This window comes from Phodopus roborovskii, unplaced genomic scaffold, assembly GCF_943737965.1.
Source record: "Phodopus roborovskii unplaced genomic scaffold, PHOROB, whole genome shotgun sequence".
In the NCBI taxonomy this organism is placed as follows: Eukaryota; Metazoa; Chordata; class Mammalia; order Rodentia; family Cricetidae; genus Phodopus; species Phodopus roborovskii.
The window spans coordinates 12110590-13264022 of NW_026126588.1; the positions used below are offsets into that span (position 1 = coordinate 12110590).

At 37.2% G+C, this 1153433-nt stretch overlaps 1 protein-coding gene and 4 pseudogenes across 1 annotated transcript; 3 read left to right on the forward strand and 2 right to left on the reverse strand.

The window, feature by feature from the left end:
• Positions 1 to 63109: 63109 nt before the first annotated feature.
• LOC127236656 (annexin A7-like) lies at positions 63110 to 64443 on the forward strand (annotated as a pseudogene).
• A 19110-nt stretch (positions 64444 to 83553) lies between these two features.
• LOC127236586 (transmembrane protein 59-like) lies at positions 83554 to 86662 on the forward strand (annotated as a pseudogene).
• A 51006-nt stretch (positions 86663 to 137668) lies between these two features.
• LOC127236588 (cbp/p300-interacting transactivator 1-like) lies at positions 137669 to 138328 on the forward strand (annotated as a pseudogene).
• A 16772-nt stretch (positions 138329 to 155100) lies between these two features.
• Positions 155101 to 811539, reverse strand: Adgrb3 (adhesion G protein-coupled receptor B3). The gene is made up of 31 exons (XM_051204331.1): positions 811378 to 811539; positions 807911 to 808682; positions 576883 to 576993; positions 570896 to 571057; positions 565288 to 565452; positions 550546 to 550710; positions 549897 to 550061; positions 530607 to 530708; positions 530143 to 530249; positions 513534 to 513728; positions 493498 to 493566; positions 489258 to 489366; positions 467673 to 467822; positions 466734 to 466809; positions 457762 to 457864; positions 445500 to 445543; positions 297353 to 297479; positions 295702 to 295805; positions 291673 to 291775; positions 209384 to 209534; positions 206918 to 206987; positions 204968 to 205034; positions 202650 to 202735; positions 197761 to 197859; positions 197290 to 197461; positions 188393 to 188488; positions 187316 to 187355; positions 182899 to 183542; positions 173335 to 173370; positions 161364 to 161468; positions 155101 to 155904 (listed from the first exon to the last, which is right to left on the reverse strand). Exons 2-31 carry the CDS (start codon positions 808665 to 808667, stop codon positions 155716 to 155718), a joined length of 4569 nt encoding a protein of 1522 aa, XP_051060288.1. The 5' UTR covers positions 808668 to 808682; positions 811378 to 811539; the 3' UTR covers positions 155101 to 155715.
• A 31018-nt stretch (positions 811540 to 842557) lies between these two features.
• On the reverse strand, positions 842558 to 843894 carry LOC127236590 (PDZ and LIM domain protein 1-like; annotated as a pseudogene).
• Between the last annotated feature and the right edge of the window lie 309539 nt (positions 843895 to 1153433).

Genomic DNA, 1153433 nt, shown 5'->3' on the forward strand with positions numbered 1-1153433 from the left:
TTCCGATTACATTCTTCACAGAAGTAAACAATCTCAGCGTACATATGGAAGTGCAAAATACTCTGAGTAGCTCACGTAATCCTAAGCAGCAAGAGCAAGTGCCTGCTCTTGAATTATACCACAGAGCCATAATAACAAACACTGTAAGGTATTGCTACCGGCACAAAACAAGCATACAGACCAATGGGATGGATTCAGGGATTCAGAAATAAACTCACCAGCTACAGCCACCTAATTCTTGAGAAAAAAATATCAAAAATGGTGGTTTAATAATCAGGAGAAACAAATAGGCTGAACAGATGTTTATTCAGGGAGAAATAACTTACAACATAGACAGATGACAGGTTCCGGGTCCCAAGGATGCCTCTGGAAGCTCTCCTGTCCCAGTGCTGCAAGCAAGAGAGCACTCTGAGGCTCCTCCTCAGACCTAGTTCCCCCAGGTCACTTCTACCCCTGTCTCCACCCCTGTGGCTTGGTCAGTGCCACAGATGCAGACAAAGTGAATATCCCACTACATAAGGGGAAAGCTTCAACAGAAAGTGTTGGGGAAACTGGATATTCACATGTATAAAATAAACTAAATCAATATTCTCTTCTGCCAAAAGTCTACTCCAAATGGACTGAAAACCTTAGTGTAAGACATCAAACTTTGAAATTCCTAGAGGGAAATATAGGCAAAATACCTAAAGACATATACATTGACAAGAGCTTACTGAAGAAGATCCTAATAGAACAGGGAATTATTCCCAAACTGACAAATGAGTTAGAATTTGCAAAGCAAAATACATAACCAACAAAATGAAGGGGTAGCTTACAGGGTAAGAAAGACTATTTGCCAGAGATACATAAAACAGAGTGTTACTACTCCAATATTCAGAAAACAAGAAATGAATTAAGAACTCAGGGCTGCAGAGGTGGCTCACTGGATAAGCGATCACACAGATGCTTACAATCACCTGTAACTCCAGATCCAGGGGACCCAATGCTGCCCTGTGGCTTTTTGGGGAACCAGGCACATCCTCGATACACAGACACACAGGTGGATAAGACAAGCAGACATAAAATAAATAGAAAAATAAAATCGAATACACAAAGCAAAATAAACTTTCCAATCATACAATCAATAATGAGATTTTCAGAAGAACTTCCAATAGCCACTGCATATTTGGAAAAAAAAATAGTCTAACATTCTTAGCCCTCAGAGAAGGGCAAATTAAAACTTCCTTGTATCTACCTTGCCCAAGTCAGAGGCACTTATGAAAATAAATGGCTGGAAGGTGGTGGTACATGTCTTTAGTCTCAGGACTCAGGCAGAAGCAAGCAGATGTCTATGAGTTCAAGGCCAGCCTGCTCTGCAGAACGAGTTGCAGAACAGCCAAGGCTACACAGAGAAATCATGTCTCAGGAAAAAATGAAGAAATGAAAGGAAGAAAGAAAGGAAGAAAGAAAGAAAGAAAGAAAGAAAGAAAGGAGAGAGGGAGGCAGGGAGGGAGGAAAGGAAAGAAAAAAGAAAGGAAGGAGGAAAGAAGGAAGGAAGGAAGAAAGAAAAGGAGGGAGGGATGGAGGGAAGGAGGGAGGGAGGGAGGGAGTAAGAGAAGCAGCAATAATTCTGGTAGAGAATGTGGGAAACCAGAACTCTTATACACCAGTGGTGGGAATGTGAGATGCTGCAATCAATAAAGAGATCATTATGGAAAGCCTGCAAAAACCTGGAACCAGTACCAACATATGATTTAGAGATTCCATTTCTGGGCTTACTCAGAGTACTTTAAGTTGACTTGTCACAGCTTGCTTGCAGGATGAGCAAGCCAATAAGCAGCACCCTCCACAGCCTCTGCATGAGTTCCTGCCTGCAGGTTCCTGCCATGTCTTTGATGACCAACTGTTCTATGGATCTGTGAACAAATGAACCTCCACAAGTTACTTTTGGTCATGGTGTGCTGTCCCAGCAATAGAAACTCTCACCAGGGCACTAAGTAGCTCTAGCTTGTGACAAGTTGACAAAAAGTAATCATAGTAAAAATAAAAAAAAAAAAAAAAAAAAAAAAAAACGAGAAAGTAAATCAAGGCAAGTTACTTACCATTTTTGGTATTTCTGGTCTCCATCTGGCACAGATGCTGATAGAAGCAAGGGCATTTCTTGGCTCTGGCCAAGACAGAACTAGTTGTCAAGGGCAAGAAACAGGACTGCTCATTAGCTCTAACTGCCTCACAGGTTCTTTCCCTATCCTCATCAACAAAAACGGTGAGAGGGGCTACCTAGAAGTTAAAGGGAACAGCAAGAGATGTTCCAGAGCATGCAGGACCAGGGAGGGAAGAATGTTAGTGGAACATAGTGAAAAGGCTGTAATGACACGCACTACTTGGTATATAGTAGCCTGAAAACTGAAGATCATGCAACAGATCTTACTATAGCATTCCAACTATTTACTTTTATGCGTAACTTTAAAGCTAAATAATAAAACTTTATATTAAAGAACACACCAGGGCTGCCCATGTAGAATGTAGCCACCAAGATTAGCATTACAAATAAACGGTAACTCTTTAATATCAGATATCTGAGACTCGTGTTTTCTCTGTGGCTTTATAAAGATCGTGTTTTGACAGTTTGGTGATCGGAATGTGTATGTTTTTAATAAATATTTATGAGGCAAAGGGCATATTCATAAGAGAAAGTGACCCCTTTTCCCTCCCAAGTTATGCCTGCCTGTCAGGGTTTCCCTTTTAGAGCATTTCTTCCTATGATTCTCTAGAAAAGCCCAGAGAGTGAGGGGGAGGGGTGGCGAAACCACAATGCAAATAATATTAAAATGAAGCTGAGGTCTTCTGAGGATAGAGACCATGCATAAGCATACACATGGAAGAACATTCCCTGGCCCCATAGTTTAGAAATATAACGGGAACAGCCTATCTACAGCCTGAAGATAGCAGGCTTAACAGCAAGACAGTAGTTTAACAGCAAGGGGGCACTTGCCCAGCTGGAGATACAGATTCCTGTATGATTCTTGGTTGCCTCATGACTGAAGTCTGCTTAAAGTCCGTGTTACCAGTTAGGAAATACTGTCTTAGAGTTAATGATGTTACTTTTAAAACAGAAGTTCTTAGAGTGAAGGCTGAGGCAAGGGTTCTACAAGAGATTGGTAGTCTGCAAAACCAAGAAACAGGCTGTGAATTCTCCTCTCTCAGTTCCATAGCTCAGGTCTGTCTTCTACCTAAGAGTATGGTAGGACACTTGCATGCCTGGCTTCTTCGTTCATTTCTTTGAGATTCACCACTATTGCTTATATGTAGCAACTGTGTGTCTCTTCATTATTGCTTAATAACCCATTATGTACATGTACAAATTAGTATCTATTTTCTTTGTTGGTGGGATTTAGATTGTGGTTTATAAATTTGGGGTTATTATGATTAATGCTGTGGCATTCAGGATATAAGTAATTTATTTTGATAGATGATAGTTCTACAGGGTAGTTTGACCAATACCCCTTTCCCAGCATCAATGTTATGACTTCCCCTCTTCACACCAGGATTTAGAACGGCTAAGTTTTTTAAAGCTGTGATCATCTGGGTAGAAGGGGTACCATTTTCATAGTTTTAGTTTGTTCATTCTTGATAATCTCTCTCTATCTGGTCATTGGCATATTCTCTTCTGTAATTTTTTTTTAAGTGTTAAAGTGGTTATAGTTCCTCCTTGGCAAGTTGTTTTAATTTAAAATACATATTGTGGCACAAATCTGTTCTTTTTTTGAAATAAAAATTTATTAGTTTTGAAATTTAATGTGTATTTGTATGTGCATGGGAGTGCAGTGTCTGAAGAGACCAGAGTGGTAGTTGGATACCCTGTTTCTGGAGTCACAGATGGTTGTAAACCACTTGACATGGATACTGGGATTGTAACTTCAGCCCTCTGTAAGCTCAGCAAGTACTTTTAAGCACTGAGCCACCTCTCCAGCCCATCTGCATCTACATATTCTATGTATGAGGTTTTTTTCCTGGATACAAGTATCTGCACTTGTTCTTTGGTGCAAATTAAAGTGTACTTTTAGTTTATAAATTTCCAGGATCTGAAAAAAAAAAAAAAAAGAATAGCAAAGACTGCAAACATTTCCTTTGTGCCCCACACCCATACCCACTTCCCTTTATTACTAATACTCTATACTTGCATGGTACATTGTTATAATTGATGAACCAATATTGATACATTAATAGAAATGAAGCTATGTGTAAAACTGATGAACAAACTTTTTTAGGTATAGCTTTCTGTGCATGGTTCTGTGGAGTTTAGATAGAAGACATGATTCTAAAAATTTATTGGATCCGGTTTTTGTGTGTGAAAAGAATGTTGTGACAGAGAGCCAGCGTCATGATGTTTGTGTTAAAATTAACTTCTGAATACAGCTTGTCCACCAAGCCTGTATGTTTCCATGATGGCTTGGGTTAGAGTTGCCTGCATATGAAAGATGCTTTTTGGTGTATTTAACCATTTTTTTGTCTCTTTCTCTGAACACATCCATATATACAAATTTATATGTTTACTTTGGACATTTGGTGTTTACAAAAATAGACTGGCTACAGAAGACTTGAATCATTTTCCTAGAATTTATAAAAATTAACATTTAAAAGTCAGAATAAAATGTGGTTGGTAACAAGGAAAAGGAAGAAAGGAATGTTTTGGCTTCCTGAGTGTTGATCCCCACTGCCATGGCCTCTCTGTGTGACTGGAAAGCTGCTGTATTTGGAACCTGCTGGTGTCCTTCTTTGCCTTCAGATGAAATCTGGAAAAGGTCCAGCTTCACACCTTCATAAGAGTGATAGTCCAAGGGACACAGAGTCACCCAACACACCAGCCCAGGGCTACTGGAGGGTTAATTAGAGAATATTTATAAAGCACTTCAGAAATGAGATAAAGTTCTTCAAATGCCAAAGTTATTAAGATATTTGGCAGCAGACACGGAGAGTGGAAATTGTTATGCTGGCTTAGGTTTGGCTTAATCTTTAAAAATTGAGGTGTTGAAAATTCAACTTCTAATTCAATTCAATAAATGTTTACTAAGCAACATGGTCTTTGTTTCACGGTTTTCTAGAGGAACAGAACTGATAGAATATATATATATATATATATATATATATATATATATATATATATATGAATGAATGAATGACAGAATATACATGATAGAATGGCTTACAGGCTGTGTAGTCCAGCTAGTTCAACAATGGCTGTTTATCATTGGGCTGTCCAAGAATCCACTAGTTGTTAGTCCATAGGACTGGATGTCTCTGATTATCTTCAGTATATGCCAAATAAGTAGGCTCTAATACCAGTGAAGGAAAGGACTTGCCAGTGAGAATAAAAGCAAGCAGGCAAAGAGCAAGCAAGCTTCCTTCTTCTATGCTCTTTATATAGGATTCCAGCAGAAGGAGTGGCTCAGATTAAAAATGAATTTTCTCACATCAAAAGATCTCAGTTAAAGGTGTATCTTCCCACCTCAAAAGATATGGATCAAAAGTTGGTCTTTTTACTTCAAATGATTTAATTAAGAAAAAAAAAATCATGATGGGGTAGCCAGCCACTTGGGTTTTGGTTATTCCAGGTATAGTCAAGCTGACAACCAACACTATCCATCAGAGTTTTCAAAGGCAAGGCAAAGGTGACCAAAACTTTCTCCTTCTGAAGGGGTTTACTAGTTAGTATCCAGGTGGACTCAGGAACGGTTCACTAAAGTTCAGGGAAAACCCTGAAGTTTCTTCTAAGAGGTGCAAAGGGCATTGAGGGAGTTGCTGTAGGTGATTACTAACTGGAGCTTTAGAGAGGAAATATTACATCTGGGCCTTGAGAGCTGTTAAATCCTTGCCAGAGGAGATGCTGGGAAGAGGGCTGTCTTATTTCAATTGTTTGGGGAGGAAAGGGTTTCTTTGGCATCTACTTCCACACTGTAGTCCATCACTGAAAGAAGTCAGGATAGAGGTTCTTTCAAACAGGGCAGGAACCAGGAGGCAGGAGCTGATGCACAGGCCATAGAGGAGTGCTGCTTACTGGCTTGCTCCTCATGGCTTGCTCAGCCTGCTCTCCTATAGAACTAAAGACCACCAGACTGAAGATGGCCCCAGCTACAATGGGCTGGGCCCTCCCGCATCAATAGCTAATTTAGAAAACATCCTACAGGCTTGCTTATAGCCTGATCTTATGGAGGCTCCCTCCTCTCTGGTGACATTAGCTTGGGTCAAGTTGACATAAAACTAGCCAGCACAGAAGCATTTAGAGAAAACCAAGGCTGAACCATAGGAAAGACATTTCAAGGAAAATACCATTAGCAAAATGTAGTATGTCAAACTGGAAGACTGGACTACGATGGTTGAGCAGGGTCGAGTTGAAAAGATCTTATTTATCAAGGCAAAGGAGTCAGAAGACAGCTACTGGAGGCTTTCAGGAAAGGTCAAGGGGCTGGGGTATGGAAGCGTACTCAGGACATCACTGGGCACAAAAGTGGGTACTAAGCAATTATTTGTAAAGTTATGAATGCATTACATTTTCTTACATTTTTAATGATGACAACAGTTTCCTTAGATACTTTCCTAATTTCATGCAAGGCCACGGGTCAAGTTTTTACAATCTGAGTTATCTTTTGAATGTATCTGTGTCTTCTTTGCAGAAATGCTTCCTTGATCCCTTTGCGCTGTGGCATCGTCCTGCTTCAAACCTCTCTCATTCCAATGCTCTGCCATTCTTACTGGAACCTGTTTCCTCCAAGCCCTATCAATAGAGGGCTACCCATCTCTCTGTAGTGCTATTAACCCTGTTCGCATCTTCTCTGTTTTCTTCCTCCAAGCCCTATCAATAGAGGGCTACCCATCTCTCTGTAGTGTTATTAACCCTGTTCGAATCTTCTCTGTTTTCTTCCAGATTTTAGGTTCTATTCCTTCTCCTGATGGAAAGCTAGATGTGTTTATAAAAGTCTGCAACCCTTCCTAAGCATTTGGTACTCAGTGGGCATCACTGTGGAGGGAAGTGAGGAATGCCACTGGAAGCAAAGTCAAGCCCTGGCATAATAGAGGGGTGTGTGTGTGTGTGTGTGTGTGTGTGTGTGTGTGTGTGTGTGTGTGTGTGTGTTGGCATGCACATGCACAAGAAAGCTCTGAAAGGTAGACATTATGCAATTCTGCCTCAGTGTGTTCATGTGTCGGGAAGATAATGGAATAAATTACATGCCATTGTTATACAAAGCAAGTGAATTTTAATATTTTGATGAGTTACTTAGTGAAAGGATGGGTGTGTGGCAGTAAGGCTAATATAAGAGATAAAGAATAAGCTGGGTGTGATGTTTCCAGCATTCAGGAAGCAGAGGCATAGGCATGTGAATTTCTGTAAGTGTGAGGCCAGCCTGATCAATAAAGTGAGTTCCAGTACAGCCAGTGCTACACTGTGAGACCCCCTAGAGAGAGAGAGAGAGAGCAGAGAATATCTAATAGATACCCCAATATCCTAATATGTGACATGAAAAATACCTGATATTAATCATTAGACCAGTGGGTCACATCTGAAACAATTTTGCCACACATAAACACATACCCCAGACTATTTGGGAAGAACTAGAGATGTTTTTACTTACTGAGAAGTGTTGCTAGCATCCCACGAATAGAGAGTAGGCATGTTGCTAAGTGTTAACAGTGGACAGGATGGGACGACTCAGCAGAGTTACCCAGTACCAAATGTAGCAGCACCAGAGCTGAGAACCTTTTCCTTAGACTGAGTAGTCAGTTCTTTTAGTGTACGTGAAAATGAAGCGGTAAAAACAGATGGGAACTCAAGCTACCTACTGGGCACCCCTGGGTGGGGCATTGTGGGCCATAACCCAAAGAAAAGGTATCCAATAATCCAGGGAGAAGCATTAGCCATTTGGGGCTGAAACAAACTGTGTATGTGTTAATGTGATTCAGGAAGGGCGAGGGAGTTTAGTGAATTACCCGGCTTCAGATCAGGGCATGGTGACATGTTAATAGCTAGTCTGTGTTCATCCTTGATTAGCGCAACATTTCTCAGTATGTGACGATGAAACCCAGGTAACAGAAGGAAAAGATGACCTAGGTCAGACTTTTTCCCCTATCTTAAAATGAGGAGTTGTAAATAAATAGATCAGTCCTGACAATTAAAGATAAAATTAAATTTTGTTAGTAGTTTGCCAGTGAAGCCAGAAATCTCTCCAATTGATCTAGATTAAATATTGTAGATGCTTTAAAAATGTGTCCAAAATGCTTTGGCTCTCTCTTTAGAGGTTAGAGCCCACTACTTTTTCTTGAGATTTCGAATTGACTTGATTAAAACAGATGTTATGGTGCTTAAACTCAGAATTGGCAGAATTCGAAAGAAAGACAGAGAGAGAGAGAGAGAGAGAGAGAGAGAGTTGAGGGAGAGAAAATCAAAAGAAAGCTCGCTGGCGCGGGCACACACACACACACACACACACACACACACACACACACACACACACACAGGCCACATGGCTCCTGGCTTACTCTATCTTAGAACACTGCCTTACCACTTAAGAAGCTCAAGGAGAAGGAATCACAAACCCAACAGTTTCTCCTGAGGTATACTCAGTCCAGCCTCTGGCCTTTGGTGTCTATCACCAGCACCCATGAGCTTTCAGAATAAACCAGGCGTAGTTTATTAGTCAGAATCACACAGAGGGCTAATTGAAGACTTACAGTGTCAGATGAGGGCAGAGCATTCTATCACTTTGGAATATCTGTCTAAAATTTTTAACCTGATCTTGAGGTAGCAAAATGGAGATAAATTTGATTTTTTTCTGCTAAAATAATAAAATGTGAGAAAGTAAGCCAAGAACATGCTTTCCCTGCTAAGAGTACAAGACAGATTTTTAATCATTAAATGGAAGTAAGAGTAAAATCCAAAGATCTTGAACTGCATAATCTTTTAAAATACTGAAAAGATACTGTTCAAGTGTCATGAGGATGAGAAGGAGACCACTAGGCGCCTTTTGTTTTGTGGAGAAAGCGCTTTACTTCATTAAGACTGACACTATTTAGAAAATCACAATGTCACCTCTAATCAGGGGACATTTTATCTTAGGGTAATCTGTGTGCACTTCAAAGAAGTCCTTAAGGTGAGGCTCACTATGTTTGTCACTTGCATGAGGATAAAGCTGCAAGCAACTGTGTTTCAAATCCTTTCTTCATGTACATTGTAGAAGCTATGAACAGAAAAAACCACTTGGAAAAAAAAAGTGCTCCTTTTAAAAAGAAGACCAAGGTTTTGATAGTGTTAATATTATATCCAGAAACTTCTGTTCCAAATAAAGTTACAGTTTAAGAAGAAAAAGATTCAGAAACAAATTGCTGCAGTTACACATTTTCTACAAATAGAGGTAATGGCAGTTCCAACTTTATAGGAGTGAAGATGGATTGTCATTTTAAGTTAATATTAAGGAATATAGAACAGTTCTTTGCACATAACTCACATTATGTAAGTGCTTCTCAAGCACAATAATATAATAATTTTTAGGATGCAGAATATTAGAGCTGGAATAAATGTGAACAACGATGCTGAGAATGAGGCCTGATGAGTAAAGGACCATGGAAGCCTGGTCATATCTGTGTGATCAGAGTTGTGCCAGCGTCATCTAGTGTGACAACTGACGATTTTTCTGAAGGCTGAGGATGCCTTTATTTTTCCATTGTCACGACTTTACCTCTACTTGTTTGGGTTGAGGTGATTATTTCAGACTTTTCTCTGTTTTTAAATCTCTTTTACCTGATTTGTTGTGACTTAAAAAGAATATTTACTTGGGGGCTGAAGAGTGGTTGAAAGCACTGTCTGTTCTTCCAGGGGACCTGGGTTCAGTTCCCACCATCCACATGGCAGCTCACAACTGTCTGTAACTCCAGTTCTAAGAGACCCAACATCTTCACACAGACACGAATGCAGGCAAAACACCAATGTACATAAAATTATTTTATTTTAGACTATGATTTGATTATGATACCCATTTAACTACCATGACACTTGGGCCTTCCTATTACAGTTTATACTCATGAATCATACGCATGCATGCACGCACGCACGCGCGCGCGCGCACACACACACACACACACACACACATGCATATGAATATCCCTTACATGAATGTTGGACAAGTTTCTACCAATTTGTACTTCTTAGTGCACAAAATTGATTCCCCCCCTCATGCTTACTATATTACTGAAAGAAATAATAATGATTGAGAACACCTGTCATTTCTGAATCAGATTTAGATATTCTGTGATAATTGTAACAAGTCACATTTACATTAGGGTATGTAATTCACAAAATAGTCCTTAGAAATGATCGAATTTGATTCTTATAACATTGTTACAGTAGCATTAATTTTATTTACCTTTTATGTGATGATGCTACAAACAGGGGAGGAGTCTTACTTTGTTTTCTGTTGCTGTAGCACCATGTAAACACCAGGACTGAAAATGGCATAGAGAGGAAAGGGTTTATTTGCCTTACCCTTCTGCTTGTCACAGTTCATCTTTGAAGCTCAGACAGAGACCACGAAGGGAAGATGATTACTGCCTTGCTCACTTTGCTTTTTTATGCACCTCAGGACCACTTGTGCTGGGCTCATGCTGCCCACATGGGCTGGGCTGTCCTAATCTATCAACTTAAAAAAGAATGCCCCATAGGTTTGCTGAAAGGCCAGTCATATGGAGACAATTTCTCATTTGAGGTTCCCTCTTTTCTAGCTAGTGTGCAATTAACCAAAACTAACCAACACAGGAAGGAACCTAGCCTTAGACAGAGTGATTTACCCACACTCAATTCCACAGGAATAGTAGAAAAGTGAGAAATGGGATTTAAATTATTTTCTCACTTATTTTATTTTGTTGCTTAAGATTTTTCACTAGTATGCTAAGATCAAGTCAAAGAAAATTAAAGATGCTTATCTGCATTTTACTTCCTTTTGATGTTTTATTCTCTCTACTCTTGATTAAATACTGTTATAATATTATTTAATTATTAGGAATATCCTGAGTCTTCTGAGTGTGGAATCAGCAGAAGTTGAAGAGGTCTTCCTAAATTCCCACCTCCTGGTTTTTCAACTACACTAGCCTGGTTGCTGATATGAAGACATAGTTAAGATCACTGTTCAGTTGACATTAAAATGAAGCAAATACCCTGGATCTTCTGGCTTGGCCCACTGTAATCTCATTAGTCTTTAAGTGCCAAAGAGGAAGTAGACAGAAAAAAAGACAAAACAAAAACAAACAAACAAACAAGCAAAAAAAAAAAAAAAACCAGAAGATTTAAAAATGTGATGAGTGATGAGTCAATAACTTATTTATTATTGGCTTGAAGGTTGAGATAGCTGTATGGATGCTTGAGAAGCAATTCTGATACTAACTGATACTGGCTACCAGTTGTAACCCTATCTTAAATCCTAGTTTTAGAATCATGAAAAAACCTTAGATTTTGTATGGTAAAACTCTGAGAAGAATAGCTTGTAAAGCATTTCCAGAGTTTCAGCCAGTAGGACTATGGAAAAAAGAGAATTCTTGAAATCTCGAAGTTGTAACAACAGGCTATATAGCAAAGGGCTATATAGCAAATGGACATAAGCCTGTATATTTAAAGACTGCAGGTTCAAAGGAGGAATATGAGATCTTTCTTCCCAGTGCTCTTTTCCTCACTCATTTCCCCCTTTTTCTGAACACTGAGATAAGAAAGTGGTAGCTAACTCTGCTCATCATTTCCAAAAAGCTCCAGGGAATTCTAAATGACTTCCTTTTCATCATATCAGGAGAGCTTACTACTCCCTGAGCAACATTGCATTATCAAATTTGTAAGGAAAGAATCAACCATTCCAGAAAGTAATGCTTTGGTACCATCAATAGTAATGATAGTACCTACAAAATTGTCTACCTGCCATTTCATCTGCTTACACCTTAACCATGGCCATAAATGTCTCTCTTTAAGCCCTCTTTGGTGTCACAGTGGATCTAGCTGATCCTCAAATATTTGACCAAAGGTTCCTGTTTCTTTCTTGAAGTTGAGGGAAAATATAGTCATTTCTTAAGCACTGTGTATTGAGCATTTTTCCAGAGTGGTAGTTCTAAGACTAGATGCTCTAAGTTGAAGTAAGTTGCCCAGAAACCCATAAGTAGTGATCCTTTTTCTGATACAGCCACATTGTGCACTACTGGGGGTAAGGCATGACTATATCATGAATACTGTTGTTACAGATACCATTATTTAAAATCAGCTGAGGCTGGAGTACAGTGAACCCCTACTGCAATTTGCCTGGTGTTCTTACAGAACAGGTACTTTGGGGGAATCTCCACACAAGAAGGACATTATCTAGTGATGAAGGGAGAGATTAAGTCAATGCAGAAACAAAAGAACACTAAAGACTGCCATCAAACTACAGTATCTGGGAGAGGGGCCTGCAAGCAGATATTGTTCTCAGAGGAACCAAACCTCCTCAATCTTTCCCTTCAACTCAAAGGCTCCAGATATGTGAGACATGCATGTGCATTGTTTCAGACACCCTGTTTGAGGTACTCTGGAATGGTGGATACACAGTACATGAGGTGAGAAGCTTTCCCAACTATCCGTCATTGTAGCTAGGAATAGTAGATAAACTTCAGTGCACCCTTCTGTCAGCCTTGGGATGTTGACATTGGCAGCAAAACTTTTTTGACATTATCAAGCTATTCTATAATATGTGTCATCTTTGGGCCTTTTCCAGATCAAATCTACCTATAGAATTATATAGTCATCATGTACCAGAAGTGCTATAGTAGAAGGACATCCAATGGCCTGTCCTAGCATAAGAATATGACTCACTAATGTGAGATGGGCCAAATGTCCAAGGAACACTTTATTGCTGTCATAAAAACAATTAAGTAAGTCCTCATGAAATATTTTCAAAGAATCACCACAGTTTTATGAGCAAGCACAGAAATGGGGTTTTTTGAAGTTAACAAAAAACTCACTATTCCTTTACCTCAGCATAAAAGTTTAGAATAGAAAAAAAAGGATACTCAAGATTATACTTTTTTTCCTTGTTCTAATAACATTCATGTGTTCAATGACAAAGGAAGGAAGTATGGTTAACAACATGAGTCTGTCAAAAGAGCATTATTGCACTGAACAAAATATGATTCCTCTCAACCATACTTTGACCAACATTTTTCAAGCTAAGTACTTAAACTAATAACAGAATGTAAAAAAATATGCATATCACAAAATTGACCTTAAATTTGTATCAATAAATGAAAATCCATTCCAAAACACAGTATTCATTTCTATACTATAATCCCCCTTTACCTTTAAAAAGAGATTGGTTGTGATTATTGACCATTTTTAGAAAACCCCATTTAAATGAAAACAAACATTTATAGACAATATTTGGGAGCGTGGATGTCATTTTCTCCAAACTACTTCCTGCTGGTTGGGGACACTGTTTATACCGTGGGGATCATGACAAAACACAGAAATCTGGTGGTCTGTAAGGCTGCACTGTCCCAGCTGTTTTGAATCTCCTGGGACACCGCTTCAGGGAGTCTTGCTTCATCAAACCATACTAGTCTGGAAGGAATCCACAGCTTTTCATTTTCTGTGGAAACACAAATGAAATCTCTTTTCCAAAGTAACATACTTAAATTTTGAAGTCAAGGCATTTCCAAAATATATAAGTTGGATTAATTTAGCAGCATTTATAACCAAGAGTATTTTGGTAGCTGTAGCTCTTTCCTTAGCAATCAAAAAATTCAAAGATAACAAAACAACATACAGTAGCCAGACTCTATGTATACTAGTCATCTTCATGTGGCCTTTCTATTACTCTATTTCTTTCACTTTTTTTATTTTCTTTTTATGAGACAGCGTCTCCTCTGTGTATTTTTACCTGTCCTGGAATTCACTCTGTAGACCAGGCTGGCCTCGAACTCACAGAGATCTGCCTGCCTCTGCCTCCCAAGTGCTGGGATTAAAGGCGTGCGTCACCACACCCAGCTATTCTCTCTCTCTCTCTCTTTTTACTTTATCCTGTTTCATTTCTCTCATAAGTCTACATATATTTTCAAACACACTGTAACACTTTCAGAGGGTTCACTTCATCTGAATCTGTCTTTGCTCTGTATCTCTACCTTTTTCTAGCCACAAGTCTTGTATCTGCTAAACAACATTGCTAAAATTAAAGCTGCAGCTGTTTTAGCCGCTGTCCATCCAAGATGGCAGGGTACTTTTTACTGCTAGCACTGAGCGCTGTGCTCACTGCCTTGGTCTATGCTGCCTGGTTTATGTTGCTTGATGGCAGCATAGACCAAGGCAGTGAGCATAGCTCTCAGTGCTATTTAGTTGTTAGCAGGGCCTCTTAAAAGAGACCTGTGGTTTATTTGTTTTTTATTTTTCTGTTTATGTTGAGTCAGGGCCTCCCTTAAAGTAGCTGCACAAGTATCTACTTGTCTCAAGCAAAACAGAGCCCAACCAAGAAAATGCTGCTACCAAAAAAGCCTTGCTTGTCTCTGTTCTTTTGTTTCTGAAATCTCTTTTTAAGCTTTTGTCAAGTTTTAAGTGGAAGTTCTTAGTACCCACGTTGCAGGCCTCAATTTGGTAGGAGCACTTTCCTGCCAGCCTGGTCCCACAGCCTTATCAGCTCCAAATAACACACAGAGACACTGTATTAATTATAATACTTATAATGCTGTTGGCCAGTGTCTAGAGCTTCTTATTTGCTAGCTCTGTATTAACTATTAACTCATTTGTACACAGTCTTATCTTACCAAGAACTCCAGACTCATGCGTCCTCTCCTCCTGAGATCACATTGGGACTCCTCTATGCCCAATTTCTTGTGATTCCTCCATCTGGCTTCATTATCCATGAAGTAAGAGGGTAAATCCTACTACAGTCTTCCCTACAAAGTGTTGGTGCATACTCTTTGAAAAACTCATTCAATATTTTCCTGAGGAAACATGAATCTATTTCTGTGGGTTCTGTGGGTGTGTGAGGAAGCCAAAACTCACCTGTCACTGTGGCTTCTGAGACATGGTTTATTTTTGTTGTTGTTGTTGTTTTTGAGATAATTTGCTATCTGTATTTGGTTAACTAGAGGAGAAAGAAAGGTTGTGAAGGAAGGAGAGGATGGCTGGACTGGATGGAGATAGGAAGGGTGACGTGACAATTATGCAACCTAATATGTAGTCCTAGTTACTTATATTAATGTATAATTTTTGCAAAGTGCTAGAGCTGGAATGATCGTATATGTTTATATGTATATGATTATGTTAATTCTATATTTATATTGTGTGCATGTGTACATCGGTACAGATACTTAAAGCTTAAAGAAAGAGACCCTGTATAACAAATAATTTTTATAAAGATTACAGCGATATTGGAAATGTTTACATATGATTTTTTCAGTTTTGAAAGATTTATCTAGCAGTATTCACCTTCACATTGCCTAAAGTGTATTCATAGAGTCAGAGCCTTAAGAAACACCTAGAATTTAGAGTTGTGACAAGGAATCCAAATAGGATGCAAGGGGCAGATTGGTCTAAAAAAATACTCATTATAAAATCTTACTCATTCTTTAAGGTTCCATTATTCCTCCTTTGAAGTGATTCAGACCTTCCTATTTCCCCTATCCAATGTTCTCTGTACAAAATGTATTCATCACATCACTTTAAAACTTTACTTATCGTTTCTCCCCTACTTGCATGAAGTTTTTGAGGTTTGGTCTTGACACAATGGCAGAGAGTGAACAGGGCAAGCACTGGAAAGTGGCTATCTCTCTTCTGCTCAGGCACCAGCCTGGAGCTCAGAGGTGAACAGCACTGATTCCATTGAACTCTATGATTGTGCTATTGTTCTATTGTGTCAGGGTCTGTAGTCTGATTCTGTAGTCAGATGTTGGATTTTAATGTAACTCTGAACAATGTTTAGCTTTCTAACTGCTATTAAGCCTCCAAATCTCTGTAAGCATAAGCTTAATAATGGTTATACAGTTTAGGTTGGATGAAGACAAAATGAGATAATGCAGGTGATGTACAGTTACTCTTACGGTTTTACCATTGTCTGCTGTTTATGACTGCAATTAGAGCAAGCACTATTTGTGCTTATGTCTTCAGAGTTGAGCACATCGGATTCTAATTTGACATTGGATAATTTTGTATTGAATACGGGGCAGTTTCATGGCTGAAGTTTTATAATGGGCTTTTCTTGCTCATTTTCTTTCTGCTGCACTTGTTTTAGCCAATGAAAATTCCCAAACCTCATCTGAATAGTTTTTTAAGGAACTCATACAAAGCCTCGTAGTAGTTATAGAATCTTAGTTATAGTCTGGGGAACATCCCCTCTAATCATTTTCAGTTAGAAAGGTTTGAAGGACTGTGTCACCAGAAGAACTGGAAAAATACACTACAGGCTGAAGTGTCAGAAACACTTCCAGGGCAGTACTGTGGAGCCGACCTAAACAAGACTTGCTGTTACTGTTGTTTTAAGTCAACAATGCTACTGACAGCGATGAACCATCATTGTGAATTTTACCCTAAAAACCACGCTACTACTTCCAACTACAGCAAAAAAAGATACCCAGAACCCCCCTGCCTTCTCATTTAACTAGCTTTAAAATACATTTTAAATTTATATGCACGTGTGTGTGTGTGTGTGTGTGTGTGTGTGTGTGTGTGTTTGTGCGCACGCACTGTGTGCAAGTACTTCCAGAAGCCAGAAGAAAGAGACCTGTCCAGTGGATCTGGAGTTGTGGTTGATTGTGAGTCACCTGGCATGAGCGTTGAGATCTGAACTCATGTCCTTTGGAAACATATACCCTCTAGTAGAGTATTAAATGCTTTTAACCACAGAATCCACCAACCCATCCACCGCTGCAGTATATTTAAGGTCTAGGATTATGCATTGACAGGGAAGGGTAAGTCAGTGTGCTGCAGTAGAGGAAGCGAGAGGAGGCACTCACGGGGTGTGACAATTCTAGTTTACTAACAGGACATAGCTGAACAGAGCCCATGGAGGTGGACATTAAATCTCCCAAATAACTTTCCAAACTCATATTTTAAAACTTAATTCAGGAGATGCTGACAACGGGAGATGGGCATTTAGGAAGTTATCAGACCATGAGGTAGATCCCTCCTGATTGTGATAGCGTCATTATAAAGAGACACCAGACAGGGTCTCTGTACCTTCTGCCATGTGAGGACACAATTGGTATGTGTCCTCTTGAACCAGAAATTCAAGCCCTATGCAGCTACTGCATCCACTGGTAGTTCATTACCCTAAATGTCATTTACAGACATCTGCTATGTGATAAAGTGCTTCAGAACTTATTCTTAACTGTAACTGCTCCTCAGTCCCCCTTCCCTAATCCTCTTGGCATCTGGTAATGAACTACATTTCTGCTGTCAACTTCTATGAGATTCACCTTCTTTTATTCAACATAGAAGATCATGGGACACTTGTTTTATGGGTCTAGTCTATTTCATTTCATTAAGTCATCTCCATTTTCATGTCTATTTTTGCAAATGACAAGGCTTTATTTTTGTGGTTATTATTCCATTTTGTATATGTACCACATGTGTTTTTTTTTATTTGTTCAAGAAGACTGAGAGCAAATGAATGCTCCCATTTCTTGGCGGTTGTGGGCAGTGTTGCAGTGATCACTGGGGTGCAGATGTCTCTTTGATACACTGATTTCCTGTCTTTGGATGCATCCCCGGGAGTGGGACTATTGGATGCTGTGGCAGTTTTGGCTTACTTTTGGCCAGAAAGAGGGCACCAATTTCCATTCCCTTTTCTAATATTCTCACTGGCATTTGTTTACTCTTTACCTTCTTTACAGCAGCTCACCTTGCTGAGTTCACAAAGTTTTCACATTGTGTTTCTTTGACTTACATTTCCATGGTGATAAGTGATGTTGAATTTTTTAAAAATCCCCTGGCCACTCTAATTTCTCCATAAAAACAAAACAAAGCAAAACAAGAACTTCGGGGCTAGAGAGATGGCTCAGCAAAAGCCTGAGTTTGGTTACTGGCTCACAAATGCTTATAACCACAGCTCCAAGTGGATCCAATGAGTGATCTCTGAGGGCACCAAAAAACTCATATGCATATAACTACATGTAGACACACATACACCCAGAATAAAAAGTAATAACAATAAAATTAAGACATCTAATTAGGTCTTATCTGCTTTTGTTTGTTTTGAGACAAGGTCTCCCCCATATAGGTCTAGCTTCCCTGGAATATGCTCTAGGGACCAGGCTGGATTTAAATTTACAGAAATCTACTTACCTCTGCCTCTCAAGTGCTGATGTGAGAGCCAAAGTAACATTTTAAGTTTTAATTACTATGCCTAAGAGATTCATGAGACAAAAATGCCTCTGATCTGAAAGCCCCTTGCCCAAGGACAGATAGTTCCTGAAATATTGGAGGCTATTGTTTATGGGTGATAACAAGCCACATATTGTCACCCCTCTAAATAGATTTGTAAGACACACCTGAACCAGATGTGTGTGATCACATGTGAGCAGGAGGTTCACAGGCAGGAAATACATCAAAATGTTCGCTTGCCCCTGATTGGATGTAGGCTTAAGGCATGAAGGCAGGAAATATATAGGGATGTATGCTTGTTCCTGATTGGATCATGTGGGAAATACTATAGGCCCTTCAAACCATGACTTGGGGCCATTTCCTGGGAACTCATATATACCCGGTCAAAGCACATCTACCTGGCCAGTATTAAATTAAAACTTTCTTCAATTTGACTTTAAACTGTGGGAGTAGCCTTATTCTCTCTCCACCAGTGGGATTAACACAGGTACTGAAGGTCTACACTGCCTTGTCTAGCCTATTGTCTATTTTAAATTGGGTTTGTTTACTCATTTATTTAATTTATTATCTATTTAATTATTTTGTTATTAATCTTGTGGGTATCCTTACAAATCCTTGATATTTATTAACTTCCTTTTCAGGGTAAGATACATACTGACATAAGTAAATATTAATTGGCATACAATTAATCCCAGCACTCAGGAAGCAGAGGCAGGTGGATTTTTGTGAGTTCAATGCCAGCCTGAACTACTTAGTGAATTCTATTCCAGCCAGGGTTACACAGTGAAACTCTGTCTCAAACAAACAACAGAAACAAACCAAAACAATATCTAATAATAAAATAAAATAACAAAAATACCCTCTTACATCAATAATAATAAATCAGAAATAATACTTGAAAGCAGTTTGGTTTTTATCCCTTTTATTTTAAATTATAAAACAATTCCCAAGGGGGAGCTCATGGACCCAGTCTGATAGCTGGGAAACCAGCATAGGACCGACATAGACCACCTGCAGGTGGCTGTTAGTTGGGAGGACTGGGCAGTCTCTGGGTCTCTGGTAGTGGATCAGTATTTATTCCTAGTATACAAATGGACTTTGGGAACCTTCCACATAGAAGAATGCTCTCTCAGCCTAGACACATGGAGGAGGGCCTGGGCCCTGCTCCAAATGATGTGTCAGACTTTGAGGACTCCCCATGGAAGGCCTCACCCATCCTGGGGAGCAGAAAGGGATGGGATGGGGTTGGAGAGGGGGATGGGAGGATGGGAGGGTGAGGGAACTTGGATTGGCATGTAAAACAAGCTTGCTGCAAAAAAAAAAAAAAAAAACCCTAACCAAACCAAAACAAAACCCCCATAGTTCCCATCCCTCTAATGTTTTTCCCTTGACCTCAGACATGGTTAGAGTTTGTGTTTGCTAGTGTATGGATGGCTGACTCTTCAGCCTTTACCATGATGTCAATGTTGCCCCTTCATCTACTGAATTTAGGTTCCGGCCCTTTGCTGTTAATCCATTCTGCTATAATTAGGCTTCCAAGAGTTTGATTGTCACCCATGAATGCCAAATACACTTGCACGCCATGTTTCACATTTTCTGGGCAGATACAGTGCTACCAGGAAACGACTGCTTTCAGAATGTGCAAGTTCTCACCACCACCAACCTGCTGAGAGACTCTTTAACTTAGTAACTGTTGGAGTTATATTTGCTCTCTCTCTCTCTCTAACTGGCATGTAGCAGGGGTTCAAGGAGCCCCTTATTTTTCATGCAATTGTTCTAAATGTCGTGAGGCATCCACTTGAGAAGCCTGCTGAGACATGGGTTCAAGCCAATCGAATGTCTTCATTAGCTGCCTGGTGGCTAGACTAGGTGTTCTGGGCCAGAGTGCAGACCTGAGCTTTTATCTCATGGTGAACTTTAAGCACAAAGGCCTGGGTTTACATACCTCAGTTAGCAAAAACACAGACATAAACAGAACTACAGAAACCAAAAAGCAAAGCTAATACACTTACAGCCTTTTCCACTTATATGGGCTTTGATGGATCCCATGTTTGCTTCTGTTCTATCAGGTGTTGCTGCCTGTGTGCGGGTTCCAAGGCCTGAATGGTACTTCTGTGATGGCGTCAGTTGCGTTAGGGACTGTTACAATGTGACTAAAAACAGAAGTAGAATGCAGGACTTTCACTCTCTGGCAAAGAAAGTGCAGCATGTCTGCTATGGAGTGCATGGTTAATTACCATGGAAACTCCACCTGGCCTTTCCTGGACAGTGTTGGGCATTCGGCTAGCAAAGAGGGTTAGATTATTCCCTGTGGAAGAGAGCCAGTAAGGAAGCATATTCTTTGAGGTAGGAAGACTAGCTAAGCTGCCACCCGTGGCTGTCCAGAGCAATTTCATTAAGTCAGGCCAGTTTTTTTTTTTCTGCACAATTTTAATTCAGTCATAGACTCCAAGATATTTCTTCTGGCTTTGACATTTCCTGAGAGTAATTTGAAAATGGAGGCATAATCAAGGAAATGAAATATTTCGACTTCTCCACTAACTATAGAGCTGTGGAGGGATAAATGCCAAGGCTGAAGCCTGGCGGGAAGGCTTGCTGTTCCCAGAAAAGAGGAAGAGCCACCATGTGATGATAGCAAAGCAAGGCTGAAAACAATGTCACCTAATCCCAGACAGATCACAAGATTGAATGCAAGGTTAGGGACATGGTGAGCCCCGACGCATATCTTCAAGGTTGAGTTTAGATTTAGTCCCTGTCATGTAGTGCAACAAGAATTTCATCTAGGATCCAGGTGAACGTGTCTGGAGGCAGCTGCATCCTGTAAAATGACTCTTTTTAATTCTATGATTCTTTGTATGTTGACAGCTTCTGTCAGATAGCCAGTCTGGAACATAAGAAATGGTGGGGAAAGGAGGTAGTTTAGCAAAGCCGAAAAGGGCAAGAGGGAGCCAGGATTGCCTCTGAGTTTTTCAAAGCCTTCATGTTGAATTCCAGCGGCTAGATTATATATTTATACGTTGCCTTCCCTCCCTGCATCCCTCCTCACTCACTCCTCTCTTTCCTTCCTTCCTTCCTCCTTCCCTTTTGCCTCCCTGTCCCCCATCAGGAGAGCCATTGTTCATACTGCCTCAGTGCTCAGTAATGACCTGCACAGATTGATCTCGGGTGCAGTTTTACTGTCTTCATCCTGCTGATGAACGGCGCACGCGTGTGTTTGCAGACCCATTCTTTCTATTCTCCCGGCTTCCAAACGCAGAATGGCCTTCTGTTTCTTTTCCTCTTCACAGGGGTCCCCCTCTAAGAGTGAGTTTCACTTTACTGTTAGCAATGGTACTTTGGTCGAAATCAATCTCCTCATGAGCAGGGTTTTCTAACTGTGTGTCCCGATCCATTTTAGGCCTGGAAATCAGATTGATGGGTTGCAACTGGTATTTAAGAACAGACTAGAAGAGGATATATGTTATTAGAGTGCACTGCACAGTGGAATTATTACTCGCTTACCTATATTGCTTTAGTGAAACGCATGTATGCACAATTGCATCCTGGAGTGCATTTTGGATAAGGATGATTGAAAACTTCTGTTCAGGCATAGCGGGGATTCATCAGTGAGTGGTGCGGGAGTCTTCGGGGTTATGGCCACAGGCTACACTGTTGAAGGAGCCCAAGTGTGATTGCATTCCGATGTTCTGCTTTTTAGTCACCTTTCAGCTGGATTCATTTCTGTTTACACAGCCTTGTCCTTTAGGCACTTTTGTAAGCTCCTGATATCTCTTCAGTAAATTCTTGTGTTGCTTGTTGAACCATTTTCGATTTGCAAAGTTCTTTAAACTATGCTGAGACACAAGAGTTAAGTATTAAGCCCTGAATACTGATGCCGGAAGAGATCTGAAATGGGGAAGGCCAGTCAAAACTGGTATCACAAAAACCAGACATAATGTGGTTTACTCCATTAGCTCCACCCCAGAGAATATAAAGAAATGCAAAGGGAGTTCACTAATTAAAGTCAAAGATCTCCTCAAATGAAGGCAATATTCTGATTATTGGTGACATCATTGCCTTTTTAATGAAACTTAAATACGTCACCCTTAATTAACATTCAGTAAGAGCCTCCTGTTACACTTGGTGATCGGAGGTGGAATGGAATGTATGGAGTAAAATTAAAAATCGGAATAAGGTAGTTTCGGGCATGAAAATGTGACTCTTTGCAGTTTCAACAAATTTATTAAATGATCATGTGGTTTAGGATCTCATCAGGGCCCTGTAAAAGTGCCTTGTTTTTTTTACAGTCACACAGATATGGACGAAGCTAACATTCTTCAAAAGGGACACTGACAACTAAATGCACATCGATAGAAGTGAGCGGTCTGAAGGGAGTTCTTCCTGATGTGCCGATGTGAAACAATCTCTAAGGTAAGTTAATGTTGAAACACAAGCCATACATATAAGGTTCATTTAGTAAGCACGCCATGGTTAATAGTGAGATCATGTATTTGTTTACTCACATTTAGAAATATCTGGTGTGAAACACAGGAAACTAATGCCTTTGGCAAAGGAAGGTGGGTGGGGAGCAACAAAATATATTTTTCCTACTACTCTCAGACAGTTTGAATTTTTTCAGAAATCTGTAAATGAATATGAAAATTGGGATACATTTTTTATCCTAAGAAAAAATACATTTGCTTATTCTACACAGTAAGAAAATTCCTTTCCCGACCCTGGTAGCAATCTTTATCTCTTATCTCCTTCACACATACACACACACATCCATCCATCCATCCATACATATATGTATTCATACACACACAGAGAGAGGAAGCAGTTAGTCTTGATGGTTTTTAAAATACGAGAGACCCAGAAGTTGGTGATTTCTCAAGATAAGATTTGATCTTTGTTATTTAGACCAAATAATGTGTTGACACATTACCAACAGTTGACAATATCTGCTTTACATACAATATGATCATTCGTGTTTCTACAGATGTTCAGTGTTTCAAACAACAAATCATGCACCAGGAAAAAAACAAACAAACCGAAAACCCAATGACTCAGTTTCTGTCTTGCTCAATGGTGCTTCTAAAACGGACTGTTCTGTGTTTCCCAGAGTATTTGTTGGATTAAATCTTTGCTATTGCCCACCTGTCATGAAAGACACTGCTATGAATACATATGGTGCATTTTATACTTATGAAAGAAATGAGAAAGCCTGGTGCAGTGTACTGATTTTTAAAAGCATTGAAATCTTGGAACCCACTACACTCTGAAGAATGCTTGAACTGTAATTGTCAAAGAACTCAATAGAAAACAGATTCATGACTCTTAACCAATGTGTGTATGCAGAAGCAATTAATAACTAAAATATACACATAGCTCCAATAATTTCTATTTTCTCACTCTCTTTGAAGTTTTCAGTTTTCAGAATAAAAGTAAGTTCGACATGTGCTTCTATTTTGATTTAAAAAACATTATTTAGAGTGCATTGTGTTAGCATCTATTTGTTCTGGATACATAAATGTTACCGTATTTGTTCATAGTGCATTTCCATAGTGCATGCTTCAGTGGGACTAAGTGGGTACACTATTAATAGTTTATATGTGCAAAGTTTTGTTACTAGATGTGTACTTGTGGGAAAAAATTAATATAAACTTTCAGGTTCAACTCTGTGATATCTAAGTCATTACATGGACGTTAAAGATGTGTTCATTTTCTGCTGATCAACTTGCATGCCATCTGCTTGGTGAGGGGATATTTAAAGTCATGCCACTTAGCAGCAGTGGTAATTGTGGTAATTGAATTTTGGCACCCGATACCCCCTTGTTCTTTACTGCTCCCACTTATGGGTTTACACACACACACACATACACACACTGTACCTGAGTGATAGTGAATATGCTTAAGTCATTCTTCCTTTCCATCCTCTCATTACTAATCTTCCTCTCTTATAGATAACGATTTTGGCATCTGTTCCAATACTATCTGTGGATTTTGAAATATGAAATATGTCATCATGGTGTGAGGATCCAGGAGAAAAACAATAGTAGGGAAAAGGCACCGTTGTCGAGAATGTTGAGAACTCTAGGTTGAAGACACCAGTGACTAGGAAGAGAACCAGGGAGGAAGTGGGCAGGAGAGAGGCCATCCTCAGATAAACACATATCTTATGCTGAAATAGATCCTAGATTTGGCAAAAGGTGATAAACCACTTCAGAGATAACCTTTCCAACCCAAGTCAACATCATTGTCTCGTGTCTAGCAGTCAGTTAGTTTGGTCACTTTCAGTAATAAGATATCTCTTGGAGCCAATGGTCTGGCAAGGAAGCTGATTTAATTCAGAATATAGATAATAACTTTTAAGCGGAAACACCATTAGACTTTAACTTAGCTATGAAACTTATTTATAAGTTATATTTTCATAAATCAACATTTACTTAGGACCTATTATGTGGAAAGCATGTACACAATGAGAGAAGAGGAAATCACTTCAAGCCACTGAACAAATGCATGGTGTATCTTAAAGAGAAATTAGCAATTGTCTTATTATGTCTTGTGGTTATTGTTAAGATGGGAGAGATAGTCTGGCTAAAAAAAACAATGTGAGGTCTTGAGTCGTGCAGGTATGTGATTCCTTTAAAGGTAGATAGTTGGAATAAAAGACCCCTGTATTTTGAAGGTGACAGATCCAATGCTTTATGCAATCAATAAATTGATGGCTTAGGTTTTACTGTATTAAATAAATAAGAACATAATATTTTTGTTGATTATTTGGGAATGTCTGATCACCCTTACTTCCCAGTCCTCCCAGGGGTGCTCCCTCATCCTTGTGGCATCCATTTCCCTCCACACCCAGAAAAAGATTAAAAAAAGGTTCAATTTGTGTTTTCCATATAGCCACTGGCTCATGGGCAAACTACATGTGGCCAACACTTTAAAGAATAGTGAATCCTTTCCCATCCCCACAAGTAACTTATGGAGAGCTACATTTCAGCATTCTTATCATAATTTTTTAAAATTCCTCTTTTTTTAAAGATTTATTTATTATGTATACAATGTTCTGCCAGTATGTATGCCTGTAGGCCAGACGAGGACACTAGGTCTCATTATAGATGACTATGAGCCATCATGTGGTTGCTGGGAATTGAACTCAGGACCTCTGGAAGAGCAGCCAATGCTGTTAACTTCTGAGCCATCTCTCCAGCCCCCTTATCACAATTTTTAAGAGTTCTCTTTGATGGCTTCCTTTCTAGGTTGATTCTTTTGGGGGAGAGGGTGGGGATTGTCACAGAAGCCTTCTATGTCTCTCTTTCTGAGCTGAGTCTACAGTCATCGATACCGCTGAAGAATCTTCCTTCTGCTTCGCAGTCAGAAGGAGCATAGATCAAGGACTTCTGCATGGTATCTGGTGACAGCATGGTTCATTGATGTCCACCTGGCCTTCCTAACTCTGACTTCTGGATTCCTCCCTCAAATCAAAGGACTTTATGGTCATAAGCACCAGCTCTGGAGACAGCTTCATTGTGTCTGAATTACAGTTTATAATTATGAATTATATTGATGTAGTTAAATAATTTACATTCTCCACCTCTTGTTCTTTACCTGGATATAATAGCTGTACTAAACTCTTTCTTGTTTAGGTCAGTGGTTCTCAGCCTGTGGGTCGTGACCGCTTTCGTGGCTTGAGGGACTCTTTCAGAGCAGTCATCTGAGACCATCTGAAAACACGGATAATTACATTATGATTCATAACAGCAGGAGAATTGCAGTTATGGACAATGAAAATTATTTTATAATTGGTTTACCTGAACATGAAGAACTATATTAGAGGGTCACAGTATGAGAAATGTTGAAAACCACTGGTATAGGTGATAAAATATTATAAATAAACCACTTAGGATACACAGTACTCTGTAAAGTTTAGCTATTGTTAACACCAGTACATTTTCTTGTGAAGCCATTTATGGCTAGCACATGCTTATGCACTTTACATTAACAGCTGTAAGTCAAGGGCGCCGTAGTTCTGTAACTGTAAAGCTAACAACTGTTATATGGGGATTATCTTTATCACTGCCTTATTCCTTCCATGTATTTCATGATATGCCCATGACTTTATATATCATTTAGTAAAGAGTCTATTGACTGTGAGTATCCAGTTTATTTCCAGTGTTCTGATACTAAAAACAGTATCAAGTAGAACGATTACTTTTGTGGGCATGCAGCTGTGCTACTCCCAGAAATGTCAGTGCTAGATCAAGTTGGTTTTCATTCATCTTCCTTATTTTTTTTCAGCAATTATTAGTGATGAGTGGCACACTATTCCTAGCACAAAATATTATCAAATTTATTTATTGTAAATCTATGAGCTAAAATAGGGAGCTTGCACTGACTTTAGTAAATTTCTCTCCCTCTAACGTGTTTTAACCTTGCACTTAGTTTTACTTGAAGAGTCTGCAGATATAATTTGACCATTTTAAATTGGGATTTGCTTTTTTTTTTTCCCCATTTTGGTATGTAAGAACTTTCAGGGTGCTAAGAATATTCTGTCTTTTATATGTCTGTGGCAAGAATCTTTTTTTTTTCTCCAGTTCTTCACTTGCCACTTACTGTTTATAATTTTTCATGTGTGATATAGACATTTCGAGCTGCTCTACAGAAGCATTTCTTTTGAATTTTGTTAGCACCCTCAAAATTCTCTGTTGGGTCATGGGTCGGGGCCACAGCTCACACCTCTTCTCTGAACTACTGTGTGATATTGAGGAATGGATATAAGAGAACCAGGAGTTAGAAATAAGGTGTTTACATTCTGATGATGACCCAGCCTCAAGGCAGGCCATCTGGAGATTAAAGTAGTGGAGTCAAAAGAAGGCCATCATTGTCACATCTGTTATGGTGGTGAACTTGGTCCCTTCTGCTATAAGTGACAGTGGCTGGCTGGTGATTTTTTTCAAACCACAGGCCATGAGATGTAGCTTCTTTCTTTTGTCTTGGTCGTTAGAAATGTCTTCTGGGTTTAGCATTTAATGTCAAAGACTTTAATAAAAAAGTAAAAATTCCCCTTTTCAGGTGTTTATGTGTATATCAAAAATAATTACACATATAATTTATGTTATCATTGCAGATGCCAAAATAACACAGTGGCTCTCTCTACTTATACTAGAAACGACCTTTTTGGTGCATAGTCCTGTGGTGTTCTTGACAATATTTGTGATGTTTATTGCTCACCACACTGAAGAGAATATTGGGAGGAAAAGTGTGGAACACTTGAATGGTTTTTCTGCATTATTGAGCAAGTATATTAAAGAAGATAGATGTATACTGTTTATTCAGAAAACAGACCTTGTTTCCATTTATACTCTACTATTCCTGCTGTGAGCTAGAAGCATTTTTTTTTAATCCATGAAATCTCTCCTTTTAGAATTGCTTTGCTGAACTTTATTCATGCTCAACTTTTTTCATTTGTTGCTGTGATGTATTATAAAAAATAACATTTAACTTAATGAAAGTTAAACTCATTTAAATATTTTTAAGAATTTTGAAAATCAAGAACTACAAGAAGAAAATGAATACATTATTAGCTCATTTTTTTCCTGGCAGTCCTTAAAGACTATGAAATGGTCCTTCATGTTTTTTTTATTAGATAATTAAAGAGTCTCTAATTTGAATATTTGTACTGCTTTCAGAATTTTGCTTTTACAATAAGTATTGAGAATAACTTGACTATACATGCAAATTCTCCACACTCAATGGCTAATTTTTGGGGCAAAAGATGAAGAGTGGAATTTAAGATTGAGGACTAGGCATGTTCTATGGTCTTTGATAGCAGGTCATATGGTGTTGGATGCCAACAATAGACAAGCATCGTCTGTCTATCTTATATCCCTCATTAACACTGACTCTTAAATTTTAATGTCTCTACTGACTTCTATATAAAATGTGCAATCCCATTGGGGGTTCAATTTACAGTCATTACTTACTACTATGGATAAAATATTCTTAGTTGATATATTTGTTATTTTAAATATAAGTAAGTTTAATTTTGTAATATTGGACTCTATTGAGTCCAACATTTATGAATGCTCATTATATAATGAGAAATTTAATCTTTTAGTTATTGTATAGTATATTGAGTATTAAGGCAAAGTGACCTGAGTCTTGAGTATGTGAGTGTATGTATTCACATGTCATATGTGTGAACTAGTATTCATGCATATAAATATATATATATATCATACTTAATCTTGATATTTACCCATATAAATATATTTACAGATATATATTGGTAGGTCATACTTATACTTGGCATTTACATATACATGTTTATAGGCATGGTTCATCTCACAGAAACATGATTAGCTATTTATTATTTCATTTTAGGATTTTAGATAAGAATGCAATCAAAAGGACATTTACTTACTGTGGGTTTTAAAACTGTGTTTAAAATAATACTATTGCAATGGTATTATTAAGTGCCTGAATTCACGTAGGTGCACTGTTTGCATGCCTGGTGTTCACAGAGGCCAGAAGAGAGTATTGAGTTCCCTAGAACTTATTTATACTTTTTCTTAGTTATAATAGAAAGTAAATTAGGAATACAATTTTAGACTCACAAAGATAGAGTAATTTGTCTAACTTTGCCAAATACAAATGGATTGGATATTGTGACTATAATTCTTACTTGATAATTGTTTTGGTAGTAAATAATTTTACTATTTTAAAGTTAAAACCTTCCTTTTTTATTTGGACAAAAAGGGGGAAATTCAGGATTTGGGGGACAGAGAGAATGCTGGGAAGAAGAAGTGTGAGTCAGACGAGTTGCCAGCCAGACACGGAAGGAAACAGGAGGTGCAAGATGAAAGAGGTAATGCCACACGATAGACTGTAGATGAATAGAAATGGTCTAATTTAAGTTGTAAGAGCTAGTTAGTAATATGTCTGAGCTATTGGCTAAGCATTTATAATTAATAACAGACTCAGCCTGGTTATTTGGAAGCGACTGCTGAGACACAGAGAAACCACCTCCAAAAAGCTCTCTTAAATAAGATAGTTTCGCCTTTTTTTTTAAAAAAAATATAAAACCTTTGTTCTTGAGAATTTCATACATGTATAAAATGAAACAATCTATCCCATTTTCCCTGCCAGCTTTCTCCAACCCTTCCAACACGGTTGCCTCCTAACCTCATGTTTTTTTCTTCTCCTCCTCTCTTTCTTCTTCTGTGATCCTCTTTTTTCTTGAATAATCTACTAAGTTCAATTAGTGTTGCATCTATGTGTATAAGTGTAAAGCCATCACCACCCCTTGAACATGGGAAACCTACCTGAGAAACACATTCAAACACAATGATTCTCCCTCTCCCAGCAACCATCAACAGCCAAAAGCTTCTCTGTAAAGGATGGGACCTGGAGATCACCTCTCCCATCTATGCTTAGATTTTGACTGGATGGGTCTCACATAGGTTTTATGCAGGTAACTGCAGCAGGTAGGAGTCCTGGTCTTACATAGTCTACCTTCTCTTCTGATATGTTCTGTGAGTACTTGTGAGAAATATATACCATTCAGAGCTGAGCACTCATATTAGATAAAATTCTGCTGCTTTGTACACAATTATTATTTGCATTTATATACAACTTTGAGACTGAAAGGTTCATCAAAAGACAGTTCTTCAAACTATCTTGCTATACAATGTCTTCTTAAAATGCATTTCATTTACTTATATCGTCCACGAAATATACCTTGTTGATAAATTGTAGACCAGCTTTCCGTGGTCATTTTGATGTTTGTCCTGTGATTCTAAAGGGCAGTATTATATTTGTTTTTACATCAATTTGACACAAATTAGAGTCACCTGAGTAGGGACTCTCACCCAAAGAGGTGTCCTGATTACCCTGATTGAAGTGAGAATAACTCTTTCCCATGATTGTGGGTGGCACCTTCTGGTATAGGCCAGATTTTTAAAAGGGCATGGCATGTCTTCAGCAATAGGGCCTTACCTTCAGAGTCTGGGGGTCAACCCAGGAGTCTCCAGCAACTCAGAGGAAGTTTCTCATGCATGGTACTGGGATTTCTGTACCTCATGGATTTAGGGAGAGCACTGTCTCCAAGTAATGTGTGTGTGTGTGTGTACACGCATGCATGTATGTTATATAATATATATTTAATTTTAGGTAAATGTAAAATAATTCCCTATGTTTTAATAAACATCCTTAGTGCTTGTTCCTCCTTCTGTCTCCATCAGTATTAAGTTCTCTCCTTCTTCCACAGATAAAATCCCTTCCTTTTCCCCATTTCTCCCTTTATAACGGCTATGTCTGATCATTCTGTACTCTAGATTCCCTCCACACCAAGTTACTCCATTCTTTCTTGTTTCTGTAGTTAATTTAGCTTATATACTCACATCTAAACACTGGGATCCAAGAAACACAAATATATAGCATGTGGCATTTTGTCTCTCTGGATCTGCATTACTTCACCCAGTACAATATGTCCTGGTACCATCCATTTACCTGGAATTTTTTTTGTGATATTTTTTAAATGAATAGAATTCCATTGTTTATTTGTGCCACATTATCATTACCCAGTCATCAAGGACATTAGTTTATTTTCACTTCCTAGCTGTTGTAAATAGAAAGGCAATGAACATGGCTGAGCAAGTATGAAGTGGAATGTTGGGTCATTTGGGGATATGCCAAGGAGTGGTAAATATGGGCCATATAGTAGATTATTTTTAGCTTTTTAAGAATTCGCCAGTTGGCTCCAAGTTGATTGGACCAGTTTGCATTCCCATCAATAATTAATAATGTCTACCCTTCCCCACATCCTCTTCAGCATTTGCAGCCAGTTTTCTTCTTGATCTTAGCCATTCTGAGTGGGGTATGATGAAATCTCAAAGTAGCTTTCATTTGCATTTCCGTGGTTGCTATAGATGTTGAAAACTTCTTGAGATCTTTCTTGGTCACTTTTATTAATTCTTTTGAGAACTTATTTACATTCATATCTGATCTAGTTTAGGCTTCTATAACATTAAGGCCAAAATCAACTTAGGGAGGTAGTTTTATCTTATAGTTTTAGCCTATATTTAGAGAAGTCAGGGCCAGAACTCAAGGTAGCAACTGAAGCTCTCAGCCTCCTTTTTCATACAACCCAGGCCCATCTGTCCAGTGCCAACAGTGGACCTGATCTTTCCCCATCAATTATCAATCAAGAAAATGTGTTTTGCAGACTGCCTACCAACAATCTGGTAGGGACATTTTCTCCATTGAGTTTTCCTCTTCCTAGATGACCTTAGCTTGTGTCATGTTGACAGAAAGTAGGCCAGTGCACTAGCTAGTTTTTGAATTGGGTTATTTGCTTTTTTAACTGTGTTTTGAGTTCATTCTGGGTAGTAACCCTCTGTCAAATGTATAGCTGGCAAAGGGTCTCTCCCACTCTCTGGACTTCCTTTGCATTTGATTACTTTTTTCCTTTGCTGTACAGGTCCCACTTAACAACTTTTAGCCTTCATTCCTAGGCAAATGGAGTCCAATTCAGATTGTTGTTGTCTACACCTATATTTTACAGGTTCACTTTTTTTTTTTTTTTTTGTTTTTCTCTGTGTTGTCTTGGAATCTGTCCTTGAACTAGCTCTGTAGACCAGGCTGGCTTCAAACTCACAGAGATCCACCTGCCTCTGCCTCATGTTTCCAAATCTATTTGGTATTAATTTGTGTGCAAAGGTGATAAGTCTAATTTAAATTTCATACACATGGATACCCTGCTAGCCTAGTATTATTCTCCAATGTATGTCCTTGGCATGTTTGTCAAATATCATATGGTTACAATTAAGAAGACACAGTGTGCTAGGGACAAAGGACTTGGGGGAATTAAACTGAAGTTGATCTGGAAGCCTTGTGCCTGAAGAGTAACTCTCGTGGTACCTCAAGATGTTCAAGTTGCCAAGGGAGAGGAACAATTGATAGTCCTACCCAGTTGTGAAGCCTATGAATCATCATGATGGGATGGGCAAGATACCCTCAATTGTGATAATTTCTTCTAAGGAATTACCAACAACTGTTTGACTGGACTTAAAATTTGCTTAACTGGAGGTAAATGATTCCAGATAACATAAGCCTGGCCAGCTACTCATGGCTAGAGAAGTCATAAACTTGAAAAGAAAAACCAATTACTGCCATTTTACTAAACCAATATAATACCTGGCTTTTAAATACCTACTTTTATATTCACAGATTAATATTGTGCTCATCTTTTATCAAAGAGGATTAATTTTGCAACGTATGGCACCTATTGCAAAGATCTACAATTTAACAAAATGCAGAGAAGAAGCGACTATGGAGTGCCCGTCCCTAACTGATACATCTGCAATGCAACCACTGAACCTAAGACCCAGGGAAAATCATGGGAGAGTGAGCTGGAAGATTAGAGGACCTAGAGGCCCAGGATACCTGTAGGTAGATTGCATCCCCGGACACATGCACCCATGAACATGTGACATTTCAGTGGCAACAGATGGAATGTCACGTGGCATTACTCTTAGATAAAGAGTTGCAGGAGTTCCGTGATTGGTGAGAATCAGTCTCCTCCAGGCGTGATTCCTACTGATTCCATTTGGGTTTGCTTAAACATACATCTAGGACTGTTCCCTTGATTGGATAACTTAGGTGGGTGTTCATCTCTGGAGAAGACCGAAATGGACATATATGCACACATGTATATACACATGTAATAATAATTATTTTTCAAATTAGATTATGAATTAGTGATTGGGTAGAAGGAGGAATAAGTGATATAGATGATAAGCTTATCAATGAGAGTCTCAAAAGAAAATAATATTTTAAAAAAATCAAACATCCTTTGGTATGACAGAAGGAAGGTTTCTGTCTTTTGCTCATTTGGCATTCCCTCTTGCTATGAAGTTGATCTACTCTGTTGTCGCTGCTGCTGATTGCTTCTCTGACATCAGGACAAGTGCTTCCACACTTCCATAGGGACTAACTAAGGGCCAGCAGTTCTCCAAGGAGACTCAGGTTCTTAGAGCCATTTGGGGACTGCTGAGCCAAGCATCCTCAAAGACTGAGGTGCTCAGCTTTTCAGGTGTGATTCAGCTGTTGTTGTTATTTTAGCATAAACTAACAAATTCTTTATATCTTCATCTATAAATTCTGCTCCCCTGGAGAACCATGACTAATATAATCATTTGTACAATGCAAGAGGACATCATTAGTACTTAAATCCGATATGTGCTGTATAAGTGATCCAGGGCTAGGTTCTGCTACAAGTTCTTTCAGCACACTGTCATTCAAGCCTCACAAAATTCTGTAAAGTAGGTTACTATTTTTATGCCCATTTTAAAAGTAGTGTAACTTGTGGACACATAAGACAGGCTTATTCAGGTAGAGGAGCTGCAATGCTCCAGTCAAATGAAAAATTTTATTTCTTTTTAAGTAAAATCTTCATTTTTTTTTTCATTTTGGTAACCAGATCAAACTTTAAATAGTGAGTGATAACAAAATGCTAGTCAAAGATTAAAAAAAAATAGCCTATACCAAAAGATACCCAGGGATGTTGTTTGTGACTTTGGGTTCCTAAGGTATCCTATTCATTTACATCATCCCAGTGTAGATGCTTTGGTCACTACTGCTGTTTTCTCTGGATCTTTCTGTGAGTCACTGTCATACCCAGTGTCTATATTATTAAATTGAACTTGTTCACCAATTTCTTCTTATAGTATGTTCCTATAATTAGGAAGGAAAAAAATAGATGTTTATAAAGAAGGAAGGAAGCGGAAGGGAAGCATTATAGGTGCTAACAACTTGGACAGGCTATTGAAAATGACTACTAGAATATGAAACTATTGCTTAGATAAGAAGTCCTCCCTTACCTCCTGCCTAAAGACTCTAGTGCATTTCATTAGTGGAGTGCTTCATTTGCAGCTGAAGGATTTGTGATTTCTTATTTTATCCCATCATTCCCACCTCCTCAGTATCTGGAGGCCCCCCTTAACCTCTTTGCCCGTGACACTGGCTACACTAAAGCTCTTTCCTTTTGACATGCAAGCGTTGCTAGTGTCCTGGGCTTTGCATTTCAACTGCACTTTAATTGGGATATTTCACTTGCATCTTCAAGCTTGTCAGTTTTCTCCCATCTTGCTCATGACATCCAGCAGAGAAATTGGTCCCCTCAGCTCCCTCCTTGCAGACTTGACATGGTTGAAGTGCTCTCCAGGCAAGAGAAGCTTTTATCCCCGAAATAGAGAGAAACTTCATGAACTGAAGGGCTTGTGTGTGACTAAACTGGGACATTGCTGTCTCCTCCCTATGCACCAAAATAGAATATATTCAGCTGGCTCCATTTGTAGTCTGGTGTTTGAGTGCTCCTGTGATAACAGTCGCATGGTGGCGTGGGAATCAAATCTAAACAATGCCAAGGACATGTGAGAATTCCATACATATGTGAAATTCCTTTAAAGAGATACTGTAATGTTATAATTTCCCAAGAGATCAGTAATTGATGATCTAGTTGTTTATGTTTTAAAATTCTTTCTCCCTCGATTTTCATGAAAATTTCTTTCTGACTCATAGGCTGTTAAGTAACCAAACATATAGTAAAAATCATGTACGTTTGTGTTTTCAGACTTTCCCTTGTTCTTCTTTACCCACTTCCTTGCCCATGAGGTGGAAGCCAGAGGTTGATGTCAGGTGTCTTCTTCAGTTGCATCTCCATCCTACTACTACTTCGTCGGAGAAGTGGTCTCTCAGGAACTTACAGGTCTGGCTAGCCTGGCTGGCCAGCAAGCTCTAGGGATTTACCTGTCTACCCTTACGGGGGATGCTAGGAATCCAAACTCAAGTCTTCATGTTTACACAGAAGGGCTTTCCCCACCGAGCCACTCATCAGCCACTGGTGTTAGTATTTAATAAAAGGACATTAGTGCAAAGAAAAAGAGTTGACGGTAAAGCAGAAATTTGCCAAGGCATCATCAATAGCAACATATCCAGACAACATAACAATAAATTGGTTAGAAAATGGAAATTTTTAAAGCCACTTCTCTGTGCGTGCGTGTGTGCGTGTGCTTGTGTGTGTGTGTGTGTGTGGGTGTGTCAGAAGAACATAACAAGTGTTCTATATTACTCTCCACTGTAGTTTCTGAGACAGGATTTCTCTCTAAATCTGAAGCTTCCCATTTTGCTTAGGCTGGTTGGCATGTGAGCTCTTGGTATCTCTCACCATCCTTGTACAACTATGCCTGGTTTTTGCATAGTTTCTAGAACCTTGCTTGATGCTAATCTATACTCTATAGTTCAATAAAGCCAGTGTCACAGATTAGAATGGGTATCATAGCCTTTGACATCCCCTATTGTGAAATGATGCTCATGTGTTTATTAATAGTATTTTTTCTGAGAAGAGTAAACAGTAAATAGCATCATAAGAACCCTAGATTGAAGTTTCCTTTGATATGTCATATAATAATCTGTCAAATTTTCATCATAGTTTAAACTCAGATATTTTTGTACTCCCTAATCCTGATAGATTGAACTCATTACTCATATTTTCTCTTCCATAACATTTTGTTCAGGAATAGCACAAATCATATTGTAATTTATACTACTGTGTCTTTAAAGGGAGTTATGGGTGTATTGAAGGACACATGTTACAGCTCCATAGGGGAAAGGATCCTGGCCAGATGTGGTAGTACACACCTATAATCCTAGCCACTTGGAAGGTAAAGTTCCACTTGCACTACTGGTTAAATTCAAGGCCAGCTTGGGTCACTTAAAAGAAAACTCACCTTTGGAACCCCTCCTTCAAATAAAACAAAACAAAACAAAACAAAACAAAACAAAACACAGCACTCCAGACCATGGCCACAACAACAACCACAAAACACAGTTAAAACGGTTGGGAGTGGATAGGTCATGAGGGCAATGCTTTCTTCATATGCAGAAATCTTGCATTCAGTCCCCAGTGCCTAGTCACCCTTCCATGTGTACACACATGAAAGAAAAAGAAAATGACCCAGTTCAATACCGACCACGGTTGTGCTTGGATAATAGCCATTTGTGATCCTTTAAAAGAAAATCTTTTGGTTTCCACTCTTTCAAGTTTGCTATTCTTTCATGTAGTTTTTTTTCATTGTTTCCTTGATGAGGGTATCAGCAACGACAGTTCTAGGCATTAAATAAAATAGGCAACGGACAAAGCAAAGCAGAGCTTCTCCATCCAGTTAGCTACAGTCTTCTAAAAATAAGGTATTTTCATTAATTCTTTGAGAACTTCGTGTGTGCCACCTACTGGATCATGACTGATTCATCAGAGGCCAAAAGGGAGTTCTATTCTTATGCACAGACAATGAAAATTAAAATAAGGTAGAATGACAGGAAAAGGCATAGAAAATGGAAAGGTGGAAGTTTCCTAATAAAATAACAATAATTGGCCATCTCTGTAACTCCCCTGTAAGTGTTAACTTTGGTCTTGAACTACTGCTCAAGTGTTGTTTTTATTTACATACATATGTACAAAGGTTCATACCCACTAACATACAATGTTATCAAAATTATAGGATTGAACCACTTTGATGAACACTAGACATTTTATTAAAGAAAATTTCACACATAGAATTAGGATAGTGCAAGCTATTTAAAGCACTGAAAAGAGATCAGAGTTGGACTCAAGGAAGAATCTAATGTTCTAGATAGATTATTGCTCTTAGCAACGATTCTGCTGGGACCAGGATGACAATAAAATATTACCTGTCCTTCCAAGGAAGGTAATTGTTCAATCTAATGATGACTTTGGAGAATAGAGTAGCAATTCTTTGGTAAAAATTGATGCTTCTATTCTGACACAGGTCCGGGACTAGGAATTTAGTGGGTGTGACAGCTCCTTTGCTCAGAGCACTATTTATTAACCTTGGAATCAGGAGATAGCTGAAGGAACCAGGGAACACTTGAATTCTATCTGTCTGTCTATCTACCTTTGGGGGGATCAAGGTTGGGAGAGAGCACATGCAATTACTTCTATTTAGCAGATGAAAATATGATTTGGTCAACTATGGAGGAAATAAAAAAAAATTATAGTCAAGCCTTAGATAAGAGATAATTTATATAAAACAGGTGGGATCCTGTTTAAGATGTCATCATACTCAGAGTTCATTACCATTCTTTCCCAACTCCTAGTTATTCTCCTCCTCTTTAAATCTGTTCATTCCAACAGAAGTTGTCTGCAGCTCCAACCTGCCCAATAAAACAGCCAGGTTTTTCTCTGCCTATGCCCCAGTGAAGTTCCCAGTGAATCCCAGTGGGCTGCTCTAAACAGCTCTGTAGCGCTTAATGGTTTTTGTGTGTGTGACGATGATCATATCCAATGTTCCTTGTTTCTTATCTTATTCAACTTGATTTTAATTTAACACTGACATTTTATTTTTCTCACTGAAAATGTTTTTTTTTTTTTTTTTTTTTTTTTACACAGTATATTCTGACCATGGTTTCTCATCCCTTCTCTCTTACCAGGTCTCTTCAACCTCATGTCTTATTTCTCTGTCTCTTCAGAAAATAAACAGACCAATAAAAATGAAACACACACATACATACATACATACATACATACATATATATATACACACACACACACACGGAGATGCACACACACACACAAAATCCATAGAAACATAAAATTGGAAATCATAATAGATATGCAAAAGACAAGTACATGTTTGTTTTGTGTTTTGTTTTGTTTTTAAAGCGAAAGAAATCATTATGAGACAAAAAAAATCTCCAGAAATGTAATTGGGTTCATCTTATGTTGGCAATCTACTGCTGGGCATGGGGTCTCCCTTAAGTGTGGTTTCTATACCCAGTAATGGGGAAAGAAAACAAAAACAAATTTTTCCTTTGTAAGCAGTTGTCAGTTGGAGATAGCTTCAGGGTTAGAGATGGGAGCTCATGTCCATTTGTCCTCTTAGTTCTGGGACCCCATCTGCCTTGGACCTGTGCAGGCTTCAGGATCTCAGTTCCCTAAGCCCTGAGGGTAGGGGTTTGCTGTCATCCCATTTAGGATTGAGTCATTCAGGGTCTCTCATTCTTTGCACATTGCCCAGTTGTGAGTCTCTGTCTTAGTTCCCATCTACAGAAGGAAAAGCATTAGTACCTAAATTCAAATCCCTAGGAGCCATGTAAAAAGCTGGCCACAACAGCAAGCAGCTGTAATCTCAGTGCTGGGGAAATGGAGACAGGAGGCTTCCTGAGGGCTATCCAGAAGGCTCTGGTATAGTGAGAGGCCATCTTTCAAGAAAATAGGGTGGAAAGCAGTCGAGAGAGACACTCGGCGTCAACCTCAGTCCTACACAGGTAGGTGTACACATATACACAGGCATACACACAACCCAAATGCATTTTCTCTTATTTTCCTTATCCTGTTGTGATCGTAGGGTACATAAATAGGTAAAATATTTGGTGAATTGGTGTAGTTTTACATGTTTATCACAGATAGCTTTTATGAGAGCTTCTTATAGTTCACTAAGGACTGTTAATGCTATAGTGCCCCAAGGCTCATATATTTGAGGCTTGGTTGCCAGCAGGTGTTGCTATTTGGAGGTAATTAAACCACTCCAGGAGGGTCATCATTGGAGAAAGTTAGGTGATTGGTGGTAGGTAGACTTCCCTCTTTTGTTTTTCCCAGGCTTTTTGTCACAGTAATGAAAACCTGACTGCTACAATGCCTTCACCTAAACATGCTCCTTGTGACTGAGAAGCTTACCACTGCCTAAGTATGCTATTTTTTTTTCCAGAGTCCTGTTATAAGGTAATCTTCTTCCTGTGGTAACTAAAGGTCAAATTCCAGGACTTCCTGTTGCTATGACAGATATTATTTTGGGCTTCCCATTGCAGGAAAAGATAAATGTCAGAATGAAGCTGAGCCTGTATGTACTTAACATAAAAGGAAACATGTCAGAATCAGACAGATTATAGTGACATTTACATCCATGACCCTATCACTCTTGAGTGGAATTAAGACTGGTAGTGGAGACACCTGTGTCTAATGAGTACAATTTCTCAACATACAATATTTGTGGCATATCTAATTCCTAAAGTTCTTCATCTTTAAATTTAGCGATAGCTGCTCCTAACTCCTGACTTGTGAATTCAGTGCTACGTTGTGTCAGGAGTGACCTTCAGAACTATGGATAGCATGATATCAAAAAGCTGTGATGGCCTTCAAATTATCCACAGTTGCAAAAATGATTACCTAACTATCTTCACCTTGACTTCATACCCTTTTCTCTATACCATCTTTCTGATACTTATTCTGATAGAACCCATGCACTATTAAAATACAAAATTATTATTAGGGAAAAAATTTAAAGACTCACTGAATAATCTAATCAGATATGGGGATAGTAGATGGGAAATGAGGGGGGAGAATGCAGGGAAGGAGGGACTAGGGAGTGAGATAATTCAAATTAAGGATGTATGTCAAAGACTTATAAAATCCACAAGTGTGTAATATAAATTAAAAGGCATTTTTAAATGAATTTGAATAGAGGTACCCCCTGTGTAAAATAATGCTCCTCCCAGAAGGCATGGGCTATTGAATGATGATCTTAATGCCAGATATGGGTTACCCTTCTACAAGTTATTGGTCAGAAAGGCATCAGAGGCATCCAAAATATACAAGCTATTGGTGATGCCATTGCTCACCAAATCTATAGGGTAAGACCCTATTGCTAAAGATGCCATACAGTTTGATTACAGAGAGATTAGCTTTGAACTGACCAGGAAGCTCTCCCTGTTGGCTGGTTTTCATACTGCTAGAAGGTGTTATGCAGGCTGCTGAGGGGAAAGTCATCAATAGTCTTATCTATTCTTGTCTCTGTGTGCTACAGTGCCAACTAGTTTGGCAAAATGTGCCCATTCTTGCAATAGTAGCAAGACTGTTAGGGTAATCAATTGCACTCTTGATTGAATTTGGGGCCTGCTCCATAGGAGGGAATTCATGGGCTAGTATTGTAAACAGAGTCTATGTCTGCTGAGGGAAAGAACTAATGTTGCTTTGCTGAAATGTCATACTGTCAAACTTCCTTCTAAATATTTATGTTTATAGCTATAGATTTATGTTTTTCTCAGCCTTGGTCAGAGAAGCTTGATGTTGTGGGTAGTAGTAGTTAACACAGACATTAGGCTCTTAGACACAGGTAGGAAACCTACATCACCTGATGAAAGAAGGCACAGAATGAATGTAAGAGAAAGAGAATAGGGAAAGGAAGAAAGCTGTCACATGCCATCTTCTACACGACATGGTGACTGAATATATAAACTCACAGTAGCCATGCTTACCTGCGTAAGATCAAGTCCGTGAAAACTCCAGCATGGCTGGGGGAGGGGCTACTTAGGCCTCACCTCTACCTAGGGAGCTACTGGCAGTTGATGGCTAAGGAGGAATGGAGAGTTACGTTCTTTCCAGACAGATGCCACTGGTAGGTAGCCTCAGTGGATAACTGCCACATCTACAGGAAATGGGCATCACTAATGTTAAAAATATTAACAATTTAAAAAGAGCCCATGTCATGCAGACCACTACCATGAAGACCTGCCACACCAGGGAGGTCTGACCAACCGCACTGCCTTCTGGGCACAAAGCCAGTGCCTTGAGTAGGTCCACCCCAACATCTGTTCCCTCTATAAGCTGCTGGCAGGGCTGTAGGTGCTGGTGGTGCAGAGCCAGATCCTGGAACAAGTCATAGCCATGAGCTTGAAAACCTAAAGCAAGGCTGTAAATGAAGCCATCACTCACCACCTCTGAGCAATTCCGATCCATGGAGGCTCTGAGGAGAGACAAGACCGTGTGGCAGAGGAATCTGCAAAACCCACAGGGTACCTGGAAAAACTATAGGAGAGCAGGTTCATAGCAAGATGCTTTTAAAAAGCAGACTCTCAAAAATGGAAGGAAAGATGGCAGAACAAAGCCAGATGTGCGAGGGAGAATGATAAGACTGCAGGTGGAGATGCTGTGGTCCAGCGGGGTGGATCAGCAGTGACTGGAAAGTGAATGCGATGGGGTGCGTTACGCGAACTTTCTACACAATTGATAAAGGACATTCAGTTGAAGAAGAAGAAGGAGGAGAAGGAAGGAGGAGGGGAAGAAGGAAGGAATAAAGGGAGGGAAGAAGGAAGAGAGGAGGAGGAGGGAGATATGAAATTGAAAGGCCGACGTGTTTCTGGGTCCTGGCAGGTAATTGAAAGGGGTAAATGGGAGTAAATTCAAGGCACATTGTATACACAAATGAATTTTCAAAGAATTCACTAAAAATATTTTTAAAGATTCATGTAAATTAGAGTATAGGAATAAAAATTCATAGGGTATTCCTTAAGTGCAAACTGCTTAAATGCTTTCCTTTGACATAGAAGCGCCTTCAGGTAGATTCTCAGGCATCTTATATGGCTCTGAGACTGGAGATAGACCTGATCTTGGTGGGTGTTCTCTTTGAGAACTATAATCTGTCTCAACAAATCTCTTTTACCTCTAGCATAAATCTCTTTTAAATGATAAACTTATCTTTCTCTATATGTAATCATCACAGCACAGAAAAATCCAGAAAACCCTTTCATAAAAGTTTTCTATTTTAATTAAATAGTTGTCACTCCATAAAGAACTTCAGTGGCTTTATCCTTCCTCGTAGTCTTTGTTATCCTTCTACCAACAATCCTGCCACGCCTTTTCCAGTATCCTTAAAAAAATTCACCACATAGCTCCTGAAATATGTAAACTAAGATTATGCATATAGAAGGAGCAGGAACCCATTGCCTAATTTTATTTGATTAATTCCTTTAAATAGGAGTTGTAAGAGAAACTTGTGTGGATACATAATAAACTTATGGTCTTTTGTCATCTTCAACTTTAAAATTAAAAAAAAAATGTTATCCTCACTCCCAGCCAGAAATTTCCATAGTTTGTGTGTGTTCAAGACTCAAAGAATCTGCCAGGTATTGATGGTGCACGCCTTTATTCCCACCACTTGGGAGGCAGAGGCAGGCAGATCTCTATGAATTGGAGGCCAGCCTGGTCTACAGAGTGAGTTCTAGGACAGGCTCTAAAGCAATACAGAGAAACCCTGTCTCAGAAAACAAAAACAACAACAAAAGACTCAAGGAATTAGAATTATCTAGTACAATTGTTCCCTTTTCTCCTGGTTTACTATGAACCTTCATTGAATAACTCTATTTTTTCTTATATTTAAGTGAAGATGGCCATATTTAGTATATGAATTCTTTACTTAGACAGAAGACATGATTTTGGCTCTCTTGGGCTTACTTTAAAGAGATAGCTTTTGTTTAATTTGGAGCTATGCAGCCATTATTTATAAGAATTCTAGCTTAACAGTTTAACACCCTTTTCCAAATGTATGTAAAACTCTGTTCATTTCATGTACAGTGTTTGTGTTAGTACATTTAGGATATTAATGTATGCATGTACATAATATGATTGTGGAGTGTGTTGGGTACTGTATAGAAGGGAATAGAGCCTTCTGGATTCTCATTGTTGTGTTACACTGGAGCATGTAACAAATAGAATGAGTGTATCCATCTGTTAAATTTGGTTACATGTATTTAAGATACGAAATTTTTCTTTTTTCACTTAAGCTTTTTCATATTTTTCTTATTAAGTGAACCCAGAAAGCCATGCAGAACATCGCCAGATGCATGACTCTAAATGTGTGCTATCTCATTTCTTTCTAAACTCAAACTTTTTCTAAAAAACAAGCTGAAATTTATGAAAGATTTTTAATGAAGGAGGAATGATGGCTTAACAGATGGCAGACGGTCACTTTTTCTGGGCTTTTGAAATGGTGTACACTATTCTGTAAAGCATCCATAGAAGGAGAGAAACAGAAGGGAAGATGAATGGTATTTCTTATTAGCGTGTTATAGGCAGGTGGGAAATGGATGGAGACGATACAGCTAGACCAGCCAGAGAGAGAAACCAATTGACAATGTAGCAGAGTACCGCTAAACATTCAAAGAGGAAAATAAATGATTTTTCAGCAAGAAATAATGACTAATTATTTGTGCAGCAAGAAAACAGAGAAACGAGAAAAAGGAAGGGGGCTTAGCTTATGGTGAGCATTCAACACAACAGAAACTCTGCCAGTGGACCTGTGTAACTTCTGATTAATTTCTAGGAGCAGGTTTCTGAGTCAGGTGCAATAAGAAGATGCAAATTTAACAAAAGAATGTCCACTGTGCTTCAATGGTGACGGTTCTGGTCCTGTGCATTTCTTTTTTAGTTGAGGAAGGATTAACAAAACACAAGGAACACAAGGAAACAAACGTGTCTCCTGCAGATTATACAAGGTGCTATGGGGCCAATAGAGAGCAGTATGGCTGCATTGGACAGGTAGGAAGTGGTGAGAGCCACATTAGACAGAGTGATGACACCGTCAGCTTTTCCAGGGAGATAACACTTGAAATAAGTCATGGGGTCTGAGAAGTTGTTGCTCAGAGAGTATTCCAGTCAAAAGGAAGAATCTTAGGATTTCAGGGGCACAAAGGCTTTAGTGGTTTGTGAAGTTAAGGACAGCAAGGTAGGTCACAAAGTGGGCTCAAGTCGTACGGTTGTGATCACATAAGAGCCTTATAGACTATATTTGGATGCTTTTTGTTTTGTTTTTTTTTTTTTTTTAAATTTCATCCCATGCAAAAATGGGACATAATTACAGTATTTTTAGTAGAAGTCGGGTCAAGGAGATTTGCATTTTTACAAGACTGTTTTAGCTATTGTTATTGAAAATGGCTGGGGCAAAGGAGGCAGAATTGTAAGTTGATACAGTTATCTACTTACAAGAAAAGGATAAGCATGGGGCCTCTGGTAGTGAGTCAGTATTTATCCCTAGTGTGTGAATGGACTTTGTGAGCCATTCCACATAGAGGGATACTATCTCAGCCTAGACACACTGGGGAGGGCCTGGGCCCTGCTCCAAATGACATGACAGACTTTGAAGACTCCCCATGGAAGGCTTCACCCTCCCTGGGGACCAGAAAGGGGATGGGATAGGGAGTCGGTGGGGAACATGGGAGAACGGGAGGGAGAAGGAACTGGGATTGACATGTAAAACAAGATTGTTTCTAATTTAACTTTAAAAATGAAAAAGAAAAACAAAGAATGGATTTTATTATAGCAATGGCAGTTGTGATGTAGGAAAGGTAATGGAATCAAAATATACTTGTAGCAGAATTGACAAAATAAGGGGATGGTTTTGATGAATGTTGAAGAAGAATAAAGAATAAAACACAATGTAGCATGAATTCTAATTGGTCATAATAAAAACCCTGAGCCAGATATCAGCCATATATCAGGGGTAAATGCTGAAGGATCAGAGAAGCAGAGCAGATAGTCATTTGTTCCTATCTGTATTAAATCCTTAGATGCCATGGACAATCCTGTCTCTAGGACTCCTCAGACTGAATGGGATGAGCTCCTGTCTCCCTCTCCCCTAATTATATTCCTCTCTCTGCCCAGCCATATCACTCCTGTCTTCACCTCCCTACTGCTGGAATTAAAGGGGCATGACTCCCAAGTACTGGGATTAAAGGTGTGAGCCACTACCACCTGGCTCTGTTTCTCTTTTATACCTCAGCAAGAGGGCAGGAGAACCCAGAAAGGCTGAAATGCAACTGTGGTCACAAGTATACAGAATCTACACCAGTACCGCATCCAAGGCTGGTCCCTGAATAGGTGGGAGGTTGAAAAAGATGGAAAACACATTAGATTTTGGACAATGAACGCCATGAAGAACTGGAGTGGTTGAGGAAGTATAGAGCCCATAGAGGGCTGGTTCTGAAACCTCCACTTCTGCCCTCCTTTGCTTCCTATTGCTGGAGTAAAAACACTATGACCAATTCCGTTGCTGGAGTAAAAACACCATGACCAAAAAGACTTGGGAAGGAAAGGGTTGATTTTGTCTTGCATGTCCCAAGTCTCATTTCATCACTGATGGAAATCAGGGCAGGAACTCAAGTAGGGCAAGAACCTGGAGACAAGAACTGAAACAAAGAAGGTGGAGAAACACTTTTTTTTTTTTTTTTTTTTTTTTTTTTTTTATCTCCTAGCTGGCTTAATTTGCTTTTTTTTTATATATCCCAGGACCACTTGCCAAGGAATGGCACTGCTCACAGTGGGCAGGGATCTTCTACATCAATCATCAATCAAAAAGATGCCCCACAATCTTGTTTATCAGCCAATCTAATGGAGGCAATTCCTTGATGGAGACTCCCTCTTCCCAGATAACTCCTGTTATGTCAAGTTGACAAAAACAAAACAAACAAATAAACCAACAACAACAACAAAAACCCAGTGTCTGAACTGAGTAGATCAATGTAAGTACCTACCAAAGTTGCTTTGTGAATATTCCAAGAGAAGATAGTCTATAGGCCTTTTCCAGTAATAATTTCTGTACCAAAAGATAAAAGCAAATGCATTTTACAGCAGAGTTAGCTTTGCTATCCCTGATGGCTGAGACACTACAAGCTTGGGGTTTTACTGTAGAAAAGATGTTACTTGGCTGAATTTCATTTCAATAGTTTGTGATGATATGGGTACACTTGAAAACAGAAACCTTAATGAGTTTCAAAGATTATGTTCTGCCTGGCAAAAGGTGAGAAAATCCAATTAGAAATTTGCAACATTAAAGGCTCAGTTATCATCAATTTTGCATTTGCTTTCTTTTTTTGCTTCTGCTGCAGCATCTAGAGGAAGTTTTGTTGTTTCTATTATGGTTTGGTTTTGTCTTAGTTTGCATTTTGTCTTCTTCATTCCTTCCACATTTGGAGAAGAACATCATTATGTCTCCTATAGGAATCATTCTTCCATTCCTCCTGCTATCTGACAGTCATCATCATCATGATCATAATGAGCATTTGGAACTAATCTTTAATCATTTATATTATAATTATACAGTACATTCCTGTGTAAAAAGAAGTGACCTTATGGGGGCAAGAGAGTAGGTAAAAGTGAGGGGCATTGTGACAACCGTGGATTGGAAATCATCACAGGAATTGTTTTCTTGGTGGAAATTTGAAGTTTATGGATACAATGTCTTATTTATAAGAAGAGAGTAGCAAGTAATGAGTTTGTGGCCTTGGGAAAGTTCAATGTCAGTTATCTTAAAGGCCAGGAGACTATAAACCTTACATCGCTGTATTACTGAATTATACAAGCACCTGAGTGCATAACCACAGTGATTACTGTGATCTATGTATATAACACACGCGCGTGCGCGCGCACATACACACAATGCAGACTTGTAATGAAAGCTATTTTACATAAAACATGTTAGAAACATTCCTAAATAGTATATTGAAACAGGGGAAACACACACAAACACACACACGCACACACACACACGCACACGCACACAACACACATACACACACACACACACACACACACAGGTCAGCAAAATCACAGGAATAAATGAACACTGCTCCTTGATATCTCAATGTCATTTGTCTCAATCTCCTAATAAAAAGATGCAGACTAACAGAATGGGATTAAAAACAGGATCCATCCTTCTGCTGCATAAAAGAAACATCAAGGACAGGCATCAGCTTGAGGTAAAGAGTATGGAAAGATATTTCAAACAAATAGACCTAAGAAAAAAGCCATCTTAATATGTGACCAAATTAGACTTTAAACCAAAAGTAATCAGAAGAGATGAGGAAAGACACTACATGCTCATCAAAGGAAAAATCCACCAGGAGTACATTGCAATTCATATTACCTATGTACCAAACACAAGGGCATCCAAGTTTAAAAAAGAAACACTACTACAATTTACATCACATATTGACCCTTACGCTCTGATAGTGGGAGAATTCAGCACCAGACTTTCACCAATAGACAGATCATCTACATTAAAACAAAACAAAACAAACAGAGAAATGTTGAAGCTAATTAATGTAAACCAGATGGACCTAACAAACAGTTACAGAAAATTTCACCCAATGTTTTACCCTGATACCCAAACCATTTAAGACCCAATAAAGAATGAGAATTATAGACCAATTTCCAGTATAATCATAGAAGTAAAAACACTCAATAAAATATTTGCAAACATAATTTATGAACACATCAAAAAGATCATCTGTCATAATTAAGTAGTCTTCATCCCAGAGATGTAGGGATGGTTCACTCTACAAAAATAAGTAAATGTAATACACCATATTAAAAAAAAAAACTGAAAGAAGAAAATTCACATGATCATCTCATTGGATGCAGAAAAGGCCTTTGACAAAATTTAACACCGCTTTGTGATAAACGTCTTGAAGAGATTAAGGTTACAAGAGACATACCCAAACATAATAAATGTAGTTTATGGCAAGCCCATAGCCAACATCAAATTAACTGTAAAGAAACTCAAGGCAATTCCACTAGAATCAGGAACAAGACAAGGTTGTCTAGTCTCTCCACACCTATTCAATGCCAGAGCAATAGGACAATGGAAGGATCTCAAAGGGATACAAATTGGAAAGGGAGAAGTCAAAAGTATCTTTCTTTGCAGATGATATGATAGTATACATAAGTAACCCTAAAATTCCCAATGGGAAATCCTACCACTGAAAAACACTTTCAGAAAAGTAGCTGGATACAAAATTAACACAAAATCCAGTAACCCTCCTATATACAACTGAAAAAGAGACCGAGAAAGAAGTCAGGAAACAATACCTTTTCCAATTGCCTCAAATAATGAAAAATATCTTGGGGTAATTCTAAGCCAGGAAGTGAAAGACTTGTATGATAAAAACCATAGGACACCAAACCACAGGACACCAAAGAAAGAAACTGAAGGAGATATCAGAAGATGAAAAGCTCTCCCATTCTCATGGATCAGGAGGATTAACATAGTGAATATGGTCACCTACCTGAAAACAATTTACAGATTCAGAGCAATCCCCATCAAAATTCCAATAAAATTATTTACAGATTTTGAAAGGACAGTTCTCAGCTACACACACACACACACACACAAATCAGAATAGCTAAAACATACATACTCCACAAATAAAGGAATTGTTAGAGGTCTCACCATTTCCCGTTTCAAGTTGAACTACAAAGCTAAAGTAATAAAAATAGAATGGAATAGAATTGAAGACCCTGACATAAATCCACACACACCTAGGGATGCTTGATTTTATTTAATTTTTTATTTTTTAGAAAGTAGTCAAAATACACACTGGAAAAGAAGACAGCATCTTTAAGAAATGGTGCTGGTTAAACTGGATGGCTGCATGTAGTAGAGTGTAGAAGAATGAGTGTATCCACACTTATTACCCTGTACAAAACTCAAGTCCAAGTAGATCAAAGACCTTAACATAAAGCCTGATGGATGACAAAGTGGGGATTAGCATGGAATACATTGACACGGGGAAAGATTCTGAAGAGAGCATCTACACACAGGCACTAAGATCAACAATTAATAATGGGACTTCACAAAATGGAAAAGCTTCTTCATAGCAAAAAACACTGTCATCAGACAAAGCAGCAGAAGGAACTTCTTAAAATATATACATATAGAAAGATGATCTAAATGATATTACCAAATAGCAGAGGAGACAAAGCCTCCCCCCCCCCATTCTCTTGCCACCAAATGAAACTTTCAGTCCCAAGATTGGGTTACATCTAGTTGAGTTGTTGGCCAAAGGGGTTCCATCAGAATCCTCAAACAACCCAGACTATTGTCAATAATATAGGTTGTCCTCCACGAACAGACAACAAGGTCTCATTGCTGAGAATAACACCTATACAATTCATTGAACACAGAGAAGTAGAGCTGGTACCTATATTCTAGTATCTTTGGTAAAGGAAAGTATTCTGTACACTACCAAAAGAGAAACAAACACCAACCCAGCCACAAGCCATTTAATCTACAGTGTTGTCTTGCTTGAAAGATATGCTAGGGCAATGGTGGCACAACACTTGTGGGTGTAACCAACCAATATCTGATTTGACTTAACGTCCATTCCAAGAGACAGAATCCATACTTGGCACTGCTTGCTTGACCTAGAACTTGAGTGTAGTTAGTGTTGTGATTTATTAAAAGCGGCACATGAGAGAAAGATGCCATGTGACAGGGTTCAAACAGAGGGATTTTTTTTAATTAGGAAAAGGGATCATAAAATCAGGAAAGGGAAGGGGGAAGACTGGCCTCTGGATACAGAAGCAGCAAGAGAGAGGATAAAGGAAAGAGGTGGAGAGACAGGAAAGGGAGAGAGACAGGGGAGAGAAGGGAGAAAGAAAGAGAGAGAGAAAGGTGGAAGGTAGGCAAGGCCCCTTTAAAAGGGAATGCAGTGAATATGCACAGGTGGTGTCCTTAGTGGCTATAGCTGAGGGCTGCAGAACCCTGTCAGAATCCCAAGGACAGGCCAGTACAGATGACTGAATACTAACAATTAGACTAGGAACCTTGGGTAAAACCAAATCTTATTTTTGTAAGTACTAATAAAATCTCTCTTAATGCCATTCTGCTATCATCATAGATCAGCCATCATTAGTGCAGCTTCCCCTGTAGCAGATGGGAACAAATATAGAGACCCACAGCCAGACATGATACAGAGAGTGAGAGACCTCGGAACATGCAGTCTTAAATAGGATGTCTCCTTCAGACCCTTCCCTGCAGGCCTCATAGAACCCTGAAGAACAGAAGGCAAATGTGAGTCAGCGGGGATGGAGGACACCAGGAAAACAAGGCCCTGTCTAAACCAACATGAGCCTTTACGAACTCACAGAAACTGAGGCAGCATACACCTGTTTGCACAGACCCTTTGCATGTATATTATGGTTTCCAGTTTAGTATTTTTATGGGATTGCTAAGTGTGTGAACCCTTCTCTTGGGCTCTTTTCTTTCTTTTTGTTTGTTTTGTCCAATTCCACTGTATCATTTGGAGTGTTTTTTAAAATTTTATTTCTTTATTCTCTCCTGTATTACATCCCAATCTCACTTTCCTCTCCCCACCCTCCAGTCCCTGTTCCTCCTCATCTCCTCTCCCCCAACCCACCCCTCCTCCATTTTCCTTCAAAAAAGGGCAGGCCTCCCAGGGTTATCAACCAAACATGGAATATCAAGTTTCCGCAAGACTAGGCACCTCCCTTCATATTAAGACTGGAAGACGCGACCCAGTAGGAGGAAAAGGGTCCCAAAAACAAGCAAAAGAGTCCTGTTCCCAATGTTAGGAGTCCCACCAGAAGAACAAGCTGCACAGCTATCACGTGTATGCAGAGGGCTTAGATCTGTTCCATGCAGGTTCCCTGGTTGTAGGTTCAGTCTCTGTGTGTTCCTATGAGCCCAGGTTAGTTGATTCTGTGGGTGTTCATTTGGTGTCCTTTACCCCTCTTGCTCCTACAATCCTCCTCCCGCTCTTCTTCAGGATTTCTTGAGTTCAATCTAATGTTTGACTGTGGGTCTCTGTATCTGTTTCTATCAGTTGCTGGATGAAGCCTCTCTGATAACAAATTGGGCGAGGTACCAATCTTTGAGTATAGCAGAATATCATTAGTAATCATAGTACACTTTATTTTTTATTATCCATTATGATCCTGTTTGTTTTCTAATGAGAGACAGAAAGGGAATGGATGTGGATGGGAGGAGAGGCTGGAATGAACTGGGAGGAGCAGAAGGATGGAAAGTAGTTATCAGGATATATTATGTGAGGAATAAATCTATTTTCAATAAAAGCAAAGCAGAGAAAAAAGATCACTAACCTTGATTTATAGAGTATAAGCAGGAAACAAATGCTGCAATTTGAAAGTGTTGCGTTCACTTGGTTGTTTCCTGTCTGGAAGGTTGTTGGTAAAGGTATCAGGTAATGTTTTAACCCCAGGAGAGCTGACATCCATGTTCCTGTGGGTCTTTGACATCTATGTCAACAGCTCTGAAGGATGATTATGATTCCTCAATGGAGAGATGGCCAACATTAACCCATGGGGAGATGGAGGTGAGAGCTAACTAGACTTACAATGTCTTTCTAAGTGACTTTATCCGGAAACTTTGCGAGTAGGGGGGTGAGTAGGGTCTCCCACACTGATGGCTGATGTTGTCCTGCTCACTTGTCTCTTAACTGAAAAATGAGAACTGACTTTATCTTTTACACAATTTGGAGGACGGAAAAGCAGGACTGGGTAACTTCCAGAGGCCTGCTCATGTTTTTAGAAGGAGAATCTGTATTTTGATCCCAGGTTTCAAATCAAGAACATTTTCATCATTAGAGTAATTCACTGCCCACACTCCCAAGATTTCAATTATCCTGTAATACACTCCCCTGCAATGTCAATAATAAATAAATTATTAACAATAGTATTTATTATTGACTTACAAAAATCTTGCTTCAATCTAGTTGATCAAATGCCATTAGCCAACTTGGTATTTACTTCAATTTGATAGTGTTTCTCTTTTTAAATTTTCTGCATGGAAGTACAAAGTTTTAAAACTTTTTATGCTTATAGTTAATTTCTAACTATATAAAACATTGCTTTAGGGATAATGCCTAACACACTTGTAATGTTACGTACATAATTTCAAAATATTTTTGTATGTTGAAAATTCATATTTTAAAGCAATCATATCATGACTGTGCTACATTGGTAAGCAATATTGATAATTTAGTTCCCTGGCTCTTATGTGGTCTTTTCTGCATTATTTGTCATCACTTTTGTAATCCTGGCTCATCCTTTTATGTCTGAGTTTCAGTTTCTTCATTTGCAAGACGAAGATGATAATTGTGTCCACTTCATCAGGTTATCGTGACACAGTCAGTACAATTCGTGATGAGGAGTAACACACAGTAATAGGCAGCTATGAAATTCTTTTCCTTCCTAAAATTTTACAAAGGTCTTATTTTCACAAAGAAAGCTCCCAGAGGTCGAGGACCACATTTATATGGGCGTTTCCGTAAAACGTTCCACATTATACAGTGTACTGAAGGCTCTGATAAATGCTATTCAAATGTGTCATTCTGAAAGATCAAGTAGAATGGACTTTGAAACAGTTCTCTACTCCCACAGGCAAGCTGAGTTGGTAGAATACACAGTCATAATAAATTCAAAGGTTCCATGGAGTAATTTAGTAGCTTTTCAATGGACTGATAACTGCTTGCTGAAAATGGTTGCCTTTCTGTAATCAAATTTACTCCTGACATTTAGTGGGGAAACTGAATTATCAGCATGCTATTTATTGATTAGCATCCAAAGGACCACTCCATTTGGGAGGAGGAGCTTTCAAATGACAGGACAGGAAGGGGCCCTCACTTTTAGATGGGCAGGATGGAGACTCTATGGAAATGGACAGTTATCAGCAACTGTTTATCTGCCTTTATACCTATCTTTCCTTTATAAAGTAGCTCTCCTGCACATATATACACACTGTTTTGATTCTCACATATACAAGAAGCCAAACTCTTTGGGATGGGCATGAGTAAAGTGGCTCAGTCCTCTGAGTTTTCTTAGTCCCAAGGTCTTCTATTACATCTTATGATCCAGATTTTCTAAAATTGTATACTTGATATGTAATTCAAATTCCACAATAAAACATAGCCTTTGAAATCATTTCACAGACCACTGAAATTATTGTGACCTTGCACCTATAGCTTAAGTACATATCTGCACCTATAATCTTAGAAGTTACAAATATACTTAAGTCTTATCTATGTGTCAAATTCATCCAAAAGCAATTTACAGTGGCACTGAAGCAGACTATCGGTACACTACTTATTAACTCTAGCCATCTCTGCTTCACACATGGGGGATCAGAGATTAGAGTCTAATTGTCAACATCTCTGTTGTTTCTAATAGTCTCATTAACTCCTGGGAATCCCAGAAAGAGATGAAGGTAGCATGGTGTGTGGAAATTCATAGACCCCTGCATGTTTTTCTGTACAAATGACCAACCTTTGCAATTGATTTTTGGAAGCTAGGATGGGATTCTCAGTTTGTAGTTGAACTCACCACTGAGGCTTTTCTTCTTCCTCTTACAGGTAAGCATAATCTTTAACTTCCGTGATTTTTTTTATCTGCATCTCTTATTTTCTCCTCCATTTTTCTTTCTGTTGTTGCTTTTATGAGACATAAAACTTAGTTAGTTATACATTATATTATATTTTATGAGTATTTCATGACCTTCTGGTTGTCTACTTGTCCTACTGTTTCTATGACCAAAAGCAACTTGGGGAGGAAAGGGTTTATTTTAGTTTACAGGTCACAATCCATCAGGAGGGAAGTCATGACAAGAAATCAGGGCAGAAACTGAACCACAGGCCATAGGGGGTGGCTGCTTACTTATTTGCATGTTCCTGGAGGTTTGCTTAGCCCGGTTGTTTGTTTGTTTTTGTTTTTTTATCCTTATTATTGAAAGTTTTATAAAGTATTCTTTCTTATTTTACATATCCATCCTAGTTTCCTCTATGTCCAGTCCTCCCATGCCCCCCAAACCCCCATCCCAGCCCCCACTCACTCCCCCGGGAGGGTGAGGCCTTTAATGAGGGATCATCAAAGTCTGTTAAGTCATTTGGGGCAGGGCCCTCCCCTGTGTGTCTAGGCTAAGAGAGTATCCCTCCATGGGGAATGGGCTCCTAGAGTTCATTCCTGTTTTCCTAAACAACCCAGGACCACAGGGATGGCACTGTCCACAGTGAGCCTGGCCCTCCCACATCCATCATTAATTAGGACATTAAGATGGGACTACAAGACTTGCAAGTCTTGTAGACCCATCTTATGGAAGCATTTTCTCAAGATTTACTATCCTCAGAAACATCCAGGTTTGTGTCAAGTTGGCAAAAACCTATCAGCCATCCCTTCTTAATGCCTTAGCAAAAGCTCTGGAATTTCCTAGGTAGTAGCTTCTATCTGAGAAAAAAAACCATGAATTCCAGCTTGCTGCTGAAGTATAGGGTGAGATCTGCAGGCACTCCTCCAAGAAGCCTGACTCCTGCTGGTTTGTACTGGTTTGACTGGCTGTCAGATGATCCCCAGGAAGAAGCCCAAACCCATAGTGCAGCTGGGTCACTGATAGCTATGGAATTTCCATACCTCCTTGGGACCATTTTCAAGTCAGAGAAATAAACCTTGTCTTGCTGAGACCATATGTTTTAATAGTTTTATGGGGTGCAGCCAAATAAAGCAAAAATAGTGCTTTATATTAAAATATTTATAATGACTAAAATGATCTCATATACATTAATAATAAATATTTAAAAATAGAACTACACTAAAATACTAATTATGACTCCATTACCTAGGGTGGGTGTGCATTGTTAATACATTGTTTAAAAACTCATGCTCCATTATTAATTTCTCCAGCATTTTATTTAGTTTTTATAACAACATGACAATCTTCTATGTGCCTCTTTATATTGGTGCTCCTTATAAAACATAGAATCATAGCATGAACATGCATATTGTCAAATATTCTTTCAGCATATCTCTTTTGTTGTTGTTATTTTGTGATTACTTTGTTGCTTTATTTTTTGAACAGGGTCTCATATACTACAGGCTGAACACTAAGCATTTGGCCAGGGGTAATGTTGAGAATTCATGATCTTCTGGCCTCTACTTCCCCTACACTGAGTCTGTAGGTGTGTACCTCCAGGCATGGCTCAGGATACAGACTGTAAAATGCACATGGTTGTCTATCTTTTGAATTCACAGGAATTTATTTACTTTACCATTTATTGTTGGGTATTTAAATTATTAGTGAGTACTTATGACACTAATTTTTAAGCCACTCTTAAAGTGCATCTGTGATTATTTCTTTCTAGAAGTAACACATTAACCATCATTTTAAAATGTAAGCATTCCTAAGTTCTTGGTCTATTTTCTGAAGTTGTTGAATATCAAAAAAGACAGTCTCTCTCACACAGGACATTGACATTTTAAAATATTTGTTACTAGTGAAATCATATATTTGTGCATGTTGATAGTTAATCACCCATTCTTTTGTTGGTTTACAAAAGCATGCAAAAGTTAAGATGCTGATATTTTAAATTTGTTCCTTCCCTTATTTTAATCCTCAGTTTTGCCTCTAACAAGTGTTTCAGCATTGTTTGTTCATGGTTGGCTCTTTTCTTTTCAATATTTGAAGATATGAACAAGAATGACTGGATTTGGGTTTTATCAGGATAGAAATGGAGACCTTTTCTTTTTCCTATTTTTAAATTTATATTTGAAACAAGGTTGCTTTACATGTCAATCCCAGTTCACTCACCCTTCCATCCTCCCTTATCACCCCTACCAAACCCCATCCCATCCCCTTTCTGCTCCCCAGGGAGGGTGAGGCCTTCCATGGGGCATCTTCAAAGTCTGTCATATCATTTGGGGCAGGGCCTAGGCCCTCCCCTATGTATCTAGGCTGAGAAAGTATCCCTCTATGTGGAACAGGCTTCCACATAGACGGCCCAATCCTCCTAACTAAAACCCACATTCAGAGAGCCTGGGTCAGTCCTGTGCTGGTTTCCCAGCTATCAGACTAGGGTCCATGAGCTCCCCCTTGTTCAGGTCAGCTGTTTCTGTGGGTTTCTCCAGCCTGGTCTTGACTGCTCATCACTCCTCCCTCTCTGTAACTGGATTCCAGCTGTGGGTTTCTGCTTCTGTTTCCATCAGCTACTGGATAAAGGCTCTATGATGGCATACAAATTAGTAATCAATCTCATTATCCTGGAAGGGCATTAAAGTGGAGACATTCTGTGTTGAATGGGTTTTGGAGTCACTGTTGGGCACTTGGGCGAAGGTGGCTGTTAGAAAGACCTCTGGAAAAGGATGTCTTACGATGAGGTGAAAAGAAAGTATCGTAACTTAATCTTTGCTAAATGTCACCTGTGTATGGGTCCTGGACCCTTCTTGTAGCTCCCGTTTTGTTACACCGCTGTGTTACATTCAGTAGTGCGATTTCCTGAACTAAGATTTATTGCAAAGCCATCATGGACTGGCAGTGATCTCCCATCAGGGCTCTGCCATACAGCGATGTTATTGATTGGACAGGTGGGCTTCAAGCTTTCACTAGCGCAGTTTAAGTACATATACCTGAGAAGATGAACAGCAGCTCTAATGAGTATTAGCATGGAGATTATCATTCAAAATATCAACGGTGGAAGCACATATGTACTAGAACGTACTCAAGCAGCTACTTCTATCAGACACTCTCTGAGCCATACTACATGGTGAAAGCCATGATCATCCCCTCAGTTCTCATAGTGGCTCCCAGGTAGATTCACAGGTACATGTGTGCAAATTGCATGATGGTAGCAAAGGGCCTTTTGTGCCACAGGCTGACTGGAATAAAAGAACTGGCATTTGGAGAATGTTTCCCTGTTTTAGCAGTGAGTCTTCTGTTGACAGTCATGCACAGAATTTCAGAAAACTGGGAAGAGGAAATCTTAAACTATTTAAAATATTTTCTATTAATAAGGGGTGTTTTAAACCCACTTGTCAAAACATAAGAGTAATAATCTCACACTAAGAGGTAATTCCAAGCAGGAACGATGTATATTTACAGATGGAGCATTTGTTCTAATAACTGTCACAGGTAAATAGAAGATTCATCTCCTAAGCCAGAATTTGTGACTTATGTTTCTAACCCTTCTGCCCAGGGATGGATGCTGAGGCCGAGTGACACCCTGAGTTACAAGGTCAAACCCTGATTCAGAAAATCAAAATTGGAGTTGGAGAGGTGGCTGCAAAGTGAAGATTATCTGCTGCTCTGGCAAAGTCCCAAAGTTCAGTTTCCAGAACTCACATAGGAGCTCACAGCTGTCCGCAATTCCAGTTCCAGGAGATTGGGGGCCCCTTCCAGCTTCCACAGACACTTACACTCACATGCACACACACACACAAATGTATACACAGACACAACATTTAAAAAGCAAACCCTAGGAATCTCACAAGTTAAAAGAAACATCTCACAGACATGTCATGTCGATATAAACAGAACCTAGAAACACATTTATTGCAAAGTAAAATGTAAAATAAAAGAAAAAAAAATAAAGTCACATAATTGATCAAACTGCATTCAAGGCATTTGGGCATTAGTAATGAATATCTAAAAGTATTAGAATAATTATATTGAAAGTAGTTTTGATTTAATCTATTCTACCTACAAAACCTATAACCTAAGTGTTTATATATCCATATATAACAAAGTATTATATATGTATTGGCGTGATATAAGCAAAGAACATCACAGAAAAGGCTTGGAATCTTGGCCTAGGGGAAAACTAGGAATCAGAGTGAAGGAATACTCTCTGTGGATAGATACCTGGGGGCCAAAATCCTACTGAGATGACTGACTTAGATGAGCAAGACTGCAAAGTGTGCATCTGTCTTTGGTGATTGACATCCAGTCCTTAGAATCTCAGCTAGAAACCGGGAGGGGGGGTATAAAAAGGCTTCTCTTCTCAGAGACCTTAATTTCCATTCTAACTTTCTCATTTCTTAGTTGTCTAATCTATGCAACTTATTTTCCAGAAACGCACACTACATATAAATAATGCCCATTTTTTAAACCATAATTTCGGAGGATTTTTGAGGTTATCTGCATGAAGCACCTACCTTCCTACCTGGCACATAGTAGGCACTAATCAATAACAGTTTTATCATGACATCTCTTATGGTTGTTGGGTACAAAAGAAACAAATGGGGACAAATAACTAACTGAGGTGTCTATTGGCATACCGACGTCCTTCCCCCATCTTCTCAATCCTATGTAACCCTGCGGTTTCAGTCATAACTCTCTCTCTCTCTCTCTCTCTCTCTCTCTCTCTCTCTCTCTCTCTCTCTCTCTCTCTCTCCTCTGCCTGACTCAGTGTGCTAACTGTTCCACTACATTTCTCCCTCTCTGGACTCTTGCAGATGCCTCTGGCTATACTCTCCTTCACATCTACCATAAAAACCTCCTCAGTCATAGCTTGGAGGGTCGTGCCCTCAGTTTATACAATTCTGAAGCTATATTTCCTGATAATTATTATATGAAATCTAATGTCCTTTATATATAGGAATCATCTCCAGCCCTTTTGTTTTATTTTCCTCTCAAGGTGATATAAGCTGGCATTTATTCGGATTTTGTGGAATAAATAGTGGATATATCTCTATTTGGTAGACAGAGTTATAAAGGATTTGTATCTGTGAAGGGCTCCAAATCTTTTATGATTAATTTTTCCCATGATTTCAGTTCATCTTGTATCTCTCAGATCCTTTTACTGGACACTATATCCCTTTTATTCTCTCTCTGCTATTTATTAACTTATATTGCTTTGTCAAAATATTCCCATACACTTTCATCTTATCTTCCTATCTCCTCACCCACTCCTATTGTGTGCAGGACACTACTTTTAGACCATCTGTTCTTCAGACAGAGCCCCGCCGGCAAACAATGCTGCCCACCTACCAAGATATCTTGAAAACATCTTTTGTAGGCTTTCCGGTTTACCTGCAGGTGCTAAGAAATTCGTATTTTTCTCGGCCCCAAGAATCCAAGTGCTGTTCAGAAAGCCAAGCCTTTAACCAAGCTTCCTGCTTAATTACTACTGTCAGTCATCTGTGAGCAAACATGGCACACGTCCTTTGGCTTTGGTCTAAATGCAGACAGTGGAGAGCATGCAGGTGAGGACAATGGTAGGCTCCTCAGTGTAGCCTGCTCAGAAACTCTTGGATACTCTGTTCCCACTCAAGCCTCAGTCACTTCATGCATGCAGTCTCTCCTCAAGTCATTGAAACAGCCTGTGAAAATTCCATTTGCTTTCCTTGCAGCCCAGGGGCCTTTTCTAACCTGAAGATTTCTATTTCCTTCCCTGGAAAAAGCAAAGTTTTTATTTTTTAGAGAAAAAAATTATTTTCTGCAGAATCAGGGATTGATCCAATTTTAAAAGCCCATTTAAAGGCCAATGCCATAGTTGGAAGCTGAAACCCGTGATCCGCTGGGCAGGTCAGAGTACCTGGCAGCAGCAACACATTTGCTGTGCTGGGAGAATGCAAATTCCATTTTCGAGACTTATTTCAATGGGATGGGCTTTGTTTGTTTGCTTGTAAGTTACTAGAATTGCATATTTCTGTCTCATTTTCACTGGTATGTTAGGCTAAATTCTCTAGGAGTAGCTTAGGGTTAAGCCAGGGAATTAGGGACAGCTTGCATTATTAGATCTTAAGTCAGAGCTCCTGCACCTAGCTGTACTGCAGAATCATTTGGAAGAGGTTGGATTTTGTTGTTGTTGTTGTTGTTGTTGTTTTGTTGTGTTTGTTTTGAAGTTTTTAAGAGCCAGAGAAACAGGAAGCTATGCCTTCTGGAAATGTCAGAAGCTAAACCTATATTCCCAACGTGGCTGCCTAAATGTGATCTGAATAAGGATGACAATAATAGACATGCCACCATGAACAGAGGAAAGCTCACGGAGGCCTCAACCTTGCACAAAGAACCACAGGCAAATAAGGAAAGCTGACAGGCGAGTCTTCCCTGGGGAGGAGCACATCTATTGTCACCCAACACCAAATGGTCAGCCCTGAAAACATACACACAAGGGCATTATACAGACTGTGCGGGTTGTATTTAGTTAGGAATACACAAGCACACACACATATGCATGCATGCATGCGCACACACACAACAATAATTAAACACGAATGAGGTCGTGAATTTGAAAGAGAGCAAAGGAATTCCTAGGAGGGTTTGGAGGAGAAAAGGAAACAGGAATAACAATATAATCTCACCGCCCCCCCCATTTTAAAATGTAATTTTCTAGAAACAACATTCTGTGACAACACTGAGTTAGAATGTGTAAGGTGGGCTCAAAAATTACGTGCAGAAATTTCAATGGATGGTCACATTCGGCAAGTGTTCCTGAACTCAGATGGTTTTCTCCCTTCCAGAGGGAGTCCAGGCCTGGTTTTTCCTCCTCCCCGGCTTGTGCAGCTTTGTCCTATTTGACCTCCAGCTCTCTTCATCCCAATTCTTTATACACTGACATAATAGAAGGCACAGGATGCTAAAGTCAGATTGTTAGAACAAACACAAATAGGAGCATGTCTTCTTGGAGAAACTAAGGCAGGCTTCTTCTCTGTGCACCTTTCTTAAGGCGTTTGCTGCAGGAAACTTGGAATTGCAAGTTTGTTTCTCCTCAACATGGATCTAGCTCTCATTTAAGACTTTGTCAGCCTCATGTTTCTCAGGGACCTCAGGCTCATTACTTTGAGAAAGAAATAGTACTCCCTGTTAAGAATGAATCTCTGAGAACCTGCGTGAAGGGCACTGACCTACTGTCTGGCACATGGACATTAAAATGCTGACCCCTTTTTAGAGCTTTTACACCCAGTTTCTGTGTTCCAAATTGCCACACTACATGTATTCATGCAGATAGAGTTTATTTCTTTTCTTTGAATAAAGCCAATTCCTAACACAGCTGGTTACCCAGTTACTTGGTCAAGAGGTTGGTCCATGCGGAGTACCACACTGTTAAAATGGCATCGTTCTTTTGTGAAAAAGCCGAGTTTCTTGTGTTCAGACTGGACTTAAATTTCTGATATAGCTGAGGATGTTCTTGAACTCCTGATAGTCTTGTCTCTTCGGCCCAAATGCTGGAATAATAGTTGTGAACCACCATGAACGTCTTCTTAAACACTCTTTTGTTGCTTACCTTGAAACGGTGCCCTTTAGGAACTACTTTTGCTTGACTCTTGTCAAAGGAAGCCATTACTTCCTGTTTGCAATCTCTCACTAGGTTTTGGATGCATGTCACCGTGGTGATATTTCGTTTATGATCTAATGAGGCTTGCCTGGAGATCAGAATGCACAGCTAGCCATGACTATCAAAGCTGGGTGGGGCGCACACCTTTAATCCCAGCAGCCATACGAGTTAGCCATAGGAGCTGGGTGTGGTGCCCACCTTTAATCCCAGCACTAGAGAGGACTCTAAGGCAGATGGAGGCAGGAGCACAGGGTATTCGCTCTGCAGTCACACTGAGGACAGGATGGGCCCAGCCTTGGTAGAGGCGAGAACCCTCTAGCGGCTGGCTGCTTTGCTTTCCTGATCTTCAGCCTGAACCCCAATGTCTGTCTCCGGGTTCTTATTTCTCCTGCTACGTATCACCTTCTGGTTTTGTGCTTATTCAGTTATTAACTTTGTGCAGAGTATTTGTGGATTGGGAGGAGATTTGGTTTGTAATTTTGTTTCCTCAACAGAGTCAATTAAGAGAGGGGTCATGACTGAGGGAATAGCATTTGCTGTGTTTTTGTAAGAGCAATTCAACAGTGCAGAGAGGTCCTAAGGAAGACAGGGAAACTGAGGCAGAATAGTCAGTCTAAAATTGCCAGGTGTTGACAAGCAAAATTTTAGAGACCCTGTGACATCTGAGACCTTTTTTTTTTTTTTTTTTTTTTTTTAAAAAATGACAGGGGGCACATGTTTTGACTAATATCCTCATGGATACTTGGGGCTTAAAAGAAACAAAAAAAGAGGCTTCTACAATCCATGGCTCTCATCACAGTAGGCAGGGCTGGCTGAAGGCATGAGGCAAACAAAGGAGACAGATGCTTCTAGAACCTACAGTCAGACATCACTTTGTGGCATATTCTTTTTTGAGGAACAACATTTCTTGTGATAAGAACTTCACAAAACTAACAGCAACTGAAAAAAAATCAGGAAAAGGAACAAAATGTTCAGAAACAGCAGAGGAACAGGGTTTGGGGGAATATGGATGACAGGAACTATTTTACTAAAACAAACAAAAAGTCTTGAGAGCCGCTCTGTTCCTGAGCCATCTGACAAGTTTCTGTTTTGTGATCTCATGTCTCTCTGCAGATAGGCAACTGTCTGCCTCCTCTGGGGGTGGGGTGGGGGTGGGGAGGATTGTCCTCATAGCCACCTAAGATTGGGACGTACAAAGGATTGGGAGTAAACAACGTTCACATGCTCGTAGGGACAAACATCAGTCCCCATAAGCCTCGAACATAATTTTCACTTCTGCCATGCCTGGCACTTGTCTCTAGGTAGGCTTTTGGCTGACACTGAAATCAATTCATTTGTAACACTCCTCTAGGAGCTCTGCCTCAAGCTAATAGAAGTAGACAGACTACACATCACTATTTAAAAGCTGCAGGCTTGGCTTATACAAATAGACTTATACCTTGTAGATAAATAAGTTGTGTATCTCCATGGGGGACATGCTGCCTGGATGCTGGTACATGATGTGTTTGGACTCTGACATTCAAGTTCTTGACAAGCCAGCACATTTATGTTTGCTCCATAGGACAAATATATAAACAGGATCTCACATGCTTTTTCCTTGTTGCTTTAGATATGTCTGCCTAACGCTCTATTAGATGACATGGATGTGCGGTTTCTAGGTCCATGGAGCATGTCATAAATCATAAAGGAAGAAATTGAATCTGGAATGACACATAGAGTTTGTGTTTTCAATAGAATTCATGTAAGGACCCTAATACCTAGTGGGATAGTATTAAGAGCTACACACAGAAAAACCACACACACACACACACACACACACACACACACACACACACACACACAAAGCAACTGAACTATTCTAGGCCAGGGACACAGTTTAGTTGGTAGAGGGCTTGTTTACCTTGCATGAAGCCCTGGGTTAGATTCACAGTACTTCATAAACCAAGAGGGTCATCCCTGTGAACACAGTACATTCAAGGCAATGCTGAGGTATACACGACTTAAGAAGGTGTGGTGATTTAATCTTAAGAATTACATCCATTTAGGGGCAGTGACGCTGCTCTTTGGTTCAGAATGTCATACCCAGGCTATCCCCCTACAGGCTAGCCACTTTTCCCTGGATATCCTCCTGCAGGTCAAGAGTCATCTTTCCCCCCTCTGGGTCAGTATCCCTATCCCAGTGGCTTTCCACCAATGGGAGGAGGTGCTTACCCACCAGCACCAAGTGGCAGCTACCCAGAAGCTGGAGGCTACCCTACACCTGGAGGTTATCCAGTCCCTGGGGGATATTCTGTTACTCAATATCTAGGGGGTGCTCCTGCCTATCCAGGAGGACAAGGCTTTAGAGCCCCATCTGTTGGAGCAGGCTTTTCTGGCTACCCACAGCCACCTGCACATCTTAGGGTGGTGGACCAGCCCAGGTTCCAGTACCAGGTGGCTTTTCTGGAGGACAGATGCCTTCTCAGTACCCTGGAGGATAAGCTCCCTACCCTAGCCAGCCTGCTGCAATGACTCAGGGCATGCAAGGAACAATCCGACCAGCCTCCAACTTTGATGTTATGAGAGATGCAGAAATTCTCCGCAAGGCAATGAAGGGGTTTGGGACAGATGAGCAAACAATTGTGGACATTGTGACTAGTCATTCCAATGATCAGAGGCAACAAATTAAAGCAGTTTTTAAGACCATGTATGGCAAGGATTTAATTAAAGTTCTTAAGTCAGAGTTGAGTGGAAATATGGAAGATCCTTGCCCTGTTCATGCCGTCTACATACTATGATGCCTGGAGTTTACAGAAAACAATGCAGGGAGCAGGAATTCAAGAAAGTGTATTGATAGAGCTTTTATGCACAAGAACAAATCAAGAAATTCGATACATTGTTAGATGTTATCAATCAGAATTTGGACGCGACCTTGGAAAGGACATTAAGTCAGATACCTCAGGACATTTTAAATGTCTCCTTGTGTCCATGTGCCAGGGAAACCAGAGTGTAAACCACCAGATGGCTCAGGACGATGCCCAGTGCCTCAGGCCGGTGAGGTGAAGCTAGGGACAGATGAGTCCTGCTTCAACATGATCCTTACCACCAGAAGTTTCCCTCAGCTGAAAGCCACCATGGAGGCTTATTCCAGGATGGCGAACCGAGATCTGTTAAGCAGTGTAAACCAAGAGTTCTCTGGATATATTGAAAGTGGTTTGAAGACCATCTTGCAGTGCTCCCTAAACCTCCCTGCGTTCTTTGCTGAGCAACTCTATTATGAAGGAGATGACTCCACTTGAAGTGAGACTGACCTTGTTCAGATAAAGTAAATGTTCACTCAGATGTATCAGAAGACCCTGAGCACAGTGATTGCTGGTGACAGGAGTGGGAACTACAGAAAGCTGCTTCTGGTCATTGTTGGCCAGTGAGAGGGGTCTTTGTTTTGTTTGTTTCTGCAATGAATGAAGCTCTTCAGAGCTTATCCTTGCAAGCAATGAGACCCGCATGCAGCAATGTCAAACACCACCTAACCAGAGAAGCTTTTTTACTAAGGACTGTGTCAGGGTAACGTGCTTAGTTCGCACATGTTGTTACTACCTTAATTCTAATGTTATTCTTTTCTTTCTATACCCAGTCAGTGTAAAATCTGTATCAATAGTGTACTAATTTTTGCATCATTTGTAAAGCTTCATTCTCACTGCTTTTATTTTAATCAGGATTGCAAATGGAATAAAAATCACAGTAATCTCAAAAAAAAAAAAAAGAGTTCCACCTATTTAAAAAAGTTACTGTTTTATTTAAAAAAAAAATGAAGAGAAGGGCATATTCTGTGTCTTTTTCCTTCCCACTGTTTGAGGTTATAGCTGGCTTCCTCTCTGGAAGCATGGTGCCATCATGGAAACAGAGAGAAACCCTCATCAGAGATCAAATATCATGTCTCCCCGGCTGTAGACATAGGAGTTCTCCAGAGGGAAACAGATTTCCCTTGTTTGTCTAGTCCATGGGTGCTTCATCACAAATGCAAGGACAGATTAAAGCAGATCAAGGCATGCTTCTTCAATCTGTTGTACATCTGGACATGTGCATGGCTTTACGTGGCAGCACGCCATCCTTTGACTAAATGCCTGTCATATAGAGTCGCATGGCTTCTCCTGAGATGGACCTTTTGTTTGTTTCCTTTTGAAGATTCCCACATTATGATTCAAGTGTTAGAAGATATCTCTGAGTGTAAGGCATACAAACCTGTGAGCTCATATGTGTGCTTAGCTAACTCATTCAAGTAAGTTTCTCAGCTATTTTGTGGTTGCCTGTAGTACAGGTACATTGAATGGAAAGTTAATGTGGTAATGGTTTCATGAAGGTTTTTATTGTTACAAAGGATGTTCTGGGTCAACACATTCCCCCAAACATATTAGTGGGAACACTAGCTGTGTAGGCTACACCAAAGTGAGAATCTCTGATGCAGGCTTTGCATGCTGTCTTAGGACATTCTTAGAGTTTGGGTTGGTGGGAACTGGGAGCTGGTGGGCTATCATTATGTATGTCAGGCACAGAGTTGGGCAAGAAGTAGCTAGTAAGGGGGCTAAAGATAGCCTGGGTGCTGTTGTTACTACAGAAGGCAACATTGCACATAGGAAATAACTAGCCACTAGTGCCACAGAAAGTCACAAGAAATACAGAAGAGTTCTTTGAGTAGGTCTGGATCAGGGATCAGCAAATGTCTTCCAGGAAGGACTTGATATTAAGCTTTGGGAGACATACTGTCTTTGGTGTAGCTACTTAGTCATGTCCTTGTAGTGGCAGAGACGCTACAGACAATAAACAAGTAAATAATAACAGCTGTCTTTCAATAAAACTTTATTTACAAAAAGATGGTACAGGATAAAATTTGATCTTTGGCCTGTATTATGAATTTGGTGTAGTCAGTGGGAATCATTAGGATTTCATAATAAAGCTACACGAACAGAGAGAAGGTCAGGGGAGACGGCTCCAGGAACCATTGCTTAGGAAGGAGTCAGACCTGGTCCGTCACAAATTAGACTTGCAAATTTGTGAAGACTGTTTTGCCTCCCAGGCTGACAGTCTCCTCATTTTACTAATGATGGGATTGAACAGAGACTCTCTCGAGTTATTTTCAACTTAAAAGACTTTGGAAGTGCCAAAAATAAGAAGTCTAATTGGAAAACTTTCAAGGATCCTGGTGTGAAGTACGGGGAAAAAATGGAGAGATGGTGCCAGGGAGAACTGAACAGAAAAATAAGCAGAAGACAAATAGTGGCTGGCATGAGGAGTTAAGGGAAGTTATGAAATGCTTGTCAGGTTTTGATTGGGATGTAGGAAGAGGGTGCTGTGCAAAGTGCTGGGCATTGAGAGGGTGGTAAGTACTGAGAGAATGGTGGTTTTGTATCATTGAGAGAAACACGGAGGAGGTCATGATGGAGAAAACATTTCCTCATGTTGTCCCGCCCACATCTCCACCACTGTGTTGTGAAGTGTTATAGAGACAATAGGGCAAATAAATCAATATAGCTAACTGTGTGTTAACCTAATGCTATTTACGGACTCTGGGATTTCAATTTATGCAATGTGGATATATCACTAAACATTCTTTCCATCAGCCTTCAAAAGATATAAAAAGTATTCTTATCACGTGGGCTGTAGAAAAACATGACATTTAGTACTTGGGGCAGTGACTTGCTGGCTCCTGTGTGAGCAGGCGAGTCTGAAGCATTCACTGTCTTAGGGAATCTGGAGTGTGTGATGTTCTTTCTCCTACCTCATTTCTCTAGGAGCTAGGAGAAGGTTCATTTCTTTTCCTGGATAGAAAGGTTCTGCCACTTTGAGAACCAGCACAGAAAGCTGTCTGTCTGCACACAGTGTCTGCTCTTTGATCTCTGGTATTCAGGGTTAGAAATCCACTTGCTCACCTACATAAGCTCCATCTTCCAGCACAAATCTATCTGAGTAATGCTTTGCCTTCGGGACACTCAGTTTATCTGGTTCACAATTTGGACAGTAAGAGGAAAGCTACTTATCCTATTATAGTAGTTGTTTGTTTCTGTTTTGTACATTAGAACAGTGGTTCTCAATCTTCCTAATGATGCAACATTTTTATACAGTTCCAAATTATTTTTGTTGCTACTTCATAACTGTAACTTTGCTACTATTATGAACTTTAATGCAAATATCTGTATTTTCTGATGGTCTGAGGTGATCCCCTAAGGGTTGCTCCACCCTCAAAGGGGCTGTGACCCACTCGTAGAGAACCAGTACATTGCTCAAGGTTAGGAGTGTATGTTTTCCCAACATCTAAGATAGACTCAGGTGATTGATTGAAAATCTTTATAAGCCCTTTTATTTATGTAGTACTTTAATAACTTTAAAGGTGCTATAACATACATCCTTAAAAAGACATGAGGTTATATCCTAAAAATAATCCTGGGGGAAGCTGGCAGGAAATATTATGCATTATGCTTCGAATAGCCATTAATGGAAAATGCTTTGTCTCTTACACTCAACTATGTAGTTATAATCATTACCACATCTTACCTATACTTGGTATGTCTAATGTTTAGGGTATAAAGGCAAGTATTTCTATTGCTTTAGCTTCCAGCAACAAATGCATATAAAATATTTCAATTTTTCACAGGAGAGAATTGAAATCCAACATAATGGCTTACCCACTGCCACTCACCTAGTGGCTCTGATTCGAGTCCACTGGCTGCACTAGCCACAGACTTAATCTGAAAATCAGGAGTTCCCCCGCACAGCTGTGAGCCAGAATCATTTGTGGGAGTTTACGGAGAGTTCACGCTTCCAATCAAATCCCATGTGCCAGATTAATATAATTCCCTGTTGTCATTTCCCTCTCACGCCCTGGAGCTTTCCTTCTTTAGTGACTTGACCTGAGGTGAGAACCTGTACACCCTAGAAAAAGAAGTCCTCTGAAACTTGACACTCATCCAATTTAAAGTAGCCACAACTATCTGAAAAACAAAAGCAAAAGGAACATAAATCTTTATTTTCCTTACTGAATTTGGAAACTAAAAAGAGCACCCCATGTTCTTCCTTGGGGTTATCTGGTTTTCTCACTGTTATGCAGCAAAGGTGAGAGGGGTCACTGTGGCAAGGAATCAGAAGAAGACTCTGTAATGGCCAGCAGAAAGCTGGCCTCAGTCTGACAACCAGGGATGTGAGTGAACTTGAAAGCAGACTCTTCCTCAGGTGATACGAGATGGATGCAGGTTGCCGATGCTTGATTGCCTCCCATAAGAGTCCATGAGAAAAGAGTACAGACAAACTGCCTCTGGTTTTCTGACCCATTCAAACTACAAAATACTAAATTTTATTATTTGGAGCTATTGAATTTTGGAACTGAGTTGATACACAATAGTGGGTCACTGTGGTGACTGACCTGCCGAATCTTCATCCTAACATCTTTGAGAAACTGAAATATGTTTTTTCTTTAGAAAATGAAACAACTGTTCCAAACCAGGGAGCTGGTAAGCAACTCTGATGATTTTTTTTTTCTTGTATGATCCTCCACTTCTTTACTTTTGCAAATCATCCATCAATACTGAAAATGCAAAATGCGGCATATTTATAAGAACTGGTTAATAATGTGATTTACTCATATCTTCATATACTAACATGATCAGGGCTCATCAAGTACCAAATTTTGGTAAATTTTCCAGAGTGTTATTCATTTTGGTCTGTACTAGAATATATCAATTTCTTTAATTTTAATGTCATTGTGTACAGGTCAAGGTGAACAACTGGCTGTTTACATTGATTACAAAACAATAAAGGAAAGAACAGACATGTAGACAGCTTGCATGAGCTGGTAGAGCCTCCATAGATACATGTGTGTATGTGTGTGTGCACGCGTGCATGTGCACATGTGTAATCATGTGTATGTGTTTGTATGTGTGTGTGTACTTGTCTACGTGTTATGTCTATGGCCATAAAAATCTATAAGTTAATGAAGATTTCAGTGTAATTATCTGTATAAATTTCTTGTCTAATTTTATGCTGGAAGCAATAAAATGAGTTCCCTACTTTCATTAGAGGATTATAGTCTGGGGATGTTAAAATGGTGTTTGTCTAAAATGCTAATTATTCATTTTTCTCATAAATCTTTTTCTCACAAATCTAAGTCTGAATTTGCCCATTAGGTTTCCCATAGTTTCCTTTGTTATAATAACAAATAGCTTCTGGTGTGACAGGCTGCTTATGGAGGAGGAATAGCAAAAAAGATTTTAATTTTATTTTGATTTTTTTCTACTGAAAGACTTTAACTATAATGGTAAAGCACTTACATTTACTAAAAGGGCATTTGACAAATTATCATGCATTTATGTAACAAAATACCCTATAACCACTTAAACAATACTGTAGAATACTTTTCAGAATTAGTAGTGAGCTTTGCCTTATATGGATTTTTAATAAATGTAGCTGTTCATGGTTGGAAGCATCCATCCTGTGCTGTTCTTACCAGACCCATATGGTTTAACAGTCCTCCTTTGTGAACTAGATGTTTCCTGGGAGGTAACTGCTGTGGGTGAGTTATTAAGATAGCCTCGCAGAAAAACTCAAAAAGAATGATTGCTTTTCCCTGATGACACCTTGCTTAATAAGGCAATGTTTTTTTCCTTACCGAACTCATTGTTTTGTAGCTCAGGTAATGAGTGTGCTCGGGTGGAGACGGGTTCTGACATCAGTTATTTCAGGCTGTGAAGTGTGGGAAATCTTTCCCCGATAGCAAGTGAGCTGACAATGTAAATAAGGTTGACTTACAACTTCTGTTTTTATTTGCACAGATGTACTCTATACCAAAAAGGAATAAATCGACATGAAGCTTGGGCTATGTTCAGGATGTGCAACAAAGACATACATATGGAAAGCATAATAAGCCTCATGCTACCTCTCTTTAATGGGCCTTTTTCCTTTAGCTCTCACAAGAAATGTTAATATTCTTCTTTATAACTATTTATTAGTTGGTAAGGGCTTTGGGAAATTTAGAGACTTGAAAACATATACAGACATGAAAACAAAATTACCAATAATTTCACAACGTAGTGATAGCTATTATGCTATTTTTGACACTAAATCTGTGAGTATACGTACATATACATATATGTTGTTTATGTGTATACGTGTGTGTGTGTTGAGTGGCATAGTCTTCCAACTTGCAATGTTCTTTCCAAATTGAAATATTTGTAGCAGAAAGCAAGGGAAGCGGGTGAGTCTTTAATGAGTTTATAATGTAGTAAAGAGTTCCTGCAGAGGCAGACTCTACCAGCCAAATGGCAGAGTTGCCAGGACTCAACATGCACTTGGGGGTGGAGTTTCTGGTGATGCAGGTGCATTTGAGACATCCCAGCTCCTTGTGAGTAACCCCATACCCATTCCTCTGTGAATAACTCCCATCAAAAATACATTTCACCAATTCAGTACTGAGGCTATTGTTACTTTGGTTTGTCTAGGGATCTCTTTCTGGGTTGAGTAGATTTGTGTGTTGCCACGTAACAGTATATATATGTAAGTATATATGTATGTCTCTGTATGTGTCCATGTGTCTGTATGTGTATATGCATATCCCCAACTTTCCCATTTTCTGTATCAGGCAATTGACAGAATTTTCCTGTGTCTTGGTATCTTAATCTCTAAAATTGTGGCAACAATAACATTTTAATAACATTTCCATGAAAGCTTTTTAAGAATACTCACACACATAGGAGCCTGGAATACAAGAAATTAAAAAAAAAAAACTATTACTATGTATACATGGCTTGATTATAATTGAGACTGCTTTAGGTAGATTTTTTTTTAAAAAAAACTAGTATCATTTTTATGCTATTTTGTTAGGTGACTGCATTGCAATTTATTGAATATGTACATGGGTGTTGCCATTATAAATAGTGTTGAGACTCGATGTGATCTCAGCTCTCAGGGCAAGAGGGTCAAGAATTAGAGAACAGCCTGGGCCGCATAGCCAGTCTGTCTCTTAATTAATTGAGTCATTAATTAATTAACATCAATAAACCTCATTGGCTTTTTGTTTCAAACTCTATGATAGATCAGACTTTTTCTTTAAAGAAAGCTATGTGGGAGAAGTTCTTGGATCATGGAGCATTTACAACTTAAAGGCTTTTTTTTATAAAAGTGTTGTCAACTGGCTTATATATACCTTCATAGTATAAGATAGCTTTTCTGAACCCAAAGAATACCACCAGTCAATGAATCCTCCTATCAATCAATCAATAAATCAATCAAGTGATCACCTTCATCTCAGCTGAAAACCAAATGAAGAGCAAAGCCAGCATGCTGTGATGACTTCACAGGGGTGAACACATTCTAACTGTAGCGACTTGGGATGCTGGCTTTTAAAGTGCTTAGGTACGTTTAAATTCTTTTGTTTGGCCTTGTTGGTCATCCTTTGAAATCTTTATTTATGTGCCTTTGTGTATTTGTTTCCAGAGATCGACATGTAGGAAAAGAAATGGAAAGTATTTTTTGTTATGTACCTTTGACTAAGGACAGATACATCACCAAGGCACAGCAGCAAGCCTCTACTCTGTGAAACAGGAGAATTAAGGCAAAGGTTTTTTTTTCCTTAAGTAAAGGTTAACAGAAGTGATCACATCACTCCATGTCTTGGCTGTCCTAATATACAAAACAAAAGTGGAGGTTTTCTTTCATTGGTTTTGACACGAGGGTTCTCACAAATGCTAAACTTTTAAGACAAGTTTTAAACATGGATGTTATTGGGTTCAATGCTACTGACTACCATTTTCATGAGGAACTATTTTCATCTTTAGGATTTTTCCAAAATTGTATGTGAAAATATAGCAGAAAGCAAAGTTTTACATGATATGACTACATAGAAAATTCAAGGAAACCTGAAAATTTGAACTTATACATGAGATAGGCAAGTTGGCTGGCAGAAAAACATAGTTACAAAAAATCAGCAGTGTTGGGGACTGGAGAACTGGCTCACTGGGTTCCAGAGGACCAGGGAGCAGTTCCCAGCACCCATGTCTGATGACTCACAATTCCTCTTGACGGCAGACCCAGTGGATCTGGCATTCTCCTTTGTTCTGTGCAAGCAAATACTCCCACATATGTGACATAAACAGACACATGCATATGCAAATAAATAAAAATAAATCTTCAAATTTAATAACATTTCTAGACCTCAAGCCCAGAAGTAGGTGGCCAAAATAAAATAAACTTAATGTTTTATTAGGGGGACCAGTAGGAGTTTGGTTTTGGCTTTTTTGTTTTATTGGTTTTGATTTTCATTTTTGTCTTGTTTTTGTTTTTTGTTGGGATGGACAGATAGACAGACAGAGATTATAAAGTTGGGTAGATGGGGGGTTGGAAATGATCAAAATATATGACATATTTTATATTTTATTATTATTTTATATTAAAACTTTAAAACATCATTTGCTATAGCAAAAAGCAAAAATTCTATAGTATCTAAATGTTAACAAGTCATTTAGGGATTTTTGGAGGAAAAGTTAAATCTCTATTGAAGATGGTATGAATAAATAGTAGCAATACCATGAGGTTGGTAGGAAAATTCACCATAGCAAATATTTCTTGTTCTGCCCATATTTATTAGTGAACTCAATATTATTGTAACAAATCTAAAAGTACTTTTCTTGGAGCTAAATTTAGAGAGAATACTGGATGGCAAGGAGTAGCCACAACATCTTTAAGGAAAATAATGTAGATGAGATGTGGCATCATGCTTTTTACTCCAACAGGGTCCAATGCTTACAAGCTGTCATTGTTAAGTTCAGAACCATAAATAGGCTTACATTTATTTAAAATGTTAAGGAACAGTGTTAAGTTTCAGTGTATTAAGTGTTGACTTCAATATATGGTGGTGTGACTAAATCATTATATATATATAAATGGAAAGCAAAATAATAGTCCCATTTTGTACATTATTTACACAGAATTTCAGACATACTTTTTGAAAGCAAAGCATAATTCTAGCTTGGGTGAAATAATTAGAGAGGGGTGGTCTTTATGACACCAGGTATGGGTTCCCAAGCCAGATGAGGAACGGTAGAGTGTTGCCCATACCCTGGACCTCTCTCAGGGAGCACAGCAGGTGTGACTATGTTCCCTTCCCTTCCCAAGTCTGGCAAGGGCCTACTCAACTCCATAGAGACAAAGATAGTGATAAAGTCAGTCAAGCTTCTGTTCCCACCCCATCTCCCCACCCCACTTCCATATCCTGTTCTAGTAGAACAGAAAAAACAATGATAAAAGACAAAATTGCAGCTGAGAGTCACTAAAATAGATTAACTTGTATGATGGCAATCAGAAAAATGCAAGTAACATAGCAAGGAGATGCCAATGATAAAAATTCGACAGGACTGCTAGTATCGGGTGTTGCTGAAGATGCTAGGGAGAGCAGCCAAAGGGTGCAGTAAACACATGCATTTCAAACTGAAGCTGATTAGGCTGATGACCACACCTCACAGTTTGCACTGTGACCTTAGATATAGCAGAGGTTGTCTGGTACTTGGATAGTACAGGAATGAGGGTACCTAGGCAAGCAGTATTTGTAATGCCCAGACATTGGGCTTTGAGGTTGTCATTAAGAGTGTTACACTGCACACTGTGATACTTTCAGCGGTATTTTCACTGCGCAACAGTTTACAAGGAGAAATTAGACCTGTAGGTAACATTCATTACATCCCAAATGCAACACTGAGCAGAGAAAAACAGCCTCAAAATCTCCTTTAATTATATTATGTAATCTAGATAAAATTTAAAAATATACTAATACTCAATTTAAGCATGAGTTAATTTTATTGTAAAGGGCAAAATAGATAGATGATAGATAGACAGACAGATAAATAGATGATAGATAGAGGATAGATAGATAGATGATAGACAGATAGATGATAGACAGATAGATGATAGATAGATATTTAGACCTTTAATATTTGTCTCTGTGGTTTGAACTGTTAAAATAATAATGAAAAGCATTTTAACCCATAAGAAAGAGCCATGGCTGGATATTGCACACAGGCTAGAGCCTGGTACTTCCATTCTGTGTTGGGTATACAAGGGTGGATACACAAGTCAGGCCACAATCTCACATGGTACCTGCTTCATGGAGAGAAACGAGTTAGTCATTATGTGAGATCAGAGAAGAAGAAAGTTAAAATCTGGGTTTGTAGAGAGTGCTCACATTCCTCCTTCACTGTGCTTTTAACTTTCCTGTACATTTAATAAGGTTAATAGCTGACATGACTAAGAAGAAAGTGTGATGCAATATGTAGGCTTGATCATTTCACAGATTTGAAATAATAAAGAGCAGGCATTTTCTTCTTGAAATAAACAACAGAATTGTTTTACTAACAGTTTTTGGTGTCATTTATATAAATGTGTGCGTTTAGAATTAAATCTGCAAGCAGAATTCACTTGTAATGTTAGTTTGTTGTGGTGCTTCCAAATGTTTAGGAAGAGAAAGGGGGAAAGCCACTTAAGACAACAAGATATGAAAGATGTTTGAGGCTGAAACAGAAAATTATTGGAGGCAGAAAGATAAGAAAGGTATAATATCAGAAAGAAATCCTTCTAGTTATAGGTTATTTTTAGACATGAAGTCAAAATTAATGCTTATATAATTAATTTTGGGGAAAAGAACTTTGTTCAGATTTTGGTTTAATAGCTTCAACTTCAAAAATAATTTAATATATAAGAACTGTTTCCATAATTTCCAGCCCCTCCCCACACATCTCTTCATATGTCCCCCTTCTCTCTCAAATCCATGACCTCCTCTTTTTAGTTATTGTAACCTCTTTGTATGGATATATATGCATATGTATATAAATATATATGTACACACATGTGGATAATATATATCCAGTCTGCTGGGTCTATTTCATGTTGTATGTGTGTGTTTGTTTAGAACTGATTATTTCAGACTGGATAACCTATTAGGGACCTGATCCTTGTGGAATACTGATTCTCCCTCTCTTGATGATCATTAATTGTCTATGATTGCTTTCATTGTTTAATAATTTGTCAACTCGACATAAGCTAGAGTCACTATGGAAGAGAGAACTTCAACTGAGAAATGACTTATGCCAGATTGCCTATAGACAAGTGTGCAGGGTCATTTTCTTGATGAATGATTGGTGTGTGAGGGCATGTCTTAGGGTTTCTATTGTGGAGATGAAACACCATGACTAAAAAGCAAGTAGGAGAGGGAAGGTTTTATTTGACTTATACTTTCATGTCACTGTTCATCACCTGAATAAAATCAGGACAGGAACTCAAATAGGGCAGGAACCTGGAGGCAGGAGCTGATGCAGAGGCCATGGAGAGGTGTTGCTCAGTGGCTTGCACTCCATGGGAAGGCATTGCCCACAGTGGGCTGGGCCTTCCCCCCATCAATCACTAATTAAGAACATGCTTTACAGGTTCACCTACGACCAGATCTTACGGAGTTGTTTTCTTTGAAATTCTCTCCTCTCAGATGACTTTAAGTTGTGTCAAGTTGGTATCAAACTATCCAACACGGGGCCCATCTCACTGGGGGGCAGCGCCACTCCTGGGCTGTGGGCCTGGGTGACACAAACAAGGAAGCTGAGAGAAACCATGGGGAAAGGCAGTAATAATGATCCTCCATAGCCTCTGCTTCAGTTCCTACCTCTAGGTTTCCATGTTGAGTTTCTCCCCTGACTTCTCCTCATGAGGAACGGTGACTGGAACTTACAATATGTAAGCCAAATCAATCCTTTCTTCTCCAAGTTGATTTTGATCAGAATGTAGTAATAGAAAACAAATGAAGGCATTCTTCTTGTAGGGATGAGTGTCGTGTACTATTTCCCTTACCCATGTTGGCATATTCACTTGTTTCATTCATTGTGCAGCTCTGGTTTCGGTGACCCTATTGTTGAGATTTTGTGGGTGCAGTTCCCCTGTCACGTATTGAAGGTATTACCTCATAGCAGATGTTCTGGCCATGTGACTCATGATCTTTCCACCGAGTCTTAGTTGTAGGGGTGTACTGTAGATGTATCAACCAGGGTTGGGCATCCCCACAGTAACTCGCTCTCCGCACTGTGACCAGTTGTGTTTTTCTGTAATGATCTCTGTCTGCTTCAAAAATAATCTTCTTTGATGAGGGTAAGTGCCGCACTTATCTGTGGGTAAATATTTAGAATGGAGTTAGAAATTATACTGGTTTAGGAAAGTGACAGTAGTAGGTTCTCTTCTAGTGTCTATGGCCTCATAGGCAATGGGCAACTGGTTAGGTTTACAGTACCAAGCATGCATTTCCTCTGATTTAGTAGGTCTTAAGTACAATTAGATAGCTTCTGGTTGCCTTCAGGTATTTTTGCATGTGTCTTGCCAAGATGACCATTGTTATGACTCACTGACTTATAGCTGAAGAGGTCTACTGACTGCTTCTCTCCCTTGGAAGCTTGCTTATCACCTCCAGATTCTTTAAAGCTGATCCTCAAGGAGGAGGTTTCTAGGTCAGTTCCAGTTCTATTCCTGCCAGACCTGTGTCAGAAGGGTATAGTGTCATCATCAGTGGGTATTGCCTTAAGGTCAGGGAAGCAACCAAAGGCAACAACAATGGCCTGTATCATTTTGGGAATCTTTTCAACGCCCCTGACAGATCTCAGAAGGTTCCCATGCCAGGAGTTGTCAGTGTCACTTTTGTTAATCTATGGGGGAGCATTATCACCTGGAGTAGCAAAACTTCTTTCAGCATAAAATATATGCGTATTATATAAACATAAAATAATACTTCCCTCTCCTTTTTCAAACATCTACATTTTAAAATTCTTATGGAGGAGCAGACTATTTGAGGCACCTAGTGAAATTCATGATGGAACTTTATCTAATCAGTGAAGGATGTCTGTATTTAGGAAGACATTGGAATGCTTTCTGTTTCTGCTATTGGTTTTGGTGGTAAGAAAATCTAAGTAATAGAGAATAATGCATAAAAGAAAATCCAAGGCAATAGCCTCATTTCAAATGGATGGAATTCTGAGGATTTGTTATGCCTTTGTTGAAGGTCACAGAGCCTGCTTTCCTTATATGCAGTGTAATGCAAATGGGTATTAAAAATGAGTAGTCTTATTTAATTTTAATTTACTTTACATTTTATTGCAATATTTGCCATGGAAGTCATTCTAAAGGTGATTTTGAAAATATGACCAAACCAAAAATAGAGATCATTATTTTAAAAGCAAGCACACTTTCAAGGAGGTCAAAAGCTCTTTCAAAGAATTAATTAAAATTTGTGGCTCTCTAGAGAAGTAAATAAATATTATTTCTCTTGTGGAATGGTAATGTTCGCCAATAAAGTATTGTGTTGGTGTGACTATGAACCTTAGCTGAGAGTCAAATGGTGGACCATTATCTAGAATGTTTAGAAAACTCAGGATTCTCCATCATGTTCTCTAGTAAAACTACCGTATGCCTAGTTTTCTGAGTGTTGATAAGTGAAAAAACAATAAAAATTAAGTAAAGAAAGAAAAGACAAGTAAAGCAATGAAACAACAAATGGAATTTAGAGCTATGTTTTAAATTTAACTACTTACAGGTATGTGTGTGTGTGTGTCACTGTAAGAGTTCACAGAGACCAGAAGCCAGAAGTAGGCATCAAATCCCTGACAGGCCCTTGTGATCCAAGAAAGGCAACAAAATGAACTCAGGTCCTCTGCCAGAGCAGAGGACTAACTGATGAGCTTCCAAGGTAACTTTAATCTTTAAAATAAAACATGTACTTGAACTTGAGGGTTCTGCCTATGTTTGCTTCATTGTGCTATTGTATCCTTGATTTTTATTTCTTTAAAAATAGTTCAATGACTGTGAATGATTGCTAAGTATCTATAGACATTCCCAGTATACAGTATGGCACATAAAACATATTTAGTCTTGTGGATAAATTACGTTTGAGTTCATTTCCAAGGAAGAGAGCAATGTATCTACCAATGTGAATGAATTGCTCATTAAAAGCATGCATATGGTTATGTTCCTTACAAAATGAAAAACATTGCAATGAGGAAATTTAACAATATACATAAATACTTGGAAAATGGTCTTTTTGAGCATTTTAAAGTGTAAGTCACCATATTTCATGGCAAGAACGTAATTTTTCAGATATATAGTCTATATCATTTGGCTATATTGCAATTCAGAACGATATATAATTAATCTACAAAGTGTTCAATATAGAACAAGGCATATACGTCAATGACACATTTCAGTGTTGATGGGGGATTTCACATGTGTCTAATAAATGATACTTAACCTAAATTTCATGGACTAGATGAATTGATTATTAATAATATAAATATGAAATCATTGTGGTTTGTTTATGGACTTTACAAAGGAATTCACTTTTTTTTTTTTTTTTTACTAAAAATGCATTACTCTTGCTCCAACTAATTTATAAATGAACTACAAGATCCAAGGAGTATGTCCAAAGAAAATAACCATTTGGGGGTATAATTTAACACATTTTTCTCAGAAATCAATTTAACGGAACATTGCTGGCTTACATTTTTCTTCTCCTGAGAATATTAAAGAGAAAGAAAAGCTACTGTTGTAGCAATAAGTTTAATTAAGATAAAACAGCATGAATTCAATGGTTGGACTTGGGAGTTGGCAACATCCAGGTCTTCCTCTCTCCTGCCAAAGTCATCATCCCCCAAGTACTCTTTTCAGCTACTCTGAACTGGGGGGGGGGGTTCCATCAGGCTTCCTTGGGGAAAGTTTAATTTCCTCTTATTTTTTAATGGAATTTTCCCATTTACTCAAGGTAATTTACTTCTAAACCCTTTGGGAACTGTGTAAAGTGCTGTGGTTTCCACCTCAACCACATGCTGAAGTTGCTCGTCACTGAAAGATGATAACTGTATATGATTTTCACAGTATTGGAGGAACTGTTCACTTCTGACCTGGTCTCCATTTTCTTCAAATGCACACATGTAGTGGAATGATTATGACAGTGTAGCAAATTAACACATCCTTCATCTCATCTTCTGTATAAGGCAGGAACATGTTAAAGCTATTTTCTTAAGTGCTCTGCAAATGCCTGATTTGGTATGTAGTCTTCCTTAGGTGGTTTATTTAATGTCTTCCACTCTTAACCTTTAGGAACTGGCAGAAACCAATTCATGGTAAGTGAGAAACTGATCTTGAGACAAACCAGGTCCCTTTCCTGTGACTCTTTGACAGTAGTATTTGCTAGTTGGGTCTCGTGGTTTCTCTTTACTAGAGCATATCTTTGAACTGAGAAGCAGATTCCAAATATCCAAACTCATCAACTGAACATAGGCTTGACAACCAGAACATAGAAATGTCAACCAGCATGTGGCTAATTTGGGGGCTGTTGATCCATATAGACTATTCAAGCTGTATGCTATGGCTAGTTGACACAGATATGACCATCTTTACCAATAGTGTGAGCCAGAATTCACACATGCAAATTCTAACACATGTATAATTCATTATTTTGGAATGTCATGTATGAGACTATTCACCCATGAATCTTGATAGATAGATAGCCTTGCTGTGGGAACAAATAATTCTTATGAATATATATTTTATGTTTATTTTCTGATGGTGGCTGTAATTCTGCCTCATATATCTACCCGCTTTATCTAGGACTCAGGATAAGGGAGTAGTTGAGATTTACAATGACTTAGCAGCAAAGGATAAAAAGCAAGAGAAATGCAAGAAAGACAGACACTTCTTTTTTCAGTCCCTAAAATTTTGTTTTCTTTTTGTGTCTTCATGTGGTTTTATTAACAATAAATTGGTAGTTTTCTTTCCTCTTGATTTTATGGACTAGTTTAAGAAATATTGGAGTCTGACACTGTTTAAAGCTCATCTCTAACTCAAAGTTTTGTTACTTAGAATCTGATCTGATGCCTAGAACCTTCAAAAGTGCATGGGAGCTCAGAAAAAAAAAATAACATGTAAGGCCGCAACTGAGACCTTTCAAACACAAATCTTTATTTTAACAGGACATTAAGTTATTTTTAAGTACATGAAAGTTTGAGCAACAATGACATGCAGCACATTCTCTTGATGTGACAAAAGGTGGGTCAGGAAAATATCCACCCACAGGAAGATACAACCAGTCACATGGAAATGGGTAAAGACAAAAGACGCTTAGGAAAGAAGCAAGAAATAGACCCAATAATGCTACTTGTAACCCAAAAGCTTCTGTTCATGCCATAAGAGTAATTATTTAAATTGTTAGACTTATCTACTAATCTAGTTTTACTGAACCTTTTCACCTTTATCTTCTTCAGTGAGGAAACATCTACTCTCTACTGCACATAACTCCAGTTCAGTGAGGTAGAGTCTACACTCTCAACCCTGTTCAGTGAGGCAAAGGTACAGTCTACACTCTTCTTAACTCCAAGGTTGAGGCAAACACACCACCTGTGCTCTTTGCCACCCTGAGCACCATTATTATTCTAGTTAGACATTCTCTTCAGCATCTCCTTAGGGTTGTTTACTCCAGATAGCTTAAACGTTATTCACTCATAGCTCCTTTTACCCAAGAAATTTTTACATGACCCCAGATACACAAAACAGGTACATACATCAAGCATATACCAATTACAAATCACACATAAGATTATTTTAAGTCATTATTTTGATATTAGTGTGACTTGCCAATTTTTTAGGAACAAAAGCAAACTTACATATAAATGTGATGTGTGCATTTATTCTTACAAAAAGATTTAAATCTTGAAAATACTCTCCAGTCTACAGAGTGCATAGTATCTTCAGGGTTTCATTTTCTAGCCCAGTGCTTTGTTTCTGGTTATAGTTTTCCCAAGTTCCCACAAACCTTTCAAGGTGTGCAGCATCAGACCAAACTCGAGTAAGAAGGATTTATGTTAGAAGTAAACCTTAAGAAGAGTCTGACTCCAGTTTCTTAAATTATTTCATAAAATCTAAAGGGAAGAATGCAACCAATTTACTTTTAATGAAGCCCAATAAGGATACAATAAGAAAATTAATTTACCAGCTCAAAAAATTGATCAGTATTTTGTTTTATAACCATCACTTCTCAGAATGTCACATAAATAAACACTAAAAAATGGCAAACGTTATGTTCAGGGCTATTTAAGTTGTTGCTGGACAGGCTTACTAATTCCAAGTCAAAAGTAAGTCACCATTTTCAAATATAAAACTCAAGTCAGCAATTAAAATGGCAATTTTTAAAGTGATGCATTCAATTTGATATTTACACATTAAAGAATGGCAATAGGAAAATATTGAAAGTTTGTTTCTATAATTAAACCATTACATTTCTATAAAAACAGAAAGCTTTGTATAGACACACAGTAGTAGTCTGAAATCTGGTAGAAAGGTTGTTGGCTTGACATAATGCAACATGCACATGGATGTTCAATAAAAAGGCAATTCATTATCACTGTACATTGTACAACTATCACACAGGTGGGTATCTTGCTTGGCAGGTTGGTATTGTAGTTTATAGTGTTCGACATAGCTGAGTCAGTTCATAAATACCCTCCCCACCATACCTTGCTTACTACTGTCTGTCATCATAAAAGTCAGCCAAGAGGGAGAAATCTTCCAGCTCATGAGCAGCTTTACTACAGATTTTTTTTTTTATGGGTCTGTCATAGACTTCCCATCCTGAGTCCAAGCAATTATTATTTGAAGTTGATACTGGGAATTTATACTAATTCTTACAGCTAAAATGCTGCAAGGTTAAGTTTTACATTCTTTTAGAAACTGAAGATTTTTTAAGTTCTTGATTCCATTGTGCTATAAATTCATGTGTTATGCTTTATACAATGAAATCCATCCTTTGCCAAAAACTCATTGTTCTAATACCATACTTTAAGAAAAGAACATACTTTTATTTTTATTATATTCTAATATTATTATTTATTTGGATCAATGATAGATAGATAGATAGATATAGATAGATAGATAGATAAATAGATAGATATCATAGTTATTATAGTCATCTTGACAGGATCTAGAATTACCTAGGAGACAAGACTCTGGGAAGACTTATAAGAGATTACCAACATTGGGTTAGCTGGGGAGATACACTCTGACCATGGGCAGCATCATTCCATGGGTTGTGGTCCTGGACTGAATATAAAGAAGAAAGGGAGCTGAGTGTGAGTACTCAGGATTTTCTGTTTCTGGGCTAGATACAATGTGACCAGCCACCTCCTGTTTCCGTTGCCATACCATCCTAGCCATGATAACCGTGTCACCTGGAACTGTGCATCAGAATAAACCTTCCCTTTCTTACTTTTCTTCTGGTTGGTGATTTTGTTGCAGTAACAAAATATGTGGGAGAGTTACTTTAAGAAATTGGCTTATATGATGATGATAGTGAGTTTAAAATGTATTGGAAAGGATACCAGTCTGGAGACCCAGAGAGGAGGTCATGATTCATCCACATAAAAAGGGTGACTGTCATAATAATTCATTCTTGTTAAAAAAATGCAATCTTCTTTTCACTAAAATCTTCAACTCATTAGCTTAAAGCACAATGTGAAGGTCAATCTGCCCCATTTAAATAAACTGATTGGAAAATTAGTCTCATAGTAAAAATAAATCCCTAATAGAAACCTCTAGAATAATATTAGACTGAGAATACTGGAAAGTAGACATAAAAATGACCACTTAATTTATTTTTATATACCTCAGAAGGAAGGAGATATATACCCTGAGGTCTTAGTGCTATTTAGAACTCTGAGTCCTGAGGATCACTTTCTATGATACTTCCACAGTTTTGATGAGTACCCAAGAGAGGTTGATAAAGCTCATGAAGTCTGCATCCTGATCCATTTTTACTTATTCAGATATAAGGTACAAAGTCATTATCTGAAAGAACCAAAAATGTGATACATAGATCTGAAAGGAGATGAGGTGGATGAATGAAGACATGGGGTTTAGAAGTCTTGGCACAGAATTGAACATTTTGACAATCTGAACTCTCATGTTATTTCCAGAAAACATGGGGAGCTTTTACAGTGGCTTTTTAAATATACGTGGTATGTAATTAAGGTGTCATTAATGACAATATTGTCTCTGAGATGGTGTGGCATAATGTGAAATCTTTTGTCAATGTTGTTTTTGAGAGGTTGAGGCATCCATGTGAAAAGTTTAACAAAGTAGGCATGAATATCTATAAGAATAGACTTCAAAGGAAAAGTTACAATTACCAGAAAGCAGCACTTTTAAATGCATAAATTATGGATATGCGTGGTCAAGAGAGTTCTATGAACTGCCAGGGAACTCTTCGCTCCTGTTAACACCAGGGAAAACTGACTTGAATGATTAAGTAAATAATCTCTGTAGTCTCCAATAAAATAATGTCTGAATATCTGCCCCCCTTTAATATAAGTTTCAACTGATCCTATCTATCTTAGTGTTCTATCACTATGAAGAGACACCATGACCACAGTAGCTTTTGTAAAAGAAATCATTCAACTAGGGCTGGTTTATAGTTTCAGGTATTAATCATCATGGCAGCAGGGAGCAAGGAGGTACGCAGGCAGACATGATACTGGGAAAGTAGCTGAAAGTTCTATATCTAGGTCTGCAGGCAGCAGGAAGAGAGAGACATTGGGACTGACTTGTGCTTGAAATCCCAAAGCCCACCCCTCTGTGACACACTTCCTCCAACAAGGCCACACGCCTTAATCCCTCTCAAGTAATACCACTCCCTAATAACCAAACATTCAAATCTATGAGCCTATGGGTGACACTCTCATTCCAACTACCACACTATCTGAAAACAGATTTTACTTTTCAAAGTAGTTTTAGAGTTAGCTTTTAGAGTAGTTTATGTGGTAAAAATGGGCATAACATACAGAGGGTTCCCTTGATGATGCTACACCCATGTATGTGAAATTGTCATTCTCTAAGGAGTGCTTGAGTGGCAGTGAGGGCCCTAAGAAACTGGTATCACCCACGTCTTTTCTCTGCTAGGTTAAGTTTTCTGTTGATCCTAAACTGTTCACATTTATCTTCTTGGGTCTTTAAGGTGCATTAGAGTTACTGGGAAAAGAAGCCACCTTTGACTTCATTGCTGCTGGTTTCAGGATGATAGTAGGTGCTAAGGCACTAATGCAGCAATGGGGTCACTTTGCTTCTCCCCAAACAATGGCCAAAGATGTTCTAATTATCCCACCCCAAGAGTTTACAGCCACCACAACTCCATCCTTCCTTCCATGGCAATGAGAATTTCCATTATAATATGCCTTAATTTTGATTTAGGGATTGGCTATTTTCTCCTGAGCATCCATTTATTCTTTTACTTCTTGCCATTGCCAATGTCTGCCATGATTCTTCAGTGCTGTGTTTTCTGTTCTCCCTTCCCCTAGTCAGTAAGGGCTGGTTTTGTTTATTTGTTTGCTTTAGGGTGCACATGCCTATTGACAGCATGATCAATGCAGTCAGCAGCAGCAGGTGAGGCATTCATCTGTAGTACCATTCTCCTCTTTGGCAGGATCTCTTGTTTCTGGACTGTGAGATCACTGAGGATATGGTCATTGTTACTAATTACTGTCATGATTAGCACAAATTTGGCATGATGCTGCTTACTGGGTATTCTATGCAGACACCAAAAAGCACTCAAAATATGTTATTTTATTTAACTTGGGTCAACCCTGATTTGCAGGTATTATATTCATTTTTATGAAGCAGTTGATAAAAGAAATTTAGTAAAAAGCCAGTTGCTTGAGCAACATTACAAGAAAATCTTCAATAGGAACAAACGTGCAACCTCCTTTTTATATCATTTTTATGTTGACTAGACAGTGACTTTCATCCCTTGTCATATGTTATTTTAAAAGGGACTATATTGGCCCATGCCATGAAAGGAACATAACTTTCTTTGGTTGACATTCACTCTTTCAATGAACTCCTGGTGACCACCCCCAATGTCATATTTCAGAACTCTACAGTGAAAGAGTGGGCTCTGTATCAAATCATTCTCTGTTCAACAGCCAAAACCCATGTTCTTTCTAATGTAGGGGGATGTCTACATTCAGAGAGAAATTTTAGAGAGCCCATGTTGCTTTAAAATGGTTACAATAGAGTTGGTTTTAGGTTTCTGTTCTCCCTTCTACGGGGTTTAGTCTCCACAGCTGCCATGGGGTTTGAGTTGTCTCTTTTGTACACATGTTAGTGTGCAGATTCTCAGGTTGAATTACCCTATCTCATCACTGCATCATTTTCAAATTTTGGCAGTCTTATCACTACCTGTCAGTCTTAGTTTGTTCCTGTGGAAAGTGAGAATTATAATAGAATTTACCCCATAGTAAGTAAATGCTTAAACTTAATTAAATTCAGCATATAGGTAAGAGGATGTGCCCCAGAGCTCAGCCAGTTTAGTCAGCAATATAGACAGATCTGTCTGAGCCTGGTTTACACATCTATGGAAATGGTTTATTAAGTATTCATATAACTGAAGAGAAGAGGAAGTGACTATTTAAGACAGGCAAATTACATAAAACACTAGTCTAATCAGAGCATGTACTGCTATTATTATTCTTGCCACTATCCCCCCCCATCCACCTCCCAGGATGGCCTCTCCTGTAGGCATGTAGAATATATACTTTATTTTAGCAAATAGAAATGTAGATCTCAGCTGTGACAGGGGAACAAGACAGTGGCTCCAAAGGGGAAACTTTGGGGCCAGGCCCAGCTGAGGCTCCAGCCACCACTGCTGCTGCTGTCCATGGTGCTGACCGGAGGCTCAGGGACTGCAGTGGCCGAAGTGTTTGACTTGGTCCTGGGGGACACTGTGTGCTGTCACTGGGCCTGTCAGCTGACCTACCCTTTGCCCACCTACCCAAAGGAAGAGAAGTTATGTGCATGTCAGAGAGGTTGCAGGCTGTTTTCAATTTGCCAGTTTGTGGATGATGGAATTGATTTAAATCGGACCAAACTAGAATGTGAATCTGCATGCACAGAAGCATATTCCCAACCTGATGAGCAATATGCTCGCCATCTTGGCTGCCAGGATCGGTTGCCATTTGCTGAACTGAGACAAGAACAACTCATGTCCCTGATGCCAAGAATGCATCTCCTTTTCCCCCTAACTCTGGTGAGGTCGTTCTGGAGTGACATGATGGATTCTGCAGAGAGCTTCATAACCTTGTCATGGACTGTTTATCTTCAAGCTGATGATGGAAAAATAGTTATATTCCAGTCAGTATGCATCACAGTTGGAGCAGGAGCCTACAAACTTGAGAGAACCATCTTTAAGCAAAATGTCCTATCTGCAAATGAGAAATTCACAAGCACACAGGAACTACCTTTGAAGATGAAGAAAGTGGTCACTTTTAAAGATGCCTATCTCTTAACTGTGGGTGGATTTTAACCACGACTCTTGTCCTCTCGGTGATGGTCTTGCTCTGGATCTGTTGTGTAGCTGTTGCTACAGCTGTGGAGCAGTATGTTCCCCCTGAGAAGCTGAACATCTATGGTGACTTGGAATTTATGAATGAACAAAAGCTGAGCAGATACCCAGCTTCCGCTCTTGTGGTTGTCAGGTCTCAAACTGAAGATCATGAGGAAGCAGGGCCTCTGCTCACCAAGTTGAATCTCGCTCATTCAGAAATCTGAGGTTTTTTTTTTTTTTTTTTTTTTTTTTATAAAGAAGCGTCATTGACACATAAACTTCCATTCCTCATAGAGCTTTTTAGAAAGGTTTCATTGGATATAGGCCTTATGAAATCACCATGAAATGCAAATGAAGTTACCCAATTCTGAAGACTTTATTTGCTGTGACTTTACCTGTATTTTTTTAGTCATTTAAGACACAAACATTGGGTTGTATTTTTATCTTACTAATATCAGTAGCTATTTTGTTAGTTGCATTGGTTTTGGTTTTCTCCTATTTTAGCCAAATTCTTTGAGCTGATCATTGCCTCCCCCACCTTCTGCTGTGATGGTGCAGTCATCTTACTTCATAAACTGAATGCTTAGGATGCAGTGCCTCTACCTAGAAATGGCCTCCAAATGTGTACTCCGAAAATAGTAGAAAATGTTATTTAATGACACTACATTTTCAGTTGTATTGAAATCATTAAACTTTATTTGAATAATAAAGAAAAAGAAATGTATATCTCAACTATTACTTGCACATTTCCCCCTTTTTGTAAGTCTCTCGATAAGGGTTCAAATTAATATCGACATCTATAAAAACTTCCCTACCTGTTTCTCCATTTGCAAATGATTTGCGTACGTTTGATTGTAGGGCTTATATGCTATGTAAATATGATGCTCAGGAAGATCAAAAACTTATTCTCATTCATCCCCTCAATACACATATTGAGAGCCAGCTGTATGCCACTATTGCCTTAGGGGATGGAGCTATCTTAGCAAACAACTCCTGGGGGTTGTACATTTAACTCTGTCAGTTGGGGGTTGAGAAATGTGCTGGAAAGATATGACAGTGACATGATAAAAATGGAAAACGAGTTGGCATTGAGTTGGTAAGCTACATCATTGGGAGGTCGAGATGTTAATTATTTTAGATGGAGTCCTTGGGTGTTCTTCCTTCAGTCATATTCCCATGAGAAACCCAGGTTGTTGCTTTTCTGTGTCATTACTGCAATCTGCCCTTGGTCCTACCCATCTCTTTGTTCACCCGTCACGCCTGTGGCATCTATTGGAACTTTTCCTGTATCTTGGATGTTTGTTTAAATTGTGTCTCTCCTTTAATATTTATCTCATATCTTCATGGAGAAAAAGAAGTCTAACCATTCTTAAGATTGATAATTATTGACTAAAGGAAATCTGTTAAAGATAAGGAAGCCCGTGCTAAGTAAATCTACTGTTTATGATAATCATCTGCATAGTTCAAGAAGGCTAATTATCCCCAAGGTGCCAAATAATAGACATCACTACCTGTAGATCGTTTATATTCTCTGAGCACTGTTTTTGCAGGAATGAATGTGAAGAAGAGCAATTGCAAAGTACCGAGAGCTCCATCCAAAGAAGATACACAAGCTGTTGGTGAGTCAGGGATTAAAGATGGTTTTCCTGCTGCTTGCAGTCCTAAGAAGACAGGATCAGTGGGAAAGCCTGCAGAGAGATGCTCTGTTTTTCTCTCACAGAATTTTGGGGTAGACGTGCTCCAAGACTATGGTTTTATCGTATTCAGATGTCTTGTACCAACCTCTGATTTTATCCTGTTCTTTACTGCATCCATCAGCTCTTGTATCTCTAGTTCTTTTTCATGTATTTTTACTTTGGGTCTATGGCATCATATATTCAAAGACCCATTTAGCATGTTGTGGGCAAGTTTACAACACTGACGGCCACCCCTGTTGATGGTTAATGAAAAAAGCAAAGAGACTGGGCCAGCTGCAACTTCTAACTCAGATCTAGTCATCCCCGAACTTCATTCTGACATATAGAACAAGGCCTTTCTTTCTTTTTTTTTTTTTTCCTGACCTGTTTCTATTCCTTGCAAGCTTACATAGCACCTATGAAAGCAAAAATCCCAAAGCAGAACACACATTATTGCACCTCAGTTACACATTTAATTGTTCGTTTTCACTGTCTTTTGAGATTGGGCCTCTGTCTAGTCTAGACTAACCTGGAACCCAGCCTAGAAGTCACTCAGTAGCCCCCAATAGCCTTGAACCCTCACACTCTTGATGCCTCAGCCTCTGGCATGCTAGGATTACAAGTGTGAGCCACCGTACCCAGTACTTCTGTTAATACGTCTTAGCTGGAGATGGCAGCATGCCTAAAGATTAGCCTCACAGAGATAGAAGTGCCTGTAATGTCTATAATAGAATTGTACGTTATGTAATTTTGGAAGTGTTTTATAGAGCTCACAGAAATCACAGAGAATATCATCAAGCCAAGCGTAGTATTTTTAAAACAAAGGTTGAGTAATGTATGTTAGATATATAACAGGGAAGTCTAGCATGTTGTCACCTACAGATATTTTCAGAGCATTCACTAGTCCATTTAAAGTAGTAAAACTTTCTAGAATAAATTTAGGACCTTGGGGGTGAGAAATCTTAACAAATACTGGAACTCTCTGTCCTGTACTTGACTTTGCAAAGGTAGAGCTGTTTATAAAATCCTAGTTCTCTCTCTCTCTCCCTCCCTCCCTCTCTTCCTCTTCCTCCCTCTCTCTCTATGTCTCTCTCTCTTCCTCCCTCCTCTCTCTCTCTTCCTCCCTCTCTCTCTATGTCTCTCTATGTCTCTCTCTGTCTCTCTTCCTTCCTCCTCCCCTCCCTCTCTCCGGGGTGTTTTCCTCTGTAGCCCTGACTGTTCTGGAACTCTGTAGATCATTCTGGCCTTGAACTCACAGATATCCACCTGCCTCTACCTCCCGAGTGCTGGGATTAAAGGTGTATGCCACCATTGCCTAACCCTAGTTGCTTTTATGAAGGTTCATATTTACCCAGTGAAAGGATTTCCTTGGAGACTCAGCTGACTCATAACTGATGGTGATAGCTGATGATGCTTGAATCTTTTAAGTGTATGGCTAAGATTTGCATGTTTTTATGTTACATTGTGGCAATAATAATGAAAGTTCATTTAGAATATTTTGAATATTTAAGTACAGAAGTTTTACAAGTAAACCTGAAATGACAGTTCCCATTATCTACAGGGCACACCGTGCCTACCGTATGGTTCCTTTTTCTAGTCATGATGTCCAGTAGAGCACACAGAGAGCCTCAAGAGTCTGTGAACAACAGTCATACCCCTGACAAAACAGGATGCATGGACCAGGGGTCAGAAGGCCAACCCTGAAGTCAACCAAATGTATTTAGAGTCTAATGCTAGCCTAGAGAGTTGTCTCATGAGCTTGGCAAAAATTCAACCTTTTACATTTCATTTTTTTTTTGCTTAATTCTAAAACAATGAAATAATATCAATGCCAAAGATTATAATAATTAAATGAGATATATCAGGGATTCTTAGTCACATTTTTTGTACAGTAGAATCTGTTGATACAATTAAAACATCTAGGAAAACAAAGAGAATCAATTATATTGAATGTAGTTATCAAGGTGTCATATGTCATAAAACAGTAATATATGTGATTTACATATCAAACATGAAGGATCTGGTGATGACATGCATAATTTCAAAATACTATGAGAATAAATAAGTTTTAGAAAATAGTTATGATAAGTATAAAATGTGACAAAGTAATTTATATTTTTTTATTAATGTGTGTCTGTGGTATTACATCTCAGTGATCCACCTCCTTCAGTAAAGCTCTAGCTCAAAAACATCTATAACATTCCCAAACAATTCTACTAGATATTCCAGGTATTCAAATACATGCACCTATGGGGATATTTCACGTGTGCAAGGCCCTACCATGTGCAAAGCCCAAAATTTGATCCTAAGTACTAGAAGGGAGTAAAAGCTAAATTTCCGTGAAAGCTGTGTTACAATAAACTAAACTTGTTAAATATATACTGTATTCTGGATAAAGAACCATCATTTCAAAGGATTTTGCAGAGACCTATTTTTTAATATCCTAATTAATTATTGGCAGTATCACTAAATTATTAATTTAGCGGTGGCATTTTAATACTCTGGAAAGATGGGTCACTGAGTTGGCTCAGTGTGTAAAGGTGCTTGCTGCCAAGTCCTGCAACCTGAGACATATCCTGGGAACTGTATGTGAAAGGAGAGAACTGACTCCTGTAAATTGTCCTCTGATCTCCATATGTATGCCCTGGGATGTGCCATCCCCTCTTTCTAAAGAAATTAAAATATTTTAAAAGCTTTTTAAGATATTAAGAAGTTAAATTTTCAATAATAATCTGGAGTGATCACTAGTGCCATCTCATTAATAACTTACATAAGGAAATACATTGTTTTAATGTCAGACAGCCCTAGATGGTAGAGGCTCACTTCAACACAGGTCCCAAGTGTGGTAGACTTAATAAATATCTTTGAAGGGAAGTGTCTGTAGCTTTGCTTGTTGTCCTTAGGCTGTCATAAAGTAACAGAAGCCAGCTTTATTCTTGATGTTTTAAACACACATGGGCACACACACACACACACACACACACACACACACACACACACAAAACCTCACTAAAATATTGAGGCATCTTTTTCATCAGAACTCTGTGCCAGGTTGTCTTGTGAAAAGCAAATATATAGAGTTAGAACTGTAACAGTTAGATGACCCATTATCTCCAAATTTTGCATCTGCTTCATGTTTTCCTTCTTTCATTGTGATCCCAGTATGCTTTTGTTCTCATTTCATTGTTCATCTCTACCATTTGTCACATTGATTTGTCAATTTCTTCAGAAGTGTCTTTAGAATTAGCTGGGGAAGAATCTTGCGTCTCAACATTGAGTTTGAAAGCATCCTTAAACCTCTTCTCACCTATTTATAACTCAAAGGTCTATTTATGGACATTGCTCCTGTGGGAGAGCCTTGTTATTTGCATGCCACAGTGTGTATCTCAATAGATTTCATAAGCTGACTTCACCAGCATCTGAACCAAGAACCAGAATACTGTCCCTGAATCCCTCTCCTATTCCAATACTACCTGTTGTCAGGAAGAGTAATATTACCTGGTCTAATAGGTGATGCTTGTAAGATTCATCTACACTGGGTTGGAGACATGGCTTAGTCAGTAAAGTACTACACAAGCATGAAGATTTGTGTAGATCTTCAGGAACCATGTACTAGCTAAGCAAGGTGATGAATAATATATGATCTAACTACTGGGAAGTGAGAGAGAGGATGATCCCTAGAGTCTACTGGCCAATGAGCCAGGCCAAATTGGTGAGCTGCAGGTTCAGTGAGAAACATTGTCTCAAATAATAATAATAGCAATAATAATAATAATAATAATAATAATAATAATAATAATGTGATAGGAGACTGAGGAAAACACCTGATGTCAACTTATGAATTCCACACACACGTAGACAATCTTGTGTTTACCCACACCATGCATGTATATCATTCATATGCTCAGAGAGGCAGAGAGGAGAGAGAATAGAGAGTAGGAGAGAAAGAGATAAGATAGAGATAGATAGATAGATAGATAGATATAGAGAGACTGATAAATGTAGTTGTAGTTAAAGTCATTAAGGTCTTATTATTTGAAAATGAATAAATTTGGTGATGGCTGTTCACCCTAAGACAAGGGTATCAGGTATTCTCATTTTATCTGGTCTGCATTTAGCCTCTAGAAATTGATCAGGACACTGTGTGCATGTTTCTACCAGTTGCCATCTCCCAGGGCTTCCACTCCAGTAAACGCGAGTCTTCTGATAGGCCCTACGCTAATCTGTCCAGATTACAGGTTACTAAATAGTTTATACTGTGATGTTAATTCTTTGATGAATTCACACAAATAACTTATTTTCTGTTTGGTCAGTGTTTTTCTTATAAACACCTGGTGGCTACTTCCGGCCAACATCTTCACACTTGGGAGCTGACAATGGAAGCCGAACATCTTATTTTTTTATGAATAAAACACTTTGAAGGGAGCAGACCCTCACCCAGCCCCCTGCTTTAGCAGTCATGATAGGCTGCAGAAAAGACCCAGCTTCCTGAACTTGTCCCTCCTCCCAGTGACTAGGCATTCGGATAGCCTCCATGTGGCTCTGGACATGCTCAATGGTGCTTTATAATAAAAGTGTTAACAGTGAAGTACAGAGCATAGCAACCACCCTGGGAAGGCCTATAGGCCATAGCAACCAGTTGACCAATCAACACAGGACAGATGGACCAAGCCTGGAAGTGCACCAATCCTGAGACACTCCTCTTCACACCGCAATAAATTTCCCTCTTTGGGACCGCTTCAGGTTCTTCACATGCTAGCTGCTATGTTGGACTGTTGAGGGAACCCAGTTAAGACAGTTAACTTGTTAAACAATAAAAGACTCTTTGCTTTTGCATCGGAATGGGTCTCTTGGTGATTTTGGGGTTCAGAATTTGGGCACAACAACATGAAATTTTAGATTTCTGCATTTTGAAGAATGTAAAATTTACAGTGCCCCAATCAAGAAGATTTTAAAATAAAGAAACCAAATATAGTTAAAGCCAAAGTAGTCAATCTTAAGTAATTTAAAGTTGGTTTTGTATCTAATTCCTCCATCCCTGTGACTTCTCTTTCTCAAAAGAGCTACCATTCGAAACAACTGCACTTGCCCAGAGAAGACCTTCAAAGAGCTTGGCAATGTAGGAAAGTATTCAAGATTGCCTACTTCTGTAGGAAACTAGATAAGCTGTGAGGATCAAGGTTGAAGCCAATGGAAAAATGAAGTGTTGGGATCTAGGCAATGAATAATCTAGGCCATCACCGGCCTCCATTATTATGCCTAATTGAGCAGGCTCCCTTGAAAATAGGAGGAGAAAGAGCTAGGTGAGTGCTATTATGGAAAGGACCTTGCTGAGTATGGGATTTGTTCTCTTCATCGTGTGAAAAGCTCTTTTCATTCCCAGGGTTTCAAAGCATTGACATCGTATTCATCATCAGCAAAGGCTGATCCTAGTCAAAATTTAACAGCCTTCAAAAGACCCACTTCTGTAACAATGTTTTTCTACTAAAGAAGAATGGTTATATATTAGTGTCTGATATGTTCACTCTCAGTTTCTATGAGTTATGTCATCAGGTTCTTAATTTTTCCCCCTTGCAAATTACCAGGTGATATTCTTGGAGCCTATGTTCTTTTTGAAAAGTACAGTGCTGTGTGACTTCGAAAGCAAATAAAATGCTTCCACAAATATTAATGCTTAATTGACAAAGCAGAGCTGTGCCTCTTAAATTGCCAAGGAAGCATTCATAATATTTTTTCCCAAAATTATATATATATATATATATATATATATATATATATATATATATGTTAGTTGTCTGCTTCTATTTTGAAAACACTGCAAAAATCAGTGGCTTAGGTGGACAGTAAAATTTTGATATCTTCTTGGTTACTACAAGTCAAAGGTGAGGGTGTCTTGGAGGCCAGAAGGCATGTTGAATTGCCTAGTGACGAAGTCACAGACCATTGTGAGCTGCCTGATCAGAATTCCACTTCTCTGGAAGAGTAACAAGTGCTCTCTAGCCCCTAATGAGCTTCCCTTTAGAACTTCTTGGGTCTTAATGAGTTTCCTTCCAGAATGGAATGTTTCTATTCAGGGGAAATTGCTATACAATGAACTGTGATCCAAAGCAAATATTTTTTCCTTTAATGTCACAGAAATTGAAAAGCTAAAATACACAGAATACCAGTTCTAGAATATAGGATTGTTACAAAACTACCCGATCATGTGCTTCAGGAGTCTTTGGAGTTGGTTTTTAGCAGCAAACTCTAAAAGCTTAGAGATTTAGCAAAAAGAACCCAGTAATGTTACAAGTGGAAACCGATGGGTAGTTTTCATGAGAACTTAAAACACCTGAGTGTTGATAAGGTTGTAGGCAAGGAAGACTATGCTCACAAGGCTCCTGCTAGAAATTGGAATAAAAGCCATGTGTATTATAGTCTGTATATCCCAGAAATGTTGGTATCCTTTACGGAACACTTCATGCTGTTTAGGCTACAATGGAGAAAGTCATGGGAGGGGGCTGCCCAAGTCCTTTGGACTTCCTTTGATGTTACCACATGCTGGAGATGCCAGAGGTAGAGTTACTTATTTAGTATTTGGCCTCTTATACTTTGCTCTTGCTTTGATTCCCTCCATCCTTCACTGTGTCTCCATTCCCGCCACATAATAAGACTATTTACTTTGTTATGAAGAGATGAGATTAATAGTTTGTACTCTGATGTATGCAGTTAACAAAACCAAATTACTACTGCATGTTATATCAGACTTCCTGTAAACTTTCTTCTTTAAACTATTCTCATCAGAATAGTTTATCACAACAACAGAAACCAACACTAAAACCAAAGTAAAACATGGAGTTGCCATCTTACTCTACAACACCAACAGCAACATTATACCATTTTTTGCCAGCCGAAAGAATGTTTGAAATAATGTGGAGTTAAGTTTGTGACTAATGATAGTCTAGAACATGAGCATGGAGAAAATATTGGGTCAAGCAGCAAATCTGTTTCCAAGGGAAGCACACAACACCCTGGAAATGATCTGGCTTCATAGTGGCAGTGTGGCGGCGGTGTGGCCAGTCCCAGCAGTGATGCGAGGGGCCAGGGTGAGGGTTTGGGAGAAAAGCAGCACAAAGGAATGCCACATCAAAGGTACTTGTGGGTCCTAGAATTATTGAACTGTAAAAGCTGCCATGGCCAAATGATGCAGATAAAAACAAAACAAACAAACAAACTAAAAAAGAAAACAGCTTCTCGCTTTCCTTACATATTTTTTTTTTATTGCAATTTGAAGCAGAATGAGCATAGTCTTGCAAATGGAAATATCAAGCTCTTAGAACTTGTCTGTGGTTGTGTGTACATTATAAATCTCTTTATCACACACCCTGGTGTAAGCCCAGAAACCTGTTTTTGTGTGGAGAGTCTTTAACTTTTGTCAGTGTTCAAAGTAAAGTCTTATACATAATTTCCGCGTTTACAGTTACATGTTTATGTTTACAGTGGACATCATATATGAAACATCCTGCCATTGACGTTCTCATAAGATTTATCCATTGCACTATTTAAATTATTATGTATAATTACTAGATAGCTGTGCATATTGGATAGTCTATTTTACTTGTTATGTGACAGCTTTCTGGAAACTTTGTATTTGTTATATAAAATTCCTTGTAGATGCTATACCTGGACTCTAAAACCTCCCCTTTAACAGGTATCCATTAAAAATAGTAAAATATGATTTCTTGCTTACAAAAAAATCTGTATGCTATTTATTTATTTTTTTAATTCATTGGTAGTCTACATATCCATGCAGAGTAATTATGATTAATTTCTAGAACTGTTTCTCTTCACCAAGCCACAGTTATTGCACTTCATTGCATATCACAGCTTGGCTGGCTTAGTTTCATTCTGCGCCCCTTTCTTTTTGATCTTCCCATATTACAGAAGCTAGGAAGCTATGCATTCTATACCATCACTCCCTTACAGCTGGGGTTCTACAAAGGTGTGACTATCTCCCAACAGACACTTGGCAGCTTGAGGGTAGACATGAGCAATGATAGTAATGTCTCAAGGGAAAGAGCAACATCCTGCAAGTCCATGTATATGGAAAGTCTCAAGCTGAATTTAATACAGGTACATAATCTATCTGACTTAAATTTTAAAGGGATTGCTTTGAGTGGCTTATTAAAAAGATTATAATGTGACATGGCATATCAACATGGCAGTTCAGAAAGGAGTGGGAATTCTAGCTGGAAGCTAGCTGTAGCAATGGTGAGTATGGTCAGGTCCTAGATACATTTTAGAGCGGATCCAAATAGTATCATGAACTGAATGTTAAAGACAAGAGGTGGCTCTCTCACTGGAACAGAAACGTTGCAAAATTTATGATGTGCTCACCCGTGTCAGATGCTGCCCATAGTTCAAGGAAGACAGGGATGGAGAAATGATAATTGGGTGAGTGGATGCCATAGGTGAACTAGTTAAGAATAGTTATTATTAAAAAGTTGAGCCTAAAAGCCACATAGGGATGTGTTTAAGCAGGCTAGTGAGAGGCCATATGTGACTAATCTAATCCAAAAAATTGAGAAGTGATTAGGAGAACAATTGATTCTGAATGTAGATGATGTTTTAAGGCATTTTTTCTCTAGGAAAATGTGACATTGAGATTTATACCAAGAAATATATGTATTGGTCTTCATTCCTGCTTCCTGGCACAGAGACCTTTATCCCTCCAGAATTTCTTGTACAATAGGAGCCTCCTTTAATTTAATGAAGTGACATTTGTTGGGATTCTAGGTGACATTTGTTTATCAGAAAGAACAAACTGTGATTACAAGTTTAGAGTTTCCTTCCCTTCCCCAGTCCTCCAGGAAGGTAAGAGAATCTGGCTGGAGCCTGAGTTAAGAAATGATCTGTCCTATGTGATGAAGTACAGAGAGCTTCCAGATTGCTAAACCAGCAAAAGTCTGTAGAGGTGGCCTAGGAAGGGTCACGAAAGCTCACACCTTGTCCTGTGTGACTATTTTACAACTTGGTGTTCCTGGGTTATATTCTTTTGTAACAAACTGGTAATCTAGTGGGACTTTACTGTTTTCATCTTATGTATAAAGTAGAAGGTGGCCTTGCATGTATGATTCTTTAACACGTTGGACCTAGTGTTATCTCCAGGTACATGTTACAGGTTACAGTCGAGTTGAGCCATATGACACACAATGGATTTATGTGGAAGAACTGAATTTGTGTGTGTGTGTGTGTGTGTGTGTGTGTGTGTGTGTGAGAGAGAGAGAGAGAGAGAGAGAGAGAGAGAGAGAGAGAGAGAGAGAGAGCACAAACCCTTGTATCTGGTGTCAGAATGTTTGAAGTAAGAAGTGTTGAGAGTAGATCAGTAACTTTTTTTTTTCAGTACAAAATCAATGTAGCAGAGAGGTGAATGGCAGTAGACAGACAGAGAAAGAAAAGGTTTATTAAGTATGCAAGAAATAACCATTCCAGTGTACTTCATTAGTATATAAACTGTGTGATGATGTGGGTAGGGTGGAGAGAGCTGTTTGAATGATGTCCTTAAGTAGGAAAGAAAGATTAGACTCCAGTGCCCACATAGATGGGTGGGCTTAGATGGGCTCAGGGCTAATTGATCTTTAGTAGCAAGCAAGGAGGCAGAATGCATATGTGAAAGTACAGGTAGGGCCTCAAAGCTCTATTCTAATTGGCTTAATTCCATCGGTGAGACCAACAATTAAAATTAATTTGAGGTGATTAATGGATTAATTAATAAGTAATAGGTAAGAGGTAATGTTATCGCTTTTCAAGATTAATTAAGACCCAATTAGGACTTTCTTTGGTGCCCCGGCATGGTTAGATGGAAAGTAGGGGAGGTTGGAAGAGATAATTGAACCTGCATTTTATTTTGAGGAGGACAACGGTAAGCTCTAGGAAAGATATCAGAGCCTCAAATGGTGAATTGTCAATTAACGTAACCGAGAGTCACTTGAGCAGAGACTCTCACTGGGGTCCCATCTCTATAACTTTGGCCTTGGCCATGCGTTTGGGAGATTGCCATGACTGCCTCAGTTGCTGTGGGAAGACCCAGCTGATTGTGGGTACCACCATTCCCTGGTTTGGAGCCCTGAACTATATCAGTGTGGAAAAAGCACATGTGCATCCATTCTCTTTCTGCTCTTGACTAGAAGGTGATGTGACCAGCCATCAGAATCTTCTACCTCTGTGACTACCCCAAAGGGATGGGCTGAAACCTCAACTTGTAAGCTAAAGTAAGCTGCTTCTCCTCTAAGTTACATTCCTAGGACAGAGCCTGAAGAAGCACCTGGGACTGGAGACAGGCACTGATTATGTGGCTGTGAACAAACCAGAAAATCAAACCAAAGCCACGAAGAAGAACTGAACAGAGAAGACAGCTCCCCTTAGTCTGCACGAATTGAGAGAACCATGTCTTAGCATAAACAGATCTCAGCGGGGACAGGAATGCTGATCCTGTTTCTGCTATTCTCTGGCTGTGGGAGGGGCAGATACATGATGGTGGGGTAAACCACAAAGTATGGAGTTCAGCTTGTTTACTTCTATTTACAGAATGCCATATTACGGACTGTTATATATTATGTAAGCATTTGTGCACACCAGCAGGTATTTTTAAACACAGAGCTGAATATTAGGCTTTTCCTAATGCGGTCTCTAGCATTTCAAAATAAGAAGTAAAATCCCAAAATGCCATGATAATGCATTTTTTTAAACAATCCAAATGTTTATATGCTTGATGTCATATTGTTCTGTGATGTAGATCGTAATGCTGTGTGTATTGGGTGAGAAAGCTGTGTGATAAAGACACAGAATATCCATGATCGAGAGTAGTGAGCGGCAAATTCAGAATTCAGTTTTGATTTGAACTTTATGATCTTACCATGTTGTGGTATTTCATACCACAACTGCAGAGAGTTTTATTTTAGTTTCCTCATTTATAGTCTAGATAAGTTCTTTAGAAAAAGAAAACTATTAGTTCAGCCAGTTCAAGATTTTAGAACAAAATGCCAAAGATTGGGCATCTTATGAGCAACCAAAATGATTTCTCACTGGGCAGAGGTTAGACGTCTAACATCAGAGAGCATGTGTCATAGTGTTCTGGTTGACGTCCTCTTCCAGGTTGTACACAGCAGAAGTCTTGTATCCTTACACAGTAGTAAAAGATCTAGGGTACTAAGTGTCTTCCTTATAATGGCAGTACTCTCCTGCATGGATGCTATGCCTTGTGATGTCATTACCTCTCTAAGGTTAACCTCCAAAGCTGTCTCCTCACTTTGAGTATCAGGATCTCAGCAAATAAATTTGAAGGGAAGGGAGGATGACCACACCCATTCTATTGCAAAGATCATCCTGAGAAGTATCTTTCTTTAGATCCATGTTGCAAATTAATATCAATATCTCTCCATCATCTTCACTGAGAACTAAGTGAGACCTAAATTGGCAGGTATTTCCATTGGATATGCTGTAACAATTTCTGTTTGGGAATTCTAAAATGTTCCAATTTATTTTGTTTAAAATAGCATCTTCTGAAAGTCTGTTTTACAAAGATGATGACTCTCAACTCAACTTTCAACAACAACAACAAAAAAAGCGTTGATGTTGGTTTAGCAAGGCAATTTGCAATGGAGCTACCATGCCCTACCAGTTCTCCAGTGAATACTCTATTTTTGACTGCAGACAAGTGTGTGCATAATGCAAGAATAAGAGGCAGGGAGAAACTGTGTCTCTTTTGCACCTGCATTCGTCATGCAGGCAGGTGTTTATAGTTGCTTTAAATAAGTGTTCGTGTAATATGGTGTGCTTTTTATTGGCTGTGCCAGTACGAGTAATCAGACACCAGAAAGAGGTCTGTGCTTAAAGGAACCTGTCGATAAAAACCGACAAAGTTGATCTCATAAAGAGGTAACGGGCTTCACTGTTTAAGTGCTTGCTTGGGAGACCATTATGAAGACAAAATTGCTAACAATGTCGGTGGTAGTGCAGGCAAAAGCTTCAATTATTTACTATACTACTATTTTAAGATCAATATTCCTTTAATTTATTCACTTTGGAATAAAGCTACGGCTTCTATCCCAGTATTTCATTGTGCTACCCAGAGAAGGTTGTTTACAAAGAGTGTGTGTGTGACAGTTTGTAAAGTTCATCATAATGTGCGAAAGCTGGCAGAGGTGACAGTAAGGCACATCAAATGTCTTTGTTAGGAAACACAGAGCCAGGAATTGGTGGCCTTGTTATGCTTCATCGATCAAGCCCGCTGATTTCCCTTTTTCTTACCTTGTTGCTTTTCTGAAACCTGAATAGGGTGGTACAAATACCAGCAGGCAAAGTGACTTTAATAAAAAAGCTCTCACAGAGAAAACCTCAAAGGAATTTTTAGAAACTCTTCTTTCAAAGCCAATTTTCTGTTCAAAAGCCTAAACAAGCTAGAAGTAAATAGTCTATTGATTCATTGCAAAAAAAAAAAAAAGAGATAGATTTTAATGTTTAAGAAAAAGAAATCAAGAACATCTATCCAGTTCCTTTAATTTTTATGCTGTTTCTATAAGAAATTTGTGTTTTGAGTGAATAATGCTTTAATATGCTTAAAAGCAGAATGATGTTAAAAGGTATGAGTTGAATTTTGTTCTGTACACATGAAACACAGCTCTCAGACCAAATTTATTCTGGAGCCAAATATATATGACAAGATCCTGGAGACACAGATGCAGATCATGCCAAATTCCATCTAGGGATATGATAACAGTTTGATTTTTCTTTTACCATTTTTTAACTTTTGAGATTATAATATAACTATAATTCTCCTTCCTTTTAATGAAATATTTTTACAGTAACAGAACAAAGTAAGTCACAAATTAAGGAATTTTTCAAATACATTGGTACGAACATGAAATAGTTGGGTTAAAGCCAAGTAGAATGTCACTGCAATAGGCCTGGGATGGGGTATTAGAACACAACCAGCCTTTCTAGCTGGTGGAAGCTAGTGGTTTGTTAAATTAATACATTTCAAGAGGTTTACCTATTAGTCACAAGAACAGCCATGTCTTCATCTGTCCCCTTATGTTGTCCTGAATCTTTTGTTTTATAATGAATCCCATCTTGGAAATTGACCTCAGAGATAACTCTACATCAGTGTGTAGCACATTTCCCTTTTGCTCTCAGAGCTGCACACTGTTCCTTTGTGTGTGTGCAGCATGATCCTGTTAATAACCATTGAGATGGTTTCTAATACTTTCTCAGCAAAGTCATTTGCCCTACAATGAACAAGTGTTTGTTGCCATTTCATGTAATGAAACTATATCTGTGAGGTTAATTTCCCAGAAACCCCAGCCTTTCAAATTTACTACTTCCTAGTCTGTAGGGGAGCCGGATATCTAAAAACTGTTTGTACATGTGTGTCATTTCGAGCATATGCCACATGTGATTAAGTGCCCATGGATGTGAGAAGAGCTCCCTAGAACTGGACATATGTGAAGGCATGGGTGTAATGATTTCACTAGGCCCAAGATAAATGATAAATGGGTGTTTTATTGGGGAACAACTTACACAGAACATTAAAGAACCGCCTGGGCATTTTCTCTGCCCCTCTGATTGGATGCATGGCCCAAGAGAGAGAGCACATGAGAGAGAGACCATGCCTCAGCTTTCATCTCTCTGCGTCTATCCGAACCTGAAGCCAAGCCCAAAGGGGTGTGGCCACTATTACAAGTTCACAGGCAAGATGGCACTACACATATGGACTGTCTGATGTGGATGCTGGGAACGAAACTTATGTCCAGCAGAAAGAGTACTTAGCTGCTGAGCCAGTTCCCCAAGCCACCGAATTATATGGACAAATATTGGTAAATAGATAGTTTCAACTCAACAAGGAAACATGGATATCATGTGTTCAGGCACACTTCTCATCTCAGTAAAACAGGGTGGGGAATTTTAAAAGGGAAAAGCCTCATAGGTTGCTCTCATAAGTTAGGGTTTTATTGCTGTGAACAGACACCATGACCTCGGCAACTCTTATAAGGAAAACATTTAATTGAGGTGTCAGGTTAGTTTCAGAGGTTCAGTCCACCATGGCAGGGAACATGGCAGCATGCAAGCAGATGCATTGCTGGACAAGTAGCTGAGAGTCCCTGACATCTTGCAGCTAACAGGAAGTCCACTGAGACATTGGGAGGTATCCTGAGCATAGGAAAACTCAAAATCTATCCCACCCCACAGTGACACACTTCCTCCAACAAGGCCATACCCACTTAAATAAAGCACATCTCCTGATAGCGCCATTACCTATGAGATTATGGGGTCTATTACCTTCACAGTGCTACAGTGCTGATGGCAAGACCCTGTTGATGAGGACAGCACCTACACAACTCATTGAACATGGGGAAGTTACAATGGTGAGGACATAGAGACCTCACCCTTGGTACTGGAAGGTATTCTGCATGCTGCCAAGGGAGAGATGCAAAGTCCAACTCTTTGATATAAATCAATGGTTTCCTACCTGCAAAATATGTTAGAGCTCAAAGCTTGAGGGGGTAACCATCCAATATCCAATTTGACTTAGTCTGCCTACTCCACAGATGATACCTGTGGTTGGTACTGTTCAAGGACCTAGGATATTATCAAATATCACTGTTTCTTTTTTAGCATAAAAGTAAAGTTACTCCTACTGACATTCTGCTATACTCATATATAAGTGTCTTGCTCAGCTATCATCAGCGACGTTTCCTCCTGCTTCAAGTGGGAACAAATACAGAGATGCACAGCCAGACATTTTGTGCAGAGAGTGAAAGATCTTGGAATATTCAGCCTACAGGGAATGTCTTCATCAAATTTCTAATGTAGGGATCATAGAACCCCAGAGAAGAGGAGGTGGAAAAGTTGGAGAACATCAAGAAAACAAAGACCTCTTAGTCAACACGATCAACTCGAATATGAACTTTCAGAGACCAAGGCAGAATGAACATGGCCTGCCCAGGGCTGTACTAGTTGGGGTCCAAGAGCTAAAAGAAAACGTGGACACATATCTCCATACTAACCTAGAAACAATTTCTAATTGATAACCACTTTCAAATGAAAAATGAGTTTCCTGCAAGGGAGTCTCACTGAGAAAATGAGCTTAAAATTAAGTTGTATGTCCAACACTAGAGAGCCACAGAGAAGGAACTCACTGGTATCTTTGAAGGTTCTTTGTTTTATAAGGTTGTATCAGGGCTCTTTTTAAAAATTTTATCTTATTTTTAAATTTTTAATTTTATTTATATTTTTCCTTTCTCTTTTTACAGTGCAGGTCCTTTGTGTATATAGTATGACTTTTAGTGTTTTTATGTGATTTCCTGACTGTGCAAACAAGTGGGTCTCTGTTTTGTGTGCCTTGTCTTGTCTTGGTCTCCCTCAGTTTGTTTATTTTTGTCCAATCCCAATGTGCAGTTTGTGTTTTATTATATTTTACTTTATTATATTATTACTCATTAGAAACCTGCTTGTTTTCTAATGAGAGACAGAAGGGGAGTAGATCCTGATGGGAGGCAAGGTGTCAGGGAGTTGGAAGGGATAGGGGGAGGGGAATCCTTAATCAGGGTATATTATGTGAGAGAAAAAAAATCTGTTTTCAATAAAAGAAAAATTAGTTCAATAGCAACTAGAAAACAAGAATGTTGAGAATAAGCCATGTGTTTCCAAGATACATTACCAAGCAAGCCAGATTAAGGAAAACAGCCCACAATAAAATGCATGTTTAAGAAAAGGCTGCTAGGGCATGGCGACATCACATCTTAGCTCATAATAAGAATGACTGGAAACAGAGAAGAGTCAGAGGGAAGGCCATAATTCTACTGTGCATGATTTCAGGCAACACAAGTCATTTCCTCTTTATAATTCTCCTCTGGTTTCTTTTCCCTTCAAGGTGAAATCCACCTGCTTTGATTTCTGCTGCTCACTTTCCCCATTTACTTATGACGCCCCATTCATACGGCCAGTTCTCCATATCCCTTCTATAGTAGAAACAAGCTCTTCACAGTTTACACATCAGCTTAGTTTTCACACCCCCGGAGAAATGTTGCCCACCCTAAACCGAGTCATACTTATCGGATGTTTTTACGGCTCACCCCACTCTTCCCTTGCTGAACTCAACCACAGCTACACTTAGATCCTTCGTTTATTTTCCACATGCTTCCCCCAAACTGAAAACTTCACATGGTTACGAAAAGGACTTGAGGTAAAACAGAAGGACAAGGAAAGTTCTGATGACAGAAGAAGGGAGAGGAACATTGCATTTGGAAGTGGGATGGAAGCCTTTGGCAGCTGAGAAGCAATCCCAGCTCAATGAGCATTTGCTATAAAAATTGCCAACAGTATGTGTTTTCCTTTATGCAATGTCCCTTTCATATATAAATATTTTGGGTTACAATAGTAATAGCTGAGGTTAAAACCCAGATTGAGTATGTCCTCCATCATTTTATCAGATGAGGATTGAGAATCTCAAGCAAAAACTTGAAGTACTAAAGGCCGAATGGATTCTCAATAACCATGGAAGAGATAATCTTTCCCTTGACAAAGCCTTCTTTGTGACAGCCATACAGACATTTTCTCATAAGCCACAACCAACCCATGGTATTCTATGAGCGGCTTCTCTTGATTTTTATTACACAAACAATGTTATAATGAGACATGAGGAAATGTGGTCTAAAATCAGCACAATTTAATTTATATTTAAAGACTGCTTCAATAAAATTTATTGAAGTAGAAGACACACACCATACAGAAATTAAATCAAACTGATGATACTTGAAGCTTGGTATGAAGGTACACTCTTCCAAGGCTGAGGTAGGGACATTGGAAGATTGGACTCAGCTTGGGCTACACAGTGAAATCTGGTCTCAAATATGTTTTATTTAATTGCATTTGTTTTTTAATCTTTAAAAATAAAACTATGATCCAGATTTTAAGTTAATTTGAATACAAATTTTAACATGGGAAGAAAATAGTTAAAATTGTCTCTCATTTACGTGTATCAATAAGCACTGCTGGTTTTTCAACTTACTAGAAAAACACATTGAAATATAACTAAGACTAAGCTGATCTATCTCCAGTGAGTTGAATGCATAGTGCCTGGCCTGAAGACTGTCCTTTCTTTGCTTCTATGCAGTGGTTTGGAAGAGAATGGATGAATTCCAGGGCTCACAAGACACTAGGGGAGCTCCAAATTCTACTCACAAACCTCCAACATCTTGTCAAGCTTGGCGATGACACTTGAATAGAGCAAATAAAGGAATCATGGGACCCAAGGGGAGGATCAGGGCCAGGAGCAGCTGAAGAGCCAATGAAAGCTGCCAGAAAATGCTAGCAGTTGCCTGGACGCTGTGAATACAGCTATGGGCTTGGTCCCTCCCAGTGTTATGATGTTTGGAGAACTTCTCAAGATTTCTACAAAATCGGGTAAGAGCCATTTTTGTCAAAGCTAAAAGGGTCATGTTTCAGCAAAGTCCTTAAATCCTACCTCCATGCTGCCAGGGTGCTAACACCGGGTTTAGTTGCATTTAAAGTGAAAACAAAAACTTCAAATAGCAATGGCTCAAAAACCCCAAAAATGAATCATCTATAAGCTTTAGTATAAAGACATTGTGCCCATCTGGTCCTCTCTCTTGGGGTTTTTACAGTCTTCCTGCTCCCTTTTCCGAGCATCGAGGAGGAGGAGTGTGATATGGATATCCCATTTATGGTTAAGCACACATCAGATGCTTTTCTTTGCCCTTTAATCAATTGTGAGCCACCACCGAAGTGCACAAAACAAACTCTAGAATGAGGATTTGAACTCTGATCCTTAACGCTTGAACAGAGAGCTCTTACCCACTGAGCCATCTCCCAACTCCTATGCCTGTTTTCTTATGTGGGTTCTAGGGATCCAAACTCAGGTCCTCAAGCTCATTCAGAAAGAATTTTACCAGCCGAGCCATCTCCCTAACACAAATCTTCACCTTTACATGTATGTAGAGTGTGGGCATTCTTGCATGTGTGTAGGTACATATATTTGCAATATAAGGAGGCCAGAGGTTGGCATGGACAACTCCTCCTTCTTTTTTGAGGCAGTCTTTCACTTGCACCAAGAGCTTGTTAATTTGATCAGTTTAGTCAGTGAACTCTAGGATAGGGGCAGTGGGGATGGGCTGAGTAGAATTCCCTATCTGTGAGTACAAGTGTTGTGTCACCTCTGCACATCCTTTACATGTGTCCTGGGGATCCAAACTTGGATCCTCAGGCTTGTACAAGTGCTTACCAAGCACCGCAGATCTTGTCTTTACCTCTTTAAAACATGGTAGGGGTCAAGATTTCAATAGAGGAACATGGGTTGGAGGCGGGAAAGAGTCCAACATTCTGACCACAACAATGCTCAATATCAAAATTGTTTTACAAGTTACATTTTCCTCATATAATGAGAAATTACAACTTAACATGGATCTACATACTCCTCCTATGATTGTTGGATAATATGTTAAGTGGCTATAAGTAGAGTTTCAAATGCTGGGTGAAGAAGATACTGCACTATTGTTAAAAGTAATATTACATACATTCATATATGGATGTACATGTTTATATAAGGCTGTTTCAGTATGCATTTAATATGACAGAACTATCTAGGGTGTTAGAATTACAAGTCTTGTTTTTATTTTTCTATCTGTGTTTCTAATCAAACTAAAAAAAATTGAGACATTTTCTGTAGATCTTTTTAGGTCCCTGAAGTGTTCTGCTCAACTCTCTGTTGTTCGCTTTTTGAATAAATAATCTGTCAGAAAATGAAAAGTTACTGTTGGGTTGTGAGTAGCACCCCAGTTGAGCTGTTCTTGGGCTAAATAGGTTTCTGTGGGCTGGTCTGTCCATGAGTCTTAGTACTGAGTGTAGGAGAAAATGCAGTTGGGTTCCAAATAGCATTCCTAGAAATAAAAAGTGCAGTAGGATGGGGACTCCGAGTTCTGTTCTAATCACTCTGTCCCCTTTGGCAATCACTTGCTCTTTCAAGCCATTATGAGGCTCTGAACAAACAGGAGACGACCTGTGTTTGTATGTTGAGTGGCAAGTTTAATTTAGACAACCTCTGGAGATTTGAAAACAAGGTTCCATCAGCTCCCTCAGAGCTCCTTCCCTGCCTGCCTCAAATTGGCCTCAACTCCTCGTCTCACCACAATTGTGGTTGGACTTAAGTGTGTCCACAGAGCGGTTGGTGCCGTTTAGTACCAGGATCCCCTGGAGCTCGGAGTCAATTGTTGAGCCCTGGAGAACGTCTTTTAAAATCGCATCTCTGGTTTCCTGAGCGATGTACACACCTGCGGTCATGTGAAAACAATATACAACTTTGGTACTGCATGTGTGGGCTATTTGAATTCAGTACAGGGAGGAGGAAATGAGAACTTGCTCAGCATTTAGATTAAGTTTCCTGTGGGAGAGAGGAGACATTGGAAATATGTTTTTATTTTTTTTGCATCATATTAGAATTGCAATCCCATAGGGACATGCTTGTGAATCCTGAAACCATACAAAACAGTCATATTAACAAATAGGGGATCTGTGTTTGTTCTGTGGCCCTTAGAAAGGATCAATTCTCTTATTGTTGCATTTAAATAGAGACAGAAAATTAAAAAGAAACCAGTAAGATATGTATTTAGTACATTTGGGTACTTGATAATGACATGATTTATAAAACCTTACACATGGTTCTATCTGTAACTATGAATTGAAGACCACATCATACGGTAGAAATGAACCACAATAGATATGGATGCAGATGCAGAATGGACACCCAGAGTGGTTTATTGGCAGATTTATTTGTCAGGACTAATCTGAGAGAAAGGAAGAAAATTTGGGGAAAAGGTGAAGCAGTTTCATCTTAAGAAATGTGGAAATGTTCTGATTCCAGCAGGCCAAGAACAGTACTGAGAGTGATTAAACTAAACGTCTTCCATCTCTTATGCTTCCCTTTGAGCACAGTGGATTCTTTTTCCACAGTGTGTATATCATTCCCATTACACTTTAGATCAGTGCTACCCATAAGTGATGTGCTGAAAGCGTGATCTGTGGCACATGACTCCGTTATGATGTGGTGGAAACTATGAGAGGTTGGGCTGAGGAGAGGTTTTAGGGTATTGAGGACTTGCCTGAAAATGGCTTTTTTTTTTTATATTTAAAATTTCATATTCTGGTTATATTCTCCGCAAAGCCTCCTGTTAACTCCTCCCAGAGCCATTCCCACACCTCAGACCCCCTCCCATGTCCCACCTTCTTACTCTCCCCAGTTTTGTGGCTTTTTTATTTTTTAACTCAATAACCCACTGATTTCAGTTTGAGATTGCCATATAATTATGGTGTGGTATCACCTACTGGAGTATGATCATCCTACCAAGGGCCACACCCTGAAATAAACTGACCCTCCTCCCCTAGAGGTTTCAGGAGTTCATAGCTATCAGTTAGGGCTTTGGGCTCATGAATCTCTTCACACTCCATGCTAGACTATTCACAGGCCGGATCCTGTGCGGGTTATAACGACAGCTTCTATGGATTTGTGAGCACAACAGCCCTGTTGGGTCCAGAAAACAGTGTTTTGCTTTGGCTGTCCCTGACCTCTGAATTTTCCAATCTTTCAGATCCCCCTTCCAAAATGATTTCGAGTCCTGGGATGAAGATGTCCCATCTGTGGCTGAGCACTCCAAACTCACCTACTCTCTGCACTTAGACCAGCTGTGGCTTTCTGAATTAACCATTACACAATGCACAGAGCAACTTCTCTGCTGAATTGGAGTGCTGCGCTAACCATGGCTCAAGACCGGTTCATTGCCCCATCAACGTGAATTGTGGGAGCCGGTTCGGTTCTTCCTCTGTCTCTGCTTCGCTTCACAGCTGCCATCAAGTGAGCAGCTTGTTCTACAACATACCCTACCATAATGTGTTGTCTTGCCAATGGCCCACGGCAATGGGGCAACCAACCATAGACGACAACTTTCGAAACTGAGAACAGAGGAAAGACTTCCTTGCTTTAATTTTATTATCTCAAATGTTTCACTACAGTATCAGAAAACTAACTACATGAAATTCAGTTTAAACATTAACCTATCATCTTGATGGCTAACATGAAATTTCAAGGAAGGAAATTTTATAGTAAGTCGAATCAAGATTGTCTAATGGGTGAGAACTTTTTAAAAGTAAGTGGTTTGCACTCATTAAATTAGTTGGTAGAAATAAGTTTTTTTAAAATTATTTTAGAGCATGAGGTAATTTGTCAAAAATAGCTTTTAGGAAAAGAACAAGAAAGCACAAGAATAGTAAAATAAAGTGGGGAGATTGGGCCTATGTTTTAAGAAATTTTGTAAATTGATTTTTGGTAATTATTAAAAGCAAGAATTCCATATAATGTAGAATGGCTTATTCTTTTTGTAGAAACACAGAAGAAAAATAAATATGTAAATTTATTGTAAGAAAGATGACTATAGAAAATGTTTTTATAGAGACAAACAGTAAGCAATTGTATTAATGACAAAGGGTTAAGAATAATTATAGGTTTTCTGTAATGTTTTCTGTTTATCAATAGTATCACATTCATAAACAAACATAAAGTGGCTCTGTGGCTGAAGTTTGCTAGGATAACAGATAGACTAGCTTAGGAATTGGATTGATTTCCCAAATTGAGCTTAGCAGGCTTGAGCAGTTGGGAGTATAGCAAACCAGCTGACAAACTAAACTCTGATGATAAATGTGAGTTGGTCCAGTTGGAAGAAGAAAGACACTTGTAGGAGGCTCAGCAATTGCTGTTAGATATGATCATAATTAGCATATTTATTAGGAATCTGAATAAGAAGTAAACACCAAATTAATGGAACAGTTGAAAAATGAGCTGGGAGCATTAGTTTATAGCAGTGAGGATGATAAACACAGGTGAATGGAAACCGAAGAACTGTTTTAATAAAAAAGACACCAAAAAAGAAAAGAAAATGAACAGTTATTTCCAAGAGGGTTTAATCTGAAACTCAGTGATGTGGATACTCTGAATTTATATGACAACTAAAGGTACTGAAAGACCTACAGAGCGTGCACCCTCACGCTCAGACTCAGGAAAGGTGACACCCCAAATCGCTCACAAGAAGTGGTCTTGATGTAACAGCACAAGGACTTTTTTATTCCAAGTACACTGGGGTCCACAGTCATAAGCCACGCAGGGGTAGAGGACTGAGGACCCCGAGTACAGAAATGAGCAGCTTTTATAGGGTTACAACAAAGCCCATGCATCATAAACCAATCATCTCATAGCATCAAGAGCCCATGTGGTGCAGGCCAATCAATTTAAACCATCTAAGCCCAATCAGTTTTCTATAGCCCCGGAAGTCTGCATTTGTGTGGGCTCCTAGGAGGGGTGACAAATGGCAGTTAGGTTAAGTCATTGGGCCGGAGGTTTCACATGCCATTTACAGACTAGATAAGTGGCAAGGAGTGTGACCTTTCGCCTATTTACTGGCTGAGGACAGGGTCTGGAATTTAAGGTATTTAGTATTTTTAAATGTCTAGCTTCCTGGAGAGTTAGGCTGTATTTTTCCATCCTTACATTCCCCACTTCTTCTCTTGTTAATCGTTCTAATCTTAGAACTGGGAGGACTAAAGGGCAGCCTCCTCTTGGCTCAGAAGGCTCTTGTACTGTTGTCTAAGTACCATGATCTGGACTGCATTCATTCATTCCCTAACAAAAGTCACAATTTCCCAACAGTAGGCAACCAGAGAGGAATTGGAGCAGTTGTAAGAGGCTGTCCCTGGGTCCTTTAACCTGGAGTGCTGTGGGGGTGGGTCCAGGGGAAGAGAAGAACATAATCTGGACTGGCCACAAAGGTTTCCTGTGTGGTGACCTCTAACGTAGACCGAATCTCCAACTGGGAAGCGATGTGGAACTTCCAAGTCTCCTTCTGCGAGTAGGCCTCCCGGCGGCAATGCTTCTATGCTCGCTGTCTCACCCACTCGAGCACCTTGAGCCTAGCAAACAGAGGCTGGGAGAACAGCACATCAGCACTATGTACAGAGGCAATTTCCACCAGTGGAGGGGGCCCCCCATAGAGCCATTTATAGGGAGTCAGCCCAAGCGGTTCAGGGCTATTTCTAACCCTGAAAAGCACAATGGGTAGGAGAGCTATCCAATCATTAATGCCAGTCTCTGCAATTTAATGAGGGTCTCTTTTTTAGTTCTATGCATCCTCTCTACCTGCCCTGAGCTTTGGGGTCTGTATGCACAATGTAATTTCCAATCAATCCCCAATGTCTTCGCCAGTCCCTGACTTACCTGGGCAACAAAAGCTGGACATTGTCTGACCCTAGTACCTCAGGTATTCCAAAACTATTTATTTAGTTTTCTTTAGTCAGCGGGTAGAGTGGAGCTGCTAAGGTCGCAAACCCCGGAATCCATAGCCCGCAAAACCCAGCTGTCCCCAGAAATTCTCTCACTTGTCTGGCTGTGATTGGGGCAGGTATCTGGACTATAGTTCTTTTCTGAGCCTCAGTCGGCCATCGTTTCCTGTCCCGTAGACTGTACCCCAGGTACTTTACCTCTCTCCTGCAAATCTGGGCCTTTTTGGCTGAGGCTCTATGGGCTACGTCAGACAATTCCAGCAGCAGTGCTTTTGTTCCTTCCAAGAAGTCCTGTTGGGTGGCTCCACTAGAAGTAGGTCGTCCACATACTGGAGGAGGGTCACCTGGGGGTGTTGGTTCCTAAAGCTGGCCAGATCTTTATGAAGAGCCTCATCAAAGATGGTCGGGGAGTTTTCGAACCCTTGGGGCAGTCCAGCCCAGGTGAGCTGCCCAGTTCTACCCATGTTGGGGGTCCCTCCATTCAAAGGCAAAAAGCAGTTGGCTGGTGGGATTTAACCTCGAACAAGAGGAATACCCGGCCCAAGCCAAGGTCCACTGTTCTTTGGGTAGTCCATCAATACTGCCATTGCCCTGTGGCAACCATTATCCAAGATTTTTTGTCTTTTAATTTTTCTAATGGCTGTATCAGGATGGAACGCTCCGCTCTGGTATCCACCAAGAGTTTAACTTGTTTCCCCTCCACTTTTAAAGTTACTTTGGGCTCGGGGAGGAGGTCTGAACCCTGTCTCCCTTAATCTTTATCTTTTCCCAGGGCTAGGACCTTCGATCCCTTATTTGTCTTCTTGGGGCAGTCCTTTGCCTGGTGTCCTTTCTCTTTACAATATGTACACTGATCCTTGTTGAGTGTGGTCCTGTTGCCCAGGTTCCTGGCTGTCTAGGGCCTGTTTTAACTTCTCTCTCTATATATATAAATATATATTTACTGTCTTTCCCTTCAACCACTGAGACCAAGATTTTAGTCAGATTCTTTTCCTGTCTTCTGTCACACCTTTTCCCTCTCTCTTGTCTTTCTCCTCTTCTCTCTCTCTCTCTTTCTCTCTCTTCTCTGCCTCACTCTCTTCTCTTTCTCTTTTCTGTCTCTTTCTCTTCTCTCTCTCGTTCTCCCTTTTGTAATACACTTTCTCTGTCTCTTTCACTAATTCACATAACTCAGCTTTCTGTAACCATTCCAGTCTCTGGAGTTTCTTTCTAATATCTGGGGCCAATTGCCCTATGAAGGCCAGAGCCATCGAAGCTCTCTGGGCTTCTGAGGTAGGGTAAAAAAGAGTGCTCTCTTTACCTTAGCCAAATTGGTGGGCTGTCTCGCGATACCTCAGAGAACTGCCACCAGAACCCGGCGATAGATTTTCAAGCTCTCCCTACTTTTATTGGTGTTGAAGTCCCAACTGGGGCGAGTCAAGGGGAATCTGGCATCAATCTCGTTTTGCATCTGTGTGAGCCACCCATCTGCCCCAGGAACATTTTTTTTTTCTAGCCTGTAGCACAGCTGTTGACAATCATCTCAAATAGGCTGGTGAGAGAACATAAGGGAATCCACCAACCCCAAAAGGCATTGGGGGTCCACTGAGAAAGGGGCGTGGTTAGTTTTCCAATTATAAAGATCTGAGGAGGAGAAGGGCCAGTACTGGAGAGGCTGCAATCTGGCCACACGACACTAGGGGGCCAAACATGCGCAGCAGCAGGGTCATAACCCCATCTGTCCATTCAGGCTTGGCTCCTCTCCTGCTTCCAGAGCCTGAGCTTCAGGGGGGCAGAAGGTCCCTCTGCAGCACCCTGGTCTCTAGCTCAACCATCCAGGTGAAGGATCAGAACTGTATCAAGAATGACTTTGAGAGACACTGAGGAAGGATAGCAGTAGCCTCTGGCCGGTCACCTCACAGGGGCCAGAGCGGGGAGAGAGCCCAGTGTCTGCCCACCGCCCTGGCCCATGGCCACTTGGCTGTGGCTTGGCCCGGGAGGCCCTGAAGGCTGCAGCTCGCTCCTGGGGTGGGGGATGCTCGCCCTCGCAGTCTTGCTGTATCTCCCAGCCCAGAAGATGGCCCCATGCAAGTGCTCAAAGGCGGCAGGTCGGAATGAGAGTCAGGTCCAGTCTGAAAAGCAGTTGTCTTAACAGCTTGGGTAATCTCATAATTAAAAGGGTTCTCTCCAACACCGAATGTTGGCCACTCAGAGGTGCAAAAAGTCTTCCAGGATCTCTCTAACCTCAACTGACAAATTATGGGCCTGAGACTTCAGTCCAGTGGTCAAGGGTCAAACTAAGGGGAGTCGTCAGTCATCATTGTCTGTCCTATGATAAAACTATAGACAAAGACACCAAAGACACACAGAACGAAATGCACGAAACAGAAACTAACAGATCCAGACACAGGCGACCCGATCCTGTCTTCCACCAGCAGGCAAAAGAATCGGACAGCCGGTGGGGAGGAAGCTTCCGCTTCAACAACAGAGTTGGGCACTACCAACTGACAGAAGGAGTCCACCAGGCGTCCTGGGCTCCCACATCTCCTGGGGCATCCTCCAGGGCAGCAGCCTGTGATCCCCCTAGCATGTCCGCTAATCACAGTCCTCTGGTCCTTATGGCCTAGAGGACACCTGAAAACCGAATCCGAAAAAGTGTGTTCCACAAAACAGATACCAGAAAACAGAGATGCCAGCCAACACACACACACACACACACACACACACACACACACACACACACACACACACACCAGGGGGGAATCCCTGTACCTCCAAGTTAGTTCTCCAACATGAGGGGCAGTCACGGATTCCTGGCCAATGCACCAAATGAAAGGCCCACAGAACACAGACCCTCACGCTTGGACTTAGGAAAGGCGACACCCCAAATCACTCACGCGAAGCAGTCTTGATGCAACAGCATGAGGTCTTTTATATTCCAAGTGCACTGGGGTCCACAGTCATATGCCACACAGGGGTAGAGGACTGAGGATCCCGAGTACAGAATTGAGACAGCTTTTATAGGGTTTACAACAAAGCCCATGCATCATAAACCAATCATCTCATAGCATCCATAGAGTCCACGAGGTACGGGCCAATCAATTTAAATCATCTAAGCCCACGCTTTATAAACCAGTTTTCTATAGCCCTGGAGGTCTGCATTTGTGTGGGCTCCTAGGAGGGGTGACAAATGGCAGTTAGGTTAGGACACTGGGCTGGGGTTTCACAAGCCATTTACAGAGTCAGATAAGCAGCAAGGAGTGTGACCTTTCTCCTATTCATGGGCTGATGACAGGGTCTGGAATTTAATGTATTTAGTACTTTTAAATTTCTAGCTTCCTAGGGTCACTGGAGAGTTAGGCTATATTTTTCCATCATTACAGTACCTGCAAAGATAATAAACTTGAGCATTGTAAGTTGTCAGGGCTTTGCCAGCCCAGCAAATTATTATGCCTAACTACATGCAGATCTCAATTTTAGCAAGAAACTACTAGAACAGAATGCCTTGTTTGAGGTCTCTGTTTCTAGAATATCACACCTGCACAAAGATATGTGATAATGAAGGTAATGAAATTCCCATGAATTGTGAAGTGGCACTGGCTTCCTTTTCTGACCATAGTGGACTTAAGTGTCCATCCTCAGTACAGTCGGTAAGTGCCATACCATGAGTGTTCTCAGATGAAGGAGATTTCCATTATGAGCTGGCTTCCACGGTGGAAACAAAAGCTCTGGGAATTAACTCCTTGCTTCTTGCCTTCCTTTTATGTGCCTCTCCCATGTGTCTAGGCACACAGATGGCTAGTATGATTCTGATCACTTCTATGTTAGAAACTCTCTTTTGCATTTCTTAAATCCTTGATAAGTTATGAGCCAACACTTCAGTGATAATGGTCTCCAACTGGAGAGTTTTCCTGGTCTTTAAGTGATCAACAAGAATCAGCTATCAGTAGAGGTTATTTAAACCAAAGTGCAGAAGCCAAAGAATTTTCTAGAAGTGCACATCAATACCAAAATGTCTGTGTTCATTTGGGATGTAAAATGGACATGTATGCTTTGATTAAGCAGGGGAGCTAATATAGCCAATGAAAAATACATCAGAACCTACAAATTCATTAGAGAAGGCTCCTCCAGGCCCACATCTGGAAGGCAGCCCTGTTAGCATATGAAACAGAAATGAAAATGACTATTTTCTCTTACTTAGTCTTTTTGGGAAAAATATCACCTTCACATTTTATTGTTTTATTTTCGTCCTCTCAAATCTTTCAATTTTACAGTTATGAGAACAATTACATCTACTTTGTCCTGATAGCCAAGTCAGTCAAAACCATTTAAATCTGGCTTTAACATAAGACTTTATTCTGTTCTCACCACAGAGCAAGCTTCCTCAGCATGCCAGCAAATCCCATCGTTTCATTATTGACTTGAAACAGAAGATACCTTCCCCCTTTTTTTTTTTTCTTAAAGTAAAATTCAGCACCTTAATTAGTAAAATTGTTTCAAGAGCAAGGGCTCTAAGATCTTTATGTTTAGACTTGTACTGAAGTGAAAACCTCTACTGAAATTTGAAAGAAGAAAAATGAAAACAAAACAAGATCCTGAGCTAAATATTAAAGTAAGCAAGAAGACATGTAATCACTGGCATTCAGATCTTTCTATGTGTGTGGTGTAAGTGTAGGTATTGTGTTCAAGTGCATGATACACATGTACAGGTGGTGTGTGTGTATTTTGGGGATAAACTGATAGCAATACCTGAATTTTTTTATTTGTTTAGTTTTTGAGATTTATTTACCTTTGTGTGTGTGTGTGTGTGTGTGTGTGTGTGTGTATGGCCGTTTTGCCTGCATGTAACTCTGTGAACCACAGTCATGACTGATGCCCATGAAGGCCTTAAGGTGACATTTGATCCCCTTGAAACTGGAGTTACAGATAGTTTGGAGATGCTATGCTAGGAATCAAACTTGGGTACTGGAAGAGGAACCAGTCCACCTAATCCATGAGCCATCTCTCTAGTTCCTGTTCATTCCTTTCCTATAATGTTTCTTGTTTAATAGCAACCAGTAGTTATTAAAGATTTGTTATTATACATAGAAAGATACTTATTTTTTTCTTATTTTTTTTTCTTTTTTGATTTTTTTTTTTTTTGAGACTGGGTTTCTCTGTATTTTTTGGGAGCCTGTTTTGGAACTCTCTCTCTGTAGACCAGGCTGGCCTCAAACTCACAGGGATCTGCATGCCTCTGCCTCCCAAGTGCTGGGATTAAAGGCATGTGCCACCAACGTCCAGCAGATATATACTTTCTTATTTCTTCCTTTCCCCCATGAAAATGTAAAATCTATTTTTCAACCATATTTATATTAATTTTTTGTTCTATGTATTTTTACTTATTCTTTCTTTCATACATTACTTTCCCGCCGTAGTTTCATCTCCCTCTACTCCTCCGAGTCTCTCCCTTATGTCCTCTCTCCCTGAAATCCACTCCTCTTTTGCTTTCCTTTGAACAAGAAAGCAGGCTTCCCAGGGTTAGCAACTAAGCCTGGCATATCAAGTTATAATAAGACTAGCCACATTTAAAGGCATATTAAAGGCACAAACGATACCAGAGACACTGATCTAAAGGAAACGACTTTGATGCTCTAAACGAACAACTGAGTATTCCTCATGCATTGCACGTATGTTTAAAGGGGGACTTATTAAAAAAAAAAAAAACAAAAAACAAAAAAAAAAAACTTTTCTTGTGTAAACTGAACTTCCCTAAACAATCCTTGTCTGCCTTCAACAGCCCGAAGACAGCTTTGTCTTGAAGATGAGAAAATACTGATTTTCCAGAGATAAAAATGTGGCAAAGTGTCAAAATTAACTTGTTCCCTCTCTTTCTCTTTCACATTTTAAGGAGCTTGGACTAATAAAAAGCCCCAAGTTTCTAGCTGTCTATCAGAAACAGAACAGTAACCTGGCCCATGAGCATCTTAATTATTGTTCTTTTGGGAGGAGAACCAAGACCAGGGTCACTTTTAAAAGAAGCCTTTACTTGGGAGGGCTTGCTCACAGTTTTGGAGAGTTAGTCCTTGGCCATTGTGGTAGGAAGCAAGGCAGCAGGCATGGAGGTGTAATGTTGGAATAGTAGCTGAAAACCTAGGAAAGTCATTCTCATTCAAACCACCACAGCATTCATAAGAAAAATGAAAGGAAAATTAGATGAGATGAAGGTTGTTCATTCATAGAGAAAATGCTGCCTCTTAACTCATTGTTAGCATCTGAATAGTGTGTAGGAAATGATTGCTCATATATTTAGCTTTTCCGGGTGTATTTTGGGAGATGGAAAGCCATGGAAAAGCCAGAGATCAATGCTGTCTTCTGAAAATAATGTCTCCACTGTTTTTTTTTTTTTTTTTGAGACAGTTTCTCTTGTGGGACCTGGAGCTCATTACTTTGGCCAGACTGACTGATCTCTTAGAGATCGTCCTGTCTCTGTGTCCCTAGCACTAGGATTATATGTATGTCCTACCATCCCCGGCTTTTTATATGAACTCAGAGCCTTTTTATGCCGAGGTGATCTGCAAATCTTTCCCTATGGGACAATCTATCTCCAGCCCTCTTTTAGCATCTTTCAATAGCCACTTAGCATCAGCCATTACATCACACCTCATATTTGCCTGATTCTTAAGTAAAGCTATGGGAATAGTTGCAGAACCTTACAAAATTTTAGCCTTCCCCAACCCTCAAGCTACGATTTGATAACATCTGGATCTCACAGAAGAGATTTTTCCTAACTAGATAAAGCCATTATCTAAATCTCATACAAACAATTTCCCTGCCTTTCTGAGTCCCCCTAGTCAATGACTCTACCAGAACTTTGTAAACACAATGACTTTTTTGTGACTTCAGAAGTTACTGTTACACTTTCCATGGTAGAACATGCCATTCAGAATAACTTGAAGCCTTGTTTGTGAGCCATGGGCAATCATACTGTGTCAGAATATAGTTTGTCTTCTTTAAAGCAGAGTGCTTATTTTACCTTGACATCCATGCATATGGCATTCCACGATATTCCTGATAACATTCAAGGGGAGGGAATTATGCAGAGTGTGAACACTGAGGGGAGGGAATTTCAAGGGAATCTTAGACTCCTGTTGCATGAGCTTTTTTTAACCCAATTTTTGTTTCCTCCTAAATATTATAGAATGGGGTAGTACTGTTTGATTCCTGCGTGCCCTAACAGTGTTAAGCCTCTTCACAGCCTTGTGACCTAAATAACAGTAATGTTTTTTCTTTTTGTGTTTTGAGAAACAGGTTATTAAGAGAACCACTCATCTCCACAGGACAGGTTCAAGTACACCTCCCTTATTTACTTATGAGAAAGTCAAAGGCCCCTAATGTCCCCTTTCTTTGTCTCACACGACTCAGCTAAATGGTTTTATTCTGAATCATCACCTGAGGATTAAAGTCCATTATTCAGACTCGATTGTATTTTAGTTAAACTTGCCCCTTATTCAGTCTGTGAACTTTTTGGTCCATCTCAGTTTGAGCCAACATACATTTCCTCCCGGGAGAGCTCTTCTAAGGAAAGGGTGACTGATCCCACGGTAAAACACTCTTTGACCGGGTTCCCTGCTTGGGGGTGTGTGCAGCCATGCAGACTCCCTGCAAAAGAAAACTCTGCTGAGTTTCCACTTTCTTCAGAGCTCCTTGATCCTGAAATCCTTTTGCTTAATATCAATATTAAAAGTGTCCTTTAATAATAATAATAACAATAATAATAACATAAAACCCAACTCTGCTTCATAATAGAAAAGAAAATCCTTTCTGCATTATGAGCTGCCCCAGGTCTGGTGGTGGCTAGTGTGGCTTTCTACTGTACCTGTACTTCCTTTACTTCTAACAGCATTAATCCTTTCCAGTAAAGTCTTTCTTTACCTAAGTCCAAATTTGTTCTCTGTTTGACACGTCTGTGCCCTTTAAGGCAGCATTCTATTCAGCTAATGTGAATCATTTCTTAAATCATTTCTCTGAGAGCAGAACAATTATTTCTGTGTCCCTGGCTGCTGTGCACTGAGACAATGACTTAAGTGAGTCATACAGAAATCTCTACACAGCCATAGTTCCTTTCTTTGGAATAGCTAATTAAAATTATCCCCCCCCAGACCCCAGTGAACTCAATCTGGTTAGCTGAAATTAATACTAAAATTGGGGTAAATTAAATTTTCTTTTCTTTCATTTTATTCATTTGATTATTGTTTTTCATTTTTATTTTATTTTGGTGCAGGGGACAAAACTCATGGCCTCACACACTCTAGCTGTCCTAGTTAGGGTTACTATTGCTGTTTTGAAACAGCGTGACCAAAAACAATTTGGGGAGGAAATGGTTTATTTGGCTTACATATCCTGAACCACAGTCCATTGAGGGAAGCCTAGGTAATAAGTCAGACCAGGAACAAAGAGACAGGAGCTGATGCAGAAGCAATAAAGGGACTCTACTTTCTGGCTTGCTCCCCAAGGCTTGCTTATCTTGCTTTCTTAAAGAACCTAGGGCCACCAGCCCAGGGATGGGACTGCCTACAATAGACTGATACCTCCCCATCAATCACAAATTAAGAAAATGCCTTACATACAACCTGATCTTATGGAGGCAGTTTCTTAATTGTGGCTCCCTTCTCTCAGATGCCTTTATCTTGTGTCATGTTGATGTATAACTAGCCAGCAACCTACCCAAAATAAATTAGGATTTTAGTGAGAAAACCATTTACGTTTACTAAATCTTCATAGGTAAGAAGAAGAATAAAATTATTATTTCATTTAAAAATATTTATCTTATTGGTTATTTTGTGTGTGTGTGTGTGTGTGTGTGTGTGTGTGTGTGTGTGTTCTCACACTCAAATATGCACATGTGTGTAGGTGCCCATGGAGGCCAGCAGAGGGCTTCAGTTACATTAGAGCTGGAGTTACAGGCCATTGTGAGCTAACAGAAACAGACACTAGGAGAAAATGTCAGTCCTCTGCAAGAGCAGCAAGTGCTTTTTACTACTGAACCATCTCTCCAGCTCCACAAAATTATTTTATTTAGATACCAGGTCTTTGATTTTCCAAAAAGCTTGAACTCTGGAAAGATACTGTAAATGGAAATTTCCCTCTTGATGAGAAGCACCATTCTTGAAGGGTTAGTGAGGAATGAACACAATGGGACAGTGAGCATTATATAAATTGCCTTATGCATTTTCCTCCTCTTGAAAAGAAAAAGATGATACCAATATTGAGCTAAATAAATTATGCAAAGATGTGAATTTCTATTTTTTTTCCTAAGGACACCCACATTTACATTTAGTATTTAAGGTCACAGCTTTGCAATTTACAGAGAACAATAAACTGGAGTCTCATCAAACAGAGTGAGTGAGCAGAGCTGACACATTTTATTTTGTTAGTGGAATTGCCTCCCATCTGCAAAGACATCCTCAGAGTTCAGTAAGTAATGGAGTCCAGGGAAGGCGGTTGAGCTACATCTTCATGTTTGGATATATGCTAGTTCTCTTTCTGATGAAAAAGAGCCTTGTTGCAGTAAATCAGCTACTGGAGAGTCTCATGGTTCCTGCCAAAGGATAAAGGAGGCAAATTAGCTGGAGTTAAGATGGTGACATATTCAACTGCATATTAAAATGAAATCACAATGACTAGGTAAATAAATGTAGTTTCTTGGGATGATAAAACCACATGCAGTATGTTTCCTGGAGCAAGAGCCTATGAGTATGTTTGTATATCTTATTTTATTTCCCCTTTTCCAGTGCTTTGGCAAAATTCCAGACAGGAATTAAAGGAGGTAAGATTTATTCTGACTCAGGTTTGGGGGATAATTCAAGGAGAAGCCCAGCAGGTCATGTCACATCCTTTCTGAGGAAGCAAAGAATGACTATTGCTTGTGCTTAGAGCACATCCTACTCTTTAGTCAGTCTGGCAGAGAAGCCCAGAGAATGGTGCACTCTGCATCTGAGGTGGATTTTCCTATGCCAGTTAACATAATAAAGATGATCCCTTATAGGCTTTGTCTCTTAGGTGATTTTAGATTCTGTCAAACTGATCATCTTATCATCGGTATAGCCAGCAACCACACATCTGATTACCCATTTTTTAGATATATTGAAATCCACTGACAGCTTTCAGTAGGTGAGTTGCATGACCATCTTTCTTATAGTTATAGTAGAAGGCACCAACAGCCAGCATCATGCTAGCCTGTATGCCTACCCACCACACCAGCCTTTCTCTTCGCATCCTTTATCTGCCTGCTCAGTCTGCTTGTGTGAAGATGATCTGCTGGGTACTTCAGTCCTTAAACTTCTATTTTGTTCTCCTGTACCTAGCAAAATCCTTGAGCTTCTGAAAAACCCAGCTGACTCTGGGCCTACAAAAGAGATTTTAGCTTCTCAAACACACAGATATTTCTAGACAAAAACTGTCAGCAGGGAAAACTTGATATTTTGACAGTGTCCTTGTCCCACATCCTACAAGGAAAAGATATTCTATTAAAAAAATGACCAGTCTTTCCTGCTTTATCACCATCAAACACTACTAAAAGGTATTTGAAGTTCCTTGGCCTGGGAGGCCTGTAAGTTAGGAGTGACTTGTGTTTTGGGCCCTTTCTAACACCCCTGTTCACAGATGAGTGCTGCAAGATGGTATGATTTATGAAGGTCTTTTGGTTTCCAATATCCATGACATAACATGTAATGCTTCATAAACAGCATTTTTACTAGCCTGTGTAATAAAATACATAATCATGTTGACAAGTGTTTGTGTGGTAGATGAATGTGTCTGGGTATATTGTTATTATTTATAATTATTTAACCTTGGTTGCACTCTGGTAACATTGCCATTGAGTAAGACATGATTAGCATGCTTGAAGAGATAACTACTATATGATTCAAAAGTTACATATATATGTAAATTCTGGAGGCAAGCAGAAAGTAAGGGAAACTTAAGAATAAGCTTGCATTTAACAAGTCTTTGGTTAATTAGTATATATCAATTATTTTAATATATAATATTTATAATAAATATATTATAATACTGCTTGTTATGGCCTTTTCCTGGCCACTTTTCTCCATAACCTTGCCTTTCCCACTGGACTTCAGGAAGTTACAAGCATAACCTGGAGGTCCATATTTTCTGTGTTCCCTATTGAAGCCCCAATTGTTGAATAGCTCATGATACAATGATTTTCTGTTGAATAAACAAAATGTTTATAAATAAATCTAGGTGGGTTGGTAAGCAAAGGATGCTAACTAGCCATGCTGAGACAAGGAGTTGGTACAGTGTGGTCTGTATTTTGGGAACCACTTTACTGGCCCTCTTTCCTACAGTCCTGTACAATTTCAGTTCACATATCGTCTTTGCATTATATCATACAGCCATCTCTGATTCAATGGCAGTGCCTCTAACAAGTGCTCTTAAAACATCATCCTTAATTTTATTATAGCTCACCTACTTGGGATGGAAAGACTTTCTCTAACATTCCCTCTTAAAAGTGACTATCAGTATCTCCAAGGGCCGAGATTAACACCCAAGGGAGGCTTAAACATTGGAATGAATGTTCACTGTTCACTACAGCAACATCTTCATATAGGTTAGCAAGCACTTGGGAAACATCATTTTGTAAAAAGAAAATCTCCCAATTGATCAATACTAAGCACATTTAAGTGTGTAGGACTTGAAAAATAGCAGCTGCAGGCATTATTCTTTTCATCAGTCCCCAGCTGTTTTGAGAGAGACAACAGCCACAGATCAGGGAGAGGATGGGAATTTGTTCTAATACCAAATTAAGATAGCCATTATCAGTTTCTTGAAGAAAATCCTCACTAATGGTGTTATCCATACACTGGAGTTTTGTGCTACTAGTTTCTTGTTACAGCTACCTTTGGTGAAAACATTTGGTGGTGAAGATGAGATTTTAGTAGAGGTGAGCAAGGATTGCCACATCTTTAGAAATATGCTTGTTTCTTGGGTCTATGAGTTTCTAATGGCAACACTGATAATTGGAAGACTGGGGTCTTTTTCAGTTCTGTTTCCAGTCATTGGAGTGAGAACCAGGAAAATGTACCTGTGAACATCTGATCTGTCTCCTTTCAGCAGCATAATCATGACTTTATAGCCAGTTACTTTAGTTAGCAAAGTTCTATTGAGATGTGAGTGTCCTCTTACCCAGCTGTGAATACTACTGTATAAAACCAACTATTTCAAAATGCATTGTTGATTCATATGCAAATGAAGTACTCAAGAAATAGGTTACAATAACATTACACACTGCCATGAAGATGATGGTTCTAATAGGCTTAGATATTTATTTATTTATTTAATTGTGTGTGTGTGTGTGTGTGTGTGTGTGTGTGTGTGTGTGTGTGTACTCCTATGTGTAGTATGCATTTCCTGTGTATATGAACAGCCCAAAATTAGATAGTTCGTATTTTCTTCAGTCACTCCCTAGCTGATTGTTTATTTTTTATGATGATCTCTCTGGAGCTCACTGATCTTTATATTGGTCAGTCAGCCCAAGTGATTGTCCTGTCTCTGACTTCCAGTAGTGGGGTTACAGACAAGTGTCATGCCCCCTGCTTTTGAGATGCATCCTAAGGATCCAAACCCAGGCTCTCATGCTTGCTCAGCAACATGCAGACCTATTCGCTCATGGTGTGATTTAGTTTCTCAGATTTAGAGGGAAAAAAAATATCTGGCTACACGGAAAGTGTACTAAAAGTAAGAAGAAATGAAGAATTAAAGTTAGAAATCATTTTTCTCTATGACTTAATTTGCTGTTAATTGATGTTATGGAGTTTTGGGCTCATTAAAGATCAAGTAGAATGAGGTAAGACCATTTCTGCTGTTTTCATTTAGATGATCTCCTGGTGTTCAGCTCGCCTCTGCCATATTGGAGAGGCATATACATTCACTTTGTGAGAAAAAAGGAAGGGGCTTCTAATTCAACACCTGACTGGATATGAGAATGTCATTGCAACATCTTTGTACCCTCTCAGAAGAAGATGGAATTGTAGTTTAAAAGATTTAATGTTCCTTGGACATACCACCTACTCTAGTAAATCATGCTTCAGATCTGTTTACTGACACAAGATGAAAGATAAGACACCATGAGAGATGATGATAAGAAATGTAAAACAAAACACCTTTCCTTTCTTGTTTTAGATCCATTTATCAACATACACTCACAATATACTCCTGGTCCCAGAGTAAGGATTTTATCTTCCATTCTATTTAATTGTAAATTGTATGCATCCTTCACTACTCTTCACTCTGTGTTCTCTGTTTAAGTTACAAAGTCCTGAAGAGAGGGCACTGAAGATAAACAGAGGCCAAGCCTACTTAATTTGGTATTCTAAACTGAAGATAAAAATTAACTCCACGTGCTCTGCTGGGGATGAGGTGTGGTCTTCTGTCACATTTTTACTCTTTCTGTGCTCCCTCAATTATACAACAAACGTGCTTCAACAATTCAGTAGTACAGTTAAAGGAACTGTAAGCAGTACAGTTTTTCCTCCCGCCGCTGGTCTTGTCCCGCCGCCGCACCAGCCCCAAATAACACACAGAGACTCTGTATTTGATATTATACTGTTGGCCAGTTACTACTTTCTTATCGGTACCTCTGTCTTAAGTATTAATCCATTTCTATGTATTTCCATGTGGTCTTACCGAGAGTGGAGGAATGGCGGTTCTGTTCTCTCCAGGCTCCCATCCTGACTCTCTCTACTTCCTCTTTCCTCCTTGTCTCCTAGTCCCGCCTATCTTTCTTTCCTATTGGCCAACAGTGCTTTATTCATAAACCAGTATGAGAAACATATACAGAATGACATCTCCCATCAAGGAACAATTGGATAAACTGAACTGGAGGGATTTGATTTCTAGCTATTTTTTTCTGTCTTTTTTTAACCCTTCTTTAAATATTATTATTATTATTATTATTAATTTTTTCTTTCTTATTTTACATATCTATCCCAGTTCCCCCTCCATCCTCTTCCCTCCCTCTCTCCTTCTCTTCCTCCCTTCCATGCCCCTGACCACTCTCCCATCCCATCCACAGGGAGGGTGATGCCTTCCACGAGGGATCAATAAAATCCGTTGTCATTTGGAGTAGGGACTATTCCTACCTCCAGGTTAAGAGAGTATCCCTCCATGGGGACTGTGCTCCCAAAGTCCTTTTGAGCACAATGAGTTCCATTGTCAGAGGTCCCTTAGACTGCCCAGGCCTTCTAACTAAGACCTATGTTCAGAGGGGTCTCTTTTTATACTTATTTCTATGTGCATTGATGTTTTGCCTACATGTAATTCTTTGTGAGGGTGTCAGATCCTGGAGTTACAGACCGTTGGGAGTTGCCATGTAGGTGCTGGGAATTGAACCAGGGTCCTCTGGAAAATCAACCAGTGCTATCCAAACTGCTGATCCATCCCTCCAGCCCCATTTTTTAAACTTTCTTCTTTTGAGTTGAATTTATTTATCTTTTGTTCCTGCCTCCACCAACATCACTGAATGTAGTTTCCTGAAACATCCCATTGATCCATTTCTAGCTCAAGTACCCCACCCCACCTCCCGGAATGATCCATGTATCTTATACTGTCCTGGCGAAAGCTCACCTTTTTGACTTTTCTTGAAGAACTTCCCTGATGAGAACACTGCCTTGTGTGCTTACTCGATTTGACCCACCTGACAGCTTCAGGCCGATCCTTACCTGTATGCACTTTTGGTCATAGTCCATGCTGTCTCCTTTAAACAAGTCCTATGTGAGATCACCAATGTAACCAGTAAGCCACAAATATTTAAAACATACAGTTCATTAAGTTTTGACATATGTGCACGAGGGTGAGACCATTACCAGAATGAAGTGATAGAGTATATTTATTACCCCCAAATTGCTTTTTGATTTCCAGGCTGATTTTTTGGAAGGATACTAGATCATTCCTGAAAAAGAATGGACAGAAAAGATTGAATTCATGTGTGCACTTATCTCCACCCTCTCGATCTCCCTCCATTCCTCGTGTGTTATTACAACTTATACAAGCAATTTATTGTTCCAGTCAAAAATACATTTTATCGCTTCCATACAATATTGCTGAGAATTGATTTTATTTCTTATGCCACAAACGTCTAGCTACCAATCTCTATTCTTTTACTCTTCCTTTAGTAACAGCTCCCTGGGGTTTTGCTGGGCAGAGTATGCTCTCCCTTCCCACAATCTCATTTCCCAGTTTCCTTTGCAGTTAGACATGCTCCAGCTCTGTCCAATAAGGTGCGAGCGGAAGTCTGACAGCAACACCCTTGTGGCTGAGAGAAAGGAGAGTGGGTGTGTTTTTGTGGCTTCTAATTGGCTGCACCTGAGTTCGGATGGCCATCTGAGACCGTGAGAGACAAACTGAGTACTGAAGGTGGCAATATAAAAATGAGAATGGATTTCTCTTAGAGTTAACAGAAGTATAAAATCCTACCAATGTTATTGAAGACATTGTTACTTCTGACTTTTTGTTACTGGATCCAAAACCATATTCTAATTCTATTTCCTCGATATCATCTATCCACACTCTATTCATTGAAATTGGGACCATTTCCCCTATGTTCTGGATATTTGTGCCTACCTCTAATTGAGATGGTGAAACGTAGCCTCCTTAGTATTAAGAAATGGGGTTTGGGAATTGATGAGGTCATAAGGGCTCTCACTTTGGGACTAGAACATGCATCTTGTGAGAGGAGACTGAGAATCTTGTCTATTTATTTAACCAAGTGGGTAGGCACAGTAGGTTCTATCTAAAGAGAGTGAGCCCTCATCAGAGTTGGGATCTTATTTTTGGGATCCTCAGACTTTCCATTGATAAGAAATACACCTCCAGCCTGGTCTACAGAACTAGTTCCAGGACAGGCTCCAAAACAATACAGAGAAACCCTGTTTAGAAAAACAAAGCAAAACAAAACAAAACAGTCAAACAAACAAACCAAAAAAAAAAAAAAAAAAAAAAAAAAAAAAAAAAGAAAGAAAGAAAGAAAGAAAGAAAAAGAAGTACACCTTTGTTGTTCATAAGTCACATAATTTATGATTCTTTTGTTATAGCAGCCAAATGGCTTAAGACAGCGTCTGTTTTATAAATAGTAAAAACTGATACAGTGGGTAAGTGGCTAAAGCCTGGCTTTGGGTTGTCTCACTATAACGATCATGCACTTCTTCTAAAATAAACCCAAGGATAAAGAATGGATCATTTGAAGTCAGTTCCAATGCATGCCGTGGAAGTGTGGCTATTTCTTTAGAAGATCTGTTTTAGCAAGATTGGCAGCTACCAATAGTGTCTTAGAGGCTGCATTTCTCCCTGAAATGTAGTTCTGTGGAAATCTGTCCCTGAGAATTATTCTCTGAACGGAACTTGGCTGGATACACTCTTCTCATTCATTAGATCCGCAATATTAATATTCTTACTTCTCCAGGCCACTGCTATTTTACATTCAAGTCAGTGTCAGTTAGAAACTTTTTAAATGGTAACAAGACTTCATTGATACCATCAAGTAAATAGCCTGGCAGGGTGCTTTTACAGAGATATGTTATGAAGGACTGGGTGTTAAATATGTCATCATTCTATGCTTTCTCATATTCAAAAAGCCCAATTTGACGTTATCTTGCCGCCACAGCTGCACTGATTTTCCTTACTACCCTCACACCCTGAAACATTTGAACTCTTTTATTATACTGGTTGATATTATGTAATGAAAGTAGTTTCAAATGGCCGTAACATAACAGGCGTTTACTGCAGCTGAACTGAAATACCAGGCTCAGCAGATGAACAGGTTGCCTAGCAACTGATACTGCAAGTTCCAGCTACTGCTCATGCCCACTGAGATTGACAAGGGAGCCATCACTGGTTGCCTGTAACTTGCTATTTAGCAATTCTGACAGTGAGACCAAAGCTCCCAAAAGGAGATGCGAGTGATTAAATATAAAATTTGAAGAACCTATCTGTTTCTCTATCTATCTACCATCAAGATTGCCTTTAAGTATATAGTTAGAAATACAGTAAGAAAGTTTTCTCACTGATTTTTTTTTATTAATTAAAGAAGGCCCTAGAGAATGGGGCAAGTAGAAAAACTAATATATGAGCAGAATAAAATATGAAATGAACTTACTGTGGGCTTTGAATCCCCATTTTGTGTTGGGGTACAATTTAATTTGGCTCTGAGTCATAGCTAGTGCATGAGTGACTAGGCATGTCCAAAAAATTTTACCTTAGAATACAATGAGCCGTGAAATGCTTCCTGAATAGCCACACAGGTGGGCCCCACACTCTGTTCACTGTTCTGTATGGAGTCCTGTTTGTGTGTCACGCTCCAATTCCCAAGTATCATGGCACTTTGATTCGGAACTGCAGGCTTTTAGTCACTGGGAATGAGATCTTTTTAATGGCCCAGGTAATTAACTTTTATGAAATAATCTTTCTCCATGTTATTCCTTATTCTCTAAAGCTTCCAAAACAGGCAAACATGAAGCAGCATTCAGAATGTGCCTCCTTAAGGGGCTTTTAAGATCCTATTATTTGTAGCAAATTTTGTGAAACGTTCAAGCAAAGAATTGCAATATCCTTTGTTTTGGGGGAAATGAAATGATTTGTGTTAAGGTCTTTCATATTTTGGAAGCAAATTATTAATTATACCTACTACTCTATTTCAAATAATATCACATTAATATATTGGTATATATTTCATCTGGAAATTAATATTTTTATCTTCATGAATATAAAGTATATGATACAGTTAGCATATTTTAAAAATACATGTGCCCTTTGATCCAGCAATTATCTTAATAGAAATTTGTCTTCAAATAGGTTCCCTATATCCAGAAACAGAATTTTAAGGATATCCAATAAATATTAATTATGAGAGCAGAAACCTAGTAACCTAAATTTCCACTAATAGGGTTCTAGTGCATATATTTTTATACAGCCATGTATCAGTGAACTTTTCATCATTGTAGCAATACCTGGGAGAAACAACTTGAAAGAAATATTAACTTAGGGATCCAGTTCACAAATGCATTTGCTGGACTGGTCATTAGGGTTTGCATGGGTGAGAGGAAGCAGAGGGGCTTGGGACAATATATAATAGACAATAAGACACTCAGACTTACCCATTTTTCTTCAGCTGCGGCTCACCTCCCAAAACAGTGCTACCAGACATGGTTAGCTAAGCACTCCACAGAGGAGTTTGAAAAGGAGGGTGGGCATTTTCTCCTCAAGGAGGTATAAAAGTAGAATACAAGATATGTATGACATATAATGTTATATAGCAGTTACTTTTAGGAAAAAAAGTGTTTAAGATACAAGGTAAATGGAATAAAAGGTGGGACCTTTTGCTATTTTTTCCTTAAAAAAAAAAAAAGACAAACATGGTGTTATAGAGATGGTTAAGCTGTTATGAGTACTAGATGCTCTTGCAGAGGACTTGGGTTCAATTCCCAGCATCCACATGGTGTCTGTAACCCTAGTTCCAGGGGACCTGATGCCCACTTCTGGGCTCTGTAGACACTGCATGTACATAGTATATTTTCTTTCATACAGGCCAAACAATATAATAATTAAAAATCCAAACATGTATATTACATGTTTTCAATGAATGCTAAAGCAGATGTTAGTTAGCACCAATAATTTATAATATGTTGTTCCATTTATGTTTCCTGCATATATACATGAACTTAATTTCTTTTGAAGAACCATCATTTTAATCATTGACTCTCTAACAATCCTATTAAGAAAACTATTACAGTTGGTGTTCCCAGATCTTCTTCCTGTCTTACATGTATTTCAAGGGTCTTCAGCAAATTAACTCATGAGCTTTCACAATTACAAGCAATTATCTTTTGAGAAGAGCAAGGGATTAAGAACACAAATATAATACTGATCTCTCATTTTTTTTTAAAGTCCCATAGCCAGTAATGTAATTATCCCCCTTTAAGTTTGTTTCAGCCTTCAATAAAGTAATGAAAGTGTCAGGATAGTAGAGTTATTGTGCAAAGGACATCTTGTACAAGACCATGTTGAATAAGCTTTCTGTAGTGTGGATGATGTACACATCTATTTTGGTCGGTAGTTTCTACCTGACATCCCTTTCCTTTCCTCAGGGATACAGTACTGCCTGTTTATTAGACTAAAACAAGATGGTTCCTCTTGGAGGTTGGCAGTGGGAAAGACTAGGCTAACTGTGTGATGGTTTCCTAATTCTGGCCCCAAAGAGGGCAATGCAAAGAATTGGTTTTTACTTCTAAGAGTAGCAAGAAGGGCTGGTTTTGGGTTCCCAAGGGCTTTCTAGGAAGAAACTCAATATCTCATATACTGAAGAGTCAATTACAATGGAAAATTATCTCCTTTACCCACACTCTGTATGTCCATTATTATAGCGTAGTGTGCCATTTGCTGTTTATTGTACGCTACCACAGGCTCATGCTGGTGAGTCCCGCTTAATAATTATGTGACCCCCAGAGTCAAATGTTAGATTATTCATTGCCTCAGTTTCATAATCTGTAAAATGAGGATAATAATAGTATTTATATGTGTGTAAAAATGACAGTTCATGTAAGTCATTTCACACTATTTCAGTCCATATTAACTGTTGAAAGCAAGTGAACCCAATTTATACAAGTTGCTATTAAATAGCTTTCATTATTTCCATAATGCCTGTCCTAGTGTAGTATTATGAGTAAGGTTTTTTCCCCCACTGGTCTTGTTCCACCGCCATGCCGCCCCCAATAATACACAGAGATGCTGTATTTGATATAATGCTGTTGGCCAGGTACTAGTTTCTTATCAGCTAGCTCTGTCTTAATTATTAACCAATTTCTATTAATCTAAGTGTTTCCACATGGTCTCATCTTATCGGAGAGTGGGTCTGGACCTCTGCTCTCCCCAGTCTCTACATGCTGACTCCTCCCTAGTACTTCCTCAAATCCTCCTTGTCTCTTTGTCCTGCCTATCTTGCTTTCCTATTGGCCAACAGTGCTTTATTCATGAACCAATACAAGAAACATATTTACAGAATGACATCTCCCATCAGTGTAGTCTCTTGAACAACTACAAAACATGTCTTGTAGTTTCAGAGACTCAGTCCATTATCATTATGTCAGGGAGCATGGAAGTGTGCAGGCAGATGTGCTACTTCAGTAGTAGCTGAGATTCCTACATCGACTGAGACCCTGGGTAGTATACTGAACATGAGAAACCTCAAAGCTAACCCCCACAGTGATGCACTTCCTCCAACAAGGCCATACCTACTCCAATAAAGCCACACATCTTAATAGTGCCACTCCCTGTGAAATTATGGGGTCAGTTGCATTCAATTACCACAGAATCAGAGAAGACATCTCAAAGGTGATGGAACTTGAGCTGAGATTGTGTCAGTGGTGCATATAAAGACATAATTAAAGACATAATTGCATACCTATAAGGAAAGTTCTACATTAAGGCTTTATTTATTTTTATTGGCTTTAATTTAGTAGACTTTATTAGTGTATAAGGTGTGTGTGTGTGTGTGTGTGTGTGTGTGTGTGCGTGTGCACATGTGTGTTTCTGTGAGAGAAGGAAAGCCAGAGAGGGGTACAGATAAGGCTGGACAAAGCAGAACTCAATTCTAAAGGGCTTTAAAAGATTTATCAGAGACTGGCAGAGTGGAACCAAAGAAGGTTTCTCAAAGTATGGCTGTGAAATAATTAAATTTTTATTTTAGAAAGATAACTTCAGACCGCGATAGGAAGAAGATTGAACTAGGACAGCAGCGAAGGGAATGAAGATAATAGAACTGACTGATTGATGGGAATTTTAGAGGAGGAATAAGTAGTATTAGTGGTTGATTAAGATGGCAGGAGGGAAGCAGGCAGATACTGGGCAACTTTCAGGCACTGAGCTTCATTAGATAGGATAGATGGTGATGATGGCACCTGTGACTAAGGTAGATAAAGATACGTGGGAAGACAAGGTCTTCCATCCTGCTCCGTATGTGTCTGTGATATCAATGTGGAACATGGAGGGGGGGAAGTGCTATTGAGATTCAGACTAGTGGGCAGCCCATCTATCAGTGGTGTGCCAGTCACCAGCACAGTCTAGGATGAGGCTTGGAAGCCAGCATCTGCACATTGTACAGCTTGCTTGGGTTACGCTTTCTGGGTAGCAGAGTTTTAACTGCAGCTATAAGGGAGGGTTTGCTTTCTCCAGGTATCCCCCAAAATAACAAGAGAAGAGAAGAAAGAGATGAAATAGCTACACACCAGAGGCAGTGGAGGGCAACACAATTGGCTCAACCTAGTCAGGGGAAGTCTTAACGATTTCAGGTGTTCATTAATCTCTAAATGTAGATTTTTTTTTTTAATTTATGAAGCTGTTGAAGTTCTTCAATAAAATGTGATAATGATAATTATTTCTTTACTTCACAGTTTTTTACCATTCCTATTCCAGAAGGTACGGCTCATAAATTCATCCATAATTGATCAAATTTTAGTTTTAGCACAGAGCCATTAGTGTGGCATTCAGAGACCTTTATTCTAAATGTACTATACTTAATATGTGTTTTTTTAGCTTTTCCTTAATGATTCTTTTCCTTATGACTGGTCTTTCGTCCTCTATAATTTAACCCCCAACATGTTCTCTGAATTTAGGTGATGGAGATGAAAGAAAGGAAAGCTAAGGAACATTGAGTTGAGAACTGAAAATTATTCCCCCTCCCCTTTCTCATAGGCAGATTAGCTTCCTAAAGGTACCCAATTGGAAATGGTTACTCCCATAGGCCTAGAGCACGCATACTAACTGCTCCCTGAACAAACTATATTAAAATATTTCACTATCATTTATATCTCATTTTGCCAGTTTGTTTTGTTGGCTATCCTTGAAAAATTACACTTAAACTATTAATAAAATATTCAAGTGAGGAAAATGCACAATTAGCCAAGGGAGGTGATTGAAATCTGCTAAGGGTTAGTAACCAAGGAAGAGAGAAAATGGCAAGAGGATAAGAAGGAATTATAGCATTCTGCTTTGGCCCACCACTAGGCCACGTCTTCAAAAGATTTTTTTTTCTTAAATTTCTCATAGGCCATTCATGTACTAATCTAGCCCAGGACTCTCATGAAAATGGGATGCTAACTCACTATTTTATGGTTTCTACAATTGCTGGGATATTTGCCCATCTCATACTTGGCCCATTTCCCAGGAACTGTTGTCTTCGCTGACTACACAGACCCTCTGAATTCTTTTCTGCTGTCTCTTGGTATTTCTAAGCACCTGTTCTCCAGGGTTTATATGAATTTAAGGATATTTGGGGATTTGTCCCCATCTCGCCTTTGTATTGAAACCTAAATTTTGAATTTTCTTCCTAGTCCTAGACACTCTCTTAATTCTGTACTATGAAATAGGTTATGCTAGAGAAAAAAAATGAGATATGGTTAAATTTTATGGAAATCATTTGATGTACCAGTATTGAAGTTAATAACGTATTAGCTTTAAGCTTGCTAATTTCTCCCCCAAAGTGGAGTATTTTTATTCCATTTAATCTATTGTCACTTTAGAATATTACTCTTCAATTCCTTTTACACCGCCTCATCCTAAATGTTTCAGTGGGATTTTTATCTCTGCTGTAATTCCTCATGGGTTATAACCCACCATAATTCTAAGGTCAAGATTCATATGATAAGAACAAGTTAAAACAATGGGATGATGGAGATGCCGTTTCTGTCCTCACACATGAATGAGGTCCACTGGAAGATAAAATCTCTAGTGGCATCTCAAACATACTGGGAAGTCCTGAGATGTCTCTCCAGGTAGTTCTTTAAGCTTAATGAGCTTCAGAGAGCTCACTGGTTGTTCCAGTGACACATGGAATTTCCAGCCAACAGGAATGAGAGAAAGGCACTTTTATCTGTAAGGAGATTTCCTAGAAGTTCTCATGTTGTGCAGGACTTCAACTTATACCACCTGGCCATATATAGCTGCAATAGACTTCAGGACAAGCAGTTCTTTGACTGGGTATCACTACAAATAGAAGTAGGATTTATTTGAGAAAGAAATAATGGATTTTTGGCAGGAGAAAAGATACCTTTGACTTTTCATTTTTCTGGAATTCATACTCCACTTATCAGATATGTTATTTATTTATAATTTATCTTAAACAGCCTTGCTCTATTGAACTTGATTGCATTTTTTGTCTTATACTTCTTGACAATGCATAATTCATGATTCTGAGCTCACCACACAATGTTTCTTTAAATATGTCAGTACCTACTTTTCTCTGTATAACTCATCTGTTTCATAGGAGTCAAGGATATTGGAGGTTGTTGAGAGCTACTTGGTCTTAGTTTTGTTATTTATGACTTACTATCTATGATAGGTATCACATTTCTATTGTATTTGATTAAGACTTGAGAAAAAGACATTAGACAATTTTTAAATCTCACTGCAGGTTTTACTGTTTATCATCAGATCAATCCCAGGAAAGCATGCCTAGTGTCTTCTTCCCTTTGCAATGAAGGTGCTACCAACATCCTACTTTGCCATCATTCTTCTTCCTTTGTCTGATTGATCTTTGAGTGAATTCTGGTACCCCTTTCTCATTTATTTATTGTATGGTGGAAGTAACAGTTATCACATTATTTCTAACTCTGCTCTCTAGATGATGTATATTATTCAGGTTCAATGACTACCACTCATGAGCAGATGGGTGGTACATGTGTTCTCTGAAGCCAGAATTCCTGAGATACACTTACTTATTAAAACCTTCTGTTGAATACATTCTTAATCAACTCCTTGTCTACATCTTCCTACAACCATCTGACAAAACCCCAATCAAACTCATGTTCTGCAAGTCTTCATTCTGCCTTTAATCTTAGCACATACTGTTGTCCATTGTCCATAATGCCATTGCCCATACGATTGCCAAATTTAGACACTGTAGTCATATTTCATGGCTTCCTTTCTTTTCCACAATCCAGCCAACCAACCATTAATACAGGCAATTTAACTACTTAACTAGCACTTTAAACATATCTTTCTACAAACAGTATTCTCTAGGAAGACAGTTGACTTTTATTATTACATCACACCCTATTGTCTTTCTCATCTACTCTTACCTAGTCTATTCTTCTCATATCCAAGATCTAACAATGTCAAAGTTTCTTCACTGTTCCCCGGAATGAAGACATTTTACAATGTGGCCTACAATTGCAATGCACCATTCAGTGTGGCCACTATGGAGCCTCAAACTCATCAGCAACTCTTCTATATCCTTCAAGATGTGGTCCTGTTCAGACAGTCATTCCTTTGTCCAGTCATGAGGCCTTTGTACTGAACTAAAGTACCCATCTTCTCATCACTGCTCATTCACAGCTATCTGTGGATAAGAGCTTTAATTTGCAAACAAGTCAAATTCTGTGTTGATAATTTCTCATGGCACTTTGTCTATTTCATGAATTCATGGGTACCTGCAATCTCTACAAGGCATGGAACCATATTCATTTTCATCTAACCACTGTGCTCTAGTTCTCAGGAAAGCTCAGCGCACACAGAAGGCATTCAGTGACCAATTACTGAATGATGGGATCCATTAATGAATACATAGTAATATGTCTGTCTTGTCTTTGATTTGTTTATAGGAAGCGAAGCAGATAGTATACAGAATTTGTTATAAACCTCATTTCTAAGGGTCAACTGCCCTTTCTGTGTCCCTTGGCTGCATCTGTTGCCTTACTTTTTTGTTTCCTTCCCTTAAACTCCTTCCTTTCTGTTCCCACAGGGAAACCAGTGTCAGCAAATATGCATTTAGTCTCAACTTTCTTTGCATTTTTTCCCCGCTTGGAACTGGCCCTTTTCTCTCATTTTCAGAAGCTGCTTCCTTCTAATGAATGAAACAGGTATGTCTTTGAGATGCCATTTTCACATTGCCTTGTCATCTATTATTTTGAGCTTTTATTGCAGGAGAGAATTGTCATCTTCCTGGGTTAAGCTCTAAATGGTTAGGAGGACTAGTTGTCATTGATATCCTCCAGGATTCAGTCCATGAGTCCATGGGGGCTGCTCCAAGGTTTTTCCTACACAGGATTACACAGCTGAGCAAAATTAAGTGCATGTGTTGCTTGTAAAGCCATGTGCCGATTGTGTGCACATATTCATCTGTGTAAAAATCCTGCTATTTCTTTTAGCTCTTACAAAGTCACCAATGGGTAGAAAATATCAGTTTGCAAGGTGAGTAAGTTCTAGAGATTTGCTACAGGAGACAATGCCTAATAGTGAAACCCCCCACAATGTATATTGCCTTTTAAAAAAAGAAAAAAGAAAAAAGAAAAAAAGAAGTTTGAGCTGCTTCTGCCAACTTGCCAAGGTCAAGTTCTGGGAAAGTATAGGAGGGAACCAGATGTTCCTCTCATCTGACGCCAACCAGATATCTATGGTCTGCAGCTTGGACCAAAGCAAGGACAGCAAGATGATATCCGGGAACTGAAGGTCCTGGGAACATTTTATTGAGACCACCAGAGTGCTGAGGTAGTCATAACTGAATTCTTTGTGCCAAACATCTCTGTCCTTGGCAGACCCCAATTGCCTTAATTGAATGGACTAATGAAATCCCTGTAACCATGCTTCTGCTTCTGTAAGCCTGCTTCTTGCTCCCCAACCCTATATAAACTGCCAATGTTTTAACCATGGTATGCTCAGTCCCCTGAAAGACTGAAGTGTCCACAGGTACCTGTGTGAGCAATAAACAGCCTCTTGCATTTGCATCCAGTGGTCTGGTCTCATCTCTTGGGGCAAGGGCCTCTCCTGCCAGACTCCGAACTCTTGGGGTCTTTCAATAGTAACCTATTATGCGTTTAAGCATTTAATATAATCGATTTCTTTCTAAATGGTCTTTCTGACCTTAACAACAAAAAGAGGCACACAGATATCTCCTTATTTTCTTGATCATAGTGACATTTCACACATATGCACATGCCCAAACTATCTATCTATCTATCTATCTATCTATCTATCTATCTATCTATCATCCATCTATCATCTATCTATCTATCTATCTATCTATCTATCTATCATCTATCTATCTATCTATCTATCTGTCTATCATCCATCTATCATCTATCTATCTATCTATCTATCATCTATCTATCTATCTATCATCTATTTATCATAGTTTCTGGTCCATGCCTCTGTAGCCCCATGAACTTCCCTCTCTCCGAGGCAACAGCTTTGCCAAGATTATCAGATCCAGGAAGCAGTGTCAACTTCTACCAAGTTATTGGCTTTGAAACGCCAACTATGCGGAGGCCTGCTCTTGATAGTGACCACCTCCATGAGGCAGGATGCCAAGCAGAGGAAGAACTCTCTGGCCTACTGTAATCTGAGAGTTAAAGATCTTAAAGCCCTGGCCATCCTGACACACAGGAGTCATCTTAAATGAAGCCAAAGCCAATGGGTTTCACATCAGCTCATCTGGATTACCATCTCCAATAGGCTCTCCTCCTACTACTTCTCCTACTAAATTCCCAGCCTTCAATGTGTGCCCCACCCCTCACCTGATGGTCAGCATACAGCTGCAGAAGCACAATAGCCAATATCATTGGGCTGCAGTAGCTAATCAGGGGAGGCAGTGTCCCTGCATGACTGAGACTTTGAGGTCCAGGAAGAAAGGAAAATGCAGGATTTCTTTCTCCTGCCAGTGATTAGACCCCTGTCGTCAATGATTCTGACCCCATGGGTGAGGAGTCACTGATGTCTGTGGTGTCAGAATTGGGACTGGACTGAGCCAATGAGCAGCCCAAGCTAGAGCTGGAACAGAATGGGTTTGACTCCACTGAAGATTTTCCCTTCGGCTGCTAATGCTAAGTTTCCCTAAAGACTGAGGAACAAAGAAACCAATTCTGTTGTAAGTTAAAGTTACTGGAAAGAAAACAAAAATGTACTTTTATATGTAGGCAGTTTTCTGCCATTCCAGCTGACTCCCAAATAACCATACAGAGACTTAGTATTAATTATAAATGCTTAGCCAATTGCTTAGGCTTGTTACTAACCAGCTCTTACATCTTAAATTAGCAGTACCTTTTTTTTTTTCTTTTTCTTTTTTTTTGCACAGCGTGTTCCTTTCCTGCTTCCTCTGTGCCTTACTGGTTTGCTGGTGACTCCCCATCACTCTGCCACATTTCTTCCCGAGTTCCTCTCAGTTGAGCTCCTCCTGCCTGGCTATGGGCCAGTCAGCTCTTTATTAACAAGGACGGCAACACAACATCAGTGTACAGAAGCACAGATTATTCTACAGCACTTCTAAGTACATCAACAAGCCTAACTTTAAAAATAGACATAAGATCTAGAGCCGTGCAGTACACGCCATCCTGTTCTCTTGCGGGGCCTCTCTCAGGTTTCTCCCGTCAATCTTCCACCTCTTCCTGCCCAGTTCTCAATGCCTTCACTAAGTCCTTCCTCTTGTTTCTCCCCCCAGTTCCTGTCCTACCTCCCTCCCTCTCATTCTTCCTCTTCTAACTCCCAAATGTATTCATTTGTTTCTGTTTTTGCTTTAATATATAAAATAATGTTAGTGTTAAGGATAATTTGAGGCGAGCAAGAGAAAGACACCAGTCGGCTGTATTGCAGTGATGACTTCAGGCACAGCACAACAAGCGGCTCTACTTCAGGTTCAAGGACATCAGGGAGGCTCAGAGAAGAGAAGGGATGGTCATTCTAGACTCCCAGTGTCTGTACGGGGGGGGGGGGGGGACTTATACTGTACAACCGTTGAAAAAGCTTGAGGGCACTGATTACAAATTTTTTTTATAGTTTTTTAATTTATGTTACAATCTTGTTTTACATGTCAATCTCAGTTCCCTTTCCCTCCCCTCCTCCCCTGCCCCTCACCAACCCACTTTTTCATCCCCTTTCTGCTCTCCAGGGAGTGTGAGGCTTTCCCTGGGGGATCTTCAAAGTCTGTCATATCACTTGGAGCAGGGCCCATCATCCACCCCGCCCACCCCACCCACCCACCTTGTGTGGAATGAGCTCCCAAAGTCCATTTGTACACTAGGGATAAATACTGGTCCACTAATAGAGGCCCCATAGATTATCCAGGCCTCCTAACTGACACCCACATTCGGGGGTCTGGGCTGGTCCTTTGCTGGTTTACCATTAGCTCCCCCTTGTTCAGGTCAGCAGTTTCTGTGGATTTCTACAGCCTGGTATTGACCCCTTTGCTCATCACTCCTCCCTCTTTGCAACTGGTTCAGCTCAGTGCTTAGCTGTGAGTTTCTGCTTCTGCTTCCATCAGCTACTAGATAAGGCTCTAGGATGGCATATAAGATAGTCATCAATCTCATCATATGGGAAGGTCATTTAAGGTAGCCTCTCTACTATTGCTTAGATTGTTAGTTGGGGGTCATCCTTCTAGATCTCTGGACATGTCCCTAGTGCCAGATTTCTCTTTAGACCTATAATGGCTCCCTCTATTTTGGTGTCTCGTTTCTTGCTCTCCTGTATTTTTCCCCTGACTCAGTCTTCCTGCTCCCTCATGCTCTCCTCTCTGTTCCTCTTTCTCTTAATTCCCTCTCTCCCTCCCCCCATGCTCCCAATTTGCTCAAGAGATCTTCCTCTTTCCCCTTCTCAGGGAGACCATGTACGTCTCTCTTAGAGTCCTCCTTGCTTCCTAGCTTCTCTGGTGGTGTGGATTGTAAGCTGGTAATCATTTGCTTTAGGTCAAATATCCATATATGCTAACTTCCAAATTCATATTTTCTACTAATTCTGAAATTTTAATTTTTTTTAAATAAATGTGTCCATTGTTCTTATTAAGATAACATTGCCCAAGATGGATACTCAAACGATTTTCCAGGGCCTCTCATGAGAAATAGCAACCTTAACTGTCTTGTGTCATTGTTTTCTGTTGTTCATGTTAGTATTCAGGGATCTGCACTGGGCTGCCATTGGCGTTCTGACAAGACACATCCTCAGCTGCAGCCACTCAGAGCACCACCTGTGCACATTTACCAAGTTCCCTTTAAAAAGGGCCCTGCTGCTTCCCATCCCCCATCTCCTTCTCTCTTGTTCTCTGCCTGTCTCGCTGTCTCTCCTCCTGCTCTCTCTGCCCCTCTCTTCTCTTTTTCTGCTCCTGTCCCCAGAAGCCAATCTCCCTTCTTCCCTCCCTGCTTCCCCACTCACTTTCCCCAGAAAACAAAACAAAACAAAACAACAAAAAACCTCCACCCAAACTCTGTCATATGGCATCTTTCTCTCCAGCACTACTTTTTAAAGTTGCGATAAACTAATATTCAAGAAGTATTTTCTGAATATCTTGTTCTTGTCCATCACTATCCTAATTGCATGGAATGCATCAGTAATAGAGTAGATGAAAACCCCTGCAATATTTTCTCAGAGAGGGTGTAAGAATAGAAAATATACAAAAAGGCAGCAAACAAGAAGATACATAGTTTGTTGTGGTAGAAGTTTCATTTACTTAAATTATCATCAGTTGTCCCAATATCTTTATAAGGCAACTGTCTATAACTCTTGATCACTACTATATATTTTCCCGTTATCAGCTGATAAAGGGTGCTCTTACTAACTTAGTTTGTGGTGTCTGGACCTTGGAATCCCTCAGATCCTGGTTTATGCTCACAGTTAAAACTGCTTTATCACCATGCCAAGACAGTATTTATATTTTTCACTCTCTTGGTGTTTGTCCACTAATCATGAAAAAGCTGGGTGGTAAAAGTCACTATTCTATAATTACTTCTAGATCAAAGAAAATAAAAAGCACAATTCAAAGCTACCTTCACTGGTAAGCCACATTAATGAATTTGCAAAAATGACCATTTGTCTTCAATCTTCACACACGTTGGAAGAGGCAGCACACACGCTTCTCCTGCTTGTTAAAATGCTGTGGTAGTCTCTGACTACCTAATGATCCTTCCAACACTGTAAGAAAAAGAGTGTTGAGATTATTTTAAAAGTCTGGTGTGGTGCTGCACTCTGGGTGAATCAGCCAGATGTACGGAGACCTCCAGTTTAAGGCCAACCCTGGTTAGAACTCGAGACCCTGTTGAAAACCAACAGTGACAGCCAGAGCCTGCGCATTCTGAACACAGCGAGCATGGCTTATGAATGGGTAGTCATGGCTTGAGTGCAACTGATCCAGAAAACACAGCTTCCGATGTTCTATGATGTTCCACTTCCTGTGACTCAAGCTTCCCGTGTTGGCCCCACAGCTGAAGTGAAACAAAAGTTTAAATCAGTTTGCTAAAAACTTTATTTTTTTTAAAACCTTTAATTATTCTTTTACTGTTTTCTTAACTATCTTCCCGTCTGGGGTACATGATAATTCAGAAGCAATTTTCCTGTCAGCATGTTTTCTTTCTTGCTTTATTTTAATTTTTCAAGGACGTGAGTGATCATAAGGGTAGGTAGTAAATGTGCTATGGAAAGTTTTGTTCCAGAATTAGTTTTGCAACTCCCATTTTGAACTTCAAATGAAAACGTTTATTTTTTTCTTTGGAAAACTAGAGAACCAAGTGTGGGGCTATGCTGATCATAAAACAGTGGTGAGCAATCCCCACAAAGCTCTGATTTCAGACATTGGAGACAAAACAATCCGGGAGCCAGGCTCTGAGACACATCCTCCTTAGCACTTGGCAATTGCAGCGATGCCTACTTAGCTCCTGTCCCACTTGGTGCGGCGGATGGTGACATGAAGGGCACAGTGCCCTGTTGTGTTTTGATGGCTCAGATAACTCAAATGCTTGTCTGTGATGTAAGCATAACTTGGGTTAATAAAAAAGAACATTTCTGTTATCTGAAATTCTCCAAATGCCCCAAAACGTCTTGGAGAGGAGAAAACATGCGGTGTCTTTTCTCAACATGGACGACAGAGAGATGTTGTCGCAGTTTCAATGATACTTATTATCACACGCTTAGGTAACATTCTGAAATCTTAGCACCAGCTTTCACTACAGGACAGACAGTAATGTATTAAATTCCTCTGTGGTAACTCTTCTAGTTCAAGGTCCAACATGTTTACCTACAGGTGGATTAGAAAACTGGCTTGGAACCAATGGAAGTAAGAATCGCTTATGGACATGGTAAAGGTTGCTTGTTTGCTTCTCTCTCTCTCTCTCTCTCTCTCTCTCTCTCTCTCTCTCTCTCTCTCTTAACAATTAACATCTTAATCTGACATTTTGGTCTTTCTGGTTATGTCAGAAAGTGCCTGAAATATCTGGAAATGTTTTGAAAAGAACTAGTTCCCAATTTCTTTTATTATTGTAGTCAAGGAGGGAAGATTTTCTTTTGCTTTTGTTTGTTTTTTTCTTCTTCCTGATCCCCTTCCTTCTCCTCCTCTCCCTCATCCTTCTCTTCCTCCTCTTCTTCTCTTCCTCCCTCTTCCTCTTCTTCCTCTTCCTCCTCTTCTTCTCCTTCTTTAAATGAGGTGATGCCTAACACTTGTTGCTGCTGGCAGCAAATCTTACCTTGTTTTTGAAGCTGTCTACTCTTCCATGAGATAGAAGGGATTTCAGACATCTTTGATTAGATTTTTGTGACCAAGTGATGGATGCCAAGCTGACTCCTGTAGTATCGTGGTATATAATAATTACCATATATAATTTTTTCTTCTCTTAATTTGAGAGAGTTTTGAAGCATTCAGTAGTATTTACAATAATTTTTAAAAACTACAATTCAAAAGAAACATTTATTAAGTGAAGGAAAAAATAATGTTCTAAACTATTTTTACCCAAGAGCAATATAAGGAATGAATCACAGTGAATGTCTCCCTGTAAGAAGGAAACATAGAATCCTGTAAATTCCTCCTAACTAGGGCTGGTAACTGCAGCATCCCATAAGACTTAGGAGTTAGTAACTTTTGCTATGGGAATACAGTCACACTCCATCATTGATGCAAATGTCCTCAGTATTAACTTTGGATATGTTTCTGATCTAATGCATCATGGTACATATCAATTTTAGGAGTCAAATTCTTCATCAGAATTGCAGAGTCTAATTTAGACTCGGGAGAGCATGAATTCAACATCTTGTGCTTCATTCATCAGCTGGGTTGGTCTGCCTCCTTTACCCCCAGGAAGCAGGGATGTGCCCATGCGCTCTGCCTTCTCTCTCCTTTCCTTTGCCACATGTTTTTCTATCTGACAGAACCTTTTAGTCCCTCATGTGTAATTAATCAGAACAATTGTTCCTTCAACCCAGTGGGAATAAAGTGCTTGTTTTCACAAGGAGTCAAGAATTGAGCAGGAATGATGGTGTGCTTAATCTTGATTGCTGCTTTAGCAATATATAGACGTGTACCTCAAGCGGCTTGAAGAATGGCATGCTTTTATCCAGACACTCATAATATTTCTATGGTGCAATAAAGTTTTTGCCATTATGTTATACCATGTATATTTGATGGTTTTGTGTCAACTAAACACAAGCTAGGGTCATCAGAGAAGAAAAAGCCTCAGCTGAGGAGATGCCTCCATGAGATCCAGCTGTAAGGCATTCTCTCAATTAGTGATCAGTGGGGGAGGGTCCAGGCCATGGAGGGTGGTGCCGTGCCTGAGCTGGTGGTCCTGGGTTCTGTAAGAAAACAGACTGAGCAAACCATGGGAATGATGCCAGTAAGCAGCATCCCTGTAATATCTGAGCACCCCTCAGATATCACCTCCGAGATCCTGCCCTGTTTGAGTTCTTTTCCTGCCTTCTTTCAACAATGAACAACAATATGGAAGTATAAGGCAAATACACCCGTTTCTCCCCAACTTGCTTTTGGGTCATGGCTTTTCATCACAGCAATAGCTAGCCTAACTAAGACACTATGTACTGGAGAGCCAGTCTTCTTTGGAGACATAGATGCAAATTCTGTGTTAGAAAAAGGGGCAGCTTTATTCATTTCTCACAGTAACAACTGGCACACAGCTGCAGTGGCCCTGAGGCCAGCCTTTGAAAGCACTAGTTGTTTCGCCATCCCTGCTGGTGACTCATTTTCCATCTCCTGTACTTTTCTTTCCCTTCAAAGCTTTGCCGAGCCTTGCCATCCCACTGCACTACAGTGCCTCTTAAGTTTTCCTTTCTCACTGTTTTTCTCCAGTGTGGATGCTCTGGGGTCCCCAGGAGTCTTCCATGCTTTTGTCTAGGAGAGAGGCACCCAGTTCTTTCGTCTCCAAATGGCTTTCTATATATACTCAGCTGCCAATTCTTTCTCACTCCTACTCTCTTTTCTCTCCTTCTTCCATTTCGTTCTGCCTTTCTCTGTCTAGTTCCTCATCCATTCATCCCTAGAAATAATAGTCATATCTACTGAATTTGTTGCTGAAAATAAAACAAAAACACTGATTACCAAGAAGAGTGGTAAATTGACTTTATTAACCTAATTTGTATTTTGGAACCATTATCTTTCATCATGCGTTAAAATCAATTTGTTGGAATAGACTTCTGCTCTGTGGACTTTTGAAATGATAAGATTTATGTAAACATAACTTGTGACTTAGAAGGGGACCCATTTCAAATGACTTTTATTTGAATCTTTAGCTATGAACAAGATGGAGAAGACTGTTCAACTCTCTTCATGCTCAACACATCAAATGTATCTAGACTACCCATTATTTGACCAGGGGCACACAAGCCCAGAGAATATGCAGGAATATTATACGCAGCTAGATGCATGCATAGGAATGCCTAAGAGTTTTCTTCTGATGCACAAAAAAAGCAGGAGGATTTCTCCCAATGATGAAATGGTATGCAGAGATTTTTTTTTCCTGAGTGTCAAATAAATTCTGGAAATTCTACAGTGCTAGAGCTGAAAGAGAGGAAGTTAATGGTACTAAATCAAATGGGGCCAGGAAGGTCTCTGTGCAGCTGTGCTGAAGCAAAGCTTTTAGAGTTGTAGGCGAGGGCTAGCATCCTGCTCATAAACACACGGCTGTCACACGGGCGATATCAACAGAAAGATGTGCAGCCTCTGCTCTGTGATGTCCTAGAAACATGTTGCATACACAGTGAGGATCTCTGCTTGAGCTCCCGAGAAATGGGTGTGCAGTGTGGTTACTGAGAATGGTTATCTTTTAGAAGAAATGTTATGAAATGATCTCTAAGGTCTGATGCTTTGGAGCCTGCCCTGAGAAATACCAAACACTACATAGAATCTGTGTGTTTTGAGAGCCTAAAAACTCTTCATCAGGTAAGTATTCTGCAACTCAATTAAAGCAAACAGTGCTAATAACCAGGGCCTGTTCCCGGCAGTGGAGGACCAGAATGGATTTGTGTGAAGTGCTCTCTGGTTCTCTGCCAAGCTTGGCAGGGTAGAGGTTTGTTTGGCTTCCTCCATGCTTCTCTGCAGTAAGAGTAAAGCACTCTTCCTGTGCTGAGACTAGTCCTTCATCACAAGCACCACTCGTGTGTGGCCAGAGCAGTTTCCCATGCACCTCACTCGCTTCCTCTCTAAGGTAGCCAACTAAACGAGCTTCTTGGCAAGTGAGTGCGCAGGTGAGCAACGTTGACAGCCCACAGTAGTGTTTTGAGTCTCAATCCGAAACATGACAAATGGCAGGCTTAATACTTGCACCACTCCATGGAAGAAAGTGGGACTAGATTTCAGCCATCTGACGACAGCCGGGGATGAGATTACACAAGAGATGCTCTATTCAACACTGCTCATCAGATGGGGTGTCTCATGCAGTTTATCTGTCTAGAGGTTGGATCTTCAAAACTTTGAAAAGCGAGGAAAATGGACAGTTGCCTCAAAGCTCACCATGCTCCAAAATCCTAAAACAATAGCAAAGGATACTTCATGATACAATGACCTGGTATTGGAAGCTGACAGGGTCCCTGAGAATATCCCTGATTTTAGAAAAACATGGTGGTGGGATCTTTCTGCTGAGTCTTGAGATGACTAGATGCTAAGGGCAGATGTAGCTCTGATTTCCTTACTCTGCCTTCCCAACTTCTGGGTTGTGGAGAGGATGGGGTCACTAGAGAAGTGTGCAGCCAGCTGCTCAGTTTCCCTGTGTTCCAGTGAAGGAGAAAATGAGCCAGGCAGGGCAGCCTCGGGAAAACCTTGTGAGGCTCCAGCCAAGAACTCACAAGGGCAAACACTTGGCTGTTGGAATTAAAGACAGCATGCTGTCAGCGTTCGTATAGAAACAGATCTAAACTAATTCACCTTAACTCCTTTCTATAACACAAATGGCAACAGTGGATTATGATTCTGTAGAAGATACAAAACTTTGTCTGCCAGTACACCTAGCACATTTGACATTTCCATCCCCAGAATTACTCTTTCCCTGGGCTAATATTGACGAAAGTTATTGATGCATTAGAACTAGTAGTGGCTAGGCATTGCATCGAATTTATGGTAGGGTTGGGGAGGCAGCTCAGAGTGGAGCACTTGTCTACCATGACTAAGGTCCTTGCTTTAGTCCCCAGAACAAAAAAACAGTACCACAGCTAGACTCAGACAGCATTCTATAGGGACACTGGTGAGCTTGTTTAGCCAATCATGTTCAAAATGACCTATTCCTGGAATTCCCCTAGCTGTGCTTAAAAGGAGATCTATTCCTCTCAGGAACGTCATTTCGTACAAGTGGTTGACTCCACAGGCAGCTTGCTTCTGCAGAGTTAAAAAGCTCTTTGCTTTTGCATACTGTTTGAGTCCGGGGTTGTCTTCAGGGTTTCCCAGTCCCTTACATTGGAAGTAGATTAATTGTTGCCAGAGGCTAGGTGTGAAGAGTTCCTGAGCATGAGTGAATTCTCTTGTGGAAAAGAGATCTTCTACTTTGTTTCGTTTTCTTTCCAGGTTGTAGAAGGGCTTTATTCTTATGAATGACTGAAAATGTTTCCAGTCATGATTCATTGTTATGTGTTTCCTTGTATCAATCAGGATTCTTTAAGAGTAAGAAATTATGTGTATACATGGAAAGAGAGAGATTTACTTTTAAGAACTGAGTCAAGTGATTGTGGGGGCTGGCAAGACCAGTATCTGCAGCGCAGTCTACATGCCCACAGCTCCAGTGGGGATGTGGTTAGGATGCGGAATCTCCTGTGTCTAAGGGGAAATCAATCTTTACTCTTAGGGTGTTTGAGTGATTTGATGAGGTCCACCACATTATGGAGAATAAACTATTTTACTCAGTCTACCAATTTAACTGTTAATCTTACCTTCAAAAATACCAGGAAAGTGATTGCTGTGGAGTATTACTTTAAGATATGTTACATTTATTTACACTGTGGAGCATTTGTTTAACTATGCAAAGATGTGTTGCATCCTTTACGTTGCATTTGTTTACTCTATGAAGCCATGCTAATTTGCCTGCCTAAAACATCTGATTGGTCTATAAATAGCTGAGCAGCCAATAAGCAAGTCATGAGAAAGGTTAGGAGGAGCTGATAGGCAGAGAGAATAAATAGAAGAGAAATCTGTGAGGAGAAGAACAAGGAGCAAGAAAAAAGAGGTCAGCCACCCGGTTACACAGCCAGCCATGGAGTAAGAAGTAAAGAAAGTATATAGTATAGAGAAATACAAAAGCCCAGAGGCAAAAGGTAGACAGGTTATTTTAAGGTAAGAAACACTTTCTAGAAATAAATCAAAAGGCCCGGCATTTGTAAGTAATAATAACTCTCCTCTCTTTGTTATTATTTGAGAGCTGTGTGGTAGGCCCCCCCAAAGAGCAAAAGACTAAAGAGTAAAAAACAAAACAAACAAAAAAACAAAAAGAAAAAGACAAAAACTACAAAGGAAGTCTACGCTGTTTAAACGGACACCACATCTACAGCCTGTTTGTGTTGGTGCGTCAGTTACAGACCACATTGTCCTGTAAGAAAGGACAAGTGATAGCTCTGTAGAAGTCAGGAAGGATGTGATATTGCCCTTGACATACAATGGAGCGTGGCAGTTCTTAGGAAACCCTCCTTGATTCTTCATTCCACAGAGGAGATGCTGGTGTCTATCTTGGAGGTTTTGTGAACTACACAGCTAATTGCAGTTTCTGTATTTGCACTGGTGGCTTGGGGCTCAGCCATCTCGTGTCACTGAACCCCAAGACAGAGTCTAGAACCTCAAGGCAGACATTTTAGGGCCGCTGAAGCTCTGTCATCTTGATTATCCTTCTTTGGTTTTCTTCTTTACATGTCTGAACATTTTCCAGTGTTCTCTTAGCATCCTTTCCTCTTTCCTATGCAGCCAGCTGTATCATGTTATTAAAATTGTTGCCTATGTGCTTTCACAGATGTTACATCCCTTGAAAATAGGGACTGCTTCTTATTTGTGGTTGAATCACTAAGGATGTGGACGGCCCGGCGCAGGTTTGAAATAAAATGCGTTCAATAAATTAATGTATCTTTATAACCCACCCACCTCTCCAATTCAGAATAGAACATAAGTCTATTATTACTCTTGGGATAACATTTTATTCCAGTATATATTTAAAATGTCTCATGACCTTCAAAGCATAATTCTAGATTTCTGAGGTGTTGGTGGGGGGAGAAATAGATAATAGCTTAGCTCAGACATTTTGGTTTGTTTCTAAAAAAAGAGTACAACTTGGAGATGGCTAAACAAAAGCATGGGGATAGAAATTCTGACCCTTGATTATCCACTGTGCCTCTTTCCTTTTGTGGGGAGTCAGCCCAGAATGGAGGTCTGCCCTACTACTGTTGGTGGGTGGTTTTGAGGCAGATCCACTCAACAATGGTTCTCTAAGAGTCTTCGTGTGCTGTGTGGGTGGTCTCTAAGAGAAGATCTGTTTTGACACGGTGACTTCTGTTCTTTATAGAAAGTGAAGACTTACAGATGTTCTAGTTGCTTTGAGGTGACTGTTCCGTACCACTAAGTTGTGACAGGGTACCTCAATATACCCGCCTTTCTGGTACTGGTATACTAGTGACTTATACTAAGAGTGTCTCAATGTTCTCCCCAATTTTACTAAACTTTAGACAAGTCTCTTCCTGCACTATTCCTCCGATCTCTCTTTACTTACAGCCTTTCCTTTAGAAAACTTGTAAATTCTTTATCTGCCTCTCTGGAATATAAAAATTTAAAACAGATTCAAGCAAGTTTGTTTGTTTGTTTGTTTTCTGCCAGAGTCTTTTTCTCAAGGGTAGGGGAGCCATCCCTTTGAAATGCAATATTCAAGGAAGAATCTATGTCCACCTTGTAATTCCATGGGAGGCAGCAGCCTCATTCTTCAGGAGTCTTGCTGCAAAGTTAAGCTCTGTATGTCTGGATATAAAAATAGAAGAGCCTTTTTATTTCTTGAGAAATTAGTGGACATATTTATATCGACCTCCCTGCTCTGACAAACTTCCCAGCCCTTTGTTCCAGCTCAGACTGATTCCTTGCCTCTTCCTTATTGTAATATTGCTTCCATTGTGACTTTTGGCTTTGTCTCCAGGTATAATGTTTAGTGACATTTTAAGGACTGACTTACAAACCAAAGGTGCACCTTTTCAACATGTCTAAAACAGCATCCCAACACCACAGAAACAAGCAGGTCAAGAGGTGGTTGGAAAGCTCAGAATAATAGCATCTGTTGGCAGCTCAGTGATTAAAAGCACTAGCTGAACTTCAAGAGTTTGATTCCCAGCACCCACAAGCTGTCTCACAACCATCTGTCACTCTGGTTCCCAGAAACTTGTGCCTTCTTCTAGCCTCTGAGGGACCTGCATGCACAGGGTGCACTGATATAATTGCAGGCAAAACACCCATCCATATGAAATAAAAGTAAATGCATTTTTCAAAACCAAAAAGTAGGCGCTGTCCTCTTGCACATCGTATTCACCACTATCACTTTGGAATTCCTTCTGCTATAGACAGAGTCAAGCCTATTTTTTTTTTCTAATCTAAGGCAATGCTTCCTCTTAATCACTGTTGGGTGAAGAGTGGCAATTTTGAAAACATTCCTCATAATTTCTACCCAGGATCCTTTGCAACTTTTTCTGAGCCTACGTGTATGGATTGATCTTGCCATTATGGTATCCGTTGTAAGGCACAGCTGCACCTATTGTTTGAATGTAACCTGAATCTGTCTTTCCATCTTGGATCTCCAAATACACAAACATATGAAAGTTAAGAGTTTTGCAGCTGGACAGAGGCCCTAGGAGTGACTCTCTAACGTTAGTGAAGGAGAAAGCAGATGCATTTTGGCTGGGATGAAGTCGATGGGCGGGACACGCATGGCCATGTCATCACTAAGTCACTCACTACGGGGCTGCGTGGGGGACTCAGTTTCCCTTTTAAAGCAAGTGTGTCCCCCCCCTCTTTCTCTTTCCTCTCTCCTGCTTTCTCTTTTGCTCTCTCTCTCTCCCCTGCTTTCAGTTGGCCATCAGCCATCCCCTTCTCTTTCTCTTCCTCCCTCACTCTCCGCCTCTCTTCTGTTCCCAGTGCCTCTAAGTCTCTTCCCTTCTTTCTCACTCCCCTTTCTAAATAAACTTCTCATTTAAGCGTGTTATTCCCTCCCGCCTGGGTCGCCCTCACCGGCTATGTAGTCTGCTATGCTCTCCCACGTGGTCCCTTACCTTGGGACCCCACTCTCTTGGGCCCTCACTAGGGACCACTCAACCCCCCCTTCTCCACCTTTTATTCTTATAACTAAAGAACAACAATAGAGCCATCTGCCTTTCTTTCAGCTTCGTAGCATTCTGCATCCACCTTTCATATTGTGGGGTCGGACTGTTCTGGAACACTATGCTTTTGGAAAAGAGCAGACATCAGGAAATTACCTAACCATTTGTGATTTAGAAACTACTTATTATAATGATCTCTCCTTCCCTACATTTCTTAGATGACTCTATGGATAAACCCCTTGTTTACAAGCGCCATAAGGAAGTCAGACAAACCTTTCCAATTCCTACTCTTAGTCTCCGAAATTGAACCTGTTGTCCCTCCTACTAATCTGAACCAACTATTTGAAAATTTAATCCAAATTTAGTTAGGCAACTTGCTTTATCCATGCTCTGATCTTTGAAATAGCTTTGAGTTTAAACAAATTTTAAAATATGTAGTCAAGCCCTGAGAGATAGAAGAACCCCTTCTCAAAGTTAACTCCCCATATAAAAAAGAGAGATTTCCCTCAATTGCTTCTTCCCACACCTGGTTTTTTATTCTCCCCTTCTTGACAACCACAAAGAAAAGTGCTTTTTGCCTGACCTCTGACATGCTTATCCTCTTTGCCTTGCAGTAATGCCCTTGCTCCCATTGCAATATTTTCAAATGAATCTCTTTCTCTAACTCTTGTTTGCCACTCTCGACATTTTCCAGGCCTTTTATTTTCTTTCTGTCCATTCCTACATTCTAATTTTCTTGGTCCTGAAATCTATTTACTGCTGCACTGCACTTATCATAGCTACAAATCTAACCATAGAAGGATCTCAGGGACAAGATGGTTTTGTCACCATGGAAACCTTTGTGTAGACTGAAACACAAGAGACACATTAGTTTTGGAACTTTCATGAACTTTGAGACATTTGTAGAATTTCATTAGTCGAGGCCAACATGAATTGGAGAAAACTAGAGCCTGATAACATTTTTTTTTTTTTTTTGAGAAACAGGATGATTTTAAATCTACAAACTAAACTTTCTGAAGCATGGGATTAATAGCCGACTTGTTAACCTTGACTGCTGCTTTTTGCAGATGGGCTAAAGAGAGACGCTTAAGTTGGTTTGTGTCATTGGCCTCCTCTTGTACATGAATTGGTGGTACCGAATCTATTGGGATTTTATCTGTACATAGATCAGATGCCAGGAAAACCACCCCAAGGATGACATGCAGATCCACTCTGGGCAGGCTCCACCTTCCTGATGTAGTAGCTCCTGATCTCCGAGTCCATGATAGCTGCAGTGTTTCCAATCTAAAGGCTCTGCTTCTTATCTGAAAATATTCCCACAGAACATCCACAGTCAGATTTGAGAACCCAAGATCTGCATGGGCCAAGTGGAAAACACTGGTGTCAGAGAAATGGCTGCGGCATAGGAGCCAGGAGACCTTGGCTTTCATACTGGGGGCATCATTTATTTATAATGAGCTTCAGTAGGCTCTTAGCCATTCCATTTCTTTATGTTAATCAACACATGTATGTGTGTGTAAGTTTGTGTGTACGTGTGGGGGGGCACGTGTGTGTGTGTGTGTGTGTGTGTGTGTGTGTGTGTGTGTGTGTGTGTGTGTGTGTAGCCCATGGAAGCCAGAGGCATCAGATCCCCCAGGAGACAGTAATAAGTAGTTGTGAGACACCTGTGTGCTAAGAATTGAACTTGAGTCCTCTGAAAGAGCAGTAAAGTGCTTTTAACTGCCCCAGCTATATCATCAGTCCCATAGAACAATTATTTGTTGATTCATGTGTTACTCCTAAGAACAAAATAAGATGGTGCATGATAATAAGCACTTATTAGTGCTTAAATTATTTTGCATGAATTTCTGATATTTCCAATCAATTCCCAGCGACCTGAAACATAGAACCTACAGAATGCTAACTGCTTAAGAGTGTAGCAAATCCGTTATACTCGCTCAATACATTTTAGTGTGTGACTTGAAGTGCATGGCTGTAAGAAATACTAAAATAAATGCCACAAATAATTTAACAAACATTTATTGTGTGAAATTTATTGTGCTAGGTCCCTTAGGAAATACAAAATGGATTCAACATGAATTTGCCCTCTAGGCACTTACAGTCTACCAGGGGATATCAGGAAAAGTAACAAGATAGAAGGTTTGAGAGGTACTAAAGGAAGTACAAAAAACAGCATCCAAAGAGTTCATAGGAGAAATAAATTTTATCTCAGAAAATTATGGAGAACTTCATCAAGGTGAAATTTACGTTTCACTTGAAGAATACGTGAAATTTAGAAATGTAGAAAAAGTAAGAACTTGTAGTTCAAGGGCACAAAGGCCCTGGAAGGAACTGTCCAGGACTGGTGATAGTCTCCATCCAAGGAGACAGCTGCCACTCAGCCTCGAAGATGTGTTTGTGTGCATGCACATAGCTGGGTGAAGACTGGGGCAAAACTTCAAAGGAACAGACTAGAAGGAGACGTCCTGAACTTACAATTCCTAAGTACTTTTCAACCTGTATTTTTAAAATATAGATTAAAGAAATAAAAACAGAAAAACGAGCCATGCTGATAATGTGGCATTTCTCCTAGCAAAGCCAAAATTCCAGCCCCAGGTATTTTGGTAAGTGATTTCTGATTAACAGCCATGAAATATTGAATTACTAGAAATGTAAAGGTTTTTTTTCAGGGCAGCAAATATTTAGAAGAAATTTTAATCTAATAAACTTATATTTTGAAATATCTGACTAATGCAATTTTTCAGACATTAAGGTTTTACAAATTGGAGTGATTTTCTATAGTCTTCATTTGTAGCTATAGGTTTCTGAGGTGGAGCAGAGAACTATGGGTTTTAATGTATGTATACACACACAAAAGACATGTGTGTACATATGAAGGAGAGAGATGAAGGGTGGGATAATAGGAAGGAAAAAGAGTCAGTCAGAGAAGGGGAAAGATTCATCAAATATTCCTTTTCATGCCTCCCAAAAATCATCTTATTAATTCAATAGACTATACAATTATATAATTAACATTTAATTTACTGAAAAAATCTTTATGTTATACTCCTTTTTTGCATAACGATACCACTTTTATCTTTAAAATCTGATTAAAAATATACTTTTAACACCTTGACACCGAGAATGTTTTCAGCGTAGGGCAGGGGTCCTGCCTGAGCTGCGTGGTTAAGGCTCCAGCTCAGAGGCGCACATGAAGACCGAATGAAGCACCGTTGTCTCTTCCTCTCAACTTGAGTGCTAGGGTCCCTCAGGGTCCCTCAAGGTCGCCAAGGTTGCCTGGAGAAGGAACTGATCTACCTGAGTTCCAAACACTGACCACATAGCTCAGGCTTGATTGAAAGCTAATCAAATTAAGCATTCTAGGACATCTGAGGACACCCCTAATCTTCTCTCCATTACCTTCAATGCCTCGACTGCAAGATACACTCTCCAGCCATCCAAAGGCCCTGGCAGTGCTGAATTCTTTCTTGGCCTTCCTTCAACATGTGTCTGAGCAAGCAAGAGACATCTCTACGAGAGAGGGCACTGAGAAGTGTTTGTGCTGCTGGCTCATCTCAGGCTTCTTATTTTCCAAGCAGAGACAATTGCATCCCTCTCCTTTTCCTTCTGCTGGAGTATATGCAGATCAGGTATTTAAGGTTCCGAATAAGTTCGCTGATGTTTATGTTACAAGAACTCCAGTAGACACAGTTTTCTGTGAAACATGCAGCAAACTGAATCACCTCAAACGTCTTCCCTGCATCATTTTCTGCTTAGTAAACCACTGTTTTCTGTCACTTGTCATTTTGCCACAAGACAGAAAAGAACATAATGTTATGAAGAGGACGATGGTCCCAGATTTCTGACAAGCCCCATTTACATGGTACATTGTTCCACAGGGCGTTTAAGTGGGAAACACAGAAGCATTATGCAAACCTATTATTACATTGAGAAATCATTAGGCTCAAAGGAGTAATAATGGTATGCTGTTAAAACTCTGAATACATTTTCAGTGTCTGTATTGAAAAAGAAAACTTTATAAATATGTAAATTTCTGTTCAACAAATCCAAAATAAAATGCACTAAAAAACTGATATGTAGACAAAAGTTTATTTACACCATACAACATTTTAAATATTTTATACACAGCTGCAGCAGAGAAAGCTACTCAGAGCCTTCTAGAGAAAACTGCAATAATAAAGATGTGAAATATATTATTCATATAAAAGTGAGATTATTACTTTATTGCATTTAAAGCAATGAAGAATGTAGCTCAACAAACATTCATTTAATGACAAAAACTTTGCTTTTATATTATAAAGTAAAAAGTGTAGTAATGGCCAAACAGACTGTTATAAACTTTAAAAACTGCATAAATATATACATTGTGCTTCATGGAGAAGTTTTCTGAAAACTAAACCACATGAAGCTGTTACAACATGAATCGTTGCTTGAGGTTTCTCTATAAAGATTACCTTACAAATCCATTCCACGGGTACTTACAACACAGGGTGGTGAGAATTGTACACTTGGCCGTCTCTCCACTAGCCTGACCAATGAGAAATTACCATATGAAAACACTGGCGTTCGCACAGGAAAGCCCTGGTAGGGAAAAGTCACACTGTCCAGGTGGAAATGCCAGGCTTCCCAAGTCTCAGTGTCCAGTGTATTTGATTGTGTCTCCACCTCAGTTGACTCTGATTGTGTTACACTTCTGTTTGAAAGTCACCCTCTTGCACGTCCAGAGGCAAATTCAGACACTTCTCCCACTCTGCAGGCCTTAGCTCCAGAGCATCCTTTGCCTCTGAGTCTAAGACATTGATTGTGGTGTAATGTGGGTATTCGCTGGGGGCCTTGAAAGTGTCCCATGGGTTCTTGTTTGCGGCTGGGTTCTCCTGTTGAGGAGAAGAACAAAGTGTTTATTTGGAGATTAGTACTGCTGCTTGCTGACACTCCCAGGAACACAGTGTGCTGGGTACAGGGTCCAGAGAATTTTGAATACTGAGGGTAGTGGCAAAGTGTAGTTCCAATTTCAATTTTCTTTCATGGGACAAAGTGAAGAATACTATCCCTAAGATATCATATACATTTCAGGCATTGAAAGATGTGAACAGTACCAGGGAAGACAAAGCAGATGATATATCCGAATGTCATTATGACTGCTTACTCAAAGAAAGATGGAGAGTGAGGTTACTAGTAAGAATAAATGTAAAAAATCTGAAGATATTTTTGTGGCAGGAATTTTAGTGATGTAAATAGATCTCAATACAGTTCTCAGGACATCCTATTTAATGCTAAGTAGTCTCTCAACCTAGTAGCAGTTTACTGAAAAAAGAAGTCATTTATTTCTTCAAGAAATTTGCATGTTAGAATATTCATATGTTGTTATATTTCCTTGTTCTGTGGTTTTTGGATGCGTACTCTCCATGATATCTATGTGGTTGTGTGACATAACCATCATCCTTCCTTTTAAAGATCACAGTTGTATAGAAAACATGTCCAGCGATATGGGGGAACATTTCACTCTGTGTCTAACCAATGATCCTTAGTGTGCTTTAATATGCATGCCTTCACTGCTGCCGTCTGGTATCGCTCAGTGAGTACATCAACTGACTCCCAGAGTAACTCTTTCACCTGATAGTCTAAGAAGTATTAGTGAATTTGATTTACTTTAAATCAATGTCATTTAAATATTTCTGTAAGCGGGGGAATTTGAATGCCACAGTAAAAACAGGCAATCATCAAGGAACAAGATGGAAATCATGACTGAAAACTCCTTAGCAGAAAATTCAACCCAAGCCTGAAACAACCAGCAGTTAATCAGAAGGAAGCCAAAGTAGAGTATTTATTACAGCTGAATTTATTTATTGTTGCAAGAGAAAATGTCAAGCGAGGGTTGTCATTTTTACAGTAGTCCAGGTTTTAATTGGATACAGAACTTCATTTAAATTTATCATTATTCATGAGAGACAACTGAACTTGGCTTCACTAAATAATTTCCATACTCTGAGTTCCTTTCCTCAGCTCTTTTTAGTTTTGATTAGCCCTTGAATTCATTCTCCAAGATTAACAAGACTGTTTTAAATTGTGTTCTCACTCTTTGTTTGTAGAAGACTCTGCTTAATAACTATACTCTAGTTGTCATAAATGTCTTATCCTCTTCCCCAATTCTGGTCTTCAATTTGTTATAATCAATTACTAAGTGGAACACAAAACTATTACTTGGTTTTTATATTGGCTCCACTCAGTATTTCAAACCTCATATCAAGTTATTTACAAGAGAAATGGTCTATAGAAATACTTATATCTACAAATTAAACCCTGAAATAATAAATACCATCTGAAATACAGAACGGTGCACTAGGGAACCCAAGATGAAATGTCTGATACACACAGGTCCACATACTGGTTCCGTCCTGCAATATGGTTACAATTACTTCTCTAATTGTCTTGTTTTACCCCTCCCTCCTTATCTATTTCACATCTGTGTTCCAGGAAAAGCAATGTGGGAGATTGAAGGAAAGAACGGAGATGGCTTCTGTTTGTGTGAAACACATCTTTCCTTAGAACAGTGGCATTAAAGATGACACAGGAAGGTAGGGTTGGCTATGAACACACATGTGGTTGAGGCTGGGTGGCTGTACAGGATACCAAAATCAGAGTGCTGGGATGGCAAACTATGGTAATAGTCATTTTGATTTATTCTATCTAGTTGGCATGAAAAATAGCAGAAACAAAAACCATGTAGATGATGAACAGAAGCCAGAGTATAAGGGTCTTGGAGTGCCGAACTACTCAACTTGGAATTTATTTTGTAGGCAGAAGCAAATAATTGAAAGTCTGGATGGGCTGAGTGTCACCTGAACCACCAAACCATCAATGGCAAGAGTCATTGCTATGGATTCTGCTGCTGCAGCAAGTCCAGGGTGAACACATCTATTTTAGGCAAGAGTGGAGTTTAAAAGAGTTTTCTGGGACTCTTGAGTGTGATGGAAAATCCAATTAGCCCAACTCTGATAGTTATTCAAAACGCTAGTTCATTTGCTATTACATTTGGAACAGATGAGACACCCTTTCCCCTTTAAAAATATGTTCATGGTCAAGCACATCAATTAAAGTCACTAAGTTTAAGCATTGGAAAAATAACTAGATCCAGTTGCATAATGTCATTTTTCAGCATGTGATCAAATGAATCTCGGTGAAGTTCAGTATTCATTTACAAACTGGCTTTCTTACTCACTTCTGTTATTGTCCTAAGACACTCCCAGCATGACACTGTTGTGATCCTCATTCATGAATATATGGTTGTCCCTTCAACCAGAAGTTACCTACCTGTCCTTCCATGAGGAATGGTTGCAGCACCCAACAGCCAAAGCAAACAGACCTGGTTACAAGCAGGCAGTGAGCTAGTGGACAGTGGACAGGGTCAATGCCCACAAGCTGCTCATCTTCCTGTATGATGTGTCTGGCAATGGTTGAGTGTACAGACTCTTCTAAGACAAAGAGCCTCAGATACTCCGTACTGTGACTCAGGGAAAGGCAAACTGGAACAGCTGAACAGGATCATTGGATTCTACCAGGAAAGCTACATAGGCTGTGAAATGCGCCATGGATGCCTGACTGTAATGATATGAACTGATGCGACCTGTATGAGTTCCTGATTTTACACTGCTGTTGTTTGTCTTCTGAGTTCAAGTGCAGGAGGAGCAAATAGTTCAATGGAGTGCTAAGAGCCTAAGAATTACAGAGCTACTGTAAGCCCACAGACCCAGAGCTTCTGAACATGCTAATTTGGTTTTCAAGGCACATCAGTAATAGCAGTGTTAGGTGAATATGAGAATTCACAACCATCCCAAGCATGGCAGGATTCTTGAATATTCCCAGTACCTGATGGAGTTGGACTGGCCTAAAGGTCCGGCATTATTAAGCTCCTCCATCTTTCTATTTTGTTCCTTCTTTGTGACTATCACCCTTTCCTTGGTTCCTTCCTTCACCAACTTACTCTCGTTTGGAGACAAAGCAAAGTGACTATTCTAAACGATCACGGATCCTTAGAAGTTGCTTGGAGGAAAGAGATCTTGACTAAATTGTGAAGCCAGGGTAAAATGGTTTCATCTTGGGATCATCTAGAAGCAGCCATGGCTTTATCGGATATTGTATGTATCTTCCTGCCTAGCAGTAAGACAATGAACTAAGTTATATTTTGGTTTCATTTTGATTCTACCTGTTTTTGTTCTGCATAATGACCATCATTATCAGTGGTGGACAGCTGTTGTCAAGTAGCAGGCCTCCCCTCAAGGCAGAAAACCTGAGATTTCCTGAGAATGTCTTTCTCTTCCCAATTATGCAGTTTTTTCATTAGCAATGTATCCCCTACAAATTATGTGACTAAATTAAAGATAATGAACTCATTTGAGTGTTTGTTATTAATCAGGGCTGAATAGAGGATCTTGTTTTTCTGTTCTTGAATATTTGTAAGAATAGTCAAGCAGCAATAACGACTGTATCTTTCTCTGCTCCCAGATGGTAAATATTTATAAATCTCTTCTGGAAAAGGTGCACTACTGCAGAGATGTGGTGTAATTAGTAGACTATTCTGGTTAGGGAACTGAGACATACACATTTGTCCATTAATGATTTAATACCCAGACCAGTTGTTGTAGTAATTTACACAACAAGGGGAAATTACAATCATATTATAGCAGTCAGTCAGCTGTAGCTGTTGCATAAGCCTTTCAGACTTGTAAACACAACTTCTACTTAAAAAAAAAAATGATGTTTCAATGTTTCATTTCATTTTCATGTTAGCTTTCAATATTCCAAAATGAGTAGCTAATGCGTTTAGGTTCAATCTTGGTGGTGTCATTTTCATTTGCTGCTAGCTGAAAATTGATGATTTAATATTTGGACGAGTAGATGAGAAAGCATCATTCACAACATATGACGTATATGTGTCTTCTATATATGTTAGAGATGTTAAAAAGTTGGCCTAGCTATTATTGCTGTGAAATAAATTCATACTTGACATTTACCGGTAACTTACCATGACCAGGAATGTATAAGTACTGGGACGAATGAAGGAGAAATAGGAAGATAAATGTATGTTTTATTTTTTAGCTTTTGACACACTAATTTCATTAATCAATCAGTTAGTAAAACTCACAAGATACTGTGGAAGAATCTCTAGAAGATGATCAAACACCATGTTATTCATATATATATATATATATATATATATATATATATATATGGAGATTGGAAATAATATAGGTATAAGGAATGTACATTGTATCTTTCATCTGTCTATATACCTCTATCATTTTATCTCTCTCTCTGTCTATCATCTATCTATCTGTCTGTCTGTCTGTCTGTCTGTCTATCTGCCATCTACCTACATCCATCTATACATTCATCATTTATCTATTACTGTCTGTTAAAGAACTACCCATGGGCTACAAAGCCTGGGCAAGGAACACAACATGGAAGCTGCAGAGGGGTACAAGGTAGCAGACACAGTCTACCTTGCTGCCCTCACCTTTGCTTTTGCAATGTTGCAAGTACTGAAGGGAGTACATACCATTGCCCCATGTAAGAAGGAGAAGTTGAGCTTTAGGAGCAATGATCTGCAAGACTCGCTCAAGCTCAGGTGATTCACGGCTGTGTTTTCAAGTAGTTCAAGTTTCTACAATCCTGCACAATGCACTTACCAGTGATGATGAAGCCTTGTCTGAAGCGATGACTGTGCCGTGTGCTGAGTAATGGCATAGAATTAATTTCATGGGTTCCTATACTAAGATGGTAGTGGTATGGATGAATGAGAAGGAAATGGTTACAACCAACAACCCAAGTTCCTGATATTGGCATATATCCAAAACTCTTATCCCTAAACAAATGAATCTTCTGGAGATAAAATTGTATTCTTCTGGTTTAAGCTTCTTATTTATACCAGTATTATATTTGGTGGCCTTAAAATGGCAGGCATTGGAATAACAATGGGAAAAATATAGCAAACTATTTGGAGATTGGAGTTACCCGAATTTTAACTGGTAGAAAAATGGCCATATGAAATCAACCCGTTTTTGATATATAACTAATCCTAATTAAAGTTTATCAGGGAAGATATTTGAAATTAGAATGAAACACTTGAAAATTCTTGTCATTCCTGGTAAGTCTTCTGGTCACCTTTCCCAAGTGTATTTCCTGCCTGTTGATTTTCCTGTGTACACTAGTTCTGGGCTTTTCTTTTGTTTGCTTGTTTGTTTGTTCTATAGTTGTCCTGAAGGGTAAGAGGCACAGCTGGCTTCACTGGTGGCCCAGCTTGGTGTGGGCCACTGTGGATGCCAAATATACTCACCATACTGCTTGTATTTGGTATGTCCCGAAATCTGTCCAAAGTTTGAAACTTCTGATTTAGTTCCTGAAACAATTCCATGTGCCTCTTCCTTGTGTGCATGACCTTCTGCAAGAGAGAACAGGGCGGCTCTCATTCCTAATTGGATCATATGCTCTTAAAAGCTGGTTAATACTAAGGGAAGCTAAGCCAGGCAAGAGCCAGCAGTCCCCAAAGACACCACATATGCAAATTACTTGTCCCAATTCACTTTTCCTGTCCCTATTCTTTCTAAAAAAAGAAGAAAATTACAAAAAAAATAAGTTTCTTCTTTTTCTCATGGGTGCATTAAAACACAGCCATTACTCTTCTGTAGGATTTTCATCCCTTAAAAGTTAAGTCTATTCTGCAAAAATTGTTGCAGTAATTTAAAAATGTTAAAAAAATGTGGACTTCATAAAGCACGCAAGTCCTTGATGTTTGTCACGGAAAATATTAGTTCTTTATATCTTACTTCTATAAACAGCACCAACATAGCTGGCTGCACTAAAGCAGGAGCTCGATCCCAGGCCCTGCTATTAATGCTGACTCACAACTCTCAAGTGCCTCAAGATCTCAAGTGTGGGATCTCAGACCTTGTACTCTCTGTGTGAACATCGGCTGAGCTTGGCAGAAGGGAAATCTGGCCCATATGTTTCATATACTTGTTTACCAGATGGTGCAGAATCTTAGCAGTCATGGTTTGGAGCATGCATTGGGTGACCGATGAGCTATTAAAAGCACAGGTACAAGTATACTAATTCCCTTCTTCACTAGTTATGTCTATTTTCCTCGCAACTTCGTTGTAATCCAATAATGAGCTGGTAAGTAAAAATGATCTTGGGACATTTGAATATTTTCCTATTATATATATATAAGCATTTTAAGGGGCACTAGTAGGAAAATCAGAGGATAGAGTTACAAGTGCTATTCTGTGGTGATGTTGATTTTCAAAAGTTTTGGCCATTCTCCAGACTCTGCTGTCACGGTTAAGAGTTCACAGTATTTTCAAACCTACACATCTGAACACCATTTGCTTATGTAGCTGTAATGAGGCTATTAGATCTATGTCTGGGCTCTGACTTTAACTTCTGGCCCACTCTTATAGTTAGCAAACATTTTCAGATGTAAAGATTTGTTTAGAAAACTAAACATATTTTTTTTGGGAAAGACTGGCAACACTTAGTTTTCCTCTAAAAAGATGCTTAAGTAGAGGACAAACAGGGGGGAAGGACAAAAGGAAAGTTAAACTGAATCTTTTAACATATTACAAAAGCCCATCCCCTCCTCTGCAGACTTTAGTTTCCTAACCTCATGGGTAGCATATAGGTAATTCACTGTTATGCTAATGACTTTAGCTGTCTTTAGCGTTTCCAAGGCCCTACATTCCTGGGAGCGAATCCTGCCATTTTAAGTCATGCAGTAACCAATTTCCATCTTTCTGCTTGAGCTCTAGGACTTGGCTGTTGAAGAATCAGGTGGTTGAGGATGAGAACACGGCAGCATGACTCATGATGGCACATGAAACATAGCAAGCAATTACAGCGCCATTAACTTCCCATCAGTCTCAAAGAGAGTACATGAAACAGGTTTGCGGGATTTAGAGAGAAACACCAGGCAAACATAATTTGACTAGTGATGGCTGATGGAGATTTATGAGAGTGAGGATTTGCATAAGCAACTCAGTGGAGAGATTGTTGAGGACCATGTAGCTGGCAAAGTAATTTAGTACATCCTGTACTTGGGAGACAGATAGTTCTACGAAATACCAGGTCCTAAGACACTCATTGAATTGTAGCCCTGTGACACATAGATGCTTAAAAAAATACACATTTTCATATTAAGGAACACGACCATCATTTCACTAGGCATATTTCATTGCATCATTTAATACATTCTTGTGAACACTTCCCATTGTATTAAATGCTAGAGTAACAATGGTACAAAAAAAAAAAAAAAAAAAAAAAAAAAAAAGGCTGCATTACTGCCTCCTGTTAAAGAACACCAGAATTAATTGCACTGTAATTCAAATAAGTAGAAATATAGCTATGATGAAAGTCACGAGATGCTAAATAAGTTAGGGAAAAACTGAAACTTACAAATAAGACAATCTCCAAATATTTACAAGTTCATATTTAAGTTAAAATGATTAATTATGGTTCTGATTGTCTATATTCTCTCTCTCCCTCTCTCTCTAATTCTGATTTCTAGCTCAATTTCATGGGTGCTCTTGCATATCTTTTTCTTAGACCATCCCTGTTCAAAGACAAGCAATGCATTCTCCTGAAGCTGCCTGATACCAAAAGCACAACACTTTTGCTATAGGCATTCAGTGATTGTTTTTCAGGCAGCTTCATTTATCCTTTATCTTGTGGGCTGATTTTGACTGTTTTTAGAATGAGCTCTCTAGTCCCATATTGCTAGGAATGTCAATCAAATTTTGCTACTCTTCCCTGGCCAAGAGATAAATTAGTCCAGTTCTTTCCAATAGAAATCTTTTTTGTTTGTGTCTGTGTCTTATTGAAAGTCTTGTCATGATTCTTGCAACCTAATACCTTTGTTATAATGAATGTTTAAAAAGCAAAGACCATGTCAAGCATCTCATTGAGACACTTGATACCTTAACAGATTGGAGGTTTTTATGGATAATCTGTTTGAATGAGTAGTATTTGATTCTGAATTTGATGGATTTTATTTTAAAAAATTAGGTTGGTTGGACATACTAAAAATATACAATGGAAAATATAAAGTTATGGTGGCTGCCAATGTTATATAAACAAAGATCATTTTGAAATATTTCACATAGTTCCATGAAAGTTATTCTAATAAAGCTAAAGTACCTTGCAGTAAATATGGAGGCAAATGATAATTTGGATGCTGAAATATAGAGACCTTCCTACTTGCAAACATTAGTTGCAAATATATTCTTTTGCCAGATAATCATTTTGGATTGAAATGGCCACTGTAGCACTGCCATAAAACATCATAGCAATAATAGCCTGCATTCTGGAAGCAGCTTCCATTTCTGACACAGGCTCAGTTTGGCTTTTGCTACATAACTCCTTTTTACTCAGAGTCTCAAGTTCATCTTCCTATTTTCATTGAGAATGAGAGTTTTCTTCAATAAGAATGCTAGGTTTATAAGTGAATGTTGGAAACTCAGCTATACTTTTAATCTTTTCAAAATATTAAAAGTTTCTTTCTCTTACCTGCTTCCTAAACTTTTCATTTATGACACTTATACTTTTGGTGATCTTAGCTACCTGGGTAGACCTTTTCACACTTCTAAATTTTATTGATTCATTTTGAAGACTCTTCCCAGATCTTGGCTAACCTAAGATTTGTTCACTTATTTCTTATGTTTTTGGTTGTGAGCCTAGCCTTTAACGGCTGAGCCATCTCTCCAGCCCTTGTTCACTTATTTCTTTTGTGACTTAAATATCCCATTTTCCAAAGAAATCAACTTTTTTGAAAAACTCAATTTAAACCTTAGTTTTCTAAAATATTTGAGTGAAGATAAAAGTCTAACATGCATTGTCTATGTAGAAATTTCACTGCAAATATTGTAGGAGTATTTTGCAATAAAAATCAGTTCATAGTAATATTCCTTTCTACTCAGGTTAATAGCATTTAACACTGTTTGGAAAGATCCATGAACCTCTATCTCAGGATGACATCATGTATATGCTCTCCCAAGTAGCTCTGTTCTTTAGTTTTTTTTTTTTCATTAATGACATTTAATTACAGCAGCAGCAACAACAAACAACAAGTCCTCTTTTAGTACCAGAAACTCTTTCAGTCTATACTTTCATAACTATAAAATGAAACTGTTGGACCCCATCAGTCATTGATATTACAGAAATAGTGATGGTATAAAGCATATTCATTATAATTTGGATATTTTTAAAAAAGAGATTATAAAGTCTTAAGCACATACTGTAATCCTAAGGACTCTTGAAGACCCTTTAAATTCTTGGAGTATGCCAAATCTGATAGCTCTGGGCCTGTGGAAATGCCATCAGTTTCAAGTTTCATGGCCTGAAGCAGACACTCCATCTCACTTTTGACAGTTTCAGCAAGGAAGCCTACCTCATAGGACTATCATGAAGATTTTTACAAAGGATTCAGAACACTTTTAACACTGAACCACACAAACAAGAGACACTTAAAAGAGGAGGCAGCACATCAGGGAGATGCTAATCAAAACAGTTCTAAGACACCATCTTACACCTATCAGAATGGCTAAGATCAAAAACACCAATGACAGTTTATGCTGGAGAGGATGTGGAGGAAGGGCAACATTCCTTCACAGCTGGTGGGAGTGCAAACTTGTACAGACACTTTGGAAATCAGCATGGTGGTTTCTCAAAAAATTATCAATCAATCTACCTTAAACCCAGCAATATCACTCTTGAACATATATCCAAAAGATACACACTTATACCACAAGGACATCTGTTCAATGAACTATGTTCATAACAGCATTATTTGTAATAGCCAGAACCTGGAAACAACATAGATGCCCATTAACTGAAGAATGGATACAGAAAATGTGGTACATTTACACAATGGAGTATTGCTTAGTGGTGAAAAAACAATGACATCTTGAAATTTGCAGGCAAATGGGTGGAACTAGAAAAAACCATCCTGAGTGAGGTAACCCAAACCCACAAAAACAAACATGGTATGTTGATGGGATATGTCATTCTGTAAATATGTTTCTCTTATTGGTTAATAAATAAAGCACTGTTGGCCAATAGGAAAGCAAGATAGGTGGTACTAGGAGAGGTGGAGGATTCTGGGAAATGTAGTAGGAGAGTCGAAATATAGGACCAAGATTTGTAAGAGGTCCAGACCCTTTCTCTGGTAAAGCCAAGACCACATGGAAACACTAAGATTAATAGAAATGGGTTAATATTTAAGACAGTGCTAGCCAATAAGAAACAGGCCAATAGCTTTATATCTAATACAGTGTCTCTGTGTGTTATTTGGGGCTGACACGGCTCTGGGACCAGGCTGGTGGGAAAACTGTAACAGTATGTAGTCAGTCATTGGTATACATGGGGACCCTAATAGGGACACACATAGAGGGCCCCAGGAAGAGAAAATAGTTAAGATCTCCTGAGTAAACTTGGGGGGGGGATATATAGAAAGAAGAGTATGGGGGGATGGGAACATGAGGGATCAAAAAGATCAAGTTGGGGGATGGATGGAGGTGGGGGAGCAATGAAAGAGATATCTTGATAGAAGGAGCCATCATGGGTTTAGGGAGAAGCCTGGTGCTAGAGAAATTCTCAGGAAACCACAATGATGGCCCCAGCTGAGACTCTTAGCATTGAGGGAGTGGGTGTCTGAATGGGCTTTCCCCTTTAATCAGATTAGTGACTACCCTAATTGTCATCATAGAACCTATATTCAGTAAACGATGGAAGCAGATCCATAGCCAAACACTGGGCTGAGCTCCTGGAGTTCAGTTGAAGAGAGGGAGGAGGAATCATATAAACAAGCGGGGATCAAGCTGACCAGGGCTATAACAGGAGCTCATGGACTGACAACTGGGGAACCTGCATGGGACCAAACTAGACCCTCTGACTGCAGGTAACAGTTATGTGACTTGATCTATTTGGGGTGGTGGTGGTTAGTAGTGGCACCAGGACCTATCCCAGGTATATGAACCTGTTTTTGGAATCCATTCCCTATGGTGGGATTCCTTGCTTAGCCTTTATAGGTGGGTGGGTGGGTGGGGGTTGGTTCTGCCTCAACTTGGTACGCCAGACTTTGTGGACTCCCCAAGGAAGGCCTCTGAGGAGTGGGTGGGGGATGGGAAGGAGGGAATGGGGGGGCAGGAGAAGGAGAGAGAGGTTGGTGTATAAAATGAAAAAGAAATTATTTTAAATAAAAAAGAGGGTGCAGCTATTATTGTTTTCCTAATGGCTCACAGTAGCCCTGGGAGGCAGCAGCCATTCCCTTCACTTCACTGACTAGAAGGCTGAAGTGCAAGGAGGTAGTTTGTTCTTGTAAGTGGTAAGGGAGTGCCCAGGTCAGCTAGGAATGGTGCTATCTCTGATGTATTTCAGAGATCCAGAAAGCGTTCCAATAGAGATTGCTCGGGTTTTAAATTATGCACTGTACAGATGGGAGCCCAGAGAACTGGGGCGGGTTATGCATCCTTGGAGGCAGGCCCCTAACTCTCTAGATATTGAGAACCTGAAACTGCAATGATATTTCTAATGCAGGCACTCGTTTGTTTTTTTTCCCTTAGGACACCTCATAGGCAGTGCATCCTTGACTCCTCATACACTGACTGGTAGTTAGTAGCTTCTTAGTGAATGTTAACAGAATAAATGAAAACAAATAGGATAGCATAGGCATGTAAGCAAGACAGGTGCCTGGATCATGGAAAACATGTTCTCCTTTTATTAAATACATTTCTCAATTGGAAGGAATGTTTATTTCCAATTTTTTACACCATTTGAATATTGCATGTACATGCGTGTATTCGTGAGGGTATGTGCCTGCCGAGGCCAGAGGCTTTGAGTGCCCCCTGGAATTGGAGCTACAGGTAGCTGGGAGCCATGGGTGCTGATCCATCTCCAGCCCCAAGGAGCATTTGTGCTATTGCTCTAGGCAGGAGCCCAGTCTCTCATTCTCATCCTGCTATGCATTCCTAACCACTACACGCAAGGTTTTGAGAAACTCACAGTAGATCTGCAATATACTGGTGATCTTCACTTTCAAATTTAGAAGTGTGAATCACAGAGTTGTGTTTGAACTATGGAGAAAAAAGTCTGAATTGCTAAGAGATGTACTAGTGGGTATGGATTCTTTTAAACTGATAGGAATTGTTGGAGGATGTCAGAAACTCTTTTCATTCAAATCTGAGCACTGGGACTGGAGAAACCACGCTGCTCACATGAATTAGAAACAGGTTTGGTGAACCACCATTTCTAGCCTTAGAATTTTATGTACCAAGACTGTCATTGTCCATATTCACTCAGACAAACCTATTGATATTTTTGTTCATTAGTTCTCCATACTTTCATTTTCTTTCTAGAGTGGCCATTTGCAAATGATCTTTAGAGAATGCCAATATTCATATTGATTTGAAAAAAACAAGATGCGTGTTGAAGGGGATAAGCCTAATTCATGAAGCTGTATTGCTAGGGGGTGACGATTTATGGGCCATTACAAGGTCAGAGTGTCAATACATCCACAAGACAGAACCTGCATCCTCAGGGATTATGGCCACATCTGGGCCCAAAAATGTTATGATTTGAATAAATATATACTCTGGCTTTCAAATAAACTGTACAAAGGGTGTAAGAAAGCCAAACAAGTCATGCATTTTTGTCAATGACAGTTGAAAGCATGCTTGGTTATAAATGCATTATTTGAAACTGGTTAAACTTAATGATACAGAAGAGATGGATACAGTTGCTCAAATTGTTTTCTTCCAAAAGTGTCCAGTAAATAAGCACTGATTGCTTAATGGATTGTACCTACTGTAGGGGACCTGTAGGAGGTCGGAGACAAAGCAGGAAGGAACCTGTTTTGAACAAGAAATTTCTTTGAAATAGTATACCTTATATTTAGAAATTAACATAAACTACATGTTATAGCTTAGCCTTGTTTTCTAGTGATACCAAATTATCCTAAATGCCCTTCTCTTACCTAACCATGTGCCCCTAATTATTTCAATAAATGTCAAGACCTGTGACAAATGGCTCCATTATCCAACATCTGTGTCTGCCCTCACTCAATGGCTCATAACCATTGATGAAATCCAGTGAGAAGCAAGGATTTGATGTCTATGTGGGGTTTCTCTGAACCTTCAGGGAAACATACTCAGTTATTTTAAAGAATACATGATTCCAGTGGAGGAGTGGAACAAGGTTTATGTCTATGCTTTTGGAAGACATAATTAAACAAAATCCCTAACTGTCTGTCTGAGTGTCTGTCTGTCTGTATACATATATATTTTAACATGGAACAGATACTATTTCGACTTACAGTTTCATAGCTGTTACTTGCAATTGTGTTTCCAGGAATTCCTTGGGCTTTGTATCCACTGATACAAATAATTTTAGGCACTTGATTCTTAGAATCACATTAGGCACCTTCATGCCAGCATCACAATGGAACTCATCCTAACCAGAAGTCCATTCTCTTTCCCATATGGATAAAAGTGCAAGCCTAGTCTTCTTTGTCCTGCCTTTCCACCCCACATTCTAGTGCAGCCTTCACAGATTCACCTCTCATGGTCAATTGTCACTTCCTTCCTAGGTCAGCCACTTCAGCTGGCATTCCAACTTCTTGTTTTACCCTATCAATCTGTCCTGAATATTATTAACACAGTCCCCTTTAAATTAATTTGTCAGACAGTAGGAAACTACTCCTCACTGGTAAGCAAATAAAAGAGCTAAGCGAAGCTAAGTCAAACAGGCTTAGGAGTTTTTAGCAGCACGTTAGGTAAGAACTTGTATTGTGGAGTGTAAGATTTTACCCTGTTTATTTCTTTTCCATTGGCCCGTGCTTATGTGAATGCTGACTGTTGTTTTGTGAATGTGTCATGCTTTAGCAAACCGCAACCTCTGTGTCCTTTTTCCTCTGGAATTTTAACCTGTCCTTTCTATCCTCGGGTTATGTTTGATGAACCCATCTGTGCAATACAAAGTGGAAACCTTTGAAGCACCTACCTCCATACTTGCCTGCTTTCTATACCTTCTATACTTTACCTTAACTCAAGCATTATTCAAAAGCTTTTTGTTAAAGCAAATACCACTGAAAAATCAGTTGTTTAATTTTCAATCATTCATTCATTCGACAAAGAAATGTGATAAGTGTTGAGTGTATATCAGGATCTCTGCTAAAAGCTGGAATACAAACTAAGGAAGACACTTTGCCATATAACATAGAAGTCTTCTGCTACTTATTTTCTGTATACTTTATAGAGAATTAGTCTTTCTCTACTTTATAGTATAACTAGTCTACTTTTGGGGTTATTTGTTCAGGAATGCAATGTTATCCTGGGGGCTGTCAGCCTGAAAGGAGTTTTTCTCCACCTATAGTAACTAACAATTTTTTAAGAGTTATTAATTTTTGTCTTCATACAATAACTAGGCCTCCGTATGACAGTTTTCAATCTGTGTTTGCCATTTCTTTCCTTCTTCATTTCACTCCCCACTTTGTATTTTCGGCCTTCCTGTATCTATCATGTGTCTCTGTGTAACACCTCTATTTCCCTTGTTATTTACTTTCATAGTCTGTATTCTTACACCCACTTATTTATATGCATAAAACATCAAAAGTTACAATGTTCATGTAGGAGACAACATATGATTTAAAAAAAAAAAAACCTTTCTGAGCCTGAGTCATAATGTTTTCTAAATCCATCCATTTTATTCCAAATTTCATTTTTCTTTATGGGTTAATAGGACTCCATTCCATTGTGTCTACGGACCACATTTTCATTGTCCATTCTTGTGTTGATGGATCTGGAGGCTGGTTCCATTTCCTTGCTAATATGAACAGTGTGACAGTAAGCATAGGCCATGGAGGGCTTTAGATGTATGCCTAGGAGTGGTATAGTTGCATTAGGCTGAAGTTCTGTTTTTAAATTTTTTTTTTCAGAAATTTTAAGGAAAATTCATTAACAAAATATTAAAATTGTATATGAGCCTTGGGTAGTGTGCAAATTTGAAAGTTTGTCAGGATGGTGCTATCCAGAGTCCACAAGGCAGCCTAGCAAGGATAAAACGACTAAGGTGATCACTGCATGGTAAAGCCTACTCAGGGAAAGGGCTAGCAGGGACCTTGATGTAAGGTCAACTAGTCCAGTCTGGATTTAAAAGAGGGGACAGAAAAGTAGCCTGCTCCTCAACAACAACCCCAAGATTACACCTACATGTGTTAGCATCATGAAGATTTTTAAAAACAATGTGGGTTTTTTGGACATGGACCCCATATCTCTGTAATTGTACATGTGCTAAAAAGGGAGTAACCCTGAATAATCAATAAGGGAAGCAATCTTTGAGTGTCCCTGCCCTCCAAGCTTCAGCTCCTATGGTAATCATACTATGACTGTAGGAGTTAAAGGTAAGGAAATCACACAGTTCTATGTTGCGACTTTCCTCCACTATATCTTTGTTAACGCTATGGTTTTCTGTGTGGAATACAAGGCATATCATCTGCTTAGGGAAGCTGCTAATGGTTGCTATAGAGAGCGGATGGAACAAAAGGAACAATTTACTTCTAACATTCTCAATGACACAATGTGATTTATTTTGTTTCCAGTTTTGTTCTTCCCATATAACTCTGTCTGGCCTGGAAATTGATATGTGGTTCAGGTTAGCTTTGAACTCACAAAGATATGCCTCTTGGATGTTAGGATTTCCTCTCAATGTTTGCTTTTGCTATTACATTGCTTGTTGGTTTCAGTGAGGCTTAATTTTTGTTCTAGGTTTTTACTGTGTTTTGTTACTAAGGTCTAGTGGGTTAATTGGTATGTTTTTTCTTTTGTTGTAACATAACCCTTTATTGCTTTTAGGACCACAAACACACACACACACACACACACACACACACACACACACACACACACGCACATATGCACTCACATACTCATGTACACATGCACACACACTTGTTTTATGTAGTCACAAGAAAGGTAATGCTGTATGTAACACATACAGATACAGTTTATTCTTTTGATACCTGAAGGATCAACAGTATCTGTTCCTTAAAGGACACAAAAGACTCAAATGTGAAGATTGATACATATTTTTGTTTTTTTTTTTAATGGACCTGGTACTTTTGCTTAAAAATTTAGGTTTCAGTGAAATACAGATATCATGCTGGTGACTATGATGGAGCTGTCTAGATATTTGTAATTTAAGCACTGAAGCTGGATTCTTTATTGTTATTTTGTGGCATACACACTGAGTTGCTACTAAACAAAATCATTTTCCTTGGATAGTCTTTCAGCACGAAACCATCCTTCATCATTGTGACAGATAAAATCACCTAGTAGCACAGTGTAGAACCACAGCATTCACTTACACAAATGGAAAGATCGAGTCAGAAGTTTCCATATTCCAGGAAGCCTCTACAATTTCAGAAATATTGATGAAGAGTATTGAGTTCTATGTATGCATTACAAGGGTACAAATATGTTAGAGATATTTATCATATATTATACCCAATTATGTGAGCCGGCTATGAATCACATCCAATTATCAAGATATATGTGCATTCATGTGATACTTAAAAAATCATTAATTCTTTGCTGAGCATAAGCTGCTTAGAGAGTACCATTTTAGTGAGTTCCAGCACCAATATCACAGCATCAATATAAATTCAATGCAAACTGGAAAATGAAAATCTTCATCTTGCTTATATCTGTGAAAAGACATCTACTAAACACAGGCATACACGGAATCAACACTTGCTATTGGAAAAACTGAGTCTGAACATAGCACAGAGAACCTCAGGACAGAAATCACAGCACAATATAGGCCAGTCTCAGACCAACCTTGCTAAATAGCCAAAGCGTCCCCTTGGGATTTCTACAGGTGGTCACTGAAGTGAAACTGGACATAAATGACTTAGGTTTAAAAAGAAAAGGAAAAAAAAAAATCAGGAAATTGGTGTTCCTACCTCCCCATGAACTGGATTGACCAGCTTACTTCCCACTATATCTACTTCTGTTATAAAACAGATCTTTACTAGTTTAGAAAATGTCAGCAGAGAATGTTCCTAGAGGAGTAACTAAACCATTTACTTCCAGCCACGCACAGAGAAAGGATCCTAATTTTAGAGCCTTGGCTTAATTAAATAATGATTTACACAATGGCAGTGTTACATCCACAGAGCTACATACAGCGCTGCATTTTTGAGTAGTTCTAAGTCAATCTTGAGTTAAATAACTAAAATTATAAAGTAATCCATCGGGACTCACCTCAAAGTCAAGGTCAGAATACCGCGATTTTCTTCTCTGTCGGTTTTTAGAAGAAGGAAAAAAAGCAACAAAGTTATGTTAAGTCAGATAAACCCATGGAAGCCATTGCATTCTATGAAAACAATCCCACTCACTCTTTGTGTTATAACATTTCATTAAGATTATTTTTCTGATTTCCAAGTTTTCCATCTGCATGTTTTCCATTTTACCCCAAACTTCCTTTGAAATTGAAGGCTAGCAAAGCCCTTGAGTTCCCACATCAGTTGTCAGTCAGGAAAGCCTCTCCTTCAGAAAAACCCATCAGCATTCAGTCTTGAAAGAGATTCTATTTGAGCAAAAACCACTTGGTGGGCATGGAGGATTCAAACTTGTAATCGAAAAATAATCTAGGTACTTTGGCACCTCCCACCAACAGATATCCAGCTTATTTTTAATACAGGCTTTTGCTACGTAGCTCAGGCTGTTCTCAGAACTTAATAAGGGTTTTCTTGTCTCAGCTTCCAGAGCGCTGAGAGCACACTTCATGTCAAGCAAATGTTGGCTGCCTGTCTGTTTAAGCCCTGAAGTTTCTATGTCAGTCTTGTACAAATTCCTCAGCGTTTGACCATTTCTGCCCAAGTCCTTCTTGTTACTAGTTCTTGGGAGCATTTAAAAAAAAAAATTCCTATTTCCTCAAACCGCAGATATCCCACACCCTAACACAGTGTCTCACACTGTTTCTCTCTGACTCGAAATCTGTTAAAGAACGTCCAGATCTAGTTACAGATACACAGGCTTTGATGTAATAAAGTAATTTGGCAGTGGGCTTGATAAAATCAGGAAATATGATTAAGATAAAACGAATGCAGGCTCATGTGAAGATATGGCTTTCGTAATATTAATATGGGGGTAGTATTTTTCGCATCTGCTCCAGGGAGCCACCCATCCTTAAAACGGATGAGGTGTAGAGGCAGAGGCCTGAGGATGTATAAAAATATTTCTGCATTTTTAGAGAACAAAGCACATCTCTGCCGTGCTTTTCCTTTAAGTGGTCTCCCCGACCCTCCCCACACAGTTCCTCTTAGAGGGGGCGGGGGAGAAACACAAGGGAGACATGCAAACCTTTTGGACAGATTCTGTTTTGGTTTTTCCCTACTCCCGGCTCAATCCGCATACCCTTAAAGTCACTAGCTTCACAGGGTTCGGTCACATTGCAGATTTATGGCAGATCTAGTCGCTATTATGGCTGTTGCTCGCCAGGAACGATGAAAAAGCACTCATGAAATGTGATTTTCTGCAGCGAGAGCTAAAATTGTCACTATGAAGCTCCTGTGCAGCCTACCCTCAGAGCATGTGCCAGCATACAGAAGGACTAAAGGGAGAAGCCGGGACAATGCTGACATAATTGTGGCGAATCTGCTGAGCACGGGGAATCCACTTTTGAAGGGACACCAAGGAGAGAGCAGAAAGGAAGGGAACACTTTATTGAAATGGAAACTCAGACACGATGCTCTCTCATTTCCTCCTTGCCTCCAACAGCAGCATGTTGCCTTCATGCTGGTGACATCCTTGGAAGAGGAAGACGTGTGAGAACACTTGTGAACAAATCCGGCTCCGCACTGCTCTTTGCAGCAGTCTGCTAGACTGAATGTCAGGGCTTTTAGTCTTCTCTCCTATGGATGCTCGGTCTTCTTGGCACTGCGATTCCTCAAGGCTCTGTGTGTGTGTGTGTGTGTGTGTGTGTGTGTGTGTGTGTGTGTGTGTGTGTGTTGTGTGTGTGTGTGAAGCAGAACTCTTTATGATCTAAGCATGAAGACTTTTAGTGAACAGCAATTGGTATAACACATTAGTCATGAGCTTCACATTCCTTCAGAAAATGAAGCGGTGGAATCTTACAAAAGGGGTTCAGTCAGCTGCATGCACATGAGGGGCTCCCTGTTACTAACGGTGAAGATGGCCATATGTTACTGCATTTGTTTTGGATCACAAGGCAGCGGCTGCCTGGGAACTGGAGATTTTGAGGCATACCTGGTGCAACGGGTCCATGTTGCAGGAGCTAGAGGAAAAGATGGGAACCTGAAGAGCCCCAGCAGCAGATTCCCCTTCAGAGTACCAGTGCCGCCCATGTCAATGTGCACCACGGAGGGGGAAATGGATGTTCCCGCAAGCACTGCTCGCTTTCTCCTTTCTCTCCTATTTAATTTCATTAAAATGCAATGCAAACAAAGGGCATAGCAGGTCTGCCAGTCTATAAGATTAGATGAAGCGATGAGCAAATGAATCACACAGATTTTAATCAAAACCTGGTTGGGGGTGTGGTGGGGATGGTCTTAAAATAAATTGGGGGGGATGGTTCAAGAAACAGCTAGTAAGGGAAATGTGTCACTATTTCAAATCCAAAGGAAGTAAAAGTGCATGTGACTATCCACTTCCCCACAATACTAAGTATTTCAACCTGTGCATCTTACAAAGTGACTTCACATTTGAAAATACTAACCACTCAGTAGAATGCTTGGGGAAACAGTGTCATTTTATGAATGAATGTAACCGAGATCCTGTAGTTTGAACACCTCACCCAGTATGCAAATAAGTGAATTGTGAAAACTCAGGTCTGACTCTTAGTCCAGCACTTTCCATGTGAGCTCTCACTCGCTTAGACATGTAAGATAATATTTGATAAACAATAGGCCTGGGATATTTTGCACACTGTTGTAACTGAGCAAGGCTCCTACCAGATGACCCTTGCAGCCATGAGTCATATCAGTGGGATGGAGATGCTTTGGAAGCCTAAAGCAAGGTCATATGGATTAACTTTTCCAGGCCAATTGTATTTAGCAGAAGAAGGGGAGGGGGAGTCAATATGATGATGGTTATTTCACAGAAAAACTGTGTTGGGTAAAAACAAACCAAAACAAAAAATGTAGTATCTTCCTAATGGACCAATTATGAGCAATGTTACAATAACAAACAGATGCGATACTCGCTACAGAAAAGTTCAGTTTGTCCTATGCGTCAGACCCTGACATACTGGTAGTTCCAGGGGGAAAACCAGAAAAATCCCAACCCAGTGTGTGTGTGTGTGTGTGTTTCTACTCTATGTGCATACACATGACAATGCTCATGGAAGTCTTTCGAGGCTGAAGTTCGCTGAGAGACTGTGACTCACTTCCATGTTTATTAAAATGCCTTTCTGTGCCTAGTAGACTGCCATGAAAGTGGTTAGAAATACTGACTGTGTTTGCGTGTTTGGCATGTGTGTACACATGTTCCTGTGTGTGTACATGCATGTGTGTGTAGGCTAGGAGACCTCAGGTTTCCCTCAGGTACTGTTCATCCTTGGTTTGTTTGTTTTCTCGCTTCCCAGTGTTGGGTTACAAACATGTGACACTGTGCCTGGCTTTTTTTTCAATCAGATTCCAGGGGGCTTAAATGAAGTTGTCGTGTTAACAATGCAAGCTCCTTCTTGACTGACCTATGCCCTCATCTCTGTCTATACATCTAAACAAAGAGGATTAACTAAGTGTCCAAGCCACATGGTCTTTTTGTACAAATAATTTCATAACCTCCACAAATGTTACATGTAAAATTAAAATGGGCCAATGTAGTGTTAAATGCTTTTGTGCAGATATAAATCTGCCTCTATAGGCTTCATTTCCAAGTACCTTGAAACCCATCCTTCTTTGCGATGCAGTTTCATTTCTGCAACTCGCCACTTAGAACTCATCCCAACTGCATTATGCTCTGAACACTCCATTAAAATTCTTGTCAAAGGCCTCTAATGAGCTCCATTTGGACAAACAGCAAGGTCAATTTTCCACCCTCATCTCACTGGACTCTCAGAAGCTGTAGAAAGTTAATCACTTCCTCATTAAAGCTCTCATCGGCTCTCGGCTCTTTCTTTCCACCCTTTTCTTCTTTCACTCACTGGGGCTCCTTTTGAAACCTCCGTGCTGGCTGCTTCCTATGCCTGTTCTTTCTAAATGTGGAGCTCCTGGGATCGCTTCAGTCCTAGGTGCTCTCCTGGATTACGTGCCTTATCCCTTAGGTTTTAACACTGTCTTTCAATCTGCAAACATCCTTTTGCACATGGTCTTTCTCATCTCAGCCAATACTAATACCAGTCAACCAAGACAAAGGTTTAGAATTGTCCCTCCCTTACACAAATCTCTCATCTTCCGTCTTAAATCCACTCATGGATTACCTATTTGATCTCTGAATGGTATCTCTGTCTGTTCCCCTTTACCACCCATGCAGTCACCTCTTTAGTCCTCTCTGAATAAGCTGCATAGCCTTAGCATTTAGCAGAGGATCTGACACAAGAGTTTGCAGTTGCCAAATTACTGGTGAATGATTGAAGGAGTCTAATATGACAGCTGCAGAACTTAAACTAATGTGACTTTTGTTTTATTGGTCTGTTTGAAAGAATACCCTGGGAGAATTTGGATAATCAAGTGACCTAAATAGACAAAGAAAACCACTCAAAGTGATTGGCAGCTAAAGGGATCGAAACAAAGTATTAGGAAGGCATATCTTTTGCTGATAGAAGGGAGAAATTCTTTCAGATGATTTAAAAGTTGAGAAAACATGTCGTGGCGCCAGGCTAAGAGGGCCACTTAGTGCACATATGCCCAGAGAGGTCTTCACATGCAACTCTTGTAAAATGATGAACAATTTCTCAGAGGAACTATGTCATTATTTGTGTCACTGAAAATTAAACTGGACAGACAAGACACTAGACGATTCACAGCAAGTAATGAATTCCATTGACTAATGAATGGCAATATGAATGCTATTAAAAGTTTCTATTACAGGGTGAGCTATGGGCTCACCCACAGGAAGAAAGCTTTGATAACAAATCCATTAAAAATAGCTGTGACAATGAAGTCTGGGAATAATTAATTTTCTGAAGTGGCTATTATTCAAGCTAATTTTGTTTGTATGCCTGCATAAAAGATAAGATTCTATAATCCAGGAGCAAAAACAAAGCAATAAAGATTGGGAAGTTTTCCTTTTACCAGATCGACATGAGAAGAAAAGGTAGAAAACTGAGCCATGATTTCTGCCTTTGGACAGTTTTATATGGTTTCTGTTTGAAACAGTGCCTCCTGGTTCCCAAGTTCAGCCACATAACATTCTGTCTAAATTCCTGAACAGCCACTGAGTAGTGCTCAAGCTTGTTTACAGACAGTCAGCGTGTCATACTGATGGCCCTGCCATAGCACAGCCTTACATCCGAAGTGCTCCTTACAGTCTTCAAAAGGTTTTCATGTGATTTGATCCTCACACCAGCCACGAGGTGATGTGACACCCAGTATGAAGTGACATTATCACTAAAACATTTTACTTTTGATAACCATATGCTGAGTGCTCTCTCTGGACTCTGTATCCAGAGGGAACGCCTAGAATGGTATCTATTTCTGCCCATATACAAATGCAGTGAGTCTTATCTGAGATCCTATCCAGGTCAGTAGATACCTTTAAGTATAGAAGCAGTCAGAGAAGCTGCAGTAGCAAAACTTTCTGTATGTAGTAACATAATGCTGTAACGTACTATATCAACTTTTTTTCCATGGCATGGCACTAAAGCAAGACTTGAAATCACTTTTGCGTTTATATTAGAACATGTTTCTTAGGCACTCAAGTGATAGGGAAGCTGAGAAAGCCACAAAGGGAACCACGAGTTGATAAATGGATTAGCAGAAGAAGTCAACAGACCCCTAAGAAGGATGGGCATTGGCAGAGGACAGTGGGACTTTGTCCCAGGAGTGGGGCACCTTGCAGAAAAAGCAGGAAGTGTATGGGAGCTGTGATGATTTGAGTGTCAAAGGCAGGAACAGGGTGGAGCTCTCCTGAGTTTTCATTTCCCCCTCAGACCCAGACTCTGGCCAATACTTCGTGCTGGTTGATTCCAGCAAGAAGTCAGTGAGGCACGAGCCATGCTGAACCTGAATTGATCAGGGGAAAGGGGAAAGAGTGGGTCTTGACTAAACAGATGTAGAGCAAGCTGTTCACTAAATTATCGGTGTTTCAGACTCAGAGCAAATGCTGGCCAATGTTAACTGACAGGAACCCATACAGAAAATTTCAGGAAAAATAAACCAATAGGAAGCACTATAATCGAGAAGTTGTGCTGACCTTCCTTTGAAAAATATAATGTTTTGAATACTTCCTTGAGACATTCATAAAATGTGCTTGTATCATATTCACTCTGCACTTCTCTAACTCCTCCCCGGTGCTCACTCTTCAATCCCTCCCACCTTCGCATCTTCTCTGAATAGCACACTGGGTTCAGCTTGTGCTACCCATGTACTCACAGGTGTGGGACCACCCACCCGAGCAGGGTCAACTTATGAGGGGCACATCCTTAAAGGAAACGGATTCTCTGAGCTCCCCTGGAAGTCACCAGCTCTTCCCATCTCCTCAGCTAGGGCTCAGGGCTTATGAGCCCTCCATACTCCATGCTAAAACGTTGACTAGCTTTATCTTGTGTAGGGTTTGTGTGGTCAACCACAGCTGCTGTGGAATCGAGAGTGTAGCAGTTTTGTCATGAACTGATTTGTCTTCTTACAAATAATAATGCATTGATAATTTTTAGACAATAAATCAAAAAAGACTGCCTTCTAAAATTCAAAATAGTGCATAGGATCCTGATTTATCTTTGCCATCATTTGTCTTTCTTTGTCCGTCCATATACAGTTGCATGTCACGCAGTCGATAGATTTAGCTAACTGAAGGTGAATATTTAGGATGCTGAAGGCCATTTTATCTCCTCATTAAGTGAGGTAGTTAGAGCACACCTGGGGCTGGATCACTTATGAAAACTTAATGCTACAAGTTCTACATAGATGTCAAAATTCAAATTCAAAGAATTTTCAAAATTGTTTAACAGATTCATTTGGGGAACGGCCACAGCTAGGGCAACACTATGTAACAGAAGTAAAGGCACAACGTAATAACGGGCATGGAGAAAATATCTGGATACCCTTTTGTGCCAAGGGACTCCATGAATGTCTTAAACATTTACACCCAGTAATGGTGGGTTAGGAGAACAAACTCCCATGGAAACTGGAGCCTTTTCTGACGGTGCAGCAGCGGCTGGAGGGTCCTCCGTTCTTGCTTGCTTACTTGAATAAATGCTCCCAGCCACTCACCCACTCAGTTCTCTTTGGTTTTGTTATTTTTCTCCCTCAACTTGTATCTTTGCTCGTGTGCCGGTTTTCTCATGACTACCGAATGCTGTGCTATCAACTAGTAGCGTTTGCCCTTCTCTTTCTTCTCGTCTCCTCTTTTGGAGGAAACCTCCTGAGTTAATGTCACAACTTTACATGATGTCTGTGAATAGATGGGGCAACCGCTTGTCATCTCCTGCTGCACTGCCTCCCAGGATGTATGCTCCTGCACATACAACCTCTTTTTTCATTGGGGGAGGGGCGGGCAAAGACCTGGTGGCTTTATTTCTTAGATACCTGCTCTGTCTACTTGAGCAGATGCTTTCACTTTGAAGATTACAACAACTTATCTAAGTGTTGTGAAGATTACTTAATTCATGTGATTTGAGGACCTGCTAAAGAAAACAATCTATAAAAATGCTAATTGTTATTATTCAGTCTACCATGTACCTATTCTCTTTCAGTTGCTCTCTTAAAGGTCACGTAAGCAGTTACAATTAAACTCCTTTAAAGAATGAACAGGGAACTAAATTCTGAATTTCCTTTCTTTTCAAAATAAAAAGGTTTGTAATCTCTAAGGCATGAAAATGTGGATCTTTTGTCATATATATATATATATATATATATATATATATATGTATATATATGCATATGTACACACAAATACACACACATATGTATATATATGTATATATATATATGTTGAAAAATAAGGGTATATATAAATTTAAAAAAATACAAAGTGAACTAATCAATATTTGGAAAATACACTCTAGTCTTCAAGTACTCAAAATCTGCATCATGTGAACCATAGTTGGGTTTTAGAGGATAAATATAAAACATTCCACAACACACAGATTATTTAATGCAATTCCATTCAAATTTCTTCAGTAATTTTAAAAATAGTGATTGTGTAGGAAAAAATGCCCACATTGTCCTGATTACTTTTGATGTTATATTCTCATATATACTCTTACTCAATCCCTTTAAAACCCTTTGCAATTTTGCATGGACATTTTGTAGATTATGCTCATGTGGCCATTATTGTAGTAGACAAGTTATTATCTGTGATATAAAGTTATGATTGGGATAGCAGTAATAAGTCTATAATAAGTTCAGAGGACGTGACAGCTACTCTAGAATAGAATTTGCTTTGCTGTCTCTATATGCACCTTTGATTTTGAGAAGAGTTCTTACACAGATTTGTGTTGAAAGCCTCTTCTAATTGAGGCTGATCTGAAACGTAAGACTTTCTTCTGGAGTGCATTTTTATTCTGGGTTTGATCTAGAGTTTTCTTGTTCTACTTGAAAAAACTAGAACTATCTACATTTCATGATCCATTTTAATTTAGACAGAGTGAAAGGTATGGCTTTGGGGGATCTACTGCCTTTGGGGTCTTTTGCACCTTAGAATATACATTATCAAAGTAATTCTCATGGAAAGGCCATGCAACCAATTACAGTGACTTTTCTCTACATAGTGACTCATTCAATAATATAATACTTAAAATAATTGGATATATATATATATGTATATATATATTATAGTGAATAAGAATACATGTGTTTTTTATATGGACTATATACCTTAGTAGTGAGTTTATAGCAAGAATTCAAGATATAGGGTACATACAAATCAGTACCAGAGCAATTGGATATGTCACTAGAAAATTAGATATTTAATTCTGTGTATCTCAGTTGTGTAATTCTAATACGGTATAAATGATGATAAGCGTTAGTAATCCTCTACCTCATTGAGAAGGAAAGAAGATGAGAGTAAAATACATTTTTACTATTGATGACCTTATGCAGGGCAAAGGCCATTGTCTGGCCCTCAGTCCAGAGTCTTAGTATGCTTAGAATATATGCTTTGAATAGTTAACAGTTAAAAACCAATACTTTTAATAATCACCACTCCATAGGTTAAAAACAAAACATTCATTCTGAATCATATTGACCTGACATAATAATAATGTTTATAATCAGGGCCATGGTACCATTCACAGAAACGGTTTCTTTTCATACTAACAGATTGCCTTTTAGAAAATAGAAAAAAAAAAAAAAAGATTTAGCTCTAGCTTTGAATTTGCAACACCAGTTATTAATTTATACTTGAAAATGACCTATTCTATCAGTAAAACCTCAGGAGCACCCTCTGTCTTTTCTTCATGAACATTCCATGGGAGTCCCATTATGAGAGAATTAGGATTGATTAGAATAATTTTAAACTTTTTAATAACATCTTGAACTAGAAGATTCTAACATAACACTAGAAAATCTTTAGGTCCAGAATCTTAATGTGTACATATCAGAAACTCTGACAATAGTAACATGTATCTTCCTAAAGTCAACATTACATTGATGGGCCTGTACACCCTTCAAATATCAAGGGACTAGTCAACATCTTATGACTCACCTCTAGAGAACTCATAGATATCGTTGATCCAGTCTCACTTCTTGACAGTCCTGTATTATCATCCAACTCAGAGGCCATGAAATTCTTCACTGCTGTGCGAGGCTCAAAGGGCAAATTCTGCATATGCTCCTGGGGTGCAAGATGCTGATCTAAGTTCATATTGAACTGGTCCATTACAGGGGGATTCATATTGAATTCAGGATTCACTTTGTAGTGCAATAGCCTTTCATGCGGCAAGGTTTCCATGCCAATATTCATTTTGCTTTCCTCTTTCATTGATGGCTGGGTATTTACAGAACTTCTAGGCATCACAATGTAGTCACTTTCCATCATTCTTTCTTGAGGGTGGACTATGTCCATATCAGCCCCTCTTAAGTTGTCATCCGTGCATAAGTACACAGTTCTCCGCAACTCAGTGTTCTCTTTTTTCAGACATTGACTGCTCAACTCATTCATACTCATGGGCATGTGCAGGCCTGTGGGCTGTTGGATGATGACTTTGGAAATGACATTTCCAGGCAATGTTGAATAGCTTAGCCCTTCAGGATTCGTTCCCTTTTCTTCCTCATCGTCATTTAGAGAGATCCTGGAGAGTGTTCCTGTTATTGTTGCTGCTCGGCAAGGGCCAATATCCTTATGAAGCACTGCAAATTGGACCATTGTAGTTAATATACAGAAATTGTCTATTTTTGTTGTTATATTCTATTATTTATTTTCCCATTAAACACTCTCTTAATAAAGCAAGAGAAAAATAATCTTTTAACAAATTATTTGCACTTGTTTCCTCATCGTTCAGATTACTGGATTGTTATTGATTCTCTGGTATTGCCATAGATCATGACATAGATAAAGCACATCTGAAAGCTGACTGACTGACTTTCAAAAAATCTCACTGTGTTGCCTTGAAAATAAAATCCTCATTAATTTTAAGGCAAAAAGTAGACTGCGAAAGAAGATTTCTTCATCAATCTACTTCAAAGCATTTATATAAAAATAAAGTTTTGTTCACACACATTTGTCACTTTCTTTAAAAAGTTTTCTATAACATTTTGTTCATTAGAAAAGATTCTTGAGGACTAACTGTGGTGGTGCACACCTTTAATCCCAGAATTTGAGAAGTTGAGACAGACAGATCTCTGTGAGTTCAAGGCCAGCCTGGTCTACATAGTGAGTTTCCAGATAGTCAAAGCTCCATAGTGAGACTGTCTCAAGATAAAACTAGTGTAGGATGGCCACAAAGCAAAGAAACTGTAGTAGAAAACATCATGTATAGCTAACTATAGAACATTTGTGTCTGAAAGCATGAACACTTTCAGACAGGCTGAATTTTGTCCATCATTGTCTAAGTTTCCAACAGAAGCATAACTATGAATGAGTACAGAAGTTGAAAAACCAGGATATTATGACTATTTCTTGCTACTATGAATGCAAATTATTAAGCTTGCTACTAAGAGGAAATGAATCCATTAAATTATTCTAAAGTATGAACCACTCATACATACCTGTTCTTTAGAGATGCTGTATCTATTTTTGTGTTAATGTCTTTTTTGTTTCCTAGACTATAACATCATGTTAAATACTCATATATATGTTTCATGAATCCACAATGTGGTTGTAATTTTTTATATTTTACATTTTACATGTAAAAATAATAAAAGATCAACTTTAAGATGTTGTTTCTAAATCTGGCATGGTGATAGTGTGTAATCGCAGCACTTGGGAGGGTGTGGCATTCTTGGCTACCTATACTTTGTAAAAGCAAAAACAAGGGTAAAACCTAAACCTCTTGAGGTAATAAGAGAGCAGTAATACATTGAAATTTCTAGAAATAATTGTGACTGAAACATTAAGTGGTAAAGTAATATTGACTAATTAAATGATAGTTGAAATTAAAACAACATTTAAAGCATTTCAAAATTCACAGAAGAATAGTTTTAGTTCCTAATGTTACACAAAAATTAATTCAAAATCAAGCACTAAAATTTAAAGACACACTATGAGCACCCATTGTATTATATTAGGGATGTAAAGATGTTTTCATACCTTTATTAATAGGTTGTAAACTATGAAGAAAACCTTACCATTTATATTTTTACAATATGCTCTCTCTACATTAAATATTTGAGATGCAATTATTTTTATGAAGTAGCGTCCACAGTATGTGAGAGGTGAGCCTGCTTCTTTGATTTGCTTACAATGTAAACAAACTTCAAACATAAACCTCCTACACATGACAACAGTGACCTTTGAGATAAATTAATCAAGTTGTGAAAATAAAAATCAAACCACACAGAAAGCAACCCGAACAGTTAGCATTAGCATAGATGTACACTCCAGCATCTACAGACATGGCTTCAAAGTTTAGAAGAGGCTGCTCAGAGCCTAGCAACTGAGACTTTAAAATTTAGCACAGTCAACATATGCAGAATTCTCTCGAAAGCTCCTGAAGAGCTCAACTGCAAAGGGCACTGACCAAAAATGAACACAGAGAATAAACACACTGTAAACTGCTTCTTAATAACATAGTGGTACCCAGACTCCAGTGCAGACTGGGAGAAAGGAACAGTCTGTCAAAAGGCATCATTGAACTGCAGCTCTGGGAAGAGGGTCTGACATGGAAGTTCCCAGCGCTTTTAAAACCCTGGTTACTGTGTGCCAGGCCCACGGGTTCTTGACTAGAAGGTCCAGGTAAATCTTCAAAACTGCATTTCTAGGAAGTGGCAGATGGCACACTGATTATTTGGGTACCATATTTTGACAAGCACTGGTTTGCTAATAGTGGTTAAGGAAAAGACAGAAGTGTCTGTTCTCATTTTTCCCTATGTCAAGAACTCTAAGGAATACAGGAAGAGAAGCAAGGAAGCTAAATTGAGGATGGATGATTAAGAATTAAATAGACACCATTAAAATAAGTTCAAGCCTCCCGATACAGCCAAATTGTATTGTATAAATGGAGAAACTTGCAACATGGTTTGTGAATTTTAGAGATAATAGAAGATGGATAAGTTTTTTTTTTTAATAGGAATGAATGATTCTTACTCCCCTTACAGGCCTACTATGGGTTGCCAAATTATAGCTGTTAGCTGACAACGTCTGAGACCACACTCCACCCATAGTGTTTTGACTTAGTTCAAGAACACAAGATTTGTTTCCCATGTGGTTATGATTATGGCAAGAAATATGATCTGACATTTGCACAGATTTTAATGGCTCTGAGTTGAATCTGAAAACAACACATAAGGGAGTCTAGAAGGTAGGAAGTGGGTGCCTTTCCCAGAACAGTAGGTCCTGTAATAGTTGTCATGACATTTAACACCTTTGTAGACAGTTTGGATGGAGACTTAGAAGGTACTATATCAAATTTTCAATAGCTACACAATATCAAATAGATGCTATTCTGAAGAAGTTAAGATGACAGTGTACAGAGATAGATGCAGAGGTTTATTTTTTTCTATGAAAACATACCAGAAGCATAACTTTTACATAATCTTAGCAGACTCCTTGACAGCACCTATAAACACGTTAGGGGTTTTAGATGACAAGTTGACACTTGTACCGAAGCATAAATCAGGTGTTAATGTTGACCACATTAATACAAGTAAATAGCCAACCGTAATGGAAGCTGGATATGTATGTATATATGTGTACACTATAATTTAAATTTATTGACAAATTGGGGGCTATTTTCAGCACCAGGCCTGGGAGGATGCTATTAGAAATGAATGATGACACATGGCTGTTAAATCTGAAGGCAAATGGCACTCAGATTGAACTAAATGATACTTGATTTCAAATATTTGGGTACTTGGATGAAGTATATATATATATATATCCACTTTTAATATGAAAAGCAGACAGCACAGAGAATACCTAATGAAAGCTAAAATGTGGTACATTTTGATGTGCTTTGAAAAAAAATCCAACTAGTGGAAAACATCCAAAATATGTAGTTTCCTTTAAAACTTTCAAGCCATCTTCTCTAGTGAAAAGTCAGCCAATGACTAGAAAACAGCTACCATTAACACACAGACACACGCATGCACGCAAGCACACACCATGGTAGTTCACCAATCTAGTGATTCATTCATTTTCTCTATATGATGAACAGAGCAGCCACAGTGAGGCTCCTCACAACTGTTCTTATTCATGAGGATGGAAGTTTTTGGCCTTTCTAGTGCTTTCTGCTGCTATATGATACTTTTAATAACCCATTTCTTATTTCTTTTCAGTTCCCATTCCTTCTCTCTTCTCTCTATATATAAATCCCTGATTTATATAGAGTGATTCTCATTGGAAGATGTCACTATTCACCCACATGAGTGTTATACACAAAGCACAGCCTTTCTTAAAAAGACAAAACACACAAAATGATCTCACATCCCTACAAATTATATTTAAAAGATCAAAGGATTCTTACCTGATCGACAAGCAATGTCTACATCCTTTTCAAAGTCTGTCTGTAACAAGAAATAACAAGGCATAGAATCATCACCTAATGAAGATTTCAAATGTTTTAACATTCAATTTTTCTGAAGCTTACATTTCTGTTTTTTTTTATGACAGTAAATTTATCCCATTTCTAAAGTTTGACAAAGTGTCTATGCATACAGTAGCCTTGACTCCAACATTTATTCTGGGCTCGTGTACAGTATGGAGCCATCACTGGAAGGTGCCTTTTCTTGTGTTTTAGTGTATTCATGCTCTCTTTAGGCTGTACAGAAGGACCACTATTACCTGTAGTTACCTTTAAATATACATGTCTTACTGCTCTGAGTTGCAGCCCTTCTAAAGATTTAATATTAAACTATGTGTAAGTTGGGAGAAGGGTACCATCAAAACTTATTTTGCTAAATTCTTGAAAATTTAACAAAAAGATAGAATGGAAAATAAAACTCCATAACACACAGAAAAAACAAGTGTGAAAGTCCAATGTGCTCAGGTGTAAAAGTCATTATCTTGAACCAAATTCTAGACAAGGAGACCATACTCTTCACTGTTGTATAGGACACCCAAGGGAGTCAACAGCCAATCTTGATTCAAAGCCAGTCCAGAAAGAACATTTATTGGACATCAAAATACCAAATATTTTATTTTAAATATTTGTTTTATTATTTGTGCGTGTGTATGTGTGTGTGTGTGTGTGTGTGTGTGTGTGTGTGTGTGTCCATGTGTGCAGGGACACATGGAAGTATGAAGAGCACATCAAATACCTTGGAACTGTAGTTATAGGCACTCATGAGCTATAGATGTGGGTGCTGGGAACTGAACTCCTGTCCTCTGAAAGGGCAGTAAGTACCTTTAACCACTAAGTCATCTCATCGTCTCACAAAGTATTAGTCTTAATAAACTAAAGCCGAATTGTGATTTTATACCATTTCATTAACAAGAATTTTGTTATATATACATACATACATACATACATACATATATATATAATTTTTTTCCTTGAGAAACTCTCACTTAATTATCAACCTGAAAGAAAATAAAAGCTCACCATAATTTGAGCATGCCCATTAGGAAAAGAACTTGAAGAATCAGCATTGATTGGATCCTGGCAGTTTCTCAACCTGCATCTAAATGCATCTTGAACCTGTGGGAAGGAAAAAATATCAATTTTTTCTCAGCAATAACAGATAGTGTCCATATTGCCTACCAATTATGAGAAAACACTATCTTTGTCTGTACAGTATAAGATCATCTTCCCGACTAGCCTAGAACTAGCTATGTAGATCAGGCTGGCTTCAAATTCACAGAGATCTACTTGCATCTGCCTCCCCAGTGCTGGGATTCAAGCCAGAACCACCATGCCTGACATTGATTGCTTCTTACTACAAATATAGGTATACGTGGCTTTGCTCACTGGCCAGGGTTTTATCACTTGCCATTGTCTATCAAGTTAGTGTTGGAACTCTTGAGAGAGCAGCAGGCCATTTCTGGCTTAATCCTTGTCATTCTTAACATGAGATGGGTTTTTCTTGTATTGTTATAAATAAGTGTATGCTGTTGGGTGTGTGTGTGTGGGGGGGGTTCGTCCTATTGTGTAATTTCCGTAACAGATTTAAGCACTGTGAAAAAATGAAATCACTCAACGATCTTTTGACTAGAATTGATTTATGATTTTTTTTTCCTTGTGGGAAAACTATTCCTTTTCCTCCGTCATGTCTATGTCCCCAGACATAAAAACAGGAATTAACAGAACAATATAAAACACATCCCTTGACTTCTCCTTGATTGACTTGGGAAAGAACAAGACACTTTAGCTTAGTCAGACTCCCTTGACATCCCACCAGATTCTAGATGCAGTATAAACATATCACAAGAGGTTTCTAAGAATGTTACATTAATTGTTTTATTACAAAATCTTAGCAGAGGCAGAGAGATGAAAAGGGAACTCTCCACTGGTTGGGTAACAAAAGCAACTGCTGTTTTCTGATCACATGACACCTCAGCATCAGGATGCACATCCCACTTCCTGTGGTCCCATAGGCGCCTCACAAGTTGTTGACGTGTATATTCACAGATAGCTACTTATCCACAATCAATGGCCAAGTTATTTTTTTACTCCTTTGTCTGACTCCATGTGTTTGATATTCTCCTTCTCATCTATTATAATTTGTTTTTCTGTTATTAAAAGCATAGCGGATGTTGTGTTTTCCCTATATTAAATCACAATTACAGAGACTGCAGGGTAAGAACATGTACATCTTTTCTTTTGAAAAGCACAGCCATTTTGGTATGAGATGCATCTAACATATAGTTTGGTTAGGAAACAGAACATAATGGATCAGACCTTGAGTCTATTAATTTGTTTTTGTCCCCTTACTCTCCATTTTTGAGAGTACTGAGTCATCAATACTCTTCCCCAAGTTGTAGTTTGGATCTGAAATGTGGACCTGAGTATTCTGCTCTGACAGTCCTATACAGACATTCACACACATGTCTCCATGTATGCTTCACCTGGTGGCGCAGCCAATTTTTGTGACTGTGAGTAGGTGTCTTTGGATGGCTTCCATTCTACAATGCTAATATTGCTAATCTCAGAGTCCTCCAAAAGACCGATCAGTCCCCTGATAACATTTCTTTGGTCCAGCACATCAATGAAGAGTCTGGCCACACTGAAACCTACTCTGATGCCTTTTCCTACGACTCAGGGGGTCAGAAGGACTGAATCATCCAGCTACTCCCAGCAAGGCAGACAGAGCAAAAGACTCTTTCGTCATCAGTGTTTTCTGGGGGATTCCTTTTTAACCAAGAAGTCATTGTAGGTTATAAAATAATGCATTAACAACAGAAAACTGGTAATGAGTTTAGTGTTTGTCAGACTGCCATTATTATTCTGTGATTCCTAAGTCTGAAACCTCAGAGCTAAGTGTGTTTTCTTTAAAAAAAAAAAATCCTATAAACCATTGTGAGAAAAAGAAAGTTCATGCTAAATGCTGTTTATACCCTAAGGCAAAAGGAAAAGTACATTTTATAAAGAAATATAAATGATATGTTAGGAACAATGTCTTTTGGGAACTTGTCACTTAAAGATTCCCTTCAAATCTATTTATAAATACCAGCATATATAAAATATGAAACATTGTGGTAGGAAAGAAAGTTCCCATGTAAACTGTATCAGGAGCTCTCTGTTTTGCTTTTACTGTCTTCTTGATATTTCCATTGATGTAGTGGAGAGGTGGTTTGATGCATGACTTTTTGTTCTGTTACTGTCATCAAAGTATTACCATGTTGGAACATGAAATTTTGGCTGACCTACATCTGTGTTTCTTGGGCTCTGGTCAGTCATATTTGGCTTTAGAATAAACTGTTTCTCTCCTTTAAAAGGGTAAGTATTGTGTGTTTGCCCTGACAGTAGCAATGTTAAACATTAATTTATCTGGTTCTTGTTAGTGTTCTTTATTATTATTATTATTTTACATGTCCATCCCAGTTCCCTCTCCATCCCTCCCTCCCTCTTACCCTCTGTCCCCCCTCACATGTACCCTGACCACCCTCCCCTCCCATCCCCCCCACCCCAATTCCACATGTAGGGCAATGCCATCCAAGTGGGGTCATATAGATCTGTTAAGTCATTTGAAGTAGGGACTAGGACTTCTCTCCTGTCTCTCAAGAGTTCTTTATTTTTAAGCTATCGCCAAAACGTTGTCATAAAAATAAAAAATAAAAAAGAAACATGGAAAAACAAATTCTGTTAATTTCTCTTCCAAATCATTGTCTGATTGATTGAAAGAGATATAAAAGAAATCTCTTTTTCGAAACACACACTTAGACACGTGCAAAATCAATACTTTTGCCTGTAAAAGTTCTAAATGTCACAATGGGCTAAGGGCATGTCTACATTGGAGAATGACACCAGTTTTATTAGCCAGCCAACGCTGTTTGGAAGAGAGAGAAGACAGAAAGGCCCACAGATGTTTAAGGCCATTTTTAGGTTCTTACAGGTGTCATAATTTAAGAATTAGGGTCTAAGACATTTTCGGTGCACAACTCTCATTCATAAGGATTTCCAGGAGAAATTTCATTTGATTCCAAATGCCTTATTTGATTTTTTTTTTAATCTGAAAATACACTGCGGCTATCTAAATGAATTGGCATTAAATATTTGCTCAACACTGTAGGAGGAAATGATGAGATGAGTTGCACACAGTGATTCTCCTGACCTCAGAGGGGCTTAATGCAAGATAGCATCTGGGAAAAGATCCAGTTACGAGCAAACATTTTGTTCATTGAATTTTCTAGCAGGTAAACGAAGAGTTTTATCCTTGGGAAGTTAATGTAAATTATACCAATGAAAAACTGGAATTGTTTAAAATTCAAGTTCTAGATGAACATAAAAATAAATAACAAGAAGGAATGAAAATAGATCATTCTATGCCAGACTAAGATAAAAGTCCCCCTGAATCTTGTATGCCATCATTTACAATGATGAGCAGTAACTGCCCTTTATATACTATTTATGGAGAACCAATTCCTTAAGTAAACTGTTTTATTTAAAACTGTTATTATTAGTTTATTACTAGATATTAACATTACAAATCTGAGTTCCGGCAAAATTAACATTTCAAAACCTTTTAGGAGGTTAGTAGACCCAAGTTTTAAATGGATCTGTGGGGGAACGATGAAATATTTAACATTAATTATGCCACACTTCATATCTAGATTATAAAATGTCATATCTCTGAACCATTCTGAAATAGGTCTGTCATTCTTAATGATGATCAGACAGGGCTAAAAGTAAGAGGCAGTAGCAAGGAACAAATATGTCGCTACTTTTAAAATAGATAGGGGATTTTAAGGAACCCTGATGGTCTGTAGTGAGATAAAGGAAAGAACAAAGGGCCAATCTTTAAGAATACAGCAATAGCTATCACTGATGCCTCTACCAAGTTTCAAAGCAGCTAGGGGGCTTCAAAAAAAAAAAAAAAATAGTGCCTAGAGACGGGATCAGGCTGAGAAATTACATATGGTTTCCTGGATGAGATCTGAGTTCAAAGTAGTTTGCAGGGGGAATGTCTAGCTCCTGTCTCCCTCATGGGGTGAGGCATTTGGGTTTTCTCAGCAGCAGCAGCAGCAAACCGAGAACTTCTCAATTGGTCTTCACTCTGGAGGCAGCTGGCAGAGAGACACTGTGCAAGGTCCACGCCAGATTTGGAGGTTTGCAGGAGAGCGGCACCCAGCATGGTTGGCCGTGTTACAAATCCTTGAAGCTTCACAGGCAAGAGTTCCACAGCTTTAAGGAAGCAGGATCCGGATTTAGCTGCTGAACTGCTCAGACCCCAAATCTTCACCTCTAAATGATGAGACAGTTTTACCTCAAGCTCCTCTTTGTGAATTCTTGTGAACTCACAATATCATTTCATGTCAGGAACACACACATTTTATTCTTGTATACATTTGTTATGATTTCTCAGGGAGAGGGGTTTCTTTCGTGCTATGTATCTTCTTAAATCTTGTGTCTACAATCACACCTGCTATTTCAGAGTTGAACAAATGGCACAGGCTTTTTTTTCCCTCAACATAATGTATTTTATATGTAATCATTAAATGGATGAATAAGTCTCATTTTTATAAATATTGCACCAAATAACATAAGTAGCATGAGTAACTTGACATTTAAAAAATATTACTTGACTTTGTGCCCACGGACGGGCTCTTGCGATTCATGGGAGAGCAAACTCACGCTTTGGGACTGCAGGCAAGCTGCCTGCCATTATCACCCTAGGTGACAAAAGTTCAAAATGGAACCACATTTCTTGCTTTCAAAGTCCTGATTCCTGCACACCGTTCTATTTCTAGCCTTTCAAATTTTCTGAACAAAGATTAGAACAGTTTAAGCCAAGGAATGAACCAAAACAAAAAAGGTATTCCTTTAGTCAAGACATACACAGTGTAGTTGTGTCAGAGAGCTGGAAGGAGAGACTTGGGGGTCTGAGATGAGAACGAAGTAGGAACTGCCTGTCAACCTGAACGTCCAGTTTCTGTTCACTGTAGACAGTAGCATGATCCTGCTCCCTAGAGCAGGGACAGTTAGGAGGAAAATGTGACTGGAAGAATTGAGGGTAGCCCTAAATCACAGTTGGATGGTCCCTGGGAGGCATGCCAGTATATTCAAGATCCCTATGTCTGAACTTATTCACTAAAAACTTTGATCAGATTTCATCCCTCTCTTAACCTCTATGCTTCTCTATGGACGCTCATTTGAGGATTCAGAAGGATGCAGATGTTTGCCATATAACTGGAATTGTAACAGTCTGGGAAAGCCTAATCGAGAAGCAGCAAGATGTACACTTCCATCTCGAACAAACAGGATGTGGAGTGAGGGGAGGTTGGTGGCTTCCAAGGAAACGTAAGTCCGAAAGCAAGTTGTCCTCGACTGTGTCATGTCCAATTGAAGTTTTTTTTTTTTTTTGCCTCGTCATTCTCCTACTTCAGGCCACATATTTTGCTTTACTAAAAACAAAGCCAAACAACAGAATCTTTAAATGATTTTCTTTTGGAATTTTAAATTCAGCCTGGAAAGTATTAGTAAAAGTGTTAATAAATGACTTGACCCTCTCTTAATCCCTGTGCTATTTGTCTTACAAGCAAAATCTTCCAATCAAGCTCTGAGTCTCCACACTTGGCCACTTACTGATTTTATAAATTACAGTCACTGGTTTCCTGATGCCATTGGGAGTAAGCAGCTGTTATCAAGGCCATCAAATGCTCTAACTAGAACTGTGATAAGGAGAGGAGAGATGGGGGGAGAGGAGGGTGGGATTGAGAGAGGGAGGGAAAACACAGTTCACGCTTTATTTTCATGATTTTCCTGCAAAATTGCTTCACAGGTTTGGATGAATATTTGAGGCCTCATCTGGCTCAGCCTGCCTTCATGCCAAAGCTTGGGAGAGAGAGAAGAGGATCTTGGCCCTGATGCTAATGTCATGAAACAGCCCCAGGATGCTTACAGGGACACAACAAGATCATCCGTTTAAAGCTTAAATTTTAAGCACCTTCTCTTGTATTTAGTGGCAGGGCTTTAGTTTAGATGATTTGGTATCACAATTTTTTATGTTCCCCCTCTGACACCAAGCTGCAAGACTGACTTAGAGCCTGGCACAGCCAGAGACAGAGACGAGAAGAACGTGCAGGAACCAAGAAAGTGGTTTCCTAGCAACAGGAACTATTCCAAAGGTTTCCTAACTCTTGTGTAGTTTCATTTCCATAGCAATGAGGAGAATAGTAAACAGTATGTGTTCTTATCTGTTCTATCCAAATGAATTCTAAATCAACAAAAGCAGGAAATGTCTATACTTGCTCTGCTAGATTCAACCTGATGTCTAGAACACATATTAGTGTCTGGGTTATGTGCAATGTATTGTGATAAATAAGATGTCTGAATATTTTAAAACTGTTTTTCTCCTTTTTGGTATTGTCTCCCCTCTCCCCCTTAGAAACATTTGCTATAACAAGTCAAAGGGACAATGGTATTGTAGAAATAGCAACTATAGTGTTCAGAAAAGAAAATGGTATTGAGATACTGTTTGACAGGTCTAGAGATCAGGAACAGTCCTAATAGAAGGCACAGAGGACATGGGAAAGGGATTTCTTTTCTCTTACATTATATTCAATGTTAGGGCGATAAAGTCACAATATGGGACAGACCTCCTGGCAGTGTCAGGTAATACATATAGATTAGAAAGAGGCTTTGCTTCCAAGGAAGCTTGCTACGATACATTCCATGTAATGTTTTAAATTATAAATTAAAAATAACCTTAGTTCTTTAATAACAAAATTTCTCTTAGGAATTCTGAAGATCATTTGCCCTTAACTGAAAGATATGCATTTTTAGCAAGGTTATGGAGTGTTTGTATGGTTCAATGAAAAAAAAAAAAAAGAATACATTCATTTTCGTGTTAGAACTAAAGAATGCTATAAAAATTCACTATGAATTTATTAGTAATAGTTATTCAGTTTTAATTACCCACTGAAAAATACCAGAGAAAATGGCTATGTTTTTGCTCCTGCTAATAGAGAAAAGATGTATTTACAGATTTCTTTTTTAGTAGAAGCATTTGTTTCATGATTTGACTTAATTGCACTTAAATCATGTTTTTGACAGCTAATAGTCTAATTAGAAAGTACTGAAAAGTTCTGATTGGTATCAAGAATTTTTCTGCCAAGTATTTTTCTCTCTGTAAACAGCAAAAATTTGATAGTAAGCCATCAGATCTGTCACTTAAAATTTTGCTTATTTTGAGGATAGCCTAATGCTATCTAAAAAAAGAGACGTGAGCTGGGCGTGTGTCTTAGTGGGTAGACAGCTTGCTTTTCTAGCATGCACAAAGACACGGGTTCAGTTCCTTAGCACAACATAAAACTTACACCATAAGTTTGAGGTTACTGTAGGCTATATGAGGCCCTGTATTTAAGAAAAGAAAGAGAATTCATTTAAAGGTAGAGTACTTGTCTATATCTTAATAACTGGGAAATTAATTTCTTCTGCATGCAGATATATCTTGCACCTTGTTTAAAGCCTGAAGTAGTCCATCTTTAACTGTTAATTGAAATTTAGAAGAATTCTCTTATTTAAAAAATATTAGAGGAATGTTAACACAGGTGATCCAGAAGATAGCCATAATTGGAAAAGAATATAATCTGAATTATCACCCGATATCATTTTAACACTTATTACTTGGCTATATAAAGAACTTGGTATTCGGGAGATTTTAGAAGTGATATTTTAGGTAGAAGTTGGTGAGCAAGGTTTGACAGTTGTAAGCTACTTTAGATGCTGAACTTGTGAAATATCTCCCCCTTGTAAGAAGAAGAAGTCACACTTCATCTGTTTTCATGGCTTCTCATCATAGAATATTCTTAGAATACACCTGTGAGTTTATTGCTGACATCTGTGCCTTCCTGAAATAAGCCAAAAATACTGTTCTTCCCACCTAGTAAATCAGGTTAAGGCCTTTCATTACCTTCACACATCACTGTAAAGCAATGGGGTGTGTGCTTCGGTGATCACACACTCTGTGATGTCACAGCACAACAGGCTACTCAGACAAGCTTGCTAATGCAGCATGACAATCCACTCTTCACAAGATCCGTCACATGGCATGGTGTCAGTATGCTCTGCTGTCCCCACTCGTCCCCAGAGTAAACACTAAGATGACTCATAAACCATGTAAACACTGTGTCAGTGCTTGTAGGCGCTCAGGATAATTTTCACACAGGTTGGAAAACAGTATTTTATCCCTAAACAACACAAATGTGCAGTCTCTCACTGCCTTAGATGAGCTTGGTGCCTTGGTGTCTCTAGTCCAGAGAAGCTCTCTTCTTCCTTTTGCAGAAAATAAATTCCAACTGGGACCCAGAGATGTGTTAGGATTGCTATAGTTCTTATGGACAGTTACTGCTCATAATGCCTTACTACATGCAGGTTCTGTTGACACAAACATTCAAATCAAAATTGTTTATCTTTAGTAAAGCAATTTGCATGAAAAGTAAGATAGTAATAGGACCGAGGATATTCTATGTATAGTATCTAGCTTGGGAAATAGGTAAGAAATAGCAGGGGATGATGTCTATGGACAGTGCCATTTAAGACCCTTTCTCCCTCTGGTTTCTCCAGTACACCTAGCTCACTCCATTTGGCTTGAGTCTGTTCTTCCTGGTTCTTGGCACCTCTGGATGTCTTTCCCTTGTACAAAGCTATGCATTTCAAACGGTCTCTTTCTGAGTGTCAGAGCCTCATGCATTCTGCTTTAATGCTCCTCTTCGGCTTTGACTCTTAAGAAGATCAACTTACTCTGAAGACCAAGATTACAATCAAAGATCATACTGGTTAATTAAGATGCACTTTCCCATTTCTGCTTATCTCTTTCACAAAAGAATTCTGTCTCTCACCTCTCTCCGAAGAATGCAGTGGACCATGACTATCACGAAGCCTTGTAATGAATCAAACACAGCAAAAAGGATTTGAAACAATATAGAGCGTTTATCTGTCATGGCCAGGACTGCAGACATCCATGTCAGAGCCAGCAGGGGCAGGACCACACAGGAGCTCCAAAGTGAGGCCCTGTTGGAGGAGAAAAGATAGCAACATTACGTAGTTGCACGTCATGCTCTGGGCCATAGCCAAACCCCCATTCACTATCCCCCCCAAAAAACATTCTTGTATGTGGCACCAAGACCATTAACTTGGAAACCACAAAACAGATACACTTGCGAAATTGACTACCCCACAATTGTTATAAAGGTAGTTGGCCAATTGTAAATACTCAAGTATTAGCAAACACAATTTTTTTTCCGTCACAGCATTTTCTCACATGCACATGTAAAATTTGTAACAAGAAGATGTAAATGATTGGGACTAACATGGCATTACTGGCGGTGGTGGCTGACAAAGCTGTTGTAGAAACTACTCCACACTTGGCACATTTGAGCGTCAAACCGCTATGAGGCTCACTCATCTGACTGCAAACAAACAGAACACCCACAAAAAGAACAAAAATATTGAATGGTCACCAAAAAAAGTTGCAGCTGCAAGTTAGTTTTAAAATACTATTTCATGCAGAAAAAGTATACTTATCAAGGACGAGCATTCTAGATCATTTTATAAATGCAATTACACCATTTATCATCTCTGCAGTATTCACCTTTTAATACTATGGGCCTTTGTAGCATGCAAAGTATATTTCCATCACTTACATTATAGATGGCCCTGTGTCTATTAAACACAATTGGCTAACACATTGAGTTAAATACATATATGTGCTTGCATAGACATATAGTAATAACCCTTTATTCAGATCCATGATGAGCAAACATGTGAGGACTCCTAGCTTCAAAGATTTTTATTGTCATATGAAGGAGTTTCAAATATCAGGAAGACCACCAGAAATATTAACATTATGTCAGGAAATATATATGCATATATATATGTATACTGTCTTCAAATGTGAGAGATACAGTTTCAAACTATACAGGTTCTTATTTTGAAACTTTTTACACCATCAATATTTGTTCAAATTATAGTGATCTTAATACATGGGGTGATGGAATGAAATAATAATAAAAGAGCACCCATTTTTCACATAAAACATATTTATCACAGTCATTAAGTTCAAAGCAAGAGATTCAAACATACAACATTTAACCATCTATGTTGGCCCAAGATAGGTAAATTCAGATGCAAATTATGTATATCCCACCTGTTACTTTATGGAAGCAAAATAAGGCCACACAGAAAAACTTCACATGCATTTCCCTTGCAGAATTGTTCCCTGAATCATTGTGTCTATTAGTACATAAACCTCCTAGGCAAACCAAAATGAAGTAACTTGAATTAAAATTCAAAACTTTCTTATGACATATGTCTGTACTCCATTCTCCTGTGGTGTTTATACCTACTATGTGTTTGCCCTGTAAATTTTTAAGTTATCGTTATATATAATAAGGTGTGGAGGAGAGAATGCTTGGTCTCTCTTAGGTGAGTAGGCTCACCTACAGTGTTCAGATAGGAGGGTCATAAAACCTGAAATCTCTCACAGATCGGCCAGCAGATCTCATTAGGAAAACAACACAAAACAAGTGTTTGCACTTTGGTGCACACTCACTTCACTGATCCAACCAAGCAGGCTCTTTGTCTCAACTACACATGTACAAACTGGGAGTCAGGTGTGTAGGTGACTCTACGAATAGTCCTATGAGCTTGTCAAGTCTTATTCCCTGGTTCAGTTTTCTCGTGGCTGCATAGATCTTATCTCCAAACACTCTAATTCAGGGGACCCAGATGCATGACAGTTTTAGGCCTCATAGATGATTGTGACAGACAAGCAGGAATGAACACAACTGCCCTAAATGTACACCCCAGCATCTTCTTGCTCAGCTTAGAACCATTATTGATAGAAAGGCGTGGGTCCATCTTTTACTGTGTCTTTTATCACAGAAGATTGGTCATTTGTTATTAGCTATTTCTCAATTTACAGGTACCTTCCCCTGGGCTCCGAGACAAGATTGAACAACCAAAGATTACATAATAATAATGATAATAATGATAATAATAATAATAATAATAATAATAATAATAATAATAATAATAATAATGTGGTAAGCACCCAAGACATAAGTGTCTTAATCCCAAAACCTAATTTAAGTATGGAATTTTCTGATAAATTTAAAGCAGGGTTTAAAGTACCTATTTGTCTTTATTTATTATAGTATAGTATAGGCTAAAAGGCCTACAAATACTTTCCTTACAACAAACCAGTTGGGCAGCTATGGCATACAATGGATGGGAATAGAATAGAGTGAAACACCCAGACTTTTCCCAGCTGTACATAAATTAATGAAATGTGGGAAACGTATACTAGTTTCTAAATTATTAAGTCTGAGCGCTGAGGAAACACAAAGTTGACTTGCCCGTGTTGTCTGAATAATTAGATGGCCATCAGGGCATCAGGGCACACGATGTGGGCCGCTGCTTCAGTCTCTCCAGGTTGTTCTGTTTGCTCTATTATTACCTCAAGACATGGAGTCCACTGCTCTCTTTCCCTTCCCAACTCTTTCTGTTATTTGTAGGAAAAGTTAGTTGATGGTTTTATTGTTAATATCAAACCGATTCCCTGGAAACAAAGTATTCTCCCCTCTACTTGAAGAGAGTTCATGCAATAAAGGGTGTGCTGAGCTAACTTTCTTGATTTCAAGTAGATATGACAGAGCAGTGTAATACAGCATACAAGAAAACTCGATTGCAAAAAAAAAAAAAAAAAACTGAGAAAATATAATTTTTGTTTTAAGATATTCCAAAAAGACACATTATAATTTATATTGTTTTCAGATATTTCGGCTCATCATCTTATATAAGATATAGTGTTGTTTTCAATAATACACCCTTGGTAAACATGTTTTATGTATTAGAAAACTTTTAATATAGTTTAGATGCTACACACCTTTTCAAGCTTTTTTGGTATTTATTAAACATTTATTCATTCATTCCTTTATAAATATTTATTGAGGACAAAAGATATGCTTGGATAGTTATAATAAATGATTATAAAGTATAAAAAAGCAACAAATGCAGCAATAGAAAAATGGAAGAATGAATAACTAGGGCCCATATTCTACTATAAATAATATAATCTACTTTCATGAAATATGCTCCTCTACATATGTATATATTCAACCAACCTGAAATAGTCAACTTTACAATTAGTGAAATCTATTATTAAGCCAGTCAGCATCAACCACCCTCAATGCTTTCTCAGTGCATCAGATTAAGCTCCTTTTTGAAGTTTTTATTACTCTCATCACTGCTTCTCCGAGGACTAAAAATAACTTCACACATTCATAGTATTTTTTGTAATTTTCCGTTACTCACACTTCAGATTAGAGAACAAATCTGAATCTATATATACTTAGTTTTACCTTAGAATTTCTATTCCTTAAATGTTTCAACTTGGTTGTTACATCATTAGCTCTCCTGTGTTTGGGACAATGATCAGAATTCTACATGTAAAAAGACTTTAGCATCTCTGTAGAAGTCCCCACATGAACTGGGAGACACTGAATCAGATTTGCCAGTGAAATCCATGTGGCTTCTAGAATTAGAAGCTTTTAGAATTAGAGATTTTCTATCATATCTATCATTGCCAATATATACATTAAATTTATACTTCAGCAATGGTATTTAAGTCTAGAGCAATGCGAATCAAACTTGACATGATGTACAAAATGGTGAAGTGTGAAAAGAAACACTGGCCATGAGTTTGAGGAATCATCACTATTTTAATGAGCTCATCTCCCTTTCTGACCATAGCATCTTGAATGATGAGGTCATAGTCAGGGACCTCTGTTGACCATGTTATTTCATTCATCACAAGACCCACTGTTTGTTGAGTAAGGCTTGCCATTTTCTGATGTTCTTTGGAAAATACTGTGTGCATTACTTCCTATATTTAATGAAGTGAAAGCAATTTTCCTATTTAGTGGATGAAGAGACAGGGCTTCAGAAAGATGAAGTAACATGCCTGAAGACATGTGAATGCAGAGTTTTGACTTCAGATGCCTCCTTTAGAAAATGTTGATGTCACTAGTAGCAGAGCCGACACTCTCTCTATGAAGAACTTAGTCTGATGAACAGAAGAAATGGCTACTCTAGTCCAGCTACATGTGGCAAGCTGACAGTGAAAAGCTCATGTCAAATGAAATAGAAAACTCAGTGTTGGCAGCAAGTTCAGGAAAGTTTAGAAAATAATCTGTAATGAAAAACAGTACGTGATTTAAAAAGTGCCCCTGTGAGAGGACGGACCCACGCTTTATCATATCATTGCTTTATGGGAACAACATTGATTTTTTTTTTTTTTTGAGTACTTTTCAATTTGGTCTTTTACTAGAGAAAAGAATTACCTGAGTTATCTTACTTTATAATTATCACATTAATTATAAAAACAGAAAGATCCTTATTCATCACCAGTAAGTGGTCACATAGTATAACCATTAAAAGTATCATAAAATATTTCTAAAAAGATCAGGTATAGGAATATGTTTTGAATGAAGGTACATTTTTTTTTCAGAAAGGAAAGACCCATGAGGAAATCAAGGGCTTTAATATATCATTCAAATTTCTACAAATACTTAGAATGTGGTATTGCGGTAACTTAAAATGTGTCTATAAATATACTTAGGAATTGTTTGTTGGTATTCTAACAGCAGTAAAAATGGAGTAGCTGCTTTTGTAGATTTTGTAAATGGCTAAAGTGTGCAAATGAAAATTACCAATAACGTCTGTCAAATTATACTTTGAATGTAAAAATATATGACAAGAATAATGCTCAATAAGTATCTATTTTATGTGAGGTTTTTATTGTATCTTATTTTTCCTGGTCTACACAATTAGCTCGGAGAGGAACAGACAAACAAACAAACCACTATTTTCCTCAATTTAGTTTTACTTGTCCCAGTTGTGAGCAAAAGTTTTTTGGGTTTTGAAATCCCTTACCTCAGGACAACTACTTCAAGTCTAGATGTTAGTGGTTGATCTTAATAGATGGGCAAACAATGTGTGTATCATATCTTCTTAAATGGTCTGATTTATTACTTCTATTTAATATTATATTATATCACAGAAACCTTAAATGACAGAATCTACCAGACACACTAATACATCAAGAGTTCAGGGCACAGCCCCACATAAGTGACAACCAGGACCTGGACTATGGGATTGACTGGTAAAGAACCTTCAAAATCCACCAATGGCAGCTTACCCGGCTCTGTGTTTGAGCTTTTTATCTAGGATTCCATCTCTGGAAACAAGTTTATTAAATACCAAAATGCCAATCACCATGTTGACCTGTCAAATAGAAACAAAGTTGACCTTTCAATGATACTGAAGGGGAGCAATTCCCTGTTTCTCCAGCAAACAAGTCTTAGCCCCCCATGGAGGACATGATTCTCTAGAGTGATGTGAAGGACTTCCTAGAGGAGTAATGAGCAGATGAACAGTGGTGCCTACTGCTAACATTTAAAGTCCACCAAACACATGTAATCTCCATGCTTTGCAGTTTAACATGGCAAAATTAACCTTTAATTGCCTACCTCTTAAAAGGCAGCCCTCCCCACCAACCTGGTATTATTCTTTCTAAGGAAATTTTGAATAAAACAATGGGCTAAGTGAGTTTTATTCTATGCTTAAAAGCAAAAGCATTTCAAGTCTCCCAGCAACAGGCTGGGGCTGGGGCTGGGGCTGGGCTGAGCCAGGAAGCCAAAGGTACTGAGGATTTGCCACTGATCCCAGAAGGGAAGAAGGGACTACTAAATACTCAAAAGCAACTGTGTGGCTGCTCTGTCCCAGGGTTGGGACTTTCTAAGGTACCACATTTTCTAGGAAGAGAAAGCCTATTCAGTGTCCAGATTCCTTCAGGGTTTGGAGGCTTGCTTTAACTCCTAAGAACACTCTCTTGAGCACATCTTATCAATTCTTTCCCTACTCTCTCTTCCATGGCCTTTTGCATAATATGAATGAAATGAAATCAGCAAGGAAATGTTCAAGTAAAATGTAAGGCACACTGGGAGAAGGTGATGATGAAGAATCCCCATCCCAATACGAAAAGCAAGAAAATCAGAGACTTCTTTTCACCTTAGCCATTTACCCTCTATCATCAGTGGACTACAGACTCTCCTTCAACTGTTCCTCCTCTGTTAGTAGAAGGCTGAAATGTGTCCACGTGCTAGCATGTCTGGTAAGCATGCCACTCTTAGTGTCTGTGCAATATACCACTCATCAAGAAAATTCACTTTGTACGTCCTTTTTATTTTAACTAAGAGAAAGTATAAGTTCTATGGAGTCTATCAAGTCACAACTTAAACATGGGGTAATTTATGACCAGTAGAGCGCCATTATACTGGTGTTTCAATTATGTACACACTGTTTCTTCATCTTAGGGCTATATGTATGTTAACCCAGCAGCCTAGGAAAATAACTCTATTGGTTTAATACTAATCCAATGCAATAGTTTCGATTTCCCTATGTTCTTTGTAACACTCATATCTTCAGGGTTGTGGTTTCATTTTCTTTCTTTCTTGTAAGTCATGGGCAGTTTTTGTTCTCTGTTACAGCTTAAAAGAATGAACAATCATTAAAGGAAAAAGCCTCAAACGGAGTAATAAAGAAAGACATTTCCAGCTTCCAAGCTCTTGAATGAACCATTCAAAGAACAGAAGGGCAATTATCCAACTGATAGTCTAATTGAACAGTGATATGAATCTTTGTATTTAATGTATCATTTCTTTCCTCCTTAATTTTCTTCAGAATGATGAGTGAGTGTAATAAGAGAGAAGTTGGGGGGAGAAGAGTAGGGAGGGAGAGAGAGACAATGGAAAGATGGTAGAAATTTTTGCATGTTATAATTTTTATAATTAGGGAAATATTTTGTTATTCGAAAAAGAAAATTACTAAAGTCTTTGTACCTAATATCTATTAGTAGTTTTGAACTTGGAATAATAGTGACTCACAGGGGACATGAAAATGTCTGGAGATGTGGTGGGCAGAGGGAGGGTTGTTATTGAACATATCAGAGTACACAGGACTGACTGTGGAACATTGATATATACCTTCTAAAATGTATCCTTGAGTTTGTGAAAGTAACATGTATGCATGCATGTATGTATGTATGTATTATGTATACATATAAATGGATAAAAGATAGACAGGCAAAGACATCTGGGATTGTCAGTCTTTAAAAAAATCTCCCCCTTCATATGTAAACACAATGATAATAAAGATTGAAATTTTATATATTGAAGAGCAGTAATCTATTGAAGTTCACTTGAGTTTTTTTCATATATCTGAAATCACAGTAAGAGGCATTCCACTCTTTCAAGTTTAATAATCTTTAGTACTTAAATATAAAAATCTTAGAGTAATAGAAGATAGCAAGCAATTGATATTAAAAATTAAAGTAATACGTAGTTGGACTTTACACTTTCTATCCACCAAACACTTTATCAAAATTGCCTCTCTAAGTGAACCACTGCAATCTTTCTGTTTTGCTAAGCAATCAAGTAAGTGAATTTCAGGGTTTACCAGGACAACGGCGGCTGCAGGTCCAACGAAAGCGTAGAGCAATCCTCCTTCAAGTGACAGCCAGCAGCTAAAAATAGGATTAGATAAAACTAACAAAAATCAGTGATAAGCATCAGGCCGCTGAATTGTGATGCAAAGAGCATCGGCTAGAATTTGGAATTTGACCTTGCAGTGTTAGCACATTTCAAAGGTTTGTAACTTTAAGCTTTAGAAGCCATAAGAAAAGCTAGAATCAGAGCATTTCATGAGAAAGAAACACTACAAATCCCTCACTACTGGATTTTATCTTGAGGTGGTAGAAATATTTTAGGCAAGTTAATTGTGTATTGCAATTTCTACCTTTGTTTTCATTGCAAAGAGATTGCAACAAATGCTGCTTTACCTCCCTGGCTGATGCTATCAGATTCACTTAAAAAGAGCAACACTGTGTTTAGAAAGTCTTCCTTGAGGCCATTGAGATACTGGAGAAAGTGACTTATAGGGTATCAATGCAGGAAATGGATAACTCATATTTGCATGTTCTGTTTCCCAGAGTATCAAGAACATTGGCTGGAATAATGTGAACTAGAATGCATGCAGCTGTATTTTTTTCATAGACTAGCTTCACTAAGGGATGTAAGTTTGTATGGGTGAAGCTATGGAATTCTTTCAGGTAAAACTGTTCATTCCTTGAATGCAAAGGAAATGAAGAGGCCAGAGGGCACAATGCCGGTTGTGTGCAGATGGAGCATCCGGATGCCCACAGTCCAGGAGAATGATGGGGCTGTATCTGTGTCTTCCTAACAATGATCTGCTCTATAACTATTGAGGGCATGGTTCCATCATGTATGCGTTGGCTAAAACTCACAGAAAATGATATATTTAAGAGCATAAGCGTGACTCTCTAAGTGATACCTTAATTAAAATTTTAATCTAGTAGGTATATATACACATACAGAAACATTAGTGTAGACATTTACAAACATATGCACATTTGTTTAAAGATAACACATGCTTCTCAGGCCTTTGAACTTTAGAAAGTAGAATAAATACCAATAAGGTGTTTTATAAACCCTTTGTTTACACTAAAATAGCTACTTTAATAGAAAAAGTAATAACTACAAGCAATTGCGTTATAGTAAATAACAGTCCTTAAAGAAACACTTAGCACTTTCATTCAGTGACATTGATTGCATTAAAGAAATCAAGAGCTCCAAAAATAGGAGCTTTCCCAGCTCTAAGAAGGAGTCTTTGGGATAGGCAGGTGAAGTGATGTCCTTTTATATACTTTTAATTTGGTGAACACAAGATGTGGCTTAATTATAGAACATCATGTTGTAACTTATATTTATTAAACAATGTGCACACTATGAAAACAGGTGTAGTAAACTATGAAAATGTATTGCTCCAAATTATGAGTATTAAAGTTAATCTTTACTACAAATTGCTTCATGGACTTTGTGAGCATTACAGGCATAAGATGGGCCATCACACCCCTTTCTAATTCTTTTTCATAGCCTAGGCATCTTCTAATTTGGAACCTGGCTCCTGACTAATCAGTTGCAGTGTATCAACATAAAACAGCAACAAAACTGGAATTAATAATAGCTAATGATGGTAGACATAGACATCAATGATATTTGAAGATGAGGGAAGAGTCATATCCTAAAACATAACAGGAAAATAACATCAAGATTTTACTGGTTCTAACAAAGCATATTTCAGTTTTGACATGTGTGGTACATATTGATGTATCTTTAAAGATATACTGGTCTTGGGAAGCATGGAAATAGAAATCAGCATTGGATTCGGAATAACTGCATTACTTTCTTTATTTTTGTGCATATAAGCCACCTTCTAGTATGGTTAATGACCTGGCAACAAGTGAACAGCATCAGGAGGCAAGACAAATAAAGCCTGTGTGGTAACTTCCTTGCTTGTCAACATGGTTAGCATTATAGATGGACTTACTAGTGATCTGTGCCATATCCTTTCGTCCGGGTGAAGCCTACAGACGTAGCTACTACTAAAGCTGGCAGTCCTGCAAGAAAACAAGGTGACACTTTATATTCAGCTACAGCCACTATGGATACTTGCCCATGACAAGGCTGGACCAACTCCAGATACTCAGATTACAGCAACTACTGTTGGAAGAGTCACCTCATAAGGGATGTTTATATCCCAAACTTTCAAGTGCAAAACTTCGAGAGCCAGGTGGATTTTTAACTTAGTGCATTCCCCTGGTGTTGCTAGGTTACCACTGCATTTGACATGGTTTTAAAGAGAAGTAATAACACCGATTTAGTATATCTTTCAAGTTATTTTTCCCCTAGGGGTCTGCACTGTTATGAAGGAAATTGATAGTTATAAAAAGCAGGAAGGTAGAAAACTGGACAGCCAGGTGTGATGGCCTGTTGTAAGAGTGGAATATTCAGCAGGCCACATATTGACCCATATCAAATTCAACCTATATAATAAGACCCCCAAAATAATTTTTTCACTTAACACTTCCATTTTCAATTTACTTATAACAGTAAGGGTGTAGGACTAGAGAACTCTATTACCTGAAATCCTAAACCAATTCAGACCTTAAGGCTTCCTTTACTGCATATATAATCCTAGTTGGACATGCAGCATTTCTAAGGAGAACATGTTTGCTTTTTCAACTATAGTGAAACCCCCCGGTTAATCATCCTCTTATTGTGCCCCTTTCTCATTTTCTTGCTATTTTCTTTCCCCTGGGAGCCGACTCTACTCATAGTATATATTACACTCACCAGCTTTAAAGACCAGCACTGTGAAGAGCATGCCAAGGGAAGTTACCACGTTTTAAATAAATACTGAGAGCTATACATTCACAATATAATTTATGTGTATGCACCTCTTTGTCTCTTCCCTCTCCTCAACCCATATCCTGTATGTTATCTGTTGATTGAATATTCTGGTTTAATGGATGGAATTCATTAGAAACAAACAAATGTATACCCTAAACAATACCTACGGAATTAGTAATCTTTATTTTTCTTTATTTCCTTTGTGTTCTAAATTGATTGTGGTGTGCTTCTCTCCACTGATATTTTATATAATTCTCCACCACTCAGAGAATGTTGATATTACCTATAACTTTAGAGTTGAAATGCAAACCCTTTCTTCAAGATCTTTAGTAGCAATATTAAATTAGGTAGCTATTGGTTACTGGCAAGGAAATCATTCTTTAAGAAATAGCTTCCTGTACTTGCACATTCTTCCTTCGATCTATGGTCCTAATTCACAACAAAAATGTTCCTTGGTTCAATACTGCCATCGTTTTAAAAGATCTTTGTCATGGAATCTAGACAAAAAATCTTACAAAACTCTAAGTAGAATGTATTCATCAACTTTCCATTTGCTTCTACAAAGAGTCCTAATACATCAAACTAAATATGGATACACCCCTGCTGAATGCTGGTAGATAATCCTTAGGTGGTTTTGATTCCATGTTTCAGGATGAATTATTCCAGTCTTGTAGAAGTTCACAAGCCGGTAATTGCGCAAGTCCCTTTTACCCTTTTACCATCCTGTTCTCACCATCTGATGTAGTAGTATGTGGTGTGCAAATGTACATGCTTGTATGTATGTGTACATGTGTGTCTATGTGTACACTTATGTACAGTTATTTTAGTATGAGGATTTTGAAACTCAAAGATAAACATGAAGAAATCCTGTGATTTTTCTAAAACTAGCTTTTAAAAAATTAACTACACTTTCATTCAAACAGTCCCATGAAAGCACTGATTGTTGAGACATCTATGCCATTCAACAACTGGATAAGGTCCCCAATCATGATGAGCAATGAATTCATTAATTCCTCGTTTCGCAGCAATTGTACATATCTACTTTTGAGGAACTCATTCACTACATACAAAGTTTCCTTGCTTCACAGATGGCCCCCTCCTCCTCTCCTGGGCTTCATTCTCTAACAGTCTGGAGAATCTTTTGGGATAGAACACTTAGAGGTTTCTTAGGGTGTGCTATATGCCCTGTGAACACCATGATTCAGGTGCCCAAACAATTCAAAGCATTTTGCATTCTCAGAAAATATCATCAGGGAACACATTGTCTTTCTAAGTTTAGGTAGCTCAGTTCTCAGGTTATACCATGTAGGTAATTAAGTGTTAATTTACTAGCTAAAACCTTTGGTAATTACTCCCTTATAAAGTTCCAAATAACCCCGTGGATGTTTACAAAATGACTTCTTTCATGTATTTTCACTCTATGTTTCAAGTTAGACACCTTAGTAAGCTGGGTACAGCCACTTTCTTTCTTTCTTTCTTTCTTTCTTTCTATTTCTTTCTTTCTTTTTTTTTTTTTTTTTTTTTTTTTTTTTTACTATTTTATGATGTTATTCTCAGTGTCATATCAGCAAAGCACGAAAGTATATTATATAAATATGCTTACCCCATCCAAGGCACAGAAAGCGTTTCCTTATAAGCCGTGTCCTGATTTTTCCAGTTACAGCCATGTATGACTGCCACGCTTCTGTCAAAACCCAACAGAAAGAGGCCAGGAAGAAGAAATGCAAGAATGCAGTGGTGGTCGTGCAGATGCTCTGTGGAGACAGAAGGATGCACGTGCTTAGCCTGGGCAGGGACCTATGTTCCAGAGGACTGGGCTGCTCTCTTCCTTCCTCCCAGTCCTCATCCCTCCTTTGTTCTCAGACAAGAGGAGACCCTGCTGTGTAGTCTGCACAGCTTTTAGCCTGCCATCCTCCTGCCTCAGCCGCCTGAGTTTATGATAACAGGGATCTGTTACTCCTGTCCACTTGAAGAGGTTACCTTCGCACAAAAGTTCTCAGCGCCAGAAAAATCTATGGAACTAGAAACCTTATGGTCCCTAGTCTCTATACAATATGTGAGACACAAAAATACATACCCTAATTCCATTTGTGTTTTCAATTTCTTTTAACGAGGAGAACTCACACTATGCATTTAAGCTCAAGGAAAATTAAAAGGACTGCTTTGGTTGATTTTTTTAAAAAATAAAATTATGGAAATAGCCCTTCCTTTAGTTTAAGTTGCAGACACCATGGATAATTGTTTGGGTTACATTCTTTATCTCTCTTATTTAACCAAGGATTCTTTTTATTTTTATTTTTTTTTCAATCTGTGTTGATGTGAAGATTATACTTGCAAGCTGAACAGCCTTTAAAAGATAGAAAGAAAAGAAAAACAACCCTGTTTTCTATGTGTGTGATACCCACATTATAACAGCAAAATACAACATAAGGCTTGGCCAATAGTCTAGAGCAAAGGTAAGGTGCATTGTGAAGTAACTATTTAATATTTGCATGGGATGCTACTACATTGCCCTGCCTGCCTTAATCGAGTCATTTTGAAAAGCTAATTGAGTCACTGGCAGCACACAGCTATGATTTCATAGATATTTTTCTCCATACAATTTAATCATCCTAAATGTGTGGGCCATTATCTGTGCTTTGTCTGCAAATGACCAGCAGCTTCATTTTAGCAAAGGCCGCTACTTATTTCCCTATTGGTATGACTTCCTTGTGTACATCTTGTAATACAACTCCTCATAAACCAGAACCAGCAACAGAATCAATTTCTTCCTTCATCAGTCAGGCTTTCCAGAAATTGAAAATAGACAAACAAAGACGTTAAGATGCTAATTAGACATCAGCAGGCTCAAAGGCGTTTCAGCTGGACCCCTACCTCATAATCTGTGGCGTATAAAACCAGAGTCAGGAAATGCAGGACTCCAGCACTGACGGGAGGATGGCAATCTGACCCATATTTCCGTCTGAGGGAGGAGATCTGATGTCTTGAACTGCCTAATTGACAACTGGTTCCACGGAGTCCTGATCTTATCAAGGACAAACAATTGTCTCCTTGTTTAAGGGTCAGTACAAATGGGCCTGTAATCACTGGGCAGGACAACACTCCTTGGGCAAGCTGTTTGTTCCAGAGATTTTTAAGAATCATATAAAACACAGACTGGTTGTTGTTCATGTTATATTTGAAAGTTATAATAGCACAACTTCTAAATAAGAACTTTCATAAAGAGCAATGTTCAAGTGACTGCAATTATTTGTCATAAGTGTTATTGGTTTCCACAGGCATCATTATTCTGATGTGCAAGAATTAGAATTCTTTAATCTCCTCACTTTACATCATCATTTTTTTAACCTGCCATGCCAAACTCAGCCCTGATCTTGAACTGTCACAGCTGATGACTCCTATTACCTTACAATAATCAAAAGCAAATGTAATTTAGTAAATTGAACTCTGTTTACACTGCTCATTTTCTTGATGTGTAGCCTTTACCCCCAATTCTTAGGAAGAGTGGAAAATATTTCCTGAAGGCAACTGATGTAAACATATTACTTCTAATGAACCAGAAGCTACAAGCGGTCCTAGAAAAAAAAAAAAAAATCAAACGTAGATGAAAGAAGATTGAAGGTAGGTATCTCAGACCTGTGCTCAGTATTTAGATAAGGACAACAAAAGAAAGGAGAACAAGTATGACAATATGTAAATGTCATGGAAGTTCTAAAATTGGCTCAACAGTACTTATTGAATAAAGAAACAAATTGACAGACAGCATTTAGCACACACACACACACACACACACACACACACACACACACAGAGAGAGAGAGAGAGAGAGAGAGAGAGAGAACACACATTCCTAGATGCATTGCCATGAAATTTGTTAATATCTAGAATAAGAATAAAATTTAAAAGTGGTCAGAATTTAAAGAATGATAACTTAGACAGGGATAACAATCAGGGTTGTATTAAATGCCCTGTGAGCCACCCAGGATCCAAGGCGGTGAAAAAGTGCCCTTGTTCTAATGAAAGAGAACTTTGAAGTTAGAAATCCTCACCTAGCCAAACTATTATCTAAGTGACAGGCAGAAATATATTTTTAGAATTGCAAGGGACTTTGAAGTTTATTATTTTAAGGTTCTCTCTGAAAGAATGTAAGCCACCAGTAGGAACTTGATGAGTGATAGAGAGCAAACAAGAGCAATAAAATATATTGGATCTAAATAAAATTGTATTTAATATAATTCATATAATCTTAAAAATACAACCACCTATATGTAGAATTTAAACTAATACCAACAAGGGAAGAGACATGAAGGCCACAAAGGGACAGAGGAAAATAAAAACCTGCCAAGCCTCTGTTTTTCCCCTATGGTATATTAGAGAGATTGAGTGACATACGACAGATATTTGAACATTTACGATAACCCTGCTAAATTAAGGTGATTATTGTAAAGTAGATATATTTGCAAGTTAGCAAAGGAAAAATAAAGCTAAGAGACATCAGTAAGTTCAATTAAAGATAAGGAAAGGGGGATCAAACAGAATTACGGTAACTAGGAGAAACATTTCCAAAAATATCATAAATCACAATCGCTTTAAAAGCACTATAAAGTCAAAAACAAACAACCCCCCCCAAAAGAACAACTTATACTCGATTTTAAAAATCTATTTCTGTAATGGTTTTTTGAGAAAGTTCCAAACCTACTGACACGGAAGATGGAAATAGATAGAAAGACCTATAGTAAGCAAATGCTAATACTCAGAACTGAGATGTGACAGTGGTCATATCAGGAAGAAATCACCAAGTGAGATGAAGAGGGACTTTTCATGCTTGTCTAAGAAGGAAGCCATGATAACTGCTTATAAGTGACACAACCTCAGAAACACCAATGACTGTTCACAGCTATGAAACAAAAATTGGGGCAGCCAGAAGGACAGGAGATTGTTAAGGACTTGGGGTTCAGTTGTCAGCCCAGATCAGTGCAGGACAGCGTAATACAGGAGACTGTGGGTCCTTATGATCACCGGGCCCTCACAATCACCACCCTTCTTACGGTCCAATGCTGCTCTTTATTGTCTTTGTGGTGTGGTCTCGATTCTTATGTAATTGAGAAAGGACAGACTATCCCTGTTACTATCTTCATATTCCCATACCTCCAATCTGAAGCTCCTCCCTAACCCAAAGCAAATTCTTCCCCTTCCGTTAGACAGTGCAATAGGGTAAGCAGGAGTTTCGCTTCTGGAGGGAGCCTGTTTCCTTTATTGAAATTCTGGGCTGCCTTCACCCTAGCTAAAAACTGAGGATAAGAAAATCTACCTCATAAAATGGCTGAAACCGTTAAGTGGCATCATACAAACTGGGTGGGTGTGATAGTGGTCACCTTTATTCCCATCACTCAGGAAGCCGAGGTAGGAGGATATCTGGGTTTAAGGTCAGTCTGGTCTATTGAGAAAATTCTAGGACAGGCAAGGCTACACAGAGAAACCCTGTCTCAAAACAAACAAACCAACCCAACATCGTAAGTGTAGAAAATTTGATACTTGGCAACTATTCTTTTGGGTGAATTTAAAATTACTGTATCATGAAATGCAGTAGAGTTTAACACATAAATATATATGCTTATTGACAATAGATAAAGCCTGATGTATTATAAATGAATTCATCCACATAAATTCAAACAAGTCAAAATGTAGAATATTACCATCAGTCATTATTGTCCTTCCAAGAGTAATCACTATTCTGATTTTTTTAATCATCAGAAATAGTAATTATACATAATTACACACTGATCAACCTTACACTCTCCTGAAGCTAGCATGTCTGTATAACATCTTTGCCTACAAAGGAATGTGATAAAAGACTTTTTAAGCCAACCAAAGCTCCTTCTTGTTATTTTTGTTTCCTCTCTGTTGCCAGTTGTGGTTACATTTCTTGAAAGGTTAAACTACACATCAATTTCCTTATGACTTTCTCCTATCCTTGATGTCTGGACTCTTCTATATTGCTTCCACAGAAATTCTGATTTCCAACACTAATAAATGGAATTTTTAAAACCTTGAGCCTCTACATTCTTACTTAAAACTATGATTTTTAAAAATATGGTCTCTAAATGCTTCTGTATCCTGCAACTTCTAGAATACTGTAAGTCATCTAATTAAAGGTTTCAACAAGTGCTTTATTTACTCTTGAGTTAGTTTTATAAATTTGTGTTTTCCATGTCATATGTATTTCAATTTTTTAATTGTAACTTAAACCATTTAATTTCTAATGTTGCTTACTCCTTTTTTTCTTTCTTTCTTATTTTTTGAAACAGGATTTCACTTAAGTAGTTCTCATATTCTGAGTACTGGAAGCATAAGTCAGGCTTACTTTTTTATTTCTTACTTATATTTATTAAGAAGTATATTTTGTCAATTTTTTGACCCTTAACTATCATTTAGTTTTACTTTGAAAATATATTACACAGTTCCAGAGGTGAGTTTCTTTGTGTGAAATATAATTTTCATTGCTTATTATTTGGCAAGGTTCTCTAGAATCTAATAAAAATGCACACTAGTATGTTTTTCCCATTCCTCCACTTAAAGGTGAAATATAAATTAAGCAATGCTATATACATTTAGCTTCTAGTTACTTTAAAAATAAAAATATGAACTGGGCAGTTGTGGCACATGACTTTAATCCCAACACTTTGGAGGCAGAGGCAAGTGGATCTCTGTGGGTTCAAGGCCAGTCTGGTCAACAAAGCTATACAGAGAAAACCTGTCACACACACACATAAAACAAAACAAAACAAAACAAAACAACAACAACAAAAAAATCCCACACAAAAACACAAAAAAATAAATGGGTCTTTTAAAGAGAGACAAAGAATACATAATATAATGAAATCTAGTGTGTAGAGAAGCTTGATTTTGCTTATTTTTGTTAAAATATAAAGAAAAAGTCAGATATTGGGATGAGGTGTTTCAGTAAAAGAGTTGAAACTGAAAAAGTGGTAGCATTTACAGATTGCACCTATGGGACATATTGTACTATATGAAAATTAAGCACATGAATCAAATTATTTAGATATTTACCTTGTTTTATGTATTAGCTTACTAATTTTTTTAGACAAAAACTCAATTAAAATGACATCTGTCTTGAGAGTCACTCATGTGGGACATGAACGTTGTAATCTTGGGATTAACAACATGAGGAAACATCTTTACTAGTCATCATGATGACTTTGAGGCAGCTTTAAAAAAGGGGTTTGCTTCCAGTAAATGTAGATTTCTATTATCCAAAATATGGTAGCTCTTCTAATCTAAAAATGAGTTACAGTGAGGATAAGTAAGATACTGGATAAAAGGAGCTTTAAACAAAGGTAATATATATGCAATGAAAGTGAGTTTGCTAATAATTACATCACATTAGGAGCTTAGTCAATTATATGAATTTCCCATTGGTAAAACAAACATGTCTGAAGATATTTAACTACTTCCTAAGGATGATGGGAAAACCAAACTTATCAGATGCTTATTCCATCTTCAACACTGATTTTTCAGCAGCAATGAAATGGGAATGTCTTATACAGGAGACAGGGGAGATCTGAGAAATGAAATAATTAATAATACCTAGATCTGAAGTGAAGAGTGATAAGCTCTTTTTATTACCATGTATTACCCTGTAGCACAAATAACTCTGACTATGCTAATGTTGACTTTCCCAGCAACATCATATCTTTTGAAGTCACTCCAATATGTTTTTCAAATACAATGACTGGTAAATGTGTATCAATGTAGAAAATGTTATCATCCAAGTCATCATTAGATAAAACAGATAAATGTACCATTTTCATGTGTCTTATTTTGGTTGAAACTTCAATATTAATGCCATATTATCTAATTTCTCTGATTCTATAATTGCTGTAACATGTAACACATTGACCATAATATTATTTATAGGCATTTAACATAACTTCTGATCCAAATACTCAGCCTATGCCTTGTATTTCCTCTTTGTAGTAATGTGAGACATTAACACAAGAGATATGATGAGCTCTAGCTCCTTCTTGTGAACCTTTGTTCACTCTTAAGCACAACTTGAAGAGTTAAAGGCAAAGGCAATAAGTTCTTGGATTCACAGTCAGCCTAGTCTACCTTGTGAAACTTTGTCTAGAAAACAAAGCAAAAATAGAACAAAACAAAAATAATCACAAATGAGCAATGAGCTCAGAACTATATGGGAGAAATATCATAATATCTCCCACCACTTTCATTGTGAGATATCGAAGGACACAATTTTCTGCATAATCAAGATATCTGTAAGAAGACAAACTCTAATTGTACAAAATTGAAAAGAGAGTTAAAAATAACACTAAATAATTGGGTGAATGACTTGTAAAAGCAGTGTTAATTATGAGCATCTTTAATACCTTATTCATTAATTCTTGAATTTCACATTAAAATAAGGAAGTGCTATTAAAAATAGATGCCAGATAGGTGTGAACAGAGATTGAAAGCCTGTTCAATAGATGTCAAAATATGTATCTCAAAGAAAACATGTTCATAATTTGAAAACCTTGAAAAGATTATCACATACAACAGGAAAATATAATTTTTTTGAAATATGTCTTTTTGGACCCAGACACTTGTGTACCAAACATATCAGGTACCACATTATATCCTATGATTTCCTGGGTTGTGAAATATCAGCCTTACTACAGATGAAATAAAATGAGGTTAGTTGCTAAATAAGGCAACACAATTTAAACAAAAATTTACTAATAATTTAAGATCTTCAAATTGTCTTATAAATTCTAAGACACACCTAGGGGTTATTTACCCAGAATTCTGTGTCTGCTGAGGAAATCATTTGTTAGTGGGTTCATAAACTCGCTCAGGTACTCCTCAGCCTACAAACATTACACATGATCACTTATAAACAGAGATGAGAAGGACTCAAATAAAAGTTGCTTTCCCGTGATCTGAACAAGAATAGCAACAAGCATGCCAAACTGGATGGGGGGGGGGAAAGCTAGGAGGCCTCAACCCTACACAAAGAGCTACAGGCAACTGAGCAAAGCTGGGAGCAAAGGAGATGGTTCTCCCACCAATTGGTTATGTAGTACCAAATGGTCAGCCCTGAAAACCTACATACAAATGACATGCAAATATATATTAATGAAAAAGGAGGCTATGGATTTGAAGGAAAGAAAGAAAGATATGTATGACACAGTTTGGAGGGAGAAAAAAAAAGGAGAAATGTGATAAAGAAATTATAATCTCAAAAATAATCAGAAAATAATGTAACCTTCTGAACCAAATGGTATTGTTCTGGTAAAGGAATAGAGTAATAGAACTCTTAATGATATTTGTTGTGGAATATCACTTTAACCATGTAAAGATGTATTACATTTGGTTATGTTATGGAATGTTACTTTATGTAAAGGTGTGTTGCATTTGTTTATGCTACATTTGTTTAACTAGGAAAAGATTTGTTGTATTTGTTTATGCCGCACATGTTTAATTATTCGAAGCTGTGTTGCTATTTTACCTTGCCTGCCTAAGGCACCTGATTGGTCTAATAAAAACCTGAGCAGTGGAGTGATAGGCAGGACTGGTGGGTAGAGAGAACATGTAGGAAGAGAAATCTAGGGTCGAAGGAGAGAGGAGAGGACGGGAAAAAGAGGGAAAGATGTCCAGGTGAGCCAGCCAGGCAGCTGGCACCCAGGCAGACACAGAGTAGGACATATAGAATGAAAGAAAGGTTAAAAAGCTCTGAGGAAAAACGTAGACGAAGAGAAACAGGTTGATTTAAGTTATAAAAGCTGGTGGGACAAGCATAAACTAAGGCCGAGCATTCATAGCTAATAATAGGTCTCCGTGTCATAATTTTGGAGCTGGTTGGTGTCCCAAAGGAAAAAAAGCCTAGTACAGATAATCTGTTGTACCCATACGTCAGTGTCCCCTCAGCCATCATCAGGGACTTCTTACAACAGATGGTGCTAACACAGAGATATACAGCTGGACAATGTACAGAGAGTAAGAGACTTTAGAATACCCAGTCCTAACTGAGATGTCTTCATTAAACCTCTCCCCTTCAGGGGTGAGGGCTCAATTCTTACAAAGAGCCTGTAAAATACTGTAAGATGCAGGGGAGATGGCTGACTCCAAGAAAGCAGGATCATTCGCAGTGACTTTGACAGTAAACAGGAGGCCTTCACAAGGTCAAGAAAGATGGAGTCTCAGTACCTCGAGGAGGAAGGGAATACAGTGTCCCACGCTTGACTGACAGCCGCTTGCAAAGGAAAATTCGTTTTTGCCAATGAAGTCTCACCGGGTGCATTACCCACACTTAAGGGTAGACCCTCATGTCCAGGAGTAATTGGCCAGTGCAAAGTGAACTCATTGGTATTTTTGTAGACTTTTTATCTTACATTGCTTTGTTTGGATATTTTTGTCTTACTGCTCTTTTGCTTATATATCTTAGTTTCTGTTTGTGTGTATGTATGTACATGTACTGTAGTTTTAAAAAAGCTAGATGACATTCAACAGAGCTTGGGTGGAGAGGTTTTTAAAATTGAAATATATTTTAATAATATTACATATCTATCCCTCTACCTCCCTCCCTCCCATGCCCCCGACCCCCCCCCCTCCCACCCCATCTACCCCACCACGCCACAGGGAGGGTGAGGCCTTCCAGGAGGGATACATCCTGGTTCCACTGTCAGAGGTCCCTTAGACTGTCCAGGCCTTCTAACTGAGACCCACGTTCAGGGGGTCTGAGTTGGTGCAATGCTGGTCTCCCAGCTATCAGTCTGGGGTCCATGAACTCCCCCTTGCTCAGCTGTCTCTGTGGGTTTCTGTAGCCTGTTCTTGACCCCCGCCCCTTATCACTCCTCCCTCTCTGCAACTGAATTTCAGGAGTTCTGCTCAGTGTTTAGCTGTGGGTGTCTGCCTCTATTTCCAACAGCTACTACATGAAGGTTCTATGATGGCATATAAGTTTTTTTGTTTTTTTTTTTTTTTAATCAATCTCATTATCAGGGAAGGGCATCTATGGTAGCCTTTCCACTGTTTAACCTGTAATGGCTCCCTCCATTATGCTATCAATCTTCCTGGTCCCACATGTTCTCCTCTCCTCCCCTTCTCATTTGGGTGGAGGGCTTTTTTATTGGGGAAAAGTGAATGGAGAAAGGTGGGTGGGGAGAGGGGAAACCAGCCTCTGGGGACAGAGAAGAGAGAAGCAGAGAAAGAGAGAGAGGCAAAGAAAGAGAGAGGGGAGAGACAAAGACAGAGAAGGAGGTTGGGAGGCAGAGGGAGAAAGAGGAGGAAGAGGAGGAGGAGGGGAGTTGGGCAAGGCCCAAAGGGAAATGTAGTGAATGTGCACAGGTGGTGCTCTTAGTGGCTGCAGCTGAGGACGTGTCCTGTCAGAACCTTGAGAACAGGCCAGTGCAGATGCTCGAATAGTAACAGTGTGTGTCTCTTGTTTTGTCTTCTTTTTCTTGTTTTCTTTAAGACAGAGAAAGAAAGGTTGTTGAGTTGGATGGGTGGGGATGAAGTGGGGAGGACCTGGAAACAACGGTGGACAAGAAATGCATGGTCAGAATAAATTACATCAATTTTTTTCCCCAGAAATGTTGCTTCCTGGGCAAGTGAGATGGTGCAGGGAGGGCTTGCTGCCAGACTGATAATCTGAGTTACATTTCTGTAACCCACACGGTAGAAATGCATAGCTTACTCTCGTGGATTGTCATCTGACCTTCCCACATGTGTCACAGCATGCACACACACCATATAAATGTAAAAAATTACTTTAAAAAAACATTAAAGTTGCTTTCAACTTTTGGTACACACAGTAAACAAAATGGCAGAACAGTTGCCAAGTTACTTAGGCTTTGAAAACACACCTTAGATGACTTGTAAAAGAGAAGAATATTCTTCTGTTAAGAAGACATTTATACTGTTTGTGCATGTTTTCTCAAGGGTCCTGTCAGAACGTGGAATGAAGCCATGTTTTTAGAGGGAGAAAAGATCCTATTTTTTAGTAGTATTTTTCTGATCTTGCTGTACACTCCTTTTTAAATAACCATACTACTATTTATTAGACTATAATTAGAGCAAAGCTTGACCCTGTGTGTAATATAATTTTGAAAGTTACCATCTTCTTTTGTAGAAAAAGAAAATGACAACATAAAAGACATAACTTTCAAAGGCATAAACCCAATCTTAACTAGATGGAATTGCAATATTTACTCCTTATTTCAACCAGATCACCTAGAATATTTAGCTCTCCAAAACAGAACAAACTTTCCTAAAACCCATCTTCATATGCATAAGCAGATGCCTCCAGGCCTTCCTCACACGTGATCTCACACACACGCAACAGTCATAGCATTTACTATGCAGTTCACAACCGTCAGAATTGCAGGCAGCACACCTACCATGAGACCTAAGGTTTAGCCATTCCAGATATATACAGAAATATTTGCACATGATTGTCAACCTCTAAATAAACCAAATATTGGAAACATGTCCACAATGCCCAGAATGTCCACCATATATTTTATTACATAGTTTTTCTTATCACCGGGATCTCTAAAAAAAAAAAAAAACATACGAGTGCATTAGTGTCCTTGCCTAGCTTCAGACCAATGTCATCTTAGTGGGGTTCAGCTTAAGCAACGGAATTCCGGAGGTTTCCAGGTGATCTTAATGGGCACCCAGGGTTCAGAATTAGCAGTTCAGCCATAGACTGACTTGGCAACAGAAAATGTCAAATGTTTTATCTTTCATTAAGTATCCAGTGTCTCACAGTAGTCTCCATTTATCTGTAGGATTGCAACGAAAATATCTGCTAAGGATAGTTACTGTAATTATCACCATACACTTCTAAAAGGCTGGCAGAATCTCAGTAATATTAATAATATGTACCAAGCATATTCTCCATTTTCTTATATTACCTTGCCTGGACTCAATTCTTAGAGTTACCCTGGAAAGAATAACAGGAATGGAACATTTGCCTTGGGTTCCTACTTTCATTTAGAATGCCATTTCAGTGGACAGACTTCCTTACAGAACCTGCTATGAGAGCATAAATGAGTGACTAATATTGGGAAGAATTTCAGAACAATAAAGTCTATGCAAAAAAAAAAGCCAAATTATAGTAATCTTGTTCTTGGCAGTGTGTGCAGGAAAGGAAGCAGACTACAGCTGACTCTGCTTTGGCACTCTCAAAACACGTGGGAGGAAATCCCTGTTGCTAACCATCTGACCTACTGAATTATGCTATGTGCCATATCGGGCTTTGTCTCCCTCTTAAACTTGCTCCTCCTGTAATTCGTAGCAGTGAAAAAACCCTATTATCACTTTTTAGTGATGTCATCCTTGAAATATATCTACATTTAATCAATCATCAGTTCCTATTCAATTATCTAATAGTGACACATCAAATCCACGGTCTCTTAATTCCCACAACTCTACCTGAGGTTTTCTCAGGCTCTCAAGGAAAACCAATGAAAATGGAAGATCCACACCAAGAAAATGTCCTACTCCTAATGGTTCAATAGCCATCAATCCATCAGCAGGAGTGAAGTGGAAACTACTTCTTCTTCTTTTTTTTTTAAGATTTATTTATATATTATGCACACAGCATTCTGCCTGCATGCATGGTTGAATGCCTGAACAGGGAGCCAGATCTCATTACTGACGGTTGTGACCCACCATGTGGTTGCCGGGAATTGAACTCTGGACTTCTGGAAGAGCTCTCCAGCATCCTTCTAATCTGTGCATGCCTTGGTGAGATCCCTGCATTGTGCTCTCAACAAATTCATGGAGGAACAGTTATGGGATATGTCTGTCACCCACTAGCACGTAGTCACAGTAAGTTCTGGTTATTGGAGCTTTTATAATTTATAATTAATGGAAAGAAAGATAGGCATGGGGTTTCTATAGTGGTAAATACTGAATGTGTTTAAATATTCAGTGAAGAATCAGAGAAAGGCTTGTGAATCAGGAGGAAGGGGCAATAGCAACAAGTGCTGTGATTATCTGAGGACACGGAAAACAGAATCTGAAGCACAGAAGAATTAGTCCCTGAAAAGGGAGAACTGGGCCAGGTGAAAGGTGGATGCTGATGCTGGTGTATTTGCATCCTTTATAGTTGAAAGGTGAGATAATCTCATTGTGATAACTCACACTTTTGTTCTTCAGGTTGGAGTGGGTCAGCTGTGAAAGCTAAAGGTGAGAAATAAGAGGTTTGAATATATGTGAACAGATGAAATCTTTGTGGCAGAGGATGAGAGACAGAGACAGAGATACAGAGAGAGGCAGGTCAGGAAGAAGCATTGTGAGCTCAGTAAACATGTTTGCACCAGCTCATTACCATTGGATAAACTACTCATGGCACAAAGCCACAGATTCCAATCCTCTTTGCACAGGCAGAGAAGTATTGATTTGTTCTTCTCCTGTTTGAGGTTTTTTCTTTTCCTTGTTTATTTATGTACCTTATGTTTTTGAGACTGGGCTCAAAACTTGGACTGGCCTGGAATTTGCTATGTAGACAAGGCTGGTCTTAACCTGACAGAGATCTGCTTGCTTCTGCCTTCTGAGTGAGGGTACTGTTCCTGATGATTTTTCTCTCTTTAGTGAGCCATCCCAGTACACAAATCCATCTCTTCCCCTCTTTGACTTCTGACATATTCTACCATAATGTATTGCAAAATAAATAAACCTACTGGGCAGTGGTTGTATATGCCTTTAATCCCAGCAGAGATAGGTGGAGGTCTGTGAATTTGAGGGTAGCCTTGTCTACAGAGTAAGTTTCAGGACAGGCAGGACATCTACAACAGAGAAATCCAGATACACACACACACACACACACACACACACACACACACACACACACACAATCAGATTTCTGATGTCCTTTACACTATCAACAAAATTAAATACAACGTTCAGTCCACTGGTAGGAAATGCTGAATTCAACTGCAGAAAATCCTTTGTTCTGAAGGGATATTAAAGAAATGTCTCAAGCTGTGTACTATTTTTTAATAAACATTATATTTGTGAGTTTGGTACTTTTTGAGGCTTGTGGGAAAAATGGCTATGGTCAAGGTTCTGTTAAACTGGTTTAGAACAAAATAACATCACCAGAACGAACCATTAATTTTTTTTAGTAGTATTAATTTTTGTTTTGTTTTGACACAGGGTCTCACTACGTATCTTTGGCTATCCTGGAACTCACTATGTAGACCAGGCTGGTGCCAGTCCAATTCGCAGAGACACATACCTCTGCCTTCCAAACACTGGGAAAAGGCATGCACCACTATGTATAGCTTGGGCAGTACTGCTTTTACAAGTAAGGGCTGCAGATATCTTTGAGAAGATATCCATTTAGTGGTGAAGAATATCTCACTCCAGAAAAAACTTTAGCTATTCTTACTACCATGTCTCAAGAGATTCTTGCTGTTAAGATATTCAGGGTCAAAGTACTTACTGCATACCCAATCTCAGAAAATCTTAAATAGGTTATAAGTGATTTATTTAAGAAGATAAGCACATAAAAACTGTGTAAATATAAAAATACCTGGGAGCAATTATAACCTGGGCGCTCAGCTTAGATATTTGAGATCAGGGGGATGAAGACATTTTTTTTTAATTTTTGAATTTATATTACTGAAGATATGTTACATGAAATAATTTATTTCCATTACCCAATGCCTTCTATCAATACAGATCATGCCAAAATTTTGGCAATACAACTCACTTCTCAATCTAGAGCCTAAAGTAATTAGTGAAAACTTGACTGAGAAGAAGAAATGAGATGAGCCTAATGCTTTATGTCTTTTCCAGAGCAGAAGTGAACAGGTCACCATCCATTAACTTCTCACTTGTTTAGGAATGGTGACAGTTGGGTCATGTTTGTGTCTTGAACCAAAGCCTTCTTCCTAAGCCATTGCCTCTGATCACATATTAAATGAATCTGAAGCCATAACAGGAAGATGTGTCAATATGAAAAAGAGAAGCCAAATCCAAAAGACCATTTGGCTAAAAATAGATCTTACAAAATATGTTATGTGTAGCCCTTTATTTTTATATCACAGCTTTAAATTATACCGTTTAAAGCTGGGTGGATGAGTTGAGAAACTCCCTTCATTTTTACGCTCAAACATAAAAGTAGAGCAGGCAGAAGAAAGCTTTCTGAGCCCTGGCTGCAGGGAAGAGGGTGGAGAGGGGTGGAGACAAAGGGGATGTGTTCCCGGGCTTCTCTGGAGAGCTGTAATTTCATTCTCTTCATAAGTGGGTGCAACGTGTTCCTCTCACCCCACCTCCATTCTTTTCCACACATTTCTGTCTTTGGCGGAGAGGCGTGGTCAGAGCCTGCTGTAGAGCAAGGGAGACAGAAGAAAGAGCCCTGTCCTTCTAATATGGCCACAGCGCTTTAACTGCAGAGTCCCCAAAGAAGAGTGCCTCGCTACAGTGTCTACCTAGTCCAGATCTATATAAGTTATCAAATCCTTTCAGAGCAAGCTAATACTACACAGAGAATATCCGAGAGCCTACTTAGGCGTCTCACTCAATTCAACCTCAACACACCAGTGTATATTTCTAAGAGATATTCAATTATGATTCACATTGGGCTCTCACTTTTAACCTCTGGATGTGCGAAGCATCTCCTTGTTTGTGAATGAAACTGTCAGAGAGAGAGATACATTTTTCCCTAAAGTCCTATGGTGACAATCGACACATGACTACAGCAAATACTGACTGTATCACAGTATCCCACACTTTTTGTTTTCCCTCTATGCATGGACATAAAATGATTTTCTTTTATAGCATCATATTGTTACTTGGAAAGTCTTATTTATATTATTATTTCATTGATTACAGCTTTAAGGAGAAAGGGGTGTGTGTTTCCTTTTTATCTCCAGTGTGGTATCTGGCACTGTATAATATCCAGGAAATCAACTCTGCTATCAAGAACTTCAAAGTGGGTTCTGGTAGGAATACATGTGCTATTGCCTGCAGGTGATGGAGACGCTCTCTCTAATCTCCGTTGCAGAGAGGACTATTTTCTCCCAGTATTTGTTCTCCCTTTGTTCTCATGATATAATCTTAAAAGTACATGGGTGCCTGTAATGAAAACTGATTTTCCATCCTTTACTTAGGTTAAGGCCATAGTATTAGAGTCCTAATGTCGAAGATAAACAGGAGAGTATGTGAGACTGTGAGGCATATCCTTCTCTTTCCATTTTCCACTGTGTTGTCAGATAGAATGCATATATGACGGCTGGATCTGGAGTAGTTGCCCTGGACCCAGAATAAAAATCAGAAGGAGTTCATTCCTTTCTGATTGATCATCATAGAATTACCTTACATTACAAACTTACATTATAAAAGAAATGCCATTCCTGTCCTAGTTTTCTTATAACTCAAGATTAAATCTAAATGGTATATATGGTATCAATAAATACAAAAAATATATTTATTATCTTGTCCTGAATTAATAAAATACTGCATATGCTGCTTAAGTAAATACAATCTACATATCAACAAGAAAACAGTGGAATCATTTGTGACACTCTGAAATTAATCCAAATATTGATATTTTACTTAATAAAATCAGAGCCATATCTCCCTCATTTCTACAGAATTTCAGTTAATGATATTTGTGAATGGTGGTAGTTCTGCATGATAGTTTAATATGTATGACCTCATTTGGTTCCTATGTTCAATAAGAAAGTAGTAAAATTCCTATGACGAATTTTATTCCTGCATGAAAGGACTTAAATTCACCTCTGTTGCTTTGTCTCGGGGCTCACTGGTTTTTCCTGTACAAGTGCGATCACAGTGGCCATCTCTGAGATGGGCCTTACCTTATTAACTAAAACTATTATATTAGAGCAAGTCTTAGACATCTAGAGCATCACACTAATAAAGATTTCTATCTTGGTTCTCTCTGCCTCCCTGACACCTGCCTTTCAAAGCAAATGTATGGATCTGACAAATATTATACTTAGAGAGTAACCCAGATGCAGAAAGACAAAGACCTCATTGTGTCCCAGCTCTAAGTCTTTAGATTTTAGTACATCATCTAAAGCTACTTCAGAAACCATCGAAGTAGAAATGAACTAAGGGGAGAGGAAGAAGCTAGAAGGAACTCTAGAGACAGGGTAAGCAGGACACAGGTGATATGAAGAAGGGAAGGGGAAAATGATATCTTAACATGGCCAGGGGAGGGAAAGTAACCCAGAGGAAGAGGAAAGATGGAGAGATAAATAACACTCAGGACCGTGGGGAAATGGCAGGGAAACATTGTTTTATAAGCTTAATTAAAATATGTGCTACTATCTATCTGTCTCTATACATACATGGATGTAATTTAAATGGGATTACACCACACTGGGTGACAATGCTTTTCACAGGAGGACAAGCAAGGGAAAACTGCTTTCTAGTCATTTGTCAGAAGAGTACAAGAGATCCATAAAACACATAGGCTATTGCCATTGCTCCTCATTCTCTTCTAGAACTTGAAAAGGATGCCCTATTGCTGAAGACAAAACACACTTAAGACACAGGACTTGGAGGGATTGAGTTGCTACTGACTTGGAAGCTTCTTCCCTGAGGACTAGCTCTCATAGTATTGAAAGGTACTATGCAATGTGGTGATATAATGTTTATGATTTATTAAAGCCACTGGAGACCAAAACAGCAAAGCAGTCATACTAGTTAGCCACAGAAGCCAGGCAGTGGTGGCACACACCTTTAATCCCAGGACTCAGGAGACAAAGGCAGATGGATCTCTCTATGTTCAAGACCACCCAGGGCTACATTAGGGTGAATCAGTCTAAGTAACAGAGTTCACGCCTTTAATGCCAGGACTCATGGGAGGTATTTAAGATAGGAACATTGTCTCAGAGCTGGCTTTTATTCTCCACAGTCACATTGAGGACAGAAAGACATTCATTCTCCAGCCACACTGAGGAGATGAAGCAGTCTGAGGCTTAGTGATAGCTTGTGGAGACCGGATTAACCCTTTCAGTCTGAGGTAGAGGTTTAAGCTAGTGGCTTGGCTGCTCTGCTTCTCTGATCTTCAGCTTGAAGCTTGAACCCTAATATCTGTCTCTGGGGCTTTTATTTTTGATGCTACAATGCATAGTACCAGGGGAGAAAAGTAATCAATAGTCCTACATAGCTGCAAAGGCTATGGACCACAATAATGACCCATCTGGAAATATACCCCAGTTGGTAAAATAGCAGTACCTATATCTTGTAGGTTAACCAATAAGACCTAATTGGACTTATCCTACCAAAAAAAAGCTTCTTTTCATAGTAGATGGAAGCTCTTAGCTCTTACAAAGAGCTACCACTGGTACATCATCTATGTAACCCCTCTACCTAAGGCTAAAACGACCACAGCAGATGAGGTGTGTGTGTGTGTGTGTGTGTGTGTGTGTGTGTGTGTGTGTGTGTGTGTGTGTGTGTAACAACAGTAAATGAAAAAAGAGACAGGACAGTTTGAAGGGAGGCAAGGGGGAGATGATATAATTATATTATCTCAAAACATAAAAGAAATATATTTTTAGAAAAGATGCTGCATAGCAATAGCCTCTGCGTTGATACATTCTATCCTAGAGGGAAGCCTTTTAAGACTTAGGATATTCTAAAGGAAGGCTTCTTAAGAATTAGACAGTGAACAACTCAGAATCCTCAAGAGGTCTTTGAGACATACGAGATGCACTAGATCCCTCAATCTTCTCCAAGCTTATATAGCAGTAAAGGTACGATACTGAAAGACAATCTCTGATCATATGTAATGCTTGGGCAAAGCAGAGTTTTGGGAGAATGCTCTCTAACATGTAGAGCTGCCTGCAAGGTGTGTGCTCTGTGCTTCCTGTCTTTGTTAGTCAAGCCCCAGCGCGGGGCAGGCTTTCTTTGATGCAGCTGCCCTTAAGTCATTCCTATTCCAGTAAGTAACCCCTTGCTCATCTTCTGTTAGTGAACTCCAATGAGCTCATTAGTTCACCAGGTTGGACTTTTATAATATCACCAGTTTGTCATTGATTCCGTATTTGGAGTGAGGAGACACTTGTTCATGTACTCCCAGGAGTAGTGCCATCCAACACAAAATTTCTAAGCCCTCAGGTTATCCTAAGTACAAAATTTCCACTGGAATTCCCTCTTCCCTTTTAATATTAAATTCTTACTGTAACCTAAACAAATTTGTCCACTACTTGATACTAGTGAATTGGTGCCCTAGAAGTCACTGCTGTACCAGCCATGACCTCTGACTATGTCCCTTAGTGCTCACACTGGACACTTAGCCAGCCTAGGCCACTGCAACAAATCAAAACAGCTACACCACAATTCTGGTATCTTTACAACGCATCTCAAGTACAGGTCAGAGATGCTCATGAGGAAGCATCACGTTTTTTCTCTCTGTGATAACCACAAGCCCCAGATAAGATGCAAGGAAGAGAAGTTTGACAACAGGCAAGTCAAAGCAAATCCTGTCCATGTAGATATTTTGGAAGTGTCAGAGAAAGGGGAAGAAGCCATGTAGACGAAATGCTTATATTCTAAACTCACTAATCTGTTACTCTGACACTAATGTGTCAGAGACTCTGAATGAGCCAATATTGAAATTACTCGTAAGCCAGTGATTATAATGCTCCACTTAAAAAAAACAAGAAAAACAACCTTGTCTTATTTAATAAAGAACGCTGAAATTGGAAACCTCTTAGCTGTGTTTAAAATGTAGTATTAGTATAAGTGTGATTCTGAAACCCATAAGAAATTCAATTATAATACATATTTTAGTTTGCTCAAAATGGGTTTAGATCTTTACTACCATAATTTTATAGAGGATAATAACATGAGGATAAATATTTCAAATCAAACATAACACTTGATGAAAATGAAAGACGGAAACTAGATGAACTTAGGGGAGATGGCAAGAAACCCAACAGGGAAAAAGAAGTGTTGTTTTTAAGACTTGTATCTACTACAATATCTTGGACATGAAACACAGAAAACAAGAAAGGAAGGAAGTAGCAGGCATATGAGTTATGTGTTGCAGTGAAACATGTCAGCAGTAAGTATTTCCAGCCTCAGGGTAGATAGAAAAAAAAAAAAACTCAATGTAACATTTTGTGAAATCTAGAGTCCCAAATTCTATGGCAAGCCCTCCCATGGTCCACTAGACCTTGTGGCTTCCTGTGAGCACCATTAGCAAATTCCACTGTTCACCATCACATCCCCATACATCCCCCAGCACATAGGTGCTTAAGATGTAAGGATCCAAGATGGACCTATCATTTGATACATGACTGCTGTTGCTGTGCATCTCTGCAATCTCAGGATGGACTATAGAGGCTGACCTGTGTTCAGAAACAAAAATGCTTCACTGCAGAATGAATGATTGACTATGTGTAAGCGACTGGCTGAATGGGAACTTTTGGGGTTTGCTTTGCTGCTGGAGAAACTAGTTCATACACATGATGTAAGCTTCCTTCTTTTTACCCAGTGCATTTGTGTGTGTGCACGCACATGCGTATGTGCTTGTGCATGTTTGTGCATGTGCTTGTGCGTGTGTTTATGTGTGTGTGCGCGCGTGTGTGCGTGTGCTTGCATGTGTGTGTGTGCTTGTGTGTATATGTATGTGTATATGTGTGTGTTTGTATGTGTGTGTATGTGTGAGCATGTGTTTGTGCATGTGTGTGCGTGCGTGTGTGTGTGTGTGTGTGTGTGTGTGTGTGTGTGTGTGTGTGTGTGTAGTATGGAGGTCCTGATTGTTTGCTCTTGGGATCTCTGTCTCCCAAGAGCGCCACTGAGACCACCTGGCAAACACAAGGGTGCTGGGGATCTGAACACAGTTTCCACACATGTGCTGCAGTTGCTTTAACTGCTGAGCCATCTCCATGATATCCACAGTGGAAGCTTCGTGAAGCTCAGTACCTAAGCCATTTCTCTCTGCTTTGCCTGGTACCCAGGCTCTTGACTTACTCAAACTACGGTGAGAAGCAACAGGTGTGACAGACCCTGAAGACTAAAGACATAGGAAATGATGCTGTCAGTGGCACTCATTTATGGAGAAGTTACATCAGGAATAGCAATACATCCACATGTGGAGATAATGTTATGATGGTGGTAGATAATTTCTTACAATATTTTGAATATCTATGTCATAAAAGAAAACCCATGGTAATTTACTAGCTCATTCTTCAGTACAATATGTACTTAGAATCAGTAATAGCTATTAAGGCTTGGAGACTAAAAGAAAAGTGTAAAGTCTATGTTAAAGGAAACAGCCAGTGTGGACTAAAGATGATAGCCAGTATTGAGGAGCCAGACCTCATCATCAGTTTGGCAATGGTGCAATTCTGTTCCTCACATGGGCTATTTGTTTTTATTCCCCGCCCCCAACTCTAATCACGATCTCTAACAGACTTATAAAATATTTTCTGTTTTTTTGAGTTTGTTATTTACTATGTATTCATATATTCAAGATTAATTACTTTATGAGGTAATCTACATACAACAAAAATCAGTGCTCAGTGATGCTGTCCATTCAGTCAAGTGTCTCTGTAATCAAGATATACAACATCGGTTTAAATGCTTCCTTTATATTGCTTTGTCATAAACTGTCAGCCCTGGCTTCAGACAACCACTAGTCTATTTCCTATATTCATTTAACTTTTTAGACGTTTTGTAGAAACAAAGTTGTGTAGTAGATAGCCATTTTCTTCAGGCATATATATATATATATATATATATATATATATATATATATATTGTCATTGATTAGAACAAGTTTTAGCATTTCCTTCCATTTTCTTCTCTGCATAGTACACATCACATAAGCATAGTGTACACACTCATCTGTTGATGAACGATGCCCAGTTTTGAGACATCATGAAAGGGCATAGTATGGACTGTTGTGATATGTGTGTTAACATGAAAAGATCTCATTTTTGAAGTTAAAGACTAAACTTTTACCAGACTTTGCAGCCAAGTCAATGACATACCTTGAGGTCATTTAAGACTATGCATTTACCTGCTATCCTACTATGTACTCAATCTGCTTAAATTTAACCTACAATAAAGAAAACAATGCAAGCAGCAGGGCTATGTCCAGGATTTCCCCTGTAATAAATTTTTACAGCCTTAAGGTAAGTGCATAGCTATAATATTATATTATGTACCTTTTCATGTTCCTGACCCAGAATAGCAACCTCAAAAACATAAATATCCCCATTAATGTTGGAAGCAACATGTGGAGCATTGAGTACTAGTCTGTGTCAGTAAAGTAACTTCTTCCCTTGTAAAACTCGGTCAAAGTTTTCTGTGACAAATAACCTTGTTCTTTTCCAACACTGTGTTTTCATCAATGTTCAATAAATATAGAGCAAAGCCTTTTGTTAGGGACAGGCCCAACAGAAAGTCATCAAAGACAAAAAGATCAGACACACAGCCGAATGGCAACACAGACTACAGACAGATGGAAGGCAGAGGGAAAAATTCAGCATTCAAATCTGGGCTCAGTTGTGGTTAAACTACACCAAGGGAAAAGTTTTTATTCCACATAGTGACATCAATGCAATGAGTAATTGTATTCAAGTCTTCACATGAACACAAGCTTTTATTTCTCTTGGCTACACATTTAAGAGTAAAGTTATTAGAATGATTAGGTTAGTCATCTTTAACTTTAGAATGACCATAGAATTGTATCTGTGAGGATATTTCTAGAAATGTGTTTTTTTTTTTTCTTAAGGAGGAAAGAATCAATGTGAATGTGCGTAACATCATTTCCCAGTGTGGTGTCCAAACGTGACTAAGAAGGTTGAAGTGAGGCAGGCAGTAGCCTTCATGTCTCTGCTTCTGCCTGTGGACTCAGTGTTCCCAGCCATCTCACACTCATGACACAATAGTTTCCCTCAATTATGGCCTGTGCCCTCAAACTGTGAACCATGAGCCCTTCCTTGCTTAAGTTGTTTTGGTCAGGGTACCCTGTCGCAACGAAGCGAAGAGGCACTAATCCAGCTAGGCTCTGGGGTAAGCACATGCCTAACTTTTCAAGAAACTGACAGTTTTCACAGTTGACTCCAGTGACATTTTATAACCCTATCATCTTTGTATTTCACTGGCTTCACATCTTGGACAACAGAGGGTGTGGGCAGTTCTATTATTCTCAGACATTCAGTGGGTGGCAATCCTTGCCTCCTTTATGTATTAATGAGCGCATCCCTGATTATTAGTTTATGAGGAATTTGTATATTTCCTTTTTAAGTTTTCTTTACTTAAATCAAAGCAATCTAATTTCACATACCAATATCAGTTCCCTCTTCTTCCCATCCTCCCCCTCCACTGACCATCTCCCTGTCCCACCCCCAACCACTCTTCAGGGTGAGGTCTCCCATGGGGCATCATGACAGTCTGTCACATCATTTGGGGAAGGACCTAGGCCCTCTCCCTTGCATTCCAGGCTGAGAAAAGTATCGCTCTATAGGAAATGGGCTCCAAAAAGCCAGCTCATGCACTAGGCATAAATACTGGTTTCACTACCCCATAGACTGCCCAAGCCCCCCAACGGATACCCATGCTCTGGAGGTCTGGTTTGGTCTTATGCTGGTTCCCAGCTGTCAGACTGGAGTCTGTGAGCTTCCACTTGGTCAGGTCAGCTGTCTCTGTGGGTTTACCCAGCATGGTCTTGACCCCTTTGCTTACCTCTCTACAACTGGATTCCAGGAGTTTGGCTCAGTGCTTAGCTGTGAATTTCTGTTTCTGCTTCTATCAGCTACTGGATGAAGACTCTATGATGTCATTTAAGGTAGTCGTCAATCTCATTATAGGGGAAGGGTATTAAAAGTACCCTCTCCACTATTGCTCAGATTCTTAGTTGGGGTCATCCTTATGGATTCCTGGATATTTCCCTAATGCCAGGTTTCTTATTAATCACATAATAGCTTCCTCTACCAAGGTATCTCTTTCCTTGCTCTCCTCTTCCTTGCCCCAACTCAACCTTTCTGATCCCTCATATTCTCCTCCCCCAACATTTAAGTCACACACGCATGACTCAATTGATCCCAGAGCAACTGTGAAGATATGTACACAGAAAATTACAAATCTAGCCTCAGTTCTAGGAGACACACCTACAGGACTTCATGAGTATGTTCTTTAAAGCACAAGTTCAGCTAAGTTCCCCAAAATGAGTCAGGATCTCAACATTTCCTAACAAAGAAAATACCTTTTTCCTTCAGCTAGCAATCTGTATTAAATAGAAAGAAGAGTTCAGTGACAATATTAATTACTAAAATAATCTTCATGGTCCTGTCACAGTTTGAACAGCCTGTGACTAGAAACAGGAAGTATTAAATGATGTTCCTTTGTCTTGTGATCAAGTATATGTAGGATTAGTATAATATATGAAATTTTGATTTCAATGGTCATCTTCCGTGAGCTTTTGTTGTTTTGTTTAGAGAGAGAGCTACATGCATGGTACTAGTAGTTTTATCTGCATTGCTTCTCACCTTTACAATAATTCTTCTAAGGAGTACTATCATTGGTTTTCTATTATCATATGACCACAGGGCAAGTGAGGCTCAGGTAAGTGAGTTACTTCCTAGCATTATAAAAGTTATGGGGCATGCCGACAATTAATCTCAAACCCAATCTCACCTTAAATATTCAGCCATTCCAGGTTCCCACATTTTTCATAACACGGAGGAAGAACATATGTGCTATTAAGGAGAACTCTCCGTTTGAAAAACATTTTAGAAAACAGGAACACAAGCCCACACTTTCAAAACAGAAAGCCCATAGGAATGATGGCCCTTATTCTAGGTACACATGCAATACAAATAAAGAAGTATCAGGTCTGCAAAGGTACTACAAGTCAAAATGGGAGCTGAAAATTCATTTAGAAGCTTTCTACTGTTAATGGCTGCATCCAACACAGCCAAATAAAACAGTAGAAGAAACAATTGGATATGCAAAGCCTGGCAAAAGCTAATACCAAGCTGATTGGTCTTCATGACTAATGTAGCTAGGATTTCAAATCAATGTAACTGAAACAGAGCGAATAGAGTTGTGGCATCTGTGACACCTACTTACATGCAGTAGTTCTATTTTTACTGTACTGTTACTATAGGAAAAGAGTCTAAAAAATCCATTCTACAAGGCTTAAAAGAATCTTTAAAGGGCCAGGTGGTGGTGGCTCATGCCTTTGATCCCAGCTCTCAGAAGGCAGAGGTGGGCATATCCCTGTGAGCTCAAGGACAGCCTGATCTACAAACCTAGTTCCAGGACAGCCAGGACTGTTACACAGAGAAACCCTGTTTCTAAATCTAAAAAAGAACCTTTAAAGATACTTTTCTTCTGTTTGTCTTTAAGTTCCTAGATTCAGGTGCTTCATCTGCTCATGTACACATAAGACATATTTTCTTCAAGTGTTATAGAAAGTTAATGGATTTTTTCCATGGTTAATCACTAACTTTCGAGGGGGCGTAGGGAAGTATACATCCATAGCCAAAAGTTGAAGTTGTCTTACTTTCCCATCACAAACAATGACCTGTGAAAATGCTTAGCTTAGAAATTGGGAAGTAATTTGTAATCTCACTTTCTGTAAGTATTTGATGTGGTCAAAGCTTGTGATGGGATGAGATTGTTTAAGGAAGAAAAATGAAAGGTTGAGAGCAGAGAGTGTAAGATGTGCCCACTTTAGAGTCGGGGAACAATCAACCGAGTGAAGGTGTTGTAGCCTAGCAGGCTGAGGTCAATGGAAACATCTTTCAGGGTGAGCCTTGATTTACATGGCAGGACTGCTATTGAGCTAATGTCAGTCCTATTTTTGTGTGGGACTCTTAAGTAATAAAAGGCATATTTCCCAGTCATTTCTGACACAGAAGGTTCTTTAGACATAGACCAGTCTAATGTGAAATTTCAAACAATGTCTATTAATGTGTGGAAGATAGGTTAAAATCGAGTGAAAAAATGGGGGGGGGGTGGGATTTGTAATTAGAGATGGAATTTAAAGAGACTGGGCAATCTTTGGTCAGCAGAACAGATGCCCTGTGTAAAGTGGAAATGTTAGGTTTGAGGAACCATATAGGACACAGCAAAAGAGAAGGGTGGCCCGAGACTTCTTCTTTCAACTGGATTGGCTTTCTACAGGCTTCTTCCTGATTTCCTCTATTTGCTAAACTTTCCTTTTCTTCTAGAGTCTATTTTTCGGGAATTTGCAACTATAAACTCTACTTATGCACTTTGGAGATGTAACCCGTCTACAGACTAGGCATGTCCTTCTCAAGGCCCTGCTAGCCTTCACTTCAAAAGTTGTTCGCCAATCTGGTGTCATAGCTCTAGGTCTCTGGGGAGTGTTGGAGTCTCATAATTATCAAATCCAGATGGCCACTCATGCTGACCTCTCTCCTCTGCAAGGATTACATTATCTCTCTCCAGCCTTCAAAAATCCTTCAGTGTTTTGTTTCTGACAAGTTGTGTTCAATCTCCCACTCCTCCTGCAACAGTCTCTCTCTCCCTTACTGAAATGAGTCTTTCTTGTCAGTTCTAACAAAGATGCAATGACTCCCACAGTAATTCTTGAATAGTATGGGAACATTTTCTACCACAGGACAAGCATAAAGTAAAGACACTCAGTAGGTGGTAGAATAGGAATTCAACCTATGAGCTCTCTCCTTATAAGACCAAGTTCTTTCAACTGTTGCTACAGTAGGTGACAAACTAAGAGCAGAAATGGCACATTAAAATAATGTTATTTGAAAACTAGCTATTTGAGTGTAATTTTCTTATTTAAAAATATACATAACAAATAACACTTAATGTTTGAGTTAAAGGACAGCCATACTTGATTATTGATTTATTTGGCTACTTCTTTCATTCTAAAAAAGCTCCAAATTACCAACAGTTATAGCTCAATTATAAAATGACCCCGAAGGACCCTACTCCTCATACTGGATTACCTTGTGCAGCCTTAATACAGGGGGGAGTGCTTAGTCTTAATGAAACTTTATATGCAATGTTTTGTTCATACTCATGGGAGGCCCTTTCCTAAACAGAAATAAAGGAGGGGAGTGTTAGGGAGGTGGGAGCAGATGGGGAATGGAGGGCGGGACTGGGAACAGAGCAGGAAGGGGAAACTGTGACTGGGCTATAAAATCAAATAGACAGACAGACAGACAGATAAATTTAAACACAATAAAATGACCCCAAAGGCTCATGTGCTAAATAAATGCTTAGTTACCATGCATGGGGTTATGGGAAATGATTGGATCACAAGGTTCTGATGTCATCAGCAGGTTAGTCCCTTGACAAACTCGTGATGTCATGGCTTTATTGGAAGATGGTGGAAGTGGAGATGTAATGCATAAAGGAAGGAAGTGAGATACTTGGGCTAGTGGAATAGGTCACTGGGGGGGTTCTCTTGAGAATGTGTTTTCTGCCTTTTTCCTCTGCTTCCTGACTACCCTGCAACAGGTAGCTTTGGCCCATCATGTCCTTTTCACCATGTTCTTGCTTGTCTCGGGTCAGTGCAATGGAGTCCATTGACCAGGAACTCATACTTCAAAAACCCCAAGGAAAAATAAATACTTCCAATTAAATGGATTAATAGGATATTTGTCACAGCAATAAAAACACAACTATCATATCAAGTAATGGCCTTCTTGGTTCAAGTTGTATGGTTCAAGTCACACTTTGGAAACTATTCTCACTTTTTTTTATTTGCTTAGTGCTTACTGAGCTGATACATACACACATATATACACATATACATGCATATATGCATACACAAATACACACATTAGTACATTGTGTCATATATACTTAAATATGATATATAAAATATATAGCATATGCATGGTATGTATAATTAGATTTATGTATTAGTAAACTATCTCTACTGGAATTAAAACTCAGGGCTTCCACTATTACCACACTGCCTGAGCTCCTGGGATCTACAGTTGCTCAGCAAACCTCACAGGTCCACTGCTAACACAGTCCTACATCAAGCATGCCACATTTACCACTGAGTGAATGTGTGAGAAAGAGGCAAGTCTGCGCAAACATGGCAAGACAATATGGCTATAATGTCAGCTTTGATTTTACCTGCTTGACATTCACTTTAATATGTTTCATAAAAAGCAGCAATAAATCTTCACATGGAACAATGCTAATAAATGAATCAAACTTCATCTGACTGTGAACTCTAAGGATCTGGGGAATGTATTGAAGGTGATGACAAATACAGGGGTTGGTTTGGACCATCCTGCTGAAAACTCCATAAAATCCCATATTATGATCTCTAGCTCACCCACAGGAATGGTATGATGATAACATGATACAATTCAAGTGAATATATTTCCCAATAAAAGTCTTTAAAGTGAGGAGAATTATTTTTATTACTAAGAAAGTGGCCATCTGTTTCAGAAGAATTCAAGTGAGAACACAAATATCTACTTTACATGGAGCAATTTTCAGATAATGCGTTTTTATCGCCTCATGTGCTGGAACACGACTCAAGCTGAACAGCACTCTGTCCCATAATTTTTGACATGTGGAGGGTTCTAATTATTTCAAACGAAGAAATACATTTATATTAACATGTGAAAAAATGTTACCATGTCTCTCAAAATGTACATTTGGGCGATGAAGATCGGTGAGACAAATAAGAAAAGATGACATAAGTGGGTAATGAAGGATGTAGTAGAAACATTGCAGAATGTCTTGTTTTTGATAAAGCAAGACTAGGAAATGCTCACCCTCATGAGCTGTTCACTAGAATTAACTACCAAGGTCTGGTCAATCCCTAGAAATACACACTGAGATTCTACTTATGACAGCTGCTAACAATATCCCTATGTTTCTTTGAATATCTATCATCTTGGCTAACCTGAATTTATAAGAAAGGGTTCCAAGTTGGAGGTGGGTAACTGACACCTTGGTTGTTTAACTAGCAATTCATGCAAAAGAGATAACACAGCTACACAGACAACTGGCAAGGAATACAAACCATTCTGCACATGCAATCCTGGTATAACTAGTTTACCAGCATGGATACAATCTCTCCTATTTCCCTCAAGACGTTAACAAGATTTACTGATTCATACATATGCTAGTCTTGTCCCAAAAGAAGAAATAGTGGAAGTAACAACACTTACATGAGAAAAAACCATTGGAGTTGATAAAAGTGCCAACTCTCAGCTGCAATGCAGTTAGCCATGGTTTTTCTTCTCTGAGTGCATCAAGAATGTTTCAGCCTCTTTTGAAAGCAAAGTTTGATTATTACATGCCCTTAATAGCTCGTGGTTGAGAGTAACTAGGAACAGTGATCCCTGTCTGGCGTTTTATGTGATGCTTCTGTTCCCAGGATACAGCTGTACTTTAGTGACACCTGCAGTGCCTGTCACCTCAGTTGGGTGGCTTCCAGGCATTATTACTCCTAGGTAGTGTTATGGATCTTTTGCCTGTCTTTAGAGGAAGCTGACTGCTTTCCTCGCCATTCCAAGGGCCTGACCCTCTGTTGGAAAGCACGTTCTCTGTCTGCTCTTGCTATATTACCCAGGGGAGTAACCTCAATTTAGAAATTGTGAGGGGCAGCCTATATCCATTTCCTTAAAAGATGATTGCCAAGTTCCTCAGTCTTGGTCCAGCAGCCACAGTGCTGAACTTAATAGGGCTTCATATGTTTTTCTAACTTAGAAATTTTAACTGAAAAAAATACACACACACACATATGTATATATATGCATATACATACATACATATATATGCATATATATATATATATATATATATGAATATGGAAAAGACAGTAACTATTTAACAGTGAAATCCCAATGTTTTGTTTCTCTTGTGCATTGTAATTTATAGATGAGATCCGGATTTAAAAGATCCTTGCATTCGTTGACATGGATAATTGAAAATTGGCTGTGGATTTTAGTAACATCAGGCAATGGAGTGCTTTCCCTTTCTTTCTCCTGCCAAAACTCCGCAGCGTCTGCTGCATCTGCCAGAGCAGCCTTGCTGCAGTGGGAGAGTTAGCAGCATAGAAACCCAAGTGGCAGAACAAAGCCAAACAGATCCTTGATTCTCTCATAGCAACAATGTTACCAGAGATGAATTAGAAGGGTGATATCACATTATGTCATCAACATAGAGGTTAAGATTTTGTTACTGAAATCATGATCCTTAAACCACCACATCTTGTTTCTTAGCAGAAAATGGCAAGGAACAAAAGTCTGGCCTACATCAAATTCTTGTGCCTTCTAGGAAAAACCAAACAAACACATCTAACCTAGGAGTCGAAATGTTGCATAACCCGGGCAGGATCTCTCCTCCAGCATTATCCAGAGACCAAATGTGAATATTTCCAGCCTCACTGCACAGGTTTTGTCTTCATTATATAAGTACCATATGTGTAAGATTTATTTTAAGAGCTAGCCGGGCACTGCCCTAGTAGAATGACACGTGAAAGGGATCCAATGTGGGAAGTGTTGGAGCGGATTGTAGAGGACCCAAAGGCTGCAGCGTGCCATCAAAGGCTCTAAATTGGGTAAGGCACAACATTTAGTTGAATCACTATTGCTTTCTTGCCCCTCTGCCTGGAATGTTGAAATATCCCACTTCTATTTTCTCCATCTGTCCTATTTACCTTGTAACTCCATATGCAAATTTAGGTCTGGCTAAATATACAGTGCCTTTTGGAAAATGGCTTCTGAAATGCACATGTGTTGGAAAAGGATTTAAATTGTCAGAAAACGTTTTATTCCTCTGAATCTGTCTCTGTGATGCAGCTTCTTCTCTTTAGTTTAGATGAAACCAACCAACAGACTAGGACATATTACTAAATCTATATTTTATATCTTTCTTTCCATTTTACATTAATCAGAATATAGCCAGGGAAAGCAGAAAGGGCTCTAGTCGTTTTACGAGCAGAATTTAAAGCAGGGAGTCGATTGAACAGGTTGGTGAGAAGCTGAAGAGATGCACTGGGCGGTATTGGAACCGAGAAACTAAGCAAATCAGAAAGATGCCAGCACACCACGCCACGATCTTCCAAATTGGTGGTACTCTGAAACCGTGTGCTGGGTCAGCACTTCATAAGACTTCCCTCTGATCCTGTCAGCCATGATTTTTTTTTTTCCTGCATAAGAAACTGGGTCAGGAGAGCATAAACGCACAGCTGCTGCTATTACTTTCCCAACCATGCTCCTGCCCCAGCTTCAACAGTCTAGTGCCATATCCTGAACAAGTCCTCTCTTCTCCGTCCCCAGAGCAACCGAGAGTCACAGAGCCTTGAGATGGCCCAGAGGACGCATCTATTTGCAGGTGGGAAAGAGCAGAGAGAGGTCAGGTGCATGGTTTTTAGAGCTCTGGCACAGGGAAAACAAACCACATTATTTCCCATTCATGGAGCTTTTCCAGTTTCTAGTCAGGGGAATTCTAGAAGGATGAATAGTAGGGTGAGTAGCCGAATCCCACCCCCTTGCCTAATGAGTAAGAGGAAGCTGTTGTTTATTCTGTGGATTCCCAAGCAACTGGTTTTTAAAACATAGCATTTTAAAGATGTTTGTCAAAACAAAAAAAAATAATAAACTATGTTTTTGCCTTGCATTTTTATATATTGAGCTTATGGATGTGAGCTTCTTTATGTTGTCTTACCCAGGGTCTTACGCATGTTGGGACAAGAGAACTCAAGCCCAGATGTGGGGCCTATCCAGTGGCAAACAGACTCATGGAGAGCTTCCTGTTAAGAAGTACACAGTGGAGGAAGCCCAATTGAAAGCAGAACCACAGAGTAGACATTCAGTCTGCCCCGACTTCTCACCGCCTCCTTTCATCATCCACTTTCCACCATTGTATCACACTGATGTTACTGCCCAGGGAGAAGAAACCAACAGAAGCTGACCAATGTGTAGTTTCCTCTAATCTGGGGGAGGCACAGCAGAGCAAGCAACACGGAGTAAAAGCAACAAGATGCTGAAGATGCCACATAGAACAAACGAATGCATTCTGCCCAGGGCTGCTTGATCTGGTTTACAAGCTCTCCGAGGGAACACAAACACCTAATCAGTAAGAAAACAAATAATCCAATTATAAAGTAGGCAAAAGGCCTGAATAGACATTTCTCCAAAGAAGACATTCAAAAGCCCAAAAGGCACATGAAACCAAAAATGTTCAACATTCCCAAATCACCAAGGAAATGCAAAATAAAATGAGTTGTTATCTCACAACTATTAGGATGGCTATTATCACAGAGGTGAAAGACAAATGTTGGAGCAGATGCTGAAAAAGGGGGCAGCATTGGATACTGTTGGTAAGAATGGAAATTAGGGTGGCTGTTATGGGAAGCTGTATCGAGGCTCTTTTAAAAATTAACAATGGAACACCCATATGATCCTGCAATCTTACTACAGGGCATACATTCAAAGACATGATGTCTGTATGTCTAAGAGACAGCTACTCTCCTGGGTTCAGTGCAGCATTATTACATGAGCCAAGATGCAGAATCAACCTAAGTGTTTATGTCCTTTGAATGTGTTTCCATAGGTATGTGTTAGAAATCTAATTCCCAGTGCAACACCATTGGGTCCTAATAGAAAGCAATTGGGTCGGGCAGGCTGTACCAGGTAAAGGGAGCCTGGCCTCACTTTTACTTACTCTTGGTGCTATCTTAATTACCTAGCATCTACCATGGGATGATATATGAGAGGCTGGTATGTTGTTAGACTTACTACATTTGAGTATCATAAATCAATACATTTTTCATTATTATAAATTACCAAGTGTTGGTACTATGTTTTAATAGCACAAAAATTCACTTACGCCACTGTCACCTGATAGATGAGTGAACAAAGCAACTATGAAACATATGCTTAATTGAACACATACTGGGCCTTGAAAAATAATGAGTCCAATGAATGTACTTGGAGGACACTATGCTAAGTGAAATAAGCCAGACACAGAAAGACAAATAGTGCATTGCCTCATTATTTTGGAATATAAAAACATTATCACATAAAAGTAAAGAGTAGTTATTCTGGATGCAAGAGTTTGGACAAAGAATACAAATATTTCTGTTAGACAAGAAGAATAAGTTGAGTGTATTCAATATATAGTCATTCAACATATTTTGTTTGGAAAATTGCTAAAAGTAGATTTTAAGCAGTCTCAAAACTTATTGCATAAGTAATTGGTGTTAATTAGCCTGGCTGTACACACACACACACACACACACACACACACACACACACACACACACACACACACACATACACACGGCCTTTCTATCCTTTAAATGTCAATTGTTTCCTAAATGAAAGAAGAAAAATGGAGGTGACCTAGTAGACAATTTATGGGCCCTGATTAGACCACATAATACTAATTATTCCAGTTACTATTTATAGAAAATATTTGTATTGAGGAAGAAAAATAATTTTTCTTCGGGATTTTGAATAAGGATCCTAAAATGAAAGTGGACTAAAGAAGAAAATGCTACATTTATATTAACATAAATGCCATGTTATGGGGAAGTCCTTGTGATAAAATATGATCCCCAAGCAACACCTAAACTATGTAGTCTTGTGGTATGTTTGATAAAGATTGGGCAGTTGTGGCAAAGTGCGACAGGGCACAGAGTTTTGAAATCATGTTAAAAATCTGGGGGAAGTTAGGCAGGCCTATTGGTCAGCTTCCCAAATCCTTCATCTTCAGAGTAGGATGCCCTTCCCATTAGTCTTACGACCTCCTTCAGCAGAGAGCCAGGAAGTACCATTAGGTCTTATGTCCTGTTTTAGGGACGAAAGGCAGAGTGCAAAGCAAGAGAGTCCTGCAATGCTGCCACTTCTCAAATTCCTCTGGTGTAAAAATATTTAATCTTACACCAAAGCACTGAGTGTGGAGGTAGTATGTCTGGGACCTTGTCATTTACCATGAGAGTGGCTGCTATATAGGCTTTCTTTATTGAAGGAGCCATGATTTAAGCAAGGCATAGATAGCAGCTTTTCTAAACCAGGCTTCACATCAATGAACAAATAGTTTCTGGATCCCTCAATTCTGAACAGCAAAATAAATACAGTTACTCAAGGAAAAGGATACTTGGGGAGAGGAGCATCTCAGGTTTCTATTTCACATCCAAGCTGTGCTGCTCACTAATGGTCATTGTGTCTTCAAGGAGACACTAAATTCTGTGTCCTTAGTTCCCTCTTTTTCAAATGTTGGTAGTAAAAGTAATGCATTAGTCATGTTACAACCCACGTATGTACTATATCATACGCCTATCATATAGGAGATGCTCAAGGAATGGTTAATAAAGATGAAGGCAACAACCACAACAGTAATTATCAGGTTAGCATTTGTGGAAGGAACTCTGAGACTCCCCTGAAGGAGGGCACATACACAGAGGCCTAAGTAGCCCCCACTACTAATTCGCAGCCAAGCAAATGATGACTATAAATGAAGGAAGACTCTACATGCGATATCAAATATGGGAGACTGACATGGTTATAAAATTATTATCTATGGTTTGCTTAGACATTTACTATGAAATTTATTTACATACTAGTTTGACATGTTAATTCTTTTATCTTAGTATTTAATGCTTGTCAGAGAATAATGCATATTCATGACTGTTGAGTATCACAAATTCTGAATGTAAAGAGGCTTAGACATACCTTGACAAACATATTAAGGACTTATAATTTGACGTGGAGTGACAAGCAGCTATCATTTACCACAACAGCAGCAGATAAACCTGAATTTCAATCACAAATGACCTATGCCCTCACCATCTCTAAGCTCGGTCCATAAAGCGTTATCGCTAACTACTCTGCGATCAGACCCTATTACTAATTGTGGTGATTCACTGGTGCAGCAAGCTCTGCTCAGTGAGATTAGTGCTTTCTGTTTCTGAAACTCCCTTCTGTAATTAACCTTGCTATTATTAGCTGCAAAGCATAGATCCTGTTGCGGGCTGTTTCGGGGTTCTACTTTATATTTCAATGGCCAGTTACTGTCAAGAGTTTCTCCTAAGAAAGGGTCTATAACATGCAGTTATGTTAATGAAAGATGTCTCAATCCTTTCCCCACCCTCCCCTTTCGCTGGCAATTTGAACTGAAATTGTTTGTTTTGGCCTGGAGCTGTGTGTATCCATAGCCAATCAAAACCCAAGCCTCCATCCCTGTAGGTTTTGAACAGCTGACAGGCTGCCTGTGAACTTCTCAGAAGTGACTCTTCAGTACTGTGCCCGGCACTGCTTCAGAGTGTGATCCTACGACAGATACGTTCCGTAACAAACACCAGCATGACACAGTATAGCACGTCTGTGAGGGACATCGCTGAAGTGTCTCCATGGAAAGCAGAGAGAGACTGCTCTCCTGGCTCAGGCTGCTTAGGTAGCTGTCTGTAGCAGAGGCGGCCCTGTACACATCCCTTTGCCAAAGATCAAACACCTTGGTCCTAATTTGTCATTCCCAGGTAGACCCAGCCAACACTGTCTTTGGTGCCAGGGACAGGCAGGTGTGTGGGTGAGGCACAAATGGGATTGTATAATTAGAGAGTCGGAGGTAAAACCGATATGGCTACCGCAAATGTGGAGGCCAGAAAGGATAGCGTGGAAGCAATAAAGCCCCTCCACTCATATCAGATTGTAGTGAATATGGAAATATTCTATGACTCACACTATGTGGCTGGTTTACACTTCACAGTGTTAGTGTCATTCTTTTGTGCGGATGAGTTGACACCGCCTCAGGAGGCCATGTCTGAAACGTCCTTTCACTTTTAAGTGTCCTCCTCAAATATTACATCGTTTCATTTGCTAACTATATTTTTATTTTAAATACAGATGTGGGTACTGATGTAAGAGAGATGATTCACTGACAGGCTTCATGCAAAAATGAAATGCCACTCAGAGGCCAGTATGGAGTGTGATTGACAGCTCTGTTGCTGAGGAGGATAACCAACTTTGTTAACGGCAACAGTCATCTTGACACATAAAGAAAACTCATTCTAGGAATTCGTTTCGCCTTCTATCATTTCCTTCTCTTCCTTTTAAGATGCATATTGTGTACAAGTGAGTGCAGTTGCACCTGTCTGGTTGAGTGAGTCATGTGCACGCGGAAACAAGATGTTTACGTCAAGTGATACTCCTAACCAGCCATCCACCTTGTTGCTTTGAGGCAAAGGCTCTCATTAGCTGAGTGTTTGCCAATTAGGCAAGGCTGGCTGCTTAGTTTCCCACATCCGTATCCCCAGCACTGCGATTACAAGTACACTCCAACACTCTCAGCTTTTTATGAGGTGAGATTGGAACACAGGTCCTTGGGTTTGCACAGCAGCCTTTTTACTCACTGAGACAGCTCCTCGGACTGTTACCATTTCTTTATTTTTCTAAGACATATTTATTATTATTACTCTGTTGGTATACGGTATATGTGTTCGCACACACACTCATGTATGTAAGTGAGTGTATGCATGTCAGGATACAAGAGTGGAGTTCAGAGGAGGAGATACTTGTAGGGGTCAGTTCTCTTCCGCTGTGGATTCCAGGGGTCAACAGCAGTTTTTTAGGGTTCTCAGGCAAGGGTTTTCCCTCACTGGGCCAGATCTTTACACGCAGCTTTAATTATTAGCTACAAAAACTTTGTATAACATGTCAAGGATGTTGGGGCCCATAAAGATGGCTCCTCTTCATTTTGTCTCAAGGTCAGAGAGTTCAAAGTTGTCCTTAGTAAGTCAACAGACCCAAAGGTCTGAGTCTTGGCTACTGCAGGATGTTTTGGCCTTGGTAGCAGATGTCATATCTAAATAGCAACAGACTTGGGCTGAAGTGTGTTCGCTCTTGACCCTCAAGGCCAGATAACAGGTGTGGTTACCAAATGCTTGCAGGATTAAGGGAAGAAAGTCTGTTTGCTCCTTATACATGATAATACAAATCTTCTGCCACGTTCCCTCTTTTAGTTGGAGTGCTTAAGGATGTTGAAAAATAAACTTGGGGGCATGCAGTATTCACTGGATTGCCTTCCTGGCTTTATCCCATGTTTCTGTCTTTTTTCTTAAGCATCTTTACCTGCCCTTTCTCAATCCACACTCCTCCTCTCCGGTACAAACCAGGCAAATGGGCTAGATTGGACTGTAGCCCCACAAAGAAGGGTTATGACACAAGGTAAGTCTTCAATTAAATAAAAATTCTGGTTATGACGGCATGAGCCTAAAATCCCAACACTGTGGAGGTGAATGCAGGATGAGAGGCTACATAGGGAATTAGAGATTAGCCTGGCCTACGTGAGTCCCTGTCTCAAACAAACATACCAAGAAGTAACCTAGGAACAACGAAGCCAAGCATTTGTCCCAAAGTGTAGCAGCTAACATCTCTCTTGGGGAGGCATGTATGCAAGAATAGCCATTAGACTGTTGAAACCTCAATCAGTTTTGCAAGCTACAACAAAGCCAAAAGATCCGAATGAGATTTCGGTCCAGCTGCTAGACAACAGAAAAGCAAGGAATTCAAGGAAAAGAAAGCTGTTCCAATTGCAATATAAGAGGCACTGTCAGGAACCAAGTCTTATGGTTGTACAATTTTTAGCCGCCCAAATAACAGAACATGGTGAGCATTCAAATTTCTATTCTTTCTAAGGGTATACAATTTCAAGTAGTCATTGATGGACAATTAAATCAAGGATAATGATCACCGAGAATTCTGAGGATTCCACATATTGATTAAAGATTCTCAGTCACGGAAGATTTAAGTTGAAATTCAGGCAATCATCTGATCATCTAAGCCACTTTAATCTACAAGGCCATTTTGGCTCATTCATCCTTAGACGGGAAACTGCAGTAAATTCATATTCATAGGGTGTGTCTAATTAAACAGAGTGTAAGCTCTGTATTCCAGGGTACCTGCATTAAACTGTTAGCTTGGCCACTTGTGACACTGACCTTCTAGAGCTTCAGTTTCTCGGAAAACAGTTATACTGTCAGAAATACATAGTGGAATTTGAACAAATTCACATTTGGCAAGACACCTGGCTTGGTGCCTGCTATAGAATAAAATTCACTTTTTTTTTCTTTTCTTGCTATGATATTTAATCTGAGACAGGGTCTCATGTAGTTCAGATTGGCTTCAAACTTTTTATATAGCTGGGGATGACCTTGAGTATCTGATTCTTCTGCTTGCCCATTTAGAGTGCTGAAGTCAAAACATGTTCCACTATGTCAGTTTAATCTGGTCCTGTGGATGGAATACAGGGCTTCCTGCACGCTAGGCCAATATTATACTAACTATCTTCCTGGAATAATTTCTTCCTTGATTTTAATTTATTTCTATGATGAAATTCACATGTGAAAAGTTCTCCAAGCCCCAAAGCATTATAGCAAATCTCCATGCATTTGAAGATTGAAGGAATTTTTCACCTTTTCTCACATTGCAGCCATTCTCCACTCTTCAAGTATTGGCAAAGAGTAGCCTCAGAAATTAATGCAGAGGCTGCACAGCCCTGAAGAGGAGAAGCAAACATGTCCACACATATGTGAATCATAGGCACAAGCTCAAACTCACAGTTTTTATTTTTCATTTGGATTAGTATTAATCCCATAATACAAAGGGTGTGTGAATTGAATAAACTATTCTTAGAACTGCAGATTTAACAATGGCTGTTTATACAGAGGGCTTTGTTGCATGCTGTAAGGCCTCATGATCAATTAGTTTGATAGATATTAAAGAGAATCAGCAATGTGTTAGTCATGCTAGCCTTAAACTCATCAGAAAGTCTAACACAGTGGCCACAATCATTATATATTTAACAGCATGGCATTATGTGGGAATTCAATTCTCAATATGTGAAGATTTTATAGGAATTTTGATTTTGTTTTAGCTACAATATTCATTCTCTTTCCTTACAATATGCTACCCTCAGTTAAAGAGTTAGATGGAATCTGTGATAAATTTAGGTACAGTAACTTTTAAAACTCTTGTTTTGTTTTTAAATCCAGGTTTCCATTTTTAAAAGACTCCAACATAGTTTCTCTCCAGTTGGTCTAATATTTATGGTGGTGAGAGCTGCATTCACCAGTTGGATCCAGAACCATGTTTGGCAGGTGTTCTGTTTGACTTGAATTGGCTATGTAGCTCATTTAAGTCCTGGCTGCCAATCCTGTCCCAGTGCACCTGGGATGTCTGGCACACGTATCAAACATTGGTGACATGACAATTAAGAAAAGACAGGTAAATAGTGTCTCTTTGAACAGTAGGGCTCCCCCATTGCTACCAGAAGTAAGCCCAGGAGGGTGGGGGCAAGAGGCTCCAGAGTTAACATGGGAGGAAAGAGGATAGAAAGTGGGAAGGAAGAATGGAGATGCAGGGGGAAGAAAGGGGGAAGAGTCAAGTCAGGAGAGAGCCATGATGATGCTCATGTCCAAGAGAGATGGAAACACGGAGTTTAGAATGAAAGAAGTACTTCTAAAAGGTATCTGCAACTAACAACAGCAATCTTAACCAATGTGAGGCTCAGGACACACTGTTCCTTTCTAAATTAGTCTCATTTATTTGTCAGACTAATTTTTTAGAAGCTGTCATGAAGAAGAATGGTCCAAGGTAACCTGGACAAGGTGAGGGTGGGCACCACGCAGTGGAGGGGAGGTGTGTCTTGCTTCATTTAGTCAAGGAAGCACTTAAGTAGGCTAAACCTTTGGCTACACCTAGGTAAGCCCTATGCCCGTGGGTGGTAGAGGCTCTCACCTGTAGGCAATGGTGTGAGGGAGACCACATCCAAGTATGAGCTCTGCTCTGGGAAGTCTGAGATAAAGCCAGATGGAGGTAGAGTATGGAGAGCGCACACAGAAATCTCAAAATATGGAGAGAAAGCTGCTGCTTGGTATTGAGTGGGCAGAGACTGTTACAATGAAGACTATTTCAAGATGGTTACTATCAGAAACAGGTGTAAGAGGGTTTGGACCCAGATGCATCTGCCTGCCTGTTTAATGAGCCAGATCTGTGCAGAGTTGAAGAAATGAGACTACAAATGAATTTATCAAGCTTCAGGCTTGAAGGCTAGCTTTTGTTCACTTTCTAATGGTGCAGAGCATGGCACCTGATTCCTTCTTCACAATTCTCCTCCGTGTCTTGATAAGGGAGCTGGTATCATACATTAGTCTTTACGGTTTATTTAAGCATTTAGACCTCTTGGGCAAATAAACTCAAAGTTAAGAATCTATAAATTCGAAAGGCTTCCCGGAACATCTTATAATGCCCCAAAGGTGTTGTATAGTTTTCCATGTTAACTTTATCATTTTCTTTTTCATTTTCAATGAATAGCTATTTTCTTAAAGCTATTTTACCTCAGGATTTTCTTGCCAAATTTATGTTAAAAACTGAACTTTATATTCTAGGTTTCTTATCTTATATTTCTTGATAGTCCCTGGTGGTTTTCTGTGCATACCATAACGCCCATTTTAATATTTTTTCTTTCTTCTATGTAGCTAACCTTTCAATTCAATAGAACAAGAAAAATAAGAGGCTTGGATACTAGTGACCAGATACTTGAGAAGGATCTTTTGTCAGTCAGCAAGTTAATTGTCAACGTTCGTATGAATCAACTCTAACACGGGTAATTTTTGAGTGCGAGATGCACCATGTTAACAGAAATGAAGTCCTGCTTCAGAGCTTGCATTCCTTTGGGAAAAATTCAAGTAAACAGTCAAGATGTTAAAAAGCAATTTCCAAGACCCCTTGTCCAATTTCATATCCTGCCCCTCAGGTCTCTCCTGAGTGCTCAGCCTCTCTCACCGTTCACTCTGACTTTGACTTTGCACCCATTTTAAGTTTGGTGCAGGGATCATGACACTGGTCGTCAATGGCATCAAGAGGTCTGTTATGATCCTATTTTCTTACTGTTACCAAGAACACAGCGGGGATCAATTATTGTCCTTGCCAGGAAAGCTGAGCAACAAATGTAGTGGGGGGAAAATATGATGACTCTGTGTAAAGTGTGCACATAAAGGCAGCGTGCCAGAGGGAAGAGATGACCTGTGGGTGTGAGTTGAGGATCAACAAAGAGAGGCTCAGGGTTGCACAACCAGCCTGCACAGCCTGGTAAGGTGGAAGAAGGCAGATGATCAATTCTCTCCTGCCTCCGAATAGTATAAGAGCATACATCTTAAAAACAATGGACAAGGGGGCTTCTACATCGCTTACAAAGCATAGGAGCAAAAGCAATTTGGGGTAAGGCAGAGGCATCTTTCCAGGGGCCCTTTTGAGAGACAAGTTAGTGGCCTATGAGTCATGGCTGTTTTCTCTCTTTTCAGGGAAGAGCCTCCAGAGCATAGTAACTGCCTCCTGCAACTTCGGCTTTTGAGGTGGGACAAGTGCCTACACAGTTTAGCCTTCCAGACAGCACTATGCTTAGATTCGCTTCCTTGATGCAGTGATGTCACAGTTCCACTTACTGAGCCATCCCCTAGATTATCTGTGAATCCCCATGAGTACATCTGAGGGGGAAGCCAAGTACATGTTAGTACAGAAAAAAAAAATACCCAAGGACACAAAGTGTTCATAACTCCATTCTTAATCACGGCTCCTGGCAGAATGACTTTTTACCACATGCCATACCATACTACTGAGGTATGGAAAGGTCAAGTCACTTTGCCAAAGTTTATAGAATCACAATCTAGGTCCCACCACCGGGGACCATGGCCAGGCCCAGTGTATCTGAAAGCTCTTCTGCTGCCTACCATGAGAGGACCTGCTCTCAAAGCAAAGGTGCAGCCGCACCATCAGCTAGCCAGAGGAGAAGCTAGCCAGAGGACAATGTGAAATTGTCTAAAGGGTCCCCCTGGGCCTGGCTTTTCTCTGGGGTAATCCTTGGTTTATCCATCTTACTTGATTTTCATCACAATCTAATAATCTCTTCCTGAAAAAATCATTTGGTGTGTCGCCACCCTGTTACAAAACAGAAGTGAAAAGGAATTTGTTTTAGTATGTCTCCCAGCTCCACGGCGGTTTCCCAGAGCACAAGTTTCCGATCATCTCCCTGGCTCATCTTCTACCTTGGACATCCTGATCTCGGTGCATCAACTTAGCTGATCACCATTGGTGCTCCAGTCCCTTGCCCTGCCCCCTTTGGGTTGTATCTTTGTGGTCCTTAGTGCATGTATCCACCCTAGTCTATTATTCTCCAGCTCATTCTGATGTTAACTCACATGTCCTTAATCTTCTCTCTACCTTGTGCTTAAAACAAGCAAATGCGATCTGAGCCTTCACACTTTCATAGGCTGATGATGCTCTGTAGTAGGTATTTTTCAATATTACATTCACCTATTTTATGTGTGGTGTGTATGTGTGTGTGGGGGGATGGGGTGGCATGGGTGCCACAGCCCACATGTAGGGGTCAGAGAGTCACTGGCCTGAGTCTGTTCTCTCCTTCTACTATGTGAGTTCCAGGGGTGGAAATCTAGTAGTCAGGTTTGATGGCAAAGCCACTACCAGCTGATATCAGGTACTTGTTTTGTTTGGTAGTGCTGAGTCTCAGGCTTGCTAGACAAGCTCTCTACCACTGAGTTATACCTCCAACTCTACATCTTGAAATGCTTTGACTCTTAAGATAACATCTTTTTATATGTGAAGCTACTTAAGAGCAAGGATTCTCCTAGGTTGATTTTTATATTTCTCCTTTAGATGACACATAGCCTCGTGAGAGATAAACCTTACTTGCTACGCTCCTGGGCTATAGTCACATTTAGTTTTATGGCCACTCAGTAAATAATTAGTCCTATTATAACCTTTTATTTTCTTACCTATACTCTATGAAACATAATGGATTTTTGATTATTTTGGTGCAAACTCTATAAGTACATTTTAAAGTTGCAGTACATATTTTAAATGTCAAATTCTGACAAATCATAGGGTTTATATGGAGTTGCCCAAGTACATTTCAATTTGCTTTTTATAAAAGGAGTTCAGACTCTTTAATGCATTTAATATATTAAATTAATATACATATATTAATTTATTGTAGAATTATATATCATATAATTACATGCAATAATAAATGTATATTAATTGACAATTAATAACTTTAATACATTAAATTCAATGTGTTGCTTAGTATTCTGTTAATCACACATACACACACAAAACCTCATCATTAGATTCTGGGAATAAACCTCAAATCTCTTTTCTTTTTTCCAAACAGTGGGTGGGTTTCCATGTAAACAGCTTTTAAATTCAGATGCTAAATTTCCTTTGCCAAGCGTGTTTGATCTGGATTCATTTCTCCTGAGGAAACTGGGTAGGGAGGCAGAAACAAGAGCCCCAGCCCAAGAGACTGGAAGGGCACAGTTTCTCACCCTAAACTCAGCAACACAGGAGAGCTCTTTGGGAAGAATAGAACAGGAACCCACCCATTCTCAGTGTGAGCATTGTGAGCTCAGGCTATAGGGAGTTGTTCTGTCTTATGCTCTGCTTTGTACCCTTCCCATTACCATGGCCAAATCAGAATGACATTTAATTGTAAAAGAAGCTGGCTCAGCCTGGTCACCAAGGAACTTACTCTCTTCTTTGAGAGATACGCTGTATGATGCTAAACTAAATGCATTGTATTTTGTTCCTTGTCACAGCTATCCATTATGCAGCTTCAATTGGCCCCCAACAAGGAGTAAGGCTTTTTCATTTGTGTAAGAGTGGCTCCTCCTAAACTGAGTCATTTACCATGGCCTCACTTTTCTAATCCTGGATCTTGGCAGGATGAGCTACACTCAAATTAAAGTGGCTTTTCCAGTGCCATGGAAAATTCGTACTGGCTGGACCTATAGCTTTGCAGGGTGAGGTGCAGCAGGTGCAGACAGGCTGAGAAACTAAGCCCTCCCACCTACTGGAGCCAGAAGCCTTGGGCTTTCACAGAGAAAGGATATTGTGCTCCACCAGGGTGCAGCTCCCTGTGCAGTAAAACATCCATCTTTGGTTCCAGTTTGCTTCAGGTTCTCTCACACCACTTGGCTCTCTTGCCAGTTTCCTGGAAAGTGAGCAAATCTACTCTTGTTCTGTGTGTATTTGCATACGAAGATGGCTTCCAAATCCCTACCGCCTATGGATGAGAACCTTGGGAGTTCATCTCTGTTGTACCCACAGTGCAGGCAGAATATGCTGTTGGTTTATCTATTTCTGAACACATATGACAGGCAGAAAGGGGCTTCTGCAAAAGACCCGAGTCAGAAAGCACGCTTCAGTGCAAATGCATGCTCTAAATTACCAAACAAAGTTGTTCCATGGTCCGTGGCTTAATTAAATGCTGCGAGGCTGACTGAATTGCTTAGTTCTCCAGGTACCATTGTCCCTTTGACTAAGCTTTGCTACTAATTAATTGGCCTGCTGCTGTATTTCAGAAGGGGATTTTGAAAGATTGGTTACTAGGACGTTTCCATTTGATAGAAAAGCAATCCCATACAGATTCTGTTTCCTGTTACAGATGTGGAGGGATTTGTTTATTCTTTGTCGTGTGTGTGTGTGTGTGTGTGTGTGTGTGTGTGTGTGTGTGTTTACTTAAATATGGATATATTTGCAATTGAAGTTACCCTGCAGTATTTTCTCAGAGTTGTTGGAGTTTTAAGAAGTAGGCTCAATAATCATAGCATGTGCTAGGCCTGATTCATGTGCTGAGGAATGAAAATGGAAAGACTAACTCAAAACTGGTTCCCTCTCTTAAGAAACGAAGGCAAAGTTTTGGAATGTACCAGCCATTCTACAGATTTTATTCATGTTAACTTATTTAATCTTTACAACCCAATAATGTGGACTGTACACTGTGAATATGTATTACTTTTATTGGTTGCTGAATAACGCTGCTTTGGTCTGTGGCAGGGCAGAATATAGCTAGGTAGGAAATCTAAGCAAGGATACAGAGAGAAAGAAGGGGGAGTTGAGAGAAGATGCCAGCAGCTGCCAAGGAAACAAGACATAGAAAATGAGGTAATACTAGAGTTATGTGGCAATACATAGATTAATAGAAATGGGTTAATATAAATGTAAGAGCTAGCTGGTAATGAGCTTTAGACAATTATAATTAGTATTAAGCCTCTTAGTAATTATTTTATAAGCAACGCTGGCTACAGCCAAAGACAAGGTAGATTTAGCTGCAGGAGCATTCCAACTACCTAGATAGTGTATCTGGAGACAAGGAAGCTGAACATACGCCCAGAGTCCCACAGACAAGACGTGGTAGAGCTGAGATTCACAACTTGGCTCTTACAGGGATCAGTTCTTGATTTTAGCCATAATATAACACCTCTCAGGAGTGTAGACTAGATTCACAATAGAGCTGGGAACTGAAAAGACAGGTCATTCTATCTATGACGTTAGGAAAACAATAACAACAACAAAAACAAAACAAAAAAACCAAAAAGCAAAAGCCTTTAAAGTTCATACTCAACCATGTAGATTGTTATTTTGGATTTTCCCTTGCAGCCACAAGCTGCCTGTCTTCAGATTTCTGTTATAATGAATTGTATTCTCTTGCATAGACTAGGATTTGGAGCAAACACAAAACCCGAGATATGCATTTGTAAAAGTCTCCACGATTTGCCCTCCCCTGCTTGCTCTGGCTGACATCTCCGCTTGAGGAATTCATCTCATGCAGGTCACCTGGGAGACCAGCCAGGAGACATTGAGCCCTGACACCTCAGCTGTGGGAGGCCTGTGACTGTAGCGGCTGAATGCTGGAGGAGGCTTTCTGTACTAAATCTTTTTCTCCTTGGAGGGTTACCCTGAAGAGACAAGACACAAAGAGGGAGGCCTGGCTGCCTAGTGTAAGAAGACAAAGTCCAAGCAGTTGCAGTGTAATGCAACTGAGCAGGTCTTTCTTCAGATTCTGTCTACCTCCTGCCATAGTGTCCATGATGGGAAAAAAGAATCTTTTCTTAACAGAGCAGGACTCTATAGACAAGGAGAATAGATGTGGCAGGCCTGAAGTTGTCCTCATTCAATTGAACCAGTCAAGACAGCAGATGTTAACCTTGAAACTGGTGATGTTAGGTTTTAGTATATTGTTTTAAGACTTCAAGTGTTGCTATTTGTGCAAATGTATGTGGTAAATAATTACTATCTGGTAGACATGAACTAGATACTGTCAACTTTTAAATATAAGTAAGACTTAGTTACTAATAATAACTTTATGAGGAAAAAAAGGAGAGAAAAATTAAGCAAAAAATAAAGATGAGCATGAAGAGGCATACATGTCTCTAAATGTAGAAAATTATTCTTGGTATAGAAGCACATAATAAAAGGACAGTTATAATAGCAATATAATCTGTTACCACATTCTCGACCATGTGCTAGATGCTTGTAAAAATGACTCATAGAACCTAACCCCTCTATGCCATTATGCATGTGTTCAACAAAAGAACAGTTCTGAGAAACATATTGCTAATATATTTCATTGCTGTAGACATATCCTGGAATGTACTAACGCCAACTATGAAGGCTATGTGTGATGAAATTTTGCTAGTGATCTAATAAATAAAGCTTACCCGAAGATCAGAGTGTGGAGCTAACCACTGGTTAGCCATAGAGGTCAGGCAGTGGTGGCACACACCTTGAATCCCAGCACTCAGGAGGCAGAGGCAGGCAGATCTCTGTGAGTACAAGGCCATCCTGGGCTACATGAGATTGATCGAGTCTAAAAGAGAAACACAGCTAGGTAGTGGTGGCTCACACCTTTAATCCCAGCACTAGGGATGTAGAAACAGGAAGTCATATGGCTGGGCACAGAGGAATATAATGCAGGAAGAGACAGGAGCTCATTTCATTCAGCCCAAGGATTCAGTAGAGGTAAGAACTAGTGGCTGGCTGCTCTGCTTCTCTGGTCTTTCAGCATTTACCCCTGTATATGACTCTACCTTTTTATTTTAAGACCAACTACAATTCGTACTACAGCTATGCTGTCATTAGGCAACATAATCTGACAGTGTCTCCGATATGTGTGTGATCCATTATTGTCAAAATTATCATATGCACGTGAATAGCTGTATGTCCATATATATATGCATGTTTATACTTAGTTGAATACATATGCATGGAGGTATCATGTGAAGTACTCTAGAAGAAATAAAGCAAGAAAAGGATATTGCAATAGAATTCTTACCTTCTATGGGAATGCAATTGGTAAAAAATGTAAAAAAAAATCTTTTCAAGTATTCTCTGTTATTCTTTCTAGATCATAAATGTAATAACAGTTAAAATGCAAGGAACTTTCTGCTATGACAGGAACTGCTAGTTATTTCAACTTCTTTATTATCTTTATCCTCAGGGTAACCTTCTAAGACAGACAATGTTTTTGCTGCCAGTTTTTACGAAGGATGCAACTAAGCCATGTCAGATGGAGTAGGAGATGGAAAACAGAAATGTTCACATGGAACTCCCATTTCCACTGAGACAAAACTTTGTTTTTTTTTTTTTTTTACTGTGTATGGTGAATAGATAGATGCTTACTGATTGTCAGTAAACTTGTCACGTTGTAAGCCCAAAAGAGTGACATATACGGAAGAGTTAATCCGAAAATTTTTGAAATGTGCTTATGAATAACTATCAATGCTATTCATTACAAATAGATTGAGTGAGATGAAGAGAAGGACAAAGTATCAAACAATGGGGGGGGAATAATTTGTGAGATAATAGAGGAATTCTAATAGCTCAATTGTTACACTGAATTAATTCATCACTAATGCATTACAGCTATGTATTTTGTGAATTGATCAGGACTCTGTTAATTAAAAGCTCTGATGTTTAACCTTCTTTTAATATTTTGATGAAATGAGGAAGCAGTTACATCAATGTGTTTCTTGCCTTCTCAAAAAAGCGACTGATCTGAATTTCTAGTGGCTTTATCATGAGAGCAGATTAAAAGTGCTTTTCTAGGATGCCTGATCGTATAACAAATAAACAACATGTCACAAGCAGCAATGACATTAGAATTCTGAAAATAAACTTATGAATCTCATATCTAAACACTCTGTTCTTTAAAGGAACTTTTGTCTTTCCCTTAACACAGTTCCATAATGAAGTACTAAGAAAATAAAGTACTCTTTGAACAGTGAATCAGCATGAACAAGCAATGTCTTCAATGACTGCATGGAACATCATTCTTGGTGTGAGATAAAACAGTGAAACAGTGGAAACAATAATAGTCAACACTGTTAATCTATTAATAACATGCTAGATAATTTGGTAAGTATACCCTTCGTATTTTGTCACTGAATGTATATAGTAAGACTATGATGTGAGTACCAATATCCTCACCTGCATCCTATAGAGTTTTGAAACTAGAACTAGAGTAACTTTCCAAGTATCAGAATAAATTTCAGAATCAAATACTATACTCCTGGACCTGTGTTATTTAACAGCATTTATTCTATCCCATAAAAGTGAATGCGAATAGATTGGCAGAAATGGTTCCATGGGTAAAGCAATTGCAACCCAATTTTGTGGACCTGAGTGTGCATTCTCTGAATGTTTGTAAAAGCCAGACATGTACATCAGTAATTCCAGTGCCCTTCTTGTGAGATGGGAGGCAGACATAGAAGAATCCCTGGAAATTCAAGGGGCAGCTTGCCTGCATACACATATGGCAGTAAACAAGAGAGACCATATTTTAAACAAGGTGAGAAGATATGAATAATAAAGTTGTCCTGTGACCTCCACATGTGCCCATGATAATGAGTACATGCACACACACACACACACACACACACACACACACCCTTTGGAGGTAGATGGAGCAATAAATCCATGCAAATCCTTGGTAGGATTGCTTCTGAAAATGAGGCCTCCTGAAGGCTGGCACTGTGACAACTCACGAGCTGACAGCTGCAGAGCCCTGTGAAGTCCAAAGGAAGGTGCTGACACCTCAGATCTGTGGCACATCCCTGAGCTGTGCATGAAGACTATGCAATCTGGTATCCTGTGTTTACCAGTGTGTCAAACCGGTTATGCTGGATACCTGAGGAATATAGAGTCACAGGACAGGGTGCTTCCAAGAGGAATGTTGGTAACTGGTATAGAACAACTCAGTTTTGGAAGTACATGGATGAAATCGGAGTGTGAACTGCTGTAATGATTTCTTGATGTTAAAGTACCTTTTACAGTACACAAGAAGGCCCCAATTGGGCCAGAAGATTCTTATGCTGATGAGCTACTTGGGGAAGTCAGTGAGGTGAGTTAATTTCCTACCATCTGTATCCTGTGCATTTATTCACTCAGAACTCCCCCGCCCCAAATCCTCCAAACGTAGCTAATGGAGCAACCTCAGAAAGCCTCTTCATGGAGCCTGGAAAAAAGAAGGGTTTGAACTAGAAATCCTTCTTATAATATACATACATACATACATACATACATACATACATACATACATACAAACATACATACATACACACCACTTTGATGGAAATATGTGTTAACATTTCTCTTTTGCAGAGAATTCTTCCCTTCCCAACAGTCCCAGGGCAAGCTTTACTCCAGATTGACTCTGATTTGGAATGACTTTAACTTGAGAGGGTGTTTATGTGCTACTTTCTCCAAAACCTCACTGGAGTGTCCCCTGACCGAGCCCGGCTTCATGAGATGCTTGCTCCCATCTCTTCCTTTCTGTCTGGCCATTTGTTGATGTCTAGCCATTTGGTATCATTTGTGGACATGGTCAAGATGATCATAGTTTCTTTTCTCCTACTGGTATCCTTTCCCTTTAGTTAAACAGCAGGTACTGTGCAGTTCTAGGACAAACCTCTTTGCCACTTAAGGAATTCATTATCACATCTGTCCACAATTTCCCTTATGAGAAAGCCAATATTGATGATACAGAAATGTGAATGGAAATTTCATCATTTAATGTGGAAAAATGTGATGAATGCTTAATTATCATGTGGATGCAACAAATAATGAGCAAGAGAATCACTGGGCTTCCCTTGGCTTCCGGGATGTGATAATTAGTCTCATGGCTTATGTGTTTGAATGTGATGTTTTTCTTATTTTGACAAATTCTCCTTCCATTCAGAAGGAATTGGCCCTAGAAACTCAGGCAAAAATCATTCCATTAACTTCAAAAGTACTCAGAGGACACCACAAATAAGTATCTTTGTAAATGTTTCATACTGAAAAAAAAAAAAACCTGCAGGCTCATTGAAGTGTTTATAGAGTTGTATCTATTCTCGGGAAATATTCAACATATTTTTCACTTATTTATTTTTTATCTTCTGGGTCCTCTTTAACCAGAAAATACATTTAAAATTCAGCTATAGATAATTTCTTATATTTGATAAGAACAGATTATCTGATCATTTATTGTACTAGAATGATTATATAATATATACTTTAAGACATGATGGAAGGAGTGATAATAATAAATTATAATTATCTAATTATCTATAATTAATCTGATTTTCTGTTTCTCTAAAATAATAAATGTTTGAGGCTATAGTTGGGATCTTCAAAACAATTATTAAAGCTATAGCATTGATTCTTATTTCGTTTTCAGTTTATTTTAAATGAAAAATAGACATACTTTCTTCCTATAGAGTTCCACTTAAGTAAATATGGAACAACGTATAAAGTAATGAAAATGAGAGCACTTAAGCACTTTTGCTATTCAGCAAGAAGAATGTAAGTTTCTGGATCCAGTTCAATGTGGTGGGTCTGGAAGATCCCAGAGACAAGCCGGCTTAGTTTTTGATGCTCTTGACATTTTAACCTTACATCATGAACACAGAAAAACACCAGAGGCATGTATGGCATGGTCACTCTTAGTACAGTCATGACATCTCAAGCTCTCCCTTTGATATTTTCATCCCAGCTTTCCCTAAGAAAAAAACTAATTCTCTATAAAAACCTATGGCGATTGTATGATTAGTTAATAACAAGGTCCAGTAAAGTTCAGCAAATGAAGAAGGCTAACAATGCATGAGATCAATTGAGGCACATAGGAAAAGCATCTATTTCTAAGACTTGGAGGATGCTTCTTCTCCTTCTTCTTCTTCTCCTTCTTCTTCTTCTTCTTCTTCTTCTTCTTCTTCTTCTTCTTCTTCTTCTTCTTCTTCTTCTTCTTCTTCTTTTTCTTCTCCTTCTTCTCCTCCTCTTCCTCCTCCTCCTTCTTCTTTTCTTCTGGCCAAGCATTCACTGAAGTTTTATTGCTGCTCTTTCTAGACCCTCCCGCCTCAACAAGAAGCATAGGGCAAAGAAGGTACAAGAAAGCATTTACAGATACTGCTGGTGCCTGATGGGCTCTGCTTCACTCTTAATACCCAAGTAAACTAAGCTTTCTACTGTGCAAGGAAAATAAAGGTGCAAGGAAAAAAAAAATAGAAAAAAGGAAGAGAGATATAGGGAAGAAGGGAGGGAGTGATAAAGAGAAAGAGAGGGAGGGAGGGGTGAAAGAGAATGAGGGAGGAAAAGAGAGGGAGGGGGAGAGAGAGTAAAAAGAGAGAGGAAGACAGGGAGGGAAAGAGGAGGAGGGAGGAAGGAAGGGAAAGGAAAGAGAGAGGGAGAGAAACAGAGCTACATGAGAGACCAGCATTTTCTCTGAACATGCTACCTCCCATGTCTCGCTGCCAACGCTTCTATAATGAACTGTAAAGGTTTTGTTTCTTGGCACCAAAAGTCAGGTAAAAATGTTTTGTAGTTTGTGACCTGGTGATTGAAGGGTAAATCTCACAAAATTGGTTTGATGTTGAACCCAAAGAGTTTTCCCAGAGGTGAAAGGTTTGTGTACTAGCATAACAATTGTTGATTTCTTTTTTTTTTTCCCTCCTCAGAAATTTTCAACTATAACCTGGAATTGTGAACATTTCAGTATCTGATCATCTTTTCATCTCCTTGACCTCCTTTTGCTCACAATGCTCACTTCACCTCCTTTTATGTACATTTTAGATATCGATATGTTGATCCTAGATGTCTCTATTCACACTTTTACTCAGGACCACCTCTCCATCCCATCCATTTTCACATTCCAGAGGTGTCTGTTTTTCCTCCTATTGAAGCATCATGTGTATCTCGGGCAGCTGGTGCCTGGAAGCACATTGCTTCTATCACAGCCCATATGGTGGAAACCCAGACAAAGCTCAAAGACCAGCGGGTCCTCGCTCCCACAATCAGCAGAAACACAACACACCTGAAACCTCTGTGAACCTTCCCCAGCCACGGAAGGTGATCCTTTGTTTCCACAGCACAGTCATTACAGGGAATCACACAAAGAAACTTGAAAGCTACCGCATCATTTTCAAGTGTTGAGCATGTAAACACCACCAAAAGGACGTGCAGAGAAATTGGTCCAAACCACACGAGGAAAGTTCCTTTGCTTTTAGTGTTTCTATTGTGTGACTCCCAACCAGCATCTTCATTTATTCTTATACACCATGTATACTAATGTGAGCTTTATGATTCTCAAGTACTACAGGGACTCAAGAGAAAGGATTTTCAGACCTATAATACCACCTACACAGAATAGAAACTGCCATTTCTCTAAACTGAGAGGGATTTGACTGTTTTTTTTTTTTTTTCTCCACGATGTATGTGGTCAGTTTTTGAGTGTTATTCTAGGTGGTCATGTTTGTCTTATACAGGAGATATGAACATGATAAATGGAATTTGTATACCTCATTCTAACAGTAAATGATCGTTAGTAAAACCTAGCCAGACCCAATGCTCAGAGAAGTGGATTTTCAAGGAATATTTAGCTTAAAATAGAAATAAGACAAACAGAAAAGAAAATAGAAGACTATAAAATAGAAGGGATCCTTTGGCAGTTTGAAATAATCCAAAAGTTATGTCTTGTGGACCTGGCTCCTACTTTAGCGAAGATGCTGACTCTCTATTTCACTTCTGCTGTTCAAATCACCACTCCCTCAGTAGCTGCTCTGCCCAACAAAGCACCATTTCTTACCCATGTGCCCTGTCTGAGGTTCCTCTGGCTTCAAAATTGTCAGTTCTCCTCAACCAAATCCATCCCTCACACTAACACCAACGTTTACTAAACTGTAATGCCTGTTCCTCATTGTCACAGTGAGATTTGGGGCCCACCTCCACTTGGTCCCACAAACTCCGTCTGATGCTTCTCTAGACCTAGCTTGGAATGGAACTGATCTATTGGCCACTGGCTACTGGCTACTTCAGCATGTATTTCTGACCTCAGCAAACTCCAGTTTCTATACCAGCTCTTTTCCCAATTCCATTCCATCCTGGGGCTTTCCCTAGCTGTTCCTCTCCACTCTTATTTTATTGTGTGGAGTTAGACCCTCCCTCTGTCTTGAGCAGGACAATAAGCACACCATTATTGTCCTCTGCTCCCTGGCTATCTTCAACAGCGCAGAGAATGAAACCTGGTTGTCACTCTTCTATTAGGAGAGGCAGAGAAAAGAATCTACAGTCATCAGAATATATTTCAAGGTCAGATGGATGATCCTGCAATCGTTTAAACCAAACTTTCCTATTCCTACTTACTGGTCAGAGTGTGTGTGCCTGTGTGCTTCTAAATTTTACATGTTTTCGCTTTTTTGATACCCTGAATTCTTAACGCCTTTGACATTTTTATTGAGCTAATTTTTCTTTCAAGTAAGAGATGTGTGACATGAAAAGCAATGTGGAATGTTTTATTCACTGTGATTTTGTTTGTATGAAAGATTCAAATATTTGTAGTATGCTATACTGTAACCAACGTTAATATTTTACAAGGCTGAATCCAGCTAAGACAAACTTTAATATTTTTTTCCTGTTTTTGGAATTTCTTCTTGTGTGTGTATGTGTATGCCTCTGTGTGTGTGTGTGTGTTATGTATGTGCCTGTGTGTGTTGTGTTGTGTGTTGTATGTGCCTGTGTGTGTGTGTGTGTGTGTGTGTGTGTGTGTATGTGTGTGTGGTGTGTGTTTGTGGTCAATCTGACAGGTAAAAGGTAACAGAAATAAACATGTGAAAAGGGAAAAACATCTTTCTAATATTTCCTCCTTTTTTCTCCAGCCCAAAATGTTTGCATTTCTGACTTGAAACAGGTTAGATAATATTTTGTATGAATAATGTTTTAGCTTTAAATATAAAATACATATTCATAATAAAATGCTATGTAATCAAGGACATTTAGTTACTTTCTTGTTAATTAAAAAAAATACCTAAAATACTGCTTATAAGCAAACAAAAGTAGTCACTGGATGAATGCATTTGATAGGTTACTAGACTGATCATAATCCACAGTTTTGGGAACATTTTTGCCACTAATGTGTGCATAGCTCTTCTTCTTTAAATTGCCAAGTCACTCATGCATTCAACATATTCTTATGCCCCAGCCACCCAGCATGAGAGACAGGGTCTTGAATAATGTTTGTTTCTTAGGAACCTCACCATCTTCTAAATGATTCCTTAACTTTCCCAGCTTGCAGTGGCCACCAATTATCATTTTGTTTCCTGTCTTTCTTTCTTTTTATTTTTTATTTTTCTTATTTTACATATCGATCCCAGTTCCCTCTCCCTTCCTCCCTCCCTCCCTCACTCTCTCTTTTCCTCCTGTGCCCCACCCTGAACACCCTCCCACCTCATCCCCACCCCACACTCCACAGGGAGGGTGATGCCTTCCAGAAGGGGTCAACAAAATCTGTCATGTCATTTGGAATAGGAACTTGGCCCTCCCTCCTGCCTCTAGACTTAGGGAGTATCCTCCATGGGGAATGTGCTCCCAAAGTCCTTTTGTGCACCAAGGATACATCCTGGCTCCACTGTCAGAGGTCTCTTAGACTGCCCAGGCCTTCTAACTGAGACCCATGTTCAGGGGTTCTGAGTCGGTCCAGTGCTGGATTCCCAGCTATCAGTCTGTGGGTCAGCTGTCTCTGTGGGTTTCTGTAGCCTGGTCTTGCCCTCCCTCTCTGCATCTGGATTCCTGCCTTCCTTAACATTTATATATTCTCAAGGGTATTCCTATCTATGTTTAGACAGTGATTTTGTTTAGAACAATCTTGGAGAATTCTTTCGTTAATAATACAATTTAAGGCTTTTCCGATGCCAGAAAGTTTCTATTTTCCTTTACGAAGCCTGATTGTTTGAAGGGCAACACTGTCAACAAATCTAAAACCAATGTGCACAGGGCTGACAGATGGCTTGGTGATTCAGGGTGCTTGCTGCTCTTCTGCTGGAGCTAAGGCTCACAAGGAGCAGAGGGAACGATCCACATTCCCCAGCCTTCTCTCCGTGACAGACTTCCTTCTTGTCACCAACAGTATGCTCATTTACAATTAATTCATTTAACTGATGAATATACTTGACATTCTGTACCAAAAGCTCTAATCATGGAAAGCCTAGTGATCTGAAAACCTATTTTTGACAAGAATTCACTGCTGGAAGTCTCATATCAAAATGTCAGCCATCATGGAATAAGCGTGCTCATTAAGTGTAAGTCCATCAATGGCTGTAAGCGCTGGTGTGTCTAGTGCAGTAGATCAAAGGAGAAACAAACAGCAATGTACTTTTTATCTGTGTGCTATAGAAAACACTCCCTAAATTACCCAAATCATCTTCCAGTCTTTAATATTACAACTATTAGGATAATTACCATGATAAATGTCTTTAATATTTAATGAAAGAAGGGCTGAGTAGGACAGTGAAATGTAATGCAGCTTCTATATTTAATGTGATCTTATTTTTTATTTCTCAAAGAAGTTATTGTATAGTATTATCCAGAATATTCTGTTTGGAGCTAAAATGGCAAGAATATGATATGCAACTGAGTCAAAGATTTATATATACTTTATATATATTACTTTGTTCTCCTCTTAGATGTACCTATAAAATCATATGAGAATGCCTGATAATCATTTGTGGGTCAGTGAACAGCAGTCATGATATCTCGGTATTTGAAATTAAAATGAGTTAGGGCTAGAATTGACCCTTGTAGAAATATCAAGGCTTCATGCTAACTAAAGGACTGCAAAAATTATTGGGTAGACTGCACGCTTATGTAATTCTAACTCTGATTAAGGAAAGTCACTTGAACTGTAACTAATCTTGAATGCACAGCTACAAATGTAAACTATCGAAACACATTACAGCTTACTTCAAACTGCAAAAAGAATTTTCACTTAAGATGATATTTTTTAATCAACTCCTTAAATGATCAAGAATTTCAATACTTTATGCTCTATAAAGAAATCTCAGGGGACACCAGAGTTTGGTGAAGGTTATCCTTAGCTTTCATCCTACACAATGACCTCTGTATGTTGTAGCAAAAATCTTGGTTGTGCAGTTATAAACCTACATTTAGTACTTGGCTCTACCTTGTATTGGCTATGTGACCTAGGGCAAGACATTTAACATTTGCATTTTCTGAACTCAGAAAAAAAATGAGGATTTTTTGGTAGAGTACTGTGATGACGGGCACACAACGCTTAGTACCTTGAAGAAGTACTCACAAGTGTTAGGAGTAACAGTCATAGTTAGTGTGAGGATGACCCTACCAATAGGAGCAGGATGCTAGACAGTTCTGCTTGTGTGTGCAAACAGTCATTGGACTGAACCACTGTAGGTACAGCTCACCCAATTCTGTGGGAGATAGCAACAGAGCCAGAGGCAGCTCAGAGCCGATTCTGGGATGCCAGCTTTCCTCTGTAAAGTGCCTTCGCTATAACTAGCTCTGTCCTGATTTCTAGCCCCCTTTTTCAGGACCGGACAACAAGAGACGGCCACGATAAAGTCAAGGAGAGAGGATGCTTTCCTCTAATGAACAGAGACGGATCGTGCATGACAGAAGAGGAAAGTTAAATCACTTTATTGATTCTTCCCAAAATCAATATGAAGTTTCTATCTAAACGATCACTTCCAGGGTGAGAACAAGAAAATTCAAAGCCAGAGGAATGAAAGGCCTGGACTACCTCCCTCCCCTGAGCCAGGATATGTCAATACTTGTGTGTGGATACTGGAAAAGCCTAGGATCCTGAAAGCAAACCATCCCTCTGGCTGCCTTAAAATGTTAGTGGGGTCATCCTGTCAAAGCAGTGACTGCTCAGAGAGAAGTCTAAGAGGAGCTGCAGTAAATGCAACTGGAAACATTGTCATGACCGCTCAGTGTAATTGCCTGGCCTGACCTCTTTCCCATGCCCAAAGAAACTCCTTGAGAGTTTTGGTTCAATGATAATGTTTGACTCCCATTATAAAGAGGATTCTATAATTACAATTGCACATTACAGAATGCTGGGAAGCTGACATGAAAAATCTTAAAGTACTCACAATATGGTTCAAATCTTAAATACCACATCACTATTTTAACAAGATCATAAAGTCAAAAAATAATACAACCCCACATGACATAGCTCTTAAGAGTATTCTCTTTGCTTTCTAGCATGAGTAAAAAAGAAAAAGAAATCTTGAAATCTGAATTTTTAACAAATACTGAATCAAAAGTTTCAGATTTGTTTGTATATAAATAAATGCATTGTACACTCATGACTGTTTTGAAACTGTCAGAAATGCGCAGCTACTACAGTGAATCAAAATTTACATTTTTTAATGAAATAGCCAATATCAAAGTATCATCAAACTCTTCATGCTTCAGTTTCCAGAATCACATTTAGGTTGCACAGTTGACAGAGTGACTGATGGGGACAGGACAATGGTTTTACTGCCAATGAGTCAGACAGGAAATGTGAGACACTAATGCCAGGGAGACAAGAATCCCAAGCCTAGTTACAAAATGCTGAATATGCATCTCATTGATAATTAAATGGAACTGAAACCAGCTTTCAGTTCAACTTCATTTTCAGCCCAGATATGCTCTGTATAAAATGAATGTTTCATTTGATGTATCAAGTTACACTATCTACATATATGCATTATGTATATATGTATACACATTGTATGTGGCATTTAAAAAGTTTAATGCTCATGAAATGTCTCAGCAGGTAAAAGCACTTGTCATGTAAACCTGACGAGCTGAGTTTGATTCTACAGGTCCCCTGGTGGGTGGAGAAAAACCTACTCGCCCAAATTGTTTGCTGATCTCTAAACAATTTGTGGCAAATGAATGCCAGCATTTGAACACAGATATGTACACACACATACACACACACACACACACACACACACACACACACACACACACACATACACACACACACTATTACTAACTACTATTATTACTACTAATTTTTATAAAGAAAAGTTCAATAAGGAAGATATTTGGCATATTACTAAAATAAAATATAATGAAACCAGTGAACAGATTAACCTAACAAATTTTTTATTTCATTTTGTGTGTGTGTGTGTGTGTGTGTGTGTGTGTGTGTGTAAGAGTGTCTGTGCATGTGCCACAGTGCACATAGTGGTATCAAGGGACAACTTGCAGAGACAATTCATTCCTTGAAGCATGCAGGTTTTAGGTATTGAACCCAGGTCATCAGGGTTGGCAGCAACTGCCTTTGCCCATTTGGACTATTTTTGCCAACCAAAGTTCAAACTGCTCTTATGTTCTACCTGTCATCAGAAACCCTTTACAGACTGAGATGAGACACTGGGGTAAGATTTCTAGCCATAAAAGTGTGTATTGAGCGACAAAGAAGGCATGTCCATATACATATCTGACTATAATACCTCCAGAAAATCTAAGCTGCTCTTCCTCCATGTTACAAATCACACAGAGCCATCAGAAAACTAAGAGTTCCCCTTTTAATAAAAAGCAAGCAAACACATCATGTTTTAAGAATTCAGATTTTATTTCTGAAATTATTAAAATGAATCATTCAACAAAGTTTGATGTAAAAATTTTCCTTTCAACAATAAACAGTATTCCAGTATTCAAAAAATGCTCTAAGAAAGCTGTTACCAGCATTTCTTAGTTTTAATATCTTTATATGTTTCTAAAGTAATTCAAGTAGTTGGAACCATTTCTATAATTTCCTTTCAATTATTTAGTGTGTACATAATGGGCATGGAATGGAGCAGAGACTGAAAAAAAAAAAGAACACAAAACTATGCTCGCCTTGAAGGCATGGTCTGATGGTCTGACTTCTGTGGATGAATGGACCATTTTCAGCTGGGGGTCTTGCTGGCTTGTGTCAGAGCACCACAGAATTGGGGTGAACTAATGGAAATGTTCTCTAGGACACATGGGGAGATGGCATTTGAGAAAAATAGCACAGTCGAAAGAAAGTGACCAGCAACAATTGCTATTCAATTATCCAAATATCAGGGTAGAGGAATAGGATTCTGGACTTTTAAAACATTGGATTGGATCAATGTTGTTTCTTTAATCTAGGTTGCATAATTTGTTAACTTTCTGCCTAAATCAGATTGAGTTTTAAAGGTACCGTCATAGTTAAGACATTTCAATCTAATTCATACACACACACACACACACACACACACACACACACACACACACACACAAGCCAATAATAGCACCGGGAAGTTTCTCCATCTTGAACATAAGGCATAACATATAAGGTTACTGTGAGAATAATATGTGTGACCAAGATGAGTTGAGCCATCAAAGAGTGGCTAGACTTGGTGTGTCAAATACCTTTAATCCCAGCACTCAGTACTCTGTGGGGCAGAAGCAGGTGGATCTCTGAGTTTGAGGCCAGCCAGGTCTACAAAACAAGTTCCAGGACAGCCAGACCTACACAGAGAAACCCTGTCTTGAAAAAACAAACCAATCAAACACACAAAGAAAACAAAAAGAACTGAGTTGTTTTGGATGAGTCTTTCCAAGATGGAACCACAGATTGTAGAGTATCCTACAGTTTTTCGAAAAGAGACCAGCAGGGGATGGGGAGGAGGACAGCAGAGGGTAATGGGTGAACATAGTCACAGTTTATGATAGACTTGAATGAAATGTCACAATGAAACCACCACTCTGTGTAATAACATTAAAAAGTAGATAACCCACTTTGTTATGTGATTCGATTGTGGCTGCATATCAATGCTATTTGTGAGGGCTTTTCCAACTCAACTCCTTTCTTTAACTTCCCCTCAAATATCTAACCCAGTAAGCTTCCCTATCGGCCCTGGGGCTTTTAGGCACCAAGGTTCCATGGGGAGTCTGGGCAGAACAGGGTCAAGAACCACAGCATTGCTTAAAATGTGGAGTAACTAACCATAACGTTTGGTCCTACAGGTCTCCCTTCAAAGCTCGGGAACATCTCAGAAGAAGCAAGAATGTGTAAGTCAGAGGCTAGGGAGGAATGCTGTGAACAAAACTCTGTTTTTTAGATGACATGGCCATTGCAATCAAGTCGGTGTAGTTGTGGTTAAGTGAACAAGAGCTGGAGAAGATTAGATCTGTCGATGTCTTCTCTTGCATGGGGGTATTCTTGGTGCTCTAGTCCTGAGGAGCTAAGAGTACTTAATGGGTTCTGGGGAGAGGGGCTATCATCTTCCCCAGTGTCATATCTACAGAAAATAACCCCACAATCACACTCATGACAATCACCTCAGCTATAATCAGTGAATCCAGAACAAATTTAAAAAGAAAAAAGAAAGAAAACAAAGTATGAACAGGATTGTTGGGAGGACAAAACAAGATGAGGGTAAAAGACAGAGGCATGAGTGGAGGTGAAATTCTATAATCTCAATTTATACATGTATAAAATTGTCAAAGAATGAAAATAAATTGGAGTTATAATTTTAAAAAGCCCAACCAGTATAGTTTCTTTCTCTTAGGATTATAGTATAAATAGAATGAAATTAAAAAAAAAAACAAACAGAAACTCAGTGTATTGTCAGGCATCTAGTTTAGAAACATTTTTTGTTTGTTTGTTTGTTTTTGTTTTTAACACTGGGTCTCACTATGTAACTCTGGCTGTCCTGAAATTTACCGTGTAGACCAGTGCGGCCTTGATCTCACAGAGATCTGCCTGTCCCTGCTTCCCCAGTGCTGAAACTAAAGCAGTGCATGCATCACTCCACCCGGCTTATATCCTGACATTTGTTTCTGATTGTGGAAAGTTCCTCTGCCGACCATTAGAGTCACTACTATTGCCTGGGCCTATATTCCACAGGAAAGGCTGGAGAGTCCATGGAGGCAGCATTTGTGAGGGGACCTAGCAGGAGGATGAAAGTCTGAATCCAACGGAGTAGAGAGAGGACCTATGGCCTTGGAGCAAGCGTTTCAGTTACTGTACTAGATAGGCAAGGGTACTAAGCAATTGCTAAGAAGTATAGAAGAGACAGCTAAGACGAAAACTGTAACACAAATAGGACAGGGTACAAAAGAACAAATAATGACTGAAGGTCCAAGGTAAGACAGTCAGACTGATGGCTTTAGCACATGAAAGGAAGTCTCTGGGCTTGGGGGAACATGGGGCTTTCAATATAAATCCTGTTCTGTGGGTCAGAGTTCCTTAGTTGTACTTTAATGCTTCAAGAGGAACAAACATCCTATGGGGATTCTGCCTCACTTTGTACATTGGCCTTTCTCCAAGATATTTTTAAGTGGCTATAACTTTGCATATATTAGATCTCGGTATCATCTCTTTGGTGAGAAGTGGAGGTTAGGATGATGATGCCTCACTGGTAGATAAGTACATCTCCTGGCTTCTGTCCACGACTTGCTTACCATGAGATTTAAGCATTAATGTTTTAAACCTTCACAGATGCTCTGTAAATATTAGACACCATTGAACACATCTTACAACTGGAGGAAGCTGTTTCTCTCTTCCAGCTGTGATGCTGATATTTGCTTTGGTCAACCCATCCTGTTTCAGGGTTCCTATTTCTAGTACAAGGTGTTTGAAAGACACGAATCAGTCAGACTTCTGATCCAACAGTGTATGGATCCCTGTGAGAACTCTCCTGGTTTACCTCAGTATTTCTTCCTGTTTGACTTCTCTGAGAAGCCTCTCCAAAAAGATCAAAATTAGACAACTGACTATCCCGACTGACTATCCAATAGGCCCAGAAGTTTAGGGATCACATGAAAATTTTACTCTGTATTCCTTCCTTTCTTTCTTCCCTTCCTTTACCTTCTTTACCTTCCTTCCTTCTTTTGTCCTTTTGAGACAATGTTTCCATGTTCCTCTGGCTCTCTCAGAACTCACTCTGTAGACCATACTCATCTCAAACTCAGAAATCTGCCTGTCTCTGCCTCCCTAGTGCCATGGTGCCCCTACCACGCAGCTCGCCTGGATTTCTAATGAGACACAGAATGAGACCAGACTTACACACGGGGCAAAGATGGTATGTATTTCCATTACAACGATTGGGCTTCCAGAGGCGCTATCAGGCAGTGAACCAGGCCTAGGGGAAGCTATGATTCACTCGGGCGTCATCATTCCTTGTGTTGAAATGTTTGGAAAGGCAGTTATGTCTCTCTGGCAAAAAATCTCCTATACCACCATCATGACTTTTGGGAGGACAACTTGAGAGATTTTTTTTTCTGAACTATGTCCAAATACATACATACATACATACATACATACATACATACACACACACACACACACGCACACACACACACACACACGGATTTGTATTCCTGGTGCACATCTACACTAATAATACAAAATTCACTGATTAAGCAATCATTCTGCTTAAACTGGCAGAGCAGCTCATCCCTCTCTTTAAGAGAAAGTGAACTTACAAATGTCACAGCAAAGTAATACTTATTTGTACTGCTCCTTAGGACCTATGGAGAGGCAATTTTTTAAAAAAGACAAATTATATCTTCAATTAACATCTAATCACAATGTTTTTCAATCAAGTATCAGAATTATGATACTTCATAAACCTTTCTAGTCAAACAAGTTCCAATTATTCCTCTTTGGTGTAAATTTAACATTTACAATTAGAAAACTCTGTCTAAATCCTCAGATTGAAAATAAATTGTTGAAATTTTTGTAGTAGGTTGGTAAGAATATTTAAAAAAAAATTGTTGGTAAATGATAAGTTATTTTCTAATAGAACAACACAATGTAATATGTCTTGCTGCTGGTACTAATAATTGGGTGAGGAAGTCATTTGTATTTATAGAGAAGTAGTATTAATAAAATCAAGTGGAAAATGATGAATAAGAATAAAAACTGTTTCTTAAAACAATATGTCATTCAGATGCTTTCAAGTATGCTTATCTTTCCTACTAAGTAACTTGTAGTCAAAGATGTCAAAAATTAAACTTCTCTAGAAAACAAATGTCATAAGGTAAGATTTTTAAGAATGAGCAGACAAAGAATGATTAGTTTTTTAAGGTCTCAATGTACCACTGTGATCCTCAAAAGGAGAATCTGATAATCAAACCATACCCCATTCAACATGTACTGGCTTAAGGATAATAAATGGGTATTTTTGCCTTTTATAATGTATTAATTTTGCAAAGAGATTTCTTTTTTAACAGAAGATAGAGTGCACTGTAATCAAAGCATTAACCCTGACTGTAAAAGCTGATAATCTCACAGATAAAGGCTCTCCTACTATAGATCACATCTCCTTCTTCTCACAGAACACTATGTATTTTATCCTTGTTCCGTATTAAACATAAATGCCTAGGTGCATATGGAATTTTCAACTAACCTTTACTTCTTCTAATTCTGGATATTTTTGAACACATGTCACAGAATTTTCCTTTTCTCAAAAGTACAAAAACAGTTTTGGCTTTCATTTTCGATGAAAGAAATCCTTGTGTGACACAGAGCAATAATTTATGACATGTGTCCAAATCATATATACCACTGTATATCATGACTTAGAAATTATTCTACCTTGAGACATAGATGCAACTATAAATATGCTTATTCATTCAAGCCTTTCTTTATTAGCTCTTTAAAAGTAAATATTTCAAATCTCTTGAATAAGACTCAGAAATGTTCAAAATGGCAAAATTAAATATATAGAAATTAGCATATTTTATTACAATTCTTAAAACGTTTGGCAATCCTGGTGTATATTGGAGGTCATACCCGTTTTTAATTTGGTGCATATGATCACACTTCATTCTATATGGACTTTGAATCCACAGGAATACATCACAGTCATTTTGCTGAGAAAACCTACAAATCTTTTGTAAGCTGACCTTATGGCATTTCTGAAATTCTATCAATTCTAACAGCTGGAAACATTTTTTTCTTATAAAAACACGCCTTTTCCTAAAGGCTTCTAAGAAATTTTTCAGCAACACTCATTAGAAAAGGCCACAGCTATAGATTAGCCTTGCTACCATTTTTTCTCCTTGTAAAGTATTTTTTATGATAATTTTCTATCCAGTGGTGCAACTGCCTATAATTATTTAAATACAATGGCTATTGTAAAGGAATTGGAGATGATGCAAAGACACCCACAGCAAGTGAACTGCTATGACTTCAGACGCAAATTTGTTTTCCAATGTAGTCACTGATAATTTCCATTAGGAAGCATCTTCATGTAGGAGACTGAGGGTAAATTGGGCCCATTTGCAGAGAGATGATGTTCCTAAATACTTATTAGACCGCTGTAGATGCATAATCAACAAAACGATTCCTCCTTTACCACCCCAGTGTATCATTGTTAAATTACTGCAAAATACATTGCAGATGTTTACTCTTTAACTACAAGGGCACAAAAATCTTAGAAATTATTAATGAAAACACGGTCTGGCTTAGAATATGTATTAAATATAGCAATGAAAACACAGGGAGAAAAGAAACCTTAATTTTCCTCTGGGTAAGATCTTCGGATTATAGTGTGGTAGTGTAATAGACATGGTTCCACTCAACCCCTCTTAGCAGAGCACAATACTCCTCACACTCTACCTAAGCTGCCCAACTTCCAGCAGGTGGATACACAGATAGTCAGTCCCATTTTACTGCTAAGGAATAGGTGTGGAGCAGGCTAGAAGACTTGCCCAAGTCCTCTTTTACGTGGGGACAAGCACCCTTTTTTGCTATGACAAGTTGAGTCAAAATACAAGACTTTAAAGAGGTGCTCACACTATTGGAAGTTACCTAGCTTCTGTGTACTCTTGGCAAAGGATAGCACTCTGCTGCCAGTGCTCATTGACAATCACAAGCACTTGGAACAGGCCGAGTTCTCCTCCTGTGTGTCTGAATCGGTGTCCTTAAAGCCTAGTGAAGTTATACAAGTACCTACATTCACCACATAAAAACAGACAAAAGCCAGTACTCTCCGATGCCATTATGTATTCAGTCACATGTACTAGGCATTAAAATGATAAAAAATTAAAATTTAAAAAGATCTGACTATTAGTATATTCATATACCGTCTTCCAGCAAAATATAGAGATTACTGATAAAAATTCTGTGACTGAGATTTATTTTTACCTCATAGACATTTGTTCAAAAACATGCATACAATACTGTATAATAAAAAGACTTTATGCAAAGTGCATCCAGGTGAGAGATGTTTTCAAGCATGTGAACTTGAGTTAAACATAACTATATCTAAACCTTTGATTTGACTCCTCTCTCTGCTAAGTTAAATTCTGTAGCTTGGAGCATATGCCCTGTTATAACTCACAAGGATAACCTACCCACTTTAATGGGTTCAACCCTTAATTGATGGTCTTAGGATCTGAGATATCCAGGTTTGTTATATGAATATCTATCAGGATTACATATATATAATGGTAGCCTCTTTATTCTAAAATGTTATTAGAAATGAAGATGATTCAGGGAAGTATACAACACTGTTATTTAGAAATGCAAGGTTACAGCTATCAACTAACTTGTACACAGACCCCAGAGTAAGCATTGAGGAAATCTAAATGAGAGCTCACAAAATTGACTGCAGGGTGGCTAATCACTGATGACTTATAAGCTACATGTTATTTGAAATTATCCCCATTGTGAGCTCAGCTTTTGTTGAAGCTCTTCTGCCTGGAACTGTGAGCTTGCATCAATTTACACTGCTCTGACTCACTTTCTTATTAAGCAAATTTGAAACAATACGTTATTTTTGGCTTTACTGAGTTCCTTTCTTTTAATATCTTGTGCTTTCTCTCTCTCTCTCTTATTTTTTTAAAAGGAAGGTCAAGGAGTTTAGTAATCCTTCCATCATTGCTGGGGTGCGTTTTTACCCTTATCTGACACACAGGGAAGCAGAGGTTCACACGGGGCACACCTATCCAGGACAGGTACTGACAGGCATGCTTCTTTTTTACCCACGTTTCCATTTTTTGTTGCAAGCTTCAGTTGCAGTGGTTCTTAACTGGGATCCTCATCGCGGACTCCCACAAAGGGTTGCCAATCTATTCCTATCAATCCCAAATGCATAGTGGACTGTGAGGATATGGGGGAGGGCAGAAATTCTCCAGGTGCTCCCCAATATCCAATTCACTTTACTCTTCTTAGAAACACCAGGTCTGAATATCATCCCATATTTATCAACCTTGGCTCTTGAGTACATTTACTGAGTCTCCTTGTTGAAATGTTTGTCCCCGAATCACTCTCCTTTGAAATCCTAGAGTGTACAACACATAGTCTTTAGAAACAGCGTTAGCCCTGACATATTTGATACACGAAGGTAACTGATGTTTTTAATGCTTTTTTGTTTTGCTGAACAGAATAACTTTAATGAGTTTTATTATCTAGATAATTACAATCTGTTCACCCCTACATCCATGTAGATTCAGTATGCAGACAAGTCTCCCACTGACAAGTCTTTGTCAATATTCCACGTGAAAGACCTCTAAGTGACATTTATTTATGTCTCTTTTGATTTCCAGGAATAAGTAATACCCATGCAGGATGAAATTTTGAAAGTATGAAGATGGACTCCCTCTCCATCTGTGTCAATTTCCATTTGGTATCTTACTCCTTTTCCTTAATCCGCAGAAATTTCTTTACTGTTCTTAGAACTCCCATTTACTGGCAAAAGAGTTGTACTCCTTAAATCCTTTTCTGTGAATACAATTTAGTTTCTTTTGAAAATGGAGCTTAAGTATTTTCTCCTTTGTGTTGTCTGCTATAGAGATTTCCTTCAAACTCCCCTCTTCTCTCAGAAATGAACTTCAGAAGCTTGGCAGATATCCTTTTCAAAAGGAGTGGGGGAGGTGCACAAGCACATTCTAGCCATCCCCAGTGGACAACAGCAACCATGTCTCTACAAATAGGTAGGTCTGCCAACAAGCATTAAGGACACTGTCATGAGCTCCCTGCAGGGTGCATTCTGAAAAATCTAGTTTTCCCTCTATGTGCATAGCCTAACTCTATTATCATCAAAAGAAACTACAAGCAAATGTCCACTAGAGAATGTGCCTAGAAAATCTACTTCTCTCACAAAATCCAGACTATCTCCCTTTGAGACACTGATGCAAACCATTCATGTGAATCCTGAATATAATAGGCAGACAAGATGGAAAATAATGAACTTTTTCTTCATCTGTGTAATACATTTTTTTTTCCAATTGGGTTCATCACCACTTTCTAGCTGTGGAAGTAGGTATGCAGTATTCTGTTTACTTCAAATGGCATTATTTTTTTTAACATGGGTGCTTGGAATAAATAAATATAAAAAGGTTTTTCTTTAAACAATAAATAGCTAATGAGGCCAAATGAGAAAGTTACAGCATGCGCAGGATGAAATGTAGATATAAGTCATTTTTAATTGAATAAGGAAAGGCATTGAGTAAGGTTTATCTGTGATATGAGTATATGATTTATGCCATCAGAAGTTAATGTTCAAAGAAAATGTATCATTTTTCTTGACAGTATATAAAGTTAAGAAAGATAATACTAATACAATTATCTATATACTCATTTTTCCATGTCACCAAAACAACTTAATAGGCAAACAGAAATGCTACTTAAGGTTAAAACACAATCCACTGGTATCTCCACTGTTTGAAAAGGAAAACAAGGAACACATGCTATTATTTCATTAGTAGAAAGAACTGGGGTTCTATTAATAATGATAGATAAACGTCTTACTTTAACATCATTATCTTTGTATTAACAAGCAAGTGAGCATCTGTTTTCAGACATTTGGTTTCTGAGCCGCTTAGAAGTGGCAAGACACTGACTATCTCCTATACTTACTATTTTTTAAAATTAAGCCTTAAACATCAATGGTTTCGAGACGAATGGGCTTTAAAACTTATCAGTTACTGGGAAAAGTGGAAGAGTGCTTGCTCAGCCAAAGTTCTAGTCCTTCAGCTTTTTAGACATTTTTCTTAATTTGAGAACTATTTTAATTTCACAGAGGATATGCATCACCAAACTCTGATGGCCTGAAAGCTTATTCTCAGCTCTGTACACACATTCTTTCTCTGTCTAGAGGTAAAGGATAGGCCTCTCATATGCTAATGAGAAAAGATACTTATGATCATTTGATCTGAGAGATAGGATGTCCCTTAGCTAGTAATGAACAAGCACAAGACACTTGAAGAAAATGAAGCCAATCTGTAATTGCATTGGGTGTTTTGATGCAATGGAATTGTATCATATTCTGGAAGGCAAATGTTCTACTTGGAAAAAAAAATATGCTTAAGAAGTAATCATGTACAACATCAAAAAAGATCAAAGCATTAAAGCACTAGAAAAAGGAAATCTTTATTTTTATCAGGGTATTTTTCCCAGAGCAGCAAATAGTCCCTCTAGGGATTCCTGATTCCCCCTCAACTATTCATCAGCTTTATAGAACACACTATCAGATACTCCAAATGTTTATTCATAGTGCGTCTTATTCTAGAGTGTTTTTCTAACTGATCATAATCATTTAGTGACTCTTTCCTGTAGTCTCTATATACTCTCTATAGATGAATAATAGCAGGTTCTGAAAACAAATATCAACTATCTAATATTGCTTTAAGATCGAATACAATGCCAACAAAATCAAGCAAGATTTTTGTTTTTGGAAAATGGCAAGTGTATTTTAAGTTTTATTCGAATACACAAAGACCATAGATCAGACATATCTAGACAAAAAGATCAAAATGACTTTGGAAAAGACGAATGAAGTTGGTAGACTAAAACCCAGATTCATAGAAAAAATAAATCCATAGTAATAGAAACCTTACTATTGGCATAGGGATGAAATGTATATAGGACAACGAAATAAATGTTTCAGAAAAAGACTCACACACATGGGCATTTTTTTTTTCACAAAGGGACCAAACAATTAAATGGAAAAGGAAAATCTTCCCACCGTTATATCAGTAAAATTGGAAGCCCATGAAATAGAATGAACCCAAACCCTACTTTCTGCCATATTCAAAATCCACAAACTGCTCTTATATTGAATCCTCAATCTATATAAAGGCCAAGACTCAAAGGAAGGTTTATAATTATTGATAAATATTTTTGAAAATAATACTGATGAGTATTTTTATGACATGGAGGAATAAAATAATCTTTTATAGAGAGATCATTAAATACAAGTTCAAAAAGAAAATATACAGGAGTTATACGACTTACAAATTCTTATCAAGCTTTTCTGTCCTTTGGCCTGCCCTCCCCTCCCTATCCCTCTCTCTTTCTCTCAAGGTATCTCGCCCTCTCTTCCCCAGCCCTCTCTTTTTCACACTTACTCAGTCTTTATTCAAATCAGCACTTCTAAGTACTGAGCCCAAGGAAAATATGAAAGCGTATATCCATATTTAGGCTTTTATAATAATTTAAATGGCTTTATTAATAACACCAAAAGATACCGTGGCTTAACAAAACATGAACTATTGAGGGAAAGGGGTGGTAGAGAAACTGGGAAGAAGGGAATGGGAGATTGCTTGTTCAAAACACAAAACACATGTATGAAATTTTGAATAAAAAATTGAAAGGATAACAATTCTAAATGCCTATCAACTGCATGTGTATACACAACCTGCTGCTGTAGCCCAATAGAATAACTCGTGTGAATATAAAAGAATTGACTACTGATAACAGTAACACAATTACATCTCTGAAGGAACATTAGTAAAAAGAGACAGAGCAGAAACAATAGGCATCTTAGGATTCCAATGATAGGAAATGATGAAATGGACAAAACTAACATATGAGGATAAAAATCAGCACTGGTGGGGGCTGACTGGAAGGAGACACATCAAGACAAATGAACTTTCTAGGGTGTGGGAACGTTCCACACATTGATTGCGGTCTTGGTTCTAAAGGAGATGTTGGTCAAAACCCATGATATTACTCACTGGCATTTCATTGCTTGTAAATCTTACCTCCATTAAAATGGCATAAACTTTCAGTTACAAGTTGAATAGGTTCAGAGAGCTAATGTGCAACACAGAAGCTTAGCTGATAAAAACATTGTATACTTGAAATTCACTTACTTAGAACAAGTGAACTGCACTTGTTCTAAGTTTAAAATAATAACTGTTATATGACAGATGTATTAATAAGTATAGAACTCACCACACAGGGGGTATGTATTTATTTTTTGAAAAAATTAAATTAAGAATGCTAATATCAATTAAGTAACCACGAAGATGGAAAAAGTATGTCTGATTCTTAGGGTAATAGAAAAACCATTATCGTGTTCTTGTAAGGATGAAATGAGCTTTCAAGAATAGCTTTTCTGAGAATACTGCATTTCATCTGTAGAATACTGGTAAGTTAAACAGGCTAGCCCAAGATGGCTCATGGCAGAGGAAGTGTGTCTGTGAAAGTCAGCGAGTGGAAAAAAAGAGATGCATGCCAGGCAGAGCGCTAACAGATGGGCAAGTTTTGAAAGAGACTTTTTGTGATTGCACTTAGTAAGTCCGGATCAGGAGTATGGGCACCACGCTGGTGATTTGATGGCCACCGCTCCGTTAGACAGTCAGACGGCAGGAATGGCGTGAAAGAAGGGAAAAGGAGGGCATCTGAGGTAACAAGGTGGGAGGATGTGGAAGCCAAGGCATGTGGGAGCCTGAGGGTAGTGTTACAGGTTTTGAATTTCATTCTGAGTGGAATGTAGCTTCCTTTCTTCTGAGATTTTAAACAGACGCACATCACGATCTGATTTACAATGCTAAAAGTCTGCCAAGGCTGGTTGTGGTGAACAGTTAAGTAACTGGACAAATTGTACAGCAGATAAGTGGAAGAGCTTATTGCTTCTCAGCAAAGGTCCCCTTTCACCTGGAACCACAAGTCCTGTCAACCTTGCATTCCCAACCAACCCTTCAGATCACTACAGCTCTGGCCTAGCATTTCAGTGTTGCCAGATATCCTGCTCCAGGACTGTCCAGCTACATCAGTCCCATGTCCCTGACTCCTGGAAACAGGTTAGAGAATATTTATACTTTTGAAAGCCACTAAGTTTCATGGAATTTGTTTGGTAGCAATCATTAACTAGTATAAATATACCTTTCATTGAAATAAAGGATTTCTTAGGATTAAGGGTTTCATTTTGTAGATTTCTTTCATAGGTTGGGAAATATGTCCTATAGGAGTCTAAACAGTGATGCATTCATTATTATTCCCAATCACTACAACAAAAAATCAAACACAAATAAAAATCTATATGATAAAGAGAACAAGAAGCAATTTGTATGTAGCAAAAGCAATAAACATCATTCGTACCCATTAGGAAAGATCCCTTTAACATGCAAGTAGAATTTAATTACTGGTGGGAATTTTAAAGAAATACAAATCATATTCATCTGAAACTTCTGTGACTCTATGCACATATACAGATGTACCATTTACTAAGGACACTCTATGGAGACATAGACTAAACATAAACGTCTATTTTAATCTTATATAGCACAGAGGGCATCTTGAGCACTAACAAGTTATATTTCTGTTTACATTTCTAACATCAACACTAATTATATCCTCTTTACATAACAGCCAAATCCTTAACTTTTGACTTAACCTAGCAGCCTAGAATAAGAACACATTGCGATTTACTCATTTTTTGAACTTCATACATATTCAATTTCCTGGTTAAGAACTGGCTTTAGCTCAAGCCCATGGCACTCCTTTAAGGAATGATATTCAAAAATGAACTGACTCCCCATCACAAAAGTTCAAAGCCACACTTTAAGCTTCCCATTCAAATGTACTTAGTTTTATTCCTGTTAATTGCTCTTTAGTCCTTAGGCTTGCTATAGCAATGTTTGGGGTCTAATATACACAATAATATCCAATAAGAAGGGCTAGAGAGGTAGATGGGAACTCTGTGGGGGAAACAAAGTGCAGATTAGTAGTACTCAGCAGAAATCTCCTTTTTGTTTCTGAAATTACTATTCTGCCAAAATTGTCAGATGAGAGCCTTTCTCTAATAAAGGACTTAATGTTTCCTGCTCTACTTTAGGAAGTTTTCTTCTCCAAAGAAAGCAATCTTTGTTGTTTGACGTATTGGGCATTCGTTAGGTACTTTTAGCTTCTTCAACTTATAAAATGCCCTACTTGGGTCTGAGTGATTCGATTCAAGCTGTTGTATTTTATATACTGGAAGCCAGTAGTCAGTACAAGTGAAGGAATTCTGTGTTCAGGTATTGCTGTAAAAGGGCGGGGGGGGGGGGAATTCAAAGTGGTTTGCACTCTTTCCATCTCTGCAGAAGCCTTTTCTTACATTGTCACTGGTTCCCTGTTCTAGTTCTGCAGGCTATGCAGGCTCTTAAGGAGATATTTCAGAACTTGAGGTCATTTTTACATAAAAGGATCAGCCTAAATATAGGCTGGCCTTAACTTACACCTAAGTTCTTCTGTTTGTATGTACACTGTTTGAAAATTCAAGTTGCCTAAGGTTATCAGACAGTGACTTCATATCCAATCTATCCACACTCTTTCCTTTGCAAAGTGATCTGATGCGAGCTGCTTCCGCAGAGTTCAGTGGATTCAGGAGAGACTGCAAAAGCCAACAAAACCTAGGAAATCGCCAGGTGTCCTGTTACCCAAAAGCTTGCCAATCTCCCATGTAGGTTTTGGACTGTGCATGAAAAGGGTGGGGTGCTTGCTGTCTTACTCTTCAAATCATTTCAAACTCTAAGAGATATTTAGACAAAACTTCAACAGTATATTGGATCACTGACAACTCAATTATAAGGGCTTGGGTCAGCGGGAGAGTGCTTCTCTAGCCTGGCTTTAGTCTCCAGCACTACAAGGTGATACCTCAGGGGCCTCTCAGTTTCTTTGTACTCATATCTGCTTTCTGTGGTTTTGGTTAACACATCAATATTTTTCATGACAGTAAAGGTTCTAATAGGCAGTTGTACCTAAGCATATCTTTATCAGCAATAGCTAAACTTTTGACCAGTTCATATCATGAACATAGAATAAGGTTTTAAAATATCACATAGAAGCTTATTATTTCTTTACTGCTTTTGTTCAATGTATGGGTGGAAAACATAGTTTTCAACCTCTTTGGAAGATTCTCAGAGAGCCACTGAAGTTCTCAATCATATTTCAGTTAAAAATCTGATTTAACGCAAACATCTACCATCAGCGCATGTTCTTAAAAGGATCCGCCAAGTCTTCAGGGTTTCCTCAACTCCTTTATCTCATCACAGGATAATAACAATATCATCAAAACGTAACTGGGCTGCAGTCATTCCAAATAGGCCCCCAATGCAGAAGTGGCTTCCATTTTGTTATTTTCTGGCTCATTAGTAGAGCCATAACTTCATTCATTCATGTGACGTTATTCATTTGATGGCATGTGTAAAACAATACTGTTCTTGGGAATTTTAAAGTGTAGATATAGAAAAGCACAAGGCTGAGAATCCGATTGGCCAGTGTTTATCAGGAAAGTGATGACTCTAAAAGTAAAGCGATGGTAAAGATTGCGTGGTGTGTTGAGAGAGCATTAGTAAGACAGTTTGGCGGTGACATTTCCTAAGGTGTGACAGAAGTGTGTCAAGCAAAGGGAAATTATGCCAGAGCAATGGCAGTTCTTGTGACATGGGTCTTCTTAGACCCATGGGTCAGCTCTTGTTATCTTGCCGTAGGTCCTGCAGGAGGCCTTCGCAGCTATGAGGGAGATGGTTACTATTGTAATTCATCTCAAAAGGACTACCTTTTTCATTTTCCACAGAGCCTACTGACATCCCAGAAGGAGCTCTGAGTGTGGTGGTGTTCAGAATGCAAAGGCCACCCCATGACCCCTTTAGACCACCAAGGAAGACCTTAAGCATGGGATGAGCAAATCAAGTGCTTGGTTTTCAATAAATGTAAGGGCATTCTCCTAGCAAAATGGAAGATGACTGCTCCAAATAAGAGGTAAAGGAGCAGACCACAGATTGGCTGTGGTCATCTGAATGAGAGGTTTGGAGGACAGGATCTAAAGTGGGGGTTAGAGGAGAGAGAGCAGTGATTGTTTATGACAAGGACTTTTGCACTGCACACCCCTGAGGACCAGTTGGTAATCAAGTACACAAGACATTCTCAGCCACTGTCCGCTCACTGCCCTGACATCTGCTGGATGAGTGTTCCCTCTCATGCAATTTTTTCTCAGTTATGATGTTGGAATTAGAAACATTCTCTGAATGTCCAAACTAGCTTTCTTGTGTTTCAAAATTAGTTCACTCCCGACATCTGAACCATTTTACTAACTCCTGTCTTTCAAACAAATCTACTCTCATTATCTTTGCTTCATGTTGATCTTCTATCCTGTTTTCACGTGGTCTCTGGCTTTTTCTGCAGAAAATTGGACCTTTACTTTTATTTTTGTTTTATTCCATGTGGTCACGGAGGATTAAAACAATTTTAGAAATCCCACAGAATGACAAAACAGTCCTTCAATGCCAGAAATGAACTAGCCATTCACTTCTGAAGTTTGATCAAAGTTTCAAGGAATTCTTAAGAACCCCAGAAGAGAAGGCAGAATGCCTCAAAAATAGACTCAAATGAATTATACAAAAGGATTACATTTAAATCCATTTACAAACACCATAACCAATCAACAAATTAGATTTTAATAAATCTAAATAGGAGGCTTTGCTTCAACTATTAGATTCATATATATCTCAGAGATAATAAACACACATTTGGGAAATTACTGGAGCTGTCTTACAGGAAAATAATTTTGATAAGTTATTCTTTGAAAGGTTATAAACATGCTTTTATGAGTTATCAAGGAAAAGTTCCATATTTGTTATATACTAGGGTCTCCAACTAAAATCTAGGAACTAGCTTTCTGTCAAGGCATGCTGCCTATCACTTCAAGCTTAGAGAAAACAGGCCCTAAGAAAATGCATCTTTGTCAAATTGTCTGAGACACTGTCCAGAGTTGGAAATGCTAGTCCTTTGTAAAACTAACTGTAGCAAGTAACTCCATAGATCCAGGAGGTGAGTTTATGTAAATTCATTTATGTCCTTGCTTTCTTAATGCCATAGGACAATATATCCAACATAGCATTGTTAAATGGACTTATTTTAACTCCTGGCTTTAGAGGTTTCAATCCATAATCCTTGGCTTCATGATTCTGGGCCTGATGCAGGATATCCTGGTAGCAGGTACAATAATGAGAATAATGAGGCAGTTGGCTTTAAGGCAGACCAGAAGGAGAACAGTGGTTACAGCCCCTAACATGAAAACCCAGTGACCCATTTCCTTCATTTCACGCCCACCTTCTACAATTTCATTACTTTCCAAATGTCTATTCAAATTTCAAACCAGTGAATAGATTAAAACACTCATTAAGTCATAGTCCTTATAATCTAATCATCCCTGTGATGCACACAGACATAGTCAGAGGTCACCTTTACTAAAACCTATTCTTTTAGGTATTTTCAATCCATTCAAGTTGGCAATACCTGGACTACATACTAGCAATGGATTTCAGGATGAGTATAACTAAGCCTTAACCACAGGAGTGTACAGTGAGCCTGGAAACAGGTAGTGCTGCACAAGATGGTAGGTGAGCTCTAATAATCATCGATTCAAAGGGAATAGACACAATATACTTGTACACAAGCTAGATCAAGTCTTTTGGAACAATATATGGCTTTGCAATGGGAGAACAATGCTTTGGGATGAAGTATTGCATGGAGGAAGAAGCCATCAATTGACTTGGATGAGCCACACGCAGTGTGGTGTTGCAGGTGTGATGAAATAAAACCCAATAAAATAGAATGAGGATGGATTGTCAGTAGACTGTTTAAGATCAATGCTTTCTTCAGTTTTGTAAGTTGTAGAACTCTTAAGTAAAACTTATTTCTGGGATGTAATACATCAATGAAGAAAAGGTAGTGAATACAAACCATGATTAAAATATGTTACATTCCTTTCATATGGTCATAATTCGAAAAATTACCTCTGTATATGATACATGCTGGCACTGATCAGATTTGAATTCTAGTTCTGTAGTTTAGCTACACAGCAGATTGAGTTTTATGATGTTAGATTCAATAATTGTAATTCATAGAGACAGTACTGAGCTTGAGAACTGAGGGTTCTAGTGGCACAGTTAGATCACATATTGATTGGTGGGGGGGAGCTGAAAGATATATTAAAGATTATTTCCAAAGTTCCAGCATATATATTTAGTTAGGGATTAAAAAAAGGCACTCTATATTTAAAAAGTGTGTCAGTGTGGAATATAGACAAAAACAGTGAATCCAGCAGAGAGGAGGAATTGGATAAGAGAAAATCTGAAGCTCAAAAGAAAACAGAATCAGGTGAATATCATTGTCAGAGCCCATCATTATCACCACTACAATCACAGCAGACATTCCAGGAATGTTTCCCTGGGCTCTGGGTTCAAAAAGTGACAGGTGCTTTAACACATAGGCTTGACAAGGAGCCTCTGAGAGAGAGGGGGGGGAGGAGGAGGGGGAGGGGGGAGAGGGAGAGGGAGACTCTGATCTCTCCCAGCTCAGGATGCCTAAGAATGAAAAAATGAAACTCAAGGGCTGGAATTCTGAATTCTGGTTTGTGGCCCTCTGGGCGTGTGTGTGTGTGGGGGGGGGGGGAGTAGGTCAGAGTTCAGAATGGAAACTGTGAGCTACATATTCAGTGTTCCTTCTGTGAAGCTGAAAAATCCTAGGGAGTCACAGGCCTGACATCTAAGTGAATATGTCAAGAAGCTGTCTATGGTCAAAGAATGTCTTAGGCGAATTAGGAGAAACAAAGAGGGGTTGACACAATTTACGATATCCAAATGAAGAACTTCATTCTTAAAAGGTTTAAGTCTGATCAAAGGAAATCATCTTCCATTGCCTAAATTTTCTAATTAGGTCCATCTTTATTAAATATCCCATTAAAAACTACAGAATTCAAACCTGTCAAGTAGAGTGGAGAGATGTGTTTAGGAAACTAAAATGAACACAGGACAAAGAGAGGCAACTTTGTAGAGTATGTGATTTTTTTAAGAAGTGCTCTAAGACAAACATCTTCTGTGTCTTTTACATTTTTACTTAAAATACATAGCTAATTATCCAATACATTACTATATACATTATTAAAAACTCATGAGATCAAGCTGTCTAAATATTATTGAGAAAATAGCATGCATACCAAGTAGTTTAGAAGTTTGAATCTTCCAGCTAATGATGACTTTTGATTGAGTTCTAGTCTGCTAAGACTAAAGCTAGTTCAAAATAGTGAGATCAACAACTAACTTATCCATGGAGCCCTCATCTAATACCTGTTGGAAACAGAAGCAAACACCCATACCTAAACAGTGAGTCAAACTAGAATCCAGTTGCAGACGGAGAGGACAAGACCAGGTTGCAGAAACACATAGAGACAGCTGACCTGTGATGGGAGATGTCATTCTGTATATGTTCTCATACTGGTAAATGAATAAAGCACTTTTGGCCAATAGGAAAGGAGATAGGAGGGACTAGGAGATGAGGAGAAAAGAGGAAGTAGGAAGGGATCAAGATGGAGAATCTGGAGGGAACAGAACTGCCATTCCTCCGCTCTTGGTAAGACTACGTGGAAATACATAGAAATGGGTTAATAATTAACACAGAGCTAGCTGATAAGAAACAAATAATGGGCCAACAGAATTATATCAAATACAGAGTCTTTGTGTGTTGATTGGGGCTGGCGCGGCGGCAGGACAAGACCGGGCGGCAGCAGGTGGAAAAACCATACTCATTACAGACCTGAACCAGGAGGAGCTAACGGGCCCCCAGACTGATAGCTGGGAATCCAGCATGGGACTGACTCAGGCCTCCCTGAATATGGGTCTCAGCCAGAAGGACTAAGCAGGCTAAGGGACCTCAGACAGTGGAACCAGGATGTATCCCTGGTGCACAAAAGGACCTTGTGAACACATCCCCTATGGAGGGATACTGCCTTAACCTAGAGACAGGAGAGAAGTCCTAGTCCCTACTTCAAATGACCTGACAGACCTACATGACCCCACCTTGATGACATTGCCCTACATGTGGAATTGGGGTGGGGGGATGGGAGGGTGGTCAGGATGCATGTGAGGGGATAAAGAGGGTAAAAGGGAGGGAAAGGGAACTGGGATTGACATGTAAAATAATAAATTAAATTAAAAATTAAATAAAAAAGGATACAAAAACAAAAACAAACAAACAAAACGAAGGCTAAAGCTAGTTAATTTTTCCCCTCATGTATTTGAGTATTTTTCAAAACTTTAATCTTTTGTGCTGGAGAGAATGATATGTTTATTTTATTATACTTTGATATTTTTCCAAACTATATAATACTAGTTAGTTTAATCTTTAGTCAAGTATGGGTCCAATAATGTACAAGCCACAAGGATCAACTGGCTTTGTTTTCAGGTGGTCTACACTTCAAAGGAGGCAACCACATGCCTTTCTGATGTAGTTTATTAACATATAACTCACTACCAAACTCAATACAAAAGATTGGCCTCAACTGAGAGACTACCATTTGGTTAACTGTTGCACATTAGTGGATTCCTTTTGGTGAAATACAGGTATTCATTATATATGGATTGACTAATACCATTAATTATTCCTTCCTTTTGAGTGTTTGTTTGTTTGAGACAAGAGCTAAGAACTCATGACTGTCCTGGAACTCACTAAATACACTAGGATGGCCTCTAATTCACAGAAATCTCCCTTTCTTTTTCCTTCTGAGTACTGGAATTAAAGGTTGGAGCCACCATGTTCTTCTTTTTTTTTTCTATCATTTAAATAAAGTATATTTATTTTCCACTGAGACATACATCTTCGACCTCTTAGAGAAAGGGCTACGAGTTTATGCCCTATCATTCTCTAATGGACATAGGATCAGGTATATTTCTGATTGAGTCTTAGTGACATGCCCAATCATTCTCTAATGGACATAGGATCAGGTATATTTCTGATTGAGTCTTAGTGACTAAGGCCACAGTTTTCTGTTTTATAAGTGTGTTATGTTCACTTTTCGAGGATACAAGTTATTGTCCTAGTATCAAAATGTAAAAGACCTGGGCTCTGCCTGAGTCTCCAGAACAGGTTTTGTTCCTGATTTGTTAATAAGGATTTATCTAATAACTCTCTGGGTGTGTGATATTTCATTATAACTGAATAGATAGGTTGAGATACTATTTCTAAGCTAATTACAAATACAAGCTTGCTTGTCATTACGTAACCACCACCACGACCAACAGAAATAATTTTGTCCAAATTTGCTTCCTTCTGTTGAGTTCTACAGAATTTCTAGAAAGATAAAGTCTACCACAGTCTTTTGGAATAACACAAAAATATATTTGGGGAAATTTTGGTGACTAAATAAATTATTTTCTGAATGTATCTGATTCTGAAATATCCCTTGCTTGTTGAAAAGTAACAGAAAGAATCAAAAATAATCTACAAAACCTGTGGCCAATCAATTTGAGTGAAACTTGAATACCCTGGTTGAGGTTTTTCAAAGGCATAAAGAGATCAGAGGGCAAAGCTGCTTCTTGAGAAAAGCTCAAAATACAATGAAGCAAGTTATGATTAAATTTTACAGCAGCATTTTAAGAGGAGAGATAAGATACTGCATTTGTTTCCTTATTTTACTGCCAGTCGTTGACTCTATAGTTTAAATATTGAGTATGCTCATCTTTTAAACCGTGGATTATTTTGGCTTGTTTCTACCCCATTTCAAAAGCAAGCAGAGAGCCCAGCATGATAATCAGGTCAATTATATTTCAGCAGAGAGTCGGGAAAGACTACACTTCAACACTTCAGCATGATTCTGGACAGCAGCAGCAAATGCCAGTTCTCACACAAAGCAGACAAGACAGCAGTACCAAATAATTTGCTCATCAAGAATCTTTCTCACATGTTTCCAATTTTCAAGTAGGGAATATTAAAGCAGTAGTCAAAACTTATCAGAAAAGTCAAATGTAGGAATCAGACTAATTATAAACTGTACATAGTAGTTAGAAGTCCTTCATATAATCCAACACCCAAATAAAGCACAGCTGGCCACTAACCAATATTTTTAACCTTTAAATTTTACTTAAAGTTTATATAGATTATATTTTTATGAATAATATATATATATATATATATATATATATGTCCAATTTAACTAGTCCCGAAACATGTGTCAGATATATAATTGTTCCCCTAGGAAATCTGATATTGTTGAGAATGACACAATAAAATTTCATTTTTCCATTATTATCTCCTTTTAATTTTAATATTAATAGTCTGAAGCCTGTAAGAGCATCAAAGCAGAACCAATAACACAAAATTAATGTAGAATAAGAGAAACCCGCATAATCATCACCACCTATTATCCACTCCTCCCCACAAGCATCAGTAAGTATCAGCAACAATTAGCATAGTCAATCTGGAGCAAGCCCACTATGGTTCCAACACCACATGAAATCTATTCTGTAGTTAGTTTCCTGGGGAGAAACTATACCATATATAACTTTGCTTTAGTTTTTAATAAGCACACACCAGCCATTTCTCACAATCAGAAATGAAACAGAAAACAAGGCTTGTCTTATCTTGCCTCTGACACTCAAAATACTTGAAAACATAAAAAAGAAACTATTTTTAAAAAAGAGATCACCAAAACCTTGCAAAGGCCAAAATGGACATGTAAGGAGATTTTTATTTGTTTGTTTTTGAACGTTCTAGTTTCTGGATATTGCTAACATTTAGATATATTATGGTTGTTATTAGCTATGTGTCATCACTGAACAACTGAAATACATCTAGTTCAAATGAGAGGCAATTTAAGTATAAAATATACACAGATTATGAAGACTTGAGGTGATAAAATATTACATTAATAAATTTTATATTAACTACATGTTACTGATACATTGAGTTAAATATATTTAAATGATTTCAATTATTCATTTTCAGTTTGTTTAAATGTAGTCAGTAAAAATGTAAGTTATACATGTGCTTTGCATCGTCTTTCTATAGGTGAGGCATGATGTAGGCCACAAGCTTGATAGAGCAATGAACATTATGTATGGTTTTGTTCTAGTAGTTGTACTACTAGTTTCATGCTGTATCACATGAAACAGCTGTAAAAGCATGTTCCCTACTGAAAATCACTGTTCACCATAGTCCAATGAGAGGCAAAACCCAAGAATTTAGGGTATAAACAGTGATGGGAATTAGAATTTTATATGGAAATCTTCAAAGTGGGCTCAAACAGATTCCAGTTTTGTTTGTTTCTCCAGGTTCCTGGACTCAGTGTACAATGCCTGATGTAGAAGGAAGTACTTCTTTTGGATGGGGAAGTTCAAAATAGTCAGCTGAGGTACTGAGACTAGGGACCCAAGGCCAGCACACAGGAAGGATGCAGGGGACAGCATGGTAACCGAGAGTTCACATCCCCCCTCTTTCCTTCTTCCTTCCCCTTCACATCTGCCAACTATCCTTTCCTTCTCATCCGAGACTCACGTTCGCCTTCATCTTTTCAACTCCGATACTTTGCTTTCTTTTCTCCTCCCAGTGATAACCGGTCTCTTGCTCACCTCTGGCCCTTTTTTTTCCTGTCTCTCTGTTTCCCATTCTGCTATCTACTACTTTAAAAATTTTACATTACTTGTTCCTAACATGACCATGTACTAGATTTTAATAAATTTACCATCCTTTTGTCTCTTCATGAAGAAAGAGAAACAACAAATAACATATTAAAAATATTCAAGAACAAGAAATGAGTTTTTACTTTTATAGGCTACTAGATTGTTGTATTAGTTTGTCTTAAGGGTTAGTGGCTTTACTCTTGGGTCTTCCTAGCCTAGATCAAAGGTGTTCAAAGAGAAAGATGTAACTCCAAGGCCCCATCCAGACCCAGAACAGAGCCTTTGGATGGGAATTATGAATCTGAGGGTAGTAAACTCCCAAAATAATCAAACTACCCATAGCCTTTATACACATGGTATTAGTATCTATTGAAAATGCCTCTAAAAAGAAAAATTGAGATTATAAGTTAAACTATTGCTTTTGGTGTTTGACATAAGAACCTTTTAAAATTACTCCTAAAACAATGAGGCCTGGGAAAATTAATTTGAGGCTTAGTTTCCTGAAATAGTGCAGACTAGTTCAATAAAGACTGTCATTTACGGGAGAACATTCAACCAATATGTATTGGGCAATTCCTACAAATGGGACATATAGTTCCATATCCTGATAATACATGGTTATGTATTATGCTTAAATAACTACAATGCTGCTTCCAGTAAAGAAAAATTTCTGAAAGGACTAAACCTGATTGACGATTCTGTGACTAATGTGTATACAACATTTTCGTAGTAGATTCTCGGTGATGTTATGATTATAAATCATTGATACAGTCATTTTAGTAATTGGTATGTAAATAAATCAGACTTAAGCACAGACATTACACTGAATTCCATTTGAATGCTGCACAGTTGGGACAATAAATAAAAGAAATATTGGTTGTTGGTGTCTCAAGGCTTTGATATAATGTTGACCACATATTCTGAGTATTATACAGTCTATAGCACTAAAGAATTATAAGCCAACAGAACATTGTTTGTAGACTATGATGGGCTATATATTTATTCAGAAAAATAGGAATAATTAAAGTCATAGTTTTCAATCATTATTTAGAAGAAATACTTAGGCAAACCAGTAACCAACTACAAGCCCAAACAAAAGCACAAGTAATATCTGAGGTATTAGCAGTCATACCTTATTGTGTGTCTGGGTCTGTCCAACCAATATGAGAATATTGGATGAGATGATAGAGAGGCAGAAGTTAATTAGAATTATGGACCTCTCAGAGCGGATGTACCTAGTCAGAGAAAGAAAGAAACATGACAAATGGCACATTGTATCATTGGCGAATTAACTGAAAGGGGGAGTTTGACCCCAATTTCATATAAAGATATGAAAAACCATTTTTCATATGTATTTTCTTAGGTACCCAATTTTAGAATACATGGTATATACAAGAAACTTTTAGACATTTTTTCTGTAATATGTAGTAATTGACAGAACCTAAGTTGTACATATGTGAGAACAATGAATTTTTTTGTCCTACACATATAAAATTTCTTGAATTACATCAGACACTATAATCGCCATCTTACATATGTATGCATTGTGTATGTATTATGTATACCTAAATATGTACATATTTATGTATAATCTCTATATCGACCAATAGAAATACTGAGGCCCAACATTAACACTCCACTGAAATTTTGAAACAACTCTCCTATATATTAGAAGGATGTATTACATTTTGTGAAGCCATGAACATCAGTAGCTACTCAAGCATTTTAACACAGCTAGACTCTTCCATATGTCCTTGAATATCTCTTTCAAGAAAAAATAAGTAGCAAAAGTCTTTACATATAAAAATTAATGTACTTCTCAAAAGATCATCTACCATTAGAATGGAATATTGTGACTGTCATATTTACCCTTAGGATGAAATATGTATATACATAATTTGTTATATGATTTTAAAGTGCACTAAGAATGCAAGTAACAACAAAAACTGTTCAGAATCAAATGTTCAACCAGCTGTTTACTCTGAAAGGGTGGCAGCTATTTTGTTTAACTGTACCCTGTGGCATTCACTAAGTAACAATACTGTAAGAAAACCGTGTACATGATGTGTATCTCAGCCTGTCCTATTTTCGTTGTAGCATGGGGTCTCATTGCCTAGCAGGCCTAGGATTTTCTGTGCAATGCTAGATGGAGGAATCAAAGATCTAGAGGTACTTTTTGAAAGAGATAGTCTCACAAAGTTCTTTGTCTTCCCCCCACCTTATCTTAAAGAATATGTAGGCAAGAGCCACATATTCTGGAAATTAAAGTAAATTAAAAACACAAAACACAAAAATTAGGTTTCGTAATAAAAGAGATTTTTTTCTTCACAAAATAAACCCATATTGAATTAATCTAGGTTGACACTTAGCACAAAACAGGCTTCAAGACTTGTTGGACATTACTCCTGCATTCTGAGTATCTAAACATATGATAAAACACAGACAGACTGTGGTGCTCAAGGTAGCAACAAATATTATGCTGTTCTTTTTTGATGATGGAGGCAATAAATCTTCTCTGATATTAATGATTTCCATGATAACATACATCTTGACACTATCAAAAGGATTTCAGTGACATTTTTCTGCTTATAAATAGAAAGGAAAAAAAAAAAAAACCCAGACAGGGTAATAAAAGACCAACTGGCTTCCCAGAACACTACTGAGATGTTTACTTTTCTCAACAATACTGAGTCACATTGTTGCCTTAAATTCTGCTAAGAAATGTCACTATTTTCAACACTGTCATATGACATTTTATATTTTAAAGAAAATTTGTGAACTCTTTATGTCGATAAGTTGACTGAGGGGACATGCTGGATTGCTTTTGGGTGTAACAGTGTATTTAAGTTAGTTGTATGACTAGATGGAAAGAAAATAGCTTAATGCATTATTATCATCATCATCATCAACAACAACATTATCATAATTGCCAATAGTGTTGATAGCCAAGAAAGTGACATGTCTGAGGACGGAAACTAATAAGAGTTTCACAAATGCAAGGCAGGCATGGTCATTGAGCCACACTTCCAGACTTGTCAATTTTTAAGAAACATCTGTAATGAACTACATGGAGCAGCTACAAAATTTAGAACAGCATATTGTCTATAAAGTAATTCCTTTACTTTTGAGAAATCCCTAGAAGAATTTCAACCCTACATATTTTTACTAGAGAAAAAGGCAAGAAGATTCCTAACACCCCTACAGCTGAATCAAAATGTTTTAGGGTCTATGTACTTGGTGTTCATGAAGGACTCTGAATGAATCACAGCGCAAGATCCATTTAGAAATCCATGAGTCTTGACTCTTTTTACAAGTTGTATTCATTATTTCAGTTCTCCAATGGGTAGATGATGAGGTGCTGACCACTTCATTCTCAGGAATCCAGATTTTTGCTGTTTCTTGGTACTCTTTTCTGTAACTCTCAACTTCAGGATAGGTTTTGATAGGCTAATGATTTCCAGAGATTCCTAGAATTCTGTTGTAGTAAGTGACTGTCCTGCCTTCTCTGAATTTTAGAAAACTTCATGTGGATCAACAAATGTACCATATACTGATATTGGCTACTCTAGAGAGAGAGAGAGTGAGAGGGAGAGAGAAAGAGAGAGAGAGAAAGAGAGAGAGAGAGTGAAGAGGAGGAGAGCAGAGAGTCATAACAGAACATAACAGAAGTTTGAACTGACACCTGAACAGAAACTGCTGAAAGTAGAATTTACTTCTGAAAACTCCAGTGGGGTAAGAATTATGAGGTTATCATGATTCCCTTGTTCCTTACCCAGTTGCCTCATAAAAAAAAAGGCTGTCATTCACTCAGTTTGGGAAGTTGGATGCTTCCAAGCCTGTCAGTTTGTCTTTACAGGGCAGCAGCCTGACTAAGTCTTGAACACACAATTCTGTTGTCAATAGGGCCATTCCTACAGTAAGCATTTTAAAATTTCCTCTTTCACAACACTGTCAGTGTTTCACGGCTATACAGTGTGATCATAGCAGTGAAGAACTGCTGTTAGGTACCTGTGCCAAAGTGTATACATACTTCTTGTTTCAAAGAGCATGAAAACTTCTAATATCTTTGGTAATTTAAATATCTCTCACAATTAAGTCTTCCTTTCAAAGGAGTGAAAGCCATACTGGGCAGTAATGTTTTATTTAAATGTTTTAGTAATCTAAATAAATATCCCTTATCAAATAGTAATTGATTTTAATTTTCCAGATTATTGTATAAAACCCTAATTAAACATGAGTCTTTGAAGTAGGCACATGCACTTTTATAATTTTAAATATATCAAATATTCCACAAATATTACATAATTATCTACATACTAATGTAATACTTCATTTTAGATAACCTTAACACTGACAATAGTTATAAAGTCTTTAACTGTTAAAAATTATAAAACCTATTTAAAAGTTTGGTCATGTGCTACATATACAATGTTAATACGTAAGTAGACATACCAAATCTCATAGGCCCAATTCTTACTAGTATCCTAAAGAATTACCTAGAACTTACTCAGAAAAATATTAAATTTCTACAGACTATTAAGTAGATGCAACTTAAAATTGGAGAGAAAAATTTCTCAACGTTTCCCTCTCATAATTTTTATGATACCCTTTTATCAAATTTGTCAAAATCTGACTCACAGCAAACACTGAAGTATATGACCTTTTGTAGAGAACATTGGAAATTTGTTAATGCTTTTAGCATCAGGGCAGGCTTCACTCATTGTGCAGTACATACTGGAATCATGTTTAACACTTGAGAACTGGATGTCCTATTCCTGTAGAGAGATCCTTGACTGTACCAATTAAGTTCTGAGGCTCAACAGCCACTGAGATAATATCTTCACGGAGAAGGAACTTGTGACGTAAGAGAGTCGAGTTGTGCTTACATGTGACAGACTTGTTGAAGTCTACAGTAATGTGTGCTAAGGGAAAACTATGCACTTGGTGTTTCGTTTGTTTATTTTTACCACAGGCAATAAAAGGGAAGAACGTTAGGTAAATAAGGTTCCCGTGTTCCAGTTCTATTACAGAAGTTCTAATTCTGTTTTTAAAATTCTGCTTTCAGTATGTGACAGAGGCAGTGGAGATTCGTGGTTACATCCATTCATTTACCACAGAGAAACTGAGTTCTCCATCTCATGCCTACTCACTAATTACATACCTCCATAGTGCTGCATAGACAACTGCTAACGTGATCAAGGCAAGGCAGGAGAGGCCACTGCCTACTATTAGCGTTACTGATGGGGTCCCAGAAGATTCCATGACCTGTAAGTTAGTAGGGGGAGAAAATAAAGAGAAAATTTACATGAACAAAAATAAATTCTAGACCGGAGAGAAAGTAGGCTATCACTTAAGAATAGCATAAATAGTTGTTATGGTTACCAGATAATTAACCACACAACACTCAGTGCATATATCCTCATGCTCTAAAATGACTAATTCTAGCTCCCCTTTCTCTCACACTGGAAAGTAATAAAGTCTTCAGGGTTAATGTTTGAGCCCAGCATATTATTTACTTAGAGTTTTCTAAAGGACCCCAAACTACAACTTAATCACCATTCATAGGCATTGGTATTTTTCCCCAATTAAGTACAGTTTAGTCATTTCACAATATGATTCCTGTTAAGAATTAACTTGTCACTCCCATTTATAAAGCATTATGTTATGGTACACAGTTACTGAAAAAAAATTGAAACTTTCTGACTTTTGACAACTTTGTTCCAAGTCAAGTATTCTCACATTAAATTTTATGTGCTTGGTTTTCATGTATAAGAAGAAAATGGAATGTTAAGCTTAAGAGCTTTAAATATATTTTTCCTATGAACAAAGTATGTGGACATTATTTGCATAGTGCCAGTATCAGTCCCTAAAACCATGACCTTGAAAAAAAAGCTTATACCTTTAAAAATCTTTTATATAAATAGTACAAACATCCACTGATCCAAATGGCTTCTTTTCTTAGACAGTAGTATGATCATAACGAATAGAATCAGCTGTTTTTTCATAAATTTCTATATTAGAAGTTTGAAGCAAAACACTAAGTGTGCCACGAAATCTATATCAAATTATTAGGTATATGCATTATTAAAACAAGTAAAAGGGGTGGTTCTTTGTAGGCCAAATTTAGGTAGAAAGTCATATTCTATCAGAATATTTATTTGTTATTATTTAAATTTTTGCAAAATTTTCGCAAATTATATTTGGTGAGAACATTATTTTCTTTTTGGACTGTTCTGTACAGCTCTCTCGTTCAGAAACTATTTCTGTTTTTCTTTTTGCAAAAATCTACATGCTTTTAAGGAATGCTTTTACAGTTCCAAACAACCATGTCTCCATGAAAACTTAATTTGATTTAAAAATACACATGTATCCAAGGACACCCTCAGAAAACCTGTACTGAAAATATCCAATGCAGATATGCAATGTGTTCAGCTCTAGTGTCTGGGGTCTTCCTTCTACTCCTAACAGCATTGTCACAAATTCTCCCAGAACAGCCTTTCAGCTTTAAAATAAACGTTGAGTTGGCAATTATTTTTATTTGAAAGTTTGCAGAATATTAGTGATATCAGAGTACATTCTCAATACTATATTGCAGAAATATCAAGTTAACAGACATAAAATTGAGTAGAATTTAGTTATTGCACACCAACTAGAATTCATTTCACCGAGCTACTGTAGCTGTGGAGAAGAACCCGATTTTGCCACCCTGCAACCTTTTCTATTTCCCCCTTTGAAATGCAGTTCCCTGGAGAAACACTCTCCACAATGTCCCTGCCTTTGCATTAAAGCCGTGTTTTCCCTTTGTTACTTACTATTTCTCTAGGTTGCTGAGCCAAAATGGCGAAGGTAGAGAGCCGATCACATAAGCATTTCGTATGGGATGCATCGGTAAGCACAGTTTTACATCCCTGGGTGGACCACGTTCCCAAAGATTCGTTCCTGCAAAGGGGGTGGAGGGGAGATCGGGATAAATACGCCTGACAGCCAAGTCCGTAAAGAAGAAAATGCAGTTTAATTGAGAGAATCGCCTACTGTAATTCCCGTACAGGAAAAAAAAATCTACTTGTTGTTGAACAGGACGTAATTTAGATGCATCTCCAGTAATGCAAAGCGAGAGTGGGAAAAAAGCAGGCAGGCGGCGGTGCGGCGTGCAGGGAGCTGTCCAGCGCCGGAGGTGCTGAAATCAGGACTAGCTCTGTCCAGCCCTCTGAGAGGAACGGCGGCGGCAGCGGCACCAGCAGCCGCCGAGCGTTGGCAGACACTTGCTATGTTCATCGGATCGTTTCAAACACTCAGAGTGTAAAGAGGCTTTTCATATTTTCATACCAGTTCTGATTCCGGGCCCGTGGTTTGGACCGTGAATGCTGTCTTTTAAAATGCGGATTTCTCTGAAAAGCCTGCCTAAAAGGTTACATAGCTTGGGTTGGGTGATAGAATCTTCTCCGCTGCTGGAAAGGGATTTTTCTTCCCTTTGGAATTAGCTGCTGTGAAAATTTCACCCTGGAAACGGGAAGAGGTATCAGCTGGTTCCGACTCTCTCTGCCTTTGCCTAGTATCCAGGGGAGGGGTGGGTTTCACATGTAAGCTTCCCACTCCACACTTCACTTAGTCCAATACTCCTCTAAAGCCCTTAATATTTCTTCCCCTCCATACTCTTTGTCCAGGCTCAGAAACATCAAGCTAACTCCAAGTCCACTGAATATTTAGAATAAACCCACCCCAGAGTCCAGCAGGATGGGGGAGGGGATCTGGTTCAATTTTCGCTTCGGTGTAGCCATTTAAAATGCTAAAGCATATGGTTTCTTTCCCACCCCAGCAGAACAATAAAAATGGTATCAACCTACGTCTTGTTAGTAGAGCTGGTGGCGATGGGGGGAGAGCCCTGTCAACCCCTGCTGAACTACTCTATAGAAAGAGAGGGGGGGGGAGCTGCAAGGCTCAACCAATCAACTTTATTATCATTACACGTGCTCTGGATAGAATGCACCAATTGTCACTTCCCCTCCCCCAGGCGTGGAAACTCTCCAACTAGGAAACCTGTATGCATGAGTGTATTTAAAATGTAAGCCAAGTTACTACATGTGTTAAAAATGACTCTGAAACTTGAAGAAAAAAAGAAAGAAGGAAGGGAGGAAAACAACCACATGGCTTAGCATTACTTTCTATGTATTTTGGTTTTGCCCTTTTACATTTCTTAACGGAACAGGGTTAAATGTGCAGACCGTGTGCTTGAGGTCATTGATGGTTTCTTTCTGTCACCCAGATGCCCACCTTAAGCTACAGAGAATGGTTTACACTGTCCCTTTTGGGTGTCTATAAGTGGTGCCTTTTTAATATTCATCGCTTGGTATCAAGAAGGAACACGCTATATTTGGGAACCATTAGGTAAAAATTACGACCAATTTTAATGAAAAATCTCAGCATGTTGGCCGCTTCAACATTTTGCAAGTCTCCCATAATATCATTCAACCACGCCAAATTATATTTGAAAACTAAACCTAGTTTTACTTCTAGTGTAACTATTTAAAACTGTAATTGTACCTAATTATAGGCACGTTGCAAACAATTTAATTGATTAGCTGTAAGTCTTTTATCATGTTTGTGTGTGTGTGTGTGTGTGTGTGTGTGTGTGTGTGTGAAGCAAACAATCAAAGCCAAGTGAAAAACATTTACCTTAGCTAGTCAAAGATTAAAGGAAGGTGATATACTTAAGAATCTGGTATGTTTTAAAACGCTACAACTGCATTGTTAACTCTGGATGGCTGGTTTTACTTTAATGCAGTAATGTCCTCTCAAGAAGGAGTCTAGCACTTACGCTCCCACGTGATGAATTAATGTTCAATAAATGACTCTAATTGTCTTAACAAGGAAAAGAACTTTACTGTAAATAAGACCTCAAAGGGGACAGAGTTACATATTCAGATACATATAATGAGAATTCATTGCTCAAGACAGTAGCATCATCATACCACGACTGTCAAATGTAAAGTGTGGCTTCAATCCAGTGTTGCTGGACTCTGAAGATGATGTAAATTTTATAAGACATCTTTAGAAAAGTGGATCCATTTGCGTGACTGGCCTTCCCCAGCCCCAGGGGAAACTGGGAAGGAACTCAGTCTGGATTCTAAGTGACAACCCTTCATTCTTCCCTGTGCTCCTTCTGAACATGCTCCATGACTTTTCCATGTATGTCTTCTTGAGAACATATCACCTTCGGCCTTTCTCCAAAGTAGAACCTCTGTAATGACTTCTTCATCTTATGCACAATAATGTATGAAATACTAAATATGGATGGACATGCTTTTCCTTACTGAGAGGAAAATACAAAACACAGTGTAACAATTCTGGTAGAAAGACACCAGAATTTGGAGTAAGTGGTAAGAGAGATGAGAGGTGAAAGGAGCTGTCGTGTTCTACATCTGGTTACTATTAAAAGTTGAGTCATAAAAGAGCGATGTCATTCTGATACTAAAATATATATCATTTCCATAAAACGCCTTGTCATTTCATGACCGAGAACTCCTTTTTTTGTTTTTTGAGGGGGCAGGCTCCCACCTAGATTAGGCCAGCCTCAAGCTCTCTGTGTAGCTAAGGATGACCGTGAACTTCTGATACACCTGCCTTTACTCACAGGGTGCTGGGATTACATGTACCACCAAACCCCATTTATATAGTGCTAGTGATTGGGTTCAGGGCATTGTGCATGCTGTATAAACATTAGCAACTGAGTTACATCTCCATAAAACTCTTCAGTAGTTTTTCAATTATTAGCATATCTCTAACTGTTATTATAAACCCTCTGGTATGTGTTGCCTGTATTTTCAAAGGTTCCAAGGCTCACTTCCACTGTAGAATATTCTTTGAAAGCATGGTACACATGTCTGATTGTTTCAAGGTTGGACTGTAAAGCAAACCATTAGGTCATTGGGCTAATGTGAAGCAAAAACAGCTGTGCTGTGCTGCACAGGCCATGGCTATTAAAACATGGGTACTGTTACGGCAATCACACTATTATTCCATTGCATGCTACAATAAAAGGCATAAATGAGTTTTTTTTTAAAAAAATTATGAAACTAGGTTATCATTCACACGAGAAACATCAGATACAGTGAAATATGTGTGCAATGTAAAGATATAATATGAATAGCAGACCAATGATATCAGAGGTCGATGCAATGATACAGGCATCCACATTATACTCAGAATCATACTTTTTTTCATAATGTCTTTCTATACATTATGCAATTTTAGAATAGTCTTTAAACATAGATATACTTGCAGAAATTCCACACAACCAGTGGATTCTTTGTTGGCTACACCTACATTCATCAGTGTTAGCTATTAGCTGTCACCTGCACATGTCTTTCTTCCTATTATTAGGCTGGCTAAAAGGAGAACATTTTTCTGCCCCGAGGATTTAAGTGCACTAAAAATGCAACAGAATGTTAGAATAAGGATTCAAATGGTGTTTACCTTATAACTTACTATTTATTTGAGGTCTTTATGCAATTTTCTAACATCTCCCTGGACCTCAGTACTGGTGGCAATTTTTAAAATTTATTCTTTAAAAAAAAATAAAGCATTTGTATATATATCCTGTGGTGCTTAAAATTACACAAAAGCTAAACTGAAGGGAAAATTATCTGCTGATTGTAATAAAATTTAATTTTTTAAAAAGAACTAACAAAATTTGGAGTGTTATATTTGAAAACTATTGTGGATTTAATCGTATTAAAAATCAGTACAAGTAGATATTCTACTTTGTTCTTCTAAAAATCAGGTATCCTTTTTCATGTATCTCAGGATGCAGTTTTCAATATGAGTTAAAAAAAAAAATAAAAGAAACAGGGAAGGACGGGAGGATGTGGGAACTGGGAGTGACATGCAAAACAAGCTTGTTTCAAATTTAAATAAAAAAGTAAAAAAAAAATGGGAGGTTATTAGCACTTGGCATATTGAGCCCAATTACTTAAAAATCAATAGTAACTTTTAATAAACAGTTTCTGATTATACTTTTTTTCACAGGAAGAGTTAAACCTTCTTTACCCAGCATCACAGTAAAACGAAAGTTTAGAGCAGATAATAGCTAGCAATGAGTAGCTCTCTCGAAATGGTATGTGTTCTGAAGAAATCCACTTTCTAATAGTTTGTTTCTAAGACTTAAGTGATTGACATTATTTCTTTAAACATACATTACACTCAAAATATGCATAAGTGGTTGTTGTTATACGTTGCTTTTAATATATGGATTTAGAGCGTTCAGATGAGAAATTGATCTTAATTTTTAATAGAAAGTCTTTGGTTGTAGTCTCTACATTTTGCAACCCCATAAATCCTGAGACTTTGCTGTCTGTAGCAAATGATACTTTATCAAAATAGGACTAATCGTGAAACCAGAGAGTTTTGCTATTACCTAAACGACCATTTAGTTCATTCTTTTTCAACCTTGTTCATTAAAATCACATAGACAGTTTCAAAAATTGGCGTTGGGTGGGTCTTCAGTATAATTATTCATTACCACTAGTCTATCCTGAACACTTAGTTTTATGGATAAGGAAAATGAGTCAGTAAACTTAGGGCACTTGTTTTAAGTAAGAGTAAAAAAAAAAACAAATCTTGTTCTCTTATTCCCAGGCTAGGGATTTTTAAAATATATTTGTTTTTATTTTTATTATTTTAAAATATGTACTGGTGTGTGTGTTTGCATGTGAGTATTTGTGCATGAGTGCAGGTGCCCACAGAGGCCAAATACATTAAATCTACTGAAGCCAGATTGGAGTTCAAGTGGTTTTAGGGTACCTTCTTTGGTTCTGGGAAATGGGTCCTCTAGAAGAGTAACAGGTGCTCTTAACTGCTGAGCTATCTCTCTAGCCCCATTATTGATTTTCTGTTTAAATGTTAATTTTTATGTACTATAAAGTCACAGGATTTCTCCAACTTTATCCTATTGAGAGCTAGGATTATAAGTGCAAGGTACAAAACTAGTTACTAATGTGTTCTAAAACAATATATAAAAAAGCTGCCCTATGATATGTCTATGATGTTATAAAAACGGACTAAAGATATGATATACATATATATTTTATGTATAAAGATTATATACATGCATATATATGTGTATATATATATATATATACATATATATAATATCTGAAGAGAGTAACAGTAACATGAAGTATTTTACTTATTGGGCAATTTTTCAACCACCAGGAACTTGAGAACTACAAAGAAAATATTCCTGGAATTGACAGTGGCCCTTTCATTCTATACTGCAGGTTTATAATTAGTCACCTCTAATGAGGGGCCAACAAGGTATCTCAGCTGGTTAAGGGCACTTGATGCCATGCCTGAACATCTCAGCTTGATCCACAAGACCCATGGGGAGATATCTGACCTTTCCCAAGTTGTCCTCTGACCTACATGTGCATACACACAAATACACTCACAGAAAAATAATTAAAATATAAATTACTTAGTTCCAAGGATTCTCAGCGCTCTGTTGATCTTTCGTGTTCTCACTTATTAACTGATAAAAGCATTTCTCATTTAGGAGGTTAACCCTTGCAAAGCCACATTAGAATTCTTGGTGTTTTTGAGAACTTGCTTCGAATCCCTGATTTGCTGCTTTTCATTTAGTAGAGACTTAATGAAAAAAATGTTCTATCGACTTAATGATTTGGGGGGGGCAGTTTTAGCGAAGCTTTTGAATGCAGGTAGACTGTCTCAGCTCTAACCCACTTCCTGTCCTTCAGAACCAAGTGGACATATACTCCAAAGAATTCCAGTGGCTTTTCATAGACTCATCTATTTGCCTCTGGCTTCAGTCATCATTTAGTGATAATCTCGGAAAGATTCAACATCTGCTTGGTAATTATGTTCCTTCTAGTAGAGAGGCTCATGCCAATACCAGTTTATTGAATGAATTTCAAATGTTTTGTGATGGAGAATACACATAAAAATAAATAAATGTAATTTTTTAAAGAAGGCTGAAAGCCTGTTAGGGATGACTACCAGCAATCCTAGAATATGTTCTCTGCATTATGAAGTCAACAAAATATTGCAGAAAATGCTGCTCTCAATATCTAAGTCACCATCATCTCTTGCTTGACTCAATCTGCTGCCTGTTTTATTTATTATTTTTTAATTTATTTTTATTTTCTTTCCATTTTTGTCTCCTGCCTCAAGTCCAATCCAAACAGAGGGCCATAAATATTCTAGTGTCAAATTCTATCACCCGGTAAAAATTCCGCCAATGTTTTTGTGTTTTATGTTTTTCATTTCTCATCTCTAGCTCACAGTAAAACAGAAAGTCCTTATGAGGGTCTGCCACCCCTGTACTGTTTTTACCCCCAACTGTCTCTCCATCACCATCTCCTAACACTCACTTTTGCATGTCATTTCCCACTACAATGAGCTCCTTGTTGGTTCCAGTTGGCATGCTGTGCTGCCTATCCCCTCAGTTCAGAATGTACTTTTCAGTTGTAAATAACACTATTCCCTAACAGTGGGAAAGTCTCTGACTTCATCTCATCCTATCTGAGTCCTGGTCACTGACTGCCCAGTGTGAGATAATGGCTCTCCATCCGTAGTTGGTTTAAAAAAAAAAAAAATCAATGTATAAATTCTGTTTAACCCTTCACATCAAGAGGTTGACTTTATCCCTTCTTCTCTTAAATAGGTACAACTTGTGAGGCTGATAGTGGTGTAGTGGAAGCATTGTGAAACCTCTGAAACCATGCCTCAAGAGTGCTTACAGTTTCTATTGAGATTGTCTTGAACTGATACCAAGATGTTAAGTAGGCCAGGCTAGCCTCACTAAAGATGAGAGACTGCCACCATGTAGCAAGCATATGTTAAATCATTTATCCCCATGAAGCTATATTAAATCATGTATTCTCATGATGACCTGCAAGATGGAGCCTTGTGAATCACATCAGATAAGGAGAGCTCAACCCAATATTTGAACCACAGGATTCTGATAAATAAAGAATTGTTGCAAACCACTGATACTTGAGGTAGCTTGCTCTATAATACTCAAAAAGCACTCTGTCTTTTTGAGATTCTCTTTGCTCTTATGCTGAGCTGTGTTGACCATTGCACACATCACATCTGATTTTCATATGGATACAACTCATACTGAGCTTCACAGACAATGGCTTGTATTCACAAGTTGAACCCTCAATCAAACACTTCACTTGGTATCATTTTTTTTTTCAGCAGTACAGATGATAATTAGAATCTTTTCCACTAAAGCAATTTTAAGATATAATGCTGTTGCACAGTATCAATTACAGTATAATGCAAACAAGACTTTTATATGCACTAGGAAACCAAGAACCTTTGTGTGCCTTTATTGAAATGTTTGCCTAATTGTAATGACCTGGAACCAAATGTATAATATCTTAAATTTAATGTTTTAAATCCAATGTTGGTTGTCTTTGCTACTAGAGTATAGATTTTGTGTTTGCTTCTGTATTCTGATTCTAAAATGGCCATTGACATACACATGGCAGCTGCTTAATGGATACTTGTTGAATGACTATCTAGTACAGATTTTGACCTTATACAGATGGGCATTCTCACATAAGTCATTTATGCATTCATTAAACAAATATTGACTCCTCAGGCACTGGGCTAAGTTATTTTAGGGGTATTAAAATTTCACTTTGTCTTTTGGACCTTGAGAGCTCCATAGAAATTTTTTTGAAGGTGCATTGTGACCACTTTTTCATCATAAAAGACACATTATAAACAACACTATGTCACTCTTGAGATAGTCTGACATTACTTACATTAATGGTGGCACCAGTTACTGTTAGTAACAGACTTTTTTGTTACTGTTTCAAATTAAAAATAGTAAGAGTAGAAAGGAACGTGGGCATAGCATTCAGGAAGATAGGTTATAAATATGTATAAGTGCTTCACCATGATTTATTAATAATTAAAGGTTAAAATATGCTAGCTATCATAATTAATTATGCAATAAGCAAATAATAATAATGATCCCTATTAATGAAAATAACAGTTAACATTTTATTGAGTATCTACTCAGCATTATGTACACTAGTGGAAACTTAAAACATGTTTTTTAAAATGCTTTTTAAAAATCTTTTTTTCCTAGCCAGGTGGTCATAGCCATACCATTAATCCCAGAACTTGGGAGGCAGAGGTAGGTGGATCTCTGTGAGTTTGAGGTCAACCTGGTCTACAAAGCAAGTTTCAGGACAGCCAGGGCTATACAGAGGGACCCTATCTCAAAAACAAAAGAAAAAAATCTTCTTTGTCTTATTGAAAGTAGATTCTTTTCTCATACAATATATCCTGATTAAAGTTTCTCCTCTCTCCATTCCTCCCAGTTCCTCCCCACCTCCTCTACCCATCTGACCCCACTTCTTTTCTGTCTCTCTTTAGAAATAACCTGGTTGTAAGAGGTAACAATCAAACATAAGGAAATAAAATATAACAAGATGAAGCAAATGATATGATAGATATCCAAGTCAGACAAAGGAACCCAAATAGGAGGAAAAGAGTCTCAAGGACAGGCACAAGAGTCAGAGACCCACTCCTTCTCACAGTCGGAGCCCCATAAAAATAGTAACTGGAAAGCTATAATATATACTCAGAAGATCTGGTGCAGACCCATGTAGGCCCTGTGTTTGCTGCTTCAGTCTCTGTGAGCTCATATCAATTGTGGAACACACCTTTAATCCCAGAACTCAGGATGTAGAGGCAAGAGTTCAAGCCTAGCCTGATCCACAGAGTGAGATCCAGGATAGCCGGAGCTACACAGAGAAAACCTGTCTCAAAAAAAAAAAAAAAACCAAAAAAACAAAAAACAAAAAAAAAAAAACAAAACAAAAATCATAAATAAAAATAAATCTTAAATGAAATGGCACATGGTGATGAGAGATGATAATTGTTTCAGCTATATGGAAGGCTGCATACAGAGGATCATTTGAGTCCACAAATTTGAGAACAAACTAGATAAAAACACAGCGAGCCTCCCATCCCATCTCAAAACTTTGGGGAAAAAAAATGCTGTTTTCCCTATAGAAACAAACTGAGAAAAGCAGAGCTTCTGCCTGCATCTAGGTTATGAAGACATGAGAGATAAGAGTTTAGAGTTAAAAGTTGCTTGAATGTCTCAACCTAGTTAATATGCCTACATGAGGCCTGGACTGCCTATCTTTGGTGCTATTGTTTTGACTTGAAAAGAAATAAATGGAGTCAAGAGATTGCGACTCTCCTAAGGACATCCAGATGATACATGGCTATGCCAGGATTTGAGGCCAAGGCTGTGTGCTTCCCAGCAGTTCCCCCTCTGCTGTTTTTCAGTATGGGGTAGACAGAGAGAGAGAGCACAGCTAAAGTTAGAAACACAGGGCCGATATTCCAAAAGGGAAAAAGAATATTGGGAACTGAAATCCTGCAGGGAAAAAAAAAATATATGGGGAGGATTTCATGAACAAGTGACTGGTCAAAGGTCAAATTATAGATGTAGTTTGAGAATGGCCATTGTGAGGTTGGAGGAGGCTACTGAAAACACGGAGAGCACAAGTTTAGTAGAGAGGTCAGACAGAAATTAAATTGCTGGAAGTCACACAAAGACCTGTGTGATATCAAACAGTTCAACAACAAAAGGGGGGAAAGGCTACATATAAGTCAGATAACCCAAAATGAAATCCTTGTGAACTAAGCCTTTACTTTACGGTGGTGTCTTGTTACTTTTCTGTTGCTATGACCGAACACCATGACCAAAGTCAACTCATGAAAGAGCTAATTGGGTCTTTAGATTCTAGAGGGATAAGAGTCCACCATCACAAGGAGACATGACAGCAAGGGGCAGGCATGACAGCAGTAGTAGGAAGCTTGGCAAGAACATCCACAACTGCAAGCACAAGCAAAGAGTGAATCGGAAGAGAAGTGAGGATTTAGACTCTCAAATTCTGCCTCAATGCTGAACTTCCTGTAGCAAGGCTACATCCGAGATGCCAAACAGAGATGCCAACCTGGGACCGAGTGTTAAAATGCCTGAACCAAGGAGGGGATACTGTCACCTAAGCCACCAGAGATAGGGATAGATATCTTAACATCTCATGATGTAGACTAACCAGTCACCAAGAAATAGAAGCAAGATGTGGCGAAGAAGAGGAAGAACTTTCCAAATGGATTTGTAGTCACGAAGATGTAGTCATGGCAATGATAATGCTCAAAAGGAGAAAGAGTTATCTTCTACCAAAGCTACAATGGGTAGGACATTTCATTTTCAATAAGATAGTAGAAAATCCAATTACAAAGTTTGATTATGCTCTCTCACTTTTCTCAGAAATTCCTAAAACTTGTTTTGCTCATTTTACAAGGCACAATTTGGACCATGGACAAAAAAAGAAGAGAAATCATTTGGAAATAGAAATTTTAATGACACTGAAAAATGTCAGTAGATTTCAGCTAACTGAATTTTGGATGGCAAATCTAATGGACAACAAAATATATTTTATTTCTATACACAACAAGAGCAAGCAAGCCTTTCAAAGTTGTTCTTGAGTGTTGAGTGTAGGCAGGGACAGGCGATAAATTATTTTATTTATTTTCAAAGTGTTATAAAATGCTTTGGACATTGAGTGTTAGCTAATCTCAAAATCACAAAACAATTCACTCTATTTGGATTTATTTCCCTGAAAAAAGCTGTTTATCTGGGCTGGTAACCAATTTTTAGCCTGACATAATTTGCAACAGCTGAGATGCACAACCCTGAAAAAGCAGAATTATTGAAATAAAATAGAGCACATTTAAGCATATGCTACTTTGCCTACTACTTAATAATCTGGACAAAAAGCCAGTCCTGGACTTGAGTAGGCCATTGTAAAATAATAACAAAGTGCATCCAAGGTCCCACTAATTTAATATCAGCTCACTCATTTCCTGATCCTAATAGCTTTTACTTCACATGCTTTTTGTAGAGGATTAATTCCAACTTTAATACACATAGAAAAAAGGGTGGAAATAAATTTGAAAAGAAAAGATAATACTGGATGCTTCTGGGTACTAAGTTTTCTTTTTAATATTTTTTACGCTTTTCTATTTATCTTAACTATATTATCATTATCACCAGAAACTCTTGAAACTCAAAAAAAAAAAAAAAAAAAAAAAAAAAGGAAATATGGAAATATGACAAAATCAGGCTAATGTCTAAATAACAGTGTGTATTTGTAGAAACTAAATTCCTTCTTAAGGACTATCATAAAAGCAAAACTGTTCCCTCACAAGGAAGCTAAAGATGTATCTTAAACAAAAATATAAATAAATCTTTTAAAAGGTACATGTCTTTTTATACGGATTATGGATATGACTATTCCAATATTATATGGGTTCTCTTTTCTTAAGTGTTAATTCATTTTGTAGTATATGGATATTTTCTTTTATACTATAGTAGTGTTATGGTGTGTTGCAGCGATGTATCAATAGTTTGGTCCACAGATTATGACTTATTTTTTATTTTTATTGATTATATATGATGCCATATTATCAGAAAATGACCTTTTATGGTTATACAAATAGTCTTTACCCATTTATAGTGATAAGGCAAATAAATATTTTTAAAATATTTAAAATATTTAAAATTATTTTGAATGTCTATAAAAAATACCTGGTTAAACAGACAATATAGGTCTAGATGTATAAGTAAGGCCAGCCATTTCTCATAGAAATCATGCTACATGTTTTGGAAAGAGACCACTGAAGCTGTGGTTTTCCCCATCATTTGTTGCAACTCTTTGACAACTCAATACAATGTTAAACATTAATGATCAAGTACACTTTGAAAACATTTTAACAAAGCAGCAAAAGTTATACCTATGATGCTCTTGATGAGCTAACACTTCATAACAACAAATTCAATGGAACCACTAAGCACATATTTCGCAAGTCTCATGGTCACCAAACTTATGTGCACATGCCTGTGGCACTTATCCAGATCTGGAAAAGCAGTTCTAGTTCTAAACAATTTGTTGCCATGACAAGGAACCTAAGGGCTAATTAAGGCTGTCACTCAACATCTTTGGGTATAAGTTCTGAGTGGGCCATGAAAATGAAATTGTCCCATCAGAATTACTTTAAAAAAGAAGTTGGATTTTAGATTTTGAGATACCCATACTTAAAAAACTATGATCAAGTATTGCCTACAAAAGAATGGGAAAAAAATGTTCATTGGACATTCATTTAGTTGAAATGACAATTTGAACGCAACAGTATTCTTTGAACACTGAGCCAGGGTCTCAGGTATTAGAGAGATGTGTTTGTGCTCGAACTGTTATGCCCATTTGGGGAACCTGGGTATCAGTGGGGAGGAAACAGAGGTGAGTGGAGAAGCTGAACAGTGTATTACTATTCATGAACATGCAGAAATGAAACAAAGTGAGGTCTAAAAATCCTAGTAAAATGTTAACTAAGAAAGTAGTAGGACACCCAAAATGAGAACTACACAACCTTCTATGTAAAACTAACACACATCAAATTTATAGTAATCCTAATATTCCTCATTTGGAAGTACTGGATTCTTTGAAAAACTAGTCAATATCCCAACATTGCAATGTTCAAAGCAAAAAAAAAAAAAAAAAAAAAAAAAAAGCTCATTCAATACGTCAGGAGGTAAATGGTTTTTTTTTTCCTTCTTATTTCATAATAGAGATAAGTTCAATCACTCAATGAAAAGTAAGAATGATTTCAGCAAATACCAGATACAATTATATCTTTGTCCTTCTAATTCAAATCACACTTGGATTTGCCTGTGGTCACTTTCAAAAGCCTTTCCTCATTTTCATCTCTGCTGTAACATCTGTTACAGGAAAGTAAACATCCTCCTCCTGCATAAAGCTTTTATCCATTGTTTCTAAAATCATAATCATGGGCCAGGCATTGGTGGCACACGTCTTTATTCCCAGCACTTTGGAGGCAGAAGCAAATGGATCTCTGAGTTTGAGGCCAGCCTGGTCTACAGAGTTGCAAGAAGGCAAGCACAAACTTGTCTCGGAAAATCAAAATAAAATAAAATAACACAAAACCACAAGCGTGACAACCAGAAACTAATTTCATCTGTGGCACTAGAGTGCTGCCACCTAGAATGTGTGTCTATCTAACCTGGAATTGCCCCTGTTACCAACCAGACACTTGCATATTATGCTTATCATAGAGGGATTTGTGATCAAGAAACTCAACAGGATGAATAGCCTTGCAAATTATTTATTAAATAGATCTATGTGTCGGGCATTATTAAGAATAGTGAACATGAACCGGGTGTGATGGCTCCTGCCTGTAATCAGAGCATATGAGAGCCTAAGGGAGCAGGCATGCCAGTTTGAGGCCAATCTAGGCAGCTGCAGCTATTGTGTGAGGTCCTATATCATAAATGAGACAAACAAAATAAACCAACCAAATACCCATTCAAAACAGAACAAAACATAAACTTAAGAAAAAAAAATGTTCTATGAAAATACAATAAAACACCATACCATCACAGCATAAGATTATTGGCAAGAACATTATGTTTGAGTATCAGGCAACATGAACAATTTTATTTATCTGAATTCTCTGGGGAGGGCTGAAGATGTAGCTCAGATGGAAGAGTTGCCAGCATCCAAGAAGCCCTGGGTTCTAGCTTGTTTGTGATTTCAGGGTTCAGAAGGTAGAGAAGAATCAGAAGTTTAAGGTCATCATGGGCCATTTAGAGAGAGTGAGATACATGAAACCCTTCAATAAACAAAAAAATGTCTCCAGTGTTATCAGAGTCTAGGGTGAAGCACTTAAATGTAAGAGAAATAAGTAATTAATGCCATCTATGAAGAAGAAGAAAAGTCAGAACAGAAGAACTAGCTTTCACCGAGTATTTTGACTTAGTATAAATACACCCAAAAGAGAAGCAGAATCTTGAGTTAGCAAACCTATTTGGGATCCTATAACTCCACAGCCAACAGCTAAAGGATGTGTTAAGTCATGGGTGGCAAACAGAACAGCAAAAGAAAAATCATATCGCACCAGGGGAAAGAATGTATGTCATATCCTAGCATGAAATGCAGAGGATGTAATTTTTCCATTCACAAACACTACTATTACCAATAGACTACCAATGGAAACCTTTCATTCAAAGTTTGGAGACATGCATTTAAAATAATAACCTGAGAAGTACGACTACAAAAATAATACATAATGTTTCACGAAATACTGAATTTTATAAACTTCTGGCTTTGGGAAAACTTGAAGATAGATCACTCATGGGAAGTCCATAATTCACCTGCTCTGTCTAAACAATAAGATGTGTCTTAGTTAGAGCTAGTATTGCTGCAATGAAATATCATGACCATAGAAATTTGGGGAAGAAAGGATTTATTCTGTTTATGCTTCTGCATCATAGTTCATCATGAAAGAAAGGCAGGACAGGAACTCAAGCTGGGCAGGAACCTGGAGGCAGAGCTGATATGGAGTACGCGTTTGGGTGATGCTTGCTGGCTTGCTCCTCTTAGGTTTCTCAGCCTGTCTTTTAATGGAACCCAGGATCACCAGCCCAGGGGTAGCACTAACCACAATGGGCTGGGCCCTCTCTGTCAATCATTAAGAAAATGCTATAAAGCCTGATCTGATGGAGTCCATTTCTAAATTGAGGTTCCCCCGTTTCAGATGACTCTAGCTTGTGTCATATAGACATAAAACTAGCCAGGACAGATGTTAAAAGAAATGGTAGAGAAGCAGCTTCTGCAGACAGGTTGGTGTCCCAGATATCCCTAAGATTCCCTCCTACGCATCTCAACATTGAGTGATTTGCCAATTATAAACTTGTGACTAAATGGTTACTTGACCACAAAGTCATGGTCAGAAGGAATCGGGGGCTCGTGCCTAATTCCACAACTAGAGAGAGTGCGTGCAGAAAAGAGTAGTGAAGAGGCAGGGGTATTTTTAAAAGGGTTACGTTGCATGGCTTTTTATTTTTTAGACTCAATGCAAAGTGATTTGTCAAATTTGATGGAAAATTGGAAAGAGCAAAAAGGCTTTAATGAACTTACTGGTAAGTGAAATGAAGCTTTTTTTTTTCTATACAGCAATTTAGATGTCCTAAAACACTTTGATAATTTAAAGAATATGGACTTTCACCTTCCTGATTTTGAAAATACAAATATTTTACTGTCTTTGTGTGTGTGTGTGTGTGTGTGTGTGTGTGTGTGTGTGTGTGTGTGTGTGTCTAGCTAGCAGCATGCGAGGACATGAGATTTTTAAAGACTGCAAAATAAATCCAAATCGTGGACTCCGTTGTGGAGTGAAGTTCACACCTCGCTGACACTAAGTACTTAGTAAGAAAACTCAAAAATCCATAATCTGATTACAAATTGTAGGATTGTGGCCAGTGTTCTGGCGACACATGGAAAGAAATACAGAAACCCCTTTCTCAAAGAGCCTAAAGAAACACACACTGCAAAATAAATAGTTGTGCCCCATCTTTTGCTGCCATGCTGTTTCTCTTCCGCATTCTTGCCAGCAGGCTGATACTTCAGTTAATAAATAAGGAGGACAGTGAAAATTCATGGTTCAAGGACAGTACTGAACCCTCAATGGCATAATTAACATGTTAATGAGCAGTCAAAGCCTTTTGTGTTTTGCCTCTTAGCGTTTGTCTCTTGAGTGGATCTCAATGATTTGAGCTCAGAAAACAAGGGGATTCCTTTAGTGAGATTTTAAATGTGAGCGCCCAGGCCATATTATCAGTGGCTTCCTGCTTGATGTTAAGTAAGTTCTCTTGTGGTTGTGTGTGTGTCATGTGAGAATCCAATGTCACTTTTCAGCTCAGGTTTCTATTTTAGCATTTGTAGACACTGCAGCCACAGCACTGACGAATCAGGAGTGGCTAATATTCTGTAAGTGACCGAGTAATGGTGAGTTCTAATGTAAAGTGCAGTGGGCTAACTGCTATTTGGGAAACAAAACAATTCACAGAGGAAGCATCGGATAATGCTTGTAATTTAATTATTTGGAAATTAAATTCTGTATAATGCCCCAAAGGTACTAACTTTCTTCATTGGAGACAATTTTGAAGGTCATTAAAAAAATATTTCTTTGGAGGCTTCGGAAAATGAAGTATGTAAGAGCAAAGTACCTGTGTATGGCAAACCATTTTATTTCAGGATAAAAATCTTCCCAAAACATCAAACACCAATTTTCTTGTTTTTATTACTAGGCAAAACAAGCAAACACTGTCAGGAGAAAAATTCCTATGGGAAAAAGGTAAGCATCGTAAAGTTAAGGCTTCTAATGAAAAAGCCTTCCCTGTCATATGTGACTCAGCTCAGCTCCACTGATGTGAAACCTGGCCTGCTCCTGCCTTTATAACTCACTTCTGACTGTTCTCCATCCATTACTAAAATGCAAAATACATACATACACAGCACACCATAGGGTTTGCTGTCATTAGATAAGAGTGGACAATTAACAATTTTAACATGTTTTCCCTATGACAAGAATGTCTAACTTGAGTTTTCACAGAGGAAGATGTAAAATATGATGAACACAGAGGGTTTTAGACTTGTAAAAACAGCGTAGTCAGGATCCCCACCACTACACCCAAGGCTGTACCTGACAACCAGAACTCAAAGACATCACTCTCTCGAGACAGCCAGACGAACCCCATGACGTCCACTGGACATCACATAAGCAGAGACTGAGAGCCACGCTCTGCTCTGCACATCTGGACTGACACCATCTTGGTCTTCCCTGCAGCTGGGGAGTCTCCCCCAGGATCCTGACCCTGGAATGAGAGACCTGTCAGAGACTGGCCATGCCTGACCTTCAGCTAAGATTCCTTACATAGGTGAGCAGTCTTGGAGAGATAAGGAATTTAGAGTGTGAACCTTGTGTGTTGACCCTCCTCATAGTAAGATACAACTTTTGCTACACTAACTACACATATCCATCTCCTTGATTGAGATGTGGACATTAATAAATGCACATAGATATGGAAGCAGCTCACTCACTACTTTAATTTTGCTTACTAATTTAGTCGCAAACCAAGGACACTATGCACATGTACCTGTGAGTTACATAATCCTTTCAGAGCAGCAAACTCCAGTCATGTTCCTTGTGTCCTTCTGCTCTGGTTTTCTGTTAACATGTAGAATGCCTGTGTATTTAGTTGACTGATTTTATGAAGAGTTGTCATATGGTCTCTGTCACAGATGCAGACTTTATGTTGTGAAGGGGACTCCAAGTTCCCCACAGAGAAGCAGATGACAACATACAGCTCTCAAATACGAACAGCCTACTCTGTAGCGAACTATCAACGATTCATAGACAACTCCATAAAAGCAGAGATTTTCCTATTGAGGATACATTTTGGGAAGACTGGTGTGAAGATTGTTTAGGTTCACAGTAGAACATAAAACTGACTTTGCTAATAACAGACTTCAAACTCCGCAGTGTCAAGACAAAAACAAATTACCTGTGTTCAAATATCTCTAAATGAGGTCATTAAATGATGGCTTAGAATTTAACTCTGGTCGTTTTCCTGGGACAGATTCAGATGGGAAACAGCCTTGAGAAGCAAAATATCCTGAGGCAGCATGTTCCTCTTTCAGTGTGAAGTGTCCCCCGATGGCTCATGTGCTGAATGCTTGGTTCTTGTGGTGCTATTTTGGGCATTTCTGGGACTGTTAAGAGGTTGGCTTCATTTATCCCTCGTCTCCTACCTATCAGCGTTCTCCACCCACTTCTGCTGTGATGGTGTTCTACCTCACCATATCCCAGATGAAATGGAGACAATGAAACCTCCTAAACTGTGAGCCCACATACCTTGTTCTTCCTCTGTGCTGTACTCTTGGGTATTGTGGCCACAGCTGTGCAAAACTAAATACAGACAGTTTCTCATGACTAAAGTGACTGCTGTACCATCTAGCGTGCAAGAAGAATGCGCATGTGATGCTGATCTTACCCTGTGAATGAAACAACTCTGGAAAAAGATTCATGCACTCCACTATGTGCAACGACACAAATTCTCCTTAGCTCAAGTTTAGTCTGGTGACAGTGACTCTCTTTCCCTTCCAGACGTCTTGGTACCTAATTAGGGTTCTTTTGACACCAGATTTCGCAGACCAGAGTCTCCTATAAAACAGAGGATCTATAGAAAGTCAAGCACAAGAGAGAGGCAATGTAAAAGAAACAGTAGAGATGGAGAAAAGTTACTATCTAAAATTGGACTGTTAATTAAAATACAAGTTACTCCTTTGGTGGCAGAATTAGTCTTGACAGGAGTGGGTTCCACAAATTCAGCTATCTGTATCTAGGGAAGTTTTGGACGAAAGCTTTTATGTTAATATTACAAAGGCAACTTCCTTTTGAGCTGTAAGACTAAGTTGCTCTTTATCATTCTTTCGTTTGGAAACAGAGTTGCAGATAGTCACCACAGTCATTAATGTTGTGTGTACAAGTCTCCTTTCAAGATATTCTTTCCTGGATACTTTAAGGGTGTTACTGAGACATAAACTCTTTTGAGACAAACCCCATAGCACCTGTTCCAGACCGGTTTCTTTTCTAAAGACTAACCCTGTACAGAAATGGATGGGAAGTAGCTGTATCTCTAAGTCAGATTAATTCCTTCGGTCGGTGTTAACTCATGTATCCTTAAGGAGAAGCCAAGGATGGAAAGATAGAAACCTGACAGCAAAAACTGACTTCAAATGGAAATGAATCAGGTTTTTGTTTCACCCAACAGCTCAGATGAGGGACCATGGTAACATATCTTTCATCTGTTACTATGTCTTTCAAGCAAATCACATTCCAGCTTTACCCAGGTTGGGACACACTGCAGTCCTTGAGCTACTGGGTAATTTCCTACGTACTCTTCCTGGGTCAGGCCACCTTGAAGAGCGCTGCATCATGCTGTATCACGGGGGTTCCCTCCCCAGCTATACTACAGAGCTATTGATAGTTTATGACTGCGACACTCAGAGGTAAAGGAGAGAGAAGCAGATGCTCCACTGAGTTTTGTACTCTAATTCCTTATGCTGTCTATCTCTTCATACTTTAAAACATTATTGTTTTTCAGTTCCTGTGTTAGGCAGCAGGTAAAAATTAGCACAACTGAAGGTCATTGTGGGATGGACCCCTTCCTCATAATCAGCTTTAGGACCCACCTCATGCTTCCCTATTAAAAAATGCAAAGTGTCACCATTACTCTCTTTGGAACTGAAACTACCCCAGGGCTGTAGGGATGGCATTTATTGCTCTTGAGGGGTCTAGATTCTGTTCTGAGTGAGTACCCCATACTATGGCTCACTGTTATGACAGAAGCTTCACCCCAGCCCGTGTCATCCATACACCCAAAGAGTTTGAAATGTTATGGTGGAAGTTTCACCCAAGAACCCACCCACCCCCATTTCCCTCCAATTCCTGCTGCATATCAGAGCCTGTCAAATGATGGCCCCATCCCCAGAGACGCTCAAGGCCACTCCCACAGGATATTTAAACTGTCTCCTCCCCGAAAATGGAGGTGCGGTTTTCTGGGTCTTTCTTTACTGTCTTCTCTCTGGGGAGCAGGGAGGCCATCCTGGAGTTTTGTATTTATTAAACCTGGGCTTTTTCTAATTTGGTTTGATTTGGTCTGATTTGGATTGCTGCATCAGCAGAAAGGCTTATCAGGTGCAGAAATTTCACCCACAACCATCTGTAAGTCCAGTTCCAGGGAATCCGATGCCCTCATCTCACCTCATGGGCATGAGGTGTGCATGTGGTGCACATACATACAAACAGGTAAAATATTCATAAATATAATCTAAAAAAGTAAATCCAAAAATATATTGCAATTCTCATGTGAGAGAGGCTTTTTTTTTTTTTTTTTTTTTTTTTTTTTTTGCATTTGGGAGTTTGGGACTGTTTTTTTTTTTTACCCCAAAATTCTTCTCAGATCTCCTCCAGGGTCTCTGAATCTGGACTTCCTGCCCTGGCTTACTTACAGGTACTACATTTAGTAACTGGCTCAGCCTTATTCAGCCTTATCATGTCTACACTGCCTTTTTTTCTTGGACCAGAAGAACTCTCCTATAGTCCCCAGAAAGCACTGTGGAGGACATCTTGTTTATTTATTTATTTTTTTTGCTTGTTTGTTCATTTGCTTATCAAGCTGTGAACATTTTATAATTCCTTAGCTTCTTTTTGTATAGAATACCTGACCCTGACTCAAGTCTTGAGAACCAGTTCCCTCTAGTCCTGGGTATTTCATTGTAAATGACCTTAGGCAGTAGACTTTGGAGATAGGATGTAGTTCTGTTTAGATACTACGTGTCTCTAGGTTAAGACTTCTATCCATTGTCTTATTAAAGTACATACTACTGTCAGGCATTTACTAAGGGAGATGAAAAAGATACTCTGACATCACCAACATTAAAATACTTAAAGTATTTGCCACTTTTAGTAGCTTCATAAAAATATGCTAGGTGAAATAAACATTAGATTATAAAATTCTCCTCAGAAGTCAAAGTTGAGAAATCAATTCAAGAGACTTGAATTAATTCTCACCATTTGAGTCAACCATGGGAAAGAATTAAAGGGGCTATCCATATCATTTTAAGGATTACCAAGACCTAAGAAATTTATTTCACTTTGTGAAAGACAGCTAGATATTTGGACACTCCCTTGCTCTAACAAGAAATCAGAAAATTTTGTTTTCATTATAGGAAGAGGCCCAGAAGTCATCTGTAGGAATATTACTATCATGGAATGGTGGGGCCAAACTAAATGACCTTAAAATCTTCCTTGAATCTTCAGGAAATTAAGGGGTAGGCTATATTATGTCCTGTCAATCTTACAACTCTTAATTCAAGAGAGAAAAATTTAATTTAGTTCATATTTTCCCTAAGAAGAAAGCACATAGGTCCTGAAAACAATGGACATTTGTTTTATAGCATAATGCATTTGGGATATGTATTATGCATTTGTTCTAGGTATTTTGTTGTTGTCCTTTTCTGTTTTTAAAAGTAGAAGTAGAATATATAGAATATGAGAGGGTTTAGGACATGTTTCCTTTCCTTTTAAACATTTTTATTTTAATAATCTGGACAACAGACATTTGCATAGCATATAGAATTCCTGGACACCCTTGACCCAGATTTTCATATGTTTTCATCTGACATAAGCACCAGACATTTGATATAATTTATGGATTGATATTAATATATCCTGTTAGCTTATCTCCAAAATGTTTTAAGTTTAACTGTACCCTCATGTCCTTTTGTGTCATCTACTATCTCTTCTAGGATTTTACACTGCATTTACCTGCCATTTGATTTGTTTTGTTTTTAATTTTTGAGACAATGTCTCATTAGAGTACTGGTCTACCTGCAACCCAGTATGTACATCGCACAGACATTAACCTTGTAGTGATATGTCTTCCTGTCTTTGCTGCTCATGAGCAGGAATTTCACGCATGTGTGCAGCTGCTGTTTGCATTTACTTGTCATTAAGTACATACTCTCTAGTTACAGAAAGTTCAGTCTTTGGCTTCATAAAATTGATAAGTTTGAGGAGAACTGGGCTCTTGTGTTGCAGAATCTTTCTTTATTTAGTTTTCCATGTATGTCTCAATAACAGTTTGAGGTTATGCATTTTTTGGAAGGAATATCATAGCACTGATGTTTTGTTTATCTTAGTACAATATATCAGCAAGCTCATGATCCATATTATTCCTATGTCTGGTGATGCTAGCTCTGATGATTACTTAGTTAAGATTAGATTTGGCAAACTTCTTCCCTTTTACCATCAGTAATTAGTAAGTAACTTTTGAGGAGCATGATGGCATTTTAGAAATCAAGAGGATGGTGCATCTGGACCTCTTATGGTCCAGTGCCATTACCCCCAAACAATATCACTCTTTTCACCAGTGTTTAGTCTTAAACTTAAGCAGATTTGGGGCCTTGGGATATATAGGTAGGTAGGTAGGTTGGTAGGTAGGTAGATAGATAAATAGATGTTACCAATATACTTTCTGTTCAATTTTTTTGGTTGATCTTTGCCATAATTTCCTTTCATTAAACATAATGTAGCTTTTAAGTATTACTCCATTAATATCATATAAAAATGAACTATGTCTTAACCTCAGAGGTATGGGATGTTTTAACTCTTTATCTAGTCAGGTATTAAAGACTGCAATGCTGAAGTCTCACTGACAATCTGCATTAGAACCCCAATGGTAATTTGTAAGGAAGCTGATGCCATGATGCAATACCATTTTCAAATAACAATTGGAGCAAAGAGGGAGTTTTCATGCCCAGCAAATATATTCATGTCAAAGGGTCTTCTTTCTTACCTCTCTTCCCCCAGTGCATGGTATAAGAAAAATTTTCCCAACCCAGGTTACATATCCTCTATTCTGTAAAACTTCTCTTGAAAATATAAGCACAGCATTTCCCAGGGCTCTCTGCACTTTGACAGTACTATTTATAGGAGAACATTTGTGGCATAGGGGTTAGTTGTGAAAGTCCCTTCTCTTACACTCAATTTTCAAGTTTTGTATACCAGAGGCTTTTGTCAGTCTACTCAAAACAATAATGTATAGTTTGGAGCATCTTAAGTGGCAAACAAATGTTCACTGAACTAATGAGAAAACAAATAAAAACAAAAATCCAAAACAAAAACAAAAATATTAATGCAGCAAAGAAAGGGGCACATTTTTGCTATTGATTTACTTATTGATCTATCCTCTAATCTGGCTATGTACTCTTGGTAAAAGAAAGATTTATGGCACTGTTTCCAAGTGGCTTCTCATATCTTCTTTCAGGGCCTAAGCTGATGAATCCCCCTGACCTCTCCACTCATGACTTTTCCATAACCTACCAGATATAGCCCAGATCCAATAACCAGTGTCCCAGCCTAGCCTGACCACCCCTTCTTCTGGTACAACCAACCCCTACTCTTCTACCAGGACTTCCCTATCTGAAAACCTGAAATTATCCACAGCTCTACCTCTTCCAATGCCCTCAATTCTCCAATCAAAAGACACTGGCTCATTAAGCAACTATCTATCTATTGTCTACAAGAAATATATTTTAGTTATAAAGACAGAAACTACCTTGGAGTAAAATGATGAATGAAAGTATCCCAATCAAAGAGCACCAGGTATCAAGCAGTGTTACAATCTCAGTATATGACAAAATCAACTTCAAACTAAAACTAGCCAGAAGAGATAAAGAGAGAGACTTCATTCTAATCAAGGGAGAGGTTTACCAAGAAGACATTACAATTCTAAACATATCACACCAAATTCTAGAGAGCCTAATTTTATAAAATTAAAAATAAATATATACTCTACTACTGGCTTTAAAATCACAGATTAACATCAGTCCATTATTATCAGTTGATTTTAATACCCCAATTATTCAATTGATAAGTCATAGAGACAAAAAATAAAGAAATAACTTAATGAATTGACATCATACATCAAATGGAATTAACCCAAACCTATGGAATATTTCATTCAAACACCAAAGAATAAATGTTCTACTTGGCAGCACACAGAAGCTTTTCTAAAATAGACCACATCCTAGGACACCAAACAAATTTTCACAATCAAAAAGATTGAAATCACTCCTTGTATTTTATCCAATTACAAAGCAATAAAGCACAAAATCAACAGTAAACAAACCTCTGCTAAATACAGAATCATGGGGATTGAACACTGAATGATGAATGGGTCAAAAAAGAAATAAAACATTTCCTGGAATGAAATTAAAATAAAAAACAAACAAACAAAAAACAATCTTTGGTCCAACTAACCAAAAGAAAGAACTGGAGCATCCACAATAACAGAATCAGAATTGAACAGGGGAATATCACAATAGACACCAAAGAAATTCAGGATATTATAAGGAACTGTCTTTAAAAACCTGTGATCATTATCTGGAAAACCTAAAATAATGGATGAATTTCTAGATTCAGCCAAACCACCAAATTTAAGCCAAGAATATATCATCAACCTAAAAAGAATCCTAGTAACTGAGGATATTTTAAATTACAATACAAAGCCCTCCAGCTAAAAGAAGTCCAGAGCTAGGTGGCATCAAAGCAGCTTTCTATCAGATATTCAAAGAACATCTACATCTACAACCAAACTTTCTGAAACTATTTCAAAAAACATAAAAAGAAAAGAAAACAAAAAAAAGAAAGAAAAAAAGAAAAAGGAAAGGAAAGGAAAGAAAGGAAGGAAGGAAGAATATTACTGGTCATCATCTCTGATGAATATAGATTTAAAAATACTCAATAACAGAATATAGACATACATAAAAAAAGATTGACTTTACTCCTAAAATCCAGGGATGGTTCAACACATACTAGCTAATCAATGTAACAAAACACAGAAATGAATTTAAAGTAAAACAATCACATGATCATTTCAAGAGATACAGAAAAAGTCTTTGACAAAAATCTAACATGCCTTCCATGATAAAAGTCCTATAAGATGGAGGGGAAGATGAAATATACCTCAACACAATAAATGCCATATATGAGAAACCCACAGTTACCACCATCTTAAATGGAGAATTTTTTTTTATTTTTTATACATTATTTGTTTTTGAAATGGAGAAAAGGTTTAAGTAATCCAAGTGAAGTCAGTAACAGGAGCAAGATGCCCACTATCCCTCCTCCTTTACAACATTATACTTGAAATACTAGCTAAAATAGGAAGGCACCATAATAAAATTAAGGAAATACAAATAGGAAAAAAAGAAAAAGTCAAACTATCTCTATTTGCAGATGGCATGATACTATACATTAGAGAACCCTAAAATTCTACCAGAAAACTTCTAGAATGGATATACAAATTCAGCAACGTGACAGGATAAAGAATCAACTAGCACAATTAAATAACTTTTCTATACACCAACAGCCAACATATAGGGAAGGAGATCAGAGACATAGTCTTCTTCATGACAGCCTCAAAGAAAATAAACTATGTAGGAATAAACCTAAACAATAAAGTAAAGGACCTCTACAGTAAAAACTGCAAATCTCTGAAGAGAAAGGACCCTTGAAAATGGGAAACATCTGAAGATCACTGAATAGTAAAATTAACATCGTAAAAACTGCCATTTTATCAAAATTATTTGTATATTCAACATAATCACAATCAAGATCCCCATTTCAATCTTTACAAAAATAGGGTGATAAAACAAACTACCTTAAAATTCATATGAAACCCCTGAATATTTGATGGGAGATGTCATTCTGTAAATATGTTTCTCTTGTTGGTTAATAAATAAAGCACTGCTGGCCAATAGGAAAGCAATACAGGTGGGGCTAGGAGACAAGGAGGATGCAGGAAGTAGCAGGCAGGAGATTCAACACGTAGGACCAAGAGAACAGAGGTCCTGATTCTCTTTCTGGTAAGACAAGCCCAGGTGAAAATACTTAGATTAATAGAAATGGGTTTGTATTTAAGACTGAGCTAGCCAATAAGAAACACTAGTAACAGGCCAACAGCCTTATATACAGCATCTTTGTGTGTTTTTTTGTGGCTGGTGCGGCTCTGGGACCAGGCTGGCCAGAAATACTGCTAGTAACAAAATGGCGCCCAATGTGGGGCACAAACACAAGACCCTGAGTTTAAAAGTCTCATGCTCTACAGACTGAGCTAGCCAGGCAGCGGAAACACACAATTGGGGCGGGCACAGGAGATGAACAGAGATTTGCATGACTCCTTTAAGGGAGGTTTCCTGATTCATCTAAGTGGCAAAAAACTGCATGGCTTTAAGAAGCCCTGCTAACAATTCAGCTGGAGAGAGTAGCTGGACATGGTGGCACATGCTGTTAATTCCAGCACTTGGGAGGCAGAGGCAAGCAGATCTCTGTAATTTCAAAGTAAGCCTGGTATACAGAGTTAATTCCAGGACAGATAAAAGTTACACAGAGAAACCCTGTCTCAAAAAATGGAAAAAAAAAAAGAACAGAAGTAGAAGAAATAGAATAATAAAAAGCTACGTTAAGATGGGCTACATAAAGATGGAAACCACAAAAAGATTCTGGATACTGTATGCTATTGCATTGTCTTTAAATTCTTTGACTGCCGAGGAAATAGCAACAACTGTTAAAAACAAATGCTCCTGGATTATTCCAATTTATATATTTTAAAAATGCTTTGACTTCAAAATTTAAGTCCAAGTTCAGGTTACTGGGGAAAAAGATTTCTATTTTTGTTTCCACAGAAAATAAAAAGCTATGGATTCCTTCCAGATGAACATGGTTTGATCAAGAAAGACCCCCTGAAGCAGTGCCCCAGGTGATCCAACATTCAGAACAGCTGGGACAAGGCAGCCTTGCAGACCAAGACAGCCAGGATTTCTGCATCTTCTTAGGATCCCCCATGGCAGCGCCCCCTACCGGGAGGAAGCAGTTTGAAAAGAACAACGTCCAAAATCGCAAATATTGTCTATAAATGTTTGTTTTCATTTAAATGAGGTTGGTTATAAATAGTTAATGACCACAACCAATCTCTTTAAAGGTAGAAAGGGGATTATGGTATAGAAATAAATACTTTATTTTAGAATGGATTTTCATTTATTGATACAAATTTAAGGTCAATTTTGTGATATGTATATTTCTCCTCTTGTTTAGATATTGTGTTTATATAGCTCATTTAGAAAATAATGTATAATTTAGTAGGGATTATAAATAATTACCTACGATAGTCAAAACTTAGAGTTAATTTAGTTAGGATTTCTAGATATATAGCGATGTATTTGAGATGAATAGGCATTCTTCAAACCTTTCAAAGGCCTACAGAATATGGCATTTAACATGGTTTAGAGTTTTTCTTAACAATAAAACATAACTGCTCCTGTCAACACCACTTGTGTCAGAAAGGAAGATGGACATTGAAGAAATGTATTATGGAATTTGCTTTCAATATGGCAAGACTAGCCATTTGGGCAAGATACTGCTCTTGTCTGGACTGTTTAACTTTATGCTTTATGCTGTAGAAACTGGACATGCAGGACCCACAGGAAAGTGACTTCTGATACAAGATGGACATTACTATAAGTTCCTGCTTCATGGAAGAGTCTGCCAGACAGTCTACAGAACACAGAGAAAAATGACTAACAAACTGCCAATAAGGTGGACAGTTTAAAGTTTTCTGGTTTGCTGAGGAGTCTGCTAGACACACTATGGCCTATAGGCTGAAGATGGAACATTACAGAACATCAGGTGACTGACCAGGCGAGTTGTTTCTGTCATTTCTAGAGTTTATATATTATCCTTCTGTGGTCTTTGATGGAGTTGAAGACAGATAGTTATGGTTTTAGTTTTCCTTAGTTAGGATTAAAGATAAGTTACATATAGGACTTTAGACTCACAAAGATAGGATAAATGATGGAATATTTTCTTTAAATTTTGCTAAATGTTAATGAACTAAATATTGTTAGCTGGGGTTCTTATTTGATAACTGTTTTGTTATATATTTTACTATGTTAATGTTAAAACCCTTCTTTTTATTTTACACAAAAAAGAGATGATGGGGGATGTCATTCTGTAAATATGTTTCTCTTATTGATTAAGGAATAAAGCACTGTTGGCCAATAGGAAAGCCAGATGGGTGGGACTAGGAAACAAGGAGGATTTGGGAAGTAGTAGGGAGGAGATTCAACACATAGGACCAAGAGAACAATGGTCCCAATCCTCTCTCTAGTAAGAGAAGACCATGTGGAAATGCTTAGATTAATAGAAATGGGTTAATATTTAAGACAGCTAGCCAATAAGAAACACTAGTAACAGGCCAATAGCGTTATATCTAATAAAGTGTTCTGTGTGTTATTTGGGGCTAGTGCGGCTCTGGGACCAGGCTGGCCAGAAAAACCGCTCATAACAGCTATCCATAACAAATAATACAGGAGAGATTACATTTCCAGATTTTAAGATGTATTATTAAGCTAGATATTATCTAGCTAATCTAGAGTAACAAGAATTGTATAGTACTGGCACCAAGATAGATATGTAGACTAATGGAACAAAGTCAAAGACTCAAAAATGAATACCTGTAACTTCAGCTAATGAATATATGGCAAAGATGCTCAAAACATAAGAAAGTGTCTTCAACATATAGTGCTGTGAAAACTGAATGTATACATACAAAAGAAAGCCTGAAACTGTTAGAAGAAGTCATAGGTAATGCCCTATATAATATAGATGTAGGAAAGGACTTTCTGAATAGGACTCCATTTGCCCAAGAATTAAGGTCAATGATTGACAAGTGGGAATTTATAAAACTAAAAGTCTTCTATATAGCTAAAGAAACAATCAATTAGGTAAGGAAGAGGCCTAATGAATGGTAGGGAATCTTTGCCAGCTATACACCTGACAGATGTTCAATATCCATAAAGTATAAAGAACTTCAGAAATTAAAACAATAAATAAATAAATAATGATCCACTTAACTGAATGGAGAGTTCTCAAAAGAAGAAAATTATGACTAGGAAACATCTCAAAAAATCAGCATCCTTAGTAATTAGGGAATTGTAATCAAAACAAATTTTAGATTTCATCTTATGGCAGCTGGAATGACAAAGATCATCAAAACAACTGATAAATTCTGGAGGAGATATTCAAGAAAGAGAATCCCCACTCACTGTGGGTGGGTTCCAAATTTGTGCAGCCACTATGGAAATCAGTGTGAAGAAGTCCCAAAACACTAAACACAAGTGCATCATATGATCTAGCTATACCACTTCTTGGCTCATGACCAAAGGTTCAACATTCTACTCCACAGACATTTGTTAAGAAATACCACTGCTGACAACTATATCTTGGCCAGGTGGTGGTGGCACATGCCTTTAATCCCAGTACTGGGGAGGCAGAGGCAGGTGGTTCTCTGTTATTTTGAGGCCAGCTTGGTCTACAGAGAGAGTTCTAGGACCACCTACAAAGCTACAGAGAAACCCTGTTTTGAAAAGAAATGTTCATAGCTACCTTCCTCACAATAGCTAAGAAATGCAAACAAGCTAAATGCCTTTCAACCAATGAATGGATCATGACAATGTGGTATACCTACACTATGAAATACTATTTAGTAGAAAAGAAAAAATGAAATCATGAACTTTCTAGGTAAATAGAACTAGAAAATATCATACTGAGTAAAGTATATCACTCCCAGAAAGACACATGTCACATGTTCTCTCTCATCGGAGAGACTTGTAGTTCCAAAAGTTCAGGTGTGAGTACATAGCTTTGAGTATGGTACCATTAGTAGGATGGTGGTGGGGTGGGATGGAGAGCATAGAAAGGGAAATATCAGGGTACAAGTGATCTGATGTGGAAAAGAAGAACTCTCCAGGGGAGGGGGATGGAGATAAATACAGATTAAGGAAAGAATAAGGATGTCTGAAAAGTCACAAAGAAACATACTATTAAATATTTATATAAAACACCTATAATACATGTAATCTTGTGAACAGATATACATATATAGTTTTAAAGAACTTTACTCAGCTGGGTTAATAATGCTCTTATGAAGAACCAAAGACCAAGAATCAAAAACCCCAATACAAGACATAAGAAATCTGGTTTGGAATTGTTAGAGCTGCCCAAGAAACTCCCAAATTATGTAGCCCATTGCTATTGCCCTTGATGGATACCAGAGGTGGAAGGTAAGGCCCTATTGCTGAAGATACCAAGCACTGCAGAAGCAACTCCCAGGGGCCATTGAATTGGAACTGATCTGAATGCCTCTTTCTTGGAGACTAACTTTAGTTGTACCAGAAGGTGCCATGTAATCTTCCAAAGAAAGAAAGAAAGCAACAGTCCCACCCAGCTATGATGCCTATGAACCACATCAATCACCAGCATGGCATGACAACTCCAAAGGAGGAGTGTCACACATATCTAGGTGGTAAACAATAGCTCTCTAACTGAACTTAAGACCAGCTCATCAAGAAAGAAATCAGTCCTGGAACTGGAAACCAAGTGAACTAATCAATGCTAGTGAAGTCATGGGTAATAAAGGGGAACCTATACCCACTTCTTTAATAAACAAGCAAAATCCCAAAGAAAAATACATGCATATTTGCCCTCACAACCACAGATAAATATAGTTATCACGTCTCATCATGGAACCTTCTTTTTTGCAACAGTTAGAGACCACTATAGAAAACTACAAAGAATCAAATGCAGAGTTCAGGAGTCCAGATCCAACGGATACATCTACAAAACTTCCCTCTACCCAGATCCCGGGCTACATTGCTGAAGAAGGGTCAGAAAGACGGAACAACCACAGGACCAGGGTTTTCTGTGATATTGTGTTTCCTAGGAATGTCAGAAGCCTCAGCACCATGACTGCCTAAATATGAGCTAAACAAGGATGACATTAGTTGATGTGCCATATGGATCAGGAAAAGCCCACAAGGCCTCAACCCTGCACAATAAACTATGGGCAACTAAGGAGTGCTCTAAATGGGAGAAATAGTCCTCTGCTGGGAAGAGTGCACCAGCTGCTTTTCCAGTACCAAATGGTCAGCTCTGAAAGCATACATCCATGGAACATATAACTGAACAGGTTGTATTTAGAAATACATATTTATATACATACACATGCATATAATAACAATTAATGAAAACAGACTCCATGAATTTGAAAGAGTCCAGAGGGGTTTGGAGAAGAAAATGAAAGAGTGAAATGTAATTATAATCTCAAAAATTAAAATAAAAAAGAGAAAAATTTAAGGTGGCCTTCACAAACATCCAATGAAGAATATAAATATAATGCCATCTTTAATCCTAGCGCTTAAGTGACAGAGGCTTGTGAATCTCTGAGTTTGAGTCCAACCTGATCTACACAATGGGTTTCAGGCAATCCTGGGCTTTGTAGTCAGACCCTTCCTTAACAGACAAATAGACATGAAAGTTATAAATGAAGCATGTGAGGATGGAGTCAGCAATACATTAGGAAAAATGCATTTTACTATACTCTTGCTAGAGATAAGATCTAAATTATGCCTGTAATAAAACTATTATAAAGGAAAATATGTTAACTATCAATAAACAGTTCTCTGAATATTATGAACAACACTATGTAACAGAGTTATAAAATATGTTGTGTAAAGATTTATATCAATATATGGCAAATATTAATTTCAAAAGAAAGAAAAAGGAAGCTGAGAATTACTGCACATGCATGAGAACCGGAGTTATCATCCTCAGAACTCATGGAAAAAGCCAAGTACTGAAATATATACTTCAATTACATGTACCTGCTCTCATATCTTCATTAATTAGTGAGCTAAATTAAAACTCTGTTCATAATCAGGAACCATTTTTATATATTTGTATCATAATATACTAACTATATTTACTAGAGATTCATTATGTTTTCGTATATAATATATATTGACCATATTCACCCCAGCCCCCCATTATCCTATGTTGTCCCAATCCCATTCTCACTAACCTCCTACCTCTTCTCAATGACTTTCTTTCTATTTGCATCTTGTTTGTTTTTGTTTTCACTACATAATGTGTGTAATTAGGGCTATTTACAGGAGCATGGGTACCTTACCACTGGTTATATCACTGAAGAAAATGTTTCTGCCTCCCCCAACAACCACTAACTCTCTATTGATCCTCAAGCAGTTGAGCCTTCCTTGTGAGCCCTTCCCACTCCAGAAATGCTTTTGTCCACCTATACATTAGCTTTGCTACCCAAGATAGCGGCTTTCTCATTTTGTCCATTATAAATTAAATTAAAAACTAAAATCATATTTGCTGCCTCCTCCCTGTTAACTCCCTACTGCTGCGGAACAAATATCTCAGGGACAAAGGTCAAGAATACATTCTAAAATGAGAAGTTGCTTTGATTGCTGATAAATGATACACAATGACCCTCGATCAATCTGTACAGGATCCTCCTTTGCAGCACATTAGGTCTTCTTACCAAACCATTAGTTTCATTGTCTGAGATGCAGTTTGAAATAGGAATAACTGGTCAATTAAATAGTTCAAATATTCTGCCTTCCAAATTAAGGAAGGGACCAGGACCAGATAATATGGCAAAGGAGTAAAAGAAGGGGGTATTTATAGTTCCTTTTTTTTTAAACTGTTTTTTAAATAAAAGTTCGTCAAAAAAAAATACAAAAGCATCTTTGCCCTTACAATTATTTTTTTAAATGTAAATTAGCTCTTTTGTTTGGTCATTTTTGAAAACTTCAATGCTCCATATAAAATAGGAACTCAGAAGAGCCTGAACAACGCTTAAATACAAGGTCTTGTGTTTCTCCTATTTCAGTGTACCTCTACTTTAATTTTTAAAATGTTGCTCCCTGTGATTTATTTTTCACTAATTCAGCAAAACTAATTAAAAAGCGATACTGGGAAAGGTCTTCACAAAGCACATTTTATAGGCAAATCAGCAATGAGAGTAAGTTGATGATTTTCAAACACTGTAATATTCAAAGTGAGGTTACAGTAACTTTCATTTCTGCAAATTCATTATAATCATACTGGAATGTAATTGTACTTTCACATCAGGATTTATGGAGGTTAGAAAATATTAACCTTATTTTGTATTTGGGAATTTAAAAAAGTCTACCATGAAGAATAATTAAAGTGTTGGGTTTGTTTCTCCTTCTCTGAATATATTTGCTGGATTATGTAATGTCTAAACACTTATACTATAATAAAAAAGGGGTTATGATTGCCAAATACAGGTAGCATAGTAATAATCTATGCAGGACTGAGTATAAAGGATGGAATAGTGAATAGTGAGTTAGTGGTTAAAGATGAATGAGTTTGGGGTTGTCTACCATGTGCTGTTGTAAGTCAAGGAGTCATAACAGTGAAGGTTACTGACCAACAAAAGATCAGTGTGTCCCTACCGTCATAGTAATGAGAACAGGGTAGGTGATGAGTTAGTGACAGTGAAGTCCCAGGGTTTCCACTGGCCAAGTTGGCTTCCTTAAGCCTTGTTTTACATCTTTCATGATTCTGCCTGCTTCATTGAGCTGTGGTAGCAGAGTTAAATAAATATAATGAAGGTAAAATGCTTAGGCAGGGCTTGGCACTTATATGCACAAAAACATTAAAGATTTACAGGTTTAGGTTTGGCAGAAGTCCTCCAATACTATTCTTTTCCATATAAAATTGGAAGGAAGGTAGCTTAGGGCTGGTATGGTATTTCACTGTGTCAGAAGCATGGTCCCCTTCTTTATTCTACCCTGCATGACCTTGATTCAAACCACAGGAGGGTGGAACCAGTTCCCAACTGCCCAACTTCCTGTCTTCCAGTAAGCATGAAAAAAAAAAAAAAAAAAAAAAAACAAAAAACCAAACAAACAAAAAAACCCAAAAAAACAAAAACGATGCTACTTGCATCATTGACTAAGTGATTTAGATTAAAGGGAGGCTTAATAATATTATTATTTTAATCATGAAGCTATATTCTCAGCTGGAAATAAAAGGTAGAATATTGGTGGCAGGCTGAGATTCTACGATATGAGATTAATAGCTCAAGTTTACTTTGATAAGAACTCCAAGCATGGAATGTCTTCTGTCCCTCTAGACTGGAGTAGCCTTGATCCATTTCACTTCTGATATCTTTGAAGAGGGCAGAAAAGAACTCTAGCTGTAGGGATTCCAGATGACCTGAGTTAAATAAAACTTTCCCATGGAGAGTGGATAGTATTTGACAATAGCAATGTTAGGTAATATTCTGGCCCACATGCCAATCTTTTAAAAGCAATTATGTTTTAATGAGGTTTGTTATTTATACTTTTTAGAGATGTTTAAAATATTTTCATTATTGAGTATTTATTTGAGTTATATATCATATCATGGAACACATTTTTCACTTAAAATGACTGTGACATTATTATACTAGTTTTGCTGAATGTAACATTAGTACTGTATGAAGTGGCATATCATGATTTTTTTTTAAGAAACTGAAAATCCCATGAAGTACATAATACTGACCATTTCTTGGTAGGTATTACTTAACTCTTTCTTTTGTAACTGGAATTATCAAAAAAGATAATGACAACTCCATGCAGTTTCTTAGCTTTACAGTCATGGTAACTTGAGGACAGATGGGTTGAAAGAGTCACTAAAATAAAAGTAACTGATGGTTAGCAGAGAGGAGGCAGGTTGAGTTTCAGATGAATTGCTTTGTAGCAAGCAAAACTACCAACTAGAAAAAAAAATAACTGAACAGATGGATTTTATGAACCCAACTCTCACCATGCTTAAAATAACAAATTCAGAAGCAAAGGGAACACAAGACATCCAATTATTATACTGGTACATATATGGCTGAATTTCATATAGATTGTTCAGATCTTGAAACACTTCAGTTTTTTTTTTCAAATTAAGTATTAATCATTTTCATTGCTGGCATAAAAAATGTGATGCACACAACAAGAAAAAAGTACAATGCTCAGAGGAGACACTGTTGCATAATGGAATACGGGCAATTATTTGGAAGACGCTGGGTTTTAAAGCAATGCCATGTCCCAGACAGGGTTCAAAAGCTAAGTTAATGTTTCTAGAATAAAGGTTAATGCTTGGTCTTACTGGTCGGTTATCAGTTAGTAAATACCATTTGTTACAAAATGGATGTGTTTAAATGTCTGAGAATGTTAAGAAAACAAAAGCTATGTCTGTTTCTCTTATCAGAACCATGAGTTATCAGATGGTGCATGCCTTCAATCCCAGCATTCAAGAGGCAGAGGCAGAGGCAGAGGCAGGCAGATCTCTGAGTTTGTGGCCAGCATGGTTTACAGAGTGTGCTCCAGAGCAGCCAAGTCTATGCAAAGAAACCCTGTCTCAAAAAAATATGACAGAGGACATTTTAACATTAAAATTATTGTATCAAAATCTAATACAAATATAGATAAAACTCAGAGAAAACTATTGAATGTCTACACAGACGTATTACTAGAATTCTACTCATAAACATTTGATGTTGAACAGGAGGAAACTAAAGCATGAAATTGCAAACAATGTATTTCATTAAGAAGGATTTCCAGGTTGTTGGGATGGCATATGGTGCCAGTTTGTGTGGGTTATACATGACAATATCAATATGTCTGTTAAGTTAGAAAAAAGATTTAGCCAAAAAAAAATAGGTGTTGCAGAGAATTAATTTGGATATCAAGGAGTACGAAGTATTGTTGCTGGAGAAATGGGCAGCAACTACTCAGTGATGGAGTTTAGGTGACTACATTTCTAGGACAAGTATTTTCTCTTTTAGATGATGTGCAACCCCGAGTGATTTTGAGAAAGAGTGACATGAGTTCAGTAATTCCAGACATGTGTGCAATCTTAGTGTAACTGGAAATGCGTAAAGAAAGGGGAGGGATGGACATTTAAGGAAGGGATAGAAAGAAGAAGAAAAATAAGAGATAGGGAATTATTTTCTCCTCCGGTCACCAAATTCCTTAAAGAATTCACATTGCTGATAGTTAGCAACAAAATACAGCTGCTAAGAATCTATTTAAGGTCATGGTAACAAGACCATGGCAATGATGATCAGATGAGCAGCAGCCCCTGTACACCAGAAGATTAGAACTAGCTTTCAAAACCTGTGAGCATCACCTCACACCAATTTCACAAGTATTTCTTAAACAAACACCCATATTTTTAATGTAAGTTATTAACTGAAGTAAAATTATACTATTTCTCTTTTCCTCTCCCCAGTCCCTCCAAGATACCCTCTTCATATCACCTATCAAATTGATACTCTCTTTTTCTTTGATTATTATTATTGTTGCATTAAGCTCTTCTTGGACATCAATATCCTTCAGGGAGTATGATTACTATGCAACTGCTACAAAACTACCCTTTATGTTGTTCATTTTCATATAATATTTGTTGTTATGATTATGCATCAGCAGCTGGGAAGACTAATTTATTACCTGGCTATTACTTTTGAAGGTTGTGCAACTCTAATGTCCTGTGAAAGCATTTGATTGCCTCCTGCATGCTCTGCCAGAGATGGTCCTCTGACAACTCTTCAGTTGATGAAGAATTCATCACTCTTCAACCAGTGATGCTGAAGTTAGGAGGTATTTATTTCTGGTAACTCTCACTGAAATGCCCTGTGTTATCTTACCTATCTTTTCTTAATCCAGTAATCGTAAATACACACACACACACACACACACACACAGTGTTTAAATTCAGCTACCTACACTCAACCTTCATATACCAGTTCCAAATAAAAGAATAGTAATTTGTTTGTTTGTTTTTGAGACAGGGTTTCTCTACTGCTTTGGATCCTGTCCTGGAACTAGCTCTGTAGACCAGGCTGGGCTCAAACTCACAGAGATCTGCCTGCCTCTGCCTCCAGAGTGCTTGGATTAAAGGCTTATGCCACCAACACCAGGCAATAGTTTAATTCTTAATATGCTGGATTATTTTATGACCATAGCAGAATATAGTCTATTCTACCTATGCAAATACCTATTAACCCTTCAGGTATAACTTAGCAGATGGTCTTGAGACAGGGAAGGAAAAGCATATTGTGCATTTCTTTATTAATGGAGTTGAAAATATATTAGATTGTTGTAGAGTTTCAGGTAAATGAGATGATGCTATTGGTTAAGTTTCTAGATTAAAAGTAAAAGATAGAATCCATTTCAGAACAGAAAAGAATTGATGCTAGACAAATCTTTTATGGGTACCATAAATAACATATCAATTAGATACTATCTCAATCTCAGAATTACTGTTAACATAAAAAACAAATTAAACCCTAAAATATTAATTTCATGAAACAATTTGCTTATCACTGTTTCAATATTTGAAACCAAACCATGGCTTTACTAGTAGATTAATATTTAACAGAAACTATATATTATCAAGCTTAAGTTCAATTTTTAGTAGTTTGGAATACTTGTGAGTAACTGAAAACCACACTGGGCAAACAATTTAGGAAGCAGAGATAAAAGAAGACTAAGTGTTTTCCTTAAGAGCTCATTTGATCAGCAACAATAATGACATACTTCTGGATACAGTATTCATTCAATTTTTAAACAGTAGGATTTTTGATAAATGAGATGATGGAATGTATATCCATAGTGACCATTAACTCATAGCCACTGTGCATTCTGGCACTTGATACACAAAATCTGGATTCTCCTAACTATCAGCTAAGGATGGAGGAACCACATACTAATGATTAAATTCTCAGAGAGATGAAGGCACAATTGTGTTCCCACTGGGGAGCCCAGCAGGCTTCAAGTTATTTCTATAACTCAGGGTCAAACACATAAGCTCATCAAAACTCTGTGGTATACTAAACAAGACCCAAAAATAGTAGACAGGGAATGGGATTTATAAGGCTTGCACGTGTGTGTGTGTGTGTGTGTGTGTGTGTGTGTGTAAGTAGGTTAGGCATAGCAAAAGGGAAGTGGATAAACCTTTTAAAAGAAAAGTTGAGGAAAAATAGAGAGAGTTTGAGATCAATAAAAAATTTAGACTACCTGAAAAAGAAACAAGGGAGAAAATGAGGGTGGGCGACTGAAAGCAGGACATGCGAGCAATCTCTTGAAGACTGTGCAACTGAACTTTTCAGAAATGGAATGCTGCATCAATAGCAACAAGAGAAACACTTTAGGCAAGGGAGGCGTGCAGATAATGCAGTATTGTCACCGTGCTATTTGTTACAGGGGAAATAAGCCTGGTAGAGATTTCTGAAAACCTAGAGAAAGGTGTGGCTGCGGGAGGAAAGAGACCAAAAGACGATACAGGCTCTTTTGTTAGCTCTGTAAAGCCAGGTGACCTTAATAAACCTTTGTTTGTTTCTACAACCAATCAACAAACCCGAAAAACGTCCACCTGAAACTGCAATCGTTACAGGTTCTGGCACTGGCTTTGACAAACTCTCCTGACATTTCTTCTTTCTCTCTCCATGTTTTTAGTGTTTCCCTTGAAGGAACTAGGAGTTGGCTCTTCCAGTCTTCCCATAACACAAGCTTACAGACTTCTTAACTCTGAACACCACATAGGAAACACAGTGGAGGGACCTTGCCCAAGATGCCAAACTTCCAGGAGGTCATAGCCTACTTGTTTTTGTGCAGATTCTTAGTTTCCAGTTTGAACAGAAATATTAAACCTTCCGTCATAAGCCTTGATAGAATGAAAATGGTACACAGAGAAGGTTCTGTTGTGGCTCAGACTATGTCTTCAAAGATCTCATCTGTAGACATCACCAGGGTTTATAGTCACAGGCCTCTGCTCCTTCCTTGTCCCCACATCTCCCATTCCTAATTTCATCTGTCAATGTGGGTTTAATTTCATTTGTATACTGATGACAACAGATTGATGTTACAAAATTAGCCTTAATGTTCCCTCTGCCACATCTGTGCTATATGCTTGCCAAACTAATGTCAAGCATAGGGTATCTAGAGATTTTCTTCAAGTTACCAGGACCCAAAATAGCTGCTCTCATAAAATGAAGGAAATGCTCTAACTATTTGGCTTATACATTTCAGATTTGGAAAAAAACAATACTTCACACAAGAGCATAGCAGACCCAATATGCTTCTCTGATTTTTTTTTTTAAATTAAATCTATTTCTGGTGAAAATGTGCACTAAGAAGAAAACCAACACAAAGTTCTAACTACCTGAACAGAGAAATGTTTCACTTCTAGTTCAGAAAGCAAATGACAGAACCAGAAGAATGCTTCTTTTCTTTTTCCATCAGACTGCATTTTAGTATGTCTGCATGGATTCTTTCAAGACTTACACACATAACCAATTATAACTTTTGTAAAAGGTTGTAAGGTGATGATGATGGCAACACTTATTTTGTAGTGATTGAAGTCCATGAATAATAGTTTAAATAACCTCCAATAATTCATCAATTAAGCAGGTAGCTAAGCAACAGCTTAAGCCTGCATCTTCTCAAGATCTTTCTACAATATGCTTTTATCCCAAGCAGCATGTCTCCACCTTCTAGGAGAAGAATGTTTCACCTGAGCTTCTAGTATGATAATAGCATAAACTGTTCTTATACAAAGAGGCTGACTCAAACCAGACTTTTAGAAGCCTGTAGAAACAACAATTTTAAGATGCAATGCCAGGAAAGAGTTATCTTTTTCATGGACATAATGGGGGGAAACTCATGTCTCTTGAATCCTTCTCCATACAAGGAACTCGAGGTGCCATAATGGGTTGTCTCATTAAATTCTCTTTGCAATGTCATCAAAATCATTGTGAGTAACTACACTTCAAGAACACAAGAACTAGATAACGGTAATTTAACTGTACAAGGTCATCCACTTCGATTCACCTGGAGCCTAGGTAGATAACCTAAACAATAAAATACTCAGAATGCAGTTGCTCTACTAAGAAACCGCTTCCTTCTAAACAGTAAAGTAGGAAGTTCTCACCGACACCAGCTGAACAGTAAAGAGAGAAATAAAGGCACTAGAGTTTCAGAGTTGGTGGCATTGGCTGACATACCCAGCTGTTCGCAAGTGCATCCTCTTTAGAATGTCTGCACTTTACATCTCACGGCAACTTGGTCTGCTCTGGCAGGGTAGAGGGAAGGGGTTGCATTTAGTCACATGCTTCGTGGTTCTCATCATTTGCTCCAACAAGCCCACACCTTGAGCAGCTTGATTAATGATAAATGATTTGATTTATTTTTGAGTTTTGATAAATGGAGTAGGCTATACAAATGATACAAAGTGGTCTAAATTTCACACACATGCGTGCGCGCGCACACACGTACACAGGACCTCATTTGTACATCATCTGCTTTTTTATTCTTTCACTCATTCATTCAGTAGATTCTTAGTGGATTTAGATAAAACCCACAACTTCTATTGCACGAATATAAAGCACAACAGGATTTATCCCTAGTTAATTACTCGAGGGTTGTCTCTTACAACTTTCCCTTGGGCTCTCCTAATGCTTTCTTCTCATTAAATGTGCCGAGTTTATTACTGCTCAAGCACAATGCTGTTGTTTAGTCATAATGACTTAATTTTCCCCATTCTCAGATGCTTACTTCATTCTTCATGAGGAAGACACCGGCAGCATCTTGAATAGTTAGTGGCTTACTGATCCTACCAATCTTGGGTGTCTAATGTTTTCTAGTTTCTAGATTCTGAGATAAAATTATAAACAAGAACCTGGCAAAATCCTGTTTATAGCCAAGTGTAGAAAGCTAATAAAAGATACCTTTGTAGCCTTTACTTATTTATTTATTTCATTTATTTCATTTAAAGCCATTAGTTAATATACTGAATGTTATCTTTAAGTAGTTCACAAATACCAGTAGCCAAAACATATCTGCTTTGATGGAAATTACAATTATTCTTACAAATTTAAATGAATCAATGGCATAAATAGACCAACCGCCAGAGGATAGTTGGGTTGGCTATCAAAGAGAGAAGTCTCTGTCAAGAGAAGACAGGGTGAATACAAAGGGGAACAAGCACTTGCAGGTAAAATGCTTCTCAAATGGTTTCAGGAATTGCCAGTCTTCTAAACTGTCTGATTTTCCCTGTCTTTTTACATTGTTTGGTTGTTTGCCTTTAGTTGACACCATATTCACATCAGTGAAACACCTCCATTTTTTTGTAGTGTTAATGTAAAGATTTTAAACAGCATGTGGCTCCTAACTCTCTGCGTCTCAGCTGTGGAAATGGACTAGAAGACTGAGAGACTGGGGAATCCCAAGTTTAGAACAGGTGAGTGGAACTTCAGTAAGTGCAGAGTTCATGGAGCACCTGATGTACTGTGGCTGGGCCTTATTCTTGAATTAGCATTCTCAGGGACGTAAGTGACTGGAAATACACATTTCCTTATTCTGAAGTATGATGATGAGTCAACAGTAAAAATCCAACAACCTTTAAAAATAACAGCCTTTTAAATAATGATCACTAGTCATTTAAAAATTTTACATGTAAACATTAGTTTGTTACCCAGGGCAATACAGAATATAATATTATAAGCACGTGCCATATGCAAAATACATGAATTTGTAAAAAAAAAAAAAAAAAAAAAAAAAAAAAAAAAAAAAGAAAAAAGAGAAAAATGTAGTCAATAAACTGACTGAATAACATTAGTAAATATAAAAGCTGAGATTATTAAACGGATCAGTAAAATTTCAATCTAGACTGGAAAATACTAGCAGGATTTTTGCCATGTATTTTTTTCTCTCACACTCAAGGGATGCTAAGTATCTATAATGTTAATATTAACAATGTAATAGGAACAATTAGACACCCGCACAACACATACAGAGGCAGTTGACGAAGTGCTAAGTACAATTATTTCTAATCCCCACAACACTCAGAAGGGCAGTATCATCTTCACATTGCAGATAAAATACTGGAGATATGTGATATCTTGTCAACAGTAATGATTCACTTCAGATCTGTCTGATCCCAAATCCTGTGCCCTTTCTACTATGTTATCCCTCCTTTTATTAGATAACCACCCTTTATGATAAACCTGAGAATTGCCTCATTAAATAAAAACAAAACACATGACCCAGGGAGCTCCATTCTCCCTTCATATAAGTAATACCGATTGAATCATATTTACCTAAAATTAATTTACTGAAGTTTCAATCCGGGGCCTCAGAATGTAAGCACAGAGGAAGATTAACCTGTTTGATACTTTATGAAGATTGATGTGATGGTAAGTTACTACATGGAACTCCCATTAGGACTAATCTACATGGAATCGGGGAGGGAGATTCTTATTATGCAAAAGCGTGTGATTTTATGCACCTGCGTATTACATCACACACATCAGAAGATAAATGGAAACTTCTATTCAATGGTAATTTGATATTCTCTAGGCAATCTACAACTTTTCTCAGACTATTCAGCATTTCTTCTAAATCAGCCTTTGTTTCTGGAAACACAAACTTCAAAAAATAAATAAGACTTTGTGCTTAAAGATCCACCCAACATACTAAACTACTTTACTCAGATAGCATCACTCTTAAGTATACTAGCAAAAATGTTAATTGAGAAAAGCAGAAGAAAATAGTTCTAGTTTTTATTTTCATTTAAATATTTAGGTTAAGTTTAAGGTTTTGAAAGTTAGTTTTGAGAATTGAGACACAATACTAATACTGTAGGAAATTGATGAGGCCTTGACTTAAAGCTATCTTTGTGCTGTGATTTCCTTTTGGGTGTATTTTGATAAGTGAAACCTGTTAAATTTTTTGTTAACTAATTTTCTTAAAAAAAAAAAAAGACTTTTTCACAATGGAAAAAAAAAAAAAAAGACTTTGTGGTGTTGTGGTGACATTTATAGTTTTGTCAGAGTGAAAACAACAAATAAACCAGGAGTTAAATTTAAAATGATATCTAGAAAGGTGGTATCGATCAGAAAGAAAGGGGCAGGGCAATGAACAGTGTTAACACTGTTTGGTCTGGCCTTGTACACATAAATGCTCTGTGTATTAATTTCTCCAAAATGTAAAAGCAATAATCTCCCTCAGAGGACTCAATAAGAAGGCGTGGGGAGAAGAGCGCAAAACTAATTGTAAAACTAATTCAGTGAAATTGTTTCACACTCTGAAAACATAGTGTCTTCAATGTGGGAAGGGAGGTAGTGCCCGAAATTTGATAGTTTTGAAGTTTTGCCACCTGTGAGATGTTCGGAGTGTGACGTTATCTAAGAAGATCCCAGGGGAGGGGAGGGGGTTTACCCCTCTGTTCTTTGGACATCTGGGATGTCTTTCCATCTTCATTGCTGCTCATAATTAATGTGGTCAGTGTTTCTGCTGCCTCCAACTTTCTACAAACACACATCTTTCTCTAACCATTTGTCCTCGAAATAAATGTGAAATGTTAGCAGCTAACACATAAGTATGTGATATGTACCAGCCACTTTATACATAGCAGACCATTAAATACCCTAATTGTGTAATGCTATTATTCTTTGCTCTACTTAAGTGAGAGACATCGACTCCTGAAGGCTATGCAAGCCAACCACCTGACAGGCGGTTTCAAATCCTTGAGCACTAAAATCCTTGTAGTGAAGTTAAGATGTCAAGTGATTTGATTATCATCACATTTGTAATATAAATGATAGGGCCACATCTAGAAGCCAATATGACTCACTTCCAAGCTCATTCTCACATAACTAAGAACCTTATGGTAACAAGAATGGAATTCGGAGTAGTCCCTTCTTTGTCTTAAGCTGCCAAACTATGTCTTCACCAGGAAGGAACCAGAAAAGCATTAAGAAAGTCATAGTTCTGGAATACCCAGCAACAGGATTCCTTGCCTCCTGAGCATCCATGTAACTTAGCCAGCATAACCATGACTGTATATAAACACCCTGGTGGGAGTATGATGGTCACTACTGTCATACTGGGAACAGTAAACATCACCCCATGTGTCGTCACACCACGTTCGGCAATGCTTTGTCCTGTGCACTTTTACTTTGGGTAAAGGTCTTTCTTATTACCACCATATGGCCTATAGACATTCAATTAATTACACTGAAGGCTGGAGAGGAGGTTCAGCATTTAAGAGTGCGTGAGGAGTTGCAGAAGACCTAAGTTCAGTACCTGTGTAGGGCTGGCTCACAACCTCCTGTAACTCTAGCTCCAAGACAGCTACCACGCACTTCTCAACTCTGTGAGCACCTCCCCTCTCGTGCTCATATTCCACCCTCTCCTCTCTCTATGTGCACCCAGTTGAAAACAAAATAAATCTTTGAAACATAAAGCCACATTTCCTTTGCTTGCGGGGTACATAGTACTCCCAAGAATCAATACAGAAATGAGAGAAAATATGAGACAGAACCTGGAAGTTTGAAGACGTGTAGAAAGAAGTGAGAAGGATGGGGAAAACAGGAAGAAACCCTTATGTAAAAAACAAACAAACAAACAAACCATTATTTGAATGAATACAACTGGAAACTGAGAAATGAATGGCCAGAGCCAAGCAGCAACCAAGCTGGAGATGCTTCCCTTTCTCCTGGTTGTTTCCTTTTCCTTTCCACCCTGGGGTTCTAGTGCTTCAAGGCTTGAAATAATGTTCTCCTAATTTGTGCTGTAAATCCTCAGTTTTTTTTTTTTCTTCTGGCTGGAAGTCACCAGCCATCTAGCCATTCCATTCTGTCTTATCACACTTGCCTAATCTCTGAGAGCAAGAAGGGAGCTGACAGAAGATGGAACACGGAGTCCTAAACAGACCTGGATAAACAGAGTGGGGGAAACCAGCTCTACACCCGAATGGGAAGGACTGAATAGAAAACCCAGGCGTGAGCGATCTGAAAGTGACAGAGTCCTCCTGTGAGTTTTAGAGAGCAAGTCAGGTCTTGTTTGAAAACAGGGAGAAATCAAGTTTAGGATAACTCACCTTGATGTCTTGGGACTCATCATATTCAAAGGCAAGAGACGATGAATATCTATCCCCTGTACATGTTTATGTTGTGGGGAAAAATAACCTGTGTAATAATATTCTTCTCGTTAGTGCTAGCTAAAGTGGAAACACAATATTGCAGAGTGAAAACTCATGGTAAACGTACACGACGGCAAGCATGGATGCTTTTGCCTGCTTAGAAGTAAGCAAGTGATATAGCGCAGTGGTGGGTGCTCACCTAGAATTGCCAGGGCCATGTTCCAATCCCTAGCACTGAAATCAAAATAAAGAAGATGGAAGCAAGACCTCCAAAGAGACTTGTATATGCATCAATAGCCCAGTTTTGCCTACATGGCAGAAAGAAAAACAATGTCCCAAAGAACTCAAAGTTTTAGTCATATTTCTGGTTTACAATATTAATTTTGGAGGGTAAAGGTTATAGTTAAGGATTCTTAAGTCCCCAGCAGACTGTCTAAAAAAAAAAAAAAATGATGTTCCTACACTCTCTTTAATCTAGTTCTTACTTCCTTACATTGGCTTGGACAAAGAAGCATTAACTCATAGCTACCCATAAAAGCCTTTATCCTCATTTCCAAATTATTATTACTGATCTATCCTATCATAACACTCAGTGCATGGAAATGGTTTCTTCACTGTTTTCAGAACACAGTTACAACTACAGCACACAGCAAGCTAACTGGCACATCGTAGGCTGTCCAGTCAATTTCAGTGTATTTCCAATGTGCCTAGAACACCAAGATTTCCTGTCGGATCTCTATTCCACAACAAGCTAATCAAAGCAGGAAGTAATCATTTCAAAAACACGCTAAAGCATCTGTGATGCAAGCACACTGCATAATCACATTGCTGTTACTATGAATCATATAAAAGTAACACATTAGAGTCACTTCCTTATTCTACTACACCAAAAGTGATTATTTTTAACACTAATACTGATATGAAAAGCCAACCCAATATTGCATTAATATTTGCCAATGGAAAAAAATCAATTGGTCCATAATTTTCATTATTTTTATGGTTTCAGGTAAAGGCTATGAATTCTTAGCCATCCACCTGGAAATATTTAAGACTTGAATCATTGTGATTGATTTTAAGTAGAAGCCACAATGTGGTATGAAGAAGACATCACAGTAAGAGTGAGAAGCCATGGCTCCAGCCTAGGGTTCAACAATACTATGTCAGCTCACATTTTTTGTTGTTTTGTTTTTATCAAGAAGAAGTCTCTCTGTGTAATCCTGGAACTTACTCTGTAGACTAGACTGGCCTCGAATTACGAGTTCCGCCTATCTCTGTCTCCTGAGTGCTGGAATTACAGGCATGCACTACTACTGCCTGTCTTGTATCTCACTTGTAGTGGGCAAGAATACTTGTTGATGGATCAGATTAAGGATCAGATGCAATTAAGTAGAGGAAAGCATATTATTTACAACAAGCCATATAAATATGAGGCTTTATAGTTAGGGTTCTCAAAGGATTTTCTTTCCTACAATAAAACTGCATTATAATTAGTAGATTCAATTCAACATACTGAGTGTATCTTACAAAGTAAAGACAGATGAGTTTTATTGATGAACAGTCTAAGGTCAACTGCTGACTCATTGGAGAAGAAATTGACCAAAATTCTAATAGATGTTCCTGCTTATAATTCTGAGAGATTCCCCCTTAGAACAGCCATACTGAGCTAGATAGCTTCTTTTTAAATCAGACAGAATTCTCCACAGGAATGAATGTGAGTTTAAATGTGTTCAGATGCTGATTATAGTCACATTAATATCTCCACAGAACTCCTTACATAGCAGAAACAATAGGTAGAGACTAGCCTTCTTGGGGTTATAGCGGTAATGAATCCCAAATCTTCCATTGGTGATACAAAGCCTCTGGCTTGGAACAGCACCACTGAGGACAGACAGTGGTAGGAATGCAGCCCATAAGAAGTGCTGCCCTGAATGCCAACATCAACTTGAAGAGGACCTATTGATAATCTTTAGACAAGAGTCCCAGAGCCACCAAATCACAGCACCATAACATACACTGGTGATCCCCCCCCCTCCAATTCCTCTTCTGATTCCATCCACCACAGAAAAAAAGAGATTACTAATGAATTTAGCAGCTTCTGGCATTCATACAATGTCTCCAAATTAATTGTGAGATGTACTTTTGCTTCCATTTCAAAGCCCTTTGGAAGTACACACAGTGTTCCAGAAGGAACTCAAAAGATATAATGTCACAATCTACATCTGTGGAGAAAGAACATGGGCATACTTCTTTCCAATGAAGTTTAAATTTTATCTTTTACTATCCAAATATCAAAGAGTTCATGATTTTTTTTTTAAAATTCTCCAATTCTACCTAAAAAAACAACATAAAAATAATCATATAACAGCTATGTATGAAGTTCAAGGAACTATCCCTACAAAATAAATCCCCACACGATTTCTATAAGTAGTCAAAAATCTTTTATTGGCCAATCACATGCTCATGCCTGGGCAACCTCCACAATAGTGTGGTTTATGAATAAGTAAACATTAAAAGGCTTTGAGATCCTCAGGGTCCTCCATCATAGCAGGTGATTTCAGTACTACGTGGGTAAGCAGACTGTGTTATGAGCTGATGTCTACCTTCCGTAGAATCTCTGCTGGCTCCTTCCATTTCCTACCATCATCTCTTGAAAGACCCAGTATCGTGAATGTCTACATAGAAAACACACGTCTTCAAATAGTTCTGAAACAGAAGTAGATGATTCTTGTTCTGCTTTTAGTTGGCTGAGCTCCAAGAAGCACATTTACCAGGTAACCTCTTCGAAGAGGAAGATAAGCCACAGCATGAATAGTGGTAAATGGCATTATCATGAAGGTACATTACTGTCTGTATTTGAATATCATGAGTCACCTAATTTCATTTTCAATGAAACTATTGTGTCATAAAAAGTCGGTGTAATATGGGCTATTGGCTATTAATCCTAGCAGATATTGTCATTATGCAGATGGCCCACTTATAATTTTAATACATCAATAGACACCTTATTTAAACAAAGGTGTTCATTAAAACCTGGTTTCTATAAAATTCTTACCTATTACCTTTCAGTTTTCATAGTATTAATAATCATTTTAACTTTTGTTCTCAAGATCTTTTTTTTTTTTTTCCTTTTTCTTTTTTTCTGAGACAGAGTTTCTCTGTATAGCCCTGGCTGTCCTAGAACTCAATTTGTGGATCAGGTTATTGGGTTATCCTTGAACTTACAGAGATCCACCTTCCTCTGCCCCCTAAGTGCTAGGATTAATGTCATGTTATGCCATCACCTATAACCTATAAACTGAAATAAACTGTTTCCATCAAAATAGTACTTAGCATATTTTTTCAAAGCAAAATTGTTTTTACTCTCCCTTAGTCCCACTCCCTCTTCCATACCCATGGCAATCATTAGAAAGAACTTAATTTACACATTCAAAAATATGCTAAACACTCCTGGCTTTTCGGAAGACAGAATTCACTTTAGTTCTTGTAAAAGCCTGAACAGTTTTTAGTGAAGCTGTGGTCAATGACAAAGATAAAAATTTAAATTTCATTTAGACTGTAAAGTGTTACAAGGTAAAGGAGGATTGGTTTTGTTCTTTCATTTGGTAATGTATTTGAAGAGTTACTTGAATGCCCACTGGAGGAGTTTCTTTTGCCCCTCTGAGGAAGCTCTTCTGCTCATTTCTTATGTCAGGACAGGTCTTCACCAGGAGAACCGGTTATCTGCCCCTTCCCCCATCCCAATTCCTATCACTCCTACATACTACATGGCTTTGAATCTAGACCTCCAGGAAAAAAAATAAATCTAGAAGTCTCCTGGTTTTCTTTTACTTGATTGGCTCGCTTTGGACCTTTTTGCCCATGCTGACTTGATGATCATAATTACAGCGTAGACATAGACTTAACCCAACGGAACTAACTTCATTGGAAACACAAATTCAAAATGCATTTGGCATTGGATTCTTGTATAAGGCTGTCATTTAACATTTGGGAATTCAGAATATGCTAATTGCTTCTCAGAAGGAACAGAAGTCATCTTGTATTCTTCACAATGTAAAAGTCGATGATAAAGAAAGGCCTGACTTTGGAAGATAAGGTGCATACACATTTTCTTTCCTTCAATTACAGGAATTGAGGACTAAATACAGCCACCTGAAATAAGATCAACGTAAGTCCCTTGTAAAAGGAGTGATAAGAATGAACGCGGTCTTTTAAGAGTTCCAAAAGCATCTCACTATTCAAAGGGTATGGAGTGTGAATGGTGGGGGATAATATGAATGCAGAGGTCCTAAGAAGTGTGCTAGGATGTGTAAGGATGTGCTATGCTCTGTTCTGTGTGAAAATGTTTCTGGATCTAGCACTGCAATAACAGTAGTTTTCCTTTCATGAAGGATGTGTGAGGGCTTACACACATCTCCTAGCAACCCCAACAGGCAAGAAGAAACACAGGCAACCTTTTAAAGCAGTATGTCCAGGTGTAAACATCTGTAATGCTGCATGATTAGTTTTTGTGTTCCATTGTTCTTCCTTGCAGACAGGTTACCTATATTTCCACAATACTAGGGCTAGATGTAAGGATTCAGGCATTATGCTGGCCTGCCCCATCACCCGACAGTACGTGCTCAGGCACTACTCTGGTCAGCTCAGAGATTTTTGGTTATCTGCAGGCAGGTGCAAAGGACCCTTTTAAAAGAAAAACCCTGCCCACTTCCACTGTCTTTCCTGCTGTTTGCTGGGGTAAACCGAACTTTTCCTGCCTCTCCTTCTCTTGTGTCCTCTCTCTATCTTTGTGTCTCTTTACCTCTTTTCTCCTTCCTTCTGATCTTTCTTCCCTTTCTAACAAAACTTTTCACTTAAGCTCTGTCTGCCTGGAATGTTTGTCCCCTGCCCGCCATGAAATTCACCACAGTCTCCCTCGTGCATTATTATAACACCAGAGAAGACAAGTAAGTCATACATTGAAAGTATTAGGTTCTGAATTTTCATTAAATTTTTTTTTCCAAAAAAGTGGAATGATATTTATTTCTCTTGTATTCCATACACAAGTTATTTTTCAAAAAGTAGCAATTTGAAGACTAATCCTGGCCTAGAAAATCTAAAAAGAACTTTCATAATGTTGAATTAAAAACAAGAATTAAAAACTAAGGGCCATCATACTGAAGAGATAGTTAAGAGCACTTGGCAGCTCTTATAGAGGATCAGAGCTCAGTTTTCAGGGACACACACGTATGGTGGCTCAAAACCATTGTAGCCCCAGCTCCATTATGCATCCAGTGCCCTCTTCTAGCATCTATGGGAACCGATACAGACATGAACATAGACACACACTCACCACACACACACACATTAATAAATTAAGATAAACATTTTAAAGTATGCAAACCCTTTAAAAGTCTTATTCTATCAATACATAATGTACACTTCTAGCTGCAAGTTTATTTTTACAGGGAGCATTACTTCTTCCATTGCCTTTAAATAATATAATTCAACATAATTAAAAAGTAAATTAAGTAACTTTTAAATAACATTATTTCCTATTCAACAAAGATTCCCCATTAAAACTGTGGATTTAGGTTAATATGGATAATTATCAAACCATTTCCATTTTCAGTATCTTTCAATCCATATGAAGTTTCATCTAAGTTCATATGAAAGCATCTTTTATCTTTTACAAATATCCATGTATATCTCTGCATTTATAAAGAAACCAAGTAAACTAAAATCTTGTATAAGTCAAAATTAGTCAATAGTAGTAAGTCAGCAGAATCCAGTCAGTTTGCAACATAAAGATGTACGCAATATTACTTGTGCATGTTAACAATATTTGAGGACACTAACTTTTGTTTAACTTAAAATCCCATGCACACGTGAACAGGCTATGAATGTATTCTCCCAGTATTTTACTTTAAATTATTCTTACTTTGTTCCTCTTTTGGGAGAGTTGGTAGCTGTAGTAGTGGTAACTATAAAGGTTTTGCTTGTTTGGTTGGTTGCTGTTTTTGTTTCGGTGGAAGAAAACTACACTTACATTTTTTTTCTCAAGTTATATGAGACTATGCAAACTGTCATCAATCTGTCATGTTCTCACAGCAGTATGTGCCAAAGGATGGAAATGGTGTTCAAAGTCGTCAGATGTGAACCTGTTTCTTTTTAATAGATGGGGTCTCAGGGACCACTGATTTTAGCCATGACATACCACAGCTAGAGATGGTCGAACCATGAAACTGATCAATCTGTTTCTTTGCTGGAGAGAAAAATACGAAGGTCAGCAACCTCCACTCCTACTTGAGTTATGAGAATTGGAAAAGGTTTACCCCCTCTGTTGTCTACACATTATAACATATTCAGAGTTGTTTATGTGAGTTTTTGAGAACTTATTTTTATTTCAATTACAATAAAATTATTGCAACATTTAACTTTTCATATAACATGTATTGCACAGAATATCAGTGTCAAGATTAGTTTACATTGTTAGATCTATGAAGCATATGGTATCTTTGTAAGAGATTTTCTTCCTTAAAGATGGCTTTGCTCATTTATATCAAGTTTATTTTCATTTATATGTTTGCAAGTCTTTGGTATTTCAGAAAACTCTGATACAAACACGCATATCTTAGAAACAATCAAAAGTTTTAAATATGATTTAACATGGAAGATTAAACTATGGATCTACTTTTATTCCTTACACACATCATTCTTAATTGCAGAATAATAAAAATGTGGAATCAATAATCCCTGCGTGTCCTATTGAAGAGTTTTATCTGTACCGGATATCTAAGTTTTGGGTCTATAGCATTCAGCAATTATAATTTATTGGCTTCCTTCACAGATTGGAATTGGAAAGAATGGATGTTTCTTTTTTTGTCATAAAACACATACATAATTTTTATTGAAAATATATTCTTGTCTCATAAAATATTCCTGACCACAGTTTCTACATTCCCCCCACCTCCCCATTCCTCGAGACCCACTCCTCATCAGTTTCTTCTTCAGAAAAGAGGAGGCCTCCAAAAGATGATAGCCAAACAGGACAAAAGACACAATAAGATATAGATAAAGCCCTCATACTGAGGCTGGACAAGGCAACTCACTGGGAAGAAGAGAATCTCAAGAGAAACCAAAAGTCAGAGATTCAACTGCTCCCACTGTTAGAAATCCCACACAATTATCAAGCTAACAGCCATAACATAAGAATGGACGTTTCTTAAAGACATGAAGCACTCTAATTTTGAAGTTCAGAGACCTTACTACTTATACAGAGAGGCACTTACAACAGAAGAAGAAAGTACCTCGATAACTCCAAATCAGCATGTGTAGCTCGGGGCATAAAACACTAAGTACTGGCAGCTTTTCTGTGTCAGCTGAACTCTTTCAAGTAGAAATCAACTCAAGAGGCTTTTATACAACGGCAATTCAAAACACACTAAGTAATTTCAAATCTAACTAAACTATGGCAAAATAAAAGGAGTATACTTAGAATAATATACAAAAACATAAAAATAACGTGATGCCTCCAAAGTACAAGAGGTAGCTAAATTGTCCTATAAATTGTTTAGTTGGTATGAAACAGTGGTGTGTAGGTAGGAGGTAACATTCACATGGCGATTATATGAAACTTTAATACAGCAGCCCAGAGTGTCTTTCAAAGTTTTGCAAGGAAGTAGTTTTAAAATACAAGTGATATTTATTGAGATTAATGTAGCATTTCATCACATGTTATGCTGGGATATCTCTCAGAGATTTTTTTCTGATTTTTTTTTTCATTCTATAGCCTTAGGTTCAGAGTTTGAAATTAGCCATAGTATGGGTATTTACATGAGGGTAACTGAGAAATGTTACAAAGCAGGCCATTTACTTAGAGAGTCGCTTTTTAAATACACTTGTTATAACCAATTCTATTTTGTAATAGGCTATTTTGTTGTATGTAGTGGAGGAGTAGTTCACTTAGGTTTCTCCTAGTAAAGTGGGAGTGATATTGTTGGTGAGAATCATAAAGGAATATGATTGATCTACAGATGAAGACGGAGTGTCAGTTCAAAAGAAAGAGCAGAGCCTGGTGGTGGCAGCACATGGCTTTAATCCCAGTACTGAGGAGACAGGGAGTTTGAAGCCAGCCTGGTCTACAAAGTGAGTTCCAGGACAGGGTTCAAATCTACACAGAGAAACCCTGTCTCAAAACAAGACAAAACAAAACAAAACATTTAAAAGGAAGAACAGAAAAGCATGCCGAAGACTGAGATAATCATTGAAATAACTTTAACTGATATTTAAAAAAGCATACATTTAAAAGTGTATGTCGTTATATAAATAAAATGTATAATTTCAATAGCTTCTAGTTTGTTGTTATTTTGTTTTTTTTTTTTTTCTCCTTTTGAGATGGGGTCTCGCCATGTAACTCTGACTCACATGAGACTCATTATGTAGACCATGATGGCCCTAAACTCACACAGTCCCAGATGCCTCTACTTCCTCAATGCTGATTAAAAGTGTGCACCACCATGCCAGGCTCTTTTTAAATGCTAGCTTCTGCTAATTTGGAATTGTGCCTCTGAATCAACTTTCTAGGCCATAACTTGTATCTCCATTCTCTTAGTTTTCAACTCTCTTCTCTGTAATACATGGGTCCTCTTACTTGTGAGTTAGCAACCAGAGACCTATTTTATACGTGACTCTTTAGGACCCCTCCCTGCCTGTGTGCATTACTATGCATGTAACTCTGCTTTTTCAGTCTCGATTGCCACATTGTTGAAGTCAGAACTACTGAGGTTGGGAAATCTGGGAAGTCAATTTCTGTAAGCAACCTAAACCATGTAAGTCGTATTAGGACAAACTGGATTTGAAACAATTTGTTTGTTGCCTAACTTCTCAAGTAAGGGAAACGGCATTAAGTAAGATTATCCCCATACTAGAAATTATCATTCTAGCGGGCTTCAAATGATCTATCTCACTAAATACCTGACAATCGAAACAAGGTGAGCACAGGTAAGGGAAGGATGGAAAGAAAGTGTTTTGGGCATTCATGAGGGAGAATGTATTTATGGCTACAGAAAGGCAATTTGCAGCCAAATTATTTTAGATGAACTTCATGGACAAATATCTATTGATAGAAACAAAACATAAGAACAGTCATCCTGGCAGAAGTATCTGGAAGTTGTTGGAAGAAAAATTCTCAATGAGTGTGTCATGCTTTGGCACAGTTTAGGAGCAGGGCATTGATCACCACATTTCCCGGACTGTGTTTTCAAGACAGGTAACAACTATCTTCTGAATGAAAGAATGTGCATTTTCCTAGAGTCCCTGCACCCTAACCGCTGAGCTCCTCACTGCTAACACAACCCACTTTAAGCACAAGTATCGTTGGGTACTTTTCAGGTACCCATGTGAAGTGCTGTTTGAAGAACTGGCTGAAACAGGGCTGAGACCCTACCTCCTTTGTCTGCATCGAGAAATAAGCCTCCCTTTGCGTCTGATCCAGTCTCTTTCAATACAGTTTCAGTGTGCATGGGACAGCAACTGTCCAGTTAAATAGTCTGCACACATAGGGACGAACCTTGTGTTCTTCGAACGTCTTGGCACAACTGAAGCCTAACAGGCTAGGTTCCTCGTACTAGCTGGGATGCAGGAGACATAGAGACATTCTGGGGAAAGCTGCCATGGACAACTTAGTGTGGGGCTGGTAGGCTGAGCCTCCTGCATTTAGCTGTGAAGTCTGAGAAGTGGAGTAGAGAAGGAGCATTAAAGATACAGTTGAGATGAGTCGATCTGTGGCAGTGCAGATGCAGGACTGAGCTGAGTAGGGAAGAGAGAGGTTAGGGCGTTTCCAGGGGACATTGTGGCAGGAATTATGTTCACAACCAATTAGGGTTTTTTGAAAAAGATTTATTTTCATTACTCTTAATATACATACATATATATGTATATATGCATATACACAAAATGTGTGTGTATTTAAAGTATATACACACACACACATATGTGTGTGTGTGTGTGTGTGTGTGTGTGTGTGTGTGTGTATCTGTGCATGGGTCTGTGAAGATGAATGCTGTGAACTGAACTAGGGTCCTCTGCAAGGTGTTAAGTTATCTGGACCAGTAAGCCATCTCCTCAGCCTTGCATTTCAGGTCCTGAGTTATGGGAGGAATGGGCTTGATATGAAAACTAGGACAGAGAATGGGATTTTCAGGAATTATCAATTAGACAAACTCTAGAAAGGAATATAGAGTCAAGGACAAGTCAGAAATGGGCTGGCAGAGCCTGTATACTCATCTCAAAATTCTACTTTGGTTGTCAAACCCAAGAAGAGTAGGTTTTGTGTTACGTAAATGCATACTCACACACACATACACAAAATTGTTTATTAGACTAAATGTTTAAAAGGACTTGAGTAGTTACAATTTCTGAAGAGATAAGAAAACTACTTAACTGTCATGAAATGACAATGTTGACTAAAATGAAATATAATAATCTCATGAAATGATTTAATCAAGATTATCTTAATGTAAGCATTTTAAAACTACAGCACTATATCCATTTGATAATAAGACCGAAATAAAATGAAGCAAAAATCAAACTTTAAAACCATGATCTCAACTGTATAAAAATCTTGAAAAACTCAAAAGAGAGACAGGATCTCTCAACATGGCCTTGGCTGTCCTGGAACTCACTCTGTAGACCAGGCTGGCCTGGAACGCACAGAGATCCAGCTGCCTTTGTCTCCTGAGTGCTGGGATTAAAGACATGTACCTCAGGGGCTGTGGGGAGAAAAACAAACAAAAGGCTTCAAGAGAATTTAACCATTTGGTAATAGAATTATGGTTCTTTTGATTTTGACAGTTTTAATCAGTGATTAAAAATTAATAAATAAGATGAATTATTAGTTCATTCTGTTTGACTAGAAAATGTTTCTCTTTACAAAACAGCTATTCTGGAATCAAAAGTGTAGGTAATGGATAAAACGTCAGTAAAAATAAATGAATGATTTCATTTAAAACAATCAGAAACATTATTTACCAGTGACTGGCAGAGGATCACTTTCTATACCCATGAGACCTGCATGTTTACTTGATAAAAATATTTTCCACGAGAAATGTTTGGGTGGAGGTTTGGCATGAGCAGTCTCCTGTTTGTGTGTTCCCTCCATCACTTGGCCTCTTTCAGCCTCCCCATAAAACCCTTTCTGCAAGCTCTCATCACTGTTTCCTTTGTTTATTGTCCTTAGGCTGGTCCCCAGGAGTCCCAATAACTCTCATACACTGCCATGTTCTCTGAACCTTTCTTGCCCATCTGCCATTATTTAACCTGTCCTTCTTCCCAATCCCTGTGGGTGATGCTCTCTGCAGAGCAAGGACAAAGAACGGTAATGACTTGCTATCAGATTAAAAAAAAAAAAAATCAATGCCACAAGGTTAATTAACTATTGTAATATCCCTCCCATTTATCCAACACTTTACTTTTCTTGAAATAAATGTGCCCATCTTCATTTCCAATGCCAGCATTCTTTTGCACAGAGAAGACTGCAAAGAGTCTTCTTATGCCTACATTGTATAGTGAACTGAAGAATACAATTTGTTACAAAAATGAATAAACAAAGGAGGCCTTTTCATAATTAAAATAATTACTCATTGGCTTCCAGGTTCTGTAAAGAATAGTACAAATGCCTCTCCTATTCCAGAGGTTTCTAACTGATCAAGGACATACTTATAATTCTTGCTCCTTAATTTCCTGTTTTCTGTCTTCACTGTCCCAGAAACACTGGCATTCCCTCCGGTTTTGGTCTGTCTATTCTCAGAGCCTGGCTTTATTGTGCCAGACCCTCAGCTCACAGGCTTCTGGCTGTACTGAAGACCATAGCTTGAGTGTTTGTTCCTCAGGGAGGATTGCCCTGGCTCTACAAGGCAGTACTGGTCCAGTCTCTACCAAAAAGAAAAGTCCCCAATTCTGCTTTCTTGTTTATTATTTCTATGATGAACTATGTTTTGGGATCTGTCTATATTGGTCCCTATTCTATCAGACTCCAAATATCCACAGTCACAGAAAGACAGATGTTTGTGTCTCTTTGATGCAAATAAACATGGAGCTAGGCATTGAAACACAGGAGACCCCAAGATCTTGCTAAGGAAACAGGCTCATATTTTTCTGTCTCTTTCTCCTCATTGTATAACCTTCAATTTCAAGGTCACAACATAGCTCAGACAGCTGTTACAGCTCTAGGCATGAAGGATGAGGCATCCAGTCAGCTAGATGTTACATTCTCCTTGCACCTCACTGGAAAGAATCAATCACATGACCACACATCTCTGAAAAAAAGAGCTCAGGGAGGTAGTATTTGATCTGTATGATGTGTCAGAATTAGGCAAGGTGCACTGCTGAGGGAGAGGAAAGTGGAAAATGTATTACAAGCTCTTCCATAAGATAGAGGGTCCATATGTTGTGGAGTTCAGTGTCTTCATCATGTACCTCTTTTTCATTTTGTATCCTCAGCTTTCTCTCCAAGTAGTTGCAACATAGCTACTTAATAGTCCTTTGTTTACATTCATGGAATGGCAGAGAGTTTCCCAGGTTGCTTACTTCTTATTAGAGAGGGGACACTGCATCCCCTATACATCTTAGGAAATGTCTCCTCAAATCTCATAGTTCATATCAGAAGCAGTAACTGAATCCAGGGAAACATTTACCTGATCAAATTACATGCATGTAGATTTGATCCATTTATAGATCTATTTATCTATAGATCATTTGATCTATTTATAGAACCAGAAATAGTTACTTTACTCTAAAGCAAGGGAATTGTGGGAAGGATATATGAATGTTGTTGGCAGTTCCAGTAACTACAGCCCATTTGGGGATGGACACAATATACTTTTGACTTCAAGTAACACGAAATATATACAGTGATTAAAAAGAATGTCACCTCCTAATTTTTTTGTTTATTATTCTCCATACATTCATTCACCTTTTAGTTATACTCATTTACAAAAACCAAGACAAGAACTCCCCTGCCCCAGTGAAGGTCACCAGTCATGGATTGCAGTTGAGCACTCGAAGCAAGGTAATTATATGGAATTGAGATTTGTTGTAGGTATAAAGTTCCCATGGGTATTCAAATATTTATAATGAAAAGAAGATTCACACAGCTCTTTAAAAACTTCTTAAGTGATTACCTGTTATAATGATAATCTATTGGCCTTAATGAAATATGTTGTAAGAATGAAATCTATTATCCTTCTTTTCACTTTTTAAAATGATGAGTAGAAGATGACAAATTATGTCAGTTACTTACATTCTATTTCAGCTGGATAGCACTGACAGAAAGCTTATTGATTGCCTTCAAATACCCTCATGAGCACACTCTCCTTAGACTTCCTGTACCTTTAAGGAAAATTGAACTGCTGGCAGCTGCTATGCTCTAACTCCATTCCTGGTTTGCTCATCCAGTCTCACCTTTCAAGGCTTTGCTCCCATCCCTTACAATGATTTCTTCCCAATAAGAAGTCATCACTGTCATTCTTCTATACCACACAGCTCCATCTGTATATGTCTATGGCAGGGAGCAACCTTTGCTTTATATTGCAGATAAGTGTCAGTATGTGTCTAACTGCTTGATTGACGTCATGATTTCTTCACTGGATAGAAATTACACTACTGGACCTTTCTACCTTCCCTGAACCTCTGAGCTCTGATAGAAGTTAAACAGACACCAGTGTATAAGATAATACATACATAGTGCTGTATTGGGAGACAAAAGAGACAGACAGATCCATTCAGGCAGCATTCCAGCAGGAAGATTGAGAAATCAGAGCGAGCGCATGAGCAAGAGAAGGTTGCCCTGAGGTCTTTTGAAAGAGGTAAAATACTACTTGTGTGTCATGAAGAAAAAGAGAAAACAATCGCTATGAATGCGAAAAAGTATGCTGTTAAGAATCTATACCATGTGTGGATCTGCGTTCTTTATAGAAAATGTTTTATTTTCAACATTCACTTGAGATGGAATAGTTTAAGGGGGAAGTCTCATACCTGGCCATGTTATAAAAATTTAGAAAATTACTTCTGAGTATCTCAAAGAAATTCAATATAAAATACCAGTTAAATTTTCCTGACATTTCAACATTCTGAGGTCTTTCAAGAGCAAGGGTAAAGAAAACCCATCCCATACTTCTCCATAGGGTCAACCTCCCCTCATTAGTGGTCATTAGAATTATCAGTGCTTCCAATATCCTTGATAGGCCTCTTGAGCTGACTTTCTGGTAGCATTATTACAGCCCAAGAGTGTACAAGAGCGCCTTCTGTACATTGCCAAGCTTGCCTGCACTTTGCTGGCTACATACCTAAAGGCTGTTAGGACCGAACAGAGGCCAATGTGAGTGCAATTCAAGGTCAAGTTGTACACTGTCACGTACCTGGCCATCCTTGCCAGGAAAAAGTTCATGAGCTGCAATATTTGTAAAGCTTGAATCTCTCTCAGCACTTAACTTGCAAACCAGTAATTATAGAATATCATAATTCTCTGAGTCTTTGTTTATAAGATCATGCTTACCTTTAAGGCAGAGACCGTCATCTCCAGATTTTACTATACTCTTGGTAAGGCCCAGGATACCTGATTTATCTAATTTATAACACATCTTGTGACTAAAGTATTATGATAGCTTATAGAATTGATATATAATGTAAATGCTGTAAACAAGATGAATGTAGACAAGGTAAAATAGCAATGTCAAACCAAGACAACAATGCCAGAAAAAGAAAAAAAATGTAAACACAAAGTAGAAGAGAATAAGGGTAACCTGGTTGTTAAGTTCAATTGTCAAGTTGATGAGCTCTAGACTCACCAAGAAGACAGGACTGGGCTTGCTGGGGGGGGGTTTACCTTAATTAGGTTAGTTGACGTGAAAAGACCTATCCACTGTGGGTGGCATCATTCCTTGGGCTTGAAAAGAAGAAAGTGAGCTGAACACAAACATATATCCTTTCTGATTATGAACACAACCTTACCAGCAACAAGAAAGTACTGATTTCAGGATTCTTCAGTCATGACAGACTATATCCTTGAACCATGGCCTGAAGGAAAACCTTTCTTCCTAAAGTTGCTTTTGTTAGGCCTTGCTGTTATAGTAAGTGAGCAAATTTGACTATTTTGAGAATGCCTATATATTTGCTAGATCGGGTTATATGATTTAAAATAAGCTGTATTTCTGGAAACCACAGCAAGATTACATAATGTACATTTGTAATAATCAAATACTTGCTACTCAGCACATCTATCAAACTGATCTAATCTTCTCCCATCATCACTCACTCCTTTTGAAGGTATATTTGTTTCTAGGTGGGAAGGTTATAGAGAAACTCCATTCTGTCCTACATAAATCTCCAATGACTCTTGGCCAATAACTTATCATATAAGGTGCAAATAATTCTTCAACTTTACTAACAGAAATTTCATAGATATACTGTAAAATTTGAATTTGTTTAATGGTTTTTTGCTTGTTTGTTTGTTGTCTTTTGTTTCTTTTGACATGTTTCTTCTGTGTATCCCTAGTTGCCCTGTGAATCATTATATAGACCAGAGTAACCTTGAACTCAGAGATCCACCTTCTTCTGAGTGTTGGGATTAAAGGAGTTCAGGAAGTAACAGTATGTGCCACCATGCCTGCTTTGATTTACATTAAATTAAGCATTGAAATCATTACGTTGTATGAGCCCTAATAAGTGAGGATGCTATTCTATTAAAAGAGAAATCTCTCCTGTTATGTTTTGTTAAAGTGGGGCCTTGTTTATAAATCACTAGTTTGTTACAGAATACTATCCATCCATCCATGTAACTGTCTGTCTGTCTAGTTATTTCTATTTATCTACCTATTGTTTTTGGAAAAGTGTCTTGACCCATTTTCAGCTTGCTACCACAAACTTGTGATCCTTCTGGCTGTACCTGCAATATCTGAGGTTATTTATAGTCAAGAGGGTGCTAACATTTACAGATACTTAGTTAAAGTAACCATTGGCTCTTTATCCACCTCAGGATGAGGTTAGATATCAGGATAATTAGCATGTCTTTATATCACTTTTCATGTAGCTTCTTTTTGTTGCTTCTTCATAGATCTGTTGTCCTATCCTAGAATTCTGCTCTTAATTACATGTACAATTATTAGTAAACTACAATCACATTAGCCTAAAACTGCTTTCTAACTAATAAACTTGAACTATTTACCCTGTCTTTGTCTACTTAACAAACTGATATAATACTGATATAGCAAAATTCTTATTTCTGCAGGAATGTAGTTCAAAATAGATGATTCATACATTCCTTCTACATCCTGAAGCATAATTCCTAAGGTGTGAGCCTCAAATCTGTACTCATAACCCAGCGATGTAAAAATTTTTCACGAGTGATGTGGCCGTTGCTCCTCGCTGTGCAGTCACTCCCAAGCTGGTTATCTGTTCCTAGTTTATTGGGAAGAGCTCATGGCTGTGGGAAAACCATTGGATCTCCCAAAAAGAGTAACACAATCAGTCTAGTTACTCTATTACTGGTACCATCAAGTATGACTTTTACTAGGTTAGCTTAGATCCTAGGTCATTTTGACCAAATCAGGCCATCATCTTTTGTGATGTGGCTTCTGTACATTGCTATAGAAAAAAAAAATCTGAGGGCTTGGATTTTTCTGGGTTTTCAAGAATGTGGCACATGTCTCTTCTCTTACTATACTTCCAAATACATCTGAGAAATTATGATTATTCCAGTAAAGAAGAAATTATTTAAAATTGATGTGAAATGGAGAAAAAAACATAGCAAAGCTCAACTCCTTAAATTCAACTAATTAAGACTAGTTTGTATAAATTAGAATGATCAGACTTAGGGAAAGAGCTTATTTCTTGAAAATTGAAAACCTGACGTTTTCTTTGGAAACTTCTCCTTTCTAAAAATACACATTAATTATGTCACTTCATGTCCTAAAAGTTTCAATGGCTTCTAACCAAATATAAAATAAAGATTATAATCCTCAAACTTGTCTTCAGAAATTTGATTTGGCTCTGTAGCCTAATCTCTTTCCATATACCATGATCCATTTGATGAAGGGCAAAGGACGAAGGGGCCAAGTTAAAAACAGTTAACTCCTTAAACAACAATATAAGTCTCTTTGCTTTTGCATCAGAATGTGTCTCTTGGTGATTTGAGGGGTTCAGAATCAGGACACAAAATGCTTCTGTTCAAATTGATCTCTGTACATAGTGTCTGAGTAAGCAACCTGGTACCAAAGAACTCAGTGAGAGAGAAGCAAGGCTTGCTACTCTTCTAACATTAAAATTTAAGTAAAAATGTAGCACAGCATATACAATATGAAGAAACAGAAAGCATGAAATAAAGACCTGAGTTCAATGTATCACATCTGACAAAAGGTTCTGATCTGAAATACTTAAAGAAAAAATTTAGAACACCATAGCAAAACACAAAACCATAAAATCAAAAAGAAAACTGGAGAACAGACAGAAATTTCTTGAAAGGAGACTACGCCAACAGGTCTATTAAAAATTTCTGTATCACTAGTCATTAGGAAAATGAAAATCTAAAGCATAGTGAGAAACCCGTGTATCTCAATAGGACTAAGTCTTACAAAAAAGACTCAAAATTATAGTATTAATTAAGGCATGGAGGAAAATAGAACCCTTGTGTGTTCTCAGATAGACTATAAATTAGCACAGACACTGTAGGACACAGGACATAGAATCCTCAAACTTCAGTAACAAAAACCACACTTGAACTTCCCTGTGGGCTTCTGTCATTTACAACATATATATATATATAGAACTGTATGAGAAACCCCATGGTCTGTCTCTCTCTCTCTCTCTCTATCTCTTTCTCTCTCTCTTTTTGTCATGGAAGTCGAGAGTGAAATAGTGGTTATCTGAACCTGGTAAAAGAGGGGTTAAGACCATAATGGGGAGACACCCACAGAATCAACTGGCCTGAGCTCACAGACTCTGGTCTGACAAATAGGAACCTACATAAGATTGAACTAGCCTCCCTCAATAAATGACAATGGTGCAGCTGGGACAATATATGAAGCCACTGGCAGTGGGTCCAAGATCTAATTCTAAAGAACAAACTGACTTAGGGGAGCCCATTCTGTATGGGGAGATTCCTTGCTCAGCCTAGACACAGGTATGGGGGTTGGAGAGCTGCCTTGGTCCTGCTTCATCTAGATGAAGAGACTGACTTAGTAGACTTCCTAGGGGAGGCCTATCCTCTCCAAGGAGCAGACAGGAGGTGTGGAGGGGGGATGGAGGGAACTGGAGGAGAGGAGGGAGGGGAATGGGGATTGGAATGTAAAATTTTTAAATGAGTTAAAAAAAAAAAGATCATATGTATAGATCAGGGAAAGGTTGATAATGGGCACAAGTCAAACTTAGGAGTAATAAACACTGGTGCACTATGGTACAGAAGGTGTCTACAGACAACAGTTGCACTGACTATCTAAGTTAGAAGAAAGGATTCTGATTATTTTCACAGTGAAGGAAAGATGTGCACTAGGAAATGTGTTTAACTCAATTTAAAAATTATACAATGTATACATGTGTTGAAACACCACAGGCTGCACCATAAAACTATGCCAGGTTTTAGGCTTGTAAACATCAGTGAATGCTTGCTTTAAAAGGAACAGAAAAAAATAAAGTCAACATCACTAAGGATGGGGAAAAATGAAATGGAAGGTTCTCTTCCCATGAGATAAGAACATGACATCATTTCCCTGGTGTTCCCATAAAAGCACAAATTCAACCCAATCACAAGGAAACATTTGATAAAGCAGATTTAGGGACATTCTGTATCAGAATTTGACAAATCTGAAACAAATTTGAAAATAACAAGAGCTGCATTGATTAAAGCCTGGAAGCTGAGAAGAGGTTGGGTTACATTCTTTCAAAATGTAACTATTGGGTCATGTTCTCCAACCTTGAATGGTGTGTGTCTGTGACTAGGTGACTTCAAGATTTCACTGTAAATCTCCTTTCCTCATTAATATTATTGTGGTTATTTAGAAAACTGCATTAGTATATGTTGAAAATATTCACCTAAGTATTTGGAGAAATGACCTTCTTATTATTGACTTGCTCACAGGCATCAGAATGAAAAACCTTATCATGTTACTACTTTTTAGTAGGCTTTAGTTGTTTTTCAAAATAAATGTTCAGGGGCAGAAAGAAACACACACACACACCATGAAAAACGAACACAGTTCAGTTGTTAGACTGCATATCACAAAATAAAACAAAAAAAAATTAAATACAAAGCAGAGTTAAAGAAAGCAATGTTAGAGAAGGCACGGATCAAGCAGTGACTGAGACACCACTGTCCTCCATAAAGGTGGCTTCCTGTAACCATTGTAAGTTTAATGGTGCAGTTGTTTTCATATTAAAGTCTGGGAAATATGGATAGTGGCAGAAATAATGAAAGTCTATGTAATGTCTGTTGAGAGTATCAACTATGTTCTTTCCTATAGATTTGAACAGCACACAGAAGTACGTGGAATTTGTTGGAAAACTGTTTTAAGTCCCATAGCAATGATTTTGTGTGTGGTGATCACTAGACACACCAATATTCAAATCTATAAACACAGACTCAGACTATGTGATTGCAAGCGTTTTCTCACTGTGAGCAGTTACTATATTGGAACATTATAGGGTATCACGTGTTCAGGTCTTCCTCAAATAGCATGCCTCTGTCACAGTACCTATATTCTTCAAGGTACACCTCTGTTGATCACTTGCAATTATCATCTTCTCCCATATTAGCCCATATAATACTAATGTTTCCTGATGTTAGGGGATGGAGTAGAGTGCTTATTCCTCCCTTCTTAATGATGCAATTTAGTGCCATTTTTCCTGAAATGTAGTGAATTTAAATGATGATGATGTAGTGAACATTTCAAACACATATGAGAGGATGCCAATGTTCTGAAATAGTTGCTATCATAAGCACTGTTTCATCAATTTTCTGGTATTTTTAACCTATACTTCAAGTCACAAAAACAAAAAAAAAAATTGTTCTCAGATAAAGTTCTTAACTTGTGGTAATGAAAAGTCCCGTATTTCAGCTTTGTTATCATAAAACAAATATAATAATATCTACTCTATAGGTTGATTATATATGTAGAAAAAAACAGAAAAAAAGAGCAACACAGAAGGGGTATGAATGATCCAGAAACAGCCAAAGGGGATAAGGATGGTTTTTATTAGTATTTACAGCAAAATGTACAATATGGGCAGGTGATTAAGATCCACCAAGAACTTGGGGTTGCCAGATGAGAAAATCAACTTAAGGAAGATCCATGGGTCCAAAAGAATATGGTGTATCTCAAAAAAGTATGCCTAATGGTATGTAGCTTATGCATAAATTGAAGGTGGACAAGTGGTTGCTGCAGAAGAGAGGAGACCAGAAGATGATAGAGACATGATGGCTGAAGAAGAGAGAGGGCCAGATGATAGCGACGTGATGGCTGAGGAAGAGAGAGGACCAGAAGTGATAGAGAAGTTAAAGCTTTAGATTTCCTCATCCCTGGGGTCTTGAGGTTGGGCTCTTAGACTGGTCATCTAACACTCAGCAATACCTAGGAATAAAATTCAAACTCTGAGGTGCAGAAGGGTATGAGTGATAAGGTACTTCAGTTTTCATCCGGTTTTAGAAAGCTTCCATATCTCAAAATGAGCAACTTCCCTCAGGTCTTCTGGATGAAATTGAGGATTCTCAACGGGATCACACTTGGCCTTACAATACCTTTCTAGTGGAAATGTGAGGAAACTGGTGGGCAGGGATTTGGAGTGAGGAGTCAGAAGCCTTTGCAAACAGTTCAGGCAGAATAAGGGTCTGAGGGAGGAGGCAAAGTGTGCAGAGAGAGGAGTGGTAAGGTGAAGTGGTAGAATGACTCACTCATTTTGCAAGAACCTGTGGAATGCTTACACTCTGCTAGGCATGGTGCTAGGAATAGCAGTCCCCATGGAGCTGTGAGACTAAGGGCAGACTCAATGAGAGATTACTATTTTAATTATAATTATGTAAGTGGTATGCCTTTTCCTTAACTTAATGCTTCCAGATTTCAGGGACTAGGTCTTACCTTTCTGCCTTCTTAATTGTCCTCTCCAAAAGTATTCAGTTCATATCTGCCTAATAGAATATCTATTATTATTATTATTATTATTATTATTAGTAGTAGTAGTAGTAGTAGTAGTAGTAGTAGTAGTAGTAGTAGTAGTATTTTGGTGGTAGTTTGAATGAGAATGGCCCCCAGAGGTTCATCTATTTGAATATTTTGCTCCCAGTTGGTGGACTTCTTTGAGAAAGACTAGAAGGTGTGGCCTAGATGGAGGAGGAGTGCCTCTGGGAGTGGGCTTTGAGGTTTCAAAGGCTCACATCATCATCCCCAGTTATATTTCTCTGCCTCGTGTGTATAGATCAAGATTTCAGATCTCAGCTACTCGTTCAGTTCCATGATGGTAATGGACTCTAACCCCCCTGAAATGCCAAGTTAAATGAGCCTTTGGTCATAGTGTTTTTCTCATGGCAATAGAAAGGAGCTAAAGCACTTTCTACGATGTCTGAATACTTCTCTTTATTGACAATAAACATGCCTACACAGATGTTTAGACTGCTGTGGTGCTTTTTTCCTGTCAAGGAAGAATCATAGGTTATCCTAAAGTTTACTGCCTTTCTTCAGGTTCTGCAGGGAACCGCTACAGTGCTTGGGAAGGTGATAGTGTCTGTTGACCTCTGACCCCTCACACTTCTGCTCATCTCTTTATGATGCTTTTGTTCTTGACAAGACAAAGTATGAATGCTAAGTTGACCTGTCCTGCTCTGCCTTGGTCGTCTCCCTGTTTCATTCAGCAGGAGTGCTTTTCAGATGCCAGGCACTCTATTGGGTTCAGAGTACCAAAGATAAAGGAGCCACAATTCCCTCAATAGGAATTGGTAAACATAGAGATGCTCAAGCAAATCACCATCACCGGGGATGCAAAGCAGAGGGCAGGGGAGGGATTCCTTTCTACATGACAAAAAGTGCTGAGGACACAAAGTGGCATTGGACAAAGCCTGTCTCCCTAAGACCTCTCAAGAGGGATGATTTTCTTTTAAGAGAGGTGGGAACATGGCAGGATTAGGAGACTGTATCTGAGAGATGTCTCATTAGATACTTAGAAATAATGATCTGGAATTTCAGAGAAAGCAGAGTTTGAAACTAGCAATGGTTCCATGAAGGTGAAAAAGCAGAGTTTGAAACTAGCAATGGTTCCACGAAGGTGAATGCCTGAAAAAGAGAGAATAAATTGAATGAAATTGTGCATAATTTCAAAGGAGAATCCACTTTGCAAATGTCCAGTAAACCTTCTCCACAGAATCATTGCAAGATGAAATCCTGGCTGCTTAGTTATTTTAAATTTAGCAGGGCAAAACTTGGGATACTTTCATTTGTTTGCTCATTTGTTGTTTTACATTTCAGTCAGCTCCTTCATCTAGCCTCAGGGTTTCTTGTTGACTGGTCCTGGATGCCTGCCCCCTTTCACCTGCACTTAGAGTCTTCTCAAGGCTGTTTCTTATACCTGTAACTCTCCAGCTGAACTGATTAGCGCTTGTAAAGGCAGCCTGAAAATGTTGCTTTCCTCTGACTTAACATTTTTCCCCCATATGGTTTGCATGGCTTTGCTTGCTTGTCTTGTAAATAGTATTTAGCCCTTTCAAAATTAGATCCACTTGTACTTTCCCAAGCCTGTATCGTTTATCTCATGGCAGTGTAAGAAGGGCAGGGTTCCCGGTTTCAATAGAAATGAAGTTGCTTGATTAAAGTGGTAGTCAGGCATTTGATACACTTTTGAGAGTATGAGCTAGCTTCTTCATTGTCATGGATAGAGTTGAAATCCTGGTAAAGAAAACAGTTATTTTCACTTGAGCTGCTGTCTGGGGAACAGATGACCTGGAGTTGTCAAGGCTTGATGTGATGGGTAACAGTCAGGGCATCCCTCCCTCCCCCCACCGCCCCCTTGGAGATGATTAAGAGAATTGATAACATGTTGAACTAAATGTCAGCCAAAATCAATACCTGGGAGGTAAGAACAGGTTGAGGCCAGTGAATTGACTTCAGACAAATACACAGGCCAAAGGAAAGAATCCCCAATTGTGCAGAAGGTAAACTGCCTCCTGGTGCAGTGGCAAAGAATTATTAAATCTGCTATTGGAACTGGATGCCACCAACTACCAGAGCAAGGGTGGCAAGGGCACTGGGTCTCGGCTAAGAAGACAGCTTTATGTTACAGTCTCAACTAGACTGACAAGCTTTTGTGTGGTCTCTATGAAAACAACCGCTTAAAATGGAGACTGCACTGAGCTGATGTTTCACAATTCCCTATGCTCTTACAGTAAATTACTTCAATTTGTCCTTTTTAATTTGTCAGATTGTTGAGATAAGTTCCCACTATGGAACCCAGGCTGACCTGGAACTTAGTATTTAATCCAAGCTGGCCTTGAACTCATGGCCAACCTCTTGCTTCAATCTTACCAGTGCTGGGATTGCAGCTATGAAATCATACCTGTGGATTCTAGTGCTGAACTAAAATCCCTTATGAAATGTGTTCTGCTCCTTATATTAACCCTCCCCGGTGATTTGAATAGTTCTTGTGTCCTTATTAATTTATTGGATAGTCTAAACTGTAAATCAAGAAAGGGAAAAGAAAGTAGGAGAAGGGAGGAGGGAGAGAGAGACAGAGACAGAGAGGACTGAATGCTTGAACTTATATATTTATAGCCACCAGTTGCCTACAACTGGTAATGCAGTTCCTTCCGAGCCCAAAATATCTCTCCTAGAACTCTGTGCTGCAAGTTATTTTTATTTACATATGAGCTCTCATAATAAATGGGCAAGAGTATAATAAATTCTTTAATGGAACTTAGCTCCACACAGTTTTTATGTAACTTATAAGTTAGTTTCAATATTTCATTCGTGGGATCAGAAGGTAAAGGTATAGATTGCCACGCCTGATCTCTAGAGCTCCGTTCTTGAGACCCACATGATGGAAGCAGAGAACTGACGATGGACAGCTGTCCCTGAATGCCACGCCCGCACCATGGTACAGACCTTCACATATACGCCATACACCTACCATATACACACAAGTAAATCAACCAATTAATCAATTAAAAAAAAAATGCTATCTTATTCTTAGATGGGACTTCTGTGAAAATTTGGAGGTTAAATGGTTAAAATGTTTATTGAAAAGTGTACTGATTTTATACATACAGACTAATTAATTACCTAAATATAAAGGCTATCAATCAGATATCTGCATTAGCTTCCTTCCTATCTGGAATTATCAATTTTACATATATGCTAGATCCATCTATTTCACCCAGGTGCTTAGAAATATACATACATAGCAACAGTTTTTAGATTATTGTCTTTAATGTTAAAGAAGCAAACTAGCCACCCTGGTTCAATCCCCTCCACTCCATTGAATGTGAGTTAAAGATCACAGCTCTCGTGTCAACCACAATGGAGCAGATACAATGGGGTATCACACTCAAAAGAAGGTACAAAACATTTGTGGAGCGTTCCTTTACTTGCTTGCTTATTCTGAAGGAAACCAACTAACTGCTATACTGTGGCTCGCCCTATGGAAGGGCTACCTGGTGACAGCTGTAAGGTCATTGTTAGTTCCCAATAAGGAAGGAACTGAGGTTAACAGTTACAGAGAAACCCACCCTGTTGGTAACTTCATGAGTGACCTAAAAGTAGATGTCCCTCTTTCCAAGCTTCAGAAGACACCAGAGCCCAAGCTAATGTTATGACTGTGTCTGAATTAGGACTTACAAAAGCTGTGGGATCACAAACATTACATTTTGATATGACTTGGTAAATAGCTATTAATAATTTGCATATCGGAAATGTTTTAGATGTGTCAATTCTGGAGATCTATTTCTCATTTACCAAATCAGAACTTCTGGGATCTGGGAGCTGTAACTGGTGTTTTAGTCAGTCTCCTGGACCATTCTTGTGCATCTCAAGTTTGAGAACTATTTATGTACAGGATGAGCTCTAAAGTCTATAGCTTAGCCTGCAAGGCCCTCTCAATGACAACTTCGAAAACAACACACTAGCAACAAATAAGAGAAGCAAGGGTGGAGGGAGACTGTGGGAAGGCAGAAGACTAACTGGAGTGGTGAGGGAAAGGAGCAGAAGGAGTGGATGTGGTCTGAGTATATGCTACTATTGAAAGAAATTTTTTTTAATGAAACTCATCACTATATACAAGTAATACTTACAAATAAAATACCATGCTTGGACCAAAAAAAAAAAAAAAAAAAAAAAAAAGTAAAATCAGAACTAATGGACAATGCCATATCAATTTGTCCTGAAAAAATCAAAATAAAACAAACAAAAACCTTTGCTTAATCCTCTGCTATTCATCCTTAGGAATTTTATAACATAATCAGCTTATTAAGCTTTGTCTATAGTTAAATATAGTCTAATAGCCATTGAGTATCTTTTTAGCTCTCCAGATTACATTAATTATGAATACTTCATTTATTAATGAAAGTAATGAGAGATGGGGTATACTACATATCAAATTTTATCATAAGTGTTTGCTATGTAATATGATTAATTTCCTAACCAACACTTACAAGATTGATGCTATTATTATCTCTACTTACAACTGAGGACTTAAGTTTCAGGGAGGTGAAGCAGTTTACCTGGAAGTATATGGCTGCTACCTAGTAAGGCCAGACTGTCATAAGCCTGACCTTGAACTTGGCAGTTTAAACAAAAGAACTGCACTGTCTCCCAGAACATAGTTTCTTAAATTGTATCTGGTCCATCAAGTATGAAGATCCCATCCACATAACTAGGTTCAAGCATAATGCCATTATGCCACAGTGTATATACATCCATCATTCATTTAAGAAATATTCATTATATATCTCTGGAAATTTTCCAGATAGTACAAATTTAGCATTAGAAGAATAGACAAAGGAGACAAAAAAAAATATCACTGCATTGTAGTTTATATTCTAGAGATGAAAGAAGCTTGATCTGTTGCCAATGTTGTCCCATTGAAAACTTAGTCCCCAGTGTGGTTGGTAATCTTGAGAAGTAAGACTTTCAAAAGGATTAGGTCATGGGAACTCTTATTCATAGAGGGATTAATGTCATTATCTTGGAAGTGGTTTTCTTGACATGAAAATAGATTTGCTATGTGAATGCATGAATGCATTTGGTCCTTTTTCTCTCTAATGCACGGTCCCCTGGTTTCATCTTCCACCAGGAGATGCTTAACAAGAACATCCTGAACATCTTTCTCTTATTTTAACCTGTCCATTAAACCTTGGAAGTCCCATCTTCCAGACTAGAAGAAACAAATGCCTGTTTATATAATTATCCAGTCCCAGGAATTCTGTTACAGTAGCCCAAAGTAATCTTACAGCTAATAAGAAGCACAAATGATTATCCCAGAAGAAAGAAAATAGCACTAAAAAAAATGGTGGAAGATTAGAGAGAAAATGATGCTGATAAACTGAGGTTTCAATATTAAAGAGTACAAGACAAGATCTGTGCAAAGACAACTTGTGGCACGGATAGAATGCCATGAGTAGATATCAGCAAGTGTAAACTCCTGATGGGAGGGCACTTCAAGTTCAAAGAATATCAAGAGGGCCTATGTTGCTTAAGTAGAGCCAGTTAGGGGCAGAGGGCAGAAGAGGTCAGAGAAAATGAAAGGGCAAAGGAAGATCTTGAAATTCTAAACTATAAGAAGGGATGAGGAACTTCTGTGAATGAAATCATGGGAGGTTAGAGAACAGGGTGAATAACACGATTTAATTTCATCCTCAATAATTTTGACTGATATCTTGGAAATTCAATGTATGGAAATGCTGGAGGCAAATAAGATCAATTAATAAATACACTTACAAACCTATTTCAATACACAGAACTGACCATGTCCTCTTGGGCTACAATGGTGGGTAGATGTGAAAACTGATGATTATATTCTAATGATTACATTATGAGCAAAGCCGGTAGTAGTGAAAGAAAGATGTTACTTGGGTTACAACAGAAAAATAAGTCATTGTCTTGGGCCTGAGCAATAAAAGATGGAGTTGTCTTTTACTGAGGTAGGGAAGAATGTGTAAAACATAGGCTTTTCTGTGGCTGCAGGAGTTTAGCAATTTGGGCACCAAATGCTAAGTTTAAGGCATAGTATATCTAAGAAGGGATGTCCAAATGGAAACTCAGATGCACTCACATTCTGAGGAGTTGTTGGTTCGAGTTATAAAAAAGAATGTAGAAAACATTACTTTTCTTACAATATCTAAGACTTTGAAAATGTGAAAACTTTAAGGGCATCATTATGAGTAATGTGGCAAGGATCAGTGAACCTTTACTCATATTTTCCCTCTTAAACACCAAATATGTACCGAACGCCTGGCAAACACCAGTCCTAGACTGTTTTTGTAGCCATTTCTCTCTCCAACAGAAAGGTAAAGTGTATTTATATTTGCTTTCATATTTTATGTACCTTGCATATATATAACAGAGTTTTGAACCATGTTGTTGGGACAAACTATTGTTGACTAATTCTTGGGTAAGAAAATGAGATATTCCAGGCATTTATATCCTGTAATTGAGCGGGATAACCACAGTTACAATAGAGATGGGATAGAAAGGAAGATCACACCTTTTCCTTTGGAATCTCCAAATCTTAGTTAATTATAAAAGACTTCTTTGGAAACATAAATTGAAAATAAGCCAGAAAATGTCTGGAAAGAATTTCAGGGACATTAAAAGGTAATGCATTAGAGTTAGCTGAGACTCGGTTACTTAGGAGTTCTATATACTACTCTGTCTATGAATACAAAGGACCCACATTAGATGAGAGTCATACTTTCTTGGTGTTCAAGCCCCTGACAATATCACTGTAAGATAGAGAGGAGAGGGACCAAAACTCTGGAGAAATGAAAGAAGATGAATAATGCCATAAGAAAACTGTAGAATTAGGAGTTCAATTCTGCCTTATTCAGATCTTCAAAAAGATTGAAAAATTGTTATAATCAAATGATATTATAGTATGCATTACTATATTTTTCTCTTAGGAGCTTCAGGAAGACAAGCTTCCTCTGGAAAGTGCTCTTAGGTTCACTTTGAAGTATATGAGAAAGAGATGAGTGGAAGCAAATGAAAAGAACCTCATGGAGAAAATTTCTACATGAGAGATATGATGTAGGAACCCTCCCCGCAGATTTTCTCAGGAGGAGCAGTAATAACGAAAGTTTATCAATAATATAAATTCAAAATAAGTTTTCTTTTTCTTTTTCTATTTTTATGAGGCTGTGTTTAACTCCAGTGACGCATAATTCTTGGCAGAATGCCTTTCAATTAGAGCGATACATCTATTCACATTGATTCTAAGACGGTTCAAGCCTCATTTTGAATAGCCTTTTTATTCTAAAAAAAAAAAAAAAAAGTGAACATTAGTGGAGAGTGAGAAAATTAATGCTTGATGCAATACATGTCTCAATCTCAGTTTAATCATGGTAGGTTCTATGAAGTCATAGCTTTAAGAGACGAAGGAAGGAAGATGTAATTACACAAAGCTATTGACTATACAACTCAATAAGCATTAATCAAGTTCATCTGGTGCTTAAGGAACTTCAGCAGGTGTTACCTAGGTGTGAGGCAGGAAACAAATAAATTAAAAGAATAAAATCCCTAACTCCAGGTTATATACAATATGGTAGGGAGGTGTCACAGAGGCAAGCAGTGAATAACAACACCAGCACAAATCCTGGTAGGATTTATATCTCCTTTAAGCAGGAGCTCTGCACTAGGCAGATCTAATTAAGAGTTGAGATGACTGTGGAGATTACATCAGTCAGGATGACTGTACTGAAATGGACAAAATACCAGTCCAAAGACTCGGAGGCAGAGTATTTCCTTTAGAACTCAGCACTCATTCCCATGTTGGAGATTATAAACTTTAGTTGGGGGATTTAACAATTTAAAGGGTGTAGGAGTTTGAAATCCACATGGGCTTTTCTTCATGATCACAGTTGGCTGCTGCCCATCCAACCTTCGATTCCTCATACACAAATGCCCAAATTCAGGAAAGGAAAAGGCAGTAGCATGAGTCCTTTCCCTCCTTTCAAATCAGAGAAGGGATTTATCCAAATTTATCTCTTCCTTGTACCACACAGACCCGTTGCCCTACGCTCCTTGGGGTTTCTGCTGTGAGACACGAGCTCCTTAGTTTTTGAAAAGGACAGGAAATGGTTTGGGGTAGGGAGCTAATAGTGGTACTTCCAGGAACGTCAAGCTACTTCCCAGAAGGCTCAAGCTCCCTGATACTCTGAATGCTTTTTCAAGTGTTCCCAGCACAAAACTCTCTGCACTTCTATTTTATCCTGGTCTTCAGAACAGGGTAGGCAAGCATGTTATTTGCCACAGCAATGTGCCACTGATCGTTTTAGTTTTCCCATTTCTCAGAGTGTAGTGGGCACAGTTCTTAGTGCATTGTGAATATTTATTTATTCATGGAATCTTCATTACAACCTAGCCACAAGTCACTTTATTCTTAGGACTGCTTATAGGTGAGAAGACTGAGACACAACAAGGACAAGTGACTTGAGCACAGTTCCACAGCCTGTGAAGTGAGGAGGGTCATTTCCACGTAGAATGGATGCCCGATCCTCCCTGCTGGGTCTCCCTTGTGGCTAGAAGTCAGGTGTCTTGTCTGAATTACAAAGTTAAGATTGGTCCTCTAAGAGAGTAAGATTGGTAATGGCATAGCTTGATTCAGCTTTTTTTTCTTTCTTGGCATCCCTGAACTTTTAGTTTAATGACTTTGAATTTGTGAACCTCCTGCCTCCATCTCCCAAGCGATAGAATTGCAGGTGGTTACCATTACATCTAGTGTGTACAATGCTGGAAACAGAACCCTGGATCTGTGGACTGTGCCATGCAAGCACTCTACCAAATGAACCACATCCCCAGCCCCCTTTTTGTTTATTTTGCAATCCAGTCTTCACACAGTAATTGGTGAGATCATTTAAAAAAAAGTTAAACCTGCGAGCCATCCAGCTCCATTAGCAAAAAGGCCCCATGTTCCATCACAGTGCATTTGGAAACTATCCAAATGTTCTACCATGGCCTAAAAATCCTGCACAGCCCAACTCTTTTCTCACCTAACATGTTTCAATCACCTCAGAACTTCTTTATATTCTTTGATGATCTAAGGCAGTTCTAGCCTGGAACCATTCTCCTACTGTGCATGCACCAGTATACACTCTTATCCAGATCTTTAGAGCACTCCACCCCATCACTCAGACTTCACACAGAATGTCCCTCACAGTAGCCTTCCCTGACTATATGCGCTCTAATATCCAGCCCTCTCAGCTGCTATGTTGATAAAATCATTCCTTATCATACACTCCTTCTTTGCTCTCATTTCTTAAAATTATCTTGTTTAATTTGAAGTGAAGGACTATGTTCATGTATTATAACTATGTGTGTTACACCTAGGACAGTGATCTATATTGAAACAGGCCTTCTCATTACTATTAATGACAGTTGTAATATTTTGGATAGAAATTAACAAGAGGCTATTATTATTATTTTTATTATTTTATTCAGGATCTAAAGCACCAGAGGAATACACTATCACTGAGCTACATTTTCACCCCACCAACCAAGCATTTTTAAATTAAATGAATATGTATATATAAAACAAAGTTACTGGGATAATTATAATTTGTTTCATGTTTAGTTTATGATTTTCATTAAACTCCTACAAGAAACAGGAGAGCATATATAGAAATTACTTCAGTAACAGGGACCAATTTTCTTTAGATGTTATTGGAATAATAGTATTAAAATAATTACTATTACATTTCTCCTACTGGAAGCTTCCTAATAAAGAAGAAAACAAAACAGAACAATGATGACCAAAAAAAAAAAAAAAACCCAGGCAGATTTCTTCATTGTATAGAATTGTTACTGTCTTGACAGAGTTTCTGTGCCTTGCATCTGTGTTAGCTCCAGTGTTGGAAGACAGTGTGTGATAAGTGGTTGGAATTGATGGGGAGAGTTGGGTCTTCTGCAATTCAATCAGTGGATCTCTGCCTCTTATAATCCTTAGAAACTACTGTTGGGCTTAAACTTGTTAGTGCCTAAAATTCATCATATATCTTGATAAGAAACAAAAGGTATTTGCTGAGATATCTAGAGGCATAATGCTCTGAATTCTTTTTCTTTGTTTTTCCATGAAGCAAACAAAATATCGTGGCTTATTACTTCCAATTTGGAAGATGAAAACAAACAAAAATCTGCTAGCGGCCCATATCAGGAATTAGATGTTTGTCTTGTTTTACAGTTAATGTAGGTACTGTCTGAGGAGCCAGCATCATCTTGGTGTCAGGCACTCAGTTTATTCCTTTCTCTCTTATTATTTTATATGTTGCAGGTCTCCTTCCACAAGAAGCCATTCCTATAGGTTATTAGCTGAATGAGAATTAACTCTCATATTTAACTTAATAAATCAGGTTTTGGATAGAATACCTGTAAAGCCTTCCACTGCTATTTAATAACCAGATGTGGGCAAAATGCATTTTAAATATTCTATGTTCAGTTTATCACCTCTAAACTGTCAAAGATACTGCAGTCTGAAAACTTTTAAGCTAATCACCCTCTACTTACAAGGCTATTATCTTAGAAAAGAGCAAGGACCATGGTAAACAATGTAAAAGCCAGTTCCTGTTTGGGCAGATGGATGGGATAATGTACAGAGTGAGGTGTATGTGCGGTTTAGTCTAACATATGATAAGTGTCTTTTGTGAGTCAAGCATGATGCTAGGCACAGGAAATCAACTGGGCATGTAGATTTTCAGTCCTATGCTCTACGGGGGACTGCCAATAATACAATCAGCACTACCATGTGCTATGCATGGTAGGTAAAAGATGTTTTGGAAATATAAGAAGTGGAGTTGTAACCAGAATTGGTCAAAGAGAAAAGGTGATGTGTATGGAGGAAGCTATTATTGGCAATGGGCACATGAGGAATAAAGTTATGAATCAGCATGATGTTAGGAGAACACAAGGAGAACACAAGACAGAGGTGTGGAAGGGGAAGAGCATGGGCGGAAGATGGGGTGAATCCTGGAGGGTATCCTAAATCATGCTAAAGAGTCCATTTGCACTTAATCTAATGAGTTTGAATTAATAAGGAACTACTGAAAATCTTTTGGTGAAAAAATAGTAGATGTGAGAGGCAAATAACAGGGTCATATATAATGTTGCCTATTGCAATTACTGATTATTAGTGTAAGTTTCTCATCATCAACACAGAAAGTTTAAGTCACTCTTGAGCCTTGACATTGAACTATTGTGGAGACAATTATTATAGGGCAAGTACAAACTGTGCTGCAAGAGGGTGTATGCATTCTAACTGACTAGAACGTGTGGGAGTCAATGTTGGGAGGGTCTTGGTGTATGTCTCCAGTAATCAGTAATCTTTTTGTTTAATGGAAATTATGCAAGACCCATTTTTACCATTATGACTATAAAGTATTTTGTTATTCTTTCAAAATTGCAATAATGTCCTTTTTTGATGTACCTTATACATCCATTCAAAAATTTTCATGTTCCCATATGGCCATAACATTCAGTTATGAACTCTTCAGAACAAACCAATGATTTTATACCTCCCTTTTTTTCCCAAAGACAACAGCACTTTTAGGGTCAAGATGTCAACCCCTCGTTGTTATCATCTACTTATGTGCAACTCATTTTTCTATGCTTCTGAGATTTTCTTCCCTAGCTTTCCCATCCTACCCCAGGGCCCCAGGGAGTTAGTCCACTTGTCTGTCATTCAAAATCTTTAGAGTTATTAGCTTAAAAAATTCTAGCACAATCCTCTGGATGTCAAAAGCATATATTTAGCAGCAGGTGTGCAGGTGTCCTTAAAGAAAACTTTGCTCTTTGTTTTTTTTTTTTTTCCCACCATGGGTTAGCTTCTGAACTCCCACAGTATGCTGTCTTTCTTAATCATAGCCTACCTTTGAAACAGACTTGAGAATTGAAAAAAAAATGGTCTTTATGCAGTTTCCTCTATTTTTTTTTTAGGTATTTTATTTTTCATTGTGTGTGTGTGTGTGTGTGTGTGTGTGTGTGTGTGTGTAGATGTTAAATTCAGTGCCCGTGGAAGCCAGAAGAATGTGTCTGATCCCCTGGAGCTGGAGTTACTGGTGATGTGAGCCTCCCTACATGGGTGCTGGGAACCACACTTGAGTCCCTTTTGAACACTGCTAGAGCTCTTAGCCTCTGAGCCATCTCTCCACTCCCAAGTTTTTTGTATCTTTTTGTTTTCTAGTCTTATACAATACATCCTCACTACAGTTTTGCCTGCCTCCACTCCTCCTACCCCCCTTCTCTTCTTCCCAGATCCACTCCTCCTCCATTTCCCATCTTTAATGAATGCTTAGTATGTTGGAGGAGCCTTCATGCAGAATTCATTTATAACATTCTGTGCTATTCACTATGACTCCACGCTCAACCCTGGAGCACATTTCATAATTTTTACTCAACACTGTGACGTAGTTAATAGAAAACAAGTGAGATGCTAGACAGAGCATTCACTTGCAGTTTCATATCTCTCAGTTAACCATAATTAGGTCCTTTTTTATTAACATGAGTCATTATATCTGCATACATTATATCTGTAATACTATTTTTTCAATTTAGTATCAAATTATGTGACTTGCTATAAAACAGGTCATTTATATCTCTTTGTAATATTGCTATAATATCATACTGAAAGATGTAGAAAATCCCAATTCCTCTGCCAATTACACTAACTTTTATATATTCAGCCTAACATTGTTGGTTACATGGTACACAAGATTAAAGCCCAGTGTGGCCCAAGCCAGTAATCCCAGCACAAAGAAGGCTGAAGTGGAAGGCCTGACTAAAATTTTGAGACTGGCATAGACAACACAGTGAGTTCCAGTAAATCCTGGACTGTGACACTGTGACTATAGAGTAAGACACTATTTCAAAACACCTTTTTCCCTTGAAGAATAAAAAAGTCCATATAAATGCTCCACACAGAGACACATACCCCTGATTATACATTGCTGTGGAGCGTTAGAAAACAATACCACATGCCTACCTCTGTGATGTCTTCAGGCACTAACCAGGCTGGTGGACTTAAACATTGTGTCCCCCAACACAACTGCCCTGTGGCTCACTTGGGATGCACAGAATTAGCTATTTGTGTTCCTGCAATGAGCAGCAAGTCATTGACAGCACCTGTGATTAACCACCTGCTCTTCTAATTACAGAATTGCAGATTAGATATTCTACAAAGCAATTCACTTTCCACATTTCAGATTAAAGGCACAGATTTACATAATAGGAGAACATTTATCCCACTAATGGTTTCTAATAAATTCATACTTGATTTGCATTAAGGAGAGTTACATTTGGGGCATGAATTTAAACACTATCTTTTCAAGCTTTCTGGATGGGTGCTGTAGAAGCTACAAGAAGCGATGGGTGCACAAGAGGCACCCATTTTTAGGGAATCATTATAGAGTAATTCATGAATTTCAGAAACAGAAAAATCAGAGGTGGGGCTTGAAATAAATAAAATTATCTTTTTCCTCATCACAAAAGATTTTTTGTTTAAAACTAAAATGCACTAGTAAGCTGTGGTTGCCCATTTTAGATTAATAGAATCAGTCTAGTCATACTGTTTACAGTATTAAAAATATGTGGAGATGCGCCCTTAGAAAGGAGTGTTCAGACACATGAAGAATCATGGCATGGGCACTGACTTCATGACAGGCCCTGTTTTAGATGAAACAGAGAAGAGGGAAATGATGTGGGCCAAAGCATAAAGAACTTTGATGGTCATATTTAAGGATGTCGATTTTCCCTTGTATGGGCTAGGATGATATTTGAAATTAGAAAATTAGAAATACATACACACCTTTGGTAGTAGCAAGAGGAAATTAATAAAAAGGATGAATAAGAAATATGCACAGTAGTTGGGTAGTAAAAGCTAAGGAAAGTAATTTGGGAAGCAAAAATGAGTCAGTGTATATGTATGTGTGTGTGTGTGCATGCATGTGTGTGTGCATGCGTGTGTGTGTGTGTGTGTGTGTGTGTGTGTGTGTGTGTGTGTTGGGGGATGCTATTTCGTAAGGGTGGCCAGAAGATGCCCTCGTAAGCAGCAGGAGCAGAGCTGACTTCCCATAGGGCCTGGTGCATGAGGAAATGCTAAGAAGTGGTAAGGACTAGAGAGGTAGAGCTTCAGGAAGCCAAGCAGAGAAGGACAAAGCTGTGCCAGCTCAAGAGAACATGGATAAGTATGTAGGTTTTTGTTTTGAGTTATGTGGACAGGACTTGGGATGCTGATGACATGCAGAGGAAGAGAAAACATTCACAAAATTTTAGAAGATGAGAAAGACGTTGTGGTGGCTTAGTCTTAGAAATAGCTAAATCCAAGTACTCCATCTAGGATCAAGAAAACCAAAGTTTGAAGCAGTTTCAATTTGTGCAAGAACAGCTAGCATTAAGCATATTGGTCTTGCAGCTGAATCCTAAATCCATTTTACATGCTGACTTAAAGGTTCATAAACTCCCCCCTGGCAGGGATGTCTTAGCTTCAAAGAGACATGATATCAGTATTGATGCGTTCGGCATCAGTGACTCTACGATCACCAATTATTAACAAACTGTTAGAAGAAATTAAATCTTACAACATTATACTTTGATCTTGATTTCGGCAGGAATTCCATTTATTGAATGTCATTAATAAGAACATGTTCCACAAGAAAAATTTCAAGTAGATAAATCGATCTGTCCTCATATTTTTTTTCTCTCTGTGGGTTAATTTAGAATGGCCTCAAAAATTGACTGTGGCCTATGATGGTTCTCTGTGACTCGCATAATCCAAGGGTACCTGACTTTTCTCTACTGCTGTATGTGCTTGCCATAGGCAAGAGTTCTTGGGAAAAAAAATAGCTATCATCAATTAGTTTACTTGGTTAAGGATTGAAACTAATTAATTTAGAGGATGAGTTCTTCCCAATGTGGGCTTGTACCTTGGCCCCAATACATCTGTAGAAGACATCCAAAGGCCTGACCAGCTGCCTGGAAACTCATGTTCTTGGTCAAAAGAAGGATAATTGCTGATTGTGCACAGGATGTTTCACAGTGACAGTGAAATCATGGTTAGGCCTCTTCCTAGCATCCCTAAGTGACACACTGAACAGTCTTGAGTTGAGCTGGCTGGGTACTTCCCTGACTCATGATAACAAAATCCAATGAACTGCAATTTTCTTGATATGTCTGCTCAACTTTGTTGAAAGGTGAATTCTCAATGGATACCTTTGTGCAAGTGTGCCCATATCCTAATCTAGGACATGATCAAGTAAGATTTCATTTTCTGTTTATGTTTCCTATGCTCTTAGTGAAGGCAGAATCCAGCTATAGTTCTTATGAATTGACCTACTTCTTGTCAGGGTCTGGAATTCAGCATATAAATTTAAGGCTAGCGTATGCCAATTAGTATGTTATTACTTAGTTCCAATTCTTTCCAAATTTTCCAGGCTGCTATGCTTGTATCTGAGATGCCAAGATGATGAATGGACAAGTTTTGAAAGAGAGCATGTTGTAAAACAGCAGATGTGATGGATCACTGAGTTTCTTTTACAGGGGGCAGCTTATGGTACATGCAAGAAAACTGATGCTTCTCCTTGTCTGTGCCACACTGCTAAGTGATTAGATAACCCTGAAGTAGAGACACCCCATTTCTATATAGCTGACAATATAGCTAATAACCACTGCATATAAGATGATCTCAAATTGTTCTCCAAACTCATCCCCTACTTAGGACTGTGTAAGTTTCTGCAATTCATATAACTTAAAAACCCAAGGGCTGAAAAATCCATAAGGCTTTTCTAAGAGGGTTAATTTAGTAACATAAAATACTTAGAAAAGTGGATATGATTTAAGAGTCAAATAGGAGCCAGGCATTGCCACATGCCTTTTATTCCAGCACTTGGGAGGCAGAGGCAGGTGGATCTCTAAGAGTTCGAGGCCAGCCTGGTCTAGAGGTTATTTCCAGGAGAGGTTCTAAAGGAATACAGAGAAACCCTGTCTCTAAAAAGAAAAAAAAATTAATATTAGTATCTCTTTTTCTACTCATTTCTACATATTTTATAAATTATTCTCCTTCATTAGCAACCTAATAGTAAACTCAGTTCTTAAAATGCAGATATGTCAAAAAGACATATGGTCCTAACAGTGAGGATATACATAATAAAATGGTTCCCCAATGAAATATGCTTGCAGTACCTGCACTGGAAGTCATTTCTATCTAGTGACAGAGTTAATGAAGCATCCTCACATCAGCTGGTTCCATATGAGTACTGCCATTTGGGTGTCTGCAGATACTTGCTGGGGACATACACACAGGGCAGGTGAGTGTTGATGGTGGGGAGTTATGAGTGAATAGGGGTCAGCACATAGCAACAAGCTGAAAGGCAAAGCCCTGGAGGAAGCCTGGCCTTAGGGAGGTTCTGCACTGGCATGTGCAATCAAATGTCCCATCTAGCGAGAGACAGAGGGAGCGAGTCTTAACAAATTCTAACTAATGTCAAAACTGCTAGGCATGGCAAAAAACAATGCCTCTCTCTCTTACACACACACACACACACACACACACACCAAAATTGGAAACCAAAATATACAAGCAAAAAGACCAACAAGGCCCAGAAATGACCAAACAAAGCAATATGAGAAAATACCTACAAAAATACCACTAAGTTCATTTTGTGTTAGCCATCTACTCCTGGGCATGGGCACACCCTGAAGTCTGGTTAACGTCCTCAGTGAGATTCAGTTGTGAACGACTTAATTTTTCCTTTGCAAGGTGCTTCTAATTACAGATAGACAGGTGGGAGCCCCTGTCCACATCCGTTTCAGCATTGGGATCCCTTCTAGCTTGAGCCTGTGCTGTTCGTGTATGGGTAGTACCAGTGTCTATGAATTCATTGGTGCATTAGTCCTGATGGTTGGGAGGGCACTGTGCTGGAGATGTCTATGACCTCTGGTCCTTACTATCTTTCAGTCTTCTCTTCAGCATAGATCCTTGAGCCCTGAGAAGGTTCAGTGAAGGCAATCCATTTAGGACTGATTGCCCCCAAATCTCTTACTTTCTGCACATTGTCCAATTATGAGTCTAGAGTCTAGAAAACAAGACCTGTTGCCTCTGACTCTAGCCACACACTGGTTAATTTTAGAGTCAAGGAATCTTTCTCACTAGTGTCTTCCGATGGGTGTGAAGCAATTTTCCCACATTAGTATTTTTCCTCTTGTAACCTTTGCTTTCCTTAGTCATTTGAATTACGATGTGAGCTTCATTACATAGCACCCCTAATGGCAGCTTTACAATGAAACATTCGTATTTCTCATAATTCATTAAAGTTAGCATTTTACAAACTTCATATTATAAATCTCATTAATTTTAAATTCAGGGAAGAAAAAAAATATCCCCTCCAATAAAAAAAAAAAAAAAAAAGCACTCATTGTATCTGATAACTCATTTTAACCACCAGAAACCTGACAGTGAGCCAACTTCTGCCTCCAAGGAAAGAACTTATGAAAAACTCAGGTAACTTGCCACTGCATAGGGCTTATTAAAGTTTGTTTTAAATCTCACTCTAATTTTGGGTGAATGTTTAAATATTGGCTGCCACTGAATAAGTTTCCCAGTAGTCTGTGAAGAATAAAGGTGGTAACCTGTCAGAACTATGACACAGCGGTGCTAAACTCCCAAACAATCTTGGAAATTGGCAAGTAGTCATACTGAGGACACACTGGGAGCTTTGACCTAGGTATCCAAGGACTTTAAAAGAACCAATGCTTTCGCTAGGTAATCTCCTTTTTTTTTTTTTTTTTTTTTTTTCCTCTCCTAACCCAAGTTTATCTTTTTTCCATATTCTCCCTTGAATTTCAGTATGGTCATTCAACAGTTTTAACCTATAGTAAGTAAATGGAAGTAATGGTTGCCTCCTTTGGACTCATGTCAATTAAACCTAAGCCTTTGAAACTGTAAGCCAACCCCAATTAAATGATTTCCTTTATAAGAGCTGTCATGGAAAAAAAAAAAAAAGAGTTGTCATGGTCATAGTGTGTCTCTTCACAGCAATTATGACAGGTGGAGAGAAAAAGATAATTTTTATTGGAAAAATGTGTTGTTTTATAAAAGAAGACAAATAACTGAGAGTGATGTGTTTGGAACTCAGTGAGGTGGCAGCCATATCACCCTGATATACATGTAGGCACACTTATATATGTACATATTTAATATTCATAATTGTGTATATTCATAGTATTCCTTAAACCCTTACTAAAGAGCATGCTAGGAGAGCGATACCATATATTACTAATTTTTCAGTCACTGTCATGTCTTCTTTCTTCATTGATAACAAAATCAAAACTGGGCTTTGGTACATTTCCTTGCATTTCAGTTCAATTATACACGGGATATCTTGTAAAGGAAAAACGTTCTGTTTTTATTCCTGTTTATTGCTACAGTCTAACCTATTATGACTTTTCTAGAGTTAACATTTGGCACATTTTTATTTCCCTAATTACTTCCGTAGTCCCTCTTTTTATCCCCAAACAGACTTTTTTTTTTTGGTAATTGTTTTAGTTATTATTCTAGTGTTGTATAAAGACACCATGATTAAGGCGACTCTTAAAAAGGCAATCATTTAACTGGGGGATTGCTTAGTTCACTATCATCACAGCAGGGAGCATGCCTCCCCCACATGTCACCGAAACAGTAGCTTAGAGATACATTCGGATCCACAGGATAAAGGAAGAGAGAGAACTGGGTCTAGCATGGGCTTTTGAAAACTCAAAGCCCCCCCCACCGTAAGACACTTCCTCCAACAAAGCCACACTTCCTGCTCCTTGTCAAATGATCCCACTCCCTTATGACTAGGCATTCAAACATATGAGCCTACCGGGGCCATTACTATTCAAGCCATAACAGTAGCCACAATTCAAAAAATATAAATTACTTAATTTCTAAGTTAGATTTGAAATTGCTGCTTTGTCATCATTGAGTCACATGGAACTTCAAATTCCTAGTAATTAATATGCATTAATGTGCCAAGTTCTTCGCATCAAGGCCTTTGAAAAAAATAATGGTATGAAAAGTATCATGTCATTTTGTCTGTATTTACAAATTAATGCAGAGTAATTAATTTATGCGTAGCCTTTTATTTTGACTAAAATGATAATACATTTGTTTGGTTATATTAAGAGAAGTTTTGCTTTAATGATGATTATAATTTTCTTTATAATAATTAGCTTATAGACTACTTTCTCATGAACCTTATTGAATCATTGTTACCAGCTGAAAATCCGAAAACACAATTAAGACCTTATTTAGTGAATTCTTAACCAATAAATATAATTGAGATTTTTGTTAAGTAGTATTTATATATGTTAGGCTACCTTCAGATAAAAACAGAAAATAGAAAGTTTAAAATGGTCAATAAAAGTCATTTCCTAACACAATCACAGCCATTACTTATTTGGAATATTGAAAGCTTTTTATTATTCTAGCATCTATGTGAGCATACACAGTCTTCATAAAAGAGAAAAATGACCCTATACACGGGGGTGTTTTGCAAAGCAACATTTAACTTTAGAAAAGATGTTTACTTAAAACTTAGTCAACCTCCTCAGACTAATGTAGTTTACAGAGATGTTGCTCTTCAAATCCTTCTGAAGTATAGCTAGCCAGCTTATATTATTCGTTTGTCTATACATTTACATATGATTTTAAAATCAATCCCCAATTATTTTAGCCTTGTATGTGTGCCTCCTCAGAGCTGATCTCACTAAGTCAAGGACAGAAACTGTTGGGCCTCGTCCCACTTTCCAAACTGCTTAGCTTTTGCTATTGGGACTAGGAAAAACATCAAGAGTCATCTGCATGGAATGACACATGAAAGTCTTTGTAGTTACAAAGAAATAAAACTGCTAGATGCATTCTCACAGTACCAGTGGCAAACGAAATAAGTCCCATAATAGTAGTTGATACATCAATGGGTATGTAATGCCCAGTATAAAAAAATCCACAAGAAGTGACAATGACAAAGAGAAGGTATCTGGAGAAAGTGATGGAACTTGAGCCCCCAGGGAAGGGAAAGTTGACTTAGTGGTCATATGGGGGGTACATATGGGGACAAAATAAAGGATTGGAATATAGTAGACTGTTTCAAGGAAATTGCTTACTGCATACTCAAGAGAGACGATTTTCAAATAGTCCATATAAACCCTCGAGCTAACACTGTGAACAAACACATGCTTGGAATTATATACCAGAGACTTGGTTATAGTTTGCAAATGGTCTATGTCATCAAAGTGTCATATGCTAGAAGGTTAGTCCAGTGTGGTTGCTGAGGTGGAATCTTTTAAGAGGTGTAGGCTTCAAGAAGGACGCTAGTGCATTGGAGCTGTTGACCTCAGAAGAGTTTGATGCAGTTGTGAAAAGACCTCGTTAGTTTCTGTGAGTGGGCTGCTGTAGAAAGGGAGTGTGCAGACTCAGATTTCTGTGTCCCTGTGGATCTCGTGTACAAATTCTTCCCACCACCATGCTAATTACTGTGAGACCCTTACAGACACTAATTGGGAAAAGCATGCTCAGTTTAGGATTTTTACTTGACATTACTCAAAACACCCAGGAACAATTCCAATCTTGGATGTTTATATTCCAAAACCGTAAGCTTTCCAATTTAAAGTAACTTTATACATTTCATTCTAAGAATAATAATAATAATAAAGACTGTCAAACTTGTGTCCAAACTTAAAAATACTTTCTTCTCTTTGGTTCGACACATAATGAGACTATTCAATGTCATCTCATTTTCCCATTTTAATTAAAGATGATTTTCAATATTAGCTTCCAGTACTCTACTATTTGACCTCTATAATAATTCCATGATTTCTAATTAAATATCTTATACTGAAAAGTATTGAGTTAAACACTCTTTTTCCTAATTTCAAGTGAATTTATATTAGATTTTAATTTCAAAATAATTAATGGCTTTCTTCCAACACTTGAAATTCATGGCTTCTTTTCGAACATCATTCTGTTTTAGTGGTTCCTAATTTTCATCTGGAGATTTTATTTTCATTAAAAATGCCATCAAAAATTGGAGTGAATTAGCACAAAGTCCTATGTCCTACAACATTCAGTAGTGAACACTGAATGAAAATATATTTGCAGAAAGACTAAGAGAAGCTTCTTGTAGGATTTTCTAGGTAAAAGAATGACTAAAAGATGGATCTCAAGCAAAAATTTATTGATAGGTAGGAATGAAATATGAAGAGCAAGGACAAGGCACTGCTCTTTCATGATGGTGAGTTTTCTTTTGAGTGTATCATAATTTTGTGATTAAAAACTTCAAGGGAAAAAAAGAAATATGAGCCAATGAGAAATATTAATAATGTTCATAAATGTAACATAAAAACAAACATAAGGACTAAAAATTGTAGTAGTATTATAAAGAGATAGAAAAGTCAGAAAATAATAGCAGGCAAAAAAAAAAAAAAAAAAAAAAAAAGAGGCATGAAGACAGCTAACAAATGTTCAGGAGAGGGTGGGGATCCACAGCAGACTTTGTTAAATCAAGTTTACAATTTAAAATGAATAGCTTAACTAAGGTTAAAAAAAAAAAAAAAAAAAAAAAAAAACCAAAGCAGTGCACAGATCATCTAAGATCAAAAGTACATCTAAGTGCAAAAAAGAAAATTAAAAAAAAAAAAATCTATACATTTAAGTGGGGCTGAGGTGTAATTCAGTAATGAAGTGCTTGCTTAGCATGCACTCAAAAGGCTATAAATTCAATCCCCAGCACTGGAGCAAAGCAAAACAGAGTGGAGCGGAGCAGAGAGGAGAGGAGCTGGGAGGAGCAGGGAGGAGCAGGGAGGAATGGGGAGGAGCGGGGAGGGGAGGGGAGGGAAGGGAAGGGGAGAGAAGGGGAGAGAGGGGAGGGGAGGAGAGGAGAGGAGAGAAAGCAAAGCAAAGCAAAGCAAAGCAAAGCAAAGCAAAGCAAAGCAAAGCAAAGCAAAGCAAAGCAAAGCAAAGCAAAAAGAAACAGCCAATCCAAAAGAAGGAAACAGCCCGGGTAGAGTTGTAATGTGTGTGTGTGTGTGTGTGTCTGTACCCTTGTGCAGACTGGTGGTGTTCTTCACCAAAGAGTCTGCCTAGAGGTTCTTTTTTTCTATTTTGTACAATAGAAGGATGACACCCGCAGCTGAAGCCCAGTCAAGTGACATCCAGAGTTAGGATATGAACTAGAGATACAATTGAGATGCTGAGAGATTAGCAAGTACAACCTGGGACAGAAACATCTAATTGGTATGGTGCCTTTTAAAGAATGAAACGTTTTGTATTTTCAACATCTCATACTACTATTCATTGTTCATCAATAGATATTTTTCTACTTACTCTCCTCCTTTGCAACTGGTGCTCCCTTTTGAAGTTCTTTTAACTCTTTATTGCCCAACAATTCCATCACCTTGGCTATTTGTTTTCCTGTGTCATTTGATAATACTTTCTCTTTCTCTGATGCTAATTTCCAACTTCTTTACTAACCTCTTTCTCTTCTCTGTCTTAATTTCATGGACATTATCTACCCTTTCAAAAAGTTCCATTAGTTTTCATGGAAACTTGTTGATTCATGATATATGCCCTGAATCCCTACCCACCTCTAATAAGTAGATAACAGAAGACACATTTTAAGAGCTCCCCTGGTTCAAATTTTTGTTATTACATGACTTTGTCAAGCCACTTTTCTTTCCCATTTCAATTTAACTCACCTATGAACTTGACACTATGCCTACCTAATGAAGCTGTGATGGTGAACATCAGAGGCATGAAACACAGTTCCAGACTCATAAGGAATTAGTAGTCTAGTGGTATTCCAGGAAGTTGAATCGCCTACTCTAAGAAGAGCCTGGTTGAAATGAGTACCACAGAGAAGGCAAGATTCACAGCTGGGAAAGAATTAGTTTATCAGTTGCAAGAAGGCTTAGAGAGATCCAACTGACAGAGCACTAACTCAGCACCCTGGCACAGAGCATATATCAAGTTGATCTTTAGATTTTAAGCAAGGCCAGGTAGTGTAAAGCTTCGAGAAATGTGGGTATTAGAATTAATGTGACTCTAGGACATGAAGACCCCTAAAGTATCCAAGTTCTCTCAAGAGAACTGAAAACAAATTTAAACAATGCCAAACTTCTACTTTAAAAAATGATCTCAGGCCAAAGTAGCACTATTCCATTTACATTTTTATTGTATTCTTTGCTGAGAAAGTACTAAAAATAGACTGCTTGGCTTCATGCCTGGGATCAATGATTTCTGAAGTTTTTTCTCTTTGAAAAGAAAGCGGGTATATGTCTGTGAGATCCACCAAAGGCGAGAAAGAATTAGAAATAAACTGCATTTATAATTACCATACATCAAAGTCAGAGAAGGAACATTTTACATTTTCTGCACTATTCTTAAGGAGTAATTATCTTTAAATCGTGGACCACTTGATTGGTAACTGCCCTTTAGTCTTAAACTTCAGCCTTAAATGTTAAAAAATGACTTAAGCTGTAGATTTTGTCACATTGGCTTTAGGCATTAGATTTTAAAGTAAAATCAATGTGGTAAAAATGCAGAAATATATTTGACTTTCAGATAAAGTGATGGTTCCTGATTGTCCTCCTAATGAACAGATAGGTTACAGTGAATGCTGAGGGTGTGTGCTGCCCAGCATGGTGAGGTGTTCCTGTAAATTCAGAATTTGGGAGCTGAATCACAACATCTGGTAAGCTGAAGGGGAAAATAACAAATCGAGGCCAGCTTGGGTTACCTACTAGCCAACAGTGGGCTAATATGCATTGCTGATTGAGAGCCAGTCTCAGGAAAGAAAAAAAAGTCTAAGTAAGCAAAGAGTTCAGCCAGTTGAACCTTGCATAGAACATGTACAGCCTGAGTCCAGTTTCTTACCACAGAGAGTGTAACTCGGACTGTTTATAAAGCAGATAAATTGTTCGTTTGCATGGAATCTGCTGCTGACTCTTAGAGTTCATGCCCTTTCCTTCTTACCCTAGATCTCTAGTGTAGAGCTAAAGGAAAACTTTTAACACATTCATGTCCAAACAGAACACCAGGAAATCTCATCTGTGGGCTCTACTTCACACTAACACTCAGGCCACAATAGCACTCAAGTGACAAAAACTTTAAGATGTACAATTTGAAAAGCTGTTTCTTGTCTTGATATCAGGGTGTCTTTAATATCAAGAATCTTCTGGAAAAAAAATGACAGTTAAGCATCATGAAGACCCCAGTTTGGATATCTAGTACTCACATAAAGCCTTAGTAAGATGCTGTAAGCCTGTGACGGTAGTGCTCCTTAGGCAGGTACAGGGTAATTCTGGGACCTAAGGCCAGTTTCAAGCCTTGGCATGGGGGGGGTGTAAGCCTGTGACCATAGTGTTGATTAAGCAGATATGAGATGATCTCGGGGCCCTATAGGCCAGTTTCTATGAAACTGTGAGCTTCATGTCCACAGAGAGACCTTATGTCCCTTTTAAACATTTTTATTTTTGGTTGTGTGTCTGTGTGTATTTGTTTGCTTAATTTATATGGGAACACACATGCTACAATCAGAAGACAACTTCATAGAGGAGGTTCTGTCCTACCTCCTTTATGTGTATTCCAGGGATTGAATTCAGATCATCAGGCTTACATAGCAGGGGCTTAACCCACAGAGCTAGCTCTGTAGCCCTGTCTCCAAGACTCATGTGAACGCAATAGATGAAAATACCTGCCATCAATCTGTGCCCCCCATGCATGCACTTAAGGTCAAGTGCACCCACAGCCATCTCTCTCTCTCTCTCTCTCTCTCTCTCTCTCTCACACACACACACACACACACAAACTCACAAGGGTGGGGATTAAAAGTAAATGAAAGTTTTAGGAAAAAAGTGCATTCCTCTAGTTAAAAAACAACAAAATAGAAGGCAGAAAAGGCTCCATGTTTATGAAACTAACACTGATCCAGTAGGGCTTTCTTTTTTATACATTTATTTCTATACACATTGGATATATAATAGTACATACTCATTTTATAACAGAGAAAAGTAAGACATAGAAAGGCCAAATGGCATCTCCCTAGCCTCTCAATTATTGAACAGAAACTGTACTGGAAGCTGAACTTGCAGTTTTAAATCTTGGGAAATAACCACTCAACCATTCCCTCATTTGTTAGCTAAATAAAGGGTCAGGTTAACTAATTGAATTATTTTCAGATAGTATGGGAAGCTTGCCAGAACGGCAGATTCTACTTGTGTTCAGTAATGTAAAACTACAACCCATAAGTAAATGAAAGATTGGCAACAGCAATCGTTTTCTTTAGATAAAAGAAACACAACGTTTGGAAGAAAGTGCCCATTTAGTAGTGGATACCATTATTTAATTTCTAAAATGAAAAGTATCGTTCAGCTAAAATTTAAAAAGGCATTTTTCCCTCTCATAATGTTTTTTTAAAGCAACACAGTCATCGAGACCTTATACAATTATAAAAGGTAATTACTCTGTGGAAAACAGAAAACACAAGGCAAAATGTTATGGCAGATTTACACATTACCTGATATTAAGGCTTCATATCTCAAAAAAAAATTTGTATGTTATATGGGTCAGATTGACCTGCATATGATGATCAATTTGAACAGGAGTCAGAGATTAAAAACAGACATAAAAAGACAGGCCACAATTTAGACACTGTCATGGTAGAGACGCATGGATAAACTTTGAACCAAAAGAATATTTAGATGGAGTACCAGGCAATCCGTTTTTCATATAACAGATGACCAAAAGAACCCAGGTTTGGAATTGCAATTTAAGCACACCACATTCAGGGTTAAGAGATGGCTCCATGTTTAAGGGATATCCATCTAGTTTATAGGATCGAGATTATCTCCCAACACTCAGATCAGACAGCTCACAGCCGCCTTTAACTCTAGCTCCAGGAACCCCAACTCCACTGGTGTCACCTGCACTCACAGAGATGCACATTAGTTAGAAACAGTAAAAAATAAAATAAAAAAGAACACCACTACAGGGGTTTGGATATGAATGACGCCATAGGCTCATATATTTGAATGCTTGCTCCTGTGTTGATAGAACTATTTGAGGAAGCTTCAGGAGGTGTGGCCTCGTTGGAGGAGGTGTGTCACTGGAGTGGGCTTTAAAGTTTCAAAAGCCCACCCCAAGCCCAAGCTCACTCCTTCCATCTCCAATGTATAGGCACAATCATTTGCAGAAATTTCTGTCAGAGTTTCCTGCACCTGCTATTTGAGTCAATGGACTCAGTAAAGAAGAACCAGACTCATCTGATTTGGGTAGGTACCATTCAGTAAATTCAGGGACAAAAAAAAAATATTCAGGAACAAAAAATACATAGGTGGAGGACACATTGAGTCTCCCTCTTTCCCTTCTAGAATGTGACTGCTCATCTTTGGCTGACCTTTAACATTAACAATCCATACTCTCAAATTTTGAAGCAGGACCTTTTTCTAGTGGCCTCCTAGGTCATGGGCATGTGGTATTAGGGATTTTTACCATCACATTTGATAACTGTAAGGCTGTCAGACTTAGACTCAGATATTTTATCAACTTCTCTGGCCCTTTAGATGTGTGGGAATGCTACACTTCCATAATTCTAGTAGGTTTTTTTTTTTTTTTTTTTTTTGCTCAGATACAATCTTTCTTTCTTGTACATGTATGTATGTATGTATGTGTATATCTATCACCTATATATCATGTATGTATGTATTATGCATGTGTGTGTGTGTCTGTCTGTTCACATATCCACCTATCATCTATCTAACATATCTGTGTTTCTGTGAATTTCTGTCTTATTTGTTTTGTCTTTCTGGAGAACCAAGGAGGTAATTTCCTGACATTATGTACCTGCCCACATTATAAACTCTTACTTTAAAGAACAGACATATGCAGTCCATATTAAGAATAACTAACCAGAGACAAAGCACAGCAGTCACAAGTCATGGGCTTGACTATGGCCCAAATGATGGGCAAATACAAACTTTACCATCCTTTAGCTGTTTTCCTTAATTCTACAACATGGTATACAGTCTATTTTTAAAAACAAGCCTTAAGGACAAAGCAATAACTCTTGAGAAGTAGATATAGATGGAAATAGACTGACAGAAATCAGAGCAGAACAAAGTGTAGTCGTAGCTGGAGGTAAGCAGGACTGTTTCTAAGAAGCAGTAGGGAACCGTCAGAGGCATTAAGATATTGATTGTTGGGCCAGTCAGATGCTTCTTCTTCTTTAGTTTACTGTCTTATAGGCTGCAAAACAATAGTCTAGTGGCTTAATGACAACAGAAATTTCTTTCTTGTAATCCTGGAGGCTAAGAAATCCAAGACAAAGGCACTGAAATATCTGGTGGACAGTGTGTAAATAGCACCTTCTAGCTATAATTTGTGTTAGGGACTTGGGTATTGTCTAAGATATCTTTTATAAAGACACTAACTTCTCGAGGGCAATAATTCATCCCCCTCCTAAAGGTATCACTGACTCCTAAAGTCATCCTAACTTGGATGTTAGGATTATAGCATATGAATTTAGGGAGTGGAGACTCAAACATTCAGGCCATAAGAGAGGTATACAAAATGGTTTTATTACAGCCAAGAAGTACCCCAAAGAAAGGTCCTGATCTGTGTGGAGATGGCTCGTTGGAAAGTCTGGATTTCCACAGATGATGTAGAAGTATGACAAAAGGGAGTGCTGTTTAAGAATCACATATAGCTAGCATTAGTATGACATGCTTGGGTATTTCTTGTGCAAAAATTGCAGGAGAAAGCCTGCCTCTCATGTGCTGTAGAGACCACAGTCCCAGAAGGTGCTATGAATGAAAAAACACTTGTACCACACACTCAGGATCTTCTTTGCCAGCTATGTAGATGCTAGGAACTCACATTCTTTCCTGTTCGTCTCTTCTAATTCAAGCATCTCTAAGCTCTTGAAGAAAATCCATGGCAAACATAAAAAAATATAAATAAATTCCAGGAAATGAAAATGGAATGGCAAGCTCAAGAGGAAAGAGAAATAAATAATTGGAGAAGAAAAGAAACTTATTTCTTTTTGCTCAGAAGATTTGAAAGCATCTCATCATGAAAATCAGGCTGCAATGTCGAAAAAAATGGTGCTAATACTGAGAAAACATTTTGAACAGTGAAATGAACATTGTCTTATGACTCAAGACATCTAAGAAGTTGCAAATATTAATTAGTCATGATTCAAATCTACAATATTCTTATACTATAGGCAACGTTGTTATCTTTGTCTAGTAGAAAAATATGCACAGAAAGGAAAGAATGAGCTCAAGGTTGGACATACATATTAACTTTTGTCCTTTCTAGTTTAGATAAAGCTTAATATGTGGAATTATAAGAAAATATTAAAAGACATGAAAACATAAAACTAGCACCAGGATCTTTTATAGTAACATTAGGATATATGCTATAATAGGATTAAAAAAACATGAAATGGCTATTGAGATGAAGACAGGTCAGAATTTTTACTTTAATGACAACTTTTGGAAAAAAGAAAAAAGAGATTCGCTTGGTAACTTCTTTGAGTAAAATGTAAAAATAATATGGAAATATCAAACGTTAGAGAAAATGATGCTACCTAAAAGTTCCAAGTCATGTGTTAGGCTGTGTGTCTTGGACCATTGATGTCACAGAATTTATTGGGGAGATGATATTAACCCTTGAAGTTTAGTCCAAGATGCTGTCAATCAAGTAAAAATGTGAAAGGAAGGGATCTTTGCATCAAATCCATATTCTGTAAGCTTTGTCTACTGGTCCCTGTTTTATTCTTCGTAAATTTTACAAAGGACTGCAGGATGCTATACACATTGCATCTGATTGCTCTAATCTCTTCAGTTTGTTCCTTTCACTATCTGGGAAGACATAGAGACTACCTTGCAGTTCCAACTCCACTATCTCTACAGTAATACCATCTTGAAAGGACTTCTTGCCTTTGTATCTTCCTGCTTTCCTCCCTCCCTTCCATGAAGTTCACATTCAGTGACACCTTCTTGGTGATGACTTCCTTTGGTACTCTCTATAAAATTGCCTTCTTCTTACTTCTTCATTACTGCTATTCTTCCCTACTGTATCTTTTTACATCTCAGTCAGAGATGATGTGGCATATGACTGTTCTTCATTACTGTCTTCCTGCATGTGTAACTTATAGGAGAGCTGGTTTGTATGTATCTTTAGTCCACTGTTATCAAGCCAGGAATCAGAAGGGTACCAGACACACCCTGGGTACTCAGGCTGTAGTTCCTGAATGAATGCTGAGCAATGTCTTCACAATTTCACAAGTAAGAACACAAGCTTCCAAAATAATGAAGATTGACCTATACTAATATTCAGCAAACATTATTTTCAAATACTAATTTATTACTTTTAAGATTTTCATATTTATTTATTTATTTCATAAATTTATTTTTTTTCAGGACAAGGTTTCTCTGTGTAACAGCCCTGGTTGTCTTTGGAACTTGCTTTATAGACAGGGCTGGCTTTGAACTCATAGAGATCTGCCTGCCTCTGACTCAACTGACTCCTGACTGTGTGTTGGGAATAAAGGTGTGTACCATTACTGCCTGGCAATTTCTTTTACTCTTGAGATTATAATACAATTACATCATTTCTGTCTTCTCTTTCTTCCCTCCAAACACTCCTTCTTGCTCTCTTTCAAATCCATATAACCCAATTTAATTAATTGTTATTATGTACACATATAAAAAGTATATACATATAAACACCTATATATAACCGCTCAGTTTGTATAATGTCATTTAGATGTATGTTTTCAGGGCTGACCATTTGGTATTTGATAACCAATTGGTGTGCTCTTTTCTGGGTGAGATTATTTCTCCTGCTCTCAGCATTTATTATTTAATCACATACAACACATCATAAACTAATAAAATACCCACACACACCCAACATGAATCTTTATCCAAGACTTTGCATTTTAAAACATTTTTCCTGTATAACAAGTCTTCTAATGCCTAAACCATTGCTTTCTTACCAAGTAGGCTTACACAGCTTGAATATCTTCTCTTGGAACAGAATGAAAGGATAATGAGTTTTCCTAGGGAAATGGTTGTGTCTCATATTATTTTTAACTCATCTGCAGATATCTATAAAAATCATAGACTTCATAGTGTACTTTGTGAAGTAAAAAAATAAAATCCCAGATTATAAGGCAAATTTAAACAGATGAAAAATGATACAGGCTTAAACACGGAGAAACAAATTGATATTGAAACATAATTTTGAGTGTTGCAATACAAAGTACACACTGTTCTTCGTATATGGCCATGAAGAAATTATTACACTCAAGCAGACATGTTTTCTCCTGGACAATGCAAGGACAATCACCTGCATGCTGCCTAGTAGACACTCGTCCCATTATCTATCTTATAAAGGCCTAACCTACTTAAACAAAACCTCTACCTTTCCCCACAGAATTGTTGCTATTATTTTTTTAAATTACAAAAAACACAGGAACATTGTTTTTCCCACCACCATCCCCTGCCTGCCGTTTCTTATTCCCAATGCTTTGTTGGTATCTTGAGTTGTAGGGTGGTTACACTGACTGGCTGGCTCTTTATGTCAGTCTTAATCTTCATGTCAGCTACTTACTCTTTAAAGTTATAGAAGTTAAGACTCAGAGAGACAATTTTGCCCTGTGTAGGTAAAAATCTAAGTCTGGTTAGGATTCCAATTGCTAGGCTCTACAACTAGTTTGTCATTGAATAGATCAAGGATTGATTGCAATAATTTCCCGTGATGTATTCATATCCTACAGGGGCTGTCTTCTGAACTCAAGCCCAGCTACTCCATCGTACTCTTGCTTACTGTACCCAGCCATGAACCCTCCTGCCCCTCCAGTGTAATGCCTGGATGGCTCTTTCTCCAAATAATCCCCCATGTATACTTTCTCATTTCCTTCAAGGCTGTGTTCAAATGCCCCTACTCAGCAAGGATTATGTTGAACAGACCCACTCCCCAATCCTTACCATATCATTTTGTTCCACTTTTTTCTTTCCCAATCAAAAGATTAATGTTATATTTATTTGGGCATGTGTGTATTTGTCTGTATGTATATAGTTCTGCATGTGTGGGGGTGTTCTTAGAGGCCACAAGGAGCCAGAAATTCCCTGTAGCCAGAGTTACAGGAAGTAGTAACTACTACTGCCCTACATGGGTGTTGGGAACTAAACTCTATTAATCACTGGGCTATCTTTCAGACACTTTTTATTTTCTTAAAGTGCATGTTACCTGCCAGCATTTCTTGCTTACTTACAGTGCTTCTTGTCTATTGCCTACACAGGTTAAAATAGATGTTCCAAGAGGATAAGGACAATTGTTTTGGTCACTGGCCTATTCCAAGCCACTTGTATATATCTCCTACACAGTAAGCATGAATAACTGTTTGTTAAATGAAATGTATGAATAACATTTCATATCAATATAATACTTCATCATATAATAATGTTTCATGCTAATAATCATTGTTAGAATCATTCACTCCATATAGTCTCTGTGATAAATTCCTAGGTAAAATAGATATATAAAATAAAATACCAATAATTTCTAACATCTATGAAAATCAGAAATTTTCTATTAAGTGGGAGAAGGGTATTTTTATAATAATTATGTAAAATTAAATACCAAGTAATAATGAATTTCAATTCCGTATAATTTATAATGAACCAGTGTTTGTCAATTATCTAATTTTTTGGTGAATGTAACAAATTATAAATTAATCATGTCTTTAAAAAAAAATTGAGACAGCTCTTCCTGTCTTGGAACTCACCCTGAAGACAGGTTGGCCTCAAACTCACAAAGATCTGCCTATCTCTGTCTTTGGAATGAGTGCTAGAATTAAAGGCATGTCAAACTCTTTTAAGATGCAATTATTATATATTCCTCATTTCATAGAAAATAGTTGGAATATTGGTATCAGGAAGCAATTTTGTTATCATACCAAGATATGAGTTCTCTTTTCCTAATTATTAAGCAGTGTGTTTCAAAACGTTACATAGTAACATATTTGTATTTAAATTAGGTCTATATTATCTAAGACATGGAGGAGTTTTTGACAAAGCAGTAGTCGCTTTATGCATTTCTAGAATCAATCTAATATTAAGCACATTTAGGGGGGCATTTTGATATCCTTAACATTAACCCAACATTAGCCTTTTACTTCAGAAACTAAGATTCCAAAATGTGCTATGAGCCAAGGATTCTGGCAACTATGGCTCCTGAATATGGCTCACACATTTGACTACGTGAAGATTGAATGTAGAGCTGAAGTAAGGTAACCAAGGAGAGCAGCAGTGTGCCACCTTTGCTTGGTTGGTGCACACCATCCCTGGAACATTCCGCTGATAGTCTGAGACTATTGTGCAAGTGGCTTTTTCCTTGGGATAGAAGTATTTGTTGACCAGATAGTTGGCCATGCTGAAGATTTAGGAGTCTCTTCTGTAGGTTCATCCTAATTGATCCAAAAACTTGTTTAATATTGCATATTCAGTTTGCTAGAGTGGGTGGTTTCTTGACATTTTGACTATGATCACAACAAAAATCCCAGGACTTATCCTCAGTTAACAATGCAATCCTTAATTTAGGTGGAAATGCTCTGGTCTCCAAGAAAAATAAAACACCATTATATCATAGCAACTGCATGTTTCAAATAGTGCACTGGGAATTAGCTGATTCCTCAATGTAATTGATAACACATCCAAATAACACCAGGAGCTCCTACATTGTTGCTATATTATATAGCCTACATACTGAAAACTGTTAATTAGGAGTTATCTTTATGACTTTGGAAATGCATATACTGATAGAAGAATTAAAAAAAAAAACAGGGAAGGGAAGTGTGGTTGTTACAATTAGATAATGCTATTATCTTTACATGTTTTGAGATAGTCATTCTAGAAATGAATAAAGCAGCCTTGCACTGTGGGTATTAGCAATTCATAAAGCAGGCATTGGTGTGTTCTTTGGAGACCATTGCATAATAAGCATCCAGACTTAATTTTAATCTAATTCAATAAAACACATCATACTCAGACACAAGATGACAAGACAATAGTTAGAGGGCACTGAGAATCTGTCTTGGCTGTGGAGCCTGCTGCCTCAAAGCTAAAGATAATGAAAAATTTAAAGATGAATTGTCCTTGATTCATCACTCTCGTTTCTGAACTTGAGATAATGAAATTTTAAACTAATGTTTACTCCTAAAGTATTACCTACTGCCTTCAAGAATTTTGCTTGATGTAATTCAATTCTTATTAGAGGACAATGATTTAGGGTGCACTAATGGACTTTTTCCTATACTTCCCGTTTAAATACAAGTATCCTGAGAGCTACAAGATTTCAGGAACATGTTTTTCAGAACAACAATATACTTTACATTTTACCTGTGAAATATACCACTCTTGAGAATGTTGAGATAATGGAATTTTATTCAGCCCTAAAAACATCTGTGGCATGTAAATTGACAAGGAACTCTACTAACGACATAACAGATGAAAAGGCAGAGTATAAAGGAGTATACAAGCTCTTAGCTCATTATTTGTAGCTATATTCTCCCTATATCCAAAACTAAATTCACATTAACATCCATGCCAAGTTAGAGCTGTCATTAAAGTATGCCGTAATGTTGTTAATGGTGTGACTACAGATATAGTTTATCATTTCCCCCTAATTTTAATTCAAAGAACATATATTTCTCCTTCCATAAGAAAAATAACTAGATGAAAGTAGAGGACATCTCCCCTGGCCCTCAAGTTCTGAAGTCAGTGTGGCTCAATTGGAAGTAGGCAGCCATGGTACTGAGGCACTTCAGAAGCATGCACATGAACAGTACATTAGCAAGCCCAGTGGGCTAATAAGCCCTGCATGTTATGCCCTCACAAAGGCAATGAGCCACCTGCCCAAGGACAGTCAGTTTGTTATTGAAAGCTCCTTTCTGAAAATCACATACCTTCATCTCCCCCTAACGGTGCTAACCCCAAAGAAGGTACAGATGTGGTTGAAAATTACATCTTTCAGAAATCCCACCTCCTTAATCCAACTGGAGCAAGAAAACGCCTTCAATTTTTACTGCAAACTATAGGCATAGGCATCCATAATCCATTGTCTTTTATTTTTTCCCAAATTCCTCTGACTGCTAACCTGGAGATCATCAAAGAGAGGTTTATTTTTTTTAATGACTTTCAATTCAATCTATATCTTGGGAAAAAAAGGTATGTTCATATATAATCTCCTAAAAAAAGGCATGGAACTTAAATACGGTTTCTTTAATTCCATTTTACTTCTGTAGTATTACAGTCAAACAAGTTCAGGAGAAAAGCATATATGAGAGGTGTTTTCTGGAAGCCTACTACGGTTAATTGTGTGTCAGCCTGACTTGACTATAGGGCTCAGCGCTTTAAATCAGTTTTGATGCTCCAATAGATGTGGTTGATGTTTACAACAGCTGACTTAAAGAGAAGTAGGTTGAGCTCCATACAACAGATGGGCCTCATCAAATCAACAAGATTTTATTTATGCGCAAAACCAAGGGCTCCTGGTAATAAAGAAGGAATCCTCTCTCAGCACTCTACATAGAATTCTGTCTCATTTATCACATGTTGGCATGCCCTACTGAGTTCCATTCAGGGTTACACTATCCAGCATTAGCTGCATGGCTTACAGAGATGAGACACGCCAGTTCCAAAATCATGTGTCATTTCTTATCAAGACAAATCTTTCTTCCATACTTCTCTTTTTATTAAAAGATTAATTTATTTACATTTATGTATGTGATGTGACATGATATGATGTATGTGTGCGTGAGAGAGCTGGGGAGGGAGGGAGGTAGATCCTGTGTGGTTGGTTATGTGTCAGCCAGTGCAGGTCCCCACAGAGTGCAGAAATGGGTATCATCTCCCATGGGGCTATAGTTCCAGATGGTTCTGAGACATGAAAGTGGTATTGGTAGGAGATCATCTACAAGAGAAATAGTTTATCTTAGCCTCCCTTTCTCCCAAACTTGGTGTAATTTGTATGAATTAAGGCCAGGAAAAAAAAAACAGGTTCTTGCTTTGCTTTTGTTTTTGTTTTTTTTTTTTTCTGGACAGTTTTATCATTTATCAAGGCCCAGGCTTCCTATCTGCTAGATACTGGCAGGGGCATTAACCAAGGGGCTGTCAGAAGTAGAGAACTTAAGATATTACCTGGGACAAGCAGGGTATAAAAGGTGCAGTGATCTAAAATTAAAAAAAAAAAAAATTAACCCATCAGGTGCTGACTGGGTTGTTTCCCTCTTTTTCTCCCAGAGTGATGCTACTTGGAACCTTCACTGCCTTTCCTATAAGAAATACCTAAATCTTACTCTCTGGGACCCAGGAAACTAAGTAATGCAGACCTCTACCCTAGTATACTTAACAGTCAGCCCCTTTGCTTTCTACCTCATGTACTCAGGCTAACTTTCATGATATCACTATTGTGTATTTAAATCACACCTAAAGTAATAGCCATTCAATTACTGGATACTACAAAACAGATTACAAAAGGCCATAAAGATAAACATTATGTCCACTGCCCCTAAAGAAAAAAATCTTGGAATAAATAATTCCCCAGAAGCAAAATGAATAGAAAGCTCATCCTTATCACATTTTCATGCCAGGAAATGAAAAAAAAAAAAAAAAAAAAAAAAACAAAAAACAAAAAACTAAATGTAAGTTTCTGAAATTAAGAAATAAGCTAATTTTGGGGCAGTGGGAATTGGTCATCAGTAAAGAATACTTTTGCTCTTGCGGAGGACCTAGGTTTGGTTTTAAACTCCCACATGGTGACTCACAACAATGCAAAACACCAGTTCCAGAGAATCCAGCACCCTCATCCATCTATGTAGGCTCCAAGCCCACACACAGCACACATGCATATCTTCAAGGAAAACATACATACATGTAAAATAAAAATGGATAGATCTGCAAAGTTTTCAAAAATATGTTAATATATTTAGTCATTTTATATGAATATAATTCATTGAAATGAAAATAGTTTCCTTCTTAATTTACTGAAAATTATCAAGTATGTGAAACATGTTATATTATATAACTTTATTTAGTTTCATATTTTAGAAATTGAGTTATTAACCTGAGAATTAGAATTCCTATACGGAGTAACTAGAAAGCGATATGTAGGTGCTCATATACAGACAGGTAGATGGTAGATTGATAAATGAATGATAAGCAGACATATAGATATATAGAGCACTTTTATAAGATTTTTTAAAAATTTATAAGGACCTGGAAAAAATATCTTTGATACACACTCATTTTCTCCACTGTCACATATCTATATTGTAAGGACAATAGACAACTCTGGTTAGACACTGTCTTCCTCAGCTTTGCAAGCAACCAGGCAAGCCATGTGAATTTGACTAAGCTGTGGAGATTAGGGCATTAGTATAAACAACCAGCTCTGTCAAATCAAGTGTTCCCAGGAGGACTAGAGCTATCTATTGTCGCTAGACTGTCTCCACATGAATGATTAAAAAGACACAACACTTCCTTTTTTGAGCTCCTGCATGTTTACCTCTGTTTGCAACACTGTGTATATCTGTCCCATAAAATTCAGAGTCTTCTTGCCATCAAGAGTTTCCTGCCTGTAAATCATTTGGACCCATGAAAGGATTCCAAATTAGTGTAACTCTAAATGATGATTCTACATCCATTGAAAATGATCCATATCCTAACACACACCAAAGAAGCCATCAACTTAATTCCTTTTCTATCCAGATTATCCTGGAGAGGTTTCTTTCTTTCTTTCTCCTTCCTTCCTTCCTTCCTTCCTTCCTTCTTTCTTTCCCTTCCTTCGTTCCTTTCTTTCTTCCTTCCTTCCTTCTTTCCTTCCTTCCTTCCTTCTTTCTTTCCTTCCTTCCTTCCTTCCTTCCTTCTTTCTTTCCTTCCTTCCTTCTTTCCTTCCATCCTTCGTTCCTTTCTCTTTTTCTTCTTTCCATTTCTCTCTCTTCTTTCTTTCTTTCTTTCTTTCTTTCTTTCTTTCTTTCCTTCTTTCCATTCATCTTTCCTTCCTTCCTTCCTTCTTTCTTTCCTTCCTTCCTTTCTCTTTTTCTTCTTTCCATTTCTCTCTCTTCTTTCTTTCTTTCCTTCTTTCCATTCATCCTTCCTTCCTTCCTTTCTGTCTGTCTGTCTAATTCCCTCTCTATCTCTCTTTCCAGCTGTTGACTCACACATGCTTCATTGCTCTCTTCCTTGTGCTTTTTGCACAAGTGAGGTGAGACAGAATTTTCACCAAAAAGGGCCCTTTGCTTCAATTACAAGTACTTCGCAACCATGTCTCAGCAAATGAATTCACAGTGACTAAAGTGACTAAGCCAGACAAACACATTAGGTCATTCAGCTGAAGAACTAGTGTACTGATTTGTTTTTGTCAACTTGATACTAGCTAGTCTCAAAGGAGGGAGGAAATTCATTTGAAAAAATGCCCCCATCTGATTGGCCTAAAGATAAGTCTATGGGGATGTTTTCTTACTTCATGACTGACATAGGAGGGCCCAGCCCACCATGACTAACCCTGGGTAGGTCCTGGATGGTTAAGAAACTAGTCTGAGCAAGCTATGAGCATGCAAGCAAACAAGTAAACAGCACTCCTCCATGGCTTCTGCTCCAGTTCCTGCCTCCAGGTTCCTGCTTTGAGTTACTGCCCTGGCTTCCCTGAGTGATGCAGTGTAAGATAAGAGTCATGACATGTGACATATACTTTCCTCTCCAAGTTGCTTTTGGTCATGGTGATTTTATTTTATTTATTTATTTACTTGTTTGTTTATTTTTTTGCATCCCAGCAATAGAAACCCTAAGTATAACAACTCAATTTCAGACAGACTGGGGCCAGTTGCTTCAGACTCTCAGCAAGGACATACTTTTGTTCTGCTGCTTCTCCTGGCTTCAACACTATCCAGTTTTATCCTAATGCTGCCATCTCAAGGTTACAAGGTCCCTGTGAGCAGTCACTGGGACTAAACACTGTGTTATTCATAACCTTGCAAAAGGAGATTCGCTGTTCTGGAAAAAAGTCACAAGTTGTTTGAATGAACTGACTTAAGTCATGTACCTACTCTCAAGCGAATTACATGGTTAAGAGTTAAGTCAATTAATATACACATTGTTTTTGTAAGAGATGAGGTGAAATCTCAAAGCAAATGAGTTCGTGTAGTGGGCTACGTGCTTTCCCTGACAGGTATGCTATTATTCCCAGAGGAAACAGAATTTACTCTATACACCAAAACACTACTTGATATAATTCAACCCCTGTTGATTTGGAAAGTCTCTAAGTGATTTTTCAGTGTGATTAATTGGGATGTGATTCTAATGTTTCTCTATGAGGATATCCCATTTGTTAATTAAACAAAATCTTTTTACCAAAATACTTCATTAAATCTAAATAAAAAAGTGAAACCAACTCCACATGATATCACAAACAACAGTGCAATAAAAGCTAAAATAAGTATTAGATAAAGCAAGAGTGCCAGTCACAGTGTCAGTTGACATGCAGGTATGCTTAGCTAGAATTCATAGGAAATCAACTGGGGAAAGTTCAATAATAGCTATCAGAAGCAGTAGTGAACAGAAACTGGAAAGATTTACCATGCTCTTGGATAGGTAGGATCAACATAGTAAAAATGGCAATCTTTCGAAAAGCAATCTACAGATTCATTGCAATCCCCATCAAAATCCCAGCACAATTCTTCACAGACATTGATAGAACAAAACTCAATTTTACACAGACATCACCATCCCTGCCTTGAAGCTCAACTATACAGCTATACTAATGAAAACAGCATGGTATTGATACAAAAACAGACAGGTAGACCAATGGAATTGAATTTAAAATGATGATATTAATCCACACACCTGTGAATACCTGATTTTTGACAAAGAAGCTAAAATTATACAATGAAAAAAAAAAAAAAAGAAAACATCTTAAACAAATGGTGCTGGCATATCTGGATACTGATGTGTAGAAGAGTGTAGATAGATCTGTATCTATCACCATGCCCCAAGCTTAAGTTCAAATGGATTAAAGACCTCAACATAAATCCAGCCACACTGAAACTCCTACAAGAGAAAGTGGGAGATACCCTTGAATGAATTGGTACAGAGGACTACTTCCTGAACATACCATCAGTAGCACAGACATTGAGATGGATAATTAATAAATGGAATCTCCTGAAACTAAGAAGTTTCTGTAAGGCAAAGGACACATTCAACAAACAAAATGGCAGTCCACAGAATAGGAAAAGATCTGACAGAGAGCTGATTTCCAAAATATACAAAGAACTTAAGAAGCTAGTCACCAAAACACCAAATAATCCAATTAAAAAGTAGAGTACAGAAGGAATTTTAGAGGAATCTAAAATGGCTGAAAGACACTTACAAAAGTGTCCTTAACCTGTAGAGAAATGCAAATCAAAACAACTCTGAGATACCATCTTATACTTCTCTGAATGGCTAAAATGAAAAGCACCAATGACTGTTTATGCTGGAGAGGATGTGGAGAAAGGGGAACACTCCTCCACTACTTGTGGGAGTTCAACTTTGTGCAGCCATTTTGGAAATTAGTGTGACAGGCTCAGGAAAATGGGAGTCTACCTCAGGATTCAGCAATACCACTCTTAGGCATATAACCTAAGGATACACATTCACACAGCAAGGACATCTATTCAACAATGTTCATAGCAGCATTATTTGTAATAGCCAGAATCTGGAAGCAACCTAGATGCTGGTCAACCAAAGAATGGATGGACAAAATGTGGTACATTTACACAATGGAGTACTAGTCAGCAGAAAAAAAATAAATAAAAAGGAATCTTGAAATTCACAGACAAATGGATAGAACTGGAAGAAACCATCCTGAATGAGGTAACCCAGGCACAAAAAGACAATTACCAGCCTACAATCTATACTGCCAGAAAAAGCTAGTAAACAAGGAGGACCCTAAGAGAGACATACATGGTTCCCCAAAGAAGGGTCTTGTGAAGCTGACAATTAGTAATACCCAATATAACTCTCTCACTGCTACTCAAATTTGTCACTTTAAATCATAATCTCCTACCCATTATCTCCAAAGTTTCACTTATGACTTCTGATATAAAATATAATCCAAATTCAAATTTCTTTATAGTCTTTAATACTTCCAACAATTCAAAATTTGGTCCACATCTCAGAAGCTCCAGGAAAACTCTCTGTTGTGAGCACCTAAAAAAAATGGGGAATAAACTATTTCTGCCTCATATCTTAATGATACTGGTTGAACATTCTCACTTGAAAGCGGAAGAATCAGGCATTGTAAGGAATGACTTTGGCCAAAGATAGACCAAAATCCAGCAAAGACCAAATCTTTCAGACAGTATTCAGTGTCCAGGGTTTATAATGTAATTATTTGAATTCAGAAGGGAATGGGTAGTCCTACTCCTCCAGGTCTGACTACTTCAGTATACACAATCTCTCCCTTAGGCCATCTCTACTCCAGCCCACAGCTTTTTATCAATATGTGTACTTAGGCCAAGAATCTCCAGTCCTCCAATATTCTGAAGTCTCCACTGAAATTTAAGCTTTCAAACTCACAGCTCCACACAATGGTCTTTCATGGCCTCCTTGCAGAAAATTTCACGAGATAGTCATTGCCCAGATTCAGCTGCTCTCTGAACATGTGGAACAGTATCCCATGACCTCCTTGTGGTTAGATTTAATTGTCAACTTGACACAATAAGTGCTTAACATCTCCTGGGGAAAGATAATCAATGAGGGATTATCTACATTAGATTGGGGGGATTGTCCTAATTAAGTTAAATGATGTCAGAGGATCCAGTCCACTGTAGGAAGCACCAAGCCTTTATTGCCTTCTAAACTGTATGAGTGAAGAAGGCTGCAGAAGTAAGTGAAGTCTTATGCATTCATTTCTTTCCTCTCTGGACTGGATGTGATATGACAATCCATTTGAAATTCCTTCCTCAACGTCCTCACAGTGATGGTTACAAACTGGAATTTTGAACTGAAGTACATCCTTTCTCTGTTGCTTCTTTTTGTTAGGAATTTTTTAAATCACAGAACAAAAATGAAACGATGACAGAAATTCATACCAAGGAAGTGAGGTGGTCACTGCAATAAAACTGAATATGTCCTTTTCAAGACTTGTGAGCTGTGGGCTGTTATTAGCTGTAGAAGAATTTGCAACTTTGGGTCAGAAAAGCTACCAAATGCTGGAAGGAGAGCTTAATGAACCTTGTTGGAGAAACCTTGGAAAATAAGAATGCAGGGAGATGTGTGGAGAGTCAAGGTCTGACTTAGAACATTTTGGAAAGGAACAGAGTTTTGTTTTTATTTTAATAAGACACAGGGATGCTTGTTATTCATGTGATACTCTTGGCTAGGAATTTAAGTATGGTGATTAGGCTAGGGCTGAAGGTGCAGCTGCTATTATTAAAGACATCAGCACAGCTGAAGTGAAACTTCCTGTGATTCACTGGCACAATAGGGAAGTGTTTCCTTGAGGTCAACACACTGAGGCAATACATCTGTGGTGCAGAGAGACTGAGCTACATTGGGAGCTACATTGGGACAATGTAAGCATTGTCTATGTGTGATGGTTCTAAAGGTATGCAAGATTCATGATAAAGATGGTTGTAGAAAAAAACCCTGAAGTACAACAGTGTGTGGCAAAATTGGAGTCCCTTTGAGAGGCCCTGAGAGACGATTACATAAAGCCGTGAAGGTGAAGCCACAATTGCAATGGAGATTCTGAGATACTGTGGATGCTACAACTAAAGGACAACTTCCAAGGAGAGTAGCAAGTGTGGAATGGGCCCAGCTTCAGCCTAAGAGAGAAGCTGTGTGTGCTGCAGGTATCAGAGTTGGATGGGTGGGGCAACTTGAGCTTTTTGAGCCTAGGAGATGAGACCCAGATGTTGGCCATGGAGGTATAGGATTTTATAATTGCCCTGATTTGTGTTTTACTTTGATCTTCTTGTTCCCTGTGATGATAATAAGAATGCCAGTCTATGCCATCATACGTTTATATATTAACTGCTTTTGTAAAGAGACTTTGAACTTTTAAAGGTGGAGTGTAGTTTACATTATGAGGGTGGTGTAAAGGATAGAAGTTTATGGTTTAGAAGTGGTATGTTTGTGTGTCAAGTTGACAAGCCAGGAAACATTTGATGATTATCTTTAACTATTGACTTGTCTGGGATCTTCTGGGAAGAAGGGCTCAATAAGATATTGTCTACCCAAGGTTGTCCTGTTGGTTGGGAGATTGTTTTAATTAAGACAGCCTACCAAGGGAATGACAATTCCTACAGTGGGCTGTGACACCTGAAAATATCATAATTCCCCACAGGCATGTTCAGAAGCTGTCCTACCCACAAAATTCTGTTACACCTGAATATTTCTCACCTCATTGGTTCTAGACCCTATTGCTGTGATAAAACAAACACACACAAATGCAGCTTGGGGAAGAAAGAGTTTATTTCAGTGTATAATTCTCAGGTTATACCCAGTCACTAAGCGAAATGAAGGCTTGAACCCAACGCATGAACCTAGAGGCAGGAGCTGATACAAAAGCCACGGAAGAATGCTGCTTACTGGTTTGCTCCCCATCGATTGCTCACTCTGCTTTCTAATAGAACCCAGCATCACCAGCCCAGGGTTAACATCACCTATACTGGGCTATGACCTTCCACATCAATCATTAATCAAGAAACTGCCCCATAGACTTGCCCATAGGCTAATCTTATGGAGGTATTTTCTCAACTAAGATTTCTTCCCCAGGTTGTATCGGTGACAAGACACAACCAGCACAGACAGAAATAACAAAACTGATAAGAGGAAATCAGAAAAAGAATCCCATTCATAATTACCACAAAACCAACCTAGGTTTCATGCATGCAACATCACCACCACCAAAACCTTTGAATATAACTGAAAGAAAGAAGTTAAAGATAGTGGAGGTCTAGAGATGTTTAAAAGCCCATATTGCTCTTGAAGAGCAGAGCTTGGTTTTCAGGAATCATGTGAGGCATCACACACTCACCTATAAGTCTAATTTCATGAAATCTCACAAAACCAGGTATCATGAGCATGCATGTGTACACCACGTTGATGAGAGATGCCATTATGTATAAATGTTTCTCATACTGGTTAATAATAAAGCACTGTTGGCCAATAGGAAAGGAAGATAGGAGGGACTAGGAGACAAGGAGGAAATAGGAAGTAGGAAGGAGGAGCCAAGATGGAGAGTCTGGAGAAAGCAGTATGCCGCAGGCTCCCCGGTAAGAGAAATACATAGATCAGCAGAAATGGGTTAATAATTAAGGCAGAGCTAGCCGATAAGAAACAAGTAACCAGGCCAACAACATTGTATCAAATACAGAGTCTCTGTGTATTATTTGGGGCTGGCGCAGCAGCAGGACTAGACCAGGCGGCAGGCAGAAAAACCGTACACCTTACACCATGTCTCACAAAATTAGGTATCACGAGCATGTAGCCTCTACCTGTTGAGTGCCAAGACTATGGGTAGCAGTGGCCATGCCTAGCTGTTTTCTGGAAACGCCATCAGTACTGCAACAATGAGGAGGGAACGGTTCTCTAAGAGGCTGCCAGGCTAAGGATTCTCATGGATGAGATTGCAATGGTTTCTATGGAAGTGAGTTTATCATCACAAGAGTGATGATAAGAACACACCAAACTCTTTCCTGATCTCTCTGCACTTGCTGTTCATCATGAGATGACACAGCTTGAAGCCCTTAACAGACGCAGTGCCTTCAGAACCTATGGATTTTAGATAAATTTCTGGTCACCATAAATTATCTGTGGCATTCTGTTACGATAACACAAAATAGACTGGAGATAGGTATTTTACATTTTTATTATCTTTACAAATAACTTCTCTTTAGTCAGTTTAGAGAAAAAGAAAAAAAAGAGTAAGAACAAGATATGATACAGGAGAATACTTTAGTCCTTGAGCACTTGCTGTAAAAATAAATTCACTGTTAAGGTTTACTGGGGGAGGGGAGAAACATCTTCTCAATGGGGTAGCTATAAGTAAGATGTCCTTGATTCTGTAAACAACTCCCCCACTCAGTTCCTCTGAGCAATATTAAAGAAACTCAGTGAGTAGTCAAAACAGATCAAATCAAAACAAAACAAAGCAAGACAGACAAAGGGCAAGAAAGAAAGAAAAAAGGTACTGTTGGGAAGAGAAAGTGAATCAGGATTAATGTGGTGCAAACACATTACACACCTGCATGCAAACACCACAGTAAAACCCGTTGTGTATAGTAGATATGTACTAATAAATATATACTAATAAAAATAAATTAGATGTACTCAAAAAAGAGAAAAAAAATTAAATATTAATTATGAGTTCATTCCATGAAAACAGCCGAAGAGAGAAAAGAGAACAGAACTAGAATTGCTGGATTAGGGTCGCCAAAAGTATTGACTTATCTCCTTTCTACGCTCAGGGCTTCACTGGAACAGCTAGCTCAAGTATGGAGAATAGAAAACTGGGTCCCTCCATCAGAATCCTGGGGACATATTTCAGTATTTTACTTACGAGTTACATATTTGGACAATTCACCTACATACCACAAAGACTGCTATTTCTGGGTGTAAAAACAGGATTAATAAAGTCTACCATATTTGTTATTTAAATAAGGATTAAAACCCATAGTTTGTTTTCCATGTAAGGTGTATTGTCTGTATTACGGTGTAATCAATAGCTTTTCATTGCTGTGCTAAAATACATGAAAAACAATTACAGTTCAAAGAGGAATGATTTATTTAGGTTCATGGTTTTAGAGTTTTCACAGTCCAAGACTTTTGGAATTAGTTCAGATAAGACACCTGACTGGGGAGGATGTTGGTATAGTTTGACCTTTTTATGGAATTCAGGAAGCCAAAAGAGAAGACAGGAAGGGTCTGAGGTGCCAGTCCCACCAAAAATAAGTCACCCAATGACTTACTTTCTCCAAGAAATCAATCTACTAATGTAGATCGATCCACACATTTCATTTCTCAATACTGCTTTCAGTTGGGGAAAGAAACTCCAAATATACATGTCTTCTGGGGTACAGTTTATATCTAATCCATAAAGTATGACTAATTGAAATTTCTTTCCTCTCTTGGGTCCTTTAAAGATTAGAAGGTCCAGTCATTTAGGTACAAATGGACAAAGAAATGGGGACCTGGCAGAAATACAAATAGATGATAATACTGATGCTCTTTGCCCCTAAACAACTGAATTTGAAAGCACCTCCAAAGAGGTGTATCCGAGGAAACTTTACATATTTCTTTGAAGTATAAATAAAACAAAACTAAAACATGTGTTCCTGTTTTTTTTTTTTCTTTTTCATTTCATTGCTGGATCTATCATTTTTGGAAAAGCACATTGGCAAGGGGAGTTAAGAGAGTGATGGGGAAAATCACGGAGACAGCTGACCTGAGATAGTGGGAGCTCAGGGACTATGGGCAAGTTGCACAGGACTGAACTAGACCCTCTGAATGTGGGTAGCAGTTATGTGGTTTGATCTACTGGGGGGGGGGAGGAGTTGTATTCTGGCTGTGGCACCAGGAATTATCCTGGGTTCATGAACTGGCTTTTTGGAGCCCATTCCCTATGCTGGGATACCTTGCTTAGCCTTGATACCGTGGAGAGGGGCTTGGTGCTGCCTCAACTTGCTATACCAAACTTTGCTGACTCCCCAAGGAAAGCCTTACCCTTTCTGAGGAGTGGATGAGGGGTAGAAAAGGGATAAGGGTAGGAGAAGGGGAGGGAGAACTGGGTTTGAGATGTAAAATGTAAAACAACTCTCTTTAAATATATAAAATGAAAAAAAAAAAAAAAAGAAAAAGCACATTGGCCAAAATGTTCCACCAACTTTTTGTCTTTAATTTGTTTAAACTAATATATATATATATATATATATATATATATATATATATATATATTCCCAGCAACCACGTGGTGGTGCACAACCATCTATAATGATCTCTGCTGCCCTCCTCTGGTGTGCAGGCATAAATGCCAGAACACTATATACATAATAAATAATAAAAAAAAATTACCAAACCAAAGTCTTCCAGGCCTGTCACAGTGGTTAGTTCTCATTAAGATATAAGCCGGATAATATCCTATGGTTGAAAATCATTCAGTGGTCTCCAATACACACAGGAAGCAAATGACTAACTCTTTGATATGGATAATAAGCATTTTGGTGAGCATTCCTGGTTAAGCTACTTTTCCTGCACATCTAATGTTGAACCCTTCTCTATACAACCTCACTAGCTTTTAACGTTTACATATTTTTTTTTCAAATTTTCTAGTTGAGAACACAAGTAATCACCCTCTAAAAGAGACCCTATCTCATCCCTTCCTCAAACGCATCATTGGCTTTTCAGCTCCCCATAGCCCCAAGGCTGCCCTAACCCTCACAGCATTTCTTCAGCGCTCTCCTGGAGGAGGGAGGGGATACCCCTTGTCATGCAAAACTTCAGCCCAATTTCATTTCTTAAAGAATAACTTCACGGATTTCCCCAAATATAATATCAACTCTACCCCATCCTTCTTTGTCTCAGCACCTTGTCCTATATCACAACTTGCCTTTATATGTATATATGCATATGCAAACCTGTACACACACAATGACATGTTTCACATACAACATTAATTTTGTCGGATACAGTGTCAGTTTCCTTGTCCACAAGTGAGAAGGGATTCTGGGAAAATGCAAATTATCGAGTTACAAATGGAAATGATTATAGAGATTACTTCCATTCAACTTTTTATCCCATATATCAGTTGTCCATCTAGCACTTTTTTCCATTATGTAAATAATTAGCATCATGCTCTATGATTGCTGGACATCCATCCACTCTGGATAACATCTAATAAGAAAAAGGCCACCATCAAAGAAGTAAGAGGAGGAAACCTAATTCTCTCAACCTGAACAGTATTTCCAAATGAGACAATGAAAAAGAAAAAACAATAAAATAAAACCCACTAAATTGTGATTTTTCTTTAATGTAAGGTACATTTAGTATTACATATTGCAATGACATGTATTTGAAAGTAATCTTTGCATAAACATTGAGTGAACTAGAAGAAAATCTTTAATTTTAGGAAAACTTGGTTTTTAAAATTCTTTGTTATCATACCTACACAGAAATATATTTGAATTTTTGCTATTAGAAAAAGACTAATTATGATGAAAATGCCCTTATACACACCATGTAATTTTCTCACAAAAGCTTAACAAAGAGTAGTCATACTCCATTGTTTTGCTAGTTAGAAATACCATCATAGATTTATTTAGAAAATCTTTGGGAAAGATAATTATTGCATGGATTCATGTGTAACAATAGCATGCAAATCTCTGATGAAGTAATACTAGGTTTTAAGGGTTGGAACATTTAGCCAGGTGATTGTTTAAACCTAACACTGAGCCTGGAACAAGTTTCTCCTATTTTGATTTTTAATGGTAGGAAAATACTAGGCTACATATGTATTCCCCTGCAGGGCACTCCTAGCAAAAGCCTTGAGTGTATAAAATTGGGATGTCATCTACCTTTAGCTAGTTTAGATGTTCTGATCATCTCTCACATAGCAACAGCACAGTGTTCAACTCTCCATTAGAAATTACGCAGAGAGGAACATTGTCCCAGCCACACAATCCTTCACAATAGAAATCCCTTGAGGAATGTGCCTTTTCTGCTTTATAATCACAGCACATGACGCGAATCCCCAGAAAACTGCTGAACCCACTGAATTCTCCTGGTGAACAAATGGCCCTGACCAGAGACGGCAAATGAAATGGATTGGCTGAAGGGCAGATAATTTCACTTACTTCAAAAGGTGAGTTACTTTCTTTTACAGTCTGGTGGAGGACACACAGATGTATCTTCGTGCATTTTCAGTATTGGCAGGGGTAGCAGAAATAAGACCCATGAAAGCACAGCATAGCAGAAACCCAACTCCAAGCAAGGTGCGTCCTGCTACCCATGTTTGCCTTGACTCTAGCAATGCACACAGATGGGTAGACACAACTTGCTCGCATACCAGCCAAATGCCAAACCGTGTGAGTGCTCTTTTCTTTTAACATTCCTGTTCTTGAAGCATTTGGTTTCTCTGTGTTTAACGAGGCAACTAGAACACTCAAATGCTGGACCGTTAAAAACTTCCACTGACTGAGTAGCCATGTGCCCTTGGGTAAACCATTCAAGCCATAGTGCCCTCAGGTTTTCATCTGTAAAAGGTGGGCTGATTATATAACCCTATCATGTGCTTATCTTTAGTATTAGGTGACTTTTCTCTTATAAAACTTAAACTCGTTGATTAAAACGGCTACAACAGACAAATGGAACGAAGACCATGGGAGTGGGGAGGAGGAATACATGAAGAGATGAACTATAAGAGAGATTCCCGAAAGGTATTCTTGAGGAAGAGGACCATGTAGGACTGAAGAGTACTCTGGTTTATCACTAGCAGAAGAAAGCAAGGCCGGTTCATGCTGGGAGGTCTGGATCACATGGCAAGTGTTTGCTTTCAAACAAAACTAAAGGAAGCAGCAGAGAAGACAATGAACATTGGTGATAGTCAGTGAGGCCGGTGGGTATCAGTGGAAACACCCAAGGGCCCATTGACTTCCCGTGCCCTTTGTAGGCTAGAATGAAGATGTGGAAGGGCTAGGATCTGGGTCAGATTACAATTGCTTGTGTAAAAAGAAAATCTGAGTATTTGTGGCATAGTCAATTGTAAAATTGCCAAGTTTGTGGACCGTGCGTTATATTCACTGTATACCCACTACTTTGTCACCTACTGCTTTTATGTAAATGACTGCCCTTCTGCTTCATTTATGTAAGGGTCAATTTATAAGTCTGACATTATCTATACGTTCACTTCCTAAATATTACCAAAATCAGAAAACAATTCATATTTTGGTGGTGTTATCTTGTATTTCCCAACAATAAGAAAATGTCTTTTGCATAAATATAGACATAAGGTGAAGCAGCAAAACATCATACATATGTTTGCTTGTATGTCATTGTGGAAGATTGCGAATAAATTGTTTACACAGGAGTTATTGATCTCAGCTCAGTTTCCATGGCTCCTGGAAACTCAAGTGATTATATCTTTAGCCCCAGTTACTCTAAAGGTGCTCAGAGATCTACAGGTGGCAAGGACAACTGTGACCACTTGGAAACTAGGAAATACTGCTAGAAGATGCCCAGATAGGAGACCAGGACACTTATAGAATCTATTAAGTATACTAGGGCCCAAAATGCTTATACTGATTATGTGTCTTAGTATATCTAATCTCTTTTAATTTTACTATTATTTTAAAGCAATCTACATAGGGCATGATAACCTGTATGATTTATTGAGATAAAATTTATGTAATAATTGCCGGCATTGGTGGCACACACCTTTAATCCCAACACTATGGAGGCAAAGCCAGGCTGATCTCTATGAGTTCGAGGCCAGCCTGGTCTACAGAGCTACAGACAGGCTCCAAAGCAATACAGAGAAACCCTGTCTTGAAAAACAAAAACAAACAAAACAAAATTTATGTAACAATCTGCATATGTTTCAAAAATATACTGGTCCTCTGAGAGCTATAAAATGGCTAAAGCACTGAGAATTTACCTGGTAATCCGCAAAGAACCAAAATAACAGTGTATGATTATATATTAACAAAAGTGACCCCAGGAAACTACTGCAAGTGAGAGCAGACAGTCATAGTTACTTATATCCAGAGACCTGTGACAGCAGAATAGCAAGGAAAGCAGAAATTCAGGACTCTACAACTGAGACGGTAGTAAGGTCCAGAGAGTCCCAGCAATAGTCAGTGCACACAGTGACAATACTTCAAAGGGACCATATTACCACCATTACTGGCTTACAACCTAAAAGGCAAGAAATCTAAAAATCTTCACAATCATCAGACTCTGGGAAAAGAATTCACTTTGAATATCTCCAAGGGGCTATAGATAGGGGTGACCCTGAGGAAGAACTAGTTTTCTTAACTGCTCTAAGAGTCAGAGACCCTGGGAAAGAATCAATGTCAAGTATGAGGGATGTAAAAATCCTTAACATGGTGCAATCGTTGATTGGCTGCCTCCATGGGGAAATAGATGATACGGAACAAAGCAACCTCAGAGATTGAGCTCAGGTGTTTTGAAATATGGCTTTCAGAAAAATGGAGGAAAAACAATAAAGACTGATGAGAGCATTCAAGATTGTTGAGAAGCTGCAAAAACAAAACAAAACAATAAAAAAACACCAAACAAACTCTTCATGAAATAATAGCTGAAGGCTCTCATTTTTAGCTCTCTTTGTCTAGACAAACATGAGTGATAAAAGTACTAAATCACTGTTGGCCAGTAGTGGCGCACACCTTGAATCCCGGTACTCAGGAGGCAAAGACAGGTGGATCTCTTTGAGTTTGAGGCCAGCCTGGTCTACAAAGTGAGTTCCAGGAAAATGAGGGCTACACAGAGGAACCCTGTCTTGAAAAACAAAACTAAACAAAACCAACAGCAACAAAATGCCCATCAAAACTCCCCATCAAACCTAATAGGCTAACAGCAGATTTCTGAGCAGAACTTTAAGATGAGAAAATGAAGGGCAAGTTTCAAGTCTGCAAAGAAAGTAATTCGGAAACAAGATGACTTTATTTAGCCATGCTATCCCGAGGAATTTGAAAAGATTTTCTAAAATAATAAATACTAAGAAAATTCATGACCACCTGACCATCCTTACCAAATATCTCCTAGCCCTACTGTCAGAAAAGAAACCAATGAACTACCATCGTGATACAATATCAAGCATAAGCCCCACAAGAATGCAAGAGAAATAGAGAAGGAAGCAAACATTATTAATCGTTCATAAACTATCAAACCACAAAGTAGGAGAGATAGAAATGAGCAAATAATATTCCAAAGAACTAGTAGAAAATCACTAACACAGTTGACACAAACCCAAAGCTTTCACTTACAGCTTTGACCACTAGTTAGAAAGTGCAGATTTACAAATCAGGGTCACCCTGCCACCAAGAAGAGGGCAGTTCTGCAGTAAAAGTAAAAATCAAAGAGGAGAACAATTATGTTCTCGGGCCTAAGTGTAAAATGATATAATAAACAAGGATACAAATAGAAAGATGGATAAACAAGACTACCGAGGAATATAAGGCATAAATATGTAAGGCATACATAGTGGTCACTTTTACCAATGGATAAGAAAATCAATGACAAAGCAGTTAATCTTCACCATAGATCACGTGGATATAGCAAACAGGTGTTAAATATTCCATATATCAGCCGTAGAAACATTTGATCAACATACGGAGCTTTCTCTTAGAGCACAAAAGAGTCTAAAAAACAGTTTTCATCCATTTCAAAAACATTGAAATCTTGCCTTCTATGTTTTCTGATCATAGTGGAGAGAAAGAAAAAAAAAGAAAATATATGGATTATTCATACATGTTTCTATATTTTTGTGCCAACAGCTCATCACTAGGAAAGTCAGCAGAAAAGTTTAAACAATTCTTAATCGAAAATGAAAATAAATACATCAAAACCTCTTGATAAAGCAAAAAGCAGAACTAAAGGGGGTTGATAGGCAATGAGTGACTACTTGAAAAATAGTTGTTAAAGTGAAAGAAAGCAACCTAATGACTCATCTTAGACACCAGAAAAGAAAGAAGAATTTAAAATCCAAATTAGGGGTGAGGAGAGTGAAGATGGCAGCAGATGTAAATTATTATGCAGAGGACCAGAGAAAATAGAAGACAGGTTATATGGAAAACAGAACTGATAATCACTTAGTTCAAATACACACACACACACACACACACACACACACACAGAGAGAGAGAGAGAGAGAGAGAGAGAGAGAGAAGTACTAATGTATATAATCAGAGATAAAAAGGACACATCACAATTAATACCATAGAAATTCAGAATAGTGTTAAATATGTTAAACAAATTTCTTGACATATATGACCAACCATTTCAACAAAGATCAAAAGTTAGTACAGAACAAGTAATGAGGTAAAAATAAGTAATAATCCATCTCCCAACAAATAAAAGCATAGCTCTGAGCTCATTTTCTGATGACTTTCAAATAAGTATAAACATTTAAATGACTAGCACCAGCACTGCCCAGATTCTCCCATAGTACCCAGTGAAACTATCCCACAGTCCTCAAAGAATTCCGGAGTTAAAGAGAGAAACAAAGATTTCACAAGGCCAGTAGTAACCTATTACCAAATCTGAAAACAACTTAACAAAATGGAAAATTATAGATTAATAATTCTGATGAATATAGATGAAAACTCAAGAAAATCCTAATGAATAAAAGTGAATGGCTCTCCCATAAAAATTCAACACCATAATCAAGTTGACTTTTTTCCAGGGATATAGGAACGGATTATTGCATAGAAGTCCGGAAATGTAATATTTCATACATTGGAATCAAGGGCAGAAATCATATCATGATCTCAGTATGGCATAAAAAGGATTTGGTAAGATGAATCCAATAAAGATTCTGAAGGGAAAGCCTAGGGACAAACATAATGCTTTTCTTGATAGGACTCCAAAACGATAAGGGACAAAAGAAAAATTCACAAACGGGGTTATGATTTTCTACTAAATGTTTCAGTATAGGAGAGAAAAATAAAAGAATGAAATTAAATTCTATAACATGGGAAAAATATTGGCCAACTATTCATGTGTCATGGAATTAATATCTATACTGTGTAAAATAATCAGAAAAAATGTAACAAATTAAAGTAGTAATCTAATTTTTTTAATTGACAAATGATTTGAACGGAAAATTGTAAAAAATAAAGTCAACTGGCCGTTAAAATATGAAAGTATTTGTAGTATTGTTGGCTTTTGCGGAAATATAAAAATATAAATCAGGCTATAATGAGATTTCATCTCAACCCAGTGACCATAGCTCTTATCAAGAATAAAAAAACAATGCTGGGTAGAATATTGAGAAAACGCAACTCACACACTGTGGGGATGTAAAGCCAGCACTGCGAAAAACATTCATGTAGGTTTAGAGACACTAGAAACACTAGAAAGAGAAGCGCCAATTCAAGGGGGAACCCCACTTTTACAGATCCATGTAAAGAAGAGGAAGTCAGACTGTAAGGCAGACACCTGCATCCCCAGGTTTATCCAAACAATAGACACAATAGCTAAGGCCCAGGATTAACCTAGATCCCTGTCACAGCACGAATGAAGAAAATGTGTTGTACATATAAAATTCAATACTATTTAGCCCTAAAGAGGAATGTAAGTACATTATCCACAAGAAAGTTGATGGGACTAGATTGGATCTGTGTACAGGCTGGATGGGAAGAGGGGTGAATGAACATAGCTAGTAACTGATGCGTTCACACATGGGCATGACAATGAATGTCACTTATGTGTAATATTTAATATATTGTAATAGCAACAATGTTACTACAATAAATACAATTTGAAAAAATATTAATAGGAAAGAATTTCTGGGAAATGAGAAGACACAAGAATGTCATATTAAATTATTAGGCAAGAGGGGAAGATTTTGCTGAAACAAATTTCATACATTTCTGTGTTGTTCATTATGTACATGCTTTCTCATGTAAAATATGCAAATCCCCAATTGTGCATTTAACAAGCAGACTTTAAGTTCCATCTTTGGTTATAACCCAAGTAAAGCCGCAAGTTTCAGGAAACGTAAAGTACAAAATAAATTGCAGGCTAGTGATAGTGCATTCTTGTAAATCCAGCATCGGGGATTTAAGGCAGGAGAATTCAAGTTTAAGAGCAGTCTGAATGATATAACAAAACCACATGCATTAATATAAATTTTAGGTATCAAATGGAAAGCATTGAAAGATACATCCCGACTTCTAATGAGTTTGCCTACAGGGTCTCCACTCTGATAATTCTCAAACTCAAGGCTGACTTAATCTATTTCATTTTCTGATTATATTCATATTTAGGTGGACAAGGAAGCTTTCAAACATGATTTTTATTTTATTTTTCATTATGTGTTAGTGTCTGTATGTGAGTATATGCCTTCAGAGGCTATAAAAAGGTGTCTAATTCCTTGGAACTGAGGCTGTCGGTGATTGTACATTACCCCATGTGGATGCTCAGAACAGATCTCAGGTCCTCTGTACGAGTAGTATGTGCGTTTTAACAACTGTTCTATCTTGTTAGCACCTCAGAGAGCATTTATGAGACTAGAGGCAAGTAGATCCACCCAATGACCCATACTCAGCACTTTTACCTTGCTTACAAAATGGTGATATTGATGGAAGCTACAAGTAAGACTGACTAATGTTCACCAACCTTTTGAGGTAAGATAGAGGGTTTTCAAAATCATATTAAAGCCATGAATTTATTATAATGAGCAAATATCCAAAAGTTCATGCCCAAATGAAACATCCCTTTTTCAATAAAAATGTACTATTGAGACATAAGTTTGGTATGCTTTAGTTATGAAATGCATAATTAGTTCTATAAAAATAACCTGGTTAATATAGTCACCTAGTCAGTGTGCTATGTAAATAAAATACTTTCAATATTGCTAAATAAAAGTTACTGTTTGCCTGGTCTAAATTTCATTGGTGGCAATACTATAGCCATTGTATATTTTTTCAAGTAAACAAAATGAAATTCAGTACAGCAGTACCTTTTCTCCTTTCTAGTTAAATATATCTGAAAGTCCTACGCTCATTCTTCAACAAGGGTTATGCTATCCTCCACATTGAGCTCAGATTATTTTTAAGTAATTTAAGACATCTTAGCATGGTAAGATTTTCACCTTGAGAGCACCATGAAATGATCACATTCAGGCATATTTATTTCTCTCAGAATTTTTATCATGAGAATAGATATACAATATAGAACAGAATCTTACTCTGAAGCAAAAAAAAAATGCAGTTGGGAAGAGGAAGTAAAAGAGGGAAATGGATGGGCATCATTGACTCTGATTGTTCTTAGGGAAAATTGTGATCCATCCAATGAAAATGAGCTCCAGAGTAGAACAGAAAGTTCCATCATGATAATTTATTCATGATTCCATACATGAAGTCTATCAGAAAGGGTTGCGGCTCCCTTTGAATAAGGTCAGCTATAGCTGGACTTTCATTACAACTCCAATCTGTTCCGTAAATCAGATGTGGCAGCGGGTAGACTCTTTTCCACCAAGCAATCAGTATAACATTACTGCATCTCTCTTTTCCATTTGAGTCCCACCAGCCCTATACCGCATACTCCAGTCTTGCTGCTCACTGATCCATACCTTAACGTCGCTGTGTATCCCTATGACATGAACGCCTTGGCTCTTGGCTGGCTTAGGGACTGTAGCCTCGATTGCATGCCTCTGAGCCCTTAATTCATGGATTTTAATAGTTGCTTCTTAAAACCAAAACACATCATAGACGTGGTTTTAAAAGACAGCTTTAGATGTAAATTAGAAACAATGATCAAGTACAAACATATGCAAGTTTTCAAAACACTGGGAAGCTTAGTATCCTAGGGTACTCGCCACACTGATTTGCTCAGCCTTATTTATAAAAATTCAGGGAAAGTGCTTTTCAGCTTCTTGGGATCACTGTGAGAAATGAGAACAGTCCCAATGTGAAGGCTTCAAACTGGCTGAGTATACAAATTCTCACTTAAATGACATCTAATATATCAGGAGACACCACAGTATGCATGCTTGAGTAGATTCTGTTCAAATTACTCCCTTCTCTCTTTAGCTTAATGATTTGGGGTAAACTTTATAAGTCTCTGTGCTTCATTTTACATTACAGAAAACCATTCAGGATAGCGACTTGCACATATACAGTATCATATAAAAGTCCCTTGCACAGCATGGACAATAATAGACGCTATCTTTTTTTTTTTTTTTTTTTTTTTTAAAGATGCACACCAGGCCAAAGATCTGATTCTATGGGCAAAGATACTGGCAACTAAGCCTGCCATTGGGATGTATAAGCCTTATTAATCCTTTCCTCCCAAAGTTTCTTTTGGTCATGGCATTTATCACAACAATAAAAAAACAAACTAAGACATTACCTGAGCTTGATTCCTAGAATATTCACGACAGCAGGAAAGAACAGATTCCAACAAGTGGTCTGTTGATCTTGATCTTGTCCCATGCATGTGTGCGGACACATCACACACACACACACACACACACACACACACACACACACACAAACACACACACACACTCTCTCATATGCACAATAATAAACTTAATAAACTTTAATAAAAGAATAAATGTCAATGAACAACCTAAACAAACAAACAAAATCCAAGATCTTTTACGTTTGTTAGTCCTGTGCCAATTCAACTTGGACATCTGTATGTTTTCTCTTTTGCCTACTCTCATGTAGTACAAATATTTGATGTTGTCACTAATATTTGTATCTACAGCCTATTACAGTTCTCCAAATAAACTTCTGAATATAACCAAATAAATGCAATTGTTTTTAGAAAAAAAATTTAGACATTATTTAATTTCTATTTATAAGCCTTTAAAGACAAGGAATCAACATCATCATATTCATTATCCCCTCCTCATCCTCCATCTGCTCTTAAAGAGTTTTTGGTCTTGTTTGTTGTCACTCTGAAAACATTTTAATTGTTTTTGGGCCAGGGCATTGTTAGACATTGTAGAAACTACTAAAACGTGGTCATATTGTATACCCTTTGCCTGGGACACAGTATAGAAAATGAAATTTCATTTCAATACTTGGGAGATAATATATTTTTGGCTTTCAGAATCATAATATTACCATCAGTCACCAGATGCTTAGGGATGCTTATTAGGTCTACAAATGGAACTTAAGCCTACTCCCTTTACTTTTCTCTCCTTGCCTCCCTCCTTCTGTATTATTGATTTTCTAAAAACTCTGAATTCAAAAAGCTTCAAATAACAAAACCAAAAATTAACAGCAACTATCTTTCTGATGTTACTATATAAATTTAAAGTGCTTGAAGGAAAGATCTAGCAAGTAGAACAGTAAGGGATGCTCTGCTTTCTGTGAAATAAGAACTTGGGAGTATGATTTAGGATGTTGTGCTTCCATTGGCCAGACAGCCAAAAAGTATTTAAGCATTTCAGCTGTCTCATGGGAGTAAAGACTTTCCTGTTCTCAGTTACGAAATGGAAAAATTCCATTTCTGTATCTATAAGAACATGGAAGAGAAAGAAAATTTCCCTTCTTCAGAGGAAAAAGTCATATGAAATGTTAGTGTCTAAAAGCAGACATTTGTCATCTTTTATGCAGAACTCGCAGACCTGAGATCATGGCTATCTCTTTCAACATCCTCCTGATCATATGCAGTGGGTGTGCACTGGACTGAGTTGGCTGCACTTCTCCATTTTAACATTAACACAAGAGATGTATGATTCTTATGGGATAGTTGAGCATCAGAGTATGAGGAAGTTTTTAGATTGATTTTCATGGCACTATTTTCTTAGTGAACATCCTATTCTTTTTGTTTTATTTGTTGTTATTGTTTTGCTTTGTTTTCCATATGTGGGGTTATGTTTTTTTATAACTGTCCAGGTGATTAGTGATTAATATCTATATTTCAGAGTATAGAGAATATTAATCAATCGAAATGTCAAAGCAAGGAAGGGTGGGTAATGTAAGAGAGGTCTGTAGTCTCATCTACTAGGAGGAAGAATCAATACAACTGAGAGCTGGAGGCTAGCTTTGACTTTCCACATTGTAAGTTCAAAGCCAGCCAATGACACATCAGAACTTTGTAACTTTGTATCAGAAAGAAAAAAAAGTGGAAAAAGTAAAGACAGACATTTTAAAAAGTACAAATGTACACAAATATGCTTTTTGAAATACAAAAACATTGCAGGGAATGCTACATTACTATAAAAGAAAATACTTCACACACACACACACACACACACACACACACAATATTGTATAAATATATATACCCAAACATCTCTATCTTCTTCATTTAGGATACTTATGTAAGAACCAAAAAATAAAATCCATATAAAGAAGCAAACATCAAAAACGCTGTGTTCTTATGTAAATACACATATACTCATGATGCCAGTGAGCCTGGCTACATAGTCCTGGGTAAAGGCTGGTTAAACAGAACCATCCCCTAAAGCCACCGGCCATATTATACTTCTGACATGAAGACTGTAATTCAGCTGTGTGGGAACAGCGAAAATATAATTTCATTTCAGACCCTCCATCTGGGCAATTTAAATGTATTCAGAGCTGATATTTCGGAGTCATCCATTAATGAATACTTAGTAGGAGGAAGTATAGAATAGTGAGGAGCAAGTAATGCTATCTATCAATTTGTAGACCCCCCAGAAATGAACACAACCTCCCCAGGGCAGTCTGCAGTGGTTTTAAGTGCAAAGACCTTAGCAATACTGTATATACAAAAGAGAAGGTCTTTGTACTCACAGTAACACAGCAGAAATTTCTGAGACACAGTCCTATTATAGATAGATGAGTATAGGGCATTACAAGTCCTACTAGAAATTGAATGCGGAGAAAGCAGACTTTTAGAATCAATCAGTAAAAAGCAAGCAAACAAACCAAATCCTAAACACCTGTTGCTGTCTTACTCAGTTTGCCTGTTGGGTCTTACAAGTTCCTTTGATCACCTGGCCAATAAGGTCAATTTTGAACCATCTAGTTTTGGTTATAAGACTGTTCATTGCATCATAGTTTGTGGAACTGCAGGGCTAGCCTCTGTACAGTAGATGCCATTGTCATGCCTACTCTAATTAGACAACCCCAAGTGCTTACAGACAATGACAGATGTCAAAAATATCTATGACTCACTTAAAAATATTTGATGTTGGTATCCAAATAGCACACATTATATTTTCATAATTGTAGCTATTTAATTACAAGATTGTCATCTAGCATTTCTCTGAGAAGTATTTTGTGCTGATAAATTTTTTTTGAGGCTGGGCATGGTTGCACATGCATTTAATCCCAGTATTGCAAGGTAGAAACAACATGAATCTCTGTGAGTTTGAGGCCAGCCAGGTCTACAGAATGAGTTCCATGACAGCTACTAAGTAAGAACCTGTCTCAATTTTTTTTCCTTGAATTGAATTGAAATTAAAAAGCAAAAGACAAAATTGTAACTTTTTTCAATGCTAAATTAAACATTTTTAGGGGGAATTTTTTAAAATAAATTTTATGTTGAATATGCTCTTTCTTTCATAACATACTAAATTATTTTAGATTTTACTAGGAAAATAACAAGTTGATAATCATATATTAGAAACATGATATTCCAATTAATATATAGCAAATACTAATTTATAGATGTAATATTATGTCATTCTTAATGCATTAGTTTAATGTCTTTATAGATTCACAAATGAATAATACATGAATTAGTGGCTTGTGGTTTATTTGTTATTATTGAATTCACAATTGTAAACTCAGATAATCTAATTCTTATTGTGCATAGACACAGGCATACACACACGCGCACACACACACACACACACACACACACACACACACACACACTGTGTGTTTGTATGAAACAGAAGGCAGTAACAGAGACAGAGACAGAGGGAAGGAGGAGTCACACGAAACAGAGTATCAGCAAACAACTTTACTGAGATAGTAAAGTTGAGAGTTTAATGAAGTCAGAAATTATTCCTGGGGAAATACAAGCTGTTTTTAGTTAAACTGTCTAGATTCAGCTATGTATAGAATAATCCATTCTAGTGCTAATTTGTTTCCACATTTACTTTTCATATACATTATAACCTTTTATAAATGATAGCGTGTATGATTTGATATTTTTATTTTTGTTTGTGAATGCCTATGATTAAAAGTTTTGCAGTTTTCAAAGACAACAAATAACAAATATTTAAAGTAAAGATGTGTACCTACTTTGTGGGTACTTTACTGGGAGGTTATTGTTTGCTTGAGAGAAGACTGTAATTATTTATCCATAGAAAATGGTTTTTTTTGTTGTTGTTATTATTATTGTTTTTTTACTAGTATAAAAACATAGCCAGCAGAATTGGAAAAAGAAAATCTTTGCCAACTATATACTTGACAGGGAACTTCTAGAATACATAGAGACCTACAAAACTTACCCTCCCCAAATCATCTAATACCCAATCAGACGATAGAAAAATTAAAGCAACCAGACCATTCACAAATGAAGAAAAAATTACAAATGGCCAATATATAGTTGAAAAAGTTTTAGCATCACTAGCTATCAGGGAAATGCAGACAAAAACTGTTTCGGTATCTACAAAAGAATCCCAGTACTAAGACTCTTGGAACATTATAGAAGATGAGACAAATACAGTGTAATATCCAGAGGGTCAGGGAGTTTGCTGTGACATTTTGTTTCCTAGTAATATTAGACGCGACACCCAGGAAGTCTCCCCAGCATAACTGCTCAAACAAGGTCAACACTAATGGATATAACGACAGTAGACATTGCAAAGTCCACAAGGCCTCAACCCTTCATAAAGAACTATATATGTAGGCAACTAAGAAAAGACTGGAATGGAAGAGATGGTCATCAGGGAAGAGCAAACCAACTGGTTCTCTAGTGCAAAACACTCTGCCGTGAAGTCATACATACAAGTAACATTATAAAAACTGGACAGGCTATATTTAGGAATATATATATATGTGCATACATATACATATACAATACTAGTAGTGAAAAAAAGAGATTGGAGAACAGGGGAGCATACACAGGAGGATTGGAGGAAGGAGAGGGAAAAGGGAAATGTTGTAATTATATTCTAGCCTCAAAAAGTTCCAAACAATGGATTGATTAAAAAAAAAAAAAGTTTCAGGTTCTGGCTCAGTATCTGCAGAATGATTATCATTAAGATAGCAAATGACAACACTGGCCAGGGCCTGGAGCAAAGAAAACCTACTCACTGTTGGTAGGAAAGTAACCTGTATAGTCACCATGGAAGACAGTGCGAAGGTTCTCCAAATTAAAAATAAAATGCCTACCTAACTCTGCTGAACTTATACATGGGAAACTTTACTTTTCATGATTTATTAATTATATTTTAAATTATGTGTATTTAGTGTGAGTGTATATGCAGTGAGTGCCAATGCCCACTGGGGCCATGGGATCCCTTAGCTCAGTCGGTAGAGCATGTTTATAAATGTTTGTTTTCATTTAAATGGTGTTGGTTATAAATGGTTAATGATCACAACCAATATCTTTCTAAAGGTAAAAAGGGGATTATGGTATAGCTATGAATACTTCATTTTGGAATGGATTTTCATTTATTGATACAGTTTAAGGTCAATTTTGTGATATATATATATATATATATATATATATATATATATATATATTTCTTTTGTTTAGGTATTAGAATTTCTAAAGTACTAGATGCATGCACAGTTTTCCAACATCTGCATTTCATAATGATTTAGGTAGCTCCAAAATGCATCCTTAAGACAAGTATATGATGGGATTATCATTGGAGATAACTTTGAAATGTAGGGTTATTGGATCCACTGCACAGGAAGCATGAACACTTGGGGTTAATTGGGCTCAAGAACATACTGCTGATTGGTTAGATGTGCAGCAATGCCATTCAGGAAATGTTTCCCATAACAAATCTAGGAAAGCTATAATCACCACAGACCAACAAAAATGCAATGTACTTTAAGCAAATGATAAGTTAATTTCTGTATCGTACAGTACTTACAGAAGAAAAATGTTTCCTTTTCAGGAAATGGCTTGACTCAGTAATATCATCATCCAGTTGAAGCATTTCAACCCAGAAATGATGCATAGTATTCTTATTAAGCTGGCCATTGTATATAGCTTAATCTTAGCCACTGACATTCTAATCTCATAACATGCTAAGTAGCATCAACATGACCTATCCTTCAACATTACTGAACATCTCAAAGATAAAAATGAAACAGCATGTAATATTTGATTCTCATTACCAGCTATTGCTTTAAAGTGAATTTGGTTTCTACATGTGCTCCTTTTGGTTTAATGTTACAGGGCACCGAGGTCAGCTTCTAGTATTTATACAGAGAAAGATTTTAAATAGCTAACTCACAGAGAAAATGTGATTTCACTTTCTTTCAAAGACTCAATGCAAATTCCATTTAGATCCCTGAGAGACCTTGAGATTTATTTCACATTTCTCCTGATACGCAGTATATCATGTAGTTGAAACACAGGAGAGCAAACTCTCTGGGTGCTCCGTTGTTTTCTGAGATAGAATGAGGCTCTTATTGAGGTCAGAAAGGCACTGTTATACAATATACTGAGGCTGAGAGTGAATGCATGTGTTCAGGAGAGACTAAAAATGTGTGAAACTGACAAACAGGGTCACAGAGTCATAGGAGTAGAAAATAAAAAGATTTTTTTTTTGATAGAGAAAAATATTCAGCACTGACTAGAGGAAAAAAATATTGACTTGACTCAGGAAAAACAAGCTTTTAAGTAAAGCTCAGAGCTTAGAGACTTTAAAATTGGATTGTGGGAGAGCTGATATTTAGAGACTTTTTTATTTGGAAATATTTTAATGGTGTCAAGTAGGATAATTGCAAATGGTTTATTTTTTGTACTCCCAGGGAAAAAGCAGATAATGTAGATGATATGTTTAATAATGATAAGCAAGGAAAGGCAAGAAGTGTTCTCCCCGAGGCAGAATTCATTCAATTGCCTTCAATTAAAGCAAACTCATACAGCTTTGAGACTTCGGTTGGTTTTACCTCCTTAAGCTATACATCATGATCAGAAAATGCTAAATTAAAGTTTAAACTGTTGACTAAAACAGTTTATAAAGAAAATTTAGGAAAGCTAAAATTTTTCTACATTAGGAATACTCCAAGTAAAGTATTTTAAAGATCCAGGAAGTAAAGGAAATCTCAACCAAAGAAAGGCAATAGACGCTATAGAGAACTCTGAAAAGAAACAATGAATACAAGTGCCTGCTTTTAATTGCCATTAAGGATGTTCTAGGTCTCTGCTCTTTCATTAGGATTTTGTTCATTATTCATATATGCTTCATATTTATACATTATTAGCAAAGAAACAGTATTAAAACACGCAGGCAAAGAAACACAATATGAAATGAAGAGTATAAGGTATATGAAATGAATTAATGTGTGTGTTTCTGCTTGTGTTGAGCTGTCCCATGATACTGAAACAATAAATTTCAATAGCCATCTCTGCCTACTTTCAAAAATGACTTCCTGATTATTCAGAGGTAAACAACTGCCTTTGATATTGCTAGCACTTGTGAACAAACACATAAAAGTATCCCAAAGCACTATCTTTTTTTGCCCATACAGACAAAGCTATTAAAACATCAATATTACTGCATTCAAGATGCTCCGAGAACATCATAGAAGGGGAATCAGGAAGAATGTTAAGAGCCAAAGGTTGGGGAGGAGCATGATGTGGCTATTTCACTCAGGAACTCACTGCAACAGTGGTTGCCCACAGAAACCCTGGGTTTTGGCACCATATATTAGCTAAAAGAAAATAATGCCTGGTTCACACAGGGGAAGCTAACATGGAAATACCCTTCAGAAGAGCACCCATAGATGAGTCACAGGCTCATGGCCATAGAGAGACATGAAGAAGCCTTGGAGTAGAAAATATTAGAAGAGACATCCAAATATAGAGCATAATGGAAAACCAGAACAGGAAGAGACAGACTCGTGTGTTCCATGGACAAAGGAAGTTTCTTACTCAAAACTACATAGTGGGGTGTAGTTTTATACAAGCTTTATACCGAGTAATCTAGCCTGTAATAGCTTGTGCACCAGGACTCACAAATACGTGAGGGCACTAGAGAAAAGTGAACTTATCCTTCATGAGTATCCCGAACTTGTTCTCAGCCAGCATGGGAAGGGAGACTGCAAGGCCACACAGAACATGCACTGCTGCATAACTCGGTCCAGAGTGAAAAGATGCAGTAAGGCATGGATGATTTGTGGGAGTGAAGGAATATGGGAGGTGGAAGTTTTATAATAGAAGCAAGACTTGCATAAGGTGTGACTTGTCAACATCCCATCCGGCACTTGGGAGGCAGAGGCAGGTGAATCTATGTGAGTTGGAGGTCAGCCTGGTCTACAGCTTGAGAGCCAGGACAGGCCCCAAAGCTACACCCTGTCTTGAAAAACAAAACAAAACAAACAATAAAAAAAGATAGTTACCAACTTGAGCCATCCACAGCTCCATCTCAATATATAAGTAAATCAATAATGTTATTGCTTTTAGTTTTTAGAGTCTCTAGAGCAAGTCTTTTATCGTTTAAACAATTACACGGTATATGATATACATTAATTTTGGTGTGTAAGCACATAAATCAGCAGAATTTCCTTTGGAAAGTGATAAATGTACAATGCTAATTTGTTGGAAAATCCTTTTAAAAAAAACGTCAGAATTATCATAATCTTTTGTCTAGTCACTTAGCAAATTCTATCAGTTGTAGGTCTTCGATGCCTTTTTAACTGATTCACACCTCTATACCACCTCTACTGTCCACCCCTTTTTACTGTCTACACTGGATTCCTACAGGAGCCTATAAGAGATTCTTACCTGTAATCTTGATCCTTCTTGTACACTTTCCATACCTAAGACTGGTGTGTGTGCCTGTGTGTGTGTGTGTGTGTGTGTGTGTGTGTGTGTGTGTGTGTGTGTGTATGTATGTTTCTCTGGTTTAAACTATTTTCATGGTTTCCTATCACCTTTTGGAGGAATTTAAAACCACTAGCTAGACAAATATAGACTTTCCCCATAAAACCCTTGCTATGTTTAATTCTTAGTGTTGTCCACCCTGTTACCCTGGATTATAAGTGTCCTCAGAAAACACTCTAACTCCACCCTCTTTACCATTACTGTGCTGTGTAATCTGTGTTGGATACTTTCTCATCTTCCCCACCTCCGAGCAACTGATAGCAACCTTCAGGAAGCAATGCAGGCATTAGCTGATCCAAGACACCTTCCCTGGATTTCAAACTGGTACAGCTTCCTCACGTTAGAGGTTCCTATGTGCACCTCTCTGCCTGTCTACTGCTAGGTACCCTTCAGCTTTCAGTTTTTAATCACTGAAGATGACGTCTTAAGGATATGTCTTTGTTTTGTATTCTCAGGGAACATTGCAGTGACTAGCACATAAAACATCGACAAATCAAATACCCAGTGTCCTTTTTAGTCAATTACACTGAACAATGATATTCATAGGTTTAAGATGGAGGTAGAGGTAAAAGAACTGAAAAATAAAACTGAGGCTTAAAAAAAGAGAAGAAATATTACTGTAAGCAAACCACTCAATACTCAGACAGGATTAGGAGTCCTGCAATTCCTTACATTCCAGAATAAACAAACAACAGGAGAGGCATGTGTTTGCTGGATGCTTTCGGTGCTTGGAAAAAGTCAGGAAGTGATCATGGCAAGGGTTATAAAGAGTAGGCCAGATGATGCAACCCTGAGAAGATGGCTACAAAATCACTGGGGTTTGGAGGAGTTTATTTACTTTTTAGAAGCTCTTCATTAGTGAAGCAAGAAAAGCCTGTGGTGAGGGCAAGGCCCACGGGATGAGAGAGAATAATGTCACTGTTCAAGACAGAGTTGAGTAGTCTCCAAATTATTTTTTAAAATATATGCTAATCTTGTACAAAAACATTCCAGACTTTATCATAATAATTTTATTTCAAATTAATACAAAACATGGAACTCCACATTTTAATATCTTTGTATGTCGAATAATGAAATATTACATTGATTTAATTAAATTCCAAAAAGTTTCTTTTCCCTAATAGTAAGAGTATAGGAAATATGTTTATAACACTGTTAATTTCCCCTATGGCATTAACTGTGATCGGTGCACACATTGCCCATTAAATTATATTTCCTAGACAGCTTACTATTTCCTTTGCTGAATAGATAAGTTGCTAATTAAGCCTCTGTAGCTGGTTGGCTAAGTTATAGCTTCTTGCTAATGAGCACACAGACTTCATTTGATTTTGTGGTTACATATTTACTTTTAGGCGCTGTATTGCATATCTGGTACCTTGCTCACAATGTTTCTATCACTACTCAATAAAGTGTCAAGGCAATGTATGTACCAAATGAATGATGAACAAATACATGAAGTCATTAATACATTAGTCAGCAGTAACTGATTCAATGACTGAGTGAATGACTAAATGGCCTTTATGTCTTCACCACTGTGGCCACTATTTATTTATTAAAGTCCTAGGGGTTATATTGTTATACTGTATGTAAATGGTGTGTGTGTGTGTGTGTGTGTGTGTGTGTGTGTGTAGGTCAGAGGGCACAACTGTCGAGGTGGCTCTTTCATTCTACAAACACAGGTTGTCAGTATCTTGTGCAGAAAATCCTTCACCTGCTGAGCCACCTTGCTGGCCCAATTTATTTCACTAATTTAGAAAAAAATAATCATCACTTGATCTTCTAAGAAAAGATGGTTTTTCCAGTGACATCAGTTCCCACCATGATAAGTATAGGACATTGATGGGAGATGCCATTATGTATATATGTTTCTCATACTGGTTAATAATAAAGCACTGTTGGCCAATAGGAAAGGAAGATAGGAGGGACTAGGAGACAAGGAGGAAATAGGAAGTAGTAAGGAGGAATCAAATGGAGAGTCTGGAGAAAGCAGTATGCCGCCGGCTCCCTGGTAAGAGAAATACATAGATCAGCAGAAATGGGTTAATAATTAAGGCAGAGCTAGCCGATAAGAAACAAGTAACCGGGCCAACAGTATTGTACCAAATACAGAGTCTCTGTGTATTATTTGGGGCTGGCGGCGTGGCGGCGGGACAAGACCAGCGGCGGCAGGCGGAAAAACCGAACTCCTTACAGGACATTATTGTAGTCAAATCCCAGCCAGACAAAGATTCATGCCAGGTTTAACTTTAGATTTAGACATACTAATGTCATGTTTTAATGGAGAATCTATGCACTTATTTGGGAAATAGTACTGAATAACCCATAGGAGTAATAAGGACTCTGACATAAATTAACTTTATATATTTGGCTGATTTATTTTTCATCTAAGTAGCAGAATTTTAGAAGTTTAAAACAACGAGGTCTCTAGAATAACAAATTTAAAATTCAGTGTTTTAGAAACATTTTGAAAAATCTTAACTTTACAAACACATCACAGTATTTACAGAACTTATCCCATAAGTTTTAGTTAGTAGGTTTAAGTTGAGGGGTCAATAAATTTCATTTTTCAATAAGTTCTATTACAGCTGTTCTCAACAAAATTGAGGTGAATCTTCCAATATTTGGAGTCATTTTTAGAGATAATGTCCAGGATAACTGGGGTTACTACTGGCATCCAGTGAGGAAAAGCAAGATGTACTGGTAACACCCTATGATGACAAGAGATGTGGTTATGTGGTGAAGAGGGGGCAAAGGCATTGACATTGAGTCATCTCGACTGAGTTCATGACACAGATACATGGAGGCTGAATAATTTCAGGTAAAAATGCTCAATGTAATGCGCAGTTTTACAGTGGTTCCAAAGGAGGTATCCCTTTCATTAGAATTTCCATTACTCAAAGTATTTTATTCTCCAATGATGGTGGGTTGAAGTGTCGGTGAATCATCAATTTATTTAACAGCAAACATACTTAGAATAGATGATGTTTCTAAACTACCAGACAAGGAGAGAGGAACTTGAGATGAGGGGGGACAACAGAACATACCCAACAACAACAAACAACGAAACCAATCAACCAACCAAATAAAAAAACAAAAACTACGCAAACGTTCATTTTATTCACTTAACAAATAGTTTCTTCATGGCTGGCTATGTAGTTCATTAGTAGAGCATTTCTCTAACAAACAAATTCCCAGGCTTGATCTCAACACTGACTGCCAACACACAACACACACACACACACACACACACACACACACACACACACACACACACACACTTTAATATATAATTAGCAATAGGTACTTGGGATATACTCAAAAATCTGATATAGTGTACTCTCAACTCTTATTGATATTTTTGACAAATTTAATTGTACTTTCTGCATTGGTAATGCCTGCAGGGATGTTGCAGTATTTAAGGGCACTTGATGTACAATCATAGAGGCTGGAGTTTGTATCCCAGCATTCATACAGAAGCTGCACACCCAGCGAACACCTGTCACCACATCTTGAGAAAGATGGTGGAGACTGGAAGATCACTGGATCTTTATGGCGTCCAACCTAACCAAGAAATTATGAACTTCAAGTTCAGGGAGAGAGAGATCTTCCCTCAAATAAATACATAGTAGGTGTCGGAAAAGCACACCTAACATCTTCTGGCTTCTTTTTACACACACAAGCACATTCATTCATATGTACATGTGTGTATGTATACTCACATAAGCAAACACAGATAACTAATAAGTATTTGAACTATACTATTGTCAGTCTGGGGGTTATGGAAGGTGCAGCTCAGAAGAAAAGCATGGGCCTAGAAAGCACAAAGACTTTCTTTGAACTCCCATTGCCGCCTAAAATATATCTTTGTCTACACAAAATCATTGTACAAATATGGCGTCACAGCACAGTTCTAACTAAAAAGCAATATGGCAGCTCTCCTCAGAGCATCCAATAACCTCCACTAATTAATCATGTGTTTCTTTAAAACTGAATTATCATCCTCTAGTGTTTCCGGACAAAGTAATCCTCCTTTTCTAAACCTTTAATATCAATTCACAAGTCACTTCTTTCTCGAACTGCAGTTGATCTGCCATTTAGCAGAAGAAATTAAGAATTTATCAGTAATTATGAAAATTTCCTTCTAACATTGAAATACTTTGCAATGCCTCAGCTTAGCATATTGTTATTCTGGGTGGCGTAGGTGTTGTTGAAAGGCAGTGTGAAAATAAGACCCTGAATTATGAATGTGTTCTGTGAACAGTGAATCACTTTGTATTTTCTGTGGCAAAGCAATGTACTTCTCTCTGGAAAGAACATAGAAAGAACATTTAAAATTTCAAGAACACACAGCAGTATGTACAATGTATACACTGTACTAGAAGACTATGCACTTTGAATCATACTTTATACACTTTGCATCTGTTCATTTATTTTGTATAGCATCTCCATCAATAAAAGGAAGGGGAAAGTTATTCAAATTTGATATAATATTAAGCCATCCATTCAATTATGTAAATAAATATTTATTAGATACTCTGGTACAGATACTGTGGTGTGTATTAGGAAAACAGAAATGGGTTCACAGAGTAAGGGACTCAAAGAAATCCATGGATGAAGACAGGCCTCCTAGAGAAAGCTAATGTTATCAAGACAAATCTTATGTGCATGACCTCTCAAAATAGATTTTCTTGTGCTTACATTCTTGTGCAAACATTTAAAAAGGAAATTCAGGTCAGGTTGAACAACTTATCAACACAAGAACTACACTGAGCTAAATTGTGTTTTTATTATAGTGATTATTAGAGGATGGCTGCTTATCTATAATGCAGGTGCATGATTTCTCTGGCTTCTTTCTAGAAAATGGTGTGCTATTTATTTCATTAGTATCATAGTCTATCCATTTATAGATCATTTTCTAGTATTTTCTTATTGCATACAGATGCTTCTTTACTGTCCAATATTCATTCGTTTGCATAGCTCTAATAGACTGGGTAATTTCTAAACAATGGAAGTTTATTGCTAATAGCTTCAGAGGTTGCAAAGTTCAAGGTGCTAGGTTTCAGTGTCTGGTGATGGTTTATTTCTCACACACCATACCTTCTTCCAAGTCTGAGTTGCTGCCACCAATGCTGCAGCAAAGTATTTGACAAAAGCAATTTAAAGGAAGAAAAGAATAATTTGCCTGTGGGTTTAAAAAGAGTAGAGAAATCCCTTGTGGTAGGAAGGCATGGTGCTGAGCTCTCTCTCTCTCCTTTTAGTTCAGGTTGAAGGCCCAGCCCATGGGACAGTGAAACTTACATTCAGGGTGAGTCTTTACCCCTCCTTTAAATCTTTCTGAAAACCTCCCTAAACACACACCCAAAGGCTTGTTCCCATGCCACTGTCAATTTGACAATGATGATAAGCTATTGCACATGACAAAAGGACAAAGGTTCTTGTGGGACTCCTATAATGCATGACACACTGTCCCATCTCCCCACGGTACTGAATGCAGATTATTTCAACACAGGATGTCCCAACCAAAGCACCCACATCATTTCAGTATGTCAGAGTTGTGAGGATAACCAAGTAATCTTTGCAATATGTTCAGTAGATGGTTACAATGTAAATGACCAACCCATACCTTCTAAGTCTTGGCTATCTTGTTCTGAATCTTGAAGTAACTAAAACTGAAAAATAGTCAGAGAGATTCTCTATGTAGCCAGCAGATATTGAAATGATCTAGGTCTCTTTCCTGTTTCCCAGACGTAGTCTATATTCAAGTTCTAAACTACAGAGAATCCATTTATACAAGGAGGCTGACTCCTTATAGATTTTGGTGAATAGTACTTTGCTGGAGTCAATTCTGAGAGCATATAGTTTATTATTATAACTATATGTCTAATAGAGTGGCATACACTGTATGCAAGGAATTAATCTCATAATGGAGCCCATTTATTTCATGGTTTTTGTTGTGTTAATAAAATTCTTGGATATATATTTTAAGCATACAAATGTTCATATGTACTGTGTTCCTTGAAATGATTGAAATTGTGTACATGACATTTCTTTTTTATTTCTGTTTTAACTTCCATTTCCCCCAAAACCAACAAAACCAACAACCAACTAACCAAACAAAATCTTGGGACCATGTTTCAAGTCCTTGTCCGTGTTTATAAATAACATTTCTTAAAATATAACAAACACAACTTAATCTTTGGATCATAATTGTAACCACTGAGGACAGGAGAAGGTACCACCCTCCTTAATGAGTGACAAGAAACTCTCCCATCCTCCATGACATAGACAACTGAGGTCATTCCCAAGGAACAGGGCTGGATTTGTGGTGTTTGTGTGAATTCAGGACAGTGAAACAACTCTGATTTTCACCAAAACAAAGTTCTACTGATTGTATTAAAAAGAAATTGTAGACTGTAAGTTCACTCTAAAAGAGCTGTTCATATAAAGCAGCCTTATATGCCCTTCACCTTAGAGATACCAATATATTTTGAAGTAGAGATTTCCAAATTACTCTCTATTCATAGACTGTGTTTCCATGTATTTTTAAATGTTTTGTTGGTGTTTTAATTTTTGCAAATTCTCATCTATGATAGCAACTCAGCTTGACTTCAAATCCAATTTGTAAAATATTGTGACTTAATTATAACCCTTAAGTGTAATTACTTCATGGCCCTTACATCAACAAACGAAAAGGCTTAACCAGACTGCTTTAGTTTCCACCAAACTCATTACCACTTCATGCATTCTTCTTATCAGGGGCCATCTTTCCAGCCAGCTCCAGGTTATCCTTATTAATATTTACCCACTAATATTTTACACATAAACTTTAAATTCTGTCAAACCAGTTGTTGGGGGACATATCACAGCACATAAGGATAATATAAATTTGTATTAAATTTAGATATCAGATGAGTTCTGAATTTTGTTATTATTGATTTTAGGCAGCATTTAGTTTATGCAAATACAAAACTGACTTCAATGACTTTTCGAAGACAGATGAAGAAGAAGAAGGCACATTGTTCCTTTTGAGTTAAAGAGTCTATGACATATAGGCATATCTGATGGTACTTTGTGCCTTTCTTCTCTTTGATTATTTTCCCTCACCAATATTGAGGACATTCTCCAGATGTATACTCATTTGAAAGTGGTTTTTCAGTAACCTGAGACCCATTATAGAAATAAGGAATATAAATAGGCATCATTTGGTTATATCTCCCACCGAGAAGCTAATGAATTAGATAACTTAGGTATGTACCAAATTTAAATTAAAACACCCATATTGTTGTTTCCATGGTGCATTTTTTCTTGTGACAATCATTACCATTTCATGAAATAGGCAATATAATGATTATTTTGATCTATGGACTAATATTGAACTTAAAGGAATTAAAATATTTTGCTGATATTAATATTCTCTATGCATGACTCTAGTTAAAAACTGTTCACTATTTTTCACTTACATAATATTAAGTAGATAAGCAGCCTTCACTGAAAAATTAGGAGCCCTTTCTTTGTACCAGATTTTTATTATTAATAATGAAAATTAAATTGAACAATGTTACTCATTTCAAACACCATGGTCTCTACGCACCATTAATCACAAGGCAATAAGTTGACTATAAAAAACAATTATATACTATCTCTGTGACTAACTGTAGATATAACACTGTAGGTATGACAATGTCTATGGATAAGGCTAACATGTTTTCACCTATGCATTTGACTTTACTTTTAAAATAGATTATATATTATGTGTATATGCACTTCACATGTGAGATTAGTGCTCAGAAAGTTCAGAAGAGGACATCGGATTCCTGTAAACTGAAGTGTCAGAAGGGTTTATGCCAGCAAGTGGGTACTAGGAACTGAACCTGGGTTCTCTGCAAAAACAATACGTGTTTTTGACAGCTGAGCCAACTCCACAAACCCCTGCTATGAATTTTAATATCATCAAAGAATACCAATGGTTCTACCACTTCAGTAGATGTTTTGTTTTAACACTTTAAGCTTACTGACTAAAACTGACCTTTATAAAAATAAATAAGGGAGTATTTTTGTCCAAAGCCCTTAGCTGTCTTAGCATCAGGAAATATTTAGTTTTCATTACATTAGTTATGGTTGGCACTTTTCCAATATTACTCAATTTAATTGATGAATTAGAATAATGAACATTTATAGGGCCCGGGAGAAGACATTTAGTGCAGGCAAGCAGACAAAGGGAAGGCAAGTCAGACATAGAGCTGGTTAAGTTTCTCAGGAAGGCCAGGAAGGTGTATTTCAGGGAACCTGCCAAGTCAATACAACGGGACTTTGGAATAAGTCAAAGGACTATGAATATAACAATTGCACTAAGCTACATACTTTATCCTTCTGACTTTAACACAACATAGAGCTTACCTATGATGTTTTTATTTGTATTCCCCTCCCACAAACTGTCCCTGTGAAAGCCCTATATAGCAGGTATCCTCTATGTCAGGTGTTTGGGATATTCACTGATACATGTGTAAAAACTTTCAAAAGTGGAACATCTAATAGGTTCTCAAGAGCTACACGTCAAATGAATTGACTATACACAGCACTGTCACAAAATCTCTACTAGTAACAAGGATTTACACATATTAAGGCAGTATACTTCCTGCCTTCAAATATTTAAACATAGGTGTGGATTTTAGTCTGCTATAATATTGAGCAGAAAGTATAAAGGTTATAAAATGTACATTCACAGGACACTCTGAAATAGTATTTCCTGACATCCATGTGCCTTTTAACAGAGTTGTGAAGGAACATTAATTTAGATATTCCAGGATATAAGACTTTTATAACAAATTTGGCATTTGAATTCTGCTTTAAAAAAAAAAAAACCTTTACAAGTAAAGAGTATGATGCTACTCTTCAGCGGGCATGAAGCTTGCATGCACAACATGGAGGTGGTCCAGGAACCCTTAGACCCAACCAACTTTGAGGCATCCTGAGTTCAAGCAGTAGCACCAAGCACAGGAAAAATATCAATCAACCTTTGGAAGATGTACCTTCATCCCCAACCTCAAAAAATGCTCAGCCAGAATTTGCAATAGGAATAAAGTATTGTGAGTGAGAATTTAAGGCAAAAAGAAAGTAGAAATTATCCACAAATATACCAAATATAAAATTTTACTCAATGTAAAATCAACTATATTTATTGAGTTATAAAGACAAAAACATTAATAAATTTGGACAGGAGATGTGGCTAAGTGGTTAAGAATGCTGGATGTTTTACCAGAGGATGAAGGTTCAATTCCCAGTACCCTACATGGTGGCTTAAAACCATTTGTAAATACAGTCTCTCTAGAGTCCCCCTTTACCCTCCACAGGTATTATGTATACCATCGTGCATGGACATACATGCAAGGAAAACACGTGTGCACATAAAATAAATAGATTAAAAATAATACACATGCAGAAAAATAGGGATCTCTGCAAAGTAATGGAACAGATTAAAAACCATCAAGAAAGTCTCCAGAATTGAGAAAACTATTAATTTACATATAAGCTTTGTGGACGACTAATAGTTTGGACAAATCTGAAGAGAGAATTGGTGAACGGAATGTTCCATTAAATGGATAAATAAGAGTCTTTATGAGTGGCCTTCTGTATAACGACAACATATCTGAGGCTGGGTAACATAATAAATAATAGAACTTTATTCTGGACAACAAAGTTTAAGAGCATGTATCCATCAATGGTCCAGCAGTCCTGGGGTGGCACAAAGTACCACAAGGCAAGAAATGACATACAGCATACATATGTGTCTCCTCTGATCATGCTCTCCATCAGCATGCTGTCATGGAGCTTCCTGATATGGTCTTATCTGCTACTCCTCATATCCAAAGCCTGTCTTCTGAGCACCATAGTCACGTCATTTCCACCTTCTTAATATCACATGATAGAAATCTAATTTCAACACATGAACTCCAACCATCCCTATCACAGCAGAGGAATGAAAAAATAGTAATGTTAACTAGAAACATCAAAAAGAGGTTATGAGACAAGGAGGTCAAGAGAAACCATTCATAATTCACTAAGAAGATGAGACAGATGACAGGGAAGCTATATTTGAAAAGATGACCGATTCTTGATGTAATGAAACATCAATTCTCTCTACCCTTGGGTACCCTATGCTGACCCAAACTTGCAAGCAATTTCATTAATTTATCCTGATTTGAACTATAATCTATTCTTCCTGTGTGCCAAAGGAGGAAAAAAATGCTTGAAAGCAGTGTTTTGGGCAGGGGTGAGCAATTTGTTTAATATTTAAGAGTTAGACCACATATATTAGTATTTGTGGCTTCTGCTGTGACTCAGTTCTGTGGCTACTATATATAGCACAACAGCCTCAAACAAGAAGGAAGCGTGGACAGCCTCACAAACCTTCATTCACAAAAGAAGAAAACAGTAATGTGTCGTGTCACAGGCTGGATTTTTCCAATCTTTATGATAGAGGGTCAAGTCAGAGAAAAAAAAATCATGGGAGCATTTCATTTCTCTTAGATGTAAGGTAAAGAAACTATGCCAGTGGACACAATGGGCTGCCAGTACTATAAGCACTTATGTAAACTTAAAAATTGTTCATTTATATAGCTATAAATTTATGAAAACTTATTCAGGAAGCTAGGCACTTAAGGGGGAATAATACAAAAATCTATGTTGTTAATTTAAAACATGAAATTTTTTTTCTAACATTCTAGGAATAAAAAGAAAAACTTTTCCAAAGAGAGCTGAAACAAGGTTATTTTCTATCATAACTTTATGAGAAAATATGTATTTATGGTGACTCATAGCATCAGAAAAGAATACATGATAAGGCAGAAGAACAAATAAGTTTAACTTTTTGTTTAGTTTTGTTTATTCTTCCAGTGAAACATTAACATTATAACTTTGAAAGGAAATTAATATTTTGTAAAGCCTGCTTCCTTTTTGGAGACATATCTGCCTAGTACTTGCTATGTTGACCATATCTGTCTTCATAGAGATCTTCTGGACTGGAGGTATAAGTGGGTGCTGCGAAGTGAATCTAGGTCCTCTAGGCCATCTCTCCAGACACCATTTAAGCTTTTAAAAAGAAGCATCTACCTTTTAGAATAGTTCGTGAGCCAAAGAAAGAACAAAATACATTTCAAATTGTCCTAATGCATAGTGTCTAGTGTGAGTAAATTAAAAAAAAAAAATCTTCTTGTCATCACCCAGGTAATAGATTATCTTAGAAATAAGACTGAAATAAGAGGTAAGAGGCTGATGCACAAATTGTTATGGTTTCCGGTAACTGTTAAAGCATTTCTGCACAGGTACAGCAAAGCAGAATTGGACGTACCCAGGACGTAGAAAAGCCTTCATCTTTACACAAAACTAGGTGATGGGTATTTGTTGGATGTATAATGCCACATGTATATACAGCAGGAATTGAAGGTGCAATGTATAAGAAATATAAATCTTGTTTCTTACACTGCTAGAGAAAGACAACAAGTGAACAGTTCAGTAGCTATGAAAGTAGGAAAAATGCCATGCCTTTCAGAAGACTAGGTAGGCTGTCCACAGACATTCCCCACTCTTTCTATTACCCCAGACCCAATTCTCAGTGTCACCCATAGAACTGCAACAGAATTTCAGGAGAAGCCATGCCCCTCTTGCTCCCAGGCCTCTGGTGAATCTCATTTGACCACTTCCCACTGGCCTCCCTTTCCCCTCAAGCCTCCAACACCAGCAAGCATTCCCCATGAACACACTATTGAGAAGGCTAGTAAAACAAGCAACTCTCTGTCAACCCACTCTACAAATCTAGAGAGTAAACAGAAACCATGGAGAAAAACTCCCAGTCAAAAGTCAATACCTAGACCTATAATCACGCAAAACCCAGAAGCCTATATGTCAGCATAAGAGCAAAATCAGTAACAGCCAGGGCAATAGGTAAATACCAGAGCCCATCCATCTATCCTAAAACACCAAGACCTGAAGAATAAGAAAAAGAAACCAACTATATGAATATGATAGAAGTCATTAAAAAGGAAATGAATAAATCTTTCAAGAAAGTCATAAAAACACAAACAAACCAGTTGGAGGAAATGAGTAAGTCCTCTAAAGAAAACCAAGAAAAACCAAGGAGTTGAAGAGAACAACAACAAAAAAAAACTGTTAAAATACCTGAAATGAAATGAAGCAAAAAAGAAAACACAGAGGGAATCCTAAAGAAAAAAAAAAAAAAAAAGTAATGCTAAAAGCACCTACAATAGAAAAAAAATGGATACAACGGTCAAAACAATTAAATCTAAAAATTCCTACTTTCAGGAAAATTGGGACAGTAGGAAAAGATAAACCTAAGATTAATAAGAATAGAGGAAAGAAGATTCCTAGCTCAAATATCCATAAAATATTTTCAACAAAATCATAGAAGAATGTTTTCCTAACATAAAGAAGCAGATGCTTATAAAAGTGTAAGAAGCTTATACCTTATAGATTGGGCCAAAAAACAAAGTTCCTGTATCATATAATAAGCAAAATGCTGAACATACAGAACAGAAAAAATATGAAAATCTGCAAAAGAGAAAGACAAAGTAACATATAAAGGCAGATTTATTAGAATTACACCCAACTTCTCAATGGAGACATTGGAACCAGAAAGGCCTTGACAGGTGAGCTGAAGACTCTAAGAGACCACAGAAATCACCCCAGATTATTATACCCAGCAAAACTTTCAGTCACCATAAATGGAGAAAATAATATATTCCATTATAAAAATTAAATTTATACAGTATCTATAGACAAAGGACAAGACAAGATTGTCTACTCTCTCCATGCCTATTCAATACATTACTTGAAGTTCTTGCTAGAACAATAAGACAACTAATTGTTAGGGGACACAAGAAATGCAGCAGGTGATCATTAGTGTTCAACAGGTCAACTTACCAAATGAGTGATTCTCTGATAGGGAGCCCTACCAGGAAAAGACCCGGAGTCACTGGCTGTGGAAACCACTTGCTCCTGTCTGTAATTTCTCTCATGGGTCATTTCATTTGTTCTCTAAGACCAGTTTTGGGTGTTTTTGCATTGCTTATGTGTTTATCTCATGAAAATATTCCATCTACTGAGCACCTATATCTGTGGATGGCCTGTAAGATAATTTTTAATTTGGCTGTATAATTTTGATGTATAGCATATATACTGGGACATGCTTCCTAACTGGATCCATTTGCCCCACAGGGACTGTGGACACTTGTTCTTTTCCTCAGACTAACAGCACAAAATTAGCTCACTTTCACTTCAAAGCAAGTTCAAACTAGTCCATAGGCTTTTTGTAAATTGATCATAAGTTGAAAACATCACAATTATGCACAGGGTCCAAGCTGCATATGCCCTAGGTTATTAAAGAAAGCATGTCAATTCTTTGCTTGACAGTCTGTTAACAACATACCTGTGTCTCAGAGTCATTATTGGGCACTGTCCTCCCTACTCCATCTGCTCGAGGTCTTGCTCTTATGAACTTGAAACACTTGTGTTGCCATGGCAATAGCTCAGCTCCCTAATTGCTTACTCTAGGAATGCGCTCTTGTAATTTCTTTATCATATCAAGGTTCCTGAAAGAAAGGAGTGTTTACAATAGAAGAAGAAAGAGCAATGTGAAGAAGCTAGGAGGAATTAGAAGTAGACTAGGAGCTGTGGCAGTAGAATAAAGAAAATGATTCAGAAAAGCACATGTGGAGAATTTATTCAGCCTCAGATTCTTCTAAAAGCCCATGCTTGCCAAAGCATTCTTTCTGAACCCTGAGGAGGCATTGAGGCTAGTCCTCAAAAACTAAAGGAAATCCAGGGGAGACATATGGGAAAAGAAGAAGTCAAAGTAGCATTTCTTTAAGATGATGTGATAGTATACATAAGTGACCCCCAAAACTCTACCAGGATACTCCTACAGCTGATGCACACCTTTAGTCAAGTGGCTGAAAACAAGATTAACTGAAAAAGTCAGTAGCCCTCCTATATACAAAGCATAAACAGGCTGAGAAAGAAATCAGAGAATCAACGCCCTCAATAATAGCCTCAAATAATGCATCTTGACGTAACTCTAACCAAGCAAGTAAAAGACCCATATGATAAAAACTTCAAATCTTTGAAGAAAGATATTGAAGAAAATAATGAGAAGATGCGAAGCTCTCCTATGATCACGTATTGGTAGAATTAACATAGAAAAAATGGCAGCTCCCGCTGGCGAATGAGGTGGAGCATCTGAAACTTGTGATCCTCTTGCTCCAGCTTCCTAAGTACCTGAGGTCACAGTCCTGCACCCATAGGAATGAGGAGCAATATAGAGAATTGTTGTAGAATATTTAACTATGTAAAGATGTGTTACATTTGTTTATGCTCTGGAACACTACTTTAACTATGTGAAGGTGTGCTGTATTTGTTTATGCTACCTTTGTTAAAATGTAAAGATGTATGACATTTGCTCATGCTGTATTTCTTTAACTATGTAAGGATGTGTTGCATCTGTTTTACCTCGCCTGCCGAAGGCACCCGATCAGTGTGATAAAAAGCTCAATGTGTAATAGCTACGTGTGTGTGTGTGTGTGTGTGTGTGTGTGTGTGTGTGTGTGTGTGTGTGGACGGGTAGGCGGGGCTGGTGGACAGAGACAGAATAAGTAGAAGGAGAAATCCAGGCTCAAAAGAGGAGAGAAAGGAAAATCCTTGAGAATGAGTGGGACACACCCAGGGCAAGACCCAGGGCAGCCACCAGCCTGCTGGATAGGAGAAGCAGGAAAGAAGGACAAACAGAAAGAAAGGTAAATAGCCTTGAAGCAAAATGTAGATAAATAGAAATATTAAAGTAAGAGATAAGGCCAACTATTCATAACTAATAATGTCTCCATATCATGGTTTGGGAACTGGTTGATGGCCCAAAAAGAAAATGCCTGCTACAGACAACATTATATAAGTTATGAGATATTTATACTATGTAGCCAATATGAGCAATTCAATGAGACAGTAACATATAAACACTACCAAAATGGTTGAATTCAAAATTGAAGCTCTCAAGTATAACATACAATGAACACTCATATAAAGATAGCTTTTTACCCATTTACTCATGCAAATGCATAAATGGATATCAGAAATTATGCACAGCACGAGTGACCTTGGTGATGGGTAGATATGGAGACCCAAAGTGAGATCAATGGAACTTTTGACCCTAGCAGCCTGTTTTAAAGTTGTGTAAGTCATGTGCAATTATGCACTGGTTTTGTAATTAAAAATATTCTAAAGAAACTTAAAAGATAGACGTTTGTTTAAACCAAAATCAAAACACATTTTATAATTTCAACTCATTAACATAATCATAAAATTATCATTTAAGCTGGTCATTGTTAAGTAATCCCTGCATTTGAGAGGCAGAGGCAGGAGGATATCTGTGAGTTTGAGAACAGTATGGCCTACGCAACCAGTTCCTGGCAGCCAGGGATACATAGTGAGTTCTTGTCTCTCACAAACACACACATACACACACACACACACACACACACACACAAACAAATAAGAAATCTTTTATGTCAGCTCTTTCTCGTACAGAAAGAAATACAACTATCTATTTACTATTACTTTCCTCAGAAATTTATCCTCAAATTTAATCATGGGGTCACTGAAATCACTGTACATCTTAACACAAAGTGCAATTAAGATTAAATAAATGTGGAAAGAATGTATAGGAATTCCATGCCCTTCACTGTTGAGAACTCATCCAGGAAAGGGTTTTAACAAGAAAACCCTTCAGTTAAAAAGTGTGGTAAGATAAATTCTGTCACAGGGAAAAACTTTTTTAATGCCTTATCGAATTTTTCAGGGAAGTGAGAACTATACTGATCTCCTGAGATGATCTGTTTTGTGATGCCAGGAAACATATCTCCTTCTTCAACTGTTTTCCTCAAAGACTATGGGAAGCTTAATTTTGACAAGCTACTGATGTTCTTTGAGATGGGTACCAGGCAACTCACAAGCAGATGATGAGAAAATAGAGAGTGATTGACTTCTGAGGTGAACACTGACCTCAGACACCAACAGCTTGATAAATTAAAACTAACACCTGCTTTCTGAAAGGAAGCTTAGAAGCAGATATCATCCCAGAGATGCGCCTGTCATGTTCAGGGTCACTGTAGTAGTCTTACTGAGGCTTTTTTTTTTTTTTTTTTAATTATCAGTTTCTTGGCATTAATACAGAAATATATTCTACTCAGGAAAAAAGTTTTTAAAAAAAAACTAAATAAAACTGCTTATTACTCATAGACATATTCAAATAGCTACCTTGTATTTTCCTTTAGCAAAAGACATTTAGATTATTATAGCCTTTGAGCCTTCACTTGACCACAACACATCCCAAGTTGCTCCTTAGAATAAACAACCAATATTTTTTTCTAGCAGTTTCCCAAACATTAAAATCTGGGAAAATCTTACAACTATAAATTTCTCAAAAATATTTTCAAAGTGAAAGCTCCAATGGCACGTATCAGAACATTTGGCCATATTGTCACCAGAGCAAGTTTGGTTTTTCCTTATAGCCCAAAGCTCCAAGAAGACAACCCCTAAGATATCAGAAATTATGCCCCAAATAATTAATATTACTGACTTCTTTGTTTTCATGGAAAAAAATAATTTAAAAATGTCATCAAATACTCTAAGGCTGAACATAATTATGATTCCTAGAATTCTTATAACATCCCCCTTTAGACTCCCCTGTGAGAGACCATAACATCATAAAAATCTCAAAGACGGATCATTTTTAGAATGAATGGCACTGAGAAAATATTCAAGATCACATATCTGGCAGTATTATCTGTGGGATTCTTTTGGCATATTCAGCCCCCCATTCAGCAAGAAAAATGAAGCAAAGAAAAACAAAAAGTTTGGAATACACATGAGTCTAAGCATTAACTTTGTATTTTGTGTATTTCCCCATCAAACTCCAGAGTTATCATTGCACTGATGGTGAGCTTAATCAGACAATGCAATTAATTATAGAAATAACAATAAGAAAACATGGAGGGAACACTTAGGGAGGGAACACGCCTTTCTTTTGTCTGCATGAATTCATAAAATAAGCGAATAAACATTTTAAAAATCACTCCATTTAATAACAGTACACTCCCGAATATTCATATAAATTTCTTATTATTCTGATAACAGCATGTTTTTGCTAAATGACCAGAGAGATTCTATTTTCTGCTATGAGGCTAACCCAGATTACTAAGGCATGATGTGAAAACATTTGAGTTTTTATAATTCTAAAATATCAGAGTTTTGTTGTTGTTGTTGTTGTTTAAATTCCCATGCCATTTTCTTCCCAATACGCATCGCACATAGCACATAATACAGTCCTATCAGGAGAAGTAACTGATGGTATGATCGTCACGAAAACCCATTCATCATCCTGCCCTGCAGACTCAAGAGCAAGAGTGTCTTCACAGTAGAACACACATCCCCCTGGATTATAGAACAGCTCAGTAGTAGATAGCTAAAATAATTTTATGTACATTGAATAGTTATCAAAATGTAATATCACAAAATATCAGCCACTTACGATTTTGAGTCATCCCACAACACACAATAGGGATTCAAAGTGCCCTAAAAATAAACAGAGAATAACATATACATAAATATACATGTAAATATTATTGAATTATGTGAAATACAAAGTAAAGGATGGCTTTATAACCCTGTAGTAAAAGACATGTTAAAGTTATACTACAAAGGGTTTTTTCCCCCTGTAAGAAATTTACATTTTCTTTCCCTTAGATTTGGGTGACTCATTTTGTGAAATTCTAGCAAAACAATATCTTTATTCCAACTATAATTAGTATTTAGTTTGCTGAAAAGGAAAACTGAATGTCTCATATACTGTAGTTGGCCCACGTTATGGCGACTTCTATGTCACACTCGTTTCTCTGATTGTAATTGCTCAATTACATCTTTTATGAAGATCAAGGGGTTTACAACATTTATGCTAGAGGGAAGTGCTCTCATTACACATGTATATACATACACATGCCATCTTCTCATTGCCTTTTCCTAGAAAAAAATGGGGATGGTGCTAAATATCCATCTCCAGGGTCCAGTAACAGAACTTTAATCAACAGGTCATATTTCCATGAGATTATTTGTAATGAAATGCTAAGAAAAGGAGATACTAGACTATATGCATTTGAGGAATGATGTATTGAGTTCTCATCATGGTCTTTAGGTTAATATGACAGGTTTTCTACACTGAGTTAGTCCTAGTAATTTGTTTTGAAGAGTTCTGATATTGAAAAATGATTTCTTTCAGTTTTTCTGCTCACATTGAGCCTATCCTCCACTTGAATCAACACATTTCTTTTTCTGTGAAATATCTACATGTTTAAAAATTCTATCCTGCTCCCTAAGAGTTTTGCCTTATTCATTAAACACATCCTGTGGTTTCATGTTGTCTTATTCTTCATGATTCATACTTCCTAAGACACATCTTCAAAGTCTATTTAGGGAAATCATCCACTGGTGTCAAATCTGTGCACAGCAAAGTAGTACTATTTCCTCTCTAATTTAGAAAACATTTACAATAATGTAAACTAAAGATTATATCAGCTAGCTGGTAATGTCTTCCTGGACTGGAGGTCTATTATTACTCACATTGCTTCTTACACACAGAGGTCTATTGGGAACTTTTACTGACTTGGGCATCCCACACATTCACTATTGTTTCTAAGCTTTGAATCATCCATCCCAGAGTTAAGATACAAACACGACTATGTCCTCATCCAACCCAGTCATTGGTAAAAACAGTGAACAGGCCAACACACTTTAAAAGACACAGTGCTCAAATAGGATGCTGTGTTTCTTTTCCATGAATACTTGTTCTCTAGGAAAAAAAGCAAGAATAATGCAATCGTTAGGCCCACAAGTCTGTAATTACAGGGATGAAAGGAATTTTCCGAATGTCTAGGAATGGGTCATTGTGGGATGAGTGATATTTTCAGGGTCAATGTTTGAATTTTGTTCCCAAAAGAACATATCCAAGGCATCTTGTTATCAAACAATCAAATCCAAATACTATGTTTTTAGATTCTCTCTATTGTATCATAAATATACTTCATTTCCTGAAAAACTGCCCATAGTCCTATAGAAGGTAAATAAGAAACGTGTATGGAATGTTAATATAACAAGCAGAGAGATACATATATCACAAGTCAGCTATTCCTAAGGAGAACACACACAGTCTGTGCTAACCAGACCAGGTTTTATGGAAGGCATAGATCCTCATCATGTATTTAAGGGAAGAGTATATCTGCATGTTCATAACAGGGGGAAGAAATGGTGTTCCACATGGAATTTCCCCTCTCTTTATAAGATCTTATCTGGTGCTCCTGGAATAATGGCTATTGTAATTTTTCTGATAAATTCTAAATACCTAAAATGTCATATATCCTTATTGTATTTATCCAATACAATACTCACAGGGGCTCATTATCCTTGGTTTACTACAATGAAGGTGAGGACTTGGACTGTGGATATTAAAACCAAGTGTAGGTAAGGAATCTGCTTTTAGAAATCTATGAGTTAAGTTATACCTTTCTATAGACACAAGATATTTTTTAACTGCTTGATTTTTTAAAACCTGTTATGTATGTGAGTGGTGTGTTTGGATGCACCATATGTGTGTTTGAGGCCTACAAAGGCCAGTGATGGGCACTGGATCCTCCGGAACTGGAATTGTTACAAACAATTGTGAACCACCATTTGGATTCTGGGACTAGAACCTGGGTCCTGTGGGAGAGCAAGCTGTGCTTTTAACTGCTGAGCAGTCCCTCTGGCCTCAGGGCTTGGAGTTCTTGCATTATTTAAATTCATTGTAGGTTAAAAAAAGAAAAAAACAACATTGGAAAGCAAATGTAACCTAATCTTCAATCATTGGATACCCCTTCCTCTTTTAGTGCCCCCCCCCCCAAAAATCTTCAGATAAAGCTGTAAGATGAACATGCTTCTTTTAGTCTTCCTTCACAACTTGGGCTAGACCCAATTTTATTATTAATTTTGCCTCTTGTTTAAATTTAAATTTGAAACAAGCTTGTTTTACATGTCAATCCCAGTTCCTTCTCCTTCCCAGTCCCCCTCCCAACCCCCACCCCATCCCCTTTCTGCTCCCCAGGGAGGGTGAGGCCTTCCATGGGGGAATCTTCAAAGCCTGTCCCATCTTTTGAAGCAGGGCCTAGTTTTATCCTGTACTTTTCTTACCTCTTTACCTCTTAGATTCTATTTCATGCTTCTCTCTCTTCCTGTCCTTATGAAAATTCTAATACCAAGCAATGAGAATTAATACTGGTGCAAAATGTACTGTCCCACCTGACATGCCCAGATAGACAAATGCTTCTCCGGATAGAGCATGTAGTATGGTTTCCACTGTGTAGACTAAGGCACCGTGACTAATAACTACACATTTGAAGTGATGGAACTATACAGAACAGCAAGTATGGTCATCTTAATACTTCGATGAACCGAGTTACATAAGAAATAAGAGGAAAAGTACGAAGCAAGGGCAACAACAAACGAACTCTTAAAAACAACGGAAAAATCCCCCAAACTGGCTGAAGGGTTCCGCCAAGAAACCACTTGTATAATATCCCTTAAATTTTTCAGAAAATTCCGTTGCAGTGACTCTGCTACAAAATCTCTTTTGAGGGATTTACTGGAATCCATAATGGAATGGTGAGCCTTACGGGGAGAACGTAAGGAAAGGATCAAGCAGAATGTATGGGAGCTGGGAAGAAACCCACACAAGCTGACTTTAAACTAATGAAAGTTGTCAGGTACACGGCACAGATGGGCTAGAGACTAATTTACCAAACTGTCTATATAATTGACACTTAAATGCACTGAAACTGCATACATTTGAAAAAGTTTAGAAAATATTCACTGCTATTGTCAGGTTTTTTTTTTTTTTTTAATCAAAACAAACAAATAATCTGCCTTTGTAGGCTCCATTCAAAATGATACAATTCAAATCCATTTTAAAAATTCTTGGCCACACATTTTTAAACACTTTTTTTAAAACACACGACTCAAAATTTCCTAATTTTAAGACAAGTTAGAAAAATGGGAGCAAGTAGAGGGGTACTGGGATTGGAAAGGAGTTTGTCACTTTGGAGTCTGGTTGAAGCTTCTGGGCCTGAGAGGCAAGAACTCCAGCAAGATTAACACCTCTTTAAGGCCTTTCTCTCTTTCCCAGCTATAAAACTGAAAAGCAGTAGAACTCTCACCAGAAAAGACAGCTCCTAAACTCCTGTAACCACAGTGACTCCTGGTGTAGGAATGGAGGCTCCTTTCGAAACCCAATACACAATGAAATCCAAGTTTCCCAAAGTCATATATACACGTACCATGAGGGCATTGGAATAGTTATTCTCCCCTGAGAAGCCCAAACTCACACGTGGGTCCCATCTTTCCCCGAGAGTCTGTCTCCTAAGCTCCTTGCCTAAAATCTATGTCAAAATGTCTTCAGAGGGCTCGGGAGATGGCTCAACTTGTAGAGAAATTACTACACTCCCGTAGGGGAGGAGTTTGGCTCCCAGCATCCACATCAGGGAGCTCAACTACCTTCCAGAACACCCAAAGTCCTTCCTGGCTGCTGTGGGCACGCAAGCACGCATGCACACACATGCAAAGGTAAGTCTTTAAAATGTTTTCTGATAAATCGAGACTCTTTTGAGTGCCCACACCCATGCTTTATGTCTCCCCTACACACTTTGGCTCCTATTTTTATTAAACCTCAGTTCTCCCTTACACTGGAAAATAATTCCTTTCTGACCGTGACGCTTTTCCTACTTTACCCATATGGAAGTCCCTAAATCTTTAGGGGACACTTCAGCTGATGGAGGTGACAGGGTGGAACTGTGTCTCAACCCCTGTTGCCCTGACAACTATAGATAATGTGCACTCTACCTTAGAGGGGCGTCCCTGTTTTCTTTCAGATTTCTCTTGTTTCAACGCCAACCAAAACCTGTATTTATTTAACAGTGGGACACATGGACAGCATGGTCAATTTGTTTCATTTGGGCAATTCTCCTTTCCTTTCTGTGTACTGAGGGTTTGACATCCTATTATACGGTGAAGTGGTTCTACATTCCTCATAATTGGAATCTTTCCCTCTAATGGAATACTTTAAATACATCTGGCCCCTGAGGATGAAGATGAGGGCAGAAAAAGAGGTCAGGGAAGCCTTACCCAAAGCCTACCAAATTAGCTTGTGAGGAAAAACAAAAGAAAACAAAAAACTGTTGGCAAGAAGAATTGCTGGAGAACAGCTGGAAAGGTATTTCCCTGTCTCGTGCCAAGCAACAAGGCTGGCTGGAACAGGTTGGAGACAGTGACTCAGATGCAGAGGTGTTCTGGAGTGTCTGAAGGTAATTTCTTGTACTTAGTTTTTAGTGAAAGCTAAAACCACAGTTTAGTTTTTAGATACCAGTAGGCTTTGTGAACACAAAGGTGCATGTAAAATTGCATGTAAAAGGTCTGAAGAAAGCCTACACTGTGCAAATGATATGGAAAAACTGTACTATGTGACATAAAGTGCCCTTTAGCAAGTATAATTCCTAACTTCACGCTAAATACTCATCCTTATAGCCACACAGCAATATAGGTCTCACCCCTCATCAAAGAATCTCCTGCATGTAGCAGAGAAGGTAAATCTACATCATAACTCAAGCATCTAAAGCCCAAGGAACATCCCTGAAGAGGGGAAGAAAGATTGTAAGAGCCAGAGGACCAGGAAATCTGCTGTAAGATTATGCTTTCTAACAATGACAGGGAAGCTATATCCATGAAATCTCACCAACATGGTTGCCTAAACAACTGAACAATTCTAGTTGACATCCCAACGTAGATGGGAAAAAAAATCTCACAGGTCCTCACCTCTAGATGAAGAACTATAAGCAAATATATATAAATTTATATTTGCCCAGCCTAAACACAGGGTTGTGTGGGGTGGAGTGATGCCTTGGTCCTGCCTCAATGAGATGATGGGACAGACTTCTCCAAGGAACAGATGGGAGGTGGGGGGAAAGTTGAGGGATTGGGACGAGAGGAGGGGAAACTGGGATTGGAATATAAAAAAATAAATTAACAATATATCTATATACATATATATATATATATATATATATATATATAATAGTTAAATAAGAGGAGGCTGGTAATTTGGGACTAATTTGGAGTGAGATGGGGCGACACAGGAAGAATAGGACAGGAAGGGAGAAATAATGCAATTATACTATATATATATATTTCAACTAAGGGAATAGATGGATGTTCTCATGTTCTCAGTCTATTCTGCAGATAATGATAAGTACCACTCAGGTTACAGCATTTTAGTGATAGTAGACAGTGAAATTCAGGTTTAACTGTGTTTGCGGGCACTGTTTCTAAATTCTTACCGGCTTCAGAACTACATAAATTATGGCACTCTACTCATTTGTAAGATGTGAAGACTCAGACTATTTTGACAGACCTGGAAAGCCTCTACTAAAAGCATCATACCGAGGATCAGTCACACCAAAGACATGGAAAAGAGAGAGCTTTGCTATAACAGAGCCAGGCAAAGGTCACTGCAGTAAGAAATGCACTTTTTAAAAAATCAAGACCAGTCGTATCCATGCCCCATCAGTCTTCTTGGGAAGTTGGTGGTTATTTAATTGGAGAGAGCACGCACCGGATTCAGCTTCTGCTATGTGTTTACACTTCACATATTAAGCAGATGACATAAAGTTTGGATAGAATAACAGCTTTCTTTTCTTATTTCAGAGATTATACTTTTAATCTGACTCCTCATTATTTCCTCATGAATATGGTTTGTCAGATAGGGAGTAGTAAAATGTAGACCTATAGTCATTCTTTATATATATGTTTAAAATAAATTTATTGTTCCCACATACACATCTTAGAGTTTTTTTTCTTTATACATATGTGATTACATCATTTGAAATAAAAAACAAATACATTCTATCATCTCTTTTAGCAAACAAAGGGTAGGAATCCAGAGACAAGCATTGAAGCACAGGCCATTCTAGAACACTGCTTACTGACCTGTTTCATGGCTTTCTCACCCTGCTTTCTCATATAATTCTGGACCACCTGCTCAAAAGTGGACTAATCACACTGAACTGGGCTCTACCACAGCAATCGTCAGTCAAGAAAATGCCCTACAGACTCATCTGGAGGTAATCTGCTGACATTTTCTCAATTGAGATTCCTCTCCCCAAATAACTCTAACTTGTGTCAAGTTGATAAAACCCATCCAGGACAGGTTTCTGCTTAAGAATTTGGTTGAAATCAAAGTGCTGGCAGGTCTGTGTTCTTTTCTAAATAACGTGGATGAGTCCATCAATGGTTCCTTTCTGTGGTAGGAAACCAAGGGTTGCTATCTGTATTGAGATATTCACCCTGCCCGCACCTGTTGCCCTGACCACACCTATTGGGGGTGGGGACAGGTGTGGATGTGTCCTGAGAGAACTAGGTCTGGGGTTGGGGACCCCAGAGCACTCTCTTGCTTCCTGGTCAGAGACAGAGAGCATCTGGAGGCATCCTTGGGAAGGGATCTGGCGGTCATCTGTCTCTGTTGTAAGTTCAAACTATGTGTTTCCCCCGATCCGTATTTTTCCACGATAGCTATCAGCTTCTGAGACTACATCTGGACTTCTGGCTGGTTCCTTTACCTTTAAGCATAGCAGTGACAAGTGGAGGCCTGTCTGACCACAATCAATGGCTCATTTAATGAAACTCCACCTACTCAGACTATCTGGGACAATTTCCCCATCTCCTAGTTTCTACTTTCAATCACTTTGCAGCATTCACTTTGAACATATACATACTATGCATGTACATATCTAACATATGTTTGGACATACAATCACACAAAAGTCCCACTTGACATGTAATATAACAAATTCACAGGCTCTAGAAGAGAAGGATCGGAATTTTAGAAGGTCCTTTACTGTGCTCTCCACACAGAAGCTCAATCTGGTCTACTAGCTATATTTTGTTTTGTTTTTTGTTTTTCGAGACAGGGTGTCTTTGAACTAGCTATTTTTATAAATAAAATTTTATCTGGATAGAGGCATATCTATTTATACATTTTATTTATATATGCATATATAAAATACCTATTTATATATTTTCTGCAGCTGATTTCAAAAATAACTGAGTATATGTGACAAAAATAATTAGGTGTTCACATATGACAAATTTACTACCTGCCTTTTCACTTAAAATATTGCTGATCCTTGTTTCAAGAATAGGACAATTATTCTAAAATATTTTTGGAAAATATCAAATAGAAGTAGGTAAAAATAATTTTTTTTTTGTGGAGGATCATTGCTCATGTTACGAAATAAATAATATAACCCAAAGAAGTAACTAGAAAGCAAATTTCATTTTGCTTTTACCTATTGGCAGAGCATCTATCGCCTTGTCTATTTAGCATTTCAAGATTTTCCAAAAAAAAAAAAAAAAAAAAAAATCACTAACCAGACAAACTATCAAAAATTGCTTCCAAATAGACAAAAGTCAGAATACAAAAAAATATGATGAAAAAGTTATGAAAAGCACATATTCATAGATTGTAATTTTTACAGCTTTGAGAAATGATTTTCAATACTTTATCACCTTTGCTAATCACGAAAATACTGGTGCATGCTGGGATTTAATTTTATTGTTTTTCATGCTTATCTGTGGCAAAAAGTGCTGAACGTGTCCATCATGTTTCCCATTATGATTTACAAATGATATAGTTTGCTATCAATTTTCATTCATTCATACACAGTTATCATATTTTATCATTTGTGAGCTTGGTGTGTTATCATATAAGAATATGGCAAAAGAAGTAAACACATAAACCCAAAGTCACATGAGACTTTTCGCATACATCTACCTCAGAAACTACAAAAAAAAAAAAAAAAAAAAAAAAAATCTCTGATGGTTCACTTCTGAGCATTGATAAGTAAAAGCAGCAGCATTCTACCTACAGTATTGGTTTTTTGTTTGCTTTTTCAAGATTAGCTTGAAAACCAGTATGATTTAGACCACATTTCCACTTAAACAGAAAGAATTATATAGCTGTATTTTATTTGGGTAGACAGCAAATTTTCAGACTTGCAAAGTTACTACATATGGAATAGCTATAATACATTTATTTTCTAAACTTCTAACTCATCTTTAAACACAAGGGTACCATCTACCTTGGAAAGATACAGTAGATCTAGATCACTATCCTAAGAACAGTCAGGGTGAGTGTGTACACATGCATGCATGCTGCTGTCCATATTTAAATCTCAATAAACTTTTAACTTTGCATATATCTCAGAAAATCCAAAACTTATATATGGGAAAATATAATTCTTAATGACAACAGTGATAGATAATACAAATAACATTGAAGCAAGTGACTGCAATATCTAAACATTAAGCATCAGAAACCTTTACTTTATAGCTCATGAGAGAAGCTCCAACACTGAGAAAGTGAATGGAGAATGTTGCACTGCTCATTAATGACTATGTTAGTTAGAATGGCAATTGACTTTGCTAAATATCATTTGGAATGGCACAGTTCCATAGTCTATTTCCTATTCCTGTGGGTTCCCCAGGGCCTCATTACATTTAACATACTATAAATGCTATTTGTGCTAAGGCTTTTTAAAAGGACAGATTTCATTTACAAAATGTTAATAGGCTTTTCCCTAGACTCCCTATAACTTTTAATTCCCATCTTTTTGTTTTATTCACATGACATATGAAGCAGGTTTCATTTGCAAGTTGTTATTCATTGCTGAGCTCAGAGCAATGCAGCAGACACTTTAGACATAAGACAATAGGTAAAGGTGGACAGATTTGCCACTATAGATTTCTTATATTGAAAATAATTCAAGAGCAAAGATAAAATCAACGGATATGCACATATTTGTATAGACGATGCTCATTTAACTTATTTTTGCTTCAGTGTTAACAATAAAATGCATTTTGTTACATTATAGCTGAGATTTTAATATTTCATCATAGGCTATTTTATCATCTCTTTCATGGAAATAAACGAATATCAGTATATGACTGGCAATAAATATCAAGATATTCAGCAAATCAGCCACATACTCTTCTTCAGTGAAGAATAAAATATTTTCAAAATCGAATTTTGGTGATAATACAAATGTAGATGTAATAGAGTTAAAATTCAAAGCAATGAGCCAAAGGACTATAAATACTGTGAAAATAATGTGATACATATTTAAAGTAGAGGAAGTACAGAATTGTGCTGAGAACAACCATAAATGCTAATTGAAGCCATGTTTGAAAACTAGAATTCATCAAAACTGAAGGTCAGAAGGACATCAAATCATACCCCTTTTTCTTAATAATCTTTATAGTTTCCTATTCTCTCATCATCTCATTTGTTATTTAAATAACACTGTCTTCAATATGGATATTTTGCAATGGAAAAACATTTTGGAGTAGAATCTGATCAATACAATTACTTAAAATATTTTAAAAACCATTGAATTGTTTCTAAACAATCATAATCACATCATACTTCTATGCTGACTTTCATGCCAGTACAGGGTCTAGCTGGTGCATAATAAAAAAAAAAAATGTTTACTATCTACCCTGTTTCTCATACAGAGACAATGACTTTTTGTATGCCTTATTAAAAATATCAACCAACAAATATGTATTTGCAGAAAATTTTGAGTCACATAATAAACATGTTCATTTTAAACAGCTTTAGTAAAGTTATAAGAGTGTGTTATGGTTTTAACATGAAACGTCCTTCACAAGCTCATGTGTCAATCCTTAAGGCAGCCAATGGGAGGCTGTCGACCCCTCAAGAGGTGATAACTTAGGAGCAAGAAGTGGGTCGGTTGGTGCGGTGGCTTTGGAGGTTATAGACAGATGGCATCCACCCCCTCCCCATTGCTGCCCACCATCCTGACCCTCAACACTGCCCAAGCTCCTGGCAGCCACACAACTGTGGCCCAAACCTTCTAAGACCAGGACGTAAAATAAATCACGTGAAGTATTTGTTCAGTGAGTTGAGCAAAGTAAACCATAAGGACTAAAATTATTTTTTTTTCAATTATTATTTTTCTAGTTACCAAAGCACGTTTCTCTGAGTACCTTTTACATAAGAAGCAAGGTAAACATTCTCATGCCGGACTACTTATTTGGTAGTCCCAGAATTATGCTGCAAATAACATCTCTTACTGCTTCACTTCTTATAACTACACAGACAAGTCTATGGGAAACTATAACAACAAACAAAAAAGATAAGTCTCGGGGAACTTTGACCACACGAGTAAATAAGCTTCTTATTCAAAAAGCTAATGTGTCACTCCCGGTTTTCATACAGTAAAGCAATGAGGGAGTAGGTACTGAGGAAAAATCTAGAACTTGGACACATGTCATCAAAAGTAGGAAAGATCTAATAGTTTAAATATTAATTACAATGTTGGAAAGTCATTACAGAAAGATTTGCAGTTTCATTAAAGTCGTCAAGCCTGCGGCCTCTTATAATAATGCAGCTTACAGGGAAGATGATTATGTCTTTCTACAAAGCTAACGCTGATGTCTGGGAGAAATCAGAAATTACACAGTAGCAGAAACATCTGAGTTTTGTAGCTCAAAGGATGTGGATGTAAATTCTCTTAATCACTAACTACATGAACTTGAGAAAACAATTCTTTCACTTTTTGTTTTAATACAAAAGTTGACCTCATAGAAGCATTGCGAGGAATAGGGAAAAAGATAAAATAAAACATGTAAATATGTGATGGCCTTTTTTTTTTAACTGTAGGAGAGGAAGTGTCATTGAGAGGAAGTGTGATTAAGAGTGTCTTAATCGGAACCACATTCCTTGCCTTAATCAATTAACTATTTAATTATTTAATTAAATGTAGAAATGATAGGAAGTAATTTTACATTCACGCCAGACTGAATAAGACCCAGTTACAAGGTTCAGCTGCTGTTGGATTAATTTAGGGCAAGGCTCCAGTCATTCTGGCATGAACAGTCATAATTCAGACTGCAAGAGCACCCAGACAAGTTTAACAGTTCCTTATTAAAAGTAAGGGTAAGATTGAAAAGATTAAATGTAAAATTATTAGCACTTAGACATGCCACCCTATATATTAAATCAATTTTAAAAATTACTTTATGTTTATGGGAGTTTTGCCTACTTGTATATTTGTACAACATATGGAGTCCTTGTTGCCAAGGTGACCAGAAGAGGGCATCAAAGCCCTTGAAATTTGAGTTTTATATTATGAGATGCCTTATAGATGCTGGGAATTAAACCTGAATCCTCTGGAGAGCAGCCAGTACTTTTAACCACTAAACCATATCTCTAGTCCCATTACCTTCAGTATTGAAACATTATGATATCCTGTAAGTTAATTTCTTGCCTTGGAGTTGTTAAAAGTTTTGACTACTAAACGTCATTTAAATCCATATCACTTTTCCCCACTATAGAAAGATAGATTCTTCATTTGCATTCTGACTCCCAGGACATAACACAAATTCAGTAAACATTCATGCACTGATAAATAAACAATTTACTAATTATCCTCTTGAACAAATTGGAGACAGTTTTATCATGAATGAAAGCATAGAATTATATGGTTGTCTGCTTCTATACATATTCATAATGAATAAATTCATTTGTGATTTTAGAAAGACAGAAAATGTGCTCTGGTTTTATTGGTTAAAATAATGGCTATTAACCCCATTCAAGGGTAATTCAGTAAGCAGCTCAATGTCAAGGACATAATACTTACATTCGCCAAGTGAGCTAGCTCTATCTCCAAAAATGAGTCAGTTGTTTTGGGTTCAGGCCTGATTGTGACCACGATGATTTTAGAATTAACGACTGTATAATTTCTGAAAAAAAAAAAAAAAGAGAAATAGTTGATGGAAACTTTGATTCATGCCACTCCATACCTGTTGGGATGACATTAAGTAATGCATCCCCAGGATAAGGATAGACACAGGCAAATTATTCATTGAAAGATGCAGTCAATATACTCTTATGAACAAGCTCTCTGAGGGACTAGAAATTCTGGGGACAACCAAAGGTATTTAATCATTTTATATGTAGAAAAGATTAAAGAATCAACAAAACTGGCACTCTTCTGAGTTCTTCATAGTTCTTAATTACAGTTCACTCTCAAGAAGAATAAACTATGAATTGAAACTATCAGGCAACCATGAATGAGTATAACTCATTTATCTCAAGGAAGACCTCACAGCTTTATTCTCCAGGAAACCAAATATTATTCTTGCCAAGTGCTGACATGGCTCTCCTTCTCTTTTCTTCTTTCCTTTCTTCCTTTCTTCCTTTCTATCTTTCTTCCTTTCTTTCATTCATCCTTTCATTCTTTCTTTCTCTTTTGCTTCCCACAAATACATGAAGATGGAAAATTGTAACATGATATAAGGTGAAAGCTTGCAGAAATTTAATATAATGTTCTCAATCTGAGAAACATCTCTTCTGAAATACCTGCCAGGTAACACTCACTTACAAAGATTTTGTATTTAATCAAATACATAAGTAGAAAATTATCATTAGCTTGGCAATGGTGGTGCGTGCCTTTAACCCGAGCACTTGGAAGGCAGAGGCAGGAAGATTTCTGTGAGTTTGACGCCAGTCAAAGCTACACAGAGAAGCTCTGTCTTGAAATACCAAAAAAAAAAAAAAAAAAAAAAAAAGAAAGAAAGAAAAAAGAAAGAAAGAAAAAAAGAAAATTATAGATATTTTTATATAAAACATACATTATAGAAGATCTACTAGTTATGGTTTAAAAAATTTAACAAGTTTTTCACTTTTTGAAGAAATAAGTGCCTCATTGGTGGTTTGAAATAAATTATTTGTTCTCATTTGTTCTTCCAACACAGAAATCCTATTTTAGAGAACTTATATAATTATCGAACATGAGTTCATTTTTAAAGATTTATTTGTTTTCCAAGATAGCTTTTAAAACCTACCAATCCTAACTATATACTTTAATGCTTCTGCATATGAGTATACAAAGACTGCCATCCATCAAACTAGATAACTTCTCCTGATACTAACTAGGCCATGCTCTTCAAGTCCTTTGCAGATCCTGCCTTTCCCTGATGTGCTATTACTGCAAATTTAACAGCTCTAGCATTATACCACCCCGACATTTATCTTTGACTCAATCCACAGTGTAATTTGGAAATTCAGGTCCCAGGTCAGCTATAGGATAATATATTGATTCACCAATTCAATGAGATAACTTAGAAACATTTCTGGTAATTCAGCATTGATAGATAGTCACAAGTGGCTAGTCATTGTGTGGACAGGTACTCAAATGTCATGAGAAACTCCCTGGGATCTGCTTGATCACATTTTAAATGTATGAGCCAGTCTGTTCTCTGATTGTTGGAGTCCTAGAATTGTGATAAGGTGAAATAACTTCAGATTCTTCTCTGTTTGTGGTGATGTTTCTCTTCTGGGATGCTACTGGATGCACAATTTCACCACAAATGAGTGTTAGACTTTTCTATAGCAGAGGTACAAGAAGGATGCTTTCTATGAGATACTATTTTAACTCATTTATCATATGTTCAGGATTGCCAAATAATGAAGTCTTATTTAAGAATTCTTAAACATTCAGAAGGCATCCGCTGTGGTGGAAAATAGCATGAGGAGAGAAAACAAAAACGAAAATGTAGCATTAGTATATTTTATTTTCCTGTTGGGAAAGGAATTGCAAATAGGAAGAACTGGATAATTATCCCATTTCATTTAACACGTCAATTAAAGGCAAACTGCACTGGAAAGGCTAGAAAATAAAGTGATAAAAGCCAAGAGCTCACTTTGGCCATTTATTATTTCGTTGTGGGTAGAAGTCACAATGGGTTCTGGTGAGAATTAATGGAAAAAGAAATCTGGAAGAGCATCAGGTGAGCGATCACATTAGTATGGATTCTGGAGGAGCTTGCGTTTCACTAGAGAAAACAACACTGTATGATTCCCATAGGAAAGTTGCTCAGGCCTGAGCTTGAAGATGCAAGTTCATTCCCGGGTTAGCCTGGATGTGGAGGAGTTCTTATTCAGTTTCTTGGACATAAAATACTGATGGATTCATCAAATTCCTTTACTCTTGTTCTGCTTAGAACAATTCTTTCCATTACTAATAAAACACAAAGCATGATCATTTACATTTATGATAGATGGCTTTAACAATAGGGATTGTATTCTCATTTTCAATCTATGGCAGTGAGGAAGCTACTGAAGGATGGGTAGGAGTGTGATATTTTTGGCAAGGTGCTCATGAGTTCTCTTTGTGCTTAAGAATGTGGATGATGATCAATGGTAAATAAAGAAAAGATGAACTCTCTGTACAGGGCACTGGCTAAGGCTCCTTAGTTACTCAGGGGATGGACTGCATACAGGGCCCTGAAAGAGGTTGCATGTGTTATAGCTTTGATGAAGTGTAAATATTATATACATAACAGTATATTTGGAATATATTTGAAAAGTAGTGCCTGCCACGTTATGCTTCAGTGTATACCTATGTGGCTATCCCTTTTCTTTGTGCATAACACAGGAACATGCATTGAGGTTTACTATGGCATCCAGTGGACCTCCATTCTTACTTCCATAAGTTTGAAGTCCAGAGAGTGCAAGAATGACTACTAACATTTTTCTTTCCATTACATCTGGCAGATTCCTATGCTCAAAGAATGTATGACTATTTTGTGGAATAGTACACTCAAAAGAAAACGAAATTTTTATTAACTTGATTTAAACTGTAACGTCAATATCATAGTAAAATGCCCAATAAAGGAAGAATAGGCAAATTTACATTATGGCTCCTTTTTAAAAAATGTACATACTGCACAAAGTTGGCTTTAATTTATTCCATCAATTTATTATAATTTGCATAAGTGACTAGCTGGCTCCCGATGTGCCACATCAGGCTTTGTGATCTCCTAATGCTTCCTGGCTGGTTCCACAGTAGTATACATTGCTAAGAAAGCATATCTTAGAGCCAAATGGATTTCATGACTTAGGAAATAAAGTTCTTCCCCGTGCTGTCCTTGAGATTTGCACTGGTATTCACTCAAAGCAGAGTCAACTTATTCCTAAAGACAGCAAAATTGTGATTAAACCACAATGCAAATGTATATAGAAGACATTTTCAATATAATATGCATATGCTGAAAATAAAAGTGTGTAAAAACCTTCCAAACGGTAACCCAAAGAAAGCTGTCTTGGCTATATTAATGCCAGAACAAGTAGGTATAAGGTTGAAGTGTCATAGAGACAGAAGAGTTGATTAACCAGGAGGATATGTAAATGAAATGAACATGCTCCTGGGGTGGAGGATGCAAATACACAATGCAAATGTTGAGAATTAAAGGGAGGAGTAGACAGTGAGTCAGAATTCTAAATTTTCATACCTCACTGCACTAATGGCCAAATAAAGATAAAAAAGGAGCAAAAAGACATGAACAACACTGAAGTCCAACAGTTTCTAACAGAAATAGATAGAACACTCAATGCAACTCCAGAAGATCACATATGTTTATCTATTCTCAATGAGCACTTTACATGAGGCTACATAACTGGTCTTAATGAAATGTAAAGGATGGAAATCATACCAACATGAAACTGAAAATCAATTGTAAAACATGACATTTTGCAAATATGTCAAAAATTAATGAGCACTAAAACAATTAGTGAGTTAAGGACAAAATCACAAGACAGACTTGAAAACTCTTTAAGGGGAATAAAAATAAAACATACATTAAACTTATAAATACAGTGAGAAGAGCATTAAGAGGTAAATTTATAATGGTACACATAATAGAAGGAATACCTAATATTAAAAAAATACTAATTTATACCTGGATGAATTAAAAGAAATGTCAAAATAGAAACTAAATTTGAAAACAAAAATCAACAAAACTAAAAGATGTATTCTATAACACCAACACAATTTACAAGCTCTTATCTGGATATATTTTAAAAAATAAAGGTCTCTAACAGTGAAATTCAGAAATTTAGGCCACAGAAGAAATGAAGACCACAACATCTATGAGCAATTAATTCTGTACTAACAAATAATATACCCTGGACAAAATAGGTAAATTCTTGGATATGTGTAGTTTTCCAAGACTAATTCATGAAGAAATCAATGTCTACAAAAATCTATGGTTATGGGTCTATACAAGTACAATGACATATGTATATTTGTACAAATATGTGTATTAATATACTACATATGTACACATTTTCGTGTGTGCAAAAATGTATATACATATGTGCATGTGTATGTACATATATACACATGTATATGCATGTAAATGTACATAAATACATGAATGTTGTATACATGTACATATAAAATATGTTACATAAAATATATTACATAAAACTAGTAAGGATATTTAATTAGAAATGGTAATTTTAATAAATTATCCGCTATGAAATCTGAAGACCAGATGTCTGTACTGGGGAATTCTTAGAACATTTAAAGAAAATCTAACTCCAATCCTTATACTTTTCTATAAAATTGGAGTAAATTGAAAGAACAGTTTCTCAGTTTTTCAAGAGAGAAAATCTAGAGCCCTGCAATACCACAGGTAGACATACTTAAGTCCAGTGTCAGACACTTAAGATATTTATGAAGGCAAATTTAATGTTACAGCTTATTTCCACAATAAAACTTATGTAGTGTAATATTAAAACAGGTGAAGGAGACAGCAAAATAGATAACATATGCAAAGTATAGCCCATCACAATATGAAAAAATACACTAACTGCGTATTGACATTGTCAATATTTTTAGTCACTTTTGTTTTTTTTTATAATTACCATTTGTCTAGGTTTAACTATGAAAATATTTATAATGACTTTAAATAAGTCCCCAATTTGGATGAACCAAAAACACAATAGAAAACTTGGCACAGTTTGATAACCAAAGGATTTCATGATTATAAGATTAATATGTTTGCTTTTAAAATTATAATTGGGCTGGGGAGATGGCTCAGCAGTTAAGGTGACTGGATGCTCTCCCAGAAGACACTGGTTCAATTCAAGCACCCACATGGAGGCTCACAACCATATGTAACTTCAGTCCCAGTGGATTAAAAGCCCTCTTCTAGCCTTTACAAGTTTCATGCATACACAGGTGCATAGCCATGTCTGCATGCAAAACACCCACACATATGCAATGTGACAAAATAGGTGACCCTTAGGTGGCTTTGCTTAGAAATCAGATATTCGAGTTTGGAAGACACAGTCTTGGTGGAGTAGGTGAGGTGAGCGACTGGATTTCAAGTTTGGTTTGCTAACAGGTACAGAATTCAGAATCTCAAAACTGCTGATGATCTATCTGGGATGCAATTTCCATTTTAAAAGGCCTGGCTAAATGAAGCCTAAATTTTTATGCATTATGTAGTACTACATTATTTTATATGATCAGTCATGTCAATTTTGTACAAAGGATAAGTTTTAACATCAAACGTCTCTATTATAGAACAAAGAAAGATTCAGAATCTCATAATCTAAAACCACTTCTTTGCACATTGAGAATGAAGAGAAAGGTGGTTAGTAGTTTAGGACGCAAGACTATCAAACATTCATTTCTGATGAAGTTGACTGTTCAAATTTTTTTCTGAACGCCTGGAAGTAAAAGTGATTATCTTTTTTTTCTATTATGTCCAGTAATATTTCGATAATTTTCTTCTCCCATTTGTGTTTAATTCCTTTTCTCAAAGATAACTGTCTATGACATGTGAAAACACTGTGACTCTTTATTCTTCTCTATTTTATTTTTGGCATTTGATTTATGACATGTAGCAATTTGAATGCTTGGTTTTACTGTTTTTAAATGGTGTGTGTGTGTGTGTGTGTGTGTGTGTGCCACATCATCCATGTAGAGGTCTCGGGACAGCTTGAAAGCATCACTCCTCTCCTTCCATCAAGGTGGTTCTGGGGTGCAAACTCAGATCACCAGGATTGCAGGAAGGCTGTACCATTTCACTGGCTGTAGAATTCCTCAGTTCCAAAGGGGAAGACAGTCAAGTAGCAAAATAAAAATCATGGGTGAAAGAAGAGCAGAGTACACATTGGAGCAAGAATGGGGAAAACTACACAAATAAAAGAAGAACAAGGAAATTTAGTGTGTATCCTTAAATGAAGGAAAGTTCCTTAGTGATGCCTATTTGAAACATTATATTTCACCATCTTCAGAATTCTTAGTTCTGTTTGAAAGTAATTATGCCAAAATACAAAATTCAGTGACCTTGACATTTAAGATTTTACATCTTATAGTTCTGGAAGACTTCTTCAAAAGTGGAAAACCAGCACTGGGAATGCTTAGTGGACACATTTCAAACATTAATGACCTAAAACGAAGACTGAACACTAGCGTTTTTCCTTTCAAATAGCACTTACACAGGCATCTTGTCCTGAGCTTTCTGTAACTGCATGTCTGGATAATGATCGGCACATAAGTGTCTTGTACAGTCACTTATTGAATAACAACATATAATGCTTAGCATCTAAACACTTTTACTTGACATAATTGTACAGATTGATGAGGAATAGGAGATGCTTCAGTACTATTTACATGTGTAATATTCTAACAGAATAATTGGCATATTGACCATGTCAAAAAAAAATCAATACTTTGTGATGAGACCATTCCAAACCCTTTTATCCAGTTACTTTTAAATATGCAGTCTTTATTATAAGCTACAGTCAATCAATTGTCCAGTAAAACACAGAATCTACTTCTCTATGTTCCTGTGACCTTGTACTTGTCATAAACTTCTAATTCTAACATGAAAGTAGATAAGTTCTTTGATTTACAGACAGTATAGTTGCCTTCTACAATAAAGGAGAATGTTTAAAGTTGAGAAAAACCTTTATAATCAATTCTTATATTTTACATATGAAAACACTTGACCCCAGGCCTATCTGACTCCATTTGTATCACAAGTGGATTTGTGGAGCCAATCTCCCAGATGCTTCCCTGCTCCATTCACTTAATAACTTATCATGGACCCTTTACTTTTATTTATACTTCATAAGAAATAACTGTCTTTGCCACAATAAAAAAAAAGTTGAACGGTATTTTTTTTTCTTTTGCAAAAATGGCATACTTCTAGACTAATTTCCAATTTTTGTTTATTGCATGGATTTCTGAACCTTGGAACAATGTGTTCCCCCCATTATCCAGGTGAGAGTATTTAATTATATTATTAAGGACAGGATTAACCATGAAACTCCCCTGGCCTTTCTAAGAAGAAAAACAATCATAAAAATCAATGAAATAATCACTCTATGCTTTTAGAGTTGATATTTATTTTGTATTCCCTTGGCAGCAATGAGTGCAAGCACCATCACCATCCATGAAGGGTTTCTATTTAAAGTTGAGCTGAAGGCAGATGAAGTAAATTATTGAGTGATTCGAGAAGTTTTGAAAGCTTTTAATATGTTCGAGCAAAATTACAACAAGTCACCCCATAATGTCTAGACAAGAATACTTCAGTGATAAATGTGACAAAAGGAGCTCTCTTGAGAAATAAGGATCTAACTTTATCTGGGCACATTTAATCTCAGAAACATTTCTTCTTCTGACTTTTACAGACATGGATATGTTTGAAATCAGTAGCTATTCATACAAAGCCAGTGGAGAGGCTTAGAGTAAACATACTAGTTTCAAGATATTTTTTAACAGAGCACAATAGAAAATCTATTCAATGAGCAAGCTCAAATTCAATCCAGAGAAGAGTCTCTGTGGTTGGGAGAGACCATGCACCAAGCTTGACCTCCCACCCACATTAGTAATGAGCAGAGAGAATGTCTCCAAAGAATAATGACTAGTGTCTGCCCTCTTGTTAAGAGGCCATTTTCTGCTGAGTTAAACTCTAATTATTTTTATTTATTAGACTGTTTGTTATGTTTCTGATAAAGCGGCACACATTATTCATATGGTCTCCACCCTAAAAACATAAGGCTTTATTTATGAGGGTATGCAGGGAGAGCTCAAAGCAAATTTGTGTTAACCAAAATAAAACTTGGTCTCCATCCTCGAGAATGAGGTGCTGTCAGGAAGTAAGTCATCCTGAGTAATAAGATCACTATGCAAATAGATACAAATTATATTCCCTGTGTGATTTAATGAAGTGGATAAGACAATAGAACACATAAATGAATGTTGGTGGAATTATTAATTGAACTTCTTTTTAATATCTGAGAGAGGGAAAAAAATAGATGGATTTCTTCCAAAAATAGTCCCTAATTGAGGACCATTTTTTCTTAATGTAGCTGTAATTGAAAATTTATTTTGTAGCAAACTGAGATCTTGTGCAAATGAAGAACAAAGCCATGTTTTCCCAGCTACCGTGACTCTCTAATTCCCTATAATGTCAGAGAAAAGTATCATTAAGTATAATGAAAAGGAGAAAACAGATGAATTTTACAATGACCCATTCTATTAGAGGGCGGTGAGGAATTATTTTTTCTTTCTAATCTTCAGGAAAGTCATGATTAGTTACAAAAGAATAGTGGAGCTTTAATCAGATACCAAAATTGTCTTTGGTAGTTGTTTTGAAATACATAATATGCTAATAACCTATTCAATAAATTGTTCTTTTCTGTTTCCTTTGTATTACTATAGCTAGTTTGGCTATTTCAGAGAATGAACTGTAATCACATTTAAAATACATTACAAAGATTACAACAGCTTATTCCTTTGTAGCTTACCTCAAAGTGGGCAAAATTAGGTCTAAGTTTTTGTATAGGACGGCTCCGAGAACAAATACAGATGATTCATCTAATTCTAGAAAGAATAAAGTGAAAAACTATAAGTAAAACCACACAAATACAACCATAGAAACTGTAATCCATTAATCGCTAGGTTATCCCAATATTTGCTCAAGTGCAAAGATAAAGGCAGGCAGCAGAAATTCATTCAGTCTTAATTATGCCTAGGGTAAATTAGCCCCATCACCTTGCCCAGGTAGTTGTGGACAATAGTGTTTGTGATGGTTTTGCATAAGCATCCATCTTTTTTCTGACAAGGCTGAGATTAGAACCTTCCTCCAGTCCACTGAAAGGATTTCAAGTCCCACTGATATGGGGGAGTGGGGGTAGTGATAGCCCTGCATTTTCAGCAGCATAAAGATTAAGTCCAGAATCAGCCAAGTGAGAATTAAGACTATAGTGCCTCTTTTGAAGCTAATTATTAGAAGGTCCTTAAGACAATAGTAGAAGTTAGTCTTTTCTTACATGTGTCACTTACCAAAATAATACATGCACACAAAAACTTCATTTCAATGAGATACAAACAGCCATACACAAAAACTGACTTTGAATAGGAAATGCAATCCCATTTCCACATCTAGAGCTAAAGTATTAGGACATGTACTTTATTTGGGGATGAGAATGTTAGTAGAGAAATATGAGCACGCCAAGCTCAGTTAATAGTTTGTGGTTATATTTTCACCCACTTTAATCAATCTTTTCCCTAAGTAAGCCTGTTGATTTAAAGGCCAAGGACAACTTGTTTACATTTACAAAACTGGTTTACAAACAGGTTTGTAAGGATTTCAATATTGTGTGATACACGAAGATGTATATGATTTACTAAGTGACCTTGTCAGGAATGTTTGGGTCACAGCTCATTCTATTCCTCACTATTACCTTTTGATGACATGGGAGTAAAAATGCTTTTGGGAATCACAACTCGATCTTCTGAATTCCTTGCCCAGTCCACCATTCCTTTCCGACCCTTCATTGGGAAGTTGATGTCTGTTAGAACGGAGAGGGCGGGAAGCTTCTGAATGCTAGCCACTGTTAAAGGAGAAAGAATACTGTCAGCAAAACTTGCTCTCAGTGTCACAGAAATCAAAATCATCAAATAAAGTCGGTGTATACTCAAAATTGAGTTTTGAGGTCAATTTACAGTTAGCAGAGCATTAAAATGTACATATTTATTAGACAGCATAGTTCTTCCAGGCTGGGAATTCTTTCATTTACCACTAGGTTTCTTTGGCTGTGACTTGCAATCACACAGGTGATGGTCAGTGGTGATGGGAGTATCCCATGGGGACACACAAAAATTATTCACACCGTTTCCTCACACTGGCTCTCCAATACAACTTTTAGAAGCCCAAACTGCATAGTTTAGCATACCTATCTGGTAGACCATATATCAATATCTAAATTTGTTTAGTCTTCAGAATGTTTTCTTTATATAATTGCCAGAAAATAAAGCAAGCAACAAAGAACTGTCTTGATCCAAGTGATACAGCACAGTATCAATAATGATGCCGTAACTACAAAGGCAACTCATATACAGAAATGTCAGATACACCAGTCACAATATAACCTTACAACTTTCCCATGAAAATATATTCATATTTGGAATTGTGTTTTACTACTAGAAATACAAGTTTAAAAAATAACTTTGATTCTTTTTTCTTTTATTTTATGCGTGTGTCTGCTTTGCCTGCATGTATGTCTGAGTACTATGTGTGTATAGTATAGGCTTGTAGAGGGTATTGGATCCTCTAGGACTACGAGGATCCCTTGGGACTGTTATGATGACTGTCATTCATCACGTAGGTGTTGACAACCGAACAGAAGTCCTGTGGAAGTGCAGTCAGTGGTCTTAACCAGTGAGCTATCTTCAAACCCTGGAAATACATATTTCAATACATGTTGAAAGAAACATAAATGGTATGTTTTGTGAAATGTAAGTGTATTTCTTTTATGTAATAGTATTGTTTAAAAATACAGTACCTGTATTTATTATAATATATATATAATAAGGTTTAAGATGATAAATACTTGAGTACTTATATATTATATACATTTTTCAATTAAGAAGCATAACTTGTCAAATTTTGCATAGGCCCATGCATGTTCTACATTAAAGCTTCAAGTATCCCGTGGATAATGTAAGTGGAAAGATGATGGGAAAACTATAAAAGTTATCACAATAGGAAAGCAAAAGTAAAAAAAAAAAAAAAAAAAAAAAAAACCATTAGGCTCTTCATAAGTGGATTTTATTCTAGAGGAACTTGTAATTTAAAACAAGAGAGGATGAAATTAAGATTTTTAATAATATTAGTTGTATAAATATATTACTGCACCCCTGGCTTGGTTTCAAATTAAATTGGTTATGTATTATGGCAGTGCACAGTGAAATTATACTTTATGAAAGCTCTTTGTGGCTATTATACACATCCATTATCAGCACAGGATGGAATTTCATTTGGCCTGCAATTTGACATATTAAGCTTAAAAAGGATTTGCTAACTAAATGTTGAAGGGGTAAAAAAAGGTACTGGATAAGACATAAATTAGTTATGGATGTTAAATGCCATTTTTTGAATAATGAGTGTAATTACTTTAGTTTCTTTTTTAATTTTTAAAACCAAGATGATTTTCCTTTCCATAAATAACCCCATTCAAATGTGTTCAAGGACACAAAACTTCAGCTGTATATAGAAAAACAGTCAACACATTGGTAACCACATGTCCTTGGTCCTTGAATTATAATGTGCAAAATTACATTAAATGTCTTCAATTGCCTTGAATTTCAGAGACAGTATACTTCACTAGACTATACCAAACCTGAGAAGACATTACTGCTTCTTTCCTATACTATTTCTATTATTAAGGAAATTAAACATGAAATATATGTCTCAAACATGAATTCTAATCATTTCACTTCTATAAAAATTGATAGAAAACCAAAAATAAACACCAAATAATTTTTAATGGAGGATATTTGTATCTTCTAGAGATCAGGCTACCTGAGTAAATATTAGCTTAACACCATGTTCATGAATATGAAAGCTGATTTAGTGATACAGGCAAGCATTTTGTCCCACAAAATTATAGGTACTCTAGCAGTTAAATTATGACTATATAGAATACATTGTACTTTCCAATATAGTACAGAAAAAGAAATATAAAAAGTGGTCAAAGTCACTGTTCCAGAAGAAATTTCATAATCTTCTGTGTTAACTCATTAAATAACAGTTAAAATTATATATATATATATATATATATATATATATATGTAAAGTTAAGTTTTTTTTAATCTAAAGAGTAACTTATATTTTAAAACATGTACACAGCCAAACTGAACTAGTTATCATGTGCCATATCTCACAACTTATCTTTCTTTGTTTTTGTTTTGTTTTTCAACATAGGGTTTCTCTGTGTGGCCTTGGATGTCCTGGAACTCACTCTGTAGACCAGGCTGGCCTCAAATTCACAGAGATCAACCTGCCTCTGCCTCCCCGAGTACTGGGATTAAAGGCATGTTCCAGCATTACATGGCTAGATATGTTTTAAAATAGTATGAAAGTGTCAATGACACCATTGTATAAGATGACATTTCAATAGATTATGGGGCTCAATTTTTAGATTCTGAATTGTCAATGTTTAAAGCTAATATATTTTTGAAAACATGAAGTATTTTAATTTGTACATATTTACCCCAAGCCTAAAAAGGTGGATGTTTAAGATAGACATTTTGGTTCTTCATGAGCACAGAATGGTTAAAAAGGAAACATACTTTTACACAGCAAAAATAATTCAAGGGTATCCTGGTTTATTCCTTTTTAAGTTATTGTGTATGACATTTGGAGCAATCCAATTCCCAAACCCTTCACTTCTCCACTGATTTTAACCGTTCAACTCCCTTATATAAATTTGGAATCAGTCTTTAAGAAGATGGGAAGAATGTGTTAGATGACTGTTGAGGATGTAAGATCCAAAAATTAATTCCTTAAGCTACAACTTAGTAAATATGGGAGTTTTGCTGATGAGACAAAACAAAGCACACATGCACAGTCGATGCTGTGCTTCTGTACGAATTGGTTATTAAATTCAGTCATCGTAAGCCTTTGAGGAAAAGGCTTCCCTCAGTAATAGCCTTTTAAAGCTTATGAAGCTCACACGAAACGTGAAAGGCTAGAGTGTCTCTGGATAAATAGAAACATCTACAATTTTCCCAGAATTTCCTTGAATTTAGAGAACTGTGCTTTCACTATAAAACTAGGTTTGATTTCTAATGGAGAAAAATAGGTGAGTTGTTATGATAAACTTTAGAGCAATGCCACTTCAATATCATGCCTTTGTTGGCCAAGTTCTATAATAATCCAAGTTCAGTGTAAATGTATTTCCCCATTTCTGGCATTTAAAACAGTATTACACCACTCTTTCCAGATCCTATATAAGTTTACAACATATCTTGACCATAACCACCTTCCATTCCTACCCTCCAACTCTCACCAATACATCTCCCTCCCAACCTCATTTTTCATTATCCTTCTTTTAGGAGGATTTTTTTTTTCATAAGAAGCACAAGAGAAGTTTTGTAGATGAGTCTAAAAGTATGTGAGCTCTTTTCCTTCATGATACCTTGCTATCATTGAAGCGAGACTGACTTCTCAGGTAGATGATAAGGTTTTACCCAATGCCATTTGTGGAAATCAAAAAGAATGAAGACCCTGTGTTGTTCATCACTGAATGAGTGTGTTCCATGTACAAACTGGAGTTATCAAATTTGCTATATCACTAGAGCTCTACACAGAAAGGGTAGGCATGAGGAAAAAAAACCCTTGAGAACAAGAAAGCAAAGGTACATGGATTAACGTTCCAGAGATGAGCAAAACAGACAAACTAAGGCCAGTAAAGAAAAGCAGCCATTTACCAGCTTGTTTTACCCTTGGGTGCCATTTTTGCTCTATAATTCCAGGTCATTTCATAGACCTATTTACAGTTTTGGGTATTAATAACTCTCTATCCATCTCAAAAGTACCCGTTTTAAAGATACTTCTCAGTGTCTGTGATTGTTTGCATAAGCACATACAAAGAGCTTACAACACATCCCTCACAACACATAAACTGGGAGTAGTGGCAATTACTTGTAATTCCAGCATAGCGTAGGTGGAAACAGTAGGATCAGAAATTCAAGATTTTCCTGAACTACATAGCAAGATGGAGAAGAGCCTTGGCAACATGAGACCGTGTCACAAGTTTTTTTAAAAAAGCAATAACAAGTATAAATAGAGATAAAATCAATTCATTCTACAAACAGTGTGGCTGAGTAAACTGAGTATCTTGTGTACTGCTTAGTAGCACCTTCTGTAACACAGGTCTAGTACCAACCAGCAGGCTGGGCTAAGAGAGGACAGGCTGAATGAGAAGTACACCCAGATCACGGGACCCTCTGTGGAAGTGTTGGCTGTTACTATGGGAACCGATTTTTATATAATTACATTTAAGAAAGCTACTATGTGGTTGGCGATGCATCATAAATAAAGTAGTTAGCTTTTGCTACATTAATTTCTCTTTTTTTTCTTTTTATTTCTTTCTTTCTTTCTTTTTTTTTTTTTTTTGAGAGAGACTACAGGCAAGAGATTACTTCTTGAGTGTTTCATGATAAGTACATTCATATACCCACAGGCAGAAACTGCACTGAAAATGAGCATAGCTCAAACAGTAGTGCTTAAATGTAGTATCCTGAGAGGTGAGCAGGGGTCCTCTGTAATCTGTCTTCTTTATTTTGCCCATATATTATCTTTTGTTCATTTTCATTTTCTTACCTCCTTTCTCTCTCTTCTCTTTTCTGACTGACTTTTCCAGAAGGGATGAAATTTTCCCCTTTTCTTTTTTGGGGTATAGAAAATCATTCAGGTTAAAAACATATTGCTTCAATAAAGAGAATAAACATCACGAATGCCAAGCTCAGGGTTTCTAAAGCAGCTAAGACCCCAGACCAAACGAAGCCCTTTAGAAAGTAGAAGCTCTACTTTCAAGCATGATCCTAAGTGTTCAAAGCAGTGCATCACACTCTGAACCACCCAGTGTCAATGATCAGAGGAAACACCCAGGCGAGGAAGCCTGAAGCCATGACTAAATGTGTAAAGGAATACAGACGTTATTTGAAGGCTGTTTTTAAAACTGCCTTTTCCATTGGGTCTTTATGTTGAGTCTTAGTCATAATGGAAGTTTGTGTGATTCTTCATGATCCTTCATAGGGAACAAATGACAGGCTGGGTTTTCATGCATCAATATTAAAACATTGCTCAGTTATCAAAACGGAATTGCCCTGTGGTAAACATCTCTCAAGGTAAGCATCTGCAAAGTTTCTCTAAGGATAGTATGCAGACAGGGGAAGATGATGCTTCCGTTGGATACACTGGGATATGTATATATACTTTTGGGTTTGTTACTGTGTTTGTAGAGAGAGCAGACCCCATGGAGTTGCACTCTGTGTGACTTCTGAGGATTTAGCAGTTAAAAAGCTTGCAGTTTGTATTTATATAGCAATGCTGAATCCTTAGTAAGAGAGTGAGAATGTCTAAGAAGAAAAAAAGGTTGCTTTTTTTTTTTCCTGACACTTAATGGACAATTGCTAGCAAAGTGGCACTTTCCATTCACTCTGTAATTCATTCCTTCAAGTATTTGTCAAACTTCTCTTCTGTACAAGACACTGTGTTTCAACACACCACTTACCCAGAACCCTTACATGTGCTATCTCATTCAATATTCAAATCACCTCAGGAGTAATTTCATTGTCAGTATCCTCATTGCTATTTTTGGGGCCTTGGTTTTTACAAATGAGGATTCGGACTCTGTTTAAGCCACTATGTTAAGACTGTAAGTGGTATTGCGGAGATTCAAATCCTGGTTTGTGTACTGAGATCTGTGCTGACTGGCGCAGTTTGACTTTATCTAGCATATTAACGACAAATGTACTCTGCTTCACTGTAACATTTTCCACTAAGAACACAAGACAAGTTCAGTAATACAGTCTGAGGCGATAAAAGGCTCACATGTCCATCAAATCCAAGCTAGATGTCAATAAAGAACAACGGGTCAAAAATAGCACATGTGCTTTCCTTGGCCAGCACGGTCTTTATGTTCTAACATATCCATGAAAAATCCTATCTTAAGATTCTGCCCCTGTGGTCTGTAGGAAACATTCAGGTATTTCCATAGATAGAACTTTTGTTGTGCACTGCACTTTGGCTCCTCACCAGCATAGTCTTCATTCCCAAAAGGTAGGGATTAAAATGGCAAAGGCCACAGAGAAAGAAACAGATGGTTGGGGTGTGATGCTCAGCTGACACTTCTCTGGAAACAGTAGCAGTGGGCAGGACATACTTTGAGCCTGTGAGCTCCCATTGCCGCCACCACCAGCAGGATGCTTTAGAGGCCCCAGTCCTCTAGGCACTGTATAAAATTTAGTTGATAAATCTCCTTCTGTTTACAATTTCTCAATTCCACTTTTTAGAAAAAGATAGCGTCCTCTCCAAGTCAAATGCAGACAAATTAGATGAAGCATTCAAAGTAAACAGCAGAGTGGGACTTTTTTTAGTTCCTTCTTCACCTTAAATATGTCTTAATAATATATTCTGTTTTCAAATTAAATAATCATATTCCTTTTCTGTAGTAAAATACAAACTCTTCTAAATCATTCCTATGTTACTAGCTTCACATTCTATTTTTCATCATACCCATTTCATGCCTGGGAATCTGGACAGTAGAATATGCTTCTGGTTTTTTACTTTGTCTTCATGTTTTCTATTTTTACTTTGTTTTTATTTTTATTTTTCCTTCTGCTCCTTGGCATGACACATTCATTTGTTCACAATTGAGAATGCTGATGCATGAGGGGTGATCCAAGGCCATGCACTTGAGTCTTGTTCAAGTAGAATTGTCTTAAATTATAGCCTGCAACAAGCGTGTCCCGTTGGCTATTTCTGTAAGCTAAAACAGTTTTTCATGTTTTTTAGACAATGGGAAAAATGAATTGTCGTTCTTCTTGGCATGTGAAAATTATATGAAATTAAATTTTCAATGGCTGTAGATAAAGTCTTTCTGGAACTCAGCAACACCTATGATTTCCTTATGGCCATTCATTACTCTCAGGGCACAATGGCAGGGATGAGTAGTTCACAAATCCTAAAACATCTACTATTCAGGCGTTTACAGTAACTGGGTTAACCGCACCATTCCAAATACAGTTTAGAGAATATGTGTTTAAAAATGATTCTTGTTCTTTAACAAGTTAGAACGAAAATTCATTTTAGTGCTGTCACTTACTGTACTGTCCATTGCAAACCCTTTCTGACTACTTTCCATACTACAAATAATACAGTGTCAAGAAGATGCCCACTGATTAATTTCCTTGCAGTTTCAAAAGGGGTATGTCTGTGTTCTTTCAGAAGATACACTTCCAAATGTCTATGTTCTCTACATAGATAGTTCAGAATTTTAATCCTATCAGAAATACAAAGTAAGATATGAGATGGAGAATTATTTTTGCATGTGTACCCAAGTAGTAAAAACTTTTTAGAACACACTTTAGGGTAAGGTCCTATTCTTTTTCCAATCCACAAAATTCTGAACAAAATTTCGATAGAGAAACAAAAGGGGGGATTCAATTATAATTAACCAAGTGTAAAATAATAGGAAGCTTGAAAATTGATTAATATTTTCTCACACTCTTGTATTACTTTGAAGCTAAAGGTTGATTAAACCCTTTCGGAAAACAATCCCAGAACTTCTAAGGAGCTACAGCTCAACAGTAGTAGGCTTCTCTGACATTGAGTCGCATATTCCCTTAGGAGCCCTAACTGCAGGGAGTACTTTATCTTGATAGGAGTAAAGACATCATTTGAGACTTACAAGTTTGCTTGTGAATACATTCATCCAAAAACCCTCTATTAAATCCCAGAGCATTCCAAGAACTGCCCTACCATGGAAAATTCGTGACTGAACAGCAAACGTGAAGTCTTTGTCCTTAAAGTGCTAACGTCTAGTTTAAGGCATACATGCAACCCTCGAGGGAAAAGGAGCATTCATATTCCAGATTGTGATTACTGTCACCATGAAGGAATGGTGGATGAGGTGAACAACAGGAAGTAGATCAAGAAGAGACACTCTGAACATGATTGTCTGAGGTGGGTTTAACCGGTAGGGATGAGCTAAGGAGCAAGGAACTGACTGTGTGAGCCCAAGGCCTGGTAAAGACCAATTACATTCCAGAGGCATCGGAACAAAACAACAAAAAGGAGAGAAGAGAAGAAGAAAGGTCATGCTGAATAGGAGAACTTTGTGAGATAAGAACACTTACAGGCATCCCAGGGAAACAATGACGATAGTAGTAATAGTAATAAATGTTACAATGTTTATGCTAATAGTAATACCATATTCAGAGTACGGAGTATTTAGGTGTGGTATTAGGCTTAATATGATCTTGGAAGTTACAAGACCTGGTCTGGAGACTGATGATATTTAGGACATAGAGATTTATATTAATTGCTAGTAATGAAATTATTTTAGTAAGCCGCATTATTAATAAAATTGATATTCTATGTTATATGAAAATATAAATTGGACGCCATCGTGTCAGAACCAACAGTTGGCGTATAGACACGAATAAGTTTTCCAGAATGCAGAATGCAATAGAACAATATGGGGAATGCATGTATTCAGCAAACACTTCAGTGAGCACAGATTCTACACAAAGCAGTTATGGGTTCTGGGAATGCACCTTTGAATAACAAGAGTAAAGTTACTGCTCTTGCAAGACTGGCACAGGATTTGCAGAGAAACATGAACACTAGGAAAATGATTTACAATCTAAAGTTATTCTTCATACGGAAAGTTTTAGTTGTTTTTGTACACGACCTAGAAAGTACCTGAACTCATCATTCTGCATCTGAAGTCAAGCAGGGCTGGACCTCATTAGTAGACAGATAGGAGAAAATTTCTGTAGGTCACAAAAAGCTCACAAACACTTTTAACTACATATGAGACCTTAAGAATCGGGGACACTAAATCATTTATAAATTCTACATTCCAAAATTCACTCATGAGGCTACCATTTGACTCATGACAAATAAATGCTCGGTGAAGAAGAGTCCTTCTGTAAGACACCAGTTGCCATTGAAGTCCTTATGCTGTTTACTGTGATTGCACTCCAAAGGAAATTATGGCATATGTTCCTTTTAAACACACAGAACATTGTTTTGTTTAGTTATAATATTTGCCTAGGAATATAACATCTTTTTCCTCATTGTAAAGCATGCACCAAGTATAATGTTTAGATTTTTTTTTTCAATATACAGGGTAGAAAATTTTGTAGTAACATTAAAGTTTCCTAGGGGAATGGTCTATGGTCAGAGAGAATGGAATGTTACCATAGTTACACATCTGTCAGTAGTAGTATCCATAACTCACCCTTTTCATGTATTACAAAATAAAGGCCCCATTACTTGACAGATACCAACTATATGTAACATAGAATTATAGCAGTAACTCCTAGGGAAGGAATTTTTTTTATTTAGACAGAAATATCGAGGAAATTTAGTGATGAAGAGACTTGCAGAAGGTCTGTTTAGTCATGGAATGTTGTTATTCACATGCCAAGCTCTGAAGCCAGTACATTTTATTTTATTTTATTATCAGGCATGGCCTTGCTATGTAAACTAGGCTGGTGTTGTGTGCCCCATCATCTGGGGTTCTGAGATTACAGGAGTGTACCCTCATTCCTGGCCAGCATCTTTGAAAAGATACAGAAGAGCATCCCCACACTTGCATGGATAGAAGAGCGTTCATTTCTATTCTGAGACTTTTTCACTCTGCAGATTCAGATCAAAGCCTCACACTAAGTAAAGGGGATTTTGGTGAAGGTGAAGAGGGCGAAGTCAGCACAGATTTCTCAGTATAGCCAAATAAAGCCAGGGTTTTGAAAGCAGGAGAGACCATGCAAGCAAGCAAGCAAACAAACAAAATAAATTGTTAAGAGGAACTCGTTGCCACAGTTTTTACATGTTTATTATTACAGAGCTAGACCACTATTGTCATAGAGATAAGCAACTATTGCCATAGAAACAGCTGAAACAGGATTAGTTTCCTAGTGGCACAGACAGTTGCATCCTTTTAGTTGAAGAGCTAAATTGCAAAGAAGGATACAATATGACACTTTTACTAATTCTAAATCCTTACAACATTGCACAAACCAGAAGAGACCAGAACTTTTTAAAAACTCAAGTCTTGCTTTCAGGAATCTTTAGAGTTTATCTTTCCATTTATACTCACAAGTGTGAAATCTAGCAGATTTTAAAGGACTTAATCTTAAACAAAAAGAAAACCCAGCACGGGACAAGCTAGAACTTCTCCATGGAAACAGAAAGCCATTCCATGTCCCAGATGGTGCTGCTGCTCCCTTCCATGTCAGAAAGCATGTCCCTGGCCGAAGGGCCTGACAGATCCCAGAAACTGAGGAGCAAAACAAATACTCAGCCCTGTACAGTCCCTCTTCATAGATCACTAGATGCTTAAAACTCATCAACATCTTCACTGCAGAGATGAAAGTTAACTGTATTGAAAATGTGTATATGTCAATGTCTAAGAAATTCAAAATTTCTTCTGTATTCTATTAGAAAATTTGATTTTGAGGTTTTGGTTCTCTATTAAACAATAACTACTCTGAACACTTAAATACAAACTACACTATCTCTGTTCTTCCATGCATTTCTTTCTACAGGCTGCCCATTCTTTCTTTATAGGCATGCATGCCTTTGGTAATAAATGGGGAAGATTCCAAGTCCCTCCACACCATGTTTTTCTCAAAGCTCTTGCAAATTATTATGCATTTTCTATTGCTAATGTTGTAAACTGCGGTTTGTGGGTTTGTGTGTGTGTTGTGTGGCCTTAGGCTTTAGAGATTAAGAGGTTTATCTCAATATGGATAAGTGCATGAAAATATATTCAATAGTGAAAGTAAAAGTCCAAAGTAAAGCTCCACAGCTTCCAAAATGACTATTATAACAGTATAGAAGTTCATTGAGATGTACAGATTTTGAAAATGGTTAATTTCAGTGTATGGTGCTTATTTTAATTGCAAAAATTTTATTAATAACATTTACAAAATAAAAAAATAAGGAATAAACAAATAGTATGTAGGAGACAAAGAAATGTTCCTGTAGCAACATTCTCCTCTGGATGCAAAGTGTAGGAATAAAGGCTGTATGAGTAACATGTCCATAATATTTCCTTGGCTGAGATATGTTATAAAATATTTATAACAAAGGTAACTCAGTCATACTTTCATAAGAATAATTAGACAAAAAGCAGTTTTTAATGGAATAAGTATTTATGAAGACTGTTAGTTCAAAAGAAAACAAATGGTCAGGAATAATTTAACACTGATGTACAAAAGCAGAACATATGCTTTAAAGATCTTCAGTGACAAAAAATATTATTGAATTATGATTTGAAGAGTAATTGTGTCCTTGAATATAAGTTCATCAGATGGTTAAACAAACGTAGATGATCATGTAACTACTTTTCATCCCGATTTGCTTAGAAGCAATTAGAAGCTTACTGATATTGCAATGTAATAACTAGATTAATGTTTTCTATATTAAGGTCTAGTATTGTAACTGTGGCAATAGTACTGTTGCAAATAACATTTTTTAAGATGCATGGATAAAATAATTTCAAAACTGCCCTTCAACTACACAACAAACCTCTTGTATATGTTTTGAATTTTTAAAAGATTTTCTTTAAACAAAACACAGTTGACTAGCTCATAGTTGAGCATGGTTGATTTTTAGGGGTTCTTCTATTACATATCCCTAGGATACACCAGTATTTTGGGCAAAACATAGCTCATTTAAATCCAAATTATATGGGAAAATGGATTATTTCATTGTTTATCTGTGAGTTTAATCTGAGGCACACTTTTATAAAATCATTTTAATAACTATCTTTATTCTGGCTCTTGCCTGAGGATTCAGATGATAGAATGATGGTAAGATAGTGATGGCTTCCATGAATAAAACTGATTAGTTTCCCTGAGAATACAAGTGAAATTAGCATAGGACAGTAGGAGTAAGCACCGTATGTAATTGAGAAAACTGAACACACACAGTCATGCATGCACACACACAAACGCGCACACACACACACACACACACACACACACACACACACAACAGGCCTCTAAACATCAGAGACACTTGAACAGTCACATGACAGATGTCTAACTTAAACTGTCCTATACATCCTAAAGGACAATGTCCCTGAATATTTATTTTGTGTCTCTTGTTTTTCCTGAGACAATCTTGAATACCCAGTCTCATGAGATCTTCCTGCATCAGCATCCACAATAACTGGCATCTAGGATAGCGCATCCTGCCCAGGTGAAAGCTTCCTCTTTCGTTCACGACTCATCTAAACTGTTAGTAAAATCTGCCACACCAACTGTCAAAACTTCTTACCACTTCCAGCATCACCTACCCCAAGCCCCTGCATCTTCTCACTGCTCTCTGCGACATCACTCACATCCCATGTAGCTCATTCTTCTCCACTTTGTGGTCACTATAATCCATTAAAAAGACACATCAGATTGTGCCATGTTTTTTTTTTTTTTTTTTTTTTTTTTTCCTGCTCAAATCTGCAGTTTTTCTTTCTGTCTTATTTCCAGGTCTTCATTCAAATGCCTTCCAAATCTCCTTTCTTGTCACCTCTTTAACAGCCTTTCTTTCATGGCCACACTCCATTCCGCTCCACATTGCTGGAGTTCTTCCGTTACCCCGTGTAAAGCGTGTGTGTGCACCATGGTCTTTTCACTCTGCTTTTGTTCTATTTGAAGTGTTCTGTCTAGACATGCCATGGCAGTCCAGGCTCACCAGGTCTTTCTGCCATTTCAGATATTGCTGGTCTCTAGAGGCCTTTCTTGACCTTCATGGATGGGATATCTGTCTTCTCTCTGTATTTCTAAACCTGGCAGATTGCTTTATTTCTCTTCACAGCAATTATAACCATTGAGCATATTGGGGGATATCTGTTTGACACGTGTCTCATTAATATGAAACAAATTTCACAATTCCACAAGAGCAAGAGTTTTGTCAAATTCATTCACTGACAAAGCCTTACAATGGGATACGGAAAATGACATGCAGTTAATGAGAGAATCAGACAATATAAAGCGAATTAGATATGTAAACCATTGCCATCCTACTATACTGGCCCTAGGACACACTTTAAGTTGAGGATCTTAGCTATGTGCACAAGAGCCCAGCCATAAGCCCCTAGTTGTTTGTATCACGTGTACCCAGAAAAGTTGAAATGAAATGGCTTTTTGCATTACCCTACCCACAGTTTCCAACCCCGATATTTGGAATAAGTGGATCAGTCAATATTGTGTAATAATTCTTATTTAACAAAAAAAGAAACAATCAAAGAACTCATAGCATTGCATATCATTTCAAGAGTTATCAAAAGACTTTATTTTCTTAGGAGGAACTGTTACTATATAAAGAAACTCGTACTTGATTTTTTTTTTTCCTTCTAGCTTAAGGAAAAGTACTCATTTATTCCCGGTGTCTAGCAAGACTTGTGGAAGTCTAGAAGGTGGGGGAGAACCTTACACATTTACCACCTAGTCTTGCTAACCAAACTGACGTCAAAATAAAAAAAAAAAATAGATGCAGATTTCTCTATTTTGGGGGCTTGGTGTCAACATGTGTCTTGTTTTTAAGAAAGGGAGCTAAGAAAGTGTTGGAGATGTGTGAAGCACAAAGCTAAGCAGCGAGAAGAGGAAAGTAAGTTTTGAAGAAGCCAGGCCTTGCCCATAGCTACAGGATATGATTGCAATGCTGTTGCCACTCAACTAAAGACCCAGACTTGATACAAAGTTCATAGTGAATGTTGGAAATTACATAGCTTTTACGTTGATGGAAAGCCAATGTGGAGGGGAAAATAAAAAGAGATGTTGAAAATGCTCATCTTTATTCAGATTCAATTTCAGGTAATATCTAGTCTGAATGTTCATTCAGAAAAGCCCAGTAGTCTAGATTTCTAAACCAAGAATAAACTATGATACTTAACTTCACAAAGGAAAAATATATTCACTTTAGTGTATCCGAGACACCCGCTTTGTTGGTGTGCTGGGGAAGAGATGGAGCTATACTTTCAAGAATCTTGTATTTCAGGGAAGAACACTTGAAATTCTTTACAGTTGAAAATTCTAACAGACGGTATTTGAAGATATTATCAGCTAAAAGCCATTCCCTGTTTGTCTGATATTGTCAACATTGAATAATTCCCGAGAAGAGTTGTGAGACGAAGGTACGTGGGTGCAGCTGTGTACATCTGTGCAAAGTAAATCCTTGCAGACAACCGAATCAAACTCATAAGGATATGACCACTGAAGTGTTGTGAAGTATTAGTTTAAGATGCGTCACATGTATTTATGCTGTGGAATATTTATTTTAGTGATACACAAATGTATTGCATTCTTTTGAGTTGCATTTGCTTAACTCTGCAAAGCTGTGTTACTTTGCCTGCCTAAATCACCTGACTGGTCTAATAAAGAACTGAACAGCCAAGAACTAGGCAGGAGAGAGAAAAAGCCAGGGCTGACATTCAGAGACAATAAATGGGAGGAGAAATCTAGAAGAAGAGAGAGAGGGAAAGGGAGCAGTAAAAAAAAAAAAAAAAAAAAAAAAAAAAGAGGAGAGGAGGATTCCACAGGTCAGGCACACAGCCAGCCATAGAGTAAGAAATACACATAGAATAAAGAAAGGTAAAACGCTCAGAGGCAAATGTAGTTAAAGAGATATGGGATAATTTAAGTTACAAAAGCTGGCTAGAAACAAGTCGAGCTAAGGCCAGGCATTCAGAAGTAAGAATAAGTCTCCCTTTATTTATTTGGAATCTGGGTGGTGGATCCCCAAAGGGTTAAAAAAAAACAACCAAACCAACTACACTGAAGCCACCCATGGCATGGAAATGTAAGCCCCATTCCCTGTGGCTGTACTTTTCCTTAGAATGTCCATCAATAATTACATACTTAAAATGTTCAAACACTCTAAACATTATTAGAAGTTAGATATTAGTAGACATATTACTTGAAAATGTCCTTTCTCCTGTTAATGATTTGACACTGACTGTTTTCTTATTCAGAGAATTCTTGTACAAATAACCACTAAGCATCCATCCTCTGACACCGGCCATGATTATTTTTAGAGCAGGCATTGCCTCACTTTGCTGTCTTTATCATTGAAAACATCCACACAGATTAAACCATTGAATAATAGTTGAATGCAGTTGTGTTTATTGATTTGACTTCTGAACTAAAATCCAAGATCTCATATTTGGTTGCCATTTGGGGATTGCCTTTTTCTAATTATCAATATGTGAGAGATAGTTTCAAATGTTCTTAGGATAAATATAATCTCAATCCCCCCTCTCCTTCTCTCCCACAGCAGTATCAGTTATAGAATCCAATCAATTCTAACCTCAGGGAGAATCTGAAATTCATGCCCATGATTATTTTTTTATTCATACTATCACTAATTAAATTCTTCATTGCATCATGCATTGATTGCAGTTAAGAGCCTTTTATCTCCAATGATACTAATCATGTTTGCAGTCTTTCCCAGTAGTTGTAACTCTATTTTCTGCTATATCATTCTTCACACCAGAGGAGGATTTACAGCGTTTGTCTGTGCACCATATGCATGCAGATGCCCACATAGGCCAGAAGAGGGCATTGATCCTCCAAAGCTAGAACTATAAACAAAGAAATAATTTTAAAGATATTCCGTCATCTCTTTATCATTTTTTTAATGATATGAAATGTAACCATCTGCTTGCTAATACTTCCTTTAATCTTGAGTGGTATATTTTAAAAAAGCAAATCTTTAAATCCAGCATAAATGATCAAATGCTTCCTTTTCTAGATATAATTCTTAGCATGTGAATTAACCTAGGTCCTCTGCAAATATGTTATAGCTGTTGGCTTGGTGTTTGGGAAGGCCTTTTGACAGTGTGAGTGGAAGTGTCTGTGATTTCTTTGCCTGCTCTGGGATCCTTTTCCTCCTATTGTGTACTGCATTGCCCAGCTTAGATGTGAGAGTTTGTGCCTAGTCATATTGTAATGTGCTATGTTTGGTAATGTCTCTGGGAGGCCTGCTCTTTTCTGAAGGAGATGGGTGGAAGTAGGGGGAGGGAATGGAGGGGAATCTCTAGTAAGGGTATATTGTATGAGTGAAGAATAAACAAAATTTAAATAAAGATTATCATTCTCAAACGTGAGATCTTTGGTATCAGTTACTACATTAGTGGTAGGCACATCATTCCAGTACATTCAACAATTGCCCACATTATGCAATTTGATGCTAGTAGAGAAACATTGTGAAATTCCTATTTGCACAGAATAGCTCCCAGTTCCAACCACTAAGCTATACTATGGATTTTAAGAAGTGTTTGGAGGCAAATCACGGATACCTAAGACTTCTTTTCAGTGGCCAGTCAGTAATGTTGTTTGGAATTTTATTTTTTAGACTTCCTTTTATCAAACAGGCAGGCCTCAAACACCTCAGACATGTGTTGAGATCGGTAATAATAATAGCCCCGATTTACCAGCTTTATATAGAGACAGCTCCATTGTCTGTATATGAAGATAATTGTAGCATGGCAAATAAAATAAAATCTTTCTGAATCACAGTAAAGACAGGAAGCTTGAAGCAAATAATAAAAGTGTAAATCTTTATGAAATCAATTTGAGTAATAATTAAGATAATTTCTTATCAATTTTAATCTGCAAAGAGAAATACCCCATTTGCATAATATGATTATCATAGGCTCTGTAGAAAACATTGTGTGGGAGTTTGGTTCCTCTATAGAATCTTATGATATGCTACAGTAACAGCAACTAAAGAAGCAAATATGTGTTGTTGTTGTTGCTTCTGTTTAGTTTTGTGTGTGTATGTGTGTTTATCATTTTAGAATCCACTACAGGGTTCTGAACAATTCATTGTGTCCTAGAAGGTGTTTCAGAAAACCATCACAGTAACACATCCATGTGTCCTCTAGGAGCATTCTGAAGAGTCCCACACCAATCTAACACATGTACAGGGTAATTAGCATGGAAGAAAATCAATAGCCTATGAACAATGCAGGGATGATAATGAAGCTTCATTTTTTTTCTAAAAATCATTGATATATAATATTCCAAATTGTATTTGATAGATAGCAAAGTACACTTAGCAAATGTAAAAATAAGCATGCATTAGCCTTTATAGGAACAAGTACAAAAGTACACTGTAAGCCTGTGGACACTAAATACAAGTCCACGTAGAAGGAATCATTATCTCTCTCTCTGTGTGTGTATGTGTGTGTGTGTGTGTGTGTGTGTGTGTGTGTGTGTGTGTGTGTGTGTGTGTGTGTTTTCTGCAATATTCCATCCTGGGTGGAAGAGGGACTATTATAAGACTCAAGATGACAATGAAACCTACAATGCTAATGAAGTTCAAAGACTTACAAGACTCAGGCTATTCAGAAGGTTACAATTCTTAAACGCCTCGACACAAAGTTATATACACCATAGAAAATTGCTGCAGGATGGCAAATTCTTCTGTGCAGGCACCTGCCATTTTGGTAGAGTTCCAGGAATATACATTTCATGAATTTTACCCCATCTCACAATGAGGTAGGCTTCTCACTAATGCAGTTGTCTTTGATGGCCTTCTAAATAACCAATTAACCACTCACCACACTACTGTAAGTAAGACCAGTTGCAGCACATATAATATAAGCCCAGAGACAGATATTGGGGTTCAGGCTGAAGAGCAGAGAAGCAAAGCAGCCAGCCACCACAGAGCTCTTACTTCTACCAAGGCTATAGAGAGTCTATTTGCCCTGAGATTGAATGCCAGGTCTGAGACCCTGCTCCTGTTTTATATACCTGTTTAGTGCTGGGATTAAGGGTGTGGACTCTGTTTCTGTTTTAGACTGATTCACTCTCATGTAACCTTGGGTGGTCTTGAACACATAGAGATCCATCAGTCTCTCTCTCCTGAGTCCCAGGATTAAAGATTTGTGCCACCACTGCCTAGCCTCTATCTCTGAGGCTAGCTTTGCACTCTGATCTCCAGGCAAGCTTTATTAGATCATAAGCAATATAACACCACCCCTGCAAACAGACTGGTTCACCAAGCTGTACCTCTGTACAACAGTTTTTAATCCTATTTTTGGCGCCCTATCTCAACTCAACAGACACTTGACCACGTGACTTCAGAAAAAAGCCGCACAACACAACAAGTTTAAACAAGGATTCACAGAACCAAAGATACCCTTGGGAGAAGCAGTTGCATGGCTCCTAAACCAGGCGATAAAACATATCTAAGACTGAGATGTTCAGGAACAGTTCCAAAATGGCTACCTTTCCCCATGTGCATATGTTACTGCTGTTGTGACTGGTGTGTGCCCCTTGCCATGGTATTACATCCAACTGAGCCACCCTGAAAGTAGAGCACCCTGGGATGGGCAGATCCCATTGTGGTTATCTTGTTCTATGTGGTATTGTGGTTTTCATTGGGTGACAGGGATATCCTCCAAATAAACTATAAGCTAGAAAGTATATTGTAATCCCCAGAGATTCATATTGGAGATGGGATTACCAGCAGGTTGTGGTGACACTCACACCACCATTCTCTGGGTGATAGAAGACATCTGTAACTTAGGTTCATGTTTCTGCCTAGGAAGAACTTGTGTACTCAAGGAAGGAATGGCGAATGGGAAACCCACATGGAGATATTGTTTCTGTACTCGTCTCTATTCAGAAGGGAGAACAGAGAAAAAAGAGACTGAGATGGAAGTGTTGGCTTGCTGTTTCCTCTGTTTCCTTACACAGAGTCCTTTGTGGGACCTCTAAACATGGAAACTTAGGAGGACTCAGACAGAGATGGAGTTAAAAGTGGTAGATGTTATCACGTTAGCCTGACCTTTAATACAGAAAGGTAAAATTCATGATCTAATTCTCAGATGTGAGCCTTACTAATAGTCCAGTTTAGGAAGCCATGACAATTGTTTGGATTGTGAGAGATATTTGAACGAGAAATGAAAGGTTTTAAAGTTTGGCTCATGTGGTTATGGGACATAGCTACAGATGGGGTCTGTCTAAGTGCCATGGAGAAGAGAAGCTGAATAATTCAACTAACTACTCATGCCTCCCTGAGACAAAGGCTGAGTAATCAAAGACAGCATGGGGGAAATTAGTCCCTGACATAAAAGCCATAAAAGCCATAAAAGTCATAAAAGCCATTAGGGATAGTTAACTATTGCCATCTTAGGTCACCAAGAGTAGTAGGGACTGGATGATAACAGGAAAAAATAAAACATTAGTGAGGAAAATGTGCATTTGACAGGGAGTGTTTGATGCACAGCTCATCAGACCTAGCAGAAATGTGGTCTTCGAAGAAAAAAGAAATTAATTCATCAGTGCCCTTGAGCCTTGCATGGTCCTACATTGGCTGTGCTAAATACCATGATGGGGAATGATCTTTATGTAAGGTGGAGGAGTCTCTAGGATATCTTGAAGACTTAAATTTGCATATAAAGTGAGTTTCTAAGACACCAAAGCACTAAGGAATAGATGGAAAATTTTGGAAAGATATAAAAAGGAAAACAGACAATGGATCCTTTCAAAGTACTCAAATGTAAATGTGACAAGATTTTTATTGAGCTGGAGTCTCCATGTAGAAAAGTTTAAGATGGATGTTTTAAAAGGCCATTTTAGCTGCCATATGTAGTTGATGGACAATTTACAGCCATGGTTCAATGCCTAGAGTCTCTCAGACTCCGGGATACAGGTCCAGCTGTGGGAGGAACAAACTCGGTCATAGCTTTCTCCATCTTAGTCCCGATGTATGTCAAGCAGAATTTGCCAGCCCTGACATGAGCATCATGGGTGGAAATATATGTCATAGCCACACAGTTGTGCCCCAGAATGGAACAGCTAAGGGGTTGTCAGTAGAAAATGACTGTGAATCAGGGAGGCCTAGATGAAACGGTGTCCTCATCTACATCACTGCGTCTAGCATCGTTCTGATAAAAGAGTTAATAGAAGTGATGCTTCTAGAATCTAGAATTTAGTTTTTACTTTCTTTCTTCCAAATCCCCAAACCCATTAAAATGAGAGCAATCAATCTGAAATCCTGTCCACACTCTATAAATCGTTTCATTATATGATGCTAACCTTTGAGTGTTTTACAAATTCGGAACAGCGGACAGACAATAACAGTAAAGGCAAAAGTTGAAGAGTCTGAAAAGAGACACACTGTGTTGTTGGAAAGTGCTGCCACTCACAGGAGCCATGGGGTTACTGAGCTGAGATCTCCCTCCTAGCAGCCTCTTGCCTCCCCTGAAACCCCATAAGCCATGGAGGCTATTGAGTTGCATAGCAGAATTACACTGCCGGTTCTTATTGCTACGGGCACTTTAATTTCCTTATAGAGCATGGGGAAATAACATTGGAACTGATACAGAAGCCCCTTGCCTTTGGAAGGAAACTTACTCTTTCCAGTTGGAAGTGGTTACTCTGGGCAATCAGCTATCTAAGACACTGAGAAGAAATACTTTCTGTGCCCTAGTGGTCCCATGCTTACTCACAATGAATGAAAAAGGATTAGACATCCAAATCACCCCCTTAAAATTTCAAAGAGCATCATGGAGGAAGGGATAGAAACAGTATAAGAGCCAGGGGGAAATACTGTAAGTAGGCATTTGTGTCACCTTAAAACTTTCTCTCGTGGACAGAGGAGGGGGGAGAGAAGGGGTGAGAAGTGAGGGAGGAAGGGCAATTATAAGATTTAGGTAGCTAATATAACAGTTATAATATTCAGGAAGCTGAGGAAGCTACAAGACTCAAGAGGCCCCTTCGGGTCATGTTCATTAAGCAAACATTAGGGGAGAGAGAGAAGACGTTTGGATGGATGTGCCTTCAGTTTGCATAGGAAGCTCTGGGCAAGCTTCTAAGTTGTCATCTATGGAGGGGTAGGTCATTCAGTGATGCAGCAGCCTTTGGCTTACCCAGGCTCTTGTAAGTAATCCCTTATGCAGCCTCCTAGACATAGATCTAGGAAACACATTCCTTCCCCAAACTGGATTTTGGTGAAACAATATTGTTTTGTTCTGCAGTTAGGACCCCACCTTGGATGAACAGATGTTTGCTTATCACTCCCTAAGGAAAACCATGTAACAGTATGTATTTAAGCAGACATACACACTTAATGTACATGGGGCTTGTTCTAAATAAAACACAGCCTTTAAATTTCCACAAAGTATTCATTCACAGATATCTAAAAACATGAGCGTCAACATTATACTTGAAAACGTGTGATGCAAACTCTGGGATTTAATTTCAGTAAAATTTTGAGGAATTCTCCTATTTCTTACCTACATTTCCAGTCATTAGGTATGAATTTTGAAAGTCCATCATCCCCATTCCAACAATGTGTATAAAATCTTCAATCACCTGCATTAATTCTATTGAGCCTGGATAAATCTAGAAAAACAAGGGCAAGTTAGACTTGACAAAAAGTCCATAAGATGTAATACAGAACTAGAAAGTGAGACATTCTACATAATAAAAAATACAAATGAACTCTGCTTTATTTGGAGAAATGTCTGCAACTGGGAACACCTGTCAGCTTTTAAATTAATAGTTGACTCTGATGCCAGATGTCACACAGCAAGAACTTTGAAAGTGACATGACACACTAATCACAGTAGTAGCTCAAGAAGATTTAAAATGCCTATTAGATTGTCTACACATAAATAACATTATTTTATTTTCCATAAACTCCCTGGCTTAAACAATAAAACACTGAAACTGGACCTAGGAATATTAGATTAGTATCTATATGAAGAGCAAGAGAAAAAAAATGCAAGTATTACTGCTATCATAAAGATATTTAAAAATAGTAAATCTATTGTATAGTCAATACCTTGCGAGAAAATCTTACTTCTAATTATTGTACTAGTCATTGTGTGAGCAACATTAGGAATAATTATAGGATTATAATCATAGCTCTAATATAAATAACTTACACGTATACATGAAAGAAATAAAGCTATGAGAGAGTGTTATACTTAAAAAGAGTCTCAAGGAGGCTAACAATGTAGCCAAAGCCATTATGTAAGTCTGCTAGTAATGGAGGCAGGATCTATCCATCCTCTTATCTGCCTTTTCCATTTGTCTATCTAGTTACCCATGCATCTACCAACTAGCAAGTCAGTTTATTTTCCATGCTTTGAGTGTGTTAGCCAACAACATAGTACACACGGAAGGTCTGTTTTCTCAAAGATACCATAGTCTTGCAAAATGCTCACAACATATGTAATAACAAAAACATTCAAGAACATAGATGCATCTTATCATGTGCAAGCATCTTATCATGCAGCTTCTGAACATGAAAACTTAAGTAGTTTGAGTTCCAGTTACTTTATTATGGAGATGCCAGAGTGGGAGAGGAAAAGACCTGCTTGGCTGGATAGCATAAGGTCAGAGAGGTGAGGGAATCGACTAGGAAGAAAGGGGATCAGTAGGGCACACTGGTAAGTCTATATGTGTATTTTGCAGAGGGCTATGGCTGTTTCACCTAAAAATCAAACACCATGCATATGCATCTATCTACATATATATAAACACATACACATATGCCATAGACAACTACAATATTTAATATCAAGACTATTTAAGAGATCAATTCATTAAATGGGAATTCTGAAAAGTCATACTTCCCATTAAACGTGCATGAATGAAGTTCCTATGGGCTCTAAATCTTTCTGATTCTACCATGTCCTGTATAAGCCTGTTTGTGAGTATTGTTGGTATAGGGATGAATGCAAATTAAGAACAAGAGACTTAATTTTCACTCTTGGAAACAGCATCTCCATCTCCCTTACTTTCTTTTTCCTTAAAGTGTTTACTTTAGAAAACTAGTAATGGCAAGGCTCATCCAGTCTCTTTGAAATATTTGTAAGGCTTTTTTAAACTGAAAAGGCTTCCTGCCAACTTAAAGATCCAGTAAATTCTCTTTTTGAAATGAAAACATCAAGGAAGATGGTCTTTCTGGCCCTCAGTGTCTTTTGAGATTATGATGGTCAAAATCAATGGCCACATGAACTTGGGCTTCAAGTTTCAAAACTGTCTCTATTTGAAGTTATTTGCCTTTGGAGAAAGTCAATTAACAAGAAGACAGATGGCCCAAAAATTTCCAAGGGATTTTGTGATGATGCATGTATGACAAAAGGCCTATGAAGGTCCCTCTCACAGGACCAGTTACTCTGCAGCTCGAAGGGACACGGGGTGTGTATCTTATGCCTCTCTAAAGAGTGTGGGAGCTCCAATATCTGTGGTTGTTGTAGTATGTGTGACCTTCGTGCTTGTTCAGTACTAAGCTCTGCATCCTCTTCCATCCTTGTCGAATGCCTTTTCATGTTGACAGAGCGTCTTGTTTTTTATTATTATTTTTCAAAAGCCATCGGACGTTATAGAATAGGGGCTGGTGAGCTTTAGTGATAAGGGCCTAATGATAAGTATTTTATACATTTCACATCACATGAACTCTAATGAGACAAGTCACTTCTCTCCTTGTTGCAGAGCGGTCCTTGGTAGTAGGTGATGAACGATGTTGTTTACATAATAGACATTGGCTGGTTTTGGCTAATTGGATTCAGGTTGCACCCACCTGAGGCAGAGACATAAGAGAGAACTTTCTAATATGAAGTTTAGAAAAAATTGCATGACTTCACTTCACTGTCAACACCTGCCACAGTGCCCATGTATGTGTGTGTATAAGTGTGAGTGTCGCATATCTTATAAAGTACATTCTTCTTTTACTTCATGAGGCTATATTTTCAGTAAGGGGTCTCTAAGTACAGTTTTTTTTTTTTTTAAACGGGGTTGATGGATAACCAGTGGGCTCCAGGCAGTTGTGTTTTTTCAGAAATGTACATGCTGTTTGTAAGATTCTGATATCAGAGTTACTCATTTAGTTTACTAAATTCATATAATGATCTATTTTCAAGGATATTTTTGTTAAGTCTGTTCTCTAAGGTAAAGAGGGCTCAGGAGGATTATTTCTGGCAGATTTTAAACCCCTTTATCGTAAAGAAGTCACCTTTTGTGCCACACATGCTTACCATGTGGTTCTAATTATGATAACTACTTTTTCAGTAAAGGCTACAAAATACCTGCTCTTAAAATTTCCATACAGTCATTTTAAAACCATCATTAAGGATCATTCCAATTGAAAAATACATTTTACAAATGAGAATAGAACCAATCTCAAATCACAGCTAAACAGATTATGGATTCCTGATTTATTTTCCATTGATGAGAATGCCTGATACCATTCATTATTTGCTCAAGTTGTGACCTCCTGCTAAAGAACAGCATGCAATGAATTATAGCCTTCTTTTAAATAGCGTATCTTACATTCATTCTAAATATATCCATAATTAATAGTCTCTAGCTTTCTAGAAAGATATGCTCTGCTACAACAGCTGTATTCTGGGTGAAGACACTACTTCCTTACAGCTAGGGAACAATGCTACCTCTAGACGAAGGCCAAGGGCAAGAGTATAATTCAAAAGAGAAGAAAAAGATAGACCAAGATGTTAAACTAAAAGCTGATACATATTTTTTTCTCCCCCTTGCATTCTGGGCAGAAGCACAGAGTTGGTACCTGAAAATGATGCTGGCCATGTTGTGCTTTTTGTGGCTATCCTACCATAACGGGAACAAAGCACATTCATTATTTCAGAAGGCCTCAACTGTGATTATAAAAGAGAAAGGGACTAGCCGGTTTATCTGAACATTAGTAAAAGCTCACCCGATTTTTCAAGAGAGCCTTGATCTTGGGATTTTTTTTTTAAACCAGAGCCAATTAGAAAATTTAAAGAAGTTTCATGCTCACTTATACTAAATTCCCATGGTAACTTAGAAACTAGGCTTCCCTATGGTCACCTGGAAAGCACCTTTCTTGTTTGAGGAAAAAGGTAGTTATGACAGGATGACATGACAAGGCAATTTCACAGGACCTATGTTACTAAGGAAGCCTGATAATTGATACAGCATGGCAGAAAGAAAAGTCTGAACATGCTTATGCAAGGGAGTTTATGTTCACAACTCTTTTCTGAATAAGGATTAACATCTGTGTACAATAGGCAGATTCCGTGAAGCATGGATTCTTTGCAATGGATTTTTCATCACTTCTATTGAGTTACGTGCTATTAGATTATCTTGTTTTGCCATTGTCTACAAACCAGAAAGAAGTCTATTACTGAAGAACAAAGCTGTCATATATTAGTTTCTTGAAGTTACAGATTAGCTAAATGTGTTTTGTTGTTGTTGTTTGTTTTTGTTTTTTATTTTTGTCATTGTTTTTTGTTCGTTTGGGTTTTTTGTGTGTTTGTTTGTTTGTTTTTTTCCTGTATGTTCACACAAGATTCCTCCCATGGGCTCACATTTTAAAAGATGACTTGATTCCTGTAAAAATCACTGTTTTGTCACTTAGAATGATTTCCAATATCATATTATACTCTTGGAGACTCAAACTATTGACTTTTCATGTATTTTAAAAACTGTATCTAGCCAGCTTCATCATAAATTCTAAAATTTCAACCTTACCTGCTGTGCATCTTCCCATTTCTCCTTGTTTTCTTCATCTAGAAGGTTGCTAACTATCTGAAAGAAGTTCTGTAAATTAAATTAGACAAAAAGTTTAGTACTTATACTTGAGAATGCACTTTGCAACAACACCTATTTGGAATGGCTAGATCATATGAGTATCTGCAACATTTCTTTACATCCTGACACATTCTTGATCTTTAAGGAGGCTTTTCAGCACCATACTACCAAGTGCTCTATAAAGCTTCATATCTGCATCCCAGAAGCAACCAGAATAGGTAAAAGACTTTTTCTTCACAACGATTTTTCTCATTGTCACCTATATTTTATGCTGTAATGGCATTATATAACTATTACTTGCAAATGTTTTTATTCTTTCTCTAAAGAAGTTGCTTGGACTGGTCTACCACAAGATATCCTGTGAACTGCATACGATGGCTGCTATTTCATTCTTTCCAATGTACTAGAATTAAGCCAATGGGCAAGCCTAACTAGACAGGCCCCTCCATTGAAATTCTTGCTCTGGCCTTTTGGTTATTATATATTTGCTTTTCAACTATGTTTTGAAAAGAGTGAAGAAACATTCAAAATTTCAGGTGAAGCGCACACGTAACAATGCTTAATATGTCTGAGTAAGTTTTGAATGATGAGTTTTTATCTCCGACTTTTTTTTTAATGGGTCTTTTTAAAGTTCCAAATCCTTACCAGTATTCTTAGTGTTAATGGACAAAGACCTATCAGTTTTATCTTCATCTATCATTATGCAAATGACTGTCTGGCTTTCTCTTTCCAAGCAGACAAGCTCACTCTGAGGTCCATTTTTCATTCACCATGAGCACACTGATTGCTATATTCAACTCAGTTCTGTCACTGATGACTTCCTATGCAAGATGTCACCAGAAAGACTTGTCTGGCTTCTCACTGTATGCTATGCCATCAAATACAGGAGTCTGGAGAAGAGATAAGGGTGCCTGTTTGTTGGGGCCCATAAGGATGGGCCCACTCCATCTTGACTAAAGATCAGAGAGTTCAAAACTGTCCTCAGTAAGTCATAAGAACTAAAGGTAAAAGGTGTGGGTACAGTAGGATGTTTGATCTTGGCCTTAGGTGTCTTACCTAAATAGCAACATACTTGGCCTAAGGTGTGGTTACTCTTGACCCTCAAAGGAAGATAACAAGATATTTGAATCTAAGGTGTGGTTACTGAATCCTTGGAGAAATGAGGAAGAAAAGTCTGTTTGTTCCCTATACATGATACCATGTTCCTCTTTTTGGGTAAGGTATTTAAGAATGGTGAAAAATGAACTCAATGCATTCAGTATGGACTGAGTGGCCATCCTGAAATATTCCTGTGTCTCTGTCTTTTCCTTTAAAGCCTTTTGCTAGCCTTTCTTCAGTGTATACTCCCCTTCTCAGGTACGAACCATGGGCTGGTCAGCTGGCTCTGTCCTTCCCACATCTGGCACAGCAAAATGGGGTTGATACTGAGAGCGACCAACTATTAAAGGATGACCTGAGACCCACACAGTGTCTAGCAGAGGCATGATAATCAGATGGTGACTGCCTGGTGTATCCTTAGTTGTATCCTGTCTAACTGGTCTGTAGGTAATCAAGCAGGCACCTTGCTGCACACTGACTCACTAGCTTAAGGCAGGACTCCCCTGTGGGCAGAAATAATATTAATTTGTCAGTTTTTGTTTGTCTTTTCTATATACGGCTTTTCAAAACAAGCATTTGCACTCATTCCAAATAAAGTCACCTGAGTGTTTTTCGATGAGAAACAAGGCTTCTTCATTTCCTCTTCTGTGGTATGAAGCTGTTAGCATCTATATTTAATTGCCCTATTTGTGCTATTTATTTTAATAGTTCTTGGCAATCATATGGCCGAAACATGTTTCAAGTTATAACCTCTGTAAAAGTTTTAAACTATTTTATGCAATTTGGAGGGGCAGGAGGAAATAGTAAGTCTGCTTTAAACTCATTTTCAACTCATTTAACCTCTCGGTACTACCTGCCATTTTTACCACTTAAAATTTCTTGCTTGGAGTGTTAACATTTTAAGGGCTTAGTCCATTGAGCTGTAACTCTACCTATGGGCAGAAAGAATTAACCTTCAGAGTTCTCCAATTGCCTATGGCTGGTTAACTCAGGAGGGGACAGGGAGCTAATGAGGCAAATGCTGTAGGTTTCATCCCTGTGCATGCAAGATTGCTATGTTGAGGTGCATGACCTTGGTCTGCATCTTAACCCTGCCAGCTATCATACAAAATGCATTCTGCTGCTAACAAGAGACACTAAGAGAAAATGAGAAGCAATGAGTGCAAATGTATATCCATTTCTGGAAAACACTTCACAAAGCATGTTTTCCTGACAGTGGGTCAATGACTTCTTGCTATCCATGAAAGTCACTGCACATACACAATTTCTTCATGAAAATAATGAATTCAGTATTCTCTCTCTCTTTTTTTAAAGAACCAAAGAACAAACATAAAAACATGAAGTGTTAAACAGAGTCCTAAACTAAGCAAGCGCAGAGTACAGCAAACATTTTGTATTATTTTGCAGGGACAATAAATGGGCCTTTATTGAATCAGCGTAGGAAGGCAGCTGATATTCAAGTTCCCCTGTGATCTCATTGCTGATCATATTTCAGAATAATCAACAGCCATTTTCTGACTAATGCAGGCCATGTAGGGCACAGTGAGATGAGTTAACCCTCATTCTCTGTCAGGAGTGATGTGGAAGCACGCTTTGGACAACAAGCGTCTTTTTTGTACATCAGTTTATCCTTAACATCTGCCCATGGATGATATCGAGTGAGGTTCAAAATTAAATGGAAGTGTTACAGAGTCAGAATGCCTTGGCTTTGGAAATAACACCCAGCATTATTCCTCAGGATTAACAGCTCTCGCTTAGGTCAAATGTACTAAAAAGCATATATATTAAAAACATGTATATTATATTTGGTTGTATGTTTTAATTCACTTAGCCTTGTCATACAGTGGGACCAGATCAAACAAGGCAATGATTTTTTAAGAGGAGAGGGGTAACATTTCTGGACACTTGAATGACTCCTGAGCAGTAGAAGACACTTTCTCTTGAAAGCGTTCATTAAGGAATGTATATGCTAAAGATACCCTTCTTCTTGTGATTAATGAATCAGATCACTTATGTCAACCCCTGATACATATCATATAGTGGCTTTCTCTTTTAAGGTGTGTGTGTATTTTTTGAAACAGGGTTTGGCTACGTAGTCCTGATAAGACTGGACCCTAATATAAACTGTGTGCTGGTATAGGGGTGATGCTGCTACTTTGTTTTTGTTTTTTATGCTGTGAAAAAACTCACGCTTTAACACACTGATCCCATGTCATTAAAAAACATACAAACAAAAAAACAAATAGCACAAAAACTTAAAGCCCTTGGCAGAGTCCTGGTTGTATGAAAACTGAAGTAGTAGATATATACTGAAGTGTCTCTTTTGATTTTTTTTTTTAAATACATGGTCCTGTCCCATCTTATTCCTCTAATATGTAAAACTCACCTGGAAAACATCAATGAATTTTGGAGGTAATTCCTAACATTGTTCCTATTGAATTGAGTAGAAAGTGTTGACTGCATTTCTTCCTTATTATCTTTTTAATATTTCTTACACCAGTAGTATTTACTACCACATTATGGCAAATGCATAGCTACTATGTTGATAAACACTTTCAAGCCCACCCCTATTCCCTTTGAATATCTCTACCTCTTGCACCACCAGGGAGAAACAGAACCCATTAAATACTGCCTTTAGAACCTATAACTTTTCAATAGATAATGGCTTTTCTCAGACTATATCTGGTAAGAGGTGTTTTGTACAATACCGTGATTACCAGATGTCTGTTTAGTTAGAAGTGCTGTGCCAAATGGCTGCGGGGCACGAAGGTCAAAAAGGTATGAATGCATTTTCTTGGTAGGAAGATAAACAGAGAAATAACTTCATTATGTACAGAGAAACACAAACAACTCTGGGACTGCCAAAGTCAAAGTCGCAGAATGGAAGGAGAACAAAAACATTTTCTTTTGCGGGGAGTAGTCAATCATCTTGCTGCATTCCTGATTGGCTTCTACTTGCCATGTTTCTCATGGATCGTACAGCACTCTGTGTAACTCGTGAAAAAAAAATCTTCAAGATTCCAGTTCTATGAAATTTGCAATGCAGATAGGCTAAGGATCTGTGACCCTAAGCCATAGGAAAAGTTTCCCTCCATCTTAACTCGGGAGCAAAATGTTTGAACTTCAGGGGGTCACAGATAACCCCAAAAGGAGAAGATTCCATAATGCAGAGGTAAAGATTTGGTATATTGCATTGTCCCTGTTCACGAGTGTTGGGGTTAACTCTAGGGACAGCTTAATGACTGTCCCTAGATAGATAGTATAGGGTAAACCATTGATCGCCAACCTAGGGATTGGGTTACAGCTACAAAGCCACAAGGGATGTGGACTCTTGCTGTCCATATCTTTCCCTTTGGATGTCCTGTCCCATAGTTTGTCCCTAACCCAGGAATACCAGACTTATTCATGCCCCCAAACCATATAGTCTTGTCTGTAGATGAATACAGATAATAGCCCTGCTTTCTGTTATTTATGTTGTAATTGGCCTGGAAGACATGAAGATAATCTAGAGACATACTTCTCTCTCAATCCGCCTACCAGACTATCGAAACAATGGATCAATTCCCCCAAAGAAATGGGAATTTCTTCGAGAATCTCAATGCCGGGGGTGGGGTGGGGAGGGAGTTTCCAACCAAAGGAGGAACTTGTTTTCCCTGAAAGAAATCTCAAACAGTTGACCATTTTACAGGTTGAGGCTATAACCCAAATGAGTCAGTGGTGAACCGGACGACACCCTGCTTGGGACTGTTTAGATGTGAAATCCTTGGTTCTTCATTTAACCTTTGAAATCATTTCAGGGCACTGGAGATGGACTTGGAACTCAAGAGGTTTTCTGGAACTCTATGTGCCTCTTCCTAATATAGGCACATTGAAGATAAAAGTATTGCCTGCTTTTTATTTCTTTTTGTTTGTCTCTTTTTGTTTTGTTTTGTCTGTTTATATTTGTCTGTTTAATTGATCTATTGTGGACAAGTGCACAAGCTTTGCTTATTAGAGTTACCAGGGCTCCCTCTGTCTCTAAAAACTTTGGTAACAAAGATGTATAAATACAGTCTTTAGATAAAGCAACAACTTCCAACACAGCTCCCTTGCAAACATAGGGAATCTCTTGCCATATATCTCTACTCAAAATATTCCTTCTCTTGCTGAATGCATTGGGAGAATATGTTCCATTTTCCCAATGAAAGAATGGATATGGAGAGTAATAAAAGCATAACCCAGGTATCAGTGTATGGGGGGCAAAGATTGAAAACAAAGAAATCACTACATATGCTTTACTGCCTAACATCATGGCTTTTGGAGGGCCTAAGGAAAAAAAGAGAGGATATAGGGATGGAAAGGTGAGAAAAGAAAGGAAAAAAATGGAAGCATATTTACTTGTGCAAGAAGTATACAGAGAATGACTTCTTTCTTTCTTTCTTCTTCTTCTTTTTTTTCCCCCCTATGACCAATACTGTACTGGGGATTGTTAAGAGTGAATAAGACATGTGGAGTCCTGCTGGGCAGTGGTGTCACACACCTTTAAACCCAGCACTTAGGAGGCAGAGGTAGGCAGATCTCTGTGAGTTCGAGGCTAGCCTGGTCTACAGAGCTAGTGCTAGGATAGGCTTTAAAGCTACACAGAGAAACTCTGTCTCAAAAGAAAAAAAATAAAAAGACATGTGGGGGTCCTGAATTCATCCATCCTAAACTACAGTGAGTGAGGAGAGTCAGTAAACAAATAAATTTAATATGCTGACTTTGGGGGTGGGGCTGTTGTGGTTTGAGAGGACAGCAATAGGTTAACGTGTTTGAACACTTGGTCCATAGTACACCATGCTGTTTGGGAAGGTTGGGAACCTACAGGAAGTGGACCTCCCTGGATGATGTAGGTCACTGGGCATAGGTCTTGGGGCTTCCTGCTCACGTGCTGCTTCCTGAGTGGGGATGCAATGTGACTAGAGAGCTTCCTGCTTCAGCTGTCGTGGCTTCCTTGACTGCTGCTCTGCCACCCCTCCCATAATAGATTATATACCTTTGGAACTATAATCAAGAATAAACCTCTTCCTGCTTACCTTGCTTCTGTCGGGTTATTTTATCCCCCCCCCCCCTTTTTAATTCCCTATTTTGCTGAAACAGTATAAATGAACTAGGGGAGATTACAACATAGAGCATTATACTGAGACGTAAGAGGCAGAGGGAAAGGAGAAGGGACGGGGGAGGGGTGGACGAGTAGGGAAGAGTGACAGTGAGAGCAGGGAACAGGAGACAGAGACTGTCAGAGAGGGGATGAACAGGGAGAAGGGAGTGAAGACTGTGAAGAAACACAGACTATTTATGTGTGAAGCTCCCGAGATTATTGGCTAGCCAGGAACAAAACGTTTATCTGTATGTGATAGCTAACCCGAGTCCACCATGATGAGGCAGCCTTTAAAAAGATAATTTTCCCTGTAAATATAAGTGGGAAGGGAAAGAAAGAGTACATAATTCATGAGTAAAAACTATCTAAACAATTTTAGAAACAGAAAAAAAATGACATAATATTTCTAAATTGGTCTTGGATAGGCTAGATAGAGTAGACAAGAGCATTCATAAAGAGTGCAAAGCACAAGGGCCAGGTAAAGTAGAACCATCAACTCACAATGCTTATCCAGGAAGTCCAGGTAAAAATAAAAGTCTGCTTTTGGATGATGAGTAGCATAAAAAAAAAAAAAAATACAGTACAGTGAAAGCAAAAACAGAGGTCATAAGGTAGTTTCAATTGCTATTGAAGAAGGTAGAGAAGATGGTAGCTTGGTACACAGGAACACACACGATGACAGATTTTACAGGGGAGAAGGCAGAGAATCAAACATCCATCTGTGGTTTCTGGTTCAGAATTCCTAGAATTAGAATGCAACTATGCTCCACCTGGCATTAGAAATACCTGCATTGGAAAGAAAGGGAGGGAGGGAGGGAGGGACAAAGGGAGGGAGGGAGGCAGGGAGGCAGGGAGGGAGGCAGCCAGCTTAATTTTAATCTGGTTGAGCATTAAGAATCTACAATTCAGCCAAGTGAAGAGGCCCGGGATACAGTTTGACTTAAGTTTAAATCTCAAAAGACAAAAGTAATGTGAATAATTAATCATAGCTGAAAACAGGAGCCCTGTGGGATAAAGAATATGAATTCCAAGAAAAGAGTTGAATAGGTAAAGTCAAGGTTAAACACTGGAGATAAGCCTACTAGGAAGAATACTAAATGAGGTAGGTAACAGAGGACGAGAGGCAAGAGTGACAGGTGATAGAATAAACCACATTTGGAAGCTGTTTCATGGGTGAAATGAATTCCAAGACACACAGACGGTTCTTCAGCTAGGCAAACACCCAAAGGCAACTCAAGATACAGTACAATAGAATTCATTCTTCTAAACGTGGCTGCTCATGGCTGAGCACATGCATAACATCTAGGAACACAACTACAAAATAGACTAACACATGGTCTGCTGATTCCTTGTGGTGTGTGATACACTAATTCTTGGTCTCCTATATTGGAAAGTATATAGAAAAGGAATTGATTTTGGGTAACAATGCTACTGTTTGAATTTGTACTCACATTATTTGTTTTTAAATAAATTATCCCTCAATTGTGGTTTGAGCTACATAATGTACATTTTGTAATAGGCAAGTAAGCTAAATAATTTAGAATTGACCATACCAAATAAATCACAATGTGTATTAGAGTTCTATCCAGAATATCTATCCAAGCAGCATTTGTACTAGCTCTGGGCAACTAGAAGCTGTCAAGGACTCAGAAAGACTCGATGGGGATTATCATCCAAATCACCCTACTGTAGATGTCAGGGCTGAATACGTATGGACCATATGACTCAGGAAAAGAAATGAAGCACATGAAAACCCAGGTGAAAGGCTGAGCTCATCTGAAGGTGTAGGGTCCCTAGCCCAAGTGTCTATAGCTCCCAAGATGACCTGACCTGAGCCTTGTGGGCACAGGTTTCCACTATCAGGCCTGGCTGCCCATGCTAGACCACACATTCATCTTGATGGGTTAAAAAAAAAAAAAAGACACAAAGTTTGATGGGTGAGGAAGGGAGTAGGGATCTGGGAAGAGTCAGGGGATGAGCAATGAAAACGATCAAAACACACTGCATGAAAATGGCCAAAGATTTAATAAAGATACTTTAAAACCTGAGCCCAGCAGCTTGGCTCAGACAACACACTCCTGTGAGCCATCAAGAGATCTGAAAGGCCTCTCCAGACAAAGTGCAATGAAGCACAAAGTGACAACCGCTCAGAACGTTCTGAGAGGACCCTGTTCTGGGGTCACGGCTTTTTTGGCACATCCTTCTTATACTACATTTGTGCAGGCCGGCTTGCTTACTCTTTCAGAACAGGTTGATTCTTTGCTATGCCAGGGTTCCCTTTATCTGTGTCCCCTCTGTCTCTTGTTATCATAAATACGCCTCCCTGAAACATCCCCTTGATTTTCCTGTTCCTTCCCACATGGCGACTGTTGAGAGAGGCTACTGTTTATCATCTAACCCATTCCTAGGACCTGATATAGTTGAGGCCAAGCAGGCAGGATGGCAGTCTTCAGAAAAGAGAAATAAGTGACAAAGCCATTAAGGAGGAATCCCTGTATCATATCCAATCTATTCTCTCTCATGACTCAGGTCTGATTTTTCTTTTGTTCTCTGTATCTGACATGCTGTATCACAAAGCAGGGGGGTCACATCTAAGTTTCTCTTTGAAGTCTTACCACTCCTGCTGACTTTGTGCCTCTACTCAGGGCTGAGGCTACATACAGCTGCAAGCAGCCAGGGCTTAGACTTTTGACAGGCTTAGAGTTACACACCAGATTAGGCTTTCCATCTCTCAGCCACTAGAGGGCCATGACACATGCAAAACAATAATTATAAGAGTGGATCCAGAACTTAAAATTTTTCTCTAATCATAAACTGGCTACAAGTAGAACTTTGCTTCTCTGAATTATACTGCTGTTCACATATTTAAGCGAGTTCCCTGCTCTGTTTGCACAGCAAAGGTGACGCTAGTCTGCTAATCTCTGCAGATCTATTTTCTTGGCAAGAGGAGTAAAGGTACTTAATTGTACAACCAAGATTAACTTTTAAGGATATCTATGATAATCCTCTTTTAAATAGTCTTTAACATGTCTTATAAAGTGTCTAGCTCACTCATTTACACGCATGAGCAAAGGTCCAACAAAATATCAAAAGCCAGTTCAAGCAAAACTTTGGGTCTTGTCAATACTCCTTTCTCTAGCAATGGCTTTTCCATCCTTAATTTTTCTATCCAACATTGGTCCTCTCTTGTTTATAAATCTATTCTTGAATTCATGCATCAGACTATGACTCAAAGGCAACCTTCTGACTAGTCAACACCAAGTGAGAAGATATCTCAACATTACAATGCTCAATTTTTTTGTTGTTGTTTTGAGACAGGATTTCTCTGTATTGCTTTTGTAGCCTGTCCTGGAATAGCTCTGGAGACCAGGCTGTCCTCGAACTTACAGAGATTTGCCTGCTTCTGCCTCCTGAGTGCTGGGATTAGAGGCGTGTGCCACACAGCTCCAAAGGGAGAATTTTGACACCTCTGAATTTTAATCTCTTATCTGCCTTTTATATAAACATGAAGGTTGAAAATGTTAGAGAACTCAGGTTCCTGAGTTAATAATGATGTAAACAAAGAAGGTTGGGAGCAAGGAATAATATACCTAAATTTGTGGCCACTGCAGCATCAGACACAGCCTGACTACTGTCCAGCATTATGGATCACCATTAACCAAGCCCCATTTTCTACCCAGAGAAAGAATGATCTCAGTCACATGGTATAAACCATGTATACTTCATTCACCTACCTCTATTATGTAGCTTTAGCTCTTGGAACAAGACTTCCCTTACCATTAAAAAGAAATCAACCAAAGATGTCATTTTGCTTTCTCTCACTATGCTGAACCTCTTCTCCAGACCCACCATCCAGCTGTTGCCAGCTTTACAAAGCTCTTGCCTGGAGGAGGACACTTTGACACAGGGACTCTTTATCTAATCTTCCCTCCTCCCTAAATCCCAAGAGCAGCAAAAGGAAGAATGGTCCCTCAAATTTGGACAGACACGGTCAAGAACCTTGAGGACCAGCATTTTAAGAGAAGTGGGCACACATTGCAGGTTACCCACCAGAGACCACAGGCAGCCATTGCACAAGTCACCACTGGTGAAGCTGCCTGGCATACAGCTCCCACTAACAGACAGTAGCCAGTGGTCAGCTCTGGGATGAATTGGACCTTTTCCTTCTGATTTATATGTTGAAGCCCTATTGCTTGATGCTCATATGTGAGATTACTTAGAAATATTCCTATTAAAGAGGAACTCAGGTTTTAAAAAAAATAGAGCAATACTGTAGGTCCCAGTCTAGTCTAATAGGTACCTTTATGAAAAGAGTAAGAACAAAGAGAGCCAAGATGCATGTTCAGAGAAAAATAAGGACCATTAAAAGATGCTGATCAAAGACTTTCATTTGCAAGCCAAAGAAATCCATGACACCAAATCTGTGGTTAGCTCCTTCCTCCGAACCTAAGATACATTTCTGGAGTATTTTGTTCTGGTAGCTCAGGCAAATAAATACAGCATCCAATAATAAAATAAAAACAGAAAACAAACTTTGATAGTAAGAGGAAAACACACAAATCTCAATATTACCCTAATTTTTTAGGAAAAAAAATGGGAGATTCTGAAAGTATAATTGTGAAAAGCTTAGTTATACTTAAAAAAAAAAAAAACAACTTAAATTATTTAGACACAAAGGACAAAGAAACTGAGAGAGAAAGATAGCTGAGAGAGTAAAGGCACTTGCTGCCAGTGCACGAAAGACCAAGTTTGAGCCATAGTATCTCCAGGCCGAGATGAGAGATCCAGTTCTTATAAGTTTTCCACTAACCTCCACACACATGCTATAGCATACAGACACATACACCCATACACCACAAACACACACACACACACACACACACACACGCATGCATGCACACATACGCACACATCTTAGATAAAAGGTAAATCACAACATTTTTAAGAAAATGAATGCAACTGGAGATCATTATATTAAGCAATATAAGCCAGATTTGGAAAGACAGAACTCAGATGTTTTCTCTCACATATGAAATCTATTTCCTCCTCCTCCATTTTGCATAGTTATCTGGCACAACCTACTCTTTTCATATGGCAATCTAAGTTCCCAGGAGATGTCCAGAGGTACTCCCTTCCTCCTCCCTTTGCCCATGCCAGATCACTATATAAATAAGGATCAGAAATATGGAGCCTGGAGGGGAATTCCAAAGAAAAAAAGATTAAGACTCTGCTCAACAATTCAAAGAATTTAGAGGGGATTGAAGAACTCCAAACAAGGAAATCAACTTTTCCATGGATTGTTACCTTCTACCTGTTTCATCTTAAATAGTCCTGAGGTTCTTACCACTCTTCAGAAAAGGAGAAAGGCTTTCTGTGAGCCAAAGAGTTCTTCCTATTTCTTCAAAGGTATACATGAATAATACTTCTTTAAACTCATACTTGAATAAAACTATCTCCTCTACCATTCATCTAGTAGAAACTCCAAGGCCCGGTAACAATGAAAGATGTTTGCTTTTATTAAAATCGAATCACTTCTTCTCATTCAGCTCTTTGATTAATGGAGTCTGCATTTCTTTAGAATGTGAAATGGATTTAATAAAGAAGTTGAAAACCTGAGGTAAGAGTCTCCTATTTAATCTTAACAATTAAGAAAAAATTTCACAAGCACAAGTGACATATCTAAGACTAGATAAAGGACCGTCATGATTATTTTTTCTACACAAAATATTAGAATGTAATAAACATAATAAGATGAACATTACTGTAAAATTGAATATTCCATTAATGCTTTAAACTGTGTGTCTTAGGATGAACCACAGGGGAGAAAAAAACATCAGTTGGAAAATACTGAGCATCACTAAAACTTGTTTAGGACCTGGAAAAAGCGAGGAAAGGCTAGCCCTTACCATCAAATAAATTTGATGATCCTGGCATATTTGATTCCCTGTATACCACTGTACGTAGAGGCTTTCAATAATTTTTTTCTTCAAGGTGTTTTGAATGAGAATGCCCCCATGGGCTCATATATTTTCATGTGTGGTACCCAACTGGTGAAACTGATTGGCAAGGATTAGGAGGAGTCGGGATGGACTGGGAGGTTTCAAAAGCCCACACTATTTCCAGTTAGCTTTTTCTGCCTGTGCTTGTGGAAGAGATACATGCTCTAGCACCATGCCTGCTGCCATGATGGCAAAGAGACTCTAACCTCTTGGGTCTGTGTGTCCCCATATTGAATGCTTTCCTTTATAATTTGCTGTCATAAAGGTGTCTGGTCATCACAATAGAAAAGTAAGACAATGTCAAGGCCGTTGGTGGTGATGTACTTCTTTAATCCTAGCACTTAGGAGGCATGGGCAAGAGAATCTTTGTGCGTTTGAAGCCAGCCTGGTCTACAGAGGGAGTTCCAGTATAGCCAGTGCTACACAGAGGAATTCTATCTCAAAAAAGAACAATGTTCCAAATAGATACTCCTAAAAAGATTTCTTTCAAGATGTCTCTTATGCTTTCTGATTCCTTGCCCTTAAACCACACTCCCTAGTTCCTTTTCTCTCTCTGTCTTCATTGTCTCCTCATGGGATTATCTGGCAGCTGAATACTTCCTTTTCTTCTTAATCATTGTTATCTATTTTGGCAAACCATTTTTCCCCTAAAAACAACAGTAATATTTAGGAATCTTGTTTATAGAGAAACAAGTCCAAATGTAATTTTTCTGATGGTAGAGGAGATATGCAACTAGAAATTAAACCTTTCCTTTGACTATATGACTGGATAGACAGATCCCAGAGACAAGACTCCCTTAGGAATGCCATGCTGGGAAAGGAAAATGCTGAGGCTTGGTACAGTCCAGAGAAGAGACTTCAAATGGTTCTGAGAACTTATACAGGACATTCTGGAGCGAAGACAATGGTGGGTAATTGCTAGGCTAGGCCACAGATTGACCATTTCTGCTTAACTATGTATGTATTTTGGCCTATAAAACTAAACCCCACATCAATGGCCCTTCAAACAGACTTGAGCGCCACCAACTTTTATTTGCTCATCTTCCCAATGTGGCAACAGTGTACAAACCTCCTTCATCTGTTTTCATTGCACTATTAATTGTACTTCTTAACTGGCATATGGGGGTAGGTAGCTGAGCCTCAAGTACTGAAAGGGCACTGGATTTTACCATAAAAACTCTGCATAACACAAAGGTTTCTTTGCTTTCACCCTCCTGTCTTCAGGAGCTGCACTGTGCAATGGGCAAGCCCATTTCTAACAAGTCTTCATCTGAATTTTTCATGTTTACACCACTGCTGTGCTTTTGATCATTCAGTCTGATTATTTATTGAGTGCTTCTCTACATTGCTTGCCTCTTAAAATTTTTTTCTCAAGTTCTAATACTCTCATAAATATTTTATTTACTGCTGAGATCAGACCTACATGTCGCTTGAATTTCAAACATTGGGACATAGTGTACTTAAATATCTCTTATCCATGACTACAATTTAGCCTCGGTCATATTTTCCCCATATTCTCAAGCAGCTTGAGAGTGAGTCTCATCTTTTAACTTTGTATTGTGAATTAAAATACTAACAATAAAAACAGTCTGCTGTACCCACTCTGTGGTAAATCATGCAACTAGCCTGATTGGCTTTCAGTGTCACAACAATCCTAAAGAACAGACATAGATAATCTCAGTTACTCACAACCTTTTGAAATGTTATGCCAATTTATGTACTTACTAAAATGAAGCTGTACTCTACAAATCAACACAGAGTTATCAGGCTTTATCACAGACATGTTTGCAGATATGCACAATTTTGATTGCCCGATGCACATATTTCCAACTGGGGTGTACAATGAGCATGTTCTCTTCAGTCTTCTTTGAATAGTTTATGTGGTCCTATGTTTTACACATGCATACATGCTCACAAACACAGACACACAAACACACACACATGCTCTCTCTCTCTCTCTCACACACACACACAGAGTAGGCATGTTTCACTGTTTAAAATAGCCCCAGTGATCTGAAGAACAAGGAGCACACAGTGTGTTTATATTATAGTGTGCTTTGCAGAGGAAGAGCATGTGTTAGACAAACAAAAATCCACATATCATATGAATTAAACTGGGTGTCTATCAGCCAGAAGCAACAACAGTCAACAATCAATGTCAGTTTGATCTATTCATGAAATGTTGTGAGCAGAGTCTCAAAGAATCCTAATCCTACGTTTGACTAGGAACCAGTGATTGGTTGTCAGTTCAGAGCTTGCTATTGTATTATATAATTCCAAAAGCAGTGGAAGCCAGCTACCTTCTTACACCTTTCTATCGCACTTTAGGGATGAGGAAATGACATAACAGAACCATAAAAATGAAAAGTACCTTGAAATACTGAAACAGACGCTAGACTAAGCCAAATGAGAACCTACACTTATCTGTTTCAAGTTTTCACTTTATTAGACCGAATACTTCCTGGTAAGGGGAGGGGGTGTGAACTCAGTTCTCTATAGATAGGATGAGACATGGTATGAATATTTTTTAGTGGCTAAACAAATTATACATGGAGACATTTTTGTCTCTGAACTGGACTGAACCATTTTATTTTGTGTATGAGAAACATATAAATCCCAAAACATTAATATTACCTTAATTCATTTGCTTACTTGAACAAATGTCTGAGTGTCTACTCTACTTCAAGTGTCAGGTAAAGCTGCAGAGACATATTCGTCTCTCAATAAGGTTAAAATTTATGACTAAGGGCAGAAATAACAACACTAACTACAAACTTATGTGAGAGGCCTACACAAAAGATGTTCACAAGATTTCAAAAGGTCAAAGGAGTTGGTAGAAGATAGTGATAAGACCTTTGAGAAGAAATCATCAGTGAGCCAAACCTTGAAGAACATATGTCAGTTTGGAAATTGTAAGGATCAGCCATAGAAAGGATTCACTGCATTCTATTAATGACAACCAAGTAGAGAAGCTTGGGGAAAAATAGACCTGAGAGAAAATGCTACTGGAAGATGGTCTATTGTCTCACAAAATAAAAAGGTACTATATCTTATTGCTTCAGGATTCATTTATTAAATGAGTCATTTATAATAAATGTCTCATTTATTAAAATGGGATTTAAAGTGAAAAAACAACAAAATATTATGGAATAGTTACATTTAGCACCTCTCCTTTGTTTGAAAGACACAAAATGGTCATATGTATTACAGTTATCATAGCTTGTATCATCTCACCCAGAATAAAATATAGTTTAGCTATGATACTCACATACAGAAATATCCAGATTAAAAAAATAACACATAATTTTATGAGAAGCTCCATTTTTCCACATACCACTTGACCAGGCAGGATATGCTTGGCATGTCCCACATTAAATTCTCCTCTTGCAAATTTGGTGAGGTCTTGTCCATAGTATTGACAATCACATAAAATATTTACTTTGTTATATTTTGATGCTTCTCTCTTGTGGTGTTTCAAATTTTTGGATTTAAAATTGAAGACTAGCTACTATATACATTTTGATGATAGGCATGAATATGCAACAGCTACCAAAGAGAGACAGCAATGAAGGGGAATAGACTTGCTTTAGGGTTAAATATAGATTGTTAAAATATCTATCATTTTAATACAATTTGTACTGATGTAGCCAGGTGATAAAGGGACCCAGCCATCAATTTGCTTTAAAGTAATGGCAAGTGGAATTTATTCTCAAAATTATCAAAGTATAAAGTTTGTCAAATCCTAACTATCTTAATTGATAAGGAGAAGATCCATACTTTTCAGGTTTAATAAATGTATGGTTTCTGTATTTTGCTTGCTTTTACTTTGTTATCAAAGGCAGCAAACTGTTATTCATGAATAATGGAAGAGATATTCATTCCAGGAACCCACATTTGTATGGTAGATGTGAGAATAATGATATTTTGAGGAAGATTAATAATCTGGGGAATAGATTACCTCATAATTTTATTTATTCTGTAATAGGAAAGCAATATTCTGGTTTGTCAAGTCACACACCCTAAAGGAAGAATTTCAACAGATGAACAAAATGGGGAGAGAGATGGCTCAGTGGTTACGCTCACTGGCTGCTCTTCCAGAGGATCCAGGTTCAAGTCTCTGTACACGTTTTAAGGCTTACATACATAAATAATTCCAATTCTAGAGCATCAGATGCCCTCTCGTTTGTCCCTCAGGCAATACACACAATTGATGCATAGACATACATGCAAGCAAAACATACCCCTCCACACACACATTAATACACACACTTTAAAAAGTGAAAAGAGAGAATATCTTGCATTTAAAAACAGTAATTTTCCTAAGAGATGATGGGGGAAGGCAACAACCATGATTTCTATATTTTACATATTTAAAGTTAGTCCTATGGATTTTCATTAAACATATTCCATTGATTTTTCAGAACATGGACTATAATTATTAAACAGGTAAGGTTGAAATCTATTTGGAAACTCAGATTAATGCAAATGTCCATGGGTAGACTTTTAGCCAAGATAAATCTGTAGTAGGTAATGGTGATACTCTTTCATCAACACATCAAGTCAATCTCTTGTTCCATTTTCAAATAAAATAGCTTGTATCTAACTATATTCAAAAGAATGTGACCTTTGGCCATTGTTTCCTAATTTTAGTGGGGGGGGGGAGGTGAGGCAGGGGGAAAAAACAACCCAGAGGCAATTATTCAATTATTGCTTTGTTGAATTTAACTTCAAGTATTTGTGAATTCCTTCTATAGCCAATATTCTACACTGTTTTATTTTTGGTGATGAGCTGAGCTTTGCTAGGGTCCAACAATTTCTTTTCTTTCTTTTTTCTGCAAAAGATTCTCCTTTTAGTGTGAGATACAGGGGAGAAGATGCAGTGGATTTCTGAAACCCACAGGACCTAGAATTACTTGTAAGGTCAAGGCACAGTAAGGCAGCCGGGGAGCAGAAGAAATAATGTCACAGAGTCAAGAATATGCAGTACACCTGGGAAGCAGTAAGTGGCTAATGTGACTACAGTGATGGTCTGTGATGTGCCTGACCAGGAGCAGAGGGAAAGGAACACAGTCTGTAGGCACCAAGATAAGGGTTCTACTCAAGGAGTGTGGAAGTTCTGCTGACATATCAAGAGCTGTTCTAGGGTTCCTCATAGGAGAACAGTGTGCACCATGGGTACCCATTAGACCAAGATGTGAAGGAGGAACAAGGGAAGAGGCCACAGGAATAACTAGGCTGGGACAATTCGAGGTCAGCTTAGAATAACAGTGGGACTATTAAGGAAAGGGTGATTGCAAGATTTATAAGGCAGATCCCACTGGAAAGCAAGATGGAGGAAATCTAGATGATGTTGTAATGGCGGACTGGAACTGGCAGTTTATAATAAAGAATAGGAAATGCATGACCACTTACATTTCAGGGTAAGATTAGCTTATACTATATTAAACCTGAGATGCAATATACCAACCCATCAAAAATGCTCAAGGAGACCTTAGACAGGGCAAGGTGAAGTTCATGCAAAATGCAGGGGAGGCTGAGTACAGCCATTGACTCAACTTTACAATGAAGCAAAGAAGACAATGAGTATGGGCAAATTACTTTATATTAGATTAGTGAAAGTAGAATAAAAGAGGTACAACTTTTCCTAAAATATTCTAGAAACCAAAATTAATTTCTAATGTAGCTGGTGGGCTTTCTAATCTGCTATTTGAAATGGCTTACATTTGAACTAGGATTAGGATAGCCTGAGACATAAAAGGAGAATTCCAGAGAGGATGGAGGGTGTTGCAGGTAACTGAAAGACACCAGTAAAGGTAGTAAACCAGAGAGATACACATGTCTTCATGAGGAGGAAGACAGTAACTAGCCTAGCACGCTGCATACTTGGAGAAGAATGAAGAGAAGTGGGAGGCGATGAAGGATTGTGTCTTAGACTACACCAATGACCCAGGAAGATCGCTTTGTAAAGTCAAATCTACTAATTTCATGACCAGATAACTAACTTCTTAAATTAAATGCTCAATAAAAGTGTGTTTCCAGCATTTTATCCCAGTACTTGAGAGCTAGAGTCACAAAGAAATCAAAATTCTAGCCTAGCCTGGTATACTCAATGATTTTCAGGCCAAGCAGGGCTACATAGTTAGATGAGAGAGAGAGAGAGAGAGCGAGAGAGAGAGAGAGAGAGAGAGGCACAGAGAGACACAGAGAGAGACATAGAGAGAGAAATATGAAAGACAAAAAGATAGGAAGGAAGGAAATCAAAGCGTATTTCTAATACAAATTGCCAGTATTCATATTTTTGAGAGTTACCATTAAAAATTTCCAAACCTTGTATTTTTGACAAATTAGAGACTTTAATGTCGTGATCCACATAGCAATTTTTCTATAAGCGTATTTGCCATGCTTTTCTTTTACAGATATATTTTATTGTATTTTATGTCAAGGACTTCAAATACAATATTTTAAGGTCAGTTCTAATAGGAATTTTCAGAAACAGGGGTGTAAAGATGCATATCATTTACATAATTTTTTAAAAGACTAGACATTTTCTATAAGAAAAGTACTATCTTCAAAATAATCAATGATTTTAATTTTGTATCCATCATCTCTTTCATTATTGCCATTGAAACAGCAGAATGTGGTGGTACACTATGGAACTCAGCATGGATCATTCCTACACACATAAGCCTTGCTTTTTTGATGATATCATCTTAGAAATATTTACACCTGGGTACAGGTCAGAACATTGGTGCCATTAATGATTGAGTCCATCATTGATAAAACCTTTACCTTGCCTACTCAATAGTGAATTATAGCAAAACTCAACAAACCACTCAAACAAACAGAAAAATAACACACCCAAAAAAATACCTCTGTATTTTTCAAATTAAATGTAGCCAGCCAAACACCCAAGTGAGTAGAATGAGAAAATTATACCTAATCTGGAAATTTGAGTGTTTTTATAATAGCAGAATTACATTTTTCTGGAAATGCAGAAGTCAACTTAGCAGTATATTTTCGTCTACAGCAGAAAAGGAGTTAATCTAAATCATACACTGACCTCGCATTAAATATGCACTTTTTTCAGGCTTTTTTTTTAATTGCAAAAATGACACTCAAATGGGTGAGTAAAGAGGCTCTAGTAAAGAGGCACTTGATGTTGCTCTAGACTCTTCAATGACAAGGTCAAAGGGCTTCCCAGACAGACTGAGTTTCTTATTTTCCCATCTCAAATAATCCTCTATGTGCCTTATACTTTCAGGCAAGAGTTCTCAATGTTGAACATGCTTTCTCTGTTTTAAATAAAAAGTCCCCAAACTAATGTTACACTATGTCCTCTTTGCATGCTATACTTAATATGCTTTCATTATACCTAATGTACTTTTAATAGTCTCCTATGGCAAGATGCTGATATTAAATGTGGGAATAAAATAACCATGATACCACCTTGAACTTGCAATAATGCTTTTTATCTCAGGGCTCAAAGCACTTCCCACATATGCTCATTTGGTCTTTCCTAGAGCTTTAATGTGAGCATTTTAATGGTTAGGATACTGCGATGCAGCATTTCTGAGGGAATTGAGGTTACTGCCTGCCTGAGTCCACATTATATACACAGTAAAGATCTTTCTATGAAGCAATGAACATTCCTCCCTTTCAGGCCAGCGCCTCCGAGGTGAGTACACTGGTGCCTGTGGGGTGGGAGGCAAATTATGATGGCACTGATACTGGTTTTGACCTTCAAGCTCAATCTCTCTTACCTGGACACCATCAGATGCAGGGATGTAACTTGCCCTTTTAAACGTATCGGTCACATTTCTGAGGATTTCCACAGACACAAGAAGATCACCTGCATAGAAATTTTTCCTCTGGGTTAAATCCAACAGTGTCTTGGTGACCTGGGACATCCCATCCCCCGCCAGCATCCGCTGCCCTTTTGCAAGGTGCTCTTTAATCTGTCATGGTCAAAAGAAGAAAAAGCACATCAGAATCTTCATTACTATTTCTCTGCAAATCTTCACTAAGCAACGATTTTTATAGTGTTCTGTAAATTTTAAAATAGTCTTGTGGTACTCAAAAGGATTTCAAAACAGTAAGTTCTATCCTAGGTCTCCAGGACATCCAGCCTCTGGGTCCTAGCATTCCAGGCAGTGTCTGGAGTGGACTCACACTTGAGTCATGGACCTGTCATTTGTTGGTCACTCCCAGAATCTCTGTGTCAACCCTATCCCAGAACATCCCATAGATTGGACAGATACTAGGTGGAAGGGTATGTGACTGGGTTGGTGTCCCAATCCTTCCAATGTCTTGCCTGGTCAAAGGAAGTAGCCAGTTCAGACTATGTGTCCTCTTATAGATTCCTGGAAGTTTCCCTTTCGCCAGAGTTCTACCTGACCCTGAAATGAGCCCCTTTCTAGTCTGTTCTTCCAGTACCTTCCTCCCCTACCCCACCCACACCTGATGCCTCATGATCGCATCCCGCCCCAGTCCACCTTCAAACTCTCTTCATGCATTTCTTCATCCCAGGGAGGTATGAGTGTTCCTCTTGAGTCCTCCTTGCTACCTAGCTAGGCTCTCTGGGTCTGTAGATTGTAGCGTGGTTATCCTTTACTTTATAATTAATAAAAATCTATGATCTGGATTTAAAACTAATTAATTAATTAAAAAACAGTAAATTCTCTATAACCTACAGTGTAATAGGTTAACAGTCCAGCATACAAAAAAGATAATGTGAGTATTGTGTGTCTTTTTCAGAATTGACAGTCTTTCTGTTTTCAATTAGAATGTTCAATAAATGCATTGGGGGGATATGTATTTTAAGTGTAGAGATTCTTTTTATTTGTTTGTTTTGTTTTTGATTTTTCGAGATAGGGTATCTCTGTATGGCTTTGGAGTCTGTCCTGGACCTAGCTTGGTACACCAGGCTGGCCTTGAACTCACAGAGATTCACCTGCCTCTGCCTCCCAAGTGCTCGTATTAAAGGTGTGTTCCACCAATGCCCTGCTCTGTAGAGATTCTTTTACAATTGACTTTTACATGTAACAATTCTGGGAAGTTATTTAGGACGGTGAGATCAGAAATGAGAGACTATAAACCAAGTGGTGGTGGTGGTAGTGCAGGCTTTTAATCCCAGAACTCCTGAGGCAGAGGCAGGCAGATCTCTGTGAGTTCAAGGCAAGCCTGGTCTACAAAGCAAGTTCTAAGACAGCCAGGGCTACACAAAGAAACCATGTCTTGATAAATCAAAAGAAAGAGAGAGAAAGTGAGAAATTATAAATCCATTATAATATTTGTTCTCAACATAAATTTTGGTAATTTCTCCCTTATCATTATAGAAAGTGCTACAGAGGTATCTCCCTGGCAGAGTGGTTCCCTAGAGTGTAAGATTCTAGATTGAAAACATACCACACATCTCCAGATGAAAGGGAAATGGAGAAAAACACATGCCTATAATCCTAGCAAGTGGGAGGTTGAGGCAGAACTGTAAACAGAGGCTAACCTGAGTTACATCATGAGTTCCAGGCAAGCCCAGGTTGGGCAATGACCACACTCAAACTCAAGAACATAGACTAGTCACAGGACAGTCTTACCATCGCAGTTTAAGTAAAGTCTGTAAATATTTGAGGCTTATTATAGCATAATAGAAAGTTAGGCAACTTGAGCTTTTTATATAGAGAAAAAACAATGAGAAAATAAAGATAATAAAAGACAAACAAAACAAAATCCTCTTAACAAGGTTTTTCTGAGATATATAATTGCAATTAGTGTGATGGCCAGAGAAACAGCTGTCAGTCCTCATGTGTAGCTGATCTCACAGTACAAGAGAGAAGCTATAAGAATGTCAAGGTATGAAGGGGAGAGAGAATAAACATCCAAGAAAGGCTAATCTTTACCATCACCATGCCTAACCTATAATTAAATTGGTTTTAAAATGACAAAATAATCAAGAAAATATGCACCAGAGAAACATTCAAGAAGAAATATTAAATTGTAACAGTCTTCACTGTCATCTTTTAGTTAAGAAATATGTCATTAAATCTCTTAAGTATGGCTATCAAAGTGCACTGATAATTCCTAAAAAGACAATTTTTCTATAGTTACATTATAAAAAGTGTTAGTTTTACTAAGTCTTGCATTATTGAAAATCATAAACTAATTTCACTTGATTAGTGTGTGTGTGTGTGTGTGTGTGTGTGTGTGTGTATGTGTGTGTAGCAGCCTTGGTATATACATGGACGCCTGAGAAAACTTGTAAGAAGTATCTTCTTCCATCATGTAGGACCCACAGATCAAATTCTGCTTATCAGGCTGGTAGAATACAGCTTTACCCTCTGAGCCATCTTGCCAGTCCTGGATGTGGTAATGGCATCACTGTTCCTCTCCTTGCTTAGTTATAGTCTCAGTGTTAGTCCCTTGGCATGAAACTAACACATTCAATCACAGCATACACACACACACACACACACACACACACACACACACACACACACACACACACGGGGTGAGGGAGGGAGGGAGGGGAAAGGAGAGAGGGAGAGAGAGTGCTTGTATTTAACCATTATGTAGACACTGTCCCTCAGACTAAGGGCTCAATGAGGTTTCCACAATGAAACACTGATGTACCACTGGTATACCACAATGACACAATGCCAGATGGCTCCTAAAATACTGAGACATTTTTACAATTTTCTGTCTTGGTCATATGTTGCAAAGTATCCCATTATTGTGCTATGATAGGCTATCTTGTCCTCCCTTTATCTCCTGCAAGGCAAGTTTTATTCCTTATTATTCCCAATAGACAAAATTAACAAATTCCTTTGCTGTGGTCTCTCTCATCCGGTGCATTTACCATTCTTACCACATTGACTATTCGGCGCTGTTGGTCACCTTCTGTCCCAATAACCTTATCATACAGTACAAGGGGAGATCCCTCAGAGCTCACTCAGTTGTTATGCACTAACTATGTCTCCACTGTATCATGCAATAAAATGAGCATCAGAGCCAAGAAGGCCCAGGCCCTGAAGTATCAGTCATGTCATTGGGAGGAAGATTGGATTCTTACCTCTCCTATAAAATTTGAAAAAATACATGGATGCACTAATGTGCTTTAAAAATCATTTTGTAAATTCAAGTGAACTGACAGGAGCCTGGGATAATCAGCAGCAGAAACTATACAAGGAAGGCTCTTTCTCTCCCATGAGCTCCTCATGGTAGAACTCAAGACTTGCAGCATGTACATCCTCGCTTTCTGTGGTCTAGTCACTCATCCTTTCCTTTTCCTCAAGGATGGAAGACTACATCCCTGCACTGGTACATCTGCTAATCCTTCTGTCTGAATAAATGACGCCTTTGATTGGTCACCTTAGAAAGCTCTTTGAAAAAATGGCTTGCTTGGCCTTACCCCCTCTGAAGAATGGATGGGGGTGGGATAGGGGGAGATGGTGGAAAGAGAGGAGATGGAGAATGAACTGGTGTTGGTATGTAAAACTCAATAAAAAAAATGTCTTCCCCATCCTTTTCAATGACCTTATCCCAGGCCAACATGTTCAACTTTACCTGCCACATTTTGTCCATTGGGTTTATTGTTACAGTTTTGTCACTGACCTGACTTCAAATATGGAATGAATGAATTACACGGATGAATGAGTGAGCCACCATCTATACTCTCACCATTGTTATGTCACAGGAGTAAACATGAGAGCTGTCCTATCTTACATCTAGACATCGTCGGCAACAAACACCTGAATGGACAGGATGAAACAAACCAGTAACAGTCGACTTACAGAGATACTACAACTTCTAGACTAAAACTACGTGTGGCTTGGTAGAGGAGGCTTCAGGGGTTCTGGAGGGGGCATGAGGTGAATGGAATCTAGCCTGAAAACGTCACAAATCCAGTCTTCAATTTTGTACTGACCTGTGCAATTCAGAGGGCCAAAGGACTTAGATTTGTCTTCACCTAGAGCTGAAACAACAATAGCTACCACTATGAATGTGGTCTGACTGCTTTCCTCTAGTATTTTACAATCTATGCCTGTGTCGAGGACAGATATTTATGTCACAGATATGGGTGTTTCCTCTCACAGAATAACTAGAAGCTTTCAGAAGAAAACATCCAGTCATGATTTCTGTTTGCAGTAGAAACAGTTATAGGAGGCACTGGGTATATCATCCAATCAGAGCTAGGAAAGCCAGCCTTCCTCATCTGCATCAGCAACACATCTAGCCTGGGTTAGTATTAAATTAGCATTATTGCCATCTGACAGCTGCTTAGCAGGCTTGTGTGGAATGAGTTGTGCTCAGTCCAGTTCTTAGCAAATGGATGCACAGATCATTCTAGTTCTCACAATTGGCACTAATTAGCAGCCTTTTGGGCATCTGTACTGACAAGTACTCCGGGAAAATACCTTGCCATACTTTACATGCTGGTGTGGAGTATGCATAGCATTGACACAGAGAATAAGGCGTTTTCACGGAAGACACATTTCTTACCAGGACACATTGAGCTGAAAGATGCATTCCAGTTTATTGGTACTGAATACACTGTGTGATTATTCTTAGAAATCTTGTTAAAATTTTTAGAGTAGGTGTAGTGCTAAAACCTATCCTTTAACTGAGATTCTGTCACTTATTACTTAGGAGGTTTGGAGAGATTTCTGTTTTCCAGATCACTTGATTTGTCTATAAAAAGGAGGACAAGTCCTCTTGTTGGGGGACTTGCTTAATGGCTTGTATATCTCCAGGAATCAATTTTCAGTTCTCTTTTCTCTCTGGTTAGATAGCATATACTAGTCTAGAACTTTATGTCTTTAACATCCAGTTCAGTAATTATTTCTTCATCTGGATTTAACTGGCCATTTATTCTAATTATTGATTGCAGTGACAATATTTCCCATTTTGTTATACATGAATGTGAAATCCCCCTTACCTACCCTGGCGTGGGTTTAACATGGTTCCTAGCTCATGGTAATATTCTAAGGACTGAAAGATTTAGGAGGTCTCAAAGGAATTTGTTTTTAGAAATGTCACTGGGGCTTCTGACAGTAGAGCCAGGATGTATCCCTGGTGCACTAAAGGACTTCGGGAGCACATTCCCCATGGAGAGATACTCCCCTAACCTAGAGGCAGGAGGGAGGGCCTAGTCCCTACCCTAAATGACTTGACAGATTTTGCTGATCCTTCCTGGAAGGCATCACCCTACATGTGGAGTAAGGGGGGGCGGTGGGATGGGAGGGTGGTCAGGGGAGCATGGGAAAGAGGGAGGGAGGGGAAGGGAACTGGGATCAATATGTAAAATAAGAAGAAAAAATAATAAAAGCCCAAAGAAAGAAAGAAAGAAAGAAAGAAAGAAAGAAAGAAAGAAAGAAAGAAAGAAAGAAAGAGTCCCTGGGAATGCGTTTGGGGAATTTGTTGTCCCTGGCTCATTCCTATCTGCATGCTTTGACTTTCTATCTACTCCAATGTGAGCAGATTTGCTGTATTCCATGCTCCATGTCATAATCAGGATATCCAGTTCTCAGCTACTATACTGCCAGACAACTCTGATGAGAATCTGTGAGTCAGGGGACTCCTCCTTCTGATGATGCCTCCTCAGAGATTCACCACAGCAACGAGAAGCTCAGTTACAGAGGAATAAATGGTGTATTTCATCTTCTACATTCTCTTCCACTATCTAACCCTATTTTATCCTTACTCTCATCTCTTATTTTAGACAAAAAGCTTTCTTGTTATTTTTGCATCTCTAACTCTCCTGATTCCTACATGTGCTGTCATTCTGCTCACAGGACTCAGCTAATACAATGGATAATTACTAAAAGCATGTGGAATGGCCTCATCCTTCGGGGGCCCAAACAGGGTCTGTGAATTATCTTGTAGATCAGTTACAGATGTATTTATTTCCAGCAGAGGAGTCCTCAAGCAGTTTGATGGTCCTGTTTCAACTCATGCTGATTACCATGTGAATTCCTTCCGCTTTTAGTTCAGGCTAGGAATTCAGTTTCTGAAAAGGTATTTCTTTTCTGTCCTTCCTCCCAGTTTTCTGAGTCACAGAGTTCACATATATGCCCTAGTTCTGACAGTTCACATAGTTTCTCTCATCTATGAAGCCAGGGTTCCTAGTTATTGCAGGAGGCTTGTAGAGTCCTTCTCCTTCTGGGGTAGGTGATCCTGTAAGCATTCCCATGAGGAATTTTGAATCTTAGCCTCCAACAAGCGCTCTGGGCTTACATATAATCTGAGACTTCCATAACTTTGCTCTGCATTGATTTGGCTTTTCTCTTCCTTTGCTTTTGGTATGCACAGGCTGTCTCTTTTTGGTTCAGCTATACTTTGGTTTGTGAACATAAATACTTCTCATGCAGTACGATCTCTGAAGGTCAGCTTTGCCTAACCTCTGATTGCTATGTTTCTGCTAATCTAATGACATCTCACCCAAACTGTTTACCTCTTCTAAAAGAAATGACACGGATATGTTTTTGCCTTCTGACTCACTGTCTTGACTAATTTTACATGCTGTTAACAATTCCTCTTGTTAATTCTTTTCTGCTTCATGAATTCTATTCAGATAAGTATAATCATGACATGATCTCTACTTCCATGCCTTCTGGAAGTAATCTTGTTCTATCTTACATCATTGTCATATTATTATATTATCTCATCCACTCCACTAGCCTCCAAACTCCTGAAGGGATTGTAGTTCCCAATCATCTTTGAATCTGCTATAATCTCTCTCATGTCTGTCACACATTGGTACCTCTCACTCCATGTCCCTGCTAAACAGAAGTGAGACCAAAGAAAGATTCCCTTTTTTATGTGCAACTGTGTCACTTAAGTGTTTACAAGGTAAAGGTGGAAATTGCTGACCATTCAATATGTAACGTTGGAAAACTTTCACATGACCGAATTGTCTTTTAGAATAGTCTTTACAAGAGAAGAACACACCAATTGCTTGTCCAATATGAAACGATCTGAAAATATATACATGTAAGTAATGTTACAGAAACTTAGTAGTTTGTATTTATGTATTTTGAAATTTAGATAAATGTATATATGTTATATATGTGCATATGTGTGAATGCATAAGCATGTATGTAACAACAACTAATGAAAAAAGAGGCCATGAATTTGAAAGAAAGCAAGGAGGTGTGTATGGGAGGGTGTGGAGGAATAAAACAGAAGAGAGAAAATGATGTAATTAAATTATAAAGTCAAAAATAGAAATAAGATTAATAATTAAAAGACATCAAATTGATGTGATTAGATTTGGAAATTGTGGAATTTTGAATTCTGATTTTGAAATTTTTAAGTGTCTATACTTATAGTTATTTACTTTCTATCTTTAAAAAGTAAGTATAAGAAAAATAATATACAATTTACCAAGTACCTTCTACATGGCCAGTACAGTACTAGAAATGCCTCATGAGATATTTGAGTTTTAGCATGGTGTTTCTAGGTGTCACAGACATCCATAGTTCTCCATGGAGAACTGTATTACCAGGATTCCAGCACTCCTAAGCAGTTCTTGTTCCCAGATTTTCTTAAAGTACTCTGAGTCAAGACAATCTCTTAGGTATCATCATGGTTAATTTTTCACTAAAATGATCAAAAAGGTTTAACTATTTAAATATCACGTCCAGGCCCTCAAATTACAAATGGATATCACAACTTTTTTCTCCTCAATAAACAATATGAGGAATATAGAACAGTAAGAAATCTACTACATTTTGAGTTACTTCTAATTATTTGAACAGTAGTAACAATTTTGTAATATAATGTGCAAATGATCCTAAAGCTGTTTGCCAATACATATAAAAATACCTTGTATGTAGTTTTATTCAAATAAAATAGGGTGAGACTAAACCTGATTTTCCCTGGAAAATAATTATTTTCTTAACTTAGTCACCTGAGATGTCAGAAATGGTTTTATGATATTAGTGTTCCCTTTTTAAATAATAATATCAGTAATTACTCCAACACCGAGAGATATTTGGTTCAAAAGGCAAACCAAAACATTGCTGTGATACTCACATGTCATATTGCAAGATTAAGAGTGAAAAGGACAGAATTGTTGGAGTTTTTAATAGTTCTGAATTATGCCTCATTGGTCTTTATAAAAAGAGCATTAGTGCAAGCTGGTCATGATTAATAGAGTGGGCAGTAAATTTATTCTTTCCATTTTATACCACCCACTGCCAACCAGTACTGCCATTGTCTCAATCCTAAAAATAGGTCTATCATAGCTACCCTTTGCAAATAATATACTTGATACATCATATATTTATATATTATTTCATCAGCAACTCCTACAGTCCATCTGTAAGGTATATCAAAGATTTTTTTTCACAGTTCTGAGTGCCTTCAATTAATAGATAAGTATACATGGAACTTCTTGCCATAAATCAATTATCTAAATATATCTCTTAATTCATTTAATGACTATGTCATATTCTTATAATCAAAGTTATCCACTTGGTAGTGCTGTTAAGTTATTTACATACAGTATCTAAATACTGTAATGTTAGGACACATGTTTTTCAAATACAGATGTGGGTCAGCAATGTGGTAGAGAATAAACTTCTCTGGCCTCCATTTATGCTCCCAGATTCTTGTGTGCATGCCCCCACACCACACACACACATACACACACGTATGTGATAAGTTCTTTTTTTAAATACAGAATCATTTTTCTTTGTATGTTTCTAGTACTTCAAACCACTATTAAGTAAGAGAGCTTTGAGAGAAGACACCTGAAAGGCAATTGACAGATTGGAGGTTGGGAAGAAATCTGGATTACTGAGTGAGAAACTCCCTCAGCCTCCTGCTCCTCCTGATAGTTCTGGACCAAAGACGGAGTCTGGGAATAATGTCTCTGAAAGGACTCAATGCCACTCCCATAGGAAGACCTTTATGTCAACATTGATGGTTAAGAAACCACGAGCATAAAACCTTTCTGTGTGACCTCTTGGTGTGCCTGGTGACCTTGGGTGGAGGGGATCTGCCATGCAGTCCCATCACCTTTTGGTTTACTGCTGTGTCTATGCACTGCCAGAAAAAGCTACTTTTGCTTGCCCATCTTCAAGGTGAGAGCCAAGTCCTTCTTTAAGCAGTATGGCTGAGAGACCCTCAAGTGCAGTTCTGGCCATCTTCCTCCTAATCAGAAATCTCTGGACTCAGGAAATGTGAATGGACTTATTCATCAGGTACTCACAGAGCGTGTTTAGTATGGTAATATGCCAGCGTATTGCAGATGTATGTTTATGCAATTTTTGTTGGACTGTTGAATGCCTGGATTCTGATGGAATTATGTATCCAAAGGGTTGATGTTTTGTCACTGGGAGGACCTTCATTCCACAATGGAAATTAGAAATGCGGATTTCTAATTTCTTCCTCGTACCTGAGACGGCAGCCCTGGGACAGAGAACAACACTATCTTGGAGAACTTTGTAGTGAGCGCTGGAGCATGGCCTCTGAAGACTGAATGAGCAATGCAGGGAAGATGAAGCACAATGTACAGAATAGCAGGTAACTAGCAAGGACAATTCTAAGATGCTGTGCTCTATCCTGGAATAAAGACTCCATGGCAACATCTCTTAATTTATGAGTCATAGCTTCCTACTTGAGAAACTAACCCTAACCCTGCCTTACCTAACTCTTGAGTTTGTTAGGAGGATAAATTAACATTAAACTCTCTCAGTGTAATAATAATAATAATAATAATAATAATAATAATAATAATAAAGAGGTAACTGAATTATGGTACTCCTATTTTTCCAATTCACTGATGGATTCTGAACTTGATAATTTTGGGACTTGGTAAGGATGTGATCAAGGTGGCAAAGGCAGCTCAATGGGATCATGTTTTGAAAGGTGTCTCATCTCTAGGCTTTCTTCCTGTCGAATTCTCTGCTTTTGGGACTCCAGGAGGTAGGAAGTGATCAAGTCTGTTTCATGTTCCTTCTGTTATGATGTTCAGCCTAATGAATGGTCTTAGCGAAGGGATTAGCCAATCATCGAATGAAACAACTGAAATCATGGGCCAGAATAAACACTTTGTCTTTTTTTCTCTGCCAAGTAATCATCACAGTGATTAAAAAAAAAAAAAAAAAAAAAAGTCAGCTATTCTGGCCTTGACTCTCCTCTCATTGGATCCTGTATCAAGACAGAAGACAGCTGACCCTGACTGGTACAGGGAGAGTTGGACCCTATACTTGGTTGAGATGCCCCCACCCTCACCTGATGGTATGAGCTTAGGGGAGCTGGCTCTGCCCTTTGACCTAGGTGGGTGACCCCAATTTCCCAGACTGAGCAGCTCAGCTACCACCCAGGCCCATAGCCAGGCTTTGGGTTAACCCCAAAAAACATCTACCCCATCTAGGACCTGCTAAAGCATTTGCAGAGACTGGTCCAGGGGAATAATATCCACAGAATCTCCAAGACGAGGGGTGGTGACAGGAATTCTGGTAAGGATCCAGTGATGATGGCGTACCAGAAACCAGTGGCCTTGAACCAGACCAATGACTCACTGCAATGAACACTTGCTAGTAAAGCTGATTGGACAAAAGGGTACAGCATGTGACACATCACTCATAATTTCACCAGCTGAATGAAGAGGTGTTGGAGAGGAAGGAGAGGAGAAGGGAAGAGTCTGTTATCTTGTTTTTGTTTGTTTGCTTGCTTTGTTATCATGGTTTTGTTTGCTTGCTTGCTTGTTTTGTTTTGATTTTTCCCCCTGGGGGGGCAGTGCAGAGGTGAGGAGAGGATACTGATGACTGAGAGGTGAGCAGAATTGGGGTGCATGAGCTGAAATTCCCAAAGAATCAATAAAAATATTATCTTTTTTAAAAGTTAGCTTTAACAGGGACAGAATGCTTTCTGTTGACTAGTACATGGTCTGAAGTTATGGAGACAGTGCATTTGCATTGATGAAAACTCCAGACTCTCCATAAACATTGTCAGATTTGAATGGTAACAAAAGAGAAAGGTAAGCAAGGGCAGAGAACACAGGCACAAATTATCCAGATATTAGAAGGAGATGGTAGAAAACCTAAATTAGGTACAATTAAAAGGCTAAAGAATCAGAGCAGGAAACAAACAAAACAAAAATAGTTTGTCTATTTATAATGGAGAATTCCAAAGGAATTATATATTCTTTTAAATCTTAAAAAAAAAAATGTACATGTTATTCTAGAAGTGAGAAGACCATGGCCTGCAGTTTGGGTTGAATCCATTGAGTGTTTCTTGTATAATATTACTGAAGCACAGCTATTTCCAACTTTTGTGTATTATTTGTAATTGCCATAAAGCAGAATATTTGATTTTAGTGGAACCCATATAGTATGTTGTGGTAATTTGAAGGAGAAGGGCCCCCATAAGCTCACAGTTTTGAACACTTGATCATCACAGAGTGGTGATATTTGAAAGGAACAGAAGTGTGGCCTTGTTGGAGGAAGTATGTCTCTGGGGATGGGGGGAGGTGGGCTCAGAGTATTAAAAGATCCCAAAACAGACTCAGTGATTTTTGCTTCCTGCTGCCTGTGGACCAGGATGTAGAATTCTCAGCTCCTCCAACACCATGTCTGCCTGTGTACTGCCATGCTTCCTACCATGATAATGGACTAACCCTCTGAAACTGTAAGCCAGCCCCAATTAAACCCTTTCTTTTATAAGAGTTGTCCTAGTCATGGTGTCTCTTCACAGCAATAGAACACTGAACAAGACACATATATATTCTACCATATTTAAATCTTGAAAGCTTAATTATTCTGCATCCAATTGGAACAGTGTAAAATCAAATAATGGAAAATTTATTAGGAGATTTTGAAAAATGCTATAAAATTTGATATGAATTATTTATAGGTCTAAAATTGAAGTTCTTTAGCTTAAATTCCAAAACTTCACTATAAGAATTTTAGTAAAATAAGTGAGCTTCTTCCCCTCTTAAATAAAGGTATGTTTTGTAACTTTCTTTAGCATTGCTGCATACTAAAATTATTTGAGTACTAAAGGAGATGACTCTGGCAAATTCTTAGAATTTGGCAACATTACTGAAAAGGCCGTCAAATGCTTGGTCTTGAATAGTTAGAACAAGGGTGTCTACATTCCTTCAAGAGAGGGTAATGAAGCTAGAAATGCATGGGTATGGATGCCAATCAATGTTTCAATAAGTATTAATAATACTACACAAGAAGAGATGCATACTATGTACTGATACCAGCCTCACTTAATGAGCTTTTAAGTGACCTCTTATTGATGCAGTGGTAAGAACTCCCAATGTGATTATAATGCTCAGCCAATGGAGAAAAATTCAACTGTAGACAGAGAACATGAGAGCAAAATAAACAAACCTATTCTCATGTTCTGTCTCCTTGTCCCCTCTCTTGGTTTCTCTATTCTTCCTATGTGACTTTTCATCTCTAGCCCTATAGCTCCCTTTTTAAAAATCTGACCAGTGAAAGTAGAGGGTAAACAACATTCTTACATCAAGACTCAACCTCTTTGACATCTCTTCCCAGGAAGTCTAACTTTCAATGACCAGATAAAGCATTTCCTCGAAGTCGGTGTGACTGTTTAATGACAAACTGAAGAACAGTACAAGAGAATCCAGGATCAGAATTCTAAGAGAGAAAATGTGTACCTGTACCTCTGACTTCTGTATAGAGGGTTTCACAAGGATAATAGTGCTAGCCCTTTTCAGCCCTCCTCTATGCCATCTTTCCCTCTTCTCCAGGGAAAGGGGAGTGACATGCCTGCCTGGTGAATTTAGAAGAAGGCCTTGATAATCTTGCTTCCATTTCCTTTGCTTTAAGATCTGTTCTTTTACAGCAACATAAGTTATGGACATATGTATAAAGCTTGCTACTTCGTGTGTGTGTGTGTGTGTGTGTGTGTGTGTGTGTGTGTGTGTAAGGAAAAGAGGTTGAAAATGAAAGAGGAATGTATGTATATGTGTTTATGAAGTTTAAGAAATCAATAACATTTTGATGATTGGGTTTAACTTTGTGTTTCACAATGTGCCCAAGCAATCTTCACAGGTATTCACAGGTAGGGGTTGTTCTGTATTGACTAAAGAAGTCCGTATTGTGATGATACTAATTACTCCATATTTCTACAAGTTATTGGACTGGAAAAACTGCATCTGTACAGTAATATGAATTGTTTTCAAATGATTAAAAATCACAAATGAAATACATTTATCTGAACACTTCAGCTGCCAGTAGATTACTATAAATGAGAAAATAAGCATTCTTAGACTATCTATACTATCTATACTCAGCATTGTGTCCAACATTAGGGAAAGGCAACTAAAATAACATGGTATTTACCCTTAAATAACTCAAACTAATTGTTCAGCATGGTTGACCACCAATTTTATACTTGAAACTGATGAATGACCCAATTTTGTTTACTATAACTAGTTTATAATGGCGAGTACATAAGACATACTCAAAAATTGTTTATAGGTGACAAAATTTCATTTCAAAATCATCCTGTATATTTATGAATCTATTATATACATACACTATCTACATGTGTTTGCAACCAATACTCTAATTTATACATTGAAAGATTATAAACTATCTGCCTATCTATTTTAAATAAACTCCTGAAGTATACTATAAATAACTGATTACCATTTAGTTAGCTTTATGGGTATAGAAAGTAAGAAAATAAAAGCCATCAAAGACAGAATGTTGAAGTGATAAACTCCGCCAGAGGAAAGAATACCATCTTTACAGTAATTGTGATTTGTGGGAGTCCCATCTGTTCTATATCATAAGCACTGTTGAACTTTGGTTCTCAAAGTTGGACTTGGGGGCACAACAGGAGCGGGTCCTTAGAGAACTTGTTTTCTGTTCTATCTCTGATGGATTTAGTGTATGGATAAAGAGCATGACTACAAGACAAGTGTCATAAAAGACACATATCCATCCTTGATCTTATATAACTGGAACATGTGAGTCATGATAATGATACATAAGCAAGTCTATGTTCATATGCATCTTAAGTCTGTGTATTTTCATATACATAGTTTGTATATTTATGCATTCATACCTATGTGTGTTCTCATGTGTGTGTATGTATGTGTGTAAACATAATTTATTTGTCAAACACTTGCAACATCCATCTTCTATCTCCTCTGACAGTTTGCTTCTTTCTCCACTTATCTATCCATAGCTACCATCTCTCTATTGTTACTGCTTGTTAGCAATGTGTGGATTTCTAAAATTTTATTTTGGGGGTGATTTTTTAAACTCAGTATGAATTTTCTTTCAAAGAAGATATTAATTCACCATACTTGTATTTCTTTATAATAATTTGCAAACCAGAAATATAAAGAATTCCATTTATTATTCTTCCCCACGCACCCAAAAATACTAAAAGGATGCTACATCCAAGAGCAAGACTTGAATGTGATCTTACAACTACTTATGGACATGCTGCCTACAACATTCTAATCTAGGTCAGATGATTTCTAATCAAAATCTCAGAAGGTTACGTGGCTTTAAGAAGAGAGAATCGGCCTTGGAACATTGGGACTAGGATGTAACTTTCATTCTTCACCTCACATAAGTAGATTGTATCCTGAGCATCTTCACTTCCAGTGTTAACTAAGAAGGGAGCACCCACAGCTGATGTTCTCTCATCAAGGGCATATGCATATCAGTCAATTATTAAATTTAAATGTGCAATTCTTACGGGATTCGTAATTTGAAATTTCATTTCTTCCATTTCATAGAGTGTATATGCCTCCATTATTAGGTTACCAACCCTCAAAGATTGCAAACTCATTTATTATTCTACGCAAAAATTCAATACAGAGAGCAAAAACTTTCAATGAAAAGTGATACTCATTCTTAACTAATTTGTGCCAGGCAGGGGTGGTGCTTGCCGTTAATCCCAACTTTGGGAGGCAGAGGCAAGCGGATCTCTTGCCTCAGACAAGTGGATCTTTGTAAGTTCAAGGACAACCTAGCCTATGGAGTGAGTTCCCAGAGAGCCACAGCTACACAGAGAAACACTGTCTCAAAAAACAAAACAACCAACCTTCAAAATGAAATATTATCTAATATCTTTATATAACAAATTAGCAACAGAACTGAAATTTATCTGGCTATGGAAAGCATAAAAATCATGTCTTTTTCTAGTACATATTTATATAACATATGAATATATATGTATGATAAAATAAGGCTCCACATAGCCAATAATTCATTGATGTACACATATAAACACACATTTCTATGAGCAATAAAAAAATAATCCTATGTGTTTAAATGATTATCCATTACATTTCTGATAGTTACCAATTTGATGTGTGAATGCATTCCATAGCATTTGGTTTTAGACTTTCTAAAATGGGTTTTTGGTTTTTCTGGTAGCTAAATAAGTACGAATACTACTTAGTTGGCGCAGTTATTGCATAAGCTATTCTTTTCATACAACAACAAGAATATCTTCACTATGTGTGGTTTTGACTGAGAGTGATAACATGAGAAGCAAACATAAGCCCAGGAAAGCACAGAGGCTCTTAGCATCACTGTGTTTAGTTCCCAATTCTTTTTCCTTTCTATTTTCCACAGTGTTCACCTTCCCTGTGCATGGAGGACTTTATGTCTGCCAGGATGAAATGACAGCAGCCTCTGAGTAATGGCAATGACTTGCCCTTGAACAAAACCAAGCAAAAACTTAAATGTACTCAAAATACTCTGTGTTATCACCATCTGATTATCCTCTGGGCATATTTCATAAGATTCTGGAGTTTAAAATACAGGAATGTGAATGCTATGTCAAATATTACATTCTCTGAATAATTCAATGGTATCTGGGGGGGTGGGGAGGAAGCCATTTTAGGAAAAATTGGCCACTTAATCTTTTGTGAGTAATTAAGATTCTGTGGTGCTTAAGGAACCATCATCTTCTTTATATTTTAACTGCATGAGAAATTTGATAGCAAAGTATTAAACAGCTTTGTTACGCTCCAATTAAGGAAAAAGTAAAAGCCACTTAATTAACCAATGTGCAGTGCTTTGCAATAATCGAGTACTATTTAATGAATACGTGGATCAATCATGATGCATAGTTGAACTCCTATATGTAAAACTGTAAATGATTTTGCTCCTGTCTTTCTCCCATAAAACAAGGAATATTTTCATTTAAATTGCCAGGATCTCTACAAACCCAAGCTTGAAGAACAAAACAATTTAGTCAGAGTCCCAGAAATCAGCTTCCTATCATATCCATTTTTCCTTCGGGCATTTCTTCAGAGATTTTTTTTACTGATTTGATTATCCACCAGAAGGTTAAATTCTCACATACTGATCATTAGGAAAAAATAAACAGAGCAAGTACTAAAGCTGGCTTTGCACCTACTGAATGCTGCAAGTGTCTGTACTCATTGGATATGCATCTTGCAAAGCTCGGCTGTTCCCAGAAGGCCACTCCATGAAGACTGAGAGAGCAGCGTCTGCTAGTGGTGCCTGTGTGCCACAAAGAACAGAGAAAAGCTTTAGAGCAGGATGCTGGAAGGCACAGCACTGGGAGGCAGACTACAAACGGGGTGTATACATTTTCTTTTTGCTTCAGGAAACATGCACATGGAATTGTTGTCTGAAATATTTTCATAATTCACACTGAGGAAGCAATCCATCAGCAAGGTTTTTGAAGTCTCTTCTTCGACTCCATTTACTAAGCGTGTTACTAAAATTGGGCCATCAGCTGCTTATTGGACAGACTTTATTTATAGAGCAAGGACAGAGAACAACTTACTAAGCAAACATAGCATGCAGTTCTGGGATACAGACCCTGCTGGGGTTGGGAGGGGCACCTTACTGTACCTGTGGCATTCAGTGGACACTGATTGAATGCTAGGTCGCCTGCAGGAGTCCTTTTCCACACCATTGATATGAGATAATCCTCTGGGCATATTTCATAAGGTGCTGGGATTTAAGATACAGACATGTGAGTGTCAGCAGAGTTAATGTTTTCCAATATTGGCAATAAGCATTTGTCAAACACACCTAAATGCAGAATTCTTTCCTTTCTGTAAATATGATTTACTGACATGTTAGAGATATGCTTATAAAGATACTACCAGGGTCTCATTTAACAGTCTCCAAACCCGTACAGGTTCTTTAAAAGCTTCTTTGAGTACATGCTTTCATTGAGGAGTCAATGGGGTTTTCAAGTAAATGGACACATTCAAGAACGTTAACAAAAATCTTTCAAAAGTCATTGAACCTATAGATGTTAATTTTTCTTAATAAAGCAGTTCTGTTTTGAAATTGTTAACAAGACTCAGAAATATGCAACACACACACACACACACACACACACACACACACACCTCAGTTTAACAATACTAGGCAGCTGCTCTAACACTGAGCTCTGTCCGCAGCCCAAGAAGTATACTTACTTCTTCATTAAGGAATAACCATGGTAGCCACGGTTTATTTTATGAAAGCATACTGATTGTCGTTGTGCCCCACTGCTCTTATAATTCAGCTTACTTACAGAGTAAAGAGGCAGAAAAGAAAACTTAAAATAATCTATTTATAAATAATTATTTCTTTTATTTTTGAGATTATAATTCCCTCCTTTCCCCGTTCCTTCACCCAACCCTCCCATCTCCATACCTCTCCTTGCTTTTTTTTTCTACAAATTCATGGTCTCTTTATCCATTAATTTTTGTTACATGCATATATGTATATGTGTGTGTGATTGTGTGTGTGTGTGTGTGTGTGTACAATCACACACACACACATACACATACACACACACAACCTGCTGAGTCTCTGTAATGAATCACGAAGTGATGAGATTTATCAACTCCATATTCTACTTCAGAATTTATGAACCCACTTTACATTTCAGTAGTTGGTTGATGAAAAATGCAATAGCACACATTAGATCTTTAAGCCGTATTTTTTCTTGCAAAGAGTGGTATTTCAGAATTTCACATGCTATCCCAGGTCACCTCTCTTCTGTCTCCTTTACACTGAGGCACTGAGGCTACACAAAAGGCCCCTGGGGTGGAAGAGAAGGTGGAGACATCAGTAACGTTTGGATCCTAGAGTCCTAACTCCTCCGTAGGTTCGTTGGCCTTTCCATATCTTCTTTGTTACTTTAAATCGTTCATGACATTCTTCTGCCTGTGGAATAATGTAAGTGCATGCCTTCTAGATTCTCCCCAAGAAAGCAAGCTATTGTTTTACTTCTGTGAGATCTTTGCATGGTGGAAGATTTGGTGGCTGATTTTCCTGTCAGCAGACTGTTTGCAAATTGCTTCTTCATCTCACCAATGTTTTGTAATATGTTTATCTCAGTCTGAACTCACTGGACTTCCTCTTTAGGCTGAGATTTAGTCCTTCTGCTGGGAATTACTTTCTCCAGGATTTTAGCTATTTTCTCTCTGTCATCCATGGAAAATTTGTGCCATTTTCCTGTGTCCATCTTCTGAATGTTCTCTGCATGATCATCAATGTTATGTTTGATGCTCTCTTTAGATAATTTCAAAATTAACAACAATTGTCATCTTTTAGCAGTCACAAGCCCTCCTTCTTTAGAATCTCAAATCCCTGGATCCATCTCAATCTCCTTGACTATGAATTATAGTTGCACACTACTCTAATGCACTGCTTTGGAAAACAAATTTGATGACGCAAATAAACTTTTTTTTTTCAGAATTCAAACATTCCTTTATTTTATATTTACATGTACCCCCATTCAATACATAGGGGTCACTGAATGGAAAAGGAGTCTCCTAGCCATGTTATCCTGTCTTTATCCCTACCAGGAGTAAAACCATGTCTTCCTGACCCCTTAAAAGTACAAGCTGTTACCTAGGAACATATGTTGCACTGAGTCAGGTTCCTTTTCTGAGACTCAAAAATGGCTTTAATCATTGAGTCTGTCGTGGGAATGATAAGGATACATGAAATGAAGTGTATTGTACATACAAAAAACTCAAAATAACCAACTCTGAAAATGTCAAACTTAAGTTATGATGGAGCAGCTTCTCCACATCTTTCCTTCCCAGAGTAGCTCAGTTAACAGTAGGGATATTACTTACTGCAGCCACTATCAGCAAGTAGCCATAGCTACTCCTCTCCAGGTGCAAGCCCTGAGAATTTAACTGGTGCCTGCTCTAACCCCCAACTCATTGAGATTACTGTCTCTAAGTTTCCCACATGTTGGCCACAGAGGCCCAAATATGTGTCTTCGTAGAGGAGGCCTCCCTATCAGAAAGGAAATGTAGACAAGGCTGGCTTTGAACTTGCAAACATCTGCCTGCTTCTGTCTTCCTAATGCTGTTATTAAAGGCATATACCATGACACCCAGTTCCTCCGAATCCTGCCGATCAAAGTGCTAAGTCTGTTTTTTTTTTTTTTTTATTTCGTCACCAAATAAAAAGCAAAAGCAAAACAACACCAATCAATTTGCTGACATTCAAGGCTCACCCCTTACCCATTTCACTATTTATTTCTTCTCCCTGCATTTCGAACTCTGCTAATGGCATGCCCTACTTGTACCCATAACTCAGAACATCAGTTTAAACATCTATTCATCCTCGCCCAACACTTAGCCTTCCTTTCCACCTTGGTGACATATCCAAGTACTGAGACTGTTGAATAAGGGAACAAAGCTCACTGGTTTGCTTCTAGCCTGTGCTACAGAGAACCAGTAGTGCAGAAGGATGGCAGATTGCTTCATGATTCTTTTAGTCAAGCTAAGGGGATAAAGCTGATAAAAAATTAACTACAATTAGAAAAAACACTTCACACATTAAATAGAAAATTCCATTTCAATCTAAAATCTGAATGATTAAATGGGGGTGGGGGATTCGACATTTGACTGAGATGGTCAGTGTGAGAGGTACATTAAGTGCTCCAGGCAGAGGGGGCACTGTATGCTAAGCTTTCAATACCAGTGGGACATGAAAGACAATGGGATGGACAAGATTGGTGCAATGGTGTGAGAGGACATTATGGAGCTGCGAGTGTCCAGGCAAAGGATGAAATAACTCAGTTTTCAACTTTAAGATTCATTTGTTTTCAAGCAAAATGCATGGCAAAGACCCTGGGGGAGCTAAAGAAAATAGCACCATGACGACTTTGGGAACTGAAGGTTGGACTGAAAAGGAACACAATTGGAGTAACAAAGCTAACTCGGGAAGTACGTAAATGATTAGAGGAAAGAAGCGGGTTCAGGGAGTGCTGCTGTCTGAGCTGAAGAAGCATGAATAGACATGCTAACTTACTGCTAAAAACTCTCCCATGGCTCTGCGGACTTGCCCGGACCAAGGAAAGGGTGCTCGCTATGATGGCAGGGTGCTCAGGACAATTTTAACCTATGATGGAACTAATTCACTTTCCAATACATTAGCCTCACAGAATTAATGTTCATACCCAAATGCCCCCACGCGTACATTTCTGCCTTCTATATATCTTCCTTCAAATGATCTCTCTCCTCTCTTGTAAATGTAAAGTCCCCTTTCTTTTTTTTGATAGATGAATGTACACAGGCAATCTTGAATGCAAGGTTAATATAGGTAACATGCAAAAGGGGAAAAAAAAAGCAATATGCTTCTCTTTTCTCTAGCTCAGGTTTCCTTTCTGAGCTTGGTTTAAATATACCACCTTAGCTTGTGATGACAAGTAGATGTGCTGGGGAACTGTTGGCATCTGTGCCTCAGGTGCCGGAGCTAGGGGTGTAGCACACTGGACATTCTCCATTGAAATCTGACTTTGGTAATCTCTTTTCTAAGCTCCCTGAGCTCTTCCATCCAGTGAGCCCGTGACCTGAGCTGCTGTCTTCTCGGGAGACTTGGAACCCATCTGCCTCTTGCAGTCACTAGCTCTGACTCTTTCTTTCCATCCCCTTGGCGCCATGGGGATTGCTCCAGGCCTCTTGGCTTTAGTCTAACTTTCCTTTAATCTCTTCTTAAAAACTTCAAGTGTCGCACTTAAAATATAATACATCTCCTTTGTACTTAAGTGTTCATCTCTCCAAAAAGCCTCTCTCGGTGCCTCAGTCTCTGAATATATATAAATACAGCATTTCTCACAGTGGAACAAAAAGCACTTAGCTGTGCATGTACCACATTCAAGCTAAAATTGCTTTGTTTATTTCTTTTGTCTGCTATAATGAACTCAACAGGTGCTTAGGATACAGTAGGTACCCAAAATAATTTGTTAAATCATTTTAACTCAAGAAAAACATCCACCTAAAAATGCATGCGAAGATAGAAATGCCCGTCATTTTCACTGTCTTGGGAAGAGGTCACTAACCAACTCTGAGGATGAAGTTTCAGAAATATGGTTGGTGGGTCTGAGGACTGGATTTTAAACTTCATTTGACGTTAATTGGTGAAAATTTAAATAGCCACCCTTTTTGGACATTACTGTTAATACATAATTATTGCAATTATGTAAATACAACCACAAATAATTATAGACCACTTTAAATGGAAAACTAGGGTAAGTGTTAAGGTCCACAAAATTTGAGTATATTGCATAATTAAATACTATATAAAGTAACTAGTCTATTTAAAAGGGATCTGACTATAGTTTATCTAATATGACCATCACACTTGGATGGGTTTGTTCCATCTGCACATCCAAGTTCTTTCCCATCGTGCTTTTATTTATTAGTGTTCACTTTCCACATTATATGTCTCTTGTTTTCAGTACTTTCTATCTCAAATTGCCTTCAGTTCACTGAGGACCGTTCATAAAATCTACTGCTATAGCTTCTAGTGTTTTCTAATGTGAATTCTATATAAACCAATGGAAGAGGAGCTTTGTACACTGGGAGATTTTGTGTCCTTGTAGTGGTCTCAGAAAGCCCTTTCATTTAGTATTATTACGGGAAAGCTCATCCCTTCTGGGCCCTTCCCTGCAGTCCACTGTGTGGTCAGAACGTGTGGTTATTACACACACTAACCACTAGATGGCAATGGTGGGCTAAGAGGGACAATAGTTTTACTTTTGGGTTTGCATCAGAAACTGATGTTCAAAATCAAGACGCTGTAGCAACGATCACCTGGGAAATAAGTGTCACTACTTAATATTTTGAAAAGACATACTTCTCAGGGAAAAAATATGTCATCTTATTTTCAATCAAATATAATACTGACTGTTTAGAATGGGCAGTGATAAAAACCTTGGGTCAAGGATGAGCTTCTACACTGTCTATTCTCACCTTGTCCCTACCACACTGGCCTCCTGTCCGTGTTCTCGTCCAGAACTCCAGTGGGCTGTTACATCACAGCTTGCCCACTGCTGCTCCTGACTTGGCTGTCCCTCCTCATTGCCCTCAGACACTTGCAAGGCTCACATCACCACCACTAATCCCAACTTAAATCTCACCACCTGATTGACTCCCTCAAATACCCATCCCTACCTCTAATTTGCCATCTCCCAAAGCACTTGCTGAATATATTTTCCTCACTTATTCATTTGCCTGTTGTGGCTAGATCTACTTTTCAATAGTGGCACAGTTTCTAAGATTACAGGCATTTATGGTGACTTCTGAAAATATAGATGGTATTGGAGTGTGTGCGCGCGCACGTGTTTACGTGTGGAAAATGGTATGGCCAGATTCATTCCACTAGGGAGCAAAAAGAGAGGCTAGCTTCTCTATTAATTTTAGTTGAAAGGTTTCCAGAGTGGCGGGTACTGACAGGGTTTACAGCTAAGAGCCTGTGCACTCCTGGCTAGGATACCCTGTTGTGACTTGCACACATCCTAAATTGGATAAGGATAAAGTCACTTGCATGCTATTTCTTGGTGCAACCACAATACTCAATTACTGATTGACTTGCCTAGTGATTAATAAAATGATGCCATTGTTTTTTTTTTTTTAAGCCAACAGAGGTCAACTGATATTGTTTTGTTTTGTTTTTATTTTACAACTCAACCACAACCTCCCTCCTTCCTCTCCTCCCACCCTTTCTCCCCACCTCCCATCCCCCATCAATCCCCCCTCTCCTCCATATTTGTTCAGAAAGGGGTAGGCTTCCCATTGGCATCAGCAAAGCATGTTGTATCAAGATGCTGGACACCTGCCCCTGTACTCTGGCTGTGCAAGGCAATCCAGAATGAGGGATAGGTTCCCAAGAGCCAGCCAAAGCACCAGGAGCAGGCCCCGCTCCCAGTCTGATTTTACTGCAGTGGGAATTATTGAAATCTTTCCTGAATTGTATTTATAGGAGACAAAACCCAGTACAGAACTGATGAAAAGGGAAGAAGTCAGAGTGCATCATTTCAAAGATTTGGTAATAATGTCAACACTAATTTTTTGCACCAAAGATTACTTGGTATTCTTTGATGTTTATATTTTAATGGTGTCAAGACACAGATCTATCTGTGCTCATGTCAAAATCTAAAGAGCCTCAGACACTGTAATGTCAATTTATTTTTCCCACCTTAGTCATACTTCTGGAATTCATTCATTTAACACACAAGCCACTTACTGGAAGACCCAGAAGTAGGCTACAATAGCACTTTAGTTTCCTTTCTATGGTTGTAATAAAATACCTTGAAAGCTTAGGGGAAGAAAGGGTCTATTTGGCATATGCTTCCATTGAGAGAAGTCAGGGTAGGAGCTGAAGCTGGAATTCCTAGGCAGCAACCATGGAGTAATGCTGCTTGCTGGCTTGCTCACATGCTCAGCTAATGTTACGGCAGCTTTCTTACAGAGCCCAAGACCATCTGTGCAGCAACGGTGCTGTCCAGAGTGAGCTGGTCCATCCTCCATCAATTTACAGTCAGAGATATCCCCTGCAGCCATGCAGCCAATTGGATGGGGATAATCTCTCACTTGGGATTCGCCCCTCAGATGACTCTTGGCTGCGTCAAGTTCAGAGTCAAAGCTACCTAGGGCACTCTAAGGAAGTTTCTGCGTAGACAGTTAAAATTTAGGTATGAGTACAGGTCACTGACTGCAGCAGGGGACACATAAAGGATGAGATCATCATGAAATGTTTCATATAACTGTCTTGATGGATTAATTTTAAACATGGGGAATTTATTATACTTTAAAATGCTATGCTTGAATTTGGAGAACGGAGTGAAGGAAAGCAAGGCCAAGAGGCCTGGCATAATCTCCATGATGTAGCTGAGGTGGATGGCAAGCATCACGGGGTGGGGGGGGAGGGGGGAGGCATAGGAAGTGGATGGATTCCACATCTCCTTAGGAGGGAAGTGGTACAGCTCCATGGCTGACTGTATTAAAAAAAAAAACAGAAACAAAAACAAAAACAAAAACAAAACAAAACAAAACAAAGCAAAAAAAAAGGCAAGGAAAAGGCTTCAGGCAAAAAAAAAAAAAAAAAAAAAAAGGCGAAGACAGATTTCAAGGAAGACTGTCCCCTGTGCTAAATCCTGAGCTTCGGTATGTGACAAAGGACATTCTGGGGTGGAGATGATGACAACCATTTGTCCTTGAGATATCTGGGCATATGTAAGTGTTATCAAAAATGAGCTGAGACAGAGAGACTATTAACAGAAAACCACAACCAATCAAAATGCAGAATTATGGATCGTAATCCCAAAGGATACATCCACAATGCAATTCCCGAACCTAAGCCTCCCCCTCAGGGAACACTGTACAAGAGGGGAAAGGAAAGAATACAAGAGCCAGAGAAATGGTGAGTTTGCTGTAAAACTGTGTTTTCTAGAAACGTCAGATTCTATACCCATGCAGTAGCAGGAATATGGCTGCCTGGCATGAGCTGAACAAGGGCAGCACTGATAAACATGCTAATGTGGACAGACAAAGCAGGGGAGTCCCAAATGTCCTCATTTCTACACAAAGAACTACAGGCAACTAAAGAGTAGGGAGAGTGAGAGAGAGTCTTCCCCGGGGAAGAGCTCACTATTGGTTATTCAATACCAAATAGTCAACTCAGAAAACATGCACGGAAGTAACAGTATATACACTAACCAGGGTGTGTGTGCGCATGTGTGTGCATGTGTGTGTGTCTGCAATTAATGAAATAAGAGGCCAAGGATTTGAATGGAAGTAAGGAGGGATAAATTGGAGGGTCTGAGGGAGGGAAAGGGGGGGATAATCTAACTATACTTTAATCTTGAATAATAACTGAACATTTTAGTTGGTGCATGGAAACCTTGCCCCAGGAGGGACTGTCGAGCTTATGGTTCATATTAGTTTTTGCTGCTGCATGCTACCTCTGTTCATCTTATAAATGAGAAAACACCACAGTGGCCTAGGTATAAAAATGAAAGGGTTTTTAATTTTTTTCAGCAATGTGAAGGACTCTTGTACTTTTATGTCTTAACAAACTTCAGTACCAACTGCTCATCAGCTGCAAGATCTGCCACTTGGCAGCCTTACCGCTAAGATCAAAACTCATTTGTAAGAATCAACTGTACTTGAAGTCACAAGTATGTAGTTAGCATGCACCCTTAAAACAAGGTAGCAATTACCTAGTGACTGGCTGTTAATCTGTCTATTCAAACTGATTTACCATCTCTTAAAAATAGCAGAAATTATACAGGGCTTAAATCAATTTGATGTGGAAAATTAGTTTTCCCCTCATATGCTAGAATTTCAGCATTAAAGGGAAATTGATTCTAAACTACAGAGCTGGCATGCAGGAGAAAAAAAAAACATGCACTCCTGGTGACCCCCCTTTTAAACTGTACTCGCTGGCAAATCATGAATCATTGTTATTCCGCGAATTCCTCATGCTGGGGGAGGGAGCAGTGAACAAGTCTAGTCTCTGAGTTCACAGGGCTGCCAAGCTCTGATTTCGAACATGGGACTTATTCCCAGGAAGGATTCATTTTGCTGCTATGGTCTGTAGTAAAGGGGTTTATGAAGTTTCACTCGTTATCTTTTTGTTGTTGATGGTCACTTCAAATAGGGTTGTGGTATGTGGCTCCTTTGGAATGGAATGTACAGGCCTTCTGCCTCCGTCATCCAAATGGCGCAATGTTAGGCACACGCCACCATCCCAGTTGCAATTACTGTGTTCTTTTAGAAAATGCCTTTCATTTGTCTTAACTTGCGTGCCTGTATCTCCATGAATGACTGTTCTAAGTATATCATGTATTTAAATTCATCAAATCTCTTGCTAGAAACGAAATCAAGGTAGAAAAAAAAAAAAAAAAAAAAAGAATGACTTAACCTGAAGCTACTGAGGCTGAGGGAGGAGGTAATGACCTACAGTCAGTGGAGCAGCTAAGCCATGCTCAGGGATATTTACTTTGTCACCAAGGACAGAGAATTTCATGGTTCTTGTGACAAGGTACTTATTTGCCTTTAAAAATTTACTTTGGAGTCTTGAAGTAAAGAACACCCCAGCTCTTCATTTTCTTGTGCTTATAGATTGCTTATTTGTCCTCTGCACAGTATTTCAGCAGTAAGGAATAGTGTGTGGACAGTAATTTATTACATGTTGCTAAGCAAATTGTGTATTTCGGTCGAGCATATAAATTGTCGTTAGTTATAATTTCTGAGAAAATTTAATTAGAGAGAAGTTAACTTTAATGTTCAAGCATAGCTCTAGGCTATTTAGTAAGTTCTAAGAGCGCGCGCACACACACACACACACACACACACACACACTCGATTTTCCAAGAATACTGCATTTGCTTGTCATAATATATGATTTTAAGAACAGCTAGTTTTAACAATGTTCCCGAATGTACATAGAGAAAAAATAATGCTGCTGGCACACTGGAGTAAATGGACAAGACTACTTGAGATTGGAACCATTGGTCATATGTTCTTCATGGCAGGTACACTCAATTCTTCAAGAACATTATTTGAACCCACTGGGCAAGTGGCAGCTCGACAGGTTACTGTGAGCTTCCTTGAGGATCTCTGGCTGGAAAGAACAAGTGGGGTTGAGATTTGGGGAAACTGAAGAGCTTAGTATAGAAATGTATATATTTATCCTAACTCACATGTATCAATTATCTATTTATAAAAGAGGATAGATAATACTGAAAATTAAAAAGAATAGTAATATTATAGATTTTGTTTTAAAAAATGCCCATGTAATGAATTAATCTTAGAGACAGCAACTGTTTTCTGAAAGAGTTAAAAATTATAAAGTAGGTTCAATATCATTTATAATACCATTGACTAATTTATTTAGATGATACCATAAAAATGTTACCATTACTTTAGTTATGGAATTAATGGCATGAAACATAAATCTATTTGGTGATCTATTATATTCAGCAAGACTCAGCGTGGAGTATGGGGATGTTGGCTGAAAAGACACTCTATACATGAAATGTGTTGGACTTGAAGCTAATATAAGCAATCAGATGGAGTATTAATAAGATATAAGAATGGGAGTACACACTAACTTTGTAGGGTTTCAATGAAAAAGATACACTCATAAGATAAAGGAAAGGCGAAGACTCATTAAGGGACTCACTCTCAAAATTCTCCTATAGCAATGGTCAAAATAAAGGGCAGCAACACTAAGGAGTCCTGATGTTTAGTAACAAAAACTATAGAAAGACCATGTGCCATTGTCTCCAAAATAGAATCTGTACAAGTGTGATTTCATTATATATATGTATATATGTATATATATATATATATCATATTTAAAATTGAGGAGAGAGATATAATGTTGCAAAAGTAGTGGGGTTGACATTGGGATATAGAATATCAATATGCTAAGGATATGCACTAAATTTGGTAAATATGAGAAACCATGCAAGATTTATAAAACAAGTGAGTCATATGACTTAAGGCCATAAACAGACCATACTCATCAGACGAACCTGTTCAGAAACAAGAATGTAGTATGTTGATTTGAGTAACATAGAACTCATCAACTGCCATTTATCATCATACCTAGTGATAATGTTTTATCACATTGAAGCAATTCCCTACGCCATGTTGGTTCCCTTTTAGGTGTGAAGACACCAAGAAATAAGCCACTTTTCCCTGGGCTCCATATTCCACACTTTATTTTCTATGTTCCTCTGCTGCTAACAGGTGTTGGCAAGGGCAGCACACAGGGCCACCTAGGGAAGAAATAGATGACCAAGGATCTAAGATGAGGAAAGTGACTGCCCGAGCCAATAATGAGTTCAAACGACACAAAGGATTTGCTTGTTAAACAGCAAAACTCTCCTTCTCTGCTGGAGCCTGGTGGACGACAGCTGGCAAAGTGCTCTGGGCATTGGTGAAAGATGCGAGACAAAACTGGAGATCTGCAGATGTGTCCCAAAGACTTTACTATTGATGAGAAGGAGGAAACAACAAAGACAAGGGACAAGAATGGGTACTGATGCTGCAGTCACCCACATCATGCTGTGCAAAGAATCAATGAGGAAGAGAAATGTCAATCTGAATATGAGAGGTTAGTGTAGCTGCATGTCTTTCTCTGTCTCGCCAGGTTGCACGGAATTGTCTTCTCTCCCGCCTACCGGTCCCCACAGCCACTTATTAAATAATCATTCTGAGGCTTAATATTAATTATAATTGCATGGCTGGCAGCTCACGCTTCTTACTGGCTAGCTCTACATATATATTAACCCATTTCTAATATTCTATATGTTACCATGATTCTCGTGGCTTGTTAACCTCACATCTTGCTTCTCCGGTGGCTACATGGTATCTCCCTGGCTCTACCTTCTTTCTCCCCACATCTTTGGATTTCCAGCCTGGCACTATTCTGCCTGGCCATTGGTCAAAACAGCTTTTATTTATCAACCATTAAAAGCAACATATAGTCTCAGCATGCAGAAGGGGATCCCAAATCAGGTTTGTGCCTCTGTGAGCATAGAAACATAACTATGGATTGTAGTTTTGATGTTCTCACTGAAGATAATTGTTAGATATATCCTAAAATTTACTTCTTTTACTATGGTAATACTCAATATAGAAAGAAGTGAAGAAATAGCAATATGTTTCTGTATTTTTCTCCTCAATTTGAGTGTGTTGCCAAGTATTTCTAAATCAGACAAGGTGGCTAATAGAAGATTAGCTTTTGGGTTTCTACCCTGGAATAACCTCTGAAAATTTCCTCAAAGTCTTCTCTGATGAGCCATCTAAGAAGATGAACTACTATAATAGCTATCTCTATAGCAAAGGACCTGCAGCGCTACCTAATTTAAACCCTGAGTCCTTTGGCCCTTCATGCTTCTTGCTTTATTCTGTCCACAAAATTCAGCCAGATTGTTCCAGAACTGTGGAGCAGATTATGTAGAAACAATCAAACACTTGTATTTTGGGGAGGACTGAACATTATTTTAGGCATTTATAAAGCAATAAGATCTCTCTCTTTTTTTCTCTCTCTCTCTCTCTCTCTCATTCAAAGGCTATCTTCACCTTCTAATTTATATCTCTGCTCTTTAACATATACCTGAGGTTCTTGACAAGAAGAAACAAAAGTCAATACCTAGTGCCATCTACTGTCTACACAAAAGTCGGCTTCTGATTTTAGGTGAATAGCTGGTGTGAACACTTGGGCATACCGTTATTTGCTGTGATTTACTATAGTCAAATATGCTCAGTTAAAACAATTGCTTTCCCCTTCTCAAGAGCTGACCAGATAACAGCATAATTCCTGATAAGTTATGAAGATAACATGCGATGGCAGAAAATACTGGAACTCCAGGAGATTTGTGAGGCACTAAGAGCAGCTGGAAGTGAAAGGACACACTATATGGCAGCCTGTAAATGTTCTAGAAGTTTTCTCTTTGGATAAGGAAATGAACCTTCTAAACTGACATATTTGGGTTTGTGAAAATGACTACAGCAAGCCTTAACATAGGGTGGCTCATACCACTTATGATAGCTTGTTAAGTTTCCTACACCGTCTCTACAAAATATAGACATATACAGTTTCAGCAGACATGATTATCAGCCCATGAGTCTACGAACTGGCGCCTGAGGAGTGAGCACAACTGGGCACATCACCTTCCCCACAGTCACACAGATTGATATTCTGCACATGAGTACACAGGACATGCTCCAGCCCAAGAAGGGACACATGAGGAGTGCCCTTGCTTACTGCTGCTATGATGAAGACAGTGTGGTTAAAAGCTGCATGGAGGGGAAAAGGTTTGTTTGCCTAACACTTTGCAGTAGCAGCGGTCCTTCATGAGGGAACTCAGGGCAGTAACCCCAGTAACCCAGAGACAGAAACTGAAGCAGAGCCCTTGGAGTGCACTGCTTCCTGGTTTTCTCCCCCAAGATTTGCAGAACCTGCTTTCTAATGCAACACGGGATCACTTCCCGTACCCAGGATTGGCATCACTCACAGTAGGCTGTGCCCTAACACACAAACTGCTAATCAAGAAAATGACCCCAGAACTTTCCCATAAACAGTCTGAAAAAGGCATTTTCTAAATTGCAGTTCCTTTCCCCAGATAACTAATAGCTAGGGTCAAGTTGACCAAAAGCTAACCAGGGTTCCTACTCACTGCAGTAGGAATCCAGATCTACTTCCCCGCACCACATATTTCTAGACCAAACTTGCTCTAACAATAAGTAAGTTCTCTTTATTTATGGACCAGAAAAAATGAGAATTGGACAATAAATTATCCTTTATTATAACAAGTCAATAGCCCTACTTTTCTTTAAATGACGGTCATGAAAGTTGGTTTTGTTAAAACTTGACACGAGAAAAGCTGAAATGAGCTTGTCCACGTTGTATTATGAACATATTACAGTCAGTACTCGTCATCATTGGTAAAGAAGTATGATGAGCTACATAAGACTTTGCAGTCTGGGCAGTATGTCAACTTTCACCAATGGTGCTGAAGTTGAGGAATACATTTCATTTCTGTGCTATTTTTTAATCACAATGTTATCGTGATTAGTCAACTTTTTTAGGTCTAAAATGATCTGGAGACCATTATCATCAGCAGCAACAACAGCTTGTTGCTATTAGAACAGAAAATTCTGAAGCCCATACAAGCTCTACCTAACTCTGATGCTCTGTCAGGACACAATAAGCTCAACTTCATGCTTCAACAAGCACTCTGCATCAGTTTGAAGCCCACTAAAAGTTTAAAAGCATTGCCTTCAACTGTGATAGATCCTCTTCAAAGACACAAAGTAAGTAAAGTTCTTTTCTTTAATCCTTTCCTCAGACAGTCTTATTTGAGGGAAAAAAGAACATTAAAAAAATAAAGTCTCTCTGTTCAAATACACCTCGTAAAAGTGGGCACAGAGAAGAGGGGCCAGGGAATCAGAGCATTTATTTATACTTTGGCAGTGTGCAGGAGACTGAAAAAACACACTGCAATGGTTTTCAGACAAGTTTTGCATTACTAGTGTTACTGCTCACCCCCTTTGGCATGGAGAGCTAGAGCTGAAGCCCACATTTGCTTCATCTCTGGCCTCAGAAGCTTCCTAGCTCCTCAAGCCTCCATTCACACTGTGTTCCTGAGCACAGTCAACCAGCAGGCTTCACTCAGAACGACAGACAAAGCAATCGTTATCACAAGAAGAAAACTTTATTTGTGGATTAAGAAGCATACCTTTCCGGAAATGACAGATTCCAATGTAGCAATTAGTGACTCAAGAACAATTGACATTAGTAAGGTCGTCCCCAGGCAGCCAAAAACTTAAGTCTAGCCTGTCCATAGGTAATGTTTGAGTTCAGAAAAATGAACAGGAAAAATTGGGGAAAAAAATAAATTTGAACAAATGTTTCACACTGTAATAGAAAGCAAAGTCAGTGAAGTTATTACCATCCCACCATTTACCCATCAGGCCCTGAGGGTGTGTGATGAGACGGAGATAAATGAAATCATTATTGGGTGAGCTTGACCAATTTAAAAATTGGGACACTTAATTATCTCCCCTGGAGTGATTCTATTTCCCAGCCAGTAGCATTCTTAAGTTTTTGTCTCTATGGTTCTTCTTTCTTATGAAAACAAATGAAACATCTTATTGGGGGGTCAATGATGCTGTTTTAATATTGTCTTACTCCATTTACTAACAAAGAAACATTCTAGTCTTGATGAGTATTTTTTGTTTCATTGATAATGTAATAGCATTTGATTAAATTTAGATGATTAATTTTCATTATATATATGTATATTTATACACATATATAGACAAAAATATATATTCGGGGCAAGGTTGATTACTTTTTAAAATTCATATCTAGTGAAGCATAAAAATAAATATTAATTCTTCCCAGGACGGCCCTCCACCGCTCCCCCCAAAAAACAAGAATGAAAATATTAAAAATAACACTGGGAAAATATTTTACATGAAATACTTATTGAAGCTTTGTTACTGACAAAAAGAAAAATACCTCAGTACATGTTAAAATGATATGAACACTTTCCCAATATGTTTTGTCAGTGTGTAGATCTGACACAATATCTTGGCTAGAATTATGGCCACTATTCACAAAAGAAATAATGGTAACCATGATAAGGAAATCAAGCAAGGTCAGTGTGGTTCTAAGACTCAGAATTTAGTGTATGTCAGTTCCACTATATAAAATTGCAAAATAAATACTAGGAAATACCACATATAAAGTGTTAGTGATTAGGCATAGCAAATAATGCGATAAAAACAGCCTACCCTCAACAGAAACACAAAGTTATAAAATTAATAGTTGGGTACACCTTTTAATGCATAATGCAAATTATGCAAGGTATCAGTTTAAATTATAGGAAAACAAAACTTGATATAGCTACCACTGCAAATCTGAACATTTTTGTCACTTTGTAAAAGCACCAATCTTAAAAATTATTTAGCAGACTCAAGAAGTAGGTTTCATCAGGGGACTATATACCTGTAATACATTGCTATTGTTTTCCAAATACCTTACTGAAGAGAAATGAAATGCTAAAACCAAAAAATACAGCATCATATGAAAGTGGTTTTAGTTTTATGTGATAATCTATTGACCTGTCCCAAATAATGAAACCTAACAAATAAATGTAACAAGTAAAATGTGCGTTCTTTCTGAGATCTGTAAAATGTTTTTCAAACAGCAGGTGGCAATCTTTGTAAATCTGTTTGCAGCTGTTCAGTATTACCTATGCAGATGAAATGCAGTTGTGGACAGTTAACAAGCTTCATCTGCTCAAACTGGTTCAGATTCCTTCAAATATTAAGAGGGCCTTGCTTAATCATGCTTTACTGTTCTAATGAAGTTTCTCCTTTGGCAAAACAAATGTTTTTGTTTAAACTTTGTTAATTCTCATGCAGTGCAGGGATTCCGTTGTTAATCTGCCTAAGCACCCTTCGAAGCAGAGTTCTGCATGCTATTTGTCTCTTATCTTTCTGAATTCACATGGCCTGAAGAATTAGCGAAATTACTTTTAGATCTCATGCCAAAAGAAAACCTGCTGACAAACTGCAAAACATGAAATTCAGTTTCTGGGTAAAAGGTGCTTGCTGTCTTGCTGATGGCCTCCCCTTAGCCACAAGCAGGAAGAACAGAAATTACTTCTCCAAATTGTCCCCTGACCTCTACATGTGAGCACTCGAGTAGTGGCAAGCCTCCACACGCTTCCCACTCACCCAATAACACAGACTCACCCCAATTCTGTAAGTAAATGTAATGAGAATAAAAAAGACTCTAGTTTCTGATATGATTATTAGTATTGAACTGAGAAAATTGTTTTAGCTCATAGTTTAGTATGGCCCATCATAGAGAGGAAGTCCAGGCAAAGCAGCAGGAGCCAGAAGTAGCTGTCACATTACATCCACAATCAAGAAGCATGGGAACAGGGGTGAGGGGTTGGGCTGTGCTCATTGTCCTTTCTTCTTTTTTATTGAATAAGGCAGATAGAGTGAATCTTCCCACCACAAATAATCTACTCTAGAAAAATTTTCTCAGGCATGATTAGAGATTTGTCTTAAGGCCTGTCTAGTTGACAAATATAAGTCATAGCAAGCCTGCCATTTGTCACCTAGACACAGAACACGCCACTTTTAATACATAACCGCTACTTTCTGTCACCATAGGCTAATGACCATTTCATACTGCAAACCGCATTCATTCCAACTTCAAAGGTCTCGTAGTTTTAAGCAGTCCTAATACTGTTAAAAATGACAAAGTCCAAGTGTCATTGGAGACTCAAGGCAATGCATAATGGTGAGCTCCTGCAAAATGAATTGCACACTTTCAAAACGAACTATCACAGAGAAGCACTCACACTACAAAATAGGGAATGGAAGGATAGTAAAAAATGATTGGGCAAACCAAGGTGGTAACCTACAAGCACAGACAATAAATCCTGCAGCTCCATGGATGCCATCTGAGGCTTCAGATGGAATCATGGGAGCTCCAAAGAGCCCAGCTCTTCCAGCCCTCCTGCCTGTAGCAATCCTAGCTAGCCTCTCTCCTGGGCTGTGCCAGATTGATGTCTATCTACAGCCTTCTTCCCTGGATGGATGTCCTATGGTTCTAGCATCTCTGACCACCAGAGGGCTCCACTACGATAAAGGCTTTACTGTCACAGTTCATGAAGAAGCCACTCAGGGCCTTTTGCAGGTAATCTGATTGACACACTCCCTGGGTTTATCAGCTCTCTGGAATCATGGCACAAACCTCTGACTGCTCCAGTGTTGTATCATTCACATTTCCCCAAGCAGTGCAAAGTCATACTGCCAAGTCTGGATTGTCACCTCAGGACAGAGTCTGAGCTCCTTGGCACACCCATCTGACTCCAATCTGAACTTCCCAATTGAGCTGCTCTCAAAGAGCAGGAATCCTTTCAAGTAACGTTTTTAGTTTATGCTCTGTCATTCAAATGAAACTCTATTTTCACTGGATGGACCCTTGGGTAAGGGTAAGGTCTTGAACTCAGGGTACCTTTGCTGTTGTCCCAGTGCAGAATGCCAAGTCACTCTTCGGTGGCTCTAATCTCATCAATAACGACAGAATGTTTGGCTGCCGTCTACATTGTCCTGATCAGAAGTTTTAAACTTGTCTATACACTTTTCATCATCAAAGTACATGTTCCTGAATGTCACTTGCTTCACCAGAAGTTTTATCGTCATCACATTTATTATTGTGTGTGTATGTCTGTGTATACTTCTGTGTGGCTGTGTGTGTGCGCATGAGTTTCTACGATGTGTATATGCATGCATGCCATGGTGTGAGAAGTAGGTTCTCTCCTCCCACTCTCGGTTTTGTGGATAGATTTCAAGGTGCCATGCTTGTAAGGGAAGCGCTTTCAGCACTGGGATTCTCTTTTGCTTGGTGCTTTCTCACTGTAGACTTGAAAGGGAGCAATAAGCAGGAGCACTGCCCCAGCCTGAAAGTTATCCTATCTGAAGTTCCTTCCAACAAACGCATTCGTCTAATATTCAGCCTTACACAGCCTTACACAGACAAAACACAGCCAAATCATTGGCCAGATAGCCATGCAGAATATTATCCAATTTCTGGTGGTGCCCATGTTCACCTCTGAATCCAATGGGCCAGGCTTCTACTGTGCACATTTCCATCCATGTTTTACATTCTCAGCATAATAGCTCATGCTATGTTTACACTTCTGAGGGTTCTTTTTTTTCCCCCTAGGTAAAAGTTCTAGACTATTCCTTATTTCTCCCACTAACCAGTTTGAAAGCCCTAAGAACCACGAGGTCAGTTTTACCATGACAATAACTCTACTCCTTTATATGATATTTCTGCATTAGTATATGTGTTCCAACAATACCTTCCATTTCATTCACTTAATACTCAAGCAAAGTTATTAAGATTTAAGAACGTTTTTGTATTCTCAATACCAAATTTCATAAAGTAGTAGAAAAATATATTGTAAGGATAGAAACCATACTCAACCTAGTCATTCTCCTTTGTGGTGACTTTTTGACTATCATGCATTTTAATGTCACTTTGCAAAACAAATAAATTAAAACTGGACAATTCTGACACATCAAGAGAAGTTGTTATACATCATGTTTAAAACAAGTATACTGCCAGTTATTAGTATCAGTCTTTTAATCAAGAATTACTATTCTTAAGTACACACACACACACACACGTGCACCCATGCATGCACCCACACATGCATGCATGCACACACACGTGCGCACGCACGCACCCAGGCACTTGCACACATGCGGATGCACCCACGTGCTCACACACACACGCATGCACTCATGCACACATGCACGCAGGCACACCCCCGGTCCCTCTTACCTGGGCATCGCTGCTCACTGCACCTTCTTACTTCCTCCCCTGTTCCTTCACATTGCTGTCCTGTTAAAGCTGCGCCCTGACAAGTCCTCACTCTCCTCTCCCAGCCTCCATCACAGGACTTGGAGCATCCACTCCAGTGACCCCATTGATTCCACTGACCATTGGCTGAAAGAAACGGGTCTCACTTAACAGCAGTCGCAGCAGGCACTGCTGTAGTAAATGTGCAAATGTGGGGATCGTAAGATCCCTTCGGTTTCTACTAATCTACTGTCAAGAAGAAGCTTTGTCCAAATATTTGACTTACTGGTCAAACACTGTGCATTTTGTGATTGGAAGAATTATATATAAGTGTGTCTGACTTCAGATGCGCGGGATCCTACTTTCTTTTATTCTTTTTTTTTTTTTTTTTTTTTTTTTAACTTTCAAAAGCTGTAAGCCTAGTACTAAATTTTATTAACTTAGTTGTTATTCCATCTCAGAATCATCAGAGTTTTCTGACTTTGTTATTGCCGTGTACAGCAGAATGAACTAATATAATTGGGTTTGCACGTCGGGATATATAATTAGCTTCCTTTTCTTGTTTGACTGGCGTGGCGCTGTGAGGTCTTATGAGTCGTCGGTGTCATCTGCACAAAGCGCTTGGCCTTACCTGTACATTCAGGGTTGTAGCACTCTCTGCTTTCCGCCCATGGTCCTCTGCACTCAGAGCCTCCGTGGGCAGCTGCTGTACACTGCCGGCTCCTCTGCTGGGTCCCATTGGAGCACGTCACCGAGCAGTGGCTCCATGAACTCCATTCCTGCCACTGGCCATCAACTACCAAAGCAGAAAGAAAGACAGAATAAGGTGGTCCAGCAGGGAAGGCTATGCACTGAGCACAAGGAAACACCAGCCTGAAGGGTGAATCTCAGGCAAGGCTCTGAATGTTTGTGGTTACGAGCAGTTTTCCACCAGCCTGGTCAATACAGAGACTCTGTATTAGATATAAAACTGTTGGCCTGTTACTAGCATTTCTTATTAGCTAGCTCTGTCTTTAAATATTAACCCATTTCTATTAATCTAAGTATTTCCACATGGTCTTGGCTTACTGGGAATGCAGGCCCTGCATCTCCTTTGCCTGCTACATCTCTGCAGAGAAGAATGCAATTTCCTCTTTGTCCCTATTTATATTCTGATTCTGCCCAGCTACATTACTTCCTGTCTGTCTACACAGACTTCCAGACCTCTGTGGTTAGCTAGTGGCAGTATCTGCCATGCTACATCACTTTCTGCCTGGCCAATCAGTGTTTTATTCATCAACCAATAAGACAAGCATATACAGAATAGAACATTCCTTATCAGCTCATCGTTGAAAATCACACTGCATGAGACTCTACTGCTACTCCCCAAGACATTATCAATCCCGTTATTGTTTCTCTTTTATATTATGTATTGTCATTGTGATGGTTAATTGCGGCTATCAATTTGATGTGATTTTTGAATCATCATGACAATAAATAACCTAAATATGTCTGTGAGGGATGGTCTACATTTGGTTAATGAAGCTGAGAAGACCCAACCTTCATGTGGTTAGCACCAATCTACTGACTGGGGTTCTGTACTGAGTGAAAAGGAGGAGGGGAGCTGAGCAATGTATTCATTGCTATGTTCCCTGATTGGTTACAATGAGATGATTCCCCTTTCTGTCACCACTCCTGCCCTCACCTGATGGTTATGTCCCTTGGGAATGTAAACCCTGCTCTCCCTAAGTTGGTTTTTGTCTGGTATTGTGTCACACAAATAAGATTAATAACTAGTATCCTCATCCATATTATATTTATCTGTTAAAAATTTAAGACCTTGAGGTAGATTTCACAATATAGAACCAGGATAATGTGACTGAGGGAAAAACTAATCAACACATCACACAGCCCATATTTTGGAAAAAGCAGCTCCTAAAACTAAACAACATGCAAAATAAATAAAAATTTGGATAGGGTTTTGCACAGGATAATTTCAGAATACTGTGAGATATAGGTCATGAGAGATTGGGGTATGTCTCTTGGCAAACTGGTGCTCCAAATAATCAATGATGATAATGACAAAGTGAATAGGATAAGGGTGTCTGCAAAAGGAAATGCAAAAGCCCTTAACAGGTAAAGATGGGAATCTCCTAGAACAAGATATAAGCCACCATGCAGGGAATCCTGAGATCTCAGTGAAGCAAGGCAGTCGAGAATGGCCAAGGGCAGCAGTCAAGTTTTGCTTGCAGTCAAGTTTGCAGCTGGGTTAAGATTTTTGGCCACTGTTCTCAGGCAACTATGGAAGCTTTGAAGTATTTAAACGGAGAAGATGCTGGGTTTGGAAAACATACTAGAAAAAGACAGGGGGAGGGTCAGCCTGGATTACAGAGAGTTGGAAAGATCAGGAAGCTATCAAGAGGTGATGCTCAGAGAAATAAAGGGCATAATCTGGAAGCAAAGCAGAGAAAACGTGGTAACTCCAAGGAATCTCTTGTCTGATAGCTGGAATGCTGACTACTACATTTGACTCATCGTTAGAGTTTTATTCATCTGCTTACTCCCTCAAATTATTTTGAGGACCGGTTATTCAATCTGTGATTGGTGCTGACAACAGAAATGAAAAGTCTGAATTCCAAATCCAGGGACCTTAAAAATTATTACATTATGCATGTAGACAAGTCAAAGGCAAACAAGTTCTTCAGCTGGCATGAGGTTTGCAGGGTTTCATGGGACTTTAACGGTATAAGGGATAATTGCTAGGACAGTGGGATTTGACTCATTTACACAAGGGAGACAGAACTGACAAATGCTACAAAACACAGCAGAGATTAAACCAAAAACACCTTATTCAATTGTACAAATTAGCATATGAATATTATAAATGCACTCATAGAGTCTACTTTTTTCAATGCTACTCCATGTTTCTTAATGAGGTTGATTGTAGCTGAAATGGAATTTACCATCAATCATAAGTTCTACCAGATGCTAATATTGCTGTGAAAATCTTTCCAGGCAAACCAGAGTCTGGCAGAATGAGTAGGTAATTTCAAGCCCCGTGTGTAGCTCTTAGATAGTCTTGTTGAATAGATATCTGGCTGTACTTAATAAACCTCAAATGAGATTAAAAACCACAAGATGCCAGTTTAATCATTCCATTCATGTAATTTTAGTGTCTTATTTTATTAAAAGTACCTGATACAATCTTATCTGACCATGTAGTACACTTGCCAGACAAAACGAAAGTTCTAGTAAATCAATAGGACATTATAAATTATCAATGTATCCTCTGCTTTTGGCTTTCAGGCTGAATGCACATTCATTTCAGATTTTGCTTTTAAATAAAAAGGATCCAGACTGTCCATTATAAAAGTTTGCTATTCCAAGATACTTCAGAATGCTTAGAAAAATTAAGATTCATTACATTCATGATATACAACTTGCATTCTATTTGATAAAGGAGTGTAAACGTTCACAACTAACTTTTTTACTTGTTTTTTGTTTTGTTTTCAAGACAGGGTTTCTCTGTTTAGGCTTGGCTATCTTTTGGAACTCCCTCTGTGGACAGGCTGGCCTTGAATTCACAGACAATCACCTGCCGCTGCCATTACAGCCCAGCTTTTTTTATTTTTTTCAATTCAGCTTTGGATCTCTGTAGCTTTGGATCCTGTTCTTGAACTCCCTCTGTAGACCAGGTTGGCCTATAACTCACAGAAATCCTCCTGTCCCTGTATCCCCAGTGCTGGGATTAAAGGTGTGCCACCACTGCCCTTCCATACCTAACTTTCTGTATAAAATAAAATTATAAAAGATTTTGCTGGTAAAGGATTATGGAAATGAATCTGTTTGTAAAAAATCGATTATTTGTTTTTTCCCAATAGAAGACGTCTTTTTTTTGGCAACAGTTAAGAATTAAACATTTCAGTTCCATACATTCATAATGTGAGTTGTTCAATACTTTCTAATGTTGTATATATTTTGGGGTTTATGTAATATTCAAGGATGAGTTAATATTAGAAACCTGAGGGACATTTTGAGGCTAAACACTGTCAAAACATCCGTAAAACACAAATTTAAGGTCTGACTAGTTTAGTTTATAAAATCAGCTACAACAACAACAAAAAAATAATGAAATTGAAGATGTACCAATCACCTGGACTTTTATTTCTGTTTTATTTTACACTATTAATTACAAGGTAATTTTATTGAATATGTTCTGAAAAAATAGCCCACTACATATTAAAAAGAAAGAAAGCTTAATAGAAAACTCAGAACAAAATTCCCATGTGCTTTCTTTTAGTGTGTTGGCTACATTAATACACAAGCAGAAAAGTGAGTGAGGAAAGATTCACATGTGCCATAGTTACACATGTATTCCTTTAGTGCCACAGTGAGGCATCACCATATTATGTTTCCTGCTGTTTATTTTTAGTTTCATAGAATGTCCTGGTATTCAAAAATATTAATTATTATGTTCTATGGATCTCTGCACCTGTGCATTTCAGGAGCTAGTAGTGTCATTTTACTGAAAAGGAAACAATGGATCATGGGCATCTGGGAAGCATAAATTAAAGTCTCTTTTGGACTTTTAAGCATACCAAATAGAGAATGTACATTATCTTTCAGGGGGTAAATGCTGGGATATTTAAAGCTCAAAGCCATTTAGTAAGATCCAGGCTTCCAGTGATTGAAAAACAACATTCTTCTTGGGACTAGAGAAAAGAAATGGACAGCTCTGCTATCTGAAGTTTAACTGGAGAGACAGTGGTAAAGGGATTGATTCCCTTCCAACACCCATGCTGGGCTTGTACTTGACCTTCTCGAGAAGAAGGCAGCTGACAAGCAATATCTCCTCTTCTCTAGAATCAGTTCAATGAATTCCGTGAGCTTGTCACAGGGATGAGATGAATCTCGCAGAGTCACTGCAACCTGAGAAATTTGAATAGATCTCAACGATTTGTTCTATTATGAAACTATTTCTGCTGAACTGATTCATACCTTGGCATTCTCTCATGAAAATTGTTCCCAGGTAAGTTAGTAAAATGGAAAACTCCAGAAGCTTCGAGGGAGCTCATATTGCACTATTAACTAAAGGGCTTCAGAAAATTTATGGGGTCACTGATATTGCTCTTCAGGGTCATGGGAGGACTGTGTTGACTCAGATTGATCAAGCCCTGGTCTCATGATTTTACATATATATATGGATAATGAGACTTTCATCTTGAAGTTATGAAAACAAACTGATAAGCTGAACCCACTATGGGAAATTTCCTATCAGCTCTTTTGGAAGATGATAATGGCAGATTCACTAAAAGGAGGAAGTGATGCAAAGTCTACTGTAGCTCTATGTAAATGAAAAATTGTTGTGGCCAGGAAAATGTACGTCAGGAATAAGAAAGAAACTTAGGACATATGGGGGCTCCTGAGACCAGGAAGTATAGAAGATAGATTCAGCTGTTGTATGGGAGTCAAAAATCATAGGGGACCAAAGGCCATGTGACTAAGGAAGATGCGTAGCTACAAGAGGATGTGAAAGTAGACATATGAAATACTTTACATTGAAAACTGAAGTAGTTTCTGGTTCTGTAAAAGCTGGATTACACAGGGGCAAGATCCCTGGGAGTGAGAAATTGGGATTCTATGTTCTACTATGTTCTACTATGTGCCAGGCTAACATCCAGATTCCCTGAATGTGATAGGAACCATAATGAAGAACCAGGCAGATGCTTTTACTCACTCATATAGGTAAAAGGAAGATTCCTTTATTAGGCTGTTTGAGCAGTTTGCAAACAAATGAGAGACATACAGCCATAAAAAGAAAACTTCTGTTTATGATACTGAATTTAGAGGCTCATACAGAGATTATTGTATTAAATAAACTTTGTTTAAGACCATACCTCAGGTGGAAAAATGACTCAATAGTCAAGAATGCTAGCTGTTCTTGTAGAGAACCCTAGTTTTGTTTACAGGATGTACGTCCTACAGATAACTACCATAGGCAATTCCAGCCCTGGGAGGATGCATACACACACACACACAGGCACGCACACACACACATCTACACACATGCACAAACAGCTAAAATAATTTTTAAAATGGTGTCTTTATAGTTTAAAATTGCTTTTAAATATCATGTTGTTTACAATTAGCTCACTTTCCCTCTAAAGGTTTGTATAGGCTAAAAGTGAAAAACACAATAGAATATTCCATACAGTGAAGCCCAAAGAAAACAGGAGTAGCCATATCCATACCAATTGAAATAGTTCGAGATCAAAATCGGTAAGGAGTTAGTGAAACAAACATTAAATTAATAAGCAAATTATAAAAAAGTTCTCCAATTGCAAAACGGAGGCATAATGAAGCAAAGACTGACACATCTAAAGCAATAAGAAACCAATAGAAGTTGACTTCTATACCAGACAAAGCTTGGACCCCTGAAATAAACAGAATAGCACTGCAGCTCACAACAGCAAACTAACCCCATAGTCAATAGCAGGAAGGAAATAAGCGCTATCTTGGCAGAAAGAAATGACAGTAAGCAAGGAAAGAAAACAACATAAAATTTTAGCGAGATAAAGGTCTGGCTCTTCGAAAGGAAAACAAAGGAGGCAAAGCATCAGCCAGATGCACGTCACAAATATATAAAAGAAGGGATGCAAAGGGAGACATTACAATGATACCTCAGAAATTAATAGGACAGTTCATGAATATTGTGAATAACCATATATAGCAATAATATTGCCTTTCCCAGAGAAACGGACAAATAATTAGCACATTTCTTACCAAGACTGAACCAGAAGAAATAGAAAACCTAAACATACTAATAAAAAGTAATGAGGCTGAATCATTAGTAAGTCTTTTTATGAATACACCAAGCAACAACAAGCAAGCAAACCAAACAACATTAAAGGAGAGCCATATGTCACTGCTGGGTTCTACCAAGCATTTGAAGAAATACAAAGCTTTCTCAAGTTATCATGAAGCACTAGAGAAGAATTATTTAAACGGGTGTGGTTTTAATAAGGGTGCTCCCACCCCCATAGCCTCATTATATATTTGAAAGTTTAGTAACCAGGAAGTGGAACTCTTTTAGAGGATTAGGATTAAGAGGCGGGGCCTTGTTGGAAGAAGTGTCTCTGGGAGTGGGCTTTGATGTTTCAAAAACATATGACAGGACCATTCTCTCTCTCTCTCTCTCTCTCTCTCTCTCTCTCTCTCTCTCTCTCTCTCTCTCTCTCTGCCTATGGATCAGGATGCAGAACTTTCAGCTCCTCCTCTACCACCTCCACCTGTTCCCTATCATTACGGTAATGGACTAAAACTCGAAAACTGTATGCAAGCCCCAATTAAATGTGCTCTCTTATAAGAGTTGCTTTAATCTTAGTTTCTTCACATCATGGAACACTTACAAAGACACAAACATTTGATGAATCTGCCATTACTTTAACTTCAAAACTAGAAAAGAACACAACACTGAAGGAGGCCCTTAGACTAATATCTTTTCAAACACATAAGCAAAATCATTCAGCAAAATTATTTTGATAACACAGAAAATGGATTATGATAACACATTAAAAATTCATTAACATGAAACACTTGGATTCATTCCTGTGGTGGAAGGTGGGTTAGCATAATAGAATCTGTAAACATGGCAGGCCACATCAGGGGAATGAAGCATAGAAGTTATACTGTAATCCCAACAGTAGCAAAAGGATTTTTGACAAAATCCAACATCACTGTGGGACAGAAATGCTTAATATCTGAGGTTTAAAAGGATGGTATCTCAACGTACTAAAAGTAGGGTACCTCAAAAGAAGATAAATAGTGTTCCTCAACATAATAAAAGCCATACAAAGCAAGCAAACAGCTAAAATTGAACTAAATGGATATGGAAAGTTGAAAGTTTTGTCTTAAACATGTGCTAAGATTATCTGTATATATTCAACATAACATTGCAAGGCTAGACAATCAAGAAAGAATAAGGTAAATGAACAAGGAAGTGAAATCCTTTCTATTCACAGACAATGTGGTCTAATATAGACACACACCAAAGACTCAATGAAAGCGAAAGAAATACGAAATCAACTTAACAAAGTTGCTGCTTACAAAATCAACATACGAAAGTCAGCATTGCTGCTACACCCTCTCTGCAATGAAATTTTAGAACATGTTTGAAAGAAATAGAAGAGAACATACAGGAAAAGAAAGACATCCTTGGTTTTTCGATTGGAATGATGAATACTGTCAAAATGTTCGGATCATCCAAAATGTCTTACAGTTTCAACATAAACCTTACTGTGAAGACTAATACTGAGAGAGACAACTTGGGATTTGAAACAACACTGGAACAATATTTCTGGGAATGTCTGTGATGTACTACCTAAATTAGATTTTTTTTTTTTTTTTAAGGGGAAGACGTATTCTAAATATGGGCAGAACCATTCAACAGGCAGGATTCCTGGACTGAATCAAAAGGAAAAAGTGTGATAAGCATTAGTATTCATCATTCTTTGCTTAAGGTTGCACACAAAATGTGAGCAGTGATGTCAACCCCCCCCCCCCACTGTCTCATCTTCCCTGCCATGATGAACTTTGGGCTAGAAAAATCCTCAGATTCAGTAATTAGAGCTTGATGGGTCATTCCGATAAGAAGCTGGAAGAAACGAATACAGAGATAAATGTAGACAGTGGAGGACTTGTGTGGTTTAAGAGGGGAACAATGGCTGTAGCAGGAACTGGGTTAGGAACTATACATGTGTACTCTAGGAAGAATATGGCTGTATTTAATCCACAGTACTTGAGTGATACTAAGCTTAGAGGAGACAGAATTATTTATCTCGTTGAGGGGATTTCAAGATAATATTAGTGTTGAGGCTCACTTATGATTACTGTACTCTGCTCCAAACCCATCCTACAGAGAGAGAGGGTGAGGGAGAGAGAGAGAGAGAGACAGACACAGGCTCACACACACACACACACACACACACAAAGAGAGAGAGAACAATGAAGAACAAAAGAAAAGAACTTTGTGATGTTTTGAAAGGAAAAGTATTAAGAATAAGTTTGAAGAATTAAACAAGAAGGGTAAACAACTGTGATTGTAAGACATTAGTTTTTATAAAAGAGATACAGGGTCTAGGAAAAAATAGAAGGCTCTGGAAGACAAGATCCCATTCACAGAAGCATTCATCTTATGAAAATTCTTTATCACTTGAAAGAAACAAGTTTGGACTGAGGCTGCAACTGAGGGCTTCCCCATTTGGAGTGAGGCTGCAGCTGAAGGCTCTCCCTTCATATAAAACACCTGCACAGGACAGAGTTTGCCCATAGGGTTAGCAGGCAAAGGCTAATGCAGCTGTAATCCGAGAGGGCATGCTTCACCCTGAGCTGATAGATGAATTTGGCACATTGTCCCTACCATACTAGTTTGGAAGGCATGACAGATGAAAGACTGAAGGAACCAGGGAGTCTTGGGTCTAGATCCAGAAACATGCAGAGGTTAAGCACTTTGTGTCAGGGTCAGAGTCCCTCAAAGATGCTCCAAAGGCCAATGTATGAAGCTGTGGAAATGAAGCCTAAGCTGCAATAGTGACCCTCAGATGTTTCAGCTATCAAGATAATGATACGTCCATCAACGAAGGCTGCAGGAATGATGTAAATGTGTGTCAAGAGAAAGGCAAAGTGTTTAAGGCAGCAATGGTAGAGAACTGGTGCTACACAAAACATTTGGAGCCCACATGACTTCATCACAAGCCCTAGATGATACACACAGAGCTGCAGGATTTGTTTGCCTTTATGGATGTTGTCTAATAACTCTTTGCTATGCTCCATTCTTCCCGTTTGAAAATGCAGGATTTATTTCAATCAGCGAATGTTAGGAATGTACATCCTGCTTATTTTTTTAATTTAAACATTTTTTTTATTATTGCTTTGTATGGGTGTATGAAGGTCATGAGACAGTTTATGGGAGTCAGTTCTCCCTTTTGGTATGTGGGTTCTGAGAATGGAACTGAGGTCAATTTGCTTGCTGGCAGGCACCTTTATCTCCTGAACCATCTCAATGGTTCCTGTGCTGTATAGGAGCTTACGTTAAGAGATTATATTAAGTGCCAGACTTTATAATTATAAACAATGATGAAAATTTCAAAGAAAAGGGGACTTTAAAAGTTGAACTTAACAAGCATTTTGCATTTTGAGATGCCCATATAGGGAAAAGGAGTGGGAGATTTTAGCTTAAAGATGACCTGTTTGGGTATCAAGTCAATAAGGGATAGAGCTGTGATGCTTAATCTTGATAGTCAAGTTGGCTGGACTTAAACACACCATGGAAATACATCCCTGGGTGTGCTAATGAGAAATTGTCTAGATCAGCTTATGTGAGGTGGGCAGACCCACCTTATATGGAGAACCATAAGTTACAGGTCCTAGACTGAAAGCCAAGAAGAAAGCCAGCTGAGCAATAGCACTGTTTGTCCTGTTTCCTGACTGTGGATGCAACGTGACAGGCCAACTCTAGCTGCTGTCCCTAAGAATTTCCCTACCATGATACACTTAACAGGGTTGCCTTTGAACTTTGAGCCAAAATAAATTTCTTCTTTATAAAGTTTCCTTTGCCAGTTTCCTTATTTTCATAACCAGTAACTGATACACATAGCAAAATACCACCATCAGTTTTCACAGAGCTAAAATAGGCAATTTTATCATTTCAATGAACCGCTAAAGCCACAAATAACCAAAGCACTGTTGATAAGAAAGAATCATGCAGGAGAACTCTACGATGTTTTCAAAATGTGTTGTGGACTGCAATAATCAAAACAGCATGATACTGGCAAAAATAGAGGCTAATGGAACCAGAAACTCCTAGACAGCCTAAATCCATAAATCTAGGGCCAAAAGAACTTTTAACTACATTTAAGAGCATGGCTGCTGAAAGGATAGCAATAATAGGAAACTGGATATCTACTGGTAGAAGAATGAAACTAGACTCTGCCATTTTCAGACATCAACTTAAACGGAACCAAGACTCAGATGTAAAACATGCAACTACTAGAAGAAAACATAGGGGACAATGGACAAAAATCAGAGCCGACAAACCTTTGACATGGCCGACTACAGAAAACCAAGGTTTCCACACAGTAAAATAAACAATCATGGAAGGGGAGGCAACCTCCTGAATGGAAAAAAAAATATTACAAACCCTGCACATGAGAGAGAGGCAGCTAGCATCCATAATACATAAGGAACTCCTGAAATATTGAAAAGACAACCAAAGGTTTGTTTTGTGAAAAAACAAAAAAACAAGCATTCTAGTTAGAAACTTTTCAACAGCAGACAAATGTCTAGATGTATATAGAAAACGAATAAGAAAAGCCCAAATTAAAACTACAATAAAATACACTTCACATGCATTAAGAACAGCTCTTTTGATGATGGTGACAAAAGAGTATCTTTACAAACTGTCAGAGGGAATACAAATTTGTACATCCATTACGGAAAATGTTGTAGATTATTCTTCAAAAATAAGAATATGATCATGGGAGCATGATCCAACGATCATGAATTGAAGAATCATCTGCATTCCTTTGTTTCTTGAAGCAGTACCAGAAAAGCCAGGAGCGAAGAAATGGAAACTATCAACTGATGGATGAACAAAGGTAGTATTGATACATAAGAGAATATTATTCATCAGTAAGGCAAATGAAGTCTGGTGGTTTGCAACATGAATCACACTGGAGATCATTAGATTCAGCAAAATCAGTCAGGTACAAAAGGATGCCTATTCTATGACTTTGCATGTGTATATAATCTAAATGTGTTGCTCTTAAAAGTGGGATGTTAGTTATCAGAGGCTGAGGAACACCATGGGATGGACTGGCATGGAAAGATGCATTGATGGATAATGGACTACATTTAGGTACGAGTAAGACATTCTCATATGCTTTACAGTGTCGAGTGACAATAATAAAAAATTGGCTTTCATGTTTTATTTAAAATGTAACTCTTTCCTCTCTTTTCCCGTCATAGAAAACCATTTTTTTCAAATGGTGTGGGAGACCTCATAATTTATTCTAGGAAATGCCAGAGTCATCATATTCTAAGCCCTTTTCAATTCCTTCAACTTCATCATAAGCACTTTAGTTGTATTATTTTTTACCTTTTAAATAAATGCTATCTTTCCATTTAAAAGCTCCTGTTGCCTCGTGAGCCATTCTACAACAGTGAATAAGAACAGAGAACAATAGGTCTCTACTCTGAAACAGGAAAAACCTGAGGGATCAAACAGTGCACGTACTATGCAATGTACTTCCTTACAAGCCAAAGTCACAGGAGACAGTTCCACTTCGCTTCACTCCGGCAATATGACAAACTACCCCATTTTCTGGGGCCAGCAGAGTTACAGTGGCAAAGGCTGAATAGTTAGGTCTCTATTTACACTACAATAGGGACTTCATCTTGCCAGGCATAACCAAGCCAATGTGGAAGAAATAATAACTCTCTCCTTTTAAATTTTATAAGGTACCTTAGTAAATGTTGTGTTTATAGTCTGTTTTCATACCCAGATCAAAAGTAGTTAAGGTCACAGAATGAGTAAGGTAGATTCCCATCCTAGTCATTAGATCTTGTTTATTTTGGACACCGAAACTATTTCAGCAGGGATTCTATTTGAATATTGCTGAATGAGGAAATTGGACAGAGACAGCACTTGTGGGCAGAAGAATCCTGGCATCTGGTTGTAAAGCTGTCTGATTTAATGATGGAAAAGCCAGGGAGCTCAGATTTGCATTTAGTTAGGAGTCACCCAGGAATCTGAAAGATCCTTTCATAACACGAGGCTCAAATGTTTGGAAAAAAAAAAAAAAAGCCTGACTTCTTGCCTTGGAAATGAGTAGAAAAGGCAAATAAATAAAGCTGTGTTTCCTATTTTAAGTGAACTATAAGAGAGGATTCTGATACAATATTATTATTAGAAGTCAGCAATGCATACACAAGTCAGTGACCGATAGGGAGAAAGTTAAAATGCCAAAGAGAGGAGAGAAGGAAGCAGCACACAGTGAATGCAAAGATAACTGTCATCGATTTAAAACCCAAAAGCCCGAAATGATAGCAAAGCACACATAGTCACCCTGAAATAGACAAGAATATCAAGATGAACAGAAATTAATTTTTTAAAAAAAAATCCAGGTTAATGGGGCAGCAATTACCGTCAAAGTGTAACACCCTCCAGCAGAGGGAATTTCAGGCCTTTGAACCCAGTGCACAGAGTGCTTAGCATCCTTGAACTCCTTGTCACCAGAAGGGCTCCCTGCAGAGGGACAGGCAGGCTACTCTCCAGTGAATGCTGAGGATCAAAATGTTAGGTCAGCAGGACACTGAAACAGGGGTGTTCCAAGGCAACTATCATTTGTATACAGCTTGCTCCCTATCAGGATTTGCAAAAAAATATGCAAATGTGCTTAGAAACTAGCCCCTGGGAAACTCTACACTGCCAGGAGTCTGGCTTCCCAGGGATGCATTTCTCAAACAGGAGAGCAGGATGGCACTTTAGCTCCACAGACAGACAAGGGCATTTGGAGAATAATTGTACAAGCCAAGGAGAAGACTCTTTTTGACTCTACTCATAAGGCTACTGAGCTCAAAAGTTACATCTTGACTTCATTTGACTTAAATCCTCTGAAAGTAATATCCTTATGCAAATCTTGTAAAGTATTTTATATCATTTTATACTGAACTTTAATAATATCATTCCTGTCATATAGATGCTGGGCTCAATTTGTAAATGAGAAAAATGATGAATGATAAAGGCAACAATATGTTATATAAGTAAACATTTCTAATTGGAACTGAATGTGTTGTTTCCCACTTAATTATACAATTCAATTTGCTTTTATATAGTATATACTCTCCACATAGATATATTTAGAACCTATCTGTACATATTTAGAATATATATAACATATTTATAGATGTATAGATTTAGGTTATATAGATATTTCATGTATTTTGGTCTTCTATCTGTCACTCATATGTTAGCTTCTCTTCATCTATTTTAGTGGTACTTTTTTTTTATTAGTTCTGGAGCTAGCCAATTAAAGAACATTGCTGTCAAATATGTTCACTTCCATGTAAAATGTACTAATAGTGCAATCACCCACAGCACAAACAAAATATTCATTTCTCAGTGAACACGAATGTTGGGCACTTCTTCACCAATTCAGAAAATCTTCCCTTTTCTCTACAAAATTTAAATGATACATAATCCTATATGAAGGTGCAAATCCCATTAGTACATCACATTAAGATAATGAAACAAATGTAGAAAATGTAACTAGAGAAATTGGAATGAGGTTTAAAAGCATATATATATATGCATATATTTACATATGAAAATAATATACAATCACTGTAATGTGTTGGGGAAATAGCAAAAGCCAAGTTGCTTAAACAGGAAGGAAACTGAAGAGAAATCCTATATATTCAAAGATGTCAGTGGTCATCACCATGCATTGAATTGCTCAATTACTTACAGCAATAAAATTTCAAAGAAAACAGCAACCACGACAAAGTAGGTTGGACTATGTTCTAAGTTGGTTTAGATAAGAAAGACAGGACCACAGAGAAATTAAACATTAAGCTACACATACACCCTTCCATAATAACTCTAACCAAGTTGACTCCTGCTGCTGCTCTAGGCTTCTGCCCATTGACAGCAGCCCCTGTTTTCAGACAAGAGACTAATGCAGTCAGGGTATGGCGTTAACTCTCTGCCTGACAGAACCTGCAATCACCTGGGAGATATCCCTCAGGGCATACCTGTGAATGATTATTTAGATTAAGGTTAGTTTTTGAATATGCCTCTGAGGACAGAATTAGCCAAGTTAGATGACGTAGAACAGGAGTATTAGGCCAAGGAAAACATTAAGATGACATAAATACACTCCAGGGAAAACTAAACATATTGCCCCATGATATTTCTCAGAAAATATTGACAGTGTTCTCATGTGGTCTGTGACAAGTTAGCTCCCTTGACTGAACGGCTGTAAAGAACAACACCAGGAGAAACAATTCTAAGCCAGGTCTTGATAGTTACATCCAAAGGTAACAACTCACCTCAGACCTGAAGACACTTTGTGACTCTTCACAGTGGACAACTCTAAACTTTTATTTTAAAACATTAATGTGTGCATATAGAATAATTTAGGAAAGATGAGCACCAAGAAAACGTATATCACTACAGAAAACAAAATAACCCCATTTTATCCAGATAAGATAGTAATTAGGGGAAACACTTTTCCAGCAAGGCTCAATAATAGCTGTATCCTTTATGTATGTAGTATAAACCAAGTACAGTATGTGTATATCAGTGCAAGTTTCAACAAATGCCAAATATGCTTACCTGGACAGAGAGCAATATTACAAGGCTTGTGATGTGTTTCAGGTCCTTCACAGGGCCTCCCTCCATACTGAGGAGGTGTGCATGACCTGGTTCTTGTTCTTTGGCCTCGGCCACATGTAAATGAGCATAAGCTCCATGGTGACCATTCCTCCCAAACTCCATGTACTGTAACAAAGCAAAGAAGCTTCAGCCACAAAGAAAAGAGTCAAAGTCAAAGGCTTCTCTCTGTATAGTTAAGAAAAGAAGTCATCAAGTAAAGCATGAATAAATTTTGAAAGCTCACTCTCAGTAAAACCCTTATCAACATTAACTTTTAAATTTAATTTTTAAATTTATTAAGATCGCAAAACTCCCTGGGCTTTTCTTCTACAGTTGGACCAAAAACGTAAGTTATTCCCTTTTTAAGCTCTTTAAATGGAAATTCTCCTTTCTTTGTCTTGATAAAACATTCATGAGCTATGTTAAAGCGTGGTCACCTATGAAGAATAAGAAAAGTTACATTTCTCATAACAGAGCTGTACTTTTAGAGCTAAATTTGTATTTAAATAGCTAATGACCAATTTAGTTCTAGTACCTATGAAGTTTCAGAAATATTTTGTGTTGTAAAATTTGGTTCTATATATTTGATATAGTTTTTTTTAAGCTAGCATTATTTGAAAAAATTTTCTCATCTAAGATTTTGGAAGTAAATTCATCATCTTTTGAGTAGGGGAATATTTCAACTACTGGATCTAATCCTGTCACATCCTTTCTTTCTCAATTTCAAGGGAAAAACACTCTGCTTCTAAAAGCCAAGGAGCTAGAAGTTAATCTCTCTCCTCTGACAGCATTGATGGAACTGAAAAGTCTCCTAATTGTATTTCCAAAACAACAACAAACACCAGGTTCCATAAAAACAGAATGAAAGTAATCATGGGAATACCAAAATTTCAAATATCCCATTTTTTATAATTGAAACTTGACTGGAAGCAATACTATGTGTTCCTTCTGAATGAATATTGGACACTGCTTTAGTAAATGCTGGCATTTAAGGAAGTTCACTCACTGGACTTCAATGTTTAAATGCTTCCAATGAATGTCAAATTATTGCTCTCACCCTAATTATTAACACTGGGGCATTTACCTCACTAATAAAGTGAGGAGAGAGAAGCCAGGAGAAGTGTTCTCTTGAGAACCTTCTGTCTTGATGCAGGGCTCTGTCTTAGAGCTCTCACACTGTCTTGAGCAAAGATGGTTGAGGTCACTCCTGGGAGGAATGAGGGGATACAGACCCACACGAAAATGGCAGAAGGAGGTTCAGTTTCCTTCTCCAAATGGTAGCTCCATGCCCAAGTCCATATAAAATGGCATAGGTACCTTCTAAGTAAACGCAATATTTCTAGAATTTTCCTCATGTTCGTACTTTAAAGCTGAAATCTGTCTAACTAGCCAGGGCATCACCACAGAATGGGAAAGCTAAAGCTAATTAGTATCTACTGGTAACAGAATATCTAATATCTCCATTTAGCAATGTAGACATGTTATATAGTATTGAAATATGTGCACATATGTATATACATCCCTGTAAATATTAATCATAGAGGATTTCTTGAAGTAATTTATATGAATATATTTGTTATATTTTTATCAATTTTTGCAGCTATTATGTTACCAAACTTTTCAAACTAATGATAATCCTCTTCACTATGTAAAGTGCTCATGACACTGTATGATGTTTCATCAAATTACTACAGTACTTAATGTACATAGAACAATGATAGAAAATATCAAACTTCTGAATTGTAAAATTTTCCTTTGTGAATCACAAAAACTGCCATGGAAGGTTATCAGCTTATGTAAATCGTGATACTGGAATCAAAAAATCAGTGCTATTTAGGCATTCCAGTACACTTCCTTGTTATACATTGAGTTTTGTGATTCAGTACATCATTTAAGTTTCAAATATCTTAGGTGAGGAGAAATTCAGAATTTGTGATTTTTAGAGACTGTTGAGTTATCTGAAACTCTAACATGTGCTTTATAATGTTTAGACTATAAAATGTTTATATTAGGGAGGCTACTCATAAATTTTATGTTAAGATCAAGTTTTCCACTTAATGTAAAATTGTTATACAAGGTCCTTTATATTCCAGTAAAGTAGAAAAATTCATGAATTATCTAGTGAATTTGAAAAATTGTACTACTAAAGTTACTTAATTTACACCAATGCCATCCATATTTGTAGTTTTCTTCTTGATTTTTGGTACCAGATAAATGTTGTATCTCTAGTTTGTACAAGCTAAAGCGAAAACAAACTCTATTCAATACATAAAACATCATCAGAGTTTTCAAATAAACATCTTTAAATGTTCATATGATTTGAACCTTATTACATATAAAATAATCCCTTTAAGCATAAGAGCTTTACTATAAACATAAATGAATATGATAACTGTGACACTCATTTAAAAACATTAGGCTATATTAACTTCTACATATTCAGTTCCATACAGTACAGACAGGTCAGTGATTTATCAACTGGAAGTAACTCCACCCACAGGGATATTAGCTGATATCAATAGATAGTTTAAGTTGCATCAGTTAAAAAAAAATGAAGTGCTACTTGCATCAAGAGGCTATAAGCCAAGGAAGCTGGTAACACACAAATGAGTCATAGGGTCCCCTGCTCTTGAAACAAAGATTTATCAGAGTCAAAATGCTGGTGTTCAACAGGGGTTGAAAACCCGGGAGTGAAATATAGAGCTGAAATTCATTCAGCTGGGACAGTAAGTAGATAATTGAATGTTGCTCTCTACCTTTCCCAATCTACTGTAAATGTATTCCATATGTTTATACTCTAAATAATAATAATAATAATAATAATAATAATAATAATAATAATAAATGCCAAATTTAAAAAAGGTTAAAGCAGCAAAAAATTTGCAAATGGTCTAGTGGATATGAACAAAAGAATTTGTGAATTACTGAAAATTAAGTCACTTGTCATTCTAATGACTCTCCTTCATGGTACAAATAAATTAAGTAAAAATGCTGTCATTCCACACATTTCGTAGAGAGCTAATTTAATAGTAAATTTGTTCTTTTCTTATTCCCAAAGTTAGAGTTCTCTAGAATGACAAGGTCAGGCATTGATTTGTGAGCAAATTTAAGTGGAATTTGTTATTTAGAAAGATGTTTATATTGATTGAAATAATTCTTAAACTTTAGACCAGTTAAAGATTTACTCCTCATTTTTCATGATATATCATATTAAAAATAACTTTTAATCAATATGGTGAATAAAAAATCCGCATATGAAAAAAACTCCTATTCCCTATAAGTATGTACTTATCTGACAATTTAAAATAATGAAGCTGCTAAATTATCCTTTGTATTTGAAAAATTAAATACAAAAATTGATCATCAGTTCAACAAACTGAAGTATAACAATGATATACTTTTCTTGTGAGCAATTTCTAAACAATTTTTAGAGAAACGAATAGTTGAATAGTTTAGATACATATAGGTGAAAGATAGACTCAAAATGTTTCACATTCTTACACATGGTAAGGGTAAGTAAGGGTTTTAAGAAACAAAAAAGCTGTAAATGATATATCACTCAGTTTTGTTTGTTTGTTTTTTATGATACACACGGAAAGAGAACTTAGCACCCACATATGGGGGAGATTCGGCTCCCCCCACAGATGTTCTCACTTCCCAGATGAAGGCCTAATCAATCCCCTCTGTAGAGAATGAAGACTTCCATATGTGAAGCTAATACATGAGCATAACTGGTGACCAGAAGATAAGCTGTGAATGGTAGAAAGCACATTGGACACCAGTCAGATTCCCATTTAGGAATGTGTTTGTCATTAGACCCCATCCCTGTGAGTGTAAATGATCTTGACACTGAGCACATGTTAGAAGATAGATTTATATATCAGTTATGCTCTATTGATACTGTTTTCATTAACAAGAACAGGGTACTCGACCCTGTAAGTCATCCTATAACTACCGTTTAGGCTTCATGGTTAAGTATTCTCCCAGAAGGCCCTATTCTGTTCTACTCACATAGGGATTCCCAGCATTGATGCTGAGATCTGAAGGTTTCACTCTGACACCCCAAGCCTCTCCCCTTTGCCTCTTTTCTTTTTCCCAGTTCATCTAACTGGAATGTGTTTGGTCTATGATCTCTGCTTTTCAGCTTTGGCCATCCTTTTTTGTTCGATGATTCCCTTAAATTTTCCCATTTGGTTTGTATTATTTTTCATTCCAAATTCTTCCATGTAGCATGCAGTCCCCACTGACTCCTGCTTACTCTCAGTAGCAACTGTTGTCCTTTTATTGATAATTGTGTTTTAGTTTATGTATGTTTAGCTTTGTCTTCATCTATAGCTTTTCTACTTCTTATGCAAAGGATTCTCACATCTCATTGTGTGAGATTTTCTGATACAAAGAGTTCTCAAACCTCATTGTATCATTCCCTAACATCTCCTGATACTTCCTTCATTTTTTTTCTCCAGGATATTTATTTATATATTTATTTAAAAATAAAAATAAAAACCCTAAATAACAGAAAATTGTCCAAGGAAACTATTTGGAGTTTATAATATTCATGTAGCAATCAAACAGATCACGAGAAAGGTTCTATTTTGCAAAGTTGAAGTTTTATACCTACCAAACAAGAGCCGCCCCAACATTTCTTACATGACTACATTTGCCAGTTCTGCTAGAAAATTGGCATTATTCCTAACCATTCTTCCATGCTCTTCACTGTTGTTTTTAGCAACTGAGAATCAGGGAATGGAGGCCTCTTGAAAATACTTAAGCATGACTTAGAGGTTGTAAGGCCTACAGTGCTAAGACCTTTCTGTAGAAAATATGCTTTTCAGTTGCTTCTGTAAAGTCTATGGGAGTCTAGTATCAACTGCTACACTCATATAGTTTCAGTCACCCTTTCATTCAATGATTGGGGACAGTCTAAACTCCTTCTTTGGGACTTACTGTTTTCAAAGGGTGAAACAAATACAATAAGAACATGTACATCATTAAATCATATAATTTTGATGTAAAGTATATTTCATCCTAACCAGCTCTCTCTCTCTCTCTCTGTCTCTGTCTCTGTCTCTGTCTCTAGCAGTAGATGGCTGTGATGAGAGCAACCCCTTCAAGGAAAGTTCTTTATGAAGTAAAATGAAAGATCTTATTTAGATATACTAAACTTATTATTTTCTGACAGGGTCAGACGGATGGTAGAACTGCTGACTAAAAAACTGTCAATCACATGTCATATTTCTGCTATGCTTGAAAGAATTTTTTCTCATATAGCAGTACAATTTTTTAACCACCTAAAAACATAAGAAACATAACTGAATTTTTATGCTCTTTTAAACAGCTACAAGCATTTCAATCTATTTACAGTAGGGAGACAGTCACTTATCTGCCATTCACTGCTCTAAAAGCAGAAATAATCACATACAGATTGAAATATCACAGTTGAGAAGAATTCTACTTATAAGACTCTATTTAAAATGCCTACACCCGGATCAAAAGAAAATAACAAATTGTCCCAAATGCGTAGCATGACACAATTCAAAACATCCATAGTCGTAGTTGCTGCTAACACTACCTGGACAGAGGGCAGTGTTATTGCAAACCCTTGATTCTCTTAATGGGCCGCTGCAGTGTGTCCCGTAAGGTGATACACAAGTTCTGGTTCGCACCTGCGACCCTTGACCACAAGTAACTGAGCATGTGCTCCACAGGGACCACTCTTCCACACCAGATTCACCTGCATGCAAAACAACAAATAAACATGAAATACTGTCTTGGTTATTCATCTTGTAAGCACTGTTTCAAACTAACACTGTGACATGCATGAATAATTTAAATGCAAATATATGACAGTACATACAAAGGCACAAACCATTCCATAGGAAAATGAATTTAGGGGATGCATACAATGCTGATAAAAAGACTGTTTGTCATGACCTTGTCCACAAAACCATTCTTTGCAAAGTCCACTGAACTATCAACACTGTGAATGAAGCAATTGATAGTTTCAGTGAGAATAATTGTATGAAGTTTTCTTCAAGTCCACCTAGGGCCCTGAAGTTGGCATCCAAAGAGATAAAAAGTATTTCTAATCTTACTCTGAGGCTTAGGTGAGCAGGGATGCTTTGATAAGTTCTTGCCTACTTCTTTATTGTGGAATGCCCTTTCTATTGCTAAAGACTGGGTGTACCTGAAAACTAGTGAGCAAGTTGATAATTTATTCCAAATGGATTTCCTACCTTTCCAGCCTATGATAGTTATTTTCTTTGTGGTAATGTCTTAATATCCTTCTGCTCCCCATTTCACCTCTGACCTAAATAAGTGATATTTTTTTTTTACTTCAAATGAATGGAAGCTTCTCTAGCATTTATTTGTATTAATTGAACATAGAAGTAAAATAGGGTTCTATGAAGTCAGTTATAGTGTTGGGTTTCATAAACATTGTAGTGCTTGGCATCCCATTGAAACTATGCCTAGTTTTCTCCTTATCTAAAACCAATGAACAAGGAGACAGGGAACATCAACTTCAAAAATCACTGGAATGGGCTTCTAATTCTATTCTAGCATCATGTCCAGACTGGATTTTAAAACCTGATTTGAAATTTTTACCATTCAGTCATATCTGCCTAGCAGCGTGTATTTTCATTAAGCCTGCATGCTGCTATCAAAACTTTTTACATGGGAAGGGTTTCTCAGGAGCAATTTACCTCTATGTCATCTACGTTGTCTAGAATAATCCTTTGGAATATAATTCTAAGTACAGAAATGGCAATCCATTTATCTATCTTGTTTTGAAGAGTTAGTCTATGATTTAGGAGAACACCAAAAGCCAATTAAGTATCTGATCTACAAACTGGTGCTAAAGAAATAAATGAGTTTGCACTATAAGGCAAGACATTCTTCAATGAGAAATATAAAGTGAGTCCATTGCTAGAAAACCTATTTGATGAAGATGTTGACTTTATATTCTGCTATTTCCTTTAAGGCTCAGACCAATCAGTTTGCAGAGGAACACTGTTCTATTTAAACTGTGTTAGCAGGATATTAGAGAATGTGTTCTTGTGCTGGTCTAACATTATGATGCAGAGGCATAGACAACAATACATTGCTACCTGGTTATCTATCAGAAGGGCACATGCTGGTAATTTGAATGTCAGCTCACATTAATTAGGACATCTTTTAAATATTGAAACCCACATTATTATGGATGTACAGTAATAGATTTCTCTTGATTACTTCATTATTTTATCTTTACAAATTTATATATGGCTAATTTAATAAGTATCTACTTTGATGTCGGAGTAGTGTTTGAAGTTGTATATCACAATTTGCTCTATTAAATTGAATTACATTTTAATAAAAAAGTCATCATTTGGTGAGTCCAATTATATGACTACTGTTAAAAGTATCTATACATATGTGTATACATATATAAGCACACTTAATAGTGGAAATTTTAAGCTTAAAGTTAGGGGAAAGTAATGTATATTGAATGACATGCCAACCTGATTGTAATGAGACTGAGTATAAATATTATGGCTGAATGTTGTTAATTACAAGCCAGAAAGTTAAGAACAATGTGAGTTCTGTAAGTGAAATTAAGAAGATTATGCGAAATTAGTCGTACTTTGCAACAAACACAGTTTTTCTTTCTCTCTTGCATTGCAATGATACACAATTTTAAAAATTAAACTTAGCCGTTGAATTCATATCAAGACCCAATTTAAAGTACAACCTCACACAAGTATTTGGAAATTCGAGTTGCCTCGACATCTATGATTCTGCATGGCACTGAGCAAGATAAGCAGTGGTGTTAGGTCATGAGACATCACTCATGAATGCTAAGAGAAGCCTTCTCCTCCTCTCACTTTACAGATGAATATTTAAGTAAAAATAAACATATGAGAAATAAATTCTTTTTAAAATACAGAATCAAAATTTGCCACTAAAACGATGGTCTGTCAACTCGATCTCGTTCTATCTCAAGTGATATTTCAAGTGTTATTTTCACTGCAATTTTTATGCTATTTCATTTATTCATAAGATGTTAGGGTTATGTAGTAAATGTGTTGAGTCATGTTAGAAATAGTTAATATACTTTAAAATAAAGACATTGTAAGGACACTGAACTAGTAAAGTAAAAACAAAGTACCATTTTCAATATATTTATCTTTTGCGATAGTAAAAACTGTTTTAGTCTATGTGAAATCCAGAAGACATGTCAATGATCATTTTGACAGCTCCATATAAGGCAAAATTAAGGTTCTTAATCATGAGAGAGGATACTGGAAAGTATTGCAGTCAACTCTATATTGACTCTGGGGTCTTAAAAAAGTTCACTTATGTTTTGGAACTTTTTAATAATTTACTTATCTCAAAAGCTACTTGTGTGAAGTCATGTAAGTTAGCAAATTTCAAATTATGAACAAGATATTAATATATCTTTTGCTAGTGTGTTAAAATCATGAAATTATAAACACCTTTATGTTGTGCCCCTATTTTAGATCACATATCATGTATTCCTAATACAGGCTGTTTGCTTTCTAAACCTGTTTAAAAACTTACTCCATGCCTGTGTTGCTTAAAAGTAAGAACCATCAACATTTATCTTATTCCAGCTTATTGACACTTAGCATGGGTTTATACCTTAAAAGGACATATTTATTATCTTACTTCATTTTTCTTAACAATATATAGGTATGTTTAACTTAGGCTTTTATTCTACTTTATTTTACTACATATGTTTAGCCACATGTATGTATGTGTATTATGTTCATACAGTGCCCACAGTGGCCTGAACGAGTGCTGGATCCACTAGCACTGGAGCTAACAGCTGGTTGTGAGCCCCCATGTGGATTATGGGAATTTAACATGTGGTCCCTGCAACAGCAGTAAGAGCTATTAACCACTGAGACTTTTCTCCAGTCTTATCTGAGGCTTTTATAGCAAACTAAGTTCAGACTGGCCTGTTACTAGCACTAACAATAAGACTCTAGTTATTCCAATAAAATAATGCTATCTCATTAGAATGTCATTTAAAAAGTTCACTCACTCTGTCTAGGAAAGCTTTCTTTAGGATGAAATATGTACTGATTGTATTGACTGTTGAAGCCAGTTCACTTATTGGAGAAGAAATAAGGTCTGGTGCCTTTGCTTTCTTTTTCCATGAGATATTACATATTGTGGCATTTTATAATTCTATTATTTAACTTCCTTCCATTGTATCATATTTAGTCCACAAATTACATTTAGCAAACGTCCATGGCGGCTTATATGCAATACTAATACCTTGAATTTAGAAACAAACAAGTTCTATAAATAAGGCTTCATTCTTTAAAATGTTATTGTTTGGTATTTCTATTAATAACTTTGTCTATGTTAACATCCAAAGAGACAATATTTTAGAAAAAAAATCCCTCTTTCAAGTAATATAAATGCCTGGTATTCAATTATGGATCTTAAAAATGTTTATTATAATGAATTTTTCTTCCTTATTGCAACATGACAATTTGATATTAAAGTAAGTAAAATACACATTTATATATTTGCATGTGCAACATTTGGTTTAAAATGAATTTATAACCACAATTCTCATAAATTCAAGTATCAATCAATAGTTCTAAAACTTTAATATGCCACGGCCTTTCTGAGAAGTTAACAATGGACCAGATATATTTAATTAGTGTGTCATCTACTTACCTAATAGCTTGTTAGGGAAAGAATATACATTGTGTAGAAAAACAATGACTGGAAAACCAAAAATTAATGTAAAAATTGTGATTAACAATTCCTCTTTATACAAATCAATATTTCTTGATATCTGATTTTGTCAACATGTTCTGGTTGAAAAATTTAATTGTCTTGATATATACAAACATTAAAAAAATGAAATTTAAACAAACTGTAGATTAAATTGCATAATATTGACTGCAAAAACTAAAGTTACTAAATCACTGAGAGCTTAAACCTATGGTTCTTCATTTTATTCTGCTTGATGACAAGTTTGAGGAATTACAGTAAACCGGTATTTGCTATGTCTTCTGTTTAAGGACACATTTCTTCTACAGCAGATGTATTCTCACAGGGTGATGCCTAAGGGAATGAGTGGCCAGCCCACGCTTTATCTCTCTGTTGAGAGTAAAAGACCCAAATCTCTGTTCAGGGCTTCAATTATTTTGCTCTTGGTATCAGACAAAAACACATTTAGAAATTTGGAAATCCATTTGAGCCACATAAATCATTTTTGGACTTGAGTAAGCAACTGGTTAAAATATAAATCTCCTCTTAAAGAAGGTACAGCAAAAGCAATACAGCAAAGAAAGTCCTCTTCATTTCTGGATCTGGCCATATCATATATTATTTTTAAAATTTAAACTGTGCACTTACAGAATTTATTCTACATATTACATAATGAGAAGCTGAGTTACAATTAATACATTAAAACATTCCATTCATCTATTATCAAGAATTCAATTCAGTATTAGTATTTGAATTTCTCAACATTAAGTTCAGGCACAGGGTTCTAAACAAATACTGTCACAAAGAACATGTGAATTGATGGACATGCCCATTCTTTTGGAGAATTTCATGGAAATAAGTCTGAACATCATGTCATAGATCTGGTGAGGTACTCATAGTTTTCACCTAATGACAAACCAAACAAGAATGGAATGTATAAAATTTTGTAAAAACACAGATAAAGTTAGTTCTAAATTTTGAAAAAGAAAAGCAAAGGCTGTGCATGTTTACAACACACTGTACACAAACCCAACTGGGAGAGGTTCCATGAAATGTTGCTGGGCAGAACTCAGGAAGACTGACTATGATTAACCAAATTATGACCCATTGTAATTTACCAAACTGTATAGATTATTAAAGTATAAATTCTACATGTATAAATATATATTAATGTATACTTATGATTTTCAAAAATTATGTCAAATAATACACTTTTCATTCACATTCAGATTTATAGGGATTAAAGAATTTTATAAACCAGAAAAGTCAATTTTGTTGATATTTAATTAGATGGTCAACTTTTTACTATTTATCTTCTTCAACAAATTTATTTTCAAACCATATATTAAATTATAAAGAAGTCTAACTTCTATATATTTTAACAATCCAGCAATATTTGTAGATAATAGGACATATGAAAGAATATTTTATAGATGTATCAAATTTTGTTATGTCAAATTGAAACCTATTTAAATTATAGCTCGTGAATATCTCAAATCAAATATTCCTTAAAAATAACTTTATTGCTTTCCTTTAAATTTGTAATGATATATTTTAGTGGCTAATTAGCATTAGGAAATAAGAATATGTAAATTCTAAAGCACAGTATACCAAAAGCAAAGCAAGTCTTATGCATTTTTTTTCTGTGTAATTTTCATTCAAAGCTACTTTATTTATGGACTTTAACTGGTGACAAAAAAAAAATGGCTCAAAAAAAAAAATCAGCTCCAAAAATTGACAAATGTTCAGCAAAGAATCATGAAAACATGCAGTGGTTTCATTAAATTAACAACAATAAATAGAAAAATGTAACTAACGTATTACCAGTTTGTGCCATAAATTTAGCAGCATCAGCTTGTTCCTGAGGGACCCTTTTCTCATGGACAGATCGAGGTCGCTGACTTTTAATTGTATGATCTCCCATCATTCCAAATTCTAAAGACAGAATAAAGGTATATGAAAGCCTGTGTGTAGACATTTCTCACAAATTACATTCCTGTCTCATGCAATATGTTCCTGCGCAGAGCTAGAAGTTATTGATCCAGTTCACAGTTCTAACTTTTCTAGTCTGATCTGTCTGGAATATGTCTTGGCTTAAGCTAGGAAATCTGCATCATGAACACCTTTCAAGAAACAATAACAGCATTCAGTAAGTGACACAACCGATCATAAGGCAACTCAAGTAGCAGAACATATTGTATGCTTCTCTGGCAATGTTCTGCAGCCACACATAGAAGAAAAAAATTCAACCAGAATATTTACTGTTATTCCTCAAAGAGTCCTGACTGGGTGTCTGCTGCCTCTGGCTAAATGTTTCTCACCCCAACAAGGTTTCCAGCACCTTCCAAAGGAACAGACAACTCTGTTTTCTAACTTTCTAAAATTCCATTCAGAGATTTTTTTTTTTTAATCCAAAGATGAGGGAGCCTTGGTTTGCCTCAAGGTTCACAAAAACTGGGAGCCTCAGTAACTCTGATTCTTCCCTGCCCTGACTTAACCAATTCCACACTTTCTCTAACCATATAAAAAGCAGTGTTGTCTTTTTAAAACAAAAGAGTGTTCAAACAAAAGAGTGTAGGTTTTTGTTATTTAATTGTTCTATAGAAAAGTTACCAATAAAGACAAACACAGCATCTGTGTCTAACAGACAATTAGAAAGAAAGTGCCGAGATGAAAATTATTCAATCAATGATGAGCTTTTGTGTAGTGCATTTCCAAAATTCCATGTGCTTAAATGGATTAAATCCTCAGGACTCCGGGTTAGTGCTGTGCTCACTGAACTGTTATGGTGATCTAGTTTAAACAATGTCTAGCGTATGGAACGCTAGATGGCTCTAATTCCTACAGTCAGGTAGGGGAAGAAATGTCCTCGCATTCTCGCTGGGACTATTGTGGTATTACTGATCTCTTGATGCTCAATACACAAAGGCTGAGAATGAAAATTTGACAAAACATTTCACTCCTTAGCCTTGTTCTCATCTGCTTTGAAATATGCTTCTGTTAAAATACAAGTTATTTCCAATGTGTTTTGTAAGCAGCAATTCTACCAAATCTTGTCTTTTATGGAAAAAAAAAAGGCTAGCATGTTGTCTGTCCAATCAAAATCTCATCCAATTATGACCCCGGACTTATCAACTTTAAGAAATTCTTTCTTGATCTTCCCCTAAAGAATTCACATTCAGAGATAGCTGAGAAATCTAAGTATGAATGTCTTTTTGTCAATTTGGATAATATCCAGGGTCATTAAATGGATGTGTTTGTAAAATGTCAGTTTACTTAATAAAATAAAATCCATCACTATTTTTCTAATCCAAACCAACATTCTTTCATTCATTCATGTATAAACTAATGCTGTATAAACCATTTGTCACTGAAAATAGAAGTATCTAGTTACTGTTAAATTGGCTATTTAGAAAAGTTTAACTATGGTTATTCACTATATTTATACATTACATATTTAAACTGCTATGCAATTGATATGTCACTATCTTCAACAGCAAACAAATATTAGTGGTAAGTTTTATTAACATTATACATCACCTTTCCACTTAAAATTATAATTTAACTTGAATGCTCTGCAAGTTTTTTTTTTCCATATTAATCTCAGAGTATATTTTTCCCGAATGTCATTGGGGGCTCTACAACTCACACTAAGGTAGTTTTGGCCGAAAAATATAAAGGATGAGAGAAAACGTTTATCCCATGTATACAACTTTTAAGTTACAAAGTAATGACAGAACCAATTTGAAGGAAAACCATTCTTAACCTCAGTGCCAGCATGGCAATAACCTGTAATCTGTCATCTGAGGGAAATAGTGCATCATTAAGGGAAGAATGATCCTGACGCTTAAGGTTGTGGGTATTGTTAACTCACCAGTGAGATAAATTAAAAAGCATTACACTACATTTCTAACAATTTCCCAAACATAAGCAAAAGACAAATGTTTTTTAATCAAATTTAGACTACTATTTTCTATTACTAGTCAAATAATTTCTATATCTCAAAGATATTTACAATACAAATGACACTTTAGGGTTCAAGTTCAGTGAACACCTGCTACCAATATGTCTTGATGAACAGTATATCCTAATGAACATTAGTGCTGATGGTCATCTAGATTACAATATTAAAGAAAATAAATACCTCGAATATATATAAGTTTAATTGCATCATACACAAACAAAAGTTTAAAGTGGAATTGTTGAATATTGTGGCAGTAAAATTTAGCCTGCAAGTTTTTAAAGAAGAGAATTGTGCTTTTGTTTTTGTAGTGGGGATCAAATATAGGGTCTTAATATACATTAGAAAATGGCTCTACTATAGAGCTGTATCTGAAACCACAAGGACAATTAATATGTGCTATTGTTATAGGCAAATTACCTATAATATGTAAGATACAACAATGATTTCCTTTCTTAGAAGGCAAATGAACAGTATGGTGGCATTAAAAAAATATTCCAGGCCTATTGATTAATAATGAAGTATCAAATTAATTATGCTGTTTTCTAATCAGGAGTGTTTCTATACAACATCTACATTCCAAACTGTTAGAAAATATAAATCTCTTCTGTTTAATTTTAATAAAATCTAAGATTTTACCACAAATGTTCCATATCTCATGATGGGTTTTTTTTTTTTTTCAAAATGTTTATGTTGCCTTTTATTTCTTTCTGGCATTATCTTTGCTTCTAATGAAAATAAAAGCCAACTGAATCATTGAAATGTAAAAGACAAAACTATTTCACTAGTGTGCTCTCATGTGGTCAATGTGGTTCATAGTTTTATGATTTCTAGATAATATAGGGTCTTCCTGAATGGTTGACTCATAATCACACAGTCTGCATTGGCAAGGATAATATACTACATTAGTTACACTAGGAAAATAACCAAATAAAAAGATGCTCTGTTCTGGTGAAAGCAATGAAATGCAAGCTGTGAAATCAAATGAAAAAGTACAGCATAATAGTGCATATGGGCATATGGTACATGGCTTATGGAAACAGCACGCTATTTCCTCTGTCTTTATGTTGATGGCATTGATGAAGTGGTAAAATCCCAAAATGATTGAAGATAACTGGCAAGTTTTAGGGTTTTTTCCTCAGTTACTCACTGTGTTCCTTGCTAAAAGCCAAAGTTCCTGAAAGTTAGATGTATGAAAGAAAGGATTTTGAAAGCCATTTCCCTTAAGTCTAGGCCTATGATGTAATTAAGGACGAGATCATTAAGAAACAAATAGACTTTAGACTTGACTTTGATCAATTATCAGTTACAGGAATTTTGTTTGGAAGTTGAGGGAGACACTAATACGTGATTTAATCTGTCAAAAAGTCAAAAGCCATCTACTCATTTTATTAATGTGTTTATTTTAAATACACTGGGCAGCAGACATTAATACTGTCATTTAATACACAGATTGGCTTCCTAATTTGCATACATTCCTTTGCATTTCCACTAGCATCAACCTAATTCAGGCCATTATTGCTTTTAACATAGCCCTAGGAGTTATGCCCCGTTTATGCACTGTTCAAAAGGGAAAGTTCAGCTCCCTCAGCAATGTCTGTAGTAAAACCTCTCTCTAATTTCAACTTCAGCAACAGCACTAAAAAGTAAACGCACCTCAAAATATTAATGAGTTGCCTTTGTCTCCTTGAAATACTCATTTGTCTATAACTCCAACAAATTTGTGTTTTACCTATGTGTAGATAAAATGTATATATTATATAGATGTAGTTATATATTATTCTTCCTATTACATACAAATTTTATTTTCTCATTTTGTTTGTTTGACAAAGGATATTATGTACCCTTGGCTGTCCCAGAACCTGCTATATAACAAAGAAAATCTTGAAATTTAACACTGAACAACATACTCACCACCATAACTTAACTTTAAGCAAAGCAACTAGAAAACTTAAATAAAATTTTTATTCATCAAAATGTAATTGGACATATACATTATTTGATATAAGATATTTGATATAAGATAGTAGGGACAAGCAAATTCTGTTAAGAAGATACAACATAATCTAGGAAGCAAGTTGAATAGAGTTAATGTATTCTAAGTTCACATTTGTGCTGGTGTATAATTATTGAATTTGTCATTTATTTTCATAATAATTATAAATAGCTGGCAAAATGATTCTGTATGTAAAGACATTCTTCTGCATAATAAAAATAAAAAAAATTAGACTCTAAACAGAAAGTAAGACCACCACTATTGGAATATTTTCTTTTATTTCTGCATTTTCCTAATTTTCTAACTTTTTGAAATGTATGTGGACTTGATATTTGCATACTCTCACTTCATAGACATTTGCTAAGTGTGCATATATCCAAATGTTTCATTTAAAGACAGAAGGACAAAGGGGCAAATATTGGAAGTCTTCACAATCAAACATGTCTCTAGAAGTCGCATGCATGACAAAGACTATAATTTTTTAAATTGTATATACTAGCTAAGATTATCAAAATCACTTTAACAATATTTACCATTGATTACAAAATACTTTAGTTTTCTAAAGAACAGAATCAATGACTACAATAAAACTTTAAAAGAACTCAAGAATGAAAGTTGCATAATAAATTGATTAATGTTGGCAACATTTAAATAAAATAAATATGTTCTTAAAATGCTGGGAACCCAAGAAACTCATTAAATTTTAAGATGTAAATGGTTAGTCCTTGCTATACATAATTTTTAGGTTTAATTATCAGATTTATATCCCTGGTTTGTGGATAAAGATGTTCTTTTTCACCCCAGCAAAATAGAATTTTGCTTTGCAAAATACTCTGGTGGAAATAGTTTTACAAAATAGTTAAAATACTTCTCCCAATGGATAAAGTATTAAATAATCAAGCATGTGCTAGCAGCATAGTTACAGAAGAGTTTAAGATGTTCTCAAGCATACATTAAGTTGTAACATTTAATAATTTATATGGTATTATTTAGGAATGTTTACCAAACATATTTATACACATATGCATATATATATACATATATACATATATATTTGTAGTAAGATTATATATTATTTATCTTTATTCCAGGCTTAAATATTTAAATAAATTTATAAAACAATGTATTTCTCTAAAACTTTTAAAATACATACTTGAAAATAACATGTAAAATATGTGCAAGGCCACAGATAATTTGTGGACCTCCACAATATCATCATTTTAATTCTTATTTAGTTATTGCCTTCTGGGAAAGGTTAACAAGGAAGACATGTTGTCCCATGTTAGAAATGTGCACAATCATACAGGATTTTTTTGTAAATATTTTTATACATTATCCAACTGTATGGCCTTTATGCATATTTTCATGTATGGACTACTGGATTACTGTAAACCAGTATCAGTGATTTGCTTAAAAAGTGTATTTACTGATTAATAATGATGAAAATAGATGCATGAACACATACATAATAAATGCAACCTTACATTTCAATACAATTGCAACAGTAAACTAGTAGTTGAATACAATTTTTGTTCATTTATGTCAGTATACCAGTGCCAAAATATGATGATTTCTTCTTGCCTGCTCTGTACATTTTGCTGCAGACAAAACCTCTTATACTATATTATTTCAAAAATGTTTGGTATTAATGGGGCCTGACAAGATTTCAGAGAATCTGAAATATGAGCAAGCTGAACTGTCTTTAAATAAAATTATTTCTGCTGTTTCCAAACCAGAACAGACACTGGGTTCTTTCTGGTCAAGTTTCTGGCATGCAGAGGGGTCCTATATGATGAGGATTCAAAGACAGCGACATGTATGACAGTGACAGACAGAGATCTGTGTCTCAGCCTCTACTGGAAACAAAGCAGCAAGACAAAACACAAAAGGGAGTAATCCAGATTTTAAAAAAGAAAATGAAAATAGAAGTTATCAAGACACTTAAGCATTGGTTAGAGGATACAGGGATTTGAAGTGTATTTTTAGTCCATTTGTATGAGTTTTGCCGATGTGCATTTATGTGTACTATGTCTGCAATGCCTGCAGAGTTCAGAAGAGGGTATGGGATCCCCAAACACTCTATTTTCAGACCGTTGTAAGCTGCTATATAGGCTCTAGGAACCAGGCCTCTGCAAGAGCTGGAAGTGTTTTAACCTCTGAGCCATCGCTGTAGCCAGTAATGGAAACTGGAAGCCATTGTGTGTTAAGGTTCTGGTGAACAACAAGTTAATAATTATCGATCATAAAGTTAAGAGGAGACATACAGGGGGTGTTCATGGACATTAGGAGGGAGGGGGACCAGAAGGATAGAAAAGAAACAGCTATTGCTTTAGTAGGAACTGTGATACATGCTGCACCTAATCAAATGTGAAAGATTTAAGGGATTCAAGCAAGAGAGAAAATCCATGACTTGAATTTCAGGTATGTACTGTAACTGAAGCGTGGAGATTAGTAGATAGGAGATATCTACTATTAAATATTAAAGGCAGCACACACTGCTAAGAGCTTACCAAACTTGCCATATAAAACTGTGGTTGTATGAGGGTATGATTTGAGAAGCAATCCCCTGAATGCTCCTAAGTGTGCATAAGCAGGTAAATGGTATCCCTTCAGACCAAGTACCCACACCACACAGAGAAAGAAGGGCAGCTCCCATTTCCTGCAGGTTGAGTGCTTCTTTAGACCTCTAAGTTCAAAGTGTTGGCAAGCAAACCAATTTTCAGAGCGTATGTGTTTTCAAGGACAGAATTTTATTTATTTTTATTTGTGTCTGCATTCTGTGTGGGTATATGTGCGTACGTGTTTGTGTGGGTGTGCATGGACATGTGTGTGTGACTGCATGGAGATCAGAGCTTGATGCCGAATGTCTTGCTCAATTGCTCTCCACAATATTTTTCTGAGACAGTTTCTCTTCTAGCCTTGAACACGATGATTAGCTTCGCTGGCTGCCCTGCCATACCCAGTAATCCTCCTATTTGCCAGCTCAGCACTGGGCATAGAGGTGCTGTTTGTGTGGGATTAGAGGCTTCTATTCGTGGGCTGTGAATCTGATCTAGGATACTCAAGCTTGCTCACAAGCACTTTACTGACAACACCAACAAAGACTTTCCATACAGAAGTCTATTATTTTTTTAAGGCAAGCTTTAGTTTGATATTTTGATAGGTTTTACCCTCATATGCGTTATGGTAAAATGTATTTTCTTAGAATTGTAATAAAATTATTCTTCTATAATTTTAAATTATGGCTCATATTATGTGGCACTTTTAAACCTGCCAAGCTATTTCTCATTTATTATTTTAACAGTGAGCCATAGAATAATTTGATTTAAAACAATGTTACTGCATTTAGGCTTACTGGAAATTTTGCAAACTATTCCACAAAAATATTACATTATTTAAAGGAATTATTTAATGGGATCTTCCAAAACATAATTGGGATATTGTTTCATAAATTATGGTGACTTATTGTTATAATGTTAATAGAATATAAACGTTATCCAAATTTAAATCATTATATAAATGGTTGTTTGACCAAGAAGTAAATATATAAGCCATAAGCAATAAATCAGATACTTTCTTTTTTTATAGAAAAATATAGGTACCTAGAGTTGCCAAGTCTCAAGGTTTGCTTTTGTTGCCTGAAGGTGAGAAAGGGGTTTTTCATTTCTATTTTTTTCCATTTATTTTACCTATGGACCACAGTTTCCCTTCCCTTCTTCCCCCCATCTCTGCCTCCCATCTACCTCCCCCCATCCACATTTCCTCAGTCTTCATTCAGAAAGGGGCAGGCACATCAAGTTGAGGAGGCACCAGGCTCTTTCCCCTGCATGAAGGCTGGACAAAGCAACCCAGCATGGGGACTAGGTTCCCAAAAGCCAGCTCAAGCAACAGGGACAGGTCATAACCTGTTAGCTGTCCCACAAACAGACCAAGCTATATAACTGTCACACACATGCAGAGTCCCATGCAAGTTCCCTAGCCATTGGTCCAGAGTCCTTAAGCTCCCACAAACTCAGGTCAGTGTCTCAGTAGGTTCCCCTCCCCCCGCCCGGCTCATAAAATCCCTCTTCCCAAGAGATTGTTTTATTCTGTCTCCACAGACAGAAAATAGTATGTATGTACATGTATATAATATATATATATATGATATTTATTTAATGTTTTCAATATATTGGTGAAGAGATGTATTATTGGAGGATCCAGACATGACCTAGTAAGTGGTTCTGGTCACGCGTTATTACCAGACTCATGATTCTATCACTTACTGCAAAACATTTATATTATATATACATGTTATATAAACACATGACATACTTTTACTAAAATAGATAGCAGGCCTGACATTCTTAATGAAAATGATTCTGAGATATGGTGTCTGTAGTTTCTAAAATAACCAGGACACTAACTCAGTGTTTTCTTAATCTTGTAGGTTACTTTTCAGGGACAAATAAAGATGCAAGATGAACAACTTCTGCAGTTTTCTAAGATATCAGCTGTGCTTACCACCAGGAAGCATTCAGCCAAGCAGACCTTCATAACTAAGCAACATTGCTAGTGAAGTGTAAGGTTCATGCAGCAATATAAGAACCATGACTAGGAATATTGAGTCTGGGTAGGAATAGAAGACAGAAGAGAGACAGAGAGAGAGGGGGGGAGCATAAAAGAGGGAGCCAATATTGGTTTGAAGAGAAAACTATACCGAAATAAAGGTGTAGAGACCTACAAGACTGCTGCCAACTAACAATTTGAACATCCGTGGAAAGCCCTTCCCGGATAATGAGATCAACAACTAACTTATCCACAGAGCCCTCATCTAATACCTGTTGGAAACTGAAGTAAACACCCATACCTAAACACTGAGTCGAACTAAAACCTAGATGCAGACAGAGAGGACAAGACCAGGTTTCAGACAAGTTTCAGAAACACATAGAGACAGCTGACCTGAACAAAGAGGAGCTAACGGGCCCCCAGACTGATAGCTGGGAATCCAGCATGGGACTGACTCGGACTCCCCTGAATATGGGTCTTAGCCAGAAGGACTGAGCAGTCTGAGGGACCTCAGACAGTGGAACCAGGATGTATCCCTAGTGCACAAAAGGACCTTGCGAACACAACCCCCATGGAGGGATTCTGCCTTAACTAGAGACAGGAGAGAAGCCCTAGTCCTTACTTCAAATGACCTGTCAGATCTATATGACCCCACCTCAATGGCATTGCCCTACATGTGGAATTGGGGTAGGGGTATGGGAGGGGAGGGTGGTCAAGGTGCATGTGAGGGGGCAGAGAGGGTAAAAGGGAGGGAGGAAGGAAGGGAGGGAGGGAGAGGGAACTGGGATCGACATGTAAAATAATAAATTAAATTAAAAAAAAACATGGATGTTCTCAAAGCTATTGAAGAAAACGGAGGACACTTTAATTGTCATGTAGGCTAACAGTCAATGTGGATGGAGGGGCAAGGATATGAGCAACTAGGAAATGCAGTTCATATTTCAGATTATCATGCCCGAACTTGGTGTAAGTGCAAGGGCTGGATGAACTATCTCCAAGTTCTCTTTATAATCTAAGATTATACTTGTTTTAATTCTCAGGTTGAAATTGAGTCCACGAATGAATGAACTACATCAGCAGAACAAGAGGCCTAGACACTTGCCCAAGTCTATCTGCAGGTTACATAGATTTACATCTATGTAACATTTACATGCCTTCATATATGTGATTTTTTTCAGTACATAAAATGTTATTTGGTTATTTCAAAATATTGTGTGTCCAATCAGTATTTAGGAGTTTTCTTGATCCATTTCTAAGTAACGATGTAAGGTTTATATTGCCTGCAAAACTCGACTTCATAATGTATATTTAAGTAAATGTAGCAAGCATACTCTTACTAGCTTCTCCATTGGATGAAATGTTTCAAGAAAGGAAGTATTTGTCAATGGCATTTGAGAATGGATGAAATATTTGTTATTATACTTTAATTTACTTGATGTTCCTAACTGCTAATTTATTCTCTGTGAAGCCTCATAAGAAAACATTTTCTTTTCTCATTTCTTATTTTATATCATTTAATTATTTTATTTCTAGGAACTACACATGGAAACAAATATATTTTAATTTTGGGGGGCATGGTGATACAACATAGTAGTCTCAGTATTTGGGATATCAGGTCAATAGAATTCTAAACTTAAGGTCAACCTAAGCTAAACAGTGAGTTTAAGATCCATGGGATGTTGTATGCAGAAAGAAAATATCTCAAAGAAAACAAAACAATGATGAAGACCAAATCAGTATTCATCTATATTTGGGATATTGAGGAAGGTAGATAAGAGATTTAAAGTCAGCTGGGGCAAATTAATATCTGTGTCATGTGTATCCACACTTCAGACTGAACTATTAGACCTTCTGGCTTCATTTATTTTCCCCAAATCCATTTGTTTACTTATCTGGATATTTCCCTTCAATATTAGGGCTAGAAATATAAGATCAAAAGCTGTTTTTCCCACTTCACTGAACTTTGAAGATAACTTTACCTTGTTTAGTTTCCAATGAAACTGTTCCTCTTGTTGAAAGCATTTAGAAAGTATTGAATTGAAATCAGTACCTCCAACATGACAAGCAAACCTCCACTTCATCCTGCAAACAACCCCAGGTCTTAGGTCTTCCCTTTTGTCCACAGAGTTCTGAAATGTTGCCAGTATATGTCCAGGCATTCATATTCATTCAGCATACATGGCATGTGATGCTCCCTTGCAATTCAAGAGCAGCCCAGAGTATGTTTGCCTTCTTAAGTAACTTTCCTTTGTTTTTTGTCTATTTTCCTTTTTCCTGTTATTTTTATGTTATTGAACTTCTGATAATCTTAAGTCTACTTTCACGCCAGCCAATATACTCTTGAAGAATTTTCTTTAGGAAAAGTTCCTGGTTTCTGACTATTAAGGAGGGCATATAAAAACAAAGTAATTTTCTACTTTCTATTTCATTCTCTGAACAATTCTTGAAATAGAAAACTTTCACAACAGTATCCTTGGGTTCACTTTCCACTCACCCAAAAACATCAAGAAATGTGTCTTCAGACTTCCTTCCTTACATGGAACTCTTCAAAGTGAGTTACCTCTTAGAAACTGTCATATTTACTTTGATCCCTTCGGCATTTGATACCCTTCTGCCTTTCCCTATCCCACAACCTTTCTTGCAAAGCTTACCACCCATGGCTTGCAAAGCTGGCAGACTTTATTCTCTTCCTCTTTAATTTCCCTCTCAGTGACTGTCATTATCTGGATGACTCCATCCCCTACATAATAAGCTTACTCTGGGTTCTGCTTCAACATTGCCTCCCTCATAAATTCCACTCCACCCCACATATCCAAGTAAGACTTTTAAGCACACAGCTGTATTTGATACTGATAGAACCACCACTATCTTCCAAACTACATACACTAAATATTTGCATATTCTGTATGCACACTTAACAGTTATGAAAACAAGTTAATTGTTTCACTTGGGACAGCTGCTCCTGTTGTGTGTTTTAAATTTCTGCTTAACAAACTTTCAGTTCCCAAAATAAATAGTTGTTGAGTAAATAAGCAGCAAAGTAAAAATAAATCAAGCAGAAATAGTATAGAAAACATCTCATGTTTACCAGACATGAAGATGGACAACTACTCTATGTACAGAAAGGCACTGGTCCTTAATCTGAACAGCCAAAGACATAAAATAAGAATGCTTGCCTATAGAAGAATAAAAATTATAAGTTAGCTGAGGCTGACACTCAAGAGTAGACATATCTCATGGGGACAGCGAAGAAAGGGATTAAGGAATCTTGAAGAAGTGGTCAGTGGTGGCAGATGTCTATAGACCTACTCTTCAAGAGACAGAAGCAGACAGATCTCTGTGAGTTTGAGGCAAGCCTTGTCTACAGAGCTAGCTCCAGAATAGCCAATACTACAAAGAAAAACCCTGTTTTGAAAAAGAAAGAAAAAAAAACCAGGAAAGAAGAGTGAATGAAGAATGAATGAATCTTGAGGAAAAACAAGGAAGTGGTTGTAGAAAAATATAAGGATTCCTTCCTGAACTTCAAAAAATATATTAAAAAACAGTGATACTTAAATATAAGCATGTTTAATCTGTCTTTTAACTCTTTCCATTCTAGTTATGTATTACATAAAAATCTCCTTGTACTTTGTTACAACTACTTAAAGTGGAGATTAAAGAAGAAGGGGTTGGTTTCATGTTGATATTGACAGAAGGCAGAAAGGAGAAATACTCCAGAAGCAAAATACAAAGCAACAATGGAAAACTGAAAACTACATACTGGGAAGTGTGACCAGGTATGAATATATATCTCTTCCCCCAAAGAAGCTCCAGTGACTAAGAGAAATTTGAAATCAGTGTTCCCAATTATACATCGGTGCGAAGTTTTCTCTAAATTTTATGAAATGCAAGATTACCCTTATAAAGCTGATACATCTGTGAACATCTTAATGATCCAATAATGAAGAATTTCCATGAAATACTACATTTGGGGGGACTGAAATTGGTAATTCCCATTAACCATGACAATAAAATAATAATGATTTTTGCATGTTTGAAACTTGGTAATGTAACAGAAGGATTAGAAATAAATCACCAATTGTTTGAAATTATGCATGCGATACTAAGTCTGATTATTCCATTATAATGAACTTTACCATTAAAAAGTAAGATAAATAATTACTATTAGCTTTGCTATTGAGAAACTGTCTTCGTTTGGGTTATAACTCAAAAATTGTTTCATCTGTCATTTTTTCAGTTACTTATAATCTCTATTCAAATGTATATATTGTGTATATTATGTCTTACCATGTTTGAATACAGTTGGGATATATTGGTTTTAAGATAATTTCTTGAATTCTTTTTACGTTTTGTCTGGATCCATACATAACTAAGCACCAGGCCGAGCTCCAGGAATCCATTTGAAGAGAGGGAGGAAGGAATATATGAGCGAGGAATGTCAAGATCATGGGGAGGAAATCTTCAAAGTCAGCTGAACCAAGCTCATGGAAACAAATGAACTCTAGATCTACAACTGTGGAGACTCCAGGGGACTGAACTAGGCCCTCCATATGTGAGAGACAGTTTTGAAGCTTGAACTATCCAAGGGACCCTGGGGAGTAAGACCATGATACAAACCTTGTACATGTGCTAGCTTGTTGGATTCCATCCCTTTGTTGAAACCTTAATGAATGGGAGAGGGGCCTGGCTCTGCCCCAAACTATTGTGCCAGACTTTATTGACTCCTCTTGGGAGCCATTAACCTTAAGGAGGAGTGGGAGATCTGTAGTTGGAACGTAAAATGAAATTTAAAAGAAAGGATACATTGTAGAAAAAAGACTAAAAAAGGACTAAGGCATAGAGCCAATGTTAAATATCAGCTTTACTGAAGCTCAATTGGTAATATTTTTAATGGATGCATGAAAGGAAGAACTTCTACACGACTTAGCATTTGGCTATGGCCTCCATTATGGGCATATTGATAAATAACACGTGTGTGTGTGTGAAGAAAGGCATTCAGAGCAGTAAGAGGGAAGAACAGAACTAAGACTGCCTGGAAAACTGTTGTTCAGTGCCAGGATGATTGCAGAAATAGCCTTGTAAGCTGGGAAGCACTAAACGCTGCAGACAAGCAAGTCTGGTAAGGAATCCAGAACAAATTTCATTACTAAGCACTCAAAATATAGAATTATAAAGCCTAGTGCTATACAAAAAAGATCCTTAATAGTTAGTAATAATTAAGGACTAATTATGTTTGTCTAGGGGAAAGATAACCTGAATTAAATATAATTATAACAGAATGATTAGAAATAAACTGCATGGTTTATTAGGAAAGATTTTTCAAAGTTCCGAGAAAAACTTTCTAGCTGTCAGTGATGCATAAAAAAGGAAGTTTGGTTATAGAACTGATCTTTCAGTCTCTGGAAAGTCTTATGCAGAGGGCATATAGGTAATGAATATCATAATAATCCCTAAGTGGATTTGTCTCTGAATCTTGGGTTTGCTGCAGTACCCACCTTTTTGGCAATTCCATTTCTATCAACCTTAAACTTTGACATCTCTTCATTCCATGCATTTTCAAAACTTGTCCATGTCTCATCATTTCCACTCTGACTACTCGAGTTCAAAGCCCTCTAATCCATCATTTGGACTATTGCTCCTAGCACCCCATCAATGACACTACCTCTATCACTGCCAGCACAATTTATTCTGCTTATAATTTGTTTTCCATATAGCAGGCAGGCAGATATCTTTGAAATGTAAAGCAGACTATATAAAGTTCCCATGAAGCCATCTTCTTTATATGGCTTCTCAGCGTCAAGCACAATGCCAACGCTTCCCAGCCACAACAACCTTATTTCAGTTGGTTAAGAAAAAAAAAATGTATGGTTCATATTCCCCTTGTGCTAATTGATTTCCTTAATTAGAAAATTTATAATCTTCACATGGCTGATTCTTTCTGGTGAATCTAATTTAAGCTAAAGCTTCACCTTTTTTAAGGACCCTTCCTGATTTCCAAACACAAACTATTTCTCTGTCATCCTCCAGGTTCCAATTATAACTCCTTAGAGGAAATTCTCCTAGTTTTGTTATGGCTGTAACCATACTATACGCTGAGGTTTGTCACAGCTGAAATTTTATCAATTTTGTTTGTCACACATTGTATCCCACAATGCAGGATATTACAAACATTATGGAAAAATAAAGGGAAAAACAGAGATAGTGGTAAAGGGAAGACCATTTTTAATGAACACTGGTGACTCCTAATTATACTCACTGTGTCCTACATGTAGTCCTTAGTTCTCCCTTCCATTTCAAACATTTTATTTTATAGTGTCTAAATTAGTATTTAATCAACTGAACATCTTAAATTACAATGGTTCTATATTTACTTTCTATTCCTTTTTTTAAATAAACCATATTTTATTCTTAATTATGGATACAATTGTGTGGGTATTTGCACATGAATGTAGTTGGCCATAGAGACCTGAAGAGGCCATTAGATACCCCAGACCTGGAGTTACAGGTGGCTGTAATCTGAATGCTGAAATTACTAAATTCGCTGAGACAGTCTGGATACCGGTAGAAGATATGTTGGTTATTTACAGAGGCTGTGAAGGCAGGTTTTGTGATTTTAAAAAATTCAGTTGTCAAAGGAAGTTTAACAGTGCTGCAGAAGCAATGTGAAAATGGATGGAACATTTGTATGTAATCTGGGCACTTAACTTTACTGTTTTCTGTGGATGCCGGCAATGAACACAAATTTTTAACAATGAAATCATGTCAGCAGCCCAAAGATCTGTTTCCTCTCTACACTTCTGTTGTTTGTTTATCCTTTCTATATAGTTTGTGGTCTTCTACATTCAAAAATAATTTTAATTTTATGTTTTCCCCTAGTTTAAGCTTTTTTTATTTTACTGTTCTGGATATGTTTCTAAGAGATTTTATTTTTAACTTAAGAGTTATGTGTACACATGTGCTTGAATGTGAATCTGAGCCTGTGAGTGCACTACAGGAGGAGTTCGGGGAGAGCATCAGATTACCTGGAACTGGAGTTATTGGAGTTGTAAGTTGCCTTAAGCGGGTGCTGGGAACCAAGGGCTGGTGTTCTATGTGAGTACGCACTGTGGTCTTACCCACTGCAGTCTCCACAGACCTGTATAGCGTTGCTTTTATACTGTGTCTGCTGATTCTTCTGCATTCTAACGCATTGTCAAGATTAAGGTACTTCATTTTATTTCGTTTTAATTCATTAAAAAGATCATCTTACACAGTATTAGCTCTGCCCCCCCCCCCCAGTAGACTTCTGTAAGGCCTTACTGTTAAATTTACAAGTGTCCTTCCATGGCAATAAATTTCTTGATTTGTGGTTATTAAATGATGAAAACAAAACCTCAGTGTTATGGCACAATCTTATTTTTTTATTGTTTGTTTGTTTACATCAGCTCATCCTGCTATGTAACTGGAATACTTTCCCATCTGGTAGGCAGGGAAGTTTAGTGCTATCTTCTTAATTAGTTCATATTAATATTGTTTCTACTTTATATATGGCAATAATGGCTTTTAAATAGATTGAGTGACTTATCCGTTATCACACCCTAATATACGCTGTGTCTGAGAACAACAACAGCAACAGAACAGAAAAAAATAGGTCTAATTGCTGTGCCATCCATAGAGTTAATCTCACACTGTCCTTAACAGGAAGGTGGATCACTGGGGTCCTTTAGAGCTCAAAATTTTGCAGTTTCCGTTTTTAAACTGATGCACAACTGTGCAGCATTTCCATGTGAAAAGACCCAAATATAATTAATATAAAATCAGGTAATGTCTGTTCAGAGAGTTCTCATCTCCACTGTAGGTTCCTTCTACATGTGTTTGTAGGGTTGATATTTCATCTGTCATGGGGAGGAGGCAGTGCTAATTAACAGCCCCACAATGTGAAGTGACGATAAGAAGCTTTGCTGGCGAGTGACGTCTACAATGTGTCTACCCCGGTGGTGCCACCATTGCCAACCAGATGCTTTGGTAACTTTGCCTCAACCAGGGATCTCATTATTGAACGCGAAAAAGGATAATTCACATTTCAAACAAAGCATTCAGAAGTGTGAATACTGAGCAACCTGCGGTTCATTTTGGAAGTTGCATAAAAATAAACAGACATATATAATATAGATTATATATAAATTCCTTATATCTATGTTATGTACATGGATTTGGCATTAATTCTGGTGTTCTTTGAGACCATGATGTTTTAAAGTCTAATAAAAAATGTTAACTGTCAGAGAAACACTGAATTCTTCTTAATAAATGCCTGAGAAAGAACTGAACTCCCCCAGCAGACAATCTGTTAATCACTTAATAAAGGTCACAGTTGAATCACAGAAGAATTTAATTTTTCTATGTAACAATACTCTATATTTTGCTCAAAGCCTAAGGTTTTAAAGAACAAGATTTTCCCATTACCCCAACACACTAGTTTGATTTCCAAAACAATCCCGGAAAATATTCTTCCAGACATTAAGACTAAAATAAAGTGGGAGGGGGGCAGGAAGACACAAGAAACTACCACATGATGGTTGACATTTTAGAATGACCTTTGTGTAGAATAAAAAGTCATTTTCCAAAAAGCCAAAATTCAAACTTTCCCAGAAACAAATTTGCAAATGAATAGACATTATGAGCTAAAAAAGGAATTACTACCCTTGATATTTTTTTGCCAATATTACAGAAATCAGTAAAGCTAAGTGCCCAGATTTTTCACAAACACTCCATCCACATTCCACATTGCAGCACCATTAAACCTGGTTTGACAACTCTGCATTTTTAAAATCGCAAAAACCTTCCTTCACAGCCTCCGTAAACACAAAACATATCTTCTACTAGTATCTAGACTGTCTCTGCACATTTAGTAATTTCAGCATTCAAATTGGGTCTGTGGCTTGACCTCTGATGCTACCCTGTGATTCCACCCTGAAGCTATAGAGGTTGATTGTATTCTGCCAACAGTGGATTGTCTTAGCACAAGATGATCAGGACTGTTTAGGTCTTACCCTGAGACAGTTCAGTACATGATATGAGGATGCCTAGGACAGTTACAGAGAAAATGCCCCTTCAAAATGAAACTCACAAGTCACAGACACAATATTTTCTTCCATCTGCTCTTGGGAGAGCTGTTACCTTCCTTTGGCTCTACTTTTCACTGTCCATTGTACAAGGATACAACAACAGAAACTGTTATTTCATTTATATACACATGTTTGTGCTATTTTAGCTATTAGGTTTGCAAAATTAAAAAAGAAAAACCAGTCAATGTTTTCAAGAGAAACACCAAAAATGTGAAAAACACATGCATCCCATGCTTCTAAATTCTAAGTTAAAATATTCTAAGTTATTCCAATCCTTTAACATGCTGGTTATTTTCCAGTATCAACTTTAAAAATGCTAATTTTAACCTAGTCAATCGTTCTCTTGATCATGATTAAAATAATATATGTGTCTAATATGCATGATTATTTATTAGAGAAGTTTTATATACCAACAAATAGTAAGAGGCAACTAGTAATAATGATACTAATTTAAGAACTTGTTTTCCAAGACAGTTTAAAGGCTAAGGAAATGTTATTGTGGTTTGATCACATAAAAAAAAAAAAAAAAAAAAAACGAAACAACAACAACAAAAATCCAAACTAAAAACAAATAAAACACCATATTCATCTTTTTGAGGCCACATATAATGTTACATATTATTATAATTTTTTGCTTTTGACAGTTTTGAATAATGATTACATATAATGTTTAAAGCCAGGAAAGGGGTCTTTGGAACAGCTGTAGTGCTGCAGTTCTAGAACACTGCAGTGAGAATTACATTTTTGTATCTACATGGATGTTGATAAAAATGCAGGGATTTCTAAGTTTGCCTCTTCTATAACTTTGTGAAGAGAAAGCAGCAAACTGGGACAATGGCTGGGGGAGACTGGAATGGAATATTTGGGAAACCTTTTAACCTAATTTGGAAAACTCATTTACAGTTTGCAGATAATCAAAGCACTGCTGTGAATGAAGCAAGGCAACATGGGACTGGTCCTCTTTCCACACGTTCTTGATGATGGGAAGGCTGTAGATGGAGGTCAGGATCAGCCTGAAGCAGGCAGACTCTCAAGTAGGACACAGGTAGTCTGCTTGACCAACCAAGCAGAAATGAGAGTCTGCTAGAGTTGGAAATGCTACTAAAATAAAGAATAACACATTCTGCTTCAAACTATCATGACCTGCATACGACTTTTTTAAAATTTTTCAGTCCACAATGAAGAGTTTTCATTCAATCCTGATGGACAGGAAATAGGGGTCTTTATATCATTAATTATTCTTACTATTAATTATTCTTAACGCAAGATTGTCAGAAAAGTGCTTTGTGCTCATGTGATCTAGAGAGAGAGAGAGAGAGAGAGAGAGAGAGAGAGAGAGAGAATGAGAAAACCAATAACAATGAAAACCTAGTTCACTAGGGAGACACTGTATTAGTAAACTAAATGATCATTTTTATATGAATAATGCCATAATAAATCACAAATGTAAAACTTAACAATTATTTCAGAATCAGACATTAAATGTAAGATGTTGGGGATAACCCCACTGATTTAAACAAGTTCTCTCTCCTCTCTCTCTTTCTCTTTCTTTCTCTCTCTCTCTCTCTCGTGTGTGTGTGTGTGTATGAACAAACATGTATGCACCTGTGTTTGTGACTGCCTTCCCACATGCAGGAAGAGGTTCCCATCAAGCATCTTCCTCTCTCATCTTTTTTAACATTTCATATTTGATTTAACTGAGAAATAAATACCAGGAAGTCTTTGTGAAACCTCTGGCAATATAGGAAGCCTTCAAGAATTTTTTGAATATGAGGTTCCACTATGCACTATGTCCTTCAGATCATTTTATTTTATCATGGCTCATGTTCTGATGCCTACCATGGGGACTTAACCACAGTGCAACACCCGAAGTATGTTCAAATGAAATAATTATCTGCGAATGAATAGGTGAAACAAAAACAACAGAACGGGAAAATTCCACATCCAGAAGGGAAACTCACTCTGTTTGTCTGCCCTGCTTTAGGAGCCAGGGTATTTTTGCAGTGTTTCACCTACTGATTTGTAGTTCTTAATATGGGGATAAGTGTCTTGGCTATGTATCTTATTTTCTGAGACAACCTCTCACTGAAACATGAGTCGATGGATTGAATGAGGCAGGCTGGACCATAGCGTTGCTGGGGTTACAGATGTGTGCTGTCTCATTCACCTTTCACAGGGATGCTGGTTGAGAACTTGGTTTTCCTGCTTACATAGAATGCATTGTCATGGCTGAGCCATCATCCAAGTCCCCTAAGCAAATATTGTCTTACTAAAAATCACACTAAATGCCAAAGGTTGGATACATTTGTGATCTTCATCATTTAAATATGTTATAAAATTAAATTTTCATTAACATGTCCCATGACATTAGTAATTTTTTTAAACATGCTTCACTTGATACTATGGGAAAAACAAAGACACTCTAATTGCCCTCGGACCATGAAGTGATAGATATCATAGTATAAATTGGTTAATTTGAATGCTTAGGGCATGGATGCCTTGGAAATAATTTCAATATAGAAAAAATAAAAGATCATAGGAGATATATGAAATTAGCAAATCCAAGCTGGAGGTCCATTATTGGAAATATATCTAAGAAATGACCCAACTATATATGAGTTATCAGTCATTATGTTCTTTACAACACAGTCAAATACAGAATATTTTATATGGATTTTATATGAGATAGGTTTATGTGAGCAGAATTGGAAAAATTTGTAAGGTATATTTGTCAACTGAGTAGAAACCCACACTACTTTTAGAAATTCACTAAAGCGTTTATGTGTGTGTATGTACACACGCGCGCGCGCACACACACACACACACACACACACACACACACACACACACTTGTTAACTGGCTACCAGGATGGCATGGAACCAGACAGACACAGCATGTCACTGAGTCAACATATTCTTGCAGTATTATGGCTTTTTAGATTATAAGGCAAAGATGCATCCATGTGGCTATTAAGATGATTCCATAACAATCAGCCTTTACTATTTCTTAAAAGCCTGCATATTACAATAAAAGGTCTATTAACAACAAGAACATACAGAAGAGCCCTCATTGTCATAAGTCTAATAAGTGCAATGGCTGATTATTACTTAGAAAGCTATTTAAAGCCAGGGGTGGCTTTGGAAGTGATTATTTAAAAGGTGAGTGTTAGCGAACTGGGACTGGGATAGAGGTGTGGATGCAAAGGCACTTGCCTTTCCAGGGCACTCCTCTGGCTTTGGGAAGCATGGATTCATTTCACAACTCGCTCAGTTCCTCAGTGAAGACACTGAAAGGAATGAGGATCTCTCTGAAGCCCAGTCACTTCCACAGACATCACTTAGTGCACTAGCTATTTCTGACACACTACACTGAGTGACGAAAGCAGTCTCTAACCGAACCTTAGACTGTGCTTTTTAAGACTTTTTTCATGCATAAGGACCGTTCTTCTTGATGTCCATGATTAGGACACAGCATATGTGGCTGTGTAAGATGAAAACTTCTAGGTACGGGTCAGTCCCAGCTCAGTGCTAAGGCATGCTTCATGAGTGACCATGTTGCTAGAGAGCAACTTTTCACAGAGGATGGGGCACTCTCAATATCTGTCCTGCATAAGCTGCTGCCCTTCTCATCTCCTTTCAGTTTAATGATTAGAATACACACTAAATGCCCACGCCTTTAAATCTTTCACAGGAAACACGTAGTAGACAATTCCAATATGTACATGAGGATCTGGTTCAGACACATTGAATCTGAATCTCGACTGGAAGGCCTGTGGGTGATGCTGTTTGTTTTAACAAGCATCAGGCCATTCATCGCAGCATTGTTAAAGACTCAAACCCCTTAACAACAGTCACAAAACATCCACAGAAGCATCTGGCTTGGAATAATCTACGCCGTAACCATTCTCAAGCTTCATACAACATCTGTATTTATGTTTTCTACTTAAGTATCAAACAGACGTCAGTGCAAATAAGCATTACACATGTATGACAAACAAACATGCAAACAAAAACTAGTCTAGGTATATTGTCTTCAAGCCAGGGTGGCAAGACCGAACTCCAAAGATTTTTTTTTTACGAGATTTGTGCATTTTCCCTCCTCACAACCCGAGGCTTTGGGATTTTTACTCTCTGTTTTTAAAGTACCATTTCAACCTTATAATTAATATCTGATATTCAAATTTCAGGCTGAACTAAGGCAAGATGCATCTTACATATGCTGCTGAAAGCTTGCTTTCTTAAGTAAACTATCAGTTCATCAAATGGTCATTGAGTTTACTAAAGATTTTTCAGGTGGCATAAATAAAAATAGGTTAGTCACCAGTGTGAGCGAGTTGAAGGCACTGTTAATGATGCAGTATGGCCAGTTGTTTGTATCCAGTTTGGGATACTTTCACACAACATGAGGTGTAAGTAGAATTCCCTACTGAAAAAAAAAATAACAACAAGGATTTTCATGGGAGATGTTCACTTAAAAAAAGGTTATTTTTTAATTTTAAACCAAAACAGATTTAGAGACACAATAACACACAATCACATTTCTGTTTCTTTTATTTGGCCTATCAAATGTTACAATCCTTCCTAGGAGATTTAGTTCAAATGACACATGTGTAGGGAGGCATCCAAATTTAAGTATGCCTAGAAACATGGCAAAGTTTATCAGATATAGTTTAGACTATATTTGTTTAGTATTTGTTTGCACCTCTCATATGCAAAAGACTATGAGAGCCATTAGAGATGTGGACCTTTGTTGTTAGCAAATATAGAAGCTGTATCAGAAGGATAAGGTTCGAGCTTGAAGCATCTTTAGTCAGTGTCCAGTACTCTACTGAGGCCAGCAGAATCTAATGATGCTAAGATCACTGAGGGGCTGGGGGTGGGGGTGGAATTCTTTGCTCACCATCCCAAGATAAAATGATTGTTATATTTATATTTGCCTAAACATCATTTTCTTTTACGTCTATACCAAGATATAGTCTCTTCAAGGTGTTATTTCTTTGAATTTTTTCCTTCCCCTTGCATCTTTCAATATTATCCATCCAGTTATTTAAGACATAACTTTAGTGTTGAAATATGAACAAGTAAAGTCTTCTCTGTGAAATAATTCTTTAGAATCTCTTATTCTACATATATTTAAGGGAAACTAGTTTCTTGTTTTTTTCATAACACTAGGGAAATGAGTAGATAATATCCTTTGTGTACTGCTTCATAATGAAAAAAGCAAATAATCTCCAGTCTATTGAAGAGATGACATGTTGTTTTGTGCTTAATGAAAGATAAATTAAAATCATTTGACATTGCCATATGCTGAGAATCATTTCCTGAGCAGAAAAGAACATTACCACAGATGGCTTGATAGATTGTCCCAAAAAGGTTGCAGGGAATAAACCCTTCATTCTTATTATAGTTGTTGGTGTGACAGCAGACACAATCTTCAGTGAATAAGATTGTTGAGTAATTATGGCCTTGTCTCACATTTTGAATCAGAGTTACATAATATAAATAGCACCCATTTATATGGATAAGTAATTTAACTTAAAGGTAAAAAAGCATGTAGTAAAATATTGTTTGTATCCTCATACTTTAAATGATAGATCCTAATGCTGCTAATAGTCATGTATGGAGAGGAGGCCATTCAGACTTTCAGTCATGACAACTATTGTACAAGTTTATAGCATTAATTTATATATTGGGAGCAAGATGCTATTATCAATATTAACTATGACCAATATATAACAATTACTTATTTTCTAAGAATTTCTCATTGGGCTAGATAGTATTACTGTGTTCAAAATATCCCTTACCTTGTTATGTGAATTTATGGCCATATTGTTTGATATTTGTTAAAATTATAATTATTAATATATCTAATAATAAAAGTAGTATTTTCATCTTTTCCATTTATGTTTTTCATTCATTTCTAAATATCCAAAATGGCTTCCAGTGTTCTAATAAATATTATGAAAACTGTGCATAGTCATACTTCATGTATTTCTTATAGCTCTCTAAAAAAAAGATTATGACAAGGGAAATGGTATCCCATGTCGAGTATTGGGAGGCTGTGGATTTTTCTCTCTTTATTTATCTCATTCTCCCTTTCCTAATTTGTCCTGGAAAAAGCAAGGGATCATATTTGTGATCCAGTGAAGATTCTCAAATAAAGATTAAGCCAGCCTTACAAATTATTTCATTTTACAGCTAAACTATAAATGCATTATTCCCCTCTTCCCTTCCACTGACCATTTCTGCAGCTCCAGTTTAAACTTGTAAAACTTTTTTATACTGATTATTCCCAACCATCTCATCTACTCTGAGACATATAATGCTGGTTAACTTTCTAAGCTGTGCTACTGAGTGTGAGAACCTACTCTTCCTAGTAACTTATTCTCTCTTTGCTCATATTTTGTACTATAAGCAGGATGTTCTAAATAGTGCCAGAGATAAGATTTTATTCATAGCATGTTCTTGGGGCTTTTATTACACCATACTTGAATGTCAACTTGCCTCCGATAAGGCATGCTCAATTGGTTAATATGTCTGGATGTCTTTGAAGAGTCTCCCCAAAGATCGTAACGTTGGAATAAGCAAACAGAATAAAGAAGATCTACCCCACACAGATGGTAAATTGTCATCCTTAGCAGTGGTGGGCTTCTGTTCTGCTGGAATAAAAGAGCGAAAGGGAATTCATTTTCTAGATCTTGGACCTCCAGGTTCTCCAGCTTTGAAGAATCTAAATGTGACTAGATCAGCACGTGGGATGCTCCACTTAAGGACATCAGTACAATTACCTCCACTCTTTACTGTTCCATTCTAGTTCTCTCCATCTAGAGAATAATGACCAATACAGGATATTCTACGCATTTTTTGGATTTGAAAACCTAAGTTGAATTGTTAAATAATAAAATTATGTTCCTCTCAGCTGTTTTCTGTAGCCCTTCTCCAAAGTCTAATCACACACACAACACTACATCTTTAAAGTTAGGTCAGCTCTTTGGTATATTGCTACACACGTTTTACTGGCTGATGTAGTTAAACATTAAATTCTAGTGGTGCATGCCTTTAATCCCACGACCCGGGAGGCAGAGGCAGAGGCAGGTGGATCACTGCGGGTTCTAGCCCAGCCTGGTCTACAGAGTGAGTTCCAGGACAGCTCCACAGCAAAACAGAGAAACCCTGTCTCTAAAAACAAAACAAAACAAACCCAAAAACAAACCAACAAAAAACTCTAAAAAACTCAAAAAACTACCCCTATAGCCCCTAGGGGTAGTCCATGTTTTGGTTGTTGGTATGGTTTGGGTACAAAGGGCTATATTAATCTTCAAATATAAGATTTTTTTGTTTGTATATTTATAGGCTCCAATTCCACAAACCATATATTAGAAATCATTTTCTCTAGCCAGAAGGATGTTGAGGGGATTAAGGTGTTTTGGGAATTATCTGCCCTAGAAGGGGATCATCTTTATCTTTGATGATTAAATCAGGGGATGGTTTTGATAATGTAGCTTTAAAGAGCAAGCAAAGTTTCAAATGTTCCATGCCCATCTCCATTACCTTTCAATAATCCTTTCTTTCTTCCTAGGACTTACAAAGACACAGGTTGATGTCAGTGAAATGTAGAACTTATATGTTCCCACCTTTAGTGCCGCACTTATGATGCCAGAAGACTGTTAGCCTTGGAAGAATTTCTGGGTAACTAAAAAAGACTAGGCTCTTGGATAAATTATAAGGCTCACACAACTTTTTTTGGGTGGGGGATGTTGGGGTATTACTTCAAAATAGGCACTTTTTGAAAATCTTGTGAATTCCCAAGTATCAGATCTTGGCAATCAGATTCTAGTGATATGTGAAGGGTCTTGGTTTCTTCATTTTAATGAATTATCCAGTGATTTTATACACTTGAAACATTGCTCTCAATGTGGTAATTCATCAACGTCACACTGTAATAATCAACAACTTTTGTATGCTCCTGTTGAAAACTATGAAATGCTTTTAGATAAGAGAGGTATAGTTTCTATATTCAAAGACTGTGACAAATATTCTTCCACACACACAGAAAAAAGCAGATCTGAGGAATAACACAGGGACAGAGTTGTTCAACTCCATTTTCTTAGTCTTTTCCAACTGGGACAGAGTTGTTCAACTCCATTTTCTTAGTCTCTTCCAACTTAAAAAAAAAATCCTTGTAGGTATTGTAGTTTTTCAAAACCCTGAATGCTAAAATATGCACTTACTCAAAGCAAAAAAATAAACTCAAGGAAATCATAGTATAAAAACTCTCATACTTCAAGTCAGCATGACCTCTTTGAAAGTGTAGTCTACATTTCCATTGAACGTGTAGTCTACACAACACTAAGCTGGGGGAAGTTGATTTCAACAGATCCAGTGACAGGGGAAAAAATGATTATCTTAATGACTTAGATCAGAAAAGAATACCTTCTAGAATTCTGTTGTGTTTCAAAAGCATGCTTAATCCCATTTTATGTTATCTACTAATATTCCTTACCATTGTATGAACCTTGATTTTGAGAAATCAGGATTTGAAGTTTAGTTTTTTTTCCCCAATCATAATGCTTTTTTAATAATTTAAAACATGCAGTTAGTTAGTTATTACAAAATGAAAATGAAATCCTGCCTGATTATGCATACCGAGCATTGAAAGAAAGATATGTTAATTCACAAAGCAAGTGGATTAATAGTTATTTGAAGTAACAAATTAAGCTTGTATCTTAACTCACACAACTTGAAGTGAAATGTTTATGCCAAATTACTGGGGCACACCACATGCTCCTTATACTCATTTGAATTTTTGAGATGAGAACAAGTCCGTGTTTTGATGGAGCTATCTAAATAATTACTTCATCTGCATTTCACAGGCCATTAATGCATTTTTTTTCATACTAACCAATCCATCTGTGTATACAACATGAGTTCATGAGGTAATTATCTGCTCTCTAATATGCCCCTTTGGGCAAAGAAGGCAGATAAAGGAAACACTTGCACTCATTTAGGGACTTCTTCTGTAATTGTCACCATTTGGGAGTCATCTGTCTTTTATCTTCTCAAGTTCTCTCTACCTATGGAGGCGTATCCTAGCAACAAATCAGAGCCAAGACTTTGTAACCAACTTCATGAGGGAGTCTTTCAACAAGTACAGCAGACAAATCTTAAGCAGCAAAATGTGCCCCCCAAAAAAAATTATTCAGAAAGCTGGGCATATGGCACATTTTGCTTTTCTGTAGCAAGCAATATTAATAGGAAAACCTATGTTCATGCTTAGAAGTTCTATTAGCCCCTAGTTAAATAAACACCACCTATTAAGCAACTGATCCTGAAATAAGTTATGTTTGGCTCAGTGCGTGGACAAATTAAGAAAGAAAACTGGATTTCAAAAGGAGAAACATTCAATGGCATCACTCTGATAGCCATCTACAATTTGTAAGAAACGCTCTCAGGATTTCTTTTGTATTTCTATACTTTATTATATCATTGTACCATTTAAAATTAAAACCTTTATTATCTAAGTATATACTCCCAATGCCCACTTAAGACCTGTTGGGCCTTTCCATTGAACTTTTGGGGTTATACATTTGGAATAAAAGACAAATCATGGATGAAGGAAGACATATATGAATTTAAATGGAGATTGATAAGAATTAGTCTTTTCAAAATTCAATATTGTTCCCTAGGCTCTTGGTATTAAATAAGACTATACATGGACACAAATAATTAAATACAATCAACTTAATCCTCAGCTTGGCTCAAAATCAATGTAACATCTTTAAACTCATACTTAAGAAAAATATCAGTTTTTCTTTATAATAACATATAGACTATATATTTCTTTCATGTGTTGCTGCTATTATTTTATCATTTCCCCCTGCTTTTCTTCTTAAAACATATACAAACATAATGTGTACACACACACACAAACACACACACACACACACACACACACACACACACACACACACTTCATAGCTATTGGATATGCAGACCCCCACTAAACAACAAAAAACTAAAAAATACCTGGTTGTCTTGGAGACAGATTTCCTTTGCCTTTGTCAGAAGATATATAGTTTTGCTCTAAATGCTAAAATAAAGTGTGTTTTATGTGTATAACCCTTTTTAACTTTAAAAATACATACCTTGAACAGTATTTTATTTTAGCAAACTTCAATTTACACTACCAATATTGCTCCCAATGTAATGAAATTTATTAAAAATATCCTGTGCTTATTTAAGTAATGGAATCACTGCAACATGCCAGCTGCTATATTTCACTCATATAATGACAGTAAATAACTATTTTTAGTGGGATAAATTGGTCCTTATTTCTTTTGCCATTCCAAGAAATAACAGATTATTTGCTGCTTCTCTAATAAACTGCCAATCTAGAATCCATAGCTTGTATGTTGTTTTATCTTCTACATGGAAATGGAGGCAGAGTTTACCTTTCTCCACGACAGAAATCCAAAAAAAAAAAAAAAAAAAAAAATCCAGAAGTGAAATTGTGAAATTATCCAACGCTTCCATGGTTTACACATCTCTAAATAACAGAGTTAGTGAGGTGGCTTTGTGGGTACAAACCATGAGTTTGAACCCTAGGACCTTCCTAGTACATTGATATACATATACATTTTATATCATGCCCATGATCACACACACACACACTATATATATATATATATATATACATATATATATATATATATATATATTTAATAAAAATATCTTTAAAGATGTCTAAAGAATAAATCTGATGTAGGTATTACAGAAGTAGTCAAGAGACAAACTTTCTTTGCATTAGCAGGAAGCTCCAGTGGCACCACAAAGGACAAAGGCTTTAGATGATATTTCATGAACAAAAGTTATGTGACTCTCATCCCTGTAAGTGCTCCCCAAATAGTGTCTTTTCACTGATGCTATTTTATCCTTTATCTGCAATGAGATTTCTAGCTATAATTTGGTATTGTGTATAAGTTTTCACAAGCACTCTTTGGTTGAGTGGTTGAGTCTTTTTTTTTCTCTTTTTCTATTTAACAAACAATAAAGCTACATTTCTGAAACCTCTCTTCAATGGCTACATATTCCTGGATCAGACATTCTGCCTGATATGTGAGGAATACAGTGGCCATGCCAACTGTTCACATACCACAGGTAAGCAGCTACAGGAGCACGGGGGAATAAGCAGGCAATGGTTATGATTTGTAGCAAAATAATAATAATAATTTGAGTCCCAAGTTTACCAGCAGAGTCTTGGCTAATTTTAATGAATGGCCCAAGAAAGAACTGAGGAATGACTCTTAAACAGAGATGTGAAGGGAAAAATGGGCACTGCGGAAAGTGTGAGTAAATGGAGGAAAGCAAGAGACAGTGGAAAGCCATCAGCAGAAACATGCCAGCGGCGTGTGCGGAGAGGTCAGGGATTGGTGTGGCTGTGGCTTTCCTGGGGACAATGGTATGCAGAGATGCTTTCTTGGCACCGTGCATTAAGAGTATAGAAATGATTAACTAGCAAATGTCCAGGCGAGTTTTCAGCTGAAGAACATGTTTCAATTTACATGTTAGCGATTTCATTTGAAGGCCAAGTAGAAAAGTGATGGAAGTTAGACAGAGCTGCACCTATGAACCGAGCTGCTCTTAGCTGCATACAGTACCTAACTTCTGTCACTCCCGGCTTCTGCTCTCCCGATGGGCAGCACACACAGGACACTTCCCTAGGATTCTTCCCTTGTTGCAGGGACAGCTTCAAGGCAGCCTTCACTGCTCTGGATCCTCATCATCGTGCATGTCTTCCTGGTCTTTGCTCATCAGGTCTCCGTCTTCTAACAACAGAATCCAGTTGTAGGACCTCTACTCCTGCTTCCTACTCTTGACAAATCATCTTCCTGATTCTGTTCTCTGACCAAGCCCATGCCTGCTTCGGCTTCAGTACCTCTCTCCTACAGAAGAGGCAGTTTCTCAGCAAATCACATTTCAGCATCCCAGGACTATAATGGAAGAAGCAGTTGGAATTCACGCTTCAATAAGTACGTTATTTCCCTTTGTTCAGGAAGGCCCCTTGACTCCTCGATCATTCAGTAAGGATTTAGTCAATCTCCTGATCACATCATATGGTAGTTACTTGTGTTTCTTCCTCCTGTTTTCTTAATGTCTGGAAGAATATGTTTCCAGGATTGTTTTGAAGATCAAGCCAGTGTTTTGGGGGTAATGGGAATGTATCTGTCCATTTCATTTCATACGGGCAGGGATTCAAAATGGCCATTTAACAACATACAATCCAACCCATTACAGTTTCATTTACTTTTATTTCTGTTATCAGTTAATTGATTATTACTTGTGATATTTAAGTCATCCAGGAAAACTAATTATAAATAAGGTTGGTGGGGAAAATATTCTTTCCTGAATTTATAAGTTGCAAATATCTTCTTATGTAGAACACCTCATTTTTAAATGTATTTACATGTCAATAATTATCTAATCCTATCTTTTCTTGTTCTTTGCTTTCTTGTTTTTGTTTTGTTTCCCATTTATTTGATCACACTAAATCGTCTTAACTTTCCACTCTAATACCCATCATCCTTTGCTTTTATGGCCTCAGGCCAGGATTCATACTGTACTTTTAACTGTTTCTTTTCTCTATCCTTTGGCCAGGGTTTCACATTATCTTTGCTCTATCAATATGATCCCACTGTTTGTCTATTCTGAAGACCACCATGTATCGTTGCGACACTTGTAATAAATTATCAAATCTTGAGTCGGTCATACTAAAACTCTATACCTTTTGAAAACAGCTCCTGGTTCTCCATTCCTCCCTTTCCCATCTTCTGGCAAGAACATTTATACCCTCTGCTTCTTAGTTCAAATTTTCAGATTATACATGTAAATGAGATCACAGTGATTATCTTTCTGGGACTGGCTTATTTCACCTAGAATACAATAAAAAAGCCATGCATGGCATGTTTTAAAATCAATAAGTGATATTTTTAATATTTTTGCCACATCAAAAAAAAATGATAAGGAGTCTGAGGTCACAGATCAGCTGTTAAAATGCCTACTGTTCAGTGTAAGTAGTACGGATGTAAACCCCTGGCATAATTGTGCCTCTGAAGGAGAGATGTATGAGACCGATTGATATCCTGATGCTCCCTAGCCTATCAGTGTAGCCAACTGCCTAATTACGGGGTCAGTGAGAGACCCTGTTTCTAAAAGCAAGACAGAGAATAATAGAGAATGATACATAACACCAAACTTCAACCTCCAGACATACGTTTACATACACTTACTTAAGTGCAAGCTAACATATAGACAAGAAAATAAAAATTATTAAGAATTTGATTTAATCGACTTGACACTTAAGTAAGTTGATTATTACTTAACAAAGTAAACTAACTGGAACATCACATTGTATCACAGATTATATATAAAGTACCGGTGGTGGGTGTGTGTGTGTGTGTGTGTGTGTGTGTGTGTGTGTGTGTGTGTGTGTGCGTGTGCATGTGTGTGTGTGTGTATGTGAATTAAAAGTGAAAAAAGAACCTAGATCTTTAATCTTTAATCATGTTACCAAACTGTAGCCGCTTCAAAATAGCTCCCAATTACCCCCTCTATAAGACTCCTCTAATGCTTGATGTTGCATAAATCCTTTCAGAACATTAAAACTGTCCCTGTTTAAAGGATCCTGAAGAATTGTTTCAGTCTCCCAAGCTTCTTGCTAGTCAGTCTGCGCAATGGTTAAGCCATTTTCTATGGCAATTATTCATGGCTTGCCTAGTATGTTTCCACCGCTTTGCCTTGCACTGCCTTTTAAATCTCCTAGGGTGAATTATCTTTTCATATGTTTGTGTCATTCCTTTCCACCTGTCTTAGAGCTCTAATGGTAGGCAATGGTTTTACAGTAGTGATCTTCGACTTAGGTTATGGAAGTATGAATACTTTTAAAAGAAAATTTTGTAGATTCTAAAATTCCACATGCATTTTATCTAATGGTGTCTCTCTAAGGATCCAGCCTTTGCTTTTTTTTTTCTTAAGAAAAAGCAAATCTACAACACATCTCAAATGTCTGAACTTCTTGCTTTTGTGTATCTTTCCCTACCTCATGCCAGGGCTGACAAATTTTCTTTGTATCGAAGATAAAAACTCCTACATTGATCTCAGTTTTACTCTGAAATCATTTGAGTTTAAGTTCTCCAGCCCTGTCCCAGACCATATCCTGGATGCCTGGGTGATGTGTCTCAGAGTGCATCTAAAACCTCTTTCCTTGACCTGTGACATTAGGCTATGCTCAGTTCTCTATAGGGCTTATTGTTCTTGCTCTTTATGTCTCCGTGTAAAGCTCTTGCTCTCAGAGGAAACATCGAGTCCAATTCTCAGCCTAAATTCATCTGATTATTTCTTTCCAGACACCCTCCATGGTGTTTTTAAGCATTTATCAGAATCCCTATTCATTTTGGGTGGTTATGTAAGGTCTTTCTTTTCCTGGACACCAAGCCTATGAGCAAAGGAAGTGTCTAACTTAAAGGGAGAATTCACAAAGTATTAGATTAATATCATTCAATATCTGGAGTGTGGTATGTAACATTACATTGATGCTAAAATTAAAACCATGTGTTTTAGAATTATGATTGTACAAATCAAAACAGGAATTCATTTTAAGTGTGGAGGAGTTTGGTAACACATGAAATGATAGGCAAGACAGAAACCAAAGTGTAGTATTCCAAGTTGCAGGCAAATGTTCTTCTAACCCTGTTTAATATAAAATATATAATTACACAGATAATAATGACAGGAGCATGCTTAAGTTCTTATTTGAATTCAAGCATCATTAGTTAAATTAAAAGAACAAACTAGCTGCATGTCACTTCAAAGCTATCTTGCTTCAGTGTTTTTCTCCATATATAATGTAGATAAAAATATCAAAAACATTGATGATAAAATACCTATTTATTTTTAATTTCAGTAGTTAAAGGGACTTGCTTTATCTTTTAATTATCCCCCCCAAAGACAGAACAGTAAAGATAAACATTATAACACGGTCAATTATGAAATACTTAAGAAAATTAATTCCTCTTCAGTGACTTTCTTTATGAGAGGGCTTAGATGAATCAGTCATCATAATCATTTTTTTCATCTGGGACTGTTTCTCATTTCAGACTTAAAGATCCACTAATGGAAATGATTGCTGAAAAAATTGCATCCTACCTAGTTCATCTTCCTAATAGAATTAACATCAAGGGGCACTTTAATAGGAGATTATTTCAAAAGGTCTTTTTAGTTGTTGCACAATCTGTTTAACATAAAGCGGTATCTGTGTATGGGGATGCAGGTCTGTGCTCTGTTGCTTGAGAAACTGGGTGGGGGGAAGAAGGGTTGATTTCATGAGCTCACTACCAACCTGACAAGCATAACAATGACCACTTGTCAAAAAGAAACAAGAGTGAAGATGAAGTAACCATTACCAATACATTGGAATCGCCCTGAAATGATGTCATTAACAACCAAAACAGAGGTCTTACTTGCCACAAGGAAAAAGAAGAGTCTAGCAGCCATTAAAGAGAAAGAAGACAGCGCACTCAAAGAGCAAATTTATATTTAAAGGCAGAAATATATAGGACATTTTTACAGAGTAAGGGAAGATGACATAATGTGAAAGAAGTATAGCAATGTTTTAAGATCTCCAAGTTAATAACAAACCAAAGGGTACCCAAATGATACTATTTCACTGCGTTGTTTAATAAAATAAGACAGAAATACATATCTATTCAAAGTATCACTCCACATTTACATGGAAAACTGCCAACAGGAAACTAGTAGCTCAGTATCCTGTGGCTTAAATATTATCCTCAACAGTTTAATAGCTATTATTTGTATGCAAACTACATACATTACCAATATTGAATCACTACTTCAAAAGATTATTTTGTGAAATATTCATGGACTCTATAATCCAAATGTCTTTTTTTCCATGTGGTAATAGAGCAGTTATTTATCCATTATTTTCTATAGAAATAAGATCCATATTATGTTCCAAGTAAAAGAAAAAATGTTAGACAATACGTGTGGGATGAATATGAAAGTAGCATGTCTAAATCAAAGTCAAGGAACCATAAAAGAACATTAAAGATTGTTAATGGAGCTAGGTTATCATATCTTGGAAGACACCAGTGTTAGAAAGGGCATTTGAGTATTTCACAGGAGCAATGAAGACTGGGTTGTAAGATCACAGACCGGTGCACACAAAATCTAGATGTAACTTGTATAAAAAGTGAAATGACAGCAATGTTTATATAGATCAAATATTTTTGACTTTATATGGATCAGATGAGAATGGTAATTGCATTACATAAAATCAAGATACTATCATAAAGGAACCAGCATGCTTTGTTCAATCAGAAAGAGATGATAAAAGGCTCGTCTTTAAAGACAAATATCTTACAACACATGAACCAAAATGGACTGCAACAAACACTAATCTCTGAGATTCATGATCTCTCATTTCTGAGATGGAGCTCCCATTTCCCTTTGCTTATTTCAGACTTAGACAGAAAATATCTGATTAACTAAACAGATTTCACCTATTCAACATATAGAAAACCGCCTGTACCAACATTATGACATGCAGGGGAAATGCAAAGTGCTTGCCTTTAAAGGAGGCAGGCGTGTGTCCGAAAGTATTACAATTTCTGTGGAATGTACTAGAGGATGCTGTGGGATGTGGATTGGGGAGTGTGTCACTAGGAGAGTAAGAAAGTATTTCCGAAGGGAGACTTAATGATGAAGACAGACTTGATGAACACGATAATCCAGAAATGTTTACAGCAGACTGCAAGATAAAAATGAAAGCGTGCCATTTATTAGAAGAATGGAAAAAAGTTTAGAGTAGCAAGATATGGAGTGGATGCCATATGGCTGTAGACATGAGACAGGATAAATACAAAGTGCACGCTCCGAAGCCTGTCCTGTGAACAGAGGCAGATACTGATGGTGAGAGAAAGACATGGCAGGCAGAAGAAACTAGAACAGTTACCTCAGAGGTTGGCATTTGAAAAAGATCACCTTAATCACTGACCAAAAGATGGAAAGTGAATAAGATATGTATTTTTTCATTTACAATACTGTTCTCTTGATATGAAATATTGGATTATATCATACACCTTTAAGTATGCCTTCAAAAACCTTGTAAGGAATGGTAGTTTCAAAAATATTTGCCCCAAATCCCTTCAAGACACAAGATACCACCATATTGGCCCTTTCTTGCAAGATCTGTCTCTGATAAACATTGTCTGTTTTTTTGCTTCAATCAATCATTAAAACACAAATGGAAATGTTTTCCTCACCTGTTTTAAATGTCTCATTGATTAAACAAATAAAATGAATACAGGGGGCACTGAACATTTTAAGCCTTGTATTTCATAGTCTTCTTTTTATAAGATAAAACACATACTACAATGAGGAAGAATAAAATTTCAAAACATTGCCTATAAGATATTAGGCAATATATTGGTAAAATGGATTCTTGATTGGTTATAGGCACCAGTACCCAGGAAGAGCTAGCATTTTACATGGTGCTAGGGACTTGAGTTTAGATACCTAAAGTTACACATTATGTAATTCCGCCAACCCCCATTATCAGGGTTCTACAGCAGATTCAATTCTATTTCATAGAAATTAGTTTTCATTTCACTTTGATTAGCTGATCTGTTGATGCACTTTGAGCTTGACTGCACTAGAAAGAAGTGGCCCAACACAGAGTGAAAAGTCCCAAGACCAGCTTTGTCACATTTGTCCATGGTGGATTTGAATACACAGCTCAGCTGACATTGTCAAATGACTGGGAGCATGCATGCATTAAGATGTAAATATATATGTTTGAAGTCAGAACTCAATTCTTTCACTTATGCTGTCAATACTTTCCAGCATCTCATAGAAGGAATATGTAATTGATATCCACTGGAAAAGGAAAAGACAATTTTCTACAGTGGAATCACAACGGTTAGTCAACCACACCTCAGGGTAGGCTCCATGCCCCAGGAGACATTGCTCAACACAGAATGAACTTGATATTTTGGTAGACAGTGTCATATTTTTCTATGTGTATTTTGCTTTATTTTGTTGGTCTTTTCTTTTGCTTGTTTATTTTGATTTTCATTTTTGTAGGATTATTTTTCTTGGTGCACGCTTTTTTTTCTTTTCTTTTTTGTCATTGTTTTTAAGAGAGAATATGAAATACTTTTTGATGAAAAGTTTAATAAAAACGGCAGATTCATGGAAATAGAAGTTTCGTGAAAAGAAGGATGCAGAGGTAAATCATTAGGTCACTTAGAAAAGAGAAGAGTCACATATCATTTTGAGGTATTTATTGTCTTCTTTTCATATCCCCTCTGTCACGGACTGCCATTTAATCACAGCATTTTTATGAGAGTTTAGAATCTATATAAACAAAGTTATACTCATTTCAAAGTCACAGCTCATTTACCTTTTAACACACCGAATCTCACTTTAAATCAGTTTAATGTATATGGCATTGAGTTTTTAAGAATTTTTCCTGTGACTGTGCATTGCTATGAACTTTTACATTTTTATAAAAGACAGAATATTCTATTACTGTTTTACTAAATGGGAAATTTCATTTCATAGTTAAGTTTTATAGCAAATTCTGCATCTCCATAGCAATTATAGTTAAGTAAATACAGACAGAAATTGAACATTCTACGACTGCATTACCTTGAAATATCTCAATTTAGAAATTATTCCCTTATGCCATAATTCCCCTTTTACAAAATTATATTTGCACAGAAATTGTAAGTGATAAATATTTTAAAATATTACACCACAGCTCTGCCGGTATAGCATTATGCTAATATAAATCTGATTGGTGCAAAACCATGACCATCAAACTATTTTAAATGCAGGAGAAAAATATATTCAGCTAAGTTTTAGGTACATAGCAATGTGCATTATATATAATATGTTTAATATTTGATATTATTACCTATGGGTTATGAGATTCATGAGCAATTAATTCCTGCAGCTTATTTCTAATTTTCTCCTTCAGTATAATTTAATTATTATCACCATATTTAACAGTAGTCCATGACTGTTAGTGTTGGCTCTTTGGCATATAAATGCACTTCGGTTTTTGGTTTTATTAATAAAGACATCAAATTTTTTTTCTTTTCTTGTTCTTTTTGGAAACCATGTGTATTCCTGCCTAGTTTCTGTTATCTGTATTAGGCTAAACATATTTCAAATCTCTGTTTGAGCCTTCCATAAAAACAATTTGTTCTGTCCAATTATACATAAAACTCGCTTCAGCATGATAGTAAAGTTTAGGATGACACTTGGGTTCACATAGGAACGACCTCTCTAGAAATAGCACTGAGACACATCACAAAAATATTGTTCAGGGTTAGTAGGAACCTTCTTTCTTACATGTTGGCAAAAGCTTATGCGACTTCATGTATTTTTATTTATTTGTTGTGGGTATGTTCACGTGAGTGCAGGGACTTTTGCAGACCAGAATAGGGTATCAGGTCTCCTGGAAGGGAATTACAAGGAGTGTGATGTGACCAACCCATGATAGGTGCTGGCCACTCAGCTCAGATCCTCTCCAAGATCAGCAAGTGCTCTTAACTGCTGAACATTCTCTCCTAAGGGAGACTTGGGGTGCGATTTTGGACATCATTTGGGCATGATTCTACCGAAACTTTAGTTCCTAAACTTTTCAGTAAATGTCGGTTAATCCTTTATCCTCCTATGAGTTTAGCAGCTCATAGAATGGTGAAGCACTAATGTATAAAATTCAGAAAACTTTTGACGATTATTACACAATGAGATTTTTAAACAAAAGTTTCAACAATCCATTAAAACCATTATATATATATATCCTTTTCAATAACACTAACGCTTTATTGGTACAAAATACATATGTTAATTAGTTTTCTATTTCCCTACATCTAAATTAGCTTTAATTACTTGATATTTTATGTGTATCTTATATAATAAATTAAGCACTTAAAATCCTCTGCTTTTAAATCTGGATAAAAACATTAGACCATTTTCTAAAATGCATAAGAATAAAAACCAGCAGAAGAGGAATCACTATTTTTTATTTTTAAAAGTTATCCCAGATATACTTGAATATACTAAAATATAATTGAGGAAAATAAAGTAATTTACAGTTTAATCTGATAAAAAGTTAATCATATAGCATTATGAATTAGAGTCATGGAACAGCTAACATAGCCTTAACTTAACACTCAAATTCCATGAAAGATAAAGGTTTGTGGAAAGGCTAGCATTAATAATTAGTGTTTCACATATAGCCTGGCTCTGGGTAGAAACTTGGCTACTAAAATAAAATTGGTTCACCCTAAATTTTGAAGAATAAGACAATGCTGGAGTTAAAGATCAGACAAACAGAGCAATATGCTTTTCTAAAAATTGTTTTTCAGTGATGACTATTATATATAGCAACCAAGATGGATTATTAACTGATGGGAAAAGTGGCTGTGGGACCTGGCAGGAAAGAAACCCCAGCAACAATTAACCAATACGATTGATATAAATTAGTTGTGATGAGCATTCATCTCTCAAACACATGTAAAGTACTTTTAAACCAATAATTCACAATACAGAAATGCTACCTTTTTATCTTCAATACTTCAGAAGGAATTTGCAGATATGTATAATTACCTCAAATATATCTAGGATAAGCTGGGAATATATCTACTTGGAAATGCTCTGAGTCCTGGAAATGGCATTTCAAAAATGATGGGTTTTTATGGAAAAGGAGTAGCCACCGTTGGATAGGTAGGCATTTTACAGTGTTCAAATCATGGACCTAAGATAAGGCTGGATGAGATATTGCAGTGGCTATAAATATAAACACCATGCATTTAAATTCTTTCTTTCAAAAACAGGTATTATTTTCATCATGTTTTTCTAAATGGTGGCTACTTTTTAAAACTCTTCTCAAATGCTGCCACCTAAAGGTAAAGTTGAGAACAGCCTAACAGTGTCTTAAAAATATATACATACTTAAAGATTTACATTAAAAAAGGAATAATTTTATTATAGCCAAATATTAATGTATATGTAAATCCATATCAGAATATATTCTGGATAAAACCAGAGGTATAACCAATTAGATAATTAGTAAGTACTTGTCAATTACTTTAGCAAAAGTAAATGGAAGCATAAAATACCTTATATGTACCTTATTAGTAATAAAAATTTTTAAAAATTTTATGGCCTATTACAAAAATAAAATACTTAAAGTTTATACTTGCTAATATTTCATGAGTTCCATTTTTAAGCTTACTATGTTTTGTACAAAATATGATTAATTTTGATAAGGTAGTTAAAGATTATATATGTAAATATATATATATTTTTTTGAAGCCTAAGTTTCAGATATAATCAAGATGTACTTGGTGTTTCTAGACAAAGGATATGCACAATATAATTTATAGGTTAATAATTATTTTAAATATTTACTTATTTTGTGCATGTATTTTGCCTGAATGAATGTATATCCACTAGGTGAACACCAAAAAAAGGGACATCAGATGCTACAGGACTGAAGTTATTTACAGTGGGAACTGTCAGGTGAGTCTCAGGCACCAAACCCCTACTACTGAGTTCTTTTTCTGGACCCCATTTAATGTTTTCAGTGATGTTAGGTAGCTAATAAAAATCAATGCACTTGGGAGGGTGTGACAGGGGGATCAGGAGCTCATGACCAATTCCAGCCTCTCAGAATATGAACACAGTGCTGGCTACATGAGATCTTTACCTAAGTCCAATTTTAAAGGCTAGGCAGAGTTGGTATATTTTAATGATCTCCCAACACCAATAATAGCTAGAAAACAAAACCACATTCGTCAAGAAAAATATATATATTTCAGACAGATCTGAACTAATAACTTTGAAAAAACAAATGCCCATTGATAACAACTGAAATGTCTGATAATCTCATTGCTTTGGCTATATATCTACTTACTCATAATCATTTCAGTTCCAATGACTCTTTAATAAAAGTATTGCTTACTATCACCTGCCATAAAGGGGCGCAATAATGCTCTTGTTTCTGTGACCCTGTCATAAGGCTGGGGATAAAATGATTATGTTAATCACCCTGAGCCATCTCAATAAACTGATACAGCTCACTTTCAGTACCACAAAGAAGACTGCATACTCTAGCAAGACTGTATAATAGAGGCATCCTTCACAGAGCAGTGGATTGCCTTTCTGATGACACTGCTTCAGTTTGTAATTTATGTGTTGTGATAATTTCCTAGAGAGCAAAGGCCATGCCCGTCTCTTCATTCTGGCTCTCAGCTCCAAAGTTCGCAATTCTCGAGAGATATTTACTGAGTGCATAATCAATTTATAATAAACTTAGGACCAGATAGTTCCTTATTAAATTATATGTTTATAGAGATAGTCATGAAATCTTGTTTTTTTAAAAAAAAATTCTATGAAAATTCATTCTAGATTTAGCATTTTATTAAGGAATACAAACAGCTTAATGTTTGCTATATAATGTTTGGATAGTAACAGCATTTGTGATTGCACTTGGCAAATCCAATTCATATTAATATATGCCACATTGAGTACTTAGAAAATTAAAACTATCAAATATTTTCTGGAAAATTCACCTTTTCTTTAATTATTGTGTGTGTGTGTGTGTGTGTGTGTGTGTGTGTGTGTGTGTGTACACGTGAGGGCATGCATGTGTGTGTATGTGTGTGTGTGTACATGTGTGCACATGCACGATATGTGTATGTATACATAGTTGTATCTGTGGGGATTACCATACGTGTATATGAGTACACTCAGAGTCCAGTAGAGGGCAATAGCCCTTGATGGATCAGGAGTTACAGGCAGTTGTGAGCCTGTGAGAAATTAATTGAGTGTTGGTAACTGAACTCGGTCCTTCAAAAGAGTAGAAAGTGTGAGTAACTGCTGAGCTTTCTCACCAGGCCCAGAAAACTTTGACCTTTTTCTACACCAAAATTATTTACTTAAAAATCGGTTGGGGGGGGGATAATTTTTTCTTTATCTTTAATATTCATCATTAATATTTAAAATACAGGAACATTTTACATGGAAAACCTAAACATAGAACTCACCATCCTACTGAGTAAGATTACTATTTTATTCTTAAACTTGAATAATACTGCTGCACTCATTGAATAGTGTGCGAGCAAAACAAGAAGTGAAGTATCCAAGTTATGCAAAAAAGGCTTGTTGAGTAAGTAAAATTAAGCTGTAAGTGAAGCTGTTCCTGAACAGTACAGCACATCAGATGTGTGCAAGGCCCTGGGTCCCATCTGATATAAAAGCTTGTGGAGTAAGTAAAATTAAGCTGTATGTAGAGCTGTACCTGAACAGTACAGCACATCAGATGTATACAAGACCCTGGGTCCCATCTGATAAATTCAGTCATTCAGGTGACATGTATTTGCTGCTATTCATGATCTTAGTATCACATCTTCAAGGAAAACCACCTGTACTATGTGGAGTGATGATTTCCTTGACCCGCTTAGCCCTATCAAATGCATCGATTGATTTGGGCATTTATTAATGAAAAGTGGAGTTTGACTCAAAGGTCTTATGAAATCAGTGAAGGAGGAACATTATTACACATGCTCCCAGGAAACAAGAGATGCCCACTATGCCAATTTGGAGCATTTACGTTAACAACCAAGTTTCCGTGTGCGGCATCAGGCATGCAGCAAAGCTTGGCTAATTTTTTTTATGGTTGGAGAATTGCAACCATTCGCCCAATGCATTTTGATCAAATACACCCCAATTTAAAATTTTACTTGTGCTGCCCACAACAAAATGTTGGTTATCAGCACACTTTGTTCAGGGTACAGTGCGCTCCATTTACAATAGCTTAGACATTAATGGATGTTGTACTATATATCATGATTGAAATTTATGAGAACATATTTCTGAGCAGCAGCATCAACAAACTTGCAAATTCTACCAAACAAACCAACAATTATGCTGCATGTCAAAATTGCATGCATAGAATTATGACTAGTATAGTTACAAACATTAAAAATATAGACTATTGATATAGTCTTCATGAAATAACTTGGTTTTTCATTGAGGTATATTAAAATTTTTATTTTCTCTCTCTCTCTCTGTTTTTTTTTTTTTTTTTTGGTGTGTGTTTGTGTTTGTGAACTTGTGTGTCAGAGTGAATGGGTTGAGGTCAAACAACAATCTAGAGTACGTTCCACCTAAGATGAGTTCTAGAACAGGATTGAGATCTCCAGTGAATGCCAAGTAATTTTACCTGCTGAGCCATGTCTTCAGTCTTGATGACACTACATAATAGAATGTTCAACTTTTTCAAAAATAAGCCTAAATATATCAATTCACTTTAAACTAGTTAGAAGTATACTGAAATTGGTATGTATAATTAAGAGACCCAGGTTTTCTGTTAACTCTATAATCTTTAAGACAGAATTATCTAAATGTGTGTTTAATAGTCAGTAGTTCTTTATTCATAATCCATAATGTGGATTTATTAAAAGTTTATAGTCATGAAAGTCAAGCCTTGAAATAAAGTGTTACCTGGAAATGATATAATAAATTATGTGTGCATATGTGTTATTCCCAGAAGGTCATATTTAAAAAAAAACAGAGTACTAATATTTATAGGAAATCATATATTTCTACTCAACAAGGGTACATTTTAAATAAAGCATTCATTATAAGAAACCTTTTTCATGGAGGCAAGTCCAGCACTATAAAGAGTGTCCCATAAAAATGCACATGCTAGCATTCTTTAATGTCAAATTTCTGCAGTTAGGAAAAATTGGGAAGTGCACAAAAACTACCCAGGCATCTTCAGTATTCAATAATTACATTTCTATTATTTAACATCCAATATAATTTTAGAGTTTTCATTTAATATTTATGGTATTCTGAGTTATATTAACTAATTTAGAATGAAAAATAATATATGCTAATTTGTTAATAAAATAAAACTTCAGTTCAAACATATTGAATTACCTTTAGGGAAAGGTAATAAAAGCATTTTGAATATTTAATATCAATTCCTAGAATAATGAAGTTATCATTATTTCCTTCTCATTCCCTCCCCATAAGCCAATACTTTATTAATTTTATTTCTGTGATGAATATATATATATATACATATATATATATATGTTTTACATTGTCTTTGCCTTTTCACTATCAGAACCCATAGTCAACGCCTGACAGTCAATCTTAGTACCATCACTTAATTATTACTAACAATTATGAGGGGCTTTGGAGAATTTTCTATATAAGAATGACCTGAATTATGTCCCTTGAACCCACATTAAAAGAGAAAGAAATTTTGGCACCATGCATACCTTTAAACCCAGTGTTAGAGAGGCATAAACAGATGACTATCTGAGGCTAATTTTAGGACAGTAAAAGACAAGTTCCATGCCCATGAGAGACCCTGTCTTTAAAAACTGGCAGATGGCTATTGAGGGATGAGGTGACCCAGACATTCATGACCATGCAGTTATATACCCTCATTAACAAGTACACACATGGATGAATATACACACAAAAGAGGGGGGGAGTGGGGAGAGAGACTGGGAGAAATGGAGGGATAAATGGGAGGAGATGGGAGGGTGGAATGCAGACAGGCATTGGTTAATTACTCCGTTTCCTTTAGAACAAACACAATCTTTAGTTGCAGGGTTCAGTGTTCCTTATTTTAATCCCATCCCTAATGCACAGACTCCCATTTTATCTCTGGCACATATAGAAATCACATCTGTTATATGAAACATTGCCCTAATTCCTTCTTCTCTAGGGATTAATGGCATTACATTCAAGGGATTTTCATTAGCTTTCAGAGAGAAAAATACACGAAATATGGCTGAAATCCAAGCTACAGTGTCACAAAATATAACCAAGTCTAAAACTAGAATATGATAATCTGCTGCTTAGAATGTATTTTCATCCAGATTCTTTACTGATAAACCAAATGGGGGGACCATTAATTCTGTTATGTATCAACATCAAGCATTTTAGGTATCTTGAAGGACTTGTAACAAATTATCAAGTTCATAATTCATAAGCTTCCACTTTTTCCTCTTTTTTTGTTTGCTTTTCATTAATTCTAGCTGGAGACTGTGAAAATTTGAGAGTAGTGACTTGGTGTTTTGGAAAGTCTAACACCCAAGTATCAAAATACATATTCTTTCCCATATTCTTTATCTATAATTCTTTTTAAGAGATATTTCTAAAAGTGTGTCTTGATCGGGGAAGAATAAAATGGATCAAAATTCTAAATAAGATTTAAAATTTGTCTAACTGTGCTATCTTACAGGGATACTGTATCTCTTAGAGAAAGTAAGTACAAAATATTCATTTGGAATCAGACACAATCAGAAAATATAACATGTATATCATAAAGTCAGTTATTACTGAAGTTTGGGTATGTTATTGCAAGGAGTATATACTTACTCTACATGATTAAGTAGACTAAATCACAAGATCAATAAAGAGCTCATTTGAGAAGGCCTTATTTTTGGCAACTCCGAATCTAGGTAGTAGAGTAATTCTATTCCTTAAGACCACTAAAGGAAGATAAAAATTAAAGATAGCTCTCACACCTTCAATTCAATAAGTTGTACCTCTTTTTCATCTTTCTCTTCTTACCTTCTCTAAGGTAATTTTCCTAGCCTGTTCTTCTCTTCAAAGACATTATTAACAAGTTTTTTTGTTCACATTTTATTTGTTTCTTATATATTCCTTCCAGTGAAATCTTTACAGTATGGAACATAAAAACAGATAACTAACTCATCACATCATGCTTTATCAGGCTAATCAATGCCAGCTTTGCATTTCATGGAAACTACCAGAAGTTAAAAAATATCTCACTCATGTTTCCATATCTTACTACTGTTTTCTGCCTTTATCTTGGTGTCAAAGTCTTGAATATGAAAGCTACAGTAAGATTACATAACATGTAATTTATCCACAAAACGATAAATTTTTAGGAGGATAAAAGAAATTCAATTTACTGAGAGAATATGGAGTTCCCATAAATTGATTGCATTTCTAATGTATGTCTGTAGAACACAATTTTCCCTATACATGAAGAACTTTTATTTTCCTTTGGCCAGATAATTGGCTCATGTATAAGCAAGTATCTTATTATTCTTTCCATTATGTAAAATTCCTTCTTTTGTAAAATGGGAAGCATTTCTTTGAGAAGAAAGCATTCTAGCTGGTGTTCAGGGAGCCATGTCAACCTCAAATTAGTATTTGGGATAGGGACATTTGGGAATACAAATGTTCAACTCAAACAACAGGCTTAACAATAAGAAAAATGCTTATATTTTAAAATTATAAATGTGTTTTGAAATTACATGAAGGTTTTTTTTCCTTAATGTGAAATTATTTATAACCGCCTCACCCAAAAGAACCTTCTTGATTGTGGAGAGTATAGCCTAAGAGTCCATTAAATGCACTTGACCAAGTTAAAGAATATATTGAACAGAGGTGACTGCAACTCACGGACTCACCTTTTCCTCAGAGAGTGATTTGTTTCCTGATTTCCAAAATGCTAATACTAATTGCATATTATTCAAACAGAAATGGAATAAAGAGATATTTTATTCTTTTAACTAAGAACTGAAGGTCTAAATCAAAACTCATTTTTCTAGCCCAGATTTTTTTTTTATTTAACAGGGTAAATTATTCATAACAATTACACTGTTCTTTTTTTCCTCTCAGGTGATTGGACCCTTTAAATAATGCTGACCACCCACAGTGATAAAAAGATGGGAACAGAATCACACATAACAAAAGGAAGTCTCCTATTTTCATAGAGATTTCTCTCTTACTTTTAGAGGAAAAAGTGGTTCTCTGGTCTTAGGATCAGGGGGAGTTTTGAGCTAAAAGTGATGAAGTCTGGGCTCAACAACCACAAAACAATGAAGGTACTGTACAGTATAAAAGGTAGAGATGTATGAAGATTATTATATTCTTCTACCCTGCTTTGGGGCTGCTGTAAGCTACTAAGTTAACTCTCATGGAAGGTGTGAGCCACATGAGGCATGGTTGATATCTCCCATGGTGATTTTGTCTTAACATTCCACTTTCTGTTTGTTTATTGTATTATTTGTTTTTATGTTTTTTCTCATATTAAGAAAAAAAGAGACAAAGAATAAAACTTCACAGAATAGATGCTGGCTGCAGGTTGGGCCCAAGGTGCTTTGTGATTCTGCCATGTCCTCCTGAAATTGAGGCATTGCTAGAGTCAAGTTCAAATTTGTTCCTTCTTCATAATGTGTCTCAGATCACTTGGTGACCCCAGAGTCAGAAACTGGCATCTATATGTACCACCAAGATGTCATCTTTGTGGGTCTCTGTGACAAGTGGCAGGTGGTCTGGAAGAATCACATAAAGGCTGGACTCGGAGGGGTGGTTGATTCTTGAACAATAGTTTGAATCCCCCAGAAGGTCACAGGAAGAAGCAGTCAGCTTTTTCTTTACATTTCGTCCAGGGGAACCAAGTCAAAGTTGAGCCCCAATCTGGTTTAAGTATGGAGATGTGCTGTCCATAGGGCCATGAGGTGGTTTTATACTCTCAAGCCCCAGGCGCTCAGACCATAATTTGTGAAGAATGAAGATTTCCAGTTCTAGAGATAAACTGATACTTATTTCTAATAATCATGTCCATTAAGAACGCCGGCAGCACAAGGTAGGAAAAAAGGGAGAAGATAGTAACCATTAGCCCAAACTCCTCCACTCTTAGACATACGTTGTCATGGAGATGAGGCTGACCTATGACTTGACATATAGCTAATGATGACACTGAATTTCTGATCCTCCTGCTTGATTTTTTTTTTTTTCAGTTGTAAAGTGTGAGCTAAATCAAGAGTCAAAAACTCAAATATTTTTGGAGATTACAAAGGTTAGGTGGCTGGAACATACTGTTTGAATGTTAGCAAGTAGAAGGGTGCTATGGGAACCTGGAAGAAATGCTCCCCTACCCAGCCAATGGTTAAGTCAGCCTCAGCAGATGACTAGAGGAGCCTCATGTTCAAGCCCATCAGGATTTCTCAAAATAGGAACAGCCTCAAGACGCTAACATATAATTTCCAAATGTTTGCTAAATGTGCAAATATAACTGTGGCTGAATTCTAGCAATGACACATCAGTTGATGACTGTTACCTAATAGGTTCTAACTCACTACTCCAATAGTACAATGAGTCTGTAGCAGAATATTTGATTGCCATTCCAAATGGGAGAATTAAGAAAATGATTCAACTAACTTCAGTCACAGGAAACTCATTGAAAGTTATGAAGCTAAATATATGAAGATGAATTTCTCTTGCACAGAAAAATAATTTCCTTTTTATTTGAAGCCATGTTTGGATTCATCCCTTACATAAAAATAAGAAATAAAATAAGTTTATGTTTTTGTATGTATGAATGTATCTACAACTATAAATAAAAGTACTCCTACCTATTTTCTCTGTCTTTATAATGCTCTTGGTTAAATTTATGAACCAAATGATCAAATTGATTTGGGTATACAAATCTCATTTATGAAGCTTTAACCTTTTTATTTCTCTTGCTTCCTACATGCTTAAACTATTATTTAATACTCTTAGCTTTTCTTATTCCAGAATTTCGAGTCTAGCAAGTATAAGTGCCCACAGATATAATTATCACTCTAAATTTGAAGCATACATTTTATATGCAGAATACTGATACTGATATTTCTTAAAACCCCCACTTTAAAAAAACTCCATATAATCTTAACAATAATTTTACTTATGGGTACATTATACATATTGACGTATGTACCTCATCTACAAATTATTTACACTCACTATAATTATTAATTGAGGAATATTTGTTATTATCCTGTAACTAACATGTGAAAGATGCATAGAATTGGGAATTTCAAAGATAAATGTACAAGAATTAAAATGCCAGCATCTTGTAAAGGCAAATGTATTAGTTTATTGGGATCTACTAGATCAGGATTATTTTGTTTTGGAATGCTATCAATAAAATTAAAATAGAATTTTAGAGATGAATGCTTATGAGAAGTTAAAATACATGCAGGTGCACACACATGCACACTGACACATACCATACCATCTGATGATTGTTTATAGGCCTGTATGCAGAGTATAGAATGTTTATGGTCATCACCCTTCCCAGGAGTCTTCATTATAGTACTACAGACTGTGTATCATCACACATCTGACATATTCCTACACAGAAATACTGCACAAATAAGTATCATAATATTTAGTCAAAACATCTCAGAGAAAGATAATAATACTTATCAAGGTTATGACAATTCCCCAAACAAGATGTTCCTATAAATAGCAGCATTTTAGATTCAGTAAAAGTATTCATTTCAGGAGGAAGGGAAAATAAATATGTATTCATTTAATACATGTTATAAAACTAATATATAACTGTTTATATCTATTTTGTGTGTTTGATTTAAGAATAATATTGTGTGTAAGGAAGTATGTGATTGATTCTCCACTGTGAATACCTTGCTAAAGGTAACGGAATGTTTACTGGGATTTTTGCCAAACTCTGGCACATAGACTGTTCAAGCTATTCCTCTTATGAAGTGAGATGCAATTGCAGCAAATTATTCTCCCATGGCTTTCTAAGAGTCAAGGACTAGAGAATTGTTCTTATCCCCACCTTATAAAATATGGATGAAAACAGAAATACAAGTACAATGCATTATGAAAATGTTTTGGTATCAGAAAAATCTCCTCTCTAGCACACTGGAATGTAGCAGGGGATTCTCACTCCATTATGTGGTAAGATATCGGTTTAGGTAATTTATTGACTAACTCATGCTTCTATGAAAAATAAAGCAGGGAGGATAGATGCACTGGAGCTGGACTAGTCACTCATATACTGAGTCTTAGGTCTAGGAGGTAAATGAGCCTCTAGGACCGTTCAGAAATTGAAGATGGAGACATGAGTTGCATAACACATGATGGCGTTTTGACATGATGGCGAGATTATTCCTCCAGTGTTTAGTGTTCAAGATGGCTATAGAATCATGTACCCGGATGATCATGCCCCTCTACTGATAATAGGAGAAAAAGCAGCCAGTACCCTTCATGCTACACAGTAGATAACCCACAAGGCTGCCAGCATTTTCATCTGTCTAGAAAGTATGAATACTAAAGGAAGAAAAGCCAGATGTTCCTTTCGCAGATCCCACAGCCATTGCTAGGTTTGTGCTCAGAATACAAGAGAAAATGAGATTTTAAATGAAAATGTTACCAAATTAGATGCTGAATAATAAAACAGGTAACTGCTTATGCTGTAACTAAACTCTTGGAGAGAAGTAGCCACATACATTTAGCCCCATTGCCAACTCAGAATTCTTTCATGAACTTGCATCATACTATAAGGCAATAAAAATTTATCTCTTTTTAGTATTACTTAATTTTATTTTGGGGTGTAATACTTAGAGAGGAAGTACAGGAAGAGAGAGCATGGATCAAGCTTTATCCTGATGAATAGAAGGGTCAGTCTATCATTCCTTCAAACCCTTAAAAGGCTAAAACTACTCAAGTTTTACAAACAGACTCTAAATGTAAGTAGAACAGCTATAATTAGGTACTGATGATTTATTTATAATGTCATTTAAATTATTATTTTCATAGCAAGCATCTATAAAGGCCACATTTCCTCCAACAAGGCCACACCTCCTAGTCTTTCCCAAATAATTTTACCAACTGGGAACAAAGCAGTCAGTCACATGAGCCTATGGGGGCCATTCTCACTCAGTCTGATCTCCACAGAAATTAAGCAGGGGGGGAGGAAGTACTTTGGATAATCCAATAAATATGGATCTATGGACCAAGCCATAGATCCTTATAACTGCCTTAATCTGTCTAGCACTAGTCCTTACTTCACAGGACCTGTCAGATCTACATGACCCCAACTGGATGGCATTCCCCTACATATGGAATTGGGGTGGGGGGATGGGAGGGGAGGGTGTTTAGAGTGCATGTGAGAGGGAAAAAGGGAGGGAAGGAGGGAGGGAGGGCTGAGGAGGGAGGAAGGGAGAGGGAACTGGGATCGACATGTAAAATAATAAATTAAATTAAAAAAAAAATGCTTTGACTCCAAAATTTAAGTTGAAGGACAAGTTACTGGGGAAAAGGATTTCTATTTTTGTTTCCACAGAAAATGAAAAGATGTGGATTCCTTCCAGACTAATGTGGTTTGATCACGCCGGACCGCCTGAAACAGAGTACCAGGTGATCCTACATTCAAAACAGCTGGACAAAACAGCCCTACAGACTACAGCCAGGATATCTGAATCTTCTTTGAATCCCCCATGACAGCGCCCCTTACCAGCAGGAAGTAGTTTGGAAAGAATGACGCCCAAATTCCCAAATAGTGTGTATAAATGTTTGTTTTCATTTAATTGGACTTTGTTATATAAAATTAAATAAAATAATAAAAAAAGGTATTCTTCTTGTTCTCTCTGAAGTGTTAAAACTAATCTTACACTTAGCTAATTCAAGCAAGCTCAGTAGAGAGTGGACATGCAATTGTTTGAAAACTATAGATTTTAAGGATGTACTTGTTATTCACATACATTTAAATGTGTTTTTGCTGTTTCAGAAGCATGGTGTATGCTCAGCCTATCTGTGGATGCTGAAATGTGTTTACTTGATATTCTTAGAGCAAGTTAGAAGAAACACTAGTAAAACTTAACATTCACAAAAGAAGTATTAAAGGAATTGTACATCAAAACAAGAAGGAGGAGGAGGGAAGGAAAACGAGCAGACTCTGTGTTTGAATAATCTTGGATCAGTTTCTTTTCTACATAAACTGTGCTTTTTAAGTGTACCTCCTTAGGTAGTGATAAGTATTGGCAACAAGCTGAGTGGAATAGTAGAGGAAGTGGGTTTCTGAACTGATTCCTTGCAGAAGCAATAATGAGCAGCTCAGAGATGCCTAACAAGAATATCCTGAGCAGATAGATAAGAAGAGAAAGCTGGAAAAGACCATGAGCTCTTAAGTTTTTGAAAGAAAGGGAACAAGGCATCACATAATGAAGGTAAGCTGTTAATACCATGGGGAGAAAGATGTACCCAGCTTCAATGCAAAGAGAATGCAGCTGAGACTAAGACATGCAGTGGAAAAAAGTTGCTATTTCAATGTTGACATGTGTCAAGTGTTAGCACCGCAACATGTTCTCTATTGCCCATCACTTGCTTAAGGACTAAAGTGAGAGAGGGGTGGAGAGGGAACTGGGATCGATATGTAAAATAAAAATACATTAATATGAAAAAATAAATTCCCATTGCACACTCACTCGTGGTTGGAGATATCAGCCTCCTTTAGTTGAGAATAAGAATAGTACAGCTTTCATATTTGTTACTGCCATTTCCTTTACTTAAATTGAAATTATCTTTATAAAAAAAACAGTTCTCTGTGATTTCCATAACTATTAAGGATGACTGAAACAGACCTCAAGCTAACAAAAAGCTGAGCAGGCACTAACTGTAAAAAGCAACAAAATACATGGGCTTGAATATTTTTATGACTTCTCGAAAGCAAAACATTTAAAAAAAATCATTTAAGACTTTGGACTGAGATGTAGCTCAAATAGGAAAATTCATCCTACAAGTGCACAAAGACCTAGGTTTGGTTCCCAACACTGACCAAACTGGGTGTGGTGGCACACTTCTACAGTCCCAACACTTAGGATGGGGACTAGGATGAAGTACAAACTCATTACATAAGAAGCCCTAGGGCAGCCTCTGATGTTTCTCTCTCTCTCTCTCTCTCTCTCTCTCTCTCTCTCTCTCTCTCTCTCTCTCTCTCTCTCTCTTTCTCTCTCTCCCCTCTGCCTCTCACACACACAAACACAAAGAACAATGAGTTAAAATATATTTATGATTTTAGCCCATTTCCCCATTACTCATGATTATTCTGCTTAATAATGTTTTATATTGTTTTCACTAATGAAAACTGTTTCAGTTTCATTTAAGAAGATAAGAATCAGCACAGGATGACAACATTTTAAATTATTTGGTAAAAAAAAATGAGAGCATTCATTTCTTTTCAACTCATAGTTATTAAATATCAGGCTTTAAAATCTTTTGGAAACTATACAAGTTATGAATATCACACTTAATTATGGTGTATGTTAATTGCTCTTTCTCCAAAATGTCTTTTTTTCTGTCAGATATTATTATACATAACTATATATCATATTTTATTCTGCTTTGGCCTACCATGATTACATAAATGAATAGAACATTGCTTCTGGATAACAGTATAGTATAAACATTAATGAGTTAGATTCTCCAGAGAAAAATTTCGAGGCCCTGAATATATACAATTAATTCTAGACATTGTTTCATTTATGGGGATAAATGTCAGGCTTAGTCAGTAAAGATGGTTTGCTTCTGTAACTTGCACATGTCCGACTACTTAGCATTCCAATCACAGAGGTAACAAAGTTCACAGATTTTAAAGAAGTAATGCATTATGCTACACTCTGGGCCAACATTTTTGCTTCCAACAAAATTCTAACTTACATGATTCACACAAACATTGTTAATTCCCTTCCAGTTAAATTATTACTTCATCTTTGTCAGCCTGTGCTCATACTGCATGCAGCACTGGAGATTTCTCTTAAAGGGAAAACTATGTTGATGACTTTGAAATCAATGGGAGATGTTCATACAGTCATTCTCAAGTTGGTTACATCATAAGATGATTTAATTTTTTATCAAAATGTTTAAAACAAGCAAAACTTATTATTGATCCCTGAAAGAAGGTGAGCATATGTGGCCTTTCTGAACTTTAGATGACAACTAAAGCTTCTGTCTATAATCTTTAATGGTAAACATGTTATCGTATATGTATTAACAACATTTTCCTCATATTTTATCACAAAATTTGAGAACTATAATAAACATCTATTGCAACGTTTCTTTTTTTAATATACGCAACATATGGAAATTGTATACTTTTACCAGACCTCTTTTTTAAAAACACCTTCAATATTAAGGATAACAGATACAAATAACAAACATGATCCTTCCACAATGTTTAAGGCTATCAGTGAATAACTAGATGAATCTGAGCACTTCTAATTAAGATACAATTTTAATACATAGTACATAAGATTCAACTTTTAATGTCTAAGAGGAGAAAAAATTGTTAACGTTTTATGAGTGTGGTAAATTAACAACCATATTAAAGTGCAAGGGTTTTAAAAAAACCTACATCAAGAAGTTAGAATGACCAATGATGGAACAGATAATTCATCAAGAGAAGCACATGTGACCATAAAAACTGAAGAAAACTAAGCTCCTTGAGTAAATGCAAATTAAATTCTTAGGTTTTTGTCAGCTAACAACTACAGGAAGAGAACTGCCTCTGTGAGGTTAACTAGTTCACTACAACACATTTTTAACTGTGTTGAAAGTTTACAAAGAAGTTTTATCTCCATGAAATAATAGGAGGAAAACATCAGAGTATATTTCTATAATTAATGGTAGACACTTTACATCTGAACTGAGGGACTACTTCCGTAGGCCAGGGTGTCACTGAGCCATTTACCCACCAGCCTCTGTCTCTTGAGATCTGGGATTATGGGAATGTACTATCATCCTTAGCTGTGAGACATATTTTAAAAATAAAAGATTTTTTTAATTCCATATAATAGTAACTGTCTCAGAAACCAGACAATCATTAAAATTTAAGTGTTATCTGTGAGAAATCCTTTAAAAATGTATATACAGAAACTCAAATATCAACACAGAACCTTTATGATTAATGTGTCTGAAATTTCATGATATCTGAATTTTGTTCACCAAATAAAATCAGCAGAAATAATTGAAATGATAAAAAGATTTTTCCAACAGTATACATGTAAGATTAATGAATATAGCAGTCAAATAAAAAACCTAGTAAGAAACACAGCTGAAGATGAAAATGTAACACACACAAACACACCCACACACCCACAGCCAGAGCACACAAATAAAGCATTGCTCAACAAAAGAATTTATCACAAGTATTAGCACTACAAAATAATGTAATAATGAGGTGAATTATACAAATACAAAGTGAGAGAACTGGGTATAAGTGAAATTAAAAATATACTAGCAAATACCGAGAATACAATCCTTTCTTTGTATAGCGCTACTTAATTAGAGATATTAGAAACAAGACTGACTTGATTGAAAATCAAATAAGTAATATGGAGTATACCTCTGGGGTTTATTACTGAGCTATGATTTTTAAATGAAAAGGACTAAAAGGATTAGACACAAGAAAATAGATTAGGAAATGAGACAAATAGAATACACCAATAAGATCATTCCTGTCCAAAAACTAGAGAATCCATGAATGCAGGAAATGTGTATTAAACCTGAAATAGTCTCAAATAAAGGAAAGAATCTTAATATCAAGAGACATACCATGTTCCAAGTCCATCTGTTATCTAATGGTGAATACTTACGTAGCCTGTACAACCTACTAAATACCAGTGACACAAGATCCCTGACAACACAAAATAAAACAATAATATCATATACTTCTGGTACCTGAAGAAGGAAAGAATGAATCTGTATATACCTATGGGAAAATAAATCAGAAATTCTATAACCATTCTAGATAGACAAGCCACTTATCTTTATTGATAAGGCACATATTCTCAAAAACAACAAACAAACAAACTAAAAGGGATAAAGGCATGTGTCCAGGAGCCTTTTTGAGAAACAATAAAATACAACCAGTTAAAAGACAAATGAACAAAATGCAGAAACTCAAGGTACATGAGGTAAGAAAGTTCCATGAAGCCCCCTGAATCCAGTTCCATAGAAAACCACCAATAAAAGGAAATGCAAAAGGCAGATTTGAATAATGTGAAAACGTCACCCAGTATTATTCACAGGGAGAGAAGGACTTACTATGTGTAAAATGGAAGTTAGCAGGCAACTGAAAAATTGACTCTCATAAAATATCCTTATAACCACTTCCCTTTTCTCATCTTTCATACTCTTTTGATAGCTTGTCTCTCCATCCTTTCCCTTCTATCCTCTCCCCTACTTTCTCCTTTCCCTCTTCTTTAATTTAGCAGTTTTGCCATCTTTCGAATAAATCAAAGGAATCTGAAATGTCCATGTATTATCTGAAATAGTATACATATTATAGTTTCCTCAAAAAAGATCAATCCTATATATTAATGCATCCATCTGCCTGTCCACATGCACAAAGATCTTCCTGTGGTTTTGAAGAGGTGGGTAGAATTGTAGCGGTGAGGGATGCATAGACAGTGCTTGGCTAGTGTTATAACTTTGGAATGGAAGGATTTACATTTTTGTCTGAAATTTTCAGTATTATTTACATTTTAAAAACAACTACAAAAATTTTTTTCAGGAAGTAGAAGGAAATATTCAATAAAGAGGCAATGTTCCAGTGTTTTGTAGCTGAGCCATACCTGAAGATTATTCACAGGCTTGCTCTGATTAACTCAGGTTTGAACACTAATACACTTATAGCTCATCTAGTTATCATTGGGTTTTCCTCTACCACAGATAGAAGACAAGATTGTCAATTTAAATTGTAAATTTAAGTATGTAAGTTAAGACAAAAAATTCCTTGGCCTCCCTTATAAATTTCCTACAGAGCATCTCTAAAGATATTAACAACTATGATTCATTTCTACTGGTGACAATTTAGTTCAACAACGATGAATTTTTCTTGCAGTCTTTTTGCATGATTCAATTCTATTTCTCACCTGAAGATCAAAGAAAATGTTATGCTTTTGCATAACCTTGACAAACAAGTCTAACAGCCCAGTCATGCTGCAAGCCTTACCACTTAACTCATCTAGTTGTCAGTAATCAAACCAGCAGAGAAATCTTTGCCTCTCCTTTCCTAGAACACACCAGAGAGAAATGTCCTTTTCCTTAACAAGGAAGATACATCAAAAGTCACCGACATCTTTGAACTGTCAATGTTCAAAAAGCTAGGGAAAACTTACAGAATACCAATACAATCTCAGAAAGCTTACTAATTGCAAATAAGCAATGGTCTTTAAGTTTTATTATGCTTTCACAAAAGTAATGATAGAAAACATTTAGTTTTAAGACTAGGAAAATTTTGGCAAATGAAACAAAAAGGCTGGTTAAATGTTTTTGATCTTCAGTCTGAATGTTTCTTTTTTCTGTTGGTTTAGAAATTATAATAATAGATCAATTGAAAAATCTAACCTTGTTTCGTGGAATTACATAAAGTTCCATGGAAATTTGTTATGGGTCTGAAAAAGATTCTAAACTCACAACTGAACACTAGTTGGGTCTCAAGCAATACAAAATGACAGCATCCAGTAACTCTTATGTTTTCATTCTGAGAGTAAGGTATTTTCATTTTTCTTTACTCATATTTTATGTATATGATGCATATGCTGCACATGTAGAATGCATGAGGTCCTTGTGCTCTCAGATAAGCACTAGGCAGAGAATGGTGGATTCTATGCATAGAGAAATATTACCAAAGATAAAGGACTAGGGAGGAAGAATCGTGTATGAACGCAAAGGTCTGGGTATGCCAGCTGTGGGCTGGCCCTACATTTGCATTGGTTGCCAGGCTATTAACTACAACCATTCTCTCACTCACCTTGTTATAGTCAGGGTTCCCCTTGTCCATTGCAGCAGATATCTAGCTTCCTAGGATTTCTGCTGCCTCTGCTGCCCATTTCCTCTAGGGTTGTACCAATACTACAGATGCCCATGCTAACTTATAGAGCTTTTCAGTGGGTTCTGGGGCTTTGCATACTAAGTGATTTACTCAATGGGCCATCTCATCAGCTCAAACGGTCATATTAAAGGAATACATTTAAAATGTTATACTTTTTGTTGCTTAACATTTCTGCATAAGGGGATTGTTTTCCTTCTGAGGTTTAGAAACAACCTTGTTATTACTGCGGTTTGTAGCAAAATCTGCAGTTATTCCAATGTATATATGAATTACAAATGTGCAAGATAAATTAAATTGAGCCTTGGATTGAATAACTGGCAGGAAAAATACGTTGTTTTCCTCTTATCCTCTCTTACTGCTTTTTCTTCTTAAGGTAATTAAAAAATTAATTCCCATTCTCATGCGTTTAAAGTTTATACACTTTTGACTTTGAATTAATAACTGGTTATTTAGATGTAGGATACTGTAACTAACGTTAGCCTATATGTTTAAGGACTTATGTGCTTGCTATTTTGGATTTAATTTCTCAGTTGTATGACTTAAATTATTCATGCTTTTAATATTATCACTTTTTTATTCTTTCTTGCTTTCTTTCCTCCTCCTTGCTTTAACTCTCACATTCTTTCCAGACAATTTCTGTGTGCATTGTTTCTGACTTCCCTTCTAGAGTTCACCTACTTCTTTGGTTTCATCTGCTTATGCTGAAGCAGACACTGGCTGAGAGAATACAATGTTACCTTATTCTACAGAGAAATCCCGCAGATTGAAATTCCCAAGAGGAAATGTTAGAAACTTTCTGTTTACTTTATAATACACAACGGCAAAGGTATGACTTTACATTACATAGCTACAAAGAATACACAACGATTTCTAATTTAGGCAAATCCCTTGATGACTAGTCACAGTAAAAATAGAGAAAGAGAACAAGCATGTATATCTCTCACATTCGTGAAAATGTTGGGGTTTTTTTGTTTTTATTTCTAGGAAACATGTTTAGTTCTCTCTGTTATCTGTTTATAGTTTGAGATGTGAGCTCTTGGCTGTAGCTCCAGGCACCAAGCCTGCCTGATGCCATGCTTCCCCACCATGATGGTGATGGACTCACCCCTTTGGAGCCATAAGCCCCAAATAAACACTTCCTTTGATAAGTTGCCATGACTACCGTGTTTCTTCACAGCAACAGAAAAGCAACTAGCACAGTCCCTGAGCTGAAATATCAGATACACATTGCAGGTTAGTGTATAATTTGGGAAAAGCTAAACAACCTGTAGAAAACAAGTAAATAGATCACAAATCTCCAACTCAAAATTTGGGATACCGATCCCTACTTTAAAGGGATTTTTTTTCTGTTATATCATTTGCCTCGAACACAATAATTATATCTTTAATAACAAAAGAGCTGACTAACCAAAAGTATGTTATTACTTTTCCTTACTATGTGGCTGTTAGAATTTGAAAAAAAAAAAAAAAAGATGTCATTGAAGAATGAAAAGAGAAAATGGGAAATGAAGTAAGTTCAAATAAGCTCATGAGATATTTGTTTTTGTTTTTGTGATTGTTATGTCCTGTAATACTGGACTGGATTCAAGAAAACAAGGCAAGCTGCCACCTGTGTTCTCAGGATTTGTATTTCTCTAGTTCCATAGCAAACAATTAATTCACACACTCATCTAGGTTGAGGGAAAGCAGCTGTGGCAATATTCACCTAGGTATACTTCCAATGTTTCAATGGTAATTTCTCCATTTAAAGAAGACAGAGGAAGAAGACTGGAGAGATGGCTTAGTAGTTAAGAGCCCTGACTGTTCTTCCAGATGATCTTAGTTCAATTCCACGCACCCATGTGGTGGCTCATAACCATCTGTAATTCTAGCACAAAGCATCTAATTCCCTCTTCTTTCTTCCAGACACACAAGTCGTGCGCATACATAGATACAGACAAAATACGAACATATATAAAATAATAAAATACTTAAAAATAAAGAAGACCAGGGAAATGAGCCTGGGTCACTGTTAGGTGGCAGGCAGCTCTTACCCATAGGACTCATTCACAGCCTGCAGAGGTGCTATCCTTTCCCTAGATTTTCTAGGCTAACATTTTCCTTCCAAATACTGTTTTGTCTCTCTGTGTTTTTTTCCCACATAAAAGTAGAGACAAAAAAAAAAAGAGAGAGAGAGAGAGAGAGAAAAGAAAAAAAAATCATGATCCAAAATCAAGGCATTGATTATCAAAACGGTCTTGGAAACACACTTTGATGAGCTTCCTCACAGCTCATCTGGAGATGAGGTTTGGCAGTTGCTGCAACAAATATATTTAAAACCCCATCAATCCTTTCACCATGGCATTATGCATGAAGAAAGATTAGGAAGGGAAGGGATTCTGAAGGCGAAATCCACTGAGTATGTACGTAGGCTGGCAAAAACCGTGCAATAACCCCTTAGGTGACCAAAGAACTTTTTTCAAAGAGGAAAAAAATCTAATCCCAACTTGGAAAGACATTTATAGCTATATATATTTCTTCAGGTGGGACATAAAAAAAGTCACTGAATGACTGGCTTTTTAGCCTATATACATCTTCAAAAACAGAAAATGAAAGCACTTATCAATGACTTGCCATTTTATCCTTGTTTTCTTTATAAAGTGCATGAACTTAAAGAATTTTCCTTCCTTCTACACATTATGAAAATGAAAGAGTAACTATAACACGTTATAAAGATAAGAGAATATAGTATAAACAACAATTGTATTATTAGCTGTGAAAAATGTAACAATGAATTCAGTAAATTACAATTTAAGACTGTATTAACTACTGATTTTTCACACTTTTATTCTAATTTTCCTAGCGTCTTAATTTACTATTCTAATTTTACTAGTATCATTATATTTTTATTTTTAAATATATCATGATATAGTTCGTTTAGCCTTAGAAGCCAAGGCTGCTGATTATTTCCTGCACATGGAGAAAGATTAATAGCCCTGAAAGCTAATGAGAGAGAAGAGGCTTTAGTTTTTTTATTATTTTATTTTTATACAGATTACGGTGTTTAGAGCCCATATGAGAACAGTGAGAAATGCAGCTCTTCATCAGTGTTTGAGGAAGACAGACCCAGGAGAGGGCCAGTAGTTAGACTGGTGGGTAGAAGTTGTCCAATGAGAAAGCTTACTAGTTTTTTAATTTCTCTAAACCACCATCTGCCAAAGAGAGGTTACATTTGCTTTTTGAAGTGATATGAATTCTTACTAGTTCAATAGTTGAATGAGGAATTAATGTTAAAGTCAAAAGCTCCATAGTTTCATGTATAACTTCCCAAATTCTTTCTTAAACATGTTCATCTTAAAATATGAAGAGGGTTGTGAAAGTCAAAATTAATTGATCGTTTCTCCCTACAAAAACAAAAACAAAAACAAAAAAATGAAAACATTTTTCCATAAATTTATTAATACTTGTATCAGCTCACCTGAATTTAAAATGACACATAACTTAGAGTTAATCATACTCCAGAGATTATATTTGAAGATGGTAAAATAAAAGTATTTACTACTGATTATTTTTGCAATGCGTAAACAAGAACAGGAAAAAAAACTGTATCTTAGATGAAATGTGAAAATGGCTAAAAATAAAAAACTTAACCAGAATGACATTGTTGTCAAAAACGATAAACACTGGATATGGTCAAAAGAGAGGGTACAGGGTGAAGCCATTGTAACATAGCTCTCAAAAACAATTCAGAGATAAACTTGTGTCTTTTGCCTAGAGAAATGAAGTCCCAGGTGTGTGGACAGGAATTTGAAAACTCCCCGAGCCACTTATTCAATGAGCAAGTAAGACTGAATGCCAAAATGTGTTCAGGACATTTCTACCATAATATATTTTCAGTTTAAAACATGAAATAGCAAAAGTAACCTCTGCAGCTGTCCTTTACATAGTTAAAACAGAGAACAAGACACAACAAAGATATACAAAGCATCACTTTGCCCATCAGACCTTCCAGCTAACAGCACAGATGGTCTCTTACCAGAGTTGAAGATATGCATATAGCATCAAAAAACTAACCTATAGCCAGCTCATTCTAAGCTGGTTCCTAAAACATCAAAAGCCACTATGAATCATCTCCACTAAAATATTATAAATATAGCTGGGTGTTGGTGGTGCATGCCTTTAATCCTAGCACTCAGGAGGCAGAGGCAGGCAGATCTTTGAGAGTTTGAGGCCAGCCTGGTCTACAGAGATAGTTCCAAGACAGGTTCCAAAGTAATACAGAGAAACACTGTCTCAAATAAAAATTGATAAATATTCTGACAAACATGAAATAAAAAATGTAATTCTTTAAGACAAAAAGAATATGAAAATATAAAGCTACATGAAAATCCCATACAAGTATCTTTCCTACAAAACTGACAATAGCCTTAAAAAGACATTCTAGTATCTACATAATTGCAGAAGTTATTGTAACCTTTCTAAAAGACGAAACTGCAAACTCTCATACAAGTGCCCAGAGAGAAAAACATACTGAATGAGTCATGCAACAAAGAAAAAAAGAGGAAAAAAAGATAACGGGATCCTACCCCTTATATATAAACATGAGATGGAATTTTGTGCCTTAACATTATCTAAAATGCAAAGGTAAATGAAAAAAAAAAATAGTGTTGAACAAACTTCTTTCTCAGAAGGAAGTGCATATATTTTGTTTGATTATAAATTCCATAAAAAGATGCACATCAACTATTTCACATACTATGTGCTGGCTGGTCTTATGTCAACTTGACACACATTAGAGTCATTTGAGGAAAGGGAACCTCAACTGAAGAAATGCCCCCACCAGTTGGCCTCTGGGTATTCTTATGGTGCTTTTTTTCTTCATTAGTGACTGATGCGGTGGTTTCAATCTTGCAATGGGCAGCAGTGCCACTACTGTGCTGGTGGCCCTACGCGCTATAAGAAAGCAGGATGAGCAAACCGGAAAGCAGGACTGTTTCAGTCTCCATCTCTTCCTTAAGGCCTCGAGTTTACCTGCATCCCTCAGTGATAGAGTACGATCTGATGGCTGAAATCAACTCACTCCTCCTCTCAAGCTGCCGTTGGTTTTTCTCAGCAGTAGCAGCCTAACTAGGACATGCTCCCGTGATACAAATCCCAGCTGAGTTACACAGACCAGTGAAACGGCTCAGCCCTTAGCGAGGCTTCACAAGGCCTTTCCACAAGATATTATAATTTGTACAGAAAGCCTTTGAAATAATGTAGACTTATTTTAACACACCTACGGCCAGACACTTTACCCTAAAGTCTCATTATTTAATTTCATAGCTTAAACTGTTCTGAGGTTGACGAAAATTATTGAATTCTCTGCCTGAAAACTGTCCTTGAGTAGGGCATGTGGAATATTTTTAGGGCTGAAACTCTCTATGTAAATGTTAAATAGTAAAGTTTTATTTATATCTTCTTGTGCTGGGAATTGAACTTGGGCCTCGTACTTGCTAGACTAGTGCCCTACCACTGACCTACATCCGCAGCAGCATCTTGCAGTTTATTTAGCAGACAGTATTTCATTTGCTTGCTAAATTCAGTCATGACCTTCGCACTTTCCACTTACTCATCAGATTGGAGTTAGTGGCCACAAATAAATATACTCATCCAGGCTGTGTCTGCATAGAACAGATGGATAGCCATGAATATACTCAGAAAATCTAACTAGGAATTTTAAGGCATGAGAAGCATGCTGGAGCTTTCTTTTATTGAAGATTCTGGCTAGGCTGCAATCTCCTGGGCTTCTGGTATTTCACAGGTAGTGGTCTTTTGTGTTCTTATTTTAAGTTGTTTTATTGTGTATCTTGGAAGCCTGCTCGGCTATTTACACATGGTTCTTTGCTGGTTTTATGTTCATCCATACGTATTTTTCCTCTGACCTTTTCAGAGGAATCCAGAATCAATCCAGATCCAGAATCAATGGTGCAGGAAAGTGGGAATCTCCATATACTGAGGTAAAGACATGTGCCTTCCAGTGAGGTACAGAATAGGCAATCTATCAGAGTCGAATAGGAGGACCTCGGGGATTATAATTTAGACTAAATTTGCCTTTTATTTTTACTTATTATGAAATCTTTCTAACTACATGTTGATATGAGCACTGCATGGGGTAGGGAAGATACTGCAGAGAACTAAGCAGATAAAGCCAGGGCTCACACAGTTTCTCTATCCCATAAAGGAAAGCATTTTCCTTTTGAATTAGTTATCATACCAAACAAATTGCTTTTTTAATTTTTGCATATTTCTTAAGTCCTGTGAAGACAACTGCTTTTGGGTTTAATAAATACAAATGTACTCTCAGTATAATTAGTGTTAAATCAATTATAAGTTATAACTTCATTTTACTAGTATCTGTTGAATAAATATAATTTTTCATGGTTTAAATAAATTGAGATATTATTGATTTTATTTAATAAAGTATATTTAGCTAATTGATACATTGATCTCAATAAAACATGAAGATAATGGAGGTTCTGGTTTTAAGGATCACTTCATTCTGGAAGAATACTCACCTAGTAAAAGAGCAGGGGGAGATTTTATTTTCACTGCTTTGTAATATGAAAAGTATTAACATTATAGTTTAATTTTATAATTTCAAAGCTTCACAAAGCTGATTTGATATAAACAAAAAGCTCACAAAAATGGGACTCATATTACCAAGAATAAAAATAAATAAGCAAATATATTTTATACTAATCATGTTGCTGACCACTATGCTGGTAATAATAATAATAATAATAATAATAATAATAATAATAATAATAATAAAAGAAGGTTACATAATGGACAAGCTAATGAGTGAGGCATCCATCAATCCGGGAGACTCAGATCTTAGTTCTGGGTGAAGGAATATTGCATTATTTCTCAATATCAAACAACTACTAATACAAACAGATTAGACAAGATTCTTTCCTAGGGACACAAGAGAGTTGATTTTTCCATCTTGAACCTATATATTTTATTTATTATATAATTTGTGCTAATATGAAAGAAAATGCCCCCCCAAAGGAGTGGCATTATCAGGAAGTGTAGCTTAGTTGGACTGGCTGTGGCCTTATTAGAGGAAGTGTGTCACTGTGGAGTCAGGCTTCAAGGTTTCATATGCTCAGCCAGATCCACTGTCTTAGTTCACTTCCTGTTACCTATGATGCAAGATGTAAGAACTCTCAGCTTCAGTACCATGTCTGCCTTGCTTCCCACAATTACAGTAAGGGACTAAACCTCTGAACTCTTAAGCGAGTCATCCGAATTAAACATTTTCCTTTATAAGAGTTGCTGTTGTCCCTTCACACCAACAGAAGCCCTAAAACATCATCATAATTTTCATTTTTAAGTAAATTTATGGTCAGGAAATAGGGAAATGTCTTATTTAAAATAGTAAATATTAATTGCTATTTGTGTCATATACTAACTTATATAATACTGTAATGACGTTAGATTAAAGATATCAATTGAAAATACTAAAAAGTGAACTATTATTGAAACAGTTGAGAAACTATCTTATCAAAGAAAATACATTTCCAGAATATTTAATAATATGATATTTGAGGAGCCGTCCATCATGTCTCCACTTTTAAATTTTAGATCTAGAAGCAAGCAGTGTGGGAAATTCAGATGAATGTCTGTCAATCATTAATCTTCTTATCAAGAAAATTGTTCCCAGTGGAGGATGTAAATGACTAGTGATTAAAAAGAAGGCAGAAAAATTGTATCTCTAATTTTTCTAAATGGGCACATACGCTCATGACCCAGCATGTACGAAAAGGTCAAAGGACACCTTTGTGAATTCACTCTCTCATTCTACCTTTATAACCTGTACCTGGGTTCAGAGAATTAATTCAGGTTCTGGGCTTGTAACATAAGGACTTCACCTGCTAAGCCATTATGCTAATCCCGAAAAGTGGTACTGCTACTAAATAACAATGATACAATTTTTAAATACAATATAATCATCTTTATATAATATAATTTAATAAAATAAATTTATATTATCCTATATAAAATATAAATAATAAAATGTATTTATTCATCTTTACAAAAGCAAAGATTTTAAAATATGTAAATGGTAAATAATGATTGTGAAATTTGGTTTATGTCATCAATCTTAGTATTGTCTGCATTGATTTTCTTGAGAATAGATAAATCTTATACATGAAGAACATGAAATTTGAATTTAGAATGTCTGATTTTAGGTATGTATTACGAACTAACATATCTTCATTTTATTTAAATGGTATAACACTGGAATTTACCAAAAATGTAGCCGAGACGTTACTGTTAACAATATTGTCACTAAACGGTTATGTCCATTATAGCTCAAGTAATTGTAGCAGGCATGAAAAGACTTGATGACACTAGTAAAAATGCAACAGCAATTTTGTGTTTGTCATGCTAATCATGATGGCTGAAAATACAATTTAGGGCAGAGAATGTGGATCAGGGTAAAATTAGTATAACAATATTTCCATGTTCTTTAGAGTATTACTTATTGTCACTCCATAGGAGTTCCGAGAGATCTGATAGTTCACCTGTCCTAAAACCATCGCCTCAACTCTTAAATATGTTCCCACATTCTCTTCTCTGCTCACTGTGTTGATGACTCTTCATCAGAGCTTTTCCAAGCTTCAGTGGTCTATTAAATTATAAGTTAAAATGAAAGGCACTGCTGATGACTTTCCTATAGCAGATATCAGGAGAGGGAGAGAGTTGGAGCAGATGGTCCAAGTTCCAAAAGTGGCTGCCAGTAGCAAACTCCAATTCTGAGTATGAATATCTCCATACTTGGAGTTTCTCTTCCTTTCCCTCTGTATCTAGCATTTTACTGCCTGTATGATAGCAAATGACAAAACATTTCTAGTTCTGTTGCTTTGAAAATGTCAAAAATATCACTTGCAAATGGTGACAATTAAGTGGCTCTGATTATGGAACTGGAATCATAAGATACAATAATTAAATCAACTTCATCAGCATCAATTTTTTTTCTGAAAATGAAAATTTTGATAGCACATATTTTTACATGCCTTGTTGATGACACTGAGCTACTTTTTGCTTTCCTTCAGGCAGTTGTAATTCGAGCCACTGATACTTTGGGGAATTCAATTTGTCTGAATAACAGACATAGCCACTTTTTTTTCTAATCCTTTTCTATTGAGTTCCATTTCAGAAGATCATTTTACTTTGGCTTCAAAAACTAGTACATTCCAGTTCAGAACATTATTTTATATGGTAACAAAAGTGAAAAAAATAGATTTGGTTTATGATAATTATTTAAATATGAATGTATGAAAATAAATACAGATAATCCTGAATAATTTGACTTTTTAGTGAACAAGTAACACTTGTCCTGTTTTAAATTCATTTTAAAAGGTTTGGGGTAGTAAGAGGTTTTTATTAAAATAATAATGAATAACTAATATTTTTCATGTAACATTAAAATAATAACTAACAAAAATCATTAGCCATAGCACTTTGGAATTTTCGTCTACTCACTTTGAATCAACATATGTCAAAGACTAAGCTAGCACATGAACCATCACAATATACAATTTTCCAAAATAAGAATGTCTTTGAAAAATCAGAGTTCCTCATAGCCCTCCAATGTAAATATGATATGCTCTTAGTAGAAAAAAAAATTACCCCCTTCATCAATATCAATGTGGTGAGGAGGCTTCAATTAAAGATTGAAGTGATAAACAACAACCTATCCCACATTAATTTCCTCATGCCTTTAATATTACATCAGAAAAAAAAAGTCTCTCTTTTTGATAAAAAGCTTTCAGGAGGTGATTTTGCTTAGGCTCCACAGTTATGGCATTTTAAGGGTTAAGTGAAAGTGTGAAAAAGGTGTCACAGTTAAGTTGTTAAAACTTGCCTTGTCTATTGGAGACTCACAAGAGTTGTGACAGCAGCTAGAGTAATGATACTGGTCTCAAAGTTCCATATTTATAATATTTAACACCGGTATTAATGAAGACTTAGCAACTTCCTTCTGTGCAATACTTTATAGTTCTCTCTTACAAACACTGGTCCTACAATGAACACAGATAGATTCTACCACCGTGGTCCCTCCGTTATTCTGCTGAAGTCAGAGTTTCAAGAGCCCTGTGGACAATCACACAAGGATCAATGATAGGGACAGATAGGTTTATTTCATTTGACTCCTACATTCATAACTGACACTTTAATTTCCTGATTTCTGAACACTGGCAAAATGTTAACCAGCTATTCTGTTTAATTCTTGCTTTATTGGCTCCATACACATGTGTAGATGTATTGAGCCACCGATTCATATTTATTTTTGCTTAATTATTTCCATCTCCCTTCTCCCACATTTATCCTCAGCATCAGCATGCTTCACTGGATACATGCTTTCAGAGACCAGTGGATATTTTATTTTAGTGATTAAAACTATAAGTATTTGACGTAGTGCTGGATCAATGTTACCGGATCACAGCTAATGGTTCTAAACTTTAGGCTTAGTTCCAAATATTTCAAGGTTTTCTATCTGGGTACAATATTACTTTCCTACTTGTTGTGATCACAATTAGCTTATTTGTGTTCTTTCTATAGAATCACACAATTATGATGACAATTTTAGTCTAGACTCCACTTAGGCAGCTAACATCAGTGACAGGACCACTATTTGTTGCCACTTCGTAAGTTAGTATATGCAAAAATGATTTAGTTAACATGCTTGTTGAAAAACAGACCTCACTTTTGGTTACTGTTATTCAGCATATACTCTGTGTCTTTTATACATTTCAAGAAAGGTGGTCTTACTCTTTTAAGGTTGAAGGTCAATAATAAAGACAATTGTTAACCAAGTGAGTACATAAAACAATAAAATTGGATATGTGGGATATATTAGTGTGACTTAAATAAAACCATGGAGTGGTTGCCATACGAGATAGACAGAATGAACCATGCATTCTCTTTAAGTTGCAATTCCTGCCCCAAGAGACACTCCTTACGTACTTCTGTAAGTTTCTACACATTGTACACAATTTATTTCTATTAACTATTGTCATTTTTAGAATGGAAACTCTCAAAGTGCAGAAGTTTCTTTGTTTTACACATTCTTGTCAGATTTAGCATTGTATCTAGAAGCTAGTGTCCATTTAGTAAATATCTGTTAAAAATATATATAGGACATTTTGTGTCAGAAAAAAATAAGGAAATTAAACAGAATGGATAGTCAGGTCCTAAAAATATGAACATAAACACAGATCATATAAAATTCTGTTATTCAATCTATGACAGTAAATGGATTCATTTCTTTAGTATTGTAATGTGTGTACAAGCACATAGTGTGTGTGTGTGTGTGTGTGTGTGTGTGTGTGTGCGTGTGTGCTTGCACCTGTGAATGTGTGTGTATGTGTGTGTGTGTGTACATTAATGCCACACTGCATGTGTGGATATCAGAGGAAAACTAAGGAGGCATTCCTAACATTCCCATTTCACATGTGTTCCAGGGACCAAACTCTAATCTTAGACCTTCCATGAAAGCTGCCTTCACTGACAGAGTCATCACACTGTTCCAGAAGATTTTTATTTCACTATTATTCTTTATGTACATGTGGAAACGTGTGTGCATTATCTTTCACATACGCAAACTCTGCATATGGGTAAAACATGAATAAAAATCTTTTCACAGTCTTTGATATTTATGGCACACCTGGCAATTTTTAAATAAATCATAATAATATGTATCTATCTATCTACCTAACCAGGTGGGACATAAATTTTAGTCAATCAGCTCAATATGCTACTTCATTTTAAAATAAATTTAAGTTGAACCACCAAAGCATTTTAAACTCAAAATTCAAACAAAATCACAGAAAAGTATTAAATTTCCACAGCAATATGGCTTTACTATTTCCTATACATGACTTTTGGACCAATAAACCATGTTATACAGAATTTGCTGGTCTTTCCTTTATAGTTAAATTATCATCACTAGTAGGCATCTTTTAGTGAATGTGTAACATTCACTGTGTAATTATACAACATCTGCCTTCCACTGGCTGTGGACCTCTTCTGTCACAGTGAGTAATGTGTCAATAGTGGGGGCCATCACTGTAAATTTAAGTTTATGTTACACATTCAGGTTTCTAATAGCAGACGCAAATATGTCCCTGCTTGCTCTAAATGAACACAGCTTTTTTTTTTTTAATGTGGTGTGTAAAACAGAAAAGATGCTTACAAAAGCTCCAGAAGACAACACAGCTTCACACACTGACCTAACTGAAATGACCGCAACCATTTCATCATGATCCTAAAATGAAGTACCTAATAAAATGCTTGGATGACAGTTTCTGTTCCATAAGATCATTTCAGGGTTCCTGTGCTACCCTTCAAGTCTCTGAAATGAAAACTTTACACAATAAACTTAAAAAAAAAATGATCTTGATAGCTCTTTATACAGTGTGAGATCTTATGATTTAAAGAGATATCAGAAGGACCTTGGAAGACAGCTTCTGAATTTTAATAAGAAAAACTGCTAAGCACAAGGAATAAAATAATGGCCTTCAACACACATCCACAAACTCTAATTGAAGTCACCTTTAATCTTATGTCAGCACATCTACTGCAATATACAAACAAATTAAAGGACAGATATTGAATAAAGGAATAGGCAGAAAGTTTGTAAGGGTCACAGGTGGTGAATGACTCCAAGAAAACAGCATCTTCCAGACACACCCCAACTGAGGTACATATGAACACAAGACCTGCACAGGTACAAACCAGACAACTGAATAGAAGTGGACACCCAGTAACCTAAGAACTATTTGTAATTAGTACCCTAGGGAAAAAAAAGGCCTGCTTCTTTTCTGATGACGTTTCATTGAACATATCAACCATAGTAGGCCTGAGGTGCAGGAATGGTGGCCACCAAAATAGTCCTCTCTCTCTCTCTCTCTCTCTCTCTCTCTCTCTCTCTCTCTCTCTGTTTGTGTGTGTGTATGTGTGTGTATGTGTATGAACTCTTGATAATGTGGGTGCACACAGCCATGCACACATGTGGAGGCAAGAGGAGGATCTCTGGTGTCCTATCATTCTTTAGTTCACTCCTTTGAGACTAGATCTTTACTGAACGTAGAACCAGCCTGGTAGTTTGTAAATCTCCACCATCCAACCTTTCCCTCTCTCTGCAAAGCTACAGAGATAGGTCCATTTGAAGCAATACTCAGCTTTGTACATGTGCTCTGTGATCTGACCTCCGTTTCTTCAGCTATGACTTTTAACCTAGTAACCATCTACTTAGGCCTCAATTTTTTTTGGTAAAAATAGATAATAAGTTGTCATGTCTATTATGTCACTGCAAAATACGTTATAAACAGGCACCATGAAGCCCCTTTGAAATCATTACAACCATACTGACTATAAAGTTGTAAACACATTAGATAGACATAAATAAATATTGCTCAATAAATTCAATGAGTATTGAGAGTAATATATATTGAGTTAAATACAAAGAGAATATAAAAATAGTAAAATATAGATTTACAATTTCTAAACTAAATGAAGGATAAATATATAAGCAAATACAGAATATATTATAGTAAAAATAAGCACTTTAGAACTAGGAGCTTCAATCTATCATTTAATTAAGATATATACTAAAATTATACTGAGTGTAGTAGCTTAGTGACAGGGCAGGCAATACTACCAAAAAAAATTCCCTATGACTTTTCTTAAAGCATGGGGAATGTAAAATCAAATTTAAAATTGACTATGAAATTTACACTCTTGATGGAATCTAAAATGTATGGCTGAACAATTGGGAAGGTATCTCTGAACCCGTTGATATTCAGAGAGTCTTTGATCAACAGACCAGGCCTGATTGGTCAGCTCCACATTGCTTCCTGCTCTTCACAGATAAAGCTGCTGTGGGGATGGTTATTTAGAAACTCTGCCTCTTTGTCTAGAAAGAAAAGGAACAGGGCATGCTTTGTTTTGTTCTAACAGCCTATTCTACTCTAACTTCTGCTGTCTGTTCCTGTCTACTCTCAACATTCTTAGTTGTTTGAGCCAAACGAAAATGTTCACTTTTTTTCATAGGAAATAAGAATATACACAGTAATGTGATAGTGGTGGTGGTAGGATGTTTCAGCGGGTTAACTTAAGGCACTTGATTTCCTGACTGGCATCTTGAGTTCTATCAATTGAACACACATGGTACAAGGAGACAACTGAATCTACAGAGTTGCTTTGTCACCCACATGTATACCTTGGTACATGCAAGTACATGCATCACACACACACACACACACACACACACACACACACACACACACACCCCAAATGAATATGTAAATAAGGGTTTTCTGTGTACTTTCAAAGCTCAAAATCTACTAACATACAAGAAAAATAAAATATATAGATTTCCATGGAGGAATGAGTTTTGCTTAGGAACTTTAAGCATCAAAACCAGAGTTTTGAGGTACAATTTGTACCTTGAGGTACAAATAAAGCTTGCTTCGTGGTATGGAGCATGCGTGGTGTAGAAAGAACCAAGGACAAAGGGAGATTTTAGCTGGAGGGAGAAGCAAGGTGCCCCAGGAGTTAGACTGCCATTCCAGTTGAAAGCATTATTTTCAATGAATGAAACACAGACCACCAAGGCAGTGGACATGATGGGGTTCTCATCTACCGGCCCTAGCAAGTCCGGACATAAAAAATAGGTATGTCTTTGCTTCCGGCCATCAAGTTGGGGGAAATGAGGCTTATCTTTCAACTAAAGACGGGATGATTTTCTGCGTGGGACAAACAATATTCCACTCATTTAGCCATCATCGCTGCTCCAGATGACAGCTGTGGATCTTCAAGATAAAGGAGCATCTGCCGTGTGTGTTGTTCCTTTTTCATTCAAACGCTTCACAGACTAAAACATGTGCTTGTCAATCTTTTATAGAAATACTGTACTTCTCTCTGAAATTTAGCTTTCCTCAGAGAGTTGGTTTTTCTTTAAAGTCTTGAGAAACAGAAAGTCTGAGAGATTATGTAAAGCATCAAGAGGCTTTCTTGTCCTTGAATTTTCCCTATGTCAAATTTTCTATTGGCAAAATAAAATAACTTTGTTTTCTGTTTGTTTGCCTGAGGGAAAAACTTGGAAGCCTCATTTTGGACTAGATAGAACTTCAACTGATTAATAATTAAATCTACCTTTCATCTGAGAGGGGAAAAAATAATAGGTTTATAAAAACGTTTGAGAGCCCAAGAATGCATAGCTCTGTGGACAAAGGTAGAATATAACTTCCTTTCCTTCCATGATAAATCTCATGCTGAGTAAATAGGGACTCAGAAATCAAAGTTCCCACCAATCCAAGGAGCTTCCTCAGTTGAAGGTGCTTTCACACATCAGGGCTGGTGGAGGGAGGGCTGGGAAGTGAGAATTAGAAAATGGTGCCTACAGGATCTTCTGCCAGATGCTTGCAACTTTGGGCTTTTCTTCCTCATGGATGCAAATACAGGGGGACTGGTATTTCCCACGATGCTCCGGTGACATTAAAAGTATGAGTTTTAAGGTCTCACTCCAACACTGTCTTTTTTGCACTTGAGCTGTGAGGGTGGTGTGCAGCTAGAGAAGGTGGATTCACATCCAGAGAAATCCATAGGCATTTCCTTAATAGAGCATAGGTTGTGAGCCTTCCTGGTGGTACAGCAAACGGAGGGAATCAGTGTTAGCTACAAAACAGACAATAACTTTCTTCACTGTATTTGCTGCTCTTAGCTTTGGTCAGAGGAACAACTTGATCCTCTTCCCCTTCTCCTCCTCTGCCTCCTAGCTGTTACTATTGAAACTCATAACTGTTCAAGGTTCTGAGAACAAGTAAAGGCTGAATGTGCAGCCTTAAATGGCACATCTCTATCACTTGCATCAAAACCCATGGAACATTACAAAAGAGGCAGCGATATGTGATAGCCAGAGGATGCGGAGGAGTATTGCAGAATGCTGTCTTCCAGACATGGCAAGCCTTCCCTCCAGAAGTCACAGAAGTTGTAATTATCTTCAGAAGATCTGCACAAGATTGGCCCATCAATATTCCATCATGGGGAAACTTAGAGGCTCATAAAGCTCCACCTCTCTTTAAAAATGTATAGTTAACTGTTACTGGAAGTGAGGGAAACATTTTGTTCAATGGTACATCTACTGGGAAGTTGTTCATGATATTATAAATAATCCCTCATCCACTCACGAAAGAAACACTAAACTCATCAAGTCAACACCCACCCCCCCACACACAGAGAAAATAATAAAAGATATTGGGGGAATAGACTAGTTGGTATGAAGGAAGAGATAAGCAGAAGTAGACTAAGAAAGGGAGATGGGGTAGGATAAATATGATCCAAATTCCTTATAAACATGTATGAAAATGTCATAATGAAACCCAGTATCATGTATAATTAATATATTGTAGTCAAAATAAAACTTGGTGGAGGGATGGAGAATGACCTGATCATATTCACTGATACTATGACTTGCATATTTAGTGTCCCTTACATATATGTTTAGTATTCCTTAAAGACTCCTGGTGAATCTTTGTCCCCAGTTTCCAGCTTTGTTTCAGAGCCTGTGAAGACAGAGCCTACAAGGAAGAGGTCGGTCATTGGAGCCATGTGCTCCCGGGATGCATTTTACCCTAGCTTATTGCTGCATTGCTACTTTCTGTTTTCTCTGCCATGAGGCAAAAGTCTCCACGAAACACCCGATCATAATAAGATCTGAGTACATTGGGACAAGAGACCGTCGGACGGATTCATTGAAAACACCAGTGAAAGGATTTTTGCCTTTAGGTTTTTCTCAGATATTCATCACATCAACAAGAAAGCTGATTAAATACCTTGTCTTCTTTATTCACAAAAGATGCATTTCTCGCTTTTGTGGATCATAGGCATTAATCAACACATCAAACATTCAAACAGGGATATTGGTCTGTAGTTTTCTTTCTTAGTTGTGTCTTTGTGAGGTTTGGGTACCAAAGTTATTGTGGCCTCATAAAAAGAGATTGGCAATAAACCTTCTGTTTCTATCTTGTGGAACAGTTTGAGGAGTAGTGGTATTAGTTCTTCCTTGAATGTCTGGTAGAATTCTGCACTGAATCCATCTGGCCCTGGACTTTTTTTCGTTGGAAGGCTTTCTATGACTGCTTCTATTTCATTTCGGGTTATAGGTCTATTTAAGTTGTTTGTCTGTTCTTGATTTAATTTTGGTAAGTGATAGTTATCCAGAAACTTGCTAGGATATCTGAATCTTCTTCGAATCCCCCAAGACAGCGCCCCTTACCAGCAGGAAGTAGTTTGGAAAGAACGACGCCCAAATTCCCAAATATTGTGTATAAATGTTTGTTTTCATTTAATTGGACTTTGTTATATAAAATTAAATAAAAAATACTCTATATGCATAAAAAAAACATTCAAACAAAAAGCATGGGTTATTTCATCAGAATGGGCAAGTACATGGTAGTGTGTAGAAAAAAAAAGCAATTATTTATTCTGCTCCCGCTAAGTTCTACTAAGCAACATTTCTGTGTGTGGCACCACATTGTTGGCAAGTGCTTCTCTGCTTCATTCAAATGTTTTGGCTTGGAAGTGAGGAAAAAATACAACTACAACTTATAAATGGCCTCCTATGAATCCTATGCCAGACTTTTGCTGAGTATTTTTATTAAGCCTTGCAATTACCATGAGGAGTATTTGCCCTTAAGGCTGAGTACTTATATCTGTGTGATCACAAGGCTTCAAGGTGAAGGTTCTCTTTTAGCATTCTAGAAGCACACTGACTCAAACAATTAGACTTACAGTTAACAACTGGAAAAGAGTACTCAGGTTGGGAAAATTATCTAGAAGAATTATTTTAGTGCTTCAATGTAAAGATGTGTAAAATATAGAATCTTAAATTTCATATGTACAAGGGTACAGGGACAAACTGATGGGTGAAATACTTTACATTATTAAGTCTCTTGAACTTTTTAAATAAGTCCTTGAATATATATATACACAAGCATACATGTTATAAAATACTAGCAATAGATAAGTATACAGTGCTGGTGGTGTTAGTCTATGAGGAATATTGAGGTAAATAAACAGATGTTGCTAATTTCAAAGATCATAGTCCTGTAGGGAAAATTAAATAAAAACACATATATGCATATGAACCCGGATAACATGCACATACACAGTTGTTTAATCTTGTGAAGGGGCTATACAGGTCTCTATTTAGGACAGGAAATTTCTTCACATATTTCTCCAATAGGATTTGAGGGAATGATCTCGTTCATATCGGATCAAGATAAGAGTGTAAAACAAATAATGAAAAAGGATCCCGCTAACTGGGATTTTGTTGGGGCACTGGGTGTCAGGAGGGTAAAAGGTCAGACCTGTAGTTACCCAGTGTGCCTCAGTGTGCTGAAGCAGACTGTGCCTCCAGGCTGCCTGTGTCTGAAGAGGATAGGAACACATGATAACATGGAAAAAAAGCAATGCTTCTAAGTCTGTAATTCACAGATTTACTTAGATTTGAGTCTGTTTTTATTTTATTTTTTCTCATGGTGACTTTGTGTGATTTCAGTAATACCTTAAAGGCAAAGTAAGACAAAAGAAACCTCCACAAAATGGAACATATGGTTTTGGAATCACAGCTATCTAATGATAAATAGTATATTTGTTTTATAAATAAGAATTTGTAAACCAAAGTAATTACAGGCAAGAGAAGCAAGCTTCCCTTTTGAATGGGGTTGTCATTAATACAGCAGAAATTATTTTAGTGCTCCTGTAAAAATAATTACAAATCAATTTTATATAATTACTTATTAATATTCTCTGCTATAGTCTCTAATAACTCATTTAGTAGTGTCACAACTCAGTACAGCTCCTTAATCATCTTAATGAAAGTAAATAATCATGTTCTTTATCCCACGTAGCACTGGCCTCTCGTTCCAAGCTAAATATTTCTAGATCCATTACAAATGCAATGTGTTTTGGTATATTAATGAGTGTTTAAGTTGGTTACTTGTTTATTAGTTTAAAATGAATCAAACAACAAAATGCTTCTCTCACCCTACATCAGCTAATTTGTGTACTTTCTAATCGAAGCTTTTGCCCATTGCATTTATCTCTTCTTTAACTTTATGCCATTGTGCCTTCAATTGGGACTGTTTGGTTTCATTGAGATTCTGAAAGCTTAAAAAAAGGCAAAGGTGTCCATAAGACACCTTCACTATCATCTTGTACTATTTGGGATGCTAATTCAAAACACTTAGAAAAGGCATTTTCAAACAAAACCCACTTGTACACAAAATATAAGTTGAGGCCAAAGCATCCTCATTCTTAATCCTATTAGATAAACTGCAATGTCAAGAGGTGAATGTCTCCCATTATGTTACTTTGAAATTCATTTGTGTAGATATATATGACATATATATTGGGACATAAAGACGTTAGAGAAGCTGCAGAAGATTTGGAGCTCTTTACCCTGATATGGCAATCTGTTCAACTGAAAAGCTTAATATTGCTCACTACATAAAATAATGTAAAAGTCTTGTGAATAAATATATCATGTGGAGTGTACTAAATATGTGCATTATGACATTTGGAAATGTGTCAAAATATAGCATAACATAACATACATCATCCATATTAGTATAGTGTTGTAAGAAATACATAGAGCAATGTGAGCATGAAAGCTACTTTGAATATTTTACATATTGAGCATATCTTATTTGGAGACCAATTTATAAATGTAAAATATATTTAAAGCCAATAGTTATTCCTTGGCAGATTTTCATGCCTCCAGATGAGTTTTCATGTTACATACAGCATTTAACATGATATATATATGTACGTGCATGCTATACACTTGAATATTCATGATAATCATATTAATCTGAAAAGTTGTGTATTTAAAGCAAAGGCAGTAATTACTAACAAATGACATTAAGAAGATAAGTTTCCTCTTTGCAATGTAGCTAAGATGGGTCTCCTACAAAATCTACTGCAAAAAATTGCATAGTGTTCTGTTGATGGGTTTCTTGCATAAATAATATATGACTTTGGTTTGCTTTGACAACCTTACCTGATAATTATGTTTCAATGCTATGGTTATCTTACAGGAGGACACAGGAATCAATCGTGCCCATCTAGAGACTCAGTATACAGTGTGTTGGTATTATTACTATGAAATTAAACACTGCAGTTAAGCTTGTAACTTAACTCTAGATTTCATTCAGCAGTTGAGCAAAAGATTTTGCAAGACAAGCTCAATTCTTACTGTAATGACTAGCACATTTATTTTAGACTCATAAGCCCAACCTAATGTAGGGCAAACATGGTTCCCTGAAGATTTCTATAGTGTTTAGATTCACAAGGCTCATTTAAAATATTCTTTCAAAGCCTCATATTTGTATGTAACATATTTTAGACCTTGTCACAACCCAAACTCTGCATCTGCTTCCATTAGTTACAGGATGAAGGTTCTATGATGACAATCATCAATCTGATTACAGGGGAAGGTCAGTTCAGGCACCCTCTCCACTGTTGCTAGGAGTCTTAGCTGGGGTCATCCTGTGGATTCCTGGGAATTCCCCCAATTCCAGGTTTCTCACTAACCCAATAATGGCTCCCTCTATCAAGACAATGATGAAATTTTAAAGAAATTAACTAGGAAAATAGACCACATATTAAGTGAACATCAAGCACATGCAATAGTGTCAATATTTGTATTATTCATCTGATTGTGACTGTCTTAGAACACAATTTAAGTATATCTGTTTTCCCTAATATTGAAAATTTTCTGTGGCTCATTTCTCCCTGTTTTCACCTTTACTTCCATGAGACTCTTTAAAGAGTCTAATATACCCTTCTACACAGGGTTTCTAAGCCATAATATAAAACAGTAACTGATGCTTTTATTCCTATCTCTTTCTCTGTCCCCGTTCATTCAAGCACCACACCCCAAAGAAACATGAATTAAGGAACTCTAATTCTGATATTATAAAGCTCCCTTTCTTCTACAACCTAAGTGACTTTTTCCCTAATTTCATAACAGCACTCACTGACACATTTACCTATTCAAATGAAGCCAAGGCAACAGATCTCTGTGCGCATCTGTCTACCTCAGCTCTTTACGTCGATCACAGCATCTACAAGAGTGACTCGCCTATCCTGATGTGTTTTTATGACAAAAATAATTTCTTTGAAGTGAGACAACAAACCTACATCAAATAATTAGAAATCCAGTCAATAAAAATTAAGAACACTCAACTGTTCTCTTTAAAATTTGTGTATATGAGTTGTCTGTGTGTATGTGTCTGTCTGTCTGTCTAGGTTTGTCTGTGTGTGGTAATGAGATAAGGAAGGATAGGATGTGAGAAGGCTTAATATGCACTGTGTACATGTGTGCAGGGACCAAGTGCAATCCTCAGTAAATGTGTGCTATTAACCTGGCCAAGGCCGTGTCAAGATCCAATACCTTAGGACCAAGCAAATGGCATAGCCTGTCCTGGGTTAGTCTTAGAAGGAATGTTCACAGTGTATTAAAAAAATGTCTGCTGTAGCTCCCCTGACCCCCCCCCCAAGATGTATATGGCTTGAAGACTTTTCCCCTACAGAGATGGCTCTTACTAAGCTTAACTCAGCCTGCCCCATTTCTCAATCATATATTACAATCCCACATTTGTTTACCTGTATGCAATAACCCTGCCTCCCTCTTCCTTTAAGTATAAATAAGAGATACTCTGGGTCTTCAGAGGGCTGTGGCTTCTCCATCAGAGTTCAGCCCACCTGATCCCAGCATTCCTATGTGTCGTCCTGCTTGTCCTTTCTTCATTCCCTCACCATCCTAACAAGGTCAATCCCTAGAGCTGGACTGAAAGCACCAACAGTGTGAAATTGTCTAATAACAAATTTAATTAATAAAAAATCCTGTGGCAGAAAATTAAAATTGATGAATCAATACTACTGCTATTTTCAGGAAATGATTTAAAAGGTCATAGTTAAAATACATTAAGAAGATAGGCTTTAAAAACACATTTTTTTCTATAATTGATTAACTTACTTTTTAAAACTTTCATAAAGTTGAAAATATGCCACCATGCTTTGTTTTTCTCTCTGCCTGCATCAAATGGCATCCATTATCCTGTTCTCTTAAAACCATTACTTCATTTGAACTCATTTGCTTATTTTTCAATCTGCCTATTTTCTCTGCCACATGTTTCATGTTTTAATTTTATACATTTTTTTTCAAATTGCCCTGTCTTCAGTTCTATGTACTTTTAATGCAAGTGTCCAATTACTGTCTTTCTCACCACAATAGAGATTGTGTTTTTCTTGTCATCCATGTGCATTTTGCAATATTTGGAAAACTAAGATAAAATAAAATCTACTTCAAGCCACTACTTCTCAAAAGATGAAACTAAGGTCTAAGAAAGATCTGTTGATATTCCCATTAGATAATATGCCCACCAAGTCTTAATACTGACTTCACTGTTTTTGCTAAGTAACTACTTAAGTTAGATCCTGTTATGAAAAATTTGCCAAAGGTGAGTCTGCTGCTGATTGTGACCAAGGCAAAGATTCTCAGATTTCACTGGGGTAAAGTTAGTAATGATGACAATTATTGTCAGTAGCACTGTGTTATATTTTTAATTATAGACCAAACTCATTCTATTCCTCTGAGAACTTGGACATAACCCACCAATCAAAGAAATCACGAAAAATATTGGTCAGGATTATCGTGGCTCTTGACCTTGATCAACTAGGCATTTTCCCATTTCCATTCACATATAGATTATAACAATGCCAGCACAAGCAATAATAAGGAAATATGAGTAATACAATACCAAAGGAAAGCAAGTATTACCATCTTTGGGGAACTGCAAGGAAGTTAAATGCTCTGAACCATATGGCTTAACCAGAGACCATAAGATTTCCTCCAAAGCTTACAGCACTTTTGCAGAAAAATAAAAATGAACTTTTCATGAAATAATGTATGCTAAAATATGTATTTTCTGACATTAAATTTTCAGGGCTTTGGGAAAGAACTGTCTTAATTTGCATAATCTACTTGTGTTACAATTCAACCTCAAACACTGAAGGGGGAAAAGGAAGCAAATAATGTTAACACAGCTTAAAATGCACATGTCAAAAGCAGCTTCATAAAATTTTTTTTTCATTTATTAATAATTTTGGCACTGGTACTTGCAGTATTATTTTAATGATGGAAATAGGAAATTAGCAAGTGACCCATGGGACTGCTTTCATCTGTTACTTTTTTATGCTATTTTTCCCTAGATAAGAAAAAGTTATTTAAGCCATGTATAGAAATGAGTATAATCTCAGAAGTCTTCATTCAAACACAACCCTATATATGTACTCAACAATTTAATGAATTTGATATGTATATCAGTCAACTGCCATTATCTATTATTTAATACAATGTTTGCTTGGGATTAAATGTTCTAATATCAATCAGTTTATAGAAATATACTCAGTGTGTACATACTGATTAGTTTCCTGTTTCTTAAAATTTAGGTGTCTCACTTATTAAGAAACTGTATCTGTATATGTTAATCTTATTTTTACCAAAGTACTTATCACAATCATCATTCAAGTAATGTTTAAAATCCCAAGTCAAATCTTCTGCACCTTAATATCCCTCAGTCCTGTTGTCATTTCTAAGGACAATGAACAATCAAAATGCTACCATTAGTTTTTACTCCAATGCATTCTCCACAAGTTTCTTTTGGTAGATTTTTGTAAAAATACATATGCCTCAATAACATTAAACATAAATCATTACTATGCATAGATTTTTAAAGCTGAAATTTTTAAAAAAAATAACACAAGTCAAAGGTCAGAATTTTCTATTAGCTTTAGCCATTAATGTGTCTTAAACTTCAGTGGGCCCAAGACTCACCTTTAGTGTTTGTTAAAAATCCTGAACCATGAAACTCTGGGCGTAGCCGGTGGAGCAGCTGCTTATAGTTCACAAGTGAAGCAGAAACCAAGCCTGAATATGTACACTAGGACATGCACAAACAGAACCATATGTTTCATCAATATGTAGTCAGTCTTTGTAGTTACAGGCTAACAGATGAGAGTTGCAATTTTCATCAGGTATAGTGTCACCATTTGTCAAACGATCCTGTGCCCAAAACTACACTACAAATAATTATCTGCTAATAGCAGTAGTACAAAGGCCTACACTTAATTGTTGGGAATTCATTATTTTTCTTCCACCCTATTAATTACCCATTCCTGCAAAGTTTCTACCATTGAGAAATGCATTGTATATGATTCTTCAATTATAAGACTATTAGAGATACTAAGGAACATAGTACTATTATATGAAACATAATTTGACATTTCCATTTTATCCAACTATAGCATATACAATTACGTGCCCCTTAAATCCTCCTTGATTCTATTCGATTGGAACATGATTTGATCTGCATAGCTTTAGAGCCAGGTAGAACTGAAATTGTGTTAAATGCGGAGGGTAAAGAGTTAAAGGTGGCAAAAGAAAAGTCTCGAAGAGGGAAGGACTTTGCTCTTACTGTAGTACAAGTCTGTGAGTCTCAGCTGTTCAGACAGTGTTATCTGAGGCAGAAGTACAGAGTCTACTTTTGTCCAGATGACAAGGTGATGGATGACATTGCCACAACTAGCTCTCTTCTCTTAGATTGAACTTCGGAAGCCACAAAATGCAGATCAGAAACAGCCATATAGGAATCCAGGGAGTCTGATTCAATTGTATGTGGCTTTATCTTTCCAGGAGTAAAAGGAAATTAGATACATCTGACCTTAAAATATTATTATTGAACTAGTGCTACAAACATTTTAGAGTTTCATAAAGACTGTTGTGATGGATATTAAACTGAGCAGAAGCAAAGGGGACTATGAAGCATCCTATATGGTTCAATAATGTTCAGGTCATTGCATTTTTGTAACTATTAACAAATGCTTAGTTCTAGTGACTGAGCTGCACCCCCAAGCTTCACACATCTGAGTTTCCACTTGAGTGGACGTACAAATATTTGAAAAATACCCAGTCTGGGAATGAAAGAGATAGATAGTTCAGTAGTCAAGAGTCATTACTGCTCTTGCAGAGGACCTGAGTTTGGTTCCTAACACCCAGGTTGGAATTTGCAATCCGCCTGTAACTCCAACTCCAGTGGAATCTGGTTTAGGCAGAACCCTGCACTCATGTGCACATACCACCGCTCACAATACATGTAATTTTAAAAAGCCTTAATGCTTAATTTGAAAGAACTATTTATAAATCACTGACAACTGGGTTCAAATGTCTGTATATCATTAGCCTTTTTTCTATGTTGATGTTCTTTTTTTTTTCTTTTTTGAATTTATGATCCAGAGCAGTGGTTCTCAACCTTCCTAATGCTGCAAAACTTTAATACAGTTCTTTATGTTGTCAGAACCCTCAACCATAAATTTTTTACATTGCTACTTCATAACTTTGGCTTTGCTACTCTTATGAATCATAACATAAATATCTGTGTTTTCCAATGGTCGTAGGCAAGACCTATGAACCCATGTGTTGAGAATCACTGATATAGAGAGAAGCAAAGTATATATAACTAACCAGTGTTAGGATCTGTTCTTTTTACAGTGCATTCAACAAAACTCAGGGAGCTGGGAGAGATACATGAGACTTGGAGAACAAGACGACTCCATATAACCTCCATCATAACCAAGCATGTAAAACACAAAAACTAAAACTGTGGAGTCATAATTACTAGTCAGAGGAATAAAACCCATCCAAGTGCCTGACAGATTATTAATACAAATCTATCTAAACACGGTTCCAGGGCCACTAAATCTTAAAAGCACACATGTTAATATCAGGAGACTTTGAGTAAAGAACAAAGACTTGCTACTGCCTCTTCTTATAGTAGTCAGTTCCAATGGGTCTGGGAATGAGAAGATCCTTAGGGGCACGCTGCTAGTATTAGCGACTTCAGAAAGCTATCCTGCCTAAAATGTAGATAAGGTCCATTCTAAACTCTTGAGTCTGTGACCTACTTTTTAACATGCCCTGTCTCTACATGACATTTGGTGTGTCCCGCCTGAAAGAAATCACAGAAATAAGGTAAACAAGGGGAGTCCAGACTGTAGTCATTATCTTGCACTGTCTGGAACTAAAATTGCATTTTGTATGAGTAAAACATAATAATTAATAGGTTTATAAATTATGTTAGTTCTGTTATTTAACCTAAAGATTCATTTAAATGTTGAAATTTAATCTTGCATACTCTTTCTAGTGGTTATTAAGTTAGTATCAGCACTACCACCATACACATATAGGGACCAAAAAAACATGTGTCACAGTACACATGGGATGGTCATATGACAATTTGCAGGAGTGAGTTTTTTCCTTCTACTATGTGAGTTCTAGGGATTGAATTAAGTCTTCAGACATAGTGGCAAGTACTTTTCGCCACTAAGTCATTCTTAAAGGGTATTATTATTTTAAACTATTATTTTAAACTATTTTAAACCAGTATTATTTTAAACCATGGTATGTTCCATAAAGAAATAATATATGGATAATAAGGAAGCAGCAATTTGAAAAATTGTCATAATATAATAAAAATTCTCCTTATAAAATTTATATTTTATTATAAATTAAATGATTATGCTTTAGTGTATAAAATTTGCATTTAAATTTAAATTGTTTAGAGAAGAAATAGCCAACCAAAATATTCAATAATTGCTCAAATATTTTGTTGTTTTTTCAGGGAAGTCATAATATGAATACCTATTTGTAATATAGACTGTTTGCTATAATAAACTAAAAATAATTTTCAAGAAGTACATAAAACTATCATAGCATACATTTTGAATACCAAATTATGGACTGTTATGCCATTAAATTTATAATTTATAAAACTAACAACATTAAAAATTTTCAAGCAATAGGTAAATTATGTTTTAAGTATATTGATATTCTACCTGAGTGTTATTAGCTACCTGGAATGGAAGATAAAAATGGATACTAGTGATATACAGGAATATTTGTTCCTCTCTTTATTAGATGTAAATACTATTGCATGTTGTTTTTGAAATAACTTTTGAACGGGTATATGCATGCAAAAAATCAACATGTAAATATTAGTTTTTCACAGAGATCACATACTCATTAATTCTGAACATCTGGTAAATAGGTTAGGTCCCTATTGAGTAGAAAGTTAGAAATCTGGCATTGATTATGTGAGATAACAACTACAGGATAAAAGTTAAAAATTAAACCAGTATGGGCCTGTAGAATCCCAACTATAGACAATGTATGACAGGTAATTAAAAACAAAAAAGTTCAAGGTACTAAGAAGAAATGATTACAGAGCAATAAGCCCTATATAGCATATCAATTCCAGTCTTTCTAATGTTCAGGGGACACAGAAGAGTTAGCAGAAACAATGGAAGACCTGTATGATAGTGAATCGATTGCAAACGCTGTCTTAATGGTATTATAGCCACTGCAAACAGGACTCAAAGCAAATGTTGTTGCCTGCACTGGGACTGCAGAAGCCTGAGCCTATTAACAGTCAATTATGGATTGAGGAGAAATTCACTGGGCCCATCTCTCTACTGAACCATTGGTTACTGGGTGGATTTGGATAGAAGGACAGTCTTCACTATGTTCCTAATGGTGAGACCACCATGATCCAGGAGATTGTTCTAAACCTCACATCAATGGCTCAAGTTTAATTCATTGAGTAATGAAACAAAACAAGATGACACAGATGTAGGAAAGAACTTACAGAATGGATGGGAGATGGAGTTGTGGGAGAGAGAAAGGAGATCTTCAGGAATGAGAACAATCAGAAGGCATTATATTAATGCATGGAATTGTCAATGAATAAATTTAATCAATAAAATACAATCATAAACATTTGGACTGGAGAGATGGCTCAGAAGTTAGGAATTCTGCCTGCTCTTCCAGAGGTTCTCAGTTCAATTCCCAGCAACCACATGGTGGCTCACAACCATCTGTAATGAGATCTGGTGACCTCTTCTGGCCTGCAGGAATACATACAGGCAAAACACTATTCATAATAAATAAATCTTTTTTTTTTTTTTTTTAAAAATCATAAACACTTTAAACTTGGAAGACAATGTTCTATTGTATTATAAACACTGATTTTCACTCATCGTCATAATATCAGGGACACAGAAGTAGACTATAATGAGCCTACAAATACCAATACTCTCATTCATTTACTTACAAATATTTATACAGTTCAATATCACATTATGTCTTCTCAGTCACAGAATGTTTGCCCAACAAAAACTTTGCACCATTCAGACAGTGGGTAGATATTCTGAACTTCTATCTATCTCTGGTCTCAAGGCCTTTGGGGAATAACAATTTTCGAATGTTCCTTGAAGGATACAAGAGTTCTTTTGGTGGGTGAATATAAAATAGAACTGAGTTTACATACTGTGTTCCCCTTTTTGTGACTGGGTTACCTCATTCAGGATGGTTTCTTCAAGTGCCATCCACTTGCCTGCGAATTTCAAGATACCATTTTTTTTTTCACAAGGTGTATTCTAAGAGATTCATATAAAGTCCCTCACAGAACCGGGAAGGGACAAGTCCCCCAGAGCACAGGGGAAGTGGGGGGGGCAGCAAATGGAGAGAGAAGTAGGAGAAAACGAGGGGGAGGAAAGGAAAACATGTGCAACCAGGAAGATTGAGCCCGGTTATTAACAGAAGACAGGAAAGACACACAGAGAGAGAGAGGGAGAGAGAGAACATAAAAGAGGAAGCCAATAATGGTTTGAAGATAAAATTGAACACAAAGAAAGGTCTAGAGAACTACAAGACTGCTCCCAACTAACAATCTGAGCTTCCCTGGAAAGGCTACCATGAATGCCCTTCCCAGAGAGTGAAATCAACAACTAACTTATCCATGGAGCCCTCAACTAATGCCTGATGGAAACAGGAGCAAACACCCATACATAAACACTGAGTCGAAGTAGAACCCAGATGCATATGGAGAGGACAAGACCAGGCGGCAGAAACACATAAAGACAGCTTACCTGAACAAGGAGGAGCTAACGACCACTAGACTGATAGCTGGGAAGCCAGCATGGGACTGACTCAGGCCCCCCCTGAATATGGGTCTCAGCCAGAAGGACTGAGCAGTCTAAGAGACCTCAGACAGTGGAGCCAGGATGTATCCCTGGTACACAAAAGGAACTTGCGAACACATCCCCCATGGAGGGATAACTGCCTTAATCTAGAGAGAGGAGAGGAGCCCTAGTCCCTACTTCACATGACCTGTCAGATCTACATGACCCCAACTGGATGGCATTCCCCTACATATGGAATTGGGGTGGGGGGATGGGAGGGGAGGGTGGTTAGAGTGCATGTGAGAGGGCAGAGAGGGTAAAAGGGAGGAAAGGAGGGAAGGACGGAGGGAGGAAGAGAGGTAGGGAGGGATGGAGGAAGGGAAGGAAAGAGGGAGAGGGAACTGGGATTGACATGTAAAATAATAAATTAAATTAAAAAATGCTTTGACTCCAAAATTTAAGTTCAAGGACAAGTTACTGAGGAAAAGGATTTCTATTTTTGTTTCCACAGAAAATGAAAAGATGTGGATTCCTTCCAGACTAATGAGGTTTGATCAAGCCAGACCGCCTGAAACAGAGTACCAGGTGATCCTACATTCAAAACAGCTGGACAAGCAGCCTTACAGACTACAGCCAGGATTTCTGCATCTTCTTCGAATCCCCTTGACATTGCCCCTTACCAGCAGGAAGTAGTTTGGAAAGAACGATGCCCAAATTCCCAAATATTGTCTATAAGTGTTTGTGTTCATTTAAATGGACTTGGTTATACAAAATAAATATATAAAAAAAAAAGAACTGAGTTTACATTCATTCATAATGGGTTTAGCGAATCACTCAATTACACTAACTGAAAGATGGAATTCTATAAAGTGAACACAGGAAAATTAGATTGTACAAAAATGAACTTCCAGATGAGCATTCCATATATGAAAAAAAAAAGAAATCCTACAAAATATTCACTTTTTATTTTGCTGTAATTTTGAAATATGGATTCAGGCTCCTTCTACTATGGCAGCTTTTCTGAATGGCACTTGACACATTTTAATATAATACGCAAATCCAGAGAAAAGTTAGACATGACAAATCACATAATATGGAAAAGCAGAGTTACAGTAATCCAAATTGAATGATGAGATATACGATATAAATATCATAGAATAGAAATACCAGTTTAAATATTTAATTTTCTTTTTCCAAAAGTCAGCATCTTTCCCTGTTGTTACACATAATTTGAAATTACAAAAAAAAATATACTGTTAATTTTTTATAGAGAAAATGATAAAGAGAGCTGTTATAGAATTTCCTCATCAAATAAAAATAAATAAATAAATAAATACTTGATGGTAAAAGCAGATCAAGGGACTGAGAGATCACTCAGTGTTTAAGAGCACTGACTGCATTTCCAGAAGACCCAAGTTCAATTCCCAGCAACCACAGCTCACAACTGTCTGTAATTCCAGTTACAGGGCCCTGACACCCATGGCAAAACACCAATGCACATAAAATAAAAACAAATTAAAGCAGACCAATACTCACTGTTTACTGACACTGCACTAAGTAGTGTGAATGCGACTAGGTTCTTTAACACTCACCTAAGGAGAAAGTACTGTATGCATCTGAGAAAATGTTTCAGTGTGTGATATTTGACAATTCTAAAGCCTTTTTAAGGTGCATAAGACAGTAAAGCAACACAAAGCCAGCTGCTGATTATCCAGGTAAGGACCAAGGAAAGCAAGAGGCACATTGGGAAGATACTGGGGAGATAATTTGCAGATAAGCACAGCAGGGCTTTTTAAAGTTGTAAAGTGTGAAACAGCATTCCAGAGCATAGCAAACTGTATCTCCAAAGCTCTAAGGTATAATGTGCATGAAATTTGCAATGCCTTCTCAAGTGGCAACTACAAAGTTCATATAAAAGACAGATTTCCTACAACTGTGAAGGAGAGCCCCCAACTAGATATCATGACGAGAAGGAAGATCATATCTGTTCTCCAGTCCAACTTTAGGCCAAAAGACAGGAGTAAACTTAAAACAGTCAGTGATGCTGGAGGATTCATGTACTTAAAGGCAACATCCTTAAAGGTCTATTTTTATATTTCAGGGAAGACCTAATATTTAGTGACATTAATGGTGGGTGAAAGTAATGATACTGAGAATTAAGAGGAAAAGATTGAAGCAAGGCATGAGAGTCAATTCAGGAGTTTAGTGAAAGCAACACAAAGTGCCCATAAGAGAAAGTCAACACATGACGTGTCTGTCAGCTCTTGTCATACATTGTTTCATGAATTAAAAAGCAAGAGAAGGGAAACATGATTAGTTTGGGGAAGAGGCTGAGATTTGGGGAAATATTTATGAAGATGACAGAATTCTGGGCAGATAATAAAGTAAGAGTAGGAAAGACACCAAGAGCAAGGCATTCTACCAGATCAAAGACAGAATGTGGAAAAACAAATGGACAATGCAAAATGATGCTTTTGTTTGCTTGTTTGTTTATTGTGGTAGAATAGAGGAAAGCTGAAGAGTTTTACACTAGTCAACATGCATTATGAATGTAGGAAGACATCTTACAAGCATAAGAAAAACATTACAAATGGTATTCCAACACTATTCTAAAGGAAGCAAGGATTTGATATTAACAAGCCATAGAAATTGAATTATCCAAAATAAGTACACAATAGAGTATAAGAGTATAGCCAGACAGCTGATTTATTATGCAAGTGATTATTTCATTTAGATTTACATAAACTGATGACTTATTTCAATAACACAAATAACTGAAAAATTAGTTATTCTATTAAATACAACATTTACATTAGATATTGAAAACAAATGTATTTCATTTATTTTTTCCGTTTTTCAGTAGATTTATTCAAAAATTAGTTTCTTCCTAACAAGGAAATAAACTTGAAACTTGAAACACAGAGACCTTGACTAAGTAATATGTACATTTTTCTTTCTTCATCTATAACACATGTTATAACTTTCCCCCATTATTTCTAAGTATAGAGCATAATTTATACTTGTAATGAACAGATTTGTAGTGGGGGAAAAAAAAAGCTCCTGCTGTGGTGTGTGTGTGTGTGATTGTTTATGTGTACACATATGTATGCACTGCCCTCTACTGAAAAAGGAAAGTAATCATCTGGGATGTAAAAGATTAAAGGCCATGTCTGATGTCTGCAAATTCGAGTACTGTGTCTACGGTGTGAATTGGAATAGACTACCCATAGACTCATGCATTCAAATGCTTGGTCATTAGGGAATGGCCCTGCTTGAAAGGGATCAAACACTGGAGATGGGCTTTGTGGCTTCAAATGCTCAAGCCAGGCTCAGTGACTATCTCTGACTGCTGCCTCCAGGTCTGTATATAGAGCCACTCTCCGGTACCAGATCTGTATATGGAGCTTTCAGCTCCACTCTCTGGTACCATGCCTGCCTGTCTGCTGCCATGCCCCCTGCCATGATGATCATGTACTAAATCTCTGAAACTGGAGGCAAGCCACAATTAAATGCTTTGTTTTATAAGGCTTACTGTGGTCATGGTCTCTCGTCACAACAACAGAACAATGATTGAGACAGTGTCCTTATATGATTTTTTTTTGAAAATAGACAATTTTGTTTCATTAAAGTAGAGAATAAAAGGGTTAGACTATTTGCTTTCCTTAACTAATGTTTAAGGAATGAATTTTTGTGTGTGGGGGGGTACAAGTTCTGTTTTGTGACAGAATGCTTTCAGTTTCCTCATTATATAGGAGAGAGTTCAATCTGATTACTGGCCAAGGCTACTGCCATGTGGTTATATAAGCTAATCCAGTGAGACAGACTAGGGAATGCTTATTAATGTACTCTGGGCATTTCCTTTCAGTTTTTAAGAATTCCTGGTAAATACAACATTGGTCCCCAACCTACTTTGCTTTCTATTGCTATAATAAAACAGCTTGACCAAACTGGGCAGTTTATCATGGAGAGAATTCATGGCAGGAACCGAAGGCAGGAACCTGGAGGCAGGAACCTGGAGGCAGGGATTGAAACAGAGGATAACTGGGACACTACTTGCTTGTGCTTCATGGTTTGCTCATTTTACTTTTCTCTACAAGCCAGGACGAAGGGCCCAGGGGTAATACCACCCACAGTTGGCTGGGCTACTCTCATCAAATTTTAATCAAGAAAATATATCGCAGGCTTGTCCACACTTGAGTCTTATGAAGGTATCTGTTCAACGGGGGTTCCCTCTTTCCAGATTATACCCTAACTTTTTTATTAATTAAAACAAACAAAAACAAAAACTAGCACAGTTCCTGAATCTGAAAGTTAAGAAACATTAGGGCTGTCTAAAATGAATAGATGATGGACATCTTGATTCTGAGTTTGAACATTTTAAAAAACACTTGTCATCTCTGTCTGATGGTCATGGTTTATATCGAGCCTGGTACTGAGTAGGGAAGATGAACATTTCTGTTAAGAACAAATTAGTCGAGTAATTCTGCTTTATAGTATTCCTTGAAATAGAATAGGGCAAAGGGTGGTGGCCATTTTTTATCTCATAGACATAGGGAACATGCTAGTAAAACTTCAAATAAATGTCATGCATTTTAACTAACTCATGTACACAGAAGTGACAATCTACAGAAAAAGAAAAAAACAAAACAAAACAAAAACAAACAAACAAACAAAAAAAACCAAAGAAAATTATGACACTACTTCATCCTCACAGAATCCTTCTCCGTTTGGTCTGAGGATACACCTTGTGCAGTACAAGTCAGTCTTTTGACCGAAGTCATGCATTTTCTGACACTATTGCTTGTATGCACAGCTCTTTGCCTTCCGTACCCTATTTAATCAGACTTTTCCAGTGTGCTTCCAAAACAGCAGTTTGTACCTGTCATTTTGGGCAGCAATTTTGTATGTGCTGATATCAACTTCTGTTGTATGAACTAGTTCACTGGGAGGCAGGAGTGGCTTAATTTTTAAAACTCAAGATGACTCAGTGTTTACAGATGCCCACCTTTCGACAGCAACTTATGGTTCTTATAAGCTCTCTCTACTTCTATGTACATGACTGAAGTCGGCATGTTTCTCCATGACTCCTTTATCTCTGTCCCCTTTGCCGGTTTCCTCCTCCTCCCTACCTTTTGCAGCCTGCCTCCAATCTCAACACCTCTGCCCTTTCCCTATCTGCCCGACTACCCCATCCCAGGTGACATATGCCTGATAAGTCTCACATTTAATTTAACAACATGAACTCTTTCATAATCCCAGAGGATGATATCTTCCTTTGTACCTTATATTTCCTTGTGAATGTTCAGGAATCACAAATTTAACATAGCCTTCACAGACTTAACTTTCTCCCATATAGCTTCTTCTTCAACTGCCCCTCAAGTCCTCAGTATGGCCCAAGTTCAAGACACTATGATATTCCTCCCAGCCTATTACCCTAGCTTTGCAGAGAAGCTCCTGGGTCCTTTTTATCGCTAGAATAATTACACCACACACACACACACACACACACACACACACACACACACACACACACACATTCAGCTGTTAGGTGATGATTTAAAGACACATCATAGAGCTTGTCACTTGCTTCATTTTCAACGGCACAGCTATGAGTCCTTGCCATTGTAATGTTACTTCCGACATTCCTGAAACTCATTTCCCATAGCTGCCCTCACCTCCCACCTCCTTTTTCCAACTTGAGCTTCTCTACAAATGTTTTGCTTTGCTTTTCTACTGCTATGAAGGAAAATGAAAGAAAAAAAAAACAATCAAAATTAAACAAACAAACAAATTTGAGGTGAAAAAGGGTTCATTTGGCTTACAGGTTACTACAGTTGAGAGAAGTTTGGGCAGGACCTCAAGGCAGGGACATGGAGCCAGGGACTTAAAGGGGACCATGGAAGAACTCTGTTACTGGCTTGCTTCCTTTGTCTTTCTTATGCAGCCCAGACTTTCCTGTTTGAGGAAGCTCTTCTACATCAATTAACAAATAAGAGTGGGTCACAGATATAGTCACAGGCCAACCTGATTGAAGCACTTTTCCAGTTGAGGGTCCCTCTTCCCAGGTGACGCTAGGTTTGTATCAAGATGACAGCTGAAGCTAACACTGCCATCTTCCCACAGTCATGACGCTGCAGAGAATATTGTCTTTCAGGTCATTGAATGGAAACATGTCATTCGTTTATCCTAATAAGTAGAGCTGCTCAAAGGGGCCCTTTTCTCTCCATCTTATGTGTAATGCATTCCCAGACATTGGCTTTTCTCTCCATCGTCTTCTGCCTTCTTTTTCTCTATAGTTTTACCACTTCCTTATTTACCGGATGGCAGGTTGTACTTGTCTACTTTGTCTTCAAAGGTTTGAAATGTGGAAGTAATCTTATACTGTGCACTCTTCATTTCCCAAATGCAATGTGTAAACTGCTACTCTCATAAATCTTCCCTGCCTTATACAACACAGCTGTAGTATTGTCTATCCTCTCGAGTGTGTGTAACTGTGTGCTTTTTGAGCTCTGCAGCTGGTTTATAATCAAGACCCTGCCCTGGCTTCTCTCAACAATTGGCTGTAATATCCTCATCTACACGTGGAAACTCTGAAAAAGTGACTTCAATATTTCAGAGCAATTTATGCATTCCACCTCACCCCATGTCACTCACTGCCCAGGATGCTCTTTCATCGTGAGCAATTTGTGCACACTAACTGTACCTTTAGAAGACACCTTTGCCGTTTTCATTTACTTACTTATTATTTGGAAAGGTCCAGGCTTGCACCCCAGGTTCCACACAGCCTAAGTAATCCTTTGCAGTTTTTAAACATAACGAAATTCCTTTTCTCAGGAGACATTCTTCATTTCCAGGCTAAGTCACTGGCTTTCCTGTTGTCATATTTCCACCATGCAACTTGGGGAGTCAAGGGCCTTCTGAGTTCAATCCCCCACCCTGTGCCCACTGCTCATGTGTTGGGTCCCTGCTCTCATTTGTATATACAGAGCTTCCCACAGCTCTTTTGCTATGTGTGTCTCCTCTCACTAGACAAGTAAGGCTTAATATAGTCTCATGCTGTGTGTGCCAGAATATTCCACCACTCTTTTTGACTCATATTAGAGATTTAATGCACAGATGGGTGTGGAGTGATGGGTGTAAGCATCACAAATATCGTTTGACTTTGTGGCTCACTCATTTCAATAACGGGGTACACTTAGCTGATAGCCATATTTTCCGACAAGTAAAGAACACGTTCTAGCCAAAAAATGTTTCTCCCTGACACAAATCCAGGAAACTCAAGAAATATGTACTTCCCATGTCTCTGGTTATATTTTTCTCATGCAATTTCACAATGATCTATGGGGCTCTATTCCTTGACTTTGCAAAGGACAATGATTAGCACAAAAATAAGTCCACATGAGCCATAGCCTATTCTCCTGCTCATTTGTCCCTAAAGTGATTACATATAAATCGCTCCACTGTGGTCCACAAAAAGTATCTTTTCTTTCTGTGTGAAATACAGGCATAATTGTGCAGAAGCTGTTGTAAATGGACAAAGACTCTCTGGATTGATTGTATCCAAAGTTATAAAGGCAAACATTTCATGTGATAGGTTTTTGAATTTAGGTCACAATAGCATCAGCGTCACCAAGACAACATAGACCTACTCAGTGAACCTCAAAAATGGGGAAAGAATACTCCTTGAGGACTGAAACTCAGAAAATACTTGATGGAAGCCTTCAGTCAGAAGAGAAAATTCTGAGAAGTCATCTGGAATGATTGGTAGCAATAACTATAGCCTCCCTGGCAAAAAAAGATAAGAATGTCTCAAGGGAACGATGAAAATAATGAGGATACTTATAACCCTAGATTAAGGCTTCAAAATAGAACTGCTAGAGGAAACTTACATATATGAAGCTCCCAGGAAGTAGAACATACAAAAGAGGATGTTGACAAGTAGGAAAACACTGAACATATTTAGACTCAGAAGGAGCTCTCCCTAGGTAGAAAATAATGAGCCTGTACAGACACATAAACATACCCACCCCATTTAATTCTCTATATCCTTTGCTATGAATGGGACAGTTGCAGGTAAGCAATACTAAGATTAAAATAAAAAATAAATATGTAACCTGACCAAGTTGTAAAGATAATTTTGAACTCAAATTTACCAATTTACTTCACATCAAAGCTTTGTTTTCTGTGTTTTACCCTCTTTTCACTCTAGTGGTTACTAATTGTGGGTTTATCATTTCTCTTGGCAATGAAAACAAAAAGGGTCTCTGAAGATAGAAGCTGAACTAGCATATGGCAATTTTGAACAAAGCCATTAAGATGCAATAGGCATGATGTCATTAGGTTATTGGCATTTTTTTTTTATAATACAAACGGGAAAAGGAAAAAAAATCAGTTGAGAGAAATGGCTGCTAAATTTCAGACTCCATTGAAAATAAAATAAAGAGTTCAAACTTTCTTTTAAATAGATTGGCATTTTAATTCCAGATGTCCATTGACAACTTCAAACCCATTCATAAACATTCTGCATTTATTCTTATTTGAGTCTATCATTTTCAAGTTCTTCTTACAATTTTAGCTTTTATATTCCCAATAATTGAGTTAAATTAAAATTAAAGCTTGACCAAGAAAAATTCTGAGTTTTTTCATTTGCTGTAAAATGTTTCCACTACTTCTATAATAATAATAATAATAATAATACATGATAACACCTTAAAATCAGGTTTTTTTTCATTTTTAAGTTATATCCTTGATTCAGATTATTAAAAGAAGAAACTTATAATTGTTACAGTATGTTTCATAGTGATCATCAGCTTCTTGATTATCTAAGTAAATGCTTTTTTGTTTTATAAGAAAACATCTTGGTTGATGGTCATCTAGGTTGTTTCACTATATTTACAAAATGGATTATTACTCAGCAGTAAAAAACAATGACATCTTGAAATTGCAGGCTAATGGATGGAACTAGAAAATAGAATCCTAAGTGAGGTAACCCAGACTCAGAAAGGCAAATACAGTATGTATTCACTTATAAGTGGATATTAGATGTAAAGCAAAGGACAAACAGGCTACACACAATCCACAACCCCAAAGAAGCTAGGTAAAAAGGGTGACCCTAAGAAAGACACACAAAGACGATCCCAGGAAGGGAAAATAGTTAAGATCTCCTGGGTAAACTGGGAAGGGGAATAGGAACATAAGGGATCAAGAAGACCCAGCTGAGGGCAGGAGGGAGGAGAGAGAAATTAAAAAGATATCTTGATACAAGGAGCCATTATAGGGTTAGGGAGAAACCTGGTGCTAGAGAAATTCTTAGGAATCCACAAGGATGACCCCAGCCAAGACTCCTAGCAATAGTGGAGAGGCTGTCTGAACTGGCCTTCCTCTTGAATCAGATTAGTGACTGCCCTAATTGTCATCATAGAACCTACATCCAGTAACTGAAGGAAGCAGATACAGTGACCCACAGCCAAGCACTAGGTTGAGCTCCTAGTGTTCAGTTGAAAGGAGGGAGGGGGGATCACATGGGAAAGGGGGGTGTCAAAAGCAAGATGGGGCAAACCACAGAAACAGCGGACCTGAGCTAGTGGGAGCTCATGGACTGACAGCTGGGGAAACTGCATAGGACCAAGCTAGACCCTCTGAATGTGGGTGACAGTTAAGTGACTTGTTCTATTAGCTGGGAGAGCTGGGGACAGTGGCACTAGGACCTGTCCCAGGTGCATGAACTGGCTTTTTGGAGCCCATTCACCATGGTGAGAAAACTTGTTCATCATTGATACAGGGTTTGTCCTGCCTTAACTTGGTATGCCAGACTATGTTGACTCCCCAAGGAAGGCATTACTCCCTCTGAGGAGTGGATGGGTTTGGGGAAGGGGTAGGGGGGAGGGAAGGAGATGGGGAGAGGAGAAAGGAGGAACTGGGATTATTAGTATGTAAAATACATTTTTAAATAAAAAAAGAAAACATCTTCTTTGTCTTAAAATTTGAGAATATGAGAATATATATCATACCTTCTTCTAGTTCAAGAGTTTTTTTTTTCTGGAATAACTTCATTTACTCATAATTTATCAGAGATAATTTTAATTTTCTGCTATAATCTGCCTTCATTGAAGACAGCATAGACTGCTAGCAAGTCTGGCCATTGTTGATAGTTTAAAAAGATGAGTTCCCAGCAGTTCATGCCTGGGAGAGCAGATAATTGCTAAAAATCGCTGAACCCACCCAACAACTCAGGGTACAGATTCTGAACTCTACATGTTCACCCCCACTTTCACAGGGGCTTGCATGCAATACCTCATTACTCTGTAGCATCCATGTGCTTCAGTATTTTAGATAATCTGAAAATCATCAAAAGGTGATGAGGGTTAAGATACTAGAGCTTGTGAGAATTATTCTTAGAATTACCAGGGCCCATCAATGAAGAACTTAGTGGCTCATCTGCTCAATTCCCTGCCTTTTTAGGATTTACCAAGGTGAAAAGTTTTAAATCATAGTATCAGTTTCCATTTGAGCTCACAACAAGATCAAACCAGGTTTCAGTGATGTAATTCCAATATATGTCTGCATAAAATCTCTTCACAGAGATGAATTTCTAACCCCAGATTGATTCAGACTTGTACTAAGTGTTCCTACCATACACATTGCTCATCTCATCATGCTAACTTTATTTTCCTTATAAACTAGAGACAGAACAAGCTGCTAGAACAGACTACCAAACTGTAGGTTAGCTAACTGCCATATCTTCAAGACGTTATTTCATTTGTTTAATTCTCACCATACATGTAAAGAACGAATAACTTCCTCTTAGAATTGCTATGTATATTAAAATACAAACACATCAAATGGTATGTTCTATGAGTGCAAAATGCTGTATCCATTTACACATCACTGATTTCTTCACCAGGTTGCATCTCATTTTGTAGAGGAGGAAGTGAATTGGCTCCCATTTCAACTTGATTACATATCTTTAATTAATCTTACATTTTACTGACCAAATACTACCTATTACTATATCACATAAGTGTGTTACTTATATATTACTGCATATGTGTAAATATGTGGATGTATTCAAAATACTGGAAGGATAATATTACATGGCTCTCCCTGAAGGGATTATATTTTGATTTAAAAATTTCTTTTTCTGGCTGGGGCTTCTAAAATTTAAAGAGTACACAAAATCTACTTATATAAAGAAGTGAATCTATCTACAACCTGTAATATTGCTCTAGTTATGTCGTGAAAAGTATGAAAAGGCTATTTGAGCTGAAATACTGGATCTCCCATTTAAATCCCAAACTCTACATAACATAACTAACATTTCGAATTCCAATTAGACGGATTTACGTGTGTCACCAGGGGGCAACAGTGCAAATGTTCACTGGGTAATAACGGAAGGGCAGAAAATAACTCACTAAGGGTATATTGCTTCAAGATTTAAACCATGAAAATATTTTTGCAGTAATAAGCAAGTTGCAGTATAAATTTCAAGTTTATGACTTCTTGTAATAAAAATTTAGAATAGTAACTGTGAAAATTATGAATATAAATAGTAATTTGTTATTTAGTTAACAGAGATAAGAAAGTGATTCATACCATAAGTAAATATAAAAGAGATTGACAGATAGAGCGTATATATATATATATGTATATATATACATATATATATACATATGTATATATATATATGCTAGAACTCAAGATTAAAAGGTAGAGAGATCTCTGTGAGCCCAAGGTCACCCAGATCTACACAGACTGATCCAGTCTTAAAGAGAAACAGTTCACACAAAGATCCAAAGATCCTAGCACCTGGGATCACATGCCTTTAACCAGCATTAGGGAGGTATATAAGATAGGATTAAGGTCCAGTGTCAGGCATTCATTCTCCAGCCACAATAAGGACAGGAAAACATCCAGTCTCAGGATTCTCCAGCCATGCTGAGGACAGGCAACAGATCATCCCATTCACCCTGAGGTGCAGGTAAGAGCTAGTTGCCAGCTACTTTGCTTTTTTGACCTTCAGCTTGGAGTTTGAACTCAAATATCAGTCTCTGGGTCATTTATATATCATGTTGCAGCTCCATAGTGGTACAGTGCTGGCCTAATATGCAAACAGACCTAAATTCACATTTCAGAAATCCAAATAAGAAAAGACTCAAGATGTGACTGGTTTTATTCTGTAAAAATGACAGCACGTTTTCAAGACGGAAATCCAAATAAGAGCCCGCACAAGCAAAACAAAGGCATCCTTATAATCCTGTGACATGAAAACATTCAGGGTACCTGAGCCATGTTCACCTGTGCTACCTCCCTCCATTTAGCATGGTTTACTTCAGGACCCTGCACAAATCAGAAAACTAAATGTTTCAGTGTTATGACATGAAGAAAATCAGAGAGAGAGAGAGAAAAAAAAAAGCATACAAGGAATAATGAAAAATGAGGAGGAATGAAAACCAAAAGCAAAAAGAATATGGCCTCAATTATAATTTTTGAAGAGATACACAATTATTGACCAGTGCTTCTTTCTGCCCTGGCTAGTTTTATGCCAACTTGACACAAGCTAGAGTCATCAGAGAGGAGGGAGCCTCAATTGAGAAAATTTCTCCATAAGATTAGGCTGTAGGCAAGCCTATAGGGCATTCTCTTAATTAGTGATTGATGTGGGAGGGCTCAGCCCATTGTGAGCGGTGCCATCTCTGATCTGGTGATCCTGGGTTCTCTAAGAAAAGCAGGCTGAAGGAGCCAGTGAGCACTAATGTTTCATGGCCCTCTCCATCAGCTCCTGCCTCCAGGTTCCTGCCCTCATTGCTCTTGACGATGAACTGTCATATGGAACAATGACTGAAATGCACCCCTTCCTCCCCAGGTTGCTTTGGTCATGGTGTTTCATCATAGCTATAGTAACTCTGAGACAGTTTCGTTTTCTGAGTCTGTTGACTTTGTAAGCACTGACCACGGCTAATCCTAGACATTTGTGAAGACGTTAAATGAAATACTGCACATGCCAGGTTTCACCTTGATGAAAGGAGCACTGCAGGTAATGACGCTGTACACAAACTGGAGATCAGGCAAAGGCAGTTGGGAGTCCCTAGATAAGAGAAAGCAGTGTAATGGGAAGTAAAGGGCAGGTACGGACATGGGCATGGGTACACAGAGGACTATGGACGGGCCTGATTATTGCTTTGTTCCTTTGTGGGGTTTGTCTGTCTTTCTTTGCTTCCCTCTTTCCTCCAGTTCCTCCAGGGCAATACATTTGCAGAATTTGCGACAAAAAGACAAAAAAAAAAAAAAAAAAAAAAGCAGAAAGTAAGGAATGTTCCAACTGTGATGCACCTGAGCCAGAGACACAGGTGTAGGTTGTTTATTGGAACAAATAGTCACCACAGAGTACTGCTGTCCAGTAAAGGTTATATACCTTTCACACTCAAAACACTAGAAGAAATGAAATATTTTCCCCCCAAGCCAGCGAACGTGCCGGCCCCTTGATAGCACAAGGACCTGCTGGCAGCCAGTGCAGCCTCAGACAAACACAAACACACACAGGAAGGAAGGAATTCAGGTGTGAGGCAGTGAGACTTTCAGAACCACACGGCCACCTGCACTCTGTTTACCACAGAGAAAGGAAAGCAAAGCCTCCCTGGGAGTTTCCACTTCATTTGAGCAAGAGACTCAGAGCCCGGGGAAGGCTAGCAAAGAGCCCTGAGGCCTAGAGCAGGGACACAGCTGTCCAGCCATCTGACACTTCTCGTTTGCTTTCCTTCCTTTTGCTGACTCCTGAGTCACAAACCAGCCCCTGATTTGTTGATAGCACAGGATGACCTTGAACTCCTGACCCTCCAAGTGATATAATTGCAGAAAAGAGACACACTAGGCATGGCCAATTTGAATGAAGGAGCATCCTCTTGTTTCTCTCAGTAAGGACTCACTAATGTGCTCCTAACCATTAACTCAACTCTGGTATCTCTGAAGTTAAAAAGTAGTCAGTCCCTTACAGACATATGCAGTACCCTTTGTCTCGGAGTAAGACAATCTTGAATGTCACCAGGCTGAAGAACAGTGTAGTACAATTGTACTAGGCATGATTGCAAACCTATAGTTGGTAAAGGGAGGAAAGTAATTTTCATCTTTTCACCAAATTCTTTTCAAGGACCATTTCCGGATAAGTGAGGTGATAACTAACACCACCCTCCATGTATTTATTCAACTTTCCATCCAGCTTTCCAGGTTTTCTAACTACAATGTGTATTTGTCTATAACCTTATTTAAAACTTTATCATAATTTTCTTGAGTTGGGTCAAAAAGGGCCCTTTATTGCCACATAATTAAGTTCTTACTGGCCTGTTATAACTGAAAATGATTTTCAATAAGTTACTTAAAAAATTAATGTGATCATTAAAGTCTCTTGTGTGCAATGTTAATCTGTCCTCCAGAAAACAATTTCAGACCCTGAAGATATGGACATTTTCCATAGATGGAAAATTAGGCAGAATTTTGACATTAAGTTTTAGTTATTAAAAGATACAGGATCAAAAATGGAGACTATTTAATGCCTATCAAAAAACCAAGCATTGCATTTTGATGCAGCCAGAAGTTGAATTTCCATCAAAATAGATCTTTAAAAAAAAACAGTAAAATGTGTGTTATCAACAGATTTTTCATAGTTCTGATATGCATGTAGTTATTACATTTAACATAGTATGGACTCATATAATGCATAATCATTGTCTTGATTTCTTTTCCAGTTGCTATGAGTGACTACATTGACAAAAGCTACTTAAGGGAAAAAGACCTTATTTCAGATCACGGCTCAAAGGGTGCAGTCTACCATGGAGTGGAAGCCACAGGTTAGAACAGCTGATCCCATTGTTTTCAAAATTGGGAAGCAGAGAGGAATGAATGTAAGCTGCTTCTTTGCCATTCTCCACTCAATAGTCTGGGATCCCAGCAAGGGAATGGTACTGTGCACAGTGGGTGAATCTTCCTGAAACAAAAGCCATCAACATCATCCCCACTGACATACCCAAAGGCCTATATCCCATGTGACTCCAGGCTTTGTGAGGTTGACATTTTCTGCTAAATTTGGGAGCAATTATACTAGTCTTTGGCTACACCATCATGATTCTCTCTATGAATATGCACAGAGATTGCAAGTATGGAAAGACATGAACAATTATTGCACTCAAAGTCATGATACTGACAAAACACATTTCCCTCTGAATAAAACCCTACAGCAAGGCCACTAAAACCCTAAAGCAAGATCACTAGAAGGCACTACTAATGTTTTATTAGGCACATATAAGTTGCCACATATATGAAATTTGTATGAATAAACAACACAGTAAAACACACTAACAACACATGATTACTTTGCTACATGTAGGTAGTACTGTTGAAGTTCTAGGAGAATTGGAGGCTTCCAGAGGTGGCAATCCTTACCACAATAGTACATATACCACCCCAAGGCAGAAGTTTTGTAACTTCATCCCCATGCACTCACCACCTAGAATTAAGTACAGCCATTACTATCTTCCATTCACTTCAGCTACTTTGATCATAGCATGCTATAATGACCGAGAAAATTTTAACATTCAAATAAATAAAATGAACACTATTAAACTGTGAATAAAGGGAAAGCAAGAAAGGGAAATGAACTATTTTAATAACAATAATTCTTTCTGCTTTGCAGATATGAAGCTACCCCATTTTAATACAAATGAGTGCCTACAAGAAATTAAAATAAAAGAAGGCAAGGAAATCATTTTTCACCTGTTAGGAAGCAGACCAAAAATGTACTTTTGCTTTTAAAATACTTTGGAATACAATGGGAAGCAAGTGAATCTAAGTCTGAAGCTCATATAACAATATTAAATAGCTTTTAAATTTATGAAGAAAGTTATATATTTGACAGGTAGCAGCCCAAAATATAGGTGATTGCCACTAAAAGTTTTATTTCCAGAAAGAAATCTATCACTGGAAATAAAGGTAGTTACAAATAGAAATCAATATACAGAAATTTAATGGGAAAGACATAGAAGTTTAATGTGTATAAATAAACACATAACATAACTATGATACAGTAGGAGAGGTAACGTGGATCAGATCCAGCTGACCGATGAATGATGCCTAGTTATAGTATTGAGTATTGGTTCTGCCTTTCAGTAGCCTCGTGTTTGTGAATTCCCCTTTGTTTTTGTTCATATATCTCATTCTCACATACAGAAAAACTAGCTGATATATATTCATATATATGATATATATATATATATATATATATATATATATGGTAATATAAATATAGGTATGCCCTGATCTACTGGTTTAATTTTGGACCAAATTACTAAAGTGCAGTCATCCAATATCTGTACCTGTAACTACTTATCAACATCATTACCTTTTAGTAATGTAGAAGTTAAAACAGGATGGCAAAAAGGCCTTTCTACTGCAGTAACATGACATTTAAACACAAGACCATTCTTTCCCTGTTATTTAACCGGTGCCCTAAACAATCATCATATGCTCACCAAATGTGTCACAAGTAGGCAGATTGGTATTTCTTCCTGGGACTCTCCCCAGGTCACAATCAGAGCAAATCACCACTGTCTAGGGGTGGGAAGTATGTCCTTCTTGTGCTATGGCTTCTAACAATCTCACTAAGCTTTCTTCTTATAAAAATTCCTGCTTCTACACACCTCGTATGCTTCTCTGTCGTTGCCCAGAGACCACACTAAAAGAACAAGCCCTCCTCTGGTTGACACTGCTGTCCTCTTCTGATGGCCCTTACCCATTTGGCCAAATTAAAACCACTCAAATCAATGTGTGGGGTGCTCGTGTGTGTGTGTGTGTGTGTGTGTGTGTGTGTGTGTGTGTGTGTGTGTGTGTTTTTGCGTGCGCACTTGCATGCACTCCCTTCTCTGCTTTTAGGAAAGATGCTCACTATAGCATGTTCTTCATAGATATGTAATCACAGCACATTGAGCTTTTTGTTATATTGAGTCCCTATATACCACAGTGTCTTGATGTATAGCCCAGGCTTGCCACCAGCTCAGCCTTAGAGTGCTGGGATTATAGGCATGTGTCACCATGCCGAGTTCCATAAAAGGATTTGAAAGCATGAATTACACAAATAAAATTTTGACCAGTTATTTTTGAATAATGAGGAAGCACCTTTGTCTCATCAATATATAGCACTAATATTCTAAAAGATAATGATCTCACTGAACACATTATCAGAAACTTAATTGTAGGCTCACGGGAAGAGCACAGCACATAAGAGACACCTGACTTGGGCACAGAAGAAAGTCTCTGAGCTCTTAGCACAGATGACACTGAAAGAAATGATGGAATTATACTTTTAATTAAAACAAACAACTACCAGGAAACATGAACTTCCACCTTGAACTTTGCTTCGTGTCAAAATTTTCCATAATGGGGATCACAGTAACCTTTACAAACCTGCAGCGATTGAAAGTTTTACTATTCATTTATTTGAGAGTAACACAAAGAAAACATGCAAAACAGAAAAGCTGAGAACAAGTCATTACTTAAGAAACCCTGAATTCAAGATTTGTGTTGTGAATTAGGACATGCAATTTACAAAATAAAATAGTTAAGACAATATTAAAGCCATACTGAATAACATTTCAAAAACATGAAAAGACCAACAATAAGTTATGTAACAGGAAGTAGATTGCCAATCTCAATTTCAACATTTTGATAAAATATTCAGGTTATATAAGATGCTACCACTGAACAAAGCCAGAGGAACTTCATCCTATTCTTGTATCTTCTGGTGAATCTAAAATCATTTTAAAATAAAAAAAGAGCCTAGGCTTATTATATGCGAATTAATCCAAAAGCTAAAGTGAAAAATTTCAGCCGTAATTGGACTGTCTACATGAAACTGGAAATATTAATTTCTTACATAACCAAAATCACCATTATATTCTATAGAACATTTCTTTCCTGCATTATTGTCCACTTTGGAGATGGTGTTTCTTCGCCTAATTTTGATGGTACAGTTCCGACAATCAAGGAAGGCATATACTATACCCCTGAGCTCAGCTCTCGCTATCTCTCCCTCCCTCTCTCCCTACCTTTCCCCTCTCTCCCTCTCCACTTTTGTTTGACTTGCCATTGGGTTTCAGGTATCTTAAATTCTTCACAGATACTTATGCTTTCTCATGAATGTTGCATAAGTTGTCACCACACCTCCACAGATTAGTTATCAAAGTAACAAACAGATCATACACCTATGAGCCAAACATGAACAATGGTCACTGCTCAGTACCACTTCATCCTTGTTACAAGAAGGAGGAATATTTAGACCAATCCCAATTATGAAGCTCTTCAGTAACGGGCTTTGATTGTCTTAAAAAGTGAGTCTCCATAGCCCTGTGATACTCATGAGAATGGGTCAACCCTTGCTCTCACAAAAAAAAGAAAAAGAAAAAAAAAGGAAAAGAAAAGAAAGAAAAAAAGCCAACAAAGATTTGTAACGACTTTTTTAATCTTTCTCCAGTTAAAAAATGATACATGTATCTGATAAAACAGAATGTTTCAACCTTAATGATGCCATTTTGAAACAAACAGGAATCATTTCCAGGAAACTGCTCTTTACAATACTCTGTGATTTTATCTGCCTTCAAAATATTAGTCCCACTGCATAGGTACAGCTCAAATAAATAGACAGATTTTGATGATCCCTCTTGGAATGCATCACCATCCCTGTGGAGTGGGGGTGAGGTGGAGAATGGGATTGGAAGAGGGTCCAGGGCATGTGAGGGAGGGAAAGGGAACTGGGATTGATATGTAAAATACGTAGACTTCTCCTCTCTCTACTTCTTATTTACTCACCCATATGAAACATTATCCAAATATGTAGCATGTGTCATATATCTGAGTTCTGTATAAGTCTTAGAAGTTGCAGTTGTGCCCCACATTAATAATAATTGGACCCATTGTTTGAGTCTTTGATAAACTATGAATATGTTTGGCCCATAAGAACTTCTTTCTTTTTAAAAGACAGGATGCCAGAGGCACACACACTGCTCAGGAGGACCTTATTCTATTCTCATTGATTATTGGTGCTAGTTCCCTTCATGGTCAAAAACATCAAATTACTTCTGAACACCTCCTCTGACAGGAGCCCGTGATCCCCCACCCAAGGTGTATGGGAACAGTGACACACCATGCTACCTAGGCAGCTTCACATAAGGGCAGCATATTATCTTATTAGCAACTAAAGACAATGGTGGGTAGTCACGATTCATAGAGATGAAGTGATGGCCAGATGTAGAAAGAAGAAAAAGAAATTGTGGCACCGGCTCCAAGTCTTTGCTGACACATTATTTCCATTGTAATTTTCCTCAGTTTCTTTATTCTAGACACTCTGAATATAATGTATATAACCCTGTACCTCTAAATTTTGGCTGATATATGAGTGTTCTCTTTTTGGGCTGTGTGCCTTCCAATTAACTCCCAATCACAATCCCTGAAGCTCCTGAAGAATGGCTGCTATAATGTTACCAATACTCCTTTCTCCATGGTTTGTTCATCTTCATTTGAGACAAGAAACAGAGTTCCTGTTCTTTACATTGCTCTATGGGAAACCTAATTCGAGATATCACAGGACCAAATCAGAAGTGCCTTCCTGCTTCCACAAGATGGCAGGCCTGCACCAAGACAGGGGTAAATAAGGAGGTGGAGTGGGTGGAGGAGGGTACTAGTTGGAATATAAAATGTGTAACCTTGATATTTCCTGCAAAGAGAGAAATCTGAAAGGTGTGCATTGGGGTTCAGTAAGAAATAAAGTGTAGACATTCTGTACAAACTTATTACAACTGTTATACAAAACAAAAACAAAAGAGCAGAAAAAAATCAAGACTGGCTACATTATAAATATGCGATGACTAATCTGTTATTTTGTTACAAAGCTATGGAAAGATTAGAAACAAATTTATAAAACAGAACTGGTTCAGTTTTTGGTTGTAGCAATCAGATACATGAAGTCTGAGTTCTAAATATATTTCTGAGAGCTGAGGATTTGGCTCAACAGCTTAGAAATGTATATGGGTCTTGTTGAGAACCAGAATTTAGTCCCCACAAATTATGATGAGAGTGTCATAATTGCCTTTAACTACAGGTTCAGGGAATCCTATGCCCTCTTCTGGCATCATGGGCAACTGCACTCACATATACATATCCCCCACATAGACACACAAACATAATTTAAAATGCATGCATACATATATAAGTTAGATTAGATAGCCTGATTTTCTGATTGGTAGTTAAAAGCTAACTTAATGTTTGATTTTTTTCCCTCCCCTTTGAAAAATGAGTTCATGATGAAGCTCTGTTGGTAGAAATAAAGAATATGTGCTTGTTCCTGAAGCATGAGAACAGACCCGGGGGGAAAGAAATTTAAAGTCTATTTTTTTTTGTTTGTTTGTTTGGTTTGGTTTTTGGTTTTGTTGTGGTTTTCAACCACAATGAGTGTATGAACATTTTCTATCAGTCTCTCATATCAGCCTTTTCCATATACTGAACTAGATAGTTTTTCTCCCGGTTCTTGGAGAAATCCAGTCCAGAGTGTTAAACATAAATTGCACGTCAGTATCATGGCTCTGCTCCAAGCCTATGTCATTTGCTGGCAGTAAGTGATGTTAATGAAATAGCATCTACTTCAGGATGTCTGACATGATGTCCATCACTGCCTAAAAGGCCAGTTGCACAGCCATGGATAGGTACATGTCACATTTTTTTTTCTCTTCTCAAACCCACTGAATGACATCATCAAGTTGTGGGCTTAAGAGATTGCTGGTTTAGTAGAATTGGTACATTTTCTTTGTTTGCTAATCAGGGAAGCTTTCTTATTGTTTTGTATAGTTTGATATGCTTTCTCGGCATGCTTCAAGTTCTTCTAAAGGAAATTTAACATTTTTCCTTGGACCATCCTTTCTTCTCGATCATGATTTAGAGTTGAACCCTTTGAGAAATGGCTAGAAATATTTTCCATAGATGTGCTATCACATAAGTTCATTGGTAGTGGATTTTTTTTAAGTTCTCAAAGAAATAGTGATTGTTCCCATTCCCTTTGGAATGGTTGTTTTTCTGGTATTAAAAAAATGCTACTATGCTTATTTTCATCATTTCCCACTATTTTCCACATGTCCACAGGCATTTTTTTCTTGGATCTTCTGCTTTTAATTCCAAAGCCTTCCAGTTATCACTACTGGGCAATGCAAGTTTATTCTTTGGCTTTCTAATAGAATATTATTTTATATGGTAATGGCAGAGTAGGTAAATTATTGGAAAAGGAAAAAAAGGAACATACTTTACATCTTTCTAAAACTTGATGGAAGATTATTTTTCTACTTAGAATATGCAACTAACATGTCAATGCTTGAAGATATTTGGTAACTGAATCATAATGTATGTGAGCTGTGGTGAACTAATCTAACACAAGGCTGGTTGACAGTAGTAAACTGTTTTATAACTATTTTCAGAGATAAAGGCACACATATGTAGCGAGATATTTACTTTGTCTCCTTCTGTGGCACTGACCACACCCAATGGGGGTGGAGCCATGGGCGGAATTGACCTGTGGAAGGAGGTCTGAGGAAGGGGAGGGGAGCTTTGGCAGGCGGCTGGTGTTCATCTGTCTAGGTTGTAAGTTATTTCTCCCCGAATAAACATCTATTCAGCCTATTTGTTTATCCGGATCCTTATTTAACAGCAATACATATAAATGGTGCATAGTTCAGTATATCTCACACAGAGAAGGTAGTAACAACAACAAAAATCTACATTTTACATCACTTGGATTGCAATATAGCACAAGACATAGCAAATTATTACAGATTCAGCTTTACTTAGGCTGTTTTACAAGAATTTCTATAATAAAATTACTAAATGGGTCACAATGTAATATTTTATATACTTTTCTTAACCCAAAGGCCATGCAGACTTGACCTAATTAAGGATCTGTAAAAAGCATTTTAATTTTTACAGTAAAGTGAATTTTGTTCGGCTATTGAAGATTTCTTTTTGATTATTCTACACAAAGACTTTAAAGGAAATCAAAGATTAAGAGGTTTAGAAAGGACAGTGAGTCTTATTCATGACAGAATTTCATTCTGCCCATGCACTATAATCTGTAACATCATTTTTCTTACATTTGTTTACTTTCCATTATTCATAATTGCTTCTTTTAATTGGGCCAAGCTAGCTTCATTTAAACTCCCCTTGAGAGTGATGTTGGCAGAAATGATTGGCAGTTCCCTCTCCCACACGATGCCATCCTGAAAATGCAAATGTCAGTTAACAGGCTTCTCTCAGCAGTATTTAAGAGTGGGTGTCTGCACTTAGAAGAAAGAAGTCTGGGTACACATATTTCTGAATAAATGCATAAGAAATTATGCATTCAAATTGCAGAATCAAACATTGAAATAAAATCATAGAGGTCACGTTATATCCATGCCACAGATATCAAGTTCTTCCACTATTCCTCAGCTTCCCTGGACAGATGAAGCCATTTCCTGCATGTGAAGATCAATTCGTGCAACCCTTCATAAGCTGTCTATGGTAGAGAATTAAAGGACGTATCAGATCCATAAGGTCACAAGGAGTTATTCTTACAGCATGTCTTTCTGCCCTACACTTCCTACTAGATTTTTTCACAGTGTAGGAAACTGGAAATGATGACTTCCTTTATCTGCACTTTTGTCTCTACGTAAAGTAGGAAAATACTACGCAGTGGACATGGAGCAAGCCAAGCTAATGCAGTATCTCCTTGCTTTAGTGTTGGATTATGACTATGTAAGCACTCTTTACATACTGAAGCACAGACAGAAGACTCGGCCATGCTAATGAAGTGAAATGTCTACTGTTTCCCCAAATTCTCATCTATAACCTTGCTAAAAACTTTTGAATGTGACACGGTATTGAATGGATGCTGTATGAATAAAATGGCTTGACAATACTTTATCGGGGTGCTACTTTCACATAAAGAAAGAGAAACGCCTTTTAGTTGTCTGTGTTGAAAATGCGTTGAGGTAAGAAAAAGAAGTTTCTTGTAGCAGAGACAGAACTGGTGGTCAGGAAAAGCCACTGTGGTTACACTAAACAAAAGATGCAAGGACCTGTGTTCTGCCAGTCCCTGAGACAAGACAGCTCATAGTGAATGCCAACAGGAGGCATCCAGGATACATACGGGAAGCTTTCCAAACTCCTTTAGCAAGTATGACATCAAATCTCTTCTGGCCAGACATCTAGAGGTCACTTGTTTGAAGAAATTGATTAAATATGTGAATCCTACATCTTTCTCCTTGAAAGAAGCACCTTTCACCCACCCTGGCCCTCTCTCCTAACCTGTAGGGTATGAATGAGGTCCACTTACATCCTCTAACATATGAGACAACAGCAATGGTGACCCTCCCAAACAGGGAGCACTGTCCAGATAGATGTCCATATACAGACAGATGTCCACGTACCTGCATGGACCTTCCTTCATCTTGACTCTTCCTGATCACTCAGTGACATTACGAGCCACAGGGAAGTGTGGATGCAGCTAAAGTGTGCAGAGCTAAGGTAAGTATCTCCTACCCTTTCAAGAAGAGCTTGGGAAAGACGTGGAAATGAGGATTTCATGGAGCTTATCTCCTTTAATAAGGACAGGGAAGTCTCCTCCTTCCCCCTTCAGGCCACAGCTATGAGCAAATTCAGGGGTATCAGACCTATGTGTGTCCTGCTCAAGTACATCTCTTTAAAAACCATTTATTTCCAAAATAAATGTTCCTTTCTGGTATTCTTCATTCTTCCACCTTACAGAATGAGGGTGTTTTTATGACAGAGCAGGTATTCTGATTGTATGTATTTTAAAAATCAGAACCCGTGTCTTATTTAATCTTAAACCTTTATTTTTATTTTATGTATCTGGATGCACGTCTATGTCCCATGTGCATGCAGTACACAGACAAGGGCATTGGATCCCTAGGGACTTAAGTGACAGATGGTTGTTAATTGTCATATGGGTGCTGGGAATTGAACCTTGGTCTTCTGGAAAAGCAACGAGGGGTCTTAACTTTTAAGCTATCTTTTCAGCCCCGTGAATCATTGTTCTTGCTTTAGTTTAACTAGACATACATTTACTTCTGATTGATATGATACTGCTTTAAAGTCCACTTATTTTATAGTTAATGTTTCATAATAGTTTACTAAGGAGGCCTTAATATTATAAGATATATTTCACGTTTTTAAGGAAAGTTTCTTAATAAGTGAATTATGACTAAAATGTTGCATTTTGTGAACAAGAATATCCCTTATTTCTTCTAAAAATACAAGCAGGACTAGGAATTCATATGATCAAAGTTAGGTGCATCATGGGAAAGCGACATGCTCAGTAAGCAAAATCTTGCACATTCACACAATCAAAATAGACATCTGTCTTTGCTACACCATTCAGCAACCCAACCCTTCCTTCTATGGGACACTTCGTAGGAGCTTCTAACCGTAATCTGGACCCTTGAGTACTCCAGGTGTCTGCCTGCTATCACTCCTCCATTATACCTTTCTCACTGGGTCTGAACCAAAAGAGCCAAGAAGCGATGTCTATTACTATTGATATTATCACTTTGCTGTGAATACAGTTTCCCTACTACCGTGAGTTCTCCATGGGCCTTTATCTTGGGAAGGAGAAATAGAATAGATTTTACAGGTGAATTGAGGCCAGGTGGGGGCTGGAGCAGGAGAGATTGGGTGAGATCTGGCAGGGATGGAGGGAGAGAGAATGTGGAGAGACAGCTGGAATTGGAGTCATTTTAGATGTTGTGTGGAATCCTAGTGCAGTTGAAACTTCCTGGAATCTCTGAGGTGGTCTTGATAACTGCTAGTAATGTGGGATTTAGAGTATCAACTGGCCATCTCTCATAGCCAAGCAAGGATTCCAGGACAGGGACTGGGTTGCATTCAGTTGACTTGCTGGCCAACTGCATACCATGAAAATCCTAAACAACCCAGGCTGACACTAAGACAAAGGGTTGCTATTGGCAAACTGACAGTGGGGCCCCAATTCCAGAAACAACATCCACATAATACATGGAGCATGGAGAAGTTGAGCTGGTGTCTACATGGAATCTTCACCCCTATGTTCCAGTCTCTTCGGTGCTCTGTATGCTACCAAAAGAGAAATATGGATACCATCCCAGGCACAAAACCTTTGACCTACAAGCTCTCCAGCCTGCAAAATATGTTAAGTAAACAATGGCAAAGATCTTGTGGGAGCAGCCAACCAATATCTCATTTGACTAAGGGACAACTCCACAAGAAATAACCCATACCTAACACTGCTTGGTTAACCAAGAACGAAAGACTAGTAAGTCAAGAGACCTCGGGTAAAATCAAACAGGGCTGGTCAAAAAGAAAAGCCAATAAAGTAATTCCTAATGATATTCTATGATGTTCATAGATCAGTGCCTTATCCAGTCATCATCAGAGAGGCTTCCTTGGGAAGCATAAGTGAAGAGATATAGAGACCCACCGTCATATCCTATGTACAGAGAGAATCTAAATTGGAACCTCTACCTCCATCAGACCTCTACCCTCAGAGCTCAGGAAGCCCTGGAGAAGAGGAGGTGAAAAGAATGTAAGAATCAGAGGGCATGGAGGACAGCAGGAGACAGACCCTCTGAATCAACTATCAAGGCACATATGAGCTCACAGAGACTGAACGAGCAAGCTTACACGGGTCTGCACCAGGCCCTCAGCATAAATATCATCACTATTAGCTTGGTGCTTTCATGGGACTCCTGACTGTGAGAAAGAGTGGGTCTTTGACTCCCATGCCTGCTCTTGGGATTCTTATCCTCCAGTTGGGTTGTCACGTTCAACTTCATTGCGACAGTTTTGTTTCATCCTATTACATTTTATCATTCATATTTATCATTTTTATTGGTTGTTATTTCTTAGAAGCCTGTTCTTTTCTGATGAGAGACAGAAAGAGAGTGGATCTGATGGGAGGGTAGGCGGGGAGGAACTGGGAGGGGTAGAGGAAGGGGAAACTATAGTCCACATTTACCGAAAGCTTAAGCAACACAATCACTCCCCTGGGTCCTAACTTTCAGAAGCACCTCTGGCCTTCCCATCCTTCATTGTTGCTCTGCCCTTATCCCTGTGATCTTTACAGGCCTTTCAGTTTTGTTTCTGCAAAACTCCACACAATATGCACCACAAATCTCACGCCCCATCTGCAGAAAGCACCACTGAAGTCCCCTAACTGTTTTGTCTAGTTTGGACCCTTCCCTACTCCAGGTTCTCCTATACAGTGCTGATGCAGCAATATTCCATTCTGAAAGGCTAACTCTCTCCACAGCAGTTCTTTGCCTATAAATAGGAACAAGCAATAAACAGAGCTGTTAATGTCATCCCTCTCCTCCCCCCACCCCAAGGCCACTTCTTACTAAGCACTCAAAATCCCATGTGGCCTGATCACAATTGTGTCTGGAAAGCAATCACTTTTCCTCCCAGCTCTGTGTAATTTTTCTTTCCTGTGCCACAAAAAGACAGTGAGAGAATTCCTTCCCTGACCACTCTAGCATGGCTTGCCCAGGACATATCAATGGGTACCTCCTCATACTGACGCACATTTCTCCATGTCATTTTTAAATGCCGTAAAATTAAATTGCTTGTTGGCTTGTATGTCCCTTTGCCTCTCTTATGGAGAATATAAATTCCCTGTACACAGAGATGTTGTTTCTTCCACTGTAACTATGACAATGTGGACATGGCTCAGAGTAGACAGTAACTTCACCGAACGAATGCATTAAAATAGCTGAGATCATGTTCAGCTTTGTAACACAATCAAGTGCATCCATTTTAATCTCTTACAATGGAATGTAATCTACATAAATGCAATCTTTATAATCTATGTATATATACTAAGGAAAAGACAGAGTTTAAAGACCTTTTTTTTTTTAGCTTTATGACAGTCACCCTGTCCATACCACCTTCCTGTATTTATAGCAACCCTAAACGGCAACTTTGCAAACTTAACTTACACAACACTGTCTAATAAGAAATGCAAGTAGGTATTTGAATGAACAGGAGAATCAAAAATATACAGAAGCTGGGAGCACTTGACAGTGTCTGTTTTCATGACACGCTAGCTGTAGCTCATTCAGAGAGATCTCAATGAATGAGCTCTAGACAAACTCCCCCAGAACTGTAGTTTCCAATTCCCAAAAGTCCATTTCCTCTTATCTATTGATAATAGTAGGTAATATTTGAAGAAAGAACTACAAATAAAAAAGGAAATCGGAATTTGGTGTTAGGTGATTTCATGTCCTTGAAACTACGAGCAAATTCTCCGTTTTAGAATACAGCATACATATATTCAAGTGACAGAAATAGAGTCCAAGCACTTTCAAATAACTGCTGAACCATTTATGCACTCCATTAGCTGGATAGTGATAAAAATTATTTCACCTAAATTGTAGGGAGTGTCATCTATATAGCGATGGAGGTAGAACATGTCACTCACACGAAAAACAGGATGTTTCCCAACTATTCGAATTTGACTCTCTGTCTGTCTGTCTGTCTGTCTCTCCCCCACCAAGCCTCTCACTTCCCCGCCCACTCTCCCACCCCTCTCTCACTGCAGACACTAATAAGGGGAAGAAAGGCAACACAAAATGCAGAACACGAAGAGACGATGGTCTGCATTCTGCCAGCCTTCTATCTGGAGACAAAGATGTACATTACTAAAATTACAACATCAGTGATTTTTGGCAAGCACTTATCAGACAGAGCTGTTGTTCCCTTAATGTATTCCTTCCAGAGTCCTGTCTTCCTGGCCAAATAATCAATAAGAGCCCTGGGATAAAATGAGAATGAAGTCTCAGAATCCAATTACTGAGGTTTGTATATAAAACAGGAGAAACAACGTATGTAGATTTCTTTTTCTCATTCTATTAGGATAATAAAAGACTGTGGTTGTCAGCTGAAAATGAATGCAGCCTGGGTAATTCAAAATACTGTATTGAAAGCATGAAGATATGCCATGGCATGCTTTTTATTTTAGCTTCAGTTAATTTCAACAGGAAGTCATTAAAAATCTGGGACATTCTCCTCCAGTGATGATTCTAAGGCTTCCTTCATTCTGAGCAAGAGAAGTTCAGAAATATATTCGTACCTATTGACCTCTAGCTCTTTTTAAATTGTTAAGAAAACAATTTTGGTCCCTTTTTGTCTGAAAATTTCACTCTTCAAACACACACACATACATACTATTATGGAAGTAGAACTGTGAATTTTAGTGCACAAAGGGTATTCTAAAATAAAGGGGTCAATGCATTTATGTTTAGACTTTCCTATTCAGCACCACTTTACATAATGGAATGGCTCTATGAGATAATCATGTGAAACTTCTTTGCTTTCTCTTCTGCATTATGGAAACTAAGCTATATTAGTACATAAAATGCAACTCTCATGATTTTCCTATATACTTAATAGTATAAATATTTAAGTAAGTTCTAAGACTCACTTATTGCAGAACAAAGTGAAATTAGTTTTGGAGGTACATTAGTATTGTAATTTTAATTATGTTGTATCTCATACAACATAAAAATGGGCTTGGCATACTCTTCTAATTTCTCAGTCATTTGATGGGTAAATAGGATCTCCAATTACAAACTAAAAACTTGTGATTAGGGATCTAAAAACAAACTATCTTTTAAGATACGACTATTCTATAAAAATCTCAAGGTAGGGTTAAAGAAGGAACATTTATTTTGCCTAACATGAAAAATGATGGCCATGGGTACAGAGCTCGAGATGCTTACTCAACAAAGGGCTGCCCAGAAACAAGTAATATGGGAATCCTGGGTTATTACTTAGCATATTACAATTGCATAATTATATCTCTGTATCACTAGCACTTTTAACCTTGTAATTAGCAATATGGCATTTTATCTATAACCATGAGCTATTAACTTTTATAGAGTAAAGAATTTTATTTGAATGTCTCTATTTAAGGATTATTTAAGGGTATCTCTGATTGCAAAGAAGATACGATAAGTCAAAAAAGGTTTTAAAACTCTAACTTGTAAACTTTCAGTGTACTTGTTGCCTTAGGAAAACTGCAAGTTAAAACAATCAAGAAATAATAAATAAAAAAAAACTACATTCAAAGCACTCTTGTGAAAGAAATCCTAGAAAACATAAAATGTAAACATGATCTGTCTTTCTTGCCTTTCAAATCACTAAGTTCCTCCAAGTTATACAATCCTAGATATCAAAAGTAGTAGCAAATTTCATTCAGTTTTTATGTCTCCATATATTACATTTATAAGTATTTGTAAAATAAGAATATTTTACTATATATGAAGCCACACACTAATAACTACATATGCTAGACACGGGGGAAACCTCTCATGCTCCTGGACTGGCAGAATTAATAATGTGAATAGCTATACTATTAAAATCAATATACAGATTCACTGAACTATGCACCACATTTCCAATGGTGTTCTTCATAAGACTAGAAATGCAGTCCTAAATTTCACATGGAAACAGAAAAGATCATGGAAAGCTCAACTAATCTGAAACAGACAGAACATAGTGACATAACATTACCTACAGAGCCATAGTGATAAATATATTATGGTACAAGTGCAAAAACACATAGATGATGGAATATAATAGAAGGCTTCGAGCTAAACCACAGAGGTCATCTGATTAGTGAGAAAGATATTAAAAACGCCTTCAAGCACTGGAGAAAGGTCATCCCATGAAACAAAAGATACTGGTAAAACTGGAGGTCCACCTGTGGAGGAATGGAATTAGATTTATCTATCTCTTGTTGAACAAAAAGTTATTCAAACTGGAATGAAGATTTTAATTAGGACCAGAAACACTGTAACTGCTAAAGGAAAACACAGATATAGGCAGTACTTTTTTTTTTTTTTAAATAAAACCAAAACAATACTGGAAGCAACTTCGAAAACTGACAATTGGGTTACATGGATTTGAAAGACTTCTGCATGGCAAATGAAGCTAACGTCAGAATGAACAGACAGCCTACAAATGGGAAGGGGTTAGTCGTAGATTATATAAAGAATTGCAAAATTTGACTACTGAACAAATTACAAATATGCAAGGAAATGTGCCTGGATGTCAGTCAACAGGAAAATAAATGTATGACGATAATGTACAAAGACACGACTGGATATTGTTCAGCTGCAACTAAAAGGAAATTTTCAGGAAAAACTGTTAGGATTGGAAAATGTTACATTAAGTGAAGTGCCCAGGATCATAAAAATAATCTCTCATGTGGGCAGCCTAACCTCTGACATGTATCCAGGTGACAGTAGCTGTGCAAAAAGGGCCAGGAAACCGGAAGTGCAAATGGTACAGAAAAATAGGTTTACAGGAGGAAAGCAGGAGTCGACAGAACAAAGTGGATGAGAAATACTGGAGTGGAACAGTCCAGAAGGAGAGGGAAGGCCAAGAGAAGAGGGATGCCGTGAGAAAATGGGGATGTAGGAAAAGAATGAAATATTAGTGAAAATCCCATAGATAAACCTATTAGATTGTACACATGTATACATATATACATGACATAATACACACCATATATATGTGCGTGGATATAGATACAGATATATATTAATTTTTGTGAAAATATACCTTGCCTTCAATGATGCAGCTTTGTTGACCTTTCAGCTAAGTTATTGATATGCCCTGAGATCATTTAAGACTTATGTATTGGAGATCTACTGTATATTCAACTATTTAGGTTCAACTGGCCTTTAAGAGAACAATGTAGCCAGCCTTATTATGCCTTGGATTTCCCATAAAATCAGCTTTTATAGCCTAAGCTAAATGAATATCTCTAATCTCAAAGTAGATATTCCTCTATGTGTCTAAATCAAAACTTTCACGGTGGTAATCATTTGCTGAAAGCAGCCAACAGAATAAAAGCAATATGAAGCAGCTAATATCTCATAAATGTTGAAAAGAAAAGTAGATATAAGCTAATGATTTCTGTGATTTTTTAAGTGCTGTTCTGGGTGAGTAAGCAAACCTATTTTTTTCACTTGTAAATTAATTCTGTTTAAAATTTCTATGAAACATTCTCATGCCATGCCTCCCATACTCATCAGTTAATACATAGCAAAACCCTTTGTAAGGGACAGACATGACAAATAATCCACACAGACACAACACACAAACAACAGGGACAGATTGTTCACACAACTTACAGGCAGGCTACTGCCTACAACCCAAGCAGTTGTAAGACAAAGGAAGAGAAGTAGAGAATTCAAACTTGAGCTCACACTAGGTCAAAACACTTTTTTATTTCATTCCTTAATATGATATCAACACCTAAACTATAAGCAGAAGAAATCAAAACATCCAAGGCACATAGAGAAACTGATCATGGCTGCCAAAAAATAGCAGAGCAATGCCAATGTCATCCTGGGACAGTTAGTAATAAATGTCAGTCACTACTGGACCCAAATTTAAGTTCAACATAGTATTAAGAAACAAATGAGTCATGTCCCAGAGTCACTACTAAGAGTTGATAACTGAAAATATGAATAGAATCAAAACAAGAAACCAGATGAAGTGGTCATATCAATGTACATTTCCAAGGGCACTTGTTTGAAAATAATGTCAGCACTGTCTGCGTTTCCCATCTTCTTGCTGTCTCTCTTATTTGTTCTGCACTGCCTTAAATGTATGTGAGCTGAGCTGGGATTATGCTAGTGTTTACAGAAATCAGCAGATGTCCTGTCTACTAGGGCAACCAAGGAGAAGTGAGAACACCCACTGTAGGAGGTAATAGGAAAGGATGTCAAAAAGAACTTAAGTTTTCCACCGTAGAAATAACCCAAGCTATTTCGTTAAAAGGGCAGATTAAAAATGATGCTAATATAGGATACAGATTCTAAGTTTAGCAAAACAAAAATTATAGTATTTGTTTTCCTTTAATTCCCACTATATGCCATATATCTAAATTGCAGTCGAATGCAGCTGACAGATTTACTCAGAGAGCTGGACATACTGCTATTATAGTGTCCTGTTGCAAGCTCAGTAATTGGGCATTGAATCTAGCAGGAATTCATACCCAGTTATGTTTCACTGAGGGTAAATTTATCCTGGCAAATGGCATGATTTTCTCTAGCTCGGATACTAAAAGGGAGGCAGCCCACCTGCATGGACAGCTGCTACTTCACGAAACCTTTGCCAGGAGCCACTGTTTAATAGAGTTGTGTGGGCATTATGTGTGTCGCTTTCCCCTGACAAAAAGCAAGATGACTTGGATCTGAGGTTTTTGCCTTGATTTGCTTTTGTACTCTGCAATTTATTAGGAAGCAAGGCTGGGTAATGTCATCTTATTTGATTCTGTCCAGAGAAATGCTAAGATTCTTTATGAATTACTTATCTCACTCTAATGAAGCTTAACATGCAAAATTAGCCTTCTATACATTTCTAATTAGTTTTAAATGAATTTAGCTTGTCTTTTAGGAAAAGATCTACTCAACTAACTACCCAGAATTTAATCTCCATTACTGAATCATATAACAACCACTCCTAAGGGAGAACTCTCTCTCTCTTTTTCTCTCTCTCTGTCTCTCTTTCCCTCCCTCTCTCTCTCTGTGTATGTGTGTCCCTTGTATAAATGGCCGTTCTTGTTTTAAATTAATAAATTTTGCTTTATATAATAAGCAGTATAAAATAATTTGTATAATGCTTATGTACACTCATTTTCTTGCTTCTCCTTCTACCTTATGATTTTAAACAAGGTATAATAGAAAATAATGGGTCCACTGACCAAATTATATAATTAAATAAAAATTTCCAAGTAAAGGACACATTCATTTGAATAAAACTAAAGGCATACTACAATATTCAATCTAATTTAAAAACAAATAATTTCAAACAATGAATATGTTACTTTAGTTACTAAATAAAAATTCATGGGTTTTCCTCAAGTACATTTTTTCCAAAAATGATGTTAATAAAATATTTTGTATAAATCATAAATGCCATTTTAACTCACAGTTGGCAAATTTTCTTTTTTCCAGGAGAGAATTTATATTTTACATACTAAGAAAAATTCTATAGCTCATATAAACACATCGTAAAACCACTTCTTAGACCATTAGGCCATGTCAGAATATAAAGCAAATCTAGAATAAGGAAAGCAATAGCTTGAGGTTGTGCACATTGTGAATGTATTAAAAATAAGAGAGGTCAACCAGAAAGTTCATTAGGTGAACGTGCCTGCCATGAATCAATGCAAGCCCAATGATCTGAATTTTATCCCCAGAACCCATGTAAATGTAACAGGCAAAAGTGACTCCAGAGTTGTCTTCGAACCTCCACAGTCATCCACATTACACACGAACACCCAGTAACTAGTTTTTTTTTCATTAAATATTTACAAATAAAGGGGCAGAATCTTGGTATTAGCACAGGGAACTGAGACAAAAATATTAGATAATATACATAGTGAATGGGAAGGAATTTTAGGAATCATATATTAATTACCTTTCAAATGGTAAAATAATAAGCTTCACAGGAATATGCAAGTATTCTAGAGTTAATAAAATGTCAAATTTACTGAAATATTTTAAAATTAGGTTTTCCACCTTTAATGGCACTCCAATATCTGAAAAACTGTGTTGGCTGTGAAGAGCTCTATGTAGATTCTCTCTATGCTCGTAAAGCAGGAATAGTTGTTTAAGTAGCAAAATGTATCAGTATCTACTTCTCATGAGATAAAGAAATTGTCAATGAACACACTTGTGGTGCAACATTTTATGATGGATGAATCTCCCAGAATGATCCATGAAGGCTGATCAAGACCACAGCATTAAACATTGTCCAGGCTTTCATAGTCTACACCCTGGCTATGTTTTTGTTTGTTTTAAATTGTATTTTCATTCTTTTCTAAATCCTTTATTGCATTTACTTTTTATTCATATTATAAACAATCTTGTTCACGTGTCAGTTCCAGTTCCCTCTCTTTCCCTTCCTCCCTTGCCCCCCACTGACCCCTTATCTCATCCACTTTCTGCTCCCCAGGGAAGTTGAGGCCTTCCATGGGAAGCTACAGGATGAAGGCTCTAGGATGGCATATAAGGTAGTCATCAATCTCATTATAGGGGAAGGGCATTTAAGGTAGCCTCTTCACTACTGCTTAGATTCTTAGTAGGGGTCATTCTTCTAGCTCTCTAGACATTTCCCTAGTGCCAGATTCCCCTTTAAACCTATAATGGCTCCCTCTATTACGGTATTTCTTTTCTTGTTTTCCTCTATTCTTCGCCGGTCTCAATCTTCCTGCCCCCTCATGTCCTCCTCTTCTCCCCTTCTCTTTCTCTTAATTCCCTCTCCCCTCCCACCATGCTCCCAATTTGCCCAGGAGATCTTGTCCCCTTCCCTTTATCTTGGGGACCATGTATGTCTCTCTTAGAGTCCTGGCTATGTTTAAAAGGTTTGTGAATGTGTTTTTATGCATGTGTATGAAACTGCCCTACTCATGAAGCATCTCTGAGGTACAAAAGGCTTCTAATAAAAGAAAACTGAATGAAACAATGCATTTACATTAAGGTTGCTTATAGGATTAGGAGAAGAGGAGCAGATAGAGCAGCAATTTGTTATGTTACATAGCAGAACAGTGTAAATGCCAAAATGTTACAAAAATGCTGAATGAACACAGTGAAAGGTAGATGCAATTATTCAATTCCAAATTGGGGATGTAAAATGACTTCAGAATGTTAATAATTCAACAAGACTGCAGGTACAGAGTATAGTTTTCTCCATGGGCAAATAACCAAGGTGGCTTAAGCATGGGGTAGATAGAATACTACATTAGTAATAAAGATAGGGTGTCTAGGTGATATTGATGATGTATTGGGAGAAAATGGATTACAACTGTCTTCACAGGAATGTGGTATAATGAAGCACTTTTGTGGCTCTGCTTGCTATAGAAACACCCAGAAGCTGATGAAGCAGATAGAGACATCAACATTATGAACAGGACTACAATGAGCCTCGGTCTAATGTATGGTGAGGTTGATGAGAACATGGCTGCAGAGGTAATTATCATAATGGAATGGTAATGGTGATGACGATTTTGGTGGTAGCAGCTGGGTGTGTGGGCAATAGTAAGTTATGTGAGCAGCAAGTATACATTGAGCTCTTCTCCTGTACTGGTAACTTTCTCACGTAAACTCCCACAATTTCTAGTGTTGACGATGAACCTATCAGGGCCATTGTTTCCTACAGATGAATAAACCAGTCCTAGACACACGGAGTAATTCTCCTAGGGCCATATGCATTTGGAGACCAGAATAGAAAGGTAGGTTTCCATGACTGGAAAGGTCAAAGGTTTAATTTTCATCTAGTGCTTCCCATCACTGAACAGGAGGGAGACCCAGGTTGTCAAGTGAAGTGCATGGTGATAATGAATGGATAAACCGCAGAAGTTGGAAGTGTGATGAAGTAACACTTAAGTCACTAACTGTGGACGCCCACAGTCATGCTGGAAATCGGTTGTCAGAAATATTAATATGGAAATCAGACTATCAGTGGTTGAAAGGTAAATGATAAGTTACCATTTTTTTTTGGTCAGGTAGTTAAGGATGAAACTAGGAACTGTTTTGTGGGAGGAAAGTATTATCAAATGGTGTTTCAAAATATGCTTTTCATTTGCAGGCTTATTATGATAAGTAGCTTAAAATGTCATCTTGGCTTATAGAATAATAACTATAAAATATTCTGAAACAATTTTCAAGAGAGCATGGCAAATGAGAAGGCCCAGCACTATAGGAACAACACTGGCCATGATTAAAAACACAGGTATGAAAATTACCAAAACAATGGGTACAGGAGCTGAAGGGATTTCTTTTCAAGTTAACAACTTAGCTAAGAATGAATTAAACTAAAAGTTAGTTGAACCAAGTTGGGGAGAAAAGGCAACCTCGAGGGTTCAGGAAATCTTTTCAGAAGTTCTGCCTAGCAAAGAATACCAGGCATGAAAATCAATCAGTTTTGTTTTGTCTTCTAAGAATGGTGATATATAATCATTATAAAATTGAAGGTGAGAAAAGTAAAGTGCTGGGAATTCAAGAACAAATGATGCTCTCAATTCTACCAGCACCTGAAGTTCAGGGCATGCTCCTAGTCAAAAAAAATGAAAAAGAAAGAAAAAAAATGAAAAGAAAAAAGAAAGAGCTCTGCTGAGAAATGGCCCAAGCACTTCCAGAAGAAAGAGAAAAGGAGAGACCAACAACAGACATATATGTCATCCTCCACAAATGGTCTCCAAGTTCTCAGAGCAGTGGGAGCGGAGGAGAGTGGGAAAGTGTCCGAGGAACTGGAAAACATGGAAGCAGCATTTTGAGAAATGAAGGTGCCCCATCCACAGGACAAGTAGAGCTGCAAATATGGCTGAATGCTACGTGATATTTCACACTACGTGATTAAATGCCTGTGACCACGCCAGGAGAAATGCTGTATAGGAACACTTTTAATCATGCTATGAACATAAAAATACCTTCCATACAGAAGCAGCCTATCTGAAACTATTAAGAATATCAACAGTTTCAGAATTACAGTTTCTGGTCCTTGCAGCAACTTCTTGCAACATTAGAAGCCAAATGATAAACTAAATAGCCCCAAACTGCCATCTGGTCTCAGAAAGTCCTTGTAGCTTTGGAGTGATTTTACCTTTGGGTTTTGAATATGCCCTGCACTACTGTGAGCAACTGTGTTACAGGAAAACAATCCATCAGCATTCTGTGAAACAGATTTCGCAGACAAAATAGCCTGTGCCTCTTCTGGTCACTCTGCGTTTGCATTTTGGTATTATCCTTCTTCTCCAAGCCTATCTTCCTGTATTGCTGCATTGCATCTGTACACACAATTCCCATTAAATTTAAAGTGTTCTGTGTGTGGAAGGGGAAGTACTATATGCCCTTGAAATATTATCTTATTAGATTGTTTTAGTTCTTAACTCTCATACCCACGGGATAGATAGGAAGGAAGCATTGTTATTCAATTATAAAGTATCTCTCTCCTTAACCAAGTACTTTAAATTAAACCAAGGCAATTTTTTCATTGTTGGCATTTAAATGTACGTTATACACAGCTGTCTCCTGGAGCACTATACCTTGTCCTCTACCCTTAATTTGACCTGAAGAGATTTCCCAGAGCTGAGCTAGCCAGTAGGTGAAGGAAGGGGAAATATGCCAGCATGCCCATTAATCAGGACTCTAAGCTTAGAGACACAAATAAATCACTGTTTGTTAATAGCTTTTGCCACAGAGCCTAGAAAAGGCAGATGGGTTTTTCCTTAACCTGAGAATTATGTTCTTTATAGATCTTTGTTTTTGAGATAAAAAGAAAGAATAATAGTGTAAAGCTAGATAAACAAACCATATGTACATTAGAAAGCTGTCACAGAACTAGTCAACAATTAAAAACAAAACAAAACTCCCTTTATCAGAAAATATGAAGTCTTTTTTAAATTTGTTTCTTATTTTACATATCGATCCCAGTTCCCTCTCCCTCCCTCACTTACTCCCTCTCTCCCTTTCTCCTATGCCCCCCGACCACCCTCTCATTCCCCCACACACACTCCACAGGGAGGGTGGTGTCTTCCAGGAGGGGTCAACAAAATCTGTCAAGTCATTTGGAGTAGGAACTAGACCCTCCCTCCTGCTCTAGGTTAAGGGAGCATGCAATGTTTCAAAACAAATTCTCATGTTCAGTCCCTGCTGTCTCTCTCTGGCAAACACTAGGCCTCTCAGTCTTCTCCTCCAAACCCCTGCTGTGGAGGTTGCTTCCTCCTTTCTTCAAATAAGCTGGGGGACAGCTCCTCTGGGTTGATGTGTAGCTCCTCTCCTCCCAGACCTCCACCATCTTTACTTACTTTAGTGATTCCCCTCAGCAAAAAGGCTGTTCTCAACCGATTTTTCTTTCAGATCTACATCAGCCTCAACCTCAGAAGCTGGCCTTACCTCATAATTCTACCTCATAATTTTCAAAGACATAATATCTACTGTACTGTGAGCTCATCCTCAATGCTGCCTCCATTTAAGTCGGGCTCCTTCCTAACACCTCCTTCTCTGGGAAATTGTCTTGACTTCAGTGCCACTTCTGCTAAGGGTTCTGGTCCCTTATCCTCATAAATGGCAGGATATCTACTGTTCTAGAAATCTGGTTCCTTTCTTAATCTGTGTGTGTGTGTGTGTGTGTGTGTGTGTAGATGTATTTTATATAAAATATATTCACTTATATGCTTGATTATACATATTAAATAAATAGAGAGTACATATAATTATACAGATTTGTGCATGTGATTATTAGTGTGCGTGTGCACTTTGTGATTGTGCGTGTAGAGACCAAAAGATAGCATTAGATGTCTTCCAGTATCATACTCTATATTACCTTTTGAAACAGGTTCTTCTCACTGTACCCAGAGCTTACCAACTGACTAGATAGCTTAGCCTTTGAGCTCTTTGATATTCCTGTCTTCACCAACTCCTTTCTCCTTGCTCTGCTGCCCTAATTCTAGGGTTTTAGACTGTAAAACCATACCAAGCTTTTATAGGAGTACTGGAAATACAAACTTAGGTCCTTATGCTTCCACAGCAAGCATTTTACCCACTGATCCATCTCTCCAGCCCTTTCTGTTTTATCTTTAAACATGCTAATATTAACAAAACCACAATTCTCTCCTCCAAAAAAACAACTCAGCTCTCAAAAAGTCAAAAGCTTAATTTCCCTTATTCCTGCAGCCTTTAGTGGGTTCTCAGGTGTATGGTTAGCAGCAGCAATGCAGCGTTGGGAAGATATTCTGCCACACGTGTGGGTCTAAAAGCTGTCTTTATCTGTTCAAAGACAATCATGGGCAGTCATATACAGGCACACATGCATCCATCCCATGTTCTCAGGATTCTCTCCTCATGTGACTCTGTGATACTCAACTTTTCTTAAGTATCATCCATTCTGGTCCATTTGATTATCTTCTGAACAAAGTTCATGTCAATACTGATCCCTTCTCTGCTTTCTCTGTGAGGCGATCTGTGTTAACCCAAACTTCTCAAAAGGCTGGTTTTCCAGCTCACTGTTCCCTTAGTCTTCATACATAGATTCCCCATTAAATGGAGGATCTCATCTCGGTATAAGTTTTATGAATTATTAGATTACTGGCATCCTATTTTCTGTTTGATACATTATTCTCTAGCTTTCCCTCAAACAACACTTTGAAGATACTAAGCATTTGTTATGGTTATTTTACGTTTCAAGTTGATGAGGCCTAGGATCTACTATGCTTAAACCCATCTGAGCATGTCTGTAAGGGCGCTTCTGGAGATTAACTGAGGTAGATCAATGCTCCCCAAAAGTGGGCAGCATCTTCTGGCATCAGCCATGATAGAAAGAGTTCTACTTTTATCTACCCTCCATCACTTTCTAGTGAATAGACCCACCCTGTTAGAGCCAACACCCTGACTTCTCCACCATAATGGAATGCACTCTAAAACCAAGAGAAAAAAAAAAAAAAGAATCTTCCCTTCTTAGGGTTGTTTTGACAGGAATTTGTCCTAATAGTAAGACCAGAAACTAATACAATATTCTATTACATATTATTAACCATTTATTAGGTGCTGTTAGATGCTGGGAAGAGAACATAAACTAATCCGATGAGCAGTTTCAGAGGTCTCAGGCTAGAAGAAGCAGTCACAGTGCTGAACTGTATGATGTAGCATCCAATAACAGAGCACACCACAGCCACAGCACTGGGGTAGCCGCCCTTTGACCTTCTCAGTTTCCAGTTATTAGTGCATTCAAACTGCAACTCCCCTACCAGAATGTCCCTACGGTAAATGTTCAGAGACTATTTTTTTTTCTCCAACATGGAAATTATACTACCTTAACAAACCAATGACTGACTTGTGAATCAAATATGTATTTCACATTAAAGCAATTTGCACATTTTATTTTAATGTCTGGTCTCTGAGAACAAACTGAAATACAACAAAACACATGCTCTTTTAGATCTCTCAATTAAAGATATTAACATTCCTTTATACAGTGCCTCTTAATCTTTCATTTTTTTTACATTATTACTCTCTATTGACAGAATCACTTATAATATGATGAATATATAATAAATGGTAAACATCCTTGTAATTGCTGCTTCTCAAGTAATGAAAAGTAATGATGACTCCCCAAAATAACTTTCACATCAGCACTGTTTTGTAAAGCTTCACAGAGGCATCACTTAATAGAAAGCTAAGTCACAATTTCTATGTCTACCTTACTTTATCTAGTGTCCTGTCCTTGCCCTGAATAATTCCTGCAGAGTTTGCCTCCACAGACTTACTATGGATTTAGACAACTACTACACCATTTCTCTTTTTTCCTTATGTTCCCTAAGTTTATCTCAAGTCCAATGTTGTCCAAAGCATTTTTAAGACAATCTGTGACAGAAAACCTGTGTCTAAATCTGACTATTACTTGGAAAGTAAAGTTCTCCATTTTCAACTTTAATTTTGCTATATAAGTAGTTACTACTTCCTGTGAGTCACATATATTATGTTATGCCATTATATGGGCATCTTTTTCATGAGTAGACTTCTGTAAGCACCTCTGCTTCCTACTTTCTAGCTCAAATGCTATCATTGATACAACTGAACACGACTTGCATTAACAGTTCCTGAATGATTTTCAAGGCTAATGATTGAAAATCAACTTGATCCTTTGCAATTTGATTTTGGTTTCTCTCCTGTCTCACAAGTGGACACTAGAGTTATCAACAAACAGTAATTTTTATCAATCCAGGAACTAATCAATCTTAGCTTAAGGGTGTTTGATTTGGACCTAGAGTTTAAATTAAATATCATCTCTTGAATCATGAAAGCTCAATTTCATATTTGGTTGTCCTTCATCTTGAATCCCTTTCTCATTTCAAAGAGTTTGGCCAGTTTAAATTATTTCAATGCTTTGTTCATGTATAAACTGAAATTTAAATATTTGAGGGCAAGTGGCTTCACTGGGAACAATTAATTAGGAAATGATCATTTTTCACAATATTGTATATGTAAATATGTTTCTTGCTTTCTCCATGAACTGCCATTTGTGTCATTTTGCCTTATCTGGACTGGGAAAGATAAATAAAATGTAGGGACTTGAAAAAGGGATGGGATGGGGAATCAATCCGATTACGTATATTTCACTGAGAGTGCTAAATTGACCAGTGAAAATGCTGGATTGAAAGCAATAGACTAATGCTCACAAAGGGATGAAGTTTTTATCTCTGTCTCATAGGGTCTGGAAGTTGTACATAGACCCAAGTTGTCATCATTCTTGTATTTCCAACCTGCACTGATAGTAAGAAGATCATGGTATTATTTATTCTCAGATGTCTATGCTGGCCAGGTTTATTACAACTTGACAGAAGCTACTGTCATTTGAACTAAGGAACCTCAATTGAGAAAAAGCCTCAATAAGTTCTGGCTGTAGGCATGTCTGTAGGCTATTTTTTCAATTAATTATTGATTGGGGAGAGTCTAGCCCACTACAGGTGGTGCCATTCCTGGGCTGGTGGTCCTGGGTTCTATAAAAAAGCAGGCTGAGAAAGACATGAAGAGAAAGCCAGTGAGTAGCAATCCCTCATGTCCTCTGCGTCTGCTCCAGCCTCCACATCCCTGCCCTTTTTGAGTTTCTGACCTGACTTCCTTTGATGGTGAACTATGAACTATAAGCTGAATGAACTCTTTCCTCTCCAAGTTGCTTTAGTCATAGAATTTCATCATAGCAACCCAAACTAAAACAGATGTTCCTCTTTAATTGTTATAAGCAATTTAGTATACCATGACTCTAGAGTCCTCTACTATGCTAGGGACTTCAACGCAGCTATAACTGTCTTCATTAGTCTGCAATATGTTGGCCAATGTCCCCAATAGAGAAGGCTTCAGTCTTAGTATTCATCAGTAGTTACAGGTCTTGAAGTGAAGGTTATATGGTCCTGTTTTATGTATCCTTCAACAGTGGCCTGGTTCCTACTAAAGGCATGTTAAATTAAATAATCAGAGTAATTAAACCATGATGACTCACAAAATTTAATTGTAGTTTTTTTCAAATATGCTATACTGAACAAATTCATAGTGATATAAACTTTATAATACTAAACTTATTTGAAACCTTTTTTTTATTCAGTATTATAAAACAGTACTAATTTACATGTAATATTGCCAAATAATCCATTAATAATAAGAAATGTTTTTTTTTTCCAAATAGTACCATGAAGGATGTGGAAAATTTGTTTCCAAGAAAGTTTATAACTGACATTTCTATATTTCAAAATCTCCTATAAATTATTATTCACACTTTTATATCAATCTTCTTCTTTATTATATTTAGTGCCAAATTTGCAAATGCAATTGGATGAAATGATTCCATCTAAGTACTTAAATGAATTATGCTAACTTATGTGGAAATGGGTGTTCCCTATTGAATCAACCACATGAGGTTCCCTTTGAATTTGAGAATGTACTCTTTATATTCAAATATATTCAAATGTACAAGAAAAAAACATAATGAAGAAGAAAGTCACTCAGATGAAGGTTCTATGGTGACAATTAGGGTAGTCATCAATCTGATTACAGGGGAAGGCCAGTTCAGGCACCCTCTCCTCTATTACTAGGAGTCTTAGCTGAGGTCACTGTGGATTCCTAGGAATTTCCCTACACCAGGTTTCTTCCTAATCCCATAATGGCTCCCTCTATCAAGATATATCTTTCCTTGCTTTTGCTCTCTGTCCCTCCCCCAACTTAACCATCCTGTTCCACCATGTTCTTCTCCCCACCTCCAGCCCCCTCCTCAGGCACCCGATTTACTCAGGAGACTGACAAAGAAATGCAAAGATTCACAGCTAAGCAATGGGCCTAGCTCCTAGAGTCCAGTCAAAGAGAAGGAGCAGGGATCCTATAAGCAAAGGAAACCAACAGAGACAGCTGACCTAAGCTAGTAAATATTTCCATACTTAAGCATCTGTTTTCCTCTCCTGTCTCTTTCCTGCATCAACTATATGTAATTTTATTTATTATTTTACAAGGGGAGATCAGTGTCTCTCGCATGAACCATTGCAAATGCATTCTGGCTTAATGAATTAGTGATTGATGGAAGCTACACGATGACACTAAGGCTTCTGCTTTTATGACTGATATGGACTGTTCAAAAGGCACAGTAATCTAATAACCGAGTATATTCAACCATCCACAGGGGAATGAAAACTGACAAGGGGACTAAGAATACAGGTGAAATATTAGAATACATCAAAATAAAATCATTATAAAAATTTTACATAAAAGGCTATTTTAAAGATTATAGCATCAAAAATTAGTAAAGAAACTATGTAACTGTTTTTACAAAATGAAAAAAAAAGTGACAAATGCAAATTGGGTTTGTTTCTAGGCTTCTCAATCCTATATATTTCAGATACTCTGGAATAAAGTTGAACTGACTCACCAAAGTCATCTCCCAGAGGGCTGTATCCATTGTATCCACAGCCTTTAGGACCCTGTTTCCTGATCTAGATCCCTCCCCCCATCACAGACCTTCAGACAATCCCAAGGAAGAAGAAGAGCCACACCCTATTCAAAACATGCATCTACAATGTACTCTACACCTAGGGCTCTTTACAGGACAGGGGGCAGAATGATTTTAAGAGCAAGAGGATCTAGACTTCTGCCACTCGATAATGTCTTCTATATGATAAGGAAGCTTCATCTATGACTTATCAGCAGTATGTTAGAGGGATCAGGCCTGCATAATGATAACGTCAGTTGACAAGCCAACTCGGACAGAAGAAATACCACAAGGCCACCTGCAGATGAAGAGCTACAGGTTGTTCATGGATGCTGATGTGGAGAGATATTCTGGAGGGAAGAAAACCCTGAGAAATCGTCCAATCCGAAGTGGTCAGCTCGAAACAAATAGATGCAGACACTATTAAACAGACTCAGTAAGATTTGTGTGTGTGAAACTTGTTAATTTAAAAATAAAGAGCAAGCATCTGAGAGGAAGCTGGGGGCAAACATGGAAGGAGCAGAAAGGAGGAGACAGGGGTAGATGGAAGCGGTGTAAAAAGTAGTATGCATCTAAAATCCTCAAAGTTCACATTAAAAACTGAAGTCACTAGTGACCATAAGAAAGTACTTTCACCTCAATAATATGATGAAGTAAAATCACAATGACAATAATTTGTAAGTATATCACTAAGTTTATCAGACTGATATTTTCTACAGAAAGGGTATTCGCAAGTAAAGAGGCTAACTCAGCAGGATTCATATATTTTAGTTGGAAAAAGAAGTAAACACTAACATCTATGGTCCATAACTCTACTCACAGAAATACAGATAAGGAAATTTACAGTTGTCCAATTGCAGTGGTGTTACAGTAGGCATGCCTATTCATTGACTGCCAGAGCCCGTTTAATACGATGCTGGCAAACAACAACAACAACAAAATGATTACAGTGTGAAGTACAAAGGCATGGAAGGAGAGCTGTGTTGTAATGTAATTTGCAATATTAATGTTGCATAGAATAAGTCACATCTCTTAGGGAGTAAACAGCATCTCTTCATGAATAGGTATGTATATACTTATTTTACATGGCAAGTGTAGACATATTTATATATAACTAAAATGTATATCTAATTATAAATAAAAACATATGTATCCATACTTTAGGTACATATCCCACATTAGTTATATTAAAGTAGGGAGTAAGATAATTTCGTATATTCATATTACTTTAAATTAAATCTCCATTAACTATTCTACCTTGCAGATAGGAGACCCCATAGTCATTAAAGGAATCAGCTTTTACCTGTACATCATTCCCTAATGATTAACATTCAACTTTCTGTTGCTATGTATTTGACTGCTGTTGGTAACTCACATGAATGTAACCATATCATATCTATAATTTGTAAAATTAATTTTACACAGTGTAGTATACTTATAGTTAATCAAGGTTGCAAAGAGAGGCAGAACCTTCTGCTTTCAAATACTGGTTAGTATTCTATTGTGTGAATACATTTTCTTTTTGCTCATAGACAGGCAGATTATACCCACCTTCCGGATGCTAAGAAACATTATAGAAAATAGGAGGCATGAGGAATCTATTGTTTTTGAGAAATGGTCTTGTTTGGCTAGTCTAGATATTTAGATCAGTCTGGCCGTGAAAACGTAGAGAGCCACATTTCTCTGCCTACTGAACGCTGGGATTAAAAGCATGTGCACTGCTATTTGCAGCACCTTCCCTTTTTTATTTGGCATGTCTCTCTGCTTTTAAGAAGCACATATTCTACTGTTAATATTAACAGGTAATTATACCAGTCTGTAAGATAGAAGAAAACTTGGTTTTATCTTTACCTTCAGCCTTGGCTATGCTATCTCCTTTCATCTCACTTCTCTGTGGCCAAAACACAAACATCACTCACCACGCAAACACCACAGAATTGGTAACCACTTGCCACTTTTCCATGTTACACGATCCTACATAAATACACACTCGGACATTTCAAGTGTTTGAAGACAGCCTCGTAAAAGGTGATAGTTTTCAAAAGTTTTACTTTTCACTAGATGATTGTAAGCAGATATTGTCTTCAGTTCTTTTGACAGCTAGTTAATATAAAATACAATCTCATCTTTGGTTGTATTCTTTGTTCATCTGGTCTTTGCAAAGTATATTTAATTTATTATTAAATTAGGTGACATTCTATGCCTGTTCTTTTTCTTTGATTTTCAGGCATTGCTGTCTTGGGAATTCTCTACTTTGAGAGTGTAATGTTTAGAGTAACAAAAATTGCCAGAGCCATTTTAAAAAGGAAAATGCCATTCATATGGAAACACACTTCTCTACAAACTTCCTAAAAATGTATACATACAATATATAAAAACAGTTAAAATAGAGTTGCTGTATAATTGGATGATGATGTCCCTACTAGACAACAGAGGCTAACAAATATAAAGTTCAGTGTCAATAGTGGGTTTTATCTTTTAAAGTTGCTGGCCAATGAGGTCTCCTAGGCCCTAAACACTACTGGCTATTACCAGTGCTATTTGCTACCCTTTAGAACTTGATGGTAAGAACCTACTTCTTATGACACCATATGCTTGAGCCACATAATGAAACTGGTACTCGCTTGGAAGCTACATCTCTACTTGCAAGATCCATAGTACTAGAAGGTGCTATGCATGTTACTATAGGAGAAAAGTAATCTTCAATCTTACCCAGAAGATTCATCACTGGAAATTCCATGCCAGTGAAACAAAACTACTCGAATCATCATCACACACCTGAAGGGGTACTACTTTACAAATAATTTTGGCATATCTACCAATAAATGAACAAGGAGATGGTTTATAATATATTAAGAGAAGTAACTGAAAGGGAGCACAGTCATTGTTGAGACCTCCATAAGGAGACCCAAAGATAACTGAGAGGGGAGTGAGAAAGAGGTAGACATAGAGAACCTAGCACCCAGAAAAGAGGAACAGAAGGACCATGCCATTATCAACTACTTAAGAGCAACAATATTTTCTGACCTGAAGAAATATATGGTTCTGTATATCAAATAGGTTTAATGGAATCCAACATAGTTGTACTAGAAACTAAATACATAGTTAGATATATTTGGTAAACTGCCTGCGCTATAAAAACATAAATGCTCTATATACACATATGAATAAAAGTAGTAGCTTAAAAGATGCAATTATTCACCACATCTGCAACATATAAATTTTAGAAATTAAAGTGTGAAAGTGGGTTTAAAAGGATTACCTATAATTTAACTATGTAACACCAAAAATTTAAATTTTCACAATAATTTTTGAGAGAATAGCATCAACAACTCAAGCTCTCGTGAGTTTTTTTTCCGTATATTGTATCCTATGACTTCAATTAATGTCTCCTGAAAAATCTAATAATTGAAACGGTTGTTTGTTGATTGCTGAGTAATGGACATATCTCCTTTTTTCTAAACTCTCATAGACAATCTATGTTGATAGGCATTCATTATTCTCTTTTATAACACAGTGGTTCCCTGAGTTTGTAGAGGTGTGAGGCAGACAATCAAGAACTCAATTTCAAATCTTGCAATTCTAAATAGGTCCACTTTCAAGTATTCCAACTCAATTTTCAAAGAATGAACTTTATTTCTCAGAATGACTGGTATAATTGGTGTTGTTATTTTTTTCTCTCCTCTCTGTCAAAGTCAAGTCTCAGAGGAAATAGGAAAAGTGTCAGGTTTTCTTTAAAATTTATATCACTTGTCATTGAACTACTTGGAAATCTCCATCCAGAATACTTTATGTTGAGATAAAGCATATAAACACTCTGCTTAATTAGAACTCTGAGAAATACAATATATATGGAATTTAAAACTATTTTCCAAGAGACTTCTCATTAGCTATGATTTGACACAATACTGGGAGAAATACGACAAGCAATTTATCTTCCAAATTTCTCCAAGTCAGTTACAAAGACATCGAAGTGAGTAAAACAGATGATATTACAACTCTTATTATAGAAAATGCATTGTTATGATTTTAATTCTTATGGAGATGGAGGACTAAATGTTCCATATATATGTGTGTATATTTATATGTGTACATGTGACCCCTGAATATTTTTTAATTGTGTGTATGTGCAGATTATGAGCACCCCCAATAGTCTGTATCTCTAATTCCAAAGAATCTGACATCCTCTTCTGGCTTCCATGAGCACCCTTGTGATACAGACAAAATATTCCACCTAGTAAATAAATATATGCAAACATAATGTTTTCCTTTATTATTGATATTCATTTCTTATTTACCACTATGGTTTAGCAAAACTATAGCCTTTTGAATATCTTCAGATATCAGAGATGTACAGATTATCACATTGTATGTATTGCTAGTATACATTTCTACTCTCCAAAATATACTGTGAACTTTTATTTTTTAATACATTTTTTAATGAACAAAAAGCAGAAGATTCAGATGTGGTTAGATAGGTTTAATCAGGTGTACAGAAAAACAACAGAGGTGTCAGGAGTTTCTTGAGGACCCCCAACTCCTGAGTGATTGGTGACAGTTATTACATTGATGCCTACTGTTGCTGAATCTGATTTTTGCAAATGCTAGATGAGATTCTCCTTTAACAAGCTACAACCTTTTGCTACCAGTAGTCCAGAACGTTAAGCAAAATCATAGGAAGTTAATTAAAACTAAATAGGTGAGATAATAAGAGTAAATGACCAGTGTTAGCATACACTGTACAATGAACGACATGGATGGTTGAATGGCTATGGATAATTAACTTAACAATTTGAATGTGCAAACATCCTTTGTTTACAGTTAGTGCCATTGATAAAAAAAAAACAGACAAGATTTAAGAAGTTATTTTCCTCATCAGCAATTCATCATCTTCCTTCTCTAGATAGACGGTTTCATATACTCAAGTCTCAGCTTCATTATATCTTAAAGCATAAACAAGTCAAATAACTTCATATTACGTTCTCAGAGCCCACAGGCTTGACTTCTCTATCCTTCCTCTACACTCCTCTCAGAAGAAAAATGTCCCTACGTGTGCCTGAGTTACCTCCACAACTTCAAAACAAGCTTCATTCTCAGGATCTTGCTGGACTTTGGGGAAGGGAAGGCTACAATCAAAATATATCTAAATTAACAATTGCTGTAACAATAAAAGAGTATAATAAATTTACCTCACTCCAAATAATTACTTAGCATTTAAGCATGGTAAACTTTCTGGAACTTAAGCAAGCCACGGTGGCACACACCTGTAAGCACAGCACTCCATAGACAGAAACAGGAGAATCACCAGTTCAAGGCCATCATTGGCGACATTATGAAATTGAGTTCAGCCAGCATTGTTCAAGCCTATACCAAAAAAGTATTTTACTTGGCCACATGTATCTTGTCAATATCCAGTTCATTTGTTGCGTTCTTTTTTCCAACAAAGGTTCTAGAAAGATCTGCATTCATTCCTTTTAATTCATCTTTTCTTATTCACCCTTAATTACCATCTATTTGGGTCACTCAGACTTCTGCACGTCAAAACACCCAGAGGCATTCTTGGCAAGTTCACCAGTAAACATCTTGTTTATGAGCTAGAAATCATAGGTCTGCCCTCATTTTTTCTGAGCCAGCAGTAAAATGTTTGCTTACTCTGCTGTTTCCTATCCTATACCTGGCAAAAAGGACACCACCATCTTCTTAGGTTTTAAATATCTGACATGCCTAAGTCTGCTTACTTTTCATACTTCATGTCTTCCATCTGTGTGTGTGAGCATGAGCTTGCATGTGGGAGCTTTTGTTATTGATTGAAGGTATGAATACCACATAGGTGAAGGACAGAGGACAACATCCAGTATTCGTCATCACCTTACATCTTGTTTAAAGCAAGCTTTTGTTTCATTCATTTGTTTGTTCATTCATTCATTCGTTCGTTCATTCCATCGTTCATTTTATAATGGATATGCCAGGCAGCTTCCCTGTGAGCTTCCAGAGTTATTCTAGCTGTCCCTTCCTCCCAAACCCATTTTGGATTCCTGGAAACACATCAATTGTTTTACTACACCAGCTTTTATGTTACCTCTGAGTATTCAAACAGGTCCTTCTGTGTGCATAGCAAGCACTTCCACCAATTGAGCTATCTCCCAGGCCCCAAGCACATTCTTTACATGTGAAGTCTGAAACCCTAATAACTTAGTCTCTTTTCATTTACAATCATTTTCTTGATAAGATCATAAAGTTTTCTAATTTTAAGTAGCTACTACTTCCATATTCTTATGTATGATTGGAATGCCTTTTCTAAATTCCAAATTGGTATATTTAATCTATTTAAACTTATAGGCATGCAAATCTAGAATCTTGCAGCAAACTTTTTTTTCTGTAGAAGTTTTTTCAACTAAGTAAACAGCAGCATCACTTCACAGTTCCTTAAGACAATGCTGAGCACATCTCTACTGATAACGCATATTTCATATTTTATATATAATCATACATGAAATTCTGTGACTCCTCTCAAAATATAGCCTGACAAATGAGTTTCTCTATCTCCCCTAGCATCTCCTTCTCGCCAATTATTATCTTCATTCACTGGACTGTAATTTTATTTATTACAGAAATTGTTTCCTCACTGCTACCCATATTTCTACTCTTACCCACAGTGGTTTTTGACTGAGGAACCATACAAGATGTAGGTAAAACTGATGTCATGCTCTACATTTAAAATGACTCCCATAGGCTGTTGTGTTTGAACAGTTGGTCTCCAGCTGGTGGCACAGTTTCCAAAGGCTGTGCAGCACAGCCTTGCTGCTCACTAGAGGTGAACCTTGAGATTATAGATCCAGGCCACTCTCCCTGCCCTCTGCTTGTAGACTACAGACTCCAGGGACCACTGCCTCACATTCCTAACACCGCATCCTCCCCATCAAGGACTTCACCCTCTAACTGTGAGCCAAAATAGACTCAAATTGTTATAATAGCTAATGCGACATACAATGTCATTCTTTACGCAAAATGATCTAATCATTTCCCCGTTACATGCTCAAGAATAGTCAGAGTCCTGGGCAATCACTGAATGCTAGCATTCTCTTGACTCCTCGGGCTTCATGGACCAATATTCCTTTCTTTACTCACTCACACAAGCCACATGTACCTTCCTGCCCTTCCTTGGGTCCTCCCTAACAGTTGTGATGTATGTATTGGCCATTGCCATTTACAAAACCACACTGTGACTCACTTGCTTTTGTCTGTAAGATCATAGTTCTGGATTTCTCCTCTTGAAAGGATTTTCTGACTCCTATATTAGGAATTGCAATCCATTCCTCTTAGCAAGGTATTTGTCACTTGAACATAAAACATCTATATTGGACAGAGAACAAGTGGTGTGAACGCACATTTTTTTTTTTTTTTTTTTGTGGCGGGGGAGTCTTGAAGGACTAATTTCAGTTTTTTATACCAGAACTACAGAGCCAATAAGAGATAAATATGAATAATCTCCTCTTATTAAAAATGACATTAATATGAACAATAGCAAATGTCATTGAAAAAAATGTAGAGATGACCTAAATAAGCAAATATATTGTGCCATTAGAAATAAGATAGATACAATTACTAAATCAATATGTCTTTTATTCCTTACTAAGTAACACATCCATATTCCACTGAAAGATGAGCATGGGCTTGTGATTGAAGAGCATCTATTTGTTAAAATTCTCAAGAGGTGGCTCATAACATAGAATAGTAACTTGACTCAAAAGGAGTAGGAGGTACATGAAATATTTAATCATTGTAAACATGTCAAAGTAGTATTTTTATTATGTTTCTTACTTTAACTTTGTAGATAAATTGCAGGTAGCACATTAATAGGCTTAACTTATTACTCAAAAAACGACTGATGTTTTCACAAAATTAAATCTCTTTTTCTTTGGTTATTACTGATTACATGGGAGTGTTAAACAGCATCTCTTTCAATTTGGGAACCTTCTCAAGGACACCCATCCTTCTCTACTGACTACATATCCAGAGGTCTTTTCTTTGTGTTCCTCTTTCAGCCATGCCACTAATGAGACCCAACAATGAGATATCTACATTTAAGTTAAATCAGGAAATTTTATGAAGCTATGACAAAAATATCCCTATGAATTGGCATTATCAAGTTCAGATAAATACAATCTGACCTCATCAGGTAACTGTATGTTAATTTTCATTGATATATTCACAATTATTTACATAATATATTTTGAGGAATAATTTTCAAGTTACTTTTTATTCTAATAAAAAAGACAATACTTTTGTTCCCACAAGTAAATTTAACTCTCACTACTCACCAAAGTCACTTTTCCAAACAGAAAGGACACAATTACAGAAAGCTACAACTTGTTAAAATGCAGAGAACAACAAACTGTTAGGTGCTCAACTACAATAGACACAACCACAATACAATACAAACCCAACACAGAAGGCTCAGGAATCTCACAGGAGAGTGAAGAAATATAAGAGCCTAAGGATGTCTGCTGAAATACAGTATCTTACAGACATAAAAGGAGGGTGAACCCATGAAGTATCAACTAAATGGTAACTTAAACAAGAACTAAACAATGACACCAGTTGACATGCCAAGGTGGATGGAATGGGGGGAAATCTCAAGGAAATGATGGAACACTCCCTATCCTTAAATGGAATTGTAAGCAATTATAGAATATTGAGAAGAGAATAAGTTTTCCATAGGAATGAGCCCCCTAATTGATAACTCAAGCCCAATGGTAAGCTCCAAAAACATATCCTATGAGTAACATTAAATTCATTCATTCATATATATGGGAAAATTATAAATAATAAAACAGATTATTAATTTGAGAGCTAGGTGAAGGAATGGGTAGGATTGTAGGGATGGGGAAGTGATATAAATATGGAATGAATATATGCCATTTAAAAAAAATGAACTTAATTTTAAGAGAACAAAAATGATTCTGGTAGAGTTTTAAAGTGCTAATTAAATAAGTTCATTTCATCCTAAAACTTTGATGAGCTTTTAAACCCAAATAGTTCTTTACACATAATGCAAACTTCAAAGCAAAAAAGACAATGGAGGATTTTCTAAGATAATTCCGTGGATGTTGTACTATGAAGAGTAAAAATCATTTTAATATGAAACCTTTCACTAAAGCTAAAAATTCACCTATTTTAGAAAAGAAAATTCATCAAGAATTTTCCCGTAATACATCTTATGTTAATGTGTTCAAAAATAAACTATCTTCCTTATAATGACTTAAAGGAAATGACTGCTCGGTTTTAATTCCAGAACTTGGGAGGCCAGGGCAAGTGAACCTCTGTGAGTTCAAGGCCAGCCTGATCTACAGAGTGCGTTCCACAACAGGCAGGACTACACAGAGAAACCCTGTCTTGATAAAACAAGAGGAGAGGAGAGGAGAGGAGAGGAGAGGAGAGGAGAGGAGAGGGAGAGGAGAGGAGAGGGAGGAGGAGAGGAGAGGAGAGGAGAGGAGAGGAGAGGAGAGGAGAGGAGAGGAGAGGGAGAGGAGAGGAGAGGAGAGGAGAGGAGAGGAGAGGAGAGGAGAGGAGAGGAGAGGAGAGGAGAGGAGAGGAGAGGAGAGAAGTTTATGGTTGGCATAGTAACAGGACAACCCATCTATGACCCAGGTCAGAAGCCTTCCCTCGTAATTCTGTATAATCAAAATAGCGAGGACATTAAAATGTTCCGAAATCTGTAATTAATTTAATTAGACAACTCTACATTTCTAAATTCATTTAATATAGGAAAAAGCATAAGACCTTGGTAATTCCCAAATATTTCTCAATAAATTAGTATGTTTTTATTTCTAATATTAATAAGATGCTTCCTATTTCCATTTGTGCAATAGATATTTCTACAGTGCGTAATTGTAATTCAATTTAATTTCTTTCAGATTCCACCAAGTTTTTACTTTATACGGAATCATAGAAAGGTGAACTATATTACCTTCTTGAGATATTGACCAGTCTTTTATAAATTGGGTAAGCATATTACTTTACTTTAGAATCTGGCTTAATCTCTTACTCAAGTAATATTTTAAGTCTTGTCTTGTGTTTAGCATTCCACAAACACCATTGAGTAAGTTTCTGTTGCTTTTGGAGTTAGTAGGCTACAAAGAGAAAATTACTAAGCAACTGCTCACGTGTGTGATTGGAGCTACAAACCCAGTTTGAGGCTATGTCCAACCAACTTATTTGGATAAAAGGGAGTGTCAGAGCAATGAGCACAGCACTCCAGAACTAAAGCAGACTGTGGCTGTGATGAATAAGGTGAATTTCTAGTTAGTGTAACAAGTGCTGACAGACTGGATACAAAATAGCAAACAAATGAGATTTTTTTTTTTTTTAAGATGAATAAGGCAAATCAATGAATGCATGTGTGCAAAGAGAACCCAAGGAATTGAAAATCAGGAATACCACTGTCAGTGACACAATTTTCACAGGTTTACAAATTTCTGTGGACCTCTGTGTCAGCAGGGGTCATTTTCACAGCATGGCCTGGCTCTGTGTGATACCCATGCTTAGCACTTAGCCACACGTACTCCATTCTGTGCTTCTTAGCATAAGTCCAGCTCAAGTACTGACCTCTGATCTCTAAAGCAGATGGAATCTCTCTGCTTAAATAAAATCAAGGTTTCTCTCCCCATATTAATTCTTTAAAATGTTCAAGCTTTGGCTCACCATTCTTGCAAGTGTTCTTTTATAGCGACAGCCCAGCATTCTCTCCATCATCCCTCAATGTGTGTATGAAGCTGAAAAGACGGACAAGTTTCCCTTTTTCCATTTGCTCCTGGCTTGCTGTCTGGCACCCCCACCCTCCTCCTTGTATAACCATCTTCAAGTGTTCAAGAAATGTCTCCGTACTCACGCCGAATCTGTTTCCTTCTGAACTGGGATCTCACCGGGTAAAATCTAACTTGCTAAATAATAGTCTAGACTCACAAAGATGGAAATCGCAGGTTTACGTTCATACGCAGACGCTAGATGTAACGATTTTCTTTTGTTTAGTGTGTATAAGTCATGAACGTAAAACATAAAAAGGACAAGAGAAGCAGGTGGTCTTAACGGGGAGCTAATGAAATTCACGTGAGACTGACAAGGAGGCACTGCCTGGGGAAAGCTGAAAGTGCCATGCACTGTTTGCAAACTCCATGATGGAACCATTACTTCATGCACTAACTTTAAACACTCATCCAAATGAAGAAAGGAAAGACACGTGATGCTGCGCTTGTACCCTTGCGTTCTAAACAAGCTCAGAGCGGGAAAGGAATCCTAAGAGGAAGAACCGATGAGTGCCACATTCTGATCCTTCACATTCTGACCCGGTGTCTGACTCCGGTGCTTCTAAAACACTGAGATGGTAAGAGGGAAACAGAAGTTTACTTTTGGCAAAAAAAAATATTTGCCTCCCTCTCCATGAACGCTATCCAAGAGATTAACTCTGAAGTGGAATCCCTCAAGTATGCCTAGGGACAGAGAAGAAACACAAGAGACTCCCTAAATTTGTAGTTTCTATCCAGAAAGGAACACTCGAAAATGAAAAGTTCAGATCTTCATCTAAGGGAATTAAAGGGGATGACATGGCTCTTTGTCTCCTTCACGGCTATAAATGCTGTACATTTCTCTGATATGATTGACAAACCATAAACATCCCTCAATTCTCAAGTTCCATAAGAAACTCCCCCAAATTCTCCCATTTGTTTTCAAAAGCATTTCTACACATTTGGCTCCATTTTCAAAGCGGTGCGTTTATGTTCCAACTTATGACATCGACTTTTCTCTTGAAACATTTACTATAACACCTAGTAGCCATGACTGATTTGTACAGAACGCTTCCAAAGAAGGCATTCAGCAGTAGCTCTCAAGGGGACTCTATACACCATCACCTTGAACATTCACAGGGAGTTCAAAAGAATGGAGACTCTAGTTTCTTACTGGGTCCTAATGAGGAATTCTAATGTGGGACCAAGAACCTTAATGAAACATTCCAGGTTTATATGCTATAACTGCCTCAGCATCATTCATCCTAAGACTGCTAGCAGAAGCAACAGGGATGCACAGGAAATATCTTTGAAAGGACATGTACATGTATGTGTGTGTGTGTTATATATAATATACATTATAACATAATTTGATATGTGTGTATATGTGTTTATGAATGTCTGTGTGTGGGTTATATATAATATACATCAATAATATATAATAATATAATTCAATATATATATGGGTGTGTGTGTGTGTATCGTGTATGTCTGCCTGTCTCTGTGTGTCTGCCTGTGTGGGTGTGTATGGGTGTGTGTGTGTGTGTGTGTGTGTGTGTATTGCCTAGGTCAGCCTCAGACTTTCCTCCTGCCTTGGAAATAAATAACACACACAAAAATTAATTCAAAGAACAGTGGGAATTGGCTTTTAAAAAAGAAGCAGTCTATTTCACACTGTGTTACATTTTCCATATAGAATATATTTTATGAAGTTACCCACTATACAAACAACAAAAGCCCACAACAAAACAATGCAGAATTAGATCTACAAACAATTAGCTTTATATGTAAACATGTGTCTATTAGCTATATTCATTCCTTCTCCAAACCCTTAATATTTAGCCTTTCTTCTTTTCTGTGTTATATTTTGCCTAAGTGACTTTTTGAGTGTGTGTGTGTGTGTGTGTGAGTATGATATATTTAAAAGAACATGCAGTTTGTGAGTGATCTTACTTAGTGGTATACATTCTAAGTATAGCCAATTTCCTGTAAACTGGTATTATACTACATAAACACACCAAATTTTCATTTATTCTCAATCTGCTAATGAACAATGACGTTGTGGTAATTTGAATGTAATTAGGACCCATACTCTCACAGGGAGTGTCACTATTAGGAGGTGTGGCTTTGGTGGAGTGGGTGTGGCCTTGTTGGAGGAAGTGTGTCACTGTGAGGGCAGACATTGAGGTTTCCAATGCTCAGGATACCACCAATGGCTCAGTTCACTTACTGTTGCCTGCGCCATCATGGGTCCCATCATGATGATAATGAACTGAACCTCTGAAACTATAAGCAAGCCACACCAGTTAAATGTATTCTTCATGAGAGTTGCCATGGTCATGGCGTCTTTTCAGATTACAGAAACCTTAACTAAGATAGAGGTAGATTCCAAGTCTTTGCTATAGTAAATGAAATAGAAATAAACACATTCTTACAGTTTTTTAAATCTGTTCAATGTGTAAAAAAATCATCTAGAATTAAAGTTAACTACAATAAGTATAAGACATGTATACTCATTCATGAATGAATGTGTTTTCTTTTAAATCAAGGGTTTCAGCATCTTTTACAAATAATGCTTTTTATAACAGTTCTTGAAAATAATGAAGTAGACCATCTTGAGTTCTACTTCTTATAATCTTCTCTTATCTTGCTTAGTTACAAGAACACTGAGCCTGGTGATGATCAAAATTGGACCTAAAATGGGAGGAATTATACAATACTACACAATTTACAGTTTTTAATAGCTTCACTGCCAACTGCATGTGAATTCCTTCCATGTATGTCATTTCTCATTTCACTGTTAATGTGCCCATAATTCTTAATTTGTTCTGATTCATATTGTCTGTGTCATCATCTATACTGAACATTTGAGGCACATGGTTGATAATCCCATTTTAAAATACGAATTTCTAAAGGGAAGAGACGTTATGGCACAGAGATTAGCTCTGACACTGCTTACTTCAGTAAACATTTTACACCTATAAAATGTAATTCCTCTTCATGGATTAATATTTTCCCCTCTTGTGATGGTTCATCGAGCTCTTATGATAGTGCCAGAAGTTTAGAAATTGGAAATGACTTTCATGAAACTATTATTATTGTTTGATGATGAGAATCAATTAAAATTAAAATTTTCAATTCATCATACATGTAACTAGATATATGAATTTATTCACTGGTTCAAATTTTTTGAGAGATGTGTATGACCGAGTTTTGCAAATATAATAATAAATAAGGCACCAGCCCCATTTTCTGGCTTGTTTAATAACTGTGGAGATAGATGGATAAAATACAGTGTTATTTCCTATAATCACCTGTTTTGATTTTTAAATTAGCCATTGCTATTAGACTGTAAGATCTCTAAGCAGTAGGTTTTCTTACTCATTTTTGTATCCCTAGATCTGAGACAAGTACTCCACCATAGTTTTTTTGGGGGCTACCAGAAATGGTATATACACTGTAGGGATATTGAAAAACATGTTTTTTAAATGGAGAATCAATAGTCATTATCTAACTGTGCTTTCCTCCGCTGAAAACTTATGCTAACTTTTCTGAAAAGTGCCACTGTAAGAGCAACAGTGATTTCAACACCACACAGCAACTGAACCTACGGCCCTAATTCTGCACACACTGAGCAGTAGAAACGTTTTCAGGTTCACCTCTGGCCCTAGTCTGGCTCGGTGTGCTTAACTCCCTGTCAGATATAACAGAACACTTTAGTTGGAATTTTCTTTGAGCTGTGAATCACCACCCAAATAAAGACATGAAGACTTACTATTTTACGAATGTTCTCGACCTTGGCCTGGTGTTGTCCCACTAGCTCTTTTAACTGATATTTAATCAATTTCTATACGTCTTCATTTTGCCTCAGGGCTTTTTACCTTTCTTTAATTCTATATGTCCTCACTGTATGCTTCCTTTATGTCTGCCTGGCTGGCTTCTAGCATCTTCCTGTCATCTCCTTTTCATTCTTTCTCAAGCCTAGATCCCTCCTTCTACTTACTTTCCCTGTCCAGAAGTTCAGCCTTATGTTCTCCCTCACTATTGGCCATTTAGACTTTTATTAGGCCAATCAGGTGCCTTAGGCAGGTAAGTTGAAACAGCAACACATCTTCAAACAGCTAAATAAATACTCTGCAACATAAACACATAAATAAATATTCTGCAACAGAACACTCCCTCACAAAACTCAGAATATCCATCTACAGAAAACAATCTCCCCTGGGTTTGCTGCACACTGGACATTTGAGGTCCTCATGCTCTACCTTCACATCCTCTCCATCACCAACAAAGACCCTGGAGTTCTGTTTCTAGGAAGATGGTGAGCTGGAACAGTACTTCTCTACTATAGTCAAAGTACAGTTTTCTATGGAAACATATACTCTGTATTTCTTTTCACAGTTGCTTCTGAGATTGACCTTTACATGAGGCATTGTTAACCTCAGAAAAGCTAAAAAGGACAATCTCTGAAGCATGGATACTGTTTCAAGTAAGGACCAGGGCAGCAAAATTGGCTAATTATTCTCTGTTGTTACCAGGCATGAAGAGAAACATGTTTTTCCAACTGACTCACTACTTTAACAATTTTACATTTCATCTTTATATCCTCCAGATTCCTTAACTCTATTGGGTTACCTTAACTATTCTATCTTGGGTTTTTGCCAGTTAGAAGGAAAATGGTATTTGAATGTGTCTTCATGAAATGAAAAAAAAAAAGTGTACTCTAAAAGCATGTGTTGAGTATATTGTTATAGTTGAAGGCTTCCAGGGAAGGGAGAGTCATCCTTCTTTGTAGGTTTCCCCTGGTAATCTCCAATGCCCCTCTGAATCCCATGTCCCCTAAATACATGAGCAGTATAACTAGAATAAGTAGTATAGAAAGAAAAAGAGAAAACATACACGGATGAAGTTGGGAGAGGATGGGAGATGGATGTAGATGTGGGAGTTCAGAAGCAGAGTATAGAATCAATACAATCAAAATACAGTGTGAGCAAATATGAAGTTCTTTAAAATTAATAAAATTTTATGACTATTAAGCAAAAATACAGACCCTCTCTGAAACAAAACAAAACAATGCAAAGAAGCAAAAACCCAGACTAGGAACTTATTCCAGATTCCCGTGTTGCCCATTTAAAGGGAAGATGTAAAGCAGAGTTTATTAATAAGTTTAAGGGACTCTGAAGCCAAGATGTCTATACTTGGCTCTGCTTTTATTGCTGACTGTTCAACTTCAGATGATCAATTAAACTTAATCTCTGGGGTTTTTTCTCAGTTTCCTCCTTTGTAAACAATGCAAATCTCTGTCATATGGATTCTAAGAAGAAATACTGAAGTGAAAACAGTAATATCCATAAATATCTTAATTTACATGTTTTACATCCTCATCTATAATACAAGTACTACAAGCATTGTGCAGGCATGTGTGTGTGTGAGTGTGTGTGTGTGTGTGTATATGTGTGAAGACCCCAGTACTATGTGTCTATATGTATGAATACATGATATTTGCAAAATAAAATATTCTGGGAAACAAATTAGATTCTTTGTAAGGTCCAGACATGTTGATGTTAGGGAAGCATTCCTCATCTGTATACCATTTTGGAAAACAGAAGGTTTTGTTTTGTTTTCAAATGGGGTTTTTTGTACCAATTTCCTAGGCTGGAAGATGGGAGACACTAGATATTCACTGACTGCCAAGAATGCTATTTGCATACATAACTCGAGATACAGGAGATGTACTGCAACATTGTCAAACATCATCTGGATATATAGTGAAAGTGTGGCTTTGGTAGCTAACTGATTTCAGCCAATGCATTATAAAGCTGCAAAGGAAATCAAACACATCTTAAAATATTCACAAAGAATACTTGTCAATATCTTACTTTTCATAATACAGTCTGTCAAAGGAAATCAAATATATCTTAAAATACGCACCAAGTGTACTTGTCAATACATTTTTTTTTTGTGTTGAAACATTAAAATGTCATTCAGATGAAAATTGTAACTAAAATGTCATTCTTTCAGAAGAGTCAGAAATATCAAATCAAATATAATCCAATAAAAATAACTAAATAAAATAAGACAGAATAAACTTATGTTAAGCTCTGACAAACAAATACTTGAAAATGTACTTTTCACAATCTATTAAAATTAAAGGTTCATCAGCAATTGATGTCGATGTAATTAAATGGATTTGGGAGAACTGTTTTATGTCATTCATCTGAGATGACAACCATTCTACTTCCCTGAAAGGCTTGCTGTCAACTGGGTATCTCAATAAATTCACACACACCATTCTCAGAACCAGTTTTGTAAGCTGTCATATGGCAATTGGAATGCATACATTAGTAGGATGTACAGCATCAATACTCTACAGTTAGTAACATCTTAACTAAGTAGAGAAAGCCTGAGTGAAAGAACAGAATCACACTGTTTCTTTAAAGTGATGAATGTAAACATAAACAAAGGTAATCTTCATTCTTAGACATTATGGGTAACAAATAATTAGCCTAGAAACAATTCTCTATTTCTGTACCTTTTATTTAGGACAGTTTTACAAACTTTTCTATATTTATAATCAATGCACACTTTTAATCCTAGCTCCATAAAACCAATGACTATAATTTTAATGAACACTTAATGAAAGATTAATAAAAGTGAAATAATAACAAAACTGAAAGGAAGAACAACCAACATAAGAAATCAAAAACCCAAATGCTTACAGAGGCCACAAAATAGAGTCAGGATAAGGGGAATAAAGAAACTAAGTCTTTCTAGATCCAAATATTAAGATAACAAATGATACGAGGAATTAGCTCAAGAACTCTTCATAAGTCCTTATAAAAGGTCTCCAGTTTTACACCTTGATTTAAATCCATGAGGAAATTGAAGTACTTTGAGAGGGTGAAGTGTCTAAAGCCATGTAATACTGCAATTCAGGTCAGAATTCAAGTTACAGAATCCCAAGCACTCTAATTCATAACTTCTTACCACTATAATCAACTCTTAACATCATACTCAACACCATAAAATACAACTGATCTAAAATATATCCAGAATCAATGTCCAGATTCTTTCAGAGCAGGTTGTCAAGTGAACCCTGAAAACCTCTGTAGCCACGGGCCCTTAGCTTTTTCACAAACATTTTATATATGCCATTTTCTACATATAGAGATAACCAAACCCTTCTCTTTCCACATGGTCACTCCAAATGCAGTACACCGTCTCCGTGCCTGGAAGTCCGGGTTGAGCTTTAAGACAGATGGCAGCAAATGATGCAGAACATTTCTGCCATGACACGGCTCATTCGCTTTGCTCTGCATAGAAATGACCTCTAGCTTTCTGCTCGTGGCATAATGGATAATGTACCAGACCAGGAATCAGGAGACCAGACCCAGATTGGGTTTCACAAGAGACTATGTGCACATATTGGATAAGGCATTTAACCATTTTATTCAACTTTCCTCCAGTCCAAACTGACCATGCTGATAAGATAAGCTACATAACCCTTTTGCATAGTTTTTCCCTATTTTTAATATATATATTAATATATATAATATAATATATATATATATAGAGAGAGAGAGAGAGAGAGAGAGATCACAAAAATGAAAGATTATGGAAGAAAATTTTGTTAGCATACAATGTTTGAACAAATAATCTTTACATGAATTATAACCTAAAAGAAATATTAACTCTCCAATACTTAAACACTAATTAATCAGACTATCTGATACCCTGACTGTATCCTGGAATTACAAGGGGAAAATGCATAGCAGTCCCATAAAAACAATGCTTTCCTATCGTCGTCAAAAGCTTTCTTTCAGCTTTTTCTTTCTCACATAATCTACAAACTCTGGTAGTATTACTTACCCTCTGCCCTTACATTTCAGTCTTAATTACTGTGACCACCTCCCCTGGAACCATCCCTGTCATTACTTCATTTCCGACTCTTGGCTTCTGTTACTGGACACCCCCTACCCTTAGCCTTCTGCCAACCCCCGCCACTTCATGTGTGCATTAGTGTTGACTCAGCCTGTTTCCCAGTCAGAACCGCCACCTGTAGATAGTAATAATTCTCAGATCCTCATCTTCTGCTGCACTGTCTCCCTAGTCATCTGGCCATTGTCGCCTACATCCTGTTGGGCTACCAAAAGACATCTGAACTCTCAAAAACAGTTCTTTGATAGCCTCCGGAGTCTTTATGTAACTCAGATTAAAATCATGACATGCTCCTAAAGTTCATGCTTTATTTTCCCACGTCTGACATCAAAGTGTTCATCGGTCTTTCCAATTTGTGGTGACAATATTGCCTGACTACATCTCCATCTGGCTTGGTTTCTGGCATCTGTATTACTGCCATACCCTCTTAATTAATTTCTGTCAAGCTAGTTTTCCTTCTGTCTAATCCAACATCTGAACTATTGTTGAATTTCTCCTTCCCAAGCAAAAAATTAGACCATAGTATTGTCACTGCCTGAAATTTTAGCAACCTAAATTGTATAAATCCTGAATTTCATAATATATTCATCAATATTCTTCACTTCCCTCTACTTCTCCAACAAACCATGAGAGGAAAATAAGTATATGTTATTAAATATATGATGTATTCGTGTTATGAAAACACCTTAGACCATCCAATAATTTCATAGTAAGTGAGGTGTTCCCACTTATCTGAAGATACTGATCACATAATTCTCTCTCAAGAGCTCAGCCACACAATTTGACAAATATAAATCCATATGAGAATAATACCCTCCATTACTAAACAGTAAGGTCCTTCTAAAAATTCTCTAATGTAGAGTAGCTGTATGTTGCCTTTGGTATAAAATTTGTGAATGTACTTCTGCGAAAAAAAACAGACCATGCCTTGCTCTCATCTATAATTTCATGTACAGACAACCAAGATTTAATCAATAAACAAAGGATGCCCAGATCAGTTTTCACAGTGACGAAAGCAAAAAAGATGATAGGAATGTCTCTTGATAAGAATTCTCCCAAGAACAGCATAAGATAAACAATTCTCTTTAATGTGCTAAAATGCTAAATCACAACTTGAAGAAACAAGGGGTCAATGGAGGATTCATGAGAGGGACAAGAAAGGGTAAAAAGTGAAAGATTTGCATTTACCTAGTTGCTAGGAATACCTACTAGTTTCACTGACCCTCATTGCATAAGTCTCATCAACAGTTTAGTGCTTGCCCATTCCAATATAACCCTCAAAACCAATAGCAATTGACTTCCTTGTTTATGCATACCAGGAATTCTGTTTTAGTGAGTTTTTACTGCTATTTCTTATACTGATTTACAATTTTACTACAAGTGAGAAGTACAATGTCCACCATTAACTAAACTATTAAACAGTCACCTTGGAGAAAAGATCAAAGTCACAAAATGTCATCTTAAAGACACTTCTATGGCCCCTAGAATGGCCAGCTTTCTGTGTAATTTCACTGGATGCACTGTCTTAAACATAGACGACAACAGAAAAAGAAGAAATTCGCAAGTTCAGAGCAATGAGCAAAAAAGAAAGTGATCAAGGCAAATCTGGGATCTAGAGGATCCATGCACTAATTGCGGAACGACCTTTTTATTTTTACAAGTCACACCTTCCCTTATCTTCTCATAAGGAAGACATTAGGAAGCCAAAATAATCACAAGTTTGCAAGCTGAGCAAAAAAGAGAAAACACAGAAATAAGTTATGTGACAGAATATTGAATATTTTCAAACATTTTTCTGCATACAAACATGTTTATAGGCAAATTCCAACAAAGGGATGCAGGTATATGAGGCTTGGTAACATCCCACTTGGGCACACATAGAACAACATGTAACTTGGAACTTTTTACTGCATACATTTTACCATTCATTTTTTTTCTTATTCTCCCACTCCTAGGTGAACACAACAATTTTAATGAAATATGAACCAAAATACACCTTAGGAAAAAATATGTATTTGCCTTAGTCTTTAAAAGGCAACCTTTAAAAGATATATATATATATATCAGGACGTATTTTAAGAGTCCTCGGTTTAGACCATAAATATGCAATTTGGTCTACATTTATACATGTATGAAAGATGATACATTTCAAATCATACAGTAGGATGTAAGGAAAATTTGTACAGAGTATTTTAAATATCTTAGATACCATAATGAAATAGCTGTACAAAATGCATGTGGAAAAAAGTTAGTTTTGTAAAAAGATAAGGAATTTATACTGCCAGAATATAATGCATTTTACTGTGTTGCTGCACAGATTTATTTGATAGTCAACTTTTCTAAAAGATTACTCAAGTATTCTGGGCCCTGCATCTTCATTTTATTATCTTTCTACAGGAAAAGAAGAATTCACATAGTACCATAAGCAGCTTCCTATAAAGTATAAACCCATTTCAGGAAGACTTCCTCCCTTTATTTCCCTCCTCTCCCTCTCACTCTCCTTCCTCCCCTCCCCTCCTACCCTCCCCTGTCCTCTCCTCTGTGAAGAAGAAACTACTTAAATGCAAATATAAATGTATATTGACAAAATATGTGTTTGTCTTAGCCTATATATGAACTTGAGGACTTTCCGCCCACTGGTGCCGTGTATATTATATGTTTATAATATTGAAGTTGAGATGTTAATTTAAGAGTATGTCTCATCCATTTGAAACAGCAGAATGTCTAAGAATTATATTAAAACATTATGTATAAAAAAGACAAGGACCACTATTTTCTGGCTAACGGATTATAGGGAAGCTATCCACAGCTTTCAAGACAATGTAAATAGCAATTTGTTCTTTTCTCTGTATGTGTGTATTGGCAGGTGTCACTGTCTACACAAACATACTATGGACATACAAGCATTTGCTGGGCATTCACTTTGATTCTTTAGAACTCAAATGCATTTGCATTTTTCTCTCTCATTTTCACTTTTATATTTGATATTTGGGCTGGCTTCCACATAAAGAATGTACCAGGCTGTATACATGTTGATAGATTCAAAATTCTAACACTCATCTCCCACCTTGAGTCAAGAAACCATATTATTACTGGCATAATTGGTTAATCTTACTTGTCACATTGCTATATGACATGACCCTTCCAGAAGAAAGAGTTCCAGTTTAAATCTCAAAGAGTACCTGATGCTTCAATATTGTTTTTTCGGGCAACTGCTTTAAGTCCAGTTAATTTGGGAAAGAAAACTCCTACAATCTTAAGGAACAGAATTAGCCAGACAGGACTGGTGCTGCACAGGAGAAGGCCGGCTTGACTTTCACATCGAGCATATGAATGTAGTTTTGGCTGTCTTAAAAGCTGGTTCTAAAAGAGCTACTTCTCTCTCACATTTCAGTTTATCAGCTTAAGAACCACAAAAATCAATTTCCAGAATGACTAATGCATTTCATTATAAGCCATCTATGTCTCCATTTTCCCTTCCAGAATAGAGAGCTGCAGGCCTTTTAAAAGCACATGTGAAATTCATAAATTATTAGGATTCAATGTGCTATACCACACGCACACATTATGCACTGACCATGTCTCTTGGTCCCTGTGACACTTTTATTGCTCTCCATCTTTTGGAAACCTGTGGGTTATAGTAAGATCTTTTCCAATTTCAAGACTTCTTCGTTGGCTTCCACATCACAGAGAACAGATGATACTTATCTTTCTGCTGTCTACCTCATTTTGCTTAACCTGCCTGCCTCCAGTCCCATTTATTCTGTCTTAAAGGGCAAGACTCCATTCTTCATGGCAGCTAAATAATACTCTATAGTGTAAGTGTCACATTTTCTGTAGCATTCATCTGTTGATGGACACCAACTCTGGTTCCATTCCTTAGTTATGTAAGTACTGCTTCAATGACCATGAGTAGGCAGATATTTGTTTGTATGCTTATTTCATTCCCTTGTATAACCACTCTGGAGTGCTATAGCTGGACCATAGGGACGTTCTTTATTCAGATAACTAAGAAAATTCCATAGTGTGTCAATAGTAGTATACTCCATCTAATATCTACCTATCATTTGTTTCCTTTATCTTTTTGGTTTGGGAATTTTATTTTTAGTGTTTGTTCACACCTTAATTAAGGTTTTTGATCCATTTTTAATTAATTATTATACAGGGTAGAAGACAGAGTCAAGATTCATAATATATATAATATGCAAAAGTTCCAGCACTATACTTTTAAAAAGAGGATGTCCTTTCTAGAGCATACATTGTATAAAAATAAAATCAGTTGATTGTAGTTTTGTTAACTTATTTCTGGATTCTCTGCAATTTTCCAGTGGTGCAGTAGTCTGTCTAATGAAAACAAAACTCCTATAGTTGTTACTACTGTTCTATATTATGTCCTGAAATCAGGAATCATGGTAACTCTGTCTTTATTCTTTTTCCTCAATTGCTTTAGCAATTCAGTTTTTTTGAATAAACGTTCAGTATTGATTTTAGTTCTGTGAATAATCTTAGTGGTGATTTGTTGGAAGATGGTTTCATTTGTAGATTATTTTGAACAATATAGACAGTTTACATGCACTTTTCTAATTCATGAACAAGGGGAATAAAATTCTTTCTAGTGAAACAGGTAAGGAAAATGTCAAATTATCCCTGGTTTCAGATATTATGTTCTACATAAAAAAAAAATCTCAATTATCTACTAAACATTAGAATTTACACATAAATTCAGTAAAATAGCAAGATACAGAATTAACACACAATACTCAGAACCTTTCAAAACACCATTAATAAGTTATCTGAGACTAAAATAACATGAAGGTAACTCTTTCCACAACAACCACAACAATCCATAGAAACACGCAACTACAGGAATAAAAGTCTGCATTGTGAACATCGTAACAAAACTTAGACAGGGAAGAAAACACTGAAGCATAGAACACTCTCTTAGAACAGCTTATTCATTCACAGTTGACTCCATCAATTTATATTTCCCACAGGCATAGAAGTCTTACGAAGTCTGTTCATATACACTGTAGAGTTTAGCTAAACTGCAGCAAACAGTTTCAACAACAAGTACACAAGTATGTTAAGGCAACATCATGGTTGATGACATCCCCAGGACTTCCAGTTAATCTCCTCCCCATTTGCTGCTACCTTTATTAGTACTCACTGCTCAATCTACCTTAACATATACATGTGAACGTTTTGCCAAGAATCATTAGGTATATCAAAAAAATTTTTTTCCAATTTTATCATCTAACACACTTTCCCTCTCCACCATGTTAGGACTTGCTATGTTCTCCATTTAGGACTTGAACCCCTATGCTCTCCAAATGTCCACACTTCACATCTGAGCGACTATGCCTATAGTTGCATGTCAGAACTTGTGTTCTGGCTTCATTGGTTTATGAATGGATAAAAATTTATCAGCAAAACTATCACAAAACCTAAGGATGTACATGTCCTTGTGGTCCCTATATACTCAAAAGTAATGAATCATAAAATAAGAGGGGTGCCTAGATACATTTAGAGTAACTTTTAAGTCATTGTGTAAATTCTAAGAGCATTTATCCAAGATACAAATGGAGATCAATTTTTCCCAAACAATAGCTATTAACAATACAAAAGCATCAGAAATCCATTAGAGATATTTTATGGCATAACAAATTAACTCCTGCCATAACTCTTATTCACAGATGTTTCTCTCTAGTGGAAATTATTTACATATATTTCCTGACCCTCTATTGTCCAATATGACAAACATTAGCTATCATAGTATAATCAATGACATTAATTACAATGTAATGAAATTAAACTTTAGTTATTTAACTATATTTATCACATGTTTCCACATGGTCAAGCAGCTATTATACTGGACAGTAGTGGCATTGAGCATTTTCCCTCACCACAGAAGTACTGAGTATTGGATAAATGTCAATGTCAAAAGGAACAAAAAACAAACTGAGGCAGGACAGCAAAGCTATCATAAACACAAATTTCCCAATTCTTCATTCCTTGACCATTTACTTAAATGCAACATAATGTGAATATATACCTAACATCATGCACCTTCATTTAGAATTTGCCAAACTAAAGAGCCACACACGAAATATTTGAGGCTCTGTGAAGCATTCATCCCTGTCTGCACTACTTAACTCCACTGCCGTAGTGGCAAAGCTGCCTTAAACGATGTGTAATGGAATAGACATGGCTGCGTTCCCATAAGACATCATTTACAAAACAGGCAGCGGGCTGAACTTTGCCTGCAGACTGTAATTTGCCAAACCCTACTCAGGTTGATAGATAAGCACTTACATTCAAGGTGAAGAATTCTACAGAGGTACACTGTGATAAATGCTATAATATGCTCAGAGTCTATGGGGAGACGGGGTTGAGAGACAGATTTTTTGACTGAGTGAACTGGCAGAGATTTCCCAGAAGAGGCGAGATATGAAATGGATATTGGTAAATGAGTATGACCTCAGTAAGTGCGGAGAGAAGGAATTTCAACAAGAGTAAACAACCAGAGAAAAGACAAAAGGTTTAACAGCATAGGGTTTCTTCAGTGAGTCGGTAGTAGATCGCTATAACTGGGGCTGACAGAGGACCAGAGTATGAATTTGTAGGAGGCAGTCACGCTTTCTAAGTATAGACTAGGCTGTCTTTTTTAGCACCAACAATAGAAAAGCAGTATTTTTTCCTAGGTGGTCCATGGCTCACCTTCAGTACCTCTGCTATTTTTTTTTTAAAAAAGAAGTTCCTTGTACCATATTCTGCACAAAATCTAATTCCATAGTTTCTTAGTTGGGTTAAACATCTCCAGTTTGAAGGATCGTCCTGCTTCTGAGGTTAACTCTTCTTTGAGAACCACTGACACACATGGTTAGTTAAAACACCTCTAACTGCAGTTCCTTAATAAGTTAAGACAGGCTGAACAACTCGAGCAATTAAAACAGGCTAACCATTTGAGACAGGCTGAATACAGTTAGAATTATGTTAAGAGCATGGTCTAATGTTAATTCTTTCTCAAGGAAAAAGCCCCAAAAGTATGGAAGTCATTGTTTAATGTAAATAGTTCCTTTTCCTTGGAAAGCTATTTCTTCTCAGAGACCTCAATCTCACCTATGTTCATAATATCCTGATGATTAATATTCAAATTCAAGGTGTTAGCCTCTGATTTCTAGTATGAAATAATTTTCTTTAGTAATTCTAACTTATTTCCCATGCTCATATTTTTTGATCAAGTCATCTTTCTAGTGGAATGTCTCATAGTCTTTCTTTTTTCATTTTTCTTATTTTTTTTATTTTACATTCCAACCTCATACTCCTCCCCCATCCCCTCACCTCTTTACACCCCCTCACCTAGCCCAGTCTACTCCTCATTGGTGAGGACTCCCATGAGGACTCAACATAGTCTGGCACAATAGGTTAGAGCAGGGTCAGGTCCCTCTCCCATGCTTTAAGGCTGAGTATGGCATCCCACCCTAAGGAATGGGTCCAACAAGCTAGCTCATGTACCAGGTTAGTATCATGATCCTACTGCCAGGGACCTTCTGATAGTCCAAGTTTCACAACTGTCTCCCACATATAGAGAGCATAGTTCAGTTCCCTGGAGTCTCCACATTTGCAAGTGTAAGATTCAAGAGTCTATATGAGCTTGGTTCAGCTGTCTATAGATTTCTCCTTTATGATCTTGACCTCCTTGCTTAAATGTTCCATGCTCTCTCTCTTCGCCTGGATTCCTGGAGCTCGGCCTGGTTCTTGGTTATGGATCTCTGCATCTGTTTCCATCAATTACTGGATGAGGGCTCTATGGTGATAGCTGGATTATTCACCAATCTGATTACAGGAGTATGCCAGTCCAGACATCTGCTCTGTTATTGCTATGAGTCTTAGTTGGGGTTTCCCTTGTGGATTCTTGTGAGTTACCCTAGCACCACAGCTGACATCTGACAAAGGGCTGATTTCTAAAATTTATAAAAAATTCACGAAACTTGGCATCAAAATACAAAATAACCCAATTGAAAAGTGGGGTATAGAGCTAAACAAATAATTCTCACCAGAAGAATATCAAATGGCCAAAAGACATTTACAGAAGTGCTCAACATTCTTAATCATCAGGGAAAGGCAAATCAAAGCAGCTCTGAGATACCACCTTACACCTATCAGAATGGCTATGATAAAACATACTGAGGACAGCTTATGCTGGAGAGGATATGGAGTAAGGGGGACACTCCTCCACTGCTGGTAGGAGTGCAAACTTATACAGCCATTTTGTAACTTATACTCTTTCTTGAGACTCATCAGTTAAGGTCACATATCATGGTAATAAAGCTTATCAATTTATAATGTCAGAAGGAAACATGAATACTAATTATTATATCTTTGTTAAATACAGATATTATAACAAATCATCATAATACACCAAATTTATTATAACAACAAAGGAAGAAAAACTAGGTCCTCCCAGTTTTACCTTGGTATAGGAGTTCTCATAGCCTAATGCTTTCCAAGTAGACTGACTTTAACATAAACAAAGTTATCTATAGCAAAATTCCTTTCATTTTACCTATTCAGGAAGGCTGCATATAAAATAAATTAGGTTATCTAAGAAACTTCAAGGATAGAGTTTACTTTGATATGACATCCTACAAAATATAACATTAAGGACAATATTTTTATTGAATGGAATGTGAATTGGAGGTATTATCATTCATAACTGAAGATGTAAGTCTGAACATATAAAATGTTCTAATTTTTGTGTAGCTCTATGGCTAATAAGTACTTTCATAAATACCACCCATGACATACATTCAAAAATGCAGAACATGCCATTACGTTATCTTTGGTAGGGGCCACAATGGGAGGTACTTGCAAGGTGTGTTACGAGCAAAAGTGATCCTCTCTGATACTCTTTTAAAATATGGCAATGAGATAACACATGGCTATAAAAATAAACATAGAATCATTTCCAGCAAAAACTAAATGCAAAACAAAACAAAAATTGTTGAAAGGTAATCACTTAATGAGAAATAAAGAAAGCTAGCCTTATTACAGGTTCTCCTTATTGGAATAAAGACATAAAAAGTTAGTAGATCCCATACTAATGATGTACCCAATATTTATGTTTATAGGGCTCTAGTGATGGAATCATTTCTGAAGCCAGAGTTTATCTCTTTGGAACACATGGTAAATTATTTTTTCTTATATTAAAAACTTGAGAAACTTCTCCCATATCTGTAAGCCTCCTGGTCATAGTTAAATGGATGGATGATAAAATTCTAACTCTCAGAATCAGGCATTGCATCAGTCATTCAAAGAAGCAAGGGGCAAGTTCTCAACTGAAGGGTTAGAAAATTCCTTGGAGGTGAATACTTCTGGGATCAATTATTTTTAACTATCAGTGTAATGGTTAAAAGGCTGAGTTGGAAAGAAGATTTTCAGTGTCTTCAGCTTTATATCACTAATAAAGTGATAGCAATGAATTAAACAAGATATTAATAATAGAACATGTCCCACCTTACACATGTATGTGCTTCATATGCACATATATTGCACTCACACAGTAAAAAGGAAACTGACTCTAAGCAAACCCTGTCTTCTACCACAGCCGAACTCATGCATATATGGATCACTCAAGTCCAGCACTGGCTCAATCCAAGCAAGGGCTCAGTACCAAACGGGGAAAGGAGGCATGGAGTTCCACCCCTAATGAAGAAATTACCTGCACCTGATCCCTCCTGGCAATGGAAAGCTAGTTTTCTCCGATAGAGCATCACTAGGTACACAGCACACTCCAGGGCAAGCCCCATGACTGGGGCAAGTTAGCCAGCAATATTCATGGCTTTTTGTGTAGGTGTGATTATTTTTTTCATTTATTTTTGTTGTTGTTTTGTTTGTGGGTTTCTTTTTATATTTACATTTTTTCCGAGTTATTGGTTTATTGTTTATCAGTTTTGATTTTTGTAAGAATGGTTTTTTTAAGAGAGGGAAAGAACATAAGGTTGGGTGGGTAAGGAGGCGGAGAGGCTCTGGGAGACACTGGAAGAGGTGAAAACAAAATCAAACATATTATATAAAACTTTAATTTAAAAAGCCATTTAGGAAGCAGATAGATGAATATATAAACTCCAGGGTTTCTGAAGGCATTATATGAAAAATGACTAATGTAATCACATAAGGCACAGATTTTATATCAAAGAAAGCTTACATCTGAGTGTTTAGTTTCCTATTTGTGTATCCTGACAATTCATATGATCCTGAACTTTATTTAATATAAATATAACAATATTGATGAGATATTGTAAATGTAGTTTATGCTCATGGGAAGTAGCATGTAAATTATTGGGAGAATTGCTGTACAAGGAGAAAACCCTGGATCTGATACAAAAATACCATATGACTTTATAGAAGTTATTCACCTAAAATCATTAGGTGTTCATTTATGTAAAAAAATAAAATATTGCATACTGAATAAAAATCATGTTTTGAGGAGCAAACTTGAAAGTGAAAACATCTGTGTAATATTTAATGCTTCTTTCTCACAAGCTCTCTTATTGGGAAGGGTACAAAAACGGAGAAAGAAACAGCAGATGCCGGCCAAAGAATCAGGACAGTTACCAACTAGAGGCTTATAGAAGCTATTATACTCCCCAGTGATCCATTCAAGTCTCTGAGCCAATTTCAATCCATAGAGTTGTAATAGTTTTTATATTAAAGTCATTTCAAATTATTTTACTATCAGATTATACTTTATTCTAACCACTGCCCTTTATCATGAAATAAATAGACTCAAGGTCATTTATGCTTTGTCATAAATAAAAGGCAATTATTAAATGACAAACTTTAATGATGATAAAGATAGCTACCCTGCACAGTAGAGCTTTTTGTTAAAACATGTGGTGTGCATTAACTCATCTGATTATCCTCACACCACCAATGTCACATAGACCATATTAATCTTATTTTATAGAGATAAAATAAGCTTGCACTGTGACAACTTATTTTCAAAGGATTATTAGAAAACTGCAGTTTTCAGAAAAATAAATAAATAAATCACATAGATGGATTTTTAGAGCCCATCTATTTAAATATTGTTTTTTTTTCATTTTTTCTTTTTCTTTAATAGAAGACACATTTAGATCATAAAAGTGTCCATGTCTCAGAAATATCTCAGAAATGACTCAGTCCTAAAATATTATCAAATTATATGATTTATTTTCTAACAAATCTGCAATTTTATGAGCCCAATAAAAATCTACACTTTATTTTTGTTGTTGTTGTTGTTGTTGCTTCTTGCTACATTAATGTTGAAAGAATCTTCAAAATGATTTTTCAACATACCAACTATAGCAGAGTGCATATAACATCCAATCAGTCCAAGTTTTTCTGTTGTCTTAGTATTTTTAATTACTTTCCAGATTGGCTATTAGATAAAACAAATAAAGGACTGTGGGAGTGATGAGTTGCACACCTGCAAAGATCCATCTACTGTCGCCATATGGTGATAAGACTTGGAAATACCTGCAGTAGAGCCTTGTGACTCGAGAAGAATGAACAATAGTATTTGTGAATTTTTATGAATGATTGACCTTTTACTTGTTGTTCTGTATCTGTTTGTTGTATGATTTGACATTTTGCAATTAAAACCTTTTCTATACTATTAATAGACTACACCAATAAATATCCAAAAATTTGAAAATAATGCATCATTGATATTTTTGACATTCAAAAGGGATTATCAGAGCTTGAGTCTGGTTGAAATTAAAACTATCAAGTAAATCAATATTTCACAAAAAGTGCTAATTAGTAACTTAAATTTTGTAAGTATGGCAACATAGTGCTTAGATATTACAGTCAAAATATGCGTTTACAATGCTCTATGTTCCCTCCTCTAGTCAATTAAAATTATTTCAAAATATTCTTTCTGTGTAAAAACAGTATATTTAAATATGTAGGATGTATTAATATATAATATTGCGATTGTGTTAAATAGTTATAAATATGACAATAAATCTAAAATTTATGTCATATAAAATTTATTAGCAACTGTAATTGTCATATAAATTATTCTAAAACAAAAGGTACTAATTTAAAATTTATAGGATTAAAATATTTTTAACTTGGACAATTAGATGAGTTAACAAGCACCTAAAGGACAGAAGTTTATCTTTGGGGTGTCACATCCAAAGATGTTAGGGGCTGAAGGGATGGCTTGGTCAGTTAAGTGATGTAAAGCAATCATAGAGATCATAGTCAATCCCAAAAACCCACATATAAAGCAAGGGCTGAAAGAATGTGCTTATAATCTAAGGTGTAATATAGAGGCAGAAGGATCCCTGAGCCTTATTAGCCAGCCAGCCAGTCTAGTCTATCTGACAAGAGGGCACATTGTAAGAAAGAGAGGGAGAGAGGGAGGGAGAAAGAGAGGGAGAAAGGGAGGGAGGAAGGGAGAGAAGGCGGGAGGGAGAAAAGAAAAAAGATGGGTACTACATGATTCCTCAGAAATTCACATTTCCCTCATGTATCTACATGCACACGGATACTTATGTGTGGTTGCACATCTAAGTACACCTGCACACATACAATCATACATAGAAAGAAACGATGCGAGATGGGAGTCAATCATACAGAACTAAAGAGAATGTAGCCTGTTAACAGAAAAACTAATAAAAATGAGGGTCAGTCAAACCAATCAAAGCAATAATCAAATATCTTCATTTTCATTCAGAAAGCAATATATTGTCCCACAAAAAATAAAAATACTGAGGTGGAAATGTTCATAGGCCAAGACTGTGTAGACAAAAACAGCGGTCAGTACAGGAATGATTTAGATCCCACATAAGGGAGGCAAAAACTGGGGGCAGGGATATCTGCTTAAGAATCTGGGGAGATCCCAACTAGAGCAGAGAAACACCATCAGCCCCGCGTGTCCCGGACAGGCCTCCCATTCTATTTCAATATACAAAACAATAACTGCTATGAGCAGTAAGGCAATCTCCAATTCTTTTCTTTTAGTCTACAGTTTAGCCCATGCACACCGTTTTTGTTATTCTAAGAACTAGAAATCACTAATTCCAGAAACCCAAAATTAAGAAACAAAACAAAACAAAAAAAAAAAAAAAAAAAAAAAAAAACGGCAGAGTAAGACACTTCTAAATAAATGAGGTTTACAGACTGCTAGGATCAAGTTACCAAATGCATAAGACTGTGATTATTAAAAAAAAAAAAAATCAGGATAACACTCACAAGGTGATTAGTTCACAAATACAAGAAAACTACAGGAAAGTGCCTAATCACAGCATCTCTGTTTTACCTAAGTGTCATTTTGCTATTGTTTGTTGTCCATGCCATATGCCATCCCTAATTAGCCCATAACCCTGAGTCTGATTTAAAACAAAAGGCTGAGATGTAGAACAAAAATATATGCTGATGTAAAACATAACCTTTCTCTATTTGGGCACAAGTCATCCTTAGTAATCAAAAACAAGGCTTTGCTGCCAGCATTTGAATGTCACAGAGGCATTTAAGTGCATATAATAAATGATCAAAATCTCTAAGAACCCAAAATGAATTTATTAAAAATATTCCCTTCACACCAATAAAGCCAATAAAGCTGCCAACATTCTTTTTTTTCATTTTTTTTTTTTTTTTGATTTTCAAGACAGGGTTTCTCTGTATTGCTTTGGAGGGAGCCTTCCCTGAATGAAACTAGTTCTGTAGACCAGGCTGGCGTCAAACTCACAGAGATCCAACTGCCTATGCTTCCAAGTGCTGGGATTAAAGGTATGTGCCACCAATGTCCAGTTCAAGCTGTCAATATTTCAAAAGCTTTTGAAATTACTGAAACCTTCATTGTGTGTTAAGCATGACACACTATGCCCACGCGGGGTTAAGGTCTTTAGCTGTTAAATACTGATGATTCCTAGGTTTGTCAGCTTTCAATCACAGTGATGAAATATGTCAAACAACCAGCCAAAGGAAGGAAAGATATACTTTGACTCATTCATTCAGAGCTTTTGATACAAGGTCAGCTGGCTTCCTGAGTCTGGGAGGTGGTGGGAAAGTAGATTATAGTAGTGAGCTTGTAGTCAAGCAAAACTGTTTGCTCCAAAGAGACTGGTATGTGTCCATGTGTCTACCACTGTAATCTCAGGCACATTAACTTGGATGTACTTGCTTGATGGGAGATGTCATTCTGTATATGTTTCTCATACTGGTTTAATGAGTAAAGCACTGTTGGCCAATAGGAAATAAAGATAGGCGGGACTAGGAGACAAGGAGGAAAGAGGAAGTAGGAAGGAGGAGTCAAGATGGAGAGACTGGGGAGATGAGACGCTGGCCCCTTTTCCCGGTAAGAAGACCACGTGGAAATACATAGAAATGGGTTTATACTTAAGACAGAGCTAGCCAATAAGAAACTAGTAACAGGCCAACAGAATTATATCAAATATAGAGTCTCTGTGTGTTAATTGGGGCTGGCTTGGCGGCGGGAGGAAAAACCTTACTCCATATACTTGCTGGCCAGCAGGCCAAAAGGATGCTCCTGTCTCTGCCTCTCCAGAGCTGAGATTATAGGTATACACAATTGTGCCCAGCTTTTGATGTGGGTACCAGGGATTTAATTCATGTCTTTATTATTACATAGTAGACACTTTCCCTACTGTGGTGATACCATTTATAATTTAATAAAGATTGCCTGAAGTATCATACAGCAAAGCCAGACACACTAGTTAGCTGTAGAATCTAGGCAGTGGTGGCACACTCCTTTAACCCCAGGACTCAGAAGACAAGCAGATTAATCTCTCTGAGTTCAAGGCCACCATGTCCTACACACCAGTGAAGAGTACGAGAGCTCACTCCTTTGATCCCAGTACTTGGTATGTAGGGGATAGGAGGATATAGCCAGGTAGAGAAAGGAATAAAAAGAGCTTTTGCCTCTGAGGACTCTTGGAGACAGGATTGCCATTTCAGCTGGGTAGAGGTGAGAGCTACTGGCTTAGCTGCTTTGCTTTGGAAGCTTGAAACCCACTATCGTTTATTTTTCCTGTTCTACCCAACTGAGTCAGATTTCCAGTCCAAAATTATTTCTTATTCAACTAAGCAGAAATATAAAAATGTATTTAGTTGGTTTCAACATGCAAAGATATAACTTAGTAAATCTTTCCGTCATGTTTTCTCTTATTACCAAGTTTCCCATTTTTGTGTCCCATCCTGTAATTCTATCTCCTTCTCTATCCATGTACCTACCCTGTTCACAGGATCCTTTTCATTTCATCTGGCCACACTCACACATCCTTTCTCCTGACTTCTGAAAAAGGAAGGGCAATCTTAGGGAAAAAATATGGATTTCTAGTGATTCTGACAGGGAGGAATAAAGCATGCTAGAGGCAAATTCACATTTGCATTCTAGTGTTAGAAAAAAGCTATTAAAATGCAAAAAGTGGGTTTTAAATGAATTTGAAATAGCAGCTATTGAAATGCCTGTGGTGTAGATCAAGACCAAAATTGCTAATATAGCTGTGCCCTTTGCCTTCTCATTCACAGTCACCCCAAATCGCTGCCTCTTTATTTATGAGAGGAGTTTTATCTCTGTTGAACTTGTACAAGTTGCAAAGTGATGTTCCATACATAAATTAAGCTCCAGCTCAACTTCCTGCTTCATAAAAATTTTAGTGCACTTTGGAAGTCAATAAATTTATTAATAATATTTTGCCCCAAGTCATTATTTTTGGAACTTTAATTCCTACTTTTAAGAATATTTATCCTGGGGGGGCCAATAAATTTATTAACAATATTTTGCCCCAAGTCATTATTTTTGGAACTTTAATTCCTACTTTTTAATAATATTTTTCCTAGAGTTATCTTTTGTTTCTACGCTATAATATTTCATGGCCAGAACAGTGATAATCTTCTAAGATACAGTAATATTAAGACTAAGGCTTTCCAGCAAAAGAGCTAAATGCCAAAAGGAACCCATCCCATTCTGACCTCTTTGGGTTAGATATTTCCAGTAACACAATTTTTACTTTCAGGAAATATGAATGGCTATGAGACTTATTTCATGAAAGAGAAAGAAGCATGGATTCTGTGTCATGTGATGGCTAACTGTGTACAAGATGTTTCATGGGTGAATCAAAATGACTACAAAAATGAAAAGAGAATTAGACAATTATTTCTACAGAGAGGGTCTAATAGCAGCTCCAGCAGACAAATCAAAATCACTTTTGCAGAGGCTAAAAACAATGGTATTAGCTTTATTGGGCTGGCTGAATCCCCAGATTGAAAAACAGAAACAAAACAAATAGATGCTGTCAAGGCAACAATCACAGAGAAATTTAAGGTCAGGGCAGTTTCATGGAATATTAGAAAGTACACCTAACTCAAACTCCATTTTAAAGTAAGAGTTGGCATACTGTGGGCACTTTTACAATCAGTATTTGCAGACTTTGTCAATTCTAATTGCGTTCTTATCAACTAAACATAAGTCCTTATTTTAAAACTGTTTTATTTGCTTATCAGGGAAAATGTACCATTGGGGATTGTAAATTACAAATATTTGTTGGCACTCTGGAAGAAAAGAAAACACTAACTGTCAAAAAGAGAAGAGAAAGCTACAAGCAGGTCACATTATTGATAGGAGGTAGGAGGGAAGAAATAAGGTCTTGTGTTACATATGCAGGATCTGAAAGATAAAGATAGTGTCTATTGTCCTCATTCTATGAGGATGTGGAGACTTGGCAAAGAAATATCTGCCCTAAGTAGAAAGCCAGAAAATATACAGAAACATAAAGAGACCTACTTGGGTTAATTTCACAGTGTTATTTGAAGAGTAGAAGATGAGAGAAATTTCTCTGCAATGAAGTCTACAGCAGAGGCGGGTGCAGAAGAGCAGGAAGTAGATGTAGGCATAGAAAACAACTGTCATACCCACAGGCTTGTGAAGGAATAGTTCCAGAAGTTTGGTTTTCTTGAATAGCATACAATAAAGCCTAAAGTAAAGATGCCATGTAAAAAGATGACCTAATCAGTACATCCAGTTCTAAGACTCTGAATCTAGTGTAGTAGCTAAGGTACCCTTGAATCATCAATGTTTTCTACATAGGAATGAGCTTGGAGGTCAAGTGTACAGGTGAATCCTACAAGTAGGTTGTATATTGATACCATTTCCAACTCATCCCAGAAGGGCCCCCCTAACATGTAGAGTTACAAAAAGCAGTATACTGGGAATCTGGGAAACCATGAATTCAAAGCAAGAGATGCCAACAGAGTCCATGGGAAATGGGAAATATAGAGAGACAGAGGAGCAGAAAAAGGAAGCCCCCATACTGTAGCAGCACTGTGGTAAGGATATTTAATGTCATTGCATGGAAATCAGAGTAAGGAATGAGATTCCCTTGTGCCTTTTGGCAATGTTCAAGTTAGAGGTTAGATTCCAGACACTAAAATGATACCTACATCTCTTGATTACTCTCTCCTACTAGCTTCTTGATTAACTTCCAGTTCTGGGATACTGGGGATGTTAGAAGTATGAGCAGAAGAAATAGACTCCTAGGCTCAACAGTGTCCTCTGCTGATCACCCACTGAACTTCAGTTGTTTATTATATACATATATATATATACATATATATATATATATGGAGAGAGAGAGGGAGAGAGAGGGAGAAGGAGAGAGAGAGAGAGAGAGAGAGAGAGCAGACACTATGTCTGTTGGGAGAATTACGAGTGGCTATATTTCAAAACAAGTCAGCACATTACCAAGTATTAGATGTTCAAGGTCTATTTACACATGCCAGCTACCAAGACTGTTACCGCTATTATCATTGTTGAAGAGAGACTCAAGGACATGTTGTAGATTGGAATCTCAGCTACTCAAAGCCTGAAGAATGAGGATACTACAAGACTACACTTCTGGACAGCAGGGGCCACAAAACAAGTGCCTGCCTAGTTTGGTCAGCATAATAAAACATTGTCTCAAACAAGGGGGACAGCTAAAATAAGGGGTACACAAAAACAGTGTTTTCAGCTCCTCAAAACTCTAAGTGCATTATACTCTATACTGAAATGTCCATTTATTTCGTTTTTAAAGGGAAATACTGTATTTGGGTCATTGCTATAAAATAAACTACCCTTTGCATATGTAACTTGATACAAATAATGTATCTTAGTTTAACATTACATTATGAACTGTGCTCTTTTAGAAAATATATTTCTTCTAAGAAAATGAAAAAAAGAGGGAAGAAAGGAAAGAAGGAAGTAAGGAAGGAAAGACTGGAAGGAAGGGAAGGAGGGAGGGAGGGAGGAGGAAGGGAGGGAGGAAGGGACAGAGACAGTAAGAAGGAGGAAGAAAGGAAAGTCTCCCACTATCTGTAACTCTTCCTGCACCATCTACACATCGAACCACAGTGACATCTCCATATTTTCTGTGACACACAGACACATTTTAAATACTCCGGATCCCAGGAAAGCTCATAAGAGGCCAACATCCCACCCCTACTCCCCCCACCCCCGATTCCACCAACTCATTTTCCAACAGTGGAAAAGTAAGCTCTTATTATTCAAGCAATCTTATTGTTATGTAAAATTATTTTCTAAAATCTGATGGATTTTTTGTAAGAGAGGAAAGCAACATGTCACACAATCATTTTTAAGTTTTGCAGAGTTAATTTAAAATGGTGTGATGGAGGCTTGGACACATTTTATGTCTTGTAAAACATATTAGAATATGATTAGTATGCAGTACTCCATTGCAACTGGAAAGAGTTCCAGAAAGAAATCACTGTGACCAATGGAAATGGTATTTGCTATTAACTAGCCGAAACACCAGCAGGCCTAGAGTACCTGCATCTCATTTTGAATTTAATTATTGCAATAACATCTCATTTGCTTCAAGGTGTTACAATTATCTCCTGTTTTAAATTGAAAGGTATTTTAGAATGAATGCAGTTAATGAAGCAAAAGGTTCAAAATGTCCAGAGCATTGAGCTTTAAAGTAGAACAACCTACATTTTAAACAAATGTGTTTGTGCATGCAAAATTCATTTCCTTTCATCAGAACCCTTCTATGTGCCAATGAACATAGCACAGTGGCTTTTTTCCTGATTTCAATGTTATTAAGTGTTCTTTATTTTAATGGCCTCAAGTACAGATTCAAAATAGGCATTGACATTAATCAATCTCCTTTAAAACATGTACACATGCACACTTTCAGAATTTCATAAGATGTTGTGTGCTAATGAAAACTATTCCTTAAAATTTTTGTAAGATTAAACTATTTCAAAATTAAATCAAATGAAGTTTCAAATTAAATGCATCAAGGGTGACACATGAACCTGTTCTTGTTGTACTGTTCTTATATACTGAGCACAGATATCAGGAGTGGGGATATTTCAAAGCTGTGGCTCTACTTAAATGTATTTCAACTCTTGTTTTCTCTAGCATGAGCAGTGCACAACACTTCAGACAACTGTCCTTTTTACCCTTTTTAGTTAACCACAAGTTGGACCTTTAGAAATTGACCCAAATGTTACCATTCCCACCAAGCTCAGATAACAAAATACTCACATACCAAGACTGCCCACAGGAGTCATGGAGCCTGGGGCCCATGGCAAATTAGGCACCTGAGGATATATTTCCATTTCTGATAAAAGCAAAGGAGTGAAAATAAATGCAACATAGCATGTGTTGTTACATTTGATTTTTAATGGAGAAAGGAGTCTCCTAGTAAAAATTGTCAAATCATGGTTTAGTTATTCTTTTTTTAAGTTATCAATTCTTTTTTATTTTAGTTTTTAAATTATTTTTTTCTTATTTTACATGTCAATCCCAGTTCCCTCTCTCTCCCATCCTCCCATGCTCCCTGAACCCCCTCCCATTCCATTCCCCACCCACTTCACTGGGTATGCAAGGCCTTCCAGGAGGGATCATCAAAATCTGTCAAGTCATTTGGAGTAGGGCCTAGGTCCTCCCTCCTGTCTCTAGGTTAAGGGAGTATCCTCCATGAGGAATGTGCTTCCAAAGTCCTTTTTTGCATCAAGGATGCATCCTAGTTCCACTGTCAGAGATCCCTTATACTGCCCAGGATTTCTAACTGAGACCCATGTTCAGGGATCAGTCCAATGCTGGTTTCTCAGCTATTAGTCTGGGAATCCATGAGTTCCCCCTTGTTCAGGTGAGCCATCGCTGTGGGTTTCTCCAGCCTGGTTAGTCTTGACCCCTTTATCATCACTCCTCCCTCTCTGCAACTGGATTCCAAGAGTTTGGCTCAGTGTTTAGCTGTGGGTGTCTGCTTCTGTTTCCATCAGCTACTATATGAGGGCTCTAGGATGCCATTTAAGTTAGTTATCAATCTCATTATCAGGGAAGGGCATTTCAGGTAGCCTCTCCATTACTGCTCACATTGTTAGTTGGGGTCATCCTTGTAGGTCTCTGGACATTTTTTGATCAAGTACACAAAGGCCTTCTAGCATGACATTTTCATAATGCTAAATGCAGAAATTGACATAGGGCCTCAGAGCAGACAGAGCATTTGGATTTTTAAACTGGGACCTGCTTAATATAAAATTCTGGTTGGGCTCTTGTTTGATTCTTTGCAGAACCTCCATATTCACTAGCATGTGCTGTTTAGCAGTGAGACTCATCTAAATTACTTAGTCTAGCCTGTACCAGCCCTGTACCTGAACTGAACATGTTCAATGAGAACAATTAGTACAAAAGCGAAAATAAACTCATCCGTTTTTCACTGAACATCACTTTCCTAATGTACTGTGTGTAAATGAAATGACTTATACATTGCTGTGTAGAAAATATTTACTTTAATGATTCTTAATACATTATAAACACACATAAGATCCTAGGAAGGGGAAAACCTCCAGAGCACGTCAATTCCAGAATATGTTATTTAAATCTATTTTTTTTTTGTTTTAGCATTTTTTTATTCAAGCCACAATAGGCAACTTTAAATCTGTCTTTGCTTTTTTGAAAAATTAATTTTGTTTTTGTCACAGAGGCGGTCATTGTCAGCAAATCCTCCCATCAAAATAATGTTAGGAATTGCATCAACTTTCCTTGTAGCATTCAGAACTGACATCAGTTCTCCAAAAATGTCCCTTTAGCCCTGCTGTAATATCCCAAAATTCAATCTACACTAGTCAATGTGTGTCTCTCTCTGTCTGAGTTCGGTACACCGACCCCTGTGCAAAGCTCTAAACATTCTCTCCATTAACTTCTCTTTCTCAGAAACTTTATGATGTGCACCCAACTCCTAGAATGCTGCTGATTGGAGTGGAGACCTAGTATATAGTGTTTAACTCCATCCTAATTCTTTAAATACATACATACAGAGAGAGAGAGAGAGAGAGAGAGAGAGAGAGAGAGAGAGAGAGAGCAAAGCAGCATGAGACACCTACATAAGTTCACTCCATTTTAAAATTCCTGACATGATGGTTATGAACTAAACGACCCTTAGAAAAAGGAGGCGTCGGAACATATGTCAAATGTCCTAATTTTTCAGGAGTTATTTTGTGCATGGAGAGGGAAAAAAGCTGCAATGAGGAGCATCAGGCAAACCCCAGCCTCTGAACACTTTTATCTGAAATTCTACAGGAGAACAAATACATGGAAACATTGTAGTAAGTGCTACAAAGCAATATTAGAGGTGATGATCTGAGTCAGTCTTCTGGCTCAGGGAAGTTCGCCTTGAAGAAATGATGACTAACCTGGTACTTAAGGGTGAACAATAGCAGGGCAAACAGAGAGTGGCAAAGAAGGTGACCCAAAAGATATTCCAAAGATAGCATTGTCAGGGGTCGACTTTTCTTAAATATTGTCTCCTCAAAATATTTTCTACAAAATCTTTGATTATAGTCGATGCATATCAATATTATTCGAGAAATATTACACAAATGGTTACCCTCAGATCTACTTAAGTTTGGGACACAGATTATTACTGACAATATTTTTATGGGTTTAGAAGACTACTTTTGTACTTAAATATTTGTTTTTAAATAGGATTTTTAAGCACTCTCTTTTAAAAGCAGGCTGTTGCCATAAAGTTGTGTTTCCTGATGACACTAACATTTAGCACTAATTTATGAAATCAATGATTGTGCATACCCGTAGGGTCCAACTGAACTCAACATTCTGGAGATTTTGTTTGTTTGCTTTGCACGGCAAACCTGCCTGTGCTGTTTCTCAGTCTGTACTGCTTTTTGAACTGACATGTTTAGTTCTGAAGAATTTGATAGGAAGGTACAATGTCAATCTATTCTGATAGGAGACGGTGAACAGTGACCTCAATGGACTTAGGATATGAATGATATTTATAGAAATATTTTCTAAAAACAATGAAAAGCTTTAAAGTAGGTGGATTCAAATTTGGTGCTGTTAAAAATAGCTGCCTCCTAGAGCACGCTGTTCTCAACTTTTAATGAACCCTTGAAAGCTCACTTGAGAATGATAATCAGGTTGGCATTATTCTCTAAGTGCCCCAAATCTAAAAACAGAGTCAAACTTTCGAAGCAATGGGGACATAGCACGTACAGTTGACATGCTGATGCATTTCAATACCATGCATACCTCAGTAGTCTAGGACTTCCTTACATTCAATAATAAAGTCAGATGCACTTTGAAATATATATATGTATATATATATATATATATATATATATTACATAATACACACATTTATAATGATAAGAAGGTATTCAGTGGTAAAATACAAAGAATCAAAGAGTTATCAATAATCACTTACATATATATATATATGTATGTATATACACACCCCACTTATGTGCTTTATTTTCTAACATCCTTAAAAGTGGTACATCTTCCTTGCTTGATAGTGCATGTTTATAAATCCAGCATTTAGGAGACTTAAGAAGGAGGATAGGAAAATTGAGGTTAACCTGTTTTAAATAATAAATTCAAGGACAGCCCGGGTTACCTGAAAGGCTATATCTAAATATTAAGGAAAATCAAAATATAAAATAAAAAGTATACTAATTCAATAATCATTAGCAATATACTAGTCTCAACAAATTATTCTCCATTTCACAGGCATTCTATAAATCTGTGAATTAAAACTTTGGAACTATAAGTTTCCCTTAGATGGCCATAAATTTAGACAATTAGTAATCAATAATCACTTTCTGTAGAGTGTTAATTTTTAAAGTTTCAACTATAAATCTGACCTTCACAGGATAAAATCATGTACCCAAACTGCAAAGTTATATTTCTTCAATTCCCACGATGACTAAAACTATTCCTGACTTTTTTTTCCTAATTTTTATTAAGGAAAAATATATAAATTTAAGAAGGGCAAACATTCATTTTGTACCTTAAAATTATTGATTTTTATTAAAAAGTTTAATTTGGGGTTTCCAAAAATGACACCCTCCTCTATATTTGTTTATGGCCATCTTCTAATCCAGAACAAAGTTGGAAGACTATTATACAAAACTGACATACCCATCCACTTCATCTGTTATTAACTTTATACTTTGTGTTCATTAATATCTATCCATTGTTAACAATCAAACCTGCTAGCAATCATCTTCTTTTTACTGCTTTGATGTATAAATCGGTATTGCTGAATATCTAGTATTCTAAATATTGTCAATTGAAAGCATTCACAAAGCATTATAGATCTAGCATTAAAAACTCTGAAATTATGAGCTACTTGTAACATGAAAGGTGTCTATGTTATAACCACACATAAAGTGTATTCAAGAAGCAACAACCAAGTCTATATGTCTATATTATAGTGAAGTATGTCAGCAAAGGTCAACCAATAAAAAAATGAAGCTACTCTGAATGATTATTAGATAGACAGACCGAAGATAGATAGATAAATGAAAGACAAATAGATGATAGAGATAGGTAGATGACAGAGAGACAGATATATGATAGATGACAGAGAGATAGAGGATAGATGAATAGATAATAGATACAAGGATAGATAGATAGATAGATAGATAGATAGATAGATAGATGATGGATGGATGATAGATGGATAGATAGATAGATGATGGATGGATGATAGATGGATGGATAGATGGATGGATAGATGATAGATGGATAGATACATAGGTTGATAAGCACAAACATTACCATGAGATAATTAATGATTATTTTTCATGTTGGCTCTTGGTTTATTAATCATTTCTTCACATTCATGAAGACTCATTGAAGAGTCTGCAACATTAGACATGCCTGTCTTTTAGAAGGAATTTTTACATCTGTCCCTCTGTCATGTTATCCTCTGACCCTTTCTGATCACCCTTCCTGCTCCACTTTCCAAGACAGGAAGACTGACCCCTTCAGGGTGCCCTTCTAGCCTTCAAGTTGATGAGATCAGGAAATCAGAAATAGTCTTATAATGTGAGTCGATGCTGCTAAACTATTCAACTTTAAATTATGCAGGCTCAGAAACAAGTTTATCAGTCCTGCCAAACCAGATTGTAGTTGTGCCTGCACAACCTCCTTTGTTTCTCCTAGTCTAAGTCAACTAACAAAATAAAAATCAACAAATGTAAAATAAAGCCCCATTTGTTTATGAACACCATTTCTATCTTTAAAGAGTGATTAAATGACAGACAAGTACAACGAACAAGATGTTTTCTGGTGCCACGTGACTGTAGCATTTGGCTTGGGGAAGTTCTGATTTCATTTTTTGAGGCAGAGCAGTAATAAGGACCAATTAAAACATCTCTCAAATCACCAGAAAAAAAAAATGTGCTCGCTTGGGTCCTATTGTTCTATACGTTGTCAATGTAAACAGGTTAGGAGCCAAGACATGAAAAAAAAATCAGAATGTTTGTATTAAGATGGTCTGCTTATCTCAAACAAGGAAAAACTGTAAAGGCAGTCATAAATTCATAAATATTTAGCAAAGTGAGGTTGTCTTCTTTATCCTGTTGCTATTAAATTCTACTGTGTTGGAGAAGGTCTTTTACTGTATGTGTCCACTTTCATCAATTAGCAATGACAGCATGAAGCCCTGCATTGAGTTAAACTGTGGGTATCCATTTGGAACAGGTAGGGAGGACGCTTGACTAGTGATTGATGTCTGGTATTAGAAAGGATGGAAGGAACTAGCAGAGAGTCATGTTTGCTTGTGAGCCCTGGCACAGGCACTATCTGAACCCTGTTTTAGTCACTGGCTGTGAAACACCAGGGCAGAACAATTGATTACTTGGTTTTCATGTGTTGTGGCTTTCAACACTGTAGTGCAGTCAAGATAAACAGTAGGATTCTAGTGGTAATATCTCAGTGTTAGGTATTCAAATCATTTTGAAATGTTCTTCACAATTAGAATTATATTTATTCTCAGCCCACACAGTGCCAAGGTATGTATGGAAATAATTTAGGTTTTTCACATGTCTTACAGAATTCCTAGAATAAATCTTATAAACTCTATACCTTAGCTACAATGGAGGCTATCAAATCTTCATTTAATGATTCATATCTTATTTATAAAGTTATTATGATGTATTTTTCTTACATGGAAATTACTAACATGACAGTAGACAGGAGCAAAAAGACATTAATATATTGCTGAACCTACTTTTTAAAATTGTTTCACAAATAGGATTTCGAGTTAAAAATGACACAAGGTCTTTTATATTTCCAAATGCCATCTTAATGACTATGCAACACTAAATTGATTCCTGATTCCAACTCTGAAAAGATTTCTCTTTTCGCATCTTCTGATTGATTACAATAAAGGAAGAAAGGAAGGACATAAATGATAGATAGATAGATAGATAGATAGATAGATAGATAGATAGATAGATAGATACAGAAAGACAAACAGTAGAAGTAAAACAGAGTGAATAACATGTTTGCATTTAAGGAAAACAAGTTAAGTAAATAGTAGTTTTATAATGAAATGCATCTATGTAAACTTCCTGATATTCAAGCACTTATGTCATAAAAATTCTGCCAGTCTCCATGTTCAGAAATATTCTCTCTTTCTCTAGCCAACACCTCGATTCACTTTTTGATAATGCATGGCTATCTAACTCTGTACAAAACTGGAGAAAATTGCTCACTTCATTTTTTTTTCTTTTGAGCCTATCCTGGAACTCACTCTGTAGACCCGGCTGGCCTCAAGCTCACAGAGATCCACCTGCCTCTGCCTCCCAAGTGCTGGGATTATTTTTTTTTATTTTACTTTCCTGTCTCCTCTAGTTCCTGCTTTGTTTGGGCGTGTGTGCATAAGTTTGTTGTCTAAGTTCCATAAAAATGGTTAGTAGACATCCCCAGTCCTCCATGGTAAAGAATTCACTCAAGTCACAGAGCAAAACTGAGAATGTCTTTGAAAATAGGAGGCAACCCACATTTACCAGTGCTGAAGATCACCCTTTGTTGGAATCACTGCCCCCACGGCTCGCTGGTGAAGAGTCTATTGTCTCCTATTGTCCAGGGCACCACTGTCTCTGGGAAGAGTGTTTAAAGATGAGTATAGGCAGGAGTACCAGAGATTGGCTGATCATGAAAGACAGCCTCTGGCCTACTGGCCTGAGCAGCTATTCTGACTGAAGTCCTATCATCTTGACTTGCTTTGCCTTCTTGGTTATTCTCACTGTTTGAGGGGTTTTAATCCTGCTTGTGGTTGTGCTAACACCATCAAATCTAATTTTAGTCTCCCAATAAGAAAGTCCCTTTAATTGCAAAGAAATCAGTAGGATATTGAAGGAAGATATTCTTTAGGCAGAAATGAAAATGGTCAGGGAGCACCGTAAGTTACTGAAAATAATATTTGCAGTTTCTATGAAATTATTTCCAAATATTAAAAGTATTGTTACCTAAACTGCAGACTCCCATTTTAATAAATATTCAAAAGAAGTCACTACATCACAAGAAATAAGCTTTATAGAAGTTCTTTGAAATATTGATCACTGAAAAATTCTAGAAACAAAGCATTTGGATTTGTTTCTTCAGATTTCCATCATTTACAAAGCTGTCTTTCTCTCTGTCTCAATAACAGTAATTTACACAAATAGATATGCCAGCCTGGTCAGATTTACTGGTCTGAAATATCTGCAAATTGTAAAGTGCTTACTTGCACAATAAGTTTCCCTAATTGCTGTTATGAAGGGTGTGTATGTCCATTAATACTGTAGGATTAGAATTTGAAGATTCCATACTCAAAAAATAAAGAGCATTAAGAAAAGCCTTATTATAACTGTTTGCTTTTGAAAGTATGTCTTAATGATCATTTAATTTTCCTCTGGGGAACAACTGGAAAAAACTTGAGGTATCTATGTGCACATAAAATGAGCTCTAGATCTAAGTAAAAAAAATCACCTGAGAAACAGAGTTCAAATATCACCTGTGCAGCCATCAAAAAATTTAAGTGGTTAGGTTTGACAGAGAAACTCTGCTGTCTTTGTAACTACTATAAAGACTTTGTCTATTAGCCATGTCCTTCTTGCTTTGCTTTACTTAAAATATCAAGGAAGAAATCACTATTTCCATAGCTGGTCTTCCTCAAGAAATAATCTGAAATGATGACCTTTTCTGCTTGCTTAACTAGAATCATATTTTCAAGTATATTTTTGCCTCATTATCAATAAACATGTTCTCTTTGACATATAAAATTTGCTTTTACTGCCTCTCTGGAAGAGAAATATACATCAGTGTCAGTCACATGGTAGATATCTAGAAAAAGTTTGGGGAGGGGGGAAAGAAGCAAATTATCCCAATAAGTAAAATATAATGAACAAATGGAGCAGTAGAAAATCCTATTTATGAATAAACTGTCCCTGTTTATGTGAAAAACTTAATCCAATTCTTTCCTGTGAGGGATAAGCTTTTTAAATCTTTTGGATTTTCTTCTTTGGTTTCTTTATTAAAACTTTCCTATGTGATTATTGTGCCTTTTTTTTTTTTCCATTGACTCTAAAATCGTTTTCTCTATTTTCGTTTTTTGTTTGTTTCTTTCTCGTTTTGCTTTGGTTCTTTGGCAGGGGTGGAGGGGAATGTTTGTTTTGAGTTTTCTCTTCCCAATTTCTACATCACTACAAGTAAGCAATAATGCCATTCAGTTTTCAAGGCCGAGGCTACTTTCTGGAGAATGGACAGCATCTTCCAGAGCCAAGTTAAATTGACTGTTCCAGTACACTGGCAGGAAATAGGCATTGATGTGTGATGCATTTATTTGCAATTTATTTGCAAGCTGGGATTTTTTTTTTACCAGGTTTATAAATTTGCAAAAAGGGACTTTAGAAAATGAAATGTTTTATCCCCCCAATTCCTCAAAGCTACAAAGGGGCAAAGACAGGAATCAAAGGCATAGATAGCTTCAACATTTAGGTGGTAGATGTAACAGAAGATGAAGCTTTCCCTACAGCAGGAACTTAGGATATGATAAGCAAGGAGATGCTTGGGAAGGGACATAGAAAGAGATAGAGAGGGGAGCAGTTGCTGGGACTTCAGAAAGTTCACATTACCTTTTCAGCCTACTGTGAGCTAAGACTAACAACAAAACCCCAACCTTATTATGGCTTAGACTGGGGGCACACAGCATGCATCTGAAGCAACCAATAGGAAAAATAAGTTGGGGCCATATGGGATGGTGGCTATTTCAGCAGACATCTGTGTGTGTGAAGGCAGAGAAACTCAGAACAGGATGGATTAGTCTCCTTCACATATTTCCTCAACCCACTTCCCTGCCAATGCCTGTTGATACCACACAGCCCCTGGAAATAAGCTGAATCTTAGCAGAGAGAGTTGAGGGATACGAGAAACTCACATTACTAGGTTTCTGTTGCACTGAGAAATGCTAATTCTAAATGGTGAGTTAAGGGAATGATGGTCATGATCTTTATGATCTCTTATAGAGAGGGTTCAATACATCAGTTCATCAGAGCCCTGGCATCCAGCCCTTTGTAAAGAAAAACCGCCCATTTTGTCAGCAATTCCCAATTCACAAATGACACTTTTGAGTGCTTTCCAAATTTGGGGGTAGATGCCATGTGTTCCTGGTGATTAATGTGCATCTAATTTGTCAATTAGTATAGAACATCCAGTCCCTGATATGATAAGTTCGGGTGACAATTTGTTTTGGCAATTCACGGATATAAATATGTGTGAAAAGCAAGACTGATACGATACACATGACAGAAAAGGTGTCAAAAATAAAATATATCTTGCTTACTTAAGTTTGAGTAACTAAAATCCTTTATAAGCCATTAGTGATATGATAAAGAAAGTATTATACCGTGTTCCAGTAAACCGATTTACCTTTGAAAATTGTGAAGTTAGTGTTAGCTTTCCAAAACATGGAAGCCAAACTACTACAGCTCAGAGCAAGGCAGTTTTGCTGTGCTTGTTTGAAAGCACACCTTAGTAGGTGGTTTTACAAACTGTTTATTCACAGCCAGTTTGACCATTGATATTTATCAGTTGAAAACCCACCGTTGAGATCACATGAACATGCGGATGAAAATAGCATCCACAGCACCTACAAAAAGAAGGCACTTTTAAAATGTGACTTCAATCACATTAATTATCATTGCTTTGGGACTGAGTAATTATACGTTTAGCTTCTAAGTTTCTTTAAGTTGACTCTGAAAAGCTGAAGACAGTTGTAAAAGTCCTAGTGATGGCTTCATATGCCCATTTTGCTACGGAGTATGAGGTTTTCCGTGCCTTCGTGATGACATTATTTCATTGTTGACATTTCTCAGGGAGGCAACTCTCTCTACACTAATAGCTAGCGCTTTCATTTCTCTTTACAACCCCCATGCTGCCAGAAAAATAATCATTTTCCCAACATCTCTAAATAGAAATGGGAGTCAAAAGGCAAACTTTTTAAAACAGTGATATTGAGTTCCACAATTCAATCAATTTCAAAATTACAACAGTATAACACAACAGAGACAGGGTGCCTTTGGTAGTCAGTGCTGGCCTCAACCACCCACTGTGAAGAGTCAGCAGGCCCCATTGTCATTTCATTTCAACACTGCAAGGAACAAGGCTGCCAATCATGTGTTTCCTGGGCATAGGGTGCCTAGTATAAGCTTAGGAAACCCCTGTGACATTTTATTTTAATTTGCAAACCAAGGTGTAGAGATAGCGTAATACATGGAATATTAAAATAATATCCCTCCTGTTGAATTAGAAAAGAAAAAATTTAAAATGGCAAAAGTTCAACATGAAAAATGAAACTTACTTTGAAAGGTATAGAAGAGCTCTTGTTTATTAGGCACAGCAGCCTGATATACTGATATACTGCTGTCCTTCATTTCATGTCCCCAGTGTAATTTGAAATATGGAAAAAGGAGATATTGTTGTTTAAACACAAAAGTAACTAAGGTATAATCAGAGTATTATCCCATATGTAAACATCACTTGAAATGGAATGAAAGTTAATGGGCTATAAAACTGATTTCAAAAGATCTGACATAGTTACTTGAATGTTTAAAAAAAAAATCCTTCCATAACCTTTCTAGTGACTGTATTTTACATCATTTTTAGTTGTAAATATTAAATATTTTCATAATTGTAGTATAATAGTGCACATAATCTAAGACAGTTTTGTATATAAATATGAGTTTGTATCCACACAATAACATACATTGGATATACATGGCAGCTCTGGCCAATAGTTCATACTATTTTGTGATTAGCATTTAGCTTCTAGCCAGAAAAGTAGGGATGCACTTACAGTCTGAGCAACTCAGCAGGGTGAGGCAAGAAGATTGCTTGTGCCAAGCAGTTTGAGCCCAGACTGGGCAAGGCAGCAAGATGCCAGCTGACTCCTTACAACATGATTTAGTGTCTTTCATTGAATTCCTTAGGATCTCTTCAGGGAAAAATACACACACACACACACACACACAGGATTTACCATCAACCAGGATAGCAATTTTTAATGCAACCTAAATTTACATATGAATGTGAATAGATGCTAGGTAGATTCTTTTAGTTAAAGCTTAACACTATATTCACCCCAAGTGGAGAAGAAATAGTAACTGAAACTTTGGCAAATACTATAATATTATCAATTAGATGTCACTATTAATACCCATTGAGTTAGTACTATGGAGTGAAACAATCTATGGTCTGATGGTCACTGCCCAAAAATGCATTTTAGTGGGGCTAGAGGGTGGAAACTAAAGAAACGATGCACACACACACAAGTTACATTTAGGTGGCATCAAGATGATTGCTAATTTTAAATCCACTGTCAGCAATGTAAGGAGTGGGCTGAGATACTTAGTACTAAAGAAGCCCAGACATCAGGTAGGCACTGTTGTTAGCCACAGCCACATCAATTTCAAATTTTCCCTGAGAGGGATAAAACCCAGACACTCACTATTCTATCAGTCAAGCAAATGCATGTTCCTTGTTTCTTCTCTGACATAATCATGGAGATGTGACTTACAAAGTCAGAAGCAACTTTTTTGGAAGACAGGAAACATGATGAAATCTACCACAGTGTCTATATAGCACAGTTCAATGAAGGAAAAAGTCCTGTACTCTGCAGCCAACTGATTGCCTCGATATTACAATTGATGATGTACTTTGGTCAGCTTTATCTTAAAATCTACAGTCAAAGCAAATGAAATAAAACCAGTAGAAGGCATTTATGTGGCTATATGTGTCCAAGAATGTGGCACTGTCATTAAAGCATCTAGCTGTCTAGGAAATGATTACAGTTATTTTATGAAAATAATAGTAGTCCTTCAAACTGTTTAGTCTCTCTTTTTCCTTTGAAAACCTCCAACTTAGTGAGGTTCTCTGTGAAATAAAGTAGGTAAATATATAAAGAGTACCAAAAATCTATTATATATTTGCTGCCAACAAAATCCTTTAAGTAGTTTTGCTTTCCAAAACATTTCATGGATGAGGGAAACATGGCTCTTGTCACAGAATTAGTAAAACCCAATCAAACTCGTGGCTTGAAGTCAAAAGTGTGTACTTTCTACATCTTGGGAACTGAGGTAATGGGATTGTTTAAGGGGTAGAAATGTAAACTTTCTTCTTAGTTTTTAAGATGTACTTGTATTAACGTGTGTGTGTGCGGGTGTTTGTGCCTGTGTTTATGCATGTGTGACTTCAGATGACTTGAGTGGCTGAGAAGAGAGAACGCTCTGAAGCTGGAGTCACAGGCTGGCAATGTCACACAAAAGACAACAATTATTGTCGTTGACTTCATGTTCTATGAAGAGGACACTTAAAATATATTTTAAGCTGTTTTTGGAAGGACACAAACTTACAAAAGTTCATTATACTTCTATGCTCTGTGTGTCTGTGGGAACAGATGGACACAGAGTTGCAGTGCGTTTTGGAGTGTGCTTCCTGTAGCTTGCTAAGTAATTCCTGAGAAGAGTCAGTTCTTAGGAAACCATTCAGAAAAGGAGGTGGGAAGCAAGATAAGACTGCTAACTCCCACCCACTTCCTGTGAGGCCAGTGCTGCAGCTTCAGCCAAGAGATGTAAGAAGGGTTTCATTTCACACCCATTCAAGCCCATGAGCAGGGGCACAATGGACAGAGACAAGCCTAAATTTCTCAAGAAGTTGTAACTGTCACAATCAAGAATGCTAAGCATATATTTTGGAGAACTGAAAGGCACTATGCTCAAGACAGGTTTGTAAACACTTGGAGTGAAATTTAAAAAAAAAAAGTAATTTATTTAGTGATTTCCTGATTTTTGTTTGCCAAATAAGGAATGTGGTGCTTTAATTATTTTTCATGCCTGAAAAAATTCAGATCAGGAACATCATGAACTATTAAAAGTGACCCTGCTCCTTTTATTTATTTTTTTTTTCTTCTATTTCTGGGTATTTAGCTACTAGTAAGGGCATTTATAATAATGTTTTAAATTCACTTAGACATTTGCCCAGCTTTGTAATAGTGATGAACATTAACCACAGATCATTTTTTGAGCTACTGAAAGGTTGCACTGGAGACATCTGCCCCAGTACACACACTAGCCACCCCCCCCCCAATACTCTACTTTGCCCTGATGCTTGGGATACACCCTGAGTCCTTCTCTCAGCTTTCTATTGGCAACAGCCAGCTGGAAGGTCCCATCAGGATTATAGCGTTAGGTACCCTGTAGGCTTAAGCTTACGTTACTACTGTTATTCTTTTCTAATTACGATACTGCAGAATTTCAATCTTTTATACAATGAAATACAGCTCTAAATGGGACATCTTCATCAAATCACACTACCCCACACTCCTAACCCCACCAAGAATGTCAGAAAGAGAAGGCAGAAAGAACGAAAGAGCCAGAGGACACAGAGAAGTGCCAGGGAAGCGTTCTCTTCTGGATGTGACCGGGTTGTGGCATTCATGAATTCACTCACAGTAGCTATGGTTACACGCACAAGATTCAGTCTGCCAAAGTTCTGGTAAGGGCTCGCTCCTTACGAAGGAGTGATGGACACACAGAGCTATCCAAAGAGGAAAAAAATATTTTTGAGGGTGTGGCCTGGTATCCCTCCCATGCTCCAGTGTATGGCCATGTACTCGTGGAAATATGACCAGAAGTCATTGAACTTGGTGGCACAACAATGCCTTCACTGTAGCTCCTGCTGAATTTCCTCTTCCTTTTAGATCCCTGAGTTTTATCCAGGCTTCAATACCACAGTGTTCTCTACTTGCTCTTTTAGCTGAAAAGTCCCTGTTGCCATTTTCCTTTGGACAGTGCATCCTGAACTTGGTAAATGGTAAACTTCAAAGAGAATCTTTTTGAGTATCATTTGCTTCCAGTTTAGAACCCTTATGTAGTTTGTATTAGAAAAAAATTCATCATGATAACACAACACAAAGAACAATTATATAATTGTAAACCATTTAATGTAAAAAACAAATCAAACTTCAAAATAGAGTCCAATTTGGCTGTTGTGAACAGTTAAAAGGGTGGTTATATATTAGATTTGAAATTTCAGAGGTCAGGTGACCATTTAGCTAAAGACAATGAGCCTTCTGCTCCAAGGTTTTACCTGCATGGACGTTCTAAGGTCCCTGGGGTCTCTGAAGAACTAGCAAAGTTTAACTGTGCACTCGAATTTATGAAAAGGTGCACACACAAAATACATCAACTAGTTGTCCCTTGCCTCTACACTGTTGTCCTAGATATCATGTCTGAATGGTGATAAAAACCTGACCAAAAGCAATGTGAGAAGGGAAGGGCTAATCTGTTTATGCTTCTGCTTCACTGAATGGAGGGTAGGGCAGAAACTCATGGCTCAAGGCAGGAACCCAGGAGCAAGGACTGAAGCAGAGATGGAGGAGGAACATGGCTCATGGGCTTCCTCAGCTTGCTTTTACAGACTTCCTCATCTGCTCACCAGCTGTCTTATATAACCTAGACCATCTCCACAGGGTTGTGCTGCCCAACTCAAGACCACTCATACAATGCTGGAACTTCCCATAGCGGGCTGTGCCCTCCCACATCAATCATTAATGAAGTAAATGACACACAGATTTGTCCACAGAACAATCAGATGGAGGCAATTCCTTAACCGAGGCGCTCACTTCCCAGGTGCCTATAGTTTGTGCCAAATTGACATAAACTATCCAGCATAATTACATAGGGTGATCGTTAAATGAGCAGATGTAGTTTGACATCATCTGTAATGAGAAAAAGTTGGAACCTATTGTGAAGTCAAAATCATCCCATATATAAACAGGCCTTATTCACAAATGTCTCTTTCATATTGACCAACTCATGTGAACAGTGGAATAAAGGGTCCCCCCTGAGCATGTCTCTTACCATGTTCAACAGTGGAGGAGAGAAAGATTGTGAGATATGCAGAACTAGAAGTGAGTTCTGTGAAAATTAGTAAGTTCATCATCATATAACAGTTTAAAACTGTAAGTAAAAAGTCTAAAGAGCTGCCTTCTCTCTTCTGCAGTGACACACACCTCATAAACAAGCCACACTCTTCTCTGACTCTCTCATGGAATACAATTTATCAGAACCTTGGGATTTGTAAAGCATAAACCCGCAGAAGTTCTGGAAAAGGGAAACTTGTGAGCAGTAATAAAATACATGTTACAGAAAAAAAAAAAAAACCAAACTTAAATTGCCTTTCTATTTTCTTTGGGGAAATAACAAAAAAAAAAAAAATCAATTCTTTAGACTAAAGCATTGAAAACCAGGAGAAAAGTGTTTTAAAGACTGAAATAAGCTATTATAAATGTCAATCTTGCTATGAATTTTACATTTATTATTTGTTTATTTATTTATTTATTTATTCTTCTCTCATATATTATATCCAGACCACAGTTTCCCCTCCCTCCTCTCCTCCCAGCCCCTCCTCCCATCTTTCTCCCCACCTCCCAGATCCCTCTTCCTCCATTTCCCTTCAGTAAAGAGCTGGCCTTAACTGTTCATCTTCAGTATCTTTATTTCCTTATACTTTCTTTCATTACAAGGGTCTTTATAATGGAGTAAAACCTCAGACCTGCTAACAATAAAATTAGAGCTTACTCAACAAATTTAATTTACTTCCCACTCCCACATACACATACACATACCGAATGAGTGAGTAAATAACAAAATACTATCCAAAGCAAGAGAATACTAAGGCTAGAAAATAAAGCTTAAAGTCTTTCAGTACAGCTCCATTTAAATGGAATGTATCATTTCTGCAGGACACGTAGGGTAGCTATAGTTTAGTTTTGAATGAAAGTGATACAGAGAAAAATGGAAGACGGACCATTCAATGAAAACCAAAACAGAAACTCCACAAGAGTATTTCCACAGCCATATACTGCAACACATGACTGCAAAAAACATCAGTGAATTTAATAATCTTCATTATATATAGACTTAAGAAAAAGAAAATACCAAAGTATTGGGGCATGGATATCTGTTGTAGACATAACTGTCTTGTTTTCTCTTTTTCTCAACAGAAATTCATTCAAGTATAAGGAATAAAGACAAACTCACAAATCAAACTAGATATCTGACTACCTGTCCTATATAGATTTGATGCTTGAGTGAATACTTACTAATCAACCTAATTATACAGAATGTGAGATAAAAATCGTAATCTTTTTTCATATCTTTTTTCATATTACAGAAAGATTAAAGTCATTTTTCATTTTTCATTTGCTTACACTTTGAGTCAGAACAAAACAAAATACCAATACTGTCAAAAAGAATTACATTTCAAACCACAAAGTATTTGCTGTTGAAACTTTTATATATAAATACACAGATGTGATACACATCTAATGCATAAAGCTACTGACAGTCCCACCTTTGAGCCAACAAAGTAACATAGATTGGCTACATTAAAGTAGTTAGAATTATAATTTCTTTCAAGAATATAAGATGAGCTATAAACATTTGAGAGCCAAACATTTTGTAAAGTCAAAGATGGAAAGATGGTCTAAAACACATTTTTATAAAATATAGCATAGTCCTAGAATAATTGATGTACATCCTGGATACTGCAGATGTACGGATTTTTAAATGAAGCCTCTAATCCCTAATGACTCACAGTCTACTGTATCACACACATATACAAAGAAAGACACAGAGACAGAAGCAGAGATGGAGAGGAAGGAGGCATGCACTGGGACCCAATTGATATCCACTGTTAGGAAGAAAGTCCATACAAATAAACACATTGAAATAGGTATATGAGAAATAGATAGAGCTGTTCTGGACTTGCTTCTATTTCATAACATAAAATCGGAAAACAAATATATTTAGGATGCCATCTGGCAAGTGTGGACTTAGCCACATTGGTAATCATGCTACTCTATCTAAAGTTTGTTTATCACAGTCATCCTTTATTTTGGGAGTTTCTGGACTGCACATTCCTGGTTTGGACACATATATCATCATGACCTTACAAAATCCTTCCCTCCTCTGACTACTTATTTCTGGGTCTCATTATCTCCTCTTCCTTTCTAACTACTTCATTTTCCTGTTTATCACCTACCTGCTTCCTGAGAAAAACTACCTGAAGAGAAACTTTTGTGCTCTCTCATATCAGAAAGTGTCTTTATTCAGCCTTCAAGCTAAATTTATTATTTAGTTGGAATTAGAATCCTGCATGAGACACTCGTCTCGGTTTTCACTAAGTGCTTGCTTACAATGTGGCAGGAAGTGGTGTTGTTTTTGTGGCCTATGAGCTACCAGCTTTATATTTGGTTGTTTATATTGGTTGGCTGGGAAGTTTTGTCTTGGCTTTTATCTCAGGAATTAATAATCCCATGCCTACCCCAAGATTCATCCCTCATTCAATTTACTGTGTGGGCACTGGGCTACCCTCTGGTTACCTGTGCCTTTCCGTTCTCATCTTTAAGCATGTGTTTTCTTTTCTGATTACTGTGTTTTCCTATTTTTGAGTGCCTTTTACACATTGGATCGTATAGATTTTTCCGGATTTGAATTTGTGTTAACATAAAATGTACTATTTACTGACACTCACTGGATGAGCTACAGTGAAGCCGCCATGGCTTTTGCTAGTCACCATCTGAAGCCCACACATGCTCCTCCCTCTCAGTTCTTGAAGCTACCCGGATGCTCAGAGACCAGGTACTCTTTGCAGTTCATTTTCCCACCACAGAAAGTGCCAGGGAAGCATTACTTCTACCTTTTCCTCTTAACTAACAAATTTCATATGTCTCTTATTATACCCCAATCCTCAGTATCATACGGAAATGCACTGGTTGTGCAAGCACAGTTATTTACTCTCTGATGTGGTTTCTCAGATGTCTCTGCTGTATCGCTTATAGACAGGCAAAGGCAACTGCATTTCTAGCCTTGCCTTTGGGACTGCAGAACATTATATTAATTTTCCCTTACTTTAATTGTGAATTTTAACTGGACATATTGAACTTTGATTTGAACTCCTCTATTTTGACTTGTCAATAGATGTTTCTTGTTCACTGGTTCTTCAACAAAAAAAAAAAAAGGTTTTGTTTCAGAGATGTGATGAGATGTGTAGCTTCATTTTAATTGAGATAATGTATAGCTTTTGATGTCTTCTTTTATTCCGTGGATATCTGCCTTTCCTCTTCTTTTTCTATTCTATTTAAATACTTAACGTTATGTTTTCCTCAACATTTTTTTCTTCAAAGCACCTGAGTAGTCTATTGGAAACTGCACATCAGTGCAGGGTGTGTCTAGTCCATGAGTTTTACAGAAACACAACTTTTCTACTGGGAAGGATAAACATTTACACATGGCCTGGCTTGATTCAGTTTCTACTGCATCTTTCCCTGAAGGTGAGTGCTGCCAGCATTTGGTGTTAGCTGAGAAGGAAAAGACAAATGCACACTCCTTGACCTCAAATATTTTCATCCTGTAAGAGTTTCTAGCATGCATGCCACTCACCTTCCTGGGATTCTGGCAAGTCCAGTCTAAATATCCTCTCGGTTCCACAGTTCTTACATTTTTAAGTATGCCAAAATATGGTCTTTTAAGGATCAGAGATATATGGTTAAGTTAGATAGGAAGAATTTTTAAATTAAGTTCAATTGCTATGTTGAATACGGCTCCATTTTTATTTAAAAAAAAAAAACACTGCATCTAATATGTCACAAAACCATGCTCAAAATTTCTTTGAAAAATGCCCCTTGTATTAACATTAGAATCTCTCATAATTGCATTTTATATCATATGGCTCACAACTTTCTCCCAATGGAAATCAAGTCCCCTTAATAAAGGATATATTAAAAGAGAAGGCCTAATTAAAAGTAGGCCAGACATCTTTATTCAGATTTCCATGACCCCATTATAAAATGTGAGATTAAATCTCAAGAAATAACCGTTTTCTGCATTTCATAAGTGTCAGGGCTCCAAAAGCTACAACTTTAAAAAGGAATCTCTTTTGCTTCTAGGCTAACAAGATGATTATAAAATCCAGGAATCGGGGTCTATTTTTTTCCTTCCCTTTTGAACTGACTTTGTAACAGCGAACAAGGTGGAGGTGGATTAAGACTGGGATGTGAGTGTCTGGAAGGCTCCCTAAGGAACAAAACAGATCAACAAACAAGAGACAAGCAGCTGGCAAAAGCAGATTAACTCCAGAGTGAGGAAGAAAACTGGAGGACAGACAAGATATGGAGCTATCTGAAACACTTTAAATGGTATTGCAGAGCTTGGCGGAGGAAAAGACAGCCTTCAAGCCAACATCTAAAGGGAGAATTATTCCATGTCTGGGGCCTTATAGCTCAGATTGGAGAATCCCTATGAAACATAGCTTTAAACGTTGATAACGTGCCTGAGCAGAGGGCACTTGATTCTGGGCAGCACCTGTGCCCTCTAGCTAACTCAGCGCTGTCATTCCCATGAGGCTACCCTGACACCCACTTCCCCTTTGTCTACAGTGTTAGTCTACACTGCCTTTGCTGTTGCCTAGTTGAGTCACGTGCACAGAAGAGGCCTGCCTCAAAGGCTCTGTGCAAAATCCACTCCAGGACTGCATAAACATAAGCCAGGTCAAAGTACTTCTTCACTCCCAACACTTCATTGATCCTACCTCTCAAAGAAAAGGAAAATCAAAGCTGTAAGATTGACACAACTCCAATTGCCATAATAAATGTTGAGCCCTGTGGCCCACTGGATAATAACAGGAGAATTTTCTGACCACAGAGCAATTCATACTGTAGAATGCATGCAAAATATGATACATAAGGGGTAAAATAATTCCATTCCACCTGTAACTCTATTCTAAACTACTTGCTTAATTTAATCCATAGAGTATTTTCAAATCAACTTTACAAAAATGATAGGCAATAATGATACAAATCTGCATACCAGAAAACTACTGAAAATCTGTCTTCAGTTACATTGTTACTTAATTTTCCATTATTTGACATCAAGTACAGTATATAATAAGCTGTATCATCACATGTTTTATTAGCATTGTAGATTGTCTTTGTGGGACAGAGGGCAGATAACAAAATTATCAATCAACATACTTTAAATTTTACATGCAAATGAACTTACATTCCTGACATTACTCTAGTAGTATGTAAATTATCTTCATTTAAATAGGACTGGTAGTTTGACAACTTTCATTCTTTTTGATTTCACTACTTATATGGCCTCTTTTATTTATCATATTTATGGTGTTCTGCATACAAATTTGCTAAATTTTGTAGACTGGGGTAAATTCACAGAACTCCATAACTTTCTCAAAGGAAAAAACAAAACAAAACAAAACAAAACAAACAAACAAAAAAAACCAAAAAACAAAAAACACAGTTCTGAAATCTGGTCACTTTATACTGGGGCTAAGTTTTGAAGCTAACTTTTTCTTTCTTTTTTTTTTTTTTTGCCTGATGATTAACTTATGTCATAAATCACATGACTGACAGAAAAATCTATCAAAACATAAATTAAAGTATTCTAGGTATTGAATTTGTTTTCTTTTTATTTCAACCTGAGATATTCTCTCATTTTGCATCCTCAAACAGAATACACTGGTATGTTGAGGAAAACAAAGTAAGACTGAATTACTTCAATTACATACATGAAGTATTTCATCATACAATGTTCAAATGATTCTCGTGAAAGTGTGCTAAGTGCTTGCAAAGACATGCTTGTCACACAGTAGGTTTGGCAAGGGCTCACTTCTCACTGTTGACACTGATGATACCTGTAATTCCTCCCCCAACAACTCCTCCTTTGATCCTTGGACAACAGACTATCCTAGGCTTTTTAACACTTGACTTCTTACCTACTCAGAACAACACTGTAATTCAGTTGTGACATAAGATCCACATGTTCCTAAGGTAATTTTAAATCATAAATGTGGCGGTTTGAAAAAAAATGGCCCCCAAAGTGAGTGGCATTATTAGGAGGTGTGGAATAGTTGGAGAAAGTGTATCCTGGGGTGGCGGGCCTTGAAGTCTCTCTTGTTCAAGCTTCCCTCCATGTGACCATCAGTCGACTTCCTGTTGCTTGTAAGATGTGTAGGACTCTCAGCTAACTCAGCTAATTCAGTCCCCAACATGATGATAATGAACTAAACCTCTGAAACTGTGAGACACCCCACTTAAATGTTTTCTTTGTAAAACTTCCTGTGGTCAGGGTGTGTCTTCACAGCAATAAAAACTATAAGACAATAATATTCATCAACCTATAATTTATAATGAAGATAGAGGTGAGGCATTTCCAGAGTATCATAGTTTTCTTGTCTATAATTAATTAACTGGCTATGTAACCATTCCTCTAGGGTTATGTCTCAGATGCATAATATAATAATAATAATAATAATAATAATAATAATAATAATAATAATAATAAAAGCCTTAGGGCAGTCAGTACTTGGTTCTAACTTAAGATCCACTCTGAAATTTGGAAATCTTTTTACCTTTGGTAAAGCCCAGATTTCCCTGTAGAAATGCTTAAAGGGTATCATATTCTTATTTTAGAATTGTGCTGTGGGTTTGATGTTGCTTGTTATCTGTCATTTCATTTGTTGGTTGTTAAGTCCTCAGTGTGAAAATGTAAGTGTTGGGAAAGAGTATACAAAGTAAGGTCTAGGGAGAAGTACTTAGATTACCAACTCAGAAGCAGAAAACCAGCTCTCTAGGAAGATTGGTTAAGTTTCTAAAGAGTTTCTGGCTACTATAAAAAGAAAAAAGTGACCCTGGCTCTTACTGGCAATTCAGCTTTCTACCTTGACATGTGACCTGTTCCACATATTGCAATGTGGGTGATGCCATCCTTTATCATGATGACGGGCTTTTCAGAGTTGCAGTCTGGACTTACAATCTCTAAAATGGCAAGGTTAATAAATCTGTTGAAACTGAAGTACTTCAATACCAGCCATGGGTATTTTGCTATAGCAATGCATATTGTTCTAATATAGTACTTTGTGAAGATTATAGCTACTGATAGATAATATTTACCATAGCACATAAAATTGTAGCTTTCAAGCTTCCTTGATAAGAGCTCTGATCAGACATGGCACCACTTCCAAATGACAGGAGTGCTGTAGAGCCCAGAAGAACATTTACAAGTCTAAAAATCTACACTATCATAAGACTGTTAGTATGACTACAATATAGAGCATGCTCAGTCTGAAAATGCCTTATAATAATAACTGGAAAAATCTTTGTGACAGCGCTCCTCATAACCTCATTGACCTCTTCAACCCAGAACCCAAATATCTCTAGATATTAAAGGGTTGAAATTTCTATAAATGTGGCTTCCTTAACAGAAATGAATCAAATTCAGTTTGTTCCATCTTATCTTATTTCGATTTGGCAATTTTAATAGTTGAAAGCTGTATCAGGTTACTGAATAGAGTTGTGTCTTTCAGATAAGAAGAAAGAAAAAGCAACTGTAAATGGAAGCTTAATTTTTTAATGCTTTTATTATTATTGTGTGTGTGTGTGCACATGCATGTGTGTTGCCTGCATGTATGTCTGTGCAGAAGATGATGCATGACTACCTGGTGTCCACAGAGGCCAGAGGAAGGTATGGGATCCTCAGGGACTGGAGTTATAGACAGTAGTGAGCCACCATGTGGGAATTGAACCCAGGTCCTCTGGAAATTCAGCCAGTGCTCTTAACTACTGAGACTTCTCTACAGGCGCTAAAATAGAAGCTTCTTTAGTGAGGAGTACAAGCTCTATCTACTTGTGGGTCTAAGGATAAGTGTGTAAAATATACTCAGAAACTGTATCAGGTTAGAAAACAGCAGTAGCAGGTTCTCTACAAAGATACCCAATTAGTCAAAATACAGAGAATGAATTACTGTGCGGGCTCAGCAAAAATGCATACCTCTACAACACAATTCCCACACATCAGATTCAGGGAACATGAGAGAGGAGGGGGCAGAAAACTTATATGAGCCAGTGGCCCTGGACACCAGTGAGACAATGTCTCCTAGACATGGAATGGCTATCACATCCATGAAATGTTAAATCACATGGGTAAGCAACAACTACATTATGACTATACATGTTGCAAGTCAATGTGGATGGAGGAAATTTGATGGGCTCCTATCTCCATGTGAAAAGCTACAATGTACAGCTTCTGGGAGAGGGAGAATCAGTTATTAATGAACAAGGCCCTGATAGGTTCTTCAATCCCAAATGGTCAGTACTGAACACATGCCAAGATGGGCAACACTAAATGAACTCAGTAATATGTGTATGTGTGTGTGTTCAAGTGTGTGCATGTAACAATAATTAAAGAAAGAGAGGTCATAAATTTGAGAGACAGCTGGGGTGCACAATGGTAGGAGTTATAGTAGAAAATGGGAGGGGAAGAAATCATTTAAATTCAATACTCATGCATGAAATTAAAACAATCTTTAATTTTGTAATTTGGAATTTGGAAATGTCTTAATTATATTTCCAACTTTGTTCCTCAAACACTGTACCATTTAAACCAGGAAAATAACATCAATAACTTTGAGCAGGGCTTAATTTAAATAATAATAAAATACTGAGACTGAAAAAGGACTATTTACATGTACAGATTTCAAGGAGTGGGCATCTAATTTTAGCTCACTGTAAAGGTTCAATGAGTAAGATGGAAAGTATCTTACTGCCTCTTTCCTTTTCCCAGTTACTCTAAAATATAAAATGAACGTGTTATGAATTGATACCTGATTATATGCCTCAGAGTAAGGGCGAACTGTGACCCAATTGTGACTGACTTCATGCAAGTTCTGGCTCCTGATCCCAAGGTTTAAAAATTAATTCATATCCTGTTGGCATCCTCTACTCGCTCCATTCAGAGGAGACTTGAAAGGCTTTAGGATTAAAGGGGTTGAAAAGCTCTCTGTAAGGTTAACCAGCTCTGCAACCCTTTAGGAGGAGTCCAGGGTGTTTAAAAGGTCATTAACAAAAAGAGCTTAAGGGAGCCCAACCTCTAGTACACACAAAAGTTGCCTCTTTGTACTTCTTGCATTCTCTTCCTCCATTTATTTCTATAGTTTTATTTGTACTATTTCCTTCTTGCTGCTTCTTTTAATTTCACTGGATTTTTTTTTTTTTTGTGGTTGCATTCTTTCTTCATCCTACATTCACTTGAGAAATTACCTGTCCCTTTTAGATACTACAGACTAAACTGGCTAGTTTAGAAATAATGGAAACCCATTTCTCACTCTTGTAAGGTAAAGATCCACACAGCAGCACAGCAGACAAAATGTATATACAGTTGACAATATTCTCTGGTTCATAGACAGCACCTCCCAGTTGTGTAAAAATATACCAGAAGGGGCAAAGTTCTGTTTTAGGCACTAATGTCATTGATAGCTTCTATTTCCATACACAATTTTCAAGGTTCTGCCTCCTCACTACAACACCTTGGAAGTTAAATTTCAATTAACTTTAATTTAAAGTCATAGGGAGAAAACGTTTAAGTGATAACAATATGTGAAGCATTTTTTAAACTTTTTTGTCATGCTTTAGTTTTTATTATTTATTTTTGTTTTCTTGTGTGTTTTTAAAACAAGATTTTAACATGTAGTCCTCTGGACATGTGGTAAACCCTCCAGGTTCAGCATATGATACCATATTAAGTTTGCAGTGTTTTATTTAAAATGGTGAACTTTTCCTCTAAAGAAAAAAAATATTTTTTCTTCTGTGAATATTGTTATCATTTTGAACATGTGACTTAAGTTGAGTTTTGTTTACTTATTTCTTTACTGAAAAAGAAGAAGAAAAAAACAAGCTCTATGATCACCAATGCCATTTTGGTCAGTACAAAGTTCCAATGGAAAGATGCATTAATCAAGGTTGCCTGTGAGAAGCCACAAGTTGCCTGACAAAATCTGTGCCTCTCCCTAAATGTAATGTGGGTGTTCCCAGAAAGTAACTCCTTAACCAAGGACTATAGCTCTCAATAGTCTAAATGTTGACAGCTGATGAAATTTTGCCAGTGAACATATAGGCAATGAATGTCTTATCCACAAGTAGCAAATTCATATCTCTATCTACTTTCTTCTTTTTCTATGTGGATATCTAGAACTTTTCTGCCCCGAAAGATTCAAAACTTCATGGAATGAGTCTGAATCCTATTATCCAAAAAAGGAAAGCCATCCACTAGTCAGGATTACCTCCAGTTAACTGATTACATGAACAGTAAAATCCTATTGTGTCCAACCATTAAAACAATAAAGTCTATGTATCTATGTGAATTCAAGACCAGCCTGCTCTACAGAGCAAGTGCCAGAACAGGCTCAAAAGCTACAGTGAAACCCTGTCTGGAAAAAACAAAAACAAAACAAAATACAATAAAGTATGTAATGTCAGTAAACTTTGACGAAATTAACACATGATACATAGTCTAAAGCGCTATATTTTATATTAATTAGCAAGTATTTAATGTTATGCAAGAAAAGCAATACTATTTAGAAATCAATCACAAGATAAATATTTTAATGAGAACTAATAAAGAATAAAATTACTTTCAAGTTTTTAAATTGGAATAAGCAATTTAAAATAAAATGAAGAAAAGCCAGCATTTGCATACATGTACATAATATTAAAACATCTGTGAGGTTAAGTCATTAGATACCTCAAAGTAATAACCCTACTAGAATGTTTTATTATGATGATATTCTTCTGATGTTTAGTAGCAACATTAGTATAATTGTTTTAATTTGCAAACCCTAGATTTAATTCTGACTCTCGGAATTAATGAAGATTTACAATTTTATAATGGTGATAATACTCACAATCTTGCATATCAACAATAACACAATCAATGATTTTGAGCATCTCATGAAAAGAACGTATACAAATAGGCATCCCTGAGACCAGAACATACTCCTCAGTTTGACCATTAATGTCACCCTGCTACTCTGATTCCACCCATACTATTAATGCAAATGAAGTCAAGTTTAAACTCTAAGCTTTTTTTTTTAAATTTACACATCTGTCTTTCATAAGTTCCAGAGACAGCATCACAATTGCAAAGGCTTACTGAAGTCTATAGGGTGACATATGGGTTATTCTCAGTGTGCTAGGTAGTGGTGGTGGTGAAACACAGGAGGTTATGTACTCCCAAATTGATTTTTAACGCATTTTGCCAATGTAAATAGGTTGATTTGTTGCTTAGGAGAGCCACTTGGCCCAGAGCAGACCAAGATTTCAAATGAAAGTATCATAAATGCTGACAGGAAGGGCTATAGAGGTCAATAGATTGGGGAAATTATTGTCCTGGTGCTTTTGAATCCTCTAAATCTCTGGAGAGCAATAGAGTTGAATGTAAAATTAGTTAAATTTTGAAACCCTGAGTGGCATTTTAAATATGTTGTATGCAAGTTGTGATCTGTGTTCTAAAGACAGTCCTGTTTACAAACAACTGAATGTGTTTGGTTGACAGAAATGAAGACTTGGAATTATAGGAAGTCATTTGGTGGGGGGGTGGAGAGATGGCTCAGCTCTTCAGTAGTAAGCAGAGTCAGTTCCCAACACCACTGAAACTCATAACCATCAAAACCACAGGTCAGGGAATCTGACAGCTGTAGGCACCAGGCATGCACATGCTCCGCCTATGTGCGTACAAGCAAACATTCATATGCATAAAATACATCTTAATGTTTATACTTTAATAAAAGAAAGACACATCGGTGTCTCATTTGACTTTCTGCGCCATTAAGGAAGAAATTATTTTGTAGAGTGATTCCATTAACTAAGAAGTCATTGTTCCTCCCTATGAGATTTTATGTCACCACATTTTAAAAGGAAATTTAAAAAATGGAAGCAAGATGAATTTTTGCTTTTGGTTTTTTTTTTTTCATGAGACCCTCTGCAATTACCTGAAAGTTCTGGAAATTCCTATGATTGTATTTATATCAATAAAATCTGAATATCCCATTGAAATATTCAGGCTTCAGGGGTTAAAAATCATGAAATAAGAAAGTAATGACATCCCAAGAAAAAGACTCTTGCTACATACAGCTCCTTCTGACAGGAAGACAAACCTACAACACTTCTTCAGAAACTGAGTTATCAAAAGTGCCTGGCGCTCAAGCCAGAAGACCTGCAGTGAGCACAGCTCATCGTTCATGAGGCAGGAAAGAAACACATGACCAGCATAAACAAGGGACTCCAGTTATGGGTTTGCTGTATTGTTTTGGTTTGTTGTGGGTCTTCTAAGAAATACAAGCATTGTAATGAAACCACCAAACTGTGCCAATACCCTAAGTATCCTTGTCATGGTTTAATTAATGGATGGTGTGCTCACACTGCCAGAAAAGAAAATGGATGTATTTAAAGTAGGATGCATTTATCATTTCCAGAACCAAGTAGGAAAATGTAGTTACGGCAGCATTCTGAAACTGTTGGTTCTAACGGTATTGTCATTCCTTTTTCCCTTCAAATTTAATTAGGAATGATCACAATTTAGAAAAATCTTATCTTTTTAAATCAAACTAGATGCTTTCAATCAGTGCAGATTATTAACTTGAAAGCCTTGGTGAACTGGAAATACCATGGGATTCTTTCTGTGATACAATCACTGAATCAATAATCCAACATGCATTCATTGAAAAACACATTTTACTTAGCACTATTCTCAAAGTGGCACAGGTCATAGAAGTAATACCATACTATCCCTGTCTTGGGGGGTTTTACAGTTTATATGAGCACACAAGACTCCAGAAATATTAGTAAAGCAAAGCAAGTACATAAAAATGTAGCTGGAAAGAGATTCACAGCATAGGTAGATACTTAAAACAGCAGCCTCTTGCCATGGATTAGCCTCATTACGGCTTTATTACTGCATTAGCATTCAAGCGACATAACTGCTTCTACACAGTGGCATGCTTTCACTTAAGAAACAAACAAAATATTGCAGGATGACTTTATGCCTCTTTGTTTATTTATCCTCCAGACAGTGTTCTCTATTTAGCCCGGGCTGGCGTGAACTTGCCTTCCTTCTCCCTCAGCTTCATGAGTGATGGAATTTACTCTTTCCTTTGAAGAAGAATACCATTTAGGTCAAAATATTTTGAATAAATAAAGCACTAGCTTAACCTTCTGGGTTCAAACTTCAACAGAGAAATGAGCGGGAGCGAGAGACAGAGAGAGAGAGAAGAGATGACAGAGACTGAGGGAAAGGAAGGGAGGAGAGAGACAGATATATGTATATACAGAGAGAATGAGAATATATGGAGAGACAATCACTGAGTTTAGCTTCTTCAACTACCACTTGACTTATCCAGAGTGTGGAGCCTGGGCTAAAATAACTAAGACCTTGTGGGTAGCTTCCTTGCTAAGACTGTGTTGGAAACCACCCTACCCCAGGACTCTTCCAGGAGCCTCCTCCTCTTCCACAGACACCTGGGAACTCACCCACAGCGAGGGCACTTAAGGAAGACGGCCCAAGAAGTCCATGTCCCTGTAGATGTTTTCCCTATGTGCTTGTCTCTTGTCATTCCTCATCTGGTATCTTTGGCATGGCTTGTCTGGGAGCTATTGCTCTTCATTACTATGTATGTTTAAATTCTTAATTTTGATTTCAGTTTATTTTCCTTCTAACATCTCTTGGCACACGTGATGATAAATACATATGATTTAATGAAGCTTGCACGAGGGTTTGGATACAAAGCCAGGCACACTGGTTTGCTATAGCAAGCTGGGCAGTGGGGGTACACACCTTTAATCCCAGGACTCGGGAGTAAGAGGTAGATATGAAATTGATGCAGTCCGAAGAAACCGCTCACACAACAGCGCTTTCAGCATCCGGTATCACACCCTTTAATGGCAGCACTAGGGAGGTGGAGAGAGGAGTCATATGGCTGAGCAGAAATACAAGCAATATAAGGAGGAGGAGGATTTGTAGAAACGAAATTGCCATTTCAGTTGGGTAGAGGTAAGATCTACCGGCTTGGCCTTTTTGTTTCTCTGATCTTCAGCTTGCAGCTTGAACCCCATTATCAGTCTCTGGGTCTTTGTGTGCACGTGTGTGCATGTGTGCATGTGTGTGTGTGTGTGTGTGTGCTACAAGCCCAAAATACTATATTTCGATAACTCCTACTGCAATGTTTCTCTGCTTTCTCCTTTACTCTCCTACCTCACATATCCTAAAACTTTTCATACTAGCTTCACTGTACTTTATTTTTTTAAAAATTGATTTTTATGGCTGAACTTAAATTTTGTGGCAGTTATTTGACAATTTATAATTTTCTCTGGTTATCTCTGTTACTATATTGATAGACCCCAAGATCCAAGCCTGAAAGAATGAGTAGGAGAGTCAATATCAGCTAAGCAACACATTTCTAACCTGTTATCTCTGTTATCCTATTTCTTTCTAACCTTGGGGGCAAAAGTAGAAATAATTTCCCCTGACAATAGCAATTGCACACAATTGAACTACATCCAAGTTAAGACATTTATAAGTTTTGATATTTGCAAATATATTTTAGTATATCTAAGGTATGAAATAATAAAATAGGTTATTTTATGGCATTTTCATATATTTTTATCATTTGATCATAATAATCTTCATTACATTCAATTATCTATGACTTCATTCACACCTCTCCCTAAATAATTCTTGTTCTACCTTCATGTCATAGATGTATGTATACATATATATATGTATGTGTATATATATATATATATATATATATATATATATATATATTTCCACCTATCAGAGATAGCATGACATACCTTCTGGCTTATTGTACTTTACATCATGATGTTATGATATCCAATTCCATTATCTTCCTGCAGATAGTATACTTCCATTCTTCTTTGTGGGTGAACAAATCACTATTGTGTACACACACACACATAAACAAACATACACAGACACTCAGAACATACCACCTTTTCTTTATTAATCTGTTGGTGGACATCTAGGCTCTTTCCATATCTTAGCTATTATGAATGCTGTATCAATAAGAAGGAATATGCAAGTATCTCAGTGGAATGCTGGCTAGGTATAAGTATAGCTAATCCACAATAAAGTACACCTAGAGATGGTATCGCTGGATGATATAAATTACTAGACAGTGTTCTTTGTAGGAAAAGAATTGATAGAATGTGTGTGTGCACACATGTGTACATGTGTGCATGCATGTGTGTATTGGAGTTAATAGAGTGGCTTATAGGATGTGCTATGGCTAGTCCATCAGTGGCAGTTTCTGGACAGAAAGGCCAAGAATCTGATACTTATTCAGGCAAAAAAGCTGAATTTTTTCATTGTGCTTTATAATTCCAAAGAAGTACTTCTAATCCCATTAAGAAATGCTTCAGCATTCAGACAAATGAGCTTGCCAGCAAGAGTGAGGGCAGGCAGACAAAAAGCAGAAACTTCCGTCTTCCATGTCCTTTCTTTTATATGGGCTGACACGAGAAGTCTTGGCCCAGATTTCAGGTGGCTCTTCTGACCTCCTGTGATCCATATCTAGGGCCGGTCTTCACACCGCCAATGATCCACCATGAAAATACCCTCACAGGTAAGCCTGGGTTTTAATTGATTCCAGATGTAGTCAAGTCAACAGCCATGAATAGCCATCACAACATCCCTCTTCTCCTTTTGGATTTGTGAAGAACCTCCACACTGATTTCCATAATGGCAACAGTAATTTCAATTCCCACCCAGTCTCTAAGTAACCCGCTGGCCATGCTCGCCAGTCTGTTGTCTCCTTGATACAGCCATTATGACTAGTGTTCCATACAATCTCTACCTAGTTCTCATTTGCATTCCCTGGTGGGTACAGATGTTGAATGCTATTTCAAACTGTTCAGTTCATTTGGCAACCTATTGATGAGATTGTTGGGAAATGTAATCTGTCATTACATTATACATTCTGGATATAACTCATCAGATGTATAACTAGCACTGTTTTTCTGCTGTTCTAGAAGCTCCCTTTGCCTATTAATAATTTTTTTTTTTTTTTTTTTTTTTTTTTTTTTTTTTTTGCTGAGAAGACTAGTATTCATAAGCAAAATAGAGGAAGGGTCTATTATGTACCGGTTACTTACAATCAAGACATTCCTAAAGGAGCATTCAAAACTTTAAACTTAACTTTTATTCTGTTATTGTGCTACACAGTCTTATATTTTACCTACAGCCTAATCTATGAACCAATACAAAGTTCCTCATGATTTAGAGCTACAAGTACTTGATTTTAACTTTGCGTTTTTATTTAACTGATTATGATGTTCTGAACAAATGACTATGCGAGCTAATCCTTCATGTCAGAGTCAAATGAATGCAGTTACCCTCCTTCTTTCTGGCTGCACCTCCACTCAAGAAGAGTCATCAGAACTGAATTCACTGCAGCTCTGCATCCTCTCCCAGCTCCAGCTCTGAGAACACCTAGCCTGTAAGCCATTTTCCTCTTGCATGAAAAAACAAGATAATGCCATGTTCAAGGCTCCTTCAAGCTGCATTTAAATTCTAGCTCTTTTAACATTCTCTTTCTAACTGCTTGCCCTACTGTATGCAGTAATAGAAACATATAATATCCATGTATATTTCCCATGAAAGCAGGTGTATTTGTTTGTACATGTTTATATAAATATATTTTTATTCTTGATATTGACAGAATTGCAAACAAAACCAATAATAGAAAGTACATTATTAATGTCAGGAAACTCTTCCTCTATCTAACACACTGTAAGAAAAATGTTTTCTAGCACAACACCTTAAGGCCACAATATGCTAACATTTCTAAAAACAGAGTAATGATGCTTTCCAAGGAGTTTCCAAATACTAAAGCTATTTTGAAATAACTTTATCTTGGATATTAAAGGCTGTCCCTTATTTCATAACATAAAGATGCCAAATATTCTACATTTCCTTTCCTTAAGGCTAATACAGTTTAGGTAACTCTTCCATTTTTTTCCCTACTCAAAGACATATGTGTGTAGCAAACTGAGCAGCAGTGAGGTGATGTGTAAGGACAATTGTGATAATTTTCTTTGTCAACCTTGACTGGACTTGGAATCACCTAGAAGATACATGGGTATATCTGTGAGGTAATGTCCAGAAATATATAACTGAGCTGAGGAGACTCTCTCTGAATGTGGGCAGAAACACTCTGTGAGCTAGGATCCTGGACTAAATAACAAGGGGGAAGCAAGTGAAGTCCCAGAATTCATCTCTCTCTGCTTCCTGACTACAGACACAAAGGGACCAGCTGCCTTGCATCCCTCCCACCACAGCTGAGAGCTGCTCTGACTACCTTGCCTCCACATCCTCAAACCAAGAGGCAAAACAAACCCTTCCTCCCTTTAATTGCTCTTTCTCAAGTATTTTCTTTCAGCAGTGAGAAGAGTAGCTGGTAAAGCAAGCTCCATTAAAAATGCAACAGCAGTGATTTTATCTTCCCTTAAGAAAACATGGTAATCAATTTAAATGAAAGAAAATGAAATATCTTAATACATTGATAGATAAAAAATAAATAAAGGTCTGAAGACTAAACAGTACTGAGAATGGACTCAGCATCTTGAAGTTCACAACAGCAGCAGGAAACAAACGTAAATAATAAATAAACAACTCTGCTTACACACACACACACACACACACACACACACACACACACACACACAATGACAACAACACTGGTACTAAGTCCCGACGACAGTTATACTGGGTTCCTAACAAGCAACTTGAGGCATATTAATTCAATATGCCTGAGTTCTCAGCATAGTTTCTCACTATATAGAACTATATCTTTATCTTCTCAGTGACTGAGTTTCCCCTGTTCAGTGAGAAAAACTAACCTCTTCACTGGGCTTATTTTAGAATTAAGATCTTAGTCAATAGAGATCTTGGTAGCTAATTCCATCTGTATTAGAATCAGTCAGGGTCCGTCATAGAAACAGAATAAATGGGTGGTGTGAAAAGTGGAAGGGACTGTGGAAGAGAGGAAAAAGCGGAGACCAGGGGGAGAAGGGGGGGGTAATTTAGCTTCAGGGGGATGCTACAGATGGCAGGTTTCAGACCTGCAGGGTACTCCTCTGGGCTGTAGGCGCACACAAGGGTTGATGGAGCTTCAACAAAGGCAATATAGATACAAAAATCTTTCTTTTTTTAGGAGGTCTGTCTTTTTTTCAAAGGCCTTCAAATGATTATAAAGAATACTACTATCTAAGTATCAATCACACCTAAAAACTTTCTTTAGGGCATTCAGTATTCTTGTCTTTAACCAAAATTTGAATCTCACAGCAAAGCCTAGTACACACATAATATTAAAACATCACACCCAATACAATGAGTACTAACCAGTTTTCAAGCCAAGCTCAACCCAGATAACCCTTATCTGTTTTTGTCTATCAGGGTTTTTATGTCCCTTGGAAAATGCGAATTAGAAGTATTAAAAGAGTCTTATACATTAAACCGGCTATGTTTATGAAATATTTTCTCAATGATATCTCTTTGCTAAATATTGCCCTGCTAAAATGAATTTATCTGTCCCTCTTCACCAGACCTTAGGAGGAAATACAAATCACTATAGAAAACTTGTTTCATAATTGGCTTCTGTTACTGTAAAGAGGAACCTAATCATTTGGGAAGTTGGAGGAATTCTAATTCAGTAAGTCTAAGTATATGTTAATGTGGGAGCAGAGAGGAGAAAAAAGAAAGGGTTTATGGTGGTAAGGATTGATTGTGGAAGTCCTGTGTGAATGAAGACCTCAGAGAATGTGTGCTATTGCTCTTGCCATGGGCACGGCTGTTTACAGGATGACATTAACCTCAGCCCATCCCTGCTCATCCCCAAGTGAGGCTCAGAGGGAAATATAAAACCTTCTCTTCTGGCCTACCTGCTAAAGTTGGTAGTGTGTATATAAAACACCCACCCAAACTTCCTTTGCCCACATGTTTAGGACTGAAGAGTTTCCCTACAGACACTCGTCCTACTGGGACTAGGTAAAACTGTTTCCTTGATTCAGTTTTATAAAATAAACCCAACAGCCATGACAACCTGTGAAAAATAATCTACATCCTCACTCAGCTGTATTCCCTAACCTTGCTTCCCCGTTCAATTCTAATGAACTGAGCTTCTGGATGCTGAGGTGTCTCTATCCCATAGCCCAGTTCTGGAGCCCAGCTCCAGCTAGTCCTGTGTCTCTCTGTCTGTCTGCTAGTTCTTTCTTTCCTATCTTCCTTGGTCAAAGCCAATTCCATAGAGTTATGCTAGATGAAACACATGGTAAAAGGAAAAGCATGCGTATCATCTTGTAAGTATTAATCTAAAATGTAGCAATAGCGGGACCTGGATAAAGGGTAAGACTTTCCCACCACTCCAAAGTAAAGGCAATTACAGGAAATTCTATCCAATAAAACAACGTTTGAAAATGATATCATTCCTACATCAAAAAAAACTCACAAGTTTTACATATGAAATTACATTTTTAAAGACTTATTTTATTTTAACTGTGTGTGTGTGTGTGTGTGTGTGTGTGAGAGAGAGAGAGAGAGAGAGAGAGAGAGAGAGAGAGAAAGAAAAGGAAAGAGACACAGAGAGAGACAGACGTCTATGTGCATGTATGTAGACATGAGTGCAGGTGTTGCCAGCAGCCAGCAGCCGCCATTGGATCCCCTTAACTACTGTTATGGCTATTAAAAGCTGTAAGAGCAGTCAGACTCTGCCAGAGGAGCAAGCATTCTTAACTTCTCGAAATTTCTTTTTTTTTTTTAATTCACAGAAATAATACCAGTTTCCAAAATAAAAAAGATGCTGGCAGATTCATATTTGCTAGATTATACTTCTGTGGCTTAAAACAACAATTTCATAATTTTCCAAGATTGTGTGGCTTGACCAGATGGTTCTTCTCATCTATTGACAGTCATATTAGGATGAAGACATTTCTGGGATCCCAGGTGGTAGGGAAAGGATGACAAGATATAGTTAGGATAACTAAGATTACAAGGGCTGACTTCCCTGATCTTTTATTTTTCCAAAAGTCCAGCACTAACTTCATGCTTTTTTTTTTCCAGTGTAATATTGGCTAAAGCAAAACTCTATGATATAACTCATAGGAAACATAGCAATAATATTTTACAGGCCTTCCCATTAAGAGTCTTGTTTCTCTCACACTTAAATCTCAGCTGGCCTCATTACTTATTTTGACAAATAGGACATGGCACCCTAACAGGCAGTCTGGGACTCTAACCATAAAAAAGGTCTTGCAGTTACTGAAAATGCTCTTTGGAGCCCTGCAACACTGAGCTGTGACTGAGGGTAGTTCTGGGATTTTGCTACTCATTACTACACTGTGGTATTGGGTTATTTTAAATATTTCCCCAGAACACATGATTATTATGGGCATTTTTTTAAAATTCTCTAGAGCTCTGTGGTTGTAAATTCAGATTACAGGTTTCCCGAAATTCGTCTCATGAATACTGCTTTGGGTTAGACAGAGAATACAACATCGAAGCAGAGGAAGATACTTAAGTTGGCATCATCTTGTACAAATCCACATTTGGTGGAAATGAAGGCAGTGATTTGGTAGTTTCCTTAAATGTGCAATGTATCCACTCCAGTTACACTGCACCACTGGCAAATCTTCACTTTAAGGATTTTATCAGAGACTTCTTTTAAGTAATACATTTTCTCAGTCATTTCATGGTCCTAGCTTTCGGACATAAACTGAACATAGTTAAGGTTTAACATATCATAATTTTACATCTTTTACCATACAAAGTTAAAACAAGGCTACAGTTCTATACAGAGGCCTGCCATTGCACACCAAGCAACTTGACTACAAAATAATCCAAGAGAGGTACCCTTTTATAGCTCCAATTTTCCAAAAAAAAATAGTATTAGTATATCAATGTTATATTTTAGAGTATTAAAAATAATCATATTGACTTCAGTATGACATTTTCCCCAAAGAACACAAATGATTTTCTTTCTAAAATGACATTACTATGTTGATCATTTCCAAGACTTTTAAATCAACATCACTTCTCATCACTTTTTTAGCTAATCATCCAATTATGCCTATGAAGTTGAATATGTGTTACACTTTGCTATCCACATTTCAAAAACTACCTCAAAAATGAAATCAATCAATATAATAACTGAAAATGCAAGACAGTATCTACTATGTAATTCACATAAAACTAAAACTATTTATTTTATTCTTGAAATATCCTTGTAGACTGCAAAATCATGGATATAAGTGAAACTATGCTATTGTTTGGTGCATATGCTTGATTTAGATGGCAACAAGACAGAAATAGCTTTTTTTCTCCCAGGAGAAAAAAATGGCAATTACTGGTATTCATCTAAAATCGAGACAGGAGCAGAAGCTGCCAATAAAACCTGCTTTGTCAAAATGTCTTCCAAAGAGTCACAGTCTCATGAATGCTGACAACTTCAGTGCTGGAAGAATCATCAGGATGGTTGGTCCCACAAACAAAACCCCAGGTTCCTCCAGTAGGCACACATCTAATACAACTGTACAAAATGAGCACACAAACTATTTCTGAAGGATAGAAAAGAAAGGGAATTCAGTAAAGACATTGGAAATATTAAAACCCCCTTTTTCTCAAGGGAAATTCAGATCTGCTTTTTTTGTGTGTGTATGTCTAACCTTTCTCCGAGCTATTTTATTATAAAGAACCTAAGATTCTAGGAAAGAAGATGCCTTAGCTAAGACCAAGAGTGGATGAAGAAGCAAACAAACTCTAGCTAAATACATATGCAAAAAAATAACTGACAATATACTAAACACAACACCTTTATCACTTGAAGTCAAATAAACTTTTAATAGGCCATATTGCATTGTTAAAATTGAACACAGAGGAAAAAGATATCAGTGATCATGTGATATTAATTCACAACTGTATACACACTTAAAATAATATAAAATCCATTATATGAACATAATGATGCACAATTATACTCAAAATATTTAGCATAATTTATGGAGAATATCTTACTTCACTAATACTGCATTGAGAATAAATATATGTAGAGTTATCTATTTTAAATAGTTCAGAACTTAAAGTGAGATATAAATATACATCCAGCACTGACAACATAAAGCATCAAGGCATAATGTTAATGATGCTGATAACACCTGGCCAGCACTGTGCTATTACCACTGCTTTTGGTACTTAGCTAAAACTTTAGCATACCTACAGGTTTCTTTACACACAACTGGGCCCTATTATACTTTTTTTTCCTGTGGTCTGCCACAGGTGTGCAAGTTATAATAATATCCCTAAGTTTAAATTTTTAACTTTGACGAAACTATTTCAGGGAAAATATTTTAGAGCGCAGTTTAAACCTTGGAAAATAAGTCTCTCTTATCTGAAGTCACCAGAGTTTGCAAATAATGCCAATGTAAGGGGAAGGACAAGTTTTGCATTTACAGCAAAGGAATAAAACCAGGATCTGCCCCGAACACAAAGTCCAGAGAACCTACACACATATATGTGGAATGATAATTAATGGGCTTTATTCTGTGCAACAGGCAGGTCATGTGCCTTAGAACCATAGTCCATAAGGAGGGCAATAGTTAGCCCAAACTTCAGTGGAAAGGGAAAAAAGCTGGGAATCACAAGGTCTAATCTCATTTACCCACTAGGCACATAAACAGCAAATATTGAGAGATGTACTCCAAACCAATCACCGAAACAGCGCAAACTAGTTACAAATGGGTATAAGCAAATGACCTCTGATAGATGCTATCCCAGCTAATCCACCTGCAAGTACACTCACATCACAACCCTGCCATCTCACAAATGTTGCCCTTGCCGTCTGTTCGTTTGTTTAAGCAAGTATTTAAAAGAAATACAACACAGAAGAGAAAGGGACATGTTCTGTAGATAGACTCTGGCACTGTGAATCGTGAATACGCACAGCTCCTCCTCATCGTCCTCTTTCGAGTCAGAACAGCAAGTAAACATGCGAATGGTAAATACGTGGTTGAGTCGATTTACAGGAATTTTATAATCTGAGATCGTGGTAATGGCAGCATCATGTTATGGAGAAGGGCCACTTAGACTCCCAGGTTGTCACAAATTCTCACACGGTGAAACAGAATCGGTTAGCTCCCTGGCCTCTATTTCACTAAGATAATGGCAAGTAATCATACTCTTGAGGGTCATGTTCTAAACCTACTGACCTTCTCACCCTTCTCCCCATATATTACCATACTCAGATTTGTAATCTGTTTCTCCCTCTCTCCCTTCATCCCTCTCTCTCTCTCTCTCTTTCTCGTGTGTGTGTGTGTGTGTGTGTGTGTGTGTGTGTGTGTGTTCAGATGCAAGCTCACATTCCTGTGCACAGATGTAAAGACCAGAGGACAACCTTGGGTATTATTCCTCAGGGATTAGCACCTTTAATTTTAATGCTTTATAATTTATTAACTAGCTGAAGTTAGCCAAGTTGGTTAGCCCCTATGACCAGTGCATCCAGGGTACTTTGTCATGTAGTCTCCATCAGCTGGGCAGTGAGCACCCAGGGATCTGTTTATCTTTAACTCTGAAGCCCCTACCTAACTTGACTTTTTAAACTAGGTTCTGTAGATTAAACTCAAGGGCTAGAGCGTCCCTTACAAGCACTTCACTACGTCATCTCAACAGCACGGTTGTGTCTATTGTCTATTGAGGGGTGGGATCAATGTCAATATGTAAATATTTGTGTCACGAAACAGACCATACAAATATTTTAACCCAAATATCAAGAAAAGATACGTTAAGACTTTATTTTTTCGTTGAAGGTGATGGCTCTTGAGGAATTGTGATAACACTGCAAAAATTGTGCTTAAAATCACTCTTCATCTTTTACATATTTCAGAAACACTAGGAAAAATGAAGGGACAAAGGAGAATGCTCACCATTAAAAGATAAGTTTCACTTGTGATATTTCTTTCCACTTAAAACTAATCCTTTTATCCATTGAAGGGAATTTCCATATTCAAGTTTTGCTGACATGGTGATTTTTCTATTGACTATGATGCTTTTAGAGAAAATTGAATTGCATGGAAATCACAACCCTGCAGATAATTTCTTCTATAAAACACACGTGACCCAACTAACTTCACCCTAAGATCACTGTCTCTATTACACTAAAAACTTGAACCTCCTTTGGCTTTCTCGTCTCTAATAGTTTCTAGACAAAGAGGAGACAGAGAAAGGCTGGCATATCTGCCCAGTCTTTGATTTAACCACCGTTAAAACCAAGGGAAACTGCTCACTGATAGGTGTAAAATCTCTGCCCTTTAAAAGTGCTTTTTACTCACAGCTATTAATGTCTGCTGAAGCATAGTTTCATAATGCCACCCACGATGGGCACAATGCACAAAGATCCTATTGGGAGATTTTAGTAAATATGAACAATTTTAAAGGCACAAAATTGTTACATGACTTAGATGAAATTTATTTACAACATTTTTTATTTATTTACAACTTTTAGCTGCACTGTTAACTACCAGGATGATTTCTCATCTTATCAACCTCAAATTTTAAATTACAAAAATGATTAATAAAATACATGGAATTTATTCAAGAAATGAAGCGGGTTACTGCATCATTTATAATTTAGTGTATAAGCATTTGGTTTATATGTAAACCATAGAGTTTTTGAAATCTGAGAAGAGAGAAAACTTTGGTCAGAAATCAGGAAGCACTCTCACAAGGTTGTAAAAATAGAACTGACGAATTACAGCAGGGAAAATTATATACAAAAAACAACTTGTTTATAAAACAAAATCCCACTTTTTCCTTACGCTAGATGCATAGGTAAACTTTAAGGGATTATTATTTGGTACACTCCCACCAATCATCATGGGCTTTCCATTCTCCCCCTTGTTTTAAAAGCTACAAAGTAAATGAAAAATTTCATCCAAGTCATGCAACCAATTTTGTGCCTTTAAAAATGTTCATATTTACTAAAATCTAAAGTATTTACAAGTATGTAGTAGTTTGCAGAAATAAAAAGACAAATTTGGAGTCTTTAAAAACTCTTAAACTCTGGTTTTCTTTGCAGCTATTTATGCAAATTTAGAAAAATTAATTGTGCAGATTATGGTGTTTCTTAGGAGGCTGAGGCAAGATGATCAAAAAAGTGTGACCCTATCCTGGCCTGAAAAATGAGACTAAGGCTAGCCTGGGACTACCTTGCAAGATCCTGTCCCCAAAATTTAAAAGCAAGTACAAATAACTATAATAGCAAAACAAGTCACTTTTCATATCTCTCCTAACGTTACTGTCAAAGTGGATAAAGTAAAATTCTAGAGAAAAGTTACTGTCCCTTTGACGAGTTCTTATTGCAACTATGAGCGTTTATTTGCATCAATAATTTTATGATATAAAAAGTAACACTTCTGGGAACATCAGGAATTGTTGTTACCTATTTTCACTTCTATAAACTATTCTACAATGATAACTGAAAATCCAAAACATCATTTTCATGATTCAACCTGTGGTCTTTCTACATGCAGAGTAGTTGTTTAAATGATATTTTCATAAATGACCCATTGAGGTCTGAGTTTCTGTCATAGGTTTGTTAACTAAAATATTACTATGGGTATCATTTTAAAATACACACACTTGCCATTTGTGTATACAGACACTAAAAACTGACTTTAACTTAACTTCATGAATATAGGAAATCTGTTTAAGAAACACTGAATGGCCAAATAGATGCATATTTTGGCCATTCTTGGCTCCCTGTGGATTATATAGAAATAAACTTCATATTAATTTTTAAGGTGTATTTATTTGATGTGTTTGAGTGTTCTGTATGACAAGACCAGTATATACCTGAGAGTTCAGTAAAGAGGGAACATATAGAATAGTCAGGACTAAAGACCTGTTTTATCTCAAGCTAATATTAACAGTGTCAGCAATGAAGTACACACAAGTCAGTCAAAGATGGTGTCTCATGGGGGGTAGGTGGTGGGGGGAGTCATGAGGACTAGTCCTGAGACGTTTACATAAAAGGGTGATTGGTTGCCAAGATAGAACCGGATGAGGTCACTGCACAAATATCTAGTGTTCACTAGGTAAAGCATAGGGTGTCTAGGCGCATGATAGGTTGACCTTTAAAATCTTTGGCTGTCTGTTTCCTACCCTCCGGATTTTGCTTTAAAAGATGCTTGCTATGGGGCAATAAAGGAGTTCCTGCTTGAATAGACCCCCCACTGCATCTCATTGTATCTAGGATCCTGGAAGCCTAGGGAACTGGCAAATGGAGTACTTAACCTTCCTGGACCCAGCTCAGCCTTCCATGTTTGTGCTAAGATCCTGCAAGGCTGGTCACTAACTTCCATATATCACTCTTAATTTTATTGTAGATAGAAAAAAATATTACAGGAAAACCAGCCAGAGTAATCATGATGGCTATTACTGAAGAAGGCTGCACCCAGGTTAAATTGAAGCCCTACACTGTGTATATACCAAGAACTGTACCTTTGTGAGCTGTTACATGCAGACATCCATACTTCGTTACAGAATAATCTTAGGTTGAAAAAAGTACCAAGAATCATGATCTTTCAGCTATTTATCAAACATCATATTTCAGAAACTGAGTGCATATATTCTATCCATTGCTGTTAGGACTCATCCTGACCTAAATTAACTTCCTACTATACTTTTGCAGTCTCTTTCCAGTCCCCTAAAAAAAAAAAAAAAAAAAAAAAAAAAAAAAAAACACACACACTTATAAAATGCAATTAGTATGGAAGTGTAATTATAAAACAGTCTGTGCTTGTTTGCTTCTATCACTGGAGATGACACATGGTAGAAAGACTACCGTGGTTCAACTTCACAAGGTTTTCAAGCTTATCTTTGAGTATGACTTTTTAGTCATACAAACATGTCTACAAATTTCAATAGTAGGGATTCAATTTAAATGAAAGTCACTTTGAGTGACTTTGGCTGATCTGCAAATTGAAGGGTTGATTCATATAAACTGTTTCTACCATTCCATATGGGGGTTAAGTGTGCATGTAACAATTATTTCTTTTAAAAATTAAGTGTTTTTCAGTGGGAACTGAGAGGGAAAGCTTGTAAACATTTTCATTTGAATGGTATCTCAAATTTAACATTACACTAGATGAAAACAATAATCAACAATAACATATAGATTCACATGGAACATTAAAAATGTGAACTGTTAAAATTTAGATTATTTTACATATTATCCATCACAACTTTTATAATCTAAATAATATATTAAACACCTTAGCAGGGGGAGCTCAGGCTTTACCAACTAGTCAATTCATTAAGTAGATTCAGCTGAATACATCTCGGGTTACTGACACAGTATCATTTGAGCGTTAAGTGTGTTCACCGAATTACCAAGAAAGTTTATAACATGTTAATGTCACTTGTCAAAACATGGTATCCTCCCTAGAATTTATATTAAGTTGAAAAATTTGGGGTTAATCAGTACTATTCATAATTCCCAAATATTTTAGCTGATGTGCTTAAGAGCTCAAAAATCTTTTCTGAGGTACAGGAAATCTCTCTGGAAAGAGAAAGCAAGACTTAATAGTGGTTAATCCTTCCTAGAGCTTGTGTGTGCATGGGGATCAGTGTAAAAGATAGTTACTGCTGTGTTGACTTTCATTACTCCAGCTGTTAACCAGATGTTCAAAACAAGTACATTGCTCTGGATTAGTTTTCCAAATTACTTTTAATCTGCTAAATTCTGCAAAGGCTGAAATATTTTTAATCACACACCTAAACATTTTAAATATATAATGAGCATGATATAAGAATTATGAATTTATGCAAATGGACTTGACTTCCAAGGATGAAATACACAAATAATTATCATAAATATGTTCCTGTTTTAATGCAAATAGAATACAAACTACATTAAATTTGAATTATAATCAAATTAGATTTTAATGCTGGGAGAATATGTGTTTTACAATGTGTAAGTAGAAAAACTATTCAAAGATATTGAATTAACTAAGTGAAAATGAAAATTTTTTCTTATGTACTTTTCAAATAATAATTTTAGATTTTTGCCTATGAAAGGTCTACAAATGGTCTCTTAAAATCTTAAAATAGTATCTGTCATTCTATGAAGAAAAATAACTTTGTTTTGGTCACTTTCTCTTAAATGTTTATATCCCTACCACATTGAATCATTACTATTTAAAGTAGAAAGCTTGGATCAGATCGGTTTCCAATAACTTAGCACTATTACAATTAAGGCTATCCCTAAATTGATATTAAGATTGGCCCAAATTATTTTCTACTTTCCAATAAAATAGTATTCAATTTCTTTCATTACCCAGCCAAACAAAAGCTGAAAATTTAAAAGAACAAATTATTTAAAAGAGAAAAATTAAACTCTTCCCTCAGGCAAGGAATGAACTTTTTACCTCTATTTCTTTTTATAGATATCCTGTTTCTTTTGCCACTACAGATGCTGAATCTAACTATATTTTTGTCGACTATAAATGACATATTAACAACTTAAAATCATGACTTTATACAAGAAGAGGTAATTGTAATTCTATTTTATTTTGATCTTCTATAATTATAATTATAGAACAGATTAAGCACCTAGTTGTGTTAATGTGATGTTAACTGAAGTTCAAAGCAATTAAACAGCAAAGTCTTTGCTCCTGTAACATAAAACATTCATATTTTTCTAGAACAGAATATTAAAAATAGACCACAATTAAGCCTAAGTGGATATTTACACTAATGAAAAACATAAAGTCTTTAAAATGCATATAAATGACTAAAACCTATTCATGAGCTCTGTATGCTAATAGCAAGTCAAAATTTTAATCACTTTCACCTTTATTACTAAGGTGGAATGCAACCAAAAAAAAAAAAGAAAGAAAGAAAAGAAAAGAAAACTGGAAGAAGCATTAGGAAGCCAAAGCTGCACATGGTTAAAGAAATATACTCTAGAAGATTTAGAATAAAAGGTCCTTGCATTTTTGAACTCTCTATATAGCAACAAAGAATTGTAGGAGTTGACGATATTTTGAATTATTAAAAGTATTAGACTGCATCTATCTCAACTGAATGGTGGATTAAGAACATATACTTGAATTCAGTTCTGCCCCTTCTATGTGTCACGGATTTCCATATGTGGACATTAAAAGTTAATAAGTACCTCTCATGGGGGCCCTGACACAGAGGAAGGGACTTATTGGTATATTCCAAAATATATAAGTAAACCATTTTTCAAGGGAATAATCAGGCTTAATGGTCTATTTTGTTCCATTTAGATTCTCTTTACAACAGCCAGTGTGAGTAAGAAATTTCTGTCAACAGATTTACTATAACCATTGCTCAACTGCTGCCTGGTAAACAGAAACATTTATTGCAGAAAGGACAGTTGAATCACCTATTTGTACCTAGAGCTAGTCAAAATACATGTTAAGCTGACATTGCTTGATTTCAGTTGAGAGAAAACAGAATGGTTCATTTCAATTTTCTCTTTGAAAACCTCTGAATATAAACAGACCTATTAATATCGCAGCATGTGTTCAAAGACATAAAACTACAAAACCACAAGCTTCAACGAGGTGTTTATGAAGTGATTAGGTGTGCGAAAACACTTTAAAAATTGAGCATTTCGAAGGTAGAAAGAGATAGGCAGCTGTTCTGTTTACCCACTAGATTTACTAAGTGAGCCAATCAGAAGACTGGTATGAATCGATTAAGTTCATTCTCTAAAATAGTCCTGCTTTTGTCTTTTAGAGAACAGATTCTTGTATGTACTCTTTTGAGGACTAATTTCTAAAAAAAAAAATAAAAAATAAATAAAAAAGTACTCCACAAATTTTATGAAGTTTGACTTTAATTTACCCAATTAGTATTCCTTAAATAGTGACACATATAATTTTTACTTGCTTCCTATGGCACAGAGATGCATGTTTATTATGTAGTCGTTGCCTTCTAGACAACATATTTCAGTAAAGTAACAATTTATAATACTCAGGACAAAATTTGATGAGTTCATCTGTACTCACTCTCCTGAAATACTAACTCTTGACTTTGTGAGGACTCCACAGGAAAGAAAGAGCGTGTTTATTTCTAAGCTGGTCGGTGTAAGAATGGAAGCTCATTATGAAGTGACTCATAAAATTTCTGATCTTCATCTACAAGTAAGGAATGCAGAAAATGAATAAAACCAAAGTCATCATGCATCACTTGCTGGTAGAAGCTAAATCTTCAGAGAATTGGCTGCTCCTGAATACCTATGCATTAACTGTGTTTTTTATTGTATGGACTACACTTTTAAAAATATAATGAAAATGGCCCTGTTTTGAAAGGACAGAAAGTGCACACTAACATGAAACCCACTGCTCTGGCTCCCAGAGACAGAGCAAGTGACAGATGAAGTCATACACTTAAATGTTACCATAGAAAGTCAAAACCCCTACCCCCTGACATTGACATAAAGAAACTAAAGCTGTCCTAACAACACATAATACTTCCTGAAGAATCTCAAGTATATTGAAAACCATGCAATTTCTGACACTCACTATCATAGGGTAGGACCATTATGTCCAAAGCATGCACACCAATGAAACAAATATATGAAATGAAATAATAAACAGCTTCATGTTGGTGCATACAAAATTAAAATGTTTGTTTTCTTTTGCTTATAGAAAGCAGAGTTGATCATTTGGCAAAATCAAATGCAGTTACATTTTATTATTAAGCCTAAGAACAAATGTTTGGGAACAGGCAGAATTAAGACACTCTCCAAGGGAGACTTAACTCCTCAGAAAGATCAAGACTGATGAACACACAGAGAGAAGTGGCAGTTGGCTTCATGTTAAGACATGAATTAGTCCTGAGATTCTAACTTGAGAGAACCAATAAAATGGTAATCTATTTAAATCAAACACTATCAAGAAAGGCCTAGACTGACTAGTCAGACATACACCCTGACTGAAAAGGTACTCAGAAGGTCAAGTTGCTTTCATGGCCAAATGTAATGAAATATCACTAATTCATCTTAAAGGTACAAGAATATGATGCTGAGGACAGAACACCTCATCTTTCAAATGAGGAGCAATGAAAAACAGGTATGTTAATTTAACTCACTGTTGTCTCAGCAGCAGAAGGGAAAAATGAACACAAGCAACACATTTCCATACACTGAACACTCCAGGAGACATTTTAATTTCTCTGGGGTACGTTAAATAAATGGATTACTTTCTATTAGGCATCAAAATTTCATTTGGTGAAGCAAAATCTCTAGCACATGAAAGTGCTTTGGGATCACCCAATTGATAACATTTAACATTTGAGTCTGTACTGCATAGTTCAGGCACTGATAGAATCCCATGTGTACATGGCCAAGCATCAAGTATTGCCTCGCTCAATCTCCCAATTTCTATGCTAAAATTATCTGAGGGTAAAAAACCCTGACGTTTAGAGAGATGTATAATATTCTGAAGTCCACAGGGCCAGAGATGAAGGAGCACTGAGTTGGATCCAGGCAATCTGACTCTGTACACTCAGAATTGTTGTCACTTGCAGAAATTTTATTTACCAATAAAATCAACTTTGGCAAGAAAGATCTAAATCACAGAACAGTGGAGATGTGAAATCAGGGGACTCTAGAACATAAAATTTTCCTACAGAATATTCGATGGTTAAAAGGAATTTGATACTCTCTAATTTTCCATACATGGTATGTGTGACTTCTGAACTATCAACGCAGGTTGTTGTGTTTTCAAACAGAGAACTGTTTTTGTGAGAGAGCCAGGGAAACCAGACCAGAACCATGATAGGTTTCTAAAGGTCCCTGCCAGGGACCAGGCCTTAGTTTCAGTTTACTGGAACTGGCTAGAGCTGAGCAAGCAATTCTTGGGAAAACCACAACCCAGTGTCAAACAACCAGAGGGCATGGCATAGCTGTCTTCAAGCTTAAGAGAACTAAAGATAGTTTCTCTCACCTTCAGAAGGAAAGTCTCTAGCATGGAGACACCGACCAATCCTATAGCAACCCATAAAGTTTTGGTTTAAATCCACCAATTAGCATCCTGGAATTCCCCTAATCCAGTTTAAAATGGAGGGGGCTGTGAGCCTCTCCAGTAATTGACACATGCTACCCCAAAGTGTTGGATTAATAAAGCGCTCTTGCTTATTGCACACATGACTGGTGGTCTTTTGGGGGGGACTTCAGGCAGGCCTTAACATTCAGATTCTAGAAAACTACTAGATAAAGGGTCTATTTTTAATTCCAAAGTAAAATATATCATTTCTGATATCTCCAAGAAGATCCATGGGCTTAACTTTTTCTTTCTCTATTAGAAAGTCTGCAAGTGAATTTTCAAAACTTTTCATTCGTCTACTTCAAACTGTATCTTCGTTTCTGTCCGTGCACTGGTTTCTCCAATGGAGAAGTCAGTACGTGCAATTTCACAGTGGATTTTCTCAAACTACTGGGAAATATCCGTCTTTTCTTTTTACGCCAATGCATGCAATGCCTTGAGCATTTAATGCCACATAGTTATGTAAATATATGTGAGCATGTGTGTGTGTGTCACTTATCTCATACACAATCCCATGTCAAAACGGAAGCATTTAGCTCCATCCCTGCTTTTCTTCAGAAAACATAAAGGGGGAAAAAGCAGAACGTATTTCCTTTCTATTTTAAGTTCTCAGTTGTCCAATGGATTATATACTCTCCTCAGACCCCTGAAGTCTTCCTCTTATAGTTAATAAGCAGAGCATAACCCAAGATGTTATGGAGAAGGAGGCACAGCCTTAGGAGGGGGCTTGACAGCACTCCACTAACAGTGGGAATTATACTCTTACCAACAGACAACCCTGAGGATTGTTTAAAGTTCACCCCGGCCCCCTCTCGCCCTCCCACCTCTCAGGGGAGGTAAGAACACTTCCCTGACAAAAACCCACCTACTCAAAGGGAAGGTTAATTAACACTACATAATTAGCCTCACAAGAAAATTGCTAAGATTAATGAAGCGGTGCTTACTAAGTGATTGCAAACTCCCCAGGAACCTCTATAGAAATATTTGTTTACAAAAACCATCAACATTTATGAATAACAGATCCTGTGTAAATTACCACAATGGTTAATCGCTGCATCAGCATCTATAAGTCCTATGCTGTGTGTTTATGGAAAAGTGAAGGAATGAAGAGGGAAAGAATGAGCAAAGAGAGAAAGGAAGAAAATCAGGTGGAGAAATGAAGATCAGCAGAAAGGAAAAGAGTCAGTGAATAGGACAAGTTTCCACTGAAACTGCCAGCCAAGAATGAATATTTTTCGCTCACCTAGGTAGCAATAATAGCTCATGAGATGATAACCAGTATAGGGAGTCCTCTATAAGTAAAAACAATAACAACAAAAAAATCTACCATACGACCTAGCTATACCATTCCAACATATTTACCCAGAAGACTCTAAATGTACTTATCATGATGATGCTTGCACACTGATATGTACTGAGGCACGGTCCACAGTATATAAAGCACGGGCTCAAACTAAATATCCATCAGTAAAGAAATGAGCAAAGCGAATGTGATATAAATACGAAATGTGATTTAATTCATCCACAAAGAAGGAAAATTATGTCATTTTCCAAATGGATACAACTGAAGATCATCATATTAATCAAATTAAGTCAGCATCAAAAGGACAAAAACGACATTTTCTTTCATTTGTGATTCCCATATTTTATATGGTAACATAAACTGTTGCAAGCATGTGACATAAAATAAGTCAACTTGTCTAAGGAAATAAGGGAATTATCAGGAGAAAAAGAGTGGCTTGAGGGATTATATGATCAAAGAGCAGTATGTACTTTTATGAGGATGTCCTTAGGAAGTGCAGTACCATGTGTTAATAAATATACAAGAAATACCAAATGGTTTCTTTAGAAGACAAGATTTTTCATAGCAAATTTAATATTAGCTTTTAATCAGCTATGGAAAGAATAGGAAAGAATAAAGTGAGTTTCAAAGTGGCGCTGACTTAAAGCACAAACACAGCCACCTCCAGAGTCCAGTATTATGTATGAGTTAGTCCGTTCCCCTCCCATACAGTACAAGTTTGTGGTCATCACACAACTACCTTGAATTTTGTACTACATCAACAATAAGCCAAAGCGCCATTAAGAATGATCATCCTGATTATTCCACAGTCCTTTTCAGGAGGATATTACCTGAGTCACAATAGTCAGGCTAAACTGGAGCATCTAACAGACCCTGTGTACTAAGCCACAAAGATCAATTTCCTGATTGGCCATCACAGATTATTCAAGGTTCAAAGTCAGGGCTGTAATCACCCACTAATTACCCTGGCTCAATGACAGCCCCTTCGCTACATGCAAGTTTACATGCCGGACATAAGATTTTATAGCCTTATTCCAGCAAAGAAGAAAGGTGTTTTAACTTTGCTCCCAAGTAATTGGAGAGAACTATTCAAATAATCCCATGCAAAAATCAGTGGAATATGGTTACAATTCCTATTACATGTCCCAAACAGTCCATGTCTGTAACTACTTGGAGGAGAATAGAAATGATATCCCAATCATCCATTTGTATCAATGGCATGTCAATACTAATAAAACTTTTAGTTTTGTTTTAATAAGATGTTATCAAAGGCATTCACTGTGAATTAATAATTAGAGAACAAAAAGTATCAGATGGCTTGACAGTTTGCAACTAAGAGTTAACAAAACAATAGAAAAGAAAATCTATCACAATGTAATCTGTTTATAATTATAGATTTTAAATAAACTACTGGGGGGTTAGGGAGATTAATCATCTGATAAAAATCCTTGTCATCCAGCACAAGGCTCAGATTTCAATTCCCAGAACTGATATAAATGCCAAGCATGAATGACAGGCAACGCCCTGCCATCCTAGTACTCTGGAGGCAGGAGAGGTTACTCCCTGGAGCAAGCAAATTTGTGGGTTCATCTGTCAACAAGAGACCTTGCTTCAATGTATAAAGGGAAGCAAAAATCAAGGAAGATACCTGGCATCAACCTATGCCCTACACATGCACACAACCCACATGTTTTGTGCACCCATACATTGAGGACAAGCATGCACCAAAAAAAGTGATAAATAGTATTAGAGTTAAGTGTGTCTGTGTATTCATGTTTATCACAGAAAACCAGTGTGTGGACAAGAGATATGCTTATAGTAATCAAAGTTTCCGGGTGGGCTTCTGGCTGGAAACTGTGTGGGAGGAGGCCTAAAGTCTTGATAACAAGGAAAAAATGGAGAAGCACACTGTCTTCTCTCAAATCCAGTCAGGATCCATACACTAAAGCAGGGGCTCTCAACCTTCCTAATGCTCTGACCCTTTAATATAGTTCCTCATGTTGTGGTGACTCCCACCCATAAAAGTATTTTCATTGCGACCTCACAAGTGTAATTTGTCACTGTTATGAATCATAATGTAAATATGTTTGGAGACAGAGGACTGCTAAAGGGGGTCACAACCCACAGTTTGAGAATCACTGTTCTAAACGAAGTGTCCCATTCATGTAGGCCATGAGAGGTTATTTCTTTGATGAAAATGAAACAGAGCAAAGAGGTGGTCTCACCTTTGACATAAACCTACCATGGATTCTATCCCATAATGCTTTGCCTGAAATGACTTGGTGGACTGGTGCTTGACAGAAGATAAGAAGGGTCAATCAGACTACATGACACTTGGTGAAGTGACAGAACATTGGTGGCATACTCTCCAGTGGGTCTAAAACACCATCTAATATATACAAGGGGCTTCAGGATTGCACAGTGGCTGGATATAGTCCCAGACAAAGCTGAACATCATGTTCATGGGGAGAAACATATGTGGAAGGGAACTAAGAGCTGAGTAGGCCATGGGATCCTAGGTAAAGTATGCATTCTATCATCATAAGGCATAATAACATCAAAATGGTGTTCTTGGAAACTGAAACATTGGAGACAGTTTTACAGAAGGAAGTGCATAGTACAAACCTTCCCAAATTCTGTCATAAGCAGGCTGAGAGGCTGCAGTGGCTTTTCAAATGCAGTTGCTTCAGGGCCAAGCACAGGGAGATGGACGGGACTGACTAGCAGGACTCTAGGCCTCCTAACCATTTCAACTAAACAACTTCTTTTTTTTAGTTGTTTCCTTAATGTCTTGGTGTTGACTTTTATTTAAAGAAAAGTGTTGCCAATGTCAAGGAATAAAAATCTGTATGATTGCACCGTCTGCTTTAACTTCTTTCTCTTGCCTTCATCAGATTTAGGAAATCAACTTTTACTCTATAATATCATTGCTCCATTTTTGTGGTTTCTGTGGTCTCACGACAGAGACCAGAGGCCACCACATGCACTATTTATTATGCCTAGAATTCATTTATGCCCTTTACAAGCAATTCAACACCAACATATGGTCATTACAAAATTCCAAGGAAACCACAAAGGGATAAAAAGTCCCATATTTCCAGGTAAGTAGATTTTCCACATTCTATAAACTACAATTTTAAAAGCTGCTGTCAGGCCATCTTATTACATATTCGAAATTATAGCATACTAAAAATAAAGGGCCACTGGACTGTACTAATTTCTTAGGCATTTTTCATCACTTAAGCCATATATACACTGTTTAGCTTTTAAATTACAAAAGCCGAGGCCAGCCAAAAGTGGCTGACCACAGGCTGAAGGATCTGTGAGGGAGCTGACCTCTCTGGGAAGCCAAAGTAAACTGAAATTCCTCAGTCTGCGGGGCACTAGCAGGTATTTGAAAGCTTGCCAGATTAATGTGGAAAGATTACATAAAGTAAACAGATTTGGCCTCCCAAGGTGCCCCCCTTTCCATGTGACCATTCTTTTGAGTAAGCAACTTAAAAATATTTCCCCCATGCCTGGTACATTCTCGTTCACCAACCTTCATAAACTTAGAAAAGGAAGGGTCCATTCATTTTCCTTTTCAGGTCCCCTTCTGCATATGGAAAACAACTAACGGCTAAACATAAAAGAAGAAATAGATATAGTATTTCTTATTGAACTTTAATGAAAAATTAGAAGTTTATTGTCGCTTTGTACATAACAAAGAAGTGTAGGGAATTGTGTTCTCGCTTTTGTGGTACTCTGAGGGAGACAGCAAGACCAACATGCAAAATAAAACTGAATTAGCAACTGAAATTCAGGTTTCAGTTTATCCTTCCATTTGTCAATCACATCACATTAGAACTAAACTCGACTTTCAGCAATTGTGTTTCATTTTGAAATCTGAAGCCATTTATCTTCTTTGTCAAGCCCAGAAATGTCTTCTTCAAATGTCTAGGAAATGTAAATATTCCAGGTTCACACTAACATTAAAACACGGAGGCCAGGTGAGATGGTCAGCGGGAAAAGGCAGCGGCTACACAGGCATAACTGTATATTCCATCCCCTGATGCCAGTGGGAAGAGACAAACTCCTGAAAGCTGTCCTCTGTCACCCACAGATGCACCAAGGCCTGTGTGTGCCCTCACTCACATGCGCACGCACACACACACACACACACACACACACACACACACCACATACATTAACTAACACAAGTTGCTACTTACTTTTAAATGTCTACAAATAGTGAGCTAGATAATAAACCAATTGGGTGATGAATAGAGAAAGACTTTTGGAGAACATAAGATAAGCGTAGTGATTAAGATGAACATAGATATGATGCTGAGGTTAAAATAATAATCATGTTACTATAATATTGCTATGCAGTTGCACTTTCCAAAAACAAAAAACAAAAAGCAACAGTTAAATGACAATTATGACTTCACTATATCCTTGGATCAGTGTGTCAATCCACAAAGTGTTGATTATTTTATTAATTCTTTAGCACATTGAAGGGAGTTAGGAAAGTTCAGCATTGGATTCCCATCAATCTCAGAGGCTATAAGAAACCACTGCTCTACCACAGCTGTACTCCACCTCTGTCTTAGGAGAGCTGCAGGAAGCAGCAGCCTATCCTCTGTCAGAATAATTTAAGAAGCAAGGAAGACATAACTAACAGTGAGTCTAAGCAATAAGGAGACGGTGAGCATACAACCTCAAGAGGAGAGGGTACCAGCAGTCACTGCAAGCTCCAGCTGCCACGTGGAGACCACCCAAAGCAACCCAAACCAGGACCTGAGGAAGAGCATACTCCCTTACCTCCCTAATCCCCCATTCACAGTGGGTAGTCCTCAAGGCCTCCTTAGGCTAATAAAAATAAAAACAACTAAAAAGGCAGTATTCCTCAAATCACAGATTTCCAAAGATCCTAAAAAGAAATTAAATATACTAGACAGTTCACTTTAAGAAACCTAGACACAGAGACAAAATGAACCTGAGACACATTCTCTTATATGTAATTGGCTTAGTATATGATATTTAAAATTTATTTAAATAAATATACCACCATACATATCAAAACTTAATACACTCCCTCCCCCTCCCAAAAAAAATGTAATCTAATGGATGAAACCACTGAGTTATTTACAGGACTCCTATTGAAACCTTATTCTCATTGTTCAGAGTGAGTGCCAAATGGTCCTTCATAACCATTTTCTTTCATATTGTAGAGACGTCCCGGGATGCATATTCTGGCGATGGTTAAGATCAACAGAAGCAATCTGCCCATTACATACTTTCAAATGAAGGTTTTATTAATCAAGTAATCGTGAAAGAGTGTTAAACTTTGAGGAGACTTAGATTCAAGTGCTCCCAAAACTGTGGGAAACCACCAAAACTACCAAGCTGCTGTGCATTTCATTTTGTCCAGGTCAATCACGTCCCCTGCTTGTTTGATAAACCGTAGTACTTAGGCCACACAACATAGGATGCACCACCTACTGCCAAATAAGCAATGGCTGCAGTAGAGTTGTGCAAGCTTGTACTTCTTGGCCGAGAGGGTTTGCTGTACTCCTTTAACGCGTGAAATGCTTGTTCGCTTGACGTCTTTATTTCTGTAAGGGTGACACTTGAACAAAGAGATTTTAGACTTTCAAACATACAATGTGAATTAAAGTATTATGATTTAGACATCCAAGTGTAGAAATTAGGCTTTATTCGGCAACGTTTATCAGTGTGTTTTCAAAAACTCACCTTAAAAGGATCATCAGGAGAAATTTTTCCAGAAGGGTAAACTTTTCTGTGACACTTTATCATTTACTCATATTAATTTTCAGAGAGTCTTTTCACACTTGTAGCTTTCCCTGCTGGAATCCAAATTCCCTTTTCTTTGCTATTAATGTATTTAAAACATTGTAACCTGGCCCCATAGGTGTTCTAATGTCATTCCTATGCCCACGTTTGTTATATTTTTCCAAACAATTTTCAGTTCACAAAGAAACATCTGATCTAAAAAAAAAAAATATCTGGGAATATTTTGTTTTAGGATTAGGTCGTCAAGTCAGTTATATTTTCTTCACATAATTCTAACAATGTTAGCCTTCCGTTTTATTCGGTAAGTTCAATATAAAACTAAATGACAGTGTTCTATTTCTGTGCTGCTCTAATAAAACACTATCAAGAAGCAATTTTGAGGAGGAAAGGGCATATTTCTTCTTACATTTCCAGTTAACAGTTCATCACTGTGGAAAGTCAAGGTACAACTTCAAGCAGGAATCGAGAGACAGAATACCAAAAGGAACATTACTTATGGGCTTGCTGCCTATGGCTTGCTCAGCTTGTTTTCTTATACACCTAGGGCCAACTGTCCAGCACCAGCCACGAGGGGAGCTAGGCCCTCATCTAAGTCATTAACCAAGAAAATGGCCCCAGATACAGACATGCCCTCAAGCTGACCTGATTGAAACTATTCCTCAATTGAGCTTTCCTCTTCCCACTTTACTGGGAGGGGGCACCTATTGCAAACATTCATGACCTAAGGAAAAAAGACATACCCATTTATTCAACTGGTTTTAAATGTTATATCTCTTATGCATTTGTGATTTGGTGAACTCTCTTTACTAACTGAAGATATGTGATTAATCTTCAATAACTAGGAAGTTAGTCAGTCTCAAATAATGATGAAACTCTTGCATCACATCTTAAAGTTTAACTATAAATGGAGCATTCAACCAAATTATACAGACAACATTTTATAATCTTACTTTAGAACAATTTCAAAATCTTCAAACAAATATTAAAACAATTCACTTTATTTTTCTTAACAATATCTGAGTATGTAAGAAGTTGGAGGAGTATTCATTGTCCTATTAAAACAGTTCATACTTCATTGAGAAATGCCAACAAAGCCATACTTTCCTTCTAGATCATTTAAAACAGATCTGAAAGAAAATCCGTTGGCATCCAAAGAGAACTCCTTTGCAAGGCAAACCTCCAAATATAATCTTCATTTGTATAATGCAGCAAAGTTTAAAATACTTGGAAACAATTTAACTTAAATAGCTTGGCTGCCAATAAGCAAAGATATCCAAAGGACAGCTTTCCAGGCTCAGATGAGTCATACATCACTAGGTTGATCTATTTGAAGTATTAGTCATGCCTCCATCAACATAGACATCTAAAGATGCTGCCTTTTCTTTCTTCATCTAATTCAAAATGTACAAACTTTCATAAGACGCCATATTCCTTCCTTCATTAAATGCCACCCCATTTTTTTTTGTTTGTAGTTTTTTTGTTTTGTTTTGTTTTGTTTTGTTTGTTTGTTTTTTCAAGACAGGGTTTCTCTGTATTGCTTTGGAGCCTGTCTTGGAACTATCTCTGTAGACTATGCTAGCCTAAAGACAATCTTTTTAATGAATGCATACCAACAAAATTTTAAAGATAGGATTAAACAACAAGATAAACACAATACTACACACTGTGTTATATATAATAGAACTCTACTCAACAATCAAAACAGGTTTCTCTGTATTGCTTTGGAGCCTGTCTTGGAACTATCTCTGTAGACCATACTAGCCTAAAGACAATCTTTTTAAAGAATATATAACAACAAAATTTTAAAGGTAGGATTAAACAACCAGATAAACACAATACTACACACTGTGTTATATATAATAGAACTCTACTCAACAATCAAAACTACTGTAGCTGTGAAGAACAATCTTACTAACAGCAGATTTTAAACCTTAATGAAAATGTGTCCCAGTGAAAAATTATTTCACTTATAACGTATAATTTGTAAGACTTCCATGCTGTACATGTTGATGGACCATTCACCAAAAAAGATAGCAACTACCCTGCTATACTTTACACATTACAATTCATAGCATTTGTTTGAATTGGGTTTTGCTCATTCAGAATTTCAACCATATTCACATATACATAATAGAAACTTTTCTTAAAATTTCCAACAGAATTCCTTGCACATTTGGGGTTTTTTGATTGTTTTTGTCTTTTTTTTGTTTTTGTTTTTGTTTTTGTTGTTGTTTTGTTTTGTTTTGTTTTTTCTGACAAGGCTACATTCACTAAAGAACTTCTCACACAACACATTACAGCCAAGTATTCAGTACTGATGTTGGAGAATGTGTTTGTTCACTGTAAAGATTTGTCACTCATAATGGCTTGATAAAATGCTGATTGGTCAGTAGCCAGGCAGGAAGTATAGGAAGGGCAACCCTACTAGTAGAATTCTGGGAAGAGGAAAGGCAAGACACAAGTCACCAGCCAGATGCAGAGGATCTGCAAGCAAGATGAGAATGCCTTACTGAGAAAAGGTGCCAAGCCACGTGGCTAAACACAGATAAGCATTATGGGTTATTTTAAGTTGTAAGAGTTTGTTAGTAATAAGCCTGAGCAATAAGCCAAACAGTTTATAGTTAATATAGGCCTCTGTGTGTTTACTTGGGACGGAACAGCTGCAGGAACAGGCAGAACAGAAACTTCCATCCACACAGTGTACTCCTGGTCCTGAAATAAATATGCGCACATCAATAAACAAAATAGAGAAAGAATGTTTCTAAACCAATGGTGGTATTCTTTTACACACACATACACACACACACACACACACACACACACGCACGCACACGCGCGTGCACGCGCGCGCATGCAGCAAGACGGCAGCTGATGCCCTAGGTATTATCATTGGTGTTATCACTTTGCTTTGTTTGCAAGCAGATGGAGATCTTCCTAGCGAGAAGAAGTAAAGTAGTCCAGCCTTTTCTGTGAATATTTAAAAGATAATAGGCAGCACCAACAATGAAAACATGGACCACTAGGCATATTCAGTTGAACATTGGGTGTTATCTTTATCTTGATCATGTCTATTACTGTGTACAATTATAAAGATAGTATAAAATGTGTTAAGCACATTATAAGAATACTCTCTATACATCATAAATTTCTGAACTATGTGAGATTCAATGAAAAAAAGAAAGTCTGAACCACCAAAAGGAGAAGTTTGTGAGGGAAAAAATAATAATAACAGTTGTTAATGTTCTAACATAACTTGAAAAAGGTGCTGAGTAATGATAGGTACAATTGAATACAACTCCTTTATGGCAGGTGTCATTCCAGGGGATTAGGTCAAGTTTAGTTACTTGTCAAAGGAGGCTAAGTCATTCCATAAACTCAGTTCCGTATATACCAAATCACTAATCTCATTAATTATTTTTATACTCAGTGTACATTTTCTTACATCTAGGGTAACAAGCAAAAGCAAGTATTGCATATCTAGAAAGAAATGAAAGACATATAGTGATGTCATTTGTATTGCAAAGGACACACTGAAAGATAGCTTCATGATCTGAAAGCCAAGCACATGCTATTTTTAAAAAGTAGTGTGTGTGTGTGTGTGTGTGTGTGTGTGTGTGTGTGTGTGTGTGTGTCTGTCTGTCTGTCTGTCTGTCTGTCTATGTGTGATGGGGGGAGTGTAATTATTTGGGGGAGGTGCATGTGTACATTTGCAGGTGGAGGACAGTGGTCAACCTCAGATGTTCTTCACCAAGAATGTCATCATGTTTTTGTTTCTTACATAGCATCTCTCACTGGCGGGTACTTACCAGGTAGGGTAGGAATCCTTACATCTCCACTTCCCCAGTTCTTGACTTATGCACCTCATAAAAGAGCATTTTACTAGGGTGCTGGGGATTTAATTCAAGTCTTATGTGAACAAATATTTTACTACTGAGCTATGTCCTAATTAATTAATTACACTAATTCTTGATTCAAGAGCCAGTTGACTATTATAGTCAATACATACTGGATTAGTTCTAAAGGAAACTGAAGTTCACAAAATAACTATCTCAAAAAAATGACTGACAATATCATCCTTTAAATTCGCAAACAGAGTAAATTAAAGGATGCATGGAGCTTGACTGCTACGAAAGTAAACACCTACCCCCAGCTTCTGAAGAAAAGTAACTTTTAATACATTTATTTGCAGCAGTCACAAAGGCCCACTCAATCATGTGCTGTCTGTCTAATGTGTGCAAGCCTAACATGCAGGCACACTTCCCTTCATTTTCAAGTCTCTTAATATTAAATTAACCAATTGCTCAGAAAATCACATTGCAAGAGTTGTCTTTCATAAACATTGCATATGTGAAGTATTTCCTAAATTGGTAAATTTTTAAATTTCTAAAATTGAAAAGGGGGGAAATCAGCATTTTTTGCCCAGGTTTTTTCATTTTTGGTAATATTTTGCCAATCCAATATGTATAGTTCCTAACCTAGAGTTAAAAATACAAATAAAGCATTCTGTTTTTGCACAAATGTTATCATCAAATTGTGCAGGGGAAGCTTTTGGAAATGTTATGACTATATAGCCTTGTTGTAGTCAACAAGGCTACAAAAGAATGAGCAGAGGAATTACCAATTTTATTATCATTATTTTTAGATGGTAATATTTATCAAGTTATGCTTATCACTCATATGTCCAAATAAATATGGTGGAATAAAATAATACTACGTGCCTGTATTCCTCTTGTTCTTTTCAAAGCATTATTAGAACACCTTGGAGATCAGTCTCTGACATCAACAATGCATTAATGAAGTTGGAAAGGTTATGAATAGTATTTATCTTTTCATAGAAGTAAAAGGTGACTGCTTTTCCAAAGTGGTTCATCAGTATTTTTTTTTACTTCAATTAATACATTAACATCTTTCCTTTCTTTAGAACTTTATTGCTTCTTACACTTAATGTTCATTCCGACCTGTAGTCACCAAGGTTAAGTTAAGCCTGAGCTACAATTTCAGAACTCCAGTATTTCTACTCAACTCGAAATCTGGCAAAGAAGGAGAAGAAAATATAAGTAGAAGAATCAGAAGGCAAGGCAATTAAGTGCTAGAACAAAACTACAGTACTTGCAAAGGGCTTCTGGATTCAGCAAAAGACAGGGAAAACTGCAGGAAAGATGGATACACTATATCTTCTGCTCAAGAAAGTTCAATGACAGCAATAATCCACAAAAGATACAAGACACAAGGACTATAAGAAGCAAGGTGGAAGGTAGATTAAAAAAAAAAGTAATGTAAAGGCAAATAGGACAAGAGAAGAAGAACTCAGGTGCCAGGGATGGAAATCCCTTAAGATTATAAATGTGTGCAAACACATTCATGAGCTACAGTCTAGAGTTTACCCCGTCACACAGTGCCTTTTCCCCTGGGAGCTGGAATATTCAGGATTAGCATAGCCAGTGCAGAAAGACAAATGGGTGAGTGTGTGCAGATTTCCTGGAATCTATACAGGGATCCTGACTTCCCTTCACATAAGTAGAGCCATTGATGTCAATAGCAAACAAAGGTTCCTTTAAGACTTCTTATATGACTTGGACATTCTGGTGTGGAACACTTCTATCCAAGCTGTTTTAATATTGCCATTTTAGATGAAGTACTGACATAAGATTTCATGCCAAAATGTTCACCCTAACTACATACTCCACAGTCATCTTCACATTACTGAATATGTCAAAATTATTTTGTGAATAGTTGTCAATTTGTTCCCAAAATTCCATACAAAAATCAGGTGAGTCCCAATGATAAGTTTGTGTGTGTGTGTGTGTGTGTGTGTGTGTGTTAAATTTAAAAACCAAGTACAGTCTAAACTGTCAAATCACTGTTATTAAAGTTATGTTTTAAAATTAGTCTCATAATTTCAAACAAGAAAGTGAATGATAGCTAACTTTCTGTAAGCAGATGCCATCCCCAACTATGTCAAATACAACTTTACATTAGAATGTTCTCAAATGTACTTGGATGAGATGCTCCCTGAAGCACCACCAGTGCAGGAAATTTGCTGTGTGTCATACGTTGTAATTGTTGATATCACAAGAAATGGTGATCATTCCTGCACATTGGTGAACAGCATTTATTCTCTAAAGAACCCTGTCTTGTTGCAGACATCCACTGTAGAGAGCCTACTCAGTGTTAACACCGTTCTTATAACCGAAGTGGGCACATTCACAATAGTCATTGCCATACTTTTATCATGAACATCAGTGTTGTGTAAAACAATCTGGAGTTGTGTCTACTGAGAATGGAGAATCCCCTGATGAATTTGTGCTACTTCTATGATGCAATCCAAGTAAATATGCTCAAGACTGACCTTAGTCACTAGGTAGGCAAACTGTGGTGGGGATAATGTTACATTAACACCTTCATCGGAGTTGAGTGTTTTCTTCCATGGAAATTATGATCATCAAATAATATAAACGTAGGTGAAAATTTTAAAACCTCATATTATAAACTAGAACTACAAGTTATTGCATAAAATGAAGAAATCTTGAATTAAATATGAGTAGCAATTCAGTATGTAATTATTAACCTCAATCTCTAGGTGCAGTTATGTGGTTTACTTGAAATAATATTAAATCATTCTTAGCATAGTATGTTATGCCACTTATATAAAATATTTAAGACTTGATACACTTTGCATAAATGGACAAAATTAAGAGTCACATTTTCACACTCTTTTTCTGCAATGCATCCTAAACAAAATGGCCTTCTTTGAAAAAGACAAGTAAGGCTATAGTAGATATTTTAAGGAATTTCTTATAAATGCATCAACTACAGTGTGTCAGGGGGAAGTACTTATCCTTGCCTTCATAACTGGGCACCTAGACCATTAAAAAGCATAAATTTAGACTACAAAGAATACAGCTGTGAAATTTTATTGATACATCATTTAAAAATTCCCTATTATATAAACTTGGCAGCTTGGCTCCGTGACCATTATAAAATTTCAAGATACGCATGCATTTGCCTATGCAAGTATTTCCTTCTCATTTTTACACCTGATTAGCAACAAGAAATGATGCATTTTACACGTGCTTTATAATACAATGCCTCACAAGCCACTCATCTACAAATCAAATGTGCATCCCCTGTGGCTCCTGCACATCCAGGCGGGCACTGTGTGCACCCACATCTCATGCTTTGCCACCAGCAACCCCCCGTGAAAATCATGCATAATGAGCTCACAACTTTTCCCTTGCCACATTCACTTGAAAACAGGCTGCAGGACTAGATTAATTCTCTGCTTTCAATCCGATCGAGATGAAGCTCATTATTAAATTATACATTTATAATTCCCAGTTAAACAGCAAGAAGACACACAGAGCTCCGTTTCCGATGCTCCCTGTTTTCTTGGTGAGCCTGTGACATCACAGTGTCTGTGTGTACTGTACTTCGTATTCCAGGGGACACTAATTAGTTTTAAATGGTATTAAATACCATCCCTGCAGTTGTAAGTGCTTCTCTGGGATTTTTTTTTTTTTTTGTTTTTTACTGGCGAAAAGAACTCCTGTAATTTAAAACTACTTTGTTGTCTTCAGGCACAGCTGTTAGGGAAACACTGACCTGTGGAAATCTGAAAAAGGTTCCCACCCCTTTCCCCTGGCCATTAGCCTGCACTTTCTTCTAACATGGAATTTGCCTCCGCTTGCACCACTACTTTTCCATAATTCCCATCCCCCCCCCAATTGCAGCCATGAGAGAAACAGCATTTAAGCTGTCGAGGCTCCTCTACAGCCCCCCCTCCTTCCCCCCTTGCTGGCTCCACTTTCCTACAAAGCCTTGGCTACCATTAAAGAAAATTCTCCAACAACGTGTCAATTTTATATTGGCCACAAAGACAACTTCTGTTGGGGGAGGGAGAGGAAAGAGGGACTGGAGCTTGGCTGTCCCTTTCCACAGACTGGGATCTTTGTGGCAATCAGAAAACATTTCCTGCATAAGAAATCAACACACTCACTGGCTGCAGGGCTGAGGGACAAGAAAGAATATGTCCTGGCTCTGGCCTCTAGCGAGGGAAGCAGAGCCACTAACCTTCCAAGCAAAAGTCTTTTAAAATATGCCATGCTTTCTTACTGTTCAAAAATAATCCACAGTCTTAAATCTTCTGCTAGCCCCTCCCCCCCCACAGCCCCCCACCCCTCCACTGAGGAGGGGGGAGAGCTACAAGTCACTCTAATGCTTGGATTCTTCCTCTGCATTTCCATTGCACTGTTTTATTCTGTTGTTCCCACTTAGCTCTCTCTCTTTCTCCTCTCTCTCTCTCTGTCTGTCTGTCTGTCTGTCTGTCTGTCTCTGCATATATCAGCAAAGGACCAAGAAAGTATTGAGAAAAGAAGAAGCAACTCTGTTAGTTTAGAACGGGACCTGCATGTGCTTTTATTCCCGCCACCCTTTCCCTTCTGAGGTGACTTCAGAGGCAGAGACCCAGGGAGCTGTGGCTCTCCCAATGTGTTTCTCCCGACTGGCCAAAGACCATACACAGGGACTCATTGTGCCAAACACTGCACAAAAACAAGGGCCCGGTCTCTTGACTTCAGAGACAAGCAGTCTCCCATCCCACATAGGCTTTCTGGTGAGTGTTTCCTGGAGTCACAGGACAGCAGAGGGGACAAGAAGCAGGTGGGAGGGAGGGAAGGAGCCCCTCGCTGGACCTGATCAGAAGGGAGTCTGCATATGCATTTCACATTAGGAGCATGTGCAGCTATCCCAGGCTGCAGCCTGAATAAAGAAGCACCCTTTTTTCCTCTTACCAACCCCCAACACAACTGGCTTCTCATTTCCCCATCTCTCTTCTCCTGAGCATTCTCCCCATACTTCCGAGCTGTCTCCTCTGCTTGTCTCTAATGTCCTGCAGGCTAAACCTAGCCAAGGAACCCTTCTGCACTGAAGACCACAAATCAATCCACTTCAAAGCTGACAGAATAAAGGGGCTTAAGTCGTGAACCAGCAAGGGTTACTACCATGCAAAGCCTCCCCCCCCCACTTCCAGCAACCCTTTCCCTCCCCCTTGATCTGGGCACTTACCTTCTTTGGGTGGTCTTTTGGCCTCCCTGGTCAGATTGCAGACTTGAGTAGTTTGCAGTTCCTGAGTCAGGCAACCCTCGGTCTGCTCATTCAGGGGTAACACGACGTTATTCAACAGAACCAGTGACTGGTCATCGATCCCCCACTCTCCCAAATGCTGCGGGCACGTGCACTTCGTGTACATGATTCCACAAGACTCTGTTCTCCCATTTTCTGACTTCAAGCAACTCTCCAACCAAGTGCATAAGACATGGCAACCAAACTGGCTGGGGCTCACCTTGTTCAGTACCAAAAACTCAAAAAAAGATTTCTGTTCTTCGTCGCCCTTTCTCTGTAATCCCGGGAAATCAGTTGGAAATACCCGACGAATCTGAATAAAATTTTTATCATACTGTAGAAAAACAAAAGCATTCTTGGAACTGCAGAGTTGCATTATAGAGTGGTTCTTTCTCAAAAGCTCCTTTATTTTTTCATGGGAAAAATGGTCAAACTGGTAAGCCAGGAGGGAAAAGTTAGAGCAGCTCAGGTCCCTTTTGGAAAATTTCAGGTAAATGCTATATTTGGTTGGGTCTGGATTTTCCAGCGTCCAAGTGCAGTTTGTAAAGTTTTTGGGGAACATTTCAGTTACAGAATAGGATCCATAAATGACTCCCTTCACCAAAGTTGAACACCAGAAGTCTTGGGCAGCATTAAATCCAAACATAACCAGGAGATGGGTGGAAAATATATAAATCAGCAGGTTACGGACAGCCTTCATCCTATGTCATTTGGCCTGTGAAAATGGCAGTAGAAGTGAAAAGCAAGCAGAGGACCACAGGCATCGAGAAAACAAAACCCTTCCAATATTGCAGCCAACTGTTTTCAGGATTTCTGTAAAAAAGCCCTTTTGAAAAGAAGGGCAGGTGATTTTTATTTTAGAATGCCAGGAAAGCATAAGTTGCTGTGTGAACAGCGCCCTCACGTGGTTACCGGTGAAGGACCCATTCTCAACATTCAATTTAAAAATAACATTTAATAGATTATTAATAGTTATGTCCTAATTCATCCACCAGGATTTCCTACACATCCATGATCATTCTATCAAGTGAAGAAGGAGAACTGTTTTTTTTTTCCTTTCGAGTAACCTACATGTTAATTGCTGAGATACTGACCCAAGCCACCCAACCTTTCCTCTCTCTCCGTCTTCTGCCTGCAGTAAACACCATCACACAGAATCTAATCTGATAATCTGGAAGCAGCTGTCATCACATTATTTCTTTTCCCTTAAATGTAAAAAGTAATCATGATAAATTATGGCCACGGCTTTAAAAGCACAAATGATCATTTGTTCCAGATGGAACATCCTCTCCTAAATGCCCCTATTTGCCTTTGCAAGGGCCACCATGAGAACTGAGGAAATTCCTGTGCAAAAAAAAAAAAAAAGAAAAGAAAAAAAAGAAAAAGAAAAACCATGTGGATTCATATTCATAGCATTTTAAAGCCATTATCTGGGAAAGGGCATGGATGACCACATGCACAGGAAAGTCTTGATGGTCAGACCTCACCACTGAGTACAAGATTTGAGGCAGTCATTACATATGACATGCCCTCCTGGGATACATAAAGTGGATCACTGTATTAGTGTCTGTATCCAAAGGCAATGTGTGTGTGTGTGTGGGGGGGGGATCCCAGAACTGCAGTAACTGAGCTGGCTTCAGTCTTTGAGTTCTCTTTTTAAATTGTGGTTGTTTTGTCTAGCATTATCTCTTGTAAATTGTGGTTTAGATGTGATAAATGAGAAATTAGCATTTTTTTTTTCTCCTAGTTGATGTCAATGACTGAATTTCTGACTTTTGGACTAGAGCTGCACAGCTCTCCTTTTCCACTTATTTTTACCCACAACCAAAGCATCCTTCTTTTAAAATTACCTCTACAATTTGAATGTTTTTCAGCTTTAACCTTTAAGAAGTTATTTTTCAGAATAAATGACAGTGCTTTTTTTTTTTTTTTTTTTTTTTTTTGGCCAACCTTTGAGCTGATAAAAGTGATGTCAAGTTAATTTGCTAATTTTTAAAAGGCTTTAGGTTGAAGTCTCCCCCACTGTTCTCTAAGCAGAGATATTCAGACAGACATAAGACAGTTGAGTTTGCATACCTTCTCTGTCTGGTCCTCTTTGAACCAAAGCATAAAACCTTCTTTGCCATTGCATAACACACCAACACACGCACTCCCAATCCAGTGACCAAAGTCCCTGAACAGATCTGCATTTTACAGATTAGAATTGAAATACTATGTCTCGACTGAGCCACAACTGTAAATCTCTATATAGCAGCAGTTTAAAATAACAGCAGGGCTTATAGGACTACCAGAACAGCGTTTTCTCTTTCAAACACACAGCTCAATGAGTAATGCCTTTTCCAGTTGGAAAAAAAAAAAAAATAGAAAATGTTCTTTTAGAGATTAAAATGTGTGCTTTAGAAAAATCTGCAAACAAACAATCTCATCCATGTGTAAGAGCGTGTGTGTGTGTGTGTGTGTGTGTGTGTGTGTGTGTGTGCTGTAACACTTTGCAGGCAATGCAGGTCTGCGTGCGCAGTGTTCTTCAGGATAGAGTGTAGGCGTTGAAAGCCAATGTGACAGTAAGTGTCTAAATTAGGAATTCCAACCATGAAAGGGGGCTTCATTTTATAATCAGGAACTCAAAAGGAGGTCGTATTTCTTTTCCTTATAAAATCGATACTTCTGCCTCCATTTATTTGACAATGAACGTCTGCAATACTGTGCTTATCGGTGATCAGAACAAGTGGAAATAGCTGCTTGCACATCTCTCTTGAGCAGGCATCCTTCATGTAACGCTCTTTATTTTTAATTAGTCTTGGTGTACAGAACTCTTGTTTTTTTTCTAAATAATACTAAATATGAATCACAAAACTGCCCCCCACCCCCACTGCAGGGCCTGTTCAAACAACTGTCTATCTGTCTAAGGGAAATAATGGGCCAGGGATTGGCTAAGGGATGGTCACCGAGGTCTCCACGATGTAGTATTTATTTATTTATTTGGCTATTGCCAAGAGAGGTAAACCAGCACTGAGTTAAGCTATTCTCAAAACTGATCTGGGTGACACTTTAGTTTAGCCGAACATAGACGGCGCCATCACTCCACTGATTTTTTTCCCCCAATAGAAGACCCAGTCCTACTCTATCCTAACTTCCTTTTAACCTACCCCCCCTCCACCGCTAAAATTATCTGAATCACGCACGACTTGCTAGATTTTCTGGGTCTCTCTCCCTATTCCTCCCCATCCAGCTCACCTCTTCAAAACCAGACTTCTCTTAACTTTTCAACTGCGGCGTTGAAGTCAGCTCAGAATCTCTCCATCCGCCAGCAACAGCCTTGACTTCCCTCCGCCCCCCAAAAAGCTGAGCCCGAGCCTCCACTCCAGGGCGACCCCAGAAGACAGAGGTGACCCAGGGGCCCCCTTCCTTACCTTCCACTCCGAAAGCTCCGGGAGGCTTTAGGTCTAAGACACCAGCACAGGCACAGGTCCCAACAACAGTGACGGAGAGACTCCCCTTCGGTCCCAATCACCGTTGCCCATTTTTCCACCCCCCGGCTCAGCTTCAAATATCAGGATTTATTATTGGGGGAGCAAAAAAAAATGCACGCATACGAGAAGCAAAATAAAAAAGGAGGGGGATAAGAAAGGGGGTACCCAGTAGCCAGAGCCTTGCACCTTATCCAAGTGAAAGAAGCCTCCAAAGGAGAGGCGGGGAGAGGCCCCCTGAAGGGAGACCGGCCAGAAACAACAAACCACCCCCCCAAAAAAAAATGGAAGTGGATTAAGAGCGCAGATGTGTTTTCCCAAACCCACCACCCCCCCAGCAAACGGATTGGCCAAGACGCCAAAAAAGCGCTGAGAAGTGGCCGGCGGCGGCGGCGGCGGCGGCGGCTGAGGCGGCAGCTTGGGCGGCGGGCTGATGCTCCCGGCCGCTGGCGAGGCTGGAGCCGGAGCCGGAGCCGGCTGCTCGGTGCGCCCTCCCCGCCCCGGCCCTCCTCCCTGCCGGGTACCGCTGGCCAGAGCTCGGCCGGCCGGGGAGCTGGGGCTCAAACCCTGGGCTGGCGACGTCGGGAAGCTGTTTGAATGCCCGGCGAGGAGGGAGGCGCGCGAGGGCGCGATATAGTAAAGGCTGTGTGTGTCTGCCCCGGCGTGCGCGCCGGCGCGCGGCGCTCGCACGCTCGCACGCTCGCTCGCTCTCCCCGGAGCTGCGCGCGCGGAGGGGGACCGCGCGCTCGCCGGCGCGCCCCCGCCGCCCGCGCGCGTGCCCGTGGGAGCGCGCGTCCGTCCGTCCCCGGCCTGGAGTCCCCGGCTCCCCCACCACCACCCCCGCCGCCGCCGCCTCCCCACGGACGGGCGCGGGAGCGAGGAGGAGGAGGGCGGGAGCGGAGCTTCCCCGGGGCTCCCGCCGTGCCCGCGCCCCCCCGCTACTCGAAACCCGAGCACGTCCGGAAAAGCGGTCTTTTCTTCGTCTAGGCTTTCTCATCCTCGGTTCCCACCGCTGAGGCTGGTGGCCACCAACTCGGAGGAGAAAAGTCCCCAGGAGGAGAGAGGCGGGAGGGAAGCGGGGGGGGGGTGGAGGGGGGCGCCGAGGACGGGAAGGCGACCCCGACGGGTAGGATGTGAAGGCTGGACTCGATCGCCCTGCTCTTTCGGCTTTTCAGTGCGGACCCGACGCCGCGGGGGAGCTGTCACTCTGCACCCGGATTTAGCATTGATCCAGTCTGCAGCTGAGGGGCCACCTCTCACCTCCCTCTGCTGCTAGCCTCCGCCTAGGGGCTGGGACTGTAGTTGGTTTGGGTTGTTGTTCTGCTTTTGTTTTTGTTTTTATTTGTTTCTAATCAGAGCCACACTGCTATTAGCATCTTATTTGTTCAGGCTCCTCAGGAACACGCTTTATCAGGACCACCGTGCGGGCTACCGAGGTCAGGCTCCCTGCACGGCTCTCTGCATGGCGATGGGACGGACAATAGTGCGGGTTCTAAACTTTTGATTCGTTCTGCCTTCTCAATGCATTTATTCCTTGTCAAGTTTCCCCTCGTAGCAAGTTTGGGTAAGTGATGGGAACAAATGAGGAAAAGCTACCGTTGTTTGTCCATAGAGAAGGGGGAGACGAGGATAAATTTCTACACTCTGCCACCGTTTTATTTACTGTATTGTTTGTTTTGCCTCCTGTACAGTCTTCTGAAGACCTAGCTGATAGGCTTGAGATGCAGGCTGCAACTGGTCATTCGCCTTCTAGTTTTTGTCTCTACTTGTGGTTTGCAGAACAAGTGTTTGAATTGTGTGGAGATGTGGTCGGAGGAGGGCAATGCTTTTGAGTGGGGAGCCTTCCTAAGGGTGAGTTGCCTGAGGGGCAGGTGAAATTGAATGAAACCATTTCCCGTCATTTGCATGTTTTATTCCTCTTCTTGAGCCTTTCCCCTGGGACAATTGCTTAGCCAAGAACACCGTTTTCAAAGGAGGGCTATCATGAGAACCGGAAGGCGCTGATGATCGTTTATGCACCGGGATTGTTTGAAATATTAAAATTGGCTCTTTGGCTCTTTACATCTTAATACATTATTAATAGAATGACACTCTTCAAGACTTTCTCCTTTAGGACAATAATTGAAGGAACACCCTGTGAGGGAAACAGTTAATCACTCTCCAGCAGGCTTCGGCTATGTTCCCAGGAACAAATCACCAGGGAGAGCAGCCTGGGTGGCATTTTGGTTTTGTGTCATTTTTAGTTCATTACAATGCTTTTATTCATTTAAGGGAATGTGAAAAGAAAAATGGGTCCCATATGTCAAATGCGAATCCAAAACACGATGTATATAGTGAACACATTTTCTTATTAAAAAAAAAAAAGACTATTCTGCAGTACAAAATAGGGAAATGCTTCATTTATTTCAGCTTTCGGCATAACAGTCATAATATTTGCAAGACATTTGGGTCATTCTGTTATTTTACCCATAGTGAAAAATAAATAAATTCATAATAAATGTGCAATAAAATGGAGAATAAAAATATGGCACATCGTTTATACATGAATACATAAAATAATGTGGGGTTAGTTACAATTCTAACACAGTAGTGTCTTCTCACTTCTCATTTAGCATTGTGATTTTGGTGTTTATTAGAAATCCCTAAAGTCATGGTACCATGGAGTAGAAATAACAGCCTAGGGGGACAATTTAAAAAGGCTTAATCCTAGAAGGAAAGGAGCACTGTCCCCAGGATCATTTTTAATTCAAGTAGAATGCAGGGCTGGGTCAGAAAGGAAAGCCACTCTTAATAAAGCGTTTCACCCTTCACACTGTTTCCCATAACCTTCATAAATTGCAGGCTACTGAGCTGGCCTGATGATGATCCTGCTGTGGTATATTTATAGCAGATGATTTGTCGATGATAAATATGCCAAGCAAGACACAGCTAGAGTAACCCAGGGCTCATCTGACTTCCTCAGGGGGTCACAATCAAGAATAACAAGAGGAACTATGTAAGGAGAGTCTGCTCTCTGGGCACTGATAGCAACACAATCCAAGGCAACCCAAGAAGACATCACGTTGTTTCATGCCTTTATGGAGTTCCGAGGGAAAGCTTTGCTGTCATTGACTCAACAACAGGAGGAAGAGAGTGTGCACCCTGGTCTCTGTGTCCTCAGATTATGAATACCAGATCTTTACTATCTCGTTCACATGAGTCCCTATGTATATATTTCACATCTCACACATATGTCTATAATGCATGCATATGTTCTTATATACATACATTATTTCCTAGTCTATCTACACAAATGTGTAAACATGGTATGTACACATGTGTCTCATTCGGTCATGGTTGGAAGGTTGCTTATTTATGACAAGCAGTATATTTTGTACAAAAACTATCAAATTCATTGTAAAGCTAGATTTTATCCATATCATTGTTCTCTTTCACAAGGAGGACTGAGTAATCAGTATTAACGTTCGAAATCCAGACTGGTATTTTATAACTGACCAGGGCATCTAAAGTTGAACACATTCACAATTATGTCTCCTATTATTTGTTTTATCAAGATCATGGTGTTTCTGTATACTACTTTTAAATTTGCTTTTTTTTTTAAACCTAACTTTAAACTTTGTACATTTGACAATAACCTGATCTTCCTGGACTATTGTTTATAATTCAGTGTCATCTGTATAATTTTCATCACATAATAAGAATATACTTCTAGAACACATTTGATCGATTTTAGGAAATGTTTTAAAGTGTTTGCTTTCTTTAATGTGTATGTTTATTTGCATGAACGTCTGTGCACTAACTGCATGCAGGAGCCCTTGGAGGTCAGAAGAGGCATTGGCTCCCTTGGAACTGGAGTTACAGATATTTGTCAGCTACCAAGTCGTTTCTTGGAACACAACCTGGGCACTTCATAGCAGCAGTTAGGGGCTATCTTAAAGAGATAAAGGCTCCAATTTTATAAAAAGCTTTTCCTTGTCCTTTCTCACATAGTACTTTAGGCAACATTATATTGCCACATTCCAAGTTTTGTAGCTTATCATTATTAGTAAGACTAAAAGAAGCATATTTGTTGTTCATTCCATGCACTTCTTTTTAGTTATTGGTGTCTCTGCTGATGTACACACAAGATTTAGAAACTAATCCTCCTCCTCTGCCTTCTGCTTCTCTTGTCTGGGATATCCTGAGATAATAATAACTCTTCTTCTTATGTACTGTAATCAACAAATGGTTAAATAGTCGTATAGTGAAGGGTTTACATATTACAAGTTTGCTAAAACTTAATGTATCTGGCACAAACAGAGGTAACTCTATCCTCACCTCCCTGTTGTTTTTATTAATCTTCCCCTTAAATAACCAAGTATTTCGGTAACCAAGCTGGATTCAGTTATTTTCTTCTCAGATATCCCTGTCAAGAAAGCACAGGCCAGAGCAGTGGAAAGTAAAGAGTGTAGGAGGCAGAGATGCAACAAGCGAGTTTTCCTGTGTAGACTGGCAATGCCTCATCCAAGGTAGGGGCAACTAGAGCGGAATTAGCCCAGGGGCCTTTGCATTGGTATCACTTTTCACTGGTTACATTTTGAGTTTTGGTGGTTACTGACTGTCACTCTCTACAGTTTCACTCACTGTATTCAGGGAACATTCGTGTTGTCTTATGGATGTATTGCAGAGTAATTGAGAAAATATGGTTTTACAAGCCCAGAATACAAGTTTTCAGTGATTTGTGAACTATCTCCAAAATCCTTCTGTGTTACTGAATATTTTTGCTGTGAAGTTATTTTAATGATGGTATTATCTTTCATCTATGCAAATTCAATTCACTAGAAGTAAGGTATTTCAACCAGGAGCTGGGCAGTGGTGGCGCACGCCTTTAATCCCAGCAGGTGGATCTCTGTGAGTTTGAGGCCAGCCTGGTCTACAAAGTGAGTTCCAGGACAACCAAAGATACACAAAGAAACCCTATCTGGAAAAAAGAAAAAAAAAAAAAGATATTTTAACCGTGAAGCTGACATTAATTATTTACCTGGTTATGGACATGAAGCTGAGGACTCTCTAGACTTATTTCATAGAAAAGGGGATAGTTAAGTAATTGCTGTTATTTTCTAATATTTTCTAAGTAAAGAATTGTGCCTATAGTTTTCCTTGGGAGAGGTGAACAAATCGCTATTCTCCCCAGTTATGGTACCCATGGCAGAACAAATAAAAGTCTTCACCAAGTCTAGCCCTGTGGACAAATGTATCTTACTAGGGTGAATTGCAGGGACACAGATGAGAGGTGACTTTCAAAGACAGAGTTGACTCAGAAACAGCTGCCTCACCCAAAAGCCCACGTCTCGAGATAGCTTATTGTCTGCAACCCAGTTCTGGGCCATCAGGGTTCTCCGATGCACGTCTGTCTCCCCTCCCCTGAAATCACTTAGTGCTTTTTATCAGCATGAGGAGGGTAATCTTGTCAACTGTAATTTTCTTTATTCCTTTAAAGAAATTATAGAATGATAGTCACAACATCACATTCAAGAATCACACAGATATTATAGACAAGAAATGAGCAAGTGCAGCAACTGAAAAATATTGGTAGTAATCTACATTTTGTGAATATTTCTCTACGGCCAACAATATGTTTAACACACTGAGAGGGGAAAAAAGCTTAGTTTATATTTAAGTTATATCTATTATAATAATAATTAATGCATTGTCCATAAGCAAAACATTCAGAAAGTATAAATATGTCAGTTTACAGTCTATGATCATAATCCAATGTAATTTTTTTAAATATAAAGATACCCTTTAGGATGAGCAAGATGGCTCAGCAGGTAAAACACTTGCCACTCAAATCTGATGTCCACAGTTTGCCCCTGGAGTCACAAAGTACAAGGACCAGTGAGTGCCTTGTTCAGCCATCAACAAAGAAGCTTCCTTTTACCCGTGGCCCCTTACCACCTGCAACAGCCAGGAAAGATGGGCCTTCCCCTTACCAGAGGCAGCACTCAGAAAACGTTCCTGCCCCTCTCCTAGGGGTACAGCAGAGCGGCCTGGTGGTCAGAAGTGAGGGTGACCCAACCCCGATTTTATGAGACAAGGGGAGCAGTCCCCATTACTCATCAGACATGTGGTATCATGGGTGAAGGAGAGATGCCAAGCCCTACCCCCACATCCCAACTATCAATGCCTCAGACTGGTGGAGGAGCTGGTCCTGGGGTCATAAGATGGGAGAGCTGTCCCTACCCCTCACAAACCGCAATACTCGGGAGAGTAGTCCCTGTACCTCACTAGGGGAGCACATTAGAGCTTCCCCAATGGTGTGGGTGTGACAGAGCCAACCCTAAGCCCATGAAAGCAGGAGAACTCCCCACCCCTAACTCATTGCTGCCAGAGGTAAATTATCTGGGGCAATGCTGGAAAGAGGGTTCATCCTGCTGGCGAGGACAGAGGAGAACCGGCGAGCTGTGCAACCCAGGCCCAGAAACAGGGTTATGACTTAGCCCGCCCCAGCTTCCACCCCATCTGTGATCTGCTGGAGCACGTGAAGACCTGCCCTGCAGATCCAAAGCTGCCGGATCTCCAAGACACAGGGCAACGAACAAGATATCCAAGAAGATGCCTAGCAAGGGCTTAGCATCTGTAGTGTAGTAGAAACCAGAGGCCTCGAACCAGACCCATGACTCTTTGCAATCGACACTTGCAAGTAAAGATGTATGGACATGCATGACTCACTGTGTCACACTGCAGCTTCCATGACAAGATTTTAATCCCCCTTTTATTTCTTTGCTTTTTTTCTCTTAATTTTTTAGGGGGTGGTGCAGGGGTACAGATGCAAAGGGACAAGAAAATGAGTGGGATGAAGATGCATGATGCAAAAGATGTATGAAATAAATTTTAAAAAGAAGCTTCCCTTTGCAGTACGTGAGACCTAACGTAGAGACCCACAAGTAGACAATGTACAGAGAGTGAGAGATTCTGGAACATTCGGTCCTAAATGGAATCTAGTTATCAAATCCCACCTCTGAGGGTTCAGGGAGCTAGAGGAGACCATTTAGAGCAAGAGGGGATGGGTGCCTCCAATGAAGCCGTGTCTTCTAGCCACCACAGGGATGTTGCATAAATGAACTCACAGTAACTACAGCAACAGGCACGGGGCTGAACAGATTCCTGCCAGATATGGTCCCAGTGCTGAGTGGGAGATGTGGACCTGGGCTCCTATCTTTCACCAAGAAGCTATCTGAAATTGACATCTGCTTGGTTCAGGTACCAAAGAGAATGTGTGGAGTTTGGAGCAGGCAGTGGAGACTGCCCATAAGTTTATTGAAAGTGAAATATACCTGTTATGCTTTATAGTAGTTCATAGGGTTAAATGGGAGGGAGGAGTTATGTGAGCTCCCATGTGGCTTGAGATCAGGGGTTGAGGAAGCTTACATTGACATTGATAATAGGCACCTGTCATCTGTTAATGAAGGGCCACAAGTTCCTCTTGACAGAGATAATGACTCCCCTTTTAGCAAGCAGATACTTTCCCCAAGCCCCCAAAGAAATAGGGACTTTTGTCTAAATATCTGGCCTTGGGAAAGAATTTTCTTGGGGGATCAAACACTCCATTATAGAATATTACAGATTTTTATATCAAAAAGCTAAATCTTAAAGTGAGTAAAGAGGAAGCTAGAGAAATATTACTATGAATGAACCTGAATAGACCTTAGGTATTTATAAATCTTGATTACCTTGATTATCAAATATACATTATTTATCAAGTATATGAGATGTTAATCCCAAGGGCAAGAATAAGGCCACTACCACAATTTCAGCAAAAGTTGAACAAGATTGATTTTTTTTAATTGAGGAACACCCAATAGCTGGCCAGCAACTGCCTCCAAAATCAAGTTAAAGAGAGCAGTCCCAAATTAATTTCTTGTGCCCCCTTTAATGGGTAAAACAAATTAAAGTCATGGGTTGAAGAAGGTTACATTCTAGGAAACAGAGAGCAATTCAACTCTCTCAGTAAACAGAAACTTATTTTTGTTTGTTTGATTTTCCAGGCAAGGTTTCTCTGTGCAGCATTAGAGACTGTTCTTGACTCATTCTGTAGACCAGGCTGGCCTCAAATTCACAGAGATCTACCTGCTTCTGCCTCCTTAGTGTTGAAAGAAACTTACTTTTAAAAACACAGAATCATGGCTCCTGCTTTCAAAATGGAGTCGGACAGGTACCTGAGTTACTTACCAAAATTTTCTAGCAGCTTGGTGTTAACTTGTATGGGGGTAGACAAAGGTATCACACAATATGGTTTCACAGCTGTGGGGATTTTTTTCCCAAGGGATTATTTTGTTTAGAGAGGCTGCCATTTTATACATTTTCATCTTTCAAAGCCCACACAAAATTTCCCAAAGGAAAAGACATAAGAGAACTCCCATACCAGAGAGTGAAAATCATTAAAAATTAAAGCAAAAAGGGTACTCCAGAATTGTGATCCACTCACAAAGTTGAAATTCTAGGACATTGTCAAGCACTATGTGCTCTACCAGTATATTAATCATCCTTAGGTGAGGCCCCATACCCAGGAATAGATGAGCAAGATGGCCAACACAAAATGAAGTCAAAGTTATTTTTATAGAATTTTTGTCTCTTACTGATTTTTTTTTGTTTGTTTCTCTTGTCTTTTGCATGTGTTTTAACATTTGTAAGTTTTGAGTTTTTTGTGTTTTGTTTTGTGTGTGTCTACGTATGTATGTGTTTTTCTACTTGGTTGGTTTTTGTTGTTGTTGTTATTTGCCTTTTTTGTTGTTCTAAAGATAAAGAAAGAAAGGACATGGAGCTCAGTAGGTGAGGAGGTGAGAGTTGGGGGAGGGAGACACAGGATCATGAATTTTTTTCCAGTTAAGAAAAAAAAATATAAAATGATAGGATAACACCCCTGATGAACATAGAGACAAAAATCCTCAAAGTACTGGCAAACCCAATTCAAGAAAACTAAAAATTATCCATCTACCATATAAATAATTATTAATAAATGGGAAAGGCAGACAAAATCCAACATCAGGTCATGATAAAAGCCTTGAAGGCATTTTGGAAATGATCCATCTGTCAGATATGGGGTTGGTGAATATCTTTTCCCATTCTGTGGGCTGCTGTTATGTCTTGTTGACTGTGCCCTTTGCCTCACAGAGGCTTCTCAGTTTCAGGAGGTCCCATTTATTAATTGTCTATCTCAGTGTCTGTGCTACTCGTGTTATGATCAGGAAGAAGTCTCTTGTACCAATTCGTTCAAGTGCACCTCCCACTTTCTCTTCTAAGAGGTTCAGTGTGTCTGGGTTTATGTTGAGGTCTTTGATCCATTTGGACTTAAGTTTTGTGCATGGTGATAGACATGGATCTACCTGCAGTCTTCTACATACCTACCTTATCTTCTATCCTGAGTATTCATCTAGGAGTAGATGGACACCCACAGCTAAACACTAGCCGAACTCCTGGAATCCAGTTACAGAGAGGTAGGAGTGATGAGAAAGGGGGTCAAGACCAGGCTGGAGAAACCCACAGGAACTGCTGACCTGAACAAGGGGGAGCTCATGGACCCCAGTCTGATAGCTGGGAAACCAGCATAGGACTGACCCAAGCCCCCTGAATGTGGGTGTTAGTTAGGAGGACTGGATAGTCTGTGAGGACTCTGGTAGTAGATCGGTATTTATCACTAGTACATGAGTGAACTTTGGGAGCCCATCCCACATAGACTGATACTTTCTCAGACTAGACGCATGGAGGAGGGCCTAGCCCCTGCCCAGAATGATATGACAGACTTTGAAGACTCCCCATGGAAGGTCTTGTCCTCCCTGGGAAGCAGAAAGGGGATGGGCTAGGGTTTGGTGGGGATGATAGGGAAGGATGGGAGGGTGAGGGAACTGGGATTGACATGTAAGATAAACTTGTTTCAAATTTATATTTAAAAAAAAAGGGAAAAAGAAAGAAAGAAACCTGAGTGGGATGGAGGGGGCTGGTGGAGGTCATGGGGGGATGGGAAGGAGAGGGAATTGGGATTGATACGTAAAAAAAGATTGTGTCTAAATTAAATAAAAATTTATATTAAAACAACCTTGAAGATAATAGGAATATAGGGAACACATTTCTATATCGTGAAGGCTGCATGTCAAAACTATAGTAAATGTTATACTAAATAAGGAAATTTCTCAACTTTTCCACTTATCCAGTAACATGTGAAGGAACTTTCTGTACTCTTAGTCAACACAGTGCTTGAAGACTTCTTCAGAGCAGCAAAACAAGACAAGGAAATAGAGGAATGCAAATAAAGTTCTTATGCCTTTCTGAGCTTCCTGAATGCCCTAAGTTGCCTTTACATGGTGAGTCTCATGAACCTCCCACCTCCTCCCTGGACAGTATGTTCCATTTTGGATATAATAGTTATACACGTGAGCATCTTCTAAGAAATGGAAACTAGAAGAGAGTAATGCAGCCAATTTCCAGGCTAGATGCAATCACAATCGTTCCACCCACATCCTGGAAATGTCTCTGTAGTCCATTGCAACTTCCAAAACTGTCAGATCTTTTCAAGCTTAACTTTCCACTCCTTATTCTCATCTACTGCTGCACGCAAAGTTCTCTCCATCCATATTCTTCTCCTATTCAGGCCAATTTTTGATCAAGGTACCATTCTACTAGCAATAACAAGAATGTGGGATGAAATTAAAAACTAAACTTGCTTCCATAGGCTCAAGTATGACAAAGGCAGTAGGATGTCACTTGCAAATCTAAAGATACAAATAACTGCTTTCTACCTTGTAGATCACTTCTTCTCAACTAAACCAGCTACCATGTTGTCTGTCCATCAGTCATGTACAGAGGCACATCCAAATTTGGTGATGTGATGATCCTCTGATTAAAAGTAGTTCTTGGGTAAGTCTTGAGATAACTACCATGTGGCTAATATCTAGGTTGCAGCTATACAGGAGACTTTTAGATAAACAACCCAGCTAAGATGATCCTGGATTCCTGACCTAGAAAAAAATTAAAAATTCAAATATTTGTTTATAATTTCTATATTTGAGGATAATCTGCTAAGCAATAGTAGATAGGTAATGTGCTCACCATGAATTCAGTGCCCATGATTATAATAAATAACAAAGCAATGTTTACCAAACTACAGTAATACTTTACTGAGTGCAGCAGCTCTTTCTCATCAAGGACATATGTCTATAGAGCAAAGAGAAAGCAAGATTTGATGACCATTTGACTCTACCCCAATTTTCCAAAAATTCCACTTTAGATATTTCTTTTGTCTATTGCATTCTAAAAGAGATAATTATACATCATCCACTCTGGAATATATTAGATTGCTTCAACAAAAATATAAGCCACAGAATCTTCTTACTTGATAAAATACTGATTTTTATCTTTTCTGTCTCCACTATCTATGAAATGCTAACAATAGACCTTTTCTGGGGTATGACGCTACCCAAGTGACCCTGTCCTATCTGAGTCTAGACAGAGAACTGGCTAACCCTCTTGTAACTGCCAAGAGCTCCTATTGGTTAAATCTGTGAGTCAGAGAAGCGATGTAAATTCATTGTAATTAATTAAGTAAAGCCATTGTTGACATTCATGGAAGTAAAAAACAAGCTATTGCTAGAACTAATAAGAAAAAATAATGTAGCCTTTGAAGAATGTTTAAGCTTTTGTTCCAGACACGCATATTCTCTAAAAAGGAGAAGTATTAGCTTAGGAACCCCACATCCACTTTCTCAGCATAAAGGAGATTTATTTGCCCTTGAGGGACAGAGGGAAAGAAATAAGAGACAAAGACAGAAGATAGAGGAAAAGGGAGAAGGGGAAGGGAGCAAAGGGCAGGCAGCAGGGATATTTGTCCTAGAGGGACCAAGGACTGCATCTGGATAGAGAGAAGACAGATGTGGCATGTAGGGAAATGGCAGTTTATAAAGGTATGAGGGGAAACCCCTTGTTAGGATGAGGTGTTTAATTTTAATTGGGCATGTTAATTAGGCCAGCCAAAGGGGGCTTTAGATTGCTGGAATTTAATATTCCATGGCTGGATCTTGGTAGACAGCCTCAGAAGGAACGAGGTCCATTAAGGGAATAGACCTTGGTGGCTAGCTTTAGAGAATGTAATCTAGTAGTTTTTAGCAGGGCAGAAGGAATAGAAGAGAAAGACAAGGTAAAGAAATGAAACCTGCCTACAGATCCATCACGAGATGAATTGGATAATTAAATATGATATATAATATATATATGTATATGTATATATTATATGTTCATTGTAATTTTGCTCAACAGCAAATAAAGTTAAATCAGAAAACTTTCAGGAAACAGACGAGTCTGAAAGTATTTATACCAACTTATGAGACCCACACTCATAAAGATGATATGAGCACACTTTATCTGATATACGGATCTTAATTTTAATGTTTGCATATATGCAAATGAAAGAAGTGAAGGAGGCTGTCGGCTCTGAACTAGATGAGAGACCATTAAGGAGGAACATGACATGTTGAGGGAGGAGAGTGTGTCAAAGAGACACATAAAACGCGGACGGGGGAAGCAAAAGAAGGGGAGGTGGGTTTGTAAGGAAAAAGCAACAGAACAAAGATTGTAAGAGCAAGGGGACCGGCTGGAGAGAGGGCTCAGAGGTTAAGAGCACTGGCTGTCCTTCCAGAGGTCCTGGGTTCAATTCCCAGCAACCATGTAGTGGCTCACAACCATCTACAGTGAGGTCTGGTGCCCTCTTCTGGCCTGTAGACAATATCCGTAATACATAAATAAATCTTAGAAAAATAAAAGAGCAAGTATTTTATGTGTGTTCTAATTCATAGAGCTGCTCTCTACAGAACATTAGATAAAGCGTGGAACATTGAAAATAATGCTCAGCTATTACAACAATAGTTTACTTAGATGGTGGGGGATAGGTTTTAGACATCTAACTTCACAATATTAAAATAAACACAGGAATTTTTTTTTAATTGAGCTCTTGTTGTTTGAGAATTTCATATATGCTTTTCTTTCCGTTTTCCCCCTCCCTTTCAACATAATGTTTATATTGTATTATTTGGGAATTTCATACAATGCATCCCGATCACGCTTGCTTACATTATTTCCCACTCTTGCCTCCTTCTCCCCAAAATATGCCTAGTACAATTTGTGTTGCCCATTTGAGCACCATCAAACTCGCACCGGCCAGCCGCTTAAAGATAACTGAGTCCTTTCCCATCCCACAACTGTGATGAGCGACTCTTGAGCACCTTTATCACAATTTTTAAGAACTCTCCTCAGTGGCTTCCTGGCTAGACTGTGTTTTCTTTGTGGCAGGGGGAAATAGGCTGGGGATGGAGGTGGGCGAGAGGTTATTGTAGAAGACTTCAATGTCTCTCATTCTCAATTATGAGTCTGAAGTCATCGATAACACTGCAACAAATGTTTCTTTGCCTATAACAGCCAGCGGGAGCATACATCACAGACTTGTACAAGTTTTCCCAGGGCTGCATGAGCTACAAACAACCATATGGTCTCTGGTGGCATCAGCGACCATGGACCACATTATGATCTCTAGAGGAAGCATAGACCACAAACTCCAACCCGGTCCTAGCATGGGTCACAGACCTCAACAGGCTTTCTTGTTTAAATTGGTTTTCTAGATGTAGTAACATACTGTGAGTGGCATAAATTTTGGAGTCTGACTGGTTACTAATACATTCAGTCTCTTTTTCAAAAATATTATTTGTATCATATGACTGAATTATTTTCCATGTTGTGTCTAAAATATAAATCTATCTTCATGTATGAATAAATATAAAGTTTAGCTATTTGTGAAATCTAAAATCAACACTTGAATATATCCCTCATTGTGCTGGAGAATCGTATTATTAACGAATAAGAATTAGTTCACAGTTCAGGGACACTTAGTATTTATCCTTAAATTTTAGTTTTTTGCCTATGAAAACAGCAGAAAATTTCAACTACCTAATACATACTAAAATGTTAAAATTCTATATGGGAGAAAGTAGTTCAAATCTTCCACACCTGTGCTCCTGTGCGTGTGCGTGAGTGTGAGTGTGTGTGCGTGTTTGGATTCCTCTGTGGTTTCATACAATGAAACATGATGATGTAGCATCCCATATATGCCCTTCAATTCCCCCTCAATCTCCCACATATGTTTACCTCCCAACTTCGTCTTCTCTTCCCTTTTCTCCTCCTCCTCTCTCATTGTTTAATAACCTACCAAGCCCTTTTAGCGTGGTCCACATGTGCTATCTGTGGGGCATGGTCATACCAGAGTCCAGGGAAAATTGATCTCCCTCCCGTAGCAGCTACCAATTGCCATTAGCTCTTCAGGGTAGGTTTTTCTAATCTAAGCTAAAGTTTTTGCAGGTCTTATGTAGATAGATACAGCTGCTGTGAGTTGATGAGCACAGTAACTATATATAATGCCCAGAAGGCAGAGTTTCACAGGGGTTCTCCCATCCCTCAACTCTTACAATCTTCCCACCTTCTCTCTCCACCTTCCCTGTGGCATCGTATAGATATTCCACTTAGGGTTGAACATTCACAGTTCCTTATTCTCCGCACTCTGACCAGTTATGAGTGTCACCTTATGTATTTAATTACTTAATAGTAATGATTTTAAATTTTACAAAGCTCACAAAAAATATAAGATACCTAAAAGAATCTTCATTATATCTGTATTTGTGGGACTAACACTTTATTGAAATTCTAAGATGAGTATCTTCAGGTAATGCTGTACTACTTCCAGTCCCTGAAAGCCACTCAAGGAGCAGGGCTTGTCAGGGTAATTGAGCGCTTCCATTATAAAGTACAAGTAATTGGGAAATTAAGTTTCCATTCTGTGCTTGCAGTAAAAGGCAGATTGGAATATGCATTGGAAACTTAGTTTGCATGAATTAAAATTTGAGGTTAAACTCTAGCTGATACCAGGAATTAAAGTTGTATGAAAGGTATTTAGTGGTGTTTGGGGGTCATTATTTGGAGTTTCTAAATTGCTGTATGCTTTGTAAGAAATTACTAGGTGTACTGAATTTATCTAATGTAACACCAATACTCTCATTTTCTGAAAATTGTTAAGTGTATCAATTAACTTAATGAAAAAAAGGAGGAGGAACCCAAGAGAACTTTAAAATATAGTATTTTTTTTGTCAATTATTTGAGGATTGCACACAATGCAATTTGATCCTATTCCCTTCTCCACTTCTCTCCTAACTCCTCCCTTATCCACTCTTCAAGTCCTGACACATTCTCAACTTCATGTGCTTTTTAAAATGACTCAGTCATGCTGTCAATATACTCATGGGTATGAGGACTCCCATTGGAGCATAGTAAACTACAGGGGTCCATATACCAACAGACCTGTTTCCATCTTCCCCAGAAACCACCAGCTGTGTGTATGTAGGATCATTATCCCCTCCCCATGTTAGAATATTGACCTGATTGATCTTGTACAGATCTTCTGTAGCCAACCCACTGGGGCTGTGAGTTCATGCATGTAGCGGCCTCATCAAATCCAGAAGACACGGTTTTGCTCTGATCCTCCCTGACTTTTGACTCTTACAATCATTTAGTGCCTTTTTATACAATCCTTCCCAAGGCTTTGGAGGAATAATATATGTACTATTTTGAGTGTAACACATTGTGCAAACTGGCAAATTATTGTATTCGGTGTCCCTAAATAAATATTTAGCAAAGTTAAAACAAAGAAGAAAAATCAGACTCGTACACCAGTGATCAAAGAGCTCATGTCATTGGAAAAGTCTATTGAGTTCAATAGGGGATTTTATGGTTAGATCCCTGCTACATAATAATAACTGAATTTGACACTTAGATAGTGTATCTGATTTAGTTCAGCAGTCTAATGGAGTCTCTCATCACTATGTACTTTCCACTCATCTCTGTTCGAATGGGAAATTGGAAACAGGTTTTAGATTTTACAAAACAGAAGGTTGTATTAAAGTATTGTGTCATCTCTTCATCACTTTTGACACTCTTTCTTCAAAAAAAAAAAAAATAAATGACTCTTTTAAGTGTACAAATTAACAGACTTCATGTTTATCACCGTGCTTTGTTCATATTCCCACAATCCTCTTCTGTCTTCCTCGCTTCTTTCCCACTGAACCATTTTCTTCTCTAAAATAGTCTCCCTTGGGCTTTCATGTCAATTACATGTATTTTTCAAAGTTAACTCCCACATATAGAAGAAAATATGTGATATTTATTTGTATAGATGTTTTTTACTTTGATCTTTTGAGTGTGCCCATTCCTGTGTGAATGTGTACATGCACATGTGGGCGTATATATGGAGAAGCCAAAGGATTACTTCAGATTTTATCCCTCAGGTTCAATCTTGTTTTTTGAGACGTATCCTTTCATTGACCTGTAGTTTACCAAGGAGGTAAGGATAGCTTGTCAGTGAGCTCCTAGGGTCTATCTGCCTGTCTCTGCCTCCACAGCAATGGAGATGCAAGCGCACACCATTTTTTCATGTCTGCCTTTATTTTAACATGGGTTCTGATTAGCAAACTCAAGCTTTCCTGCTGGCAAGGCAAGCACTTCACAGGCTGAGACATTGGTCTTCTCCTTAATTTGTCAGCTATGAACTTATATTAGAGACGGACTTGTTGGATAAGATTAAAAGAGCATTCAAAATTAACTTACGTGTATGAAAGATATGAATGAAACTCTTAGTAAAGAGGATGAGTTACAATGATAAGGAAATCTGTTAAGTAAGCTAGTTGGAGGTTTCATTCCAAAGCCATGACTGTGTAAATAGATGGGGGCAAGAGAGATACGATGACCCTAGGATTCGTTCATCTCCTAAAACTGTAAGAAGAATGCTTTAGGATGCTAATTATACTCAGGAGTGATTATTTCACAAAACCATCTAACCTATGAGACAGTCACAGTTCTCTATCTTTTCCATGTTCTGGGAGCGTCTTCCCCTCTCCACAAACAGTGAACACAATGTTGTATTTTGGTGATTCTTTGCACCCTACCTTGAAGCCTCACCTCAAAATTGTTTTAATGTATGATTCTAAGTATAAATCCTCTCTGAGAAATGTTTTTGTACCTGGTATACTTAATATAAGCACATCTATGAATAGTTATTACTTAAATATTCAACTGCAAGATTGATATCAGCATTAGTATTGATTTTGGTAATTCTATTTTGCTTATTGGATTGGCTAATAGAGTGATCAGAATACTGGACTTAATTTGAATTGATTGTACTCTCGCTGAGGTTCCTTAACTTTCTTGAGTCTCAGTCTCTTCAACAGTAAAAATGGAAGAATAATACAGTCCTTGGATATTTACTGGGACATTACCTGTAGAAAAATATTGATCTTGCTGAGTGCCTGTATTTCATCATATCTACTTAGATACCTTAAATATAAAATAGAAATAATAAATGTATTTGCTCCAAGTAGTTATTGTGATGTTTAATTTAAAAAATGAAACTCCAAATGCTTAGTACATTTCATGTAACATGCTAGTAAGCAACATCTCTTGTTTCTGTACAATTAACAACAATCCAACATGTTTTCCACATACAATGTTGATTTAAACATACCAATTAGTTACAATAAATGAAATGTATTTAAGAGAGTTTCAAACAGTATTTTATAAACACATAAAAAACAGTTTATAATTAAGCAACCTAATAGCAAGACCTTCTTTCTATTGTGTCATCATGTTCAAGCCAAAACATTAACATTCGTTAACAGATACATAAACAGAAAAATTTGTTGAAGGAAAACATGCCATCCATTTCATGATTTTGGAGTCTCAAATTATCATTTAATAGCAAAACTTTCACAAACAAACCCAGATAATTTATGGTGTATGTTATTTACTTATCAAAGTGCCTATTACAGAATTCTACTCCTTTGGGGATGATTTTCATGGCTTATTATTGTATATTATATAACACAAATATTAAGTATACATTACAAATATATCTTTGACAAAGCTAATATAAAGATCAACAAGACAAAAAAAATAGTCACAAGTCAGACACGTGGCTCAGTAGTTTAGGTTTTGTGTAGCATTTAAGCTTATGCTACACTTTCCAACCAGAAATGTGTGCACGAGCACACACACACACGTGCACGCGCGCTCACACACACACACACACACACACACATTTATCTTAAATAAGTATAGATAGTCTTGTATGTAGCACGTAAGAGATTAAAATATATGTAACATGAGCAGTGTTGTGGTAGTCTGAATGTAATAGGACACCATTATCTCACAGGCAGTGACACTATTAGAAGCTGCACTTGTTGAAGTAGGTGTGGCCTTGTGAGGGTGGGCTTTGAAGTCTCTTTTGTTCAAGCTTCCCACACTGTGACACTGTGTCCATTTCCTGTTGCTTGTATAACAAGATGTAGCCAGTACTATGTCTACTGGTACATCACCATGTGCTACCATGATGATAATGAACTGAAACCCTGGACTGTGAGTCACTCACCACAATTAAATGTTTTATTTTATGAAAGAGTTGCCATGGTTGTCAGGAAAAAAAAACCTGGTGCAAGGGAATCTCCCAGGAATCTGTAAGGATAACCGCAGCTAAGACTCTTAGCAAGAGCAGGCATGTAGCTTGAATAGGCAAGTCTTCAAGTGGAGGGAGCGGGAAACCAACACAGCAACATAACATTTGATCTACAGTCTGTCCTGCCTATTGGGTATGCTGGGGCAAGGGTGGTCTAGAGATTGAGGGTGTGGCCAACCAAAGGCTATTCTAACCTAAAACCCATGCCAGGAGTGTAAGTCCACCCCTGACACTGGGGCACCAGGATCCACAGGCTGGATGACTGAGAGATCTCAGATAGAACTAAGTATGACTGGAGAGAGAAAAAATATGGAATGGTGCCTAATGATATTCGGCTATATAGATAGGTGCCTCACCCAATTGTCATCAGAGAGGCTTCATCTAACATTTGATGGAAATAGCCCCACAGACAAACATTAGATGGAGTTCCGGGAATCTTGCAGAAGAGGAGCAAAAGGATTGAAGGACTCAGAGGGGTCAAGGACATCGCAACAAAACTCATAGAACCAACTAATCTGGTCTCATAGGGGCTCACAGAGACTGAACTAACAACCAGGGAACCTGCATTAAACTGTCCTAGGCCCTCTGCATATATGTTACAATTGTATAGCTTGTTCTTGTAGTTGGATTCTTTCTGTCCCATCTGTCAGTTCCGGAAGTTGATTATGAAATAACACTCAGAGTTTTCATTTTAAATATAATTGTTTGGTCAATGGTTCAGACATATTACTGGCTAGCACTCTTATAAATTAGCCCATTTCTATTAATCTGTCTATTGCCAAGAGTCTGTGGCTACTGGTAATGCTCCAGCATGTTACTTCTTTGGTTTTCTCTGACTCCACTCCCTTCTCTCTGCATTTTGTTTGCATTTCCTTCCTTGCTGTGTTCTCCCTAGCCAATGGCTGGAACAACTCTATTCATAAACCAATAAAACAAATGCATATTCAAAGCACAGAGAAGGATATCCCATATCATGTTCTTCTTGTAGGACCCATACTAGTAGCAACAGAGGCTGTTTATGACTCTTTTTTTTAATTTAAAAACTGTTTTGTTCATTTTACATATCAACTGCAGTACCCTTTTCCTCCGATTCTTCCAGGCCCCCATATCACCCACTCCCACCACCATCCAGTCCTCGTAGGGGATTAGAACTTCCTTGGGAAGTCAACAAAGTCTTGAATATCAAGTTGAGGCAGGACCAAGCAATTCTCCACATCCCCCCAATCAAGGCTAAGCAAGGTATCCCATCATAGAGAATGGGCTCCAAAATGCCAGTTCTTGCACCTGGCCTAGGGCCTCCCCAATAGATCAAGTCATATAATTGTCACCCACATTCAGTGACTCTAGTTTGGTTCCATGTAGGTTCCTAAGCTGTCAGTCCATAAGTCTATGAGCTCCCACTAGCTCGGGTCAGATGTCTCTGTGGTTTTTCTCATCATGCTCTTGACTCCCCTTGTTCATAAGTTCCTTCCTCCCCTTCTTCAACTAAACTCCAGGAGCTCAGCCCAGTGCTTGGCTGTGGGTCACTGCTTCTTTTGCCATAAGTGACTGGATGTAGATTCTATGACGACAATCAGGATAGTCATTAATCTGACTTAAGGGAAAGGCCCATTCAGACACCCTCTTCGTTCTTGCTTGGAGTCTTACCTGGGATCATGCTTGTGGATTCCTGAGAATTTCTTTAGCACCAGGTTTCCCCCTAAACCAATAATGGCTCCCTCTTTCAAGATATCTCTTTCATTGTACTTCCCCTCCATTCCTCTCCTAACTGGGTCTTCTAGATCTCTCATGTTCCTATCCTCCAATGTCTTCCCTTCTACCTCCCCTCCCAGTTTATCCAGGACATCGTAACTGTTTTCCTTTCCTGGGCTTACATGTGTGTCCCTCTTAGGGTCACCTTTTTGCCTAGCTCTCTGGGGTTGTGGATTGTAGTTTAGTTATTTTTGCTTTACAACTAATATCCACTACCCACTTATGAGTGAATACATACCCTTTTTATCTTTCTGACTCTGGATTATTTCACTAAGGATGTTTTTTTCTAGTTCTATCCATTTGCCTGCAAATTTCAAGGTGTCATTTTTTTCTTGTTTTTTTTTTTTCTTCTTCTTCTGCTGAGTAATACTCTGTTGTGTATGTTCTGTAAAGTATCATATTTTCTTTGTCCATTCTTCAGTTGATGGGCATCTAGGTTGTTTCCAGGTTCTGGTTATTACAATAATACTGCTGTGAACATAGCTGAGCAAATGTCCTTACTTCATATGTTAAAACAAAAACCCCAGACAGCTAAAACTATTCTGTACAATTAGGGAACTTCTGGAGGCATCACCATCCCTGACTTTAAGCTCTATTATATAGCTACAATAATAAAAATATCTTGGTATTGGCATAAAAAATAGACTTATAGCTCAACGGAATTAAATTGAGGACGCTGATATTAATCTATACACCTATGAACACCTGGTTTTTGACAAAGAGCCACAATTAATAAATGGGGCTTCCTGAAACTGAGAAATGGACACAGTAAGACAAAATGACAGCCTACAGAATGGGAGAAGATCCTCACCTAGCCCCATCTGACAGAGGGCTGACTTCCAAAGTATGCAATGAATTTGAGAAACTAGACACAAAAATACCAAATAATCCAATTAAAAAATGGAGTACAGACATAAACAGAATTCTCAACTGAAGAAACTCAAATGGCTAAAATACTTTAAGAAAGTGTTCAATATCCTTAGTCATCAGGGAAATGCAAATCAAAACAACTCTGAGATACCGTCTTATTCCCGTCAGAATGGCTAAAAGACAAACAAACAAACAAGCAAACAAACAAAAACACCAAAAGACAGTTTATGCTACAGAGGATGTGGAGAAAGGGGAACACTCCTCCCCTGCTGGTGGGAGTGCAAACTTGCACAGCCACTTTGTAAATCAGTATGGTAGTTTCTCAGATAATTGAAAATCAATCTATCTCCTGACCTAGCAATACCACGCTTGGGCATATGCTCAAGGGATGTCTGACTCTGGCTTTTGGGACCCTATTTCCAAAGTGTGACAGGGATGAAAAATAATTACAGAAATTTAAAAAAAAATAAGGCACCATGGGCAATGTGTCTCTTTAAGGCAATAGAAATCCTAAGACAGGTATAAGAGCAATTTCAAGCTAAATAATGTGGCTAGAGTTCTACTCCGTTCTATAGGTTGGCTTCTGAAGCAGTGACCTGGAGATAACTCCTGAAGGTCCTTGCTTATTAAAATGATTTGCTATTATGGCAATAACACGATCTCACTCATAAAAGTATCTGAAAGAATCATAGAGATCCTTGTGTCTTGCTTTTAAGTATGTTTTTTTTTTTTTTTAATACATGGCTATATTCTCCTGGCTAAGTTCATATCCTCTTGGTTGAAGGCCAAATTTTAATTGAATTCAGTTAGTTTAATTGCTCCTCAGAGATGTCCATAAAAACGTGTTCTCCCAGATTCCCTAGCAGAAACCCATTGTTTCTGCTCAGCATTCCCAGGCAGGCAGGGAAACTGCTTTCCAACTCTGTCTTGCTCAACAATGACTCTTTAATGTGGTCATCTCACGTGCTTTGTATTTCAAGTATAATTTAAAATGAATTAAAATCTATTTAAATGGATAGCATCATCCCTTAGTACTCTTGATGTAAATCCATTTCAGAACATTCTATGTCTTTAAGGTAACACACCGAAAAAAGTGTGTCATATTTCACATCCTTAATTCTGTATCATCAATCTTATTTCATTTCACAACTTAATCCTGTGTTTTTATTAGTTTTCATTAACCAAATCAGATACAGTGAAATATTCTTCATAGATGAATCATTAGTGTTTGACACCTGAAGACAGCTTTTACTGTCAAAAGTTCTACATTTCAGTATTATGAACAGCTTCAGAAGCAGACTACTCGTGGACACAAGTAGAGTTATTTTCTGTGGTATTAAAGGATCATCATATGATGCTTTTAGATAAAGGTATTTCATGAAGTGAGAACTAAGATTATAAAAATATTAATAACATGCAATACTGTTGCAGTTTATTGTACATGAGGTTGTTCCTTTCTAAGTACTTGATCAGTTACATTAGGTTTGTAAAAATGCCAGGATTGACATTGCTATTCTCCTTTGAAAGGTCAGGAGTTGGCAACTATATCCTGTGGTAAAAATCTAACTAATGACCCATTTTTATAAATACAATTTTATTGGATCACAGCTGAAACCATTTATATGGTTACCTAAGAGCTATGAGAGCACAGTTGATTATATGTGACAGAGACTATACAGCACACAAAGCCCCAGACATTTATTATTGGATCCATTACGGAAAGTTTGTCAACTTCCATTAGAAATGCCTAAAGGATGGAGCTAGAAAGTTGTGTTTGCTGCTCTTCCAGAAGACTTGGATTCAGTTCCCAGAACCCTCACAGAGGTTCACAATCACCTGTAACTCCAGTTCTAGGGGGACTCACATTTTTGGCCTCTACAGACATTGTACACACATAGTTTACATCCATACATGCAGACAAACACTCAAAATAAAAATAAATCGATCTTATAAAGACACATGATGTAAAATGAAGAATATGTGCAGTTAGTATTTATATGTGTGAGCTATTATATATATATATGATATGTACATATATATATATATATATATATATATATATATATATGATGAATTTGTATGAAAATCCAAGTATTTAGAATTTAAATCTAACGTTATCTCCTCCTTAGTGTCATACAGATATTATCAGGAAACAAATCTATCAATCATGGAAATCCTCATGGTATATGTTTTTATCTGGCACTAGTGTACAGAGTCCATTTAAGTGTACATCTAATTTATTCCCCAAAACCTTAAGGAATACATAGCAGACTAAGGATATCACACTCCAGCCTAAGTTCTTTCCCCTACTGGAATATACAGCTTTGTTAAAACCCAGACTTGAGAATAGTGACTGGAGGTAAGAAAGTAGAGGAAGGAAGGAAAGAAATACTTCTGTGGAGAGTATTCCGAGACTCCGTTCCATGGTGCAGCAAGAGATCCAGGTGTGTCTGTGTCACTGAGCTTCTAAGTAAACACCTGAGATGTGCAGCAGCATAGCTCTACCACTCAGATTTTCTTTGCATTCTTTCTCTTCTGACAATTTATTTTGTGGATTTGACTGCTCAGATCATAAGTGCCATTACAGATATTGCCATTATACCGTGAACAAAACCCATCATTGTTGGGTCTGCCAAAGAGCTGTTTTTCTCTGTTTTGAAAAATGCAAATGATAACAGTGTCCTTTATAAGATAATTGAAGTCGCTCTTACGTTCAGTGAAGTAAACTGGGTTGTTAATACTATATTGTTGTTACTGTCAACCTCTTGCTCTTGTCACATTCTAATTCCTCCAAGCATTGATATGACTCTTAATTTGTCATGAAATTGTGATTTAATAATAAAAAGACTTTTCAGTTCACAAATACACTTGAAAACCTAAAGTTAAAAAAAAATTGGTACATTTGTTTTGCCATAACTGGCACATTGATGAAAAGTTAAGAAGTGCTTCAAGTTGTTTTATTATATTATTCATTTACATTATACAATTAAAATTATAAAGAAGATACATTAATAGAATTAAATGTAATTATATTTTGAAAACAACAGTTTCAGCAAGGGAGTGAAGGATAGGATTAAAATAGCTTGAAATATAAATTAGAATCCCATGCCTTTTATTGTTATTTATCACATTTATTCTCTTACTTGGTGATATCATTTGAACACCCACTATGCTCTAAGAATTGTTCACAGACCTGAGGATATTGCACTGATAAAAAATAATTCCTTTCTTTTCAAGTGCCCATATGCTGTAATGAGGGGTCTTATGACTTAGTATAACCTAGCCATAGGAATAAAGAAGGATGGAGCAAGAGATTGATTGATACAGGTGATCAAGAGAAGAGTCTATATTCTTTGAAAAGAAATAAGAACTTCTTTACTGAGTGTGGGATTGCTTCCACAAAGTCTTGGATAACCCAACTTTCCCTTTCCTGCCTTACTGCTTGTAGCTTTCAAAGTAACTACGGAATGAAAGCAACTAATTGGAAGAACCTAATCTATTTCTGTTGACCCAAGAACAGGATGTTCATGTTCACATATTAAGTTTCCCTGTGGTGTAAATTCCAGGGTTTAATGGCTTGGGGGTCTAGAAGCTGTACTGCAATGTAAATTGTACACAAAGCAGATCAAATATTCCCTGGACAGCTTGCCAGGGATTACAGAACCTGCTTTCCTTTGATTCCTTGGCTTTCATTGTTCATTACTGCTCCTTTGTGAGTTGAACACTGTTTTGACTCATACAAATGCTCTGTCTACTGCATTAAAGCCAGTAGATTGACACCAGGGGGACCATGCACAGCAAACGTGCTCTACAGTGAGGACCCTAGCCAACCATACATCTGGAACCAAAAGTTTTCTAGGATACATGGACACCAATTACCAAAGCCTGGAATAAAAATAGTCTTGCTGTATATTTGGAAAAAACAAGCAAGCTTTAGGGAAAGAAAGAGATGATGGAAGATGCAATCTAGAGAACTGTATGATCCATGTGTTCTTTTATGAATTATTAGTATGGAATGGCTGCAATAACAAAAGTCCTAGGCAATTAAAAATGCAAATTTCTCAGAGTAGAGCTGCAAAGGGAAAAATTCAAAATCAATGCCACCTTCTCTTTATGAGGGCTGTTAAAGAAGTACTTGGAATTGTGGAGCTGGATCAATGGGTGAAGTGTTTGCACATGAGGACTAGATGTGCATATTTGTATCCCTAGTATCTTCTCTCTTTTTATATATTTACATAGGAGATATTCATTCTCACACTGGGATAAAGAAAATATGTCACTGTTTATCTAATATCTTCAAAATTTAATACTTATTCACTATTGGTTTTATCTTATATTACCATAGCCTGGGTTATATTACCTGCAGATATGATGTTATCACTCCAACCATTAGGCTTGGTTATAATGCATACATAATGAGCATACATAATTTTTTCGAACAATCAACTGGACTTAAAATAATAAGAAAGATTATCTTGAATAGGACCAACCCAATCAAATCAGTACCTTGATAAAAAGTCTGGAAGAGAATAATGAAGGAAAACGATAAGGTTCAAAGAAATAGAAATGTTTTGAGTAAGAAACAATTTGTGCAGGGAATAGTAGGTTGCCTCTAGCAGAAGATGCTCCCACTGGTACAATTGCCAAGCACAGGATTCTGCCAACAACAAGTGAGATTGAAGAAGGACATTGAATTTTAATGAACTTTTCTCATCAGGGCCAATAGTGCTCCCTCCAAGAGCTGAAGACCACCTAACAAAAAACTCCCAAACCAGACATGAGAAGCTCTCTGTTGTATTTGCCAGAACTGTTTGAGAGTCTCTCCCAAACATTCAGCCTATTGTTATTGTCCTCTATACCTGCCAGAGGTGAAAGTTAAGTCTCTGTTGCTGAAGACACCATTTACTTCAGACAAAAGGCCCAAAAGTTCCTAAGTTTGAAATGACCTGAATGACGCCTTCCCAAGGGCTAGCTTTCATGGTACCAGAGGGCACCAAGCACACTTACAATGAGAAAGGCAACCAACAGTCCTACTCAGCTGTGAAGCTTATGAACTACCACAGCAACTGTCAGCATGGCCTGATAACCTTCAGGGTGCAGTAACAGCATGCCCATCTCAGCAGTAGCCAGTGTTTTTCTAATTCGGGTTAAGACCTGCTCAACATGAGAGTACCCTACTTGGTACTAGAAATGTAGATACCAATCATTGGTTATGAAATCATGGTTATGGGAGAACATTCTGCAGAGGTTATTTTATTAAACCCACATAATCCTTAATAACAGTCTAGAAACATTTGACTTTCTACACAGATAGGTATAGTTTTTCATCACCCATCAAGGAAATTTTCTTAGTAATAGACAAAAAAGGGGCTATAGAAAACCTTAACCTATCAACATTCAGAGTCGTGGAGACTAATTACAGTGACACACCTACAACACACTCCTGTTGTTTTTCGTTAAATTCAGTAGCTGCCCCTTAAGCAACTGCTGTCCTAATTGGCAATTGCAACTCTGCAGTTATGAGTAGCAGTTCAGGTCACACTGGCTGTAGCCAGGCAGGAATTTTGTTCCCTCTGGCTCTGACTCTTTCATGACGGCTAAAGAGAACTTTATCTAGATCTCCATTCTTCTATGGAACTCAAGAATCAAAGGTTGAAATGAAACGCTGCTATTGGCTCAGAGAGGCTGAATGGCAGGTAGCTAACCTTTTCTGCTAGCCCATGTTTCCTCCAAAACTGGGTGTCTTTTTGCTCAGCCCCCCCCCCCATCTCCCTACCATTTCGTGCAAGCGAGTTGCTAACTCAGCCACCCGACTCCAGGTTGGTTTTATTTAATCAAGCAAATGTAACACGTTTTTGTTTTTGCATCATTTAGCAAATATTCCATAGCATTAATGAATGTAACATGTCTTAAATTAATATTCCACAATACTTCCCTGCACCTAAGGCTCAGGGAACATTCCAGAAGACGATGAAGAAAGATTTTAAGAGCCAGAGGATCAGGGAGTTTGCTGTGAGACTGTATCTCCTAGTAACATTAGAACCTACACCCACAATTTCTTAGAAACATGATCACCCAAACATAAGCTAAACAAGAACACCAATGGACATGCCAAACTACACAAGAACAATAGGTTACAGAGTAAAGCTGGAAATCGAGGAGGTAGCTCTCTCTAGAGAAAAGTGGACCAATCAGTGGTCTAGTCCCAAATGGTCAGCCTTGGAAATATACATAAAAATAGTATTTTTGGACTGAATATGTTATATCTAGGAATACATACGTACATACAAATGCATATATGTGTGCAATGGGTGGACTGGTCCTAAGAGGCCACTGAGGCCATGGCGACACCTGGCCACAGCTGCTGCCAAGGGCCTGTTTGAGTCATTGTTCCTGATGCAACTGGCAGCTGTGGTCTGGGGGGAGGGGGTCATAGGAGCCATGCTTGTTGAAATCAAGTGCTATGTTTAGCTGCCCCTGCCTGTTACTAGCTCTGGGATAGCTGGACCTGCCCCGCACCATGGGCACAAGAGAGCTTGCCCCAAGGTCCAGCCTAGAAGAACTGGCTCTGCCCCATGTCTAAGAGGAAGCAGCCCCAGTGGCCTTAACTGACCAGCTCAGCGACCACCCAGAACCACATCCTGGGGCTTTGGCTAGTCCACCATAACATTTTATCAAAGAACAACTTTTCCTGGAATTGACTCTGCTTAAGTTCTTTAAACTCTGATGCAGAAAACCAAGAAAATGGCAAGGGGGATGAATAAGGACAGAAGGCCGGTGGACTGAAAGGAGAGCTGCATACCTACACGATGCCACAGCTTATGGCCTCCACCAATTTTGTTCTCTAATGAACTCTGTTCATATTTCCCACAGTGTTTCTATCACTGCATTATTTTAGAGGATCAGTCTCCAATCAAGCCAACTTTAACTACATGCAATATTAGCTAGACTAATCCTTCCAGATGTTTCGCCATTTTTCTACACCCTATCCACTTAAGTGCAACTATTCTTCTCTGGGGGAAAATCATTTTCTGTTCTAATCTGTAACCACACCATATGTATTTATCTCCTCCATTCTTGCACCAGACTATGTACTTGCCATAAATTTACCTGGGATTGAGATGTACCTGCACCAAACTGTTCTCTATATGACACAAAGCGAGACCCTGAGATGAACAATGAAATCACTACTTAACAGGGTGACTATTTTAGGTCACCTTTACTAAGGTTCATGTAGAGCAGTAGCTTGTCACCACAGTGTGAACTTCAGCTTTGTTTTGTTTATGGGCTTCCTGTGTCATTGTGTGTGTGTGTGTGTGTTTGTGTGTTTGGCATTTTGTCCCTTATTGTATTTTTATTTTGATTTACTCTTTTGATATGTTTTTGTTCTTTTAGGAAAAGAGAAAGAACGTGGGGTTGGGTGAGTAGGGAGGCAAATATAATCTTGGAGAAGTTGGAGGAGGGGAAAGCATGATTACAATATGTTGTATGAAAATAAATAAAAAGATCCTCTTCACCTCCCTACTCACATTCTTCTGTGTTCCACATTTAACACATTCCTTGTGGATTCCATTGTGTTTTGTTATCTTTAACAATTAAGTTATATACACACATTTGCGTACTTTGTGACATACATTCAATGTATAATGATCTATTACAGTCATTATTTTTGGTTCTCAAAGTGTTCCACACCAGACCATCAGGAGGAATCCCTTTAAGCTGTCTTTTGTCTTCTTGTGTTAAGAACTTGTAGCATAGCAACTGTATATTCTAGGCTTAAAATATTATGCTGAAAAAAATTATTTTAAATTATGTGCATATGTTTGTGTCTGAGTGCGGGTTTGTGCATGTGAGTGCAATGCCCTTGGCAGAAGTCGGCATCAGATTCCCCAGAACTGGGTTTACAGGTGGTTGTATGATACTCTTTTGCTAGATCTGCTGAGCCATTTCTCAGTCCCTTAACTTGTGCTTGGTAGAGTATAATTCTAGATTTCCTCAATTCTTTAGTAGCCTTTTTCTTGTTCCCCTTTTAGACAATAGGTACTTGTGTTCAAAATCTGGAATTACAGATTATATATTTATTGTATATATCATATATATTGAATACATTATACATATCATATATGTATTATATGTATTCAGATATCATTATATCTGTGGTTGTCCAAGCTAGAGAGAGTCTGTGTTCAGAGTGGTATGTCCAAGCCTCTGCCTCAATACTTGCATTTTTTAAAAGCAGGTTTGTAATATATGGTACAGTAAAATTAATCTTGGTCATCATGCTGAGCAAGAGGTCGTCAATTACATCTCATGTCCAATTAAAACTATGTGTACTTCATCCACTATTTCCAATGTCTCCATCTTCCCATCCAAGCTTTACCCTCTGTTAACAGTGTTGAGATTCCACATATAAGTAATTTACTGCAGCATTGACCTTTCTGTGCCTGACCTATTGCACATAACACAATGCCCTCCAGATTCTTTTATGTTGTTGCAAATTACAGAATTTTCTTCTTTTATGGTCAAATAATATTTATGCTTATATCCAACATGTTTTATTGATTTGCCCATGGAGGAACACTTTGATTTCTCCATATTTTGGCTATTGTGGATAATGCTATAATGAAAATGGACAAATAGATATATTTTTAAAAGCCTAATTTCAATTCATTTGTATGGGTGTACATGTGTGGGTGTGGAGTGAACTTGATAGATCATTCAACATGTTTTTTTTTTTTTTGAGGATCTTCATGGGGAATTTGCATTCCTACAAACAGTGCTGGCAAGCTCTCTTCTTACTGTATCTTCAACAGCTGTAAATACCTTTTACATTTTGTAACAGCCATATGATAGGTCTGAGTTCACAGTCCAATGTGACCTTGTTTGCATTTTTGGGGTGATTTAAAACATTGCCTATTTTTATTATGCTTATTGATCATATATATGTCTCCTTTGAGACGTGTCTATGAGGCCCTTGTGCTAATTTTCAATCTGATTGTTTTTATGTTAACCAATTGCTTGAACCTGTTTTTAAGTCTTAAATATCAACCCATTATTAGATGCACTGCTTAAAATAGTCTACTTTTTGTTTTTCTCTATTTTTTAATTTTTGTTTTGAGATGAAGTCTCAATTTGTGGTCCAAATTGGCTTGCATTTGCAGGAATCCTCCTGACTAGCCTCCAGATAAAATGGTCATAAGCCTGAGCCTACCACACTTGTCTTACACAACTTTTCTCTTATTCTGTAGGTGATTCCTTTCTTCTGCTGATAATTTCTTTTTTTATATAGTAGAGTTTTATTTAAATAGGCCAGTTGTTTATAATTGCTTTTGTTGTTTTCTTAGTCTTTTGCTAAATCAAAAAGTTGTTCAGGCTAATGGACTTTATTCACAGGCTTTAATATTCATAGACTATGGTAGACATTGTTCAAATACTTTAGGGTTTTCCCCCTATATTTTCTTCTGGTAGTTTTATATATACTCTCAGGTCTTGCATTTAATATTTTAATCATTTTTATCTTTGGTTCCTATAATGCATGGGATAGTTTGAATTTTAGTCTTCTGCATATATACATTCATTTTTGTTTTTTATTTTTTTGAGTCTAAATTTATTAAGTAAAACACAATCAACATGAGAGATACTACATTTGGCTTTGTTCCACTGTGACCAAAGTCTGTTGGCAGCAGAGAAGACCCAAATGAAGAAGATGCATGGTGGTGCTGGAGAGGGGACAAGGGACAAAACCATTTCCAGTAACTCAAAAGCAGGCATCCCACTGCTAGTGGAAGTCAGCACAGGTGAAGCTCAATGTTCACTGAGCAGGACTAACACTAGGTAAGCACAGGATTGTCAGGGAGGAGAGTCCAGAACATTCAGAGAACCAGGTAGAGCAGGCTGGATCGTAGTTGCAGGCAGAGCAGGTCCTCTCAATCACTTGGGGAATGCGGTGACCACATCATAGCCTTCAGGTGGTGTGACCCGCTCACACGCAGTAAATCTGATCTTCTACAAAGAAACGGCGACCCTTCTGTTTCAAGTTGGTGCCACAGTCGGTGCACTCATAACATTCAGAGTGGCAGTGATGATCCCTAAGTTTCACAAACACTCCTACAATGCCAATGCCACATTTGTCACAAATGGACAGCTTCTGAACATTTTCAGCTGATGCAGCTACTTTGGTGACAGGAGCTTTAACACTTCTGAATCCCGAGGACTTGTTGGGATCCCCTTTCATGTCTAACTCCAGGATCTCCTGCAGAAGTAGGAAGGAGGTGGACTGTTTGGGGGGCTCGTTTAACTCCTGCTTCTCCTGAAGTGTCTTATAAACTTCAGATTCCTTGTCGTTGATGAGGCTGCCTGAAGAATGAGGCTGATTCGCCTCCTCCCCACAGGCTGCACGCTCTTCAACTCCACTGCACTGTTGAAGTTGGAGATGTTTTCAGGGGAGTAGAGGTTGTTGTACTGGTTTGATGGAAATGGCGAGAGGTTGATTGAAGTCCTTGCCACCTACGAGGCAAAAACCCCAGCGTCCCGGGCCCTGAAGGGTAATTTGCTGGGTGGTCATCGCTAAGTACAATTAGAGGGGACAGACGGGCAAGCCAAGGAACAACACGGTATGCCCATACCTTCAATTTTACTCTACACCATGTTTAAGAGATACATTCCTCTTGCTCAATGCATGTGTAAGAACACATGATCAGAAGTTGGTTGTTTATAAAAATGTAGGTTTATTTCTGGGCTCTCTATTATGTTACAATGATCTATATGTTCACTTGTATGTTTTCATTACTATAGCATTGCAATACATACTATGTCAGGTAGGGTTTCTACCTCTGAGCTTCTTAATTTTTCTTAATATTTCTCTGGGAATTAGCACATTCTTCATCCTAATATATTTTAGGGATGTGTTTATTATTTTGGTGAATGATGGTATTTGATGGAGAATGTATTATATCTCTATTTCACTTTAAATAATATTAACTTTTAAACAGCAATGATTATTCTAATTCATGAATCATGTGGTATGGTAGGTACAGATATCAACACGCGAATCAGATAGTTTCCGTAATTCAAACTTCCTGTTTGAATTGAGACACCAATACACAAATAGATTTCCACGACAAAGTAAATAGGCAAAATATTCTTTAAATCAATGGAATTTATTAACTGATTGATTTTGTGTGGATGAATATGATCACACTTATGCCACAGAAGACATGTTAAGGTCAGAGGAGAACATTGAAGAAGTTGGTTCTCACCTTCCACATTCTTGTGTGGCATGTTCTCTTAGGCTTCTCCTGTCTCTGTCTCCTATCTTGCCAAAGAATTGTCACGATTACAGATGCCTACCACAGTGCTCAATTTCTTTATGTGATTTCAGGACATTGAATTCAGGTTGTCAGCCTGGTTATATTATTGCTTGGAGTGTACACAAAGGGTTCCATATTCTACTACAGAGATACCTGTTCACCAATGTGTGTTGTGTTGTTGCTTTATTTGGAAAACCTAAGAAACTGAATCAACCGAGACGTCTTTCAGCCAATGAATGGATAATGATAAAGAGGTACATATACACATTGTGATTCTATTCAGATATTAAGAAAAAAATGAATTGGCAGAACTGGAAAAGGAAATATACTAAATGGAGTAACCAGGGCCCTGAAAGTCAAATGCTGCATGTTCTTCATTTGTGTATCTTAGCTCCAAACCAAAGAAGTGAGGAACTTGTGGGGGGAGGGAGGAGATCAGAGGAACAAGCACTAGAGAGAAGGATGATATAAAGCAGGTGCTATGAAGGGGGTGTGAGAAAATGGGGGAGGACTTTACTGGGGGTTAGCAAAACAGAGAGAGAGGAAGAAAGAAGCTATGAATAATCCTAAGGATGCTTGACAAGATCAGGTTTGTTCAGGGTGGCACAGCCATAGACTCTAATGTTGTTTGAAAAGGCATGGAAAATACCATATATATGTATATGTATATATATATGTATTGGGATTAAGTCATACCAGTGATAATGTTCCCTCTAGATTATCTAATGTATTCCTCCATTCCAGTTATGGGAAACCTTCCTTCAAATTGTTGGTCAGAGAGCCCAAATCACTCCCAAAACAATATAGGCAATGAGCACTGATAGTTTCCCCAACATAATATTTTTTATTAATTATTTGGGAATCTTGCACAATGCACCTTGAACACATTTGATTTTCATTCCTCACAGGTTCATCCTCCACACCTTGCTTCTAACAACTTGACTGTGAGATCCTGTTGCTGAAGACAGCACATACTTTGGACACTGGCCTTGGAGTAATAAAGACTAATTCTCATAGTATCAGAAGGTTCTATACAAGCTGCCAAGAGAGAGGCAAAATCAATAGTCCTACCTAAATGTGAAGCCTATAAATCACAGTGATAAACATGGCAAGACACTCCTGATGCTGGAATAATGTCACTTAGATCTTGGGAATAACCAACAGAAATAAGACTAATAACTAACTAGACCTGTAAGGCCCACACTGTAGGAAAGAATTCATGTCTGACACTATAAACATTGACATCTATCTTGGCTGGAGAGATTAGAAACCCTGAAAGAGAACTTGCTACTTCCAGTTTCCTAACCAGTACAAATTTTAAATGCATTCTGAATACTTATCCTCATAACCCACAGATCCTTCAAACCCACAGGTAAGTACATCTTTCACCACTTAAAAAGCAGCTTCATTTCACAACAGACTAAAGCTGTAATAGAGATCTACAACTGCTCAAAATACAGAGGATAAGCAACAGTGTGTTGGCTCTCTGTAACTGTCATATATGCAATGCAACTCCAATGCCTACAGTTCAGGGGACATCACAGAAGATTTGGAAAACCCATAAAAGCCAGAGGATCAAGTGTCTATTGCTATTATTCATATATATATATATATATATTTCATATATATTCATTATAACTACTTAAACAAGACCTACATACTGACCATACTGGTTGATATGTCAACATGGTTGAAGACAATTACACAAGCATCTATCCCTAGATGAAGAATTACAGTCTCCTGAAAAAGGAAAACCAGTTTTTTCATGATGGGTCATCCAATACCAATTGGTCAGTCCTAAAGGCATATACATATGAGCAAGTGGACTCAATAGGGCATACATGTAATATACAAATAAGAAGAGCTCACGAAGGTGAGAAGGCAAGAGGACTTGGAAGGAGTTGTCATGGGAGAGGCAATAGATAGAAATGATGTAAATACACTAATCAAGCCTGAAATCCTAGAAAAATAAATAAATAAATTCAAGAGAATTACAAAAAAATGTTTATTTCGTTTTGTATTGTTAAAATTTACCTACTTCTTTTACATATCACAGTGAAATTTGCTGAACTAAAAAATTAAAAATAAATGTAACATGTATATGATCAACTCTTTTGTAGTATGGACCTACAAATATGTAACATGGAATAATAAAAGAGCAGAGACAGAGATGAGATGAAAGCAGCCAGCTATGAGCTCTTACCTCTTCCTCAGACTGAAATGGGTGATCCTGGCTTCAGGATTCCTCAGAATGCAATGCAGACTGTACTGCTCTCCACCAAGCCTCAGAGTGCAATCCCCTGAGTTCCTGTCTCTGCCCACCTTATAGTTCACTCTCTGCTCACCCTCTCTCTTGTCTCCAACTCCCCAGTGCTGGGATTAAAGGCATGCGATCCCAAAGGCTGAAGTAACCTCTGTTTCACTTCTAGACTGGATCAGTTTCCTGTAGCTCAGTGTGGCCTCGAACTAACAGAGATCCCTCTGCCTCTGTCTCCCTAGTCTTGGGATTAAAGGTGTGTACCACCACCGTCTGACTCTTGGTTTCTGGCTAGCTTTGCATTCTGAACCCTCAGGCAAGCTTTACTAAGCCATAAATAATGGTAGTACTCAAATATATTCATACCTTAATGTGTGTCATTCAATAGAATTGTAATAAAGAATATGGAGAAATAGACTGTCCTTCTTGGCTTTGAAGATAAAGGGAAGCAGACAGCAAATCAGGGAAAGCAGGCAGTCTCTGGAAGATGAAAATATTGGAAATGCTTTCTGAGCTTGTGTGAAAGAGTATACCATTGCATTGCCATCACAATGATGACTTAGTTTTAGCTTCATGAGATCTATATTAAATTTCTGATCTGCAGTACTGCAATAAATTAATGTTGATCAGCCACTGATGATAGGATTTCCAAATAGTAGTGTGGAACTAGAACAAATGGTCCGTTGGTTCCTTTGGCCTTGTTTGATTGCTGTTTGTCTTTTCAGTTTGCATACAAGTCCCAGGAAGGTATTGGTACCACTTGTAGCCCTTTTTCATTTAGGACATGGTTCTGTGACTGACAGTGTTTAGTTATTTTAACTAAATAAACAAACAAATGCATACATTTGGGTATAGAGAGATGATTTAGAGCAATGGTTCTCAATCTTTCCAAATTCTGGGACCTTTTAATACGGTTCTTCATGTTGGAGTGACCTTCAACCATAAAATTATTCCGTTGGTACTTCTTAATTGCAATTTTGTTGCTATTATGAGTCATAATGCAGATGCCAAATATGTTGGATATCTAATATGTGACCCCCAAAAGGGTCTCCACTCCCACTTGACAATCACTGATTTAGAGGGTAAGATCATGATCTATTCTTGCAGAGGGCTAAATATTTGATTTCCATCACTCTTGTCAGGGAGCTCAGAAATCCCCATTACCACAGCTCCAAGGGATCCAACACCCATAAGCCTCCATGAACACCTGAACTGATGTGCACATATACGAACACACACACAGGAACACACTCACATAAAATTAACCAAATTTATTTCATTGTCACACATTCATTGTCTTTCGTTCAGAAAAAGAAGTATAAAATCTTTAAGAGCACTGAAAAATATGTCACAAAAAAAAACAAGATCATGACTTGTTTTTGCAGAGTAAATAATAGAAGGGGAATAATAAAGTGGCACACTCAGTCAGAAGTTAAAAATTCAAGGAACTATTTTGATCGTTTCACCCCCCCCAATTCTTTCCATATCTTCTCCACTTCCCTACTTATCCAACTTTCTCATGCTCCTTTTCTCTCAAAAAACGAAAACAAACAAACAAAAAACCCAAATAAGATTAAAAAATTCAAATTCAAAACACACACACACACACACACACACACACAACCCTGGAATCTATTTTGTCTTGGGAAATAACTCCTGGACCTCCTTTGGCGTGTGATTGTTATAATCTGTGACACTCCACTAGAACATGATCAAAATATTGGGTATGAAAAAAATCAATTGAAAAATATGTTAAAAAATATAATGGACAAAGGACAGAAATATTCAGAACAGTGGATGCTGAAAAAGGTGTAAGCACCATTGTTTTGAAGTAGATATAAGAGAGATTTTTGCATGTGAAACAGTAAATGCAATGTGTGTATGGTTTCCTTCATTAAAATTGTGAAAGTTTTGTGTATATTCCATTGTTTAATGATTTTCAACTGCATTAACACATAATTTATGCATCCTAAAAAGGTAAGCAAATAAAATGCTAATTCAATTGTGCTAAAGAAAAAGAAATACTTTATTCCTATTTTAGATTCTGAAACAATACTAGTCTTTTATTCTAAGTTAAATAGAAAGCAAATATAATAGCCTAGTAAATTATATGTCATTATTATAACCTGACTTTATGCTTTTTCAGTTAACACTTAATTCTTTTTATTTACTTTATCTTTGGTGATGAGTTCAACTATTTTACAATTTTCAACACTCCTAACTATTAACATTGTTCTCTTTCATACTTAATGAAAACAAAATCTGAGAACAGGAGGTTATTGAAGAGATAGAACTTTTAAGAAAAATCCTCAAGAAAATTATTCAAATGCATTTATTTCCTTTAGTACACCACTTTCCTTTGCTTGATTACATGAATCTAATCCAGTGCTTTCTCACTGTCTCTTATTTATGTGGAATTTTAAGTGCCATTATCAATGGAAAATTCTTGTTGACAGTTGACATGACAAAATATGCTATGTAGCTGAGAACTTTACATTCTTCAAAAATTAGCCACTGGGGATTTAAAATGTTTAAAGTGCATCACGGTGAAGGAGTCATCACATTGCCAGTTAGTTTTTCTAGGATAGTTTTCTTATTAGAAATCGATTTGGAATTCAGTGAGGCCTATGCACACTCAGTTGTGTGACTATGGCATTTTAGAGAGCCAGAATTATTAGCTAACTTTGTGACTATAGGCAGAGCCTGTGTTGAAATAATTGGGAGGAAATGAGAATCTTCCACTTGATCTAGTGTGATGTTTTCTATCTTACAGTTTGACGTGAAAGTTTTGAAAACATACCAGTATTGAAATATAAGTTCAACTTCATATGTTGTTTTGTTTTTAATGTTCCTAAACTCCACTCTTACTGTGTGGGTAGTGTTTTCTCTTGGAGGAGGCATATGCACTAGGTTGGAAAAAGCTGTGGCAGAAGGTCCTAAGATCTACAGGATATCATCTTCTCCCTTCCCTCCCATCTTCCTTCTTTATGTCCATCTTTTTCTCCTTCCTTCCTGTCTTTTTTTCCGTGTATTTCCTTTTTGTTTGAATTATGTGTAACATTGGAGTTTAAATAAGCAACAAAAACGCTTAACCTGGCAAACACTTAGCATAAACGTGTCCTTTACATCATTAGCCCATACACAGCCACTTCTTAAAGGATCAAATTGAGCTCACTAAAATAACAAAATGAAAATTATGTTTCTGGTGTCAATGGCTACATGTTTGGGGAAATTTATTTTTCTATTACCAAGTACATCACATATAGATACTGGAGTTTATTTTAGGTAACTTCTTTAAATCTGGGCAGTTCGGTAAAATAGAAGCTCAAGGTATAGAGGAATTAGATTATCTTAGAATAAAATGTTGTGTCTATGGTGGAATGACTAATACTGTTTAGAATGCTGAGTGACTGCTCTTGTCTCCAGAGTTTCTGGTGGACATGTTACAGAGACATAGATAGTTCACTTTGTAATCTAGCACTTGAAAGAGCCTCCAATGAAATCATTGTCCAGGGTGAAAAATAATCTACATTAGGCACACATTGCAGTTTAAAACCATAGAATTTTTCTTCTTTTTTTTTCCTTTGAAAGAAAAGCACACAGTGTTTTATATTTTATAGATCAAACTGATCTTGAGAACTCTATTCAAAGTTTTAATTGAGGTCACAGGGAAACAGAAACAGTGGAGTTTAAAGCTTTTTCCTTTGCAAAACAGCATCACACCACTAACAAAATGTGTTACTCAGGCGGTAAATGATGCACTTACATAAAAAGGAGGCAAATTCATCAGGAAAGTGTGCATACATTTTGAGGCTCTGCAGGGCACCTGACATCAAAGTGACATTAAGCTCTAGCAATGAAAGGAGAGAGAACTTTTTCATGCATTAGGATGGACAAGATATTTTTTCCTGATCATAAATTCATATCTAGGAACCTAATATTAAAACCTTCTGAGTGACAAATTTAAAACAGGAATAGTGGTCATCTGGGAAGGGCTATATATCAGTTTGTCTTGCCAAGTAAACTGACAATAATGACAATACTTGTAATATTTATAATATGTACATATTTAAGCTCTTGCAAATGTAACCATATAACCTCACTGCTAAGGTGTTCTTATTACCTGTCAGATTTTGAGGGAGAAAGTGGAAACTCAGCATGAAATGCCCATGATCGCCTAGTAAGTGAAACGTAGATCTTAAATGTTCCAGATTCTAAGTGCTTCTCTTTATATCATTAAAAGTCACCTCATAAGTACTTAGAAGGATGCACTTTTGATATGTTTACATACTGGATTATTTTAAACAGGAAAAGTTTCAGAAGTTGAGAAACAACGGAGCTGTTTTTTTAATTGGAGGTTGTAACAGAGTGGAAAGCCTGAATTGGGAACTGAATTCGGGTTCAAGGGAAAAATGTGATTGGCATTTGTCTGTCTTTCCTAGATCACGGCTTGTTCATTTATAAAGTTGTGATAAGTACCTCTTCCAGTTTTGCTTCAGGAACATTTGGAGAGCCAAGAATAAGAATCATATTCTTAGAGATGTAATATCTAGAGCTGGATGCAGAGGCCTGAAACACACTGCATAGATGATAGAAAAATATACAGATTGTATCTTGTCTCTTCACTTATTAAAAGATTAACAGAATTTGTTAAGTTAGATGTGTGAGAAATCAGCTTGGAGAAAGAAAAAAAAAACTCAGGGACACCAGATAGATGCTGCTTCTACTTTTCATGCCCTCCTTGTTTCTAATGCATCCAAAATGGTTTCACTTTAATATTCAGGGAAAGAATTCTAATGACAGAGATCTGTAATTGATAACAGTTGGTGTTTTGCCCTCGGAAACCCACTCTGGGTGCTCCTAAAGCCTCCATTCCCTTAGACTTTCCCTTGAGACCTATCTTGGGCTCCTGAAACTGCCTCACCAGCCGCCAGGCAGAGGGCCAACTGTTACTGAGAAAGACTCTGTAAAATGCTTGAGTTCTATGGTGTGTTATGGCATCATGATGAGTGTAGATTTCACTAGAAACTATGTCTTTACTCTGCTGTCTTTCTCTATGCCTCCCTCCACCCCCCTAAGATTATACTTTGAATAAATCACAAGGTAACTGCTTCTATCTAGGGTCTTGTAGGGACCTTAACCTAAGATAAACTATGATATTTACTATTTGATCCAAAACTCCTTAAAGTAATGGCATTTACAGTGGTTTTTAGTAATTCATTTATTGATCATGTGTACAAAAGTTCAACAAATAAAAAAAATTTACTGAGTTACTTGATTAAGACTAAAAGTAAATTAATTCAAACACTCTGGAGGCAGGAGCAGGTAGATCTCTGACAGTCTGAGGCCAGCCTGGTCTACAGAATAAGTGCTAGAACATCCCGGACTATATCAAGAAATCCTGTCACAAACAAACAAACAAACACACAAAGTAGAATCTAGAGACAGGCAGTGAGAGTGATAAATAAAACCTAGAGATGGTAGTTGTAAGTTGATGCACTGAGAGATGATGGGTTTCTCTTATTTGTTGATGAATAAAGCACGGTGTGTCTAGTGGCCAGGCGGGGCTATCAGAGGAGGATAATTCTGGGAAGGGTAGGCAGACAGGAGTTGCCATGTAGCAAGTGGGAGCATATGAGGCACCAGGCATTCTCTGGTAAGATAAGACCATGTGTAAATACTTAGATTAATGAAAATAGGTTAATCATTAAGACAGAGCTAGCCAATAAGAAGCCCTAAACCCCGGCCAACAGTTTTATTTAAAAAAAAAAAAGACTAAAAGTAAAAATTGGGGGAAATTATGAGTCTATTTCACAACTAGGTCCAATAAAATAAAAATAGGCTGTATTTCTTTAAAAACAGTATTCAGTGTTTTTAATTTATTTTTTTTGTGTAAAGGTATTTTTTTTCTGCACATCTATGTGAGTACCATGCACATGCTTGGTGCCAGATGAGTTCAGAGGGGTTTGGAACACCTAGAACTGGAGTTAACTTTGTTAGTGATATACCAAGGGCAGGTGGAGGTGCTGGAAATTGAAATCCAGAAAGTGCAGTTAACCATTGAGCCATCTCTCCAGCATCTTAAGTTAGTTTTTGAGTAGTAGAGACAAAAATCTGTTTATTTTTAATATGAGTTATTATTTCTTACGAGCAATTATTCAATCTTAAGGCAGGTGTTTACTTACTGACTCCCTTATATTCTTTATACATGACCACATGAATTCTGTTACCTTCAGGTCATTGATCATTTCAACTTTTTCTTGTTCTTTGTATACTCTAGTACCTGGTAAATAGAAATGTGGCTGCTCAAGTTTTCTGCATTAGTAACTTATTAGAACACAGAGCTCATTCCATAGTCTGGTTCATTGATAATATTCTCTCACCACAATACTCTATCCTAATAAATGTCCTTAGAACATAGTAATGCTATATAAAACCTTATAAGTGTAATGTCCCTGCATAGTTTACCAATACAAAATTAACATTAAATTTTACCACTCCTTTTCATATATAATGAAAAGGAAATAAAAGTTATGGAAATATATATGAAGATATGTAGATGGAAAATGTATAAATAAAACCATTTGCAGATATCATAACACCTTGTGGTGGTTTGAGTAAGAATGGCCATTTGAGGCCAGCCTGGTCTACAGAGCTAGCTCCAGGACAGCCAGGGCTGTTACATAGAGAAACACATTTCAAAACACCAAAGAAAGAAAAGAGAATGGACTGCATACACTCATATATTCGAATGCCCAGCCATCAGGGAGTGGCACTATTTGAGAAGGATTAGGAGGTGTGGTGTTGTTGGCATAGGTGTGGCCTTGTTAGAGGGACTATGTCTCTGGGGGTGGTTTTGAGGTTTCAAATGCCCATGCCTGGTCCAGTTTCTCTCTTCCTAAAATTGAGGATGTAGCTCTCACTACTGTTCCATTGCCATGTTCCTTGCCCTCTGAAACAGTAAGTAAGCCCCCAATTAGATGCTTTCCTTTATAAGATTTGCCTTGGTCATGATGTTTCTTCACAGAAATAGAACAGTGACTAAGGTATACATGTTTCTGATGTTATCGTAATCTCTTATGGATTAGGGAAATTATAAACAATAGATATTAACTTTGTATGAGTCTGAACATACTGTTGCTGTTTAGTGAGGACCATGTCTCTCCTTCTAAGCATTTACCTTGTGGTAACAACCTCAATAGGGAATTAATCCTGCTAGGTCTCCAGATCATACGTGATATGGAATAGTAGAAAAATCAGCTTACCCTTCCCAGCAATTTCAACAGACTGTAATCACTTCAATAGGACACTGCTCTCCACATTGTTAAACATCAACTTTTATGTCCCAATATGAACTTTGAGTGGTGCATAAACAACAACAGTATCTGTAGAAAATCCAAATGAATATATTAGTAAATATACATACATATGTACAAATGATATAGTAGAAAGATAGGAGTTTAATACACAAAAGCCAAACACTTTCTTATATACCAAAAATAAACAGATAAATATTGAAACTAAAAGCCCAGTACCATTCATGTTAACATTTCCAAAGGTACCTAGCTATAAACCAAACAAAATTATTTACATGATCTCCATGAGAATATAAACAAAAGTTATGATAATAATATTCTCTAAATGAAAAGGTGGAGTGACAGAAAGCAGATTTCATGGATTAGAAGACTCAGTACCAAGATATCCGTTCTTTCAAACATGATGGATAGAGCCACAAAGCCTGTGTAAACCATAGAGCCACTGAAAACCACGGCAACTTATTTATAGATATCAACAAATTCATTTTTATCGTTCCTATGGGGAAGCAAAATACCAGAATAGCCAAGGCAATATTAAAAAGGAAGAGCAATTGGAGAAGTAATTTTTACCTTACTTGAAGTTGTAATATAAACTTACAGTGCTCAATCCAGTATGATATTGACAAAATAATTGACACATCATTTGAGTAAAAAAAAAAGTTCAAAATAAACTCACAAAATTAAAGTTTATTATCTTTGGACAAAGGGGCAATGGTGATAAAAATGATGTAAGCACCCTGTTTTCAATGTATGATGATAAACAGCTGAAACTCTGCATACCCCAATGAGGCCAGTTAAAGAGCTTAACACACCTGTTAAAGATCTTAACACACCTGTTATTAACCTGCTGTTAAATTATTCTACTTGTTGCATAGTCACCTTCTCTATAAACACCAATTTGGAACATAAATTCAAGAGAAGACAACTCTTTAGGAGGACTTGTAGAAGACAAAGCAAAGGAGTTGGGTAATAGTGGCTCACACTTTTAGTCCAAGCACTTGGGAGGCAGAGATGGAGACAGGCAGATGTCTGTGAATTTGAGGTCAGTTTCAAGATCTAGGACAAGCCCCAAAGCTACAGAGAAACTCTGTCTCGAATAGCCAAAATAAACGAACCAACCAACAAACAAAAAACAAAGGAAAAGAATGAAAGAAAATGGAGAAGACATAAACCAGAAAGGAACAAACAAAAAAGGACAACAAAAAAGGAAAATAAAGACCCATCAAATATATAAAACAAAAAACTCTTTTCCATAGCTCTTTAGCATACAAATACCTCAAACCAGAAACTAAAAATAATAACAAAGCTGAAATACCAGAGAAAGATTTTAGAGTTCTACATTTTAAAAGGATTAATTATGGAGAACAACATCAAAACAAAAACAAACAAACAAACAAAAAAAAAAAAACCCCAACACAAAAAAAAAAAAAAAAAAAAAAAAAGCAGATGAAGGAAGTAGGGAAATCAATTTAATCAATTTAGTACATGGACAAAGAAGTTACCAAAGTGAAGGAAGTGATGAGTAACTTAACAGAGAAATTCAAATCATAGAGCAAGAAAGCTGAGATAATAAAAAATAATTTATCACAAATTCTTGAAATATAAAGAATTGAAGAACCCAATGAAACACACAGGAAGAAGGTGCTAAGATCATTGAAGCCCTAAGAGAGAACCGGGGTCTGTTTCCCAGCACACATATGGGAGCTAACAATTATTTGTAACTCCAGTTCCATGGAGTCTGATACCCTCTTCTGGCCTCCAAAGAAACTGCACATACATAATGTACAGGTACACCATGTACAGACACACATGCAGGCAAAACAGCCATACACATAAAACAAAAATAACCAAATCTTTAAAATGTCAGTTCTGAACAAAAGTAATGCTAGAGGTACCTCATCACCTGTTTTCAATTTTTACAATTATACTGTGATTTCCCACATTTTAAATATCAGTTCACCCAACTTCTTCTTAATCCTCTTTCTTGACAATTCTGTCTACACCCGCCTTATTCTCTGTGGTTCTCTATATTTCCAAAGGATAAAATTGGCTCAAGCCTATTTGACCCCATGCTCTCTATTCCATTTTACTTTTATTGTGCAGGCCCATGATTGGTGATTGCCCATGAAGTTACCATGGCAGATCTGAATGAGTCAGAATTTATGTTTGGATAGAGGAAATTTTAACACAAGAAAAGTTAACAAAACTGCAAAATGGTTAATAGTCAAGTGTCATTTTTCTTCTGTGCTGTAAATTTATAAACACTTAGTCTACAACATCGTCACTAAGTACATACCATTATTTCAATTATAACAAGAAATCTAGGTTCACAAGAATTAAAGAAATAGCAAGATTCCAATCTATATTACTCTGTTACAAACACATTCTTTCCAACTATTGGACATAGTAAAAAGTCATTACTGTAGTATATTTGACTCTCAACACATTCTGTCCCAAATTTTCAAGTGCTTATTCTCCTGATGGTGCTATGGTAGGTTAATAGTAAATATAAACTTCATATAAAGGTTCCCCAAACATCTTTAAGTTCCCATGACTCCTCCCCACTTTTGAAACAAGGATGCCTCTTGTGAACTTTCAAGGCCCTAATTCATTTTTCTTTCACCCATTCTCTGTTCATACTCTTCACCGGTCCACAACACCACTCCCAACATTCAAGGTATTGTTTTTGCTCTTACACTATAATGGTTCATTACCTGACTTTTATTTTTTTGTCACCTGTAGATCTTTTAAAAGTCACTTTTTCTGGCTATTCAATGTCATGGCAATTTTTAGTTCTGTGAAAAATCAGTGTTATGAAGGAAAGTGAAAATGACTTTGGGCCCGAAGACATTTTGTGCCTTCTAGTCTCATTTTGAAACTTGCAGGCCCATTGAATATAGAATTCCTTTTCTACTCTGTAGCTTTTTGATGGACACATTTCTTTTTTAATTAACTTTGTGAGATAGTGGGGTTTTATTTGACTCAGATAAAACACCCTGTGTTGTCTTTAGGAAACCATTAAAAACAAAATGTTAATAGTTGAGAAAAATAAGAAATATGACAGTGGGTGTAACACAAGTCATTAAATTTCAATTGCTAAGCTGAGAAAGTTAAAATAAAACCTCCAATTTTCCTTGGAGGTGTAGGAAATATGCATTGTGGATTTCCTTACATGTTTTTTTTTCTTCTATTAACAGCTTACAAAAGAACTTACCCAACCATTCATAGGCCAAATATTTGGTAATAAAATATATGGCAATTGTTCCATGAGGTATTATTCCATGCTAAATATGATTTGAAGTCTTTGTATGATTCAGAACACAAGAGCTTATGAAGCCTGAGTGAGTGTACAGCGTGACTCACTCAGAATAATGATTATCCTTGCCGGTTTTATAGCTGTCTGTAGTGAAGAGTCACCAGTGTTTCACTTCGCTGACTCATTTGAAGGTGTTTAGACACTATAGAAATAATTTCTATAGTGTTTGGTAAGTACAGTTTCTTGTGTTGTATATGCAATCATGGCTATAAGAAAATGCATGGTTTACCATAGGAATAAAACATTCACGATTTGCCCTGGACCATCCAATCTTTAGATTGGAGCAGCTTTGTGATCATTTGGCTAGAAAGTTATTTTCCTTTTTCTACTATTTGTAAATTCTTACTTTATTTTAAATGCATTTTAAAATATTTCATCTCTTTACCTATTTTCTTTGTGGGTGACTGAATGCCATCATCCCTGTGTGGAAGTAGGGGGACAACTTCAGAAATCACAACAGAGATCCTTCTACAGTGGGCTCTGGGGCTTCAATTCAGGTCACTAGGCTCATAGTAGGCACATCTACCAGCTGATTCTTTGTGTTGGCTCTATTTTCTTATATTAGAGTTTTAAAATTTTTGTTGTTACTGTTTTTGCCAGGTATAGGGATTAAATTTACACTACACCACTGGGCTGTATTCCCAGTCTTACCTTTTTTCTGAGTAAAAACTCCAGAATAGTCTATGGCCTGTTAATTCTTAATAAGGACATGGATATCATTACAAACATCAAGAGATCATAGATAGGATGTGAGCTGTATTTTTCCAAAAAGTTTTGGGGCAGCCTCACACCAAGTCTTTCAAGGGTTATAAGTTATCACATGAACATCAGCTTACTTAACGAAGACAAAATAGGATAATAAATGAAAACTCATATGAACTTACAGCTTGTAGACTGAGTGTCAAGACTCTCTTGGGCAAAGAAATTTGAGTACTTAGAAGTTCCAAGAGGGAGCCTAACTGAGGGACATATGGTACCTTTAGCATCTTTAGCTCTAGAAACTAGAAATACTGTGAATATGGTGATGTGGCGAAAAGGCCATAAGATCTTACACATACGTACAGCTAATATTCCTGCATGAGGAACTCATCATTCCATCATGAATTGGAATTTGATCAATTTGAAAAACATTATGACAGGGTACTCTAAGAATTGCTTTGTTTGTCATGTTCTTTCACACACAAAAAGAATTTTTTAACTGACAGATAAATTGATATCTCTCATGTTGTTATGGAAACAACTTTCAAAATGTGAGCAGGGTCATCAAACTTCTGTGCTCATCACTGAAATTAGCAACTGTCTCATCCACAGAGTACGTGCTAAATAAATAAATTTCTTTGGAACCGAAAATTGGAGCTACTTTATTGTTTATTGTTATACTTTCATACTAATTCACCAGGTTTCAAACTGACAGCTAAAGACTTTGTTCGAACTTCAAAAATATGCCCAAGTATATTTACACTTGCATACTTGTGTGATACATGCAGTACACATACACATGTAAGAGTACGTGCGTGCATATGTATGCGTGGTGCATTATGAAAAATGAAAAGAGGAATCTGGTCCTAAGATATCTAGAATTGACTCACAAATTGTTAGGCTTTAATTTTATCTATGAATTCAGGCAAATTCATATGTCCCTGTGCATATCTATGTAAATAAAATATTCTAAATTTATAGACCCGTTATTAAAGTTTTAGGAAGTATACAAATTATCTAAGATATTTTCAGGGTTGTATGTAAATGCGTTGTGTATGGTTATGATGAGAAAAGTTATCCCTCTCAATCTTAAACATGTGCAAAAGCATTCTTAAGGAACTTGAATCAAAACAATACCTAATAGTATATAGGGCTGAACATAAGAACTCTTTTTATTACTTTTTAAGTAAATGATCAGAATCAAATGGTTTAGGGAACAGGGGTTGAGAACAGAAAGTGGACAGTGATGGGGTAGTAGTTAAGCACATGAGATTAATGCTAATTTAATTTGGGACTACTAAACATACTTCTTCTTTTCAAGCCATGGAAACCAAAACATTTGACTTAGTCTGAAATAATTATTTGAATTCTGGACAGAGCCGGTTTAAAGATTTATTTTGTGTGTGGTTGCTATCCTGACATCACTTCTCTGCTTCCGTAGTTGAGAAGACTTGCCGACGCTACACAAACCACCACCAACAGCCTTCTAGCTCTTTGCAAGGAAACGTGAAATGAAGAAAAGTGCCTGCAGCTTTCATTTAAATTTCACGTAGTATGTATGGCGCGGGCCACTCTTTTACAGGTAACTCAGTTTTTCCATGAAATACAGTGACATGACAATTACTTGCATCAGTTACACTATCTTATATTGTCACAACAAGAAAGACACCCTTGCTTAAAGGAAGCAGGCGATCCACATTCTCTGGGCTGTAGCGCTGCTGACTCAGTCATGCAGAACTAACTTCCTGGCAGTCTCTGAATACACAGCAAGCTGCTCTGTAGCTGCTGCCGACAATGAACTAGTGACTGGAAAAAGGAATCTTAAATACAGTCACATCTCCCGACTCTTAAAATCCTGTTCACAAGGCTCACTGGCCTAATAAGCTGCACGGCAGGAATACGTTTAACGAAAATGTCTGAACAGTATACAAAGAGTCTCATCTAATTTTTTTCTTTTGAGAATTGCTAGGCAACTAAAACATTCTTTTTACATATATTCATTGGAGTACCATAGTTCTATTGAGCCTTTTTAATGGATGATTAAATATTAAAAATGTGCTGATTTTATAGTAAATGTCCAGGACATCTTAAAGGAGGTTATTGTTTAACTTGTTTGGGATCATTTATGGAAATCTTAAAATTAATTGAGCTGCTAGTTTTACCGGGATGGTGTTAGCGTGGGATACTTTGGAAATAATAGACCACTATAATCCATTTCTACCCTAATTTCAGTGGTTGACTTGCTAATTAATATCTACTAACAGAGCTGATTCAAATGATTGGGTTTTGCTTAAAGTGAAAATATTAAAACCAAATTGATTTTGCAGAGAGATTTCAGCAGTTGGCAGGGCACAAAGCTGAAATTTGCATCACGCCCCTGGGCACATGGTACTGCAAGGACTAACTGTGATGGTGATCTTCTGGCATAGACCAAGCCTTCACTGCTCTCTAGGACAGACTTTGCCAAATTCATTTGGGAAAACTAATTGCATTTGGGGACTTCAGTGAGTCTCAGGGGTTAAAAAAAAAAGTGTTAGAAGAGTAAAGATTAATTGAAATATGTTAGAGCTGAAGATGACTTTAGATAAAACATTTACATCATCTGCATTTTAGTAATTAGTATAAATCTAATTAGGATGGAGTCAAATTGGATGCAGGCTTTTAGCCAAATTTTATTGTCTGTGTCGTCATTGGGTAAGTATGGTTGGTATCTTCTAATGAGATTAATCTTGTTTGAAGAGCTGTGATGAAATATTTTGTGTATTAAAGATATGGTATAGAAAGAAACTTGAATTAGGATCGTTAAAGCACACAATTAAGTTGATTAAGGTAAGTTTTATTAAACTCAGTACAATTACTTCATGTTTTTATTTATTGACTTGGTCATTAATTTTAAACATGATAAATTCTTTAACTTATTGTAAGTATCACAGGTTTCATTAATTTAATGTATTTGTTTTCCTAGTTTTCATCTCAGCAAACCCTAAAAATAGAAATATAAGATTGATAATTTAAAAATATTTACATTTTTCAATTATTTTGAATTTATTAATATAAAATTTATTGTTAATATGTAATTCCAGCTATTATAACTTATGTTCTGGAAATTTAAAGTTGCCTTTATCTATGTGTTCAAAGTTCATGACCAACTTCTGAAATATGCCTTAAAGATTTTAAAAAGAAATTTATTTGCTAGACTATATAGTTTAAACATATCACTTTTTATTATCCTGATCTTCATATTTTCACAAAACATTTTATAGAAAATTCTTGTGTTATTACTTCACATATTATAATTGTTGTTATGGCAACTTCTCATTTCTCCTTAACAACATTTCAATTTATACTTTCAACCGTGTTAATGTTATGTTTTCTTTATATGTTTCACGTTTACCAATATAAATATTTTATTATGCTGGAAGATTTTCTTAAGAGCTTGTTAGTTTTGAAATGTTATTTTGTTTATGCTTCATGTACTTTGCTTATTCCCTTTTTGCTTTAACTTTTTTATAATATTTTCATGCCAGTGTAAACAGTTGGTTAAAGACATCTTTCATTGGTTTGGCTTTGTCAGTTTTTGAATGTGATGCATTTCACTTCCAGGTGCCATTAATTGTGCACTTTAATTTCATTTAATTAATTATTTGTTTGGCCACAGGAGGGCACTTGTGATCCCACAGATCTAACTTGTGATTGGTTCAGAAAAGATATAATCACTGGTGATTTTTTTTTTTTTAATCCTTCATGACTAAGACTTTTAAAAAGCTATAGCTATAGTTTAACACGTCTTGGTCACTATGTGAAGATTGTGAATGAGTAAACACTAAAAGATAATGGGGTTGGTGATTTAGCTCAGTGGTAGAGTGTTTGGGTTTGGTCCTTAGTTCCGGAAAAGAAAAAAAAATAGTGGTAAGAGACTGAAAAGCATATTTTCCAGGGTAGCCCCCCAATACCTGGATCTCCTCCTATGGAAAATAGTCATGAACATTTCCCTTTCCATTGTGTGTCAGGAGATTTGAGTCCTGACCTAAACAATGACATATGTTGCTGTATTTTAAATTCTCAATCTAAGGGAATTATTTCAATTTTTTTGAAATCAATATTTGCCTGTGCAATATGTCAGTCACAATATTTATTTGAGATATTTTATGATATTTCAAGATAAATTCAGATGATATTTCACACTGGTTCGGGTGCAGTTCCAGGCACTATCCAGGCATTATCTGGCTAACTTTAAAATGTTGACTTCATCATTTCAAGGCAGTGTGAGGGCAGTCATCACAATGTTCTTGGTTTCAAGAGGACTGAGACAATCTACCTCCTCAAGTTCTTGGAGAACAGCGAGGTACATAAGTGATAATACACATAGAACTAATAATGTTTCCTTTTTGCTTGTTATGAAATATTTTCATTCTGTTTTCTGCAATATGGAGATCTTTTTATTTGTCTACATGAAATGCAGAAGCAGTTCATGTTTAAGTTTTTCAAAATTCTAAAGTTATTTCTATGTAAGCTTAGACTAAGTGCAATTTGTCATGCTCTTGTGATCAGAACAATCTTCAAAAAAGTATCTCCCCCAAGGGAACAATTTATTATATTACTAGCGAATATTATTTGTAATGTACATATGATTATTGCATTTGCTCATTCTTCAACAAAATCTGTAATTCATGTTTTATTTCTCTTCTTTAAGTACTTTCCCCCCACTTTCTTAGTTTTGAAAATTTCTTACAAATATACAGTATAGCGTTGGAGCACTATCCAAGAATGGAGTCAGTTGAGAATTCTGGGTGTTTGTTAGAAAACTTCAAGGAAAACCAGACAAGAGCCATGTGACCTCAGCTTCCTCAAAAACGCAGAACTGTTCTCAGGCTGTTGCTTTGGCTTCGCTCTCAGGTGTGGTGGATAGGAGTAAGTTTGCTTCAGATGTTTCATTATAACTGTCTATTGTTAGTTTTCATGCCTGTATGGGAAAACATGTTTTTGCTGCATGCTGTTTGTCCCCTCTGTGACTGAATGTGCTTTTTATGCATGTGACTCTTCTTAACCCTCAGAGTATAAATGGTCTGACTCTCTGAATAAAATTGGCTCACACCTTTAATCCCAGTACTCAGGAGGCACAGGCAGGCAGACCTTTGTGAGTTTGAGGCCAGTTTGGTCTACAGAGCAAATCCAGGACAGGCTTCAAAGCAATGCAGAGAAACCCTGTCTTGAAAAACAAAACAAAACAAACAAACAAAAAAAAACAAACAAAACAAAAACAAAACAAACAAAAAAGGCTTTTGCATGAGACTTTAGTCCACCTCATTTTTAGGCTCTATTTCCCCAGACAGTAAAAAGTATTGTTTTTCAATGTCACCCCACACTTCCTTTCTCCAGATCCCCCCTGCCGCACAACGTATCTCATACCTCCTTTCTAAATTCATGACTTCTGAAGTGGATTTTTTTAATTTTAAAGAAATTAAAAATTTATTATTTAATGTCCTAAACTACTACTTCACTTGTTTGTGTTTTATTTGTCTTATATTCTTACGAAGGCTCCTCATTTTGCCATGCATTCATTTCAACTTCCTTTTTAATGAAAACTGGCTGAGATCTTAATTCTTAAATCTCATTTTAGTTAGGTTTCATTCCTTTTCCATAGTCATCGAACTCTCTTTATATATCTTGAAAGATTTTTTAATCATATTTCACAGTGAACACAATATCTTATGTTTGTCTTATAGCTGTATAAAGTACAAGCTTTCCAAATATTTATTCTATTGCCTGTAAAAAATACTTATTAAAATTGTGCAATTTTCTTTCAGAAATGTTTCCTTCTCATATTTCAGATTATGCTTTTTTCTCTCTCTCCTTTGCCAGGCTGTTGCTTATTTACTCATCCTAAAGTGGGAGAGTTCTACATAGAGACTGACGTTGGCCCAGGGACAAAATGTAAATTCTCTTTGATGTACATTCATGTTAGGCTGACTGCGATCAGAATTCTTTTCAGTTTTAAAATGTGTAGTTTAGGCATGTCTGAACACTCAACACATTATGGCTTTCTTCCTGAGAAAAAAATACAATTACTGTGTAATAATATGCAATGCTTACTTCTATTATTATTAAATGAATTCGCGAAAATATCATAGTTGACAGACCCACTCTCCATTGATACAGATTTTTTACTGCAGACACAGAAGAATGAGCATGTCTTACATCTGTTAGGCTCTCTCAGTTGCAGATGTAGTAAACCCTGAATGCTGGATCTCTTAACTTTATGGTGATGAAAGTAGTTAAAGCACTTAAGTTGTCACAAGAAGTGAGTGTGTGGTCAAAACAAGAGTGGACAGCAGTTCGAGGGTACCCACAGAGAGATGAGTGATTGCTTTTTTCTAATTTAGAATGGCTTTTAGAGTTTCCAGTCACCAGTCTTAAGAAAGAACTGAGCTAAGTGTAACTTTAACCATATACATTGAGTGTTTGACTCTAGTAATAGTGATATCAGTATAAACACATCATGGAAGAGGTTTGACCCGCTTAGTACTAAGATCAGTATACATTCAACACAAAGCATGATTTACCCAGATATTCTAGTTTTGAGTTTAAGGAGAGGTTGGTTACAGATACGTTCTTGAAGTCATTTCTTGTTAAGAACATGTTAATTAACTCATGAGAGCATTCCAGTGCTATCAAGACTCACGATCTTTGTCAGTCTTTATAGCTCCTTATGTTAGTTATTACTGCTCATTTTGTTATGAAAGCAATAGTGTTCATGTAACTTTTCAATAAAAATTATTTCTTCCAGTGTCTTGGAAAACTGATATGATTGTGTGTCTGTCATAAAACATTGGACAACACTGGATGAATTTTATGAAATGTTTAATAATGTTCACTGGAGACCTCAAGGACAGGACATTCTGAGTCTGAAGATGAAATAAAGGGCCTGGATGTTAGTGGTGGAATATACCTGATATTAAAGTGATGTCTTGCTGCCCACTTATTGTCTGATAATAACAGGTTTGGTCTTTAATGTCTTCTTGGGTGAAAGAACAAAGTGTTACCTGAATCCACAGGCTGTAATGGAGAAAACGGAAGTAACACCAGGTATTAATTTCTCGCTGCCAGCAGAATGTGGCTTTTCAAATTCCTGTTTAGATTCAATTTCAGAGGGAAAATGTTTGGGTTTAAAACTGGTAGGGAATACAATGCAAAATTGATGGCAATTAGGTAAAATATATCTCTCCCAGCTAGTCTCTTATCAGTACAAAAAGCATAAAGGGAACGGGATCAACTCAATGATGGGGGAATGTTCTTCTGTGTATATGTTTGTCTAATTGGTTGATGAATAAACCACTGTGGACAATAGAGGCTGGGAGGTAGGTGGGATTGGGAGATGAGGAGAATTCTGGGAAACTTAGGCAGCCAGTCTCCATGTGTGCTGCCAAAGGAGTTAGAGGCCTGGACCCTTCTCCGGTAAGATAAGACCACATGGAACTACTTAGCTTCGTAGAAATGGGTTAATAATTAAGACAGAGCTAGCCAATAAGAATCACTAGTCATGGGCCACCATATTAATAATTAATAAAGGGTACGTGTTTTTATTTGGGGCTCAATGGCGGAGGGACCCTGGTGGGCAAGAAAGCTCATGTCACAACTCAGTTCCTGTAAGATTTCCCATTGATCACTTTCTTCAACATTAACTGCAGAAATTCATGCTTCTGGTGATGGCAAACTGTAAACCTGATGAATCTTCTGGCACATAACATATCAGAAAGTGAGACAAATGCAGATTCTGGCTTAATCTGGCCTGAACTGGAATTGAATCGTTTATATGAAGATGTGGAATTGTACAATAATAGTGGAGAAGCACTTGATCAAGACAGGACAGACAGAGACCTGGGACCAGGAGAACAGGTGTCCAGCAGGACTGACTTTTACCGTGGAGACTTTGTCTGTTTCAGAGGAAACTAAAATTCTGAAGCAACTAGTTCACATGGCTAAAGATAAGGTAGTGAAATCAAGCCACTACCAAGAGTCTTATCCTCACAAATATGCTCTTTGAGTGTTGAGATGGAAAGGCAGCTCTCTTAGAATAATGGTTATCCAAGAGTAGAAATGACTTAACAGGGACTGTATCTCAGCTTTAAATCATCTTAGTGAGCTAAGCTGGATCGCAGCTCTTCCAGAATTATGTTTCCCAGGAGTCAGGCAAATGCCAAGTGAATTCTCTATTGAGGAAAATAACATTATGTAAGTCTGAATATTTTTTCTACATTTTCTCAAGCAGTATTCACCACTCAATCAAAATTAACCAGACATGTCAAGAAATATAACAATGTGATTTTAATCCATAACAAATAGTGGATAATTGAAACAGAACCATGGGGAATTCAGGTAATGGAGCTTATAGAAAAGGACCTGAATGCTTAATAGGCCCAATGAAATATATGCTACAGTGAGATTTTTCACAAGATAATAGAAAATCAAGAGTTAAATAAAATTCTATAACAGGAAAACACTAATCTAGATTAAGCAAAGGTGAGGACATGATAAAAACATGCCATGATTATAATAATTTCTATTTACGTTTTCATCTGCTTTATGTTTTATGAATTAACTTCATATGTTATTACATTTCAGTATGTCTGTCATATCCTCATTTAAAATATGTCTTATAAAAGTTAAAAAATATGTCTTGCATCATTTTAACACAATTTTTCCTGCATTCATAAGTGTGACAATATATTTATTCCCAAGGCTAGTGCATACTTAATGCTCTATGAGTCTCATGCTCTGTGTTAAGAGGCATGTAAAATTAGATTCCTCTTCTGATTTGCTATATCATGAGTATGCTAATAAAGTATTGGGGGGAAATGTGACATAATTTTATGTCCTTCTTAGACATAAAAGTCACTATCTCAATACTCTTTGATAACTCATTTTATGGTATGCCAGGGAATATCTTTGTGATGAATGAGACCCTTGAAATAATGACTTTGTGTACTAAAGAAGAGATGTTTAACAATGGACAACTTAAACAGTATATTTAGTTCTGCTAGAAGAAGGCTGGAGTTTGGAATTTGTGCCATAAGCTGTTACCCATTACAAAGGGAACAAATATGTTTTCGTTTCCTCAGTACTTAGTGATGACTACTTGAGGATTAGGAAGGATGGGAGTTACATGAGCATCACCGTAGAATACACACTCATAGAATCATAGGACAAAGGAACAGGGAGAAACGTGTTGATCAAGAGAGAAAAAGCTAAGTGTGATAATGGGAGGCATGAGCTTCATATGAAGAGAACATTATTACTAGTCTCACGAATATGTTCAGTATTTTAAAGATGGAAAAATATTTCAAATACTGTTTGTTTTTTTTCAAAATTCATCTGGATGCAGTATATTAAAACATGAGCTTGGTTTAAGCTAGACAACCCATAGAAGTAGTCTAAGAAGTTGCTGTGAGGATAAAGACACCATTAATAGGGGTTTGAAGACGAGCATGCAGTTTGGAAATATTGAAAAGTTGTAATAGACAGGACTTTCAAACAGTTGAATATAAAGAAGGTTGTGTCACATGGTACAAACTCGAACTCCCCATTCTTTGTGCAATGCAGGGTTGCTACTGACTTGCTGAGGTGGGAATTCCTGGGCATGGGACAAGTTTAGAGGGATATATACACTCATATGCAATAATTTTTGAATAATCTGTAATCTCTTCTACTATAGTTATAACATAAGGAAGTTTATGAATTCTGATCTTAAGAAGACAGTTTTTTTTTTTTTTATAAAGGGTTCAAATTTGTGTGTAATTCTTAAACTGTAATTTCACATAGTGGACTAATACCTGTTTCCAAGCCATAGGAAATTGAAAGGACTAATAATATACTTTTAATTGAAACAAAATATCATATACTATATGAATACTATGAATAATACATGTCAGATAGGCATTGTCTTATAAATGTTTAATTTTAATTATATATAAAGCATGCAAGTGTCCTGGTCCCACCTCTGCCCAAGGAAGAAGCCCTCTTCTAGTGATCTTTTCAGAGCCTCCTGAGGACTGATAACTGTGCACAGGGTAACCCATCCTAGCAGGCCAGCCCATCTGCAGTCTGCTAACACCCTAGTCCCAATTCTACCTATTGGATGAGGAGAGCCATCTGAGTATTGGACCTGCTTGCACCCACCAGAAGAGAACCTTGGTTCCATACTCCACCAGGAGAGACCCCACTTGGTATGCACTGGAAGGAGGGATGGTTGGACAACAGTATAAGAACAGAGTTGACAACAGAAAGATCAATATGAACCCCCAGAGTCTAGGGACCCCACACCAGCAAGACTTGAACAGCCCAACAGAGATGAAGCAGAAGAGAATGACCCTAAAAACAACCTCATGCAGATGATAGAGACCCTAACAGAGGAAATGAAAAAAATCCTTCAAGGAAATGGAATAATAAACAAACCAATAAATGCAATAAATCAAAAAAATCTCTTAAAGATAGCAAGGAAAGCCAAGAAAAAGCAATCAGACAGATGAAGGAAACGATTGAAGCAGTGTGTGACTGGATAACTGAAATAGAGATAGAAAACACAAACTGAGGGAATGCTGGAAATAGAAGAGCTGGGTAAACAATCAGGAACTACAGATGCAAGCACAACCAACAGAACACAAGAGAAAGAAGAGAAAATCTCAAGCACTGAAGATACACTAGAGGAAATAGATTCATCGACCAAAGTCCAACAAATTCCTAACACAAAATATCCAGGAAATATGGGACACTGTGAAAAGGCCAAACCTAAGAATAATAGGTATAGAAGTAGGTGAAGAAACCCAGCTCAAAGATGCACAAAATATATTCAACAAAATCATAGAAGAAAACTTCCCCAACCTAAAGAAAGACATGCCAATGAAAGTACAAGAAGCTTGCCGAACATTAAATAGAGTAGACCACATACACACACAAAAGTCCTGTCACCACATAATAATCAAAAAACCAAATATAGAGGAAGAATATTAAGAGCACTAAAGGAAAAAGGCAAACCTATCAGAATTACACCTGTCTTCTCCATGGGAACTCTGAATGCAGAAGGTCCTGGATAGATATTCTACCAACACTAAGAGACCATGGTTGCCAACCCAGACTACTATTCCCAGCAAAGCTTTCAATTACTATAGATGGAGAAACCAAGATAGTCCATGACAAAATCAGATTTAAACAAGATTTATCAACTAATCCAGCCCTACAGAAAGTTCTAGAAAGAAAATTCCAATTTTAAAGACGTCAACTACACCTACAAAAACATAGGCAATAGATAATTCCACTTTACCAACAGCCAAAAGAAAATGGGGGGGGGATCCACAAGTAATACTACTACCACCAACAAATCCAAAACAAACAAAAATTAATAACAATGATCATTAATATCCCTCAATATCAATGCTCTTAACTCGCCTATAAAAAAGACACAGACTAACAGAATGGATATGAAATAGAAACCATTCTTCTGCTGCATACAAGAAACACATCTCAACTTCAAAGACAGATGTCACCTTAGAGATAAGGGTTTGGAAAAGATTTTCCAATCAAATGGACCTATAAAACAAGTGGGTGTAGCAATCCTAATATTTAACAAATTAGACTTAAATTAAAATCATATATAGTAGGGCTACTGAATTCTTTTAGTTAATCTTGTATCCTGCCACTTTGCTGAAGGTTATTAACAGTTGTAGGAGTTCCCTTGTAGAGGTTTTTAGGTAATTTATGTAAATCATCAGGACATCTGCAAATAGGACAATTTTCTTGATAAATATCACTTACCAAAATTAAATCAAGGATAGATGAGCAATTTAAGGAGACCTAATGAAATAGAAGCAGTCATGAAAATATCTCCCTCCCCCCCCCCTAAATAAAAAGCTCAGGACTAGATGTTTCAGTGCAGAATTCTACCAGAAATTAAAAGAATAGCTAATACCAATACTCCTCTAAGTAGTCCTCACAATGGAAGCAAAAGGCAAAAGGGTCACTGCCAAATGCTGTTAAACACCATCAGGAAAGTGGCAGGATACAAGATTAACTAAAAAAAATTCAGTAGCCCTAATATATATATATATATATATATATATATATATATATATATGATAAAGTGGCTGAGAAAGAAATCAGAGAAACAGCACATTTTTACAATAGCCAGAAATAACATAAAATATCTTCAAATTAAATACCTATATATTAAGAACTTAGTGTCTTTAAAGAAAGAAATTAAAGAAGACACCACAAAATGGAAAGATGTAGGATCAACATAGTAATAATGGCAATCTTGCCAAAAGCAAGTTACAGATTCTGGGCAATCCCCATCAAATTCCCAGCACAATTCTTTACAGAACTTGAAATAATAATACTCAACTTTATATGGAAAAAGAAAAGACCCAGGATAGCCAAAACAAACCTGTCCCATAAAGGAACTTCCAGAGGCATCATATCCCTGACTTCAAACTCTATTATACTGCTATAGTCCTGAAAACAGCTTGGTACTAGTGCAAAAATAGACAGATAGACCAAAGGAATAGAATTGAAAAAACTTATATGAAGCTACATACCTACAAACACCTGATTTTTGACAAAGAAACTAAAATTATACAAAGAAAAAAAAAAAGAAAGCATCTTCAACAAATGGTGCTGGCATAACTGGACGCTGACTAGTAGAAGACTGAAGATAGATCCAAATCTATGACCATCCACAAAACTTAAGTTCAAATGGATCAAAGACCTCAACATAAATTCAGCCACATTGAACCTCTTGGAAGAGAAAGTGGAAGGTACCCTTGAACTAATTGGTACAGGAGACTGTTTCCTGAACATAAAACCAGTAGCACAGACACTGAGATCAACAATTAATAAATGGAACCTCCTGAAACTGAGAGGCTTCTGTAAGGCAAAGGACACAGTCAACAAGACAAGTTGGCAGCCCACAGAGTGGGGAAAGATTTTCACCAACCCCACATCTCACAGAAGGCTGGCTTCCCAAAATATACAAAGACCTCAAGAAGCTAGTTACCAAAATACCAAATAATCCAAGTAAAAAGTGGGGTACAGAACTAAATAGAGAATTTTCAATAGAGGAATCTATAATAGGTGAAAGACAATTAAGAAAGTGCCCCACATCCTTAACCATCTGGGAAATGCAATTAAACAACTCTGAGATACCATCTTAGTCCTGTCAGAATGGCTAAAATCAAAAACACCAATGACAGCTTATGCTGGAAATGATGTGGAGAAAGGGTAACAATCCTACACTGCTGGTGGGTGTGCAAACTCTTACAGCCACTTTGGAAATCAGTATGGAGGTTCCTGCAGAAAATGGGAATCAGTCTACCTCAAAATCCAGTAATTCCACTTTCAGGCATATACCCAAAAATGCATATTCATAAAACAGGGACATCTGTTCAACTATATCCATAGCAGCATTATTTGCAATATCCTGAACCTGGAAGCAAACTAAATACCCCTCAACTGAAGAATGGATGGAGAAAATGTAGTGCATTTACACAATGGAGTACTACTCAGTGGAAAAAACAAAACAAGACAAAACCAATGGAATCTTGAAATTCTCTGGCAAATGGATGGAACTAGAAGAAACCATTCTGAATGAGGTAGCCCAGTCACAAAAAAAGACAAACATGGTATGTACTCATATATGGTTTTTAGACATAGAGCAAAGGATTTCCAGCCTTCAGTCCACACTGCCAGAAAAGCTAGGAAGCAAGGAGGACCCTAAGAGAGGCATATATGGTCCCCTGTAGAAGGGGAAAGGGACAAGATCCCCCAAGCAAATTGGGAATATGGGTGAAGGGGAGAGGGAGTTAGAGGGAAGAGGATGGGGAGAGGTGGGCATGACAGAGCAGGAAAATTGAGTTGGGTAAAGAATAGAGAGGAGCAAGAAAGGAGATACCATAATAGAGGGAGTCATTATAGATTTTTAAGAGAAATCTGGCACTAGGGAAATATCTGGAGATCTACAGAGATGACCACAACTAACGATCTAAGCAATAGTGGAGAGGCTACATTAAATGCCCTGCTCCAAATGATGTGACAGAGTTTAAAGACTCCCCATGGAAGGCCTCACCCTCCATGGGGAGCAGAAAGGGGATGGGATGGGGGTTGGTAGTGGTAACAGGGGAGGAACAGAGGGTGTGGGAACTATTTTTGATATGTGGAACAAGCTTGTTTCAAATTTAAATATATAAAAATTATAAGATATATAAAACATGCTTATATTCTATGCTGCAATGCAGGTTTTAAAGTGATTTTTTTACTATTGGTCACAGCATAAAGTTTTAAAGCCACTGACCTGGACAGAGTATTTCAATTAGTGACTTTTACTCTGAAAGTTACTTTACTGAAGTGTGAATAAAAAAAAAAAAAAGACCTTGAGACTGATATTGGAGTTCAAGCTTCAAGCTTAAGATCAGAAAAGCAAAGTGGTCAAGCCAGTGGATCAGTAGATCTTACCTCTCCCCAACTGATATGGCAAGCCTGTCCCCAGGAATCCTGAGTCCATGGTGACAGCAAGTCAGTAAAATGATAGTTCACAGGTATTTGGACCTGAGTACATAAATCCAGTACCTATGTAAAAAGCTAAGAATAGATGTGGGTGTCTGAGCCCCAATTGGGCTTTTAGGGCCAGAAATATCCCTGAGACTTGCTGCCTAGCTCACCAATCCAGTAACCAAACTGCTGGTTCCATGAAAGACTTTGTTTCAAAAAAATGTGGAGAGAATGTTTGAGGTAACATCTGATGTAGACCTTCGACCTCTACACACATACATGTGCATCAGCACAAACACATGTACAGGAATATGTTTATGCATACAAGGACAACATACATACAATGAAGGAAACATAAGAGTATTTGCTGTGATTGCATTAGGTGATCACAATTAGCTGATTGTTTTTATCATTCAAGAGCCAAAACAATCAGTATAACTCCATCTCATTTACCCTACTACATGAAATTCTGTTAGCTTCCCAATGATTTAAAGTTGGGTTTCTCTTCCCTATTGTTGCCAAGATCAGAAATATCTAGTAGCCAGTGCCCTCTAACTCTTCTCAGGCATGCCTATGTGTCCTTCCTGATAACCTTTATCTAGGCTGCATCCCAATTAATTCTTTCAAATAAAAACTCACACAAGGATGAAGTAACCCTCCTACGTTGATCCATTGCCATAATTTATGTACATCGATTTTCATTTTTAGGTGAAATATCTGAGAATTCTAATTTTTATAAGATTTGACCTTCAAAATCAACTGTATCCAAGTTTAAAAACATTATTTGTAATTCTACTTGGCAAATTTAATTATATGTATTATTAGGTACATTGTAATGTGCTCTCTCTCTCTCTAATGATTAGATTATTTAAGTTGACCTATCCTTCCTTTAAGATACTGTAGATATGGAATTCATTCTCATAACAATTTTAGAACATACATTATTATTAATTATAGTCACTAAACTATATCAGAATCATAGAATACATGATCAGAATTAGTACCACCTTCTAAATCAATATTTGTGTCTTTGATCAAGTTCTCAAAACTCTCTCTCTCCAAACTGCATCCAGTAACTCCAAGTCTATTCTCTATTTTTACTGAACTTGCTTTTAAAGTCCACACATAAATAATTCAGTGTTGGTATCATGCCTCTTAAAACCGTTTCCTGTTTGGTCACTAACAGTATGTTCTTGTACACATTTATATGTCTTTTCTTTGACATTATGTAAATATGTATTTAGGAGTGAATGTAGGGAGTGCCAAAATATAATACTATTTATAGTGTAGATTAAGTTACCTTTAGATGGAATACTTTTTAATCATTAGAGAAATAGCTTATTAATTTTCTCAAATCTAAGAATATATTTTAAAAATCTTTAAACATTTTCACAAGAAATAAAACTTCTAAGTATTGGCTAAGTCATTTTGATTTTGTTAAACCTTTCATAAAATTCAAAGCTTGTCTGCTCACCACAATAATGTAGGAACAGCACTTGAAAGGCCACCGGGGACTTCTTGCTTGTCAATCAATGGCTGGCCTTGGTGCTTTATGCCATGAAACCACTGAAATCTGTGAGGCACAGCTGCCTCTCATTTCCCTCTGAAATCTACCTACCTCTTGTGTTCTTGACACTATGCCATCCAGTCTAGCCTGTTCCCCAGAAATCCACATCCATCATGTTATTTGTTCCTACTGGTGTGTCCAGCTGGCAGTCTGCAGGACCCCGTGACCTCCAGGATAGTTATGATTGTAACCCAACACAAAATCATGAATGTACTTAAAACCTTATGAGACTTTTGGGTGGATTTTCTTTTATAACTCCATAATACAGTTCTCAAGTGTGAACTTTGTTGATGACAATATCATGTCGTAATGCCAAAAGGTTGGACTTGCCTGCTGGCACTTACCTGAAAGGCCTGCAATATTTAAAACTTGACATAACCAGTAATAACCATTTTATAACCTGCTCTAACCTTTATTCCTTGCCCTCAAGCTTGCTGCTTCTTTTATATCTGCCTATATTTAATGATAAATTTTGTCAGCCTCTGCCTGCTTTCCTTTGTCCCTAGCAGCTCTCTATTCAGTACTAGGTTGGTCACGCACCTTCTGTAAGACTAATTTTGACTGAGGAAAAGAAACTAGAAAAGCTTTATGAATGCATATAGGAAGTTCCAGGCTATGTCACTTCCTCAAAACATGCATCTTAAGTCAAAGCCTTTCTTTTGCCGAAGAGTCTCTGATGAGCTGTCTTTGTTGGCCATGTTGTAAAAGTGGGCATCAATTTTGCCCATAATCTCGACTTTTGAAGTTTCTTTTTCAGAATTTCTGTTGTATTTCCTCATGTCCACTGCATCTATAGAAATCAAATAAAATCTAACATAGTCATCTGATTTAAACATTATATGCTTTTTATCACTTATTGTCCATATACAATTTTGAAGATTCATGCTTTGATTTAGATTCAAGTGTTCCTAATTCTATCACACTGACAGACAGCTCCTCCAGGCACCAAGATATTACTGAGAGGTTCTTGTTAATACAGATATTTGTAGTGCTGTAGCAAACATTCTTGGAAACAATATTATACTCTTGTCATAAACAATAACAATAATCTTGTTATAATCTGTTTGCTTGAGCATTTTCTATATAGTCATTAAATTTGGTACATGATCAACACTAACAACAATGGAATGTAAAGGCACAAAGTAATCTAGCATCAGCTTTCATTTAGGATATAATAGAACACATGATAGGTCTGCATTGGAGATGGCCTGGCAACCAGACATTACAGAAGGGTATCATTTTCCCAGTGATAGGCAAGTTCGGAGTGACAGATACTCATGATACTTAGAAAGTAGAGAGTAGTGACATGTTTAGTCCTCGATGAAGAGTTGATATGTAGAAGTCAGAGAAGTGAAGAGGCCTTGCTTGGTTCAGTGGGTAGAAATAATTCCTCTGCCTAGAGGGATAAGGGAGCTTTGATTATAAGAGAGCAGTGTAACTTGCCAAGGCAAGGCTACATGAATTAAAAATAGGATGCACAACAGAGACCTAATTAGTTGGGATAGACACTGTTATGACAGCGAGAAAGCAGAATCTGATGAAGTTCTGTAGGCTAGGGCTTCTGATTCAGTTTAACCTTTGAGAATCGTCATGTCCACGGGGTAGGGAGGAAATCTAATGAGAACTGCTCAAGCCCACTCTGTATGAGATTAACGGCTATAGTTAATGTATAAAAATGTGCTTCTTCTAGACACCATTTTTCCATAGGAGCAATTCCATCTTCTTAAACATGGCCAATCTCTTCTAATTCAAAAAGTATAAAAAGTTGATAATTCTGAGGATAACATAAAATAACTTCACAATGGAAAGAGACTCTGATATTGCTAATTAAGTCTTAATTCTATGATGTTGAAATAAACATTCATACAACATTAAGAATGTTTTTTAGAAATAAAATCTACAGGAGTATATTTCTCTTAAAATTGTAAAAATTTTACATGGAAATATTCACTTGATAATAACTAAATGGTATTTTTTATTGTTACTAATGAATAAATTATTGAGTTTAAGCATATCTACTTAAAGATAATGATGACTCCAGAATAATTGACCCAGATGCTGATTGAGAAGAAGGGAAACTATTTAATTGTGGCAAATTTTATCACACATTTTATGAAGTCCTATATACACAATCCATTAGGGACAATGCTGTTATCTGCTTTAAAAGTTAACATTTTAATATCTTGTCATCTCACTTTCAGTAGCATATTTGATGTTCTTAAGGTGACTTAAATAGTGACCACAACTAGCTATAATATTTGTTTGTTTTGTTCATCAAAAAATATGCATGGGTAAAGGAAGATTGACTTTGTGGTTTCCAAACAGGGTGGATATTTCTTAACATTTCAGTGTGTTTTTACATCTTAAAATTATGGCCTGCACAGCTTACCTATTCATTGCCATAAAATAAATACCTAGATTGATATAGTAAATATAATATAAAGAAAATTCTGATATGATAAAGGTTATTTGGTACTATATACAGGTTAAATGTATGCCATTTATGCTGTCAACACAAGAGATAGGTCCACTCAGGCAAATGTAGGAAGTATAGAACAAAATAATCTAAGCACACAAAATATCATATTAACACTTTCAATATTTCTGGGTTTTAATGCCTATACATTTTTAATAAAAATTTAATTATTGTCTAGTTTTATTGTAACTTGTTATGCTATGTTTTATAGATATCCCTGAGAGGACTACAGTCTTCAGAAGGAAATGGAGGAGGAGTAGATCTGTGGGACAGGGTAGGTGGCAGGGAAAACTGGGAGGAGGGGAGGAAGGGGAAACTATGGTTGGGATGTAATGAACGAGAGAAGAACATTAGGAACATCTCAAACTGATAACTGTATGGTCAAACATTAAGAGCTTTTGCTTCTACATGTAAGCAACAGTGAGTCTGCGTATACAAAATGTGGTAAAATATTGAATAGCGAGGCTGCATTTTATTCAGCAGAGTCTTAGTAGTGTATAAAAACCATTGATATTAATGGGTGGAACCATTTACTGTACTTGCCTTTATACATTTGACAAAAAAGAAATGCTATTTGGGAAAAGGGATAAAGTATTAATTCGGTTAATTCATATGCTTATAGAAATCGAAAATGAGGTAAACAGCTTTTGCATAACTACATGAAAAAAAATCTCTTTTCTTCAAAAGTGTATGAGAAAGATTCCATAGTAACTAACTTTGTTCTCTCAGTACTTACTAAATATTTATCGAACAGCAGCTTTGTGGGTAGCTCCATATAGGCAATATGCAGCACAGAGAGAAATGCAAGCATTGGTTACTAGTGATGCATGATAAGGTCTCTGAATATTACACACCCCTTATACCTCTGTAACTTTTGAGACTGATTAACCCCTCCTACTTTCCCATAAGACAGAGTATGGACAACCCACTTTATAGTGCAAATTTCTGAGAATCTGCAGTGACAATTATCTGTGTTGTGACATCATTACATGTAATTTCTTCACAGTTCTTTCACTTAAAAAGTATTTAAGAATTTCACTTAAAACGGCATGGGAAAAGATCATACAAAACAATGCTTTCAATCTTGTGAATTTTATGTCTTAAATCATAAGTAAATAATAATTTATAGTTATATTGATATATTGGTTTCATATTGAGTTAGGACAGAATTTTAAGGACAATTGTTTTACTTTTGTAGAGCCTTGAAATCTAATTTTGATAGATCACATTGAAGGAATTTTTATCTTACTGGTTCACTTTGTTTTCTACAGGATCCTGTAAATAAAGGGCTGACCCATTTATTTCTTCATATTTTAACCTATTCTTTTTAGTAATGAAATCCTTTGGAATTGACTATTTTAGCAGTTCAGACTGCCATTTAACAATATCTTACTTTAGAAAATTTTGGAGATAACTGGGCTTGGAATTGTAGGAACAAGTGATAATGTTTGTTTTTCCTTGTATACATAATTTCTAGAGCTGCTTCTGCTAATGGCAGTGTCTTGGAAATTATTATGCCATTGTATTTTGTACTGAAAATGAGAAGCTCATTCAAAAGACTGAAATTCTGAAAAATTAGTATGCATTTGTCATGTCACCTTATTCCTGTGGGTATTCAGACACCATCATTTCTTTAAATAGAGAATGTGGTTTTCCCTGGATAATAAGATGATCATTTATTAATTAATTCTTTTAATAAATACTTATATTTATTGAATGACTGAGACAGGCCCTGTTTTTAACACTTAAATATAACCATGGAAGTTCCTGCACTGAAGAGCTCCATGGATGAGACAACACATGATAAACACACAATAAAAATGCATTGCTTGGGGATGAGATGCCTTTGCCCAACAATGCATATACGAGACAGAGAAACCACCAGAGACTCTTTTAGAAGACAAATAAGATCCAGTTTCTCATCTGCATTGCATTTTTGTTATGTTTTTTTATGTGGAATATTATAAAGCCTCCTATTTTGTTTCTAAATGTTAAATATAATTTTTTTTATATAATTTCATCGTAGTTATTCAGCTGACTTATTACCCTGGTAACTTTCTGTAAATTCATTAGTGTTCTCTATTAAGGAAATACAGGGCCATTTTCTATATGAATTACACACTTTGTTTCATTTCCTTGCCTTATTTTACTGGAAAATTCACCAAGAATGTTTGAAGTAGTAGTATTAAACACTGAAACAGGGTAAGGAATCCTATTGAAAATTGAACTATCTCACGTCTTTATGATATGGTCTTACTTCCAGTAATAAACACTACCTGATCCTTCAAGTATATGTGTGCGTACTTCCTCATCTCTAAATACCTAAATGGCTCCAATACGATGTTGTACTCTATCTTCTTACTGCTTTGCTCGTCTTATTTTTTTTAATTCTTTGTTAATTTCTAGAATGTTCAGAACGCAATATGAAATTCTATCCATCACAGATATATCCCATTTTGCTGGCATTGTGCCCTTCTGTCAGTAGCTCACAGGCTTATTCATTCTTTGCAAGTCTCCTAGCATCTCTCACGTCTCCCTAATCCCTGACCCCAGTTGTACAAGCTCTGTCTTACTAGAATACAAATTCCTTGTCCATAACATAAATTCCCTGTCCTTTACTGAGAAATAATTTCAGTACAACTGTCTATTTTCCTCAAGTCTTATTATACACAGACTGTTACATTCTCTGAATTTTAGCATTTCTAAACTGTAAAGAGCTTATTTGAAGATCCAGAGAGCAAACTATATTTTGAGCTTAACTTTTGAACAGACAATAAATGTGAATTCCTTTTTGCCTACTGAAATTTTTTTAACCACACATAAGATTTGATATAGTGTCTCACATATATGTATGCATATAAATAATTTTAAAGAAATAAGTTTATAAGCTTCAATCTTGACATGGACTTTATTTATGTGCTTTAGTCTGACTAATAATGTAATTTTAAAAATGGATTGGGACAAGATCACCAAGTTGGCAAACACTAGAGCTTTGGGAGTTAATTTTCTGTTAATGACAGAAGCTTGTCAAAGATGAAGGCAAAGCAGAAAAGGAGTACAAGTGAATAAAAGAGTTGTGCTCATTATGGGAGGATTCCAGGTCCTAATGAAGTAATGATTTTATATGTCCGTGAGGGACATTAAAACCTCTCAAATTAGTGCAGTGGCATGTGCTCAGATTACTCATAATATTATTGATAGGACCACTCACCACACTATATACCCCAAACACCAATAAACAAACAACATTTATCCCCTGGGGAGTCTCTTTCACTACTTCTTTCTTGAGGAAATTTCTGCTAAAAGTCAACAGAGCTTTGCAAGCTGTGACATATCCATGTACAGAGCCTTTAGTCTGTGTTACAGAAGCAACTTCTTAGTTTATTTGCTGTGTCAAGTCCTTATATGTTAAAAATGTCATATTTTTTACCAAGTGGACACATCTTGAGATGTTTTCTCTATGTGGTTAGAGGTCTTCAAAAAGGAACTGAAGCGACTGTCTAAGGAAGGTAGATTGGCAACACCTACTTTTTTATTCCTGAAAGGTGTTAAAAAGAAGAGGTCTAAAAACAATAGCAGAATCCACCTGCTCTAAATGGCAAGCCTGTTTTAGCTGCACAAGCAGACTTTCTGGGCAACGCCTTTGAGGGAAGCATATGCTTACTGGAATCTGTTCGTGTCCAAAGAAAATACTTTTCCTGATGGTTTATGTAGCTGTTCTCCTCACAAAGCATAAATGCACACTTTTCTTTTGTAAAAGAAAAAAATTATTGCTAAGATTCTGACATGTTGGTTCTCTAGAGACCAAAAGAGTAAGAGGAAAGAAGAATTGAAGGAAAAAATAACTGTTGATTAACAAATATTTCATTCAGATAAAGAAGTCCTACTGCTTTTGTAATTGAAGATTTCAACCATGTAGTCATATTTTTGGATTTTTAGAAGTTTTATACATTATCTCATATTACACAGTTTATTATTTTTCTGTGTTAAACTGTTTTTGTTTTAAGGTAATTTGGAACCGGAGGACAAATGCATGGTAAACAAAGCTATTTAAGTGAAGAAAAGGAAAGGAAAATAAATCCAAAAAGACTTTACCTCATTTCTTGATGCTTCTTCCCTGTTCTAAATTCAAGCAAGACTTAGTTCCAGGTTATGCATCTGACCCCGTGTATGACTCTCTGGAACTTCTGCTGTTTGGTTAGTTATACAGGATAATGCTGTGGGGTCATACTGGAAAGTGATTTTTCTTCATTTCGTGGTATTTCACCTGATATCACTTGCATCTCAGAAGAAATTCTCAAGTCAGTAGCTAATAACTAAAAGCCAAAAATTCCAGTACCTGACACAGGTCTCCTTAGACTCTACATTCTTTACCAAAATGATGAATATACTGAAATTACAGAAGCAGAATAGGACTACAAAATGTAATTTTAGAGAAATTCATGAACTTGTTTAAATATTGCAACTAGTATACAGCCAATTTCCACCACTGAATGCAGGAAGACCAAAACACCTGCAATGGTCTCACACATGTTTTCATCGTGACTTCGTTAGGATTATAGTAAATTCATACTTAGAATGAATAAAGGTATTGGGAGCGATGCTCCTTTATTGAAATAATAGCTGCTGTTGATTGTAATTCAAAGTCCGTCCGGTGATATATAAACATGGGAAATGCAAATGGAGCAAAGTGATACCTAGGTTGCACTGGAACCAGTCTCACAAGCCCAATCTCCCACGAGCATGGTGTTCAGGAATAAATGTGTGTTTGTGCATAATAGTCTCTACATAATGTGCAATTATACTTTTCAGAAAACATGACTCAGAGTTCTTGAGTGTTAATTACATATAAACCACTTAGTGCAACAATGGTGAATACTGAAAATACTAATAATGGGAATTTACATAATAAAATGATGCACAACATAGTTTTTTCCATTACTAGGTAATTTGGACTTCATGTCCAGGATGCTGGAAAAACAATATCAAAATCAGTAAATGATTCCATGTTATCATAATCTTCCTGATCTCTTCTGGGTATAGTTACAGCATTTCAGTAACTTTTTCTTACTTAATTATTTGATGTTCCATTGGATGAATTAAAAGAAAATCCATGGTAATTAATATTTGGCTCCTTCAACCACAGACTGAATGGAAAAGGCTTGAAGATTGGGGGCAGTCAGTTAGAACAAAGACAAGAGCCTGTGCTATGTACCTCCATGGAAAAGTTCCCTTGCTCTCCAATTCTTGCACTCCATAGTCCACTATTTGATATATTGGTCTATGTCACTAATAAGTCATTTGTCCCTTAACACACAATTTATACCTTTTCTATAATATTTCTGTCGTGTTTCTTCTGGGAAACTTGAATCTTGAGTTTGTACCCATACAGTGAGTTCTACACTATAACTCAACTTATGTATTCCTGCTTCTCAGAGTTGCAGTCTATGAGTAAATATAGTTGCTTCCTAAATAAATGCAAAAATAAAAATACTGTTGTCCAAGTTTACCAGTTTTGAAATGATTTCGCATCTTGACTTCTTGAGGTTTCTTCATTCCTTCAGCGAACTGAAAACCCAAGCAAGATTGTTAGGCTCATTTGATCAAAGGCCAATGCTTCTGAAGTCAGGACAGTGTGTTCAGTTAGTCTGATCCAAGTTAGCTGGAACTTAATAAATGATCATGTCACAGAATAATTTATAGACGATTTTAAGCCCAGACTGAGTCTCAACTTCACTTCTGTAGTCTCTTTCAGTTGAAATAAATATGAGAAGGAAGTCAGATACTTCCACACATGAGAACATTTTCCTATCTAAAACATAAAATGAAAAGAGGGGAAATGATCATTGGTTAGTTTGTCAGAGTAAATTGTTTTCAATTAGCAGTATTGTTGTCTAATTGATTTGGCAAATTTCCAACATGATCTCTAGTGTTGACTTTAGTATTTACTTTCCAAAGATGGAAAGACATGCTGTGGGATGGGAGGACTTTCATTTCTTTTCTTTTCTTTTTCTTTTTTTAAGACTTTTTAAATTTAAATGAGAAACAAGCTTGTTTTACATATCAGTACCAGTTTTTGCTCCTTCCCATCCTCCCCTGTCCCCCCCCCACCAACCCACCTCCAATCTCCATTCTGTTCCCCAGGGAGGGTCAGGCCTCCCATGGGGAGTCTTCAAGGTCTATTATGTCATTTGGAGCAGGGCCTAGGCCCTCCCACATGTACTAGGCTGAGGAAGTGTCCCTCCATGTGGAATGGGCTCACAAAGTTCATTCTCTACTAGGGATAAATACTGATCCACTACCAGAGGCCCCATAGACTGCACAGTCCTAACTGACACCATATTCAGGGAATCTGGGTCAGTCCTAAACTGGTTTCCCTGCTATCAGCCTGGAGTCCATGAGCTCCACCTTGTTCAGGTCAGCAGTTTCTAAGGGTTTCTCCAGCCTGCCTTGACCCCTTTGCTCTTCACTCCTCCCTGTCTGCAACTTGATTCCAAGTGTTTGGTCCAGTGTTTAGTTGAGAGTGTCTGCTTCTGCTTCCATCAGCTCCTAAATGAAGGCATATCAGCTAGTCATCAATCTCATTATCAGGGAAGAGCATTTAAGGTAGCCTCTCCACTATTGCTTAGATTATTAGTTGGTGTTATCCGTGTAGATCTCTGGACATTTCCCTAGTCCCAGATTTTTCTTAAAACCTACAATGGCTCCCTTTATTTTGTTTTAGTTTGTATTTATTTTTATTTATTTATTTTTCTTATTTTACACATCGATCCCAGTTCCCTCTCCCTCCTTCCCTCTGTCTCCCCCACCCTCCCATGCCTCCCTTCCGTTACTTACTTCCTCCTTCCACAAAATCTCTAGGAAACCCTGTACGATACAAAATGTAGCGCCCCATAAGATGCCACAGGAATAAAATATAAGTGGCACATTTGTTCATTGTCTGGAGACGGGGTTTCTTCAAAGGCAACTGTTAGTGGATCCTCTTTAAGAAACTAACCAGGTTCTGGGTTTCGGAGGACTCAGCAGCTTCTCTGTTTGGGGAGGACTTAATAGTCTATGGAAATTTCCTTCCACTCACAGTATCCATGCTCTTAGTAGCCATGGCGCAAAGTAGTGACTATCAACAGTATGAATAAACTGTTTTCTGTGGTGTGGATGCGATATGTCACCCATAGGTTAAAGTCTTTAAATAAATAATTGATGTCCGGCTTATGGCTCTGTTTTCAAAGGCTGATTTCAGACTGTGCCCTAGCTACTGAGAATGAGGTCTCTGGAGTTAGCTCCTTTGAGAGTGAAATCCATTTCTGGATGCAGTGTGAGGTTTTTTCTTCTTTTTTTTATGATCTGCTAAGTTGTGAACAAGTCATGACAGAAATCCTATCGCTATAGATGAAGCTGGTTTCATGGCATGCCTTAGAACTGTGAACCCGGATAAGCTTTTCCCCTTAAGTTGCTTTTGGCAAATAATTTGCTCATAGTGACCAGAAAAGCACTTATTTCATCGCCTCACTCTCTTAAAATCCCAGTTCCTGTACCATTTGTTGCGTGATGGCATAAATTTGCATTTATTACAGTTAGTTTTTAAAACTACTTTTGTAAGTGTGCTGTACTGAAGGTAAACTGAGGTTTATTAAGATATCTTGTCCATTTGTGTAAAATAGTATGATCTTGTATATGACCCCCCAGTCCCTTATGCTATAGAAATGAGAGCATTGTTTTCTAATTTTGGGGAAGCTGCCTAGCAGCTTATTAATTTTCGTAACCCTTACATGCAGGTAGCTTTGTCTTCATTGAATTTATTCTATTTCACCAGTCTCTGCTCCAACTTTTGACATTTTTTCCTTCCCATTTATATTTTGTATCATTTGATTTTCTTTTCCCAGTTTGTCAAGGACATGCCAAAATAATTTTTAAAAATTACATCTTTTTAAATATAAATATTGATTGCCACTACTTTCCCTCAAGAACCACTGTACTTATTCACAAATTATTTCATTGTGTATTTCCTTATCAAAATAGATTAGAAATTCCTTGACTTATTTGCAGGTATAATGTTTACATTCCAAATATTTGTGCATTCTCTTTGCTTGGTAAAGGATTTATTTATTTTTATTTTATATGTATTGGTGTTTTCCCTGCACGTATGGCAAGGGTGTCAGATGTCCTGAAACTGAGTTAGAAGCCTTTTTAGCTGTCCTATAGGTTTTAGGAATCAAATCCAAATTCATTGGAAGAACAATCAACCAGTGCTCTTCACTGCAGAGCTATCTTTCCTGTCCCTGCATTTTCTACACACATTCTGAATTCCGATTTTCACTTCTAATTCACCATATTACACATCATATGCTCTCTCACTTTGGAAATTCAGAACGTTGTTTATTATTCCAACAATACATGCATTCCAGGAGAGTAAGAGTTCTTTAAATGGCACTTCTGCTGAGCTGGCATATAGGGGTTTTTAAATGTTCTGAGTAATTCTAATATTTGCTTCTCAACAACTCGAAGAGTAGTAAATCTATGATACTATGTTTCTTAATTTTATTTCCTTTGGTATTTTTTTTAAATATTTTATCATTGGAGGAAACCTGTTGATTCATACATTCACTCATAACATTATGACTTCCCTCTTAAATGCATACCACATTGTTATGAAGCTTTAATCTTTACCATGGGGAAAATCTACATTTTAGTCTATTTCTGATATAACTAGAGCCAATTGGGTTTCTTATGACTACTGTTCCCTGGAGGCCTTTTACTGTCTTTGAGAAACATCTCATCTACATATTTGAAGAGTGGTGTTTGCTGAGACTATCCACTAAGTGAAGTAGTCAAACCACTTATGTTTATTGTAATTATAAGTGTGATTAGGGATAAAAGTACCATTTTCCCTGTCTGATATTATTTGCTGCTTCTTTTTTCTGTTTTCTTTGGCTAGACTGATTTTTTTTTTTTTGTTTTGCAGTATTTTTTTTCCATATGGAGCTTAGTATTAGATGGACCCTGTACATGCTACACAAATGCTCTAACATTAGGCCACATCCTTAAAAATATCAGTACTTACCATCATCTTTTTTACATTTTGAAAGTTTGAATTTCCCATATTATGACCATTCTAAGCAATAAAAAAATTGTATCAATTGATATAAATCGCTCGAAACTTTAGATGTTATGTTCCATCTTTCACACATCCATGTATACGCACATGCACATGCCTACACACACACATACACACAGACACACTTCACACACTCTCTATTTTGTGAAACAGCCTTACAATGACTTGTTACTCTCTTAAAGTAGCTAATTAGATCTTAGCTGTAACTGATTAAAGGAATATATTATATTTATTTATATATTTATCACTATTTTCAGTTATTACTTTCCATAGACGAAAATTTATTTTACAGTTTTCCTCTACTTAAATGTTTATTTTAAAATTTTTGTAAATTTTAACTGCTGTCCATAAATAGTCTAAGCTTGTTCTGATCTTAAAAATCCTTGCTTTCCTTATGCTTTCTAAAGAAAAGTATTAGAAGTTATTTTTAAATTATGTATGTGATAGAACATGTGTAGATATGTTCACATGCAATTAGAGCCCAGAGGCATTGAAGACAGAGCTGTAGGTGGTTGAGAGTTGCCTGATCTCAGTGCTGAGACATGAACTCAGGTCCTCTGCAAGGGTAATACTCATTTTTAGCCACTGAGCCATCTCTCCCATCCCCCAAAAATTTACTAATGATTGCAAAGTTGACTATCCAGTGGTATCAGTCTCCCTTTTTTTTAAACAAATATACATTCACATGATATTTTATTGCTATTCCTTGTGAATTATTTTCCTTGATGCTTTTAAAATGTTATGTCTTTTCAAGTGGGTTAAAAAAATTTGTCAAAGTCTACCTCATTTTCCTGCTTGAATTCATGATGGGTTATTACATGAGTTTATAAATGTTAATATATTTGGGGAAACATTATGCCCCATGACTTATATACATGTGTTGTATCTCTACTTTTCTTTCTGATATCATAGTCACATGCATGTAATAATGGTTAACATTACTCTAAGCTTTTCCATGTTCTCTTCAGTTTTACAAGTATTATTGCTATGTCTTTTGATCACTGCATTGTTTCATGTAAATCAACTGTAAAATGAAATATTTCTGTAAGATACTCCGTTTTGATACTTCTATCATTACAGAGGTGCAATTTCTACAACATGTTGTTTATATCTTAATGAATGTAATTCAGTTCTTTTCCAAAATTCATAGATTTTATATAACTAAAGACCTTTTGGAGTATTGGTCCTGTTAGTTACATAGAGTGATATATATTTCTTGTAGTGTAGTGAATTAATGGATCTATCTCTCAGTGCAGTTGCTTTCTTTTCTATCCTAGCCTATTCTTCTCATTTATCAAGTATCCATGTAATCTATTAGTAACCACAACTCTCATATAAGGACTTTAGACTCTTTACCTAATTATATTCCTTTATGAATTATTTACCACAATGTCCCCTCCTCTAATACCCCTTTGTTGACCCTGATTACCAGTTTTATTTCTATGTTAATGTATTTGGTATTCAAATAAATACACGTGTGTGAGATCTTCCAGTAGTTTTCTTCCTTTCTCTGAATTTTTTGATTTAATGTTATGTTCTCTGGTCTAGTCTTCTTCATTTGCCAAATCACAGATTCTCCTTTTTAACTAAGTCTGGATCTGTTCTTAATAACATAGCATATGGGTTTCCTTTCTATTCTTCCCCTGATGAATGTTGCCAGATTCTATAGTAGATATTGTACTTGTATTCCAGTTTCATTTCAGTTTTAATAACATATCACACTTTTATTACATTATTTGTTACTATTTTCCATGTTGTTTATATACTAAAGTTTATTTTTGAATGACAATTATACTAAAAATCTGTATCATCCATCTTATGTCTATTATGTTTGTTCCTCTGATAGTTTTTCCTCCTGACTGTGGATCAAATTTTGATTCTTTGTGTATTTGTTACATTTTGATTGTTCATACCTTATGGTTAAAAATGGCCTTTGTTGAATTCCTTTAAAGAAGTTTATACATTTCTGATGTGCATTTATGTTGCTGGACCATAAGTTTAACATTCCTAAAGTTTGAGAGTAATCGTTGCTTGCTAATCCAAGTCCAGATCAACCATTGTTCTGGCTCTGATTTAGCTTCACTACTAAGTCATTGTCTGTTACAGAATATTATTTAGTTACCTTTATGAGATTTCTCTATTCTAAGCAAAGCTGAATGACTATTAAGTGTGTGAGCTCTGGGAACACTTAGGTCTACTTATTTCTTTCTCCATGGGGATAGTCAAGCTAGGAACACATCACTCATTCATAGGCTTCACAGATGTACTCTGCTCCAATCCTCCCAGCCTCAACATTGTTGGATCCCAGTATTTAGACATTGTGTTCATTGAGATGCCAGCTTCATTTTACATGCTGCTCTGTACAATTTGCTTGGAAACTAACTGCAGTATGTAGCTTGGGAAATTGCAAGACTTTTCTTCTTTGAGTCTATTCTATGCAATACTTCTCAATGACAAACTGAACAAATTGCTGACTCATGCAATAATTTGGATGCATTTCAAGGCCTCACACGGAGTAAAAATATAAGCTAATTTTGAAAGGTCATATGTGGTACAATTCAATTTATATAGTATTCTTGAAATGACAAAATTATAGATGTTGAAGAGAGATTAGTGGTTACTGAGGGTAGGGATGATGAGTGGATTTAATTATAATGAGGAAGTATGTGTGAAATTTTTGTGGCAACGAAATTGTTCATTCTTTAATCATCCTAATGGTTGTAAATGGATCTATGTATGGGATAAGATGGTGGATAACGGCATACATGAATTGTACAAATCTCAGTTTTGTGGCTTAATATTTCGTAATAGTTACCAGATAATGCAATTAATTAGTAGAAACCAGAAAAAGGGTACTCAGAGTGTTTACTAATTTTGCTACTTTCTATGAATCTGCATTTATTGAAAACTTAAATAAATAATTTTCACAAAGAAACCTCATATTGTTTTTTAGTAAACTATGCTCATTTTGTTAAAGAGCTCAACAAAAAGAATAAAACAACAACTTATTTATGTATTTATTTATTTATTTAGAGGCATGGTTTCTCTGTGTAGTCCTTACTGTCTTGAAACTCTATGTAGACCAGGCTGGCTTTGAACTCAGAGTTCTGCCTCCCTCTGCCTCATGGGTGCATAAGTGACTGGTCTTTAGTAAAAGACATATGCTATCATGTCTGACTTAAAATGACAATCATATATAAATTCAATGAAATAGTATCATAGAGATCACTCATATTATGATATCAGAATTAGTTTGAGATAAAAAAAACATGAAAAAAATCAGAAAAATAAAGGTGGCCAAGCAAAATCTTTAATGTCCATGCACATATGCATCTTGATACACTGCTGAAGAATGCTATATATTTTCAGCTATATGTATTTTTATGTAATACATTATATTTTTATATAATAAGCATAATGTTTCCTATATATGTATATATTCAATATCCATAGAGTGGTTTGTTTTATGAAAGGTAGGTTATTACAATACAGAGAAAGAAAAGAAAATAATCATTACTATGAAAAAATTAATGGGAACACTGCATGGTTACCTTGTTACATCCAGATGTAAATAGTTAATAAAACTCTTTACCTGTTCTCAACAAAATATAAAGAAATTGACACAGGAAAGAATATTTGCCATATGATAAGGCAATCTACTGAAATATCCCAGCTAATTTCCTTGATTCTGATCTATTGATTGTTTTCTGTAAGACAAGGACCAAAGCATGCTCCTAACTGCAGTTCACACTTTCAGTTTAACAGTACACTGCAGACCTTAGTCAATGCAATAAGGAAAGAAAACATGAATACCGAACACATAAAGTTTGGAAAGAAAACAGAATCCATTCATCTTTGAAAATATAGGGTGCACATACATATGTATGTCGCAAGATAATTTTTAAGTTACCAGTAAAATTAAAAAAATTAATGAATGAAAATATATTATGAACATATATATATACATATTTACAAAATATATGTATTAGTGTAACTCATTACTTTCATGAGACAGGCTTACCTTTGTCATAGATGACAGCTAATGCCAAAATTCACAGTTGCTCATTATGCAAAGAATAAAGGATTTTACAATGCTCATCTCTCAATGGGATATCTATATAAGATCCCTTACCCCCAAACTCAGGATTCTTCATAGAAGAGAGTGGAAGGAGGATTTTAAAAGCCAAATTAGAGGACTCGTGTGAAGCAGTGTTTTTTTATACAAAGGGTGGTCATTGCAATATGGTGTCATAGTGTCTATGACTACAACACAAGATCAGTATAAGATGAAGGCAGCCTCAAATCCAGCATGGATTGGGGAGGAATTCACTACGTTCGACGGCTAGCTTAGGAGATCATGGCCATTAATGACTTCTGGGAAGGGCAGAGTTAATTTACTTCAGGTACAGCCCTGATCAGCATTCTGTCTGTTTTGTTGTACCGGCACTGGAACTCAGCTTTACAACAACACACCAAGCTTTTCTTTTTTTTTAAAATTCAATGTAAGCAATGAACATCAGTTTCAAGTTCTATTGCTTGTGACATAGAATTTTGTCAAAGTCTCTCTGTTTTTCTTCCTTTCTTCCTTTCTTCCTTCCTTCCTTCCTTTCTTTCTTTCTTTCTTTCTTTCTTCCTTTCTTTCTTTCTTTCTCTCTCTCTCTTTTGAGGCAGGTGTCTCTGTATCATCGTGGCTTCCTGGAACTCACTTTGTAGACCAGGCTGGCCTCGAACTCACAGAGAACAGCCTGCCTCTGCACCCAAGTTTTGGGATTAAGGGCATGAGCCACCAATTTTCTGGCTTTAAGTACTGTTTGTTGTTGTTGTTGTTTTTCTTTTTGGCAAAGGAGTTATCTCTTAGCTCGAAGTTATTTCCTTTTCATCTTCTGATCTACAGAGTTTTCATCTGATGCTGGCATTGCAGAATCCATATTGGGTTATGATGTAATACCGAGAAAGCAAGTCATTCTTAAAGATAGATTGTGAAATTCATTATTTTAGGCACTAATGGCTTGATAGAGCTTACCTTAGCTCATCTACAGATATGCTTCAAAGATTTTTTCTTTTAATTGGAAATAAAATTGTTCATATAGTATATTCTGATGAAGGTTTCCCTTCCTTCATCTCCAAGATCTTCCTTACTGTCTACTTATCCAACTCCATGCTTAATTTCTCTCTTTCATTAGAAAAATAATATGCAACTTTTTAAAAAGCTAGAATAAAGCAAAAGATTAAACAATCCAAAAAGCAAAAATAAGTTAGCAAGAAAGTAAGTAAATACATCAATAAATATGAAAGCGGCAAAGAGAAATATTTACACCAAACAAAACCATAAAACCACAAAACTGGAAATCATAATATGTATTTAAAAGACAAGTAACGTAAAAAAAATTCACAAACAAAGTGGTAGAGACAAAGCAATCTTTGAAAATACTATCGAGTTCATTCTTTGTTAACCATGTGCTTTGGGGCATGGTGCCTGCCTTGAAGTATGATTTGGATGCCCAGTGAGATTCCATTGCTTCCAAGCTTCTTGTAGGTAAAGAGAAAGAAATTATTCCTATAATTTACTGTTCTTTTGTGTTTTCTTACTATTTGCAGTTAACTGGTTGTAATTAGAAACCAAAATTTAGTTCACACATTACATTACCAAGATCAAAAGAATATTTTCACAACATGACTATGTAAATTTCCTTGCAAATTAATGCTTATTGGAAGATCAAAGAGTTATAATTTTCTTTGATTATAACAGCAAAACTAATCACTCTGGAGTTATGTTCTAAATCTCTGTATTATAGAACACTCATCTTAGTATTTAATTCTGTACATGAATTTTCATGTACTTTGTCATTTCTAGGTAGTATTAATTTCTGAGTAGCTTGAATACTTAAAATTAAATGTCAAAAAAATCTATTCATAAACATTGAAAGATAATGCTAAGAAAAATTACCATCAAATTCAGAACATTTATTTCAGTCTGAGGAAATGATCCATTGTACTGAGATCATAAAGACACTCTGCCCCGAATGACACTGGGTGAAATACTGTTTTCAGTTATTAATTTAAAGGGTTCTGTGCTTTCCTGATTTTGGATTCTTAAGGGTTATAGGAGGAAAAACTTATGAATATATGCTAGGTAAATTGTGGGATAATGTACAATGAAATGTCAGAATCTGTCATATCAATGTATCAACAACTAGTCATCTATAAACTTAATGTTGATAATTGGAGACCAACTACTTTTCTGTAGCATTGAAGGAATTTGTTTTAAAAGTTCAGGTAAAGATTTATCTGAAGGACAAAAGCTAATATTGAATACTGAATGCTAGCCTAATGGATGTCAAGGGTAAATATCTTCTGCTTGCTGACCTAAATGTAATGTCAAGCTTTACACATACTAAGCACAGGATTGCATTCATGAAATTGAATGGAGATTTTAAAATAATAGAAATACTGATAACAGTGTGTTTTAAACTAGAATTGAAGGAGCTGCAGGGATGGTTCGGTAGTTAAGAATGCATTGACCCCTTAGGGTCACAGAATTCATGTCACTCAGATATTCACAATGAGCTGCAAATGCACCTTCTGGGGATGTGACCCCCTCATCTAGATCATTCTGGCACCTGCAGCCACAGCTGTGTACACACACTAAGGCAAAACAAGAAATAAAATATTTTATAAGTATAAACAAGAATGTTCACAATCCTAACATCATAACTGGAAAGAATATGTGTGGGATTGTTTTCTCTTTAAATGGGAATCAAGCCACAGTTTGAATTTACAAATATCATTTGAAAAAAAAGAAAAACAAAATCTCCCATCCCAAATTTTTGAGTCAAGATATCCATCTGTATTCCAGGCTACCTAGAAATCACTGTAGAACCTAGGTTGCCTTATAAATACTGAGTTTAGGTATGATCCACAAACATGAAGGCAAAAGGCAAAACACTTATAAGCAAAAATAATTAAAATATTTACAAAAGGTTTCAAAGTTAAAAAACAACAACAAAAAACGAAATAAGCTGGACATGACAATGCATCCTATAACCCTTTGCCTGAATGGTTGTGATAAGATTACAAATCCAAGGCAATCCTGGCTATATAAATAGTCCTTTTCTGAAAAACTTAAATTACATCAATAATAAAAAAAATGGAAAAGTTGGAAGAACCTTTGAGAAATGGGAGATTTAGCTAGTGGGTATAATACTTCTTGGTCATACTGGGTGCCACTGATATTCCAGTCCTCCACAGACCATTGTTTGTTATTCAGTCTTCTTGGTGGCTCATGAGCCAATGCATTTCCTTTTAAATTCTGGAGGAAGAACTTGTCACTTGTGTCTGAGAAAAAATGTCAGTGTGAGGGATGCAGAGTTTGAGGAGGCGGTGAGTACCCCATCAGCCGATCTGTAGAGTTTTTATTACAAAGGAGAAAAGCACTTGGCTAAATAGGATATTTGACACACAGCTTGAGGTCAAAGAAATGGCCATCTCTGAGAAACTTGAGAGAGTGTCAACATGGTAGAGTACTGAAGTTCTCACCAAGAAGGGAACAACTTACAATAGCCTTGGACAAGTTGCACTGATTATCAGCACAACTATTTAGTTTTCCTTATCAGTTTAATTGCAGTATAACTCTATCAGTCTCTGAGGTGAATTGAAATATGCATATATTCATAATGTGATCTAACTACAGAATGTCTATTATAACCTAAAATAATCTTGTTTATTTGATAGTAAAATTCTACTTTTTTTCAAAAAGTGATTGGCTTTATGTTACAGCTGGTTAGATTTCTCCTGTTTTAGATGTTTCCCTGAGCAGAATAGCACAGCACAACTTTCTGTACCCAGTTTTATTTGCACAGCAAACTGCTTTTTGAGCTTTGTCCCTTATTGTTTCTGTATGTCTAGCATTTAACTGCCCCTTTTGAAAAACAATACCACCATTTGTTTCTCATTCACAGGTTAATAGGTTCTAGACTCCTTTCTGACTTGCAGCTCTTAGAATAAAACTTCTACAAATAATCTTTATAAGTATAACTATTACTTTTTAAACTTGGTCTTACAATTTTCTATTATTTAGAAATTTTCAAACAACTGACATTGTCTAATCTTCATATATTCTACTCCTGTTACTAATGTGTTACTAAAATTGACGTATCATTGGCCTGTCAGTATATTTTATTACTTTGTAAAATTTCAAATTAAACTATAATGTCAACAAAAATCATTATAAGTATTTTGGTATCGGTATTGTTAGTTGTATTTCAATGTTTATTTGCAATTTTTATTGCAAATCTAATTAAATAAAATTAAAGTAATATGTATGAATATGATATGCATGTTTTGATGAGCTTTGCGAAACTTCTGGAGAGCCTGGTTCATCTCTGTCACCTAGAACTTTTGCTCCTGCAACTCTCCATGTAGCCACTGTTAGGGTCTCTTTTCAGAATTTTTTTTGGTCATAGATTTTTTTTATGTTATCTCAATGAAGATAAATGATTCAGATAATGCAAAAGAAAACCCATAAAACTCTTTACACTGCAAAGTGATTTTGATAGTTGCATACATTTTTAAATGTGTGTGGGTGTTTTCTTTGTATGTATGTCTGTGCATCATGTACATGCTTGGTATAGGATAAAGTCAAGAGGGTTCCAGATCCTCTCCAACTGAAGTTACAAGAGTCTACCAGATCCCCTCCAGCTGGAGTTACAGATGGCAGTGAGACACCTATTGAGTGCTGGGAATCAGTCTTGGATCCCATGAAATGGCAGTAAGTTCTCTTGACTGCTGAGCTGTATCTCCAGTCAGACAGTTGTTTCCATTTCATCATGAATCTATTCCTTTTTGCTGGTGATTGTTATTTCAAAATACTGATACAGCAGACCTTTGCGTTTGCTCCTTCACTTCTTGCCAGATGTAGGTGATCATCCAAATGAATGGTAACAGTTGTGTGCTTCATTTAGCCAGTCATTGCTCCTCTTTCCACCATCGTGAAGAGACTGGTTACTCTATTTCCTGGACAGTGTTTCACAGTCTTTGCAATGATACAGAACATTTTTAATTTATTATTTCCAACACTTTCTTTTGTCTGCTTTTTTTAAGAACTCTATCTTTCTGCTTTCTGTACTAATTTTAGAATTAGCCTTGCATTATCTGTACAAAAAATCTAAACAAAACACCCAAGACTACGAGCTATATGGCTGGTATTGTTTTGAATATATAGGCTTATATAATAAAATCATGAAAATTTCAAAATTATTATTCAAATTATGCTTTTAATTCCTGAATATTGTATGTATATCAATTAAACATTAAAATAATTTTCCTGCATATATAACTAAGGAACAAAATGTTCAATGCTGACATTCTTTTACGTATGGTGAAATTGTTTTCATGGTCAAGAAAATTAAGTTGCTTATTATCTTGTATAATTTAATTTATCCTTTTAAAATTTCATAATTTTTTTAAATTTTCTTGATTTTCCTTGAAAATAATTTTTTATGTAATATATTCTGATCATGACTGCTTTTCCCCCTTCTCCCAGATCCTTCCCACCTCCCCACCAGTCATGTCTTCTTACACTCTTCAGAAAACCACAAATAAGCAACAATAACAACAACAAAAAACAATATAAAAAGAGAAAAGAAAAAAATCATACACAGGCACGCATGCACACACTCACAAACATCAGAAAAACCCAGTATCAGAAACCGTAATATAAAAGCAAAACAAACAAGCTTAAAGAAAATGCCAAAACAAAGCATTATGAGAAAAATATCATTAACTTTATTGGTTGACCATCTCCTACAGGGTATGGGGCCTACTCATAAGTGTGGATAATATATCCAATGAGACTGCTTCAGAGAAACCTAATTTTTCCTTAGCAGTTTGTTGTCAAATGCAGAATCCTTGTTTAAGGATGAGGCTCATGTCTACTTCACTCACTCAGGTCTAATTTTGACCTGTGCAGGCCCTATGCTACAAACAGTCTGTTTGTTTAAGTGTATGGCAGTTTTGTTGTGTCTTGGAGACATTAGTTCCATGGTGTCTTCCATCCCCCACTGGCTCTCAAAGTCAATAGCTGAACCCTAAGTAGAGTGTTGATGGAAACTTTTCATTTAGGACTGAGTGTCCTAACGACTCTCACTCCCTGTGAGAGTCCAGTTGTCCAACTGTCCAGTTGTCTCTGTATTAGCTGACATCTACTGATAGTCTTTTATATTTATTCATTTTTAATTAAAATAGAAGTCTACCACTTTCCTCTATCTTTCTCCCTTAACTCAAATCCTTCTTTGGTTCCTTCAATTTGAAAGCCTCTTCTCCTCCTCCTGCTGCTTCTATATGAATATAAAAATAAATAAATAAAACCTACTCAATCCATTTTAGTTATTGCTATGTACTTGTAACCTAAAGGGCTCATTACTTGGGAGAGGATTTCTCAGGGTTATGGCCATGATTCCAGCTTTGCTTCCAGTCATTTCCAGTAAAGACTGTTTCATGGCTGACTTTCTGATCATATTCTAAAAATCATTTTGCCTCCTTTTGCCTGACATTCCCTGAGCCATAGTTACAGGTACTGTATTGTAGATGTATCTACTGGATCTACTGGATCATGTAGATGTATCTACATGATCATTTGACAATTTGTGACTTTCTATGATGTGTTCCACTTGCTTTAAAGTGTTAGCCCCACTTCCCTGTGGGTATAAGAATAAGATTTAGAATTTAGTAAGAAATTATGTAGGTGTAGCAAAGTGGAAGGTTTTTTTTTTATATTCTTTTTTATTTTTATTTTACATATCGATCCCAGTTCCCTCTCCCTCCCTCTTTTTCTCTCTCCCACCCTCACATGCACCCCTATCACCCTCCCCTCCCATGCCCCTCCCACTCCACAGGGAGGGTGATGCCCTCCAGGAGGGGTCATCTAATTCTGTCAAGTCATTTGGAGTAGGGCCTAGTCCCTACCTCCTTCCTCTAGGTTAATGGAGTATCCCTCCATGGGGAATGTGCTCCCAAAGTCCTTTTGTGCACCAGGAATACATCCTGGTTCCACTGTCCGAGGTCCCTTAGACTGCCCAGGTCTTCTAGCTGAGACCCATGTTCAGGGTGCCTGAATCAATCCCATGCTGGATTCCCAGCTATCATTCAGGGGGCCCATTAGCTCCTCCTTGTTCCGGTCAGCTGTCCCTATGTGTTTCTGCAGCCTGGTCTTGTGGGTGTTTGCTTCTGTTTCCATCAGCAACTAGATGAGGGCTCCATGATGGTGGATAATTGGAAGTTATTTTGTTAAGAATGTGTAAAATTTACTCTTGAAAAGTTCACACATCATACAATAAAATGTTATTAACTATAAAGCCTACATTTGACATATCCTCATTAACATCTATATTTATTCATCCTACATCATAGTGAGTTTGTATCTTTTAAACAGCTACTCTTTCCCACAAGATTGGCAACAGTTTGTTTCTCTGTTTTTTAGTACTCATGTTCTTTAAGTTTTCAGAGTTTAATTGCATCAAGAAATATTTTCTTGTGGTGTGGTTGATTTCACCTAATATAGTATCTTACAGAATTATCCATATTGTCCCAGATGGTAAGATATTCTTTATAAGGTTGAATAATATCACATTGTAAATATAAAATAAATCATGTCTTCAAATCCTGGGGAGAGTTTTACATTGTACTGGTACACTCAGGTACAAATTCTTTATTCTTTAGATTGTGAGAAGTATGAAATTCCTGCTTTTGAAAGTCCTTATCATATTCATGTTTCTTATACTAACAATGAGAATTTTAGTATACCAATAACTTTAGATACTGTCAGAATATTAAAAGACATGACAAAGGTACAGTTTTTCAATTAACTTTTATAATAGTTGTAAACCAATGATTAAGCAAAGCTGTATTTCCCTAAAGCAAAAACACAGTGAAAAGAATAGTTATATTGGAAAAGTATTTGCTGACATCTGTCATAGTGTTTTTCAAATAGAGAGAGCTCAATGTCTATTCCACATTGGGAATAAAAAAAACTTTAAAAACTTAGTATAATTTTCTTTAAGGCATTAAAAACTCAATGACATATATGACACATATAGTTTAATTCATACATGTATTTTCCTTTAATTTAACTGAAGAATGACCTCCACAATATGTTTATCATTAGTGGCCAATGAACATGAGTGAATAAAGAGGAGGGATTTTATTTTCCCCACACCTCCATATTCTATATGTCTGAAGGGGAATGTTTAACTGAAATAATAAAACATCTATATAAATATCACAGTTTTAATAAAACATACATCACTATTCGTATCACTCCATTTCCATGTTAAAATGATTATCTGGTAGTCTGTCTATTGGCTCCTCCAAATGATTAGACATGATAAATGAAAAGTGTTTGGATACTCTGCTTTGAAGTTCCCATGAAGTAAGCACCGGTGTGGCAGGTCCAATCACTCTAGGATCACATCTGCGTGTAAGTTTTGTGAAGATCAGTAGTGGTACTCAGAATAGCTCAGCAGATTTCAGTGATGTATACTATTTTATCTAAAGTGCTGATGAAGCTACTCAGCTGCTTAGATCAATCAAAAATTTGTTTTAATTCAGACAGAAAAACAGATGTAGATTTTCAGAGTTTGTTAGCCAAGAGAAAAAGTCTACTAAATTTATTCATGTAGATATGGTGTGTGTGTGTGTGTGTGTGTGTGAGAGAGAGAGAGAGAGAGAGAGAGAGAGAGAGAGAGAGAGAGAGAGGAAGGAAAATATTTAAAAAGGAGTTTTATATGGATTTAGCAATATAATCCAGAATCAACTTTAAATTATATTTTAACCCCCCAGTAGTCGTTTTTATTATTGTTTCAAAACAAACACATGCAAGTTAAAAACTGAAGAAAACATGTTTGAGTGTTGAGCTGTGTGCATCACACTTACTTCTTCACGTAAGTCCCTGTTTCTTACCTCTTTTCTATGTTAACATTAGTCCAACTCATAGCTAGTAGAAAACCCAAGAGGCATGAGTTCTCTTCTCATCCTCTGGTCTATAGAAAGGAGCACACTATTCACTACATATATGCTCTTATATCAAACAAGATACAAACACTGGTTGGGAGAAGTTGCAGCAATCAAAACGCCCTGTCTGCTTTCCCTTTTCTTCCTGTTTGGCTGGAAATTGAATACAGAGATTACATGTACACTAACCTAAGTGCCATTATTTTAGAGTCACATTATCAGAGATTTGTTCCATTTTAGCATTAGCGGTGCCTTTTAGCACTGTAATATGCAATTGTACTACACTAAAAGTGATGGGGAAACTCAACAACTAGTAAGAAATATAAAAAGCCTAAACTGACTTTTATTAAAAGTATATAAATGCTCCATCTTCATGGGATACAGAGCAGCATGTTAGAGGTTACTTATTAGAACAGTAAAGTGGAAATATTTTAGAGACAAACAAATTTGCATTGTGTCCTGAAAATCTTGAGAAAATTGATAATGCTAATATTTCTCCCATCTATAGAAATTAGAGAGCTGGGGACATGGCTCAGGCAGTGAATCTCCTGCTTTACACACATGTGGATCTGAGTCCAAGTGCTCAGAGCCATTGGAAAAAGCTGAACATAGTGATATGCACCTGTAATCCCATTACCAGGGAAGTGGAAACAGGAGGATCCCGGAAGTGGAAGGCTAGCCAGTTTATCTGAATCAGTGAGCTCTTTGTTTAGTGAGAGATTCTGTCTCAATAAATAGGATACACACATGTGTATCCACACAAAATGTAAAATTAAAAGAAAAAACAATAAAATTCAGCCTATATTAAAATTATAAGGTGCATACCTTTAATCCCAGCAATCAGGAAGCAGCCAGATTTCTGTGAGTTTGACGACAGCCTGGTCTTCAAAAGAGTTCCAGGATAGTGTCCGAACCTATGAGAAACCCTGTTTTGAAAAGTCAAAAAATATATATGAGGGTATAGAAGTGGATGGATAAAGTGACATGAACAATCTCTGAAGTATGGAGTGAAGCTGCAGGAAAGACAAGTAAGACAATATTATAATCTGCAATCTATGAGTATATTGTTGCAACAGCTTTATAAAATTGTGAGATTTGTGACACGTTTCTTTGTAGGCATAAATAACCTTGTTCACTTAAGTAAATGTTTTCAATAGAATATTAGGAAAAAGAACCAAACGTTACATTTTTAGAGCCTGGGAGAACAGGAATGGGAAGGCAGGGAGGTTAGTGGCTATAATATTTGAAACATTAGTGAGAAGGACAATTTGGTTGCTGTGGAACAGAATAGGACTACAATTATTCGTTATAGATGTCCTAAGAGTTCGACAAGAGTTTTGAATTTGCTTAATGTAAATAAATGTAAGGAGATGGATATGATAGTCATGTCAAGGTGATCATTACCAAATGTATTCATAAATCAAAATGTTACATCATAGTACCTCAGACATACATAAAGTATTCAATGTCAGTAAAGAAAAAGACATGAAAAGTAAAGATGCTAATAAAGGAAACCAGCAAACTGGTTTATGAACTGGTTGAAAGAGTAAATCTTCTAAAAATGTATATGGATCTTATAGTTCCTCTGTGTCTGTCTCAAAAAAAAGGCTATGGTTTATTTCTTCTATTTTCTCGTTCTAATAAGTGTGTAATGGTATCTAGTGCTTCTGAGATTATTTATAGATTAATAATGAGTTTGGCCACATTTGAAATTATTATTTTCACCTCATATGTTTTATTTGACTAAATGTTCAAATAATTTGTTTCATTTGAAAATTAGGTTGTTTTTTTTTTGAAAATAACTTCACTAATTTTCTATTTTGACAATTTCTTATACGTGCATAATACATTCTATCTATCCCTCTCCCCACCTTTGCTATTTCCTTCCTACCCCTGTCACCTACTCAGGCTTATAGACACTTTTCTCATGTTCTTGTCTTTTAGTTTGTTCTTAGGACTCACTGAGTTTAACTGCGATTGGCTGTGTGACCATGGGCATTGCTAGTACTTGATGAGACAGTCTGATGCTTGTCATTTCATCCTCCACATAACATTTCCTTAAGAAAGAAACTAGTTTTAAGGAAAAATGTACAATGGTATCCTCTGAATTTTGCTTTTTGGTAATATTGTAAAAATTTATTTCAAACTCATTTTAACATACAATTTCTATGAATCAGAATTTATTTATTATATTCAATTTTGATTGTGGATGTAGAATTGCTTCAAGAATATTGAAAAGGCAATTCTACACCAAATTGCCTTTGCTTAAAATGAGTTGCCTATACATATGTCTGCCTTTGCCTAGATTTATTCGTATTCCTTTCCTTTGTCTATTTTCATATTGGCACACTAATTTCTATTGCTGTTATCTCTATGAGAGCCCCAGTGTCTTCCTTACCCTCCCCCCTTTTTTTGTCCTCAGATTTCTTTTTAGCAAAGTTGTAGTATCGGGGACATATTTATTCCTACATATATTTTTTATTCTTTTCTCATATAATTCATCCTGACTGAAGTTTCCTCTTCATCACCTCCTACTCCCTGCCCCCCCACTCTACTATTCTCCTAACGTTCCATGCCTCCTCTGTTTTCCTTAAAAAAGGTGGGGAAGCACGCTTCCCACAGATATCAACCAATAATGTCTTAATAAATTACAAAAAGAAGGCATAAAGCCTCATATCAAGGCTGGACAAGGCAACATAGTAAAAGGAAAAGAGTCCCAAGAGTATGTCAAAGAGTCAGAGATACTACTCTGTTAGGAGTCCTGTAAGAACACCAAGATGTACAACTATCATATATATGCAGAGAACCCAGTTTAGAACCATACAGGGTCCATAACTCTTGCCTGAGTCTGTGTGAATCCCCATGAGTCCTTATTAGCTGATTTAGTGTGCTGTATTCTCATTGTGTCTTTGACCCCTCTTGCTTCTTCAGTCTTTCCTCTCCATCTTTAGCATGGTTCTATTGGATCTGCCTGGTGTTTTGTTATGGGTTTTGCATAAGTTGCTGGATGATGTCTCTCTGTTGATAACTGGTTTGGGCATTGATCTATGAGTATACCAGAATATCACTAGATATCATTTAATTGACAATTGACATTATTTTTGCCAGTCATTTTTGGTTCTTTCCTGGGTCTTTGAACTGTCCAGCCTCTGGTTTCTGATCATCCAGGCAGTGTCAAGCATGGGTTTCATCTAATTGCCTGGGCCTCAAGTTTCACCAGTCATTTGCTGGTTACTCCTACAAATTCTGTAAAACCATTACCTCTGGGCATCTTATAGGCAGGACAGATTATAGGTCAAAGCTTTTGTGGCAGGGTTAATGTTCCAGTGTTACTGCTGTCCGCCTTGCCTGCTTATAGGAGCTGGCTGGTTTGGGGTCCAATACCTCAATAATAGGAGTCTTCCCTAGGGACACTCTTGTAGATTTCATGGAGTTTCCATTGCAGTAGGTTTACTACAGAGCTTGAGTAATAAAATCTATGATAAAATGTTGGCATAAAAAAGATAGGCTGATCAATGGAATTGAAATGAAGACCCAGATGTAAATCTACACACCTATAGACACCTGGTTTTGATAAAGAAGCCACAAATACACAATAAGAAAAATGATAAGATCTTCAACAAATGGAGCTAGTATAACTGGAAGTCAGCATACAGTATAATGCAAATCTATCTGTCTATTCATCCAGCTGTCAGTCTGTCCATCCGTCTGTCCATCCGTCTGTCCATCCATCCATCCATCCATCCATCCATCCATCTGTATCACTCTGAACAAAAGTTAAGTGCCTCATCATAAATCCAGATACACTGAACCTGATCAAAGAGAAGGTGGGGAATATCTGTGAACATTTTGGGACAGAAGACAACTTCCAGAACAGAACACTGGTAGTGCACTTACTAAGATCAATAATCAGTAAATGGAACCTTATGAAACAGGAAAGTTCTGTAAGGCTAAGGCCACCATTAATAAGGACAAATGGTAGCCTACAGAATGGGAACGTGTTTTCACCAACTCTATATCTGACAGAAGGCTAAAATTAAAAATATATAAATAACTCAAAAAACTAGACATCAACAAACTAAATAATCCAATTTTAACTGGGGTACAGATCTAAACAGAGGACGCTCAATGGACGAATGAATCTCAGGTGGCTGAGAAACTCTTTAAGAACTACGCAATATCCTGAGCCATCAGGGAAATGCAAATCAAAATGAGGCTGAGATTCCAGTTTTCACCTGTCAGAATGGATAAAATAAAAAACACAAGTGACAGTTCGTCCTGCAGAGGAAGTGGAGCAAGGGGAATACTCTTCCATTGCTGGGGAAGGGGGGAGGAGCGCAAACTTGTGGTTAAAAATACTAGTGGGGTGGAAGAGAACTGTCTTAGTTAGGGTTTGTATTGCTGTGATAAAGACACAATAACCATGGCAACTCTTATTAAAAAAAAAAAAAAACAAAAAAAAACAACAAACTCGCTTAGAGTTTCAGAGGCTCAGTCTAATATCATAACTGCAGGGGGCATGCAGGCAGATGTGGTCCTAGAGCAGAAAACCCTACATCTTGACTTGGAGGCAACAAGAAAAAGACAAAACAGTCATACTGAGGGACACTTGAGAAAAAGAGACCCCAAGGCCTGTCCCAATGGTGACATACTTCCTCCAACAAGGCCAAACCTCCTAACAGTTCCCTGAGAGCTCTTTGGGGGCGATTTTCTTTTAAATCACCACAAGAACCTTCTGTCATTCTCAATATCTTTCTGAACCTGTAGAACTAAACATAAGAGTACTTCCGGGCGTTGGTGGCACACACATTTAATCCCAGCACTCAGAAGGCAGAGACAGGCAGATCTCTATGAGTTTGAGACCAGCCTGGTCTACAAGAGCTAGTTCCAGGACAGCTTCCAAAACCACAAAGAAACCCTGTCTCAAAAAACAAAACAAAACAAAACAAAACAAAACAAACAAAAAGAGAGTTCCCTGTTCTTTCTAATGTTTTGACTTCCCTTGAGAAGTGTTACTGACCTGTAATCTCAATAAAAATTCACTACAAATTTAAACATGGTGGCATGCCAAAATTTGATATGTCAGTTTATGATTTGGATCATAGGTTAAAAAAAATATTTTTTGTTTCTTGGCTAAAATTACCCCTCAGGCTCTTGCAGGGCAGCATTGAGACAGGTTGGGGATAAAAGTTGTAATGAAATGGACATACGTTTTTAAATTGTTTTTGTTAGCATACCAAATTAGTGTTTTATATATGTATACCATTGTGATTTGGTTCTACTTGTCCACCTTAGTATATCCCTGTGCATGTACACATTTCTATCTTTCATTTGTGTTTACAATATATAAACCATATGTTTTAATATAAATTCCACATACAAAATATAAAATGCATTATTTGTCTAAGTCTACACTATTCTGCTTAATACCATGGCCTTCATTTCCAATCATTTTACTTCAAATGATCCAATTATTATATTTTTCTTGAAGGCTAAATAAAACACCCCTCCAAATGTACATATACCATATTTTCTTCTTTCTTTACACATTCATCTGTCATGGACATTAGTTCATTTTCTTTTTTTAATCAATTGGGAATATGGAACTTTGAGATTCACTGATTAAGATTCCTTTGGGATGGGTATCGTTGCATCATACAGTAAATGTACTTTATTCTTTGTCTAATTTCAATACTGACTTTTATGGTGGCTATACCTGCTTTCATAACCACCAGAAGTTTATAGGGTTCCTTTAGTCCTAATCTTTTTCAGCACTTGGTGATTTACTTTTGCTTGTCTGCTTTTGCTTATTCATGATGAATGCCATTCTGATTGGTGTGAGATAGAAACCAAATAAAATTACAATTTGTATTTTCCTGATCGTAAAAGAATGTTGAACTCCTAATATATTATCCACTTGTCATTTTTACTTCTTACTTTGACAACTGTCTGTTTAGTTGTATTGCCTATTGATTGGCTAGATGACTTATTTGGTTTGGGTTTTTAATTTCTATGTAAGTAATAGAATATAGATATGAATCCCCTTTCATATGTATCATGACAAACATTTTCTGCTGTTATGCATGCAGTTTGTCCCCTCTGGTCCTTTTCTCCTCTGATGCCCAGAGCTTTTTAATAGAATGAAATCACACTGGAATTATTACAATCATTTCCTGATTTATTGGGTCTGTTTTGGAATACCATTGTCGGTGTCTACATCATGGAGTTTTTGCTTATATTTTCTTCTAACCAGTTAAGTTTCTTGAGATCTTTGTTAAAATATTGCATTGAGTTTTTACAGGGTGACAAAATGGGATCCAGTTAATTTTTTGACATGTAGGCATCTGAGTTTCCCAGAACCTTTTATTTAAAGATGCAATATCATGTCTAATGTCTGATTTTGACAACTTTGTCATGAATAAGATGACTTATTGATAAGAATAGCTTCTTTAAGTTATCTACTATTACTGTGTTATATATGGAATCTAACCATTTTATCTACTGATATTTCTTTTATGAAGTCAAATATACTACAACCTATTCTGCATTTATTTGCCCATTTTATATCATCTTCATGGATTTTATTCCTTGTAGAAGGTCACTGACTTCTTCTCTTATAACTAATTGTGGCTTGAAATTTACTTTATTGGGTATAAATATGGCTTGCTAACTTTTCTTGGCTTGGTTTCTATTTCCTTGGAACTACAAGTTCCTGTCATTCACACTTGACCTGTGTGTGTATTTACCAGTAAGGTGTATTTATTGTAGACAAGAAATACTCATATCTTATGCATATTTTTCATTTTTTAAGCTCAATCAGCCATTCTGCTTTCTGAGAATGAGCAATTAGGGTCACTGACATTTGGGGGAATTATTGGGATGGGTTTGCTGATTTACTGTTCTAAACATTATCAGTTCTTTCCTAGTTAACCTTTGTTCAATTATTTCTCTTACAAAATGTATTCTTTCCAGTGATTTTCATGATTGAGGCTTTGTTCCTTCTTTATGTGTCTAAGTCTACAAACTGCCTCCTGTAACACTACATTTGTTGTCATGAATTGATACAGTTTGTGCTTGTCTTGAAATATATTTATTTCTCAGTGAATTTTAAGCAATGCCATTGCAAGATGTAGCATTCTTGGCAATCAGTTATTTACCTCCACAGTTTGAATTCTATTATTCTATGATTATGATTTCTTGAATTTTAAGGTTTTTTTCCCCCATGATAACGTTTTTATTCTGGTGTGTTTGTTTTTGTATGTAGGTTGTTGCTTTTTTTCCCCTTTCATATTCTTCTTTTGTTTTTAGTTTTGGCAACTTGATACTCATTCACAATATGGAAGTTATTCTCTGGCCATGCCTATTTTGGGTCCAAAATACCAATCAGATTAGATATCATTTGAGCATCCCAGAACTATGAATATTTCAATTCCATGAATGGTTCTCCTGTGTTTTTAGTTTTTATTTCTCACCTCCTATCCAATAGGTTATTTGTGTTGGGTCTCTAGATCATGTTTCAAGAGTTCCTGAATGCTATGCATAGACACCTTCAAAAATTCTGATATCTCAAAAACATAGTATTTTCATAGTCATTATTTTTATCCATGGTATTCTTCTGCTTGATGTAGGCCTTTATTTTGTTTTGTGGTTTTTGTTTTGTTTTGTTTTGAGACAGGGTTTCTCCATGTAGCTCTGTAGACCAGGCTGTTCATAGAGATCCACCTGCCTCTGCCTCCCAAGTGCTAGGATTAAATGTGTATGCCACCATCACAGGGCTAAATGTGGGCTTTTAATGATGACTTCTACAAATAGTATTGACTCAGTGAGTTGACATTTTCATTTCCAAAATTTCCAGTTGCTGTTGTTCTCCAAGGTCTTAATTTCCTTGCTAGATTAAACATTAATTCATATTGCTCACGCTCACTTTTAAAAACAATTTTATGATTTCCCATTTAATCTGTCATTCAAGTAGTAGCTAAAGGGTAAAATTCTGTTGTTTTAAAACCAATTTAATAATTTCAGTTATATAAAAACAGTTAAAATTAATCTTGTTAAAGGAGACAGTTACTCCTCCCCACTATTATCTGATAATGCCACTGTGCCAAGTAATCGCTTCCAATAACATAAAAAGGGAAAGAGAAATTTGACAAGTGCCAAATGTTGCAAAGTCTCACCAAGTCAATATAATTACAGGCATAATGTGGTAATAGTTAATGCTTCAAATATTACATTCTATAAACTTAGTATGAAATCCCAGCTCCTCCTATCTCTCTATTGTTTTGCTTTGGAGGACTTTCAATGCATAGGAGCCTTGTATTAAGACCCAAAAAGCAATGGCCTGCTTTGGGGAATAGAAATGCACAGGGACTGTAAATGTGTTCTCACCCTGGGAGAGACAGGTTCTCCGCCTCTCCTTTCTAAGAGGGGCCTAAAGTGAAATACAGCTACTATAATGAAAGACTTGTCACAAGTCACAGGAATGTTTATGTCAGCCTTTACTAAGTAATGTTGCATAGACGATTAGCATTAGACTCTTAGTGATATCTTCTAGAAAGCTTTCAAATAAGACAAGCAAACAAGCAAATAAAAACACGAGTAGAAGTTGTAGGTTCTTCTCCAAAATCCATGATTTTACTAACCCTGGGAGGTTGACTAGATTTCTGGTGCCAGGCATGATTTCCCTCTCATTGGGCAGACCTTAAGTCCAATTAGAGAGGTGTTGGTTACTGCCAAGTTATGTATATCAATATTTCAACCTTGGGAATATTGTTCCATGCTGGTCATTGTGGTTCTTATGTATCATCACTGGGTAGGATTGTTGGTTGCTTGAAAAAAACAAAAAGCCATCAATTTGAAAAAGATCATGGAAGGCTGTAAAAGTAAGTTTGGTGGTAGGAACAGGAATATGAACTGATACAATTGTATTATAATGAAAAATATAAATAAAAGAGATTTGAAACACCAAGCACAGAATGTACTTGGGTGCCATTTTAAAAGCTTTAGTAACATTTAATAATACACATATATGGTGAGGGAGAATTTGCAGTTACTCTTAAAGGTAAGTCTTTAAATTGGTTTGTAAAGTGTGTATAAACAGAGAAAAGATTTATGGAAATGACAGTCCTTATTGGTCTCCCTACCATGTTCGTCTAAAACATGCCTGACTTGGTCTCCAGGTAAAGCATATTGGAGATGACCTCTGATACTCTTGTTATAGTCTTAGGGAAACCCATTCCTTGATACCAACTAGTGTTTTTGTCTGCCAGACTTCACTCTACTTTATACCCATTAAGCCAGTCTAAATACAGAGCCCTGACACAAGATGCTTTTCCAAAAATCACTCTGTGCACTCAGAAGAAAGACAGCAAGTGTTTCCAATGGCAGGCACTTGAAATCCAAGTATTCTCTCAACAAAAAGGATTTGTGGTAGCTTGGAGAGACATCATATTCCCACAGTTTGCCAGATTAGGAAAAGTAGGTTGTTTATTTTCCTACTTACACATAAAATAATCAATTGAACTACTAGAAAGCCTGCTTTTCTGGCAAGTATTTGTTTAAATGTCCTACTCTATAAATGACTGCAATTTATCTCACATTATTATGTTGCATAGTTTGCATTTATTACCCTTCAAGCAAGACTTAGCACAGTCTCAAACGTAACATTGAACTTCATCTTCAATTCTGTGGTCTTCTACCAGCATATCATTCACAACTTGCAGGGCCCACTTCTACTGGACCTCAGTTTGGTGGTCTGTGATTTGGGAACTTGGTGTAACTCCAGAAGGCAGGTGGCCTCTAGTTTGATGTGATCTGGCTTCCTAGACAGGTGTTTTACCTAATCCTGGTCAATGTCTTATTAAGCTGTTCTCACTTACAGCACCTGAGCCTCTCAGGACTACTTAAAAGGCTTTCAGTCTAGACCTTTGTTGTGAATGTCTGATGATGAGGCGGTGATATCACTTCCATACTTTGTATTCTGTAGATATGCTGTGTCTTACAGCAAGCCTGCTGCTAAGTTAAACCATCTTCCCTTTTCTGAAACTTTGTAGCCTAGAGAAAATCACTCCAGCATGGGTCCTCCAACAGAGTCTACTATATACTAGACTACTCTTTCTGTCTGCTTCTGTGCAACATACTCTTGTAATCTCTTATGAATAATTTCTGTCATATCTTCCAGAAGCCTTGAACAGCCTTTATTTCTCTGGGACTCCAATGGTCTCTACTAGCATGAAAATATCTATTTAATAACCTGCTATGTTGATTTAATTGCAGCTTAAAAAAACAAACAAAACAAAACAAACAAAAAATCTTTTTTTGGATCTTTGGAAGTTTTGCCTCATGCACCCCAATTCTGTTCACTTCCTATTCCCCCTTCTCCTCTCCTCTCTGTTGTGTACTCCTATGAAAGTAAACAAAACAGTAGGTAGGCAAGCAAGCAAAAGGAAGAACAACAACAAAAAACCACCAATAAACCAAAAAAGGACAAAAACCACACACACACAAGTGCTCTCAAGTTCTGGATCCCTGGCTGTGAGTCTACTCTCGGGTACAAGCTGGTCAACTCTTCCCCTAGCCAGCAGATGACCATTTCCCAGGAATGTGCTTGCTGATTGACTGCTGAAGTACCATGTGATATACTGGGATGGCTTTAAACACCACATCCAAGTCTAGTAATTCCCAGAAAAGTGTAGACAGCACCACTAGATAACTGGGCTAAAGGTGGCTCATTTTGTTCAAATTTTTCTGAAACTTAACTCATTTAATGGACATGATTTAGTCTCTCCACAATCCTAAGTGTTATAAAGATTATCAAAGAAAGAAGAATGCCTTATATAGTTTGTAAGAGTGTCTGATACAAAGCAGGACCACTGTGTATATAGAGCAACACTGAAGGATCCATGGCCAACCCAGCCCTGAGCCAAGAGTTAATGCCATGCTATCCTGCCATCAAAAATGAGGAGATAGAGCCTAGAGTAAATACTGCCAGAGCCACAGCCTTTACATGAAGCCAGATGTCGTGCTACTAACCGAACTCTGTCACGTATCTGGTCTTGTTTATGTATCCAACCTCTGCAGTGACAGTACCTATGACAAGCAAAAAGCAATCTTCCAAACGTAGAAGAAAAAGGGGGAGAGTTATACAAAGATGAAGTGTCTGGAGTGATTTTGAGATCCTTTAAAAATGAGTGTCAGTCATGTCTGTCATGTGGGAGCATGTGAGGGAATCAACTGGCCTTGAAGACTCTTGTCTTTCCTACAATTTAGGGTCATGCTGTACATAGGCTGGAGCAGTGTGAGGAATTCATCATAGGATTCTTCAGTTTGCAACTTCCTTTCTGCATATACCAAGAGCCTCTGCTGGCCCCAATTAGCCTTGTGGTCTGACCAGGTTCTCTCTCTCTCTCTCTCTCTCTCTCTCTCTCTCTCTCTCACACACACACATACACACACACTCATATAGTATTATTAATATATATTAATTAAGTGTAAATACTCAATACGCTAGAAGTTTATACAATACCAAAAAAATGACAGATTGAATTCATAGCTGTGCTATGTATTTATAATGCATAAGGTAACCCATGAGACAGGTAAAATATGTGAGATTTTAAAGATAAATCATAAATTATTAACTTACATGTTAAAAGGCACTTAGGTGGCTGAGGAAAGAAGATAGCTGTTAAGTTGAGGTAACCTGGGTTACACAGTGAGTTCAACATTATCTTGAACCCTAACTTACATTTTTTCTTGTCTTTCTTTTGGATGGGGAGGGAGCCCATTTTAATTTATTATTTATAATTTTCACTTCTGTGTTCTTTCTTACAGAAGGTCTTAGGAGGTACAAGTTGGCCTCAAATTCATGAAGTAGCTAAAGCTGACACTTAACTAACTCTTGCCCTTCCTGTGGGCAGGGCTTATGATTATGCGTCACCATGTGAAACTACTTTTGTAAACAATTCCTTTCTTTTTTTAATTGTGTGCTTCTTTCTTTACCCTCCTCCATTTTTTTTTCTTCAGTCCCTCCTACTTCTCCTCTTTTGAGCCCCTCCTATGCCTCTTAAATCAACCGACAGCTAGTTGTTTTGTTGATGTTGGCCATTCTGACTAGGGTGAGATGGAACCCCAGAGTTAGGATTATGAACACATATTGAGAAATTTCTGAGAATTTTTTACATTTTCTATTAGGGACTCTCTCTGTAGATCCATAGCCCATTTTTAAATTGGGTCATTTGTTTTTTTTTTTTTTTTTTTTAGTTCTTTGTATATTCTGGATATTGATCCTCTGTCTGGTATATCTGGCACTCTCTCCCATTTTGTGGGGTTCTTTTTCATTCAACTATTGTTTGTTGCCTTCCTCTGTCCCTCTGTATCTCCCTCCCTCCCTCCCTTCCTCCCTCCCTCCCCCCTCCCTTCCTTCCTTCCTTCCTTTTTTTTTTTTTTTTTTTTCTTTTGCTGTATAGAAGCTTTGAAGTTTCATGAGGTCTCTGTTTACAATTACTGGCCTTAATTCCTGGGCAAATGAAGTTCCATTCAGAAAGTGCTTTCCTTCACCTGTATCTTGGAGTGTGCTATTTATGTTTTCTTCTGTAAGTTTTAGTACTCCGGATTTTAAAATTGAGGTCGTTGGTCTACTTGAATATAATTTTTGTGTGGGGTGATAGCTATAGGTCTAATTTCAAGTTCTTTAGTGTAAGTATGCCTGTTGTCTATTTGCTATATATGTGATGACTACAGTACAAGTACTCACCTTTGGATCTTCTATTATATTTCATTGGTCTGTTTTTGTGCCGGTACAATGTTGTTTTTATTATTACTATTACTTTACGATATATTTTGAAATCTGGAGTAGTAATCCTTCAAGTATTTTTTTCTTACAGAATTGATTCAACTATCCAGGGTCCTTTCTGGTTTAATGTACATTTTAGGATGTTTTTCTGCTTATGGAAAGAATGCTGTGGTTATCTTGATTGGTATTGCATTTAATCTGTAAATTGCTTTTGGTATAGAGGTCATTTTCACAATAGTAATTTTACTGATCTGTGAATATAAGATGTCTTTCCATTTTCTAGTATCTTTTTCAGAGATTTGAAGTTTTCATTGTAGAGGTCTTTTACTTCCCTGGTCAGGTTTATTTGAAGATATTTTATTTTCCTTGATGATACTGTAACACTCTCAGTGTGTTTTGGTGTAAGTTACTGACTTTTGTAAGTTGATTTTGTATCCTGCCACTTTGCTGAAATTGTCAACTGTTTATAGAAGCTTGTATATGTATATTATATGTATATGTATATATACATACATAAATATATATATATATATATTCATCTACAAATAGAAATAATTTGTCATCTTTTGTTCCTATTTGTATCCATTTAATTTGCTTCTCTTGCCTTATTTTTCAGGTAGTGCTTCCCACCCTATATTGAAAAAGAATAGAGATAGTGGGCAGGTTTGCCTCATTTCTGATTTTAATGGGATTACTTTTGCTGAGTTTTTTTTTTCAATTTAGAATAATATACTTTTGAAGTTCCCGATTTCATATACCTTGTGGGTGACTACAGTTCTGGGTGGTGAATGTCTATCAGGTGTATTTAGAGTTGTGGAAACAAATGTGCTAGCTGGAAATTACTGTTAAAACCTACTCATCATCAAAAACTAAAAACACCTGTTGGAAGAAAGGCGTAAGGTTTTATTTTTTGTCTGGTTTTATTTCATTGGCCTATCAGTCTATGATTATTTTGATGGGCATTGCACTTGATCTATAAATTCCTCTTGATAAAATGGCCATTTTCACAACATTAGTTCTACTGTTCTCCATGAGTTTGCCCACCCATTGACCCCAATCTTGTAGTTATCTCATTTTTCAGTTTTCTTCAGGTGATGAGACTCACCTTCCAGCAGGTGAGAATGAGTTTAGTGGCTGTCTATCTTGGTTACTTTTCTATTACTGTTATAACACAGCATGGCCAAGACAACTTACAGTCCATTATCATGTTGCTGGAGAGCCTGGCAGAAGCTAGGCAGGCATTATGCCAGCGCACTAGCTGAGAACTTACTTCCTTTTCTACAAGTAGGAGACAGTTATCTAATTGAGCATGGCATGAGCTCGTGAAACTTCAAAACATTCCCCATAACACATGTCCTTAAACAGGGCCACACTTACTATCCCTTTTCTAACAGTCCCACCAAGTAGTGATACATTATTCAAACACACGATCCTATAGGAGACCATCATTCAGACTGTTACCACATCATACCCATCACTGCCTGAGTGGAGTTGTCTGTTGCTTGAACTACTTGACAGTCAGCATGTATTTATTCTCTTCTCCACATCTGCCTCTCCCTGACCCCCAGGCTTATGGCATATTGAATTAAGGATCCCTGCCTTTTGATGGCTCCTGGTTCTAAGGCTATCAGGTAGCTCAGTCTTAAACAGTAGATTATTCTTCAATGTGTTGCTTAAATCCAGCCTCTGAATCAATGGCATTGTGCCCTACTCTAAATTACTACACCTTGTGTAAAACTGTAGTCCTTCAGGCTGTGCCTTGGCATGAGAGACTTCATTTTATAAGCAGCATTTGACTGCATTTTGAGTAGAAACACAGACGCAGGGTGACTCTGTACATTGGTGGGAAGATAAATAATACAATCTGTCCATGCCACCCATGAAATGCAGACTGATGGATGACTTAATCTTACTAGTAAGAAGCGTGCTACCTTATAAAGAAAGGACATTTATTAACTTCTTCCAAAACTGCATGGCTCCTTGGTTGTAGGTAAATGGTAACTTTGTTTTCTCTTATGTAAGGTTTAGAAAGTTAATATTTGAGGGTAAGTTTATTTTGTGGTTATGAAGTTTCAGTAATTGAGGTCACTGGAAAGAACTCTTCTGCTAAAAACAGAGCAAAGATGTAATAATCACAATAGTTGTCAGCTACCAACTGCCTAAGCTAACACTTATACACTGATCAACTTACTGAAGCTAATGGCTGTATCTAACTCAGGGTCTTTTTGTCCCCGTTAAAAAGGAAAATTGAAATTGAGTTTAAAGAGGTTAATAAACTCATATAACTGCAATGCTTAACAAACATAGAAGCAACAGACCTCTGTTTTACTAATCAAGCTAATTTTGTCTGCATCTCCACCTATATGCAAATTGTCAAAAAAATTCAGGCTTTGGGATTTGAGTACATTTTTGGCTGTGCTTAAAAGACAGGCCCGTCAAAGGAAATAAACTTATATCAACCTTATATCATGTAATGCTTTTTTTTTTTTAAATCTGAGAAATGCATTGAAGCACATGTTGTAGATAATGAGTTAATTTTTTATTGCTGGGAAAAATGCCTCAGGGCTCCATCATGCTTAACAGAAAGGTATTCGCAGAGATGGAGTTCTTTATTTTTGTTAAATTGGGGGCACTAGGGTTGCAGCATTCTCTGTATGTAGATTTCCTGATGCTTTGATGCATTGGGATAATCAAATAAATGTCTATTTTAGAAGCATTTCTCTTCTGAGAGAAATGCAGAACACATTTAACAATATCTTAACATAAGAAGATTGTCAACATGACATTTTAGGAAGTTGTACTAATTCATGTGTACCTTTAGTGAAACAACATTGTTATCTTTGGTCCCAGTGGAGAAGTAATAGCTTATCTCTCCTCTTGTATTTCTACACTGTAGCATTCCTCAAATGAATGCAGTTATAGCAATGGTTTTAATAATGAATTTTGGGACATTGAGAGATTCTCTTCTTGAATGTAGCATGCTTTTTTCATCTCTGGTTGACATATATCCCATTTTTTTCCTAAACTTGAACTTCTGCTGGCAAAAATCAGTCAAAATTAAAGACAAAGTAACAAGATTAAACTTTAAAGATTTCAAATACCCTAGCTGAAAACTGAGGGTAATTTAATAGGTTTTATAATAATTATCAACATTGGCTCCAAAATAGCTATTATGCTACTTATATTCATAGATTTTTTTTAACATAATAGTTTTCTATTTAGAACTGAAAAGATAGCTTATCAGTCAAGAGCACATACTGTTCTTTCAGATGACCTGATTTTGATTCCTAGCATCCAAATTCTGTGGCTCACAGGCACATATAATTGCAGCTCTTGAGGAGTTAGACACCCCTGGCCTTATAGTCATAGTTTTGTGCTTTGTTTTTCTTTAGTAATAGTTTTCTATTTGGAACTGGAAAGATAGTTCATCAGTCAAGAGAATGTCCTGTTCTTTCAGAGGACCTGGGTTTGATTCCCAGCATCCAAATTTTGTGGCACACAGGCAGGTATAATTATAGCTCTAGAAGCTCAGTCTCTATGGATCCCCAAATTCACATGCACACCCCACGACAAAAAAATACATAGCTTAAAAATTAAAAATAAATTTAAAAATATTTTTAAGAGCCAGCCTTATTTTAAAAAAGTTCCCCATGTATTTTTTTGTGAGTTTTTTTAGTTTGATCTATTTTTATTTATCTTCCTAAGTGGAATTTGATATGTACTCTTCTATAGAATTTATATAATGTACATTTGTGTAATATGTGAAATCCCAGAACATCGAACCTGCCATGTTAAGTTCAATCATTGAGCAAGTTTATCTTTCTTTAAAGACTTGCAAGTGTCTGAACCATGGTTTAAGGTAGCAAAGTGGGAACCAAGGGTAACCTTGCTTTTGAGATGTGTTCAATGAACTTTCTATTGATTACTTCCTTCTGATAACTTCTGTTTTCTGAAATGCATTTGTGCTTAGGTTCTCTCATCCATAAAATGAGCATGACTTCATGTAAGAAGGGTGTTTCAGTCCTTTTTCTGATGCTATCACAAAATGCTTTAGATGGTGAATTAGCAGCTCTGTATGTCTCCACTAATAATGTAGATGTCAGCCAGATGAATCCTTGTGCTAATAAACTCTGAGTGGTTTTAAGGTCTTTCACTGAATCACAGAGTCACAAGTTTCAAAGTAGGAGAGGAAATATTTGACTCCATGTGCCTTCATTTCTCCCTTGGCTGTTATTCAAAGCAGGTTTTTATAATTCTAAGTCCTGTTAGAATTTATTTATTCATATAATACATACTGAGTGCTTACCACATGCTAACAACTGATCTAGGCATTGAAAATTCAACAATGGCCAAAAGAGAAAAAAATGACTCATTTACTCATAAAACATACCCAGTAGAGAAGATGATGCAAATTATGATAGACCGATAAATTATAAATTATCAAGTGAACTGATCTGAGTTAATTAAATGATAAAGTGAACAAGGATACAATTTACACTAGGTGAAAATATAAAATTTATCTAGGAAATACATCATTAAATAATTCACATTTGTGTGGAAATGTAAAGATGTTAATAAATTTATAAATATTAATTAATTAATTAATTTAGTGTATTTATTTGGAAAAAAAAAAGAAGGTTCTCCTGAAACTCATTTCATGCACCTGGTTGGCCTTAGACATGTGATTCTCTTCCTCAGCTTGAAACTTGACATGATTATAGGCTTGCCATCTCTTGTCTTAACTTCCAAAATGCCAGCCTACAATCCTGAAGCAGTCTACCTAGCCTGAGCATTTGAAGATAACATGGACTTAAGGTATCACTTTTGCAGGTGAATATATTGAGCTTTTAGTTAAAATTAGTAAGCTGTCCTACAACATATATATCTGATTTACCCGAGAGTAAATTATGTGTAATAAAATCCATTCAGAAGACACTGTGGAAGTCCAGAGGCAGTCTGTAGCAATTTAGGACAAAAATAGATGGCAAAGGAATGAGCAGTGACAAGATGGGTAAGGCAGTCACAGAAATCCTTAGGAAACAAATTGAAGTCATTCCGTTCAAAATGTATGGGGAACGTGATAAAGCATACAAGGCAACATAATTCCCAGACTTCTGCATGCACTTAACGAGTACAGATTATAACAGAAGAACATTTGAAAAGAATATGACAAGGCAGCTGTGGGCTTCAGGAAACTTCTGTTTACCATCTCTCTACAATATTGATCAGCAGCCATCCCAATGCCTGGCATAACGCCCGCTGTGTAGGAAGTTAGTAGCTGTTTGTTCAATTGACAAATGAATAGATTGTGTTAAATTTGAAGTGATTATAAATCTGAAGTGTTAGTTTGGTGGGGTACTTTGGAATGAGTGTTGGAGTGAATATATGGATTCTGCAGTCATTAAAATCAAAGTAGTTAAGAACATGAAAGAGAACAGAGTTGCAAAGGGAAGCATGTTTGCAAAGATGCTTGCATTGTAAGACTAAATGAACATAAGGTTTAGAGTAGAGACACAAGTAATTCAAAACAAAAAACTTTGGAAGCTCCATTTTTGCTTAGAGTATTAGCATTTTATATCATTCCTCAGGAGAGACGTATCAATTAAATTTTTAATAAAGGAAAACAGCAACTCTAAAAATATGTTCTTTCCCCCTGAAATCCAGTTAAATGACTGATAAATAACATACCTTAAAGTGAACAGCTCCTGCATCCAGAGTGCTGGCCACCACACTAGATGGTGAGAAATGATTAGCAAGTGAACACAACTACAAGATTCTAACTGAAAGCCAGTGAATTGTTCACCAGTTAACACCCTATGCTTACTGTGAAGCTCAGGGTATATTTCTGGAAATTCTGATGCTGATTCCATTAGTTTAATTTTTTTGCATATTTTGGCATTATTTTTTGAGCTAAAAGATCCCTGCCATTTTCCAAATGTCACACCTATCAGAACAATCCATACACATTTTTTATGTCTACATGTTCAGTGTTCACTAAAACATATTGAGTACAAGACCTCAAATGGAAATCTAGCTCTCTCTCTCTCTCTCTCTCTCTCTCTCTCTCTCTCTCTCTCTCTCTCTCTCTTTAATGTGGTGTTTGTTGTTTCATTTATATGGTGTTATTGCCTTTTGAACGTCAGCTCTTTTCCTCCTTCCCCTGCCTTTGATAATCAGCTATTACTGTCAAAATTTTCTCTGTTATAGAAATATTGGATGATTTATTTATACAAAAATGATTATAAGCATAAGAAGATTGAACATGGCCTAAATTATATATGCAATTATATATGTACAAATATATACAACATTACATATTTGTAGGTATGTGCATATGTTTATATGCATGTGGTGTGGGCCTCTATGCTTAAGATTCATCTTTTTTTTTAAAAAGAGGTGGTATTTTGTCTAGGTTTTTCTATTGTAGCAGATTAATATAGAAAAATACATCTTGACTTTTATTCTAAATTCAATTGTTCATATTAGAAATTATTGCTTTTAGTTAATTTAATTTACTATACAAACTGTAATATTACATCAGCTGTATGGTCATCAGTAAAATTAGTTAAAGCTATGATACTTATTAGTCTGCACACTGTTGCTCACTTTAGTACACACTTGATTGAGTAATCACATAATATAAAGATTCAATTTAGAGACTTAAATTACAAATTATATGTAGAGCTAATCTGACCAGACTCCTGTTTTTAATACAAATAATATATTATTGGGGTTATAATTTTGTTATAGCAGAAATATTTTGAATTAATTTGATTGAGATAAGTAAACTTTTATTAAATTTTTAATTCAATGTTTTTCTTTCAGTGTTGATATAAGGTATACTTTGTCTCTGCAAGTGAATTCTACTCCATCATGTTCTTAGATGCCCCTGATAGTCAGGGTAGTATTTATTTTAATTTGCAGGTATAGTAATGATAATAGCCACATTTTGTTTATAATTCCATTCTCAGCTATTTGTTTCTGATGGAGAGACCTGCTTCCTCTGTGTTTTTTCTTTGCCATGTAGAATTCTTTTGTTGACATATCTATGGCAGCCTCATGTCCGGAGCTAAAATAAAAATTACTATAAAGGAGTCCTGGCATTTGTTTTACTGCATACTGGATTGGGGCTAAACACGGAGCACTCGATTTTGAATCTGCTGACAGACTATCTGTTCTCTCAAGAAGCTAAGTTATTTGAAATGCATTCAAAACTTAACTTATTCCCAAGACCTGAAATACAACTTGAAAATGTAGCCATCATCTTTTGAATTTGGTGTCAGTTATTGACAGAATTGGGAGGTCGTGTGTAAATATAAATATTCCTGAAATAGTGTGAAGTCAAAACAGTCCTCTTTTTTGCATTTGGTTGTATTGGAATTAACACTTTTTAAGGAGAGGAACTTGAGAAATGCAATTTAACATATTACTGTAAGAATCATAATTATTATTATTTTTATTATAACAGTATTTTGGGGAAGGGCAGTACATGGGACTTCATGAAAGCTTTGGTAGGACAACCTATCACAGAGCATGGAGGAATGAAGTTGCTACACAGAGAAATGTCTGGCATGGTCCTGAGCACCAGCTTTGCCTGTCTCAAAGAGAACAGCAGGGCAGCCCAGCCACATGGTTAAGCAGTCAATTCAGCACACACCAGATTTGCATTTCTTAGAAGCAAAGTCAGCCACCATAGTTCTCACTGCCAGAGCTTCCACGCGGGAATTTGGAGACACGCTGATGCCTCTTATGTGCCATGCTGCAGCTGGAGAATAGGATTTATAGAGGGTCAGTCTCCATATCTCCGAGTGTGACGTCTTGGGAATAGAAACTTATGCTTTCAGATGCAGCTATTTGGGGACCGGGACTCAAGAACAATGCACTTCCCTAGCAGTTGACAATACCACCTTCTGCCTTGGTTGGCAGCTTTTTTTTTTTTCCTCTGTGTGTTCATGTGTGTTCACATTTGTATAGATGCATGCATGTACAGACACATATGCACATGTGTTTGTATGTCTGTGGAGTACAGACATTGATATTTGGTGTCTTCCCAATTGTTCTCCATTTTATTATTGATACAGCGAACCTGGGCCTCACCAATTCATGCAGCCTAGCTAGCCAGCTTGCCCCAGGGAGTCTGTTAATCAATATCAATTTAATTAAATTTATTTATATATTTTACATCCCGACCACAATTTTCCCTCTCTCTTCACCTTCCATTTTCTCTCCCACTTAACTCAGTGCTCCATCTTCAATCCATTCCTCCTTTGTTTCTATTCAGAAAGCAGTAGGCCTCTCATGGGTATCAACAAAGCATGACATAGAAAGTTTCAGTAAGATGAAGTACCTCCCCTGTATTAGGCGGGGCCAGGTAATCCAGTGTGAGGAATAGGTCCCTAAGAGACAGGCAAAGCATTAAGGATAGCCCCTTCTGCCATTGTTAGGAGTCACACAAATATACCAAGCTACACAACTGTCACATATATGTAGAGGGCCTAACTCAATCCCATGCAGGTTCCCTGGTTGTTAGTTCAGACTCTGTGAGTTCCTATGATCCAGGTTAGTTGATTGTCTGTGTTTCCTTGAGATGTCCTTGACCCCCCCCCCCCCGGCTCATACAATCCTTTCTCCCTATCTTCAGCAAGATTCCCAGAGCTCCGATAATGTTTGTAGCAGGTCTCTGCATCTGATCCCATAAGTTACTGGAAGAAGGTTCTCTGATGACAATTAGGATAGTCACCAATCTGATCACAGGAGATGGCCAGTTCAGACTATGTATCCACTATTGCTAGGAGTCTTAGCAGGGATCATCCTTGTATATTTGTGGGAGTTTCCTTTGCAGTCGGTTTCTACCTGATCACGAATACCGCCCTTCCCCGTTCTGCTTTCTAGTCTTCTGTTTCAGTACTCTTCTGCTTTTTCCCACCTAAGTTTCCATCTCCTTCTCCCACTCCGCAATCCACCCCACACATGAAGTTTTCCAGAAACATATGATGAAAATGCTTTCTTTCTCTAGTGTATGTTTCTGGCTTCTTTGTTAACATTAAATGGCTGTAGCTAAGTTTACTCATGGTTGGGTTTCTGATTTTAATTTGATGGTTTAGATGACTGTTTTGAACCAAGACCACATTGTTTTATATTAGCATGAGTCTGTAATGGACAATGAAAATGAGGTGCATATGCATTGTAGAAAGCTATTCAGTTGTAAACACTTGAAATTGTGAAATTTGCAGATGGATGGTTCAAACTAGGAAAGATCCTTTTGAGTGAGGTTAACTGGACTCTGAAAGACAAATTCACATGGTTGCTCTCATCTGATTTTCTTTGCTGTACATCTTCAGATGTGAAAAAAAATGCCTGCAGAAATCAGGAAAATAAAACATAGTCATTGGTGGGAGCAGTAGATCCAGCCATGCAGGGTGCACATAATTTGATGGAGGATGTGAATTAATTAATTATAGAGCGAGGAGAGAAATATCAAAGAAGAAAAGAGGAGTAAAATAACAGTAGGGATGTCTGGAAAAGGTATAAGGAATTATACTATTAACTCTCCATTTCAAAAAACCTACAACACATGCATATCTCTAAACACACACACACACACACACACACACACACACACACACACACAAATTAAAATACTTTCTTCATGAGCTATAGACTATCTAGCAGACATACCAATACCAGGTATGAGAAGCCTTTTGATGAATTTTTTGTTTAGGATTTTCTGAGAGACTCGGAACACATTATAAGCTATTACTTCACCTTTGGTTGTCCCCAGGTCAAAGACACAGAAAATATATTCAATAGAAACATAGAGGAAAATTCCCCAAATCTACAGAAAAAGATACCTATTAAGATGTAAGAGAAATACAGAACACCAAATCAATAGGACCAAAAATGTAACTGTCTGTGACACATAATAAACCACTAAATGTACAGAACAAAGAAAGGATAACCTAGTAGCATATGGAGGTAGACAATTCTATTATCTCCTCAACTTCAAATGAAGATTTTGAAATTCAGGATGACTGGGTTTGATGTATTACATGATCTAAAATACTACAGATACCAAACTATCAGTCACACAAAAAGAAGAAATAAATACTCTTCTACAATATAAAAGATTTAAGGAATGTATGTGCAGTAAGCCTGCCTTAGTTAGGATACCAGGAGGAATATTTTCCTCTTGAGAGGAGATTGAATGTGCTCACTCAAGAGGCCATGAGGAATAAATAATTTTATAATTATAAAATTATAAAAATAATTTTATAATTAAAGAGGCCTGAGAATCCAAAAGTACAACAAAATAACAGAAATTATTAAACATTATTTAGCAACAACTGTAAATATTAACAGTCTGGAGTCACTAACAGAAGGAAGCAAATGAAGAGAGTAGATTAGAAAACAGGATCCTTCTTTTCATTACCTATAAGAAACACAGGAGATGTTCAATGACAGATACCACTTCAGGTTAAAAGGATGAAGAAAGGTATTCTAAGCAAATGAAAGTAAGAAATAAGTAGGCATAGTTATTCTACTATTTGACAGAATAAACTAGTCAGAAGCAATACAGATATTCCATATTTATCAAAGGAAACATTGCTAACAGGATATTATAATTAAAGACATTTACTCACCAAACACAGTGTTACCCAATTATATAAAACAAATACAATTAGATTTAAAAACATAGATTGACCTCAACATAATGATAGTTGTGACTTCCATACACATTATCAGCTATAGAAGCTTTAGAAAGTACCCAAATATATACAACCTAAATGCCCCTCAACTGAAGAATGGATGGAGAACATATGGTACCTCTACACAATGGAGTACTACTCAATGGCAGGGACAAAAAAAATAAAATCTTGAAATTCACAGGCAAATGTATGGAACTTGATGAAACCATCCTGGGTGAGGTAACCTAGTCATAAAAAGACAAATATGGTATGTATGGTATGGACTCACTCATTATGGATTTTAGACATAGAGCACCGGATTACCAGACTACAATCCGCATGGGTCCTGGAGATGGGGAAAGGAACAAGATCTCCTGAGGAAACGGAGAGCATTTTGGGAGGGAGAGGGAGTTAGGAGAAAGAGAAGAGAAGAGTTGAGGAAAGGAGTACATGAGGTAGCAGGATGATTAAGTCAGGGAAAGAGTAAAGGAAAGTAAGAAAAGGGATACCATAACAGACGGAGCCATTATAGGTTTAAAGAAAAATCTGGCACTAGGGAAATGTCCAGAGACCACAAGGATGACCCCACCTAACAATCTAAGCAATAGTGGAGAGGCTACCTTTAGTGCCCTTCCCTGATAATGAGATTGATGACTACCTTATTTGTCATCCTAGAGCCTTTATCTAGTAGCTGATGGAAGCAGAAGCAGACACCCACAGCTTAACACTGAGCCAAACTCTTGGAATCCAGTTACAGACAGGGAGGAGTGATGAGCAAAGGGTCAAGACTAGGCTGGAGAAACCCATAGGCACTGCTGACCTGAACAAGGTGTCGCTCATGGACTCCAGTCTGATAGCTGGGAAACCAGCATAAAACCAATCCAGAGCCCCTGAAGGTGGGTGTTAGAATGACTGGGCAGTCTTTGGAGCCTTTGGTAGTGGATCAGTATTTATCCCTAGTGTATGAATGGACATTGGGAGCCCATTACACATAGAGGGATACTCCCTTAGCAGTTATTACTGGGTTAAAATAAAACTGCAAATTACTGTGATTTATGATTCCCTGATGGTTAAAGATATAGAACCTATTTAAAAATATTTCTTAGTCATTTGCATTATATCTTTAGAGAACTCTACCTAGTTCCTTGCTCCAACTTTTAATTTAGATGTTTGTTTCTAGATACTTAGCTTTTTTTTTTTTAAAGTTCTTTTTATATTCTAGATACTTTCTTTTTGTCAGTTTTATAGCTGGTAAATACTTCCCCCATTCAATAGGATGTTGCTGCTCTTGAATGGTGACATCCTTTGCCGCACAGAAGCTTTATAGTCTTTATCAATTGTTGCTCATAATGCCTAAACTCTCAGGGTCTTGTTCAGAACAAACTTTCCTATGCTAGTGATTTCAAGCATAGTTTCTACTTTATTCTGTGTCCTATTCAGAGGACCATGTCTTATTAAGGTTCTTGGTTCATTTGGAGAAGAGATTTGTTCAGTGTGAGAGAAAATGATGAATTTCATTTCTACATGAAGCTAACCAATACGACCAACACCATTTATTGAAAATGCTAGCCTTTCTTCATTTCCTATTCTCATGACTAACGTCTTGTTTCTATGCCAATCCCATGCTGATTTTACTACTTTAGTTCTATAGCAAAACATAAAATCAAGGATGGTGATACTTTCAACTAATTTTATTGTTCAGAATTGGCTATACGGTTTCATTGTTGTTTTGGTTTTCTGTTTGTTTGTTGTAAGTTTTGTTTCTCTGTGTGTAGTTTCCTTATGATATTTAAGATATGTTTTATTTTTTGAAGTTTTGTTTTACATTCCAACCTCTGTTTTCCCTCCCACTGAGATATGTTTTCAATTAATGAAGAATTGTATTGGGATTTTTATGAGGACTGTGTTGAATCTGTAATTAATTTTGGTAAGATGGGAATTTTCATAACAATAATCCTAGTAAACGATGAGCATGGGAGGTTTTTTTTTCCATCTTCTGTCATCTTCAGTTTCTTTCTACAACATCATATAGTTTTAATTATTCAAGTCTTTCATTTCCTTCATTAGATCTATTCCAAATTATTTTCCTTGGCGAGTATTGTGAATGGTACTCTTTTCCAGATTTCTTTCTTGGTATGTTTGTTGATGGTACACAGGAATGCTATCAGTTTGGGGGTGATAATTGCGTAACCTGCTCCTTTGGTGAGTGTGCTTATCAGCTGTAGATCATTGCATTTGAAGTCTTCAAGGTTTATGTGTAAAATTAGACCACATGAAGGAAAAGATACTTTGACTTTTTCTTTTCCTATTTAAATTAAATAATTCTCACTTTAATGTGTTATTCCTCCAGCTAAGACTTCAAGTACTATATTGAATAAAAGTGGGTAAAATGGACACCCTATACTTGTTCCCCCTTTTTAAGGAAATTTGTTGAATTTTCATCATTCATGATGATGTTGACTGTGTGAATCAATGTTGATTGCCTTCACTATTCTGAGAAGTCTCACTTCTATTCCTATGCTCTGCAATACTTTTTTTTTTTTTTAAACTGGAGTTCTTGAATAGTGATTTCTTTACTGTTATTATTATTATCATTGTGTTTTTTATTTTATATATCGATCCAAGTTTCTTCTCCCTTCCATTCTCCCATGCATCCTGACTCCAACCCCACCCCCTACACCATCCCATTCCTCACCCACTCCACAGGGAGGGTGAGGCATTCAAGAAGGGATCATCAAAATCTGAGGAGTCATTTGGAGTAGGGCCTAGGCTCTCCCTCTTGTCTCTAGACTAAGGGAGTATCTCTCCATGGGAATGTGCTCCCAAATCCTTTTGTGTACAAGGGATATATCCTGGTTTCACTGTCAGAGGTCCCATAGATTGCCCAGGAGTTCTAACTGAGACCCACGTTCAGGGGTTCAGGTTCGGTCCCTTGCTGGTTTTCCAGCTGACAGTCTGGGGTTTATGACCTCCCCCTTGTTCAGGTCAGCTGTCTCTGTGGGTTTCTATAGCCTGGTCTTGAACCCTTTGCTCACCACCACTCTCTCTCTGCAACTGGATTCTAGGAGTTTGTCTCAGTATTTAGCTATGTTTCCATCATCTACTAGAAGAAGGCTCTATGATGGCATATAAGTTAGTTATCAATCTTATTATCAGGAAAGGGCATTTAAAGGTAGCCTCTCCACTATTGTTCAGCTTATTAGTTAGGGTAATGCTTGTAGGTCTCTGAACATTTCTCTAGTGTCAGTTTTCTCTGCAAACCTGTAATGGCTCCCTCTGTTATGGTATCTCTTTTCTTGCTCTCATCTATTTGTCCCCTATTCAATCTACCTGGCCCCTCATTTTCTCCTCTCCCCTCCTCTTCTCCCGTTCTCTTTCTCCTAACTCTGTCTCCACTCACTGTCTTCCCCCTACTCCCAATATGCTCTGGAGATCCCTTTCCCCTTCTGTGGTGGACCTTGTATGTCTCTATTAGGGTTTTCCTTGTATCCTATCTTCCCTGGTGGTATGAATTGTAGGCTGGTGATCCTTTGCTCTATGTCTAAAATACATATATGAGTGAGTACATACCATGTTCCCCTTGTTGTGACTGGGTTACCTCACTCAGGATGTTTTTCTTACAAGTTCCATCCTTTTGCCTGCAAGTTTCAAGATTCATAGTATTTTTCCATTGAGTAGTATTCTATTGTGCAAATGTACCACATTTTCTTTTCTGTTCTTTAGTTGAGGGGCATCTAGGTTGCTTCCAGGATCTGGCTATTACAAATAATGCTGCTATGAACATAGTTGAACAGATGTTCTTGTTGTATGAATGTGCATCATTTGGGTATATAGCTAAGAATGGAATTGCTAGATCATGTGGTAGACTCCCATTTTCCCGAGGAACCCCCTTACTGATTTGCAAAGTTGATGTTTGAGTTTGTACTTCCACCAACAGTGGAGAAGTGTTCCCCTTTCTCCACATCTTCTCCAGTATAAACTGTCTTTGGTGTTTTTTATTTTAGCCAATGTGACAGGAGTAAGATATCTTAGAGTTGTTTTGATTTGCATTTCCCTGATGGCTAAGGATGTTGAACACTTTCTTAAGTGTCTTTCAGCCATTTTAGATTCCCCTATTGAGAATTCTCTATTTAGTTCTGTAGCCATACTTTTAAATTGGATTATTTGGTGTTTTGGTGATCAGCTTCTTGAGTTCTTTGCATAGTATGGAAATCATCCTTCTGTCAGATGTATGGTTGGTGAAGATCCTTTTTCATTTTGTGGGCTGCAATTCTATCTTGTTGACTATGTCCTTTTCAGTTTCAGGAGGTCCCATTTATTAATTGTCAATCTCAGTGTCTGTGCTACTGGTTCAGGAAGCCATCTCCTGTACCAATTTGTTCAAGGGTACCTCAAACTCTATCTCTAAGAGATTCAGTGTGGCTGGATTTATGTTGAGGTCATTGATCCATTTGGACTTAAGTTTTGTGCATGATGATAGATATGAATCTATCCATGGTCTTCCACATGCCAGAATCCAGTTATGCTAGCACCATTTGTTGAAGATGCTTTCCTTTGTCCATTGTATAATTTTAACTTCTTTATCAAAAATTAGGTTTTCATACAAGTGTGGGTTAATATCAGGGTTTTCAATTCAATTCCATTAGTGTCCCTGTCTATTTTTGTGGCAATACCATGCTGTTTTCAAGACTATAGCTCTATGATAGAGTTTGAATTCAGGGATGGTGATGCCTCAAGAAGTTCCTATATTGTGCAGGTTTGTTTTGGCTATTCTGGGTCTTTTGCTTTTCCATATAAAGTGGAGTTCTTTTAAGGTCTGTGAAGAATTGTGCTGGGATTTTGATAGGGATTGCATTGAATCTGTAGCTTGCTTTTGGCAAGATTGATCCTACCTATTGGAGAACATGGGAAATCTTTCTATTTAATGGTGTCTTCTTTAATTTCTTTCTTTAAAGACTTAAAGTTCTTACTAAAATCTTTCACTTGTTCGGTTAGCATTATCTCAAGATATTTTATGTTGTTTGTGGCTGTTATAAAAGGTGATGGCTCTCTCATTTCTTTCTCAGATCCTTTATCATCTGTATACTGACTTTTATTTAGTTTATCTTGTATCCTGCCACTTTGCTGAAGGTGTTTATTAGCTGTAGGAGTTCCCTGGTACAGTTTTTCAGGTCACTTAAGTAAACTATCACATCATCTGCAAATAGTGAAAATTTGACTTCTTCCTTTCTAATTTGTATCCCCTTGATCTCCTTTTGTTTTCTTATTGCTCTAGCTAGAACTTCAAATACAACATTGAAGAGATATGGAGAGAGTGGACAGCCTTGCCTTGTTCCTATTTTTTGAGGAATTACATTGAGTTTTTTTCCTTTTAGTTTGATGTTGGCGGTTGTTTTGCTGTTTCTTGCTTTTATTATGTTTAGGTATGTTCCTGTTATCCCTGATCTCTCCAAGGCCTTTATCATGAAGAGGTGTTGGATTTTGTCAAATGCTTTTAAGCATCTAATGGGATTATCATGTGGTTTTTCTTTTTTAGTTTGTTTATATGGTGGATTACATTGATGGGTTATCATATGTTGAACCATCCCTTAATCCCTAGGATGAAGCCTACTTGGACATGGTGGATGATTTCTCTGATGTGTTCTTGTATTTGCTTCACCAGTATTTTGTTGAGTATTTTTGCATCAGTGTTCATGAGGGATATTGGTCTGTAGTTCTCTTTCTTAATTGTATCTTTGTGTGGCTTTGGTTTCATGGTAATTGTAGCCTCATAAAAAGAGTTTGACAGTGAACCTTCTGGTTCAAGACTTGTATCTACTCTAAAGCCCTTAGTACCTGGAACTTGAAATTAATGATCAAAAGTTTGAGAGATACTGTGGTTAATTTCATCACCTGTTCTTGAACCTTAAACATAAAGGACTATGAACTACAAGTGGTTCCTTGCAGAATAATTGTATACCATCAGAACTTCAATAAAAATTAGACACTATGTCCAACTATAGCAATATTTTTCATAGTTAATGATGCTGTCATCAGATTGCCCTTTGGATTTTGATATTCATCTTAGGTAATGTTACATATTATATTCAAAGTTGTAATGGATTTATGAAATTATGTATGGAGAAAGAAAAGTGCAAGTCTGAATTCTTAACCAAAAGGACAGTTAAATCTTCATCTACTTCCTCCATCCCTGACATAAAAAAATTGACTTTCCTATTTCTCAAAGAACAGAGGCATCCATCCTCCTCCTCTTCTATAAAATGTGCTCAGGTGATTAAAGCAAACAGAAGGCTGTCATGACAATATGGATGTATATATTTCATCTGTCATTGACCTTTACCACAAAAAAAATCTCTGTTCTAATGTATGCGAAACAAATTAATGATTTTGCTTTCTATGTACATGCTTACAAATTGTGTTAGATGTACAGAGTATTATTTTTCATGATCCAATCACCTTGTGTTTGAGGCAAGAGTACCTCCATGCCCTTGGCTCTAGCCCTGGGAATTTGCCTGACTTCTCCCTAGTGCACTGGGACTTTGAGCACAAGCCATTAAGTGCAGCCTTTTTATGTGGGTTCTGGGCATCAGGTGCATGTCCTCTTGCTTCTATGCACTTTATTAAGAGAATGAGCACTTGTCCTAGACCAGGCACCCTTTCTTTCTTTTTCATTCTGTTTTGCTTCTCAATAGATTTTTTTCCCCTAGGTTGGCACTTTGAATAGCCTCTTTAATATTAGGATAGCATAACCTGAGTATGGTTAACTAGAACACCTCCATGATGAGTAAGTGCTTTAACACATTACGTAATGTAGCCCCTTGATGTAATTTTCCTTTCCTGATAAACATGTCTGTTTACATAAAATATAAGCATTCCGTCTATTAGCCATATTTAAAATTTAAATATTCAAAAATAAAGTTATTGAATTCGCTGCCAAGCTATCTTGCCAGAGCTATCTGCCTGTATCTATTTGATATGGTTTAAAATGTATTTTAAGAGCAAGTATTCTGTTACAACGTGGTGGTCTGTGGGGTCTTCCATTTCAGCTCCCTTTTAGAGTTTATATAGCTCAGTAAAGTAATCCCAATGAATACCCAGGGAGCTAAGACACTAGACAGTATTTCCAAGGATTTTAAATGACTTCATTTTCTCTTCTCTAAGAAAAATGTAAAACACTCAGCTTTCCCCTTAATCCCACCAGAGATTTGATCTTGCATTGTGGGAAGAATGAGAATAATTTTCTCATTTTGCTTAGTTTTTTTTTTGTCCCTCTTAGCTGAACTGTTTGCCATGAATCTGTTGTAAGTTCCTCCTTGTTGAACATTGTAAGTATGCTTAAAGTTATTTACTTGTTTGATAAAGGTTACCCCATTATGATATTTATATTATTTGTGTCAATTATTATTATTATTATCAATATAAAATTAAAAGGCAACACTAACTTAAATATTTGAAGTAATTTAAACTAATAATATTAACGCCTTTGTGAAGACATGTAAGCTACAGATTTATACATGTATTTGGCCTTCAACACATAGATTTTTTTTCTTATTTACATATCTATCTCAGTTCCCTCTCCCTCCCTGCCTCCCTCCCTCCCTTCCTCCCTCTCCACCTCCCTTGTTCCCTCCCTCTTTATTTCCCTCTCTCCTACCCTATCATATCCCCAGACCACCCTCCCATCCCCCCCCACTCCACAGGGAGGGTGATGCCTTCCATGAGGGATCAACAAAATCTGTCAAGTCATTTGGAGTAGGGACTATACCCTCTCTCCTGCTTCTAAGTTAGGAGAGTATCCCTCCATGGGGAATGTGCTTCTAAAGTCCTTTCGTGCACCAGGGACAAATCCTGGTTCCACTGTCAGAGGTCCCTTAGACTGTCCAGGCCTTCTAACTAAGACCCATGTTCAGGGAGTCTGAGTTGGCCCAATGCTGGATTCCCAGCTATCTGTCTGGGGGTCCATTAGCTCCTCCTTGATCAGGTCAGCTATCTCTGTGGGTTTCTGTAGCCTGGTCTTGTCCCTATTTTCTTATCACTCCCAAACCTCTGCATCTGGATTACAGTTCAGCTCAGGGTTTAGCCAATACAAATAGAAAATCTACACATGATATACCACAAATAGCATATATGTGTATATATGTATATTCTATGATTTAATACAGCTGTTTAATCTATTTAGTACATTTAAATATACTCATGATGAAAAGTGATGTTCTGTGTTTTCGAGACTATTCTTAAATAATACATTTTATAGATATGTGATATATGTGTTTTTGCCTTCATGGATATCTGTGTGTCTCAGCAAATGTCAAAAAAAAAAAAAAAAAAAAAAAAAAAAGGGAGTCAGATATCCTGAGATTGGAGTAACAGATGGTTGTGTTCTTCCATGTGGGCACTGGGAATCAAATACAGATCTTTTAGAAAAGAAGTAAGCCATTTCTCCTGTACTATGTTCTATGTGTTTAAAAAGAGGCCAATATCATACCTCAATAAAAACAAATTTCTGAATTCACAATGCTTATACATATTCTATTTTCCTTAAAATATAACTTCTTAGTTTTTTGGGTAAAATTAAGTGTACTGTTTATACTGACATCCCAGTCTTTTGTTACTGGGTTTCTTTACTCTAGTCTCTAATATGTTGCTTTCTTCTCTCATTCATATGTTGAAGCCCTCATGGTAAATAAGCTGGAATTCGGAGTTGGAGCTTTTGTTGTCTATTTAGGCCATGAGGATAAAACCCTCACAAATGGAATTTCTGCATCAATGTGGCAGTCGTTTGGATGAGAAATGTCCCCTATAAGCTTGTAGATTTGAACAATTGGCAACCTGTTGGTGGCACTGCTTGTGTAGGTGCTGGGATCTTAGGAAGTTGGAGATTAATAGGAGTACATCACTAGGGGGTTCGTTTTGAGTGTTGATAGTCTTGCCTCACTTCCTTTACCCTCCCACCCTGTCTCTTTCTCCAACCCCCACCTCCCGCCTGCTTCATGCTTCTGATTAAGGGTGTGGACTCTCATCCTCATCCTTCTGCTCTGTATTGCACCCTCGCCTAAAGCCATGTTCCCAGCTATGACGAGTGTCATCTCTCTGTAACCATAAGTCAAAATAAACTCTGTCTTATACAAACTGCCTTAGTCATGTTATTTTGTCACAGCGAGTAACTAACACAGTTAAAGAATACAAATCGAACACAGAAAAGATTCATTTCCCAGTGGAAAACATAGCATTATGCCCTGCAATATCCAGAATGAAAGTCATCATGAATGACATTGTTGTAGATTATGAGTTTAGGATGTGTTACATCATTTATGCTGCAAAATATTTGTTTAATGATGTGTTATCGTCTTTCATGCTGCATTTTTTTACTCTGTAAAACTGTGGTACCTTGCCTGTCTAAAACACCTGATTGGTCTAATAAAGAGCTGAATGTCCAACAGCAAGGCGTGAGAGGGAGACAGGTGGGGCCTCCAGGCAGAAAGGATAAATAGGAGAAATCTAGGCTCAAGGGAAGAAAGAGGAAGGCGAAAAGGAGAAGGAGGGAAGGACACTAGGAGTCAGCCTCCCAGGGAAACAGCTAGCACAGAATCAAAAGGAAAGAAAGATACATAAAATAAAGAAAGGTAAAAAGCCCAGAGGGAAATCATAGTTAAATATAAACAGGATAAAGTAAGTTAGAAAAGCTGGCTAGAAACAAGTCAAGCTAAGGCCAGTCATTGATAAGCAAGAATTAGTCTCCTTGTGTTTATCTAGGAGCTGGGTGGCGAGCCCCCAAAGGGTAAAACAAACAAACAAACAAAAAACACAAAAAACAAACCAGCTATAGAACGTGACTATGCTGACAACATAATCTTAGATTTCCCTCCTCTAAAGCTTTAAAGAATAAATGCTTGGTTCTGTTTTATCATACACTCCAAGCTGTTAATGATACCTCGCCTTGTCGTAGTTTTATCATATCCCTAGCCAATGTGAAGATACTTTGATTTTTTTTTAATTAAAAAATGTAAGTATTTATTTATTTTGTGAGCATGGCATCTATGTGTATATGGGAGAGCGTGTTGCACACATGTAGAAGTAGCTCAAAGAATAACTTGTAGGACTTAGTTCTTTCATTTTATCCTTGTATTGCAAAGGCTGACTCAGGTGTACAGGCTTAGCATCCAGCGTATTATCTGGTGACTGGTTACCAGCCCAACCTGGAGCTTTTACTTTATCAAAAGAAAGCTCCTCTTGATTGAATATGTGTATCTGGTTTTATTGAAGAAACATTGAAAAAGATGACTCTATACTTTGTGTAGTGAGCTGAGGTTTCAGTTTCATTGAGAACCATTTTTTTGCATTTATTTTTTTTAATTTAAATTTGAAACAATCTCAGTTTACATATAAATCCCAGTTCCCTTTCCCTCCCATTCTCCCTTGTTCCGCCCTCAGCCCTCATCCTATCTCCTTTCGGCTTGCCAGAGAAGGTGAGGGCTTCCCTGAGGGATCTTCAAAGTCTGTCTCATCATTTGGAGCAGGGCCTAGACCCTCCCCCTTGTGTCTAGGCTAAGAGAGAGCCACAATTTTATACATACATATATTTTACACACACACACACACACAATCTGCCATCCCAGAAAGCATTAACCGAGTAGGGAACATGCACCCTAAATGTGAGTAGCCTGGGGACTCAGACTGTATTAAAAAAAAAAAAAAAAAAAAGTAAAGGAGAGGAAAAGAGGAAGTGAGCAGAGTCCTAGCATTTGTCTATCTCTGCTTCCCAAATGGGGACCCGGTGAGATCTGCAGCTCATGTCCCAAGATCAGGATTTTTCTTCACTGACGGACTGAATTCCTCTGAACTGTGAGCCAAAATAAACCTTTCCCTTGGTAAACTACTTTTGTGTCATGAATTTGGTCATGATGATGACAAGATCAGCTGGGCTGGCTGGTTCTGTCAACATAAACCTCAACATATCTTGGAAGAGATAATTTCATTTGAGACAATGCCTCTATCAGATTGCCTGTAGGCAAGTCTGTATGGCATTTTCTTCATTAATGATTGATGTGGGAGGGCTTCATCATTTGATGGTATAGGAGAGCACCATGTTGGGGCAAGCCAGTGCTCCTTCATGGTTTCTGCTTCATTTCCTGCCTTGAGTTCCTGCGCTTACTTCCCTTAGTGATAGACCAGTAATCAAACTATAAGATGAAAAAAAAAATGATGATATCCTCCCCAAGGTGTGATTGGTTATTTTGTTTTATCACAGCAGTGGAAACCCTAAGACAGTAATGGAGGCATTCACAGGAGCTTAAAATACTAAAGGTTATTTTGAGTGGAAAGACATCTTTGATTTGGTACCCTTGTATCATTACATCACAATGCCGGCAATATTTTGCCACACTTCTAAGAGCATTTAAGAACATGAACACCACTCAGGGATTATTTTTTTTTAATTTTAAATCTTGATCCTCCCCACTGAAGCATGAAGTGTGAATATTCTACTCCTTTAATTTATTCTATGTTTTTGGTAGTTTATTATTCTGAAGCTACATGGCTCAGTATATTAAACACACCTCTGGCTACACAATTAGCCTTTACCTTGGTAGGTGTTGTGTTTAGCTCCCACAGTATCCTTAGTGTCTCAATGGAGGCCTGGCTAATTAAGTCAGTGATAGATGCTTTGTCAAATAAGCTACTCTATTAAGAGAATATTATGTAAAGTAATGGATTATTCCAAATGTTTAATGATTAATCTGAATCTCTTGGTACTTACGTACTGGCGAGGTTCAGTATTTTTCTAAAACTGCTATGAAGTCAGGCTTGCACTCTGGTGGCTGCTTTGCTGTCTTCCTTTGGAAGTTAAAGGCAATGTGGACAGAATTGTGCAGGGGAAAACTGGTGTTGAAGGGAGGAGAAGTAAAACCTCCAGCCAAGTTGTTATCTCAGCTACTCTTCCCTGGATTGACTGTGTTACCCAAATTTGAACAATCAATTATTTATAAACCATACTTGATTGCCATGGCTACAGTCAATCTGTAGGGTATGTGCAGTGGCTGCCTGTCTCTTACCACTTTTGGAAACTTCCAATTAAAATAAAATAGCTAAAAGTTGAAGTGGAGAAAGGAAATTTTCACTAATACTTTTTTCCATTGGCTTGCCGTCTACAGTATATATATAGATTTCCACAAGGATATAAATGTCTATGTAGGGAATCTCTCTCTCTCTCTCTCTCTCTCTCTCTCTCTCTCTCTGTGTGTGTGTGTGTGTGTGTGTGTGTGCTTGTGTGTGTGTGTGCATGTCTGTGTCTGTCTGTGCATGGTGTGTGTGTGTTGTGTGTGTGTGTGTGTCTGTGTGTTGTGTGTGTACACAAACAGACCACAACAAGTGTGTGGAGGTTAGGGACAGCTTGTAGGTGTTAGTTTTCTTCTTCCACTGACAATACCAGCCAGTCCCTCTTTCGACATTGACATAGTGTTTTCATAGCATAGGATCAGTATGACGGTCTAGTTACCTCAACCCTTAGAAGGCATTGTAGAAGGATCAGGAGTTCAAGGCCAGTGTCAGGTGAATGGAAGGTTCTAGAGCAACCTGGAGTATGCAAAACTGTCTCAAGAAACATATGGACAAATACAAAGTATAAACTATAGCTTAAAGTCATGAAAAATGTAGTTTTTACAATACATATATCAAATGTGACTCAAACATACATGGCTTTTGTTATGCCAGCTGAAATCTGTTTTGAACTTACATGGGCAGGAATGTGTGCATGTGCTTTCCAATGATGAGAATATACTTTATCAAACATTTGAAGAGTGGTACCTTCTATAATTTGAAAAATTAAACTTTGGATCTAATTTCTATTTTACTTATAACATCAAATGAAATTATTCCTAGAAAGCCAAACAGTAAATATCATGCAGATATTTTATAAAAGTCATTGCAAAAATTTCGCTTTATGCAGGAGCATGAAAAGTGGTGAAGAAAATTATGTCTAAGAAAACATCAACTAGAAAATTCTCATGCTTTTTCTTCTCTTCAGTGCTCAAAGCCAAGGTGACTATTACTAGAGACACTGTGGTTCACCTGAATTGTGAAGACAGGTGTGTCCATAATTTTATGTTTAACACTATCTTTAAAATACTCTAATTTTCTAACTTCATGTATAATCCAGTCTTATTTGCTGTGTTTCAGCATTAATTTTCTTCTAACACTGTGACAGGGGAGTTCTTTTTGTTCATTCAAGGCCCAGTGGCACTTTAGCCTTTTACTTTGCACGAGTTGCCTCCCAGAGCCCATCACTGAAATAGTGCAGCACAATAGATGTTTGTATTGGCAGCTACCCTATCCTCCTGCAATTAGACATTACAAATAGTCAATTTCACATTTCTTTTTCCAAGCAGCAACAGCCTGACATTTTGTCTCTCAATTCATGGTTACCTTTGCCGTTTTAATTCAGCCTTTTCATTTCCTAATGAAATATACAGCTTATCTGGCCAGTATGATTTATCTAAATTCTCATTTTGATGACCTCACCATTCAAAATTGTACTTTTTCTCATTGTTGCTTATTTCTTCCGCTTTATAATTCTTCAGTAATTTCACAACCAAAACACTGCCTCTTACCATAATAACCATAGATTTCCAAAGCAGCATGACTAATCTTAACCTTTTAAACCTGCTCTTCTAAGTTACTGAAGAGTGTACACACAAAGCTCTGCCACTTGGTCATAAATTAATATACTCAAGAAAGGAAGAGGAACACTGTAAAGCATAATTAATGCCATTAATAATAATTACTATTTGTTCAATAAGTACAATTGTGTGTGCACTTTTAGGTTATACACAATTACATCCTCCACATTAGTATTATTAATTCTGCTTTAAAATTCTTGTCAAAAAGGAATTATTCAAGCAATATGCCAGTAATCAATGCTTTATGACAGAACAGTGGCCTAGATTTAGGAAAATAAAATGTACTAGTATACAAAAAACGTACAGTTTTAAATGATAGCATGATATGGCTAAAACTAGGAATGCTTTTGTTATGCATCCATTATGGTGCTAATCAATAGCACTTAAAAATGCACTTACAGTGATCTTTGAAAGGAATTCTCTTTTCTTTCTTGGCTTTCATTTTTCTTAATATTTGATTATTTTCAACTTACAGATACATAGGCATCTTGATGTGTCTCATTAATCTCAAAGACATAACAGTTTTTGCATGTATTTGTCTGTGTGTGTGTGTGTCTATATATCACTGCATGTGTATGTATGTGTGTCTATGTGTGTATGGATACATACATGCTTCCCCATACTGCCTACATTTTACACAAAATACATAAACTTCTTCTGGATGGTTGCTTTAAATATTTTAAACTAAATTTGATCACCTTTAAGTTTCCCACTATATGGTCTAATTTAAAAATGGCCAAGTAGATTGTATCAATTTATTTTCCTTTTAACTACTTCATGTTAAATTTAAGTGAACTGACATTTATTTTTTGTTCTTACATTGGCTTAGAAAAATGTTAATAGATGTTTTGAAACTTTAAGTTAGGAAGCATACCTGTGCTGTATAATTTAAGGAAAGATTTGGACAAAAATCATAATCTTTTGTTTTTTTTCCAACTGAGATGCCTTGAAATAATCTCTCTCAGGCTATAGAACAGATAAATACAATATTATTTTTCATTAATATAGATGGGAAATATCTTGTTTCTATTTCCATAAAGAGATTCTATTATGATATAAACTCACATAATTTTAAATGTTAATGTGTAAGAGTTTTCTTAGACATATTGTTGTTTCAAACAAAAACCAGAAGGAGAACTGGTGTTATGTCTGGTAGTGACTTGTCAACCTTGAATCTCACAATTTCATACACATTTTAGTCATCATTGTCATCCTTAAAAATATTTCCCCACACAGGTTCAGACATTGTTTGTGTTGGAGATTAGAGATTAATAAAAAGTCTTGAGTTTTTACTTTACATAGGTTTACACCATACTTACTATGATTTAATACTCGTCATATAGCCACAGTGTATTCATTTAACTATATTGCTTCATGTTTGTATTATTTACTTTTACTACATAGGCATAACCAGAATATCTTGGAGAACAAGTTTTAAAAAATCTACTTGATCTCATTTTTTTCAGAACTTTCAGCCCATAATTAGAAGCTTTATTAGTGTGGTTCTTAGAAGTGTTCAACAAGAATGCTGAAGCATATAAAAAATGAGACTGTTTACCTCAAGACAGTACTGGGGTGGCGGTAGAGGTTAAAGGCACCAGGAATCACATATGACCTTATAATGATGTTCCCAGTGATCTGTTTCTTTTCTTACCTTTAAAGGAACCACCTCCACAAACTGTCCCAACAGCATCACTATGGATGTTCAAGCATTCAGTACATGAACTCTCTCTCTCTCTCTCTCTCTCTCTCTCTCTCTCTCTCTCTCTCTCTCTCTCTCTGTCTGTGTGTGTATTTGTGTTATGGTAGCAGGGCATTTTATATTCAAATCATAGCATTGCTGATTTCATATAGAATATTTTGTTCCTGATTTTTCTAAAAGCATTGAACAAATGGAAAGTATCGGGAGAAATAGACATTAGAGACACAGGTGTTTTCTTGAGTAGAGGAGCCCCTTAAAGAAATAAAGTGTGACATTAATTTCCATGTTATTTATTGAAGAAAAGCTGTCAGAGGACATCATTGGAAGGAAGCAGGATAGAGTTAATGATGAGTCATGAGGGAAAGACTCCAGAAAAGTCCATTGCAATGTGTAAGAATGAGCGGCTTATGGTATAGCAAGTTTCCATTTTTTTCTTGGGTGGCAATAAAGAGGAGAAAATCATTTCATCTCTCTGGTTCCAGCTATCACTTTCGTTGTTATTGTTAGTGATGGTTTATAATTTCAGGATAAATTTAATTCATTTCAATTCCAAGCTTATGTCCTTGTCCCACTATGATTTGCCTGTAGGTGGTAAAGTGTGTTAACTGTCCTTCAGTCAATCCTCCTTTGGAGGTGACATTACCTTCCTGCACATATTGCCATACTTCAAGATTCAGGTGGCCTGCTTCATGAACAAAAGAGTGAAGGGGTAAAGTAAGAAGACAGCAGCCTGTAAATGTCTGGGGTGTTCAGTCCTATGTGGGGTAATGCTCATGAATTTGTTGTTTAGATAATTCATCTGTAGATTTACACTGGAGGCAATTCCAACATGCAGCATTTCTGATTTCTGGGATTTTAAAAAGTGTCCAATCACCTATACACTGAGACTGCTTGGGATCTCTTTTAGCATTCACTATTTTTGATAGCAATAGATTTATTAATTAGAACTTACCATATCCTCCTTTATATACACTTTTTTTTTTTTTTTTTTAGGAGACAGGGTTTCTTTGGAGCCTGTCCTGGAACTGGCTCTGTAGACCTGGCTTTGAACTCACAGAGTTCTGCTTGCCTCTGCCTCACAAGTGCTGAGATTAAAGGAATGTGCCACCAACTCCTGGCCTTGAAGTTATTGTTATCTTTCTATTGTATTAATTTTGGTAAGAAATATAAGAAGAAGAATGAGTAAATATTGGTGTTTACTTATCATTTTATTGAATAAGTTTTGTAAATATCTGTTGCTGTATTAGTTATCACTATTTCTTTTAATTAGTGAAGGCCTACAGCTAAATTGCAGTTACATGACAAAATTACGAAATGTACCTTTATAATTTATTTGTAAGACATACTAGCATTTGTATTACAGTAATATGGAGTATAATTTAATCCATAATTCATATACATCAATCAAGTAATTTGAAATGCCACTTTTGAAGGTCCTCAGTACAATCTTGTTTATTTCTACAAGAGATTATTTACAAATTTTGACAGATTACTCCTGCTAAATTAGAATACTACTGAAATGGTTAGGAAATCAATGTCATAAATTAACTCTGTTTTATGTGTTTGTTTATGTAGTTGTACACATTAAAGGACAACTGATTTTTAATATATTTGAAAAAGGCACAAGTATGAATAGACAGTGATATTCTTTTGATTGGATATCTGTAGATTTCTATTTTTACATTTTTAGTTTTTATTAACTTTTAAAAATGTATTCTTCTGTCATGTATTAATTTCCCAACGGAAATTTCTTTTTCCTCCTCTCCATCTCATAACACTCCATCCACTCTCTCCTTTCTCTTCAGAAAAGGGCAGGCCCCTCAGGGATATCAACCAAACATGGTATATCAATTTGTGGTAAGACTGTGCACCTTCCCACATATTATGGATGGATAAGACAACCCAGTAAGAGGACCAGGGTCCTAAAAGCAGGGAAAATGTCAGAGGAAGCCAGCACTCCCAATGTTGTGAATCCCACAAGAATTATATGATTTTTTATTTTGAACAGATGGAACTGATTGACTTACTTTGGCAGAACTATAAAGTTGTAATATTAAAACTGAATAATTTAAATAATTACATGTTAACCACTCTACTTTGCAACTCATGGAAGCAATATAAAATGCATGCAATTAGAAGAAATTGAAGTTTTTATAATCATAGCTTCTAAGTGACCTTAAGGAAATAATTTTCTAATTCTGTATTCTGAAGACACAATTTGTTTAGTTCTGTTATTTAACAAGAATTTATAAATGGACTCAAGCTATCACATAAATTTTTAAATGTCAAAGCATCTTGTACATATTATTTTTTATTTCCACAGTATCATACTCAGGAATTCTAAGCATACTATTTTTGTTTTGAGACAATGCAAGGTGAGATGAAATTAACAACACTTTATTGATAAATGTTTTAGACCCAAAGCTAACTTGCTAACCTTCAAATGTTTTATCTTGTAAAAATGATCTTACCTAAAGATGAAAAATAAAGCTAACCTGTAATAGATATACAGTTGTCCATATTATTTTAAAATGCTTTCAAATTTATTTTGAGTTTTAATTAGAAAAGAAATATGTATTTTTGTAAGGTTTTTATCTGTTAGTACACACTATCAAGGAAGCCTAACAGATTAAAAAAATTTAAAATAGATATACTAGTAGAAAATTTACATAACCAATAAATAAGGTCAATAGGTTAAGTGTAACACTACAAAAGCAGAGACTGCCTTTATTATTATTTTTTTTCAAGAAAATAAGCAAAGCAATCAAAAGGATATTGAACTCATTCTGGATTCCTTTTAAGATGGTAATTAAAACACCAATTATGAGAATTAGACATGCACAGATCTTAAATAGTTTAATATTTATCATAACTTCCCCCCAGTAATCTCATAAATCTAAATGGGCAACCAAGCTTACATACAATGACTTGTGTCCAAAGAAGATAGAAAAATATATTATTTTCTTATAAAGCAAAATCATCATTTTAATGAAACCTTGCAACTGAAAATTAATATACAAGTGGTTTTCAACTGTGGAAATGATCTTTGTACTGAAGTAGAAGGTGGCACTAATTTCTCAGCAACTAGAGTCAATTTGAGGAGGGAAACTATAGGATAATTTCTTGAATAAAATGTTCCCATTTCTGGCTCTGAAAAGTAAAGTTTGATTAAAAACATAACTACAGGTGTGTTACTTATATGAACTTACTGCTCATTTAATGCACCCAAATACTAGCATGTTGGAGAATGAAAACAACAACATTTATTTGGCACTTATGAAGTAGAAAAAGTGGCATTTAAAATAATGTTACAACTAGAAATGTACAGAGACACATGAGGGACTTTGGGACACTCAGTCTTAAGTGAGATGTCTTCATTTAACTTCTCCCTTCAAGGCTTGGGAATGGGCAAATGAAGAGACAGGAAGACTAATGAGAAAGAGGTCAGGGCAGATTCCAAAGAAAGTGTCTCCTAGATTCAACAAGACTGATGAACTCACACAAAAACTCACAGAATTCAGGCTGTGGTAGCATGCACAAAACTCATATAGGTGCAAGATAGAAGGGGTTCCAGTACCGAGAAGGTGAAGTACCTGTGAGATATCACAGAGCTAATATCACATCAAAGAGATATCACATCAAAGAGCTAATCTTTATTTTTATTTTTTTTTCAGGTATAACTAATTTTAATGGAACATGTTGGGCATGGTGCTGCATGCCATTAACTTCAGCCCTTGGGAGGCAGATCTATAAACAAATTGTTATACATGACATTTATAAGCATTCACAAACAAAAATAGTTTGCAACCTTTCTAGGAATTATAGAACAAACAACTAAAAGAACAGTCATCTTTATATATCATTTATCATAGCTCCCTTAAGTAAATATACACAAATCATACTAGCCTCTTCCAAGGAATCTGTTACAGACAGCATTAAGTTATGATTTTTGCTTTTTTTTTGTATGCATTAGTTATTTTCTTTAAATTGTGAGTAAGTCTAACCAATGTGAGTTTTGGGAACTTCTGTTCTGAGTTCCTGAGTTCAACTTACAAAATACAGAATTTTAAAAAGTTAGTAATAACAACCATACATGAATAATACTAAAAATTCTGTAACATTATCTTTTTATCTATTTTTAAGTATATTTAAATTGTATATAATGTATTTTGATTCTGTTTTTCCCTCTCATAATTCTTCCTATTTCCTCTCCACATCTGTACTCATCCAACTTTTTTTTTAAATCTCAAAAGAATACAAAAATAAATCTCGAAACAAAAAAGAAAACAAGATGGAAAGAAAAAAAAGAAAGAAAGAAATGCCCAAAGAAAATGGAGCAAAATTCAATCTCCCTATCCACACAGAGTCTGTTTTGTGTTGACAAACTATTCCTGGCCAAGTGGTCTCTTCTGGAGTGTGGTTGATATACATTAGTGAAATTTCACTGGAGAAAACTGATTTTCCCTTTCCCAGCATGTATCAGTTGTTAGGGGTGGGGCATTGTGTACACTTTCCCTTCTCAGGTACATAAAACACATGTTTGCAAAGACCAGAGTAAAGAACATTAGTAAAGCTATCCCGTGATAGAAAAGGTAACTTAAAATTGTTCAGATTCCTCAGAAGTAGTTAATGTGATCTGTGTGTAGTTACCTAATCGAGTCATAATATGTAAAGATTGAAGTGAGGCACTTCATCTGAAGAAATAAACACAAAGAGATGCAACAGGAAAGTAATATTGGTGGAGAAACAAACTTAGCATGGAAGGGATATATTCAAAAATGTCAGCTTGGGCCTAGATTATGTTCAGTAAGCAGCTGTTATTTTCTGAAGCAGATGTTTAGTCCCCCACCGTATCCATTTTCTTTGTCATTCATTGTCCTCATCGTTAGATTGATTTTTAAAGTAACTGTGACTTATAATAATTCACTGCATGATTCATGAAACCTAGACTAAATTGAGAGTTGCAGATCTTTGGTGTTTGATTATCCCCAGAAAGGTGTATGAAAGAAGAAAAATAAGATTGTGTTTGTCAAAGTAAAGATTCCTTAACAATGTCGTTTAAACAGTTCAGGGCTGTGGAAAGTATTGGTATGATGATCATTTCTGCCTATATTTAAGCGTTCTCGGTAACTTTCCCTTTTATACTTATTCTTTTCTCCTGCATTAAAATGTATTTTATTGAGAGAGCAGTTATTTCTGACTCTGTAGACTTCATTCTACACCCCCATCAGATTCTTAACATCTTGCCTTATATACTTCAAGTCTTATCTCTAATGCTACCACAGTGTTTTATCATAAATTACTAGTCTTTTATGCAAACGTATGCACACATACCAAGTCACTGGTATTGATCAGTATCCAACCATTTGTCTCTGACTTCCATAAAGTCTGACGTCATCATAGTCTTTTATTTTCTAAATTGTCAGGACAGTTCTGGCTTGTTAAGGAAAGAGTGATTCTACAGATCCAAGGTGATTTTATGACAAATTTTGCTATGTGTGGGTCTTTCCTGGAGAATTGTACCCATCCCCAAAGTAGTAATTTCTGCCTAGGAGAAGAAAATGTGGACTTTAAAGAATAAAACAGAATTTAGAAAACTTCTCCTATGTATATAATAGCATGTGTACATTCAGATGTGCACTGATAATGGTAAATATTTTTCTCAAATTCTTCACCCAATTCACATTTTGTTACAACACAAGGATGTACTTTTCAAGATAGACTATAATCGAAAGTATCGATTTGTCAGGTTTAAAATGTAGAATTAAAATATTAATTTGTAATGTTTGTTCGTTTTTAATGAGAGAAAGGAAGGAAGTGGATCAGAAGGGGAGGAGGGAGAGGAACTGAGAGGAGTAGAGAGGGAGGAGGCTAGACTTTGCCCCTCTTTCATGCATTTTTTTCATTACTATCATTTTTTTCTGTTTCCATCCAGATCACCATGTTGCACCTGGCATCAATTGTCTTTAGTTTTATTTTCTTTGAAATTTTGAGCTTTTCCTTGCTTCTTGTATCTCTAGAAACCTTTAAGGGTAGTTGCCTAAATATTTGGTAGGCCTGGCCTCCATCTAGTTGTTTCTCATGACTCCACTGGAATTATGAATTTTATGAAAATATTATTGAGCTGAAATATTGTATTAAACTATATAAAGGGTTGACATAGTTTTCTAATGTCCAAGCATGTTAATGGATATATACAACATTCATTTTTCTAAACTTGCATAATTACTTACATTATCTGTTTTCTATCCTTGGAGATAATTGATTAAATTGAACTTACTGGAGGCATTACAAATGTGACAAATTTTCCTGCATTATTTTATTCTATGAGTCAATAATTCTAAAGCTATTATGTAATATGCCAAATTTATTTGAATTCATATCTATGGTAATTTCAGATATATTCCTAGACAATTGTAAACAAAGAGATACATTTTTTGTAAATATGTGAAGATTCAATAGAAAAATGGAACATTTCCCTTGGCTATTTCTGAATTCTAAGCAATGCTAATAAGGACTTGAAGAAGTCAGTGTTGAATAGCATGTCAAATGCTCAGAGAATTACAAGAACTTCATTTTTACAGCACACAAACCATTTCCTAAGTGTCAGGAACTTTTGAAGTTGAATGAATTCCTACAGAATGTGATAATACATTTAATATCAGAAGCGTTACTTTACCCCGTGCTTTAAAATTATTGTTTGGTTCAAGGTGGAAAAGTGTCTAATTTGCTTTCAGGTGGCAGCTTGCTCACTAGAAAAGCAAGTTCTGTTTCAAAGGAATTTGTGTTGCATTAGGCAGTAATTCTCAAATTATTGGTTACAGTCACTTGATATGTGCTAAGAAAGATAGTCTCTTAGTAAAAAATAAACACACACACACACACACACACAAACACAGACATTCTCTTACTGATAGTCCTTTTATTACATTAGGAAAAATAGAGTGACTATGAAATAATGCAAAGGAAAGCTTTCTGTTTTTGAAATAAAAAATAATTAAAAGACTGATTACATTTTTAAAAATTTGCTTTCATCTGTTATCATCGATACCACCCAAAGAAAATACATGCACAAATTGACTGTTTTTTGTTTGAGGTTTCTAATACATTACAACTGAAACTTGTGTGAATATTGACATCATCTTCATCAACTTGGATCAATTAGCCATCACATATTATTGATTAACTCTTTCAAAATAATGTTTTAGTTTTCTTTATTTCTGACCTTATATATTTTATATTGTAGTTCTTCACATCTGAACCCTCAAAATATCTCCATCCCAATAATCTTTCATTTGTTTCTCTTTTTCCATTATGTGTATGTATGATATGCTGTTACCATAGAATATTCTAAAAATATATGAAATACATACATTTCTGGTAAATTACTTCATATTTCTCCCTATTGTGAATTAATATTTCATACATGGCAGTATCTTTCCCCTATGATCTCTCATAATTTGTAGTGAATGTTTCTAACTTCTGGCCTCAATTTTCATTTCTCTTTTAAAAACTCAACTATTCCTGTCTTGCAGTAAGTATATATTTTAACATCCTAAACAAATGTTCTTTCATAATTACCTTTCCTATAGAGAGAGTCTGCATTCTTGGTCTTGTTCTCAAAGTCTAGGATTTAGCTCCTAATATGATGTATTAGCAGTAGATAAGGTTTATTGCCTTATCTACTACTAATTAACAAGGAACAGACTTCCTGAAAAATGGAAACAGTCAACCCCTACCTGATGGGAGATGTCATTCTGTAAATATGTTTCTATTATTGGTTAATGAATAAAGCACTGTTGGCCAATAGGGAAGCAAGATAGGCAGGACTGAGACAAGGAGGATCCTGGGAGATTTAGTGGAGAGGAGTGGAAATGTAGAGCACAAGAGGAGGAAGAGGTACTGACCCTCTCTCTGGTAAGATTTGACCACGTGAAAATACTTAGATTGCTAGAAATGAGTTAATATTTAAGACAGATCTAGGCATTAAGAAATCCTAGTAACAGGATAACAGTTTTATAATGAATGCATTGTCTCTGTGTATTATTTGGGACTGATGTGGCTGTGGGACCAGGCTGGTGGGAAAGTGCTCTTAACAAAATGGCACCTGCAACTTGGGTACTAAGGACTTCCACTTAAAACTTGACAAAATTTTAAAAAAGGAATTTAGAAATAAAAGAAAATACAAGCAAGGCTTCTTGGTAGCAGCATTTTTCTTGGGTATACTGTTTTGGGACAGACAAGCCCAGACTTGTGAGGCTTCTTTAAGGTAGTCTTCCTGACAGCATGAGCAGAAAAAACCACAAGCCTCAATTATGAGGCCCTGCTAACAATTGAATGGTGTGTATGAGTAGCTGGCAATGGCAGTGACCACATCTCCAGGCCAACATCATGCTGCTTGATGGCTTCACAGACCAAGGTAGTGAGCACAGCTCTCAGTGCTGGCGGTAAATGTACCACAGCCATCTTGGTGTGAAGATGGTGGTGAAAACAGTTGTGGATTTAATTTTAGCAATGTTGCTTAGCAGATAAAAGACTCATGGCTAGAAAAAGGTAGAGATACACGGTTAAGACAGACTCAAATGAAGTAAAATCTTTAAAAGATTTATAATGTGTTTAAAAATTATAAAGGCTTATGAGAAAAACAAAACAGGATAAAGTGTTTAAAAAAAAAAAAAGAAATAAATTGGGAATCTGGGGTTGTGGAGGCACAAGTCTTTAATACCAGCACTCCAGAGGCAGAGCAAGCAGATCTCTGTGATTTCAAGTACAGAGTGAGTTCAGGGGCAGCCAAAGTTACTCAGAACAACCCTGTCTAAAAAAAAAAAAAAAAATGAAAAACAAAATAGAAGAAAAAGTAATAAAATAGCCACATGAAGATGTAAAGTACACAGAGAATCTGCATACTGTATGCTATTGTGATGTCTTTGGATTGCCCAACAACTGCTAAAACACACTTGATTATCAATGCGGTTGAATTAATCCAATTTGTATATTTTAAAAATGCTTTAACTTCAAAATTTAAGTATTTGTGTTTTCCCAGAAAATGAAAAGCTGTGGATTCCTTCCAGACTAATAATGTTTGAGGAAGCAAGATCCCCCTGAAGCAGTATTCCAGGTGATTCAGCATTCAAAACAGCTAGGACTAGGTAACCTTGTAGACAGCTACAGCCAGGATTTCGGGTCTTCTTAGAATTCCCATGGTATTACAGCATCCCCAAACAGCAGGAAGCAGTTTGGAGAAAAACAATGCCTCATTCTCAAATATGGTCTATAAATGTTGGTTTTCATCTAAATGGGGTTGATCAAAAATGGTTAATGATCACAGCCAATCTCTTTTTTAAAGGAAAATAGGGGAATAGAATACAGAAATGAATACTTTGTATTGGTATGAGTTTTCATTTATTGATACAAATTTAAGGTCAATTTTGTGATATGTGTATTTCTCCTCTTGTTTAGGTATTGTGTTTGCATAAATCATTTAAAATATAATATGTAATTAAGTACATATTATAGATAGTTACCTATAATAGTCGAAACTTGTAGTTAGGATTGTTAGGTTTTATATATATTTATAGAGAGGTATATTTCAAATGCATAGCCATTTTTTAAATCTTTCAAAGACCTATAGAAAATGGCATTTAAAATGGGTTAGGGAAAGTGCTCACAACACCACCCCCCAGTTTTATAATTGTAACTGAAACAATTCTAGGACCAACTTGGAATGATGAGGCCTGAACACTGATCCTTTCTGCAACCCCTGCTATTGATAGAGTCAGCATCAGAGAGACCAGAGCCAAGAGGGGTAAAGTTAAGACACATCAGTATTCTGGTTCTTTGTTATGGGAAACCAGGATTGATATGTACCAGATGTCAAAATAGTCCAGCCACAGAATAAGTTTGAAGATGCATCTACATTTTGGATATAATCACTAATACCCCCATCACCTGAGCTCACTAATGTTGCAATAAGGATGAAATGAATTTTCCACTATTTCTTTGGCACTCCAGATTTAAGGCCCAGGTGAGAGTCTGATTGCCTATCTCAGGATGTACTATTCATGCAGGTTACCAAAACTTGACATGAGCAAATGTTTGCTTTTAGATTATTGATGTCAGAGGTTAATTCTCTTACTAACCATCACAGAGTGGCAGATTTCCAAATATTTAAATAAATCAACCCAGATGCAAGTCAGTACAAAGATCCAATCAGTAAGGATTTCAGTTAATTTTCCTTTCTACCCAAGCCTGTATTGGGGATTTCTACTGTAAAAAAACAAAACAAAAAAATGAATGTGGGGTGTCCCAGTATATCAACCTTAATCCAGGGAAGGCCCCATTTCTCCATGTCTAGGAGTAGTTGCCCCAGACAAGGTAGACTCTATGTTTTGTTTGTGTGGACTTTTTTTTTAAATTTTTTTGTTCTGCTTTTGTATTTTATGTTTTGTTTTCTAGGTTTTTGTTTCTTTGCTTTGTTTTGTAGGTAGGGTGGGCAAAGCAGAGGTAGAGCTACTAAAGGAGCTAGAGTGAGTGAGAGAGGAAGCTAGGGAATAAAGTTGGGCAGGTTAGGAGGTAGGAAGGGTCTGGAAGGAGCTGTGAGAGGGAAAAATAGGATCAAAATATGGACAATATTTCAGTTTGCAGTGATTTTTTTTTCTTAAAAGCAATGGGATTTAAGTTTGTGTTTTCTCTCCCATAAGCACTCTGAGAAATAGAGATGGTTAGAAAACTATTATCTATGGCCAGATCTTGAAAGTAATAATAGGGTTCAAATGAAGGTTTCTGGCTAATTGAGAGTGTTAACCTGACTAACAAAATTTAGTGCAATCCATAATTTTATTTTACTCTGCTTCCATTTATTCAAACGAATAAGAGTAATAAGAATACTTCATCTGTTTTTTTTTTTCTTTGCTACCTGTTGGATTTTCAACAACTTTGTTGAGATAGAAAATAATTCACTTCAATACTTTTTAAGTGTCTCACATTCAAACAGAAAACCGCCAGCATTTCCTGAGCATTTACCAGTAATCTTCGAACTGTATTTGAATAACCTTTTGAAGTTCTAAAATATTCATTTTGGCAAATGAATTAAAAAAAAAAGGATTGCTTGGCAGAGAATAAATTTTGTACAAATAAATATATTCTAGCGTTCATTTTATAATAAACATTATTTTAGGAAATGTCTCTGGGCAGAAGGCTCAGTTAGTAACCTTCCTGTTATATAAAGACCTGAACTTGGATGCTTGGAACCCATGGACAAGGCAGGCATGATCACATGTGCTTATAACACAAGTGTTGGTGGTATGGAGTTTGTTGGTCAGGTAGGATAGCCAATCAGTGAGCCCAGGGTTCAAAAACTGGGATGGAGAGTAACTCCCAATATTTGCCTCTAACCTCCACTTCCATGTGGGACCACATACACATGCATACACACACACACACACACACACACAGAGAGAGAGAGAGAGAGAGAGATTCATCAACTTAAACATATTATTTAAAAATGTACCCATGTTTTCTAGCATTGCTGTTCTTGCAATGCTTTCTTTACTTTTCCTTACTCAGAAGGCAAACCATTCATGTTCCTTCTACAACTTCCCAATAAACCTTCCTTTTATAATTCCTTATGCATTGACTACAATTAAAATGAGTCATATAATAAACATACTGGATGACTTTATTTAAAATGCTTTTCCTATGTGTTGCTTTTCTTGTTCCTGTCACATATCTTTTTCTTTGTGTAGAACAGAACAAATGTGTGGCTTATAATACTATTGAATAAGAGTACCTTTGACACTGTTTTTGTAGTGTAAGTGTTCTTATCTCGTCAGGTTAATATTTAAATAATACACCTGAGTACTTGTGGGAAAACTCCAAGAAAACAAGACAAGAGTCTTGTGACTCAGTGTTTTTAAAAACACTAAAATTGTTCTTGCAATATGCTTTTGTGTCCTTCCTAGCCGTAGCAGATAGGAGTAAGTTTACTTGAGATTATTCATTATAACCATTTTTATTTGTTTGTATGTCTCATGAAAAAACATATTTTTTCCACATATGGCTTGCCTGCCACCTGTACCTTGCCTTTGTAATTGTACATTTTACTCATGTGACTCCTCTTGACCCTTGGAGAACAAATTGTCTGATGCTCCGAATACAGTCGTCTACTGCATGAGACTTAGTCTGCCCCATTCATGAGCTCCTTTCTCCCAGGTGCCACTGCATCCAGAGCAGTGTATACATCTGGTCTTACCATCTGCTATTGCATAGCTGACTTTTCAGATTGGCACAAAGTTGTGATAGATTGAATGAGAGTATTCCCATAGGCTCATACATTTGAATAACTGGAATACTTGATCCCCAGTTAGTGGGATTATTCAGGAAGTGGGTGTGGCCTTATTGGAAGAAGGCATGTCACTGGGGGAGGTGGGGGGGTCTTTGCATTTTCAAAAGGCTTGTCACCCCAGTGTTGTTCTCTCTCTCTCTCTCTCTCTCTCTCTCTCTCTCTCTCTCTCTCTCTCTCTCTCTCTCTCTCTCTCCCTCCTTCTTGCTTGGTTATCACAATAGGAGCTCTCAGCTCTTCAAGCTAGTCTGCATTTAGGGTCAAATCCTCTGAAACTGTAAGCTCCAAATTAAACACTTTCTTTTATAATTTGACTCAGTCATGTTATATTACCACAGCAATAGAAAAGTAACCAAGAAAGATTTTACACACTAGGCAGAGATACCGTTAACTTTTCTAAAATGTTGCTATGTAGTACACTCTGATTGTTTAATAAGTTTTAAATGCTAAGGAATTTTATCTGATCTTGTGTGTGCTGGTACAACAAAATACCACTTTTATCCCCATATATATATATATATATATATATATATATATATATATATGTATATTCTTTTCTGGATTAGATAGAGCACAATGGCAGGAACTTCCTTAGGAAAACAAATAAACTACACTCTAGCATCCAGGGAAGGCAAAATTAGCAAAGAAACAAAGAAGCAGCTGTTGCTTCTCTTTCTGGGGATTCCAACAGCATTAGAAACTTAATCACTTATTTCAAAGACACACATTTGAAGAGAAATCGATTTAAAGGAGCTGATAGCAAAACCATTGCCATATTGAAGACTATAGGAGAAACCAGAAGATGAATAAAGATAGAACAAGTATATGGATACAAGGAGGCATAAGTGAATATGTGGGGAAATAGAAAATAAAAAGCAAGTGTTAGAAAAATAAGGGAAAGTTTAATTACTAACACTGAAAGACTATTAAATACCCCATAAGTACTCATGTTTATAATTTGAGAGTGGACAGTTTAATAAATATTCAAAATAATAGCTTTATTTAAAGTGATAAACTCCATTTTTTTCCACAGTAGTTATCAGGGAAGCAAACAATTTTAGAGTGCATCATAATTCAGGTACCACAGTTTAATAAATATTCAAAATAATAGCTTTATTTAAAGTGATAAACTCCATTTTTTTTTCGCAGTAGTTATCAGAGGAGCAAACAATTTTAGAGTGCATCATACTTCAGGTACCTGTGCTTTAAACAAAATTGAACTGTGTTTTAAAAGGAAAAGATGTGTTGCACCATTAGGGTGATTAGAGGTTACAGGCATTTATATTGGTACCTGAATATTGAGTCTGCATCAAGTAGTAAATGAGATGGTCCAATCTATGATGGATTCCACCTACTCCTTAACTATTTTTGAGTCAACTTGAGTGAGAAGTAGAGGCTATAAATACTTGCTTCAGGAAGGAAATTCTTAAACAACCCCAAGGAAATGGGACAATGATGAAATAAGGCAAATGGTGTTTACAGCTTAGAGGATGCTTCCTCTAAGTGATGCAGATGAGTGTCTGAATCTATTGACAGTAGAAGTTATTTTGGGGGAAGCTGTTTAATAACAAAGAGTTTGCTAAGTAGGTGACTGTCAATCAATAAAAAATGGAAAAAATTCTAAATTTGTAGTGAACCATTTATTTTTTTCATTTTACACATACAGGAAGGATAATGAAATAAGATGAAAGGAATGAATGAATGAATAACAAAAGGCCCCCTTGGGCAAACAGTAGCTGAATTGAAAAACATATACCTTCTTTAGTTCCATTTATTTCAGTTAAAATAACAGTGTAACTTTGGCATTGGAAGGGAAGATAATTTTAACCCTTGAGGACAGAGACACTTTGTGGCACAAGGATCCCCCTGTGATTCTAGATAATGAGCTACTTTGCCCTGGATGTTGGTTCTGTTGGTCAACATGTGAGGTTCCATCCAGTTGAACTCTTGTTGGTGCACATTTTCATATATGAGTTTCTTGTCAATAACATCCTAAAATCAGTTTAAAGATAATCACTTCGAGAAGAAAAATTACGTTATAAATAAACTTTTGTCTCTGGAGACTAGTTCTGGAGGACAATGAGCCCAACACTAGACAGACATATCGAGGAAGAATGAAAATTGATCAACTTACTAAAAGTGTAGCCCTGACCTCTGCTGAGGAAAAAGGGTGACGAATGGACTGGTAGGTTTGCTTGTCATTCATACACATTTTATGGCTCATAGCATAAATCAAGGAACAGGAAACTTCACAAATTACTCCCCTGACCTCTGAACTCCTATGTTTCCTCTGCCTTTTATGCTCCTACGTCATAAACAAAAGGACACTTCACTGAAGGGGAACCTGAGACATAAGATGTCGGAATCGACTTTGCAAGCACAGTAAAAGACAGAATATATCTAGCTGCAAAAAAACATAAGACTTGAGGAAATCCAGTAATTAATGAGAGGCTACAAGCCCAAATAGTTAAGTATGTCTACCAGTTACAAATAACAACATAGGTACTTCTAGATCCTTACTTGACAATTTTTTTTTTATAGTAACAAGACTACACTTGGCGTGTTGAAAGGCGCGTTGTAAAGGATGCTGATTGCATGTCAACAAAGCCCCTGAACTGGTTAGAAGTTAAAAAGTAATCACACAGCTCTGGTTTTTAACTGGTGTGATTTTGATCATGTGCTTTTAGCTTGTGCTCATTTTGGATTCACAGTAGACATATTTTTCCTTAGTTACCTCTGTTTCAAAAACGCTTTCCTAAATTAAGATGCCACAGTGGAACAGCCAGCATCTGGAAATGTGTATTTAATTGTTCTTCCAGGAGAGAAAATATGCTACACCCATTCCATTGGGACCATTGGTGTATGTAGCTCAATGGTTGACCACACTTAATGGTGTGATTTGTGTCAGTAAAACAGCTTTGCTTTTGTTGATGTTGATTTTTTTTTAATGCAGAGCTAATTGTGTCATACAATTGGATCCATTACCTATTTTCTTAACAACTGAGAATTAGACTATACACTTTCACTTAAATGGTGAGATTTTTTTGTGATTTTTTACACATTAAGTAGAATGTTAACTCACAATAACATCTAAGAGATAAACTAACATGATTTTCTAGTTTTAATTTTAATGTTTGAAGCAAGTGAGTATGAATGCATACTAAGTTTGCAAGTTCTGTTTTTAACCTTTCTGTTTATAGGTATCTTTCCTCTGCTGGTCTGTGCATATGAATTCTTATAAATTTCTTATTCCAAGACTTCATCATTCTAAAATCAAATGTGTCAACAATAGCTATAAATACTGATTTTTATGAAATAGTATTTTGAATGACATATCCATTATTTGATATTACTAATGTTTATGATCCCATTGCATAGACTCATTAAGTATGTTATCAGCCATCTGAATAACAATTTGCTTGCAATTTTTGACAGCAAACTTATTTGCTTCACCATTCCTAAAAATACACCTAGATTGATATTTTCCTTAAAAGGTATCAAAAATAATAAAAATATAAAATATTCAAAGTTGTGAAACATTTATGTACCCACTGTTACTTAATAAAGAATTTTACACAAAATATAAATTTATCTAAATAGATGTAAATATACTAAATTTATCCAAATTCTGTACTGAAATGTAATTTAAAATTTTTCATTGAAATGCTTAAATAAGCAAAAATGCATTACAGTTTCATTTTTAAAAAATCAGTATCGTCATTTTTTAATATCAAATTCAAGTACTAAGAACACATTTAGTTTTTGTCTTCTAGAACATTCAATAGGCATACATCTTAGGACAATATTCAACTACAAGATCTAACTTGCTGTGTGTTATTCAGGGATGTGTGGTTGGGTATGATAGGTCAGGAGTATTGCTTTCATGAATATATTGCATCAATTTTCTACATAGATAGTCCCTTTTAACAAAACAATTTATAACTTGTAAATCCTGCTTAAATGCCTATTATTGCTCAGAAGTTCACTAGGTAGTCATAGTGATTGTTACCATACATCAGAGAGGGGAAAATAAATAGGTCAAGATTTTCAAGATAAATATGATAACATTGAATAATTTCCCTGTATTTTCTTTGTAAACTCTTGATAATATTTTATTTTATAAAACCATAAGTTTTGTGGATTATTAGACAAGTGCATACATCTTTAGAAAGCTGCTTCTAGTTGATTTGGGTTATTTTCATTAGTTTATCTCTTGATCATATTTATAGGAGAGGTTATGTTGTTTAATATATATATACACATGTATATAATTTTTAACAGGTATTCACTATGTAGTCAAAGCTTGCCTTGAACTCATTATTTTCCTAAGTTTTCAACCAAAGGTCCTGGATGAATGGTGAATTAAAACATAATATTCATGTTGTTGACTGTTGATATGTTTTGCCTAATAAAAGGGAGCATATATTATATATTATGATGTATGTACTGTCAAACTAAAATAATGTCAAATAATTAAACTATAGCTACAATAATGTATTTTTTTCTATTTTTTAAGTTTTTATTTTTTGCCTATGAAGCAAGAAAAGTAATATAAATTTGTATAAGCTATTGTATTAGTCAGGATTCTTTAGAGGAACAGAACTAGTAGAATGGATACATAGGGGATTTATAAACTGGCTTAGCGGCTGTGGTCCAGCTAATCAATCAAATACTGGTTGAAACGAAAAGTCCCAAAATCCAGTAGTAGTGCAGTCCAAGAGGTGGGGTGTCCCAAATGATTTTCATTGTACACCAGAATCCCAAAGAAGAATGCTTCAGTGCCAGTTAGTTAGCAATGGACTTGGCTTCAAGAGCAAGCAGGCAAAGAGAGAAAGCTTAAAGGGAGATTTTCCCACATGGGAAGATCCAGATTAAAGCGGGTCTTCTCACATCAAATGATTTAATTAAGAAAAAAAAAAAAAAAAAACCTCCTCACAGATGTACCCAGTCACTCCGTGTTCTTTTGCTGCAGCTATTGCCAATGCCAATGAAACATGAACATGAGACTCAATGCGCCCATGTGGAGTATATTGGTGGAGAGGGGACAGAGAGGGAGAGGGAGGGGGGAAGGGAGAGGGGGAGGTGAGAGAAGGGGAGGGAGAGGGAGAAGGAGAGGGAGAGGGAGGGAAGGGAGAGGGAGAGCTGGAAGGTAAAAGAGAGAGCAAAAGAGAAAGCAAAAAGGAGCATAAGTGGGCAGGGCTCTGACTTTTAAAGGGATCCTTTACACCTGTATACAGATTAGTACTCATGGAACCCTGTGCTGACCGAAGTACTGCCTGAGTGCATTCTGCCAGGTAGCAGGGTCAGGCTAGCGTAATGCCCAAATCCTTACACTTGGGTTCAGTTAATTCGAGATATCCAAGTTGACAACCCAAAATAACCATCACAACTAGGAAATGGTTTCTACAAAGATCAGCAGTACAAAAACTCACAAAATGTTTACTATTTCATAACTGTATTATTGTTACCTCTATAGATTTTGTTAAATTTTAAAAGTTCATTATATTATTATCTTCTGTATGGGTATTTGGCTTACACGTATGTGTTTATCATGTGTACAATGGCTGTACACTATAAGAGAGTGCCAAACTTACTGGGACTTGAGCTAAAGATGTTTGTGAACCATCAGTGAGTGTTAGTCATCAAAACCCATGTCCTCTGGAAGAACAGCCTGTATTCTCAACTGCTGAACTACCTCTCCGGTCCCTTAGCAATATTACTAATGTTAATTTTCCTCCAATTTAAAAAATAACATTTTGGCTTGCTCTTCTCTTGGTTACTTTATAATACATTTGATAACATCATATTAAGGAGACGACAAAGTCTTCAAAAGGTGCCTGACAAATAGCTCATGTTGTTTCTATTTCCCTTGATTTCTACATTTTCCTGACCTAGTCTCTTCCCTCTCCCAGTATACCTGGACTGAGTGCAATACCAGTGGAAATTAATTTTCTTTCTCTTTTGAGGCTTAGTGCTGTAGTCAAATTCCTTGACACGGGTACTATGATGCTGTGGAAATGCCGGCCGCATGATATCTTATACACTACTTTGACCTACTTAACTGTGCTGAAATGATGTGTCTTTTCATCACATTAACTTTTTAGTTGTGAAAGTGTAGGTCAAAGGTTAAAATAATAGGGAGGTTTAAAGAATTATTAAATACTTATTTTGTTCTTCTTTGCCTTTGAAAGGGTCATCTTTGAAGATGCTCAGTAGCAAATGTGAGCATTATACTGTTTTCAAAGCATGAATAAATTTCAAGCTTTGCTGATTTAACATCCATCCATAACCTGTAGTACCTTAACTATGAATAGAAAGACTTAACTACAATATTAGCAGGTTATTATGTAAGTGCGTATGACTTTCCTCTTTAGCAATTCCTATAGTTGATTGTATAGACAGCCTTCAGTCATTATCTGAGTATTTTCTAATTTAAAATAGGTTGTACACTTGACATGATAAAACATAATAATGACATAATATTATACCTTCTGCCCTTCTGTATTCTTCTATAATTCTGTCAGTCATCAGGCTTCTATTATCTTCCTCCTTTACATATTGGCTGTAACATGTCATGACAAAGAAGTGGTAAGTCAGACGACAGCTAGTAAAAGATGCTACACTATGGCGAGTAGGCCTAAGATGCTGGTTGTTATTTAGAAAAACTTGCCTCTCTAGCAAAAGTTTAAAACTCAGGATCACCCATTAAAGCCTATGTGTTTTTTGGGGGTGATATTGGAATATTTTTATCTGAACTCACACTTCCTGAGATTGAAGTAATCTTTTCAGCTTGAAGACGTTTCCAAAGAGAATGTAGTCTCAACATATCTTAATTAATACACCATGCAGCTATGTTAAAATTAATAATAATAATAATAATGAATGATAAAATGGGATGTTATCTAACACAGGAAACAACAGAACTTTAAAACCTGACCAGGAAGGCATAAGCCTGTGAAGAGGTAGGCTAGCAACTAAGTCTAACAATGTAAACAGTAAAATTCTAGAGGATAACTTCCCCTTGCAATAGTATAATGAAGGTGACAAACAAAAGAAATTCCTTTTTTGAGACTTCCAGAAGTGACTGAAAATAAACAAACCAACATCCTTCTCTTCCCTATCTGAACGCGTAGATAATTTCAAATATTCACACCAAGTTTATATAAAAAAAAAAAAAAAGGATTGAAAAGCAGACTGTTTGATGCATGAACTGATGTTACAGAATTCCAGATTGCCCATTACCTTCTTGGCAGGAAAGTAACTTGGATGCTTGTAGGGAGGGAACTGTAAGTGATTCTGTTTCCTAAATTCAGAATTCTCAAAATAAAGCACAGTATGTTTGTCTGTTTGTCTTTTGTTTTCTTCTCTAAAACTTGGAGATAGACTTCAACCTCTAATCCCTGTACTTCCTTTTGCAAGAGACCTATTACTTTTCTGCAAGTTAATTCATACGTTTTATTGTTGGTTGATGACAAAAGAGGAAGACAAATATTATCTATTCTGTAAGTCTTCAGGAAGATCACCTATTTGGCCATTACCATCTCAACCACCTAGGTGGAGAACCTCTTTATTAAATTTGGAGGAGCAGAAGAATAAAAGAAACAGGAGGTAAAAGAAGTGAATATCCAAAGAAACGGCCCCATTAGAGTCCTGCTGCTGGGCAGTCATTCACAACCATGAATCCATGTCAGTACATGAGAATGAATACCAGAAACTGCACAGGCCATAGGCCAAAACCATCCATGTCCACAGTAGCACTGCTTCAAACTCCAGCACATCAGGGAGAAGTCCAGAGGAGTTTAAATTAGAGCTGAGCCCATCACAGCAAAAGCTAGAAGTCAGATAGAAATAATGCTTCTGGTCCCAAGCAGGGCTTGCAGTTGAAAACGCCAGACCTACCCTGTAAAGAAAAAAAAAATGCACACTATATAACAGACTGTACTTTGATTCCCCATCACTACCATGCTCAGCATGGATCTCTGACTACCTCCAAGCCTGTTTGGGTTCTCCAGATGGTGTTGTGTGACTATTTCGTTTGATTTGAATCATTTAGGAATAGGGTGATCCATACATCCCTGACAACTCATTTAACCACTAGATTTTTTGTTTGTTTGTTTGTTTGCCACCATAACAAGAGGAGCCTATCATTTCATTAGCATGAGAGATCTCAGTTATGTTGTGGTACCTCCATAAAGAGAATCCCACAGAAGTCATAGATTAGGACAGCTCATCAATCAGGGGAGAAGCCTTTTGAGCCTTTCCATCTTCTATACTGGAAGGTATCCTCTTAGTAGGTTTTGTGTGGGCAGCCATATTGGTGTGAATTAGTGAGTGTAACATCATCGTCCTATCTCAAAGATGCTATTTAGCAGTATAATCTTTCTGGTTCTCTTGCATTTATAATCTTTCTACTCCCTCTTCCATGATGTTCTTTGATCCTTTGCTATAGAATCCAACTACATTCTAAATACTTATCCTTCTACCCATAGATGAGTTAATTCTTGTCCCTCATCAAAATATTATGACAACTCGTCAAAATGCACAAAAGTTCCTATCTGTTTTTCTGAAGCATTTATTTCTTTTCCAAAGATCAGATGTTCATTGGTGTACAGATTTATGTTTGGGAGTCCAATCCAATCCATCGATCATATCTGGCTTTGTGGCAATGACATGCTGATTTTATTACTTTTGTTCTGTAGCGCAACTTGAAGTCGGGGATGCTGATGCATCCAGAAGTTCTTTATTCAGGATTATTGTATCTGTCCTGTTTATTTTTCCATATAAAGCTGAAAAGGTCCTTTCAAGATTTATGGGGAACTGTGTTTGATAGGGATTCCATTGAACTGGTATATTACTTTAGGAAGAATAGTCATTTTTACCATGTTAATCCAATTGATTGGCAGGCAAAGGAGATCTTTTTACCATTTGATGTCTTCTTCAACTTTCTAATATTTAAGTCTTTCACTTGCTTGGTTAGAGTTATGCCAAGATATTTTATATTAATGGAGGCTATTGTGAAGGTGTTGTTTCACTGATCAGTCATTTAAAAAAAATGACAGTATAAAATTGTCAAGAAAATGAATAGATATAAAAAAAATCTTAGTAAGGTATCTCAGACCCAGAAAGACAAATATGGTGAGTGCCTTTCCCAATTATCATCAGAGAGATTTATTCCTACAGCAGATGGGACTAAATAGAGACCCATGGCCGTATATTACACAGATGGAACACCCAACCCTAAATGGGAAGTCACTATTGAAACTCTACCCTCAGAGCACAGGGAATCTTGTGAAACAGAAGGCAGAAAGGTAGTGGAAAATATCAGAATAGCAAGGTCCTCTAAATCAACTGAGCAAAGCTTGTAGAAACTCATGGAGAAGGAAGCCCCATGTAGAGCCAACGTGGGTCTGCACTGGGTCCTCTGTGTGTATACGTTGGCTCAAGTTTAATGTTTTTTGGAATTCCTGAGTGGGCCAATGAGTGGGTCTCTGATTCTTGTGCCCCTTTTTTTGGATGCTTTTCCTTCTCTTGGATTATCTTCGCTCAACTCAAAAGTGATAGTTTTTGTTCTATCTTATTATTTTACTGTATTATCTTATTCTGTTCTATTTTTGCCACATTGAAAAAAGAATAGAGGAATGAAAGCATAGTCACTAGGGTAACAGGTAACAGCTGGATTTTCAGTTATACCTGCTAGAGAGGGAATATCAGTTTTCTCCAACAGAACCATAGTGTATATATCAACCACAGAGGACAGGCACCATGTTCACAAGTAGGTGACCAAGGTTTAATGGACTCCGCAGTTTATGTCAGTAAAGGTGTGTGTGTGTGTGTGTGTGTGTGTGTGTGTGTGTGTGTGTGTGTGGTGTATGTGTGTGGTGTGCATGTGCTTTTATTTGGTTAGAGTTTGGTGGGTGATTTTGTTTGTTTGTTTGTTTGTTTTGGGGTGACATGGTTCTATTCATGTTCTTTTTTTGTTTGGGGGTGTTTATGTTGTATTATAATTTTGTTTGCATTTTGAGAAAGAACTTAAAATTAGTTGGTAAGGAGGGGGGAAGTTTTGGAAGGACTTGAGTGCATGAAAGACCATGATCAAAATATTTTTAAATGTAAAAAATTTTATGAATAATAATAATAAAAATAATAATAATAATAATAATAATGGAAATAGGCTGAGCAAGTTATAGGGAACATGCCAGCAAGCAGTACCACTCTCTGGATCCTATTTCAGTTCCTACTTTAACTTGCTTACATGATGGTCTACAAGCTATAAGATGAAATAAACCTTTTCCTCCCCATGAAAAAAATATAATAACTTTTAATAAGTGCACAGAAGTGTGGAATGCCCACACAGAAGTGTGGCATAGAACACATTTAATGCTTTTACCTCCTAAGTCTCATATATCAATTTTTAATACTAAATTAGTTTACATTGCTACAAATTTGACATGATCGAATATTATTTATTATTTTGTTTGCCATCTAACATACTCATAAGATTTTGATTCTTGAGGCATCCATACATTAACTTTTACATGTATAATAGTTCAACTCATATAGGCCATTCCTGCCTGGAGAAATTACTCTTAAAATTTTCAGTTTTGAAAGAATTCATTTGAATGATGTAGGCATTGAGTACAGTGTGGAGAAGTCCACTTGCTCATCAGGCAGCATGCCACACTAAAGGACATCAATAGGAAACCAAAGACATACAAGAAAGTCTTTTTAATGTACAGTTATAGATGGCTCTGACACTATGAAAAAAAATATCTAGAAATCTTAGTAAGATTATGTCTGTTCAAATAACAACTGACTGGCTAAAATTCCAACTTATAAAGTATTCATGTCAAGTCTTTAGTTTCTAAAATTGTCATTATTTTTGTTGAGCTAGAAATAGATTATTTTCACAGCAAAATATTCAGACCAGAATATTGTTATTCTTTGTTATATTTGCTTCGCCCCAAGTTTTCTTTCCCAACTCCCAGTCCATCCTTTTACTTGTCTCTTTTCTTTTTTTCATTAGATCCTTCTGATTTCATCCATGGAATATCATGGGATATATGTCACTTGTTTCTTAATTGTGTTACTTTTATATCTATTCATATCTAGCTAGCAAATCCATATATAATGAATCAAAAGTTTTCATAGAACCAAAGGTATTTTTACAATAAGATGAAGTACGTTTTAAGCAGTCCCATTGTCAATAAATTCAATACAATGTCCTGTATTCTCCATGAGTGAGAATCAAGGACAACTTCTACATTATCCAGAGATGTAACTTTCCCTTCTCACATTTAGTATTTAAAGCATATGGGTTTTTGTGCTAATAAACAACAGAATTTCTGCAAGAACTAAGACAAATTTTTGCACTGATTGACTAAATTCTAAAATCTGCCAAGAGCTGGCAAAAAAAAAAAAAACTTGTAAAATTTCAAGGAGAAAGAGCTTAACAAGTGAATAATCTATCTTTTCCTTCCTTTTTGGTCATGCTAGAGATTGGAACCAGCCTCATGTGTGCTAAGCCAATGTTTTACCAGCTTTGTCTAAGGATTCAGTACAAGTGCTAATATTTCATATAAAGTCAAGTAATAATACTTTCATAAATATTTTAATGAAGCATCAATGACATATTTCCTTACTCTTTATAATAATAATCATATACTAAGGTTGATATTCACTATGCCTGAGACAGAGGAAAAAGCACTATCAATTCATTAGATTAATGAATCTAATCCTTGGTTAAAAAATGTAAATATCTAATTGAATAACATTGTTATGCATTTTAAAAAATTAAAACTAAAGGTAATATGCTTGATTTTGGCTATTATTGCACAAATAAAATACACATGGTAATTTTCTACCTGAAGTATTTAAATATAGACTTTTGAAAAGGTTAAAATTGGACCAGGTTGCAATAAATATATCTCGTCCTTATAATAACTTATGTCCCTGATCACTTTACAATGTTTTATTCTGCTTCAAATCTCTAACCATTACATTTTGTACTATTCAATATTCGCTCCATTCTGTTTAAAATGTGCAGAATATACATTCTTAGTAAATATAGCAAAATCAATCTCTGTAACTTTCTAATATTCTCTGTGGGAACTCTGATTTTACTTATTAAGAGTACAGGAGCATAATTTTATTCTTCAATGGGAATATATCATTAAAACCAATTTCAGGTCTATAAAAAGGAAATAATTATTTCTCATAGCTGTGCATTGAATTAGAACATGAATATACAATCTGTAGATACTAATGAAGATCTCAGATCATTAATACATATTTATTATCTCAGACATGAAGCAGCTACCTACACAGAATAAGTGTGGTCCTCTTCAACAGATACATACTGACATATAAACATGTACCTATGCACTTTATAATAAAGAATACTTTTTTGAAATGACAGACATATCTATAATGTGTATCTATTAACTATTTAAGAAGGAGAGCAGATTACAGAATTTTAAGAGTATGTGTTAATTATAAAAATAACAAAACAATAAAATCCAATTCATAAAAAAAAATAGACTAATGTTGACATGAATAAGGGGAAGCTCATGGATTCTAGTCTGATAGCCGAGAAACCAACATAGGACTGACCCACATTCCCTGAATGTGGTGTTAGTTGAGAGGATTGGGCATTCTATGAGGCCTCTGGTAGTGGATCAGTATTTATCCCTAGTATATGAATGTACTTTGTTGAGCCCATTCCACATAGAGGGATACTCCCTCAGCCTAGACAAGTGGGGGAGAGCCTGGGCCCTGCTCCAAATGATATGACAGACTTTGAAGACACCCCATGGAAGGCTTCACCCTTCTTGGGGAGCAGAAGGAGATGGGATGGGGATTGCTGGCAGTAACAGGGGAGGACTGGAGGGTGCAGAACCTGGGTCTGACATGTAAAACCAGCTTATTTCAACTTTAAATAATAATTTAAAAAACCCTAGGCTAGTGCTCAAGGAATGATGGCTATTAAAGTAGTGGGACATGGGAGAAGTTTAACATGGCCCATACTTGCTAAAACTTGTGCTATTTAAACATAAAGCCTGTACTGTAGAAATGAATATAGACTTTCAAAACATGCAAATATATTTGTCTAAAGTGACATAAATAATGAAATGAAACTCTGCAAATTCTTCCATATAGTTGAATGCCATATGTTGAATTAAGAAGAATTAAATCACAATTTAGTAAACTTGTGAGAATAACCATTACATAAGAATTACTGATAGATAAGTAAAAGTAATGATCCAAGTTTGATAAAGTATATGGGACACACACACACACACACACACACATTTTTCAAATGTATTCATATGCATATATATCAAAATAAGCAAATCTATTACAATGTTGCTGTGAACATAGTTGAACAGATGTCCTTGTTGTATGAATGTGCATCTTTTGGGTATATACCCAAGAGTGGAATTGCTGGATCTTGAGGTAGATTGATTCTCATATTCCTGAGAAACAGCCATACTGATTTCCAAATTAGGCCCATAGTATCATTATCATTGTGGGATTCATGGTGGCACGCAGGCAGACATGATGCTGGGGAGGTAGGTGAAATTTCTATATTTGGCAACAAGAAGAGACTGCCACACTGGGCCTGGCTTAAACATCAGTGACCTCAAAGTCCATCTTCTATGAACACATCAACAAAGTACATATACTCCAATAAAGCCACATCTCATAATAGTGCAGGTTGTTTTTTCTTTCAAATTCCACATTTCACTCCTCATCCCATCTACTGTAGCCATAGCATAATGCAAAACTGCAATAAATCCAGCTTCAAAGTCCCCATAGTCTGCCATAGTGTCAACCCTGTCTAAAAGTCACAAGTTCAAAGTCTCTTCTGAGACTCATGGCACCATTGAAAGGAAAAGCAGATACAATGGCACAGGATACACATAATCACTCCAAAAGTGAGGATAGTGAGAACATACTGGGCCAAAGCAAGACTGAAAAGCAGCTGGGTAAGCTCCAAACTCTGTATCTCCATGTCTGATGTCAAAACATTTTTCTGATCTACAAGTCCTTTCAACAAAGTTGACTGCTGCACACTTCTTGTTCTTGGGCTCATTCCACTCTATGTTAGCAGCTTTCCTTGGCAAGTATCCCATGGTTCTGACATCTCCAATGTCTTGGAATCTTCCAGACAAATTCAGGATTCACCTTTACAGTGTCACACAACGGCATTTCTTGGCCTCAATGCAGGGACATTTCTGCCACACACATGGCCTCAGCAGCTTTCCTTAGTCACCAAGGGTGATTCCTAAATACATTATTTCTATCCTTAAGTCTAAAGCCAGAACCACATGACTGAAGGTGCCAAGTTAAGCTACTTACTGGGACTGGAACATGGCCACCTCATTCTATTATTGCATCACCAGCTTTATGTTTTTGATAGTTTCCTTAGCCACCGAGGCTTGGCTGCCCTGGAACTCTCTGTAGATCAGGGTAGACTTGAAGTTAGAGATCTCTCAGCCTCTTCCTTCTCAGTGCTAAAAGCACGTACCATGACACTGGACTCTGTGTTTCAATTCCTTTCTGCAAGTTATAAGATTAGCTATAATATTGCCCCGAAGTCACCACTCCCTTTATTCCATTTAGCATCATGCTTTTCTTAAATCTGTTTATCTCCTTGAACACAGATTTAGCTTCATTGCTCTTCCTGGTGTCACTTTTGTTGTGGAATATTTGTTGAAGATGTGTTACATTTGTTTATGCTGTGGAATATTTATTTAATTATGCAAAGATGTGTTGCATTCTTTTATTTTGCATTTGTTTAACTCTTTGAAGCAGTGTTGCTGTGTCTGTCTAAAACACCTGGTTGGTCTAATAAAGAGATAGATGACCAATAGCAAGGCAGGAAAAGGATTGGTTTGGCTGCCAGGCAGAGAGAATAAAATAGAGAACTAACAGGAATTCAGTGTAGTTGTTGAGATTACAAAACTGAGTGTCAGTTGGTCTTTAGTACATTCCAGAAATATGAAGAAGTAGGCTCTAATGCCAGTAGTGAAGGACTGGCCTTGCCAGCAAGGGCTAGAGCAAGCAGACAAAAAGCAAAGGGATCCTTTCTTCCATGCCCTGTATACAGGCTGTCACCAGAGGTGTGACCCATATTAAAGGTGGGTTTTTCCACTCCAGAAATAGTCTTCCTATTGATGGGACACTTAGTTGCTATCAAATACCAAATGGTTAGCCCTGAAATCATTTACATATAGATAACATTACACAGTCTGAGTAGGCTTATAAATTAAAACACACACACACACACACACACACACACACTTAACAATAAGAAAGAAAAACACATCATGATTTCAGGAGAGAGCAATGAAAGGGTTCAAGGGAGGGGGACAGGGAAATACATAGTAATATTTAAATTAAACATATATAATAAAATAGTCCAAAATCCATTGACCCATATCTCAGGTCTTAGTATGCATGCATGCATAAATATATTTGTATTCATTTTACATTTTGAAATTTTTATAAAAATGAACAGATAATTATGTTTTTAAATCATTTGCAACAAAATGTACTGTAAAGTATGAACTTGTGGAATGATTAAATCTCCCCAATTCTAGTACATAATAATTATTATTTTTTGTCATGGAATACATGACATCCACCATATTTACATTTTGAATATATATGTGAATATATATATGAATATATATATATATGTAAGAGTATATCTATGTCTTTATCTCTCATACCACACACACGTACATATGTATTTTTTGCTGTGACATAGATCACTGGAGATCTATTACTCTTAGTTGCATATTGACATATTCCCTGTCTACCTTAACCATAATTGTATTTCCATATCTATGTGCTCAATGTTTTTAAGTTCCACATGAACAATGAATAAAACCATGAAATAGTTGCCTCTGTACTTAGTTTGGTTATCATATTACTGAGTATATGTTTAAAGGAAATTGAGTTTGTATACAAAAGAGATATTTGGATTTATTTTTATTGCTAAATTATTCATAACAACCAATAATTTACCAGGTGCTCAATGAAATGAACTACCTGAACTAGTTATAAACACAATGAGTATTATTAATTGGTTAAAAAGAGATAATGTCATTTGTAACATGACTTTTTTAAAATGACATTTTAAACATTTACAACAGAAATTGAGGTGCTTTTTTTTATTTGTTGAAATTTAAAAGTTGGAAGAAAGGAATGTATATGAAGTTTTATATAATTATGTTATATATAGAGAGTACATTAAAAGAATCTTTCTGAAGTCATGACTAATTCCTAAGACTGAAAATAGCATGAATACATTTCTTACCTGAACTAAATACTAAGAATTTTTCTCCAGCAATTAGTATTCATTTGACTCTTTCGTTTAAAACACTTTCAGTATTCTCTTCAGTATTGATGTCATTTCCCCTTAAAGCTATAATAATCGTTGATATGAATTTTCACAGTGCTGTTCTGCAAGACTGTTCTATCCTTTTCAAGTTCTAATGAATTGTCTCGCTTGCTTAGCAATTTTTATATTCTGTCAGAGACTGGAAGAAATATGGTCTGTCAATAATTGTGTGCCCTCCCTTCTTTCAATAACCCTACCCTCCATGCAGTGTGTTGCTCAATATCATCATACCTCTGGTAGTTTAGATACAAATATATCCCACCTTTTTGCATACTGAGGGCTTGCTTTTGTACAGGTAATGCAGTTTGGGGAGGATTCAAAGACTTTTGAAGGTGTGTCCCATTTGGGATTGTACAGCCTCTAAGTTGGATATACCTGGAAAACTCCACTTAGAAGCCATTAAGTGTAGCTTTCCCCAATTGATCATCTCTAAACACATACACATAATAGCAACACTAATTGGACTGAGCAGAAGACATCCACAATAGTAATTAAAGAAGAAATGTTCATGAAGTTTGGAGGTTCTTGGAAGTGGCATGGAAGATATTGGAGGGAAAAAGTTTGGGTTGGAAATGGCTTGAATAAACGCTCATATATGAAATCCTCAAAATATAATAGTAGAATAAATGTCAAAAAGGAAGGCAGAGCTTTTCTGTCCCAAGAACTGCTTCCAAATTACCATATAGATACTTATATTAATTATAAATGCTCGGCAGATAGCTCAGGCTTGTTACTAGCTATCTCTGACACTAAAATTAACCCATAATACTTATCTATGCTTTACCACATGGTTCATGGCTTGTTTCCTCAATTTCTATATCCCCTGCTTTTTCTCCGAAGCTGGCTGGTATCATCTTCTTACTCCACCCTTTATTCCAGCATTCACTCTTGTCTTGGGCTGTCTTGCCCAATCTCTTCCTGCCCAGCTATTTGCCTGATAGCTTTTTATTAACAATGAGAGCAATACATATTTACAGTATACAAAAAATTATTTCACAGCAGTAGTGTCTATCTGGAAGAAGTAGGTCATGGAAGATGGAAAGTCTTTCTTTGAAAGTTGGACCATCATAAATGAAGTATCACTATCCACTCGCCTTCACACAATCTTCTTTCTTTCTCAATAGGACTCAGCAACAACAGAGCCACATGGCAGGGAACCTGAAAACATCTGAAACTGTGAGTATTCATTTAATTATTTAATTTCTTAATTCAGGTATTTTGTCACAGCAATAAAGTCGAATACACCTCCTCAACAGTTTACTCTGTCATTCTTGATACAACATGATATTGGCTTACATCTGTTGAAATTTTCCTAGACCTCTGAAGTCTTATCAAGCTTCCCCACTGTGACTTCACAATGTCATTATATTATTTTTTAATGTCACCTGTCTGTTGTTTACAATCATTAAATTTATTATTTTCAGTTTTCAATTTAGTGAATTATTATATTCACTTTAGAATATTTTATGGTATTATACAAGCATTATCAATATATTATCTTAGGCCATTTTATTCATGTGAAAAAATTATTGTGTGTGTGTGTATATATATATATATATATTTATATGATTGAAAACATTGGCCATTTTTCAGTTGACTTACATATATATATATTGTTCATTGATAAGAGTTACTAGTGCATACTAGACACTTATCTTTTAGTAGCTATGATGATTTCCAGACACATGTACCTATTCTTTGAGTTTTTAGTCACTAATGTTGTCTGAAGCCTAAATGAAAAGATTTGCTCATATATAATTCCTCTATAGTTTTGTCCTCCCCACTTTTTCCATATTTTGCTTTTGGAGTCACATCTAAGAATCCACGTATGCATCCAAGGCCACAAAGTTGTATAATTCTGTTTCTTCTGGTACACAGAGACATAGGATTTACTCTGAGTTACATAACTGCCACCTCCTTTCTTTGGCATGTTGATATCCACTTGCCCTAGCACTACTTGTTGAAGACTGTTTTCCCACTGAATATTTTGACATTCTTCCTCCAAATGTTCTCATGCCCTGCCTTTCAAATGCTTTATCTCACTGTGTTAACTTTTCTTGAATTGATGTATCAAACATTTACAGAGTAGTTTAAAAGGCAAAATGTACTTTCTCTTACTTTTGGTGGCTGGTACCTTCACATCAAAGTGATTAGTTATATAGTCTTAAGTTTCAGTACAATTGTTAATATTTACATGAATATTTTCATAGTTTGCATATGTAAAGTCTACATTCACAAGGCTCATTTATATTATACTTTTCAGTGTGCATTAATTATATGTCTGTATATGTCAGGGATTGAATAGCTGTGATTTGAAAACTTGTTTTTCCCTTTGTAGGATTCACACAGGGCACATAAGAAACAAAATACCTAAGCATGTGCTAATATTTTTTTGTCTGCACCATGTACATATTAAGGAAAGACCACTATGTAAGTAATGGCATGAGTTGCTATGTTTCCATGAAGGTGACAGAAATAGCTTTTGGGGTGAATAGAAAATTATCTTTAACTAGGACAAAGAAACAGCCTGAAGAGATAAGAAAGCACCAGGAACAAATATCTAGTAATTAAAAGTAGAGGATATGCTGGCTATGTAAGGGGAAGTAAAATATTAAGATCTATAAACAGTGTTCATGAAACAGGTAGAACTCAATCTATTTTGCTTGTGTATTTTTCTCACTGGGAGAAGTTAAAAAAAAAGGAATAATGATGCTGGAATTTTATTTTGAACCAAACAATTACTAGTCAGAAAAGTGAAGTCATAGGAATAAATGTTGTTAGATATGCTCAATAGAGTAGGAAAAGGAAGAACAGGAAAGTGCCTCCAAATGTTACTTAATTACAGCAGTTGGGGCAGATAAAACAGGAGTATAGAAGTAAAAATTTCCTTGGAAGAGTCTTCCAGTAGATAAAAGAGGTTTAGGAGACTAGAATAGTGGCCCCGGCTCCCATTTCTTGCTCCTATTTCCTGAGAGTATATTGTTGCCTTCCTGAGCCACTTCAAAAAAAAAAAAAAAAAAAGAACAATTAAAATTGTGTGTTATGACAGCAATGGTGTGGTCTCTGAAAAGGAGGTCAACCCCTGCTGGCTGGGAAAGTTAAAATGTATTGTAGACTGTGTCTCAGACCTAGTACAAAACAGCATCTGAACTAAGCAAGGACCACAGATCCTTTATAGCACACTGGATTTTTAGAATATTTCAACAATGCATAATTGAATTCTTTTATAATTGAATATATAATATATTTTAAGTTGAATATATGGCAGAAACATTTTATAATTGAATTAATTATAAAATAAAGCAAGAAAGTGGCCCATATCACTAAATATGGAAGCGAGAGTTTAGAATGCAAGAATATAATAATTTTGCAATGTATTAAAGTAAGAGAGATTGGCAGATATTTTTCACTTTAATCATCTATGAGCTTGGGTGTAAAATATCACCATTCTACAAATGCCTAATTCCAGTCACTAGTGATTTGATGTGAAGAGTTTGAGCCCTATGCAAAGTTACACATATGCCATGAGGTCAAGGTTCTTGTAAATGAGATTAGTGCTCCAGAAAGCTTCTGTGCTCCTCATGCTCTATAAGCATAATGAGAAAGTCCAATCTATGAACAAAGAACCCGGTCCCTCTCAGACAGGAAATATGCACATGGCTTTGATCTTTTACTCAGCACCCCTTCCTGTTGAGAAAAGCAAATGTTTGTTGTAAGCTACTGAGCTGATGACATTTTGTGATAGCAATCCAAACACGCTAAGATATACAAGTCAGTAATATTTAGAAACACTCAACCCTGTTAAACAGCTTTGGGATCGAGAGAAATAGTTGTTCAAAGCTGACAACCCTGAGAAATAGGCTTTACATGGTAAGGTGGTACAGGAGTGGGCAGTAACTAAGATTCTTCAGTGCTAAGCAACATATTCCCCCGCCCCACCCAGAGGTTTCCAGGATGCTTAGAAACAGAGACTTCAGAAGCCCATAGAGACACAGTGATATAAGATTTGAAAGTGGATAGGGAGCTAAATAAGCTAGTAGAGCATGAGTAATGGTGGCTCGGGTGCTGCAAAGTACAGTGAAAAACAATAGAGATTATGCATTATCCTGAAAAAGGAAATACTGAGGCTTAGTAGCTAAACCAAGGTGAAGAATCATAGCAGGAAAATAAAGGTCAAATAATGTTTAATTAAAAAGTGGTGTGTGTGTGTGTGTGTGTGTGTGTGTGCGCGCGCGCGCGCGCGTGTGCGCACGTGTGTGTTTCAGCGTCTGTATCTATGTAACCCTTGCACCTGGTGCGGGTGGAGACTGAAACGGGCCATTGCATCTCCTGATGTGAAAACTGTAATAGTGTTGAGCATCTATATGAGGGGTAGGACATGTTTTGAAAGAGAAAGCAGAGCCCTTAACCACTGAGCAATCTCTCCAAACCCTGCTTCCATCCTTGTTCTTCAATCAAAGCAAGCAGAGTGCCAAGGTGACAGAGTGGAGGACTCAGCCCACTTCTGTGTCCTCACTGGGGGACGCGGCAGGTGCAGGGAAAGCAGCAAGCCATATGTTCTAGGAGAGGTGGGCGTCGCCACTCTCACATGGATAACTGTAGTTATAAAAGAGCGGTAGAGGCATATATACCCAACCCAGAACTCTAAATATTAGAAGAGAGAGAAAGAAAACCCATTCTGTTCAGAAGATTTTCTTCCCTTCATAGTGAAAGAGATTGCATTTTAGCCCCTGGATGTGAAAAATAATTCTTTTTTTTTTTTTTAGTCTTTTTTTTTTAATTTATACTTTTTTTTATTTAATTTTATATAACAAAGTCCAATTAAATGAAAACAAACATTTATACACAATATTTGGGAATTTGGGCGTCGTTCTTTCCAAACTACTTCCTGCTGGTAAGGGGTGCTGTCTTGGGGGATTCAAAGAAGATTCAGAAATCCTGGCTGTAGTCTGTAGGGCTGTTTTGTCCAGCTGTTTTGAATGTAGGATCACCTTGTACTCTGTTTCAGGCGGTCTGGCGTGAAAAAATAATTCTGCAGAAAGCTGAAGGATACATCAAGAGTTAATACAGGAAGGACTAGTGCAGACAGAGGTAAACTAGGAATACTTATGTGTTAGGAAAGGTTCTTCTCAGTCCAAAAACACCTTTAAGGACTAAAATCAATTCCTATACACACCCCTAAAATAACCTCCACAGAGAGGTGTGTGAGGGACACTTGAGAATCGTCTGAGAATTGCCCTTCCCTGATGTCAGTGATTCAGAGAATGCCCACAGGATGGCTATCACAGGCAGAACTTCAATCCCCCAGCAGCCTGCTCCAAGCCAAGCTTCATGCAATGAGCTGCATTGACCTTCTGGTGGGGCATTTGTGTATAACGTTTATAGATATCTTTCTCTAATTTAACTGAGATTCAACTACTAGCCAGTTATCATTGAATTTAAAATGAAAAGGACATGGCTAATAGAAGGCGTGGTAGAGGGGAAGGCTTGTAGATATAAGGGATCACACAGCCAGATGCACCTGGAAGGGTCCAGACTAGACCACCGGACTGAACTGGGTCAGGGTCATGGAGAGAGTGAGAGAGGAAGAGAGGGGGGGGGGAGCAAATGGACTGGGAGAGATCCAGGAGGGGAGACAACCTAGATCCAAGAGACCAAGAGACTAGGACCAACACAGCCAAACTATCTTCTGCTGTACAGGAATCAGAAGCTGTGGGGATGGGAAGCCCAGTCCTGGGCTGGAGAGTTCAGGGTAGAGGCAGAGTATACCCTGCCAGGGTAATTCTATAACAGGTAGTGGTTGAGAACCTGGCTGCAAGCCTCTCCTTTGGTATGTTAAACATGCACCCCCATTAGCCTTTTGTCCTGAGTTTGAGACTAGCACTGAAATAAAAAGAAAAAAGGAAATGAGGACATGCGAGACGCCTAGATATCGGTTAAGGAGAATGTTTATTGTAGATATGCTGCCATGGTCCCCTCCATGATGATAATGGACTGAACCTCTGAAATTGTAATTGAGCCACCACAATTAAATGTTTTCCTTGTAAGTGTGGCTGTGATGCCATGGTGTCTCTTCACAGGAATAGAAACTCTAAGACAATCAGAATAAGCACAAGCGAAATCTCATGCTGGCCAGGGTGTTGTAGCAAGTGAAGCAACAACCGAGAAAGTTCATAGAGAATGGTGTGGGGCACATGGTAACATTACAAACAAAAGTTCTTGATTTCAGATCCAAAGAAGGGGTCTTTCTGATGGCAGTCATAACTTTATGAGTACTTAGTGTCATAATTTATGATGTCAAATATTTTAATGAGAATACAAACTCTTACTGATGTTTGAACATATTTGCAAAAGAACAGAAAAATGTTCAAAAGAATATTGTGACTAAATTCTTAGTAACTACATCTTAATTTCTTCAAAATTTTGACTTACATCATTTTAACTAAAGTGACTAGAAACTTCATGAATAATCGAAATGAGACTAAATCTCTGGAAGTGTCATGGTAATTGCTATAATGTCTTTTTATTGACTGTGAGGCAAGTATTTTCTTAAGAACTTTTTTTCTTTATTTAAGAAGATGTGTCTTTATACAACTCTATGTAGCATATATTGGGATTCTTTTCATTTAGTATCTGTGAATTGAGAGTGATGGGGTCAGAAACAGTCTTTTTTATTTTATCAGTTTCTAACTGAAAATGTTTCTTCTTTTCTAGCAGAATGATTCTAAAGTAAAACTTTGTTGAGTAGAATGGATCATTTCAGTGTAAAATGTAGAAGTTGGTCCAAGAGTAGGAGAGGATTCAGTAGATGGTCGATGCCCCAAATGGTAGCTTTAGATTCAGCTCTGCCTGGCACAGTGGGCTACCAGGTGATAATCAAGTGTGCTATCAGCATCCACTGAGATACCGGTGAGCTTCTGGCATCTAACAGGGATCAGGTGAGTTTCCTACATCACGCTAAGTCTGATGACACTCCGGAACATGTTTGGTGTAAAGGCTTCTTACTGTGGAAGATTCTGAGGTGGGTATGCAGTCAGAGGGAATTATTTTAGCAGTTGAGCAAACAAGTTTAATTCCCTGTGATATAGCTAGAGAGAACTAGATAATTTTCAGGTAGACTAGTTAGCATTAAATGGAATTTCAATCCAAAAATGAGAAATTTCAGATAAATTTTGGTGCTAAAAGTAGACTTTGGAAATATTGTTTTAAACTCTGATAAAACCAAATAAGTGACAGGAAAATTGGAATAATTTTCCTTTGAAGGACATTCTGGTTAAATGTAAGTAGCAACTATTGGTGGGATTTCCTACAACATAAATTGTAGTTATTTTAGTTAAAATAAAATCTGATGTTTTAGCCCTTTGTTAAATTTAGCAGGTATTAGTAATGTACTAAAAGTCTAACCTAAGTTTATAGATATGTTTATATACACATAACATATATAAAACATACTTAAAGTTCCATTTTGTCTTTGGAGTGTGTGTCTATCACTTTGTAATAGAAGTTTTCTTTGTAATAGAAGTGTTAATATCTGTGCATGCTCACCTACTTCCTTTTTTCTTTCTGTTAAAGAAAAATCTCACGTTTGGAAAATTCTGAAGCACAGCAAACATAAATAAATAAAATAAGCCCACGAAGAAAGGTTTTTTTACTAGGATGAGGAAACCCAGCCAAAGACCACGTGGAGTACAGTGTCTTTGTTTCAAGCTGCCATTTTTTTTTTTTTTTTTTTTTTTTTTTTTTTTTTTGTCTCAGGTCAGGAGAGTGAGGAAGATGAATAAAGCTATTACTGAAGTTCACTGTTATTATTACTTACCTGTTCATGGCACCTCTCCCTATGGTTGCCTGTTAATGAATCTGTCACTGCTATTCCTACAGAAGTATGTTCATTCTCATCAGTCTTGGTTTTTTGAAGTCAGAAAGACACAGTTGAAAGAGGTTGGTTGTAGGATGCTCTAACAGCTGTGTGTAAGTCCTGGCATGTTTGACTTCAGAACATAGTGTAGCTTCTTGACTCTTGGTTGCCAGATAGAAATGGAGGAATAATAACAGATTTTTTTCTTTTATTTTTTTTATGAGTTCTTAATATTTTACATGGTTAGTGATCAGAACTAGGTTATAAAGTAGGATATAACTCTACAGAGCAAATCAATAAAACATGTGTAAGACTAAGATCATGGTTTAGGGAATTAAATAATTCATTCTTTCATTCATTTGTTCATTTTAAATGCCAACTACTTTTAGTGCTGAGCAATTTTAAATATCTGACCTCTAATATTTGCTTAATCTGCATTAAAGTGCATTTCCCCATGTACTCAACTGACTGATTCTATTGTCTCTGGTCATCCTGAATATAACCTGAATCAGACACCTCTTTATTTTTACCATTACCATCTAATATTTCATATTTATTTGCTTGTCATTCTATTATCTGTTTTCACCACGAAAACATAAACTTGCAAGGGTATCATCTTCGTTTACATCAGGTTAAACCATGCCTTGAATTATGTGTGACAACTTACATATGCTAATAAATATTCTTGAATAAATGAATACATAAATCATTCCATATAACATATGTTGCTCTCAATTGTGCTTGCAATAAAATATTCCTTTAAAATATTCTTTACTGTTAATGTGGTACTGTGTTTATACATAAACTATATTTAACTTGTTTAGGTTCAGAAAATTTTGACTTTTAAAATAATTCTACAACTGAAATCTTTATACATAAATGTCACTGCATAATTCTGAATGCTTCTCTAAGATAAAATTCTAGACTAAAATAGCCTGATACAATGACTCATATTTTACCTTTTTTTTTAATATTCTGATATTCATTGTGGGTACACTAGCAGTAGCTAGTACAGGACACTGATGATAATAACAGAGGAGAAATTGGTTTCATTAAATGCTGGCTTTTATATAAATAAATCTGTGAGTTATATAGAAAAAGATCAGAACAATAATGTGGTGTAGGACAGTGTAAAGCAAACAGTAGCAAACAAAGTTTACAATCACAAACAAGATCTGCTATTACCTTACATTATAGTTACAGTAATAATAAGAATTGTGGGTGGGGCCACCCAGCAAATAGAAAATACAATTTCCAAGGTGTTTTGAATGGCCCTTGGTATTGTGACTAAATAAACATCAAGGTAAAATGTCCACTTGAAAAATATTGTATAATATTTTTGACTTGAGAAAGTAGTTGTGATTAATACTAATGCAAAGAATGCTTTAGTGTTTGGAGTATTTAATCTTCAATACGTGTAAATAAGCTATAATTTAAAAGCATCATGCATTCTAAAAATTATGAAAACAACTTTTCAAGTATTTTTCATTTGAAATATAAAAATTTTTAATTTTCTTATTTCATGGTCATAATAGACATAAACAATTATTTTTAAAAAAATAATGGTTTTCTAAGTATTAGATTAGTCTCAATTCAGTTAAGATAGCTGGTAAGACAACATTTCCTTATTGGCTATGTACTCCATGCCTAGTAGATGAACTATATTGGCATTAGCTATCTATCAGCCTCGTGGTAGAGTACATGGTTAGCAATGTGTGAGTCCTTAGGTTTGATTCTACATACTGCAACAAAGAACACATAAGTAAACAAACAACCTATGCTGGTTGTGATTTGAGACAGGATAAGTCAATGTTCTCTTTGAAATTCTTAATGTCTAGCCTGAAAAGAGATAGAATGATAGAAATTGGCAAAATGTGGGTTGAATAAAAATTCAAAGGAAGAACAAGTGCATTAAAAAGTCCTAACATACCAACAACATACATAAAACTTAAATTTAAAATTGACAGAGGTAACCAAGTTTCATGGAACACTGATTTGGCGCTTGAGTTTATGGAGATGATGGTATGGAAGGAGAAAAGAATGGCGTCAAAGTAAATAAGAGGCCAAAGGACAACAGCTACAAATCACAAACAAGTTATCTCATAGGGAATAAAACTGCTTGTCCGAAGAGGATTCACGGTAAGTATAGAGACTCAAAAGCAAATGTGTTGGAAGACAGTGTGGAAATAATCCAAGGTATTTAATAGAAGGATTAAACACTTGTTGGTAAATTCTGAAACATGTTAACCTGATCGTTGTGCCTGGACATTTGCACAGTGATGCTAACTCTCTCAGAGAGAATTGTGAAGACAGGAGTTGATCCTTAAATGGAACTAATTGACATGGAATTTCTTTTTTCCTTTTTCCCTTCAAGGAAGGAGGTTCGTAAAATGTTGAGCCACTTAAAGCACCTCTATACCGGAAGCCCATTGAAGAGGTAGCTGTCTAAACAGTAGGACAGACCAGAGTGTCTTCTTGATGGGCTAAGAACATTTCATAAGCACAGAGGCTGTGACTCACGATCCTGCCCTTATAGTTATCACAGTATGTGGTGATTCTGCATTAATTCCTCTTGTTATAAAATAGCTGTTTTCCACAACTCTCAAGGGGATCTTATAAAATCAATTGAATAACAGCAGATAAGTACTTTGAGGTTCTCAGAGAGAAAACTAAATCTTATAATTGCCTTCCTCAACCACCTTCCTATTATTTCATAGAGTGACTTAGAATAAATGTAAGATTTTCATCTTTGTCTCAATAAATTGCAAAAGGAAAACACTGACACATAAGTGCAGTGCATAGACAATCTTAATTAATGCTAAACATGATGCAAGCATTGAAATCACTCTGTGGTGCCTTTGAGAAAGAAGTGACACTAGTATACACAATCTAACCTGAAGCTATGCTTCTATATTATACCTCACTTCTAGAATGATTACTCACTTTTAGAATGATTAAATACGTGTGTTTTTTTTAGAAGACAGGATACAGTTTTATTAATTAACCCATCCTTTAGGTCCAGATATGTCTTTACTCACAATAGAGACTTTCAATAATTATCCAGCTTAGTGTAAATTTTTTTGTCTCTGTGCCTGAATTATTTGTTGGTGTAGCATTAGTATGTTTATGAGATCATTAAGGTCCTTGAATATGTGAGAAAGTAAGCAATTCATCCTTGCTTACTTACATGCCAAAGAAATTTATTACAAAGTTGCCAAGCATTACAAATGCAAAGGGATATTGGAGAAGCAAGCACAGAAACTTTGGCTCCAGCGATGATGACTTCCTGGATGCCAATGACTGGGCATTGTCATCAATGGGCCCCATCATGCATATAATTCCATCATTGCCTTTCTGAGTGTGATCAAACTCCTCAGGGATATGTCTGTTTGTCCCCTGAATCTAGCCATTAAGGTTACTAGTGTGAAGAGAACATGCTTGGGGGTTCAAAGATGTAAGCAAAATGGATCAGTTTGTTGGGTGATTAAGTTTACCGTACTTGGTAACTACCGGAAATTGTTCCTCATGAAAAATTCTTCTCTATTATATGCTAACAGGAAAGACAGGGAAAAAATGCTGCATTTTCTCAGTTATTTGTAGAAACTAAGCTGTTAAACCTGTAGAAGGGCAAAACTGAAGAGTTATTACAGGCTGGGAAAAAAATCACTGAATGGTGGGATGTGAGAAATTAGAAAAGGGACACAGGGCAGTGAAAGAATGAGAAGGGATTTCCGGATTTTATAAACAGAGAAGGCAAAAGTATTAGTTCCAGATGATCTATGGTTTGGGATAACTAGAAAAGTTTACAGTTTTTGGACTGCTTGATGATAAGAAAGCACTCTCTGATTTGATTGTTGTCTGTTGGATACCCAGCCCATTATCTCACTGTGCCCATAAAAATATCAAAGTCGTCTTAGGCTTTAAAAGTTTTGAAGGGTATAAATACCAGAAAGATGACAGAATATCTAAATTTCCATAATATATGTTTGTATTATATGATACATATGTATGATTACATATGATTATATATATATATATATACATATATATAGTCTACTCCAAATGCTTAATATATAAAATTGAGAATAGTCTATAGTATTAAAAATATTTTAGAATAAATTAATGCTATTTCATATAGATTATGGATTTCTTTTATAATTAAAAGGCTTTGTGGTATTAATTTCTTTCTTGAAATATAAATGGAGCAGAGCTGGATGGGCACATCTCTGTGATACCAGAGAGATCCTCTTCATAACCCATGTTTTGAGGATAGATCACAGTTGAGAAGTTTTGAGTGAGGAAAAAAGGAAAGAAAGACATGATTGATGTAGCTATGGAAATAGATGAGGGTTCACTCAGCCCAGCAGATGCTGCCCCAGTACAGACATGAAGCTGTCACAAAAGCAAGATATAACAGCAATGGGAGGCTTCAGATGCCTAGACATCTGCTGGGAGTCTTGTTTTGCTTAAAACAACAACTCTGATAAACAGAGGAAGAGTGGATAATGTGTTCCCTGTATACAATCTCAATGTTCTCTTGCACAGAGCCATCTCCTAACCTAAACTAGCCTTAAAAAATGCCAATCCCTTGCAATCAAAACCCCTTTCCATGCTGCACCTAGAATATTCTGTCCTCATTTAACACCTATTTCTTTTCTGAGACAATTGCTTCAAATTTCTTTGGTGAGGGATTTTTTTTCTTTTTGAATTAATTTTAAAATTTTATTAAACTATAGTTCATCATTTCCCCTCCCTATCCTCTCTCCTATTCCTCCCACGCTTGCCTCTGGCTCTCACAAGCTCATGGCCTTCTCTTCAGCAATCATGGTTGTTATGTATTCCAATAAATATATAAATGTCACCTGCTGAGTATGTTCCGTGTTAGCTAGACTTATGTATTTCTAGTGCTGACTATTTGGTATTGGATAACCAACCAGGAGTCACCTCCCTGGGGAAGACCAAATCTTCTGCTCTTATCAGTTGTTAGTTATTTATAGCTTTCCCTTTAGGGGTGAGGACCAGTGAGGTTTTCCTATTTATGCTAGGATGTTTAGTACTATTGGGATTGTCCTGCTTACACAGCTATATTTAGATTTCATAAACTTAGTTTTCACACCATAGCTAGCAGGCATAATGTCACAGCGGATGTTTTCCTTTGGACTTCTACTGCTGTGTATATACTGCCATGACCATAAACAACTTAGGATGGAAGATGTTTATTCAGATTTACTGAATCTGAAGTGCAAGACTTGGGATTCCCCAGCCATGATGAGAAGGGCCTTCAGTCTAAGGTTTGGTGGAGTCAGTGTTGTCTTTTAGTCTGAAGTAGAGTAAGAGCGAGTGCCCAGGTACTTTGCTTTCTTTAGCTTGAAGCTTGATCCCTAGTATCAGTCTCTGAGTCTTTTATTTTTCATGTTTCATGTTACCAGCATCTTCACAGAAGGATACAATTTGCAATAGGATACAAGAGACTAGTGTCAAACTCATCAAACAGAAAAACAACAATAAAAACACAAAATAATGACAGTTTAAGGCAAAACTGAATTGTCTGAGTTTTCAATATCCCGACTGGACAATTCTAGAGAGTACATGGCTTTTCCTGCATAAGACTACAGAATTATTGGATATTTCTGAGATGGAAAGAGAGAATTTAGTGTAGAGAAGCAGATATTTCTTTATACTTTCTGTGAATACAGCATCAGGGCACAGGTTCAGAATATTGAATTAAGAAATGTGCTTTGCAGGTTGGAGAGATGGATCAGCAGATAAGAGCACTCCACTTCCCCCAGAGGACTTGGATTTACTTTTCAGCATCCATAGCTCACAAATATCCACAATTACAGGTATAGGTCATCTCATGCCCTCTGTTAATTGTAACAGATACCAGGCATATAAGTAGGTCGCTTACCTACATGTGAGTAAAAGATTCATACACATAAAATCACTCTAAAGTAAACTGAAAGAGAAAGAAAAGAAAGATTGCCAAACTAATAAGAATAAAACATACCCAAGCTGCTTATCTCTCCTAATGTGGACAGGTTTCTATGTGTCTATGAAGTTTCTTACCAAACAAAATAGGCAGATATGGTATTAATTGTACTAATCATGGAATTTGGAATGTTATGCTTTAATTCCATGCAGTGTGTAAAATTCAATTTTCAAGCTTACAATAGATTATTTTGTTCAGGACATTTCAGATTGAGCATCTCACCATTTCTAAGTTCTTGTTTTTCTCCAAGAAATGATCTTTTTACATATAACAGTATTGCCTGGAACTCTGTGTGACCCAGGTTAACCTCAAACCCTCAGTAATCATTGGGGTTAATTTTAATATTGTAAAAATATTTACTGAAAGGGGATAGTGATGAGAAATCCTTACAATTTTAATGTTTTCTCCAAACAGAAAGCCATAAACAGAAAATAACATGCTCTGTTTATCTAAAGAAGGTCTGGTATTAAGCACAACCACAGAGGAACAATAGAAACACATTTTCTCTCTTAATGTTTTCTTTTTGTTTCTATCTTATGCCACAGTTAGAAGATTGTACTTACTGGCCAGGTCTAACAAATAAAAAAAAACAATAGCAACAAAAAAAGCCCCTGAAAGAATAAATATAAAAAATATTCAATAATAAATTCTTGGTGCCTCAGATGAGGTGAGCTCTAATTGTATACTGTCATTGAAATGTTCCACTTGAGCTCAGAATATTTAATGAAATAATTGTCATAGTTGATACCAGCATTCTTTTTCCTCCCCGAAAAAAGTAGCACCACCAAAAAAAAAAAAAAAAAAAAAAAAAAAAAAACACACACACACACACACACACACACACACACACACACACACCTAACTTCTCAGTCACAAGCTAAACATAAGCATCTTTATTCTTTACTGTGGAAGAACTGTCTCTGTGTGATGGTAAAATTTTGTTCATTGGGGGGACAGGAACATGTACTTTAAAAGGCATTGTGCCAGCTATGGCACTTATGAACCACAACAACTACCAGAATGCCATGTTAGCCCTAAAGGTGCAGTAGTGGTATGCATACTTTTGTGTCAAGCAACAATCTCTACTTGAGCTTAAGACCTGCTCAAGATGTTGGAAGCCATTCCTGGTATTGGAAATCTAGTCAACTTCCAGTACTATTGAAGTAATACATATTAGAGGTGAACTCATAATTATCACTTTGCTAAAAGAGAATAATCTCTTAACTATATCCTAAATGTTTTTCTGTATGTCTACAGATAACCATAGTTCCCATCCTTTATCAAAGAAACTTTTTGCAACAAATGGAGAAAACTACAATCAATAAAAATTCAGAATTCTTAGGTCTAGTTCTGATGGATACTTCTATAAGACATCTCCAGCACTTCAGGCTCAAGGAACATTGGAAAGAAAAGGTGGTAAGGCTTTCAAAGCCAGAGGTCAGGGAGTTTGCTGTGAGACAGTGTCTTCTAATATCAAAAGCTACACCCATAAAGTCTCATGAATATTACTGCATAAACATGAGTTGAACAAAGACAATAACAATAAACATGTCAAAATGGATGGAAGAAATATTACAAAGCCCCAGCTCTATATAAAATGTTATCAGCAACTAAGGAATGCTGAGTGGGAAAAATAGCCTTGCTTGGGGAAGAGCACAAGTGGTTATCCAATACCAAATGGCCAGCCCTTAAAACAAACATACCACCACAGACTGAACTGGTTAAGATGAACATAACAACAATTAGAGGTTATAAATTTGTAAAAAAGCAAGAAGGACTTGTTGGAGGGTTTGGAAGGAAGCAAGGCAAGAGGAAATTGCTGTAATTGCATTATAATTTTAAAAAAATACAACAAATAACGAGAAAGGATTTATTAGTGAAAATTGGGGCACTTAAAGCCATGGAAAAAGTCAGAACTCATTGAGGATTTCCTTCTGCAACTAAAACAAGAGGCTTTGTTCACCACTGACTCTGTCTAACACACATAAATAACTTAGGTGAGGAATTTGTTTCCTGATAATGAATTGGAAGCTAGCTGATTTTCTGTTTTTTGTATGTTTGTTTGTTTTTCATTTGTTTTTTTTTTAAAGTGCTAGTAAATCCAGTGCTGTGTCTTGTGTTTCCTTCCTCTGGAAAAATCAGGCAAAACACTTTGGGAAGTGATTTAAATTTTTTCCCCTCTAGAAGCACATCTCAGAGAGCTGAGGTAGGGCAGGAGCTCTACCTCAGGGAACATATCTCTGAATAACATGCCAAATTTCATTTTATGTAATGTGCAGATATATGTAAATGTATGCGTTCTGTGTACATCAAAGAAGCTCATATTTTATGCTTTAATATAGTTATAACTCTGTTATTGAAATGAATACTCTCTGTAATCCTCTAAAATTATACCCAACATTACTAAAACTACATGGGCAATGCATTTATTTTACTCATCTACTAGACAAGTTCACTGATTTTATATAAATAAACACTCCACCCATTTAACCACCCTGACCATCTGCTTTGTACATTTCTTCCTCTCTTCTTTTCCTTCCTCCTCCTCCCCTACCTCTTCTCCCCTTTTAAAACAATTTAAATATTTTAAGATGAAAAAGAGCAATTGAAATTTTCTTTTATTTCTTTTCCTATTGACAATATATTGTTCTCTCACACAATATATTTTGTTCCCAGTTTTCCCTCCCTCCGTTTCTCTGATATGCTTCCACCTTCCATTTCCCTAAGATCCACTCCACTTCTGTTTCCTACTCAGAAAAGAGCAGGCCTCCTAGTGACAACAACCAAACATGACAAGACAAGATAGAAGACAAGGCAAAAATCCTCATATCAAGGCAAACCTATAGGAGAGCAAGAGTCCCAAGAGCAGGCAAAAGAGTCAGAGATACACCTGCTCCCACTGTTAGGAGTCCCACATGTGTATGCTGTTTCCTCCCTCCCATTATCTCATTTCTTCAAAATCTGTCTTTTCTTCTTTTTCAATTATCCCATAAAAATATATACAATTAAAAGAGATGTTGGGAAAAAGCTAAACATAACATATGTTTATTTTAATTTATCATACACTCTGTCAATTACCCCAAAATAGATTATGTAGGTTAATTCTCTAAAATGACTTGAATTCATTATCTTTCATAGTTATTCTGATTCTAAAGCAAAATTCAAATGATGATTCATTCTTCTCATTAACTACTTTTTTCCCTTTAAATTTATTATTCTTTAAATAGTCAAGCAAACAAAGACATTTTGACATTACGTGTAATCATCTACTTACTTTATATATTGGATTCTAAAAGCATTTCAGAAACTGCAATAATGAAGCATTTTAACTCATACTCAAAGTACAATCTTTCCATGAGCTGTGTATTGAATATTAAAATTATCTTGTTAGTTCTCTAGGTTTCGCCTATGAAATGTTTGCTGTGGAAATAATATATCTGTAATTTATATCCTTGAAAGTTTTAAGGAACTGATTTTGAAAATCATATGTATCAGTTCATCTGGATCTAACTGGTCCACTGTAAAATACAGCAGTATAGTTGTGTACTTCATTTATTTACTCATTGTTCTCCCTTTGTGTTGTCCTTGAAGATCTTCTTCATGGCATAAATGATGAGGGCCCCCTCTCTACACCTATGTCCATGCTGGAAAGAACTATTGCCAAGGAGACTTAGATTTCTTAATGCCTGTAACGGCCAGATGCAACCTGGCTATGACCAACGCTCAGCAGGCTTGATGTTTCTCCCTCATTGACTTCTTGGCTCTTCACTCTCCAAAATGTTCCAAATTTTGTTAACCCAGAAATTTCTGACAATTTCTCCTCAATCCTAGATAACGCAGATCTCTTACTTCACTGTCCATCATGTGAGAATGTAGAGATGATCTCCCTGTATTGAAGTATTCATTGTGCCCTTATACCCCTTCGTAAACTCTTTGGATAGTAATTACCTTGTACAGCGGCTATTTTTATTTGATTTATTATATTACTCCTGCAAGATTTGCATCATAAATGCCATTCACCTAATTTTAAAACTCCATTCATGTTATTAATAAATATTTAATTTGGGTTTGTTGCACAAAGTACTTCCTTGTAAAGGAGAAAAGACAGTAGGCTGTGATTTAAGGGTTTATAATACAGGATTTAAGTGGCTGTCTATATGTCATCTAAATATGAAAATTATTAAATACTACATCGAAGCTGACTATACCAAGACACTGGTACATTATTTAATATAGTCTTCTAGAAAATTTAATGAAATAAAAATGTAAGCAGGTACTTTTATGCCTGTATTAGTTTTACAACTACAACACTAGATGTATGAGGTGGCTCTTAAAGTTCATGGCTTTCAGATTACAGGATGTATGTGGGAATATAGACTAGAAATATCTAACCCAAATTTGAACAAGGTGAAAGTCTCTATGAAAAGTTTTCTTTTTTTTATCATCTTCCTGATTGATACTAGAATGTACCCAAGTACATGATATCAGAATGTACCTAAGTTTTACTTTGCATTCTATGTACAAGAAGCTACGTGAAATACAAGGGAAATCACTCATGTGAATAGAATATAAATGTAGTATAGTATAAGAAACATGAAGTGATAAAACAGGAGTGGTAAAGGACCATGATGGGCCACATGTAGCACTGTACTGAGCTTTAGTTCCATAGTGGAATTAATTTAGAGCCAATACAGTTTGAATGAAATAACTTAAAAGGTCAGACTTGCATTCCTTACTCAAAATTCCAACTAGAATCAGGAAGGTGAACAAATAAACAACAAAAACACCACCAAGAAAAGCAGAAACATAAGCTTGACAGTTGTCTTCATTAAACAGGTGAAGGTGATTAATGGAGAGCCATACCAAGCAATGACATCAGTACCATATGGCCATGGGGTTCCGTTTCGGCTCCATTACCTACCAGTTGTGTGACTTCAAATCTTTATAATGGTTTCAGTATTTAAGATGGTACACAAGTAATTCCTTTGTATATGTATCAAAATGAACATGTTATATAAATCACAAAGTGCTTAACAGACTGCCAATTTTAAAATATTCAGCAAACTAGTGATGATAGCACAAATGCTACATTTACTTATAAAATCTAGAACATGGATATTTAACTCAACTTATTAACTTGAAATCAGGAGTATGTATCACAGTTGATGGAACAGGCTCTCTTAATAGGATGCAAAGATTTTAAGACACAAAGCCTGTTTATCAGACAGGAAACTAAGTGATTATATCTAAGCTATGTCATACTAAAATTCCAAGACTTCTTCCCATATAAGATTTAACTTTATAGAGCCCCTATATAACCACATAGACATAGAGCCCCATTATAACCAATCATCTCAGGAAAAATTCCAATCCTGTTCCCAACATATGTAATATATTCCTTGGACTTTAAAAATATCCATTAATGTGGAGAAAACCTTGAGACCTTTTCAGAACACTACTGAAGGCGAATTTGACAGTATTGTATTAATAACATTATACCGTACTCACAACCAACCACAGAAATCCTATGGATTTTATTTCATTTGGTTATGAAAGTGTTCATGTCAGTGGGAAATCTCTAGAGTCTCTATATAGGAGCTATGTTGATGAAGGTACTGAAAGAAATTGTAAAACCCTAGCAAAGAACATCAAAGTAAAATCTTACCATGTACTTACGACTAGAATCTTTATACCTGGCAAATAGGATGAAGTTCTAACACATACACTAATCTCTTTAGCACATATATGCTTACCCAAAGCAACCTTTTACCTTTTCTTTTGTCTGCAAGTGAATTATCTAGAGATGACTGGTTAACAACAGCTAAATGCAACATGGGATTTTAATGAATATTGATGGGGGTTTTGTCCCTGCCATACCCAAAGAACACTTCAAATGACCATTCTGATGAATTGCCGGCTTCACAGAGTGGCAATTCCATCGGGCTCAGGCTTTTTCACTATACTGAAATGTGAGCAAAGATAACTTTGCATAACTAAGTATAAAACGTTTAACATTGAACTATTCCCCATTTCCCCCACTCTGCCCAGTCCTTTAAGTGAAAAACTCTGAGACGAGTGGTAAGGCAAATTCCATGAGATAAAAGAGTAGGGAATGTCTTCTGCGGTGAGAAAAAAATATGTTCCTGTAAAAGAAGCTTCAAAACTGTCACAGTTCAATAGCAGTCAGTGGGTAACTGTAACCTGCTGTGAACCATGAATTCTCCTGGTGCTACATGAAGTAGAAAGGAACCTGCAAAGTAAGGAGGTGGAGTCTTAAAGGAGCCATGGGCACAAAGGCAAAGAGACACAATAGGGATGAAGAGTGATGTGTAGAGATGACTGTGGAGATGACAGACAGCGCACAGAGGCGTTCTGGAGTTTGGTGTGATGGTTTCATACATGAAGGAGTTGAAGATGGCTTCCAACTTTAAACCTGGTCCTATGGATAGACAGCATCATTTTTTTTCCCCAAATGCTCAACACTGGAGTGAGTTTCAGTGATCTTCATTGCATCTGCTTAATTTGAATCATCTTTGAAGTAAAGCAAGAACACATACACTAGGTTGTAGAAGAGTGGAATCAAGATATAGGAATGAGAGAAGAGGTCCGGACCCTCTGTCTGTAAGATAAGACCACTTGGAAACAAACTGATAGAAATGGGTTACTATTAAGACAGAACTAGTTCAAAAGAAACACTAATAATTAGCCAACAGTTTCATAATTAATACAGTGTCTCTATGTGTTATTTGGGGCTGACATGGCTGTGGGACGTGGCTGGAGGGAAATTGCTCATAACAAACAGATGAACCTGAATTTTGACAGTTCAATGAAATAAAATTTTGAAATGATACATGAGCTGCTTTGGTGTAAGGAAGGTTGGTAAGAACATAAGAAAAGAGAAGATAAAAAAGTTCAAAGTGACCATTATAAACATTGACATCTTTCTCCTTGATTCTCATGATTAAAACAACTTTTCTCTGCCAAATGAGTATTTATTCCCATTTTGTTTAATTTTCGATCAGTTACTTCTTCATGTATACCCAAATTAAAAAAATAACATTTTATCGTGACCCTAAAATTATACCATATAATCTCCCAGCCACAGTTACTGCCAAAAGCATTTTAATATGTGCAAGATGTTGATTTTGGTCCTTTACACAAATTTTCTTCCTGTCTTCATGTTGATCTTCCTCAAGTTAGTAGCATTGTCTTCATTTTCTTATGAAAAGAAACATACTAAAAGAAGTCAAGAGTAGGAGGAGAGGGAGGAACTCATAAGATGTCATCCTTCTCCAAAATGCTATTGGCAGTAAATGATTGTTAGATGTCTTAGTTTGGGAACTTATTTCTGGAACGAGGCACCATGACTACCACAAAACTTATAAAAATGCATTTAATTGAGGGGGCTCACTCATAGTTTAAGAGGTTCAGTACATTTTCATAATGATGGGGAGCATGGTGACATGCAGGCAGCCATGGTGTTGGGGTTGTAGCTGAGAGTCCTATCTCTTTCGGGCAACAGGAAGTTTATTGAGACACTAGGTGGTATCCTGAGCGAAGGAAGCATCAAAATCTGCCCCCAACAGTGGCACACCTCCTACTCAGTACCAAGCCTACTCTGACAAGGCCATACCTACTAATATTGTCACTCCCTATGAGATTATGGGGGCCAATTACATTCAAATCACCACACTGGGAGAACAGGAATCATAATCATTCACAATGAATTTATTGGAAAGTTGTTCACGCTACATTACATAACTGGATTCCATGCTCATGTGAGGAACCTTTTTAAAATCTGGATCAGAGTGAATTTAAAAAAAAATGTAAGAAAGAAGAAAAAGAAAAAATGGAATAATCTTCCTTTAAAAATATTGTGATATATGAAAATTACAGTATATTCAAATTTGTGAGCTAATAATATATGGTAATAAGAAGGATATTGTGAGAATATATAATTCCTAATTCTATACACATATACAAATAGATTAATAATTTTATAAATATATCTTCATAATTATGTAATCTGCTTGGTCTATATGATGCTGATTACATGGCATGTATGAATATGATTTCAGGGATGGTTACTTGGTCTAAGATAACTATTTGGGAGCTCTTTCCTCAGGAAGACTATTTCTCCAATCTCAGCATTCCTTAGTACTTTGTCTAGACTGGGCGCTTTGTGATATTTCCTTCATGCCCAAACAAATTCTGAACAAGAATAGACCCAGCTTATATGCTGGTGTGGAAAAGTAATCTTTGTTTAGTTTACTTGGTGTGTAATAAACAGCAGACATTAGAATGTGTAATAAGAGCTTGCCTCACTTTATGCACACTTTCCATACTAAAGTTGGAGTGATTTGTTATTAAAATAAAAAAGTCATATTTTTTTCTTTTTAGTTCCTGTGTTTATATGCTACCTAATGACACAGATCCATTATTTATGATGTCATAATCTGCTTGAATTGTGTGTGGTAAACTTTAGGAAAAATACTTCAAAATACGAGAATGGTAAAGGTTTTTCCATATTAGAATGCATTATACTCTCATTGCAGATCAAACAAGTAGTGCATCTGAACCAGCTTAATCTGTTTTTTAGATTAAGGTTAAGTCATCCAAAAGTGTCTAATGGGCTACAGACTAATATGGGGTGTGGTGTGTGTGTGTGTGTGTGTGTGTGTGTGTGTGTGTGTGAGTGTGTGTGTGTGGGTGGGTGTGGGTGTGGGTGTGATTATGTTATAGTATGAATGAATATGTGGTATGTGTATTTGTTAGCTGCACATGTAAACATGTGCACGTGGAGGTCAGAATTCAAGTTTGGTGTCATTAATTTCACCTTTGGTTTTTGAAATAGCATCTCTCTTTACCTGAGCCCATTTCTCATCATTTTGCCTAGGGTCTTCAGCTGATGACTTTCATGTTCTCTCCTTGGCTCCTCCCAAACTCTACAGTTAAGGATGTACTGCCTGCCACATGGGTGTAGAGACCTGTGAGTTCTGGGGAGCTAAACTCATGTCCCCATGCTCATTCAGGAGGCACTGTATTCTTCTCCACTTTGGGAAATATATTTTTGACATAAAAAATTCATGTCACTAAGTTGTCCATTTTTCTTTAGTTTTGCCAAAATAAGATAAAGTCCTTTGCTCATGTAGAAACAAACACTTCACAAAGTGGTGCTACATTTTACTAAAAGTAGTTAAATAAATACTTATATTAACAATTATAAATCTTTAATACACTATTATACTTACTGAAAATTCAGTTTTGTGAACTAACACACCCAAGTTGCCAGGTACCTAATGTTCATTAAGAACAGTTGCAATGGTAAGTGACTTACGTGGACATTTAAGAAAGTTTCGTTCTGCCCATGTATGGAAGCTCTGACAAATTGCTTCAGAACTGTTGTTAACATTTAGCACATTCACTTCTTAGATGTTCATTTGAAAGAAAATCTCTTAGGCTGGGAATTAAAAGAATGACAGCCTGGAGCAAAGTGAAATATCTATATTTTTTCCTATCAATTAAACACCTTTGATTTTAAGGTCAATGTCTTCAGTTAAGTCTTTGAGAGCTGTTAAAACATTGCTCATGTCTTTTCAATTACTCTGACAGGACATTTAAGTCTCCACAGGGAGAAATTGTGTTTCCATTATCACTGGATACACAGTTCCTAATTTTAATCCTTTAACTCTTTAAATATATTCCTTACAGTAAAAATCTACCCTGGAGGAAAGGATGCATTGAGAACAATGGGCCTCTCACATGAGCAGGCTCCTGAATCAGCAACAATATGATAAAATGAAGACCACTGGACAGTACCCCTTCAATAATCTGGGATAGATCCCGAATGAATCTGTAGTTCTCACTAGCTCACTACAGATTTTGAAGCTGAAGTGGTTTCTCAGGGGAGGGTGTCACACTTTAACAACTCCTAGCACTGACTCATATTCATTTCTGCTGTTTCTTGAAAGGATCGTGCAGATTACATAAGAAGAAATCAGATGAGAGCTGTGGGTGGTCTCTGGAAAAGACACCAGTGCAGAATGTTATTTACTATGTGACCACGTGTATTCCTAGATGCTAGGTCATGTTTTAACTAGAGCTTAATTGAGGACAGGTGGGATCAAGTCCATTTTCTCTGAATGGTAGATACATAGAACCATACAAGAAAAAAAAGACTGTCAATAAAGCTCTAGCTTAGAACACAGCGAAGATGGAAGGGTTTTGATGCCTAAGTCCAAACGTTTACCTGGAATTATGTTATATTAGGTAAATACCTTAGATTGATAAGATACATAGTTGTGATGGCTGTGGATATACTGGGAGCATTAAAGTCGAGCATACCTTAAAATCATTTCTTGATGTCAGAAGTTAATGCATTGCTAATTGACAATGGGTGGCAGTTGAGGAATTGCCACTTGTTATGGAGGAAACACCTTATTTTCTTAATCAACCATCTTTTTCTCCTCTATTTTAGCTATCAGCTATTTAATTGCATGTGATGTAAGTAATTGATCAATGTCTAGCCTTGGCAAGTGACATTCTAGTGATTATAGAGCAAATTTTATAGAGCAAAGGGCTTACTATCTGGAAGCGAAATCTTGAAAAATGCTGATTCTCAAATACTTCTAAACAAAGTCAATTTAAGTCTGGTTGTAATTCAAGGGAAACATGGGGATTCATAAGATGAAGGAGAATTGCTGTTAGTGAGCTCTTATTTCTCTTTCAGGTAATTTATACCACAAACTTCAGAATTTTTCCTCTTCTTTTTTTGGTTACACTTATTTAAGCCCAATGTAGTAACTGCATAAGAGCATACCACTAATTTGTAGATAATAAAGAGCTGACCTGAACAAGGGGGAGCACATGGACCCCAGACTGACAGCTTGGAAACCCGCATAGGACTGAATCAGGTCCTCTGAACATGAGTGTCAGTTAGGAGTCCTATGCAGTCTATGGGGCCTCTGGTAGTAGATCAGTATTTATCCCTAGTGTGTAAATGGACTTTGAGAGCCCATTCCACATAGAGGGATACTCTCTCAGCCTAGACACACTAGGGAGGGCCTTGGCCTGGCCCCAAATGCTGTGACAGACTTTGATGATCCCTCATAAGGCCTGCGGAGTAGAAGAGGGATGGGGTGGGGATTTGGTGGGGGGGGCATGGGAGGATGGGAGAGAGAGAGCTGGGATTAATATGAAAAAATAAGACTGTGTTTAGTTTAAATAAAAATAAATTAATAAAAAGAGAGACGGTATAGGTCCATAGGACTTTTAGAAGTCCTTGGCAAATTCCTGGTACCATAGGGTCAGAATAGAGTTATTCCTTGAAAATTGATAAAGCACAGTACTCAAACAGCAAAACTGTTACATTGCAATAAATCTGCTTGGCACAGCAAATCTAGGGGCATGTTTGTGTTTCACTAGCTCTTAGGCATTTTGTACCCATATCAATGCCTTATGAATAAGAATTTGCGGTAATGAGCTTATAAATGGAAGACAATTACTAAAAATATAACTAAAGGCTTTGGAAACTTGGGAGTTTTTCCACATGAAGACTCAGTTATACAGTGGGTGAAACTTGGATTGATGTTTAAATGAAGAATGAATTGAAAGGACAGAGAAAGAAGAATAATTGAGGGAGAAGAATCAGTGTTATACAAAGACCTGCAAAGATAAGATGTATGGTCGGGTGATCTGTTTTACCTGGATCAAGAATAAATATTTTAAATTTGTTATTCTGGACCTTTTCAAAGGAAAAAAATATTGGTACCAGGTTTGGATGATACAACTACTTTTGGCAGAAGGCCAGACCTTCTCCAGGAACTACAATCAGGGCCTGGTAATCCCATCCCATGCCTTTCCCACCCCATCACCCAACATTTTAGTGACACTGAAGGCACTTGTTTATGGAGTTTCTATTCCCCTAAAGCTAGGAAAAGCTGAACACCTTTTCAATGATGATCTCACACAAGAAGTCCTAGTTTTCAAATAAAATTCAGACATTTAGCAAGACGCTTAAATGTCTCTCTCAACGTTACACTAATCATAGTAGTATCAAATGTATTTCTACTGCCCAAAGAGAGCGGTATCAAAGCAAAGCTGCTATCTTGTGGAGGACTTGTTGTTTTTTTTCTAAGCATCTGCCATGGAGTTCTGTATGAAGTCTAGGAAGGTTAATTAATATTGACTGAACTACTTTGGCTGTACCTACTTTAACTTTCTTAGAGCTGCATCTAATATAATAGATTTAGAACAGTTTTCTGCCACAGCTTTGCTGACCAGCATAAAGCAAGCTTTGAATAATAACACATTTTGGGTAAAATATACCCACAGTCTAACCTTAAAATTTGCTTCCAGATTCAGGTAGAGAAATGTATACCATTATTTAAGCCATGAAAATACTCCAATACTTTATTTTTTAAATCCCTGCTTCTAAGAGTGGCTTAATAATACAGGAACTTAAGAAATATCATCTATATCCTTGAACTGGCAAAGCCAGCTCTAGTGTGGCAGGCATTACAATTATAGACATAAAGACTAGATGAAGATAAGAGGCTTCTGAGTTGATCACTTTGTCCTTCTTCCTTTATTGGAACGGTGATGAATGTTCCAGAAAGTGTCAAATACACTTGGCTTTCTGCATTTTGCCATTTGTCCAAGGGCAAGGAACTCCTGAAACTGTTCTGTGCCACTTTAATATAGTTCCATGATACATGTTCCAACTTAAAAGCATTTTCAAGAAACATGTTATTTATGCCAGTTATTGTGACCAAGTTTATAAAGTCCCTACAGAGAAATAAAAATACACCGTCACTACACTCAGTTCTTTTTTATATATAATTTTATAAAATTTAAATTTGAAACAAGCCTGTTTCACATATAAGTCCCAGTTCCCACACCCTCCTGTCCTCCCTTTTTCCCCCCACCAACTCCCATCCCATCCCCTTTCTGCTCCCCAGGAAGGGTGAGACTTTCCATGGGAGTCTTCAAAGTCTGTACTATCATTTGGAGCAGGGCCTAGGCCCTTACCCATGTCTCCAGGCTGAGAAAGTATCCCTCTATGTGGAATGGGCTCCCAAAGTCCATTCGTATACTAGGGATAAATACTGCTCCATGACCAGAGACTCCGTAGACTTCCCAGTCCTTCCAACTAACACCACATTCAGGAAATTTTGGGTAAGTCCTATGCTTGTTTTCCAGCTCTCAGACTGGAGTCCATGATCCCCCCTACCCCTGTTGTGGTTGCAGTTTCTGTGGGTTTCTCCAGCCTGGTCTTGACCCCTTTGCTCATCACTCCTCCCTATCTGCTACTGGATTCCAAAGAGTTTACCTCAGTGTTTATCTCTGGGTGTCTGCTTCTGCTTCCATCATCTACTAGATGAAGGCTCTAGGATGGCATATAAGGTAGTCATCAAACTCAGTTCTTTAATAATTACAGAAAGAATATATTTGACTTTAAGTTTCAGTTGTGTGTGTACAACTAAATTAATTTAAATGTGAAAATCAATGAAATTATAGGACATACTAATGAAAAGTAATGCATTGAGTTCTTACAGATTTTAAAATTGTCTGCTGTTATTGTTTTCCATAGTATGATCTATACTTCATTTTTTTTAAAAAGGTTGATTTCTAGAAGAAGCAAGAAGCCCAGAAACATGACTAGGTATCTATAAATTAATTTAACTTTAATAAATTGATTGAAGCTTAAAACAGCATGTGATAGCTAAGTACTTAATAAGGTGTCACAGTCTGATGCCATTTCCATGGCAATACTGTCTATTAAGTACCATTAGTCTAATATTACAGGTAAAATCACTGAGGCATGAGGGAACTATATGTCCCACCCAAAGTGAGGCACACCTAGTAATTGTCAGACACATCTAGTATTTTTCATATTCAAGTTTTGAACCCTAGCAATCTGGCATTGGAATTCGTGTTCTTAACAAGTTTGCAATATCCATTTGTTTATCTGAACCTAGAAACAGTGGAGACCGTGCATGCCAATGTGAGAAGCCAGGAACCAGTTCCAAGTGGCAGAGGGTGCAAGAATGGCATCTGTTACGGATCCCCAATAAATTGAAGCTGCTACTATTACTACTACTACTACTATGGTGGTAGAGATGAGGACTCAGAGTTTTATGTGGCCTCTGCCTCCCCAGAGCTTTGTTGCAAGACTTTCTTTAAAATAGGAGTTGAAATTTTATATATTCGAGTGTTTTGCTTGCATGGATGTCTGTGACTCACCTGGGTGACTGCAAGGAAGCCAGAAAAGAGTGTAGACCCCACAGCTTGAGTTACAGGCAGCAGTAACTCATCATGTGGATGCTGGAAACAGAACCCAGGTCCTCTGGAGGAGCAGCCCATGCTCTAACCCTTTAAGCTCTCTCTCCAACCCCAGTGTGCCACATTTAATGAAGTTCCTCCATAAATCTATTTTCCCGAGGACCAGTTTTTTTCCAATAATAAATGATGGCAAGCAACTGGTACTCCAATGGCTTGATGTTTTCTGTGAACACTTTCAAGTCATCTTTAATGGGCTTATTTCACCACATTGGTGGCTGACTGTCAGTTTATGTGTCAAGCTGTGCTAGAATGGCACTGTGTTTAAAAAAACTAATTTACTAACTCATTTAAAAATGGTAGCTGTTCAAAATTGTAACTAACTTGTCTACCCCCACCCTTAGTCTAGGTTTTCTGAATCAAATGCCTTGACCCTAGAATTCAGAGGAAGATATTTATGTACGGAACAGGTATTCTTCTTTTCAATAGCCATGCCCTTCCCTTTGCTAATTAGACTATCCCCTGTGCCCTGCACTATTCTTGTCCTTATTTAATCACTAGTTGTCCTGTTACTTCTTTTCATGAATTCTATATACATTGACTAGAAAGAACTGTTGCTCCAGGATGCAGATGAACATCAACTATGCTTCTCTCTCCTTATCAATGTGGAGTACAGATCCCATCCCATGCTGCCCCTGAATACAGTCATTAGCATCAGTGCGAAAAGGAATGGCTCAGAGCTGTCATGGCGAGAGCTTATATTGTTTCAAAAAGTGTCTGCCTTTCTCCTGAACATTCATAAAAGCTTTTGTGTTGCTGGGGACCTATGAAATCATCTAGATCAATCCCTGCTTTTCATTGGCTAGAAAGTAAGCTCTGAGCATATAAGTGAGTAACTGAAGGTCACAGAGATTGTAAGAACAGTAAAGAATGGGGATCTCAAGTAAGTGGTTGTGAAAACTTAGGGCCATACCTGCAGAGTAAATGATCTCACTAATGCATCACTTCTCCTTGGGTGTACATGTGCACTATCCTCATTATGGGCCAAGTTACATTACTTCCATTACACAGTTAACATGCACTGTCAGCCTCCCCAAAGTATGTGGTATTGCTTCTATTTTACAAATAAGAACAATGACTCACAGAAATATGAGCAACTCATGAGACTTTTCACATGTGTTGAGAGGGAGAGATGAACTAACAGCTTGGGCATCCTAGTTTCTGAGTTCATACTGTGCTCTCTTAGATTTTTAAGAGAGGGAATTTCTTCTTACTAATCATATCTTTTTAGGATCATTGTTAATAATTCTCTTAATGTGTGTTTAGGAATGGTTTCTCTCTTAACCCTTTGTTTTAAAACATACCTACTATCACCCATGGTCTTGGATAGGTAGGGTCAATAGAGTAAAAATGGCAGTCTTGCCAAAAGCAATCTGCAGATTCTAGAGATTAAATGCAATCCCCATTAAAATCCCAGCACAATTCTTCACAGACCTCGAAATAACAATACTCAACTTTATATGCAGAAACAAAAGACTTGGGATAGCCAAAACAACTCTGTACAATAAAGGAACACCATCCCTGATTTCAAGCTCTATTATAGAGCTGTAGTCCTGAAAACAGTTTTATATTGGGAGAAAACAGGTAAACCAAAGGAATCAAATGGAAAATACTGATATTAACCTACACACCTGCAAACACCTGATTTTTGAGACAGAAGCTAAATTTATATAATGAAAAAAAGAACGCATCTTCAACAAATGGTGCTGGCATAACTGGATGCTGACTTGTAGAAGACTGCAGATAGATCCATATCCATCGCCATGCACAAAACTTAAGTCCAAATGGATCAAAGACTCAACATGAATCCAGCCACACTGAACCTCTTAGAAGAGAAAATGGGAGATACCCTTGAATGAATTGGCATAGGGGATCACTTCCTGAACATAACACTAGTAGCAAAGACAATGAGATTGATAATTAATAAATGGGACCTCCTGAAACTGAGAAACTTCTGTAAGGCAAAAGACACAGTCAACAAGACAAAATGGCAGCACACATAATGGGAAAAAGATCTTCACCAACCTCACATCTGACAGAGGGCTGATTACCAAAATATACAAAGAACTCAAGAAGCTATTCACCAAACACCAAACAATTCAATAAAAATGTGGGGTACAGATCTAAATAGAGAATTTATATAGAGGAAAATGAAATGACTGAAGGACACTTAAGAAAGTGCTCAACATTCTTAGCCATCAGGGAAATGCAAATCAAAACAACTCTGAGATACCACTTTACATTGCGCAGAATGGCTAAAATCAAAAACACCAATGACAGTCTAAGCTGGAGAGGATGTGGTGAAGAGGAATACTCCTCCATTTCTGGTGGGAGTGCAAACTTGTATGGAGACTTTGGAAATCAATATGGTAGTGTCTCAAGATCCAGCAATTCCACTATTTGGCATATACCCAATGGATGCACATTCATCCCACAAAGACATCTTTTCAACCATGTTCATAGCAGCATTGTTTGTAAGAACCAGAACCTTGAAGCAACCTAAATGCCCCTCAACTAAAGAAGGGATAGAGAAAATGTGATACATCTACACAATGGAGTACTTACTACTCAGTGGTTAAAAAAAAAAAAAAAATGGAATCTTGAAATTCAATGGAAAATGGATGGAACTGGAAGAAACCATCCTGAGTGAGGTAACCCAATCACAGAAAGACAAACATGGTATGTACTCCTTCATATATGAATTTTAGACATAGAGTAAAGGATTACCAGCCTACAATCCACATCACCTGAGGAAATTAGGAAACAAGGAGGACATTAAGAGAGAAATACTTTGTTGCCGAAGAAGGGCGAAAAGAGCTCCTGAGCACATGCGGAGAGGACAGGGATGGAGGAAAAGAGAAGGGGAGAGGAGAAAAAGAGGGATCAGAAAAACTAAATCAGGGGAGGAATTGAGTAGAGTAAGAAAAGAAATACCATAATAGAGGGAGCCATTATAGGTTTAAAGAGAAATCTGGCACTAGGGAAATGTTCAGAGATCCATAAAGGTGACGCCAACTAAGAATATAGGCAGTAGTGGAGAGGCCGCCTTTGATGCCCTTCCCCTGTAATGAGATTGATGACTACCTTAATTGCCTTCATCCAGTAGCTGATGGAAGCAGAAGCAGGCATCCGCAGCTAACCACTTGAGCCTTGACAGTGAGCAATACTCCTGGAATCCAGTTGTAGAGAGGGAAGATGGATGAGCAAAGGAGTCAGGACTGTGCTGGAGAAACCCACAGAAACAGTTGACCTTACATAGTGAGAGCACAGTGACCACAGTCATAAAGCTGGCTAACCAGCATTGAACTACACCAAGCCCTCAGAATGTGCATGCCACTTAGGAGGCCCAGGCAGTCTATTGGACCTCTAACCGTGGAACCGTATTGATTCTTAGTGCACAAATGAACTTTGGGAGCTCATTCCCTATGAAGGAACACTATTTCACTCCAGATACAAGGAGGAGTGCCTAGGCCCTCCCCCAAATGATGTGACAGTCCTTGGGGAGTTGTTGGGGGGGTTGGTGTGGGGCATTGGAGGATGGGAACCAGAGGGAATGGGGGCATTTTTATGTAAAATAATATTGTTTCTAAATAAAAGAAATAAAAAAAAGAACATATCTAATCTTTAGACAAAGCAATGGGATCATAGAAATGGTAGTGACAAATATTTTCAGAGTATTTTGGCTATGAATGTAAAGAGAAAATACTAAGTAAATCACAACCACAAAGCTGACAACTGAAATACAGGTGTATATGTGCTAAAGTTTATTCATTCACCCAAGGAATTTTCACTGAACTGATACTCTGCCCAGTGTTCTGATCTAGTTTATTGCACCAAACAAAAAGGCAAAGATTATTTTTATTGATACAGTGTATACACCAGAGCAGAACACTCAATAAAAAATGAGTAGTAGACACATTTATATATCACATGTGGGTATAACTTCATTTTTGAAGGACAAACAAGGATGGGTAATTTAGGAGGCGTTGATATCATATGTGTATCTTGTAAGAAACAAAGATGAGCATGTTTGTGTCTTCTCATAATATTAGGACTTGCTGAATTACAAAGTCATAAGGCAATGTGACACTTTTCTAGCTATCCCCCTATGGTAATCTCGATGAGAGAAGCACAGCCTCTTTTATTCTAATTTTAGTTACTAATGCTAACTCTCACACATTATATATCACATCATAAACATATTAGCATACATGCTTGTGTGTAGGTTACAGAGTGATGACAATGACTAAGAGGAAGGAAGTTTCAAAGGAGGCTGAGAAACCAGAGCGGTGATACAAGGGAAGGTAGCAGAGGCTATGTTTATAGGTTAAGGAACTTAACAATGCTATAGGGAAGAAACTGCTGTTGATAGCTAATAGTTGTGAGTCACAGGTTTAAGAGCAAACCTGTTGCAAAGGTGAAAGGGTAGGCCTTGGTTCAGACAAAGGAGTACGTGGATGGGTGGGCGTTGATAGAGACTGGTAAGCAGGAGGATGGACAGTCTGTAGTTGAGTAAGATGATGTGGCCACAGTAAGGACCAAGCCAAGGAACAGCTGGAAGAAGGCAAAAGAAGTCAAGAAAGGAAAGTCACTGAGTCATACTTCACCCACATTATATAAAATTGTGAAAAAAGAAGGAACCCAAGTACACTGAGTAGGAGCAATTGATTCACAATGAAGAAATCAGGTGGTAGGTTAAGTAAGATGAAGCAGAACATTAAATATGGGTTTAGACTATGAGTTATTTGGTGTAAGTATGAGGTATCCTCCAGGTAAATGATATGTTGAAGGGTTGCTCTCTAGGGTGTGAACTCAGTCATTCAGGGGTGATTTAATAATGTGGGTTTTACATTCATCAATAGGTAACCCATTGATAATTTCACTGTTTGGTGCAATTATTGGGAGTTGGGACATTGTTAGAGAAAACACCATTTGGATCATGCTCTTAGGGACCATATGCATGTTGTCCTCCAGCTCCTTCATTTATAGTCTTAGTCACTATAATATGAACAGCCTCCTCCCCCACAGGCTCCAATCAATGACCACGATGTTAAGTCTTATGTCAGAATTAGCTGAGCATGGACCAACAGCTCAGAAACCATCTGCTAAAATAATTCTTTCATCTAAAGTGTTTGTCATAGCAAAAGAAAGATGTTTAACAAAATAGATACTGGTCACGGTGACATATCTTATTCTTGGAGAAACAAAGGTAGAAGGTAGAATGCCGGGGGTTGACTACAGAAATGGAGAATTGAAGATAACAAACACAGCAGCCTGGAGGAATATAGCTGAGGGGAAACAAAAATAGTAATTACTGTTCACAGGGGAACACTTTTAAACAAATGAAGGGTTTTTATGATACAGGGAATCATTAAAATTAAAGTTGGAGAGTTGAAAGAAAGTAGTATTTTTAAAAGGTAGAGAAAATAAAGCTTTATAATAAGAAAAAGAGTGATTAAATGAAAATTTTATGGAAGACAAAAATTATTAAATGTATGTTATTTCTAAGTTGAATTTTGGAATAATGTTTTAAAGTTATATTCCTTATATAAGTTGTAGATTGAGCGCCGCTGTTTTGTTTACAATATTGGACAAAGTAACACTCCTGTAAGTGTGGTGTCTTTAAGAAAATTGGATCCTAGTGACCCTGATAGCAAATTGAGGATTGCCAGTTGGTCCATCAAACACATTCAAATAACATAGCACTATTTTGGTGAATTCATTATAGCTTAACTTCCAGAATTGTACTTGTGATAATGAAGCTCACAGAGAATACAAATTCATTTATTTAAATCAGGTACAATCTCTACAGACTGAGGCTAGGAACATTATCAGGTTTTATCTTTTAGTTCCTTCTTTTTTATTCATGGTTTATCTTCCCTTTCTTCATATATTCTTCAATCTCTTTGAACACAGTTAAATATAATTATTTTAATGTGGGTTTCCTTAGTTACAGTCAAACCAAGTCATTCCTTCTTAAAAGCATTCTCAGGTCACCTTGATCAAATTACAGATGTACCAAGAACACCTCTTAAATCAAATGATTTAGACAAATGTGCGGATGATTATGCTTATTCTACATTTTGAAGCTCTCTAATTAATTTATCATAGCATAACTTTTACTTCAGTACTGGAGGAACTTCATATTCTGCAGTGCAACTCATGAGCTCTGGTATGATTTAAGAAAGAAAAAACAAATCTATGAGCATGTTATATGTCAGTCATTCAAAACAAAACAAAACAGGTGCTAACATTTTTGAGATGTTACACATTTAAGTAAGTCAATTAGGCATGTAGGTAAAGGTGCAATTACCCAGTGAGGTAAGTTGGAAAATAGTCATACAGAAAACAGCACCATTTCTCAGTGTTGTTTAGCCACAAATAGGAAGAAAAAAAATCTTTGAAATAAAGAAGAAAATTCCAAAAGCAATGTATAGGAGAGATTTGGTGGTTCTGTCTTAACTCCAAAACTATCATTTGTTCCACTTTGTGTTGCAAGGGTCTTCCTTCTTCTCAGCCACTGCAAGCACTTGTTAATTATTTGCTCTAACCACTAGAATCTCTCAAAGGCAGAAGATCCACAGAAGCCACTCAGGTAAATCCAGCCTCTCCTAAATACAGCCTGCTTCAGAAGCCTTGCCTATGTTTCCACTAATACCTCACTCTGTGTAAATTGGCTTTACTAAATCAAACACAAAAGGAGGCAAATAAACAAACAAACAAACAAAAACCAAAAAAACAAAATTAAATCTGTGAAGTGTCTTATAAGTGGCTATAATGTTAACCCCAAGGAACTAGGGTTTTGATACTGAGAAGGAGGGAGGGAGTAATGATAATATTGGATTGTCATCACATGTTTACCATGGTAGGGCTAGCCCAAGGATACTCAGTGGGTTATTTGGTGAGAGATGAGGAAAAACTTGTAGTATCAACCTCAAGAAGATATTCAAAGGGTATCTATTGGTTTCTTAAGGATTATAACTTTAAGGAAGAATATTTTACAGTTTTATGAACTGTATACTGCTGTTTTAATTTTGTTTCCATTATTTTATGTGTGAGATTTAACTTTTCCTCAAAACTGTCCAAGTGGATTCATCCAATTATATATTTAACTTGATTTTAAGAAATGTAGCTCCAGATACTGATGTGTTATCTTCAGGTGAATTTTTACATGCAGAGTTGTTTTCTTTTTAGTTTTTAAAACTATTTTCCTTGTCTATTCTAGTAACACCTATTCCCGCCAGACTTATACTGTGTATTTGGTAAAGTAAATGATTCATTTTGTATATAAATTTTCATACGATGGTTTTACTTCATCTTGTATGATACGAATAATATAAAACCAGAGACAGGTATTGGGGTTCAAACTGAAGATTAGAGAAGCAAAGCAGACAGCCTCCAGAGAGCTCTTACCTCTCCCAAGGCTGGGAATATCCTGTCCTCAATGGGTGGAGACAAATTACTAGAACTGAGACCCCGCTTCTGTTTTATACACCTCTCTTGTGATGGGATTAAAGGCATGAGCTCTTTTTCGCTTTTATTCAGTCTCTCGTAGCCCGGGGTGGCTTGAACTCACAGAGATCCATCTACTTCTGTCTCCTGAGTCCTGGGATTAAAGTTGTGTGCCATCACATCCTAGCCTCTATGGCTGTAGCTAGCTTTGCACTTTGATCTCCAGGCAAGCTTTATTAGATCATAAACAGTACATCACACAATCTTGCTAAAGATTGCTATACTGTTTGCTGATTTCCTATGTAGTCCATCTTTCCTAAATATAAATGATTTATAGTAATTCAATAGCTTTAACTATTAATTTACCCCTCTGAAGTTTGTTTCCTTTACAGTCTTCTGACAAAAGAAAGAAAATAAAATTTCTAAGTAGATGCTTCTCAAATTTTTAGTGATGTTTTCCTTCTAGTTTGCCTGGTGAATGATAATAACAATTACACAGTCTTTCATTCTGTTGTAGAATAAAATAATAAATGCATAAAGGGGTACTTAAAATCCAGTGTTAAGCTTTTCCATTTACTACTTAATGATTGCCCATGGTGTATCAAAATATTAACATTGTACAGAAATAAACAATCTAATTATACTGTATAGCATCAGAATATTACAAAGTATACAAGCAAAGAAAGAACGCAGGCTGAGGAGTGTCGTGTGGGGAATCAGTTGCAGTCGTGACTGAATGTTAGAGTGGTGGCCCGAACAGTTGAAACAATGGTTCTCAAGGCTCCAAGACTCTGGAAAACCAACCCAGGAGTGAAAATGCAGACGCCAGGGCCTTAGCTGGTAAGATTTAGATATTTTCAGGTGCCTGAAACTCAGATAAGACTGAAGGCCATGTTGAAGAAAGCGATTCTTGGTTGGGCTCATCTGGAAGCAGAGTTTCTCTAGAAGATAGCACAACAGCAGTTGCTGCACAAGGTTTGCTAGGATAGGCTTGAATGAATTACTCAGAGTTATGCGCGGATAGAGTTAGGAACACCCTGTATTGCCATAAATAGGACTGAGATTATCACACACTCCGATATCTCAGATTGTGCTTTGTTTCCTCCCAGTCTCATTCTGGATTTTAATTGTTTGCGTTTGGAGCACAATATAGAAATCACTGTGGGTTATACAGAAAGCTTTGAATAGGGCATCAAAACTAATGTGCTTCTTGTGTTTGAAAATCACTTTTTTCCAGTTTTATTAAGGTAGGAAGTTGGTAGTATTGGAAGCCAGAGACCAGTTAACAAAGTATTGCATCAGTCTACAAAATAGGACCCTTAGTAAAACATTGTAGGTGGAGAAGCAGAGAGTTTTTTTAAAAGGCTGTATGAGAATATTTGTACAAAATGAAATAAGAGATATTCATGAGAATGTAATGAACTTGAGATTACTGCAGGGAGAAGAGACAATGTTGACACAGAATAATCAAGTATCAAAATATGATGACCGTAGTCCTTGGAAACATTCTTCTTTTGAAATAGGGTAAGACAGATGTCTGTTAGTGGAGATCAAATTTCCCTGAAGTGAGACAGTAAAGATGAAAAGCAAATATTTTAGCTTGAAATAAAATTACATCTGAGAACATTTGACTAGAATACAATTCTGTAAGAAAATAGGATTTTTCAATATAAATATAGTTCATAAATGTCTCAGCAACATGCTAATTTCACCAGCGGGATGGTATCAGGATGGGCTTGAGAAAGAAAGTGGAATAAGCCACCAGCTTTAAAAAGCATACAGAGAAATGTCACTTGAAAAATAGCAGGGCTCATGGCTTTTCCCTGTCCACTTTAGTGTGTCTATTACTATTGTCCTTATTCGTATCACTTTTGGGCAGTCACATTGGTGAGACTTTATGGACATGGCTTCTGACATCTCCAGGAGACAGTCTCACAGCAAACTCCCTGACCCTTTGGTCTTACAAATCTTTCTGTTCTTGCTTCTTCAAGGTAAGCAGGGGTATATCAGAGAGTTTCAATGGTGGGAGGGGAGGTGAGAAATGATGTAATTATAGCATAATAACAAAAATAAAAGAAAAAAATTTAACAATCGAAACACACAAAAGCGAGTATCTTAGTAGCCAGAGGGTGATTCTAGAGCAGTGTCTTCATGTGTGAGATGGCAGATGGAACGTAAGGCCGTACAGCATGGAGGATCTTTTTTCGGTCACCTGATTAGAGTGTCCTTAGTCTAATAGTGCAGTGTGGAAAGATTAAGTATCCAAAAGCCTTAAATGTATTCATGACTATCTTTTCACTTCTTTATTTTTTTTAGCACTAAATTCCTTCTCTCTGCATGCTGCTTCCAAAGGGTTCCAACAATAGTAATGACAACTAGGTGTTTGAGTCAGAGTCACAATGAGTGATTATCAGTTAAAATACAGCATTTTGTAATTATTTTTTATTTGGCACAAATAACTAAATCTAACCATTCAGCATGTGCAGTGTGAGTCTGAGTGATTCATGTATTTAGTTGCTCTGTAGATTGCCCATCACATTTGACATAATAAAAGGTTAAGTCAAGATTTCTAGTCTTTGCAAACATTACACAAATGTCATGTACCTTAGTTTCTAAGCAAAAGTAATGTTAATAATTTAAATATAAGCTAACAACTTCCTTCAAATATTAAAAACTAAGTCCTAGGACATGGTGGCATGGACACAGTGAATAAGAATGTATTTTCTAACACAAATATATTTGACTATCTAATGAATACATGCAGGACAGTGATGCATGTGAAATCCTGGGTGTTCTTTCCCATTTTTCTTGCTTTTCTGTTGATCACAGGGAGAAACAGACAGTTCTCTGAGGAAGCATAGACCCATCTGTTTCTTGTTTTAGTTTTTATGCTTGAAAGTTTCAAATTAATATTCAGACAATTTGTAAAGATGATCTAAAGGAGTATAATTTTTAGACTTGGCTCGTGGAGAAGAGAGTTAAAAATCCTGGTTCTCAACTTACTTTTCCTAAAGTATTGGATAATGTATCATCAAATTGTCTCCTTTCCAAATACAATTATTATTAGCTTTGAAAAGTTTCACCAACACATATTTTAATTTATTTATAACCTACCTATGGAAATGGATTCCTTAGTCATGTGTAAATGTAAGTTCCCCTTTCAATTAAATGGATTCCACATAATTACATTACAATCACAAAATATACTACAGATGTGTCTGTATTTTACCACTTTCCTTTACTGACAGGCTTGACCAATTTGAAAAGTGGTTCTCAAACTTGCTGTCACTGCTATCTAATGACTCCCAACCATAAAATTATTTTCCTTGTTACTTCATTACTGTTATTTTGCTACTGCTCTGAGTCATAATGTAAATATCTGATATGTAAGTATCTGATACGCAACTCCTGAGAAAAGGTCCTTTGACCCCAAAGGAATCATGACCATAGCTTACTCTTCTCTGTGATAGGGAATTATACTGTCAAAAACCAAATGTGCTCCTCTTAATTTAATTGACGCTCGAGTTTTTAGTTGGATGTATTGAAGTGGACAGTCAGAAATGACATTAAAAAATAGAGACAGGCACTGACCTTTGTACACTTTGAATGTCTATCTTTCATAAGAGTTTGGGGACTTCTGTGGGAAATCTTTGGAAATATCTACAAATATGGGATTCAATGTCTCAAACAAAGACAAGCAGAAAACGACACAAGCTATAGAACTCACTTTTATTGTATAGACCAGAGTTTAAAATCAGTGATCTCGGGCTTGTGCATGCTAGGAAAATGCTTTAGCATTTCCCACTCCATCTGCTGAGTTGCAAGCCATTTGTCTGATAGGGAAAAAGAAAGACCTACCACTCTCCCTGATTCCCACCACCAGGGACTCTATGTATTTATAAGCACTTCAGGGTATTGGGCACTAACCTCAACAGATTGGGGAAAATATTTTGTCCAGCTCAGTGTCTTGCTTCACAGTAATATATTGGAAGATTCTGCAGGAAGTATGGAAAACATGTTGTTGTAAAGAGATAGTAAGTCTGATATTTGTGGAACTGTGTGTAGGACTTCAGGAAGCTCACTCTGCATCACAGATACCATACTCCCACAGACCTCCCAGAAATGAAGGGTGAAGAAATTTGATTTCCATAAATGAGAGGATGACAGTTACTGTATTCTAAATTCAGAAGTGGAGTCTTTGTTTTGTTAGTAGCTAGTGCCCTATCTGGAATGAACAGACATTTGTTCACATCTCTCCAGAAAAAATGATACAACAGAATGAGTTGTGTTTCCTGGTCTTGAAATGGCTTCATGTAAGTCACAAACTATAATTAATTAGCAAGCAAATGTTTGCTATATATTCCAAGAAATGCTGCCAATGGAAAACTGTGTGGGGGCACATTAAAATAAGATAAACCCATCCACAAAAAATTGCAGGGGACTTGTGCTACAACTTACATAAGAACCTTTTCAAGTATGATCAACAGTGTGTATTTAATTTCAGTTTTGGGAACAGGACATATTGGAGTTAATTAACTTACACATATTACCTGTATAGTCACAAGTATGCCACTGATAATTCTCATAGAATTCTCTATTTAATACATTATTTATAAATTTCAAAGCCATTTAAATAGACATGTAACCCATTACATAATCTGAAGAAATATAACAACTAACCAACTACGTGTACCAATTCAAATTACACAAAACAAAGTATGAAGAAATTATAAATAATTTTAATAACAATGTACCCCAAGAACATGCCGTATATATTCCTCATTGTTTTTCCGTTATACAGTGATATCTTAGTAAAAAGTCTCTATGCAATTTTTAAAGAAAATTAATCAAATGTGATGATCCAGGTAGATTGCATTTTATTCACATACCTCCATCTGTAATCGCTTCTAAGCTATGGATGAAACCCAAGGCCTTACATATGGTAGTTAAGTAACCATTATTATATATCCCTAAAAAAAAACCCATAACTTTTGTGAAATAATTTATCTCTAAATTTCAGCATTTTCTCATAAATGTGGAGAATTTTTTCTTATCTATAATCAAAAATCTTTGAAAACTCACATTTATTTTCAGTAAACTCATTTCTTAGTGAGTAATTTGATAGATTCCAGTGTCTTATCCAGAGCTCTCTTCTGTGGCGTATTTTAGTCATAATATGAAAGCTGCATTTGAAAACACTGTTTTATCTTTCCTGATATTTAGGCTTAACTACTGCCATAAAGCTGGATCCCTATGAGACACTTTATTAATGACAAGTGAGATCACAGATGCTTGTGATAGATTCTTCTTGATTATTTTCACCAAACTCTACGAAGCTTGTAAGGTGAATTGTGTGCTTTCAGTTCATGTGAGGTGGTCCCCTATTTCATGTTCCACTCTCATTTCCAGTAGGATTGAAGGCACTGAAGACAGGATGCCATAAAGGGATGCTTTGATAACAAAAGGGAATCATCCCTCTCCCGTTTGCACGGAGCACTCAAATGATGAGGTTGTTTCATGGAGGAGGCGGGTCAGATGCACTTGAGTTTTCAGCAGCCCGAGAAGCCCAGCTGGGCAATCATTCCCTGTATTTTGAGATGACAGAAACTATTGCTACTGCCCCCAGAGAGTGTCCACTAGTGTCTATACATACAGGTAGAACAGATACTCTGTCACCTTGAAAATCCCTCTCGCCCTGAGCTCTAATATCTCTGATGCACATTTATTTTCTTGAGTTCATTCTTAACCCCTTCTGGTTAGGAAATAACAACTAGGACTGAGTTTGTTAGACCTAAAAATAGAGATATAGAGTAATGCCTAAGCAGAATTTGTTCCAGCCAACTGTCAATACCCCTTAATTTATTGATGGTTGTTAGTACATTCATTTTCAACTTTCAGATGAAGCTTTACTTAGGGGCATACAATAGGTTATTCCATTAGATTTTTAGCTAATCCTTAGGCCCTCTTCACCCAGAAATTTTATAAATTTATTGCATAATGGCAAAGGTTGAAATTAAAATGTTCCACACTGATCTGTGACACAAGATAGAGCAGTAATTATAATTTGTAAGCATAATTATATTAAATACACCCTTTACAAGGACATTTTCCACTTTTATATAGCATTTAAAACATTTAAGAACACAAGGACTTTCATAGCGTCTATTAAGGATACATTACAATATTTGTATTTTATATGCTTCTTTTTGTTTACATTATTTTTATAGCACAACTGTTTGGAGGAGGTTATACAATGTGGAAAGCATATCACTATATTTAGTTTTAAATAATTTTAAGAATTTTATCAATATCCTAATTTTGTAGATATGAGTACCTTGATTTGACAGTATTAAAGCCATATTGTGCTCATTTTCTTATTAAACATAGTATAGTCTTTGTGTTTGGTTAATTGAGGAAGGCATGGTTCAGAGAGGTTTAACTTCACAAAAATGATGTGTCCTGAACATGTTGAATTCCAAAGTCTGGCAGCTGCTTCCCACTCTAATGAAAACGATGGAGAGATGAAAGAATGAAAATTCAGATAGTCTTATGGTGTCAGCAATACTTCAAAGGTGAAGTATTGATAAAATAAGCACATTTTAAGGCTTCCATATCTAAGAAACCAGTTCTTTAAAACTCTTACTAATTGGAGTACTACTTATCTCATTCACATCCTGTGACATTTCTATCACTCCCAAGTGATAAGATGCCCCCCAGATAAGCATTTGTGTGATATTCAACTCTTAAAATATCTTCACAAAAATCCGACAACTGTATTTATAGCTTAAGTTCAAAATTTTTGGTTATGCAAGTATCTGCTACATGTTCCAAGCCTCGGGTTGTCTCATTGTATTCTTAGAATGGCTCCTCCATGTGTATTTAAGACAGACAAACACTTATGGGGTGGCCTTTGGAATGTAGTAATCCATGGAGTCCTTATGGACTAACAAATCCTGGGTCATTTCTTACATGAAGCTGCATTGAAGGTACTGCAATGAAATTGGAACCAAATACGATCTGCATGGCAGGACCAGCAAGATCATTAGAACCTATAACTGCCTGCATTAGCTCCATGTTGACTGATATCCATCCACACACCTAGGGACATCTTATAACTAGCGGTTGACATGTAGAAGAATGCAAACTGATCCATATCTATCACCGTGCACAAAACTCAAGTCCAAATGGATCAAAGACTGCAAAATAAACTCCTTAAATCTGGAGCTTACATGAAAATGAGTGACATCTAAAATTAAGAAGATTCATAGAGATTTCAGTGTCTCAACATTGTTCACACAAAGCAAGGAACAAATGTCTAAACATACAGAGGAATTGCAGTGCCATACTTGACAAACACAAATATTTTTCCTTCTTTATTTCCTGGACCCATTTTGAATTTGAGCCCAAATATAAGCCAGATATTTATGAGAAAGCATGGCAGACCATGAGACTGAATCAAACACCATTTGTTAAGATGCATTAATAAATTAAGAGTTGAAAACTTCCCAGCAGTTGCTTTATTCCCACATTTACAGCATCTATTATACTTTGAAGACAGTTTAATTTCTCCTCAATATTCAAATTTGTTCCTTTGCATTTTGCATTCTAAAAATATTCAAAACCCTTGGTAGATTAAGGAATTGGCAGGGAACGCAAAATAGATTGTGACCCAAGTTCTTGAAATGCTAATCCCAATGCTGCTCTATCCTTATCCTTATGCCTTTATGATATTTCCAAAGTTCAATAAACTAGTAAACCATAAAATAACTACAGATTAAGAAAAAAATTCTATTTCCACATTAGATTTCTCTTTTTGTGGTAAATAAACATGTTTTAATTTTTGTAATTGGAATTTTTATTTATGTATCTGTGGCTATCTCTGTTTGTATATGCCATGTGCATGCAGATATCTCAGAAGTCAGCAAAGGGAATTAAACTATCTTGAGCTGGATTTTTGGGCACTTGTGAGTTACCCAGCATGGATGCTTGGACTACAATTCTACCTTTTATTTCTGTTGCCTGAAAACAGGCAAATAGTATAGCATATTTATTAACTAAGAATGATGTCTAGTGGGGTTGGACTTGCACCTTCCCTCAGAAAGATATGCTAGTCAGCTCATTACTTCAAGATTCTACTTTGTATTCTCAGTGTTGACAATAAATATAAATATATTACTTTGAAGAATAAGTTAGCTCAACAACTTCCACTAGTATCTATCCATGATTCACTTTCTCTCGTGAATCTAACACTATCCAGCCTTTCAAGTCCTGAAAGATTGGTTTTCTATCATTTAAGCCAGTCAGTAGCATTTTAGGATGAGAAACCCAAAGATTTGATGCATAATTAAGACAGCTTATTATGTAAAGTTTTAATGTTGTAAATGTTTAATGATTCCAGTGATAGACATGTGATTTTCTGTCTGTCTAATAATTGGTAATAGAGTAATAATATATGTACATAAGGGAAACATTTGCATGCTAAAATCTACTCTCAAGGCAATGGCTTTAGCAGATTGAGACCTTTCGAAGATGCTGAGACCATGAGTGTGTAACTCTCATGAGTGCAATTAGCATCCTTCTCAAAGAGACCCTGGAGAATTAGATGTCCCTTTCTCTCAAACAAGAGGGAAAGTATAGGCATTGTTCTACTGGGCTGAACCAGGCATTGAATACTCTGGTACTTCAATGTTGGATTTTTCAGCCTCTAGAACTATATAAGGCATGAATTTGTTGTTTTATACTTTAAAAATTTGCATTCAGTGCTTCTCTAGGGGTAATTGAAAATCTATGCATAAACACTTAATTATTTTTATTAAAATATATTAGGAATAATTAAATGGAATACAAAGTCCAATATCATGTGCCAGCAAAATTGATTCCTTCTAAGGAATCGTCCAAATGATGGATTGTGGTGTGGAGTATAAGCCAAATAAATTCTTTCCTCGTAAGTTGCTTTTAGTTAGTCTTTTTAGCAAAGCAACAAAATGAAACGAGAACACATAGTAGATCAGTCCTCAGGTTTTGTAAAAACTCCATACTGACTTCCACGGTGGATGGATTAGTTTACATGCCACTAGCAATCTATAAAGTTTCTATTTTGTCACATTCCCATAAGCAGGTGTTAATTATTTTCTTAATGACTACTATTCTCACTGGGTAAGATAGAATATCCATGTAGTTTTAATTTGGAGTTTTCTGATGTCTAGTGAGGGCAAGTAAACATCCTCATATTCTTTCTTTTTTATCTTTAACCATTTATTATCTTTTGAAAACTGATCCTTATTTTAACACTGTTGTTGGCAGGGTTGTTTAGTTTTTGTGTCCTTTGTGTATTCTAGATAATAATATATGGCTAGAAAACTGATTCTCTGATTTTGTGGTTTGTCTTTCTCTCTGAGATTGCTTCTGGTCTTATGCAGAGTATTTTGAAGTTCTTCATATCCTTTTGTCAATTATTTCCTCAATGACTGAAGTCCTAATCAGAAAGGTTCCTATTCACAAAGTCTTTGCCTGTGCTTGTGTTTTGAAGGGTTGTTACTTTTTCATCTAACAGTTTCAGGGTTGTATATTGATTCTTGATAAATTTAGAATTGACTTTGGCCCAGGTTAAGAAATAGGAATCTAGTTCATTTTTTCCATATGCAGATCCTCAGTATTGTCAGTATGTTTATTTGAGGAGGTTGTCTTTTTTTCCAATGTATACTTAGTTTTGACTTCTATTTCAAAAATAGTATGGTTAAGGGCTAGAGAGATGGCTTATCAGTTATAACCTGTTAAGTGCTGTTATCACTGCTGTTAAGAGCACTGTTTTCTAGAGGACTTAAGTTCTGTTTGCCAGTACCCACATGAAATTGCTTGCTACAACATGTAATTCAGCTCCAAGGAATCCAGCTCCTTTCTTCTGCCCTTTGTGGGCAACCATACACAAAAGCATACATTCACACACAGGCTTGCATGCCCAAATGAACTTCTTTAAAATTCAGATGGCTGTAGATTTTATTAGTATGACTCCGTAATTAAACTTTGTTGGGTCCTCCAGCAGGTAGGGCTGTGGAAGGGCTGGTCCAACCAATCTCTTCCTGGGGCTGAGCTGGATGGAGAGTGACAAGGACCCAGACCCCCCTCCTACTCACCAGAGTGAACCACACTGAGTTGGGAGCCTTGTCAAAGCAGGATCTTGTTTGATTGTAACAGGCAAATATTATATAGCATTGAGAGAGTGGATGGGGACCTCAGGATGGGTGAAGAGTAAGGGCCATTAATAGTCCACCACATTAGCGGTAGCTGGATAGAGGCAGTTCCAGATCAGGCTTTGCTGAGTCACTTGAATACTGACTGATATTGCTGGCCAGGGACAGGTGGCTAAACTCAAATCAGGGTCAGGAAGTCAAACTGAGATTACTAAGTCTCAGGCTTGAGTCTTTTAAGGCTCAACAAAACTTGAAGTAAGGTATGGTGAGAACTCTAGCATTATTTATTTTTCTCAAGTTAGCTGTGTTTGTCTGGGGCTTTTGTGATTTTATGAATTTTAAGAATCATTTTTTGTTGTTGTGAAGAATTCCGTTAGGGTATTGATGAGAATTGCCTCAAATATTTAGATTTTTTTTTCAAGTGGTATAGACAGTTTTACACTAGTTTTTCCAATCTGTGCACACAGAGAAGGGCTGCCATTTCATTTTTTAGTGTCTTCCGCAATTTTTTTCTCTTCAGTGTTTACAAGTTCAGCAGAACTTTGTTGATCAGGTTTATTCTGGAAGAACAAAAACAAGACACAACAGATTTTTTTGGGGGGGGAGGTTGTGACTCTGCGACAAGTATGAATGAATTTGTTTCTCTGATTCCTTCCAAAGCATATTTATTATTAGAAAAGATTGTATTTTGTCACTTTGATGAAAAGGTTGTTTTGGATCAAAGAGTTTTCTGATGGAGACTCCAAGTTCTCTAATATGTAGAATCATTCATAACAAGGATGCTTCAGATTCTTCCTCTCTTCTTGATATCTCTTTAATTTATCTCATTGCTCTGTCTGAGGCTTCAGGATATACATTGAGTAAGAGTGGAGAACACATATAAGCTTGTCTTGTTCCCAGTTTTAGTGGAAATGTTTGAGGTATCCTGCTTCTACCATAGCCTTGTAAGTCTGTTGTATGAAGCCTTTGTTATATTGAATTCCTTCTATTCTTGTCTCCAGCGTTTACTCCTGAAATAATGCTAGGTTTTGTCATAAGCCATTGTTTGCATCTTTTGAGATGAATATTTAATTTTTGTCCTTGAATCCATTTAATGTGATGAATTACATCTATTCATTTGTGTGTGTTGAAATGTCCCAACATTTCTGGAATGAAGCCAAGTTTATCAGAGTGAATCATTCTTTAGATGTGTTTTTGAATTTTGTTTGCAAGTATTTATATGAGAGTTTGTGCATTTATGTTTATCAAGGAGATCGGTGTATAATTTTCTTTTATAACATGTCTTTATGCGGTTTTGATATTGGCTTCATGACATGAGTGTGGTAGTGTTGCTCTTTGTGCAGAAAAGTTTGGGGACATTGGTGATGGCTCTTCTTTAATAGGCTGATAGAGTTGAGCTGAACTATGAAGATTTGAATGAACATATTAAACTGGATAGGGTAGAAAGAGTCCACAAGTCCAAAACCTGTACAAAGAAGTATAGGCAACTGAAGAAATCAGGGAGCTGGAGATGTGGTCTTCTTCAGGGAGGTACATGTTAATTGGTTGTCCAGTATTAATTAGTCATTCCCCAGAAACACATATAAAAGTAACATTATACACGTTACAAAGAATATATACGTATATGTAAATACATACGTGCACTCAACAGCAAACAGTTAAAAAGGAAGACACTGGAAAAAGATATACATGAGGGTTTGAGAGAGACAAGAGAATGGAGAAGTGTTATAATTAAATCTCAAAAATAAAAAGAATAATTTAAAAAAGTGAATCTGTGTTTGGACTTTTAATCACTTAGGATTTTCTTTTTCTCTCTCTTTTTTTCTTTTTGCTCCAAATAACATCTTCAATCTGATTGCTTATTGTGGGTCTATATAAAATCCCTATCTCATTTTGATTTAATTGTATTAAGTCATTGTTTCTAGATATCTATTATTTTTAGGTTTTCCAATTTCTTTGTGGTTTTTTTTTTTTTTTTTTTTTTTTTTTTTTTGATGTCTGTTGTGATATCTCCCTTTTCTAATCTTACTAGTTTGAAACTTTACTCTTTTTTGTTGGTTTCTTTGGCTAAGCACTTGCCACTTTTGTTTATCTCCTCAACTAATCAACTTCCTCTTTTACTGATTGTTTATAATGTTTTTCATTTCTATTTCATTAACAGCAATTCATTGATACCCTAAAACACATTTTATTCTTGACTTCAAAGTAAGAAAAGCATATTTGCTAAATACTGATCTAACCCCAGGCTAAAACTGTAGTCGGCCTGGTCCCCAAGCACATAACAGTACTTACAGGACTTTTTCTAACCTGCATTGTTATGCTTTTGTAACATCTAAGATTTCTATTCTTGAATCAAGCAGAAATACCATTGTGCCACAATTGTGCCCTATTCTTATTAAAAAGTCATATCTTGTCATGTTTGTTAGCAGCCATTGCAACTACATCGATGGGATGTATCAAACTTGTGGTTTATACCTTTATAAACCCCTGTGCACTACAATTGGGGTTGCCTCTTTAGACTTGTGGTCACAAGAGTGAAAGCATCCTGACTCTATATGTCTCACAAAAATTTCAAATGCATAAAGAACTTTCCATGATCCCTTTTATCTATAGTGAGAACAGCCTGGCTACAACTTCAACAGAATTTTGAAACTTTTTGATTACCAGTAAGTTATTATTATGCATATAACCTGTTTTTATTATTGGGGTCAACAGTAGAGTCAGGATTATTGGTCTGTCTATTTATCCTCTTTCTGTTCAATAAGTTAGTCATATTCTGTCTTGACTGGTAGTCATTTCATTTCCAAATAATCAACAAAAACTAAGAAGAGATCATTTTTATATAAATAATTTTAGATGTCATATAATTTCTTTCTTCAGATACATTCCTTGGGGGAAACTGTAAATAAAATTAACAGGCACAGATTCTGGCAAGAGGATCAAATAGGCTAACTGCCAATGTTCACTTCCTTCTTCTCCTTCAAATCCAGTTCCCAGTTTTATCCCCATCTCTGTAGCACAGAGCTTGCTGCAGTGGATTATACAGATTCCCCACCCCCAGCTACTCCCACCCCTTACTTTCAGTGGTTTATCCCAGCTCTTACATTCAGCAGGCACTTCCTGAGAACCCACAGGCCACTTTGACCAGGGAACCAGGTAAGCTAAATGAAGATCTTCATCTCCTTCTCCTTTTATCCAAATCCTGTCCCTCAGTCTTCATCATGGATAAAACCTTGATATCAACAGAAATGGCTTACGGATTCATAGAAACTAAACAAATAACTACTGAATGAAAATGGGTCAAGACAAAAGTTAAGAGATTAAAGACTTTCTAGAATTATATGAAAATAAATATACAACATACCAAAATATATGGGACACAATGAAGATAGTTGTAAGAGACAGAGAGCTCTAGACCAAAAATAATAAATCCCAATCAAAAGGAATAGGCTGCAATAAACAATCACACTCAGGTGAAATCAATTTTTTATCAATTTTCAAATTGATAAAATCAGAGTTGAAAACACAGAGGGAGCCATGAGAATCATAAGGACATACTTTTAAAACCAGTACTCCACCAAATTGGAAAATCTAAAAGATATGGGTTGTTTTCTTGATAAATAACCCTTACCAAAGTTAAATCAAGATCATATAAACAATTTAAATAGGCCCATAAACCCTAGCACTCATTAAAAGTCTCACAACCAGAAAAAAAGCCCAGGTCTAGATGGTTTATTGCAGAATCCTATCAGACTTTCAAAGAAGAGTTAAAAACAATAGTCCTCAAATTATTACACAAAACTGAAAAAGAAAGAACAATGCCAAATACTTTTAGAGTTCACAGTTACCCTGATACCAAAGCTGCATAAGGACCCAACAAAGTAGAATATTATAGAAAAATTTCCATTATGAACATAGACCCAAAAATTTTCAATAATGTTCTTGCAATCTGAATCTAAGAACGAATCAAAAACATCATCTGCGATGATTAAATAGGCTTCATTCCAGAGAGATACAGGATGGTTCAGTATACACAAATCTTTAAATGTAATCCACCATAAAACAAACTTCAAAAAAACAAAAGACAAAAATAAAACCAACAAAAACCTTGATCACATTAGGAAAAGATTTGACACAATTCTTCACAGACCTTGAAAGAATAACACTCAACTTTATATGGAAAAACAAATGACTCAGGATAGCCAAAACAACCAGGTACAATAAAGGAACTTCTGAGGCATCACCATCCCTGACCTCAAGCTCTATTATGAGTTATAGTCCTGAAAACAGTTTGGAATTGGCACAAAAATAGACAGGTAACCAATGGAATTGAATTTAAAACCCTGATATTTATCCACACACCTATGAACACCTGATTTTTTTTACACAGAAGCTAAAATTATACAATGGAAAAAATGATAGCATCTTCAACAAATGGTGCTGGCATAACTGGATGCTGGTGTGTAAATGACTACAGATACCACAATGCATAAAACATAAGTCCAAATGGATCAAAGACCTCAACATGAATCCAGCCACACTGAACCTCTTAGAAGGGCAAATGGGTGTTAGTCTTGAATAATTGGTATAGGAGACTGCTTCCTGAACATAACACCAGTAGCACAGTGAGATCAATAATTCATAAAAGAGACCTCCTGAAAATGAGAAGCTTCTATAAGACAAAGGACATAGTCAATAAGACAAAATGGCAGGCCACTGAATGGAAAAAGATCTTCACCAACCCCACATCTGACAGAGGGCTTATTCCCAAAATATACAAACTCTAGAAACTAGTTACCAAAACACCAAGTAATCCGATTAAAAAGTAGGGTGCAGAACTAAATAGAGAATTCTCAATAGAGGAATCTAAAATAACTGAAAGACACTTAAGAAAGTGCTCAACATCCTTAGCCATCAGGAAAATACAAATCATCTTATATTCCTGTCAAATAGGCTAAAAAAACCAAAAACCAAACAAACAAACAAAAAAAAAACAAAGACAGTTTATGCTGGAGGGGATGGGGAGAAAGGGAACACCCCTCCACTGCTGGTGGGAGTGAAAACTTATACAGTCAGTTTGGAAATCAGTTTGGCAGTTCCTCAGGAAAATGGGAATCAGTCTACCACAAGATCCATCATTTCCACTCTTAAGCATAATATACTCAAAAGATGCATATTCATGCAACAAGAACAAACAAGAACATCTGTTCAACTATGTTCATAGCAGCATTATTTATAATAAACAGAACCTGGAAGGAACCTAGACACCCCTTAACTGAAGAATGGACGAAGAAAATGTGGTATTTGTACACAATGGAGTACTACTCATCAAAAAGAAAAAAATAAATAAATAAAAAGGAATCTTGAAATTCACAGGCAAATGGGTGGAACTACAAGAAACCATCTTGAGTGAGGTAACCCAGTCACAGAAATAAAGCATGGTATGAACTCTCTCATATATGGATTTTAGACATAGAGCAAAGGATTACCAGCCTACAATCCACACTGCCAGAGAAGCTAGAGAAGGGGAAAGAGATAAGATCTCCTTAACAAATTGGGAGTATGGGAGGAGGGGAGAAGAAGGTAGGAGAAAAAGAAGGAGAGAAGAGGAGGGGAAAGAAAGACATGATGGAGCAAGAAGACTGAGTTAAGGAACGAATAGAACAGAACAAGAAAAGAGATAACATAATAGAGGGAGCCATTGCAGGTTTAAAGTGAAATTTGGCACAACGGAGATGTCCAGAGATCTATAGTGGTGACCCCCATCTATCAATCTAAGCAACAGGGGAGGTACTACTTTAAATGCATTCCCCTCATAATGAGATTGATGACTACCTTATATGGCATGCTAAAGCCTTCATGCAGTAGCCTAAGGAAGCAGAAGCAGACACCCACAGCTAAACACTGAGCTGAACTCCTGGAATCCAGTAATAGAGAGGGAGAAGTGATGAGCATAAGGGTCAAGACCAGGCTGGAGAAACCCACAGAAACAGCTGATCTGAACAAGCAGAAGGTCATGGACCCCAGACTGATAGCTGGAAAACTAGCATAGGACTGACCCAGACCCAGTGAACATGGGTGTCACTTAGGAGGCCTGGGCAATCTATTGGTCCTCTGGTAGTGGATCAGTATTTATCCATAGTATATGAATGGATTTTGGGAGCTCATTCCACATAGAGGTATATTTTGTCAGCCTAGACCCACTGGGGAGGTCCTAGGCCCTGCTCCAAATGATATGATAGATTTTGCAGAGGAAGGTCTCATCTTGGGGAGCAGAAAGAGTATTGGATAGGGGCTTGGCGGGAGCAGGGGAGGAGGGGAGGGAAAGGGAACTGGGATTGACATGTAAAACAAGCTTGATTCTCATATAAATGAAAATTTTTTAAAAAAGAAAGAAAAGAACTTTGACAAATACCTAACACCCTTCATGATAAAAATCCTGGAAAGATTAGAGAAACAGCATATATTCTTTTTTCCTTTCTGACTGTTTCCCACAATTCAGTTTCTGAATGGATAGGAACACATTGCTATAGTCAACCGTAATTATTCACAGGGCCCTGAGGGTGTTAGCAATTTTCTTGCTTGGGTTTTTCCAGCAGCTCTTAGAGTCAGAATTACCAATGCAGCTCCTTTCTGAATCAGAGATATAGAGTGTTATATTCTGTAAATTTGTTTCTACTATAATAATAGTAAATAACAACAATAATGCAAATGGATACACAAAAGCATATATGCCTACAATTTCCTGAGCATTAGTATTTACAGTTTGTGGTTTGGGATGTGATAGCCACTAAATAACTCATGCTTGCTTTATATTCTTACCTTCATGTCCTGAGAAATCTGAACTGAGATAACTTAGATTTCCAACTCTAGCTTAGAAGTTTCCATTTTGTCTGTGAACAAGATATATATTCTTGATATATAGATATAGATTCTGGATAATTCATAACCCGGAGAGCTCTTTTCATATAGGGGGAGAATAGAAAACAGAAGAACTCATACATTATAAACTACGGATTAAAAATTGCTTTTGTCATTAATCTTCACAGAACTTTAATATCTTTCTGCCATTTACTTGGAACAAATACATGATAGGCTGGAAAAGCACTTAACAAGGAACTATTCATGTTAATTGGAACTTAGGTATTACTATGGGGGATGATTTTCTGTAACTAAGTTTTAGGTGAATAGAAAATTTGAAAGGGATTTTGGTCTCTAGTGTATTCTTTTAAAAGTTGTATTTCATTTAATATCTATTAAATTACTAGTGTAAAGTCAGTCTCCTGTCAGCAAGTGTTCTGCTTGGCCACTACACTTTCTATATTTTATTATTTGCTTGTGAGTATATATGTCTGCATGAGTGTGAATGTGTCTTAGTGTAGTATCGCTGTGTGTGTGTGTGTGTATGTGTAGCATACCATGTGACCATGGAGAAAGAAGAGGATGACATCAGTTCTCCTATCCTATCACTCTCTGCCAGATGCTTTGAGGCAGAGTTTCTCCTTGACATTTTACAGCTAAGCTAGAAGCCAGAAACAATGATTGTTGGGCACTGCAGAAGCATCTACTATTGTAATAATTGTGCTTCCTTTGTGAGGACAGCATGTACTGATGGCATCAGTCTGCGGCTGAGAATCTCATGTTTTCTAAAGCATTCTCCTCTTTATGTCTCTGTTTTCCCATTCCTTGCCCTTCAGTTTTGGTATCTTTATTTTAGCTCTCCTCAAGTTTACGTCCTGCATCTACTCTATCCAAATAAAGAAGCACAGGATGAGCATAGCTTCATCCTGTTTTAAAAGGAAGTCATTAGAATGGAAAGCCCCTAGGAGGAGACAGAAAGTAGCCGCTTAAGGAAAATCAATTTCTTACTCCTCCCTCTGATACACACTTAGGCATTTGTCCTGCTTTGTATGCTCCCTTGACATCCTCTATTGACTTGAAATTTTTTTTTCATTGTTGACTTAGATATTGTTTTAGTGAGGGGAAATACATTTAGAGAGATTTACAGCCCATAACTACATTGAATTATTTGTGGTCTCATTTCCAAACCACTTACTCTCTAGTATCTACTGTTGAATGTATTGTCATATATATGTCACCTTAGAGCCTGATTTCAGTTTTCCAACTTTCATGTAGCAGGACAAATGTGAATCATAAGAACAGGATGATCCTGGTCCATTTGCTGTCAGTTTGGCCTCTCTTATGTCCCCTGTTCATCTCCAGCTTCTAATCACAGATCGCTTGTTCCTGAAAAGCTGATAAAGGTGGTAGGTAGGTTTACTGATTATTTTAAAGATTTATTTATTTTATGCATATGAATTTTTAACTGTAAATAGATTCTTCTCTCATGGACTGCATCCAGACCTCAGTTTCTCCTCCCTCCACTCATCTCAACTTCCTCTTCCACCTACCTCCCTCTCTTCTGGATCCATTCCTCTCCATTTCGCTTCAGAAAAGAATAATAGGCTTCCAAGAGACAACCACCAAATAATATAAAACAAAATACAATAAGACAAGACAAAAGCCTCACACTGGACTGGACAAGGCAACTCAGCAAGAGGAAAAGAGTTCCAAGAGCAGGCTAAAGAGTCAGAGACATGCCTGCTCCCACTGCTAGGAGTCCCACCGAAATACCAAGTGAACAGCTACAACAAATATGCAGAGGACCTGGTACACACCTTGGAGGCCTTTGCTTGCCACTTCCGTCTGAGCCTACATGTACCCTGCTTAATTGGTTCAGCAGGCTGTGTTCTGCTGGAGACCTCCATCCCCTCTGAATCCTACAATCTTTATCTTCCTGTTTTACCTGGAGTTCTCCAGGCTCCAAAGGGAGGAATCTGATAGAGACCTCAATTGAGACTCTCTCTCTCTCTCTCTGCATGTCTGGCTTGCATGTCTGCATCTGCTTCCATCTGCTGCTGAAGCAAGCCTCTCTGATGATGACTGGACAAGGCACTGACTTATTAGTATAGCAGAATATAATCAGGAATAATGTCATTGACTTTATTTTACAGCAGTTAAGTTTGGTTCTACACTAGGTCTTTGGGCTATCCAGTCTCCTATTTCTGTCCATCCAAGATGTGCAAGGCATGGGTTTTTATTCATAGAGTGGTGGGCCTAATATTAAATCAGACATTGCTTGGCAACTCATGCAAGTTCTGCACCAAGATAGAAAGTTCGATTTCTCTATGTTCTTTGCAATCTATCTGCAACTTTATCACCATTACCTTGGACTATGAGAAGTTTAGTGGTCTTTTCAACCTTCAGTATAACCATTTAGTACCATTTAGAAATGAATCCATATTAAGAGAAAAGAAATGACTTTTTAGAAGAAATTTCCAGAGAGGAGCATAAAGAAATAAAGGACTCAACACAGTGAGGCAAAGTGAAATCCACTTTGCAGAAAGGATGTAGGAGGGTGTTTGGAGAATTTGTTGGTGAAAAGCTCCAAAATTGCCATCTAGAAAGCAACGGAGAAGTATGACAAAATGATCTGAAGAAATGTTAATTCTGGAAATGAATTGAACTTTCCTAAAATCCTTCATGACACACACACACACACACACACACACACACACACACACACACACACACGAGACAGAAACGTCTGTTTTAGTGGCTTGTGGTTTCATGTATGCATACTTATGGAATCAAGTGAGCATAGGTGCTCGGGCATATGGAGTGCTACATGTTGCTAGGCTGCCACTGAATTCACCTGTCTCCAAAGCTGCAGTCATACCCCAAAGCACTGCCGAGTTTACTCCCACTTCTGTATATCTGCTATTGTGAAGAACATTAGTATCTGCTGACAAAGAAGCCTAGTTTTAACCTTTGCCTCTTCCAGTAGGGCCAAATTATTTGCCATTTGAGTTGTCCTGAGGACTTCGTTTTTTCAGCCTTCTCTGCAAAAAAGCATGTGACCAACCATAACCTTGGACTCTGATTTAGGCCATTGACCTTGTGACTTTCAGTATTCATGCTTTCTTCTGTCATGGCCTCAACCTGCCATTTCAATTATAATTAATATACTCTTTCTATAAAGCATATCTGATAGTAGTAATCTGTTTTATCAATCATACCTGAGTGACGTGTTGAAACTTGAGTAAAAGATGTTCTCATGTTATTTTTTTCCCCTCATTCTGAAGCCTGTTTTCACTCTACTCTGGCATAACATACATGCTTCCCCTTTTTGTTCTGGCCTCTCTAGCCTTTAGAATATGTAATCCTTAGAAGTGACAGGCCTCCCTTGACTTTTCTTTCCACAGTTTGCACCCAGTCCACCTGCAGCTTTTGCTTACAGTGTACTTCCTTCTGGGGACCCTCACTTTCCCTTTCTTTCAGGCTTGAGATGGTCATCCTGTCCCCGTCTTTTTGCAGTGTCCCTATTTCTTACGTTCCAGGATTTATTACATTATATTGTGGTTACAATGCTTATTTATCTGTGGTGAGAAACAGAGTATATACTTTCTAATTACAGAGAAAGCAAGCTCTCTCACTCACTCACCAAGAACACCAACAACACACGAACAAACAAACAAACAAAAAACACAAACAAAGAAAATCTGCACCTTGTAACTTGCAATAGAGACATGACAGATACCACGAATGTCTGCAGAAGTCAAGTAAGAATTATTAATAAATGGAAACTTAGCTATACTAGGACATGGCTCATTAGTGTCAGGGAAATAGATTGTTTTGTCAATTTAGACATTAGCAGTCACTTAAATTCCACTGGGTATGCTAATTATTTTATCTATGAGATTTCATTTTTATTGAAAACTACAATTTTTCTGATTAAAGAAAAGATGAATGATGAGCCTGAATCATAACAAGTTTTAATTAGGAATAATTCACATGATTAATCTTTGATTCATCTTTTACTGCTTCACATTAATTTTTGGTATGGAGATGTCTGACCTCTTGCATTTTCTAAATAATGAAGATGGGTATCATTCGCCATCCTTTTTTCAAATAGTGAAGTGTCATAGTGAAAAAATCATAGGTGTCAGTTTTTTTTTTCTCTCTCTCTCTCTTTTATCTTTCTCCTGTATATGCTGATGCTGGCAGTCAATTGGGGCTATTTTTTCTGTTTGATAAAAAGTAATATTGATTTGTTTCCTTATCTCATTATTCTAATGCTAGCCTCTAGCTATTGATTGTGTCAGGAAAGTCTCCAAATGTAGGAAAGAAAATAAAAAAACAGCAACCTGAGTACAAACAATTGTCCATCCAAGGTCTTCAATGGAAAAAAAAAAACAACAACACTAAATCCAAACTTAAAAAAAAAATTAGCTATTTGAGAATTATTACCTTTAACATGTTTCTACTCTATGAGTTTATAAACAGCTGTGATCTATAGACTAGGTTTATTTAAAATTCAAAAGGATGACTGATATAATACTGCTCAATTAAAAGTAGTGCAAACAAGACTTCAACTGTTTAAAATATTGTTTAAAGCATGGCACTATATATAGAAATTTTATTTACTTTATAGTTCCTGCATTATCTTCATGTAGTATTTCCAGCTTATACAAGGTGAAAAATGACTCTTGCTATTTCAATAACAAGAATTTTGCCTTTCAGAACAACCTTTGATAATGTTCATTTCATCTTCATCTCCTACAGAGACAGAGATCATACCCCTTTTCGGAGTTAGGCAGACTTCGGATATCACCCACTGCAGGATTCATTCCAAGGCTCTTATATTAACCAAGCATGTTGCAATCACATTTTCACCTGCATGATGAAGGTAGACATATTCCATACCTCAAAGTTGTGAAGATCCAAGGATGCAACTGCAAAGGACCAGTTCCATAAGGTGACTGGAATATGATACATCCTCAAATATAAAGCTGTCTTTGCATTATCATAGCCACCGTCAGCATGATCATTATCATCACCATGTAGGAGTGCATAAATCTATAACTTTTGAAAATAGTTGTGTTTAACATATATACATACATACATATATATGTATATGTGTTATCAGTGTGCAATCAGCTTGATTGCAGAGACAGGCTCAGAAGAGTTTTTATTAATATACGCACACATATATACATCTATGTTTGCACATATGCACATGCAAAAAAAAATAAATAAAACAAACTCTCATCCATGTTTCTATGTAGTAACCTTCAATGTTTTCACTCTCTAAGTAGCAAAATTGGAAGTAGAAATTTACAGTTGTCCAATTCTTAAAATTTAACCATAAGTCTGATAGTCTGATATATAAGTCTCCAGCAGACGAACTCCTCTAAATAGGTTCTTAGAATTTGAGTGAAGAAAAGGAGAGTGTTTTTGTTTGTTTGTTTTTTAGTCTTACTGCTCACATTGAGTAACTCCTGAGTGATCTTTTAACTCACTGCTAAACTATGTTGACTGACTGAGATCATATAAAATGGACTGAATCTATAAAACCATATTTTTAGAAAAGAAGATTTTCAGTAAGGCTTCTGCCACATGGTTAGAATTTTAATTGTTTGACATATCTATAGAAATAGTTGCTAATGGCAGGAAGGCCAGTCTCTTTCAATCTGATCGTTCTCTAATTTAATGTTTTCTAATGTTAACTTTTATTTGTTCTTTTTGCCATGTGAATAATTAAGACACTGGCATTGAATCTGTGCTCACACATGGACAGATTTACATAAAATACTATTCATATGTGATACAAGTACAACAATGTACACAGACATTGTTTTTCTTATCTACATATCTACTCCCTCGTTATCAGAAAATATAACTATGCTATGATTTTAATATTTTTCATTAAAGGTAGTTCAGGCTATGAATAAAATTTGTTTTCATCAAACCCTATATTTCTTAAGGTAAGAACACGAGGGCATATGACATGAATGGGTAGCATATTTGACAAATGTTTTGACTAGGAAGAAATCATCATCCTCAAAGTAAAAATAAAATAAAATATTAGAAATTGAAATGTTCCTTCGGATAGAAAATTGATGCTTAAAGAAAGACATTTTGTTTTGTTGATTAAAATTTATTGGTCCTGAGATCAGTGATGTGTGTATAGAGGAAAATCATTGTAAGAGATAACATATATATGATCAGCTAGTTCTCAAATTGATGTAATTTAGCATCAGACAGAAATCATGGATTCCTGGTATGCTGATTAACAGAGGTCAGGAGAAAATAACCGCATACAATAGGTATGTTCACATAAAAGGGAATAAAATTGATTAACATATTTTAATTCAAATTAAGTACTATCATTTCATATTGCATGATATAAAGTTTTGATTCAGCAATGTCTCAGTGTTTGTTGCAAAACAATATGAAATTATTAATTTTAGCTGAAATATTCCTATTTTATGATATTATATTCACTTCCCAAAAGTAAAAATAAGAGGAAATACCCATTTTAAGATGTAAATTTATGTTTATGTGTTGGAAAAGTGCCAGCAGCATTTATACTAAAAATATTTTTAGACTATGAAAAACTGACAAAATATATGCATACAAAAGTTATTTCTGGGACTCATGTCTGATAATACTTAGCCATATGGAGCTGCTATTGATAGCTCAATTACAAATTGGACATTGCAAATGTCATTTTCCACAAGGGTAAAAATAAGGATAAAACTGCTTAGAGATATACAGTTCTTTTCTCAGAAGTATTAAAAATATTTAATTTTGGAACTGTATGTGAAAACAAACCAGATAGCTTTATATCATATATGTCTTAGATATCCTGGGTTTTCCACATCTGTAAAAGGAAATTAGGGAAAGACACTTGGACAATATCCTGTCCCACATTCCCTTCTCAGCTCTCTCATTGCCACTGAAATGTTATGCCCTTAGATCTTTATGTAGGAATTACCATTTGACATGACTTCAGCACTTACCGATGGTTAAGAAATCCGAGGATGGCCAACAGTGTCTTAGGCATTTGCCAACTGAGATCCTGATACAGTGATTGAAGCTCCTCTCTACTCAGAAGTAACTTTTTCTTTTCTTACTTTCTTTTTTGATATTTTCTAAATATTGAAATAGGTTGTACTCTCATGCAGTACATCCAACAACACTTTATCCTCCTTCCACCACTCCCAGCCTTTCCCTCTGCCTCTTCTCTTCCCTGGGTCTATTCTCTTTCTCTCTCTCTCTCTCTCTCTCTCTCTCTCTCTCTCTCTCTCTCTCTCTCACTCTCTCTCCATAAATATATACATATAGTCAGAAAAGAGAAGGCTTCCAACAGACAACAACCTAACATTACAAAACAAGACACAATATGGCAAGACAAAAGCCTTTATATCAAGGCTTAACATTGCAAATAACGGGAGGAAAAGAGCCCTAAGAGCAGGCAAAGAATCAGAGTTACTGAAAAAAAATCATCCTGAATGAGGTATCCCAGATCCAGAAAGACAAACACTGTAGATATTAGTTGTAAAGCAAAGGATAACCAAACTACAATCCACAGCCCCAGAGAAGCTATGTAACAAGGAGGATCCTAAGGGAGAATCATGGATTACTCTAGGAAGGAGAAATAGATGAGATCTCCTGGGTAAACTGGAGGTGTTGGGGGGCGGGAATAGGAAGGAATGGAGGATGGGAATATAAAGGATCAATGGAATGTTCAAGTTGAGGGAGGGATGGAGAGGCAGAGCAATGAAAGAGATAAGAGAGGTCATTATGGGGTTAGGGGCCTGGTTCTAGGGAAATTCCCTAGATGGATGACTCCAGCTAAGATTCCTACGAATAGTGGAGAAGGTGCCTGAACTGGCCTTCTCCTGTAATCAGATTGGTGACTGCCCTAATTGTCATCTTAGAACCTTCATCCAGGAACCGACAGAATCAGATACAGAGATCCACAGCCATACACTGAGCTTGTTGAAGAGAGAGGGGGATTATATGAGCAAGGGTGGTCAAGATCATGACAGTGAAACCCACAGAGACAGCTGATCCAAACTCATGGACACTAGACTACAGTTATGGAGCCTGTATGTAGGTGAAAGTTGTGTGGTCTGTTAGTGGAGTCCCTAGCAGTGGGAGCAGTATCTGTCCCTGGCATGTGAGCTGCATTTTGGAGCCCATTCCTTATGATAGGATGCCTCCTTCTTCCTTGGTGCAATGATGAAAGAGCTTGGTCCTGCCTCAACTTGATGTGCTAGGCCTAGGTGACTCCACATAGGATGCCTTACCCTTTCTGAGGAGGGAATGGGGTGTGGGGATGGATAGAAAGGGGATGACAGAGAAGGAATAAGAGGAGAGGAGGAAGGGGAAATGGTGGTTGGTACGTAAAATAAATTAAAGAGTCAGAGACATACCTGTTCCTGCTATTAGGAGTCCCGCAAAAGCACCAAGCTAACAGCTGTAACACTCTGGTACATACTGATGCAGGACTCAAGATAGCATTTTAGTTTAATTGTTTTATTCATTTTACATACCAACCACATTCTCCCCTCCCTCTCCTCCTCCCCCTCCTCCCTACCTCCCCCCACCTCACCCCCTATACACTCCTCAGAAACAGGCATGCCTCCCCTGAGGAGTCAACCAAACCTGGCACATCAAGGTGAAAAAGGACCAAGCCGCTACTCACTGTATCAAGGCTGAGCAAGGCATCCCACCCTAGGGGATGGCCTCAAAAAAGTCGGCTCATGCACCAGGGATAGATCCTGGTCCCACTGCCAGGGGTCCCACAAACAGATCAGGTCACACAACTGCCATCCGCATGTAGGGGGCCTTATTGAGTATCATCCAGGCTCCCTAGCTGTTGTTGGCCTGGAGTCCATGAGGTCCCAACATTTTGGGGCAGCGGTCTTTTTGGGTTTCTCTGTCATGATTAAGACAGACTCTGTTTCAGTTTCAGTTTTGATAGAGTGATGGCGAATACTCTAGATAGAGATAGCAGCAATAGACAGCAAGACTTTTTTTGAATGTTCCAAGTAGACTTCTCAGAACTCCTAAGTATGGTTTTCTCAAGTACTATGAAGCTTGATATCAAAGAAATATTATGGACATAACCATCATTTTAAATGAAATCAAATGTATTATCAATTCTGTGCAGGCTATATAGGTAGCCCTTAAGAGACCCCAGAAATACATTTTAATTGAATTGCTTACAAGAAATGTGTTGCTTTATATAAAGTGCTTAATAACTTGATTTATGATTAGAGGATTTTATTAGTGTATAAAATGATAAAATGTGATTACCTTGATATTTGCACCAGACTGAACTTCAACAAATATTGTTTACTCCCTATAGTTATTATACTACCAATCATATTATATATGCAAATAATTTTACTATTCTCAAATACTATAGGTAAGAAATAATTCCAAATATTTCTTATGTGCTTTAAAAAGTATTAATATTATTTTAGTTTTTGACAATTTTATATATGTATATACTGACCCATGTATATTCCACCCATTACCATTTCCCATCCCCATATTTGTGTGCTGAAATCGTCCTACCCAGAAACCTTTATCTTTTATTTACTTTCTTATTTACCAGCTCATTTTAGTTATGATTTCCTGCATAAGCATGAGTACATGGCTTTAGCACCGAGTAAGTTACACGGTATTCTCCAGCCAAACTTAAGTTCTCATTGTCCGCGAAGACCGAGGCCTCATGAGCACCTTGCCATGCAGGAAGAAATAGTGATAGGTTCAGTTCTGTACATGGTCTCCCGGCTGCAACAAGTTATTAGTGCAAATGCCACATCATGCCCAGAAGTTACTGCTTTATAGCACTCCTCCCCAATCATTGTTCTTACATTCTTTCGGCCGTACCTTGTGTACCTTTAAAGGGTGATACAGATATCTGATTATAGCCAAACCATCTACAGTAAATTATTCCTTACATCTTATTTGACCAGTTGTGGAGCATTAGCTATTACACATGAAGCCTGAGAGCAGTAATAATGAGTGAGCACCTAGGATTTGAATACCGAGATGGGGGCTCACCTCTTGTTAGTACCTTTATTGCAATTCTGCTGAGTGTACACAGTGATGGTTTGTGCTTAGCAACGCATTACACATATGCCACGTCACTGAATGCACATTGTGCTTGGCAATGCACTACATTGATGCTGTCTCACTGTGATGCCCACGGGATTAACAGCCATGCTGCCTGTCTCTGGTGCTTCTGATATGACATGCGTGTGACTGTGTTGTTTTTAACCTGGTCTGTCACAATTGTGAAGTTATGAGAAACTCACATTATTCTACTTTTGATTGAATTTTTTTTGTTCTAATGCACTTGAGATTTTATTTATTTATTATGCATATAGTGTTCTGCCTGGATGTGTGCCTGCAGGTCCAAAGAGGGCACCATGTCATTATGGATGGTTGTAAGCCACCATGTGGTTGCTGGGAATTGATCTCAGGACCTTTGGAAGAACAGCCAGTGCTCTTAACCCTTGAGCCATCTCTCCAGCCCCTTTGATACACTTAAAAGTGGTCAGTTTATTAAGTTATTTCTTCAGCAGCTTATAATCTTAGGAATTCCTTAAGGCCACTTAGGACTTTTTGTATAGCTAGGGCATGTGTGTCTTTAAGTGACATAACAAAAACCTGAGTGATTTCATTTATTATTGACTTTCACCAGAATTATTTGTTTTATATATTTGTAAGAAATAAAATGACTATGTCCTTCATTTGCTAATTTTTAAATAGAGTTTTTACCTTCTCTCACATTGAACCAAACAAATCCAAAGCATTAAATGTCACATGCTAACCACTTACAATTCTATTCTTTAAAATAGACTCTATAAAACCTTGCCAAAATATGCAAATGTTCCTTTTACTAGAATGACTTCTTTATCCTACCCCTTCAAAGAATATACTTCTAATAGAAAATAAAATTTAAGGATGACAAAATGCACATTACTTCATGTAATATTGTCCAAGATTGATGAACATGTTTAAGTGTTGTTAATAAAACACAAATATGCATTTGGTGCAAATATTATAATATACACTAGATAGCACATGTTGAGGGTTTAGATTTGATTTCATTCAATTTTCCATTGGTTTTGATTGTAAGAGAGTAAATTTGTCTTACTATCATTTACTCTCTTGATCTTTCAAATAATTTATAGACAATCAAAAGAATTTCAGGGTTAAAAACTAAACAAATTAATTAGCAAAATAAAGGTGGGACATGTTATTGTTAGTCTAATGTTAGCTTGTTAGTAGCTGGTAGCCAAACTTTGCTTTTGTTTTTAAAACATGAATACTTAAATAGGTCAAATTAAGTAAAATAAAAATTGAAATCAATTTTGCTTTATATCCAGTGCAATGTCTTACAATATTTACCTTAAAAATATAAGCCTCAGGGCAAGAATTGTATGCTACAGATGTAATGCTTCATCAGTTTTTCACAGTTTGTAAATAAGGTAACATTTTCCCAGAAAAGCATTTCCTTCCCTTCCCTTCTCCTGCACCATTATTCCTCTAAATTCTAAAGATGATGTTGGAGACTATGTGAGCTGTTATGCATTTGTCTTCTCTGAGTTCCAACACATGTTTGCCTGAGGAAGTTTGTAAACTCTGGTTACAATGAAAATATTTAGGACTACAAGCAGGCTGGATAACAATCTATGTCTTCACGGGCGGGGTCACCTCCTTGTTAATGGTCTTTGGGGAAAGTTCATATCATATTTGACCACAGGGGCCAAAATGACAGTTTTTCCTCTGCTTATCTCAAGATTTTAAGGATTAAAGAAGAAAATTAATGTCATCACTTTCTCAACATGGCTCATTCCTCATATTCAGGAACAAAATGCTATCAGCCATCTGTAAGTAAGTGATGGCTTGCCCATCAGAGCAATATCATAATTGTCCCTTATAAGAACTGATAAATGAATCAAAACTCATGATCCTGAATAAAATTTGTATCTCTCGGGTCTTTTGGAGTGTCTCTCTGTGACATCTCAGAGCACAAAAACAAAACAAAACAAAGCAAAAAAACTGTTGTATTATGCTCTTTGAGCAGTTTTCTTCATGGTATAGAGTAGTCCTGGCTTGTGTACACTTATTTATTAATACTTGAAGGCACCAGAGAATTATTTAGAGTCATCAACATGCTACTAATATGACAGAATCAGGGTTGTGTTTAGTAAGTGGCTTTCACCGAATTTTGTCTTAACAACTTATACTCAATCAAAGGGATGTCAGGGCAGGAATTCAAACAGGAACTTGGAGGTAAAAACAGAAGTAAAGAAGTAAAGACCATGGAGATGAGCTGCTTCTTGGCTTGATCCCTTACCTTTCCTTAACTGAGTACTTCAAAAGTAAACTTCTTGCTTCCAGAAAATGGAAACCCCCCCACACAAGCAAACAAAACTCATAACAACAAAAACCACCTTTGCCTTTCTATGCATCAATAGAATCCAGTCTGTGCCATTTCTATAACTTGTCTCTTAGGCAGAGGGAAAGTCATCCAAAGAAAAAGTTAATTAGTTGAAAATGAATTGATTTAGTGATTTGGATATTTTCAATTGAAACACATCATACCTTTGCAAATTATAGCAGTATGGATGCATGTATACACACTCATAAAATATATACTATATAATGTCATTTGTATATGGGTTAATAATAAATAATTTTAAAATATGGCATAGTTAGTTATAATTTTGACTTACCAAATTATTTTGAGTTCTTGATGAGTTTAATACAATATGTTTTGATTTACATTCACCCACCCAACTCTTCCCAGACTGACTTTCCTACCCACCAACTTTGTGTATATTTAAAATATGTGTATATATATATATACATATTTTAAAGATTACTTTGAAAGTTTTCATACAATCAATTTGGATTATTTTCTTTCTCCCTCATAGATGTCTGAGAGCTTGCCCACCTCCATACCTACCCTGTCTTTTGTTGTTTTTGTTTTGATGTTTCACCAAGACCAATGTAAGCTGTCCAGTTTGACATCTCTATGGTCAGTGAGCTGTGCAAAAGCAATAGAGCCTTACTCTCAGCCTGTACAGATCAACCAATGGCCTTGTCAATAGCCTGGGTTGTTTGGGGATTTCTATAGAGGGCTTTTGTCCAACAACTCAATAAGATGTACCGTTCCCAGTACTGTAAGCTTCACTGGGTGATGAGAGGTATCCATTCAGGTCACTGTAACATGAAGTTTTTCCTGCCTGGCTCATCCCGCAGCCCTTCTCTGCCCCAAGGAAGCACACAGACACCACATAGTTATAAAAGCTGTAGCCTTTGGCTAAGGTTTCTTATTCTTATTTATTAACTCTTTTCTATAAATCTAAATATCTCCATGTGATCTTATGTTATGTTACCAGAGAAAGAACTGGGAACCTGTTACTTTTCTGGTATCCTACATGGTGACTGACTCAGCGTGTCCACTAAGAAGAGAGGAGAGAGTGCTTTCCTGTTATTGCCCACTTATATCACTTCCTGCCTGTCTGAACAGACCTGTAGACCTCTATGGATGGCTTAGCTAGTGGCAAGTTTCTGCCCAGCTATGTCACTTCTATCTGCCCAATCAGCCAATCAGCGTTTTATTCATTAACCAACAAGAGAAACAGAAACAGAAGAACATTCCCCATCATCACCTCTTAAAAAAGAAAGGGTTTTAACTTTACCATAGTGAAATTACACATAACAAAAACAGTTATTAAGCAAGAACCATAATCACAATATTCAGTTCATTAACATTTAGCAAGATTTTTCTATCCTGTCTTTGTGAGTCTAAAGTCTTGCACGTGACTTATCTTTTATCCTAAGTAAAACTATAACCATAGCTATCTGTCTTCAACTCCATAAAAGACCTCAGAAGGATAATATAGAAACTCTAGTGTTACGAGTAGTTTTCCCCGCAGCTTGTCCCACCGCCATGTGCCAGCCCCAAATAACATACAGAGACTCTGTATTTGATATAATGCTGTTGTCCAGGTACTAATTTCTTATCAGCTAGCTTTGTCTTAATTATTAACCCATTTCGATTAATCTAAGTATTTCCATGTGGTCTCATCTTACTGGAGAGTGGGCCCAGACCTATGTTCTCTCTAGTCTCTCCATGCTGACCCCTCCCTACTACTTCCTCAAATCCTCCTTGTCTCCTCGTCCTGCCTATCTTGATTTCCTATTGGCCAGCAGTGCTTTATTCACTAACCACTATGAGAAACATAATTACAGAATGACATCTCCCTATTAGGTACTAGACTTAAGTTTCCAGCTTAGGACAACTCTATTGTAAACTCCGCTATGCCTTCACCCTAGCACTAGATATGTGGTCATTTTGTTCTTGATTTTCCTTTTCTTAGAGCACACTTGTTATTCACTGTTTTGTTTATAGATTTGTATCAAGCCTAAATCTTTTCTTTAGACTAAAAGGGGAATTGTAGTGGGATATTCACTTTGTCTCTGTCTGTTGCACTGACCACGCCCATTGTGGGGTGGAGCCAGGGGCGGAAGTGACCTGTTGAACTAGGTCTGAGGAAGAGCCAGGGAACCTCTCCTGCTGGCAGGACACAGAGAGGAGAGCATCCGGTGGAACCTGCTGGTGTTCATCTCTCTGGGTTGTAAGTTATTTCTCCCCGAATAAACATTAGTTCGGCCTAATTGTTTATCCTGATCCTAATTAAACCACTATACTCTAGAATTAACAGAGACATCTCACTGTTTAGACAGTCACCCAAAGTTCCTCTCTAACATTGGGGCATCCATCTTCAGCCTATAGGCCACAGTGTGTCTGGCAGACTTTTCAGTGAAGCAGGAAACGATGTCTCCTCTGTTATTTGCTGACTTCATTACATTGCCTTCGTGTGTGTGAGCGTGTGTGTGTGTGTGTGGTGTGTGTGCGTGTGTGAGTGCATGCGTGTGCGTGCGTGCGTGCATGCCTGTGCGCTTGCGTGTGTTAGGAAGTTGCTACTCTATTAGATTTTCATACAAACCCTTAAATACCCTTTAGTTTTAGTTGTCTTACCCCATGTCCCACCCTCACCCCCTTTTCATCCTCCCATTCCAGCCCCCCCACTCAGTCCTGTGCATGCACAGTTATCTGTTCTATTTCCTAAGGAGTTCCAATTCTTCCCCCAAAGTCCCTTACTCTAAACCTATCCTTGGTTATGTGAATTGACATCTGTTATCAAAGACAGCAGCAAATAATTACAAATAAATGAATACATACAATATTTGCCCTTTGGGATCTGGGTTACCTCATTCCGGATGATCTTTTCCACCCCCATCAATTTACCTGAGAATTTCCTGTGGTATATTTACACAATTGAATATTATAAATAAAATCGGATTTCTTTTTCTTTTTTGTTTTTTGTTTGTTTGTTTTTCTGAGACAGGGTTTCTCTGTAGTTTGAAAGTCATCATTGAACTCACTCAGTAAACCAAGTTGGCCTATAACTCACAGGGATCCACCTGTCTCTGCCTCCCTAGTGCTGGGATTAAAGGCTCGCACCACCACTGCACAGGTGAAGTTTAATTCTTAAGTAGTATCTAGCAACTAAACTTTGATCAGCACCATTGGTTAAAGATGCTATCTTTTCTCCAATGTGTAGCTTTGGCTACCTTGTGAAAATTCAGGTGACTTGTAGGAGTGTGGATTTCTGTGTGGATTTTTAATCCTATTTCATTGATCAGTGAGTCCATTTTTATGCTATGACCATGGTGTTTTCCTTACTATAGCTCTGTAGTATAATTTTAAATTGGGGGTAGTGATATCTCCATCAGTTCTTTTTTGCTGTTGTTTAGGATTGTTTGGCTGTTATTTTTCTTTCTCTATGAAATTTAAGATTAGTTTTTCAATTTCTGTGAAGAATTGTGTGGAAATTTTGATGGTGATTGAATTGAATTTGTAGATTGCTTTTAATAGGATGACCCTTTTTACAATATCAATTGTTCAGCCTGTCTTTTGGTATCTCATTCAATTTTGCTCAGTGTCTTAAAATTTTCATTGTAAAATGTTTCCATTTATTTGTTGTATTTATGACTAAGCATATAATGGAAGTTATTTTAAGTGGTATTGTTTATTTAATTTTTTCTTGGTGTGTTTGTCATGTACATGTAGGAAGATTACTGCTTATTTTTCATTAGTTATATACCCTGCTACCCTGCTACTTTGCTGAATGCATTTATTAGCTATAATTCTCTTTTGGAGTATTTAGGATGCATTGTGTATAGAATAGTATCATCCTCAAAGAAAGATATTTTAATTTCTTTCTTATTTAGATCATTTTTATCTCTATCACTTGGCTTATAGCTTTATCTAAGAATTCAACATTTATGTAGAACAAAAATTGGGAATGTGGAGATTCTGGTCGTGCTTTTAAAAATTGTTTAGGTGATGCTGGCTGTGAGCTTCCTGCATACTTACTGTATAATCTCTTTAATCTGCTGAATCACCTATATCCCCATTCCCTACAGAAATTTTGTAATGAATGGTTTGATTTTTCCAAAGGTTCTCTTTTTATCTAATGAGATGATTGTGTATTCTTTTGTCTTTTAGCCTGTTTATGTGATGGATTATGTTGATTGATTTACATGTAATAAATCACAACTGTATAACTGGGATGATACATTTTTGATAATAGTGGATAATCTTTTTATGAGTAATTGAATTAAGCTTGCAAATATTTTACTGTGATCTTTTGTGTTATTAAAATTAAAGATATACCCTTATAATTTCATTTTTGTTGAGTTTTGTATAAAGGAATTTGTCAGTGTTCTTTTTTCTTTTGGTGAGTGTGGTTGTAAGTCATTCTGATAGGTCTGGTACAATTGTGCAGTGAGCCCATTTAAACCTGTAATTTTATAGATTGGAGGGTTTTCAGTTATTGCTTCTATATCAGTGGATATTGTGGCTCTACTGAAATTATTAACTTAATCTTGATTTAATTTTTGTATGTCATATTTTGAAATTCTTCTATTTCTTTTAAATCTGTCAGTTTGGTGGGATACAGATTTATAAAGTATTTTTTATGATTTTCTAATTTTACTCATTTCTGTTTACTATGTCATCTTTCAACTCTAATTTAATTATTTTGGATATTCTCTTTGTTTAATTATCTAAATGGTTTTCCATTTTGTTATTCTTTCAAAAATCTAAATTCTTTTATTCATTTATTGTTTGTATTGTATCGTTTTCTTTATTTCTTTTTCCATTTAATATCCGCTCTGATATTTCTTCCTTCCTACATTTTAGGGGTGTTACCTGCTTTTGTTTTTCTTAGACCTTCAGGTATATCATTAAGTTATTAATTTAAAATCTCTAAAATTTTCTGATGTATGCATATATTGCTATACAGACTTATGACTGTTCCATAGGTTTGCACTTGATATATTTTGATTTTTACTGAGTAAGATCAAAATAAACCTCATGCACTGGCACAATCTGGAAACACATATGCACATGCATAATATACTTTTCCATTAAATAAGATCTATACTGTACTTTAACCTGATATGAAATGGGCTTCAGTGTGGCTCCACAAATCATGAACAGAAGTAAATAATATGTACAATTCTCACAACCATGCTCATGAGTTTTCTGTTCCAGGAAGCCCTTTCTTCTCCATCACTTGCTCACCTTTTCCTAAGTCTGTCAAGGCATGCTCTTCACAAAGTCATAAGTAAATCAGATTTTATCCATTGACTGTTTCCTTGCATCTTCAAGCATCACTATTGCTTTTAATTCTTTTAAACACATATTATTCCTCCTGATGTGCACTGTCTCCATTGTACTAGTGGTTCTGGGAGATATTGGGGCTTCATTTCATCTAGTCCTCATAACAGTCCTGCCTGGAAGAAATTACTCACTCTTCCAGGTCAAGTAAATGAGGTTTCGAGATCCTGGGCGAGCTTTCCAAGCTAATGGGATAATTAAAATCATGTGGATTTGATTTTTTCTAAGTGCTTTTCTTCAAAACATCTTTTACTGACTTGTTTATGTCTCTCATATTATGTTTTTCTGCCTTCCATGTTTGTTTCTTCTGTCTTAGTATTAATGTCTTCTTCTTGAAAAGTTCTCTTAGTTTGTTGAGCTTTACTGTGCAGATCAACTTACAGTATGTTCACTCTTCCTAGCTTTCCTCCTACATATCCTCACTCTGTAGCATCAACACCATCTTGTTTTTTGCACGTATGTGTCCCCATACTCCCAGTTAGACTTGAAAAGAACAATACATATTGATGTACCTATGCCCAGTAGGCTGTTAATTCTACTTTACAATTATTTCAACTAAATGCTGTTGCTAAATGTTCAACTAAATGTTGGTGCTGATATGAATGGTATCAACACCTCATTGGTTTGGCCCACGCTATAGCAGAAAATAGTGAAAGAACATTTTAAGAATATGTTGGATACATCTTCCTTCAGGATATATATATATATATATATATATATATATATATATATATATATATTGAGTATGAGCATGATGCTTAAGTTTTAACCAGGCAATTAATTCCTTTCAAGATGGCAGTCAACCTTTTTCAAAACACTTTCCCCAAATCTTAGATAGTCTGTTATTAAATTGTAAGGAATTACAGAAACTAGAATAATTTACTTATTTAGTTTTGTTTGTGATTTCAGGAGCCAAGATGAAGTCAATTTCACGTTAGATTACAGGATAAGTCTTATTTAATGAAGTATATAATGCATCCATATGCATTTCTATTGACTATGTTGTTTTAAAAGCATTGTTATATTCATATATATGCATTCAATATTAAATAGAACATATAAATCCATGTTACGATTAAATACAGTTAAAATTTTTGAAAATTAAAGTCAGTTAATTTTCATCAAAATGGCTTATATATTGGGATGATGTGTCCCTATGCTTAATAAACCTTGATAATTTCTCAGTAGAAATTTATGTTCTTTATAAAAAATCATGCTTTTTCTGTGTATGTAAGTTTTGGTATGCTATATATAATTAGAATAGAACAGACAGTGTGAAATTGAGGGGGAACAAAAAAGAAAATTCAAGCAAAGGTCTTCTATTTTAAAAATGTTTTCTATATTTTCTATATATGAATTTTAATTTAAGCCTTCAAATCTAGTGCATTGCCTGATTCCTTATATGAATAGCCATTGGTGCACAAATATATATATATGTGTGTGTGTGTGTGTGTGTGTGTGTGTGTAATGATCAAAACAAAAATTGACATTTTTATGTTTTTGCCACAGAAACAACTAAATTTATTTTTTTTTATTTTGAGACAGTTCTCATAGAAGACTGACTTTTTTATTATTTAATTTTTCTATTTTACATGATGATCCCAGTTCCCTCTCCCTCCTATCCTCCCATGTCCCCCACCGAGCCACCATCCCATCCCCCATCCATTCCCCTGGGAGGTTGAGGTCTTCCTTGAGGGATCATCAAAATTGGTCAAGTCATTTGAGGTAGGGCCTAGGCTCTCCTCCATGTCTTTATGCTAAGGGAGTATCCCTCCATGGGGAATGGGCTCCCGAAGTCCGTTTGTGCACTAGGAATACATGCTGGTTCCACTGTCATAGACTACCCAGGCCTCCTAACTAACATCCACATTCAGGGGGTCTGGGTCAGTCCTATGCTGGTTTCCCAGCTATCAGTCTAGGGGACATGAGCTCCTCCTTCTTCAGGTCAGCTGTATCTATGGGTTTCTCCAACCTAGTATTGACCCCTTTACTCATCACTTCTCCCTCCCTGCAACTGGATTTCAGGAGTTTGCCTCAGTGTTTAGCTGTGGGTGTCTGCTTCTCCTTCTGTTAGCTACTGGATGGAGGCTCTAGGATGGCATATAAAGTAGTCATTAATTTCATTATCAGGGAAGGGCATTTAAGGTAGCCTCTCCACTAATGCATAGATTGTTTGTTGGGGTATTAGTTGTAGATCCGGACATTTCCCTAGTGATATATTTCTCTTTCAATCTGTAATGGCTCGTTCTATTATGGTATCTCTTTTCTTGCTCTCCTCTATTCTACCCCCTACTCAATATCTTCCTGATTCCTTATTTTCTCCTCTCCCCTCCTCTTCTCCCTTTCTCTTTCTCTTAACTCCCTCTCCTCTCCTCCCCTGCTCCCAGATTAGATTGCTCAGGAGATCTTGCCCTTTTCTGCTTCTGTGGGGGACCATGTATGTCTCTCTTAGGGTCCTCCTTGTTTCCTAGCTTCTCTGGCAGTGTGGATTTTAGGCTGGCAATCTCTTGCTCTATGAGCAGACTGATTTTTTTTAAAAAAAAGTGAAATCTCTTTTGTTTCAGACTCCAGTGTGCTGGTCTTTCCAATGTGAGTCAATATGCACAGCAGTAAATATTGGGATATTATGATTGCTTACTATCTTAATACAAAATATTATGTCATGTTTTTTTTTAATTTATAGCTTGTAAGAAAACAATTGTGTATGATCCCTTGCATCTATTTGTAGATTTAAAATAATGAAGTTTAGATATTAAGAAAATATTTGAGAATCTCAAATTATCACGCCTCCTTTCTGAAGTATTAAGCATGTTCTTCAAGTATAAACAGAGAAAACTCAAGTTTATTATCTGTAGTATCTAGATGAAGACTACATTATGAAGTCTAAAATTGTAGGGAAGACAGAACTGTTCTGTCAGTGTCCCCTGGACTAGCCTCAGTTTCTCAGTTCTCCTTGCAGGCATATGATTGCTCTGAACAACAACAGCATTGAAGGATGTGAAAATTCAGATCATTTGTAACTCTGAGTATGTGTTTGGCAAAAACACTATCATTGTAAAGGTAATATGATTGTTAACTCAGGTTCCCAATGCAATTTTAGTAAAATGAATACTTTGTTTCAGATAATAGCAAGTAGCTTAATAATCTATCGAAAACTAATTTGTTGGGTAATGTTCCTTATTACCTGTTATATAACTATTGAAAGAAAACACACCAATAAACATGATAATAATTTTCAAAAATAATTAAACTTTTAAAATGTGTGTGTGTGTGTGTGTGTGTGTGTGTGTGTGTGTGTGTGTGTGTGTATCCAGCATATGTGTGCAGGTACAGAAGGCTAGAAAAATGTATCACACACAATGGATCAGTAATTGCAAGAACTGTAGGCTTTTGGATATGATTGCTAAGAACTGAACTGGAACCTTTTGAGAGAGTCACAAATGGTTTTAACTGTTGAGCCATCTCTTGAGGGGAACTTTATTTATTTATGCAACAAATGACGGTGGACAGGTTCTATGAAGCTTAGAGCAAGTGGAGAGTATGTAGGGACGTACATATGCAGATGCTGCAATAATTTTTATATAGCTTGCCTTGGTGGTACATGTCTGGTGTACCAGCTACTTGAGGAGTAGAAAGGAATCCTAAGACCAGAAATTCAAGAGTAGCCTTGGCATCATTAAAAACTGTCACCCACATTCAGAGGGCCTGGTTCAGTCCCATGTAGGCTACCCACTGTAGGTCTAGAGTCCTCGAGATCCTGTGCTGTTTCTGTGGATTTCCCTATTATGATCTTGACCACTTCCCCCTTGCTCATATAAACCCTCCTCTCTCTCATCGACTGGACTCCTAGGTGATAGTTTGGTAGCCAGGTATATTTGTTAGATCCCTGGCAGTGGCACCAGGATCCATCCCTAACATATGAATTGGCTTTTTGAAGCCCATGCCATATGATGGGGGATGCCTTGCTCAACTTGATGTGGGAGTAGGGGCTCAAGGGTGGGGGTAGAGTAGTGGGAGTAGATGGGTGAGGGAGGGGCTAGGATCTGCCGCAACTGAATGTGACAGGCTTTGTTGACTTTCCAAGGGAGGCCTTATCATTTCTGAAGAGTGGATAGTGACGAGTTGGGGAGAGACAAGGGGAGAGGGAGGAGGTGAGGGATGGGGAACTGTGGTTGGTATGTAAAATGAAAGAAATATTTAAAACTACATATCTGTAGTAAGAGATATAGTTTAAAGTTGTCTTATTGGGAGGTACTGGTGAATAATTAACCTTAATTTCACTTGAAATGTTGAATGAACACATCTTTTCATTTTTAAAATTTATAAATGAAGGGGACTGTCCTGTATTTGTTTATCTTACTGGATGATGAATACAACACTGTTGTCGAATAGGGCAGCAAGATAAGCAGGTCTGGAGAAGGAGGAAAATTCTGGGAAAAGTGGTAAATTCTGGGAAAGGTAGGGAGAAGCCTGCCAGGGTCTCGATGCTGTCAGAGAAATAATGCCATGCCAGGAATTACTTGGTAAGCCACAACCTTGTGGCAATACATAGGTTGATAGAAATTGGTTAATAATTAAGACAGAGCTAGCCAATAAGAAGACCTAGTCATTGGTCAGGTCAACAGTTTCATAATTAATATAAGTCTCTGGGGCAAGGTGGCCGTGGGACAAGGCTGGCAGGAAGAACTATCCATAACATATATAGACTCTGTAATTGATTGAACTGTATATATTTACCTTATTTATACTACAGGGAGTACAGCATCTACAGCCTCTTTCTGGACTCAGCTGCGAATACTCCCGTGAGTCTGGTAGAAGGAAGGGTTCTTCCAGTGTATACTAACAGCATATACTGACTCTATGAACTTCAGGTCCTAGAATATGGGCTAGTTAAGTCATGGTGCCATCCAGAATGTTCAACCTTGGCAGCTGTAACAGCAGTATCTGAGATAGGTTACAATTTATGGTATTAGATTTTATTATACTTAGAATATGATTAGACAGCCACATTCACATTAGGGTCTTGATGAAGGAGAACTCATAATTTCTGGGCAATCGACATGCCTTATCATAGCCCTCAGTCATTTCTTTTCTTATCCCTGTAACCCTTATCAGTTCCTATTCTTGAAATCAACAGCAAGCATGCAAACTCACCATAGCAAGTGCTTATAGAGTATCTTCCACATACTTGTCTTTTGATATATAATATCAAAATGTTCAAAATCCTGACATATGCTACATTATTTTTTTGTCTGCTGTAAGTCTTAGAAAAGAACTGGAAAGCCTCATAATCACCTAATGGATGCTGTTGATGTTTACAGAAACATCTAAACACTACAACAGGATGAAGTTGAGTCCACTCTTTGGCTCTTACTTTAAGTTAGTCCACTGAAGTTTAATGAAGATTTAGCTTATTTTTCTCCTCCTAAGATATGAGAATCCACTGAAATGAAGAAGGTATATTTTATAATCTGTACTTCAAAAAAACCCTCTAAACTTTAGTTTATCCCATAGAGAAAATGACAGTTATACAGTTCAGTTTCACTTACAATAATAAATTATATTTTAAATTGACCAACAAATAATGATTCTGTAACATAAACTACTTTGGTGGTTCTCATGACCCCAAAAGACCATTGGAAAACAAAGTTGTTTATATTACAGTTCATATGAGTAGCAAAATTAGTTATTAAGAAGCAAGAAAAATAATTAATTTTATGGTTGGGGGTGTCACCACAACATTAGGTAGAGAACAGCTGAACAGCTGAACTTCTTTTTTTTTTTTTTTTAGGAATAATGAATTATATTCTGTTACTGTAAAAGAAAATGGTTGAAAATTTGATTCAATTCATTTTCTTTAGCATTTCAAATCAAATATCCTTTTTAAAGATATGGGAATAATGCTGTCTGTGGATATACACTTATAAAAATATCCAACTGACATAATTAGCTTTGATTTGACTGAAAAGTCTTGTGGCACCTAACACAGTTCTTGATTAGCTATTACTATTTTGCAGATTTTAGTATATCTTTTAAATGTCTCGGAGGAAGATAAAAAAGGAAGATAAAAAAACACACACACACAAAAGAAATAAAAAGATACAATGTGTCTTCAATGACATGTCACCACAGTTCTGACCACTAATGCCTATCATATCGAGTGTAGGGAAAAGGTCAGAGCAATCAGTGTATCATTCTCCCAAGAATTGGAACAAGTTATTCTGGGGACCAATGGAGTCATTTAAGATTAATATTCTCATGTGCATCTGAGTGAGACTGTCCTCTACTGACTGATAGCAAAGTTGCTTCTTTATGTAGTCAAGTCTATAGATTGCCAAATCCCAGTAGTCAAGTATGGATGAATTAGATGTTTATCTTCATAAATGAACAATGTAGTTTTATTTTATTAAGTCAAGTATGGGCTCATAGGCTGTCAGAGAGACAGGAATTTATTTTGCTTACACTTCCAGGCAACAGTTCTATATAGAACCCTTAAAGAACTCCATCTTACATTCTGCATATCCCCTGGGAACCACCATAAATCTTCTGAACCCTGACCACCTTCTAATCACATAGCCAGTTTTTAAGGATTTTTTTTTAATGTATCTTTGTGTGTGTCAGTGTGAGTGTCTGTCATTTACAAGACCGTCCCCTAGAAGGTCAGAAGGAGGTTTTGGATTCCCTGGAGCTGGAGTTGCAGGTTGTTAGGAGGTGTCAGACATGGATGCTGGAACTGAACTCAAGTCCTCTAGAACAGCTTGGAGTTCCTTTAATAGCTAAGATAGTTCTTCAGCCCAACTGTCCTCTTAGTCATAACTTATACCATTAGCGCTGACTGGGTTCTTGCATAAATACAAACAGGGCTGGTACTGACCCCTTTCATAAAAATGATAATTATATTTTTCGGCAGTGTCTGATGCATTTAGAGATTAGTTCAGAGAGCAATGCTATACAGCGCTGTTGGGAAACAACAGCTACCTCTCTAATAAGTCAAACCCATCTTTATGTTAATACCCTCTGTGCTGTAATTGACTGATTTTTATTTTATGGAGAAATGTGTACTTTTTTCACTTGATCTCTCTCTCTCTCTCATATATATATATATGTATGTATGTATGTATGTATGTATGTATGTATATAATCTCGCTATGTATAATATGTAATCTTTAGTGGATTTTCTAACAATTGGAATTAGAAATCGAGAAATTAGTTGAGAAAGGATATGGCAGGTTGTTTTTTTACTTTTGTATATGCCTGGTTAAAATTCTAAGTTCTTTGAACATGGTTCCATTGGCTTTGTTTTACCAGCAATCACTTTTACTACTCTCTGCTAAATATTTTCAAGGTTATCAAATGTGTAAAGTCAGAACTCTCTACTTCTCTTATATAAACATTAGCTTTTGAAGCTGCTTCAAAAGAGTATTTGAAAATAAATGAAAAATAAATATTCTAGCTAGCTAGTTTTTTGAGTAATGATGGAAAAATTAAATAACCTTGATATGCTAAGGTTCCTATAAAGGACGAACATGGCTTTGGCTACCTGCTATGTGATCCTTTACTTAAAGAAACAATGAGAGGTTCCAAGGAGGAACAACAAGGTACTTGCTTTATATGAAACTTCATGTGCTGGAGGATGGCTTTTATTTAATTTATTTATATTCCTTTCCAATCTCACCTCAGGATGACCATGGAACTGAGGCACTCAAATGTCAGTTTTCCACGTACATCATTGCATTTTATTTAAACTGCTGTTTTGTTTTAATTCATAAATCCTGTTACTTTTGCTTTCTTTCACTTTTGATCATTTAATTCTACCCCGTTAATTACTGTCACACACAGTTGTAGTGCTACTAAGAGTGTTCAACATCAATCTTGGAAGTTTATTGAGAACATCTATAAAGTATGTATGGCTAGTACCTTATATGAATTTGCGTATTGTCCTGCTTGGTTTTTGTCAATGTGACACACAATGGAGTCATGAAGGAAAAGAGAATTTCAAGTGAGAAGATGTCTTCCTCAGACTGCCCTGTGGGCAAGTTTGCAGGACATTTTTTTTCTGATTAATTAAATCACTCGGGAGATCCCAGCCCACTGGAGGCAATGCTACTCATGAATAGATGGTCTGTGATCACATAAGAAAACAGAAAACTAAGCCATGGGGTGCAAACCTGTTAGCAGATTAGTCACCCTCCATGGCCTCTGCTTTAATTCCTGGTCCAGCGTCCTGACCTTGCTTGAATTCCTGCTCTGATTTCACTTAGTAAAAGACTTGACTGGGATTTGGAAGCCAAACAAAGTTTTCCTCCTCATTTGGCTTTTGGTCACAGGGTTTACCTTAACAACAAAAAACAAAAACAAACATGCAGACATGTTTCTATGAAATATAGCAATATTACTGTCTTATCAGGCCAACTTACTAGACATATCCTATGTCCTATGTGTCTAGCTTGCCTGAATAGCTTTGGCCGGATAAGAAAGGACATATTATTTGATACTATATTAGTTTTCTCTAAATTTACCTATATTTTTCTAAGTTTTGAAATATTATTTGTTGCAATTTTGTAATTCAACACAAATATATAAAGATGTAATAAATAATACTTATTCCCCTAAACTATCCATATCTTATGTGGATTGTCAAACTCTGATTGTAACTTCAATCACATATATTCATGGGAATTCTGGCAGTCTGCCTAGGCAAGTCTTCCCAGGATGGTATTATGATGGTGTTACCTCTGTAGTTATATGTAGTTATATGCCTCTGTAGTTAATGTCTGTCTATCCAATCTTGGAAATGGGATTCCTTTAGTGCATCTACAAGTGTTTTGCGCAATGTTGGTTATACATTATGTGTGAAAGTCAGAATAACAGTTTGCTATTTTTGGCAAATATCTTTTTTTCTAACGTTTTGTTCTTTACTTATTCTTTGTGTCTTTCACATTATGCCTCTTCACACCATTAATCCCCTGTGCCTTTGTATTTGCCCTCTGCCCTTGCAACCCCCCCCCAAAAAAAGAGATAAATAAAATTTAAGAGAAAAAAGAAAGAGAAACAAAGAGAGAAGAAAAACTCAATGTCATCATGAAAGCTGTAGTGTGAAGGAGTGGATCACAAAGTAAACACTTTTATCCATATATCTTTACTTGTAAGCGTTCATTGCAAAGAAGTCAAGTTCTGTGGTTTCTGCTGCACTATAGATGCTGGGCCCTCTCTGGAACTCCTCTTGTTTACCCTGGTATGGTCCTGTGTTGGGAAGATCCTGCAGCTTTAGATCTGCAGGACTGGTCCCTTCACATGCTCCAGCAGATCATAGATGGGGTAGATGTTGCCTTGGACCAACCCCTAACCCTGAAACTGAGCCTAGATAGTTGCAGGATTGGTCTGCCTGCCATGTCTCTCCTGTTTTCACCGCCAGGGTGAGCTCTCCAGCACTGCTCTGGCTAGCTCACACCCCTTGAAGCTGTAAGCAAGGAGCAGGGCCAGCTCTGTTCTCACATCCTCAGGGTCAGTTCTCCTACATGTACACCTTCAGGGCCAGCTCTACTGTGTGGCCCAGGTATGGCGTAGGGACCACTTTCTGGAGCTACAGCAGATGCATGGCAGGGACAGTTCTACCACTCTTTCGCACTTAGTGCCAGCTCTACACCCTGTCTCATGTTTTGATGTGTTTGGGGAAGGGGGGCAGGAGGCCAGGGCTCTGGGGGCCATATCACCTCTGCCCATGCCACCGCATGACAGATGAATAATGGGACAGCTCTCCCATGCTCCCAACATCTGGACTGGCTTGTCCACACCTCCAAAAATGGGGATGGCTCTATTGTGCAGCCAAGGTGAGGTGCAGGGAGGGGATATTCTCCAGTGTGTTTCCACTGATGGCAGGCAAGGGCAACTCTACTCTCTGATGACCTCATGTCAAGTTCTCCCACCTGCTTCAAGCACTGATGTGTATGTGTGTGTGGCTTGAAGGCCATCTTTTCCCCCACCCATGCTGCCACAAATATCGTTAATAAGTATTAATTGATTTGATGATCTCTATTTTCGGCCCATGCTGTAATTAAAATAAAAAATAAGGTTCCTTAATATTTGTAGACTTTATCAAGGGAAACCATGAATGATGTTCATGCTTTTTTCAGTTTACAAAAATACTGAAATGCCCATTTTATTGTTGTTTCCAACAGCTTAAATATATTTCTCATTTTTTTTTATTGTAAAAACTTAGAGATTGGTTTCTTAGTATTGCCATTATCAGGAATGATAGTATTATTGGTATCATCATTCCTTCTATTGCTATTAAGCAAAATCTAGAGTTATTTTCATGCTGTAAATTTTAAAGAGGTATGCCTCTTTTGTTCAGAAGGATTCTTGAGTCTCGTGTCAATGCCTGCAAAATTCTGCCTAAATTTGTAACTCAATATTTATAAGTCTAACTTTCCCATAGTATACACCAGAAGTCTTGTGGCTTGCTTTCAGTTTAATCCATGAGTGCTGTGTATCTGTATCTTATTCTGTTTAAGTTATTGTTTCCTTTTATATTTCTTAGGATATTTATTAAACACAAAAGTGCTTTTTATTTACAGGGGAACTATTCTTACTATCATTAATTCCCACATATAAACAAAAAAGGCATAAGAACTTAAAGAATATTGGTTATGCTGCATTTTTTTAACCTGTCTATACCATATAACAAATTTCTATAAAGCCATGGGCCTAGTAGGACAATTTAACAGTATAGTTTAGGTGGGTGAGGAATCTGGACATGCTTTAGTGTACTCCTTCAAGATTACCTAAGAAACTGGAAGAAGCTATTGGTAAAAAGACACTTTAGGTTCAACTGGAGAAGAATCCATTTCTAAGCTCATTGAATGATTGTTGGAAATATTTAGAACCTTGCAAGCTGTTCTTGGCTGGATTTCCTTGGCAACAGACCATTCCATGACAGCTTCCTTCATCAAATCAAAGTTGAGAAAGCAAAAGAGTCAGCTAGCAAAATGACAGCTGTAATCACTCCTAGTTTAATCATGGAAGTCACATTTAATCAACTTTGCTAAATTATATCATTCATATTACAGTTACCAGGTCCAGCCCCATGTTTAAGAAAGGGAGATGGCACAGGGTCAGGAAACAGAGATGGGAAACTTTAGAAACCATCTTATGTGTTTGCTTGCCATACATACTGTGAGTGAAGTGAACAGTAAGAACTTGAATCCCAGAACTTTGACAACACAACTCACACCACCTGCCAAGTAGGCTATGAGGAAGAACAGCTACCAACCCATGTAGCATTGAAGCTCCTTGATTATTTGGTAATGATTCTTAGTTTTCAGGGTTCTCTTTCTCAGTGTCATGTTCAGAATAAGGGGAAAGAATATCTTTTAGGGAAAGTAGACCGTTCCTCATGTTGTGATGAATATTTCAAGTGGGCAGAACTGTCAGATAAGTTTGATCACAACCATTTGTAGTTGTGGAGTATGTTTATATATTTCAACTTCTAAATTATGACCCTATTCTAGGAACCTTTTCTTTATGGGAGATGTCATTCTGTATATATATGTTTCTCATACTGGTTAATGAATAAAGCAATGTTGGCCAATAGGAAAGGAAGATAGGAGGGACTAGGAGACAAGGAGGAGAGAGGAAGTAGGGAGGAGGGTCAGGATGGAGAGCCTGGAGAGAACAGAACTGCCATACCTCCGCTCTCGGTAAGACCACGTGGAAATACATAGAAATGGGTTAATAATTAAGACAGAGCTAGCTGATAAGAAACTAGGACCTGGCCAATAGCATTGTATCAAATACAGAGTCTCTGTGCGTTATTTGGGGCTGGTGCAGTGGCGGGACAAGACCAGGCGGTGGGTGGGAAAACCCGTACTCGTTACATTTTCTACATTAACAAAACAAATCATATGGCGCACAAATCCTCTACAAAGTGTGAACTATGTTTTCAATATTTAGCATTTTAAGCAATTTTATCCCGTGTCAGTTATACATAATATCGGTTTCCATTATATTTTTAAATCTTTGTGTAATATATTTTGCTTATATTCACACCCCTTATCCTGTCTTGCCCCTCATTCCCACTAATGTACTTCTCAAAAAGTCTTTTTCTGCTTTTTTAACACTTTTTTGTGATAAAATAATTATTTACTTACAGTTGTTTGGGTGAGGAGTTACAGGAGAAAAGAAAACTTACTGGTGACTACACCAATGAAGATATAGCTCCTCCCACCTTGACCATACACTGATGGAATATGCATTTTAGACCGTATGGCCACTCCCACCACCCGAGATTATTAACTGCCTTTAGATGCTCAGTAAGGGCCGGGGCCTCATGAAACCTTTTTCCCTCCGTGATGGAATGTTGGCAAGCCCAGTATTGGACAGGCCTTGTAAAATTAATCATATTTGCTAAGTTTTTAAGAATGCAAAACGTATGTCTCTAACCTTCATGCTTTTCCATTTTTTCCTGTTCCCTCTTCTTCAGTGTTTCCTAGATTGTTCCCTCGACATGAGTGCTCTGTAGTTATTTACTCCCAGCACTTAAGTCAGTTACAAGTTTATGAACTCATCAGTGCTCATTGCAAAAGAAATGCTCACCGCACAACAGTCCTGATAGTATCACTTATCTATTGACACAAGATTATGAAAATAAAAATTTAGCAGGAAATTTGACATTTACCATGTCAGTTTGTCATTGAAACAAAGGTAGCTTTATCCTCAAAGCCTATGACTTCCTAACCATAGGGAAGACCCCCAAATTGATCAGAAAATGATTGGTTACCCTACAATAGTCATATCACTGTTGCACCAATGGGTGCAGGTCCGGGCAGGTCAATAATGTAGCATGCAGGGTCTACAGCTGAGTAAAACTGCTGACTTTTTTTTCTCTTCTAGCAGTTTGAAAGGCACATCCCAGCACTAGGAAAGTTAGTCACTGGAGAGGAATATTCAAGGTCTGTCCTGACTGTATGTTACTATGTCCTGTAACCCAAGCATGCTTATCTTGGACAACAGGATCATGCCGCCTAGTTTTCATGAGTAACCAAGAATAATGGTAACAACCTGTATTGTTAGGGTCTCAAGCATTTCTCTGGATAAGAACGTACAACATGCCTACCAATGGCACTTGGACTTTTTATTAATAACCTATGGCTTCTAGGAGTAATTTCATCTACCACATTCTATATATTCATTCAGATTTTATTTTTTATATATTTTAAGCAGTTAGTATTGTATGTTGAGCATATGCCTTATTGTACTCCATTACTCTCTTTTCTCTCTCTTTTCTTTCCTATTTCTTTCTGTTGGCTCCCTTAGTTCCCCTAGAAATCTTTCTTTAAATCACACACACACACACACACACACACACACACACACACACATAAACACACACACACAGATGATGTCTGTATGTAATGCTAGGGACCACAAAGAAGAAAAAATAATATATTTGTCTTTATTCTCATATCTTAATTAACTTCATTATTATATCAAGTTTTATCTATTTTCTTATGAATCTCATAACCTCATTCCTCTTTACAGTTGAGAATAGTTATACTGTGTTTGTATGACACATTTTCCTTGTTCTTTCTTTGGTTGTTGGACACATAAGTTTGTTTCATAATTTGCTTGTTGTTAGTACTAATCTTTAACAATAAGGTTGTGATTATGGGTATAATTTAACGATAAACTAAATTAATATTTTATTATTTTGAAGTAGATTATCACCTCCCCCCCCACACACACATTTAAAAGCCATGTCAGAGCCTCATTTTTTGTTTGTTTCTATTTAATAGAATTATTTTGTGTCACTCTGGCTGTCCAAGTGCTTCTTACATAGTCAAAACTGGCACTGGTTTTTCAACTCTTCTTCCTCAGTCTCCCAAGTGCTGGAATAACAAATACAAATCACCATGTACAGAAGTAAGTCTCAAGGCTTCAATTTTGTCCTCCCAGATTCAGTGGTGCCCTTGAGAGTCTGTAATTATACCAGCTCTCTTGAATGTATACAGCATTAGAGAGAAAAGCAAGTGTTCTTCCATTACACTCCAACTCTAGGTGTTCAACTCCCTACACTTTATTTTCCTAATTATAATGCCTACATCCTCAAAGCACTCATAAAGTAATCATCAACTATCCTGAAGTGTCAGAAACTACCCACTGGAGATGAGTATTTTTCGGTTGTAATATAAACTGTTTTGAATGACATTTCTACCTGTAGGACCTGAGAGAAGAGGTCCAGAATCCCTTCTCTGGTAAGGAAAGACCATGTGGGAACAGAGCTAAGAATCTCTAGCCATTGGCCAACAGCTTTATTACTAATAGAGTCTCTGTGTTATTTTGGGACTGATGTGGCCGGCCGTGGGACCAGGCTGGCGGGAAAGTGCCTGTAACAAAATGGGGCTTGCAACGTGGGTACTAAGAACTTCCACTTAAAATTTGACAAAAGCTTAAAAAGGCATCTTAGAAACAAAAGAACAGAGACAAGCAAGGCTTCTTGGTATTGACGTTTTCCTCAGGTGGGCTCTATTTTGATAGAGACAAGCAGAAACTTTAAGAGAATCTTCTTGACTCAGTATAAGTGGCAAAAAAAAAAAAAAAAAAAAAAAAACAGGGCTCTTTTGCTCTTTTTCTTTCTTTTTTTTTTAAATTTATTAATTTACATGTTGATCCCAGTTCCCTCTCCCTTCCTCCCTCCTTCCCTCTCTCCCTCCCTCTTACCCTCTCTGCCCATTCACATGCGCCCTGACCACCCTCTTCTCCCATCCACCCACCCCAATTCCACATGTAGGGCAATGCCATCCAGGTGGGGTCATGTAGATCTGTCAAGTCATTTGAAGTAGGGACAAGGACTTCTCTCCTGTCTCTAGGTTAAGGCAGTATCCTTCCATGGGGGATGTGTTCACAAGGTCCTTTTGTGCACCAGGGATACATCCTGGTTCCACTGTTTGAGGGCCCTTACATTGCTTAGTCCTTCTGGCTGAGACCCATATTCAGGGGGCCTGAGTCAGTCCCATGCTGGATTCTCAGCTATCAGTCTGGGGGCCTGTTAGTTCCTCCTTGTTCAGGTCATATGTCTTTATGTGTTTATGCAACCTAGCCTTATCTTCTCCCTCTGCATCTGGATTCTAGTTCGACTCAGTGTTTAGGTATGGGTGTTTGCTTCTGTTTCCGACAGGTATTAGGTGAGGGCTCCATGGATAATTTAGTTGTTGATCTCACTATCTAGAAAGGGCATTTATGGTGGCCTTTCCATGGTTGCTCAAATTGAGTCAGGTAGGAATAGAAGACAGGAGATAGAGAGATAGAGATAGAGATAGATATATAGATAGATAGAGAGAGAGAGAGAGAGAGAGAGAGAGAGAACATAAAAGAGGGAGGCATTATTGGTTTGAAGAGAAAACTGAACCTAAAGAAAGGTCTAGAAACCTACAAGACTGCAACCCAGGGCTCTTTTAAGACATCCTGCTAACAATTGAATGGTGTGTAGGAGCAGCTGGCAATGGCGGTGACCACATCTTGGTCTATACTTGATGGCTGCATACCCCAGGGTGATGAGCACGCTCTCAGTGCTGGCAGTAAATGTACCCCTGCCATCTTGGATAGACAGAGGCTAAAACAGTTGCAGTTTTAATTTTAGCAATGTTGTTATTTAACAGATAAGAGACTCATGCCCAGAAAAAGATTAAGATTTACAGTAAAAACAGATTAAGATGAAGAGAAACTACATTTTAATGATTTCTATCTGTACAAATTTCTAATATTTCTGGTTTAGGCTTTTGAGCTCTCTGAATTCAGATCTGTGATTGAGTGATAATTACTTATACATAAATACTTAACTAGCCTATCTGAGGAATATTTATAAAATATTGCAGTACTTTATACTAACACGAAGTACTTCTACTCACTCTATTTGAGTATAAATGCAAATTATTATTTATTACATCTCTGAAACATACTACAGATCTATTGTTGAGAACAAGCTGTAAAGTATGAAACGATCTATTTTCATAAGTTACTAGCAGAGCAGTGGTCATTGTTACTTCATTTTAAAGGTAAATCCTCTACTGCCCCAATTTCGGTGTGATCACTTTAGGTCTTGAGGCAAATTTACACCCACCTCTCTGCCCATTTGTTCATCCTTCATTTACTGCCATTGCCATCACACAGATTTTCAACTCCTAACTTCATTGTGATAGTCAGTAGGTGACATAGTATTCCAGATGAAGCAATACCATGCTTTACATCCATAAAAGGGCGTTTAAATTGTGATTTCTTCTTTACTTTACTAAATGTATTGGAAGTAACTATGCCTTCAGAGAGTTCTTATTCTGACTCTTCAATTATATTGTTTTTCTGTTAGCACAATATAATTTTTATGATTTCCTCTGAAAAAAACCGAAGAAGAAAGAAATAATAGGCACTTTACTAATGATAATTTGCAAACACATTGTGGACACAACCACTGTTATCCAATTATATTAATCAGCGAATATTAATAAATATGTCCTGAAATTAATCAAGGAAGAATAATGCTTAGCAACTTAGAACTATTTATGAATAAAATATTACTATATGATTGACCCTTTATACTAATTTATTCAGAACAAAGCCTTTATTTTATAATTGTGAATGAAAGGACGTTTGAAATAATCTTGCCCTGCAGCTCTGTGCCCTGTAAAATATTTTTTGATTCAGTGCAACTTCATATGCTTTAGAAACTCTGTCTAAAGGAAAGTGTTCCTCCATTCTGTCCAACAAAAGGTTCAATTGAACCATGGGAGCATTAAGTTCTTTTTACAGTGACCATTTAGGATATTTATCCCAACTGCTGCATTCACAACCTGCCATGTGGTAATAAAAAGCTATTCTGTGAACATATAATAAAACTTTCTGATCTATATTGTAACACCAACCTTATCTCCTGTAACCAAATTGCATGTTGTTTGAGGATTTTAAAAACTGTTCTTTGCCAGTTTTTGTTTCATTGTCTTTTTTATGCTTAGGTTTTTGGGGTAGTGGTTCTTGTGGTTTTAGAAAAGGAGACATTTTAAAAATTGAGCATAAGTATCAGACAACATATTATTTGAAAATATGTAGACCACACTATGAGGAGGGCAGATCTATAAAGATAATCATCCAACAAAACATAAAATATATAAAAATAAAATTTTAATTTAAAGATTTATGTTAATGAACAAAAGTTAAATTCTTATTCCTGTATAAATAATAGCTTTGCATTTTGAGCCCTGGAGAACTGAGACCTAGATCAGAATATTTATATATAATGGATCATACATAGATTTGAATTCCTACATTTGTGATGCATGTTTATGATTTGGGATGGTACTGGTCTCAAAAACTATATAGTCTTCATGTTAGTTGATACAATTTGTGACTTCTCTTTAATGTCCCTAGACATTTTAAACTCATTAATAATTATTATGTGACATCTGTCTGTATATAGTAAATTATAAGATAAAATTGCTATTTCTAATGATGGATTTATCTGTTTAAATTTTGTGGCATTATCAGACATTTAATTGACTATGACAGTGAGACATATAAACATATACAAAGAGCTGACTATGTTTCCTAATGCAACATGACTCTTAATCCAATAGAAAGACCTGATAGATTGAAGCTCGATGAAGAACATTAGGAATATGTAGAATAACTCAGGTGGTAATTGAACTAAGCAGAACATAGCCCCTCCTTCATAATACCCACCTTTGAAGCATAAAAATGTCAAATCACAAAGGAGAATTAACATAAAAGATGAGATAATAATTTATGCTCCCCTAACTTTATAATAGGGGGATTATGAAGGAACTTTTAGATGGGCCAGTGTCATCATAAAGACACTTCAAAGGAAAGAGTGCAAGAAAGAGGAGAGCCTCAGTATTCAGGATGAATGGATATGTACACACCTTAGTTGCTGATTTTAAAGAGGCGAGCCTCAATTTTCAGGATGAATGGATATGTACACACCATAGTTGATGATTTTAAGGAGGAGAGCCTCAGTATTCAGGATGAATGGATATGTACACACCGTAGTTGCTGATTTTGAAGAAAGAACAATGGGATCATGAGTCAAAGATTGAGGGCAAGCTCTGGAAATCAGAAAACGTAAGTGAATTTATTCTTCCTTAGAGCTTCTGCAAGGTATTATAACCTGGCAGACCTTTATCGTAGCCAACTGGACTACATTATAGAGGTTCAACCTGCAGAACTGTAAAATATTGCATGTCTATTGTAAGGTCATGACATCTTGTGACTATTGCCACGTCTGTGTTAGAGAACTAATAAAACAAGAGGATATCTGAATGCTAATGAGCAAGGTCAAGAAAACAAAAGCTTTTACTATGGATCAGCTATTCTGACTAAGAGAGAGGTTAACTTGAGATCAAGGATAGCCCAGGTGCTAAAACCATTTTCTATCTCCAGATGCTTGATGTTCTTTTCCTTGCTCATCTAATTTTATCTTCCCATTCCCTTCCTGTTCCTCTTTCCCTCCTTCCCCTCCCCTATCCTTTGCAAGTGTGTCTCCTTACCATCACTTACTCTTTTCTATACTTTTCTTGTCCCTAATCTTTCTTTTCACTTTCCCTTCCTGAAATCCAAAACTCTTTTATTCCCTTCTTTCTTCCATCCTTTTTTATTTAAATTAGAAGCAATCTTATTTTATGTGCCAATCCTAGTTGCCTATCCCTCCCATTCTCCCACTGCCCTCACTGCCCTTCATCCCATGCCTCTTCTGCTCCATAGAAAGGGGGATCATGAAAGTCTGTTCAGGTCAGCTGTTTCTGTGGGTTACCCCATCATGGTCTTGACTTTTTTGCTCAATCCTACTCCCTCTTTACAACTGGATTCCAGGAGTTCGGCTCAGTGTTTAGCTGGGCAGGAGATATGGCTCAGCCGTTAAAGACTAGGCTCACAACCAAAATATAAAGAGTTCCCTTCTTTCTTCTATATTTTCTTTCTTTTACTTTTCTCTGATCATCAGGGTACTTGAACAATTTGATATTTCATACAAATTATTAACAAGAGTATCCTAAGTATAGAATTTTGTAATTCTTCTTAGAAAGAGATTTCTTTGTTTGTTTTTTTATATATAATTTTTAAATTTAAATTTGAAACAAGCTTGTCAATCCCAGTTCCCGCATCTTCTGTCCTCTCCTGATCCCCTCACCAACCTCCATCATATCCACTTTCTGCTCCCCAGGGAGGGTAAGGCCTTCCATGGGGAGACTTCAAAGTCTGTCATATCATTTGGAGCAGGGCCCAGGCTGTCCCCCACTTGTCTAGGATGAGGGAGCATCCCTCTATGTGGAATGGGCTCCCAAAGTCCATTTCTATACTAGGGACAAATACTGATCCATTAATAGAGGCCCCATAGACTTCCCAGTCTTCCCAACTAACATCACATTCAGGGAATCTGGGTTGGTTCTATGCTGGTTTCCCAGTTATCAGACTGGAGTCCATGAGCTCTCCCTTGTACCAGTCAGCAGTTTCTATGTGTTTTTTTAGTCTGGTCTTGACTCCTCTGCTCATCAGTCCTCTGTCTCTGTAACTGGATTCCAGGAATTCAGCTCAGTGTTTAGCTGTGGGTGTCTGCTTCTGCTTCCATCAGCTACTAGATGAAGGCTCTAGGATGGCATATAAGGTAGTCATCAATTTCATTATCAGGGAAGAGCATTTGAGGTAATCTCTCCACTATTTTCATTGATAGATTTTTACATTATTATGAATCTACATGAGTTTAATAAAAAAAAATAGCATACTCTTGCCCCACCTCTTCATTTACTCTGAAATTCAGTGTCATTCTATAGCCTAGATCAGCCTAGAATACACACAGAGATCATCTTTCCTCTGAATTCTAATCTTATAAAATAAGCATTTATAAAACTGAAAAAATATGACTATTCAACATCAAATGACCAGTCTTGAATCTTGAATGCATAATTACGAGTAATATTACACAGACTAAGCAGTATGTGTGTGTGTATGTGTATATATATATGTGTGTGTGTGTGTGTGTGTGTGATATGTATACATCCATATGACACATATATACGCGAACACAAACGTGTGTGCGTGTATGTGTGTGTGTGGTCATAAAAACATATACATGTACACACATAACAACAAAGGAAGCCATTGATAACAGAGCAAGAGTATATTGGAATGGTTAAAGGGAGGAATGGGAGGGGATAAACTTTGTAAGTATATTATAATCTCAAAAATCCAAAGAAGTAATACAAATGACTGTGTCAACATAAACAACAACTGAGAAACATTAATTGTAAAGATAAACAGTATGTGGTTTCACTTGCACACTCATTATCATGAATGTACATGAGATTATTGGAGGGTGTTTATTAAAGGCAGTAAGATGAATAATGACTGCTATGTCATTTTATATGATGATGGCCATATTATATTGTAAGTGAATTACATTCAATGTTTATGCTTGCTAAGATACTTGTCCTTAAATGTTCTTGTGCCCACACATGCTGATATACACACATGTGTACACACATTCAATTAATGAAAGGTAAGTACTTGAGGTAATGAATGTGTTAACTAACTTTCCTATGATTATCATTTCAAAATACATTAAATTAGGGTATTGAATGATTGCTTATATACCACATATGTACATATCAAATATATATATATATATACAAATATATATATATAGTGATTTTATTTGCTGATAATACAAAATAATGCTGTGAGAATTAGAGAAAAAAGAGGTAGCATCTACTCTTGAGCTCATTCCTGGTCATTCCTACTATATTCTGTATATGTCTCCTCATGTCCTCACTGTTTCTCCACGGAATGATGCTTTGAGTCTCTCAGTGTTCTTTGTCAGAGTTTCTTTAGAAGTCCCATGAACCACTATGCTTATCTCTTTTTTCACCAGAATCTTTTTTACTAAGTTATTGTACTCTCTACCTGTTGTTCATTCAAAGAGGCCGTACATAGTCACCTTTTCTAGAACATCTATCATGCCATTTCCTCATGTGGATCCTACATGTCTCTGCTCCTTCTACAATGAAATGTGATGTTTTCAACTCTGTGATCAAATATCTCACAACAACAACTTATTCAGTAGAGGGTTATGTTGGTCCATGATTGCATGAGGTTTGGTTCATGATCATTTAACATCATTGTTTGAGTCTACAAAGGAACATAAGTAAAGGGATGGAATCATGTGGTGAAGGCTTCCCCAGGTGCTAGGAAACTCAAAGAAGCAGTAAAGTGAAGGAAAGGAAGAAGGAATGAGGGAAGGAGTGAGGGAGGAAGAGAGGGAAACAAGAAGGGAGGGAGGGAAGGAAGGGGGCATGTCATAATATTCAAAGACATTGACTGTCTCTAACCAAGAAGAAAGTTCATGCAGCCACCACATCCTTAAATCACTCAATCTCAGACTCAGACTCTGGAATTTTCTCTTTCTTACTTTCCTTTTCTCTCTCTCTGAACACAAACACACACACACACACACACACACACACACACACACACACACACACATCATTTTTGATTATTTACTACTAAGGCAAAGTTTTCCTATATTTATGGCAAATATCATCCTATATAAGTTATTCTTATAACTCATCTATATTTATAGTCCCCCCCATTCAATCTACATGTATACAATGCCAATTAATTTCCAGGCATTTATTTTAAGATTTTTTTTTACCAATTGTGTTTCTAAACAGAGACATTTTCCTCTTACTTAGAAAGTTTATGTTAAGAAGACTTAATTTTAGTTGAATAAGGAAAAGAGTTAAAACTGGCTACATAGTTTCTTGGCTAAAATAAACATTTAGTTTTATTTGTTTTCTATTTTATTGTGTGTCTAGAGGCATTAAGAAAATTTTCATAAATTAAATGTAGCTCTGTGGGACATGGAGACAAGACCAGACTTCAGGCTATATCAGGGTATATGGATATCTTCCAATATAGGTTTACCATATTCTAACATGATGACAGGTTCATACGTCTAACAGAGAATTTGAGAATTTTGGTATTTTGTAATCATCATCATGTGAAAATTGCATAGTGAATGCACTTGTCTTTTGAAATACCATAGAAATAATGAAAAAGACAGTCACTCAATGAGGTATATATTCAGATATTATTTGATATTTTTAAGCATGTCTGAAATACTGATTTTGTTCAATGTTGACTGACATTTTACAGAGAAAAATACTAGACAAATACGAGTTTTGAAACATTTTAAGGTAATTCCTATATATTTCTTGTCAAATATCAAGATTTTCTAATTGTATAATTATTCAGTTACTTTACTGAAATATTAAATATTAAACTAAAATTTACTTAGCTTCAAATAGTCACCATAAGGTGCAAGCAGAATATTGCTTATTTTAAATATCAAAATGTGCTGCTTAGCCCAGTTTGGTGATTCATGCCTTTACTCTCAGTATTCTGAATGCAGAAGCAGGTACAATTTTATGAGCTTGAGGCCATTCAGGTATACATGAGTCACAGGTTTGTCAGGGTCATATAGTAGACTTTTTCTTAAATAAATAAGCTATTTTCGCACACACACACACACATATATATACATATAATATGTATATGCAGAACATACACAAATACCCAATGATTTGACAAAGAAGAAAACAAGATATTCTAGCTTATATAGCGTTCTATTATAATATATTTAGAATCTTAACTTCATTTTTTTTCGGAATTTCTCTTTGCATTATTATCAATACATTTTGTAATTGTCTATTTATAATTTATGTAATATATTGTAAAACCCATTGGAAACAGAATTTATATATGTATTCCAGACTAAAATAAGGTATAAATTATGAAAAATTATAATCTTCTTGTACCATTATGAATACTGGGAAGCTATCATATACTAATTGAGAACATGAATATTTAGATGACTCTCTGCTAAAACTACTACTGTTGGTATTTTATTCAATGTGTTATTAAAACTTTTAATAATATTTTAATAATTATTGATCTTATTAGAACACTTAATGGATGAAACAAAATAAGTTCTATCTCAGTTTCCCACTGTAAATGGCAACTTAAGAACATATGGAAACCTTTATCAAATTTAGAGAAATAAATTCATCATGCATGTAATTTTTACTCCAAGCCACTGAAATTAGTAGTGAATGAATATTTGAAACAATTTTTGTCTATAAAGAGCACACCATTCTATTTTTCAGATATCTAAGTAGGTAATAATTATGAAAATCACGTAAATTGACTTGAACATTTTTCTGCATAATTACTTGGCTGTTTGTGTGTGTGTGTGTGTGTGTGTGTGTGTGTGTGAGTGTGTGTGTCTGTAGTAAAAGCATTTACAACTTATTCTAAAAAAATCTGCAGACTATGACATATTATACAATGTAGTTGTTTGCTATAATTGAGGTCTCTACTCTTATTCACGATAGTCATATTATACTCTCTGATCATTTCCTCACCCAACTGTCTACTATTCCTAGTTGATATCTTCAATATGAGGACTTAAAATGAAACAGAGATCATATAGTCTTATTTTCTATTTCTGACTTACTCCTTTTAATATGATATCTCACATTGTAGAATTATTTTTTGTATCTTAAAATTTTTTCTGTTGTTCATTTAGCAGGATAATTGTAGTCAGGTTTCCCATGACCTATATAATCTTATTCTCTTGGCCTGATTAGTAGTGTCAAATATGGATTCCATTACATGGAATGGAGTTTAAATCCAACTGAAAAGTGATTGATTACACCCATACCATTTGTGGCACTATGAAAATAGTGGGTATATTGTGCAGAAAGATATCTGTGGTAGCTCACAGAATCCTTAGCTGGGTGAGATTGATGATTACTTTACTATTCCAATAGTGTGCCTAGTACCTTTTGGCACCATGAATGGTAGTCAGCAGTAGTGAAGATCCAAGTTGAACACCAGCTCAATTTCTCCATGTTTGATGACATAAGTATGTGATCTCTCCAGCAATGAGGTCATACTGCTATTTAACCAATGCATCCTGGTGGCTTTGTCTAGATTTCATGAATCTGAGAGTCAGAGTTAGTTCTTATCTCTGCATTCTTATCTATTAAGCTACATGTATGAATTCGTGTTAGTGCCATTTATTTCTTGAGACATGATGTCTGATATACTTGTTATACACAGGACTAAAACTAACTTTTGACAGTTTCATTTAAAAATAAGTGTATGATTTCCAAATAGTACATAGATTTTATCTCCAAAACTGTTCTTTTAATACTTCTCAGGGATGAAATATAGTAAGGACATAATTTCTTAAAGATTTATGAATGACAATAGTATAGCCAGTGTACAGTGATCTTCGAGTAGCTTTGTCAAGGAATCAGGTTGAAATCAAAGACTAAGACGTCTTAACAGTACATGGAACAACTACATAGACATCTACTCTATGGGATTTAACTGTTGTACATAGTTGCTGTGCATGGCTTCTTCTCTTCCCTTTATCTTCTGAGATGCTGCCCTATTTTGTGTTCTATTGCTATGAGAAAATATCCTGACAAAAACAATTTTAAGGGAGAGAGAATCCATTTGGCTTATAATTCCAAGTTACAGTCCATTAGTGTGGGCAAGTCAAAACATGATCTCAAGTAGTTACTCTGATAATCAGTCAAGAGCAGAGAGAATGAATGCATGCATTGTTCTCCGTGCATTTTCTCCTTTTTATACAGCACCATACCCAGGGAATGGCGTTAATCATTTTCAGGCTGGGTCTTCCAACATCAATTACTCTAATCAAGACAATTCCCTACCCACACACATGCCCACAGGCCAATCTAATATAGACAATGCCTCATTAAGACTCTCTCCTCAGGTGACTATAGACTGTTATCAAGTTTACAAAATTAACCAGCAGACAGGCCTTGCCTCTTTGTCTCCTATAATCATTTCAGGTGTCCACAATTCCTTCTTGACCTAATTACTTAGTACAACAGAAGAAACTGCAGATATATAACATAAAAATGTTGAAATACGGGTTTATATGAGTATAAACATGTATGTGATTGGTGTGAAAATATGTTTTACATGATGCATGGAAAAACAGTAAAATAAATCCTTCTATCACCTTTATTAACCAATTATTTTATATTTGCTTAATATTTAATCACTTTTTTTCAGTTGAGTTGATTTGAGTTGATTATTGGACTCCTTAAATCTAAAAATAAATTTCAGCCAATCAAATGGCTTAGCAAGTAAAGGCGTCTTCCTTTAAGCACTGCCACCCGAGTTTGATACTGGGAAACTCCATAATGGAAAGAGAGAATCAGTTTCAACATGGTGTCCTCTGTCTTCCACACATACATGCACTTTTAAAAATATATCTCATTATACCATTTGATGGGTTCTGCACAGTAATAGCAAGCGTATTTTAATTTCCTTTTTAAGACAATGCTAAATTATTATACGCGATAGCTCAATATCTGCCTCTGTGAATATTTAATACTCTTGAGGAGTGTTCTAATTTCAGGTTTAAAATTTGACTTTTGTGCCAATGACTTCAGTTCAATAGCATTACTGATTTCATTTCTATTACAGATTCAGTGCACAAAGCAGATAACGTCTGAAGTCGGATGTTGCTGATGTAAAACTCACTCTCCTGCTTCAGGTACTGTGTACCCTTGAACACACTGCCAGGAGCACCGTGGCAGATTGACAAAATGTGCTTTCAAATTTGAAAATTACCAATAGAGCATTTTGTGCCTTCTGGCTCCCCCACCCAATTTAGCTTTGTTTACCATCATAATGTGTCTTGTTGGTGTATAACCTTCGAAGCCTAGTAAATCATGCATACTCAATGGAATAAATCCATAAACCACTAGCCTCTTTAATAGGGGATATTCTCAGGTAATGAAGCCACTCTTCCTGTGACTCTCCCGTAAGGCATGACTCCATGCCCTTAAACTGACTAGACACTCAGGCTGCTAGCCAAGAATCCACAGGTGAACCATAGTTTTCATCTATCTCGCTGAACATTTGTCTCTCAGAGGAGGTATTTTTTTCCTGAGCTCCAAAATGCTCAGTTAGTTCTCAATAGGTATGTTAAAACTTATGTTATAATCTGTTCTTTTGAGCATGGGCAAAATATCCTGGTGACCGGTCCCCCAGAAGGGTGACTTTTTATAAAATAACCACCGAATCAAATGCAGTTATAATCACTTTAAAACATCTTCATTTAGATTATTTTTGAACAACCCTTAATTTTCTGGCCCTGAAGGAGTTGAATTCCCAGTAAGGTTAAATGGTCATTTAAAATTACATGTAGTACCCAATGTGGAAAAATCTGCAGAATTCCCTTTAAACTCATGTTGAGTTTATCTGTTTCATATAAGTCTGTAATATCATTCTTTGTGACACTATGTTTAAATAATGTTATGTATTTCTAAATGGGGCATGTATAATATTACTCATCTAAAAACTTTTATAAATATTCGTGTGTGTAAGTTTTCCTGTACCCACAAAAGGCACAATACATAGGTAGCACATCACTTTTCAAATGAAGAAAATCTGCTAATGCCGTATCTGAGTCCATATTTTCAGGAATAAATACATGAAGATAGAATATGTGTGAGAAAATAAGATCAAATTTAAGAATAATCTTTTTGGAATTTTGCCAGTTCCTTTATTGAAGTAATTGAAAGTTAAGGTCATAACCATCAGAAAACTTTTGGATAGTAGTATGTACTATGTACTTTATACTACTGAAGGAAAAGGGTTGTCTAGACTCTAATTTGACCAGTGTACGATTCCAAAACAAGTGTTTATTCTCATTTCCGTGAGGTGAGATTCCCATCTTGTTTTAGAGCATGCCTGCTTTCTAGGGGCCTCTATAACTTGCAAGTCAATAGTGTATGTATGTTTGAAGATGTTGATTTGACCAGCAGAAGCTAATCTATTCCTCCAAATCTGTATTTCAGGGTTCTGATTGATCATTCTGAACTGAATATAGGGAAGTCCAAATGGAGGGAGGTCATTAAATATTAGCTTAATGAATTATATTTAATGTAATTTGTACATGGAATGGTCTTCAGCCCCTATATTAGTTTCAATTTTACCTTTTCCCTAAAATTTCATCAGCAATTTCAGACAGATAATATAATCTAATGACACAAAATAATTTAACAAATATATGTCTGCTTTCTTTTTGTTTGAAGGCTTAGCCATGACAAGATTCATCCAATGATTATTATGAAGTATGAAAGTTTGAGTACCTTGACAGACTTATACATGAAACAACTAAACACAAAATTGCAGTTAGCCCTCAGCATAATTACCATTACAACCAAGTCATATGTAATTAAAATAAAAACAGAACGGAAATTATTTCACACTTGAAGTCAGTATGTAAAAACCTTCCTTCTTTGTCGTTATTTATTTATTTTTGGAATTTATGAAAGGATGGTCAACATCAAAGAATTACATTCAGTTTATGAAATTAAGGCACATTCATATTTTATAGCAATTGGGGTCAGACATGTATTTTGACTTTTGTAAAACTTCTAATTCTGTGGTGCAATTTCCCTAAGAGTAGAAGATGAACCTCCCGGTGCAACATCTGCTGCTGTGAATATAATAGCACTCTCATCCAGCAAGAACAGATGCAGCAACTGTGAGGTCTTATCTCTGGAGGAAACTACCTTGGGAAAAATCACACTGTACACATACCATGGGCCAACATGAGCACAAGTGGTAACCTGTTTTATGATTTTATGAATATGTGGCAAAAGTAGAGCTGCCTTAAAGGAATATTTATGCTCACTAGACACTGAATTAAGTTTAAAGGAAATTTATAACTATATGTACATATATTCATTATTATCCTATAGGATCACCCTAAATGTTATTACATGCTGTATCTTTCTTATAAATGCAATGTCCTATCCATTATTACAAATTTTTTTATAACAACATGAAATGAAAAACATTTTGTAATTCTAGGTGATACCTGGTATGCCCCTTTCTTGTGGATGCTGCCCAGAGCTTTGAAATCCTAGAAAAGAAGTTCTAATACCCTTATGAATTCATGATTATTTTACTACTAGTTAATGAGAAAGTTACATTTCTAGGATTGTTTTGGAATCGGGTATGCACATAGGAGTCTTCCTGACAAATAAATGTTGAGCAGGGGAAATACATATCACTTATTAAACAAAGCAATTAGTTGATATAAGCCCTTACAAGTCCCACAAGTTTCTAGTGAATCTCCCAACAGTACCACAAACTCCAGAGCCCAAACCAACCCAAGAGTCTGGGAATCACCTAAAGAAAACTTTTAGCGCCCCAAAAAACTTGACAAGGCAGAGCAGTAGTCATTCTTTATGTTCATTTGTTCATACCTCAGACTATTGTAACTACAATTTTAACCATTTAACCAATAACTTAACCATATTAAGCTGATGCTTACACAAGTTTAATAAGGAGGTGTTTTAAATGTAATATTTCATTAAACATTAATAATTTAATAGGCAATACAAAGGTAAAAATCCAAAAGACAAGAGAGCTTGATTTTGAAACCTATACAATTACCATAGTTTGCCTTAGCATTTTGAGGTTATATACCTTATTCAGCATTATCTCCATTAAAGGGCAGAGTTTTTTTCATATGTTGAAAATAAAATTTATAGCATGGAAAATTTTTGCAAAAGCCTCACTGCAGCGTTTTTCTTTGAAAAATAAAGCTATTTCAATTTTTTATAATTACTTATTAGTTATTCCTGGATTATCAGAAAATATTTCTCAAGCTAATCTTATTAATCCTGCAAGTTAGTGCAATCCCTTAATCACTTTGCAGGCTCCATGTTTTTGTAATCTTCGGATTCTTTAGGGAAAGAAACAGACACATCCAAAGCTAGTAGAGCCCATGACAACCTTCCCTGTACTTCCTGTATTCTGTGGTTATTCGTTTCTTAGTCTTATTCAAGTACATTTGAAACTCTGCAAGTACTTCCCACTTTCCTTGCTCTCAGGATTTCCTTTTTCCACAATATTCAACTTTTTAGATTATGGTATTCATTCTCATTTTGCATATTGAAAATCCAGTTGCAGTTTTGCTTACATAAAGAAATAAATAAAAGCAAAACTCAGTTGAGTTGAATGTGAACAAGTCTGTTTCAGAAAGCAATGTGTTGCCCATTCCCCACCAAAAAGACCATGAATATAGTTAATGAGATAGGAATGAAAGCTGTATATTGAAAAATTCTAGCATAGTCAATATGGAGATGATCATGCATTTTGAAAACTGCAAACTAGGACTCAAGACCTGAAGAGTGCTTTCAAGTTTATAAAGATTACATAAGAAAATTAAAATGAATATTGCTGGAATGTAGTTAATATGGATTTTTAAAAGTTGACTTCTTTATAAGAAAATAAAAAAAATACAGTTCCCCAAAACCTAATATCTGTTCTGAGTATGACCTCCATAATTTAGGTTCATCTGTTATAGCTGAAAATGAATTAAATGTAGACAACTCATAAAGAGTCCTCCCATCTCATACTTGGTTTCGCTTATTGTAATATATCTGAAATATATTTCTCACATTTACTATCCTACCTCCAAAGTTCATTTCCTCTTCTGTAATTATTGTTATACACTCACCCATACACATACACACCCCTACACACACACACACACACACACACACACACACACACACCATTCTAGTGTTACTGTTGTGTACATGTGTTCAGGTCTGGCCAAGGGCTCATTCTTAGAGAAGACTGATATTCCCCTTCTTGGCAGCCATTTATTGTCTGTAGCTCTTCATCAAAAGGTGGGCCTTGTAAAATTTCCCATATCCGAATTGAAATGCAAGCCAGCATTGCCACTTTACAGTCATTTATGTGTGATCATATTATTGAGATTTTATTGGTGACACATCCCTGTCCAGTCTAGAAGATAGTGTCTGTCCTCAGGCGACCTTGTACTCTGGCTTTTGCAGTCTTTACACCTGTCTTTTGTGATTTCCCCTGAGACTTACAAGTAGGTGCTGTGCTATTGGTGTCCTGTATGAGACCGGGCACCTCGTGCTTGTATTTCCAGGACTGAAAGGATTAAACAGAAGGGCCATATTTGAGGCCAGCAAAAGCTACATAGTGAATCTTATTCAAAAGAAAGAAGAAAGAAAGAGGATAGAAAAGAAAAAAAAAAAAAAAAAAAAAAAGAACAAAAATCTTGTATAGGAGCAGAATTGCAGGTTTCTGCCAACATATTCAGCTGGGAAAATTCTACCTCCTTGTTAGTAGGCCAGGCTGTGACATCAAACCTCAAGTGTGTGGTAGGGATTGATTTGGGCAAATAATCAGAAATAACTTACCTCCCTGGGCAGGTTAGTTTACATAGTCAAAGACAGAACCATAGGGATACTGTCTATATTTATATGTATCTATACCTACGTCTATTTGGCTGATGGCCAAGAGTTGATGTGCTCACCTTGAGTCACTTTTGGAGTTTTACACGTTGAAGTGACTGAATGAGACCCATGAGCATAACCTGGTGCTGTCACTGTTAGCCACATCAAAAGGCAGCTTTCAAGCAGAAATACTTCAACTAGTGTTAGGTCAAATAATTGGGCACTACATCCTTTCTGAGTCCACAAACAATGCTAACAATCTATTTTTTTTTCTACACAAAGAGTAAATCTGGCTAATTCAATAGCTAGGTCTTCAGGTAATCAACCTTAGGAAGTCATTAGTCTACTTAAGATCATCATGTCTACTGAAAAAACAAAAACAAAACAAAACCAAACTGTGAAGGGGAAGCTGTGCCTGGTACTGGATTTGCAGATGGAGTGAGAAAGCCCCATAGAAAAGTGTAAACCAAGGTATGATTTTTCCCAGGAAGAGTATTCTGACTGTGCACAAATGTGACAGTGTTTATAGTTCATGAATTAACCAAACAGAAAGCAACTCATCCTCCCTTATGAACAGGAAGAAAGTTTGCTGTGGGCAGAGTTGGGCAGGGGCACAAACATTTCCCCTCACATGCTTTTGGGTAAATTCCACTTTTAAAATGACCAACCCCTATTTTGTGGACACTTTCTCTATTGCCTCTGAGCAGTAACCATCATGATTTATGCCAGCAGCATCCTAACAAACTGCCAAGTGTCTAATATCATTGGGAACAGAACTGAGGACAGAGGCTTGTCAGTCAACTCTTCAGTTCAACCATCTGATATGGAATAACTTTTAAGCATATCTTGTCTAGGCTCCCAGGTATGGTAGATAGGGAATTGTGTCCCCATCTAACCACTGTAGTCACTCATCCATTGTTACAATCACCGTTGTTTCTCTTTCTTGTTTCTTTCACTTCTCTACTCTTACCCTTGTTCTTTCTGGGACTACCTGCCAAATATGCCACAAAGACCTGTACTCCATGACATAGATTCTTTTATTGCTATGTGGAAGAAACTATCTAAAATGGGTTGGGAGCAATTTACAATAAAGTAACATAAGTTGCTCACACATTTACCATGGGTAAAGGAGCTTGCCATTAAGCCTAACAACTTTGGTTAGACCTCTGAAGTCCATGTAGTGGAAGGAGAGAACTCAATCTTGCAAGTGGTTCTCTGATCTCTGCATATGCAATGTAGCATGTATGGAATCCACACATCAAATAACTTAATACATACATGTATCAAAGTACAACATTCTACGAAATTATATTGTATAATTCAGCATATGATGAATTTATTTAAAATCAATATACATTTTATGGTCTATTCATATATGTCCAGTCTAACAGAATTTTACAAATGTTGATCTTGAAATAGCTGAATATATTTAGATAAGCCTTTTCTATAATGACAATATTCATCAAAAAATATTTTTCTAATTTTTCCTACTCAAAAGTATTAGAAGTTGAAAAACTTTGTTTTTTTTTGACAAAAATTTTACTTTACAGAGCATTAAGCATAGTTAATAATACATATTAATTGTAAATATAATGTGTATTGTGTCATTTTCATATGCATACATAACATACTTAAGGGCTTAAAATATTTATTTTTATTATTTTCAAATTTGTGTATCTGCATGTGGGTTTGTGCACATATGAATTCAGGTACCTGCAGAGGCCAGAGGGGACTGCTTTGAGCTGTACTACAGATAATTATGAACATGACAAATTTGCTGGTGATCGAACTTATGTCTTCTGGAAGAGCAGCTAGTGCTCTTAAGTACTAAGACATCTCTTCTGTCCCACAAATAACATAATAATGTTCAAAATCCTATAGGCAATTTGGATTGATGGGTTTATTAATATTTTGTGTACTTATAGTGAAAGTGTTTCTAGGCAAAGCACATGTAGAAATTTGAAATTCAAAATAATAATAGATAATTAAGTTTACTTTGGCAAAAGTTTGTTAGACAGTCCAAAAGTAAATTTGAAGTTCATAAATCTTGTATCAAATATATAATTTCTATTATGTAAAGCTATCACACCTGTGAGAAGAAAAGACCAACATCCGAAAGTATATAATAGACTTATAAGAGGAAAGGCATTTTCTACCACATTAAAAAAAAAGACACAACTATACACACTACAATTATAGCCACATCCATATATAACTTCCTCCTAGAATGCCTAGGGTATGTAGGATGATGCTCTGAGTAGTAAATAATTGTGTTGACAATTTTATATAGTGGTATTTTATGTAGTTGTGGAGAAGTTTTTAACACAATTATTTACTATGTCGAAGTATCATCATACATTCCCTCTGAGAATATGAACATGAATGATATCCTTTGAAGTATATTTGGTAATAGCTGTGAAATTGCTCCTCCAGTGTTATATCTTACAGAAAGTTAATTTGTGTGTGTGTGTGTGTAGGGGTTGTGTTACATATTCACGGCTATGATAAAAAAGTATGAGAAAATCAATGCAAAGGAAAAATATTTATCTTGATTTATGACTTCAGAGGATTGAGTCCATGTGCAATGGCCCCTTTGTGCCTACAGTGAGGCAAAACATCATGGTGCTCATCTTATTGCAGCCAGAGACAGAGTGACAGAGACGAAGTAGAGGTAAACAAGAAGAAAGAAAGGAGGAGGAGATCTGGGACACAGTATGTATTTCAAGTTATAGCACCAGCTACTTATTTCTACATCTAGACCCCACTCACTAGGTTCTACAAGCTCCCAACAATGATACCTAATTATGGATTCATCAACAAAAATATGTATCATGTTAGTGTTCTAGCTAGCCAATAACTTTCTCAAAACCCATCTTCTTACAGTCAAATCTTTTAAATCACAAGGTTTTTCCCAAGCATGCCATGTTGGAAATATTCATTTAGAAGTCAATATATGATTTTATAAGTTATAATAATCATATAAGTGCATAGCATGTAGTTATTAAAAATACTAATAAAGAATCTTATGACTGTGAATTGTGTAGTACAGACTATTAACTTTGTTGGTGATGAAGATATTGTGTTTCATCTTGTTTTCTGGCGTTTTGCTTTATCATTTGTAATCCATCAGGTATAGCTCAGGAGCACATTTTAGTCTTTTCAAAATCCTTAGCAAGGCATAATATCTTTAAAAAAAATCACTGAAACCCTATATATGTTCATTGTAAAGAAAATGAAGCCCACTTTCTTTTTTAACTTATATTCAGGATCTCAGACTCTCAGACATGATGCTTTCTTTCTTCCTCATCACCCCTCTCTCTCTCTCTCTCCTTCCCTCTACCTCTCTCTCTCTCCCTTTCCCTCTCCCTCCCTCCCTCCTTCCCTCCCTCCCTCCCTCCTTCCCTCCCTCCCTCTCTCTCTCTCTCTCTTTTATTCATTATGCTTGGACTCTATGTTGAAAGTATCTTTTAATGTACTCTGACTCTGCTATTAACTGGCTAGTCCTGAACTTATTTTCTATGGGAAAACAATGAGTTATTGTTGCCTAAATTAGGGTCTCCAAAGAATTAAGGGAAGGTCTCAGGCTGCTTCAGGTGATAGTGTGGGGGCTGTCTTTCCCTAATCATGCCTCTATGGGCAGTTGTTTAGTCTTTCTTTTAGGGTTTGCATGAAATATGCATACTTTAAGATCTGGAGACCACAATATCTAGACTACCAAATCCTTTGTTAGTCTGTCTATTGAAAGGGGGTCCACTCTCAAAATGTCATGGAAAATATAATGGCCAGTGTGTGTGTAGGATCCTGGTATTAAGTATCTGTTCACATTCTTTACTTCAGCTCTACACAATTTGATTGCTTTTTTTGAGTAGCAGATTGCATTCAGTATTGAAAGGTTAGAAGCTAAAAAATGTGTTTGTGAGACAGAAATGTTTGTAAACAAATGAGCTGGCTTTGCTATTTGGCAAACATGTCTGCATATCTCTTAGCTTGGGAGGTTGTCTTTTAAGGACTGTGACACAAAACCTCATAATATTAACAAATATGTCCCTACTAGTCTCTGAATTATAATTTCAACCATAACAAAGTATTCCCTAATTAAAAAACACGTTACACTCCATAGAGAAATTGAAAGACCTTTGATCCCACAGAAACAGCTTATTTTTGTTTGTTTGTTTTGTTTTCTTTTGTAACATCCCTTCAATCTCTGTAATGTGTTCTCTATTGGACTCTGTAGAACCTTCAGTTTTACTGGACTTATTTTCCTTTATCTGTTATCAAGACAAACAGAAACTAGAAGTTCAAAAATGTTTAGCACCAAAATTTTGACTTTTCTTCTAGTTAATGAGTCTGAGCTTGTTAAAATATCTCCTAACCTGGGATGATGTTACCATGTTCTATTCCTTCTCCTGGCATCAACGAACTGAGACTCATCAACTCCCATGATGCATTGCTAGGTGCAATTTAGATGGTCAGAGAAATGATTTTATTTCTCTTCTAGATTCTTGATGATGGAGTCGACACTCTTCTTAGTTTCATCATCTTGGTGGAGTCTCTTAGATCTATGATGTTCCTTTTGTCAGGAATCCTTTCTCTAAAGCCAGAGCTTTACTCAGAATTTCTATAATGAGGCAATAGATTTTCTGTTCCAGTTTATGGGTTCAACTATTCCTAGAATTTCTGAGTATGCATATAAGATTTTTATCTTTTAAAAAAGTGAATATCACAAACCTTGTTCTCATGACAGAAGTATAATGGTGGCTGTTTGTAGACATTCTCCAAATGTATGTTTTCCTGATTAGCAGTAAAGTTACAGAAAATTTATGGAAAACACACATTGTCATTTTTTCAATGTGTCATATTTACTAGCAATATACAAAGGTTGCATATTTTCCTGCAACTTATTTTAGTTTTTTTTTTTTTCTTGCGGTGGAAGACCTAGAGATGTTAAATTACTAATATAAAATTTAATAAAATATTTTTCCTGGACTACTTCCAATTATTATAATTAAAGAAAATTGGGCAGGCAGAAGAGGCTATGAGTAATTGCTAAGTGTTTATACCAAAGTTAATGCTAGCCATGCAAATTTTAAAAACAGACTAGAATGTTAATGCGATCACTCAAAGTCATTATGAAGCAACTAACAAGGAAAGATGGGCAAGGCATTGAAGTTAATGAAACAACTCAAATACTAGGCAGGTAGCTTTCCTAGGGAAGGTTAAGAAACTGATGTGGAAGAGTAAGCAATTCTAAAATAAGATAGGAAATAATTGAGCAAATTCACTGTGTCAAACCGAATAGCATATTTTAGCTAACAACATTGTACTCCTAAAATCTATTCATAGCAGACAGAAGACAAGTGAAAACTGGCTCTCAAAAGTGACAGGGGAGAATTGTAGATCCTAGATAAGGAAAAAATTTGCTAAGCAGTTTGTTTCTTTTTTTTTTTTTTTTTTTTTTTTGCTCCCATCAGTACTGGGAGTGCCATATTTCTGTGGGCGTGTTTCTTTTTTATGTCATTTCCCAGAATCATTAGGACCACAGCCAATCAGAACTGGCGTTATGGCTCAGTTCCACCCTTAATTGCCTTTTCAGAAAATGCAGACAATTCCAGTGGTGTTCGTTTTTTGCCGCGCTGTTATCTCCTTTGTTTTCTTGATGAAACAGAAGTAGTAACTATGGTTTTTATTGTAGTCAGTAAGCCTGCCAAGAAGTGTAAAAGTATGAAAACATCAGATCCTGGGACCATCTCAGATACTTGCCTCTGTGACTTTTGTGATATCACATGTCTTTTGTTAACCCTTTCCAAACCTCTCTGAGTATATTGATGTCTTTGTCTCACACATGCTAGAGCCTGAATAATTTCTTCAGTCAGTGTCCTAGTAAGTAAGTGATAACTGCCCATTTATCCCGAGTCCTTTATCCCTTTTCACTCTGGTCTATAACACAGGAGCACACATCTCAGGTTTTATTGACTGCTCTTTGATTTTAAGCTATGATTGGCCGATCACAGGTACTTACAATGAGTATCCACTTCCTTTCCTTATCCTTGGGGATCAGGAGGACTTTACACTGTTACTAACCTCTAAATTGATTCACTATGAGCCATTCAACTTCCCAGCTATTTTATCAAATGTAAGCACTTGTCTGTGTTAAAACTGCTCCATGAATTATCTAAAATTGCTTCTCTTTCCTGGATGGATCTTGGCTGGAGAAAAAACATATTATTCTGTCTTGTGAAACTACCATATTCATAGATGCTAAATCAGAAAGTTGGTGATGATAAATCCTAGGCTTTGGGACTAAAAAAATCATGGGAACTTGCTTTTATAATATTTCTAACAATAAGATATATAGCTTTCCCATGATAAATACAGTTTTCTGCAAGAGATTTTAATCCCTTTTTAGGAAGTATGTTTGAACCAAGCCATGATGAATAAAAGTCTCTTTTATAAACTCACAAAAATAGTTGAATTCATTGAGGAATAAGGAGGATGTAAAAATGTTCATTTCTTTTTTGGGGGGGAAAGAGAAGTGAGGAAATATGTAACTTTAATATTATTTATGAACCTTAAGTAGCAGTGACATTGACATTGACATTAGTTTTGCTAGTTGTTCTCAAGCAGTAACTTCCTCAGTTTAATCGAGGTTTTGAAAATTTCAAATTTCCAATATTCTCCCATAGTATTCTGTATGCTGCCATTTTAAACAAAGGGTATATTTACAGTTAAATAAAACAAAACAAATCAATTCTTTGTTTCTTTTTTTAACAATGTGGGTTTTTTATTGAAAAGCCAAGTATGACTAGGCTAAGAAGGATAGATAGTCCAAAGTAAAACAAGTCAATTCTTAAGATTAGGTGATAATTATTTTGTTGTTGGTAGTAACTGAACCAGCAGAATTCATCTATTTTTAATGTACCTAAGCTTAATAGAGCTGGTTTGCAAATCATTTAAATATTTGCTCAGTGCTCACACATGATTAAGCCATTGTTGTGTCTATGACAATCTTTATGCTTGGTAGGGATGTAGGAGATAAATACAGACACACACACACACACACACACACACACACACACACACACACACACAATTTGTTTGGGCTGACCAAACTATAAAATTATTGGAATTACACATTGAGTGTATTAAATTTATTCTTTAAGAGAAAATTCAAGCAAAATTCAAATAACAAAAACTTATAATTTACTTTAAAATGCTAATTTTGAATTCTACCTTACTCAGAAAAATATCTTGATATATATTTCATTAGTTATATGATACAACTGAGGATAATTTTTCCTTGATGATTGATTTACATATTTAATTTAGAATGAAAGAAAAACTGTAATACAAGCATTATTATAACTGTTCTGTAAGAGTACAAATTGACACCAAAGAGGTTTTTTGATTGCCTAAGCCACTTAGATTTGAAGGGGCAATGGATTCAGATCAACTGGGTAAATGTTGTTATTCTTAACCAATAATAGTTTGTCTCTTTTGTCCAAAACATCCATGATGCTTACTGCACATTTTATGAAGAGAGAATCAGCTCTACACTAGTAAATAAGCAGTGTCTAAGTTCAGTAGGAACACAATTTTAAATTCTAAGAAGAAAGTAGCTTGTAGAAAAATGAAAGGTGTTTAGAATCCATTTAGTTTCTCAGATATCTCATCTGACTGATCCAAATGCCCAAACTGGTTTCATTTGGTGATCAAGAACTTTAGTTCCTATTTCTGAACCCATCACTGTTGTGAATGAGGACCAAATAGTCATTAAAAATGAAATTCAAGTTGAGCTATAGAAATCTGTTTCCACTCCTTTTTGGTGGTAAATGTTTGATGTATGAAGCAAAGGACATGCCAGTAGCTCAGTGCCTACTGTGAAGCAAAGGCTTGCATGCCAGGAGGAAACGTAACCAGCAAGCCAGGAAATAATGCTTTCATGAGATCCACTATGCATTATCGTTTTTCACTAAGCCTTATTTCAAGAAGTTTCCTTTGCCTGATTGTTTCAAGTACTTTCTACTGATAGCTGCCGATACATACCAATAAAACACATTTTCTGTTACTATCCACAGTAAATTAATTTTATTAAAGAAAAAATCTTTTTTTTTCTGAGCTGATTTAATTAGTAGTTGTGGTAATTACTTAAAGACAGGATTTATGAGTGAATTCTGGAAAATATGTTATAAGTGTGTAAGAGGACAGAGGGAGGGAGGGAGAAGGAGAGAGAGAGAGAGCACTCAGTTTACTCAATCTATGGTCTGTGCACAGAATTCTCTTATCACAGGTTGATCTTGATTGGGAATAGAATTAACACACAACAGTCTTTAGAAACAATGGACAGATGCCCAGCTGTAAATGTACCTGATCATTAAAGTTTCCTTAGATGTTCCTTTCTTAGAGTAACATGACAGGTAATGAGAACCGCTGTGTAAGAAGGGTTCATATTTCAAGATCCACAACTGTTATTGCTTGAGGAGAAAACACTCACTAAATGAAAGGAAGCTTCTTAGTAAACACAGAAGTACAGAATACCCCAGACTTGCTCAAAGCAAACTAGAAGAAGCCATGGACAGGACCTATAACTTTCCCCAAACACATTTTCAGGGTTGAAATCATACTCAGAATTATGTAGTATTACAGCCTGATATCACTGAATTATTTTTATAATAATGATACGATTTGTCTCACAGATGGAAACTCTGTGACCACAAACATGCTTGAAGTTGATTATTATCTACCATAACAGCATTGAGTGTGTATACTGAGTGTGTGAATTGAAATTCAAATATTTTAAACTGTATGCTAAAATTAAAAAGGTTAGCTAGCATATTATTGTTCTCGGCTACTTCAAATTAAACACTTATTGGTATCAAATTGATAAAAATAAAAAAAACAACACTTAATTACATTAAATCATTTGAAAACATTATGGCAAAAATTAGTGTTTCCAATTTTTTATTACAAGTGTAAAAAATGGCACAGAAAAATATGGACATTACTACAGAAAAAAAGGGATAAAAATGTAGTCAGGCCTTACATTGTAAGAACCAGTGATCATATTAAAATGTGTCAAACATAAGTGGTTCAAAATAGTGCATTTAATGTTCATGAAGACATTGGGGAATGATGGCTTCATTAAATACCATTAGAAACACAAGATTATTTCCCAGCATAAATAAAAGTATTAAAAACACGATTGTTTTTAAGTGACTGAATACTTTAAAAAATATGAATTAATCAAATCAACAGCTTAAAAAGATGATATTAAAGAAAAGTTAAAATGATGTAATAAAGATCTATGAACTTTCAAAAGGTACTGTAATATGGGCTTGAGAAAAATGTTCTGTGTGTTTTACCAATAGGTATAACCAAATTATATTTATTTTATCTTTTTAAAATAAAACGTTTGTGATGGGATTAATACCTGTGTCCTTGTTTAGCTCTATGCTTGGGTTAATATTAGATTAATCAAAAAGCTATGGAGAAATATTAATTTAAATTATATATATATATATATATATATATATATAGAGAGAGAGAGAGAGAGAGAGAGTTTGTGTCATATAGACCATAAAATAGTTTTGTTTTTACTAGAGTTGGTGAAATGCCTTTATAATTAGACATATCTTTAGTTACTCATTCCCTTAATATCAAATGGGAGCTGTAGTCATTAGACATTAAGAGAAATTCGTTTCTAAGAGAGTTCATGAGTGGGAGTTAGAAGTAATTAGCTATTTTATAATACCAACAGAATTATTACCCTGTTTTATTTTAATAACTAAAACAAACATATGCAAATATTTTAATAAAAATTGGCAAGAATCACCAGTAATACTTCCCCATGATTCTTTGAGATACTGAGATTCAGCTAAGAGATTTTTCAGTTAGGGATAGTAACAGAATTACAAATGATTGTAGTTCATGATGTGTTGGCAACATTGCTTTCTTTGTGTGGCTAGGTGTTGAAGTTGACTATCTTCTAAGAGATCAGCTGGGGCTAAAGAGCTGAGTGCTCTCTCACAGCTTCTTCAAGTGGTTTTTGGCTTGTCACAGGAGGACCTAACTTACCATCTACTTATGAAATAAGGCAAAGACTGACCATATTTGCTTCGCTAAAATATGATTCACAGAGTCAACCCCAATGTAAAGGAAGGGCACTGTATTAGTTACTTAATCTGTGTGGCAACTCAGTTAACAAGAGGACACAGAGGGGAAAGATCTCTGGTGCTCACCTTGCCTCCTTTCTTTTTTTATGATAATATTTTTTATTTAAATTTGAAACAATCTTGTTTAACATGTCAATCTCAGTTCCCTCACCCTCCTCTCCTCCCAGGTGCAATGCACCTCCCAACCCCCATCCCATTCCCATTCTGCTCCCCAGGGAGGGTGAGGCCTTCCACGTCTGTCCTACCATTTAGAGCAGGGCCCAGGACCTCCCCCAATTGTCTGTGTGGAATGTGTTCCCAAAGTTCATAGGTACACTAGGGATAACTACTGATCCACCACCAGAAGCCCCACAGGCTGCCCAGTCTTCGTAACTAACACCCACGTTCAGGGAAAAGGCATCTGTGGTCACAAGCTACAATTCACTAAGCCATTAGTAATAGTACTTCCCTTAGGTGTGCTACTTTGGTCTGCTAAAGCTTAAGTGTCTTATTTACCCTAGGGTTACACCATGAGTAATCCTATGAGACAGGCCAGGATTTATTCACAATCGCTCACCCTTAGTCACTCACCCACATGAATACAATAAATTCAGGCTTGAAGCCAGGATGCTAGGATTCAGCAATGTACTACAACAACTCATCTTTGAACTTGGGAAAGTCACTTGTTTTTGAACCTATGTTTTCTTTTATAGCCTGCAGAAAGTAGGTTCATTTATTCCCTCTGCTTCTCCTTGGTCCTATTTCTCATGATTCTTTTCTTCCATCACAGATGTTTTACAGGCAGTCATTTTGAGGTTTTTCTTTAACTTTGTGATGCCTTCTTTCACCTATGCTCTGCCCCCTGCTCCCTTTTTTTCAGAATTACTTTTTTGAGTATTTGTCTGATGTTTTATACTTGTTGTGTATCATTTCCTTCTCCAAAGCAGTCAAGACCATGATGGAGAAACCTTCACAAACAGCTGACCTGATTTAGTGAGAACATACAGACCCCAGTCGTAAAGCTGGGGAACCATCATTAAACCAAAACAAGCCCTCTAAATGTGGGTGCCAGTTAGGAGGCCTGGGCAGTCTATGGGTCTTCTAACAGTGGAACTAGTGAACTAGTATTTATCCCTAGTGCCCATTCCCCATGGAGGGATAGTATTTCAGCCCAGATACATAGAGAAGGGCCTAGGATCTCCCCCAAATGATGTGACAGACTTTGAAGATCCCCCATGAAAGGCTTCACTATCCTTGGGGAGTTGGGGAGTGAGTTGGGGGGGTCTGTGGAGTGTTGGGGGGTCTGTGGAGGCCATGGGAGGATGGGAGGAAGAGGAAATATGATTGTTTCTAAACTCAAAGCAGGCTTAGGAAGTTACACTGGGTTTACTAGGCCACAGGCTTGAGACTTTTAAGGCCCAACAGTTCTTCTCTTCAATGGTGTAGCTACCTGTAAGTTGCACAGAGAGCTTCCCTTAGTTGCCAATCACACTGAGATGGAATTTGCAATATTGCAGTTATGAGTTATGCTCATACATGTAACCTTCCATTCTCTACACACATGTAGGTAAAACCAATGTTCTTTCTGATGCAACAAGTTGGACTTGCTTGGAATTATTTCTTTGGTCTGTTGTTACCTTCTTTTTCTGGGTGAAGAGGAGTAAACTCACCAGGGACCTAACCAAAAACCATTTGATAATACTATAGGTACATATTTCAACATATCCTTCTCAAATAACTTTTCTTTCAAATTCATTACCATTATTTAAGTGTTCTTCCCAGCTGTCCATAGCATTTACTGTACAAATAACAGGCCCTTGTTAAAGAGTTACTTACATAGCCCCTATTCTTGTCTAAGCTGACCAGTCTGTGTTATAATAGTTACTTGCATATCTAGGTTAAATATTTATTGTCTTATTATCTTAGTGTCCTAGTCCTAGCATTGACTGTCAAGTTGAAACATCCTAGAATCACTTGGATAAAAAGTATCAATTAAACAATCATCCTGTTCAGATATGTCTCTGGGCATGATTGTAGATTATAGATTGTAGATTATATGATTGTTAATTTATATGGGGTAGTTGGACCTACCATGGTCAGGACCATTCCATCTACAGGTGGCTTGGGAAGCAAGCTGAACATGAACCCGAAAGAGCTGGTCCAGAGAGTGAGCCAGCAAAATCCATGCTTTTTATTGCAAGTGTCTGCCTTAAATTCCTGCTCTGACTTCCTTCAATGAGGACTAAGAAAGGGTAAGCCAATTAAACCCTCTCTCCCCTTCAATTTATTTTACTTATAATGTTTTTCACAGCAAAAAAAGCAAACTAGAATACTTACCATTATAATCATGTTGCCAAGTATTAACTCAAGGATTGGTAAAGTAGTTATTACACATTTACTGAACAATTGAACAAATAAATAAATTAATTAAGTAGATGTAAAAAGTAGTTTTATGTTTCATAGTGACCAGGCACAATGTCCATGTAGGTCCTAATTATAGAAAGGCAATAATAGAATCTATTGAATTCTTAAAACACTAATGTAAGCAAAGAACTCATTAAAAATGCAAAATAAATCAAAATACTCACTTGTAGATTTTAAATTACTTGAAAATAAAAATGTAATTTTACCGCAGTTATCACTTACTTATTTTTTCAGTGTTACACAAATACTTCTTTTTTGAAATTATATTTTGTCTTACCCAATTAACATTTTTCTAAAGTTCAGAAATAAGAAAAGATAAAAGTAACAGGGACTATACTTTTGAAACTCCAGAATAAAGAACATCATTGTTATTTTACAAATTTTAATAGTATTTGCAAAAAAAAAAAAATGCTGTCGTGTTATTTGTAAATAAAAAAATGTCAGTGAGTGAGTACATTCATATGCATACTTTCTTTCACACACACAATGTCTTCTCTTTGTGAGAACTGAGGAAATGTGGAAAATATCAGAATATTTGCATTATCAAGTGATTAGCTGCCTCTGAATATTGAAAGTTTGAAATTTGGATATATATATATATATATATATATATATATATATATATATAATGATATATATATATCATTATATAAAGATATTATCTATTTCAATATTCGGTGTATACATAAGTTGCTCTTTGTCCATGGTGTCACATGAGTCAATAGGGAGAAGAAATATGTCAGAGAAGCTCTGATACTAAGAAGCTTGAGGTCTTACATCATTATAGCTCTTAGACTTATGGGGAAAGCATAGTCAGGTCAATGAGATTTGTTGGGCAAAAACCGGAATTTGATTAATGCTTTAGCGTTGAAAAAATTGGGAAGTTAATAAAGTCTGCAGGCATAAACATTTTGACACACAGAAGAAAATAGTAAGCTTACAGTGTAAAAACAATAGAGATAGTTCAGTGCATTTAAAAAGGTATTATATTCCTGGCACAAAGTATACAAAACGTCTTATGGTGAGAGAAAAAGTTGTGGAAATTGACACAGATCAGTATCCGTCTCTTAGAAACTTGGATTTTGTTCTGTAGACAGTTAGGGTTGACTGTAGACAGGGTTGAAAGGCATTAAGCAATACCATGAATAACTGTGGTTCATTACAGATAGATCTTTCTCTGAAATGTAATAGTCTGTCAATGCCGATCAAGAAAGAGAGAAACGAAACTTTGCTCATAGTAAAATTTTTAGAAATAGGTCTGAGTAATTTTCACAATTTTAATAATATACAACCTAAGTAACCTAAGTACTACAATTTATGAATTTTGCTTCCCCTACCCACAATGTTTGCTTAGTTGCTGTTTCATTTTAACATACCAGGAGTTCTTTAAAAAAGAAAAATAGAGTATAGTGTATGCAAAGGTATTTTCCCCCTCCTTTGCATCAAAAACAAAACAAAAAAAGAACAACATTCTTTTGATTAGCATACTCTCCTCTTGCTGTTCAGAAATGCTTTTCAGCCAGTGTGGATTTGCCCAGATATGTTAAATAGTGACTTCTGCATGTGACCTCCAACAGCTCTGTGGAGCTGTGAGAAAAATTCGAGAAAACTGACTGACTCAGAAGCACTGTCCACAGGAGAGTTTCTCAATCATTTTTAAATTTATATACCTGATGGAAAATTACTACTTCTGAGAAAGAAATCAATTTGATGAAAAGGCCTCATATTTTATTAGAATACATTGCATATTAAAAAACAAAGAAATACACAAACAAGCAAAAAACAAATATCTATTTATCAAGCCTGTGATTCCAAGTGCTATAGAGAATGTATATGATAATTTTTGCTGTTAAATGTAGGAGGCTTTCTCTGTGCTCTTCAATTTGGCCATTCAAACATCCTCATACAAACTAAGGATTATATTTTTTTCATAAGCATCTTTAAGATGTATTTCTCTAGAGCTTCCCCAGGGAAATAGTCTCTATTCTGTGTGACTATTCCATGATGCTTCCCTTCTCACTCGTAAAAGTATGTTGCTTTTATTTAAATCTTTTTGAGGTACTCTGGCAGTTAATCTAAATTATTAGAGCCTTTCTCCTATAATACAAACACTTAAAAGGTAGCTTTTCATTTCCCTGGGCATGCCCACACAATTTTTCTTTGTACATTACACTTCAGAGATAATGTTTCTTTCTCCACCCAAAGTCTGAGACACAAAAAGGTACCAATTTAACTGTGTATTGTTATTTGCTTCAGCTCATGGAATGTCAAGAAATTTTAACTACAGAAAAGACTGAATGTGGCATGCCAAGACTCCAGTATTATAAAAGCAAATACTTGTAGCAGATGTTTTCTCTCTTAATTTTTCTTTATTCTTGACAATTTCATACGGGTGTTCAGTATATTATGATCCTATCTGCCTCCCCCATTTCTGACTTCAAATACTCCCATACCACTCCCCAACATGTTTCCTCCTAATTCCTCATTGTGGGGCCAGGTAGTGGAGAATAGGTAGCCTATTTGTGCTCCTAAATTGCTGTGATTGGGACATGCCATGGCTGTGGCTCTCGTGAACTTGTTCTATATCTGAGACAGATCTTGAAATTTTGCTCCTCCCGCCTCAGCTTTATGAATGCTTGGGGTTCTTTAATGGCTTACAAATATTAGCATGCTGGGGTCAATAAGCTTGTTCGGGTCAGCTGATTCTGTAGGTTTCCCCCAGCATGGTCTTGAACCAGTGCTCATCACTCCTCTCTCTCTACAATAGACCCCAGTCTGACAGCTGGGGAACCAGTATAGGACCAAAGCAGGCCACCTGAACCCGGGTTTCAGTTGGAAGGCAAGGGCAGACTATAGAAACTCTGGCAGTGGTTCCTGGACTGGAGGTCATTCCTATGGAGGGATACTCTCTTAGCCTAGATAAATGGGGAAGTGCCTAGGCCCTGCCCCAAATGATATGACTTTGATGATCCCCTATGGGAGGCATCACCCTCCCTGGGGAGTAGCCTGGGGTGGGATTGAGGGTTGGTGAGGGGCTTGGGAGAATAGGAAGGAGAGGAACAGGGATTGGAATGTGAAATATGATTGTTTTTAATTTAAATTAATACAAGAGTAAAACTATTTGGAACCAGAGTGCCATTACCACTGGCATGGAGAGGACCCAAAATGTCAGGATATTTATACGTTTTATTAGTGGTAAAATCACATTTCTGGGTACTTCTTCAGAGAGCCTGATTGTGAGAGAAACTCAAATATCTGGTACATAATAGGAACTTATTACTGTTTCTCGCCATTTTCTTTTTCCACTTTTCTGTGTATATGGAATTAAATTGACATTTCCTCTTAGAAGAAAATAGATAAGAGTAAATTCTAGACCTAGAAACACATTTTCTAAGCACAGTTTGGCTCTAGAACTACCCATCTTAAGAACTAGAGTTTTGTGCCTTTTTCTTTTTTATAAATCCCAGCCTCTCACAGACTCATGCTTTAGCCTGCCTTCTCCCTTCTCAAGGAAATGTTCTGCTATATCCGTTTACTCATAGTTGAAAATGACTCATGAGATTGAATGCTCCCTGTAAAATTTGCATTTTAACACAGCTCAAAATTGTACAGTGCATGCAGGCTCTTTAGCAGCAGAGTGTGGGATGCCATAACACTCAGGGGATGGGAATTGTTTTCTCTTTCAAATCCAGACTCTCCACAGGCATCACTAATTTAAAAACCTCGTACACCTCATGCCTTGCATACTGTCCTCATATGAATGAGCCTGTGCACTGTTCACTCTGAAGAGAAAGATGGTCGCATGTGTGCCTCTATGAGCCCAGCAATAAAGCTTTGGATTAATTTGGGAATTAGGCATCACAAAGGCACAGTTGTCATGGGAAAGCACTTTCAGATGCTGCCCTGAATCATTCATGTGTCTTCAGCGAAGCTAAAAGGTTTAAAATTCTCTGTGACTTTAACCTCTGATTCATCTCCTTCAATATAGTCTATCCTATATTCTGATTTATCCAAAGATTACTTCATACATTTCCCCCCCAATCTTTAACATTTATGTCTGCCATCTGCTTAATTTGTTTTACTATGCAGGATTTAGCTGGAAGCATAGTGAAAAGAAAGCACTTATGCTTCGTAGCTTTCATTTCACAAGACACAAGGAAAGAAGGTTTGTAAAGTCAGATAGCAGAAGAGGTGGGTCAGAAGCAACATTTGCCTTAATGTGCTGAAGACAGAATTAAGACATAATTTTTTTTTGCTTGTTTGGGGTATGTGATGGAAGGAAGAATAAGCAGGTACAATAGAGAATGATGATAAGTATAATCTTCTTAAAGTGGATGTAGTATAATATGGTTCTGTAAACTTGACCAGTGCACACCCATGTATCTGTGGAATGGGCCTTTCCTCATGCAAACAATTTGCTCCTCTCTGAAATGTGATTTACAAAGTGTCATACCATTCCTCCAATGTCCAGGCATGCTGTCTTCCTTCACTGTGGTGCTGGATAGTCTTTGAGTCAATCCATTTTACAGTGTTTCTCTGATCGCTGCTATGAACAAATAATACCAACAAAAACTTGGGTACCTGGGCTCTTTGTGCAGTCCTCTGTGGATTGTTCCATAGTAACCACTTTGTAGTTCATTATTTTCATGTTTAAAGTAATGGTTGCCACAGTTCCTAGTAAATATATATATATATATATATATATATATATATATATATATATATATATATATATATATATAATACTCAAAATAATTCCTGGATGGAATTAAGTATTTGAGAGCTTTAAATTTTTTCTCTTTTGTCTAAGAAATCAATGAGGACATTTCCTTATTTTTTTTCTATTGTTATTCTACCATCTGATACATTTTTATTTTTTAAATTAAAAAAAATCATTTGTTCTAGTTACCGAAAACACATGGGTGAGGTGATAAGGAGAGAATATCTAAGAAAACACACATTTTCGTTGTCTAGTTCTGAATTCCAGCCTTAGTGCTGTGGAGTGTAGTGGAATGGAGAAGACCCATGGAGTGGAGGATTGACCACATAAAAATATCTTGACTAAATCAGATTGCTACACAAGGAAGACACTTCCACCACAAATATCATGGAATCTGGAATAGTTTCTATTTTATACAGTATTTTAAAAAACAGGTGACAGTTCTAACACCCTACTTGAGAAGGACTTCCTGATTCCTAAAAGGTTAACAAATCACTTCCTGTACTCAGTTCCAACATTGTGATGCTGGATGACATAACTCACTTTTGTTTAGCTTAGATGTGCCTTTGAATATGTGTACAATCTGCAGCTACATGATAAATCTAAACAATCCCGAAATACCATGCCAAAATTAAGCTTGTAGACCATAATATGCATACAATAAATGTTTTCATACAAAAGGGGACAGAAAAGTGAGCAGCATACAGTGACTTCAACCAAAGTCTGAAGTTTGAAGGCAGTTGGATCAATTTCTTGGTCAACTTGTTGCCATCAGCTATCCAATTTACTCAGAGCAGTTTTGGAGATTATTGGAAAGACTTACTTTCTGGAGAAACATTATTTAATAAACAACTTCCTATTGGCATAGGGATTGTTTTAAGGGTCGGAAGAGTAGCCAGAGCTGACATTTCTATGATAAAATAATGCCTCTGAAACCTCAGCTGACTTTTGCCCTGCCTGTTCTCAGCTTCCTTTCTGGACTGGTAACTCCCACCCAAGCCTGATGAGTCTCATCCTAAATGTGATTTTCATTTAGTAGTTTCTGTCTCCTAGCAATGTAATTTAGTGTATCTGCCTGGAGCAGTGAGGCCACTAATCACTCTCTTAAATCCAGGCTGAATTAGGTTACAGTATTCTTAATAAAAGTTACTTTCTTCTTTATTTCTGGACAAGAAGTGGATAAGGAACGTATGGGTTCTAAGGCTTTCCTTAGGATTCAGGCACTTTCTTGAGCTTGAATTAGTTGCGTTAATTTTAAAATTTTGAAATATTCTATTGAGATGTAATATTCCTAAGTTATGATTATTTTTGAAGTATTTCCTTAAATTTATTGCCTGTGTGAGTGCTTCCATCATCTCATATTGATGTTGGCCCTATTGAATGAAGCATCCTTAATTCAATGTGGTCTACGGCTCTTAGGATCTAATACGACATTTGTTGACATATCTACCTCTTGCTTGTTTGTTTTGCTTTGGAGTCACTCATTCGACATTTTCGAAAAATATGCTTGTACAAAGTTTGGTCACTTTAATATAGTGAATATTACCTTTACATGGAGTAACTTAAGGTTTCAACTTTGCTTTTGAAATCAGTTATTTTGAGTCAAAGATGCCTTCTACTTTCCTTCTTTGTTTCTTTGTTTCTTTTTTCTCCCCTTTTTTCTTTTTTCCCTTTCTCTCTTTCCCACTTTCTTTCTCCTTCCTTCCTCCTTCCATTCTCTTCCTTTCTTTTTCCCTCTGTGAATTCAACATGCCATCTAGCAGGCATTCTGTTTGCTTGTTTGTTTTCAGTGTATCTTGATTTTCCAATATTGTCATTAGCCTATTTGAAATAATTGGCACCATCTACATAAGACAGGATAGAACAAATCCTTTACTTCTACAAATGGAGAGCTATAAACTTCCCAAGATGAATTACTTTGATTGTGTTGCTTACCTTACTCTAGCTGAATCCAAATCTATGTTCCTCTATTGTACAATATTCTACATTCATGTAAGAATTTTCATACTAGAAGTGTTTTAATTAAATGTGTCAAAGGTTAAATACAAATTAACAAACAATAAAATGGATGCATGGATTTAGACACTGAGAGAAACTGATTTAAACAGAGCTAGATAATTTTCCAAACCATGCCATAACTCTTTCATAGCATCTCTCAATCTGTTTCCCTCTGTGTGACCACATTTCCATGCGATACATTATGTGTGTGTGTGTGTGTGTGTGTGTGTGTGTGTGTGTGTTTATATAATCTCTAGACCCTATCTAAGATAAAACTGGTGTCCACATCAGGGAAAGTTGTGGAGAGGGTCTAATTTGCATTGTTTACATGTCTTTCCCTAATCATTGCTCATTGCTGTGTCAAGATAGTTGGTCAGGCTTGATCATATGCTTTCCTGAGAGACGAGTGAGCTAGTCTGTCCTACTGTGAAACAATGGACAAGTAGGGATTATTGTGACTGATGACGGAGTGGTTCTTTAAAAGATGGATAACAGAGAAGAAAAATGATGATAATATTAAAGTGATAAATGTGTGTCCTGGTAGGCGGAGGCAGGGTGAGGCGGGTGAGGGAGGCAAAGAAGAAAGGGTTGAAATGAGGTGATAAGTATCGACAGTCTTCAAACATGATAACCTGTTCCTAGAAACACTTTTTCTCTTCCTGGGGGATGGGGAACACCTTTCTCTTAGGACATGTTTACTTCTATGTTGGTTGTCTCAGCTCACTGATAGACTAAGGTTTCCTTTTCCAGGACAACAGTTTCCTGTCTGCCATTTAAGCAGTTCTAGTAAAGTGTGGGAAATGTGTACTATATGTAATGAGGAAAGTAAGGAGAATGTTACCTCAAAGATGACTATCATCCCTCCTGCTTAGTAATTAGTACAAGGGAACATAGAGAAATGCTTTGCATAAATATGCTTTTATAACATTAATTCCATTTTGTATTAAATACAGTGACTTCTGGTATGTTCCTAGCATTATCTTACATTCCTTAATAGCATTGCTATTCAAAATACTCTGCATATATCTATAATTTTGGATCATAAAATAGAGAAAATTGTAGGCAAGTGCTGAATAAAACTGTTTGAAATGAGTATTCTCTAGCAGATTTCCGTTGAGTACTTTAAATTCTGTCAGTGTGTATTAGTACATTTAGCTCGGAAACGAAGCAAATGTTTAACAAGTGATTGTATAAGCTGGCCTCTCCTCCTCCTAAATGTGGTAGGGGGTGGGGGCAAGCTGTCTGGAGGGCACATAAGGCATCTTATTCCCCACACATTTCCAGCTAGGGCTGTTTCTTCCATGGGCTCCAGGAACACATCCCAAGCATGACTTACTTTGAACTGAGAGGAAAACAAGTATTACTTAATGAATCAGTTGTCTTAGGGGTTTTAAAATACATGTGTTCATGGGGATAATTTTGTATTCCATTTTTTTTTTATGCCAACATCTTCCTTTCCCTTTGGGTCCTTGTGTATCCTGAGTTGTGGAAAATTTAAAAAGACTGGGATGTTCCTTGAACTCCCTTGAAATAGAAGCGATATTATGGAATTATGATTACATACACACTTGTCCCAGAAGAGGACTATGCAATGTTATAGAATATTTTGGACTGAATCCAAGGAAGGATAAGAACCACTCATTTAGGAGAAATGTGTTCTGAAAATATGTTTATGTAATAAGTCAATGACGATATTTGAGTCTCTGTTCCTTGATGCCTGAAATGAGTATGATAAGTCCACACCTGGGTGCCTTCACAGGGTAACACTCTTGCTCTTCTGTAACATTTCTATATATACAGCCAGAGCTTTCTGCTTAACAAAAGGATATGCCCCATGCACAACCTACCTTTCTAGGAAAGGGGTGCAACATTTACCCAAGAATTAAATAATCGTGACAGTTCTCCAGATTGTACAACTCTGTAGAAGGATGCAGCTGTTGCAAAGGTTCCATCTCTCATCTGTCATGGATCTCCTGTGGCGTTCCCTTTTGGTTGCATGTGTAGGAACTGAGTTGGCTCACTTTCTCTTGTCCCCCAGTGAGGCTGGCAGCTCCAATTAGCTTCTCCTCAGAGTTGCCCAGAACTGACTACATTGGGATTTTAGAATGTTATATAAATTTTTCACTGTGTGGCTAGCATATGGTGTGCGCTACTAGGTGTGAAATGATTGAAATGTTAATGAACAGTTTATACTTGTGTTTGCAAAGACCCCCAGGCATTTAGAGAAGCCTGATCTATGAAATACCCTTGGGTGAAAATGACCCATTGTATCTGCACATTACATACTCTATAGATGTGTGGTACATTATATATCTAAATAATGACATGAAAGCCAAATAATGCTGATGGTATGTGACATGTATTTGCTCATAATTTTGCTGAAATGTGAAAATGACATACAGAATTTGTGCACAGCTTCGTTATGAATGTGGTTAGATAAGGCATTTGGAAAAAAATTAATATGATATTATGGAAAGTGAAAGTGGCTCCTGTAGAATATCTCTGAATGTCTGTAACTCAAGCATTTTGAATAAAACATATCTTTGGTCAATGCTCACAATAGAATCTGATTCCTTCATGGGTAAGGAAACTGTAATTGAGGCACCTTAATACACAGGATAATCTTAAAATGTTCATTCCATCAGAAATGTAATCTCACCTTTTATATAAACAACTTCTAAGTGACTGACGCTTAATTCACATAGCACTCAGAAATATTTTCATTAATACATGAAAAAATGAATAAAAAGCAGTAAAATATAGACATGAATTTGTCACTCAATAACTTTTTTTCATTTATAAGTTTTCTCTCATTATCAGAATTTTTCCCCCATATCTAAATGTAGACATATATATTTCCCTCAGTGAATTCTGGTCACCACTTCTTGATTTCATATTGCTTACATATTTTCTTAATTAATTTCTTAGAATTTTCAGTGTCCCACTCTATACTGTGAAGATAAACAAATGGATGCACTGGGTAATATGCAAAGCTTCTAGCTCAACTTAAACAGGCGTTCAGTGCCTCTCCCCAGGAGAAGCATCTGACGGTGTCCTATGCCATCCCTTCCCTTTTAATATATTTCTCTGCACAGTATTACTTATAGCAGTCTCTTTGAATGGTGCCTCATATGTCACTCATAGTTAACTGGCAATCTATGTCTGTCATTTATGTTCCACCCTCAAGGAACTAGTTCTAAATAAAAGATACGACCATTTGGACAAAGTGAGCATGAGTCAGCATTTGGTTGTAGTATAAGCTTCCAAGATATCTGGTTTTCAGTTAACTTTCATCAGCAATGACTTTCTCCAGTTAAATAAATCTAGTGAAAAGGGGTTCAGTTTGTCTAAACATTACATAGAAAATCACTTTGAATATAGAATATTTTCATGCTCAGTAAATGCTCTCTGTCTTCATCTGTGTGTGAAAATATATATATGTTTGCATTAATGTTTTATATATATATGTATATATATAGATAACATTTGTTATCTTTACTTATATGAAGTAATCATATCATATATTTATTATTACTGGTTACATGTGAATATTTTTTACTAATACAGGATGAGTATTTATCAATGTGATATTATATTTAGTATTTTGTTCATTGTGTCAATTGGGAACTCATTACTTTTCTTATTCATCATTGAAACCTTGTTTTTTCTTTTATTAAAATTTACTACACCACATCTAACATATCTGTGTAAGAAGAATGGTGGAAAAGAAAAAACAATGCTTCTTTCTCTCTCGTTGGCCTCACAACTAGCTCTATGCATCTCTCTGAGGTTAGATGGTAAGAAAGTCATAGCAGTCCAAATTTATTCTTTAAGAGTAAAGTATACTAATGAAAGGTTATTGTTTTCATATACACTTGAAAATAAAGACAAATAAAAAAAATTCCTGAGCACAATCCTCTGGGATTCCAGCCATGCATTTTGTCTCAAGTGTTTAAGAGTGAGAAAGAATTTTTTACTCATATAGTAATTACTCGAGGATTTTAATGTTTTCTAGTACTATCTTTCAAGCAAAGTACTGGGGAATCCCTCAACTCAGGTCCTGATAGAAGCTGTACAGAGAAATGGCGTTAGCTTCTGTGGTAGTGGGTGAGGTCAGAGAAATGCTTGACCAGTTTTTAAATCTCCATTGTTTTTATTCCAGTTTTTTGAAATGCAATCCCAGGACTTTCTACTTTATTCAACTCTAGCTATACCACCTTGGATTAATTCTGAAGGGAAATTGACTGTATGTGGCTGGCATCCTTTCTTATGCATGAGCATTTGAGTGGGTTATTTGCATGTTCCTTGATTCCTCTGTCTTTAGACACCAGAGATGACGATGATGTTTTTAATTCAAATAAAAACTTCTCTCAAGTTTCTGATATTGATTAACCACAGGTGAATATCCTTAAATGGTAAAAGTGATTATTTGAATTTAATATAACAATTTTGGAAACACTGAAATTTTATGTCTTAAGTTAGCTACTAGAATATATATATATATATATATATATATATATATATATATATATATGTATATATATATATATGATTAGATACAATATAGTTTGTCACTTAAAAGTATGTAAATAAGATAATTTATAATTATATATTTATCAGTTTCTGTGAAATATCTTACACAATATACAGCATAGTTAATGCATGGATTAGCAACACAGTTTGTGCTTTATTTATATTCCCAAATGTATATGTATTTAGAGCTATAAATCTCTATCTATATATACATACAGTTGTTTAAGAGATACTTTCAATTTTTCTCCTGTCTGGAAAAGTAATATTTCCTAAATTACCCATAACAAGTTCTGTGCAGAGAAAATAAGTTTCCATATATTGTTAAATATCATTTTGGCTTTTCTTTCTCCACAGGGGGATCTTTTCAGTTCATGGAATAGATGATTTTATGCACTATATTAATACTCCACAGACATTTCTAGCATACATGTATTGGTAGAAAATGTTTCTGTCTTATTCCATATTCTCTACAAAATGGTTCCTAACTGCTGTGTCTTCAGAATTCAACCTGCTGTGAGCCCATATCTAGCTGGGTGTAAATACTTGCTCATCTAATGTGTAAGTGAAGAACAACTTCTGAACACTAACTTTCAGCTTAAATGGCTTGAAGTATTGTGTCTTTTCACAGATAAATTCAGGACTTGCAAAATGGATGTTATTGTTGATTTCTTAATACTCTAATAGGAGCTTGTTAATGAACTGAAAATTGACAATTAGAACTCTAGTTTTTAGATATAAAAAACAGTACAACTAACAAGTGTATAGTGTTCCTACATCCATGAAAAGAAAAAGTATTAGGGCTTAAAACAGTTTACAAGGTTAAGCATTGTACAAATGTTTTGAAGGCGGTAATGTGGCTCATCTGGTACAAAGTGATTGACACATCAGTCTAATGCATCCCTAGAACCTACGTAAAGGTGGAAGGAGAGACACAATGCCACCTAGACATGTACATCCCCAATAATAATAATAATAATAATAATAATAATAATAATAATGAAAAAATTTAAAGATTTTCAGAGTACAAACACTTTACATTGTTTTTACTCAAAGTTATCACCGATATGTTGGATCAATCACCTAGAACAAATGAAGATTTGGAGCATCATTTAATCCCCAATGTGCCACATGGGTCTGCTTAAGCTTTGTCATAACAATAGAATGCAACAAGATTAAAATTCAAGAAAGATTGACTGTAAATTGGAAAATTGTAATAGGAAATTAAAACAAATCACATAGAAGTTAATTTTTAATCAGCAAATGGTAGAGAGCTGAAGGAATACATAGTAGGCTTTTTTATTAGTTGAAAAGTGTTTTCATGATTCACATTTTTAGGTCTCCAGAAATGACATGCATTTATTTAATTTAGTAGTTGTCTTTGAGTTCTGGTTTTGTAAAGAGGCACCTTGACCAAGGCAACTCTTATAAAAGAAAGCATTTAATTGGGGGTTGCTTGCACTTTCAGAGGGTCAGTCTATTATCATCATGACAGAATACATGGTGACATGCATGGCACTGCAGAAGTGGCTGGAAGGTACATCCTGAGCCACTGGCCAAGACAGAAAAAGAAGCTAAGCTAGGTGTGGGCCTTAGAAAGTTCAGTTTCTACTCTTGGTGACATATTTCCTCCAACAAGACCACACCTATCCCAACAAGGCTTCATTGACCTCATCATCCTTGTCAATACACACCGATGAATATTTATTTAAATATCTGAGCCTATAACAGGGCCATTTTTTAACTCAGACTTCCATATTCTATTCCCTGGTTCCCCTAGGCTTCTAGCTACATCTTATTGCAACATGAATTTGCATTCAGTTTAGCTTCAAGAGTCCCCATAATCTATCAATATCAACACTGTTTAAAAAGTCCAAAGTCTACATCTCTTCAAAGTCTTACTGCAATATCTTAACTGTGACCCTCATAAAATCGAAATAAAAAAGCAGATCACATATTCCTAACATACAATGGCACAGAATATACATTACTATTTCCACAAGGAGAAAAAAGGAATACAGTGCGGAAATACTGCACCAAAGCAAGACTGAAAACCAACAGAGCAAACTCCAATTCTGCATCTCTATGTCCGGTGTCAAAACACTACTCAGATCTCCAACTCTTTTCAGCTTTGATGACTACAACATACTTATCCCTCTCTCTTGGGCTCTTTCCTTATTCATGGAGGAAGATTCTACAATGCTTGTCTTATGTCCTTGACTCTGAAGTCAGAATGATGTGTTTTTGACCAATGCTGCCGTATTCTGTTGCTTTCTGGAACAGGAATTTGGTCTCCTTTTTCAATTACATTAACAACAGCTTTCTATTGCTGATGGTTCCCTTCGTGGGTTACTACTTCCTTTAGTCCACTAAGCATCAGACTTTTCTTTGCTTTTTTATTACCTTGAACATAGGATTTGGCTCTTATGTTCCTCCTCTTAGTGCTCCTTTCCTGCTCACATTGTACATTTTATATTTCTCTTGCCCTGCTTGTTCCTTTTCATATAAAGAGCTGCAAAAAAGTGAGTACTAATAGCCATATGACATAGTCAATATCAGGCAGTCTTGAAATCAACCCTGCCAAAGCCATTAATCCAAAACTATTCAACTGAGTCTGAGGCAGATTTTAGAAGAATGAACTCCCGGCCACTTACTATATTCTTGCCATCTGAAATCTTCTGAGCCAGCAATAATCTACATTGCTCCCAGAGCACTGCGTTCCATGCTCCCAAGTCTATGGCCCATGAAGCCCTGCTTAAAGTGTTCAGCTGCTTTCTTAATCCAAAGTCTACATCCTGCCAACACCAGCATGGTCAAACCTGTCAGAGCAATACTCAATTCTCTGATACCAGTGCCTGTCCTAGTCAGTGTTTTATTGCTGGTTAGAGACACAATGATCATGACATCTCTTAAAAAAAAAAAAAAACATTTGATTGGGGCTCAATTTCAGTTTCATAAGTTCAACCCATTGTCATCACAATGGGGACGATGGTGGCAAACATGGTGTTGGGGAAGAAGCTGAGAGTTCTACATCCTGTTCAACAGGCTGTGAAAGAAAAAGAAACAGAGACTGATCTAGATATGGACTTTTGAAATTTTAAAGGCCTTCTAATGTAACACACTTCTTCCAACAAGGCCACACCTACTCCAACAAGGTCACACCTCCTAACCCTTCACAAATTCCCTGAATTTAGATATATGATCATATGGGGACTATTCTCTCTCTTTTTTTTTCTCCTCTTTTTTAAATTTAAATTAGAAGCAATCTTGTTTTACATATCAACCCCAGTTCCCTCTCCCTCCCATCTTCCCCTGCCCCACCCACAAACCCCCCCAACACCATCTCCTTTCTGCTCCCCAGGAAGGGTGAGGCATTCCATGGGGAGTCTTCAAAGTCTGTTACATCATTTGGGGCAGGGTCTAGGCCCTCCCCCATGTGTCTAGGCTAAGAGTGGCTAAGAGTGGCTAAGAGTGTATCCCTCGGTGGGGAATGGGGTCCCAAAATCCATTCCTACACTAAGGATAAATACTGATCCACTACCAGAGGCCTCATAGACTGCACAGGCCTCTTAAGTGACATCCACCTTCATGGGGGCCTGGGTCTTATTCAAAGCAATACCTACTCTTGTTTGCATGGCTGGTGAGATGGTATAGTGGTTAGGAGAAGTTGCTTTTCCTACAGAGGATCAAAGTTCAGTGCCCAGTATTGACCTGGGCTGCAGAGCATCCTATAACGTCAGCAACAGAATATATGATACTCTCTTCTGACCTCCCTGGACTCCTACACACACACACACACACACACACACATACACACACACACACATACACACACACACACACTTCAAAATACTCCCTTTTTTCTTCTTTACTGTTACACCAATTATAATTATTCATGTCTTATTACAACCACAGAAATCCTCCACACTTCAGGCCCCTAAAAAGAAGTATCAATGTGCCTGGCAAGGCATCCAGCCATTACAGATGTAATGTGCTGCCACAGAGAAACTTCACAAGTGGTCATTGGGATCTGTCTTCAAGAAGCTACCCAGAAGTGGTGTCCATGTGGTGACACTTTGCTACAAAACAGTTCTTAATGAAGCCCAGGTCACCATTTACTAACAATTCTAGTTCTTGTCAAATCGAAGACAGTCTATTTCTACCACTTAGGAATTTTTAATGTAAAGATTTAAATGGCTAGAGCTCAGGGCTTTTCACTGTGTTTTCCAGTTTCATCCACCCCATGCGGATATTTGAGTGGACAGCTCCTTCAGATGATTTGACAAAATTGGTGATCTGGCCATCAATGCACATGCTCCAAAGAGAAGGCCCACAGTTCTTCACAGTGCCACACATGGGCCACACCTCCAGGGGTATCTTTACACAGCAAATTAGATCTATTTCTTTCATTCTGAATCACCGTTTCTAAAACTAAGCTTATTATCTCTTCTTTTAAACTGGATGCTTTTCAGTTGATTCTTTTTTTTTTCTTTTTGTCTCTCTCTCTTTAGTACTTAAAGGAAACAATCTGCTTTATGTGGAGAAATTTCTAGGAATTACATCAGAAGGTCATTTGCAGTTTTACAGAACAAAATCCCGAAGAGACTCGGGGGCAGTGCTGCAAGTAACAGTCCCAAATCATCCTTAATCACTGAGGTGTGGGAAGCAAGCACAGACCCAAATACATTTGGGAGGCAATGGTGGTGAGCATTCAATTAAGCATCCTGTGATGTGAGCGGTCACAATGGGGGCAAAATGCCTTACCTCACTTACAGGCATTTGGGTACCCCAAGTCATCTTTGGTCTTTATTTCTGTGTGACTGTAGTTCACTTTAGCTCCAGTGCAGGTGTGGATCATGGATGTGGCATCTTCCTCCTGATTTTTGTTGCTTCCCCCCCCCCCATCTCTTATTACCCTGTCCATCTTTATTTGATAGCACAGAATCTAAAGTTTGCCTTTCATCCTTCTTCTGTCAGAAGTTTTATAAATACACATCATAATGAGGATGATGGCCTGGCAGTTGATTTTAGGACTAACTGGATTCGCATCTTGCCTTCATCATAAACTGTGGGTCTTGACAAAAGGCTCAGATGGATTTGTTATGTGCCTTTTCTCAATTTACTTTTTCCTTTTTTTTTTAATTAAGGCCTTACTGTTTTGAATCTTAAGTTTTTAGAAAATAGATTATATGCCTGTATAAAAAAAGTGGAATATAGTGCTATTCATCTTGAAGAAATGATCACAATTTCCAAATTTGCTTTCTCATGTGTTTGCATATGGACATGTGTGATGCATGTATGTCTGCGTTAGTGAGTGCAAGCATGTTCCCATGTGGAAGCCAGAAGTCAGCAACCTACATGCCATCCCCTCTCACTCTCCACTGTTTTTTGAACAGTCACACAGTGAATCTGGAGATCACATGACTCACTAATCGAGCTGTCCAACAAGCCCTGAGGATCCTCCTGTATCAGTCTCCCAGCAGAAGGATTATAGAAGCATGCTGGCTATAATTAGTTTACCTGGGTATGAGGAACTGAACTTAGATCCTTATACACACATACAGCAAGTGTTTAACTCTTTTGCCATCTCCTCGATTCTTTGATTCTTTATTCTAATCTATTATATTTTTCATGAATGCTAGGGATTGAACTTGAAAACTCACCCTCAACATGCCAGGCAAACACTTTAGCATTAAAGCTATACCTCAAGCTTCCTCCATCATTTGTACAGTCTCATTAAAAGTATACTCTGTACTCTGATTCTGTTGCTCCACATTCAGACTCCTTTTTGACCTTTGCGGAAGTGTGCTTCTGTTTCCATGAAGACTCTCTTATTTTTCTGATGGGTTTCTAACATTCTCTCATAGTGTGAAAAATTTACCTAAGAAGTTGAATAAGAATTCTCAGCCTAGATAAATCACCAATCACAGATGAATGAAATGGTTTTATCCAAGTCTAGCTTGGCAAAACAATGAGTTAAATTAGAACTGCATACAAGAACATGTATAACTTACTGGTCACTATACGACTGATGGAAAAGAATGTCTCCAAGAAACTGTCAACCACTTGTATGCCCTGGGGCAGAAGTTGTGAGCCCCTCCTACTAACCACACTTAAATGCCTACATATCTTCATCCAGGGGCTCATGATCCTCTCATGAGTTGCTCCTCTCATTTAGAAGAAGGGTGACTGATCCCCATCATATGCTGGTCTCCTGTGAGTAAGCTCAGCCACTGAGAGTTGAAGAAGGCAAAGGCAATGTCGTGCATGAAGAATGCACTCTACGCACAGCGTTAATGTCATTTTTTCCCCTGCCCTCCCAGCCCGTTCTTCTTTCCATATACAGTCTCACAGGTACACAAACCATCCATGAGGAAAATCATTAAAAAAGATATCTAAGTCTCACGAAGTTTCCCCCACTTTTTTTCTACTAGATTATAATCCTTTATGCTATTCATGCTTTATTTCCCTACTCATAAAATGGTTACCAGTGTGCCTGTGTTCATTTCTGAATGCAGAAACATCACATAATACTTACATTAAATACATTTGGGAATTTCTTCTTTGAATCATAGTGGTGGTCATGGCTACCATCGCTTCCTATTACTCAAATGGACAAAGGTAAGGACATTTGCCATGGAAAAGTTTCTCAGAACGCTTAGATAATGTTACGCTCATATGAATCATTCAATAAACTCTTGCTGAATTTTATGCAATACTGAGGATACTGCAGTAACCCTTTAATTGAAACAGACTCTGTTTGAGCACATATACGTTCATCTGTAGTCAGTTGCTATATAAAGATTCCCATGGAAATCACAAAAAGGGAAGGGAAAAGGAGAAACATATTAATTCACTTTTGTTTCTCATATATATATATTCCAATGTTTCTATGTCTTTTCCCTTGGGAATATATATTTCAATTTTCTTTGAGTTTGATCAAAGTTTTGTTTTTCTTTCTAGATAATTATGACTGTATATTCTGGTAATGCCCCATAAGCAAATAATGACATGCCAAATGGTAATATAGACTAATTAACATACAAACCCCTCTGCTAAATTCTTCATTTTTAAATATTTTCTTCTTAAGTGATTTATTAAGCCTTTGAGAATTTCATGCATTGCATTTTGTATATGTTCACCTCACTCCCACACCTTTTTACAAATCAACTTCCTGTTCCATACACAATCAACTTCATTAATTCATTCAATTTTTTCTTATAAACATATCAACTGCAATCATGTTGCCTGTATACTCTTGTGTATGTGAACAGTCTTTGAAGTATGTTAGACCAACCAGGTGCCATATTCTTTAAGAAAACTAGGTCTCCATCTCTCCATGAGTACAAATTGCTGACAGTTCCTAATGTAAGTGTGATAATTCATGTCTAAGTTGCTGCTGAAATTTTGTCTATCTTGATCTTGCTCAGGTATTGTATATGCCTTACTGAAACTAGAAAACAGTTTCCTCATAGTGATCCATGTGAACTTTCTATTGCCTTTTCCATTATGATCCCTGAGCTTTGGGAGGAGAAGGATGTGATATAGGTGTTCCATTGTAAGAGGTAGACTGTCATTGAAATAATCATGTATAAAAAGTGAAATAGAAACAGAATTTTCAATTATAAAGTTCATTGAACATGCTTTCACCCACTGGCATGTTCTCATATAAAAATCTTGGTTTCCTAAGTCAAAGAATCCAGACATTTAGACAAAGATTATATAGGAAGGGCTTGTGGATTTGGAAACAATTAGTACACAGTGTATAATGGAAATATCATTATCACTGAAATGTACCATTTCTAATTGTACCTATATTTTGTCTTTGTGGTTCAAAACTTCTCTAATATGAACACTTAAATATCCCAGATGATAAAATAGTCCTTTATAGATTTTCACGAATACAGAAAATAACACAGCAGAAAAATTTCAGAAAGCCAATTAATTCATGTTAGCAATGCTTTGACTATTCATCTGTAAATTTCAAGTATAATGGAACTTTGTAGAAGGAGCTACAATCCAGGAAACAGAAGAGAAAATAAAGTTGTGTAGATGTTTTACAGTTGTCCTAAGAGTTAAACTAGGCCATGAAAACACAAATACAAATGCTACATTCAGAAATACACTAGGGATTAGGCTGTATTTTTTTGTGGGAAATTTCAAACAAAGGCACATGAATAACATGCAGAGAAGAAAGAGCAGGCTCTTTGCAAGTAGCACAAGGAGATAGCTTTCTTCAGCAAGCACACTTCCAGCAGTGGCTGAGGATTCTAAGGGGTAATTTGATATGCTACTTTGCAAAGACAAAATATTACAGTCAAGCGGGCTTTATATATATATTAGCAACAATTCTCTAAGGTGTGTGTGTGTGTGTATGTGTGTGTGTGTGTGCACATGCACACTTGTGAGTGCTTGTGTTTAGTTTTATAGGTTAGTGTGTATATGAGTGTGCATATAGTGTGATCTCTTTGGCAGTTTAGCTTTTTGTGAATTATAAATACTGAAAGATACAGAAAGAGGGCTAAGGAAGTCTGGAAGAAAAAAGGAAAATTGATGGTCAAGGTTTTTGAATGTTTTATACTATAGTGGAAATCATCCTGCAGACAGGGTTTAGATAATAGTCCATGAGACCAAGATTTTAAATAATTTGATAATAATTGATAAATTTGATAAATAAATTGATAAATTGATAATTATTATGTATTTTTTTATTCTGGAAATATATGATTTTACAATGTTGAAATTCCCATTGAACAAACATTATTTTACTTTTTGATGTGGGAAATGAACTTACTCTAAAAGCTTCCTTTGCTTCTTATATCCTCTTATCTCATATGGGCTTGAAAAATACCCACGCTAGTCAATGCCATTATATAGAGTACCTCAGTGCACAAAATTGATTCAGCATCATTGACACAAAAATACATATACAACAATAATAGACCTAAATTATTTTGTTATAAGTTGTTTTTCTGAGTTGTAAGGCCCAAAATATATGTTCAATAATGTAAACTTGCAACTTTTAAAATATTTCACTCTATCAGTTGGTTCGAAGTAGGGGGTAGTTCTCTTTATCCTAACCAGACAAAACTGCTATTGATAAATGTGTCCTAAACAGACAAGAACAGTGTTGATAAATGTTTTCCCTCTGTGACATTATCTTCCTAAATACTTATTTTATATTAAATAAATATTTGGTGAAATATTACTGTGTCTCAGATAATATTTTATGGGCTTGGATTGCAAAAACAGGAAAACTCTCAGTATAGAAATATATATGTGTACTTTTTAATATTTTAAAGACATAAGTTAAAACAGTCATACAAATCTTGAGAAATTAACATGAAATTTAGAAAGCAATTTTGTGTGAGAGCAAAAGTTTTGCTTGTAAGTTTGTAAATGTGTCTCTAGACATTTGGCCACTATGTTCACCTCTGGGGACAACAGATCACATACTACTAAGGGCACTAATTATGGGAGTATTCTGCTCATCTAGAAAATAAAAGTGCTGAATAGCTTTTTTATTAAATAAAGCTAATACATAGAAATGATTATTAGAAAGATGACAGCTTTATGATTAAACAAGCTGTACTATCAGAATGTCTAAATTTGCATGTTGATCTGAAGCATATCACTGAATAAGTCTGCAACTTTTATCTCATCTTGTTGTCCTTTAGTTGGTTGCTTCTTTTGTACAAACAAGGGCAATGATATTTATTTAATGGAGTTTAATAGAGTTATGAATAATAAATGAGCATTTGTCTGAAGTGGTAAGCATGCAATAAATTTAAGAGAAAATTCTGAGAACATGTAGAATATTCTCATTCCATCCACCATCCATCTGCAGTGGTGTCTTGTGCGCTTCAGCAGAAATCAATCCTGGGAAGTGGATGCAGGGACATGCTCTCCTCTTCAAACAGAATATTAGTCTTTTAAAGCCACATGTAAACCTATAAAGGAATACGGTCAGATTAAACTCTGTGAGGATACTGAGTTACTTAATCTATATACCCAACTGGGCCAAGCAAAGAGTTGAATCTGAATCATGAGGGTGCCAAGGCTCAGACGCCTTAAGAATTTGCAGATAATCTAGAAATCCATAGAGAGAGTGGAAGCATGAGAGGCCATTCGGAAAGAACACGGAAAGCTAGACAAATGTGTTTTTCTGTCTGTAAATGACAGAGCTTTTAAGGAGATCAAAGGGATACAAATTGGAAAAGAAGAATAAAACTTTCACTATTTGCAGATAATATGATAGTTTACTAAGTGAACCAAAGAATTCTACCAGGGAAATCTTATAGCTGATAAACACCTTCCGCAAATTAGTAGGATACAAAATTAACTAAAAAAAAAAAAAAAAAAAAAAAAAATCAGTAGCCCTACTATATACCTACTATATACAAATGATAAAGGGTCTGAGAAAGAAACCAGAGAAACATCACCCTTTACAATAGCCATAAACAACTTAAAATATCTTGGGGTAACTCTAACCAAACAGGTGAAAGAACAGTATGACAAGAACTTTGAATCATTAAAGAAAGAAAGTAAAGAAGATATGAGAAAATGGAAAGACCTCTCATGCTCTTGGATAGGTAGGGTCAACATAGTAAAAATGGCAATCTTGCCAAAAGAAATCTACAGATTCAATGCAATCTGCATCAAAATTCTAGCACAGTTCTTCATAGGACAATATTCAACCTTATTTGGAAAAGCAAAAAAACCAAGAATAGCCAAAGCAACCCTGTACAATAAAAGAACATCCATGGGCATCACCATCCTTGACTTCAGGATCTATTATAGAGTTATAGTAATGACAACAGCTTGATATTGGCCCAAAAAACAGACAGGTAGACCAATGGAATCAATTGAAAATCCTGATATTAACCCACACATTTATAAACACCTGATTTTTGACAAAGAAACTAAATTATATACAATAAAAAAAGAAAGCATCTACAACAAATGGTGCTGGCATAACTTCATGCTGACCTGTTGAAGACTACAGATAGATCTATATATATCTCCATACACAAAACTTAAGTCCAAATGGATCAAAGACCACAGCATAAATCTAGCCATACTGAACCTCTTAGAAGAGAAAGTGAGAGATACCCTTGAACAAATTGGTATAGGAGAATGCTTCCTGAACATAACTCCAGTAGCACAGATACTGAGATCTACAATTAATAAATGGGACCTCCTGATAACAACTGAGAAGCTTCTGTAAGGCAAAGGGCACAGCCAACAAGACAGAATGGCAGCCCACAGAACAGGAAAAGATCTTCACCAACCCCACATCTGAGAGGGTTGATTTCCAAAATATACAAAGAACTCAAGAAGCTAGTTACCAAAACACCAAATAATCCAATTAAAAAGTATGGGTACAGAACTAAATAGAGAATTCTCAATGGAGGAATCTAAAATGGCTGAAAGACACTTAAGAAAGTGCTCAACATCCTTAGCCATCAGGGAAATGCAAATCAAAACAGCTCTGAGATACTATCTTACACCCACCAGAATGCCTAAAATAAAAAACACCAAAGACAGTATATGCTGGCGAGGATGTGGAGAAAGGGGATCTCTCCTCCACTGCTGGTGGGAGTGCCAACTTTTACAACCACTTTGGAAATCAGTATGGTGGTTTCTCCAGAAAATGGGAACCGGTCTACCTCAAGAGCTAGTAATTCCACTCTTAGGCAGATACCCAAAGAATGCACATTCATCCAATAAGGACATCTGTTCAACTACATTCATAGCAGCATTATTTATAATAGCAAAAACCTGGAAGCCACCTAGATGCCCCTCAACTGAAGAACTGATACAGAAAATGTGATACTACTCATCAGGAAGAAAAAAGCAACAACAACAACAATAACAAAACATGAAATTTTGAAATTTGCCGGCAAATGGATGGAAGTAGAGGAAACCATCCTGAGTGAGATAATCCAGTCAGAAAAAGAGAAACATGGTATGTACTCACTAATATACGGATATTAGACATAGAGTAAAGAATTACCAGCCTACAATCCACACTGCCAGATAAGCTAGGAAACAAGGACGACCATAAGAGAAACATACATGGTCCCCCAGAGAAGGGGAAAGGGATAAGAACCCCTGAACAAATTGCAAACATGGGGGGAAGAGAGTTAAGAGAAAGAGGAGGGGAGAAGATGAGGGAGGAGGAGATCATCAGGGAACAGGAAGATTGAGTGGGGAGATGAATAGAGGAGAGTAGGAAAAGAGACACGTCAATAGAGGGAACCACTAGAGGTTTAAAGAGATATCTGGCACTAGGGGACTGTACAGAGAACCACAAGGACCCAACTAGTATTCTAAACAATAGTGAAGAGACCACCTTAAATGCCCTTCATCTATAATGAGAATGATGACTACCTCAGATGCCATCCTACAGCCTTCATCCTGTAGCTGATAGATGCAGAAGTAGAGATCCATGGCTAAGCATTGAGCCACATTCCTGGAATCCAGTTTCAAAAAGGGAGAAGTGATGAACAAAGGGGTCAAGACCATGCTGGTAAAACTCACAGAAACAGCTGACCTGAGCAAGAGGGAACTCATTGTCCCCAGTCTGGCAGCTGGGGAACAAACATAGGGCCAAATCAGGTCCACTGAATGTGGGTGTCATCTAGGAGGACTGGACAGTATATGGAGCCTCTGGCAGTGGAACCAGGATGTATCACTAGTGCATGAACGGAATTCGGGAGCCCATTTCCAATGAAGGGAAACTCCCTTAGCCTAGAGACTCGGGAAAGGTCTAGGCCGTACCCCCAAATAACTTGACAGACTTTGAAGATCCCTCATGGAAGGCCCCACCCTCCCTGGATGAGGGATGGAAGGGAGGTCAGTGGGGGATATGGAAGATGGGAGAGAGAGGGAACTGGGATTGATATGTAAAATAGGATTGTTTCTAATTTAAATAAAATTTATTTTAAAATGTCACAGCTTTTAAAGAGAATACATGTGCAACTATAAAATTCAGTTGTGCCTTGGAATTTTTAACTACATATGAGAACTGCCACCTTCCTCTTGTGTGTGAATTTCTTTATTGGAACTGATTAGTCCTCCTAGTAGAAAAACTTAGGCTAGAATAAAGAAGAATTGTGTTAATTTTTTCTGAAAAAAGAAATCAGAAAAAAAATCATTTTAAAGTAATTTCAGCTGGAATTCAATTCCCATTTGTAAGCTGCTAGATTTGTGTGTTTGTTTCTTTTATATTTTCTCAGTTAAACAACCTCTAGGTTCAGGAAGAAGTATGTTGAACTTCTGATAAAATCATTGTGTTTTTACAGCTATAAAATTGTACTGTTCTGCTGGGCAATGGTGGCACACACCTTTCTTATCACTCAGGAGAAAGAGGCAGGAAGATCTCTTTGAGTTCAAGGCCAGCATGGTCTACAGGCCTGGTTCCAGGACAGCTAGGGTTGTTACCTTATCTTGAAAAACCAAACTAATAGTAATAATAATAATAATAATAATAATAATAATAATAATAATAAATTCTTGGTTTACAGTCATAGGGGAGTAAAGAAGTCACTTAGGCATTTACTGTGGTCAAAACCTCTGTATATAGCACTGATAGATAAGTCTGGATTATTTTCCAACACGTAGGCTTCTTAGCTACTGGGACTCATAATGGACAACAATACCCTTTTAATCCTTTGAGGTGATTATAAGTACTCTTTCTAAACTTAATTTGACTCATCTAACTGTTTCTACATAATCAACCATTAACTAATATGCCTGATCCTGAAGACATTATTTGTCATTATTTCACTAAGCACAGTGGAGGACAGATGAGGTTTGTATCTCTAAATGCCCCAGCTGGAACTCTGACACTTCACTTTCTCTGTGAATTTGAGCAATTAACCTCTTAGAAACTTTTTTTTTCATTGCTAATACAGGAATAATACCTTGCAGAGTTCTTGAGAGGATCAAATAAGATTATGCTTTTAAGTGCCTGGTGTGTAATAATTATTAAAAAATTGATAGTTTCTATTTGCAGCATAGATTTCTTTTTTCACTTTCTGTATTCTAGGCATGGGTTGCTTGTACTTAGGAAGAGAAAAAGAAATCAAGGCATGCTTCTATAGGGTGAGATGACTGATGAGAAAAGTCACATTAGTGAATCAGACAAAGATAATATCCTGGTACCTATGTGACATCATCAAACAAAAGTACTCCAAGGATGTGATGTCTCCTTTAGTAAGGCAACATGGTCTTTCCTTGTCCATCCTCATTAAAATTCTCTAGAATGCTCACTCATCTTTGTAGTATTACAAGTTTAGTTTCTGTCATAACAGCAAATCTTTGGGATTTTGCTGCTTTTTTTTTTCCTTCCACATCAACTGCCCAAAAGTTTTTGCTTGCTTTTCTTGCTGGAGAAGTGTCTCTTAGGTATTCCATCTTTTCAGTGAACACACAACTATTATAATAACCATTCCCTCCCTAAATGTCATCTATATGTACATATCAATTATACTGATACATCAATATACATATATATGTACATAAACATACACACATATATGCATAGATTATGTATATGTACATGAAAATAGAATGTTCAACATATACTGGTTTATAGATGAGTTCTATTTTATGAATTCTGAGAAATAAAAAATAATGCATAATTTAAATTATGAATACATTATATATTATTTAAAGAACTTCAACTAAATATTTATCTTATTAAATCACACATGTTTATGAATGTTTACACTGTATTTTAAAGTTGGCTTTTATTTTATATGTATGGGTAATTTCCTAGTATGCTTGTCTGTATACCAAGTGTATGAAATGCCTGTGGTGATGAGAAGAAAATATCGTATTTTCTAGAACTGCAGTTCTCGATGATTGTGAGCTGTGATGTGTATGCAAAGATATGAACTCAGATCTCTGGAAGAACAGCCAATACTCTTAATTCTTGAGTCATCCATTACCTCCCTGTTTGTATTCTTAAAATCCATTAACTACTCCATAAAACTAAGAGTGTAAATGAAAAACTGTTACTATTTTTAAAACACATATTAATAGTGTATGAGGAACACATAACTAATATTGCATAGACATATTTTAAACTCTGTTTCTTAATTAAGGTTTAACCATATCATTGAGGTAAGTAAGTTCTTCATATGTTGGTTTATCACTCCCAGTAATTGGGACAACATATGATTGTCTTTCTAAGACTACTTTAGTTCAAACCTTTTGGAAAAACACAAAACAAAACAACCGCAAAACCATTAGTAGAGCCACAAGTTACCTTTAAGAGACATTTGGCCATAGAATGAAAAATGTAAATAAAACACAATCTCAAAAATAAAATAATATAAATTAAAATATAAACCTTTGATATCAACCTTCAGATTATTTTAAGACCTTATTGAACCAGGCTATCTAGTTTCTGAATTCCAAGACACAATAAATAGGAAGCCTATTTGTTCTTGAAGGCCTTAGTGTTGAAATCTTGATGTGATGGTTTGGATGATAAATGCCCCCATAGTACTGGGCAATTGGACAGTTGGTCCATAATGTTGTTTGAGTACGTTTAGGAAGCGTGGACTTGCTGGAGGATATATGTCATAGTGGGTATGCCCTGAGGGTTTAAGGCTAGATGGTGCTAAATTTTTCTTACCAAAAACAAATCAGACTAAATTCCAGCATTTCAGCAATACTACAACAGTTACTGTGCTTCCCAGCCAAATTATCCCAGATATAGTAAAGTAGTAAAGTACATCATTCTTAATTTGGAGAATATCTGCATCTGATTAATTAGATTAATGATGTAAGCTCATTTGCATAATTGCAGGCACAGTGATAATTTATTTGGTCTAAAAACTATTGAATTTGACTTACTGCATAGCCAAGTTCTGAAGAGCTTCCTATGTGTGCACTTGGTAGAATCAGCCATTGAAGTCTGGGGTGCTTAACATTGTGTCTTCAGCCATACAAGAAGTTACTTGAAGGTTCGAACATAAAATCTCTGTCTTATCGATCATAAATTGTTCAGTTCTGCAGAGATTTGAGCTCACTTATTCTTTTCTCTCTAGTTTTCCCCTTAAAATATAGATCAAGTTAATTCTGACACTGTGAGAATTTGAGTTTGTTCAGTTTTTGAGACAGTCTAGAAATCTCTTATTTTTTATTTATAGTCTCCATTCTGCAAGCTGTTCTCAATCCCATGTTCCTTGCCAGCCATTAAACGCTCAGCTTCTCGGTGTTCTTTCCAAAATATCTCTATCTCTTACTAAATTATTAAACAATTCCCATTGAAATGTCTTTCCTTAAGTTAGGGGATCCAAACAGGGTATTGTCACACATTGTAAAACATACTCTTTTCTGCCCTCCTTTGCCAAACTGCTTATTAATATGTTTCACTAAGTACAATATTGAAATTCATCCAAAAAATGTGGTACTTGGGAGAATCTTGTCTAAGCTAAAAATTTAGAAAGACTGTTTACTATTGTTTGAAGGCTTTATCTGTAATTTAACCCAAATATAAAACCTCTATTAAACAATTCTTAGAAATGTATGTCAGTCGCTAAAGGGTTGCATAGGTATTGACACTAAATAAAATTCATAATATGGAAGAAGTTACTTGCTAAAATTAGCATTTGTTTCTATATTTATGTATTTTCTATACTGCTAAGTAAGAATATACTTTGATATATAATGACTTTAAATGAATTTTGAAATTATTACTCTCTCTCTATATATATATATATAAGCATATATATATATGCTTAAGTAACACATTAAATTTATTTGGCTTGCTTTTGTTCTCAGTTTTACTTTCTTTTATTAGTTTTAATCTAAATAATTTTTAAAAATTTCATTTGAATTTTGCAACATTCTGTTATAATAATTAAAAGCAGTATCCTGTTAGTATTGAGTAGTAAAATGACATATTAACTATGATTAGAGGGCAAGTAAGGAAAAATGCATCAAGTAGAGTAACTGGAGATGGAGATGCTGATTATAATTTAATGTCTCTGCTTCCTGCGTTGCATGAGGTGAGTAGCCTCCACACTCTGCTCTCATTATGGTGTGTCTTACCTCCTGCCTAGACACGTGAGCTGCAGACTATAATTGAAGCTTCTAGAATCAGGAACTAAAATAAGTTTTTTCGCCTAAAGCCACTCTATCACTCAACTTGAAGATCCATATTAGAAGTGGGTCTTCCCACTTAAAATGATTTAATTAAGAAAAATAATCCATCATTGCTGTAGCCAACCATTTGGGTTTTAATTAATTGCAGATGTGGTAAAGCTGACACCAAGAATAGCCACAAACTACTGGATATTTTGTCATGTGAATGCAAAACCTTACCAACATCATCAGCCTAAGCATCATGAATACCATTGATGAAAAATTCAGTTTCTCGCAGACAGTGGCAGGAAGGACTGCGAATCTTCGAGAGTCGTCTTCATTTCTTTCTGTCCAGACCTTTCCCTGAGGTAGATTATACCATCACAGCTGGTTTCACCAGAGTGAGCAACTGAGAGAGCATAGGAAACGTGAAGGACAGAAACCCCAGAATTCTGTAACCTATTTCAGATGCGGCATCCCTTCACTCTGTCATATACTGCCAACTGTAATGAAGTCACGAGGTCCAGTGCATGCTCAAGGGCATGGTATCACATAAAGACCTTAAAGTCAAGAAGCAGGGGTCAGTGGGAACCATTTCAAGGAGGTTAGAAATAAAACCTCCTATTAAGGAAGTGCATTGATAGATAAAAAACAGTTTACCAGACACCTGTGTGGATAAAAGGCCATCAACCATAAGGACAGTTAGACTCCATTGAGTTCTACATGTGCCTGCACTGATTGCTGAGTACTTTAAGTTATTTCAGTTAATTGCCCAGATATTTTGAAGGCCCTTATACCATTCTATAATGCTTTGGGTAAAACACAAAATACAAGAGTTATAGGGAATATTCAGCAAAATTTGAAGCTATGATTTAAAGTTAGTTTTCTTTCTTCTTTGAGGATATATAATGTAATCTTTATGAATTTTAATCAGGTGGATAACAACATTTGCAGAACCTTCTATACTCCCAGGGTTTGAAAAATGAATGGAGAGAAACTGGGTAAATGTGGTAGATCTGGAGGCTGGATGCTATTCCCTGGTGAGAGTTTGAAAGAATCAAATTAATTTTCAAGTCTACTGAGAAGCTTCAGAGTGAAAACAAATGGATGGAGCCAAATTATCATCAAGGAGCCTATGTAAGGGGGAAAGTAAGTGACAAAAAGAAATTTCTTATAGTTCAACTTCTTTTTTTTTTTTTTTTAAAGAAAACATCAATAACACAGTAATTACCGTCACACCTGTTACAACATTTATCTTATCACTAAATAGTAAGGCAATATGTTTTTGTATTAGTTGTGATATAGTTTGATATGATTTCAATACTCATATAATAAAACTAACTTTAAATATTATATATTAACAACTTACAACTAGTTTATGTGATGAATATTGAGCTATGCTATTTCATACAAGCAAAATTCCTCCTAAAGTTTGCAAAAAATACTTGAATCCACTATGTGTTATGATTTTATTGCAATATAATGCCATCCATAAAATATTATTATTAATATTAATTTCATATCAGCATTAATTAATATGCATATCAATATTGATATTAATATTAATTAATAGTAATTAATTAGTATTAATTTCATATTAGTATTAATGTCACAACAAATTTTTCATTTTAAAGTTATGTTAGGGATATACCATAATATTTATAAATGATAACTATTCATTCTTGTCATAAATGATAGGAAGAAACAGAATGTAAAATTTAAAGACAGAATTCTTATGTGTTAAAGTTAGAAGTATCAGGTGTCAAATAGCAAAAATAGCAAGCAACTCAACAAAGATGCTTTGAATATAGATTATACTTTTCAAGCTCCTTTTGCTACTTAAGCTTGTAAATAATAGAACTCCATGAGGAAGATACACAAAGCAATGTTGAAATTCAGCAATTCCCTTTATTGTTTCCCCAGTGCATAGTAAAATACACTGCTGTAGGCACTTCATTTTATGTCCACTAGTAAGGGAAGAGCAGACTGTCTGTTTTGAAAGAAATAGTCTTAATAAAAATCAAAAGTGAATGAGTGTCTTAGGCTTCTATTGCTGTGAAGAAACAATGTGACCAAGGCAACTCTTATGAGGAAAGCATTTGATTGTGGTGGCTTACATTTGAGATGTTCAGTCCATTATTATCATGGTTGGGCATGGTAGCATGTAGGCAGATATGTTGCTGGAGAGGATGCTGAGAGTTCTACATCTTGTTCAGGCAGGTAACAGGAAGTAGTCTGAGTTACTTGGCATTATCTTGAGCATATATGAGATCTCAAAGCCTGCCTCCACCTTGACACACTTTCTCCTAGACTCCATCTACTAATCATGCCATTCCCTGTTGGGGGGGGGATTTTATTTTAAACCACCACATTGAGTTATAAAGCTACATCACATGGCAGATTTATTTTTATCTTTTTGAGAATTCTCCTCATGATTTTGACTCTGTTATGCCACTCCTTGGTGTATTCCCAAAGTACTTGACACCATACACCAAGGATACTTGTTTAGCCATGTTCACTGATGCTCTAGTCACAATAGCTAAGAGATGGAAACGATCTATAAATCCTTCAGCCAATAAATGGATAATGAAAATGTGGTGCGCCCCCCCCACACACACACACATACACACACACAAACACACACACACTCACACACAAACACACACAGTCAAAGAAAAAATTGAACTAATGAGCTCTATAGGTAAATGGGCAGACTAGAAATGTTCATATTTATTGTGGTAAGCCAGTTCCAGTTAGATAAATGACCTATGCTCTCTGTCTTTGGAGACACTTAGCTAGCTTCAAATCTTCAATATAAGTGCATAGCCTGGAGTAATTTCAACAACAAGGACAGTGAAATAGGAGCATTGTCAAGATAGGGGGATAAGTGATCCAATCAGGAAAGTTGGAAATGGGGGCTCTTTACAGAATGGGAATGGAGTAAATACAGATGGAAAATAGCAATAAGGATATCTGAAAAAGCCATAAAAACATTCCATTAACAACTTACTGTTAAAAAAGTGTAATACACATCATTCTTTGTACAAATGTACATCATTTTACTGAACATTTCTTTTTTTATCTGTCCTAACATTGCTTCCTCCAAGAGCTAAAGACCATGTAATAAAAGCCCCAATACCAGACATGAAAATCCCTCTTTAGGTTGTTAGCCAAGTCTTTTCAGGAGATTCTCAAAATATATAGCCTATTACTATCTCCCTTGGTTGCCACCCAGAGAGGGATGATATGTCCTTATTGCTGAAGACACTTTGATCTTCAGAAATAGGGCCAAGAGGTCCATAAACAGAAACTAACTTCAATGTCTCTTCCCTGAGGATTAGCTTTCATGGTACTACAGATACCATAAAATCTCCCAAAAAAGGGTGAAGGCAAACAACAGTCCATCCAGCTATAACACCTATGAACCCCACTAAGGACCAGCATGGCATGATAATACTTAGGGTCCATTATGGGCACATATAACATTGGTGATGAATAGCACTTTAGTTGTACTCCGACCTACCTGTTCAACAAGAGGAAAGCTGTAACTGGTAAAGGAAAGCTACATAACCAACCTATGGTAGTGACGTGATCATTATTAGAGGACAATTTGTAATCACTCTTTTACTAATCCAGTGTAATCTCTAACAACAATGTAAATATTTTCTTTACATTCACATTCCTTGTCAAAGAAATCTGTCTTTGCAGCAGATGATGACCACATCTAATCAATATGTAGAATTGTGTAGCCCATTCACAATGGATATACCTACAATACAACAACCACAACCAAGGCTTAAGAAATATTGCCAAAGAAGGGGAGGAAGGCTTGAAAGAGCCAGAAGATCAGGGAGTATGCTGTGATATTGTGACTCCGAGTAATGTCAGATGCTACACCCATAAAATCTCAGCAACATGAGCTGAGCAAGGATGACACCAATAGACGTACAAATGTGGACAAGAAAAAGTTCGGTGAGAGGAATAGGGAAGGAAGAAATGTAATTATAATCAGAAATTTAAAATTTGTGATCATAATAAGAAGTATACTTTAATAATTTGAAATAAAATTTGCAACAGATATGTAAAAACTGATTTTGTTGTCAGTGCAAAGTTAATTCTCTGTCCCTGGGCACATTGAATGTAAATTATAATCAAAGTTGTAGAGTGAACATAGGATCAAGGATGATTCAAACACTTAATGACATGAAGCCATGGCAGCCAAATGTCTGCATTTTCTTAATAGCCATTAATGAACCTCTTGTGCCCTCTTATAAAACTATCTTCACTGATCATCACATCACCCAGACCTCTTCCTTGCTACTGACTGACCCTCTCAAGTTTATTCGACTGCCATCTTTGAGCACTATGGCCTCTGCCTTGCAAAGCCTCCAACATTGGTTCCACTATGTACCTTGACAATTTTAAATTAGTGTGAAAAAAAAAAAACATCTGCGTTTTAACCTCAGACCACTGCAACCTTCTGGACCTCAATGAATCCTTCCTCTTCCGCTCTCCAGACTAGTAAATTGTGTCATTAACCAAAGTCCCAGTATCCATTAAGTTTCTGAAATCTAACCCACTGCAGCCCTTTCTGTACTTCCAAGATTTTTAGTTTCTTACTCCAACTTATTTTTCCAACTCCACATAGATTTAGACAATTTCTTAGACATTTTCCCCCAATCGGTGTGGCCTTTAAAAAATTTGTTTTCATCATTGTGAGCAAACTGCTCATTTATCATGAATTTCCTATTGACAGAACAATTTATTGTGATTTCCCACACATTGTATTTAGTGTGAGCCTACTTTTGCACTCAAATGTGCCCCACTTTGGATGATAAATTATGTTGTTGCCCAACTATGAAACATAAAACCCCTTCTCCCTAGTGACCTATACACTGTTACCCCGTTCTCTTCTTCTGAGGCTGTTCTGTGCTAATATAACCTCATGACATCATTCTTCCTTTTCTGGATCACCCACTGAGCTTTCAGAAGCCATGAAAACCCCTGCTCTCCCATTATGTCCACTCTCAGTATTGCATAAATATTCTCAGAAAACACCCACAGCCAATCAGCCTTAATAGACACAACCAGCACCTGAGCCATTTTCTTTCTTGTTTTTCAAGACAGAGATATTTAAAGTTCCTTTGAATTCCATTTCCTTACCACATGCTTTCTGATTACCAGGACAGTTTATTAATTGGATCTTTAAGATTGTCAACCCAGCAGGTCTTTCTGACCTTTAAAAATAAAGAGCCATTTGTCCATTCTCTTTCCAACTCCTTTCTTCACTGGGGAAAAGGGTGTGGCTACCTCTCCCATATGCAGCAAAACATGTGGGAATAGAGAAAGGTCCTTCCCAAAGCTCAAACATATCACGCTATATATAACCTACATCTCATCTCAACAGCTTTGGCCTTTGCTCACTATTGAATTTTTTCATCCCAACAGCACCCTTAGCAAGTCTCCCCAATATTAAAATCAAAGCAATAGCAAGCAAGATCCTGGAACTCAGCCCTCTGCTTAGCTGTGAAACTGCATCTGCTTCCATCAGTTACTGGGTAGAGTATCTGATGACAATTAGTCTAGTCACCAAGCTGACTACAGTAGATAGCCAGTTCAGGCACCCTCTCCACTATTGCTACTCTTGTGGATTCCTGAAAGGGAGTAGGGATTGTGTGAGCCGGGGTATCATGGCGGGAACCCACAGAGTTAGCTGACCTGAGCTCCTTGGAGCTCATGGACACTGGACCAAGTGTTACTGAGCCTCCATGGAACCGACCCAAAATTCCTGCACGTGTATGACAGTTCTATATCTTGGCTCTTTGTAAGGCTCTGAGCAGTGAGATCAGGACCTATCTCTGGCACTTAGCTGGCTGTTGGGAACCTGTTCCCCATGCTGGATTACCTTCCCCAGCCTAGAGGCCAAGTGGAGGATCTTAGGTGCTACTTAAACTTGATGTATCATGCTTGGGCAAATGAATGGGAGCCCTCCCGCTTTGTGAATGGATGTGGAGGAGGAGTAGAAGGGGAGAAGGGTAGGTGGGAAGCAGGGGTGGCTAGGAGAGCAGCAAAGGGAAACTGCAGTCACTATGTAAAATTAAAGAAAATAGTATTTAAACAAAACAAAGCAATAGTTCCTGCTTCGTATAGCCTTTTGTTTGGTGATTTCTGCATTGTCCTAAGAGGGTTTGTGAAGTGCTCAGTGACCCTGGATATACATTATTGTCATTTTCAGATCCTCTCTTGATGTTCTTCCTCTATATTATTTATATATTTTTTAAATTTATATTTGAAACAAGTTTGTTTTACATATCAATCCCTCTCGTCCTCCCCCACCAATGCCCATCCCCTTTCTCTCCCCACGGAGGGTGAGACCTTCCATGGAGAGTCTTCAAAGTCTACCATATCATTTGGGGCAGGGCCTAGGTCCTCTCCTATGTGTCTAGGCTGAGAGAATATTCCTCTGTGTGGAATGGGCTCCCAAAGTCCATTCATATACTAGGGATAACTACTGAACCACTGTCAGAGGCCCCATAGACTGCCCAGACCTGCCAACTAACATCCACATTGTTCAAGGAATCTGGGTCTGTCCTATGCTTGTTTCCGAGCTATCAGGGCAGCAGTTTCTAAGGGTTTCTCCAGCCTGCCTTTTGCTCATCACTCTTCCCTGTCTAGCTGTGGGTCTCTGCTTCTGCTTCTATCAGCTACTAGATGAAGGCTCTATAATGGCTATAAGGTATAAGGTAGTCATCAATCTCATTATTGGGGAAGGGCATTTAAGATAGCCTCTCCACTATTGCTGAGATTGTTAGTTGGAATAATCCTTGTAGATCTCTGGACATTTCCCTAGTTCTAGATTTCTCTTTAAACCTATAGTGGTTCCCACTATTATGGTATCTCTTTTCCTGCTCTCCACTGTTCTTTCCCTGATTCAATCTTCCTTTACTGTCATGCCCACCTCTCCCCTCCTTTTCCCCTTACCCCAATGTTCCAAGTTTGTTTGGGAGATCTTGTTTATTTCCCTTTCTCCAGGAGACCATATATGTCTCTCTTAGGGTCCTCCTTGTTTCCTAGCTTTTCTGGCAGTGTGAATTTTAGGCTGGTAATCCTTTCCTCTATGTCTAAAATACATATATGAATGAGTACATATTGTGTTTGTCTTTTTCCATCTGGGTTACATCACTCAGGATGGTTTCTCATAGTTCCATCCATTTGCCTTTGAATTTCAAGATTGCATTGTGTTTTTCCACTGAGTAGTACTCCATTTTGTAAATGTACCACATTTTCTCCATCCATTCTTCAGCTGAGAGGCATTTAGGTTGCTTCCAGGTTCTGGCTGTTACAAATAATGCTGCTGTGAACAGAGCTGAACAGATCTCCTTGTTGTATGAATGTGCATCTTTTGGGTATATGCATGAGTGAAATTATTGGATCTTGAGGTAGATTGATTCTCATTTTCCTGAGGAATCGCCATGCTGATTTCCAAAGTGGCTGTATGAGTTTGCAATTCCACCAGTAGTGGAGGAGTATTCCCCTTTCTCCACATCCTCTCCAGCATAAACTATCTTTGGTGTTTTTGATTTTAGCAATTCTGAAGGGAGTAAGATGGTATGTCAGAGTAGTTTTGATTTGCATTTCTCTGATGGCTAGGATGTTGAGCACTTCCTGTTTTCTTTATTTTCCCCCTTTTAAATTTAAAGTTGAAACAATGTTGTTTTATATGTCAATCCCAGTCCCCCCCCCACTCCCATCTTCACTTATCACCCACATGAAACCCAGCCCATTCCCTTTCTGCTCCCCAGGGAGGGTGAGGCCTTCCTTGGGGAGTCTTCAAAGTCTGTCATATCATTTGGGGCAGGGCTGAAGCCCTCCCCAATGTGTCTAGGCTAAGAAAGTATCCATCTATGTGGGATGGGCTCCCAAAGTCCACTCATATTCAAGGAATAAATACTGATCCATTATAGAGGCCTCATAAACTTCCCAGTCCTCCTAACTAACACCCACTTTCAGGGAGTCTGGGTTAGTCCTATGTTGATTCCCCAGCTATCAGACTGGGATGAGTGAGCTTCCCCTTGTTCAGGTCAGCTGTTTCTGCGGGTTTCTCCAGCCTGGTCTTGACCCCTTTGCTCATCACTCCTCCCTCTCTTTAACTGGATTCAATGTCTTTCAGATAATTTAGGTTCTTCCCTAGAGAATTCTCTATTTAGTTCTGTACCCATACTTTTTAATTGGATTATTTGGTGTTTTGGTAACTAGCTTCTTGAGTTCTTTGTATATTTTAGAAATCAACCCTCTGTCAGATGTGGGGTTGGTGAAGATTTTTTCCTGTTCTATGGGTTGCCATTCTGTCTTGTTGACTGTGCCCTTTGCCTCACAGAAGCTTTTCAGTTGTATCAGGAGGTCCCATTTATTAATTGTAGATCTCAGTATCTGTGCTACTGGAGTTATGTTCAGGAAGCAGTCTCCTATACCAATTTGTTCAAGGGTATCTCCCACTTTCTCTTCTAAGAGGTTCTGGGTGGCTAGATTTATGCTGTGGTCTTTGATCCATTTGGACTTAAGTTTTGCTTAAGTTTTGTGCATGGAGATAGATATGGATCTATCTGTAGTCTTCAACAGGTCAGCATCCAGTTATGCCCGCAACATTTGTTGTAGATGCTTTCTTTTTTTCATTGTATACATTTAGTTTCTCTGTCAAAAATTAGGTGTTCATAAATGTGTGGGTTATATCAGGGTTTTCAATAAGATTTCATTGGTCTTCCTGTATATTTTTGTGCAAATATCAAACTGTTTTCTTTACTATAACTCTATAATAGAGCTTGAAGTCAGGGATGGTGATGCCTGCAGATGTCCCTTTATTGTACAGGGTTGTTTTGGCTATCCTGGCTTTTGTTGTTTTTGTTTTTGTTTTCATATAATGTTGAGAATTGTTCTTTCAAGGTCTGTTAAGAATTGTGCCAGGATTTTGATGCAGATTGCATTGAATCTGTAGATTGCTTTTGGCAAGATTGCCACTTGTACTATGCTGATCCTCCCTATTGAAGAACATGGGAGATCTTTCCATTTTCTGGTGTCTTCTTTAATTTCTTTCTTTAAAGACTTAAAGTTCTTATTATAGAGGTCTTTCACTTGTTTGGTTAGTGTTACCCCGAGATTTTTTTATTTTGTTTGTGGTTATTGTGAAAGGTGATCTTTCTATGATTTCTTTCTCAGCTCCTTTATCATCTCTACATAGTAGAGCTACTGATATTTTTGAGTTCTATTGCTCGAGCGTACCTTCTATATGTTCCTCAAGTATCTCCCATTTTGAGGTTCTTTGCAACCCAGTCTTCTCCTGTTCTCCCAAGAGCCGGGTTTACATTCAGGCAGTTTCACTGGATGCTTTTCTACATCATCAGGGCACAAACATGACCCTGTCCTTTTCTTCCTCTCTTCACTGCCTCTGCATACCTCATCAGAACTTGAGCTGATTGCCTGAATGGTTATTGTAATCACCTTCATACGGGTTATGAACCGTCATTAGAAATATGTCTATTATGGAGAGTAATAAGGTGCATCGCTTTTCATGTTTGACCTCAGTCTTTCTCAGAACACTTCTCTGCTACTCAGTGATACTTGTCAGACAGTGTCTATTCGTAGCTTCGTCAAGAGAGTTTAATGGTATTAACCTGTTTCAAATAAGAGTGTTTGATCCTCAAACCCTTTTTAAATTTTCTTTTTGTTTTATGGCAAGATGAATTCATGTAAACTAAATAAGCTATATGTGACAAATAAATATTCCTTTGAACATCACCAACATCATATATTTCTTGGTGGATATTTAAACATATTGGGAGACTAATATTTCAGGGAAAAAACTGATATGACTTGCAATATTAGTACCATTTAAAAATCTTGTAACATATTCAGAGACATGTCATAAGAAAGCTAGGTGGTATTTGTTTTTCCCTATTATATGAATCCTTCTTTTAAAGTTATAGACATGAAGAGATCCCTTTATGTTAACAAATACCTTTAAATTAATAAAAATAAAAGCATCTAAAACACATAGATATTGTTTAAATTCAATTATGACAATATTAAATCAGTTTCTGTATGAAAGAATAATAGATATGTACTATGGGTCCATAAAGAAATGCCATGGGAAGTCATACCTGTGTGTGGACTTGCATTTGTCTTCAATACTTAAGAGTTCTGGATGCCCTCGGATTCGTGTACTTTAGTGTTGTGGCTTTCAGAATAAAGTTCTTAAAAAATACAAAACAACCTTATGATAAGAGACTCAGTATTCATATTTGACATTGATGTTCTATGGATAGAGAACAACAAAAAGGAATCATTTGTCAGAAACCTTCTTTTGTGCCTCTTGTACTGTCTCATAAAAATAACTTGGCAAAGAAAACATTCATTTTAATTTCGAGTACCTAATAAGCTTTGCTTTTTCAAGCCTTGAACTATTTTTCAAATATTACTATAAACGTACCTCTATTCATCTTACCTTCTAGGCACCTGAACACTGAAAATACATAAATCATCTGAGAACTAATAAACAGCCATAGGCTAGCAGAAAGAAACATAGGGAAATAAAAGTGTCGTCTTATAGACCAATGCATACAATGTCTAATTCACTAAAAGTGAGGCAGGGAGAGAGTTAGCCTACAGCAAACCTGAATGACATGTGAAAAGAGTCACATGCATAGCTATGGAAGGTTTGATTTGTCATTAACGAGAATGGACATCAATATATATTCCACAAGCCTTTGGAGATCTTATCCCAAGTGGGCTTTAAAAGTAATTGAAGGAAAGGGTACTTGCCTGAAGAAAAATAGCAGTAGACCTTGATGAAAGGACAGAGGATCCTTTAATAGCCTTTCAAGGTAGAGGATTTTGTTGTTCATGTTTTGTGTTCTCTGTCAGAATTAGATAAGAGATTTTATTGTAATGACCTACATTTTCTATTTTGTCTTAAAGGACTTAATAGGAAATGAATAATAATGAGAGATATAGGTCTGGAGATATGATTTGATAGTTAAAAGTACGTTCTGCTCTTGCAGAAGACCTGAATTCAGCTCCTAGTAACCATTTGATGGCTAATAGTAACTTCAACTCTGGCATTGATGGTGCACGCCTTTAATCCCAGCACTCTGGAGGCAGAGGTAGACGGATCTCTGTGAGTTAAAAGCTAGTCTGGTCTACAGAGAGAGTTCCGGGACAGGCTCCAAAGCAATACAGAGATACCCTACCTCAAAAAAAAATGGAAAAAAAAAAAAGCAAAAAATAAACTCCAGCTCATTGGCATCTGATGCCTTCTACTGATTTATTGACTTTCAGGTAAGGATATGGTGCATATACATACATACATACATACATACATACATACATGGCAAATATATGTATATGTATATATATATATATATATATATATACATACTTATGTGTGTGTGTATGCATGCCATCAATATACACACACATACAATAAAATAAATAAAATCCTATTTTTAAAGAGAGAAAGAGGGGGTGGCTATTAGATGGGGGGGGAAGGGTTCAATATGACCTTTATAGATCTCACTTCCTTTCTGTTTTTGTTGACCCCACTTTCCTGTGCCTTCTTTTGATTCTTTGTTCTGTTGGCTTCATTCTTCATTTATCTTTAGATTTGACCGGAACAGAGGCAATACCTCATCTCTTATTTAAGTGCTAGAGCTGATTCTTGAACAGCCAGCATCAAGTGCCCCTATAACTACACTGCAACAGAGCACAGGCTATTCATTGGAATTAAAGGCATAGGAAGAAATCCTCTTCTGCATAGTTTCACAAACTCTGCCTAGTATTTAGCTGTGACTAAGCATCTGTTTCCATCAGTTGCTGGATGAAGCCTCTCTGATAAGAATTAGACTAGGTACCAATCTGGTCACGGGAAATGGCAAATTCTGGCTATTTGTCTGCTATTGCTAGGAGTCTAAGCTGGGTTCATCCTTGTAGGTTCCTGGGAGATTCCTTTATGCTAGATTTTGAACTAACCCTGAAATGTATCCCCCCCCCTTTCAGTACTCTCCCCCTTGCCACACCACCCACAACATGATCACATGTGTTCTCATCATTCTTTCTCAGTCCACTCATGAAATCTCTTCTATTCCCCCTTCCCGGGGAGATTCAGGCAATCCCCCAGGAATCTAACCTACATTTTATATGGGGCATATTACTGTAATATCTTGCCAAGGAGTAACTGTTAATGATGTAGTGTGAACCAATATGACCTGTAAAGCCAAATGTCCCAGTGGTTCAGCTTCTTTTGGATACTATGAATAAGAGTAGAAGATTTAATACTGGCGTGCCATAAATAGACAATATAGACCATTTTAAGCCAATGCACAATGGCTCTACCCCCTCTTATCTGATAGGAAAGAAAGAGAATGTTCTCACAGCATATAGTCTTAAGATAAAATCTCTACTAACGATACTATAGCCAAACTAGGCCCTGTCACTTGTTTCTGTAATCCCAGAACTCGGTGACTGCAGCAGGAAAATCATATGACTTGCAGGCCAGGTAAGTTACATTATGAGCTCTGTTCTCATTTGATCCACAGAATAAGAGTGGAGAGAGGGAAAGAAAGGGGGGGGGGGAGAGATCAACAGCAATCAAAATGCTATATGCAGAGTGGGAACTTCAGATGAACTGCTACCATAAAGCATTTTAGACTGAGGAGTTAACTTTCAAATGTGCCTTGTTTCACAACCCCACTTTTCTGCTATGTAAAGGTCACCACCCTCTAGATGTTTGCCCTCTTGTGATTCTGCACCGGCATGAAAACAATGTTTTCTTTCCTATTTATGTTATAATTTATACTCCTTGTAAATGACAGGGCCCTCTCGCTTCACCTCTTTGACACTGGTTTCTACATATCACTAGTTTTACCTAACAGGAGCCGTTCCATCTCTAAATCCTCATATTGTCATTTACGCCACTTTCCCCAACTATGTGACACACATCACAACCCTATACTTGGTTTTTGTCTCAGCTGCTTTTCCTATTTCTATGATAAAATAAATAAATGAATAAAAAACTGAAGAGTGAAAACAACTTAAAGAAAGGGGGCTGACTTTGCTCACAGTTGAAAGATTCAGTCCATCATGGAAGGGCGGTCATGGCTGCAAGAGCTTGAGGGACCACATGGTGTTCATAGTCATGAAGCAGAGAATAGTAAACACGTGCACCCAGCACACTTTCTCCTTCTATACAGTCCAAGACCCCTGCCTAAACAGTGTCAACTGAAGCAAGTGTACCTTCCAGTCTGCATTATTCTACTCAAGCTCTCTTCTAGTTGACAATTGAGATTCACTATCAGAAATACCCTTGGTGTTAATCAATGATGAAATGTAGCAATTTAGTTAGCAAGGTATTAGGTTGTTTACATTGCCCAATATAGTATCGTTGATAAAGTTGTAAAATATAATTTGAGTATCCATCCTTGGTTCATTCTCAGGATGCATTATCTTAAATGGCATCTTGGGAAATTGGAATTGAGTCTGAGATTAGCATGCAGGGAGTTGATTGAAGCATGTTCTTTGAAATAACATAAATGTGGGATTGAAGGAAATGAAAGTGTAGAGGAAGGGCTTTATTGTAACAGCAAAAGCAAAAGAAGTCCACTGTCTCTCTGCCTTGTGATAGTAAATGTGATGGGACCAGCTGCTTGGATATTCTGTTATCTTGATTTGTCTTCCATGGTAAACTATACCCTAGAACCGTGAGCCTAAATCAACTTTTTCCCCCTGTGTTGCTCTTATGAGTGTTTTATTATAGCAACATTAAAAAAAAGGAAAACAAAAATTGGCCATTAGGGACTTTGAAGGCATACAAGAGGCAAAATATTAAAATAGAAGATGAACTATCAACTGAGTACTTAAACTTACTAGCTGGAGAGTAGTTTCATGCAGACAAAGATTATGAGTCCTCAATTCTAAGCCTAAACATGAAAGCAATGGAGAAATAAACCCCTTACCTGAAGAATTGAAAAGGTTTACCTGGAGAGTTTTTCTATCTTGTTTTAAGTCTGAAGTTTTGGTAGGGCCTATTCTGGGAAATATGATGTGTGGCGACAACACTTGACAGTGGACCCTGAGACACTAAGGAGCTGTGTGTGAATGCTACCACTCTCGGTTTACAAGGACTTGCAGGCTGTGTGCATAAAGAATACGAGTGTGAAATGCTCCCTGTGAATGCAGCTGAAAGGAGCTAACTCAGTGCAATTTTAAGAGGACAGTGGAAGGGACAAGGAGCTTCAACCATACAGGAACTTTAGAATCCATGGGGCACAGAAAATTATGAAAATTCAGAGGAAGCAATGATTTCCTTCAGAGGACTATGCATAATAGAAATCGAATGAGAAGAAAAGTTACCTGAGAAATGATCCCGTTTTCTCTGAGACTAACCAGAGGGGAGTCTTCCTTATATAATAGGTACCAAAAGTATATTCGTAGGTATTGGTAACATAAAACCCATAGCTTATAGTCTTTGTCCCTGTCAGACACTGTTCCAACAAAAAGGAGTCACTCTTCGAGTTTTCTAGTAGATGAGAGACATGAAGGAACAAAGAGAAAGTGTATCATAGGCAAACAAACATAATGACTAGAGCTGGGAGTTCTAAGTTAGAAATGTGTGCAGGTATGAGTTCATCTGCGATGGGATCTTTCATGTATGTAGGTGAAGGTAATTTATTTGTTTCCTAAAGCTCAAATATTTTCTGGGAATAGAGAAAAATCTATCTATGGGTAGTGTACAGTCCAAGGTAGTGGTGAAGGGAAGTCTGTGGTTGTAGCCACTCAAATAGAGAGAGTAAATGACATGCTAGACATTAGTAATCTGAAGCAATGTTTTCCTCTTTTAGGAACAACAGAATTAGTAGTTCCATTTGAGACTAAGGATGAATATAAGTAATTTACTGTCAGCTTCACACCTCTTTACCAGAAATGTGTTGACCTCTGAATGCAAAACTATCTGAGACAGTCATCAGGCAAATTTTGTTATTCAATAGTATTTTACTGTCCCGAATGCTATATTTTATGATCACTTTTGAGACACTTTCAAAGTTTAAGAGGATTCCGTTTTAGCATGATTTCATCTTCTTTAAAGATTCTGAAATAGCAGGTTTTCTTTATCATATGAATCTGTGTTATATATTTCAGGCCATTTACCACCTGAATTCCCTCTCTGATATGCCATAATGTGTATCATTCAGGGACTGTGAGGAACAGGATGCACAGAATGGAAATCAGTCTGTACTCTGAAGAACCTGCATCCTTCTCTGCATCATTAGATGTACTTTTCTACAATATGAGCAAGATTCCAGAATAGAAGTGATCCATAGCATGCCCACAGTCTCAAGGCACACACACTCTATTCTCTCTGAATGTTGCTCTTACTCCAAACAACCATTTTTGCATTCTACCCCACTGTGTTTCTCTGTGGACATTCTGAATTAGCAGGGGGAATTAGTGAGGATTGAGAGAAGTCAAACTGCTTTCTATCCTCATTGCAGTAATAAATTCTGTTGTATTCAAATGAGCTTAAGATCCCCTGTGCAATCAGCCTTTTTGTTTTACCTTGAATGTTTTAGTGCAGACCATACGCTAATGAAGCTGCAAAATCAAAATCGTGTGTGGGAAATTGTTGATGGATGTGAAATTGTTGGCGGATAATATTACAGATGAGGACACACCAAGCAACAAGCTTGCCTCACTGCTCTTCTGAGTGCAGTGATATTAGCACTGCATCCAACGTATGCCTAATTGAGCAAGTTGTAAATCCAAATGAGATCCTCAGTACCTGAAGATGGTTTGGCTGTATGTGAAAGCTTTTTTTTTTTTTTAATTGTAACACACTAAAAGAATCAATGAATATAGAAATTTTTAAATGTGAAAAAACTGTGACAGGGTAATTTCGTTGCTGATTGAACATCACAGATCATACTTTCACAGACTAAGACGGTATCACCTAATCTATGGGGAATAGCCTACTTCCCCTAAACTTCAGACATGTACAGCATATTACTGCCCTAATCCTCAGGTAGCTGTAAGACAATGACACATATTAATGCTTTCAAACATACAAATTCATATTGAAAAATAAAAAAATATATAATAGAGGCACATGACGGAATGCCAGCTGGAGCTTATGCAACTGAGAGAATGAGTAGCCAAAAAAATTTACATTGTTCCTGCCCTCTGCTGTAGACCTAGAAATGCTGTTTATTTGGGTTTCACTAAAGTTATTTTTGAAAAGATCTATTTTCTTTCTTTAATAATAAATTAAACTTAGCTTGTTATAATTGTAACTTTTATAAAATTTTAACTTTTTAACTCTTGCCATAATTCATGTTTCTGAGGAAATATTGTCACTTACACACACACACACACACACACACACACACACACTCAAATACACACATGAAAAGTTGGAGAAGGGTTATTTAGAATGAGGAAATGGACAAACAGAAGGTGGCAAGAAGTTAAAGGACGGTGAATGAGCAAAGTATAATGAAAAGAATGTAGGGAAATATAAAAGTGAAATTGATTATACTTCATGCTTAGTAAAAAAAAAAATGTAACAAAAAACTGTTTTCCAAAGACTCAGAGAAATCACTTTTTAATTATATGACATCCAACTAGATAAAAATCATGTTTCTGCCTTAGTCACTCACACACATGAGTTCCAAATATATCAATGCAAACACACACACACACACACACACACACACACACACACACACACACACACACACAGAGTCTTCCTGACATTGTAACTTTAAGGGTGGTTGCCATTGGTGTTACTAATTACTTATACTGGACATTCTGTCAGAATCACAACTGACTGATTTTCAAGAGGTCCCTATACATCCAAATACAGAATATAAAACTGAGATGTGCAATAGTTCTTAAGATCTTCAGTATAAAAATACTAAATAAACTTGCAGTATTAATGGAGTTCTGCTTCACATCAAGGTTAACAAGCAGTAGACAAAATGAGAATGACTTCAACAATAATGCTGCTGCAGGCTATTTCACAAATGCTGATCTTATGACTTTAAAGTGCCTTGTATAATCATATTTCATATCTAGGAATTTTTCCAACATAAATATAGTGACATATCTATACATTTAGATGTCTCTAAAACATAAGTCAAAATGTATATTTTGGTTAGTTCAAGTATCCTTAAGTAATACAATTGCAAAATCTAGATTTAATTAGTTTAACTGCTTGATTCAATGGTACCCTAAAGTCACTAATATTTTCTATTTGTTTCTTATAGATATCTGACGTACTTTCTATTCATGGTTTTAATCTTTAGTGTATTTTAAGACATTTCCCTATCAGGAAAAATGTTAATAGGTTCACATAAACACGAAAGGATGTGAGTTCTTACATAGTATTATCACTGTATCTGAAGTAGTATAAACATATATGTTATTTTATTGCCACATATTGTGATTAAGTTCATATTTATATATAAAAAAAGATACAGAGGAACTGAAGAGATGGTTCATTATTAAGAGTGTGTTATGGCATTTGCAGATGACCTGTGTTTGTTTCCCAGCATCCATATTAGAAAGCTCGAAACTGCCTATAATTTCTGTTTCAAGGCACTAAATATGGCTAGCTTTATAGGCATCTGCCATCTATCTGACATGCTCACACAGACAGACAGACAGAAAATGAGGCATGCAAGCACAATAGAATCCAGTTTAGTTGTAAAGAAGAATGAAATCATAACCTATACTGGAAATGAATGAAATGAATTGTGTGTTTACCCAAATAAGACAGACTGAGACAAATACCATGTATTCACAATATGTGGGCCCTATATTTTAATATATATATATATATATGTATATTTATATATATATTAATATATATGTGTGTGGTGTGGTGTGTGTGTGTGTGTGTGTGTGTGCCTATCAATATGTGTGAGAAGCTATAGATTTGGAAACTAGAAAAGAACCTTGAGATGTAAAGGGCAGATATTCTGGAGGCAGGAGACAGTAATGGAATAGATACAACATGAAGGCAAAAGCAGGAAATATCTAGGAGGAGAAACAACACCAGAAAGTGGGAATTAGGGGTTTGGCATGGCCAATGGGAGTAAGTCAGTGGATGGATAGCAACAAGGTAGGTACCCATGAAGTGACCATGAATTGTTGCTCTGTATGTTGACTTAAAAATTAAAATAAAGATGATAATACAAAATCCCCTGAAGTTCTGACACAGAAAAAAACATAGAATTTATTCATTACTGTATTCATAGGAGTATTTGCATATGAGTGCAATAGATGCCAATCAAATAGATGTAATTGAGTCAATCAAAATGTTGAGAAAGACCAGCAAGAAGAATGTCAGCTGAAACTCTTAACCATATTAATGAGAATGTGGAGAACAAAAATAGAATCATTAGTAATAATGAATAAGAACCATCACTTCAGGTTTCTCCTTGGCCAACATAGAATGGTATGCATAGATGATGAGTAGAATAGTCTCAAGATAGATCTTTATATACAAATTGTATAAATCCATGCAAAAATATTTTAAAAGAAATATTTGACACAAGACACATAAGCTTTAGAAATTATTTCCATTCCTAAGATGGCTTTGTGGGTAAAGATGCCTACCATCAAGCCTGGCGAGGTGAGTTAGATTCATGATGGAACCTGTATGATAAAACAAAAGAATAAAGTCCCAAAGTTACTTTAACATGCACGCATGCACACACACACACACACACACACACACACACACACACACACACACACACACACGTAATTAAGAAAAAGAAAAAAAAGAAATAATTTCCATTTATAAATTCAAACAAACTACCTCTGTCAGGTCATCCTTTGACCATCCCCAGATGTCTTTGTGTCTTATCCTACCAACCTTGAAGAAAAAAGAATTATATTATCAATAAGCCATCAAATAATGACTATGAATGCCTTCCTACTTTTCATTGTTCTCAGGTATTAGTTTCAATTTTCTTAAATTCTTTTCCTAGCACAGTCACTCCATCAGCTAAACCATGGTAAATACCTTTAGCCCTCGAGGAATATTTGGAAAATATAAGTTGGCGGGTCAAAAACAGTCCCAATCTTTTTTTTAAGGTAAAAATGGAGATTATGGTGTAGAAATCATCACTTTATTTTGGAATGGATTTTCATTTATAGATACAAATTTAAGGTCAATTTTGTGAAATGTATATTTCTCCTCTGGTTTAGGTATTGTGTTTATATAGTTCATTTAAAAATGTAGTGTATAACTAAGTACAGATTGTAGATAGTTACCTATGATAGTCAAAGCTTATATATAGATTGTTTATGTTTTCTAGATATATAGAGACCTACTTCAAAAGGATAGGTATTATTCAACCCTTTCAAAGACGTACAGAATATGGCATTTAAAATAATTTAAGGTTTTTCTTGACAGTGAGACATCACCAGAGGCAACACCACCAGAGTCTGAAAGGAAGGAGTGCATCAAAGAAACACCTTATGGAGTTTGCTTCCAATATGGCAAGACTAGCCATTTGGGCAAGATATTACTCTTGTCTAGACTGTTTATCTATAATCTTTATAAAGTAGACATGCAGTACCCCCAGGAAAGTGACTGCAGAAACACGTTGGACCATGCTACAGGGTTCCTACTTCATGGAAGTGTCTGCCAAATATTCTACAGGACACAGAGAAAAGTGACTGACAAACTGCTAATATAGATGGATAGTTTGACATTTCCTGTTTTGCTGAGGAGTCTGCCAGACACACTATGACTTATTAAGTGAAGATGGAACATTACAGAAGAACTTCCAGGCATCAAGCTGTCTCTGTTAAGTCTAACATATAAGAGTTTATATGTTATCCTTCTGTGGTCTTTGATGGATTTGAAGACAGATGGTTATAGTTTTCCTAGGTTAAGATTAAAGATAAGTTACATATGAGACTTTAGACAAAGATAGGATAGATGATAGAACATCTTTCTTAATTCTTCATAATGTCAATGGACTAAATATTTTTAACTATAGTTCTTATTTGATAACTGTTTTGTTATATATTTTACTATGATAAAGTTAAAACCCTTTTTATTTTATACAGAAAAGAGGAGGTGATGGGAGATGTCATTCTGTAAATATGTTTCTCTTATTGGTTATTGAATGAGGCCCTGTTGGCCAATAGGAAATCAATATAGGCAGGATTCTGGGAGATGTAGTAGTGAAGAATCTAGATGGAGGACATGACAGAAGTAATAGGTCTGAACCCTTTCTCCAGTAAGATAAGACTACGTGGAAATACTTAGATGGAATCCAAGACAGAGTTAGCCAATAAGATATGCTAGTAACCAGCCAATAGTTCCATAATTAATATAGTGTCTCTATGTGTTATTTTGGTACTGATGTGGCTGTGGGATTTGAGTTTTAGTAATGTTTCTATTATGAATGTGGGTGCCTTTGTATTTGAGGGCTTAGATTTTCAGAACTGAGACTTCACCTTGATGGATTTCTCCTGTGATGAATAAGAAATTATCTTCTTTGTATCTTTTAATTGATTTTAGTTTAAAGTCTAATTTGTTTCTCAGGCCCATTTGATTGGAAAGTCTTTTGCCATCCCTTAACTCTGAGGTGACATCTGTCTTTCAGGTTGAGGTGTGTTTCTTTTATGTACCAGAAGGATGGATTCTGTCTTTGACTATTTGTAAAGTGGGATTGTTTATTGCCTATGTTTTTGTGGGTTTAGTTAATTTCTTTGCATTGGAGTTTTCCTTCCAGAAATTTTTGTAGGGCTGGATTAGTTGATATGTATTATTTAAGTCCTTCTTTTTTGTCATGGAATATCTTGGTTTCTCCATCAATGGTGATTAAAAGCTTTCTTGTGTGTAGTAGTCTGGGCTGGCATCTGTGATCCCTTAGGGTTGGCACAATATTCATCCAGGACTTTCTGGCCTTCAGAGTTTCCATGGAGAAGTCAGGTGTAATTCTGATAGGTTTGTCTTTATATGTTACTTGGCCTTTTCCCTTACTGCTCTTTATTTTTTTGTGTTTGATGTTTTTATTATTATGTGGTGAGAGGACTTTCATTTGTGATTCACTCTATTTGGTGTTCTGTAAGCTTCTTGTACTTTTATTGGCATGTCTTTCTTTATGTTGGGAAAGTTTTCTTCTATGATTTTGTTGAATATATTTTCTGCAAATTTGAGTTGGGTTTCTTCATCTTCTTCTAAAGCTGTTATTCTTAGGTTTGGCGTTTTCACGGTCTCCCATATTTCCTGGATATTATTTGTCAAGGATTTGTTGGACTTAAGATTTTCTTTGGTTGATGAATCTATTTCTCCTAGTGTATCTTCAATGCCTGAGATTCTCTCTTCAGTCTCTTGTATTCTGTTGGTTATGCTTGATCTGTAGTTCCTGATAATTTGCCTAACTTTTTCAGCATTCCCATAGATTGTGGTTTTGTTTGTTTGTTTTGGCTTATTTGTTTGTTTGTTTGTCTCTATTTCAGCTTTCAAACCTTGCACTGTCTGAGTTGTCTCTTGTAACTTTTGGTTTGTCTTTTCTTCCATTTCTTGAATTTTTTCCTATTCCTTTAAGGGAAATTAAATATTGATAGGCTAAATCACATTAAACTATAAATGTCTGAATGTCATAATTAATACAATATATGTATATGATATGTAAATGTCACATTGTAAAATGTTGTATGTAAAAGAATTCTCAATGTCTACTGTTTTAAAATGTGAAAACCTTTATAAAATACAAACCAAAGGCTTTCAAGATTTTCTAGTGGGCAAGAGAGTTTATTCCAAACATGAGGGCTTGAGTTTGCATCCAAAATCTGGGAATGGCCTCAATGTGTTTGTAATCCAAGTGCTTGAAGAAGGGGTTGGGCTGAAACAGGATCCCCGAGGCTTGTTGATCAACCGGCTAGAGAAAGCCTCTGAGCCAAGCTCCCAGTTCAGTGGAAGATACTGTCTCAAAGAAATAAAATAGGAATTTATACAGAAAATCCAAATCTTCTTCTCCACCCTCTGCACATAAAAGAGTCATGTTCTTATATATACAATGTTATACGCCCAACGTGCGCACGCGTGCGCACACACACACACACACACACACACCCCATACATACACCACACAGACACACACACCAATACATAAATACTCATACAGATATGCAGACACACACCATCCCCACACCAAAAACATACCACACAAACACACACATCCACACATACTAAATAAATAAATAAATTTAAATAGAATAATTTTATAGTTGAATAATTGTATAGCTCCAGTAGGTCCAAAAGCAAAGACTTTTCTTTCTTTTTTTTTTCTTTTTTTTTCTTTCTTTCTTTTTTTTTTTTTTTTTTTTTTTTTTTGAAAATTAAGTCACTCTTTTGGCTTATAGTTTAAAAATGCAATATTTACCCCAAGAAACCTATAATGGATATAAAACAATTCTTTTTAAAGGTCAGTTTTCTTACTCTTATTTCTACTCAATCAGAGCTTATTGGAATTTAGGTTAGCTTGACTTGCTAAAAGGACTTTCTCAGAATAGCTGTTCTTCCTACTATCTGGTTATCAAAAAGATTTTCTACTTAAACAGCCAAGCTTGGGGTAATCTCAGCTACATGTTTACATGAACCTTCCCATATGCATGCTTCCCATATGCATCTCTACATCATTACTATTTACTTTTTTCCTTTCATTTCATATTTTCATTGCAAACTACTATTTTTTCTCTTTCAACCAATACAGAAAGAAAAGAACATAAGATGTGCTAAGAAAGTTTTCCCAGAAATTACACTTCTTTTTTTTTTTTTTTTTTTTTTTGGTGCAGTTCAGGCATCTGTAAGCAAAGGTGCCCATTAAATGTAGCTTCAGGCAGACGTCAGCCAAACTGTGTTCTTGCTTGATTGTCTAGAGAGGCTCACAGGGCACCAGACAGTGCTTCAGAGGACACAACGACTTTGCTGAAACACAAGTGTAACTTTGGTGTGCTGGGGGCAGGTTGTGACTCTGCTTTCTTCTTTTTGGAAAAAAAGAATATCAGAACCATGCCATTAACCTTAGGGGAGAAAGACCAGGGGTCTGATACAGAATCCCTGATTAAGGGACAGCCCAGGGAGACCATGATGGGTGCAAGAGACACTGCAAAGCTAAACACTGCTTCTCCAGCACTTTTCTCGGGGTGCTTTCTGGTCTTCAAATATTCTTGACCTTGCTTATCAGAGTTACTTTCCCTCAGAGATGTGTCGAGGCTTCTTGACCACAAGTAGAGTGCCAGTGAATTTTGATGAACACCAGAGAAAAATGAGACAAAAGAGTCAAGAGTGAGGCTATTGAATTTTGCCCTCTTCACATATAAGACACTTATTTTTCTAACAGTATTTCCTTAAACCAGCCGAAAGCATTGTACAAAAATTGTCTTAAGGATTTGGCTTGTTATTCAGATGATAAAAACTTCCCCCATGTATCTCTCATTTCTGTTAGGTCACTCTTGTTAATAGTATCATCACTGCTTCTCATATTCAAACAACTTATCTCTCCAGCTCAGAAGCTGTAGGCATGATCTCACGCTTATTTATTTATTTTTTGTTTTGTTTTGTTTGTATCTGCAAAAAAATCACACAAAAGTGAGCCAGAATTGCTTTTTTAAAAAACAGAAGAAACAAAGAACAAAGAAATAGAATAGTTGTTGATTGATAGAGTGATAGATTGTGAAAATGATGAGTATTGACGTATTATTCAAGATGTTATCATTGGTTCATACTAATACCAGGGGAAGTGATTTATATTATTTAAACAGTCACATATCCATTTGTTTAGATAGACACTTCAACTATAATTTTCTTTTATTTAGCTCTTTTTGAGCATGAGGGTAGTTCTGATAGCATCAATATTAATGAATGAATGGAATGAATGTTCAAAAAGGACTAAGTAATATGCTTTTAAGGGTAAGTTTTACTTCTGTTTGTCTAAGGTCTACCTATCACAGCATGATTTATTCTTCTCATAAAAAAGTTTCTGTTCATTGCAAATTGATATTCAAATACTGGTAGCAAGAATTGAATATAAAATAAACCCATAAAGATCAGAAACACTATTTAGACTACAAAATTGTATTTACAAATCTCAAGTATTTCACGATATTTAAAAGGCAGACATCCTCACCATGGATTTTTGCTAACATATTGTAAAAGGAGATTGGTTGTCTTAGTAATATGGCAATATAAGCATTCCGGGTGTTCTAGCTAGCTTATTCTTCAGTGGAGGAGCAAGTCTTTATTTGACACCCCCATAAGGTACCTATCATGAGTTTGTTGATTCTTACAGCCAGAAGGTGTCTAATTCCTTTATAAGTGTGTTAATTTTAATTGCACTTGATGTATTTTTGTATGGAGAGGATTTCTGTGTACCGTGGCAAAATGTTGAAAGACAGAGGGCAACCTCAGGAGTAGGGGTTCTGCATTCAACTGTTTGTTAATCCAGGGGGAGTGACTTAGGATGCCAGCTCAAATGTTTAGTTGTATTTTATGTAATTGGGTGTGTGTGTGTGCATGCACGTGGTGTGACTTGTGGAGAATTTTTGTTTAATGTAAACCACATATTAAAGGAAAACTTCTCCTGGCAAATGGGGAAATGTAAAAGCATCTGCACCTAATGGATGGTCCCTAGAATGATTCCTTTCTACCAGAAACTGCATTATGATTTGCATTATGATTTAGTCAACCCTGACATTGGATGGGATAATGGAGTTGTTGAATTTGCAGCTGGGCTGTTTTAATTGTTCCTTCCATCACTCATTACTGAGTGACACTCGACTCTCTTAACAGTAATTTGAACAAAACTTCCATAGTTGCCTTATATTAAGCTAAGCTTTCTTGCTTTATGAGTAAACAATTTAGCACTTTAATCAGTGTTGTTAGATACCTGAAAACTGCTATGTAAACATCTCTATGCTCTGCTACATCTGCCACTTTCACTTCCTGTGGAAACTCTAATTAGATTGGCATGTGAGAAAGAAACTGCAGACCACGTTATTCAGGTATGAATTGGGCATTTTCGTTAGCACTTCCTGGATGCTACAGAGACTAAAGGGTTAGGATGAAAACAAAGCATGTGGACAAAAATCAATAGAATAATAGGACCCTGTGTAGCTCTGATTACCGTGGAAACATCATTTCACAGACTCTGCTGAAATTAAATGCTTATGAAGCACCTTTTCCTTAGTGGGTCATTTATTAGGTGCAAGAGATTTTTCCCTCTGCTTAAAATAGCTATTAGTTAGATTGAGCATCAGAGCTGAAGATAAACCAATTTTAGCTTATAATACCAAACCTGAAATATGGCATTTAAGTTGCATTATCAGTTCAGGTGGTAAAACTCTGAGTAAAACCTGTTAATTAGTACTAACTAGGAATGAAGAATGATTGATAGTGCAATGTTGAAAATCAATGGCTGTGTTCTAAAAACGGCTAGCTGTAACATTGCCCAAGGTTAGATTTGATTGTATTTACAGTTGCTCTTTTTACTGTGGCTACATTCAATTAGAAAAAAAAAACAACTAGCACAAATTATGGTTTCATACTTTTTTTCTTAATTTAAAAATGTATTCACAGGGTATGAAATAGACAGAGGAAGTAATATCCTTACAGTCTTCTGAGGGTACAAGAAATGAAAATAGTAAGTTTCTTATCCAATGAAATAAACACAAAGCACAGAGTGTTAATAGATGATTCAACTCTTCATGTGAAAAGTGCATTGGGACTTTACTCATTAAGTTAAGGCTTTAAAGATAGATTTAAAGAAAACCTCTCTGAAAAAATAGATGACTGTTGGTTGCATAAACGCATCACTCTCCCCTGTATAATTTACATTGATTAAGATTGGGTACATTTTATGCTGCTGAAGTTTTATGGGTTTAGAGCCAAAGTCTAATTTCCTTGGAAATATAATTTTAAGGAAATGCTGTTTAAGTATAGCCTCTAATTACCACTTACTTCTTGTCTCTTTCTGGAAAAATAACAGCAACAGCTAAAGCACACACATTCTGCTTTATGGAACAGGTCATATAGGAAATAAGCACAGGAAAACGATGTTCAATAAATAAACTTTGACCATTTATTCTAAAGTGGTGGCTACCATCCAATTGGGAACTCTTGAAGACTAAAAATAAAGATGTAAATTCAGGTTTCCTGTCTTCTGAGCTATGCCTTTGATTCATCTGTGACCCTCTTATTTACAGTCACAGAGAGAGAATGCTTTCGAGGAAACTGAACTTAGTGAGGTTGGTTGAATTTCTTGTGTTACATATACATATGTTTAAAATTAGAAATAACATAAATTTACCCATAATATACTTTAAAATATATTTTATATTTTAAGGTGGAATATCCTTACATGTTACTACAGAATTATTGGATTGCAAATTCTGGCACAATAAATTTGAGTCTGTGAATAATTTTCCTGTGAGGGTTTTATTGTTGTTGTTAATTAAGTATTAAGTATTTGTGATATATAAAAACACATAGGGCTAATTTGAGAATGTTTCTGTATGCAGTCCAGGCTGGTCTCCATATTCTAGCTATCCAAATGTGAGCTAATAGCCTGATTTCACTCTGACTTTCTTTTGGCAATTAATGTGGCTAATAATCTCTTATTGTGTCATTTATACTTTTTTATTTAAATTAAAAAATGTAATTATAATACAATTCCATGACTCTCCCTTACTATGCAATGTGCCACAGCATTAAGAAAATTAAAATCTTGGGGGCTGGAGAGATGGCTCAGAATTGAAGATCGTGTACTGAGGACCCAGTCTTTTCCAACATCCATGTTCTGTGGCTCCCAAGGTCCTGACCCCCACCCCCACCCCTAGCCCCACCAGGGTCCGACATCTGCTGCTTCTGGACTTCATTAGCAGCTTCATTTGTGGTTGAGCTGCAAGTCAGTTAAGTAAAATGAAAGAGTTCCTGAAAACAAATTTGAAATTTCTCTCCTGCCACCCACAACAACGGTGTGGTATTGCTTATACACCATGTAGGATTACATGACACACCACCATGATGTGTAGAAGGTCCATGGGAAAAATTACTTCTATTTATATTTATGCAAATTGTGAATTAGTCCAGGGCTTTGAGCTACTCTCTTTCATTCTAGCACTGAAGTAAACCCTGGCTTATATTCTTTTTGGAAGGATAAATTTAAATCCATGAAAAAAAAATAATTGTATCTCTGATGGGGAGGCTTGCAAGCGTGTGGCGGTCAGAGGGAGTGGCATGCATGCATTAGGAGGTCTAAGGGTCATTGGCAGGCATTTGTCTTCTCCTTCCATCATGCAGGCTCCATGGTACTGAAGTCATCAGGCTTAGTGGCAATAGACTTTACCTGAAGTGTCACTCCATTGTCGAAGTAACAAACCGAGGACAGGAAAGGACCTACCAGCCCCCTTTTCCAGGAAAAGCACCTCTTAGAACACACCATAGGAGTGGGGATGCCCTTGAGTAGCAGAGAGAGAGAGAGAGAGAGCAAAAGAGTGGCTGTCAAGAGGGCAGCCAGGGAGGTAGGGAAGGTGGGCTATTTAGGTCTCACAGGAGGAGTTCCTAAGAAGGGGAAGGAACGCGGATGACCACCTGTGTGTGGGGGGGCTACACACGTTTCCTCGGGACAAATGTTTTTATGGTTTCTTTAACTACCAAGTTAATTGTGCCCTAGCTGCATTACTTATTTCTTTATTTCCTTATTTGTGTATTTATATGTTTAATAAAATTATTATTAGATAAGCCTGATTAAAGGTTCCCCTTCCTTAATTCCTCTCCTCCCACCCTGGATTTACTCTCTCTGTGTCTCTCATTAGAATAGAACAGGCTTCTAGAAAAGAGCAAGACAATATAGCAATATAAAATGCAATTAGCTAAGACGAAAATTTATCCCATGAAAGTTGGACATGGCAAACCTAGAGAAGTTTCTTCTGAATACTACTTTTAAAATTAGCCAATCTCAAGTGGTCAGTCCTAAAAAAAAAAAAAAAAAAAAAAAAACAGTAGACAATACAAACAACATTAAATATACTCAGCGGGTTGCATTTATATATTTATTAACACTTATATGCATATAGTGTAACAATAGTTAAAGAATATGAGGCCATGAATTTGAAAGGAAATTACAAAGCTCTGAGTGGGGTGGAGGGAACAGAGAGGAAAGAACAGACAAATGATGTAATTATATTTTAGTTAAAAGCAAATACAATTTACTTAGTTTTGTCTTAAATACTTTTGAAGAAATACTTACCCTTCAAATTGAAGTTATCTGAATCCTGCTTCTTTGGGTAACTTTATAATTTTCATGCTTATGGTGTCCTCATACTTTAAAATAGTAAATTAATAACAGCATTCAATTAAGCTTATACCATTTAAGAAATGAAAAAAATCCAGAACAACTATTAAGACTTTTCTATGTGAAAAATTTTCTAAGTGGCCCTCTGTAACACAAGCAAATTGTGTTCAAGAAACATAGTACGTTACATTCTTCTCAAACATTTTTCAATTCAGTATATTCAATGCTGTCTTTTAATGTTGTTTTGTTGATATGCAAAGCAGTGTAGCTGCTTCCGTTAATATTAAAATACAAATGGGCTTAATATCAAGTCTCAAAAAACAGCTGAGCGTATGGACATGAGTGCACATGCGCGCTCCCCTCCTCCCATGCATGCATAAACGGATACACACAAAATTTTCGCATTTAGCTAAGCGCTAAAGGAAACAACAGCTTTTCTCGGCCTCAAAACACAAGCCAATAAGGCCCCATGGGTACTGAAGACCGATAATGTAGAAACATCAATTCTCCGTAATGGTTCCTAGCCACAACACAAACGGGGATTTTGAAATAACAGAAGTAGTACAAATAGCAAAGGGAAATGTTAAATACATTTGAAGCACCATTTATGAACAGCAGTATTCGTGCCTGAGAGCATAGCGGCCACCTGTTCTAGTGGTACCACCACACTGATTTGCTCCTGTAGTTTTGATTTTGTGATTTTTGTTTCTTGTGATCTTATGGTTTTCATTTTCATTACATTTTTTGGAGAATTGTATCTTCTACTCCCTACTTGGGTTTGTTTTGTTGTTTTGTTTGTTTCTTGTTTTTTTGTTTTGTTTTGTTTTTTTCATTCTACTGATTCTTAGTTCTAAACTTGGTAAACCTTTATCCCATGCTTGCAAATTTATTTCACTGGTTTTAGTAAGTTTTCCCATGCACAGTAATTCATTGATTACTAATGACTCTATTGAATTTTATTTTTCAACTTGCACAGCTCATCTACACAGATAGTACCTTGAATTTATGGCAAAGTATGTATATGCCTAGGACTATGGTCACAAAGCAATCCAGACATACTTGAAGCTATATTCTTAAATTTGATTTTTATTTTTTTCATTTATTATTATTTTTTTTTCTTATTTTACACATGGATCCCAGTTCCCTCTCCCTCCCATCCTCCCATGTCCCCTGTTCCTCTCTCCCATCCATTCCCGACTCACCCCACAGGGAGGGTGATGCCTTCCAGGAGGGGTCATCAAAATCTGTCAATCATTTGGAGTAAAGCCTAGTCCCTCCCTCCTGCCTCTAGGTTAATGGAGTATCCTCCATGGGGAATGTGCTCCCAAAGTCCTTTCGTGCACCAGGGATACCTCCAGGTTCCACTGTCAGAGGTCCCTTAGACTGCCCAGGACTTCTAACTGAGACCTAGGTTCAGGGGGTCTGAGTCGGTCCAATGTTGTTTCCCAGCTATCAGTCTGGGGGCCCATTAGCTCCAACTTGCTCAGGTCAGCTATATCTGTAGGTCCCTGCAGAGATGGCTCAGAGGTTAAGAACTGCTATTGAAGCTCAATTTTGCCAAACCTCCTGGTTCCTTCATGGGTGTCTGGAGTTTTTATTAACCTCATGTATGCACACATGGATATTTAGGCTTTGGTGCTGTTGAAGCCATTGTTAAGGACACTCTGACCTTATATTTCTCTCTATTTCATTTATATTTTAATCTATAAAGTAGGTGAGATAGCTTTCAATCCCTTTATCTTAGTTCTGGGAAAAGAATGGGGATTCATAGTCATTAAATATGTGTTAATATGTATTCTTGTTCCTTACTGAGTGATGCATCCTGATTTTAAATAATGACATGTTTTTAAACTTTATTGGCATGTTCTTATTGCCTTCATTTCCTTCTAAAAATCTCAGATATTTTCTATAATTAGGAAATAATCATTCTTTGTAAGATTTCAAAATGAAGAATTCTGCTTTAAAGAAAAATAACAATAAATAAAAATTTAGCTATGCAATTTTATACCAGGGAGATTATTCATATAAATGATTTTGAAGGTATTTGGTGGAGAAGTAAGAATATTATCATTCATCATATTACCCTTGTGCAAACCATGAATTATTGTAGAAATCCCGTGTGCACATACACATACATTTATGTGGTGTGTGTGTGTGTGTGTGTGTGTGTGTGTGTGTGTGTGCAGCAACTCCACAGACACAATTTGTATGTGAAAGTTGGGTGTTTATAATTAAGTATACTGAAGCTCTTCTGAAACTGAATGACAACCGAAAACAAATGATTAGCACTAGTGAGGCTCAATTTTTGTCCTTGAGATCAGTGGGAGGCAATGTGCGATGTGGGCAAGGAGGGATAGTGAAGACAAATCCTATATAGATCGAAGGGTAAAACTGAAAGTGTTGAATGTGTGACCAAAAGGAATCTTAAGAATGAGTACATGTAATGATTAATATGAACTTGAAGTATTATTATGTGAAATTTAATAAAACTGTATATATCTATTGTACTATTAAGTTGAATCCATTTTCATTGTAGTTTATTTGTTCAATTTATCTTATTAACAGATTTTATGAAGTGTGGACTGGAGACCCAAGTCTGAGTTGATGATACATTAAGAGACAATTGGTAGATGAAAAATAAAGTCTTAGCCCCAGAGGTCCCCTTAGTCAGCTCCCTAGACATTTTCAGAAACTTCAGAGAGAGAGAGAGCTTTGAAATTATACCCTGGATATTTAGTTATATTTAAAGGGAAACAGGCATCTAGTTAATATCTACTCTCTGCTCACATGAGACCAAAGTGTAAGTCATAAGCAAAGAGAATTTTTGAGTTATCCTCACTGCAGAGAATTTTAATTTTCATGTTTTTTTTTTCCCACTCTAGGTTTCTGAAACCTTAAAGCTGAATGTAGTTATTTGCTGCTTGGCTTATCTTATTGCATTACTGATTAGGTGCTAGTTTAATTCAGTAGAAGTTCTTGATATCTTAATCATGTTAAAACCAAAGTTAAATATGAGTGTCTTTTTCACCGTCCATGGGAGGTAATTATTGATCATTCCCCAAAATAAGAAAAATAGGGGAACTTCAAACATCAAGTGTTCATTTTCCCAGTGTCTGTGGGTTAGTTAGAGTTGGTGTGGAACCTCTGGTCTCTGCTTCTTGTGATGAAGTTTTTGTGTTTTCACTGTCACCAGTAGTAAGTCTCAGTCTAAATTCAGCTGGATGACTGCTGTACAGGGACAGCTCCCAAGAGACAGTGAGCAGCCTGGATTCCTCAGTTCTTATGCCTTAAGAATTGTATCTCTGTTCTGAGAAGCTCCCAGCATGTTGTTTTCTCAGAAAACAACAACAACAAAACCAAGAAGGCAAGAGAAGATACTCAACAAACTAGCATCTTAGTATTTCTGTAGTGCAATGTCAAGAATGACCTCACATGACTTTCATTGCCACTAAATTAATACCACAATCAGCAGAAAGAAACACACACACACACACACACACACACACACACACACACACACACACACACACCCATGAGCACCACACGGAGCCATGGCTGGTCATGATTTGCACAGCATACATGTACAGATAGTAGGAGACTCAAGACATACTGAGATAGAATTGTGCTGCCTAAAATCTAACTTATAATAATACTGCTTAGCACTCTATCCTCAAATGTGATATTGTAAAAATGTTTTCTAAATCCAAGATGACACAGTTCCTTACACTCTGGAAATTGAAGTAATTATTTATTTTTAGAAATTTTTTAATAGAATGTACATGACCAGTAATACTTGTTTTGGTTGTATGATGCGTAGTATTTAAAGATACAATGTAATGCATTACTGTTTCTATTTAAAACTGTGGCTTCATGTTTAATGGACTGTATGTGGATTTTACATATAGTGGTAAGGAAATTATTTCTCTATAGTGAATCACACATTGATTTGAACCCTGATACCTCAGTGTAGTTCTTATTTTAGTAAGCTTCAGCACTAGAGGCATCTCTTTGCTATGCATGACAGAGGAATCTGCACTTAAGTCTCATTTAGAAGCAAGAGTCATCCATCCTTCTGAGAATGGATAAAATGCAACTTAAGAGGGAGTCTTTATTTTGCATATTTTAAGCATCATATGAAACTATTCTCAGATTAGTGAAATCAGGGGTGACTGGAACATATCTATGCAGCAGCCTTACTAACGTATGTTTGATTTTCAAAATTTTAGCTGCAGAGTACAAAGAGAACAGGCACTTTTATTGAGTAAATGCTACAATCAAAGTATGTGCTTAGAGTAAATTTTTATGCTCACCAAGTTATATGTTAATTAGGTATATTCCCCTTTATCTCATATGATCTAGTATGCATTTCCTGAGTATTTCATAATCTTGCCAAATTCATAAAAATCTGATGAAGTAAATTAATTAATTAACATGTTTTTCATTTGCATCTTTATGAATATTTAAAAATATGCTTGCTTTAATTCTAAATACTTAGTTTATGTGATACTTTACCTTTCTAGTACATCATAATGTTGGATCATCATATCTTCCTATTTTGTAATTTGCTCTGCAATTTTAGTATAATAATGAGCTTAAATATGGGCATTTTTTAAAATGAAAATTAATGTATTGGTCCAGAGTTTTAGTTGTTGCTATGTTCCAAGTGTGAATGATCAAAAACTTACAAGGACATTCTTATGTCCTCATGTGGTAGAACAAAGAAGAGGAAAATGGAAGAAAGATGATGGAAGAGAGAGATGGAAAGAGAGACAGAGACAGACAGAAACAGAGACAGAGTCAGGCCACACACACACACACACACACACACACACACACACACACACACACACACACACACACCACACATACACCTAACTCTTAGACAAGAAACCTACTACCAATATAACATATTAACTCACGTAATGATGAGAATATTTACTCATTCTTAAAGGTGGAGCCATTAAAACCTAATTACTTCTTAAACTTCTCACTTTTTAATATCATAGCAAGTGAATTTCAACCCATGTTTTGCAGGTTACAATCACTGAAATCTTAGCATAGCAGTAAGGCTGATATTCTTGTTGCAAGCCTCCTTTGCCTTGCTTGTAATGGGGATAAAAATTTATTTTGATAACCTATGATGTGTTATACCTTTGTGTCACATTAGTAATTCCACAATTTACTATTATCAAAATTAATGGGTTTTATCATCAAAATTTCATGCTTTTATATAGTATGCTTCCTCTCCCTCTACCGTGTCTTAACCCTCTTGTCCTTTCCTTGTGTTTTTTTTTTTTTTTTCTTGTTTTGTGTTTGAGTTATGACACACAATGTGTGATGTTTGTCTTCATGAGTCTTGGTTCTAGTGCGTATTAGTATTGTTTCCAGTTATCTTTGCTTTCCTGAAAGGAATGCCATTTTGCTTCTTTTTATGTCTGAGTGATGCTCTATTATATGTGTGTGTATTTGACTTATTTTTTGTTTTTTGCCTATTGTTCTGTTAAAATCACCTGGTTCTATACCTTGCCTGTTGCACTCAACATGGGTATGCAATGTTTGTCTGACATTGATTCCTTTGGTCATATACCCAGGAGCAGAATAGCCAAATTATATTTTAGGTTTGAAGGAATCTTTAAACTGATATCTACTGTAGCTGAATTAATATCTGTCCTAATACTATATGATGTTTTCTTCTTTCCTACATTCCTACTAACATGGTTTTTTTTTTCTCCTTGATAACAGCCATTCTGACTGGGGAGAGATGGGATCTCAATATAGTCATGCTTTCACATTCCCAGGTTATTACAGCTGATTATAGTGGTTGAACAACTGTACTTTCTCTCTTGAAAAGTGTCTATTAAGCTGCTTAACTCACTTATTGATTGAATTGCTTCTTTTTCCAGTGGTAAATTTTTATTTAGAACATGCTCTTGAACTACATATAGTCTAGACTGGTCCTTTCCTCTAGATCCTCTCAGCTCTGCCTCTTAAGTGTTAGGACTTTAGGATAGACTGACTTTTTTGAATGCTGTGCATAATAATAATAATAATAATGATAATTATAAATTATATAAATGATTAGCAAAGTTTTTTTTTTTTGGTGATTGTCTTGTAAGAGAATGTCTTGTATGATTGATTTTTATCCAAGTTTTGATATTTAAAGTAGGCTTGCTGGACATGATGCTAATTTCTATCATGTTTAAAATCCAACATAAAAATTGTCTTTTAACACTGGTGTGATCATATCATTCATGTGTGGAGTAACCATATGTATAATTGAGTTAAAGGCAATCTCCACAGTATTGCCTGATCATAGTCATTTCTTACTCATGATTATTTTCTCCTTTATTAGTTAAGCATTTTTATTGTTCTATTTAGTTTTCTCTCTTCTTAATCCTTTTTTTTTCTGTTTTTGTGCATTCTGCAATACTTTTTCCGAACATTACAATATCCTGTCTTGTTTTGTTAGTGGTGAGGGGAAGAAGTCTTATTTACCCAGGATAGCCATGAACTCCTTGATCAAGAATCTCTACCTCATTCCCAAGTGTTGAAACTACATACCTGTGCCACTTTCTATCACATAGCATTTATCTGTGAATAATCTGAGAAAGAACATAGCCGGCTCTGAGTTTTACCCCAAGGACAATATGACACTCCACACATCAGGGTCCAGAGACAGAGGAACAAACTATGAGCCCAAGAACACAGCTGGTACTCAAAAGGTAGAAAGTCAAAGGAACAGACTGTTGTCACGGCTTCCAAAATGCATGCAGGTATGAAGGTAGGAAGTTTGCAGAGACCCTGCTTAAGAATCCAGAGCTTGCATTGTAAGAGGATGGATTAAATTGTCCTGAGCCACTACATCTGTATAATTTGCTGTAATAGAAATAGGAACCCAAGCATTGCAAATCATATGTCTTCCCTTTTTTTCTATGAACATTTTCATGGAATTATAAATTTTCCATGAGTGGGAAATTCCAGTTGGTAGGATTTTTTCCAACTTAATATTCAAACACACACAGAAATACAGAAATAAGTATAGCCTAAGTATTATATGTCCCTATGTATCTTATATGATAGAAATACATTATTAATATAAGAGAAACACATACCCACACACAAACACCACATAATCACCTAATAAATAAAAATGTAAAACAAAAAAGTATTCTAGAATCATATATTTTTATATAAAAGGAAGGTAAACCAAAGCAAAATCTTCCAGAACTATATTGGTTTTTTTCTTTTATTGAAAATTGACTCTTTTATCTCACAATGGATCCTATTATATTTTTCCCCCTTCTACTCCTCACAAATTTTCCCCTCTCTCCTCCAGATCTACCCCCTTTCTGTCTCTTATTAGAAAAATAAGGCTTCGAAGAGATAACAGCCAAACATGACAAAATAAAATATAAGGTGAAGCAAAATCTATCATGTTGAAGTTGGTTACTACAACAGAAGAGGAGAAGAGTACCAAGAATAGGCACAAGAGTCAGAGACACACTCATTCTCACAGTCAGGAGTCCCATAAAAATGCTAAGCAACTAGATAAAATATATGCAGAGGACCTGGTGCACACTCATGTAGACTCTGTGCTCAATGCTTCAGTTTCTGTGAGCTCATATGCACCTTGCTTAGTTGATTCAGATAGCCTTTTTCTACTGACCTTGAGCCAAAAATTTTCTGCCTCCTCTTCTACAGGATTCTCTGAACTATTCGGGAAGGAATTTGATGGAGACCTCTACTTAGACTCTCTGTCTCTGTCTGTCTTTATAAGGTCTGGCTGTGGTTGTGGATCTATGTTCCTTTCTGCTATTCTGCTGCTGGAGGAAGCTTCTCTGATGATGACTGGATAAGGTGTTTATCTATGAATATAGCAAGATATCATTGGTGTTGGAAACCAGCAGTCTGCTAACCCTGCCCCCTGATGATGGGCAGGATGCTCATGGCCACATCATCTCTACATCATGAGTTACCTGGCTGTATAGGGGACTCAGTTAAGCACGCATAAGTTTCCCTTTTAAAGCAAGTGCCAACCGTGCCCCTCTCTTACTCTCTCTTGCCTTCTTCTGCTCTCTCTCTCTCTCTCTCCCTCTTTCTCTCTCTTCCTTTCTTCCTCTCTCCTGCTTACAGCTGGCCACCAGCTACCCCACCCCTTTTTTCTCCCTTCTACCAATAAACTCCACGAAAGTCTCGTGTTTGTGTTTCATAGGCAACAGCAAAGCAAAAGAACAACAATTGGAGGTTATTTTATTGATAGATTTTTTTTTTTAGACCAGTAGTAGTTTTGTTGTTATTGTTCTTGTTTGTTTTTCCCTGTGTCTGTGACCTATCTAATCTCTGGTTCTTGGTTAACCAAGCAGTGTCAGGCTTGGCTTCCTTCTCACGGAATGGAATCAAGTTATGCCCGACAGATACTAGTTCTCTCTTCCCATAAATTCTGTGCCAGTGTTGCCCTAGCATATTTTATAGGCAGGACAGTTTATAGGTCAAAGGTTTTGAGGTTGGTTTTATGTCCTCAATTTTAGTTTGGTAGCCTGAAGAGTACCTTTCTGCACCAAAGAAACAAGGAAGTAGGGATGAAAGACTATGTAGGTGTCCATGTCAAATGAGTAGTGTGAGTGTTGTCCTCAGTAAGGGGGCCTTGTAGAGAACAGCAGCCTGAGTTGTTTGGGAATTTCTGCAGGACCTCCTGGGCCAACAACTCAGTTGAATGCAACCCAGTCCCATTACTAGAAACCTCACCTGGTAACCAGAGATGAGCAATGGAAACTCCATATTGCCCCATTACTAGGTGGCCTCATTAGGATCCCCTCCATTGATTGCAGGAAGTTTCTAGATCGTTTCCAGTTCTAGGTTATTATGAAATAACCTGCTATGAACATAGATGAGCAAGTCTCATTGGTTTCTGTTTCTTCTCTGGATTTTCTGTATGATTTCTGTGTGTTCCCTATTTTTGGCCTGCTCAGTTGCTGTGTTCCCAGTGACTGCCTACTGGTGTTGGAGACTAGAGAACTGGGATGAACTGGGGGAAGGCACATTGGAGGAGCATGTCTTTGTGATCTGTTGAGGATGGGATCAAAGGGGAAAAGGAGATCACAGTGAGTTTCTACACTGCTGGTGATGAGACTTGGGGATTAGATAGCAAGAGCAGCAGGAGAGATGTAGTCTAACTTCAGCCTACTTGTTACCCTACTTGTTTAAGCAGGCCTTGAATTAGCAGGGTGTGCCTTCTGGAATTGGGACAAAGCAATGAGTTAGAAAAGAGTGTTAGAAGGGGGATATTGGCAGAATTCTCAGGAGATGGGAGCAAGGTGTCATTCAATGCTGCCATGAGTATTCTGCTGCAGAGCTGGAGATGAGACTGGGGCATTGAGTTTCAGGGAACAGAGAGAGAAGAGAAGGTCTGGAGATACTCTACCTGGTTTTCTGGAAGGCATGACCTATGGGTTAGCAAGGGGATGTCTACTGGAGTTGGGGAGTGGGATAAAGTTAGTGAGTGAGAAGATATTTGCAAGGACTATGGAATCCACAGGAGATGTGGGCAATGGGGGAGGAAGGCTGCACCTGGTGTTCTCTGGAAGTACTGGCTGGGCACAAGCCTGAGGGATTGAATTTAGAGAGAAGGAAGGAGTGATGGGAAGTGTTAGGTAGCTTACTTGTTTCCTTGTTCTGCTCATCTGGTGTGTTCACCAGGGATGCCTGCTGGTGTTGGAGGCTGTGGTAGTGGGTTGAGTTGGAGGAAATAACTTGGGGAGGGGGTTGTAGAGGAAAGGGAGACTACAGCTGGTTTCCTGTTATAGAGCTGGAGATGAGATTGGGGGTGGGGTTAGGAGAAGTAGGAGAAATTCATTTTATCTTTTTATAAATGCAATATAATATATAACATTAAAACTATAGGGTAATATTTAAAACACAGTCATACATTTTAAAAATTTATCCTGTGTTGGTTGTGAAATGTGAATGTTCTTCCCTTGAGTGACATACTCTGTATAAATAAATCTTAAAAATTTCTCATAGGCAATGTTCCATTGCTATAAAGATAAAAATGATATTTAAACGAGCACTTTTTCCACCAAAATAGCTTCAACAAATTTATTGATGAATTTATGAAAATTGGTCACTGAAGCAGAAAGCCAAGACAATAACATATCAAATTAATGTGTGATATACTGAAATATGTGGCTGTTTTCTATCTGCTTGCAAACTGGAATTAAACATGAAGAGACAAATATTCTCATATAGATTATGAAGTTTGAAGTCCTATGATAATTCTTAGTTGGAATAAGAATATAAGAGTTGTTGGCCATTATGAAGAGAAATATTCATTGTTAAAAGTTAATTCAGTGAACATACATTTAGCTGTTGCTAAGTTATTGGAAAATAAATAATATAACTTTTTGTTTGTTTTGCATTTGAAGTACAGGTACTTTTCTTGGCTATCTACCATGAGCAATAGTAAGACCATACTATTAAAGAAAACACTAATTTTGGATACAAGAAATAGAGAAATCAGCACAGAACTAAACGGGAAACTACCCCATACTGGTTGAAACAATTCACATATCTGTCCTTCAAATAATAGGTACAAGTATATAATAAATACATATATAATAATATAAATGCACTGTGTGATACCACATATACATCCAAAGGAATGGAGTATCCATGTACCCTACAACATGGATGAACCACTGAAACATTGTCCCATGTAAAAGCAGACAGTCAAAAATGGTCTGTACCTTTGTTTAAGACTCTTCTTTGAGGGGTCAATTTCTTCTTTCCATTTCTGATTTCGTCCCTCCTGCTTATCACCAACTTTTTACCCAGCTCCAGATAATGCATCCTCATTGCATTTCAGTCACCTTTTCAGGGTAAATTCCTACTTCCGCTCAAGCCACTTGTTCTTTCCACATGCACAAGGAGTGCACGGGATGAATTACAAGGAAGAACTGGATGAGAAAATGGAATATAATTATAAACTAAAATTGTAAGCTATATTATCTTATTTCATTAATATTAAATATTCAGAACTTATAAACTCTCATAGCTTTGGGAATTTCTCCAGCTAAGAGGAGAAGAAAGTAGGTAGAAAATTTTCAATCATAAATGGTTGTTCCTTTGAAGTGATGGAAACATTTTGTAATGAGAGAGAGATAAAAGTGATGTTTATATAGCAGGGTCAATGTGCTGTAAGTAGCTTCACTTTAAATGGTTCAATTTATGCTAGGTTGATTTCACCACAATAAAGTATTTAAAAGTAAAAGAAAAAAAAACAGCAATCAAAATACTCATGAAGCTATGAAGTCTCTGTTCTTAGTTCACTATACTATACTATAACAAATGTCTTTATATAAAAGAAAATATGAGCGTGCCTCATCAGCGTTTGCCATTCCTAAGCTATAGAATGGTAAAAGATCTTATAGTCATTGACTGATAATTTCTCAGCCATGTAAAACCAAGTTGCATCGTAACAAACACAGGGTTTTCACAGAGTGCACTTATATCAAGGGAAAGTGGGGATGAGATTAGGTTCCTCTCTCTCAGCATGAACCCTCATTGGCTCTGACTAAGAGATGGAGCTTGAGATGGGAGCATCTGGGCACTGCCTGCCATGCACAGGAAGCTACTGAATGGGAATCAGTTGTTTTAGTTGCAGAGTGCCTGCCCACTAGCAATGCCTTCTGTACACATGCTGGTGGATCTAGGGCCCAGTGGAGCAATTCCGTTTCGCTCTGCAGCACTTTGCCACAGCAAAACACTTCTATTGGATTAGAGTGCATTGCTGTCTACACTTTGGTGCTCACAGTTAATTATGGCTTAGAAACAACTGTATTAGCAGCAGGTATTACTTTGTTTCCCATTAAAATGCACACATGGAGGTTTGTCTAATTCCTTTCGATGTGAACCCAGTGAGGATCTTTGAATGGGGAAAAGAATCATATTACAGTAGTCGTCCTGATTGCAGAACAGGAATTGTTGGAGATGGACTTGATAATGAAATAACGGAGTCAGTGTGAGGTAAAGGCTCTATTTGAGAGGTTTGCAGAGCGGTGGAAGTAAGGCTTAATGATCTGTCAGGCAAGTCATTTACACTAAGTCTCAAGGAGAGGAGAAGCATTTAGTAGAAAATCGAGTTTGAAAGGTCAGCAAATGAAAGGGCTTGACAAAAATTCGTATGAAAGGGAAAATTAGGAGAAATTGTAACGGTTAGAAATGAAATCTGTATATAGTAATTTGATTATTTGAAAGCTGATCATTCAATTTCATCATAGTCTGTTTGCTTTTCTCCTTGTTACTCCAGGATAATCCAGTTCCCTGCTGATTAGAGTTTGAATGGAATGCTGCCTGAATGTTTTGTGCAAATTACCCTCACATTCAAACTCTATAGGAGGCAGGATATAGAAGTCTTTAAGGAGAAGATGTTTAGCCATCTTCAGTGCTAGGTCAGGTGATAAGGACACCTTTATTAGCTACCTTGTTACAACTATTTCACTTTGAATTAGCATGGCTAAACTTTATGATAATCATGAATACAAAAATAAGACAAATAGTGATACAAAATCTGTGTTTATGAAAACTACTTCAAATGGATGGAATGGTAGCCTAACTTCTGTTGCTTTTTTAACTTTCTTTTTATTTATTCTTGTGTCTTTCATGTCATGCATCTTGATCCCATTTATTTCCCATCCCTGGATATCTACCCTCTGTCTTGCCCCCACCTCTCCCAGATAAAATTAGAGAGCGAGAGAGAGAGAGAGAGAGAGAGAGAGAGAGAGAGAGAGAGAGAGAGAGAGAGAGAGCTTATTATGGAAACCAGTTTGATACAGGGAGTCACTCAGTAAACTCTTCTGTCCAGACATTGTTACTTGCAAGTGTTCAGGGCCAAGAATCAGCAATCTGGAGTTGAGGCCTTTGGTTCCTGCTCTATCAATTCTGGGCACTCACTGAAACTCCTCTTGGTTACCCTGCTGTTGTCCTGTGTTATGGAAGTCCTTTAGCTTTGGGTCTGCAGGACTGGTCCATTCATGAGCTTCAGCAGATCACAGATGGGGTGAATACTGGGGTGGGACAACCTGTATCCCTGGTTCTGGGTCTGGATACTTGCAGGGTTGGTCAGCCTACCAGCTCTCCCTTGTCCTTATAGTTATGGTGGAAATTCCACCCAAGTTCTCTCCCCGCAAACTCTGCTACATCTCAGAAAGCCCTCCAAATGATGACCCCTCCCCCAGTGATGCTCAAGACCACTCCACGGGGTATTTAAACTGCCCCCCCCAAAAACAGCCTTGTGGTTTTTCTGATCTTCTCTGGGGGGTTGGGGAGGAAGGCTAGAAGGCCATCTGGGACCATTGTATCCTTTAAACGTGGGCCTTTTCTAATTTGGTTTGATTTGGTCTGATTTGGATTGCTGCATTGGCAGAGAGACTTATCTGGGTATATAAACCTTTCACTTAACATCAGCGTAAGCTCTCCCGCATTGCCTTGGGGAGTTCACCCTTTGTAGCTATGAGCAAGGGGCTGAGCTAGTTCTCTTGTATTCATATCCTCAGGGTCAAATCTCCCACATACATACCTCCAAAGCCAGCTTTACTCTGTTGCTAAGGCATGGCATATGGGCCACTTTTCCCGAGTGCTGCAGAAGATGAGAGGCATTGACGTGGCTGCCCATACCAGCCACATGAGAGGCGAGTAATGAGAGCTGTTCCTCCATGCTCACAATATCGGGACTGATTCACCCACACCTCTGCCAATGGGATTAGCTCTATTGTATAGCCCGTGTGAGGTGCAGCGCCTGCATGTTGTGGCTGGTGGCAGTCAGGGGCAGCTATAGTCTAATTTCTGAATGAGCAAAATTTTGAGGTATGACTTCTGACAGAAGGCCAAGGAAAAAACAGCTCATAGGGATTCACTGAGGTACAGCCTGGCAATTATTTCAAGAATACTAACTCTTGGGCTTATCTGGTTACTTTGTGGTATCCAAAGGATAATATGAGAAATATATTACCAGGCACTTCCTCAACTCTTCTTATCTCTGCTATAAGTCACTATGTTCATAACCCCACATTAGACAGTAAAACTAAAGGTTACAGAATTCTTTCCTAGGTAAGATGTGTATTTAATTAAGCTCATTAAAAATAAAGGTTACCATGTTAGGGCTGTGAATTGCTTTTGCCAATGTTCTTTTTCTACTCCTTGGCTACAGATTTATTTGCACAGTTGTGTATGTCAAATTTGTGTTGAAATGTTATTTAAAATAAGTGACTGGATACCAGACCTCACTTTTGACAGAACCTGTTTCAGAGGTTTCTCCTTTGTTATATCATCACTGAAAAGAGAGGAATAAAATCATGAAGAGGAAAATCACGAAGAAGAGGAGGAGGAAGAGGCAGAGGGAGAAAGAGGAGAAATGCCAAAAGCAACAGGAAAATAGTATCAATGAGTGAAAAAGCAACAGGAAAATAGTACCAATGAGTGACTGGACATGAGATTTCAAGTCCTTCTATGCTGAGTGAGGTATTTCCTCAGCTACAGACATTCTGAGGAGGTGATACCAGATCAGACCAACCTGATAGCTACTCCAAATTTCTTTTGAAGGTGGGGTATCACGTGTGAAAAGTTATCATCATTTAGGCTAATATAATGTAATGATTTGTATTTTGAAGTAACACCAAAATGATTCTAAGTAACTGGTTGAACATAAAATCCACTGTATAGTCCCTAAATATTAGACGCAAAGAAGGGAATGTTAATAAAAAAACTGTCAAAGCAAAAAAAGCAATAACTTTGGCTTTTTCTAAACAATATTTTGATTCATGATCATGTTTGAGCATGCATAAAAGATGGCCAAATTAAACTAAAATAAAGACTCTGCATTATACTTCATGATCTAATATGGGACAGTTGATATAGATTTACATTTATTTAGCTAAAAAATTGATTACTTATTGGCTGGGAAATAAACAATTCAAGAGACTCTAATGAAATAATTCAAACCCTTTGAAATCTTAAAGTTATTTAAGCAAACTCACGTGTTAATTAAGCACAGGACTGTAGAACAATGTATACCTGTAAACAGTGCAGCAATGAAGATCAGATGACTGTAAGCTTAGCCCCCAAACAAACAAAAGCAAACCAGAAAAACATCACTTAAATCAGAAAGCAGAGTGTGCATTTAAGTTAAAAATACACTGAGAAAAAACAAACGGTGGTACTTGTCAAACATGAGGTTTTTGAGTTATATAGTCAATGTTTGTTCATTAACAGGTTTGTTTATAGAAAAAAATATATTGGCTGTATACTGTGATGACAAAGCACCCGAGATAAAGAATAAAATTGGGTCAAGATTTCAGATATTTCAGAACATCTTCACGTTGTTCTGCTTTTGCTGGAATCAAAACAACATGGTGGAAGAAATTTCCACTTTAGCAGGCTAGAAGGAAAAAGGAGACAAAATACAATGCCACAAAGCCCAGCCCTAAAGACCCATATAACCTTCAACTGGATTTCACTTTTCTAGTTACTATCATTTCTAATAATTTTTATGCTGTCAACCCATTAATAGGTTAGTATAGCTGGGCAGTGGTGGCTCATGATAATCTCTGCACTTAGGAGGCAGAGTCAGGCAGATCTCAGTGAATTTGAGGTCAACCTGGTCTACAGAGTGAGTTCCAGGACAGCTAGGACTGTTACACAGAGAAGCTCTGTCTCAAAAAATAAATAAATAAATAGATAGATAAATAATTAATTAATTAATTAAAAAAATAGTTTAGTACAATGAGTTCAGCGATCTCACATTATGGGTTAATGGATAAAGCCCTGTTGGCCAATAGGAAAACAAGATAGGTGGGATTTAACACTGATTCAACCTTCAAAAAATGAACTTTTGAATGACATTTTAGGTCTAAGACATTATAGAAAATTAAATAGTGAAATATAAATATGTTTGAAGGCATTTTTTTCTCATATAAAATAATTATTTCACTTGAAGGTAAAACATTTATAACTTTACTATTCAAATGATAAAATTTCATCTAAGCAAAATGTTCTCATTAGTCAACACACACACACACACACAATACCAAAGTGTAGACTAAATTGATGTAAGAAAAATATGAGACAAAATAAGGGAATCCTGGTGATTTAAAGTTGTGTTCAACTATGAAGATTCATAGCATCCCATTTTGTTAATGAATGTGTCAAAGGTTCCTAAGCCTGGTGGTGAATACTGGACTTTTATACAAGATATTACCCATGGATAATATTTTAAGTCAATCATGATATTTTCCACCTTATTTTTTACAGCATATTTAATATGTTCTATAAAATTTTCCATTGTTCAGAAAAGCATACTTTCAGAAGATTCTCAATGTGATCACCACAGAATACAAAAAAGTAATTTTAATAAGTGAATTCTTCATTCAGAAAAATTTATAATAATTGTATATTACAACATGTTCTTTAGAACTAAAGAACTAATGTCATATTTAAAGCATTTATCAATCTGGAAGTCATAAAGTAAAACCAATTCATTTTAAGTAGTATATTGGTTATCAGAGAGAATTGATGTTGGAGAACTTTCACAATCTCCATGACTTATTACAAAATAGTGATTGTTTTTAATTCATCTGTATGCCCCAAATAAGATACCTGTAGAGTATTATCACTGTAGAGTATTTAAGAAACCACAGAAATTAGACTTCTAGGTGTTCTATGTAGAACTCATGCTCTCCCTGGTCATGATCTATGGATAAGAGAGAGACAGTGATTTGATGGGAGATGTCATTCTGTAAATATGTTTGTTTATGGGTTAATGAATAAAGCCCTGTTGGCCAATATGAAAACAAGATAGGTGGGACTAGTAGACAAGGAGGATTCTGGGAGATGTAGTAGAGGGGAGTCGAAATGTAGAACCAAAAGAAGAAGTCCGGACCCTCTCTCCAGTAGGATAAAACCATGTGGAAACACTTAGAATGATAGAAAGGAGTTAATATTTAAGACAGAGCTAGCCGGTAAGAAACACTAGTAACCGGCCGACAAGTACGTAATTAATACAATGCCTCAGCATGTTATTTGGGGCTGATGCAGCAGTGGGACGAGAATGGCTAGAAAGTGCTCATAACGGAGATTCTTTACTTTACCAGAGATTGACGAACTTTACTACTGTGATAGTTTAAATGAGAGCTTTCCCCCACAGTCTTGGGCATTTGAAAACTTGGTTACCAAGTGATAGAGCTCTTTTGGTATAGCATTGTTGGAGGAATTATATCACTGGAGGAGGAATTTGAGAGATGAAATATTCTCACAACTTCTAGTTCATACTCTCTGCTTCATGCTTGCCTTTGGCTTCCTGCCCCAGCTACCACGTTTCTGTTCTGTCATAAGGAATTATTATTACTCTGGGACTGTAAACCCAGATAATCACTGCCTTCTATAAGTGCCTTACTCATGGAGTTTTATCATAGAACAGAGAA

What these genes read in the sequence shown, in the direction of transcription:
- Adgrb3 (XM_051204331.1), bottom strand. Translation starts at nt 808,667, where the DNA reads ATGAAGGCTGTCCGTAACCTGCTGATTTATATATTTTCCACCCATCTC. An exon ending in ACAGACACTTGCAGCATTCA is followed by an intron (nt 513,729 to 530,142) that starts GTAGGTGCAAAG and finishes TGACCATGACAG; the next exon opens with ATTAAAGAGCACCTTGCAAA. An exon ending in ACCACCGCCAGTAATGCCAT is followed by an intron (nt 197,462 to 197,760) that starts GTTAGTCCCAAT and finishes CTCCTCCAACAG; the next exon opens with GGCCTCACTTTGGAGCTCCT.